At 37.4% G+C, this 1,118,729-nt stretch overlaps 9 protein-coding genes, 2 long non-coding RNA genes and 1 pseudogene across 31 annotated transcripts; 7 read left to right on the forward strand and 5 right to left on the reverse strand.

Moving 5' to 3' along the window:
• Window positions 1-623: 623 nt before the first annotated feature.
• LOC132367336 (uncharacterized) lies at window positions 624-100,816 on the reverse strand. Of its 2 annotated transcripts, none has more exons than XR_009503760.1 (3): window positions 100,481-100,816; window positions 24,402-24,520; window positions 624-786 (listed from the first exon to the last, which is right to left on the reverse strand). It is a non-coding gene; the product is annotated as an uncharacterized LOC132367336 (long non-coding RNA). The 2 variants fall into 2 exon arrangements; XR_009503761.1 differs by lacking the exon at window positions 100,481-100,816 and adding an exon at window positions 99,923-100,065.
• Window positions 100,817-103,182: 2,366 nt separating this feature from the next.
• Window positions 103,183-106,103, forward strand: CCN1 (cellular communication network factor 1). The gene is made up of 5 exons (XM_059925441.1): window positions 103,183-103,484; window positions 103,786-103,999; window positions 104,349-104,705; window positions 104,831-105,042; window positions 105,146-106,103. The coding sequence occupies exons 1-5, from the start codon at window positions 103,422-103,424 to the stop codon at window positions 105,446-105,448; spliced, it is 1,149 nt and encodes a 382-aa protein (XP_059781424.1). The 5' UTR covers window positions 103,183-103,421; the 3' UTR covers window positions 105,449-106,103.
• Window positions 106,104-156,836: 50,733 nt separating this feature from the next.
• ZNHIT6 (zinc finger HIT-type containing 6) lies at window positions 156,837-211,853 on the reverse strand. 2 transcript variants are annotated; one of them, XM_059925455.1, is made up of 10 exons: window positions 210,996-211,851; window positions 209,778-209,843; window positions 209,584-209,690; window positions 209,413-209,498; window positions 201,447-201,550; window positions 180,978-181,046; window positions 179,469-179,549; window positions 177,992-178,069; window positions 161,398-161,519; window positions 156,837-157,017 (listed from the first exon to the last, which is right to left on the reverse strand). In XM_059925455.1, exons 1-10 carry the CDS (start codon window positions 211,664-211,666, stop codon window positions 156,983-156,985), a joined length of 1,419 nt encoding a protein of 472 aa, XP_059781438.1. In that variant the 5' UTR covers window positions 211,667-211,851; the 3' UTR covers window positions 156,837-156,982. The 2 variants fall into 2 exon arrangements, with proteins under 2 accessions (XP_059781438.1, XP_059781448.1); XM_059925465.1 differs by lacking the exons at window positions 156,837-157,017; window positions 161,398-161,519 and adding an exon at window positions 177,620-177,708 and having other exon boundaries at window positions 210,996-211,853.
• Window positions 211,854-212,036: 183 nt separating this feature from the next.
• On the forward strand, window positions 212,037-269,714 carry LOC132367340 (uncharacterized). The gene is made up of 4 exons (XR_009503762.1): window positions 212,037-212,189; window positions 265,806-265,885; window positions 268,892-268,932; window positions 269,528-269,714. It is a non-coding gene; the product is annotated as an uncharacterized LOC132367340 (long non-coding RNA).
• Window positions 254,307-644,231, reverse strand: COL24A1 (collagen type XXIV alpha 1 chain). Of its 4 annotated transcripts, XM_059925479.1 has the most exons (61): window positions 644,155-644,231; window positions 643,604-643,734; window positions 633,915-633,979; window positions 616,009-617,360; window positions 608,810-608,863; window positions 605,826-605,879; window positions 589,066-589,119; window positions 585,889-585,942; window positions 572,248-572,292; window positions 567,811-567,864; window positions 566,721-566,765; window positions 560,095-560,148; window positions 555,880-555,924; window positions 539,922-539,975; window positions 537,857-537,901; window positions 518,951-519,004; window positions 518,830-518,874; window positions 518,529-518,582; window positions 518,199-518,252; window positions 513,400-513,453; window positions 490,535-490,588; window positions 471,774-471,827; window positions 470,477-470,521; window positions 466,324-466,377; window positions 463,049-463,093; window positions 416,228-416,281; window positions 412,669-412,722; window positions 405,724-405,777; window positions 404,388-404,441; window positions 397,277-397,330; window positions 396,947-396,991; window positions 396,784-396,828; window positions 389,280-389,333; window positions 378,088-378,141; window positions 373,699-373,752; window positions 373,247-373,300; window positions 371,887-371,940; window positions 371,623-371,730; window positions 345,533-345,586; window positions 343,774-343,881; window positions 335,846-335,899; window positions 335,538-335,591; window positions 334,507-334,563; window positions 330,902-330,955; window positions 324,747-324,800; window positions 324,583-324,636; window positions 316,566-316,619; window positions 315,327-315,434; window positions 292,721-292,828; window positions 290,933-291,040; window positions 290,787-290,840; window positions 290,123-290,185; window positions 287,263-287,316; window positions 282,857-282,892; window positions 278,152-278,187; window positions 278,020-278,046; window positions 266,594-266,659; window positions 265,783-265,951; window positions 260,609-260,718; window positions 258,041-258,256; window positions 254,307-255,104 (listed from the first exon to the last, which is right to left on the reverse strand). In XM_059925479.1, exons 2-61 carry the CDS (start codon window positions 643,657-643,659, stop codon window positions 254,958-254,960), a joined length of 5,127 nt encoding a protein of 1,708 aa, XP_059781462.1. In that variant the 5' UTR covers window positions 643,660-643,734; window positions 644,155-644,231; the 3' UTR covers window positions 254,307-254,957. The 4 variants fall into 4 exon arrangements, with proteins under 4 accessions (XP_059781462.1, XP_059781472.1, XP_059781482.1 ...); XM_059925489.1 differs by lacking the exon at window positions 537,857-537,901; XM_059925499.1 differs by lacking the exon at window positions 287,263-287,316.
• On the forward strand, window positions 367,878-369,694 carry LOC132347230 (proteasome subunit alpha type-3-like; annotated as a pseudogene).
• A 90,713-nt stretch (window positions 644,232-734,944) lies between the features above and the next one.
• Window positions 734,945-735,478, reverse strand: LOC132350576 (large ribosomal subunit protein eL6). Its single transcript, XM_059899844.1, has one exon. It carries the CDS (start codon window positions 735,476-735,478, stop codon window positions 734,945-734,947), a length of 534 nt encoding a protein of 177 aa, XP_059755827.1.
• Window positions 735,479-823,882: 88,404 nt separating this feature from the next.
• Window positions 823,883-862,596, reverse strand: ODF2L (outer dense fiber of sperm tails 2 like). 14 transcript variants are annotated; one of them, XM_059925597.1, is made up of 17 exons: window positions 862,531-862,559; window positions 859,901-859,992; window positions 854,904-855,076; window positions 852,842-852,974; window positions 852,016-852,141; window positions 850,926-850,985; window positions 850,727-850,798; window positions 850,062-850,178; window positions 845,671-845,856; window positions 842,893-843,002; window positions 841,369-841,504; window positions 836,644-836,754; window positions 835,259-835,363; window positions 831,403-831,488; window positions 831,159-831,321; window positions 828,617-828,742; window positions 823,883-826,045 (listed from the first exon to the last, which is right to left on the reverse strand). In XM_059925597.1, the coding sequence occupies exons 3-17, from the start codon at window positions 855,014-855,016 to the stop codon at window positions 825,917-825,919; spliced, it is 1,773 nt and encodes a 590-aa protein (XP_059781580.1). In that variant the 5' UTR covers window positions 855,017-855,076; window positions 859,901-859,992; window positions 862,531-862,559; the 3' UTR covers window positions 823,883-825,916. The 14 variants fall into 14 exon arrangements, with proteins under 14 accessions (XP_059781580.1, XP_059781525.1, XP_059781589.1 ...); XM_059925542.1 differs by lacking the exon at window positions 862,531-862,559 and adding an exon at window positions 861,441-861,651; XM_059925606.1 differs by lacking the exon at window positions 862,531-862,559 and adding an exon at window positions 861,322-861,367.
• Window positions 862,597-886,376: 23,780 nt separating this feature from the next.
• CLCA2 (chloride channel accessory 2) lies at window positions 886,377-923,811 on the forward strand. 3 transcript variants are annotated; one of them, XM_059899858.1, is made up of 14 exons: window positions 886,377-886,884; window positions 887,761-887,898; window positions 890,763-890,913; window positions 893,584-893,692; window positions 894,702-894,861; window positions 897,331-897,558; window positions 900,953-901,183; window positions 902,283-902,460; window positions 903,316-903,422; window positions 905,408-905,632; window positions 907,885-908,155; window positions 911,280-911,450; window positions 914,780-915,013; window positions 922,952-923,811. In XM_059899858.1, the coding sequence occupies exons 1-14, from the start codon at window positions 886,699-886,701 to the stop codon at window positions 923,392-923,394; spliced, it is 2,832 nt and encodes a 943-aa protein (XP_059755841.1). In that variant the 5' UTR covers window positions 886,377-886,698; the 3' UTR covers window positions 923,395-923,811. The 3 variants fall into 3 exon arrangements, with proteins under 3 accessions (XP_059755841.1, XP_059755860.1, XP_059755851.1); XM_059899877.1 differs by lacking the exon at window positions 905,408-905,632; XM_059899868.1 differs by lacking the exon at window positions 887,761-887,898.
• Window positions 923,812-938,566: 14,755 nt separating this feature from the next.
• On the forward strand, window positions 938,567-976,080 carry CLCA1 (chloride channel accessory 1). Its single transcript, XM_059925692.1, has 14 exons — window positions 938,567-938,728; window positions 943,077-943,217; window positions 943,387-943,534; window positions 946,226-946,331; window positions 950,351-950,528; window positions 961,546-961,764; window positions 962,325-962,552; window positions 965,804-965,978; window positions 967,802-967,908; window positions 970,075-970,290; window positions 970,854-971,115; window positions 972,183-972,353; window positions 974,611-974,850; window positions 975,692-976,080. The coding sequence occupies exons 1-14, from the start codon at window positions 938,567-938,569 to the stop codon at window positions 976,078-976,080; spliced, it is 2,742 nt and encodes a 913-aa protein (XP_059781675.1).
• Window positions 976,081-1,007,559: 31,479 nt separating this feature from the next.
• On the forward strand, window positions 1,007,560-1,033,163 carry LOC132367382 (calcium-activated chloride channel regulator 4-like). The gene is made up of 14 exons (XM_059925678.1): window positions 1,007,560-1,007,718; window positions 1,010,626-1,010,766; window positions 1,010,907-1,011,054; window positions 1,014,384-1,014,492; window positions 1,016,258-1,016,435; window positions 1,016,781-1,016,999; window positions 1,019,057-1,019,284; window positions 1,022,602-1,022,779; window positions 1,024,032-1,024,138; window positions 1,026,693-1,026,908; window positions 1,027,505-1,027,772; window positions 1,031,050-1,031,220; window positions 1,032,164-1,032,400; window positions 1,032,760-1,033,163. Exons 1-14 carry the CDS (start codon window positions 1,007,560-1,007,562, stop codon window positions 1,033,161-1,033,163), a joined length of 2,763 nt encoding a protein of 920 aa, XP_059781661.1.
• Window positions 1,033,164-1,052,157: 18,994 nt separating this feature from the next.
• On the forward strand, window positions 1,052,158-1,107,469 carry LOC132360434 (calcium-activated chloride channel regulator 4-like). Its single transcript, XM_059915545.1, is given in 14 exon segments — window positions 1,052,158-1,052,316; window positions 1,055,252-1,055,300; window positions 1,055,303-1,055,391; window positions 1,055,532-1,055,679; window positions 1,059,083-1,059,191; window positions 1,061,060-1,061,236; window positions 1,061,592-1,061,811; window positions 1,062,514-1,062,741; window positions 1,066,164-1,066,341; window positions 1,078,168-1,078,241; window positions 1,079,186-1,079,453; window positions 1,081,328-1,081,498; window positions 1,106,482-1,106,715; window positions 1,107,054-1,107,469. Coding segments are annotated over 14 exon segments (2,520 nt in total).
• Window positions 1,107,470-1,118,729: the final 11,260 nt, after the last annotated feature.

Consider the following 1,118,729-nt stretch of genomic DNA (forward strand, 5'->3'; position numbering starts at 1 on the left):
CTTCTAAGCAGTTGTCCAAAAGTGTTAGAATGTGTATATTGGTGAAAAGAATAATAAAGACACGAACTCCAGTAAATCACTTCTTACATGCCTTCCTGCTTGAGTGATAAAGGACCACTTTTGGGAAAATGGAAATGGAATAAAGCCCAAATGGAAAATGGGCTTTATTAAGTCTAATACATATATAAATTCATTTTCCCTACAGATATTTATTGAGAATTCTCAAGGCGCAACACCATGTTATGTACTTCAGAGACATACGAGAAGCATTAAAACATGATCCTTGACCTTGAAGAGCTTACTGGGAAAATAAGACATCCAAAGTGAGAGCTATGCTAAGGGCATATGTGAGATACAATCAACAAAGTGCTATAGGAAGTTAAGGGAAAAAGAAATCACAGTGGCTAGTGGGAGTGGAAGAGAGCTGCTTGAAGGTGACTGGACTTGGTTTAGGCCTTGAATAATTTTTAGGATGTGAATAATTGGAAGGATAGAATGAGAATTCTAAGGAAAAGTATGTGCAAAAGCCAAATGCGTGTTCAAGCAACAACAGATCAGTTCAAATCCTGTATGTATTGGTTAAGATAATTCTAGATGCTGTAACAAAATGACCGCAACACATATAGTGGAAGTTCATCTCTTGTTCACTTAAAGGCTAACAGAGAACGTCTTGATTGGTTCCTGACTCTTCTCCAAGTAACATGCAGGGGTCTGGCCTTCTTCCATTTTGTGGCTCCAGCACTTTCAAATATGGCATCCAAGTTCACCATGCTCACCTTCCTCAAGCTGAAAGAAAGTTACAGAGCATTCAGCACCACGTGTGAGAGGCTTAATGGGCCAGGCCAGGAAGTGGTACATATCACCTCTGCTCACTTTCCTCTGGCTGGGACTCAGTAACATACAGCTTTAGTAACCAAAGGGAAGTGCTGGGAAATAGTCTTCTATGAGCCCAGAAAGGAGAGGAAACAGATTGGGGAAACAGCTAGCTGGTTTATGCCCCAGAGTACAATGGGGGAAATGGAAAATAAAGGTAGAAAGGTAGGCTAAGCTTTCATCACTTGAGCAGTGGACAGACATATGGTGTGGAGTCTGAGTGTAGCTTCTGAAGCCAAACTCTTTGGGTGGAAGCTTGGCTCTGCTATTTTCTTGTTGTATGATCTTAGTGGTGTTACTTAAAAGCTCTTTGCCTCCGTTTCATCCTAATTTATGAAATTGGAAACAGTGAATCCATTATCATAGGGTTATTAGGAAGATTAAAGTTAATAATACAAAGTGCTTAGAAAAGTGCCTAGGATAGTATCTAGCACCTAGTAGTTGCTCATTAAATATTATTCATTGACAGGTTTTGAGGGTTTTTTGGTTTAGCTTTTGGGTTCTTTTTGTTTGCTTTGTTTTTTTGTTTTTGTTTACTTTTATTGGATTATAGTTGATTTACAATGTTGTGTTAGTTTCAGGTATACAGCAAAGTGATTCAGTTATACCTATATTCATTCTTTTTCAGATTCTTTTCTCATACAGGTTATCACAGAACATAGAATTCTCTGTGCTATACAGTAGCACTGACAGGCTCAGAAGGCTTTGAACATGATTTCCTACCTAAGGCCAAACCACATACATCCACTGAATTATCAGAGTCATATAGGTATCTTAATGCTTTCCAGCAGAACCCATGGCCTTCCTAGGTTGATAGACCAAATCTCACTCACAAGTGTAATCATAGATTCAGCACACATTTTTGAACCTTTGCTACATACCAGGTACTGGGGATGTAATTGTGAATTACACTGTGAGACTTATGGTCAAATTGCTCCTTTTTCTCTTCCACACATTTCAAGATCTTTGTAACTAATTCCCTGTTTAAATTCCCTCTATTTGAAATACCTAGAGCTGTTTATATTCTCCTAGCTAGACACTGACTGATACAGAGGCAGTTTTTCTTTTCCATTGATAATATCTCTGGACCTGCATTTGAAGTCAATTTTAGATAGCAATTATTTCAGGATTAAAAGAGACATTCCTGCCTTACTCCTCTCTTACTCCATTTTTAGCAAATACAAGATTTGCTTTCACTGGGGTTGGGTGTTTGAGGGTAGGGGTTAGAGTCCTTAAAGAGAATGAGGGCTCAAGTGTCCTCATCCATCCCAAGTACTAGAAATACTAGATCAAGTAAATACCATAAGTCTGCATTCTTCTTTTTTTTTTTTCCATAAGTCTGCATTCTGACACTAAGTCCTGAGTGCTGCCAGATAAGAATCATTAAGTTTGACACAAAATGATTTACTGTGGAGGAAACCAACTGCTGCAGATTTCCTTTGACATAGAAGCAGTGAGTTATGTTTGGTCAAATGGGCAGGCAGCATTTTACAAACTAGGAGATGGTTCCAGGATTCTGGTTCCTGAAGTCAAGATGCATACCCTCCTAACCTTGGTTTCTTCAGCTGTCACCTGGGAATTCATTCTTTAAAGAAATATTTACCAAGCACCTGCAACATGTATGGAAGAGAAATACATAAAAGCAGTGAATAAGGCATAATAAACCTGACTTTGACTCCTGGCCCTCCTGCATTCTAGTTGTGTAATCTTGGTGTGCCCAAGACCCATGCTTCACTATTTTCTGTCTTAGTCTGAGCCCGAGAGGACTGACTTTCATCGACTGTATCACCTGGGATCCCGTTATTGTTGGCTTTGGCCAGTGGGCGGCACTTACAGGAGATGGGAGGGCAAGAGGAAAGGAAGGTTAACATATTTATTCCTCTTACTCCCTTCCTGCTTTTTCATGGTTCTAGCAACAACCCTTCTATAACCATAACTTCTGTCTGGTGGTCACTCTTTTTGGCGATTCTAGATCCTGGCTGGTTTCTCATAACCCTATGTAACTCCTTACATGGAAGTAGTAAACAGCACATTTTAAAGTCCTCTTTTAAGCACACGATATTATGAATATTAAGGAAAAAAGGGGGCTTCCCTGGTGGCACAGTGGTTAAGAATCCGCCTGCCAATGCAGGGGACATGGGTTGGAGCCCTGGTCTGGGACGATCGCACATGCCGCGGAGCAGCTAAGCCCGTGCGCCACAACTACTGAGCCTGTGCTCTAGAGCCCGCGAGCCACAACTACGGAAGCCCGCGAACCTAGAGCCCGTGCTCCGCAACAAAAGAAGCCACCACAATGAGAAGCCCGCGCACCGCAACGAAGACCCAACACAGCCAAAAATAAATAAATAAAATAAATAAATTTATTTAAAAAAAAAAAAAAGAAAGAAAAAAGGAATGCAAAGAAAAGGCAATTCAGCATTTTCAGAAAGAGCATTTGGCGATATTCAATGCATAATGAGGCTGTGCTTGGGGCCATCCACCCTCACCAGCTTCTCAAAGTATTTGCTGGCACTGTGAATGCTGGTCAGAGTAGTTGCAGAAGGGATCAAGGGATCCAACATAACCGTGAAGTAATGTTTGACGTAAAAATATCGATGAAAGCAGCAAAGTGAGAATTGCTAACTTCTATGCTCTGGAAAGAAGTGGCCAATTTACTGCAGCTGAGCTTGAACTGCTTAATGATGTTCCTTAAATGATCTCCATCTAAGGGTGGTAATGACTTCCTGTTTTTCCTAGTCTCTGGGTGCCTCAACATCCCTTATTGGTTCTCTTTACTCTGCCCACACCTCTAAAAACAGTCTCCTTTTAAAGGAAATATTGGGCTGGCCAAAAACTTAGTTCGGTTAGTGAATACATTGTTTGATAAAGTTCTTCATGAAAATGAAAAATGTCTTTTATTTTTACTTAAAACCGAACGAACTTTTTGGCCAGCCCATGATTATTAAACGTTCTCCTCAAAATTCTTAGCTGAGTATGTGATTTGTTTTTCACCAGGGACTTCACTTGTGTGAGTCACTTGAGTTTATGTGTAAGTGGGTTGCATTGAAGCTGAAATGTGACAGCGTGTATGAACGGTTGCACCTGGCACCAGGAAGTACTCAATGAATGACAACCACTAATATTAGTAGCTATTGCGCTTTTGTGCCAGACACTATGATGAATACCAAAGTTGCCATCTACCTCTGTGTAAAATGCCCATTTCTACCACTCAACATACTCACGTCCTTTAAATGAGATAACACATACGGTGCCTACCTCAGTAACAGGGCACAGTGTAAGCACTCAGTAAGTGCTCTTGGCTCTTCAAAGCTCACCCTCTCTCACACAAGCAACATTTCCCTTTTCTGAACTTCTGTAACTCTGTCTATATTCTTCTTTTTATGCTGCTTATTACTTTCTCTTAGCAGTGTAATAACCCATTGATGCCAGAGTCATCTAGTTCATTATAACCACATCAGGGGCTAATGAGATCATCAAAGTATCCTGAAACGTCCAAAGTACTACATAAATGTATTGAGTTTGAATAACAAGTTTGTGATGTATTATGATGATATGCAGACATTAGTGTGACACTGCCATTTAATCACTTTTTTCAGTTTCTCAGAGCTTTTTGCAATATTATCTTTCCAAAAGTATTTTCATGATTATACCATACTCAAATACATGTTTGTGGGGATGAAATAGATTGAGGTTCTGATAAGCCCCCTTCATTTCCTTATGAAATGAAGTTGCTTCATTTTCTTATGAAGAGCAATGAAATGTTAGTTTTGCAATACCAGGGAATTGTCATATTTGCTCATTTGGTATCAACCCACAATTGTTTTAACATAGGATTAGATCACACATGTCCCAGGAATTCTCCTTCCAGCTTTCCTCTTTTGCTCAGTGATAACTGCTCTCTCCTGGCTTCTTTTCTCTAGCTCTCTGTCTCTGATTCTGTTTCATTGCTTTTAAGTGTTGGTGTTTCCCAGAGGCTAGATCTCTAGCTTCACTCTTCTTTCCTCCAACTTTAAATGCTCCCTCCTATGGTTGGACTAATCTAGGCCCATGACTTCAAACCTCACCTCAATGCCATCCATGCCCAAACTATCACTGCTGGTGCTGTGGTCGCTCCTGAGCTTCAGAACTGCCGGGGAGACATCCCTGTTTAGTCCCACAGGAACTCCAAAGTCAACATGCCCAGAACGGAGTTCATCGTGATCTGTCCAGTCTGCTCCTTCTCCCCTTCCATTCTCTTGTCCATCCACACAGATTGTTGCTCAAGCCAGTTTACTGAAGCTTATTCTTAGCTTCAGTTTCTCCTTTGTCTACAAATTTAATCATCAATCAAGTCTGACAGATCAGTCTCCTTAAAATGGCTCAAATCCATCCATGTCTCTCCAGCCACTCTGCCACCACCAAGTCCAGAATATAATCATTGGTCTCTTGGATTATTGCACAGCCCTCCTATCCAGAGTGGTCTTTCTAAACTGCAAATCTGACCATGCCACTCTCTTGCCTAAATCCTCCAGCGGCTTCCCAGTACCCTCAGAATGAAGTCCAAATGCCTTATCATGGCCCACAAGATACCCCTCCCCAACCTCATTCTGGTCACTTCCCCATTTTTCTCTTATGTGGGCCTCTGCACATCATATTCGATCACTTGGAACGTGCTTGACCCCATCCCTGCTTGAGCAACTCTTAATCCTTCTTTAAGACTCAGTGAAGGCACCACCCCTTCCAAGAAGACTTCTCCCCCTCCCCTGCCCCAGTCTGGATGTGGTAAATGCATAAATGGGGAGTTTGCAAGCCTCTAGCGGTTTTATGGATAGTCTCACCATCCCTGTTCCCTGAACACTTACTGCTGAGGTGGTTGTTACACATTTCTTATTTCACCCTTCACCTATTTTCTCCTCTGAATCATCTTTTCTCAGCTCCTCCTCTTCATTAATTCATTTTTCTCACTCTTCTTTCCAGTTATCTTTTGCTACATAACAAACCACCCCCAAACTTAGGGGCTGGAAACAATCTTTCTATTTTGCTGATGATTTGTGGATCAGGAATTTGGGAAAGGCTTATCCAGGTGGTTCATCTCGGATCCTCATGGACTTTGTTGGGGCAGCTGGAACTGGAGGGTACACTTCCAAGATGGCTCCCTCACTCACATCTCTGCTGCTTCCCTGTTCCTTGGCCTCTCTCTCTCCATGGGAATAAATCTCTTCTTCCAGGGCCTCTCCATGTGGCTTGGGCTGCTCACATCATGGTGGTCTCAAAGTAGTCTCCCTTCTTAATTAGCTGTTGGCTTCCTAGTGGTGATAAGTGGATGCTGCCAGGCCATTTAAGGGCTACACACAGAACTAGTATGGCATCATGTCTGCCATCCTGTATTGGACAAAGCAGTCACAGACCTGACCAGATTCAGAGAAGAATACGACACCACTTCTCGACGGAAGGAATGCCCATCATTAATCAACCACGTTCTTATTCTCCAGTTCTGTTATTATTCCAGTATAGTATTTCTATAACTTTTTCAGAGAATTTGCCTTCCATTTCCTGAAGTTTCTAACTTTTTCTGAATTAAAATCAGGGTCCATACCATAGATTTATTTACACAACTAGCTCAATTTACTGACTAGTGCTAGGCACTAGTACTGTCTTGTATAGAAGATGGCTATTAATTAAACACCATATAATTCAATACTTACAAACTAAGTGCTAAAAATGGAAAGGACTGGGTACCCTGGGCATGTATAATAACAAAAATCCCATCTGTCTGGGGTATCAAGAGAGGCTTTCCTGAGGAGGTGACTTTTGAGCTGAGACTTGAAGTCTGGGTATGTATTAGTTAAGATTGGAGAGAACATTCCAAACTAATGGAGCATATGAGCAAAGACAAAAACTGAGAGGGAGCTCATCAATGAATTTGGTAAAGATGCAGGATACAAAATTAATACACAGAAATCTCTTGCATTCCTATACACTAACAACGAAAGATCAGAAAGAGAAATCAAGGAAACAATCCCATTTACCATCCCATCGAAAAGAATAAAATACCTAGAAATAAACCTACCTAAGGAGGCAAAAGAACTGTACTCAGAAAACTAGAAGTTACTGATGAAAGAAATAAAAGATGACACAAACAGATGGAGTGACTCTTGGATTGGAAGAATCAATATTGTGCAAATGACTATATTACCCAAAGCAATCTATAGATTCAGTGCAATCCCTATCAAATTACCAATAGCATTTTTCACAGAATTAGAACAAAATATTTTACAATTTGTATGGAAACACAAAAGACCATGAATAGCTAAAGCAATCTTGAGGAAAAAAACCAGAGCTGGAGGAATCAGGCTCTCTGACTTCAGACTATACTACAAAGCTACAGTAATCAAAACAGTATGGTACTGGCAAAAAAACAGAAATACAGATCAATGGAACAGGATAAAAAGTCCAGAGATAAACCCATGCACCAATGGTCACCTAATTTGTGACAAAGGAGGCAAGAATATACAATGGAGAAAACACGGTCTCTTCAATAAGTGGTGCTGGGAAAACCGGACAGTTACATGTAAAAGAATGAAATTAGAATACTCCCTAACACCATACACAAAAATAAACTCAAAACGGATTAAAGACCTAAATGTAAGGCCAGACACTATAAAACTCTTAGAGGAAAACATAGGCAGAATACTCTGACATAAATCGCAGCAAGATCTTTTTTGATCCACCTCCTAGAGTAATGAAAATAAAAACAAAAATAAACAAATGGGATCTAATTAAGCTTAAAAGTTTTGCACAGGAAAGAAAACCATTAACAAAACAAAAAGACAACCCACAGAATGGGGGAAAATATTTGCAAATGAAGCAACTGACAAGGGATTAATCTCCAAAATATACAAACAGCTCATGTAGCTCAATATAAAAACAAATAAACAAATAAACAAATAACCCAATCGAAAAATGGGTGGAAGATCTAAATAGACATTTCTCCAAAGAAGACATATGGATGGCCAAAAAGCACATGAAAAGATGCTCAACATCACTAATTATTAGAGAAACGCAAATCAAAACTACAATGAGGTATCACCTCACACCGGTTAGAATGGCCATCATCAAAAAATCTACAAACAATAAATGCTGGAGAGGGTGTGGAGAAAAGGGAACCCTCCTACACTGTTGGTGGGAATGTAAATTGGTATAGCCACTATAGAGAATAGTATGGAGGTTCCTTTAAAAACTAAAAATAGTACTACCATATGACCCAGCAATCCCACTCCTGAGCATATACCCAGATAAAACCATAATTCAAAAAGATACATGTATCCCAATGTTCACTGTAGCACTATTTACAATAGCCAGGACAGGGAAGCAACGTAAATGTCCATCAGCAGAAGAATGGATAAAGAAGATGTGGTACATATATACAATGGAATATTACTCAGCCATAAAAAAGAACAAAATAATGCCATTTGCAGCAACATGGATGGACCTAGAGATAGTCACACTGAGTGAAGTAAGTCAGACACAGAAAGACAAATATCATATGATATCACTTATATGTGGAATCTAAAAAAAAGGGTACAAATGAACTTATTTACAAAATAGAAGCAGAGTTACAGATGTAGAAAACAAACTTATGGTTACCAGGGCCTGGCAGGGGAGGGATAAATTGGGAGATTGGGATTGACATATACACAGTACTGTATATATACACACTACTGTATATAAAATAAATAACTAATAAGAACCTGCTGTATAGCACAGGGAACTCTACTCAATACTCTGTAATGGTCTATATGGGAAAAGAATCTAAAAAAAAAGAGTGGATATATGTATATGTATAACAAATTCACTTTGCTGTACACCTGAAACTAACACAACATTGTAAATCAACTATACCTCAATAAAAATTTTTTAAAAAGTGAGAGGGAGCTTAATGTGTTTGAGGAAATTTTTTAAAAAATCCATGTGCTACAGCTGGAATGTGGGTGACATTGTTAACCCTGTTTTAAAAGTGAGGAAATTGAGGGTCAGTGTCCGGCTGAGAGCATGATACCAGGAGAAGGCTCCACCACGTGTGCTTCCCCATTGGTGGGGAGTTTGCCCTCAGGCCTCTCCTTCAGCCTTTTACAACTAGAAGAGCATCCCCTACAGACCTAGTGATGTCTTACCTGAGAGTTATCCAGAGTCAGAGAAATCAGCATGAAAAATCACCCTAAGAAAACATTATCTGCAGAAAATATAACACATTATCTGCAGAAAATATGACACAAATATAATACTACTTGTCTGGTAGTATTACAGACAAGAGTGTAGTTTACAAGTAAATCAAGACTAACTCATGCAAAGATTATTTAATTTAGAAACAACATATGATTCATACTACTATCTCCATTAGTCTCATTAGATATAAATAATTATATATGTATATATGTATATATATATAACTTTTATGCGAAAGCTAGAAGAAAATGGTAATTTGTGTTCATACAGGCCACATACGTAGCCACTTACTAAATTTTCCAGAGAATTTATTTAAACATCCCAGCAACTCAGTATATGCATCAGTACAAAATGCTGCACAGATTATCTATAAGTTACTGGTCTAGGATATTTTATGTTTTTATACCCCAGTACATGGGCTTCAATTTTCTGTCACAATGCAACTTTAAGAAGAAAGGAAAGAGAATTCAACTCTAATTTGCTTTTTGCCAAGAACTTTCTGACATCCTAATTAACTTTAGAAATTATCCTTTCAGGTATACTCTCCCTTTTGTGACTTCGTTAATGTTTCTTGAGCTTTACGATATCATCTGCCTCATTGCAATATGTTTCCGATTCTCATCGCAAATGGTCATCACTGGTAAGGTGCAGATCAGTGGAAGAGGCTGGACACTGTCAGGAAACACTGATGAATGTCAACTGATGAAGAATGAACTGTTAACATTTTGGGGAATAGTCCTCAGGACTTTATATCGGTCTACAATATCACATTCTATATAATTTTATATTACTTTATAATATTTATTCTAAGGAATACGGTGAAAATAATACACCCTTTAAAAGGAATTCTAATTTCATTGCCCTTTGAAAATTTAAACGTAATTTTTATTTTCCTTTAATTCGTGTTTTGCTTTTAAAGGATTCATTGTTTGTTATAGCCCAAGAGGTAGTAACTGAAAAGCTTAAAGTAGTTAATAACCTGAGATTATTTTTCCTCCCTCTTGTTTTCCTTTTATAAAAAAAAAAAAACCAGATGGAAATTAAATGCTTAATTAAATCAAACGAATTAACTGAACACTAGTATTACCATGACCAGTGTTTGCACCACTAATTGCTTATTGAGTATTACGACAGTGTTCACACAGTCTGAACATAGAACAGGTTTGGCCACGAATCAAAACAGGCAGTTTTAGTTCTACATGGTATGGGAACAGGTATTCTGGAGGTGGAGCCCATGTGAGTGTCATCAAAACACCAGACAATTAAATGTTGCTAGTTCAGTTTGATGGGCTTTGTTTTCATCCCTTTAGGGCGAAAACGGTGCTTGTAGCTCCCACTGGCTTGGCCCTGCTTGGGAGAGAGTCCTGTTGAGCTGGCCTAATCACATTTCCTGGAGGAGTTCACATAGATCTGATTTGGAAATTTCCAGAAATGACTATGTCCTTCTTAACACACACTGGAATCTAAGAAGATAATATTTCCTTGTCACATTGTTCTAAAGCAGACATTCAATTACACTGAAAGAGCACATCTGCTCTCAGAGGAACAACTGCAAGCAATTAAAAGAGAAAACAGAACACATAACAGAACAGCTAACTTCTTCAGGAGAATGGGAGAATGTAACCAATGCGGAGAGTTCAACGCTTCTATCCTCAAACTGTGGTATAGTCTCAATTCAACACAGAGGTTCTTCAGCGCTCCCCCTCCCACCCCTCATGCTGTCAGTCAGCCGCTCCAGTCCCCGTGCGGTCTCTCCCAGCCTAGGGTTAAAATGCTCCTTTCCACAACCAAGATGTATTCACGCTGGAGTTCATTCTTTCAGATTCTCCCTAAGCATCTAATTAAACTTAATAAACCTATTTGTGCTAGGATTTTACTAGATGAAAATAACTTTAATCAATTCAATACCTTTTACTGAGTGACTAAGTGTGCTAGGCACTGTGGTTAATAATCTGCTTAAGAAACAGTTTCTCTGTTCATTAAAAAAATCGGGAACAACTGGGAAGCCCTACTGAAGCAGTTAAATAAATCATGTTATATCCATACCTGTGGGATACTCTGTAGCCACTCAGAAGAATGCTTTTGAAAATACTGCTTCCATTCATTATGGATGTCAACTAAACTTACTGTGGTAATCATTTGATAATATATACACCTTAAACTTATACAGTGTAGTATGTCAATTATACAATAAAATTGGGAAAAAAAGACAATGATGCTTTAGTATGATCCCAGTTTTAATTTTTAAATGTGCATAGGAAAAAAAGACAATGAAATATAATAGTAACTTTGGTTATCTTTAAGAAATGGGATTATATATGACTTTTATTTTCTTCAAACTTCTATGTACTTTCCAATTTTCTTCAAGGAGCATATACTGTGTTATAATCAGAAAATAAACAATTTAACAAGAAGACAATAGACAATTTCTCTGTGGAAGAGTTGTCAGTCTGGTCCAGATAATACTCGATTAAAAACTATAATGTATGTTATGTTATGGTAAATGTTGTTATTTTGCACAAGGTGTTATGAGAACATTTAATCACCCATATAGGTGACGGAATATTTAATATGATACTGCCCCCACTGATTTTGTGAATGTATTTAGTATTATAAGGAAATGTACAGTTCACAATTCAATATCGAAAATCTTTGGTGCCAGATGTGTTTCAAAACTTGACTTTTTTGGATTTTAGAAATAATGTGGTGAGGGCTTCCCTGGTGGCACAGTGGTTAAGAATCCACCTGCCAATGCAAGGGACACGGGTTCGAGCCCTGGTCCAGGAACATCCCATATGCCGCGGAGCAACTAAGCCCATGCACCACAACTACTAAGCCTGTGCTCTAGAGCCGCGTGCCGCAACTACTGAGCCCTCGTGCCACAACTCCTGAAGCCCGCGTGCCTACAGCCCGCACACCTCAACGAAGAGCAGCCCCCGCTCGCCGCAACTAGAGAAAGCCCGCACACAGCAATAAAGACCCAATGCAGCCAAAAATAAATAAATAAAATTTAAAAAAATAAACACACTCTACAAACATTTTAAGGCGTCAAAAAATACGCTTTAAAAATATGTAGATCTTCTAAGTAGAAGTAATATTAATAGAGCTGGCAAAAATGCATTTCTCAGTACTTTTTTAAAGGCTGTCTCTAAGCCAAACATTTCCTAATCACTCTTGGATGAATATGGGCAGCTAAATGACCAAAAAGCTGTGGTTTCAGTCCATAACTCTAAAACCGCTGAGTTTATTGATATATAGACAGTTCAGAAAAAAATTATTTATTTATTTATTATATATATAGATATATATATACATATAGATAGATAATGTGGGGTTTTTTTTCAACCTTTGTAGTATAATGTGTGCAATGTCTGAGCTAATATTGCATGCCACTGAGGACAAGTAGCAATTTCCATGAAGTGACAGAGAAGCGGTTTTAGGGGGAAAAAATGCCAAGGATGATTCATTTGAAATCAACCTTGAAAGTTTTCCTGCTGACGAGGCTGACAGAAGGGAGGACCAGGACAAAGGTTAAATTCTTCAGTTCTAGGAAACTGCTTTGTCTTTAGGGCTTACTCTTCCAAGCTTTGCTAGTCCATCAAGACAAACCATTTAATTTTCTCCTGTGGATACAAGATCGTCCACAGTCAGACTAACCATACAGAGCTTTTGACAGAAAAAGGAATTTCTCCACAGTTCTACAAACCATGCAGTCAATGAATGTTGATTTATTAATGCAAGCTGACCATCAAGATCTAAATTCCACAATAATCTCTCGAAATAATGATTTTGCATCATTACCACCTTCTCTTTGAGTAACCTAACTACCAGTATTTAGAAAATTGATTGATTTGACTTCCTGTATGTCTTTTCAGCCTCTGGCTGGAGTCATAAAAGCAGAAACATGGCCCTAGGGTAAAAGCAGGTGAGCAACTTAAGAGACATATGTACTTTGTGAGTCATTAGGAATTGGTGATTTTGAATATTTTCATCACTGCTCTCACATAATACTAAACTCTTCTTAGCAACTGATACAGGCTGCAGTGTGCTATGAATAGCACAACCAGAGCTTCAGTGAGTTTTTTTTCATGTTAAATGCACATTTATCAGCCTACTATAGACTCCTGTCTTCATAATCATCAAACTGAAAAATTATTAGCTGATTAATATCAAATAATGCTGTGTAAGCACCATAAAAATAAATTAAGGACACTTGGGTCTTATCTTCTGGGACCTTACAATTTTGAACAGATGATGATGACAAACAAAGAAAACACATAAGCTATACAATAAATAATTGCATGAATTAAATAGATGAAACATTATGTTGAGAACAAACAAGACAGTTAACCTAGGTAGACTTTTAGTTGATGAGTGAAGAGGCAATTATAGAAGCAACCCACAGGGAACTGATTTTTAAAAGGGCCTAATTATTTAATTAAGACATTCTCTCCTGGAGAAGGGCAAATCCAGAGATTTTGCAAATTTGGTAACTGCAAAATAACTAAACTTCTTGGTTGGGAGAAATATTCCAGAACTTCTATTCTTTTTATGTCCAAAACTTACAATAAATGGCATTAGAACTAAGATCCAGCAAATTCTGTTGGATTTAAGTTTTGCCTTCAACCACATGTCGCTAAGAGCAAACGTGCTATTGATATTAAGAAAAGTGTCAGGACTATGCTCAAATGTATATTGAACTTAGGCTTGTGACAGTGCTTATTACTATAGAAAATGTTTTGTTTTGCCTTTTTTTTAGGGGAACACAAATAATTTTTTTAATGAAAAAACAATCTCCGAAACGAAGAACATATACATTATTACATGTATTATAGTGGCATTATTTTACATTTTTGCAAAAGGGAGGATAGTTGCATTCTCCTATCTCCTTCTGCATTCAATCTATTGCAAATCTTGTTTTTTTAAAAAATAACAATTGTATATTTTAAAGGCATACACCACCATGTTTTTATATACATATACATAGTGAAATGACTACTATGGTCCAGCTAATTAACATATCCACCTCTTAACACATTTAGCATTTTTTTGTGTGTGTGGTGAAGGCACCTGAAGTCTACTCTCTTCACAAATTTCTAGTATACAATACAGTGTTATTAACTATAGTCATCATGCTATACATTAGATCTCAAGATACTATAGAAAATGAATACTAACAGATATGTCAATGGACACAGCATCAGTAGGACAATTAAAGTCAATAAACTCTGGAAACAAGTTATTATGAGGCCATATTTATACAAACATGTCTTAATATGGGGAAGTTCAAGCATTTATTTTTATCTACTCTGTTTAGGGTAAACTGAATTAACAAAAGATAATGGGCATAATTCTAAAATTTGTCTCACTAGTGGCTTATTGACACAGCTGAAAAGCTCCAAAATCAGCTCCTTTAGTTTGGAAAGTGAATTCTTTCAGCTAGGGAATATTAATGATTTGTTTTCTGCAAATTTAACACTTTAAAAGGGCATCTTTGAGAAAGACACATGAGAAAGATATCTAATTTACAAAGTGTTAGAGATTACCCTGCTGTCACTCCTGCTCCCTGGCAAGCAAACGTGGATCTGAGGTTCTAGTCGAAGGCTCACTTCCACAAGGCGGTATCTATACATATGTAACTTACTTTACCACAAAGCATAAGAAATGTGGTTTTCTGGAGATAAGGATGAAAATCCACTGGATTGAGAGCTGTCATCTATGCTTTAAAATGTTAGAAATAAAATGCACTTAAACAGAGGAGATCCTTATAGAGATACCTTAGTTTGGGGATGTCCAGCAGACTTTTCAAACCACACACCAAAAAAATCTACAAAACCGAATGCATTCCAAAAAATCAAAAGGCTCATGGAGAATTGTCCTGACAGAATTCAGTTCTCACAAACCAATCAGGGTTGAATAACACATTTACAATGCAGAGTTAGAATCCTCCTGTGAAGCATTTTTCCTAAGCATTGGATAGGATTTTATTAGAGAGTACTATGATATTTTTGTCTTTAACATTTCAGCCAGACTGTATATTTACTCATTCATTCAACCATCAAGTGCCTACTGGATATCAGCATTGGGAATGCAAAATGAATATGCTATGGCTTCTGAACTTCTTGAAACTAATAGGAAGGAACAAGTACATACAAAATCTCAATGGGGTTCAATAAATACAGGATGATGTCAGGAAAAACACTATCTCCATTTGGGGGGCCTTCATCAAAAGGAACAAATAGAAGGGTGGCCCAGGCAATGGAAATGGCATTTACAAAGGCATGGAGACAGGTAAAAAGCACTTTGGAGTCATGGCAAAACAACTCAAAATGAGTCGATTGGTGTAGAGAGATAGGTGGAGGCTAGATGACCAATGGAGAAGAAATCTTTTATAGATGGTAAACAGAAATGAAAAGACCAGAATTACATTTAAGGACAACTCTTTGAGGTAGTATGATATAATGTCTCTAGAACAACTGGATGCTTAATTGGCCAAAGCAGTTGTGAGAAAAGTTATATCTTTGTCCACAGAAGAGAGATTGACCTCTTTCAAATGAATGATAGGTCCTTTTCTCAGCAGTTGCATCCTTGAATATAGGATCAACCACTGAGGGAAGTTGAAGGAGGAGGCATTACGCTCAGAGACGATCTGGGCATTACCGAGGGAGGACTTGAGAACCTGTGGCTATCATCTTTCAATCAAATGCATGCATGTGGGGTACTTCAAGCTCTACTGGCAGTAGCAAATGCAGATCCAAGAAAGGGGCAGTAGATGATAAGAACAGTCTATACTGTCATAGGGATTATTAAAGAACTGACTGGGAAAGCAATTTAATATAATTAATGGTTCAAAGTCCTTCATTTTCAAATTGTGCCTGCATCAAATGTCAGCTTCTGCTATAATTATTCTGCTAATCAGCAATCTTCTTTCAAAGCAAACAATATTTTCCTTATATCAATATAATCTTGTTTTTCCAAAGAAAATGTTTTTGTTATTATTTTAAATACATTTTATTTATTTAATTTCTTGAAGTGGTAGCACATTCACATACTTCAAGCATCAAAAGTATAAAACAATGTACAGCAATGTCTCTTTTCCAGCCCTGTCTTCTATCTGCCAAGTTCCTATCCCCTTAAGACAAGTAACCAACATTATTAGTTTCTCATTTACTTCCCAGGATTTTTAAATTGTATATACAAGCCAGTACAAGTATAGAATATGTTCCGTTCTTTTTTTAACCCCAATAGTACACTATTTTGGCACCCTTTTCTCCCCACCTAAAAATAAATCTTGGAGATTGTATTAGTCAGTTCAGGCTCCCATAACAAAATCCCATACACTGGGTGGCTTAAATAACAGAAATTTATTTTCTCACAGTTCTGGAGACTGGAAATCATAGACCAGGGTGCCAGTATGGTCAGGTTCTGTGGAGAGCTCTTTTCCTGGCTTGTGGACAGCTGTCTTCTCACTGTGTCCTCACATGGCGGAGAAAGGCAGCAAGCTCACCGGCGTCCCTTATTATAAGGGCATAAGGGCAGCAGTCCCACCATGAGCGCCCCACTTGCATGACCTCATCTAACCCTAATTACCTCCCAAAGGCCCTATAACCAAATATCATCACACTGGGGGATTAGGGCACCAATATATGAACTTTGGGGAGACACAAACAACTTAGTCCACACGGAGATCTTTCCATATAAGACATAAGACATTCTTTTTTTTTACAGCTACCCAGTATGCTATTGTTACATCATATACCTTTAAGGTTGGAACTGGGAAAACTGAAGTTGTCTTTAATCATTCTTTGTTAATAGGAGCTGCAGAAAAAGTGTTAGGTATTGATAGGTGATGTTTCTGATGAGGGTCCACATAGGCTGGAATTATTATATTCTGATGATTGCTAGAAAAGTATCAAAACTCAAGCAATATGTTCAATATACATTCATTAGCTCATCACTAGATCCTCAAAACCTCAGCTTTCTAAATCAAATATGTTAGAAATGTTGTTCTAATATGAAGATACTTATTTGAAGATGAAAATTATATTAATAAAACATATAGCTATGAAATGTATTTTTGTTATGTCACTACTTACAAACAATAGTCAGCTTACACTTGACTGTTACTTATTAGACAGGCCATTCTAAACACATTAGTGTATACTGGCGTTATGAGAAGGCTACTTGTGTAGAAGAAGATTTAGTGATCTCTATAATTAAAGTTCAAATAGTTATTCTGTCAGAAATGGGAAAGAATCAAGAATGAGGAAGAGAGAAAAGGTATGGCCACAAAATGCTTCTGGACAACCTCACTGAAAGCAAAATAATAGACTGTGTGTTACTCCAGCAGTCTGAACTATACTGCCTGAAGGAAGAGAGACAAAGTGAAAGTAGGTGAATGAACAATGTGTCCTTAAAATATGGCTTAAATTGGATTCGGGGATAAGGGAGAGAGAGGAACCAAAGATCAAACACAAGGCTTTAAGCCTAAATGACTGGGTAGAAAAGTAATACTGTTGGCTGAGATAGGGTAGAAGATACCTAGGATGGGGTAAGAGTTTATTTTAGTATACATTATATTTGGGGGCTGGTGAGATATGTAGGTTAAAGTTATCAGCAGGCATTTAACAAAGACATTGATGTGAAGAGAGAGATCTGGAAGTTCTTTCAAGAAGTATTTGTGAGAATGAGAGAGAGGAGGCAGAGGGAGAAGAAGCAAGGACAGAATGATGGAGACCACTCACATTCAGAGACAGAAGGAAAAAGATGATTGTTAAAATATGAGTGGTCAGAGAGAGAGAAAGTAAACCAAGGTAGTGAGGTTATAGAAACCAAGAGGAGGGCCTAGTCAACTGTGTCACATGCTAGAAGAAAGACAAGCAGTGATATGAACCCCGGGACAGTAAGTTAGGAGAATGAGGTCAGATTTTAAGATATTAAATAATGAATTGAATAATAAGAAATTAAAGTCAAGAAATACTTTATATTGACTTTTTTTTAGATGATTGTGGAGTAAAGGAGAAAGATAGGATAACAGTGATATTGCATCATATTTATATTCCACTTTAGGGCAACCATGTACTTCCACATACATTATCCCTTTTGATGATATCTCAAGGAGATAGTCTTGTAGGTAGATAAGTGGGGAGAGATGCATCAGAGAGGAATAATTGGAGATACAAATAGAAGATGAAGTAATGGATTGAGTTAGTTTTCTAAGGAGGTGAAAGACGGAAGAATTTAGTGCTGGAAAAGGGTAGGGATACCTCTAATTTTGAAACAGAAAGAAGAAAAAGTGAGTTGGTGAAAGAACATTTTCAAGGTAAAAATAATTTAGAGAGATTCATCACTCAAGACCTGAAAGTAATCAAGGTAACCTTGAATTGAGGGCCTAACTGACAGGAGAAATGTGAAACAAGTGGGGAAATGATGATGTTGGCATAAAAAGTCAAAACACTGACTCTACTCAGTCACAAGCTCTACAGATCTCTTATACAATACAATATTCCTCCCACTAACACAATGGTGAGTGGACATTGAAAGTACTGGAGCCAAGAACAAACAGTTCAGTGTCTTAAACAACCCAGCAAAGACTTCAAGAGAAGCTCATCCACTATGAATTCAATTTACAAGTCTGCTTTGAGTTCCCACCCACAGCCCACTCTACAGGAAGCAAAAATGTTAAGCAAATTGTTAGAATAATGCATTCCCACAGGACATGACATCCTGAAGTTTTTCAAACAACAGCGATGTCACCTTCAATCACCCTCTTTAGAGGTTCTGCTTTTTCTACGATAGTACCCAAGTGTTTATAACTTTCTCCGTTAAAAGGTATGTATACTAAGAAATAAATTTAAGTTTTTAACTCTATGAGCCAACATACTGGGAGACAAAAGTATGATAGGCTTCCTTTCTTGGCTGAAAAGAATGGACATGTCCATTCAAGCCTTGCAGTATCTTAGCTAGACATCCTGAGATTCTAGTCTTTTGGCTCTTTGAACCAACTCTACCATTAAAATATTAATTACTCTATTACCTCTGATAGAAGATAAAGGTTACTATTTTGGTGTGCCCAATGCACCTCTTTCCATAGGAAAAAAATTCTAATGAAAACGGCAGATATGTGCCCTCAATTGGACCAATCATATTACCCCATCTTCCTGGTTGTGATTGGTTTGGGAAGGAATATATGACCTAAGTTGGCCCCATGAAAGTCATTCTTGGGATTGTTTTCAGACTGGAGCCAAAGAGGAAAAAAATCTTTCTTTGCTGATAGAAGAGCTGCTAGGATGAGATGAGAGACCAAGGTTGATAGGAGCCATGTGCCCCATGGCATGGAGAAAGCCATCTACAAAGAGCACCAGACACCCTGGTTAGAAATAGAGTGTGAGCCGTGAAAGTGTTCCTGCCACAGAATCCAGACACCCCCAGGACCAGTTCCCTACATCATGTGTTTGGGTTATACCAGCCAACAAGTTCTCCTTTTCGTTTGAGCAAGTTAGGATTCAGTCATTGGCAAACCAAAGTGGCCCAACTTGTGCACAGAATATCTTATACTTACAATGTGTTCAATAAATATATATTGATTATCTGGTTGCTTTGATGTCAGTGCTTTTTCTGTACCTTTTGCTTCTGTACTTTCTCTGTGTTCTACAACTTCATTCTCAATAAGGCTTGATCAAAAGTAAGGCTGCAATTTTCCAGTAATAATTGGGTGCCCTAGCCCCACAACACTGGCAAAGGTCATTTAATATGTCTGTGTCTCAGTTTCTCAATTTGAAAAATATGGCAAATAATAACCATGGCTATTTTTTTTAGCATCCCCTATATTCCAGATACTGGCCTAATGCTTAACATATATTATTCTAATTCCTACAGCAATTTTCTAACACATGCATAATGATCCCCATTTTATAGATGAGGATGCTGAGATGCAATGAGTTTAAATGAATTGACCAAGGTCATACAGCTTGAGTGACATAATTCTGATTCCTACCCAGGTTAGTCTGAGCCTGTATTCTTTCCAATGTCCTATGATGCCTTGCTTATTCAAAAAGCTTATGTGTGTAATAAGATAATGCAAGTAAAATTGAAAATGGTGAAAAATCATTCTCCAATTGACAACAAAAAACGTGGAAGTGGGCCCAAATATTAGCAAGGAAGATTTAGGTTAAGGAGAACATTCTGACTACCTCAATTATGACATTTAGAAACAGTAATTGAAAAAAACGAGTGCTGAATCTCATATAAATGAGAAATTTTATGACGAGAGAAAGTACAGCCAAGATTCTGTTCCATGTCTGAAGCCTCAATAAAACTCAGAAGGACATAAGTAAGCAAGCTTTGCTAAGCTAGGGAGAACCGAACCTCTTCTCATTTTCCCCATGGAACCATCAATACCTAGGACCTGGCACTTCCTTTGTGGTCCTGTTGATGAAGTGTGCTTATAAGATATGAACGTTCTGACTTACAGATCTGAATGTTAACATCAGTAGTGTTTGGAAAAAATATGTAGTAATGCTGTCTATGTACCATTAAAATATATGCAAATCCTATTTTTGTAAAGTTTAACTAAAAGAAGGAAAAGACCGAGTCTATGTATTGAATGACATTTTGTAGTAAAACTCTTATGTTCTTCAAGCTATAATTACTATTTCAAATAACTTCAAGGAAACCACATTATGAACTACCTGTTTTATGTCCATTTTCTTCATTAGACTGTGAATGCTTTGGGAACAGAAATTGTGTCTTACTCATCTTTTTATCTCTAGAATCTAACATAGGTGAAATATGGCCTAGGTTACATTATAATTTTCATGGGTCCTAGGAACTCCAGTTTTCATGGACCTCTTCCTCCATAAAAATATTACAAATTGTATTTTATACCTTGGTATAAAGATGAATATATTAGTATCACATATTTTAATATTTTCTTCGACCTAAGAGTTTATTTTTTTCTTTTGGTTTTAAAGGAAATTAAAACATTTGCACAGGTCCCTAAAACTATTGCTATGCCAGGTGCTATGCCTATCTTGCCTGTGGACAACTGAGTCCTGATATGTGTTAAGTACAATTTTTTTAAATGAATGAAATGAATAAATGATTTTAAATTAACATCTATCTGATGGTACTGATTCTTAGAGCTTCTATTTTGGAGTAACGCTCAGCTTAAACTAGTTTTCAAAAACAACTAATTAATAAAATCATCACAAAGTACTAATATTCATTTAATCTGAAGCCAACTATTGAAATGCACCACTGTACACAAAATTAAAACTCAAAAGCAGTGCATAAGAAGCCTGTCAAAGTGACAAAATAAATATTTAAAAATAATATCAGAGGTTGCTATAATTTTGAACAAATACAGCCCACCTCTTAAACGGTGAAAATTAAATATTTTCTTTTTTAAACTCTGACATTCCAAGAGAGTCAGTTCATAAGGTAGATACTTAAAAAAATGTGGGCTTATACTTGGAGCCGCGTAGTTATTGACTGTAATTTAGTTCAATGTGTGCCCAGAATGCTGGCCCTGCTGCCTTTCACAACATTGCTTTTGGAACCCAGCATTTCTCCACTGCTGTTTCCAGAGACATCTTTTTAAAATAGAAAATTGGTTGATGAAATCTTAGGCATGAATAAATGCTAATGCATATAATAAATTAAAACGCTGTCATTTTATAAGAAAGGTTTTTTGGCTAACTGTGCTATTTCTTCTAGTAATTCAAAACCCAGTGTTTAATTTGCAGAATGAAATGCGGAAATCAATTATTCAGTTCGTAGTACGGTAAAATTGATTTTCAAAGTTATGTTTTGGGAGGCAACCAGACTGACTTATCCACTGACTTAAAATGTAGAGTCATATCTGAAAAGTTTTTCCCCACTTCAAAATGTATTGAACAATGCTCAAACTATGAGGAAGCATTTTTGCATTGCCTGGACAGCATTGTATGCAAATTAATATCTGGATGATAATTCAGATTCACCCTTCCAAAAGGGATATCATACATATAAAGTAGTGCTAGTATTTATGGGATGGACATTTACCAGAACAGCTTTTAAAGGTTACATAATAAAAGTGCATTAAAGCTGCCTAAATTGATTAACCATTGATACTGAAATGGATTCAGCTAATGGATTCTGCCTCCCCAGAAAGTGCCCCCTTTTAATAATAATTTTCAAAAAGCAAAAAACATGCTTTTCCTTCTCTTTTTCATAACATCTAGCCACCTGAGTAACGGCGGGAGAGGGAAGGGGACTGCCCACACCTCACCTGGGCCGGCAGGAGGAAGAGGTCGTCTAGTGATCAGACACTCTCGCTTCTCCTCTCCAAAGGGCAAATGGGCTGCCTCAGCAGCTGTCATATCCCGCTGCCCTTCGAAACAGGAAACCAGTCTAGAATTTCAAACTCACCTCCTGAATTGCATTATCAAACTGGTAGTCTTGCCAGATCCTTGTAAATGCCTGTTAAATGTGAAGGTGGCTTTGAGGGGCTGGTGAACAGGGAGGGCCTCTGTGTTTGGGAGGGGGCACTACCTGGCTCAGCTACCTGCCATCTATTGGGTGGTTCTGGAGATGAAACAAGCACAGCAGATGAGGTGGACACACAAGGTCACTTGGTCCATCTCATGCCAGCAGGGAGAATCATATCCCTGTGCAAGGTTGAACCCATAAGGGGTCTTGTAATGAGGCTGCTAGTTATCCCAAGGCACATAATGGGGAGCTTCAAAGATCTAGGTTGTAGACTCACAAATCACAGTTATTCCACTAGCCTTTCAGCCAGACAAGCCCCTTGTTTTCCCACATTCCCCATACGATACCCTGCTCTGGCCATCTTATTGCTCGTGAGCCGTTCCAGCAGAGGGCAGGCAGGGGAAAGGAGAGGAGTCCTATATTACAGCACATCATCTAGAGTGTTCTGAACATGTTAAGGCAGATTTTCTGGATTACTAAGAACAACAAATGTTTTTCTGTCCAAAATTTTTTTTTTCCTATCTGTCTGTATCAGGTGTTACCAGTTTTCAGGAGCTCGTCTCTCAAGGAATTCACAGTCTGGTTTGGGAAGGCAAAATGAAGACACATGAAATAGTGAGAAAGCCAGACTCTAAAGCCATCCCAAGCTATCCTAAGTAAATTCATGAGTTTCAAGAGAAGGAAGAAGGTCTTTGGGCACTGAAGTCAGTGACAGCATTTATAGATTAAAAGTATGATCAGGGCAGAGAAGTGAGAGTCGGTGTTTGGGTGAATGTACTCGTAGAAAAATTCTGTGAACAGGTTTGGATGATAGCCTCACAGAGAGGATGTATAGGCATTCTGTTGGAGTTTGGTTTATGTAGGACAGATCTCATTGGATCTTAGCACCAGGCCTTTGTGGTGATCAGCCAGAGTGAAAGGACTGGGAGATTCAGGATTGGCTGGCACTCCACGAGGAAAAAGAATCAGTATCTTTCCGTATCATTCATTAACGTCTGTGCGACAACGTCATGAGCAACTCACTATGGGGAGATCTTCATTAGATAAACAGGGCTGCAAAATTCATAGCCAAGGAATGCGGGTTGGAGAGGCACTCCCAGCCACAGCTGCTACCTGAACACCCAGGACTGGCTGGGAACCAAGCAGACATGCTGAAACCAGGAGCCTCAGCGACGAATGGCAATGTTACAGCCGCTTAATCCTGAAATGAAAAGTAATTGCTTCTGGCTTAAAGAATAAAGGAAAAACAAGATCAGCCTTGGCTGAATCATATGTTTTTCCCCAAAACAACCAAGCTATAGGCCAGGTTCTAAAACTTTCCTGGTACTTGAAAATGTGAGAAAATGGATGTTTTCTGTCAATATAATTTAAATCCATCCAAGAGTACTGATATATAAGAACATGTGAATGCAAATACGTTTTTGATTAACATGATTAAGTCAAATGTGTTCACTTTTTTTTTTTTTTTTTTCAGATTCTCGTGACGTTGTCTTTTGCAAAGCAGACATTTTTAATTTATTTTATTTATTTATTTATTTATGGTTGTGTTTGGTCTTCGTTTCTGTGCGAGGGCTTTCTCTAGTTGCGGCGAGCGGGGGCCACTCTTCATTGCGGTGCGCGGGCCTCTCACTGTCTCGGCCTCTCTCGTTGCGGAGCACAGGCTCCAGACGCGCAGGCTCAGTAGTTGTGGCTCACGGGCCTAGTTGCTCCGCGGCATGTGGGATCTTCCCAGACCAGGGATCGAACCCGTGTCCCCTGCATCGGCAGGCAGATTCTCAACCACTGCGCCACCAGGGAAGCCCCAAATGTGTTCACTTTTAACTATAAGGGATGACATCTAAAATTTAACTTACCTGAATATAATTTTTGGAAAGTTGGTCTTCAAAATAGCTGTTGCATTTTTTTTTGGAAGGATTTCCTATGGAAAAGTCTCAGCAGAAGTTGCCAGAGCTCCTTTTCTGCACCGATGAAACTGCAAATGGAGAAATACGGAAGAAGGGGGAGGAGTAAGGCATTTCAATACGTCTAATACATTCTTGTGATGGAATTGTCTTCTCTATTAAAGAAAAGACTTGATAAAAATTCATAAAGAGACAGCTATGAGTTTAAATGATTATTAGAAGAATCTAAAGGTGACTTTAACCCGCAACTGAGTATATAATATTTGTGTTTTTACTTGTTTACCTCTCAAGGGGCTACAGAATGGCAAACACCAGGATTTTTTTTAGGCAGACACTCCATTTCCTTGAGAGCAAGAGAGCAACGACAGAGTAAAAACAGCAAGAATGAGAACAAACAAATCTTGCCTTTCATGTTCTAATTTTTTAATTATATGTATTAATTTAAAATATTTGTGGCAGACTCACAATTATGTAGAGAGAACTAATTAAAATGTATCTTATCTCCTAGAGCCATATAAAATTGCCTGTACAAATAGCAATTTCATGTGATTTAACCCGATACTCAAGCTTTCATAGGAATATCATCAGCTAATAATAACCAATAAGGAGTACAGCCCAGTTTGTCTTCCTGCCATTTTTCTGTACAAATGCTAATATTATAAAACTAATATGACACACGCTATTTTCTTGCAGGTGCTAACATTGAGGACATTCCTCATAGGAGAACCAAGGCTATTTATAGACATTGCTCACAGCTTGTGCTTCTGCTTCATTAATTCAAAACAGAAAAAAATATAAATCTTATACCAGAAGTTTTTTGGATACAACCAGTTTTTTTGGATTTAACCTAACAGAACAGCACTGTGACACTGACAACTGTGACTGCTTTCTCATGAGCTCAGGCTGGAGGACAGCTGGAAGGCCAGCCACCAGCCCAATAACCTGATGCACAGTAATCACAAACTCGAGGGCTTATTTTAGTGAAAGGTGTCATATAGCCCATGAGGTAAAGGAACAACCATGAACAACACCAAGAATGCAAAGAATGTCCACAGCTGATGAATCGTGCCCTCTATTGGTATATGACAAACAGCCAGTGACCCCGAAAGCCACAGTATTTCCAAAGACAAAGGACTATGGTACTTAGTAACACTTTGAATTTTTTTTAAAAAAGCAGTTCTTTTTACACCAATACTCTACCATTCTATGCCAGGAAAGGATACTGAGTGTTCAGATGGTCCCAGTTTTCTCTTTTACACTAAGCATGATTCAGATATTAGCAAGGTTTCCATTTCTATTACAGAAGAAGCCTTAGATAAACTTTCTATTCTTACAAAATATGAGAACGTCCCAAGGAAATACAGATTTAAAGTATAATGTAAATGTACATTTTAATGGAGCTACACAGTGATTGCAAACATTTAGATGATTTGGAAGTGTATAGTACGTTGTTGAAAGCAATTTTAATCCAAATATGTCCGTTGCAAATTTAAGGTAATCTCAGTTTTACATGCAAAAAAATTAAGATTACAGGGAATAGAGCTGGTGGCACTCGGCCTAGTCAGGTCTTGCGGCTGGAGGTGATGCAAGGAAGAAGAAAGGATCCTCCATGGGTTAAGGCTACCTTTCCAGATATAGTCCAACAACTAAGTCACTAGCTTCCAAGGGCATTTGCACCACCTATGGAAACACTGGATCCATGCACACCAGACAGATCCTTGACAACTCATCCCACCATCCCCCTGCACAAAAGTTGCTGTACCCGTGGACAAAGAAGGTGACCACTGAGTTTCTTTTCATTACCAAATAGATATAATATCCCTGCCAACAAAAAAGAGCACACAAAGTGTCTCTCCATAATATCACAACCAGTTGAGATGACACTAAGAAAATCAGCTTGCCTAGATGAGGACCCCTTCTCTTCTTGGGTAGCCAGGATTTGAAGGAGAGACTCTGACCTGTGCAACTGGTAAGTGACTAACTTATACACACTGAACTGGTCCTGAGAACTGAGCTGTCTTCTTTGTAAGTGAAAAATATACAACATAATCTTGAAGAACTGCACAGTGGTATGAGCCAGAGGCATACTGTGTGTGTGTAACAGACTGAGAAACAGACAAATGAATCCTATTAAAAGGGTTTCTCATCTTCTGCATCTATCTGCCAGTGTTAGTGTTTTATGGGCTTAGATTGTTACCTTTTTCTGGTACCTTTTTTTCTATACTGTTGTTCTATTCTAATGCATCCTAGAAATCCCTCTCCTGATCCCTTATCAGAATCAGAAAGTGAGGAAGAAGAAAACGTTAACTACCTAAATGAGAGTTCTGGGGAAGAGTAGGATTCCTCTGAAGAAGAGGACCCTGTGGTGCCCAACCTAGCAACTCTTGAGAGTCTTGCCTGGCAGGTTAAGTGCCTTTTAAAATATTCTACAACTTGGAAACATTTAAATCCTAATTCCTGGTTATATCATGCTAAACTCTTGGATTCTAGCACATCGGTCCGTATACTTCAAGAGATAGTTCTAAGACTCTCCCATTTCTCTCATTGTGTACCCAAACTGGAACCAATTCCTGAATGGCCTCCTCTAGCTTCTTGTGGAGTCCCAACTTTTCTTTTTTTTTTTTTTGAATTCAGTGTAAGCATGCAATTTAAGTTTTTTCTTTATTTTGAATTTAATTTTATTTATTTATTTATACATCAGGTTCTTATTAGTTATCTATTTTATACACATCAGGGTATACACGTCAATCCCAATCTCCCAATTCATCCCACCACCACCCCCACCCCCCGCCGCTTTCCCACCATGGTGACCATACGTTTGTTTTCTACATCTCTGTCTCAATTTCTGCCCTGCAAACTGGTTCATCTGTACCATATTTATAGGTTCCACATATATGCGTTAATATACGATATTTGTTTTTCTCTTTCTGAGTTACTTCACTCTGTATGACAGTCTCTAGATCCATCCATGTCTCTACAAATGACCCAATTTCGTTCCTTTTTATGGCTGAGTAATATTCCATTGTATATATGTACCACACCTTCTTTATTCATTCATCTGTCAATGGGCATTTAGGTTGCTTCCATGACCTGGCTATTGTAGATAGTGCTGCAATGAACATTGCGGTGCATGTGTCTTTTTGAATTGTGGTTTTCTCTGGGTATATGCCCAGTAGTGGGATTGCTGGGTCATATGGTAATTCTATTTTTAGTTTTTTAAGGAACCTCCATACTGTTCTCCATAGTGGCTGTATCAATTTACATTCCCACCAACAGTGCAAGAGGGTTCCCTTTTCTCCACACTCTCTACAGCATTTGTTGCTTGTAGATTTTCTGATCGTGCTCATTTTAACTGGTGTGAGGTAATACCTCATTGTAGTTTTGATTTGCATTTCTCTAATAATTAGTGATGTTGAGCAGTTTTGCATGTGCTTCTTGGCCATCTGTATGTCTTCTTTGGAGAAATGTCTATTTAGGTCTTCTGCCCATTTTTGGATTGGGTTGTTTGTTTCTTTAATATTGAGCTGCATGGGCTGTTTATATATTTTGGAGATTAATCCTTTGTCTATTGATTCGTTTGCAAATACTTTCTCCCATTCTGAGGGTTGTCTTTTCATCTTGTTTATGGTCTCCTTTGCTGTGCAAAAGTTTTTAGGTTTCATTAGGTTCCATTTGTTTATTTTTGTTTTTATTTCCATTACTCTAGGAGGTGGATCAAAAAAGATCTTGCTGTGATTTATGTCAAAGAGTGTTCTTCCTTTGTTTTCCTCTAAGAGTTTTAAGGTGTCTTGTCTTACATTTAGGTCTCTAATCCATTTTGAGTTTATTTTTGTGTATGGTGTTAGGGAGTGTTCTAATTTCATTCTTTTACATGTAGCTGTCCAGTTTTCCCAGCACCACTTATTGAAGAGACTGTCTTTTCTCCATTGTATATGCTTGCCCCCTTTGTCATAGATTATTTGACCATAGGTGCATGGGTTTACCTCTGGGCTTTCTATCTTGTTCCATTGATCTATGTTTCTGTTTTTGTGCCAGTACCATATTGCCTTGGTTACTGTAGCTTTGTAGTATAGTCTGAAGTCAGGGAATCTGATTCCTTCAGCTCCGTTTTTTTCCCTCAAGACTGCTTTGGCTATTCGGGGTCTTTTGTGTCTCCATACAAATTTTAAGATTTTTTGTTCTAGTTCTGTAAAAAATGCCATTGGTAATTTGATAGAGATTGCATTGAATCTGTAGATTGCTTTGGGTAGTATAGTCATTTTCACAATATTGATTCTTCCAATCCAAGAACATGGCATATCTCTCCATCTGTTGGTATCATCTTTAATTTCTTTCATTAGTGTCTTATAGTTTTCTGCATACAGGTCTTTGGCTCCCTAGGTAGGTTTATTCCTAGGTATTTTATTCTTTTTGTTGCAATGGTAAATGGGAATGTTTCCTTAATTTCTCTTTCAGATTTTTCATCATTAGTGTCTAGGAATGCAAGAGATTTCTGTGCATTAAGTCTGTATCCTGCAACTTTACCAAATTCATTGATTAGCTCTAGTAGTTTTCTGGTGGCATCTTTAGGATTCTCTATGTATAGTATCATGTCATCTGCGAACAGTCACAGTTTTACTTCTTCTTTTCCAATTTGTATTCCTTTTATTTCTTTTTCTTCTCTGATTGCCGTGGCTAGGACTTCCAAAACTATGTTGAATAATAGTGGTGAGAGTGGGCATCCTTGTCTTGTTCCTGATCTTAAAGAAAATGCTTTCAGTTTTTCACCATTGAGAATGATGTTTGCTGTGGGTTTGTCATGTATGGCCTTTATTATGTTGAGGTAGGTTCCCTCTATGCCCACTTTCTGGAGAGTTTTTATCATAAATGGGTGTTGAATTTTGTCAAAAGCTTTTTCTGAATCTACTGAGATGATCATATGGTTTTTATTCTTCAATTTGTTAATACGGTGTATCTCATTGATTGATTTGCGTATACTGAAGAATCCTTGCATCCCTGGGATAACTCCCACTTGATCATGGTGTATGATCCTTTTAATGTGTTGTTGGATTCTGTTTGATGGTATTTTGTTGAGGATTTTTGCATCTATATTCTTCAGTGACGTTGGTCTGTAATTTTCTTTTTTTGTAGTATCTCTGTCTGGTTTTGGTAACAGGGTGATGATGGCCTCATAGAATGAGTTTGGGAGTGTTCCTTCCTCTGCAATATTTTGGAAGAGTTTGAGAAGGATGGGTGTTAGCTCTTCTCTAAATGTTTCATAGAATTCACCTGTGAAGCCATCTGGCCCTGGACTTATGCTTGTTGGAAGATTTTAAATCAGAGTTTCAATGTCATTACTTGTGATTGGTCTGTTAATATTTTCTATTTCTTCCTGGTTCAGTCTTCGGAGGTTATACCTTTCTAAGAATTTGTCCATTTCTTTCAGGTTGTCCATTTTATTGGCATAGAGTTGCTGTAGTAGTCTCTTAGGATGTTTTGTATTTCTGCATTGACTGTTGTAACTTCTCCTTTTTCATTTCTAATTTTATTGATTTCAGTCCTCTCCTTTTTCTTAATGAGTCTGGCTAATGGTTTATCAATTTTGTTTATCTTCTCAAAGAACCAGCTTTTAGTTTTATTGATCTTTGCTATTGTTTTTTTTGTTTCTATTTCATTTATGTCTGCTTTGATCTTTATGATTTCTTTCCTTCTGCTAACTTTGGGTTTTGCTTGTTCTTCTTTCTCTAGTTCCTTTAGGTATAAGGTTAGATTGTTTATTTGAGATTTTTCTTGTTTCCTGAGGTAGGCTTGTATAGCTATAAACTTCCCTCTTAGAACTGCTTTTGCCACATCCCAGAGGTTTTGGATCGTCGTGTTTTCATTGTCATTTGTCTCTAGGTATTTCTTGATTTCCTCTTTGGTTTCTTCAGTGATCACTCGGTTATTTAGTAACATATTGTTTAGCCTCCATGTGTTTGTGTTTTTTACGTTTTTTTTCCCTGTAATTGATTTCTAATCTCATAACGTTGTGGTCAGAAAAGATGCTTGAGATGATTTCAATTTTCTTAAATTTACTGAGGCTTGATTTGTGATCCAAGGTGTGATCTATCCTGGAGAACGTTCTGTGCACACTTGAGAAGAAAGTGTAATCTGTTGTTTTTGCATGGATTGTCCTATAAATATCAACTAAATCTATCTGGTCTATTGTGTCATTTAAAGCTTGTGTTTCCTTATTAATTTTCTGTTTGGATGATCTGTCCATTGGTGTAAGTGAGGTGTTAAAGCCCCCCACTATTATTGTGTCACTGTTGATTTCCTCTTTTATAGCTGTTAGCAATTGCCTTATGCATTGAGGTGCTCCTATGTTGGATGCATATATATTTATAATTGCTATATCTTCTTCTTGGATTGATCCCTTGATCATTATGTAGTGTCCTTCCTTGTCTCTTGTAACATTTTAAAGTCTATTTTATCTGATATGAGTATTGCTACTCCAGGTTTCTTTTGATTTCCATTTGCATGGAATATCTTTTTCCATCCCCTCATTTTCAGTCTGTATGTGTCCCTAGGTCTGAAGTGGGTCTCTTGTAGACAGCGTATATATAGGTCTTGTTTTTTTATCCATTCAGCAAGCTTGTGTCATTTGGTTGGAGCATTTAATCCATTCACGTTTAAAGTAATTATCGATATGTATGTTCCTATTACCATTTTCTTAACCGTTTTGGGTTTGTTTTTTAGGTCCTTTCCTTCTCTTGTGTTTCCCACTTAGAGAAGTTCTTTTAGCATTTGTTGTAGAGCTGGTTTGGTGGTGCTGAATTCTCTTAGCTTTTGTTTGTCTGTAAAGCTTTTGATTTCTCCATCGAATCTGAATGAGATCCTTGCTGGGTAGAGTAATCTTGGTTGTAGGTTCTTCCCTTTGCTTTTGATTTCTCCATCGAATCTGAATGAGATCCTTGCTGGGTAGAGTAATCTTGGTTGTAGGTTCTTCCCTTTCATCACTTTAAGTATATCATGCCACTCCCTTCTGGCTTGTAGAGTTTCTGCTGAGAAATCAGCTGTTAACCTTATGGGAGTTCCCTTGTATGTTATTTGTCGTTTTTCCCTTGCTGCTTTCAATAATTTTTCTTTGTCTTTAATTTTTGCCAATTTGATTACTGTGTGTCTCGGCGTGTTTCTCCTTGGGTTTATCCTGTATGGGATTCTCTGCGCCTCCTGGACTTGGGTGGCTATTTCCTTTCTCATGTTAGGGAAGTTTTCGACTATAATCTCTTCAAATATTTTCTTGGGTACTTTCTCTCTCTCTTCTCCTTCTGGGACCCCTATAATGCGAATGTTGTTGCGTTTAATGTTGTCCCAGAGGTCTCTTAGGCTGTCTTCATTTCTTTTCATTCTTTTTTCTTTATTCTCTTCCATAGCAGTGAATTGCACCATTCTGTCTTCCAGGTCACTTATCCGTTCTTCTGCCTCAGTTATTCTGCTATTGATTCCTTCTAGTGTATTTTTCACTTCAGTTATTGTATTGTTCATCTCTGTTTGTTTGTTCTTTAATTCTTCTAGATCTTTGTTAAACATTTCTTGCATCTTCTCGATCTTTGCCTCAATTCTTTTTCCGAGGTCCTGGATCATCTTCACTATCATTATTCTGAATTCTTTTTCTGGAAGGTGCCTATCTCCACTTCATTTAATTGTTTTATCTTGTTCCTTCATCTGGTACATAGCCCTCTGCCTTTTCATCTTGTCTATCTTTCTATGAATGTGGTTTTTGTTCCACAGGCTGCAGGATTGTAGTTCTTCTTGCTTCTTGAGTCCCAACTTTTCAAAATCTCCTTATGAGTCCCAGTCAGCTGTCTAGAGATCATGCCACTCTAAATAGAGCACTGCAATTTGCCACCAAAGAGTTAAGCCGAACATTGAGTAGAGCCACTCCCATACCTGAGTACCTAAAATAAGTTCCTAATTCATGTGTTTCTGGTTGTTGCTGTGGCTGGTTAACTAAAACAGTTAAGGAAACAACCCACACTGAACCCATCAGCACTACTTACTCCTACGCTGACTTCCAAAAGGCAGTTTAACAAACCCCTAACTGCATCACTATAAAGATCCACCATTCCTTCTCATATCTCTTGTGTTGCCAGTTGAGAAAGGAATACAGTTACACAGTCCACAGTTGAGAAACTAATGTCTTCTCAACCCAACTATGCCCTGTCCTGATATGCCAAAATACAATCAAGTACTGAATATATACCCAAGAGTCTTGTAACTCGACTACAGAAGATGCGCATTGTGAGCATTCCCTTTGAAAGACCCTGTGGATAAAGTGAGAACTTCAGTAGAGAATTAGTCAAAAGGGACCTTATTACAAAAGATAAGTGAACTATTCTCCACACTCATTTCTCCCCATAATTTACTCTGCCTGTCTAATGGACTTAACTAGATACCTAATTTTTAGTGGGAAGGAAAAGGAGGCCACTATCCCATTTGTTACCCAAACTTCAGAATAGCCATTGTGGAAAGTGGTAAGTTAGCTACTCCCAAAATCACGTTTCTGAGCATACTTTTCTCTGATATTCATTTCTAGGGAAGTAGTTGAATTAAATTGAATAATTAGACAAAAGAAAATGGTGGGAATATGGATTTATCTCCCAGCTTTTATATTGATAGGTCTACATATAGCACCCTCTAGGAGTTCCTATTTTGGGGGAGGGAGTGCAGTAGTGTAGTAGTAGCCTACACTATTCCAGACCTATTATGGGACCTGAAATTATAGCGTAAACATTTTATAGGCTCCCACCAGGCTGTCTCTAGCTAAACTCATTTATAAGATCATACGTGGGGATTAAACAGACACCTGTTCTGTAGGGAATATATTTCCTGCAACTTGGCATCCAGACTTTACCAAGAGCAAATAAAACACATTCCAAAGGAACACTGGGAAAGAATTAAGAGAGCATTTATGCTAGTGGATTAAAGTATTTCATCTGTATAATGTCTCCTGGAGCAGTACTTCATGCACTTTCCACATCCATGGCAAACTTTTCAGGAACCTTCTAACTGTAAAGAACTTTACTGCAGAAAATCTCAGTCTAATACAATCTGAAGTTAAAGAGTTTTTTAGTATCATTGTTTTTCTACATCTAGCTTTAGATTTTTTTCTGGTTGAATAGAAAGCATATGTACCCCTGTAAATGAGTCTTGCTGTGTTTATTTAGATGAGTCAAAACATAGAAGTCAACACACATAAAATGCGTGAGACCAGTTAAGTCTTTCACATATCTGCAATAAAGCGTGAAACCTGTATGTGATCCTGGTTGACTGGGCATCTAAAGGGAATCAGAAAATAGATTGTTAAAGATATAGCATATATTCTTCCTTGTTTTAGTTTTGCTTTTTCTATTCTCCATAATTAAGTGCTGTATACAAAGTGGCATCAAAAAATTGAAGCATTAATGGAAACACAAATTCTATAAATGTATAGCAACTTTAAGGAGAGAGAAGAATGGTTATAACCTAATAAGTAATTTCTGTTGAGCCTTAGTTGTCTCGTCTTAAGGAAAAAGGAGGGAATTGTAGTAGGTAGAAAAAATATTTGTTAATGGAAAATTACTGAACTGAAACTGTACAATGTTAGTGTAACGGAATGTATCAGTAACTGTTCCTATGTAGATGTTCTATGAAATTGGTTTTTAAAATGTTAAAAAAATTAAGATTATAAAAGTGTAATCTCTCAGTTATTGCTCCTTCCCAAGTCCCTTCTGGCTTGCACCTTGAGGGAGCCTGCTTCCCGTGTCCCTACCTCCCTGAGATATTGTCCTTGTGTCACCACCACTGCTGCCAGCACCACCACTGCCATCCTTTCTTCAGTGCTGCAGCCACTGGCCCAAGGCTGCTCCAGGCCAGGCAGCTTCTCACTGCAGCTCTGGCAGCATTGAAGAGCCCTCTCCTGCTGCTTCTCCTCTGGGTGCTTCAATGATGGCCCTGCTTCTTCTGCTTCCTACTGCTCTCTATATAGAGCTGCAGAGAAACCCTGGAGGAGCTGTGCTGCCAGAAGACTCAGTGCCTCTCACCTGCCCTTGTCCCCTGGGGTCAGGTCTGCTTCTCCTCCAGCCAGATTTTCTCACTGTCCGCAGCTACTGGTCAGATGATTGATTTCCCCCTGGTGGTAGTTTTTGTTGAACAAGGAGTCATTAAATTGCCAAGTATTAGCTAAGAACTTGTTCTGTGTATAGAATCTTATTAATTGTCAAGAAATGAGTGAAAAGAACTGAACAAACATACAAATTAATTATTTAAAACCAAATATTTTGTTTGATGAGTCTTCTGCTTTTAAAAAAAGTTGAAATCTACTGGATTCTGTAGATGTACTTCAGCCTATCTGTAAAGTTCATTTATCAATTTGACAAACATATATGGAGCACATGCAATGTGCCACGTTCTGTCCCCAGTGCTAGGAATACAAGATGGGCAAGATGCCTGCTCTCATGGAGCTTCCAATAAACAAGCAAGCTAACAACAGTTACTGATAAATACAGTATCAGACAGTGGGTAAGTGATCAGAAGAAAATAAAGCAGACTAATAAGATAGAAACTAAGGGGAGGAAAACTTTGAATAGGGGGCAGAAGGAAGGTCTTGAGAAGGTGACATCCGGGCTTAATCATGGGAATATCTAGGGGAAAAAAACCCAGACAGGAGGCACAGCAAAGTTACAGGAATGTAATGATACAGGAAGTGAATGACAGGAGATGAGGTCAGACAGACCAGCCCAGATCAGGTAGGGCTTACATAACCATGGTAAGGAATTTCAATTTTATTCTAAATACAGTGGAAAGCATTGGAAGATCAAAAGGGAATGACTTTCTGTGATTACATTGTTAAAAGATCACATTGGCTGCTGTGTAGACACTGGATTGTAGGGGAGCAAGAGTGTAAGACTCTAAGACCCATTAGGAGCTGTTGTAACCTAAATAAGAAATGATGGTTCTATAACTCTATGAAATAAATGTGGGTTCTATTAGATAATGCCCTCTGTCGCTAGCCCACTATACAAGGTATTGGATCTACTTACTGTGTAACAAAAGTATCTGACTGGGTCACTGGCCTCAAAGATCTTTTTATAATTTAAAGAGGTGACAGGTAAAATTAAAGAGGACAAAGAAAAGAGATATCTTGTTGAGGCAATAAAAACTTGGCAAAGGTTAACAGGCTCTCAACAACAGTCTTCGGCTGGGGCAAAATTTTATGGGTCACCCTACCCTGAATCACCAGTGTTACAGAAGAACCAGAAAAACCAACACCCAGACCTTGAATCATAGTAAATAGCCAAGCAAGTTACAAGCAAATATAAACATAATTTTCAACATTTACTGAGAACTTAGAATATTCCAGGCACTGTACTAATGCTCTACATGAATCATTTAACTCCCCAGAACAATGAGAATAGTGATTATCATCCCCATTTTCTAGATAAAAAACCATGTCTGTGGACACGGTAACTTGTCTAATGCTTCACACAGCTAACAACCTCTAGAGCCCAGCCTCAAATCCTAATTAGTCTGACCCAAAATCCAAGCTTTATAAGGATAAGGCCAGTGTCTCCCAGTTGCCTGATGATAAGAATTAGCTTGTGGGAATTCCCTGGTAGCCTAATGGTTAGGATTCTGGGCTTTCACTGCCATGGCTGGGGTTCAATCCCTGGTCAGGGAACTGAGATTCTGCAAGCTGCTCAGCACAGCCAAAAAAAAAAAAAAGAATTAGCTTGTTAAAAATTCAAATACTTGTACCCATCCCCCATTCCACGCCAACAGAATCAGAATCTCCAGGGAGGGGTCTGGAGATTTTTTTTTTTTAACATCTTTATTGGAGTATAATTGCTTTACAATGATGTGTTAGTTTCTGCTGTATAACAAAGTGAATCAACTATAAATATACATAAATATACATATATCCCTATATCTCCTCCCTCTTGCGTCTCCCTCCCACCCTCCCTATCCCACCCCTCTAGGTGGTCACAAAGCACCAAGCTGATCTCCCTGTGCTATGCGGCTGCTTCCCACTAGCTATCTATTTTACATTTGGTAGTGTACATATGTCAATGCTACTCTCTCACTTCGTCCCAGCTTACCCTTCCCCCTCCCCGCGTCCTCAAGTCCATTCTCTACGTCTGTGTCTTTATTCCTGTCCTGCCCCTAGGTTCTTCAGAACCATTTTTTTTTTTTTTTTTTAGATTCCATATATATGTGTTAGCATACGGTATTTGTTTTTCTCTTTCTGACTTACTTCACTCTGTATGACACACTCTAGGTCCATCCACCTCACTACAAATAACTCAATTTCGTTTCTCTTTATGGCTGAGTAATATTCCATTGTATACATGTGCCACATCTTCTTTATCCATTCATCTGTCAATGGACACTTAGGTTGCTTCTATGTCCTGGCTATTGTAAATAGACCTGCAATGAACATTGTGGTACATGACTCTTTTTGAATGATGGTTTTCTCAGGGTATATGCCCAGTAGTGGGATTGCTGGGTCATATGGTAGTTCTATTTTTAGTTTTTTAAGGAACCTCCGTACTGTTCTCCATAGTGGCTGTATCAATTTACATTCCCACCGATTTTTTAACAATCTTATCCCTCCAAATTATTATTATCTTATTCTTAATAACATAATCGTTCTAATTATATAGCCTACACAGGAATAGACCATACTTAGCATAAAAGAATACAGATAAATGGAGAATACAATATAAAGGAAAAATCAAGGCATGTGGCATTTATCAGAGACTCCCTGGAAGAAGTAGGTTTTGAGCTGGATTTTGAAAGGAATGCAGAAAGAAAGAGAGAGGAGGGAAGGAAGGAAGGAAGGAAGGAAGGGAGGGAGGGAGGGAGGAAGGAAGGAAGGAAGGAAGGAAGGAAGGAAGGAAGGAAGGAAGGAAGAGAGAAAGAAAGGAAGAAAGGAAGCATTGCAGAAAAAAAAAATGCATGAAAGAGACAAGAAGGAGAGAACTGGGTGTGTAGGGTGTACAGGAATTGATGTCCCAAAAGGGAGGAGGTGACTTGATTTAGTACACACTCTACCATTCAGTTCTTATATAGGTTCAAGTAGGTTTAGAGTATTCGTAGGTTACTGAAGCTGCCTAGATCCTTGGCCTGATCTTGGCCAAAACTGTCCTAGAAAATCCATCCTTGAAGCAGTTCTCTATTACTCATTCTCTTAGACTAAAAGGTCAGAAAGAATCTTATTTTGACAATTTTTTTCTTTTTAAAACTGAACTTGTTTACCTGACTTCCTATAACAGACAAATGATCCCAGAAGACAGCCTTACTTGGAATATAATAATAGGAAAATTTCTTTTACTGATTCACAGACATTCTTAAGTACATTTCCAGCTGGATGCCACAGAAGCCATGTCCTAAATTTTTCTGCAGCATTTAACAGGCTGCAACTCAATCAACAGATGTTCATCGAGGGCTGACTTTATATTAGACACTGTGAGCAGCACGGGGTAGACAACAATGAATAAACTGTGGCTTTTGATCATAAGGGTTCAGAACCCAGTGGGAGGAGACGGACAACCAAATATGTCATTCCATTCCAAGTCCTAGGATGGAGGTTTGTATAAATGGCCAGACACTCCAAAGAGGGGGCGCTGGCTCTGCCTACGGGAGTTTGAGAAGGTTAATGGCCTTGCTTGCTGGGTTTTGAAAGACTCACAGGACTTCAAAGGGAAAAGGATGGAGAAAGTATTCTAGATCAAGAAGAGAGAATAAAGAATGATACAGAGACCAGTATGAAAGAGTGAGTGTGGAGGAGTCGTACACTGTAGCCCAAATTTTTTTCAGCCTGCGGTGTTTTAAAGAAAATTACTTGTCAGTGTTTAAAATGAGAATTTGTATACAAACTTTTTTTTTGACTTATTGTCCAAGACAATGATTTAGCAACACTGGGCCCACATTCAACTGATCCTGAGTAATATTGCCGCTTGAGAGGAGGATCCTGCTCCCTAGTCACACCCAAATACACATCTCCTAAAAGTAAGAATTTTCGGGCTTCCCTGGTGGCGCAGTGGTTAAGAATCCGCCGGCCAATGCAGGGGACACAGGTTCAAGCCCTGGTCCGGGAAGATCCCACATGCCGTGGAGCAACTAAGTCCGTGTGCCACAACTACTGAGCCCGCACGCCTAGAGCCCGTGCTCCACAACAAGAGAAGCCACCGCAATGAGAAGCCCGCACACCGCAACGAAGAGTAGCCCCAGCTCACCGCAACTAGAGAAAGCCTGCACACAGCAACGAAGACCCAACACAGACAAAAATAAATAAATTAATTAATTTAAAAAAAAAAAGAATTTTCTTCTGTATCACCACAATTCATTATCATATCTAAGAACGTTGATATTAGTTTCTTAATATCGTATGTCATATCATTTAATATATGGCTCATATTCACATTTTCTCCACTTGTTCCCAAAATGGTTTTTAGCTGTTTTTATCAGGCCAAGAGTCAATCAAGGTTCATATACTGTATTTGGTTGTTATGTCTCTTTATCTCTTTTCATCTAGAGCAGTTCCCCCCTACTCTTTCTTCACTGATGATAGTGACTTTTGGAAGAATCCAAAAAAGTTGTCGTATAGAATATTTCACATTTGGGATTCCTCCATAGGTTTCCTTGTAATTTGATTGTTCTCTGATGCCCTATAATTCCTATATATTTGAAGTTAGGTCCAAAGGCTTAATTAGATTCAGGTTGAACACTTTTGGCAAGAGTAGTTCATAAACAATTCTGTGGGTTTCATCTGCATCACATCAGGAGAAACATAATGCAAGATTATAGCATATTATCAATGCTTTTAGGTCGATCACTTGGTCAAAGTGGTGACTACCAGATCTCTCCCTTCTGCTCTTTGCAATTAGTAAGTAATATGTGTGGTGATGTTTGTCACCGTGTGACTATCCTGTTCCGCAATAAACGTTCACCACTGATGATCCTTGCCTGAATCAATTATTTCATTGGGGGGTTGCAAAATAATGACTTTCAAATAGTATCACTCCTTTTTTGCCATTCTTTTCTAAAGATGAGTTTTCCCTCATCAACTAGGATAATATAAAATTCCTCATAAAAAGATACAGTAAATGTTTACTTCTTTCCATTTTACTACCAATTTCAGAATAAGGATTTATTGAGTAGTAATCTCTAATGATCCAATGTTTTACAATCAATTATACTTCAAATTGTTCAAAATTTGTGTAGTGGAAATCCTTTCAAACTAGTTCCTGGGTCCTTTTAACATGCCCCCATAAATCACTGAGCACTTCCTTGGTTTCTAATACAAGATATCCTAAACTCACCTTGTAGTTTCACTGCCCAACACCTTGAATCAGCTATTTCTCCACAGACCATTATTCTTTTTGTAGGTAATGATGAATAGAAAACAAAATCTGGATTCTGGATGTGCTTATTGCTAGGGGGATATCATAGCTTCTATGTTCTTTCAGTGGACAGAGCTAGAATAGATAGATAGGTAGATACATAAATACATAGATATTTTTAATACATTAGTCCATATTGATATTTGTACTTCATTAGTCCATACTGATATTTGTAATTCAAATTTAATATTATAGATTAATATTACAAGTCTTTTCCTATTAGATGTTTTAAAGGAAGAATGAACAGAAGTGGGTAATGAGTTGGATGTATGAGGCAAGGAAAAGATCAAGTATGACTCCTAAGTTCCTAGCTTGAGAACATGAACCTAGATGAATAGGCATGCTGCTGCATTTTACCAAGAGAGGAAGTAAGAAAAAGAAGAAAAATTCATGGGGTATTGGTGAGGGGTGAGAAATCAATTATATATGGTTCAGTTTTTTATTTTATTAGCTATAAAATTAAATTATTTAAGAACTGACACCCACAGGTGAGGCAGTGACAAGGATTTTACGTAGGTGTAGAAATGTAAGCTATATTCAAAATACCAGTCAAGATTCACTAACATTGGGTACTCTTCAAACACTGTTAACATCTGTGAAATTCCTGTACTCCAGTACGTGGATGAAGCTTGATACCTGAGTATGACTTCCTAGGGCAAGAAAATCTAGCTCAGGCAAAGGAGGAAAGAAAATTAAAAATGAAGGTAAAGATCTTCTGAGAAGTAATGGAAAAACCTAAAAACAACCCTGTATTTAAAACATGGTATATTAATTTGCAAGGGCTGCCATAACAAAATACCAAAGATAGGTTGACTTAAGCAACAGAATTTTATTTTCTCACAGTTCTGGAGTCTGGAAGTCCAAGATCAAGGTGTTAACAGGTTTGTTTTCTCCTGAGGCCTCTCTTCTTGGCTTGCTGATGGACACCTTCTCTCTATGCCCTCACATGGCCATCCTTCCAACTGTGTTTCTGTGTCCTAATCTCCTCTTCTTATTAGGACACCAGTTATATTGGATTAGGGCCCACCAATATGACTTCATTTTATCTTAATTACCCCCTTTAAAGGCCCCATCTCCAAATACAGTCACATGGTGAGGTATTAGGGTTAGGATTTCAACATATGAATTTTGTGGGGACACAATTCAGCCAAAAACACATGAGATAGGAAAAAGCTATGTGACAGAATGAAGATACATGCTTGAGAAAGTTAGCAAGTCTTCTTGATGGCTGGGTCTCATTTCCAACTGGACAAAGACAGTTTGGTAGCATTATTGCTATACAATGGCTTGAGCAAATTTGAGATGATGATTAACTGATGAGCCACACATTCATCCACATCGTTATGGTCAAAGATGAATATACACAGAGAAAATTAGAGACAGAAGAATATATCCACCCCATTTCCTCCTAGATTTTCTAGGCTTTGAACTTGAGTCATTATGCTTAGCTTGCTCTCTGCCTGGGGAGGGGGTGTGGCATTTAATCATTGCTTTTTTCTTCTTTTTTCAGAACAAGTAGCCCTGTGCCAACTGACTCATTTGATACCAGCCTTAACTGTCACAAATGATATGGGAGCAGCAGATTTCATCTATCTTAGTATAGGAAAAATTAAAGAAGAGGAAATCAAGGGTTTTTTTTTTTGTTTTTTTTAAAATAAATTTATTTACTGATTGATTAATTTTTGGGTATGTTGGGTCTTCGTTTCTGTGCGAGGGCTTTCTCTAGCTGCGGCGAGCGGGGGCCACTCTTCATCGCGGTGCGCGGGCCTCTCACTGTCGCGGCCTCTCTTGTTGCGGAGCACAGGCTCCAGACGCGCAGGCTCAGTAGTTGTGGCTCACGGGCCCAGCTGCTCCGCGGCATGTGGGATCTTCCCAGACCAGGGCTCGAACCCGTGTCCCCTGCATTGGCAGGCAGATTCTCAACCACTGCGCCACCAGGGAAGCCCCAAGTTTTTTTTTAAGAATGCTAGACGATTGGCACTTTCACAGACAGGGGAAAAAAAAAAAAGATAAGGGAGGGGCTGGTGAACGGACTTGCCTGGGGACTTGCTCAGTTAGTTAAGGACACAGCTGAGACTCCCCCTTTTGACTCCTATCTCAGTATTCTTTCTACTTCATCACAACTAAGTAGCTCTGTGTTTAACATTTTTCTGTTAAAAATGTTCTTGGAAGTATGCTTACAAATGATTTTGAAATGCCAAGGAACATTCTGGTATAGTGGTTAAGAGTACAGACTGGTCAAACACGCTTGTGTTTCAATCTCAGCTTTATCATTTACTACTACACAGCCTGGATCAGATTGCCTAACTTCTTAAAGCCTCGATTTCCTCAACAGTGAAATGGGGATGATAGTAGCACCTACCTCACAGAATGGCCCTGAAGACTTAAAGTTAAAGCATTTTTTTAAAAAATTAATAGTATCAGGCACATGGTAAATGTTCAATAAATAGGAGGTATTATTATTCATTATAATACCCCAAATTTAATCAGAATTCAAATTTTCCAGTCTGGTTTCCTAGGTAAAATGAAGCAAAAATAAATAAATAAGTAAACAAACAAACATCATTAGTTAGACATCTTTCCATTTCACAGCCATGAGGATGTTTATGACAATGTCCCAGGATCTAGCAGTTGAGCAAAAGAGAGAAAAACAAGCAGAACAATCGAGTCAAAGTTTTCATAACTCTAAAGATGGAAAAATCACAGCATAAGGAGAGAACCAAAAGCTCTGAGGCAGTAGAGTGAGAGATAAAGAAGTTCTAGAACAAAGAAAGAGCCTGGGAAAAAAGGATGCTATCAGATCTACAAGCACAACAAAAGCATTGGTGTAAGCCAGGAGTGAAGGAGACCGCTTTCCAGATAAATGAGTGGGGTTAAGATGCCCAAAGAAAGTAAAAGTTGTTTCCAGCAATGTAGAGGTTGTTTTGGTGTAGAGTCACGTGAGGAATTGGCCATTAAATCTTATCAGGCCTGCTTTGATGACTCCCATAAAATGCCAGCTAGTCACAGAGCCCATACACGTGAGCTGGTTGCTATGTTAGTTTTCTTTAACCAGTGATTTCTTCCATAAGTTGAGTTCCAGGGCCCTGCTGAGAAGATTATCATTCAAAATTAATGAAATGCTATCAGTATTTTAAAGTACCTATTGTGCACGTGAGAAAATCTAGCCTCAGTTGAAGTAATAGAGTATTTTAGAATGTATGTGTAGCACAAGGGATCCTTACTGAAAAGGCTATTTATTTTTGCCAGTCGTTATGGCCTCAAAGGCCAAAAAGCAAGACTCAGAAGTAAAAGCACAAAGTGAATCTGTCCACAATGCACAGAGAGAAGACAAAGTCAGAGGAACTCTTCTGGAACAGATGTCTGCAAGTCCTCCAGTTAAAATGAAGGAGAAAGGCACTTTCAGTTATTTGATCATTTCAGTTCTTTTCTTTGCTGAAATGGTCACCAATAACCCAGATCCATCCACACTTTTTGTTAATTCTTTCCCTGCTGATTTCAGTTCTAGTCTAAGAGCTTCACTGGGAACATTTTGCCAGGTAATTTGGCAGTATTTATAAAAATACTTAATGTGATTCTCCTCTGACCCAATAATTTCACTTTTAGAAAATTTTCCTGTAGAAATTCTAGCTAAAGTATTTGAAGATATAGATATCAGGAAAGCTACTGTCCCATTGTCTGACATACTGTAAATTGAAAGCAATCTAAATGCCCATCAATATGGACTGGCTAATAAATAATGATTTAGCTGTACACACATCCTGGAGTCAGACCACCTGAGTCTGAGTTCCCATTTCACTGTAAATTTCTCATTGTGGTTCCTTGTATTTGTTTTCTATTACGGCCATCATAACAAATTACCACAATTTTAGAGGTGTAAAGGAACCCAAATTCATTATCTTATAGTTTGGTAGGTCAGAAGTCTGGTATGGGTCTCACTGGATTGAAACCAATGTGTTGGCAGTGCTCGGGTCCTTCTTTCAGAGTCCAGGAGAAGACCCCTTTCCTTGCTCCTTCAGGTGTTGACAGACTTCAGTTCCACGTGGTTGTAGAACTGAGGGCTCTGTTTCCTTGCTGGATGTTAGCTGAGGTCAGCCCTTAGCTCCTAAAGTCCTCTTGCTGGTCCCTGCATGTAGACCCCTACGTCTCAAAAACAGCAACAGAGTACTGAATCCCTCTCACACTGTCACCTCTCTGACCCTGCTTCTACTGTTGTCTCTCTCTCTAACCCAGACAAAAAAGGTTCTACTTTTAAGGACTCAAGTGATTAGATTGGGCCTACCCAGATGATTCAGAATAATCTCCCCATCTCAAGGTCTTAACCTTTAACCCATCTGCAAAATCCCTTTTGCCCTGTACGGTAATACATTCACAGGTTCCAGGGATTTAAACGAGGACATCTTTGGGGGCCATTATTTTACCTACCACTCCCCTCTAAGCCTCAGGTTCCTTATTTTCAAAATGGAGCTTCTTCCACATATGGTTCTTGTAAACTATAGATGAGAGAAACTCTTGGCACAGAGTAATCACTCAGCAAATGTTGGTCATCATCATCATTACTATGTAGCCATTAAGAAAAAGAGACAGAACCATATTACTGACATAGAAAAATGTTCAAAAGATATATTTGAGAAAAGTAAGCTATAGAAGAGTGTGTATAGTATAACCATTTTTCTTAGAAAGAAAAAAGATATTTGTATTTGTATAGGGAATAAAATGTCTGGATGAATACCAAGAGACTAAGATTGAGAAGGTGAGTACAGACTTGGAGTTTTTCTAATGATGCACATTTTAAAATTTAAAGTGGTAACCACATTAGGAAGATAGAGTGTTTATTGTCCAAAACAGTGTGGAAACAAACAAACAAACAAATACAGAAATGATTACTTATAAAATAACAAGAAAGAAGAAAAAAAGCATTGAAAAATGTTGGTAAGTAAAAAATTCCAATCCCAAACATGTCAATAATCACAATAAATATGAATAGATTACATCTGTTTAATAAAATACAGAGATTCTTAGATTGGAAAAAATAACAAAATCCAGACATGTGAAGATATATTTTAGGTAAAATTATAAAACACAAACATTAATAAATATATTAAGTATGGAAAAATACATATTTAGTAAAAGCATAGGAACAGAGATGGGAAGTAAAAGCACCAATTTCAGGACTATGGTTGCCTCTAGGAAGAAAAGAAAGGAAATAGTGTAAGAGAGGGTTACAAAAGGGATATCAATTATATCTTTAATATTTTATTTCTTTCTAACAAAAATAAAACATCTAGAATATATATGAGAGGATATTTCCCTTTTAAAATTCTGGTTTTTTTATATTCTGTACTTTTCTGTGCATATAAAATATATATTTTTTAATTTTTATAGAACTGTACTGAGAAGTTAGAAATAGAGATTATGTCCTGATGCAACAGGTACTTTGGGTTCTAGAAAAAAATTCTGAAATTTTAGAGGTAAACATAAAATTAGGACAGACAGATGAAAATGTGTTTCCACTTTCTGTCCATCAGTTTGGGTCACCATCTACTGAACACTTACACTAGGTTAAGGATGATACTGTTTGAAAATGCCCAAAATATGTACATTAAAATGTTCAAGAAGGCTTAAACAGAAACTTATATGCAAGTTTTAATAGTTGATAAATGTTGTCAAGAAACAAAGAAACAATTGGAATAGTGATTAAATTTACCAGAGAAATTTAATTTTGAGCCAGATTCTGAAGAAGGAGAGGTTCATGGATTTCTAAGATGGAACAATTCAGATAGGAAAATGGACTGTGCCATGGCACAAAGGGACCTCATCAACAGAACACAGGGGTCAGTAGTAGATTAGGGTGGTTGGAGCAGAATTTCCTTCCCGAAATTCTGAAGAGCTATGGAAACAGACATAAGTACTTACATGGACATAAGCACAGAAAAATGTCAATATACAATTAAATAGAAGATTTAGGCTACTGGAAGAATAGATCTGACATCACAGATTTTATGTGAACTATAAAAATAACCTTCTTCCCTATATTTTCGCTGGCTCCAATGGAGCCATAATTTTTTACTTTGTGTAAAGCATAAAGAAGGTATTTATGAACTGCTTTTCAAGAGAAAGGGGAGGACTTCCCTGGTGGCGCAGTGGTTAAGAATCCGCCTGCGAATGCAGGGAACACGGGTTTGAGCCCTGGTCCAGGAAGACCCCACATGTTGCGGAGCAACTAAGCCTGTGCGCCACAACTACTGAGCCTGCGCTCTAGAGCCCGCGAGCCACAACTCCTGAAGCCTGTGCGCCTAGAGCCCGTGCTCCACAACAAGAGAAGCCACCGCAGTGAGAAGCCCTCGCACTGCAACAAAGGTAGCCCCCGCTCGCCGCAACTAGAGAAAGCCCGCACGCAGCAATGAAGACCCAACACAGCCAAAAATAAATTAATTAATTAATTAAAAAAAAAAAGAGTTGACTGATATTCTTTAAAAAAAAAGAAAAGAAAAAGGGGAAATGCTGATGGAGAACCATGAAGGAGCCTTGGTTGGTTCTCTGTTGGAAGTGTCGGAATTACCTCTCTAAGGTTAAATACATTATTTAATAGATTAACACACACAAATATCCTCCCCCCAAAAAGTAAACTCTATTTTGAAAATATCCCACCTCACGCCATCAGAATATTCTAATGTTGGGCTAAATTCCTCTTTCTGCCTTCAAATTAATTTGCATGAAAGGCTCAGCCTAAGTTGTACTGGGAGGATGTAGGTGGCCATGACCACGCACTGGAAACTTGAGTCAGTCCAGATCTTGTGCCTTACAGCACAGGTCCTGCTGCCTCTGCCTCCTCACCCTGATATGGCTGCCAGAGTGAACTAACACACACTTTCTGTCTGTCTCTCTCTCCCTCTTTCTCCCACTCTCTCCGTCGCCCCCCACCCCCTTCCAGGCCAATCTGAACAGATCCCCACCAACCTCAGCGTCTTCCCCAGGTAGCCTCACACTGATGTGTCTCTGTGAGTTGTGAGGTGGGTCACAGGTCACATGTCACTGATCATAAAGCCCCAAAGGTTCCAAGGACCCACTTTTCTCAGCCCTGTGTCTAGAGCACCTTCCCCCATCACTCAGTCACCGGCTCTGCTGCCTGGCAAACCCCTGCTCCTGCACGTCTCAGCTCAGATGCTCTCCTCCCTGTGAACCCACATCCCTCACTTCCCCAGCCAGCTTAAATTCTTCTCCTAAAGCCTTGCTGCACTTTGTATAGACTCCCACGTAAGACTTGTCTTGTTTGATGGCAGTTATTTATACAACTGTCTCCCACTCCATTGTAAGCTCCTTGAGGACAGAGACCATGTCTTGGTTCTTTTTATATTGCCAGTAAATAGCAGCTTCCAGGACATTCTAGGCACACAGTGAACATTAATGGATGTTGAATGAATAAATAAGTACTACCACTGATACGGGGGCAAGAGAGTCCCCAGTTAATTAGATCAATGCCTCTTCCCCTCCCCCATTCCTGCTATGTATGGCAGCAGGGAAAAATCTTTCTCCCTAATTATGTCAAACAACACTGTCCCATGAAGTCTCTGCATTTTGGGAGTAAAGGTTGAAGGAAATGATTTTCCTTTATAAAATTAAAGACTTTGATTATTGGCAAAGAGAAGATTCTAGATTCATTAGAGGAGAGTGGCCCAGCAATTCTTACTATGTTCCTGTAACTAATTAGAGATAGGTAATTTTAAAAGTTAGTATCTACAAAAATCGACCACAAACCAATAAGGATGATGAGTTGAATCATAAAAATCCCATTCTATTTATATTTCCCCACACACACCCAGTGCATTTAGTCTAAATGGAAAAGTACAAATAGTGGGAAAAAAACATTTAAACTACAGAAACACTAAACTCCAGATGCTGATCCTGCCTAAAGGGCAGAATTTAATTCTGTGCTAAACTACTGTATGTGGGATTAAGAGGCGTGGTTAACCAGACATTTGAGAACAAGTAATTACCACTGAATCTCTCTATCACATATTTGTCTCACACATAATTTATACAACAAGCCCACAGAAGGGAAAAATAAAATGCTGTTTGAAACATTTTTTTCCAGCCACAAATTTTTCAGGCTTATTTTTTTTCCCTCATCAAACATTATTTACGCCTATGGTCTTGGGTTGGATAGTGGGATATTTTCTTTCTGATACATAGGGTCAAAGAAATAATATCTCTAACCTGTTGTTCTTGCCTGTGTCCTTCTGGCCAATCTCAGGCATCTGAACATGGATATGCAGAGTCCCTGCAGTTGGTTTATGTAACGTTTTCAGAGTGGAATAAACTTGCAAGGGAACACTTTTATTTATTCACCTATTTGTTCATTCAACAAATATTTATGACGCACCTCTGTGCCCAGAATTGACACTGGGATCTCCAGATACCAGTGGACAAGACAGGGTTTCCACCCTTGATGAGTTCACAGTCTAGAAGCAGAGATGATTAAACCAATAATTACAATGTAGAATGATAAGCCAGGATAGGAGGGTACACAAGGAGTTGTAGGGATCTGACACCTGTCTGAGATGGTCAGGGAGGGCTTCCAGCAAGAGGTGTCATCTAAGTTGAATCTTGACTGACCTGTAGGGCCCAGACAATTGAAGGAGGGTAGGGAAGTGGAAAATTCAAAGCTAAGGGAAGAGCAGGGAGAGATCGGAGTATGAGAGAGAAAGTGGGAGTAGGTGAGGCAGGGTGGTGCTTACTGATGGAGCAGACCCTTACAAAGGTACGGAGTCTGAGTCATGAAGTAAACATTTTCTGTGCTCACAAGCCAAGCAACAGCTTCTGTGGCCCTCCTCTCCCTCTCTACCTGGGACACTTTCAATGAAGAGGAAAGCAGAGAGGTATTTGAGAGAGACATAAAGCCTCTGGGCAGCAGCATCTTGGCTGGACTGCTTCCGGCATTTGCTCTTGTTTTACATTTTGCACAAAGCAGGGAGATATATGCCATCAAACCATAACTCATCTGCAACTCCAGCCCAGTTCCAGCTGCCATGCAGTATTTGTCAAGTGCCTGACCTGGGGCAAAGGATTTAACATCATCGTGCCTCAGTGCCTTGTCTTTAGAACAGATTGCAGCGAGAATTTAATAAGTGAGTGCATGTAAAGTGCTCAGAACGGAGCCTGGCACAAAGCAAATGCCCAACAAGTATTAGCCATAATTATTTTACTCTGCATATGGGACATGCCGATGAAGCCAGTTGGCCAGTTATTTAAATAACTGGTAGGTCATTTATAGGAACTGGGCTCAGGAGTAAAGTTATTGTTGTTCAATGTCTTTGGCACTAACAGGAGACTAGGAAAGTTAACCCTGTGAACATAAAAGCTGAACTTCGGTGGTGGATTTTTTTGTTTATATCCATTCATTGAATATTCATTAGCCCTGTACTTATTGAGTGTCTACTGAATGTCAAGCCTGAGGGTCATATATACCTGAGATGGACTGACAATCTATTATTCATTCAACACATGCTTAGAGGTACCGGAAAGTGTGAGTCACTGCTGAGGATAAAATGCTTCATTAGACCCTCCAGCAGAAGGTGATACATAATACAAAGAGACAGGAACAATAATAATCAATGCTTGCTTTACACCAGGCTCTGTGCTGAGTACCTTACCTGGATTGTCTCAAAGTGCTGTGGGAGTTGATAGGATGGAGACATGGTTCCCAGCGGGGGAGATTAGGAAAGACTTCATGGAGGTGGAGGTATTAGAACAGAATCTTAGAAAATACTTCACTTCTGGAGCATTTTGCTCAACCCTGGTTTTACAGCAGACGGGTCCAACGGCTTTTTCTAAAGCTGCCTCTTGGTATAAAGGCTATTTTAAAGGAAATAGCCAATAAAAGGGGATGGTTTCTACTAAAAACTTTCATCTGACTACAAAAGAGAACTACCACCAACCTGAGTAAGTTGCTTAAAAATGAACAACTTCTCATTCCATTATCAAGCCCAAGAGTCATCTTGCCTGCATTGCAGTCCGAATTCCTCTCTCCCTGAATGCCCCTTCTTTCCCGCCAGTGACTGACTGGGAATCGTGTTTGCAGCACACGCTGGGATCCTGTTCCTAATTATTGGTTGTGTAATTTATTGATAAAGCAAAGCCAAATATGAGTAAGAAGGAAAGCCTAATTAGAAATAAAGCACTCAGTGTCCCAACAAGGAAAATTCCAGGGCTGCAAAAATAGAAAATCAGTGATGCATAGTTTGAAGGCTTTGTCACTAAAGAAATAATCCCAGTACTTAATAAGCCAGAAAATGGATTAAGCAGATGGGGGAAAGTTATCAGTGGCAGAGAATGGGCACCTACAGAGAAATAGAATGGTTTAGGACCAAAATGACTCTGGCACACACTAAAGAATATTTAGTTGTGTCCTGCAATGAATGCTGTAGAAAATCTGTATGAATCTCTTTTAAAAATCAGCCATGAAGAGAGAACATAACAGATTATGGGCTGGTACAGAAATGCTAGAGCCACTTTTTTACTGGGTTGATTAGCCCATTTATTTAAATGGTTGATTTGTAGGATTTCTTTCTTTATGGAATTGACTGCTTGAGTGAATCAACCAAAGCAGTAACTTCAGTAGAGTATGGATGCAGCTTTATTCTGATAAGCTGACCTTTAAACACATTTGACCCTTGAACAACGTGGGTTTGCACTGTGAAGGTCCACTTATACGTGGATTTTTTGCAATAATAAATACTACAGTACTACAGAGTCTGCAGTTGGTTGAAACTGAGAATACGGAAGAACCTCAGATACTGAGGGCTCACGATAAGTTATATGTGGATTTTTGACTGCAAGGAAGATCAGCATCACTAACATCCATTTTGTTTAAGGGTCAACTATACACAGAAAAACGTTTTTCGTAACAAAGAAGCCACCCCAGCAGCACACGTGACTACGTAGCCTTCTCTGCCTACACCTATCTGAACATGTTTCTAATCAATTGACCATTTACACTTATCAGCTCATAGGACCTTTATAGGGCCCAAAACTCAGTTTTAAGTGTCAGTGAGTTGCTGAAATGATCCTAACCAGATCACTTAGCCTTTTTTTTCCAATTATTGTATTGCACCACTAAAAGGATGATGCACACACACACACACACACACACACACACACACACCACACATCACACTGAGACTGATCAGGAGGCTTTCACATTTTCAAGAAACAGAGATCTGGAGACAAGCAGAAAACACAGCTTCTGAGTGATGGCATAACAAGTTACTATTTATACCTCATCTTCCATCCACTGATGTGGACTAGGGGTCTTTCTCTGTCAGAGAATAATTTTAGGGAATGAGTTTCCTGGTGAGCTCACAGCTTAACACTGCTTGTATCACCATCTTGAGTCAGCACTGGCTAATGCTGTGCAGAATAAACAAACTAATTTTAGTCATCTGTGGGATCCTTGTAAACACCCCATAGTGACTCTTTTAAAAGTCAGTATGAACTTGCTATCTCTGCTTCATTTTCTGCTCCCAATGATCCACTAGGGGTATTTTTAGGTGACAACATCTTATAGGACTTGTCTAGGTGAGTTTCTCTATTTCAAAGCCAGCATTTGAAAATTCTGCCATCCATTATGCTAAGTGGAATAAGTCAGACGGAGAAAGATGTAACACTGTATGATATCACTTACATGTGGAATCTAAAAATTACAACAAACTAGTGAATATAGCGAAAAAGCAACAGACTCACAGATATAGAGAACAAACTAGTGGTTACCAGTGGGGAGAGGGCGGGGGGAGGGGCCATATGGGGTAGGAGAGTAAGAGGTACCAACTATTAGGTATAAAATAAGCTACTAGGATATATTGTACAGCACGGGGAATATAGCCAATAGTTTATAATAACTATAAATGGAATATACCCTTTAAAAATCGTGAGCCACTGTATTGTACATCTGTAACATATAATATTGTACAGCAACTGTACTTCAATTTAAAAAAAAAAGAAAGAAAGAAAGAAAGAAAGAAAGTTCTGTCACAGATTCCAAAGTCAAAAGGCCTCTGGTTAAATGTCACCAGAAAAGTGACTAACAAATAAGGCAACAAAGGACGTGGAAATGCACGTGTCCTATACGTGCTACAGTAAAAGCACTGCCCACCTTACTCTCATTTTAACAGCACTTTCTGTGAACCCCAGCCAACAGCTACCTGGAGGGAGAGATGGGGAGAGAAAATCGCTCATCCCTGAAGCTAACGGCTTTCCTTCCAGCTATCATACTGTACATTAGGAGTGTGAAATGATCCCTTAGCTTCTCAATCATCTCGTTCTGTGATGAGTCCCTGGGTGCTGAGTCACATTTCATTGGCAGTCAGTCACAGGCTGAATATAGATAGAGTACCTCTAGTTTGTTCAGTACCTCATGGGTCACTGAGAAGGAATAGGGTCTGAGGACAAACTCCACTGGTCCGATCACCCAGATCCAGCTGCGTGATCACAGGCTATAACACTTGGCCAAGAACTCATATTTCATGGAGTGAGAATTGTGCATAAGCCCTTACACTAGGGTTTTGTGTTTTTGAGAAAGATGCTGAGCTTGACTGTGTTTATCAAGGAATGTGGAAACCAAGAGGAGGGGCTGAGTTAAAGAGAATTCTAGGCAAACCAAACCCCTGAGGTTGGCAGTGAATAGCCCATCGGCCAGAAAGAATGTGAAGGGACCCAGTTCTATGTGAAAAAAGTTTCTTGGTTTTTGTGTTCTCCTTGAAAACCTTCAACCCTGGAATGCTTCATATCAATGTGTTCTGGTCTAAAAAGAGAATTAGAGAACTTCAAAGGAAGTATTTGAGAAGCAAGAGGAGAGAAGGGAGGGAGGAAGGCAGATTCGGAAATATTAATAGGGAAAAGGAGGGAAATGGTGCATCCTGTAATTATTTTTATAAGAAAGGCAGCTAATAAGAGTTCCAGGGTAGAATTCGTATTTCTTGAATTCATTCAAAGTGATTGAGACTCTTGGTTCTGGGGGACCAAGCTTTTGCTGTAGGAGACTTCATTTAAATGCCTCTTTCCAAAGAAAACACACATCATACCAAGATATACAATCTATGTGTAACTTCACTGTGCTGCTGGAAACTCGGTCCCACTGATTGATTCTTCTTTACCAAGAATCACAGTGTCCTGGTTTACCCCTCTAAAAGCTAGTTTGATGGACTTCCAGTTGAGTGAAGCAAGTCTTTCAGAGCAAAGAGGCAGCTGCCGCTGTCTGGCCGGCTGCTAATGAAAGGCTTATGCAGGCAGTGCTCCTGCCGGATCCTAAGAAACCAACCTTTTGAGGAACATTGTGTTAAGGAATGTCTGGAATGTTTTTAGTCCCGAGAGTTCCCAGGTAGCCTATATGGTCCACAATGAAGAATGAGCAAAGCAGTGTTACAATGTTCAGCAAGACCGATTCAGATCAGAGAGCGATCAGGGAAAAAAACCCATTAAGAAGAGGCATAAGATTGACTCTTCTCAACCATTAAATGCAGTTTCAGAATTTCTTTCTGCATTGCAGCTGCATCACACAGACCATCTACTATAGTCCCAGGCTAATGAGAGGGTAGGTGCTAAATAGGCTTTAAATTTTAAACTAAAAATGTAGCAACTACATGTAAATTTTTCCACACCGTTTAGCTTAGTATATGAGTGAGTGAACACTGTTAAAACATCAGCATAACTGCACCCTTGATTTACACTATTAACAATGGTTATTCATAGGATGGGAAGTTCTATTTCTAATTATATTTTAAAGGTTTTAAATATATTTAAAGGTTTTAAAATTTTTATATATAGGTAAGTGTTTGTATGCACATACACATACATGTATATGAATATATTTTGCCTGAATACCTCTTTTTATATTAGAACTGTAAATTTGCTAAGGCTTAGGACACTGCTTCAATAAAGATATTTAGCATTTAAAATAATATTTAGTGTGTAGAGTAACATGGTCTTTTTTTTACTTTTTATTTTGAACATTCTCTATCTTAAGATTTCTCAAACTTTCTGTCTGCGTTCTACAGTAAGAAATACATTTAAAATTTTTGATTCAGCACACTCACATTATATGTTTATTATGCTATATATACATATATATATAAAAGTATGTATATGAAACAAAACCTACCCTTTCAAAGTGTGATGCACTCTGATATTTTCTGTTCTATTTTTTCATTTGTATAAAATATCATCATGACTCATTTTATTAATTTTCCTATGCACTAATGGGTCATGACCTGGAATTTGAGAAACATTTTTTACCTGGCCTTTTAAGTAATTTCATAATGCTATTAAGGAAAATAAAATGTTATAATGCAATAATATGGATATCCATTTGACATGATTCAAGGAAATACATGAGTGCTAATAAAAGAACTCTATCTTTGACTTAAGCTAATTATGATCATTATTGTTATGTTATCATATTCTGGAGAATATTAACTTTTAAAAAATGAGAATAGTCATGTAATCTCTTTCTTCATTTAAAATAACATTTACACAACCTTTCAAACTTAATTAAGCCATTTCCTTTCTTTAGCCATCCCATCTCCAAGACCCCCAAATTTTTTAAGGGAAAGACAATGATATTTAATAGAATACAAAAATTTAGAGTAAAATTCTAGGTTTTACCATAGCAGACTTCTACTAGCTCACTTCAGAATGATCAAAAAGCCATATGCAGCATGAGGATAAATGCAGAATCAGGTTCTGGGCACTCAATGGCTCCTTAGAATTGATGGTAAATTTAACCTCTGAAGATAAGATCAGACATGAATTACCAAAAAAGAGTAATTATTAGAGAAACTTTGCGGTAACTCCATCTGTGAAAATGGAGAATCACTCTGTAGTGTGAATGATTCCCTAATACAGAGCTCTGTATTGACGGGCTGGTCGGAACGCAGTACGCTGAAAACATCAAGAAGTCTATTTTTGAAACGACTGTGTATTTCACCTTGACATATCTGATTTGTAAATTTTTATTTTTGCATATTCAATGAATTAAAATGGGCCCGACTTGCCCTTTTTCTCGATGCTGCCTACAGAGTTCACAAATTGGTGCTGAACGATAGGTATTTTAAAGCCCCAAAGACCGCAGTGTGGATTCCCTGGACAGCAGGACAGATAGAATGTTTGGATAAGAGTGACCTTTTGAGAACTGCCTACAGGACAGGACCTCTTCTCAGTATCAGACAGGTGGGGTGGAAACACTGTACAACTTCTTCCCCACCAGAGCAGGGAATTTTGACTACACAATGCTCAGCATGTCCTCCTGGCTCCCGTCCCCACCCACTTTCTTCCCGGCTTCCCTGACTCTTCCACCGCCATGCTCACCACGCCTGGCTGCACCTGCCTGCCGACTTCCGCCTCCCTTGCTAGATTCCAAGTCGCTGAGGGAAGGCAGGGAGTCGACCTTGTCCACCACTGCCTCCTCAAACTAGCACAGTGAACTGGGCATATTTGGGGAGCACCCACAATCATGTGTTGAGGGAAAGAACAGATAAGTGAACAAATTTTTAATTATTCACCCATTTAACTTGTAGCCCCCTTCAAGAGTCAACCTTCTCGATACACCTGGCCCAGTAGGAGGCAAGTGCCAAGCCCTCTCCACCAAGGCCAGCAGGGAACCAACTTCCAGGGGGCCTGCAGCCAGCATCTAACTACAGTTACAGCTCCATGAGAGTCACCCTGGAAGTCTCAGAGCAGGTGGAAACCGCTGACCCAAGCATCTGGAAAGTCCAGAAGCAGCAGAGGTGGGGGCACTCAGGGGCTGAAAGAAAAATTCAGGTGTCATTTTTGCCTCATCTTCCTCCAAACTGTTTGCAGCGAGTATTTCACTGCTAAAATGAGAGGCAGGTAGGTAATAGCTTACAGGTAAATTGCTATGGACAGTGTTGTCTGAGGTATATAATATGCTTTACATACATTTGTTCAATGCAGGTACAAAATGGGATAATCCAGTCTCTAAACACTAGTCCAGGTATAATTAGGAAGGAACACCTGAACCAGGTGGACATGCATGGCATTTGCAGTCACTATCCTATTATTTGGAACCACATGAAACTGTCATTTTGATAGGTCAAAAGTGGTCAAATAGCAGCAGTTTCATGTAGTTCAACCTATTACAGGTTTAAATGTACCACTTCACTGCTAGAAACAAGTCAAGGCTGAATCCTGCTGATACTAAGAAAGCCTGGTTGGTATATCGGGCCGTTAGCAGCCTTTTGGGAGAACTAAGGACTGACGTGAACATGAAGGATGCACAATTGCCCTAGGTCAGTTGTTCTAAAGTGTATTCTAGGGCACCCCAGTTCCACAAGACGCTTATGAAGAAAGAAGAAAAGGACTGATTTATGAAATGCTGCAAAGCATATTCCTTTCCTAAAGTTTCAAAATTCATATTAAAGTATCACATTCACAGATCAAAGAATCTGAAGGGTTCTACAATAGAAACATCACTTAACCATGTTGAATCCAGGACATTCCAAATTTATTTGATGAGTGAAACCATACATAAAGGTGACGCCTACTATCACAGTTAACAGTTTGGGATTAGCCAGACTTCTGCCCGTGATCCAGGCACATCTAGCCTCTCTCAACCCTGGCTCTTTAGGCCTGAACCAGTTCAGGTTCATATTTACCCTGAACTAGACAGAGGCCCCTGACAGAGGTTTATTTCCACTTCTCCCCACTGTTCCCAAACAGCCAGAAAAAGGAAGAACCTCAGGATACTCCATGTCAATACACAAGTTGCTTTCTACTGATTTTATATTCAGTTTGTGCAAGTCTCACCATGCCATCAACCCAGCATTTATGTTTTTTAGTGAATAATATTAATAGAGACTTAGGGAATAATCATACCTGCCATGGTATATCTACCATGTACTTTTCACACTGTACTATGCTTCATGTTTTCCATATCTGTCATGTACATTACATTGCTCACAATGAGCTGAGGAAGTAGGTATCTTTCCTCCCACTTTATAGACAATCTTTAGTGCCTCAAAGATATTTTGTGGCCTAAAGTCCACAGCTGCGATTTAATAACACCACTTCCTATGCTCCCTCCACCACATTAATAAGAGTTGACACTTACATAGTGCTTACTCCAAGCCAGCCACCAAGTTTTAACTCATTTAAATCATTATAAACCAATGAAGGTACCATTACTATCCCCATTTGACAACTGGGGAAACAGAAGAAGTTAACCAATCCACCTAAAGTCTTATGGCTAAAAAGACGCAGGGCTGGAATTGAGACTAGGCTGATTATTGTTTGGTTGTACAATAAGGAAATCCATTTAACTATGTTTAACCCAGGACTTTCCAAACTTGTTTGACTAGGGAATCATTTTTTGCATGCCTACTATTACAGTTAACACTTTGAGAGAACACAGTTTGGGAATCACAGGACCAACCCCCTCCCCTTGATCCAGGTACCTCTAGCCTCTCCAAACCCAGAGTCCATGCCCTCTACCATCACACTCTCTCGGCCTCTTAGAGATCCCAGAGTCTCCATTTACATGTCTCACTAACCAAGTCTCCTGGCTGTAGAGGCTAGATGTCAAAAACTGTCCATTTACTCTCTTAATTCTCTCTAAAACCCTTATAATGTAACCAAATCAATATAGCACATTTGTAAAGGTTAATATAAAATAAATTATTTTAGAATATAAAGTGACTTTTATCTCCAATGTCCCTATATAGAAAAACAATCTTTTGTGTTTTGAGTAACTAAGAATACTAAAAATCCTCGAAGTCTCTAATGCTATGAAGCCACAAATTACAGCGTGAACATCAAATCATTCTATTAAGGCAATGTAAAAGAACTGAGCTCAGTATAAGTCACCTTCAATTTCACCACCGTTGGGATGGATAAAATCTAACATTTATTGGGTGTTTATTATGGGCCAGGCACTCTGCCACATGCTTTTCATAGATTATCTTATTTCACAACAACTTTCTGAGATAGGTGCTGTTGTTATTCCCCTCCTATTTCCTGAAGCAAAACCCAAGGCACTAGTAGTTAACTTGCCCAAGATCACACAGCTATCTAGCAAATGGTAGAGCCAAGAGGTGAAGAGGGGAACCTGGATTTTACGTGTCCCCAGCCATTGTAGATGCTAACTCTGGCTGCACAGAGCAAAGCCAAATATGAGCCCCCAGGTTCCAACAAAGTGATCATTTGCTTTCTGCAAGCCCCACATTAAAAGGTACATGACATCTACTAAATGGTTACCCTTGGGGAACCTTCAAAATCTGTCAACTGGAAATAAGATTCCAGAGGGGGGGAACCCTAAAACCTTTAATTGCTCCAAGATGATATGTTGGTTTGGCAGGTCTGGCTCGTCTTAAAAGGAAGTTTTTTTTGAAGGTATAACTGAATAATATGGCATTAAAGAAACACGATTCGAGTTCTCATGCTTATAAAATCATAGTTGTCATTTCTAGGTTTGCTGAAGACTGTTTTGCAATCTCTTACTAAGTTGGAGAAAACCAATACTGTACACACTTATCTGCACTTTTCTTCCCTTCACCAAAGAACTTCATAGGGTTTTTAGTATTTTTAGTTACTCAAAGCACTCAAAACAAGGATGATTTTTCTCTGTATGGAGATTAGAGGAAAAAGTCATTTTATGTTCTAAAATAATTTATTTTACATTAACCTTTGCAAATGTGCCACATTGATTTGGTTATTTTTAAAGGTTTAAGACAGAATCAAGACTGCATTAAGAAAGTGTTGAAAACCTAAAATAACTGGAGACTCAGGCAGTTTATTGTTTTCTTTAAAAAAACTATAGATGGAGTTCAAGGAGGTAAAAGAGATGAAAACAGAAGGTAAAAATGATCATTTGGGCTTCCCTGGTGGCGCAGTGGTTAAGAATCCGCCTGCCAACGCAAGGGACACAGGTTCGAGCCCTGGTCCGGGAGGATCCCACATGCCGTGGAGCAACTAGGCCCGTGTGCCATAACTACTGAGCCTGTGCTCTACAGCCTGCGAGCCACAACTACTGGACCCGCGTGCCGCAACTACTGAAGCCCATGCGCCCAGAGCCTGTGCTCCGCAACACGAGAAGCCACCGCAATGAGAAGTCCACGCACCGTAACCAAGAGTAGCTCCCGCTCGCCGCAACTGGAGAAAGCCCGCACAGCAACGAAGACCCAACACAGCCAAAAATAAATAAATAAATTTATTAAAAAAAAAAAAAAAAGATCATTTAATGAGGCATAGAGATGGTCTTGGGAATTTACACCTAAAGAAAATCTCTAAATCAAAAAACCATAGAATAAATAATCCCGGGAGGCAGTACAGAATGGGGTTAAGAAAAAGCTCAGAGTCCCACGGCCTGGGTTCACTCATTAGGTATGTGACCTTGTGCAAGATACCCATTCTCCCTGTACTAAGTTCCTTCCTCCCTAAATGAGGTTGTTAACAAGACCTACTTCATAAGGTTGCTTGCTGTGAAAATTAAATAAGATAATTTATAAAAGCCCTAAGGACAATATCTGATAAGTGCTCAGTGACTGCCAGCTATTAAAGCAGTTGTCACGATCATTGCAGCACACATGAAGGGGTGTGGAGAAGTTAAGTTAAAAGGTAAATTAAAACAAAACAAGAATAATCCTAGGTCTACTGCTGAGACCTCATGGTAGAACTGACACATCGTGGGTGCTCAGTAAATAGTGAATGATTGACTCAATCTATCAATCAGTGAATGAATCAAGGAATGGAGTCTCAGGAAGAAAAGCTTGCTTTCAAAAAAGCTAATTCTTTGCCTTCTGCGGGCCTTTTGATTCCTCCTAATCCATCCATAAGAGAGAAGTTATCCACCCTAATTCAGAATAGTCTTTCTATTGCTCATGCAGTAACTCAGTTCAGTGCAGTAAATTTTAAACTTTTTCCAAAACCACACTAACATATATGCTAGAACACACCAAATTTATAAACAAAAACTCTAAGTGACCTTAACATCATGACAGGAGAAAAAGATGTTCAAAGATGAAGTTATATTTAACACACCCTTTATTTCTGTCTAAATAGTGTGATTTAAAATGAATGAATGTTGTGTGAAAAAAAATATATATATATATCTATATTTAGATATATAGTATTTTTTTTTTTTACAAAAAGATAACAATAAAAGAAAAGGGAGTGTGCTGAACAAGAGAGTGGGAAAGGAAAGCCAGGGATATTGCTTATTTCCCTCCCACTAGGAGAGGGATCATTATTCTATGTTCCTTCAATCCAGTTATTTACCTTCAGAAATTACTTTTGGCTTCTTTCCACTTCTGAACCGGGATCAGAATCACAAACACATTCGACAACAATATGTTCCTCTTGCGTAAATGTCTCTTCTAGGCCACATACATAATTAAAATCTTGTTGACTCAGGAATAACGTCTCAGAACTGAATGTCCAAACTCTGTAACTCGCTTCCTTTTCTAACCAGACAGCACAGCTGCCAAGAGCTTCTGGGTCCTCTGCCTCTTTTCTCCACGTATAATTATTATACATTATATAGCATATACTTGATTTGCCAAAGCCTGCCAGAAAAGGTTCCTGTGACTACTTATTTGAACTTTGTTGTGTATACATGTGACCAAAAACACAGTGTACCAAAGCAGAAGAAAAAAAGGAGGTGGGATGGGAGTGGATGTGCTTAGCAATTCTTATTTTCCATGGAAATGAGATGAAAGTCTTAAGGCAAAGCAATATATATACACATAGCTTATAAAGCAAAATTCACTTAAGGTGAAAGAATATTTTAAAAATTAATGATGCCATATTATAACACGAATCCTTGGTTTCCAATATTTGAAATGAGGAAATAGACTTTAGAAAGTCTTCAAAGTATATATGAGGCATAAAATAAAGCACTTTGGCTTTCCTTCACCTTTGGGCAGCACCAGATTTAAACCAGACATGAAAATCTATCCTATTTTTAACAACCTCTAGAGGAAGAGGTTGCACAATGTTTCTTAGGAAGTTGTTCCAATATTCCTCCCAGTCTTAAAATTCTTACATTCTAACCTAAATCCCTCACGCTCTAGTTTCAGCCCATTTCCTTTTGCTCAGCCTTAGCATGGTTGAAGAACTAACATTATGAGAATATTCTCAATACTGTGTTGTTGTTTTTTTTTCAGCCCACAGTTGCCTGGATCTCTTCTATTTCTTCAAAAATATTTAGATATGATATTGGCCTTTTTTCAGTTTTCTGAAAGTTCTGTCTACAAATTTTCAGAAAGACCTGTCCATATTTTAAAGGCTTTTAAGCTACAAGTAATTGCAGATTTTAGTATAGCTAGTTAAAATTATTTTTACCAGGTAGTTCCCTACTTATGCTCATTTTTCTGTAGCATTCTAAAACTTATTTCAGAAAAGAAGTGATCATCAAACTTCGGTGTACCTCAGAACATTAACGAAGCTTCTTAAAAATAAGATGCCCAACTCTTGACCCAGATTCAGTAAATTATAATCTCTAAGGCCCTGACATCCTTCAATTATTCTCTTTCAAAACTCTTAATTTGGTTAACAAGAAAGTTATCAAGCCCATTATTAAAAATGGAAACAAAAACAAAAAAACAAACACACTAAAAAAATGTGTTCTCTTCTCCCTTGATAAAGTCAGTTCTGCTTTTGCACTTAAAACTGACACATTAACAGAGTCAGGTATTTGGTGCTGTACTGAAGTTCGACATCACAATCCCCATTAGCAGGAAAATCAAAACCAAACCTAATCCGTGCCTACAAGTTTCCCACACTAGAACTAATTCACTGCCAACAGGCTCTTGATGTATAATACATTATCACATGAAAATGTGATTATGAAAAATACGAGACTGCCACTGCCTGCAAGTATGTAATGCATTCAACATAAGTTATGCAGCAACTTTCAAAATTTAAGCTGGTTTCTGAGGATATAAGCCCGTTCAAAGGACCCTGAGTGACAAGGTAAAGAAAGAACTAATTACTGTACAAAATGACATAGAAACAGAAACGTCAATACAGTGCAAAAGCTGAGTAGGAGTTGGAAGGTTCTACGTGAGAGGCAAGAGCATCTTTTCCAGGAAATTTTAAGGTGAATGAGGGTAGGTCTGTGCTTAGATCCTAAACCATGTGGTATTGTTATTATTAGTGTTGGATTGCTACAAAAGGGGAACACCAGGGGCCTGCCTCAATGATTTGCCGAGGTGGGCTTGGTTTCATTTCTTTCTCTGATATTCTTAAGCATCAGTGTTGGATTACCCAAAGGGGCTGCCTCAGATAGTCTGTTCTCTGCATTTCCCCACAAGCACACAGGCAAGAGGGGGAAAAAAACCACTAAAGCAACCACAGAAATGCAGGTGAAAAGGAAAGGGCTGAGAAATTGCTGCACTAGGAAAGAAGTGAAAGTAGCCAAAAGACGGCAGCCAAATGCTGAGATATTCAAAGACAACTCAGGTGTGCAAAGAAAGAGGTATCTCCTGTGATAAGAACTTTTAAGATCTATTCTCTTGGCAACTCCCAAATATACAATACAATATTGTTCACTATAGTCACCATGCTGTACTTTATACACACAAATGTCTAATCATTATGTTATACACCTGAAACTAATACAATGTTATATGTCAGTTACATCTCAGTTAAAAAAAAAAGAGGTATCTGTTTATACCAATTTGTCCATGAATGTGTGCCCGTGGGATCAATTATACTTAGCACTGTTGACTAACTTTTCTCTTTGGATTCAGGATCACAGTCCTTTTCTTTTTTTTATTAATTTTTATTGGAGTATAGTTGATTTGTAATGTTGTGTTAGTTTTCTGCTGTACAGCAAAGTGAATCAGTTATACATATACACATATCCACACTTTTTCAGATTCTATTCCCATATAGGTCATTACAGAGCATTGAGTAGAGTTCCCTGTGCTATACAGTACATTCTTATTAGTTATCTATTTTATATATAGTAGTGTGTATATGTCAATCCCAATTTCCCAATTTATCCCTCTCCCTGCTTTCCCCCTTGGTAACCATAAACATACGTTTTCCTCTAAGAGTTTTATAGTATCCAGCCTTCTGTTTAGGTCTTTAATGCATTTTGAGTTTATTTTTGTGTATGGTGTTAGAGAATGTTCTAATTTCATTCTTTTACATGTAGCTGTCCAGTTTTCCCAGCACCGCTTATTGAAGAGACTGTCTTTTCCCCACTGTATATTCTTGCCTCCTTTGTCATATATTAGGTGACCATAGGTGCATGGGTTTATCTCTGGACTTTCTATCCTGTTCCATTGATCTATATTTCTGTTTTTGTGTCAGTACCATACTCTTTTGATTACTGTAGCTTTGGAGTATAGTCTGAAGTCAGGGAGCCTGATTCCTCCAGCTCCATTTTTCTTTCTTAAGATTGCTTTGGCTATTCAGGGTCTTTTGTGTTTCCACACAAATTGTGAAATTTTTTGTTTTTGTTTTGTGAAACATGCTATCGGTAATTTGATAGGTATTGCATTGAATCTGTAGTGGGCATAGAGGGAACATACCTCAACATAGTCCTTTTCTAGTTCTTCTCCAAACTTCTTTCTTTGGTTCCTCTGTTTTATTTTCCATGAATTGTCTACATGTTGTTTTTCTCTAGAGTTTCCATCCTTAATTATTTTCTCTTTTCCCTCTATATTCCCTTTATTTAAAAATCTTATGTGCATCCATGGCTTCAAGTATCACTTACGAAAATGACCCTAAACATCAGATTCCACAGGTGAAGGGTTCAGTTCTACAAGATTGCCCACCCCCACCCCTGCCACTTCAGGCTCAAGTCACAAGTCCAGGCTATAGATTAGCGGTTCCCGTGACCCTCTCCTTGGACTTCAGACACCAGTTACAAGCCCGTGTTTTTACCTGTGGTTCTGACCACCCAGCTATATATCAGAGGTTCCCACGACCTCCTCCTTGAGCTCGATTAATTTTCTAGAATGGCTAACAGAACTCAGAGCAACATTTTACTTACTAGATTACCAATTTATTATAAAAGGAGATAACTCAGGAGTAGTCAGTTAGATGAGCTGCATAGGTATGGGGAGAGGGCATGGAGCTTCCATGCCTTCTCTTAGTACACCACTTTCCCTAATTTCCATGTGTTCACCATCCCAGAAGCTCTCTGAACCCTGCCCTCTTGGGTTGTTATGGAGGCATCAGTACGTAATTGTGATTGATTAAATTATTGGCTATGGGTGATTGATTCAACCTCCAGGCCCTTTCCCCTCTTTGGAGGTCAGGGGTGGGACTGAAAGTTCCAACCCTCTAATCATATGGTTGGTTCTCCTGGCAACTGGCCCTCAACCTTAGTGAGACCCAAAAGTCACTTCATTATCATAACATGAGACACCTTTGTCACTCTCAACACAGAAAATTCCAAGGGTTTGTGGAGCTATGAGTCAGGAACTGTGGATGAAGATCAAATATATATGAGAAATATGTTTTGATTATCTGAATGATCAAATACATATTTTTCTTGCAAATCACAATATCACATCCCATATCTTCTATTTCTGCTAATAGTACAATCCTCTCCCATCACACCTGCTTCTCCCTTTGCTGCACACCATTGCTTAGCAAGTCCTACTGATGGCATCTCCAAGACAAGGCACAGGTCACATTCACTCTCACTAGTTCTTCCCTAGATTACCCCTTCACTAACCCTTGCCTAGACTATTATAATAGTGTCCCAGATGGGTTCCTCTCTAAACTGATTCTTAAAATTATTGGCAGGTGATTTGGATGCCACAATTTGATTGATCACCTCTCTCCTTTTTGAAATCCTTCTATACTTCTCCATTGCCTATCAAAGTTAGTTCAACCCTATTTTTAAAAAATAGTAAAATTTGTTGAGCACACTATGTGACCAGTGCTACACACATATCATTTTACTTATTTCCCCAAAAAGCCTATAGGAGAGGACCTTCAAGATGATGGAGGAGTAAGACGTGGAGATCACCTTCCTCCCCACAAATACATCAAAGATACATCTACATGTGGAACAACTCCTACAGAACACCTACTGAACACTGGCAGAAGACCTCAGACTTCCCAAAAGGCAAGAAACTCCCCACATACCTGGGTAGGGCAAAAGAAAAAAGAAAAAACAGAGACAAAAGAATAGGGACAGGACCCGCACCTCTGGGAGGGAGCTGTGAAGGAGGAAAAGTTTCCACACACTAGGAAGTTCCTTCACGGGCGGAGATGGGGGGTGGGGGAGGAAACTTCAGAGCCATGGAGGAAAGCACAGCAACAGGGGTGCAGAGGGCAAAGCGGAGAGATTCCCATGTGGAGGATCAGTGCTGACCAGCATTCACCAGCCTGAGAGGTTTGTCTGCTCACCCGCCGGGGCGGGTATGGGCTGGGAGCTGAGGCTCGGGCTTCGGAGGTCAGATCCCAGGGAGAGGACCGGGGTTGGCTGTGTGAACACAGCTTGAAGGGGGCTAGTGTGCCACAACTAGCTGGGAGGGAGTCTGGGAAAAAGTCTGGACCTGCCTAAGAGGCAAGAGACCATTGTTTCGGGGTGCATGAGGAGAGGGGATTCAGGGCACCACCTAAACGAGCTCCAGAGATGGGCACGAGCCGCGGCTATCAGCACAGACCCCACAGACGGGCATGAAACAATAAGGCTGCTGCTGCAGCCACCAAGAAGCCTGTGTGCAAGCACAGATCACTATCCACACCTCCCCTCCCAGGAACCTGTGCAGTCCGTCACTGCCAGGGTCCCGTGATCCAGGGACAACTTCCCCGGGAGAACACATGGCGCACCTCAGGCTGTTGCGACGTCATGCTGGCCTCTGCTGCCGCAGGCTCGCCCCACATTCCAGAGGCCTCCCTCCCCCCGGTCTGAGTGAGCCAGAGCCCCCTAATCAGCCGCTTCTTTAACCCCCTCCTGTCTGGGCGAAGAACAGATGCCAGAGGGCGACCTACATGCAGAGGCAGGGCCAAACCCAAAGCTGAACCCCAGGAGCTGTGCAAACAAAGAAGAGAAAGGGAAATTTCTCCATGCAGCCTCAGAAGCAGTGGATTAAATTTCCACAATCAACTTGATGTACCCTGCATCTGTGGAATACCTGAATAGACAAGGAATCATCCCAAAATTGAAGTGGTGGACTTTGGGAGCAACTGTAGACTTGGGGTTTGCTGTATGCGACTGACTAGTTTCTGATTTATATGTTTAGCTTAGTTTAGTTTTTAGCACTTGTTATCATTGCTGGATTTGTTTATTGGTTTCTTTGCTCTCTTCATTTTTTTTATTACTTTTTAAATTTTTTATTTTAATAACTTTATTTTATTTTATTTTATTTTATTTATTTTTCTTTCTTTCTTTCTTTTCTCCCTTTTCTTCAAAGCCGTGTGGCTGACAGGGTCTTGTTGCTCTGGCCGGGTGTCGGGCCTGAGCCTCTGAGGTGGGAGAGCCGAGTTCAGGACACTGGACCACCAGAGACCTCCTGGCCCCATGTAATGTCAATTGGTGAGAGCTCTCCCAGAGATTTCCTTCTCAACGTTAAGAACCAGTTCCACTCAACGACCAGCAAGCTCCAGTGCTGGACACCCCATGCTAAACAACTAGCAAGACAGGAACACAACCCCACCCATTAAAATGGGTGCTAAAATGGGTGATTTTAGGCACCCATTAGCAGAGAAACTGCCTAAAATCATACTAAGTTCACAGATACCCCAAAACACACCACAAGATGCGGTCCTGCCCACCAGAAATACAAGATCCAGCCTCATCCAGCAGAACACAGGCACCAGTCCCCTCCACCAGGAAGCCTACACAAACCACTGAACCAACCTTACCCACTGGGGGCGGACACCAAAAACAAGGGGAACTATGAACCTGCAGCCTGCAAAACGGAGACCCCAAACACAGTAAGTTAAGCAAAATGAGAAGACAGAAACACAGCAGATGAAGGAGCAAGGTAAAAACCCACCAGACCAAACAAATAAAGAGGAAACAGGCAGTTTACCTGAAAAAGAATTCAGAGTAATGATTGTAAAGATGATCCAAAATCTTGGAAATAGAATGGAGAAAATACAAGAAATGTTTAACAAGGACCTAGAAGAACTGAAGAGCAAACAAACAATGATGAACAACACAATAAATGAAATTAAAAATTCTCTAGAAGGAATCAATAGCAGAATAACTGAGGCAGAAGAACGGATAAGTGACCTGGAAGATAAAATAGTGGAAATAACTACCACAGAGCAGAATAAAGAAAAAAGAATGAAAAGAATTGAGGACAGTCTCAGAGACCTCTGGGACAACATTAAACGTACCAACATTCGAATTGTAGGGGTTCCAGAAGAAGAAGAGAAAAAGAAAGGGACTGAGAAAATATTTGAAGAGATTATAGTTGAAAACTTCCCTAATATAGGAAAGGAAATAGTCAACCAAGTCCAGGAAGCGCAGAGTCCCATATAGGATAAATCCAAGAAACACACCAAGGCACATATTAATCAAACTATCAAAAATTAAATGCAAAGAAAAAATATTAAAAACAGTAAGGGAAAAGCAACAAATAACATACAAGGGAATCCCCATAAGGTTAACAGCTGATCTTTCAGCAGAAACTCTGCAAGCCAGAAGGGAGTGGCAGGACATATTTAAAGTGATGAAAGGGAAAAACCTACAGCCAAGATTACTCTACCCAGCAAGGATCTCATTCAGATTCGACAGAGAAATTAAAACCTTTACAGACAAGCAAAAGCTAAGAGAATTCAGCACCACCAAACCAGCTTTACAACAAATGCTAAAGGAACTTCTCTAGGCAGGAAACACAAGAGAAGGAAAAGACCTACAATAACAAACCCAAAACGATTAAGAAAATGGTAATAGGAACATACATATCGATAATTACCTTAAATGTAAATGGATTAAATGCTCCAACCAAAAGACATAGACTGGCTGAATGGATACAAAAACAAGACCCGTATATATGCTGTCTACAAGAGACCCACTTGAGACCTAGGAACACATATAGACTGAAAGTGAGGGGATGGAAAAAGATATTCCATGCAGATGGAAGTCAAAAGAAAGCTAGAGTAGCAATTCTCATATCAGACAAAATAGACTTTAAAATAAAGACTATTACAAGAGACAAAGAAGGATGCTACATAATGATCAAGGAATCAATCCAAGAAGAAGGTATAACAATTATAAATATTTATGCACCCAACATAGGAGCACCTCAATACATAAGGCAAATGCTAACAGCCATAAAAGGGGAAATTGACAGTAACACAATAATAGTAGGGGATTTTAACACCACACTTTCACCAATGGATGGATCAACCAAAATGGAAATAAATAAGGAAACACAAGCTTTAAATGACACATTAAACAAGATGGATTTAATTGATATTTATAGGACATTCCATCCAAAAACAACAGGATATACTTTCTTCTCAAGTGCTCATGGAACATTCTCCAGGAGAGATCATATCTTGGGTCACAAATCAAGCCTTGGTAAATTTAAGAAAATTGAAATCATATCAAGTATCTTTTCTGACCACAACACTATGAGACTAGATATCAATTACAGGAAAAAAACTGTAAAAAATACAAACACATGGAGGTTAAACAATACACTACTAAATAACCAAGAGATCACTGAAGAAATCAAAGAGGAAATCAAAAAATACCTAGAAACAAATGACAATGAAAACACGACAACCCAAAACCTATGGGATGCAGCAAAAGCAGTTCTAAGAGGGAAGTTTATAGCAATACAATCCTACCTCAAGAAAAAAGAAAAATCTCAAATAAACAACCTAACCTTACACCTAAAGCAATTAGAGAAAGAAGAACAAAATAACCCCAAAGTTAGCAGAAGGAAAGAAATCATAAAGATCAGATCAGAAATAAATGAAAAAGAAATGAAGGAAACGACAGCAAAGATCAATAAAACTAAAAGCTGGTTCTTTGAGAAGATAAACAAAATTGATAAACCATTAGCCAGACTCATCAAGAAAAAAAGGGAGAAGACTCAAATCAACAGAATTAGAAATGAAAAAGGACAAGTAACAACTGACACTGCAGAAATACAAAGGATTGTGAGCGATTACTACAAGCAACTATATGCCAATAAAATGGACAACCTGGAAGAAATGGACAAATTCTTAAAAAAGCACAACCTTCCAAGACTGAACCAGGGAGAAATAGAAAATATGAACAGACCAATCACAAGCACTGAAATTGAAACTGTGATTCAAAATCTTCCAACAAACAAAAGCCCAGGACCAGATGGATTTACAGGCGAATTCTGTCAAACATTTAGAGAAGAGCTAACACTTATCCTTCTCAAACTCTTCCAAAATATAGCAGAGGGAGAAACACTCCCAAACTCATTCTACGAGGCCACCATCACCCTGATATCAAAATCAGACAAAGATGTTAGAAAAAAAGAAAACTATAGGCCAATATCACTGATGAACACAGATGTAAAAATCCTCAACAAAATACTAGCAAACAGAATCCAGCAGCACATTAAAAGGATCATACATAAAAATAGAACTACCATATGACACAGCAATCCCACTACTGGGCATATACCCTGAGAAAACCATAATTCAAAAAGAGTCATGTACCACAATGTTCATTGCAGCTCTATTTACAATAACCAGGACATGAAAGCAACCTAAGTGTCCATCGACAGATGAATGGATAAAGAAGATGTGGCACATATATACAATGGAATATTACTCAGCCATAAAAAGAAAAGAAATTGAGTTATTTGTAGTGAGGTGGATGGACCTAGAGTCTGTCATACAGAGTGAAGTAAGTCAGAAAGAGAAAAACAAATACCATATGCTAACACACATATGTGGAATCTAAAAAAAAAAAAAAAAGGTTCTGAAGAACCTAGGGGCAGGACAGGAATAAAGATGCAGACGTAGAGAATGGACTTGACACGGGGAGGGGGAAGGGTAAGCTGAGACGAAGTGTGAGAGTGGCACTGACATATATACACTACCAAATGTAAAATAGATAGCTAGTGGGAAGCAGCTGCATAGCACAGGGAGATCAGCTTGGTGCTTTGTGTCCCCCTAGAGGGGTGGGGTAGGGAGGGTCGGAGGGAGACGCAAGAGGGAGGGAATATGGGGATATATGTATATGTATAGCTGATTCACTTTGTTATAAGCAGCAACTAACACAACAATGTAAAGCAATTATACTCCAATAAAGATGTTAAAAAAAAGGCTATAAAGTGGGAGTTTGTGTGTGAAATAATTACAAATATAAAATATTAAACTATTTCCATCACTTGTGGAAATACCACTGATTCAGTAACCTTTTTTAGGCAATAAAGAAATATTACACTAAATATACATATTGACTAAGATTTTTCTTGATTTCAAAGACATTAAAATGAAGAAGAAAAATGAATCTTACAAACAAGGAAATACAATAACTTTCCATTTTAAACCAAGTCAATGCTCTTTCTAATATACTATATTCATTTTTCCTTTGACCTAGGGTTCACTTTTTTTTGTCTTATTTTCCTCTCTTCTCCTCGTGCTCCTCACACTTACCCACTCTTGCGCCTTGGCTTTGATTTCTCCTACACCAGGAGTATCTGCTCCTCCTTACTCCACTTGTTCAAAGACAGCTACGCCTCCACACCGGGCTCAAACACACCCTCCTTCGTTAACTCTTTTCTGATTCCCCAAATGAAAATGACCTCGTATTCCTCTGAACTATCGTGCATTTTGCACTCTGACATGAAACTACTCTTGGTGTCTTGTGATAGGGTTATGTATATTCCATCTCTTCACTAGAGCGTACGTTTCTTTGAGATGCAACTGTAACTGATACATCTTTGCACAACCACCCCCAGTGCCCTTCTCCTGTCCCCACTATAAAGCTTAGCAACTTCTTGCATATAATAAGCTCTCAAGCCTATTTATCAATTGGATGACTAATTAGAACTCATTTAGTGATTTTCCTCTATCATTCATTATGACCAAATGAAGACTGATGGTCCCCAAGCACGTTGCCGCTCCTCAGCCAAGAATCGAGGTGCAGGACTTCAAGAAAAGTTCATTCTCTTGCCACAATCAAGTCACAACTTGATGGGCCTACACACCTGCACTTTTCCTAAGTGATAGCCTTTTTATTTCTCCAAAAATAAAACTCTTTTTGAAGGAGGCTCTTTAGAACTTAGGCTAAACCAACCTTCCTTTTAAAAATATAAAATCCTTCTAAGCAACAAACAGAAGAAACACCCTGTGTGCTGAAGTGGAAATTTTTTATCATCTCGTTCTTACTATTTCCTGAAGGGGAAGTTGTTGAGGGAAACCTAAATATTTCTTGGCCTTGGCCCTTGCCCTAGTATTTCATAGGAAAGTGTTACCTTAAAAAAAGAAAAGTATTCCACAGACATTCGTTTGTACTCCTCATTATGTCTCAGACATTAGTAAACGATGTGGTATAGATCTTTGTTTGTTTGTTCTTTTGTTTATGCTTTACAGGATATAGCAGAATCCTGTGATGATCTACTGTACTACTAAAACTCTTCATCACAGTGGTAGAGCTTGAAAAAAATTTTAAACTTTTTCTCATTTAGTTCTCAAAACAACTCATTGATGTAGGTATTGATATACGTATTTTACAAATGAATCAACTGAGAATCCTTCGAGAATCCTTTCAGAATCACTCAAGAATCCTTTCACCCAAGGTCATATAGCTAATAAATGGCAGAGGTTGGGTTTGAATCCAGATCTCTTTACTCCAGGACCTGAGCTTTGTTCGTAATTCTACAAGGAAGCTCATGCAAGAAACCAGTGTTTTCAAATGAGACTATTCATGGAAGTCTAACAAACTGCTATTGTGTCATGACCTTTGAAAAGAAACCAAGAGTGAATAATCCTAAAAGCTTACAGATTGGACATGCAAGAATCTGTGTCATTTAGAAGTGTTAAAAGTGTTTCCTCGGCCCATTACTGCTTAGAGTCTGAGGAAATCATAATTCTCTACCCTCTCAATCCTCCTAAGTTCTATTTCCAGCTCTCTGACTTGGAATTCTGTCACAAGGAAACAGGTGGTTTATGTCACCTCATATCTCAATTTCTGAAAACCTTCCAACACCATAAATTCAGGTAAATAGTGATAATATGTGAGGGTCTGAACCTAAATCAAGTGTTCCAACTGTTTTAAGGAAACAGCCCTCTGTCTAACCATACCCTCAGCTAACATACTGATTTATGAAAAGCCACCCACAAACAGGGAGAAAATGATGGCACCACTACTCAGGCCCCCCACCAAGTCTAACACCAAAATACACTTGCCCACATGTGCTCTCAGCCATCCTCCATTCCCTCTCCACAATGGTTGGTATTGTTATTTGGCCAGTAATTGTTAAAGATGAAATAGAGAAACACAGGTTTTCAGACCACAGCAGGAGATCTTTGAAATAAACCTATGTTGGTTGATTAACACAGGGTGAAATCACAAAAATTTATAAAATATATGTTTAATCTTTATAATGACTGTGAATGAAAAATGTTGCTGCCATATCAGTGAACAAAGGATGTTGCAGCCATCAAGCCACTACAGCTGTCCCAACAGTGAGCCTTGAGGGAACTCAGGATGGAGACAAACGGGCTGCCGGCTGCCAAGCCCTCAGCCACTGCAGCCACCCCCCAGTGGTGTACCCTGAGGGGACTCAGGCTGGAGAAAAGCAGGATACTGGCCCTAGACAGCTAAGGTGCATATTAAAGGGATGTTTTCAATGAGCCCAGACTCTTGCATCTTCCCACACATAGAAAAGTGCTAAATTCATTAAGTTGAAATATCTGGTTTTCTTTATTTAACATAATCTTTTGATGTTCCAAATACCTGGTCTTTGTTGCAAAACCTCCCCATATAGCCTGGCTCTTCCCTTACCCTGCAGAGCACTCCCTCAGAGCTATTCTGAGAGGCTGCCTCCTGAGCTTGAAGTCCTCAGAAAGTCCACCAAATAAAACAGAATTCTCGACTTTTAGGTTGTGCATTTTTTTTCAGACGACATGACCTTGAGAGGTAGGCATAATTATTCCCATTTTACAAATGAGGATACTGAGGCCTCAGCACGGTTAAATAACTCACCCAAGTCATACAGTTAGAAAGCGGTGGATCCAAACTCTCTGTCTTCCTTCAAAGTCTATGCTGTTACTGATTCTACCACCTTGCTTCTCGAATCTATTTTTGTGTGGTATTGAGAGGTAGGTGAAGTCCAGTATAATATATCACCAGATTATCCTCACAAGGAACCAGTAAATGTGCTAACAAAAGACGACCCTCCTCTCTGGAATTACTCTTAATTAAATTCTTAGTCACAACTATCTATATACATGTCTGACACATTTGAACCTTAAAAACAATAACAAGAAGAAAACAACAGCAACAGTTCAAACATTCTATTGTTTTGAAGAAAACAACAACTACAGTATACAAAAGATACTCTGAGATCTACCTGGATGGTAGGCTTCCCCCAGACCAGTATGAGGCAGACTTGTTCATGATGCACACAGAAAAGAAGCAACTGCCTCTAAAACTGTCTTCCATCAATTCCTGTGGTTCTGGACCATTGACCAATGTCAGAAAGTTGATCACTTCAAGAAAACATACCCACAGCTGCATGCACTCTGGTATCTGGTAATTCCTGGAATGGTTTAGGCAAGTTAAGAGAACTCTTAAGAAAGGAGAAACATAGCACTTAAACTGGAATGGAGAAAATGGATAATGGCAGGTATAGTTGTTCTGTTTGGGCGTATGGTGCCATCTTTGTACAAGAGTACTTGTTTATACTATACATAAAGTAGATAAGCAACAAGGATTTACTGTATAGCACAGGGAATAATACCTGATATTTGTAATAACATATAATGAAATATAATCTGCAAAAGAAATACTGAATCACTATGCTGTACACCTGAAACTAATGCAATATTGTAAACAACTATATTTCAATAAAAAAGAATACTTGTTTAAGTAATTATTTGAATATCTTAATATTTTATTAATATAAAATTCCTCTGATATTATGGATTTTATCCATATACATCTATAAAAGTGGGACTGAAAATGAAAAAACAAATACTGATACTACTGATAAGGATAGAGCTTATAAATTTAATACAACTACAATGAAGATAGAAAACAGTAGCCAAGCTAAAAGCAGAGAACCTTTGTCAAACCTTTGTCTCAATTGGTGGATGGTTGGACTTCAGCCGGTACTCCATGTATCCAGGGGTGAAGGGAAAGAATTAAATTAAAGAGCTCAGACAAAATACTAGAAATACAAATTAAAAACTATCTCTGAAAACCAGATATATTTAGGAATTTTATGGCACTTTTAGTTCTTTGGTCCTAGGATGCTGTTTACAACAGGTTAAGTCTATTATTTGAGTCTTGTGGATTTGTTCATATTTTCAGGAGTGTATTATGTACAGATGTACATAGAGGACTGCTTGTACCTAGTTGTTTTGTCTCCATGCCCATTCATTTAAGCTAAACAGATAACCTTTTTTTTTTTTTTTTCCTTTGGCCATGCCGGGCATTTAAGCTAAACAAACAAATTGGATGTCAGGGTGATGAAGCCGGCAGAATAAGCATAAGAACACTAAAACAACTGCAGATCCAGGAGCTGGGGCGAGCATTCAGATTTGTGCCTGGGGTAGAGCCGAGGTTAATGAAGCTGCAAACCAACAGCCAAAAGAGGTACAGGCACAGGCAGGAGGCACTGTCTGATGGACAGAAAGCCTTCAGGGTTGCTGCCTTCTTTCAAATGTTGAGGGGAAAAGAAACTAGATACATGAATCGCATTTAAGTTCCCGTTCTAAAGAACAGCTAAATAAATCATGTCAGAGCACAATGTCCTACGCCTGCTCCCAGGAATTTCTTGAGCTGAGATAAACGTCTGCCAGTGAGTGCCCAATTCTGTCCCCAGCTTTCAGAGTCTTTTTTCCTTCACTCAGAAGCCCTCTTTTCGTTCTGGTTTTATCAGCCAGCCCTACCTATCGTAATCAGACTTGCCTTCCCTCCTAAATAAAAAGTGTGAAGGAAATTTCTACCCACCCACTCACCTGGGACTACAAGACTCTATATCCTGCAAGCTCAGGATGAAACGTGAATCCTTTTAACTACCTGGGCACAGTAGCTGACTATCAGCTGACTATCACGGTAGCTGCCTGTGGCCTCCTCACAGGGCCACACTATTTACACAGCTGATGCAAGTTTGCCCTGGTTGAGGAATTTGACTCTAGTGGATTCCCCTTAGAATTCCCAAAGAGCCCATTCACCCTGTCCCACCAGCACAGATGCCTGTGGAGATAGGAACAGTGGGGTTCCTTTTCTAACTTCCTCTGTACACATTATAATTCTACACGTTTATTTAAAAGCGGGGGTCAGAGAAGAGCTGGGGGAGCTACAAAACATAACATTATATGAGATATTTTCAGAAAATATTTTAGGTAAAGCCAACAACCCCCTGCCCTTGCCACTCAAACATTCCTTGGTCTCATTCAGCAGCCTAAACTCTGCCCTTTGTGTTTGCAGACACGAAGCACGGCTGGGACGTGACTCCCAACAGAAAAGGAACCTTTCCAAGGCAGAGAGAGGGAAACCCAAAGAGTCAACCAACTCTCAAAGCAGAGAGGAGAGAAACAGCAAAGCAGAAGCCTTAACATTCCTCTCTTTTAATAATTTAAAGCCTTGCTATTAGCAGAGGGAAAGAAAACGTGAGACACATGGTTTTACCATGACAATAAGACACAGCAGAGGTGATAAGCTAGAGGAAGTAATTTTCTGAAGCCTTTCTTCATTTTTTAAAGATAAGGATCAATTTTTTTCTGTCAATTATTAAAATATGTTAGAAATGTCCGTAACCTCCCGCTCTCACTACTAACTGCGATAGCAGTCAGTGGCAGTCCAGTCTTGCCAGTGGTGGGGTCTGCTTTTCCCAGCTGTGAATAACCTCTTTCGCTAGGAAAATTGGTCAGGAAATGGCTCTCCATTCAGGAGAGAGGTGTATATGAGATGCAAATGTATATCCAAAATGTTCCCTTTCTTAATTTCCTTCCCTTGCTGCTAATTTTCTCCTAGCCTAAATAATTAATCTTCCTACATTGCTCAAATAAACTCCATCTAAATCAGCTCAACCTTGAAAAGGAGAAGAAGACGAGGTAACTGATCCTCCCACATATGTGCAACTTCTTTCCTTTGAGGAAGGCAAAAGTATAGTCTCAAGGTTAAGGGCCTAGGTTTTGGTGCCAAACTCTATGAGTTTGACTTTACTCTGCTAACTTGACTCGGCAACTCTGGACAAATCACTTTCATCTCAATTCTCTTATTTGTATCAATTTCCTTATTTATAAAACGGGAACAACAGTAGTTCCTAACTGGGGTGGTTGTAAAGATTAAACATAACACACCTTGAATATGTAGACTGAAAAAAGTACACAACCTAAAAGTTCAGAGTTATGGTTTATTTGGCGGACAAAACTAAGGACTTAAGCCTGGGACACAGCATCTCAGATAACTCTGCGAGACTGCTCCAAAGAGGTGAGGTGGGGGGCCAGGATATAGAGGAGTTTCTGCAACAAAGACCAGGTAGTCAGAACATCAGAAGATTACTGTTACTTAAGAAAATCAGATATCTCAAGTTAAGGAATTTAGCGCTTTTCTGTGTATGGGAAGATGCAGGAGTCTGGGCTCACTGAAATCATTCCTTTGATATGCACTATCTGGGGCCAGTATCCTGTGTTTTCTCATTCTGAGTTTCCTCAGGGTGCAAGGTGGGCGGGGGTGGGGGGGAGCGGGTGCTACACAGTCTGATGATTTGGTGGCAGGCATTATGTTTCTATCCTAAATTCTCTCAGGGCTCACCACCCGGGTGGCTGTAATGTGATGGCTTGATGGCTGCAACATCCTAGTACCCCAAGCAAAGTAAGCACTCAGTAAAGTCCATGATTACCATCACAGGCTTTTCCATCTCTAGACAGATTCAAGCAGACCACGTGAGGACAGAAGGCAAACAACACTGATGAGAGAGAAAAAGTCACAGATAAAAGAGTTCTGAACTGTTAGTGGCACAGAAACAAATGAAAGTCAGTCATCTTTTTATTAAAAGTCTAAACATCATGTTATACTGGTGATTATTCACAGGCTAAGAGGTTGAGAGAAAATGGTCTTTCTGTATATGTACAGAAACGGTAGGAAGAGCTTTATTTGAGTAATCAAAGAGAACTTAGAAGAAAGCAATTTTAAAATGAAGAATTAAAAAAAGAAAAAGAGAAATGCTTAAAAAAGAAAAGGCTAACGAATAAGCAAGAAACTCACTTCATGCTCAGCTGATCTCCATAATAATGCTAGTGTTCGGGGACAGAAATAACCTCATATTACAGGCTTTCTGGGATTCAGGGAGGGAGTTGCACTATAAATTACTATGTACTCTGGGGATTGAGTTAGACCCACAGTGTAACTCTATCTCTGCCCTTACCCATCTCAGAAGGTCCAGCCTAAACCCTTTCCCATCCCCTCAAAGGAGAAAATTGGCCTTGTGGTTAAGAGAAAAGAGGCCAGAGTAGGGAAAACCTGCGTGGGAGTACTGGAACAACCGCTTATTAGCTAGGTGGTAATAGATGACATAACCTTGCTGGCCTCAGTGTCCTCATCTGAGAAATGGAGGCAACCACCCCTGAGTAGTACCTATCTCAGAGGGCTGTGTGAGCAGTCAATGTGAAGATGCACAGTGGGGATAAAGGTCTCCCATCTTAAGTACCCGGAGGCAGAGCCCAATCCAACTCTTCATTTTATAGGTAAGAAAACTAAGATCTAGAGAAGTTTAAATCTAGCCCAAGGTTATATAGTGAGTTTCAAAGCCTGGACCAGAACCTAAATCCCGATTCCTAATTCTGTATTTTTGCACTAGATGTGCTTCTGCCTCCATGGAGCTTTGCAAACATTCTCCCACGTTGATTTTGCCCTTTTCTGAACATTTTCAGAAAGTACGATTTTCAACTAGTACCATCAGTATAGCACTTGGATACTCTCAAATGATATATTTGTTCCCTCAACTACATTGTAAGTTCCTTGAAGTTATAAAAGAGGTTTCAAGTGTCTTCTGTCTATCCACAAGTGTCTATTCAAATACCGGGCACATAATATTACTAATTGATTGATAGAGTGGTTTCTTTAGGAAGAGGTTTTACTCGGAATAAAATGTTGCCGTGAGGAAGATGCTTACCAGCTGTGCAGGTCTGCAGAAGATTAGATCAGAGGAAATGGGTTTTGAACATGCCCAAAGAGACCCATAAAAAATCAACTGCAAGGGAGTTTAAACACAGAAATAATGGAACAAAGAAGGCAGATGTCTCTCTCCTCATGTAAATTTTTTAAAATAAACAGTCTATTTTTAGATAAAAATGCGTTGACATAGGCCGTTGGTTCCTAACCTGTAGTCGGTAAACCCCAACTGTTGCAGAGTAGCTGCAAAGGATCTCCAAATTGATTTGTACATTAAACATTACAGAATGAATAAATAATGTCTTGCACCTATATACAATACGTTTTTTCTCAAAATGCACGTGCAGTCTATTTTGATTTAATAAAATACAAATTCTTTAAATACATTGTGGATTTGGTTGTAATTTTTGTCCATTACGTATTTTTAGTTCAATCAATAAAGTAGTGGCTAACATTTATTGAGCATTTACAGTGTGGCAAGCACAGTGCTAACTATGTTATCGATATTATTTTGTTTACCTCTTACTAGCACCCAGAAGGTAGGTATAATTGTTACCCCCATTTTACACATAAGAAACTGAGATTTGTAGAATTTAGTTGACTCACCCTTCGGTTTTACTGGCAGGAGATTATGGAGCCAGAATCTGACTCCAAAGTTTGTGGTATTGCCCATTGTTAGGCTACTTCCTAATTGACAGGTATAAAACATTTAACCTATTTACATTCATGTATATGTGTGTAGGAAGCGGGTGTTTATCCATGAAATTTGATATTTTAAAAAATTCTCATATCGGCAAGGGTTAGTAACAGCACAAACTGGAGGTTACAAGTGGCTCTGGAATAATTAGCTCCCTGACTTTTGACAAGCCAGGTGCTCAGAACTAAGGAATTCAACTGATTCATTTCTAAAAATTGCTCCAGGACAGAAATTCTATCATTCTATAATTCAGATCAGCATTTCCCAAGATAGATTCTGCAGAATTCTGGCCATAAAGGACGTACCACAGAGAAAGGTTTCCATGGTCAAACAAGTATGAAAAACTCCATAAATGAAGAGAACCACCATACACAAAAGAGCATATCCTCTTTTGGAAATTCATAATTACATTTTCACATATTAAAAGCTCTGAGAAGTCCTGCAGAGCACTAGAGTACACAAAATTAAACATGTTCTCTGCTTGTAAGACTTCTCAACAAGGAAACCCTTCTCATTCTGTGTAACCCAGAGTAACCTAAAAATATCTGGGCATCAAACGTCTTCTGCGCAAAACTATTTTCATGGAATTAGTTCCACAGAACATTTGTAGATTATAACCCAACTTTGGCAGTCAAAACATTTCTCAATTAATGTGGTAGGCTACGAAAAGCGACTATTGAGAGTCTTCCAAACACTGTCATTCTATAGTGGTATTGGCTTTCAGAAAGCTCTTTCGCCTAAAGGTATGTTTATCTAAGGCCTATACAGACTTACTTTTTTTGTTTCTCTTCAAGCACGGAATACAAATTTTATAACAGTGACACTCTGAAGGTTCTGTCCTTCTATTTTTCAAAATCTGTTCTAAACTAACGCTTCTCAAACTTTACCATCATCAGAATCACCTGGAAGTCTTATTAAACTAAGGATTGCTGAGCCTACCGTAGACTTTCTCATTCAGTAGATCTGGAATGAGGCCTGAGAATTTACCTGACATGCTGCTGGTATGGAGACTATACCACTCATCTAAATCTCTTGTGTTAGATTTAGATCATGAAGTAGAACATGGAAGATGTTTTGGTCTCTGCGTCTATCAAGGGCTGTTCTCATTCGTTTTCTGTAAGTTTGATCCTCAGATATTTAGCCAAATACCTATGGTGTTTTCTTTGTGCTTTGAATTTTTTGCTTACAAAAGTGTCAAAGCTTCAGGTATCAAAGATAAAGAAAGGAGTTAGGAGAACAGAGAATGTCTTTGGCCAAGCTTTAATAAAAGAAGAAATTCTGAAAATATTTCATATTTATCTATTTAAGAGCTAAATCTCTTATTTCTCATTTAATCATATGGATTAACTTTTAGCAGAGTGAACTTATTCTTGTCCCCTTGCAGGAGTGATTAAGTAATACTTTGTAAATACAGACAAATTATACAGCACTGACACTTTGGCTGGGGCTCCATTCACTGTAACCCACAGACCTTTAAGTTAGACTTTAATTTCTACAATAGAAATTTCTATGATGCTGAAGAAGCTATAGAGTCAAGGAACCCTTTAAAATAATAGTGATTATACTGTTCTCCATAGTGGCTGTATCAATTTACATTCCCACCAACAGTGCAAGAGGGTTCCCTTTTCTCCACACCCTCTCCAGCATTTGTTGTTTGTAGATTTTCTGATGATGCCCATTCTAACTGGTGTGAGGTGATATCTCATTGTAGTTTTGATGTGCATTTCTCTAATGATTAGTGATGTTGAGCAGCCTTTCATGTGCCTCTTGGCCATCTGTATGTCTTCTTTGGAGAAATGTCTATTTAGGTGTTCTGCCCATTTTTTGATTGTGTTGTTCATTTTTTAAATATTGAGCTGCATGAGCTGTTTATATATTTTGGAGATTAATCCTTTGTCTGTTGATTCGTTTGCAAATATTTTCTCCCATTCTGAGGGTTGTCTTTTGTCTTGTTTATAGTTTCCTTGGCTGTGTGAAAGCTTTTAAGTTTCAATAGGTTCCATTTGTTTATTTTTGTTTTTATTTCCATTACTATAGGAGGTGGGTCAAAAAAGATCTTGCTGTGATTTATGTTAAAGAGTGTTCTTCCTATGTTTTCCTCTAAGAGTTTTATAGTGTCTGGCCTTAGAGGTCTTTAATCCATTTTGAGTTTAGTTTTGTGTATGGTGTTAGGGAGTGTTCTAATTTCATTCTTTTACAAGTAGCTGTCCAGTTTTCCCAGCACCACTTATTAAAGAGACTGTCTTTTCTGCACTGTATATTCTTGTCTCCTTTGTCATAGATTAGTTGACCATAGGTACGTGGGTTTATCTCTGTGCTTTCTATCCTGTTCCATTGATCTATATTTCTGTTTTTGTGCCAGTACCATATTGTATGGAGGTTCCTTAAAAAACTAAAAATAGAATTACCATATGACCCAGCAATCCCACTACTGGGCATATAACCAGAGAAAACCATAATTCAAAAAGACACAGGCACCCCAATGTTCATTGCAGCCCTATTTACAATAGCTATGTCATGGAAGCAACCTAAATGCCCATCGACAGATGAATGGATAAAGAAGATGTGGTACATATATACAATGGAATATTACTCAGCCACAAAAAGGAATGAAATTGGGTCATTTGTAGAGACGTGGATGGACTTAGAGACTGTCATACAGAGTGAAGTAAGTCAGAAAGAGAAAAACAAATATCGTATATTAACGCATGTATGTGGAGTCTAGAAAAATGGTACAGACGAACCAGTTTGCAAGGCAGAAATGAAGACACAGATGTGGAGAACAAACGTATGGACACAAAGGCAGGAAAGGGGGGCGGGAGGGTGGGATGAACTGGGAGTTTGGGATTGACATATATACACTAATATGTATAAAATAGATAACTAATAAGAACCTGCTGTATAAAAAATAAATTAATTAAATTAAATTAAAAATTAAAATAATAGTGATTATAAATGTAGCTACAGAATCACAAAATTGGCACCACCTGGTGTAATAAATGTGTTCCTGGGAAATTGGAAGTCAAATTACCATCAGTTGGATCCTATTTATATATTTACATATTCTAATTTTGAATATGCCCAACTGACACTGTTTCTTAACCCTTTAATTTGAAGTTTCTGCTTTTTATGTGCTCTTCAGCCCTAGTGACCTGTCAAGGAAGAAAGCACAGAAACTAATCTTTACTGAGCATCTTCTAAGGGCTCCATCAGTTCATCTACAACAAATCTGTGATGAGGGATTGATCCCTAGAAAAGCTAAGGCCAAGAGGTTCCCATCACATTGATAAGTGGCAACATTAGGACATAAGCCAGCCGTGACCAGTCCAGAGTCCACTCTTCTTTCACCCCACTTCACCAACCACTCTGCTTCAAGTCCTTAGTGATTCTCGGATGGAACAGGAGAGCTCCCTCTTTAAAGGACAGCTATAGGGGAGAATTATTTGGTGTAGGGATGAATTACCCATAATTTATAAGCTTTAACATTATGATTTTCACACATGTGTCACCTTAGAGGTGAAAATATCTGGTACTGAAACTAAGTGAGAGGCAGGGTGGGTGGTAACTAATGGATAAAATTAAATCAAAACATTTTACTCAGAAGGATGCAAAATGTTACACCTTTACAGACTGTTGTTTAATAAGCCCAGCAAACAAACCAAGGGTGTAATAAAAAAAAAAAGGTACAATTTAAAGGTCCTCCATGAGCACTTTCACGTTAATCTCAGCCTTAAGAAGGCACATGCAGTGTTAGTCTATCTACTCTACCTGTAGTGAAAACACCACCACCACCAACTCGCTAGCACTGCCTTGGTTATATAAAGCAGTTCATGGCAGGGTTCTTGGTAAAAGGGAAAACATCCCTTCTACGCGGGCTCTGAAACCCTGTGCAAACAAATTTCTCCCAAGTAAGCTGAGCTCTGCCCACGGAGCATTCTTTAGGGCTTAGTATATGTGTAAGCTGAGTTCCCCGCTATTATCCACACTATGTCAGGAAGGCTTTTTATGAATGTGTGACCTTAGGTTTTAAAAGGAGACCACAGAAGTTGACAATGACCTAAACTAACCGTTAATGTCAGCCTTTCAGCTCAGAGAATATTACTGATGAATCCAGGCTACACAGGGCTGCTCCGCAGCTTTGAAACCACGCAAGAAATTGCCAGTTTTAATAGTTACTGGGGTGTGAGAGACACGGCAATTGGCTGTTCATGACACCTCTGGGAAAGTGTTTGTTAGAAATAAACAATGTTTGTGAATAGAGCTCTACCACTCTGGGATCTGCTGGTTTTCACTGGTTAATTCTCCAGATTACTTCGGTAACCTTATGTCAACAGAAATCCAGCTTCTTCTGAGCAGACTTAAACACTACTGTTCTGCACAGAATGACACCAACTCCCTGCTCATTCAGAGTATCAGAATTTCTAGATCAGAAACACAGACCAACATTTACAACATTTACATTAACAAGAGTCAAATGAAGTTCCTACTTTCCTTCCTTCCTTGATGTAACATTACTGACCACCTACTCCTATGAGAGACACTAGTGACAAAGATGATAAGATGTGGTCTATTCCCTAGAGGGGCTCAATCTAATTCACAAAATAAACATGAAATGTACATGACACTATAATAGGACAGATGTTATAATAGAAGACAGAATATCATGGGAGACCAGAAGGTAGCAGCCTACTGCATCACGCTTCGCAGGGGTGACATTTCAGTTGGGTATTAATTGATGACAAGGTATTTGCCTGGTGGAGGAAGAGGTGATAGCAAGAACTCTTTAGGCAGAGAAAAGATCATATGCAAAGACTTGGCAGTGAGATAGGGCATGGTATGCCAGGGAATGGTAAGGAGTTCTGTGTGGTTGCCACAAAGAGTTTGAGGGCATGATGGAAGAAACAGCAGAAAGTCGAGATCTTCTTAGCTAGGGCAAGGGTTTGGGGTGGACATGGGAAATTGAAGGCAGTGAAATTGAAGGGCTGCTGAGGCACAGATTCACTGGGATGAGGGAAGGTGGGATGAAATCCCAAGGGGATGACTAGTCCTACCAAGTATCCAATCCAATCCAAATACATCTGGACAAGTCTTCGCTAAAGGAAGGTCTATACCTAGTGATGCATCATACCATTTCAAGCCACCATTTCTGGAGAAAGAGTCACTGTTACTGTTTCTTATAGACCAAAAAAGAGAGAAAGCCCTCTCTCCTTTCCTTTCAAAGGGAGACTATAATAAGCCCTACACAGACTAGCCATCTTTTTCCCCCCAAATCTCTCCTCTCCAATGCATCTTCCACACTGCTGCTGGAGTTATCTTCCTAAAACACAGCTTTTAAAACCTGGCTTCTCAGTGGCTATAGAGTCTGAAGCTCAAGTTCTTTAGCAGTCTTAGCTTTTTCTCATACAACATACCTTTCTACACTTCTGTGTTTTTGCTCATGTAGGAATGACATGTCTTTCTCCCCTACTCTTAATCTGTCAAAATTCTACTTGTCCGAAGTCCAGCACAATGGCCTCAATGAAACCTCTCTTAATTCTTCTCATCATGATTATTCCTTCCTCTTTGACCCATATTTTCTTGCTAGTTCCAACCAAGCACCTATTTACTCTTCCCTGTAACTTTTAGGTAATCTCTGGGAAGTTTTTATTGGAGTAGACATCTTGACTAGGGAGAAGGGAAAGAAGGGAGGGAAGAAGGTTGGCTTCTGAGTAGACAGCGTAACTAATTCCTAGACAAGAATCTGGTAGAGACAGTTTGAGTAGCAAATAAGTGAGACACAGATGCCAAAGTGCAAGACTGTATTTTCTCAAGATGGCTGCAACAATATTTCTCAAGCTGTTCTACAAAGTGGCCTCTTATCAGGAAATGGATCCTATTTCTCTCCTCTTGAATCTGGGATGGCCTTAGGACTCACTTGTAACCAATAGAATGCTGCAGAGGTAATGCTGCATGACTTCTGAGGTGAAGGCAGAAAAGCCCCTGCAGCCTCCCCCTGGTTCTCTTGGGTTGCTTGCTCAGCCTCCATGTAAGATGTCTGCCTCCTCCGAGACTGCGGTGCTGGAGACACCATGTGTAGGTGCTCCAGTAGACAGTCCCAGCTGAGCTCACACTTCCACATCCCCACCAAGATGCCAGACACATGAGTAAAATCATCTTAGACTCATTTGACCAGCCATCCTCCAACAGAGTACCACTGAGTGACCTGGCCATCTCAGGAGGAACAGAAGAATCTTTTATTCTCAGAAGAAGCTGAGTCTTGGCTAAATTTCTGACTCACAGAATCCATGGGATACAAGTTAATGGGTACTGGTCTGTTTTAGGTTACTGTCTTCTGGAGTAGTTTGGTATATAGCAGTAAATACCAGAAAAGCCAGGGAATGAATGAATCCTGACCCTGCCTTTTATTCCGAAAGCGAATCAGTCTTCTCAAAGAGTTGTCATCACTGGCCAATGCAAGACAAAAACTTCTGGGATCTCCTGAAAACCTTTAGGGTGCTTAGTGAGAACCAGTGAGTGACTTGAGTCCTTAACTGTGAATGTGAGGCTAGAGGCCATTGGGAGCCCAGGGGCTGCCCTCAAAGGGCAGTGTTGCTGATCTGACCAGTAGAAGGTGTCCCATCGTAGGCCTGTGGAAGCTCACTGCAGTTTGTAGAAGCACAAATCAGAGGTCAGGGGAATGAAAAGATTCTTTGTGCCCAGCAGATGGTAGAGAGCAGAGGCTCGATAAATATCCATTGTGTGAATTGACTGAATTCAGAAATTGGAAGCAATATTGGTGATACAGTTTACTGAGAGGCGACGGGCAACTGAGGCAATACGGGTCGCCATATGAGTTACAACTGGATATGTGATGCAGATCTGGACTCTCCTTCTTCTGAGCATTTTAGCCAGAGTGCTCGCAGGTTGGAGAGTCGTGACCAGTCTGCTGGACTCTCTGTGGAGGGACTTTCTAAGGATTCTGGCCAGGAGTTGAATGTCTCACCTTCATAAGGTAACCCCGGCCTCTGCCTACCATGAGCATCTTCACTTGAAGGTTCTACTTGTTGCTCACACAGTATTTGCCTTTCTCTTCTCGCCATTCTGTGGAACTCATTAGATAAGTGCTCGCACCCACAGATTAGAGCCTCTAATCATTTTCAACCATTATTCTAAGCCCTAAATGAAACATTCCTCTTTTCTGAGCTCACAATAGCCTCTTTTTCCTCAGGACCATATTTAAGATCTCCCATGCTGATTTAAACCTATTAATGCCTGAAGGAGAGACTGACTCAAGACCAATGTACAGGCCTTCAGAGTTATCTTGAAAAGGAAATTATGAGATTTCTGATCTCTAAAGCAGCTTTCTTTTACTGGGAGAAGAGATCAGAATCATGTCCTATATTTTCAGAAGGTCTTTTATATTTTTATTCAGTGAATATTTTTGAAGCCATAATCCTGACTGAGAATGTGCTTTAAGCTAGATTTTTAAAAGAGTTAAGATTTTGTTGTGATTTTCAAATGGCTAAAAATTTTAACAGTCAAATATCTCATTTTCATTAAATTGATAACAAATTGCATAATTTTTAGGATTATAACTGCATATTTCCCTCATATAAATCTTAGGATTCCCAGTCTCCTGGAGAAATCTCAACTTTGCCTCTATTTTTAGAATAAAGTCAGAGATTTGTTAACTATACTGCAAAGAAACTGTTAAACAAAAGGGCCGTTTACTCATGGATTCAGGCTAATAAAGCCTTGAATCAAAACAAATGGAGAAACTGGCTTTAGGGCTAGACAGAATCACTTATTTGTTTCCCGGTCAGTTTTGGTTTGGGGAGCCGAATGAAGAGTGATCCCTCAACAAGGGGTGGGATTGATGCACTGTCAGTCAGCATCAATCACTGCAGTACCCCAAATCGCCTGTCTTCAGTCAGGACACCTTTGTTTCACATGCGTTTCTCCATATTCTTGACTAATAGTATACATACTAATTAGTCTACTAGCGGACTAATGCATGTTCATTAACACATACATTATCATTTAAATATTTAAGAGGGACTGCTAAATCACTTTTTAAATGTGGTATTATGTTCAATTATGCAGTCATTTGAAGTTAAATTTTAAAAACCAAGCAGTGCATTTTTCAGTGGTTTATATGCCTCCTTGTACGCTAAGATCCTTGAGGGCAGGATCTGGATGATTCATCTTTGTATGCTTTTTGGTGCCTGGCACAGTGCCTCACACACTGGAGTGAAGTAAATAGTTTTGGAATGAATGAAAAGAAGCCTCTTTGAAGAGGAAGGGGTGGATTCCACGTGAATGCATAGACTAGTTCTCTGACAACCATGCGATTTAAAGGGAACACCTGTACAGTCCTGCATAGTTTGCAAGCACTTCCGTACATTTATCGTCTCTAAGCAAGTGTCAGTAAGCTGATTTTACGGCAGAGGAAATTGATTTATAGAGAGATTATGGAATTCACCTCAGATTTTCTGATTCTCTAGTTCATGGAATTAAAAAACAAAGCCACACACACAAACAAAATAATCTCCCAAATTCATTCAAGAGGCCCATGTTTTTAATGTCTTAATCTACCTACCTCATTATCATCAAAGCTCTATCTACAGCGGGAGAACATTGGACATCATATCTAAAACATCAGTTCCTTCAACTGCAGCTAGATATGCCCATACCCCATCCCCACAGAACACACAGAGTGGCTGACGGGAACTGATGTGGCTGGTCCCGCTGGCCCAATTTGTAGTGCATGAACATAAAATCTGGTGCTTAGCTTTGCAAACACTTAATCATCAGGTACGATGTCAGGAGACAATGAAAAATCAACTCTAGCTTGTAAAACCTAAAGATCTGCTCCAAAAGAAAGCTGAAATTAAGTATTCTTGCCCAGAAATGTTTGAGTTCCTTGCAATATTAGGAATATGGCAATAAGGTAAAATTCTCCATAATGTTACTCATTTTGACATGCTTTAAAGCGTCATATAAATACACTTATCATCAAAATGATGTAAAGGCAGTCAGCACCCAGGGCAGAAGAACGCGCTCACCATCCTCCCACCCCCGGCGTTCTGCCAGCGGGGCGTGAGTGGCAGGGGGGCAGAAGACAGAGCTGGGGAAAGTTGCCTCCCCCTTCTGTGAATCAAAGCCAAAAAAGGTTCCTCATTGCTGCTGGGTCTTTGATCTCTTGCTTCCTATTTTTAGAACTCTTCTGTCCAATATCCTCTGCCCCATTGCCATGACCTTTCATGACACACTTCTCTTGGTGGTTATTTTGGGATCCTATTCCTTTCCCAAAGTATTACTACAGCTAGAATTAATGTATGAGGTAGATCAGCACAAGTCTTTGCTTGAAAAAGGACCCAAAGGACACGTTCCCACATGAGGGTGAGGGAGCTGGTGTACAGGGAACAGATCCATCATCCATATTTTTAGTCATCAAAGCATTCTAGAAGGACTAAGGACTTAACGTAGCAGATACCACAACACAACCTCACAAGACAGCATTATCTAGGTGCACAATCTGGGCATGTGGATTTTGAAAATGTGTCCAGCACAGCTAAAGGGGTATAAATGTGTGTGTTGTTTAAGGGGTAGAGAAAGGAGAGACAACCATAAAAAAGACACAGGATTGATCACTTCAGCTTTCTTTTCCAGACTTTATCTCTCCCTAAATCTACAAACCATATTAAAGAGTCAGTCCTTACAATGAGGGAAGGGCAGAGAGATCAAGCATGCTTTGACTGCTCAGTATCCCTTAGAAAAGTATTTCTACACAGAATTTTTCAAAGGAGAACAAAAGTTCCCTTGCCAAAAATAAGAAGGGCACATAGATCCAGGGAAAAAATTCCTTGTCGGTGAAGACAGAGACATCTTTTATGTTCATCACTATACCTTCCGTGTCAAGTACAGTGTTAAATAGATAGCTCTATTAATGAGATAATTCGATGTAACGATAACAGCTAAACTTTATTGAACACCTAGTATACGGCTTTGTGACAGCACTGTTCTACAAGATCTGCACAAATTAAATCATTGAATGCTTACAGCGAACCTGTGAGATATGTGCTGGTATTGTTCCCATTTGAGAGATGAGGATACTGAAGCGTAGAGAGTCTAGGTATTTCATCCCAGGTCAAAGAGCTCTTAAGTGAGAGAGCCAGAATTCAACATCAAGCACTTTGGGATCTAGAGTTTATGCTTGCAGGGTAAAGACATGGGTTTTGTGCCTCTGCTACAACCATGAGGAATTGGAAGAAACGGCTAAACCTAGTATTATGGCTTGAATTGTATCCTCTCAAAATTCATATTTTGAAGTCCTAACCCTAGTACCTCATAATGTGACTATATTTAGAAATAGGGTCTTTAAAGAGGTACTTAAGTTAAAATGAGATCATTATGGTGTAGTCCAATTAAGGGTAATCCAATATGTCTGGTGTCTTTATAAGAAGAAATGGACACAGACATGTACATGTATATATGAAGACAAAAGGATCACCGTCTGAAAGCCAAGGAAAGATGCCTCAGAAGAAACCAACCCTGCTAACACATTGATCTTGGTCTTCTAGCCTCCATAACTGTAAGAAAATAAATTGCTGTTGTTTAAGCCACCTAATCTGTGACCTTTGGTTATGCCAGTCCTATCAAACTAATACATTCAGTGTTAAAGTGTAAAACGGAAACCAAGGAAAATGCATTTGGTCCAAACGAGTCAAAATAAATACAACAATTCAAGGCAGAAAGTTGCTTCCCTTCCATGGACATGGGTTGACCAGTTATGCAACTGTTGCAAGTTCCCAATTAGTTGGGAGGTGCTGTCAGGACATTCCTTTCGATGTCTCAGACAGCTCCACTCTCAGAGGATCCTTAATGAATACAAAGGCTGAAAAATGTGACTCCGCTTAGACTTCGTGGAGGGTATATGATTTCTATATCTGTAGATTTTCTTCTCCCCAGGTATTTCCACTTTCTGAGTAAAGCCCTTTCTTTACTATACACTCATTTATCAGGTACCTCATATTGTAAAGTAGTTTTTAGTATAAAAGTTATACTAAAAGTAAATAAGGAGAGGGACTTCCCTGGTGGTCCAGTGGGTAAGACTCCACCCTCCCAATGCAGAGGGCCGGGGTTCGATCCCTGGTCGGGAAACTAGATCTCGCCTGCATGCCACAACTAAGAGTCAGAATGCTGCAACAAAGATCCCACGTGCTGCAACTAAGACCCAGCACAGCCAAAATAAATGAATAATTAATAAATAAATAAATATTTTTAAAAAGAAAATAAGGAGAATATAAAAATCACCTGTAATCCCATTATCCACAGATAAATGCTATTAACAAAGAATGAATATATATACATATGATCTTTATATAAAAGTGATATCTTGATATGTATAGAATTTTTTGTCCTGCTTTCAATTAACATTGTTTTGAGAGTTTTCCCCCAAGTTATTAAATAGTTTTCAGAAAACATGATTCTAATGGCTTCATCATATTCCTTCCAAGAGATTATGCTATAATTTATTAAATATAAACTCAATACCGGCAAGGATATTGTGAAGCAGGCACTCTCCTAAACTGTTGGTAGAAGTAGAAAATGTTATGACCTTCTGGAAAGCAGTTTGACATTATGGATCAATATCATTAAAAGAATTCATACCCACTGCTCCGGTAATGAAAGGCAAAAGAAAAGTGTAAACCTTCACCTACTCAGTGAAGCCATCCTAGACCATCTTCTTTAAATTGCATTCCTGACATTCGATGTTGACTAGTAGAGAGACCTCAGTGACATCCTAGGTCATTCAATAGAGACACCAGCAGTCACATCTTAGTAGTAAGCCTGAACTATCTCTTGAGTAAAGGATTCTCTAGACCTGCCCTAGGAAAGTATAAGGCTTTGCATGGGTCAAGCTGATCTGCATGTAACTTAATGACTTGCCAAAACAAAGCCCCACACTATTTAAAGAAACAAAAAAAAATCCAGAAACTCAACAACATAATATTTATAACAGCTTCCAAGTAAAAAATTACTAGACATGTCAAGCAGCAGGAAAATGTGATCCAGAATCAGGAGAAAAAGTAATCAATAGAAACAAACCTAGAAATTACAGGGATAATGAGACTAGAAGATAACATTAAAACAGCTATTATAACTATGTACAAGTATTTAAAGTAAAATGTAAACATAGTGAGAAGAGAAGTGGAAGATATTTTAAAAAGAATCAAATAGTTTATTTTTGGACCACAATGAAATCAAACTAGAAATAAATAACAGAATGATACCTGGAAAATATCCAAATATTTGGATCCTAAATAACACACTAAATAACCAGGAGTCAAAATGAAATAAAAAAGGAAATTAGAAAATCCTCTGAGGGACTTCCCTAGTGGTCCAGTGGGTAAGGCTCCACATTCCCAATGCAGGGGGCCCGGGTTCGATCCCTGGTCTGGGAACTAGACCCCTCATGCATGCTGCAACTAAGAGTCCGCATGCCGCAGCGAAGATCCTGCGTGCCCCAACTAAGACCCGGCGCAGCCAAAATAAATAAATAAATAATAAACAAATAAATACTAAAAAAAAGAAAGTCCTTTGCAATGAATAAAAATAAAAGCATATATATCAAAATTTGTGGGAGGCAGTTGGAGCATCTAAAGGGAAATCTACAAAAGCAGAAACTAACACACCATTGTAAAGCAATTATACTCCAATAAAGATGTTAAAAAAATAATAAAATAAATGCTTATAATAGAAAGAAAAAAGACCTTAAATCAATGATCTAGGTTTCCATATTAAGAAACTTGACAAATAAGAGAAAACTGAACCCAAAGTAAACAAAAGAAAAGAAATAACGCCAGATGGCACACCACAAACAATGGGGGAATCCAATTAAACAATACTCTAAAATGCTACCAAATGTAATCGGATCCTAGGACACAGTCTTCTTGCCCAATAAGTTCTCCTTTCCTGTCTACTTCCAATGTGGTCCACTGCCTAGGAGAAAGGCTTCAAGTAACTGGGTTTACCTTTAAAACTATATAACAGAAATCCTGGGATTCACTATGCTCCATTTCTGATAAGGCCAAGAATATAATTCACACATCCATTACTTATCATCAGAACACCAGAAGATGTAAGATACCTAAAAGGCCATAAATAGACATCAGGAAGCCTGGATTGCTTACCAAAGGGAAGGCGAAAGGCATTCAAAACAAAACTATCCAACCCCTTATTAAGGAGAGGTTATCAGAGGACCCTCCAGGCTCATGCTGATACTATGTCCTAAGCAGAGTCGTTTAAACAAAGCAGAGAAAAACACAGCCTGTTCTTTCAAGCTTTGCAGAAGCACTGGAAGTTCCAAGAGCAACACCGTCCAGTGCGATGAGAAGACCTCACCCCTAGTGTAGGGCCATGTTCAGATAGGGATCCAGAAGCAGTTCTGGTGCAATGCACCCTTGTGAAGGGACACAGTATTTGCACACACACATTATTTACCCATACTCTTACCACTCTAGACCATGCTTACCTCAAAGTCAAGGACCACATCTTAGTCACCTTTATATCTCTAAACCCTGGCATGATGCAATCATTTAATAAATGTCCTTTAAAAGGCAAGCGGGAACCCCCCAGAAACCTAAAGGGGTTATAGATAACACCCAATGTGACAGCCTCGAGACTCAGAAAACAAAACAAGCCTCCAGATCCAAGCTGAACCAAAGAACAGAGGCTTATTACCTCTTTCCTGAGTTCAATTTGATTTTTAAAACATTTAAAAACGGATTTGTTTCCAGCCTTCAGTGAGCATTTGGGGGGGACTGGGTTTTACCTTAACTAGTCTGCCCATCCTTTTCCCACGGTGTTCTGGAAGAAAGCAGAGAGTAGTGACTCAAAACTTGGCACCATTCTTAGTTCCTATGTGCTGACACCAGTTTGAATTCCAAGAGAGAGACGCTTACAAAGGATCAAAACCTGGATGCCCTGGCCCTAGGATGTGGTTCACATTATAAACTTTCCAACATGATGCTAAATTAGCTGCATTTGGTTCCAGATGGTTAATGCCTAATAAGTGGAGAGGGGACTTCAAGTGGAAATTGTCTCAATTCTCACTTTATGTCACTTCAGAAGTCTTTCCTGAGCTTACCCCACACCCACCCTCACCCCCTACCTGCTTCCTTGGCCGCAGTTTTTCGGATTGCAGGCCCTTGAAAACAGTGTTTGCAGGATGGCCCAACTATGAAAGTAGCCCTTTCTGGCCACGTCTCCTGGACTGAGACTCAAGGACTTCTCTATTCAAAATAGCAGAGCAAGGACCTAGAAAGTGCAGAAGGCCCAGAGAAAAGAAAGGTGAATGGAGTCCGGATGTGCTGTGCTAACAAGAAAAGATAATGAATCCACAAGAATGTCATAATTCACCATGTTTTCCTCATTCCATCCCCCTCAACCTTCCCTCCCCCAACACACAAGCACACGCACTCACACACACTTCAGTGCATTTGTCCAATACCCTTTTCACATAGTCCTCTAACTTCCGAGTTTCCACTCCCTTTATAAGTGTTTGCTCTTTTTCTGTATTCTTTTATTGTTACCACCTTGCCTTTATAGAGCCGCAGTATCACTTTAGTGCAGCCTTAGACTGCCATGGCACTTCCCTCTGTCTTTGAAACATAGAATCCCGAAATCATACTTCCTTCATTATTTCCAATTAAACTCCACATCCTGAGGAACCTGTCATCTGTCCCTAGAAGGCAGAAATCATGTATATCTAAATCATTCTACATAGTGCCTAGCAAGGAAGCAACTGTAAGTGCAGGCTTAATATCACCATGCCTGTTCTCTGATTATAATGATGATGATAATGATTCCATTCACTTTAATCTGCACCTCCTTTTAGAAGCCAGGCTCACCAGTGAGTGGCTCAAAAAATTCAACATCAATGGATCTGAAAGTGCTAAGAAAAGGTAAAAGGGCTGGCTCTATAAAGCAAGGTGGTAACAATAAAAAAAAATAGAAAAAGAGCAAACACTCATAAAGGGAGTGGAAACTCAGGAAGTCAGGATGGTGTAGCAGACATGTAGAAAGGGCACAGGCTTTGGGTCTGGACACAGTCAGACAGGTCTGGGTTAGAATCCTTATTTGGTCACATTCTAACTGCTTGTTCTTGGGCAACTTGTTTAACTTCTCTGAACCCCGACTTCCTAAGCTTAGAAAGATGTTCAAAATGCTCGCCTTAGAGGATTTTCTTGAACATTAGGTGAGATAACCTCTAAGGCATTTGGCTCATGTCAGTTGCCCTGTAAATGTCAGTTCCCTTCCCTCCCACCTCAGAAAGAAGGATCCATAGTGATAATTTCCAACAGCACCCACGGGGATGGTCCTCTCTGCGATTAATGCATTTTCAGAGGCTCATCCTAAGTTTCTCACTTTTAGGTGTTGTCTGTTGTCTCATGAAGATGCCCATGTTCTGTGCAATCACCAGCTTCAAGGGGATCCTACATGTTAGTGCCTGTGTATAACTGGGTCTAACCTGTCCCATCCATCAAAAAATACAAACTGAACAACACCTCACATCTTTAAAGGGGGGGACTCAAAGTTAGATGTCCCTTGTCTGTACTCCCAGAGCAATTTGGCTACACTGTACATAGAAAATAGATCGCTATATTGTACTATCTGTTTAAGCATCTAGATCTCCCCTAGGCTACGAGACCATAATGGCAAAGTCTAGATATTATTTCTCTTTGCATTGCCACCTAGCATGAAGCCTGTCATTCATATCATATTTATAGGATTGAACTGAGCCATCATCTCCTGGATCTGCAGTGCTTTGGTATATATTCCACACTTTATAATTCCCCCAGCAGCATTTCCCAGAGCCTCAGAAGGTTCAAGCATTGAACACATATTGCCTTTTTCCTTTAAGAATTGACTGTTTAGGTGATCAAAAGGAACAAACTTGCAGTTATAAAAGAATATAAGATAAATAAATCCTGGGGATGTAATGTACAGCATGGCTAATAATACTGTATTGTATATGTGAAAGGTGCTAAGAGAGTAGATCTTAAAAGTTCTACTCACCAGAAAAACAAAACAAAAACTGCAACTATGTGAGGTGATGGATGTGAACTAGACTTACTGTGGTGATCATTTCCCAATATATACATACATTGAATCATTATGTTGTACACGTAAAACGAATATAATGTTGTACGTCAGTTATATCTCAATTTTTTAAAAAGTTAGAAACAAGTACCAAAAAAAAGAGCTGACTGTTTAAAAATAGCTTTGTTTTTCTTTTGAAAGCTAAAACCTAATTAAAGGAGAGGGGATAAAAAAACGTCAGAGAAACATCTGGGACTAGCCTCAAATTGCTCTACGCTTTTTATGTTTTGCCATAACCTTGGGCACCACACCCATGCCCACATCCAAGGCTCAGGGACACCTTGCACAAGGTGCACAGAGGGAGTGCTTGGTGGGTACCTGGAGGGCTCCATGCCGAGCAGCTGTGATATGAGGGTGACCATGCGCCATGGGTGGTAGCAGCACCATCGGCCTCAGGTAATAAAGTCAATGGTGATGACTAAGTTAGGCTAGAAGTATCTCTCAATCTCTGAGTTCCTCCTCTGCTCTGACACATCTCTTTCTCTTCAGAGAAAACAGGAACAAGCTCAGGCAAGGGTCCCTGAGGAGGAAACCCTCTTTTATTATTTGACTCATTCATTACCAGATTCTCCTGAAGAAAGTGGGGTCCACAATGACTGAAGACAAAATTAAGCTCACATTTAGAAAAATATTTAAGTGAGGAATCCACAATCAGTTTTTAAGGGGAAGTCAAGAAGTTGGGGGCAAGTGCCTAGACTTTAAGGCGGATTTCATGGAGGGCAAACGCCATGTTCTTCCTCAAAAGAATGGTCTTTGGAGACAGACACTCTGCTCTACCTTAACATCTCATATATATATATGTATATATATATATGTATATATATATGTATATATATATATATATACACACACATATATATATATATATGTATATATGAACTGCTTAGCCTTTGGTAGGCAAAACCCAGGCCCCATAGACATAGCGATCCCCATGGCTCCCAAACACTGAGACCAAGTGTCAGCTGGCACTAATCCTCAGGTGTGGTGTTTTGTATCTAGCTGATCTGTGGAGCACTTGAGTGCATGACCCTGAGTTGGAACAACCCCAGTATCTTACAGATGAGGAAACCAAGGCAAAACCTCACATGGCTCGACACTGCTTGTAGGCAAAGTTGCAATTCCATGACAGGCAAGGCCATTTGAGTGCTTTCTTAGATGATTGCTGGAGCCCCAGTGCAAGCCAGGATCCTGGCCTGGGTGGATCTTATAAATCACATCAGCTATATACCATTTATCAAATGATTTTTTAACTAGAGTTCATCAAGTTTTTTCATCTAGTCTAAAGAATACAGAATATTCTCTAGAGAATAAGTCTAGCTCATTCTATGCTAATTGTAGTAAAAGTAAAGGTAACCGTGGTGCTTGCTGTGGAAATAATTATAATTTATTAAGTACTTACTATATGCCAAGCCTCCTGCTGAGTATTAAACATGTCTTATGTCTTCTTTCACATAATCAGCCCAACTGCCAGAATCCTCCTTTACACTTAATCCTCGGTCCCGCAAAATTTGGCATGAATAAATGGCTTCAGTCTCTCTGTAGGATCTATCTGTGTGCTCATGTACTGTGCCCAGATCAAATCCTTTCTAGATGCTGAATGTGGTATGTGTGGTTTTAAGTGGGCAGTTAAGAGACAGGTATCTCTGGAAATAAAACCCAGAAGAGGTGAAGGTTAATTTTTAATCCCTAAATCTGGAACCAACCCATTTGATAGTGACTTATAGTTAATATATTTCATATTGCTCAAGCACGTGTAGAAGATAGATTGCAGGGTAGAGTGGGAGAGGTGCCTTCCAGTTCATTCCTCTGAAATGTTTCTGTGTTATCACAAAACAAGAAGTTCTGTAAGGTAAAGGGGCTAGAAATGCCTGGCTTCCTGTGGACAGATGCCAGGTGGAGGAAATAAACAGATATAGCTCCCACTTGATACGAATGCCCTAGAAAAATTGTTTCCTAGCATGCTGCCAAAGGAGTGGCTGCTGCTTACAACATAAAGTCAAGGGGAGAAGTAAGAGGGAGACTGAGTGGTGTTTGGGGAGTGTGGAAAGTAGAAAATAAGAAAAAGACACTGATTCCAATTTTGTTGATAAAGTGTAAACTCTTACAACTGAGTCAGTCAAGTGACAGCCATGATTCTTAAACAAATGAAAATCTAGTCAAACTGACAATTAAATGGAGCCCATGGTGCTATTCCTTAACATTTCACGAGAGGCTGAGAGTTACAGAATGCCAGAGCAGGACAGGTTCTTAGAGACATTCAGTCTGGAGGTCACAACTGGCAGCTCCCTCACACTGTCTTCTTTGGTTTTCCCAAGATTAACTTTGATGGCATTTTAACATTGTTCTAATTAATTACCAACATTTTAAAAAGTAAAAGCCTTCACCTAAAGATCCAGATCTCTTTAAAAACTGAGAAAACAAGCAAACACTGGACCTACATTTTCACCTACCAACCACTTAGCCCCCACTGCACCTCCCTCCCCCCATAGAGTCCACACCATCCGCATGGTTCCCCCAGGCTGAGGCCAGTGTCAGCTGGCAAAAATCCTTGGAATGGCATTTTGTTTACCTGGCTGATCCCTGTGAGCGCTTCAGTTCATATCCTCTGAGCTGGCGCAACCCCATTATCTTATAAATGAGGAAACCAAGGCAAAAACTCACAGGGCTCACCACTGGCTGTAGACAGAGTCCCAACGCCACGGGCAAGGCCATTTGCGGAAGATCCCAGCTGACCTCTCTTGCCTGTTCCCCAAAGGGACTCTATGGTCAAGCCTCCCTAGCGGGTCCTCATTATGCATGGTCAAGGCTCTGTTCCCTCTGTCTCAAATATCCTTCCGTGTAGAAGACTCTTGCTCATCCTTACAGACCCAGATTAGTTCCATTTTCACTCCCCAGGGCCGAAAGTGTCCACACAGCACTTTGTACGCACTTCAGGAACAGACTGTGAAGTCCTTCGGGGAAGGTCAATGTTAAAGTCCTCTTTTTTATGTCACCAGTGCCTACCATGGTACCATGACATACCATGAGATCAGAATAAATCTGGGGTTCAAAGAGGATAAACAATTTGTCCTCAGATACATAGATAATTATACTCATAACATATAGTTAGAAAAAACAAGTTAAAAGTAGATTGGGTCCATAAGGAACACTCAGACTGATAAACTATCAAGTAAGTGACACTGAAAACCACCTCAGTGACAAATGTAGTTCCTACCGGGCCAAGCCTTATTCCAGAAGCAGGGACTGCCTGATCAATGTGGCTTGTAAGGTATCAGAAGGACCCCAAAGGCCAAGATACCTTCCCCACCCTCTGCCAAGGTGTCTAAAAGTCCACTACGTAAACTTATTTGCGTTAAGGCTTTTTCTGTTGAAATGCAACACTCCTTTCCCCCTCTTCCCCAAGAGTCAGTACATTAGGCAATTCTTAGAGGTTCACACAGCTTCAGTTAACTTCTCAACTACTTTTCTATCCGATGCATTTATCCTGAAACATCTGGGTAAGCTGTGATAGAGTTAAATAAGGGTTGAGTTCCAGAAGAAGGGACAGGCCTGAACGTCTAAAGTAAGAGATGGGGAGTAGGCACAGCGGTTAAGGGCAAGGCCTGCTGGGACCAAGATACCTGGGTTCAGTTCTGCTACCTGCTAGGTGAGTGCCCTTTGGCTAGACATTTACCCTCTGTGCCTCCATTTCTTCATTTAGATAGAAAATGGTGTTAACCAGAGGATCTACCTCAATGGGGCACTGGAGAATGAAATAAGTCAATAAATAGCAGGCATTCAAAACTGTGCCTGACACAGAGTGAGCCCTATATAAGCGTTGGCTTCTGTTATTATCAGGAGAGGATGGCGTGAAATTTAGCCCTGAAAGGGACTGCTCCAGTTTTACTACCTGCTGTCTCCTTTCCCAATTTACTGATGAAGTATACAAGGCCCAGAGAGGATGTGCAGTTTACTGAAGACTGCAGGCTAGTGGATGGCAGAGCTAGGGCTTCCTATCCAGGGGTTCTGCCCCCACGGAACTTACTGATGAGGAAGGGAGGAAGGGATGTGGGAGACCAAGAGAAACCAAGAGGGAGCTCCAGCCTCTCTCCCTTCTAGGGATAACGGGATCCAGGCCCTTGGGGACTTCTCCCCAAAGTCAATTCCACGTCCCCGCTCTCGGGTGGGCTTGATGTCTGAACGAACGCCACGCTCCGACAACGCACACACAGCCCCGCACCTGGGCGTACCGTGCAAGTCTGGCACAGCGCGGCAACTCTCTGCCCCGTTGGGACGACGAGTCAACAGCGGGGTGGGTGGACGGGAAAAGTGACACAATCGGGCCGGCGCCCTCCCGGCCAGCCACCCACGCAGCCCAGGGCGGGCCGGGTCCTCTCAGGGGTGCGGGCTCGGGCCGGGCGGCCGCGGTCTCCCCGGCACGCGCGCACCCGCACGCCAGCCCCGCCTGCGGCCGGGCGGCCCGAGGACCGGGCGCGGGCACTTTTCAGCAGCTCGGCGGCCGCGCCGTTGCTGGGCCTCCTCCTAGGGCCGCCGCCGCCGCCCCCCGGAGCTGGATGACGGAGTCTTGAAAGACTTTCACCAAATATGGGCTGGGGCTGGAAACGTCCTGCGCCGCGCGCCGCCGGAAACCTCTAGTCCTGGCCACCGCCGCGACTCCGGGAGCGCAGGCCGGGCAGCCGGCAGGGGGCGGCGGGCAGCAGGCGGCCGGGCGCGTCCCGGTGCTCGGGCCCCGGATCTCTCCCCATCCCCCCAGCCCGCCGTCTCCGCAGGGGTCCCGGGGGCAGCTGAGGCCTTCCCAGCGCCACTGCCACCCAGTTCCCGCCGCCATCCCGGCTCTCTGGCTCTCCCTGCAGTCAGTCGGGGTGGGGTGGGGCTTGGGGGAGCGGAGAGCAATAGGATGGCGCAGGGGCGCCACCTTAAAGTTGGCCTTTCGCTGTCACAGTAAGTTGTGCTGTACCTTAAGGTGGCTATAAAAGGTGGAGTTGTGAGCCCGCCGAGTACCTCTGAGGACAAACACGCACACACACAGCTGTTGCAGGCACTCCCGTCGTCCACGGCAGTATTTCTCAGGGTGTGATTCCCCGAACAAGCAGCGTCAGCATCACCTCGGGACTTCTTAGAAGTGTAACTAATAAGAAATTTGGGGGTGGGGCCAGTGGGGTCAGTCGTTTAACCAGCCCTCCAGGTGAGTCTGATGCGGGCCACAGTTTGAGAACCACTGGTCTAGGGCTAGGAAACCGGAGTCGCCAGATTTAGGGTGATTATTATTCTCAGTTGCCGCCAGACAGTGAACCCTTCTTTTGGTGACCTAAAATTCCCTGGCATCAGTGCGCGAGAGACGTTCCCATCGCTCAGTCCAAAGCCAGGAGCTGAGAAGACAAGCAGCCCCTTCTCCGTGCCTTGCAGCCCAAGGAAACAAGGCGGCCCCTTATTCCCTCCTGGGGCTCCCAGAGAGGGAGGGAGAGAGGAAAGAGAGCAAAAGAGCCATGCAGAATTAGCACCCGAAGACACTTACCCGTGAACGTTTGCACACTGACCCTTCAATCTGTCAACGTGAACTGATCTGCAGCTCTCAGCAGAGGAGGGGAGAAGGCGATGGGACATCTGGGGTTTCTGGACCTTCTCGGAGCAGGACTTGACGAGCTGCTGTTCCTCTTGTCTGAGGCTGTCGTTTACTAGCAGTCTCACCAGGACATAGTATATGGAAAGGCTGTGTACACAGGTTACTCCCGTCTCTCCGGCTCCCCAACGTCCTGGCCCTGTTTGCTGCAGCTTCCCACCCCCTCCCATCACACACCCCCTGCTTTAAATGGGCAGCTGACGGTGAGGTTCTGTAAGTTTCTCCTCTGGGGCAAACTCATCCTCCAAGATTCCCCAGATGAAGTCCAGAAACAAACGCACACAACCCTTGTTAGAAAACTTTAATCTGATTTTTAAAGGAATCTCTGGAATGGTGTGTTTTTGAATGCTGTGCAGCAGACTGAATCTCTTTGAGCCCCCTCTTCCACACACACGCGCAAGCGCACACACACACACACACAACTTCCATAAAGGAGCAAGGTGTGTACATGAGCCAGTTGGATCATCCACTGTAATTTTATTTTAAATTATGATAGACAGATTGCGTGAAAAACAAGGAATTCCAAAGAATTTCCTGCTCTGGGAACAGAAGTTAAGTCTATATTTAACAACATTTGAAGCTGTCAAGAATGCTTTGTGGTTGGATAACAGAGGCAGAAAAATGTTAAAAACGCAGGCTACTGCTATACCCAAATATGGAAATATTGTTACGTCTGGTGTCTGATTCACCATCTGGAAATACTTACAACCACGAAGTCAAATAGAAAAGACGCCACAACAGAAGCCAGGAACGCTCCTCTCCATTCTCTCTTCACCACCTCCTCCCACCCTGTACTGTACCTACTCACCCCCATCCCCAGTCACTTCATTAAGAAGGAAACAGTAACGAAAGTTGAGCACAGGAAAACAACAAAAACGTTTTCTAAATAATAACTGATGAATTGGCTTGGGCAGGATGCAGGGCCCAGAACACCTGACAGTCTATTGTCTTGAAAAGTAAGTTCACCACCCCACATCCCTCCAACAAAACCTTAGACATCCTTCTCCCTCTAGTAAAAGCTTCTTAGACTTCTGGAAGAGCACTTTTGAATGAATGAAACTTAACTCTTTCCTGCCACAGTTCTCTCCATGGGAGAGTGTTTTCATTGCAATAGCTTCTTGTGTTTATTAGAGTCATTCACAGAAAAGTCACACTGAAGGCCTTCTTAAGCAAGACTTCTCAGTCATTTAGACTGAACAGTCCTAAACATCGCAAAGGACAAGGATTTCTCCCAGAGCACATATAAAAGGGAAACTGTCATAATTACTGTGTATGTTTTTATGAAAGTTACACAAGAAGATAGTTTTTTAAACTTTGAGGGAACATTTGTCCATCACACTAAAGGTATTTGAAGTTCAAGTAACTTGCTTTGTAGGAGGTCTTCTACTGAATGTGTTGCTGGTAGAATAGGACCTTAAAATTGCTAACTTTTTTTTTTTTACTACAGAATATTACATCCTAAATCTCTTATTTCTCTGTATTTAGAGAGCAAAGCATTGCAATTCACTTGAAATGGGAGGCTTCTAAATGGTCCCAAGGAAAGGAGTTAAAAAGCCCCACAAAACTTTCAGCGTCAAGGAGTCTGCTTTTTCCAGAGATCCACTGGGCACAATGGTGCTGGAATCTGGTTTGGTTTTGCAGTATATACAGGTGATGATCTCAATACAAATCACTCCACCGTGGTCCCCCCCGCTTCTGGCTGGCTGCTTAGTTAGCGTCGCCTCCCGCCCGCGGTGGGAGGCTGGAAGAGCTTACCCAGTCTCCCGCATCCGTGAGGAAGTGTAAGTCCGCCTCCCAGAGAGCTCCCTGCGTTCGTTTCCTCTCGGACTTCCAACCCAGGCAGTGGGCTGGAACTAAAGTGGGAACCTCCAAAAACAAACAAGTACGACATACCAAAAAGCGGAGGGGGTGGGGGTTGGCGGACGGGGGAAGACCTCTGCCTGGGAATCTGCCAGACGATGGGGGAAGTTGATTTTTTTTTTCCCCTTCTCATTCATAAATGCCACCTCGGGTATTAATTTGCAATACACTTCACTTGTCCAATAAACACCATGCCAAAGATTTGGGACTTGATCCGAGCACGCTTCTATGAAGTCCTCAGATAGATTCCTGGCTCCCAGACACTCTCCCTCTCCGTTCGCCTCTCTCAATAGATAACTTGACTCTCACCTTCGCTGTAAACAAGCAAACAGCTCGCTGCCTTCCTGGGTGAGGGGTTCCAAGGCTGCCCGGTCAACTCGGCATCACCAAACAAAACGACTTTTGTTCCTCCCTCCAGGTCCTCCCACCCTCCCAATCCAGGCAAAGTTCTGAACTCGCCCCCCTCGGCCCTTCCACCACCATCACCACCATCACTCCAAGAAGAGCCCTCCCCTATAGAAGTCGTTATTTAAAGTGGAAAAAACGGAAGATTGTTTTCTTGACGGGTCCAGGACAAAAAAAAAAAAAAAAGTGCAACGGAGCCAGGGGAGGCGCTTGGCAGGAGCCCGCGCCAACCAGCATTCCTGAGATGTTTGAGAATTCTGGAACGCGCAGACAGAGTCGACGTCACTGCAACACGCGGCGCCGCGGCCGGCCCGTATAAAAGGCGGGCTCTGGGCGCTGGGGCAGACCGCGAGCGAGAGCGTCCCCGAGCAGCATCCGCGCCTTCCGTTCCTCCCCGGCAAGGACCTCGAGAGAAGGACGCCCGCAGCCCGCTCGCCTGCCTGGCTCTCGCCTCCCCGCCGCCCGGCCCACCGCCCGGCCCACCGCCCCAGCCGCGCCGGCCCAGCCGCTACGCACCGGTGTGTTGGCGTCTTTGCCTCCGCGCTCTCCTGGACCCCTCCTGCGCGCCACGATGAGCTCCAGCACCGCCAGGTCGCTCGCCCTCGCCGTCACCCTTCTCCACTTGGCCAAGCTGGTGAGTTCTTTGGCCACCGCTTCCCCGTCCGCTCTAGCAGCCCCTTCGCCTTTCCCCAGATGGCCCGCGGCCGATAAAGCTAGACTCCGAAGTTCGGCGGGGCGTTTCGGGGGAGCTCTTTCTTTAAGCCCGCCCTGAAGACGTGCCGGGGGGCCCTCCCGGCGTACGCAGCCGCCCGGGGTGGCCGGGCTGGACGGGATCAGAGACCCCCTGCCGCCCGGGCCGGATATCCCCGTCCCTTCCCGGGGCGTCCCTCCTGCCCACCGCGCCGAGCCTCACACGTGTCCTCTCCCCCTTCCAGGCTCTCTCCACCTGCCCCGCCGCCTGCCACTGCCCCATGGAGGCGCCCAAGTGCGCCCCGGGAGTCGGGCTGGTCCGGGACGCCTGCGGCTGCTGTAAGGTCTGCGCCAAGCAGCTCAACGAGGACTGCAGCAAAACGCAGCCCTGCGACCACACCAAGGGGCTGGAATGCAACTTCGGCGCCAGCTCCACCGCTCTGAAGGGGATCTGCAGAGGTAAGATGCTTGTGGTTTGGCCCCTTTAAAAAAAGAATAGTCCCCGTAGTCCAGAAGTTTAGTAATTTTGCGACCATGTATGGTGATGCTTTGTTGTTGGTAGCTTGGCAGAAAGGCACATGATTTCAGCAGTCTGGAATGCAATTCAGTGTGTCTGGGCCCAACGAAAAGCGCATACGGAAAAGTGATTCCTGACTAACTTATTGTTCTGCTCTGGAGTCTCCGGGGAATCGTAGGAAACTTTAGCATCAATTGAATTTAGCAGCAGAAAATATGTCTGAGTTTCAGGCCGTCGTACGGAATCTTAACTTTATTCTCTTCTCCCTTTCTTTTTTGGTGCTCTTTGCAGCTCAGTCAGAGGGCAGACCCTGTGAATATAACTCCAGAATCTACCAGAATGGGGAAAGTTTCCAGCCCAACTGTAAACATCAGTGCACATGTATTGACGGCGCCGTGGGCTGCATTCCTCTGTGTCCCCAAGAACTCTCTCTCCCCAGCTTGGGCTGTCCCAACCCCCGGCTGGTCAAAGTTACCGGGCAGTGCTGTGAGGAGTGGGTCTGCGACGAGGATGGTGCCAAGGACCCCATGGACGACAGGGACGGCCTCCTGGGCAAGGAGCTGGCCTTCGATGCCTCGGAGGTGGAGTTAACGAGAAACAATGAATTAATTGCGATTGGAAAAGGCGGCTCCCTGAAGCGGCTCCCCGGTAAGTGAAGACTGAGACATTGTACTGAAACCCATTCCTAGTTTGAAACTTCAGAGAAATGAGAACTTGAATCTGTTCGTGTCGGTGTGCGTCTGAGGAATCTTCCCTCTTGTTTGTCCCTCTAGTTTTTGGAATGGAACCTCGCATTCTGTACAGCCCTTCTTCACACGGCCAGAAATGTATCGTCCAAACGACTTCGTGGTCCCAGTGCTCAAAAACCTGTGGAACTGGTATCTCCACACGCGTTACCAATGACAACCCTGAATGCCGCCTGGTGAAAGAAACCCGGATCTGTGAAGTGCGGCCTTGTGGACAGCCGGTGTACAGCAGCCTGAAAGTAAGTGCCTGCAGTGCCGTGTAGACTGGTCCCCTGGGTGAGATGGGAACCTCTCTTCCAAGAAAGAGAAACACTAACTTCCCTTCTCTTCCCTTTCTTACAGAAGGGCAAGAAATGCAGCAAGACCAAGAAATCCCCCGGACCGGTCAAGTTTACTTACGCTGGATGTTCGAGTATGAAGAAATACCGGCCCAAGTACTGCGGTTCCTGCGTGGACGGCCGCTGCTGCACGCCTCAGCAGACCAGGACTGTGAAGATGCGGTTCCGCTGCGAAGATGGGGAGACGTTTTCCAAGAACGTCATGATGATCCAGTCCTGCAGATGCACCTACAACTGCCCGCATGCCAACGAGGCAGCCTTTCCCTTCTACAGACTGTTCAATGACATTCACAAATTTAGGGACTAAACGCTACCTGGGTTTTCCGGCACGAGGGTGGACAAAGTGGGAAGAGAAGAGTGTCAGCATCACGGAGGCGTGGGTGGGGGCGGCGGGCTGAAGGGACTCACTGTAGAAGGGATGCACTGCTCATTCTTGAGTAGTATTAAGGTATTTCGAAACTGCCAGGTGTGCTGGTGCACATGGACGCTAATGCAGCCGCGATTGGAGAATACTTTGCTTCATAATATTGGAGCACACGTTACTGCTTCATTTTGGAGCTTGTGGTGTTGATGACGTTCTGTTTTCTGTTTGTAAATTATTTGGTAAGCATATTTTTCTCTAGGCTTTTTCCCTTTCGGTTTTACAGTTGTAAAAGGTAATAAGATTAGTTGGACACTTAAAGACTCCATCCTTTGACAGAAGTAAATGGGAGGGGGGGGGGGTCCATCCCTTCCAGAAGGTGACACTCTGTGAGTGTCCATGAGAGGCAGCTATCTGCACTCTAAATTGCAAACAGAAATCAGGTGTTTTAAGACTGAATGTTTTTATTTATCAAAATGTAGCTTTTGGGGAGGGAGGGGAAATGTAATACTGGAATAATTTGTAAATGATTTTAATTTTATATTCAGTGAAAAGAATTTATTTATGGAATTAATCATTTAATAAAGAAATATTTACCTAATATCTGAGTTTATGGCATTCAGGATTTTTAGAGAATGTTCAAAACCATTGGGGACAATCTAGCTTATGCACTCAATCATTGAAACAGGATTTACTGGGTACCTACTTTGTACCAGGAACTGTTCCAGGTGCTTGGGATAGAGCAGGGAACTAACCTCTAAAAATCTAACAATGATTGCTTTTATATCTTCAGCAGAAAAAAATCTTGGAATTTAGAGTAATCTGTTTTAAAAACATGTATTGAACACCAGGCATTGTACAAAGCACAAGAAGGAATCTGAAGCTAAGTTTGTGATTTAAATAATAATGCTTTATTTTCATAAGAATTCAAAGGCTAAGGGTCTCCATCACCCAAGCTCTTTGAGGTGGGTATAGTAGAGACATTTATCATTTTAATCACTAAGTAATTGTGCAGGTCCCTTCGGTAGAGGAAACTTTAATGAAAACAGTCCATAACCCAGGCTGCCCACCTTGAAATCCATGGGCAAGATTAAGCATGGTTGGATAATGTGATATAAGGTCACTTGTTTATAACTTTATATTTTTCTAATATTGTTCCTTGGGAGAACGACTTAAAAATTCACCCATGGTTGGGATCAGAGGAAAAAGCTTGGAATCTATTGGAGTCAGTTTGTTTTCACTGAATGAGCTTGAAGCAATGACTTGTGTTAATCCTAATAAGCTGATGATTAGGTAAACATACCGTTAAATGCAAAGGAATGCAAGGAATTTCAAGTACTTTTCCAATAGCGTGAGGACCACGCTACCCCACCCCCTTTCCTTTTTATAATATAAGTTATACTGAGGCGGGAGGGAGCAATTAGATTGAATTGGCTATCTAGAAGGTCAGAGGCTAGACGCAGAGCTTGCCTAAAAGGACCCGAATTGTAGGTCTAGGAGAGGTTGAGAAGGCTGTGTTAATGTTTGTGAAAATGCTGGTAGCTGGTTTTAGAAGAATCTACATCTTTAGAAAGCACTGACAATAAACCTTTTATAGAGAGAAGTTTTCCTTTCATCAACCCTCTTGGCTCCTGTTCAAATCCATAGTGAAATATTTCAGTCTGCACTTTGTTAAGAGAGTACTTGAATTTTTAGGCAATAAGAGAAAGTGCTTTAAAAGGAGAGGAGGGGGACTGCTTCTGGGATCCTGTAAGAGTGAGTTTTCAAAATAGTTTAATATTGATGCTCCGTTAAGACCTACGGAAAAGCACTGCCTAAGCACCTGTTTTAGAGCCTTACTGAAATGCACAAAGGTTCATGTAAAGGTGATAGCAAAATCTATGGGCAAAGGCCTTCACTCTTCTGATTCTGACAATATCTTGCCTGAAATATTACAAGAGCGCCTACTGAGTTGTCAGCTTTTCCTTCCCGAGGCATTCAAATTTTAAGGTATTTGGAAATTTAAACAACACCTGGCTCAGTCTTGGATGCAGTTAAACTTGTCAGCGCAATAGAACATGTAAAACATATAATAAAGTTGTGAGGATTTTGTGGTGCAATCTTGTTAAACAGACATCTAAATCCATAGGCAAAATTTACACATTCCCAGGCACAAATCCTGAGGTACTGTCTTCCAACACTAGAGCCCAGCAAATTGCTTCTTACAGGAAGATCAAGGAGCAATATTTTATAGACCCTTTAAGTATGTAGTGAGGTAATATTTGTCCAATTAAGTTCAAATGTGAAACAAACCTAGCATGGGAAAACACTGGATCTTTGGGTCATTAATCACATCATAAGAAATATACTGAGTGATACACAAGTGACGATTCTATATAAATAAGAGTACTCAATTTAAAAGAACACAAATAGACGCAAAATATGTCCATTTGATTTGGCTATAGAAAAAGAGTGAAGACATTAAAAGTAATTGAGAATAAAATTATGCAATTTAGAACATATCAGTTTTATCTAGATCTGGAATGGAATGCTGCCTACTTCAAATATTGAGAAAACACAATAAAAAACCGTGTATTGCACATATAAAATAGAAGTTGCATATATAAACATTCATTATAATGTACATTATATGTAACCTCCACACACGCTAAAAATCTTGTGTTGTAACCACTTTCCAGTCTAAAAGACCCTGGTGTTCTTGAGCTGTTTTTTTGTTTTGGTTTTGATAGAGATGTAAGCGTTGAGAGTTATAATGTGACCCCAGAATCTTAGGAATTTAGTGAATTTTAAGAAATATTCTTTGGGACGTTTAGCAGCACAGTAAGTGGTCTCACGGTGATGATTCCCACATAAGCGCATGTGCTGTCCGCTCCACAAAGAGTTGCAACTGAATCAAAATTAGCAGAGTACATTTTAGTTATTTTACCAGTAGAGAGACCAGATATGATTTGTTCACAACCTCTTTCCTGCCTTCTGGCGCTATTTGAAAGCCACTTGAGCAATAGCAAGTGTACAGTGGGACCATAGTACAGAACAAAGCTGTGCTCTGGGCAGGGTGGCAGATGATACCATGGAAAGAATCCCAGACTAGAATCAGGAGGCACGTCTTTTACACCAGCTCTGCCATTAATTTACTGGGTGACCCTGGGCAAGTTTCTGGATTCTCCTCTGCTGTTTTAAAATGGAACAATAGATTCCCACATTTTTGTCACCAAAAAAAATTATTTTTTATATACTCTCTTTGGTGCATTGACTCCCATACCTTAAAAACTTTGTCTCCTCAAGCAACTGAATGTATGAGGTGAAAACTGCTCAGGTCTTTCTGTGGACAAAAGCACTCATCTCCATGAAGCCTTTGAAAATGTAAGGCTCTCTTTACTCTCTAAAGCACCCCTGGTTATAGGATGTGACAATCCCTGGATCTCACAGTATGTAGGTCCATACTTTTTCCTCTCCCTGTGTAGCCCCAATATCTGGGCCTCATTAAGTCCCTGTCCTAAATAACTCATTCTCTGAAACAAAGCACATTGTGAAGCACAGCAATAATACAAGTGTCCTATGAATACAACAGACTTACTTGTGACTTACTTTATTGGTGATGGGCAAAGCTCATCCATGTAATCTTACAAAGTGCAATTTAATTAAACAAGTACTTAGCTGCATTTGTTAGTACTTTACAGTTCTCATATATTCCGCTCATTTATTCTGAATCCACCCCTTTCTTAATCTAGTGCAAACATCCAAATCAAGACACCATCATCTCTTGCCTGAATTACTGGAATGGCCTCCTTACTTGTGGCATATTGTATTTTCCAAAGGTGGCTGCAACAATATCTTCCAACCCACATGCCCTTCTGCAATGTGACCCTGTTGCTCTCCCATCAATAGATGGGGTCTACTTCTCTACCCTCTTGGAGCTGGCTGGACTCTTTGACTGCTTTGACCAATGAATATCTAGGAAGTGATGTGAAATGGTGCTAGTTCCAAATACAACACTGGCTAGGAGCTCCTACTTCCTTTCTCTTAGAAAGCAGCTTCAATATAAGAGGTACCAGTACCCTGAGACTAGCAGACTGAGAAGCCCATGCCACATGGATAGGTCTGAGAGGATCAGATGCCATGTGGAGAAAGAGGAAGGTCAGGGGGCATTTGGGTACCACATGTATATGAAGACGCCATCTAGGAAGTGGATCCTCCAGCCCCAGCTGCCTTACAAGCTGACATCTTGTAAATCAGAGATGAGCTGCCTGCTGAGTCCCCAGAATTCCTGACCCATAAAATAATGCACAAATCGATATGATTATTTTAAGGCCCTAAATTTTGGATGTTGTTAGTTACACAGCGATAGATAACTGAAACATCATTGGTTTCCATTCTTGCCCTCCAATAATCCATTTTCCTTACAGAAGCCAGAGTAATTCTTTAAAAATGTAAATCAGAACAGGTCAATCCTGTTAAGAAGAGGAGGCTTAAAGGCTCCATGGCTTCCCATTGCTCTTGGAATAAGATTCAACTCCTTACTTGGCACACAGCTCCTGGAACCTGCCTACTTCCTTCATTTACCCTCGCTTACTGTGCTCCCACTTCGCTCTTTTTGAAATAAGCCAAGTAAATTCCTCCTCAGGACCTTTGCACTAGCTGTTCCTTTGCCCCAAATGCCAAGCTCCCTGATCTAAGCTTCTTCCTGTCATGCAGTTCTCAGCATCAATGCCACATTCTCAGTAACCTTCCCTCCCCACCCAGGCCCAGTCTAAAGTGGTTCACTACATCAAAGTCGACGGATTTAAATGTTAATCATGTCTAAGAAATACATGACAGCAACATCTAGACTGGTGTTCCACCAAACAAACCAGCACCATAGCCTAGCCAAGTTGACACATAAAATTAACCATCACAGCACCCGTGTAGTAAAACCTTTTGGGGAGAAGAAACTCATGTCCATTCTCTAAACTGGAATGCATTTGAGCAGTCAGAAAAAAGCAAAAGCTTTGCTAGTTATACCTACGATCCCTCGAGGCCTCTCACCGTGCTTGTGCATGTATGCAGGAAGGGCTCCGGGATTTATTTTGCATTGACCAGATGCATGGGGCAACTCACGAAGGTTTCTAGAACACTAACCCCAAGTTCCATACAGAACCAGCAGGATCCACCTCAACTGAAATGGCTACAGGGTGGGGGATTAGAGGGAGATCCTTATAAAAGCTCTGGAGAAAAGTCTTCTCCAAATCTGCATGAATACAATAAGACACAGTCCCTTGCTTGCACACACTATAAGACAGAAAAAAAGTGCTCCATCCTTTGGCTTGTCAGGCAAATCCTCATTGTAGCAATGAAACCACAACACTGTCAGTGGCTGTTTAACTCTTCCTACCAGATTTTAAATTTCTTAGAGAGTTTTGTCAATGAATGAGTACCAACTAAGAATAGATTGAAAGGAGTTTGAAAAGGCACAACTAGAATTTGCTTTTCTCTTCTCCATGAAGATCTGGAGCTTCCAAGTCTCCAGATCTTCATGGAGAAGAGAAAGCAAGTTTGTCCTACATTGCTCTACCGCAGAGGTCCTTAGCTGGTGGCTTAAGCAGGATGGGGCAATAAATATGTTTTGTTCAGCCTGAAGAGAGTTTATAAAAACTGGGATTTGTTGCCAATATTTGAAAACTGAGTATTTTTTTTTAAAGTCCAAATTTCTGGGGTTTTTTGGAAAAATTCATAGATCTGGCAGCAGTGGACCTTGGTTTCTACGTGGCAGTTTGCACATGGTGGGAGCTGAGCTGCAGCTTCCCGCCTTAGAGTGGATGCTCTGCATTTCACCAGCGATGGATGGAGATGGATGGAGAAGAGATACGTGTGTATCCTTGCAGTTGGAGGAGTTGAAGGGCAAGCAGAGATGATCTTTAAAAATCCAGACTCTAATGAGTATCTACTGTATAGCACAGGGAACTCTACTCAATGCTCTGTGGTGACCTAAATGGGAAGAAAATCCAAGAAAGAGGGGATATATGTATACATATAGCTGATTCACTTTGCTGTATAGTAGAAACTAACACAACATTGTAAAGCAACTATACTCCAATAAAAATTTTTTTTTTAAAGTAAAAAGAAAAAATCCAGACCCTTACTAAAAAAGGCACAACTAGAGCACCACTTTTACTATGAAAATGCTTAGAAAAATGATTCTAGGCATTGATGAACCTGGGAAAGAATAGAGACCACTTCATTAATTTCAAGTCACTGTGGGGCTGTAAACATGTCCCACACCCCCAGCTTCCTTCTACCATTCCAGCCTGTGTATTTCTGGAGAAGTGTACATATTCCATTTATAATACCATGTCACATTTTCCAACTGCCACTGGGTAAGTTGATCAAAGATACACACCGCATCCTGAACCTCCGCTGAATTTAACCATCTATTTTTATAGTGACCAAAGAGCCAGTAGAATCATCACAGATAGCCAGGGGGTTTGCTCTAGAATTTTTTTTTTAATGACACAAAATGCTTACTTCAAGTACTGTCACATAAATAACACTCATTTTTCAGAGGCATTCAGTGAACTCCAGAGAGATTGAGGACTTTCCTGAGTAGTTATAGTTAGTTAGCAGAGTGGAAGGTGGATCTCAGGATTTATTCTCCAAGCTTATCCCTGACAGAGGCATTTGGGGCACAGGAAAGCGCTTGGGTTACAGGGAAGCCTGGCTGGTTCTTGGTGTCACCATGGCTCCTGGGAAGACTTCCGCCAGTGGATTTCCTATAGGAGAGTCAGTATCCTCAGCGTCCCATGGCAAGGGTGACGCCCTTCTCCAGCAAACAGAGAATGATTCAGTATTGTAAAAAATTAGGTCTCATGTTCAGGAGATTGGCTAGCTTTAAAAAAAAAAAAAAAGTTGCTCATTCATGGAAGGAGTTTAAATTATGGGCTCATGAGCAAAACTTTCAGAGAGGTCCCTCGCATGTTCCAAGTTAGTTTTTTCTTGGAAAGGAGCCCGTGTCTTTAATTGACTTCTTGCATTCAAAATGATACTTGGCCTTTTAAAATGTTCTCTTTAATATTTGGTTTTTTTCTTAACAAAAGAAGGCATACTTATATAAATTCAATACTATAAGAAATACAGAATGTCAAAAATGAAGGTTTCTAGTAAACCCTCCCCTTCACACACATCCCCACACGCAGCCACTTTTAAGAGCATGGTGTGTCGTCTTCTTCTAGATTTGGGGTGTGCCTAACCTGGTATTTATTAGTATTATTATTATGAACAAAAAAGATTAGACTATACATAGAGCTTTACATTTACTATACCTTGAAAGTCATTTAGTGTTGCTACGTGTAGTTCTTCCTCAGTCACTGTAATGGTTTCATAGACTTTCACTCTATTATTGATGTGCCATAATTTATTTAAATACTTGGTGTGGGGACACTATTGCATGCCCACCTCACAGCCACCCCCCATTTCCTTGACTCTTTGCTAGCAGAGCCCCAGTTTTGTTCAGGCGCTCCGCCTTCCATGTGTTCAGGGAAGGGGTCCCCTGTTTCCCCCTAACCCCAGGGATTGCATCAGCACTGGCTTCGGTCAGCATAATGGTCTCATTTCCTTATCAACAATAGGTTATGACAATTCTGATACTCAAGGAGATATCCCCTGGGGGAACTTCTGAGAAAGGGTTTCCCTGATAATAGAAAGAGACTAGAAGAGGAAATGCTTTTCTTCTTTGCTGGACATCACCCGCCTTGAGCTCAGGACGGAGGCATCACTGATACACTGAAGATGGCAGAACAGAAGGTGGGAGGCCCCTGGGTCCCTGAAGAGATCACTGAGCTGTTGAATCACCCGACCCTCGGCCCCCCTGACATCCACACCTCCTGTTTAGTGTGATAATAAACCTCCTGTTCTTCAAGCTATTTTTTGTTAAACCAACTGGTACAGCTAAAATCTTCCTGATGATTTTACACTTGGCCCTTTTTGAGGCCTATGGACGTTGTAAACAACACAGAGATAACCACATCCAAAGGAGAAGAAAATACTTTTAGATGTAAGTGAATGAACCAACAAACAACTATTTGGCAGAAATATAATGCTTTCATTCCTTTACCTAACAGTTGCACTTGACAGGCTACAGGCCAGCAAGACATGGGTGACCAACAAGGAAATAATGAGACATGGTCCCTGGCCACAGAGTTGTCACATCTAACAGAGGTAGCAATATATACAAATAATTCTGGTGCATAGTAAGAGCATTAGAGAACCTAGAAATATGAGAACATACAGGGTAGTCAGAGAAAGCTTCATGGAGGACAAAACATCTGAACTGGGTCTTGAGGGATGAGTAGGAGTTTGCTACTTGGAAGTACCTCCAAAACTGGAAAAAAACCCAAAGTATTTGAAGCCTGGGAATTCTATCAAAGCCAGCAAAGTTATGGTCTCAGACAAGACCTGAGAAGTAGCAGCCATTTTGATCTTAGTTTTTCTAGCTGATAAGAAGAAAAGCAGCCCTCAGAAGGGACCTACAGAAGACCTGACCTGGTGATGGGGACAGGCCAGTCCCTTCTATGGGAATTACCTTTGGAAATCCCCCACCGCCACAGTAACGTGCTGCCATCCTGCAGGGGATGAAGTAGCACTGGCACCACCAGATACAAGCTGAAAATCAGTCTGCTTCTCCCACATGACAGCCTCAATATGACAGGTTGATCTCAGACTGACAGAATCCAGCCTAGGCCTGACCCACTGGTAGGTCACCCGAGGAGGGCCCTGTGACTACTTGGATCCAGCAGCGAAGGCAAAAAGCCCAGAGAGAAGCGGCCTGGATGACTTGGTCGCTGCCACCTGACGCTCTTGTGTTTGTGCCACAGTCAGATTCTCGAAGGAGGCCAGCCCATTAGTGGCTTCCGGATCCTTCTCGAATGATGTTCATGCTTCCTGCTAGCTGCATACAGTTTTCTCATCCAGGATTTTAAAGCCTGCAGTGTGTGACATGTAAACAAAAGGCCACAGGGGCAGCTCCATGCTGGCTCCTAAAACCTCATCTATTCTTCCAGATGAGAAAGAACTCTCATAATTGCACTCACAATCAAAGTGAATGTCAAGAAAAGGCGTAATTAAACAGCCAAGTGTCTTCACATTCTGTATGGGCAAGAATTATAAAGTGATTCATAGCCTTTCTCTGCTATATCAATGAGAACCAACTCAGAGGATTTGGATTGTGCTATTATGTCAATGTACTTGGTCTAAACCATTCCAGATATCTGCATATGCTCCTAAGAACTTACTTAAGCCCCACCGTCACTTTCACTGTCATCTGCCTAGAAGCTGTACATCCTCGTTATGCTTTCAAAAGTTAGAGACCAGATCTCTTGGCTTGCGATGGGAACATAGCCATTTAAATAAATAGAACAGGGCAACAGTTCAGTACCAGCAACAGGAGCCACTGTTTTTTTGGATAAGGGATAATGAAGCCAAAAAGAGATAGGGAAGAAATCCCCTGTAACATTAGACAGACTGTAAGAAATCATTCCAAATTTGGGCCAAGAAGTCAAGATTAGCAGTCACGTTGAACCTTTTTTGTAATAAAAATTTGGCCTCCATAACAGAAGTTCATTCATTTGACATATATCTGTACATATATTTACATCTATCTGCACACACACACACACACACAGAGTTTTTTATATTCCTGTTTATTATTGGCCAGGCACAGTGCTGGGTCTTGGAAGGTCCAGCTGACCAAGGACTTAAGGACTTGCCATCTAAGAGTCAGAGATCCAACACCAATTTCCTCATTCCTGAAGGGCTGCCACCCAGACCTGTTCCTGCTGCTTTGCTCCTTTGGTTTTCTCAGGACCCACATGGAAGGCAATCAGGGTGTGGGGCTACCACTTCCCACTCCCAGAATGGAGGAAGGGCAAGGCTACTCCAGCCTGGATTCCCTGGATAACTGTGGACAAGGGACATTATTTCAAACTTGTGACACACATTCTCGGCAACAGGAAACCCATGAGGTATATTCACACAGGGGCCTAATTTTATCCTTCCAACATCAAATCCCACTTGGAGTTCTGTGGCATTAAACCATTACTTAGCACATTCATCTACCCTGTTTCATCTAAGACGCTGTGACGATTGCAAGGTAACATCATCCTTTTACATACCACTAAGAAAAACCCAGCCAGTTAAACTAGTCACACCTGAAGTAAGATGCATTGTGATTTCGGAGCTCTTAAAGGGTGAAAACATGTACTTTCAAGAATCAATGAAATCCAGGACTTGTCTTTCCCACCAGACTGTGAGTTCCTAGAGGACAGGAACCCTCCTTACAGTCTTCTCTGCTTTGCTGCACCTAATGCAGTGTCACACAGCAAGCCCATAGCAAACACCTTTGAATGAACGAGTGAGTGAGTGAATGAATGAATGAGTAGCTGATACAAATCCTATGTTCCCCTGAGCAATCAATCAGCCCACTCAGGTAGAGGCAAGAAGGTCCAGATTGCTCCTGGTTCTTCCTATTGCTCCTGCCATTGGAAGCAGTCAGACTCGGGGAGCTTGGAGGGGGCTCCTGAAACACAGCCCCTTCAGCACTTAGGGCAGCTCCAGACCCGCTCACCTTAAGGCCTGGTCAACAAGCTGCTGGCCAGACACACTGTGACACCAGGTTCCCCGGGGACCCATTTATGTTTCTCCTGAAAACCGGTGTGTAATATCAAACGCCTGAAAATAAAATCAGAGGTAAAGTAGACTGTGGGAGCTGGCTATTCAGAGGTGCTGCTGGAGAGTCCTCTTGTAAAGTCAGTAACCACCCCAGATTTATCTATTTTATGACTTCGGATTTTTGTGTATCGAGTTCCCATGGAGCAAGGCACACCCTTATATTGAGTTTCCTAACAGCAGAGCCTTTGTGCTGGGTCAGTGGCTTGAAGGGTTTCTGCCGCGACTGGCCTCTCTTCCTTGAGGGCTCCTGGTCTGCTCGGGCCCACGTTAGACCAAATCCCCTCCCCCAGGTGCCAGGGCTTCCCCATTGCAGAGGGAACAGATGGAAACCACAGTTGCCTTTGTTTCATTTACTTTAGAATGAAGTTATTTTTGACCAGAGTTGCATTCCAACTTGAGAGAGATGGGCCACAGCGATAATGCAGGTATGTGCCCTGCGCGGAACAGAGCATCAGTGAGCATGTGCCACGCATCTGGGGGTGAGGGAGCGCGCCGCATGTTCCACCACATGTGCTGAGCAGCAGAGACACTCCAGGTTCCGGGCCCCTTCCTCTGGGGAAGAAAGAGGTGAACAAGACAGTTTCTGGCCTCGCAGTCTAGTTACAGTAAGCTCTGCTGAAAGATACGAGGCTGCCTCGGCCTGAGAGAGTTGGGGCAGGTTTTACAGGGGGTAGAATCTGGAAGTTGGGTCTTGGTAGAAAAGGGGAAGGGAGAAAGGGAAACCGGGGTGGCGAGAACAGCCTGTGAAAAGGCACAGCTGTGCAAGAGCCTGAGAAGCCCCCGAGAAAGACGGGTCAGCGGGCTCTCTGCAGTCCCTCCCTTCATTTCACCAGAGCTGGTGACTGAGAGGTAGAAGACGGACCTTGACTGGGCCCATAATTGCAAGGTCTCCAGGAAATCCTAAACTTGACCTCCCAGACGTGCTGTTTCCCATGAACCTATGAATCTGTAGTCCTCTCTCTAGTCCTGGTACCGTTGGTGCTGCAGGACCCACCAACAGGAAATGGGGCCCACATCCCTGGAAAGATCTCCCCTATAGTTTTACAGGCTAGAGGGTGAGAGAAGCAGGAGAGAGCCAGTTAAGTACCCTGACAACGGTTCTGGGACAGAGCAGAATACCTAATCAGAAATGCCAGATGACTTCCTTACACTCGCTTAGTCCTCGTCCCTCGTCCTTCCGGAACTGTCCACGCTTGCTAAATCTGCAGGCTCATATTTGCCTGACCTGCTCCTCTGAGTCTGCCTCCAGGGCATGATAAATAATTCCTGGAAAACACAAGTTCTCACGAGCCCTTCAGAGTGGTGAGAGACATCTAAGGGAGTGGGTATGGGTCTTTGAGGCTTGAATTCTCATACCCCTAATCTCTGAGCTCTGGGCCTCCTGCACCATCGGTGGACAATTCTCCCACTCACTACTGGCAGACCGGTGTCATCTGTTCTACTTCATAAGATTATTCAGTCAGGATGAGGATGACAGGACTTTGGGGATGAACTGGGGGGCCTTACACTTGGGAGAGACTTAGAAGTTTCTGACTCCACCTACTGCCAGAAGCCTCTCCCCACCTGCTTGGCAGGGGTTGACCCCAACCTTTCTCACTGACAGAGATAGTGCCCGCTCTGCCTCTTTCTGCAACTCATGCTCCAGACATGTTAGCCATTCTTCCGATATTAAGTTGAAACCCATCTCCCTATAGTTTTAGTAACTGTTTATGGTTCTCCTCCCAGCGCTTTTCAGAATGAATTTAATTCTCTTTCTTATGTCATAGTTAAAGTCCTCTAAGTATGTGCTCCATCCTCCATCCCAAAGTGCACTCCCAGCCTTTCTTTCCTTTCCTTGTTTTTTTCCTAGGAGAAACATTTATGGTGGCTACAATTATTCCTCACATGATCTGGTCTTCAGGCCTTCATTTCCTGGTTGTTTGCTTCCAGATACACTTGAGTTTTGTCAAGGTCACTCTAAAAATGGGATATTGGTGGGTTAACAGAGCCCACTAGATCTTCCCTGAGTGCCGACTCCAGCAAGTCTATCTGGTTCCTTAAGGGACCTAAAAGTGTCCTTCTATTTACATATCCACCTTCCCTACTAAACTGTGAGCACTTTCTCTCTTGTCTTCCCAGCCCCCAATGCAAGTAAAGGCTTAAATTTCAGAATCCAAGAGACAGTATGGTACAGGAGAATTGGGTCTTAAATTTCTTGGTATCCCCAGACCCCGACACAAAGCCTGGTAACCAGCAGGCACTTAATAACTGTATGGTCCATCAACCAGTTCATTTGTTTAAAGAAAGCAGGCTAAGCTTGCATTTAGTTTTTTTAGCAGTATGTCAATGCTTATGGTTAACTGAAATCCCATGGTCCAGTTCATGTGAACTTCTGTAAGGATAATCTGCCATTTCTACTTATATTGTTGACCTTCCTTAATGTAAATTTAGGACTTGGCATTTGTGTAACAAACCCTTCCAAAATTTGGTGGCTTAAAACAGCAGTGACTTATTTTGTTTTTTGACTAGGTTTAGCTTGGTGGTTACTCCTGCAGTTCCTCACTCATTTAGGAGGCTGGCTTGGGCTGGAATGTCTGAGATGGGCCCTTATCCACCAGGGTCTCTCTTTTTGTGGCTTCTCATCATCTGTAGTCTAGCCTGAGCTTCTTTACAGCCAAAAGCTGGCTTCTGAGAGGGAGTGTTCCAGGAAGACAAGCCCCAGTGTGCAATCACCTATTAAACCTCTGAGTATGGCACTTACTGATGCATCATTAGTCAAAACAAGTCACATGGTCAAACCCAGAGTCAATGTGGAAGGGAACTGCACAAAGTCATGGATTCCAAGAGGTGTGGTTCATTGGGGGCCACAAATGTTACAGTCTACCATATTTACCCTTATTAAACTTCATTGTTAAACTTTTGAGAGGGAGTATTTTTTTTTTTTCTCATGTCTTCTCAAAATCCAAATTTTTCTGGATATGGGCAAGCCTGATGATGATGAGGGAGATGAGGAGAAGGATGCTTCATTTATTGTCTACTGTGTGCCAAGTTGTTCTTTACATATTTAGGGTTCATGAAAAAAAATCCCAAGGACAGAATTATTACTCCCATTTTACAGATAAGGAAAGAGATTCAGAGAACCTCAGTTAAGTTCCTCAAAGTCTCACAATTTGTTGAAGGCAGGATTTCAACCTAGATCTCTAATTCCAAAGCATGTGTTTTTTTATCACTGCACCACACTGCCGTCTCTTGGAATCTGCACTCTTGACTCAAAGAAATGTACATTTCCCTGCAAAAAATTGTTTTTCAAATTCTAATAAGGAACTCAAGAGGTCAGACAATGCAACGTAACTTTTCTTTCTCTGCAGTTCTTTAAATGTTTAAATCTCATTTTGTCCTAGGGTATTTTGGTGTCTTTTGTTTTGTGCAGCTAATTCCCCTAAGCAGTGAAGGAGCCCCAAAGTGCTGATGATACAGTGGGGCTGGGATGTTTAAATATATGAATGAAGATTCTGATAAGACTTTATATACATAGCTATAAGGCAGGAATCCTATACAAAAGAGCTAGGTTTGAAATTGAAGTCAATCTTAACTCCATCCATACTGTCTGAATTGCCAGCCTAACTGGCCTCCAAGTAGAGAACTATGTTTTTTTCTTTATCTACTCTGGTAAATTATTAAAGGGCTCTTCTGCCCAGGGGGGAGATCATTAACTACCTGGGAGGTAGCAGAAGGCATCTGGCAGGTGCAGCAAGGTGAACCAGGGAAGCTCTGATTAGGATGGCAGAACCGAGCTTCCTTAGGCAGCTTCCACTGGTGGCCAGCATGACAGAAAGGCCCCCACTGGGCGGGGGTGTGGGGTGCGGATGGGCCAGTGGGCAAGAATGAAGGCAAGGATGGGATGGGGGAAGGGGGCCTCCCCTGTTCAGCCTGAAACTCATTTTTAAATTTTAAACTCATTTAGGCAATAAAAATCCCATTTGCCTGGTTGAATGTGTGCCAATATGTACCTGCACTTACCCACACTCCCTCCTTCCTGTCATGGAGGCTGGAACTGACAGGTGACAGCCCTTTTACATGTAAAAGTAGAGGCCAGGGCAAGTGCCAGATTGGTCACTGGAGAAACATTTGTGTAGATGACACGGGAGAGCAGAAGTGAGTAGGAGTCACAGACCCCCAGCCACCCTCTTCATGTCACAGGTGAGGTGACAAGGGAGGTTGTGACATGGCCAAGGCCACTGACTTCATAGGTGCCAGAGATGGGGATAGAATCCACATCTCCCACTTCTAGGGCAGGGCTTTTTCCTTGGCATTGGGTGCTGTTGCCAATCTCAGTAGCTTTAACCAGTGTGTTGGGCAGACCATGGAAAGCACTTTTCCTAAGGAGTCGGGGGACTGGAGCGCCTAAGTCTTGGCCTTTACACCAACAACTCACAGCCTATTTAGTTTCGTGTCCTGGTTCTATCCTTCACTTATTGCTCATTTTGGAAAGTAGTTGCATGGGCTTCCCTAGTGGTGCTGTGGTTGAGAATCTGTCTGCCAATGCAAGGGACATGGGTTCGAGTCCTGGTCCAGGAAGATCCCACATGCCGCAGAGCAACTAAGCCCGGGAGCCACAACTACTGAGCCTGTGCTCTAGAGCCCACGAGCCACAACTACTGAAGCCCCCGCGCCTAGAGCCCGTGCTCCGCAACAAGAGAAGCCACCGCAATGAAAAGCCCTCGCACCGTAATGAAGAGTAGCCCCCACTCGCCGCAACTAGAGAAAGCCCGCGTGCAGCAACGAAGACCAAACGCAGCCAAAAATAAATAAATAAATAAACAAATTTATTTTTAAAAAAAAGAAAGAAAGTGGCTGCAGCTATTGGAGAACTCTCTTGCTTGTGAATCTGACCTCAGCTTTTCCATCCACAAAATGGGCCCCAAGTAAAGCCTCTCACTCATTCCCTGCTCAAGGATCTCAGAAGGATTCCCTGCAGTAACATGTGGTTCATCTTGAGTGAGAGTCATTCTTCACAATTCACACGTGTGGGGCCAGTCATTCTTCACAATTCACACGTGTGCAGCCTCTGGTTTGTGCTGCTCTCTCAACACACACGTGAAAAATCACTTTTTTTTTTGGACTTGGTGGATGATCCTTTCCCTTTGTGGATGGTTGTACGCTAGGCCAATTATGGGGTTAAACCTGGTAAGGAAAGGGTTGGATGGAGGTAAGAGCCAAGGAGAAAGATTTGTCCGCGATTACTTAAACTTATTTAATAGAGGTGTGCCTGCTCCTTGCTGAGACCAGAGTCTGGGGTTAAATGTCCCTGTCCTTCGGCAGGTCACCATCTGTGGAAGAGGCAGATCAAAACAAATCATTTTAATTCCCCGGGAATGTGAGAGGAGGTTACACAGCATAGCCAAGGCCAGAGATGAGACCAGAACCCACATCTCCCACCTCCCAGGACGGGACTCTTCCCTCCACCCTGGAGCTGTCGCCAACCTCAGAGGTATAAGGAGTGTATTGGGCAGACACGTTGCCAGCACATTTCTCTAGGAGCGCGGAGTCTGGGGGTGCGAGAGGCATGCACAAAGCCTTGTGGAGCCTCTGATTCTGCCTGGAGCAGCCCAAGGAGGAGACAGGAGTGGACGAGGGCTTAGGGAAAGGCATCCCAGGCAGAGGGAACAGCCTGGGCAGAAGCGTGGAGGCCCTCGGTAGCTGCGGGCCACTCTGCCGGGCAGTGGCCTTCAACCCCGCGCAGCGCGGCACACGAGAGGCCGCCCTCGCGTTCTTCCTCGCGGGAGGCCTCCCAAGGACATCCGGAGAGCTCTGCCTCAGGTTCTTATTGTCTGAGGTCACTGAGCCTCCCAAAAGTATTTCAGGAATGTGGAGGCCTGACTCACTCTCTTCCTTGAGCTCGCAGTCCGAAGTTCATAAAACCGCTTTCCCCTTTAGTCATTCTTATTCAAACATCGGCTCACATGCTTCACAGATGGAGCTGGCAGGAGGAATCCAGGGACACATTTTTTGCTTAGGATGCGAAAGTAGATGAGGAGTGAAGGAGATCAAGGAGAGATTATTCACCAAGAGCCAGGCCCCTAGGCAGGGGCTGTTGATGTGCACAGAGAACGGCTGGCTTGCTCAGAGCAGAGACCCCAGTAGAAAGGAAAGCTGTGGAAGCAATCCTTTCAGGCCTCAGTTTCCTCATCTGTAAACAGGGACAATAACCACACCTACTTCAGAGAGTCACAATAAAGGTAAAGATTAAATGAGTTAATCCACGTAAAGCACTCAGAATCTTGCCTGATACATTATAAGCACTCAATAAATACTAGCTTGTTACTAATATCATTACTCTTAGTTGGCAAAGAGTGAGTTTTCTAAACACAGTGATGGGGAGAGAGGAAGTCTTCCTGGAATAGGATTGCATGGGTTACACCTGAAAGGAAAAGCTCCCCTGCAGTGTGTGGAATTGTCTGGCAGAGGAGGACTTGGGACATGGCACACAGCGGGAAGGGCAGTGCCAAGGCTCAGAAGAGAAGAAACCTAAGTGTCACATCTGACCAGATGCCAAAGACAAAGCTGCAACTAAAGTACTGCTTCTGGATGGGAAACATGTATCAAAATGTCCAGAGAATAAACAAAGGGGACGCTGAAGAGACATTTAGGACACGGGCTGGGCATACAAATTGCCCAGTGCAAGTTTCCAAATTGGTGTTATTCACTTTATTTCTCCCGGGCCATGTAGGCAATGACATGGTCAGCAAGGTAGGCAGGCCAAGAGCAGATCAGATGCTCTGTTTTCCTCCTTTCTAACTCCAGCTCACTTTAGAGGATTGAAAATGCCAGGAGACTTCCAGATCAAAGCCACCCCTCCCCCCGACACTGCCTCGGGCTATTTGGAGATCTGTCCTAGAGCACGTCATCAGTCATCAGTTGTCTTGACTCAAAAGTTTGAGTCTAAGTGGTCTTAGCACTGCTAGACTTCTATTTGGCCAAGGCGAACCTCTTTGCCTTTCAGAACACTCTACAGGGAAACTCTCACTCCTGCCTAACTTAGACAAGGCGCTGGGCGCCCTGGTGGAGGTACAGACAAGGGACGCATGCAACCCCAGAGAGCCTCTGGGGTTCATTTCGCAGGCCCAGTGCTTTATTTCTTCCTTCTCCCTCAGTCCCTTGGTCCCCCTCGCCTCTCTCCTCCTATTCCAATTGGCCAAAAGGCTGAGCACCTGCCTCTGGGCGCATCTGCCATTGCAGTGACCACAAAGCACGAATCCTACATGAATTTAAAAGGTCTTTTTTAAAAAAGTAAAAATAGTCCTAGTGGAAGAGAGGATTGAAGGGTTTCACTGAAGGCAATTGAAAAAAATTATTAGCAGCTCAAAAAGAGAGATGGCTGAATACATAAGAGGAGAAGGTAACTTCAGACCAATGACATTACTCTCTTGATGCATGGAAAGTAACAAGAGAGTTGAGATGAGGTGATTCTTGAAAGAAGGAAAGGTTATTAGATTCCTTACTATTAATCATCAAAATTCCTCAATTTTTTTATTAACCAGCTTTTCCCCCTAATAATAAGATACATGCTTACGGCAAATAATTCAAACAGTGTAGAAGGGAATGAGGTGAAAAGCGAAATTCCTTTTCTCCACTCCACACCCTCCTCCCCACACCTCCCTGAGTCCCACTCCCTAGCAGAAACCACTCTGAACAGTTCCTTCCCCCTCTTTCTAGGATTTTCTATGTACCTTCCATCCTCCTCTCACACTACTCTCCTCCTTAACTCACCCACAAAGGGCCTTCAAACTTGGGATCTTGCAGCATTCTACTTCTTTTGTCAGGAAAGTCCTTCTAGTCTTTGTGTGTCTGGTCCATTCAGGACTCTGCTACTAGCTACTCAGAACTGTCACCTGCTCAGAGAGGCCGCCTGCGACCTCCCTATTTAAACAGGAGTCTCATCGTCACCACCATTCTCTACCCTGACAATCCATGCTCATCACTGTCTACCCAACCCTTAGCACAATGTCTGGCACACAGAAGGTATTTGATAAATACATGATGGATGCATGAGCGAGTACATTAGCTGCACACGCACACACACACACACACACATACTCACACACACATGTATATAGATTCTTTCCACAAAATATGAAAGGGATGGTATTACACCTAGAAGTCTGCAAAAATGATAATAATCATAAGCAACATTTCTTAAGCACGTTTGTTCCAAGGACTATTCTAAGCTTTTTACATGTATTCTTTCATTTAATTCTTACAACAATCCCATAAGATAGGTACTAATACTATCCCACTTTACAGATGAGGAAACAAAGGAATGGACACACAGGAGGGTAAGTAACTTCCTCAGGTCACACAGCTTGCAAATGACAGAGCTAGCACGTATAAGTTTCCCTCATAACGACTTTAGCCTTAACAAATATATATTTTTTTATTGTGGCAAAATATACATAACATAAAATTTACCATTTTAACCATTTTTAAGTGTGCAGTTCAGTGGCATTAAGTACATTCACACTGTTGTGCAACCATCACCACCATCCATCTCCAGAACATGTGTCATCTTCCCAAACTGAAACTCTGCATCCATTCATGAAACAAAAACTCTCCATCCCCTCTTCCTTCCAGCCCCTGGCAACCACCATTCTATTTTCTGTCTCCATGAATTTGAATACTCTAGGTACCTCATATAAGTGGACTCACACAGTATTTGTCCTTCTGTGGCTTATTTCACTTAGCATAATGTCTTCTTTAATATTTTAATGAATAATTTTATTGAATAAAATATTCAAGCACATGATATGAAATTCAAAAGGCACAAAAGGACGTAGAGTAAAAAGCAAGTTCTTCTCCCACCTCTCTGTCCAGGCACCCCCGGGGCACTCACTCTTCCCAGTATCCTTCCAGAGATGCTCTATTCATATACAATTATATGCCCACATATATTTTTTACACCAATAATAGCATATTCTACATTCTGTTCTGCTTCTTGCATTTCACATTTAACTGTATACCTTGGAGATCTTTCCACTCCTCTATACATAGAACAGCCTCTCAGTAACAAATTGAAATATAATATAGGGCTTCCCTGGTGGCACAGTGGTTAAGAATCCGCCTGCCAATGCAGGGGACACGGGTTTGAGCCCTGGTCTGGGAAGATCCCACATGCCGCGGAGCAACTGAGCCCGTGCGCCACAACTACTGAGCCTGCGCTCTAGAGGCCACGAGCCACAACTACTGAATCTCACGCACCTAGAGCCTGTGCTCCGCAACAAGAGAAGCCACTGCAACGAGAAGCCCGCGTGCCTCAACGAAGAGTGGCCCCTGCTCGCCGCAACCAGAGAAAAGCCCGCGCGCAGCAATGAAGACCCAACGAAGACCCAAAGCAGCCAAAACTAAAATAAATAATAATAAGTTAAAAAAGAGTTAATTAAAAAAAAAGAAATATAATATACATATAGGAAGTGCATATACTGCAAGAATACCACTGAATAAATGTTCACAAACTGAACACACCTGTATAACTAGCACCCTGATCAAGGAACAGAACATTACCAGTTCCACCAAGTCCCTCTCTGGTTGCTTTCCAGGCACGACCCATCCCCTCCCCAAGCGTAACCACACACCTGACATCTTAACAGACTAGATTAGGTTTGCCTGTTTATGTAGCTTTTATGAAAAGAACCATACTGCATATACTCCTGTGAAGGGCTCGTTTTGTTCACCATTATGCTGGTGAGATCCATCCATGTCACTGACCTTCAGCTGATATTTAACAGCATCTTTGAATAAATTAAGACCCTTGCTGCTGCCGATGAGACCATCCCTGTCGGCTTGAGGTTTTGCATGTCATACACACATTCACTCAATCTCGCCCTCACAACCCCTGGGCTTTCTCTAAATGGCTTGGTAAATGCCTGAAAGAGTTCCCAGACAGCCAAAATTCACCTCCAGATGCAGCTAATGACGAAAACCAGCAGCCCGGTGTTGAGAGGGCTTATGTGGGAGTGAGCAGAGGGGAGGAAGAAGCAGCAGCCTTCCTTTCGGATCAGCATCTTTGCAGCCACAGCTCGGTAAGACATGCCTTTTTAGGCCTCATTCACTCAGCCAAGAACTCAAATCTCAAATTCCCTGAAAATGAAGAATCATGACAAAGCACTGGTTTGCATTCCCTTTGCAAATGTTACTTTGAAAGTGGAGTCCAAACTACTTCCAAGTAAAGAGCAAAGCAGCTTTAACTAATATCGGCAAAGGGCCTAAGAAAAGAGATGTAGCTAATGTATTCCATCTGTTTGTTTGCTCTCTTGTGCCCTAAGACTCAGGACAAAATACCAGTTTGGCAAAGGAATTGTATATACAGGGCAGGAACAAGGTACCAACAGGGCAAAGCTGGACACACTGTCCAACCTGGGTTGGCCACGTATGAACTTGAAATCCCAAACTTCAGATCAGTCCCCAACCTCACTCCCACCACTAGCCTGGCAATGACAGGAGTATCTATTCCCAGAATGAGCTGTTAAACAGCAGAACCAGTCTGCACGTTCATGTGGGCCAGTCATCGCTGCCCTGATTGGCTCAGGAGGCAACACGCAGGACTGCATTCTTGTGGTTTGCCCTTCCAGAAAGGCCTTTCCCGAGCACCACATGCTGCCTGCACTGGGTCCAGCAGAAGAGGGGGAGGCAAAGACGCTCCCTACAGCAGACTCTGTTTTACCAGAATAATACTGTGCTTCTTGCTTTGGCTGAAGTCATTCATTTTCCCCACATGGGCCTTCTCGCGCAAGGCTTCATTGCATGAGCTCCAAAAGACCTCTTCTCTATTTACCTGCCAGCCTGTAACAGATAATTATAGTGGCTGCCGTGTATCCTTCCAAACTGGTCGTGATCTCATTCAGTTATTTTAGCAGCAAAAAAAGTTACAGAAAACCCAAGATAATCCCAAAATCATCCCCCAGCTTTCAGTTAGGATGTGGAAAGAGAGAAAAGGAAGAAAGGATAAGCATAGGAAAAGAAGAGCAAAGAGCTCGTGGGAGAAGTTGAAAATAAGTCTTCAATTCCAGAAAGAATATTCCATTTAAGTGCTGTATAAAGGTTTTCTTTGATGAGTAGTAGAGTACTGTATAAGGTGTGTTACTTTCTAGTGGCTTTTCAACCTTGTATGTATTGAAAGGTGTTTGATACCCATTGCAGACAAGGGGAAAGGGTGCACGCACTCCCACAGCGGGTCAGGGACGGGAAGGGTCTGCCAAGGCCATTGCCAACTCTCAGGTCATATCACTGGGGGCTGCTATTTCTCTGGCCCAGGAGCCTGTAGAGGCTACTCCTGGATACATACCACTCTGTTTGGCGCTATTCCACGGAATTATATCACAGTCCTTCCTGGAAACGTCTTTATAAAGAGAATGGAGATGAGAAATGCCCACAGGGAACATTTTCATAGCGGTCCACAATCTCAACTGGCTGGAATCTGAAGAAGGCAAAAAAAAAAAAAAAAAAAAAGATAAAAAGAAAATGGAATGTTCACCCGAATGATTGAACAGAAGATAAGCAAACATCAGGTGACAGAACAAACACACAGGAAATATGACCTACCTACCCTGGGAAGGGCTGTAGTTCTTGAATTAGTCTCGAAATGGGGGGGAGGTTCTCACTGACTCTGGGGTTTTGAACCCAAGTCTGAGCAGAAGCTTCAGTCTTGATTCCTGCAAGAGCAGTATAGAGTGCAAGGGCCAAGAGCTTTTAGAGCTGGTCGAGTCTGAGAATCAGGCTCATGTGAATAGAAGTTCCAAGAACCAACAGTAGCTGGCAGCAGATAACCTCTCCAGGCTGGAGGATAGCCGAACCCTTGACTGTTAGTGCAAGAAGGTATCTTAGAGATGGCCCAAGCCCCAGTCCTTCACTTTACAGATGAGGAAACCTAGGTCCAGAAAGGGTAAAATCTCGTCCCAGGTCACAGAGCTGGGTAATGGCGCAGCTGCGAGCAGCAACAAGGTGAGCTGGCTTTCATTCCCATGCCTCAGCCAACGTGTAACCCAAGATCAAAGTAGTCGGGGGCAAAAGGAAGGGGAAAATTTATGGGTTTTGAGTCATTAGTAATCCTATCATTAGATACACAGTTGACATCATTAGCCAGCTAACTCTGCTACTGTCCATGTCCTCAGTGCAAGAGGCAGTATCTGTTGCACTAAGGAAGGGACTGTTATCATTAGCCATTTGTGGCAGACGTGTTTTTTTCAAGTTTAAGATTCTAGCAATAATACATATATATTCAATAGAAAGAGATTGATATAACACAGTCACTATCTAAATATACACCTTGATCATTTTATCATGTAGATCGAATGAGTGAACATTTGTCCTTTAATTCTGCCAGAAGAAAAAAAAAAAACTTCCTTTGAATTATACACAGAATGATGACAAAGTTATATGACTTGTAGTTTAAAAACAAAATTGGTTAGGTCCCCCTCCCCTTTTTCACATATATTAGTTTTTAAAAAGTGACTTGAGTCATAATGAAGGTGTTGAAAAAGCAGACACAAAGACAAAAGTCCATTCAAACAGCCTTGGCAGGGTGAGGAAGAGTTTGTCCAACTGTGGAGTTCCTGGGTTGGGGCAAGGGAGAAGGGCATGCCTTGCTACGTCTTGACAAATGGAGATGTCACCGACATGAAGACAATCCCAAGCATATTTTAGGTGCTTATTTCTGAAGGCCCTTCAAGGGGCTGAGAAACTAGAACACCAGGTTGTGGGAGGATATAGACTTTTTTTCTCATTGTTTTCTAATGTAGGTTAGTTAGAACATCTAGAATACTGAAAGATCTCTTGTTTTCTATTCAAGGTAGATGAATGACAGTTATAGTCATTGAGGTCTAGAAGGACCTCAGAAATCACCTAATAAAGCATCTTCATTTTCCAGATCTGAAAACAGAGCCCCAGATAGATCCAGTAACTTGATCAAGGTTAGCACAAGCTCTCACTGTTTTGCCAGCCTCTACTGTGTGTATTGGAGAAGAGTGAGGGTGGGGAAGACAGCATTCCAACAGGTCTGTGAACCTTTCAAAATGCAAGCCAGACAAAAAGTGTATGCAGAGTACTTCCCTGGCATATTTCAGTCTGCATGAATTAACTTGAAGATTTAAATGAAGATTTTAAAATGTTAAAATTATAATCATTACCCAGCCCTCTAAAAGTGTTCAGGTGTGAATACTCTGGAGAACGGTTTTCTGTTTTCTCAGAGGTGCTGGAGCCTATGAGGGGCTAGATGACTGCTGACAACACGGAGCCGGGGGGTGGGGGGGGGATTGGAGCCAGATGCTGAGAGGCCTCTCCCGGCAAGTGTCACCAAGTTGCCTCAACTAGGCACCCTCATTGTTTGCAGCAGACCACCTTTCAATTCCTTTGGCAGCTGAAGTCTATACTTTTCAGTGATGGTCCAGTCTGATGACAGTTGTCCACAAAACCAAGGTTAGCCAGCACGGAACCTCCTTGGCTTCCCCCAAACGCTCTAGGCCTCAAAGCCCCAGAGATAGTTTGATGAATGAGCCCACACCCTTGGAGCTTAATAGGACTGCTATCACCACTCCACAAGGATGCCTACCATTTATGGAGCACTTACTGTATACAGTGCTCAAGACCTGTTATCTTGTTTCCTCTCAACATCAGCAATGCAAGGTAGGGGTAATGGCTCCCTGATTCAGAGATGAGGAAAGCAGAAGTCAGCCAAGGCTTAGTAACTCACCCAGGTAACTCACACGGCTAGTAAGTGGCAGAACTGGTTAAATTCTTGACTCTAGACTCCAGAACCTCTGCCTCCTGGGTCAGGGCCCATGCAGGTAGAGCAGTACCCATGCACCTGCGTTCCAGATTTCAAGCTATTGTCAAAAGCCCTCTTAATTCTAATTTGTTTGGAATCCTGTCCTCTGAAACTTCATGTTTGTCATACATACGTATGACTTCCTTAGATTTCTCTGCAAATTTCTACCAAATAAAACCATATGCACTTCCATAGCAACACTGCAACACAAATATGGTGTGTAATCTTTGTCCACTGAAGTACACAGCTTGAAAAGTTAAAAAAAAAAAACACAACTACATCTGTGTACAGTTGAACTGAACCCCATGGCAACAAATACAAACATAAACTAGGGTTCTTCTCTTTAAGACTTTTCTTCTCTTTTCTTTGCAGGCAGTAATGTTAGAACATCAGAAACTGGGTTGTAACACTTGTGACTAAGCAGGGCCCCAGTTCGGTGACCGATGAGCCGCCAGGGCGGCGCGGGCCTCCCGCGGGACAATGGCCCCTGCCCGCCGCGCGCGCGCCAGACCCGGCCCAGGAGCCCTGGCCGCCAGCGCTTGACGCACGCGGAGCCCCCGGGGCAGTGGCCCGGGCCTCGTGGAACCCGAGAGCGCTGGCAAGACGGAGCCGGGTCAGGTCCACGCTGGAGGCCGGGCGCGACCTGACCCGCAGGAGCGCGGGTGGCCGTAGGGGAGGGACCGGGGATGCGGGGACGTCCTTGCCTGCAGTCGCCGTGCGCTGCCTCCGCACCCCATTCATCCTCCCCACGACCGTCCAAGGGCGGTGTTGCTTTGAGCCACTTTTCCAAACGAAATCCTCCAGCCTCACGGAGGAGAGCAACTTGCCCAAGCAGACTCCGCTGGAAAGGAGCGGGGAAGGGATTTGAATCCAGGACATTTTTTTTTTTTTCTTCCGCTCTATTTCACGTGGCTCCCGACTCCTAGGGCGCCAAGGAAAGTAATTTGCGCCCCTTCGCGCCCCGGGTTGTGATTCTTCTGGGAGCAGCCGCCGGGTGCACCTCCTGGGGAGCTCTGTGGGTGGAGACATCGGCTGCACTGAGTGATGCAGGTAAAGGCGGGTCTGTCTGTCTGTGGTCCCTGCTTCTCTTCTCTTATTCTCCCTCCTCCCAGTGCCCCAGCTGTTTAAGACTTTCTATGTCTTGACAAATGGAGATGCCACCGATATGAAGACAATCCCAAGCAAACTCTAGGCAACTGGGGTTGTGCAGTGATTTGCTCACGTTTCCCCAGGGAAGGGTCCAGCACTCACCAGCTGATGGGGGTCGGGGGCGGATTTCACTGAGTAAATGCTATTCTCTGTGTTTCACATTCATGAACCAGAGAAGTTTGTTATGATCAGCTGCTAAAACCTGAATGCTCCTTGGCTGCTTCCTCACTGGACTTGTGCTGAGGTATCCAGTTGACTACTGAGGGGATGGGGGTGGGTAGGTTGAGGGACATCCAAGTGGTGATAACAAGAAAACCTCCCATTTCTGGAATACTTACTAGGTGACAGGTGCTCTGAGAAGCTCTTGATAACGTTTCATCCTCACAAATCCAGGGAGGCAGATAGTATTATTTATTGTCATTTAACACAGGAGAGTTCCAGAGCTCTAAGGGGTAGTCTGTTCTGTCCAAGATCCTGCAGTGGCAGAGCCGGTTCTGCCCAGGGCTTCGGACTCCAGAGCCTGACCAGGAGTGATTTCCCCATAGAAGGGGGTGGGGGCCACTCAACAAAGACACACACAAGATTGTGCCGGGAGAGACCGCATTATTCCTCAGACTCTCAGGCAGACTTGAACCAGCTTTAGGATATGGTCGGGGAGGAGGAGGAGAGAAGTAGGAACACCCCCTCTTCTTGTCCAGATCCAAAGAGGGGATCCAAGGTTCAGTCAGGAAGGCTCTTTTTTTAATCAATTGTTTTTTGTTTTCAGAACTAAAGTGGAAATGACCCAGTGAGGAAGGAAAATGAGCACGGCCTGCACTGGTCACACAATTAAAACATATACGCTGGCCAAAGGTACATCAGTCCTCCACCCATCTTCGGAGAGAGAAGGGCCCTTTTTGACCTGGAGGTCTATTAAAGCATTCCACTGGGGAATTCTCTGCTCCTTCTGAAGAGACACTGTGAGAAAATCTTGTTCTTTAGAATGCAGCCACACAAAGGGTTTTGTGCAAATACCAAGCCATGATTCTACAAATGCGAAGAAGCATTAGGGATGATATGTGAACAAAAGCTGGACAGAGGATGCATGCCCAGATGCTGTCTTGGCCAGGTTGCAATTTGAATGATCTAATGTTTTCTGGCTCCTTCTTGCTTTGCTTTTCCAATTTGGTTTGAATATTTGCATTGCTGTATTATTTTTCCCTGTACAATTGCTGTTGTCTGTACACAATTAGGTCATTTTCATAGTTGGGTGAGGAGATATGGCAGACTCGAGATGAGCTGCAGCTGGTAGCTGGTTCCCTCCTGGGATGTGTATTTAGATCCCCATCCCTTTGGTCCCAAAGACACTACCTGCACCCAGCATCTAAAAGTTTTAATGTAAGTCATCCAACCAAGTGGAAAGAACCACGACATCCACTGTAATGGATGGGTAAGCACATCTTGTTTCTATAAGTTGTGGGTTGATTTGCTGATCTAATCATACTGTTCCTTGGGCCAAATCTAACCCTGTATTGCTATGCTCCAGACAAAAGAAAGGACTGTTTCCTGGCGGCCTGTGGCTTCTTGGTCTGTGGAAGGTCTGCTGAGGTAGACCCTGGGCAAGGGAGAAGGAAAAGAAATTAACAGGGTGAGGAGGAAGGACCAGCTGCCCCCAGAGGTGAGCCCAGAAATGCATGTAGATGCTCAGGCCATTACAGAGGCTGGACTTTGAGCTAGGACTCTGAAGAGTGAGAGAAAGGGGATCCCAAAGGAACGGAGGCTTATTTGGCAGATGAAAGCTGATCAGGGCCATGTTCACAAAGTGTTCTGCAATCCCTCACTGGTGTAAACTCTCACTGATACACGCTGCACTGATAGAGCTTTCTCAACTAACTGGAGTTTGTGGCCCTTTGGGCAAGGCCAGGGCTAAAGTTTATGTTCGTGCTACCTTTGAAATAAGGGTGGGCTAAACAAATGGAAAGGACAGTCTGTAATTACAGTCACTGGGGAAGCCCCCTGACTCTTAAAGTGCTTCATAATCAGACATGACTGTACCCAGCTTACTGAATGGGCAGGACAATCTCTCTGGCTTAGCCTTCTCACTGTTTCCTGCTTGCTTCCTCTCTCAGTACCTTAGATCTGAATCTGTGACATTGGCCTTGTTTCTCCTCTCTTCTTCCTTCTTTTTATCTAAACCACTCATTCACCACTCATTTACTAGATATTTGATCACCTTCGATGTGTCAGACATGTGCTAGATGCTGGGGTTACAAGTGAGTAAGGAGTCTCTGCTCTCACGGAGTCTGCAGTCTAATGAGGGACACGCCCCATGAAGTGTGATGGGTGTCATGTGAAGGGAAACCCACACTCAGGTGCTGAGTGATGGCTGAATGATGAGGCAGCCAACTCTGAGAGATGGGACACCTTACCCAAGCTCTCACAGAGGGCCAATGACAGGGCTGGAGCTAAAGAGCTCATTCGGGAGTAGAAGCCTGGCCTCTTGCCGCCACCTCCTTCCAGAGCCACACTCAGAATCTTCTCCTCTGGTTCGTTCTCATCCAGTTGCACGTGCGTCATACTCACCCTTTTCCCAAGACTGAGCTATTCCCACCTCAGTAAAATTCACATTTGTCACTAAAGCCAGATGTCCATTCCATCTCTAAGAATTGATGTGCTGATAACTTGAGCTGATAGACATATAAAAGTACTTTGAGAACTAAACCACAACACAAACCGAAGTACCAAAACTACTATCTAACATATTAATTCAATCAATGAATCAGTCAAGGGATCAATCATCAGTCAATACTAGGTTCTGTGGGGGTGGGACATGTCTTCATGTACAGTATGGCCCCATCCCTAAAGGAATTTGTGGACAAGTTGGTGGTACAGGGTTAAGGGGGGAAGAAAGTCGGCATTTATTGAGTGCTTATTGTGTAGTATGCACTGTGCTACCTGCTTTTCCTTACAGTATTTCAGATAATCCTCACAACAATCTAGGAGGTCAGAATGATCTTTCTTAATGTATGGATGGAATGCCCTCCCCCAATCCCTGTCTGTTCAAGCACAATGTAGCATAATAGCTAAAAGCCTTGGAACAGGACTCAAACTTGAATTCGTATCCAGGCAGTGTCAATTACTTTCTGTATGACTGAGCAAATTACTCAAATTCTCTGTGCTTCAGGTATAAAGTTGGGGTGATAAGAATGGTGGCAATTTTATGCTTTGTTGTAAGGATAAGGTGACCATACATGGGAAGTACTTGCCATAGTGCCCTGGTCCAGAGTAAGCACTAGATTAAAATTAGGTATTCTTATTATTATCCAGCTCCAATCCCTTTTTATCTGCAAAGCCTTCCCAGATCCCTCATCAGAATTGATCTCTTTTACTTCTGTATCATCACATCACTGTGGGCATGCCTCAGCACATTCTTATGTGTACCCGGTTATTAGTGTCTGGCACGGAAAAAACATTCAATAAATGAGGATAGTTGGATGAATGGATGTTTCTGTCTCCTAGAACTCTATCCCATGCTCATAGAAGGCAGGTAGTATTGTGTTTCTTGCTATAAGGCAGACTAAACACCCGGATAGCCTAAATAAAATACAATAAATATACTTCGAATGCATGGCCAAACTCTCATGTGAATTAGGGAAATCCTCATAGACACACACAAACATAGACACACATAAAGAGGGGCTGGAATTTAGAGTGGTAAACTGCCACTGAAACTCTGCTACTCTGGGAAGTCTATCTCAGTGACTTTGGGGTTTGGTTTCAGGGGCATTACGGAGGACAGGAGACAAGGCTTAATGCCCTCAAAAGACGGTGAGTTGGAACTGAGACTTCTCATAAAAGTGAGACTCACAAGGGATACTACTCAATGAAATGGTAGACTAGAAAAAAAATCCTATCTGCAGTGAAGAAAAACAAGAAAATATCTATCTTGGCCTGTGCTCATAAGATGTTAAAATCACAAACTTCCCATCTCACAGGTTTAGGGTTTGAATTTATATTATCTATATGGTCTGGGAACTGCAGCTGAAAATTAGTTTAAATTGGTCCCAGATTGGTAACATCTCAGAGCACCTGGCATCTTCACTGGAGGGATAGTCACCCAGGTCTCCTCACTGGAGTCTAACAGATAAAGCCCCACTGAACATGAGATCACAATCTAAAATTACAAACAACACTAGGACACAAGCTACCATGAATGAAACCTAGTAGAAACTACAGAACTAGACATTAGAACAGTTATCATATATGAAATATAAATTGCTTAAAATGTTTGAAGAAATAAAAAGGGGAAACAAAAACATGAAAAAGAATAAATAAAATCTAAAAAGATCTGGCAGAATTGAGAAAGAACCAAAATACTACTTCTGGAAATAAAAAATACATAATTATTAAAATTAGAAACATGGTGAATAAATAAAAGTAGAGCAGATACAGGTAAAAAGAGTTAGGGAACTGGAAGATATATCTGAAGAATTTGCTCAGGATACAGCAAAAAAAAAAAAAAAAAAGGCGAAGAAATGGGAAACATAAGATATTGAAGGGGTCAAGAAGAAAAAAATAGAATATGAGAAAGGCAGCATTTAGATAAAATGGCTAAAAAGTTTCCAGAGTTAAGGGTAAGAAATAGGACTTGCTTAGTCTTTGAATCTAAAGCACTTTGGCAAGTGCCTGGAATATAATAGATGCCCAGTAAATGTTTGTTGAGTTGAATTGACACATGTGCTGTAAAACTTGCTTATCCATTACTTCATACACCTATTTATTTTAAAAATATTCACCAAAGATACAGTTGTGAACAAAACAGACAAAATCCTTGTCTTCATTGAACTTATGTTCTGGATGAAGAAGACAAATAATAAATAAGTGAACACATTAATATTCAAGATATTTTTACATTGTAAGAAATGCTATGAAGGAAGTAAAAGGGTCATTTAACAGAAAGATTGGGAATAGGATATCACTGAAGAAGCGAGAGCTCAATGATAAGAAGTCAAGTGAAAACATTACAAGTGAAGGATACAGCAAGTGCAAAGGCCTTGAGTGAGAAATAACTTGGCATTTTTGAGGAAGAGAAGTCAGTGTGTCTAGAGCTCAGTGAGAAGTGGTCTGGGATGGGATCTGAGAGGTGGGCAGGAGCAATAGGATTTTTTCCCCCCTGAGAGCATCAGGAAGTCATTGGAAGTTAAGTTTTAAGCACACGAGTGATGTGTTCTGTCACCCTGAATACTGGTGTGGTAATAGATTGTAGTGGTAGCAAGAATGGAAAGCAGGGATCCCCGTTAGTGATTTTAGTCATTCAGGCAAGAGATGACAGCAGCTTGGACTAGCTTGCTGGCCGTGAGTATGGAGAAAAGTGGAGGGATTTAGATATATTTTGGAAGTAGAAACAGGGTATTTGGAGTAGATATAACAGGTGAAGGAAAGGGGAGGTGGGATCAAGCATGATTCCTAAGTTTTGGGATTGAGCTGCTGGGTGAATAGCGGTGCCATTTTCCAGACGGAGAAGAGTAGAAGAGTAGCACTGGGCAGGTGTGAGGTGGGAACACGAAGCAGGAGTTCTGTTTTGCACATGTTAAGCTTGAGATTACTGTTAGACATTTAAGCAGATAGATGTACATGAGAATATGGAGGAGCTCAGGAAAATGAGCCCCAAGCCAAGGAATGTTCCTATTTTGAGGCTTATGTTTCCTTCAGGATCTTCCTATAATGTAGGCTCGGACAGGGGTACATGTAGGGGACTGACCACTTCTAGCTACAGACTCTGTTGGAATAGGGTCGATGTAGCTCTGGAGTTCAGGAGACTCTTCCTGGCCCATTGCCCAACTCAGCAGTGGAGCCTACAGTCTTCCAGGCCCACCTAACCCTCATGCTTTGGTAGCTGCTGTAGTTTTAAGCCAATGTGCTTTTTGAGGGAATGCCAAAAGACTGAGTACAGAACTCAGTGACAAACTCAGGCGGTTCTTATGTGGGGAAGGGTGGAGAAGTCATCATATAATCTGGCTCCCACCAGCTCCCGCCCACTACCTCAGAGCATTGTATCTCAGAGATCCAAAGGAGTAGAGTGTCAAGAACATGACGCATTCGAGATACAAAGGAAAAGGAGAACCCAGCACGAGGTAATGACCAGAAAATGCCATAGCCCATTACATAAGCGAAAGTGAAACCTCCGAGGAACAAATAAACAAAGGGTATCATATTGATATCAAAATACAAGAAGCTCACTCTGTGGTTGCTGACATACATCACTGTGGAAATAAACTCATGTCCAAAGTGACTACGGTTAAACTTGGAACCACATGACAGGAGCTTTAGGAAGTTCCAAAATAATCAAGGATAATTTGAACAAAGTAGATTTCTTCCCCAGGCTTATGGCTTTGGGAGAAAGGACAAGCATCCCTCTCTGGAGAGGAGGGACCACAATTCAAGGGGACTAAGTGACTCAAGGTAGTTCATATGAAAGAAGGAAACTACCACTGCCTTGGAAAAGGACTGTAAGTTGACTGACATTAGTCAGGATTCAGCTCGCAAACCCATGAGACTGTAGTAGAATACTTTTCTTCTCAGCTACATATGTATTCATACTTGCTAAGAAATTTTTCTCCTTTCATTTCTCAGGAAAACCAAGACTGTCACTTGATCCTATACCTGATCATGTCACTCTGCCAACTAGGAAACTCAGAGCCAAACTGTGGCCCACCCTTAACTTATAAGTACATAAAACTTTAGGTAATATGTAGCTTGTGTGACCACCTCATTGTTGGCTTAATTTTGTTTTTATACCCTTATTTTTTCTTTCATCCCCCATTTTATGATTTTTAAAAAACCAGTATATTTAACATACCAGGTGTTTTGGAATGAAGTAGAATACAAGAAATAAACTTTCTGCCCAAACAGGCAGCATGAAAAACAGGTACCTGGTGGTGTTATGATGTCTCAATGAACCAAACAGGTTCTAACTGCTGTCTGTTAGACATTAGGTAGACAGGAATCTTGCTGCAGCTAGAACACGGTGGCACATTAAACGTTCATGAACAAAAGAGGAGGTATTCAAGGTAAGATGGGCAGAGCCAATAAAAACAATCAGCTATGCAATTCCAACTCCTTTAGGGGTTGATTTCCACCCAGCCTGGGAAAGGCTTCCAGGAGGAACTCCTTTGGCCTGCCTAGGTGGTTCTCTTATAGAAACTTGGTTGTACCCTGGGCATGGCTAGTCCCTCAGCTTCCACCTACTGGGATCGACCAGACTCTTGCCCAGACAAGTGGGTCAGAACCCACCCTTGACCTCTGGAAAGGTTACTTTGCCTGCTATCTGATTATTTATTCACATTTTAGTAGTTTTATTCCTTTTTTCTGTTTTTAAAAAATTACAAAAGTAATTCAATTTTTTAAATCACAAAAGTAATACAAAGGCAATAAAAATTCAAATAATACCAAAATATGTAAAATATAAAATCAAACCTCCCCTTCTTTTCCTCTCTTCTCCCATTCCAACGCTCCTCCCCATTCATCAAAAGTAACCACCAATAACTATAGTATGAATACGTCTGGATCTTTTCTATACACATTCAGACATATTTACATACACATACATGTGCTTATAAAGTCTGTGTATAGCTTTATTTTTTTAAAAATAATTTTTCTACTCACATTACTCTGTAACTTGCTTTTTGCAGTCAGTAAAACATTGTGGACTCTACTTCTGTTACAGACATATCAACCACATTCTTTATAATGGCTACTGAATGAATCATGAAACTATACCATAATGTATTCAGCTTATTAGGGGACAATTAGGTTGTTTCTAATATTTTGGTAGGACAAATTAATGCTGCATCGAACATTCTTACACCTGTAACCTTTTCCTTTTTTTATTTCTAAGAGCAGAACCGCTGGGTCAAAGGGTATGCATATGTATTGAATTTTGATGGGCACTGCCAAACTGCCTTCCAGAAAGACTGGCCAATTTACACCAATTTACACTTCTACCAACTATAAAAGGGTGGCCTTTGTTCACATTCTCATCAACAATGGATATTGCCGTTTTTTTTTTTTTTTTTTTTTAATTTTGGCAGAACTGATTGGCAAGAGCATGGTAATTATTTTAGTTTGTATTTTCCTGATCAGTAGTAAGCGTGATCATTTTTAGTCTTTTGCTATGGCCACAATGAAAGACAAAGCTGAAGGAGAGGTTTTGATTCATTTCTTTTAGATACAGATGACCAATCCAAACAGTGATATTTTCAGCTACTGATCTCTAAGAAGATCCACGTTTGAATGTTATACATTTCCATGTTAGGAAAGTCAGTCATAATTGAACTCCCAAGGTCAAATTGCACATGATGTTTATTCTAGGATTCACATAATGGTTTTGGCCCAAAACAATTAAAAGATGTCAGAACTATATTCTGATAATATTCCCTTGTATCAACACTATCATACTAGCATTAACAAGTAACAGAAACAACTCTGACCAAGTTATGGATAATAAGTTCATTCTACAACGGTTGGGAGCCCATGATTGGGCGAATTAATGGGATGACTGGCTCCCAGGAACCACCATGGTGGTCTCATAGCAGGCACGGTATGGCTGGGAGGTCACCTCCACACAGCAAATGTTTTTTTTCTTTTTTAATTTTATTTATTTATTTATTTATGGCTGTGTTGGGTCTTCGTTTCTGTGAGAGGGTTTTCTCTAGTTGCGGCAAGCGGGGGCCACTCTTCATCGCCGTACGCGGGCCTCTCACTATTGTGGCGTCTCTTGTTGCGGAGCACAGGCTCCAGACGCGCAGGCTCAGTAATTGTGGCTCACGGGCCCAGCCGCTCCGCGGCATGTGGGATCTTCCCAGACCAGGGCTCGAACCCGTGTCCCCTGCATTGGCAGGCAGACTCTCAACCACTGCGCCACCAGGGAAGCCCCACAGCAAATGTTTTAAGTTTCTTGATCTCTGTGCTCAAGAATCTACTTCTAGGGAGAAAGCATCTATTGGCTTAACTTGGGCCCCAAGAGAAGGCAGGCTCTTAATTACAGTCCCAACAGACTGAATCCAACAGGAAGAGATCCTTCAGAAGGAAATTGGGGTATTGTTAGGAAGTGAAGTGGATGCTAGTCAGCCAAAAACAAAACAAAACAAAGAAAACTATCCCCTACACTAATCTTTCCAACTGCCATTTCTCCTCTTTACCTTGTAAACCTTTCAGTTGCCACAGTCATCACAGACAATCTGACAGACAGCATAGCAAGCTGCTCTCACATCCAGAATGGGGACCTCATGGGGCAGAATAACAAAGACCATCTTATTCCTTGTATTTTGTGCTATGCTTGCTCAAGTACTTTCTACTATTCTGGCCCTGGGATCAAAACGCTTAAGTCTTAGAATAAGAACCATTTTCCTGAGAGGTTATAATATTGGCTTTTTCTCACTCTCCATTCTCCTTGGTTATCCTTGAATTGCATAGAAATTCTGTGTATTCATTAATTCATTCATTCACCCATGTAACTACTATTTATAGAAAGCAACCTTGTGCTAGACATTGTTCTAGGTGCTGAGGGAACAGCAATGAAATGGAAAGACAAGGTCTCTGTCCTGGTAACAGATGAGATTGGAAGGAGTAAGCAAGGTTGGAATTTGGACTTTGGGTTTTACCTGAAAAGCAATAGAAAGCTATTCCAAGGTTTTGGGCAGGTAAGAAATATGATCAGATTATATTTTAGATACATTGTTTGAATTGGCATGTAGAGAATGGACTACAAGGCGATAAGAACAGAGGCCAAGAGACCAGTCAGAGGACCAATGTAGTAGCTGGATGAGAAAAGATGTTAACCTGGACTAGTTTGGTGGCCAAAGAGAGAAAGAGATGTGGACAGAATAAAGAGATATTTAGGAGGTAGAATGAACAGGATCCTGTAGGTGGTGGGAGTGTTAGAGAAAAGGAAAGAGTCAGAGATAACTCTGACATTTCTGGCATAAGCAACTGGTTGAATAGCGACAACAATGGGTAACCCAGGAGGAGCTGGTTAGAGGCAAGTGGAGTAAAGGATGAATTAGCCGTGGGTCACACTGAGTACATGTGTGACTATCGTGTCAAGTAAGCAGTTAGGTCGGGTCTGAAGGTCAGGAGAGAGATTCAGAATGTGGAGTTATTGGTGGTCACTAAGCCAAGGAGTTAGAAGACAGTGTCCAAGGAGAGGATGTAGACTGAACAGATGGGTCACCTACGTTGAACTCATACCTTCAATAAAGGAACTCTGGAATAGTTTGCATCAGGAACTGTAACTTCTATATTCTGTGGCGCCCCACATTAATTCTTCTCTGCTACAGTTTTCTACAGTCTCCAATACCAGCCGGCCCCTTCATTTAAGGAGGTTAATAACTTAAGCAACATTAATGGTGGACCCACCATTTGGCCCAGACCGTAGAAAGATTCTCAGCTAGTTCTGTTCAGTTCCATCTTGTTTGGAGGGAGACGTGTTCCTCGTCATGCCCACATCCTCACACAAATTATCCAGGTAAGTCTGCCACCTTTGGTTCAAGGGCTTACAGGTTTCCGGGGCCACTGGACACAGGGCTACACAGGCTATGGGTTGGTGTTGGTGGGATGCTGGGGTCTACCCTTGAGGATATCCCAGCCCCGAGTCCCTTCTACTCTGTTCCTTGGTCTTCATGGCAAATTTGAGGATCCTCTTCCCTTCAGACAGTCCTCTCTGGTGCCACTTGCCCCACTCGTCTCCCTTCCTCACACCAGGGTTAGGATATCTAGTCATTAAATACGGAAAGACTGTACATTCAGTGGATCCTTTGGGTCTTTGTTTCTATTTCCATCTGAAGTGCCCTTAGGTACCACGGAGAGAGAAGGGGAAGGAAATACACAGGAAGCCCATTAATTGTCTGAGAATGCTGCCACACTTCCAGATGACAGGTTCACCTACTAATGTTTCAGGAATCAGCTAAGCTTCTGAAGTTCTTAATACTGCCAGGAGTAACTCAGAAGGCTGGGAATACGGGTGGAAACATCAGACACGCAAGCTGTTGAAAACCACAGTTTTGGTAAATATATGCACCGTTGTAAAAAACGTATTTGCAAAAATCTAGGTGTTTCCAGTCCAGCCCTCCCTATTAATCAAAGGATTTTCTTGAGCTCCATGGCCCAGTCTGTGATCCCAGTTCTGACCACTGCTGCCCATGCAAGTCTCAATGAATTCCTCTCAGAGCCGCCAGACTCCCTTGGCTGGCGACTTGTTCCTCTTGGGACAGTGTTTTCCTGAGCAGAGCAGCCCGGTCCCCAGCTGTGCAGGGCCCTCTCTCCGGTAAGAGGAAACCCTTTCAGCTTAGTCCATTAACACAAACATTCAAAAGCAAACATTCAAGAGCCACAGATCGTGTTCACATAAATAAAATAGGATTGAGAAAAGCTTCACCCCAAGAAACCAAAGGGGTGTTTAAAAAACTGCCCCTCTGCCGTCCAAGTAGGCAGGCAGCAAAGCCACAGCGATTCCAAAGGCTTGTGTGCTTGGTAGAGCTGGGTGGCTGAGGCCACAGGCCTTTGAAGAGGAAATGCCATCCCTGGGACAGGCAGGCAGCCAGCCCGAGTCCTGAAAGTACCAGAGAGAAGCAGAAAGCAGTGAAAGGGAAGGGGGAGCACAGCTGGGAAGTGAAAAATGGGAGGAAGGTGCAGGGAAAATAAATGGGGAGATTCTTCCCAACTGTGCTCCCCACACCCAGACCAAAGAGTCACTAGACAGAGCAATTCACTGTGCCCCTGAGATGGAGCTGAGGCGTGGAGAGTCCTGGGCAGCGGGCACAGCTCAGAGTGACTAAGGCTCCGAGGAGGGGTGTGTGTCCTCGCCGAGGGGTGGAGATGGGTGGTGGTGTCTGGGCTGAGAGATGCCTTTACTTTGAAAGCTTCGGAGGAAATTAACTTTACAAGGTGCCTCCCTGTCTCCCAGAGTTATTAAAAGAAAGGAGGGAGCAAAGAAGAAATGGAAAAATGGTAATACCTCAGGAAGGGCTGAGTGATCCCAAATGAAGGAAATGGGAGGCAGATTAAGTGATGAATGTGCAACCTCCCCTCAGGGAGGAAGAGCTCCGAGTGTGACCTTGTGCAAATGGGGAAAAACACACACACACACAAAGCACAACAACCAGTGTGGCCAAGGACAAAACACACAGAAACACATACATACACCCTCTGAATATCTAGGATGAATGACTAATTAAATATCCTAAGAACTGCCAAGTAAAAAGTCTGTTGGTACTTCTGTCTCAACAGGGCAGCACTGAATGCTAAAGGAACGGCAGCGAGTAAGAGACGTGCTGTAAATCATGGGGTCCCGAGAAGGTACAAATCTGGGAGCCTTTGCGAGTCCTAACAATGGGGGCCATAGATGGATATCTAGAAATCAATTGCTCTTCTGGTGACGAAGAGAAAAAAAAAAGCACTAGATCTAAACACTCTGCAAAAAAAAAAAAAAAAAAAAAGCACAGCCAACTGAAGCCATCCATTTCACAGGGTAGGAAGCCAGGTGTCTTCCTATATGTTAAAAATCTCGGATTTAAATTCTTAAAACCCTCCTGTCTGACAATAATCCTCAGATCAGATGAGGCCACCCTCGCCCAACTCTGGCAAGCCCTGTCAGTATTTGAAAGCGCCATCCCTAGAAGCTTGTGCCTGCCCAGACACGTGCACCACAACTGCCTTACATTCAAAGCTGTGTTCAGGTGGGATAGCAAATCGCAGGGTTGGGAAGAATACAGCGGGAGACAAACAGCTCCCTTACGGCACCTCTTCGGTCTCTTCACTTCTACGCCCTCTAGTCCCCCAAGCCCCTTTGGATGGCAAAGCTGGGACCTTCCCTAAGCCCCTTTGGATGGCAAAGCTGGGACCTTAACGCCTCTGCAGGTGACTCAGAGTGAGTGGCCTCCTAGTGGAGGGGCACCTTTGTGCTTCCAGACAGTGCTGAGTTTGCCTGGTGGTGCAGGAAACATCTCCAGCTGGTTTCTGCAGGCTCCTTCATCAAAGCTGCTCTCTGGGGGCTTCCCTGGTGGCGCAGTGGTTGACAGTCTGCCTGCCAATGCAGGGGACACGGGTTCGAGCCCTGGTCTGGGAAGATCCCACATGCCGCGGAGCAACTAGGCCCGTGAGCCACAACTACTGAGCCTGCGCGTCTGGAACCCGTGCTCCGCAACAAGAGAGGCCGCGATAGTGAGAGGCCCGCGCACCGCGATGAAGAGTGGCCCCCGCTCACCGCAACTAGAGAAAGCCCTGGCGCAGAAACAAAGACCCAACACGGCCAAAAATTAATTAATTAATTAATTTAAAAAAAAAAAGAATAAAGAATAAATTTAAAAAAAATGTTTAAAAAAAAAAAGCTGCTCTCTGAACTTCTCTACAGGGGAAGCCCTTGGAGGCTTAGGAGTTTTCTTTACCAATTTAACAGAGTATCCTGACTGAATTACTTCAGGACAGACGGTGACCAACCAAAGTACACGAGGTCATGATGCACAGCTCCAGTCTCCATGGGCTAATTTTTATTTTCAACTTTCCTAATTATTTTGTGTGTGTATCAATAGACTTAGAAACAATCAGCCACAGCATATTGAGTGTTTACCAGGTGCTAGATGCTTTATATATACTACTTTATGTAATTTTTAGCCTGAGACAGGCACCATATTATTTCCTGGGTTAATTGAGAGTCAGAGAGGATGTACAGCTTGCAAGAGGATATATGACTAGAAAATCAGAGTCAGGATTTGAACTCAGTTCTATTTCACTCACAAACATGTTCCTTCAATCCGTATACTGGATTGGCTCCTGGGACCAAAGACGGATTTACTTCTGCAGCAGGGAGAAATTGGTACGAAATCCCATGCTGAGCTAAACCTTTAACTAGTATAACTCGATGTTCTGTCTCTGACATCGACCAGCAGGAACATCAGAGAGGCAAGGTTAGGACACTGTATTTAAAAAGTTGAATAATTTCCTAAATATCTCCTAATCTCTCATTGACATATGTTGAGCCCATTAATATTTTCAGTCTACATCAATCTCTTGAATACTAGGTTCCATATGTTTATTATTTTCTACATTTGTTACATTTTTATGTATCCTGAAATTACTTTTACGTTTCAAGGGACACCCTCGCTCTCTATTACTCCTGCATTTAATAAATTGGTTGATGGAATCAAGATCCAAAACAAAAACAAACAAAAACCCTCAACAGACTGAAATGAAAGAATGAAAATAAGTAAGAATAAATGACAAGTCATGAACTGAGGTTCAGTTAGTCAGCCAACTGACTACAGAATGATGGTGAAAAAAGATGGATGCTGTCACTCAATGGTCAGCCATAGATGTGGTGATCTCAGCCTGCCCAAACAGAAACATAGGGTCTAGGACAAAGGGTGGGAGAGCTCTAGTTTAGTCTACACTGTATATATATTAAGGCATGTTCTAGACACACAGCTTTAATAGCAACAAATCAAAAAAGAATGATGAGAATGATGAGAAAACCACATTTCATGAAAAGAGACCTGGGTGTGTGTGTGTGTTGAGAGAGAAGTGGAATTAACTGTCTTGAAACATTTGAAGTTGGCGGAGCGGCTTCAGAGGGAAGAGCTGGAACCAAACGGAAAGCAATTTCAAGCGGCTCAGTGTAAGGGAGAATTTTCTATCAGAACTGCCAAAACAGAATGCGCTGCCTCAAATGGTGATAAGCCTTCCATCCTTGGAGATATTCAAAAAGAGGCTGGATGACCACTTGTGAGAGATGCTTTGGAGGGAATTTTGACATTGGAGGTGGGTGAGGCCGGGGAGGTGATTCCATGACCTCTAGGCTCCCTTCCAGTTATGATTCCCTATTTAATATCTCTCACCCTTCATTCACCATCTGGGCAATCCCTAAAAAAGCCAGTAATCTCTCAAAGCTTCAATTTCCCCTTTGGTAAAAGCATTACATAAAACCTGTGAAATCACAAGTTTAATGTGAAAAATGCTAGTTATATTTTACAAGGATTCATAATTACATATTTTTTTAAATAAAAAATATTCATGAATCACATAAAAATCCCCTTGCTTAACCCCCTGAGTCACCTTTGGAGGCCCTGGACTAGTTGATCTCTATGATCCTTTTGGTTCTGAGATCCTAAGATTCTGTGGTTCTGTGGATTTCAATCATATACTTCGAAGGTCGTGACACACAGGGGAAAGCTGTTTGGAAAGATGACAAGACCACTAAAAGGAGATGCTCATTTGAATTTCCTCACATTCTCTACTCTATGTCACTTGGGAAATTTTGTCATTGCTGCAAATGCGGGAAAAGCCCTACAGAATGACTGCAAAATGAAAGCAAAATGTTTTAACTAGGATCCGTCTCTCAGCTCTGCTTCTAGCTTGATTCTCAGGCTCGTTCCCCTGGTGGCACCAAAAATGGTCACAGCAGCTCTAAAGCTCACATCCCCACATGAGTTAGCCCAGTGAGGAAGAGAGATGGAGTTCTATCATTCCTAGCAAAAATCGGAGGCTCCCTCTAGTACGGATTTCCATGCCCATTCTTGAACCAATGACTGTGGCTGAGATGGTAGAATGGGGAGGGGGGCATCAATCCCAACTAGACCATACAGCTGAGGATGTGGGGAAGTGGCTCTCAAAGGAAATGTGGAGTACCACACAGAAGGACTCAGCAACATTGGCTAGTCCAGCCTTTGGCTGCCTAACATCAACCCACAGGTTCCACACATACAGGTCACATTCCTTCCCTAAAGGGACTTCATGTGAAATCTTTTTATTACTAAATCTAGATCCAAGTCCAGTATTTCATGTCAGTGTGCAAATTATGTCAAGTGACTCTTCATGGTTCAGTGATCTGTGGGTAAATAATAAGTTCAGCCACACCTTATATATAATAGGAGAGAGAAAACAAAACTGCAATAAAAATTCCAAATTGCAAAGGGGAGAATGTAGAACATCCAGTGGCTATCAGTCCTCACACATATTACAATCTTTTTGGACAGAAATGGCAGACTCCTTTATCTTGCAGTGAAGTGGAGGTCTGGGGCTGCCTCAGTTTCACTCTCCACGAGGATCCCCCTTGTCTATTATTTCTGTGCAAGAACCTCTTCATAGGACAGGACAGCTTTAAATGCCGTTACTCTTTGGTATAAATGGGAATGAATATTTGGTGGAGGAAGGGGTCCCAAGGACTGCTTTCAGGGTTGGGCAATCGTGGAGTATTTTCCTCAGAGTTGAAGGCTCCTCTGTAGTATAAATCCCTCATGACTTCAGTTGGCTCCCATCTATGTGCTTCTGGTTGTGATGGTTAATTTTATGTATCAACTTGACTGGGCCACGGGGTACCCAGATATTTGGTAAAACATTATTCTGGATGTTTCTGTAAGGATATTTTGGAATGAGATTAACATTTAAATCAGAAGACTAAGTAAAGCAGACTGCTCTCCCTAATGTGGGTGGGCCTCATCCAATCAGTTGAAGGCCTGAATAGAACCAAATGGCTGACCATCCCCTGAGTAAGAGAGAATTCCTCTTGCTTGACCACCTTTGAACTGGGACATTCCTTCAGACTCAAACTGAAACACCTGCTCTTCTGGGTCTTAGCTCGAGCACTCACCCTGCAGATCTTGGGACTTGCCAGACTCCATCATCACATGAGCCAATTCCTGATAAATCTATTTCTCTCTCTACATGTATACCTTCTATTGGTTCTGTTTTCCTGGAGAACGCTGATAATACACTGGTCAATTCCATGGGTTAGTAATAAAAGTAGAGATCTAGCTGATTGATACCTTCATTTAGAACACAGGTTTGGGAAGGCTGTAAATTAATGGCTTCTGCATCTATATTGGCCTCTTTTTGGGGACAATACAATGCAATGACCTGGAGAAGGGAGGAACAGCTACTCTCCCTTTGCTGGAAAGCTGCACACCAGCTGCATCTTTTCAAGAGGCATGGATGTCCCTTTTGACAGGTTGGTGGGGTTCGGTATAACAAGAGGATTCTAGAAGAGGCCTGGGAGATCACACTTATTCTAGGTCATAATTTTTCTTTATTGTACTTTTCCCTTCTTCCTTCTTTTGCTCAAACTAACTTAACTTTATGCAGGAATCTGGCTTTTCCATTCCGTCAAGGATCCAGACGGCTGCACTCAGTTGATTTGGATTGCAGGTCACAGGCAGAAACTGTTTCTTGTAGCAAAGCCCTATTTCATTCCTTCTTGTTTTTAGAGGCATAAGCTTCAAAGAAAACCTCTCTTTCTTGTAAAAATTTACGAAGGCTTCAACCTGTAACCAATACGTTCCTAAAACCTAAACTTTCTGTCCAAGTCCCTTAATGCTGCAGCCCAGGGAGACATATGGGTTGAAGATCCCAATATACATTAGCCAATGGAGTAACCCACTGTTACAGTACCACAAGATAAGAATTGCCAATGACCAGCTGTGTTAAAGACTGTTACTTGTCCCAGTACCCATTTAATCCTCCTCCTTAGTAAGAAGAGCCACAATTTTTAATTAGGCACATTGCCAACCTGAATAAAGACTTCTTCCCATTCCCTTGAAAGCAGATGTGGCTACATGGCCAAGTTCTGCATATGGGATGTCAACAGAAGTGCTGTGTGCAACTTCCAGAAACTGTCCTTAAAGGGCCAGTTAAGATTATTTTTCCTTTTACAGACCAATCTAATCCTTACTAACACCCTAGCCTAGGATACAGAGGGTTTCCTATCTTGATTCATCCAATTTTATAATCCAGGGGCTGTAACTTGCCACCCTTCATTTCCTGGTATCAAATTCTGACATAGTTGACAGAAAATCTAACTTACACAAACTTGATTAAGGAAAAAAAAAAAAAAAAAAAGGAACGTATTGGCTAATATAACTGAACACTCCACAGGGATAGATGCGCTTGGCTTAATCTAAACCCAATCAGCCTCCTCTGAGTTGTCACCAGTCTCAGGCAGGCTCCCCTTACAGTAGCAAAACAGGCTAACCCGCTTTTAACCTTACATCTTTATAGCAGGACAGAGTCTATCTGCCTGTTCTGTAGGTCCCTCAGATTGTACCAGTTTAGGTCACCTGCACAGTTCTGATCCAAACACAAGATCACAGGAGTGGGATACTCTGATCTGTTGAGCCTGATGAAAACCCACCCAGGAGCTAGGGTTGGGCTTAATCCCATCCAAACCAGATGGCTGTGAACAGGAAGGAGCTGGTAGTTTCCCAAAGGAACTCAAGTAGGGTTACAAGAAGGGGGATGCATGTTGAGTAGCAAACAGCAGATTTTTACCATACCCTTCAATATAAATTATATTTGTACCATCACTTGGCCTAAGCTTTACAGATTCATTACTACCCTTTGGAGAAATACTAAACAAGACTATAGGAGATTACAAAATATTATAAAGTACTTTTGGGTAGACTAAGCTACAGGATTTCAAATAAAGTATTTTTTGATGGGCTAAGAAATAACTTGCTTTCCTTCTCACTTCTAAGGGGCACACACGTTTGGTAGGGGAAAGGAGGATTTGATTGCTTAGGGAAAAAAAAAAAATCAAACCAAACCTCACAACTCGTCTCCTTGGCATTTAGGAAAGTGAGAAAGAACAGCTGGATCATGCTCTCCCTTAGACTGTCCACACACAGGTCAGCCACAAACAGTAGCTTCCTTCTTACAGAGTTGCATGAATTCATTACCTGGAAGACTGGATGCCTGCTCTCAACTTGGCTTTCCTGGCCACCTCAAGTTTTCCATTTCCAATGCACAGCAGTTTTGTTTGTGAGGGTCCAAATGCGGCAGAAACTATTCACAAGCTTCTAAGCTGCACTTGCTGTGTAGGCCAAGGGTGTTGGCTGAACAACTGACCAACCTTTCCAGGAGAGATCTGAAGCAGGTAATTTGAAAAAACACCTTCCAATCTGTCAGGAGCATGGAAAAAGTTGCTGTCTCTTCTATGTTGGTGGAAGCTCCAAAGCACAGCATCACAGCATCTGGTTAACCAACCACTGGAACTTCAAAACACAGAGATCAAACTCTAGTCTTTTTCTTTAGGAACACAGAGGAGCAGTCAAGAGTAGGACCACAGAGCTCTAGGAAAAATAAGACTGTCTTAGCACCACAGATTCATACCATATGGACTTAAACTAGAATCAACTGTTCAAGGAGCCAAAAGAAATCATGATACCAAGAGGTGATGTGTAACAATCTCTCCTCACAGTAAAAATAACCTAGAGTGCTTAGCAGAAACCTGGGAGAAGGAAAACCTTTCTGAAATAAAGTGAAACCATTATTTGATAGTCCCTGCATTAGCTACACCTGAGAGGGATGGAAATTTCCCTTTTAAAAATCACGAGGCTTAGTTTACGTCTCCTTGATTATACAGTTCAGAGCACCTGCTTCCATGAAATTAAGAATTAAGACTCACATTTCACTGTTTACAATGCCTTTCGTTTGTCTTTTCATGGATTTTCTCCAACCATCCCATTTCCACTTCTGAAGCCATTCCCAAGATTTCCAACAGGTCCTCCTGAGATTATACTTCCTCTCCCATGATCGTCCTAGCTCCCCTGAGCCTGTCCTGTCCAGAGGCAATGCCCGGCAGCTCTCAGTTGGATTCACCACTGTACCAAGCACGTTCCTTCCGCAGCTCAACGTAAGGTCGACTCGACAATCATTGACAGCTATCTTTGTGTCCTTATGTCCTTTCCACGTGGGTCCCCTTCACAATATAGTCCTGGACAGTCATGTTCCCTGAGGTCTGCTGTAACAGCTTTGAGCAGTGTTCAACTTAGCAGCGCACAATTCATAATGGACAATGAAACAGACTTGATGCTATTAGGTTGGAATCCACTGAAAGAAACTGGTGCTAGCATTAACAGCTGGTTTCAAAGTAACCGAAGTGACTGAAGTTTTTATACCCAAACCAGCAAAATATGTGAGTAACATGGCTGAAAGACTCAAGAGAAGAACTAAACACGCTAGAAGAAACAGCCTGCTGTCCATCAACAAAGAGAGAAACCTCCAAGAAAAGCGGTTTCACAAACCATGAAAAAACTGTCCTACTTTTTCAAAAAATTCATTAAAGTAGCCGATTAAAATAATTATCCATTTTTAAGTGGCAGTAAACTGTAATATTCTCTCTAAATTATCATGAAACATAGTATGACTTCAGGATGGCTTGGTGACCTGGGCAGAGCCCACCTAGGAGGCCAATTAGCCTAATGGTTAAGGACATGACCTCTGAAGCCCACCTGCCGTGGTTTAAATCATGGCTTGCCTAGTTACTTACATGTGACCCATCTGGTTTGGACCTTAATTTCCTTTCCCACATAAAATGGGGATGACGGTACTGTATTTTATTGACTCTAGAGCTCACATTTTAACATTCTTGATATCTTTAGGGCCTTAAAAAGGCTGGTGGCCAGGCCACAGTCATGATGTACCTGTCATTCATTGCTTGTGCATGTGTGGACTTGGTGGTTGATTCTGGTGGCACAAGTCAACATCAGCAACCCTTCAATATCGCATTCCACAGACCATCGTCCTAATAACTGTTGACCGAAACCCTTCTATTAACATCTTCTGATCAAGAAAACACCAGCATTAGAACTTGCAGAATGGGTGTCAATGACTTTGAAGGAAATTGCACAGTGGTGGAGCACGTCATTAAGTATTGCTGCATCGTGAGGTCTGAGTCATGAAGGTCAGGCTGTGAAGTTTTAGGAATGCCTTACCCAGTGAATTTCACTTGTTTAAAGTATAAGCACAGAATGACATAAAAGTTTGTCTCAATATCACATTACATCAATTCTAGCTATTTTTTCAATATTTTAACATCTCAAGTCAGGATGTGTCATACAATTAATTAAGCCATGTTTTTTGTTCTTAGTGGTATACAAAGTGGTGTGTCTTACAATTGATGGAGTCTGAGAGTTGTTGGAATAAAATGCCAAAAGAGCTCTTTACATAAGTATAAGCATTCTAAATTGAGTTTTTAAAAAGCATTGTCATAATTTAATTGGCAGCATTGTTTTCATTCTTAGTGTTACATAAAATGGCACATCTTATAATTAATGACATTTTGGATTCAATGAAACTCAGCAGTACCTACCTCACAGGATTGTGAGGATTCAGTGATTAATGTTTTAATGTGCTGAGAATGGTGCCTAGCTTATGCTAAATTCTATGTTTTTAGCTATTAATATTAGTCTATCAGTCAGGGGCTTTGCTATAGATTGAGAGATATCAATCTATAACAAAGCCTTAAAAATTTGTTTTCAACTTAGAGAGCTTCCCTACTTCTCCCACCTTATCTCAATACCCAGTCTTTATTGAGGGCTTACTTTATGCCAGAAACTGTGCTTGATACGGTGACGCAATTATCACCCACAGTTTTGGACTTCAAGACCGAGTAAACAATGAAGAATTTTATCAATAATTATATAGACAGGAAGAAAGATAATACCAGGTACCGACAGGAATTAAGAGAAGGAAGAAAACCCAATGTCCATCGTTTACCATTTAACAGGGTTACCTAAGGATAAGCTTTAACCACTATGTGACTTGATTTTCTCATCTGTAAAATGGATTTATCATAAACCCTGTCAATAATGCTGCTTGCAATAACATGAATCGGTTCCATTTTCCACCTAGCCCCTGTTCACAAATGCATGTGGGCTCAAATCCTTAACTCTTGGCCGAAGCAAGGAATATGAAAGAGGGGGTGAAGGTGGGTGAGGAAGTGGCAGGCTGTCTCAGGAAGTGCAGAGGCAGAGGGTGAGTTAATCTCAGAGAAGGCTGATGAGATGGGCATCGACTACCTGGGAGATTTCTGGACTAATTCTGTTTTCCTAGAAGTACAAGTCAGACATAGGACTGATTCACAACTGTCGGAATTGTGCTTGGTATTTAGTAAGCTATTAATACACATTGTTTATTACTCTTATTATAGTGTGATATTAAAAACACTTAACAATCAGTATAGTATTAGCATCAGCCAATCAGGAGACACATGCAGGGTGAACATAACTATGGGTTCTACATGGGAGGATCACAGCAATTACAGGTCAAGCTAGGTCTCAAAGGAGAGGGAGAATATGCTCACAAGGAGAATATGAACAAGGAGAAAGGCACTTCAGGGGGAAAAAGGCTGGGACGTATATATGGTAACCTTCTTGTTGTTTTACAATACTGAAGTAAAGGGTGGAGATGAAAGAAAGAAATGGCTGCAAAATTAGTTTGGGGCCAAGTCATGAAGAGTAAGCATTTGGTACTTTATTCAGTAAGAAAATAAAACCGGCAACAGCAGAGTTGTGTAGTAGCTCACCAAAGGCTAAAGGATGCATTTGGTTATGAAGTTCAAAATGAGTGCAGCCCACCACACTCCAATATGGAAAATGTTTACATTTTAGTTCATTTTAAAGAACATATGCACAGATACTTTACATAGCTTCCAGTTGACCCAAGTTGAAAGAAAATACTTTGTAATGAAGTACAGATCCCCAAAGGTTTATTTAAGGGCCTATTTTTATTTAAATAGTCTTCATTTTTTGAAGCATTATCCTCCAGTACAACTCTGGTTTCAAAATCAGTATTTCTCAAATGTTCATGAAACTGGAAATTTCCAAATCCATGATGGAAACAGATTGGTGCTCTGTGCATCTGATCAAACCAGTAGCAACATAATGTCAAACACAAATGGGAAGCATTAAAAAAAAAAAAAAAAAAAAGCCCATAATGGCAACTCAAAGCAGCAATGGCATCAAATAGGAACTGAAATCTCTAGTTAAAGCCAATGAAGGTTTGCAGGTTAATTTTGAATTTTACTCCTTATGCTATTTCAACTCAGAAACCTCTTGCTACTCAAATTCAAATAAGTGTGCAGTGGACATCTGTTTGTTACTTTTGTATTCTCAGGAACAACCTTTCGTCACCTGCTCCCTACACCTTTCCCTTTTCTGATAATTTTCCCTTCCTTTGCGGGAACTCCACATCAGCTCAGGAATGGAATGTGATCCAATCTGGATAAAATAAAAGTTCTTACTCCAAATTTTACATAACTTGCTGCCAAGCTTTGGTTATGATGATGTAAGCTGAAACTGTCAACAGCTGTCACCTACCATCCTCACCTCACTGCTTCCCACCTCAAAGAGGGCATCCCCACAGAGAAAGTCTGCCTGGAAGAGAAAACCAATCCAGGAAAAAAAATCAGGGTCAAGTATGGGAGGTGGAAAGATGGCTTCTTTGGTTCTTTGGACCCAGCCATGCCTGAGTTTCCCTGTGTAGGAGCCAGTAAACTGCCCTTCATGCTGACGCTAGTTTGAGTTTCTGACACTTGCAATTGAAAGATGATTGGTTAATAATCAAAAGTATATAATATCTACCTGAAAATAAACAACACATTTTAAGACAGTAATTTACAATTAAATAAAAGCAGAGTAGGTATCTTTACTTAATATTTAATGACTGATAAGAAATCAGGTACAACACACTGTATATGCCAACCAAATTAAACAAAATGTATAAAGGAAATTGTTGGCCTCATAGTTATGTGTTTAACATTTTACTATACATTGTGAAACCTGAATCCCATCACTTGCTACAGAGAAACAAATTGGCTCAACTACACTTAGGAATCTTAAATATTATAGTAACTCTCTTTATTTCATATTTATAATATGAACAGGTACAAGTCTTGTTTGCTGTAAATTTATGGCTGTTAATCCCATATGTAATAATTAGCAATTATGAAAGGCCTATCTTCCCTTTGAAATCATTGTTTAAAAAATAAAGAAGGCCAGGTGGAACTTTTCTTTTAAAATGTGGTTCGTGAACAAAATGCAGGATGTTGAACTTAACATGGGTCAGGGAGTTTGTTTATTCATCAGAATTTGTCAGGAATCCAAAATGGTGAAGGCCTCTAAAAAAGAAATTGGGTTGTAATACTACAAACTTCTAGGGCTCTCAGTGAATTATTCCAATTCACCCCCTCCAAGCAGTTGACATGGTTATTCACTAAAACACGTGTTTATTGTAAATCCTGTGGGAATAAATGTGCATATTAATCAAATGGGTTGATAGTTATGTTAAGGGAACTCTGCTAGTTAAATTCTTTCCTAAGGAATAGACTATAATAATTTAAAGTCTAATAGAATTCTAGACAATAGGGATGGTAAAGATGCATTAGATCATGTAGGGTTTTTTCCCTTTCTTTTTCCACCTGGGTAGGGGGAGGGAAAGTACAGGATAAATCCTTTGATTTTTGTCCAGTTTTCAATTTAAATTCTAAACGGGATGGAACTCAACACTTTTCTTGGAAATGAGACTACATCATAACAGATTTCACTGTCAGGAAATTCCTCTCCACCCTGATATTCAGATCACGTGTTCTTTTTGTGTACTTTATCCCACTTTTCCCAATAACAATTCTGACACATTTGATTCAATTCATTCTCTTTCTTGCCTGTCTCAAGAAGACAAACTTCAATGTTAAATTTTGAATTCCCATTTCATTGTCTCTCCAGTAATACTGTGCAAAACATAATTCTACACAAAGTTTTTGCTATATGAGGAGAAGATTCCTGAAGCTGCTTTAGGAAGTATATATATTTCTCAAATGGCAATGCCTTACTGTCTATGAATCACATTTCCACTATCACTTTTATACCAAGGGTCTTTGTGCCACTATTGTCTTTAGAGGCTCTTCTCATATATATATATATGTACACCAAGTTACATATATCTGTGTTCTAAAAGTTTCTCCTACGCTCATGTTCTCATTATCTTTTCATAGTTCTAATCTTTCCAAGTCTCTTTAATACCTCTGGTTTCCTTTTGGTCTAAAACTGATTCTAATTGTAAACTAAAAATGAATTTCACTAACGTCCAATTTTGTCATTGTTTTTTTTAACCATTAAGTGCACAGATGCAATACAGATGTAATAATCTCTTATAGTCATATTGCAATTTCATAACTGTATAAATTCCAATAAAACTAGGAAACTTTAATTTTAATATGTGAGATCATAATGTATACAGAGCTGCCGTAAGTTATAAATTAAGTATATACATGTATATACATAAATACACACATACATTCCAGTAACACTTTGAAGAGTTCCAAGTGTTTTTTCAGTTATTGCTAGATGTTTCAAAACACAGCGTAAAACTGCTCATCACAACACCCTGTGTGGTAATGACAAGAGTAGAGTGGGAATGGGACGAAAGGCACAGAATTCATAGTAATACACAGCTCACTGTGTGAACAAGTAAAGCCAAATTCATGAGCACTGATGGTTCAAACAATGTGGAGCCACTGATTTTCTGAAATGAATATAAGAAATAGCAGTTCAGAGTATCTAGACAACCATTTACAAAGGACATCATACTGGGTGCTACCCAAGTATAAAAGACTCATCCAGTTGTCTCAAGAGGTTAAGTTACATATAAATCCCAAAGACAAGAATAGGCAAATGATGGACCAGTCCTCCTGTGGCTAGATGGTCTGCCACATGGCCTTTCTGTTTAGTGAGGTTCCACTAAAGAGAACGCCAACTTTGTGGCTGACACAGGTGATCCTTGGGTTTGGTCTTGCATCAAACTAACAAATTAAAAAATTTGCAGCCTACAGAATGAAGCGTATTAAAGCCTGTGCCTTACGGGTCAATTCAAGAGGCTAGAAAATACATTAAAAAAATTTTTTTCAAGACTGTTTAATTACTTTTCAGAGAAACAAAAAACTCCAACCACCAAGCGACAATACCCCCAAATCTTCCAACAAGGTCCTCTGCAATTGTCTGGGAATTTTCATGTTCTTCCTCCAAAAGAAGTGCTCAATTTTAATTGCCAATGTTCTTAGTAGATTCACTTTTCACTGAAAAAAATAAGTAAACATACAGACAAGTGTTTATGCTGTTTCTGTTTAGCCTGTTCTGTTTTCCCCTCTTCTCTCCTCCCTTCTGATGCATACCAACAGCACTGCTCATGGGGACAGACTAACCATGTCATGTCCCAGGCAGCTGGGATATACAATTCTGGCCACAATAAATAGAGAAATGATGTCTGAAAGTGGCAATTATATTTTGTGAGGTAACATCCTTCCTGACTCTGTGGAAGACTTGGGAATGGTCACTTCACAGTGTGGGTAGGATACGATACTTTTGCCACTGAATAGACCACTATTAACACAGAGGCTGGCCAAGTGTGGTTGGAATAAATTTTTTCCATGATTTTTTTTAAACTTAAAATTGAGGGTCAGTATATGTTGAGTGAATGTGGGCTGACAGAAGACTAGCTAATCTCCATCTCCTTCTTTTCACAGGAAAGAAGACTCAGAGCAGAAATGAAACTCCTTTAAAGGAGCTGCCTTGACTACAGCAAGACTATGATTCACAAACTAAACTGAGAATTCCTTGAGGATAGACACTGGACCTTTCTTTCCTATATCTATCTCCCCCAGGGTAGCATGTATGCTGAATCAATATAACTGTAAGTTACTCCAAATTTTAGCTTTCTTTTTTCAATTTGCAAAATGGGAAGCAGAGTAACCGCTCCACTTATTTCATTGTGTAGTGGAGCTAAAAGGAAATAACACATAAACACTTTGAAAATTGTTAAGGTTAAAATAGAGATTATTTTGCTTGAGGCTTACAGTCCTTTATCTCCATTGTGTAGATAAAGAAAATAGAGCTCAGAGAAGCAGAGCGAATGCCAAGGACCCAGCTAATAAGAGCTGATGCTAGAACCATAAACTTGGATCTTGCCTCATATTCCAGTTGCCAAGTTCCCTGGGGTATGCCGATGGTACCTAGATGTACGATTGTACCAGCAACCAAATTGGTGTCCATTGAGTCCTTTTTATGAGGAATGTACTGAAATAGGTTCTATCCAAGATATGGTCCTGATCCTTGTGGAATTTCATAAACTCTAGCAGAGTCTTTCAAGTATCTCCATGATATTACAAGTTAGTTGTTTTCTCCTCTCGCTTTCTCTTCACTGAAACCATTATAGAACCTATTGCACTGTAGCATTTACATGTGTGTTCTTGTGCCTGAACTCCATCCCCATCCCACTGCCCCCCCCACCACACATACATACACACACACACACTGAAAGAGAAAGGAAGAAAAAGAGGGGGTAAGCAGGAGTGAGGGAGGAGAGAGGAAGAATGGATGAAAGGATTTATTGGCCCAAGAAGAGACTGAAGTGGGAATTCCCTGGTGGTCCAGTGGTTAGGACTCCATGCTCTCACTGCCAAGGGCCCGGGTTCGATCCCTGGTCAGGGAACTAAAATCCCACAAGCCGCATGGCGTGGCCAAAATCAAAAAAAGTTAGAAAAGAAGAGACTGATATGTAAGTAACTGCTATGCTAGTATTTTCACTAATTCAAGTAATCATTTTTGGGTTGGACTCCTCAAAAGACAGAGATATTTTCTAATTTTGAGTTATATTAGAATAACAGAGACAAATATTTTGCTGGTACTTTTAAGTTAACGGGCTTTGTGCTGTTTGGCACTGCAGTTTGGGAAATACATTTTCCTTTTGCTGCTTACTGAAGTTGCCCAGTTTTCTTCTTTTGATGGAACTCCATTCTTTTTTCCTTAGACTGAAATGTAGCATGCTTTTATTGTGTCATTTAAATCTACCAGCTAACTTTGGCAAACAGGACCTGTGAGACAAGTAACACCATTCTGAGCACTTCCCACTGGATTGACACAAGGTGGGTGAGCAGCACCCTACGCTCTACACCTAGTGGGCTACCTTAACTGCTTAACCTTCTCCAGTCAACCCTGTTCATTCTGTCAAAAGCAAAAAGCAAGCAAACAAAACTTGTCTATTGCTCATCAAAAAAGGCAGACTTTTGAAAAAATAAACTATGGCGATCTAGACTTATAACAAACATTATAACAATCATCAAGTATGAAAAACAACTGAATCCCAGTCCAGAAACACATTTTTCCCAAACTAGAAGAGAGACACCTTTGCTATGAACTCAAGATCAAAATCCAACATTTTTGCCTCTGGAGAGAGAAAGAATTTCAAGGCTTTCCAAAGAAAATGCCCTGTTCTTATATAACTCTCCCCCTGCATTAAAGGACCACCCTGCAGAACATCCAACGCTGTGAGAATGTACAAAGAAACAGACAACTTGAAGTGCTTACACAAAGAAAAGCATCTACAGGAAGGCCTGGCATTATTTTTAAAGTGTGTGTATTTATGTGACAACACTGATATGGTCCTTAAAATACTGCTAGATCCTCTTTGGTTCTTTGCCACAGCAGGTCTAAATGATCCTCTATACTGAAAGCACGAGTCACTTGAGCTTCCTGTAAATAAGCCAAACATCGTATACCCACCAAAAAATAGCAAGTTTTACTTTATAAGGTTCCAAGTACACTACAAAAGTAGCCTTTTCTTTTTGCTTCATGACAGGAAGCCTTACTTCAATGTGCATTCCTAAACAAGGTGAAAGAGGAACTGTGTGTGCTGTGGTTATTTACACAGACAATGTTTGCTCTGGCTAGTAACCCACATTACTAAACAACTTTCCCTGAAACCAACATTTAGAGAGAGAGCTATGTGAATTATATTAAGGAAAAAGTAAGGTTTTACACAGCTTTAAAAAAAAGTGAAATTGGTCATTTAGAACTGAAATTTCTAACTTAATTTGAGAAAATAAAAATGGATGTTCTCAAATTGTAAAAAATATAAAGTCAAGAATTAACCTAGGTTTCCCTGGTGGCACAGTGGTTAAGAATCTGTCTGCCAATGCAAGGGACACAGGTTGGAGCCCTGGCCTGGGAAGATCCCACATGCCGTGGAGCAACTAAGCCTGTGCGCCACAACTACTGAGCCTGAGCTCTAGAGCCCGCAAGCCACAACTACTGAGCCCACGTGCCACAACTACTGAAGCCCGTGCACCTAGAGCCCGTGCTCCGCAACAAGAGAAGCCACAACAATGAGAAGCCCGCGTACCGCAATGAAGAGTAGCCCCGCTCACTGCAACTAGAGAAAGCCCGTGCGCAGCAATGAAGACCCAACACAGCCAAAAAAAAAAATCAATTGATTCAAAATGTTTAAAAAAAAAAAAAAAGAATTAACCTAAAGATTTAGAGACATATAATTGATTATTAGAAACTCTGTGTGTGCCAATTAAAAATCTGGTTTCAAATTGCGGCACTGACAAAATTTTGGCCACTTAGGGAAAAAAAATAATTCTGCTATTAACTTTCACAAAGAAAAAAAGTTATCATACACACATACAGAGAAGACCTTACAACGAAGGTTACTGCCTGTTACAGTCCATAATGATGGTATAACAATAAAACCTGAACCACATATTTCAAAAGATATTATTTTAAAAAATAGAGTTCAATCCAATCCAAGGATTCTATGGCCCTCTGGAGTTTGTTACAATGAAACTTGGCCTGTACCTATAACTCTTAGCTGAAAGTGCTATCTAATGGTTTTGAGTTAAGTAAGTAAGCTCTCTCTCTTTTTAGAAGTAATTTTTAAATTTTATTCATCCTCTAGAATTTACATACTGAAACATAATTAGCTTAATCAGTAACTGCAGATATGGGTAAGTCACTTTATACACTAACATTTTACATATACCATTTCTGGTTTTAATAAATCCTCCCAATTCCACTACTCACCAAAGAGGGGAAAGTATCTACTTTTAAGGAATCACTAAAATGCCAAGGAATATAACCAAGGAAACAAAATCAGAGAAAGTAAAACCAGTCGGTTTAAAAGAAACGGAGATAAAGGGTCAAGGCAATGGCACCAGCTTATTCTAAATGCAGTCCAAATTTTAAACACAATGTTCCTTGAAACATTCCCCTTTTCTATAAGGTAGAATACTAAAAATGTTTTGTAATCTCTCATTTTAGGAATCTCTAAAGAGTTTTAATTAGGGAGTAAATTTATGTGATCCCAGACAGACTGTTACTTGAAGACTATTACCTTAAAAAAAGACAAAAACACACAAAACTCCCAAAAGGCAAAGTATATCCTTTTACAGCCAGACATTCAAACTGATTCATTTATTTTAAGTTGATAAAAGCTTACATGCTCTGAAACAGAATAGAAGCAACAGCTCAATCATATGGTTCTTTACAGTATTATCTGTAGTTACACAGTAAATTCAGTTAAGTGTGTAAGTACAGTGGGAAAATATATAAAGACAATAATGTAATTGCTTCAGTTCACTAGAGTTATTTAAGCATTATAGGAACAAATTTACACTTACCTTGAAGAACTTCCATGTCATTACTGTATTCTTTTAATACCACATGTAATGTTGGGTACTCAATGATCACTTTGTTCCTCAAATTGTCAAGGAGACTTTTGTCAGGATCCATTTCATAATATCTTATAGTAAAAAAGCAAAACAAAAATAAAAAATACCATTTTACTTGAAATTACTTGTAAATAAGAGTCCCTTACATTAAAAAATTTTAAATGGTGATGACATTAATTCAACAGTTATTTCCTTATAATATAGTAACTTTACCAAGAAAATCAGGTAAAAGAGCTGTTATTATAAGAGGTCCTAAAGCTAAATCAAAAGCGTATGAAATAATTTGACATTAGGAAAGCTCTAGAACAAGTCATTCATTTTCATATCAATAAGGGATAAAGGCTAACTTTTATATAATATCTATATTTGATGTGTCATGAATTTTTCTTGGATAAAATATTGACTAGCTAAAAATTCAAATTCCTCAAATACATTTAGTTTGAGTCTTAAAAGAAAACCAAACAACTATCCCATGATAGTTCCTAGTAATATATGGTGGTAAAATGGCTACAAAATACTTTCGTAAAAACTTAGTTCTAAATTATAAATACTTTCTGGAAATATATATTACCATATAATTAAATTTGGCTTTCCTTTATTTTGAAATTAAAAAAGAAAAACAGGTTTGAATTTATGAATGAGGTAAAAGCACAAAATTTAAGAAATATGGAGTTCATTTGTCATGGTATCATGACATAGCCACTAAATGTGTCACAGGTAATTAGATGGTAATACTCCTTAAAGTATGAAATTCTCAAGTCATTACTTAAAAAAAAAAAAATTTTTTTTTTTTTAGTTGATTAAAGTTGCATGCCTCTAGCATTCTCCCTTGCTTGTTTTCTGAGGTAGGAATAAAGGGGTGGAATTTCAGCTAGCTCACTAGGAGCTGCAAAAGGGAATGTGTTGGCAAGTGACTATCATGTCACGACAAAGAGGAGAAAGTAGAGAACACCTTCACCAGTGTAGTGCAGAAGTTCTCCAACTTTTTTTCTCCATCTCCACCAATGACAGATGATATTCACATACAAAACATACATCCCAAGGGATACCAGGCCTGACAGCTGGAACTCCATCCTTTCCCCTTCCATTCAAGAAAGGACACTGGAATACCAGTCAGTGATCAAGAGTGAGGTTACCATCGGGATACATTTGAATCTGCTGTAATTTTAAGAGTAAATCATACAAACTTTGATATTTCTTAATTAGTGACAAATTATTTTCACCATACCTTGCAGCTGACTCAGACATGCAGCACACTTACTAAGAACTTTTGGTATAGTGATTTCTCTGTGTTCTAAGTCTGTCCTGTGCAATATTTTTCCAATAAGGGAAAGCAGAAGTGCTTAACAAAATGCAAAGCCGAGCCCATTATAAAAACGGATTTCTTTTTAAGAAGTGGGTGACAAGTGAGAGGACTGTAAAACCAAAACTTTACTCCTGTTTGCCTGACCACATGCCCCACTCCTGGAATTAAATTCTTCATTTTAGAATCATAGAATTTTTTTTATGTGGAAAAGAAACTTGAAATGCAAAATATTCAGTTTTCCTAAACCAGCCACCCTCGTGCCCATAGGCCACAGAGTGCATACATTCTTTTCCCTGTGTAATATAATACAGATGTGCTTACAATACTTTAAAAGTGGTTCTTCCAGCATTCAAGGATTAAGTGCGTCACATTTTTTACACATTATTTCCCTTTGAAACAAGCAGTGTTTTTTAAAAAGTTAGCAGTGATTATACAAAAGAGAGGCTGAATTAGATACAAAAGTATAAAATTAACTTATAAAGTAAAATATAAAGTGGATATAACTAAATTTTTCTTAGGAGAAAGCAAGACTTGAATTTTAAAATAGGAACTTTTCAAGTGGTATCCTACAAACACTTGTAGCAACTTATCTTCTGTGCATTTTAACTGAATAATAAGGCTTCTATTAAGAGACATTTCCCAAATAAGGGAATGTTTTCTATCAACACATTTCATTTTTTTCGTAAATAATTTTCAGTGTATACCTAGTGTTTTAGGTATTTTATTTCTTTTTAAAATATTAAATCTTCGTTAAGCTTCTGTAAATTTCCAAAGCTGAAACAATTAAAAAAAAAAAAAAAGAATTCTTCAAAAGCCACATGGTAATCAGAACCTAATATTAATGCTGACATAATACAAAATATGATCCCAGCAGAGGAACATTCAGAGATTCTTAAAAATTACCATGTAATAAGTTATACATTATTTCAATCTTAAAACTATAATTAATTACACTTGTTTTATTAAAAAAATTGGTCCCTATTTTATGTGCCATGCAGGCTCTGTACAAAGCATTTAGAATGTAAAGATTTATGTAAGAATTTATAATGAATTACTTTAAAATATTTCACTCAAATGCAATGAAAATCTGGTATGTTGTGTGGTTTTAATGGGAACCACTGAATTTTATTTAGTGTTTACCCGAAGAAGTTGTAAACTTCTAATCACAGCAATATTGCTGTTGAGTGTCAATAAGCTTCAAGGCCTCAGCTTTCCAGTCTGTCACTTAAAACAGGTCAGACTTCACTAGATAATTTTTAAATGAAATTCTGAATTTCTTTGATTTCTCTACTAGGAGTGGTTACTCTTAGTCTACCATTAATATTTGCCAGTAATTAAGAAGTAAATTATGTAAACTGTTTTATAAAGAAAGGCTATTAAACACAGATGGGGTAACATTGTGTGGACATGGGGTTTAGGTAAAGGAAGCAGTAACTTTTAGTGGTTGCTTGGGTCTGGAGTCTAACACCGAGTTTAAGTCCTGGCTCCATCACTTACTGGTCTGCGATTCTGGACAAGTTACTTAACTTCTCTACTTCCTAGTTTCCATGCTTGAAAGTGGAGATAACAACAGTATCATTTCAGAGTTATTATGAGGGCTAAATGATAAAACACAGAAACTGTTAGCTCATTTACTTAAGCCATGAACACAGTTTTACAGTTGTATTTACCTAAAATAACAACGCATTCTTACAGAAACTTTAGTTCAGGACAAAGTCACTGAACTTCAGTAACAAAGAATGGCATTTCTTATGTAAGCACTGAAACACTTATTTGCCTTTTTATGCATTCTGCATTTTAAACGTAGCCTTACAACTTTCCGTATAACTTTCATTTTTTTATTATTTTATATTATTTTATATTACATTTACTTCCAAGAGGCTACAACTACTTTGAATCCTCCTGTTTCCATTATCTTGAGGCAAGGTGTAGAGTCCAGCTTGGCATTGCCCAAAACATTTAAGTGTTAGCTCCTTTGCAAGTCATTAAGTCACTGAATCCTAAGGGGCAGCTTCATCTTTTTTTGAAATTTTCAGTAACTCTGGTGTTCCCATTAGTAAAAGGGCTCTGCTACCACAAGACAAACTACTTGGGTTTGAAAGAATTAAGATACCAACATTTGTCTTTTATTTTACCCTTAGGGATCCTCTCAGACATTTCCTCTTGTTATTTCACTTGCTTACTCTCACAGGCTCACTAGCTGACCCTGCCCCAGGCAGCTTCACAGGGGGCATTGTAAGGGCAGCATAGCTCAGTAGGCTAAACAGGTGTTACAGTGTTTGACATCATACAAATAAAAGTTGTCTTGATACTCAAGGGTATGCTTTTAATCTTGGCTCTGTTACTAACTTTCAAAGAAACGGGCCAAGTTCTTGAACTTCTTTCTCTGCACTTCATTAGCAAATTAGGATTTATTTTTTAACTTCCCATAACTCAAAAGGAGACAGAGAATAAAAAAAAAATAAAAGGAGTCACAAACCATTCTATTTCCTACCTGATCCCTGGCACCCCTTAGATCATCTCCCCTTCTACCCCCTAATAAAATACTTAAACTAAATTTGAATATTCTCCAAATTTAACAATCTAATAGCAATCCCTAGGCCACAGAATTTTTTCCACTACAAAATAAGGTCATCTGATGAGGTGATCATCAAGATCCCTTCAGCTCTAAAATTCTACAAGTTTTGATATTTGTCTGCCAAAGGCAGCACTTGACCAATATTCCTAACAGTCGTTTGTATTTATTTCTTAACTTAGATTTCTAGGTTAAAAGTGCAACTAACTGATTCCAAACGTACACAGTTGAATCTCTTGCTGTTTAAAAAACTTAACCTTAATATAAATCAGTTTACTGTTATCCGATAGCTAAACGTTTACAAAGTATGGCTCATCTTGGTATTAACTTAATTCAGTAAGGTTCCTGAATGTATTATAAACTACATGTTTTAGATTCATACTTATCAAATTCCTTTAAAATAAGTAATTTAAAAGTACTAAACTTATTTTAATAGAGCAGAAAGAGAACAGATTAACTGAACAAACTAGCTTTTAAAATCCAAATGAAAAGGAAGAAAGAAACCAGATTGTTTATGAAGACCCAGAACAGGAGAAAAAAGATACATACATTCAAACTAAAACATATAAAACCAAACTAAGTACAGGGGTCAGAGAGTTTTTTAACTCTTCTGTTTACAAGTAAAAGGTATTATTTAAAATTTCTCCAAACACTCCTGTATGACAATTTTTGCAACTCAGACTGTCCATGTCACATTAGAAGCAGATTGTGTCAAAGTTAAATTTTTTTCTTACCTAATTTCTCTAGTTTTCATATTGAAAAAATAACAGTAACTGAATTAGTGGTTTGCTGCACTTTGTTTTGGGACTTTTTTTAAAAAAAATTTATTTATTTATTTATTTATTTATGGCTGTGTTGGGTCTTCGTTTCTGTGCGAGGGCTTTCTCTAGTTGCGGCAAGTGGGGGCCACTCTTCATCACGGTGCGCGGGCCTCTCACTATCGCGCCTCTCTTGCTGCGGAGCACAGGCTCCAGACGCACAGGCTCAGCAATTGTGGCTCACGGGCCTAGCTCCGTGGCATGTGGGATCTTCCCAGACCAGGGCTCGAACCCGTGTCCCCTCACTGGCAGGCAGATTCTCAACCACTGCGCCACCAGGGAAGCCCTGTTTTGGGACTTTTATGTAATTTATGTAAACGTGTAAACGAGGGTTCCACATGCTTGAAGTGGGGCACCAGTCATGAGTGGGGTAGCGCAGACACATCCCTCCATTCAGAAAGCTCTATGGGTCAGAAATGCGCGGGTAGATGATCCCGTCTATTGATGACACAAAAGGTATGGGATGCGGTGAAATAAAGTGACCAATTACACATTTTAAAACATGTTTTAAAGAGGGCCTTACAAGGCTTTTGTTCTAGGTGCTATTTGTTCAGGCTTTCCTTAGCCTCACTAGTAAGCTCAATTACTTTTAAATCCAGAAGGCTTGGGTTCCAATCTTATCACAGGTCCTTAGAAGCTGTGACTCCTCAAGGGTACTCAGTTTTCCTCATCAGTATAATGATGGAAAGGTTATCTACTCATCAGCTAGCTTGTAAAGATTAAATGTAACAGGTGAAAATGTTTCTAAAGTGTAATTTGCCAAACTGATATTAGTAATAAGACTTTATACTTCAAAGGTAATCTAGCACCTTTAGCAGGGGAATAACATACTTATCAGGGATTATCTTCATGATCTATATGATGGGCTAGTTGGTAGAAAGAGCATGAACTTTGAAGCCAAAAAGACCTGAGTCCAAATCCAGGCTTTGTAACTGTAGCTTGGTTTCTTTGGGCTAAGTCAATTTCTCAGAGCCTAAGATTCCTATCTTGTAAAGCTGAGATATAGTATGTACTTCATTAGAATTAATGCATGTGAAAATGTGAACAGTGCCTAGCTTCATTAATCAATCAATTCCTCAAATATTTATTTAGTGTCTACCATGTAAAGATAGTCTTCTAGGTAATGGAAGTTCATAGAAATAAACCCCACAGTTTAGTGGGAGTGCCAGTCAACAAACAAACTATCACATTTCACTGGGACAAGTGTCAGGATAGAAATCTAAAGCTAAGTAGATACTCAGTAAACCTTCTTTCTTGTCCCTTACTCACCTCCAAATGTTCTTTCAAATATTATAGTGCCTATAATATCTAGGCACTTCATTTGCTAACTCTAGCTCTCCCCCTCCTTAATTGGTTCTTAAAATCCCTCCTCCTCCATGGATTTTCTCCTAATTAACATAGGAAATTTTAATTAGCCTTACGTTTGTTAACAAAACATATGCTTCCTCTGGTGCTACACTAAATGCAAGAGTCTGATCAGTACAGACTCTTACATTTTCAATCTTTATTAGGAAGTATCACTTTGGAAAATATGATCACGTTCCTCAGAAAAACTTTTGCTTAAATGTTAGTTAAATAGTTCATGAATTAACTACACCATAGAATTATATTATTTTAGAGTTAGAAAGAACTTAATCTACTTTTTTTTGTCTTCCAGGTGAGGGCACTGAAGCCCTGAGAAGTATCTTACTCAGGGTTGCTCAAGGAGATGCAGAGTTAGGACTGTAAAGCCAATCTTTTGAGTTCTTCACTCAACTCTTTGCTTGTTTGCTTATTCCTCACTCAACACATATTTACTGAGGGAGGTCTACCATGTACCAGATGCTGTTCTAGGAACTGGGAATGCAATGGTGAACTATTAGGTATTCACTAGAGTTGAAAAGATGAAGGCTTTCTAGGAAGAAAGTACCTATACAAGGTAGAGGATATGGGAATACACAGAGAATTCATACAGTTTTGGTACGTATAAATTTCAGTGAGAGGTCTGGTTGAAAAGGTGAAGCACTTTGGCTAAAATGAAGTATCTGAATCACCTAGAAATTTCAATTAATTATGTCATTATTCTCTCTGAAGAGTATATAAAGTTAGATATAAATTATTATGTAACATAACTAGAATGGATAAATTTAGTGGATTAACATTAAGTTGAGGGTTAAAATTTATTTTCCAAGTTTTTAGAGAAAACTCTCATTTTATATTTTACATAATTCCCTTAATCAATAATCAAAATAGTACATATTTGAAATGAGATCATTACTATGGAAATTGTAGCCTTTATAATCTGTTAAGAATTTGACCATCATATTACTTTGGATCTACTTTTCAGTACAGCCTCTCAAATTAAATTTCTCAAGTTCACAGCAGCTGAAACTTCACTCACCCAGCTCTGCCAACTTGTAGAGCTTCAGCTTCCCTAGAGCTACCTAAGAGTAAACTTCCCTAGAGCTAAGTTTACAAGTCTTATCATAAAATTGCCTCAAGCAGAATGCCACATATGAAACCCATTCCATCACTGGACGTGTCACCTCTGAGATGATAAAAGTATTTAGCACTCTGCTCTACATATTTTCTTTATGTGTGTGGACATTCTTCAGGTTGATTCTAACATTTTCTAGTCCTTAAATTATCCCTTGCTTCCTTTGTTCTAGAGTCTATGTCCAAAATGTGGCCAAAGGTTAAGACCATTTTGAGCATGTACTCATCCTGATCTTGATTCTCACTTTGGAAAATAATCAGTAATCCCAAAGAGGGATAACAAAGAACTGGGGTTGGGTTCCACATAATCTAAGAACATGCACTGTGGTCATTTATGGCGCTGAGAGGCATGTGCTATATTGCAAAGGCTTTGGAGACAGGTGGGCCTAGGTTTGGATCTACGTTTCACCAGTTAGTGGTTACAAAGCTGCAGTCGGGGCTCTCCATGCAACTAAACATATTTATAATGTATAATGTATGTACAGTGTAACATAATTATAATGTATATAAAATGCTTAATAAAGTACCTAAAAAACAGTAGGAGACACTCAATAAGAGGGTGTCATTAATACTTATTATGTTCCATAAAGACAGCTATCAGCCTCTAGATTTAACCCCGATTTTAAATCACCCTTGCAGCAAACATTTTTGTGTGTGTGTATCTGGCAAAACTTATTCAGGTTCTTCACACTTTCCTGCTTATACCTAACCTAAAATAATTTCAGAAAACAATGACACTTTTGTACATTTTAAAACAGACATCTGAAATTTCATTTAAAATCTTTACTCAAAAGTTAAAATAGATATAAAGAACATAATTTATGGTGTGTAAATATTGATGGTTTAGAATGAAAATGTTACATCACTCTTATATAAATTCACTAGAATCTAAGTAAAATGGGAATGGTACCAGTATCATCAATTTAAAAACTATATGAACAAGTTCTTCCTTAATAGTTAGAAATCTTATATAGTTTCCTTTTCTCCTTGATCGTATTTCCATTCCAATTCTCCACAGAATTTTATCCTAAATACTGATACATTTATGCTTGAAAATCTTTTACTTATAGCCCAATCACACTTCTCTGTAACAAAAATGTGTATGTAAGCTAAAAATTTAATTTTATTACCTATGACCTTAAGGCTTTAAATGTTAAAATTTCTTCTGGATTGAATAATTATTATTACTACAAAACTGATCAAAACACAAATATATTACAAACATTTATAGTAAAACTTTACTGGAAATGCATTTCTTAATGTGACAGGTGAGTGCTGATGATGGCATCTTCTACTACATGCAAAGCTGTTTACAATTGACTCTTAGATTAAGTGATTTCCCCCATTTATCTCTGCAGAACTCATTACTAGAATTAAATTCCAGAAGGAAAGCAAAAAAAAGTTTAAGTAATCTCATCTAGAGAGCACACTGCTGTTATTCACTAACCCTTCCTTCATCACAGTTATTTTCAAGGGATCTAACTAAAAGGCAGAAATGGTCTCTGGCTATTTACATAAGACAAGGCATCTGAAAGTAGTTAATGCTGTTCTCAGAAATTCTGGAATTCCTTTAATGTTCTCTGACATATATTCAATTCTGTACCATTATTATCAAAAAAATCTTAACTTCCAAGGTGTTCAGTTCTAATGGCAGGATATTTTTTAAAAAATCCTAACTTTTAACATATATATTATAAACTTCCTATTTAGAGTATCTTTAAATATACTTTTCAATCATTCTCTGTAAGCCTGAAATAAGACTTAATTTTCTATTTCCAGTTCAATTAGGCAAAGGGTACAGACTAGTATCTTTAAGGATGTAGAAATTTGACTTCAAAAATTCATCCTAATATTAAATGACATATTTCTTTACACAACTTCAACAACTCAACTGATTAAACATCTACCAAATATTTATTATATAGAAAACATGTTAGACACTTGTATGGGATTCAAAAATGTCCTCAAGGATTTTATCATCCTGGGCAGTGTTTCTCAAAGTGTGGTCCCAGGGATAACTTATATCAGGGTCCCTCAGGAGGCAGAGACTTTAACAAATGCAGGTTTCTGGGTACTAGGTAAGATTGACTAAACCAAAAACTCTGAGGGTGGGCTGAAAATCGACATTTTCATCTGTCCTAGATAATTATGATGGACACTGAAATCTGAGAAGCAATGTTCTGAGAAAAGAAATACAGGTTAAATGATCAGTTGAAGAGATGCTTATGGTAAGGTAGCAAAATCGGCCAGTAGGGGTATGGGCTAGGTGAAAAGCAAGGAGGGACCTGGCAGGACTACGAGGTGAGGCAGGCAAGAGACCAGGCTCTTAGAATCAACAAAGGCTGAGAGGTGGTATCTTGCAAGCAGAGTTGAGACTCTAGGAAGTCAGAATCTGAGCAAGCAACGTGAACTGGGAGGTTACTCTGCTTTAAGGTAGAAGGGGGTCTTTGCTTGCTGGTGGGTGGGTGTTAGCAAAAGTCAAAAAGACGTCAGGTGGGTCTTACTTGAGGCCTTTAGAGGAACCAATTTCTCTAAAAGGGCGTAGGAAAAAGTGTCTTACCTCTTAACTTCAGAGTGAATGATTTTTAAATATTTCGTGTTACAGATCCAAAGAAACTAAAGTAACCTTAGTTTTTTATTTAAAAAAAATCCTCTCAGCACGGAAATAAAATCATCCAAGAGAAATAGCTTATTCTTTTGTTGGTTGCCTTTTTTAAAAAAAGAAAAAAGTGTTCCAAAATTATTAACTACAACCAGCACAGTAGGAAACAACTAATAGAATCTGTGCAAGTACAACAGGGTAGTCCCCCCAAAAAGAGTAATAATCTTCTGTGACGTTCATGAAATCAAAGCTTAGATAATGCTTTAATTTGGCTTGGGTTTAAAGTCTCAACTCTTGGCTCTATATGCCAATTTTTGGAAGTAGAGTAAAGGCAACTGGTCTGTGCATCAATCAAAAACTGACACGCAAAGATGCCCGTGTTTTCCACTGGGCACCTGCTATGCCATATGTACTAAATACATATCTATTGCAACATTACCACATACCTATCTCCCCTCCTTGACTGTGAGCATCTTGAGGGCTAGTCTTTTAGATGTCTATGTGTTCCTAGTGCTTAGTGCTGTGCTGGCACATGGAAGGTGCTCAATGAATATTATCTGAATAAATGAAAAATAAAGACGATCTATTTTTTTTTTTTTTTGGAATTTTTGAATTTTATTTTATTTATTTTTTATACAGCAGGTTCAAGACTTGATCAATCTTAACCCATTGATATTTTAGGTCAAGGTAACATATTAAACAGCCTGTTCTCTGAACAGGTGCTACTTTTTCTGAAGAAACTTTAATTAATTAATTAATTTTTAATGGACTGCGAAGACTTTTATTTTTATTTATTTATTTAACTTTTTTTTTTATATTGGAATATAGCCGATTAACAATGCTGTGATAGTTTCAGGTGCAGAGCAAAGCAACTCAGCCATACATATACATGTATCCATGAAGAAACTTTAAATTATACTTGGCAGTTGTTTTAATAATCTCTCTCTCTCTCTCTTTCATTTTGCATATTGAGAATTGAAGCCTGCAGGAACTGGCAAACTATGGTCAGCAGGCCAAATCCTGCCCATTGTCTGTTTTTGTAAATAAAGTTTTACAGTCAAGCCCATTCATTTATGTATTGACTATAGCTGTTTATGTGCTACAATGGTGGATTGACAACAGCAACTGTATGGCCCACAAGGCCAAAAATATTTACTGACTGGCCATTTGCAAAAAAGCTGTCTGAACCCTGCTTTAGAGTATTAAAGTGGTATCAACGCCTAGCACATAGCAGGCACACATATATTTAAGTGCATTAGTACACTACTTATTAAAAAAATTAAAACTGAATTCCTATTATGGGAAAGTCACTGACTCAGCACTGCAGGAAATATAAAGATGAAGATGCCTAAGGCAGCCACTGTCTTCAAAAGGGAGTTTATCATCATATGGGATGTTTTATTGGGATAAAATATAAGACAGGATTGCAGGAACCTATGAGAAGTATTTGAGGCTCAAAGGATAAGGATTACATCCAGTTGGGGGGAAGGGACAGGCTCCACCGTAGACACTGATAAACACTAATCTTCTCAAAAGAATGGAGATAACATACAGAAGGCTCACATGGAGGCCGACAACGTAAGGCAGGGTGGTGAGGGAGAAGTAAAAGATGGCTCTAAGGTCATATGCCTTGCTTACAAGAAGAATGACAGTGCCAATAACAAGGAATGACTGTCAACATTTATTGACTGTTTGCTAGATGTCAGGAACATCAGCAGTCCATTTAATCCTCATTTAAAACAACACACACAGAAACACACACTAGGAACAAATGGATGTGGTGTGATGAGATCTAAACATGTTGAGTTTAAGATTTAATGAGATGTGTAAGTGAAGATACATGCAAACTAAGATTTGAAGTCTGGGAGAAAGGTTGAAAATATCTCTAGATTTGGGAGTCATTTGTACAGAGATAACAGTTGATGACATCTTAAATAAAGTAGCCCCTGAAGCTTCATATTCTTCCAATACCAATTTATGTCAAAAGAAATGTAAACTAACATGATTGGGTATCTGCCCCCTTGTGGTTAGTGGTGAGTGACCTGTTGGGAGCATAGCTAATATTGAACTCAGAGTACTTCCTAGAAGTATAAGAAACCATTTGGCTGAAAGAAGCCATTATTTTTCAAAAAGTAATGCGTAAATCAACTGCCAGCCACACAGAACTTCTTTTTTTTAAACAGATTTCCTCCTTTTATTGATACTAAGAAAAGTAATTTCTAGGATTAAAACAACAAAAACTCTTACATTCGTTGAGTCAACTCAGCAAGATGTTGACCTATATGTTGCAACTTGTAATACATGAATAATACATATTTACTGAGAGTGATTTGCTATGTGCCTGGCACCATACTAAGTAGCTGACATGCATTATCTGAAAGCAATCTTCTCAACAGTGCAATACCTTTGTCTTGATCCCCACTTTCAGATGGGAAAACAGAGACTTAGTAACTTTCCAAGGTCTGCATCAAATTTATAACATTATTTCAAATTTATAGAAAATCTACTTTGAGGTAGGTTTTTGGATAAGAGCAAAAAGGTTATTTTGGAACATCTCATAATTTGGGTTAGGTTTGAGAAGTAGTGATTTAAGAAATTTAGTATTTGTAATGGTAAAACTTTTGGTCTACAAAGTCTAACCTGGAACCTCAAAGTAAAATAAGGTCTACTTCTCCACAGATTATGTATTCTGGAAGGATTTACTATTTCTTGTTGGAATGCGATATAATCTTACTCTGAAGGGAGCCTAGTAATAAGGGATTAGTATAGAATGGCCATTCTTTTTGAAAATAACATTCGAGAAAATGATGCCACTTCTACTTGAAACTCAATGTGCCCTAAGGCTCTCCAGGCCTTACCTCCATCTCTCAGAAGACAGATCCATGCCAGGTACCCCAGTCACCTTTACTTCATGTCTGTTTTCTCCGCTACAACAGAACTGTACCCTATTCAGTCTTGTATAAACCCCAATTTTTATTTATATGCCTAGGAGAGTAAATGTGCTTAATTAATGGCTTTTGAGTAAATCTGGAAAGAATCATCCCACAATAGCTTAAACCACATCTTTATCAAAATCAGGATCTTATGTAAACATCAAAGCAGCAAAGTAAACATAAAAAATAGAAAATGTATCTGAATTTCTTCATGGAAAATAAATGATTCCATTAATAAGTAAAATATAGGTCTAAAATTCAATAGATTTGAAAAATTACAATTAAATGGACAGTATCAAAGCTGGGAGTATTCTAACTTGTCAGTAATAAGTTAGCAGCAATACAATGGCTGCCTCTGACCGTGCCTGGTGTTACCAACATAGGCTTTTCTGCCTCAAAACACTCATTTACTTTCTGAGAACAGAAAGCTGGTGAGAAATGATATGGCAAGAGGGTACCTTACATGAATTCTCCTCCACTGGGAATGTAAGCTCCACAGAGACAGGAATGGTTCTGCTTGCTGCTATCAGTCTAGTGTTTTTGTTTTTTTTTAAAATTTATTTATTTATTTATTTTTGGCTGTGTTGGGTCTTCGTTTCTGTGCAAGGGCTTTCTCTAGTTGCGGCAAGCGGGGGCCACTCCTCATCGCGGCGCGCGGGCCTCTCACTACCGTGGCCTCTCCTGTTGCGGAGCACGGGCTCCAGACGCGCAGGCTCAGTAATTGTGGCTCACGGGCCCAGTCGCTCCGCGGCATGTGGGATCCTCCCAGACCAGGGCTCGAACCCGCGTCCCCTGCATTAGCAGGCAGACTCTCAACCACTGCGCCACCAGGGAAGCCCCAGCCTAATGTCTTGAACAACACCTGGACCACAATGGGTACTAAGTGTTTGCTGAATAAATGAATGGATTTACTTAAGAAGACATATTTACTTTTATAATTAGATACAAATTCAAACCCTGTGTATTCTGGAAAGAAAACTCCGAAATAGATCAGCAACAAATTCTTTAGAGTTAGACATACATTCTATGATGACCTAAACCTAAAAATAAAAGTTGTCTATGGCAAAGCTAAAGCCTGGGAAACATTTAAGATTGCTCTAGCTGATCAGGTAAATCATGGGACAATTGTCATAAACCCTTCAAGAATGGAAAACACAACCACTGGAAATTGGCAATACCAAGTATTTGGTAAAAAGACTCTACTCTGAAGTTACTGGAATGCTATAAATCATACGATACATTTAAAATCAGAAAGCCACAAGGAAAATACATGGTTCTACCTTCTAAGTACTTTTCAGGAAATAATAAAATCCTCCTTATTTTAAATTAGAAGCCCACATTTTATAACCTATAATAATCTTACTTAGATGTTCTCTGAATGTACTTTCCTTTAATGATATAACTGTAATTAACCATACAAGCAAATGTGAATGCTCATCTTAGCCTATCTATGAATGTACTATCTGGTGAACACTGGTTTAAAAATCTTTAATTAAAAAAAATCTATTTCTCAATGTATCTCCATAGTATCTAATTTCATTATTCATGATTAGAAAATCCTAATAAAACTGGGAAGTTCTGTAGAAATTAGGATAACTATACCTTAAGGCTGACTGAACAGTCAGAAATATAAGGATGTACCTTACTCCAACTTAGGTCCACCTTCATGATAAAAGCTACCTCAATTGGAGTTTCTAACATTATTATTGCCTTAAAGTGATAATATCACTAGTCAAAGTTAAATAGGGTGGCAATTTTTAAATACAAAATTCTTAGATCTTGGTTGTAAACTTCTGCTTCCTCTTCTTTGATGCTATTTTCATATATCATTGAGTTAAGTAAACAACTCAAATGGGGAAATCTGGAGGACATGTTTTCTACATAGATAAGGTAAAGTCAGAGTACTTTTCATGTTACTCAGTTTGGCTCAGGTTTAGTAACAAAACAGCCTATTCTAGGTATTTCTTAAAGTCAATACCACTTATCTTTTACTTTATTAATCTATCATTCCCTCCCGTTTGGGGATTAAGAAGGTTAACCCAAGGCCCAACCAAAGTCCTTTTTGGGTTCCTAAAGAAGGAAAGTCATAAAATAAGAGAAAGTAAAGGACCTTACAGGGACATGAAGCCCAGAGAAGTTGAGTGTCTAGAATAAGGTCATCTGATCTTCACTGCAGTATGCTCCTTTAACCTTTTTTTGGTGAAGGTTTATCTTCTTTGGTTCTTTGTTAAAATAAAACCTACCAGTCTTATTAGTATCCTCCTGTGTTCTGGTCTATGTTCTGATCTCCTTCTATGCAACTGCCCAAAACAGTTTTACCAACTGCTCCCCTCTGGGTCATGTCATACTGCATGCATTTCTGCCACTCTCCTAGAAAACCCTGTCTCCTAGGACAAGCTGAGATTGCCATTCCCTTTCCCTCGTCGTAGATTTACAGTACATATTTCCAAGTCAAAAATGAATGCTATCTGGGCCTATGCAGTCTGTCCTATATTATAAACTTTAAAATATTCTGTATCCTACATTTACCTTTTATCACATACAACTTTGGTTTCCTTGAATTTTAGAAGAAGATTTTTTTAAGAATCCATTTATCTTCTGTAGTAGTAATAGTAATAGTAGAAATAATAAAAGCATGCACTTACCATGTGTTAAATAATCATCTTAATCTCTCATGATAATCTGACTATCATCATCCCCAGTTTAGAGATGAGGAAACGAAGGCAAGTTAGGTTATGTAATTTACTCAAGTTAACATAACTGGAAGCAAGCAGAGCTGGGATTCAAACCCAGCTCTGCTTTCACAGCCTGGATGCTTACATCTCTAAGCTCTACTAGCAGATGAGACCAATCGTATCTAGTCTGAACTGGATCTAGTAGTTTTGTTAATGAAACGATGGAAGACGGGGAAAGCATCACAGATATTAAAGATCAGGGTTTTGCAATTCAATGTAATGACACATAACTGGCACTTAAGCAGACACTGCAGGGACTCTCAGAGATCTTTTAGTGTAGTCTACTTCATCGTTCCATTAATGAAGGAACAGGGAGCCCAGTGATACTAAAACTCTCAGATCACATAGTTTGTTAGAACCAGGGCTTCTTCACATTTCTTTGTAGAGTTCTTTCCACTGTGATATATACAATTGTCAGTTCATCACAGGAATTTTTTATTTCCAAAAGCAAAAACTTGAACATTGGAACTCTGTTGTACAGAATATTTCTTGAAATAAGTTAAAATAAGATTTAAAAATCTTTCAGTTAAACATGATGTTATTTATTTATTTTTTTTTTTAAAGGAATTCCTTTATTTTTATTTTTTATTTATTTATTTTTGGCTGTGTTGGGTCTTCGTTTCTGTGCGAGGGCTTTCTCTAGTTGCGGCAAGCGGGGGCCACTCTTCATCGCGGTGCGCGGGCCTCTCACTATCGTGGCCTCTCTTGTTGCGGAGCACAAGCTCCAGACGCGCAGGCTCAGTAGTTGTGGCTCACGGGCCTAGTTGCTCCGCGGCACGTGGGATCTTCCCAGACCAGGGCTTGAACCCGTGTCCCCTGCATTGGCAGGCAGACTCTCAACCACTGCGCCACCAGGGAAGCCCAACATGATGTTATTTTAAAATATTCTAACCAGGGTGATTTTTCAATTTAATTCATCCTGTATTATGATAAGTGTGATTATTAAAAAATGTTAATTTGAAGGTCATATTTAAAAGCCTAGGCTTTGTTGATTACTAGATAATTAGTATAATAACTAGCCACTTAAGCTAAGCAAGCTACTTAATTATATTACAGAATTAGAAAACATTTAAAGAAATGGAGAGGGAAGCAATTTTACCTTACTAAATTTTGCTGCATATTTTCTACCTTCATTAAAATTCGGACCCCAGTCTGAGAGTGAATGTAGGCTTTCAACCTGAAATAAAAATGTCATATTAAAGGAAGCAAAACTGATTTTTAGTGTATTTTAAAACTGTGCCTATGGAAACTAAGCATCTAGGAGTAGTTAATAATAATACTTAAAATTTATCTATCCAAGCACAGAAAAGGTGTTAAAGATATTTTCCAACCAAGGATCTGTTTTAAAAATTACCTTTCTTCTCTCTGTACAGATTAATCTTGCTAATCTATTTATTTTTTAAAAATGTATCCAATTTGGTGGCAGGTATTTTGTCTTATTGTTAAATATATGACCAGCGATAACAATTAGATTATCGGTAATAAGAGGAAAAGAAACTCAACTCTGGTAGCGGTCCCAAAGGCACCGCTTGATATGTGGCATGGATTTGTTTGAGTCTGGGCACCACTTTCTATGAAAAGTAGAAGATGAGATTTAACTAGGACTGAATCAGACACTTCAGAATCCACCCAGTTTCAAATTTTAACCAAACCAAGTATTCATAACCTAAGTAGGTATCACCCTGTGAAAAGAAATTCCTGCTCAGAAACACGAATAATTCACATATTAATAGTTTCCTTTCTTGAGTGCTGCTTACTATGTGCTAGACTCTGTACTAGAACTGTATATATGTAATTTTTTACAAGCTTCGTAACAACTCTATCTAGTAAACATCATCATTCTCATTTTAGTGATGGAAAAAATTAAGGTCCGGAAGTTAAGTAAGTTGGTTCCTGATCACATAGCTAATAAGGGACAGAATTAGCTATTCTAACCCAGATATTCATAACTGAATCTTTCCACTATGCTATGTTAACCATTTTTGTCCATGGTGTGTTTCTGGACAGGAGGCAGAGTGTGTATTACTCAGTTTTATGAAGACTTGGCTGAAATAGGATTTCCTGTCTTTAACTACTTGGAAACTCAATTTTCAGAGTTTTTAGTTCAACTGTGAAAGGCAGTTTAGTTTAAGGGGTAAGAGTACAGACTCTGACTCCAGACCGCCTGGATTTGAATCCTAGCTTCCCTACTTATTAGCTATATGAAGTCACTTAACCACTTTAAGGCTCAGTTTCCCCATCTGTAAAATAGATATAATGGCAATAATCTACCTTAAAGGGTTATTGTGAGGATTAAATGAATTAATACATTTATTATTATAAGCTTCAAAGAGTAGTATCTGGAATGCAGCAAACAGTGCTAAGTACTGCTGTTATTACTATAACCAAAATCCTCACCCAGAGAATCATCTCTGACTGACAAAGCCTTGAGTACACACCAAGGAAATGGGACAGAAAGTAAACAGTACGGAAACATTATACTCTAATAAAGATATGGCTTTATTTAATAAATATGCATATAGTAAATACCTCAACATTTTTAATAATTTCAGAAAGTTAAGATTTTTGAAACATACCTTTGACGAATTACAGGATCAGACTTTTCAGGATCAATGTAAGGTCTTAGGATTTCATTAACAGTTTTATCGTCTGGTACTCTTCCCAACAAAAACAAAAACAAAACTTATTACTTATAATTTTCTATTAAAGGTGTTAATTTAGAATTACTAAATATTGTGGCTTTAAAAAAATAACTGAACACGGACCTTTTATTTTAGTCTTGGCAAAATATAATATCCTTTTAAGCAAAAACTACTTAGGAAAAAAGCTCAAAAACACTTCTTGGACACATTTAACAAGTCTTAAAAATAATATTTTGAGAAGCACCCTATAAATCAATTATAAAAATACAAAGCCTCATTTAACACACTCCTGTGTTCAAAGATGAAAAGAAAGATATCACAGTGAAATAGATTTGAAAGTTGCAGAAATCAAAAATCTGAAAAAAAGGTTTCAGATGATGCTAGTTTCAGCGCATGTTCAAGTTTATTTATTCTAAATCATAAGACCAGGTTAAAAAATTGATACTACTCTCCCTGGAAACAAAGCTTTTTAGGTTTACCAAATCTCCTGTACGTATGTATGCACATTGTTTTATACTATAAAGCTGTAGAAACAAAATTAAGACACTGTTTTGAACCAGCAATTTTCCTTAATCATTTATACATATTCATATACACTACTGTGCTACATACCCCACCTGTAAAATATGAGTCCTTTCCCTGTCTTTAGTCTGGCATGCAACCTTAAATAGAAAAGTTCTTCCCTAAAATCCAAATGACAATTACAAAGAGAGGACATTTATGCATAATGTGAATATATGCTAAAGATATTATTTAAAAAGCAACTTAAAACTTTCCTAACCCAAGGAATCAAATAGTATATCACCATTCAAATTTTTAAATGACATTTGAAATGTTCATAATCTGAAAAAAGTAGGATAAAAAACTGTTATGCAAATTACTTCCAATTATGAGAATACATATATACATGTCTAAAATCATGTATTTTCTGAGGACACACTATGATGTTAATAGCAGCAATTTTATCATAGCAGAATTTTGGCTTATTTTTTGTTTCCTATATAACCACCTAGCTTAAGATTCTTCCTCTTGATTCAGCCCTCTTGATTCTCCCTGCATTGCTCTCCTTAACACCTGTCCCCATGCTGAAGTAAACACCATCGTGATTTCTGTGCTAATCATTTCCCTTAGAGTTCTACCACCACTAAAGGTATTCCTAAAAAGTATACTTTCATTTTTTTCATATTTACATACGGAAATCATACTCTGCATTCTTCCTTAACTTGTTTTTCTCATTCAACATTATGTTTGAGATTCATCCACATTGATATGTGTAGATGTAGTTCATTCATTTTCAGTGCTGTGTAGCATTGCATTGTATGAATATACCACACTTAGTTATCCAGTCTACTACTGACATCACATTTAAGTTAACAGTTTATTTCAAATATGGAGACAAAATGAAAACAAGTGAGTTCTTAACAGACAGTTGTGATACTATACCTTTTCTCTACATACACAGCTTGACTCTGTGGAAACTGGAGCTTCACATGCCAACAAAACTGTTGTTTTCTAAGACAGAAAATAATCATGTGGGGATCAAGGCAGACAACAAAAGTCTGAACAAAAAACTGATTTCTTGAATTTTTGTTTTCAGATAATAATTCTAAAAGTATTATTAGAATTTAACGTATTTTTTCTACTAAAAAATATTTTCTCTTTTCTAGGATTTTAGAGGCTATGTTTTTTAAACAATATACTTGCAAGAGGTTTTAAGAGGAAAAAAAGTTAGGCAGAGCCGTTCGAAATTCCAAGGACTTCGCATTCTTGAATTAGAAGGCAATTTCTCATAGTTCGGGGGCTTCTGAGATCACTGTGTTACTGCTTGAAGTTTACAAATAAATTTCCTTGTGACTAAAAATAATGAGCTGAAGTCTCTGCCTGACTAGTCTGGAAATTAGGTGAATGAAGTATTGTCTGGTTGAGACCAGCTGGCTGCAGATACACTTCTGAGCCATGAGTACTTGCATTCAGTAGCAAAACAGGAGACAAGTTGGTTGCTAAGCAGAATGCACTCTGAGTTAGTCCCTTGGCTTTCAGTCTAAACTTTGGTTTGATAACAGGATCAACAGTAATAATTCACTAAGTGTGTGATTTTAGAAAAATAGCCATATGCTCTATTTAACATAGTGACACTAGACACCATTCCTTTTTAAAAAAATTTAATGCTCAAAATAGTCAATCCATTACAGAAATTTAAATGTCTTCACTACATGACCGTTTTACACGTTTTCCCTACTTAGAAGAAATTTCTAACAACCCATTGGCAAGTTAATTGCCAGCTGTATGTCCAAGCAATGGCTAGCATCTCCTATAAAACTATCCCTTAGCAGCAAGAGCCCAAAATCTAAAATAATTTTCTTTTAATACAATCTAGTAGAGTATCTCCCACCAAACATTTATATGATTTAAGCAAATTTTTGTCTGAGGACAACTAGCATAAAATCAAGTAAAAATCCTTCTATTAGGATAAGTAATCACAGATTTGGTTAATAACAAGACAGTTTTGAGCACTAGTTAGAGAAAAATATGCTTGATTATGCTTATGTTGATAGTGCCACTTACCACACAAGAAACAAGCATGTTAAGTTTAATATTTTTTTGGATAGAACAAAGTTGTAAAGCACCCTTTACTAATTTAAAGGTCAGATGTCTAAAATCTCAGAGGAAGAAACTTAAAAAAAAAAATCTGAATGCAAACCACAAAGTTACTGGTTTTAAACAAAGAATTCTTCTAAAATGAAACACCTTGCAATATTTGTTATCTGAGAAACAGGCATCGCATAGTATCACTATCAAGAGGCTGAGAGATACCACATTTCTCTCTTACTATGAAATAAACTGATTTTTTAATCTTAATGCACAATATGGTTTCTTTCTAAATATATTTGTTAAGTTACATGGGGAAGAAAAAAGTTTACCAACTTGTCATCTTGTGGAACTGTAAATCATACTCAATCACCCCAACCATTGCTTGAATAATTTCAAGAACCATTCACCTTTCTTAACATTCAGTAGACCCTAAATACCTTAGAAAGTACTTAACATTCCAAAAACAAAGACAGAAAAGCCCTTGAAAATAATTTTATTTGCTGTAGTTAGTTGTGGTTATAAGGAAATCATTCATTACTTTTATTATATATACACTGCTAACTTATGACTATTATAAAAATCTTTCTATATTTGGCCTCAGTTCAAATATGAACAAATCTGAAAAGTACATTTAGTTTTAAAAAAATGTGATGTTGCAATATTTCAGAAACAAAAAGAGAATAAAAACATTCAATGTACCCATAGTCAGATTTAACCAACTTGTATATTGCCATATTTATATGCTTGAGATACTCTTCTTCTAAGAAATATAAGATTATTAGTATGGTTGATGAGTCTTTTTACTGTTCCTTCATCCAATTCTCTTCTCATCATCAGAGGTAACTACTATCCTGAGGTTGGGTGTTTATTTTTGCCATCCATGATTTTATATTTTATATATATATATATATATATATATATATATATATATATATATATACATAGCTATAAACAATACAGTATTTTGTATGATATCAACATTTATTTCAGCGTTATACTCTAAATATCTTATGCCTTGCTTTTCATTTACATTATGCTTTGGAGATTTGTGAAGATACATGTAAATTAGTTCATTAATTTTAACTGCTACATTGTATTCCATTGCATGAAGAATGCTAAAATCTATTTACCTACTCTCTACTGATAGACATTTATGATTGCTTCCAATTTTTTACCATTTGTTCTTGTTCTTCCATATTAAATCACAGTAAAGAAAAAAATAAAAGAATATCCTCAGGGATGGGACCATCATTTACCTTTACTGGTGCAAAGAACTAAAAGTTAACTTCATTGAAAAACTGCCTGTACTTTTTTACTCTATGGTAGTATAAGAGGCATTTGAGAACAGTAATGCAGAGTATAAGATTTAAGTGAGAGTGGACAAAGAGGATGAAGGGTGTTGTATAAAGAATTCCTGAAATGAGTGAGTTAATTATCTCTAAAGTAGGTCTTTAGTTTTCCTGAAATTGATGTGGTTCTGACACAGGCAACCAAATCTCTTCCTGAGTCTGAAAGAATTGAGTGTTTCTCATTTTTCGTAAGTATATATAGTGATATATGTCCCACTTAAAAAAACACATACATCAAAATCCCAACAACATTACTTATGAGGGGAACTCTGAGTCCCCCTCTTTTTTGCTTATAAGTTTTCTGAAAGGACAGACTTTGTAAAGGAAAAAATTAAAGTTAATAATGCTTCGGTGAGTATCTTTAGGCATATACGTAATTGTTTCTGTATTTTGGATTATTTTCTAAAGATAGATTCCAAGAAATAGAATCATTAGGATAAAGCTGGGTTTCTCAACCTCAGCAGTGCTGACATTTTGGACCAGATAATTCTATTATGGTTTGAGGGGTGGAGGTACATTGTCTTGTGCGCTGCAAGATGCTTTGCAGCATCCCAGGCCTCTAACCATGAGATGCCACCAGCAACACCCACTCCCTTAGTTGTGACAACCAAAAATGCTCCCAAATATTGCAAATGTCCTCCGGGAGGCAAAATCACTATTTCTGAGAACCACTGGGACAGAGGTTTAAACATTTATTATTGTTCTTAATGCATTAGGACTACTATTCCCTAAATTCAATAAAATGCTTTCAACTATAATAATGTCATTGTGTCCTTGTCATATTTATCAACATTCTCAAGAATGGAAATACGGTACCCAGAATATTCTCGGTCACTTAGGCACCCCAAGGCACTATGTTTAGAGTTTGATAATAGACTGGTGAAGTAATGGTGGCAATCATTAAACCTAATGTTCCCTTCTGGACAACCTGATAAAGTAACAGAAAAACTGACCCCTTCTCTCTGAGTGCCACGAAACTGAAGTAACTATTCATGTACAGCAAAGCCTTTTCTCCTCCTCCCCCAAATATCAACACACACACACACACACATTCTCTCTCTCTCTCTCTCACACACACACACACACACACACACACACACACATTCTCTCTCTCTCACACACACACACCCCATGCATTCTCAATGGGGGCAGCATCACCCTAAAAAGGCTGAAAACTGGTTCTTAGGAGGGTAAAAAAAATCTTATATAGTATAATGGTTTGTGGCCCTTTAGAGGGCCCCTGTACATAAACAGATATATAGAGTATAACTGTGGTATCAAAATATCGGGGGGGGGGGCGCAATTTGACAGAAAATGTTTAAAAAGCCTCCTTGGGAGGCAATAATGAAAAAAAAGTTGAGAAATACTTACATGTACAAGTATTAAATGATGAAAATAAATATTTTTTATACTTGATTTTAGTGAGTTAATATAGGACACTTATTTAACAACTCTTGCTTACTAGATACTGTTAAGGATCATTTTCTCCCCCAGTTTCAAGAAAGTAATATGTGGATGAAGACACAAATTCGGGGGGGAAGTACTATACCTATATACTCAATTATTCTTCTGACTCATGACTTCGTATTTACAAGTATGAAGGATATGCCCCAAGCTTTTAACTATGGTTATTTCTTAACATTATGAAAGGACTTAATTCTTACTTTATGTGTCTGTATTAAATAAATTGTTGACATAATGACTGGCTAGTTTTTATAATCAGAAAAATCAAAGATGTTTTCATGGGGAAGTGCAGGATGGTAGTCACAGAAAGGACAGGAATAATTTTAACATTCTTTTTAAACTTAAAAACATTTTATTATTGAAAGTGTTATTTTAAGGTGTTTCCTTTTTATCTCAGAAATTATTATCCAACCAGAACTGTCAAATGATTACTTATCTAATTATTTGACAGGTTCAAAGCTATCTTCCTCAAGAAATACGCTACGACTAAGAGTTACATATGGAGGCTGAATTCTAAGAACTAAGATTTCTAATACAAAGTTTAAATGAGCATGAATATTTTTGTTCCTAAAAAAAAAAAATCACCAATTCTCATTCCATTCCATCACTGATTAACCAACATTTACTCAAAAAACACTTCTAAGGGCTTGCTAGGCATTAGGGATGCAAAGAGACTGAGGGGATGAGCCCGAAGCAGACCTCTTTTTAGGGCAGTGAGTCAACCACCAACCCACTGCGTTTTTTCTTCCAAATCACTGTGAGAAGCATATAGAGTTTCACATAAAAGAACCCTGTTCTTTATCGACACTGTACACAGAAAGGATATCCAATATACTGCAATGCCCAGAGGTAGGAGAGGGCAGAGATTAAGTGGACTCTGAAACCTACTCTTAACAAAATTTATTACTTCATGTGATCTTGAGCAAGAGACACATCTCTGTGCCTCCGGGTTCTCACAGTAAAATGGGGAGAACAGTATTTATATCATAGGATTAAATGAGTACATACACGTCAAGAGCTCAGAACACAATAATCAAAAATGCTAGTTACTATTTTTACCATTGTTATAATTTTACATTCAGTTTAATGTCCTGTGAGTTATGAAGCTTAGAACAGAAATACTGACAGGGCCTTTAACTTAAAATATTGTGCCATGAATTTATAACCAAACTCTACTTACATGGAATTCAGTGTTTATGAAACTGGACATGTGGGCTAATGCCAGATTATAAAGGGCTCTGAATGTTCTGCCAAACAATATGGATTTCATTCCATGGTTAGTGCACTACCAACAAAGGTTTTTAAAGAAGAGGGAAATGAGGGGCTTAGAAGGAGATCTCTCATCCTACTATTTAACTCTAATAACTGTTTCTAGAGTATATTCAGGACACTAACTTTTTAGCCCTTGTTTGTAGTTATTAAGGAAAGTATTTCCTACTACTTTTGAGAAGTTCACTGACATAGTGCAGTTTAAATATGCCTGAAATTTTTACTTATGATTTTTAAATACAGGTGACTCCATGAGGTAAGCTAAAGCTAGATTTTCCACAAGTCTGGTCTTCAGAGTACTATACCACTTATTAAGTTAGAAAAGCCTACAGGTTATGAAGACTACCAGTAGATCCTTTTACCAGAGAGCACTAGCAAGTAGCAATAACAATAGTTATCCCCTGGTATCCTGGGGGAATTGGTTCAGTCCTTCCCCACACTCTGCTGCACAGATACTAAAATTGAAGATGCTCAAGTCCTTTATATAAAATGGTGTAGTATTTGCATATAACCTACACACATCCTTACGTATACTTTATTTTAAAAAAATTTATTTTTAAAAATATTTGATTAATTAATTAATTAATTTATATAGGTTGTGCCATGTGGGATCTTTTAGCTGTGGCATGCAGACTTCTTAGTTGCGGCATGCATGTGGGATCTAGTTCCCCAACCAGGGATCGAACCCGGGCGCCCTGCACTGGGAGTGCAGAGTCTTACCCACTTGACCACCAGGGAAGTCCCCTCACATATACTTTAAATCATCTCTAGATTGCTTATAATACCTAATACAACATAAATGCTATGTAAACAGTTGCTGGTGTGCAGCAAATTCAAGTTTTGCTTTTTGGAACCTTCTGGAGATATTTTTCCCCCCAAATATTTTCAATCTGTGGTTGACTGAATCTGTAGATGCAGAACCTGCAGATATAGAGGGCTGACTAGTTTATTAAGTGCCTTTTGAACGTCAGGTATTGTTCTAAATGTTTTATACGTATTAATTTATTTCATTTTTGTAATTCTGTGGGATAAGTGCTACTATTTACAGATGAGAACATTAAGGTAGAGAGAAGTAAGTCACTCCTCCAACATGATTATTCAGCTGGAAGGTGGCAGAGCTGGGATTTGAACCCAGGCAGCAGATTAACTCTAGAGTCTATGCTCCAATCTAGTATACTATTATGAACTTTCCAGAAATGAAAGTTCAATAACAAGCCATGTATTTTTCTGTACTGATAATTCAGATGGATCTCAATTATATTTTATTTTAAATATTTGCCTCTGTATTTTAAAATCACTTTTAAGAGTTATAGTGGACATTTTGTCTCCTTGGCAACCGTTATCACCATCCTTATTCCTAATCCATAACCATATTTTGATGAATGGATCCCATCCCTGCCTCCAGGACTATACACTTAACTGGCTGGCTTAAGAAAATCACATCGTATATCCTCCTGGACACAACGGTTCAGGATTGGGCAGATGACCTAGGCGATCCACTCATGGTGAATTTCAGGTTTCCTGTTCAGTTATGCTGGGAAAGAAGCATTCCTAAATATTTACCTAAACTGTTATAAGGATTCAGCTGACACCATAGAAGATACAATGGAGAATCAGCAATAAACTGGGTCCTTGAGGATACAATTGAGTCATTGTACCTATTCACCCTGAAGTCCATCCAACCTCAGAACATTCAGTTATGAGAGCCAATAATACAGCCTATTTATAGCTCAAACCGGTTTGAACTGAATATTTTATTTCATGCAAAATAAAGCATCCTAACTGTTTGATACAAGGGATTAAATTTTTCTTTCTAGATGTCATCTTGCATTTCTAAGCAACGGAAAAGATAGACTAATCTGTATATTGTCAACTGTTATAAAATTTGGACACAGCAAATAATACCTGATGGAATTTCAGGAAAAAGGCATTTTGTTCCACTATGGCTTACGAAATCTTATTTTAACTTAAAGCAGAAGGAAAATCTACAAAAATGTGAAACCCTTCAAGAAAAAACAAATGTACAAAATATCTACATAATTCTTCACTCATAGGCATTTTATCTTTTGAAATGTATTTCAAGATCAAAATTTAAAGTTTCAAACATAAACGTAACTATACTTCATAAAAATAATCCATCTATTTTATTAGGATTGGTACCATAGTGTTTTTGGAAGAGTGAATACAAAGGATCTGTGTAGTTACTCAGCATGGATTAAAATTACTGGAACTGGGGAGAATGAAAACCATAATTTTATGTCTCACATCATTATGAAAATACTTTGAAAAGTTCCAGTTATATATTATATTTTGCTCTTTTAAAAATCAGTTTCACTACTACATGATAATAGGAAACAGGTTAAGTACGTGGTATTGGCTTCAGTAGACAGTATACTAAGAAAATGGATATAGTAGGTAAAGATCGAAATGGAAAAGTACATTTTGCTTCAAATAACTGTAAATACTTGAGCACTTAATAAAGCAGTTCTCCACTGGGAGTGGCATCAATCTCATTTGGAAGTGGCTAGGCAGTTTTGACTGTTCCAAGGCTGGGAAGCACTTTAGGCATATAGTGGGCGGGGACCAGAAATGCTAACCTTCCTGTAATGCACGGGACAGTCCCACACAACAAAAATTGTCCTGTTCAAAATGCCAACTGAGCCCCTACTAAGAAACACCAGAACACAGAAAGGATAGCAGATATGTGCATAACAAAAACTGAATACCAGCACTAAATGCCAGCATCTGTTTCACATTAACTTTGGAGAAAATATGTACTATAGGAACTCTGGCAAAGGCGAAATAATGGAGAAGATGAGCTACCATGTGTACTTTCACAGATGTCTAGGAAATATGAAAGGGGAAGACGCTCTAGGATTAAGAATATAACCAGCCTGGGTACATTTAGTTGAATACATTAGGAAATCAGGTGGGGACAACTATGAAGATCCACTATTTAGTATGGATCCCTTAGAGGAACAGGAACATATTCTGCTTAAAGTATGACTCTATCTCAACTCCCTGGCTTGGCATATAAGGTCCTGCAAGGCCCAGCCCCAGTGGGGCTCTCTCCAGTCTTATCCCCTACCACTTCCCAACTCCCACCCTAGTTTCTAGATATACCAGACTACCTACATTGTCTTCAATTTGCTACTCTTTTTGCATCTGATATTCTCACCATAAGACTATCCTTCCCTCTGTCTGGATAAAACCCTAGACTTAAAAACTCCTCCTTGTCCTTCAATAATTTGCTCAAATTCTATCTTCTCTTGGGAGGACTTTCCAGTCCCCAGCTCTTAAGGAATAACACTTCCCCAAGGCTGGGGCACTGAGCCCTCCTTTGTGCTCCCACAACGCTCCATGTATCTTCCATCAGAGCATTCACCACACTACGTTATGAGAGCTTGCTGTCTTGTCTTCCCACTGAACTACTTGAGAAGAAGGACAGTGACTTACTGGCATATAGGTCAGTGGTTTTCAGGTAGAGATAAACGTAAGAATCACCTAGTGCCTTTTTTTTTTTAATTAAAGACAAATTTTTTTTAGAGCCCTTTAGGTGCACAGCAAAATCAAGAGGAAGGTACAGAGATTTCCCATATATCCTCTGCCCCTACATATGCACAGCCTCATCTGGTTCTTTTATAATGTAAAGATACCTAAGCTCTACCCTAGGCTCAATGACTTAGGAATTCTGTTGGTCAGGCCCAGGTATCTGCATTTTGAAATTGTCCCAGTTAATTCTGATGTATACTCTAGATTGAAAACCATTTACACAAAACTGGCACATTATTGTCCGCATCTTACAAATAAGGAAATGGGCACAGAGAGGTAAATAACTTGCCAAGAAAACTCCCTTACACGTAAAAATTAAATTTTGTCATGTTTAATACAAAATAAACATTTGAAAATTATTAAATATATTATTATTCCTCTTTTAAAAAGTAAAGACACTGAGGAAGACCCTTCATTATTTTGGGTAATGAGGAATACTTGAAAGAGATATTTCCAACTGCCTGAAAAGTAGCCATTTCAAATTGGGGGGGGGGGATAAAGAAAGGAAGGTAATTTTAGGCCATGGAATAGAGTACAACACTTGAGAGCTTCAGGCAGTCCCTCCAAAGCCACATGAGATGACAGATTTCACCTACTGGCAATTCTGCCTATGACCAGTGAAGGTATCTCTGAGCTAATGACTCCTGTGGGTACAAGAAGCATTAAAAGATTCTGAGCAGGCGACCATCATACTAAAAACATGCTTTAGGAAGATGTATCTGGCATCAGTGTATAAGAGTGACTGAGGTGAGAAGACACTGAAGGTAGGGAGAGCTCTTAGAAGTTCCCCAATAGTCCCAGGTGAGACAAGATGGGCCTGAATGGGAGAAGACAGCTGATAGATGCTGCAGTGAAAGAAGTGGAAAGGGACTCATTCCTGAGGCATATCATGAAGAAGCAGACTTGGTGACCGAGGAAGGACTTCCCTAACTGAACCAGTATGGGGACCCTGATATGATCAAGAATGTTTGGTTTCCATTTGTATGAATGCTGGCTAATTGTTGCTGTGGAAAGATATACCCTCTGTGATGCTGTGGCATAACGACCTCCTACTTACCGCTGTCTACATGGCCCCAGTAAGGAAATACCTGATTGACTGAGGAACCATTAGAAAACCAGTGTGAAAGAATAGAAGTGTAAAGTCCTTGCTGTTGCTTTGAAATTTTTTCATCAGACTGTATCAAAGCAGTTATCGGAGAGAAACCATAGAGCTAATCATTTTTAATTAGTTAACAAGTTTATACTGAGCACCTATTATGTAATCCCCCCAAATCTACCTCTCACCATGACCACAACTGTTAAATCCATTTCATTTTCCTTTGCTCTTTTCTAAAGTTAGTTTGCAACAAAGTACAAACCTATACTACTTATAAGACACCATACTCCCCCAAAAAAACTAAACCCACAAAAACAAAACCAAAAAACCTGTGCTTTAAGAAATGTATCGCCACATAATTGTTTAAAGAAAAAAGTGCTACTGACATTAATACAGAGGTGGATAGGTATATCATCGCAATAAAATTTGAATGCTGTAATTTTACCCAAAGAGCAAAAAGTAATTAAAAAAATTTTTTTATTGAAGTAGAGTTGATTTACAATGCCGTGCCAATCTCTGCTGTACAGCAAAGTGACTCAGTTACACACATATAGACGTTCTTACAAAAAGTAATTTTAAGAATCTATAAAAGGTTATTTCTTTACAAGAGAGACATCTAGTGGCTAGCTTCTAAAATAGGACTGGAGCTCAGATAGTAATTCACACTGTTGTTTAATAATGGGCACAATTCTACTATCTTAATACTCTAGGTTTAAGAGAGACCCCTAGACAGAGAGCCTAAGAACTCTGGGCCAAAAGGAAGATAGCAACTCAGTTCTAAGCTGACAGTTGTAAAGGAATGAAGAAGGACTGGGCTGCTTAGAAATGAGGGTCGAGGTCATGTGGAGACAAACTGCCAGGAGATGAAGGTCAAAAGTTGGGTCCATTCCTAGGGAATGGGAGGTCAGACCACACAAGAGAGTACATGCCTGGCGTTAAGCTAAAGATATTATTGGGGAGGAGTCTCTCAATCCAATTCTTTTTTCCAAATGACAAGTCAAACTATATTCCCCCTCACTGCTGAATCCTCAGACCCAAATAGCCAGGAAAATAAAATGAGGGACTTAAGTAACCAAATGAGATGTGATATTCAAACACAACCAAGATAATCTCCAGGTTTGCTATCCATGGCTTTCTGTAGCAAAACACTAAAACACAACTGAAAAGATGCAGCCATGGATAAAAACATAGAATTTTATATGACAGTATCAGAATACTTTTCAAAGACTATTGAATATATTTACAACTCAAAATGTATAATGGTCCTGCCCACATCCATCAATATCTTTTAAAATTATTTTAAAAATTCATTTATTTATTCTTAAAATAAGTATTACATGCACATGGTCTAAAATTCAAAAAAGGTACAAAAGGGCATGTAATTCCCATCCCTGTCGCCCTCTACCCAATTTCCCTCCCATAAGATAACTACTATTAATAGTTTATAATATAAGTATATACAGATATAACCTTTACTTTTCACACAATGGTAGCACACAATGAACACAGTTCTGTATCTATCTTTATGCACTTAGTATTTCTGGCAACCATTCCATATTCATACATTTAGAGCTGCTGAATTTTTTCCCCATTTTAAAGGCGTACCATAATTTATTTAAGCAGTCCACTATTGATGGATATTTAGATTCATACTACTCTTTTGCTATTACAAACAATGTTGCACTGAATATCCTTGTACATATTTCATTTTCCATATGTATGGTTATATATATCAGATAAATTCCTAAAAGTAGAATTGTTAGGTGAACAAGTAATTATCATGCCTTCCTGATCCATCTGTCTTCGACAACTGACCTTCCCTTTGTTTGGGGCCACTATTTATTTTAAGCAATTAGGGCAACTTGGCAGAGAAGATCATCTGAAAACTCTCTCAAGGCACACAATAAGAAACCCTGGAGAAATACAGCAAACATACTGAGCTCATCAAAAAGTATGAAAAATTTTCAGGGGCCAAAAGGAAGCAGGAACTAAAAACCATAGTGGAATATGGAAGCTACACCTGCTCTGGAGGCCTTTGCCTCCAAGTAATCAAGAGGCTTGGTAACCAAAAGGCTTATGTTTCAACAGCCACTGCGGGACATGAGACAAGATACTGATCTCACATAAGCTGGAGACCTCAAACTGAGATCACTGCATAAAACTATGCAGTGAAAGAGTGAACCAGAAAAATTCTGGCAACCAGCAAAGGGAGACAATGAGGAAACCTGTCCACCTCAGCTTGAGGTCTAGGGAGAGAGAAAGGTATAGGAGGTCGGGGAAAGGTTTCAATTGAGAATGAATAACTATCGACTCCTCAAATGGGTTTGGGGTTCAAATTATTACCAGCAGTATAGTCTGATAAACTTCAGACTAAGAAATTAAAGAGGGTCCTGGATTGGTTCGATGGGTATCTGGCATAAGCAAACGCATACCACCTCCTACATGAACTTGAGTTCACAATTACATTTTAGAAAACAATAAGGAAACAAGCCATCAAAATGAAGAGTCAGCAGAAACAGCAGACAGCAGTAACAAATTTCCAAGAAATTCAGACAGAATTATTTACACAAATAACAAATGCACTAAATTATTGAATAAAAAGGGAGGTTAAAACATGAGAAAGGAATACATTCTACCTAAAAGACCAGATAGATTTGGGAAAGGAACAGAACTTCTAGAAATGAAAAGTGTAACTGAAACAAACAAACAAAAAGCCCATGGGCTAAAGATCAGATTAATTAGACACAGCTAAGGAGGGAAAGTGACTTGGTTGATACACCTGAATGAATTATCCAGAATGTAGGTAAGACGGACAAAGAAATAAAAAATTAAGATAATGTATTAGAATTTTCCAGAATTATGCAGAAAGCAGAGCAAATCCAAAGGAAGATAAATCACCCCAAAGACAAAAGTGAAGAACTTAAAAGCAACTGACATAGAAAGATTGTATAAAACATCAGTGTTCTCAAATATGGCAAAAGAAGTGAGAAAACAGTGGAATAAATAAACTGAAGTACTAAAATAAATGTCAACTTGAGATACTTCATATTCAGCTAAACCATCATTCAAAAGTAAGGGTGACCTATATGATTCATATATATGAAATTTTAAAACAGGCAAAATTCATCTTCAGGGTGAAAATTAGAATAGGTTATCTGAGGAGGAGAGGAGATAACTAGGAAAAACCTTTCTTGGGTGATGGTAATATTTTATATATTTACAGGGACTGGGTTATACTGGTATATGCATTTGTCAAAACTCAACAAATATACACTTAAGATTTGTGCATTTCATTGCCTGTAAATTTTACATCAATAGGAAAAGTGAGCTTCATATCTTTCAGACAACTATTTAAACTCCAACATTATTTTTTCACTGAACATACTCAATATCATGGATATCATTCCATGACAATACTTCTGTATCTAATTGTTTTTGTTTAATGGTTGCATAGAATTCCACTGTATGAAGGCATCATTATTAACTTAGCTCAGCCCAATACTGAGGGATACTCAAAGCTGTTGCCAGTTTTTACACTATTAAAAACAATGTTGCAATATATATACATGTACATATATCTCTGTGAACTGTACTAATATATTTGAGGCTAAATTCCTTGAGTAGGCAGGTATAACATTTTTAGAAATATTGTCTTCTAAAATGACTCCTAAGTTTTTACTCTCAAGAACAGTGGAAGAAGAAAATGGTCTGGCTAGCTCATACCTTCACTATATTAGATATTGTTAATATATGACTGTCAGACACATATTGTGTGTGTGCGTGTGTGTGTGTATGTATATATATACATCTTTCTATGACCTTCTATTCTTATCCTTTGCCCCTTTTCCTAATTAGTTACTAGTTTTTTTAATTAATGCATAAGCACTGTCATATATGTTTAAAGATTTTTTTTGGAAGCGGGTCTGGTAGTCTTTTGATTTTATTATGGTCTTTTTTGGCCAATTTTTTAAAAAAATTATGTAAATTTAGTTTTTTTCCTTTATGGCTTTGGATGGGATGTTCCTCTCTTCAAAATTATGAAAATATTCCCATATTTTTAATTTCATTTTAAGTTTAAGATTTTACTAACATAATGTTGTAGGTCACTTATTCTTCAAAAATAAACTTATTCGTAGAAAAAGAGATCAGATTTCTGGTTACCAGAGAGAGGGGAGGAGGAGGGGGAATTGGACAAAGGTAGTCAAAAGGTACAAACTTCCAGTTATAAGATAAATAAATACTAGGGATGGAATATACAACATGGTAAATATAATCAACACTGTTGTGTGTTATGTATGAAAGTTGTTCAGAGAGTAAATCCAAGCACTCTCATCACAAGAAAAAAATTTTTTTTCTATTTCTTTAATTTTGTATCTATGAGATGACAGATGTTCATGAAAATTATTGTGATAATCACTTCATGATATATGTAAATCAAATCACTATGCTGTACACCTTACACTTATACAGTGCTGTATGTCAATTATATCTCAATAAAACGGGAAGAAAAAGATTTTAATTCCACCTGGAAGTTCTCGTAAAAAAACTGTCAAATGGCAAGCAGTCTCAACCCCATTTATTGAATAAGTCATTCTCTGTATTAATTTGACATACTATCTGATCATATACTAGAGTGCCAAATAGCCTCATGTCTATTTTCTGTTATCTGAACTGTTTATTTCTACGTCAACACCATAAAACTTTACTAAAATTTCATACATTTTAATGAGTCCAGCCTTATTACTCTTTCTTTTCCCAGGTTTCTCCTGGTGCTTCTCCCATGTTTACTCTTCCAAATGAACTTAAGTCATTTTATCATGAATCCTTTCCTTCTCCAAAAAAAAAATTAAAAAATCCGAAATCAAAACCAAACAAAATCCCATTAATATTTTCGTTGGGATCATATCAGATTTAAAGATCATTCATTTAAGAAATAAATGTTATTTCTATAATATTGAGTCTCTTAATAACATGGTCCTTTCCCCCCATTTGTTCAACTCTTTTAAGCCATTCAGTAGAATTTAAGTTTTCTTCATAGAGATCTTTCATATTTCTTTCAACAGTTTTTGATTAGCATTGGGTGAAAGTAAACATCAAGTTACATGCCCTACGGAAGAGATGAGGCAGAGAAGTTACCTTTGAAAGAGTCACAATTTAAAAGAAGTAGTTTGGGATCTGCTATAAAATAAGTAGGGGAGCCTTATATTGCACACATTTCCTTACCAAGCTCCTCTATTTTTAACAGAGAATGTCTTTTTCGTATTGGCTCAACTTATTCTTAATATAAGCATCCCTTAACTTTTTTTTGTTCATTAAAGTTATCCATTATGACGTTCCAGCAAATTCACCAGTCCTCTAAAATTTGTTGCTATTGATATTAAATACGCTTTTGACATCACAGGCTGGTTAGTGTTATATCCCACTTTGACTATAAAATGAAAATTATGGTTCCTAGTCTTAGAAAAATTCACATATCACATAATTTTGCATATGATTTTAGGAGATTTGAAGTCATACTGGTCAAAAACTCCTACCATAAAGGATGCCTGGCTTAAAATGAACCTATGATTCTAAGGTACCTAATGCACTTGCTACCACATAACCTGCTGTTAGTCCTACAGAGGTAATTCAAGCACAATGTACTTTAGTCACACTTCATATGGGGCTATTTAATTGTTTTTAAAAAATGTTTTATTTTCAAGTAATTTCAAACTTTACAGAAAAGTTACAAAAACACCACAAAGAATTCTTCACTCAGAATGCTCAAAAGTTACCACTGGAACGTTTAATTTTTCTTTTTTTTTTAACATCTTTATTGGAGTATAATTGCTTTATAATGTGTTAGTCTCTGCTGTATAACAAAGTGAATCAGCTATGTGCATACATATATCCCCATAGCCCCTCCCTCTTGCATCTCCCTCCCACCCTCCCTATCCCACACCTCTAGGTGGTCACAAAGCACTGAGTTGATCTCCCCGTGCAATGCAGCTGCTTCCCACTAGCTATCTACTTTACATTCAGTAGTGTATATATGTCAGTGCTACTCTCTCACTTCATCCCAGCTTCCCCTTCCCCTTCCCTGTGTCCTCAAGTCCATTCTCTACGTCTGCGTCTTTATTCCTGTCCTGCCCCTAGGTTCATCAGAACCATTTTTTCTTTTTTTTTTTTTAGATTCCATATATATGTTTTAGCATACAGTATTTGTTTTTCTCTTTCTGACTTACTTCACTCTGTATGACAGACTCTAGATCCATCCACCTCACTACAAATAACTCAATTTCGTTTCTTTTTATGGCTGAGTAATATTACATTGCATGTATGTGCCACATCTTCTTTATCCATTCATCTGTCGATGGACACCTAGGTTGCTTCCATGTCCTGGCTACTGTAAATAGTGCTGCAGTGAACATTATGGAACATTTAATTTTAAAGAACTTCAATTTGAGTTTTTGTGTATACTGTAGCTCAAGCTGCTTAAGCAAACAAAGGAACAATTTAATACCTAGGGAGTAATTATAATAATCTTAGTACAGGACCAAGATCGCATACGAACAATTCCAAACTCTGAATCTCTGAAACTGAAAATTTTCATAACTCCTCCAGCAGCAGAAACCTGACTGAGCTCATTTACAGTCATTATTTTCCCATTATAATGTAAACATTTGTAGGTTTCACTGCAGAAATAGTATTGTTTGATTATATAATGCTGCCCCAAACCTACTAGGGATGTATATAATATAGTAAACGTAACATATACCCAAAGATTTCCAGTAAGAGAATGCAGATCGTTTATTATCATTGCACATTATCTACTAAGTGCCAGGTATTACTTTATTTTAGGTATTATTTCATTTACTCCCCTCAACAACCCAGTAAATTCGCCCTTGCCTGAGGTCACCTAACGTGAACCATATGTAGAGGCAATATTCAAATTCAGGTTTATCTCAGTCAGAACCTTAACCACTTTTGAAAGTTTAAAAAAGCACTGAAAACAAGTCTCTTAAAAACACAATACTGGGGATGTGGGAGGTAAAAATAATTCTTTGATAAGATGCAGCATCCCCTTCTTCCCTCCTTCCAGCAAATAACACTACGATCATCTAAAATTTTTATCGTTTTCATATGAATGTCTGAGAAAACACAGATATCACAAAAAAGGTACTTCTAAACACCTTTCTTCACTTTTCCCCCCTAAGAGTAAAGTACAGGGCCATATATATTTATCTTGCTACTTATATATCACCTTTTAGCAATCAAAATTTTCTGCAATCCTGATCTTGCCAAACATCAAGTTCAATAAGTATGTCTTCCATATTCATCTAAATCAGTGGTTCTCAAATTTTGCCTCTCCCCACTGCCCCCATCCCAGGGGATGTGTGTGTGTGTGTGTGTGTGTGTGTGTGTGTGTGTGTGTGTGTGTGTGTGTGTGCATTACCAAAATCTAGTCAGTAGAAGCCAGGTATGCTGCTAAACAAACTATAATACACACGCCAGCCACTCACGACAAAGAACTCTGTGGCTCAAAACATCACAGTGCCAAGATAAGAAATCATGATCTAAATCACTGATGAAAATGCTGAACAAGAATGAACAAAATATAGGAACACACTAAAGAGATTTCCAAGCTGACTATCAACCAACTAAGCAGAATATTCTAAGTATGCCTATCAACTAACTGGGAATTCACCTTAATGCTTTACTATTCATCAAACATCCAAACACAGACATTTTAAATTCAGTTCGTGGCATTTTCCATTTAGAAATAATAATGGGCAATTTAACAAAGAACAAATAGAAAAATTCTGTTCCATAGATTTCAATTATTTATTTCACCAAATTATTTTGAATTATTTATTTCACCAAAATAGTTATAAGAATGAAAGATCATCTTACTACCACAGATTGGATTAAGTCAAACTTCACACTTGAATTTTAAGATATTATTCTGAAACATGTGGCCAAATATTCCATATCTAAGTAGCAATTAAATAAAATCAAATTAAAACAAAATATCATTTCCACCTTCCAAAATAGCAGCAAAATTTAAAAAAAAAAGAGACAACTCAGTGCTAGTGAGACGTTTAAACAGGTATTCTCATTTACTACAAATGGAAATGAAAACTGGCTTATCCCTAGTTTATTATTACTAGCCCTACTTTATAGATGAGGAAACTGAAGCACAAAGAAGTTAGGTGGCTTAGCTTAATATCACATGGCTAGGAAGCAGCTGGTTAGAAATCTGAACCCAGGCAGCCCTAGCTCCAGTTTGTGCTCTTAACCACTCCATTTTACTATCTCTATGTTTTATAGAATTTTTTTTACAACTCTTTAAAATGCATCAAAAATCACTGGAAGACAACATTAAGGGTGAAAAGACTGGTGAAAACATTTACAATGCATGCAACAGATCAAGATGAGATATAAGCAGGCACATTAAATGAAAAAATTCAACTGTTCAACCTCTAATCAGATATGCAAAAAAGTTTAATAATATTCAATTAAAGTGCAGTATAACTAAAATAGGCACTCATATATTTTTGTGGAAGGTACAAAGTAGTACTTTTTTGGGGAGGACAATTTGGAGTTTCCTTCAAAAGTATAAATGCATGTACTCTCTGATCCAGTAATTCCACTTTCTAGGAACTGATCATACAGAAAAAGTCACATAAGCACACAAAACAATTTATTCAAGGATGTTTATAACAGCATTATTTGTAATAATTAAAATCTAGAAATTAGCTAAAAATGTTCATGAATATGGGAATAATTAAATAAATTAGGATATAGTAGTCATAGTTGAAATATACTACTTAAACAAAGTGAGGCAGATTTGCATTAACAAGTAAGATGTCCATAATATATTGTTAAATAGAAAAAAGCTAGCTGTAGAAAAAACAGTGTGTGCCTTTATTCACAAAGATGAATAATGTTTAACTTGAGGAGAGTCATGTAACTTTTTATACTTTTATAAGTATTTAATATTATGTTTTACTTTATTAATTGAAAAAAGGACACATGATTAGAAGAAAACATAAAATATTATCAATGGTTGTCTCTGCGTAGTGGAATTAAAGGTGCTATTTTTCCTTTAAATTTTTTTATGATGAGGATGTATTACTTTTACAATTGCTACTATATGCTGATTCCTTCCTACACTCCAGTTAGTGTCTAGGTAAATTAATACACTAAGGTCACAACTACTTCTTAGGAAGACACTAAAAATATAAGAAAATCAAGCCCAAATCATTGTAAATTCATGAGTAAAAGGCATAATGCAAGAAGAGTCCAGTTTGCCATTTCAGAGATCTGAGGTGTTCCAAAATAACACTATAAATAAATTTGTGTTCTAAACCCAGAAAATACACCGAATGTAGTATTCTTGGAAAAAACTTCCTACATACATTCATGTGTCTAAAGACCCCAAAATTTAAAATTTGAGGCTATATTAGTAGTAGTAAAACCATTCTAAATGGTTTCTTTCATAAAACAGGAAAACATTTTATATTTCAGAAGGCACAAACCAGTTATCTTAAATTTCAAACAAATTATGTCTATTTCTAAATATGTCAGTTTCAAAACACACAAAAGAATCATTTCATATCTGATAAATGCAAAGTATTACTTTACTCCTGGAAACCAATCGAAAAAAGGGAAAACCACCTTTACAAATATCGGTCTTGAAACATATAAAATAAGTGGATAACACCATTCTCTAATAATATAATATCTTCTGAAAAGATGGAAGGTTTATTAGAATAATTCTGATCATTCTGTCTCTTCAATTTATGTAGTAAAATTGTGAGGGAACCTTATAGTTTACCTAGTACAACCCCCACCATTATGCAGATGGAGCCCGGAGAAAAGAAGTAATTTGCTCAAGGCCTCACAGTTATTAACAGGCTGAAGCGGGGAGGACTCACTCAGGTTTTTTGACTCTAAATCTAGAATGTTGACTTTTGAAAGGTATTATCCAATAATTTAGTGGGCTACTTACAGTACTTTGGGATCCTGTTCTTCTCTGTACTAATGGGGCCTTTTTGACCCAGCACTTTCAGAGAGCAGGAAACTCATCTCTAATGTATTATCTGTATTCACAGATTCACTACAGACTAAATGTTTTCCAAGTTCCTTTTCTTCTCCATCACTGGCTCTCAAATGAAATCCTATTTGGAATCCCAAAGCAAAAGGATTATAAAAGCCAAGCTGCTCCTGTTAAAAATATGCAGGAATTCTGCTTTGACTTATTGCTTTGTCCTTGAAGCTTCTGAAATACTTTCACGGTATCTTAGGCCTCAGAGAGAAGGATAGACACATACACACACTCTCTTCTCTCTCTCTCCATCTCTCACAACACACACACACACACACACACTGCAAACCCAAAGTGTTATTAAAGTCATATGACATAAAATTAGCATAAGTTCCTAAATGTTTATTTCCAATTTGTGCAGTCATCTTGTCCTGTACCAATAACGAACACCTCACAGACCACACTTTGAGTAGCAATGTTCTATAGTAAACCAAACCTTAAAAGATGTTCCTAATCAAATCAGAACATCTGATATACTAAGAAAGAAGTCAGACACTTACTTCTTATCAAAAAATGTTGAATTTTCTTTCCTTTTGGTGAATCCATTGGGTAGAAGTTTTAAGTTAATACCTTGCTTTCGAGCACGATTTTTCATAAAGTACATCTAACAACCAAAAACAAATAGGCAAATTAATATTAAAATGCCTTAAATTCCAAAAGCATGTAAAACAATGTTCAAAACATAATAGTTAAGATTTATTGAGTATTTATGTTTCACAAACTGCACTAAACAGCAATGTCTCATTTAATCCTCACAATACTATGAGGCAGGTACTATTATTACTCCCATTTCTGCTATTTCAGCTATTTCTGAGACGTAAAGCCTACATTCAAATACAGGTCTGTCTAATTCCAGAGCCTGTGATTAACCATATACTCTATAAGTCAAAAGAAGAATTTTATGGGGATTTAAAAAAAATACAGGTTTTAGCAATCACAGGGATTACCTATACAGTTCTTTCTTTTTTTACTGATGGTTTCATACCATAGTTAGCTATATATATATATATATATATATATATATATATATATATATATATGCCTGCTTCTATTACTAGTCAGGTAGCTTCATTCAGGGAAGAACTACGGCACTGCCTAGTACAAGGCTTAACTTAAAGTAGCCATTGATGTAGGATGTACAAAATGGGATATGAGAATTCTAGCTCTGACATGTGTTACTCCATGGATCATGTAGGTTGGTTGAGCCCATGCTAGCCCATGAAACGATTTGCCTTGCTTGTGTGGTTAACACAATCTTAAACCTTCAACTTGGTTTAAGATAGTCCAGATCTGCAATGTTCTTAGGTACCCGGTAGAATAAAGGAAGGCCTGTTTGTTCTAACCTTCAAAAAATTCCCACAAATAATATTTAAAGAAAAAAAAAGGCAGTACTCAACAAAAAATAAAAAAGTATAAACAATATAAGAAAACAAGGCTCAGTGTACTGGAACCAAAAGAGAAAATGATGTAGCTGAGAGAGCTCCCTATATATTCAGACACTAAAAAAATCATACACAGATTACAGAACTGCTCTGCAAAATTTAAAGGAATAAAAGAAAGCTTGAAAATATGTGCAGTGAAGAGAAACTATAAAAAGTGACTCAGCAGATTTTTAAATAAGCCAAACTAAAATTTTGCATTAGAGATAAAAAAGATGACAAAATCAGGAGAGGTTAAGGGGTAGGTATGATATAGGGAGAAGGCCTAAGCCACATTTAATGGCAGTTTTAGGAGAAGAGAGAATGAATAAAGCACAGGTAATATTTTAATAGAAATGAGCTGGTAATTTCCCAGAATTGATGAAAGACGCTCCACTGATTCAATAAATCTAATAATTCTCAAGTAAGATAAATAAAAAGAAATGTGCATTTTCACAGTATAGTAAAAATGCAGAAGACCAACAATAAAAAGAATGCATCCAGAGAAAAAAGACTTCAAAGGCAGTTAAAAATGACAGATGACTTTACAACAATAAAAATGGAAGCCACAGACAATGGAAGAGTAAGTCTGAACCCAGAATTCTGCAGACAAAAATCATTTAAGAGTGATTTAAATGCCGATAGAGTAATCTAAGAGTTGGCAACCAGCAAACTCTCTCTAAAGGACATTCTAAAAGATCTACTTGAGGTAGAAAGTGATCTCTCAGACAGAAAGTCTAAGATGATGGCAGAAAAAATAAAGAGCAAAGAAGGTGGGAAATATGAAGATAAACCAAAACAAACACTGACTGGATAAAACAGTAATTACTGTATGGAGATTGAAACAAAAAAGACCATTTAAATACCTGAAAACAATACGAAAAGTCAGTAGAGTGTTAAATGGAATTTAAGTTTTCTAAGGTAACTGCTGGCAAACTAGGGCCAAATCCTGCCTGCTGCCTATTTTTATAAACAAATTTTGTTGGAATACAGCCCTGTGCATTTGTTTATGTATTATTCATGGCTGCTTTTTTGCTACAGTGGCAGAGTTGAGTAGTTGTGACAGAAACCATAAGGTTTGAAAAAAAGGTTTACTATCTGACTCTTTACAGAAGAAGTTTGCCAACTCCTGTTCTAAGGTCATTGCATTGTTTAAGTACAGGCTTAAGGTACTGATTAACTTTAGATACAGATAAATGAAGTATGCATGCAATGTCTAGCCTAACCAATGAAAGGACAGAAAAAGGATGTATAAGTTCTAAACTGATAGAAGAAAAATTCAAATGATAAGAAATTACTCAATTAGTCCAAAAGACAAGAAGAAAAAGAACAAAACAGAACAAAGCAAGTGGACAAATAGCACAAGTAAGGTGACACATTTAAAGTCAAATATATAGGTAATTTATTAAAAAGTAAATGAATTTGATGATTCAGTTAAAAGTTCCAGATTGTCAGAATGGAGAAAAACTGCAATCCAATTATACGGTACTTTGAAAAGGTACATCCAGAACATAAAGATACAAAAAGGCCAAAAGTAAAAGTAAGGGACAAAATACACCATGCAAATACCAACCAAAGGACTGAAATAGTTCAATGCCAGATAAAGTACACAAAATGCTTGAGACAAAAAGGGTCACATCATAATGCCAAAGGTTAAATACACCAAGAATTTCCTGAAGTATGCATCTAATAATTTAGCCTTAAAGCATATGAAGCAAAGCTAACTGAACCACAAGGAGATACATATAAATCCTTTTGATTTTATCTGTTGGGAAATTTTAACACACCTCTCTCAGTAACTGACAGAAAAAACAGACAAAAAACAAAAACCAAAAAAACCTCAGTAGCACTATAAATAATTTGAACATAATTAACAAATCTGACCTAAAAGGAATATATTTAGAATACTAGATTAAGCAAATGCAGAATAATTTTTCTTTCCCAAGCAAACAGAGAACATTACAAAATCTAACCACATGCTGGGCCATAAACACAAGTCTTAATGTATTTTAAAAGAATGAACTCAGAAAAAATATGTTCTCTGACCACAATGCAATTAAGCTAAAAATATAAAAGAATATAACAAAAGTCAAGAGGACACGTTAACAAAATAGAAAAGGAATTCACAATAGCAACTGATCTAGAAAAAAAGAGGACACAAATAAGCATTATCACAAATGATAATAAAACTTCTACAGACACGTAAAGGAAAATATGAAGAACTTTATGCCAATGCATTTAGGTAAAATTTAGGTAAAATGGAAAAATTCTTAGAAAAATGTAGTCTACTAACAATGACTCAAGAAGACAGAGAAAACCTAAATAGTCCAATAAACAGTAAAGAATAAACTTCAGAAGCCCATTAATAAATTTTACCAAACTCCCATGGAGGAAATAATCCCAATGTTAGTTAATGTATCCAGGACCAAAATGGGAGCATTCCCAAATAATTTTATGAAACTAAAATCACAATGATATAGAAACCTAAGAATACCAAAAAGGAAAATCAGAAGTCATTTCACTCACGGACAGAAATGCAAAAATGAATGAATGGATAATGTGTACATATACATAATACAACTGAATTCTGCAAAGTATAAAAAGCAGGGTATGATAATAATATACCATGCAAGTTTAACTTACAATAGAAAATTGATTAAAAGATTATTCATACTAGAATATTATATATTAAAAGAATAAATAATCAAATACAGAAAAAGCATTTGATAAAATATAACCACCATTCATGTTAACATCTGTTAGCAAACTAGGAACAGAACTTCTTTAATCTAAATATCAAACTGTATCTACAAAAAATTTAAAAGCAAACATCAAGGTGAAATCTTGAAACTTTTCCCTCTATGATCAGGAGTTATGAAACAAAGATGTACAGAAAAGCTAATATACCAGGCCCGAGACTGCTATCCTTAGAAAGTTCTGTTGGCAAGGTTGGCTCTTGGCTGGTGTCTGGGAATTTGACTGACTGGTAAATGGACCCTACACTGACATAAAACTTTTCCTAAAATGATAAGAGTGGTTCACTGTGCTGAAATTGTACAAAAATGTGGTTTTATCTGCTTCCCTTCTGGGAGTATGGAATTTGGCAAGTGCTAGGGCGAGGGTGCTTCTGCGATCAGCCCCCAATAAAAACCTTGGGCAGTGAGTTTCCCTGGTAGACAATAACTTCAAACATTAATTATCACAACCCATTGCCCGAGGAATTAACTGCATACGATGTGACTCCAATAGAAGAGGACTTTGGGAAGCTTGTGGCTGGATTCCTACAGACTTTGCCCCATATACTTTTTCCTTTTGCTAATTTTGCTCTGTATCCTTTCACTGTAATAAATTTTAGCCATGAGTACAACTGTATGTTGCATCCTGTGAATCCTTTCAGCAAATCATCAAACCTAGGGATGGACTTTGACTTACAACATAAATATCTACTATCATCAGCACTATTTGACATTATTGGAAGTCCTAGCTATACCAATAAGGCAAGAAAAAGAGATAAAAGAACAAGGACAGAAAGATAGAAACAAATTGTGATGAACTGTTTATAGAGAAAATCTCAAAGAATCTATAGATAAGGTATTGGGACAGATTTTAATATGGTTACTACTATAAAATAGACAACAAAAATATCTCATTCCTAAATACCAGCAAAGAGATAATAAAACATTAAAAAGAAAACACTATTTAAAATAGTACGAAAAAATAAAGTGCCCAAGAATAAATCTAATAAGAAATATGCGAGACCTTCACTGAGAAAATTATAGAGATGTTAAAGAACCAAATAAATGCAGAGATACAACAGTCAAGGATTTAAACATTCAATGCTGTAAAATCCAATCACTCAAGTAACTCTACAAAATAAATGCAACCCCAATCAAAATTCCCAGGTGGGGAAGGTAGGACTGTAGAATCAATAGGCTGATTTTTCATATTTGTATAAAATTACAAAGAGCCACAGCCATATTTTAGAAAATACTCTAGAAAATATTCTAGAAAAATGGCTATATTCTAAAAAATGAATGAAGTGGGAAGACTTACTCTTTCAGCAAGTTTCAGTAAAAGACTATAATAGTTTAGAGTATTGAGCATTGGTGTGGATAGGTAAGAGGACCACCAGAACGAACAGACAGGCCAGAAACTGACCCAAGCATATATGGATGCTTGATATATGACAAAGATGGTCCTACAGAGCAGTAGGGAAAGGATGAATTTTTTCAATAAATGATGCTAGAAAAAAGTAGATTATCCATGTGGAAAATTATATAGGACCTCCACTTGACATGCTAGACAAAAATCAATCCCATGTTTACAGACATAAATGGGAGATGCAACACTGTAAAGCTTTTAGAAAATAGTTACAGGAGAATAGCTTCATAACAAGGTAGGGAAGGATTTCTTTATAAACTCATAAAACTATTAACTATAAAGGAAACATACAACAATTTTTACTACATGAAAATTAGGAACACCTGTTTACCATAAAACACTAAAGACAGTAAAAAGACAAGCCACAGAATGAAAGAAGGAATTTATAACACATACAACCAACTAACAACTAGCATCTAAAAATACAAAGAATTACTACAAACCAGTAAGAAAAAACAACTGATCAATGAAAAGATGAACAAAAGACTTAACAGGCATACCACAAAGAAGAATATCCAATTGGCCAATAAAATATTTGAAAGGTGCTCAATCTCTTTAAGAATCAGACAACTACAAATTAAAAATCATAATAAAATAACACAGCCATCAAATTGACAAAAACTCAGAAACTCTGACCAAGTCAAGTATTGGAGAGGATGCGACAATAGGTACACTTAAACACTACTGTGAGTATAAACTGGTATCACCACTTTGGAAAATGTTTTGGTAACATATAGTCAAATTGAAGATATGCATACGCCACAACAAAGCAATTCCGCTTCTAGGTATAAACCCCAGAAAAACATATGTATAAGCAAACCACAATTCCTAAACAGAAGTGTTCACCATAGCACTGTTTCTAAAATTTAGAAAACCCAGAGTCCATTTATTACAGAAAATCCAGAAATAAGAATGGTTCAGGAAAGGGCATAAGCTGGTGGCAGGAACTTTTGAGAAGCTGGTAATGTTCTAATTTTAGACCTAGGTGGTAGTACATGTATGTTTACTGCATAATTATTCATTAAATGGTGTATTTTTGGACCTCCCTGGTGGCGCAGTGGTTAAGAATCCACCCGCCAATGCAGGGGACACAGGTTTGAGCCCTGGTCTGGGAAGATCCCACATGCCGCAGAGCAACTAAGCCCGTGTGCCACAATTACTGAGCCTGCTCTCTAGAGCTGGTGAGCCACAACTACTGAGCCCATGCACCACAACTACTGAAGCCCATGCGCCTAGAGCCTGTGCTCAGTAACAAGAGATGCCACCACAATGAGAAGCCCGTGCACTGCAATGAAGATTAGGCCCTGCTCGCCGCAACTAGAGAAAGCCCACGTGCAGCAACGAAGACCCAATGTAGCCAAAAAAAAAAAAAAAAGGTGTATTTCTATTTTATGCTTTTTTATATGCATGCCATATTTCACAAAAAAAATTTTAAAAAGTAATTTATCTTTTAAGTAGAATTTAATTATGTCTAATTAAGCTTGAGGGAAAAAAAGACTTGGTGCATGGTAATTTTTCTTTCAGATGTGGGTAGTGTCATGTCTGTACCAATAACACCAATAAAATAAACTGTTTAAAAGGTACTAAAATTCTGCAACTCCAATACCAAAATGGTATTGAAAAACGAAACATAATTCCATGATGTGATTTAATAATATTATTAAAGAAATTTTAGAACAACAGCAGTTGCAAAATACTTCAAATATGTAAGTTTTAAATTTTGCATAGTGCATAAGGAATGAAAAAGGGATGGAAGTATGAAAATTAAGTATATTAAAACAAGTCCCAGGGCTTCCCTGGTGGCGCAGTGGTTGAGAGTCTGCCTGCCAATGCAGGGGACACGGGTTCGAGCCCTGGTCTGGGAAGATCCCACATGCTGCGGAGCAACTAGGCCCGTGAGCCACAACTACTGAGCCTGCGCGTCTGGAGCCTGTGCTCCACAACAAGAGAGGCCGCGATAGTGAGAGGCCCGCGCACCGCGATGAAGAGTGGCCCCCACTTGCCACAACTAGAGAAAGCCCTCGCACAGAAACGAAGACCCAACACAGCCAAAAATAAAAATAAATAAATAAATAAATAAATAAATAAATAAATAATTAAAAAAAAAAAAAAAAAAAACAAGTCCTGTTAGCTCTTCCTTCAAAATTCAAATCTAATCACTTCCCAATAATTCTAACAGCATCCTCTCTGACTAGAACCACAACAACAGCCTTATAACTGGTCTCCCAGCTTCCAATCTTCCACTCTTGCCTACTCAAGTCCACTTTCCAGAGAGCAGCAAGAGTGATCTTTCAAAAAGCAAACAGGCTCAATATCCACCCATGGCTTCCATTTTACTTCAAATACATTAGGAGCCCTCACTAGTTTCTTTAACCTCACATTCAACATGCCCCTCACTCAACTATGCTTAGGTCACCTTGCCCTTCTTTTAATTCCTCAAACACCCTAACTTCATCCCTGACTCATTCTTTACTTTTGCTTTTGTCTCTACCTGGAAAGTCTTTCTCCAAAGCTTCACATGACTGCCTCTTTCTCATCATTCAGACTGCTGCTTAAATGTCATCTCTCAGAGAAGCCTCTCCTGACTTCTGTACGGAAAATAGTACCCTTATAAGCCCCTCCCCCAGCAAACAGACACCATTTTCATTTTCTCTAATCTCCTGTGTACTATCTTCCACATGCACTTAACGTTACCTGAAATTATATTTGTTCCTCTACTCATCTCCTGTCTCTCCTGCTACAATACAAGCTCCATGAGGAGAAGGACATTGTTTTGGTCACTGCTGTATCCCTAGTAACTTAATATATTTGTTGAGTGAAAAAAAAAAAAAAGAATCTAATTCATTAGAAGAAATTCTAACTGGAAGGGAGTAGAAGAAATACTTACATGTTTATTGCTCATTGGTCTTTTCAAGAAAGCATCTCTAGAAATATGGTCTGCTGTTCTTGCCACATCTTCCAAAAATCGATAATCTACAAATTTCGAAATAGAAAAATAAACAAATGATATATGCCAACGGCCAGTAAGCATCAATTGGCTATGCAGAAGATGGCTTACCACTTAGGAGATTCATTTCAGTAAATTGTTGCATTGAAACATATGCAGTTTTATCTCGCACTCCATTACATGTCAGTTCTGCTTTGTGTTTCTTTACACAGGGCAAACTGAAGAGACAAAAGAGGAGGTACTTTTACACTTTGAGGTAAAAAGGGTACAGGCAGAGATAACAGGGTAGGAAATGACATATATACCTGCAGGAATAGCGCATACAACGTGGACATCTGTACTTTGCTTCTTCTGTACCACAAGTTTCACATCTACAAAAGCCCAAATGAAACTTGATAAATTATCAAATATTAACTTTACATGTTTATTTATAAACTTTTAATGCTGAGTCAATTACTCATCACAATCAATTTACAGACATGTAATCACAGTGAATAAAGTAGATGCAAGTAACTCTTATGAAATACTTGATAGCTGTCAAACATCGTTAGAAAATTCTCCTCTAGGAAATGACAACTACATTTACAATGTTGTTAATGATATGTAATTCAAGAAAACACGTATTAAATTAAAAAAAATCATCTCACTTTGACTTCCTTTTCTACTATAATCTGAGAATGAGATCATTCGATATTTTAACTTGTAACTCTTGACACTGTTAACAATTGTCTGTGTGCACATACCCAGAAGTCCAATCCATGAGCTATGTTTATTTATCTCAAAGGCAGACACACCAGAAAAAGATATAAGACCCAGGCAAATTTAGAGAGTAGCAGTTGCATTTTTCTTTCTCAACTCCTCACCCAACCTAGAATGGGCGTCAAAATAATCTAGAAATGCTATTATCCATCATCTGTCTTCAACTGTTCTTTTAGGATCTTGGGATACTGACAATCAAACTACAGCTACTTCTGTTTTACTCACTGTGTTCGAGACAGTGATAATCCCAAGAAACTGACTACTCTTATTTCCTATGCTGCCTCATTATCACACTATAAGGAAATTAAATCAAAAGCAATAAATATTCATAGTACCCACAGAGAAACTAGACAGTTGGGTGAGTTCAAGTGTATTTTCTCTAATTTTAACTTACTACACTTTGTCCTTGTTGGTTTTATTAGACTTTTCCTCACACCTATACTCTCTCAAAAGAATACTGAGCCAAGAGCATATTAAGTCAAGCCAGATTCTGGTCCAAGGGCTTTCTGGCCCCAAGAATTTTCACTTCCTAACTTGGCCACTGGACACTAGTACCAACCTCACATATTTTCACTGAATTTATTGTCATCTGACAAAACCCTCCCTTCCCAATCGCCCGCCCCCCCCATCATTCAGGCTCCAGGGACCCAAACTGGCACTTATTTATCATTATTCCACACCCTTCTGGTAGTGTAATTTCTTTCAATCTAGACAACAGAGGATTCCATAGCTTTATTCCCCCAATGGAATTCTCTTTGCCCTACCTTGACATGGCCAGTTTCCGCTTGGAGACCACTGGGGGATTTATCTGAGGCTCTTCTTTCACCTTTGTATCATCCATCACTTCTTCTTTAGGGAAATACTTCTCTTCTTTTACACACACTTCATCCATTATTTCCTCCTTTTTTACGTTCTGATCAAGAAACATCTCCTCCCGTTTAATCTCCAAGCTATCTTTCTTCTCTTCCTTCACTTCTAGCCAGTTCATCACTTCTTCCTTCACCTTCACGTTCTCTTCCTTTAGCTCTGGTTCTTCCACCTTCTCTTCTTTTACCATCAAACTACTATCCATCTCCTGCTTCACCTCCAACGTGCCTGGTTTTTCCTCTTTCACCTCAGGCCCATCCTCCACCTCCTGCTTTACCCACTGGTCATTCCGCATACCTTCTTCCATTTCTGACCAGTCCACTACTTCTTGCTTCACAACTGCTAGGTCCACTCGCATCTCCTCTGCCCTTGGTCCATTTCCTTCTTCCCCTTCCCCTGTCTTCCCCATTCCGGTCAGCCCATTCCCCGCCTCTCCACCGCCGGCCTCCTCGGTCCCTACTGTGCCCCTGACTCTCTCTCCACCTGACTCTAGACTTAGCCGCGCCCCTTCAGCTCCACTCTGGAGACCTTCTCCCGACGTCTCTTCATTTTCAGCAGCAAAATCCATCAGCTCAAGATCCTTGACCTCCGCTGCCACTCTGTCCTTCAATATGGCTGGTCCACGCCAATAGGAATGAATTTCTGGCCAGAACACCGACAGCGGCCCACGTGTGGATCAGAGAAGTAGCAAGCGGAAAACGCCGGCCCGGCGCGTCTCTCCAAACAGTCGTAAAGCAACGCTTCCGCGCACTGCCGCTTCACGACTCGTGGAGCTCTTTACGGCTCTGCTGCAGTCCGGCACAGACCCTCCGGGATCCGCGTGAGGCCACGCCCACTGTCATCCCGCCTTCGGGGCGGGGTTTCGCCAAACCCTTCCCTTGGGGAGGCCGCGCCCTATGCACGTGGCCACACGCTTCCGCTTAAAAAGAGCAGAGGCTCTCTGCGCCGGGGTGGGGAGAAGCGGGATCCTCACAGCTTTGTAATGGGAAGACCCACCCTAATCTGTTCTGAACTTGCATGAAAATGGAAGAAACACCTGTTATTACGCCTCTCCACGCTTCAGTTTCTTCAGCAGTACTCCAGAGACGATGGTATTACAAATCTTTTAGTTTATTTTGATGATTAAGTGTAATCATGCATGGAAATAAGCTAGCAGTGATGAAACTCAACATATGGTCGCTATTATTACTGGGAATCCTGATAGGTTTCAGGTAGGAAAGAGGGCATTAACTTTAATTCTTTCACTTCTTTGTCAGTAACAGCCGGCATCAGCCAGTTCCCCATTTACAGCATCTTACAGGATTCTCTCTAGGTGAATATATATATATATATCAAACACACACATATTTAAAGACTGGACCAAAAATCCAACCCCCAGGACTAGAACATCTTAAAAAAAAAAACAACACAGAAAACAAAAACTATCCTGTCATCCGTTTCAGTTACTTTTGAAAATTAATATTACATACTGGGCATTAGGCATTTTCACCTAATCTTTACATGATGTCTGTGAGATTCATATTTTTCTCTCTGCATAAGGAGACTTCAAAGAAATGGATTTTTAGCTGTGGGCTGCTTTGTGCCAATCCCTCAAACCCTGTTACGGTTTGCAGGGCATTTAACTGTTATCACTCATTGACATGTTCATCAGGGAATGGGAATTTTGAATGGGTGAGCAGAATGAGGAAATTTTGAAACCTTAGTTGGGGCTCCACTGATACTGTAGCACTGGCAGTTGCGCTGAAGTAAGTTGGGAAAGTTTCATAAAATTTTCTTATGGGTTAAGAGGAAGAGGCTTCCAAAGGAGTCATATGGACAGTGTTTTTTCAGTATACTTAGAGGTGCCAGCTACCCATGGAGTCAAAAAGAGCCTGACTGGTAACCCTGTTACTGACCAGGGTTCTTGGACTCCTTAATTAATAGAAATTGATAAGAGGCCAGATAAGAAAATCAGGTAAGACTTTATTGGGACTAGTGCTGCAGCACAAGGGAGCGAAAACAAATAACAGGTGCCTTTGTTGGCTCTTGGGGTGGGGGGGGCAGGAGGGAGCTGGTTCCTTTACATGCGGTGAGGATAGGGGTGGGTCTAGGGGTCCACCTGAGGGGTTAGGTGGTCTGCCTATCTCCTTGGTGGTGCTGTGTGCAGGGTACAAGTGCAGTACCCTGCTTTTGCTGCAGACTCCTGAGAAGTGGCAGTTGGGTTTTTGGTCTTTTTGTATCTTGTTGTTTTTAATTTGCCCCACCTGCACATGCACACAGTTATTTTTAGTCCCTTATAGTTTCTTTGTATTCTGTTACTCTTTCTCCAGGTGCAGGCACTGCAGCAAAGGGTCCCAGGTCCCAGCCTGTCTCAGATTTGCAGGCCAGATTACATGTTTATACTAGGAGTAGGGGCTAAATGACAGAAAGAATCCATGTGGCCTTGCTAAAGACAACATTTGGGGGATGAGAACAAGAGGAAGTGTTTACTCTCAAGAGAATAACGGATGTCCATTTAAGATCACAGAGAAAGTTGTGAAACTACAAATCAGGCACCAGAAGCAAAAACGCTTTGGAGTATTTTGGATATTTGTCGTTTTCCTACATTTGTTCTTGTAATCTGTGTGTTTTTTTCACAGTCACTGGAGGGAATATCGTTAAACCAGTAAGGATTCTTGAGAGTATCACAGCTAGTCACTTAACTAAGTTAAACAATCAACACTTTAGGACTGTAGTTTTGATGGAGGTATCAGAGGCTGTGGTGATGTTGTTAAATGGCAGTTTTGAAGGAAAAGGGGAACTTGAGTGGTCCTGCCGGAGAGAACTTTGGGTTGTTGGAGTATAGAGCAAGGGTATTGCCTGCAGGGACAGACATGGCAGGGACGGGGGAATGAAGTCGTTTGTGGGCCTATCATTGAATTCCTATCCAGTTCCTCAAACCCCTTTCCCTCCCTTTTCTACCTCAATGGAGTAGAGAGACAAGCCCAGCTCCTGCAGTATAGGATTGAACCTTCATGCTATCCTCTATCATCTCTGTCTCCCAGCCCTGCACCAGGCATTCATGGTGCAGCTCTCCTACTCACTTTGGGAGCTGGCCCTTTGCCGAAATCATAGTTGAGTTCAATTTAACAGCTAGAAAGCTGGGGATACTTTCTAGGAAAGCATCTAAGCTAAGACTGAAATACCGTGAGAGAGTGTATATTATGGATGGTGAAAACCATTTTGGTGGCTCAGCAGGCAGTGTGTAATCAGCTGTCTGGTTGACTATAGGGTAAATATTAGGAGGGCCTTTCCTGACCACTCAATGGACAAGTAAGAAAGTGAAGACCCAGAGAAATAAAATGATTTGCTCAAGATTACGTGGCTATTAGTGGCAGTACTCTAACAGAAAATTAATGATCTGGTCAAAGCCTTTGTTCGCACCTGAGCCTGGTTAAAAGAAAGGCTGGAAAGTGGAAGTGCAGCTGGGTCCACACAAGAGGCCGGAACCAGAAAGCTTGGAAGCCTGAATTTTATCTTGTGGGCATGTGTTGTGATGGGTTGCATGTTGGGTTACTGAGAAACAGACGCCGATAGGAGTTATTAGGGTTCAATGCCTGTGAAAGGAAGGAGGAGGAAGCAGGATTGGTCAGAGAGAGAATTTAAGATGTGATGCAGGTCTGACAAATCCTTGGCCAACTTGCCGGGTCGCTCTGGAGAAAGCGTTTTCTTTCGAGTGTCCTGCATCAGGCAGAACTGCTCCATGCTTTATATCTGACCCCACTCAGTCACCAGATGCAGGCTGCCCCAGAAAGGACGTGATCTTGGGCAGTAGGCTTCTCTGCAGCTGGAGCTGACAGCTGGAGGCTGATGACTGCACTTCTTGTGGCTGGGTATCAAGTTCTTTGAAGGGGGATCTGGGTGGCATCTCTCCATGGCTACCACAGTGTGAATGTGTATTTGCCTCGGTGGCCACAGGGCCTTTTGTCACTGAATCCACTTTGTTCTTCTTTCTTTGAAGGCTAGGTGTATCTCTTTCCCATGTACCTTGTTAAAAAATACAGCCCCTCCACAACCCCCAGGTTTATATATCCTCAGTGCGTGTAGTCGTGGAGACTCACTATTGTCCAATTCCAAATGTCTGGGGAAGAGTCTGATTGGATCAGCAAAGTAAGGGGGGTAGGATCTCTTAGTGTAAACATGATTGTGGAGTTGTCAGGGAAGACCAGTTTGATCTGGGCAGTGTTCTTAGATGACAATGGGAAAAGTACTGGGTTTAAGTCTCCAAGCTACATGCTACTAGCTACTAGTAGCCACTAGTTGTGTGACCATGCCACGTCTAATTTGGTTTCTTCATCTGTAAAATGGAGATAGTTATAGCTATTTAACAGAGCTGTTTTGAGAAATGAGAAAATGTATGTGAGCTTTTAAACAGTAAAGCATTTTATAATTATAAGTATTATTTTCCTCATTCTACTAGTAATTTTGAAAGGTTCACTGATGACAGCTTACTTGTTCTCTCTTTCAGACTGTGGAGGACAAAGCTGAGATAATCACATTCCCCAGTTCTCGGCACATTCTCACCATGTGCGACAACCCTTTCTTTAATGTTTTTGTCATTTGTACATCTCCACTCTCATTACCCTCCCCCTCACTCTCATGCATTTGATATGGTTCCTTACGTAAACACGTCTTTGTGAAATACATAGGGTTGTTTTATTGTGTGCTATTTGTAACAGCTTCCTTGAGGTATAATTCACGTAAAAATACACCTATTAAAAAGATACACCTATTATAAACTTACAATTCAGTAACTTTAAATTTATGTAGTTGTGCAACCATCACAACAGTCCAGTTTTAGAACTTTTCCATCTTCGCCCCAAATTCCATTGTTTCCATTTGCAGTCAGTCTCTGTTCCCAGGCAACCATTGATCTGTTTTCTATCTCTATAGATTTGCCTTTCTTGGAAGTGTCATATGAAATCATACAATATGTGGTCTTTTGAGTTTGGCTTCTTTCATTTAGCGTAAAGTTTTTGAAGCTTACCCATGTTGTAGCATGTATTGGTAGTTTGTTCCCTTTTTATTTCTGCATAATATTCCATTGTATAGATATATCACATTTTGTTCATTCCTTTACTAGCTGATGGACATTTGGATTGCTTCCAGGTTTGGTATTATGAATAATTCTGCTTCCACATTCACATATAAGTCTTTGTGTATACATATATTTTCATTTCCCTTGAGTAGATAGGTACCTGGGAGTGGTATTTCTGGGCCATGTAGAAAGTTTATGTTTAATTTTTTAAGAAATAGTCAAACTGTTTCCCAAAATAGCTATTCCATTTTACATTCCCACTGGCAAAGTATTAGGATTCCAGTTTCTCTACATTTCTTGCCCAAATTTGGTATGGTCAGTCTTTTTGATTATGGGTGTATAGTGGTATCTCACTGTGAATTTAATTTGCATTTTCTTAATGACCAGTAATGATGTTGAGTATCTTTTCATGTGCTTACTGGTCATTCGTATGTGAAATGTTTATTAGTGAAATGTTTATTCAAATCTTTTGCCTATTTTTTCTTTTTTTTTTAAACATACTTTTTTTTTTTTTTTTAATTTTAATTTTTATTTATTTATGGCTGTGTTGGGTCTTCGTTTCTGTGCGAGGGCTTTCTCTAGTTGTGGCGAGCGGGGGCCACTCTTCATCGCAGTGCGCGGGCCTCTTCACTATTGCGGCCTCTCTTGTTGCGGAGCACAGGCTCCAGATGCGCAGGCTCAGTAGTTGCGGCTCACGGGCCCAGTTGCTCCGTGGCATGTGGGATCTTCCCAGACCAGGGCACGAACCCGTGTCCCCTGCATCGGCAGGCAGATTCTCAACCACTGCGCCACCAGGGAAGCCCTGCCTATTTTTTCTTATGTTACCTTTTACTTTTTAAGTTTAAAAAATTTTTAAAATTTAATACAATTTTAAAAGGTTATTTTCCATTTAGTTATTACACAGTGTTGGCTGTATTCCCTGTGTTGGTACGATACATCCTTGAGCCTGCCTTACAACAAATATTTTGCACCTCGCACTCCCCCACTCTTATATTGCCCCTCCTGCCCCCGCCACAAGTGGTTACCAGTAGCTTGTTCTCTATATCCGTGAGTCTTCTTTTGTGTTATGAGTAGTGGCGGGGTGAACGCACAGCTATTAGCACGCGACCGTTAATGTTTGGCGGTTAGAGGTCCCACTCTGCCAGCAGTCTGCATGCAGTGTTCCTCGGGGCAGAGAGTGCCGTGAGAGGCGGATCTCAGCCTTCTCTCCGGGGCCCTCCAGGCGCCCTGGCCTTGGGCCAGCGGGTGAGCTGGGGAGCCGGGGACAGGCTGAGGGCTGTGTCCTGCAGGGCCCCAGAGCCCTCACCACAGCCACCCACTGGCCGGACCCAGGCCTTGAAGCAGCAGCGACCCTCTCCCCCATCCCCACCTCTGCGACCTAACGGTGGCAGCCGTGTCCATGGGTCGCAGTCCGGGAAATCCGGCACCCGTTTGGGTGGCCTGAGGAGCCTGAGGGCCAGTTGAGTCCTGGGCACCTTGCTTCCTCACTGGTGATGGCTGGGCAGGGTCTGGGACTTGGCCCTGAGGGTGCCACCGACTGAGATCTGCCTCCTCAGCTGGGTCTGGGCACTGGTGGGAGGACCCGGACTGGGTACTGGACGAAGGCTCCTGGGCAGGGTAACCAGCCCGCGAAGGGACCCCTTCCTCTTAGACAGGGCTTGGACCTCGGAGGTCAAAAGTTGAACCTTGAGTCCTTGCCCTCTCTTGTCAGAACAGAGAATAACCTTTGTTTCGGTGGAAGTTTACAGGAACATCGTGACCTATGACCTGACCTCAAAAACAAAGGATCTGACACCAAGAAGTTTGCAACAACTAACCACGCCCCTCCCTCACCTTTCCTATTAAAGGCTTTGCTAGAAGCTTTTGGGGAGTTTGGGGTTTTTAGGGCCTGAGCCACCCGTCTCCTTGCATGGCCCTGCAGTAAACCTTTCTCTGCTCCAGACTCCAACATTTTGATATTGTTTGGCTTCACTGTGTGTTGGGCACATGGACTTGCATTGAGTAACAGTTATATTCACTAGTTTGTTGTATTTTTATAGATTCCACATATAAGTGATATAATACATTATCTGTCTGACTTATTTCACTTAGCATAATGCCCTCCAAGTTCATCCATGTTCCTGCAAATGGCAAAATTTCGTTCTTTTTTTATGGCTGAGTAGTATTCCATTGTAAAGACATACCACCTCGTCTTTATCTATTCATCTGTTAATGGACCCTTAGGTTGCTTCCATATCTTGGCAATTGTAAATAATGCTGCTATGAACACTGGGGTGCGTGTGTCCTTTCAAATTAGTGTTTTTGTTTTCTTCAGATATATTCCCAGGAGTGGAATTGCTGGGTCATATGGTAGTTCTATTTTTAGTATTTTGAGAAACCTCCATACTGTTTTCCACAGTGACTGCGTGAATTCCTATTCCCACCAACAGTGTACATAGTTTTGTTTGTTTTTTGTTGTTTTTTTGAATTGCTCAGTTTTCATTGAATGAATTCAGAATTGGGAGACTTTTTCCAAGAAATATGTGAAACTTATGCCTAAAATTCAAGGCTTTTTAGAGCCTTAGAGTTATGGTTTTTCTTTTCTCATTCTCAATGAGTCCCTCTCTCTCTCTCTCTCTCTCTTTTTCTGTCTCTCTGGTTCTGGATTTTTTACATACTCATTTATGCATAAAGTTTTGAGCCAGGAGAAGGTAAAAAACATTGTGGAATTCTTGGAGGTCCTTAGAATGCTATGGGTTGCTAGAGTTCAAAGTAGTTTTCTCTACTGAAATGGACAAAGTGAGACTAATTCTTTTGGCTTATCAGGAGGGTATGCATGGATTAAATGTGATCATAGTATAGTAAAACTGTTTATTTTAAGATTCATCTAAATGAATATTACCCTTCTAAGTAGTCAACTAGGGATTGCATATACTTATTTTTCTTGATGCTGTTGTTTAAAAATAGGTTTTATAACTTTTTTCTTAGATTTATCTTCTGGAATAGTTTGAATCAAGATAAAGCTTGTTTCACATATTGTTTTTGATATTTTAAAAACATTTTTATTTTATATTCGAGTAGAGTTGATTTACAATGTTGTGTCAGTTTTAGGTGTACCGCAAAATGATTCAATTATACATATAATATATGTATAATTCTCTTTTTCAGATTCTTTTCCCATATACATTATTACAGAATATTGAGTAGGTCCCTGTGCTATACAGTAGGTCCTTGTTCAGTATCTATTTCATATATAGTAGTGTGTATATGTTAATCCCAAACTCCTAATTTATCCCTCCCCCCACCTTTCCCCTTTGGTAAACATAAGTTTGTTTTCTCTGTCTGTGAGTTTGCTTCTGTTGTGTAATTAAGTTATTTTGTATCTTTTTTTTTAAGATTCTACATATAAGTGATATTATATGATATTTATCTTTCTCTGTCTGACTTACTTACATCACTTAGTATCATAATCTCTAGGTCCATCCATATTGCTGCAAATGGCATTATTTCATTCTTTTTTATGGCTGAGTAATATTCCATTGTATATATGTACCACATCTTCTTTATGTATTCCTCTGTCAATGGACACTCAGGTTGCTTCCATGTCTTGGCTATTGTAAATAGTGCTGCAATGAATATTGGGGTGCATATGTTTTTTCGAAGCATGATTTTCTCCAGATATATGTCCGGAAGTGGGATTGCTGGATCGTATGGCAACTCTATTTTTAGTTTTTTAAGGAACCTCCATACTGTTCTCCATAGTGGCTCTACCAATTTACATTTCCACCAACAGTGTAGGAGGGTTTCCTTTTCTCCACACCCTGTCCAGCTTTTATTTCTTGTAGACTTTTTGATGATGGCCATTCTGACTGGTGTGAAGTGATACCTCATTGTAGTTTTGATTTGCATTTCTCTAATAATTAGTGATGTTGAGCATCTTTTCATGTGCTTTTTGGCCATCTGTATGTCTTCTTTGGGCAAATATCAATTTAGATCTTTCACCCATTTTTTGATTGGGTTTTTTTGTTTTTTTGATATTGGGCTGCATGAGCTATTTGTATATTTTGGAGATTAATCTGTTGTCAGTTGCTTCATTTGTAAATATTTTATCACATTCCATGGGTTGTCTTTTTGTTCTGTTTATGATTTCCATTGCTGTGCAAAAGCTTTTAAGTTTAATTAGGTCCCACTGGTTTATTTTTGTTTTTATTTTCATTACTCTAGGAGGTGAATCCAAAAAGATATCGCTGCGATTTATGTCAAAGAGTGTTCTGCCTATGTTTTCCTCTAAGAGATTTATAGTATCTGGCCTTACATTTAGGTCTTTAATCAATGTTGAGTTTATTTTTGTGTATGGTGTTAAAGAATGTTCTAATTTCTTTCTTTTACATGTAGCTGTCCAGTTTTCCCAGTACGACTTATTGAAGAGACTGTCTTTTCTCCATTGTATAGTCTTGCCTCCTTTGTTGTAGATTAATTGACCATAGGTGCATGGGTTTATTTCTGGGCTTTCTATCCTGTTCCTTTGATCTATAAGTTTGTTTTTGTGCCAGTACCATACTGTCTTGATTACTGTAGCTTTATAGTATAGTCTGAAGTCAGGGAACCTTATTCCTACAGCTCCATTTTTCTTTCTCAAGATTGCTTTGGCTCTTTGGGGTCTTTTGTGTTTCCATACAAATTTTAAGATATTTTCTTTTAGATCTGCAAAAAATGCCATTGGTAATTTGATAGGGATTGCATTAATCTGTAGATTGCCTTGGGTAGTATAGTCATTTTGACAATATTAATTCTTCCAATCCAGGATCATGGTATATCTTTCTATCTGTTTGTGTAATCTTCGATTTCTTTCATCAGTATCTGAGTACAGGCCTTTTGCTTCCTTAGGTAGGTTTATTCCTAGGTACTTTATTCTTTTTGATGTGATGGTATAAGGGATTGTTTCCTTAATTTCTCTTTCTGATCTTTTGTTGTTAGTTATAGAAATGTAACAGATTTCTGTGTATTAATTTTGTATCCTGCAACTTTACCAAATTCATTGATTAGCTCTAGTGGTTTTCTGGTGACATCTTTAGGATTTTCTATGTGTAGTATCATGTCATCTACAAACAGTGACAGTTTTACTTGTTTTCCAATTTGGATTCCCTTTATTTCTTTTTCTTCTCTGATTGCCATAGTTAGGACTTCCAAAACCACGTTGAATAAAAGTGGCGAGAGTGGTATCCTTGTCTTGCTCCTGATCTGAGAGGAAATGCTTTCATTTTTTCACCATTGAGTATGTTAGCTGTAGGTTTGTCATATATGGCCTTTATTATGTTGTTGGTATGTTCCCTCTGTGCCCACTTTTTGGAGAGTTTTTATCATAAATGGGTGTTGAATTTTGTCAAAAGCTTTTTATGCATCTATTGAGATGATCATATGGTTTTTATTCTTCAGTTTGTTGATGTGGTGTGTCATACTGTTTGATGTGCAGGTGTTGAAAAATCCTTGAATGCCTGGAATAAATCCCACTTGATCTGGTGTATGATTGTTTTAATGTATTGTTGGATTCAGTTTTCTAGTATTTTGTTGAGGATTTTTGTGTTGTGTTCATCAGTGATATTAGCCTGTAATTTTGTGTGTGTGTTTGGTATCTTTGTCTGGTGTTGGTATCAGGATGATGGTGGTCTCATAGAATGAGTTTGGAGTGTTCCTTCCTCTGCAATTTTTGGGAATATTTTTAGAAGGATATGTTAATTCTTCTCTAAAAGTTTGATAGAATTCGCCTGTGAAGCCATCTGGTCCTGGACTTTTGTTTGTTGGAAGTTTTCAAATCATAGTTTCAATTTCAGTATTTGTGATTGGTCTGTTCAAATTTTCTATTTTTTCCTGTTTCAGTCTTGGGAGATTGTACCTTTCTAAGAATTTGTCCTTCTAGGTTGTCCATTTTATTGGCATGTAGTTGCTTGTAGTAGTCTCTTATGATCCTCTGTATTTCTGTGGTGCCTGTTGTAACTTCTCTTTTTTCATTTCTAATTTTATTGATTTGAGACCTCTCCCTTTTTTTCCTTGGTGAGTCTGGCTAAAGGTTTAAGAATTTTGTTTATCTTTTCAAAAGAACCAGCTTTTAGTTTCTTTGATCTTTTCTATTGTTTTCTTCATCTCTGTTTCATTTATTTTTGCTCTGATCTTTATGATTTCTTTCCTTCTACTAACTTTGGAATTTTTGTTCTTTTTTTCTCTAGTTCCTTTAGGTGTAAGGTTAGGTTGCTTACTTGAGATTTTTCTTGTTTCCTGAGGTAAGATTGTATTGCTATAAACATCCCTCTTAGAACTGCTTTTGCTGCATCCCATAGGTTTTGGATCATTGTATTTTCATTTTCATTGGTTTCTAGATACTTTTTGATTTCCTCTTTGATATCTTCAGTGTTCCATTGGTTCTTTAGCAGCATATTGTTTAGCCTCCACGTGTTTGTGTTTTTTATGGTCGTTTCTTTGTAGTTGATTTCTAATCTTACAGCGTTGTGGTCGGAAAAGATGCTTGATAAGATTTCAGTTTTCTTAAATTTACTGAAACTTGTTTTATGACCAAGCATGTGATCTATCCTGGAGAATGTTTCATCTGCACTTGAAAAGAGTGTGTGCTCTGCTGCCTTTGCATGGAATGCTATATAAGTATTAATTTAGTCCATCTCGTCTAATGTGTCACTTAAGGCCTGTGTTTCCTTATTGATTTTCTGTCTGGATCATTTGACCATTGATATAAGTGGGGTGTTGAAGTCCCCAACTATTATTGTGTTACTGTCGATTTCTCCTTTTATGGCTGTTAGCATTTGCCTTATATATTGAGGTGTTCCTATGTTGGGTGCATATATATTTACAATTATTACATTTTCTTCTTGAATCGATCCCTTGATCATTATGTAGTGTTCATCTTTGTTTCTTATAACAGTCTTTATTTTAGAGTCTATTTTGTCTGATATGAGTATTGCTACCCCAGCTTTCTTTTGATTTCCATTTGCATAGAATACCTTTTTTCATCCCCTCACTTTGAGTTTGTGTGTGTCCCTCGATCTGAAGTGGGTCTCTTGTAGACAGCATATATATGGGTCTTGTTTTTGTATCCATTTAGCCAGTGTGTCTTTTGGTTGGAGTGTTTAATCCATTTATATTTCAGGTAATTACCAATATGTATGTTCTTATTGCCATTTTGTTAATTGTTTTGGATTTGTTTTTGTAGATCTTTTTCTTCCCTTCCTCTTTTGTTCTCTTCTCTTCTTCTTTGGTGACGCTCTTTAGTGTTGTGTTTGGATTCCTATTTCTTTTTTGTGTGTATATCTATTGTAGATTTTTGGTTTTTGGTTACCGTGAGGTTTTGATATAGCAGTCCATATATATACAAGATTGTTGTAAAGTTGCTGGTCTCTTAATTTTCAAATGCATCCCTAGTATCCTGCATTTGTACTTCCCTCTTCTCACGATTGCTCGTTTTGATATCATACTTGTTTGTGGATGATTTCTTACCTTTACTGTATATTTGCTTTTATTAGTGAGCTTTCCCATTTGTAAATTTCTTGTTTCTAGTTGTGGCCTTTTCTTTTCTGCCTAGAGAAGTTCCTTTAACATTTGTTGTAAAGATGGTTTGGTGGTGCTGAATTCTCTTAGCTTTTGCTTGTCTGTAAAGGTTTTGATTTCTCTGTCGAATCTGAATGAGAGCCTTGCTGGGTAGAGTATTCTTAGTTGTAAGTTTTTCCCTTTTTTCACTTTAAGTATATCATGCCACTCGCTTCTGGCCTGCAGAGTTTCTGCAGAAAAATCAGCTGATAACATTATGGTGACTCCCTTGTATGTTATTTGTTGCTTTTCTCTTGTTGCTTTTAATATTTTCTCTGTTTTTCTTGTCTATTTGATTAATATATCTCTTGGTGTCTTACTCCTTGGGTTTATCCTGTGTGGGACTTCCTGTGCTTCCTGGACTTGGGTGACTGTTTCCTTTCCCATGTTAGGGAATTTTTCAGCTATTATCTCTTCAAATATTTTCTCAGGCTCTTTCTCTCTCTTTTCTCTTTCTGAGACCCCTATAATGCGAATGTTGGTGCATTTAATGTTGTCCCAGAGGTCTCTTAAACTGTCCTCATTTGTTTTCATTCTTTTTTCTTTATTCTCTTCTGCAGCAGTGATTTCCACCATTCTGTCTTCCAGGTCATTTATACATTCTTCTGCCTCAGTTATTTTGCTATTGATTCCTTCTAGTGTATTTTTTATTTCAGTTATTGTACTGTTCAACTCTGTTTGTTTATTCTTTAAATCTTCTAGGTCTTTGGTAAACATTTCTTATATCTTGGTCTGTGCCTCCATTCTTTTTCAGAGATTTGGATCATCTTTACTGTCATTACTGTGAATTCTTTTTCTGGTAGGTTGCCTATCTCCCCTTCACTTAGTTGTATTTGTGGGGTTTTGTCTTGTTCCCACATCTGGAGCATATTCCTCTGACGTCTCATTTTGTCTAACTTTCTGTGTTTGTAGTCTCCATTCTGCAGGCTGCAGGATTCTGCTTCCTCTTGTTTCTGGTGTCTGCCCCGTCATGGGTGAGGCTGGTCTAGAGGCTTGAGCAAGCTTACTGGTAGGAGGGACTGGTACCTGCCCACTGGTGGGTGGAGCTGGGTCTTATCTCTCTGGTGGGGAGGGCTGTGTCAAGGGTTGTGTTTAGAGGTGGCTGTAGGCTCAGGAAGACTTTAGGCATCCTGTCTGCTGATGGGTGGAACTGTGTTCCCGCCCTGTTGGTGGTTTGGCCTGAGGCATCCCAGCACTGGAGCCTATGGGCTGTTGGGTGGGGCCAGGTCTCGGTGTCAAAATGGCAGCCTCCAGGAGAGCTCACACCTATGAATAATCCCTGGTACCTTCGCCACCAGTGTCCCTGTGCCCACAGTGAACCACAGCTGCCCCCCTGCCTCTCCAGGAGACCCTCCGATACCAGCAGGTAGGTCTGACCCAAGCTCCTATGAAGTTACTGCTTTTTCACTGTGTCCTGGTGCACATGAGACCTTGATGCGTGCCTTCTAAGGGTGGAGTTTCTGTTTCCCCTAGTCCTGTGGAGTTCCTGCAATCAAGCCCCGCTGGCCTTTAAAGCCAAATGCTCTGGGGGCTTCTCCTCCCGATGCCTGACCCCCAGACAGGGGAGCCTGATGTGGAGCTCAGAACTCTCATTCCTATGGGAGAACCTCTGCGATATAATTATTTTCCAGTGTTGGGGTCGCCTACCTGGCAGGTTTGGGATTTGATTGTATCATGAATGTGCCCCTCCTACCATCTCGTTGTGGCTTCTTCTCTGTCTTTGGATGTAGAATATCTTTTTTGGTAGGTTCCTGTCTTTTTTGTCAGTGGTTGTTCAGCAGTTAGTTGTGATTTTGGTGTTTTCGTGAGAGGAGGTGAACTCAAGTCCTTCTGCTCAGCCATCTTGTCTCACCATTTATCTATTTCTGTTGTTTTTGATGATATCCATTCTGACAGGTATGAGATGATACGTCTCATTGTGGTTTTGATTTGCATTTCCCTGATGATTAGTGATGTTGAGCATCTTTTCATGTGTTTGTTGGCCATCTGCATTTTCTCTTTGGAAAAATGTCTATTCAGTTCTTTTGCCCATTTTTTTGTTGTTTGTTTCTCATTTTTAAAAAAATTTTATTTTATTGAAGTATAGTTAATTTACAACGTTGTGTTAGTTTCAGGTGTACAGCAAAGTGATTCAGTTATACATAAAATTCAAATACTGTTTTTCAGCTTCTTTTTCATTATAGGTTATTACAAGATACTGAGTATCTTGTACTGAGTATAGTACTGAGTATAGTTTCCTGTGCTATACAGTAGTATTTCTTATTTATTTTATGTGTAGTACTGTGTATATGTTAATTCTAAACTCCTAATTTATCTCTTCCCCTACTTGCTACCCCCTTTGGTAACCATAAGTTTGTTTTCTATGGCTGTGAGTCTGTTTTGTAAATAAGTTAATTTGTATCTTTTTTTAGATTCCACACATTAGTGATATCATATGATATTTGTCTCTCTCTGTGTGACTTACTTCACTTAATATGATAATTTCTAGGTCCATCCATGTTATTGCAAATGGCATTATTTCATTCTTTCTTATGGCTGAGTAATATTCCATTGTATATATGTACCACATCTTCCTTATGCATTCCTCTGTTGATGGACATTCAGGTTGCTTCTATGTCTTGGCTATTGTAAATACAGTAAGCCCCCTACATGTGAACAAGTTCCATTCCAAGAGTACCTACATAAGTCCTATTTGTTCGTAAGTCCAACAAAGTTAGCCTAGGTACCCAACTAACACGATCGGCTCTATAGTATTGTACTGTAATAGGTTTATAATAGTTTTCACACAAATAATACATAAAAAGACCCCAAAAATAAAGAAAACATTTTTAACCTTACAGTACAGTACCTTGAAAAGTACAGTAGTACAGTACAACAGCTGGCATACAGGGGCTGGCATCAAGTGAACAGGCAAGAAGAGTTACTGACTAGAGGAGGTAGAGGAGGTGGGAGATGGTAGAGCTGAAGGATCATCAGCAATAGGAGACGGAGGGAAAGCTGCATTTTCACTCACAGGCACAGGTTCTGGTTCCTTGCTAGATTCAATTCTATCTACCCTCTTGAAAAAACAATCCAGTGATGTCTGGGTAGTAGCTCTTATTTTCTTGTCATAGATGACACAGTAGCACTGGATTGTATTCTGAATGGCTGCTGCAACCTTTGTGTACCGTTCTACATTTGGGCCCTGTGCCTCAAAAACTAATCGTGCCTCCTCAGATAAAGAAAATCCTGTTGCCATTTCCTGCATTGTGAATGTCTTCAGTTCTTCAGTTACTTCTTCTTCCTCTTGTCTCTCTTCATCATTTTTCTGGACCTCCAATTCCTGGTGCTTCTTAGCAGTACCAGCTACACCACTGCTGCTTTTATGCTTGCTTCTGGACATCCTGGGCTTGAAATAAAGATACTGTACTACTGTATCCTATACAGTACTGTACAGTAAAGTGCACAAAAGCACAACCACTTGTAGAGGATGCATGCACATGATGATGTATGCCAGACACTTGAACTAACTTATGTAAGTTAGTTCACGATTGGACATGTGAACACACATTTGCATCTTTGATGGCCATTCTGACTGGTGTGAGGTGATACGTTACTGTAGTTTTGATTTTCATTTCTCTAATAATTAGTGGTGTTGAGCATCTTTTCATGTGCCTATTAGCCATCTGTATGTCTCTTTGGAGAAATGTCTATTTAGGTCTTCTACACATTGTTTGATTTTTTTTTTTTTTATATTGAGCTGTTTGTATATTTTGGAGATTGATTCTTTGTCAGTCATATCTTGAGAAAGAAGAACAGAGCTTGAGGAATCATGCTTTCTGACTTCAGACTATACTATGAACCTACAGTAATCAAACTACTATGGTACTGGCATAAAAACACACACATAGATCAATGGAACAGGATAGAGAACCCAAAAATAAACCCATGCACCTATGGTCAATTAATCTACAATGAAGGAGGCAAGACTATACAATGGAGAAAAGACAGTCTCTTCAATAAATGGTACTGGGGAAACTGGACAGCTACATGTAAAAGAAAGAAATCAGAACATTCTCTAACACCATACACAAAAATAAACTCAAAATGGATTAAAGACGTAAACGTAAGGCCAGATACTATAAAACTCCTAGAGAAAAACATAGGCAGAACATTCTTGACATAAATTGCAGCAATATTTTTTTGGATCTGTCTCCTAAAGTAAAGGAAATAAAAGCTAAAATAAACAAAGGGGACCTAGTTAAAATTAAAAGCTTTTGCACAGAAAAGGAAACCACTGACAAAATGAAAAGGCAATCTTTTGCCTATTTTTGTTATTTGTCTTTTTTATTATCAAATTGTAGTAGTTCTTCATATATTATGGATAAAAGTCTTTGTTATATAGTTACCAAGGTGTTCCCCAATGATCTCCAGCTTCTGTCATTCATACCAATGTGTAGAACCTTTCCAAATTGTCCCAGGATGGGTCTGTGTTACCAGTAGTGTGCAGCAGAAGTAATATGTTGCTCCTGAGGTTAGGTTTGAAAAAAGGCTGTGGTTTCTGTCTCAGGCAATTGCTCTCTTACTCTCTTTCCTAGATCACTCACTCTGGGAGAGATAAGCTGCCATGTTGTGAGTAGCTCTACAGGGAGGCCCATGTGTCAGGGAACTGAAGTCTCTGACCGTCATGGGCTGAATTACGTTCTTCCCAAATTCAAATGTTGAAGCCCTAACCCCTAGTACCTCAGAATGCGGCTGTTTGGAGATAGGGCCTTTAAAGAGGTGATTAAATTAAAATGAGGCCATTCAGGTGGGCCCTAATCCAATTCTTTTAAGAAGAGGAAATTTAGACACAAAAGGAGACATCAAGGATGTGTGCACCCAGAGAAAAGCCATGCGAAGACACAGCAAGAAGGTCATCTACAACCCAAAGAGGCCTCAGAAGGAACAAAACCTGCTGACACCGTGATCTTGGACTTCTAGCCTCCAGAACTTTTGGAAAATAAGTTTGTGTTATTTAAGCCACTCAATTTGTGCTATTTTGTTATAGCAGCCCTATCAAACTAATACACTGGGTAACAAACAGCAAGGAACTGAAGCTTGATAACAGCCATGTGAGTGAGTTTGGAAGCACGTTCTCTAGTCCTAATCGAGTCTCGACATGACTGCAGCTCTGACTGACAGCTGCACTCAGATTCCTCAGATTCAAAAATTGTGTGAGATAATAAATATTTGTTGTTTTAAACTACTAACTTTTGGGCCAATTGCTACACAGCAGTAGATAATTAATGACAAGTCCTTGTATGGTTTGCAAATATTTTCCCCTAGACTTATTTTTAATTTTCCTAATTGTGTCTTTTAAAGAGCAAAAGTTTTATATTTCAGTGAAGTTCAATTTATTTTTAAAATGAATTGTGCTTTTTGTGTCACACTAGTAAATTTTTGCCTAGACCAAAGTCCCAAAGATTTTTTTCCTATATTTTCTAGAAGCTTTATAGTTGTGGTTCATACATTTAGGTCTATGATCCATTTTGAGTTGTTCTTTAACATATACTACAAAGTAATGGTTTGAGTTCTTTTTTGCATATGGATATCTTATTGTTCTAGCATCATTTGTTAAAATTATTATTCTTCCCTTTTGAATTGCCTTGACGTTTTGTAAAAAAATCAAGTAACCATAAATGTAATAATTTATTTCTGGAATTTCTATCCTATTTCATTGAGCTATAGGTCTATCTTTGTACCAATACCACACTCTCTTGATTATCATTAATTTATATTAAGTTCTAAAATCAGATAATTAAGTCCTTCTAATTTTGCAAAAATATGTTAGCTATTCTAGGTCGTTTGCATATCCATATAAATTTTAGGATCAGTTTACCAATTTCTACAAAAGATCTTGCTAGGATTTTGACAAGGATTGTATAGAATTGATAGATTTATTGGTAGGAAACAGGCACCTTAACGGTAGTGTGTTTTACTGTCCATGAAAATGTAAAGTCACTCATTTACTTAGATTGTCTTTAATTTCACTTAACAATGCTTTGTAGTTTTCATTGTAAAAGTTTTTTTGCATGTCGTGCTATATATATTCCTACGTATTTTATTCTTTTTGAAGTGATTTTGAAAGGAATTATTTAATTTAATTTTTGAATTTTTCATTGCTAACTTACAGAAATACAATTGATTTTTCTATATGTTGATTTTGTATCCTGTAACCTTTCTAAATTCATTTATTTTATTACACATTATATATTATATATATATATGTCTGATTCAGTTAGCTAGTATTTTGTTCCTACGTTTTTATGAATGTTAATGAAGGATATTAGCTCTCTTTTCTTATAATGTTGTCAGGTTTTATTAGGGTTCTCTCCATATCCTTTAACTTTTGTGTTTCCCATCTCTTCATTGCTTCTAGATACATTCTGGGAGAGATCCCTAACTAATTTCTACCTTACTAATTTGTTATCTGATGGTGTCCAGTCTGTCAGCCAACCCATCCACTGAGTTCATTTCAATCACCGTATTTTTCATAACCAGTATCTCCAGGTTATTATTGCTTCATATTGCTAATATTCTCCCTTATCTCTTTGGTGGCATTTCTTTTACTCACTTAAAATTTCTCAATTTTTTTGGGTCCATTAATTCTACTCCTCTAGCAGAAATTGTCTAGTTTTCTAAAAAAATTTCTTTTGTGAGTTATACTCCTCAGATGCTGTAATATTTTCCTCTGTGATCTCTTATTCCCTTGGGAGTGTCAGCAACTTCAGCTGTAATTCATACTTGAAAGGGAGGATCAAAAGCCTGAGACTAGGATTGTGATTCTTTTTCTGGTGATTTTTTTTTTTCTTGAGAGGGTTCGCTAAAGGGGAGCATGGATGAACCTCAGGGTGAAAAGCCTCTTGTGTTACAATCTGAGTTCTGCTAGTTCCATTTTGCCCTTCCAGGAAGAGAACATGCCTGTAGGTTATCTCTCAGTTCCCCTGCATTTGCCATCCCTTTTCCAAGAGCTACTGTATCCTCTGCTACTTCCTAGACCCCAGGGTGGAAGGAAGTAAAGGAGAGAACTGTTCCAAGCCAACCTATACACATAGTTATCAGCTCCCCCATGTTACTCTGCCTCCTTGGACAGGTGCTGGGCTGGACCTGCTGTTTTCATGTCCACATCGAGTTGGCGTGGGCTGTGATCCACCCAGGGTAATGTGGTTAGAAGAAGGCACAATCAGGGAGCCCATCTCTCCATTCTACTCCTTATCTCCATCAGTGTTCATCCATGACCCCAGGCTTTCCTTTTCCCACCACAGTGGTACCCAACTCCCTTTCATCTCCCAGGGGTTTGTCAGTGTTTCTGAGTTAGTCTCTAAGATCCATCATCATCCTCCCACTTACACGACATCTTCAGGATTAGACTTGGGAACTCCAGGAGGCAGTGGTATTGTTAGTTTGCTATCTTTTCAGGAACTGAATTCTACAGATTGAACTTTTAAGAAGCAGTGATGGCAATGAATTTCTGAAGTTACTTCAAGGGTATCTCAAATTCTCAAACATCTTTCCTACTGAGCTTCTCATGACATTGCTCAAATTTTCCGAGGGTGCAAGATATTTCATTATATTCACAAAGGTTTTGTTATATTCCCAACTTTGAGGCAATGCAGTAATTCCCATATGCTGGTCCATGGACTGTTACATCAGCATCACTTGGTGTACTTGATCAGAACCAGATTTCTGGGTCTCTTCCTAGAGACCAATCAAAATGGAGAGAGCTTAATAAAAATGGAGAGAGCTATTGGGAAATCTTTTTAACAAATGTCTTTGTGTATACTTCTGATGTATAATCAGGTTTGGAAACCACTTGGGGAAGGCATTACAACTGCACTGTCCAGTATGGTACCACTGGCCACAGTGGCTGTTAAGCACTTGATATGTGGTGATCCAAATAGAGATGTACTGTAAATGTAAAATACTTACACTGGATTACAAAGGTTAGTACAAAATTTAATAACATTTTTATATTGAGTACATGTTGAAATAGTATTTTAGATACAGTGGGTTATGTAGAATACATTATTAAAATTTTCACCTGTTTCATTTTAGTTTTTAAAATGTAGGTACTGTAAAATTTTAAATTACGTATGTGACTCATGTTAAATTTCCATTGGACAATGCTACACTAAAGGATATTATTAAAATTTAAATTCTAATTAAATGGGCCTAACATAATGTGAATAATCAAGAATTAGCTAAGCATGTTAGTTAACTTATTAATTTGTTAATGTAGTCAATAAATATTTGTTTCTTCAATTCACTTTCCAAACTGCTGCCTGAGCCTCTTTGCAAATCACACGTCTGATAATGTCAGTCAACTCCTTAAAATCCTACAATACCTAATGTTGCTCTAAGGACAAAAGAACTAAATCCTTGTTATGGCCTTGCAAAGATCCCTCACATTCTGGCCCATTTCTTCTCCTCAGCCTCATCTCTAATTACTCATCCTCTAGATGGCCAGTAAGCACTGCTTTCCTAGGGGAGCCTTCCTTAGCCACTCCTCCTCCCTCCTGCTCCAGCCTAGGTAGGAATTTTTGTGTGTGTGTGTGTGTCTTTCAGAGCACTTATTTCAAATTGTAATGATATATTCATAAATATTATCATTTGATTAACATCAGTTTCTCTCCCAGATAGTGAGCTCATTGAGCACAGGGACCTTGCCTTTTTGCTCGTTTTGAATTGCCAACTTGGGTCACAGTGTCTGGTTCACAACACACAAGAAGACATGAAGACATGAAGGACTTGAGCACCTATTTGTGTCATGCACTGTGCTATTCTGTGTGATTATAAACATTAAAATCTATACTCTGCCTTCAGGGAAGTCATAGTTAAGGGAGACAAACATGTGAAGAGCAGTAACAACATAGTGAAGCAAGTGTAGAAGATAGAATGTGATCTAAAGAGGAAGCAGCATGCATTCCTTTGTGGGGAAATTAGGAAAGCCTTCCCGAGGAGCTAACTTGAAGAATGAGTAGGAGTTGGCCAGGAGGTCAAGGTGGGAAAGCTTTCCAGACAGAGGAATGAAAGCGTAATATGTTCAGGAAACAGCGGATTAGTTAGGTATGACTGGAGTATAATGACTCTGATGAGAAAGGAGGGAGAGAAGGTTGACAGGTAGTCAGAGGCCAGGTCATCAAGGCCTAATAGGCTTTGCAGAGCAGCTTGCATGTCTTCATCCCATGGGTAATCAGGAACCAGATTCATTTCCTGAGCTTGCATTCAGAGGTTGGGACACAGAAGTAAGTGGTCAGGGAAGAAACCACTGGTTGATTCTGGGTATGATTATTCTTCAGCAGGGGAGCATGACATACTGTGATTTGGATGGAGTTATTATTACAACACAAGTAACTGTTCCCAAAGAATTGGCTGGATCTGTTATTGGCAAAAGCATGATTAGGATCAAATAAATAAATCATGATTCAGGAGGTTCAATCATAATTGATGAGCCTTTAGAAGGATCCAACAATTAGGTCATTGCTATTAGATGAATCCAGGACCTAATACAGAAGGCATACTGTTTGCTGCAAAGAAGTACGTGGAATAGATTCCTAAAACGATTTTAGAAAAAAATTTTCTGAAAAAACATTATAAAAATTTTTATTTTTATCTTTTGAATACCTGAAGTCTGAAAGCAGCAATTTTTACTAGCTAGACTAATAGTTATGAAACCAAGCTAAACAAATTCTGATTGTTTTAATTTCTCACCTCCAACTATTAAACCAAAACTTGTTTGTGTTTACTAACTAAGTTTTGTGCAAAGTTTTTAAGTTTTTCATTGTAGGAAGACTTGAAAGAAAAATACATAGTATTTTTCTGTGGTGTATTGAATTATATAGGAAATACTAAGAAACAATTAAAAATTATTTTAACTGTGAATATTTTGTATAGCATCTTGGCATTTGTATTGGTTATTAAATGGCTTAACCTCTTACAAATCAAAAACGTCCGTGAGAAAAACTGAATATAATATCAATAAAGTTAAAGTTTTCCTTTTTTAATGAAATACTCCTTTTAATGCAAATATTTTGAAAAAATTCACACCAATTACATGACAGAAAATTGAAATAGAAAAAAATGGAGCTATTTTCTGGGTTTTTTAATTAATGCAAACTATTTACAGAATAATAATGGAACATACATGGAGGAAATAAGTTATCCTGGTTACAGAGGAGGGTCAGTGAAATCATAGGGAGCTAGGTTAGAATTGTGTCTCTGCAACTTTTTTGCCATTTGACCTTGGGCAAAATCTCAGTTCTTCATATGTCAGTTTGTCTAGGATTAAATGCATTAAAGCATTTAGTACAGTTCCTCACATAAAGAAAATACCTAACATATGTAAGTAAATCATTAATATAATGATTATTATTAATTGTTTTTCTTAGTTTTCTGTTCCCTTCATTTTTTTTTTAAATTGTATTGAAGTATAGTTGATTTACAATCTGGTGTTAATTTCTGCTGTACAGCAAAGTGACTCAGTCATATATATGAGTATGAATATGAATATATATACTCATATATATATAGAATATGAAAAAGATACATATACTCAGATATATATATATTTTTTTCCATTATGGTTTGTCACAGGATTTTTGTTTTTAAAGGGATGAGTTTATTCACTTTTTTAAAAAATTAATTAATTTATTTATTTTTGGCTGTGTTGGGTCTTCGTTTCTATGTGAGGGCTTTCTCTAGTTGTGGCAAGCGGGGACCACTCTTCATTGCGGTGCACGGGCCTCTCACTATCGTGGCCTCTCTTGTTGCGGAGCACGGGCTCCAGACGTGCAGGCTCAGTAGTTGTGGCTCACGGGCCTAATTGCTCTGCGGCATGTGGGATCTTCCCAGACCAGGGCTCGACCCCGTGTCCCCTGCATTAGCAGGCAGATTCTCAACCACTGCACCACCAGGGAAGCCCCTGTCGCAGGATATTGACTATAGTTACCTGTGCTATACAGTAAGACCTTATTGTTTATCCATTCTATATATAATAGTTTGTATCTGCTAATCCCAAACTCCCAATCCTTCCCTCCCGCACCCCTTGGCAACCACAAGTCTGTTCTCTATATCTGTGAGTCTGTTTTTGTTTCGTAGATATGTTCATTTGTGTTGTATTTTATATTCCACATATAAGTGCTATCATATGGTATTTGTCTTTCTCTTTCTGACTTACTTCACTTTGTATGATAATCTCGTTGCATCCATGTTGCTGCAAATGGCATTGTTTTGTTCTTTTTTATGGCTGAGTAATATTCCATTGTGTATACATACCGCATCTTCTTTATCCATTCATCTGTCAATATACATTTAGGTTGTTTCCATGTCTTGGCTATTGTGAATAGTGCTGCTATGAGCATAGGGCTGCATGTATCTCTTTGAATTATGGTTTTTTTCTGGGTATATGCTGAGGAGTGAGATTGCTGGATCATATGGCAACTCTAGTTTTAGTTTTTTGAGGAATCCCCGTACAATTTTCCATAGTGGCTGCACCAATTTACATTCCCACCAGCAGTGTAAGAGGGTTCCCTTTTCTCCACACCCTCTCCAGCATTTGTTATTCGTAGACTTTTTAATGACTGCCATTCTGACTGGTGTGAGGTGGTACCTCACTGTAGTTTTGATTTGCATTTCTCTAATAATTAGCAGTGATGAGCATCTTTTCATATGCTTACAAGCCATCTGTATGTCTCCTTTGGAGAAATGTCTATTTAGGTCTTTTTGCCATTTTTAAATTTTCTTTTTGTTTGTTTTGTTTTGTTTGTTATTGAATTGTATGAGTTGTTTGTATATTTTGGAAATTAAGCCCTTGTTGGTAGCATCATTAGCAAATATTTTCTCCCAATATGTAGGTTGTCTTTTTATTTTGTTTATGGCTTCCTTTGCTGTACCAAAGAGTGTGAGTTTGATTAGTCCACATTTGTTTATTTTTGCTTTTATTACTGTTGCTTTGGGAGACTGACCTAAGAAAACATTGGTACGATTTATGTCAGAGAATGTTTTGCTATGTTCTCTTCTAGGAGTTTAATGGTGTCTTGTGTTATATTTAAGTCTTTAAGCCATTTTGAGTTTATTTTTGTGCATGGTGTGAAGGTGTGTTCTAACTTCATTTATTTACATGCAGCTGTTTAACTTCCCCAGCACCACTTGCTGAAGAGACTGTCTTTTTTCCCCATTGTATATTCTTGCCTCCTTTGTCAAAGATTAATTGTCCGTAGGTGTTGGGTTTATTTCTGGGCTCTCAATTTTGTTCCGTTGATCTGTATGTCTGTTTTTGTGCCAGTACCACAGTGTTTTGATTACTGTAGCTTTGTAGTATTGTCTGAAGTCTAGGAGGGTTATGCCTCCTGCTTTGTTCTTTTTTCTCAGGATTGCTGTGGCAATTCTTCTTTTTTTTATGGTTCCATATAAGTTTTAGGATTATTTGGTCTAGTTCTGTGAAAAATATCATGGGTAATTTGATAGGGTTCGCATTAAATATGTAGATTGCTTTGGGTAGTATTGCCATTTTAACATTAATTCTTGCAATCCAAGAGCATGAGATATCTTTCCATTTCCTTGAATCATCTTCAATTTCCTTTATTAATGTTTTGTAGTTCTCAACATGCAAGTCTTTCACCTCCTTGGTGAGGTTTATTCCTAAGTATTTTTTTTTTGATGCTATTTTAAAGGGGATTGTTTGTTTACACTCTCTTTCTGCTATTTCATTTAGTGTAAAGAAATGCAACTGATTTCTGTATGTTCATCTTGTATCCTTATACCTTGCTGAATTCATTTATCAGTTCTAGTAGTTTTTGTGTGGAGTCTCTAGGGTTTTCTATATATAGTATCATGTCATCTGCATATAGTGACAATTTTACCTCTTACCTACCAATTTGGATACATTTTATTTCTTTTTCTTGTCTGATTGCTGTGGCTAGGACTTCCAATACTATGTTGAAGAGAAGTGGTGAGGGTGCATTCCTTGTCTTGTTCCAGATTTTAGTGGGAAGGCTTTCAGCTTTTCACTGCTGAGTTTTATATTGGCTGTGGGTTTGCAAAAGCTTCATAAATAGATTTTATAATGTTGAGATATGTTCCCTCTCTACTCACTTTGTTAAGAGTTTTTATCACGAATGGATGTTGAATTTTATTGAATGCTTATTCTGCATTTATTGTGACGGTCATGTGGTTTTGTCTTTTCTTTTGTTGATGTGGTGTATCACATTGATTGATTTGCATATTTTTAACCATCTTTGTGACCCTGGGATGCATCCAACTTGGTCATGATGTATGATCTTTTTTTTTGTTTTTTTAACATCTTTATTGGGGTATAATTGCTTTACAATGCTGTGTTAGTTTCTGCTGTATAACAAAGGGAATCAGCTATATGTATACATATATCCCCATATCCCCTTCCTTTTGTGTTTGCCTCCCACCATCCTTATCCCACCCCTGTAGGTGGTCACAAAGCACCAAGCTGATCTCCCCATGTGATGCAGCTGCTTCCCACTAGCTATCTATTTTACATTTGGTAGTGTATATATGTCAGGGCTACTCTCTCCCTTTGTCCCAGCTTACCCTTCCCCCTCCCTATGTCCTCAAGACCATTCTCTGTGTCTGTGTTTTTATTCCTGTCCTGCCCCTAGGTTCATCAGAACCTTTTTTTTTTTTTTAGATTCCATATATATGTGTTAGCATACGGTATTTGTTTTTCTCCTTCTGACTTACTTCATTTTGTATGACAGACTCTAGGTCCATCCACCTCACTACAAATAACTCAATTTCGTTTCTTTTTATGGCTGAGTAATATTCCATTGTATATATGTGCCACATCTTCTTTATCCATTCATCTGTTGATGGACACTTAGATTGCTTCCATGTCCTGGCTATTGTAAATAGTGCTGCAGTGAACATTGTGGAACATGACTCTTTTTGAATTATGGTTTTTTCAGGGTATATGCCCAGTAGTGGGATTGCTGGGTCATATGCTTGTTCTGTTTTTAGTTTTTTAAGGAACCTCCATGCTGCTCTCCATAGTGGCTGTATCATTTTACATTCCCACCAACATTGCAAGAGGGTTCCTTTTTCTCCACACCCTCTCCAGCATTTACTGTTTGTAGAATTTTTGATGATGGCCATTCAGACCAGTGTGAGGTGATACCTCATTGTAGTTTTGATTTGCATTTCTCTAACGATTAGTGATGTTGAGCATCCTTTCATGTGTTTGTTGGCAATCTGTATATCTTCTTTGGAGAAATGTCTATTTAGGTCTTCTGCCCATTTTTGGATTGGGTTGTTTGTTTTTTTGATATTGAGCTGCATGAGCTGCTTGTATATCTTGGAGATTAATCCTTTGTCAGTTGCTTCTTTTGCAAATATTTTCTCCCATTCTGAGGATTGTCTTTTCATCTTGTTTACGGTTTCCTTTGCTGTGCAAAAGCTTTTAAGTTTCATTAGGTCCCATTTGTTTATTTTTGTTTTTATTTCTATTCCTCTAGGAGGTGGGTCAAAAAGGATCTTGCTTTGATTTATGTCAAAGAGTGTTCTTCCTATGTTTTCCTCTGAGAGTTTTATAGTGTCTGGCCTTACATTTAGGTCTTTAATCCATTTTGAGTTTATGTTTGTGTATGGTGTTAGGAAGTATTCTAATTTCATTTATATATAGCTGTCCAGTTTTCCCAGCACCACTTATTGAAAAGACTGTCTTTTCTCCATTGTATATTCTTGCCTCCTTTATCAAAGATAAGGTGACCATATGTGCGTGGGTTTATCTCTGGGCTTTCTATCCTGTTGCATTGATCTATATTTCTGTTTTGTGCCAGTACCATACTGTCTTGATTACTGTAGCTTTGTGGTATAGTCGGAAGTCCAGGAGCCTGATTCCTCCAGCTCCGTTTTTCTTTCTCAAGATTGCTTTGGCTATTCGGGGTCTTTTGTGTTTCCATACAAATCATGAAATTTTTTGTTCTAGTTCTGTGGAAAATGCCATTGGTAGTTTGATACGGATTACACTGAATCTGTAGATTGCTTTCGGTAGTATAGTCATTTTCACAATGTTGATTCTTCCAATCCAAAAACATGGTATATCTCTCTATATGTTTGTATCATCTTTAATTTCTTTCATCATTGTCTTATAGTTTTCTGCATACAGGTCTTTTTTCTCCTTAGGTAGGTTTATTCCTAGGTATTTTATTCTTTTTGTTGCAATGGTAAATAGGAGTGTTTCCTTAATTTCATGTTCAGATTTTTCACCATTAGTGTATAGAAATGCAAGAGATTTCTGTGCATTAATTTTGTATCCTGCTGCTTTACCAAATTCATTGATTAGCTCTAGTAGTTTTCTGGTAACTTCTTTAGGATTCTCTATGTATAGTATCACATCATCTGCAAACAGTGACAGGTTTACTTCTTCTTTTTTGATGTGGATTCCATTTATTTCTTTTTCTTCTCTGATTGCTATGGCTAAAACTTCCAAAACTATGTTGAATAATAGTGGTGAGAGTGGGCAACCTTGTCTTGTTTTATATATCGGAGTAAAATAGGAAATAGGCACTGATTTTAGAGGAAATGATTTCAGTTTTTGACCATTGAGAATGATGTTGGCTGTGTGTTTGTCACATATGGCCTTTATTATGTTGAGGTAAGTTCCCTCTGTGCCTACTTTCTGCAGAGTTTGTATCATAAATGGATGTTTAATTTTGTCAAAAGCTTTTTCTGTATCTATTGAGATTATCATATGGTTTTTAATCCTTCAATTTGTTAATATGGTGTATCACATTGATTGATTTGTGTGTATTGAAGAATCCTTGCATTCCTGGGACAAACCCCACTTGATCATGGTGTATGATCCCTTTAATGTGCTGTTGGATTCTGTTTGCTAATATTTTGTTGAGGATTTTTACATCTATGTTCATCAGTGATATTGGCCTGTAGTTTTCTTTCTTTGTGATATCTTTGCCTGGTTTTGGTGTCAGGGTGAGGGTGGCCTCGTAGAATGGGTTTGGGAGTGTTTCTTGCTCTGCTGTATCTTGGAAGATTTTCAGAAGGATAGGTATTAGCTCTTCTCTAAATGTTTGATAGAATTCGCCTGTGAAGCCATCTGGTCCTGGGCTTTTGTTTGTTGGAATATTTTTAATCACAGTTTCAATTTCAGTGCTTGTGATTGGTCTATTTATATTTTCTATTTCTTCCTGGTTCAGTCTCAGAAGGTTGTGCTTTTCAAAGAATTTGTCCATTTCTTCCAGGTTGTCCATTTTGTTGGCATATAGTTGCTTCTAGTAATCTCTCATGATCCTTTGTGTTTCTGCAATGTCAGTTGTTATTTCTCCTTTTTCACTTGTAATTCTGTTTATTTGAGTCTTCTCACTTTTTTTCTTGATGAGTCTGGCTTGTGATTTATCAATTTTGTTTGTCTTCTCCAAGAACCAGGTTTTAGTTTTATTGATCTTTGCTATTGTTTCCTTCATTTCTTTTTCATTTATTTCTGATCTGATATTTATGATTTCTTTCCTTCTGCTAACTTCGGGGTTTTTTTGTTCTTCTTTCTCTAATTGCTTTAGGTGTATGTAATTTTAGGTTGTTTATTTGAGATTTTTCTTGTTTTTTGAGGTAGGATTCTATTGCTATAAACTTCCCTCTTAGAAATGCTTTTGCTTCATCCCATAGGTTTTGGGTCATTGTGTTTTCATTGTCATTTTTTTCCTAGGTATTTTTTGATTTCCTCTTTTATTTCTTCAGTGATCTCTTTGTTATTTAGTAGTGTATTGTTTAGCCTCTGTTTGTTTTTATTTTTTACAGTTTTCTTCCTGTAATTAATATCTAGTTTCAAAGCATTGTGGTCAGAACAGATACTTTATATGATTTCAGTTTTCTTAAATTTACCAAGGCTTGATTTGTGACCCAAATATGATCTATCCTGGAGAATGTTCCATGAGAACCTGAGAAGAAAGTGTATTCTGTTTTTTTTGGATGGAATGTCCTATAAATATCAATTAAGTCCATCTTGTTTAATGTATCATTTAAAGCTTGTGTTTCATTATTTATTTTCATTTTGGTTGATCTCTCCATTGGTGAAAGTGGGATGTTAAAGTCCCCTACTCTTATTGTGTTAATGTTGATTTCTCCTTTTATGGCTGTTAGCATTTGCCTTATGTATTGAGGTGCTCCTATGTTGGGTGCATAAATGTTTACCATTGTTATATCTTCTTCTTGGATTGATCTCTTGAACGTTATGTAGAATCCTTCTTTGTCTCTTGTAATAGTTTTCATTTTAAAGTCTATTTTATCTGATATGAGTATTGCTATTCCAGCTTTCTTTTGATTGCCATTTGCATGGAATATCTTTTTCCATCCCCTCACTTTCAGTATGTATTTGTCCCTAGGTCTGAAGTGGGTCTCTTGTAGACAGCATATATACAGGTCTTGTTTTTGTATTCATTCAGCCAGTCTATGTCTTTTGGTTGGAGCTTTTAATCCATTTATATTTAAGGTAATTGTCGATATGTATGTTCCTATTACCATTTTCTTAATTGTTTTGGGTTTGTTATTGCAGGTCCTTTTCTTCTCTTGTGTTTCCTGCCTAGAGAAGTTCCTTTAGCATTTGTTGTAAAGCTGGTTTGGTGGTGCTGAGTTCTCTTAACTTTTGCTTGTCTGTAAAGGTTTTAATTTCTCTGTCAAATCTGAATGAGATCCTTGCCAGGTAGAGTAATCTTGGTTGTAGGTTTTTCCCTTTCATCACTTTAAATATGTCCTGCCACTCCCTTCTGTCTTGCAGAGTTTCTGCTGAAAGATCAGCTCTTAGCCTTATGGGAACTCCCTTGTATGTTATTTGTTGCTTTTCCCTTGCTGCTTTTAATATTTTTTCTTTGCATTTAATTTTTGATAGTTTGATTAATATGTGTCTGATGTGTTTCTCATTGGATTTATCCTATATGTGACTCTCTGCGCTTCCTGGACTTGATTGACTATTTCCTTTCCTATATTAGGGAAGTTTTCAACTATAATCTCTTCAAATATTTTCTCAGTCCCTTTCTTTTTCTCTTCTTCTTCTGGGACCCCTACAATTCGAATGTTGGTACGTTTAATGTTGTCCCAGAGGTCTCTGAGACTGTCCTCAATTCTTTTCATTCTTTTTTCTTTATTCTGCTCTGTGGTAGTTATTTCCACTATTTTATCTTCCAGGTCACTTATCCTTTCTTCTGCCTCAGTTATTCTGCTATTGATTCCTTCTAGAGAATTTTTAATTTCATTTATTGTGTTGTTCATTGTTGTTTGTTTGCTCTTTAGTTCTTCTGGGTCCTTGTTAAACATTTCTTGTATTTTCTCCATTCTATTTCCAAGATTTTGGATCATCTTTCCTATCATTACTCTGAATTCTTTTTCAGGTAGACTGCCTATTTCGTCTTCATTTGTTTGGTGTGGTGGGTTTTTACTTTGCTCCTTCATCTGCTGCATATTTCTTTGTCTTCTCATTTTGCTTAACTTACTGTTTTGGGGGTCTCCCTTTCACAGTCTGCAGGTTCGTAGTTCCTTTTGTTTTTGGTGTCTGCCCCCTACTTGTGAGGTTGGTTTAGTGGTTTGTGTAGGCTTCCTGGTGGGGGGTACTGGTGCCTGTGTTCTGGTGGATGGGATGCATCTTGTCTTTCTGGTGGGCAGGGTTACATCCAGTGGTGTGTTTTGGGGTGTCTGTGAACTTAGTATGATTTTAGGCAGCCTCTCTGCTAATGGGTGGGGTTGTGTTCCTATCTTGCTAGTTGTTTGGCATGGGGCTTCTAGCACTGGAGCTTGCTGGCCGTTGGGTGGAGCTGGATCTTAGTGTTGATACGGAGATCTCTGGGAGAGCTCTTGCTGATTGTTATTACATGGGGCCAGGAGGTCTCTGGTGGCCCAATGTCCTGAACTTGGCTCTCCCACCTCAGAGGCTCAAGCCTGACACCAGGCCAGAGCACCAAGACCCATCAGTCACATTGCTCAGAAAAAAACGGAGAAAAAAAGAAAGAAAAAAATAATTATTAAAATAAAAAATCATTAATATAAAAAAATAGAAAAGTGATAATAAAAAAAAGAGAGCAACCATACCAATAAACAAATGAACCAGTGATAACAAGCGCTAAAAACTATGCTAAGATAAACATAAAAATCAGAAACAAGTCAGTCACGGACAGCAAATCCCAAGTCTGCAGTTGTCAGTTGTTCCCAAAGTTCACTGCCTTAATTTTGGGTTGATTCGTTGTCTATTCAGGTATTCCACAGATGAAGGGTATCTCAAGTTGGAGATTTAATCCACTGCTCCTGAGGTTGCTGGGAGAGATTTCCCTTTCTCTTCTTTGTTCGCACAGCTCCTGGGGTTCAGCTTTGGTTTTGGCCCCACCTCTGTGTGTAGGTCACCTGAGGGCATCTTTTGGGAAGTCTGAGGTCTTCTTCCAGCATTCAGTAGGTGTTCTGTAGGAGTTGTTCCATGTGTAGATGTATTTTTAATGTATTTGTGGCTAGGAAGGTGATCTCTACGTCTTACTCCTCTGCTATCTTGAAGCTGTATGATCTTTTTTATGTGTTGTTGGATTCAGTTTGCTAGTAGTTTGTTGAGAATTTTGCATATATATTCATCAAATATATAGGCCTCTAATTTTCTTTTTTGGTGGTATTTTTGTTTGGTTTTGGTATCAGGGTGATGGTGGTGTCATAGAATGTCTTTGGGATTGTTCTTCCTCTTCAGCCTTTTTGGAAGATTTTGAGAAGGATCATTGTAGGTTCTTCTTTGTATGTTTGGTAGAATTTGCCTGTGAAGACATCTGGTCCTGTACTTGTTTGTAGGGAGATTTATTTTTTTTATCCTTTATTACAGATTCTGTTTTACTTCTAGTGATCAGTCTGTTTATGTTATCTATTTCTAATTGATTCATTTTTGGTAGGATGTATGTTTCTAGAAAGTTGTCTATTCTAGGTTGTCGAATTCTTTGGCATATAATTTTTCATAGTATTCTCTAATTTTTTTGGTATTTCTGTGGTATTAGTTGTGATTTCTCCTCTTTCATTTCTTATTTTGTTTATTTGGGTTCTCTCTCTTTTCTTCTGGTGAGCCTGGCCTGAGGTTTGTCAATGTTGTTTACCGTTTCAAACAGCCACCTCTTGGTTTTATTGATTTTTTTTCTATTTTTAATCTCTGTTTTATATTATTTTTTCTCTGATCTTTATTATTTCCTTTCTTTTGCTGACTTTAGGTTTTGTTTGTTCTTTTTCTAATTCTTTTGGATGGCAGTTTAGTTTGTTTATTTGAGATTTTTCTTGTTTTTTGAGTGAGGCCTATATGACTATGAACTTCCCGCCAAGAATTGCTTTTGCTGCATCCCATAGATTTTTGTAAGGTTGTGTTTTCATTGTCATTTGTCTTAAGGTATTTTTTAACTTTCTCTTTGATTTCATTGTTGATCCATTGGTATTTTAGTAGCATGTTGTTTAGTCTCCATGTAATTTTTTTTTTCTTGTTTCCTTTTCTGTGGTTGATTTCTAATTTCATGTTTCTGTGGTCAGAGAAGATGCTTGAAGTAATTTCTATATTCTTAAATTTGTTGGGTTTTGTTTTGTGCCCTAGTTATGTGGTCAGTCCTAGAGAATGTTCCATGTGCACTTGAAAAGAATGTGTATTCTGTTTTTTTGGGATATAATGTCCTGAAAATATCAATTAAGTCTAACTGTTCTACTGTATCATTTAGGATCTCTGTTGCCTCATTGATTTTCTGTCTTGAAGATTTGTCCATTGACGTGAGTGGGGTGTTAAAGTCTCCTGCTATTATTATATTCCCATCAGTTTCTCCCTTTATGTCTGTTAGTATTTGTTTTATGTATTAGGTGCTCCTATACTAGGCACATGTATATTGAGTGTAGAATCCTCTTCTTGTATTGATCCTTTTATCATTATATAGTGTTCTTCTTTATCTTTCTTTGTAGCCTTTGTTTTAAAGTCTGTTTTGTCTGATATGTGTATGGCGGCCCCCACTTTCTTGTCATTTCTGTTTGCATGAAATATCTTTTTCCCATCCCCTCACTTTCAATCTATGTGTGTCCTTTGCACTAAAGTGGGTCTCTTGTAGGCAGCACATTGCAGGCTCTTGTTTTTTTATCCAGTCTGCCACTCTGTGTCTTTTGATTGGAGCATTTAGTCCATTGACATTTAATGTAATTATTGATAGATATTCATTTATTGCCATTTTAAACCTTGTCTTCCAGTTGATTCTATGTTTCTTCTTTGTTCCTTTCTTTTTCTTTTTCTTTTTTTGGTTTGATAATTTCCTTTTATTTTATGCTTGTGTTTTCTTCTTTTTGATTTTTGTGAATCTATTGTATGTTTTCGGTTTGTGGTTACCCTGTTTTTCAAGTATGTTAACCCCTACCTATATCTGCTTGCTTTAGACTGATAGTCATGTAGGCTCAAACACATTCTAAAAAAAAAAGAATCTACATTTTTTTACTCTGCTACCCCACGTTTTATGATTTTGATGTCCTCTTTTACATTTTCATGTTTACTTTGCTATTCCTTGTGTTTATCATTGCTTTCACAGAGTTCTTTTTCTTTTTGATCTGTATAGTGGCTTAATTAAGTGATTTACTTTCCAATTGTGATTTTCTCTTTCCTATATCTTCTTGCTTCTTTTCTATTTAGAGAAGACCTTTCAATATTTCTTTTAGGATAGGTTTAGTATTGCTGTATTCTTTTGCAGTTTTTGCTTGTCTGAGAAATTCTTTCTCTCTCCTGTTCTAAGTGATAATCTTGCTGGATAGAGTATTCTAAGTTGCAGATTTTTCCCTTTCAAGATTTTGAATATATTTTGCCACTCCCTTCTGGGCTACAGCATTTCAGTAGAGAAATCAGCTGATAGCTTTATTGGGGTTCTCTTGTAATTAACTCTTTGTTTTTCTCTTGCTGCCTTTAGAATTCTCTCTTTAACTTTTGCCATTTTTCTTATGATATGTCTTGGTGTAGGTCTGTTTGGGTTTATCTTGTTTGGGACCCTCTATGCTTCTTGTATCTGGATATCTGTTTCATTCTTTAGGTTTGGCAAGTATTCAGACATAATTTATTCAAATACATTTTCAATCCCCTTTTCTCTTCTTCTGGAATCCCTCTTATGTGTATACTGGCACACTTTATATTATCCCATAGGTCTCTTATGTTGCTTTCATTTTCTTTTCATTTGGCTTTCTGTCTTCTGTTCTGATTCGGTGACTTCCATTATTCTATCTTTCCGATCACTTATTTGTTCTTTTGCATTATTCATTCTGTTATTCACTGTTGTTAGCTCGGCTTTCATCTTGGCAGATGAATTTTATAAGTTTTCTTGGCTCCTCCTTATAGTTTCTAGTTACTTTTTACAGTAATCTGCATTTTTGTCAATAGCCTTTCTTAATTCCTTCAGTATTTTCATTACCGCCTTTTTGAACTCTGTGTCTGTTTGAATGAAGAGGTCTGTTTCATTGTTTGTTCGTTCAGGGGAATTCTCTAAGTCTTTTAACTGGGAATGGTTCCTCTGCTTCTTCATTTTACTTACATTTCTTTTCCTCTGTGAGTTTAGGAGAAACAATTATCTACTGTAGTCTTGGAAGGCTGTGTATATGCGGAGGTGTCCCTGCATAGCTTGTGTGGGTTTAATATTTTTGGCTGCTTTTATTATGGATGCTTGCTGCCTCTTTCTTCACCGTGTGCTGGCTGTTATCCTCTTGATAATGGCCAGGGACCCGTGCCAATGGGGCCAGCGATTGGCACCTGCTCTTAGGTCTCTCAGTGGCGGCAGTGGCTAGTGCAAGCTCCCAGGGCCCGTGCTGGGCAGGGGCAGCAATTGGTGCCTGTTTGTGTGTCTTTCAGCAGCAGCCCGTGGGTGCTCCCAGGATGGGGGGGGCAGCGAATGGTGCCTGCTCCTGGTTCTCTCAGAAGCGGCAGTGGCCTGCTTCTGTCTCTGGAGCCTGCAATGGCAGTGGCAGCTCATGCCCACCCCCAGAGCTCACGTTGTTGTTGGCAGTGTCCTTTTGCCTGAGAGCACACGCAGGGAAAGAACCTCCTATGGCGGTCCCGCACCTCTCCTCCTGTGCCCCCCAACAGTGGCGCCTTGCCTCTCTGTTTGGCGTAGGCTTCTTCCGCATACACCCCCAGTTGCCACACTCTAGCCCCTTCAGGCTGTCTCCACGCAGCCAACCCCAGTCCTCTCCCCTGGTCTGACCTCTGAAGCCCAAGCTTTAGTATCCAGCCCCCGCCCACACCAGTGGACAAGCATCTCAGGCTGGGGAGTGCAGGGCCTTGGTACCAGTCATCTGTGCAGGTCACTCTCTGTTTTGTCTTCTGCAGACCAGTTACTGCATTCTCCTCCAAGGCTCTGAAGCTCCCCCGCTGTCCAGGCTCATCTCCCTGCCAGTGAGGGGACCTCCCAGGGTGCACGAACCTTTCCTCTTTCATAGCTCCCTCCCTAGGGTACAAGTCCTGTCTTGATTCCTTTCTCTTTTTTTTTGCTTTGCTTTTGTCCTTCCCAGTTACATGGAGATTTCTTTGCCCTTTTAGAAGTCTGAGGTCTTCTGCCAGTGTTCAGTAGGTGTTCTTTGTGAATTGTTCCACATGTTGATGTATTTTTGGTGTATTTGCGGGAGGAGGTGAGCTCCATGCTCTACTCCTTCGCCATCTGGATTGCTGTCCTGTAATGTTTGCCATTTAAATTATGGTATGTCTTGATGTAGGTCTGTTTGGGTTTATCTTGTTTGGAACCCTCTGTGCTTCCTGTACCTGGATATCTGTTTCCTTCTTTAGATTTGGGAAGTTTTAGCCATAATTTCCTCAAATATATCTTCAGTCCCTTTTTCTCTTTCTTCTACTTCTAGGATCCCTATTATGCGTTGACTGGCATGTTTTATATTATCCCATAGGTCTCTCATATTGCTTTCATTTTTTTTTTCATTTGGGTTTCTTTCTGCTGTTTTAATTGGGTGATTTCCATTGTTCTATCTTCCACGTCACTTATTTGTTCTGCATTATTCATTCTGCTATTCGTTGCCTTTAGTTTAGTTTTCATCTCTGCAAATGAATTTTATAATTTTTCTTGGCTCCACTTTCTAGCTTCTAGTTACTTTTTACAGTGATCTGCATTTCTGTTGATGGCCTTTTTAAATTCCTTCAGTATTTTCATTATCTCCTTTTTGAACTCTGTGTCCGTTAGACTGAAGAGGTCTGTTTCATTGTTTGTTCTTTCAGGGGAATTCTCTTGATCTTTTAATTGGGAGTGGTTCATCTGCTTCTTATAAGTATATAAATACTTACATTTCTCTTGCACTATGAGTTTAGGAGAAACACTTATCTACTGTAGTCTTGGAGGGCTATTTTATGTGGCAACATCCCTGCGTAGCCTGTGTGGGTTTACTATTTTTTTGTGTGTGAGGACTGTTTTTCGTATGGATGCTGCTGCCTCTTTCCTCAGTGTATGCTGGTCATTATCCCCTGGATAAGAGGTGCGACTGGTGTTGTGATGACTAGAGCCTGCACTGGATATTGAGCGGGACCTCCTCTTTGCTCTTTGGTTGTCACTGCCCTGTCAGGGGCAGGGTCTGCTCCCTAGTTGTTGGAGTAGAAGCCCCCAGATACATTTCTGAGCTGTGTTTCTGATCTGCAGTGTGAGGTAGGTGGGATTAGAGTACTCCCACTAAGAGAGGAGCTGCTGAGTATTCCTCCGCCAGAGCTGTTCACCAGTGAGTGTCCTCTGCTGTGTCACTTTTCACCTGTTGTGTGGGCTCACAGAGGACACTGTTGTTGGACTGCCATTGGCCCTGCCTCAACTGTGGAAATTCTGGCAGTCAGCCCTGGTGTCTTTCAGGCATTGTTTTCACAAGGCCACCAGCACAGATCCACTGAAGTCAGGTCCCAGGACTGCAGTAGTTGTGCGCCTGGACCTGCTTTGGGAGCTGTGGAGGCAGCTGAGACCCTGGCCTGGCCCAGCCCCCGTGTGCACATGCCCACAAAGCCCACAGCTGCTAAGGCCAGACCTGCCCCAGCCGCGGGAGCACCCATTGTCTGTTCAGATGTCCCACAGGTGCTGAAATTACAAAGCTGGCGGCAGAGGTGTAAATCCATGGCTCATGCAGCCACAGGAAGAGATTTCAGCCCTGCATCCTAAGTTGCATGGCTCAGCTCTAGTTTCAGCTTCACGTCTGCATGTGGGCAACCTGCTGGTGTCTGCTCCCAGGGCCTGCAGAGGCAGCGAGGCAGCGCGTGGCGTGGAGCCGGCTGAGGTGGTGGCTGGGGTGCACTCCCTCGGAGCCCACGGAGGCGGGAGCCAGCGCATAGAGAAAGAGGCTGTAGTGGCAGCCCCACCCCTCGCTTTGCACGCCACTTAACAATGGCACTTCGCTTCTGTGGCAGGCCTGTGCTTCTCACGTGAACACTCCTAGTTGCGGCTGTACCACACTCCTTCAGGCTGTCTCTGCGCAGCCAACATCCACCCTCTCCCCGTGTCTATCCTCTAAATCCCGAGTTCCAGCACCCGCCCCTGCCCATACCAGCAGATGCGCGTCTCAGACTGGGGCGTTCAGGGCGGTGGCACGGACTGGTCTGTGTAGGTCTGTAGGTCTCTCTCTCTTCTGCCTGCCACAAACTGGTTGTTGCACTCTCCTCTGAGCCTCTGAAGTTTCTTTTCTGTCGCGGCTGATCTCCCCGCTGGTGAGGGGGCTTCCCAGGGTGTGGGAACCTCTTCTCTCCTTTCAGCTCCCTCCCAGGGGCACAGGTCCCATCTCGCTTCCTCTTTTTTTTTTCCTTTTGCCCTTCCCAGTTACCTGGAGCTCTTTCTTGTCCTTTCAGGTGTTTGAGGTCTTCTGCTAGTGTTCACTAGGTGTTCTTTGAGAATTGTTACCTTTGTAAATGTATTTTTGATGTATTTGTGGGAGGAGGTGAGTTCCCCGTCCTACTACTCCGCCATCTTGAGCCCCTAAAATTTTTTCTTTTCTAATGGATGAGGGAGATCTTTATCCCTTAATGAAGAATGTCTTTTTCATGAAACTCGATTTCCAGTGTTTGCTTCAAGAAGTGAGAAGTTTTCTTGATTCCAACTCTAAATTTGTCCTGAACTAGATACCCAGCAAAATCAAATTATTTTTAGCAGATTGTCAGTGAGATTATTTTTTGTACTTGTGTGCAGTCCTAAAATTTCCCCGCTAGGTACAGCCAAGATGATAGTTCGGACTCCCTGCCAGTTGCTCTTCTCTACAGAGGTGCCATTTTTCTAATTTGGCTTTGAATTATACCAGGACTCTGAATCCAAAGCACACAGATTGCATAATTGTGTACCTAGGCTTAGGTGACAATGACTTCATCGTACTTACCATAGCCAATTACTGTGTAGGTCATAGTGAAAAGTTATGCTTTAATAGGACAGAGCACTATACATTGAAGGCTTAGCTTACATTTATTTTTGAAACTGCTAGTCTTGTGTGGGAGGGCCAAACTCTTACATTTTGGTCAGAAAGTGAGGTTTGCCAGAGTGCCTGCTTCCAAATACGTGTTCCTACTGCGCAAATCATTTCTTTGCCATTAGCAGCATTCGCCCTGTTTGCTTATTGCAAAGTTACCAAATGAGAAAACCACCTTTTTGCTTCCTACGGAAAGAACTACATTTCTGTTTCATTCCAGGTAAGACAGTGTGATGGTTCATTTTATGTGTCAGTTTGACTGGTCACAGGGTGACCAGGTTAAAATTTATTTCTGGGTGTGTCTGACAGGGTGTTTCTGGATGGGAGTAGGATTTCAACCAGTAGACTCGGTAAAGTAAAATGCTGCCTCCATGTGTGTGGGCATCACCCAGTCCGTGGAGGGCCTGAGTAGAAATGGCGAAGGAAGGAGGAATTTGCCCCTCTTTGCTTTCTGTCTGCATGCTTGAGTTGGGACATCTCATCTTCTCTGGGTTTTTTTTTAGAAATTCACGTTCTTTTATTTATTTATTTATTTATTTATGACTGTGTTGAGTCTTCGTTTCTGTGCGAGGGCTTTCTCTAGTTGCGGCAAGTGGGGACCACTCTTCATCGCGGTGCGTGGGCCGCTCACCATCGCGGCCTCCCCTGTTGCGGAGCACAGGCTCCAGACGCGCAGGCTCAGTAATTGTGGCTCACGGGCCCAGTTGCTCCGTGGCATGTGGGATCTTCCCAGACCAGGGCTCGAACCCGTGTCCCCTGCATTGGCAGGCAGATTCTCAACCACTGTGCCACCAGGGAAGCCCCTCTTCTCTGGGTTTTAAACCATTGGTTCTCAGCCCTTCAGACTTAAATGACTTACCCCACTGGCTTTCCTGGGTTTCTAGCTTGCAGGTTGTGGGACATCTCAGCTTCCAGAATCATGTGAGCCAATTCATCATAATAAATCTCCATATAATATATATAATTAATATATTATTAATATATTAACTTTAATATAATTTTAATTATGATTTAAGTATTTAATATTTTAATATTAAATATAGTATATATTTAAAGCATATATTTATATATGTTTTATTATGTAATGTTATATGTATATTATTATATATATTAAATCTATATCTTTATATCTGTCTAGTCATCTCTCATGAATTTATCTGTTATCTTTCATTTGTCTATCTCTCCTACTGTTTCTATTTCTCTGGAAAACCCTAACTAATATAGATTTTTACTTTTATTGCCCCCCTTTTACAGTGATTAAACTGGGGCAATGAAGAATATATAATACACGCAAAGTCACATAGCTTACCCTCAGAGTACTCTTAAACACCAGACTATACTGCGTATAAATAAGTTGATTAAAATTTGCTTTAAATTTAATATTTCAGGAACAAAACAAACACAAAGTAAGGAATTTCTGTTTTATATACATTTCCTAAATGATACCTAGGAAAATCATTTATGTCTCTGATATAGGTTTTTTGGGGGGGGGGGAGGGTAAACAGAAGGTATAGCATATAAACTGAAACTAGAGTATAAACTATGGGTTCTTTCATTTAGAATCAGTCTTGGCTCCTTTTAAAAAACATTTGTGTTTCTCAAGCAGGAAATCAGACATCTTTGCCATAGCCCCATTTAAAAAATTGTGGTAAAGTATACAACATAAAATTGGTCATTTTAATCATTTTAAGTGTACAATTCAGTTGCATTAAGCATATTCATATTGATGTGCAACCATCATTACCACCCATCTCCAGAACTTTGTAGTCATTCCAAACAGAAACTCTATATTCATTAAAAAACAATTCCTCATTCCTACCCCACTCAGCCTTTGGTAACCTCTACTGTATTTTCTGTTTATGAATTTGTCTATTCTTGGTACTTCATATAAGTGGAATCATACAGTATTTTCCCTTTTGGTCTGGCTTACTTCACATAGCAGAATGTTTTCAAGGTACATCAATGTTGGAGCATGTATCAGAATTTCATTCCTTTTTAAGGCTGAATAATAGTCCACTGTATGTACCTACCATATTTTATCAGTTCATCTGTTGATACACATTGGGGTTGTTTCTACCTTTTGGTTCTTCTGAATAATATCTCTGTGAACACTGGTATACAAATATCTGTTTGAGTCCCTTCTTTCAATTCTTTTGGGTATATATGTGAAGTAGAATTACTGGATCATATATGGTAATTCTATCTTTAACTTTTGAGGAACTGCCAAACTATTTCCCACAGTGGTTATACCGTAATACATTCCCACCAGCAACGTATAACGGTTCCAATTTCTCCATATCTTCACCAGCACTTCTTATTTTCCTCTTTTGGGGGGATGGTAATAGCCATCTTAATGGTACAAAGTGGTATCTAACTATGGTTTTGATTTGTACCTAATGACTAGTGATGTTGAGCATCTTTTCATTTGTTGGCCATTGTATATCTTCTTCAGAGAAATGTCTGTTAAGTCTTTTGCCCATATTTATTTATTTATTTATTTATTTATTTATTTATTTATTATTTTTGGCTGCACCAGGTCTTAGTTGTGGCACACAGGATCTTCGTTGTGGCATGCGGACTATTAGCTGTGGCATGCATGTGGGATCTAGTTCCCCGACCAGGGATCGAACCCAGGCCCCCTGCATTGGGACCGTGGAGTCTTACCCACAGGACCACCAGGGAAGTCCCTTGCCCATTTTTAAATTGGGTTGCTTGGGGTTTCTTTTTGTTTGTTTTTTGTGTGGGGTTTTAAGAGTTCTTCATATATTTTGGATATTAATCCCTTATCGAACATAAAATATGCAAATTATTTTCTCCCATTCAGTGGGATGTCTTTTCACTCTCTTGATAGTGTCCTTTGATGCACAGAAGTTTTAAATTTTGCTGTAGTCCAATTTATTGTTTTCATTTGTTGAATGTCCTTTTGGTGTCAGCTCCAAGAAATCATTGCCAAATCTAATGTCATGAAGCCTTTTACCTAAGTAAGTTTTCTTTTAAGAGTTTTATAGTTTTAGCTCTTACATTTAGGACTTTGATCCATTTTAAGTTATTTTTTAAAATTTTGATATTATTCCAAATGTGGGTTACAGTAATAGTTTTCATCATTTTGAGTCAATTTTTGTATATGATGTAAGATAAGGGTCCAGCTTCATTCTTTTGCATGTGGCTATCCAGTTTTCCCAGAACTATTTGTTGAAAAAACTGTCCTTTTTCCACTGAATGGTCTTGGCACCCTTTTTGGAAATCAGTTGACCATATATGAGAGAGTTTATTTCTGTGCCATGACCTCATTTTGTACAAGTAGGAAATAATAGGCCCTATAATCCTTTTATAGGTATGCAATAGATACTTTCTGGTAATGTAATATATATAGTACAGAAGGTCTATGCCAGAAGGGCTATCATATATAATAAAAGGATATGGTAAAAAAAGAAGAAAAACAAATAACACCAAAAAAGATTTTAAAGCACATTATTTTTATTATAGATAGATAGATAGGCAAGTGTGGTCTGCTGTGGCTAATTAATAGTATGTTTATAATGGATGTACATGCTTTTCTATATACCAAAAGGTATAATATTTTTCTTTTATTACTTAACTAACACTTCTCTGACAACAAGGAAAGTCTGAACTTACTGAGCCTATTTTAAATAGCAAAGGACTGTTTTTGTTTTCCTGAATGTTACTTTAAAGACTGGTAAATTGAATTCTTTTAGGTCCCAACACATTAAATTTAAGAACAGTGAAAGAAAATCAATGAATAATTACAAAAACATGTAATTTCTATGAAGCAGAAATATAAAGTTTTTAAAATTTAAAACATCAGCAATTTCAAAAGATTTGCTGAATTAGAACTTTATAAAATATATATACACAAAATATCATCCCAGATGATCATGGATTTTTAAAAATAGTATATCACAACCCCTAAACTCTAACCCAAACCTACTACTGGATGTAGCTGGCCTACAATTTTTTACAGCAATTTAAAAAATAAAAGTTAAAAAAACCCTCCCAATTCTCTTGTGCTTAAGCACAGGTTACAATGTGCTGGCTTTGATTCTAATATCCACAAAGAGAATTTTAAAATAAAACAAGGACTTCACATAAATAATGTTTTACTTGTTATTAAGTATGTGACCAAACAAATTAAAATAAGTACTAACAACCAAAACATATCTTGATGTAACCAGTACATACACTCTTAAAGAATGACAAAGACGAATAAAGAAATAGTCTGTGAAAGCCACAAGCACCTTGTTTTAGAAAGAGCCCCAAACAACACAAAAAGGCAACATGTAAGAGGTAGTGTATCACCGGCTAAGATGTATATGCCCACTGGGGACCTGAATACAGCTTAGTATTTGGGAAAATAAGACGTATCAGACTGTGGCTTGCAATTTTTAGACAGAAGCATTGCACGTTTGGGAGCATTAGCCAGTATTGCTCCATAGTGCTTTGCGTCTCCAGCTGTCTAATGGGTACTTTGCTCTCAGACAGTCAAAAAATATAGAATATCCTGAAGAATTCCATGTTTATAAATGTTCAGTTCTAGGGAATTCTCTAAGAAAGCTCAGATCAATATAATTTTTAAAAGAATTAAATACTTATAGTCCTTTAAAAAAATGCCTTGTCTCCTTCTTAGGAGGAAGTCTTTTCTTCCTGAGATTCTTTAAGATTTAGCCAATGCTTTATTCCATGCATTTCATAATCCAATAGTACCTTTCTGTCTATATTTTTCCCTCTGCAGCAATTACCTGGCCAACAGCATGAATTCTGAACTAATTCAGAGACTTTAGAGAAAGCATACAGAACTGCTTTCAATGTAGTACTTCCGTTCAGTTTTGAGATGAGGAAGCTTTTGTACTTCAATTACTGGAAGTTGATTAGGGTCCTGGGTGTGAAAAAGGAATTTTGCTTTATGCCAGCTGCCATCTTGAATCTGTAAAATAAGAATGAAATGCTTTAATCTGAATTGTTTCATTAGCAGCAGACAGTGTCCTTCATAGACAATGTAGACTTATTTTAAGGATCAGAAATAATGAACAGAAAGTGCCTAGAACAATGCCTGACACAGAGTAAATGCTCAAAAAACGGTAACAATTACTATGAATAATTGAAAATATGTGCTTATTCCTTTCTCTAAATGGCATTGTGTGTTCTGATTTTTCTTTTGAGGGTTTCTGCTTCTGTTGTCTGTGGATCATTGGACCAGATATGAATTTAAAAACTGCACTATTCCTAATATGAGTAATACCCATCTGCTTTGTGTTCCTTTATTTGGGACTGATGCTTCAGGATGGGCATTTTTCTTGGATGAAAGGGAATGAGCTAGCTCAACCTCTCTGTACTTTAGGCAGGAAATAAGCAGAATCACTTCAGTAGAAGTAAATTATAATTACGTTGAATCATCTTTTAGGTTTCTTTTTTTCCATTCTGTGGTTACCGTTCATATAGTTTCTTTCATTCCTCTCTTCCTTTCCTTCTAAGCCTTTCTGTTTCTCTTTATTACTGTATGCTCTTTTGTTTCTGGTAAATTCTGTTACGGATCAAAAACTATTTATTAGATGATTAAGATTCAAGAAGACAAAATAGAGAAACACAGTTGACTAGTTTTGTGAAGCTTTATATACAGGAGTTTATTCATTTACTCATTCACAGAATTATCATGGTATAAATTTTAAAGTTTGAAGGAGCTTTAGAAATTATCTAAACTATAAATTCCATTTTATGTTAAGGCAATTGAAGCTCACAGAAGATAAATTACCAAAGTCATAAGCTTGGTGTAATAACTAGAATAGAGTTCCCTGTGTAAGACGCTGTCAGATTAACTTCATTAAATCTCAAACAATATGTGTTGAACACTAAGTACATTTGGCACAGTTGAATAAGATGTAATCCTCCATTTCCTTACAGTGCTTGGAAAACATAAAGATGAATAAATTAGTTCTGGCTTCTGAATTCTAGCAACTTATAAATTTAGTTGGGGAGAGGAGAAACAAACAGCCATAATATAAGACTGTATATGATAAATGCAACATAAATAATGTAGACAATGAGTGCTAAGTCCCTCATTTCCAACTGGAAGTGTCAGGGAAAGCTTTGTGAATTCAGAATTTAAGATGATGGGCCTTAAAGTTTGCCTACAATTTCCAGTTGGTTAGAGGGGTAGAGAATGGCACTTCAGAGAAAGGGAATGACCTGAATAGAAGAAAACAAAACAGTTGGAAAAGTAGAATCTGGTTGTGAAAATAAGCCTAGCACGGGGTTTAAGTGCACAGATTTTGACTTGGAACAGATTTTGATAGAAACCCAAGTACAGCTATTCTCTTCACATATAAAATGGGAAGAATAAAAACCTACCTCACAGTATTGTGTGGATTAAATGAGTCTTCAATTAAAAGTCCCTAGCAGTGTAGCATGGCATTGACTTTGGAACTGTACACACCTGGGGTTGATTTCTTGCTCCTCTGCTAATTAGCTGTATGACCCTGAACAAGTTACTTAACCTCTGTGCCTTCACTTTCTTACCTATAAAATGATACTAATAGGAACTTCTTCACAAAGCTGTTATAATTAAATAATGTATGCAGTACATGGTACCTGTCATCTAATAAGTCTCCAATAATTAGTAGTAGGAATTGTTTTTGTTGTTATTATTATTATTATAAATAGATCAGGTGGACCACACTTTAGGGTACACAGTCAGTGAAAGGTAGAAAGGTAGGTTGGGGCCTGACTATTCTAACTGATGAATAAAGAGCTGATAAGTTTTGATTGTGTCTCATAAATAGTAGTGAGTCACTAAAAGTTTCGGGACAAAATCGTGAAAGTTAAATTAATTTGTTGGTAATATTGATCTCTTCACCTATAGAGAGTGAGCTGTATACTTCTGACTGTTTGCTTATGATTTTTCAAATACCCAAGAGCTGTTTATCTGAAAATGAAATGTGAAAAAGTAAAGCACTCTAGAAATGGTAAGAGATCTTAAATCATGGGCTTCATAGTACACCAGCACAGGAAACCAAGCTACTTAAAGAAATGAGGATGTATGTAAAGTGGACAACCCTGTACTATATAACAGGAGTCAGCAAACTCTTCTGTAAAGGGTTAGGTAATAAATGCTTTAGGTTTTGTGGGCCATACAGTCTCTGTCGCACTTGCTCAACTCTGCCATTGTAGTGTGATAACAGCCCTGGATAATAAACAAACGAATGAGTGTGGCTGTGTTCCAGTAGCATATATGTACACAGACGAGTGCTGGGCTAGATTTGGTCTGTGGATTATAGTTTGCCGACACCTACTCTACAACGTAATGTTTTAAAATTATAGACTCTTCACTGTTATTTAATTTTAATAGGAAAAATGGGCTATGATTCAAATACTCATTTGTAGGGTCAATCTGCCATTATGCCCATTATTTGGTATCAGGTATAGGGACTGACAAAATGAAATAAAGCTGACTTGCCTCTATAACCTGTCTTCCATGAAGTAATGAGATGCAGAATCACAGTGGTAAAAATATAGGAAAGAAATCATTTGTCTATATGCCCTATCTGCCATCTGTCTATCCATCCATCCATCTATCTATGATATAATTATTTCATATGGGGAATAAAAATTAAATTTGTGTATTAACACCTGTTTTGCATATAAAACTTCATGGATGACCAGTGGGTGTGACAAAAGTTGATATGATATAAGCAAACAATTGATTCTGAAAAATGTACGGTTATTATACATCAGGCCCATTAAAACTTACTACCCTTCTGTATCTGCAGTTTGCAATTAAAGTCTTACTCATTATATTAATTTTATATAGTTTTATCAATTTTAAGTTAGTTATATTGAACAATTCTAAAAGTGCCATTCCCTTACCTTGCAGTCATCTGAAAGCACTTTAGGTTCAAGTAGAGTGTTTTCTTCGAAAATCTGGCTATTCCATCCCTTGAAACCAATAGTCAATCCTGAGCCACTTGTCTGAGCACTTGTCCACACTGGAGTGTTTAGACAATGAATGGTGATGATATGGGTGGCTTCTGAGCTCAGTAAATGAAGGAAGTTCATCTGGACTTTTCCGACTCCAAACTCCAACTAATGTCATTGAAACAATATGCAAGTTACAAGATATGGCAATTGAAAGACTTATAGTTTGGAGAAACCTGAAGAAAGTCCTTGACAGGCCAGGGGTGGGGCAGGGGGGAATCCCTGATTTATAGCATTTTCTGATTTCCACCCCTATGGTGGGAGTTGTAAATACTCCCACCATGGCTGGTTTTAGGCTATCAAGGTAGTGTCATTAAACATGGAGTTTGCAAGAGACATTAATAGTAGGCTCTCCTGAGCAGTATGAGCTGGCTTTAGCGTACTACTAGGCTACTAGATATGAACAAAAAAAAAAAAGGAGATACTTTGCATAATGTTATTTGAGATGCATTAATAATTTGTTGATTATTGCTTAAAATTTTTTCATAAAAATCTGAAATTCTGTCTATACTTTCATTTGAAGATTTATTTTTGAGTTTCCAAAGATAAGTTAAAAGTTGTAATAATAAATTCATTAATTTTAACTATGAGAGCCTTTACAGACAAAGACAGAATCTTAACCTTTGTGTTGCCAGCCCCTAATGCAGTTCCAGTCATACAGTGAGTCATCAGTAAATGTTTGCTGCATGAATGAATGAATGCATGAACAAGTATTTACTAATAAAGTGAACGATATAGGGCAACATTGGAGCAAGGAAGTATGACTGCACATTTTCTAGGCTTGAACAAGGAAGCAGATTTTTCTATAGCTTTAGACATCATCATCATCATTATTATTTTAGCATTATTCAAGCATGGGGATGGTCATAACATAAATGAATAGAAGTAGTTCCTACTGAGGAATTTATGTTGATCTCCAAACACAAAATCAGAGAAATATCAGTTATGAGGTAACAGAGAAGGAAAAAAATAAAATGACAACAAAAAAGCAAAACTTCAGGGAAAGAGAGGAAAGGCAAAGGAAGAGTATAAGGATGAAAACATGGAAGGATCATCATGAGGAATATTAGAGCTGAAGTAATTCAAATTCCTTCATTGTGCAGATGAGAACCACAAACCTGTGAAGTATATAGCCTTTCTGAGCTTTAGTTTCTTTGTTGGTAAAGCTGGGTATAACCCCGACATGACAGGGGTGTTATGAGGATTTGAGGTGCCCACTGTCATTTCGCTAGCACAGCACCTGGCACAGAGTGGGCTCTCTGGTGGCTCACAGCATCATTCCCCAGGTTTGTAGAGGAAAAGAAATTAGAATCCAGGTTCCAGATTCCAAGTCTACTGTTCTTTCCACTACCTGCGCAGTCTTTCTCAGGTTGAGTTTATGGATAGGAGAGATGGGAGAATTGATTCAGCCAAGGAAAGAATTGGAGTGCAGCTCCTTCACTTGATCCTGTCTTCTTTGCACACCAGTCTCCGCTTTTCTTCCATGATAATCCAAATAAAAATCCTGGGCTAAACCCAGGGGAGTGAGGATGATTGTGCATAGTTCAGAAGCAGGACGATCATGCTGCTCCTCATTAGTTACACAGATTCCATAGGAACCTAAGAATCCTCCCCTCCTCTGCTCTGGGTAACAGTGGTGAATGGCTATTGAGATGAGCTGGTGAAACACCCTAGTTAATGAAGGGGAGCGTTTTAGGAGGAGAGGGCAGTCTAATGATAAGCAGCTGGAGGGACTGACAGACACAGTGCATATTTTAGCTGCTGCCTTTCTGTGGTGGACAAAACACACAATAGGTCCGTGTATCAGTTCTTTGTCAATGAGAAAAGTTCTTGGGAAGGCCAAGGTAGTTTAACCAGAAAAAGAAAGAAATGCAGTTTTAGTTCCTTCAATATATGTTATAGATAGAACTAAGCTTTAGGGTTTAGAAATGCTTGTTATAATATCCAGTGTTACATACCAAACTAACTTTCATTCATTCTAAACATTTGGTTTATAGAATTATACTTGTAAGAAGTTTTAAATAATATCCAGTGGATGTTTAGGAGAGGTTATTTTTGTGCCCAGTCACCAAAAATAGCAAGCTTTGTGGTGAAATTCCTCTTTTAATCATGATGATGTCTTTTTCAGTAAAACTTAAGGTAACTGATTACTGAGTACAAACACTGCAGCTGTTTGGGAATTTTCTAATGAATGCATGTGCATAAAACATATGTTTTACATTTTTAAAAGGAATTTAAAAAGCATAGTCAGTAGAGTAAGCCAAGCTAAGCCAGTCATAAAAATACATAATCAAAATGTCAAGATTTAACAGGATTGTTTTTAAAAAACAAAAAATTTCTTCCTCATATATGGTAGAGAATATCTTGCTTCCATTCATAAAATTCATAATTATTTAAAATGAAAGAATTTAAAAAATCACTGTTTACTGATAGTGCGCAAGTACTAAATTCAAAACATACCTTTGTCACAGAGACAGGAGATAAACATGTCTGACCACCAGCACTGAAATTGCAGAAAACCTCAATGGCATCTGAAGGGCATCCAAGATTTGGATCAATCCAGTATTTTCCTATTATTGTAAAACATAAAGATATTTAAATGCCATGCTAAAATATATTTGAACTATCCTTACAAATTATCATGATACTTTCAATATATTTTTCACGCTTTTTCCTTTTAAAAAACTTAGAAGATTATAAAGATACTTACATTTAGTCAAAGAATGAAAGCTGCAAGCATTATGTAAAACCAATACTGAAAATACTGTATTTTTCTTGCATTAAAAAGGCAAGACAATCAAACAGTATTTGTAAAATGTCATTTTCTATAATAGGTAGAAATCCTTGTTTGTTCCATTCCTATCCCACAGCAAAGATTCCTCCAGCTCATCCTGGGCTTCACCTGGTGTATCATTTTAGACTTCCACAACATCCTCGACTATTCTCCCCTCTACTATTCTACTAATTCTTCAAAGTGAAGACTTGCCGAATTGGTACTTCCAAGAGTAGGGGACTGTTACAGACAGTCCAGATAGCTGGACCCCACCCCCAGAGTTGCTGAATCATTAAATCTGGGATGGGGCTTGAGAATCTGCCTCTAATTCTGGTCCACGGACTATATTCAGAGAATCACTGATCTATTGAAATATGGAAGAAAGGGGTGAAAAAGATCCTAATACCACCTCCATCCTGTTTTTTCCCATTTCCTCAGAATGTTGAACATTTTGTAGTTTGTAGAAATTATAGCTGGGGTTTTTTTTTTTTTTAAACCAGGATCTGATCCAGGCTTACAGTCATATCTCGATTCATCATCTCTTCTCTTTCAAGAAATAGTTTCCTACTACTATGTGAGTGAATATATTCTTTATAAAACGTTTTCCTTCAAGCAAGGTCTCATTGTTACATGGGGTGGAATGCTTTGAATTCAGGCATTATGTTGTACAATGGTGAACTGGTAGGGGCTTCATATTTTTTTCAGGGTATGCTGAGCTACAGATAAAGCACTATACCATAATACATCTTTTACAGGCCTAAATGCTCTAACTCCAAATTGGCTCTCTCCTGAGAACACTGCTTCCCCTGCAGCTCTTTCAAGTTCTGCCACAGCCTCTACAGCATTGTGCCTGGGTGGGGAAGGGGTCTTTCTTGCTCCTCGTTGCCACTTTCAGACCGTTCTCCCCACTTTCTCCCTAAAAACACTCCATGGTAAAATTGCTGTCATTGCACTGTATCACCTGTTACCTCTTCCTGTTGCTATCACCAAATTTATTTCTTTGATGATTCTAGCTTTTGGCTAGCTATCACTTTCAGAAAATCTATTTATAACCTAATTCTTCGTGATTTTACATCCACATGGTTGATATTTGCAATACCGACTTCTCAATGCCTCGAACTCTCTCCCACCAACGTTTTTGTACTCTTCTCCTGTCCTGTGTACTTTAATCATTAACTTATAAGGCCATACCCTAGTTTTTGTTATTACCTACAGCTAGATCTCCTCCATGATTTCACCTCTCTTCTCATTCCAGCTCTTTCCCTGTAGCGTTCTGACTCTAATAATTCTTTGATCCCATTAGGACCTACTATCCATTGATACTACCACTTTTTCATTGTCCTTCATAATCATGTGTTCACTTCTCTTGCTGCCTAGCTTAAAACCCACAGTCCTTTCCTATGATCATTTCCTTAGAGACTTCCTTAACATTCTTGCCCTGCCTCACTTCATTATGCTTGTCTTATAAAATCCCAGTCCTGCATAAATCCAGTTTTGTGCTTAATCTGTGCCTGTACCTGCACAACTGAATGTGCCTAGAGAAAAACACAACTATGCTGACTGGCCTCACTTTAAATTCAAATGTTTGAAAGGCTGCCAGACAATACTACTATGTTTCCCTAGTTCATTTCCTCTGTCACTTTCCTAGTTAACCATTTGAAACCTTTTCCTATCCTCTCAAGTTAATTATACCTTTCCTTCATTCTTATTCTTGACTGATAACCTTTCAGTTTCACTGAGACAACTAAAGCAAACTGAAGGAAACTTATATAAGCTCCCATAATGACCTTTACCCATCTATCTGTACTTGCACACATATATTCTGCCTTCTCTCTTATTATTGTGAATAAACCGTGTTCCTAAATAAGGTTCACCTTGCCCATTAAACCTTCCATTTCAAATTTTTCCTCTCTTATGTTTTCTTTTGAGTCAGCTTCTGTTGTCTGCTGTTTCTGCCTGTTCTCATTCATGGTGTTTTGTCAGCTTGTGTGCTTAGTTATCATTGATTGTGTGCTAGGCACTATATTTGAAAAATTATTTGTGGAAATAATTTGAGCCCTAGGATGATATTATCTTTTATAGAAGAGTTTTGTTTGTTTCTATCAGGTATGAGGGGGTACTAGCAGCCTGGAATCATCTTAGTCCAAGTTCACAGTTTGAGATTTTCTGAGCAATCTTGATGATGTGAAGCTAGGCTGCAATCTGTACGAATATCTTTTCTTTCAGTTTATTTTTACTCTTAAAGTGGAGCCCTTTGAAAGCCTAAGTCCCCACCTTTTGTGGACTTCAGATTCCAACCTTTTTGACCCCTATCCCCGTGAAGCCACCAAAAGCACTACTCAGTTTCTGAACACACCCAGGGCAAAAGTAGCTCTAAGTATGTGTTCATCTCTCTGCTGTCTTTTTCAAAATATTGGCTTGAAAGTCCCTCACTACTTTGTCAGTATTTGATGCTTTTAACTTAATTTTCAAAAAGTTTCGTTAGGCACATTGAATTACCTGCTTCATTAATGGGAGTGGAAACTCTCCAGCTCCACCATTTTCTCTTAAAACCTGATACAATTTTAACTGCTACCATTCCTCTAAACCGCTCTTGCTAAGATCATCAAAGACCTTCCCATTACTAAATCTAGTAGCCTTTCTCAGTCTTCACCTAACTTGACATCGACCCAGTAGATCCCCTCCTCCTCAGGCAAACATTTTCTTCACTCCACATTCATCTAGTTTTCCTCTTATCTCAGTGATAGCTTCTTCTTAGTCTTCTTCGCTAGTTTCCCCTCAACTCCCTGACCTCTCTAAACATTGGGGAGCTCTAAGGCACAGTTTTTAGAATTCTTCTCTTTTCTTTATTTATCTGTTCTTTAGGTAGTCTTAAACAGTCTCAGGACATTGGATACTATTTATATGCAAATGACTTCATAAATTTTACCCCTAGCCAGGACCTCACTCCTGAATAGCCAATGACCTACTTGACATCCTTACTTGAATGCCTAACAGACATCTCAAATTAAATACATCCAAAACTGAACTCCTGATCTTGTCTCCAAACTTGCTTCTCTATCTCTTTTGACAGCAATTCCACTCTTCTAGTCCCTTAGTCAAAAATCTTAGAGTCATCCTTTATCATTCTATTTCTCTCATAACCCACATCCGAATTACCAACAAAAAACTGCTGGCTCTACCTTAAAACATATCCAAAGATCTGACCATTTCTTATCACTTCCCCACCACCAATTCTAGTCCAAGCCATCATCATCTCTTACTGGATTATTTCAGTAGTCTTCTCAATGTCTCCTTCTACCCTGTCCTCATTATATTTGCAATACAACACCCAGAGTAACATTTTAAAAATTTAAGTGAAGTCACGTTATTCCTTTGCTCAAAATCTTCCAGAGGCTTCCCATCTTATTCAGTAAAAGCTGGAGTCTTTTGAGTAATGTATAAGATCCTGTATAATCTGGTTTCTTGACATCTTTCTGACTTCATTTCCTACCATTCTTCCCCTTACGTACTTTCTTCCAGTCACCTTGGCCTTCTTGCTGATAGTAGAACATGCTAAGTACATGCTCAGGTTCAAGGGCCTGTGCATTTGTTCTTTCTTCCTGGAAAGCTCTTTCCCCAGATTTCCTGTGGCTTGTTCCCTTACCTCCTTCTGATATTGCTCAAATGTCACTTTCTCAGAGATGCTTTATCTACCTACTCTATTTACCGCTTCACCCCCCACCCTACTTTCTGTCATATCCCCTCTTCCCTGCTGTTTTGTGTTTCTCTATTGCACTTACAATCTCCTAGTGATGAAAGTATTTTTGGGCGTAAAGACTTTTCTGATACCTTACAAGCCATACCACTTAGCTATTTCTCCTATGAGGAAGGCAGACCTTGAATTAGATTTCAGTAATTTGTATGTCCTGTAGTGTCTTTGTTCCTTTCAGTTCTATAGAATTGCATTTTTATACCCTCAAATATGGGAAAGAATCAAATTTGAATTACTGTAGGCAGCTATAACTGTAAATATTATTTGTTTTTGTGATAATCTAGGGCAGGAAGTAGCTATAGAAGTTAAGCATTTTATTAATATAAATAAAATGAATATTTTCACTATACTGTATTCTAGAATGGAAGATGTTTTTGGACAAACATGTATTTATACATATATATGTATGTGTATGTGTGTGTGTATAAAATAAAGTATGGACTACTATTCATCCTGCAGAATTAAATAACTTAGTTATTTTCAAATCAGCATATATGTCATTGTGTGTTAAGACTAGAGTTTTTACCAAAAAATGATAACTACTAGTATTGATTGTATAGCTGACCAGGTAGACTTAATAGAAATTAAAATTAAATGACATATTGTAGCAGACAGGGTTTCCCCTACTTATCATCAGATAGTGATAGCTCTTCCACTTGCTTTAAACCTTTCCTTGATGGTTCTATTTTGCACCTCTGGCTAATGGATTTGGGGTATCAATGTGAGGATGAGAAAATTCCAAGAATGACAAGCCACTCCATCTTTATAGTCACTGATAACTGAAATGAGGCATTTAAATTCCATTTTATGTAAAAACTAATTTTAGAGAGTGTGGTAGAGAGGGCTCTATGATCTCTTTCTTCATGTTGCCATAAGTCAGGCTGTGTAGTAGAAGACCTTTGTAAAGTGAACCCTTGAAAAAGGATACTTTGACCTCAGAAATATGTTTACCTCTATGAGTAAGTATTTGGTTCTTCATGTTAAAATGCCTCTGCCAGGGTTTTATCAAAAATGATAAGGTTTGGAATAAATATACTGCAAATCTCAAACACACTGAAACGATGAAACAAAATCAGATATCAGAGTTTAAGGAAACCAGTAACTTACCATCTGATACTTTGTGTTCACAGTTAAGCAAATCTTTGCAGATTCGTGCTGGGTTATCTCGTGTGCCAAGAGGATTCTTGATGCTGTGCAGTAAATTGCTAAGGTAGTTCAAGGTTTCGAATATCTCTGCACTGTGGTCAATTAAGGTCACTTCAGTATTCTGGTAGCTCTGCCAAGTCATTGTGAGAATCATATTAGCAAAGAAGCTTGGAGTAGTCATTACCAGCCTGTAACCCAAGTGATCAACACGGAGCAAGGCAGAAGAAAAATGTAATTCTGTTGTGTGCAAGGAGTTGGGAGTAGGATGTAAAGAACAGTTTATATTTAACTATAGGCATATTTGTATGTTTTATGAATCTTGATCCTAATAAAAGCTTAAATTCACACTCAAAAGTCTAGTTTTCAAGCTGACGTAAAACTTAATTACTATGCCTACTGCATAATTTGAAAAAAACCTATATTGTGAATAAATAGAGCTTAAATAAGAAAAATGAGTAGTGATGATAGATAGATCCCATTTTAAGAAATGGCTAACTTCATTTAACTATTTTCTTCTATAGTACCAAGTTCTTATTTTAAAAAATCCTTTAACAATATTATATTTTTGTTTTAAATGTTTTCCTTAAAAAACATCTTATGCATATATTTCTGTTTATTAAAATTGCTTACTTTGTCCTTAAAATTTTTTTCATTACTTTTAATCTCTTTTAAATACAGGCTTTGAGATAAAGTCACATTTTGGCCTCTGAAAAAAATTTCTGTTTAATTTGTAGATTGAGAGTGCCAGTGTAAATAAAGCCAGATATATTACCTCCATCTGTAGGGCAGTATGTGATTCAATCAAGGCTTGAATAGCAGCATTGATATCCATTTGTTTCTATGTAAAACAAAACCATTTGAGATCAGCAATAAGATCAACACTGAGTGCTCTAAAGTAAAGCCTATAAATTCTGAAAGCACTGCTGTTAAAGTATACTAGACTTATTATCTAAAAGGGGTTTGTAACTCTTATGGTTAGACAGATCTTGCAAGTATTGCCTGACTATCTGAAAGGACAATATGCTGCTTTCATCCAAATCTCAAAAGTCTCCTAATTAAAACAGGACCAAAGTCTAGAGAGCTCTCAAATGAAAAACTATTTGTCTCTGCTGCATGAAAACACACAAAAAAGTTACTCACATGGAAGAAGAATGAAATATGATCCCCTCAGTTAATAAATTGTAAAGTGAAGAATAAATAACTGTAGTAATTTTTAACAGTTACATTCTTGGAAGGAAAATAGAATAAAATATTACTGTCCTGAGGTAGTCACCACATTAGTTTAATCTGATACTTCTGCGGTCTTAAAAACAATTTCTGAAGTTGGAAAAAGTATCATTAGTCCCAAAAGAAATAATACATCATGAATCCAATCTCCTCCTGCATTTAATAAAAGATATTTTTAGAGAAAGACCCAACCTAACCATTAGTAAAAAGTCTTTTCGTATTTTATTTTTTAAAAAGCTTGGAAACTAAGAAGCATGAGTTGGGAGAAAGTTCTGTGAAATGGCATCTGTGTGAGCAAATCAAGCGATCTAATTTCTTTCAGAAGGATTGTACTGCTGAGATATCTTTTTACTTGGCAGCCCATACAATAGAAACTCTTTTCAACAGATCTCTCATAACTCATGGTTGGTAATTTGAAAAACTATTTAAAATGATGGGACAATCAACAAAATGTACTCATCTTTGCCTCAACATGTGGTTTTCATATTGGAAAATACTTGACTCATTCTGCATATGGACACTGCCAAACACATATTGAGGATAAAATGGTAAGCAAACAATACAAAACAAAACAACCTTGCCCCTTGTAGAGCTAAAGTTTAGAGGTCGATAAAGGCATTAATCAAATAATCTCAAAAATACACATTTACAAATTGTGATACGTGTTATAAAAGAAAAGTGCATGGACCTATGAGAGAAATTACAGAGTATTAAATCTGGGGGATATAAGAGATTTGGAAGGACTAGATCAGCATAGGCTTCCCTGAGGTGGTGATATTTGAGCTGAGATCTGAAGAATAAATATGAATTGTTAGGAGAAGGGCTGGGAGAGCTTTCCAGGCAGAGGTAACAACTTTGCACAAAGGCAATGAGATAGAAAAGCATGGCCTATTCAAGAAAAAGAAAGGCTTAGCATAAAATGTTCTGTGCAGATTAAATAATTCTGACCATCATTCTTTTGAGAATTGGCAGACTTTGGACATGGGTCACAAAAATATATTGGGACTAAATATGGGCAACTGAATTAAGTAGTAAACAATAGCCACCTTTATATTTTCCAGTTGTTTGTGGTTAGGGCTTTGATCTTAGAAAAACTAGCAATAAGCAGTTCTCAGGCGCTTACAGACTCAGGACGCTTTTGTACTTTTAAATATTATTAAGGGCTTTAAAGAACTTATATTTATGTGAATTATAGCTTTTGATATTTAACACAGTAGGAATTAAAATATAAATTTTAAAACTATGGTTAATTGCCTTAAAACAATAAATCCATTATATGTTAATATAAATAAACATTTTTTTAATGAAAAATAACTATTTTCCAAACAAAAAATTAGTGAGAAGAGCGGCACTGTTTTACACTTTTGTATATCTCTTTAACGTCTGGATTAATAGGAGATAGCTAGATTCTCATATTTGCTTTTATATTCTCATATTTGCTTCTATATTCAATCTATTAAAATGTTACTTTAGCTGAACTGTATGAAGAAAATCCAGCCTTAAAAGGATATGTAGTTGGAAAAAAGATTATTTTAGTAGCCTTTTCAGATAATTGTGGATATTCTCTTTTGATATTATACTAGAACTTGATAAGTGGTAGTTTCTTGAAGGTTAGTTGAAATGTGAAATCTGAAACCATATCTACAATGTATCTATTTTATATTCTTTTATATTAAAATCTATTGATCTATCTTAAGCTTTGAAAGAATCATTTACCAATGCATGATTTTAGTAAAAATCATGATTTTTGTTAAAATCATGCATTGATCATTGGAAAATAATGGTTCATGAAATAATGCAGATCTTCCAAAGACTGACACATTTTGTTATGTCATATCAACAGATTACATTCGTTAACATCATCACCAATCTCATCAGAAAAATGTAAGTACTGGTAAGCTGTCAAACTTGTAATAGATACAAGCATTCCTCAATAGTTATTGTTGCTTGAAAGTTTGAAATTTAACATTGGTATCAAATTGTCAGTTGTTTTCCTTGAAATAACAGGCTCACTGCATTCATTTTCAAGAAAATATCTGCCAAATACTCATGTCTGAGTAACATTATCATTCTGTCAAGTAAAAATGGTGTTCCATGAAAAAAGCAGCTAGCTCAGTTTGCAACTGAAACAATTCCACAAGTGCTTTTATTTGAGGCAACCATTGTACTTCAATATGCAGAAATGCTTTATATGTTCTTCCATTTAATCACACAGAATATTAAAAAGATGTGTACTAAAGATTAGAGACTTAGGAGACAGCAAAAATGGAGGAATAATGACCTCCCAGAATTCTCTCTTCTATAAAACCAATGAGAAAACTGGAAAAAAATGTTAAGAATGAAGTTTTTCAGAATTACAGAAATTAACAAAATGCTTGCAGCAACCTGGGGAGCATTTATGAAAAATAGCTTAATTTCAGTAAGGGCAGTGAGCTTTGTAAAGCTTTAATCTGTCCTATTCCCATGCCTCTCTTTCCAGCTCTGTGGTAGCCTTGAAAACCAACAGCCTGCAATCGCAGTGAAAACAAGAAGCCTGGAACCCACAGGAGGGAGCAGAATGGGGCTGGAGTTGCTTCAAAGCCTCATTTCCAGTGAAATGTCATTATTTGACCTTTCTGGTGGTTCCCTTAAAGACTTGCAAGACTGTCTGTATTTTACCTGACTCAGAGCTCACTCAATGCAAAAAGTCTTTCCCAAGGAACATTAAAAAAAAAATTTAGATGGAATTGTTTAACTTTGTGGCTACTGGAAACATTAGAAAACAGTTGGGGCAAACAATAGGCTAAGAAAAGCTAGGGAATGAGATGTCCATAGAGATTCTAAAAAACTCTGACACATTCCTGGGAATCTAGAAGGCCATGTGCATGTATAGGGCTGTGCACATGATCAGGAAAAACACAAGAAGGCCCTAAGTTCTCTCTTCTGGCTGACCTTTAGGCTCTGTGAAAATAGGAAATTAAAACTCGGGTATAGTTGTCAATTGCCTGGCTGAGCATTGAAGGGATGCTCCAACATGCTCACAGAGACCCTTGGCAAAAACTGGGAGACTTACTGGTTCTGGCATTTAAGGAAATCTCTCTCCAATCCTTAGCTGACCACTAAGCTAACTGAGTAGAGACTTTAGTGGTCACATATGTGAAAGAATACAGACTTTATACCTTTAGGAAAAGTCACTAAACAAACAACAACAAAAACAACAAATAGCAACAATAAACACTGAGGTTGGGGTGAAGAATTTAACTTCCAGAGATGCCATTTTATATTATTTAAAATGTCCAGTTTTCAAGAAAAAATGACAAGACATGCTGAGTAACATTAAAGTATGACCCCTATACATGGGAAAAAGCTAAGCAATCAATAGAAATAGAAATTGTCCCTGAGGAAGCCCAGATGTTGAACTTAGTAGACAAAATTTTAGCTATTTTAGGTATGTTCAAAGAACTAAAGTAAACCATGTCTACAGAACTAAAGGAAAGTAACAAAAAAGATGTCTTACCAAATAAAAAATATAAAGAGGAAATTATAGAAAAAAACCAAGTAGAAGTTTTGTAGAACAATAACTGAAATCAAAATTTGCTAGAGAGGCTCAACTGTAGATTTCAGTAGATAGAAGAAAGAATCAGTGAACCTGAAAACAGTTTATTGAGATTATCCAGTCAGAGGCGTATAAAGAAAAATGAAACAAAATGAACAGGCTCAGAGACATACAGGACATCATAAAACATACCAATGCATGAATGATGGGAGTCTCAGAAGAGAAGAAGAGAGAAATAGGGGTAGAAAGAATATTTCAAAAAATAATGGCTGAAAATGTGCCAAATTTGATGAAAAACATTAATCTCCACATCCAAGAAGCTCGATGAATTCCCCTAGACACATCATAATCAAACTGTTGAAAGCTGAAGACAAAGAGAGAATCCTGAATGCAAAGAGAAGAGACTCATCAATCCAAGGGATGAGATTTTTTCATCAAAAACCATAAAGGTAGAGGCAGTAGGATGACATATTCAGAGTGCTGAAGGAAAAAGACTGTCAACCAAAAATTCTATATCCAACAAAACTATCCTTCAAAAAGGAGGAAATAAGACATTCCCAGATAAACAAAAGCTGAGGCAATTTATCATTAGCAAACTTCCCTAGAAAAATAATAAAGGGAGTCCTTTGGACTGAAATAAAGGATACGAGACAGAAACTTGAATCCACGTGAAGAAATAAAGAGCACTGGTAAAGATAACTATACAGGTAACTGTAAAAGAGAGTATAGATCCCAAACAGCCAAACAATCTTGAAAAAGGACAACAAACCTGGAGGTCTCACACGTCACTTTCAAAACTTACTACAAAGCTACAGTAATCAAAACTGTGTGGTACTGGCATACAGACAGACATACAGACCAATGGAATAGAGTGCAGGAATAAACCCTCACATATATGGTTAAATAATTTTTGAGAAGGGTGCCAAGGCCATTCCCTAAGGAAGGAATAGTGCTGGGAAAATTTGATATCCACATGCAAAAGAATGAAGCTAGACTCTTACCTACATCATGAACAAAAATTAACTCCAAATGGATCAGATAATTAAATGTAAAACCTAAAACTATAAAACTCTTGAAGAAAATATATGGGAATTGCTTCATGACATTGGATTTGGCAGTGGTTTCTTGGAGATGAAACCAAAAGCAAGGTAAAACAACAACAACAACAAAACCCTGATAAATTGGACTACATCAAAATTAAAGACTTCTGTGCAAAAATCAACAGAGTGAAAAGGCAGCCAAAGGAATGGGAGAAAATATTTGCAAATCATATATATGATAAGGGATTAACATTTAGAATGCATAAAGAACTATAACTCAACAACAACACAACAAAAATAAGCAACCTAATTCAAAAATGGGCAAAAGACATTTTTCCAAAGAAGATATGTAAGCCAGTTTCCCCAAAGAAGATACATATAAGCCAATGAGCACATGAAAAGATGCTCAACATCTGTAATCATTAAGGAAATGCAAGTCAAGACACAGTTATCTGCCACTTCACACCCATTAGGATGGCTGTTATCAAACAGGCAGAATACAAATGTGAGGGAGGATGTGGAGAAATTGGAACCCTGTGTACTATTGGTGGGAATGTGAAATGGTGTACCTGCTATGGAAAACAGTATAGCAATTCCTCATAAAATTAAACATAAAATTACCATATGATCCAGCAGTTTCACTTCTGGGTATATATGGAAATGAATTAAAGGCAGGGACTCTTTAATCCATTTGGAGTTTATTTTTGTGTATGGTGTTAGGTAGTGTTCTAATTTTTACATGTAGCTGTCCAGTTTTCCCAGCACCACTTATTGAAGAGGCTGTCTTTTCTCCATTGTATGTTCTTGCCTCCTTTGTCATAAATTAGGTGGCCATTATGTGCGTGGGTTTATCTCTGGGCTTTCTATCCTGTACCATTGACCTATATTTCTGTTTTTGTGCCAGTACCATACTGTCTTTTTTTTTTTTTAATTAATTAATTTATTTTTGGCTGCATTGGGTCTTTGTTGCTGCTTGCAGGCTTTCTCTAGTTGCGGCGAGCGGGAGCTACTCTTTGTTGCGGTGCTTGGGCTTCTTATTGTGGTGGATTCTCTTGTTGCGGAGCATGGCCTCTAGGCACACAGGCTTCAGTAGTTGTGGCATGCGGGCTCAGTAGTTGTGGTTCACGGGCTCCAGAGTGCAGGCTCAGTAGTTGTGGTGCACGGGCTTAGTGGTTCCACGGCATGTGGGATCTTCCCAGACCAGGGCTCAAACCCCTGTCCCCTGCATTGGCAGGTGGATTCTTAACCACTGTGCCACCGGGAAAGCCCCATACTGTCTTGATTACTGTAGCTTTGTAGTATAGTTTGAAGTCAGGGAGCCTGATTTCTCCAGCTCCGTTTTTCTTTCTCAAGATTGCTTTGGCTATTCAGGGTCTTTTGTGTTTCCATACAAATTGTAAGATTTTTTGTTCTAATTCTGTGAAGAATGCCACTGGTAATTTGATAGGGATTGCACTGAATCTGTAGATTGCTTTCGGTAGTATAGTCATTTTCACAATATTGATTCTTCCAATCCAAGAACATGGTATATTTCCCCATCTGTTTATGTCATCTTTGACTTCTTTGATCAGTGTTTTATAGTTTTCTGAGTACAAGTCTTGCACCAAATGTAAAATAGTTAGCTGGTGGGAAGCAGCAGCGTAGCACAGGGAGATCAGCTTGGTGCTTTGCGACGACCTAGAGGGGTGGGATAGGGAGGATGGGAGGAGGGCTCAAGAGGGAGGGGATATGTGGATGTATATATGCATATGGCTGATTCATTTTGTTGTGCAACAGGGGCTAGCTCAGTATTGTGAAGCAGTTATACTCCAGTAAAGATATATTGAAAAAAAAAGGGCAGGGACTCAAACAGATATTTGTACGCCTATGTTTATAGCAGCATTATTCACAATAGCAAAAGGTGGAAGCAACCCAAGTGTCCATCTGGATAAACAAAATGTGGTATATACATACAATGGAAATTATTCAGCCTTAAAAAGGAAAGAAATTCTGACACATGCTACAACATGGATTAACCTTGAAGACATTATGCTAAGTGAAGAAAGCCAGACAAAAAAGTTCAAATACTATATGCTTCCACTTATAGGAGGTATCTAGAGTAGTCAAATTAATAGAGAGATAGAAAGTAGAATGGTAGGTTTTTAGGGACTGGGGAAGGGAGGAATGGGGAATTACTGTTTAATGGATCAGAGTTTCAGCCTTAGACGATGAAAAATGTTCTAGAGATGACTGGTGGTGATAGTTGCACAGCAGTGTGAATGTACTTAATGCTACTGAAGAGTACACTTAAAGATGGTTAAAATGATAAATTTTATGTATATTTTACCACAGTTAAAAATAATAAGTAAGTAAGTATGCTCATTATCCCTTACAGCTAACCATCCCACTTCTGGGAACAGGTCCTAGAGATATTCCACAAAATATGTATATGGACAAGACATGCATACTGTTTGTATTAGGAAAAAGATTGGAAACAACTTAAACACCCATGAATAGAGGACTGGATGGATGAATAAACTGTAGGATAGTCTTAATTGAAATGACCATGGTTCGTTTTCTGTGAGAATGTGGCAATGAAGAATACAGTGACTTTTAGTAGATTAGTAGTGTAGCGTTTGGTACTAGATTCAAGCTAAGGTACTAGCAATTTTAACCACCAACAGTACAAATGTCAACTCAATGAAAAAGCCAGGGCTTTTCCCCCCCACAATAGGCATTAGAAAGAAAAGAATGTCACAAAACTTGGCTACTCATAAATTTTTTTATTCCTATAATTCCAGTGTATTCCCAAATCCTAGCTCAAGCCTGGCACATAGTAGGCATTCAATTTGCTGAATTTATTAATTTTTTCCCAAGGGTAGCCTTTAGGGAGGGCAGGCCCAGAGAGATGGTATTAAGATGATTTGCCTGGGAAGTCATTCAGCAACATTGAAGTGTCCCCACCTAAGTGTGAAACTCTCATTAGGTACAATAAGGGAATCCAAAAGAAATAGCTTTCTCCATGTACTCTAGCTAGAGAGAACATATTCTCACATGAAAATCACTTAAGGTTTATAAAAACGTGCACCGAGAATAAGGAGTTATCAGGATTAGTGGGACAAATGAAGGAAATTAGGAGGATTCATTATACCTTGAGGGGATGTAATATTCACAGTTCCTTTCCAATTTATTTGAGGAAAATGCAGATCTAGTCTGGGCACCCCAGTACTTTAAGAAGTGTTATTTTCCAGCCATCTAAAATGTTAAGATCACTGGATGGTGAAAACATTTATGGGGTGGGAACTGATTTCAGGTCATGCACCCCTCCATGGTAGAGGCAATTGCTTGTTCTAGGGAACCAGGATGATACCCACAGCTGCTGCAACCTCTCAATTCACCAATCCAGGTTTCACAGCTGACCCATTAACTGGGATCATTAAGTTGAAAATTCCTCATCTCATTTAATGATTTTCAATTTTTATTATTTCCACTCCCCACATCTCTCACACACACACACACACACACACACACCCATCCTTTATCCCACCAACCATTTGTGGTTAACTTTGACATCCTGTTGTAATTTTTTTTTGGTCAGTTCCTAAATATCTTACCATGCGCACTGAGATCTGGTCATCACCCTGATAATATCCTCAAATTCAAAAGCACCATCAATATATATTCCTTTTCCTGAAACATTTCTCTTTAGCTATTCTACTTTAGGAACTTGAGCAAGTTACTTATAGGTCTTAAAAAGAGGGGGCTGGACTAGGTTCAAACTTTTCTTATCTTGACCTATAGTAATAAATACATTTTTATATCATGATAAGGTTCACACAAACATATATTTAACTGAAAACTTTTACAAAACATATTTTTCCCTACTAGTGGTGATATACTTATTATGTTTTTTTTTAAATTGAAGTATAGTTGATTTACAATGTTGTGTTAGTTTCAGATGTACAGCAAAATGATTGTTATACATATTATAATCTATATTTATATCTATATTTATCTATTATTTTTCAGATTCTTTTCCATTGTAGGTTATTACGAGATATGGAATATAGTTCTCTGTGCTGTACAGTAGGTCCTAGGGTGTTCTTTTTTTGTGCTTTTCTTAAAAATTGAGTAAAATTCACATAACATAAAATTTACCATTTTAGTCATTTTAAAGTATCCAGTTTATTGCTCTGGTAGATTCACTGTGTTGTGCAACCATTACCACTATTTAATTTCACGACATTTTTCATCACCTCTAAAAGAAACCCTGTACCCATTAAACAGTCACTCCCCACATTTCTCTATTTTAATTTCATTTCAAAAGAATGCTGAGACTCACCATGTTGATCTTATGATCCATCAACGAATGAGTGACAATTCACAGTCCAAAATAATTACTAAATAATTACTAAGAAGACTTCTATCTCTAATTCTAATATGATCCTATTCCATTCTAGACATTATTTCCCTCCAGGTGAAGTCTTCTGGCTTGGAGGATTCCCACTGAAATTTTCTAAGAGTTGCAACTTGCCTGTTTGCATTTATTCATTCATTCAATAGACACTTCTTAAGGGCTTGAATGGAAAAGAGATACAGAACACATTGCTTACCTTCAGAGAGTTCACAGTCTAATACATGGAAATGGGCATGAAAATAAATGAGTATGAATGAAGAAGGGGAAGTGATCAGTTCTATCTTGCAGTGCAACGAGGGGATGGAATTAAGAGTTTCACAGAAGATATGATCATAGTTTGAGTCTAGAAGGAATATGTGGGTATTTTCTTATTGGCATGTAAACTTCTACTCTGAAAGTCTTTTTTTCAAGGCTACACTGCCACTTTCCTACAATGGTCTCTGCAAGTCCCAGAAAGACAGTATAAAGAAACTGGGTTTCATACTGGCCAGGAACAAGGAAGACAGAAAGGAGAGAAAGGGAAGAAGGAAACAAAGAAACTAATGTTAGTTGAGTACCTATAATGTGTCAAGCACATATACTTTTTCATTTAATCCTCCTAATAATTCCTCAAAGTATATATTCTTATCCACATTTTTCTCAGAGCAAAAACCTCTCACATGTCCTAATTCATATTGGCTGTAGAGGAACACATACAAACATTTTTCAAGTGAGAGAGGGATGTGGTGCCCCAAAATTTGGCACTTCAATGTGAAAATTTTCACTAAACAACACCTCTAATTTGCCAATGAAATGTGATCTTTTAGAACTTGTTCTTTATTAGGAAAGCAGCTATGATATATCAAAGTCATTAGAAGGTGAGAAAGCAACTGATGAGGGTTTTTCTAACCCATGCATTGTGAGGATCCAGGAGGAAAGGAAGAACAGAGAAGTGTAGAATAATCTAAAGATTTAAAAAAGGACATGCCCACTGATGTTCATGCTAGGGAAGGTTTCAATCCCCATCAGTCAGATGGCCAGAAAGAGGGAGTAATTTTAAAAAATCATAGAGAAACAGATGTCTTGTTTCCAAGGAGACCATCTTCCTGTGGCACTTTGCTTGAAAGTTATTCCTTACCCTGATGAAAGGCTGAGGGGAATGAAGAGTTCCTGACCTGCTGGGAATGGACCACAGTGATCCACCAGGTAGAACTTTCAAAGATCCAAATGATACCAGAGAAGCATGTGGAAATAAGTAAGGCTTGGAAGGCATAGGACTGGCCATTTGTTTGGACAGTGTAGCCAACAGTGGATTTCCTTTAGGCAGGAAGTCTGACCAAGGACCACTGCATTTGACCAGGATTCTGATTCTGCAGGAATGGGGCATGGGTGAGGTTGAAGATAGAAGGAGACCTCTTGTAGAAAGCAGGAAAACAAAGATATTACTGAGTAGGAGAGTGGATACAACGCATGAGAGAAACCAATCTTGGAACACTGAGGCCAGGAGATGATAGCTGATAATGAAGTAACGGAAGTATCACCTCAAAGATAGGAGTAGCAAGTTTTGGGTTGTGATCGGTCACGAGCAAATACATGAGCAGTCCCAGGGCTTCTATGGCCAGCAGCAACTGAGAAGAGTTCATGTAAAGCCAAAAAAGTGGATAACTCTGGTTGGCAAAAAAGAACATTTGAAAAAGGAGAGCTAGGACCCAGAAACAGGAAGAAATGGAGGGAGTTAGTATTTTGGAGCATTAATTATGTCAGACATTGTGCTGAGTACTTTACTTCTTATTTAAAACTCAAATCCACCCAAGAAAGTAAGAGATAACCATCCCCATTTTATAGACAAGAACTCTGAGGCTTGGATTTCAAGTTTTATTATAGTTGGCAAGACTCTATATCAGATTAACAAAAAGAACAGAGGTAGGCAATAGGGATACCTTTTAACAGGGAGTTAATAGAAAAAGCTTTAAAAAATTATCTTATACTAAGATAAAATAAAGAAAACCAAGAAAACTTACTCTTGGGCCTGATGCTCCAGGTGGACCCTATAACATAAAAAGATTTTTAAAGTATTTATTAAGTAGATATCTCAAACCAAGCAGGCCATATAAGCATCAATGGTAAACAGATATAAATGTAAATAAACTCACTGGAGGCCCTGGTTGACCTCTCGGTCCTTGGGGACCCTAGAAGAAATGGAGACAAAGCACAATATGTATATACTATGCTTTTGGTTTGGTATAAACAAGATGACTAAGATTCAACTGCTATCATTGCCTTTTCATATGAGGCAAGTGATAGAATTCAAAGTTATTTTAGTATTTTGAAGTTAATATGTTCTTGAACTCAGCTGTCACCCACATTCATCAACAAGCTGAATATATACTCTCATGTTTTGTTGATATTACTAGAAACTAAATTTATTCATTTTAATAAACTTATAAATGTAACATTTAAAAATATTAATTCTATTTTTCCTGTTATTTCTAGCTACCATCCAACTAATTGTAAAAAATGGAAACTTCAGTGTCCTTAGACATCTCCTTCTCCTTCAACATCCACCTATAATTTGGTTACCCACTACTGTTGATTTGACCTTCAAATCTTCCCAAAATACTACTCCATCCTCACAGCAACTCTCTTAGTTTAGTGCTGATCATGTGCTATGGACTAAATGTTTGTGTCCCCTCCTACATGCATATATTGAATCCCTAATCTCCAGTGTGATGATATTTAGAGGTGGGGTCTTTGGGAGCTAATTAAATCATGTGGAGCCTTTGTGAATGGTAGTGCCCTTATAAGAAGAGACATGAGAGAGATGCTCTCTCTCTACCATGTGAGGTCGTAGCAAGAAGGCAGCTAGCTATCTGCAAACCAGGTAGAGGACCCTCATTAGATATGGAATCTGTGAGCACCTTAATCTTGGATTTCCCAGTCTCCAGAGCTATGAAAAATAAATGTTTGTTGTTTAAGCCATCCAGCCCACAGCAATTTGTTATAGGAGCCCCAGCTGACGAAGATATCATACTGTGCCTGGACTCCTAATTTGACTTACTGACTTTATTCTCTCTACTATGCTAACTGCATTCTACTTATAAAATGGAAATCTAATCATATCATTCTTTAATTAAAATCATTCAATGGCTTTTTACTGTTTAGTGGATAAAGTATAAACTTCTTTTCAGTGATAGATACCATTTACTGAGAGCTCACTATGTGTCAAGCTGTGTGCTCATTTATTAAGAACTCACTGTATGCCAAGTTGTGTGCTATATTTCTACTTCGTAGTTAAGAAAATGGAATGGCTAAGTAACCAGCAAGTAAAGGGCAGAGCTAGGATTAAAATCCAAGTCAGTTAAATACAAAAGTATATGTTCTTAGTCAATATGCACCCCTGCCTCTTCTTCAAGGTCTGGGCCTTATTTCCACTTACTCTCCCCAACCCATTCTACACTCCATCTATAACCAACCACTTGCAGATCTCTGAATCGTCCAAATTCTTTCACACATGCATTCTCCCGCATGTGCTATTTCCTTGACCAGGAATGCTCCTTACCTTTTCTGTCTATTTAATTCCCATTCCTCTTCCAATACTTCTTTAAAACTCTGTACCCACCTTGCCACCTTCTTCTTCAACTAACCACTTCTGCATTCCATAGTACATAACAAATTGGAAAGTCCCTACAGACCTTTAAAAGTGTCTTAGTCATCCTCTCATTTTCTGGAACAGGAATAGTGCCTAATACATAGTAGGTGTTCAAAGATTGGTAACGAATGAATGAATAATGTTTAAATTAACTAGTATTGATTTAGAAATTAGAATAGTTGAAAGGTATATAGTAAAATGTGAAAAGTTATGCTGACATTTTTCAAAATGAAACAACAGTAATCACTGTTAAGAATGCTCAAAATTTAACTTACTGGATGGTCAATTGAATGTTAAGACTACACTGAGTCAAATTCAGATTATGGTTAAAAGATGGCAAAGCAAAATTTATCTTCAGCTGAGTTTTGAATAATGTTAATGCTATGCTTGACGTAAGTATCTTTTATTGCCAAAGCTGTTGATTCTAAATGTACTGTGACAATAAGAACAAACAACACACAGTAACTTAAAAAGGATAGAGTACTCCAACACCGTGCCTGCTGGACATTTCTTAGTTTGCATGGTTTATGATTATAGGTTAAAGCAGAAAATGCATCAGACTTTTACCTCAGAAGTGGCATGATAAGTTAGAGAAATTTCATGTTGGAGACAGCCTTTTAGATATACAGAGGCTCAGAGTGAAATCGGCTATGTAAGTTTCTCCATTTTGGATCAGCATTTTAAAAATAAACAGTTGACATTTTACTCTACTTAGCATATTTCTGACATTTGCAAAATCTCACCGAAGGTTCAGTACAAAATATCTACCTTATCTTTGACTTTGAAAAAGCATTTTGTCATAGAAAGAAGAAACTATTTTTACTGAGTTCACTTCAGCTTGTTACCCAGAATGAGTCAGATCATCACAAATATGATAAAATGAAATACTTCAAACCAAACAAGACAGGACAGGACAACCCCACTGAAGCAAATGCATAGAATAAGGCCAAGTAAAACAAAATATTATTCCAGCAATACAGTATTTATTAGTTCTTTTTTATTCTTCTACCTAACCCACCACTAAGGAAAAGTGATTCACTCTCTCTAGATATTATATAAACAAGCATATAAAGAAGGTTATCATACAGTTTGTAATAAAACTACAATTGTCTATGTTAATTTCCTGTAGGGGAACCAAATTAATGTGAATGGTTACAGTGGTTATTTGGCTGTAGTGAAAGCACTACCTTTGAAAATAGACTGTCTCTCCATTTAATCCCACAATTTCCATATGATCCTTCAAAAGTAACATATTTTTTTTCATGAAATTTGAAAAATACTGGTAAGTGTATGTCCTTAAACCTGACTATGTTAGACTTTGCCTTTACATAAATGCAATCTTTAGTTTCCAGATCTTTACCTTAGGCTGGCTTATGTACAGAGAGCTTCCCTTTCCTCGTTCTTAAACTGAGAACCTTGCACGGTAGATGCTTAGCAGCGTCCCTGGTCTCTGCACACTAGATGCCACTAGCAACCTTTCCCTTTTCTCCAGTTGTGACAACCAAAAATGTCTCCACACATTGCCAAATGTCTCCTGGGAGGGGGAGCAAAATGGCTCCTGGTTGAGAACCACTGGTTTAGAGGGTTTAATTGGGAGTTTAGTAATATTAAATAAGATTTATTATTAGACAGTAATGTGATTAAGATGGAATGAGTGAATTCATGAGTTATCCCCTCTAAAGCCTAGGGGATAACTGCATATCAGGAATCCATTCATGTGGAATCTGTATGTGGGCTGCTCTTAAAGTAGGTGAAGGATGTGTACATACCATCTTCCTTACCCAAGTTGCTCCTAACCCTTATTTTCTGAGAGGTACTGTGATTAATAGAAAAGCACAATAGCATGGGATTTGGAAGATCTGGGCTCTGGTCTTATCTCTGTACCTAATTAGCTGCATGTCCTTGAGGGAGCTGCTGCACATTTGGATCTCAAATATCTCGAGTGTTAACATAATAGGTTTGGTGAAGATAATCTCCAAGATTTACTTTAGAACTGTGATTTTCAAGCCTTTTATCATTTTTCTTCCTAATGTTTTGTATCTGGAGAAAGATGTGTACAAATAGGGAATTTTTTTCACATGAAATGCTTGTGACAGCCGTTGTCATAGGCACTCGAGGCTTCCTAATCTTGATGGAGCTTATGTTCTAGCCACAGTACTTGGAGAGGATAGGTCAGGGAGGCAGTTGGAGACAGGTATGGAATATGGGTTAATTCCAAGCCTCCCTATTTTTTCTTTTCCCTTTCCACTCCTCCGGCGGAGGAGGGGGGGCGGATATAGCTTCACTGTGTGCAAACATCCTTGCTTCCTGTTAAGTAAGTCTGCTGAGAAAATATAAGGGACACATTGCTGCAAATTAAACACATCTATTTTAATACCCTCTGAGGATTCTTAGGCTATCTGAAATCACATAAATTTCCTTCCTCAGCAAACTAATATAACTATAATTTACTTATTCTGAGCCCCAAGCATACCCTATGGTGAAAAGCAAAGATCTCAGCTGTCAATATATAATATCATTACCTTTTAAGCAAGACTTTACTGCTATCTTCAAGTTTATTCCTATATGCCTTCTATACTTGGTTTCAATATCCCTCATTTCACTCCATGCATGCCCTCTGTTTATGACTGCTGCTTTAATAAGTTCTCCCGGGAAAGTGGCCCCTTTACAAAATATCTTCTTTAACTTGGAAGAATTGACATCCAAGAAAAATACGAAATAGTGCCAGTGTAAGCCATTTAGTCCTGAAAATGCTGTGTACCTTTTGCCCATCCTCTCACCATTGTTTCCAGTTGGCTGAAATATACAACTAATGATTTGCTTCTGCTTTGCAGCTCTCTTGGGTGCTGACTGGATCTAGTGGTATATATCTAAAGTGACTTGACAGTCCTCTTGTTCTGGCACTGGGGAAGGAGGCTCACACCTCCTCTCCCGATGCCTGACAAGGCAAATATTCGATTTCACTGATTTGGAAAGAATGTGACTGGCAGATTCTTAAACATGTTTAGGGCTTATCAGGTTTCACTGCAATATACCATATAGGTTAGTTCTATATATAGGTTAGTTTTCTTCCTGAAAACTGTAATTTTATTTTCATTCCATAAGTCTCAGGGACATAATAAAGAAAAAATCAAAAAAGGTCCTTGCTTTCATAGAGCTTATAACCTAGTGACCAGTGATACTATTACCACAAATTTAGTTAAACTTACAGTTTCACCTCTAAAGCCTTTTTCACCTCTGGGTCCCTGAAAGAAAAAAAAAAAAATGTTAGTTTAGTGTTGTTGATAGTTATTTATCAAATGTAGTTGAGGCTGTATACAGAAACATGATAATTTCTGTTGGTTTTTTTCCTATCTAGCAAGACTTGTTTAGTTAAATTTATATAAATTCTGGTTTTCCTAAGTTAAGCAAAGCAAAACAAATACAATCTACTGACTCACTATGTCTGTTTTGCTATCCCTAGTTCCACCTTAAAGTGAGATAGGGTTATGCTACTTATTCATTCAATTAAGTCAAAACAGCTGATCTGACAATCAAAGGCAAAATAATTTAGAAAGAAAGTTAACAGGTTAAATTCTTCTAATATTTGTTTCTCTCAGCCTTTGAAAAACCGTGCTTCCAGGGTGGTTTCCTCCTTCTCTTTTATCTTCTTTTTTTTTATTCCTCCTTCTGAGCTATATCCCATAAATTTTGATATGTTGTATATACATTTTCAGTCAGTTCAAAATATTTTCTAACTTTCTTTGAGACATTCTGGTCCTTGAATTATTTAGAAGTGTGAGGTTTAATTTTCAAATGTTTGGGGATTTTCCTATTATCTTTCTAGTTTATTGATTCTTAGTTTAATTCTGTTATGGCCAGAGGATATACCTTACATGACTTCTGTTATTTTAAGTTTAGTAAAATTTGTTTTATGATCTAAAATATGGTTTATTTCAGTGAATGTTCCACGTGCACTTGAAGACAATGTGAACTCTGCTGTTGCTGGATGGCACTACTGTTATTCCTGTTAATATTTTCATGTTCCTTGTGGAAATTGTGTATGTATTTTTTAATTAAAAAATGAGATACTACTACTCATCTTTTCTGTAACCTGAATTTGCACCTTCAAAATATTAATGCTTTTCTATATCAATCTACAATTCCCATATAACTATAATGCTTACCAGTATTTAAAAAACTATGATAATATTTTAAATGAATTGCCTATTAAAATTTTTTCTAATTTTTGTCATGATAAACAACACTGTGATAAATATCCTTGTACTCTTAAAAATTTTTGATAAAAATTGTCCTCCAGAAAGTTTGTTTGAAATTGCATTCACACTTGCAATATATGGGAGTGCATGTTTCTTCTGATACATGCTATGATGTACTATCAATTTTTGTTAATCTTGCAGGCTAAAAAAACTGTTTCATTATTATTCACTATTTATATTACTTCTTTTGTGTTTCCTATCTTGTCCTTAATTCATTTCAAACTACAATATCGACTTTAAAAAGCTGATTTTTAAGATATCTTTATAGAACTTTTTTTTATGCCCTCCCCCACCTCCAATCCAGTATTAACAACGTGGTACATATCGCTTCATACTTTTTTTCTAATCAGATATTGACAAATGTATTTACATGTGTATGGGGTGATTGGTCATGTTTTATAACGTTGATATCATATACTCTTCTATGCATCATATTTTTCATGCTTAATAATATATCGTGAAACAATTGCAAGTCAGCCAAACTTGATACAAATAATTATTTTTAATAGTTGCATTAATATTCCACAAAGCGGATAGATCAGAGTTTACTCAACCATTCCTCTACAGATGAGCATTCATGTGATTTCATACTTTTTTAAATTTTTTTTTTTTTGCCATTACAAACAGTGCTGTGAAAAAAAGCTTTGTAAAATTTCCCTAGTGTATTGGGTACTTTTATTTCTATGGGACAAATTCCTCAAAGTGGAACTGCTTGGTCATAGGGTATATGTACATATATTTTAACAAATACCTTTCCATAAAGGCTGTAATTCACATTTCTATTAGTGATAAACAAAAATACCTTTCTTCCTATAGCCCTTTCTGAGAGGTTAGATGTAATATCTCATTATTACCTTAATTTGCATTTCTCTGACTAAAAGTTAGGAGAATATTTTTTCAAATAGTTACTGACCTTTTGGATTTATTCTTCAATTCTCTACTAAATTTTCTTTTTCATACCAATTTGTAAAGCTCTTTATATTACCCATTATATGGTGTATGCTTTGCAATTACTTTTTCTCAATTATATTAGTTTTACTTATGGAATCTTTTGCCATACAAAATTAAAAATTTTCAAGTATTCAAATATGTCTTCTGTTCCTTTATAGTTTTCAGATTTCCTATCTTATATAAAAGGTCTCCCCAACCCTTAAGCTATACTTTAGTTTCCTAGATGATTTTTCTAAGATTTTTAATTGCTTCTTTTCTTTCTTTCCTTTCTTTTTTAACAGTCAAAGTCTTTAAAAGTTCATCTGAGATTTTTAAAAAATTGGGTGAAATAGGGTTACAATTTCTTATAGCAGTAGTAAGACTAAAAGGAATTTCATCTCCCTTCCCTATCACTGTTATAGGAATGGGTGTGTGGCTGATTAATAGACATGAGAAAAAAAAAATGTAATGGGAGACTTCTAGAAAAAGTTTTATTTTTCCCAAGACAAGGGATACAGCTCACTTTTTCACTTTGGATAATTATATCTAGATGTGATTCCTGAGAAATTGTAGTCATTTGCTCTAAGCCTAATTATAAAGATAGCATTCAGGTTGGCAGAGCAGAGGTATGGAAATGTCTTGGATAACATGATTAAGTCACCAAATTATCCAAATCTGAAGCCCTTCCTAACTCTGGGATTCCCATAATGAGATAGAAGTTTCCTTATTGTTAATGCCAGTTTGATTCAGGGTTCCTATTACTTGCAGTCCAAATCATCCTAACTGATATACCATTTTCATTGTAATTAAATTCCTATTTAGTCTGAGATCTAATTCTGGGCTCTAGCCTGTTACAATGATCTATTCTTTGTACTAACACATAGTTTCATTTACAAAGACTCTGAAGTAATGTCTTCCTTTTTGGAAAAGCAAGTCCTCCATCCCCCACCACTATTTTTTTCCACAGTGTGTTTTGGCCATTCTCAAATTCTTATTCTTTCATAGTGAGCTTTCCTTAGAAGTTTCTTCTTAGAATAGAAAAAATAGATGGAAAAAATTTGATGTGCATGCTGAGCATTATACGGGCCTTTAAGAACTAGCTATAAACCAAACCCAGTAAGATATTTTAATTGAGCCATTTCTTTATCATATTTTCCTTGACCAATTAATATTTCACATTTTTGACAGAGGAGAACAATCATTCCATAATCAGAACCGTATGTGTTCCTTAGCTTGCTGAAGAACCAACCACCCACTGAAATATGAGATTTCTCCCACTTACAACCTCCCACTTAGACTATATAGCTCTGAGTGGTAAATGCTGCAAATCTAGAGAGATACTGAGTTACACATTTCATTTTTTTTAAATTAAAAAGCCAGAAACTTTGGCGGTGAATTCTTCTCTAAATTTATCAATGAGAACAGTGATACTTCCTTAATATTTGAAACATTCTATTTTATATTTTAAAACTCTGTGTCTCTAGATACAGCACTTTCAAATGATTCAAAATACTGATTCCCTGCAGAGAATCAATCTTTCCTTTCCAAGCCTCAATTTTCCTCTTGTATGTTTACACTACTGTTAGTATTGTAAAACCCTCCTGTGACCACCTCACTGTCTTATTTCTGTTTTATTTCATAGCAAGATTCCCTAAGGCCCTGGCATATGTTAACTCTCTCAGTTTCCTCTCCAGACATAGCTTAAATGGAGTGGAAAGAGCACTGCGCTTGAAGTAGGAATTATCATCTATATTATTTACTACCTGTATTATCTTTAAATAACTAGGGGAACTTCTATAAATGTCATCTGTTTCCTTATGTCTTGAATGCAGATGATCATACCTACTCCAAAAGTTTAAGAATTTGAGAAAAGTTATTATTAAATATTTTTATTTACTTCCTTCCTCACTGAAAGCTGTACTCTATCTTCCACTGCAATTTATTCTCTTAAAGACCACGGTTAGCTACTCCTTTCTCGAAACTGATCTTACCCTTGTGCTTTTCTGGTTTTCCTGCTATTCCCACCAACTATTTCATCCCTTTATCGTGGGCACTTCCAAAGACTCAAATCTTGGCTGTCTGCGTACCTTTTCTTATGCTCTCTCCTTCAGAAAACAGATTCTTTCTATTGCTTTAGTGATCACCCCTGTGCTTATAATGCTCAGCCCCTCCTCCGCCACCCAGTTCTACTTTCCTTTCTCAACTCCAGTGTTAAGTGCCTACCTCACTGTGTACACCTTTTCATTACATTAGATTTCTAAGTTCTCAAGAATAACCTTCCAGATGAAAATGTACATCTGTTTTTATCCTTGCTTCTCGAATACCTAGGGTGATCCCTTGTGGAATACTCTAGAATAGGATTAAGTAAAAAAATATATATATAAAAAAGGAAAAAAAAAAAAAGACCTGTATTGTGACAAACTTACAGTTCTACCTGTTGGGCCTATTATACCTTCTCTGCCAAGGGGGCCAGTGTTTCCCTGTTGGGGTTAAAAAAAAAAAAAACAGTCAGTCTCAATGCCAGTATAATTCAGGAAAATTCTAGAAAATGTCTTGCACAATGGCAAAATAGTCCATGTCCACATAATTCCAGTTCTTATTACAAAATCTTATGGTATTAGCAGAAATCATAGTAATTTTGATTTGACGCAATTCTGCATATTATTATGGTTTCCCATTAGGAGAATTAATCTCTGTAATTTCTAACAAACCTATAAATCAGCATTACAATTTTTATGTGGTGATAGCTTCAATGGTGCCATTTTATATATGTGTCATTGCATAACAAATGCAATTACTTTATGTAACAAAGACTACTTAGAGTCATGGACAAAATTTTGAATAAATTTATTTACAGATGTTGAACAAGCAGATGTTTGAGTGACATGCAGCGTGGAATTGAGAGAAATTATGGGAAAGAACCAGAGGGCATCATTTGTGACCAATTAAAATTCTGGTTTCTTCATCAGTAAAATAAGAACGCCTACTGCACAGGGCCATTGTGAGAATTAAATGTGAAAAACAATTTTGCAAGTGTAAGCTGCTATTTGATTGTGAAGATAACCTTGAATAAGCTGGATCTCTGGTCAACTTCTCCCAAACTAAAAATGGAGCCTATCATTTCTTAATGAATACAAAATACATGTTTTAGTAATTTCCCCTCAACCTCCACCCCCGCTACCACTAGCTTCAAATTTCAGTGTTTCTAGCTCCACTTAATGTGGCATATATAAATGTGGCTATCTAACAGTCTTTCGCTTTGTCCAACTCCGGCCAAGATACAGAAAATACTCAGTGGAGATAATTATAATGCCATTCAGTCTATTGACAAATAGCTTTAAGATTAAGTTGGCTTAGAATGAGAAATTACCTGATACTCTAAAAAGTAAATCTAATGAAAGCACTTTTAAATATGAAGACCTACTTTAAGTGATAATTTTTAAATATGGTTCCCAAATCACAAAGGTCCACAATCAAGAGGCTTGATTTCTTAACCTAATCAAATATATCCTCTAAATTGGCTTATTACTGAAAAAAAAAAAAGCCAAGAAAGTGTCAATCTAATAAATTTGACCATGATCCAACTCTCTGAAATAATGATTTGTACATATTATTCAGTCAATCAGATGTGGATTCAAATTCCAGCTCCTCTACATACTAGCCACATATGGCTTTCAGCAAATTACCTTTCAGAGATTTAGTTTCCCTACCAGCAAAATGGGGATAATAGCATCTCTCACAGGATTTTTATGAGGAGTAAATGATATAGGGACATAAACTGAACACCAGTACCTGGTACATAACAGTTTTTTGCTAAATATTAACCTAGCAAGACTTTTCACTTGTCTCTACAATGACTTAATAGGAATATCTGCACTTATAAATTAGTATTTGTGAGCTAGTTACCATAACCTTACTATTGGAGAGCTGATAAAATTTCTGGGGCTGCAAAGCAGTATAGGCTCAGATCCTGGCTTATAGAGACACAGCACCTCATGTGACTCTGCTTAGGACAGAGGCTAGGCAGGCAGCCAACTTCTCTTTGACAATATCAAGAAAGGATTTAATTAATTGAGAACTTAATAAAATCAGAATGAATGAATTTAATTAGTGGGGAACTTAATGTATGTAAGAACTTAAAACCAATATTTATTACAGAGAAGCCTATCCATACATAACCCACCTGTGGATGATAAAGAATTGGACTTTACCTAAAAGCACCAGCTTTCCATGGTTCCTGAGAAACCATAAAAATAACTAATACATTTGCACCTGGAGAAATGTTGAGAGGGGCCTTTAAATAAACATTTCCCGTGACAACACTGCTCTTTGTATTACAGAAAATAATTAATTGTAAGAGTTAGGGAAGCGGCGTAGGATTTTAAAAATTTGACTTTTCATTTAATATCTTTGCACAAGATAGTGGTCTTCAGTTGTAAAATTCTTCTTCAAGACTCAGTTCTCCTCTATCTGAACTGCTCTCCTTCCTCTCTCTCAGCTCTCTCCACCCTTGCCTTAGCAGCTGCTGTTAAGTTAGCCATAGAGGTGCTACTACCACAGTCAAACCGGTGCTTGGCTTTTATTTTTAACCTTTTTTCTCTTTAGTTTTATAGATCATCTCATCAGTTAGGAGAGAGTGGTTAATAAAAACAAAAAAGCAAACAAACAAACAAAAACAATAACCAGTTACTGCTGGTGACTTATCTATCCTACTTACGTTCTCTACAGTTTGCAATTTCAGGCACTAAACAGCTAACTGGAGTTCTTCAGAGCCCTGATCTTTCCAACTCTTTAAAGAGTTCCTCGTTACTCTCTGGGGATACCCACCCCTGAGCAGAGGAAACACAGCTATTGGGAAACATTTTTCAAAGTGTGGTCTGAGGAGCTCTGGTCATAGACAAGCCTCCTCCAGGTGGTACACAGGGGTGGTCTCTAGTCCCTGGTTATATTAATGCTTATAACATGAAACTGCTTTATGTTTTTTATAATATATTTATTAACTGGTGTGAGTTAATAAACATATTATCCAGTAGTTACATTAATTGTTTTTTTTTTTTAAAGTAAGAACTGGGCAGTACGGGTGGTCTGTGGGGTCTTTTGCTCAAACTAACAAACGAACTGAAAAAGGTTGAGAATGTCTGCATGTGCTCTAATGAGTTTCTGTTTTAAGAGTCATTTTTTAAAGTTATTAATTTGGAGTATATTTATTTTAGAGCTCTTAACCCTAATTCCTGTAGTCAACAAAGAATCCCAGTATCTGGGAAGGCAGAACGACTTCATACTTACCCTCTGTCCAATAGGACCTTTAGGACCTGATATTCCAACAGTGCCAGCATCTCCCTCAGGACCCTAGAAACACAATAAAAAACAAAAAGCCAAAATATGGACATTTACTACATGAAATAATCTTGTACCAACGTATTAAGAATTGGCTCTTAAAAATGGAACTTGATAGTTAATGAAGTACAGGCTTAAGTATTTTGGAGGAATTGTACTGAGGTCTACAATTTACTTCAAAATACATCAAAAATGGATGGAGACAGGAGGAGGTATAAATAGATGTGTAGGTACATAGTCAAGCAAGTAGAGTAAAATGTTTTGGTAGAATTTAGGTAATAGGTATATAGGTGTTTACTCATTCTCTCAACCTTATGTTTGAAATTTTTCAAATAAAATGTTTGGAGAAACAGAATGAGAAGAGACAAAAGCAAATTATTCCATAAAATTGCTAGGAAAATATATAGTTACATAAGTCAAAATTAACATATTCAAAACTCAAATATATTACTCTGTACCAACTGAAATTTTGCAGATTAAAAAAACAAAAGCTCAAGTCAGAGATTAAATATTGGTATTTCAACATCTGTTTTTTGAACAGATGTTGAACATTGGTATTTCAACATTGGTATTTCAACATAGCCAGAGATGAGCAGAAAATATGTAAACATACTTTGGGGCCTGGGAATCCTTGGAAACCTGTCAAACCTTGAATACCACGTTCTCCCTGCAACGTGAATAGATATGATAACGGTTATTGTACGATGTTGGCCTGGTGTGTAGAATAAGTGCTTAGTGAATTTCTGAGTTGTCACCTACAGACTGCCCTTTCATGCCAGGCTCTCCACATGGTCCTTGATCACCTTGTGCTCCTCGGTGACCTCTTTTACCTGGAATTCCAGGTTGACCAGGTAGCCCTTGTTCACCCTATGGACAAAAAAACAAAAAAGAAAGGTTATCTTGACTTTAGAACCTATAAACATATTGGCTTTTAAATGAAATCTAAATACCGGCCCATCCTCAGGCATGTGTACAAGGCACTGGGGAAGTCAAAATCTGCATGATCGTTCTCCCCACCAATAGTTTCCACATACATAATATTTGATTACAATGAACGAGAAGCGTGGCAGTAGGGAAATAGAATTCCAGAGATTGTGGTCATGACTGTGGGAAAGAGGAGGGAAGAGGGGGCCTGCAAAAGTAGGAGGAGGATAGTGGGGCTACAGAGAGAATGGTTAGGGTGTAGGATGTGTGGAGGCGTTTGTATGTGATGGAACTTGTATTTTATTTGAATTGAAATTATTTTGCTGTGTTTTTCTTACATAAAGAGATGATTCAGCTATCTGATACCAGAAACAGAGCAGAATCTCTTGAAGTGTGAACCCTGGTTTTTGCCATGAGTATCTTTTCAATTCCATCATTAAGAAATTTCAATTATCTGTTTCCCAAGACTCCTTTGATACCAATCCTCTTTATCCCCTAAAAGGTCACTTTAAAGACATAGTTTATTATCATTATTTTATTTTTAAAAGTCAAGTCCTTTTAAAATTTATTTTTATTTTGTTTTTGAAATGAGAGTTGCAATAGCTTTTACCATTTCTAAAAATAAACTTAAGAATCATGTGGGGTTTATAGATAAGGTAATGAAAAATGATGCTTGGTAGACTTTGACCAAAGCTTTAAGATTAGCAAATTATCCTTCACTGTATTGAGATAAAGATACAGCTTTGGGACTTGACAAACTGGATCTATTTTTTTGCAGATTCACACATAAAAGGTAGGGATCTTTCTTATTTCTTTTCCTAGGTTTAGCATTTGCTCAGCTATCTTGTATTTCAGTGGAAAGGGATATTCATGGTATAAACATTAACAGAAAGGCTTTTCAAACTATAAACAGTAAGCTGCTGGGTCATCATTTTCAGTTTACCCATATGGGTCAGAATACCTAGAAATTCTTTATAAGTGGAACTCTAAAAATCAAATTAAGAGGTAATAATGATGAGGGCGCCAATGTCTTAATCCTAGTCTTTTATGAAATAGCATTAGATACGGGACTAGTCTCTTGGTGGTCTGGGTCAAATCTGCACTGAGATATTTCTAAGAGAGGTTTTGTATGGAAAGCCTATTGACATGTGGCAATACTCCTGGCAATGAATGTTAAGGCAAGACAATTACTATCACTTTGACTTCAAGAAATAATCTGTACTCCTATCAGATTTATTAATTGGTTGGTTAGGTTCAGAAGTAGGGGAACAGGAAGTATATAACTGAGAAAGTATGTAACTGGAAGTAAATAAGATTTTTCTGTTTTGGAGGAGGAGGTGGATGACAGAAAGGGAAGAAGAACCAAAATGAGTCAAAGAACATTTTTTAAAGCATGACCAGTCCTGGGTTTATGAGTAGTTTTGGCAAATGACATGCACTGTGGCTATCACGGGAGATGGCTATGTCAAGGCCACACACTTTCGTTTTTTCCTAATGTGTTTTCATGATTAGCCAAATTTTATTAAAAGCTATCAGTCTTACCATTCTGTGATCTAGCCAGTAAACTCAGGGCCAGGAAGGATGGTCAATACTGCTCATCCATCAGAACAAACATGAAAGTACCTTCGGGCCTAGAACTCCTGGGCTTCCTGGAAGGCCCGATGAACCCTTGGCTCCTTGAGGACCTGGAGACCCAGCCAGTCCCATTCTTCCTGGGCTGCCTCTGACGCCCTAAATAACACAGATAAGAAATGAAGACTGGTCCAGCTCCTAGAAAATCCATCCAGATGCTCAATAAATGAAGGAGGGGGTGGTGTTCTGAAAGGCTACTGTTGATACACTGCCCAGGTTTGGGAGTTATCCTGGGCTTCTTTCCCAAATAAGCGAAATGTTTAAATGATGTTTTGGCTCACCAAAAATCTCTAATTATAGTTAATGGAATGGTCTTGGGTTTTTAAAATAAAAATACTGAGGCAGCACAAAGTCCACCTCTGTACTATCCACCAAAGTCAGTATCTTCTGACTAAGTAGCCTAGATGTGAAGTATGTTTGTTACATTCTAACTTTTTGTGTTATACTCCTGTGTGCATGACAACTCTAATTAACATACCCTTAAGAAGAATATTCTTCTTATTTTGGTCATTATTTCCCAATATATACAAATACCAAATCACTACATTGTACACTTGAAACTTATATGATGTTATATTGATTATATCTCAGTAAAAAAGAATATTCTATTTTTCAATCACACATGACTCCAGAAAATTTGCTTCAAATAGTTTAATTGGGAATAAAGTTAAGTAAGCAAACAGTATTTCCTCAAAGCCAAATCCTCTAAAACAAGAATAACAAGAATAGTTATTACATTTTCACATGTTGAAAAAATCAAAAGAAGAAGAATATTTCAAGATGTGGAAATTACATGAAATTAGAGTTTCAGAATCTGTAAATAAAGTTTTATTGGAAAACAGTAATGCTCATTCATTTATATATTGTCTGTGACTGCTTTGTGCTATAATGACAGGGTCCAGTCATTGTGGCAGAGACTAAAAGGCACTCATTGCTTCCCACTACTGCCTGTTGCATTGCAAATTGCAGTGATGCAATTATAACTTGACAGTGCTTTGAGAGGAACATATATTGACTTATTGTGAGATTTTATTATCAGTGCATATCCGTTGTATCAAAACAAGAAAAGAAGAAAAAAGTGGGCTTTGAATGTTGTACTTTTAAGGCACAGTGGAATGTGGATTATTTTGTGATCAAATTAGATGTCAAAGCTTTGTGTTTATTATGCAATGACACTATAGTTGTGCTAAAAAAAAAGTACAATATACATCATTATCATACCAAGCATTTGACACAATATTCCCACCTCACAGAAGTGTAACAGAAAAATTAGGAAACCTAAAACTGAGTATCTTACCACAATAAAAATTCTTCACAAAAATTTGAAAATGAAGTTGCAACTAAAGTTAAGTTTCTGAGTGGCTCATTTGTTAGTCCAACAAAGTCGCTTATTGATAGATTTAATTAAATCGTGCAGCAAAAATAAACTCGTTTCTTAGCATTTTGGCAAGAACAATTACTTAAAATGTCAAGGACACTGGAGCAGCATCAATAGTCAATTGAAAAATAAGACAAATGCTTTCAAGTGGTTTTCCTTGCCTCTTGATTAATCGACAGATGTTAGTAATACTACTCAGTTGTTTATTTGAGGAGTCACTGCTGAGTTTGAAGTGCCTGAAGAATTAACCTGTATGAATAGTTTGTGGAGTGACTACAGGTAAGAATATTTTCAAGTAAGTTAAAACATTAAATCAGTTCAACCTGAAGTGGTATCTGCTAAAATGTGATAAAACTGATGGCAATGGATAAGCAATGCATAAGAAAAAGACTAACTAGACAAATTAACAAAACTTGTGAAAATGTTAAGGTATTTAGAGCTATGATTATTCATTGTATTATTCACCATCAGGTACTCTGAGGAAAATACTTGGATCTAGCATATGTTATTGAGCCGGTACTGTCAAGAGTGAACTCCACTGACTCTTGTAAATTTAACCTTCGGCGGTTCTGTGAATTTTTTTTGTCAAAATAGAAACTGAATATCCTGACTTTCTCTAACATGTAGCAGTTTGATGGCTTAGCAGGGATAAAGTTATATTGAGATTTTTGAGACTATGATTGAAGTTTTTTTGAATGAGAAGAACTACCCTCAACCTTTATTATGGAATGATAAGGCTTTAGAAATTAGATTTTGCTGCAGACTAATTTAATGTTTATCTATGAATTCAACCAAAAATTTCAGGGCAAAACAATGCTCACATGTGAAACATACTGTGATAAAGTCATTTTGATGACAACTAATGTTTGAATCACAAGTAATGTCAAACAGCTTTATACACTTCCTGTGCTGTCAAAAATTAAAACAAGAAGTGAGATCTCCATTTCCACACAAATTTGCGGTGGGGTAGATTTTCTGAGCTCAAACACTTTCAGCCTTTGAAAGTGAAAAGTATTTTCACTTTCAAAAGCATTTCTAAAGCATTTTTCAGACCTAGATGCAAGAAATTTCTATATTCAAAATCCATTTAACTGTTCACTTGAGGAGTTCAACCTATAATTTCAATTGGAAATGACTAATGTACAATATAATGACATTCTAAAAGGCAACTACCAAGAGAAGAATCTAACAGAATTTTATAAATTCCTTCCAAGCAATGAATATGCTCAATTAAAATCATATGCTCATGAACTGCAGTATTTGGCAGTACATATCTGTGTGAAAAGAATTTTCAAAGATGAAATATGTAAAACATGCAAAATCTCATTCTAAGTCACATTAACAAATGAAATTTTGATGACAGCAAACTGTAATAAGCTAAATGTTATCCCCCTTGCAAAAGAATTCTGTTTTTCTCATTAGTAGACTTGTATCACAAAAAATTATATATTAATATATTTTAAATTTCATAAATAAAAATTTTGTGAAAACTTATTTTCTTTCTTGTTACATAAGTTCTTAAGTAATACCCTTGATTTTGCCTCTTGCCTTGAAAACTCAAAAACAGTTATTAATATTTACAGAAAAATTTTGCTGACTCCTGTTCTAGGAGATGATTGCTACTTTCTGAGTTGATTCCTGGGATAATAAATTGGGTTGTGTAATAGTTGTTCCATGCATTCAACAATATTTGTTGAATATCATCTATGTGTAAAGAAGGTATCATGAGAAGCCCTGTGGAGAATACAAATATAAATAAGATATGGTTTTTATTTTTAAGAAGCTTAAAATTAAGTTAAAAAGACTGTAACATATAGTTATTATAAAGGCAGAAATGTTAAAAAAAAAAAAAAAGACCAGATGAGAAAAGAGATATAAAGTAAATACTAGAAAGGTTCTGAAGAGGGGAAGTTACGTTTGGTGCTAATTAGAAAAGAAATTACTGAGAAGGTAGGGTTAACTGGATCATAAGGTAAAGCTGTTTCCCTTAGAGTTATAAATGTGGTAGGAGAGATAACTGACTCCAGAGATAGGCTAGACTCATTTCTGTGGAAGGTCTGCTTGGGAGAATAGGATTTAAAAGGTAAAGCCAATTTTGAATTTAATGCTAAAGCAGTTTTCCTCTTTTTAAAAAATGTTTCCTCCAAATTATCACATATCTTTTTATTCTCTTACTGGTGGTAAAAAAAATAGTTCAATATATTAAAAAATTACCTTTTCTAAGCAGATTTTCTTCATGATCACAAAACTCACTAAAATAATGAATAAAATCATATTTTCTATCACTATCACTAGGTGCCATGTACTATGCTCAGTGCTTAGGACATAGGCTCACATTCCTTAGCTTGACCTTCAAATCTTTTTTTGTCCCAATCTACATCAACCATTTTATCTCTCACCATTTATCTATATTAGTGGCTCTCAATATTTGTAAGGAACCATTATGAGGGCAAAATCTATATAGGGAGGGAGGAAGGGAGGGGGGCATGACAGAGGGAGACGCAAGGGAGAGAGAGAGAGAGATCCACATTGTGGACTTAGGATTCAGGTGGTGTGGTTCTTCCACGTTGCTTGCACCTTATCCTAAGTCATTAACCTACGCTAGTTCTTTCCATTTGCTTCTTGCTATGTGTTTTACATTGATTTGATTTAATTTGTTCTGGGAGCCTTTTGGTTCCATATCTCTGGGATAGATTATCTGGTAGTGTACTTTCCATATGAACTATGAGAACCCTGGAGACATGAGATGGTGCCATTTTAGAGCTCATCAATACAAATGAAAGCAAATCCAGTCATAGTCACTTGAGACTCTGGGATACAGAATTTCAAAAATGTTCAGGGAAGGGACTTCCCTGGCGGTCCAGTGGTTAAGACTTCGCCTTCCAATGCAGGGGGTGTGGGTTCGATCCCTGGTCGGGGAGCTAAGATCCCACATGCCTCAGGGCCAATAAAGCAAAACATAAAACAGAAGCAGTATTGTAACAAATTCAATAAAAACTTAAAAAAATGTTCAGGAAAGATATAAGTGTTATACCAATGGCCAGGATTCTAACGAGAATATGACTACAGGAAAGGCAAGTTTTAAAAACAAAATTCAGGTAAATAGTGCCCTTCCCAATAAAAACAAAAAGAGGTTGAAAAACCTGAAGAAACCAGTGGCCTGAAGAGAAAGCAGATTCTACAAGGTCATAAATAAAAGATAGAAGGAAGGACATGGAAGCCAGGAAGAAAACAAATAGACCAACAAAGTCGCTCCAGAATTAAACTAGGTGATAGGTTACAAAATACGAATGAGTGTAGAATTAAAAAAAAAAAATAATGGGTTGTCTTTCAAGACTGAGCGTATCCTGTGTCTGGCTGTGTTAGACAAGTAGTGGATCCCAGTTGGAGAGGAGATGTATCACGTGAAAAATCACCCTAGATGATTTTAGGACACCTCAACATTCTGCAGTTCTAAAATAGTATCACTTTACCTCACTTTACTTGTAAGTTTAGGTATTTTTAGAAATCGTTATTCTCCAACAGAAAAAAAATGTATCTTTTGGGTGATACATGAACAATGGACATGCAAAGACTGCTGAACATTCCTGAGGTCAATAAGTATTTTTAGTGAGAATAATAAAGACCATATGACTAGTCCTTAGGGTTAACTGTACATGAGAAACTTCATTTTACTTGCAGCGCTATCAGACATTTAACACAGCACAATAAATATGTTCCAAATCATTTACTGTCACATTGGTTTCTTAGAGAGAAATTTGAGGAAAGAAGCAGAGTGTTCTGTACAAAGTTCCAAGCAATGTTTCATACAAGCAGAGAACAAACATTTCTTATTATGAATATACAGATGGATGAGTAATTCTGCTTTCAAGAGAAACAGATGCTAATCCCTAGGAATTCTTTCCAGTGTTTTCTAAATGATTTGTCTAAAACCAATCAGCAAAGCGTAAGTCACTCTGAGCAAATTTTAAAAAGTAAATAAAATCAGAATTACTATTAATTTGTTCAGAGATGCTGAGACCAATCAATAGTTTACCTGAGTCTTAAAAAAGTTAGTAAAATGATGAGTACATGATGTCTCATGGCCAAAAACTTTCATTATCCTCAGATAGAAGGCAGTCTCCCTACTGAAACTGGTTTTGACTCTGTAAGAAAGTGTCAGTTTTTACAGGACTGAAGCTGATGGCTGCTTAAGCCTTGGGTTTCTCAGGAAACAAGTACTTGGATCAGTAATGACAACAATGTCAACCACAACGACAAGAGTTACTTTTTATTGAGTGTCTTCTATGTATAAGAAACTGTAATGGCAATATGGTTGTGTTGTTTTATTTAATCTGATGTCAGTTAAGGAAAGAAAAGGAAGTTGCTTTCCACTTTGACTTCCCTGTGCAGAAAGGAAGGAATAGTTTAAGTCTGCCTTCATCCTGGAACTAAATGGAAAGATCTGGTAAGGAAAATGGGGCTAACTACACATATTAGAGGACAGACACAGAGACAAATTTTGGAACAATGATGACTGGTTTGCATTTAATAGTGAAACATACCAAAGAGAACATTATGCTGTTTGTTATTCCCCAGGCCCCTTGGTGTAGCTGACTTATTCTCATTAGAATTAAAACAAATATATTAAGAAATAGAATGAGCTAAATAAAGACAACAATAGAAATCCACATTTTAAAGAGGATTAGCAAAGGAATACTATCTTTAAAGTTTTGAGTAAAATGAAATTTCTTTTATGTGCATTTCACTGATTTTTCAATAGTAGATTGATAAATTTAAAACTACACTGAACTTAAATTAGTTGATGTTTTTATCTAAAATAAAATTACTAGGAAAACAGTTTTTTTCCTTTCCCTACAGCCAAGCACCCTCCTCTGTGCTCATAGCTTATGTTTATATAGTTACTTGCTGTATGAGAAAATAGTAATTAAAACTAATTTACTTTCTGTAGTATAAAAAAATAAATGCGACGACCTAATTTTTTTTTTGCATAATATTAGGCAACGTAAATACAGTATTTTTAAAGCCAGCAAACCAATGGCTTATAAAAGTAATACTTTGCTTCCTTTACTCCAAGCAACTAAAAACACTTCTGTTTAAGTAGGAATTTCTCATTTTATTTGGCTTACTAAATATATCCCTCCTAGGAAAGAATTGGCTGTTTAAAAATATGTGGGGTAGTAATTATTAGGTGATTATATGCAAGGCTACATTATACATAAATATTGTAGCATTCATAACATTTTCCTGTAGGGGCAATCATAAATAATGTGGCCAAAATGTTAGAAATAAGATTTATGAATGAGCTGTATACCAAAGTTAGGAGGTAACTTTAGCTTTGAATCGCTAAACATGTTAGTGCCTATGGAACTTGGAGTGGGATTGAATTGAGGCAAGTCTTAAGGAAGTGAAGATAGGTCTGCTTGACTCAAGTCCATTGCCAAGAGCATACACAACTAACTGTTGTTCAGTTTTAATGGATACAGGCATTTCAACATTGTACTACCTCACAGAAATTAGTTACTCATTTTCATAGAACAATTGGTGGTTTATCATTCTTGCAAAACAGACAGTTTCAAATGCCACTATAATATTGGACAAAATAAGTGTAGCCTATGAAATCTCCTTTACCCAGGCCTCAGCTTATAATCACGGGACTAACGGGGAGTGAAGGAGGATATTTCATCTATTCTTTGACTCTTAGCATGACTAGGCATTCATACCACCATGAAGAAATGAATGTCCATCCTTTTTTCAAAAATAACAAATCTGTACCCATACTATCTTGCTTGATCCTCGGATAATCCTATCATCACGCCAAACTTTTTCCTGCCTACAGGTCTTTTCATTTTGGGTCTTTCACATGGCAAGTTCTTCCCTCATTCTTAAGTACTTGGGTCAGTCTTACCTTCAGTCCTTAGCTCAAGTGTAAGCCTTCTCAGTGAGGCTGCTATAGTCTATTCCATCTATAAGCTATTTTGCATTACACTTTATCTCAAAATCTATTTCCCGTTATGCTTTCTTTCTTTCATAGCACTTCCACAATTCAGAATTACTTGATTTGTTTATAGACTACTACCCAATTACTAGGTTGATTCATATTAAATTGTGACTTTTTTTAAGGTCAAAAATGGTCAAATGTCAGCAATTTCCTGCTGTTGCACGTATGTTCCATGAGGGCTGTTCTTTGCCCATCTTGTTCGCTGCTATCTTCCCTAACTCTGGGCTCATATTGTAACTGAGCAGGACTCTATGGGGCCTTCCCAGGACAGACCCATCCCCCATAGCCTCTGCTTTAGCTCCCCTCTTAAGTATCTAGATTATAGTATCTGATGCACATTTCCTGAATTGCTTTACAGATACTAAAACCCCCACTAAATGGAAGAAATTAACTACTTGATGACCATGAGCACATAGCCCCCAGTCGCACTGGTGCCTAAGCACTGATAATGTTAACCCCTCTGACACACCACCCTGTAACCTCACCATCAACCAGAGAATTTTTTATGAGCTAATCACATATCCTGTGACACCCCTCCCTCACCTTGCCTTTAAAAATGCTTTGCTGAAACCCATCTGGGAGTTTGGGCTTTTTGAGCACTAGCTGACCAGGACTCCTTGTATGGTGCCTTACAATAAATGTTGCACTTTCCTTCACCACAACGTGGTGTCAGTGGATTGGCTTTACTGCGTGCATGCAGGCTAGTGGACCCAAGTTTCGTTCAATAACACTGTTACGTACTAAACAAATATTTGTTCACTGAATGTTAGACTAGCCATGAAAATTATTATGAAAAGAGAGTAACTCAATAATAAGTGCATGCACCGTACTAAGCACTTCACATATAAGATCTCATTTGGTTCTCATGAAAACCATATGAATTAGATATTATTGTACTAATTTTATAGATGATTCTTAAGATAAGTAGCGAACACATCTTAATTTTAAACTCAGGTTTCCAAAGTCATAGTTATTATGCAAAGGACATTCTTCAAATATTTATTGAGCTTCTTCTAAATAGGACTGACACGATGCTAAGTGCTAGGGATACAAAGACGAATAAAACAGAATCCACGTTCTATAGAAGTTTACAAATGCCTGGGGGAGAAAGACATGAAGGTCAGTAATTAGAACCCATATGATCCATGGTCTGATGGAATCAATGTGCAGTGTACAGAAGTTCGAGCAGGCATGCTTAACTTTGACTGGAGAGTCCAAGGAAGAGATAAAAGTTCAATTAAGTCCTGAAAGATCAAGAAGTTGTTCCTCCTAGGGAAAGATGGAAGAGTCTTCCATGCAGAGGGAATAAATTACACATACAAAGGCATGAAAGTGAGGAAAATACACAGAATTTGGGGCAATGTCTAAGAAATTAAGCATACTTGAAAAAAGTATAGCACAGTGGTTAAGAACATAGGCTCTGAATCTAGATTGTGTGATTTTGAATTCTGGCTCTATTATTTGTTGTCTGTGTGACCTTGGGCAAGTTACTTACTCTGAGTCTCAGCTTCCTTTTCTGTAAACTGAAGATAATAGCTATACCTACCTCATGGGGTTTTGGTGAGAATTAAACAATGTCATATATATTCAGCACCTGGAATAGTGCCTGGCACATATTATTTAAAAAAAATTTTTTTTTGCACGTTTTAACATCTTTATTGGAGTATAATTGCTATACAATGTTGTGTTAGTTTCTGCTGTATAACAAAGTGAATCAGCCATATGCATACATATATCCCCATATTCCCTCCCTCTTGAGTCTCCCTCTCACCCTCCCTATCCCACCCCTCTAGGTGGTCACAAAGCACGGAGCTGATCTCCCCGTGCTGGCACATATTATTTAACAATTGTTTAATAACTGTTAGACTAAAATACACAGCACATGTGAATAGCAAGGTAGAATGTAAGACTGGAAATGTAAACAGGCCAGATCCTAATGGAACAATATTCCACAAAGAGTATGGACTTTATTGGATTTGGAGTCATTGAAGCGTCAACTAGGAAAGTTACTTCCTTTAGCGAATCTTTCATTTTGTTGCTAATAAGCAGCCAAACAGGCTGGGTTCTGTCTGCTCTGGAAGAGTTCCTAATGAGCAGTAAATGGGCCAAAACAAGCAGAAGGGTGGAGAAGAGAGAGAAAGTAGCAATCAGGATAAAGCCTAACTGGATAATCAACCCCTTAATAATCAAGAGGTGACAGGATTTGATGAATGTAGATCTGGCTGACGCTGGTGTGTTTCTTCCTCCAAAATACTAAGAAATATATCTTCTTCGAAACAGAAGTTTCTTTGGGGTGACCAGCTCATAAACTAGAGAACACACAACCCAGAGGGGTGCCAGGGCTGCTGGTGTTCCTAACAGAGGCTTCTACGGTGGTCCTGCTACTCTATGCTTGGATCATGAGTGGGCTGATGGCGTGTGTTTTTCCTTCTTAGACTGGACACAATTCACAAGTGGAAAATGCAAGACTTTCAACGTTCTTTTAGGACAAGCATCTCATTTTAGACAACACTTAAGCCTGTGTTCACCTGAGAAAGTGCATAGTCAAGATTGAAAGGCCTTGATTTGTCCTAAGTCAAGCTGTTAGTTTTATTTCTTTCCCTCTTTTCCAATAACCAATTTTATAGTTGCAGCAGTGAAAAATAAAAAAACGGGTAAGCCTTCATTTTGATGACAAACAGATTTATGATCTTTGCAGGGAAAAGTTGTTTTCCTTTTTCATAAATGAAAACAGCATGGTAGACTCATTTACTACAGATGTGCTAAGTTGACTAGTCTCAAAACACTCGTTTATACAGAAGGAAATTCACACAGTCAACTGTGAGCCTCCCCAATACTATCCTTCAGTTACAGTCACATGACTTTAAAAAAACATTGAAACTGCAGTGTGAATATGCCAGGAATACTTTTAACTCCTTTGACCACATCAAAAAAAAGAAAGAACATTGTTTAGGAAAATCAGGCAGTTGCATAATGCTAGAAATCCCAGAATAAATATTTTTCTCAGTGGAAAAATCCAGCAGTCTTTAAAGGTAAGCCAAAAAGCACCATGGTGCCATGATTTGAAAAAAAGAAAAAACAACAACAACAAAAAAAAGACCAATGGAAAGATGTCCTTATCCTTGTGGAAAATATTCCAGGGAATTTGCTAGTATTACTTTCTCTTAAGCAGTTTTTCTATTACCATAGTAGGTTTCAGAAATAATTATCTTAGAAATCACTTTTCCTAATGACCAGTTTAGCCACTGTACCTAATTTCACTGAACAGACTTGTCCCTTATAAAGCGGTATAACTAATTTCATATCAAACATTCTACAGGGAGCAGAAACATTTGTGGAAAATATTTCCGTATTCATAAATACCAATATCATGTGTAAACCTTGTGGTTGAAAGGGGATTCTTCAAGGGAAAGTTATTTTGTTTTTATTTCAATGGTTACAAAATGCTTCAATACTTATGACATCCTGATTTCTAAGTATGCATGTAAATCTTTTCTAACATTCTTTGAAAATGCTAAAAAGTAGGAGACAATGAGTTACGATCTGATACCTAATTGCTTACTAATGGAAATACCAGATGCCACTCAACTTCATGGCCCTGTGAGGTATACTGCAGCAGTATTCAACATTATTGTAATTCATTTCAATTTTTTCACGACAGAATTCAATGAGCTTTTTATACTAGTCATATATAAAGGGATATGTGGCTCAGAATCTGTTTTTTTTTAATGACTTCCAATTAGAAGTAGAATAACTTACTAAGTGGAGTTAGAATATGCATGTTTTGTTATCTGATCAATTCATACTCAGATTCTTTTTTCCCTTGATTTTAAGTCCTCAGTCTCTCCATCTCTACTAAGTCCCTCTAGCATTTAAATATGGTTAAGGCTCTCTCATTTAAAAATAACTTTCTACCGTAGCCTCAGTTTCTTCTCCAGTTATTGCCCTACCTTCTCCTTCAGAGCCAAATTTCTCCATTGGATTGTCTGCATATCTTGATTTCCTCATACCCTCTCACTCCTCAAGCACTCCATTTGTTACTGACCCCACTAATCAAATCAAATACTCACTTGCTAAAGTTACCAATGACCTCCATATACTAAAATACAATGATGATCATTTTATCTTGTTAGATTTCTGTATTAGGTGGGGGGGCGGTCCTTATCTGCAAACATCAGAAACCAATTAAGCAAAAAATTTACTGAAAAGATATTGAGTAGCTCATATAATCACAGATAAATCTAGAAAACCAGGTTTGGAAAATGGGTAGAATTAAAAGAAGACTAGGCAGCCAGAATTTAGACACTGTAGTGAGCACCACACCAGCTGCTGGACATTGACCGCAGTCATCCTTGGACACTGAGTGCCACTGAAAGTTACTGCCACTGCCACCAGAACGGAATCTCCATTATCGCTGCTTCTGTGTCTTACTAACTCCTCCACGGAAGGTGTGGGTGAATATAACTGATTGCTTAGGCCTGGGTCATAGGCCTACATTCTTGTTTCAAAGAGGGAGTGGAAGGTAAGAGTCTAGACTTTTTGACTTCAGTAGTAGAAGGTGGCTTCCCATCAAGACTCAAAAAAGAAAGGAAACATAAAAATTTCTGAACATAAAAATGGGGTCAAGATGCTGAGTAGCCAAAAAACAAAACCAAAAACAGAATAAAACACATGTCCAACAAACTCTCTCATGATGATTAGACACAGTTGATGACTTTCTCTTTGATATATTCTTAAGCTTCCACGACATTACATTCTTTTTCTCCTATTATGGCGACTCCGTCTCAGACTCTTTTGTCATCTCCTCTTCCTTCTTTACCTGACTTCTAAATGTTAGAATTCCTCACCACTTGGTTCTGGACCTTCTTTCCACTATTTATCTAATATTTGTGTGTGTTTTTCTTCATTTGCTCCCTATATCCATTCACTGCCCCTTCTCTATGTTGCTATTTGTATTGAGTCTTCTGATCCATGAACATAGTGTATACACCATTTAACATTTGGGTCTTCTTTAATTTCTGTCAGCAATGTTTTACAGTTTTCCGTATCAAGTTTGCACATTTTTGGGGGGTCAGATTATCCCATTTTGATACTACAGTAAGTACTGCTTTTTAAATGTCAATTTCTGATTGTTCATTGAGTATAGAGAAATACAATTCATTTTTGTATATTGATATTGTATCCTGCAATCTTGCTAAATTCAATTATTAGGTGTTTTTTTTTTTTTTTTTTTTGGTAGATTCTGAAGGATTTTCTACATAGATGATCGTGTTGTCTATAAATAAAGACAGTTTTATTTCTTCCATTCCAATCTGGGTGGCTTTTATTTCTTTATCTTATACTGACTAGAACCATTGGTAGAAGCCCCAGTACAGTGCTGAATGTGTCATATAAATGTAAGAAGATAATAAAGGTATCTGTTGGCATATGAGGCCACAGAAGGTTTATCACACAAACACCTACATTGAAAATACTTTTTGGAGGAAGTACTCAAATAATAATAAAAACAAATTCAGGAGGTTCTATAAGGAATACTGAAAGTAATAGTGACTAAATAGCTTAATTAAGTTTACTACTATATTAAAAAAAGAAACAAAGGAAATAAAAAGAGAAAGTACGTCAGAATGGCCATCATCAAAAAATCTACAAACAATAAATGTTGGAGAAGGTGTGGAGAAAATGGAACCTTCCTACACTGTTGGTGGGAGTGTAAATTGGTACAGCCACTATGGAGAACAGTTTGGAGGTTCCGTAAAAAACTAAAAATAGAACTACCATATGATCCAGCAATCCCACTCCTGGGCATATATCTGGAGAAAACCATAATTCAAAAAGATACATGCACCCCAACGTTCACTGCAGCACTATTGACAATGGCCAGGACATAGAAGCAACCTAAATGTGCATCAACAGAGGAAAGGATAAAGAAGATGTGGTACATATATACAATGGAATATTACTCAGCCATAAAAAAGAATGAAATACTGCCATTTGCAGCAACATGGATGGACCTAGAGATTGTCATACTGAGTGAAGTAAGTCAGACAGAGAAAGACAAATACCATATGATATCACTTATATGTGGAATCTAAAAAAAGGGTACAAATGAACTTATCTACAAAACAGAAATAGAGTTACACATGTAGAAGACAAACTTATGGTTACCAGTGGGAAAGGGGGGAGGGATACATTGGGAGATGGGGACTGACATATACACATTACTATATATAAAACAGATAACTAATAAGGACCTACTGTATAGCATAGGGAACGCTACTTAATACTTGTAACAGCTTATATGGCAAAAGAATCTAAAAAAGAGTGGATATATGTATATGTATAAATGATTCACTTTCCTGTACACCTGAAACTAACACAACATTGTAAATCAATTATACTCCAATAAAAATTTTTTAAAAATCAGAATAAGTTAAAAAAAAAGAATGTAAATGCATGAGAATTATAGGTCAAAATTCAAGGTAATGTCAAAAAATGATGAAGGGAAAGAGTGGTTTATAGAAACAAAAGGACATGAGAACAAACACAAGTACTTGTTTTGTTAGAGGGAAGATACAGTTACTGATTTATTAAACAAATCACTAGAGTTAAACAAGGACATATTTGGTTCTTAAATTCCGGGCAACTGCTACAAGAACATCAGCTGAAAGAGAATAGGTAACTTTTAAACCTGCAGAAGAGAATTCAATCTATCCAATGGAAATCAGAAAATAAGAAAAAAGAAACAAAACCCCCCAAAGATAGTATAGGACAAGGAAAATACAGAATTAAGATGGCAAAATATTCTTAATAGAGGAATTTTAGATGCATTCTCTCTAAGATTTCGAGCAGTAGAAGGAGGTCTGCTATTACTGCTACTGTAGTATTGAGGGTCCCTATCCACCTATGTGGAAAGAAAAAAAATGAGTTTAAGAAAAGAGTTAAAGCTGCCATTGTTTGAAGATATTACCTACCTAAAAATCCAATAGGATCACAATAGCAAATTATTAGAAATAAAAAAATCCAGTTGTATAGAATGTAATCTAAATCAGTAATATTTAAGTAAGTAATAACTAACTAGAAAATAAAATAAAAAATAAGAACATAAGGCCTTTATTGAGGGGCAATATTGCATATTGATAAGAACAAAGAATATGGAGTTAGACTGCCTTTGTAGCTATGTGACTATGAAAGTGACAATTTTTTTTTTTGTATAAAATAAGGATGATAATTATATCTATCTTACAATATTGTAAAGATTAAATGAGTTAATACAGTAAAACATTTATCATGGTACCTGGCACATACTAAGTATTACATAACTTTTTACCATTATTATTATGGAGAAAATGTATTATAAGATCTTATATTGATAAGATGACAAGAATAAATATTTTATCTTACATAGATAATTAAAAGGTTAAGATATTAATTTTCCCCAAATAAATCTAAGGCAAACCCAGTGATAATTCAAGTTTATGTTCTGTTTTTAAAGAAACTCAAATCTAATCTCAAATGTATGTGGTAGAAGTGTAAAGAAGGGGCCTTGCCCTACTAAATATGGGGACATAAAGACAAAGCCGTAGTAATAAAAACGATGTGATAATACAAATAGACCAGAGATCAGCCAACTTGTTCTGTAAAAAGGCTGGATAGTAGATATTTTAGCCCATGTGGGCCACTGGTCTCTGTTGCAACTACTCAGCTCTGTCATGTAGTGCAAAAGGAGCTATCTGTAAACAAATGACCGTGGCTGTGTGCCAATAAAATTAATTTATGAATACTGAAATTTGAATTTCATGTAATTTTCATGTGCCACAATACATTATTCTATTGTTTTCTACCATTAAAAATGTAAAAACCATTTAGCTCACTGGCCGTAGAAAAATAGGCTGATTTGGTTTACAAGGTGTAGTTTTTTGACACAGGGAACAGATTGCTGATGCACACCATGTATAGAGAGAACTTAGATGGTGTTGCCTGGATAGTTTCTGTTTGCCTTTTGAGATCTGCCCTTTTCCAGCCTCATCTGTGACCCAGCAGGTTCCCTTACTGGTGAGTCACATACCAAGGGCACGTGGATGGGAGGGAGCCCACCCTTGGTGAAGGCAGTAAGGGAATGCATTGTTGGTAGTGAATTGTTTTTTGGGGGGGTGGTATTTTTTTTTTAAATTGGGGTATAGTTGCTTTACAATGTTGTGTCAGTTTCTGCTGTACAGCAAAGTGAATCAGCCACATGTATACATATATCCCCTCTTTTTTTGGATTTCAGCCAATCCACTGCAACTCAGCAAAGGGAGAGCCAGGGGAATAAGTTATTTCAGTCTCCTTCTCCTGTCTTCCAGTCCCCTAACAGTACATCCTGTTAGCCAAACTCTCTTTTTTTGGATTTCCTTCACTTTAGGTCACCACAGAGCACTGAGTAGAGTTCCCTGTGCTATACAGCAGGTTCTCATTAGGATGAACTGGGAGATTGGGACTGACATATATACACTAATATGGATAAGGTAGTGAATTTTTAAAATAATTTTAAAAGTTGCTTTTGTTTTCACCATCACAGACTGGCAATTCTAAACAATGTCAGTGATAAAATAGTCCTCCCTGCCAGGGCAGATTGTTCCTTTTATCACTCTTACTTGGTTGAGTTTGGCTAACAGGATGTACTGTTAGGGGACTGGGAGACAGGACAAGGAGACTGAAATACTTATTCTCCTGGCTCTCCCTTTGCTGAGTTGCAGTGGATTGACTGAATCCTTCTATTGAAGGTCTCAACTCCTGCTAAATGGCTCTCTCCTATGGCAATAACTACTTTCTCTATAATTTTGTTCCCCTTTCCTTTGTCTCCTTAGGCCTACGGGTTGTAGTGACGCCCCACTGTTGCTATCCCTCGGGTGCTTCAGCATCTCCTCTTGGTTTTCCTTAGCCCTGCTCACATTTTTGTAAGTAGTCCCTTTATTAAACCTTCCTCAGTTGCCCCACTGTTTTTAGCTAGACTGTGATATGTAATTGGTAATAAGAGTGAAGTCAGGAAACTAACCCCACAAACGGGATTCTGAGATTGGTTTGCTCATAATCAAGGAATGCTCAGATAACTTCCTTGTTGCGGATAAACGGACACTAGTCATCTGTGGTATGCAGTGGCATCATGATTATTCAAATTAGCACTGGCCATGACATTAGATTAAGTGCTGCTGGAGGGCAAAGTGCCAGAAGATCATGTGGCCTTGGCATGTATTCACTATGGTGAACATAGTGACTATAAAGACTGCGTGATCAGAGGGCAGCCTCTGAGTGATCTAGAGAGAATACAGAGAAAGGGACAAAATAAAGGTCTTGCACGCTCAACTTAGAACATAATGAAAAACCAGAAAATCCCCACGGCAGCTTGAAGGAGTCTTTCATCTCCTATAGTCCAAGGCAGATATGGCTGAGGACCCAAACTACTGTAAGGTTTGCGGAATGTGCATACAAATACATCTGCAACTAACCAGACATCTTATGCTAAATAAGGGCACTGGGTGGGGAAAGAGTAGAACTCCAAGACAAGGGATGGGGATATCTGAGCAGACATGGGCAAGACTAAGAACTGTGAACCTCAACTCCCTCTTAGTCCTCCTTGCTTGTGGAGATAGCCACCTGCTCAAACATCTGGGAGCACCATGAATAGTCTGATGGACTGGCAATTTGAAGCCTTGACTCAACTACGGCCTACAGTTAATGAGGTTGAACGCTATATCTCCCCTAGTATACTGCGTAGGAAGGGGTTCAAACGCTCAGGAAGATAGAAATGTGGAGACAGATTGATCACGCTCAATCTGATCAACCACCCTCTAACCATGGCCCCTGAAAGGGATCAAAGAACACTCCTTACCAAGGTGTTAAGAAATGTCATAAGAATAAAGTTCCCTTATTTAAATAGGAATATTGGACTCTGAGTGGTAGATTCTAGGTGACAGTGCTTTACTATCAGAGAAAAGGTAGAAGCAATTATCACAGTAAGCCATAGGATGTTTTGACCTGCAGAGATCTGTGCTGATGGTTAGTTGATCAATGATCCATAGGAATTAAATATACCATATGCTAATATATTGATGTATAGGTAGAAAAATTCTAGGTCTGATGGGTATTATCCTAATTAAAGTCACTGTACTTGGGATTCATGGCCTCTCGCTCAGTTCCCAGACTCAAGCCAGTTCCTACATCAGAATCCCTTGATTGAGGGGGAGACAGGTTCTCTTTGAGGAAGAACCCTGCAATGTGGTCATAGGTGTACACAGTGACTTCTGCCCTAAGCCTTCTGCAGAGGGACGTGTGGTCATTTACCAGGTGACTGAACACTGGGGAAACAGAAACTCTCAGCCTTTCTGGGGGCTGTTAGATATTGGATATGAACTGATAATAACCCTGGAAATCCAAAATATCATCATGGCACTCTGGTCAGAGTGTAAGTTTATGAAGGCCAAGGGATAAATAGTGATAAATGCAGATTTGGCTCAATTTGTTTTCCCAAGTGAGTCCAGTAGGACTGTGAGCCCAGTTTTTGTTTTTGTATTGTTTTCTCCAATATCAGAGAATAGTAACAATCCCTCACTTATAAAGTAAAGGCTACTGTAGTAGGAAGGGAAGAGACATGTGGAAGCCCCTGCAACTATCTCTTCCTGCCCCCTTCCCCACAATGTACACCTAAGGTAACACCACATGCCCCTGTAGAAAACTGTTCATATTAACCACCACATCCCTGTGGAAAATTGTATATACTACGGCCAAAAGACCTGGAAGATGCAAAAGCAGTGATCCTACCATATCCCATATCCATTTTACTCATCCATTTGGTGCACACACCAGATAACTCCAAGACTTAAACTTACAAACTCAATGGTGTGTTGATGCCAATCACAGCTGCAGTTTCTGATATGGTGTCTTTACTAAACAGTATAGCGATTAGCAACAGCAGTTACTGACCTGGTAAAAATACTTCCTACCAACATTCCTATCAGTGAAGATGATCAGAGGCAGTTTGCTTGCCTTCACAAGGCAGAAAGAGCTGTATCACTTCAATGCCTTATCTCAGTGCTGTGTCAGCTCAATTTTCCTCTCTGTCGTAAAACAGACCAGAGTGATATCCTTATAGTCTTGACATCTCACAAAATATCAGGCAGGTCCATTAAACTGAGGCCACTATGCTAACTGGACCTGGAGAGTGGAAGAGAACAAGCACCCTCAAGATACACCAGAGGATAGGATTAAAAAGTTCACGGGACTGCTAAATGGAAGAAGTTCCTAGGGGTAGTGGTTTGGGGGTACATCAGGATATCCTCTCGAAAGTAGAGACAAGTTGTTGCACTCTGCACTGCTCATCACAATAAAAGAGGCACAATGCTTGGTGAGCCTCTCTGGACTTTGGAGTCAATCTATGCCACCTTGGGTATGCTGCTACAACCCATTTACCCACTTACTGGGTAGCCTGTAAAGTTGCTAGGTTTTTATTGCAGTCAAATATATATAACATAAACTTACCATTTTAACCATTTTTAGATGTATAGTTCAGTGGCATTAAGTACATTCACATTGCTGTGCAACCATCACCACCATCCATCTCCAGAAATTTTTATGTTCCAAATTAAAACTCTGTACCCATTAAACACTAACTTCTCCAAATCCTCCTCCTCCCAGTCTCTGGCAACCTCCATTCTATTTTCTGCCTATGAATTTGACCACTCTAGGTACCTCATATAAGTGGAATCATATACTATTTGTACTTTTGTGTCTGGCTTAGTTCACTTAGCATGTCTCCAAGGTTTATCCATGTGGTATCATGTGTCAGAATTTCCCTCCTTTTTAAGACTGAATAATATTCCACTGTATGTATATACCACATTTGGTTTATCTGTTTCACTGTTGACAGCCACGTGGGTTGTTTCCACCTACTGGTTACCGTGAATGCTGTTGTTATGAACATTTGGAAAATTTCTGTTCAAGTTTCTGCTTTCATTTCTTTTGGATATACACCCAGGAGGGGAATTGCTGGATCATATGGTAATTCTATATTTAATTTTTCAAGACCTGTCATACTATTTTCCACAGCAGCTGCATCATTTTACATTCCCATCAGCAATACACAAGGTGCCAGTTTCTTCACACACTTACCAACACTTGTAATTTTCTTTCTTTCTTTCAATTTTTTATTTTTTTTGGATAATAGCCATCCTAGTGGTTGTAAAAGTGGTATCTAATTTGGTTTTGATTTGCATTTTCCTAATGATTAGTGATGTCGAGCACCTTTCCATGTGATTATTGGTCACTTGTGTATCTTCTCTGGAGAAATTCAAGTCATTTGCCAGCTTGCTAGTTTTGGGTGGCCCCCGACGAAAATGCTCTGCAGCAGATTCAGGACGCTGTGTAAGCTACCTTGCTATGACTGAGCAGATCCAATAATATCAGAAGGGTCTGTGGCTGGTAGAGATGCTATATGGACCCTTTGATAACCCCCATAGGAGAATCACAGCTTATACCCATAAAGTTTTGGACATAAGCAATGCCTTCTTTGTCAAATGTTATTTCCCATTTGGAAAGCAGTTCTGGGCTTGCTCTGGTTGAAGCTGAATAACCGACCCTGAGACATCAAATGACTATGTGTCCTGAACTGACCATTATGATCTAAGTGATATTTGATCCACTAAATCATAAAATTGGCTGTGCACAGCAGCGTTCACTCCTAAATGGAAATGGTGTATATTGAGACTGGGTCCTAACAGGTCCAGAAATCACAAACAAAATATGCAAGCAGGCAACTGAGACTTCCATGATACTTGTTCTACTGCCTTACCACTGCTCCTTCAGCCTTCCTAGAGAATTCCCCTTACCAGTTAGTAGGGTAGAAAAAAGTTCAGGCCTGATTTATGGATAGATCTGCATTGAATGTCAACATCTGCTAGAAGTGGATTGCTGCTGCATTTAAGCCTGAAAGATATCAGTGAAGGAGACTCGTCCCAGTGGGCAGAACTTGGGGCAATCTGTATACATGGGCAATCCATATAGCCATGTTTGGTTGTTTGCAACCAAAGAGCCCTGTTGATATACCCTAGAGTTCTAACTGGGTCTTGGAATAGCCCTGAGTGTGCAAATGGCTTCAGCATCTGGCTTTAAGTCCTCTTCATTCTTGTTTATTCTATGTAAAACCAGTGATTTGGTTTTATGCATGAGCCTTCACCCACACAGCCAATCAAAACCGTGTGGCAGATTCTAGAATGCAACTTAGACAGAATTAAAATGAAATCAGTATCTTATGTGCATCTACCATTTTCTGTATTGGCTTTCTCTTAGCCATTATATTACTGTCCTTTAAGTATTACCCCATTAAAGAAGGATGTAGAGTTGTTAGAAAATGTCTGTTTTCTTTCTGGAAACTAGCAGCAGATAACAATCACTTGCCACATTGCTGTTTTTATGCAAGAGAAAATGGTTCATATTTTTGTAGTCTGAATCAATGTTTTCATTTTATTTTCCAATTTTCAGTCCTTTCCAGGAAGACCTTCAGGTGTCACATACTGCCAGAAAGAAGTTGTTTGCCACAATGAAGTATTAAGTGACTTGGTGTAAAAAATGTGGATGACTTTGACCTGTCACTAGTGTCTGATGAATATCTTATATGCTGAATGTCTGAAATTCTTATTAAACATATATATATAGGATCCTGATTTGTATTATCCATATCTGGAATAAGTACCTGGATTAGTATTATTTTAGTCAGAAAACAAGTGAGTTCCTCTTCCCAGTAATTAAATAAATCTATTTGTTGTTATTAGTATTTACAATTCAGTTTCTAGCCTTATCGACTACTGGGCACATCCACATACATACCACCTCCATGATTAAACCTGTGTTCACAGCAAGAAATATGACATATTTTGAAATGTGGTTTTCCTTGTTTCAGCTCTCAAAATCTTATTCAACGCAGTAAGAGTCACTCTAACATTTCCCAGTAAAACTTAAGTACAGACTCTCAGACCAATTCAAAGTGTTTTACTGTTGTATTTTTAAAACTCCACAACCTCATTTTAAGACTCTTATATGGTGAGCCTAGAGTGCAGCATCTACATGAAGGTTCAGGGCATGAGCTCCCTTTAAGACTGGGATCTCAAATGGAAGTCCTCTTTTAACCAGACTGATGTTAATGGCAGAAGTTTAGAAAACATGTTTTAATTAAAACATCAGCCTGGCTGTCAAATTTTTCTAGGGCTTACACCCTGATGCTCTGATGTTCAGATATACTGTCTCCAAAGCAAATGGAAACCATACTAAGCCTCCTTAAAAATATTCACCTTTCCAAATAGAATATGGCCAGATATTTATTTCCGAAATAATTAAATTGGCTGGGTCATAATTTGATACATTTTTTTAAACAAATGAGATAATTCATCGTAGTGAAAGAATAATATTAATTTGGGTTTGAGTTTTGCTACAGTCCCATGCTACATGTGAATAAACAACTAGGATTGATTCATTTAAGAAAAGAAAAACAGGTCAATAGATAATCATATCCAAATAGTGGAAATGTAAAAGGATAAATTTTACTGGATTTACTGGATTACTGAAATATGCGATTAATTATTCTTGTATTTCAAACGGAAACACAACATGAGATAACAATAAATATCTGGATTAGGATGACCTTAGGAAGGAAAGAGGGAAAATGGCTAAATGAAGACAAAAATATCATTTTTAAATTTCTGATCAAATAAGTAAGATAGAAATTTGCATAAAAATAGTAATCTACATCATTGCTCATTGCATCACCACTAGATGAACATAGAGAAAACATTCACACAATTTCTGTAAAATAGTGAGGCTATAAAAGTAAAGGGAAAATGATTTTGGCAGAACTTACCTTGAGTTATTGCCAAGCCTGAAATGTTCCAAAGGTGGCTTAAGACATTTGATGAACTCAAAACACAGTTAGGTTGTGTAGCCCTTAAAGTTTTACTTCTTTATTGTTCCTATGTAGCAGCTTTTATATGTGTAAAAATAATATAAATTATTAATAATATGGGTTATTAGTTATAAAACATCCAACAGAATGTACTCATTGCCATTCCCTGGAAATCATAAACACAGTCTGAACCAATGTCAAAGTTAAGAAAGACAGCCAAAATATCTATGGTCTTAGTAAAGAGACACTTATGCATAAGAAATAAAAAGCAAAGAATATTCAATCTACTTACAGGAAGTCCCTGTTTTCCTGGTAGCCCAACTTTACCAGGGTTTCCTGAAATGCCTTCTGCTCCAGGGTATCCTTGCATGCCTTTTGGCCCAGGGAGGCCTGGAAGTCCCTTGGCAATTAAAAATTACTTGGATTATAGAGATGCTGTACAGATGTTTAAATGACAAACACTTTTATACTTATTGGGGGGTGGGAGGTTACATTCTTAAAACCCTGTCCCAGGATAAATTTTCCTGTTTCCTGGATTCCTTAATAATTTACTATTTGGATACAACAGATCAGGTAACTGTTCCCTAAACTGAAATGCCAAGCTAATCAGCAATTTATTGCGTAACCTTTCCCACTTTACTGTAATTTCCTGGTATTTCTCATTGTACCAGCCCATGCTCTATCCAGCTGTGGAGAAATGATCAGCTATGTGCACCTGTCAGTTTAGGATATAGGCTGACATTCACCATCTCTAAAACTCTGTATTGTATTATTTTCCCAAGAAATAAATTACGGCTCTTTTAGTTGCCACTTTGAACTAGATAATTATATGACTGAGTAAAGGTCTGAACATTTTGTTTGTACTCTTGGGCAACTGGATTTAATCTGTAGGGAATCTCTGATCTCAGTGTGCTCATAATTTATGTTCACTTTTCTTTACTTTTTTTGAACCAACACAGGCCACCCAAAACAGGCTGTTGGCTAGGGGAGACCAGCAGGAAGTCTTTGCTAATAAGCTAGTCTATACATATTTGCTTGGCCAAAGAGGAAACGGATGGCTAAGGTAAAATTAATCTTTGTTCTGTGATGAAAAGATTTAAAGCTTTCTTCTAAGACTTTCTGTTCTATTTCCCAGGAAAATGAGAGGCCGAGTTCTTCAATTAAAATCCAGCTCATGTCTTTTCAATCATGCTGGAAAATCTCTGACCTTCGTCACCATTCATTTAGTCATGACTCCAAGTTGCCTGTTTTTTAGTGGTTCACCATCAAAGAATAGTAGCATGAATCCACAGAGAGGTCTCCATGCAATGGAAAATAGCAACATTCAGTTGCAGTGACTTCCGTTTCAACACCAAGCTTGGTTTTGAGCTAATGGTCATATTTTGTTCCCTCTGTGTTCCGGCATGGGTTTAAACATTTTTTTGAAGACAATCTGATTTATCCAACACTTGTCATAATTGGCCCCAAACTTTTCTGCTTGCTTAAGTTCTATTTAGAAAAACTATAAAGATGAAAAAGGTCTGTTACTTACAGGAATCCCAGGTTTCCCAGAAGGGCCAGGAGCTCTTTTTTTCCCCTTAGGACCCTAAAAATGTGAAGCACAGTTGTCAACTCATTGCTATAAATTTAATTAAACTGAAGGCATAGAAAAGAACTCTGAGACCTGGAGGCTACAGCAAGTCCTGCCACTAACTAGCTGTTTATCATTGGGATTGCCATTTAACTTTCCTGGGAGTCATTTTCTTCATCTGTAAATGAAAGAATTTGACTATATAATCTATGAATTTCCACCTGGCTCCAAATTCTATGATTTAAGAATTTAAATTATAGTTCTAAAAAGGAACTGAATAGATTATTTAAATAAAAGTCCCCACTTCCAGGCAAGGCCTTTGTCTCCCTACTGAAAGTGGTTAAGTACTTATTTAATTAAATCAGTAAACATTTCTTGACTATTAGGTATCAGGGACTCTGTTATGTGCTGGAGATGCAAAATCAAAGCTCTTGTTCACAAGGCACTTACAGGGTACTGAGGGACATGAACCAATAATCTAAAATGTGCTTATCTGGAAGCACAGAGAAGAACATACTTGTAAATCAAAGAAAAGATCTTTATTTCCCACAGAATTGCTTGTTTTTCCATGTGTGAGATGTTTTAAATCATAATTGATTCAGCAGTAACGGTTTACCAGGATAGTCAGAAATTTGCCTTTGCAAATCAGGCCATTATTCTGATGATATCCTAAAATTATTTTAAGAAGAAAAAGGTGGAAAAGAGTGACCTAGTTCACAAATAAGAAAAAGAAGCATATTGCCATTACCAGACACATTTCTCAGAAATCGTCAAAAGTTCTCAGAAACAGGATAATTCCACCAAAATGAGATGTTAAGTTATTCAAATCTGAAGACAGTTGTGCTAAAGATTCAATTTGACAACAATAACAAAATAAACAATTTCAGAAGATGTTACATCTTCTGAAAATGAGCTTAAACGTTTTAAGAAGAAATAGCATATGTAATCAGAGAGAAAAAGGGCATTTTCTGTAAGAGATAAAAATCCAATTTTGTTAGAATTCGATGATAGGGAGCTATATGGATCAAGGGTTCTACCTCCAAGTTCAAAAACTATTTTACTTGCTTTAAAAAGTCACTAATGTAAATTCTTCTGAAGGGTAAGGAAACCAGAAAAGGGGACAGTTGGTGAACTGGGTTTAGTTGAAGTAAATACAATTTCTGGAACATATGATTCCTATAATAAATGTATCTTTTAGAATACAATAAAGAAGTAAAATAGAGAAATAAAGACTGCTTTAAATATTGAAAACAGTTCTGATTTCAGTTGTCTTGAATAGCACTAATTAAACAGTATATGAATTGTGATAATATTCAAATATGTTAACTGGTGTGTATTTTCCTTCACAGTATTTCTTTTTATGTAAAGTGATAGATTTGTTCTAAACTTTTGATTTTCAAAATAAACTTTTTTAGCTTAAGAATTTCAAAACAGTCCTCTGAAACTCATGGTGGGGGAATAGTTTGAAAAGAATATATTTTTAAATACAAAAGCCTGATTTTTAAATATTAAAAGTCTATAGTTGAACATAAAAAAACAAGGTAATAAAGGATTCAAGTCATAAAATTTATACCATAAAGAACATATTTAGAAGAATTATAATAATGTAAGAGAAAGTTTTTCCTACCTAAGGGGATATAAAAAAAATCTTCAAGTTGGAGAAAGGTAAAAAGAGAAGCAAAACTATTAAGACACTGTTGGGTATCTCTGAGAAGAGACCTTGACACCAATCTGCCCTCAAGTCCTGGGGTGGGTAGAAACAATAATACCTGCAGAGGATAAAAAATTAATACACAGAAATCTCTTGCATTCCTATACACTAACAATGAAAGATCAGAAAGAGAGACTAAGGAAATATTCCCATTTATCATCATATCAAAAAGAATAAAATACCTAGGAATAAACCTACCTAAGGAGGCAAAAGACCTGTACTGAGAAAACTATATGATACTGATGAAACAAATCAAAGACGACACAAACAGATGGAGAGATATACCATGTTCTTGGATTGCAAGAATCAATATTGTGAAAATGACTATACTACCCAAAACAATCTACAGATTCAATGCAATCCCTATCAAATTACCAATGGCATTTTTCACAGAACTAGAACAAAAAATTTTACACTTTGTATGGAAACACAAAAGATTCCGAATAATGAAAGCCATCTTGAGAAAGAAGAACAGAGCTGGAGGAATCAGGCTCCCTGACTTCAGACTATACTAAAAAGCTACAGTAATCAAAACAGCATGGTACTGGCACAAAACCAGAAATATAGGTCAATGGAACAGGATAGAAAGTCCAGAGATAAACCCAAGCACCTATGGCTACCTAATCTGTGACAAAGGAGGCAAGAATATACAATGGAGAGAAGACAGTCTGTTCAATAAGTGGTGCTGGGAAAATTGGACAGCTACATGTAAAAGAATGAAATTAGAACACTCCCTAACACCATACACAAAATAAATCCAAAATGGATAAAAGACCTAAATGTAAGGCCGGATACTATAAAACTCTTAGTGGAAAATATAGACAGAACACTCTCTGACATAAATCACAGCAAGATCTTTTTCAATCCACTGCCTAAAGTAATGAAAAAGAAAACAAAAATAAACAAATGGGACCTAATTAAACTTAAAACCTTTTGTACAGCAAAGGAAACCATAAATAAAACGAAAAGACAACCCTCAGAATGGGAGAAAATATTTGCAAATGAAGCAACTGACAAGGGATTAATCTCCAAAATATATAAGCAGCTCATGCAGCTCAATATTAAAAAAACAAACAACCCAATCAAAAAATGGGTGGAAGACCTAAACAGAGGTTCCTCCAAAGAAGACATACAGATGGCCAACAAACACACGAAAAGATGCTCAACATCACTAATTATTAGAGAAATGCAAATCAAAACTACAGTGAGGTATAACCTCACACTAGTCAGAATGGCCATCATCAAAAATTTTACAAACAATAAATGCTGGAGAGGGTGTGGAGAAAAGGGAATGCTCCTACACTGTTGGTGGGAATGTAAATTGGTACAGCCACTATGGAGAACAGTTTGGAGGTTCCTTAAAAAACTAAAAATAGAGCTACCATATGACCCAGCAATCCCACTCCTAGGCATATATCTGGAGAAAACCGTAATTCGAAAGGATGCATGCATCATGATGTTCACTGCAGCACTATTTACAATTGCCAGGACATGGTAGCAACCTAAATGTCCATCGACAGAGGAATGTATAAAGAAGTGGTACATATATACAATGGAATATTACTCCGCCATAAAAAGGAACAAAATAGTGACATCTGCAGAGATGTGGATGGACCTAGACTGTCATACAGAGTGAAGTAAGTCAGAAAGAGAAAAACAAGTATCATATAATATTGCTTATATGTGGAGTCTAGAAAAATGGTAGAGATGAGCTTATTTGCAAAGCAGAAATAGAGTCACAGATGTAGAGAACAAACTTACGGTTACCAAGGGTGGAAGGAGGGGGGTTGGGATGAATTGGGAGGTTGGGACTGACTTATATACACTACTATGTATAAAATAGATAACTAATGAGAACCTACTGTATAGCACAGGGAACTCTACTGAATGCTCTGTGGTGACCTAAATGGGAAGTGAGTCTAAAAAAGAGTGGATATGTGTATACGTATGCCTGATTCACTTTGCGGTACAGCAAGAAACTAATGCAACATTTTAAAGCAACTATATTCAAATAAAACTTAATAAGCTAAACAAAACAAAACAATAATATCTGCAGATAAGTGTGGGGACTTGGGCACAGAGATAATGGCTAGAGAGACTAAAGGCCTCACTGAGATGTATGCTAAGTTGCACTGAGTGCAGCAATAGAGTTGAAATTTCTGCATGAGATGTCCAGGCCAGGGGGCCTGAGAAAGTCTGAGTCCCTCAAGCACCTAGCATGGTATGGGGAGCAGTAGAATGTTACTTCCATGTGGCCAAGAACAGAAGCATATGGCCCTTAGAGTCCTATCTAAGGAGGTCTTGCCCCTGAGTTGAGAAAATAGCTGTACAAGCCAACAGGGATCAAAGAACTTTTGTCAGGAGGGCCAAGGTAGATGCCAACATGGTGGGATGATGGCAGATGGGGGCCAAAAGGGATGATGTACATTTCAGTGGCTGCTAGTATGAACAGATGATGGCTAAAGATCAATCTCACTTCCTATTCCCCTTCCCTACCATTGCCACCCAGAATGTAACTGCAGACTTGAAAAGAGGATGAATGGGAAAAACTCTAAATCAAATGCAGGATATTTGAGTGGATGGAGTTAAAGGCAATCAATTGACTAGATTTCCATCAATTAGGTTTCTACCACCAGGCAGGGTGGGTACTCAGGACAGAAGTTCCATTACAAAGAACATAAAAAAAAAAATTATACTTTTTGTATACTTGAGTTTATGGCTTAAGGTTCAGATATGCTATACATGTATGTGCGTGTTTTATTCCAAACATTCAAATACAAAATAAAAACAGAGATTCTCATATCATCACAAATCAATTACATTTTAGGGTGACCATTATATTGGGGATTATTTCAGAACAGTTGAATACTGTTCTAAAACCTAGATACATGGGTCTATCATCGTGAAAACTAGAATGTTATTAATACTCGGATGGACATCAGGAAGCAGCTTCCAACAGAATAACACTAAAGGAAAATTATGACTATGAAAATTATTTTTAATGTATATTTTGCTACTTGTAATGGTACAATTGTGACAAAATCTCCTTATTAAATACAAAAAGCGTACAGTAAATAACAAAACAGTCTCTGCTGTTTTTAGATGTCAATTCAGGAAAGATTTCCTTATGACAATTATTGTCACCATAACTAAAAGGAAGTAGGCTAGTTAGAGAAACGACAGACTTGCAGTGGAGGTTTAAAATACATAAAGATCAACAAAGTGTAGAAGACTGGTACTTTTTTGAATTTGTGCATTAAAAAAAATCTTGCAGTTGGAATTGCTGGGTAGTCTTGTAACTAAATTAAGAGCCAAACATTACTAAATATTAATCCTACACAGAGATGGTCTGTTCAGTAGGAAATTAAAGATTGGGCCAAAGACAAAGAAAGTATGTTGTCATCTAAGGTGTTTGTAGATGATTAATTGAGTTGGTGTCATAAAAAGGAAAAAAAAAAAATCACTCTTCCACCAATGCCCAGAATTCAAATATAATAAGACTAGAAGCATTCTATGCTATTTTCAAAATTAACTTACTCATATTATTTTATGTAAATATAAGTACCTCATAAATCAACAGACTTCCTGTTCTCATAATAGGAAAGGCGAATGAATTTCATATTTATTCTTTAGAGTATATGTAAAATTGTGCTTTCTCTTTTGTCTGGCTAGCTTTGAAAAATAGAACAGCCCACTTGAAATCAGATCCATTTAAAACAATGAATTCCATTCATTGGGATTGTACCACTTCATAGACTACAAGAGAAGGTAATCTAATTCTTTAGATAACAGAAAATTTTAAATGTGCCATTATAGTCCAAACACTCATTTTTTATTCAAATGAAGCTGAAGGACAGTCATCACAATACTTTGTTAGTTCTAACTTTGTTAGAGAGGGTAGCTTTAAAATACAAACACAGATTTAGAGAGTTAAGTCTTTTTTTTTTTAACCAAGAAATTTAAATTCACTAAAATCTGGAATTTTGCTTTGGGAGGAAAGTAAGATTTTGGCTTGAGTCTCTGTATTTGAAAGCCATTATGGGACAGTTCACTACATTTGCATTGTAAAAGTCTCTAAAAAAATGTAGTGGTTTGCAATTGGTTTTGACTTGACTTGCTCCAACTTTTTCTTTATAGTTTCCATAGTTTCATGTCTGAGAGACCAATTAATGAATTAGCTGGTTAAGTAAAATTAATATTTAACTTAATTTATAAAAGACTTCAAAGTAATAGAAGGCTTTTGTATAATAATGGGAGTCAGGAAATAAAGTTTCTAGTGTTGGTTCTGTTGCTAACTAGTTCTGTGATCTTAGGTAACTCATAATCCCCCTGGGACCTGAATTTCTTCGTCTGAAAAATGAGAGGGTTGTCCAAACGATTTTAAAGGGCATTTCCAAATCTAAAAAACAAATTTAAAGCTTTGCAAAAACAAGATGAGGGCAATTCCATAGGATCCACCTGGCCATTCAAAGTGTCCCTAGTGAGTAACACATAGTCAGTGATTTTTCTTGTAGCAATCATTACTATCTGAAATTCAAAGAGGCTTTTTAATGTAACCTCGGACTGTACACCAGCATTGCCCAAAGTGGGAAAAGAACTAATTCTCATGGATTATACAGAATTTAAACCATGGCTCCTCAAGACCTTTCAGCTCCAATACCCAGGGAGAGCTGACCATATAGGCTGGAGCTGCAGTTGTCTAGTAAGAATATTTTATTTTCGTTGGCATAATTTTAACAAATACTAAGAAACATTAAAAAATTTCTTCTTCCTGAGATATGTCAAAAAAGGAAAAAGAAAACATTGAGAATATGAAAGTACTAATTGTAAAGGATTAGAAATTTTAGGATCAAACCTTGGGAGAGCATTTGCATCCTTAGGCACTTAATGCAAATATAAGGAAGTCACATGAAAGTAGTAGCAGTGTTCTAGGTTCATGGTTTTTTCCACTACTTTTTCCAATTTGGGTATTAAAAATTCTAAGCGAATGAGACAACTGTATTCTTCCTTTGAATTTCTTTTTAAAATTAAGGCTTGCCTTCAATGGGATTTTTTTTTTTTAATAAATTTATTTATTTATTTTTGGCTGCATTGGGTCTTTGTTGCTGTGCGCAGGCTTTCTCTGGTTGTGGAGAGAGGGGGTTACTCTTCATTGCAGTGTGTGGGCTTCTCACTGTGGTGGCTTCTCTTGTTGTGGAGCACAGGCTCTAGGGCACACGGGCTTCAGTAGTTGTGGTACATGGGCTCAGTAATTGTGGCTCGCAGGCTTAGTTGCTTCGCAGCATGTGGGATCTTCCTGGAACAGGGCTCGAACCCATGCCCCCTGCATTGGCAGGTGGATTTTTAACCACTGTGCCACCAGGTAAGTCCCAATGGGATATTTGTATTTACTATTTATTAGTCCTTATTTATTAAGGAGCCTGACATTAAGTTACTAGGTAGTTGCCAAGACTATTTAAAATGGCTTCTATGTGATATCCGACTCAACTCAATTTTATTACTAACTCCCACAAATGGGAAACACAAGTATGGGTGAAGGCAGTTTAACAAATTAGGAGAAACATGGTCTCAAATTCATTACTTTTTATCAATCCTCACCTAATTTATTATTAAAATACAGTACATTTTCTAAAGAATTTAATTTTAAATCAGTAGCAGGTAAAGTCAGAATGCCATGAAAAGTAGGGCAGCAAGGAAGTGATGGTACAAATTACAAATCCAGTTGTTACATAAGGTTGAGGCAACGTTTATTGGTATATAGGGAGAGAGGTGGCTAAATTCAATAACTCAACAGATTTTTAGTTCGCCTGATAACAAATAATTGACTTGTGTTATGGAAAAAAATCTTTTAAACCAATTGTGAGTCTGTGTCATATAGTTAAACTATTTCTACCCCTACCTTACTACAGCAACTAAATAGGTATGACTGCTAAAATTTTGCTCTGCAGTGCTGGTTTTAAGGCTAGTCGGTATTTCTGCCTGAAACCCCAAGGAAGGACAATGAGTTTGGGACAACTCTAGGCAATTTTCTCAAAGCCAGAGTAGTCTGCTGGTAAAGGGAACTTTGGATGGCAGTCGAAACACACGAATTAATCAATAATGATGTTTTAGCACAAATATTAACAAACACCCTGTTTAGAGGCCTGTGGTGATTCTTGCTCTGAAAGAATGAATGATCATTTAAGTTACAATGAACAGCAACTCCTTGTGCCCCTGTTTTCTCACGCCAGCAATAAGTTTCAAATTGTCTTAATGATTTCAACTTACTTCAGATCCTCTCTCTCCTTTTAGTCCTTGTTCACCCCGGTCACCTGGCTCACCCTTTAATAGGAACCAAAACAGAAATCACATATAAAGCAGACACCAAATAAGATATGTTAACATTAATGTTTTTAAATGCCAGAATTACAAAGAATGCTTTCAAAACATACTGGGGGCCCTTGTTGTCCAGTGGCACCTCTTGGTCCTGGTATACCCATGTGACCCTATGAATAAAAAAGGTTATATTATTAGAATAAATAAAGACATGTGACTTAGAGAATAGAGTATTATCACTTAAAGTGGTAGCAAAATGTTGCAAAATTCAATTTAAATATTATAGAGATTATGCTTCTCTCTTGGAAAGAGTATAGAACATAATAGCCACTGGATATAATGATGACTGAGAAAGAGTGTAGAGTTTTGTTTTTTTTTTCCATATAGGTTGAATGGTGGCCCTCCAAAAGACATCTATGCCCTAATCCTCAGAAACTGTGAATGTGATCTTATTTGGAGAAAAGGGTCTTTGCAAATATCATTAAGTTAAGGATCTTAGAGGGCGATTATCCTGGATTATCCATGTGGGCCCTAAATCCACTGACAAGTGTCCTTGCAATAGACACAGAGAGAGAGAGATGGATACAAACCAAGGAGAAGGCCATGTGAAGACAAAGGCAGAGGCTGGAGTGATGCAGCCACAAGGGAGGTTGTTAGCCACCAGAAGCTGGAAGAAGCAAGAAAGGATTCTTCCCTAGAGCCTACGGTGGGAGCACAGCCCTGATGATATCTTGCTTTTGGATTTCTGGCCTCCACAACCGTGAGAGAATAAATTTCTGTTGTTTTAAGCCACCTGGTCTATGGTAATTTGTTATGGCAGGCTCAGGAAACTAATAGAGCAAATAACGAATGAATAAAGAGTTTGAGAACAAATTTCTTTTTTCAACCCTTTTCCAGTGTACTATGGTCTCCATTTTTACAAACTAAGGTCACAGCCATTTAGATAGTAGATTTACTGGGCTGAAGACTGGTAGTCGTTACTGCATATGCCAAGACATCAATGATTCTGACTTCAGCGATCTGTCATCACCCCAGTTCTCCTAGGAAGGAATGCTGGCCTACCACATTTTTACACCTTTCAAGTGTGTAAACAGAAGCTAGCAACAACCTAGGGGCATGTCAGGTGAGAGTTAGTAGGAAGAATTCCACACGTAATCTCTTTTATCCCCTTCCCTACTGTCCTCTTCCCTTCAGATTCCTTTCTTCCTGTGTATTACAGAAAGAATGCCATAGGAAGGACAGTTATTAGGCTCATCTCCTTTTTCTGGGCTAGGAGAAGAAGGGATTACATACTTAAGGCTAACAATATTTATTCTCCCAGAAAGATCAGTTGAAACCTTCTTTGTTTGCATTCTGTGAGGCAAATGTTCATGGTTTTAAGATTCAACTTCCTGATAAAGTAAATGAATCCTGTTTAAGGGAGAGAACAGTTGCAAGACAGAAAGGTTATTTTGGAAAGCTTTCTATATAGCACACAGCCATAACTAAAGACGATTCCTACGTGTGACCTTTACCAACAGAACATGAACAGAGTCAGCAAGTAACAGAATCAGGTCAATCAAGAGGGAGCTTTATTCAAGTAAATATGATTATTGTAGGTCACTTATTAAGCCAGCTCAGGAGAGAAGCAATTGGTGAAAAGCTGGGGTTACAAAGTGAAGTGAGAGTAAGCATACTGAATAAACTACAAAACTTAAAACCGTCATGGCCTATTATGGTTTTGCCACCACTCTATCTGTAGTTTTACAGAGACCTTTTCAGAATGATCATAGAATAGCCAACTGCCTCTCCTGGCTTTGTGATGTTTGGATACAAATCTTACGAAAACCAAACTTGTTTTCTAGGAGCTTCACTATAATTCCTTTGGTCCTTTCCATCCCAATAAAAATTGAGAGACTGTTTTTCTGCAGTGGTAAAAATTATAAATATTAGGTTTTTTATAATATTATCATAAAGCTATGTGGGCAAGATTACAGGAAGTGATTGATTTTTCCTGATGATATTAGTGGTGAGATGAGTTGGATGAGTTGGAGAGGATTTTATATGGGAAGTTATAATAAGTTGAATTTTAAAGGATGAGTGTTCCAGGCAGTAAAGTAAAAGGAAGGCGTTCTGCAGAGGAAACAGCATGGGAGAATAAATGGAGGTTGATCTAACACAACATGTTAAGTGGAGAATGGATTTGAGAGGGCTATGACTGGGGATAGGGAGTCTAGTTAGTAAGCTATTAAAATAATTCAGGCAAAAAATGATGAAAGCCTAAGCTAAAGTAGGGCGAAGTGGATAGACTCCAGAGATATTTAAGAGGCCAAAAGAAGTAGCCAATTGACGTTGAGAAATGAGAGGCTAGAGAAAGGAGAGAAAGAGGAGGGAGAGGAGGGAGGAAAGAGAAAGCAAGAGAGACAGAAAGAGAGACAGAGGGAGATAGAAAGAGGGAAGATTCATTTACTAGACATCTGGATGTCTGGTGGTACTATTCACTGAACTAAGGACATAAAAAGAGGAGGATCAGATTTGGACAGCATGATGATACTATGGTTTGGGACATGCTGTGTTTTCTGTGATGATGTCCAATAGCTATTTGGATATGTATGTCTGATGCTAAGGAATGAAGGCCAATTGAGGATTTAGTTGTTATTTTATTGTATGCACAAAATTCTATGGCCTTTGCCAAACCAAAGTAAAAAGGAGTTTAAGATAGTACATAATTTATTCAGTGTATTTCTAGGGCTTTGGCTCACATTAGTTTAGCCTGACTTAATCTGTGTGTTTCTGCTCATATCTTTAAAAAGTGAATGTTGACATATTCTTATTCATACCATGTCCTCTGACTCTCTCTCAAGCCTCAAATGAATTTATCTTGACCTATGTGATGTACAGTTTTCTGGATGATGGCTATTTCACTATATCTGCTTTTATACTGATTAAATATTCTTATTTTGTATATGTGATATCCATGGAGTCAGGGACTGTGTCTTGGGTGCCCCGTGTTATATTCATAGCTCCCAGTCCATGGCAGATACTAAAATATATGCTGAAGGGACCAGAGATTTAATTATATGTAACACATAAAATGTGTCATATACAATGATGCCTAATAATGATTTACTGATGATAATGAGCAAGACACTTGACTTTTATGATTTTCAGTTTCTTCAAGAGGAAAAAAGAACAAAGGATGGTGAGAAGGATTACAAAATGTCTTTCAATTGTTCATAGCCAAATGGAAACAAAATTTTCATTACCCATTCCATTTTTTTTTCTCCAAGAGGATAATCATGAGTTCACCACAACCGTAAGAATATTTGTGAACATAAAAGTGTTTTTAAAAGCTTGGTGATTATTCAACCATAAAAAGGAATGAAGAATTGATACATTCTACAACATGGATGAACCTTCAAAACATTATGTAAAGTGAAAGAAGCCAGACACAAAAGGCTATACATTGTATGATTCCATTTATATGAAAGATACAGAATAGATAAATCAATAGAGATAGAAAGCAGAGTAGTGGTTGTCAGAGGTTGGGAGAAGGAGAGTAACTGTTTAATGGGCATGGGGCTTCCTCTTCAGGGTGATGAAAATGTTCTGGAACTAGGCAGTGTGTGATGGTTGTACAATATTGCCAATATACAACACTAAGTGTCTCTGAATTGTACAATTTAAAATGGTTAAAATGGTAAATTTTATGTATGTGCATTTTAGCACAATTAAAAAGAGATTACAATAATTCTGACCATCAGTTTACTAGAGTGAAATGATAGTGTCTATAATGCCCATATAGAAAAGCAAACATTTAAAAATATCACCTAAAGCTACAACAGAATAATCTAACTCTAAATAAAGCATGGTTCCCCTGTATGAATCAAACTTGTGCTTGGAAAAACATGGAAGGGGACAAGTGTGGGTATTTCGTGACTTTGAGATGTCTAAGCAATGAAGCTACTGTGATTGTCTGGCGCTCAATGGCTTTTTAAAATAGATCTATCAACAAATGATAAAATGACTCCTAAAGCCTAAGAAATAGGATGGAATAAGACAGAAAGGAAAATGTGGCTCACACTAGCTCATGAAACATCTATAATTGAAGACTTAATCAGGACTATTTATGGAATGAAGAAGGAAAGACAGATTCCATAACGAGCCTAGGGAAAAGTTTTCCTCTGATGAAGGATTTCTGAAGAATGTATGACTATCTAGAAAAATGGGGGCAGGATTTTTCTTTTCCTAGCCAGGTGAAGAGATTCTTTTCTTCTCCCAATAGAATAGTTAATCGTTTGTTTGCCAACAGACAATGCTGATGTAGCTAGTGACTGTAGTTGGTAGAGGCCAAAAGAAGATATTATTAGAACCTGATTTTCCTGAGACTGTGTGGAGAAGTTATGCACAGAAAAAGTTAAAGAAGTTTAAGAAACTTCTCAAATTATGCTGGAAGCAGTGGGTTGGTTTCTCAACCCCAAGAAAAGCTAATTTCAAGTAAATCTACTTGGATTCCTTGCATTAGGAAACACTGTAGATACAAATGTTATGTAAATTGGAGACAGAACATATAAAAACCTTCTAAAATATGTTCCTCTGAAAATAGAAAAAATATAAGATGGCCATCCCCAGAATTTCACAAGCATTTAGAACTACCTTCAACATTTGTTTCAAAGAGAGTTTTGGGAAGTGAAAGTTGATTTTTCAGATTTCAGGCCTGAGATAAATCAGTGTATTAATGATAATTATCTACCTACCAGCTTGTCCCTTCAATCTGGCAATGTAAGTCTTCATTGCAGACATGATCACAGAAATTTTACATAGAAAGGTGTATACTGGATCAAATAACCCATCAATTCATTGTTAAAAATGAATTATGTTTACATACATATTATATACTATTATGTACAGGGCTCAAAACAAGACACTGTACAAGAAGGAAAGAAGTCATATTCAGGACTTCCCTGGTGGCGCAGTGGTTTAGAATCTGCCTGCCAATGCAGGGGACACGGGTTCGAGCCCTGGTTCGGGAAGATCCCACATGCTGTGGAGCAACAAAGCCCATTTGCCACAACTACTGAGCCTGCACTCTAGAGCCCACAAGCCACAACTACTGAGCCTGAGCGCCTAGAGCCCGTGCTCTGCAACAAGAGAAGCCATGGCAATGAGAAGCCAGCGCACCGCAACGAAGAGTAGCCCCTGCTTGCTGCAACTAGAGAAAGCCCGCGCACATCAGCGAAGACCCAATGCAGCCAAAAATAAAGTAAATTAATTAATTAATTTTTAAAAAGTCATATTCAAATTGAGGAGCTAAGATATCTGCACATTAAAAATAATTAGCAAAAACTATAATAGCAGAAGATTGTAAAATATTTGTACTGAATGACTTCTATCAACAATAAATACTGTAGGACTTCAGAAGAGGGAAAGATTGCTGTTAGCATAGACAGGGGAAAAGGGAGTTTGAATTAGATTATAAAGGACAGCCAGGATTTATGTAAGTAAAGATTACATAATTTTTTGAGCAGGCAGAGAATGTTGTGAGCGAAGGAGTAAGACAAGAACTATAGGGAGAGAGTCAGCAAATGACCATTTTGTTTAGCATATGACATTATAAACAGAAAGGGACGAGATATAGGGCAAGAATACAGAACACGCTCAATACAAATGTGCTAATAAATAATGACACTGAATAAATTCTATACATAGCCTAATATAATTTGAGCTGATAAAGCTGGTCTCTTAAAATCCTTCTAAGAATGGAAGAGGGTAAGAATTGACATAAGAATATAATGGCATTTATCCATCCATTTGACAACTCTTTAATGAATTTCTACTATATACCAGGAACTCTGTGTTCTAGAAACTGGGGATATAATGATGAAAAAGACAAGAGTCTTATTCTCATGGATCTTATATTTTGTTGGGGGAATATAGACAATAAAAAAAACCCAAGTGTATAAAAAGGTGGTAAGATAATATAGATAGCATTAAATGTCAGAAAGTAAATCGAGAAATGAGATATAAAGTGACAGACAGAAAGGACAGTTAGAGAAGGCCTCTCAGAAAGTAACATTTCGGTTGAGAGTTGAATGATGAGACAAAGCAGCAGTGGAAGGAGATGATGGTAATTTTAGAAAGAAGGAACAGAAAATACAAAGAGCTTCTTCTGGGATCCAAAACATGACATTACTAATTATCTCAATGATGCTTATTTTCATTTGCAACTGAGCAGAACCACAGAGAACCCTATTCAAATTTAGACGCAAGGTGTGAAATTTACAGTAATTACCTTATATCCCTCTGCTCCGGGCTCTCCTCTCTCTCCTTGTTCCCCCATTGGACCCTACAGAGACCACAGGCAAAAACAATCAATGGGTCTAAGTATTTGTGAATGCAGATGATACAGTTAATGTGGAATATTTTTTCCCTAAAAATATGAAACCAAATGTACAACAGTTTGTTTAGTTCCACTAAATATTTTCAAAGGATTGGATTTTAGTGACACCAAGAACGTCATAACACTGAATTATTTAAAGAGAATCTCATAATGATTCTGCTAGAAAAAATATTGAAAAAACGAAGTCCAAACAATGTGAATTTTCAGATGAGTAAAGTATGTTATATAAGATATCAAAATAACTTTCATTTTTATTTAATGTTAAAATGATTGAAAAAAATTTAAGCAGGACCAGTCACTTAATTAATTCCATTAATTAGAAAATATTATCTTTAATCATCTTTTAAAAAGTATCTAATAGCTAATCTTACTTTACCATTAGAAATTATATTATTAGAAATTATATTATTTATTCTTTACTCTGTGAAATTCTAATTATTAAGATATAAATTAACCTAAAAGAAATTACATTTATTCATTTTAATCCTTAAGGCAGAAACTTAGAAACTTGTACTTTTAACTTTTTCTAAACATTCCTAATATAAAATCTTTGATATGATAAGATGTTCAAATTATCTACTCTAAAATGCACTTGAAAAATCAATTATCACATATTAGGACCTACTGTTTGAAAAGAAACTTAAATTGAAATTATTAGCAAAACCATAAAATTTATTATGGACCATTAATGGATAATTTTAACTTACTCCTGTGTGGATAAAGATATTAGACATAATGTAAAGACAATAATCTCTGACTCTGCTTTAATTATTTAGAATATTCTTGGATTAATTTTCACACCTGTCCCATGTCTACTAGATAAAATGACCATTGTTATACTAGACTTTTAATACATTTATTATATTTCAGTGACATTCTTTGACCCTGGAATACCAGAATCTGGGGAAAACAAGCACTACTATACTTCACTTGCCCACATTTTACCATTTACTTTAAAAAAAAAAAATTTACTGGAGTATAGTTGATTTACAATGTTGTGTTAGTTTCTGCTGTACAGCAAAGTGACTCAGTTATACATATACATATATCCACTCTTTTTTAGATTCTTTTCTCATATAGGTCATTACAGAGTATTGAGAAAAGTTCCCTGTGCTGTACAGTCCTTATTAGTTATATCTATTTTATATACAGTGGTGTGTACATGTCAATCCCAGTCTCCCAATTTATCTGCCCCCCTCCCCCCGCTTTCCCCTCTGGTAATCATAAGTTTGTTTTCTACATCTGTGACTCTATTTCTGTTTTGTAAATAAGTTCATTTGTATCATTTTTTTTAGATTCCACATGTAAGTGATATCATATGATATTTGTCTTTATCTGAATTACTTCACTCAGTATGACAATCTCTAGGTCCATTCATGTTGCTGCAAATGGCATTATTTCATTCTGTTTTATGGCTGAGTTAATATTCCATTGTGTATTTCTGCACAATTTCCATATTTTTGTCTCTCAGAGGTTTAGAGAGACTAGAATACATTTGATAAAGAATTTTAAAAATATCATTCCATCTCTTAACGATTTATTTCCTAAATTTACATAAGTTTTGGGGTAACTTGGAATTCTTTTTCTTCAACTGAGGTATACTTGATATACAATATTATGTAAGTTTCAGGTGTACAACATAGTGATTCACAATTTTTAAAGGTTATATTCCATTTATAGTAATTATAAAATGTTGGCTATATTACCTGTGTCGTACAATATATCCTTGTAGCTTATTTATTTTATACATGGCAGTTTGTACCTTTTAATCCCCTAAACCTATCTTGCCTCTCCCCCCTCCTCCCTCCCCACTAGTAACCACTAGTTTGCTCTCTATATCTGTGAGTCTGCTTCTTTTTTGTTGTATTCTATTCACTATTTTGTTTCATTTTTAGATTCCACATATAAGTGATGTCATACAGCATTTGTCTTTCTCTGTCTGATTTATTTCACTTAGCACAATAATCTCCACATACTACATATATACGCACATACACTATATATATACACACACACATACTATATCTTCTTTATCAATTCATCTGTTGATGGACACTTAGGTTGCTTTCATTATCTTGGTAATCGTAAACATTGCTGCTATGGACATTGGGGTGCACATATCTTTTCTGATTAGAGTTTTAATTTTTTTTCCGGATATATACCCAGGAATGGAATTGCTGGCTCATATGGTAGTGCTATTTTTAGTTTTTTGAGAAACCCCCATACTGTTTTGCACAGTGGCTGCACCAATTAACATTCCCACCAACAGTGCACAAGGTTCCCTTTTCTCCACATCCTCACCAACATTTGTAATTTGTGGTCTTTTTGATGATACCCATTCTGACAGGTGTGAGGTGATATCTCATTGTGGTTTTGATTTGCATTTCCCTGATGATTAGTGATGTTGAGCAACATTTCATGTGCCTGTTGGCCATCTGTATGTCTTCTTTGGAAAAATGTCTATTCAGGTCTTCTGCTTATTTTTTAATTGGGTTGTTTGTTTATTTGCTGTTGAGTTGTATGAAATGCTTATATATTTTGGATATTAGCCCCTTGTTGGTCATATTATTTGAAAGTATTTTCTTTATTCAGAAGGTGTCTTTTCATTTTTTTGATCGTTTCTGATAAAGAATTTTATATATTCTTATTAGATGAGTTTGCCTCTATATAAGTTGGCTTGATTTTATCAGAAAAACTCTAGAATCTTTCCTATTTCTAAAACAAAGTATACCTTTCAACAATCTCCAAAGAGCCAGATCAAAATATCAGGAGTGACTATATATTCTGATTCTTCTGTTTTAGGATTCTTTTATCCTATATGATATCATGTGAAATATGGAAAATTTAACCAATTATATTTATTTCTGTGAACTAGGTATTTTTGTTTTACCCATTTAATTTACATATAGCCTTTAAGATTGTTTTAATCAAACATGAACAGAGAGACAGTTATTCAGATAATAAAAGATATAATAGCTACTTTAAAAAAATCATGGTTACAGCTAGTCCTTAAAATACTTATTAGAAGACTATAGACTGATAATCTTTAAAGAACAGTGGCTCTAATAACCAGTTAGATGAGTTTTGAAATCATTTGGTAACTGTGTATAAACTACTATAGAAAAGGATACAGATTAGATTTTTAAAAATCCGTTAGAAATAAATCTGAATTTGATGTATAAAGAAGTATCTGCCCGAAATGTCTAGAGTGTGTGATTTTTTGATAATCTCTGTAAAAAAGTTGTCATGAATTTAATGCCAAAAGTTAGATTTGGAAAGTTACTGTTTTAAACTTCTATATTATGCTAAGGATCTTGACCTGAATATAAACAGTTTTTATATTTAGATTATGTGACTGCAAATACTGCTCTCGTATAAAACCATGTTATAAAACTAACTAAATAAAACTCCTTGAAAAGATGTAATTGGTGTTGTGAATCTATTGTAGTAACTGTGTTTTATCTCAAAACATCAAAATAATTTTAGGAAAAACCTACTGGTTCACCTCGAGGCCCAGGTGGTCCTAGGACTGTGTTATCTTCTCCTGGATAACCCTATGATGAAGATGATTTATAAAGAAAACTAAATTAATAAAATAAACTTTGAAATATGAAGCCTATTATTTCCTAATATGTTATAAAATATGCAATCTGGTTTTATCTTTTTCAAATGAAAAACTTTTACCTACAAAACTTAGCACATGATAATCTATACATGGTTGTAATTCATACATGGTTCTCTTTGGAAGTGTCATTCTGCTTTAATTACATAAAAAGCAGCTTACTAATTTTCTCAAAGTGTCAGTTTTCCAATGATACTACAAATCAAGAGGAGTACTGCTGCAGTTATTCTTAATTCATAAAAAAATTTACTATAGGGGCTTCCCTGGTGGCGCAGTGGTTGAGAGTCTGCCTGCCAATGCAGGGGACGCGGGTTCGCGCCCTGGTCTGGGAGGATACCATATGCCGCGGAGCAACTGGGCCCGTGAGCCACAACTACTGAGCCTGCGCGTCTGAAGCCTGTGCCCCGCAACAAGAGAGGCTGCGACGGTGAAAGGCCCGCGCACCGCGATGAAGAGTGGCCCCGCTTGCTGCAATTAGAGAAAGCCCTCGCACAGAAGCTAAGACCCAACACAGCCAAAAATAAATAAATAAATAAAATGCTGGCTTAACTCCTAGAGAGTTTAAAAAAAAAAAATTTACTATAAATGTATATAGTTAGTCATTTAATCTATAGTCTCACAATTGCTTTCAGTAAGTAATTAATATTAGTTTTACAAACTTTTACAGATTGCAAAGTACTCTAACATATATCATTTCACCTCAATCTTGAAACAACCTATCAAAGACTTTTTAATAATTTAAGTTTTTGCCCCTTGATATTTATTTTTCTTCTAGAATTTATAATACTTCCCAAGTTGAAAGTGCTTTTTTTATTCTTTGAAAATGTTTCCATACATACTTTCAGAAAGAACACATGAATTCAATGTTTAATTTTTTGATAAATAAGTCAATATATTCATACACACCTTTTCTCCTTTAGGTCCTGGCAACCCAGAAAGTCCTGGTTGACCTTCATGGCCCTAACAGAAGGACAAGTAAGTAGACAGTCTCCATATCATTTGTATGTGCTCTACCTAATACCATCATGGCCACACTATTAGATATTGCACTATTCTGAAAGAAGAACAGGATTCACTCTACAGGGTCATGAGACCTAAATATGTTAGAAAGGTTTATCAGGAAATTTCATCTGAATTTATATATTTGGGACGACATCTTCATGTAATGTTTTTATGCAAATATACACTTCTCATTTCCAATTAGAAATGCTTACCCTATATCCTGGAATTCCTGGTTCTCCAGCAGGTCCCATCAATCCTAAATGTCCCTAAAAACAAAGTAAACGTTAGAAAGAAAACAGACGATTGTTTAAATCATTAACCTTGTATTCCTATTATTTAAAATTTAGATTTTTAAGGTATATTTTACCAAGTCTGAAATGGGAAAACAAAACATAATTCTCCAACTTTCATCTTATTTTACTTCTGAACCACGTAAGTTCCACAAAAATATGTTTCTTTGGTTTACTTCTGGTATGAACATCCTTAATCATATTAAGAGAAATACTTTCAGTTGCCAGAATGCTGTAGGCTTCCAGCAAATTCTTGGAAATGTAGTTTGTATCTGTCAAAGTTTGTGGTAAACATGCATCACTAAATACTAGAGATTGAATTCTGATAGTTTTTAGTATTGTTATGATAGGATCAATAACTCTGTACTCACTGATAGTTTCAGATGCTTTGATGAACACAGTTTCAGCTCTGGTCAAAGTTGTTAAAATAGAATTGGTTGACAACTTATGTGTGATATTCACCCTATTAATTACTCTTATTATCAATATCACACAGATGAGGAAACATATAAGTTAAAGGCAAATCTGTAAATGTTCCTAAACTACTGAAAAGATAACTCAGATAACTGAAAAAAGCGAAAATAACACTCTTAAAAATGTCCTATCTTTCATATTATCAAAGTTTCCATATCAACTCTCCGCTTTGAGTGCCAAAATAAATAGGAGATAAGGAAATTAAGGCACAGAATAAGTATGTGACTAGCCAAATACCACACTAACCAGTAGTTCTAATCAATGTAATAAGTAAGAATAATAAATATGAGGAGATGATATGATTATTTACCTAAGACACTGATGAAAGAAATTAAAGATGATACCAACAGATGGAGAGATATACCATGTTCTTGGATTGGAAGAATCAATATTGTGAAAATGACTATACTACCCAAAGCAATCTACAGATTCAATGCAATCCCTATCAAATTACCAATGGCATTTTTTACAGAACTAGAACAAATCATCTTAAAATTTGTATGGAGACACAAAAGACCCCGAATAGCCAAAGCAGTCTTGAGGGAAAAAAACGGAGCTGGAGGAATCGGACTCCCTGACTTCAGACTATACTACAAAGCTACAGTAATCAAGGCAATATGGTACTGGCACAAAAACAGAAACTTAGATCAATGGAACAAGATGGAGAGCCCAGAGATTAACCCACGCACCTATGGTCAACTAATCTATGACAAAGGAGGCAAAGATATACAATGGAGAAAAGACAGTCTCTTCAATAAGTGGTGCTGGGAAAACTGGACAGCTACATGTAAAAGAATGAAATTAGAATACTCCCTAACACCATACACAAAAATAAACTCAAAATGGATTAGAGACCTAAATATAAGACTGGACACTATAAAACTCTTAGAGGAAAACATAGGAAGAACACTCTTTGACATAAATCACAGCAAGATCTTTTTTGATCCACCTCCTAGAGTAATGGAAATAAAAACAAAAATAAACAAGTGGGACCTAATGAAACTTCAAAACTTTTGCACAGCAAAGGAAACCATAAACAAGACGAAAAGACAACCCTCAGAATGGGAGAAAATATTTGCAAATGAATCAACGGACAAAGGATTAATCTCCAAAATATATAAACAGCTCATTCAGCTCAATATTAAAGAAACAAACACCCCAATCCAAAAATGGGCAGAAGACCTAAATAGACATTTCTCCAAAGAAGACATACAGACGGCCACGAAGCACATGAAAAGATGCTCAACATCACTAATTATTAGAGAAATGCAAATCAAAACTACAATGAGGTATCACCTCACTCCTGTTAGAATGGGCATCATCAGAAAATCTACAAACAACAAATGCTGGAGAGGGTGTGGAGAAAAGGGAACCCTCTTGCACTGTTGGTGGGAATGTAAATTGATACAGCCACTATGGAGAACAATATGGAAGTTCCTTAAAAGACTAAAAATAGAATTACCATATGACCCAGCAATCCCACTACTGGGCATATACCCAGAGAAAACCACAATTCAAAAAGTCACATGCACCCGAATGTTCATTGCAGCACTATTTACAATAGCCAGGTCATGGAAGCAACCTAAATGCCCATCAACAGACGAATGGATAAAGAAGTTGTGGTACATATATACAATGGAATATTACTCAGCCATAAAAAGGAACGAAATTGAGTCATTTGTTGAGACGTGGATGGATCTAGAGACTGTCATACAGAGTGAAGTAAGTCAGAAAGAGAAAAACAAATATCGTATATTAATGCATGTATGTGGAACCTAGAAAAATGGTACAGATGAGCCAGTTTGCAGGGCAGAAGTTGAGACACAGATGTAGAGAATGGACATATGGACACCAAGGGGGGAAAACTGCAGTGGGGTGGGGATGGTGGTGTGCTGAATTGGGCGATTGGGATTGAAATGTATACACTGATGTGTATAAAATTGATGCCTAATAAGAACCTGCAGTATAAAAAAACAAACAAAACAACTAATACTAAACTTTCATTGGGCTATTTGTATGGAAATATGTTAATATAAATGTTTCAGACATTACATGAAATTTCTAAAAATCTTATATTTGTATTTGTATGGAAATATGTATGGAAATATGTTAATATAAATGTTTCAGACATTAAAAAAAAAAAAAAAAGAAACCTGAGAATCATCAAAATTCATTCAAATGAATATAAAGTTTTAAAAAAAGATTTTATACACAGCACAATTAGAAGATGTAATAGAAAAAGGATTACCTTAAAAACAACAAAATCTGTAAGAAACTAACAATGAACCTAATAAGACAGATGTTAAGAACAGACATAAAGAAAATAACAAAACTTTATTGAAGGATATACAAGATATAAGTAAATAAAAAGACATATGGTGTTTCTACAATGAATGATTCAATATTAAAGGAACTTGCTGAGTTGATTCTGAAGTTCACATGAAAGAGGAAAGAGATCATAGTAAGAGCCAAATTTTTCAGAAATATAAATTATGAAGTATTTGCCCTAATAGATCTCAAATGATACTGTAATGATACAGTTATTTAAATGGTGTGGTACTGACCTAGGAACACACTAAAAAATCGAGAAAAGAAAATAGAGAAAATGAAAACAGACCATTATTTAAGAGTAGCTTACAGTAAGGGTAGCATTTCAGAAAGTGGGAAATAGATTGTTTATTAAATAGTATTGGGGCTTCCCTGGTGGCGCAGTAGTTAAGAATCCACCTGCCAATGCAGGGGACACAGGTTCCAGACCTGGTCCGGGAAGATCCCACATGCTGTGGAACAACTAAGCCTGTGCGCCACAACTACTGAGCCTGTGTGCCACAACTACTGAAGCCTGCACACCTAGAGCCCGTGCTCTGCAGCAAGAGAAGCCACCACAATGAGAAGTCCGCGCACCACAACAAAGAGTAGCCTCCGCTTGCCACAACTAGAAAAAGCTGCGCACAGCAACGAAGGCCCAAAGCAGCCATAAATAAATAAATAAATTTAAATAAATAAATAAATAAATTTAAATAAATAAATAGTACTGAGACAACTGGCTAAGAATTTGGGAAAAAGAAAAATTAGTCCTTTACAACTTATATCATAGCAAACAAAACAAAACAAAACAAAAACTCTGTATGCTTTAAAAGGGTTAAGGGTAAAAATAAAGCTATAAAAATAGTAAAAGAAGGATATGGAAGAATATTTTTATGTACTTTATGTAGGGAAGTCATTTCTAATGAACAAATAAAACCTAGAATGTAAACAAAAAGACTGACAAATTTGAGTGTAATAATTAAAACCTCTGTCCAGTGAAAGATACTATAAACAATATTAAAAGATAAATGACAGAAAGGGAAATATATTTGTAATATATTAGCAACATCTTTAACAAAAACATATTATCTAAACTATGTAAGGTATTATTGAATTTAAGAAAAAGACAACAACCTAATAGGAAAACATGTAAAGTGCATATGAACAGGTAACTTCTAGAGGAAAAAATACAAATTACTTAGTTGCAATCAGGAAAATGTAAGAAAGAAAATGAGATACACTTTTTCATTTATCAGATTGGCAAACATCAAAAGGATTAATATGAAGTATTCTCGGTGGTGGGCATGTAAATTTGGTGAAACCTCTTGGGAAGGTAGTTTGGAAACGTGTCAAAATTTAAAAAATGACTATTCTTTTTAGAGAAAATCCAAAGTAGGAGCCTACTTTGAAGACAATACTCTTTGGATCAATTCATTCTCAAGTTTATTAAAAATTAATTACATTATCTCGACATAATAAAGGCCACATATTACAAGCCCACAGCTAACATCATACTCAATGGTGAAAAGCTGAAAGTATTTCCTCCAAGATAAGGAACAAGACAAGAATGCCCACTCTCATCACTTTCATTCAACATAGTGTTGGGAGTCCTAGCCACAGGAATCAGACAAAAAAAAAAAAAAAAAAAAAAAAGGAAAAAAGAAAAAAGAAGCAAAAGGAATCCAAATTGGAAGGAAAAAGTAAAACTGTCACTGTTTACAGATGACATGATACTATACAAAGAAAATCCTGAAGATGCCATCAAAAAAACTACTAGAGCTCATCAATGAATTTGGTAAAGTTGCAGGATACAAAGTTAATATACAGAAATATGTTGCACCAACAACAAACAATCAGAAAGAGAAATTAAGAAAAACATCCCATTTACCTCTGCATCAAAAAGAATAGAATAAATCTAACTAAGGAGGTAAAAGACCTGTACTCAGAAAACTATAAGACACTGAAGAAAAGAAACTGAAAACAACACAAACAGATGGGAAGATATACTGTGTTCATGGATTGGAAGAATTAATATTGTTAAAATGATCATACTACCCAAGGCAATCTACAGATTCGATGCAATATCTATCAGAATACCAGTGGCATTCTTCACAGAACTAGAACACATAATTTTAAAATTTGTATGGAAAACACAAAAGACCCCAAATAGCCAAAATTGATTTTTTTTTCAAGATTTTCAATCAACTTCAAGATTGCTTGAGAAAGAAAAACAAAGCTGGAGGTATCACACTCCCTGATTTCAAACAATACTGTACAAAGCTACTGTAATCAAAACAGTATGGTACAGGCAAAAAAACAGACACATAGATCAATGCAACAAAATAGAGAGTCCAGAAATGAACCCATACTTCTATGGGCAATTAATCTATGACCAAGGACTCAAGAATACACAGAGGGAAAAGACAGCCTCTTCAATAAACGGTGCTGAGAAAACTGGACAGCTACATACAAAAGAATCAAACTGGACTACTCTCACACCATGCACAAAAATACATTCATTAAAGACTTAAATGTAAGACCTGAAACCATAGACTTCTAGAAGAAAACATATGCAGTGTGCTCTTTAACACTGGTCTTAGTAATATTTTTTTTGGATATGTATCAGGCCAAATAAACAAAAGCAAAAATAAACACATAGACAATATCAAACAAAAAAGCTTTTGTTCAGCCAAGGAAACTACCAATAAAACAAAAAGGCCACCTACTGAATGCGAGAAGTAGCAAACAATAAATCTGATAGGGGGTTAATATCCAAAATATACAAAGAACTCATACAACTCAACATCAAAAAAACAAACAACCCAATTTAAAAATGGGCATAGGATCTAAACAGACATTTTTCCAAAGAAGACATACAGATAGCCTACAGACACATGAAAAGATGCTCAACATCACTAATCATCAGGGAAACGCAAATCAAAATCACAATGACATATCACCTCACACCTGTCAGAATGGCTACTGTCAAAAAGACAAAAAATAACACGTGTTGGTGAGGATGTGGAGAAAAGGGAACCCTTGTGCACTGTTGGTAGGAATGTAAATTGGTGCAGCCACTATGGAAAACAGTATGGAGGCTCCTCAAAAAATTAAAATTAAAAATAGAACTACCATATAATCCAGCAATTCTACTCCCAAGTATTTATCCAAATAAAATGGAAACACTAATTAGAAAAGATATAAGCACCTCTATGTTCATTGCAGCATTGTTTACAATAGCCAACATATGGAAGCAACCTAAGTGCCCATCAATAGATGAATGGATAAAGAAGATATGGTAAAAATATACTATGGCATATTACTCAGCCATAAAAAGAATGAAATCGTGACATTTGTGACAACATGGATGGACCTAGAGGTTATTATGCTAAGTGAAATAAATCAAACAAATACAGTGTGATATAACTTATATGTGGAGTCTAAAAAACAAAACAAATGACAAACAGAAAACAAAAACAGAGTTATAGATACAGAGAACAAGTAGGTGGTTGCCAGAAGGCAGGGTGATGGCAGGAGGAAAGACATAGGTAAGGGAGACTATTTTCCAGTTGCAAGATAAATGAGTCACGGTTATGAAATGTACAGTGTGGGGAATACAGTCAATAAATATGTGATATTTTTGTATGTGCAATATTGTAACTAGACATAACTAGACTTATTGTGGTGACTGTTTTGAAATGTATAGAAATATTGAACACTATGTTGTGTAAAAGGAACTACTCTAGTGTTGTAAGTCAATTATACTTCAAAAAAAAAAAAAACCAACTCATAGAAAAAGAGGTCAGATTTGTGGTTACCAGAGGTGGAGGGTAGGGGATGGGAAACTGGATGAAGACAGTCAAAAGGGACAATCTTCTAGTTCTAAGATAAATAAGTACTCAGGATATATGTACAACATGATAAACATAATTATCACTACTACATGTTATATATGAAACTTAAGAGAGTAAATCCCAAGAGTTCTCATCACAAAGAAAAATATGTATTTTTTCTGTTTAATTTTATATCTGTATGAGATGATGGATATTCACTAAACTTATTGTGATAATCATTTCATGATGTATGTAAATCAAAGCATTATGCCGTACACTTTAAACTTATACATGCTATATGTCAATTATATCTCAATAAAACTGGAAAAATATTTAAAAATCAATCACATTATATAATGTTTTTGAATGCATAAGCCAAAGATAGGAAAATATTAGTAATTAAAATAAAAGGAAGTAAGAATGACCTGGAATAGTAAGATGGCAGTAAGGAATGGAACACTTAAAATGAGCCTGAGGGAAACATTCCTCAGACAACAGATGGATTATGCAATGCTCTCCAGAAGGCCTTCGTGAAAAGTCACCTGTGACATTTAAATAGAGACTAGTGAATACATATGCATTTTGTAAATAAGTTTATGAAAGAGTCAAAAGACTAAATTGGATAATCTCTTAAATATTTTGCAACTCTTCTGCTGTGACTTTCTGAACAGGTCCAAATATATTAGCAATATAATTTTGCTATTACAGGTTCAAAAGCATCATGCTACCTTGTTTCCAACATCATGTAAAAGTCATACAAAAGATTCAAAATTAGTAGATGTTTTGGAGACTTACCACAGCTGGTTAGAAAAATAATCTCCAGATAAGCATGTGGAGTCCAAGCATATAAAGAAAACCCATTTTCAAGTAATTTTCAAAGCAATTTGTCAACCATGACAGCATAATTTTATACAGATATTAAATCCTGATTTCAAGTACAAGGCATATAAACTTTCCTACTTCGGAGTCATAATCTGATTTTTTAAAACCTTATTTCATATTTTATTTCCATTTTGAGATTTTCTTCCCCCTTTCCTCTTTCACGTCCAGAAACCACTAAGCCATTTAAGTTCTGTGGAATGCTTACAATTCTCCACAACCCATGGTGGTAGATTATTTTCAATGGAACTATTGCTTTCTCTGTAAAATTAATCAAGGGACAGAGCCTTTAGGACATGGGTACATTTCTTTTCCATCCACAGTGAACTCAGTTCTGGAGACAAATCAAATACTGACCACAGCACCTCTAGTTCCTCTGGCACCTTTAGGACCACTTTCCCCAATTTGTCCAGGAGCACCTCTGCTTCCAGTTTCTCCTGTGGGCCCCATTTGTCCTTTATCACCCTGTGGATGCCATTAGTAAGAGAGAAAAGTAAGAAAAAAACAAACTTATACTCAGATTAATTAACTATATCATATACCTGAATGGCTCCAGAGGATATTCTGTAAGCAAAATTCTATAAATAGTAACTTTGCTTTAACTTAATAGTACTACAGACCACCACTGACAATAATAACATACCATCGCTACCTACATTACCTTAAAGATATAATTAAAAGTAATTTTGGAAAAAAGAATATTAAAAACTTTGGCCAAACAAGCAGGGAAGATATGGTGCTCACGTTGAGTTACAAATAACCAATTTATTATTTTGAAATTTGTTATGCATTTATGTACGAATGCATGCATGCATGTATTTATTCCTGACATGAGAAAACACAGGCCCTGTGAGAAACCTATTTCTACAGAGAATTTCAATCCCCCAAAGATCTGTCTAATGCAAAAAGGCTCTAGTGTACAGTTCTGTATACTCAGTATCATCACTTACTTGGTTGGAGTTTGTTTTTAAAAATCTGTAACGTGTTTGTATGATTTTACATCTTTCTGAAAACTAGTTACCTTCTGTTTTCCAATAGGCTAACTAATCATTCTCTAATACCAAAGTACAGCTGCTTTTAAACATTAAATGTTATAATTCATTTTCTGCATGTTGGAACCAACCTCTTCTATTATTGATAATCAAGTAGACACAAAGAAAAATTAAACAGCGATCACAGTCAGGAAATTTTTGGTTATTCATAATAATTCACAGGCTTTCCCAAAGACACAGGCTGTTGTAAGGACCTGCACTGTCCTACTTGTAAAATCATTTAGACATGACATTATGTTTGATGAAAAGACACTTCAATATTGGGCTTATTTTCATGGGTAAGAATGGCAACTAAAATTTACCTCATTCACTTTTATCTTTTATTATCTTATACTGCCCCAAAATTATGAAAAAGATGGACGAGGTGCATATTCACAGAAATGGCAGATCCGATTTTGGGAACTAGAATATGGTGTAATTTGTAGTTAATTATAGTAAATATATTCAAAACTGTTGTAGTACAACGTGAAAATCATTTTTATGTCTCACCAATACTTGAACAAATTATTGACTCTATCCAAGGATGAATTATTTATTATAATGTGCTAAATTTTACAAACACATCACATTTTCTTAGTAAAATATAAAGGAAACAAATAAAACATATTGTTTTGTGTTTCTTAGTTAATGTATAGGAAAGATAAAATCAATCATTAACCTTTTCAATTTGGAAAAGTACAATTAAAACAAACCCAGAAACAATTCTAATATTTCTCTCCCCTAAATATTTTACTAAAATTGTTAGTAAACAGCACAAATTGTATAGTATTTTTCTTTTCTCTCTTTTGCTGCCCATGGTCTACTATGGTAAACAGGAGAAGAAAAGGCAAATATCTTTTCAGAAACTACAAAGTAGAAAATTTGACTTCAGATAATAAGTAATAAGGTAATAAGTACTCCTAAGTGGAATTAAATATTAATTTATACAAATGTGCCTTTTAAGCCAAATTTATTGTTTTTATTGTTTTATCTCCAGTGCAAATAAAAACACCACAGTATGCTATGGAGCTCTGGGCACATCAGAAGAAAGAAAACCAGCATAAAAAGACGTAAAAAAAAATTACCTTCTTTCCTGGACGACCTCTTTGTCCTGGCAGTCCCACAGTTCCTTCAGGTCCCTGAATATCAAGTATGAAAAAGGAAATACATTGTTAAAGATAGGACTAGAAAGAATGTTTAAATACTTATATCACATAATCACTGAATTGAACACTAAGTAAAACAAGGGTTACTTCTTAACAATAATATGTTTGTATAATTATTTAAAAAGAGGTCATGATGATTTAGAAGCCCAGCTGTTACTAGTGAGTAAAGTTCATATAAACAAACTGGCCAAGATAGACCAAATTAAACTGTTCTTAACTACAGAGGGAAAACAACTTAGTTTCAGTACACCCATTGAATTAGCAAGAATGTAATTAAAGTTAACCCAAATGCATCCATTTCAGCAGTTCTATGAGCTAGTATGGGTTCAACATCTTGTTGAATGTATAGTACTTAACATATATCTAATATACTGTCAAGGAGAATCTTAAAATCTCAATGAAGTGTAAGATTAAGCAAATATTATTTGATTTGTGGAAAAAAGGAGAGAGGGGAAATACATGGAGAGAGAAGAGATAGTCATATCAAACTGTTTAAAACAATATTTTCACTTCAATCTGTATTTTGTTTAGACAAAAGTAGACTAAAAGTTTTCCATAAACACTTGATTAAAGTAAGAAGTGGCTAAAATATTTTAAATGTCATGTGATTTTGCAGGTCAACAATGGTTAGGCTTAAAAGAGATCCATAGTAAGCCAGACTGCAAGTTCTAAAATAGCTAAAAATTAATCATAGCATTCCTTGCATTAGTTGGAAATGAAAATGGAAATTTCAAATTTGTGTCCCAAAGCTTGCAAACTGCAAAAATGATGCAGACAAGAAATAAATTGTGGTTTACCACTGTGCTACGGAGGCTCTTGATAAATATTTGTTGAATGAATAAACAGATACCTAAGGAAATGAGTCATGCCCTGTGCTCCTGAGCAAATGTTCTTCTAGCCTCAGAAAGTCCGCTGAATTTAGAGGCCAAGGTGGTTAAGTTCTACTGCTGTAGTTCTAGCTGCATCCAGAGGTTGAAATGATAGTTGCACTAACATGAGTCTTCTTTGTGGTTAACGTGGACTTTTTAAGAGAGGCTGATTAACATTCACAGAGGTTAACGATACGAGCATTTAAGTCAGACAGCTGTAGTTTCATGTTCTGGCTCTGTCACCTAATGGCTATATGACCATAAGTAGACTATTGGACTTGTAAAGTCCTCAGCTTCCTGTTATATAGCAGGGATATATTAATACTTCTTCAGAGTGTTACTAAGATTGAATGAGATAATGCATTCAAAGCTTAGAAAGGAATAGACTTATACTGAAGAGCTCAATAAATGTCAGTTCTCACTAATTTCTGCTGTCTTTTTAAAGTGCATTGTGTAATATTTAAATACATATAAATATAAATATATATACAAGATATTAAAAGGTATAATGAGCACCCATGTACCTACCACCCACTTTAAGAAACAGAAGCTACACACACACACACACATATACACAACTGAAGTCCCATTTATACACTTATGTTAGCAGACACATCACCTTCCCTCCTCACTCAGGTGCAACAATTGTCCTCAATTTGTTTATCATTCACATGCATTTCTTTATACTTTCACTCCATTTGTATATATTCCCAAACATTATATGGTTATTTTGCATCTTTTCAAACTTTCAATAAGCAGCATCACACTTTATATATTCTTTTGAAATTTTTTGAACACAACATTTTGTTTTTGAAATTATTCAGTGTCTCTACTTTACTTACATTTTGTTTTCACTCCTACAGGATTACATTTTGTTATCAAACCACAACTTATTCAACCATTTTCCTAGCAAAGAATTTTTGGTAGTTTTTTTTTTTTCCTGTTACAGATAATGCTGCAATAAACACTCTTGTGCATATCACTATGTGCCCACCTCAAGAGTTTTTTGGGTGAGGGTATATACCCTGGAGTTGAATTGCTGGCTTGTAGAATATATGCACCTTTCAGTATACAAGATTTTGCCAACTTGTTCTCCAGAGTGCTTTTGCCAATTTATATTCCCAAAGCAACGTTTAATAGTTCCAATTACTCCAAATCTTCCATAATGCTTGGTACTATCAGACTTAAAATTTGCCTGTCTCAAGGGAGCAAAATGATGTATTATTTGGGATTTCAATTCACATGTCTCTGATTATTAAGGAGGAATGAATATCTATTCATACAGTAATTCAACATCTATATGTGAATCTCTAGTTCCCATCTTCTGTCCAGTATTCTACTGGGCTGTCCTTAATGTCCTGATACTTGTATTTCACTCATTCTGTATATCACAAATCTCTTTTCCCAGCCTGGAGCTTATTTTCTCACTTTGTCCAGTATAACTTTTGACTAACACAAATTTGCAGTTTTAATGTAGTCAAATTCATCAATATTTTCTTCTTGTTTTATTTCTTTAGTGTTTAAGAGATCCTTACTGCTTCCCCTTCCTCCATGAGGTCATAAAATGTTCTCCAATTTAAAATTTTGATTTTTATAATTAGGTCTTTAATCTAATTGGGATTTCATTCTTTTGTGTGTTTGTACTTTGATGTGAAGGAGAGATTTGTTTTCTTCCATTTGGATAACCAATTGTACCAGTACCATTTACCGAATATTACATCCTTTCCTTATAAATCTGCAATGCATAATCAATTTATTAAACTTTAAGTTTCAAAATATACTCAGATCTGAGTCTACATTCTATTTCCATTGGTCTATTTGTCTATCTGTGAATGAATGACACTGACTAAATGACTAGCTTCAACAATAAGTTACGATATCAGGTAGGGCAAGTTCTCCCTTTCACATACCACTCCCCACCAACATCAGCAACCTGTTCTTGAAAACTGTCTTGATATTGGACTTTTGATCTTCCACATACATTTTAAAACCACTTTTCATCAATCCAGTTATATAAAAAAATCCTGTAGAGATTGTGACTGAAACTGTACTGAATTTATAAGGGAGAGTTAAATTTTTTTGATATTGAGTTTTCCTATCCATGAAATAGCTCTCCATTTATTTAGGTCTTTGTTAATAAACTACTACACACTTTTTTTTCAATAAAATTTTGCAAATCTTTTGTTAGATTTATTCCTAGGTACTTAATTTTTGCTGATTGTATTGGATTTTATTTTAAAATTGTATTTTTAAAAGTATTCTGTTTCTTGCTGGTAGAAAAGATGGAATCATTTTTTTTTGGTATATTAATTTTATATATAGCATCTTGCTAAACTCTCATGAATTCTAATAATCTGTCTGTAGATTACTTCTCTCATTTTACTGTACTGGCTGGGACCCTGAGTAAATGTGGAATAGAAATGGTAAATAGTAGTGACCTTTGCTCATTTCTTTTAAGTTTCACCATTAAGTATCATAGTCAACGTATGGAAGTTAAATTTTACTAAATGCTTTTTGTTTCATCTATTGAGATGATATTTTTTCTTCAATTTGTAAATATGTGACTTAATTTTATAATTAAAAAAAATGTTAGACCTTTGTTGCAATACTAACAGGGAATTCATAAATCCCTTTATCCTGTCAGTACTCCAAAATGGTACTGAATTCAAATACTCAGGTATCAGCTGAAAACCATGGCATGGCAATGCTACCTGCCAACCAACAATTCAGTTTAGGCATCACTGTAAGTTATATATTTAAATATCATACATTTAATATTTAAACATTATATGTTTAAATATTAAGAAAAATTTGTGGATAATGCAAAAATAACAGCTCTGACATAAGTGACAAGCATAAGTAAGTTTCACAAATGTGTATAATTGAGACATTTGTTATTATTCTGAAAGATGACTTACACATTCATCTCTATCTTCAAACCTCTATTCCCTCCTCATTTTCAAGTTAACAACCTTGCTTCATATCTGAGAGATAGTAGCAATTAAACAAGAGCCATCTCCTCTTCCCGACACCCAACTTACCAATACACCTACTTATGCACTCACATATTCTGCTTCTCTTCTCTTACAAAAGAAGTGTATTTGTTTCCTGCCTGAGGCCAGCTCCTCACTTAACACGTATAAGAAGCCCATGTCCTCTCACTTATTCAGGGCTCTCTCTTCTGAAAACATCCTCCTTTCACTTGCACTATCAATTTTTCTCTCTTGACTGGATCATTTCCAATAGTATTCAAATATGCTAAATATTACTCATTAAAAAAAATCCTTCCTTGGGGCTTCCCTGGTGGCGCAGTGGTTGAGAATCTGCCTGCCAATGCAGGGGACACGGGTTCGAGCCCTGGTCTGGGAAGATCCCACATGTTGCGGAGCAACTAGGCCTGTGAGCCACAACTACTGAACCTGCACGTCTGGAGCCTGTGCTCCGCAACGAGAGGCCGTGATAGTGAGAGGCCCGTGCACCGCGATGAAGAATGGCCCCCGCTCGCCGCAATTAGAGAAAGCCCTCGCACAGAAACGAAGACCCAACACAGCCAAAAATAAATAAAAACAAAACAAAACAAAAAAAACTATAGTAACATTAAAAAAAAAAAAAAATCCTTCCTTGATCTCATGTCCCTCCCTTCCTTCCTACCTTCCTTTTGTCTTTTCCATTCTCTGATTCAATTTCTCATGTACTTTTCTAGCAACATTTTCTGCTCCCCCTTCACAGCAAAACTTTTGAAAGACTTGTTTATGCTCATTGTCACTATTTCCTTACTCTCATTCTCTCTTCGTTTGGGCTTTTGTTCTTACCACACCTCTGAAATTGCTCTTTTTCAGGTCACCAACTGACTTCCATATAGCCATCTCCAATGGCTGGTTATCCGACTCATTTTATTGGAAACTTCTTTTTCATTCTTGAAACTTTTTAAAATCTTTGTTTTTATGGCAGCACACTTCCCCGATTTTCCACTTACTTATATCTCCTTATATGCTGGCTCCTTCTCTGCCCAACCATTTAATGTTGGAGTGCCCTCTTCTCTTTTCTCTTTTTAGGTGATCTCATCCTGTCCCTGTGGCTTTAAAGACCATCTATATTCTAATGTTTCCTAAAATCATATCACCTGTCCTGACTGCACCACTGACTTTCTGATTTACCTTCAGCATCTCTTCTTGAATTTCTAATGGGCATCTTAAACTTTGTGTGTCCCAAACTGAACTCCTGGAATTCCCTCCTTGAACCCCTAAACTGCTTCTCAGTTTTCCCCATCTCCTTTGTTAATAGGGCAATATTTTGAAAATTACTAAAATACTTTTCTATTTTGCCTTTTTGATTACATGGACTTTATCCTATTTAGCCCAAGGGATTCATATGCACAGGGGTTGAATATATTAAGAGATGATGTTTCCATTTTGTTTCTAACTTTAACATTTCACAAGCTGAGCCTGGGGCACCCAGCACACAAGGCTGTCTTAAACTGTAGAGAAGACACACTTTCCATTTATCACAGTAGAACTCTAAGGCTTTTACTAGATGGTAGAAGGATGAGGATATGACATAGGGGAAGTAAAGAGAAAGCTTAAGACTTTTCCTTTGCCCCCAGGAGAATCTGGGAAGGCAAAGAGGGAGAGAGAGAGACATTGGTGTTCAGATTTCCCTCATTCTGAGTTTTGGCAGAAAGAGACCCTTGTTCCCTACTACTCATTCAGGATTCAGAAAAGGTATCTTTTCTCTAGCTATCACATGGTTTATGGCTATATCAATTTGGCTGCTCAGCAAAGTCAAAATGAGGAAGACCATATTGTTATATTTTCCTGAGCTACTCCTTGATTCCTATATGATGTAGAAGGGAACTAAGAAACACCTGGGGAGCTTGCGTGTGTGTATCGGTGGCCATTACTCTAGGAAGATGCGGCTCTGTAGTAAGGGCTGAAGAGCAGACTGCCTGGGCTAGAGCTGAATGAAAATCACAGCAGACCTCAGAGGGATCTAATGATTAGCGGATGCTGACAGGCTATTTAAGCAAGGGAACACCCCCCAGAAAGAAATGAAAATGACCAGCTTAGAGACATCATCACCAAAGGCCACGAGGGTGGGCAGTAAGCAAACTGACAAGGGACATTATCACGTCCCAATCCGTACGAATAATACCTGCCTCTAGATCTAAGGCCTCCTCGTCTTTGTCACCACAGCAAACACAGACTTAATATTAGAAAGGAGTAAAAGAGGGAGGTGGAAGATGGGTACATCTGAGATACTAAGCATCATAAGAGTCTGAGCACTACCTAAAGAGACGACTAAATTACAGGAACAGATTAAGCTTTCAATTGAATTGGATATAAAAATTTTCTCTCTGTCTCCCCCAATTCCCCAACCACTCCTCACTAATCAGTAAGTTAGGGCTTGTGAGGAAAACCAGATGAACCTGAAATAAAGAAATTACATATTTGCAAATGTGTAAGTACCAACTTGTAACCCTATTACACACTTAATGGTATGATCAACCACTCCGTTGCTCCGCCTAAAAACCAGGATTTATTCTTTATTATATTTTCCGTCTTTCTCAACATCTAAACCATGAGCAAATCCAGTCAACTCTATCTCCAAAATATCTTGAATCTGATCATTATTTACTATCTCTATTGCTCCCCTGAATTCCAAATCGCCCTATCATTTTTTTCATCTACACGACTGCCACAGACTTCTAAGTGGTTTGGTCCACTTTTACCCTTACATTCCATTTCTTTGAAATAACACAAATGATCACCAACAATGTTAATCAAGCATCTCTCCCTGTGTAAAACCTTCCAGATGGCTGTCCATTGCAAGTAGAGTAATCTTCAAACCTCTTATCATGGTCTATAATCCCCTACATGATCTGCCTCCCTCCTATTTCTCTGACATTGTGTTTCCCAGTTATTTACCATACTCTAGCTACTTGACCACCACCACCCCCCCTTTTTTTAAATAGGGCATTTAATAAATGCCCTTTCTACCTTGGGGCATTTGCATTAGATGTTTCCTCTGCCTAGAAAGCTTTTTTTCAGATATTCACATGACTGGCTTCTTCTTATCCTTAGGCATCTGGCTCAACGTAACCTCATGTAATCCTTCTGTGGCCATCCCAATTAAAGTAGCCCCTTTATCAGGGCATTCTCTATCCCATTACTATGTTTTATGTTCTTCATAGCACTTATCACTATCAGAAATTATTATTCTTGTTCACACTGCCTTTCCACACTACATGTTGCATGACAGCAGAAACCTTGTCTGTTTAGTTCATTGTTGTAACATTAGTGCCCAGAACTGTGTCCAACATATAATTGATGCTTAATAAATATTTAATAAATGAATGATAGAATGCATGCCCAAAGCAGAAAATATTTAGCCTTAATCAGACAGTAGCTAGTCTACTAGGTATTTATTTGTAAATAAATAACAACTTAAAGAACATTTACTATCTGTTGGAAGTAAAACCAAAGTCCGTGAATAAAAGGCAAAGGGTAGTGACAGATTTTTATACTACTTTTTAGCTTCTAGGAAATAGAACATATGGATCTACTAGGAACCTTTTGCACAGTAAACTTTCATACATATTTGAAGAGCTCATTATGTGTGAGAAAAGGGGTTGCCTGTGCTCTAAGCTGCGTTTTCTTCTGTCATTATAATCAGAAAGATCTCTCCTGGTTCTTCTGTTCACTTTTTTCCTCTTTAAAGATAGTTTGTTTTTCTTTGGGGAGTGGTGGTGGTAAACTTCCATTGATATTAGGCTGGTTTATTTTAGTGCTTGTTCTGAAATGTGTATGTAATATTTTGCTCCAAAATGTTGGGTTTTAAAAGTTTAATAAGACGCACTGCAACCCATTTGTATAATTAGAGGCTTGCAGAAGAGACTGGAAGAAAAAGCAGCAGTTTCTACAATGTGCATGTTTTAATAGATTTCTTCAATGATTAAAGAAATAAGAATGCTTTTAAATAAATGTCATGTTGACAGAGAATAGTTGGCTTGATGTTCAGCCTACTTAAAACACAGAGGAAGGATTTGGGATTCCCTACTGATTATTTTAAACTTTGTTGAGAGTAGCTGTATTGTCTCAGAAGTAACACATCACATATATTTTTTTAAACAATTTTATTGAGATATAATTCACATACCATATTATAAATCCATTTAAAGTGTACAGGTCAATGGTTTTTAGTATATTCACACAGTTGTGCAACCATCACCACAATCAATTTTAGAATCAATTTCCATCATCCCAAAAAGAAACCCTATACCCACTAGCAGTCACTACCAGTTTCCTCCCAACCTCCCCAGGCCTAGGCAACAACTAATTCACTATCTGTCTCTAGAGATTTGCCTGTTTGGGACATTTCATATAATATGTGGTCTCTCATGACTGGCTGCTAGGCATAATGTTTTCAAGGTTCATCAATGTTGTGGCATGGATCAGTATATTACTTCTTTTTATTCCAAATAATATTCCATTGTGTGAACATACTACATTAACTAATAGACATTTGTTAATTGATGACCATTTGTGTTGTTTCTACTTTTTGGCTATCATAAATAATGCTGCTATGAGCATTCATGTAAATGTTTTTGTTTGAATCCTGTTTTCAATTCTCTTGGGTATATATCAAGAACTGAAGGGTCAAATGGTAACTCTGTTTTTAACATTTTGAGAGACTGCCAAACTGATTTACAAAGTGGCTGCACAATTTTACACCCCACCAATGATGTATAAGGATTCCAATTTCTTTACATTCTCATCAACACTTGTTATTTTCTGTTTTCTTTTCCTTATTGTAACCACCCTAGTGGATGTGAAGTGGTATCTCACTGTAGCTTTATTTGCATTTTCCTAACAGCTCATGATGTTGAGCATCTTTTCATGTGCTTATTTGCCAACTGTATATTTTCTTTGGAGAAATATCTGTTTAAAGACTGCTCATTTTTCAATTGGGTTGTCTTTTTATTATTGAGTTGTAAGAGTTCTTTATATATTTTGGATACCAGTACCTTATCGTTTACAATTTGCAAATAATATTTTCTCCCATTCTATGGGAGTCTTTTCACTTTCTTGATGGTGTTCTTTGATGCATAAAACTTTTAATTTTAATGGAGTACAATTTATCTATTTTTCCTTTTGTTACTTATAATTCTGGTGTTATCTAAGAAGGCTTTGCATAACCCAAGGTCATGAAGATTTACTCCTATGGTGTCTTCCAAGACATTTATAGTTTTAGCTCTTACATTTAGGTCTATGACCCAGTTTGAGTTAATTTCTGTGTATAATATAAGGGAGGATCCAACTTAATTATTTTGTGTGCGGATATCCAGTAGTTCGAGCATCATTTGTTGAAAAGACCATTCTTTCCCTCACTTAATTGTCTTGGTACATCACATGCTTTGGTAATTCAAATTTATTTTATCTATTTCTTTTTCCTGGAATTTATTTTATGCCTTGCGATAGCCAATAACACTAGACATTGTTAAACAAAGTTTGGAAGTTATAGAGAGTGCTCCCATCAGAGACAATGTTTTTCTTCTGCTTGAAACCTTTCAGTGGCTTCTTACTACACTTTAAATAAAACCCAAATTTTTACCATGGTTTAAAAGGTCCATCATGATCTGCTTTCTACCTATTTCCTCAAGCTCATCCAAACAACTTTTCACTATTCACTATGCTATAATAGCCTCCTTTAACTTTTCCAAAAATACCTAAATCATTCTCATCTCCACATCTTGGCCCTTGCTATTCTATCTACCCTGAAGCCATCTCCCAAAGTTCTTTGCATGACTGGCTCCTTTTCACTCCTCAGGTCTCAATTCAATCCTCCCCTATCTAGAGAAGACATTCCTCACTGCCCTAGTGTAAATAGTTTCTCTATCCATAACTAGTTGGCGTCCCCCTTCCCTTAACCAGTTGTTCTTTATCATCAGCCTGTTTATTTTCATCATTGCATTTATCACAACCTGCAATGATCTTGTCTAATGTCAGTTTTCTCCATGATATTATCAAATCTGAGATCAGGAGCCTTGCTCCTCTCGTTCCCCATGGTGTCCCCAAGGCTTAGCAGAGTTCTTGGCAGAGTTCTCTCATTGAAAGAACTCATAAACTTCACTGAATTAGTGAATGGACAAATACATTTTAGAGAGTCATAGTTTGTAAGGCTAACATAAATTTAGAAACATCCAAGCTAATGCTTTTTTAAGGCTATATAAGCTTTTTGTCTCAAAAAAGCCTATATAGAAGCTACTATGTTAAATAGACATGCAAGGATCTTTTCTGATTCAAGCAGGAAAAGAAGGAGCAAAGTCCTACCAGTTCAGCATCTTCCCTGGCACAGTCTTCTTGGGGTGTTCTGCATAGTTCCTACCCCTTTATTATGTGTAATGTGTAAACCAAGAAACCAAAGAATGACTCACCCAACAATGTACAGCTCTTTAGTGACAGAGCAGGGGTTTCAACAATTCTTGCACAATGGTCAGTGCAGAATTCTTTCTATTTTGTGCTGCTTTGCAACACAACAGTTCAGAACAAACAAGTCTAACACCAGAGTAATATGAATCATTCAGAAGATAAGGATTTAGATAATCCTTTACTCCTTAACGCCACTGACCTCAAATTTCCAGTGATTATTTTTCAGGGCTTCCAAGGAAACTGTCTTAGAAACAAGAGGCAAGTATACTTCATTTTTTTCTAACTGTTGATATTCATTCCTCTTATCTTTCTGACTTCATTTTTAAGAGTCTATCGAAAAAGCCTCTTAGAAAAGCGTGCATTATTTTATTTCAGCTTCTCTTAAGATATTCATCTCTACCTAATATCATACCACCCTAGACAGATGGGAATTAACACTTCAATAAATCCAATCAAGTTTTGTCGTAAAGGAATAAAACGAGATAATTTCATTTATATATACTCAGTTTTGGAGTGCACAGCTTCACATCTGTTTAGATCTTAGATACCAGAATGATAGACTTTTTTAGAAATGAATGAAGGACCATAAGTCAGGCAGATGTTTCTTCTGAGAAACTTCCAAACTATTTTCCTCATATAGAGTTATGCATTTAGACAACTGAATATTTTAGAGCAGAACTCAAGCATAAAATACAAAATATTTTCCTTTGTTCAAAGAGTCTACATCTTGGATTTGGGAATTTGTTACTGATGTTTCTCTTGCCTTATTTTTCAAACCAGATATCATTTTCCAATCTTTTAGAAAGTAAGAAGAACATCTCTTTACTTGAAAATAATTTTCTAAATTTCTTTTTCTCTCTTTCTTGTTTATTTTTTAAAGAATTTTTAAGGTAGCATCTTTGTGACATTGCCTAAGGAAGAATTTTTCTGAAGTGCAAAAATAAATCCAACATCAGGCCATCTGATTAAGCAATAGTTCCTTGGATCAGAAAATTCTTTTGAAAAAATATGCTGTGGTATTTTTATTGAGTTTATGAGCTAAAAGGCATTTAAAATTCCAAGGAAACAACAAAAAGAATAAAAAAGAAACACACATGTGTTGTTACTAAAAAAGGCACCAAAGATGTGTACAAGAGGATTATTCCTGGGAAAAATTATGAAGCAGATGAAATCTGTGTTTATCATTTTTCCATGTTTTGTTTTGATCCCCTTTTTCTTCTCTGCTCTGCCCATCACCATTTGTCATGCTGTGTCATCCCTCTCTGGATTTCTGCCTGTGTTGTCCTATGGCATGGTTAAGACTTTCTTTCTTTTTAGTTCTGTGTCCCACCCTCCCCCCATCAACTTTAGCGTTCTCTTAGGGAACTAGGCTAGTTGACTGAAAAAAAAATCCATGCTAAAACATCAATAATTGTTAATAACTTTCTTATATAAAAACGAATTTGATAAAAATTCTCAGGAAGATAACTGCACTTTCTTGGCACTTGCTACTTGGCTTCTCTGTGGGTCCAGTCCTGATGAGTCCTCTAAAAAAATGAAAACTATCATGAACCTTAGAAAGGCAAAAGATAAGCCCAAATCCCTAGAAGTATGGCTTAGAACCTGAGGGTGAGGCTGAAGCATGTCCTTGAACCACAGAGACTGAGAAGAACATTAGAAGGGTAAAAGGAGAGGTTTCATTTGGATTGCACTGTCTTTCCCCCAGTCATAGCACCACACAGAGTGATCCCCTTGGCCTACAGTTTCTCTGTGGGAAAAAGAGAACCCAAAGTGGATATTCAGCTCCCCTACTGTTGCAGGATGCTTCCAGGGTTGCCCAGTCAGGTCTTCATGAGGATCTTTTGGGGAACCTGGGGGCTTGACCACTGGGGATCAGACAGAGATGGGGAAAGGGGGCATGGCTTATAGCAACCAGCACTCGAATGTTAGTGGACTGCATTCCTGCTTGTAGTAGCACCTGAGCAGAGATCCTAGTCAGGGATCTGCAGACCTTAGCTGGTGGCTCTGTCTGGCCAGGTAGCTTGGTTGGCAGTTCTGGATGATTTGTGTCCCCAGAAAACTGGTCATACACGCTCTTGAGCCTGTCATATGGCCCTGCCTGGGCAGGGGAGTAAATCTTCAACCCTGCTCAACAGCTAAGCATAGACTCCCATCCTGCTAGACCAGAAAGACTGGCCAGAGAACTTAGGCAGCTGTGGAGTCCATAATACAGCCTTGCTCAGTCAGAGAGCCAAGCCAGCAGCCCTCTCCAACTGTTGAGCATAGCCTCTGGCCCCTCATGAACAGGGAACCTGAACAGTGACCCTGTGCAGGCTTGGAGCCCAGTCTAAGATACTTCCCAGTTATGGGGCCCAGCTAACAGCCCTACCTAGCAGCAGACTTTCACCTACGGCCTTGTTCAATTACTAAACACAGCCTGTAACCTCGCCCAGACAAGGTAACCCCATTCTACCATGAAGCATTATCTGTGAGATGCAGCTGGAGGCCCCACTTGACCAGACAGCCTGGCAAGTGACCTCATCCAACAAAGGAGCACAGCCAGTACCCAAACCGATCACAAAGCATAGCCTGCAACTCTGCCCACACTTGGGGCACAGCCTGTAACTCCATTCAACTGTGAAACCATGTCGGCGGCCCCACCTGAACATGGAGTCCTGCCAGGGCCACATCCGGTTAGAGAGTACAACATGAGGCCCTGCCCAACTGCAGAATCCAACAAGTGCTGTCCTTCCAGCTGTCCTTCCAGGGAACACAGCCTGAGACCATATCCTACCAGAGGTAACTACAGAACCCAGCTAATGGCCCCATCTGACTGTGAAGTCCAGCCAGCACCCCTACCCAACCAGGGTGCCTAGTTAGTGGTCCCACTACAATGTGGAGCCTAGCCAGCTGGCCAAACCAATTGCAGAGACCAGCCAGTGGCAACTCTCCCCTTGCCTCAGAACATGGGTAGGAACCTCACCAAACTGGAGACCTCAATAGAAAGCTGTGTCCGCCCACAAACGCTACAAGCTGACCCGTCCAGTTCCCCCTAAGCAAAGCAGACTGGTGAAGGTCTTTCCCTGCCAAAACAAACCTGAAAAGTTTGGAAGAGGAGACCACTTACTCAAATGTGTAAATACCAATGCAAAGATACTATGAGCATAAAGAATCAGGTAAACATGACAAGACCAAAAGAAACTAATAAAGCTTCAATAACTGACACCAAAGAAATGGAAATCTATGAACTGCCTAACAAAGAATTCAGAACAATCCTCTTAAAGAAGTTCAGTGAACTTCAAGAACACACAGATAACTAAATGAAATTAGAAAAACAGTGCGTGAACAAAACGAGAAGTTCAACAAAGAAATAGAAACCATGTGAATAAACAAAACAAAAATCCTAGAGATAAAGATTGAACTGAAGAACTCAATAGAGTTTCAACAGCAGACTTGCCCAAGCAGAAGAATCAGTGAACTCAAAGATAAGTCATTTGAAATTATCCCAAGGAAGAAAAAGAAAAGAGGATAAAAAAGAATGAAGAAAAGACTATGATACTTAAGGGACTGTGTGAAATAAAACAATATTGTGTGAATACTGGGAGAATAAAAAGAGAAAAGAGCAGAAAGACTACTTAAAGATATAACGGCTGAAAACGTCCCAAACTTGGGGAGAGAAATAGACGTCCAGATTTTTGAGGCTCAAGAATCCCAAAATGGTTAAACGCAAAAAAGGTCACGTTGAGACACATTATAGTCAGCCCTCAGTATCTACGGGTTCCACGACTGCAGAGTCAAACAACTGTGGATCAAAAATGTTACAAAAAAAATTCCAGAAAGTTCCAAAACAAAACATGAATTTGCCACGAACTGACACTGGTTTACATAGCATTTATACTGTATTTAAAACTATTTACATAGCATTTACATTGTATTAAGATTATAAGTAATCTAGAGGTGATTTAAAGTATATGGGAGAACGTATGTAGGTTATATGCAAATATTATGCCATTTTATGTAAGGGACTTAAGCATGTGCAGATTTTGGTACCTGTGGGGGTCCTGCAACCAATCCCCTATGGATACTGAGGGATGACTGTAACTATATTGTCAAAACAAAGAGATAATTTTAAAAGTAGTAAGAGAAATGTGACTCATTACATAAAGGAGCCTAAATAATACTATAAGTAGGTTTCTCAGCAGAAATTTTGCAGACCAGGAGAGAATGGAATAACATCTTCAAAATATGGAAAGAAAAAAAAAGAACCTGTTAACCAAGAACACTATACCCAGAAAAGCTGTCCTTCAGGAATAGAGGCATGATAAAGACTTTCCCAAACAAACAAAATCTGAAGGGTTCATCACCACTAAATATGCCTTACAAAAAATGCTGAAGGGCATTTTTGAAGCTGAAATATAACAATATAACATTGTAAAAACATATAAATGTGTGAAACACCCCACTAAAGGTAAATATATATTCAAGCCAGATTCTCTAATATTGTAATGGTGGTACATAAATCACTTAAAATTCTAGTTTAAAAGTTGAAAAGCAAGTTTATTAAAAATAACCATAACGGGATTGGTTCAAGATGGTGGAGTAGAAGGACGTGCTCTCACTCCCTCTTGCGAGAACACCGGAATCACAACTAACTGCTGAACAATCATCGACGGGAAGACACTGGAACTCACCAAAAAAGATACCCCACAACCAAATACAAAGGAGAAGCCACAATGAGACGGTAGGAGGGGCGCAATCACAATAAAATCAAATCCCATAACTCCTGTGTGGGTGACTCACAAACTGGAGAACACTTATACCACAGAAGTCCACCCACTGGAGTGAAGGTCCTGAGCCCCACGTCAGGCTTCCGAACCTGGGGGTCTGGCAACGGGAGGAGGAATTCCTAGAGAATCAGACTTTGAAGGCTAGCAGGATTTGACTGCAGGACTTCGACAGGACTGGGGGAAACAGAGACTCAACTCTTGGAGGGCACACACAAAGTAGTGTGCACATTGGGACCAGGGGAAGGAGCAGTGACCCCCCACAGAGACTGAACCAGACCTACCTGCTAGTGTTGGAGGGTCTCGTGCAGAGGCAGGGGGTGGCTCTGTCTCACCGTGTGGACAAGGACACTGGCAGCAGAAGCTCTGGGAAGTACTCCTTGGCGTGAGCCCTCCAAGCATCCGCCATTAGCCCCACCAAAGAGCCTGAGTAGGCTCCACTGTTGGGTTGCCTCAGGCCAAACAACCAACAGGGAGGGGACCAAGCCCCACCCATCAGCAGTCAAGTGGATTAAAGTTTTACTGAGCTCTGCTCACCAGAGAAACACCCAGCTCTACCCACCATCAGTCCCTCCCATCAGGAAACTTGCACAAGCCACTTAGATAGCTTCATCCACCAAGGGCAGACAGCAGAAGCAAGAAGTACTACAATCCTACAGCCTGTGGAACAAAAACCACATTCACAGAAAGATAGACAAGATGAAAAGGCAGAGGACTATGTACCAGATGAAGGAACAAGATAAAACCCCAGAAAAACAACTAAATGAAGTGGAGATAGGAAACCTTCCAGAAAAGGAATTCAGAATAATGATAGTGAAGATGATCCAGGACCTCAGAAAAAGAATGGAGGCAAAGATCGAGAAGATGCAAGAAATGTTTAACAAAGATCTAGAAGAATTAAAGAACAAACAAACAGAGATGAACAATACAATAACTGAAGTGAAAAATACACTAGAAGGAATCAATAGCAGAATAACTGAGGCAGAAGAACGGATAAGTGACCTGGAAGACAGAATGGTGGAATTCACTGCTGCAGAACAGAATAAAGAAAAAAGAATGAAAAGAAATGAAGACAGCCTAAGAGACCTCTGGGACAACATTAAATGCAACAACATTTGCATTACAGGGGTCCCAGAAGGAGAAGAGAGAGAGAAAGGACCCAAGAAAATATTTGAAGAGATTATAGTCGAAAACTTCCCTAACATGGGAAAGGAAATAGCCACCCAAATCCAGGAAGCGCAGAGAATCCCATACAGGATAAACCCAAGGAGAAACATGCCGAGACACACAGTAATCAAATTGGCAAAAATTAAAGACAAAGAAAAATTATTGAAAGCAGTAAGGGAAAAATGACAAATAACATACAAGGGAACTCCCATAAGGTTAACAGCTGATTTCTCAGCAGAAACTCTATAAGTCAGAAGAGAGTGGCATGATATACTTAAAGTGATGAAAGGGAAGAACCTACAACCAAGATTACTCTACCCAGCAAGGATCTCATTCAGATTCGATGGAGAAATCAAAAGCTTTACACACAAGCAAACGCTAACAGAATTCAGCACCACCAAACCAACTCTACAGCAAATGCTAAAGGAACTTCTCTAAGTGGGAAACACAAGAGAAGAAAAGGACCTACAAAAACAAACCCAAAACAATTAAGAAAATGGTCATAGGAACATACATATCGATAATTACCTTAAACGTGAATGGATTAAATGCTCCAACCAAAAGACACAGGCTCGCTGAATGGATACAAAAACAAGACACATATATATGCTGTCTACAAGAGACCCACTTCAGACCTAGGGACACATACAGACTGAAAGTGAGGGGATGGAAAAACATATTCCATGCAAATGGAAATCAAAAGAAAGCTGGAGTAGCAATACTCATATCACATAAAATAGACTTGAAAATAAAGACTGTTACAAAAGACAAGGAAGGACACTACATAATGATCAAGGGATCAATCCAAGAAGAAGATATAACAATTATAAATATATATGCACCCAACCTAGGAGCACCCCAATACATAAGGCAACTGCTAACAGGTATAAAAGAGGAAATCGACAGTAACACAATAATAGTGGGGGACTCACCTCACTTAAACCAATGGACAGATCATCCAAACAGAAAATTAATAAGGAAACACAAGCTTTAAATGACACAACAGACCAGATAGATTTAATTGATATTTATAAGACATTCCATCCAAAAACAGCAGATTACACTTTCTTCTCAAGTGTGCACAGAACATTCTCCAGGATAGATCACATCTTGGGTCACAAATGAAGCCTCAGTAAATTTAAGAAAACTGAAATCATATAAAGCATCTTTTCTGACCACAACACTATGAGACTAGAAATCAATTACAGGGAAAAAAACGTAAAAAACACAAACACATGGAGGCTAAACAATATATTACTAAACCAAGAGCTCCCTGAAGGAATCAGAGGAAATCAAGAAATACCTAGAGACAAATGACAATGAAAACACGACGACCCAAAACCTCTGGGATGTGGCAAAAGCAGTTCTAAGAGGGAAGTTTATAGCTATACAAGCCTACCTCAAGAAACAAGAAAAATCTCAAATAAACAATCTAACCTTACACCTAAAGGAACCAGAGAAAAAAGAACAAACAAAACCCATTAGCAGAAGGAAAGAAATCATAAAGATCAGAGCAGAAATAAATGAAATAGAAACAAAGAAAACAATAGCAAAGATCACTAAAACTAAAAGCTGGTTCTTTGAGAAGATAAACAAACTTGATAAACCATTAGCCAGACTCATCAAGAAAAAGAGGGAGAGGACTCAAATCAATAAAATTGAAATGAAAAAGGAGAAGTTAAAACAGACACTGCGGAAATACAAAGCATCCTAAGAGACTACTACAATCAACTCTATGACGATAAAATGGACAACCTGGAAGATATGGACAAATTCTTAGAAAGGTATAACCTTCCAAGACTGAACCAGGAAGAAATAGAAGATATGAACAGACCAATCACAGGTAATGAAATTGAAACTGTGATTAAAAATCTTCCAACAAACAAAAGTCCAGGACCAGATGGCTTCACAGGTGAATTCTATCAAACGTTTAGAGAAGAGCTAACACTCATCCTTCTCAAACTCTTCCAAAAATTTGCAGAGGAAGGAACACTCCCAAACTCATTCTATGAGGCCACCATCACCCTGCTACCAAAACCAGACAAAGATACTACAAAAAAAGAAAATTACAGACCAATATCACTGATGAATATAGATGCAAAAATCCTCAACAAAATACCAGCAAACAGAATCCAACAACACATTAAAAGGATCATACACCATGATCAAGTGGGATTTATCCCAGGGATGCAAGGATTCTTCATTATACACAAATCAATCAATGTGATACACCATATTAACAAATTGAAGAATAAAAACTATATGATCATCTCAATAGATGCAGAAAAAGCTTTTGACAAAATTCAACACCCATTTATGATAAAAACTCTCCAGAAAGTGGGTATAGAGGGAATCTAGCTCAACATAATAAAGGCCATATACAATAAACTCACAGCAAACATCATTCTCAATGGTGAAAAACTGAAAGCATTTCCTCTAAGATCAGGAACAAGACAAGGATGTCCACTCTCACCACTATTATTCAACATAGTTTTGGAAGTCCTAGCCACAGCAATCAGAGAAGAAAAAGAAATAAAAGGGATACAAATTGGAAAGGAAGAAGTAAAACTGTCACTGTTTGCAGATGACATGATACTATATATAGAGAATCCTAAAGATGCCACCAGACTACTACTAGAGCTAATCAATGAATTTGGTAAAGTTGTAGGATACAAAATTAATGCACAGAAATCTCTTGCATTCCTATACTGTAATGATGAAAAATATGAAAGAGAAATTAAGGAAACACTTCCATTTACCATTGCAACAAAAAGAATAAAATACCTAGGAATAAACCTACCTAGGGAGACAAAAGACCTGTATGCAGAAAACTATAAGACACTGATGAAAGAAATTAAAGATGATACCAACAGATGGAGAGATATACCATGTTCTTGGATTGGAAGAATCAAAATTGTGAAAATGACTATACTACCCAAAGCAATCTACAGATTTAATGCAATCCCTATCAAATTACCAATGGCATTTTTTACGGAACTAGAACAAAAAATCTTAAAATTTGTATGGAGACACAAAAGACCCTGAATAGCCAAAGCAGTCTGGAGAGAAAAAAATGGAGCTGGAGGAATCAGACTCCCTGACTTCGGACTATACTACAGAGCTACAGTAATCCGGACAATATGGTACTGGCACAAAAACAGAAATATAGATCAATGGAACAAGATAGAAAGCCCAGAGATAAACCCACACACCTATGGTCAACTAATCTATGACAAAGGAGGCAAAGATATACAATGGAGAAAAGACAGTCTCTTCAATAAGTGGTGCTGGGAAAACTGGACAGCTATATGTAAAAGAGTAAAATTAGAACACTCCCTATCACCGTACACAAAAAGAAACTCAAAATGGATTAGAGACCTAAATGTAAGACCGGGCACTATAAAACTCTTAGAGGAAAACATAGGAAGAACACTCTTTGACATAAATCACAGCAAGATCTTTTTTGATCCACCTCCTAGAGTAATGGAAATAAAAACAAAATTAAACAAATGGGTCCTAATGAAACTTCAAAGCTTTTGCACAGCAAAGGAAACCATAAACAAGATGAAAAGACAACCCTCAAAATGGGAGAAAACATTTGCCAACGAATCATAGACAAAGGATTAATTTCCAATATATATAAACAGCTCATGCCGCTCAATATGAAAAAAACAAACAACCCAATCCAAAAGTGGGCAGAAGACCTAAATAGACATTTCTCCAAAGAAGACATACAGAAGGCCAAGAAGCACATGAAAAGCTGCTCAACATCACTAATTATTAAAGAAATGCAAATGAAAACTACAATGAGATATCACCTCACACCAGTTAGAATGGGCATCATCAGAAAATCTACAAACAACAAATGCTGGAGAGGGTGTGGAGAAAAGGGAACCCTCTTGCACTGTTGGTGGGAATGTAAATTGATACAGCCACTGTGGAGAACAGTATGGAGGTGCCTTAAAGAACTAAAAATAGAACTACCATATGACCCAGCAATCTCAGTACTCGACATATACCCTGGGAAAACCATAATTCAAAAAGACATATGCGGAAAGTGGCGGGGGTAGGGGGTTGTGGTGTGATGAGTTGGGAGATTGGGATTGACATGTATACACTGATGTGTATAAAATGGATGACTAATAATAACCTGCTGTATAAAAAAATAAATAAAATTAAATTAAAAAAAAAAAAGACACATGCACCTCAATGTTCATTGCAGCACTATTTACAGTAGCCAGGTCATGGAAGCAACCTAAAGGCCCATCGACAGACGAATGCATAAAGAAGATGTGGTACATATATATATAATGGAATATTGCTCACCCATAAAAAGGAACGAAATTGGGTCATTCGTAGAGACGTGGATGGATCTAGAGACTGTCATACAGAGTGAAGTAAGTCAGAAAGAGAAAAACAAATATCGTATATTAACGCATATACATGGAACCTAGAAAAATGGTACAGGTGAACCGGTTTGCAGGGCAGAAATTGAGACACAGATGTAGAGAACAAATGGATGGACATCAAGGGGGGAAAGCAGCAGGGGGTGGGTTGTAAAAAAAAAAAAAAAAGAAAGAATTCTTTTTTACACTTCAAAAAGTTAAACATAGTCCAGAATAGGAAAATCTACAGAGACAGAGAGTAAATTAGTGGTTGCCAGAGGCTAGGGGAAGGGGAGAATGACTGGTAGTGGGTACAGGGTTTGTTTTTGGCATGATGAAAATGTTCTGGAATTAGACAGTCATAATGATTGCACAACTTTGTGAATGTACTATAAACCACTAAATTGTACACTTTAAACATGTGAATTTTATGGTATGTGAATTACATCTCAATGAACCCATTATTTTAGAAAACAAACACAACAAGAACAACAACAACAAAAATAACCATAACTACAATAATTTGTTTTTGGATAAATAATACAAAAAGATTAAACTGTAACATCAATAACCTAAAATGTGAGGGGGGAGAAAGAAGTAAACGCATAAAGTTTCTGTATGATATCAAAGTTAAGTTTTATCTGCTTAAACTATGATGTACAATTGTAATATATTTTATGTGAGCCACAAAGGAAAAACATGTAGTAGATACACAAGATTATGATAAAGGATTCAAGGTACACTGCTACCGAAGTCCAAAAATCACAAAGGAAAACAAGTGGGTAAGCAATGAAGTAATAGTCTGTAAAACAATCAGCAAACAATGAACACAATGGCAATAGGAAGTCCTTCCTTATCAATAATTACTTTAATTGTAAATGGATTAACTTATCCAATCAAAAGACAGAATGGCTGAAAGGATTTTAAAAAAGAGACCCAGCTATATGCTGCCTACAAGAGACTCATTTAAGTTTTAAGGACACTCAAAGACTGAGAGGGAAGGGATGAGGGAAGATATTTCAAGGAAATGGTACCCAAAAGAAAGCAGGGATAGCTATACTTATATCAGATAAAATAGATTTTAAGCTGAAAACAGTCACAAGAGACAAGGAAGGTCATTAATAATGATAAATGGGTCAATTAATTGATAATATATAATAATTATAAATATTTATGTGCCAAACATTGGAGTATCTAAATATATAAAGTAAATACTAACAGAAATAAAAGGAGAAATAAGCAGCAATACTATCCTGTTTGGGGACTTTAATATCCTACTCTCTAAAATGGCTACATCTTCCAGACAGAAAATTAATAAAGAAACAGAAGATTTGAACAACACTACAGGCCAAATAGACGTAATGGACATATAAGGAACATTCCATCCAACAGTAGCAGAATACACATTCTTCTCAAAAAATGTAAAAATGTTCACATGGAACATTTTTGTAGATAGATCATATGTAAGGCCACAATACAAGCCTCTATAAATACAGTTAGATAGAAATTATATCAAGTATCTTTCCAGCCACAATGGTATGAAACTAGAAATCAACAACAGGAGAGAAAAGTTGTAAAACTCACAAATACATGGAAATTAAAAAATATTCCTCAGACCCTGAAGCCCTAGGTGTCCCAGTGGTTTTAGCACGATGAGCTCAATCGGCACTGGGTATGACCTGTCAGCCTCTACATTCTCTCCTGTTGGAAGAGTTTTTCAAGTTGCGTTTGCTATGAAGCCTGTGGAAAATAGTAGTACAGCTATTGGAATCAGATGTAAAGATGGCGTTGTCTTTGGGGTAGAAAAATTAGTCCTTTCTAAATTTTATGAAGAAGGTGCTAACAAATGACTTTTTAATGTTGATCGGCATGTTGGAATGGCAGTAGCAGGTTTGTTGGCAGATGCTCGTTCTTTAGCAGACATTGCAAGAGAAGAGGCTTCCAACTTTAGATCTAACTTTGGATATAACCTTCCACTAAAGCATCTTGCAGACAGAGTGGCCATGTATGTACATGCCTATACACTCTACAGTGCTGTTAGACCTTTTGGCTGCAGTTTCATGTTAGGGTCTTACAGTGTGAATGATGGTGCACAACTTCCACTGTTTAACATTTTTAAAAACCAACTCTTATTTATTTTTTCTATTGTTTTCCTATCCTCTATTTCACTTATTCCTGCTCTAATCTTTATCACTTCCTTCTTGCTAACTTTGGCCTTATTTTGTTCTTCTTTTTCCACTTCCTTGAAGAGTAAAGTTAGGTTGCTTATTTGAGGTCTTTCCCTTTTTCTAATGTGGAATTTATCACTATAAACTTCCCTTTTAGAACTATTTTTGCAGCTGTATTTACAATAGCCAGGAGATGGAAGCAACCTAAGTGTCCATCGACAGATGAATGGATAAAGAAGATGTGGCACATATATACAATGGAATATTACTCAGCCATAAAAAGAAACGAAATTGAGTTATTTGAAGTGAGGTGGATGGACCTAGAGTCTGTCATACAGAGTGAAGTAAGTCAGAAAGAGGAAAACAAATACCGTATGCTAACACATCTATATGGAATCTAAAAAAAAAAATGGTTCTGAAGAACCTAGGGGCAGGACGGGAATAAAGATACAGACATAGAGAATGGACTTGAGGACATGGAGAGGGGGAAGGGTAAGCTGGGACGAAGTGAGAGAGTGGCATGGACATATATACACTACCAAATGTAAAATAGCTAGTGGGAAGCAGCCACATAGCACAGGGAGATCAGCTCAGTGCTTTGTGTCCACCTAGAGGGGTGGGATAGGGAGGGTAGGAGGGAGATGCAAGAGGGAGGAGATATGGGGATATATGTATATGTATAGCTGATTCACTTTGTTATACGGCAGAAACTAACACACCATTGTAAAACAATTATACTCCAATAAAGATGTTAAAAAAGAATAAAGCTTATGGACTTACAATATGAAAAAAAATGTTATCTGAACTGTCAGAAAAAAAATGATAAACAAAATTGACAAACCTTTAGCCAAACTCACTGAGAGAGAGGACCCAAAGTTAGAAATGAAAGAGGAGACATAAAGGATACCACAGAAAGAAAAAGGATCATAAGAAACAACTACATACAATTATTTGCCAGCAAATTGAAAACCTAGAAGAAATGGAGAAATAGAAACATACTACCTACTAAGACTGAATCATGAAGAAATAGAAAATCTAAAAAGACCAATGAATAAGGAGATTGAATCAGTAGTGAAAAACCTCTCAACAAAGAAAAGCCCAGGACCAAATGGTTTCACTGATGAATCATATCAAACATTTAAAGAAGAATTAATGCTAAACTTTCTCAAATTTTCCCAAAATTTTGAAGAAGGAATACACCCAAAGACATTTTACAAGGCCAGCATTACTCTGATGCCAAGCCAGATAAGGATACTACAAGAAAAAAAAAATTCAGGCCAGCCAATATCCCTGACAAATAGAGATGCAAAAACTCTCAGCAAAATACTAGCAAACTGAATTCAATAGCATATTAAAAGGACCATACACCATGATCAAGTGGGATTTATTCCAGGTATGCAAAGATGACTCAAAAATCTGCAAATCAGTCAATGTGATGTACCACATTCCCAGAATTAAAGAAAAAAACCATACGATCATCTCAATAGATGCAGAAAAGGCCTGGAAAAAAATTCAACAACGTTTCATGATAAAAAGTCTCAACAAATTGGGTACAGAAGGAATGTACCTCAACATAATAAAAGCCATATATGAAAAACCCACAGCTAACATCATACTCAAAAAAAGCTTTTCCTCCAAGATCAGGAACATGCCAAGTGTGACTGGAAGTCCAAGCTTGAGCAATTGGGCAAGAAAGAGAAATAAAAGGCATCCAAGTTAGAAAGGAAGAAGTAAAACAGAAGTAAAACCATGTCTATTTGCAGGTGACATCTTAATATACAGAAAACTCTGAAGACTGTACCACAAAACTGTTAGCATTAATAAATGATTTCAATAAAGCTGCAGGATACAAAATCAACCTACAAAAACCCAGTCATATTTCCACACACTAACAACAAATTATCTGAAAAAGAAATAAAGAAAATAATCCCATTTACAATAGCATCAAAAACAATAAAATACTTAGAATAAATATAACCCAGGAGGTAAAATATCTATATACTGAAAACCAGAAGACACTGATGAAAGAAACTGAAGAAAATACAAATAAATGGAAAAATATCTCATTTTCACATATTGTTAAAATGTCCATACTATCCAAACCCATCTACAGATTCAGTATAATCCCTATCAAGATTCCAGGCACTTTTTTTTATCAAAATAGAAAAAAGGAATTCTAAAATTTTCATGGAACCATAAAAGACACCGAATAGGTAAAACAATCTTGAGAAAGAAGAACAAGGCTGGAGTGCCCTCACACTTCCTAATTTCAGACTATATCAATACAAAACTATATTAACCAAAACAGTATGGTATCAGCATTACAACAGACATATAGACCAAAAGAACAGAATCAAGAGCCCAGAAATAAACCCATGCATATAAGGTCAACTAATATTTGAAAAAATGTGATCATATACGCACACATATATATGTTCTCTATGTATACAATGTAATATTATTCAGTAATAAAAAGAAGGAAATTCTGCCACTTGAAACAACATGGATAGACCTTGAAAGCATTATGCTTGTGAAATAAGTCAGAGAAAGACAAATACTGTATGATCTCATGAATATGTATTATCTAAAAATACTCATAAGAACTCATAGAAACAGAGTTGTTTGGTGTTGCCAGGGGTGAAGAGATGGGGAAAATAAATGAAGGTGGTCAAAGGGTACAAATTTCCAGTTATAAGATGAATAAGTTCTGGAGATCTAATGTACAGCATGGTGACTATAGTTAACAACACTGTATTGTGTACTTGAAAGATGCTAAGACAGTAACTCTTAAAAATTCTCACCACACACACAAAAAGGAAACTATCTGAGGTGATACATGTGCTAACTAAACTTATTATGGTAATCATTTAGCAATATTTATGCATAACAAATCAACAAGTCATGCACTGTAAACTTATATAACTTATATTATACATGTCAATTACATCGCAATAAAGTGAGAAAAAAATGAAGAAGTTCAATAGCATGTGTGACACATGGGAAAAGTATCTTTTTTCCTTGGATGTTAGGAAGTCTGATAATCAGTCCCCGGTTTGTTCTTCACTCGAGCCATAGTTCCAACCTTCAAATACCAAATGGACATATAAAGGGGTCAAGAATGTGTGTGTATGGCTCACACTTGTGTGTGTGTGTGTGTGTGTGTGTGTGTGTGTATGTGTGTGTGTGTAGAGGACTGAGTTCACTGAGTATTGAACCCAGCAGTACTCACCAGAGGACCCACTAGACCTGGTCCACCCAGGGGCCCTGTGGTCCCTGGTAAGCCTGTCTCTCCTTTTTCTCCATCCTCTCCAGGAAGTCCTCTTCTTCCTGGGTCCCCCTGTAACCCAGTAAAAATTTTTGAGAAAGGGAAAGTAGTAAAATAATTATGCCATGCAATAAGAGATTTTTGTTGGCACATAAAAAATTATGTGTAATATTTGAAAGATTTCTCAAAAACATCTACCTTAATCATAATGTTAAAAGTATAATTTACCTTTACTCCATCTTTACCCTGGAGACCTTCTTCTCCAGCAGCTCCTGGTTCACCCTATTTGGTAGCAGAAACATAAGATTTATTATTTCGCTAAATCATTTATCTAAATTTATTTTTTGCCCCTGGTATCTATAGAAGTAGCAGGTTTATATACATTTATTCCTACTTCTACTTTATTTATAAGGAGTATTTGAAAGTATAATGAACATGATTTAATTTGCCTGGAATAACCCTGAAGATGATTTAAAGAGTCATAGCACTGTAAATTCAAACACAAGATGGTCTCAGAATATTAATAACTTTTAGATAATTAAAGGTAATATGTATTCATTTGGTAGCTTTGGATATTTAGACAGCTATACCTATGTTTCTTAGTTCAAAGACTGTAAATACTGAATTTCATAAAATTATAGTATCTTGCTTTTCTTAATTTACATGGATTAATACAACTTAATTCAGTTAAGATCAGTGTACCAGATTTTTAGGGTCTGTACTTTCTCCCTTACAGAGAAGAGGCAACTATCAAGGCCCTGGTTTATTTGGAAGTTGTCTTCTAGACACAGAACTTGCAGAAATGTAGAGCCACAATTTATGAAGCTATTAAAGAAGTACTGGCTCTCTTGCCACCTGAACTATTTAAAAGTAAATTAATCAGTGTGTCTTCACAGTTGCTCATTGCTCCAACTGCTGACACTTTCGTTACCCTGACCTCATACTTCCCACCCCCCTGGAAAAAAAAGGGAAAATGAACAGGAAAGAAATCGAATGCAAAATACATCTCCCAACTTTACCTTTTAGTAAACAAATGTCTCTTAAAATTATCTTGGTCCCTGTTATTTTGGAAAAAAACTTACCACAGCTTAAATTAACCACTGTCTATATTAGAATAACTTCTGTAAGCTATCTCATCACAATTATCTACAGTTATTTCTTTGAATCTTGTTAACTTTGCATGACCCTAGTTTTTTGTTGTTGTTTTTCTAAACACAAATTAGATTTCAACGCCTGTCGGTCTTGTTAGGTCCGGAAATAGCATGAGAGTTGATCACTAGTATTTGTGAATTTCTTCTTCATGCTAACATTAGTGACAATCACAGTGACTCCACACATTTGGCAAGGATTCTGCTGAGTACATCTGATTCTGAGAAAAAGGATGTGTGTGGTTGGGACTCTCAATGCTACTAAATTACAATGTGAACAGAGTTTAGCATGCAGCTTTGGAAATTATGAAATGAAGACAAACATTTTCTATAATGCACCAGAAAAGTTTACTATACAATCTTTGAAGTCTTTAGGCTGAGTTTTGAGTCTTTAAAATAGGAGGGCCAGTGCATTAAAATGGTTTCTAGTAGGCACGTACCCGTAACCCTGGCTCCCCAGCCACTCCAACACTGCCTGCAGGTCCAACATCTCCCTGAAGAAACAAAGGGAAAGATTAAACTCTTTTCTACTAAAACTGCATGTCTAATAGTTATGGAGGGTATGAAGACAGGGGTTCCAAAACACTATTTTTTCCTTTTCTTCAGATTAATTTATTTATAATACTTTGCTTTTTCATTTGTATTCCCTCCCATATATAGCCGTATATATATGTGTGTGTATAGATATACACACACATACTTATCTGCATAGAGACAAATAATTTTTTTCTGAGTAATATTTTTTTCTGACTCATTTGAGAACACTTTCCATTTTTATCTGCTGTCCTTTATCTGCTTGCAAGATGGTAGCTGTTTGCCAAAATACTGCAAACATCGGGGAGTCAATGGTGAAAGTTTAGAGACCTTCTCCTTTACTATTTAGGAAGGTTACCTTTGCACCTGGCTCTCCTTGCAGACCAGATTCTCCCTCAATACCTGAAGGTCCCTAGAATAGAATGATTCGACACATTGTTTGTACACATTCCTTCACCAACATAAAGGCAATAACAACCTCATAAGAAGATGGAAGTAATTTTCAGCCCAAGGATGGGATATCTATGTCCAGGAAAGGATTTTTGCTGCTCTTTTATAAACTTCATGGCGTAAGACCAGATAATTTCTGGGACCGTTTAACAGTTCAAATGCTAAAACAACATCACCAGAAATCAGGACTGCTTAGACCAGTTTCTTCTAATCCTTCCTCTCGTCCTTTAATCTTTGGTCAAGACAAACTACTTCCCATTTCCTCTTCTAATTTTCTACCCTCATACCCTTACTATTCTCTGTGTTTTTCACTTTTTATTCTTCCCATCTATTTATGTTCATCCCTCTTGGAATACACTTCTTGAAAAAAATTCCATTTTCTTTATTGGTTTTGTAAAATATATCACACAAAGAAGATATGAATTATATATATACATATATACGGCATTTTTTCCCACGCCCCTTTCATGGTTGGGTCCAGTTGGGAAGATTTTGGTTGAAGCTTTTATCTTGAAAACATATAACCTCTTGCAACCTCTGGCTACTTATAAGCTTCGAGCTCCTATAATTGCTGTCGTATTGTTTTTTGTTTTTTTTTCTCGGAGACATTTATCTTGTTTTTGAGAATACTATGCCTGCCTCTCCCTTCTCTACTTCCTCACTCTCTCTCTTCTCTTACTCTATGTGTGTGTATGTATGTATGTGTACTTATACACACACAATTATAAATACATACATATGCATTCTATAATCCCCATGTTTTCAGAGTAGAGGGGTAGTTTAAAGCCATTAACCTATGATACTATCTTGACCAGAAGTTTCCTGTTTGCTTTCTGCCTTCCAGGGATTCCTTAATAGTTCTGATCCACGGGTGATAACCTTCCAAATAATTATTAGAGATTAAAATATCTCTTATGTTGTTACAGTATTTTAGATTAGAAGTTCAATTTTCCATTTTGACTCAGCTTCCACAATCCAGACTTGCTTTGCTTTTTTCAAAATAAAAGTTATACAGGCACAATAGTACAGATGGACTTATAATGAAAAGCCCCAGCCCCATTCCTCAGAGGCAACTACTTTATAAAACAATTTGTTTTTAGTTCTCCTAATGGTTATTTCTATAACCAAGAAATCTACCTCTAATTCTTGATGTATTACCTTGCTAAAAGTTTAGTTCCCTTAAAACTCCCTCCATTTTACCATCATTTCACCAATTTTTAAATAGTTATATTATTTAAAATTTTCTGTTGGTTACCTTTGTGACTTTACTGTTACAAGAGGCAGTGTATTACAGTACTTAAGAGGAAGGACTATGAAGTGAGACTGCCTGAGTTTCTGCTCTGCCTCAGAAATTATAGAATTTAATATCCTCACCTAAAGTTAAAATTCTCTCTCAAGAGAGAATTCCAACTCTCTCAGGACTTCTTCCACATCAAGATTGCTTTTAATCTCCTAGACCTCGTCTATTCCTCAGTTTCACCCAATCTGTCAGCTCCTCTTGGCTTCTTTTATTCTTAGGCTAAATCCAATAGTTGATCTTCTGATCTCTGTGGTACCTCTTTTCTTATGCCAATCTTGGATTAGCGCTTTAAATTGCCTTGTCCATTTCTATTCCCAGTTGAACATCAATGGAAAAATTACACTCTTGTGCAAAGTCGCTTCATTACATATTGAGAGGCATAGTGACTAAGAGAATGGGTTGCAGAGAGAGACGGCCTAAATTTAAATGTGGGCTCTACCACTACTACAAGCTATTGCTCTTGAACAAGTTGCTTAACCATTTCATGTCTTAGTTTCCTCATCTGTAGAATGAGGATAATTGCATTACCTCATGGGGTATTGTGAGAATTCATTAATATGGTAAAGTACATAAATACTGCTAGGAACATAGAAAGTTTTCTGAAGTTGTTACCTATTATTAACATCATTATTATTAATATAATGCAGATTCAAAGTCTCCTACTTCAGTTTTACTTTTAATAAGGTATATCTGCTTTTACATGTCTTTAGTCATTTCCCTCTTCCATTATCCTCAACCACTATTCTAAACCAGCATATTTTCCTCAATAGAAAATATGCTCAACCCCTACTCCTTATCACGACAGATTCTTGTCTCCTACCCTGTTAAAAAAAAAAAATTCAAGTTATGAGGTATGACTTTCCTCTGCTTTTTTTAGACTCAGAGGATGGATGTGGCATGGTATAGGTTTTCAGCACTGGCTTTTGAATCAGATGCGGATTCAAAGCCAAGGTCTGCTACCTGTTAACCATTTACCTTGGGCAGAGTAGCAGATTATGACTAACATTCTTCTTTTCTTGTCTCAGGAAAGGATATTGCCATCCATCCTGTTGAAATCTGGAAATAATTTTTGACTTCTCTTTCCCCTTTACTTTCCATATCCCACAAATATGCAGGTTCTCCAGAATTTATGTAACAAACATTTCTCAAATACATCCCCTTCTTATTTATGCTGACTACTTTAGTTCGGACCTCCATTGTTTCTTAATTAGTTGAATGCAACAGCCTTTTAGAAGGTATATATGTCTGCACTCTTGTCTTCTCAAATAAATCTTCCTTGAGGCTGCTAAAATGATCTTCCAAAAAAACAAATCTGACTTTATCATTGCCCTATGTCTACCTCACAATGACTTACTGTAGCCCATAAGATGAAAAGTTCAAGCTTCTTAACAGAGTATATAAGATTTTTTGTTTGATCCAACCATTTCTCTGTAATTTCATCTATCATCACTCCTTGTTTTGACTTTAAGCATCAAAGAATCCATACTGCCTCATGTTTGCATGTTCCGACTCATACTACCGCTTTTTCTGGAATCCCCATATCCTCATTCCCTCTTTTGATATGGCTAACTCATACTCATTCCTTAAAACTCATTACCCTCCCCCCGCCTCAACACAGACAAGTCTTCTTTTTCCCCTTATCCAGGTAAGGTTACATACCCATTGCTGTACTCTTATAATGCCCTGTGAATGTCTCCATCATTGGGTCTAACAGATGGAAATATAATGATCTTTTACATGATTATCTTCTGGAATAGATTATAAACTGCTAAAGGAGTCAGGGACCATATCTCAGCCACCCTTGGACTCCCAGTGGATACATAGTACACAGCAAGAAAGCATGGCATAATTGTGGAATTAGAGGAGGAGAAAAGTTCTATTGGAATGTGGTTGAACATGTCTGCAGACATTAGACAACGCAGAACATTGCCATGTTAAGAAATTGGCATTTTATTAAAGGCTATGAGAGCCACTGAAAAATTTCAAGGACAAGAATGATATGACAAAGGTAAACTGGCCACAAGTAGCTAAGGAATAGTGGCAGTTGGAGGAGACACGGAATTAGAGCAGAGGACTGGAGCACTGGCAATGGGGACGTAAAGGAAAGGATGGAGGTGAGACATTAGTGGGAGCTTATTCAAAGGGAAAAGATAGCTGATTGAACGGGGTGAAGGAGGAAGAGCAGTCTAGGATGACTCTCAGTTTGGGGTTACTGGGCGTAAGGGATATCTTTCAGTGAGATGAGAATAAAAAGAGGAATAACAGTGGGAAAGCGATGGGTTTGGTTTAGATATTTTGAATTTGAGATGTTTGTGGGATACCTAGGTGCATACATAAAAGACAACAGGAAATCAATAACTGGAGACCCAAAGAGAGAGGCATGAGTTAGAGCTATCAAGCTGAGAGCTATCAGAATAATATTGGTAATTAAAGTCTATGTGATAATATGATTGTAAGCTGAGGAAGAGGAAGGACAGCTTCCCATCAAGACTGAGGCTAATCAGAAGGTAAAAAGCAGAATCAAGAGGGAGCAGTTTCACAGAAGCCAAGGGAGGAGAGAATTTATGCCTAATTTTTTAGGGCTAAAGTTAACAAACAAAAGAAATGAAGTAATTGGATTTTATAATTATAACAAGTATGGTTTATTATTCTAAAATATATCTTGAATAAGAGTCACTTTTCAATATTCTTCTATAATGGAGTGAAGGGTTATCAAAGTTAACTCTAAATCAGTGAAGGGAAAGTTTTATTCACTTTTTGTTCTGTCATTTAAATGAACTGTTAAGGGAATTTTATATGCATAAAATTAGGTTCATACAACAGTCATCCCTGGTTTTAATAGAATTTTAGGTTTTATTTCCTGAATATGAAACAAAACACTATAAAATTATTCTTCAAAATATATATACCTAAGATATCAACTTTACCTTAAGAGGAGTCTTACAAAAAGTATTGAGTATTGATGAACAAACAAGAAAGAGCCCCAAGAAAAATTACCTCAGCACCCATTTCTCCAGGAGGTCCAGCATCACCTTGCAGTCCTCGTGGTCCCTATATTAAAACAAAATTTAGGAGGTGAGAATTAAAATGTACTCTATATTTCAATTAACATATGCATATAATTATATCATATGTAATATAACACATCGTACATTTATCAATGTATTACTTTACTCTCTGTATAAACAAAATTCAATCTTTAGTTGTTGATTCATCTTTTTTTTGTTACTAATATTAAGCTTTGTTTGGATTCAAAAGAAAAGGAAAGAAAGGACGGTGCCTTTCATTCTTTCATTCCCTAATTCACTCATTCATTCAATAAACATTTATCAAGCACCTAACAATTATGAAATATAGCGCTAAGGGCTTTCAGAGTTATCTTATTTAATGGGTAGGACAATTATAGATCCACTTAATAATCCTGAAAAACATATGACAAACAAAACAGCATTTTTAAAGAAGCAAATATATGGTTTCCAATGAAATAAAAATATGCTTGAGTTTGCTTAATGTCATACTTTATCATAGTAGTGAGTCCAGTTGAACAATTCCTCTGTTTCACATGAATAAATGTAACAATGTTTACATGGGATAATCACTAAGGTGCAATAAAATGTATGTGGGACCTTTACGGAGATCTTTTCCCCTGTAAGACTGAATAGTGTAATTATAAGTAAACAAACACTGAATAATTAGCTTACGGCCTAAACATTAAATTGCTAAACCTAAAGGATCTTAGTGTGTGAACCCATTTAACTGTCTAGAATTACTCTAGATAGATTAACACTTATTTAGAAACTACAATTTAATGCTATTTGCCCAGCCATCTAAAGAAGCTGTTTGAATTTTCTGGTCTTTCTGGAAAGACAGTATAAAGAAGGTGTTTTTTTTAAGATTCAGAATATAACAAGCTAGTTAAAATTCTATGAGTTTGTACTCCATCACAATTTTGTGAACACCTCACTTTTTAAAAAAATGTATTAATGGCGAAAAAATGTGGTAAGGTTGGTTATCTTAAACTGTTTTTCTAAGTTGTTACATTAATGTTCATTTTAAAATATTTGAAAAGTATTGAAAGTACAAAAAACCCCAGATTGAGGAAATAATCCATAATCCTATCATACAGAGATGACACTGTAAATATACTTGCATATTTCCTTCTAGTTCTTTTGTGGGAGCATACTTATAAATAACTATATCTGTTTTCTTTTAATTAATTTATTTTATTTTATTTATTTTATTTTTGGCTGTGTTGGGTCTTTGTTGCTGTGCGCAGGCTTTTCTCTAGTTGTGGTGAGCAAGGGCCACTCTTCGTTGTGGTGCGCGGGCTTCTCGTTGTGGTGGCTTCTCTTGTTGCGGAGCACTGGCTCCAGGCGCACAGGCTCCAGGTGCACGGGCCTCAGCAGTCGTGGCTCGCGGGTTCTAGAGCGCAGGCTCAGTAGCTGCAGCGTACGGGCCCATTTGCTCCGCAGCATGTGGGATCCTCCTGGACCAGCGCTTGAACCCGCGTCGCCTGCATTGGCAGGCAGACTCCTAACCACTGTGCCACCAGGGAAGCCCCTAACTATATCTGTTTTATGTTTAAGATTCTATTTGAAATATAAATATTTTACCATGTTACTGTAAATATTTCATAACAAAATTGTTCAATGGCTACATAATATTATATTCCATCTAACATTCTGCAGTACCATAATTTAATCATTTTCTTAATGCTAGACATTTATATTGTTTATAAGTCTTCTTTACAGTAAAATTTTGCTTTATAGGATTTATTATATGCATATTAGACTATAAGTGAATGTTAAAGTCTGTAACATCAGTTGACACTGCCGAACAGCTGAGATAAGTATATGAATAATAGAATTATAAGGTTGGTATGTAAGCATCACATATGTTGTTCCTACTCAATAGCACAGCCATTAAAGGTATTAAGAGGTCACTAATGTTTTTCAATTATGGCTTATTAAATATTATGTATAATATTTTAAAATTCATGGATTCTCTTCAGAATGTAGTTTTACCCTATTATAAACACACTGAGAGAAACATCTTTGTGCAGTAGTCTTTGTATGCATTCTGCATTTCCACCCCTGGAATAGAGTCTGAAATGTAGCGTTATTTGGTCATAAAGTGAAGTCAATTTCCAGAAAGGCTGCAATAATTAACATTCCACAATGTATAAAATTAGAATCTATTTCATTGAATTCATGCTAGCACAGAATATTATTTTTTAAATTCTTCATTAATTTGATGGACAATCTGGTATCTTAAAATGTATATATGCTTGACTACCAGTGAGGTTGAATATTCTTTTTGTCATTTGTTTATTAGCTATCTGTAATATTCTACATGTTGCTTGATCATGTCCTTTGCCCATGTATTTTGGGGGTCATTTAAAAAAAATGTGTAGAGTTCTTTATGTGTTGCAGACATTAACTTTTTTCTGCCCTATTTTACTGCTAACATCTGCCCAGTTTGTTGTTTGTCATTTTATTTTAAAAACATAATGTTAAAGATAACTTTTAACTCCTAAATAAGCACACTGTAGAACACCTGGAAATACATAAAAGTAAAAATGACCCAAAATAACCACTTAACCCCCTTAACATTTAATGTAGCTCCTTAAATCTTTTAGTGTTTTTAAAACAATCAGAATGGGAGAAGTTTAAAATTTGCATGTAGTTAAACCTGTCCAGTCTTTTATGGCTTTTTCTACCATATTTAAGTTTAAAACATCTATTCCCATTAAAAATTTTCACCTACTCTTTTGTTACTTATGGTTTTAAAATACTTTATTTAAACCATTGTTTTGATGTACTGTGTGAGGTGAGAATCAAAACAAACTCTTTTAACCAAATAGCAACACTTCCTACCTTTCACTTTATGCTCTAGTGAATGCAACCGATTAAAGTCCCCTGAAAATATCAGGCTGTTTCATGCCTCCATGTCTTTCCTCATACTGTTCCATTCACCTGGAGTGTTCTTTCTACCCTGTTTACCTGGTTACTAATTTATCCATTATTCAGAACAAGTGTCATTTCCTATATCAAGTCTTCTGGGAAACCCAGCTTGGGCTAAGTGTATCTCCTTTGTGCTCATTTAGGACTGTAAATTAATCTCTATTTTAGCATTTATCCTAATATGTTGAAATGATTTTTTACCGTGTTACCTATATCTCTACTAACTGTAAACTCTTCATGGCTTAACAATAAGCCCCTTAGAATCCAGCACAGTCCTTAATATATAGTAGGCACTCAACAAACATTTGTTGAACTGATTAGAAAGGGTGATGCAATTATTCAGGCATCATTTTTAATTCTTATCTTCCCTACTGATGTGTAATGTTGTCCCTATCAATATTAAATTCTTTTATATTCTTGGTTATTGAAAAGCTACCTTTTTTTGTCCCATGTCTGTAAATCTAGATGGATCAATGTCGCAGGAACTGATCATTCTGTTTTTATTATTTCTTTTAATATCTAGTAGCAGTAGTCTTCCTCTTCTTAAAATATTAAGCTATTTCACCTGCTCATTCTTATAAGCTATACTTAGAAGAATTAAATCCCACACCTAATTTATAATGGGTAATGAGAATTTTGAATGGGATTGGATTATACCTAATTCATTAATCTAAAAAATAATCAGTCTTCTGTTTAGATGATAAATTGCCTTTCTGCTTAAGTCAGTTTCTAGGTCTCAGTAAATTTTCAAAATTTTCTTCATAAGTGTCCCATCGAATTCTCACTAAGGTTATTCTTAATTATTATGTCCTGTTTCTATCTTGAGTGGGATCATTTTCCTATTATATTTTGTGCTAATTACTTGTATGTAGGGAAACTGATTTTTAAAAACTGTTTATTATATGTATTGCTGTTATATTACTCTCTATCAGTAGTTGAAAAAATAGAATTGTCTTTGGGTTTTATAAGTCTTTTGGGTTTGTTTATATTTTCTCTAAATAACAATGCTTTCATTTCCTTATATGATGATTTGTGCATCATATCCCACTACAGTAGCTAAATCTTTAAAAATAATGTTAGATGATATAGTGACAGTTGGTAATCTTATCTTGTGGTTCCTAAGCATATATCAGTGTTTCAGTGCTTCCTAGTAGGTTGGACACAGACACAAGATAGATACACTACCATATTACAGAATTATGCTTGAATTTACTAGAATATTTTGTTTTAGTTAACAGACTTTATTTCTTAAAGAAGTTTTAGGTTTACAGAAAAATTGAACAGAAAGTACAGAGAGTTTCTATATACTACCCCTGCCCAGTTTCCCCTACTATTAACATCTTACATTGGTATGGTAGATTTGTTGCAATTGATGAACCAATATTGACACTTTATTACTAACTAAAGTCCATAGTTTACCCTAGGGTTCACTCTGTGTTGTACAGTTCTGAGTTTTGAGAAATGTATAATATCATGTATCCACTTTTACAGTATCATACAAAATAGTTTCACTGCCCTAAAATTCACCTGTCCTCCACTGATTCATCCCTTGTCCCCTTCCCCCAATCCCTGGCAAGCACTGTTCTTTACTGTCTCTATAGTTTTGCCTTTTCCAGAATGTCATATAGTTGGAATCATATGGTATTTAGATTTTTCAGATTGGCTTTTGTTTTCATTTAGCGGGATGTATTTAAAGGTTACTCTATGTCTTTTTGTGGCCTAATAGCTCATTTCTCTTTATTGCTGAATAATAGTCCACTGTATGGATGTACCACAGTTTGTTTATCCACTTAACCTTTGAAGGACATTATTGGTTGCTTCCAATTTTTAGCAACTATGAATAAAGCTGCTATAAACATTCATGTGCAGGTTTTGTGTAGACATAAGATTTACACTCATTTCAGTAAACACCAAGGAGCATGACTGCTGAATCACATGGTAAGAGTATGTTTAGCTTTATAAGAAACTGCCAAACTGTGTTCCAAAGTTGCTTTCCACCAACAATGAATGAGAACTCCTGTTGCTCCACATCTTTGCTAGCATTTGGTATTGTCAGTGTTTCGGATTTTAGCCATTCCGACAGGTGTGTAATGGAATGTCATTGTTGTTTTAGTTTGCAATTCTCTAATGACATATGATGTGAATATCTTAATATGCTTCTTTGCCACCTGTACGTCTCATCTGGCATGGTGTCTTCAAATCTTTTGCCCACTTTTTAATTGGATTGTTTCTCTTATCATTGACTTTTAAGAGTTCTTTCTATATTTTGGATACAAGTCCTTTAACAGATATGTGTTTTGCAAATATTTTCTCCCAGTAATGGCATGTCTTCATTCTCTGAACATGTCATGGAGCAGAAGTTTTTTTAATTTTAATGAAGTCCAACCTATCAGATTTTTCATTCATGGATCATGCTTCTGTTTTGTTGTATCTAAAAACTCATTGCCAAATCCAAAGTCATTGAAATTTTCTCCTCTGTTATCTTCTAGGAGGAGTTTCACAGTTATGCATTTTACATTTAGGTCTATGATTCATTTTGAGTTAATTTTTGTTATAGATGTATAGTTAATTTTGAGTTAATGAGTTAATTTTTGTTATAGATGTATGTATTTTGTTATAGATGTATATTGTTTTGTCTAAATCCATTTTTTTGCTTGTGGATATCCAGCTGTTCTGGTACCATTTGTTGAAAAGACTATCCATTGAATTGCCCATGTTCTTTGTCAAAGACCAATTGACTATATTTGTGGAGTTCTACTTCTGAGCTTACCATTTTGTTCCAATTATCTTTTGTCAATACTACACTGTCATGATTACTGCAGCTTTATAGTAAATCTTTAAGTTTGGTAGTGCCAGTCTTCTGACTTCAATATTATGTTGGCTATTCTGGGTCTCTTGCCTTTCCATATGAACTTTAGTATCTCTTTGTCAGTATCCACAAAGTAGCTCACTAGGATTTTGACTGGAATTGCATTAAATCTATAAATCAAGTTGTGAAGAACTGACATCCTAACAATGAGTCTTCCTATCCATGAACAAGGAATATCTCTCTATTTATTAAATCTTCTTTGATCAGAGCTTTGTAGTTTTCCTCAAATAGATCTTGTATATATTTTTTAGATTTATGCCTTTTTTTTTTTGATGCTGGTGTAAATGGTACTGTACTTTAAATTTCAAATTCCAATTGTTTATTGCTGGTATATAGGAAAGTGACTGGTGTTGGTCTTTTTAATTAACTCTTTGGGCTTTTCTTTATAGACAACTATGTCATCTGCAAAAAAGACAATTTTATATCTTCTTTCCCAGTCTTTTCTTTTCTTGTTTTATTGCATTAGTTAGGACTTCCAGCCCAATGCTGAACAGGAGTTTAAAAAAAGAGGGACATCCTTTCCTTGTTTCCCTGTTCTTAGGGGGAAAGCACCTAGCATTTCATCATTAAGTATGATGTTAGCTATAAGGTTGTTAAAATATATTCTTCATAAAGCTGAGGACGTTCCCCTTTCCTCCTAGTTTACTGTGAATTTTTATCATAGATGGGTATTGTATTTTGTCAAATTATTTTTCTGCACCTATTTTATATAATTTCTTTTTTAGTTTTTTAAAGTAATGGATTATACTAATTGATTTTTGGAGGTTGAACCAGCCTTACATACCTGGGATAAATCCCAGTTGGTTATGGTGTATAATTATCTTTATATATTGTGGATTCAATTTGTTAATATTTTGTGGAAGATTTTAAAATATATGTTCATGAGAGATACTGGTCTGTAGTTTTCTTTTCTAGTAATGGCTTTGTCTGGTTTTGGTATTAGGGTAATGCTGGCCTCACAGAATGAGTTAGGAAGTATTTCTTCTGTTTCTATTTTCTGGAATAGATTGTAGAAAATGGGTATCATTTTGTTCCTTAAATCTCTGGTAGTATTCACCAGTAAGACCATCTGGGCCTGGTGCTTTCTGTTTTGGAAGGTTATTAATTGTTGACTCAATTTCTTTAATCAATATAAGCCTATTAAGATTATCAAATTTTCCTTGTGTGAGTTTTGGTAGATTACATCTTTCAAGGAATTTGTCCATTTCATCTAGGTTATCAAATTTGTGAGAATAGAGTTATTCATAGTATTCCTTTATTGCCTTTTTAACGTCCATGGGATCAGTAGTGAAGGCCCCTCTTCCATTTCTAATATTAGTAATTTGGGTCTTCTCTCTTTTTTTTATTCTTGATGATCCTGGCTAAGGGGTTTGACCAATTTTATTGATCTTATAAAGAATAAGTTTTTTGCTTCATTGATTTTCTCTATTTTTCCTGTTTTTAATTTAATTGATTTCAGCTCTGATTTTTATCATTTACTTTCTTCTGCTCATTTTGTATTTAATTTTCTCTTCTTTTTCTGGTTTCCTAAGGTGGAAGCTTGTTATTGATTTTACATCTTTCTTCTTTTCTAGTATACACATTCAATACTATAAATTTCCCTCTACACACTGCTTTCACTGCATCCCACAAAGTTCGATAAGTTGTATTTCCATTTTCATTTAGTTCAAAATATTTTAAAAATTTCTCTTGAGACGTCTTCTTTGAACCAGTGTTATTCAGAAGTGTGTAGTTTAATCTCAAAATAGTTTGAGATTTTCCAGTTATGTTTCTCTTATTGATTTATAGTTTAATTCCATTATGGACTAAGAGCATATTTTGTATGATATCTTTTCTTTGAAATTTGTTAAGGTGTGTTTTATGACCCAGAACGCAGTCTGTCTTGGTGAATATTCCATGTGAACTTGAAAAGAATGTATAGTCTGCTGTTACTGGATTAAGCAGTCTATAAATGTCAATTAGATCCAATGTCCTGATGGTGGTGTTCACTTCAATTACAATCTTACTGATTATCTGCTTGCTGGATCTCTCAATTACTGATAGATAAGTGCTGAAGTCTCCAAATGAAATAGTGAATTTGTCTATTTATCCTTGGAGTTCTATCAGTTTTTGCCTCATATAATTTGATGCTCTGTTGTTAGATGCATTATTATGTCTTTGGAGAATTGATACACTTATCACTATGTAATGTCCCTCTTTATCCCTGATAATTGTCCTTGATGTGAAGTCTATTTTGTTGGAAATTAATATAACTACTCCAGCTTTCCTTTGGTTAGTATTAGTACATCTTTGCCCATTTTATCTATCTCTTTACTTTTAATATATCTGTGCCTTTATATTTAAAGTGGGTTCCTTGAAGACAACATACAGTTAGGTCTTGTTTTTCTTTCTACTCTGTGTCTCTGTTTCTCAACTGGTGCATTTAGAACATTTACATTTAAGTGATTACTGATACCCCTGGGTTCATACCTACTATATTTATTACTGTTTTCTGTTGCTACCCTTGTTCTTTCTTTTTTGTCTTCCATTCTTTTTATCCCACTCTTTTGAAAATTAAGACTTTTAATTGATTCCATTTTCTCTCTTATTTTAGCATGTCAATTATACTTCTGGTTTGTTCTAGATATATATTTTTGCTTACATACTTCTAAAGGAATTTAAGATTGTCATGAAGATTTTAAGGTACGTTATGGTTGGGGCTGAACTTCAAACTTATATACCTGATTTTCCTCTTACCTCTTTCAGTCATCTCTGCAGTTTCATCCTCTTCTACCAACATTTATTATATGTGGCATTTCTTCAAAATTCAGCCTTAGATCCTATTCTTTTCTCTTTCCTATACTTTTTCCCTAGACCAATGACTCCAATATTTTACATTTCAGGATATTATTCTGCTTTGAGCCCCACACCCAACTGCCATCTTCACAGTTCTCAAAGGCACCTCAAATTCAACATAACTAAACTGACTTATAATCTTCCATTCTCAAACATGAATTTCTGCTGGTATTCTCAGTTTCAGTGAGTGATATCATTATCTCATTAATTCTTCAAGCCACAACTTAGGAATCATACTTCACATATAGCATATCTATTTCCTGTTGATTTTATCTCCTTTTGAATATTTTACATCTATCTACTCTTTCTTTCTGCTAATCATAAACAGTTCTACTATCTCTTATCTGGACTGCTGCAACACAAAGCTATTCTTGTCCATTCTTAGTCCCTTCCAATTTGGTTTGAGTGATCTTTACAGAACAGTAATATGATCATAAACCTAGCCTTATCCCTTCAATGACACCCCTTTGTTCTTTGGAAAAAAATACAAATCTTTGGGAGTAGGGCTTACTGAGCTGCATGCGTTTTGTCCCCTCCCTCCCTTTCCGTCCTCATCTTGCACTCCCTTCCCACCTGGCTCTCTGTGCCACACCATGCTGGCCTTCTTTTATAAATTTATTTATTTATTTTTGGCTGTGCTGGGTCTTCATCTCTGTGCAAGGGCTTCCCCCAACCGCGGCAAGCGGGGGCCACTCTTCATCGCGGTGCATGGGCCTCTCACTATCTCGGCCTCTCTTGTTGCGGAGCACAGGCTCCAGATGCGCAGGCTCAGTAGTTGTGGCTCACAGGCCCAGTTGCTCCGCGGCATGTGGGATCTTCCCAGACCAGGGCTCAAACCCGTGTCCCCTGCATTGGCAGGCAGACTCTCAACCACCGCGCCACCGGGGAAGCCCTGGCCTTCTTTTAGATCTTTAAATAAATAAGTAGGGTTTTCTCCCAGTTCACGACTCCTCTCTGGAATGACTTTTCTCCATATTTGCTTAAGTAACTACTGTTCATCCTCCAGATCACAACTCAGATGCTCCTCCTCTGGAAGTTTCCCTAACCCCAGATTAGGATAGTTTCTTTGTTATGTATTATCTCAGATCTGACTAAGTAGCTCAAATATGTGAAACAAAGCCCATTATATCCATTACGAATTGATTTATATTTTATTTAACAGACCCACTGACCCTGTGACCTGTATGTCAATTTTTAGTTGCTATTAAGCCATTTTAGTCGTTTATTACTACAACAATAAATCTTTGCTTGTATAAAGCCTAAGATATTGTCTGTGCTGTTGCCATAGCCCTGTTGATACACTTATCTTGACTTAAATGTGTTCTCTCTTAAGATTAGTTTTAATTCCATTTCACTTCATCTAATATTACTGGCTGAATGATTACACCTTTGGCTAAATGACCTTTGGTTAATGCTGTTTAACAAATATGCATCAGGTAGATATAATATGCCAGACGTTATACAGGAAAGAGGACTGTAAAGGTGCAAAAAATGGTCTCTGACTTCAAGGAGCTACAGACTCTAGAAGAAAGAGGTATTTAGAGATTTGCATGATTTATGATCAAATGAATATTAGTATTAGGATGGCAGGTTAAGAGATACAAAACAGAGAAAACTGAGAATTTAGCTTGATAAAATCAACACCACATTTAAGATACTATATTTGGAAAAATTACACCCATAGGCAAGTGTTTACTATTGTTTGGAGAGCTTATACCATAGGTTAAATATGTAAAGGAGGAAATGAACACAGTTTGGTAAGAAGAGCTCTTCGTTAGAATTTTCTACTTCCTACTAGCTAAATGAATTATGCAGAAGCCACCTATAAACTTTTGTGTCAACTGATGGATAAGATCAACCCAGTAGTTTGAAAGACTATTTGTACTGTAAATCTTAGAAGCGTGTTACTGCACATTACATCTGATACTATTAGCCAGAAGAATGGCTTCATAGGCAATAAAGAATATATTGTGAGAGATAAGGCATGGCAAGGTATTTCATTTTCACAATTCATTTTCCATGGAAACTATATAACTGAGTCAGATTTATGAAATGGTGATGTGACTTTCTGAATTATTGACCTAACAGCATTTCTGTCAAGTTTCCACATTTTGGCCCATTACATGTAGAGTCTGGCTTCTCTATATGGTCTTTTATCATAGAGTTGCCCTCATAAATGTGATTTTGTGTGTGGGAGGGCAGTGTAATAATTATTATACGAACAGCAAGCCGTTCAGAAAAAAATTCTGAGATTCAATAAAACTGAATTATCTTTGCTGAAAATAGAAATATGTGAAGTTTTAACAGTTCCAGACAAACAGGACCAAATTTGACTTTATGAAACCAGGAAGGCACTAAAAATTATATTCACAGCAAAATATTCATTCTTATAATTAGGTGCCCATGACACATGCTGATTTCCAAAACATACCAGCCACAGCACAACAGGGCAATAATAACAGACAGGTAAAATACATTATAAAAAAAAAGACACAATTAGAAACACATGAAGATAAACTTACTGGTTCTCCTGCAAATCCCCTGTCTCCTGTACTCCCAGGGGGTCCTTGTAAACCCTGAATAAACAAAGGCAAAGTTTGAAGAAAAAGTGATGCTTGAAAATGTTTTAGTCAGTTTCCCTACCTCAGCTTTCCCTCAAGATCCTCCCATCTAAGTTTTCTGTCTACTTCTATTTGTTTTTTCTTTTGTGGTAAAATACGCATAACATAAAATTCACCACTTTAGCAATTTTTAAGTGTATAGTATGTGTAAATTTACAGTACTGTGGCATTAAGTATATTCACATTGTTGTGCTACCATCACCACCACCTATTTTCAGAACTTTTTATCTTCCCAAATTGAAACTCTGTACCCATTAAATAACTCCCTATCCCCTACCCTCTTCCCCTGGCAACCATGACTCTACTTTCTGTCTCTATGAATTTGACTACTTTAAGTACCTTATATAAGTGGAATCATACAATATTTGTTCTTCTGTGTCTGGCTTATTTCATGTAGCATAATGTCTTCAAGGTTCATCCATTTGTAACATGTGTCAAGACTTCCTTCCTTTTCAAGGTTGAATAATATTCCCTTGTATGTATATACCACATTTTGTTTATCCATTCATCATCAATGAACACTTGGGGTTTTCTACCCTTTGGATATTGCAACTAATGCTCCTATAAACATTGGTGTACAAGTATCTGTTTGTATCCCTGCTTTCTATTCTTTGGGGTATATACGAAGAAGTGGAATTGATGGATTATATGCAATTCTATGTTTAACCATTTGAGGAGCTAGGCATACTGTTTTCTACAGCAGCTCCACCATTTTACATTCCCACCAGCATAGCACAAGGATTCCCATTTCTCCACATCCTTGCCAACACTGGTTATTTTTTCTGTATATATAGGTGTGTGTGTGTTTAATAATAGTCATTTTGGATGGGAAGTGGTATCTCAATGTGGTTTCGATTTGTATTTCCCTAATGACTAGTGATACTGAGCATATATTCATATATTTATTGGCCGTTTGCATATCTTCTTTAGAGGAATGCTTACTCAAGTCCTTTTGCTCATTTTTTCATTGTGTTGTTTATTATTTTGTTGTTGAATTGTAGGAGTTCTTTATATCTACCTGTATTCTTTATATTTAATCTCCACTCCTATACAGTGACAAATATTTGTCATCCAGAATTATTTTAGATTTGGATTCTTTTATACTTTTAGTATCAATATAAAAAGTTTTTTTTCAAAAATAATATACTTGTGATGTATTAATAAGTATGACTTATGCCCTTATAACCTGGGAAGGCACAAAGCTCTCAGAACCTAGATGACCAGAAATGATCAAATTGGACCTCTCCGATGTTCTTTATTTTCCTCCATTTTTACATCATGCCACCTACGGTACCATAAAATTGAGTCTTAGATATGGGGGTATATTCTAAAATGGTATGTAAAACTCTAAATTAAATTCCAGGTCCTCTTTGATCCTTTCATTTAAAGATTAACTGAGCATGTACTGTGTGCCGGACACTGATGACTACTAATGATGTATAAAATACTGCCCTTGTTTATTTGCAATTTGCTTCTTCTACTCTTCTACATTACTGACCTTGGGAAGTTTGGCAATTATACAGCAGATCACAATTACCATTTTATCTTAAAACTGAAATCTAAAAAAATATGATATTAAATTGGAAGTAAAGACGTTCAATATTTCTAGCAACAAAGAATCTTCTAAGTTTTGATTATCAACGCTATGTTTAGTTACATATGATTGTCTGGTTAGAGAAAGGGAGATATGCAAAATCTCATGGACTCCTGTTGGAGTAAGACCATGTTTCAATCATGAAAATCATCTGCTACTCACATACTCCGGACTCCTAAATTAAGGGATCAATATAAGGGATCCCTCTGTACCTGGTATATCAATTGAACATACAGCAAGAGTTCAGAACCTTAAATAATGTCTGCCCAGTTTGCTTTGTAAAGTGTGTTTGCACACAATATTAAGCTTAATATGTACTTGTAATACTGTTAATGGTGCATAAGTGCTGTTAGGCAAAGCTATGAAGTGACCTAAATGGATTCTAATTATTTTTATTGGAGATGAAGAAGAAAAGCAAAAGCTGGCACAAAATAAAAATTCCCTTTAAGACTTTTCAGATGCTACTGAAATACATTATTTGTAGTACAACTCCTTGCTCTATGAGGCATCTCAGCAATTATGACAATGATGACCAGGAGGATGATGACTATGGTGGTTGCTATTTATCGAGAGCCTGTGCTGAGCACATAACGAGCATCATTTGTTATAACTATAAAAGGTATCTCATTTTAATGATAGGGAAACTGAGGCTCAGAGAGGTTAAATAATTTGTACAAAGTCAAAACAGCTATAAGTGACAGAACCAGCATCTGACCTCGAATGTGTCTGACTCCAATGCCATGCTCTTCCACTACACTAAACTGCTTTTTACTGAATTCCATGAGAAATCAAGCATTCAATGCCTTTCCATTTTAAATAAACATGTTTAGAGCATCATCAAGACATTTTATGAGAATAGGCAAGGGAGTATATAAATGTTATTTCTATTGCCACACTTTCACTGTAGGATCATGAAAATGTGTGCATTCTGCTTCATTGTCTGAAGAACGGGAAAGAATACAGTTAATACTGTATACTTTTTGTATTGTAAAGATTATGAAATAAGTGCTTCTCAAGTATTCTGAGTTACTACAGAGAAAACTATATTTAAAGAAGAAATGCTAAGTGTTTCCACTTCCAATACTGGCCAAGTTGCTCCTATCAAACCAATCTATATAGAGATAACTATAAACCCAAGATAAAATATTAAAAAGGAAAGATATGAAAGCACTGGAGAAAGACCAAAAATAGGCAGGAACTAGAGTAGTAGGGTCTACACTTGAAAGAAGGGAATGACACTAGGTGAGTTTCTAATTTTTTTATATGGCTTTTAGCCAGAGGAGAAGCCATACAAGATGGTTAAAATAAAGTAGGATAGAAATCTTCAGTCTGATTGGCATGGAGGACCCTAGGGCAGAATTTGAAGTGACCATAGATGGTGAAAAGTGGTGAAAGAAAGAGCCAGAGAGGAGCCTCAGATTGCAAATATAAACTCTGCTTATAGCTCTTGCTGACATTTAAGGTTTATATTCGTATGGCAGACGCCAAGTAGCCCAGACAAGGCTAAAAGAACTTAATAGAGATTTCAGCAGCCACCTACCACAGAGGAGAGAAAACTTGGAGTTTTACCAGCCAAGTTAACTGCCTGCCAAATTAAAAACAAAACAATACTCTTCAAAGAAATATAACAGACTTTAGAGTCGCTAAAATGAATCAGTCAAAATGTTCAAGATACAATTCAAAATTATCAGACAGGGAAAATTTCCCATATTTATAAGAAAAGGCAATTAATGGAGACCAAACTCAAGATTACACAGATGTTATTATGTATCACACAATGATTTTAAAGTAGTTCGTATAAATATGCTCAATAATGTAAATAAAAATGTACTCATGATGAATAAACAAATAGGAAATCCCAGAAGAGAAAGAGCATTTGTAAAAAGAAACAATGACAATTATAGAGCTGAAAATTAAATATCCAGATAAAACTTAAAAATACAACATCATAAATAAAATTTTATTGAAAGGCTTAACAAGTTAGAGAAGATAGATTCGGGTTGCACAATTGGAAAAAAAAAAAAAAAAACAGGAAAAAGAAAGATTGAAGTAGGAATGAACAGGGCCCCAGGGATCTAAGGTAATCAAAATGACTAACATATATTTAATTAGAATACAAGAAGGAAAGGAGAGAGAAAATGGTGTAGAAAAAAAATCCGAAAAAAAAGTTGAAAAATTTCCAAATTTAGTGAAGGCAAATTTACACACGCAAGAAACTCAGCAAACATTAAGCTGGATAAATGTAAAGAAAATCCATCTAGACACATCATAGTCAAACTACTGAAAGCCAAAGATAAAGAGAGAATCTTGAAAGCAGCCAGAGAAAAATGATACATTATATGCAGGGGAATAATGATAAAGATAAGTGTGGACTTCTCATCAGAAATAATGCAGGCCAAAAATAAATGGCATGTCATCTTTACAATGCTGAATAGAAACAAACAAACAAAAAACCCTGCTGACCCAGAATTCTATAACCAGTGAAAATATCCTTCAAGAATAAAGGTGAAATAAAGAAAAACTAAGAGAATTCATCACTAGAAGAACTTGACTATAAGAAATCTAAAGGAAGTTCTATAGGCTGCAGGGAAGTATACCACTTAGAAATGTGCATCTGTAGAAAGAAATGAAGAGCACCAGAAATAGTAAATGCATGGATAATTTTAAAAATCACTACTTTCCTCCTAAATATCTCTAATTTATGTTTCATTTATATTAAAGCAAAAAGTATTTTATTTATATTAAAGTAGAATTTTAACTTTGCAATATGGGGTTTATAACTTATATAGATATAAAACAAATAGAGCATATAAGACAGGATGCTGGTAAACAGGTCTCTATGGCTGCAAGTTTCTTACAATTATGTTAAGTATTACTGTATTAACTCTAAGTAGACAGTGGAAAGTTACAATGTGATCCCTAAACCACGGGTTGGCAAACTACAGTCTGAGGGCCAAATTTGGACCATCACCTGATTTTGTAAATAGTTTTTTTGAATAGTCATGCTCATTCCTTTATATACCGTCTGTGGTTGCTTTCACACTATGATGACACTAGAGCTGAGTAGTTGTGACAGAGACCATACGGCCCACGAAGCCTGAAATATTTTGTGGCACTTTACAGAGATAGTTTGCTGACTCCCGACCTAGAATAACCACTTAAAAGTAATAATGAGTAATAATGAGAAGTAGAGCTAAAAAGCGAATAGTTAAATTAGAGTGGCGTTCTCAAAATCATTCAGTGCCTAAAGAAGGCGCTGCACACCACTACTGCCGCCACAGCAGAGGAGAAACAGCCATAAAAATGGTAGACCTAAATCCAACCACATCAATAACTACAATAAGTGGAAATGGAGCAAACACTAATTAAAAGGCAGAGGTTGTTGGAATGAATAAAAAGGCAAGATCTAACTTTAAGACATTCACTTTGAACATCAAGGCACAGATGGTTTGAAAATAAATGAATGAAAAAGATACGCCATGCAAACAGCTAGAGAGACTTACATATCAAATAAAGTAGATTTCAAAACAAACAGTATTACCAGGGATAAAAAGTATTACCAGAGATATAGAGGAACATTTTGTAATGATAAAAGGCTCAGTTGATTGGGAAGACATAGTAATCATAATGTGAATACTCTAAAAATAGTTTCAAAATACATAAAGCAAACTCTGACAGAATTAAAGAGAGACACAGACAAGTACAAAATCATAGTTGGAGAATTTAATACCCTTAACTCATCAACTGAAAGAATATCTAGATAAAAATCAGTAATGTATGAGCTGTTATAGTTTTTGTAAGATTTAGAAAACTAAAAAGTTACTCAGGCTTTATCACCTTATTAACACAATGAATCACATCCTTTCTTCCTGATTCGCCCTTTGAGTCAGATATACGTGTGGATGGAAGGCAAGTATACGAAACAATGTTGGCCCATAGACAAATATACTTCTCCTGTTTATCTGGACTAGCAGAGTACTATATGTGTTACCAATTTCCTTGTAATACCTAGCTTTAGAATTACGACAATTTAGAGATGTATCTTTATTTTACAGATGAAGAAAATATGATCCAGAGAGCTAACCAATCTAACCAAGACTATACAGCTATTAGGAGTGTGCACTAGAACAAAGGTCAATCTGATCTCCAGTGTATCTTTCTATTATACAGCACTGCCTGCTTGTTGACAGTGCATAAATGATGAGAGACGCTGAGATTACCGTGCAGGATCAAATAAATCTTTGGGGCATCTGGATTTTTTTGGATTAATTGATCCAAGCTTCCCTCAGATCTCAAAAGTCTCTTTCAGTTCGATCAAGACCGAGGAGACAATGTAGGTATGAAGTTAAGTAAACCTCAACAACTAGTATTAACTCATGATTTACTGTCACTCACTAAGGTAACTTTACTCTTCCGGTAGTCTGTGAAACTTGTTTGCCATAAGCTACCATTACAAAATGGTTCTAGTAACTTTTATTTGATTGAGAAAATCAAATATCAAATTTTACATTTATCCATGCATATCTGATAGGCTGAAAATGAAGGTAAAACTCTAAGGAATGTCAACAATGTACAAAATGAGTAAGTAATTTTATTTCTCTTGGCCTTATTTTTCTAAAGTAAGAGGAATGGACCTGATAAATTCCAAATTTCTCCACTCAACTATAACATATTGGTTTTGTATGCAGTGTAGCAAAGTGAAAAGAATCTCCAGAAACACCATTTACATTGATATAATAGAAACTTAGATGATGAATATTAATACTCAAGGAATGTTCTTTGGTGATGACTTCAATTAATAATATAATGTCACACACAAGTTCTTTCCCTGGATACAGTCATTTTTCTCTTTTAAGTCTCTGCTACTTTAGGTTTGACCATTGGCAAATATAATGCTATTATGGGAAACAACCGGCAGGGGGCAGCAGATTTCAAAGAGGAACAAGTAAATGCAGTGACATTAGTGATAATTACTACAGCAGCTACAACATTTTTGTCCTATCCTTTTCTGACTCTTCAGTTGCAGTATATTTAAATTATGATCTAATTTAATAACTTTATACATATATGTAGATGACAAATCAAAATGTCATTAAAAATTATGATTACAAATGGAATTAAAAACCCATACATTTAAGCTCATGTGCTCAAAATTATATATGTATATATGTGTAATACATATGTGTGTGTGTATATATTTCTCTTTTTTAAAAAATACACTTTACTCCCCCTCAGTTAGTGATGATAACCACAGAACTTGTGTTCCAGAGAAGAAATTGTATAATTCTGAGATTTTTGATGGTAGGAAAATATTTAGCATTATATAGTATTAAAAACTCTTAGAAAAAAAACAAAACAAAACAAAACAAAACAAAAAAACTCTTAGAGCAGTACCATGGGAAAACATGATGACACACATAGCTCCACACTCCAAGGGTGCAAACAACACTCAAGGTGAGTTAAAATGAAACTAGGCAAGAAGCCTCAAAGAAGTTTCTTATGTTAGCTTTATTAATATTCTGTTATATTTACATGACATCATACCACTTTATCTTGAAATGGATTTTACAGAAAAACTATGATAACAGAGGTGAAGTAAAAGTATCAGTTATCACCACCGGTTTATAGATAGGTACAAAAAAGGCACAGATTGAGTAAGCAATTTGCCTCAATAAAAGACTGACCCAAGGACTGAAGGAGGAAAAGAACTTGTATTCTCTTAGTCTAAAATACTGATTACTAAACAAGAGTTGTATCACAGAATAAAGTGGATAAAATTTGCTTATAGCTTGGCAGTTTTTAATTACTTACTTGTTTCCCTTGAACTCCTCTCTCTCCAGGGTTTCCAGTCTTACCCTACATAAGAAAGAAAATGCCTGGGTCAAGCAACTCCCTCGCCAAATATGAATCACACACCAAGAAAAATGGAAGATATTATATGTTTATCTTTAATGTGAAATATTTTACTACTTACAATAAGACCATAAGGCCCTCTTTTTCCTTGATCTCCTTTTTCACCCTAACAAGAATCAATACCAGGTGAGTTAATCAGAATGTGACTTATGGTCTTATACACGCTAACATACACTCACATACCAAAAAATAAGACATCAAATACATAGTTCAATAATAAAAATAATACATTTCTGTGTGTGTAGTAAAAACTTTATGTATGTTTCATACTTAGACTAAGAAAAAATTTAGAACCATACTTTTATAAGGAAATACATCAGTGTTTACACAGGTAGGACATATGGGCTCAAAAATATTTAACTGTGTATGAAATGAGAAAATAAGTGATTACCTTGGCACCTTGTATACCTTGTTCTCCTAAGAGACCATCTGGTCCTCTTGGTCCCTAGAGATGGAAAAAATATCCTGTTGTTAATTTTAAATGTTTCTTTTTTACTGTTATGCATCCTTACAAATGGAGACACTGGACACTTTTTTAGTTGAAAAACTCCTTTTGCTTGTTTCTGTGCCATGAACACAGTAAAGAATACAGCTGAGTATATGGATGAACTCATTTGCATGGGAGAATCAGGTCAGTGTTTTCAAGATTTAATGCCAAATAGTAAATCAGATGACCACAAAAACAGCTGATTCAGTTGTTGAGGTAGCTATAGTATAGGTTTGTTATTTGAGTATTTTGTTTACCTTATCATTTACTCTGCAGAAATCCAGGATTTATTCTAAAAACAACTCTAAATTAACTTTAAAGTGGCTGGTTTGTTTGTCCAAACAGTCTTCCTAAGTTTTATATTTTTGGAATGGAACTCTTCTCATCACTTTATTAGAAAAAGAATGCTGACTGCACTGTTCCCCGCTATGCACCTGCTTGACAGCTGAAAGATGGCAAGGGGCACAGAAAAGGAATAGAAAATGCTGCTGGGAATGTTCATGTAAATTTAAAACTTCTCAGCTATGTTGCTATCAATATTAATTCAGTAATTAGTTATAAAGAAGCATCAGTTGCAAAAGTCATTCTCTAATGAAAGAGGACAGTATATGTTCCTTGCCTAGTTATAACTGTCCTTGGAAGATATTAAAGTCCTTTGCAAGGGAATTAATTCAATTCTACAACCATTAACTGAACATCTACTGTGAAAAAGGCACTGCATTAAGTGTTACGGGAATCCACAGTATGAGATAAGGTAAATTATATAAATAACTATAAAATAGGCAGAGATATTGTGTGTTAAGGGCTAAAGGGATCAAAGGAGGGAGACAGCTTTCACATGTTTGTAAAGGGAATGAAGATATTATTTTGACAGTCAGAGGTCATGCTCTAAAAGAAATTCTAGATGGAGGCATAGTATGAGAAAAGGGTAAAGAAGCAGGAAAAAAGATACTTAGGAATGAAAAAACTAGTTTGTTTAGCTGAGCTGGTGATTACATGGAGTATTTTTTAGTATTTCTATACTAATAAATAATTGTGAAAAGACTGGGATTTAAAACGTGAAGGACTGGAGTTTATATTTGAATCAATAAGCAATGAGGAGGCGCTGAAGATTTCTATACAAAAGAGTGATACAAATCTCCCAATACAACATGCTGATTTGAAGAAGCCCCGTAGGCTTCAATATCTTCTATTGTATCCCATCTGAGGCCAACTTAGTTTAGCTTTATATTATTAAAAAGCTGCTTACTTCCAGGAAGATCCCACATGCCACGGAGCAACTAAGCCTGTGCACCAAAACTACTCAGCTTGCGCTCTAGAGCCCGCAGACCACAACTACTGAGCCTGCGAGCCACAACTACTGAGCCTGCGAGCCACAACTACTGAGGCCCGCGCACCTAGAGCCCGTGCTCCGCAAAAAGAAAAGCCACCACAATGAGAAGTCCACACACCGCAACGAAGAGTAGCCCCTGCTCCGTGCAACTAGAGAAAGCCCACGCACAGCAACGAAGACCCAACGCAGCCAAAAATAAATAAATTTGAATAAATAAATTTAAAAAAAAAAGAAATGAAGGAGAAGATATCACTACAGACCGCTGAGACATTAAAGGGAAAATAAGGGACTACTATTGATAGAAACAACTCTTCACACATAAATTCTACACCTTTGGAGTAAACTGACCCATTCTTCAAAAGCAAAAACTCAAAACAGGTCAAGGACAAAGAGATTATTTGCATAACTTTGTATCTATTAAAGAAATTGATTTTGTAAATAAAAACCTTCTGAAATAAAAATCTCCAGACCCCCCCCCCCAAAAAAAAAAACCCAAAAAACCTGCTTACTGTAAACAGGACTCTCTTCCTGGGTGCCCTTAGGGTAAGTGCATACCCTGATCCTCTTGGACACATCCACAGGATTGGAGAGAAAACTCACACTCCATGAGGATCTATAGCTCCACTGGGCATACTAAAGCTAAAGCCATAGCTCTAGCCCTACAATTTCTGTCTATATTTAAGGTACTCCATGATCTGTTCCCAGTTTACTTTTTGATCCTATTTTCCCATAAAAGACTGCAAAACTAAGTTAAAGTATTAATGTACAGGACCTTGAATGTCAAATTGAGGAGTATGGACTTAATAGATAAGTGACTTTCAAAGTGTGTTGTTGTTCATTCAACAAACATTTACTGAGTGCCAACTATAAGCCAGGTATTGTCTTAGGCCCAGAGGATACAGTAGGGAGAAGAGGCAAATCCCTGAATTTATAAACAAGCAAATAGATATATAAAATTAAAATATAAAGTGACTATAGGTAGTCAAGTGTAATGAAGAAAAATAAAGGAGGTTAAGGGAGTAGAAGGAGTCCAAGGTGGGGGGCCCTACTTTAGATCAGGTGTATGAGAAGGCTCTCTAAAGTGACATGTGGGTAGACCTGAAGGAGCTGAGACTGCAGGCTATGCAAATAACTTGGGGAAGATCATTCTGGCAGGAGAAATAGCAACTGCAAAGGTCCTGAGGTGGGGGCTTCCTTGGAATGTTTGACAATTAAGTAACTGAAGATGGAAAAAAAGAACAATGATTAAAGGATGACTCTGAAGTTTTAAGTGCAAAGATCCCTCAGGACCTTGCTCCAATAATCACCTTCATCTTATCAGTAGCCTGTATTGATTCTCTTTCTCCAGCACCTTCTATGCTTATTTTCTTTTTTCTGCCCTGTAAGAAAACACTTTCCAAATTTTTTTGGAGTAATAACAGAACGTGGCTGAGAAAATATGAAAAGGAATCAGTGGTCAGCATTCTAAAATACCACAGAAAACTAGTAAGATCTAGAAATGTATCCACTGGTAACTAGGCACTTAACTCCTTTGCAACATGAAAGTTCTGACTTTCTTGGATATTTTGTTAGTAAGTAACCAGTGGAATTATGACAGCATTAATATAAAAACAAATTGGAAGTGTAAGTTTGTTTAGGGTAGAAAGGGGGGGAGTGGGGAGAAGATAACAATTTTGACTCTAGACAACCAACCACAATGGTAGATCATCCAAGGCTAATGCTAGAGTTAGAAGTCATTCTGTCTAGGTTTAAAAGTTAGCAGCCATAAGGATAAAGCTTCAAAAGGCCCCCAAACATAGAGTAATAAGTTAAAAAGAATTTTTAAAAATTGTTTGGTCCAAAAATGATTGAAAAAAGTCTCATTTCTTAGATAAAAATAAGATTAAGTGGTTGCCTAGATATATATGTAGAAAAGGCTGCATTGAGCTCAGGAAGAAAGTCTCATAATTAACTGCCAGTTTCTGCCTCAGCACATAGATTACCCACTGTCAAGGCTGAACTAGTCTAAACCCTGCTTTTTAAGATGAAGCAACTGAAGCCTGCAGATATCAATATAAGTGAGTCACCTGATTCACATAATGTCTAAATGTCTAAAGACTTTGAATAACTGTGCTTTATTAAGTTTATAATATTTTTTCAAATGTTAAAAAATAAATGGATGTAATCCTGTTATCAAGTGAATTCAGGCTGAAATAGAGGACTTGAAGTTTAGAAGAAGTTTACAAAATGAATATTAAACACTAGTAAAATGCTGATTAGTGTTACAGTTGAAAGGAACTCCCTCCAAAATTAAGGAATACTTTAATGATAATCACTCATTTTTTAATGTTTTCCATTAAAAATTATTTTTACTTAAAAGTACTTTAACATTTATTATTTCATTCACTAAACCAGGAATAGACAGGGAAAAAAGAAAGAGAAGTTTCTGCTCCCACTGTGATGACAAAGATAACCACATTAAGTTAAAAAAAATGTCTAAGTACAACAATTATATTTAATTAAAGGCTATAAAGCCTGAGGTTGCTAGTTAAGAGGTTAAGGCTGGCAGAACTCTAGGAAAGTTTGGTCCTCTCTATGCTTCAGTTAAGGGTTGGTTAATTAGCTAAAAGCTTAGCTTTATCAATATCTGCAAGTTTCACTTTGATATTTTGGTTGTAGAAGTTATCCCTGGAGTTATTCTTTGACTCCTGAGACATAACAAGCTTCAGGACAAGCTATAAGAAAATGAGACAAGCAATATTATAATAGGTACCTAATTTGGGATAAAGTTATTTTTTCTTATACCTGCCTTAAAATCTCTACCTATAAAGCTCTTGAAGAATGTATTCTGGTTAAGTTAAAAAAAAAAATCTAATCTTTTCTTTATCCTCTTTTGGAAAAGTTAAGGTTGGCTACAGCTAACTCTCCCATCAAACAATCTCAAACTACATGAATATTTTCAGCCAATCCTGTTATTTTTTTCAGTTACATAAGGGGCAGGATTACACAATCTTCATAAAACTAGTTAGAAAAATTTTCATGATACTAAGTTGCTTAGGTTATTTCCTGAGATGGCAGGTATTGTTGCTTGTCCGAGCTTTCGCTATTCTCTGTCAATATTGTATGATACTTTAAAAGCCACTGGACTGCAAGTCATTAAACCGTAAAATCCATGTGGTTTAGATCTAAGAAAAAGTTAACCTTGAATCCTCCATGATCGTAAGAGAGTGTCTGACAGATGGTATTATATCAGTAAATGTTAGATAGATGAATGGCAGATGGATGGATAGGAGAGAAGCAGAAGGACAGGCAGACTCCTTGGGTTGTGGTCCTACCATTCATGATGTTTGCATGTTCACCTATGATAACAGTACAAATCACAGGCAGAACAGCAAGGGCATACAAGCACTAGTTTCATAATGAGAGTTCTTTGTGTGGCCTCCTAGTGCAAATGTGCCTAGCTTCCCCTCCAATGTACTGTGACACAGTTGTGTGTCATAAAGTGTTACAGGTGTGCGGGAAATACTGACCCCCTTTGGGGGGTAGCTTTTGGGGTAGCAAGGAAGGGCTGGGGCACAGGAATTCCCAGCCAGATACTTTTTTCATTTATCCCTGTGGGCTGGACATATAATATATTCTCATTTTTTGTGAGTGAAAAATATTCGAAAAATATTTATTATGATCACATCTATAGTGGAGAATACATTGGAGAATGGATTGATGGGAGAAGAAGATACTAGGTGATAATTAGAATGGAACGTCATAATAGTATATTCTTTCCCAAATATTCTGGTCTTTAGTTCTTTTTGATATTCCCAATGTTCACTGATTATTTGAAATATTCTCCTATAAAGGAAGCACTTTTGCATTAAACAAAGCCCTTATTTCTAAACAAAAAGACCTTGTTTAGAAAATACTGGGTGAACTTTAAATAATTATGAGACGCCATTTGGGAACAAATCAGTAAAATGTATTTGGAGGATGAGAGGAAAATAGATGCTTGAAGAGGTGAGAATTGAAAACAAAGTGTCAAATCAGAAAAGAGTAATAATTTGCCCAAGGATCACAGGGAGGTTAGAAAACTGCAGAGAATATGAACTTTCCATATGACTTATCAGATAGTACAAGTGGTTCAGAAACATATCTTGCTTAGGTACATGGCCTATGCCTGGATAATCAATAAGACCTCAATTACTTAGGTAACCAAAGTAAGTATTTCTGTTTTTTAAAATCTGTCACAAAACTGGTTGAACTTTCCCACTATGAGTAATACAAAGTTGAATAAACACATTTGACCTGACCAAGTAGTGAATGCTGGCAGGGTACAGACCACTAAAATGACAGAGTACAGATCATCTTCCATGAGTTTTTATTTTATTATTTTAAATCTCATTTGGGCTAAAATAGATGTGGCCATCAGGATTATTTATAGACTGTAAATTCATAAGCCAGAAAGGAAAATAGTTTTTCAGAAAAGAAATGACAATACAGAAAAATTTGCTCTCTTTCTTTAATCTTCACCTAAAACACAGCACATGAAATTAAAGTCATTATTTATTTATTTTGCCTATTTTCTTTTCTTTTCTTTCTTTCTTTTGGCCATGCTGCACAGCTTGTGGGATCTTAGTTCCCTGACCAGGGATTGAACCTGGGCCACGGCAGTGATAGCACCAAATCCTAACCACTGGACCGCCAGTGAATTCCTAAAGTTGTTATTTTAAACTGAGCATTTTTCTCCCATTTGCCAACTGGAAAATGGCAGTTTTTTTAAAAAAAAATTTGTTATTTGGAGGCCATGTTTTTAGAATTTTAAAATATTTTCTTCACTAGCTGTAAAAGTGAAGGTAAAGCCAAGGGGGAAAACAGAGTTCTTAAAGCCCACATATTCAAATTAATCAAGGAAAAATACTCTAAAATTCAATAGGGGTATTGAATAAGCATAGGGTTTGGAATCAGACACACTAAGGTTTGAATCCTGGTTGTGCCATAGACTTGCGTGTCTACAGTTCATATACTTAAACTCTCTGAGCCCCGTTTTCCTCAACTATAATATCTGAGATAAATGCCTCTCCTTCCTAGAGTGGTTTTGAGTATTAGGTTAGATGGTATATGTAAAAGTGCCTGGCACGTGACAAGCATGCAATAAATGGTGGTTCTTATTTCTTTAAAGAAAAAAAAAAAAAAGGATTTAATGTTTAAAAGACTTAAAGAGTGAAAGGTTTTAATTTAATTCTTATGCATAATTATTAGACAATGATGATATATTACCTCTTATTCACAGTGAATAAACTCTTAGTCATCCTGTGTATTCTTATTCTACTTCCTATCACTCTTATTCTGTCAAGCTGTTACTATCCCTTGCTATAGAAGTCTCTTGTGAGTAGAAAAATAATTTAAACATCTTTGCGTTCACAATTCCCCCAAAGAATGAAACTGGGAGTTGGGAATAAGAAAGAAGAATTCTTTGTCAATAAGTGAAATTTCTAAAACACAAAATGGAAAAGTATGGTTTTATAAATACAAATGATTATGAATTACATTTAAATTAATGTAGGTAGGTCATCTAATATAATGAAAACAAGAAAAAACCCAACAACCTCTAAGCATGATCTAGAAGATATAGAGCTATTTTTGCTGAACGCATCACTATTTATGACGCCATTTTTTAAAAGGTTAATGCACTTCCTTGATTAGATAACTTACTCTTCGTCCTTTAGGACCTGGACTCCCAGGTGGTCCTCTTGCCCCCACAGGACCCTACACATTGAAAATTTAAAAATCAGTTATAGAATTAACAGGAACGTTACAAAAACAGCAGTTACAACCTTTCTTATGATAGGTAATTCTCCTTGGGAATTCTTGAAATAAAATTGATTAGTCTCCTTTAAAAATATGCTTTAATTATTAAACAAATACCATACTACCCTCCCCCAATATTCTGCTTCTGACATAGTCTACTATTTGGAGAAATTTAATTTCTAAGTGTTTACACCCTGAAAAAGAATGGGAAGTATTTAATATTCACTGACCACACAGTTTTTAGGATGAGCACATATGGAGTGGTGGGAGACACAACACATAAGGGAGACACCCACTTAGCCAGTCTGACCAGTCTAATCTCCCTGGTCCATCAAAGAACCAATGGCTACTTTTGCAAGATTTCTTTCTCATTACTCTAGATACTTATGATAATCCCATCACATAAAAATAGATTTTTTTCTGTTACCATGAAAAATGCCACAAAATTTTCCAAATTTACATGCCACAAAAAATAGCCTTAAAAGAAGATTAAGTTGTTATTTGTTACTAAGTCAAGTACAATGAATTATTTTTATACCCAATGGTCTCCAATGCTTAGAAGACAAAATTTATTTATCTATATAACACAGGTAGATAAAAACAGTGAACTTACACAGGATCTCAAAGCTATTTCTTATCTTACACAAGTAAAAAGATTGGCAACTATGCCCTAGATCAGTCTTCCTCATTTTAGAAGTCAATGACACAACTATCAGTATGCTGGAAGATTGGGCTTATCTTCAAAACAGAAGCTTCACAAAACAGCATAAACCATTTCTGATAATAGTTCTGCTTAGGGGATCACAAAGGCTGATATTCTTCACATTTAAGTTCACAATAACTTTCAAATTTTAATAAGCAAACTTTCTCTTTAGAGACAAGGCTTCATTATCTTTCTGTAACCACAAATGGAGTTTTTCAAAACAGTTTTTGAATAAAGGTATATTTTCTATGAATTTTATCAGTTTGAGAATATGTGGAAATTTCTAAGAACAACATGTTGGAAATTGTGCTTGTGATTTGTTTGTCCAATAGGTCTAAGCTTGATTACTGACTCTGTTTTCTTATATGGGGTTATTCAAAAGAAAGTTTAGATGTTTTTTATTTTAGGTTGCAGAACTATACTATTAGAAGTGAGGAGTAAATAATAGAGCAAGTAGAAGTGAGGAGGTTCAAGATACCATGATATATTCTAGAGTGTTTTGCATTGACTGGGAAGAGAAGTCTTTTCTATACTTACAGGTAATCCCAGTGGACCCATGGCTCCTGGAACCCCAGGAGGACCTGGATATCCCTATAATTTAAGCAAAAATATAAAAGACATAAATTCTCCATCACATCTAATTATTTTCATTGAAGACAAACAAGTAAATTATAAATAGTAATTAAAAATGATAATGTGATAAGATCTCCCTCTACTATCCAAGACATAAGAGGCCACAGGAAATGTTCCAGAGAAAGACAATAGAAATAAAAAATGTTTACACAGAAGCAGGGTATACTTTTATTAGAAACTCTTTGCCTAGAAATGAAATTTGCTAGCCAGAATCACATATTATAACCTACTGAGAAGAGAATATTCATCTCACATTTCTATAGGTTATGTTATGCTATGAATAGATGTATATTATGTTATATAGGTTGTGAAACCATATCATTTTCAGATGTCAGGGAATTCAATAGTTAAGAAATGTGGGCCTCTCCAGGGTACTGCAAGACCAGCAGCCATGTGGCTGACTGGGTCTTTGTGCTCTGGCTGGGGGTCAGGCCTGTGCCTCTGAGGTGGGAGAGCCGAGTTCAGGACATTGGTAGACCAGAGACCTCCTGGCTCCATGTAATATCAAACGGTGAAAGCTCTCCCAGAGATCTCCACCTCAATGCTAAGACCCAGCTCCACTCAACGACCAGCAAGCTACAGTGCTGGACACCCTATGCCAAACAACTAGCAAGACAGGAACATAACCCCACCCATTAGCACAGAGACTGCCTAAAATCATAATAAGGTCACAGACACCACAAAACACACCACCAGACGTGGTCCTGCCAACAGAAAGACAAGATCCAGCCTCATTCACCAGAACACAGGCACCAGTCCCCTCCACCAGGAAGCCTACAAAACCCACTGAACCAACCTTAGCCACTGGGGGCAGACACCAAAAACAACGGGAACTACGAACCTGCAGCCTGTGGAAAGGAGACCCCAAACACAGTAAGTTAAGCAAAATGAGAAGACAGAGAAATATGCAGCAGATGAAGGAGCAAGGTAAAAACCCAACAGGCCAAACAAATGAAGAGGAAATAGGCAGTCTACCCGAAAAAGAATTCAGAGTAATGATAGTAAAGATGATCTAAAATCTTGGAAATAGAATGCAGAAAATACAAGAAACATTTAACAAGGACCTAGAAGAAATAAGAGCAAACAAACAATGATGATCAACACAATAAATAAATTAAAAATTCTCTAGAAGGAATCAATAGCAGAATAACTGAGGCAGAAGAATGGATAAATGATCTGGAAGATAAAATAGTGGGCATAACTACTGCAGAGCAGAATAAAGAAAAAAGAATGAAAAGAACTGAGGACAGTCTCAGAGACCTCTGGGACAACATTAAATGCACCAACATTCGAATTATAGGAGTGTAAGAAGAAGAGAAAAAGAAAGGGATTGAGAGAATATTTGAAGAGATTATAGTTGAAAAATTCCCTAATATGGGAAAGGAAATAGTCAATCAAGTCCAGGAAGTGCAGAGAGTCCCATACAGGATAAATCCTAGGATAAACATGCCAATACACATATTAACCAAACTATCAAAAATTAAATACAAAGAAAAAATATTAAAAGCAGCAAGGGAAAAGCAACAAATAACATACAAGGGAATCCCCATAAGGTTAACAGCTGATCTTTCAGCAGAAACTCTGTAAGCCAGAAAGGAGTGGCAGGACATATTTAAAGTGATGAAAGGGAAAAACCTACAACCAAGATAACTCTACTTAGCAAGGATCTCAGTCAGATTCGACGGAGAAATAAAAACCTTTACAGACAAGCAAAATCTAAAAGAATTCAGCACCACCAAACCAGCTTTACAACAAATGCTAAAGGAACTTCTCTAGGCAGGAAACACAAGAGAAGGAAAAGACCTACAATAACAAACCCAAAACAATTAAGAAAATGGTAATAGGAATATAAATATCGATAACTACCTTAAATGTAAATGGAATAAATGCTCCAACCAAAAGACATAGACTGGCTGAATGGATACAAAAACAAGAACCGTATATATGCTGTCTAAAAGAGACCCTCTTCAGACCTAGGGATACAGACAGACTGAAAGTGAGGGGATGGAAAAAGATATTCCATACAAATGGAAATCAAAAGAAAGCTGGAATAGCAATACTCATATCAGACAAAATAGACTTTAAAATAAAGACTATTACAAGAGACGAAGAAGGACACTACATAATGATCAAGGGATCAATCCAAGAAGAAGATAAAACAATTGTAAAAATTTATGCACCCAACATAGGAGCACCTCAATACATAAAGCAAATGCTAACAGCCATGAAAGGGGAAATCGACAGTAACACAATCATAGTAGGGGACCTTAACACCCCACTTTCACCAATGGACAGATCATCCAAAACGAAAGTAAATAAGGAAACACAAGCTTTAGATGACACATTAAACAAGATGGACTTAATTGATATTTATAGGACATTCCATCCAAAAACAGCAAAATGCACTTTCTTCTCAAGTGCTCATGGAACATTCTCCAGGATAGATCATATCTTGGGTCACAAATCAAGCATCAGTAAATTTAAGAAAATTGAAATCGTGTCAAGTATCTTTTCCAACCACAATGCTATGAGACTAGATATCAATTACAGGAAAAAATCTGTGAAAAATACAAACACATGAAGGCTAAACAATATGCTACTAAATAACCAAGAGATCACTGAAGAAATCAAAGAGGAAGTCAAAAAATACCTAGAAACAAATGACAATGAAAACACAATGACCCAAAACCTATAGGAATCAGCAAAAGCAGTTCTAAGAGGGAAGTTTATAGCAATACATCCTACCTCAAGAAACAAGAAACATCTAAAATAAATAACCTAACCTTACACCTAAAGCAATTAGAGAAAGAAGAGCAAAAACCCCCCAAAGTTAGCAAAAGGAAAGAAATCACAAAGATCAGATCAGAAATAAATGAAAAAGAAATGAAGGAAACAATAGCAAGGTCAATAAAAGTAAAAGCTGGTTCTTTGAAAAGATAAGCAAAATGGATAAACCATTAGCCAGACTCATCAAGAAAAAAAGGGAGAAGACTCAAATCATAGAATAAGATATGAAAAAGGAGAAGTAACAGTGGACACTGCAGAAATACAAAGGATCATGAGAGATTACTACAAGCAACTCTATGCCAATAAAATGGACAACCTGGAAGAAATGGACAGATTCTTAGAAAAGCACAACCTTCTGAGACTGAAACAGGAAGAAATAGAAAATATAAACAGACTAATCACAAGCACTGAAATTGAGACTGTGATTAAAAATCTTCCAACAAACAAAAGCCCAGGACTGGGCGGCTTCACAGGCGAATTCTATCAAACATTTAGAGAAGAGCTAACACCTATCCTTCTCAAACTCTTCGAAAATATAGCAGAGGGAGGAACACTCCCAAACTCATTCTACAAGGCCACCATCACCCTGATACCAAAACCAGACAAAGATGTCACAAAGAAAGGAAACTACAGGCCAATATCACTGATGAACATGGATGCAAAAATCCTCAACATAATACTAGCAAACAGAATCCAACGGCACATGAAAAGGATCATACACCATGATCAAGTGGGGTTTACCCCTGGAATGCAAGGATTCTTCAATATACACAAATCAATCAATGTGATAAACCATATTAACAAATTGGAGAAAAACCATATGATCATCTCAATGATGCAGAAAAGGCTTTCAACAAAATTTAACACCCGTTTATGATAAAAACCCTCCAGAAAGTAGGCACAGAGGGAACTTACCTCAACATAATAAAGACCATATATGACAAACCCACAGCCAACATTGTCCTCAACGGTGAAAAACTGAAACCATCTCCTCTAAGATCAGGAACAAGACAAGGGTGTCCACTCTCACCACTATTATTCAACATAGTTTTCGAAGTCTTAGCCTCAGCAATCAGAGAAGAAAAATAAATAAAAGGAATCCAAATCGGAAAAGAAGAAGTTCAGCTGTCACTGTTTGCAGATGACACGATACTGTACATAGAGAATCCTAAAGGTGCTACCAGAAAACTATTAGAGCTAATCAATGAATTTGGTAAAGTAGCAGGGTACAAAATTAATGCACAGAAATCTCTTGCATTCCTATACACTAATGATGAAAAATCTGAAAGAAAAATTAAGGAAACACTCCCATTTACCATTGCAACAAAAAGAATAAAATACCTAGGAATAAACCTACCTAAGGAGACAAAAGACCTGCATGCAGAAAACTATAAGATACTGATGAAAGAAATTAAAGATGATACAAACAGATGGAGAGTTATACCATGTTCTTGGATTGGAAGAACCAACATTGTGAAAATGACTCTACTACCCAAAGCAATCTACAGATTTAATGCAATCCCTATCAAACTACCAATGGCATTTTTCACAGAATGAGAACAAAAAATTTCACAATTTGTATGGAAACACAAAAGACCCCGAATAGCCAAAGGAATCTTGAGAAAGAAAAACAGAGCTGGAGGAATCAGGCTCCCTGACTTCAGAGTATACTACAAAGCTACAGTAATCAAGACAGTATGGTACTGGCACAAAAACAGAAATATAGATCAATGGAACAGGATAGAAAGCCCAGAGATAAACCCACGCACATACGGTCACCTTATTTTTGATAAAGCAGGCAAGAATATACAATAGAGAAAAGACAGCCTCTTCAATTAGTGCTGCTGGGAAAACTGGACAGCGACATGGAAAAGAATGAAATTAGAACATTCCCTAACACCATACACAAAAATATACTCAAAATGGATTAAAGACTTAAATGTAAGGCCAGACACTATAAAACTGTTAGAGGAAAACATAGGCAGAACACTCTATGACATAAATCACAGCAAGATCCTTTCTGACCCACCTCCTAGAGAAATGGAAATAAAAACAAAAACAAACAAATGGGACCTAATGAAACTTAGAAGCTTTTGCACAGCAAAGGAAACCATAAACAAGACGAAAAAACAGCCCTCAGAATGGGAGAAAATATTTGCAAATGAAGCAACTGACAGAAGATTACTCTCCAAAATTTACAAGCAGCACATGCAGCTCAATATCCAAAAAACAAACAACCCAATCCAAAAATGGGCAGAAGACCTAAATAGACATTTCTCCAAAGAAGACATACAGATGGCCAAGAGGCATATGAAAAGATGCTCAACATCACCAATCATTAGAGAAATGCAAATGAAAACTACAATGAGGTATCACCTCACACAGGTCAGAATGGCCATCATCAAAAAATCTACAAACAATAAATTCTGGAGAGGGTGTGGAGAAAAGGGAACCCTCTTGCACTGTTGGTGGGAATGTAAATTGGTATAGCCACTATGGAGAACAGTATGGAGGTTCCTTAAAAAACGAAAAATAGAACTACCATATGACCCAGCAATCCCACTACTGGGCATATACCCTGAGAAAACCATAATTCAAAAAGAGTCATGTACCACAATGTTCTTGGCACCACTATTTACAATAGCCAGGACATGGAAGCAACCTAAGTGTCCATCAACAGGTGAATGAATAAAGATGTGGCATATATAAACAATGGAATATTACTCAGCCATAAAAAGAAACGAAACTGAACTCTTTGTAGTGAGGTGGATGGACCTAGAGTCTGTCATACAGAGTGAAGTCAGAAAGAGAAAAACAAATACTGTATGCTAACACATATATGTGGAATATATAAAAAAAAAAAAGGTTTTGATGATACTAGGGGCAGGACAGGAATAGGGACACACACATAGAGAATGGACTTGAGGACAAGGGAAGGGGGAAGGGTAAGCTGGGACAAAGTGAGAGAGTAGCATTAACATATATACACTACCAAATGTAAAATAGACAGCTAATGGGAAGCAGCTGCATAGCACAGGGAGATCAGCTCAGTGCTTCGTGACCACCTAGGGGGGTGGGATAGGGAGGGTTGGAGGGATATGCAAGAGGGAGGGGATATGGGGATATATGTATACATATAGCTGATTCACTTTGTTATACAGCAGAAACTAACACAACATTGTAAAGCAATTATACTCCAATAAAGATGTTAAAAAATAAAAAATAAAAGAAATGTGAATGTGTACAAATACTTTAGCCTGTCAAATTTCAGAAGGAACACACCCTTTGTGGTATTAACCATATTTAAATGATTCAGAGAATGCCTTAGGAGTCAATAATTCCTGAAATTAATTAGCCTATGGGTATATTAAACTTCCTAGTTGACAGCAATTGGAGATAGGTAAAAAAATAATCTTACAGTGCTCTACTCATAATACAGAAGTTAAAACTGAGCAAAAATTTATGTAAAATGAATTTGTAGATAGCATTAGGTACACCAGATCCACCACAATATATTTTCTGAAAGCAAGATTCTTTAATTGAAAATAATTGTTCATTTCTATCACATTTAGAAACTTTAATAAATGAAAAAACTGCAATCTAGATATAAAATTTAACAGCTATTACTATCTTAAAGATAAAAGAATGTAAGATGAATTCTGGATTCTGCTTTTCCACATATCAAATAATTACACTGTGACCAGAAACTTATGGAAAAGTGGCAATGATGATATGTGCCATATAAACTATAAGCTATAAAAAAAAAAGTAGAATCCTAATTGAATTTTCTTCTTCATCCACTTAAGCTTACTTAGGATGGTTTAATTCTTCTCTTAAGACTATAGGCTCATTCGACCTAGCCATGTGATTTGCATGCTTTTCAGTGCCAATCAGCATTCTGAATGGTAAACTGTTTAGAGGAGAAGAAAATTCTAATGGAAATTTACCACAAAATAGCATTTTTCACTTACTTAAATTTCATTCAAGGCAATTCCACCTCTGGAATGCCTTAACTTTATTATGTTCTTTGGACACATATCTTTCAAATCACTGAGCTCTTACCATAACGCCCTTTTCCCCCTGGGGACCTAGTGGCCCTGGATTTCCACGTTCTCCCTTTTAAAACAAAGAAAAAAGAAAAACATTGAGGCATGTTAATTAGTCATGAATGAGCTAAGCCTAGACAGGAAACTCATCCTAATTATCAGTAATTTTTAAATTTACAACTTTTGCATTTTTACCCTAAAGTTGCTAGACTTTTAATAAAAATCCTCTTAAGATAATTTTTAAGGGATAAAATACTAAAAAGTCTTATTAAAATGACGAAAATAGAAATTATGAACAATCAAGATTTAAAATTGAGCATGCATCGTATTCTAGTTTTGCAAGTAGAAATTCTTATAATTTTGAGATATATAAAATATAAGAATTGTAAAAGTATGAAAGCATATTGTAAAAATTAAGTGTATAACCATTGAACAAAATTTTACTTCTGTAATCTGTCCATCACAATTAAGCATAATCATGATAATCACATATGCCACAGCAGATTAAATGTCTAAACTGATTTACATTAACATTCCAAGACTTTTCAACATGTTACTGTAGAAAATTTAACCTAACACAGAAGTAACTAAACCAGAATGAAAAAAGTACCAAACCATCTAAATTTTTTGAACTGATGTCATTTTATATTTGTTATATTGTTAATAAAAAAAAATCAACAAGTATATATCAATCACTTTTAATGTACTAAGTGAGAGTTGCAGAGATATAACAGATATTTGACTTAGACTCTACCCTCAAGTAATTGAAAACATGACATTAACAAAGATGAATCAATTAAAGGACAATGAAATTTTAAATCGTGTGGTACTTATTCTAAGCCCAGGAAGGGAAGAAATCAGGAAGGATTAGAATAATCTGGAAAGACTTTACAGAGGAGATAGGAATTTAATTGAGTAGTGTAGTTTGGCTTTGAATGAATAGAGGGAAGGGGAGAGGATACTCTAAACCAAGAAAACAGTAAGAATAAGAATAGGGACAAGTATGAAATATGAGATGGGGAGCAAGAAAGGTTTATACTGGAGAATATTAGAAAATTTGTTGGATGAACTGATTAAGCCAAAATCACATAGTATCTTGACAGCAAAGTAGAGCCGTTAACAGGCTTCAACAATAGGGAGGCTAATGAAGGTTCTTCAAAATGCTTTATCATGACCCATCAGAATTAGTCTTCTGCTTATAGTATGTAGGCTAGATTAAAAGATAGGGAAAGAGTAGCGTAAATATGATAGAGGGTAAATTTAAGATAAACTAATAAGAGTATGTCTGAGGGGGTAGCTTCAGGTCGACTATTAGAAAGGACAAATTGTAAAGAAAAAACTCTAAGACCTGCCAAAAGATTAGGCATAGAGGATGGAGGAAAAGGGAAATGCAAAGATGGGTTCTCTATCTATTCTGGAAGACTGGAAGAATAGAGATAGGCATACTAATAGAAATGAGATAATTGGGAAGAGACCAGTTTGGATGTGGGAAAAAAATGAATTTTAAATACTGGGTTGGCCAAAAGGTTCGTTTGTTTTTTTCCGTAAGATGGCTCTAGCAGCACTTAGTTGTCTTTAACTTCATTCGAAACAATTCTGTTAGATTGTATTATGACAGCTGTCATATCAGCGTGCATTTAAAAAAATTATCAAAATTGGTGAATTTTTGTGTAGCCATTTTAATACTGAAGATGGAAGAAAAATGCAACATTTTTCTGCATATTATGCTTTATTCTTTCAAGAAAGGTAAAAACGCAACTGAAACGCAAAAACAAGATTTGTGCAGTGTATGGAGAAGGTGCTGTGACTGATCAAACGTCTCAAAAGTGGTTTGTGAGTTTTGTGCTAGAGGTTTCTTTCTGGACGATGCTCCACAGTCGGGTAGACCAGTTGAAGTTGATAGCAATCAAATCAAGACATTAATTGAGAACAATCAACGTTATACCACGTTATACCAAAATATCCAAATCAAGCGTTGAAAATCATTTCCACCAGCATGGTTATACTAATTGCTTTGATGTTTGGGTTTCACATAATTTAAGCAAAAAAAACCTTCTTGACTGTATTTCTGCATGTGATTCTCTAGTAAAACGTACTGAAAATGTTCCGTTTTTAAAACAAATTGTGATGGGCGATGAAAAGTGGATACTGTACAATAATGTGGAACGGAAGAGATCGTGGGGCAAGCGAAATGAACCACCACCAACCACACCAAAGGCCGGTCTTCATCCAAAGAAGTTGACGCTGTACATATGGTGAGATTGGAAGGGAGTCCTCTATTATGAGCTCCTTCCAGAAAACCAAACGATTAATTCCAACAAGAACTGCTCCCAATTAGACCAACTGAAAGCAGCACTGGATAAGAAGCGTCCGAAATTAGTCAACAGAAAACTCATAATCTTCCATCAGGATAACGCAAGACCAAATGTTTCTCTGATGACAAGAAATAAAAACTGTTACAACTTGGCTGGGAAGTTCTGATTCATCCGCCGTATTCACCAGACATTGCACCTTCGGATATCCATTTGTTTCCGTCTTTACAAAATTCTCTTAATGGAAAAAATTTCAATTCCCTGGAAGACTGTAAAAGGCACGTGGAATAGTTCTTTGCTCAAAAAAGATAAAAAGTTTTGGGAAGATGGAATTATGAAGTTGCCAGAAAAATGGGAGAAGGTAGTGGAACAAAACAGTGAATAAGTTGTTCAATAAAGTTCTTGGTGAAAATGAAAAATGTGTCTTTTATTTTTTACTTAAAAACCGAAGGAACCTTTTGGCCAAGCCAATATGTTGAGTTTGACTTAAATTAAAAATTTCAGATGGAAATAACTGGAATATTATCTAATTTATTTCTAATCTTGGCTCTACTTAATTATTCACAAAGAATAGCCTTGCATATTAGACTACCATGCTTCTGCTTCATATTCAGCAAGTCAGGTTTCAGTCAAAGACTCGAAGTTATTGGTTTATTACCTACTAGCTCATTATAAGATTCTATTTTTAAAAAAATTCAAGAAAATGCCCTTGCTGGTTTCAAATAAAGAATTACTTATTTTTTTTTAAAAAAAGACTTTCCTAAATTTGAAATTCAATGTGGAAAATCACTCCCAAGATAATGATTTCTAGGAAATTCTTAAGCAAATTACAATTTCCATCACAGTAGCCAAAAAGATCCATGAATAACTTCATACTGAATTCCAAGAGGATATAAAGAGTTTGTGACTGAAACTTGGATCAGGTAAAGTGATAACTTATTCTTCACTTTCAAAACTGTTTCCTTTAGGAGCTTGTTCTCATAAGTAGATTTAAATATTTTCTAGTCATAAACCTAGACCATCAATTTCATCTTTTCTCTTAAGAGCACATCATTATAGCCAAAAGAGTACTCTGCCTTTTAAAAATTAGAAACATATATGCTGTCAGCTATATTGCAATATATTTAAGAGATTCAGTACAGGTAATGCATTTTAAGTTATGAGTAATTTCTAATTTCTAATTCATAAAATATCATATGACTGTCTCTCCTTTGAGTTTAGCTTAGAATCCTTACTATTGAACAAAACAATGAAAGAAATTACCTTTTCACCAGTGCATGCAGTCATTCCAACTTCTCCAGGTAAACCAACAGGTCCCTTTTAGGAAAAAATATAATAGAAAATACACATAAATTGTATTAGTATTACAGCATCCTGGTTTTAAATCACCTATAAACATGATGTTTCTTTCTAACTCATCCTAAATTTTATCTTAGAGTAAAATTCCTGCTGGTATAGGCATCCTGCCTAAGACTTCACGTCAGAATTAATTATTCAGTTAATCAACAGATATATATGAATGTCTAATATGTGACAGGCTGGCTGCTGGGAGACATTGAGTTTCAAATTCAAATATAGTCCTTGTCCTTGTAGAACTTACAGTTCAGTGGATGTCATCAAAACTCCTGCAGTTTTTATAGATTCTTGATGTGGATACACTAGCTTAAGAAATCATTTCTGTGATTTCCTTCTTTGAAAGCTCCTCAACACATGAGGGAATAGCACATACCCACTCGTTAATTCATTCAAAAAATATTTGGTGCCTACTTTGTGCCATGCACTATGCTGCTTGCTGAGATTTCATTAGTAAGCAAAAGGAGATCTAGGGCCTGCCCTGATGAGGCAAAAAGTCTTGTAACAGAAACAAGAACAACTAAATTAGAAAGTGAACATTTATAAATTATGATACAGGTTCACAAAGGAAACAACTGTGATGCTGAGGTGGAGAATAAAAGACAAGACCTATTTTAGGAAAGATGGTCAGGGTAAACCTGAGACCTGACATTTAAACTGAAAGCTGAAGAATAAAAAGAGGCCAGCCAGCCAAGCGCAGAAAGGAGGAAGAGAGTTCTAGGTGGAGAAAATAGCTTGAAGTAAAGAATGAATTTGGCAGAAGAAGTGAAAGAAGGCAATCAGTACCACTGTTTCAGAGTGAACAACGCTCAGGGCGCATCTACCTTTGTCTCTATGGATTCTACTTCAAGCTGTGTAGAAAGCAAAAATGGTAATGTAGAACAAGCTTTACAACAAGAGCATAATCCTTCTCCCTGACTGTCTTCAATTATGAAGTTATTTTCTACTTTTATTTAAAAATGTATGAAACATTTTCTTTTTCAATAGCTAGCAAGCAAAGACACTATTTAGATTATATAATATTACATATTAGCATACAGAAGGTACCTGAATCATGAAAAAATGGTTTGCAGTGTTGAAGCTACCTGAAGCTAATGTATGGGGCATGATTTTATACACATATATTGGGTTGGCCAAAAAGTTTGTTCGTGTTTTTCCCGCTCTTATGTAAGGTCTTACAGAAAAACTCGAACGATCTTTTTGGCCAACCCAATATCTATATCCTCACCCATATCTATCTATCTATCTATCTATCTATCTATCTATCTATCTATCTATCTATCTGGTGATTATGTATACATTAACATACGTTAAATACTTTCTGTGTGTCTGATTTAATACTCACAACAACTATATTTGGTAGTATTATCATGATTCCCCTTTAACAGATGAGGCAGATGAGTTAAGAAGCTTTCTAAGGTAGATGAGTTTAAATAGTATAGATGAGTTTAAGTGGCTATTGAATGCTTGAAGTGTGGCTAGTCCAAACTGACATGTGCTATAAATGTAAAAGACACACTAGATTTCAAAGACCTACTACAAAAAGAATGCAAAACAGGCAAAAATAGTTTTGTTATCAAAATCTTTGCATATGAAGGAACATCCACACATATTTATTTATTTTGGCTATGATGGTGATGTGTACCTGTATAGACACATACACAACCAGTGATTTTTTTCATCACCAACCAGTAAATCTTTGACTATATTATTCACCTTTTATGAAAGAGAGGACATTATATCCTTCTTTTTTCTAAAAAATTTTTATTGGAGTATAGTTGCTTTACCATATTGTGTTAATTTCTACTGTACAGCAAAGTGAGTCAACTATACATACACATGTATCCCCTCTTTTTTGGATTTCCTTCCCATTTGGATCCAATGACTTAGGAATAACATTTAGCATTCACTGAAATGATGTCAAGAGCTATGATATAGTCCTTCTTGATAATCTCTGATTGCTTCTTCCTATTGTTACTTGATCTGTACAGTGCCCTTGAAAAGGAAAGTGGAGTCAAGAAAACTGAAGAACTGAGGAGTTAGGTCTTCTTTTAAGATGCCACAGTAAATCAATGGCATAGTCACAACTAAATTCCAGTCTTCTGTGGCCAAAGCTATTTCTATCACACCATGTTGCTGCTATGCTACTTGTTTAAAACGGATTTTTTTGGACCCCTGAAACTAACACAATATTGTAAATCAACTATACTTCAATAAAAATAGATTAATTAAAGAACCTTTTTAAATGCAAAATATCTAATTAATGACTATTTGATTACATATTAAAATGATAATGCTTTGGATATATTAGTTTAAGTAAAATATTACTAAAATCAATTTCACCTTTTTTTTTTTTACCTTTTTAAATATGGCTACTGGAAAATGTTTAATTACATTTGTGACTTGCATCATATTTCTATTGGATAGCACTGATCTATATTCTTAAGCAATATGCTAATATTAGTAGTTACATCCAGATGGAAGTGACCTAATAATTTATTTCTATGGCTATTTAAGTTTAAGAGAGTGAAAACTTTCACTCTGAAACAGTCAATGATCAATGGTCAGTTAATCAAATCTGAGCAGGAACAATGAAATAGAACTCTCTTGTGAGACAATAACCAAAATAGCAGAACCTGAACACAGACTAGTCTTAATTCAGGGGAAAAAAAAACCCAAACCCATTTCCTAACATATAAAATCTAGGTGAGTGAATGGAGTAGGTCCATTTGGCCTATCCCAATATTGACCATGCATCCCAGAGTAATATTACCTACAAAAGTATTTTGTTTAGCCCACAGCTCACACTTACTAATTTTAAAAAGCTGAATAAAGGTGCTAAGATTTACCAATCTGGAGATTTTATATAAAAAGATTTTATATATAAAGATTTATAGGATGCCTGTCTTCAGATGACTAGCATGGTGTAGGCTAGCATCCTCAAAGGCAAATATTGGATAAGCACTCTTTAGTTCACCACATTCCCTACCAATTTCTCATCTCATACCTGACCATTTCACTTATTTATTATACTACATGCTTGTTCCCAATAGGGCATTTGAGTTTGTCACCCCGATGTAAGTATTAGAAGGTGTAGTCCATCAAAAGGGCACAATTGGAAGAGATAGGTTCTTACTAGAAAAACAATTCATAGGATTACATCCACATCCAAGGGATCCATAGGGAATCTTTAATGAAACTTAGCTAGGGAGCAGATTTAAAGTGGTTCCCTTGGACTATTCCAGGACCTCAAAAAGTCTAATACAAACATACTAAATCTGATAACACTAGAAGTGTTGGCTAGAATGTGGGGACAGAATTCTTACACAGGAAGGATATAAATTGGTACATCACTTTGGAGAGCAATTTACTGTATGTAGTAAAACAGAAGATGCACTTAACCCACAACCTAGCACTTTCATTTCTAACTGTATACATGGGTTTCTACTCTCACATATATGCACTAGGAGATACACAGAAATGTCCATGGTGGCTTTATTTAAGCAGAGAAGTAGAATCACCTGAATTATCAGTATGGAAACTGATAAACTGAAATTTATTCGTACAGTGGAAAAACTCAACAGCAGTTAAAATTAGTGGACCAGATAGATCTATAAATATCAATATGAATAAACCTTTTAAGAAAATAACGTTGAGTGAGAAAAAAGCATACAACCTTTTCAAAAGAATATGTCATTATGAAACCATTTTATGAAAAATTTTAAAACACATATAATAGTATAAATTGTTAATGGCATAAAACACATGGAAATTACATACACAACTTTAAGATAATGGTTTATGTCTATGTATAGACTGGTAGCTCACTGTTATTTTAACTTGCATTTTTCTGGTAACTATTGAGTCTGAACTTCTCTTCATATACTTGTTGGACTTTTTTGTGCAATTTCTATCCATATCTTTTGTCCAAATTTTGCTCTTGAGGTTGCCTATATTTTTTTGTGATAATTTTCAGGAATTCTTATACATTCAAGGTATAAACTCTTTGCTGGTTTTAGATGTTATAAATTCCTTCTTGTGATTCATCACCTGTGAGATTATTTTGACATCCTTCATTGATAGAAATCCTTAATTTTGATGTAGCCACATCCAACCATTTTTTGCCTTATGATTTGTATTTTCTGGATCTTGTTTAAGAAGCCTTCCTCTACCTTTATGTCATTAGGTAATGGGCATTCTTTTCTATTAGTGTTAACTTTTTAAGGTAGGTCTTTAATCCATCTGGAGTCCATCTTTTTCACCAGGTGTGAGACAGAGATCCAACTAAATTTTTTCCACATAGTGACCCAGTTTTCCAAATACTATACATACTAAAAATTATTTTTCACATTAATTTGTTGTGTCAATCTTTTAAAAAATTTTATTGAGGTATAAATGACATACAACAATAATATTAGCTTTAGATGTACAGCATAGTGATTCAATATTTGTATATATTGTGAAATGATCATCACAATAAGTCTAGTTAATATCCCTCACCATACACAGTTACAGAATTTTTTTCTTGTGATGAAAACATTTAAGATTGACTCTCTTGGAAACTTTCAGATATGCAATACAGTATTATTAACTATAGCTTCTATGCTGTACATTACATCCCCGTGGCTTACTTATTTTATAACTGGAAATTTGTACCTTTTGACCCCCTTCACCTATTTTGCCCACCGCTGCCTCTGGCAACCATCAATCTATTCTCTGTATCTATGAGCTTGGTTTAAAAATTATTTTTTTTAGATTCCACATATACGTGAGATGATATGGTATTTGTCTTTGACTTATTTCACTTAGCATAATGTCCTCAAGGCTCATCCACGTTGCCACAAATGGCAAGATGTACCCTTTTTATGGTTGAATAGTGTTCCATTGTACACATAAACCACATCTTCTTTATCCATTCATCCATTGATGGACACTTAAAAGGCTGTTTCCATATCTTGGCTATTGTAAACAATGCTTCAGTGAACATGGGGGTGCATATATATTTTCAAATTCACGTTTTTGTTTTCTTCAGATAAATACCTAGAAGTGGAATCATATGGTAGTTCTATTTTTAATTTTTTGAGGAACCTCCATACTGTTTTCCACAGTGGCTGCACCAGTTTACATTCTCACCAACTGTGCATGAGGGTTCCCTTTTCTCCACATTCTTGCCAACACTTGTTATTTCTTATCTTTTTGATAATAGCCATTCTAACAGGTGTGAGGTGATATCTCATTGTGGTTTTGATTTGCTTTTCCCTGATGATTAGTGATGTTGAGCATCTTTTCCTTTGCCTGTTGGCCATCCATGCATCTCATTTGGAAAAATACCTATTCAGACCCTCTGCTCATTTTTAAATCAAATTGTTTGGTTTTTTTTTGCTATTGAGTTGTATGAGTTCTTTATATATTTTGGATATTAACTCCTTATCAGATATATGATTTGCAAACATTTTCTTCCATTCACTAGGTTGCCTCTTCATTTTGTTAATGATTTCCTTTGCTATGCAGAAGATTTCAAGTTTGATGTAGTTCCACTTGTTTATTTTTGTTTTTATTGCCTTTGCTTTCGGTGTCAAATCCAAAAAAATCTGTGGTGCCATTCTTATAACATTTTATACATGGCATATTTCTAAACTCTTTACTCTAGTACATTAATTATTTCTCTGTTTTCTCCTCTTTGCAAATTCTCTCACTCATTTTTTTCTAATGTTTTTATAGCTATTCCTACTACAGAACTGAAAATAAGCACTCTAAAACAGGTTTAGGTCAGTAGTAAAGAATCTGAACTACACAGGCTTTATATCTACTTACTCTTTAAATCTATATTACTGTTTAATCTGAAAACTATCCACACACCTGGAAATCAGTAGGCGAATCAGATGAACACATTTAGAGTTGAGGCCTCTCAAATTTCCTCAAACCTAGGATGTTACTGATTGTAAGATGCACTATTACTTTTGTATCTCTAAAGAGAAAAAAGATTCTTCCAAGTAATTTAATTCACCACTGATTGTAAGAAACATCCTAATTTTACAAATAATAAAATGTGAAAAAAATTGTATTATTGTTAAAAATATTCACTGCTCCTTTCTGTCGAAGGAGTACACATCCCTGCATTGTTGATGTCAGCCTTGGCCATGTGACTTCCAGTGTCAATGGCAAAAATATAATCCCCCATCTTGCTGACATCTGGCTCCTCTACGTAACTTACTTTGACCAAATAAAAGTGAGTGTGTGTGGTAGTGATATGTACCACTTTTTTTTTTTTTAAGCCAGTTTCTTTTTTTCCTTAAACCATGAGGTCAGCCATGCCCCAGATAGGAGCTGCTCCTGAAGCCTAGGTGTCAGAATGCAGAAGAGATGGATAGAGCCACAGCCAACCAACAGCGGATGGAGTGCAAGTAACAAGCAAACTTTTGTTGTCATAAGCCACTGATATTTTGAGGGTGTTTCTTTCTGCAGCAAAACTTAGCCTAATGTGACTGATGCAACTTGTATTTTAAAACTGATGAAATCTGGTACTTATTTGCCTGAAAAACAGGTGATTTTCCTTCATTTTCTTCTAACCTATGTACTAAAGGCCCTAGGAGATGGTGGAGCCATAAGAAAAAAGGAAGCCAGGCATCTCAGTCACTTTGTAGGAGAGAGCTACCTGGTAATACCCACACTGGACTATTAACATGAGCAAAAACAACTTCTTATCAAGTTAAGTCTACAAAAAATTTTAGGTTTATTTGTTATAGCTGTTAATATTCTCCTAAAAATACAGTAAATTAAACTATGTGTTGACATAAAATTGAAAAACTTTGTAATCTAGCTCAATTGGCTTATTCAAAAGTTAGTCTCACAGAAATCTTTTTATAAATGAAGATGGTATAAAGTACACTGAACCAACCTCTGGTTTCAATTGCAAATCAACTTATTCAATAAGTGCAAAATGATCTGAAGAAAATAAAATTAAACACATATTTATGTGTTCATGTAACAAGCTCTGTGCTAAGAGTGGTAGAGAATACAAAGATGAGTGAAATATAATAAGGCGTTCATAATCTAGTAAGTTGGATGAGGAAAAGCATATTTTCTGTAAGTTAAGAGAAGAAAAATAAAATCCTATATAATGCAAAGGCAGCGGAGATTATGTCTGGTTGAGAACATAAGGAAAAGCTTTACAGAGAACACAATATTTGAGGTACGGCCAACTGTTGACAAGATAAATGGTGAAAGTGTATTCAAAGTAGAGGGAATGATCCGAACAGAAAATGGGAGGTAGCAAATGATGAAACATATGTCAAACATAAAGCAAATCCAGATTGTCTGAAACAGGATATGTGTAGGAAGAGACTGGGATAGATATGGTGATATACTATTGAGGGCTTTGACTGCCAAGTGTATTTGTATTTGTGGTGTTTGAAGAAAAATTTGTGTTTGTAGAAGAATCATTGTCGGTTTGAGTAAAGGAGGAATGTAATCGTATCTGTACTGAGTGGACAGTAATTTAACAACACTGTGTTCAATGTGTGGAAATGGGAAAAAGATACAAAATGGTGTAAACAGTTAGAAGCTATTGTAATAGTCTAGTTTAAGTGTAATGACTCTTATGACAATGGTATCATGACTCAAAGAAACAGTAGCTCAGAGGAGAAGCCAGTGTCAGAGGAGAGATGATGAATTAAGCCATGGGAAAATTATGGCTCTTAATTGACAATTATGGCTCATGGGACAATCAGAGAGTCTATCCTGAAATATTAATTTGTGAGTCCATAGAAAAATCAATTCCTGAAATCATAAGAATGATGCAGTACATACAGTAATAACAGAAGAAAAAGAATTTTAATGAAAATTCTTTGGAAGCAAGAGATAGAAGGAAAAACAAAAGGAAGAGAGGAGGAGAATCAGGAATGTGCAAAGAAAGTTCAAGAAGGGAAAAGTTTCAGAAAGCGAGACATCAGTGTTATGTGGAAGGGTTGAGAAGGATGAATATTGAGACAGTCATAGGATTTGGCAATTAGAAGGTTGGCGGTGACCTTTAAGAACAATTTCAGTACCTTTTGTGTGTTTTAATCTAATTTTGCCAAAGAGAATACGAGTGAGGAGAAAGTGGAAAAAAACTGTGTAGTTTATTCTTTTAAGAAGTTTGACAGCAAAAAGGAGGAGGCACAATAACTGCTTGAGGACATAGTTTGAAAATTATTTTATTTAGAATCTAATTTTTGTTCTATCTGCCAAATAAAAGAAACTCGTCTACAATAGAAAAATACTCTTCTAAATAGAAGGAAATTATATTCAAAACCTAATTTTTTTGCTCTATTTCATAAAATGAGTTTTGTTTTGTTTTGTTTTTAAAAGAAAACAGCCTAATTCAACACATCTGTATCAGAGAGAAGATATTGGCAGGTTTTACATGCTCCCAAGGTCTATGTCCTAGCCAGTTGTCTCTAGACAGCTTCCTTGCACTGGGAATGCTTTGTGAGTCACAGAACTCACAGCAGAGAGACATGTATTAGGCAAAGGTGCCCTATAACCTTCTCTTCCTTATTGCAGAAACACTGTTTAAAAGGACAGATTACGGTGCTATGACTTGTTCTAATTTTTACCCATGAAACCTTAAGTGCCACATATGCCAACTAGAGTCAAGGGCAGAAAGTTATTTGTTCAATTTTAAAGTGCTCAAATGCAAATTATGGGTACGTGGAAATGGGCATAATTTATTCATATTTTTAATCTATGGATCCTCAGAAGAAAAATATGGATGGCCTCCATTTCTGTTCCTTTCAATTCATTCTTATTCATTTCAAAACAAATGTTGAAATCTTTTATATTATTGTATTAGTTATCTATTGCTGCAGAACAGATTACCCCAAAGGCAGTGGCTTAAAACAATAAATACTTATCTCACAGTTTCTGTCAGTCAAGAATTCACTAGTGCTTAGCTCAGAATTTTTCTGAGTTCTGGCTCAGAGTTTTTCATGAGGTTGTAGTCAAGATATGACATAAGCTGCAGTCATCTGATGTCTTGACTGAGACTAGGGAATCCATTTTCAAGAAGCCTGTTAGCTGGAGGCCTCAGTTTCTCGCTATGTAGGCCTCCTTAGGGCCTGACTTCATGGCAGTAGGTTCACCCCCAGAGTGAATAATCCAAGAGAGAGAGAGTGAGCAAGGAAGAAGCTGCAATGTCTTTTATGACCTAGTCACACACAGCTATTTCTGCCATAGCCTATTCATTAGAAGCGAGTCATGAAGTCCACTCCACACTCAGAGAGTGAAATAAGACTATCTTTCAGAAGGGAGAACATCAAAGAATTTGCAGACATATTTTAAAACCATCACAATGACTCAGTTTTATTCTTGGCTTGATTTGATGTTTTATTAAGACTGATTCCTCCCAATACTTTTCTTCAGTTTTTTTACATCTGTTGTCAAGTTAGACACTTCCACAGAAATATTCTAAGTAGTATTGGAATGATGTACATTTTCCCAAAGATGAAATGCATCAAATTTCATTCTTATTTCATTAGTTCTTAATTATTTATCATGTATAAGACACTATACTAGTCAATTAATAACTAAAATATAAAGCAGATAACAAAAATTTCCGTGAGATAAATCACTATAGAATATCAGATAAAGTAGGAGTCAGCAAACCATGACCCAGGGGCTGGCTGCATGTTTTCTGTAAATAAAGATTTGCTGAACACAGCCATGACCTTTTGTTTACCTATTGCCTATGGCTGCTTTCATCCTATGAAGGCAGAGCTGAGTAGTTGGGACAGAGATTTTATGGCCCACAAAACCCAAACCATTTCTGTTGGGTATTTAAGGGAAATACAAAGCAGTCATTGAAGCCATAGCCTCAGCTTATAAGAATTATCAGCAATTTATACTTTTTGATCAAGAATTTTCATTAAAAAAAGTTTCAAAACACTGATTCCATGTCTAACACACATTAAAAAAAAATAAAATAAAGCTTTTAGCTAGAACATGCCATGCTATGTGTCAAGAGCTGGATAACTCTATGATAAATGAAAACATTTCACTTTTTGCAAAATGGAATATACAATAGTCTATTTAAAGATTTTGTTAGCTAAAGTGGAAACTCAAAAAGCCTTATGTATAATAAATCACTTCTTAGAATTGAAAAGAAATACTATTTTTTCCCAAAAGTCAGTAAAAACTCTAAAATACTCAGGTTCTATTTTTTAAAGTAACCACATCCTACTTATTCACTGAAGACTGACATAAAATTAGGATATTTCCTAGTTGAAGCTAAAATGTTAAAAAACTTTACATGAAGTTCTTAGACTTGACAATTATCTTGAAAAAATTACTGTGCCTTCAACTGTAGTTTAAAACTACTCTATTGTTTCAAAATTTCTTTTCAATGTAGAAACAACGGTATTTATAGGATAAAGAATTTCAGACTCCCAAACTCTTCTAATTCACTTGAAAATATAATACATAAAGCTAATTCCCTAGGATTTAGTTCTGTTTTATCTTAGAACATATTAACTTTGATGTTTGCATTAGTACTATTGTGTTTACTCTTTGTTTAAAAATAAGAGAATTTTATAAGTCATCTTACCACAACAAAGGTAGTAATTGTACTATATGTAACTGCTGATATTTGACTATTTTTTTAACCTTAAGAATGGTAATTTTTCATGGTTCAATCTAGTACAATCTTGGAGGGTAGGAGAAACAGAAGGTCAGCCAGACATGAGAAAATCACTTCAAGCACAACATGGGAAAATATGTGTTCATAACTAGCATTTATTTCTCTACCTCAAGTTCCCATGCTTCTGCCCAAGAAGAGAATGATACAGATGGCTGTCAGTCTAGACAGAAAAGAGGAAGATGTAGAAAAGTGGAAAGAAACTTTTGTGTATAACATATCTGGGTAAGAAAGAGGAATTCCTTTTTAGAAATGATAAATATGAGACACTATACAATTGTGTAAGCAGGTCTAGAGCAAAAAGATATTTGTGAATCATCAGCAAATAGTAAAGAGAGTAAATGAGTCACCAAAGAAAGGATGTACATTGAGAAAAGGAGAAGGCCAAGACCAATAACATTTAGAGAGCAGGATGAAAGAAAGAAAACTTAAAGAACTGTCCTATACGTGAAAAAGAAAGTGTACTGTCCAAAGGAGGATACTGTCCATTTATTTATTTATCACCCACAATGTTTCTTCAGACCTTTTCATTTGGGGGTAATTTTATGACTTGATGAGAATGAATAAACCTTTCTGTTAATTTGTAAATACATCACGGTTTCCAAATAGCTAATCTATGGACCATTTCACTCCTATTTTCAAACAAAATCTGTAAGCTAAGGATATATTCCTTTGACAGTGTGACTTGGAGTAAATTACTTTAGCTCACTGTGTCTCATCCTTCACCATTTAGGAAGACATGACTTTAAGTTTATCAGTTTGTATGCTTTGTAAAGCCAGGATGATGTCCTGTCTGATACTGAATCCCCTATGTCTAATACATTGCCTGGAATACAGAAGAAAATTAATGTATGTTGAATGAATGAGTGAATAAATTTGAATGAGTGAATAAGTTAGACAGGGCAGCAGTAGTGGAAGCAGAGATAAGCCCCCCACATCATCCTTTAAGAAAGGTCTTGATCTGTGTGTTTGCTCCAAGGGCCCCATGTGAGCTTTCCCAGGATAAGCAGCTTTAGCAAATGGGGGAGAGCTGGGTGCTGCAAGAATATAAGAAAGTGCCAGGAGACAAGGACAAGATGGCAGAGTAGAAGGACTTGAGCTCACTTCCTCTCACGAAAACACCAAAATCACAACTAACTGCTGAACAACCATCAAGAAAAAAGACTGGAACCTACCAAAAAACATATTCTACATCCAAAGACAAAGAAGAAGCCACACGAGATGGTAGGAGGGGGCACGTTCATGATAAAATCAAATCCCACACCTGCCGGGTGGGCGACCCACAAACTGGAAAATAATTATATCACAGAGTTTCTCCCACAGGACCCAGAGATCTGGGCCCCATGTCAGGATCCCCAGCCTGGGGGTCTGCCATTGGGAGAAGGAGCTCTTAGAGCATTTGGCTTGAAAGCCAGCAGGGCTTGAGTGCAGGAGCTCCACAGGACTGGGGGAAACAGAGACTCTATTCCTGGAGGGCCAGACCTACCTGCAGGACTTGGAGGGTCTCCTGGGGAGGGAGGGGTTGGCTGTGGCTCACTGTAGGGACAAAGACACTAGTGGCAGAGGGCCCAGGGAATATTCATCAGCGTGAGCTCTCCTGGAGGTCACCATTGTGGCACCAAGAACTGGCCCCACCCAACAGCCTGCAGGCTCCAGTGCTGGAACGCCTCAGGCCAAAAAAACAACAGGGTGGGAACACAGTCTCACTCATCAGCAGACAGGCTGCTTAAAGTCTTCCTGAGCCCATAGCCACCTCTAAACACACCCCTTGACACAGCCCTGCCCACCAGAGGGACAAGACCCAGCTCTACACACCAGTGGGCAGGCACCAGTCCTGCCCACCAGGAAGCCTGCACAACTCCCTGGACCAATCTCACCCACCAGGAGGCAGACACCAGAAGCAAGAGGAACCACAATCTGCAACCTGTGGAATGAAGACCACAAACACAGAAAGTTAGACAAAATGAGATGATAGAGAAATATATTCCAGATAAAGGGACAAGATAAAACCCCAGAAGAACAACTAAGTGAAGAGGAGATAGGCAATCTACCTGAAAAAGAATTCAGAGTAAAGATAGTAAAGATGATCCAAGGTTTTGGAAAAAGAATGGAGGCAAAGACCAAGAAGATACAAGAAATGTTTACCAAAGAGCTAGAAGATTTAAAGAACAACAACAAAAAATTGAACAATACAATATCAGAAATGACAAATACACTTGAAGGAATTGATAGCAGAATAAATGAGGCAGAAGAACGAATAAGTGAGCTGGAAGACAAATTGGTGGAAATCACTGTTGCAGAACAGAACAAAGAAAAAAGAATGAAAAGAAATGAGGACAGTCTAAGGCAGGGGTCCCCCACCCCCAGGCTGTGGACTGGTACCGGTCCACAGCCTGTTAGGAACCAGGCTGCACAGCAGGAGGTGAGTGGCGGGCAAGTGAGTGAAGCTTCATCTGCGGCTCCCCATGGCTCACATTACCACCTGAACCATCACTCGCATTACCACCTGAACCAACCCCCCACCCCCCACCCCATCCATGGAAAAATTGTCTTCCATGAAACCAGCCCCTGGTGCCAAAAAGGTTGGGGACTGCTGGTCTAAGGAACCTCTGGGACAGCATTAAAAGCACCAACATTTGCACTATAAGGGTCCCAGAGGAGAAGAGAGAAAGGGCCTGAGAAAATATCTGAAGAGATAATAGCTGAAAACTTCCCTAACATGGGAAAGGAAACATTCACCCAAGTCTAAGAAGCACAGAGAGTCCCATACAGGATAAACCCAAGGAGGAACACGCTGAGACACATTTTATTCAAACTGACAAAAATTAAAGACAAAGAGAAAATACTAAAAGCAGCAATGGAAAAGCAACAAATAACATACAAGGGAATCCCCATAAGATTATCAGCTGATTTTTCAGTAGAAACTCTGCAGGCCAGAGGGAGTGGCATGATACATTTAAAGTGATGAAAGGGAAAAACCTACAACCAAGAATAATCTACCCAGTACGGCTCTCCTTCAGATTCAACGGAGAAATCAAAAGCTTTACAGACAAGCAAAAGCTAACAGAATTCAGCACCACCATACCATCTTTACAACAAATGCTAAAAGAACTTCTCTAGGTGGAAAAGAAAAGCCCAAAACTAGAAACAAGAAAATTATGAATGGGAAAGCTCTCCAGTAAAGGCAAACATACAGCAAAGGTAGGAAACCATCCACACACAAATATGATACCAAAACCAGCAATCATGAGAAGAGGACAGTATAGATGCAGGATGCTGAAAATGCATTTGAAATTAAGAGACCAGCAACTTAAAACAACTTGTATATATATAGACTGCTATATCAAAACCTCATGGTAATGGCAAATCAAAAATAGATAAAAACAATAGATAAAAACACAGAAAAGAAAAAGCATCCAAACACAACACTACAGATAGTCATCAAATAACAAGAGAAGAGAACAAAGGAGGAAGGGAAGAAAAAAGACCTACAAAAACAAATCCAAAATAATTAATGAAATGGCAATAAGAACATATGTATAGGTAATTACCTTCAATGTAAATGGATTAAATGCTCTAACCAAAAGACATTGACTGGCTGAATGGATAAAAAACAAGACCCATATATATGCTGTCTACAAGAGACCCACTAGGGACATGTACAGACTGAAGGTGTGGGGATGGGAATAGGTATTCCATGCAAATGGAAATCAAAAGAAAGCTGGAGTATCAATACTCATATCAGACAAAATAGACTTTAAAATAAAGACTGTTACAAGAGACAAAAAAGGACACTACATAATCAAGGAATCAACCCAAGAAGAAGATATAACAATTGTAAATATATATGCACCCAACATAGGAACACCTCAATATATAAGGCAAATGCTAACAGCCATAAAAGGAGAAACTGACACTCACACAATAGTGGGGGACTTCCATCAAAAAGCCGCAGAATACACATTCTCAAGTGCACATCAACATTTTCCAGGACTGATCACAAGCTGGGCCACAAAGCAAGTCTTGGTTAATTTAAGAAAACTGAAATCATATCAAGCATCTTTTCTGAACACAATTCTATGAGATTAGAAATCAACTACAAGAAAAAAACTAAAAAACACAATCACGTGGAGGCTAAACAGTATGCTACTAAACAACTAATGGATCACTGAAGAAATCAAAGAGGAAATCAGAAAATACCTAGAGACAAATGAAAATGAAAACATGACAATCCAAAACCTATGGGACACAGCAAAAGGAGTTCTAAAAGGGAAGCTTATAGTGGTACAAGCTTACCTCAGGAAACAAGAAAGATCTCAAATAAACAACCTAACCCTACACCTAAAGCAAGTAAAAAAGAAGAACAAACAAAATCCAAAATTAGTAGAAGGAAAGAAGTCATAAAGATCAGAGAAGAAATGAATGAAATACAGATGAAGAAAACAATAGAAAAGATCAATGAAACTAAAAGCTGGTTCTTTGAAAAGATCAACAAAATGGTTAAACCTTTTGCCAGACTCATGAAGAAAAAAAGGGAGAGGACTCAAATCAATAAAATTAGAAATGAAAAAGGAGAAGTTACAACTGACACCACAGAAATACAGAGGATCATAAGAGACTACAACAAGCAACTATATGACAATAAAATGGACAACCTGGAAGAAATGGACAAACTCTTAGAAAGGTACAATCTCCCAAGACTGAACCAGGAAGAAATAGAAAATATGAACAGACCAATTACAGGCACTGAAATTGAAACTGTGATTAAAAAACTTCCAACAAACAAAAGTCCAGGACCAGATGGCTTCACAGGTGAATTCTATCAAATGTTTAGAGAAGACTTAACACCTATCCTTCTGAAAATATTCCAAAATTTCCAGAGGAAGGAACCTCCCAAACTCATTCTGTGAGGCCACCATCACCCTAATACCAAAGATACCAAAAGAAAAGAAAATTACAGGCCATTACTGATAAACATACACACAAAAATCTTCAACAAAATACTAGCAAACTGAATCCTACATTAAAAGGATCACACACCATGATCAAGTGAGATTTATCCTAGGGATGCAAGGATTTTTCAATATCTGCAAATCAATCAGTGTGATAAACCACATTAACAAACTGAAGAATAAAAGCCATATGATAATCTCAATAGATGCAGGAAACTTTTGACAAAATTCAACACACATTTATGATAAAACCCTCCAGAAAGTGGGCATAGAGGGAACCTACCTCAACATAATAAAGGCCATATATAACAAACCCACAGCTAACATCATACTCAATGGTGAAAAGCTGAAAGCATTTCCTCTAAGATCAGGAACAAGACAAGGATGTCCATTCTCACCACTTTTATTCAACATCGTTTTGGAAGTCCTAGCCATGGTAATTAGAGAAGAAAAAGAAATAAAAGGAATCCAAAATGGAAAAGAAGAAGTAAAACAGCCACTGTTTGCAAATGACATGATTCTATATATAGAAAATCCTAAAGACGCTACCAGAAAACTACTAGAGCTCATCAATGAATTGGGTAAAGTTGCAGGATGCAAAATTAATACACAGAAGTCTGTTGTATTTCTATACAGTAACAAAAGATCAGAAATATAAATTAAGTAAACAATCCCATTTACCATCACATCAAAAAGAACAAAATACTTAGGAATAAACCTACCTAAGGAGGCAAAAGACCTGTAATCTGAAAACTATTAAGACGCTGATAAAAGAAATTGAAGATGATACAAACAGATGGAAAGATATACCATGTTCTTGGATTGGAGTCATCAATATTGTCAAAATGACTATTCTACCCAAGGCAATCTACAGATTCAATGCAATCCCTATTAAGTTATCAATAGCATTCTTCACAGAACTAGAACAAAAATTGTTTTAATTTGTATGGAAACACAAAAGATCTGTGAATAGCCAAAGCAATCCTGTGAAAGAAAAACAGTGCTGGAGGAATCTCGCTCCCTGAATTCAGACTATACTAGAAAGATACAGTCATCAAAATGTATGGTACTGGTACGAAAACAGAAATACAGGTCAATGGAACAGTATAGAAAGCCCAGAAATAAACCCATGCACCTATATTCAATTAATCTACGACAAAGGAGGCAAGAATATATAATGGAGGAAAGACAGTCTCTTCAGTAAGTGGTGTTGGAAAAGCTGGACAGCTACGTGTAAAAGAATGAAATTAGAACATTCTCTAACACTATACACAAAAATAAACTCAAAATGGATTAAAGACGTAAATGTAAGGCCAAATCCTATAAAACTCTTAGAGGAAAACATAAGCAGAACATTCTTTGACATAAATCCCAGCAATATCTTTTTGGATCCACCTCCTAGAGTAATGAAAATAAAAACAAAACAAAACAAAAACAAATGGGACCTAATTAAACTTAAAAGCTTTTGCACAGCAACGGAAACTATAAACAAAAAGAAAAGACAACCCTCAGAATAGGAGAAAATATTTGCAGATGAAGCAACCAACAAGCGATTGATCTCTAAAATACACAAACAGCTCATGCAGGTCTATATCAAAAACACAAACAACTCAATCAAAAACTGGGCAGATGATCTAAATAGACATTTCTCCAAACAAGATACACAGATGCCCAAAAAGCATGTGAAAAGATGCTCAGCATCTTTAATTATTACAGAAATGCAAATCAAAACTACAATGAGATATTACCTCACACCAGTCAGAATGGTCATCATCAAAAAGTCTAAATCAATAAGTGCTGGAGAGGGTGTGGAAAAAAGGGAACCCTCTATACTGTTGGTGGGAATGTAAACTGGTACATCTACTACAGAGAATAGTATGGGGGTTTCTTAAAAAACTAACAATAGAGCCACCATATGATCCAGCAATCCCACTTCTGGGTGTATATCTGGAGAAAACCATACTTCAAAGATCCATGTACCTCAATGTTCACTGCAGCACTATTTACAAAGCCAAGATATGGAAAAAACCAAAATGTCCATTGACAGAGGAGTGGATAAAGAAGATGTGGCACATATATACAACAGCATATTACTCATCCATAAAAAAGAACAAAATAACGCCATTTTCAGCAACATGCATGGACCTAGAGATTATCATACTAAGTTGAAGTAAATCAGACAGGGAAAGAGAAAGACAAATATCATGGTATCACTTATATGTGGAATCTAAAAAAATTATACAAATGAATTTATGTACAAAATAGAAACAGACTCACAGATTTCTAAAACAAACTTATGGTTACCAAAGGGGAAAGGTCGGGGGAGGGATTAATCAGGAGGTTGGGATTAACATATACACACTACTATATATAAAACAGAAAATCAACAAGGACCTACTGTACAGCACAGGGAACTCTCCTCAGTATTCTGTAATAACCTAAATGGGAAAGAAATCTGAAAAAGAATGGTATATGTATAACTGAGTCACTCTGTTGTACACCTGAAACTAACACAACATTTTAAATCAACTATACTCCAATACAAAATAAAAATTAAATCAAATTTAAAAAAAGATTTTATTGCCCCTGTAATCAACTCCTTCAAAGTTTAGGCTTGAGCAAAGAGGCTTACCTCCAAAGACTAATTAAAGTGAGGGTATAAAAAGGCCCGGCCACTTTTATGTAATATGGTACTACTCTAATAGCCATATATGCCCCAGAGCTTCCTAAAGGGTTGTTTTGGCTCTCACCTCCCTAGTGGAAAGACAGAAAATTGAGCAAAAGCCCAGGATTTAAAAGTCAGAGTGACGAAACACCAGAGAAGGTTATATCTCTAACCAAGAGAAGTCTGTTATGCCAAGGTCAGGGCCTTGGTTGGGGAAAAAAATGGAACCCTGACCCTTGATGGGGACACCTTGATATAAGTCCCTGAAGATTTTGAACCACGAGACTCCTTTGAACTCTATTAGCTTACAGAAGTGGTCTATCCCTCCTCATTAATGCTAGCACCTTCCCCTATAAGAGAACATATGCCCCAATTAGGATTTGTCATAAAACTCTTCTGGCCAATACGTCAATAACTAGGGGTAAATCATAGCATGATCCATCTGGGAACTTGCTGTTCCTGATATAGGAAAATGGGACTCTACCCCAAAGAATGAAAGACCTAGCCAATATGTACTGGTAGGAACCTGGAGAATACGCATGGGACTGATTCTACAAGTACTTGAACAAGGGAGCCATAACATAATATAAAAAACATAAACATAAGATAAAATTAGATATGGAAGAGTTTATTAATTTGGGAGCACTTTTCCAAGATATAGGATTTAATACCCTGGCAAGGATATCAAGAGATTGTGCAAACTCCTGCAGTGGGTCTAAGCCGCGATGTATGCATCTCTGCCACTTGGACCATATGACTTGGCAGATCCTATGGTATTAGAGAAACTGATGGTGGGAAAGGAAGCCACGTAGAGCTTATGGCAAGCCTTGATAGGAAGAACACAACACAGGCTTCTGGGATTCGGGAACAAGGGCATGCCATCTATGGCAGAGAATTACATGTGTTTTGAAAAACAAATTCTAGTGTGCTACTAGGCTCAAGTAGAGACTGAGCACCTAACAATGGGACAACAAGTGACATTAGCATTTGGATCTAGCTATCATAAGCTGAGTTGTATCAGATATAAGATCAAGCAGTTCCAGTGCAATCTGGGATGGGACATGAGCAGGACAGAGGTACAAGCAAATGGAATGAATAAGTAGGCCAGATCCCCAACCAGTACCTCTTTTTTAGCTAACACCTTTGGCTATCTGAAGGATCTCTTATGACCAGCTGATAGAAAAGGAAAAAGCCAACTTGATTTATAGATGGGCAGGCTTAGTGCTATAAACTTGATTTATAGATGGGCAGGCTTAGTGTTATGGACTGAATATTTGTATTCCCTCAAAATTCATATATTAAAGCCTTAATGTTATGGTATTTGAAGGTAGGGCCTTTGGGAGGTAATTAGTCATAAGAGTGGGGCTCCCATGATGGAATTAGTCTATTATAAGAAGAAGAAAATATCTGGCCCTTTCTCTTGGCACCATGTAAGGTACAGAGAGAAGGCAGCCATCTGAAAACCAGGAAGAGGGCCGTTACCAGGCACTGAATTTGTTGCTGCCTTGATCTCACATTTCCCAGCCTCCAGAAGTGTGAGAAATAAGTTTGCTTAAGCCACCGAAACTATGGTATTTCATTACAGCAGCCCAAACTGACTAAGACACTTGGTATGTAGGTATAAACTGAAAATGGATGGAAGCTGCACTATAGTTTCACTCAGGAGTGCCTTAAAAGGCAGTGGCAAGAGGACATCTTTCTAACGGGCAGAGTTTCTGGCAGTGTACCAGACCATCCACTTTGTGGGAAGGAGAAGTGGCTTGAGGTTAGAATATGTACAGACTAAGTGGCATCTGTGAGTGACCTGGCTGTTTGGTAAGATGCCTGAATGGAAGAAGACTCTAAGACTGGGAACAAGGTTTGAGAAAAAAGCTTTTGGATGGGCACAGTAGACACAAAGTGCAAAAATCTCTGTATCGAATATGAATGCCTACCAGAGAAGGGCAAATGTGGAAGCGTACCTGGAAAGAGATAGAATGACTCAGAAAGTTGACATCAGCAAGTCTTGGTCATCAGTCACCTCAGTGCTGGATGATAGGTATATGAATGAATAGGCATGGTGGGAGAGATGGAAGGTATACATGGGCCTGACATCATGAGTTCCAATTTGGCAAGACTATATTAACTACTGCTGACACTGAACATCCAAACTGCCAACAACCGAGAACAATGTTGAGCCCGTGATATGCTGCCACACTTTGAGGAGACCAACCAGCCACTTGGGGGCAAGTTCACTCTGGAAGGGCCAACGATTTATTCTAACAGAAATGACACATACTCTGGGAATGGGTTGCTTTCCTACACTCAGGCCTCAACTATTAGAAGTATCTGAGGGCTTACAAAGTAATCTACCATACAGGATCCCCAAAACGTTGTGTCAGACCAAGGTACCCATTTTATAGCCAATAAGGTATGGAAGTGGGCCTATGTTCATAGGGTCTAATAGTTATATCACATGACAACAAGAAACGTCCAACCTGACAGAATGGCCTGCTAAAGGTGCCATTAAAGTGCCAGCTAGGAGGTGATAGTTTATGAGGATAAAGCGCCATCCCACAGGATAAAAAAATATATATACTGAATCAAAGATATTTATATGGTACTGTGTCTCCATCAGTAAATATTCATTGGTCTTAGAACCAAGGGGCAGAAACAGAATACATCCCACTTAGTATCACTCCCAATGTCTCCAAAGAGGTCCCTGTACTTTACATTTCCACAAAATGTAAGTTCTGCAGGAATGACGGTCCTGGTCCCTAAAGAGGACACATTTTTAGCTGGTGACAAAGTAAGAGTCCTTTTGAACTATAAGCTATGGCTGCTCCTTGAGCATTACAAATTCCCTGTATCCAGGTACCAGCAGGCAAGGAAAAGAGTCACCATCTTGGTACAGTTAATTCACCCTGATCATTAGGAAGAGGGAGAAGAATGATATCATTTGTGGTCCTAAAAGTAGCTGCAGTGTTAGGGGAACTAATTTGTACTACCAACTCCTCTTTTAAGTTTTACCTCAGGAAGAGAATCCACCAGAATCCTAGAGGAGCATCTCCCTGAAAGGATATGAAGAAATGGGTCCAAGTGATACAAGGAATAAAATGTAGTGAACACTAAGATAGCCCATCCTCCTTCAAGAAAGAAGTATTGTCCAAGCTGTCGTCAGCTTCATGGTTTGCCTCAGCATTAGAGTGCCTTCTTGACCAAAGACACACACTTCCCAGGGTGGCCTATGTACAATGACTGCTTGATTTACAGTATAAAAGCCCAGCCATTCATCCCAGCATGATGAGTTACAAAGCATTCCCAGCTTCCTGTAAGGATGCTTGAGACTCAGTATCAGTTTGATTTCTCCTTCTACACAATCCTGCTCCCTCTTCCTCTTTGCACAAGTGTTGCTTCCTAATAAATAGCCTGTAGCAAAATGCAATCTCAGCATTCTGCTTCTGGAATTTCCAACTCATGCTCGCAGCTTTTCACTAACTGTGGGTCTCAATCCACTGAGGGCCATGGAATTACTGCAAAGTCTCAGTGTGTCTGTATATAGGTACTGAGAGTATAGTAAATACATAAACACACAACTGCTACTTGTTGGTCTGTAAAAACAATCTCATTCTTGAAAAGACTGGAAATCACTAAGGTAGAGTATGTATAAATTAATAAACAAAGGCAGATTACCTTTTTTAACCAAAACCTGAGATTCTGGGAAAATATGTGTTATTTCTACCTGTATTCAGTGTTTTCTTATGTCTAATGAACACAAGGTGCTACTGTCATATTTAATAGTGTGGCTACTAAAGCACATACTGTAAACCTATTTTCAATGCTTGGGTAATGACTGTTACCATCCTTAGGATAAATAGAATGTTTTATCCTATTTTACTAAAAGGGAGGAAATTGTACCTTGCATACATGTTTTTGGGGTTTGGGTCCCAGGTGTAAAGTATTTGGGATATATTCCAAAGCGAACCTGAGGGAGACTTTGAGATAACATCTGAAGTGAGATATTCATCCCTTTCCCTTTGTACCCAGTGATAAATCTTTTCTTGATAGGCTGAGGATGAAGTTTCTGGAGCTCACCAAAGACTGAGCACACTTTGGCACCAAAAATTAAAGCTTATTATCATTTGTTTTCCAGCATATTTGACTTACTTTACAAAAAATTCTTTCAAGTGAAGTGCACTTATATGTAGACAATTTTCTTATACTGATACCTTGTTCCTAAGGTATTCAAATATACCAAATGAGGAAATGATGTAGCACAGAGATTATGCTAAATCATACCTGTAACTGCACACAGATGATATATAGCTCTCTTAATTTTCATTTTTTCTAGAATGAGGTAAGAGTGTAAGTAAATAAAAACAATGATTACTCACCTGTGCTATCTACTGAGTCTTTGAAACTAAGAATGTGCCTAATTAGCTCTATTAATTTAACTTTTCTGAAAATTGAAGATAATCTATAAACACTGGTGACTAAAGAAAAGACAATTATATAGAAAGTCTGCATTCATTCACACTTTAAAAAGTACAGAAGTGTCATAAAATAAATGCATTCATTTATTAGGCAGCAAACATTGTTTGAGGATATAATACATGTCAGACATTAATGAATAATGTGGAATATTTTACACAGTCAGTTAAATGTAGAATATAGACAAGCACTTCATTATTTTAGAGGTTCTTGATTGGACAACAGTTTATTTTGGTATCACAGTTCCTCCACTTCAGACTCTTGACATTTGGATATATAGGTTTTCTAAAAGATAGAACTGAATGGTTTGCTCAGTATCCAAATAGGGATTTCAGCCTCTGAAATTTCCCTGACAACTATTTGACTCGTATTCCCTTGGATCATACATGTAGTCATGAAATAAAAGTTCAGAATGAAGTTTTTGCCTAGAGAAGGTCTGGCAATGATTAAAAGAATATGCCTGGAATGTCTACTCAACAGATGCTTTTACTCACGCTTATGTTACGGGGAGCTTGAGAATAGAAGGGCAACTGGTCCTGTCCTCCCTGCACTAAATCACCTAGCAATGTTGTTCACAGATTCCACTCTTTTTAATGAGTCTCTTGGCAATAAATCAAAGGTGATAAAGTGAATATCAGCACAGGGCTACCATGAAGTTCTTATATTATTAGTTTTTAAAAAAATGTAAGTTGGATGAGAAAAAAGAGAAATTCTCCCACTATGACACTTGTGTGGCAAAACACTTGAATTGCAAGCTCTTCCTAAGACTCTAATAACTAGCAGGATCATTCACAGGGAAGAATATGTGCTTATAATCACAGCACTTTTTTTCCCACATACAAAGCATTTAATTAGTTCTGTATTTTTTCGATGCAGACCTCATAGGTATTGAGTTTTTTTGTGGACTCTATCTGAAGATAAAATTAGAGTCAGAAAATCTATTGTCTGATGCCTCCCATCAATGTCTATACCTAAAAATGAGGAAAATAACAGGATGGTACTGCTAAGTACTAGTCTATAAAGACCTGAGTTCCAGATTAGATCTTCAATTCTGAAGCAAGTCATGGGACCAGTTTGGGTCTCATTCTCCCAATTCTAAAAAGACAAAGGATTAACTAGATAATCTCTCACACACTTTCCAGTTCTAAAATTCTATAATTTAAACATAAGGAAGAGGAATATCCCTACAGTATTTTAAGGTATTGAAAACCTTTGAACAGGTGAGAAAAGATGTAATTAAAAAAAACGGGGGGACTTCCCTGGTGGCACAGTGGTTAAGAATCTGCCTGCCAATGCAGGGGACGTGGATTCGAGCCCTGGTCCGGGAGGATCCCACATGCCGCGTAACAACTAAGCCCGTGTGCCACAACTACTGAGCCTGTGCTCTAGAGGCCACAAACCACAACTACTGAGCCTGCATGCCACAACTACTGAGCCCACGTGTCACAACGACTGAAGCCCACACGCCAAGAGCCTGTGCTCCACAATGAGAGAAGGCACCACAACAAGAGGCCCGTGCACTGCAAGGAAGAGTATCCCCCCCACTGCAACTAGAGAAAGCCCGCGTGCAGCAACGAAGTCCCAACACAGCCAAAAATAAATAAATAAATAAATAAATAATAAATTTATATTATAAAAAAGAACTGGAATATTTTTATTTCATAGTGAGGAAGGTGTGTCTAGCATTCTGGAGCTTCAGTATTACTAAAGAAACTACTTTCTGACAACATCTATAGGAGGTAGACTTTGTGACTTCTCATACATCTTACTTTATTTTTTAAAATCTCATTGTTTATTTTTTAAAAGCTTATCTTCTAAATATATGTGAGCTCTTTGAGGGTAGAGCCTGTGTTTTGTTCATCTCAATGCTCCTGTCATTGCCCAGCACCTTACTTTGCACACAGCAAGTGCTCAGTAAATATCTGTAGACTGAATGCATAGTAGAAATTGGGTACTGATTTCTTAATTAAAATATGGAAATTGAGGAAGTTCCTATAGTTTAATTACACATAGGAATGTGATGATCTTTACCTCTCTGGTTTAAGTTACAAAGAAAATAAGGAAGGAAAAGTTGAGACCAGAGAGAAAGAAGGGTGTCCTCAGAGACTGTCTTTCTTCTCACTTTAGGCAATGACAAATACTTTGAATTTCTCTGCCAACTGGTTGGACTATGGTTGTCTGCAAGACCATTTGATTGACACATATGACATTTTTAGGGCTCAGGTTTAGGAGGGCATCTTTCAGATATGTTGCAGAAAAACCTGGAAGGTTTTTTTGAAAGGTGAAGATATCACTTGCCAGAATGAAATCATACTGGGTCACGTTTCTCATTTCTTTCTTGCATTGTGATCTCCTCTTGTATCATTCATTCTTGCTAGTTCTAAGTATCAATCCTATATAGTTTGACCTCCCTAAGCGATTGGCCTATTCTTGGCTTTATTCTGTGCCTTCCAGACTGTGTATGATGTTGCTCACTAATTCTCTCCCATTGAGTTTTAGATCTTGGGTTTTGGTTTTGCCACATTGTAGAATACACTGGTTAAGGTAATAATCTCACTAGTACTTTACAGATAGAAAACTCCCTCTGGGTAGAGAACAGGTCCCTGAACATTTACTGTGCTGAGGATAATCATAATAACATTGTGCTGAAAATACTGAAAGCTTAATGATGCCCTTCTTGCCCGTTTGAGAAGATGCAGTAATTTTACAAAAATTCCATTTGAGTTCTAGGGTTCCTCATACTGCTGACTCTCTCTAAAGATGTTAGCAAAGTGGCCCTGTATACCATAATGCTGGTAATAGAATCTTCCCTATTACTTAACTTGGGGCACATGGAAATGTGGCAGCCCTGTACAAATACAAGTAGATTCTCCTTAGAGACAGTACCATGATGCTTTCATTCCAGAGCACCTTTAATGATGGGAACCTCGAGACCATCACCAACTGATCTGTCAACCACTGCCACAGTTGCCACATAGGTTGGTCTAATTATGGCAATCAGATATATTCTTAGCTAGATTTTGGAGAGAGGGAGGGTAGAGGGCAGTTCCAAATTTGGGTGGTTGTGAATTTTAAGAATGAAGTGAAAAGACCCACTTTCAGACTGCCTATAGGCAGTTTGAGTGACTACCTACATCTTTAAGTCTCTGAAATGTTCTCTAGAGGGATATTAATACAGTCTTTCATGACTTATTTGTTTGGTAAATCATTGGTTACTTAGAAGATATTACAACATGTTCAAATACTGCCTCTTGTGAGCAATGAATCTGCATGTCTGTGCACAAAAGAGTCAACATAGCAGGTGTGAGGCTGTTATCCTCACAATAGCCTGCTTGCAAGGATTACTCTCCTAACAATGGCTCTTCACTGGTGTCTGGGGACTTGGATTGTGGGGGGTTCCCACCATTTCTGGCACTGATAAGAATGCCTCTTGTCAGAGTGCCTAACCTGTTTGGTCAAACAGTATGGTTTATGCTGAACACCTGCTTTCCTTCTGGGAGTTTGGAATTTTGGTATGTGCTAGGCAGAGATACCTATGTGACCAGCCTCTAATGAAAACCATGGGCAGTGAGTCTCTAATGAGCTTTCCTAGTAGACAGTACTTCACATATGTCACAACTCACTGCTGGGAGTACTGAGTCCTGCGTAATCCCACTGGGAGAAGATTCTGGGAAGCTGCACTGGTTTCTTACAGACTTAACTCCATGCACCTTTTCACACTGCTGACTTTTCTTTGTGCCCTTTCACTGTAATAAATCTTAGTCATGAGTACAACTCTATGCTGAATTCTGTGAGTCCTTCTAATGAATCATCAAACCTGGGAGTGGACTTGGGGACCTTCCAAAATAATGTCCTTGAGTACTTGTGCTAATATTATTTCCGTGAGAAACGTGAACAATAACAAACATGAAATACAACTTCCTTGCTATCTTCTCTTTATGCAACAGCAATAACAACTAATATAACAATTGCCATTTATTAAGCACCTCTTGTGAGCATACTTCATCTTAGACAGTTATTTTTCCAACCCTGACAATAAATATAAAAAGATATTTCACCTAAGTTTTACAAATGAGAAAGAAGAAATCCACGATTAGGATTCAAATCTATATTACTTCAAAATCCCTGATCTAAGATATCACACCCATTCATTCTCCTTCATATGTAACAATTATTTAAATAAAAGAACCACATTTTTGTATGGTAGTTTGTTTACTTTTTAATAGTCAAACTGAAAGGGAATTACTATTTAGTTGAAATTCCTATTTTTCTCTGTAATATATGCATACTGACTAGCCAATATGGTAAAACAGTGACTACAGAAAGAAAGAAATCCAGTGTGTACTTCATGCTCTTTCCACAGGACAAAAGGGATAATCCTGGGTTCCCAAACCTTAGTATTAAGTGAGATATTAAATGTAAAATAGTTAGCACATGGCATCAACAGATGCTTCAGCAAGTATTAGTTCCTATTTTCTCATGGGTAAGGAATTGCCTTGGTGATTAGATCAACTGCTTGTCATCTTTGTCCCTACTCTTATGTGACACTGAAGTGTTTTAGATTTGCCTACCATAACTAGATGAGCACACAGCAGTCTCAGGATACACATGTGGAACTGAACTGACTCCAGCTGCCAGCAGGTTGGCAAACATTTCTTCCAAAATTTATTTACTGAATTTCTGCCATATGCCAGGCATATGTGCTAGATAATTAGGAAACTAACATGGAACCCCCCGTTTACAATCTAGTGCCCAACAGAGTGAAAGAAGTGGGAATCAGTATAGGTTACATGGAGAAGGAAAATCTATGTCAGCACTGTGTTTCCCCAATTGTATTTCTTTGTAAATTGATGTTTTTGAAGTAGTTTATTTTTTTTCTGCTCAATCACTTTTTGTGCTGTTAAAATATCACTCGACATCTGTCTTGACTATGATTTTTGGATCTGACTCCAAAGGCAAGGCAACAAAAGCAAAAATAAACAAGCAGGACTATAGCAAACTAAAAAGCTTCTCACAGCAAGGGAAACTATGAACAAAATGAAAACCAACCTACGGAATGGGAGAAAATATTTGCAAATCATATATCTGACAAGGGGTTAATATCCAAAATATGCAAAAAACTCACAACTCAACAGCAAGAAAAACCTCAAACAATCCGATTCAAAAACAAGCAGAGGATCTGAAGAGAACATTTTTCCAAAGAAGACATACAGGTGGCCAACAGGCACATGAAAAGATGCCCAACATCACTAATCATCAAGGAAATACAAATCAAACCACAATGAGCTATCACCTCACACCTATCAGAATGGCTGTTACTGAAAAGACAACAATAGGAAGTGCTGGTAAGGATGTGGAGGAAAGGGAACACTGTGCACTGCTGGTGGGAATGTAAATTGGTACAGCCACTGTGGAAAACAGTATGGTGGTTCCTCAAAACACTGAAAACAGAACTACCATATGATTCAGCAATTTCACTTCTAGGTATTTATCTGAAGAAAACAAAGATACTAATTTGAAAAGATATATGACACTCTCATGTTCATCGAAGCATTGTTTACAATAGCAAAGATATAGAAATAACCTAAATGTCTGTTGATGGATAAACAGATGAAGAAAATGTGATATCTAGATATCACACAAATGTGATATCTAGATATCACAAGATATCACAAGATATATAGATATCATATTTATGTGATATCTATTTATATAGAGAGCTAGCTAGCTAGCTAGATATATATAGAGAGAGAGAGAGAGGGACAGAGGGAAACATATCAATATCTACATAAAATAGAATACTATTCGGCCATAAAGAACAATAAAATCTTGCCTTTTGTGACAACATGGATGGATCCTGAAGGCATTATGCTAAGTGAAATAAATGAGACAGGGAAAGACAAACACTTTATGATTTCAACTACAGGTAGAATTTAAAAAACAGAAGACAAACAACAACAATAAAACAAGCTCATAGATACAGAGAATAGATTGGTGGTTGCCAGTGATGGCGGGTGGGGGAATGAGTGACATGGGTGAAGGGAGTCAAAAGGTACAAATTTTAGCTATAAAATAAATAATTCATGAAGATTAAAAAATATATCAATTACTCCATGAAGTGTGACACATGTACCCTGATGAGGATAATCAATCTGTTCTTCACTTTTTTCAGGAAGACTTCTTGACTATTTTAAATCACCTAAGCTCTGCTCCTCTTTAGTAAATAAATTATCATACATTTTTTGGTATGGTATAAACCATTCACTATTATCTCCCATTATAAATTTGTTACTTTCTGAGACTTTATGATCCTTAAGGAGAGTGATGTAATCATGTCTTTCTGTATTCCACACTACATAGCAACACTAAGGACTGAAAAGATATCTTGTTTAATGAGCCATACAGCATTAAAAATACAAAGAACTGTCAATTATTTCATCTTTATGGGGTTTTTTGAAACTTTTGCTTAACATTCTTTCGTGACACAACTTTGACAATTTTTTATCTTTTTAGCATCTTCACTTCTATTTGGATTTTTATTTGATATCAGTATCTTTTACTAGACTGAAAAAGCTGTCTGGTTCCAGGTCCTTACTCACTCTTACCACTTTATTATACTGATCTAGGGTATCTTGTTTCCATAGTTATAGCTAGATATGATCTTCATGATTTCATTCAACAGATGTTTACAGAACACCTAGCAAGTGAAAGCTTCTTGTGTTAGATAGTATGAGGGATATAAATAGGAATATAAATGTGAATTATTCCCTCAAGACATATATAATAAAAACAGAGAGCCAAGGGACATATATTAATATCTAAGACACAAAGACTAAAGTGTTAAACATGACAAAAGACTATATTTCATAAAATGTAACAAGAAGTATAGTTTATTTGCAACTGAATTATTTAGGAAAAATTCCCTACAGGTAGTGTTTGAGTTGGGTCTTTAAAGGAGGAATAAAATTTGGATGTACAGAGATGGAAGGGTAGGGCATTTAAAAGGGAACAAAGAACCTATCTCAATCACTAACCTTTGAACAAATACTTATTTAATAATACATATTATAGAGCAGGCACTGTACATAAGATATAGTCCCTGAGTTTATTGAGCTTTTACTCTATCTCCTAAATATCTTTCGTAACTTTCCCCTTTGCCACTGCCCTGGTTAAAGTACTGGCTATCATCTCTCCCTAATACTACTACAATTACTTCTTTATTGTGTCCTTTTATCTATGATTTATCCTCCACCTTGCAGCCAGCATGGTATTTCTAATTGGCTAATATGATTATTTTACAATATTACTATAAAGTCAGCATGTCCTACCTACAGGATAAAATGTGGATGACATATACATAAAACTCTTCATTATTTGATCATTGTCTACCTGTTCAGACTCTTTCTTCCCTCTCTTTGCTTTTCACTGTATAATCCAGTAGTACTAAACTAATAGTGGGCTTCCCTGGTGGTGCAGTGGTTAAGAATCCGCCTGCCAATGCAGGGGACATGGGTTCAAGCCCTGGTCTGGTAAGACCCCACATGCTACGGAGCAACTAAGTCCATGCGCCACAACTACTGAGCCTGCGCTCTAGAGCCCGTGCTCCACAACAAGAGAAGCCACAGCAGTGAGAAGTCCACGCACTGCAAGGAAGAGCAGCCCCCGCTCGCTGTGACTAGAGAAAGCCCGCGCACAGCAACGAAGGCCCAATGCAGCCAAAAATAAACAGATAAAATAAATTTTAATAAATAAATAAATACACTAATAGCAATTCAGTATATGCTGGGTTCTTTCATGATTTTTAGCCTTTGTATAGGTCTGGCCTCCTATCTGGAGTGCTGCCTAAGGCCCTACTCTATTTCTAGGAAAACTCTCAACATTTATCAAGGTCCTGATCAACTGTGGATTCCCCTCCAAAGCCTTCTCCTTGATCTTACATGCAGAATGCAGTGATCTTTTCTTATAGAAATACAATTACTGTATTTTAACTGTTTTTTTACACATTTCCCCACTAACACATCAAAAGCAAGAACGATTATTTTTACTTTATATCTGTAGTATCTAACAGAATACTTGACAAATAATTGATATACAATCAATGTCTGTGGAATAGTGAGAGCCTCAAAAAGTCAGTGGATTAAGATTGTAGAATAAATAAGGTATACAACATATACTTCAAATGTGGTCCTAATGTATATAATGGTGGCTATAGTTGATAACAGTGTATTGTATAATTGGAATTTTCTCATACACAAACAAAAAAGGTAAATATGTGAGGAGATGGACGTGTTAATTAATTGGATGGAAAGAATCCTTTCACAATGTATAGGTATATCAAATCATCACATTTTATACTTTAAATATCTTACAATTTTATTTGTCAATTACACCTTAATAAAGCTGAAAAAATAAACTGATATAATGAAAAATTTTATTACTGGGCATTCTGAATGATCTTTGATAATAGAAAGAAGTGGAAGACCTCAAAAAGAAAAAGGAAAAATGCTTAGAGGAGGGGTTAGAATGGCTTTTGGAGGAGAGGTGATGAATACAAATTTGAACCCAGTAAGTTTGAGATGCAATTTTCAACTTTAGGGAAGACTACAGATCAGAGGAAGCTTTTGGATTTACCTTCATTCATTATTAGTCTTCCTAAACAGACGTTACACTTCATCATGATTTAGGTTTTGCTTAACAAACCCTGGTCCTTAAAGAACTCAGTCTAGTATGAGAAAGACATGTAAATAATTAAGGCCAATAAATGATGACAGAAGCATGTATAAGTCATAGAGGATAAAACAATCAAGGTTTAAAGGAAGTGACACTTGCACTGACTTGTGGAAGAAGAGTAGGTATTTGTAATCCAGAAAAGATAGAAAGGACATTATAGGTAAGTAACAAGAGCCAGGTGAGCTGTGACATATTGTGTCTTACCTCCCTCCAGCCATTCTGAGCTGTTTACAATACTGTTCTGCAAACATTCCAGATCTTTCATGCCTCCATATGTTTTGTTCTTATGCTGTTGTTCCCAAAGAAATGTTCTTCCATATTCTGACTGTCTCACAAGAATACGTCATATTTTCAGACTTAGCTTAAGTACATTAAAGTCCTCTCAGGATACAGATGGCAAATAAATTAGAAAAATCACCTTTTACTTCTTAATTTATCTCAGTTCATCATATAAACTTATACTTACTGAAAATGTATAATATTTAAGGCATGTGCTCATTGCTGTGGGAGACAGTTTTCTGTACAGATAGTTCAAATAAAAACAGTAACTGTGGTACAAAGCAAAATAAGTTAAGGACCATAATAATGTAGATAAAGGCTTAATGGAGGAAGAGACTGAATCTAATTTGGCAAGGAGAGCAGGGAAGACCTCAAGGTTGAGCAGATGATTTTAAATGGGTCTTGAAAGAGGGAAGAGATATGGGAACATATGTGTATGTATAACCGATTCACTTTGTTATAAAGTAGAAACTAACACACCAAAAAAAATAAAAATAAAAATAAATAAAATAAAATGGGTCTTGAAAGTTGATGCTAGGCAGACAATAGGAGTGGGAAAGTGAAAGTCTTTAGAGGTGATAGAAACAATGGCATAAATAAGTGGGTTACATTGAAGGTATGTTGAATGACCTGGTTGGGCCTAGTAAGTTGGGAAATGTGAGAAATAACAATTATAAACATAGGTGAGGTATACATTGTGGGAGGTCTTAAAAGTCAGGGTGAGAAATTCTTACAACCCATATTCTTAAGGCCTTTATAGACTGATTTCCCCCCCTTATAATCTACTATGTCCCATCCCCCTAGCATTTTTGGAGAAGCTTGTATTATCTAGGTCTTTCCTGATTTTAGTGACTACAAAATGATTTTATTTCTAATGGTATTATCAACATACCAGAAAAACATAGATTTTGTCACATAGTTTTTCCAAAACCCATTAATCAGAAAAAAAAAACAAACCCAAAACTGAGCATATAATCTCTGTATCTCAGCAGCTACTATCTTTCTACCTGGAACTGAAGAAATGAAAAGGTTACATTCTTACATAAAGTTTTCTATAAAACACAAAGCTGGCTGTATTTATTGTTAAAATAAAATCCAGATTTCATTTAATTATTTTTCCTATAGTCAAAAAAAAGAGCATTAAATGTTCCATACATATTTATGAGCAAAAATGCTGTGATGCTCTCCATCAGGCTGCTTTGTTGAATTGATGAAAAAAAGAGACATTTCAAAAACAGAAGATAGAGTGCAAATGCAAAATATCTCAACCTAATACAGGAATAGGTATACAGGGGAATACCTACATCCCCCTGTATACAGGGGAATACAGGTCTAATGACATTCCCTTAGAACCTTTTCCAAAGTAATGAAAGAAAAACTCACTAAAACTTAATATGTGGAAATCCTTTGACCCTTAAAACAGAACTTCAAAAAACATGTACCATGTTCAGAAAAATGGTTCTAGTGAACATGTGCACATAAAGAGCAGATTTCATTGTTCTTGGAAAATATTTCCTGGTGAGATTCTTAAGTATCTGTTAAGGAAAATGAACAATAAATTCCAGCAGGTTACTCTGGATATACATGTGGTCTACATAAATGCAAATTAATTCACTATATTCACACTTAATACACAAAATCAATGCCTGATCGCAACACAATCTGTCTGCTAGCTTGAATCTGTTTTCTTGTTTGAAAAAAATCACATTTGTGTTTAGTGATTTTCTTTTCTGTTAATAATAAATGACTAATAAAACAGAACTGCATATGGCAGATTGATTTAATAAAACTGGTGTATTCAAGGTAAAGTATGACCTTCTAGAAAAGGAAAGGGCAAACTAAAGCCTGTCGGCCAAATCCTGTCCACTGTCTGTTTTTGTAAATAAAGTTTTATTGGCAACACAGACAGACTCATTCATTTACTTACTGTCTATGACTGCTTTTGCACTCCAATAGCAGAGTTGAAACGCTGTGACAGAGACTGTATGGCCCCAAAGCCTAAATATATATAATATTTGGCCCTTATAGAAAAATGTCCTGATTCTTGTTTAGGATGAATGTAAACCTTAAATTTCAAAATGTAGATTTTGAACATATGTAACATAACCAATGTAACCAATGAACAATGTAACATAACCAATGTTACATTGGTTATGTAGATCTTACTTTTGTTTTTTTTTTTAAGTCAGAACCACAAGATTTTTTACTAGCCTTACTCTCAGATTTTAATTCTGCATTCACCTTCTCTAAGAGCGGTAGCGCCAACGGGTGGCCCAAGGCAAACTTAACTCCAGTCCCTACCATTATTTCCATCAGTCCCTCCTATTCTTTGATATAAACAAATGAGGTATTATCTATCATATAAATTCTAAGCATAAAAACACCACTAGATATTTTTGCTATTTTTATTGATGTGTTAATATCTATCTAAATAAAAATAGGATAGTACACTAATAAAAGAAAACAGTGTAGTTTCTAGGCAAACAGCGATTCAAGGGAAGTCCCCCTTCCAACCAAAGTACCACCTCTAGAGCTCTTCTATATAGAAATCTAGCTCTAAAGGATTACTGCTTTGTAGTATCCCTACCTAAAAAAATAGTAACACATTTTTAGCCAAACAAAGGCATAGTTTCTTTATCAACATATATATCTTTAAGATGACTGTCAAAACAATTTTTGCTTCCTTGTCTTAGAGTATCTTATATAACATGATTAGTGTTTGGGCAAAATTATGTGTAGAATTCTTTACACAGTTTCTAGAAGTTAAATCACTTAAGGATCAAGCCTTATTTAGCTGTATATCTAGCACACAGTAAGTGTTCAATAAGTATCTTCTAATGATAGAATAAATGAAAGACGTGTCTTTCATTTTTGTTGGCTTAAGAAATCACAATATCCTTCCAGAACACAGTACATGATGAAGAACATGTGAGATACACATATTTGTAGACAACTAACTTACTTCAAATCATAGGATAATAATCTTTAAACCTATTAGGATTCTGAATCTTCATGTCCCAGGTTCAAATACACAATTATATTTTAAGGATTTTTAAAAATAATCCTTAGGAGAAAATCCTTTAAAACCAAAGGTAACTAAAAAATGCTTATTTTTTTAGCAATTCTAAAATAGGTAAAGTGATCAAGTTTATATTTTCTTAGTCAGAAGGCTAATAGGCTTAGTGCCCTAGGCAGTATACACACTGAATGTTTACATCTTAAAATGAGTGATGTTATTGTGACTTTGGAGGCACAAAGTTCCATTTAAATTTCTCTTTTATTTGGTTCCTTTGGAGCAGTTTATTCTAATTTGGGCAATCTGAGAAACTTTATTAGACTAAGAAGAGTACTTTTGTTTATTACTCTTTAATATGACATGTATGATAAATATCTTGTTCCCTATATTACTCCATATATGTTGGATCTTATTCCTTTTCCTAGAATATTTTAATTGTTAATAGTAACTTGATGCATATTTAATAAGGATAAAGAAAAATATACTTAATATAAAATAAAGTATAGAGACGGCAGACAGCAGAAGCAAGAAGAACTACAATCCTGCAGCCTGTGGAACAAAAACCACATTCACAGAAAGATAGACAAGATGAAAAGGCAGAGGGCTATGTACCAGATGAAGGAACAAGATAAAACCCTGGAAAAACAACTAAATGAAATCGAGAAGATGCAAGAAATGTTTAACAAAGATCTAGAAGAATTAAAGAACAAACAAACAGAGATGAACAATACAATAACTGAAATGAAAAATACACTAGAAGGAATCAATAGCAGAGTAACTGAGCTAAAAGAACGGATAAGTGACCTGGAAGACACAATGGTGGAATTCACTGCTGCAGAACAGAGTAAAGAAAAAGGAATAAAAAGAAATGAACACAGCCTAAGAGACCTCTGGGACAACATTAAATGGAACAACATTCACATTACAGGGGTCCCAGAAGGAGAAGAGAGAGAGAAAGGACCCAAGAAAATATTTGAACAGATTATAGTCGAAAACTTCCCTAACATGGGAAAGGAAATAGCCACTCAAGTCCAGGAAGCGGAGAGAGTCCCATACAGGATAAACCCAAGGAGAAACACGGCGAGACACATAGTAATCAAATTGGCAAAAATTAAACACAAAGAAAAACTACTGAAAGCAGCAATGGAAAAAATGACAAATAACATACAAGGGAACTCCCATAAGGTTAACAGCTGATTTCTCAGCAGAAACTCTACAAGCCAGAAGGGAGTGGCATGATATACTTAAAGTGATGAAAGGGAAGAACCTACAACCAAGATTACTCTACCCAGCAAGGATCTCATTCAGATTCGATGGAGAAATCAAAAGCTTTACAGATAAGCAAAAGCTAAGAGAATTCAGCACCACAAAATCAGCTCTACAACAAATGCTAAAGGAACTTCTCTAAGTGGGAAACACAAGAGAAGAAAAGGACCTACAAAAACAAACCCAAAACAATTAAGAAAATGGTCATAGGAACATACATATCGATAATTACCTTAAATGTGAATGGATTAAATGCTCCCACCAAAAGACACAGGCTTGCTGAATGGATACTAAAACAAAACCCATATATATGCTGTCTACAAGAGACCCACTTCAGACCTAGGGACACATACAGATTGAAAGTGAGGGGATGGAAAAAGATATTCCATGCAAATGGAAATCAAAAGAAAGCTAGAGTAGCAATTCTCATATCAGATAAAATAGACTTTAAAATAAAGAATGTTACAAGAGACAAGGAAGGACACTACATAATGATCCAGGGATCAATCCAAGAAGAAGATATAACAATTATAAATATATATGCACCCAACATAGGAGCACCTCAATACATAAGGCAACTGCTAACAGCTATAAAAGAGGAAATCGACAGTAACACAATAATACTGGGGGACTTTAACACCTCACTTACATCAAGGGACAGATCATCCAAACAGAAAATTAATAAGGAAACACAAGCTTTAAATGACACAATAGACCAGATAGATTTAATTGATATTTATAGGACATTCCACCAAAAAACAGCAGATTACACTTTCTTCTCAAGTGTTCACAGAACATTCTCCAGGATAGATCACATCTTGGGTCACAAATCAAGCCTCAGTAAATTTAAGAAAATTGGAATCATATCAAGCATCTTTTCTGACCACAACGCTATGAGATTAGAAATCAATTACAGGGAAAAAAACGTAAAAAACACAAACACATGGAGGCTAAACAATACGTTACTAAATAACCAAGAGATCACTAAAGAAATCAAAGAGGAAATCAAAAAATACCTAGACACAAATGACAATGAAAACACGACAATCCAAAACCTATGGGATGCAGCAAAAGCAGTTCTAAGAGGGAAGTTTATAGCTATACCAGCCTACCTCAAGAAACAAGAAAAATCTCAAATAAACAATCTAACCTTACACCTAAAGGAACTATAGAAAGAAGAACAAACTAAACCCAAAGTTAGCAGAAGGAAAGAAATCATAAAGGTCAGAGCAGAAATAAATGAAATAAAAACAAAGAAAACAATAGCAAAGATCACTAAAACTAAAAGCTGGTTCTTTGAGAAGATAAACAAAATTGATAAACCATTAGCCAGACTCATCAAGAGGGAGAGGACTCAAATCAATAAAATTGAAATGAAAAAGGAGAAGTTACAACAGACACCGCAGAAATGCAATGCATCCTAAGAGACTACTACAATTAACTCTATGACAATAAAATGGACAACCTGGAAGATATGGACAAATTCTTAGAAAGGTATAACCTCCCAAGACTGAACTAGGAAGAAATAGAAAATATGAACAGAGCAATCACAAGTAATGAAATTGAAACTGATTAAAAATCTTCCAGCAAACAAAAGTCCAGGACCAGATGGCTTCACAGGTGAATTCTATCAAACATTTAGAGAGGAGGTAACACCCACCCTTCTCAAACTCTTCCAAAAAATTTCAGAAAAAGGAACACTCCCAAACTCATTCTATGAGGCCACCATCACCCTGATACCAAAACTAGACAAAGATACTACAAATAAAGAAAATTACAGACCAATATCACTGATGAATATAGATGCAAAAATCCTCAACAAAATACTAGCAAACAGAATCCAACAACATATTAAAAGGATCATACACCATGATCAAGTGGGATTTATCCCAGGAATGCAAGGCTTCTTCAATATATGCAAATCAATCAATGTGATACACCATATTAACATATTGAAGAAGAAAAACCATATGATCATCTCAATAGATGCAGAAAAAGCTTTTGACAAAATTCAACACCCATTTACGACAAAAACTCTCCAGAAAGTGGGCACAGAGGGAACCTACCTCAACATAATAAAGGCCATATATGACAAACCCACAGCAAACATCATTCTCAATGGTGAAAAACTGAAAGCATTTCCTCTAAGATCAGGAACAAGACAAGGATGTCCACTCTCACCACTATTATTCAACATAGTTTTGGAAGTCCTAGCCACGGCAATCAGAGAAGAAAAAGAAATAAAAGGAATACAAATTGGAAAAGAAGAAGTAAAACTGTCACTGTGTGCAAATGACATGACACTATACATAGAGAATCCTAAAGATGCCACCAGAAAACTACTAGAGCTAATCAATGAATTTGGTAAAGTTGTAGGATACAAAATTAATGCACAGAAATCTCTTGCATTCCTATACACTAATGATGAAAAATCTGAAAGAGAAATTAAGGAAATACTCCCATTTACCACTGCAACAAAAAGAATAAAATACCTAGGAATAAACCTACCTAGGGAGACAAAAGACCTGTATGCAGAAAACTATAAGACACTGATGAAAGAAATTAAAGATGCTACCAACAGATGGAGAGATATACCATGTTCTTGGATTGGAAGAATCAATATGGTGAAAATGAGTATACTATCCAAAGCAATCTACAGATTCAATGCAATCCCTATCAAATTATCAATGGCATTTTTTACAGAACTAGGACAAAAAATCATAAAATTTGTATGGAGACACAAAAGACCCCGAATAGCCAAAGCAGGCATGAGGGGAAAAAATGGAGGTGGAGGAATAAGGCTCCCTGACTTCGGACTATACTACAAAACTACAGTAATCAATACAATATGGTACTGGCACAAAAACAGAAATATAGATCAATGGAACAGGATAGAAAGCCCAGAGATAAACCCACACACCTATGGTCAACTAATCTATGACAAAGGAGGCAAGGATATACAATGGAGGAAAGACAGTCTCTTCACTAAGTGGTGTTGGGAAAACTGGACAGCTACATGTAAAAGAATGAAATTAGAATATTCCCTAACACCATACACAAAAATAAACTCAAAATGGATTAGAAACCTAAATGTAAGACCGTGCACTATAAAACTCTTAGAGGAAAACATAGGAAGAACACTGTTTGACATATATCACAGCAAGATCTTTTTTGATCCACCTCCTAGAGTAATGGTAATAAAAACAAAAATAAACAAATGGGACCTAATGAAACTTCAAAGCTTTTGCACAGCAAAGGAAACCATAAACAAGATGAAAAGACAACCCTCAGAATGGGAGAAAATATTTGCAAATGAATGATCCGAAAAAGGATTAATCTCCAAAATATATAAACAGCTCATGGAGCACAATATTAAAAAAACAAACAACCCAATCCAAAAATGGGCAGAAGACCTAAATAGACATTTCTCCAAAGAAGACATACAGATGGTCAAGAAGCACATGAAAATCTGCTCAACGTCACTAATCATTAGAGAAATGCAAATCAAAACTACAATGAGGTATCACCTCACACCAGTTAGAATGGGCATCGTCAGAAAATCTATAAACAACAAATGCTGGAGAGGGTGTGGAGAAAAGGGAACCCTCTTGCACTGTTGGTGGGAATGTAAATTGATACAGCCACTATGGAGAACAGTATGAAGGTTCCTTAAAGAACTAAAAATAGAATTACCATATGACCCAGCAATCCCACTACTGGGCATATACCCAGAGAAAACCATAATTCAAAAAGACACATGCACCCCAATGTTCATTGCAGCACTATTTACAATAGCCAGGACATGGAAGCAACCTAAATGCCCATCGACAGACGAATGGATAAAGAAGAAGTGGTACATATATACAAGGGAATATTACTCAGCCATAAAAAGGAATGAAATTGGGTCATTTGTAGAGACGTGGATGGATCTAGAGACTGTCATACAGAGTGAAGTAAGTCAGAAAGAGAAAAACAAATATCATATATTAACACATATATGTGGAACCTAGAAGAATGGTACAGATGAACCGGTTTGCAGGGCAGAAATTGAGACACAGATGTAGAGAACAAACGTATGGACGCCAAGGGGGGAAAGCGGCGGGGGGTGGGGATGGTGGTGTGATGAATTGGGAGATTGGGATTGACATGTATACCCTGATGTGTATAAAATGGATGACTAATAAGAAAATAAATAAATAAATAAACATTAAAAAAATAATAATAATAAAAAAATAAAGTATATAAGCCTTTATATGCTTGGCTTTCAATAACTTCTCTGTTTTTAGCTTGTAGCACAGGATCATGTGTATCACTCATTTCCCCATAGATATAAATTTTGCCTTTTAGCTTTTATATTATAATCATGTGAATTTTTAAAAAATTTTTGTTGCTTTTTCCTTAATAACCACTTACATGTGATTTATTCTTGGTCTACCTCTTATGACATTTGGTTTTGTGATATGAACGATTTTCCATAGTCATCATTTTTCCCATACTCTTTAATTTTCGTAGCTGTAGAAAAAATTTCTATAGGATCACATCTAATATAGTATTTGCTATTTTCTTAGTAACTTATTTTGCTTTTTACAAAGAGATGTCATAAATGTCAGGAAAATAGTGTATCTTATAGTCCAAAAGACTCAAAAATCCTTCTACCTTTGTAAGCACCTCAACTGTTCCTAGAAATTTGCTGACTGCATTTTCTTGGATAAATCTCTTGTGTTTGAGATTTTAAAACTATTGGCATCTCATGTCTAAAGTAATAGTTCACCTTGGACCTGGTTTTAGAGAATGGTAGGGTTTTTAGAATTGTTTACTTCACTTCTCTTCAATTTACCTGGAATTATAACATTATATATCTTCTCTGTTCATATCCACTGATATGTCCACACACTTTCTGTAACTTCCCTTTTGATTTCACTGATTGATACTTTTTTTTAACGTTCTACACTTTCACAGACTTAATAGTATAGTGAAATTAATTCACTTAATTGACTAAGTGATGCTATTAAAACATTTCAAAGATGATAAATGTCAAATACATGATCCTAAAACATAACAGTTTAACACATACATGTTTTTGAGACACTTGTCAAACCACCATGTGGTAATTGGGGCCCCATAATTTTCAGCTTCATACAGTAATAACAGAACGATATGTATTCATTAGAAAGACAATTAGAAATCTTCACCTCATTGTTAAGAGGAAGCATGGGGATATGGAGAAGTTAGTCATAATTCCTTTTCAGTCCCAGCTCTGCTACTTTATTATCTGACCTCAGACAAGTTTAACTTCTCTGAAACATAAGTTTTCTTTTGTATAAAAAAGGAATATTTCCCAGTGTCTTTTGTAAGGATTAAAAGATACAATATATGCAAAGTATCTGGCAGATCACAGATTTTCAATAAATTATAGCTTTTTTTTTATCATATTCAGGTATATATCCTTCTTGTGATGGACTGCATCGTGGATATACATTTCATATAACTTTCCATTCTCTGAGAAAAATTACCACACCCTGCCAGGTAGGAGATATACACAGCTTTGCAGTGTGCTACAGGTATGTGCAGCTTGAAAACAGAAGGGAGTAGATGATATTTTTTAAGATAAAGTCACTACAGAGGCCCTACAGAGGGGCAATTGATAGAATTTTACTTTGTTCTTTCTGTTTGGCTAAATGGTGCCATCAAGTCTGGGACTTTTCCTCAAGGAAATATGAGTCACTTTTTATGATTTAGATATGTCCACATAAAGCCACCATTCTCCTCTTAATGAAAGAAAGAATAGAACTTGTTAAATAAAACCAGCTTGTATCAAGTTTGATAATAATTTCACAGTAATGCTACGAGAAAGCAGCAAAACTAACCACTGTATCAAATGAGATTTTGTGTTGAGCACTTCTAAAATATTTTCTTCCAGATCCTTCAAAATCTTTTAAATCTTTCTAATAACCATTGATTCACAAGGATGCACTTCAAGGTTCCATTTAAAAGCAGGACAAACTGATGATTTCCTGATGCAGAGAAAAGAACCCTAGAACTGGAATTAGAGAATTCACATTTGCTTACTAGCTGTGAATTTGAACATATCACATAACTTCAACAAATCTCAGTTTCCTCACTTATAGAATGGCAGTAAGATTTATCTTACAAGGGTTGTTTCAAGATTAAATGAGATAATAGGTCTTCAAGAAATAGACTTCTTTTAATTTCCTCCTCTGACTCCACCTCTACTTGGTCTTGAATGAATTGGTTATAATCCAGCTTAGAATCAGCCAACAGAAGTTCTCTGATTCTAAAGGTTTTATAATGAGAACTGGATTACCTGATTTTGAGGATTATGCATGGCCTTTCCTCTTCCTCTTCCTTTCTGTTCATCAGTCATTTACTATACACTAGCACACCAGGGGGCAGGCAGAATAACAGAGAGGACATGGTAGATTGCTTATGAAATTTGCTAAATGGATAAATTAAGGAGTAAATGAGGTGAAATCAAATAGTTGGATTATATTTTAAGAGCTATAAAGAGAGTCTGGTCAGAGTATAGGACAATCATGAGGAGCTCTTCAAGTGGGCAGAAAAACGGCCTCTGAATTTAATGTAATCAAGGTCACTTAATGAAAAAAAATTCCAAATTTTATCTTTAAAATAACAGACTAGAAAAGGATCCTGGGAGTGACTGCTGATCATTTTCCAAAGACACCCCAGTTTCCTGCTATTGAAAAACGCCTGCATAGTTTTGAGTATCATCAAAAATAAAGAAAACATAAAGTTATCCCACTCATGGAGAAGGCTGTGGATCCACTGTCCCTAAAATATTTAGTCTAGCTCTGTTTGTTCCAACTCCAGAAAGACAGCCAGAGAAAAGAAGCCAAATTGGCAGATGAGAGGAAGACTAGAAAACATTACAATTCTTAGAAAAGAGTCATAGATTCTTAGAATTGGAATTATCCTTAAACATCATAAATACCAATTCCTTACGCTTCCAGAATTCTCCTGATAATCATAAACAGTAATCAAAGGTCTATTATATGCTGGGGACTGACTAGAATCATTCTCTTTTATTGCAGCCTTTGTCCAAACTGTCACCTTAAACAGATCTCAAATACATCCACTTATCTCCACTGCCATCATCTGGCCTGTCATTTTTCTCCCTTGTTTAGTCTACTGCAATAGCATCCTAACTGGTTACCCTCTTCTACTTCTGCTGCTCACAACCATGTTCCAAGTTCCCAATCCACTGCTACAGAGTGATCTTAAAACACAAATTAAATCATGTCATTGCCTTACTTAGAATACTTCAATGATTCTCCATCTACTTTAGGACCAAGTCCAAAATAATAAACATGGTCCTGAATGATTTGGCTCCTGCCTCCTTCACTAATACCACCTAATACTGCTTTTCCCTTGGTTCACCAAGGTCTATCCACACTGGCTTTCTTTCAGTTCCTCAAAACAGTTAAATGCTTTCCCACTTAGAACCATCACATGTAAGAATAACCACCATCAGGGCCAATACAGCTAACATTTATCAAGTTTTCACTATGTGACCAGCTCTGTGCTAAGTGCTTTAAGTGCATTATCATGTTTAATCCTCATGAGAAACTCTATGAGGTAGTTATTATTTTCATACTTATACTGTTGAGAAAACAAATATTTAGAGAAATTAAGTGACTTGTCTAAAGCAAGGCAAGTGGCACAGGTGGGAAGTATGTTATATTGCATATTCCAGGAGCAGTTTTTCCCCCCACTCTTCCCAAGCTAACTCATACCATTCTTTATGGTCACAGTTCATATGGCATTTCAAAAGTCTTCTCTCATCTCCTGATCTAAATTTGGCAACTTTGTCACAGTCCCTTAAAATTTTCATCTAGAGAATGTATTACAGTTTATAATTATATATTTTATTTGATTATTTATTTAACGTCTGTCAAACCTCTGATAGACTATAAATTTCATGAAGGCAGGGATCAAATGGTCAATGAATGTGCCTGAATATAAATATAAATATCTGCTGAACAAATGATTGCAGGAAGTCATCCAAATCTAAAGACGAAGTGTTGAATCACTCTACGGAAGAGTCTGAGTGTTAGGAATTCTATTAAAATATTCTTGCCTACAAAAAAAGCTGTTCCCTTATAATGTCTATCCCTTATAATGTCTGTTCCCTTATAAGGCCTATATACTGATTTTAATTCCGGTCTCTTGACCAATACTGAAAAAGTATATTCTCTTCCCTTTTACAGCTCTTCAAATAATTTCATCCTAGAGAATTAAAGACAGAGAGGACTGGCAATTAAGGTGGGATAATTCCAGGTTTATTCATAAAAGAATGCTAGAACGTAGAGGATAATTTCTTTGAAATTAGAGACTTATTTAGGGCACATTTATAGAAATTAATTCTTTGCCTATAGTAAGTAAATGCAAGAGGTATATAGACACGAGATGGGACCACTGTGTTCGGCACTCTCTATCACAAATTGGGTTCTAATTTGTATGAATCTAGAAAGAAACAAAACTGGAGGAGGCTATTAAAAGGGAATTAAATGACCATACAAAAAGTTTGGGAAAAATAAAAACTAGCTATGCAATTACAACTAACCTTAGATATCCCCAAATTACAAGACTGACATCATGAAGCGCAATCGTATTTTCCCATATCTCTTGAGAGTTTTAACAGAACTCTGGATTAGATGAACTATATTTCTAAGATTTTGAAATTAATATGATAAAATAGAAGTTGGGAATTATCAAGAGCCAAAAATATTCTTCAGGTGTTTTATATATCTTAATTAATTCAATATAACCACTAAAGTTTTTAAAAGTCTTTATCTCCCATCCTTAATGAGGAAGATGGAACCTCAAAGTTGGAAAGGTCCTTTTGTTTCATAACTTATCTGATGCCTAAAACCACTCTATAATATCTAGGCCAAGTGGCTTTCAGCTAATATTAAAATATCCCCAGCTATGCTAATTAACCTGATGGAAGTGGGGGGATCCTTTCACAATGTATCAATATATATATATGCGTATCAAATCATCACATACATTTTAAATATCTTAAATTTTATTTGTCAATTATACCTCAGTAAAGCTGGAAAAAAATCCCCAGCATGGTATAATGCTTTTGATTTTGAGATCTGGATTTTGAGTTTGGAGCTATGGGTTTAAATCTTAGTTTAGCTATTGATCAGCTATGTAACTCTGAACAGGTTACTTACTGTGCTTCAGTTTCCTCATTTCAAAAACTGGAATAACAAAATGTGTCTTTTAAAATTGTTAGAGAATTAAATGAAATTCCACAATATAAAATATCACATAGCATTATGGCTGGCACATAGCGAATGATCCATAATTGTTAATTTCCCTCCAATAACAGAAATCTGCTACCTGCCAAAATAGTCCATTTCCTCTTTGGACAGCACTGGTGATGGGTTACTAGTGGAACCAGTCCAACATTATTAAGCAAATAAAACTTAGAAGTTTGATATGTGTTATTTTAAGAAAAGATGTTCTGTTCTTCATTGTTATTTTAAGTTTGGCTATAAATTTTAGTTTATATATATTTTTAAGCAATTTGTCACTCAGAAATGGCAGAATTTCATTTCTTTAAATTAAATTTTAAAAAATTTGAATGACAGAGAAATACAGATTACATTCATATTTGATGAGAAGCCTTGAATAATTGAATTGATATAAATACTCCATTGAAATTTCCCTTTTGGTTAAAAAAAAGGAAAAAAATATTCACCTTCTAGTGATTCAGGATTAAATGGTATGGCAATGATCTTTTAAGACTAAATGGATCATCTCCCTATTTTTATTAATAATTAGTGACAAAAATTAAGAGTATCAGAAATGCATTGCTGTTTTACTACCAGGCTAGAAAATATATTTAATTATTTAAGCTCACAAAACAATTTTTAAGAAAATTTATTTTTATTTAAGTTGTAAGATAGGTTATAGAAAATTATATTTGCTCATTTAACCTATTAAATAACTATTGTTATTAAACAGTATCACTTTCTTTGTGACAACCCAGCACACTCTGTAGATAAAGTCACTTGCCTTTCATTAATTTAATTTACTACTTTATATGTTATGTAGGTTCATTTGTTAGAGAATATTGTAGCTGACTTGTCCCATAGGAAAAAAAAAAAAAAATTACCCCTAACATATCTGATTCAAATACAACATGAAGCCTCCTATTTCCTCAATAATGTAAATTTAAACAAGCCAAACTTCTGAGGAAAGAAATTATGTTTCCCAATGAATTACCTCATGGTTTACTCCAATCTTTCAAATACAAAGAAAAATATCTTCCACCTATTATAATATTTTATGGTTTGATAATTTGTAGTTTTTTAATCATGAAAAACGTTACGGTCAAATTTAGTTTGAAATGATCAGAACTAAATGTAAAGACCAAATATTAGATACAAGAATGTTCCTGAGATCACAAATGTAATTTATATTGGATAAAACTATCAGTATCTGTGTTTTCCCTCATTTCTCTTTTGTAGAGTAGGTTTTATTTGTCACATCACCAATGAATTTAAATTTGTAGTGGGTAAGTATTTTATATTCTGAATTTTATAAGCATAGATCATGCTAACATGATTCCTAAAAATGCTCACAAGATGATTTAAGAGTTGAAAATAAGAGCATAAAACAAGCTTACTGTTTCACCAATCTTCCCAATGTTTCCTTGATCTCCTACTTCTCCCTGTTAATAAAGAATATAAGGTTGCAAAAATGATTATTTTTCAAACAAGATTCCTCTCAACATTGCTCCTGTTTTCATTTTAATGTAATTATCTATAACCTAGAAAATCACAAAGAAACTTTCAGTTATTCAAAACTCTTGTTACAGTATTTGTACAGAACGTAGTCCTTCCTGTATTTTCATTCAAATAATATTAACTTGTTTTCTTAAATTACATTCTTCTATTTATGACGTTTAATCACTTTTAAAACACTTTTACAAATAAAATTTAAAAAATAAAATATCTACTGAGGTATACTCTATAAATGGCAGAGTGGTAGGCTGCCACTGCAGAAGATACTAAGAAGAATGAAAATAAAGCCCATGCGCGCAGGAACACTCTCTTTGCTTCAGTAGAGAAGGTATCTCACAATGCTGAGCAGAACAAGCAGAACAGAACACACGCTACAGGTAAGTAGTAAAGGAGTTCCTAGGCACAGGCACCCTGTGTGCGTGTGCAGCTAGAGCTGGCTTCACTGGAGAAGTAATGCATGTTCATAATCTTAACCGCAGTTCTGCCGTCCCTAAAGCTCTGAAAACCCAAAGTTTTTCACAACACATTTAGTGGCAAACTTGACCTAACCTGTGTTTATTTGATAGTGGTGCTTTTACCTGATCTGAGTGAGGCTACTTATAGTCTTGATATAGTTTGATTAATCTGAACATCCTTACATTTCACCATAGAAATATCAATTTGTCTAATTATGGTTGTGCTGTCCCATAGCCTGCTGGCAGTGTTAAGTAAAATACAGTATATATATATATATATATATATATATATATATATATATATATATAACCTTTTTAAAATCCAAACATTAATGGTTTCAAATAATAAATTATGAAACTGTATTTGAGTTGGGCCCTGAAGAACAGGTGATTTTTACACTGGTGATGAGAAAGTGCCATTTTTAGTGGTGAGGAATGGCATGAACAAAGGCTGAACAAAAGCACAGATTAATGAAAGTAGAAGATTGAGTTCAGGGTACCACATATAGTTAATCTGACAGGAATGTACATTTTATTTATACCAGAGATAGGAAATTAAGCCATCAACTGCTGTCTAAAAATTAATAATTATATTGCAGTGTGGGGTAGTTAAACTCACTGAACAATACTGTAGCCACTCATGATATGTAGCTACTGAGCATTTGAAATTAACTTGTCTGAACTGAAATGTGATGTAAGTATAATATACACACTGTATTTCAAAGACTTTGTATAAAAAAATCTCATTAATAATTTTAATATTGATTACATGTTGAAATGATAATATGCTTATATCTTGGGTTACATAAAATATATTACTGAAATTAATCTCTCCTATCTCTTTTCACTTTTTTTTTTTTTTTTTACTGTGGCTCACATCTGTGATTCGTATTACATACTCTATTGGATGGTGCTGATTTTAAGCACTGAAACCTAATATTCATATAGGTAATCAGTTTGAAATAAACTTTCAAAGACTCTAAAAATTTTCTTTTCTATTTCTGTACGCATTTAGATAAATAGTAAAGAATAAAACATTGTAATAGTAGGTTGGAAATCCTAGTTTTTGACTGATAGTTCATTAGATAGCTTTTGTAGAAAATAATGTGGCAGGATTTTATGTATATATATACAAATATATACATAATATGTATGTGTATATATACATATATATAATTAATTTTCTTTTATTTTCTCCTTACCCAACGCCCCTCTCAAATTCCAACTATGGAGATGGACCCTTTGTGATACGTAGTCTTAAGGGAGGTCTGTGTTAACAGGCAGAAAGCAAAAGTTGCTTGCAGATTACCTACATTCACGCTTTAGTTTTCAAAGAGCCTGAATGTAGGAGGTGAGTTGTCTTTGAGGGCAAAAAGAGACAGAGAGGAATAATCCCCCAGGCCTAGGGAGAGAATAGAGATCCTAGAGTTCGGTGAAAGGCGGTGACCCTTAACCAACCCCTAAGTGCTCCCCGAGTGTCAGGTTCCCCTAAGGGAGTGCCAGGTCCTAGTGAATAGCTATGTAATACACCAAGGAAGAAATTTCAGAGACAAGTATGAGGACTGAACATTAAAGAACTTCCTTCACTTCCTAGGTAACACAGATGCCACCTAGATGCTGGTGTAATTCTAGGGAGAAGGCAGAATGTCAGTAATCACTGAGATTGGTCTCTTGCCAGTTTGACTGGATGGTAGTTCACAGGTGGATTTTTTAGAGCTATTTGGCAGTACAGGGATTAAATACAGTAAAGGAGAATGAAGCCTTCTATTTATAAATATCGTGCTTCTATTTTCTGGGAGTTTTTCTATGTAACTTGAGAGTCAGGTACACATACTCTCCCAAGATAATTTCAGCAACAGACATGCTGACACAATAAAAAATATTTTAGCTCATATTTCTTTATTAATTGACCTCAGAAAGTGTTGTTTGGTTTTTTCCTTAGTTTCTGTATCACAAAAATGAAGAGTTTAATGTAAATAATGAACTCTAGCTTTAGGAAATTCAGCAATAAATCTATGATGCAATTCAATTTTTCATTGAATTTTAAATTTGTACAAATCACCAATTCTTATAAGTTTCCTTCAGACCTTAATGCTGTACATATAAAACCACTGCCTTACTTTATATTTGTTGGTGTTACAAAAAAGTCATACAGTACTTGAAAACAAAGCAAGAAAGTAGGTAACACATTTTTTTCAATGTCATAAAAGTATGAAGAACACCCAATGATTATGCAGGGTATGTGCTTACTTAGACTTACTGTATATTATTGATTAGAGGACCCAGACTTAGTGAAAATACACACACACGCACACACACATATAAATTTTTTAAGTGAAGTTATAGTAACTTGTAGATTTCTGTCCAGTGGAATAGACAGCCCTCAAAGTTATGGTTTATTGTCCTGTAGCTAACTACACATCTGAACATTCCTTTACTAAAATGCATATCCAATTACATAGACATAGTTATAGTCATAGATATTTATAGACATATATACAGATACAGATATAGATGTAAAGACATATAACATTTCAAATGCTATCAATATTTGAACAAGTTTTAACATATGACTGGTTCCTTCAATTGATGAGTTGAATAAAAATCTTTGACATGTGTTTATTTTATATTGTTATGAAAGTCATAACTTTATCTTTTTGAAAATTATACTTTGTAACTGGTAATAAAGTCAGTTGCTTCACCTTCAAGCCTTCTGGTCCTGATTCACCTGCATACCCCTTTGGACCTGGTTTTCCCTAGAAGAGAACAGGAAAAAAAAAAAGATATGTTTAATCATTCTTATTTTTGAAAGTTTCCTAATTCATGAAATTCAGACTATCCTATGAGATGAAGCACTTCAAAATTATTAGATAAATGCATTTCATCAAACTCATTAGCCATTCCTTCTACCATGTTTGACTGTCTACTTGCCATGCACAGCTCTAGGATAAGATAATTTAAAAAAATAAGTAAAATACATAGTATGTTAGGTAGTGGTAAATTTGAAGAACATCAAATTAAGCAGGAAGGGAGATATAAACTGTTGTGGTAGTTTTGTTAAAATTTTTGGTAAGACTGCCAAAAAAGACCTCACTGAGAGGGTGGCAATTGAGTAAAGACTTTTAAAAAGGCACAAGTTACATGGATATTTGAAGGAAGAGCATTCCAAGCAGAGGCGAAGAGCATGTGTAAAGGCCCTGAGGCAAGAATGTGCCTGTGTGTTGGAGAAACGATGAAGAGTCAATGCAGCTGGAGAGAGTAAGAGAGGAGATGAGTAAGAAGATGAGGGATGAGAAGGGAATGGGGGATATGAAGCCAGGTCATGAAAGGCCTGGCAGGTTACAGTAAGGGCTTTGGCTTTAACTCTTAGCAGGCTTTGAGAAGAGAAGCACCAGGATCTATGTTTTAACAGGATCACTCTGATGTAAGAGCAGAAGCAGGGAGTCCAGAGAGGAGTCTACTGCAATAATCCAAGTGAGAGACGACAGTGGCATTATCAGGGTGGGAACAGAGGAGGCTGTGAGAAGTGGTACGATTCTGTATATAGTTTGAAAGCAGAGCTTCCAGGAATTGCTGATGGGTCATGCATGGAATGTGAAAGAAAGAGAAGAGTCACGAATGAACTCAAGAATGAGTTCATTCAGCTTTAATCTGACTAAGGGGCCAAATGAAATGAGGTAGACTGTGGGAGAACAGGTTTGAAGGGTAAATTGAAAGTTTAGCTTTGGACATTTCAGTTTGATAATCTTGTTAGACATCTAAGTGGAGAGATCTTGTGGTAGTTAATACAAGAGCAGAGCTTAGGGGTAGAAGGTTCTGATCTGAACATATAATTTTGGAAATCACCAGCATTTTGATGGCATTTAAAGCCATAAGAATGGACCAGCTCATCTAGGCAGTGAGTGTAGATAGCAAACCAAGCCCTGGGGAACTCTAAAATTTAGAATTTGAAGAAATGAGGAAAATATGCAAATCTGCTGCCAGAGAACTAGGAGGAAGGTAATACAAGTGAAGAAAGTTTTTCCAGGAGGAGAGTGATCTTGTCAAATCTGAGGGATATAAATATTGAAGGATATAAATATTGAGTAATATGAAGACTGAGAAATGATCACTGAATTCAGCAGCATGGAGGTCATTAATGACCTTCATAAGATCAACTGTTTCAGAGAGGCGGGGACAAGAATGGTTTCAGCAGATGGGGTGAGGAGAATAATTGGAAAAAGCATGTAAATCCAATACTTTTGAGAAGTCTTCCCGAAAAGGGAAGGAGAGAAAAGCAAAACCTGGAAGGAAAACTGGAGTCAATACAAATTTTGTTTTTGTTTTTAAGCCAGAAGAAATAATAGTATGTTTATATGCTGATAGGATTGATCCATTAAAGAGAACAAAATTAAGATGCAGGAGAGAGTGGGGAAAATTGCTGGATCAATGTTCTTCAGTAGGCAAGACGATGTAGTATGTAGTGAACAAGTGGAAGTTTTGACCTCACCTAGAAAAATGGCCTGTTCATCCACAATAACAAGAGAGAAGGCACAGTAAATGGCATAGATACAGGGAGGTGGGATAGAAGTGATGGTAGAAACTTGTGAAAGTTCTCTTCTGATTACTTCAATCTTCTCAGGGAACTAAGATGCGAGGTAAAGGGCTAATAGAAGTAAATGGAGTTCAGGAGAAAGTAAAAAATAATGATTTAAAAATGTGAAAGTAAATGGGTATGGAAATAGAATTCAGAATGTTATCAAAGGGATAATTACAATGTTTTAAGCATGATGAGTAGGGATATGTGGTGATGAGAGAGACAAGGAGTAATGGAATGGCATTAGAATCAATGAATTGAAATTTCTATTGGGACTGTTGGATTGGGTTACAAGAAAGAAAGCACCAGAAAGAAAGGGGATGATGGTTGGGGAATGAGAAGTTTAAAATGGAAAATGAAGAGGTTGCTCTTACTGGTAATGACAAGGTCAAGGGTTTCACCATAGCAGTAAGTAGCTGAAGAGAGTAGAGGATAAGATCCCTGAAGGAGAGAAAGTCCAATATCCTGGAGTAATCTACAGTAGGTGGTTTCTAATATCAAAAAACTGATGTCTGATTACGCAAGATTTGATTAAGGAGATCACTATACCTCAACCAATGTGTTCTAGGAGTAGAAAAAGTGTGTGGGGGGATTGCTAAAAAGAATACTAACTTATAATATCTACTAGGCATTATATATTTGGATTTTATTACTCCTATTCATTAACAAGTACTCGCATATTCTTCTTTCTTAAAATAAAATAAAGCAAAACAAAACAACCCTCTGGCTCCCATTCTGTTTTGACTACATACAAAAACTTTAGCAACTTAAAATTATATTTAGGACTTCCACCCAAAAAGTTGTTCTAATTTTGGTCTCTGCCTTGCTTGAAATTGTCTAGTGGTTCCCTAACAAGCACAAAATAGAGCAAAGGATAAAAAATTATCCTATTATTGTTAAATATCAATTGCTCTCTAATCAATTTGCAGATATAAAAGAAGAAATGTAGTTAAGAGTCTAAATCATTACAGGACTTTGATATTTACAAAATAATCAATAATACATTTTATTCACACTGTCTGGAAAAAGCCTTAGCAGGAATATTTCTTTCATCTTTAATAATGTAATACTCAGGCACTGCAGTATATTAAGAAATAGTTATACATCACTATCTACATTATGGAAAGAATTGCACTGGTATCAGGCATTGGCATATTTATAATCTCTTTGAAATCAAGCGATTCAGAGCATCAGTATTGGAGCCATCGCTTTTGGTTCTGTTTAGGTTCTGTCATATTATGGTTATCTTGAGCATGTTATGCTTAAGCATATAATATTAAAGCCTTATTTTTTTAAATCTAAAAATGCAGTCAATATCTTGCAGGGTTGGTTTCAGATTAAGGATGATTCCTGAGACAAACTTAGAGCAACACTAGGCCTAAATTAATATTCAACCAATAGTAGCAACAATTAATAACAAATATTATGACTGAGTAGGCAAGAGGTGAACATGGTTTTCCTGTTTTCTAGGGAAGTAAATTTTAAATAAGACCAATTATACTGGAGCACAAGTAACAATGGTCTTTCTGTTATATAACTCACCTCACAAAAAATGAAAAAAAAACAAAAACAAAAACAACTCTTCTTTTTCTTTCAATAAGAGAGTGGCAGTATATGTGCTAGTTAGGTAAAGGTGCAAAAGAAAGAATTACTGTCTCTTTAAATGTAAACATACTGTAAGAACCTGTACAATATGATGTCCTCAAGTAAAGAATGAGATGTATTTCATGTGAGTCTAATAATGCTTCTTAAAATGTGTTGCACACACCTTAATTACTTCATGATATTGCAAACTTTTGTCATGCATCCCCAAATTCTTAAAAAATTCATTTTCAGAACTTGAAAATAAGAAATTCATGTATTACCACAGAATATTATCTGAAAAAAAAAGTTGGACAGAAAATACGTCTTATTTGCTTTCCATAATTTTACTGACAAACTCAGAAAACAGAAATTTCCAAAATATTACTAAAATGGTTAATGTATTTAGCTTCATATTACTTTTTGAGAAACTTTATAAATAACTTGTACAAATTACTAAGACTGTAAGACTGAAGGAACTGAAGGAATAAGTAAATATGTAATAGGCATAATATCATTTAAAATATCTCTGGAAAATTTTAGTTATAGGTCTATTTTATTTGGGGGGATCGTATGGCTATAGTTTGTTATAATCTTGGCTCTTCGCTATAACTTAAAATTTGGTGCCATTAAAAAACATTTACAAAACAGTTGCTTTAAGAGAAGCACACTTCGAAAATTATTTATATGATACCAACTCTTGGCCCCAGTTCTCCAAAGGATCCAATTAGTCCTTCTTCTCCCTTAAAAAAGAAGATCAGAACATGTCATGGCCTGATATAAGTATTTAAAAATGTAAACCTTATTCCAGTTATTCTGAAATCTGAAGCTCTTTCTGAGATGTAATGAAAATAATACTGTGATTTTCTTGTATTTTAGAACTATATCACCCCATAACGTTTAAATTTTTTGTGTGACAACCTCATATCTACATTAAGGGGGATATGTATTGTACTACTGGGTTATTTTTCAATTGGTAGATGGTATAAGTTAAATATAGAAAATTGAGGGTGGCTAAGAGTGAAAGCTATTAGGGCATCACAAAAATCAGGATTAGGAATCACTGAGATTGTGAATTATGGACAGCCTTTACCTTCTTGGGCTCAATATCTCTGACATAGAGAGAAACTCAATTAAGTTCTTAATATATGGAAATCAATACACATTGGTATATTAAAAAATTATTGGTACAGAACATGTTTGCTCTTGGCACATTCTGATACTTAATTCATTTAGCAAATATGTTTTTGAGTCTCAGTTCTGTCTTAAGCCTTAGAGATAAAGGTATATCAGATCCTACCCAAATGGAGCTTAATGTCTAGAGTTTCTTTTTGTCTAATTTACAGATCCAATATTTTTGGGACCAAATCAGTTATAATGTCATAAAATATAAAATTTTGTGCATTCTTCTAAGGATCAAACACTGTATGGGTGGATAGAGAATAGAGAAACTTAAAACAAATAATTTTTATACTTTATTCTCTAAGAGAATTAAAAAGTAATAAATGTGTTTATTCTATTTATTGACATATTTTCTAAACATACTGATTTTTTACCTTTAAATAAATAGTTCATATTTACCACATCTGAACATTTACAGACCTCTTTCGAAATCCTATATTCTATTTTATTTATTTAAAAACATTTTGCTCAGTCCATAATTCAATTAAAATATAATATATGGGTTAGAAATATAAAATAGACACAAATGTTAAAGATAAATTCTGGTACATATAAGTGAGATTCTAGACTCAGATTCTTCAGACATTCCATGGACACCACTACATAAATCACTTAATGAATTCAGAACATTAAAATGATTCCGAATTCCATTCCATAACTGCTAATATAAAATGGTAACTTGAAATCCTCAATGGCAAAAATTGTCCATACTAATGCAAAGTTTTCTTTGAGCAAAAACTAAAGTCCCATAAAAAATAAAAAAGGAAAATCTGAATTAAAAAATTGCTTACTGGATATTTATTTTCTTCATACCTGAGTTCCTTTGAGACCAGGAGGTCCAGGAGGCCCTCTATTTCCAATGAGCCCCTGTAAAGCAATATAAGGACACACAATAAAATTTTTAGCTCAATTAATACATTTTCAATAGGCATTAATCTCAGATATACAATACTATTTGGTACCATTCATTTCCCATTAGGAAGTTATCAAAATGGGATGGGAGGATAGATAAGCAGAAAACTGCCTGCCATCCAAAAAGGTGGAAAACATATGATAAACTTATTTTTAAACAATATGTTAATGTTCACATAATCTGCTCCGTATGGACACCTTTTCATAAAAAGTACTCCTAAATTTAAAGCAATAGGCCCGATTGTTAATCTTATACTAGTACAATAAAAAGATAATAGAGTGTCCACAAAGTCTGAAAACAGATGGAGAAGATATATAGTGTTTTAATATCTGCTAAGAGACTAGCAAAGTCTGGAACACATTATTCATATGAAATGTTCAACTTACTTCCTTTCTTGATGCAGGCTAGTGAAAAGAGAGGAAAATTTGCAGAAGAAAGTAACAATCTGAACATGATTAGGAATTTCAAGATTAAAAGAAAACTTTTGTTAATCTAAATGCATGTTGTTAAAAACCAAATACTCTTTTTTTTTTTTTTAATTTACTTTTTTTTTGGCTGTGCCATGCAGCATGTGGGACCTTAGTTCCCCGACTAGGGATCGAACCTGCACCCCCTACAGTGGAAATGCGGTGTCCTAACCACTAGACCGCCAGGGAAGTCCTCAAATGCTCTTTGAATAACAATTCATCCAAGTAACTAAAACAAAAACCTTCCTATTTCAGAAAACACTGTATATCATCTATTCAACATGGCAACATTTTTCATTTTGTTTTGTTCCCCTAACTATGCAATGTGTCAAAGTTTTAAGTAAATCTCTTTTAAAAACTACCTTTGCATTATTGCTTTTAGTAAGTCTATAACCATTAAATGGTTTTATCTAATTTTTAACTGTAACAAATAACTATGCCAAATAGCAGAGCTACCCATGTGACTGATCTTTAGTTTGGAATGGAGCAGAGTGACAAAACTGCATGAGAATCTTTCCTTCGTGATATATCTTGGTTTATCATTGTTATGTTCTAACACAATCAAAAAATGAAAAACTCTTCATCGGTTTAAAAGTCTGTAATATATTATTATTCTGTACATAAGCACCATTCAAGAAACTGCATCAGTTTAGGCAATAACCTAGCTGCTTTGCGCAGCTTTCTTACTTTTAATAGGAAGAGATGGATTATTGAAATGAGAGTATACTGTTCTATGCAAGTCCAACATATATTCTTTTTTTAGGCAAAAGCATCCTAATTTTCCTTAAGGAAACAGTCTTTCCCCATGTGGTTTGAGGGGAGGTGACTCTACCCCTGACTAAATTTAAGGGTGGACATGTGACAGGGACCTAAGTCAGCATATTCTACATCCCTAGAAACAGTGGTTGGTTCAGTAATGAGCCAGAAACCCAAGTTAGTCCAACTAAAGAAAATTTTGGACTACAGTGGAACAACTGGGAAGACAGAATAGCATTAAGGATGATGTAAACCTAAACAGAAGGAAACTATGAAGGGGAGAGAACCTGAGAATGAAATCAATGAATTAACAAATGGAGTGACTGGGTTCTTATGATGTTTTGGGGGGTCCTGGGTATAGTTGTGTTTGAATTCCTAAACTTCTCATATATTTATACAATCATATTTTAGTTGAGTTTCCATTACTTACAACTGAAAGAATCCTAACGGATACAATGACTTCTAAATCTTAATAGCCAAAATGCTCTTGTAGAACTCTAAGTAATAGGTTTTTAAATGTTTAGACTGAAGGTCAGAATCAGAATGCTGTGATATTTAAATTCCACCACAGGATAGCTAATGTTTAGTTATTTAATTCATGTGTTCATTCATTTTTTTCATCTGACATTTTATTAATTTTCTACTATGTGTAAGGTCCAGTAAAAAGCACCACATGAGGCCTGGAGTATACAAATATAAATGAGACACAGTCCCTGTTCTCAATGAATTCATAATTTATTATGGGAGAAGGCAACTTAAAATAAAAATTAGAATATGAGTTATAACAGAAATAGAAGTATAAGCAAAGTGAAAAAGGGGACTTAGATGAAGAAGCAAAATCTTTTCTGGGAGGATCAGAAATTTTGTAATATGTGAAAATAATTTTGTATTGAATTATGATAGGTTAATAAAACATGTAGCTAAAAATAAGCACACACCAAAAACTTATCAACAATTGCAAGGTCTCAAAAGGCATTAATAAAGGTACAATTTTAGGTTGGAGCATATGTTTAAGAAACTGGCTTAGCTCCATACTCAGGGTGTAACCAGAAGAGGGGTGAGTTATCTAAGAGAACTAGATTCTGCTATTCCCTCACTGCAGCTATTTACCCTAGGGAAGTGGCACCCTGACTAAAAACCAAAATTAACCCTTTCAGGGAGGCAAATAAGCCCAGGTTCCTTTTTCCTTTCTCTTCCAAGACTACCTTATAATCTTAAAAGAATAAAAGCCATATTAAGGGGGGAAAAAACTAGTTATATGCTGTTTACATGAAACACATCCAAAACATAAAAACGAGGAAAATGAAATTTCAAAGAATGGGAAGAGATATGCAAGTGATTTACCAGCCTCAAAATAGCTGGAGTAATTATACTAATGTTAGATCTAATAGACTTTAAGGTAAAACAGATTATTAGCATTAAGAGGGTCACTCAATAATGATAAAAGGCTATGGTCACTGGGAAGAGAAAAGACAACTCTTATGCATTTAGTAACACAACTTTTAAATACATACATTAAAAACTGATAAGGATAAATTGATAAATCCACTATTAGAGAGGAAATTTTAACACATCTCTGCCAGAAATTAGTAGGTCAAGCAGATAAAAATCAGTAGGAACAGAAAAAACTTAAATAGCAAAATTAATAAACTTGATCTAATGGCCATATATAGAAAACTGAATCCCCAAATTGGAGTTTACACAGTCTTTACAAGCATACATGAAAGATTTATGAAAACTAAAAGATACCCACAAGAAAGGATATCTATCAACAGTTCTATCAGTTAAAAAAGTGTAGTATTATCTATACAGTGCATTACTATACAGTGAAAATGAACATGCTGTAATAATATGGATCAACCTAGAATGAGCTGAAAAGATAAGATTGAGTGAAAGAAGAAAGTAACTGAAGAATGTATATACAGTAAGTCCCCTATATACGAATGAGTTCCATTCCGAGAGCACGTTCGTGCGTCCAATTTGTTCCTAAGTCCAATGAACTTAGCCTAGATACCCAACTAACACAATCGGCTATATATATCACTGCTGCTTTTATGCTTGCTTCCGGACTTCCTGGGCTTGAAATAAAGATAGTGGACTACTGTACTCTATACAGTACTGTACAGTATACAAAAGCACAACCACTTGTAGAGGACACACGCACGTGACAATGTACACCAGACACATGAACTAACTTACGTGACTGGACATGCGAATGCACATTTTGCATCTCTGAAAGTTTGCAACTTGAAGGGTCGTATGTAGGGGACTTACTGTAGTATGATTTTATTTATATGAATTTCAAAAACAAGAAAAATTACAAATATTATCAGTATATACATAGATGGTAAAAGTATGACAAAAACAAGAGAATGGTTAACTGTTAATGCCAGAAGGGAAGAGACAGATACGATTAGTGAGGGATGCACAAGGGGATTCCAATGATCTATTTCTTACCAATAATAGGGTTTGTTTTATTATTATTTTTAAAACTGTGTACATGTTTCATATTTATCATGTTAAACACACAAAAAATTTTTTTGAGTTTTTAAATATTTTCATCTTTTTTTATTGGGGTATGGTTGCTTTACAATGTTGTGTTAGTTTCTGCTGTACAGTGAAGTGAATCAGCTATATGTATACATATATCCCTTCGTTTTTGGATTTCCTTCCCATTTAGGTCACCACAGAACATTAAGTAAAGTTCCCTGTGCTATACAGCAGGTTCTCAATAGTTATCTATTTTATACGTATTAGTGTGGATATATCAATCCCAAACTCCCAATTCATCCCACCCCTTCTTTCCCCGCTTGGTGTCCGTACGTTTGTTCTCTACATCTGTGTCTTTATTTCTGCCTTGCAAACAGGTTCATCTGTACCGTTTTTCTAGATTCCACAGATATGCGTTAATATATGATATTTGTTTTTCTCTTTCTGACTTACTTCACCCTGTATGATATATACAATGGAAACACATAAAAATTTTTAATGTAAAATGTATAAAATCTGAAATTGAGTTTGAATTCCAGCTCTGAAGCTTACTAGGGACATGACCTTAGTATCCTTATCTGTAGAATCATGTTATCATAAGCATTATAAGGTAATAAATTTTATTTGTTACAACAAATAAAATGGTACCTGGAACATAACAGAGACTCAATAAATATTATTTCCTTCTTCTTATTCACTGTACATTGATTAGTGTTTGCAACAGTTTCTGAACTGGTATTTTGCTTATCTTCCCTATGCATTCAGCAAATTCATAACAATAATTTACTATTATTATTCTTCCTAAAACATCTCTTTCAGCATCTCACTCCTCTCAATATCTTCCACAGAGAAAAAGAATAGAGTTCTTGTATGCAACTGAAGTTAAGTTGTTATCAGCTTAAAATAGAGCATTATAACCATAGGATGTTTTATGTAAGCTCCATGGTAATCACAAAGAAAATACTTATAAAAGATACACAAAAGGAAATCAGGAAGGAATCAAAGCATGTCACTGCAAAAAAAAAAAAAAAAAAATCAATGAAACATAAAGGAAAATAGCAAGAAATGTAAGAGGGACAAAGAAGTTACAAGACAGAAAGCAATAACAATTAACAAAATGACTATAGTAAGTCCTTCCTGATCAGTAATTACTTTAAATGTAAATGGATTAAAGTCTGCAATCAAGATTTAAAGTGGCTGAATAAAAAAAAAAAAAGATCCATAGTTGTATCTATGAGAGACTAAATTTAGATTTAAGGACACACATAGGATGAAAGTGAAAGGATGGAAAAGATACTCCATGCAAATGATAACCTAAAGAGGGCAGGGGTGTCATACTTACATCAGATAAAACAGACTAAGTCAAAACTATCTCAAGAAACAAATAAGGACATTGACCAATGATAACTTTCTTCATTAATTTGCCAGAAAATATAACTATTATTCATAAATATGCACACAATATCAGAGTACCCAAATACATTAAGCAAAAACTGACAGAATACAGAGAGAGCAACACAATAAATGCAAGAGATTTCAATACCCTACTTTCAATAATTGATACAACAACCAGATAGAAGATCAATAAGGGAACAGAAGATCTGAACAATGGCATTGACCAAATTGACCTAACAGACATATACAGAACAAAGTAGCAGAATACACATTCTTTTCAAGCACACACAAAACATTCTCCAGCATAGCTCACATATTAGGTCACAAAGCGAGTTTTTAACAAATATAATAAGATTGAAATCATACCAACTATCTTTTCTAACCACAATGGAATCAAACTAGAAATCAATAGTAGAAGGAAAAGCGAAAAGTTCACAACTAGGTGAAAATTAAACAACACACTTCTGAAGAACCAAAGACAAAATCAAAATGGAAATTAGAAAATATCTTGAGACAAATAAAAATGAAAACACAACATACCAAAATTTATGGGATGCAGCAAAAGCAATACTAACAGGGAATTTTATGGTGGTAAACATCTACATTATAAAAGGAGAAAGATCTCAAATAAATTACCTAACCTTACACCTCAAGGAACTAGAAAAAGGAGAACAAATTAAGTCTGAAGTTAACAGAAGAAATAAAATAATGAATATTAGAACAGAAATAAATGAATTAAGAGTAGAAAAACAACAGAAAAAAATCAACAAAACTAGAAGTTGATTCTTTGAAAAGATCAATAAAATTGACGTCTTTAGCTAGACTAAGGAAAAATAAGATAAGGTTCAAATAAAACCAGACTGAAACAAGGCAAATTAGAACTAATGACACAGAAATAAAAAGGATCACAAGAGACTTATATCAGCAACAAACTGGATAACCTAGAAGAAATAGATAAAATTCCTAGAAACATACAACCTACCAAAACTGAATCATGAAGAAACAGAAAATATGAACAGATCTATAACTAACAAGGAGATTGAATCAGTAATCAAAAACTCCTAGTAAATAAAAGTCTAGGACCAGATGACTTCACTAGAGAAGTCTACCAAACATTACAAAAAGAATTAACGTAAATCCTTCTGAAACTCTTCCAAAAAACTGAAGAGAAGGGAATACTTCCAAACTCATTTTATGAGGCCAGCATTACCCTGATACCAAAGCCAAATAAAGACACTACAAGAAAATAAAATCACTGGCCAATATCTCTGATGAATATATATGCAAAAGTCCTTGGAAAAACTAGCAATTGGGGGGCAGTCCAAGATGGCATCTCCTCCCATGGACACACCAAATCTACTGTTACATACAAAACAATTACCACTGAAAAAGAACTAGCTAAATAGCTCCTCCAAGACAAAGGATAAAAGAGGTACATTTAAATAGGTAGGAGAGGTAGACATGTGGTTTCACCAAAAAACCCACCTCCATTAAGCAACCCACAATAGGGAGGGCTCTCATGGGTCTGGAGCTACTTCCTGAGATGCAAGGGGTTTGTGTCAAACCTTGATACCTGAACTGAAAAAATGAGGCCCCCAAAACATCTGGCTTTGGAAACCCAATGGGACTCAATCCAGGGGAACTGGGGGGCTGTGAAATCTGAGATACTCCTTTTGAGTAATTCACGCATAGTCTCACACTTCCTGAGACTCAGTGTAAAGGCAGCAGTTAGAGAAGTGCCTGGACTATATGTGAAGGAGATTCATTTGTTAATCTTAAAGTGACTGCTGGAGGGGCAGGTATGAGTTGGGACTTTGCGGATGGAGGTTCTGGTGAACACCATTTTTGCACTCTCCCTACACCTTGCTAGCACAAGTGGGTGCACAGAGACACAGCCTCCCTAAAGCACAGTATTGTAAGTCAACTATACTTCAATAAAAAAGAGTACGTTAAAAGTATCATACACCAAAATCAAGTGGGATTTATCCCAGGGATGCAAGGATGATTCAAAATCTCTGCATCAAATCAAGGTGATACAACACACTAACAAAATAAAAGATAAAAATCATATGACCATCTCAATAGATGTAAAAAAAAGCATTTGACAAAATTAAACATCCACTTATGATTAAAAAAGAACCCCTCAACAAAGTGGGTATAGAGGGAATGTACCTCCACATAATAAAGTCCATATATGACAAATCCACAGCTTATATCATATTCAACAATGAAAAGCTGAAAGCTCTTTTTCTAAGATCAGAAACAATAAAAAGATACCCACTTTTGCCACTTTTAATCAACATAGAATTGAAAGTCTGAGCCACAGCAATTAGGGAAAGGAAGGAAGGAAGGAAGGAAGGAAGGAAGGAAGGAAGGAAGGAAGAAAGAAAGAAAGAAAGAAAGAAAGAAAGAAAGAAAGAAAGAAAAGAAAGAAAGAAAGAAAGAAAGAAAGAAAAGGCATCCAAATTAGAAAGGAAGAAGTAAAACGGTCACTATTTGCAGATGACTCGACACTATATATATAAAACCATAAAGAGTCCACCAGAAAACTGTTAGAAGTAATAGACGAATTGAGTAGAGTTGCAGGATACAAAATCAATACACTATTGCATTCTTATACACTAATAACCATCAAAAAGTGAAATTAAGAAAACAATCCCATTTACAATTGCACCCAAAAGAATAAAGCACATGGGAATAAATGTAACCAAGGAGGTGAAAGACCTGTACACTGAAAACTATGAGACATTGATGCAAGAAATTAAAAAGTACACAAATAAATGGAAAGATAGTCCACTATAACAGCAGTCCCTAACATTTTTGGCACCAGGGACCAGTTTCGTGGAAGACAATTTTTCCATGGATAGTGGGGGGGGGGTTTGGTTCAGGCAGTAATGCAAGCAATGGGGAGTGATGGGGAGCAGCAGATGAACCTTCGCTTGCTTGCCCACCCCTCACCTCCTGCTGTGGGGCCCAGTTCCTAACAGGACCCACAGGGTACCTGTCCGCGGCCTGGGGGTTGGGGACCCCTGCACTACAAAACATTACTGACAGAAATTAAAGAAGACACAAACAATGGAAAGACATCCCATATTCATGGACTGGAAGACTTAATATTCTTAAAATGTCCATACTGCCCAAACCAATCTACAGATTCAATGCAATCCTTAGCAAGATTCCAATGGAATTTTTTGCAGATAGAGAAAAAAAAATAATTCTACAATTCATATGGAACCAAAAAGGACCCTGACCAAAACAACTTTGAGAAAGAATAACACTTCTCGATTTCAAAACATATTACAAAGCTACAATCATCAAAACAGTTTTGTACTAGCAAAAAGACAGAGATATAGACCAATGGAACACAATAGAGCCCAGAAATAAACTGATGCTTATACCATCAAATGGTCTTTGATAAGGGTGCCAAGACTAAACAATGGAGAAAAGGTAGTTTCTTCAACAAATGGTGTTAGGAAAACTGGATATCCACATGCAGAAGAATGAAATTGAACCTTATCTTACACGATACACATACATCAACTTAAAATACACTTACATCAATAAGCAAATGGATTAAAGACTAGTAATCCCTGAACCATAAAACTCCTAGAAGAAAATATAGGCAGAAACCTCCTTGACATCAGTCTTGGTGATGATTTTTTGGATTTGGCACCAAATGCAAAGGCAACAAAAGCAAAAAGAGACTACTGGGACTACATCAAACTAAGTACTTCTGCACAGTAGAGAAAACAATCAACCAAGTGAAAAGACAACCTAAAGAATGGGAGAAAATATTTGCAAACCAAATACCTGACAGGGTTCAATATCTGAAATATATAAGGAACTCCTACAACCCAATAGCAAAAATCAAATAAAACAATTAAACTAATGGGCAAAGGACTTGAACACATACTTCTGGAAATAAGATGTACAAATGGCCAAGAGGCACATGAAAAATTGTTCAACATGACTAATCATCAGGGAAATGAAAATCAAAGCCATAATGAGAGACCACCTCACACCTGTTAGGATGGCCATTATAAAACAAACAGAAAATAACAAGTACTGGCAAAGATGTAGAGAAATTTGAACACTTGTGCACTGTTGGTGAGAATGTAAAATGGTACAGCCAGTACGAAAACAGTATGGCAGTTCCTCCAAAAATTAAAATAGAACTACCATATGATCCAGCCATCCCACTTCTGGATATTATACAGAAGAATTAAAAACAGGATTTCAAGAGATATCTGCACTACCATGTTCACACAGGCATCCCTTATGTTAAGCTTCACCTTATTGCACTTCACAGATACTGCATTTTTTACAAGTTGAAACTTTTTGGCAGCCCTGTATTGTCAGATGATGGTTAGCATTTTTTACTAATAAAGTATTTTTTAATTGAGGTATGTACATTTTTTAGACATAATGCTATTGCATACTTAATAGACTACAGTATAGTATAAACATAACTTCTGTATGCATGGGAAACCAAAAAATTTGTGTGACTGGATTTGTTGTGATATTTGCTTTGTTGCAGTGGTGTGGAACTGAAACTGCAAAATCTCCAAGGTATGCCCATAGGTGGAAACAACCTTACTGTTCATTGATGGATGAGTGAATAAAGAAAATGTGGGTTTTTGGACTACTGGATAATGGACTATTATTATGCAGCCTTTAAAAAGAACAAAATTCTATTTTGTTTCACTGTGTAAATTTTGTGCACATCCTTTTGGGTGTATTGATAAACAAATTAATATGCAAGTCATTTTTGGGGGGTCCAAATACTAGCTACAAATTTTCTATGCAGTAAACATGGTTTATATATAAACTGTAAATTTATCCAACTAATTTGTTGAAATAATTCCAATGAATTGGAACTGTTAGGACTAAGGATATCCCAAATTTATAGTTTTGAGTCCAAACTAGATTTTCCCTTACTATATAGGCAGGACCTCATCAATCTTGTCCCCCAGTGTTTACGTGGGTATGTTTCCTAACACTGTACAAATGTTAAATTTCTAATCTTTGGTAATATGATATTACAAAAAATTTGCTTTTATTCTGTTATTGTTCAGCTCAGTCATCTTCATATATGCTTAATCCTTCCTAGTTACTTGTGTTATTTCATTTTCTTCTGGTTTTTTTTTTTTTTCCCATTCCTCTTGGTATATCGACATCTTCGTTACTGGTTTCTAAGCACTCATTTATGACTAAGGATGTTAACCATATGTCATGCAATGCAAATGAAATACCATATTTTATTGCCATCAATTTACTATAGTGTTTTGTATTTCGGTTGTGTATTAAAATATAAACATGTTGTGCTTTTAAAAATAAATAAATAAATAAAAAGAACGAAATTTTGACATAGGCTATAATATGGACGAACCCTGAAGTCCTTATGCTAAGTGAAATAAGCCAGTCCCAGAAAGACAAATATTGCATGATTCTACTTATATGAGGTATCTAAAGTAGTCAGACTCATAGAAGCAGAAAGAGTGTTGGTTGCCAGTGGTTGGGGGAGGTAGAAATTGGAGTTGCTGTTAAAGGGGTATAGAGTTTGAGTCATGCAAGATGAAAACATTCTAGAGATCTGCTGTGTAAAAATATGCATATAGTTAACAGTACTGTACTGTACACTTAAAATTTTGTTGAGAATAGATTCTATGTTGTATGCTTTTCACCACAATTAAAAAAAAACTTCCATGGGCTTATTAGCATTCAAGCTCCTCAACTTTATATTTAAGATCAGTCACAATCTACCTACTAACTTTTTTTTTTTTTAAGTCAGGTAGGTTTATTTCCACACCTCCATCATTGTGTTGGTTTTGCACCTGTTGCATAAAATCTCATTCCTTCGTTCTACTTGGCCAAATCCAACTCATCCAACTCAAATCCCGATTTCTCTATGAAGTCTCTCAGAAAAATGGCCATACAAATTATTCTCTTCTCTGAGCTCCTTTTCCATTTATTATGTGCTACCTAGTTTACTTTTCAACTTTTCACATGTGGCAATCTCATGTTTCCAGTGGATTACAAGTTCCTAGTAGACAGAAGAGCATGTTTTAATCTTATTTCCAAGTAATTGCTTAACAAAGTCCATTGCCCGCTGTATAAACTCAATAAATATTTCTCAGCTGACTAAATGCTGCCTGGAAAATAAAATGGTTAAAATAAGAAATCTGTGAACAAAATCTTGATTTTGGAATGTGAATCTTCAGGGCTGGCTTGAGTTGATCTCAGAAAACTATTTAGGAATGCATTTTCCTCTTATTAAGTTAGTTCACCAGATCTATTATAACTAATATAACTAATCTGTTAGTTATACAGATAAACATATAACATATTTTAATAACTCAGTGTAAAAATTATTTCCATATATTCTGTAACATAACCGCACGAATAGGCTTTTTCTAAAAACCTACTAGGGATGTTATACAACAAACAAGAACAGTCTGTGTTACCATCCTTAATTCCATAACCAAAGTAACAACATAAACCATTATGGCAACAAATAAGTTATTCCTCTGTTTACTGGAGAACAGAGAATATTTATTGGGTACTCACTTTCTGCAGTAAGCAGCAACGGATGTGGTTTTGCTAATGTTATGGGATGCTTGAAAACAGACTGCCAAACTGGGTAGCTCTCAAGAAGGCTTGTTGAAGTATGCTTTGTATCTATATACACATATATGTACACACACAATCCCACAATCAACAGAACCATAGTTAACATAAGTTTCCAATGTTAGTTTGAGATTTTTAGTCAACTGGCAGAAAATGAGGAGAAAATAAAAGGCTTCTTTAGAGCTGTGCCAAATTGCTCTGGAAGGGTTTGCAAATAGTGTAACCATGTATTTCAAACAGCGTGCACATGATTTTTTTGATGACCATCTTGTATAACCCAAACAGAACTTTAATAATTTATATTGTCCCCACTTTCTAAAGAAGACATATATACGAAAATAAAGGAATTTTTAAGATGCTTCCATGACATAGTGTATACACAACTAAAGAAACACATCATGCAAATAGGGTCAGTATGTTTGGCTCTACTTTTCCCTTCTGTTTCTAGAAACAATTTTGAGGCAAATAGGAAGGACGAAAAAGAGAGACAAAAACAGACCCTTCCCAACCTATAACACATAAAATAATATTCGTCTTCCTTTAAAATTTTCTGGTTCTTTTGATTAAATCATCTAGGATATTATAATAAAATTCAGTCATGTGTAGAAAAACAATTAGTCTCATATGTTGGTGCTGATGAGGCTACAAGCTCATGTTTATTGAAAAAATTTAGACAAAGCAATCTAAAAAGTAACTACTACCCACTGGAAATTCAACCATTAATATTCATTAAAATGTCTGGAAAAAAAAAATGTCTGGCTTTCAGATCTTTTGTCCCACTTTTATATTGTAATTTTAAGACCAAAGGAAGTAATGAGAAGGAAGTATTAAAGATTACGATTATAATACTATTCAAAAGGTCAACTGCCTTTCTTCAGTTCTCTGACATTGTTCTTAACAAAAATTTAATAGAAACAAAATTTACAAACTGAAGGAGATTTACAAAGCTATCTTGTGTTCTTCACCTAGTATGATATGCATACTTTAAAACATAAAGTTAGGGGGTGGAGTGCAAGATGGGGTAGGGATTAAGAGGTACAAACTATTATGTATAAAATAAAAAAGTGCTACATTAAAAGGATCATACACCATGATCAAGGGGGATTTGTCCCAGGGATGCAAGGATTTTTCAATATCTGCAAATCAATCAGTGTGATACAACACATCAACAAACTGAAAACCCAAATGATCATCTCAATAGATGCAAAAAAAGCTTTTGACAAAATTCAACACTCATTTATGGTAAGAACTCTCCAGAAAGTGGGCATAGAGGGAACATACCAACAACATAATAAAGGCCATATACGACAAACCTACAGCTAACATCATACTCAATGGTGAAAAACTGAAAGCATTTCCTCTAAGATCAGGAACAAGACAAGGATATCCACTCTCGCCACTTTTATTCAACATAGTTTTGGAAGTCCTAGCCATGGAAATCAGAGAAGAAGAAATAAAGGGAATCCAAATTGGAAAAGAAGTAAAACTGTCACTGTTTGTAGATGACATGATATTACACATAGAAAATCCTAAAGATGCTACCAGAAAACTACTAGAGCTCATCAATGAATTTGGTAAAGTTGCAGGACACAAAATTAATACACAGCAATCTGTTGCATTTCCATACAGTAACAATGAAAGATCAGAAGGAGAAATGAAAGAAACAATCCCATTTACCATCGCATGAAAAAGAATAAAATACCTGGGAATACACCTACCTAAGCAGGCAAAAGACCTGTACTCTAAGAACTATAAGACACTGATAAAAGAAATTGAAGATGACACAAACATTTGGAAAGATATACCCTGTTCTTGGATTGGAAGAATCGACATTGTCAAAATGACTAAACTACCCAAGGCAATATACAGATTCAGTGCAATCTCTATCAAATTACACATGGCAGTTTTCACAGAACTAGAACAAATATCTTAAATTTTACAGGGAGACACAAAAGACACTGAATAGCCAAAGCAATCTTGAGAAAGAAAAACGGAGGAGGTGGAATCACACTCCTTGACTTCGGACTATACTACAAAGATAAAATCACCAAAACCGTGTGGTACTGGCACAAAAACCGAAATATAGATCAATGGAACAGGATAGGAAGCCCAGAAATCCCATGCACCTATGGTAAATTCATCTATGACAAAGGAAGGAAGACTACACATGGGGAAAAGACAGTCTCTTCAATAAGTGGTGCTGGAAAAAATGGACAGATACATGTAAAAAAAAATGAAATTAGAACATTCTCTAACACTATACGCAAAAATAAACTCAAAATGGATTAAAGACCTAAATGTAAGATCGGATACTATAAAACTCTTAGAGGAAAACATGGGCAGAATACTCTTTGACATAAATCACAGCAGTATTTTTTTGATCCATATCCTAGAGTAATGGAAATAAAAACAAAAATAAACAAATGCGACATAATTAAACTCAAAAGCTTTTGCACAGCAAAGGAAACCATAAACAAAACCGAAGACAACCCACAGAAGGGAGAAAATATTTGCAAATGATGTGACTGACAAGAGATTAATCTCCAAAATTTACAAACAGCTCATGAAGCACAATATCAAAAAAGCGAACAACTGAATCAAAAAATGGGCAAAAAATCTAAATAAACATTTCTCCAAAGAAGACATACAGATGGCCAAGACGTGCATGAAAAGATGCTCAACATCACTAATCATTAGAGAAATGCAAATCAAAACTACAATGAGATATCACCTCATACCAGTCAGAATGACCATCATCAAAAAGTCTACAAACAATAAATGCTGGAGAGGGTGTGGAGAAAAGGGAACCCTCCTACACTGCTCATGGGAGTGTACATTGGTACAGCCACTGTGAAGAACAGTATGGAGGTTCCTTAAGAACTTAAAAATAAAGTTACCATATGATCCAGCAATCCCACCCTTGGGCATATATCCATGGTTTGAAAGGATACACGCACCCCAGTGTTCACTGCAGCACTGTTCACAATAGCCAAGACATGGAAGCATCCTAAATGTCCATCAAAAGATGAACGGATAAAGAAGATGTCGTACATAAATACAATGGAATATTACTCAGCCATTAAAAAAGAATGAAATAACAACATTTGCAGCAACATGGAAGGACCTGGAGATTATCATACTAACTGAAGTAAGTCAGACAGAGAAAGAAAAATATCATATGATATCACTTATATGTGGAATATTTTAAAAAAGGATACAAATGCACTTATTTACAAAACAGAAACAGACTCACAGACTTAGAGAATGAACTTATGGTTACCAGGGGGGAAAAGTCGGGGGGAGGGATAGATTGGGAGTTTGGGATTGACATGTACATACTGCTATATTTAAAATAGATAACCAACAAGGACCTACTGTATAGCACAGGGAATGCTGATCAATACTCTGTAACAACCTAAATGGGAAAAGAATTTGAAAAACAATAGATACATGTATATGTATAACTGAATCACTTTGCTGTACACCTGAAACTAACACAACATTGTTAATCATCTATACTCCAATATAAAATAAAAATTTTTTTTAATTTTTAGAAAATTGTGAATCACCATGTTGTACACCTGTAACTTATATAATATTGTATATCAGCTGTACTTCAATAAAATTTTTTTAAAGTTAGGAAACCCTACAGAAGAAAAAAAAATTAAGTTCAATTATCACTTTCTCTTGAAGTAATTCCCAATTTCCTAAGGCAGAATCTGTTGCTCAATTATCTAGGCTCTCATAGCCCTTCACCAACTCTTTTATATAGTACGTCTTACAATACTTTGTGATTTTTTTTTTCCAACCTCTCTCTGAACTGTAATCTCATCAAGGGGAGGGACCATAGTTCAGAAATCTTTATCATCTCACATTTAGTACTTGGCTTAAAACACACAAGAAACTCAATAAATGTTAAATGAATGAATTACTGAATGAATGGAAAAATGAATGTGTTTATATATGCATCAAGTTCAGGTTCCTAAGTATAGAGCAGGTAAGGGGCTAAATTACATATGAGAAATTCTCAACTCAATTCTCTATATTACCTCTCTCTCTCAATGTCCGTTCATGCTACTGTTTCTACTTTGGGATTTGGTTTACTACTAGATATTGATTATTTCTGTCTCGACGTCAATCAGATACCGCAAGCTAAGTATACCCAGAATCAAATTTCTTGTCTTCCCCATCTTCCAAACCTGCTCCTCCTTCTGAGTTCCTTAGTTAAGTCAATGACATCAGTAACCCAAGTCATAGTCCCAGTTTTATCTTTGACTTCTCTTTCTCCCATCACCTTCATTTAATCAGTTACCAAGTTGTATTGTTTTTATTTCTGAATTAGTTTTTAAATAGTCATTCAATCAATCATCCACTTAGCCAATATCTATTATGTTCCTATTATGTGCTATGGATATTATCATGGTTATTGTGATATGTATAAAACCAATTAGTGTCTTTCTCAAAAAGCTTATAGTCTAATAGAGAGATAAGCAAATCAGCAGTTATATGAAGATAAGTGCTTGATAGATTTTTTTTTAGGAATACAAAGAAGAGACATCTCAATTAGATTTGAGAGGAACAGGAAAAGCTTCCTGGACAATGTGGCATGTGATGTGTAGGTGTTAGCTAGATAAGTAGGGCACAGATCCAGATAAAAAAACAGCATGTAGGAAGCTGTGAGATTTGAACAAGTATGGCATGGTTTGGTACTCTAAATAGTCTACCTGGAGTAACGCTTTTGGAAGAGCAATGGGAGATGTGACTAGGTGACAACAGAGTTAGAGAGAGAGAGTAGGTCATAAAGAACCTTGTGTAAAAAGTAAAGAATTATAATCCTTAACCTGGAAGCTATGGAGATACTGAAGAATTTAAGTACAAGAATGACATGATGAAATCTATACTTTACAAACATTATTACATCAGTAGTTTGGATGTAGATTTGAAGAAATGCCAGAATGGTGGCAAGAAGAACAATTAGAGGGCTATTACACTAATCCTGGTGAAGAATAAATAGGGCCTAAACTAAAACATTGGCAGTGAAAATGGTTTCAAGGGCAAAGATAGGAAATTTTGAGTCAAAGGAGAGATCAGGATAAAGGTGATAATTGATGGCATGAGGTCATTCAGGAGTCAGGAGAGGGTCTGATACAAAACATATGTGAAACTTGAATACTGGGGAGGGGGAGGAATACCTTTTCTGTGGAGACAGAAAGGGAGGGGGAAATACGGCTGAATATGTACAGGGAGAGCTGTTAGGTGGCCAGTAGTGTTTTCAGATAACACACAGGATGCCCAGTTAGATTTGAATTTCACATAAAGAATGAATAACTTTTAGTACAAATGTGTTCCAAATACTGCACCTTCATCCTCTCACAAGTTTCCTTTTCCTGAATGCCATATATCTTATTTGTCTGTCTCCAAATTCCGACTCATTCATCATGTCAGCTCAAGTGCTACCTTCTCTACAAAATGTAATCTGAGTCCCCTAACCCTATACTCACACAGTATCACATATTATATGTTATTCACATGGTTATTATAAAGGATTTCCTGCATATATTTCTCTAGATTGTAAGTTTCTTGCAAGTAGGGAGCAGGACTTTTCATCTTTGTAGCCCTAGGGTCTAGCACAATGGCTGTCACATAAGAGGCAGCCAGTAAGTATTTGTTGATTGAATGAATGTTCTGTTTCACTTCAGATCTTTATAACTTCTTTTCTAGCTTTTTCTAGCTCATCTCTTTGCCTTCATTTTTTCTCTTGTTAAACCATCCTCCATGCTGACATAAGAGGTATCTTTTTTAAAAAAAATCACCTAGGACACTTTACTACTTAAAAATCTTTGAATACTCCATGATGCCCATGGTAGAAGTAGAAACTCTTCAACATGGTCTTAAACCTTCCCCACAATTTAATCCCCAAACTAAGTGGTTAAGGGCTCAGACTTTGAAATCATGTCTGGTTTAGAATCCTGACTAAGTCACCTGATAGTTATGTGACTGTGAGGGAATAACTTAACTATCTATAAAATGGGGATAAAATCTACCTCATAAAGCTGTGTGAAGATTAAATGAGATATCTGTAAAACCTTTACTACAGTACTGTAGTACTTGACACTATAGTACACTAACAAATATAGCTATATTAATATCCTTTCCAGCTTCATCCCCTAACACTTCCTCTCTACTCACACTAATAACCTTCCACAGCAGCTATACTTCATAACCTGTCAGTTCTCCAAACTTCAGGCTATTTCATTGTTCTGTGTCTATTCACATACTTTATTTGTTTGCAATGCTCATGCTATGTCAGCCTGCTTGGCAAAGCTTGGTATTTAAAGGTTTTCTATGGATAATTTCTAGTATACATACACAACAACAGTAAAGGAAGTTACAAATGATTAGGTTTCTGCAGGTAGTTTGTGCTATGTATAAATTCCAGAACACCATAGGCTTTCTTTTATTTTAATCAGTGGATATTTAATAGGCCCTAAAGGGTTTTAGTGGTCAGAGAACTCTCATCCATTTAGCATAGGCTATAGCTTTTGGGGTTTTTTAATTTTTTTCACCTCTTATAAGAAATCATTTTTTCAGTTATTTATGTGCTTTGCAAATACTGTCACCCTAATCTAAGTCTAGACCAAACCAGGAAAATCATTTTCAATGACCTGAACCCAAGAGGCTGTATAAACACACTCCTATTAAACAAATGATACCAAAAGAACAACCAGACACGCAAACTACTTCCTGATTATCTCAAAACAAGCTGTACAAGGTTTTTTAAATGCACTGAGTCAGCTCAAAAATATCCAGAAATGTTCTGATATTTCTAAAATATTTTTTTACCCATTCATTGAGATTTGACATTAGAAAACTATAGATACCATACTTTTTTCTTCTTCTGTTTTTCTTTTTCTTTTTTTCCTTACCTTTGATCCTTCAGGGCCATTTTGTCCAGGAATCCCAATATCTCCAGGAAAACCCTAGGGAACATAAAAATATAGAGAGTTTATTCCATAGCAAATTACTTTAAATCTATTAAGCATATAAAAATTCCCTTTGTCTTTCTTTGATGTCCAATAAAAATGATTTATTCTCCTCAAAACTTCAATATTAAAGATTAATCATTAGGCAGTTGTCTGACATTGGAATACAAAACTTACTAAGTATACTAAAACAGAGCTTACTTCATCAGTTATTCATGAACAATCCTCAGACCCAAAGAAAATTCTCTAATCCAGTCTAAGAGATTTTTGAAATCTTATTCAAAATCATTCACAACTTGAAAAAAAGGCAAAAAAATATGTAACAGGTCTTTCCAGTGTCATATGGGACACAGAGCCAACCAAGGATTAGGGGAATGTACTTTGTTAGACTCACTGTTTACGAACTAACTATATGCTAATTCTTCTGTTTGGTGAAAAAAACAATAACTTCAAAGGTTATATAGCTTAACATACAGGATACTAATCAGTTTTGTATCGAACTCAACTATCTTACTCTAACATTCCCATATTCAATTGTCTATAAATAGCTCAATGTTCTTTGAATTTGTATTAACATCTTACTGGTTCCATCATTAATTAACAAACTGGATAAAATCTTTAACCCATGTTTATTTCATATTTGCCTGAAAATCATAATTTTACCTTTTCAGAAATTATACTTTAGCAGTCTAAAACAGTTTTCTCAAGAAATAGAAATGGACCAAAGTGTCAAAAAAAATCTGTGCTGAGAAAAGACCAACAGTGTTGCTCCAAAATGGTTAGATCGATATTCTTACTGAAATAATACATTAGAATGAAATTCATCATAATCAGTTTCAATATTGATAATAAGCTAATAATTATAGTTTTCCTTGTATTTTGTCACAGATAAGCTGTTTCAGTGTTTCCTTCTGACATGGACAAAGGAATAAAAAGTAGGACAAGTACAAGAATCATATCTTTAAAAGTAAAGAAGGCTGCAATTAAGTATGAATGTCAGCTAGAAAAGACAGTTCATTGGAGGGGTAAATATTATGGTAATTAAAATGCCAACAAGTAAGATGGAATAGCAAGGTTGATTCTGGAAAACTCATCTTGGAAAAAAAGAAAAAATCAACAGTAAGTGATACCAACTTATCCAGTCTGGATTAGGACAGAAATGACTCCAATTTAAAACTTGGATTCTGTGGAGAAAAATATTACTTGTGGTCGTTTCTGGCAAGAGAAAAGGCAGTGGTAACAGAAAGACTGGACACAGGATCAGATATCTGGAAGTTCTGGAACAGAATATGTTTAATACAGACATGCTGATGGCTTTTCTAACTAAAGGAAATCAGGTTCATCTATACCTTCTCTGTCTTGAGTAATTTTCCCTTATCTTTCTTCACCTGGAACACTTAAGTTTTAAATAGGAGATTAAATAATATCTTACTTGCAAATCTTTCTTTGACCTCCAATACCCTGAGTTAGGACCCTTCTAAGACTCACACCATCCTAGGGTCCTGCAAGTTTACTTGATAGTGTTTTGGCTTGTATTGTTTTCCTCATCAGATTGTAAATTCCCTAAGGGCAGCTTTATCTCTTATTAACCACCATATTCCCAGAAACTAGTGCAACACGTGGCATATAGTAAATGCTAAAAAAATTGATTTTTTTTTGTTCTTGAATAATGATTTGTTTGTTTCTTTTGACAATAAAAAGGGACAACATGGTTGGTGGCTACTTTTGGCCCCTCAGTACCAGTTTACAACCACTGGTTCACAGCATCCTCATGGATAAATTCATAATTCCTTTCCATTCTCCAGCTGAGCCTGGAATACCTTGTCATACTAGAAAGCAAGCTGTAAAAGGTATCAAACCTGGAGTCACGTTAAAAGAACTCTGGGAGCTTGAAGAGGATATCACCAGCCAGAAATGGGACAATATGAACTTCAGTAAGGACAAAAATTGCAATGGATTGCAACAGGTCAAATATGATTAAATTCAGTAGTTCAAAATGATACAACAACAAAAAATTATTCACATTTAGCAGATGAAAGAGAGCCAACTCATTATTTCCAAAACTGGTAAACAAAGGTGAAGAATCAAGCATTTATTCCACCTTTTCTATACATACCATAACACAACTAACCAAATAGTAGATTAGGGGATGTATTCCAGCCAATAAATGAAAAAGAAATGAAAGAACAAGAATATCTCCATTTTGCAATCCCCTAAATGATCTAATGTATGTAGGGAGTTGAGGAATCACAACTGTTAACATCACAGAATGATGATAGACATTTTGTGCTTCCTGATGAAAGAACACAGTATCACCCATAGTCTTGCCAAAAACAAACAAGCGAAACTGACCTTGGCTAGGCCTCTATATGTGGCTACCAATTTGCAGGAAATACAGAGGAGGGAGAAACATGTTTAACTACACCATGAGACTATAATCAGCAAAATCCAGGCTGTGGGAATCTCTACAGGTTAAATGGCTGGGGATCTTCAACAACTAAATTATAAAGTGGGGAAAAGGCAATGGAAGGAGAACTTGTACACTGAAAGACACAAGAGTAAAACAAACAAGACTAAGCTACAGTTTTAAAAGATGTACACCCAAGTGATAAACCATAAAAGAAAAATGAGGAACTGCTTACTTTTTGGAGGAGAGATAGGCTTGTGCCTGGGTTGGGATCCATAAAAGTTTCTGGGGATAACTGGCAGTTCTATTCCTGACCTGTGTGGTAGTTATAAGAGTGTTTGTCTTATAACTGTTTGTGATATACATTTGTTTTACATAGTTTTTAGTGTCTGTGCTTTATTTTCAATAAACAGTAAGAAAAAAGTTATGAGGTGACTTCTGGATAAACATGAACTATTGAGTATATATGCATGAATATCTGCTCCTTCTTACTCATTAAAATTATAGTAAAGGAATATTTAAAAGACAAAAAGTACCAAAGACCAGGGAATAAGAGACAAAAGATGTCAGCAAATCTGTTCTTATATTATAGCCATGTAAGTTGAATATTTTAAAATTAAAACTTTATTTAAAAGTTCAGAAGCACATCAGTATAGTTATTAAAAGGAGGGGAAAAATCTCCTCAAATAGGATACCTTTGAAACTTGGCCAGAGAATATATTTTTTTAAATAAACTGTTTTTTTAAATTGGGGTATAGTTGCTTTACAATGTTGTGTTAATTTCTGCTTCACAACGAAGTGCATCAGCTACATGTATACATATATCCCCTCCCTCTTGGACCTCCCTCCCACCCTCCACCCACAATCCCACCCCTCTAGGTCACCACAGAGCACCAAGCTGAGCTCCCTGCGCTATACAGCAGGTTCCCACTAGCTATCCGTTTTACACATGGCAGTGGACCTAGAGTCTGTCATAAAGGGTGAAGTTAAGTCAGAAAGAGAAAAACAAATATCGTATATTAACACAGATACGTGGAATTTAGGAAAATGGTACAGATGAACCTATTTGCAGGGCAGGAATAGAGACCCAGATGTAGAGAACGGACGTGTGGACACAGTGGGGGGTGGGATGAATTGGGAGACTGGGATTGATGTATGTGCACTGCCATGTATAAAACAGATAGCTAGTGGGAATATTTTTATTATTTAAAAAATTCCGTACCTGGGTTATCACCAAGTAAAGATCTTACCTTTTAAATAATAAATTTAAAATATAAAAATCAGAGTTAACTGGGTCAACTGAATTTTAATGATAACCTATGTTTATAAAATAATTTTTTTAACTCTCTAATTCATTGTTGAAAATGTAAATCAAATGACAGGACGTGGCCATCCTTGCCAAGTAGCAAAATTTCAGAGAGCTCAGAGATTGAAAGATTTAAAAATACACCATTCAGAGTCTATAACTTTCATTAGAAAACTACATTGGCATGAAACTATACGGAAAAAAAAATTTAAAACAAAAATCTGATAAAATGTTTCAATTTTTTTTTTTTTCATCTAAAATACTTTAGTAAACACTGAAAAGTCAAAATGGTTTCTCCCACAATGTGCTTCACTATCTAAGTTGTCACATCACAACTGAAAATATAACACCTTAGTGAGGAAAAGGATGAGCAGTCTGACTTGCGGTGCTTGTTTTAAAAGTTGAGATATAATTGACATAAAACATATTAGTTTCAGGTATAAAACACCTGTATATGTATAGAGAGAAAGAAATCTATTAATTAATGTCCATCACCATGCTTAGTTGTAATTTTGTGTGTGTGTGATGATAACTTTTAAGATCTGCTCTCTTAGAAACTTTCAAATGTACAATACAGTGTTATTAACTATGTCACCATGCTGTGCATTACCTCCCCATGACTTATTTGTAACTGGAAGTCTGCACCTTTGACCCCTTTTACCCACTTCACCCACCTTCCCCACCTGACCCCTGCCTCCTGCAACCACCAATCTGTTCTCTGTATCTATGAGGTTTTTTTGTGTTTGTTTTCATTTAGATTCTACATAAAAGTGAGATCACATAGCATTTGTCTTTCTCTGTCTTATTTCACTTAGCATAATGCCTTCATGGTGCATCCAGGTTATTACAAATGGTAGGATTTCCTTTCTTTAAGGCTGAATAATACTTAGATTCTTTTTTGCTATTGAGTTGTATGAGTTCTTTATATATTCTGTATATTAACCCCTTATCAGATATGTAATTTGAAAATATTTTCTCCCATTTGATAGTCTGCTTTTTCACTTTGTTGATGGTTTCCTTTGCTATGCAGGACCTTTTTAGTTTGATGTAGTCCTAATTGTTTATTTTAGCTTTTGTTGCCTGTGTTTTTGGTGTCAAATCCAAAAAAGTCATCACCAAGACCGATGTCACAGAGCTTTCTGCCTATGTTGTCTTCTATGAGTTTTATGGTTTCAGGTATTACGTTCAAGTTTTTAATCCATTTTGAGTTATTTTTTGTGTATAGTGTAAGATAGGGGGTCAAGTTTCATTTTTTTTTTGCATGTGGCTGTCCAATATTTCCAAACCATTATTGAAGAGACTGACCTTTCCATCACTGTATATTCCTGGCTCCTCTGTCATAGATCAAATGACCACATGTGGATGGGTTTATTTCTGGTCATTTTTTCCTTTCTCTTCTGTTCCAGTAATCTATGTGTCTGTTTTTATGGCAATATCATACTGTTTTGATTACTAGAGCTTTGTAATATAGTTTGAAACTAGGAAGTGCGATGCCTCCAGCTTTGTTCTTCGTTCTCAAGGTTGCTTCTGCTATTTGGGGTCATTTGTGATTCCATATGAATTTTAGGATTGCTTGTTCCATTTTTGTGAAAAATGCCATTGGAGTTGTGGTAGGGATTGCACTGAATCTGTAGATTGCTTTGGGTAGTATGGACATTTTAACAATATTAATTCTTCCAATCCATGAACATGGAATATCTTTCCAGTTATTTGTGTCTCCTTCAATTTCTTTCATCAATGTCTTACAGTTCTCAACATACAGGTTTTTCACCGCCTTGGTTAAATTTATTCCTAAGGGTTTTGTTTTTTTTTGATGCAATTATAAATGGGGTTGTTTTCTTAAGTTCTCTTTCTGATAGTTCATTATTAGTGTATAGAAACAACTGACTTTTTTTGTATATTGATTTTGTATCTTGCATGTGGTGCCTTCTTAATAGAAATAGTTTAATCACCAATTTTTATCAAGAAGCAGAAAACTCAAGTAGCTTTAAAAATAATAAGTAAAAATGTGTCTTCTATTTTTGGACTGCTAACATTTGTTTACTGCACTGAGAAGAGTGATTCAGTATCCTTTCCAGTAAAAACGTTTTATTATTCTCTAATCACTAAAGGCTGAGCCTAGTTCACATGCATTTTTAAAGCAAAACCTGGGAACGAAAGCACTAGCAGATTCCATTAGTTTCATAAGAAATCATAAAACTAAAATATTGTCATTCTTATTCTGGCAGCTGTCAGAAGTCTGGAAGCTAGAGGCTCCTAACAGAATAAATATGTGATGCTCTATGGTATACATTGAGCACATTAGTACTTCTTTAATAGGAATGGTAAGTCTGTTTTATTTTGAAATATATAGTCCTTCCAGTTAAAAAATGGTAAACAGATAAATAATCCACAAATAAATAAATCCAATGAATAAACTAATTATGGTATATTGGTAAGATGTAACAACCTGGATGTGGCAAACTGGATGAATCTCAAATGCATTATGCTAAGTAAAAGAAGCCAGATCAAAAAAGAGTATATACTATATGAGTTCATTTACATAAAACTTTAGAAAAATGCAAATTAATCTAAAGTGACAAAAAGCAGATCAGTGGTAACCTGGGAAGGGTGGGGGCAGAAAAACAAAATGAGGGATTACAAAAAATGAACAAATGTTGAGTTTGACAAATACCTTTTATATCTTGATCTTGGTGATGGTTTCACAGGTTATACGTACATGAAAAATTATGAAATTATACAATTTAAAATATACAGCTTATTATATTATAATATACCTCAATTACACCTGTACAAAACTATACAAAAATAAGTTAATTGGTATTGGGTGTTTTAGATAATCATTTGTTTTTTGGTAGGCAACAGTTTGTAATGATTTGAAGACCATTAGAGAGAAAGTAGAATTTGTTCATTGAACTTGGCCCCAGATGAAATCAGTGAAGTTCAGAATTTGTATTATTTTGGAGGTAATAGCACGTTCAATTATAATAGGTTAAAAATAAAGTACATATTTGGGGAAATTTAAGTTTTTCTGATATTTTATAATATAGCTTTAAATACTCTGTTATTATAGATAAGAGTGACATTTAGGTCATTTAACTATCATGAAAAATTTCAAGTTTTTTCATTGATTTTTATATACACTGTGCATTAAATACACAAGAACTCAATATGGTTTGGCTTAAATTTATCTTCTGAGTAGTTTATAAGTCTGAACAAAGTAGAGATGAATATATTCCTTTGAAAAATAGTCATATTGAGAAAAGATAAAATTAATAAACCATTTAAGATAGGGCAACATAAAAATTATGAATTCCTAAAGGGCAAAGTTATGCAAAGCCTCGTCTGGTGCTGGGCATACAGTACATTCAACAAACATTTGATGGCCTGAATTGATGAACAACTTAAAAACAAATTCTATTTGAATAATTATATTTTCAATTACGCAATTTCAAAAGTTACCCTTTGTCTGAAAAAGCAAACAACTCCACCCCAACAAAAAATAACCAACCAGTATAGCTTCTATAGATAGGATTGAAATTTTTCATATGCAAACAAGAATGAATGCATCCAGAGGGAGAGAGGTTCTGTAAGGAGAGAATTTAGTTTGAGACATGGATCCAAAAAACAATCATAAGATTTTGTTCTTTAGCATTTGTGGAAGTACATGCCATGTCGGGAATATACTGAGTCCAAGTAGGAAAGTAATAAAAGAAGATTTAAATGACATTTTCTGAGTGAGAATAATCTATCCAAAAGTTAATGCCAAAAAAATATTTGAAAGGACAAAAATAATAAATTCACTTTCCCAGTAAACTATAGAAACTAAACTTTAGCACAGGGCAGTGTGCAACTGCAAATTAAGGAACTGTTCTGTCTTCTGAAAAAACCACAAATAGAAAATATGAGCTTCTGGAAAAATAAATGCAGAATAGAGAATTCATCTAAGTATCTGGCTCACTTTCATTCTCTTTTGCTGTTTTAGGTCTAAAAAGCCATGAAAACCAGATTTTTTTCATTATGATACTGTTAAAAATCTTTGCAAATGATTATCGCTATTTATATATTTTCCCTTTTGTAATTCTATATATTTAAGCAGCAAATATAGCACAGCTGAACTCTAAATTCCATTTATATGTAACATTCTAAAAACTCAGAGAAAATCCACAAAGACAATAAAATCCTTTATGACATAGCATACACTCTCTCTTCTAAATAAAACTTTGCTTAAATAGTATTTACAGTATATTTGAAGTCACTCAAAAAAACCTACAAAGTCAATTGCAAAGCCTACTTTCATTCTACTGAAATCTACAGAAAATTACTAAACCTATAATTTTAAAATAATTTATTTTGACCATTATTTGATACTTAAGTTTGGATAACCTATAGTGACAAAAAGCACATCAGTAGTAGACTGAGGAAGGGGGAACATGAAGGACAGAAAGGAAAGGTTACAAAGGTAAACAAAGAAATTTTGGGGTTTGATGGATGAGTTCACTATTTTGATTTCAGTGATTGTTTCACAAGTTAAACATATGTCTAAAATTATCAAATTGTACAATTTAATTATAGGCAGTTTTGTTATATGTAAATTATACTTCAATAAAACTGTAAAGCAAAAAGGTAATTGGTATTGGATGTTTTAGATAACCACTTGCTTTTTGGTAGACAATAGCTTGCAACCATGTAAAGAACCTTAGAAAACTTGTCCCCAGATAAAAATCAGTGAAACTCATATTTCAAAATGTTTTGGAGATAATAACATGACTGTGATTTGATACTTACCTTTAGATAAATATCATTTTAGGTACTCATTGTCTATATACGTGACTCATTTAGAATTCTTATGAGTATCTTTAAGAATATCTCGTCATTCCTTTAACACGTAGTTACCATGTGTCAGGCATTGTTCTTGGTACTGAACATATACTAGAGAATCAAGATATTCCCTGGTTTCATAGAATGTATGATATATTCCAGAGACTCTTTACCTCAGATTCTCCTCATTTCGGTGTGTGTAAGTTTGTGGCAGGGAGTGGGAAGTTGGGTGATTTAAAAAGCTGATTTATATTGTTATGAGGAACTGTCATGTATCAATCGCCTACATTTGGTCTAAATACACAACTCTGGGCCTGGGCCACTCTATATTGTTTCTCATTCTCTCGTTTTCCAAATGGAATGAATAGTGTGGCTATCTTGTTTTCTTTCTAAAATCATATACTGATTAGTTGAGATGTAGACCTGTATCTGGGCCTCACTGAGAATGCACCTTACCCAAAGAACCTGGCCTTGGAGTTGTAAGCAATAATTGACCAATACATCGGGTTATCTTTCTTTGGAGAAGGGAGAGTGTATTTTTAGCTGTGTGGGTAGCCACATGCACTATGTTACCAAAGGCATTTTAAAACCTGTGTAAGTGGGAAGAAGGGTATATACAGATATTGGGCACCAAAAATGTGAAATGTAGAGGGCATTCCTTTTTATCTGCTCACCATCTCTTTGGGGAACTACTCTCTTCCCCAGTTTGCAGTGCATGTGCTTCTGGTCCCCATCCCAGTTTTTAGGAGTATAGGGTCACCTACACCCCTAGGTGATCCAAATCCTGCCAATTACAGTATTCCTGTTTCATGGTTGTTGTGATTGACTTAAAGATGACCATGCAATCCCAGTCAGATTGGCTGGAGCCTACCTTAGAATTTCTGCTGGAGCTATACAGAAAGAAGAGTGCTTTCTTTTTGCTAAGATTGCTAACTCTTAGAGCAATATAAGCCTAGAGTTGCCAAGAGCCACCTGTTCCACAATGTTTGTGAATGAAGCCAACAGAGATAAGTAAGGCTAGAAGATGAGAGTAATTTGCTTATATTCATCCAGCTCCTATATCTAGCTAAACCTCTAGGCACATGCACTGCTGGACTTCCTGACTACATTCGCCAGTCCTGATTTTTTGGCTGAAAACTGTTTGAGCTAGGTTTCTGTCATTTTTAATGGAAACAGACTTGACTAAAACACTGAACTGTCTGCAGTTCTCTAAATACACCCAGCTTCCCTCATATATCTGTTCTGGAATGCCCTTGCCCTCTGCTTGCATTTGGTAAGTCCCTACTATGTCTTCGTCTTTGATCAAGCAACCATGCTTCTCAGAAGTCTTTCTTAAGTACCCCCACCCCCGAGGTTCCTTCATCATACAATTTGCTACCAACTCAAATGTATCATGATCTGTGAAGCCTTTCATAGTTCCTCTTAGTCAAAATCAGTAGCTTGTTCCTTTATATTCCTACAGAACTCTGTTAACATGGCTGTTGAGTACTTATTGCACTATATTATAATTATGGATGTGTGTATTCCAATATAATGTGAGCTCATGGAGGAAAATGAATGTATCTTACTCATCTTTATACCTCCAAAATTTACCTTAACATGCTGCTGGAGACAATTCTCCATAGTCTCTTGAATTTCTGCACATTACGCAAATGAGGTACTTACCATTTCTCATACCAGTCTCTTTTCAGGGAATTTTGTATAGTAAACATAGAGATAGTGTCTCCCCCCATAGCAAAAGGCAGGAACACTTACTGTCCATATAATAATGTCTTTTTCTGGAACCCATTATTTTTTATAGCTGTCCATTATAAAAGATTCAGCTTCCCTAAGCTCCAAGTTCTTCTTATGAAATGCAACCCACTGTATATGCAAAGGTCATCCAGCTCTCTTCATATCACCCTCTGAGAACTGAAGCTCAGTGAGTCAGTGCAGAAATGTTGATACTCCAGAAACTACTATTGCTGAGAGTAATAAACTATCGTTTGTCTCTATCCCAGGAGTCTTGTGTCTTCTACCAGAATCTTTGAAACTGTCAGGCTAACTTGTTGGCTTGCAAACAGGATAAAATCTCAGATCCTTTACAGTCCCTGATGGTTCAGGTCATGAGGACGGGATACTGATGGAGACACAGCTTTCTGTAAGAGGAAGTATAAGGGCTTCACCAGATGATAACAGGATATGAGGAGACTTAATGGGAATTGGCAGTGAATTTGACCAAACTGTGCAGTCAACCAGGCAATAAATCGTCCCCTACTTTATTGCCTGCTAAAAGGAGGAACTGGGAAAGATGGCTGTAGACCAAGTACTGGGAACAGGAAGCATCTTCAAAGACAGTTGCCCTAGTTGTTGCTAACTCTCCTCTGGATGGAAAGATTTCCTCCTCAATCTGGTGAGCAGCCTCAGGTCTACCTCATTGTAACAAAAGTACTAAGTACTATTATTAACAGTAACTAATAGTACTAAGATTCATCCTAGGTTGGCAGAAGATTCCATCCCCTTTCAGATAACTGTTATAGAGACTGCCACTTCTACTGAGTATGAAAGGATAGAAATTTGTGACTGTTATGGTCAGAAACCAGGCAAATCAATAAAACTTTGGCTGGTTTACTTGGGAGATGAAGGGGAAGATTCCATATTTTTTTCCACAATACGACTGTGGTATTAGGCCTGACTACCTAGCTACTGAATACTGTGCCTCTGACATAGCTTAGAATCAAAGGCCTTATGCAATTTGGCACCAATCTACTTTTATAACCTTATCTGTCACTCTAAACCAACACAAGAAATCTGCATCAGCTAGCCAGTTTTATTCACTGTCTGTAAATCCACCAAGCATATTACCTAGATGTCCAGCTCTGCTCATGTGATTTACCCTGCTTGGACTGCTCTCCCCTTTTCCTGCCCTTTATTCATCAACAATCTAATTCAAGATCCATCTTTACCAAGACCCCTTCCCTAATCCTTCTATCTTACGTTAACTCTCTGTACTAACACTGAACTATAATAACTATTTATTTAATTCTCACATGATGCCACTACCATTATTAACAGTATATGTATATATCTTGTCTTTCTCAAGCAGGCTGTAAATTTCCCCCAATTATGGATAACACATTCTTTTTATATATATCCCACAGTGTTCACTAGGCACAGCCTTGCACACTGTAGGAACTCAAGAAACAATTTTTTATTGTCTGATTTAATCACATGTTTTCTTTCAGCACTACTTTTTGAGTAACAACTAAAAACACCAAATTACTCAACCAAACTCACTGGATAAAAGATACCAAAGATGTAACTGGTTTAAGTGAAGGGAATCCATTAGCACTAAGATCTACTCAACTAACGTAGCTGGCCACAGGCAGCCTCATTCCAGTTAAGTTCACTTAAGTGCTAAAATGGACATTTAGAAGCACGCCTTCACTTATGAGCAGACTCTCCAAATAAACTTTGGTCTTTGTCTCTAATGAAGACCACCATGGTGGAAAAAGAGGACCCACTGCTTGGCCACTTCTGGTATCTCTGTGATTAGTGGTCTCAGCTCATTTTTACAGTAAACAACTGGTCCCATTTACCAAGAACATCATCCAAAATTCAACTATTTGGCAATCTCTGTAGCCCAGGGAGGTTAAGGGCTGAATCAACAAATATTCTAACTATCCTGCTACCACATTTGAAGGTGGTTTGCTGCCAGAACTGGGAGGAAGCATGGGGTTAGTGCTAAAGTTGATACTAATATGCTTAAAGAAATAGAAAAGAGTCCTGTACAGCATTCTCCATATGTTTTTCTTAAAAACAAAGAACGATTATGGAAAAATTTTTAATCTTATGTTTTAAAGTACATAATGATTTACCTTGAGACACCTCTAATATTTACAGTTCTGTGAAGAGCTAAATGCACAGGTATATTTACTTCTTTGTTACAGCAATTTAATAAGTCACCTAGAATAAGCAAGAAAAAAACTTTGAAGTGACATTTGTTCAGATGGTCTTTAATGATGAACAATTCTCTTCAATGCCAATGGCAAACAACTTAGCACTTACAACAAAAACTTCAGAGTGCTTTGCTTTTACTAACTCTTATGAAGATTTGAATTTCCAAACTAGAAAGCCCTAGCAAGAAATATTGGCCAGTCTTGTCCTGTTTTATTGGTAGTGTAGGTGACCACTTGTATGATATGATTAATTTGAGGAGTATCAAAGTTTCTAATCAACCACAAATTTTTCCCTGCTCACTAAATGACACTCAAGACTCACTGCATTACTTTCAGGTTTCTGTTTAGTGTTGAAATGTAAATATCCTTGAGAGGGAATTATATTGCAGTTAGCTGTTAACCAGTTACTGATGGGAGTGAAATATATTTATCAGGTCTTTCTCTAAAAACAGGCTTTGATAAGAAGGGTAAATTATGGAAAGAAAAAGAGACACTGGTTGTTTGAAATAGACAAGAACTCATACCCAAGAGGGAGAGAATATAGAAAGGAGAGACCAGAGGCCTCAGGAAAGAAATTCTTTGGCTGTTTTATAATTTTCTCTGAGAACTACACTGATTCTAGACTATTAAAGAATGACCTGATTTTTTATTTTTAATTTTATCAAACCTAATTAATCTTGATGTCTGGGAGAAAGACAGACAGTGGAGGCTTTGACATAGTCTGAATTTAGTATTAATTTCTTGAATATAAGCTCCTTAAAGTCAGGACTTAATCTAACTCACCATCGTTTTGTGTTTTTGGTGATTAACATAAAATAGGTATCTCTAAAAGACCTCCTGAAATTGAATAATTAGAACTGGATTTTCTAAAAAGGAGCCAAAAAGGCAGGGATACTCCTATCGTTAGGTGGACCTTTGGTTCTAAGGATCAGCCAATCACTCACAACTACATGATGGCCAATCACATTGTGTGTGGAGAGCATATCAGAGATTAGTGACACCAGTTAAGATCTAAAATATGTACGGGTGGTGGTCTCTATCATAGCACTGTTTAATTTGTCAGACTGGCCCCTACAGAAATCAGTTTTATTCTGGAGATAACTGTAGACTACCACAGCCCCAAATGCAGCTGCTGTGTCAGATGTAGTATTATCACCAAAGCAGATGACTAAGGCCTTCCCTTACATGGTGTGTAGTCACTGATTTGGCAAATGCATCCTTTTAATTTATGTTTTAAAAAAGAGATTTAAAAAATTTATATTCATGTGGGCCCCTTTCAACCTGGCAGTATCAGCAGTTCATTTTTACAGAGTTAGATACATATTTTAGTTAAAAGTGTGCCTTTCCTCTCTTTAGAGGTTTAACTAGCACCACTATCTAGGGAATTACAGAATGCCTGATCCACAGGTATGGAACCTCATAAAGCATAGTATCTCTACATTGAAGGAGGTATAAGAGTGAGCCCATGATATGATCCACTGGTCTTAATCCACCTTGCACCATCTAGAGGTAGCCAGTCTCACAGAACACTGGAACTGCCTTCTAAAGTTATAACTGAAGAACCAGCTCAGAGGAAACAATATGAAAGGATGGAGTACCACCCTTTGGGATACAGTGTATTTATTAAATCAGAGACCTCCATATGATGCTTTGTCCCTAATAGGAAGGATATATGAGTCCCAAACCAAGAAGTAGAAGCAGGTGTGGTCCTATCTGCCATCACTTCGAATAACACAGTACATTTTGTGTGTTCTGTCTCCACAACCTTGGACTCTTCAGGGTTGGAGATCCTGATACCCAAAGGGGCTCTCTCTTGACAGGAGGCACATCAAAGGTCCTAACAAACTAAAAGTTACAGCTGCTACCAGGACACTTTAGACTTTTTATGACAAGATATGAGCAAACAAAAAGAGGAGTCACCAAACTGGCATGGTTAACTGACTCTGAAAAACAAGAGGAAGAAAGACTGCTTTATACAAAAAAAGGCAGGAAGGAATACACATGAAACACAGGTGATATAATCAGCACATCTTGGAACTGCCCTACAGTCATGAAGGTTTAGGTTATACTACCAGATAAGTCACAAAGACCTACTGAGGAGGCAGCTGAGGGTGAGGGGAATTTAAAATGGATAGTGAAGGAGGGAGAAAGAAGTACCATTTGTGGCCCCAAAGCAGCTGGGTAGACAACAGCCACAGTCCATCCCATTAAAACAGAGAGATCAATCAGACCAAAAATAAGTGAAGATACAGCAAAAAGGTAAAGAACATAATCAATAAGGAAGAGCAAGTCACTATATACTGAACTTCACATCTGATAATAAAAATATACCTTTTGGTCAAGTTCATATTGAACAGTCACAAAAAGGGATCATATATTAGGTCACAAAGAAAAAAATCAGGCTGCTAAGTTCCATAAAACAGAACAACAGTTTATGATAACAGTGTAATGAAACAAGGAATTATTAACAAAATCAAAACCAACAGGCTCTCCCACTTGGAAATTTTAAAACACTTCTTAAATAAATCTTGGGTTAAGAGGGAGATACAAGCTGAAATTACAAAATATCTAAAAAATAATGGTAATAAAAATACTCAATACCAGAATACATGGGATACATTTAAAGCAATGATCAGAGGGAAAGGCATGGCCCCTAATAGTTTTAGGAATAAAAATAAAAGAATAAAAATAAATTAAATAAAATTCCCAACTCAAAAAGAAAGAAAAAGAACAACATAAACCAAAAGAATCTCAAGAAAATAATGGAGATACAAAGAGAAACTAATTATGTAAAGAAAAGAAAAAGAGAAGACAATAAATAAAAATTTCAGGGTATTTTTGAGAAAAAAATTAACATACTAGACAAACTGAATGGAGCCTAATCAAGAGAAAAAAAGAGAGAACAAAAAATTTAACAAATTTTAAATAGCACATGAGAGATAATTCTTAAAGTTTAAAAATCATGAGACTATTTTGCAGATTTATATGGAAGTAAATTTTAAAACCTAGGTGAAACAGCTAATTTCCTAGGAAAATAACAATTTAACAAAGCTAACCCCTTTAGAGATAAAAAGCTTAATTCTAAGCAGACTAATTTTCACAGAAGCAACACAGAAAGGTACCAAGAAACTACTCCACAAAAAAGCATCAATTCCAGATGGTTTCACAGGAAAATTCCACCAAAGCCTCACAGGTAAGATAATCCCAGTATTCCATAAATTATTCCAGAGCACTAAAAACTAAGACTTTCTATTTATTTTGATGAAATAAATATAACACTGATATCTAAACCTGATGAAGTACCAAAAAAAGAAAGAATATTACAGGCCAATATCACTTAGAAATATTGATGCAGAAGTACTAATGAATATTAGTATAATTAGTATTATATTAGGAAAATAATGTGCCATGATAAAGTAGAATTTTTTAAAGAATGCAATAGAAAAGTCATATAGAAATAGTCAATATACAGAAATTATATAGAAATAGTTATTATATACAAAATAGTTAATAGAAAATCCATTACTATAATATACCAATAAATATATCTAAAAAGACATATATAATTATCTCTATACATGTTGAAAATATAGCAAATATCTGACTCTCTATATATATTTGACAAACTATAAAAATGATTCCTGATTTCAAAAACACTCAGGAAATAGGAATTGATGATATTTCTTAACATGATAAAATATGTGCATATTTTAATTTTAATTTAGCATTTACTTCATGAGAAATCATTACAGCATTTCCACTGAAATGAGGAAGAAGACAAGGATGCACACTACTTCCAACTCTTCAGCATTGTACTAGAGGTATTACAATGCCACTCTAGTGGCATTGAAAATTACATGAGAGTACAACTAGAAAACTTTAGAAAATCAATGGTAAAAATAACTCAAAGACAATAAACCATTAAAGCAGCAGGATGTAAAATTAACATTCAGAAATCAATAATCTTCATATACATACAGAAACCTGTTAGAGAATACAATGGTAGAGAAAAATCCCATTTATAATAGCAACAAAAAAATAGTTAGGAATAAATTTAATGAGACATGTACAAAAACCTATATGAGGAAAACTTTAAAACATTCCTGAAAAACACAAAAGCAGACTTGAACAAATGAAAGACATCCACTGTTCTTTCAAAGGATGACTCAATATAATAAAAATGTCACTGCTCCCTAAATTAATTCATAAATGTAAGTCAAACCTAATAAAATATTTGCAAACCATATATCTAATAAAGGGTTAATATCCAAAATATATAAAGAACTCGTACAACTCAACATCAAAAAGATACAATCTGGTTAAAAACTGGGCAGGATCTGAATAGACATGTTTCCAAAGAAGACATACAGATGGCCAACAGGTACCTGAAAAGATGCTCAGCATCCCTAATCATCAGGGAAATGCAAATCAAAACCACAATGAGATGTCATCTTATATCTGTTAAAATAGCTATTATCAAAAAGACAGGGCTTCCCTGGTGGCGCAGTGGTTGAGAATCTGCCTGCCAATGCAGGGGACATGGGTTCGAGCCCTGGTCTGGGAAGATCCCACATGCCACAGAGCAACTGGGCCCGTGAGCCACAATTACTGAGCCTGCGCGTCTGGAGCCTGTGCTCCGCAACAAGAGAGGCCGCGATAGTGAGAGGCCCGCGCACCGCGATGAAGAGTGGCCCCCGCTTGCCACAACTAGAGAAAGCCCTCACACAGAAATGAAGACCCAACACAGCCATAAAAATAAAATAAAAAATAAATAAATTAAAAAAAAAAAAAAGACAAGAAATAGCAAGTGTTGGCAAGAATGTGGAAAAGAGAACACTTGTGTGCACTGTTGGTGGTAATATAAATTGGTACAGCCACTAAGGAAAACAGTAAGAAGGTTCCCCCCAAAATTAAAAATAGAACTACCATATGATCCAGAAATTCCACTTCTTGGTATTTACCCCAAAGAAAATGAAAACACTAACTCTATAAGATATATGCACCCCCATGTTCACTGCAGCATTATTCACAATAGCCAAGGTATGGACACAACTTAAATGTTCTTCGACAGATGAATGTATAAAGAAAATGTGAATATCATTATATCATATCTATATATATCATATATATATCTCACAAATGTGATAAATACACACAAACACGCTGAAATATTATTCAGCTATAAAAAAGAATGAAATCTTGTCATTTGCAGCAATGTGAATGAATCTGGAGGGCATTAAGCTAAGTGAAATAAGCCAGACAGAGAAAGACAAATATTGTATGTTATTACTTATATGTGGAATCTTAAAAAAGTCAATTTTATAGAAACAGATAATAGAATGGTGGTTGCCAGGGACTGTGGGGTGAGGAAATGGGGTGATGGAGGTCAAAGGATACAAATGTTCAGTTATAAGAAGAGTAAGTTCTGAGGATCTAATGTACAGCATCATTACTATAGTTAAAAAAAAATATGTATTATATACTTGAAGGCTGCTAAGAGTAGATCTTAAGCATTCTCACCACCAAAAATTTATTGCACAGCAAAGGAAACCATAACAAAACAAAAAGACAACCCTCAGAATGGGAGAAAATATTTGCAAACGAAGCAACTGACAAGGGATTAATCTCCAAAACACACAAACAGCTCATGCAGCTCAATAACAACAAAAAAAACCCAGCCCAATCAAAAAAAATGGATGGAAGATCTAAATAGACATTTCTCCAAAGAAGACATACAGATGGCCAAAAAGCACATGAAAAGATGCTCAATATAACTAGTTATTAGAGAAATGCAAATCAAAACTACAATGAGGTATCACCTCACACCAGTGAGAATGGCCATCATCAAAAAAATCTATAAACAACAAATGCTGGAGAGGGTGTAGAGAAAAGGGAACCCTTCTACACTGTTGGCTGGAATGTAAATTGGTACAGTCACTATGGAGAACAGTATGGATGTTCCTTAAAAAACTAAAAATAGAGCTACCATATGATCCAGCAATCCCACTTCTGGGCATATACCTGAAGAAAACCATAATTCGAAAAGATACATGCACCCCAATGTTCACTGCAGCACTATTTACAATAGCCAGGACATGGAAGCAACCTAAATGTCCATCTACATATGCATGAATGGATAAAGATGTGGTACAAATATACAATGGAATATTACTGAGTCATTAAAAAGAACAAAATAATGCCAGTTGCAGTGACAGGGATGGACCTAGAGATTGTCATACTGAGGGCAGTAAGTCAGAGAAGGACAAATATCGTATGATATCGCTTATATGTGGAATCTAAAAAAATGGTACAAATGAACTTATTTACAAAACAGAAATAGAGTCACAGGTGTAGAAAACAATCTTATGGTTACCTGGGGGAAAAGTGGGGAGGGATAAACTGGGAGATTGGGATTGACATATACACATTACTATATGTAAAACAGACAACTAATAAGGACCTACTGTATAGCACAGGGAAAAACAGTGGAGAGATATATATATAACTGATTCACTTTGCTGTACACCTGAAACTAATGGAACATAGTAAATCAACTATAGTCCAATAAGATTTTTAAAAAAAATTTAAAAGAATTAACTATGTGAGGTGATGGATGTGTTATTTGATCTTGGTAATAATTCCACAATGTATATCAAATCATAACATTGTACACTTTTATATATGCAATTATATTGGTCGATTATCCCCAGTTATTTCTCAATAAAGTTAAAAAATACCATAAAGCTTCTATCATTAAAATAATGTGACAATTGCACAGGAATAGACAACCATTCAAGTGAAATAGAAAACAAAGTCCAGACATAGACCCAATAACCATGGAAATTTACTATATGATGGGGGTGGCATCTTAAAACCACTGAAGCAAAGACAAATTGCTTAACAAATGGTTCTGGGACAATTGATAAGTCATTTAGGAAAAGATAAAATTAAACATATATATCACAATATTCACAATAAAAAAACTCCAAGTCATTTGCTCAAGGTACTCAGGCTAACTCCTCAATTCTCATTCAGAAGATATCCCAAAAGCACTGTACTTTCCAGATATTAACTTAAGCCTTTCATCACCCAATAATTAACAAAAGCTATCACAGAAGTATATACCTAGGACCATCATTTTGGCCTCTAATAGGATTACTTTTACTGGATTGTACTTTGACATTATGATAGCAATCTATACTCAAATATGGAAATCACATAATACCATGAATTGTTGCCCTTCTTTTGTACAAGTGATATGTTTTTATCTAAGGGAGAAGAAAAGCATATAACTGACCATGTTTCATTGTTTTGCCCAGTAGAAAGTTGAGACTCAAGTTTGCAATTCGGTTCTAATGAACTGTACTGAACTTTGTGGCTATATTTTGGGGAAAACGTTTTTCAGCCTCAGCTGAGTTTTTAACACAAGTCAGAAATTGTTACTAGTCCCTGGTTCCCTTCCCTGCTTAGTCCTCACAGAACTCTTCGAGCGCCCTCCTTCTGCATGCACACCTTTCTCCCACTCTTGGGATTTAGTCTCCTACTTACAGAGAACACAGACTCTATCCTATTTGACCTCTTTCAACATCTTTTTCCTTTTAAAACAAATCCCTACACTTGTGCTATGCATAACTTATTTATTATTCTTGATCTTCCTTGCTTTTTAGAGAAATGCACTGACATCTGTGAATTTCCCTCTAGGTGCTGCTTTAGGTACAACACTAGATTTTATAGTGATTTGTTACTTAATTCTAAATATTTTCTAATTTCCATTGTGATTTTTTTCTTCTCATAATGTTTTTAAGTTACCAAAGTTTATTTTACTGCTCTTAATACTGTCAATTTAAAACTTAATTGCACTGTAAACAGAGAATATAGCCTTCTGGAGTTGAGGGTCCAGGTGTAGTATTTTCGAACCTTGTTTTATAAAGCCTAAATTATTTCACCTATTACAATTGTGTCATCTAATACCTTTATGGGGATGACTATACAAACATGTATCTCTAGTTCACTCTTCTGAGTGTCAGGTCTACAATTTTCTATACACTTATGAGACTAATTTCCTGTATGTCCTATAGGCACTTCAGCCCTAACAAAATCAAAACCAAAGCATTATCTCCACCCACCCTGAGTATCTTCCTCCTTCTTTTTTATTCTCTTTTTTTAGAATGGTGATCTACATTCTACATAACTGTTCAAGCAAAAATTATTATATTTGTCTTTTATTCCTCTCTCACACAAGCTGAATGAACTGAAGTGAGTGATTCAACTGCTGTGAATTATATTTCCTAATTATTTCTTGAAGCCACCCTTTCCTCTCTATTATTACAGGCCCTCATCATTAATCCCCTGGCCTTGCATTATACTCCCAAGCAGCCTTAGTCCTGTCATCTCTCCCTCTCTCCTTCTCTTTTATCTTTATTCCTCCTACCACTTATATGTTGAAATGCATGTCTGATAAGTTCATTCCTTTGATTAAAAATCTTTGATCACTGACTACAGGATAAAGTCAAAATACAGCACAACATATAAGATCCTTTACCTGAGAAAATTCATCTACTGTGCAAGTAGAAACTTTTCAGGCTTGATATACTGTTAAACATGCTATTTTAAATTCTTAGACATATAATTCTATTAAAAGCCTAATGTCAAGAAGTATTTACATAGAGCTGTTGCCTCATATATGATATCCTACATATTATATACTTATGATCAAGAAGAAGTTATGATCTTTGGATTAGGCCCCATTTCCCAAAACAACCTAGCACTAATTATTGAGAGAATACAGGTTACATCTTCAGCCCCATCAAAAAATTTAAAATAGGTAAGGAGGAAGAATGGGCATAGGTTAGGGCTTACTACCTTGCGGGAGTCAAAGACAATGAGGCAATGTTTTGAATCATGACTGCAAATCATAAAATCTCAAAGGCAACAGAGGAAAAAAAATTTTTGGAATATCAAGTAATAAGTAAAAACATGGCCCATGCATCCTTTAACCTGGCTTTATATAAAAGAAGAAAACGATCCAAAACCATATTGATAACAAGGAGGTGACACAGTCCTTCCTAGGACACATACCATCTGTAACTAAAATTACAACAGAATAATCTATGTTCATAAAATTAACTTTTAAAGATAATAAAAGATAAAGTAGGTTCTGTATCCTCAGTATGAGAACACAGGTAAATATGATTCATTCCAGGAAGGTTTTCATGACAAATGATTAAATGAATGTGGGCTCATAAAAGAGATAAACTTATATTTATCTGTTAATTACTACTTTGTCTGTTAATAATCATTTTTATTACTCAAAACAATTTCCTTCTTCCCAGAATGATGACATGAATACATTGCTGTATTTTACCTCCTATTACCTCTCTATTATTGAAACTAGATACAATGTAGTTTTTTAGATTTTTGAACTATCAACATCCAATATGTTTTTAAATTAGACAATGAGTAAGAACAGGTATTTGCTAAAGAAATCAGCCAACCCCGAAAGACAGCTGTGGAATAAGAAATAGACCTTACAGTGTACAAAGAGAGGGAGAAAGCACCAGGACAGTACTATTCCTAGAAACTCTGCCTACTGCTTTGACACTATGGGGACTTTACTGCTCTGATTTATTTATTGTGAAGCCAAATTCACTTTCTCACTGTTAATGCTGCATCTATGACTCTGGATCAGATGTGAATGTGTATTTATATGTTTATGTATGCGTATGCTTTGGTTTATATTTTTGAACTAGGGTGAGTTTCAGAAGCTTTATCTCTATGTAGTATATCTTTGACTTATAAAATGATGTTTTTTTAAAAAAACTTAGATGTTTCATCTCAGAAGCTCATGTCCTATGTAGTCTTAAGAAAAGAAAAAGCCCCTCTACATCAAGCATTAAGCCAAAGTAAGAATTTCAAATATACAAGCAAATCTGATATATGTGCTACAGACTTAATTGCATTTATTCTAGAATATGAGATCCAAATGATATATGCATATTAAAAAATTGGAAGCATTCTGCATTAAAAATTCAATGGCGTTTAGGTCCTGAAATTTGATTTCAAGCTCCAAGCATGTGTTATTAGTAGTCGTTGTGCAGAACAAATAAATCAGCTGTGACCTAACCAGGAATGTAATGTAGCTAATACCTTTTCTATTTTCTAGAGATCACTGTTGCAAACCTCCTGACATAACAGAAAAAATTTAGTCCAAACTATTTTCAAAGATATAAACTTTAAAGAGAATCTTTCTTAAACCTATTATGTAAAAGCATGTTTTACTAACCAAGCTTAATTTCTATATTTATTTAAATTAATTATATTCCCACCAACATTTTACCTCTGGTCCTCGAGAGCCAGATGGTCCTTGGGGTCCTGGGTTACCTGTTTGGCCCTAAAACGTGGGGGTGTGTGGGAGAAATCAAAGTATAAACATTAATTTAATAAATATGATTTAAAAAGGAAACATATGGTAAGCAAAAAGCACTAAATATATTATGCCACACAAAGTTGTAATGACTTTCTGGCAAACAACACTCAATATATAATAATATGCCGAAGTTTTAATGACTATTTAGAAAGACTTAATTTATAACCATCATCATTGTAGAAAACTTATTATATAGAGATATGTGTCCATATATATATATATACACACACACACACATATATATATATATACACACACACACAAACACACACACACACACATATATATATATATATATATATATACATATTTACTCCTAAATGTTAGGGATACAAACAAACTAATAGAAATCAAATCAAGGAAAAAAATTGTGTGTGTGGGTATGTGTTACCCAGAGATAAGACAGTAAAGTTTGACTTAACAAAGTAGGGAACTCTAGATGAAGAACTGTTTCCATAAATAGCCAGGGTCCTCAGATTGTCTCTGAAAATTCCTTTCTCCTTTGATAACTATAAGGGGCCTGATTTTGTAATTAAGAATCACCTGGATTTAAATCCTTGTTGCTTAATCTCTCTCAGCCTCAGTTTTCTCACCAATAAAACAGGAATAATAACAACAGTAGTAACATTCTTACAGAGTCATTTTAAGGATTAAATGAGACAATAAATGTATAAGTGTTAAGCACAGTGTCTAGCATATAGAAAGTACTCATTAAATGTTAATCAATTTTATAACCATTAATCCTTCCCTTCACAACCTCTCTCCTCTCCTGGATGATACCTAGAATTCCTAGATTGCTTTAATCCTTTAACTAAACTGCTGAGGATTCAGTTTCAATAACTCTGCAGCCATTTTCTGACATTCAGGCTAACAATGTGAAATCAGGGCTGGAGAAGAAGTCCGAGGAAAGAGAAGTGGGTAAAAGCCTGCTACTAGAGAGGGCTGTGATGCTCTCAAGAGAGGAAACTACAGAACAGGGAAGGCCGGTAGTCTGATACCCTTGTTTTCATAAAAAATATTGAATTCATTATTTCTGTCATATTAAATTTCTATGTGAGCTTCAAATTTGACTTAAATAGGTCTCAGAATACATAAAATTGCTTGCATTTCTTATACATAAACTTTTATGTATAATATGGGTTTATCCACTTTCCAAGAAGTAAAGCACAGTTTTCCACATGTACTAAATTCAGTCTCATAGAGTGCTAGAGTATTTGGACTTAAACAGTACACAATACAACTACTGCAATCAAATCTAGAGAAAAGTAATAAAGTATTATGTGAAGTTCACTGAAGTTCCCCTAAATAAACAAAATTATAATCCATCATACGCCATCATAATCAGTATCTAAGGGAGTCAAATTCTTAAAATGAATATTACCTCCAAGAGATAGAGATGAAGTTCTCACTGAGGCCCTCTAGTGGCAAAATCTAAACAAGACACTAAATTTACAAGCTTGAGGAAAAATCAGCATACACTAGGCCTCTGTTTTCAGAAAAGTTGATTGACAACCTGATATTTAAAAACATAAATTGTGGAATAATTTTATTCATCCTTCAGAAAAAATTTTCATTTTGAAAAACTTCAATGGCAAGTTTCCTTGAATGTCAATTCTCCTTTATAAATTATAAACTGAGTTTTCAAGTAACTTTTAGAGAATTGAATAATGATTAAAAATAAACTTCTACAAATGACAGCAACTTCTAGCTAAAAAAAAAATGGAAAGGACATAATTGTATTTATTTTCTCTTTTTAAAAAAATAATATTTCTTAACAACTTCAGATTGGTAATTTCCTCTAGTTTTTAAATACTTGCAGTGTAAAAGCTTCCCTATTCCAGAATGTTAAAAACCTTCTGGATCAGGACATTCTTTTATCTTGAAAACATTCTTTTATGTTATAACATAGATTCATTTGGAAACAGTAACAGTGACACCAGCATTTTAGATAACAGAAAACCAAAAGTAGGAGATATAAAATAAGAAAGACATTCTTATGACTTTGGCATTCTTTGCATGATAGTAAACAAATGATTTAGATAGGCAGCAACTTGTATAATTTATTTTTAATATGATTACTGATATTGTATATGTAATTTTTCATTCAACAGGTGTCTCCTTCCATAACAAGGAAAGTCAAACAACTACAATTTTTTCTAACAATAAGATAGAAACAAGTGATAAATAAAGTGAAAGTCTAAAGGCAAGGCCATCTCATAAATATTAATTCATAAGTCTCTATCCTATCTTCAGTCCAAAATATGTATATTTCGAAGATTTGATTAAAAAAAAAAAATTAAAAATAGCCAACTGTTTCCTACCAAACTAATCCCTGCTGACTTTAAAATATTTTTATTAGAATAGTACAAAAAAGGTATAACACGAGCAAGCAAAAGCCTCACGCTCACCATTTCATGTTCCCTGCATCACTGCCTTAAAGAACCACATTAGAGTTTCTGGTGATTCCAGGAAAAAAAAAAAAAATGTAAGGTTTTAAGACAATGTGCTAAAGGTAAAACAGGCTGTCTTTGCTTTAGCTTAGACTAGAGCAACGTTGGTAAGCATTATTACTAAGAGAGGATTAAAGAGTCACAGAGCTGCAAGGAACCTTACATATGATGTAGCCTGACTCTCATTTTAAACACGAGAAACTGGATACCATGGTGGTTAAATGTCCAAGGTCACAGCAGGTCAGTGTCAGGGCTGGAACTAAAATCTACATGTTATTCAGACCAGCGACTTCCGCCCCCTCCCACCCCAATAAACATGTTATCAATATAAATTGAATCAAAGAGTAAGGAAGACATTAAAAAGGTTTACCTTATATAAGCATGATATTTGACTCTAGTTTTCTCAAGTAATTAATTACAAAGTGTAAGAGAATAATATCAATTATTTATTACTTAGTATTGACCTTAGAAAATGTGTCATACCATTTTCTTTTATTATTATCAAAAGTTAGAAAACCCTCACATTAGAAAAAAATGAAGATATAAGATATAAGAAGGGTCAATCACTGCAGATATTGAAAGTCCCTTTTACGTGATCTAGAATCATCCTCGAAAAATAGAAGCTTTTTGTTAGCTTGACCTATACTCGTGCCCCTTCTGAAATTCAACACCACGGCACAAGTCTGGGTAGATGGCTGACTGAGTGAAAACTAGTTAAGGCAAAACTCACCACCAATATGTCATTAGCTAAATAATGCCAACAATTGTCCTTAGGATTAAATAATTCCTGGGAAATGTATATGAAGTGCTGTCACTGTTAGAAGTCATAAAGAATGGTGTATGTAAAGTTATGTAACTTAATGCTGCTTCCTTTGATGCAAAAATAAACAATCCAAAGATGAGAGGGTGGAGTTAGAGGGAACACGATGAATTGCTCGGGAAAACAACACCCTTTTATAATGTTATATTAATAAATTATGATTTTGTATCTAATTTTTTGTATCTACAATCACCTTCACAGAGTTGTAATCAATATTAAAACCCTAAAGCAATCTTAAAACGTTAAAGCCTAAAACACTATGGCACAGTGGCTAAGTGCATGGGCTCCGACATATGTGTTTTCCTAGGTTTTCCCAGGTGGCTACTAACTAACTATGGGACCTTGGGCAAGTTAGTTAACTCTCTGTGTCTCAGTTCCCCTAACTGGTAAAATAGGAATAATAATAGTCCCAACTTCTTGGGGCTTCCCTGGTGGCGCAGTGGTTGAGAATCTGCCTGCCAATGCAGGGGACACGGGGTCGAGCCCTGGTCTGGGAAGATCCCACATGCCGCGGAGCAACTAGGCCCGTGAGCCACAACTACTGAGCCTGCGCGTCTGGAGCCTGTGCTCCGCAACAAGAGAGGCCGCGATAGCGAGAGGCCCGCGCACCGCGATGAAGAGTGGCCCCCGCTCGCCACAACTGGAGAAAGCCCTCGCACAGAAACGAAGACCCAACACAGCCAAAAATAAAAATAAATAAATAAATAAATTAATTAATTAAAAAAAAATAATAGTCCCAACTTCATATGATTGTTTTAAGGATTAAATTAGACGTATAGACCTTAGAAGAGCACCTGGCACTTTGTAAGCGCTCAGTAAATGTTAGCTATAATAATTATTATGATTTTTAATATGCAGATAAATACCTTTAACTCATGTTTTAACCATTTTTCATTTAAATGTTTTTAATTATTCAGTAACTTTAGTTTTATGGTTTCTTGGGCTTCAAGTTAACTACAATACACGGTATCCTTTTATTTCAATTAATTGATGGTCAAAGGTTAAAAGAAGACAAGGAACTAGAATATTTGGGCCCATAAGAGAGTGTGACATGCTATTTTTTCTTCCAAATGTTTCCTTAATGAAACAGATATCTGGATAAATTAAAATATTATTTAAGGTGCCTTATATTTTCTGACTTAAAATCTACTGCTTAGTTTAAATACTGTCTATTATAGATCAACCAAGATCTTTAAGGCTCACAGAAATTTGGCTTTGGCCTGGGATGGGGTGGGGTGAGGAGGGTGAGATCCAATAATCTATGGAATGTGAGCTAAAAACTTCAAGGATTAGCTATATTCTAAAAGTGGAGAGAAAACGCCATACTGGTAGTCTTACATCCTACTTCTTACATTCCACAAACAACAACAGGTATCCAGACTCATGCCATAGTGTGTAGTCCATAAATCAGAAAAAGCAAACCAAAAGTTCAAACCTACTGAAGGTCCTGGCTTTCCTCTCATCCCTGGTGGTCCAGGAAAACCCCTAGCGCCCTAAAAGAAAAGAACAGTACAGTGAAGAGAAAAATTATTCTACGACAGAAGGCAGATATGCCTCTATTTACAAATTTACTAAAAAAATTCATGGAATTATTCTAAAATAATTGAGAAAACTGTTTTAAATAAGACTTGTAAAACCATATTGATACCATATCCTAAAAAAAATATAATCAATGATTAAAATAATCAGTACTCCTTTCTTTTTAAAGAATTTATACATTTTCACTGCTTTTTGTTGTATTTATATAAAATTAACAGTAAAAACATTACCTTGTCTCCAGGATACCCTGGTTCTCCTAGCTCTCCCACAATGCCTTGTTCACCCTGGAGAGCACAATTTCACGTGAAGACACTTAAGCAATGCAAATGTGGCAATATTATAAGAAGGCAAATACTAGTTATACAAGAATAATTTCTCTATTTTTCCTACTTTTGAGAAAAATTATATAATTGATAGTACAGATTAGATCCCATATTTTTTAAAACAAGTACTTTATAAGTTGTGTGGATTCAAAAGAAAAGTAAATGTGATAAGAAATCATCTCTATGACAATGTAAATATTTAAATCACCTTATCACCTTTGATTCCAGGTAGGCCCTTATTCCCCGAAAGACCCTAAAAAAGAAAGTGATACTTTGTGACATCATAGAAAATTCAAAGTGAAATATCCATTATAAAAATAGAAACATACCATTGGGCCAGGGATTCCAGAAGGTCCAACTGGTCCCATAGGGCCAACACTGCCCTGAAAAGCAATAAGAAAGAAAGCCATCCTTGAGCACCCAACTAGAATTAAAAAGAGAACATGGTAAACTTAATTAACCCAGAATGGTTCATCTCACTAAGCTCCCCACACATGTCTTACTCTTCAATAACTTCTTTTCCTTTTCACATTTATTAATCATACCAATCATTCAAATTTTAATGAGGTCTATCCTGTTTCCTGAAGCCTACTCATACTGATCTTGTCCACGAGCCTCCTTCCCTTCCTTGAGCTCCTATAATACTTACTACCCACAGCATTCATTTTGAAGTATTTCTCCAGAGAGATAATATCTTGATGATAGGGGAAATACTTTAGTGCCATGTTCCCAGGAAGTATTCAATAAATACTTCATTTGATTGTCTTAGATTTTTCTTTCACCCATTTATTCAGCAAACGTTTATTGGGCAGTTACTATGTGCCAGGCATTCCAATGATTTTATTTCATGATTTACAACTTGCAGACAATAAAATTTACCATAATTTTAGGGAACCGAGTAGTAAACAAAAAGCTCTGCTCTTCTGGGTTTCTCTCATTCATTCATCATTTAATATTTATTGAGCATAATATGTATCAAACATTGTAGTGTTGTGTAGTAGTGTTGAGGAAACAAACATGAAAGAGACATAGATACCAAGGTCAAGGTTTTCAATTTAATGCTCCAAAGCAAGATTACTCAAAAACATTAACTACCACTATCATCTCCTGCAAGCAACAGACCTAGAAAAACTTCTTTCTTAGAATGTAAAGGACAACTATAAGGGTTTTTGAAAGTAAATATTTTAAAAATAGTGGAAATCTCTTGATTATTTGGAGCCCACTAAATTTTTGTGTTCTTGATGCCTTCATTTTCCTTCTTTCTCTTGCAACCTCTCTGTGCCTGGCTAATGTATCATCCTTCATCTTCAAATACCGAGTTGCTTTAAACCTCCATTTCATGCTTTCCAAATGTTAAGGAACTTTTAAGGGTGTATTTGCAACAATGATGAAAATGTTGCCCTTTTTAGTTGTAATCCAAATTTCTTAGGATAGCATCCCAGGCCCTTACTACTAGTTTTCCATCAACCCTTTCAGTCTCATGTCCTTCCATTCATCCCTACTCCCCTTTGACTTCTTCTTCCTCCAAACCCAACATTTTAGACACAATGGGCTGTGTTCTAACCTCTGAACATGCTCTCCCTTACCACATGCTCCAACCCTTTGAAGATACAGTTACCACTACTGGAATGTCCTTCTGCTTACCGTACTGAGTATACTGCCTTGTTTTTGGTTTTTGGTTTTCTTTTTTCTGTTTCCCTAATCTGTGCATTATGTGAGAGCAGAAGCATGTTTTATTCATTTTTTTATATCTCTGACCCAACATAATAACTGGCACATAATTGTTTTGAAATAAACTATGGAATGAACACTGGAGGAAGTAATCAACTTTAAAAATAAATTTAAAACAGTGATTTCCAGAGGTCTACGTCCTGACATAACGGCACATTTCTAACAGTCCACATTTATATATTACTAATTTCAGAATGGAAAATACGACATCTTTACTTTGGGGTGAGTCTTAAAGTCTGTGAAATATAACTACGATAAATTATTTCCAACATGTGTAAGCCTGAAATACATGAGACTGCGAGAGGCAGAGTAATACTTCCCAATTTAATGAACAGATATGCAGTATTAATACATCATTGACAAATTCTATCAATAGGAAATAATTATTCTTATAATTACAGTGGCTAGTTTATTCAAAGTTCATAGCTTTAAAACTTATGATAGTTTAAAAAATACAGGGCTCTCGCCTCCGGAGACTGGTGGAGTCGGGTGGGAAGCTTTAAAGCAGTTTCATGCCAGGCCTCACCCCAGATTTTCTGATTTGATTCCTCCCCAGTGAGGCCCAGCATCGGTTCAAGATTCCCACGTGATTCCATTGCAGGCTGAGAATCAAAGTCTAAGCAAAATGACCTTGAAGTCCTTTCACAGAGGAACAGAGAGAAGTCTGGAAAAGGACCAAATATTCTGAAGCCCTGGTCTATAGTGTGTATGTGTATGTTTCTTTGTATGATTTTGTCTATTTAGGTTTGCTTTTACCATTTGTCCTAGGGTTCTGACTGTTCGTTTTTTGTTGTTGCTGTTGTTTGTTTTCTTCTTATGAGTGTGTATGTTTATTGGTGTGATTTTGTCTGTTTAGTTTTGCTTTTACCATTTGGTTTGGGGTTCTATTGTTCGTGTATTTTTCTTTTTTTTTCCTTCTTTTTTCTTCCTTTTCTTCCGACCCATGTGGGTGGCAGGGTCTTGGTGCTCCAGCCAGGTGTCAGGTCTGAGCCTCCAAGGTGGGAGAACCGAGAACAGGACATTGGACCACCAGAGACCTCCTGGCCCCAAGTAATAGCACTCGGTGAGAGCTCTCCCAGAGATCTCCATCTAAACCCTAAGACCCAACTCCAACCAACAGCCAGCAAGCTCCAGTGCTGGATGCACCATGCCAAACAACCAGCAAGACCAGAACACAACCCCACCCACTAGCAGAGAGGCCACCTAAAGTCATACTAAGTCCACAGATACCCCAAAACTCACCACTGGATGCGGCCCTGCCCACCACAAGGACAAGATCCAGCCCCACCCACCAGAACACAGGGACCAGTCCCCTCTGCCAGGAAGCCTACACAAACCACTGACCAACCTCACAAGTAGGGGGCAGACACCAAAAACAACAGGAACTGGAACCTGCAGACTGTGAAAAGGAGACACCAATACAGTAAGTTAAACAAAATGAGAAGAAAGAGACATATGCAGCAGATGAAGGAGCAAGGTAAAAACCCACCAGATCAAACAAATGAAGAGGAAATAGGCAGTCTACCGGAAAAAAAATTCAGAGTAATGATAGTAAAGATGATCCAAAATCCTGGAAATAGAATGGAGAAAATACAAAAAACGTTTAACAAGGACCTAGAAGAATTAAAGAGCAAACAAACAATGATGAACAACAAAATAAATGAAATTAAAAATTCTCTAGAAGGAATCAATAGCAGAATAACTGAGGCAGAAGACCGGATAAGTGACCTGGAAGATAAAACTGTGGACATAACTACCGCAGGGCAGAATAAAGAAAAAAGAATGAAAAGAATTAAGGACAGTCTCAGAGAACTCTGGGACAACATTATATGCACCAATATTCGAATTATAGGGGTCCCAGAAGAAGAAGAGAAAAAGAAAGGGTCTGAGAAAATATTTGAAGAGATTATACTTGCAAACTTCCTTAACAGGGGAAAGGAAATAGTCAAGCAAGTCCAGGAAGTGCAGAGAGTCCCATACAGGATAAATCCAAGGAGAAACATGCCAACACACATATTAATCAAACTATCAAAAATTAAATACAAAGAAATGATATTAAAAGCAACAAGGGACAAGCAAAAAAAAATATACAAGGGAATTCCCATAAGGTTAGCAGCTGAACTTTCAGCAGAGACTCTGCAAGCCAGCAGGGAGTGGCAGGACATATTTAAAGTGATGAAAGGGAAAAACCTACAGCCAAGATTACTCCACCCAGCAAGGATCTCATTCAGATTCGACAGAGAAATTAAAACGTTTACAAACAAGCAAAAGTTAAGAGTACCACCAAACCGGTTTTACAACAAATGCTAAAGGAACTTCTCTAGGTGGTAAACACAAGGGAAGGAAAAGACCAACAAAAACAAACCCAAAACAATTAAGAAAATGGTAATAGGAACATACATATTGATAATTACCTTAAATGTAAATGGTTTAATTGCTCCAACCAAAACACACTGACTGGCTGAATGGATACAAAAACAAGACCCACATATATGCTGTCTACAAGAGACTGACTTGAGACCTAGGGACACATACAGACTGAAGGTGAGGGGATGGAAAAAGATATTCCATGCAAATGGAAATCAAAAGAAAGCTGGAGTAGCAATACGCATATCAGACAAAACAGACTTTAAAATAAAGACTGTTACAAAAAACAAAGAAGGATACGACATAATGATCAATGAATCAGTCCAAGAAGAAGATGTAACAATTATGAATATTTATGCACCCAACATAGGAGCACCTCAATACATAAGGCAAATGCTAATAGCCATAAAAAGGGAAATCAACAGTAACACGGTAATAGAAGGGGACGTTAACACACAATTTCCACCAATGGACAGATCATCCAAAATGAAAACAAATAAGGAAACACAAGCTTTAAATGATACATTAGACCAGATGGACTTAATTGATATTTATAGGACATTCCACCAAAAACAACAGAATACATTTCTTCTCAAGTGCTCAAGGAACATTCTCCAGGATAGATCATATGTTGGGTCACAAAATGAGCCTTGGTAGATTTAAGAAAATTGAAATTGTATCAAGTATCTTTTCCTACAACAAAGCAATTACAGGCAAAAAAACTGTAAATAATACAAACCAATCGGGGCCAAACAATACACTACTAAATAGCCAAGAGATCACTGAAGAAATCGAAGAGGATATCAAAAAATACCTAGAAACAAATGACAATGAAAACATGACGACCCAAAACCTACGGGATGCAGAAAAGCAGTTCTAAGAGGGAAGTTTAGAGCTATACAATCCTACCTCAGGAAACAAGAAACATCTCAAATAAACAACCTCACCGTATACCTCGAACAATTAGAGACAGAAGAACAAAGAAAACCCAGTCAATAGAAGAAAGAAATAATAAAGATAAGATCAGAAATAAATGAAAAAGAAATGAAGAAAACAATAGCAAAGTCAATAAAACTAAAAACTGGATATTTGGGAAGATAAACAAAATTGATAAACCACTAGCCAGAAAAGGGAGAACACTCAAATCAATAGAATTAGAAATGAAAAAGGAGAAGAACTGACTCTGCAGAAATACAAAGGATCATGAAAGATTACTACAATCAACTCTATGCCAATAAAATGGACAACCTGGAAGAAATGGACAAATTCTTAGAAAAGCACAACCTTCCAAGACTGAACAAGGAAGAAATAGAAAATATAAACAGACCAATCTCAAGCACTGTAATTGAGACTGTGACTAAAAATCTTCCAACAAACATAATTCCAGGACCAGATGGTTTCACAAGCGACTCCTATCAAACATTCAGAGAAGAGCTATCACCTATCCTTCTCAAACTATTCCAAAATATAGCAGAGGGAGGAATACTCCCAAACTCATTCTACGAGGCCACCATCACCCTGATACCAAAATCAGATAAAGATGTCACAAAAAAAGAAAACTACAGGCTAATATCACTGATGAACATAGATGCAAAAATCCTCAACAAAAGACTAACAAACATAATCCAAAAGCACATTAAAAGGATCATACACCATGATCAAGTGGGATTTATCCCAGGAATGCAAGGATTATTCAGTATATGCTAATCAATCAATGTGATACACCATATTAACAAATTGAAGGAGAAAAACCATATGATCATCTCAATAGATGCAGAAAAATCTTTTGACAAAATTCACCACTTATTTATGATAAAAACTCTCCAGAAAGTAGGCACAGAGGGAAGCTACCTCAACATAATAAAGGCCATCTATGACAAACCCACAGGCAGCATCATTCTCAATGGTGAAAAACTGAAACCATTTCCTCTAAAATCAGGAACAAGACAAGGTTGCCCACTCTCACCACTATTATTCAATATAGTATTGGAAGTTTTAGCCACAGCAATCAGAGAAGAAAAAGAAATAAAAAGAATCCAAATGGAAAAGAAGAAGTAAAATTGTCACTTTTTGCAGATGACATGATACTGTACATAGAAAATCCTAAAGATGCTACCAGAAGACTACTAGAGCTAATCAATGAATTTGGTAAAGTAGCAGGATACAAAATTACTGCACAGAAATCTCTTGCATCCCTATACACTAATGATGAAAAATCTGAAGGAGAAAATAAGGAAACACTCCCATTTACCACTGCAAGAAAAAGAATAAAACACCTAGGAATAAACCTACAGAAGGAGACAGAAGACCTGTATGCAGAAAACTATAAGACACTGATGAAAGAAATTAAAGACGAGACAAACAGATGGAGAGATATACCATGTTCTTGGATTGGAAGAATCAATATTGTGAAAATGACTATACTATCTAAAGCAATCTACAGATTCAAGGCAATCCCTATCAAACTACCAATGGCATTTTTCACAGAACTAGAACAAAAAATTTCACAATTTGTATGGAAACACAAAAGACCCCAAATAGCCAAAGTAACCTTGAGAAAGCAAAATGGAGCTGGAGGAATCAGGCTCCCAGACTTCAGACTATACTACAAAGTTACAGTAATCAAGACAGTATGGTATTGGCACAAAAACAGAAATACAGATCAATGGAACAGGATAGGAAGCTCAGAGATAAACCCACGCACATACTGTCACCTTATCTTTGATAAAGGAGGCAAGAATATACAATGGAGAAAAGGCAGCCTCTTCAGTAAGTGGTGCTGGGAAAACAGGACAGCTACATGCAAAAGAATGAAATTAGAACACTCCCTAACACCAAACACAAAAATAAACTCAAAATGGATTAAAGACCTAAATGTAAGGCCAGACACTATAAAACTGTTAGAGGAAAACATAGGCAGAACACTCTATGACATAAATCACAACAAGATCCTTTCTGACCAACCTCCTAGAGAAAGGGAAATAAAAACACAGATAAACAAATGGGACCTAATGAACCTTAAAAGCTTTTGCCAGCAAAGGAAACCATAAACAAGACAAAAAGATAACCCTCAGAATGGGAGAAAATATTTGCAAATGAAGCAACTGACAAAGGATTAATCTCCAAAATATACAAGCAACTCATAGAGACCAATATCGAAAAACAAACAAACCAATCCAAATATGCACGTAAGACCTAAATAGACATTTCTGCAAAGAAGACATAGAGATGGCCAACAAACACATGAAGAATGCTCATCATTAATAATTAGAGAAATGCAAATCAAAACCACAATAAGGTATCACCTCACACCAGTCAGAATGGCCATTATCAAAAAATCTACAAACAATAAATGCTGGAGAGGGTGTGGAGAAAAGGGAACCCTCTTGCACTGTTGGTGGCAATGTAAATTGACACAGCCACTATGGAGAGCAGTTTGGAGGTTCCTTAAAAAACTAAAACTAGAATTACCGTATGACCCAGCAATCCCTCTACTGGGCATATACCCTGAGAAAACCAAAATTCAAAAGAGACATGTACCATAATGTTCATTGCAGCACTATTTACAACAGCCAGGACATGGAAGCAACCTAAGTGTCCATCAACAGATGAATGGATAAAGAAGATGTGGCACATATATACAGTGGAATATTACACAGTCATAAAAAGAAACGAAACTGAGTTATTTGTAGTGAGGTGGATGGACCTAGAGTCTGTCATACAGAGTGAAGTAAGTCAGAAAGAGAAAAATACAGTATGCTAACACATATATATGGAATCTAAAAAAAAAATGGTTCTGACGGACCTAGGGCCAGGACAGAAATAAAGATGCAGATGTAGAGAATGGACTTGAGGACACAGGGAGGGGGAAGGGTAAGCTGGGACGAAGTGAGAGAGTAGCACTGACATATATACACTACCAAATGTAAAACAGATAGCTAGTGGGAAGCAGCCGCATAGCACAGGAAGATCAGCTCGGTGCTCTCTGACCACCTAGAGGGGTTGGATAGGGAGGGTGGGAGGGAGGCGCAAGAGGGAGGGGATACGGGGATATATGTATACATAGAGCTGATTCACTTTGCTATACAGCAGAAACTAACACAACATTGTAAAGCAATTATACTCCAATAAAGATGTTAAAAAAATACAATAAACATCTCTGTGTGGAAATTATACAGCAACAATTCATGTAAGGAATGGAAAGGAATATCTTAAAAACAAACAAATGTTTCTTTATTGTCCTGTTGTTTTTTCTATACATAATATCCTAAATTTTTGTTTCAGTAAATATATTACTGTGCATAGTCTGGCATGTTCAGATGAATGTACTCTGTATGTACAATATGCTATTTTACTTTTTAGTGACTCTGAAAGAAAAAATCACAAAATAGTTTAAGTTTCAGAAGGTATCAAAAAACATATTCAGGGCGGAGTCAAGATGGTAGTGTGGAAAGACACGGAGGTTGTGTCTCCCCACAACTAGGGCACCTGCCGGATGCTGGTGGTGGACTGTGACGTCCAAGGAGATGGGTGGAACTCCCAAGCGAACCAGTAGGATGTGGCGGGACTGAGGGGGCAGGAGAAGTGGAGGCTGGAAAGGACCGGTGCCCCTAGGTGTGGCTGAGATGGGGGAGGGGTTCCCATGCCTGGAGGGACCCTCAGGGGCTCAGATCAGGGGAGAGCATGCACAGCGTTTCCCCTGCCCAATCGGCTGAGGAAGTCTGCCCAGCTCTCACAGGCCAGGTCCTATGCCCTCAGAGGGCCCCTGTGGGCCTCATTGCTCCTGGGGGCTAGGAGGGAGGCCAGGGAGAACAGGAACTCCAGGCCACATGGGTCCTTGGGGCATAGGAGGGAGAGCAGGAGAGGCAGGCCGGCGGGGCCCTCCAGGACCAGAAGAGCAGGAGAGGAGTGGAGGGCAACCACCCCGCCCACTCGAACCCAGGAAGCCTGCTGGGCTCCCGGGTGGGAGCCCCCGCCCTCTGACACCAGAGGCAGGAGGCACGCCTGGGCCCCTTCTGTTCTGTCGAGCCTAAGCCCCACCCCCCACCAGCCACAGGGCCTTTTCAAGCCCTGTGGATCCTAAACATAGGCCCCACCCTTCAACTTCCACAGCCAAGGTCTTTACCACCTTTTTTTTTTTTTCTTTTTTTCCCTCTTTTTTTTTTTTTACTACTCTGGTTCTGTTTTACCTTCCGGTTGTTGTTTCAACTATATTTTTATTTTTATATTCTTTCTAACATATCTGTTAATATCCTAGTCTACTTTTATTTTTTACTTTGTTATTGTTCCCCCCCTTTGTTTTTTCTGCCCTTCGCGGCTTGCGGGACCTTGGCTCACAAGCCAGGGTTTGGGTCAAAGCTCCTGGGGTGGGAGCTCTGAGTCTGAACCACTGGACTAACAGAGAACCTCAGACTCCAGGGAATATTCATCGGAGTGAGGTCTGCCAGAGGTCCTCATCTCAGCACCAATACCCAGTTCTACCCAACAGCTCACAAACACCAGTGTTGGAAGCCTCAGAGCAAACAACCAGTAAGACACGAACACAATCCAACTCACCAAAAAAAAAAAAAAAAAATGAGATGGCAAAAAATATGTCACAGATGAAGGAGCAAAGTAAAAGCCTACAAGACCACATAAATGAAGAGGAAATAGGCAATCTACCTGAAAAGGAATTCAGAGTAATGATAGTAAAGATGATCCAGAATCTCGGAAATAGAATGGAGGCGTGAACCGAGAAAATACAAGAAATGTTTAACAAAGACCAGAAGAACTAAAGAACAAACCGAGATGAACAACACAATAACTGAAATGAAAAATACACTAGAAGGAAACAGTAACAGAATAACTGAGGCAGAAGAATGAATAAGTGAGCTAGAAGACAAAATGGTGGAAATAACTGCCGAGGAGCAGAACAAAGAAAAAAGAATGAAAAGAACTGAAGACAATCTCAGAGACCTCTGGAACAACACTAAATGCATAAACGTTCGAATTATAGGGGTCGCAGAAGAAGAAGAGAAAAAGAAAGGGTCTGAGAAAATATTTGAAGAGAGTGTAGTGGAAAACTTCCCTAACATGGGAAAAGGAAATAGTCACGCAAGTCCAGGGAGCGCAGAGAGTCCCATACAGGATAAACCCTAGGAGAAACACACCAAGACATATATTAATTAAACTACCAAAAATTAAATTGAAAGAAAAAATACTAAAAGCAGCAAGGGGAAAACAAAAACTAACATACAAAGGAAACCCCATAAGGTTATCAGCTGATTTTTCAGCAGAAACTCTGCAGGCCAGAAGGTAGTGGCAGGATATACTTAAAATGATGAAAGAGAAAAACCTACAACCAAGAGTACACTACCCAGCAAGGATCTCATTCAGATTTGACAGAGAAAGCAAAAGCTTTTCAGACAAGCAAAAGCTAAGAGAATTCAGTACCACCAAGCCAGCTTTACAACAAATGCTAAAGAAACTTCTCTAGGAGGGAAACACAACAGAAGAAAAAAGACCCATAAAAACCAACCCAAAACATTAAGAAAATGGTAATAGGAACATACATATCAATAATAACCTTGAATGTAAATGGATTAAATGCTCCAACCAAAAGACACAGACTGGCTGGACAGATACAAAAAAAGAGACCCATATATAGGCTGTCTACAAGAGACCCACTTCAGACCTAGGGACATATACAGACTGAAAGTGAGGGGATGGAAAAAGATATTCCATGCAAATGGAAATCAAAAGAAAGCTGGAGTAGTGATAATCCTATCAGATAAAATAGACTTTAAAATAAAGGCTGTTACAAGATATGAGGGATACTACATAATGATCAAAGGATCAATCCAAGAAGAAGATGTAACAATTATAAATGTTTACGCACCCAGCATAGGAGCACCTCAATACATAAGGCAAATGCTAACAACCATGAAAGGAGAAATTGACAGTAACACAATAATGGTAGGGGACTTTAACAACACCACCTTCACCAATGAACAGATCATCCAAACAGAAATTAAATAAGGAAACACAAGCTTTAAATGACACAATAGACCAGATAGATTTAATTGATATTTATAGAACATGGCACCCAAAAGTTGCAGAATACACTTTCTTCTCAAGTGCCCAAGAAACATTCTCCAGGATAGACCACACCCTGGGTCACAAATCAAGCCTCGGAAAATTTAAGGAAAGTGAAATCATATCAAGCATCTTTTCTGACCACAATGCTATGAGACTGGAAATCAATTACAGGAAAAAAACTGTAAAAAACACAAATACATGGAGGCTAAACAGTGCGCTATTAAATAACCAAGAGATCACTGAAGAAATCAAAGAAGAAATAAAAAAATACATAGAAACAAATGATAACAAAAACACAACGACCCAAAACCTATGGGACGCAGCAAAAGCAGCTCTAAGAGGGAAGTTTATAGCAATTCAATCTCACCTCAAGAAACGAGAAAAATCTCAAATAAACAATCTAACCCTACACTTAAAACAACTAGAGAAAGAAGAACAAGGAAAACCCAAAGTCAGTAGAAGGAAAGAAATCATAAACTTCAGAGCAGAAATAAATGAAATAGAAACGAAGAAAACAATAGCAACAATCAATAAAACTAAAAGCTGGTTCTTTGAGAAGATAAACAAAACTGATAAACCACTAGCCAGACTCATCAAGAAAAATAGAGAGGATGCAAATCAATAAAATTAGAAATGAAAAAGGAGAAATCACAAGTGACACCACAGAAGTACAAAGGATGATAAGAGACTACTACAAACAACTATATGCCAATAAAATGGACAACCACGAAGAAATGGACAAATACTTGGAAAGGTACAATTTTCCAAGACAGAACCACGAAGAATTAGAAAAAATAAACAGACCTATCGCAAGTAATGAAATTAAAACTATAATTAAAAATCTTCCAACAAACAAAAGTCCAGGACCAGATGGCTTCATAGGTGATTCTATCAAACATTTAGAGAAGAGCTAGCACCCATCCTTCTCAACCTCTTCCAAAAAATTGTAGAGGGAGAAACACTCCCAAACTCATTCTACGAAGCCACCGTGACCCTGATACCAAAACCAGAAAAAGATATCACAAATAAGGAAAATTATAGACCAATACCACTGATGAACATAGATGCAAAAATCCTCAACAAAACACTAGCAAATCAAATCCAACAACATATTAAAAGGATCATATACCATGATCAAGTGGGATTTATGCCTGGGATGCAAGGATTCTTCAGTATACACAAATCAAACAATGTGATACACCATATTAACATATTGAAGAAGAAAAACCATATGATCATCTCAATACATGCAGAAAAAGCTTTTGACAAAATTCAACACCCATTTATGATAAAAACTCTCCAGAAAATTCGCATAGAGGGAACTTACCTCAACGTAATAAAGGCCATATATGACAAACCCACAGCAAGCATCATACTCAATGGTGAAAGACTGAAACCATTCTCACTAAGATAAGGAACAAGACAAGGATGTCCACTCTCACCACTCTTATTCAACATAGTTTTGGAAGCCATAGCCACGGCAATCAGAGAAGAAAAAGAAATAAAAGGAATACAAATTGGAAAAGAAGTAAAACTGTCACTGTTTGCAAATGACATGGTACTATACAGAGAAAATCCTAAAGATGCCACCAGAAAACTACTAGAACTAATCAATGAATTTGGTAAGGTTGCAGGACACAAAATTAATGCGCAGAAATCTCTGGCATTCCTATACACTAACAACGAAAAAATCAGAAAGAGAAATTAAGGAAACAATCCCATTTACCATCACAACAAAAAGAATAAAATACCTAGGAATAAACCTACCTAAGGAGGTGAAAGACTTCTACTCAGAAAAGTATAAAACACTGATGAAAGAAATCAAAGATGACATAAACAGGTGGAGAAATATACCACATTCTTAGACTGGAAGAATCAATATTGTGAAAATGACTATACCACCCAAAGCAATCTACAGATTTAATGCAATCCCTATCAAACTACCAGTGGCATTCTTCACAGAACTAGAACAAAAAATTTCACAATTCTTATGGAAACACAAAAGACCCCAAATAGCCAAAACAATCTTGAGAAAGAAAAACAGAGCTGGAGGAATCAGGCTACCCAATTTCAAACTATACTAAAAAGCTACAGTAATCAAGACAGTATGGTACTGGCATAAAAACAGAAATATAGATCAATGTTAGAAGACAGAAAGCCCAGAGATTAAACCCACGTACATATGGTCACCTTATTTTTGATAAAGGAGCAAGAATATACAATGGAGAAAAGACAGCCTCTTCAATTAGTGGTGCTGGGAAAACTGGACAGCTACATGGAAAAGAATGAAATTAGAACACTCCCTAAGACCATACACACACACAAAAAAATAAACTCCAAATGGATTAAAGACCTAAATGTAAGACCAGACACTATAAAAGTCTTAGAGGAAAACAAAGGAAAAACACTCTTTGACATAAACCACACAGCAAGATCTTTTTTGACCCACCTCCTAGACTAAAGGAAATAAAAACAAAAATAAACAAATGGGACCTAATGAAACTTAAAAGCTTTTGCACAGCAAAGGAAACCATAAACAAGATGAAAAAGACAACCCTCAGAATGGGAGAAAATATTTGCAAATGAAGCAACTGACAAAGGATTAATCTCCAAAATTTACAGGCAGCTCATGGAGCTCAATATCAAAAAAACCAAACAATCCAAATAAAAAATGGGCAGAAGACCTAAATAGACATTTCTCCAAAGAAGACATACAGATGGTCAAGAGGCACATGAAAAGATGCTCAACATCCCTAATTATTAGAAAAATGCAAATCAAAACTACAATGAGGTATCACCTCACACAGGTCAGAATGGCCATTATTAAAAAATCTAGAAACAGTAAATGCTGGAGAGGGTGTGGAGAAAAGGGAACCCTCCTGCACTGTTGGTGGGAATGTAAATTGATACAACCACTATGGAGAACAGTATGGAGGTTCCTTAAAAAACAAAAAATAGAACTACCATACGACCCAGCAATCCCACTACTGGGCATATACCCTGAGAAAACCATAATTCAAAAAGAGTCATGTACCAAAACGTTCATTGCAGCTCTATTTACAATAGCCAGGACATGGAAGCAACCTAAGTGCCCATCAACAGATGAATGGATAAAGAAGATGTGGCACATGTATACAATGGAATATTACTCAGTCATAAAAAGGAACAAAACTGAGTTATTTGTAGTGAGGTGGATGGACCTAGAGTCTGTCATACAGAGTGAAGTAAGTCAGAAAGAGAAAAACAAATACCATATGCTAACACATATATATGGAATCTAAAAAAAAAAGAAAATGGTCAGAAGAACCTAGGGGCAGGATGGGAATAAAGATGCAGACCTACTAGAGAATGGACTTGAGGATACGGGGAGGGGGAAGGGTAAGCTGGGACAAAGTGAGAGAGTGGCATGGACATATATACACTACCAAACGTAAAATAGATAGCTAGTGGGAAGCAGCCGCATAGCACAGGGAGTTCAGCTCGGTGCTTTGTGACCACCTAGAGGGGTGGGATAGGGAGGGTGGGAGGGAGGGAGATGCAAGAGGGAAGAGATATGGGGACATATGTATATGTATAACTGATTCACTTTGTTATAAAGCAGAAACTGACACACCATTGTAAAGCAATTATACTCTAAAAGATGTTAAAAAATAAAAACAAAAAATAGAACTATCATATCACCCAGCAATCCCACTACTAGGCATATACCCTGAGGAAACCATAATTCAAAAAGAGACATGTACCACAGTGTTCATTGCAGCACTATTTACAATAGCCAGGACATGGAATCAACCTAAATGTCTATCAACAGATGAATGGATAAAGATGTGGCACATATACACAATGGAATATTATTCAGCCACAAAAAGAAACGAAATTGAGTTTTTTGTAGTGAGGTGGCTGGACCTAGAGTCTGTCATACAGAGTGAAGTAAGTCAGAAAGAGAAAAACAAATACCGTATGCTAATGCATATATATGGAATCTAAAAATTAAAAAATGGTATTCATGAACATAGTGGCAGGGCAGGAATAAAGATGTAGAGATAAGAGAATGGACTTGAGGACATGGAGCAGGAGGGAGAAGCTGGGGCGAAGTGAGTATAGCATCAACATACACACACTACCAAACGTAAAATAGATAGCTAGTGGGAAGCAGCAGCATTGCACAGGGAGATCAGCTCGGTGCTTTGTGACCACCTAGAGGGGTGGGATAGGGAGGGTGGGAGGGAGACTCAAGAGGGAGGGGATATGGGGATATATGTATGCATATGGCTGATTCACTTTGTTGTACAACAGAACTAACACAGTATTGTGAAGCAATTACACTCCAAGAAAGATCTATTAAATAAAAAATTATTCATTATAAAAGACTTAGAAAAGTGAAGAATTAGAAAGTAAAATGGTATGGGTATAGAAACTTCTAAGAAACATAAGACATTTTGTGGCATGTCACAAGTTGCATGGAAAATCCTACTCCTAAAAAACTATAGCCCTCTGAAAGTGATCCATGATAGGTTAATAGCTGTTTTCAGTTCCACAAAGATAACCTGAAAGTCCTTCAGCACTACCTACCTACCACACTTCTCTTCCATAAGAAGATGGAATAGACAGAAGGAATAATTTCATGCATAAGAGTTTAGCTGAGGGTGTCAGGGATATAGCAACAGAGGCAAAAAAGCCTCCCACACAGTGACAACTAACAGAGAACTTTTGAGTCAAAGTCAGTCAAAGAAACAGAGAGACCCAAGGAGAGGTTCTTTGTGCAAAACAGCAGCCACTGGCCAATCACAGTTCATGAGTGAACACATCGTGGAAAAGACTGAATTCCATATTGGGCTTTTCAACCATTCCCACCCACTCACAGGCGATAATCACTGCCACTAATTAAGAAACCAAATGACAATAAGAATCAACTGCATGGAAAAAATAATTTAAAGAAAGCAGTATCATCTCTTGTCAGAAACTATACCTGCTGGAAGGGAACACCTGAGAGATAAAGCAGAGACTGTAGTTCTGGGCAAACAGATAAACTGTTTACTAGGAAACACAAAAGTTCACATAATCTTTCTCAAGTGTCTACAAAATCTCACCTCCTTCCATTCTGCTCCCATCACCCCATACTTCCTAGGCTGCCATCCTGCTACTCCTCTTTTCATTTCCCAAACATTCCAGTTTCCCCCTCTTCCGTGCATTTGAATACAGCGTTCCTCTGCCTAAGAGCCCTTTTCCCTTTTCCAGTCCACCACCACTCATATATAATCTTCAGAACAGCTTAAAAGACATCTCCTTTGTGAAGCCTATTCTGACTTTCGGCAATAACACAAATTGCTCCATTCTCAGTGGCTTTACTTTAGTCCGTTATAGCAGTAATCATATTGTATGATATTGGCATTAGATTATAAAGCTGCCAAAAACAGGAATCTTAATTTGTTTGTAATTTTAGGTCTAGCATCTAATTCAGCATTTGATACACAGTAGGTGCTCACATTGTTTTGATTAAAATTTTTAATAAATGTAGAATAGAGGAAGTAATAATACATGCCCTATCTACTTTACAAATGAGATACATATGTGAAAGTACTTTGAAAAGTATAAAGTACCATCTATATCACTGCAGAAGAGATGATGACTACAAAAATGACTGTTAGTGTCATTAGCCATTTTCATTTCTGTAGAATCTCGGCGCACCTACCGAAGAGTGAGTGGAGAAAGGGAAAGGACAGAAAGCCCATTGTTACTGAGCATTATTATGTGTCAGGCACTGTTTTAAGTCCTGGCACTGAAAGATGAGTAAGAGTTAAATATTAGGCAGAAAAGTAAAGGTAAAGTGTTTCAGGTAGACAAACAAGTGCAAAGGCCATGTAGTAGGGAGGCTGCATGACATCTGAGAACGAACAGCTTTGCTAGTGCACAGAGTATGTTCTCAAGATGCAGATAAGAGCCACCATGTTAAGAATTTTGGTCTTGATCTTAAGCATAATAACAGAAAGTTTGGAGCTAACCAATTTAATGCTAATAGGTTAAATCAAGAAAGCACAAAGAGTATCTTTGGAGTCCAATTCCCTTCCCCTACTTCCTGTCTCTCCCCACTGACAGGACCAGTGACCACCACTTACAGGTTTAGCCCTATTCTAAGTTCAGAGGAAAAAAAATTGGTTCTTTGGGTTCCACCTTCACATAGAGCTTCTCATGACATCTAAAGAAATCTCTTAAGAGAGATAGTATACCTGTTAAGGTATTGTAAGTTTTAAGGAGGTGGTATAGCACAATAGAGAGAATTTTGGACTCTGGATGTATGTCATCTGGCTTCAAATTCGGGCTCAACGTTTATAAGCTAAGTGGTCTTAGGTTGTTCTGAGAATTAAATGACCTAACCCATGTGACTAGCACATAGAAAATACTAAATGAAAGTGAGCTGTTATTGCTGATTTTATTATAATTACTATACCAATATTATTATGAAAGAGAAAACTTTAAATGTCCTAGACTTACTCAGGTTCCTTAACTCTTAATTCTATATTCTTGCCATCTCAAATGGGCAAGTTAAAAGTTGTTATGCTGATTTTTACCATAGTTCCAATAACTGAACTCCTGACTTATTCCTTTGGCCAAGCTGCCACCTTCTGACTTGGGGCAGTTAAGGTGGGGAAACAACATTAAATTTGGAGTCAGAGGACCTGTGTTCAAGTTCAAGCTAAAAATACCGTAGCTATAATTTATGACATAAAACTCTAGAGTCTTAATTACCTACTTCACATAATAAAGCAAGCTCTAAATTGATTCTTTTAAATTAATTTATTAATTTATTATTTATTTTTGGCTGCGTTGGGTCTTGTTGCTGTGCGCGGGCTTTCTCTAGTTGCGGTGAGCGGGGGTTACTCTTCGTTGCGGTGCGTGGGCTTCTCATTGTGGTGGCTTCTCTTGCTGTGGAGCATGGGCTCTAGGTGCATGGGTTTCAGTAGTTGTAGCCTGTGGGCTCTAGAGCGCAGGCTCAGTAGTTGTGGCGCACGGGCTTAGTTGCTCCGTGGCATGTGGAATCTTCCCGGACCAGGGCTCGAACCCGTGTCCCCTGCATTGGCAGGCAGGTTCTTAACCACTGCACCACCAGGGAAGCCCTAAATTGATTTTTAAAGAAAATCCTACCTCTGCCAATGGTCATGCCCTACTTTTAGATGAATAGAAATAGTTTAAAGATTCTATTTTCATTAGGCTCCTTACATTTCATTAAAGTATGTCAATCTCACCTTTAGCTAGCTCAATGTTAAAGCATATGGCTCTAAATTTATCTAAAATATCTATAATTTATTTCCTGTCATGAACCAGAAGCTTGGATGAGAGAAATATATTTATGAAGATATATCAAAAGTAACAGTCTGTTCACTCCAATGAATAGTCAAAAATTTATCAGAGAGCTACATATTTGGACTACATTGTTTTGGCCTCCACAGAATTGCTTTTATTAAACTGTACTTTGCTGACATGAGAAACTTCAGTGAAACTCAAGAGTTGAATTCACTGTATAAAAACTGATTAAGTGAACAAATAATATAGTCACTTTTTTTAAGTACAATAAATAAGTTAGGTATTAAAATGGTTAATGGCAATGGTGAAGTCCAGCTCCTACCTTTTGTCCAGGATGGTTTTCCTAACCATTTATTCAATTTTATTTCATAAAGCCTACTGTTATCATGTGCTTTTGTTTAGACCTATCTGCCTCTCTAGACCAGATGGTATGAAAGACTGTCTCAAAGGAAAGAAGTGGCTATTCTATGTCTTACACTTCTGGAGAAACTGAGTCTTGATTAAGTATCCTTAAGACAAATACACATATACATCAACCTGTAGAAATTTGTTATTTCAGTGTATCCTAAAGTATAATTAATTTTTAAATTCATACTACTGGTCTAATTTGCATATCTGGTGGGGAAATACATGTGAGCAAGATTGATATTCAACAATGACACTAAAACTTTTCATTTTTGTAAAGTTTTAAAAACACATCTAACAAATATAAATACACGCAAAAATATTTGATAAGAAGGATGATATCTGATACTCACTCTAAGCCCAGGAAATCCCGGAGGACCAATGCTACCTACAAGTCCCTAAGTAAGAGAAATGTGCAAAATTGGTTAAATATGATTCCAAACTACTAAGGGTATTTTCTAAAGATGAAGACAAAAATTTCTAGGAAAAAATATATCAAAATTTACCTTCTTTCAGCTAACTTCTGCAACTTCCCTACTCTTATGCATCCTCCTAAGAAGTGCAAACCTCTGGTGGCAGCTTATATTCTTTAAAAGTGGCCCTGGCTTCATGCTTTTAGATACTAGGACTACCACCTAGCCTAGGATATAGACTTCTCTGTGTCTCCTATGTACCTAATAAAGGAAGTAAATCCCATTAATAATCAGCATTATAAACATAATTAGCCTATATGTAGTATGAAAAGACAAGTGGTCAGCATGTCAGGTGAGAAGAACATTTTCAGATGATTTAAAACACTTATCAGCTCTTTTGAAGTACATTATTTAAATTTTCTAAATTTCTCATTTATGAAACTGAAATAGTAATATTGTTTTCATTTTGTATAGAATTAAAACTGTAATTAAAACTCTAATATATATATATGAGCTTTTGAAAATTTTCTTAAAGCACTATACAAATGTAAGAAATGACCAACCTTGTTAAATTATTTGTATGAGATTTAAAATTATCTATATTAATTTTTCCAGTTGATTCATGATGGGTCTTTGTGACAGTCTTAAACTCATCATTACAGTCTTTGTGATAATTCCTACTCTACTCCATGTCAGACTTACATCATTTACAGGGTACAAAGTATAAGAATACACCCTCCCTTTATTTTTGCATTTCAAATTCTGTTTTGAAACAAAGGTACAGTATAAAATATAGAGAATAATAAACCAATAAACTGAAAATATCCAATTTATTCTTGCATTCTAAAGAAGACTCCAAATGCTCTTCCAGAAGTATTATATTTTAAATATAAACAGCAGACTTCAAAGAGAAAATTTTTAAATATTGTTAGGAGTCCAACCCTAACAAACTTCATGTATATTTAACTGACAAAACATTAAATAAGATGGCTTCACACTAGGTATGCAAGGACATAAATGGTATTAAAGAAAAAATGTAAATAATGCTTTACTTTATTCTGCCTGAAATGGGAAGCTCCCCAGAATCATGGGCAAGAATAAGATGGTAAACATTCTACTTAAGACATGATTCAACTTTTTAACCATTTGTTTGGAAATCAGTTCTACTTTTATTTTATCTTCCAAGACTTATAACAAATAAAACTTTTGCTAAATTCACTGAATAAGCTAATACAGTTATAATTTAGAAAAAAATAAAAAAGAAACTATTTTCAAACACTTTAAGCATAAATGCTAATAATTTACATAGTCTAAATATAGGAACTATTCCTAATTTGTGATCCAAGGATTTAGTAGTTGATTCTAATTCACCTTAAAAATCTTATGAAAACAATGTGTACATGACATATATTGGGGGATAGCCATTTTTTGAGGGCAAAAAGTAAAGACATTTCTGCCTAGGGTCAAAAAACAGCATTCCATCATCATCCTTTGAAAATATAATTAAACTAATTTTAGAATTTTAACTTCCTAATCTGAACATAGGTATCTAAACAATCCCCCCCAAAGACTTCTCTATATAATACTGAAAAGTAAGGTAGATCAATGACAGGTTTGAGTCCAAAAGAGCAATCACCAAATGCACAATTTTTACATGAGGCTTGTTAGTACCTTGATGTACATGAAAGGCTTTTTTCCCCATGCCCCTCCCCACAAATACACAAGTCAGTATCGTGATTGCATACTTCTAATATTTTAAATAATCAGTCATGTTTAACATGGTCAAAATAATTAATTTTAATGACTATCTCTCAAGACAGAATTTATAACACTTCTGTCTTATTTCCCATGCTGTAAAACCACAAAGTGGAATGTGCTCAGTGGTATCAAAACTGTCTGGCCAAGAGTGCTTGTCAGGAATGTGGTAATGAGAATGGCAAGTACAGTTGCTATGAAGTCTTGAGTGATGTTAGACTGCGAGGGTGGACCATCACAATTTACTCACAGGACTGCCATCAGGACCTGCAGGGCCTCTGTCTCCAAAGTCACCTGGAAAACCCTGGCCCAAAGAAAAAAGAAAGAAATGCTATTACAGCCAAAATAGATAAAGAATTCATTTTTGCTGTGTTTTCTGATAAGGAACTTAGTAATAGGAAATATTTATTTCCTAACCTATAAATTATAGTGCAACAAAAATGTGTATTTGTTTTGCATAACACTTAATTGATTTTAAGCACACGATTGCTATAGTTTATAAAATTATTTTACACGCCACTCAATATATACAGAAAGCTAAGCTGCAGAAAATAGAAATTTGTTATCCATTATGTAAAGAATCACTGAATGAGAGGAAACAGAACCAAGATTTCCAGCTGACCAATCCATTAGTTTTGTCCACTACTTCATGCTGTTCCTATACACACACCACAGAGAATGAAATGACTATTAATATTTAGCATGTGCTTAGCACACTTACCTTGGCTAAAGGCTTTATACACATTATTATATATGCACTACTTCATTTCATCTTCACAGTAGGTCAAATCAATGAGTACTAATATCCTCACTTCATAGTTGAGTAAGTTAAAGCCCAGAGAGGTTAAATCACTTGCATCCACTAGTGTTGGGTGGGACTGAGCTTTGAATGCAGGCAGTCTGATTGCAGAGTCAGTGCTTGTTCTACTATGCTATATTGAATACTTTAACTCATCATTCCAAGATACAATACAACATGTAAAAACATCATTTAAGGGAAAATGCACATAAATATTGTAAATACAAAATTTATACAAAATATAAAATACAAAAGTGCGATTGAAATATAAGCTTCCCAAAGGTCTATTGAGAATTCTACACAGTAAAACTGTGAAGGACAGGAAATTAACACACTTCCTCATTATAAATTCTATTGTAAAATAACTCAATTACTCAGTTACTCTTGCTTTATATACTCAAAGTTTTTCTCTAGAGATTTACCATTGAGTTTATCAACTTCAAAGCTCCCTTTTTAAAAGGCTACTTTACAAAATTCTTTATAATACTTATTATGAACACTTTGACAACACTCATTTTTAAAAACTTATAAGGCTAACAAAATAAAGTACATTATTAGATTCTTATAATCTTTTATTTAGGCAAGCCAGTATTAAATATTATGTGTTCAACAGATTGCCAAAAATCACTGGTTCACTAGTATAAACACGAATGGGCTAAGCTGAAAAGATGGTTTAACAATGGAAAAAAAGGTATGACGTTTCTAAGACATAGTTAACTCGTAGGAGTGGTTTCTCTTATTTTGTAATGAGAGGATAATGCAAAAACCATCTGTAGAGTCAAACATATTGCAGCCATACCCCTTTCAAAGTCAGTTGAAATTCAGGCAGGCATTTTGCTCTCATTGTCCTTGGAAGTCAAACCTGTTGACAATAAGCTCACAAATCTGCAATACATCATTCCATACAGTATGAATTATTACGGGTATTTGAAAGTATTTATGATACACAGGTAATGGAAAAAGTAGAAGAAAAATACTGTAATAAATCTGAAACATAAGAGATGATTGACTTTTTAGATGGATCATAAGCAGGTTTTCCAGAAACCCCAGTGAAATAATAAAGAATGGGGGACATACTGCATGATTCCGTTAATGTGAAATGTTCAAAATAGGCAAATCTATGGAGGTAGAAAGTAGATTAGTGGTTGTCGAGGCCCGGTGATGTGGTGAAGAACTGGAGAGTGACTGCTTACAATATTGGGTTTCTTTCTGAGGTGATGAAAATGTTCTAAAATTAGTGCAATGGCTGCACAAGTCTATGAATATACTAATAACCACTGAATTGTACACTTTAAAGGGGTGAATTTTATGGTACGTATATTACATCTTAATAAAGTTTTTCTCATAAAACAAGGAAACAATTGGTCTGGACAAGGAGTGGGATTGCTGAAAACATCTTTGGGGACTCACTCAGGATTGCCTAGAGGATGTGCTCTTTGGGACCGACTGGCCCCCCACCCTCATCCAGTGGGAGGAGCTGCTTTCCAGTTCAGCATCCCACAGAACTAGTGATTTCTCCCTGCTAGGAGAAGGGCGAGAACTGTGATTAGTTCTCCACTTATCACAAAGTCTGTATTCTCTACAACCAGCATGAAAACAATGAAATAAGCACTTACTGATTTCAACTTCCTATTCTTTTGGTAGTTCAATAATACGTATAATAAATATTAGCTGTTCAAAAAAAATAAAAAAAATAAAAAAATAAAAAAATTAGCTGTTCAACTTCACTTTGCCCCCGAAACAATTTAGTTGAACTGAGAATACACCTACTTTAAAATTTTTTATGTATTATTTCTCTTCTCACTTTACTACTCATTAAGCAGTTCATTTTTAACTCTCTATTCTAGATAGAGATATCTTTTTGTTTTAACCCATCTTACATGTTGACCATTGTGTCATCAATATTTGAAATAATTCCTACATTTTCTTGTTTCATGAAATATAGTACAGTTAATGCCATAAAAAGCATCATTATATTTGGCTACATATTGGACATATATTTTCTTTTGAAGAAAATCATGCCAATGTTTTATATTGTTAAATATGTCACTACTTGTACAGTGTTATTCAGTTGTTATTTCAATTTTGGCAACTATATGCATTTTTTTTTTTTTTTTTTTTTTTTTTACTGCAGGTAAAGCTCTGAATTCCTTTAATAAAATAAACCTAAGTATTTGCAACCATATATCTTCACTGTAAAAAAAAATGATCTTAAAGACTGGTTGTGAAATATGGAACAGTAGTGACAAAACACTCTGCCTTCTAACTTAGAATACAAAAGACACAGTTTCTACAATTTCTTTCTCCACTTGAAAGAATTTGTTGCAAAATGAAATACTAAATTTTCTCTCATATTTACTTAGTGGAAAATTATAACCCCTAACTTAATCAAACTGTGTTCTCTTAGAAATATCCTCCTACTACCAAAGGATATAATGGCCATTTTCCAGGATAATCATCCATAGGAAAGCTTGAGTTTTTGCCCTTTTTGCCCAACTTGCCAATTTCATGAATGTAATAATCATCTTCTCTGTCATACTGAGGGAAGTAAGTCAGAGAAAGACAAATATCATATGATATCACTTATATGTGAAATCTAAGAAAATGGTACAAATGAACTTATTTACAAAACAGAAATCAAGTTACAGATATAGAAAACAAACTTATGGTTACCAGTGGAAAAAGGGAGGGAAGGGATAAATTGGGAGATTGGGACTGACATATACACACTACTATATATAAAATAGATCATTAATAAAGACCTACTGTATAGCACAGGGAACTCTACTCAATACTAAGTAATGGCCTATATGGGCCATTACATCTAAAAAAGAGTGGATATATGTGTACGTATAACTGATTGACTTTGCTATAAACCTGAAACTAATGCAACACTGTATGTTGTGTCAACTATACTTCAATAACAAATAAACAAGTAAATAAATGGCATGCCAGAGTTGCATTGTTACTTCTGTGAACATAATTCTCTTTTTTACATTTTCATTGTTTTGATCAGTTGTAAAATTTTATTTTGTAAAGAATATAACATTTCAGGGATTTCACTTGATCTCTTCAAGTTATGAATAATTTTCTTGCTCATTTCCACTGTTTGATCAATGTAGTGGACAGATTTTGAGGTGACTCTTAATGATTCCTACCTCCTGTTGCCCACATCCTTGTATGATACCCTCCCTTTGTGTGTGGTGGGACTATGACTTGCTTCTTCTAACAAATAGAATAGAGCAAAGGTAATGGGATGCCAATGATGTGATTATGTTATACTACATAAGAGTCCATCTTAGCAGCCTGGAGCTAGAGTCTTCCTGAGTTTGATGAAATAAGCAGCTGTGTTGGAGAGGCCCACACAACAGGGAACTGTGAATGACCTCTAGGAACTGTGGACAGTCCATAGGACCTGAAGTTGGGCGATAGCCAAAAACCAGCAAAGAGCCAGGGCCTCTTAGTTCTACAACCTCAAGGAAATGAATTCTTCTCACAACCTGAATGAGCTTGGAAGTGAACTCTTCCCCAGTCAAGCGTCCAGATGATAATGCAGCAGCTGACACTTTGACTGCAGAAGACCTAGTTAAGTAGTATCTGGACTGCTGACTGATGAAAACTATGAGATTTATTAATGGGTGTATTTTAAGCTTCTAAGTTTGTGGTATTTATTATGTCGCAACAGATAGAAAACTAATACAATTGGTAATTAAAACTTTAAATAAAGTCCTATTTGTACAACTTACTGTGTGGTAATGCTCAATGTAAGACTTCTCACACTGTTTCTAGATTTTAAACATTTAAGTAAATAATATTTTTGAAGATTTTCTACTGCTTTTAATTCTCTATTGAGAATTATAATCCATGAATAATCAATATCAGTTAAATAAATTTTAAAATTTATATTTACTTTAAAATTTTTACTGTAATCTAATTAAATATCTTTTTAAAACTGCATAATTCTACCATTTCCTATCCATCTAGCTGCCAACATGAACAATTTTTATCATGCTTCATGAATTTTGTTTCTATACCTATGATATACAAAATTTAAGAGTAATATGAATTGTTTAATAGTACAAAATGTTTCTCAGTCTCTGGGAATTTCTCAGTCTCAGCTATTGCAAATATTGCACTAGTTCTACTACCTCTGAAACCAAAAATCAGAACACAAAGAGAGGCAAGAAAATAGAAGGTTTGCATTACTTGAAGCAGTACTTCATTTTACAAGAGCCTATTGCATTCATACTAAAAGGAGAATTAGATAAGTAAATTCATCTTTCCTCAACCGAAGTGCTTCTACTGCCTGCTCAGTCCTCATCGCAATCTCAAGCAGTTTCCATCTCTAATGTTGGCAGTGGTACCAGCTACAAAACTTCATGGTATTCAGATGTGAGGTTATAAGCAAGAGATGTGGAGAAGAATTTCTCTGAGCCTTGAACATTATTAGAATACTTTCGTAGCCAGCCTCAAAGATGGACCCTCATGATTCTCACTACCTGGTATTAATGCCCTTGTGTAGTGTCCCCCCATTTTGACTCCTGGCTGGCCTATGTGACTAACAGAATATAGAAGTAACAGAATGTGAATTCTTAGGCTAGGTCATAAAAGGCACTATACCTTTCACTTTGCTCCCATGGACCACTTGCTCTGGTGGAAGCCAAAACCATGCTGTGAAGACACTCAAGTTGCCATGTGGAGAGTTCCCCATGGGGAGGAAATGAGACTTCCCACCAGCCAGTAAGTGAGCCACCTTAATAGCAGATCAGCCCCAGTCAAGCCTTCAGATGACTGCAGTCTTGCCCAAAATCTTGACTGTAACCTCATATGAAACCCTAAGCTAGACCCACCCAAATAAGCCACTCCCAAATTCCTGACCCACAGAAACTATAAGAAATAATATATGTTTATTATTACTGTTTTAAACCGCTAACATGGAGCAATCTGTTACATAGCAATAGGTAACTAATACATAATAACAAGAATGGATGTCTAGGATTACAGGTCATACAATGCCAATGCTAAGTGCTAAATCCTGAGTGATGGAAAAATCATGTGTTTTTTAAATACATTTTATTTTATTTGTTTGTGATGTACAGGGTCCTCTAAAGTGCAGAGCCCAGATCAAGTTTCTCTCTTGCCTGGGTCTGATGGTACTGTTATCAAACATGGTAGTTATCAAACATTAAGAACAAAAGAGTATTCTAGACTTGGTATGCCTGAATATATATGTGGTGTTAATATTGTAGACTACATACAGATACTATATTTGGTGGTATAGCTAAATATCAGGAAACAGTGGAAAACTTATTGCTTAGGGAGTCTAGTAAAAGAATTATTTTCCTAGTTCTACAAAGACATTAGAAAAACACTGAATATAAAATAACTAGAGAAACATGAGGACTAAAATAACCATAAAATACTGGTGACTATATTTATGGAATTAAAAAATAAAAGCATTGCAAAATTTTTCTGTTAAAGACTACAATTAACTATGAACACATTTTGCTCTTTCTAAAGAACAAATGTTTAGAAACAATATATTCAATCTAAAGTAGAGATAAATTAAAATTATCATAAAAGACATATATACTAAACAGGCATTAGTGATAAAGTAAACAGGCATTACCAATAAAAAAAGAAATTCAACTTTTTCCAAGATGAAGCAATGAAAACAGAAGACTGCACTAAATTGTCTAGGACTAGACACACTAACATAAAACCCAGAGGTTAATTTTACACATTCTACACATGAATACATACTACTAGAAAATCCTGATATTTTAAAATCCTTCAAAGGGAAACACAATTACTGTAGGTAAAGGCTAGAGTGTAAAGTGCTCTATGATAATCCAGCCTCTGCCTCTTTCTTTTCCTTATAGGTAAGACAATTTGATCCACATTTCAAGGTCAACCATGTCCTAACAGTTGAGACTAATTTTAAACTTAGGTAGGAATTTAATGGGTTTTAGACAAATTCTTGGAGATTTAGCATCAAGTCAGGCTTACTGTTAACCTAGCTATGATCTGGGCCTCAGTTCTCAGTCTCAAGTTCCTGCCTTGCTCTTAAAGAATGGTTACCAGCTTGTACTCTAATTCTGGGAATTGGAATCTGCCTTTTTCCTGTGTTCAAGAACCAGTTTTGTCACACATTATCCCTCAATCATAAGGGCCACGCCTCATTCTTGCCATTTTCCCACACTGAGAATACAAGCCAAGCCAAACCTCACTTCCATATTTGCACTCTCATTTCCACATTCCTGATTTTGATAACTTACAAGACTCTCTTGAGTTTTCCCTTACATTATCCACCCTGAAAATAAATGCCTGTCTGAATTCCCATTTGTTGGTGTCATACCTCTATGAAATCATGCTCTTCCTGGACTTCCCCAAAGTTACCAACTATAGTTCATTGGGCATCCCTCTTCTCAGTAACTAACCCGACCTTGAAGATGGGTTTAATTCAAAGTACTGGTCTCTTCATACATCTTGTCAAGCTATAGTTAGCCAAACATAGTTACTACAGATCATCCCAGTAGAATCCAGAAAATACATGTTTCCTGAAAGAGGCAGAATCACTGAAAAATTAATGACAATATTTGGTAATGCTCTAGCAACAGTAGTTCTTTCTTTATGAATTAACTTCAAACCTTTCCTGGGACAAAGAAAACACTGTCTCCAAATTCTCCATAAAATGTATGTATTTGAAACACGGTTGTGCAATACGTATTTAAGATTGTTTGGGGCTAAAGATAGAACTAATAACGGATGTCTAACAGAAGGATTTTATATTCTGAAATTCTAACACTGGAGTTAGAAGCCAAAATACAGTTTACTTTAAATAGACTCTTTTAACAGAAAGCTGTAAGAGAAAAGGAGACACTCCTTTCTATAGTTGGAAAAGTAAACATCTCTGAAGTCCCGGTGCCTTAAGGGTGTTATTTTGTTCACTATTCTAAGGCTGCGATATTTTGATATTCATAGGAAGAAAACTGAGTACTCTTTTGCTCTTTGTCAAACTTCAAATACAATATGATTTGATTATTTATAATCTATTAATATCAGATCTGAAAAAGTCCTTAGAAAACCTGTGTATTTTGACAACAGTTTTCTAGGTATTGTTGAGAGTCAATCCAAATCTCCAATACCACGTTACCTTCAATCCTGGAAAAATCAGTTCTGGCATAGATATTTTAGGTCATGGAGCTACATAAATTTGCTTCAACTTACTACAAGAGACTACTGATTAAATCAATCTGGGAGCCCTGTAAAACGCTTTTCTAATAGCAGCTATAGAATTTCCTGACTGCGCACTACAGAATGAAGTTTGGAAACTTTGCACTAAAAAGAGAGCTACTTGGAATTAGTAACATATATAAAATATGAAGTTAACAAATACATATATATCCTCTTTCCCTGTGTCTCCCATTTTTTTAAACAGCATTCTTCTTTTCTATTATAAATCAGCAGATGGTTTTATGCTTTTAAATAATTTGGTTCATATCATATGCTCCAAGAAGCTTCTCAAAGACAGTAAAACATGTAAAATAGAACAGGAGTTCTTTGGTGTTTTAAAAAGAGTCCTGACCAATAAAGATTGTCTACTATCTTGTTTTTAAGATCTCTAATATTAACTGACAACAAGGATTTTGATCCAATTGTGACATTATAGGGAGTGTAGGAGGGAAGAAAAGGAAGAGGTAAGAAATATAGTATTCAATATCAAAAAGCATGAGTACACAAACACTGACTAATATGTAACTGATTACATAAGGCATTTAAAAATAATTGTGATTAGTAAGTACCTAATACTAAGATCTTAAAATCAAAAATAGTTTACAATACAAGGAAGAAAACCACTTCTCAAATGTCAACAACCTAAGACTAAGGAACAAATGAATTTGTTAATAAAACTACTTTTACATAGTCTGATCCTAAAATATACCAAATTCCTAACAAAACCAGTTTTTTACTTTTCCTGATTGAAAAAGCAAAAACACATTATGTGACAAATATTAACTCCATCTGCAAACTCTGAATAAATACAATGTTTTATTTTGGGGAAGAAAGAGTTTTCTGGGAAGATTTAAAATGAAATAACTTAACACAAACATTAATGTAAAAAATACCAGTACAAGGCTAAATAATAAATAACTCAAACAACCAAAATAATATGTTATTTTAAAATGTATCCATTTTCAACAGCATTCACATAATATTTATACTGTCTAGGAGAGGATATCTCTTACCTGTAAGTCTATAATTTCATTAAAACAATACAGACATCACTAAGGAAGCTGGCTTACAACAACTTAATTCCATGCTTAATGTTTACTCAGGGAAATAAGTGATTCTTTGGCAACCAGTATAAGCATATGATTTACAGCAACATCTTCCCAAACTTAAGCTTAGCAATATTACTAACAATTTTGGACAGGACTTTGACTACTTCCCTATATATTTCTATGCTGCACAGGTATATGATGTCATGTCAATACATATACACTTTCATATTTTTGTAAACTATTCACACCAAACATAGAGCTTTAGTATTCAGGTTAGAAACCAATACAGTAATCCAAAAAAGCTTATATTTATAGTGACCTAAACTTGGATTTTGAAGTTTTCTATGCCTACTGCCTTCACTATTTTGACTATCAGAGTGTTTCATATTTCATAATACAGAAAGTGAAGTAATTTATTTTACCAGTTTCTGGCTTTAAATTCAGAGATTCTAAAAATATAAGTGTAATATGTTACATAAAATTTAAGGAGTTATCTAAAAGGAGTTACTATTATTCTACAAATTACATGTTACAATAATTATTTAAAACTGAATCATGTCGAACAGGCACATGAAAAGATGCTCAATATGGCTAATTATTAGAGAAATGCAAATCAAAACTACAATGAGGTATCACCTCACACCAGTCAGAACAGCCATCATCAAAAATCTACAAACAATAAACACTGGAGAGGGTGTGGAGAAAAGGGAACCTTCCTACACTGTTGATGGGAGTGTAAATTGGTGCAGCCACTATGGATAACAGTATGGAGGTTCCTTAAAGAGTAAAAATACAGTTATCATATGATCCAGCAATCCCACTCCTGGGCATGTATCCAGAAAAGATGAAAACTGTAGTTCGAAAAGGTACATGTACCCCAATGTTCATAGCAGCACTATTTACAATAGCCAAATTATGGAAGTAACCTAAGTGTCCATTGACAGAGGAGTGGATAAAGAAGATGTGGTGTGTGTGTGTATATATATATATATATATATATATATATATATATATATATATATATACACACACACACACACATATACACACATATATTCCATTTTATATGGAATATATATATACATATTAATATACATATTAATTATATATAATGGAATATTACTTAGCCATAAAAATGAATGAAATAATGCCATTTGCAGCAATATGGATGGATGTGGAGATTATCATATGAAGTGAAGTAATCAAAGACAAATATATGATATCACTTATATGTGGAATCTAAAAAAGTGATACAAGTGAACTTATTTACAAAACAGAAACAGACTCACAGACATAGACAACAAACTTATGGTTACCAAAAGGGAAAGGGGGAGAAGGGAGGGATAAATTAGGAGTTTGGGATTAATAGATACACACTACTATATATAAAATAGATAAACAACAAGGACTTACTGTATAGGATAGGGAACTATAGTGAATATCTTATAATAACCTATAATGGAAAAGAATCTGAAAAAGAATACATACATGTATAACTGAATCACTTTGCTGTACACCTGAAACTAACACAACATTGTAAATCAACTATACTTCAATTTTTAAAAAACTGAATCATATGCTATGCTCAAAGACTGAGTAATTGTATCTACCTAAAATTTGAGGAAACAAGCTGATTTACAATGTAAGACTAATTAAATTAATTAAAGGGGAGTGGTGATTATAATAAAGTACATCTTATTCTAAGGACAGTAAATGAAATAACATGGATGGGATCCACATAGCTGTACCTTAATGAAGCACCAACCTACACTTCTAAATAGCTATGAAACCAGCAGAAGATTGGACATAACAGTCTTTGACATATGATTAGCCAAAAATTTCTTAAATATGGGTCCTTTTTAGATTTCAGCATTTCCAGGTTTCTGTATTTTCTTTCACATGTATGGTTTCTGTCAGCTCTTTATTTTGGCCTGGATCCTTTAATTCTGCTTCTGTATTTGAATATCTACTTCATATATAACAACAAATAGTATACATAATTTAATAAATGATGAAGAGAAAATGGCCATATTTGTATTCACACACCTAATATCTTTCCACATCAAAGAGAGTGGAAATGTTAGCAAAAGATATCTTCCTTTTACTATTATTAAAACAGTAATAAGTGACAATTCTTCTCATGGAATTTGAATCATCTAAATTGAAATATAAGTGTCTCATGCCACATAATATCCCATACTAATATGTTTTCCCTTACTTAATGTCAAAGATACCTGAAGATGATTTTACTTATAATAAACAGAACACGGTGGAGCATTTATGCATAGGATAATATTCTGGAACAGTCTCTGAGGTCAACCTTGGCATAATTTGACTTGTGGGTGGAACTGTATCTTATTCTAAGTACAGTGATTTCCTCATAAACATGGTCAAATCATCTTGTGGTAAAATCAAGAGAAAGTACATATAGCATACATGACACAGTACAGCACTAGACAGATTTTTTATAATAAACACTATTTAGGAAAAACGGAATGCATGTGTTTTTCAAATATAATTTTTCTAAGATCTAAATCTATTACAAAGGTATATATCTTTAAAGAAATAAAACTTTACAAATTTTGTAATATAAAGAACAGTGCACTCAAAAAAAAAGAACCCAGTGATCATTCCATTCACTATTTTTCCACAGTTTTCTTGAACTCCTCTTTTGAACTCAATAGCATCTGTTGGATAATTTTATAATTTCCTATGGAGTTAAGAAACCAGAAGTTATCTATAAATTTCCATGGACGATTTTACAGTTCATTATGGAGTAGGGAAGTAGATAATACCTATATATTGTCAAGATAAAGTTAAGGGACTTCCGTGGTGGCACAGTGGTTAAGAGTCCACCTGCCAATGCAGGGGACATGGGTTCAAGCCCTGCTCTAGGAAGATCCCACATGCCGCGGAGCAACTAAGCCCATGCACCACAACTACTGAGCCTGCGCTCTAGAGCCCGCAAGCCACAACTACTGAGCCTGTGTGCCACAACTACTGAAGCCCGTGTGCTCTAGGCCCTATGTGCTGCAACTACTGAGCCCACATGCTGCAACTACTGATGTCCACACACCTAGAGCCCGTGCTCCGCAACAAGAGAGAAGCCACCGCAATGAGAAAGCACACGCACCGCAACCAAGAGTAGCCCCCAATCGCTGCAACTAGAGAAAGCCTGCATGCAGCAATGAAGACCCAACACAGCCCCCCCAAGGAAAGATAAAGTTAATATCTATATAAGACCAGCTATATTAATAAATAAAGATGGTAGCTACTTAAGTGATATATCACAGAGACTCTGTGAAAATGTTTCCTCAGCAATGCCTAAAATTCCACCATTAAAGATTACTTATTTTGTCTTAAACTATACTTAAAATATAATTACTAATGGGTATGGTAATACTTTAAGCACTGGAAGTAATATAGTAGCATAAATAAATTAATTAGTTCTTTTACTGACAGCATACTTTGGTAGGAGATGGATGAAAAAAAATCAAGACATAGAATGGAGAGGACAAGAATAAAGAAGATGAACTTCACCTACTATCAATTTTGAGAAAGCCCAATCTGCATATGTAGATTAGATATTTGACACGTAAGAGAGGTACTTCTGTTGGGATATGTGTAAGAGGAATAAAATGTAAAGAAATAATATACTAACATTCAGAAGTATAATAGAGTGTAATCAAATGAGATGGCATACAAAGTATTTAACAAAGTCCTTGAGACTAAAAATTGGTGATGATGGTAATGATGATGGTACAGTTTCTGCTGTTATAATTCTTACAAGATTAACTTTAATGTTGAATGTAATTGCAAGAAAACAAAATGTTTGGCTTACTTTTCATTTCTTGACAGTTTCATAAGTTTATCTTAATATGTTTAAATCTTTAAAGTGAAACCACTCCTATTCAACACAGTTTTGGAAGTCTTAGCCACGGCAATCAGAGAAGAAAAAGAAATAAAAGAAATACAGATTGGAAAAGAAAAAGTAAAACTGTAACTGTTTGCAGATGACATGATACTATACATAGAAAATCCTAAAGATGCCACCAGAAAATTACTAGAACTAATCAATGAATTTGGCAAGGTTGCAGGATACAAAATTAAAGCACAGAAATCTCTTGCATTCCTATGCACACTAACAATGAAAGATCAGAAAGAGAAATTAATGAAACAATCCCATTTACCATCACAACAAAAAGATTAAAATACCTCAGAATAAACCTACCTAAGGAGGCGAAAGACCTGTACTCAGAAAATTACACAACACTGATGAAAGAAATCAAAGATAACATAAACCGATGAAAAAATATACCATGTTCTTGGATTGGAAGAATCAATATTGTGAAAATGACTGTACTACCCAAAGCAATCTACAGATTCAATGCAATCCCTATCAAATTACCAACGGCATTCCTCACAGAATTAGAACAAAAACTTTTACAATTTGTATGGAAACACAAAAGACCCTGATAGCCAAAGCAATCTTGAGAAAGAAAAATGAAGCTGGAGGAATCAGGCTCTCTGACTTCAAACTATACTACAAAGCTACAGTAATCAAGACAGCATGGTACTGGCATAAAAACAGAAATATAGATCAATGGAACAGGATAGAAAGCCCAGAGATAAACCCATGCACATATGGTCACCTAATTTATGACAAAGGAGGTAAGAACATACAATGGACAAAAGACAGCCTCTTCAATAAGTTGTGCTGAGAAAACTGGGCAGCTACATGTAAAAGAATGAAATTAGAACACTCCCTAAGACCATACACAAAAATAAACTCCAAATGGATTAAAGAACTAAATGTAAGACCGGACACTATAAAACTCTTAGAGGAAAACATAGGAAAAACACTCTTTGACATGAACCACAGCAATATCTTTTTTGACCCACCTCCTAGAGTAATGCAAATAAAAACAAAAATAAACAAATGACCTAATTAAACTTAAAAGCTTTTGCACAGCAAAGGAAACCATAAACAAGATGAAAAGACAACCCTCAGAATGGGAGAAAATATTTGCAACCAAAGCAACAGACAAAGGATTAATCTCCAAAATATACAAACAGCTCATGGAGGTCAATATCAAAAAAACAAACAACTCAATCAAAAAATGGGCAGAAAACCTAAATAGATATTTCACCAAAGAAGACATACAGATGGCCAAGAGGCACATAAAAAGATGCTCAACATCACTAATTATTAGAGAAATGCAAATCAAAACTACAATGAGGTATCACCTCACACCAGTCAGAATGGCCATCATCAAAAAATCTACAAACAATAAATGCTGGAGAGGATATGAAGAAAAGGGAACCCTCTTGCACTGTTGGTGGGAATGTAAATTGATACAGTCTCTATGGAGAACAGTATGGAGGTTCCTTAAAAAACTAAAACTAGAACTACCATATGACCCAGCAATCCCACTACTGGGCCTATACCCTGAAAAAAACATAATTCAAAAGGACACATGCACTCCAATGTTCATTGCAGCACTATTTACAATAGCCAGGACATGGAGACAACCTAAATGTCCAACGACAGATGAATGGATAAAGAAGATGTGGTACATGCATACAATGGAATATTACTCAGCCATAAAAGGAACGAAATTAGGTCATCTGTAGAGATGTGGATGGACCTAGAATCTGTCATACAGTGTGAAGTAAGCCAGAAAGAGAAAAACAAATATTGTATATTAACACATATATGTGGAATCTAGAAAAATGGTACAGATGAACCTATTTGCAGGGCAGTAATAGAGATGTAGACGTAGAGAATGAACAAGTGGACATGGCAGGGAATGGAGAGGGTGGTACAAATTGGGAAATTAGGATTGACATATATACACTACCATGGGTAAAATAGCTAGTGGGAACATGCTATAAAGCACAAGAAGCTCAGCTCGGTGCTCTGTGATGACCTGGATGGGTGGGATTGGGGGTGGGGGGTGGGAGGGAGGTCCAAGAGGGAGGGTATACAGGTATACATATAGCTGATTCACTTCATTGTAAAGCAGAAACTAACACAACATTGTAAAGCAATTATACTCCAATAAAAAATAAGTTTATCACATTTTGCCCATATGTCATGAAAAAATAAATCATGTTCTTCTAAGTAGTGTGAGGTAGAAGACAGACAGCAGAAATATCTATGTAGTAAGGAAAAGGATCTTGGATTTACATTAGAAGGAGCTGGGCTCAATTCTTTATTTTAACCATGTGATTCTGAGCAAGTATTTTAACATCACTGAGCCTCGTTCTCCTCACCCATATAATAGTGCCATTGTCCTATTCTATCTTCAAGAAATATTGCAAAGCTCAAAGAATAAAATGCTTTAAAAGGATATGAATATTCTGGTGAGATTTGTAATCCTTTAGTATTATAATCAGGATTTTAATTATACACACCAGAATTTTAGAAAAGCTGTTATTAAAGACAATTTTCTTCCACAGAGTAGAGAGCAGAGTATAGCACAGAATGTCTTACCCTAATAAATATCTTTGAATTGTAATAAAAAACAGCACAAGTGAAAAGCAGGTGGCTAATTAGCTATACTAACACAGTCAGGATAACCGAGGATGCTTTTTCTGAACCACGGTTTTCTCATTTGTTAAATAATGGGGTATTAGATAATGTCAAAATTTCCTCCCATCTCTGAAATTATTATATTATCTGGCAGAATTCACTTTACTTGATTTTTTTTAACATGAAAATATAAGAAACTAGTTTCTGAGCTAACATCTGAAGCAGGCATTTTAAAAACCTCTAAAACATGAGGGTGAATAGTGCTTTCATAAGTGTTTTAAATTGTTCATGTATTTCCTGTGACATTTTAATTTTAGCACCTTGTCATGGGGATAAAGGTCTCTCCCACCGGTATATTAAATGGGTTAGATGTGTTACATTTCGAGTTATTTTTTAATCTAAATACCCCTTCACATTCTCAGGTATTACTGGATAGGCTGTTAAAGTGGCAAATTTTAAACTCTGTTGAATGAGATGGATTGTGATAACAAGAACAACAGCTACATTTGTAGTTCAACAGGTGAGAAATATGCATATAATTAGATTATACTCCTCTAAACCGAACCTCATAAAACAAGAATCAAATTACCTGTCTTCCCTTAAGACCCCTCTTTCCACGGATCCCAGGAGCACCCTAGAATGTGAAAAAGTCAAAAGTAAATATTTGTTCCCTTCTTTGATTGGGTTGCTTGGTTTTTTGATATTGAGTTGTATAAGCTATTTATATATTTTGGATATTAACTCCCTGTCAGTCAAATTATTTGCAAATATTTTCTCCCATTCAGTAGGTTGTTTTTTTGTTTTGTTGATGGCTTCCTTTGTTGTGCAAAAGTTTTTTAGTTTAATTAGGTCCCATTCATTTATTTTTGCTTTTATTTCTTTTGCCTTAGGAGACAGATCCAAAAAAACATTTTATTTTTGGATCTGTGATTTATGGCAGAGAGTGTTCTGGTTATGTTCTCTTCTAAGAGTTTTATAGTTTCAGATCTTACTTTTAGGTCTTTAATCCATTTTGAGTTTATTTTTGTATATGGTGTGAGGAAATGTTCTAATGTTCTTTACCATGTAGCTGTCCAGTTTTCCCAGCATCCAAAGAAGACATACAGTTGGCTACCAGGCACATGAAAAGATGCTTTACACTGCTAATTATTAGAGAAATGCAAATCAAAACCACATGAGATATCACCTCACACCTGTCAGAATGTCTATCATCAAAAAGAACACAAATAACAAACGTTGGTGAGGATGTGGAGAAAATGGAATCCTCCTACATTGTTGGTGGGAATGTAAATTGGTGCAGCCACTATGGAAAACAGTATTGGTGTTCCTCAAAAAACTCAAAATAGAACTACCATATGATTCAGGAATTTCACACCTGGGTAAATATCTGGGAAAAATGAAAACACTAATTCGAAAAGACTCAGGCACCCTGATGTTCATAGCAGCACTATTTACAGTAGCCAAGATATGGAAAGCAACCCTAGTGTCCATCAACAGATGAATGGACAAATATATCCATACGTGTGTATATATATACACACACACATATGTATATATGTGCGTGTGTATACACACACACACGCATATACACATACACACAATGGAATATTATATGCCCATAAAAAATGAAATTCTGCCATTTGCACCAATGTGGATGGATCTAAAAAGAGAATATTCTCTCTAAAAGAGAATATTATGCTTAGTGAAGTAAGTCAGAGAAAGACAAATACTGTGTGATAATTCCACTTATATGTGGAATCTAAAAAATGAAACACACAAATGTATATAGCAAAACGGAAACAGACTCACAGATACAGAAAACAAACTAGTGGTTATCAGTGGGGAGAGGGAAGGATTGAGGGGCAAGATAGGGGTATGGGATTAAGAGATACAAATTACTATGTTTAAAATAGATAAGCAACAGGGATATATATTCTACAGCACAGGGAATTATATAGCCATTATTTTTTAATAACCTTTAATGGAGTATAATCTATTAAAATACTGAATCAAGATGCTGTATACCTAAAAGTAATATAATATTGTAAATCAACTATACTTCAAAAAAGTAAATATTTGTTGAATCAATTAATGAGTTATTTTTTCTCAACCATCAGTTTATGAAGTATGCCAAAGAGAAAAATAAGTTATCCTTTAAACTGGTGTGATATTCAGAAAAGCTTCAATGTATTAATTTAATTCAAGCGGCCCCTTTTCTTCTTCATAACAAAAATCCTGATTTTATTCAGAAATCCATCCCATCTGTATTTCCAAATGGGATCCCGCCATTCCTCTGGTGATAGTTATTTGTCCAGAGGTGGCATGCAACCAAAGTTGGTACAACCAGACAAAGGAAGTCTTATTTTCTGTACCCAACAGACAATTACCTCCTCTCTGTCTGTCTCTCTGGCTGGACATAAACAAAGGCATATTTAGCCCTTGCACTGGGAATCTTGCAATCATATGAGAAACCAGCCTTAGGATAAAGCCAGCGTTAGTCAAGGCAAAGCAGAGAGAAGGATAATGATATCACTGTGCTCAGGATCATATTGTGCCTAGATCCCACCTAACCTATGGGTTTCTGGTCATAAGAAGCAGCCATCGGGCATAGTACTTAAGTACTCAGTCTTTGGAGCCAGAATATCTATGTTCAAATCCTGGCTCTGCTCTTATTACCTATATATAGTCTTAGGTATGTGTGTGTCTCTGTATGCCTCATTTTCTTCATCTATAGTGAGAAAAATAATACTACCTATCTCACTGGGTGTCGTGAGATTAAAGGAGCTAATTCGTATGTACTATTTGCACAGCGCCTTGCATGTATATGTAAACATTCGATAAATCATTTGCTGTTATCATTATCATCATTTATTTTAAATTTCCTCATTTTGAAGCCAGTTTGAAATGGGATCTTCTGTCACTTGCAGTCCAAAGCGTACTAACTGATAAAATCCCTTGAGACTTATAATCACTTTTAGAAGCCTTAGGGACTAAGAAATATGTCAGAACCATGTAGCTTGGGATTTTTGTATATACAGACAAGTTAGCAGATATCAATGGTTGAAGTAATCCATTTACTTTAATTCAACACTGCTTAATAAATATTCATCTAATATTCTCTATTGAAAAAAGAGTTCAAAGATGAGCAATATGACTCATTTCATGAGGATTTCACACATCTTTACATAATGTAGCCAAGCATTTAAGAAAAATAATTATTTTCTAAAACTTTAGTAGCTTCAGTAAATCTCAGCAGAAAACCTAAGGATAGTACAGATAGAATTATATAAGAACTTTTTCATATATACATGCATGTGTATATTATTGACTTCCAGAAAGAACTTTTTCTTCCCGTTTGTTTTCAGGAGTGATTAGAACATTATTTTCTTTGGCTTTTCTCTACTGAAATATTTCATAACATAATAACAACACCCAGTTAGCTATACCATTCATGGTTTTAGTGAGAATTTTGAAGTAGCCTAATAATATTAGGACATGGTACCTATAATAGGCAGAATATCACAAAAGGGTCTTATATTTTATTTGAGACAGTCTTGATATATTCATATAAGCTAGTCGAAATTACTGAGTGTGATTATAGGCATTGTGCCTATTGATAGTGTCACAGGGATCCTTGAATTCAAGATGATGACATTTTGCAAGGACATATAACTTTCGTTTATTTATTACATCAATTACTAGAAATAACTTCATTCCAACAGGTCAGGGAAGGATTGTATCATAAGCAGTACAGTAATTAACAATGTAAACTATATATACTCCTTTGGGTCTATAAGAAGCAGTTCAATTCTTTGCATGATAGATTGGAAACATCATCTGCAAGTCTGCTGTGTTACATAGCAGTTAAGTGGCTTAGCTGTAGGATCACACTGAAGATATCGTTTGCAAGTGAAAGAAATGACCTGTGCGCTCACCACAGGAATATCTTCACCTCTTATCACCAAAGTCAACTAAACATTTTGATTGTCATTACAGCACATGTAAACTCTGAATGTTTCTTCTCTGTGGAGGCATTCACAAGTAACTACAAGAAAATGTGATTTATCTAGCAAAGAATAATCTGATTTATTTTCATTTGCAAAAATCAGTTTCCAGATATGAAAAAAATTTTGCCTGAACAGCACTTGTATAATAATAGAGTTAAATGCTAAATTCTGAATATGATTGTTTTCAAACCTGAGAATATGCTAATATTGTTTATTCTACTTGTTTTTAATTAATATTGACAGTGTAGATGAAGAAATGCAGCTAGAAATCACTGAACTGCATATGGCACTGAAAACTAGATATGACGAAGTTGGAATGCCAGAACTCTGTATGTATCTTGGTTAACTTTTATAAGTAGAACAAACCATTTGGCAAAGATTCTACTTTATTCACAAGTACCTACATTTATGAACAGCTATCTTCCACTATTAAATTAAACAAAAAAATATATCTTTTGAAGTTGATTTATTACACATTACATTGTAAAATACAAACCCTGCCAAGAGTTTATACTCAAATCAAAGATCAATTACAAAATAAAATCTCCATAATTAGATAATACCAATTTGTGTTTTTTAAAAGTTAAATTTAAAGTTGCTAACCATAAATATTTATATCACCTCGCTTACCTAAAACACAATTCAGTAAAATTTAAGAGAGTTTAATTATATTTCTGGTAGGTGACTTTCCTTAAAGCTGGCTTGTTTCACTGCCTGACATCTGGGTTTATGAGCCCTGTTATACTTTACCCTAAGTATATCACGTTAGAAATAATATTTGAAGGAAACAGACTTACTCTTTCTCCTTCAGGTCCCAGTTGTCCTACTTCTCCAGGAGAGCCAATGAAACCCTTAAAGTAAGCAAATAATCTTTGTATTATCTCACTTAAATATTCACCCTGTAAATAATTCTAAATAGAGATACTTAAAATTTATTCCTAGTAATATGAAATTATAAGGCATAACAGTTTGAATAATCTTGTGTCTTTTCTTCTAGAAATTACAGTTCAATCTTTTCATTAAAAAAAAAAAGTAGGAAATGTAACTTAAGGCATGGTGGCTAATAAAAATCAACAAGCCCAAATTCTTTTCTACATTGAATATCACAAAGGGCAGAAGACACAGATATACAATTAACTAAAATGTAAGGCAGAATGGAGGTATCCAAGAAACAGAAGTATGGAGGAGGAAGAGATTCATTCCAATGTGGCAGGAGGTAAAAGCAGTCAGAGGAGGTTTCAAAGGAGACTGGCACCTGAGGTAGGCCTGTGGAGTAGATAAAGTCTTGATAAGCAGAGGATGGAGAAAGAACACTCCAACCAGCACTACAGTAAGCAGAGATAAGATAGAGAGGACTCCGGGAGCGTTTGTAAACGGTTAACTGACAGTTTCTTACATGTGAGATGCTTTGGAGAGAAGCAGACCCATTGTGCCCTCAGGGAGATTCCAATAGGTCTGAGAAACAAGGGGTAAAATAACGATGCAAGCTACTTTATACTACCATACTTTAGTTAGATCTCACCTGTGGCAAATAATAACCTGTTTCATCAATTTAATAAATAAAGTGTACAGTAGTTTAGAGAATAGATTAAGGAGAGTCTTAAATTTCAGACAAAGAATTTTAGACTTTATAGTTCAGATAAGAAGCTACTGGACTTTGGGGGAGTGTGGTAGTGCCCTGATGTTAAGCTGTTTTTCTAAAATATTAATCTGTGGACAGGATACAGAATACACCCCAGACAGGAAACACTGAATGTAGGAAAATGTGTTTGAATGCTGTTTCAATGGTCCAAATTTGAAGGAATATGAGTCTGGATCACTCATTCACAAAACATCATTTTAGTGCCCACTGTGTGCCAAGAATTGGAATTATAAAAATGAATATGAAAATCAGTGCCCTCAAGAAGTTCATAGTTTATTAGGAAAAAGAGTCACACAAATAATTGTAATATCATAAGATAATTGTGACATGATTATGTGATATGTGATGTGATAAATACAAGATATAGAAGCTTTGAAGGCAGAATGACCAACTTTGCCTAGAGGGAAGATTTAGGAAAGTTTTACAGAGGAGGCAACATTTAAGCTGAGTCTTGAAGGAAAGGAAAGGCATTTTATGCAGGGCTAACAATGTGTCATCAATCAATCAATTAAAATAAAATGACATGGCATTTTCATAGAATTGCAAATAGTTCTGTGTGATTGGTAGGCAAGAGCGGGGGTTGGGAAGGCAACAGTGGCTACATCATGAAAAGTCTTTTATGTGATGACGGAAAGTTTGGGATTTATACTGAGTCATCAAAAACAATTTAGACAGAGTTTTGATATAATCAACTTTGCAGTTTATAGAATTCATTTGGATTACAGTGGTTCAACTGGTCTTTGTATCTATCTATAGGATTGAGGCAAAGATGATTCTAAGGTTTATATTGGACTGATAAGCAAATGGTAACCACTGATAGAAATATGGAAAACAAATAGGAAAGCTAATAGTTTAGTAGAAAGAGGATGAGTTCTGTTAGTCATTTTGAGATTGTGGTGATGAGGAGGCATTCAAATTTAATTATCTTGGCAAGGAATTGGAGATGTGGGACTCATAGAAAGAGCTCACAGAGTGATATAAGATTTGAAGGGCAGGGGCTTCCCTGGTGGCACAGTGGTTGAGAATCTGCCTGCTAATGCAGGGGACACGGGTTCGAGCCCTGGTCTGGGAAGATCCCACATGCCACGGAGCAACTGGGCCCGTGAGCCACAATTACTGAGCCTGCGCGTCTGGAGCCTGTTCTCCACAACAAGAGAGGCCGCGATGGTGAGAGGCCCGCACACTGCGATGAAGAGTGGCCCCCGCTTGCCGCAACTGGAGAAAGCCCTCGCACAGAAACGAAGACCCAACACAGCCAAAAATAAATAAATAAATAAAAGTTAGCTTAGATTTGAAGGGCAGATGGGTCAGAAGCCTTAAGGGTAGAATAGAGCTCTTAGGGGGAAACAAAGAGAAATTTCCCTGAACCACTGAGAGGCTTAAATGGATGGAGACGGGAGAAGAAAAATGGTTTTATGAACACAGCAGAAACCCAAGGTGTAAAAGAATTTGAAGAAGAGATACAGGAGGCCATTTTGACTAAATTCGAAATAAAGTCTACTTATTTTGACTTAGAGAATAGGTGACTTTTCAGAGTAAATTTTTCCATAATAGTATACATTAAGAAAGAACTCAGGTTTTAAAAAAGTAGATGTCATTTGTACACCTAGAACAGCATTATGCACAATAGCCAAAAGGTGGAAGCAACCCAAATGTTCAACAGATGAAAAGACAAACAAATGTGGCATATACATACAATGGAATATTATTCAGCCTGAAAAAGTAAGGATATCTTGACGCATGCCACAAGGTGGATGAATCTCAAAGACAATCATGCTAAGTGAAATAAGCCAGTCATAAAAGGATAGATATTATATGATTCCATTTAAATGAAGTACATAGAGTAGTCAAACTCATAGACAGAAAGTTGAATGGTTGCCAGCAGCTGGGGGGAAGGGAGAATGGGGAGTTACTGTTCAATAGATATAAAATTTCAGTTTGGGAAGATGAAAAAGTTCTGGAGGTGGATGGTGGTGATGGCCGCACCGCAATGTGAATGTACTTATTGCCTCCCGCTATGGACTGAATGTTTATGCCCCTCAAAATTCATACATTGAAGCCTAATCCCCAATACGATGGTATTTGGAGGTGGGACCTTTGGGAGGGAATTAGATCATGAGAGTAGAGTCCTCATGAATGGGATTACTGCCCTTCTAAAATGAGATATGAAAGAAATATGATTGCTCTCTCTGCCACATAAGGATACAGCAAGAAGGCAGCACTCTACAAGCCATGAGGTGGGCCCTCATGAAACACTGGATCTGCCTTCCCAGACTGAAGAACTGTGACATATAAATGTTTGTTGTTTAAGTCACCCAGTCTATGGTCATTTTTATTATAACAGCCTATGACACCAGTGAACTTACATTTAAAAATAATTAAAATGGCGAATTTTATATTAAATATGTATTACCACAATATTTTTTTTAAAAGTAAGTGTCTCAGGAAACATTTCTAAGTTTCCTGGAATAAGAACCATGGGAAGCATTTAGTTCCTGAGGGTGAAAGCTAGTTGGATGTTGCCATAGTAAGACGAGCACTTTTCTTTGACAAGGAAAAACACCTTTAAAATTCCTATGTTCTACAGAGTGTATGAATGAATAAGCAAAAAATAAAATAAAAGAGAAAAAATAGTTTCCTTCTAATTAACTTCAATGATAAAACATCTATAATTTGTTTGCTTGAAAGCCAAGCATCTGAAGGATGGGGAAGGTTTCTTTTAAAATGAAGCATCCAAAAGTATTTCTGATACCAAAACGTTTACGATTATGATGACAAGCTACATGTACTTTCAGAAATATAACCTACAGGTGGCCTTAAGTTTAGAAACAGTTAACTTTTGTTTTAATATACACAACTGGAGTTTTGCTTATAAATAAAAAGAACAAACACCCTAACTGATGTACACTTCTCAGTAAACTAAATACTCAACTGAAAACTCAGGAGCTAAAAAGTCAGACCTCTACTCAACAAAGTCTGCACAGAGTACCAGCACAACATTTTACAAGTAAAGATTTTAAAGGGAACAATGCTATGCATAATTATGTAGGTGTTTCATAAAGGTTTCTTGAGAATTATTATGCTGATTCTAACAGAAATAAAATGTCAGCAGCATCCACAAAAGAAATCATATGGGGTTGTGGTCATTCTCAAAACACTACCACTAAATTGGAGTTTAGTGTAATGTAATGTAAACTGGAATTTAGTGTAATGAAACAAGGAACATAAAAAATAATAAGGGACTTCCTTGGCGGTCCAGCAGTTAAGACTCCACGCTTCCAATGCAGTGGACGCGGGTTTGATCCCTGGTCGGGGAAGTAAGATCCCACATGCCATACAGCCAAAAAATTAAAAAATTAAACAAAAAACACATATGCTTTTGCTTTTTTGGATTGAAGGTTGTATATCCAGGTAGAGGCAATTTTGTGTCACCAGCAGGGCCACTAAAAGGTTGGGGGAGGCCTACATACTTCTACTTTTTGAGCCACCTAGCACCTTATTACACAAAGAAATACAAAAGGAGGGTTACAAAATGATTTATTTTAAACATTTACATTTTTTAAATAATTATCTTAACACCAAAAAATGCAGTCAAACAATGATGCCAGTCAAAAGGTAATTTATCATGATTTATAAAAATATTAATTCATATTGTATAGCATGTGGTATAGTCCAGTAACAGGACCCAAATTAAATGAAAAACATAATCCTGTCAGTGTGATTTTATGATTTTTGTCTTTTTAACCCTATTTGGAGTTAATGTCTAAAGTCTACATTTGACACTCTTCGTGAATATGAAACCTAGAGAAGTGACTCTTCTGACTCTTCCCTCACCCCCAAAGGAAAATTAAAGGTTAAATCAATTAAATTAGTCAGAAAAGGATTAGATTTGTTTTCTTTTAATGCTTTTATGAAGTTGGCCATCAAAACCTAAAAAAAACTTAAAAAGGGTTACAACCTACACTATAATTTTCAGTACAAATGGGGAAAAAAGCAACAAAAGGATGTATAATATAGTACAAAAATGATATAAAGAAGAATTAGAAAAGTTATAGGAATCACTGAAGCAAGATGAGAAAATGTAGTAAGAGAAAACTGCACAGTGCCAAGTAACAGGTCTAGGAGTTTAGCTCACATGCAGAAGAAACTCCCAAATTCCAATAATAATGATAAAATCTGCATAGAAAGTGCATGCCATGTGCTAGGCACTGTGCCTTAAGAATATTAATTAAGCTCAGGTAGTTCTCATAACCACCTAAAGGTAGGTTTCATTATCACCTTTTAATAAGGTAAGAAAAATGAGGCACAGAAGGGTTGAATGACATCTAAGGTCACAAAGCTAGTAAACAAGGGGTTAAGAAAAAAAAAAAAAGAAGTGGTCCTTGTCTAACTCCAAAGCCCATGTTCTTTGTCCACTAATCTCTTCTTGCTTTCCAAATCCAAGTCAATATGTGCTTTCGGTGCAGTTTCCAATAAAGAATACATGACTTTTCCCCATTATATTTTCACTTAATTCAAGGGTGGAGACAGCATGGGATAGTAAAACAGTACAGAGCTGAAGGTGAGAAAACGCTGGTCTGAGTTCTGCTATGACTTTGTCAAATCATGTCAGTTCCATAGATTACTGTTTTCTCATCTGTAAGATGGAGACAATACACGTGTTCTGCTACTTCATAGGATTGATAGCAAAAGAAATATGAAGTATTTGAAAATGTTTAAGAATTTTTTAAAAATTAAGGCATCATTATAGTACATACTGTCTAAATACTTTTTGTTTTCCTTATTTCAAAAAGGTATTTTAGATAATATAAGGCAGATGCAGATTCCGGAAAATAACTGGCTATTAAAAATAGAGAATTTTGGGCTTCCTTGGTGGTGCAGTGGTTGAGAATCCGCTTGCCAATGCAGGGGACACGGGGTCGAGCCCTGGTCTGGGAAGGTCCCACATGCCGTGGAGCAGCTGGGCCCGTGAGCCACAACTACTGAGCCTGCGCATCTGGAGCCTGTGCTTGGCAGCAAGAGAGGCCGCGATAGTGAGAGGCCCGCGCACCGCGATGAAGAGTGGCCCCCGCTCGCCGCAACTAGAGAAAGCCCTCGCACAGAAACGGAGATCCAACACAGCCAAAAATAAATAAATTAATTAATTAATGAAAAAAAAAAGAAATAGAGAATTTTAAAAACGAAAATTTTAGTTTACTAATTTTTCCTAGAACCAGCTTTGATTTTAATTTGTGGCACACTACATAACACATCACAGTAATTTTTTTTGTTTTATTCCCTTAATGATTAAAAGTGGCTAACAACTTCTTTAACGGTTGGAAGTGCAATGGTATATGCTTGAATATGATAAGCCCATTTCTTTCTCTGCAGATATTTCTTTACTCCATAGCTTTTGTATTATTATCTCAGCCTTGAGTGCGAATTTTTTGCCTCTTCATATTCCTTTCATCATTATTTCTTAGGTCTATATACGTCCACACATAAATAATACTACAAATGCTTAAAGAGCATATTTTCAACATACCAGACGTTTTGCTAGGAGCTAGCAAAATAAATGATGTAGATGTAGGAGCTATCAAAGAATGATGTAAAACCTACCACCATAAGACTGCTCTCTATGGCCTTAACAGTAAAAATATCTATTTAATAAGTGTGTTTCTTTCCAGGCTAAACCTGCATTACATTCAAAGTTTCTATGGAAGTGTGAAAATACATATTTTGTACACTTCATTCTACTCATATGCAAGCATACTTAACAAAATGATGAAAATGCTTACTTACTCGTACACCTTTAGGTCCTGGATTACCTTCTGGTCCAGCTAAACCCTAGTGTGAATAAAAGGCATCATCATCATACTACAGTACTTTTTAAAGAGTTGTAGATAAATAGATTAATAAAAAGGGCATATAAAAGGTATCATTTTCACAAGTATAAACTTCAGAACTCTGTATACTTAATGAAGACTATATACATTCAAGGAATTTTAGAATTTCAGAACCAAAAGAGGCACTGTATATAATCTATACACGAGTATATTTTAGATATCTAAATAAAGTAGATTAACACATTGTCAGTAACAAAAATTATTTTTTAAGTTATTTCTTATTGGCAAACTGTGTTCTTTTAAAACACTTCTAATTAACTTATCTAAAATACGTTACAGATCTATAAAAAGTATAAAAAGTATACAAAAAATATAAAGATATTTTATATAAATGTAGTTTTCTAGTATGCTAAATGAATAATTAATTTCAAGAGTAAGTAATCAATTCATGAAAGCCTAAGAAAGAACATTTGTTCTCTTATTAATCTATATGAAGTAGCTAGAGAAAGTTAGAAATTGGAGGGAAATAAATATGAAATGATTAGAATGAATTTTCACAACAGTATACAAAGACTTGAATCCAGTTCAGATAAAAGTATTCAGATAGTGGTATGTGTAGCGCTGCCAACTGTGTCCCAAGTGTTTATAGTTGTATTATTAAAAAATGTTGCTTATCATATAGAGTCTTAACTTGTACCATCACTTCGTTTTAGTCAGTGGCAGTACTGTAAAATCAGTAGCAGGGCTGTTTTAACATTTTATTAGCCCAGTGGGCATTTTAACTTAGAAGGTTCCATTGTATATTACTCACATCAAACCTGTTTAAAAATCCTACTCCCATTTTAAGCAAAATTTTCTGCAGTAAAATTTTTGAAGGACTTTTACAATTTTGATATTAGAATTTTTGGAATTATTTTGCTATGAGTAATTCATTATTTAATAAAAGTAAACCAATTATCATTTGAACATTAACTCTTGAAATCAGAACATACAATGTATTAACCAAGAGGAACATAAAAAGAGAAGTTTAAATATAGTTACCTCACCTGCCTGCCAGGGTAACCACGTGAACCAATATTACCAGTGAATCCTGGAATTCCCTAAAATGAAAAATAATAAAAGAATACAACAAAGTCAAAAGAAACCCAAGGAAACAAAATTGGTGCATTCATAATACCCAAGTTTGGAAAGAATATTTTTTCCATATAAAAATTCTAAGGGTCCTACACATTGCTTATCTGACTGAAGTCATCTATTTAAAATGAAAATGAGATAAAATTGCTAAATAAAAATAAACACAACTATTAGATTAGGGACCTAAATGAGACATTGATTATTAGTAATGATAAATCTAGGGTGGGAAAATCCAGTGATATATAACTTTTAAAAAACATATTAGAGAAAGATTTGGTACATTTCATAATAACCAGTATCTTTATGGATTGAACTCCTTGTCTCAGGCATCCTGCAACTCTCCTTAACTATCGGAGCATGAGCTCCAGAAGATAAGTAAATGGATATTAAGTGGTAAATATCTGTATCATGACATAGGTCTATCTAAAAATTCACATAGCAACTTTGGATGGGAAATTCATTTTGCACTGACAACTTTGTATGCCTGATTTAAAACAAGGTTTGCCCAAGGAAGGCTGATATATGGAGACTCAAAGGCATAAGAAAGGAAACTTGCTGCAGAACTGCGTGGAAAAGTGAAAAGAAATACCTCCATTCGCTGTTACTTTCTTCCATTGATATATGATTCATTCATTCATTCAGTTTATTCAAAGTTTAGGTCTGTTAAATAATTTGTGAACCAAGGAAATGCCAGAAGAATATGTGTTGAGCTGTCTTTACTTAACCACAAATGGTGACAGCAGTGATAAATTTCATAGATTCTTTATTATGTAAAATTCATTTCCTGTTTGTTGTTTGGAAAAGAGATCATAAAAGACACTAGCTCTTTTGCCCCTCTGATCTGAAGTATACAGAAGAGTGTTACCTCCGGTTTAACGATAGAAATACTTAGAAATTCCTAAAATTTGGAAAATCTAGAGAAAAAAACAGACCAAGAAAAAGGCAAATGGAGCATCACAGTGGAAAGTTTTTGGCCTCCCATTCCATTAGACTTGTAGGCTCCTAATTTGTCCTTCTCTCCACTTTTCTCAGAATCCACCTCTCAGTTTTGTTTTCTCTCATTTCTCCCTGTTGTCTCCCACTTCCTTCCCTTGTTCCAACAATTACCATTTACTTAGCACTTTTTTAAGTGCCAATCCTATGCCACGCACTTTACGTCTACTTTACATCTATGAGATAGATACTATTTTCTCCATTTTACATTTGAAGAAACAAAGATACAGAGAAGTTACGAAACCTGCCCAAGATGGCACAGTGAGTAAGTAGCAGAGCCTAGATGTGAACCCAGACAATCTGACAAAAGTTGTCACGTGTGTGTATGCACAAACACACATATATATACATGTGTACACATACATACATATATACATATACATACAGACATCTATACATATATATGGCAACGAACTTAACAGAATGTGAATAAACAGTTGCCTTCTGAGAAGTACAAAAAATTTTCTTCTACATGTAGAGAGATTATACCCTATAAATTTCAGAAACCATAATTATGTACTAGATATTACCTTATTAATATTATATATAATACATATTTTATTCCTATAACAGCATTTATTGAGCACCTATCATGTACCAGGCACTATTTCAAGAATTTTATATGTATTATCTTATTTAATCTGCTCAAACCCTATAAGGTAGATACCATTATCCCTATTTTACAGATGCGAAAAATAAGACATGAAGTGTTTGTCACCAGTGGGAAGTCACTCAGCTAGTAAGTAGAAAGCCAGAATTTAAATCAGCAAGTCTAACTCCAGAGACCACCATTCAAGGCTGCCTCCCTAGTATAGGTTTGAAGTGCAAGTAACTTAAAGTAGTACTCTAAGGAAAGCCCTCTAATTATGAGACTTGCTTCAGTCTATTTACAACTGCTTCCTTTGTTCCCCATCCAATTCTAAAACACACAGGCCTATATCCAGACATCCACAAAACCTTATACTTGGGTATGCCAATAGAAAAGACTGAAATAAATTTAAAAGGCTGTTTTTACTCTGTACGTTCTGGCTAATGCCAATCACCATCCCTTTCATTAGTTTCCTAGCCAACTTAGGTTAACTGACCTCAATTAAAAAGCAATCTGAAAAAAAAAAAAAAAAAAAGCAATCTGTTATAAGACATAAATGAAATCTGATTTTGAACGGATTTTCATAGAGGATGTTAAGACAACATGTAGAGATATAACACATTCCAGCTGCACAGAGAAATACACAAAAGGACAACACTGGATGACTAAATCCTGCTCTACTGGAATAGCAGTAAACAAAGTCAACAAGTAAGCTTTCAGCAGTCTTATGTGGCACAAACATATTCTAAGCCAACCACACCCTAAAATCACTTGGACAACCAGAGCTCAAAAGAAACTCAAAACAAACACTATACCTCAATTCACTCTGCATTTAAAAAATGGCTCACTTAAATCTGTAGATCGAATGGAGGAATTCGGACACAAAGTTATATCTCTACCCCTGGAAAAATCAGGAATAATAAACCTGCCTCAATCCCACTTCTCACTCTAAGAATTAAAGCACGTGCTCTGAGTCAGTCAGACTTCACTGAGTCCCAGCACTGCCAGCATGGGTCCTCCCTATCTCAGTTTTTTTCATTAGTAAAATACAATAATAATATCTAGGTCACAGGATTATTGTGTAGAGAGAAGAGAACAATGTGTAAAAATATATTTAAAAGCAGGTGTAACTGCAATAATTCTTAGTGTTGTAGAGTATTAAATGAGTGAACATATGGAAATATTAAATAAATAATTATACTACTTGAAGTTCCAGTTAACAGTAGTACAGTTTGGCAACTAATAAAGACTCCGTAAATGACAGCTCTTATTACTAGAGCTTGCCCAGATGGTATAATTACTTTCCTAAGTGTTTGCTGGCCAGTTTAGAGATATTTACAAATTTTCCAGAAGGGAATGTCTCCTAGCTAATTAGTTACGCTCCTCTTAATGTCCACAGTGTTTCCACAGTTAAAATGCAAAATGATTTTAGTTGTCCCTCACAGTTATCACCAATTTTGTCTTTTTTCTTCTGGAAATAAATAAAATAGAAAGAACTGATTCCAATAATACATTTTCCAACCTTTAAAACTGATTTCAGACTCTTCTCAAAAGCATACCACCCGCAGAACAATGACATGTATACTAACAAAATTAGGTTATAGAACAGTTGCGAGTAAACTGGTCAGTACTGACAAATGGTCAATTTTTCACTTACTTGTGATGTGTCAGGTTTTCTTCATTGAAATCTACACAGAATTTCTGCCAAAGCAGTATTCTAGGGATTTATTTTTCCTCCCCAGGAACTAATCCCTCCTGCCCTTCTGATTTTTTTTTCCCATAAATGCTCAAATGCTTTTCAGCACTCATTTGATCTTCAGGAAACTGAGATTTTACTTGCTACAGATACATATATCGCTTGCCATGTCTAGTAATTAGCAATCTTGAAAAATTGTGCCTCAGGGACTGAGTAGAGTGTATTGTCCCTCTTACAATGAATAAAAGAGAAAACTGGCTTTATTTCTTCATTTATCTTTCCCTCAGGGATAATCCATCACTTTTCTTTCTGGAGCTCCCTTTAGGGCTTCCTGAGGCTCTTTGCTAAATCTCCAATAACGATTTGTCACCTTAGTTAGTACCTAATCTCCTACCCTTTTCACTGATTTATTCATACTGGCCTAGTATATATTGTATTGAAAACAAGAGATATGACTTTATTTCTTCCTATGACATAATGATACATTATTTTATGGTGGGAGAGAGAAGGAATAACATGATCAAAAACTAAATAGTTCCCAAACTATTTTGACTTTTACATATGTGTGTATGTGTAGAATAGACAACAAACAGCAGATGTCCCATTCTAGTTTGGATTGTTATTAAAATTTATTTGCATTCCTTCATGCAAGGGTAGGGAACTAACAGCTGTGGATAGACTTCGGAGAACAGGAAAGCCCCTGAAGCGTACAGAAAAATCAGTGCATATGTGTGTGTGCATATGCGTGTGTGCACATGCATGCATGGATAATCCGGGGACAGGATACACAGCATTTATGAGATTCTCACAGTGGTTTATGAACAACGGAAGTTTAAGACTGCTGTTCTGGAGCATGTTAGGCAGATCGTGAAAGTCAGTCTAAGATATGAAAAAAAACCCACAAGATTTAATAGATAATAAATTAGAAGTTTTTCCTATACTAAACAGAGTAAAAAGCATTAAGAAAAATTGAAAGAGTTTCATGGGGGAAAATAATCTCTCAGTGGAGTTCCCTACCATGTGTCTTTTTCACTGGAGAAGATGCAAGTCTTATAAAGGAAGAATACTTACTTGTTCACCTCGGAGTCCTGGGAGCCCTGGATGTCCTTTGAGACCCTGCAAGGGTAAAGGTGAAGACATACTATGAAAAGTAAACCCATTTGAGCCAAATAACTAACCACAGTTGTCTTTCACCCCAACTTTTGGTTTTCCCATTAATACAAATGTAATTCTTACTAATCTATTTCTTATTAAATGTAATCTTTTAAATTTAATAAAAATTTAATTTTTATTAAATAATAAATCCATATTAGTAATTCTTAATTAATTTGGAGTGTTATTTGAATGATTTGTTATCAACTAAAATGGTTACATAGTATTGAATTTTAAAAAACAGCATCTTTTATAAAAGGCTGGTATCTAGCAATGGATCTGCTAAGTTTTTCTGAAGCTTTTTAAAAGTTGGTTTTAGTTCATTAATGCTGAAACAGAATGCCCTCAGGCATAATCTGTTTGTAATTATTGAAAAACTGGCAGTTTCAGGCAGTTTCCAGGCAGTTTCTCTAATCTAAAACATTGTCATAACATTCTATGAATGAGTGAATAAAAAGAGGCTGCTCACAGGTCCATCAAAAGGGTTTTATAAAGCTGTCTAAGAAATCAGTAACAAATGTTATATATCAATCGTACCTCAATAAAAAAAAGAAATTAGTAACAAAAAATTTTCCAAATAAGAACCAAAATCAAATCTTAATGTCTATCATTAACACCCAAAGATATAAAAGAGATAATAACTTTTATCCTCTAGAAAGATATTCTATGAGTGAAAGAAAGGAAGCTAAAAGAAAGGACAGGAAGAAAGAAATAAAGGACACTTCAGAGCATATTTGTACAGCTCTAATCAACAATCAGGAAATCAACCTGCTGTTTACTAGATTTTGGTGTATATAAAAGAACAAGAAAAAGTTCCTTTTTAAAAGAACCTTTTAGGATTTTAAGCAAACCTCAAAAACCTGAAATAAATTATAGTTAGTTTACAAATATCAGAAACTTCAAATTAATGTACTGCAAACTGAAGATAAGTTTTCGGAGTTTTAAGATATAGAGTAACAGAGTAAAAAGAGTCATTCAGGATTAATCACAGAGGGTTTATGAACTTGGATTAATGAATTAGAGAAGGAAATGATACTCTTGGGACAATGGGGAAATTAGAAGAGGTACCTATTTGAAAAATAAGGAAATGATTTAAGCAGGTTTTGAGGTGATAAACTTAAAACAAAAGTAAATGTTTAAGTAGAGAGGTCTCTTGGGAACCAGAGAGAAGACCAGAAATGTAAGAAGGCAAGTTGGAGACAAAAATGTTTGTGTTATCTGTATATGTAAGCATATTTGTAACAAGGGAGTAACAGAAGGAAAAAGCAAGAGGGCAGAGGAAATGCCCTGTCCTCTGGGAGCTCTGTTCTTTCATGATCAGGCTATTAGAGATCAGAGAAGTGGCCATGAGAAAGAAGGGGGAAAAAAGAGGGGGGAAAAGGAACGAAGGCACAAAGAAATTTCACTGAGCCACTAAGTACCAGACATTGCACCAGCCACTTCCAAATACCTCACCTAATTCTATGGCAATCCTATGAAGTAGGTATCTTCTTCATTTTTACAGATGAGAAAACTGAGCACTGAGAAATTAAATGATATGACCAAAGTCATGTAGGTAGTAAGGTGGAATCATGTCAATTTGACAGTTAGATTTATCAAGAATTGAGCAACCTGCCCTTCTATTTACTTCATATGCCTATATTTGTCTCAGACTCAAATGCAGGCTGTCCTCATTCTCACCAAATGTTCAAACATTAATTTTAGACAACCAAGACAAATCAACAAAAGGGATTATATATCATAAATCATGGTATTATTAAAGTTACACATTTACCACCAGCATCTTATATACCCACAATTTCACTGAGTTTGTACATTTTTTAAGATAGCTAAAGACCAGCCTAATTACAAAATAGAAGACATACATTGTTCTCAGTTGTCCAAATGTTACACAAGATTCTACAAGTAAAATATCCACAGAGCTTTTAATAATGGGAAATAAGAAATGTCCTCAGCACTAAGATAGTGGTGGTGGCTCCCCTGGATGAGGCAGCAGCTCTAGAAGGATGGCGTTCCTAAGAGAGTGTCAGGAAGATGAGAAATGAGGAGCCAGGGCGAGAGGTACACAGGTAGAGAAACTCTCTGCCATGGGCCTAGTTCCTTTTCTTTTTTATTAAAAACTGTGCTTATATATTTACTTACTTGTTTTTATTTCTGTGTACTGCTGAGTCTAGCTACCTACATGCTTCCCTTTCTTTGGCCACTTATCTGTTTCTCTGACCAGAGTTTCTTCCCTCCCCAGCCCTGGTGAAACAGAATGCAGTGGTGCTACAACTTCTTTAGCTTACTTTCCCTGAAGCAGTTTATAACAGTGAACTAGACATGCTATGTTGATCATAATATCCTCTGAATGTACAACTCCCTCTGAAGAGATTCTTCCTCATCCACAGACTCTAATATAAAGGCAGCACCAAAAAGTCATGAGCTCCCTCCTACTCCACCTCAGCCCCAGGAGATGGCATTCAATCTAAGGGAAGCCAATATGAAGTCTGGCCAGTAGCCAGAGGCCGCTTGGAATGGAGAGTTTTGCCTAAACAGGGTGAAGCTGGGCCAATCAAATTCTTTTTTAAATTAAGTTCAACAGGAAGGAAGGAAGGGAGGGAGGGAGGGAGGGAGGGAGTACTGATTCAGGTACTTAGCTGAAGCTAGAAAGACTGACCAAGAAAGGATAAGAGGAAGAGAAGAAAGCCAAAGTATGAGTAAAAAATTTACAGTAAGCAGGAACTATGCTGGGAAAGAAAGTTTTTTGTCAGAGGAAAAGCCAGATAACACAAAAGGGCAGATTCAGAGAGAGGAGATGAGTAGCAGTGCTAATAGAAAAGTACAGTAAAAGATCCACAAACTAATGTTGCTACATACTCAGAGCTGCTTTGAATCAGTGCCCGCCCCCGCGAGGCTAACTCATATTACAGTACCATTTTTAGATTCCATGGGTCCCTGATTTCCCTTAATGCTGTAGAGAGGACTGAAATAATTCTCTCTTCCCTGGGATAGCCTAAGTCTCCATTCTTTGCAATCAAAAGAGCTGAAGTGAAACAAAATGTTTTTGGTTTGGTTTGGTTTACTACTAATAATAATGAAAAGACCAAGCACACTGAGCTCTAGATCCAGTTTTGCCACTAAATAGCTATATCATGAGTTTCAAAGTCTTCATCTGTAAAATGACAGCAATGAATTAAACTACTGCTAAATCTCCTTTTAATTGCCAGCATTCTGTAACTAGTTGAATCTGTTAAGAAAGTCACTACTTTTTTTTTCACCTTTCATTGAATGAAAAACAAAGGCATTTATAAGAGTCAATTCAGGCTTTGAGGCATTGGAAGAATTCAAGTAACACTGATGTATCACTGATGTACGTATCAGAGAAAAAACAGATTCAGGCTCCCATGGGCATATGACCTGAAACAAAGATGGGGACTCTGGGATGAGCAGAATGGAAAGAGAATGGGTCAGGTAGGAGGCTATTATGAGAGTCTAGGAGAAAGATGATTATAAATTAGATTTGAGGGCAGAGTTAGAGATTATATGCCCCTTAAAGAGTTTAAACTTAAGCTCCTGAACTATTTTATTCAATGTGGTATCCCCAGTGTCTAGAACATAGTAAGTGCTTGTTAATTAATTGATGGAAAGATTTGGATGAATAAATGAATTGATGTAAAGACTTAGAGGAATTTGAGGGTTACTTGGGGGAAAATAGATTCTAAGTATTCAATATGATATCTCAATTCTCTTAATATTGAAATGAAAGGTAATAAGTGGGAGAAAAAATATCTTCTGTTATTTTTCAATGTAATAATATTTTACTGTAATATACTGGCATTAGCACCACTATTGTATAAAAGCCTCCATGTATTCCCTAATTTGTGACTACAGGTCTCATTTGTTTTCTACTTAAATACTAGTCTGTAATATTTTAAAAAACAAAGGGAATAAGTTCCTGGGAAGAATGCCTACATTCAAGCTTTGGCATAGCTCCAATCTAAGGACGTGACACTTTATTTTTAATTTTTTAAAAATTTTTTGGCCGCGCCGCGCAGCATGTGGAATCTTAGTTCCCCCACCAGGGATCAAACCCACGCCCCCTGAATTCGAAGCACGGAGTCTTAACCACTGGACCGCCAGGGAAGTCTCCCCGACACGTTACTTTTAAAAGTTTGTTTATATTGTAGTCTTTTGAAAATACTATTTGAGTCATTGTTCTTCCTATACTCACATAGGAATAATAACAAAAAAGGCCGAGTAACTAACAATGTATGATTTTTCTCTGATAAATACACTGAAACTGATGTAAACACACATTTCTTAAGGAATGCCAATAGAAAAATTTACAGGTTCTGTTTTAGAACAGATTAAAAACTCATTATAATGAGTTACAGGGTTGTTTCAATTTTTGTTGTGATGTAAATTTGCCTTGCCAAGAATTCCAGTAATAAAAGGGTTTTAGAATCTAATTTTAATATAGAGATTTTAATTTTAATACTTATTTTAGCAACAATTTAAACCCTAACAAATATGTTATCAACAGGTGACCACACAGGACCAAAAAAAGAAGATACAATTGAATCAAAATCAGAAATATTAAGGGATGGAAAAGAAAGAAACTTCAAATATATACCTGAACTACCCCCAAGTAATTAAAATTTGGATACATAAATAAAATGTTTATCCATAAGGAAAACAGTGGTACCATTTACATACAGGGCCATCCCTGCTTTGCACGGTACTAGAGGACCATGAAACTGACCATATAAGCTGAAACCATGCCAAGCAATCTTAATAATGGGAAAAACTGCAATTGTTCTGTGACCTTTAAAAATTTTTGTCAAAATGTTTAAAAGTCTCACTGTCAGTTACCTTTGTATAGGGAAATAAAAAATATGTTAAATATTAACTTAGTACAGTGTAATTTAAAACATTAGAAACAGTGAGAAATTAAAGTTCCATTTCTTAGAAAAAATTTATGAAGAGTAGTTTGAATAGTGCTTTTCTTGTATAAATAACCATACAGAGCAAGCATATATTCTATGTTTTGGCAAACTGTCATACTCCTTTCTAAGTGTGGGTCAGCTCCCAACATTTCATCCTTTGCACTTTCAATGTCATGAAATAGCTCCAAGAGTTCTTCTAACGTGAAGTTTTTTTGCTGTTGTAACCTCCTCTGGGACATGTCTATCCTATTCATCACAACCCTTTCCTCTTATGTCAAAAAATTTGCCTTAAAAAAATAAAAATAAAAACAAGTTCGCCTTTACCAAGTTCCTCTGTCTGCATAAGTAGAGCCTCTCAAATGGCAGCAGTGTCCCAGGATCAGCTATTTCTTCTATAACTCCATTTATATTTGATTCTAATTTCAATTTCTGTGTTACCACTATTTCTTTATTTCATTGTACTTTCCATCTTTGTTGACCAGTTACTTTTTTTGATTATCCATTTGTGTAAAATGCCACATGAGTTTATCAGAGAGAAGGAAGCAAGACAGCTACACACTCTGCTGTCTGTGCATGAACTAACAGATGTGTCGTGTACAATCACCAACAGATTCTGAATGAAATGATGTGACCGATCACTGATCTTAATTTACTATTTACTATTTCTGTAGTGACTTGTAAGCTGAAGAGACAGTAGCAAAGCTTATACTTTACACAGCTAATCACAGTGGGATTAATTTGAACCATGTTGCTGGGAGACTGGTGTTATTTAATTAAACCGTGTTAAGTGATATTTGTGTATATTGGAACCATGCAAAGTGAGGAATGCTTGTATATATGTATTGAGAAAGATTCTCGATGATATAATCTCTATGTTGTCAACTTCATATATAAATGGTTTTCTTCTTTTAACAGTTCTTTCCCCCACTAAATGCGAAGGACTTATATTCACTGAGATAAAGATTTTTCCTACATATGAGAAAGTATCCCCTATGGCATAAGACAACTTCTCTATTACCACTCTGCTTTTCTATCTTGGGCCTCCTTACATAAACTTTAGGTTTCCGAAAGGTAGGAGCATTTGTCTCTAGAATCCACAAAAATGCCAAAGAAATTCTGGCGACTAAATGATTTGCCTCTGGCACTCTCCTTCTTAAAATCCTTCAGTAGCTCTCTACCATATGATAAATGCTTTACCATGGCATACAAGTCCTTTATAATTTGACCCCTGAATGTCCCTCAAACTTTATCTCCTGACACCTCCTGCCTAATACTCCATAACCCCAAAACAAGGAACTGCTCTTGCCTCCAAGCCTTGGTTTATGTCATCACCTGTGTGTAAACAGCATACATGTCTACTAACTACAGTATCATTAGGATAACTTGCATCCTCAAGATGCAGCTCAAATGTTGCCTCTTTCCCTGTTCTCTAAAAACTCCCCCACCTCCAGTGCCAAGAAGTTTAGGGATCCCTCAGCCGTTGCTATAAAAATTTTCACATCTTAATCATTGCATTTGTTATAGCATAATATACTTTTGTGATTTACTTTAGTATCTATTTCCTTTTTTAGACAGTAGGCTACTTGAAGGCAGGAACTATACCTTGTTTACCAATACTGGTTTCCTGAATGAACTGTAGGACAAAAGGATGCGATTAAAACAACTGCAGCATTCCAGAGTTAGTGACAAATTTTATCTCAAAACTGCTCTTTTGTTTGAAGCAACTTCCTTGTATCTTTTGCTTCTGTCTAGTCTCAGGAAGCTGAGGCAAAGGTGGGCTAACCTTACACATGATCATGTGAAAGGCAACATCGCTGAGACATGAGTAGCAGGTTAACTAGTTCTACTCACCCTACCTAAATGGGATGAAGGGTGTTCGGAGCCAGAGGACCGAGGCAAAATAAGACAGGTGAGAAGGGTCACTGACTTGAGAAGCAGCCCTTGAGGAGGAAAATAACCACTAACACCAGGTGAAAGGGCACAGTCAATAAAACTTCCGAGCAGCAATGTTCGTTCACTGACTAATAACATGTGCTTGCTATGTACCATTCACTGGGCTGAAATACCACAGTGAAAAAATATAGACCTTGCACTGAAGGACTCCTAAATCACTCATATATTTCCCTTTAGCCCACTGCTACTGCACTGTTATCTGAAAGCCAGTATTAAATTGTCCTTTTCTGTAACGTAATAATAGCATTCCTTTACAGATCAGGTGATTCCAAATATCTAATAAAATCTGTCAAACACTACAGGACTCGTATGTCAGCAACGCCTTGAGGAATACAAAGGTTTGTAGCCATGTTTTGGCCAAAATAACCAGGGAAACCTATGGCAGACTAGAGAAATAGTGGTAAGACACCCATAGCTGATCCAAAAAGAAGCCTTAAGCAAGAATTCAGAATGAGATTAAAAAAAAATCAACAACCATGAACATGTAAGTACTACTTGAGGTAAGGCAATAAAGTTCCTGAAGTTTTAAGAATAGGGAGTTTAATTGTTTTCAAACAATTAAATAGAAGAATGATTCCTGGTAACTGGAGAGATTGAAGAGAATTAAATTAGAGAACGAATAGCACACAGACCTCTCTATTCTACCCACCTCCCCTTCTTGGAACATACTTCCCTCACGCCCACAACAGAATCCTGCCCACCTCTGTCCCAAGCTCCTCGCAATATTGACACATTAACCTACATTAATTAGTACTCGGTTTTCACCTTGGCCCCATCAACTCCAGCTGTAGTCCTTCTCAACTAGTTCTCGTGGAGAAAAACAGTATGACAAACTAATTCTCAAAAGGGTGCTAAATGACCGATAACACCTTTTTCTGAGGACACAGACATTTTTTTTTAAAACCTTCTGGGAACTGAAATACTTTCAGCCAAATGAATTTATCGTTAATGTTAGGATGTCAATCACAAGAGGAAAATATCTTTGGATGAAGGAACGTCTTCCAAGTCCCACAGAGTACACCACTTGGGTGGTCACTGGCTTGCCTGTGAGGGAGTTCAGTACGTGTTGCCTTGTTCTTAGCTCCCCTTCCATTAGTGGAAATGGCAGAGTGCAGAGTAGATGGTCACAGTGGTGACAGCACAGGCCCTAAGCAGCAGCTTTTATGTTAGACTTTCAGTACTAAGCCTGAACTGCGAACCAAGCAAAGGAAAATGTAGCTCTGCAGACTTTTACAGGAATATTGGGCAGGTGAGAAGATGATCTATAGCGTTAACTGTGGAACATAAGAATTCCCCTTATTTCTTTCTCCAGGCACGGATTTTATTTTTATTGTTGTTCTCATCAACATTCAGCATTGCTGTACTTCCTTAGTACTGTCCTTGCTTGAAATAGATTATGAAAAGCTGTATAGGTTTTGAGTGACTGATAAATCATAACGCATTCCACTTGATTTTTTTAGCTCTTCTTTCCCTTCCAACTTTATAAAGATGTTAACTGTGTACCTCCTATGTAATGGAAAGATTTTTTTAACTGAAATAATTCCATCAAACTAGAATAAGAATTCACACTGATTTATAATTATTACTAAAAGTATAGTAGTTGAATTTTTTGACATTCAGAAAAATACTGCCATACATTATTCATAACAGTCTGTTTTAAAATGTGTGCCTCATATTTCACAATTGTTCTGAGTTATACCTTCATGCTAAGATGTGCTTAACTGCTCCCATCTGGCTTATCCTCTTGACCCCAGAAAAATTTCTCCAATTGAAATCGCTGCTAATGTTCTTACAATTTTAAAAAGCAGACTTCCAATAGTAATGTAGCAACTGATCAGCTATATTTAAAAACCAATTTAAAAATTCATCTAGAGTCCAAGCTCAGAGTTATGACTCTTGTGTTCCAAGCAACCCAGCATGCACTCTGGATCTAACTTATCTGATTTTTGGCACAAATTTAAACATTTAGTGGGAAGTGAAAACATATTTCAGTTCCTAGGTAAATAAGAGTTATATTAAGGCGGCTAAATTGAGGGAATGTAACCAGTCAGTCTGGGGAAATACACAGCTTGTTAAAGTGGTAATATTGGTTTTTAAAAACAAGTCAAGGTGTGAATATTGATTTCAGATTTTTTTTAAAGAAAAAATTCAAGGGCCTTTCCTTATGAAACCCCCTGATTTCATTCTTAACTGTCCCTCTTCAGAGAGAAGCACTATCTTTTTTTTTTAATATGCATGATTTTATACATTTATATAAATACAATGTTTCACTGTTCAGTAAAGCATAAATTTCTGTAAGTTGTTTTGATAATGTTATATTTTTGCATGTTTTTGAACTTTATATATATTACACTATACAAATGCTTTGAGGCTATTTCTTTTGTCAATGTTATATTTTTGAGATTTATACATGTTGCCATAAATAGGTAGATTTAGTTTGTTCATTTTAGCTGCTGCATAGTGTTACATTTTATGAATCTATCAAAATATATCCTTTTAAAATTTAAATATATTGGGGTTTCTAGTGTTTTGTTTTCATAAACAATGCTGCAAGTAACATTTTAAAATTTCTTATTGTGTATGTGTGTTAGACAGTTTCTCTAAGATATATTCATATGAGCAGAATTACTAAGTGTTAGGCAGTGTGCATCTTCACCTTTCCTAGACATGCCAAATCGTGCTCCAAAGTGGTTGTTCTAGTTCCATCAGCAGTAAGTGAGAATTCCTGTTGTATCTCATCTGGCCCAAAGTAGGTATTTTCAGACTTTAAATATTTGCCAATTTCACAATTGTGAAATGATACCTCATTGTTTTAATTTCATTTCCCTTATTCCTAGTATGGTTAAAAATCTTTTCACATATTAAGTGACCAATGGATTTGCTGTTTTGGGAGCTGCCCATTTTTCTGTTGGGTTATTGATTTCTGTGCATTCTTTACATGTTCTGGATGCTAGTTCTTTGTTAGTTACATGGGTTACAAATATTTTCTCCCAGTCTGTGGTTTGTATTTTCACTATTTGTGTTGTACCTTGTTGTGGGGGGGGGGGGGGGAAAGCCTTATTTTTAATAAAGTAAATTTATTAATCTTTAAAAAAAAAGTCAAGGGGTGAGAGATAAAAGGGATAAAAGGCAGAAGCAAACCAAAAACTCTACTGAAGAGTGAATAAAAATACTGCTGCTGATTTACTTGCTTTGTTATTTCTATCTCAATATTACTTCTAGTTTTCAGAACATTTTATATTAATCTTCTGTTTATTTATCTCAAGTTTCCATGAGTTGTCAGTATTTCTACACACACAACTTTCTTGCAGCCACTTCAAAGATTACTTAAAGAATTGTAATATTTCCAGATACTTCCAGAGAAAAGGAATAATGATGTCATTATTACCTGTCATCCAAAACTATATTTGTTCCCTTGGCTTTCAGGAAAAAACAAAATTTTACTTCCTCTTGCATTCATGCTTGAGGTAGTCAGAAGTAATCAAACTCACATATAACAAATATTGGCACAATGAACTAATATATGGGGAAACAGTATTTGAAGTTATTAAGAGCACAGTCATGTCAAAGATGCCTGGATTTGAGTCCTAACTGTCAATTATTAGTCATGTGGCCTTGGGTAAATGACTTAACCATTTTATACCTCAATTAACTTATTTATGACACACTGAACATACTATCTGTCTCAATGGGTTGTTTTTAAGATAAAAAGATACAGGGTTCAGCAGATAGACTATAATATTGCACATAAGAAAGGAGCTGTTAATATTTACTGTAATAGTTATAATAATAATTCAAAAATAGTTTGATAGATAAAATATGTAATAAACTTCATATTAATCAAATCCCAAGTACCTTATTCATCTTTTATAATAAGCACAGACTGTTAAAAGCACAGTGGATTCAGTATCAGCAAGTAGTATCTCTTGATCCTGCTGTAACTGAGTGACCCTGAGCGATTCTCTTAACCTCTCTGGGCTTATCTTAGATTTATCACTTACAGAATGAATAACTTAAGTCCTTGTCTTGACCTTAAGAATTCATGTAGCATTTTAGGGGTAGAACTGAAAGGATGAAGGAATAGGAGTCCCTAGGTTATAACTAATATGAACTTTTATTCTAGGTACTCCTAGAATGGATCCTGTTTGCAGGAAGTAACTGAGAATGACCTAGGTGGTTCAAAAAATGAACCAAAATTAGTAAATTCCATAAATAATCAGTCTGGTCCTTCTGCCTTTCATATAAACCACAGGAACAGAAAGAGTCTACCAAGCTCACTGTGAGAGTACTTCTACTGCACATTCATATTAAAGTAAGACATGCATGTAGATAGTGTGATGGAAACTTGTTCCAAGCCTGCTATGTGGAGAATTAGTTTAGGTTTAGATTGAGCCCCTACGTCTGCAATACTTTCCTGCAATACTTGTTTTTAAAAAGTCTATATACAGTTTCCATTATTAGACAAACTCTGAAAAGAGGGAAAGCATTCTCAGAAAAACTACAAAATCATCTCAAATATTTCAACACTGTTTTGAACTACTATCAAAGCATAGTGAACCATGCATGGATGCTTCATTTATCAGAAAGTAATTTGGTTTCTAAATACTTTCGACTAAACCTTCTCTAGAGAAAATTCAGCTATAGTTGCTAATTGATAACATAGCAAGATCCCTGACTTCTACAGTGTCTGTTTCTACTAGTTAACAATACAAGCCAGATTTTAAAAGTTTAAAAAACTGTGTAAGAGAAAAGAAGTCTGTGAAAGATATGTATCCATGACCCAGTTTGTTTACCTTAATGCTATTTCACTTTACTAGACTTATTGAGAATATATTATTTTTGGTCTGTATATTTTGAAATACCAATGGGCCAAGGCTCATATAATGTGTGCGTAAGTCCTTGGAAGATAATATCTTCCGCTTTAAGTAAGTAAAACTTCAAAGTTAAAAATGATAATCTGCTCTAATAGTTAAAATCAGTCTTTTAAAATTCTCTCTATAGTATTTCTTTATATACTCCTCTACACAATCACGACTCAAGCTTTATTTATCAATAATTTTTCCCTTTCTGGAACGCTAATTTCATGAACCATGGGCATTATTAACCTTGGAAAGTAATGATTAGTTTGTTTTTCTCTCATACACAGTGGCATTCTTCAGGATGCAATAACTGTATATTTAATATCAAATACAATTTATTAAGGTAATTTTCATATTATGAGATTTTCTTTGTTTGATGCTATTCATCAGTACAGTTTCCTCAGAGGTACACTTAGCAGTCAGAGGTATACTAAGTAGCATTAATCAGACAGATTCATGACTGTATGTCAAGACCAATTCTGGTACAAACGATCACTCTGCAGTTTCATGGAAGCAACCAACAACCTCAAAGGAGCTGTCAGATTCTAAGAACTATCTAGGATGAAGACTAGTCTAAATGCCATAAGAACAATGGTGTGGTATGGTCATGGGAGGAAAAATACTCCATGAGATCAAAACCTTTTTAATCAATTTACAATTGTGCCCTGTAGAAGGGATTATGAAGGGAAGCAAACAAGGTCAGGATCCTTTCCAAAACCAGATAAATAGCTGATGGTTAACAGTTATTAACGGCTTGCTATTTCTCTGACACTGTATTGCATGGATTATTCCATTCCATGTTCCCAACAGCTCCCCGTGAAGTGGGTAGTATTATCGTCACATTTTACACATGAGGGAACTAAAGCTTAGGTTAAGCAACCTGCCCAAGGTCGACGGGACCTAGAAAATGGCAGATGGAATTTGAACAAATTAACCAGAGCCAGAATACCATCTCCAATCTGAATCTTCCAAGAGGAAAAGAATATGACACAATAAGACACCAACATAGCTCATTATTAAGTGTATTTAGGCGCCCATATCAAGTCAAATACTGCCCTCCAATATTTTGGGGCCTTTAATACCTTAGACAGAAATTTTGTATCTTCTTCATCCCCTGTAGAAAATCAACAACTCAGTGTTTGAGAAAAAGACAAGCTGAATATATTGAGAAGAATTTACACTTGTGTTAATTCAGGAAACTGCACAGCATATTTTATGAAATAATTATGGAGGCTGTGTTACTATTCCTTTTTACCCGAGAAAAAGCCAACTCACATGCATATGACTACTATTTTTTACTACCTATCCCCAACCCTCACTTCTACTCTATTTACGCTTCAGGCCTCACATTCATGTATATATCATGGCAGAGCTTATTATTTCCTAATAAAATTAGAAACTCTTTAAAAAAAAGCCAAGTATTTTACCTACACCCAAGTGTACCTCACTTTGGATATATAAAAGTTACAATGTGACTTCAAAGTTTTAGAAGTAAGTTATTGCCCTAATGTAATAAAAAAAGAGAACTCCAAAATTCTATCAGTGACTTACTCCTACATGTGAATTTTGTCCCCATCATTATCTGAAGGGTTTTCTTTTATTTTTCTTAAGACCCTGTCTTTGGTGGGCACCACTTTCCTGGATTAGAACAGCACCCTAAAAAAAAAAAAAAAAAAAAGAACAGCACCCTAATTCCTATTGCTGAGGAAAGGAATTTAAAACATTGACTTTGGGCTCAACTTCAGAATGAGATCTTAGGAGCTGAAGAGCTCCGAGATCCACATGGCACCCAAATACATCAAAGTAAAACTACATCTTACCTTAACACCTTGCATACCAGGGGGCCCCATTAATCCAGAAAGACCTTGATCACCCTAAGAACAAAACACAAACAGAGGTTTAATATTATGAAAGAGAATTGAAAATTATGATTTCCTTGCTGCAGGATTTCACTTTGGACGTCCAGATCTTACTGCATTCATTTCTGATCTCCTCTATCTGGCTCAAGGTCCACCTCGCTTCTGGGACTGTTCGAGACCTTTTCTGAGGCTCCTAGCCCTTATCTCTTCTAGTGCTGATTACCTGGACAGTACTTCCCCCACCTCTAAGGTCTTGCTTCTTTTTCTCTGATGTCCTTTTCTCTAGGAATGTCCTTACTTCCCAAATTCTCATCTTTCCCAAAGTCTACCGTGCTTTAAAAATGTAAAGGAATCTACTTAAAAATTCTACCAGTGCTTTGTGAGGCAGCTGTGGACAGCTCAGGCCTGCCCTTCTAGGTGAGGACCTGCAGCCCGATGGGACACCCACGTGGAACCTCAAGGCAGGGCTGGGGGGTGGGAGGCAGAACTGGGCTCTCGTCATGCACCAGGGAAAGGGGCACTTCCGTTTCTGGGGCTGCAGTGAAAGTTTATTGAGAGGACCGTGTGTTTGACTTCACAGACCCAACTTCGCAAATTAGGGCCTTCTGTCCCCACACCCCAACCCCTTCCCCCAAATGTGATGAAAGCCTGCGAGCAGGGTAGGAAGGAGAAATTATACCAGTGAGGGGGAAGGAGTGTCTGTGGTGGGTAGAATGGCCAACGACATAGAGGAGGCTGTGTGAACTGACAAGGATGAAACATGTCAAAGTGGAATGGGGCTATAATCTTAAACCAGTTTACTCGTGGTACACTTCTTCTTCGCCTCTGTTCCCTTCCCTCTTCCTGCTGTGACAAAGTTATTGTGCGTGAAAAAAGTATGTTCTTTGAAAGAAAAAAAAAGTACTTAGTTAATAACCCTAAATAAACTCGTTAATGACTGTTTAGGCACTATTTAATTTTCAATGTATTATCTACTTTAATATGTCATCAAATGAAACAATCAGAAGGGAAAGGATGTTTCTGATTAACTACAAAGTGCTTTTCCATATGTTTAATATTTTAATGTTTTTTTGCTCAGTGTTTTATTAGGATGGCTTCCATTTGTTATGGGATGATGGGTTTATACATATATATATATATTTTTACACTTATTTCTCTGATAGAAGGAAAAGAAAACTGCACTAGGAAACAGGAGACTGGAGGCTCATCTCCTACTAGCTCTAATCAAGGGTAGATCACTTGATTTCCCTTCAAAGTTTCTCCATCTGAAAAATGGGAATAATAATATCACACTCGTCTTGTGGGAAAGGAAAAATTACCACTATTTAAAAGTTATCTTTTTTGCCATTGAGGTCCCACAAGAAATTAAACACTTAGGTGTGCTCTATGAGAGATGTTCCTTACTGGATATTACATGCAGAAGGACTAGAATCTGCGTTGCTTTTATTGTTTCATCATTGACTATATATTTATTGTAAAAATAGCTAAATGTTTAAAAATAAAATTCAATTGTTTCCCAATCCCCCAATACTCACACCAATTTAATGTTTGTATTTTATTTATTTGTATTTATATTATATGTGTATAAATATCCTGCCTCCTCAGTATAATTGAACCTAATTGTATGTAAATATAATTTCTGAGAAATTGTTTTTAAATGTTACCATTTTAAAAATATCTCATTTTGAAAGTTGGATTTCACTTAAAGCTCAATGAAAACATTCTATTAAATCCTATATCTTACCATATTTCTCCTATATAGTATTGACCACAGTTAGTATATGAGTAACTCAAAAAGTTAAAAAAAAAAAAACAAACCCACTGACATACTTCCAAGTCACAACTCGCAGGCTGAATCACCCTATATTTTATACAGATACTGTACACATACTGAACCACACTATATTTTGTACAGAGAAGCCACAAGGGAAGATAAAAATAAGCATCTGATAAAATCTGAATGCGTAATTTGGGGAGTTTATTTAAAGCAGTCACCAAAAGAGAGTGGATGCCTAATTTCTAAATTTTAAGTAAGAAATCAAATGTTTTATATTTAGAGATTTTTAAAGATGGCATTTATGTTTCTCAGATTGCAGAATTTTTTTCCTTGTAATAATTAAGGGACCAATGAAAATACTGTTTCTAATAATAAACTTCCATTCCTTTTCTAAATTATTTAGATTCAGTGAACTCAGTTCCATCACAGAAATGAAATTCTTACAGTTCTAGATTAAATTTGAGGATTTAATTGCTAGTATAATATCTATTAATGTGATGTAATTTTTCTTACGTTTACAAGAGTTTCTGTAAACCAATTAAAGGATAAGATTTCAACCCAGTAACCACAAAAATTATTCAGGGATTTTAAAAGTTTGTGAATTTACACTACATAAACAAAAACATCCTATAATTGTATCACATTCATCAAGTGCATGTCTAAATAAAGCTTCCCAGATATATACCTAAATACTTGACTTGTATTCATCCTCACTGGAAAACAATATCTTCCTCTTAATAAAGATTTTCGCTGCTATCTTTACTTTGAAACATTAGTTTCTTTTTATCTAAATGCGTATGTGTATTTGAGCACATTATGATAAAATAAAAAGCATACTGTACTGAAAGTCAGAAAACTTAGATACATCATTAATTCATCTACTTGCTATCCACTTAAATTCTATGAATCTTGTTTTCTCAACTGGAAAAAAGATAATGATGACCACCTCCCTCACTGTTACTGTGGGACTTAAACAAGATAAGTATGTAGAACTATTCTAGGAATAAAGGTGTAAAATGGCATTAGAATTTACAATGGCATCCATACTAACAGCAACATTTTTGAGGTTAGGACCAAAAGTATCTTGTTCTAATTTTTTGCCCCATCTGTTCCTAGTTCACAGGTAGCACAAGGGCATGACAAAGTAGACACTCAAAAAAATTAATGGTATGATTTAAAGTGAAAAGTTGGGCTGATAATACTGTTTACTTGATTCTTCAAATATTTCTTCTTTCATTAAAATCCAATAGTTATCTATATATTCTGTCTGAAATCAAGTAAAATCTACATTTAAAAAAGATAAAAATGATTAAAAGCTTGAAATATATCACCATGATTTTATTTCATGGACGAATAATTACCTTTTCTCCAGAAACTGCATGACTTGGGGAAAAACCTGGATCTCCTTTGGGGCCCTAAATAAAAGTTATAAAACACTTGATGAAACATAAATTACATATATCATACTTCTTTGGTTGTATGCATTGCCAGACGCTACACACATTATATGGTATTGAATAAAATTACGTATTTGAAATTGAGATGTACAAGTATTATTTACCTTTTTAGTGTATATTTCACTTATCCTTAATTTTAAATGTTGATTAGATCCCTAGAAATTCCCCAGGCATACCTGATTTTTCTAATCAATGAAGTTATACTACGATTGAAACATCTTTTTTTTTATAGGTAACTCTTGTCATTTTTACTTTTTTATTTAATTTTTATTGAAGTATAGTTGCTTTACAATGTTGTGTTAGCTTCTACTGCACAGCAAAATGAATCAGCCATACATATACACATACCCCCTCCCTTTTGGATTTCCCTCCCATTTAAGACATCACAGTGCATTAAGTAGAGTTCCCTGTGCTATACAGTATGTTCCCCTCAGTTGTCTGTTTTATACATAGTATCAATAGTGCATATGTGTCAATCCCAATCTCCCAATTCCTCCTACCCCACCCCTTTCCCCCTTCATATCCATCCACATCCATACATTTGTAGAGACGTGGATGGACCTAGAGAGTGTCATACAGAGTGAAGTAAGTCAGAAAAAGAAAAGCAAATATCGTATATTAACGCATATATGTGGAATCTAGAAAAATGGTATAGATGACCTTATTTGCAAAGCAGAAATAGAGACACAGACGTAGAGAACAAATGAAACATCCTTCTTCAAGGGAACTACATAAAGGCTCTATTAACTTTTCTATTTTTGTGACATATTGAGTTATAATTCCTATTTTAGTATGGGAAAACTAGTTATTTTTAGTAAAAGAAAACTGCTTATAATAATTCTCAAAATTTTAAAACATCATTCCAAGTTTAAATATTTTCCAAAATCTTGCAATGTACATGCATTACTTTTATAATAAAACAAAAATACAAAACCCTCTAACTGCCAAAATTCTTTTTATTCTGTTATAAAAATAGATATTTTTCATACTTTGGGAATCTTTATCTTTTATATATCAAGAGAAATATGACATTAGGTTTCAACCAAAATTTTTTGGTACAATAGTAAAGTACTCTTTCTTTCTTATTATGCATACTAGCAAAGTATCTCCTTTTCTATTTCATGCTTCATAAAACACAGAATTGAGATTCTTTATCATTCAAATTCTGACTTCATTACCATGCTTAGCTAATAATAATTTTCCATTTCTAAATGTTATTTTCACCCTATGGGAAGTAGGGAAACAATCATGTCTTCCTTCACATATTCAGGGATACTTTCTTTTTTTTTTTTCTTTCATTCCACAGATATTTATTGAACAACTTCCTGAACACATAGGGATGAACAAAACAGGTAAGTTATCTGTCCTCTTTAGGCTAACATTCCAGTGTGAAAGAAAAAAAAAAAAAGAATAAATGGAAATTTTTAAAAATACAATTTCTTGTATAGATAAGTGTCAGGAAGAAAGCAGCAGCTGGGGAAGGGAACTGTGACCAGCCAGGACGCAGAGGGCTCTTTTCTTGGGTGCACTGGGAGGAACCATCCCTGAGAAGGTGATCTGACCAGAGAATTGAAATTTCGAGGTAAGGGAGGAAGTTGTAAATATATCTGAAGGGAGATCACTAAGAGCATCCCCAGCAGAGAAAAGAGTAAGTGCAAAGGGCCTGAGGTTTGTCTGAGAAACAGCAGGTTGCCCGATGTAACAGGTGCTAAGTGGAGAGAAGCAGGCGTGCACTTCAGAGAGACAAAAGCTGCCAGAACACAAAAAGAATTATAGGGCCTTACTTGTGGTTTGGCTTTTACTCAGATCTGTCTTCACTTTTAACAAGATACCACTGGCTGTAGTGTTGAAAAGACATTATGGGGGTTCCAAACTCAGAATACATATTGAAGGCAGAGCCGACAGAATTTCCAGGATGAGAAGTGAGAGAGACAGACTGCCATCAAGTCCACGTACAATGGGAAAACAACAAAGATGGAAAAGATTGGGGAGAACAGTAGGACTGTATGACAGCTGTAGTTCTCTCTCAGACACGTTAAAAGCAAGGTGTCTCTTAGATTTTTAAGTGGAGATATTGTGTGTGCTGTTGGATGCTGAGGCTGGATATCAAAAGTCACCAGAATATAAATTGTATCTGAAACCATGGCAAAGGATGAGACTACTGAGAAAAAGTGTAAATATAGAGAAAAGAAGAGGAAGGAGGATGGTTCACTAAATATGTTCTAATATTTAGAAATTGGAGGAGGAAAGACAGCAAGAGAGAATGAGGTGACACAGCATGTAAGTTGAAAGGCAAACAAGGTGATTGTGGAGCCTCCAAGTGTAGAGAAGACATTTTCAGAACGAAGCCATGGCCAACTGTGTGTGTCCACTACTGCTGAAAAAATGAGTCACGTGAGGAGAGGCTCCTGGGAGAGATGGAGGTGGTTGGTGACCTTGATAGGTGTCGTATCAGTGGAGTGGTTAAGAAGAACACATAAAGGTCATGGGTGGTAAGACAGGAGCTTTGATTAGCAAGGCAAGTAGAGAAATAAGAGGAGTACACCACATCTCAGGAGAAAGAAGATGTGAGTTCTAAGAGAGGGCTTAGGCTTTTAAAATTTTATGTCAAGATGGAAACTAATATAGCAAGTTATTTTGTTGATGGGAATGATCTAGGAAAAAAGGGAGAAATTGAGCATAAGTTGGGAGAAATGCATATTTCTCTTGAGTATGCCATAGAAGATGGGGATCCAGGGTCCAAGCAGAGACATTTCAGAGGGAACAATTAATCTGGTACAACAATTTCAAAGGTAGAATATATGGGTACAGATATTAGGTCACTAGCCTTGGTAATGGGGAAAAAAATGAGAGCTAATTCTCATCTGACTGCTTCTAGTTTCTCGGTGAAATAAAACGTTAAGCTTACAGTTCAAAGTTAGAGGTGGGGAATGGTATGGGAGGGATACTCCTGAAATAGCTCTCAAACTGAATGATGAAAGAAGAAAGACAAAAAGTCCTTCATGTTCCCCAGTAAGTCTTTTCATTTTACAAATTAGAAATGAGTCTTCATTGGCAGAGTCCTATATCCAAGCAACAAAAAAAAAATGTTTAAGGAAAAGGTTGTTTTCCAGTCTGATCTCTTCCCTTCCATAGCTATCACCACTTCTACCACTAATACAATTTTAGATCACTGGTTACAAAATTACGGGACCTGACAAATGGCTTTAGTGATATCTTAATATTTAAGAACTCAACTCTTCATCTAAAAAAAAGATAATCTATTTAGAATTTATGAGAGATAAGAGCTTATCCCTTTATAGAGCAAATCCTTTTATAGAGAAAGAAGCAATAAGGTCCAGAAAAGTTAACTGAATTGGTTAAGACTGCCTAGAAAAGTACTGGTAAATCAGGTCAATTTTCTTTCTCATATCACAACATCTGTTAAATTAAGATCTTATTGATTTTTATATATTTTAACCTATTATAAAGCCTAACTAATTGATTTGAGGCAATATTTACAACAAATTTAAAAGGAACTTAAGAAATGATAGCCCTTGAGAAATGTGAATATAATAAAACTTTTTTACGGCCAATGTTTTTACTTAGAATTCTCACACTAAAAACTCTTATTTTTTGGTCCTATCTGAATTTTCTATTATATACCAACTTCCTTAATATAATTATCTTTCAGCTTTCTTGACATCATCATCTAATATGACATTTCATCTTCCACTTTAAGAAAATTGAAAGAGTGGGAGAAAGTAATCAATTAAGCAATAAAAATCAGATGTAAAGACAGACCTTTTTCTTATTCATAAGCTTTGTACATCTTGGCAACATATGTAAAGAGATATACGTCAAATCTCTTATTGCCACACAAATATGCTTAAGTTAATTGATCATCTCATATTCTAGAACCAGAAATTTAAGTCAGTATGAAGAAAATGCTTTTAACCTGGCCAGTTGTGCACTGATCCTAGTATAAAATGCATGAGGAAGAGATTATTGAACATGCCAAGTTTGCCTGAAATGTCAAGGAAGTAGGGCATACTTTTCTGCATTTAAGGAAAATACTCCAAAATTTCTGTCGTTTTCCCTCCTTTTTATGAGGGAAATCATATTTACTTATTTGTTATCTATTTATTTATTTATTCTATGATTCCTGACACACTTTTAGCCACACTTGATTGGCTTTTCAAAAACTCCTTGGAATTAAAAATAATGTTTATAAATTAATCATAATTGACTTTGACCTTCAATACTGACTTTTACTTACTCCTACACGACTTTTATTGAAGGAGCTATATATCCTCCTTTTGAGTATGAATGAGAAGAAAAGGAAGTTGCCTACATTTTACTACTCAAGGATTCCAAAAGTCCCACCTATCTTACTGATCTGCTATAGTCTAAAATCCTCATTATCAGAGTAGCTCTTTTAGACTGTTATGGATCTCCAGATGGCTCTCTGTATAAGGAGGGAAACTCCCTAAGGTATTAGACCCGTTAAGATGTTCCAACAAATTTATCAGATTGGAGTCCACACAATATAATGGAAAGAGCATTGGGATTTAGAGTGAAAAGACTGAACAAGTCATTTAATCTCTCTGAACCTGAATTTCCTCCTCTGTAAAACGGGAATAATAATAATACCTACTTAGATTAGCTTGAAAGATTTATGATCAAATCCCCTATAGATTACATAGATGTTAGTAGTTAGTATTAAAAATAACAGTACTAAATACAATCATTAAAATAAATTTTACAATTATGGCCATCTTGAAAAGCAGAGAACACAACTCTTGAGTGAATTACTGATGGTGCAGCAAAATTTTAATGGAAAGAATTTGGAATTTAAAAATTCAGAGTATGAATGAGCTAAATTGGTAGAGTATCATAAAGGAAACACTAAATGACATAATCTTGAGGCAGCACCACTTGAATATTCTTGGCTTTAATATTAGCAATAACTGCACAAGCTCCATAATCTCAATTTTAAGCACTATACTCTCTAACCAACACTTCTTATCTTTTTAGCTCACTCTAAGCCCTTATAACTTTAACAATTATTTGACCCACTGGAACTGCTAATATGTGATCCCATCACATTTTCACTCTTTCATCCCCCACAGGGTCTCACTTCCCATCCCTAGCTAGCCTAAATACCAGTGTCTTATATTCTAATCTCTTCCTTGCATACATAAATGACACCACTGCCTGTTTCTCCCTCTGTCTTACAAGCTTACCTGGAAAATCTTAAATATAAACTCTCTACCTACTTTGACTCTATCCCTAGCAGCTGAATGTGATTAAGAGAAAACAATAATGCTGACAAATCTCACTTGAAATTCATGACTTCTTACATTGATTTTGTTTTACTTTGTCTTTTGGTGTGTCCAGTAATTGCCTCAGTCGATTCACTTTCCCATTTTCATAGATGATTATTTCAAAACTTCTCTCTCTTTACTCTCAGATGGTTATCCTGCTTTCACCTTTCACAAGCTCTCATAACCAAATCCACTACACCTCACCTTAACCTGTTCCAAAATACTCTGCCTTCATAACCAAACCCCCCCATTGTCTCTCACCAGGACATTATTGGTGAACTGTCTTCCCTATATTATTTTAATTTTTACTTCTAAGATAACTGCCATCATCAAGTAAACACACTGTAATTTCTCCAATCTTAAAAAATAACTTTCCTTGTGCCCACATCTCCCTTCTCTGCTCCATTATACTGTTCCCTTTTAGAGAAAAACTCCTAGAAAGTTGTCTATGTTAACTAAAAGACTTCTTCCTCTCCATCCATTCTTAGACCTACTCTACTCAGGCTTTTGTCCCTACCACTATCCTACCTCATTGGTCATTCTTTCTGAGTCTCCTTTGCTAGTTCCTCTTCATCTTCCTAATACACTGAACTCTGAAGTACCCCAAGACTCAGTCCTTGGACACTTTTCTTCTTTGCCTACATTCATCCCTAGGTGACCGCATCAGTTCCATAGCTTTAAATTCCATATATACATTGATGACTCTGAAATGTATATTTTTAGTTATGATATCTTCCCTGAACTCCAGATCCATACACCCTTTTTATATCTCCACTTGGATGTTAAATAGTCCTCTCAAATTGAATACGATCAAAAAGGAACTCTTGGGAATTCTGGTTCAGATAGTGGCAGAGTAGCATATATGCAACTAATCCTCCTGAAGATTACAATTGTAAAGTCAGGACAAGATATGTAAAACAACTATTTGAATGCACAGGAGAACAATAAAAAACAGGGCTGGAGGGGATTCAACTCTTGAAAGAAGAAACCACACTTGGTTTAATACACATTTATACAGTCTTTCTCCTAAAGACACTTCCCAGTCTGCACAGAGTGGCTGGAATTCAAGCAGAAAAACATAAACCTTTTGGCTAGTGGTATCAGAGGAGAGAGCATAGGAGTACCAAAATGACCGCAAACTGAGGGAGAAAATCCTAGAAAGAAAGAAAGTCAGCTTCCCCCAAAGCTTGAATATAGATTTTCTTCAATTCTTGGCTGATCCTGACATGTGTTTTCATGAGATAGATTCCAAAGAACTCAGCAGAAATCAACAAGTAAAAGGCTGAAAGAATTAACAAATTTCAGCTGCTGGTCACTACAGGAGAAAGTTTGGGGTTTGAGCCACATCATTTTAGAAGAACATGGTAAATAGTTTGATAAATACCTTTCCATTGAAATTGAGGGAGAGTTATACTTTAGAAGCAAATACTATATTCTTGGACTAATGGACTCGCACTAATACTGTAAGCGAAACTGAAACAGATCTGCCCTTTAAAAAAGTTTCCAAACCTTGATGTGGATGAACCTAGAGTCTGTCATACAGAGTGAAGTAAGTCAGAAAGAGAAAAACAAATATTGTATATTAACGCACATATATGGAATCTAGAAAAATGGTACTGATGAACCTATTTGCAGGGAAGGAAAAGAGATGCTGACACAGAGAACGGACTTGTGGACACAGGGGGCAGGAAGGGGAGGGTGGGACAAATTGAGAGAGTAGCATTGACATATATACACTACCATGTGTAAAACAGATAGCTGGTGGGAGGCTGCTGTATAGCACAGGGAGCTCAGCTCAGTGCTCTGAGATGACCTAGAGGGGTGGGAGGGAGGCTCAAGAGGGAGGGGATATATGTATACATATAGCTGATTCACTTTGTTCTACAGCAGAAACTAACACAACATTGTAAAGCAATTAAATGCCAATAAAAAAAAAATAATAAAAAAATAAAAGTTTCCAAACCTGTACAAATTTAAGGTGATGAGCCAGTTATTTAAGTGCCTACAGAACAAAAATCAAGTCTCCAAAGTATTAAAAAGAAAGGTAACAGCATCTAAAGATCCACATATCATCCACAACATGCAGTATGTAATCAAATTTTTCTAGACATGCAAAAGAGAAAATCTGACTTGAGGTAAAGAAAAAAAGCAGTCAATACAAACAGACCACAAGAAGACCTAGAAGTTAGAATTAGCAGTTGAAGATTTTATTAACTATTATAAATATGTTCAAGGGCTTAAAGGAAAAGATGATCATAATGAGTGAATAGACAAATATCAGCAGACAGATGAAAACTATATAAAAAGAGTCAACTAAAAACCTAGAACTGATAATACAGTATCTTAAATATAAAAATTTACTGGATGAGATTAACATCATATCGGAGAAGGCAGAAGTAAAGTTTAATGAAATTAAAGGCAGATCTATAGAAGTTATCTAATCTGAAGAAGAGAAAAAAAGAATACATGGCAAAAATGAACAAAGATCTAGTGACCTGTGGGGCAATATTAATAGTATAACATACATGGAGTCCCAGAAGGAAAGGAGAGAAATAATGGGACAGAAAGATTATTTGAAGAAATAATGGCCATAAATGTCCCAAATTTCTTTACAAAAATGTTTTATGGGTAAAAAGACATTCAGTGAAGCCCAAAGAAATATCTAAGGGAAACCACCTCTACAGACATCATAGTAAAGCTGCTAAAAGCCAGACAAAGAGAAAAACATTAAGACATCCTGTGGAAAATTTCACATTATATTGAGGGGAATAAAAATGTTGGCTAAATCCTCATCAGAAACAGTAAAGGCCAAAATATGAGAACATCAGACATGTTTAAACTGCTGGAAGAAAAACATTCTCAACCAAGAATTTTTTACTCTACAAAAATTTTGTTTACTATCCTTCAAAAAAATGTAGACAAAATAAATTTCAGGTAAACAAAAACCAAGAGAAACCATCACCAGTAGAACTGTACTCAAAGAATTATTGAAGGAATTTCTGCTAGCTAAAGGGAAGTGGCACCAGACAGAAACTCAGACCTATAGGAAGGAATAGGAGCTAATACAGAAATTATTGCATTGTACTGTTGGGTTTATAATGACATAGATGTAAAATAAATGATAACAGAACACAAAGGATGGGAGGACAGTAGGTAAATGTAATTGTAATGTTACAAGAGTCTTATATTTTACATGAAATATTACCATATTAACTCTAAGTAAACTACAGTAAGTTAATAAGGCATACTGTAATCCCTAAAGCAACCACTAAAAATCAATCAGAGATACAGCTGAAATGCCAAGAGAAATTAAATAGAATACTAAAATATATTTGATTAACCCAAAAGAAGGTAGAAAAAAAGGAATAAAGGGACAAAGAACACCTGGGATAAATGGAAAAGAAATGACAATGCAGAAGGCCAAGACCCAATCATACCAAAATTACACAAATGTAAATGAACTTAACATTCTAATTAAAAATCAGAGATTATCAAGCCTAGATAAATATAAAAGACCCAACTATACAGTATCTATAAGAGATGCACTTTAAATATAGACAGGTAAAGGAAAGGAAATATATATACCAGGCAGACAATAAGCATTAAAAAGTTGGTGTGGCTCTATTACTATCAAACTAGACTTCAAGAAGAGGAGTATTACTAAAGATAAACAGAGATATTTGATAATGATAAAAAGCTCTGTTCATCAGGAAGACATAATAGTCCTTAAATATGCATGCATCACACAAGAGCTGCAAAATACATGAAGCAAACGCTAACTAAACACTTCCTAAACACTAAAGATATAAAATCCAAAATCAGAGTTGGATATTTCAACACACCTCTCTCAGTAATTAACGGAACAACTAGACAAGAAAAAACCTAGTAAGGACAGAGAAAATTTGACCACCACCATCAACCACCATAATCGAACTGACATTTATAGAACACTATACACAATCCTTTGAAGTTCATGTGAACTATTCATCAAGATAGATCACATGATGGGCCATAAAATGCCTCAATAAATTTTAAAAGATTAAACTCTTCCATTGTGTGCTTTCTGAACACAGTGGAACTAAATTAGAAACCAGTAACAATAAGATCACTAGAAAAGCTTCTCATTGATGGACATTAAAATAAACAACATGCTTCTAAATAACCAATGAGTAACGAAGAAAGCATACATTTCAACTTGAATGATAATGAAAACACAACACATCAAATTTTGTGGGATGCAGTTAAATCAGTCCTTAGAGAGAAATTCATAGCTCTAAATGCTTATGTTAGAATAGAGCTAAAAATCAATGAAATATTATATGGTCCATAGAAAAACGTAACAAAGCCAAAAGTTGGTTCTTTTAAAACATTAATGGAAATGAACTCCTGATTTCCTCCCAGGCGAAAACAAAACAAGTAAAAACCTGAAATCACGTTCCTCCTCATTCCAGTAGATGGCAGCTCCCACAATACCAGCTGTTCAACTGCTTAAGCCTTAGATTACCTTTGACTCCTCTCTCACACCATGTAAGTGACTCATCAGCAATTATGTTAACTGTACCTCAAAATACATCTAGATTTTGACCACTTTACACCATCTCCATTGTTAACACTCTAGTCCATGCCATCCTCACCCATGGCGTGAGCTTGGGTAGACCAGTGAAGTAGTCTCCAAACTGGTGCCCCTATTTCTACTCTTCCCCTACCCCAATCTATTCTCTGTGATAGCCAGAACCATCCTCCTACAACATAAATTGCATGGTGTCATCTTTCTACTTAGAACTCTCCCATAAATATCCAACACAGAGTAAAATCCAAACCAAAATTCTTATCTACAAGATTCAACATAATCTGGCTCCTGCTATCTCTCTGATCTATCTCCTACCACTTATCTCATTCAGCTATTCCTCAAAGACTGCCAAGCAGTCTCCTGCTTCAAGGCCTTTGGACTTCCTGAGTTGTATCTATTGTTTTCAACCTTTTCTTCATCAGGATTGCAAAAATGGTGATTCTAACTCTAGTATTCTTTCTTCATTTGCTAGCTTTTTCTGTAAAGAGAAACTTCCCTTTGTCAACTATTTGGTTGCACTAAGGTTCAATTCTATAAGAAAAGCAAGGCAATTTGTTAAGAAAAAATTTATTCTTTCCCTTTATTTTTCTTCTATTTACCATTTTTCACAATAATGACATTGTGGTATAATAAAAATATACATTTGGTCTTTGTCCCTGGTTCCTAGCACAGAGCTCCTAAAACCCTTGGAATTTCCTGAGTCATAGGAGTGTCTTTTGTTATTCATAACAAGTCCTTTGCAACCACATCTGAGCTTATGCTAATGAGGTGACTGAAGAGGGGGAGCTAGAGAGCTTCAGGATGGGGACGAGTCACTGGAAAGGCAAACAAGCGATTAGAGCGTAGGAATTTAGCCCCATTCCCTCCCCCACCTCCAGGGAGAGGAGTGGGTGGTAGAGACTGGGTTTTAAGAACTCTTGAACAAAGACATTCCAAGAGCTTCCAGTAGGTGAACACACTGATGTGCTGGGAAGATGATGCACCTGGGGAGGGCATGGAAGCTCCGGGTTCCCACCCTCCATATTTTGCCCTATGCAGCTCTACCATTTAGTGACTTGAGTTGTATTTTTTTAATAATAAATTGGTAAGCCTAATTAAAGTGTTTTCCTGAGTTCTGTGAGCTGTTCTAGAAAAATATCAAACCTGGGAGAGAGGAAGAGATTGTGGGAATCCCTGAACGTGTAGTCAGCCAGGCAGAAGTGTGAGTAGCCTGGGCAACCCATCTGTTGCTGGCATCTCAAGTGTGTGGAGTCTTGTGGGACTGAGCCCTTAAATCTGTGGAGTCTGACACTAAATTGGGGTAGTGTCAGAATTGAATTTAACTGTTGAATATTCAATTGGTGTCAGAGAATTTGAGAATCTCATAGATGTAATTCCCCAGCATCCTCTACAGGTGACCAGTGAGGGTTTGTCTGTTTTTAACTACATTATAACTCATGGATTTAGAGATATTTGTTTTGATTCAATCCACTACAGTTATTATCCTTAATGATGCTCAAATTATACCAATCTTTGGCTAGTGGAAGCCTTTTCAAATTGGCTCCTGAATCCTTCTAACATGAACCCAATAGACTTTGATAGCTAGAAGGAAAAAATTTTAATATATTTGTCATATTTGTCTGGTCCTTTACAAAAAGGTCCCTACATTGTGTAGAATAATAGGAGCACCTCAGTCTTCACCATTTTATCATACTTTACATTTTCAGAATGTTGGACTGAAAATTTTTCATAGCAATCTGACTCAGTAAAAAATTCTTACAATGGGTCAGCATCTATACTCAACACATTTATTTAATTCACACACAAGGAAAATGGGACTTTCAGTTTAGAGAAATAATGATGGAGACATGGGAGCAGAGGGTCAAAACCAGGAATAAAACAGCACAAAGATATATTCCTTGGAAATTCAATATTTAACATTATTGGTAACATCTCATTTAATATTACTAATGGGACATTGTTATTGCAGCTTATTAAGGTTAGATGTTTTCATTTAACTGGATTAAATTTGATGGAGCTATTGAACCTGACTAAAGTAATATAAGCTATGAATGTCCATGGGAAGGTTTTAAGCTGCCATTAAGAAGCATTTTTGGGAAACGAACTATCTGGATGCAAATAGATTGCCTGGACTAGAATTATAAGTGTAGGGTAGGCCAAAGATCTAGATTCTGCATTTGGACTCATGTCCAAAGATCTACTGCATAATTGATCATGTGTTAATTAATAGTAATAAAAAATGTCCAGCACCCTGCAAATAAAGTTCATATTAAATAAGTAAATATGGTGAACTGTGGACCCAGAAGGCATTTGGTGGCAAGAAAAAAGTCATTCTCTCTAGCAAATAGAGAAACAGAGTTCACTTCCTTGTGTTGTTGTTTTTTTTAAGACAATATTTCTACCCTTAGTCTACTGATTTCAGCTAATGATTTCAGCTAAAGAACGCAATAGTCTTTCTGTTTTAAATCAATTAGTCTTAATAATGCTGAAAAAATTCTATATTATATCCACTAAATTTTTGTGTGGCATTTTATTCTTCTACTGCTTAACAATTTAACAACACAGTTCTGAGAGGCTAGAGTTCAGTTTCACTCTTTATGGACTTTACATGTCATTATCAGTATCCAAAGGATAAGCTGGAACCTTGGAATGGACATATTGTGTTACTATTACTAAATGAATTCAGAAAATCTTTAATTACATTAGGTTATTACCCTACCCAAACCCTTCCTCTTTAAGGTGCTGTTTCACAAATGAACTCCTCACTATGTTAGTAGAGATAAATCGGTGTAAGAGAAAAACAGATCTAATTCTGATGCCAGTTACAACTGTGTTACCTCGGTTAAGTACTTACCTCTCTGAATATGTTTTCTTCTGTGGAAAGCAGAAGGTAATAAAGCCTGCTCTGAACAGTGCTCTTAACGGAAGTGGAACTGAATGAGATGGCATACATAAAATAATTAGATGCTTAATAAGTGCTAGTTTTCATTCCCTTATGATGCCAGTGCCTTGTTTCTAATGTTAAGTCTGCTTATTGTTTCAGTTTAACATTTATTGAGTGCCCAACACATGCTGGGCACTGGGCTGGACACAAAGGCAAAGATGAGTAAGATCTGGCCACTGCATTCAAGTAACTCAGAATCTACTAAGATGACGAACAGATATGTGAAAAGTCATTTTGCTTGAACAGAGTTGAGAACTACCAAAGATCAGTTTACACTTTTTGTCCTTTATGATAAATACTAACTTAATTGTAAAAGTATAACAGAAAATAAATTAATTTTTGCATCAATCTAGAGTATGTTAGCAAAATAAGCTTTATTCTTATAAACTTTTAAATAGTCTTATAAATAGAACATATTTCTTTACTATATTAAGGTATTTTCATTCATAAGTTAAAAAAAAAAAGTCTTGTGGCTCTTAACAAATAATAAATGTGATACTTTCAGTAAAAGTTGCATTTCTAAATAGCCTAGTTACCTTTAAGTAGCTCCTCCAGAAAAGGGAAATAATGTTTTCTTAAGTGTCAACTACACACAAGTATTCTACCAGGTGTTTTATGTGCTTCACGCCATTAACTTATATAAAGTATCTTTTGGTTCTGAGACAGGCTGGGACTTGGGACTCTTTGCCGCAGTGCTGCAATGCCTGCACCTGGACAAACCTCTCCTCAAGCAACAAAACACAAAGACACTATCAGGGACTAAAAATAACTGTGTGCATGTGCAATTGGGACAAATTATGGATAAAAGATACAAAAAGACCAAAAAAAAACCCAACTGCCACTTTTGAAGAGCTGGGAGCAAAAGCCCGGTACTGCGCATGCCCCATGAACTCAACACCACCAAAGGGGTGGGCCAAGCACCTAAGCCACCCCTCTGGCCCGACCCTTGGACACACCTCTACCCTCACCCCATATAAGAACTAGCAATTTCTATTGATTAGGGAAGGCCAAGAACCCTGGTCAGTATCAGTTCTAACAATTTTTATAAAGCACATTAATCCAAATATGACTGTATAAAGGTTCCATAATGCACTGTGTTTTCCACTTCAGTTAAACCTTTCTAAACTTGCAATTGCCTTAATTTGGTCTTTTCATAGGTTCAGGTAACCCCTTTTGAAATGGACAGATCATTTCTTGTGCAAGCAACAAGATGAATTTTTATACAATTTCCTTAGAGGCCAATAATTATATGTTATTCTTGCTAAACAATAACTGAAAAGAGAAAAATGCTGAAAATGTCTTTATACTCTAAAATCCCTTAATCTAAAAGGGATTTTTGTTCCCTGAAGGAAAATAAATCCTGTGATTACATGTCAAAATTTATTGTTGAGAATATGAAATTTGCATTTATATTGCACTGTCTTGAATAAATACTATAAGAGGATTATAAAGTATAAGCCTTGAATGTTCTATTAATCCTGATTACTTTAAAGTGCATGTTAAATATCTAGGAAAATTGGTTTCACAAACCACATGCTACAAGCTTTACTTGATTCATTTAAGAGACAGTGGTGATTTTTAACACCTGTCACAATCTAATGTCCTCCACAAATATGTGCAGTTAAAACAAATCATGGTCAGTCTTGCCTATTTTGAACATGGTTATCAAATTATCAAATTAAATATGAATTAAAGACTAATATTCAGGTCTATACAATTAAGTTCCCAAGAGGTTCAGTTAGTTGCTTGCAAATTAAAAGTGGAGTTTTTAAAATCCCTAATATATGGGTTCACAAAAATATGTTATTGGTAAATAGTTATAGTCAAAATTATACTCACACTACTAAATATAATATTAAAGAGAAATTTGAGATTAAGATTTCATCTCTCCTAGTTCATTTTACCAAAGACACACATTCATACCAGTCAACACTGAAAAATATACTGTTTTTAATCTTTGGACAATGATAATTTTTTGTTACAAAGTTCATCATTTTCTTAAGTGTTTTCTCCTGAATAAGTACACACATTTTAAGAAGTCAATTAAATCAAAGGCTTTCCACTATCTCTACCTTCATCTCTCCTCACCCTATTCTCTATCTTTTTTGTTTGTTTCAAGTACCCATTTGCTACTGGCTAAGGCAGGGGAAGTGGAGGACAACACAAAATGTGTGGAAACCCACCCTCCCCCATTCTGTCTTCCTTCTTGTTGTGGAGATCAGGGTGTTAGCAGGATGGCAAGCCCCCTAGAACTTCAGCTCTGTGGAAAAACACGAGCTGGGTCTTTACAACTACATTAGCCTTTCACTAGTCTAAATATCCTGCAAGTCCCCAAAAAAGCGTGAAGGCTAGGGAATCACAAATTTAAGAACAAACTTCTCATTTCTTTAGAAGGCATTTGTCTTTTTTCTCACTGTTGCATATCCAGACTTTAGTTAAGTCTTTTTTCTCTCTGAGATATTTTATTAAACTCAAAAAATTGCTGACAGTGATGAGAAACTTTGGAAAATTTAGATTTAAAATATCTGTTATCATTATTACGTATTAATAATAATGATACTACTTATGACATGTTAACACTGTTAAGGGCTTTACTCACAATTTATTTAGCCTTCACTCCAGCCCTCTGAGGACATACTATGATTTTTCCTATTTTGGAAAAGAAGAAAGTGAAGCTTAAAGCCGCTTAAAGTAATTTTCTTCTAGTCATACAAATCAAGAGGGCTAAAACTTGAACCCCAATCAGTTAAGACTCCAAAACCTGTGTTCTTAACCTCTATCCTATCTTAACCTATATCTATATGGTAACATCTATATGGTTACTTTTGAGTGAGATAATTAATAAGCAGAGTGGTTATTAATGACCCTGAAATATTCATGATGTTACTGGAAACCAAAACCCTAATGCTTACGCATATATATAAATTTAATTATCTTTCCAATTCCATACCTGCTCTCAAGCTAACCAGCCTGGTATATATTCTGCCATCCGTTTTTACTATACTTATACTACTATCTATCACACTATTACCTACCATGCTAGCACTACACAACCATGTATGCTCATATATATACAGGCTTTCAGGTTAGTTGTTCTCATAAAAATATGAGTATCCTATAAGCATTATCCTCACAGATCTTTTTCAGGTAAAAATATTAGGTAAGTGCGGAACAGGGAAATAAATGATATTTTATTTCCTCAGTACTTATCTATACATTAAAATAGCCTTGATTTAAGGTAAATTACTCAAATCATAATTTGTATATTTCAGAGGTTTCCATATACTGCCATCATATTTTGACAATAAAGACTTTGGGGGGGCTTCCCTGGTGGCGCAGTGGTTGAGAATCTGCCTGCCAATGCAGGGCACACGGGTTCGAGCCCTGGTCTGGGAAGATCCCACATGCCGCGGAGCAACTAGGCCCGTGAGCCACAATTACTGAGCCTGCGCATCTGGAGCCTGTGCTCCGCAACAAGAGAGGCCGCGATAGTGAGAGGCCCGTGCACCGCGATGAAGAGTGGCCCCCACTTGCTGCAACTAGAGAAAGCCCTCGCACAGAAACGAAGACACAACACAGCCAAAAATAAATAAATAATTAATTAATTAAAAAAAAAAAAAAAAAAAAAAGACTTTGGAATACCAAAGCAGGGCTGTGCTTGCCTTTACCACTAGCTATACATAAATCCAAGTGTGGTGGGCTCTCAGAGGAGCCTGGCTCTCTGCCAGGCTAAGACCATCTTGGTGAAGAATCATGCTCTGGAAATGACAGAGATCCTCGATATCCCAAGGTTGGCTTTAAAAGTTAAAGATCTTCTTTACGATACTCACTAATAATCACTCACCTTTGGACCTGGTAATCCAGGTAACCCAGGATTTCCATGTGGCCCTGGTATGCCCTGCAAATAGTAAAAAAAAAAAAAAAAAAAAGAAAGAAAGATCATTCTTAGCACAGATCTAGATACAAATAACAGACAGCGGTTATTATAACATTCAACATTCAAATAAATATTATGTAATTCACTAAAATGGATATCTTATTTTACAAAGTTCTTTATCTCTTCTGAGATCTTGGATATTTCAGTCTAGGAAAAGACTAATTATAGAGCAGAACTGTGGTTTCAGTTTTTGCTTCAAAACACTGCCCTTGAGGTGTTTACGTCCCTTATTTACCACCCTTATCTCCATCCACATTGCTTAGTGCTACTTCTAAAATTTGTGCAGAGTAAGAAGCCTAAAAATAACAAAGTGCAATTGTTTAGTTACTCTCCTCTCAACATGTGGTAACCCTTTCTGCACTTGGGGTTTTGTTTATGTTTTTCCCCTGCCTTTTATCATGCGTTCCTTAAAGACTTACCTCATTTAAACTTGCCCCCCTACACCTGCCCAAATCACGTTCAAGCGTCAACTGAGATACCACCTCCTTTTTAAATCCTGGCTACACCAGCATGAAGGGATTTCTCTTTCCTACTCACTTCTACAGAAATTGCTGCATGTAAAATTTATTTGCAATTAGTTGTATATTGCCTTGGGATATTTCTGTCATTTAAATATTTTATTGCTATTTTAATTTATGACATATGTTTAGTTTCAGAATTATAAATTCTTTGAAAAGAGGCTGTTTTCAATATTACCAGTGTAGTACTTAGCACATAGCAACCTCTCAATGAATATTTGTCAATTTGGGGAGTTCCCTGGTGGTTCAGTGCTTAGGATTGGGCGCTTTCACTGCCGTGGCCTGGGTTCAATCCCTGGTCAGGGAATAAAGATCCCAAAAGCCACACAAAGAAGGCAAAAAAAAAAAAAAAAAAAAAAAAGGAATATTTGTCAATGTGAATTCAATAACTGCTTCTATTTACTAAATACCTACTATTGTGCAAGTAACTGTGTTAATGCTTTACTTTTTTATTACTAATCCTTATAACAATCCTGCAAGGTGGTTATTTACTCCCATTTATAAATGGGGAACCTTAGGTTCACACAACCAACAAGTAGAAGACTAAGATTCATCTCCAGAAGGCCTTCCAGGTTTCCAGGCCTCCTATACTCATTTGGGCTTAGTACCACACCCCTGTGCTCTTCAGCTACACCTCCATCCTGACACATAAATAGTTATTAATTATCTATTTATCTGTCTTTTCACTTCTGAACTAATAGAGCATTATGTTTCAGAAAGCAGAGGGGTGCTAGCAATGCAAACACTGAAGGTATATCTAGCAAGATGAAAACTAAGGGAAAAAATTAGATTTCATGACATCTCATTTGTGTAGTCTTCAAAAACAAATTTCAGTAAAGCAGATAGAAAAATTTATAAGGATTAACAAATGAGTTTTTTTTTTTTTTTTTTTTTTTAAATTTTTATTTATTTATTTATTTATGGCTGCATTGGGTCTTCGTTTCCGTGCGAGGGCTTTCTCTAGTTGCGGCAAGTGGGGGCCACTCCTCATCGCGGTGCGCGGGCCTCTCACTATCCGCGGCCTCTCTTGTTGCGGAGCACAGGCTCCAGACGCGCAGGCTCAGTAATTGTGGCTCACGGGCCTAGTTGCTCCGCGGCATGTGGGATCTTCCCAGACCAGGGCTCGAACCCGTGTCCCCTGCATTGGCAGGCAGATTCTCAACCACTGCGCCACCAGGGAAGCCCAACAAATGAGTTTTTGATGTAGATGTGGGTGCAATGGGTATAAAGTATTATTTCACAAAGCTCAGCAGTGCAAGAGTGAGCAAGGACAATAACTTTAGGAAAAATTAGCATCAATGAAAGTTTGGGATTTTTAAAAAAGATAACTTGCTGGCTGTTGTCAAATAAGATAAAATCTAAGGAGATAAAAAGGTCATGCTGTGGGAGAAGAACAGCCTTAACGGTGGAGAGGGAATGCAATTAGTGCAAAGGTGAACTCAGTCCCTCAGGGAAGTAGGATCCAGGGTCTCCTGACAGAAAAGTAGGAGGACAGAAATGGTCTGCTGGCTGGAAGAGAGGGGGCAAGTTTAGAAGACACTCTGGGAGGAATGTGGTAGGTCATCAAGTATAGAGAAAGAAATGTTAAACAGCTAGAACGGAGTGAGCAATCATCTTCAGCCTCATATGGACAAGATCTTGATGTGAATAGGACCATTTAAAGTAACATTTAAGGGTGATTTTTCATTATACTGTTTATATGATAAATAAAAATCAGTAAAGAAAGTGAATCATATATGGCATTTGCATTTGTCTTTATAACACACAATCACAATTCTTTTTCTAGCTCTTTGAAGAATTTCTGCTAGAAGTCCATTCTTTTTTTTTTTTTGAGGTTGGAAAGAAACTAATTCTAACCCAGCAATAAATCTTTTGCTGGACCTGTGTAATGTGAGAAACTACTGCTTATCCTTAAGGCAGCTTTTTTTCCTCAGGACAATTATTTTTTTTACTTTATAGCTCCAATATTTTCCATTATGTAATCCAGGAATGCACTATTTTAAGGCCGCCCACTCTTTTTCATTTCCCAAAGTAAATGAACCTCACCTTGGACTATCAACTGCAGATGAGATCACTTTATAACTAAGAATAATGTTACAAGTAGCACCCAAACAGTCACTAATCTACAAATTTGATTATCTTTCTTGAGCGTGCTCACAGAGAATGCTTTGGGGCTGGGTGTTTATACTCAAATAAACAGCTGGCACGTATTCCCAGGCTTCTCTTGAATTGGCAAAGGTAGGGCTAATTTCCTACCTTTGCCAATCCAGGGCAGATTTCCAAGGGAAATACATAATGTACAATACTAGGAAAAAACATACTGGAAAGCTACCAGTTCTAACAGCAAGTGAGAAACGGAGGCCATCTACTTACCCGTGGACCTCTCTTTCCTGATGGACCTGGGATACCTGCTGGGCCAGAAGGACCCTTGGAAAACAAATGCCGAGATATTAGGCATGATAAGAGATGCATCCTCTCTCACAAGTCTTGCTAAGAGTCTCACTCCAGGGCTCCTTTTCCATCCCTAGTTACCAGCTGATGATTTTCAAACAATATGAAGCCCCTCACCCTAATCAGCAGGGGTGAGAGTCGAAACTCAAGACGTCCTCTTTAATCTGGCTAGATACGGCAGCAGGAAGTCTATGACTTATGGTTACGGCCACTGTATCTGGTTTTCACAGGGACCATAACTAGTAGTTTCGTGGGTAGTTTTTTACCTAAATTTACTTTTACTACTGAAGGAGGAATTCAGTTTAGGGTTTAGAGACCAACAACTACAGGTTTTTTCAAACACATTTCAAAAGAAGACTTGCCTTGAAAAATTAAAGCACTAACCATTTTATGTTCTCTTAAAAGGCTTATACCAAGGATCTGTGTAATGTGTTAAACTGTTATAATGAGATCCTTCTAGTATATTCAGTAATAAATCTGCCTTACACAAAATGCAGCACACCAAGAGGTCACTAATAAGAGTTAAATGGTTTGTAAAAACAAAATATGAAAGCAAAAACAGGTCAATTTTTAAAGTATTCTGAGTTCTTTAAATGTCACTTATTAAATATATTAAATAAGAAATAGGAAACTACTACTTTGCTTCCTCATATTATGCCTTATGTTGTCTTTTTTGCTTACTTTAACAATCAACTGTAGAAGAATAAGTGTTCATTTGGGATACGGTTAATACATATTCATTCATTCATCTGTCCATTAATTTCATTGTTACTGTGCCCTCTGCTGCCATGGCATTATTCTTGATGTCTACAGAGCATACGCACATTCCATTTTACAAACATTCATTCATTATTGCAGTAAAAATACTACAAGTTTTGAAATGAGACATATCAAGGTTAAGATATTAGCCCTACCGTTAACAAGTAGCATGGTCTACTGATCCTCATTTTTATGTAACATTTTTCTCTTTGAAACTTTCTCCTTTATTAATGCTACAGTCATTTTGCAGTTTTCTAATGCTCTTTATATATTTCAAACTGTCCATTTTCCTTTTAATTTTTTCCTTCTCCTACTCCTTAACTTAATAAAAACCTTTCATGTATTCTCTAATATTAAGAGAAAAGTAATATTCCTAATTCAACCACAGAAGAGTAATATTTCTGTTCTCCCTCCTGAGCCATTCAAATATTTTGAGTCATTATTATATCACTAGCTTCCATCAAAAACTGACTTTCACTTATTTTCAAAAAAAATTAAAATTCTTTTCAAATTAATTCTGGTTCTGCTGTTATCACCAGAACTTACCAGCTGATGATTTGAAGTCCCCCAAAATAAGAACTAAAAATAAAAACTAAATGCAAAATTAAAACAAAATATCTAGTTTGGTTTATTGCCCTGTCACGCTACTTTGTGACATAAGAAAACACTACTACATTCACATTGAAAAAGCAGTTAATATTACAGTTAATGTTAGATACTAGGGGGAAAAGACTATATTTTATGTTGTCACTGAAATATTTGAATTGTTTAATAAGCAATAAATAAAACTCAATTTTAACTTGTCTTCACAATTTTGCATTTCTGTATCTTTGAGAACAGGTTATTAATAGGCATTTTCTAGAAACCAGAGAAGGAAAGTAATTTTACATGATATGACTTTTTTTATGAATTATTTTTGATAAATAAAGTACTAAAAAAGGCACTTTAACTTTCAGGTTATTGGTTATTAAGAGAAAGTATAATTCAATTAAAAGAGCAATGGTATGGCAATCATCCAATCTAGATTCAAATCATGCTTCAATCATTTACTTGCTGAATGACCCTAGACAAGTCAGTTACTCTTTCTAAGCCTTAGTTTTCTCATCTTTATAATACTGATGATAAAAAATTTACTTTTCAGTGTTATTGTAAGCATTAAAGATATTGTACTATATAAAATACCTGTAACCTGTATGTCTAATATACAGTACTTAACCAATAAACTATAGAGCAATTTTTTAAAAGGTATGCCTGGGCACAAGCAGTACTCAATTAATGTTAGTTATAATACTATTATTACTAGGGTAATATATAACTAAGGCAAATGTATTCAGTCCTTCTAAGAGATAGTAATATTTGGTCAATTAATCTTGGAAGTCTGCATCTAAAGTTCCCTCTATAATTCATTCACTCATTCATTCATTCACTCACTCAAAAAACATTAGTAAACATCAAACCCTCCTGGAGGTGACAGTGAGATAAAAAAACACCCATTAACAAATAAACACATAATATACATTTTATTTAGTGATATGAAGAAAAGAACAAGCAACCGAGAGAGATCAACAGTGTACATAATTTATATTGTGGTATCAGAGAAGGCTTCTCTGAGGAAGTGCTAAGTTATATCTAAAAAATGAAGAGGAGTAATGAAAGAGGAGAAAATAAAATTCCAGGAAATAGGAATAAAATGAATTAGGGCATGAGTAAAATAAAACAAAACAAAGAAAAATTACAGTCTTATCAAGGAGCTAAAAGAAACCCAACAGTGAGATTAAGCAAAAGTGGAACAAAATGAGGTTGCAGAGGAAAGCAGGGGCCAGATGATATATGACTGCATGGGTCATGATAAAGAGTTTTTAGTTTATTCTGCTTTACTCTTCAGTCACTGAAGAGTTTAAGCAGATAAATGACATGATCTAATTTATATTTTAAAATCGATCACTAGAGAATTTATATAAAAGATAGCAGAATGAGAACCCTCCTTCCGTCAAAAGCACTGAAAACAACAAAAAACACCAAAAGAAGAAAACATCTCTGATGAAACAAGGAAAAGACCACAACCACAAACCAAAAATATGAAAATTATCTTCCAAATACTGAGACACTTTGGAGTAAGGAAAGATGCTGAGAGATGACCAAAAACAAAAAGCAAACAAAAAACCTCTTCAGACGTCAAAGCTTGGACAGGCTACAGTTATCTAAAAGTATATCAGTCCAGAAAGTTCATACCAACAATCCTTTAATAACAATAGTAAAGTTTAAGGGAATGGGAAAGCCACAGGACATATAATTCATGACCCTGTAAAGACCCAGTTCAAACAACGAGGAGTAAGGAAAGTAGCGCTGAAGAGGAAGAACCCATCACTTTCATGATCTGCAACAAATCTCCTAACTTCAGGAGATTTCTGGTTGTGAGAGGGGGTAGAAGACAAGAGCGTAAATCATCATATCACTTCTCAGAGCAATATAGAGGGCTTCACGTACATGAAAATGAGAGGAGATATGTTTCTAGATAGAGGACAAAATAAATAAGGAAAGATGGTGTTGAAGACAGCAACTTAAATTTGATGTTGTGTACCACTACTTCCCTTTGCCTCTCCCTATACAATTCTAAAACAAATAGTGACCCAGATAGAGTTGTCTTTATTTTAAAAATTAGTAATAAATAACCAGAAAGAAACCAGCAAGGGACCTATGCATATTGAGGGGAGGGGAAAGTGTGAGGACAGAAACATAAATTAAAAGTAGATGAAAACTGTTTACCAGAAGAGGAATCACTCCATGCAACAGAGAAAAAGTTCATATAGTTCACTATAGATACAAAAAATTTCAAGATGCTATTTTTCTACAAAATGAGAGCTCAAAGAAGAGTTATAAGACATTAAAAATAACAACCAAGGTAATAAAATGTGAGCCAGAGAGCTTAAAGGTTGAAAGAGCAAAAAAGAAACAATTATAGATGAAAGCCAGATCAGAAGCAATAAAAACTGACTACAACTGAAAAAATCAATTAAGGGATATGGATGTAGTTTAACTGAATTCACATAAAACAAAATGGAAAAAAGCAATCACATGGACATGATTGTAGAGAAGATAATAAATACTATCATCACAAAGGACATTTAACATATACTGGTGTGCCTGAAGAAGAATATAGAAAAATGGAAAAGAAAAATACCTGAGAATATAAGGAGAGACTTTTCTATAATAAGTAAAAATAATCTTCAGATCAAAAGAGTACCAGAAAAAACTGATACAGAACCTAACAGGTTTAATGAAATGAACTTCAAAGATAACAAAAGAACTGCACGGGCATACAGAGGAAAAAGTCACCTACAAGTAGGAAAAATCAGGCTGGCCTCAGACTTCACACAGTAACATCCACTTCAAGAAGCAGTGCAACAGTCTCTACAAAGTTCATCATTTCATCACCATTCACTCATTAGCTTTCTAAAATCGACCTTTAGACTTCTACACTATGCTGAAGTCAGATTCTCAAAGTTCAATAATGACTTTCCCATCAGAAGATCCAAAGGATTTCCTCCACTTTTTCTCAGTCCTCTGCTGTAGCTTTCAGCACTACTGATCAATTTCTTCTCAAAACTCTCATCTTTGGCTTTTGTGATAGTATACTGTATTCTCTCCCATCTCTCTGACTATTCCGTCACATTTCTGCTTTTTTTTTTCTTTCTTCTATAACCACAAAGCAAACATTGCTCATGATTTGGCTCTCGACTCTATGCCGAACTCCTTTCCTTGAAAATTATCTGACTCTATAGCTTCAACTATTGATATGATATTGATGGGAAAACTCCCATATCTATACCCCCTACTTTGACCTCTCTTTTTTACTTCAGCTTCTTCAACTCTTCCAACAGCTTACTGATTTGCCAACGGCACCTTAGATGTTTTAACTTGATTTCTTCTCCTAAAATCAACTTCCTCTCTTAATTATTGGTTTTAGTAATGGTATCACCATTCTCTCAATCCACAGGCTTAAAACCTTAGAAGCCATCTTGGATCCTCTACCTTTTTACTTGGTCCCTAGGTCCAATTAATTTCCTAGTTCTACCAAACCTTCCTGCAAAACACCTCTTGAATCCTACCTTTCCTTTGCATTTTCACTGCTGGCATCCTAGATAATGTCCTAGTCTTGTAACATCCAGATGATAACAGGAATTTCCTGTCTGCTCTGAGCACTGCCACCAGATTGACTTCCCTATTCATGCCTCTGCTTAGAAACCTACAGAATTCCCCATTGAGAACAAGATAAAGTTGGAACTATCAGTTTGAAAATTAAGACCTCTACAACCTGTCCACATCTACCTTGGGTTTTATATTTGTCTAACATTATTCAGCCTAATATCATGAAAGAGTTTGAGCTTTAGAGGCAGAAAACCTGGGTCAAAATCCTGGCTCTATCATTAATTAGCAACGTGGTTATGGACAAGTAAATGAATTCCTCTGGGCCTCAGTTTCTTCGCCTGAAAAATGAGGATAATAATACCAAACTTACAAAGTTCTTTTAAGATAAAAAACATAAAGGGCATGGTAGAGTGCCTGCTACTATGGTAAAACTCACTAAATTATAACTATTTTGGTTACAGGTAACCAAAAATTAATAAGAACTCAAATTATAACTATTTTGCTGTTTCTCTTACATAAAAGATATGCCAGTTCCTTTCACCTATCAAAATCGTATCCATTCTTTGAGGCCGACGTTCTGAAAACTTTGTCCACAAGAACCTATCCCGAACATTCAGCCTTAAGTGATCTTTCATAGGGGTCCCCTCAAAATCTATTTTTCTTACCTTTGAAAATGTGTACTCCATATACTTAGTTTGTATTTCTCAGTGACATTTAATCTTACTTGACCCTGAGATATAATTATAAATGTACTTCCTGTGTCCCCGTTACCACAATGTAAGCTCCTTCTGGAGCAGTAACTCTGTTATACATACCTTGTGTTTCTGCTTTGCCCAAGCAGAGACTAAGTTAGTATCTGTTGAATATTATTGTTTCACCTACCAATGCTGAAACAACTATTCTTGAATTTAGAGAAGAGATTAATACTCATCTCTGACTTTTTTTGAAGTAAATAGCTTACATAACTGTTTGTTTAATATGACCTGCCTAATGGCTCAATTTTATTACTAATATGTTGATAATTGTCATAGCTGAAAAGTTTATTTCTCTATAATCTATTATTCAGATTTTATTAAACCCTTTAAACATTCATACTAATAAGAGTTGCTCAATACCTATCAAATCACTTTGAGTAATAACCACAAAAGAAACACAAGCTCAGCAAGTGGCGTCATCTCGTATTCTATGATTTCTGGAACTAAACAAATGATTCAAATTTTACTTTCATCAAATAAAGGAAATACCTTAAGATATATTTTAGTCTGCTTGCAACTGAAAAAACAATTTCTAAAAACATATAAGTTGATTGTTTAAGGTATTCAAAAATATGAAAGGCAAAAACATAATGTTCCTTGTGATTTTAAATAGCTTTAAATGAATTTTAAGTGATTAAAAAATTTTCAAATGTCCATCTGTAATTGCACCTACATGACAAAATAATTTCAGAGCTAAAAAAAAAGAAATCAGTCTATTATCTCATAGTTTTACTTAGGCAGTATTAAGTAAGTGACTTGGCTTTTTTTCTACTGATGAACTGATGGGCTGACTGGCTATTTTTGTATGAGGCAGATGGAACTTTTATTCATCCATAAATGTAAATTGGCTATATCATGAAAGATATAATGAAATATGTTACTGTTTACAATTCTAAATGAAATATTTTAATTTCTATAATGTAAGGGTTTGCTTTTCCCCAGTGACTCACTATAAAATTATCTCTATCTAAAATTTTACACTCTATTTTAATTCATTTTTGATATGATTTTGTTGAAAGTATATTTAATAATGTATTTAAAGTATTTTTATTTAGTCTACTATAACTTTTATATCCTTCTCTTAACATGACTATGCATTAAGCCTATGGGGTTTTTTCATAAAAAAAGAATGCTGATCTATATTTAGCAGTTGAATTCCTGATTGAATTTCACCTGAACAAGAAAAACATATAGCTTACTCACCACTTTACCAGAATTAAGTAAACTTTTCAGCCTGCCAATAAAAACCAAAAAAAAAAAAAAAAAAAAAAAAAAAGTACAATATTTGACCCAGGGTTGCATTCTGGTTGGATATATTATAGCAAGCATAATGTACTCATTGTAAGCCAGGGTACATCTCTAAGACAGATCTGTTCTGTACTGTTCAGCCTAGAGAATTCCTTTCAAAATGTTTGGTAAATTAGTGCATTAAGACACATTTTAAAAACAATAACTTACGGGAGGTCCAGTGTCCCCTTTTGGCCCTCTTAGATTCTCCATTTCGAGCATTGTATTAAGATCCTCATAATAATAATAATAATCATAAAGCTCAGTTTCATAGCTATTTTCGAAGGGATAAGTAGCATCAGGACCAAATTCACCTTCCTTCCTTAGATCAAGGTGATTATCCACAGATGGCTCATCTGTCACTCTGTATAAGGTTGTGTTTAAAATCTGTTGCAGTTCCGTAAGTTCATTAGTGTGTAGATTTGCTGTGATAGCTTTCTTGAGATTCTTAATTGTATCTTGTTTTATATGTGGAAGAATAGATGATATCTTCTTAAACGGTGACAGACCAGTTACTTTATCATTATGTTGTGTGATATTGTCCAACACATTTAGAAGAGAACTAAATTTCTCCTTGCTATTTTTCCTTGGCTCATTGAGGCTATGATGCGTCATTGGCAGGCTTAGATTTGCCTGAGGAAGTTGCTCAGTGATCATTTCTTTGGCCTGAATCACATGGTTCACAAGATCCACAGCAGAGACATTGCCTGAATGAAGAGAAGTTAACTGAGATCTTGATATCTGGTGTTCTTGTTCTTCATGCACTGCCGCAGAATCATTTCTGGAATCTAGAATGCTTCTGCCTTTGGTAAGTGTGTCCTCCGACAGTACTTTTTCACCAAATCTTTTGGGCAAGAGAGAGTTTTCTGGTATCTTAGCTGGTACAATAGCTGTATGAAGAAGGCTTGTCTCAGGGAGACACTGCTGTTTCACATACCTGCAATAGTTTGCAGATGCTTCTGCACAAGGAATAATATCCAACTGACATACTATTCCTTCAAAATGGACAGAATTATTATTCATACTTCCCAAGGTAAACACACTGTTAGAATCAAAGGTCTGAACTTCCGAAAGAGTCTCTCTGCTAAAATATTTCTTTCCACATTCAGCAAACATCGAGACAACTTGATAGCTAACAGCAATGGCAAATGTGTGCCATTGCTCATCGTGAACACTGTAGTTGAAAAATACAGACTGCTTTCCTCCAAGGTATACCACTAATTTTTTAGGCAATAACTGTACTCCTAATTGCAGTCTATTTTTACTTCTAATGCTGAAGAGAAATGCATTGTTTACTCTATGTGACTGTAAACCAATTAATATTGTAAATGGCTGTTCTAAGTTGACTGGTAAAATTTTCACGAGAGGTGACTCAATATAAGAATCATTTGTTAAAAGGACACCCGATTCTGTTAAATGGACCCCCTGAGGTAATGGTGTAGATGATGATGGTACAGCAGTCACTGATGTTGAATGTCTTACATCTTTGCCTCCAAGGCCTAGTTGATGAAGAATATCTATGCCTGGAAATTAAAAAGAGAGAGAGAAAGAGAAAGAGAGAAAGAATCTTACTCTTATGCATTCATGTGTTCATATAAATGTTTGAGTATGAGACAATCTTCCTTGTAGGTATCAACAGTAATCCCTAAAATAAACATGCTCTATCAATAACTAATTTCTAGGTAATGAGAGGTATGGAAAGGGAAAATAAAATGTTATACTCATAATCTGAAACACACACATACATACACCCCAATATCCCTAAACCCAAAATTTAATAAATGTTCTCTTATTCTTCCCAATTAGGAAACTTGTTATTCCAAAGGATTACATGTTCAAAGATTCCCAGATAGTCATTTATATCTTTAATTTAGAACTTAAAATTTTATGACTTCTGTGTTAATGAGAAACCAGGGACACACTTACAAAAAGAAATTTTTAATTTGGAAACCATTTTATAAATTAAGTTCACACAACCATTTAAACTATAATTTTTCAGGCTGTTTTCCGTTTTACCTTCTGAGAATTTACAGGTCACATAAGAGCTCTCCCTATGCCTAATAACTTAAGTGTGTGCTATACATAAAGTACCCAGTCACCCTGAAAACTCCTGGACAAGAGAACTTAAATTCTTACTGTTGCTGATCATTGTATTTTTTTCTCTCCCTTCCAAATTTCTCTCTCTTCCATTTTTTTCTCAGTCCTCCAGAGTAATTGTTAATCCAAACAGTTTGCGGAGTTTCTCAATATTTATTATAAAATATAGGTTTTATATACATTACATAATTACGATTTTTCTGGTTTTCATTGTAATGTTATTGATAGTATACTGCTTATCTCCCTTACCCAATTATAAACTCTTGAAGACAGATTCTATGTCTGCTTCCTTATTGGATATCTACTATATCTGCCTTCAAATAGTTCTATAATTTCTGAATGAATGAATCTGCCCCACCAGAATCTAATCAGATGTGACATTTACTTCTAGAGTTCTATAACTCTAGGACTTGTAAAAGATAATAAACTTCTCAAGAATACAGAACAGCTTAGTCAGCCATGTGATCTTTATTATTCTTCGGGTTATAAATCTCCCATTTGTATCATTGTATGTACATAATCATTTCCAACAAGAAATGTTAAAGAATTGTTCATTCATCACAATGATAAGTGAGGAAAAACAAAGATTTCTAAAGATTAGCCAGCAAGATTACACATCATCTTAACTTTCCTTTTATAGGAAATTAGTAGATATTTGATAACTCACTTTTATTACAAATCGCAAATATAGTGGCAAATGTCCACCAAAATATTCCTAACAGCAGTTATAAATTATATGCATCTCCAGGAATTTGGGGAAATACTTTAAAGAGGCCCCATAAAAACACACAAAAAAATCTTTGACTTCTCATGTTTCAAAATTATAATTTTTTAAAAAATTTAATTTTACTCCATAATATGGCTGTTTATTTTAACATAAAATATGAATTACCAGCTAAATCATTAATGAAAATTACACTTCTGAAACATAACATGCTTAAACTGTGACTTTGGGTACTCTTGACCAATGCTAATTGCTTCTAAGGATATTCTCAATCCAAGAAATAAACTATGGAAGAAACACTGCTAATGTGAAAATCACAATGCTTAAAATATATATAATAATAAAGTATGGGAAATATGATCTGGCATTCTATGATGCCAGATCAGCTATTCTTACATAAAGGAAGAGTCAAAATTATGTGGTATGATATCTAGGGCTGCTACTTGCCCAAAGAAAACCAGTCTTTGTATTTAACCCGTACTATGTACTGCCTCAAATTTCTGATTCTATTAGAATGAAATTCTATTGGAAAGAGTATTATTTTAACACTTTAGTATACATATATTTTTGATATTTATATATACATACATGTACACACATATATATATGCTTCCTTTAATTCTAATATATATGTATACATATATATTTCCTTCAATCCTATTTCTGAGTTTTAATGACAAATAGCTAGGATTTTTTAAAAATCAAATGTTTTAAAGCATTAACTACACAAAAAATTTCTTGACTGAACCTTCCTTGCATTTCTAAAATAAAATCTACTTGACGGTTATATTTTATTCTTTTAATACCTTACTGGATTCTTCAAGAATATCTTATGTAGACTCCCTGCACTGATATTTATGAATTAAGACTGGCCTGTGGTTTTCCCCTTATTTCCCTTATCTTTATCCGACTATAATGTTGAACTTCATTATTTTTTATGGCCCAGAACAGTTTAAATACCTTTAAAATTCTTTTTTTCAGAAGTTAGATAAAACTCAGTTGTAAAGCAAACTTATGTTGGCTTTTTCATTGATAGCTCTTTGTTCACCTTCCTAATTTATTCTACATTGATTGATTTATTCTAATTTTCAACTACATTTTGAATCAATTTTTTTAATTTATATTTTTATATGAAATAACTTCCTTCTAGGCTTTCAAATGTATTACTCAGAGATCTTCATGTAATATTCCCTTACAATTCTTTTTGTTTCCCTATTTCTGTGGTTCTCTATATAATTTTCCAATTTTGAATATTTTGCTCTATTTGTTCTTTTTTTTTTTTTTAAATAAGTGGCATAGTGGCATTCAAACCCACTCTGGCTCTAGAACTCTTTTTTTTTTAATTAATTTATTTTATTTTTTTATCTTTGGCTGCCTTGCGTCTTCATTGCTGCATGCAGGCTTTCTCTAGCTGCGGCGAGCGGGGGCTACTCTTCGTTGCGGTGCGCAGGCTTCTCATAGCGGTGGCTTCTCTTGTTGTGGAGCACAGGCCCTAGGCGTGTGGGCTTTAGTAGTTGTGGCTCGCAGGCTCTAGAGCGCAGGCTCCGTAGTCGTGGCTCACAGGCTTAGTTGCTCCGCGGCATGTGGGATCTACCTGAACCAGGGATCAAACCCGTGTCCCCTGCGTTGGCAGGAGGATTCTTAACCACTGCGCCACCAGGGAAGTCCTCTATTTGCTCTTTAGTATAACTATTGCTTATTTCAAAAGTATAGCCTTTGGATTTGTTTATCCTCTCTACTATTTTTGTCTGCTTTCTGTATCATTAATTTCTGCATTTATCTTTATTATCTTTTCCTATTTTCATTTGGTTTATTTGATTCTTTTTCTAGTTTCTGGCAATGAGCACTTAGTTATTTATAGCACTTAAGCAATAAATTTCCTGAATACTGCTTTTGCTATATCCCATAGATTTTGATATGTGATATTTTCATTTTGCGTGATTTTCATTTTTGTAGTTTTCTAGAAACTATGCAATTTTTACTTGTATTTTCCCATTGAACCAAATGATTTGAGGAAATGCAAAATCTTCCAGTTAGAAGGGTTTTTGTTTGTTTTCTAATTTTGTTAGTAAAATTTAACTTAACAGAATTGTGATCAGAAGACGGTGTCTAATTTGCACTTTGTTTTTGAAACTTAGCCTAATAAATGGTCAATTTTCAATAGAGTTTGATAAGCACTTACAAGGGTGTTTCAGGGTACAGAATTGAATACCAGTTGGCTGAACCTCGTTGTTTATTTTATATCCTCTATACCCTTATTTTTATACAATTAATCTTTCATGGACTAAGAGGTAAAGAAAGTCTCATCACTATTATGTCTTTTTGGCCTTTTATCTCATGTGGTCTTATTAACTTTATGAATATTAATATTGATTGTTATGAAGAGATAGTCATAAAATTCATATATTTATTGGGTACTGCACCTTATCTGGGATTAAGACCCCTTGCCCCACTTTTTGTTTGCATTTGTCTGATATACCTTTGCCCATGTTTTTATTTTCACCTACATTGAAACACTGTTTTAGATAAAGAGGAAGGAGTTTGATTTGTTTTGTGATCTAATCTGAAATTTTTTTTTTGAATATAAAATTAAATCTATTTACAGTTACTGATGTGATGGTTTGTTTAATCTGTCATATTTTATGTTTTCCCATTTTAATTTTTAAAGTCACTATGTGCTTTGTTTCCTTTGCTTTGTTTTTGTGCTTTGTTTACTTTGTTTTTGTATGTAGTTCTTTTGAAATTAGAAAGGTTTGTATTTTTATTCTAAAGTTGACCTTTAAAATTATAAATGTATACAATGTCCCTGGTCCTCTTTAGACATCTCTATTTTTCAGTGAACAATGTTTCCTTTTCTTTTTTCTCCTTTTTCCCCCTTTACTACCTAATATTAGTCAATAGGATTATTTTTCTTAGTATTTACCTTTTCATTATTAAATACTATCCTTACAGTATTTTTTATTTGATTTATAAGCTTTGGATAATTTTTAATTCCCAGCTTCTGATGAGCCAATCAGCAAACTTAATCTACTTCCTGGGGTTTTTTCCCCTTTCCTTCCATTTTTTTAGTGGTTGTACCATTCCTACATTGTTAGCTCATATGGTATTTAGATTCTGTTTCATTCCCATATTTTCTTTTGTTAAATAGAGCCAGTCTTTTGTAGCTGTTTTCTCATTTACTTTTTGCTGAAGTTTATGTTCTATTAGCTTCATCAAGAAGGGTTCATGAGAACTTTTCCTGACTTAATTGTTGGTAGCTTTGTACCTTAATTTTCACCGAATATAACATTCTTTGTTGGTATTTTCTTTCCTTGGATATCTTGCGGTTATGGTTCCACTGTCCTTAGGTGTTGAATGTTAGGACAGAAAAATCTGAAGTCAGACAATTTTTTTCTCCTTCTAAGTGACTCGAGTTTTTACCAGCATACCCAAAAGACCTGTTCTTTACCTTCGAAGTACAGAGATTTTTTATTATGATATGGCTTCATAGTGACCATTCTGGATAAATGTTTCCAGGCACACAGTATGCCCATTTGCTGTATAAATTCAAGTCTCGTTGTTTTTTGGGGTTTTTTTTTTTTAATTTCATGAATTATACCCTTGAATATCTATTTTATTTTATAGTTTCGATTTTCTCCTTCAAAAATTCCTATTATAAGTATGTTGAATCTCCACTGCTGTCCTCTATATCATTTCTCTGTAAATGTTCCTTATCTTCAGTTCCATTTGTTTGATTTTCTCATATCTTTATTGTGTTTCCTGTGTCTTCTCTTTGTGTTCCAATTTCATTTTGATTTGTAAAAGGGTTTTTTTCCCTACCACTTCTTTTGAGTTTTACAAGCTCACAGTTCATTTCCTTTTAATATCTTACCATCTCTTCCTGAGTTCTTATATTTCTGCTTTATGATCTTCCTTCATAGAGGTGATTTGTTTTTATGTATGCATTCTCATATTTGCTGTTCTTCCCTACATTTTACCTTGTTGTGTCTTTCTATGTTAGTTACTTATGGTTTCATAGCCCAGCAATTTACAGAAGGATGCTGGGAGAGAAGATGGAGGGCCATGCCTGCCAAATCTCAAAACCCAAAGGTTCCATTTCAGCATTACCAGAGTTTCCTTCTCAAATGGCTCCTTGATACAGCCCCACCTTCTTCTCTGAACCAAACCCAGTCCCGGAGGACTTCCAAAGCCAGCCCCACTCACAACTTCTCTCTCCTTCCCCTGTATTCACTTCCACTGGCATATACTTCAGAATGAATCCTTCACCTTAGGAAGCAGAGTTTTACATTTTCTGAGCTCTGTCCCCACTGAGCCATTTAGCTGTTATCTGTGATTCTTTCTTATACTTCCTTCTGGGCAGCTTCGGTCCTCTCCAGATCCTGTGACACTCGTTTTGTACAAAAGCTAAAGGTTAAGTACTTCACAGGGTGTGCTCCTCACCTTCAGGAAGTTTGCTTTTGCTGGTGCTTTCTGAAATCTTACTACTGATTTTACTCCATAGGGCATCTGCTTTTCTCAGCAGATTTTGGGAGTCTGCAGATTATACCAGTCCCCTAGTTTTGGTGAAAATGCAGTTTTCAGGTTCATTTATTATTTCATTCACCTTGTATCATTAGTATGATATCCAGAAACAGAAATGGAAAGAAAGTATCTCATGGTTTCAAGTTTATACTGAAAGTCTATACTCATTTCACAGATGAAGAATCTGAGGTCCAGAGAGATTAAGTAATTTGGTCAAGGACACACAGCTGATGAACAGTAGAAATGGATTTCAGCACAGTCAGACTGACTTCAAAGTCTACCATCTTCAAAGTCTACCTGCCACATTGTCTCACAGCCACTGTATTCTCCATACCACCTCGTTTCCCTTGGCAAGCCTAATTAATCATGGCAGGGTTATTTCTCCCAACAGAAATCTCACAGTGGAAAATATTCTCTAGGTAGCCACCAGAGTTGGTATCTGATGTGAAATCTAATTGTTACTCTAGTTTTACCCTTTCACGTCTCACTGTGAATATGTTTAGCAAATCCTCTGAGTAGATGTTGACTGCAGAGAGCACAGGCATACCTCAGATATTGCAGGTTCTGTTCCAGACCACCACAGTCAAGTCAATATCAGAATAAAGTGAGTTACACAAATTGCTTAATTTCCCAGTGCATAATAATTTATGTTTATACTATACTGTAGTCTATTAAGTATGCAATAGCATTATGTCTAAAAAACAATGTACATACTTTAATTAAAAACTACTTTATTGCTAAAAAATGCTAACCATCATCTGAGCCTTCAGCGAGTTGTAATCATTTTGCAAAACAGTATCAAAAACACTGATCACAGGTCATAATACATAGAATGAAAAAGTTTTAAATATTATGAGAATTACCAAAATGTGACACAGAGACATGAAGTGAGCAAATGCTGTTAGAAAAATGGCACTGATAGACTTGACTGAAACAGGGTTGCCACAAACCTTCAATTTGTAAAATATGCAATATCTGAGAAACGCAATAAAGTCAAGTGCAATAAAATGAGGTATGCCTGTAGAGAACTGTTAAGGATAAAAAGGCACAGACAAGAGGGGTGGGGAGAACAGGAGAAAAAAGAAAAAGGCTTCTATCAGAATACAGACTTTTTACATTAATTTAAGCCTAGCCCTGGATACCACCAAATTGCAAATTTAAATTTAGATATTTGGTACTGATGAATATAGCAAGAAAAATCTTAGTTGTCTATAGTAAGTTACTTGTTTCATGAGTGGCTCTAACCAGGAAATCAATCTAGTTTGTGTCACTTAGGAAATCAGTTACTATTTAAAGAATACTCATTATCAACCAGGTACTTTATTAGATGGCTTACATTGTTTACAGAATAAGAATAACAGCATTTATTAAACTGTTTCTATGTACCAAGAACAATGCTAAGAACTTTACTGTATTAAGCCACATAATTCTCATAACATAATGAAGTATGTGCTATTGTTAATCCATCTGACAGTTATAAAAACAAGTCACAGAGAATTTAAATAATTTTCCCAAGGTCACCCAACTAGGAACTTCAGAGGCAGAATTTGAATGTAGGCAGTTCTCTAGAGCCAGTCTTTTAGCATGGCAACTTTTTGGAATGCATATGGAGCCTGATGGCAGAACTGACTGTATCTCCACCTATTTGCTTCTTAAACAGAATATATCATGGTGTTGCCAAGACAACGCCTTGCTCTGTTAACTGTAAACGTCAAGCCTAATGACTTCATCCAAACCACGGTTTCAGTAACCACATATGCTGACTCACAAACCTCTCTTCTGGGTTTGAAAAACCAATTGCCCACTGAATTTATCCAGTAGAGGTTAGTTGTCCCACAATCACTTCTAACTCAATACATTTTCCCCCAGATTCGTTCCTCTTCCTTAAGTGCCTTTCTCAGTGAAGATCCCCACTACCACACCAGGAGTCTGAGTAATATTTTTATAGTGTAAATTATATCATGGCATTCTCCTGAACAAAATTCTTCAATGGCTTCCCATTACACAAAAAGTGCAATCCAGAGTTTTACAGGGTGCATGAAACCTATGTCACCAGCTCCGTTCTTACCTATCTCATCTCTCCTTTCATTTCATCCCACCTCTGCTCCAACCAAACTGGTCTTTTCTTAATCCTTAAAACCACTAAACTCATTTTTAACTCACAGCATTTGCACTTATTTTTCTCTTGGCTTAGAAGGCTCTAAACCCTTAGTTCATTCTGATCTAGGCTCAAATGTGGTCCTCCTCAGAGAGGCTCTCCCTGGCCACATTACCTGAACTATAAAATAGCTATCCTCCTTGCCCCAATAACTCTCTAACTCTAATGTCTTACTGAGCTGTATAATTTCTTCATAACACTGAAAATTTAGGGGAAAAATGTATGCACATATAAACTTGCCTATTACTTGGCTCTCTAATTGAAATGTAAGTCCTTCAGAGTAGACCTTCATCTTGTTTTATAGTAATATTCCAACAACTAGGACAATGACTAAAAACAAAGTAGGTCCACAGTATTGCTTGAATGAATTAATCGATCCAGTCATCTAACCCAGAAACCTGGTAATTATCTTTAGTACTTCCCTTCCCACCCATTCTCCATATCTATTCAGTCACCAAGTCCAACACAAGCCTTAGTTAGGCTCTCTTTACTTAGTCAGATTTTAATATTAGCCTCCTAATAGATTTCTGTCTCTTGTGAGACATTCTTATCCCATCCATCACCCACACTGCTGCTATAGAAAGCTTCCTAAAGTCCAGAACAAAATGAACATTAGTTCATGACACTGCTTCCTATAACAACACATCAGTATTTCTTATAGCTTTTAGTACTAAACTCAATCATCTTATTTCAGCCCTCAGGCCCTTAATGATATAACTTCCTGCCCATATTTCTAGTCTCACATTCCATACCTTCCTAATAAACTTCACTGCTTGGCAATATCCTGTGCATATTATCACATATTATTGCTGGGAAGGTTGGCACTGACCATGATTCCACTAGGAAAGGACAACTGGACCCTCCACATAAGGACTTTCCTAGACTCTTCTCCCTGAGTCTCTTCCCTAGACTGATTTTAATCTGTATCTTTTTGCTGTAATCTACCATAACAGAGTATAACAGATTTCATGAGTCCTGTGAGCCCTTCTAGAGCATTACTGAGCCTGAAATTGGTCTTGGGGACCCTCAAACTTGCAGTTGGTGTCAGAAGTAAGTGTGGTCTTTGGGACTGGCCCCTAATTTACACTGGTTTACACGTTTCTTCTCAATGATTTATCTTCTCACTCCATGGTACTTCCTACTCTTGATACTTAACTTTTCCTTGAATTTCTTGCCATATCAAAGCTTACAAAAAGTCACTCTTTCAGAGTCCTGGTAAGTATGTCCCTCCATGCCAAGTTTACGCATCTTACAAGACTCAGTTCAAGTGTTACCTCCTCTTTAAGCCTTCAGTTCAATTTTTGGTTTGTTGTTGTTTTGTTACATACTAATGACAAATAGATCCTTTCTCAGTGCTAATAAAAACCACTCTTCTAGAAACATCTTAAAATGGAAACAAATAGTTCCAGTACAGCCAGAGGCAAGGATGACCATTATTAAACTTTGTTCTGCAGAAACCTCCCAGCCAAGTACCAGAGCTCTGGAAACCAGACTCATGCGTCCCCAGGTAGAAACCTGGTGGATCCTTCTGCCAAAAAACAACACTTCCCAAGAGGAAAGACCTAGAGAAGGTGAAGTACGGAGATCCCTCAATGAAACCAGTAAGTCCACCAGCCCCACTCACACACAGAGCTTTCAGTCATCCCTTTGGTGACCCACTCTTTAATATCAACAGCGAGCCAGGGACCACCAAGCATGTGAGGACAACCTCTAACAGACAGGATGGAAGCAGGAAAAGGAACTTCTAGGAGACAGAGACTGGCTGTCACATCTCTTTACAGACCATGAAAAGGCCATTTACACACTTTTGCCACACCTTAGCAGCTGGAGATATGGACAGACATCTCCATTTTGGGCTTTGGATTTGAAACAAGTGATACAAAGAAACAGAGGAGAATGTGTCCACCGTCCAGTGGTGACCACAGTGGCCCATACTCTTCCTGGGGAGTAGCTCTACCTGTGGTCTTGGTCCCTAATTTCCCTGGTTTCTGTTCTTAGTAACCTGATTCTCTAGACTTCCTGGCAATTCTGGGAACCACAGAATAGCTTTCAACAAAAACCTTTCTGCTTTTTAAAAAACCAGAATCAATTTCAGTTGCTCACCCTCAAGCACCTATCTTACACTGATCTCCAAATTATATTGTTAGGTGAAAAGCAATATGATAAGTATAATAGCATTCAAATAAAAGCAAAAGCTATCTACAAAAAAAAAAAAAAAAAAAATCAGTCTTCTAAGCCTGCAAGGCTAATGCTCAGATATAGGCACAGGCACCAACCTTACTTGCCTTTCATTTGAAACCTATATAATAAGCAGTATTGATATTATCACTAGCTAGGAGAAAAGAAAGACAGGCAGAGGGAAGATGAGAGGGAGATGAAAAGAGAGACAGACAGGAAGTGGGGGGAGAAAGGGAGACAAAAAGGAGAAATTGTGTCTCCGTAGGTGCTAAAACTATGACTCATACCCAAGCATTTGACTCACTCCAGTGGCTATATAATTGACTCTGTGGTGGTATAGAGTATATCCCTAAAGAAACAGACATGGGAGAGCCAATGGTTACACTTGTTTTTACATGTACAGAGAGCCAAAGAACCATTTTACCTGTCAACATTCAATGATATTCTATCACAAACTGGAGGAACAAGGGTAGTATTATGTTTACCTTTCAAAATGTAAGGATTCTTACATTTCTTAGAAATTAGTAGCTTATAAGATTTTTTTTTAAAGTTATCAATTTTTAGATAAAAAATAATGAGTAATATCATTTAACAGAGTGTAATAAGTTACAGTATTAGCGCATTATTAATTAACTAAATTAATATAAAAAGCACTTAATTTTAACAAATTCTCAGTTTAAAATTCATATATCTGGGTCAGTTAAGTCACCAAAGCTATATTCTTTCTAGTTTGTAGGAATGAAAAAAATAAAATGATTGTTTAAAATAAAATCAGAGTTGTATATGAGGAAGATCATACAGCCCTCAATATACTTTTCTTTTCCTTGCCAGTTTACCCAAATTGACTTAATAACTAGGTAAGTGCCCAATATCCACTTTCCATTGTTCTATATAGTCTCAGCCAAATCGTCTGTGCCAGAATTAAGACTCAAATATAGGCTTCTTGAAGTCCAGCTCACTGAGTTAAGGAACTAAAGGAAGTTGTTTAAAACCAACTATTTTATTTTATTTTTTCAATATTATCAGTACATAGAAAAAAGGAAAGGATCCAGAGTATTTTTTTTCTACTAAACTTTATCGTATGCTCATCATGTATGTAATAGCCATGCACTAAGCACTTTACATGTGTTCTCATTTTACCCACACAACAACCTATGTAGTAAGAATTATTATTATCCTCACTTTTAAGTTTCTGAAATTGAGGTCAAAGTATGTAAGGAACTTGCTCAAGGTCACATAACTGGTAGGCATTGGAACCTGGGCACAAACCCAGGATTCTGGCTCCAGAACCCCTGTGCACCACTGTCACTGGGTATGTTAGAAGAGGAAATTGTGACTTTAAAGTATTCTTAATGTAAGTACATCTATTTTGGATAAAGAAATAAAAGCAACTTATTTATAAAATGAGAAATGAAGCTTTAACCTACGTGTAAAATTTTTGGTTAAGTGTCCATAAGGGGTTTTGGCAGAAAATGCTTGGAGTTACTGCAACTAGAATGAGCTGCTTCTTACAAACACATTTTTGGGTTAATTTCCACAGAAAATACTCTTCTTGGAGACACGCATTTTACACAGAGATTTCTACACCTGTGGTTTGCACACCTAGGGATCATGAACCTGAGGAGTGCTGTGTATGTTGACAATTAGCTTACATCTCATATGGTGTAAGGTATCACATAGAGGTGTTACAACCATGCCTACCTCACTGGCAGCCAGCCCACCAACAGAGTTATAAGGAAAGTAGACTGTATCATATAAGAAAAGGGAACTTTCTGTCAAATCCTTGGAAAACTCAGCCTTAAATAATTTTTTCTTGAAATAGAATCATCTATTCATTTGGTTATACCTAAACCTCGGTTATAAAACAAATATCAGATTTATATTTATGAACAGGATATTTTAATGGTTTTCTTAGCTGTGCTAAAAGTCAAAGAACTGTAAACATGACAAATAACAGATGTTTATCTCTGCATAGTCTTAAAGTCTCACTAAAATGAGAAAAAGGAAATGTGGTTTAAAACTACATAGGCAAAGTGAAAGGGTAGAAGAGACAACAACAGATAAGAGATATCAACGAATTTTTGAAAGACGAAAAACACATGAGGGAATTAGCAGAGCTGACAAAACTGAACACTAAGGGCAGTGTTCCTTTCAGAAGGAAGTGCTAATGACGGGCAGGCCAGTTCACACTGCAAAGTCCTGAAAAGGCTCAACAACTGAAGGCTCCAAATCACTGAATTTAGGAGAGAAGCATGAGGCATCATATGGGAGAGAGGGGAGGATATGAAAATCTATATAAGAAGCTTTGAGAGCAAAACTGAAGATTAGAGCTTACTTATGTAGAAACACTGAACCAATCCTAGCAGAAGAGGGAAAAGAAGCGCCATAATGAGAACAAGGGAATTCAGTAAAAATCTACATACTAAATGGTGAGACATCAACACCCCCCCCCCCAAGAACCTCTTTATATCATTTAACTCCAATAACAGTGGCAACCAGGATTATACTCTACAAGTAAGAAATTGGAGGATTCTTCTCTAAAGAAACTGGACAGCCTTAGACATTTGCGATCCAACAACGAGATGGTCAGCAATGCTCCTCATTTATCAGGCTCTAGGTAAAATATACCAGTTAACAAGTCCACCCATGCAAAAAGAGTTTCCAAGCATATTTTTATTGCCTTGCTTTTAAATGATAACACAGGTAATATAGACTTATGAAGAATTTTTCCAACATAAAAGATAGACCAAAGCAAACCAAAATTTGTGGGAAACAAAGACAATACAGGGAGCAGAATAAAAGTTCAAAACAATTATTTTTATCTTTGGAAAGCTGAGTAGATATTACATCAAAGAAACAAGAACAAAATGTTATTTTTTAAGACACAATCTGAGTGAGAAAACTCTTAAAAATTTAAATACAGCGCAAGTAAATAATTTAAATATTTGGGAATAGTGACTCGTGAAATTCTGACACAAAATGTAAAGGAAACAAAGACAGGAAATCAGAGCTAAAAATAAGAAAATACGGAGCTCAATCCAGATCCAATATCTGACCAATAGAACTTGCAGAAAGAAGAAATAAATACGTCAGAGAGAAAAAACTAACACAGGAAAATTCCCAGAAAAATGAAAGATATTTCCCCATTGAAAAGGCCTAATGACTACTCATCAGAATACCTTGAAAAAAGACCTGTAACAAAACATGTTATTGCAGAATTTCAAAATATCAAGGATAAACAGCTGATCTTAAGGTTTAAAGTGGAAAATTAAAAGGTCATACATAAAGAATCAAGAATTAGTATAACATCAGATTTTTTAAGTGCAAGCCAGAAGACAATAGATGGAAGTCTTTAAAATTCTGAGAGACAACTATTTACAGCCTAAAATTCTATACCCACCCAAACTACCCTCAAGCATATGGGTGAAATAAACACATTCTCAGAAATGCAATGCTGCAAGAAGTATACCACCTAAGTACACATTCTCAGGATGCTACTGGATGATATGCTCCACTCAAATTAGGAAATGGACAATGCAAAAGGAAAATATGAGTTCCAAGATACTGGATCTAACACAGATGAGAGACATCAACTTTACAAGAAGCTTAGACAGCTACCAATCCATGGTAGAACAGAATCTTACCTTCCAGAAGAAATATCTCCAAGAAAAAAAAAATCAAATGGTTAGAGTATTTGGTGTACTTTTTAAAAAATATTTTTCAAAGAAGTTTTAAAATTCTTTTGGAGTATCTGAGAAGAATTAGTCATAGTGCCATAGAAAACAAAACAAAACAAAAGGAGGGAAACTATACAGAGAGGATAGAAGAAAAGAGGGTGAAGAGGGGGCATAGAATGGTGTAAAAATTTTATACCCTCTTCATCAAAAATAGGAAGTCAATACAATATATAAGCACATTATTAAGAACTATGGAGAGTAAAACCAAAAGAAAGTTTGAGTAAAGGACTGCAAGATTAGGTAAGTTCAAGGGATATTATTTTCTGTTATATATTTTGTAGCACAACTTGACTTTTTAAACTATATACCTGTATTACTTTGATACTTTTTTTAAGTTTTGGCAACTATCATAAGCACCAATAAATATTTATATTTATTTCTGAGAAGTCTAATTTGGGATCATCTCTAGCTCAACTAGACATATTCAGCAGTATTAAGGTTGCAAATGATATTTGTAATCATCATCAAATCACAATTTCTCTGAAAATGTTTTTCTAACCTCCTGATTAGATATTGTATTATTGTATCATGCCAATTCAACAACAACAAACTATTTTAGGAAAACAGTACTTCTAAGTTTCTAATAACATACCACTACTTTCATTTCATTTTTGTGCTCAAAAGTACTCAATTTTATAAAGTCAAGGAGGTTTTTAAAATATTTTTCTTTTTGTTAAGAACTCAAAATAAAATTTTATGAAGTCTGAAAAGTAAGATGTTCACCCTGAAATAAGAAAGCACATTTTGTATTCTGTAAATGAAATCTTAAGGTTGAAAGGAATATTATTTCTTTCATTTACTCCTTTCATTGCTTCTGACTTTTTAAAAAAAATCTATTCATAAATATTCAGTATTCCTTATATCTTTCTTTGTCTGGATTTTTAATATTTGGATAATGACACATTTTGTAAATTATTAAACTCATAACACTAACAGATGACAACTGTAAAGCAAGGGTATGTGTAATGGAAAGAAGTGGGGTGTTTTTTGATGTTGTTGTTTTCTTGGGTCAGACTTGACAGGCCCAAATTCAGCTCTTAGCTATATAAGCCTGGGCAAGCCCCTTCCTTGGGCCTCAGTTTCTTCATCTATGATACCTACCCTACACGTTCATTATGAGGATTAGAATCACATATGTAAAATTCCAGCAAAGGACAAGACACAAGATAGATATTTAATAATGGCAATTCTCCTTCTCTTTCTTATCTTCTCTTGTCCAAGAGGCTTAATTTTAAAGAATTTGTAGACTTTATAGTCTAAATACCTGAGTTCAAATCTTGGTTCTTCCATTTATTAGCCTGCAACCCTTGGGGTAGTTATTTATTCTTCTTAATCTTGGTTTCAGCAATTCATGGGCATAATTATAAAAACCCTGCAATGAGGTAGTGATGAAGAAAATGTATATTCTACTAGCACAGTGACTGGTAACATAAGTTCTCAGAAACTGTAACAGTAATGATAGCAAGAAACTAAGAGAGAGTTTCTCTCCTCTTCTTGGCTACTTAAAGCAAACTAAAGTAACAGAAATGACTTGGTCAAAAATAGCATTTCATGAAGTTACATGTGACCTGATTTAATGATCTCCCCATAAAAGACAGTTAGAAAATGCCTTCCGTGATACCTTTTAATTCATATATGTGCTATTTGACAGAATACTTAACGTATGTCCATTGGTCAATTTGGTCAATAAATAGAGTACCACCCCCTCCTTTGTGCCCTCTTTCTACCTACATGTATTTTGTTTACTTGTCTTTTTCTACTATTATTCGATTAATTGACTAAATTGACAAGTGACTCCTTGAATTGGTCATTGAATTGAAAAGTTGGTTCTGTCAAGTGAATAATTTGGCAGCCCTGCTGATACAAAGCAGAGGAAGAAAAAAAAAAATCAGGACCACGGTGATATTTCCTGTAGATCCAGCACAGTTCCAGGGTTTTTCTCTTTGACTTTGGCTTTTTTTTTTTTTTTTTTTTTAACCTTTGACAAAGGCACTTGTTTTTTCACTTCGGGGCCAGAGGCATTATCTTATTCACATTTCGATCACTGGCAATTAGGATATTATGGTGGCAAACAGAAAATATTATTTAAATGTTGTTTAATAAATGAATAAATTAGGGTATATATAGATTCCCAAGACTCTATCACCATACCACCAGAGCAACTAGATAGCAAGCAAAAACCAAACCAAACCTTCAGCTACTTTCTAAACCTCTCCATTTGAATTAAATGAAATCCCAGGCCCACTGGTATTCACATTTTATTTTGTTTCTTAATGATGTAAATCTAGACGGAACATTTCGTATATGCCTGCGTTGTTTCAAGAAGTACAAAGGTAATTCAGTCACAGTTTGCCACTCCCAAGAACTCCCACTTAAAATGAAGTCACAAGCAAAGCCTTTTTACTGTACAAAACTTCCCTTTTACAGAGAGTGTGCTTAAAAAGGTAAGCAATTTCACAGACAGAAGATATGAATAATTCCTTAAAGGTCATATGTCCCCCCAAATTCGTTTCTTCACCCTTACATTCTCATTGTACTGGGTAGAATTTTTTATTGTTTAATGTTGAATTTAAGGTCATGACGACTTGAAAAGTCATGTACTTTTGCTGTCTGGAAGCTGACTTTTTATATAAGTAAATAAGTAACAAGGTAACATTCTTACCTTGATCTTGTGCATGAACAGCACCCCCTGACACACATAGTACAATAAAATGAAGAAGCAGTTTCCTAAGAAAAGAAAAACAATTGGGAAAAACTTAGTTGGACATTCATGACCTATAAATCATAAAATTCAAAATGAACTCTAGTGCTAGATTAAGAATTGAGCTATTATTTTAATTAACACAGTATTTTAATACTCATATTGGTTAAAAGCAAGGGCTCTGAATTCAAGTTCCAGCTTTGCCACTTACTATGTGTCTTGGGCACCCCTTTTATTACTCTGTGCCCTAGTGTCTCCATCTATTAAGTCTATCTCATAAAGGTTTTTGAATATTAACTAAAAAACTTCATGTAAAGTACCCCAAACAGTACCTGGCACATAGGAAAAACTCAATAAATGTGAACTATTATAGGTGAAATTATTATTAGTAGTATATATTATGTCAAATCACCATACATGTAATTTTACACAAAGTACTACAGATTGGCACAAAATAATACAACTTATAGTCACTTAACCACAGTGATTATAAATTGATGGAACCAGTTATTTGCTTAAATGTTTTTATAAAATCTATTTGCAGATCATATTCAAGTCACTCGCACTTGATTCACGACTCTTTGGTTCTGAAAATACTAACGACCTGTAGATGTCAACATTGACCATTGTGATTAGCAGTAATTGTGAACACGGTACTCAACCACTACAAATCAAAATATTCATTCACATTGATTAGCAAGGTAAAAATACTTTGTGATTTTTTTTTAAATTATTTATTTATTTATTTATTTATGGCTGTGTTGGGTCTTCGTTTCTGTGCGAGGGCTTTCTCCAGTTGCGGCAAGTGAGGGCCACTCTTCATCACGGTGCGCGGGCCTCTTATTATCGAGGCCTCTCTTTTTGCGGAGCACAGGCTCCAGACGCGCAGACTCAGTAATTGTGGCTCACGGGCCTAGTTGCTCCGCGGCATGTGGGTTCTTCCCAGACCAGGGCTCGAACCCGTGTCCCCTGCACTGGCAGGCAGATTCTCAACCACTGCGCCACCAGGGAAGCCCCTGTGATTTTTTAGTTTAACCAAAGTTTTGATAGATTTTGTTGATTAGTCTTCATAATTGGCTTTACCTGCCAACTGAAAATCATAGAGATTGTTTCAAAAAGTAATGATGAGCATACTGAAAACTATTTTATTACCTAGTTTTTCTTGCCAATATAGACTCTGATTCTGTTTAGTCTAACTCAGAGACTCCTCAAATGACATTTCTGAAAATACAGTTCTGCAAGGAATGATTACAGAGCCCTCTGAAAATCATTTTTATTAAGTTCCTGGTGCGCTAGTAGTAATTGGTACATTTTCTATTTATCACTAATACTATGTTTTTACCTTTATCAACAAGAATAAGGAGCATGTTAATGTAACAAAGTAAGCCAATATAAAATTATACTATTATAATTGTATGTTTATACACAATAAAAAATTACACTATTCTCTTTGCTATAATGGACATATTATTTGTATTAGAATAGTATTAAGCATTTTTTCAGTAAGCGAAAAATGTACATTCTATGGTCATACTTAGTACAGAGCACAGCTTTTAAGACTTTGATAGAATACTTAATAGTCATTAACTCTACAAACTCATCAACTGAATCATTATAGAAATTTCAACTGATATGGGCAAATAGTTGGACCATATATTTTAATGAAGCCTATAAAAGATTCCCATATATGGTGTCATCCATGAAATGGTTCTCAAATGTTAGTTTGCCAAAGAACCACCTGAGGCTTTTTTGAAAAATCCAGATTCCGGGCCTTCCCACAGTGACTATGATTCATAAATCTGAAGTGGATCCTCAGCACGTATACATTTTTAACTACGTGATTCTAATATTGATTGCATATGTACCAAACTCTGAGGGAAAAACAATTTAGAATATTTACTATTGATAGTTACATTGTACTTAAAATAGCCTAATATTTTGCTTAAATCACATATATCTAATTTTATGACGTGACACAAATAAGGTTATTTGACCCTTTTAAAAAAAATCCTTTTCTACTGCTCTAGATCATGGTTTTCAAACATAAGTGTGTATCAGAATCACCTGGAGGGCTTGTTAAAGATTTCTGGGCTCCACCCTGAGAGTTTCTGACTCAGTAGGTCTGGGGTGGGACTCAAAAATTTGCAATTATAACAAGTTCTCAAGCAATGCCGATGATGCAGATGTGGGGAATCACACACCGAGGACCACTGTTCTGGAATAGATGATGCTCAAGAGATGATGTGAGGCCGAGTTGTTTTGCATCTTTTTACCGTAGCTGCATAGTGGAATCACCTGGTGATTTTTCAAGACTACTAATACTTGGGTTCTTCCCTCCCCACCCCCACCCTCAGAGATTCTGATTTTAGTTTGTCCTACAGGGATTTTTAACACTTCTCAGGTGATTCCAATGTGCAACGTTGAGGACCACAGTGTGAAATTAAAATAATTTCCTTGGGTTCTCCAGGATGGATCCCAATGTGATCTAGAGTTTGAGTAAAAGGAGGCTCTTTTCCTTTCAGATTTCTATTTTCAACTGGCAGGATGTACATCGGAAAGACTAGAAAATAGCTCAAGATTCTGGTCACTGAAGGACGGTATATCAGAATTATGCTGTTTTAACAGAAAATGGAACATGAAAGGATGCACTTCTCACCTGGCCAAAGTAATCTGGCTCACTGAGAGCTTAGAAATAACCCACAGGCACTGTTCCATCCAGAATAAAGCTAACTAGTGAAGAGTATAATAACTAGCATTATTCACTTGGCAATTCAGCCAACTCACAGACTTCCCCAATGACCTCAGGGGAGAAAGATGGAAAATAAAGTTCTTTCTAGATATGTTAACAAGTCTATTCCTGGCGTGAGGCAGGAAAACCTGAACACATCAAACATCATCCCTTAGCCAGGTGATTTTAGGAGATTATGACAAATCAGTTGAGCCACACCTTAGGTAAGCATACCTATGTACTAATTTGATGACTGAGAGAGAGAGAGAGAGAGAGAGAAATCAGTGATATGAAATAGAGATTTTCTTTCTCTTTTTCTAATTCTGCCCCAAACTTCTGGTCAACTGTCAGGTTGTACCCCGCAGTCTGGCAAGCCTCAGAGTTGCCCAACCTCTAAACTGAAAAAAGAGCCCCAAAACAGCGACAGAGGAGACATCAACGGTTTATTGGACAGGGGATCTTACAAGTCTGAAGCAAGAGGTCCTGGAGCAACACCCGCACAGTACCTAGCAGACAGCAAGCAGGACACAGCAGCAACCTTCCAGCGGGAGAAGGAGGCTACCCTTTATAGGGAGAATTGACATCAGGTTGGCTCATCAGTTACCAGGGAAACCAGCGGCTGGGGCAGTTACTAATTAAGTCCTATAATTAAGAAGATTGGATAGTCATGTGAGTGAAGCAGGGCCTGATCGAGCAGGGGATGTACAGAGAGCAAGAGAACAGCCATCTTGAATGGCCTGACATACAACTACGGAAGAGCAGGAAAAGTCAAGTTCCTCACCAGGTGTTCAAGGCCCTTATCATTCAGCTTCAACCTCCTTTCTTTTTTTAGCACTATGGACCAATTACATCTGACATCCCAAAGCTCCAGCCATATCATGTTATTCTTTACTCCATGGACAGACTTTGGAAGTGCCTGAAAAGCTCTCAGTCTCCACCTGTCAGAATCTTCAGTATCATCAAAGCCTAATTTGAATACCTGCTCCATGAATTTTCCCATCATCCCTAAAGAGGACTGGATCTTTTCCTCACCTCTGTACTCTTGATGCTTTAATTTTAACTTTATTATAGCCCATATATGTTGTACCTTTTATGATTAATTAGTAAGTAAATATCTGAGCAAGTAACAGGTCTTCACCTTTTATCAATTTCTTACATAAAATTGACACAATAAATATTTTTAAACAGGAACGGAATAATAGTAAGATCTCTCAATGACTGAGGAATTCAATTCTTCCCTATGAACCTAATTCTTTTAACACTTAGGAAAAGTAAAGTAAAATAAGGGTACTTTTAGTTGGATGTCCAAAGAGAGAAAGAAGAATTTTTTTTAAAAAAATCTGCTGTGGTAGGGTAAGTGGAAGGCTTCTTCTTTTTCATTTTAACTGTTTTTTCTCATCTCTGAAGTTGGAACACAGAGAAGAGATCAAGCTTAATTGACATAATCAGTTTGATAAAGAGCCCAACTCTATCACTGAATAAAATGGATGTCTAATGAATCCAAGCTTTCTGGGAAATGTCTAGTTGAGCTGGGCTTGTTTATTTCTTTGCTTTTGCTTCCCCCCTCCCCACGATATTACATTTACGATACATTTACTTAATTAAGAAAAAAATATCACATTTCCACATTAGCAGATGATAGAGTTCTCAAGGGTAGCAGCTGTGCTTTGGGCTTCTCCGCTGTTATGCTGTGCAGATCATACTAGACATGCTGCAGTCCTTAAATAAGTTAAAATTAAAACTATTAAGTTGTTGCAGAGAAAACAACATGGTTAATAAGAAAATAACACTAGACTAGGAGTCAAAAGGCTAATCCTGGTTCTATTTCAAACTCATTCTGTGACCTTGGGTGGGTTATTTCAAGTTTCTGAGTCTTAGCTGACTCATCTATTATGTGATGACATAATATAAATTTTATATTTTAAATTCCAAATATAAAACCCCCAAATTTGTGTGTATGGCAGAATCCTATTAATATACTGGCATTAGAGGACAAAGATCAAGCTACGTTTTTAGCAAGATGTTGTATAAATCACTATATATAAAGGGCATGTTGTTTAACCACAGCTGGGGAAAGGTCCTCTTATAGTTCTGGCCAATTCTTTTTTAATTAAGTAACCTAAAATAGTCTACTTTGCTAATTTGTTCATACATTTAATGTACCCTAATAAAAAGTCTAGTTAGTGTATTAAATATGAATATTTTTCAAATATTCAAACCATGCCTGTTTTTGTTCATTTTTTTATATGTCTGGACCATGTGTCATTAATATAAAGTAACAGAAGTACATATACTCAGACATTTAACAAAATCAGACCAGGTCTGAAAGAAGTTAACAATATGGTAAGAAACATTCAATAAATGTTCAGAAAATATAACCCATAATATTACTGAGGATATATAACAAAATGTGAAATACTCTGTGTGTCTGGTCTGCTAGCCACATTTTCAGTTTGACATAAGCCACAGTCAAAACATGACCAGACATGTGAAGGGTGAAGGCCTAGAGGGGATCAAGCAGGAAATAGATATCCAAAGACCATACTCAGAATATTTAAGGAACTAATATCCATCCCAGGCATCTTCCCTAAATAATTCTTAGAGCTATTCAACTTTCGCTTTATCTAAAGGGTTTAAGTTACTTCAGGGGAATTTCAGGCATCTTTTTGTTTAGGGCACCCATGAGACTTTCAGGTTTTATGATATATGTCCTCAAGTTACTGATGCTCATTCCTACACAGGTTCAATTTGTGAATAAGAAACTTTTTTTTTTTACTGAATTGGCGATTTTCATTTAAACCAACTGGAAAAAGTAGACTAATCTGAAAAACATACATGTAATATACGTCAAGAATTTCAACAATTTCCATCACACTGTGTTTACAAGCCAAAAAATTCTCTAAGTCATGACAGCTTTACAGATTTTGCTCTTTACTGGCTGCTAAGATCCAGTAATAGTAAAATTTCTGTACTTTGTTCCCAAAATAACTGAAAAACAGTTCTTATCCCAGGAGTAGGGAGTAAAGTGTTGTCAAAAACTTATACACAATGAATTCAACTCAATAGGTACTTGTATAACTAATCTAGTGTGAAACATACTAGAACTTTTGGTTAAATTCCAAGCATACAGGCAACTCATGAAATGCAAAGGAGACAAATATGCTTGAGGACTTCAAGTGATCAAAATGCCTAGAGTCCAGTCAGTAGCAGGGAAGAAATATACACTTAAAATAGTCTCTCCTTGCAATACCACAGAGATTGTTAAACTGATTACTGCCTAGCCTAGCAACGTTTCTGGCACACACTACTGTTAAATAAAGATTTTTAAATGAATGAATGTATCAATCTTCAGTCAATGAGACTATCAGGTGGTCTTGAGTTTCAACAAATATATAACTTCTCTGACATTTTCCACCTGCACACTGACCCCAAGATCAAGAAGCCAGGTGATCCTAACCTCCATTTATTTAGCTAAGAAAGTAAAGGCTTTGCATGATCTAGTCTCTGTTTCTCTCTCCAGACCCAGCTCCAGTCACTTCTCCCCTAGAATGTGTGCTCCAACCAACTTCATTTCTTTCAGGCCCTCAAATGCACTGTGCTGTCTCACCTCTGAGCCTTTTACTGTTCTCTCTGTCTGTAAAGCTCCATGCCTTTTCCACTTAGGTCTGAGTCTAGATTTCATTTCCTTTGGTCAGTCTTTCCTTCCAGTATTACTCCTCCCGATCTTCCCCAACTACCAAGACTGTTAGATGTCCTTCTGTGTATACCCTTATCTCATTTTGTTATACTTGGTTGTTTCATTTTCTGTTTCTTATACTAAACTGGGCACATTGGGAGGGCAGCAATTAGGCTTCTGTCTTGCTCAATCATTGTATCACTTCTGCCTAGAAACATGCTAGACACTTAGCTGGAGCTCAGTAAACATTTGCTGAATAAATGAGTAAATGATGAGTGAATGAATGACAGAATGTTAGCCTTTTATGAGAATGAAAATGAAATCGTCTTTATTTCACTTCTCACTCAGAATTACAAATTCTAAAACAAGTCACAGTTGCAAAGCATGGCAAGGAAACTAGTACAGCTATTTAAATTCCCATAATAAAATTTATTATTCTCCTGCAGCTTCACCGATTACCAAGCAGAATGTATCAATAACACTCAAAATTACTTTCTATAAATTACAATTCCTCTCCCTGAGACATCAGTTTATTTTAAACATTTATTTGAATGCAAAGATAACTAAGCAACTTTAAAAACAGAATTTCATGCTAGCTAGGAAATAGATGTTTATATACCAAACTTTGTTTCCCCCTTTGGTTACAGAAACCCTTTAATGACCATAATAGCCTGCCTGGGAGACTTTCCGGACAATATGTTAAATCAATGTATCTAACACTGACTCTTGGTTTTAATTTTTGTTTTTTATTAATTCCACAAATTCACATTAGGTAATCCAACTAAAAGCAGCCCTTTGAAATAAAATGTCTTTAAGGATCTAGTTTTAAAACTGTAAATGTTTCTGGGTGACTAATTGGAATTGTGATTTTAAAAAAACCGCTCCTGCTCTCACAAAAAACATCACCACAGAAGGATGGTGGAAAGTTAAAATCTCAGGGATTTCATGGGGCACTCTAAGGTTTAATTCAGTGGCCTGACATTATCATCAGCTAATCAGCTGCTTCTCCTACGTCTCTTTCCCTATGAGGCTGGTAGCATTAATTTCAAACTGAAGAACTCTTAATTCTTTACAGAAACTGGATTTTTTCAAGAAACAATTTTCTCAGCTCAATCAGTAACTACCTTTCCCCACTTTGCATGTGGGTGATTGGAGCTGTGAGGAGCTGCAATCTGATGTAATCTTGAATTACCGTTAATTTTCTGCAGCCCACCCCCACTGGGAACTGTCATGGAACAAACTGGATATCGCAGGAGGCTGCAAGGCCCCTGGCTGGGAGGCCATCTAGGAGGACAGGAGAGACCAGGGCCTTCACAGGATCCTTCACAGGCAGGATCCCCTACCCACCCTGATGTCTCTCCACAAGGATTTTATTTTCCCCATTCCACACAGTCTAATTTTTCCTCAGAAGTTCCTCGATGTAATCCATTCTCTTTGGTTTCTCTGCCTCCCTCCCCCCAGTCATCTGGACCCAATTTACAAACTCCAAACTGCCCAAGAATTTATGCAGGGCCTTTTCTAGGAGCGTCTGGAAGGGAAGTGTAAACCAGACAAGACAGGGGCTAGGAGCTGAAGATCTGCTTTAATCTGAGAGGTTGGTCACAACTACCATGGGAAATGTTAGCAAAGTGGGCCTCGAGTAGTGGCCAAGGTAAAGCCCTAGGGCCGGAGCTGGCAGGGAGAGCAAGAAGGGCACATGGATGGAGGCGGAGGCTGGACAGGACGCGGAGGACCTCACCCAGCCACTCCTGGTGGCTCTGGATCCGCGGGTACCCAAGCCTCATTCCACCGTTCCACCCGCCCTAGACCGTCGGGAAGATGCGCCAGGTCCCTCAGGATCCGTTGCACTCCCCACCCCTCTCTCCGGGAGGATCCATGCAAGGGGCTTTCACGGGAGAAAAGTGGCGAGAAACCTGCTTGGGAAACTAATGAGACCTGCGTGAGCCGCTCTGGGTCAGGCGGCTGGCAGAGTCTGTCCTCTTCTAGAACCCTGGCCGAGAAGTGTCAGGTCTCCCGGGCCCTGGGCACCTCGCCGCACGCACGCGGTTGCTGAGGTTACGAGTTTTCCCGCTCACTGAGTCACGCGCTGCGGGCGCGTGGGGATGTGCGTCCTTGTCATTCGGGAAGCCGGCTGCCTGCCCAGGCTTCCAGAAGTCGGAGGAGAGAGGGCTTGAGCCCCAGCCAGGCTCGGCTGCAAGCGGCTGGGAAGCACATGTTCACACAAACACTGCCACAAGGCGGTCTTTCTCCGCACCCCGCCTCCCCTTGGCTGCGCGGTCAGTTCTGCCCCCGGCCCTCCTCCTACCTACTCTCTCGAGGGGCAGCCTAGTGGCAGAGAACGACTGCAGTCGCTTTCGTCCCTCCCGCCCCCGGGGCCAGAATCAAACTTGCGTAACCCACTGACCTCTTCCAGGGGGACCAGGGCAGCCAGCCAAGGCCATGAGCCCCCCCCACACCCCCAATCTACGCTCTTTTCCGAGTGAGGCAGTGGGAGCAGGTACAGCGCCCAAAGACAAGGTGGGGTGCCAGTCAGGGTCGGCGCGAACACTCCCCGGGAGCAGCAGCCCCGCCCCCCTCCCCGCGTCCAGCCCCTTCCGCAGTGACACTCCAGTGACCAGGGCGCAGCCTGGGCCCCAGATGGGCAGCACGCTTGCTGGCCTCCTAACGACTAGAGGAGACTGCCGCTGAGTCCCATGAGTCCAGGAGCGCCCTGATGCCCGAGGTTCTGTGGGCACCCTCTCCCCCTACCCGGCAACCCTGCCCCCACGGTCCAGGCTTCGCGCACAGAGCCCAGGGGACACCTAAGCACCCCAGCAGTACCCAGAGTGCACGCCCCGAGGAGCACCGCGGGGAAACAGGACCTCAGCCAGGGCTCTGAGGGAGGAGAAGGGAAGGAGGGCGCGAGGGCGACGGGAGCTGGAGCCCGGGCTGGCGTCCGAGTCCAGCTCCGGAGCTGCGGGAACCACGGCCGCCCGCGTCGGGCCGCCAGCCAGCGAGCTTCTCCTCCCGAGCCGCAGGATCTCTTTAGGATAAACTGTCTGAGAGACCCACTGGCAGGAGGCTTCCTTTCAAACACAGTATTTTACAAATTGAGGAGACAAGAGGAGGATGCCACGGCTGTTCACCGACTCCCAACTTCAAAAAAGTGCCAGGGAGCTGGTGCACAGATCTCCAACGGGCTCAGCGGATCCATGGGGTGGGGAGAGGGGGTGCTCTAACCCCTGCCCTGGCGGGTGGGCTACTTACGTTTCTGCCGTGTGGGAGACCTGTCCACGCCTTGTCCTGCGGGCTCCTAAATGCATTTGTATGCATTTGTCCGTACAGCGAAGCGCTAACGGAAAACAGAAGCCAGCTCCGAACTGCTAAGGGTGCAGGTACTGTCCATGAAAAAGGGGGGGAAAAAATCACATGAAAACGATGCTCCAAAACCTCAACAATAACCACAAGGGGAGCGGGGAGATGGGAAGGGAGGAAAGAAATAGCACCCGGAGGGTAGGCAGCTAGGCTTCCTAGCTCCCTAGCTCGGTAACACACAAGTCCGGGGGGAGTGCTGCCCCGGGAGGGCGGGCAAGGAGACCTCACTGGCAGGCGGCGGGGCGCCGGCAGCAGCGGGAGCTCGGCTGCGAGTGCAGCCCTCGAGTTCACTTGCGGTTCAAAGACGACTCCGTGACTCCAGTGGAGTCCTCTGCTTTGGGCCTGGGAGGAGAAAGGGGTGGGGGGAGGGAAGGAGATGAAGTGGGGGAGGAAGTCCTTGGAAACAACCCGCGCTGGAACATTTGTCATACAAGTACACACACCCACTTCGGAAATCTAGTCCGTGCTAGGGGACCCCGGTGGCAACTGCAGGCGCTCGGCGTTGACTGCCGCCGGCTGCTTCCCCTGGAAGAAGAGGAGCCAAGCAAATCCGGCCGGTGTTAAATTTCACCGCTCACTGACTTGCAATGACATCACCAAACGTAGTGCACACCTCCCCCTCCGCCCCGCAACCTTCCCCCCACCCCGCGCCCGGCTGGGGCGCCCCTGTCCGCAAGCCCCTGGGCCCGCCGCGCCTGGGGCGCGCTCGCCGCCGCCCCGGCACCACTCCGACCCTCTCGCTTCCCACGCTGTACTCCCTCGACATGCCCGAAGCTTGTAGGTGACTGGTATCCTTCCTCTAAGTGTCCATGTACCGTTTCCTTTTTCAGCAGTCCCCAATTTGATGTTTTCTCTCTTGAGTGTCTCCCATTCCCGCTTTTCTCTATCCTCTTCACACACACCTTCTGAAATCACATTTAGCTCAGCGGCGTCCTTCACTGTCCTCCGACTCTCTTGCTTTTTTTTGCAGCTATGCTTGTGGCCTACGTCGTATTATTAACTGACTGCAAAAAGTTCTCATTAATTCCTTTCCTCCCCTTCATTCCTTCCTTTCAGTCCAGAAAGTCGTACTACTTTCTACTGATTCTTCTCTCCCGTAATCCACTTTTCTGCCTTTCTCCTGCTTAAAAGCGTGGACTAATGGTCTGCAGTTATGCAACAAAAGCATAGGAACACACCTCGGCCTTACCAATTTGAATACCTTCTCCAATTTTTGTAATAAATTTCTTTTTCGATGTAAGTCCCCATTCTCTCCACAGCCTTTTCATACTGAGAAGTCTACTTCCAATTTTTGAAGAAAAAAAAATTTTTTAATTCTGCTTTTATCTTTCTCATTAATAAGACTGGAAATTCCAGAAGGCCAGGGACCTATTATCTTGCTCATCAGTGTATTTTCAGCACCTAAAATAATATTTGGTATGTCTGTTTAATGAATGACTGCTGTATACCAGTGAATATCATTTCTCCAAGTTGTCCTTGTCTATTCTGTGCACCATCCACAGCTAATGCCCCTTCCACAGGCTGAAAGGCATCCCGCATTACATACACACTATAAAGGTTAAGGTGACCATATTAATGAATGGAAATGATTGGTGTGGCCCTTGGAATCTGGGGGATTTTTTCTTCTAAGAACACAGTTTAATCCATCTTCCTCTTCCTCAATTTTTCAACTTTTCATCTTGAAATGATTTTAGATTTACATAAAAGTTGCTAAAAAAGTAAAGCGAACTCCTGTATAGGCTTCATCTGACTTCCTCTAATGTTAATATCTTACATAACCACAGTACAATTATCAAAACCAGGAAATTAACACTGATACAATACCATTAACTAATCTATAGATCTTATTTAAATTTTGTCAGTTTTCCCAAATGTCCATTGTCTTGTCCAGGATCTCAACTAGGATCCTGCACTGTGTTTAGTTAGTTAATTAATTAATTAACAGAGATATTAAATAAATTGCCATATCTCCTTAGTCTCCTGCCCTCTGTGGAATTCCCTGTCTTCTTTCATCTTTCATCATTTTGACAACTTTGAAGAGCACAGGTCAGTCATTTTGTAAAAGGTCCCTAAATTTGGATTTGTGTGATGTAGTCCCATGATTCAGGTTTTGTATTTTCAGCTAAAATACCACTGAAGCGATGTTGTGCCTTTCTCGGGGCATCGTATTGAGTATACATAATGTTGATGTATTTTATTACTAGTGATGCTAACTTTGATCACTTAGTTAAGGTGTCACATGCCAAACAGCCACTATGACTACCCCCCCCCCCCAACTTTTGTATCAAATAGCCACGGCTTTCTGGAATCCTCCTAGAAACCCAGTATCAAGGGAAGATATTCATTCTTAACCTGAAGAATTTCTACAGTATTCTATCCCTACAGTATATCTATTTTTGACTACTGGTCAACTAAAAAAAGACAGGTAATTTGGTTTGGTGGAAAGAATAGACTAAGAATTAAGCAGATCTTAAGTAACTCACCCAATTTCTGTCTCCGTTTCCCCTTCAATTACTTAAGGATTAAAAATATTTTTTTTCTGTTCACAATGTTGAGTCAATATTTGAAAGCTGTATGAAATGGAATTATCATTAAAATGTACCTCAGGTTCTTTGAATATAAGAAGAGAATATTTGCTAGAGTTACTAGAGCCCTTTTCACGCAGAAGCATCCAAAGGGTACGCATACCCTCAAATAGAGTACATTTGATTGTGGGAGAGGAAGCATTTGCCCAGTAAAAAATAAACAATGTAAGGTTTAAATGATATAGACTTTTTAGGATGGTAGAGTTCAGCATAGATAAAATTAGTCAATACAGCTTCACCAAAGACCATGGGATTTAGCTGGGCCTTGGAAAGTGAAGAGGATTTACATAGGTGGAGAAGAGAAAGATAGAAAGTCCAGTGGTGAAGAGTCTGCCTTCCAATGCAGGGGACGATCCCTGGTTGGGGAACTGGGATCCACATGCTGCGGGGCAACTAAGCCCTCAGGCCACAACTACTTAGCCTGCGGGCCTCGGCTACAGAGCCCACATGCTCTGGAGCCTGCATGCCACAACTAGAGAGAGAAAACGCTGCACACCACAACTAGAGAGAAGCCCGCACGCCACAACGAAAGATCCCACATACCGCAACGAAGATCCTGCAATTAGGACCCAATGCAGCCAAAAATAAAAACAAATAAAATAAAATATTTTAAAAGAAGATAGTATGCTTAGAAATTTTGAGTAGGAGACTAATAGCAATTGAACAAGAGGAAGATACCTGAATTATATTCAGGGGAAAGGAGTAGATTCATCAGCTTGGGTTACAGGTTCGTGCATTAGAAGACAGGTCGAGGGCAAACTATGGAAGTCCCTGAATGCCAGGATAAGGGTTCATTCAGTCATTCAATAAACACTTATTGTGTCACCTACTATGTGCCAGGAACTCTTCTAGGCACTCAATTACATCAGTGAACAAAATGCTTGAAAATTCTTCCCCTCATGGAGATTACATTCTATTGTTTAAATTTAATCTATGGGCAACAGGAAACATAAAGAATTTTAAACATAAATGATTATGTTCCAAATTCCCATTTTAAGAAGACTGATCTTAACATCAGATGCTAAGATTGGAAAGAGAGAAGGTTGGAGGAAAAGTTCGGTGCAGGTGTTGAAATATGTTTGTATTGTGAACTATGGTAGGAACAATAGAAAAGCTAAATGAGAGAATTGTTATTAAAAGGAATCAGGAATTTGATAACTGGTTAGATTGGGAAGGGAAGAGATATGGATGAAATTTCAAGTTTGAATGATTAAGAAATTATGCCATTGGCCAATGGCAAAAGGAAGACAACTAACTCAGTTTGAGACATACTATGTTGAGATCTTGGTAGGACACTGTTTTGGAGCTACCCAAAGATCTGTTGGAGTTAGAAGCTAGACTTCAAGAGAAGGGCCAGAGCTAGAGTTTTAGACTTCTTCATTATCTGCCTAAAATGGTATCTGAGGCCTTGACAGTAGAGTCTGTTTTCAAAGATGTGAATATTTTAATGGAGAATAGAGAGTCAAGGACATAAACTTAGACTACAGAAAGTGGGAGGAAACAATATAGAACTAAAGGAGCAAGAACAAAAAGCATACAGCATTATTAAATAAGGGTATAGGAACTCAAAAAATAATGATATAGCAAATCCTTCATAATGCTTACTATGCATGAGTATTGCTCTAATTATTTTATATATATTAACTCATCTTATTTTCTACCAATCCTGTTAAGTAGGTACTACTTATTATCCTTTTTATACAGAGGAGGAGAAAAAGTTTAGTTAAATTGCCTGAGGTCACAAAACTGGTAATGAATATGTAAACTGAATATGCAGACTGACTCTGGATAAAGTTGTTGTTCTCAATAATTCCGCTTTCTTCCATTTTTCCTTGCTCCCTCCGCCCTTTTCTCTCCCTCTCTCTGTCTCTCTGTCTCTTTCTCTCTCTCTGCCTTCCTCCCTCCCTCTCTTCTTTTCAAGAGATAACCATTTCAGGACAAGGGGCTACTGAAATAGAATATAACCTTCTGCTACAGATCCTCGTAAGGATACAAAATTCAGTATATGATGAAGGTGGCATTTCAAAACTCCATAAATAAGATCTGTTTTACAAATAATGTTGAAACTACTAGGGGAAAATAAATTTATCTCCACCTCATGGTGTACAACCAAAGTAAATTCCAATGCATTAATGGGTTTATAAAAATATTTAACTCTGTGAAGATTTAGAAGTAATTATATGTAAAAATATATCTTCTTCAGAGTGGGAAAGATTACATTTATTAATTTATCTATCAAATATTTATTGGGCAGCAATAGGTTTCAAACACTGTTCTAAGAACTAGGGAGAAAAGTCATCAGACAGACATGCCTGTTCTCCGGGACTTGTAGGTTTTCAGAAAAACAGAAGAAGTATGATTTAAAATTTTCAAGTGGTAAAATAAAAAAGAAATACAAATGTCACCCAATATAAACAAATGAAGAAACAAATGAAAAACTGGGGAAAATATTTGTAGTGCGTAGCAATTAATCTCTTTTTATAAAGCATTTTATGTTGAAATAATTATACTTATAAAAAGTTACTAAACATAGCATGAAAACTTTCCAAATACCCTTCCTCCTATGTTCCCCAAATGCTAACATTTTACCATGTTGACTTTATTATATTCTCCCTCTTTGTCTCTCTCTCTCTCCCAATTGTTTGAGAGTAATTTTCAGACATTATGCCACTTCACCCCTAAGCACTTAAATGTGTATTTCCTAAAAACAAGGTTATTCTCTTCCACAGCCACAGTTAAATTATCAAAATCAGGAAATTAATATTCATACAGTATTATTCTTTAATTTAAAGACCCATTCAAGTTTCACCAGTTTTCTCCCTACATTGTAGTAAACCTTCATTTTTCCTGCTTCAAGATCACATGTTGCATTTAATTGCATTTAGTCGCCTTTAATCTGGAACAGTTCCTCAGTTAGGGTGACCAACTCATCTCTATTTACCCAACTTGCCTGCTTTCATCACTGAAAGTGCTATGTCCTGGGAGTGCCCCTCAGACAGAGGAAATCTGGGATGGTTGGTCACTACATGACCTTGATACTTTCAAAGAGTTTAGGTCATTTTTTAAATAGAATATCAAGACCTTTAATACATGAAGATTTCTTATAATCAGTAAGAAAAGAGATGAATATAGCAATGTAGAAAAATGGTCAAAAGGAATATGCAATAAAGTTGGCCCAAAACATATTAAAATATTTAATGAACTCAATTCAAGAAGTGCAAGTTAAAATAATTAAGCTCCCATTTAAACAAACAAAAAAAAAGCAAATGACAAGGATTTTTAAAGAAAGTATAACATCCAACATTGATAAAGGTAGATTGAAGCTGGTACTTTTATACCAGCTGGAGGAGGGTAAATTAGGTAAAACTAGAGGAAATTTGCCAATATGGATTAAGAAACTTTAAAAGCTATATTTTTTGATCAGTGATTTTGATTCTAGAAATATATCCTGAAGAAATAATAATCAGATTCGCCCATGAAAACATATGCATAAGGATGATCATCACAGTATGATTCTATTTCTACATAAACAAATTATGGTACATTCATATAATGTAACATTATGCAACAATGAAAAAACAATGTTTTGAAGGATATTTCCTAACACGAAATTCTTAAAATATTTCAAGACAGGATGAGAAAATATATACAATACAAAATATATGGGTGTGTACAGTGTATATTATTTATCCTAGAATACAGACTTAAGGGAAATATACCAAAGTATTAATAGTAGCATAAATAATTTCTGGGTGGTAAAATTAGTGATGATGGATTAAATTTTATCCTTTCTTCTTTTTTATTTTTCTATTTTTATTTTTTACAATAAGCATGTATTATTTACATAAATCAGAAAAAAACTAATAAAAGTTTCAAGATTGAAGGAGATAGTTGGACTGGACTCCTGAGGAGTATGTGGATGGTTTAAAATAACTAACATTGGAGAATATGCTAGGGAAGAAGCTAAAAGATAGAATACATGCATTAAAATGAGTTTGTGTAGCCAGAGAAAGGTAGATCCATAAGCTGAGCTGGACTCTAGGACAACCAAACAGGTAGTCAGATACAGACTTAAATAGTCATGCCAAGAGAAAACTCTGCATTTTAAATGTCATGTTGCCAAGTTTATCTTCAAAAACCTCTGGTAATTTTTCCTCCATAATGTGTAAAAGCAAGCTGGAGCCCTCTACTGGAATGGTCTTCTAGGACGGGTAGAATTTACATTTGAAATTATAAAATGACAAGTTTACATGCCTCTATCCAGAAATAAACTTAGTGTTTTTCATATTCAGTACTTCTAAGGCTAATTTTCTACTAACTGGATATTAATTTTCTCAAAATCATGTAGTGTAAGGGGAAAGGTTATTTTACTGATGAAAGGGATAGGCTGAATGGAAGTGGAGTACAGAGAATCCACAATTAGGTGAAATAGTTGCACGGCAACTGGCAAATGTTTGCTTGAGTATCTATGGAATCTGATTTAGAAGGTAACTTAGGAGTGAAGAGGCTGAGGAAAGAACACAGTGGAGAAAAAATCAAGTTTCTGAATTTCAAACGTAAGGCAGGACATGATATACACTTTTCCTTTAGAACCATGTGAATAATAGTTAACACTTGGAAGTATTAAAGGGCCAAACAGAATGTCTTGCTGCTCTTGTGTTTCGTTATATTTTTGGTTCTTTTATAATAAGGTTTATGTTCCCCATCTGAAATCAGCGCTCCAATTTTCCAACAATTCATGTCATATCTTTAGTGTATTTGACATGAACACTCTCATACAAAATGCTACAGACTTTAACAGAGAACCTAATTTATAGAAACCAGTGATGCAATAACGTCATCAAAAGTCAGATGAGAACTGATTGTGGGTAGTTATCTGCCTGCAGCGGCTCATTAGAATTCCAACTGCTACTCATGATTCTCTATCAGCACTTTCAGTTTCAATTCCTCTCAGCTTACTAAGAACATGAGAAAATTCAATATGGAATTTTGAATCGTATCTATTTGATCTTTTTCAACAATTTCAAAATGAATAGGGCTCCCACACTTTTTCAAAGAAGGCAAAACAAACTAATGGTAAGAGTATTTTTTGAGGTATAGAAATGGAAGAAACTTTTCCATACTTTGTAATAAGATTCTTGCAACAATAATGGCAATATTTATGAAACATCATAAAAATATTTGCTATTCCATGGAAGAGGAGGAAAAGTTAATTTGCCAGTCCAGTCCCCCAAATTAATAGGGAAGTAACAAATGCCTACAGCTTCTGGCACATGGTTGAAAGTCTTGGCATATTTTAGTAAGGGGATACCCATTTTTGCCAAAGTAAAAACTTAATATAACCCATATCGAAGTCTGATGAGTTGCATGAGACGAAAAAGCAAAATAAATATTTTAGCATGTGTATAGAGTTCAAGCAATCACATTCAAAATTATTGTGGTGATGCCAAGATTATTTGGATTCTGCACAGAGGCTGACTAAGGGACGTGTGGTGCTTACTTTCAGGTATTCTGATTGGTGAAGAGACCTTGAGGAGCAAAGTGAAGCTGGAGTAGGAAGGCGAGAAAGGAACCGATATTACCAAGCACCTCTATGTGATGGACAGCGTTCTAGGTGCTTTAACATATCTAATGTTATAACTACCTCAACCACCCAATGAGGAGATATTATATTCATTTTCTAAGTAAGAAAACTGAGGCCCTGAGAGTTTATTTTCCAAGGGCATACAGTTAATAAATAGTAGAGCTGGAACCCTGGCTCAGATCCATCAAATTCAAGTCTGTGCTCTTTGGAATCCAATGATTCTCAAATTTTAGTGTGTATATAAGTCACATGAGTTGCTTTTTACAAATTTCTGAATTTTATGTCTAGAGCCTCTATGTTTGAGGTGGAGTTCAGGAATATGAATTTTTAACAAGTATTACAAAAAACTGTGATGCAGATAGGCTAATGATATGTCCAACCATTCTTGACTTAGTTACTGAACACAATACTTATTGATTGCCTGTAAAATCTTTTAATAAGTAAATACTCTTATTCACATGTACCTGGACAGAATAACTACGGCTTAATTAAAATTCCATGCTTAGATATTTATTGAATGAACGAATAAAGAATGGCATGCCTACTACATTCCAGGCAATGTTCTAAGACCTGGGGTCATGAAGATATATGGCATAATTACTACTCTTAAGGAGCTTATAACCTGCTAGAGAAAGAATCTAGTACCAAACACAAACTGATATATATGATATATATGATAGAAAAAAAGAAAGAAAAATCAACTGGTGATATAGGGCAACTGAGGCACAAAGGAGATAGTACACAATTCTATTGAGAGTGAGTGGGAACATGTAAAGCTCAGGTCTTTAAGAACGAGCATTTGCCAAATAGACAGGAAAGTTCAAGCCAATCTTGGACCGCCACGTGGAAGTGGCAGTGCAGGCAACAGCACTGAGGTACAAAAGGCTCTGGCACATGATCAGGGAACTGCAGTTGGAATGGCTACAATATAGTGATGAGGCTGGAAAGATCACAGAGTATCTTTCAGGAAGTTGGACTTAGCCTAATTTTCTTCTCTATCCACTAGTCTAGAAGAGTCTTTTATACTAGTGCAAATGGCCATCATTCCTTTGAAACTGAGAAAATATTTGAGAGATAAATGCTTAAACTTTGCTCATTTTAAAACAGCTGTCCCCAACCTTTTTGGCACCAGGGACCGGTTTCATGGAACACAATTTTTCCACGGATTGTAGGGGGAGGGGGATGGTTCAGGCGGTGATGCGAGCGATGGGGGACGATGGGCAGCGATGAAGCTTCGTTCGCTTGCCCGCTGCTCACCTCCTGCTGTGCGGTCCAGTTCCTAACAGGGGGTTGGGGACCCCTGTTTTAAAAGATGGGTCCTAGAAGTTGATTTCTTTTTTTGTTTAGAACATGATGCACCTTAGTTAGAGACACAGACTTTGTTAAGGTAATAAGGTATGCTTACTCTGGCTGCAATAACCAGGCGGGAGCCCCAGGCTAATAGCTGGAAGGGTTCTTTAACTGTGGGCTTTAAGAAGGTGACAAAAAGATTCATAAAAATGACTTAAGAAGCACTTTGGGATGATAACTATATACGCTTGTCACATAGCTAAGGCATGTTTATATATAATAGATTACGAATGATAAAATCCTCAGTCCCTCCTCACTAGGGAAACTGATGAAAACCCTTAGCTTGGATGGTGAGAAAATTTTTCAGTTCTTATACAATATATATTTCCTGTCTCTTATCACGCAAGCTTTGTTGATCTTCTTTGCTGCCACTATTTCCTTCTCAAGTCTGTTTATGCTAGGATCTTTCTCCTTTTGTTCTGGTCCTTTATTCTCAATCTCACAAATTTACTCAAATGTGCATCTAGAACAGTTGGCAGAATAATCTTCCTTTCTTGGTTTGCTGGTCCAGAAGCTAGTGAGCTCTACATAATAAGTTCTTCCACGTGGATGCCCAGGTTCTTCAAGGTGCTTTGAGCCATGCGGTGCAGGAAGAGTGTTTTATTCTGACTTTTGGTGGGAAGTGTAACATACTTATTGGGACTAGACCTAAAACTAGATAGAAACACTTACACTCTTGACACATTTTGCATAATACTGAGTCCACCATTCTAATCCTATACGATCCCATTCCCTTTGAGCAGAATCTCAAGGTTATCCAATTTGATCATTTCACACCTACTGTAGCCTAGCTTCCTGTTCAAAAAAAAAACCCTGGAAGTAACCAAAACTAAGATGAGCCCACTGTCTGTTAATGAATTATCTTTGTTATCCCAGTTACCTGTTTCTCATCCCTCCCATGTAATGGCTCATTATTCTAGCCGTTTAGCACAGATTCTATATTGTTCATTTGTGAAGTGAACTAAATGGAGGCTACCAATTAAAAGGTAGCTCGCTTTTCTCTGGCAGGGAACCTTAATCAGTTTTAGGGTCATAGCCAAGAGACTAGGATAATCGGAGTCCAAACACCAGACAAAAGGGACATATATGTACAGCAGTGTCCCACTAAGTACTCTGATATTTTATTTTGGTCTACCCTTCAAGCAAATATGTATGTGTGTGTGCATGTATAAAGTTTTAAAAATTTTAAAATATGGCCATAGGGATGTTTGTTACAATGGGCAACATGCCTTACGTAGTCAAGTGTTACAGTGGCACCACCTATACCACTGAAGTTCACAATCTGTCAATATTTCCATTTTTAAACCCTTTCTGAATGAACTCCAAAAGCTACAGCATTAGCAGAGAGCCATTCATTTTCAAACATATATATAAGAAGTTAAATTAAAACTGGAACTTTGGAGTTTGCCTTTGAAACTTTAGGGATTTCTCTCCCAACCCCTCCCTCTTCCCATTAAAAAAAATAATTGCTGCAAACAATGTGCTCCTGATACCAGATGTGGTAGCATGCTGGAGATAGAAGACAGACTGATTGGGGGAGAATTCTTTAAAGAGATATATATTTTCTAACCCTCTTAATGTTATCTCCACATAAATTTCTTTACAGACCTATTATTGTGGAGCCATTTTATGGGAGTAACAGATATTTCAGGAGTGAAAGGAAAATTTCCACTCAGATTTACTTTTCCTGACTCTCCTCTGGCAATTTCCCTCATTTTTCACAGGACAAAATTCTAGTCTAAAAGTTGTTGGAAAAAAAAAAAAAAAGCAGCTTAATGTTACATCATTTAAGAAGAGTGTGATACTGCTCTAGATGTACATAAATAAAATAATTTTCAAATAAAAGTCTTAAGGTATGTTAACAGATAATTGAGGTGCTTAGAATCATATTAGCACACTAAATGGCATCTCCTAATGTGAAAAAATTTTATCAAGAAATATATCCTTGAAAGCGAGTACACCATGTGTATATGTAAGTTTTTTTAAAAAAAAATAATAGTACCATATAAGAAATATGACATTATTAGTACCTTTAAGCCTCTGTGTGTCCCCCTCCCCTCCATTGCCATTCCCCCTACCCTAGTCACATTTCTAATATTTTTAAAAAGTTTTAAGATTTAGGCTGAAAAAAATTTGTTGGCAAGTATACGAAGGATTACTATTTACTCAAACGCTTGCGGTGGGAAGTTTTGTGAGAGATTATTTCCTTCCCCACTAGAAATAAATGCTTTGTTTTTTAGTTTCAATCACTTCTGCAGTCTGTCCATGGCTCCTCCTCTGAGGCCCATCTTGGTCTTTGCTTGGAAACGGCTCTCTCATTTCTGATCTCTCTGTGCCAGCCCTATTTGTCTGCCACACTTGTTTCCAGGCAGACCTGAAAATAAGAGGAGTGCGTGATTAATAGCAGTGCTCAATATAACTACATTTGATTCCATTGGCTCTCATCCAATAGGGAAACTGAAACCAAATGATTATATTTGACCCTCTTGTGCTCTAAAATAAGACTTCCAACATAGTCACACTTTTATTTATTCAAAGATCTCACAGGTTTCAGATTGGCAAGAATTCCAAGATGAAATTTTCTAAATTTACCCTTTGAATTGCACCTTCTAAAATTATTTTTCCTGACATAAAATTCTTAGGCTTTAATATTTACTGTGATATAATACATCTCCTATTTTGTTCAAGAAAACATGAAAGCTTATACTAATCATATGAACTAATCACGTAGAGTTATTTCTCTTCTATTTTATTTTTTGTCATGTTTGCACACAGATTATTAAATCAAAATTCTTTTCCTGTGCACCTGTAGAGTGTGTATGTGTGTGTGTGTGTGTGTGGAGAGAGAAACAAGACTCAAGAACAAATTTCTCTTTCATTGCTGCTCTTTATTTAAGTCTATTTATTCAGCTCTTATTTCCACATTTTAAATTCAGGAAGTAAGTTCACTGGAAGGCATTAGTTGGATCACATATAAATCATTTCTCTTCTCAGAGAAAATTTTAGTCGTGTTTAAAACCCCTTTAAGAGTTCTAACAGCTCTTTAAATTAATGGAATAGTTTGTGTTAATACTGAATAAAACTAAATGAAATGTAAACACACTTTGATGTTTAAACTGTCTCAAAATTAGGGATTTAGGATAGTATATGCCCATTGTTATCACTGATCGTTTTCTTCTCAGAGATTAGTTTTTTCAATTTCCCCACCCTCATTACCACTATTTCCAGTGTGTAAAACAAAATATCTGTAGCCTAGGGCCAGAACAATATATTTTGGAATATATAATCAAGAGGAAAGTATTTAGAATTCCCTTAGTGCCAACCCCAAAAGTATGGAGCATTACTTTGGTTAAAGAAATACTATGTGTGGATAGAAAATATTTAGGAAATACAAGAAATGGAAAGAATTACAGTGTGTCTTCAAGGATAACCAGCTAATTCTAGGAGAGATGGATGTTCTTCTTAAAAATCTTTGGTTTGAATAAAATGCAAAAGAAACAGTGTTGGACGGCAGTAGATGAATTTCCCCCCCATCAGCATTTTATAAATGAAGGCATATGAAAGGCAGGATTTTTAAGCACATGGTCCAGATTGTATAAAGGACTGTTTCCATTATGTGAAAGTTGAGTAGCACTTGAATATCATGAATGAATATCTTCTTTGGATGGAATGCTTCTTTTAAATACATTGTGATATTAAGCACATTTATGGAAATAATGGGTGATGGTTTTAGTATTATATAGACATCACCTTTGTTACATGATACTTCTGAAAGATTCTGCCAGCTCTGTTACTTTTGGCTTGTGAAATCACATAGGTTTTTTAGGAAATCCACAGGAATGTGTAAAATCCCCTGCCCACTCTGGATGAGAGAATCAATTTTCTTTTCGTGTACCTATATTTCTATAGGTAGGTCTATAGCTTATAGCTGAAAAAGTCCATGTGTTTGTTATAGGTAGAGTGGCCTTAGCCCAGTATGGAATCAAATCCTAGCTTTGCCACTTAGAAGGCATGGGATCTCAGGTACATTATTTAATCTCTCTCAGCTTGAGTTTTCCCGTTTGCAAAATAAGGGTAATACTACTATTCATGTTCATGTGGGTGCTATGAAGATTAAATTAAATAATCCATGAAAGGTGCCAAATAATCTCTGGCACATAGCACATGCTCAATAAATGTTACTGCCTCCTAACCATCCTATGAGGTCTGCAATCCAGGTACTGTTTATCCCAACTTTACAAATTATGAAACAAACTTGAAGACAAAGCTATAGTCACATAGCCAATGACTGGCAGAGTCATATTAGGATTGCACGTCTTTCTGATGATGATAATAATAACAGTAGTAACATTATTATTATTATTACTATTATTAGATAATTACTCTCATGCTTATTGGTTGTTTGACATTTTAGTCTAAGACTTAAAACATACTTAACAAATGGTGTCCATGATTAGAAAACTGAATTCATTCATTGTGCCACAATAAAGAACCAGGGCAGAAGTTTCTGGAATTGAACATATTGAGCAGCTGAAGATTTCAATTCCAGGAATTTAATTTGTACGTTAAAAATATAAACCTTTTTCTTCCTCATGTTTGAAATTTGCTTCTTATCTGCAACCCTATGAAGCCTGCACTGAAGGCAGCAAATAAACTGTCCTCTCACAGAGGGAAAAAGCTCTCTTCCCCAGATGCTTGGTGCAGGCCCTGTTTTTACTTGGAAACAAAACAAAACAAATGCTGCAATTACTTAAGCTATCAGTTTAAACTGGGACGCATCTGCCTCCAAACCTCCCCAAATGGTAACAATTACTGTTTTAATGTTGGTGACTTGCCACTAATCAGACCTGTATTTATATCCCTATAAATGAATGTGTATTCACATAGCTAGCTTACATGCAAAACAAACATTCCTATTAATCCTAGATTTTGTGTTTGCTTTGGACTCAGCCAGTTGACCAGGTATTAGCAGGCAGAGCCCAAGTCTGTGCTATGAGAGACATATTTCAGTAACATAGACACTACTTAATACTGGCTTCTGAATCTAATATAGTCAGGAGAAGAAAATCTCTCGTTCCCTTTGTTGGCTTCAATATTTTTGAAAAGGTATGAAATATGTGGGAATGGGGGTACAGTATGACATTCCTTTATAAGTGAATCAATATTGATCCAAGGTAAGGTTCTAGAGGGGTTAGTGGAAAGAATTGTTCAGATACACATGTGCACACACATACACAAGCTGTGACTAATGTGAAGCCAGGATGAGTTCACAAAAGAACAAGATCTGACAGACTAATTTCATTTTTGGACAGGCTGGCAAAACTGGTGGATCAAAGGAGTGCATTTTGATTCAGTATGTCTGGATCTTAGTAAGGCATTTGACCAGATTTTTATGATAATCTAATGGAAAAAAAGATAAATATGTTTTCTACGATGACACAAGCCAAAGAACTCAAGGGATGTTAATTAAAAAATAAATAACTTCATAAATATCTTCTAGCACATCATAGAGCTCTGATTTTGGCTCTTCCCAAGTCAAAGTTTTCAGGTTCTTAAGTGAAGACACTGGGGACATTTGAGGATGCTGAGCAAATGTGGAAATCATGTAATGTTGGGATATAAAGTTGGGGTGACCAACTTGTCCCAATTTGCCCGAGACTTCCCTAGTTTGAGCACTGAAAATCCTGAATTCTGAGACACCCCTCGGTCCCAGGCAAACCAGGGTGAGAGTCACCCTGTATCTGAGCAGTGACTAGAGGGTGTAAGAAACCACCAGGCAGCACAAAGGAAGGCACTGACTCATGAGAGAGCTGAGTGTGTTTGAGGAGCTACAAGTGGCTCAGGTTGCCAGAGCAAGTGTTGATAAACAAGAACATATAGCTAAGAATCAGGCTCTAAAGGATCTTTCTTTTTTTTAATTATAGTAAAATATATAGTAAAATAACCACCTTAACTATTTTTAAGTGTACAGTGGTTTTAAATACATTCACATTGTTGTACAACGATCACCACCATCCAATCTCGAACTTTTTTCAGCTTCCCAAGCTGAAATTCTTTACTCATTAAACATTACTTCTCCAATTTCTCCCTCAACCAGGCCCTAGCAACCACTATTCTACTTTTTGTGTCTATGAATTTACCTACTCTAAGTACCTCATGTAAGTCAAATCATACAGCATTTGTTTTTTTGTGACTGACTTATTTCACTTAGCATAATATCTTCAAGGTTCATCAATGCTGTAGCATGTGTCAGAATTTCCTTCCTTTTTAACTAATTGTATATATATACCACATTTTATTTATCCATTCATCACACCCATCCACTGATGGACACTTGGGTTGCTTCCACCTTTTGGCTGTTGTGAATAATGCCACTATAAAATGGTTATACAAATGTATCTGAGTCCCTGCTTTCAGTTCTTTTGGGTATATTCCCAGAAGTGGGACTGCTGGATCATGTGGTAATTCCACTTTTAATTTTTTGAGGAAGCACCATACAATTTTCCATAGTGGCTGCACCATTTTACATTTCCACCAGCAGTGAACAAGAGTTCCAATATCGCCACATCATTGCCAATATTCATTATTTTCTGGCTTTTTTAAACAGTAGCCATCTTAATGGATGTGAAGAGGTACCTCTCATTGTGGTTTAATTTTCATTTCTCTAATGATTAATGACGTTCTTCACCTTTTCATTTGCTTATTCACCATTTTTATATCTTCTCTGGAAAAATGTCTATTCAAGTCTTTGCCCATTTTTTAAATTGGACTGCTTGTTTGTTGAGTTGTAGTTCTTTGTATATTATAAATAGCCATCCCAATGGGTGTGTCTATAGGATTGTAAATGCCATCAAATACAATTAGGATTATCCTCTCACAAGATGAAACCATTTAGGAATTTTGAGCAGATGGTGTCATGAAATTTAAATATTAGGTGGTTCACTCTGGAGAAGTTAAGGAGAAAGACTGAAGGGGGTGAATGCTGAAGCAAAGAGACCATAGGATTATAAGCTTTTATAATTATCTGTCAACAAACAATGAAGACCTTTGGTGGTGGAGGTGGGGAGGTAGAGAAATACATGCGATTTTCATATGGCATAATCAAAGGGTTGCATGATTAACAGACTGTGAGTGGGAGAAATCCAAGACAACTTCCTGGCTTCTTAGGAATACTGAGTGGATGGTAGTAGCATCACTCACCAAATTCAAAAGTCTAAGGAAGAGTAAAATAAGTTTGGAATAAACTGAATATGAGGTGACTGTGAGGTAGCCAGGTAGACATGACCTGGAGCTCAGCATAAAAGGCTGGGCTTGAGATATACTCATCACTATGTAGGTGAACCCTGAAACCACAGGTTGTCCAAGGACAGTGTGTGATATAAGAAAAGTATATTGATTTCCGAGAAACACCAAAATTTATGGGCTTGGTAAAAGAAGAGGAGCCCACAAAGAAGAGCAAGAAAGAATATCCATGAAGGTAAAATCTACAGGATACAATTTCAGATCAATATAAAAAGAACGTTCTATAAATTAGAGTTGTCCAAAAAATGTGGAAAAATCCTTTTTTTTGAAAGTGAGTTCCCAGCCCCTGCGGCTCTTGTCAGAAGCAGGACAACGACGTCCCTGGATGTCACCGGAGGGATTCATTCCCTGGTGAGGATTTGGTTTCCATGCTAAGAGTACACTTTCTAGTGACTAGAAAAACCTACTGCTTCATCAGAAAACAATGTGAATTAACAAAACTCTGGGAGATCTTTACTTGTTTAATATTTAAGGTTTCCAGGACTGACTGAATTCATTAAGGAGAAATACATGAGCCTTTTTTAGTCTTCCAAGTCAAAGGCTAGGCATATCCCACTCAGAAATTGCTGCAAATATTTTGGGAATATAAGCCAAAACAATAACTGTGATTCTCTTATAAATAATGCTTGCTGAAAGACTCAGACATACTGGCCAAAACACTTTGGTTCCAGTAAGAGGAGTAAGACAACTTGCCAGCATTTTGGAAGACAACTCCCCCTGTGTCAAAGAAAGGGGCTCAGTGTGTTACAGTTTAATTTAGTTATTAAATATGAATATGGGAACATAATGAATAAAGGAAATATGAATAAGAGTATAAACCAGAATTACTCTTGTTCTCTGTCCCAAATCATAAGGTTTACAGAATCCTGAGAAAATGGAAAGCAACAGAGTAAAACCTCTCCAAAGAGCCACCCGATAAACATCCCATCTTCTGTCTAGAAGGAAAGAGCAACCTTTGCCTGTAAGTCCTTTATTTGGTTCCGTAACTCATAACAAGGCCCACCTGCCTCAACATGCTGACTGACAGCACAGCTGCATTCTGTCAGACAAGGTCTGCTCCCGGGACCCACCAGACCTGGATGAAGTTCAGATCACCAGTTACTGTAATCCCGTTGTTGGTTTCTGAGGAATGGTAACTGGCTTTCCAAACACATGCAGAGTCTGGGAATCATCTCTGTAGCCTACACATAGGCAAAACTGTTTGGGAATGAAGGCAATAGATCCTTGTTGTCTTAAAGTCTAAATTATTCATCTTTTGACACCCCCATACCCACCCCTGCCTGCGAAAGTGAGGTTTCTATTAAAACTGCACCATTTTAATATCCTTTTGGGGTCAGTGAGGATTTGAACCCTGCCTCTATGATTTATTAGCTGTATAACCTTGGCTATTTTTGCCTCAGTCAAATGGGGCTGTTATGAGAATTAAATGAGCTAAAATACATAAAGAGCTTACAATAGTGTGGGTACACAGAGCTCAACAAATGTATGCAAGATATATAAAGGTTTCTGTACCTATCAATTTAAAGAATTCCTCAAACCAACTGATGCTTTTCCTGAGCAGGCAATGGAAGAAGACCAAGATGCTTAGAAAATTAGCCTTTGGTTAAAAGTGTAAATAGGTTGCCTCATTTGCTGAACTATTGGTGTGAGTCACCTTTTCACACGTGTTCTCCAGGGTCTGGGGTCTCCAGTTTTTTTCTGATGAGGAGCTATTTATGATATAATGACATCCCCAAAATCTTCAGCAAGCTGATCTGTCTGGGGTCCTTAGAGTTCCAGGTGATGAGAGGTTTGGAAGCAGGAGAAAACCAATTGCTAAGAGCTGATATCATCTAGCTTACTGACTCAGTATTTGAACTAAAGCATCTTTCTATTTTAAGCTATCACCATGATCATTAAATCATGGATTTTTAGAGCTGGGAGGGGACTTTGATTCTTATCAAATCCTACACCTTCATTTTATATGCATATAAAGAAACTGAGACACAGAGATGCTAGGTCATTTGCTCAATATTTCTGAACAAATAGTGGTAGAGGACTAAAATCCATCCCTCCTGATTCAGTTCCCTCATTCATACTTTTATACAACAAATACTTCTTAGATTCTTATGATGTGCAAGATATTGAGAGTAAGGAAGTGAGTAAAACATCTCAGCCCTCAAGAATCTTATAGCCTAGAGGAGAATTCTACAAAGTACATGGACCATTATCCTACAGTGTGGTAAATACGAAGTGCTGTAATGTTGGGTGGAAAGTGTAGAGGGTTATAGTTGTTACAGTCTACTGTTAACATCTCATCAGCACTGAGGAGGACCTGATCTATATCAATGCTGTCTTAGGCTCTAGGGATGCAAATGTGAAAAAGCACAATCACTGCCCTCCAAAGGTCATAAAGCTTATCACAAATACAGTACAAAGTATCACATTCCATGTTATATGAGTGTTGCAGACAGCACAGGCTAAGGGAATTTAGAAGACAGAGAGCTTACCAAGGGATGGGACCACTGGGGGAGATGAACATGACATTGGATGTTGAAAAAAATAACAATCAGAACTGGTCATGCTGTGCTCAGAATTTAGTGCATGATGGCAGAAATGTGACACTTCCTATGTCAAATCTGTTTCCTTCCCCAGACAGGCTAGCTGTTCTCATGACAGTCTTCAGAACTTACAAGGAAGAGCTTAAATGTGATGTTCTTGAAGCATCCCTTACTCTGCCACATGTCTTGTTTTCTCTGTGCTTCTTAGTTTATCTTCTCTTTAGGATTTCTTTTATATTCAAATGTATTTTACAGATTATTCACTCATTCCCTTCTCAGTGTCCACTCAAGCTTTCCCTCAACAAGTCCGTTTCCTAATCCAGTCTCTTAAGAAATATTTCAAAACAGACTGTATTTTTCATATTAAACTTTGACATTTTCCAAACATAATTCAACATGTGACTTTTAAGTAAGAACAGTTTTCCAAACAGAATTGTCACAACGTTACTATTAAATATTTTCCAACCATATATGTGTGAATGTGTATGTGAATTTGAAAATAAGTATTAAAGTCTACTGAGTAAGTGAATAATAAGAAAACATTAATATCAAAATGCCTAGACATTATTATCTAAACTTGGATAAACCGGGATTTTTTCCAAATCAAATACGAAATCATCAACCCAAGATGATTAGGAGAAAAATGACGTAATAAAATCAACTTTTCAATAGCTACGGCATGTTGCATTTCTTAGGAATCCTCAAAGGTTTGCTTAAGAATGGCCAAAGCAATTGAAATTAAAAAATAAAGTGCCAAAACAACTCTGAAATCATATTTCTAAAAATTTATAAATTTCTCCAATTCTCTGCATTATTTAGGGAAAAAGTTACTTTCCCAGGAAGGAAACTTCACTTTAAAAAAACACTCTAGGGGGCTTCCCAGGTGGCGTAGTGGTTGAGAATCTGCCTGCTAATGCAGGGGACACGGGTTCGAGCCCTGGTCTGGGAAGATCCCACATGCCGCGGAGCGACTACGCCCGTGAGCCACAACTACTGAGCCTGCGCGTCTGGAGCCTGTGCTCCGCAACAAGAGAGGCCGCGATGGTGAGAGGCCCGTGCACCGCAATGAAGAGTGGCCCCCGCTCGCCGCAACTAGAGAAAGCCCTCGCACAGAAACGAAGACCCAACACAGCCAAAAATAAATAAATTAATTAATTAAATTAAAAAAAAAAAAAAACACTCTAGTATTCCCCTTGCTAAGAAATAAGCCAGATGGTTCCAACACATGGAATTTTACTTGGGAAAAATTCAGAAATACAGGGAAACTTTAGTAACTCTTTGGTACTAACTATCACTGTGTGATTCCTAGAATTTTTTTTCTTTTTCTTTTTTTTTTTTTAATATTTTATTTATTTATTTATTTATGGCTGTGTTGGGTCTTCGTTTCTGTGTGAGGGCTTTCTCCAGTTGCGGCAAGTGGGGGCCATTCTTCATCGCGGTGCATGGGCCTCTCACCATCGCGGCCTCTCTTGTTGCGGAGCACAGGCTCCAGACGCGCAGGCTCAGTAATTGTGGCTCACGGGCCCAGTCGCTCCGCGGCATGTGGGATCTTCCCAGACCAGGGCTCGAACCCGTGTCCCCTGCATTGGCAGGCAGATTCTCAACCACTGCGCCACCAGGGAAGCCCAAGAAATTTTTTTCTTGATGAAAGATGAGCAAATAGGAACCAATGTCTACTAAAAAAATAAATAAACAAACAACCTGGAAAGCATCAGCAAGTGGTTATATAGAATCAGTACGATATTCTAGAAAGAACCTGGACCGGGATCAAGTTACCTGGATTTGCCACTTACCAAGCAGAAGAGAATGGATTCCACAGATACGTTCTTTAAATGCTTCACTTTAAGTATACCACTTGATATTTTTGACAAATGTATATTCCTGTGAAACCATCACCCCAAACAAGATATGGCATATTTCCATCGCCCTAGAAAATTCTCTCATGCCCCATTGCAGTTAATTTCCTCCCCCATCGCTGCCCCAGGCAGCCACTGATTTTATTTCTATAGCTTTACCTTTTCTAGAACTTCGTATAAATGGAACCATGTAGTATGTATTCTCTTGTCTGCCTTCTTCTGCTCAGTTGCTTTTGAGACTCATCCACGTTGTCGTACATTAAATTTTCTTTTTGTTGCAGAATATACTCCAAAGAGTGCTGTTGTGTGCTTTGAAGGTTATAGCAGAAGGTGAAATAATTCATAAATCATAATTCATTTAGCTAGTGTGGTAACCATTAGATAGTAGGCTGCTTTAAAGTCTGCATTTATTTACTTGTTTGTTTACTGACTGATGGACTGATTGACTGATTTAAATTTCTGGTGCTTAACTCGGTGCCTAACCCATGGAGAGTGTGCTTCACAAATCTTTGCTACTGAGTGAACACCAGGAAAACATACCTGTTCCAGTTACTTTGGCAAGGGGACTCTAAAGAAGGGTAACCTGTCGGCATTCCATCAACTTCAGTCCAAACTTCCCTCATGTGCTTTCCTGACTACTGGAAGGAAGTAGGTACTCTTTACCAGAGAAACAGATGTTCCCCAACTTTGAAACTTGAATCCTGGCCTCATCAGTTACCACTTAGCTGTGTGACAATGGACAAGCTACTTAATGTCCTGGGCCTCAGTTTTCTCATTTGTAAAATATGGGTAATAATTATACTGACTTCAAAGGATTATCACAAGGATTAAAAGAATAATAGCATTACACACGTGCTGGGCACAAGAAGATTTTAATACATATATATTATTACAATTATTATTGTTGTTATTGAATAATTTTAAGGAGATATATTAATAAGAATGATAATGTTTTAAAATGCCAACCAGTAGCTTCATAAATGCCAACCAGAAGCAATAAGTACACATAAGCTGGTTATTAACCAAAAATCTGACTACTGACCAAGTTTTTCTTCTAGAAAATAATAAATTAGTTCTTGTGTAAGCAATGACTGTGAAGTGCTTGGAGGTATTCTCATGGCTGAAGTAATGTATATTTACTTACTTGATAACTATGGTTGTCTGAATTGTATCTCCCCAAAAGGCTACGTTGAATTCCTAACACCCATTACATGTGAATGTGCCCTTTTTTGGAAATAGGGTCTTCACAAATATAACCAAGTTATGATGAAGCATATTGGATTAGGGTGGGCCCTAAATAGAATGACTGGTGTCCGTATGAGAAAGGAAAGAGAGATAGTCAGACACAGAGACACAGATACACAGGGAAGAAGGCCGTGTGATGATGGGGGCAGAGACTGGAGTGCTGCAGCTGAAAGCAAGGAGCACCAAAAGCCCTAGAAGCTAGGAACAGCTAAGGAAAGATCCTTCCCTAGTATTTCACATGGAGAGCATGAGCCTGCCAACACCTTGACTTTGGACTTTAAGGCTCCAGAACTGCAAGAGAATACATTTCTGTCATTTTTTTAATTGAAGTATAGTTAATTTACAATGTTAGTTTCAAGTGATTCAGTTATATATATATATATATATATATATATATATATATATATATATATATACTTTTTCAGATTATTTTCCATTATAGGTTATTACAAGATATTGAGTATAGGTTCCTGTGCTGTACAGTAGGTCCTTGTTGTTTACCTATTTTATATATAGTAGCGTGTATATGTTAACCCCAAACTCCTAATTTATCTACCCCCTCCTCCCTGCTAACCCCTTTGATAACCATACAATTTTTTTCTATGTCTGTGGGTCTCTCTCTCTTTTGTAAATAAGGCCATTTGTATCATTTTTTTAGATTCCACACATAAGTGATATCATATGATGTTTGTCTTTCTCTGGCTGAACTTACTTCACTTACTATGATAATCTATAGGTCCATCCATGTTGCTGCAAATGGCATTATTTCATTCATTTATGGCTGAGTAATATTCCACTGTATTCCATTGTTGTATATATGTACCACATCTTCTTTATCCATTCATCTATCAATGGACACTTAGGTTGCTTCCATGTCTTAGCTATTGTGAATAGTGCTGCTATGAACATTGGGCTGCATGTATCTTTTTGAATTATAGTTTTCTCTGGATATATGCCCAGGAGTGGGATTGCTGGATCATATGGCAACTCTACTTTTAGTTTTTTAAGTAACTTCCATACTCTTCTCCATAGTGGCTGCACCAATTTACATTCCCACCAAGACTGTAGGAGGGTTTCTTTTTCTCCACACCCTTTCCAGCATTATTTGTAGACTTCTTAATGATGGCCAGTCTGACTGGTGTGAGGTGATACGTCATTGCAGCTGTGATTTGCATTTCTCCAATAATTAGCGATGTTGAGCATCTTTTCATGTGCTCATTGGCCATATGTATGTCTTCTTTGGAGAAATGTCTATGTCTTCTGCCCATTTTTTGATAGCGTTGTTTGTTTTTTAGATATTAAGTTGTATGAGCTGTTTGTATATTTTGGAAATTAATCCCTTGTCAGTAGAATCATTGGTGAATATTTTCTCCCAGTCTGTAGGTTGTCTTTTTGTTTTGTTTATGACATTTCTGTCATTTTAAGCCACAGAATTTTTGGTACTTTGTTATGGCCACCTTGGGAAACTAATACAGTAACTTACAGAAAAGGGGGGGCATTTTTTTCTTCATTTTTTATGTTCATTGTGAAACAAAGTTTAAAAAAATATCCTTAGCTGGATTTTGTTCAAAATATATGGCTTGTAGGCAGGAACGTCACACTTCATTTTCCTTTTTAAATTTTTTGGAGGGGAATAATACTATAAACTACGGAAAGACAACTACAAGAAGAGGTGTTTTAAACATGGGGATATGTTTAAGTAACGTTACTGATCTTTAAGGAGTGTGAGTTACATTCTAATACTGTGGAAGTTCTTTATAATGTTTTCCAGAAGACAAGGTTTTTGAACTCTATGTGCAGGAAACCATTACATGGGGGAAAATATTGCTTTATGGGTCTTTGGCTGGGACTTTTAAGTGTTATGTATGAGAAAACATGGAAACTGGGGGAAGGGAAAGATGTTATAACAAAGTGATCTTGTATTAAGTTCCAAAATGCCAAATTCTAGGGAGTGTTAATAAACATCCTTCAAATGCATTCTTTTTTTCTTTTAAATACTGTGTGCACATTACACTTTTTTTTTTTAAGTTATTTATTCATTTATTTATTTATTTTTGGCTGTGTTGGGTCTTTGTTTCTGTGCGAGGGCTTTCTCTAGTTGCGGCAAGCGGGGGCCACTCTTTATCGCGGTGCGCGGGCCTCTCACTATTATGGCCTCTCTTGTTGCGGAGCACAGGCTCCAGACGCGCAGGCTCAGTAGTTGTGGCTCACGGGCCCAGTTGCTCCGCGGCATGTGGGATCTTCCCAGACCAGGGCTCGAACCTGCATCCCCTGAATTGGCAGGCAGATTCTCAACCACTGCGCCACCAGGGAAGCCCCAAATGTATTCTTATTCAATTCTTTTTGTTCACATTTCTGGAGTTGGTTTTACTTGTGTTAAAAAAAAATCGCCTTTGGAAATAAAAATCAAAATGTCAACACAAAGACTTTCAACCAAAAGCACACAATACTTTCTAAGATATCACAGTTCTAGTTAGGATAGGTGACACATGACCACCTCCCTAAATTATGAACACACAACTGAGGTCATTTAGTAGAAGGAGTATCCAAAATTTGGGTAAGCAGGCAACATGAGGAAGAAGAAAGAGCTCTGAAGTTATATAAAGTCCAGACAGTTAAAGGACATTGGCCAATTCAGTTTCATTTATTTTACCTTTTAGTTTCCTCACCTCTGTAATGGGATAATTCTTACCTCCATTGGTTCTTGAAAGAATTATTTGCGCTAAAATACACAAAGTGAATAGAATAATTTCTAACGTTCACAGAAGCTCAATAAATATCTTTCCCTCCTTCTCTGCTGAATCTTTAACACACGTTTGAGATCATCTCTCTACCTTTATATGTAGCAACTTAGGAGAGGCCTTATCAGCATGGAATCTGTTAGGTTTTCCTTGGAAGAAGCAGAGGCTTTCTATCATTTCAGGCAGCGCCTGGAATTGCCTCTTCAGGTGTAATCACATTCTGTCCAGGCACTTAAAAGAGATTTCTGCTCGCCTTGCAATTTCAGCATGGTACAAGGAAAGAATATTGAATTGGGAGCAATGAGAAATAGTCTGGGGTAAATCTTTCTAATCTATTTGGTCCCTAATTCCTTCAACTGTAAATTCAGCAGGTGAGAATAAATTGATCTTCAAGACTATTTTGGAGGTATGTTGGCTAAGGTATGCTTTGCAGTTGAGCAGCCATTGGTTTGAATCTCAGCTGTACTCCTTAATTGCATTTCAATCTTTGCCAAGTCGTTTAACCTCTTGGAGCCTTAGCTGCACCAACTGTAAAACAGGGAGTAATACCTAATTGAAAGGATCGTTGTAAGGACTCAATGAGAATAAAATATTGGCGGCACCTGGCACAAAGCACGCACTCAATAAAAATTAGTTCGCTTTCACTAGATCAGTGGTTCTCAAACTGTAGCATGAATCAGAATCACCTGGAGGGCTTGTTAAAACACAGAAGTGATGCCCCATAGTATCTGATTCAGTAAGTCTAGAGTAGAGATCCCAAAATTTGCATTTCTAACAAGTGCCCATGTGATGTTCCTGATCATGCCTGGAAAACCAATGCTCTGGATCAGGAGTTGGCAAACTATGGCACTTGGGCCCAATTTGGCCCACAGCTTGCCTTTGTAAATAAAGTTTTACTGGAACACACATGTCCAGTGGTTTACATATTGCCTAGAGCTGCTTTTGTACTACAATGGCCAAGTGGTTGCAACAGAGACTGTGTAACCCACAAAGCCTAAAATATTTGCTATCTGGCCCTTTACAGAAAGGTTGGCAGACCTGCTCTAGACTAGCATGTGGTATTCTTTCCAGGGAGTTTTAGGGCTCTGAAAATTTGTTTAAAATTTCTTTTCTGTCAGGAGGCTTAGATATCTTCCCAAATAACAGAAAACATGACCTTTGTAAGCCTGAAGACTTAATTAACTGAACCCACAAAAATATAATGGTGTTCTTGCATAGCATAGTTGTTAAGAGGCCTCCTGGATTTGAACCCCAGCACTGGATAACTTATTTTACTTATTATATGTTAAATGGGATACTAGTACTTATCAGGTATATCATGTATGGTATTATAAGGATTAAGGAGAGTTATACACTTGCAGCACTTTGAAAAGTCCCTGGCATGTAGAAAACCCTCAGTAAGTGTTAGCTGCCATTGTTGTTGTTGTTATTATTATTATTATTGTTATTAAAATAACCTTCAGGGTGTTTTGTTCACTGAACCATATTTTCCCTTCCAGGTGTTTCAAGCTTTTTAATTAGTACATGAGATTATTAAGTGTATTCATTGTGTGTTTATCACAGCAATGCAGCCACTTACTCTAAAATATTTGATCACAAATTTTGTTATCTCTAATAATTATCAAAAGCAAAGAGACAGAACTGCATTTTTACAGGGGCGATTCATTAGAATTAATGACAAAATAAATAAGATGGACCTTACCCAAATCCTTGTTTTTCCAGCAGTCCTTCGTGGAGCCTTAAAGGCCTTTCTGAAGTGGGAAGGAGATCAAAGGTCCTTTAAATCAAAAAATCCAGCGTATCATTCTAAGGAATCTCTGTGTTCAAGCTTAAATTTCTGTCCTGAGTTGTTTGTTCTGAGCCTGAGGTTCTCCAGAAAAGTCTTGGGAAATAAGTGTTCTTTGGGTTCTTTCATAGGGCCGTTTTGCTTGTAGACCTTTGCCTTCCAGTAATATTTGAACTTGAAGCACTGAGCACACAAATGATGAAATAGAGAGGCTCACTCCATGACATGAACACAGAACCAGTTCACTCTCCTTCCCATCCTGTCCAAACTGTTGTCTGGCTCTCACTCAACGTCGCATCCCCACTCTTTCTTTTACCTCTTAACAGTGCAAGAATCTTAGCATTGAGCAGATCTACACTCAGTTCCTAGTTTTTCCTCTTAGAAGCTGTGAGCCTGCACCTATATTTCCTCTTTTCTAAAATGGGATAATGTAGGTATTGTAAATATTAAATACTAGAGCATATGACAAGTGCCCCACAGAATTCCCGATGTGTATAAGGGCTCCACAAATGTTACAGCTTTGTCTTCCACCCTCGCCACACCATTTTTTGAAACTGTGTAATGAGACCTTGTAATGTGTCTTAGTCCTTTAAAAATGGTTTCCTAAATAATAAGAATCTGGGTCCTTTTAAGTTTGAGTGTATCCCTCAGTCAAGGGGAACAGCCAACAGTAAAAGAATTAAAAGCAGCAGGGGCTAGGTGCAGCCATTCCTTTAAAAAGGTAGTTCAGAGAGAGCTGGAGAGCGCAAGACGGCCAGAGGAATCTTTTAGGTCAGCATAAATTAATTGCTGCTTGGGAGCAATGAACTGCTGTGAGAGACGCCATCTGGTGTTAATAAGGCAATTAACACTTGGGTTAAAAATAGTAGCTAAATTCAAGTTGAAACAGACTCCAATGAAAGCAGGGAAAATGCCCTGAGGCAGTTAAAGGTGCAAATAAGGTGAACACACACACATATTTTAGGAAACTGAACTGCTAAATTAGTAAGGGTACATACAAGATTTTTAAAAACAAGCCTTCATGGAGGTGGGGTTGGAGTCAAGCTAGCAGTGTGAGAAGATGCCAAGTTAGCGTCTCCCCACTACTAGGGTGCCTGCTGGCCACTGGTGGGGGACCCTGACGCCCAAGGAGACGGGAGGAGCCCCCAAGTGAACTGGTAGGACGTGGGGGACTGAGCAGGGAGGAGAAGGGGAGGCCAGACAGGATCGGCACCCCTGAGGCGGGGGAGATCAGGAGAGGCAGATGGGAGGGACCCTCTGGGAAGAGCAGGAGAGGAGCAGGGGCGATTGCCCCGCCCACTTGGGCCCAGGGAGTCTGCTGAGCCCCCAGGCTGGTATCCCCCCCTCCAACGTCCCCTCCAGGCCACGTGGGTCCTGGGGGCATATAGAAGGATTCCTGTGGGTCCTGCTGAGCTCCCAGGTGAGGTCCCCTGCCCTCTGAGACCAGGGATGGGGGGCATGCCTGGGCCCCTTCTGTTCCTTGAGCCTAAGCCCCACCCCCCACAGCCCCCAGGGCCTTTTCCAGCCCTGTGGGTCCTAAGCATAGGTCTCGTCCACCACCCAAACCTCACCCTTGCTTAGGCCCCACCCTCCACAGCCAAGGCCTTTTCCCTCTTCTTTTTTCTTTTCCCTCCTCCTCTTTTTTACTATTGTAGTACTGATATACTTTCCGGTTGTTGATTCATCTATACTTTTATTTTTATATTCTTTCTAACATATCTGTTAGTTTCCTAGTCTAATTTTATTTTTTACTTTGTTATTGTTCTCTTGTTTTTCTTTCTTTTTCTTTTCTTTTTTTAATGCCATCCCACGCGGCTTGCAGGATTTTGGTTCATGAGCCAGGGGTCGGGCCGAAGCTCCTGCGGTGGATGCTCTGAGTTCGAACCACTGGACTAACAGAGAACCTCAGGCCCCAGGGAATATTCATCGGAGTGAGGTCTCATGGAGGTCCTCATCTCAGCACCAAGACCCAGCTCTACCCAACAGCCTACAAACTCCAATGTTGGAAGCCTCAGGCCAAATAACCAGTAAGACAGGAAACAATCCCACTCATTATAAAAAAAAAAAGAGACGACAAAAAAAATATGTCACAGATGAAAGAGCAAGGTAAAAACCTACAAGACCAAAAAAATGAAGAGGAAATAAGCAATCTACCTGAGAAAGAATTCAGAGTAATGATAGTAAAGATGATCCAGAATCTCAGAAATAGAATGGAGGCACGGATTGAGAAAATACAAGAAATGTTTAACAAAGATCTAGAAGAACTAAAGAACAAACAAACAGAGATGAACAACACAATAACTGAAATGAAAAAAACACTAGAAGGAATCAATAACAGAATAACTGAGGCAGAAAAACAAATAAGTGAGCTGGAAGACAAAATGGTGGAAATAACTGCCAAGGAGCAGAATAAAGAAAAAAGAATGAAAAGAATTGAGGACAATCTCAGAGACCTCTGGGACAACACTAAATGCACCAACATTCGATTATAGGGGTCCCAGAAGAAGAAGAGAAAAAGAAAGGGTCTGAGAAAATATTTGAAGAGAGTATAGTCGAAAACTTCCCTAACATGGGAAAGGAAATAGTTAATCAAGTCCAGGAAGTGCAGAGTCCCATACAGGATAAATCCACGGAGAAATACTACAAGACACGTATTAATCAAACTAACAACTGCCCTCTGTCCTTTCCCTGCTGGTGGACAGTCGCTCACATACTCATCCCTTGCCAAACAAGGGTCCCCTCCTTGCTGGAGACTACAGGTGGGGGTGCAGGCAGGCCTGGGACCCAGGGGAGCAGACTTAGGGGCCCTGCCTCCTGCAGGGGAAACCTAAGTCCCAGGTCTGAGAACTTCGCTCAATAAAACTGGTTTTCCCCTTCAAAAAAAAAAAAAAAAACAAACTAACAAAAATTAAATTCAAAGAAAAAATATTAAAAGCAGCAAGGGAAAAACAAAAAATAACATACAAAGGAATCCCCAAAAGGTTATCAGCTGATTTTTCAGCAGAAACTCTGCAGGCCAGAAGGGAGTGGCAGAATATACTTAAAGTGATGAAAGAGAAAAACCTACAATCAAGATTACTCTACCCAGGGACTTCCCTGGTGGTCCAGTGGTTAAGATTCCACACTCCCAATGCAGGGGGCCCGAGTTCGATCCCTGGTCAGGGAACTCGATCCCACATGCCGCAACTAAGACCCGGCACAGCCAAATAAATAAATAAATACTTGAAAAAATTACAAAAAAAAAAAAAAAAATTACTCTACCCAGCAAGGATCTCATTCAGATTCGATGGATAAATCAAAAGGTTTTCAGACAAGCAAAAGCTAAGAGAATTTAGCACCACCAAGCCAGCTTTACAACAAATGTTAAGGAAACTTCTCTAGGTGGGAAACAAAAGAGAAGAAAAAGACCCCCAAAAACAAACCCAAAACAATTAAGAAAATGGTAATAGGAACATACATATCGATAATAACCTTGAATATAAATGGATTAAATGCCCCAACCAAAAGACACAGACTGGCTGAACGAATACAAAAAGAAGACCTATATATATGTTGTCTACAAGAGAGTCACTTCAGACCTAGGGACACATATAGACTGAAAGTGAGGGGATGGAAAAAGATATTCCATGCAAATGGAAATCAAAAGAAAGCTGGAGTAGCAATACTCGTATCAGATAAAATAGACTTTAAAATAAAGAAGACTGTTACAAGAGATGAGGGATACTACATAATGATAAAAGGATCAATCCAAGAAGAAGATAGAACAATTATAAATGTTTATGCACCCAACACAGGAGCACCTCAATACATAAGGCAAATGCTAACAACCAGGAAAGGAGAAATTGACAGTAACACAAAAATGGTAGGGGACTTTAACAACACTCCACTTACATCAATGGAGAGATCATCCAAACAGAAAATAAATAAGGAAACACAAGCTTTAAATGACACAACAGACCATATAGATATATTTGATATTTATAGAACATGCCAACCAAAAGTGGCAGAATACACTTTCTTCTCAAGTGCACACGGAACATTCTCCAGGATAGATCATACCTTGGGTCACAAATCAATCTTCGGAAAATTTAAGAAAATTGAAATTGTATCAAGCATCTTTTCTGACCACAATGCTATGAGATTAGAAATCAGGTACAGGAAAAAAACTGTAAAAAACACAAATACATGGAGGCTAAACAGTGTGCTACTAAATAACCAGGAGATCACTGAAGAAATCAAAGAAGAAATAAAAAAATACATAGAAACAAATAACAACGAAAACACAACGACCCAAAACCTACAGGATGCAGCAAAAGCAGCTCTAAGAGGGAAGTTTATAGCAATTCAATCTCACCTCAAGAAACAAGAAAAATCTCAAATAAACAATCTAACCCTACACTTAAAACAAGTAGAGGAAGAAGAACAAAGAAAACCCAAAGTCAATAGAAGGAAACAAATCATAAAGATCAGAGCAGAAATAAATGAAATAGAAATGAACAAAACAATAGCAAAGATCAATAAAACTAAAAGCTGGTTCTTTGAGAAGATAAACAAAACTGATAAACCACTAGCCAGACTCATCAAGAAAAAAAGGGAGAGGACACAAATCAATAAAATTAGAAATGAAAAAGGAGAAATCACAAGTGACACCACAGAAGTACAAAGGATGATAAGAGACTACTACAAACAACTATATGCCAATAAAATGGACAACCATGAAGAAATGGACAAATACTTGGAAAGGTACAATTTTCCAAGACAGAACCAGGAAGGATTAGAAAATATAAACAGATCTTTCACAAGTAATGTAACTGAAACCATAATTAAAAATCTTCCAACAAACAAAGTCCAGGAGCAGAAGGCTTCATAGGCGAATTCTATCAAACATTTAGAGAAGAGCCAACACCCATCCTTCTCAAACTCTTCAAAAAAATTGCAGAGGGAGAAACACTCCCAAATTCATTCTACAAAGCCACCATCACCCTGATACCAAAACCAGAAAAAGATAGCACAAAAAAAGAAAATTATAGACCACTATCACTGATAACATAGATGCAAAAATTCTGAACAAAATACTAGCAAACAGAATCCAACAGCACATTAAAAGGATCATACACCACGATCAAGTGGGATTTATCCCAAGGATGCAAGAATTCTTCAATATATGCAAATCAATCAATGTGATACACCACATTAACAAATTAAGGAATAAAAACCATATGATCATCTCAACAGATGCAGAAAAGGCTTATGACAAAATTCAACACCTATTTATGATAAAAACTCTCCAGAAAATGGGCATAGAGGGAACCTACCTGAATATAATAAAGACCATACATGACAAACCCACAGCAAGCATCATACTCAATGGTGGAAGACTTAAAGCATTTCCACTAAGATCAGGAACAAGACAAGGATGTCCACTCTCACCACTCTTATTCAACATAGTTTTGGAAGTCGTAGCCACAGAAATCAGAGAAGAAAAAGAAATAAAAGGAATATAGATTGGAAAAGAAGACGTAAAACTCTTACTGTTTGCAGATGACATGATACTATACATAGAAAATCCTAAAGATACCACCAGAAAACTACTAGAACTAATCAATGAATTTGGTAAGGTTGCAGGATACAAAATTAATGCACAGAAATCTCTGGCATTCCTATACACCAACAATGAAAAATCAGAAAGAGAATTTAAGGAAACACTGCCATTCACCACTGCAACAAAGAGAATAAAATACCTAGGAATAAACCTGCCTAAGGAGGTGAAAGACTTGTACTTAGAAAACTATAAAAAACTGATGAAAGAAATCAAAGATGACATAAACAGATGGAGAAATATACCATGTTCTTGGATTGGAAGAATCAATATTGTGAAAATGACCATACTACCCAAAGCAATCTACAGATTCAATGCAATCCCTATCAAACTACCAGTGGCATTCTTCACAGAATTAGAACAAGAAACTTTACAATTTGTACGGAAACACAAAAGACCCCGAATAGCCAAAGCAATCTTGAGAAAGAAAAATGGAGTTGGAGGAATCAGGTTCCCCGACTTCAAACTATACTACAAAGCTAAAGTAATCAAGACAGTATGGTGCTGGCACAAAAAGAGAAATACAGATCAATGGTACAGGATAGAATGCCCAGAGATAAACCCACACACATATGGGCACCTAATTTATGAAAAAGGAAGCAAGAACATACAATGGAGAAAAGACAGCCTATTCAATAAGTGCTGCTGGGAAAACTGGACAGCTACATATAAAAGAATGAAATTAGAACACTCCCTAACACCATACACAAAAATAAATGCCCAATGGATTACAGACTTAAATGTAACACCAGACACTATAAAACTCTTAGAGGAAAACATAGGAAAAACACTCTTTGACATAAACCACAGCAAGATCTTTTTTGACCCACCTCCTAGAGTAATGGAAAAAAACCCAAAAATAAACAAATGGGACTTAATTAAACTTAAAAGCTTTTGCACAGCAAAGGAAACCATAAACAAGACAAAAAGACAACCCTCAGCATGGGAGAAAATATTTGCAAATGAAACAACAGACAAAGGATTAATCTCCAAAATATAAAAACAGCTCATGGATCTCAATATCAAAAAAACAAACAATCCAGTTAAAAAATGGGCAGAAGACCTAAATAGACATTTCACCAAGGAAGACATACAGTTGGCCAAGAAGCACATGAAAAGATGCTCAACATCACTAATTATTAGAGAAATGCAAATCAAAACCACAATGAGGTATCACTGCACGCCGGTCAGAATGGCCATTATCAAAAAATCTAGAAACAATAAATGCTGGAAAGGGTGTGGTGAAAAGAGAACCCTCTTGCACTGCTGGTGGGAATGTAAATTGATACAGCCACTATGGAGAACAGTATGGGGGTTCCTTAAAAAACTACAAATAGAACTACCACATGACCCAGCAATCCCACTACTGGGCATATACCCTGAGAAAACCATAATTCAAAAGGACACACGCACCCCAACGTTCATTGCAGCACTATTTACAATAGCCAGGACATGGAAGCAACCTAAGTGCCCATCAACAGATGAATGGATAAAGAAGATGTGGCACATATGTACAACGGAATATTACTCAGCCATAAAAAGAATCGAAATTGAGTTATTTGTAGTGAGGTGGATGGACCTAGAGTCTGTCGTACAGAGTGAAGTAAGTCAGAAAGAGAAAAACAAGGACCGTATGCTAACGCATATATATGGAATCTAAAAATAAATAAATAAAATGGTACTGATGAACCTAATTGCAGGGCAGGAATAAAGATATAGACATAGAGAACGGACTTGAGGACATGGGGTAGAAGGGAGAATCTGGGGCAGAGTGAGAGTAGCATCGACATATATACACTACCAAATGTAAAATAGTTAGCTAGTGGGAAGCAGCAGCATAGCACAGGGAGATCAGCTCGGTGCTTTGCGATGACCTAGAGGGGTGGGATAGGGAGGATGGGAGGGAGGCTCAAGAGGGAGGGGATATGGGGACATATGTATGCATATGGCTGATTCAGTTTGTTGTACAAGAGAAACTAACACAGTATTGTGAAGCAATTATACTCCAATAAAGATCTATTTTTAAAAAAAAAAAGCCCTCTAACCATGGTATTGCATAGGTAAAAGAATGCAACATATAGTATTAAAGAATTTACTTAGATTAAAAACCATGGGTGGGTGGATAGCTTATTCCTACATCTGTACAGTACTGCTCCACTCTAAAAGCAAGTCAAACTATCTTACCGGTATTTCCCCAATTCTGTGTTTCCCGATGGCGGCCTAGGAATTGATGGTGAAATCTCCACAGGCCTGTCCATCGCTGCAGTGGATCCGAAGTTGCAGAAGAAGACCATGATCTGCACCTTTTTCGCAAGTCAAAACCAAACTCTGAACCTTTAGCTTTAAAGATAAAGCTCTACAGCTCAGCCTTCATTCCCCCTTACTTCTCTGCTCTCAACCAGATACAACTTTTTTTGCCGTTCCCCGGTGACCTTCTATTTCTTGGTTCCTGGTTACAGAAATTGGCTTCATCTGTCCATCTCAAACACTGCAACCCCTTCCCTGACATGTCTAGAGAGCAGCAGAAATTACCTTGAGTTTCAGTGTTCCTATATGTCACAATAGATGATTGAGAGGTGACCTGCAAACGTCTTAAACCCATACAAAGATGTGTCACCTTTTACATGACAATCTGGTCTCAGTAACACCTCACTAGCACGTGCTGGAACTTCATAAACACACGTTGATTTAAAAATTAAATTAAAATGACTAAAACATAAAGTAACCCATTTTTCTCCTAAACAGAAAAGTTTTAAAATCTGAGGGCAGAAATACTTTGAATTAAATATTAACTTTATGGCAGATTTTTCAAGTGGTTTTATAGATAATATCTTGGAAAGTTTCCTATAACCTTCAAAGAAACAACCAGAACCTCTAAAGGTGCTGGAGAGCTGAATTAAGGATAAAAGGTTGAAATAAGCTTTGCCTGCTAGAGAATGTGGTACTTACACATTCCTCTGGTGTGGAGTTTAAATTTCCACTCTAACTCTAATTAATGAAGAATTCAAAAGGCAAGGAAAATTTGACTAGGTTGGTTTAACCAAGAGTGGTCTGAGCAAGATTTTTTTTAAACCCAATTATTCCTAATTTATTGCAGAATCCTTCTTCCTGAAAAGGGTTTATGTTCAATTGTCTGTGGACTATAATGAGGCTGACTATAAGTAAGTTAGCTTATTTACTGTGTAGATGTTGTAGAAACATCTTAGAAACACCTATGAAACATAAACAATGACAACAACAAACAGTTCAGAATTGACCTAATATCCTCGGGAATTGAACTGTGGTGTCAGGGGGATGGGGGACAACGGCTATGGGTGTTGTGAAACCAACCACCGAATGAGAGAAGAAAGCCCTGAGACACTACTAAGCAGAAGTGCTGAAGCAGTACCCTTTCGTCCAACACTTATGCCTGCCTTGCATGGCTATTAATGTGTAAGTCATTCAGTCTTTCAAGATCAAATCATGTTTAACTTCTCGAAAGAACTGGCTCAGTGGCAGAAAAGAATTTATCAAGAGGGTCAGTTACATAATGATCTTAGGACAATGTGTAAAAAGCAGCCTGATGATTACAATGATGTCTTTGTTTTATGGCAGAACATCTTAATTGTATTTGGCCCCCTTGATGGCTGGCGTTGGAATACACAGACAGCTGTTTTCCATCAGTGCTCATTTGGTACATTCCACACAGTCCATCAATTGTGAAGGTCAATCAATCAATTCCCCAATTTTTCAACAACCACAGGGCCCGATAAGACATGCTTTCTTAAGACAGAACTGTTTCACTCCGTAGCCAGCAGTGATTTTACACTAGCTATGTACCTTCCTCTTCCCCACTAATATATTTTTTTCCATTGCCTTTAGCACCCATGACTAATAATACCCAGTGCCTAATTTCAGGCTGTGCGCTGTTCTCATCTCAACTTTATTAGTTCACCCAAATCCTGTTTCCCTGAGTGAACATCACACATGGCATCTTTTATAAATTAGCACGTTGGTCATATCGATTTAGAATTGTGTAATGGACGGTAGGATAGAATTTGTGTCCAGTGGCCCAAGTCCACCCCCTTCTCTCCCATCCACTCTGGACCCTCACTGATCAAAATTTTATGTTTCTATTGTTGAACAGGCTGAAAAACACGTTCCACCGTGCATATATTTGAGTAGATAATCCTGCGGGGAAAAGCTGACCACATAAATCCACGATAACAATATTCTCATAATGCATTTTGCATCTCATCAATATGCAATATGCATCTCATAAGGCGGAAAGGTTAAACATTGTGAGAAACTTTTATTGGTTTTCTAAAAAAAAAATACTGCATTTGATTTAGCTTGTAAAATGTCCAATAAATCGGTTTACAAGCTAAAATTGATTTAGCTTGTAAAATGTCCAATAAATTTTCATCAAATACCATTTAAATTACAGCAAGTCAAACACCCTCTAATACAAGCTAAAACTAAAAAAAAAAAAACCTAATAAAGTATTTTAGGTATTAAATTTTAGCAAATGCTGCTTAATTTGGCACGATGTAGATAATTTATTCCTGTAAACAAATTAATGGAATTTCAAATAAAGGTATGATCTATAAATTTGGCAACAGAGAGGGAATAAAAGTGACACTGGCAAAAATTAGGATAAATTAAGACACATGGGAAATGGAGATGCTGCAATCTTCCAACACTGAAGAAATCACACGCAAGCTTCATGGCAGATAAACTTAAGGGTGCCTCCTTGTGTCAGAATCGTAAGGTGGAGAATTCTGACATCGGTACTAGAGAACTTCCAATGACTAAACTATGGCAAATGACTCCTGTTACATGGGAGAATAATATTCATTGGCTATTATTAGTGATATGTGTGAACATGACACCTTCCTTCCATCACTTAGTTACTAGAAAAATGAGACTATTCTAAACCAATACCTCTGCAGTAACATAGTTCATGGTGTTTCCCTAAATCCACACTACCTGAAGATTCACTTTCACCCTATGTTCTTAAGAGTAATGCTGCCTCTGATCAAGGTGACCTGAGAATCTTCCTCTGAATTAAAAACTCCAGTTCCCATTAATGGGGCTCTGATGTTGGCCCCTAAGGGGCTTGATTAACTTGATTAACTCCTAATCAGGTTCATGTGAACTGTCTCCCCCTCAGTACCTGTTCCTCAGAGACCAGATTTCTATCTTGATGCCAGTCCTTATCTGATCATGGTGTTCTATTCCTTCACCTGCAAACTGTACTTAAATGAAGAGATTTATTGTTTTTAATTGCTCAGTCTAAACATGATTTAATTGCTCCTCTGATTGCTAGCATGTAAAGAAAGGCTAGTGAACTCAGCTATACAGTCTGAACTTCAGGCAGCAAGCCAATTCCGAGATAGGTTTCTGCAATCAAAATTAACTGCAATAGTTACTGGAATAAAGAAAAAAATGTGGAAGTAGAGGTTAACATCATAAAAAGAATAGAAGAAGCTAAGGGAAAAAGTAGGTCTCCCCACCTTTTTTTTCCTATTATGTCTTTCAAGAATCTTTTTGGACGAGGAACCAAGACTATTTCCCTGGTTACAAAGCCTCTATATCATTAAGGCAAAGTTCACTGTGGACTTTCCATTCTAGAAGATTTTATTGGCAAATGCCATGCTTTGATATTGTGTGTGTAGTATGCATGCTGGGCAATTTGAAAAAGACCCTGGATTCTCCAGGGCTATCAATGATTAGACTTTTTTTTTCCCTGAACCTAAGCATCAACTTCTGAAAAACAGATTTTTTTTTTTCTGGTATCTACTGTCCTACCATTTGGACTTTGTCAAATGATCGTCTTACCTGTTTAAATGAAACCCTGATTTTAGCCTGGGTTTGGACCTTATCTTTTCCCACCTCAAACCATCACCTTAACTCATCAAACCACAAGAACTCACCTGCTTCTTCCTGGAATGACCGACTGACCTCCCCTCTGATCCCACTGGCTTACCTGGGCTCCCCGTCCAGGCCTTTGCTCTGAGTCCTGGAATTCCTATTACTGCTTAGCCCATCACCATGACAAGATCTGCAACACTTCAGGCTTTGACTGCCAAGAATCCTGCTTCAGACTGAGTGGGTCATGCTGATTATCCTACCAAGATCCATGGCTTCTATCTCTGAGGAAAAAATATACCACGTGCTAATAGCATTAGTGAAATAAAAAGTTTGGACTAAATAATTTCTAAAGTCTCCGTCAGATCTAAATTCAGGGTTTCACATTTTACAGATGAGAAAACTGAAGCTCAGAGAGGTTGACTCTTCAACAAAAAGAGAAAATGTGAAGTTGCCTAGTGACAAAGATGGAGGTACCATCAGAGATGTGCTGGTAAATGTTTAACACAGATCTCTTCAGTCGGGGTGTGGAGCGGGGATGGAGAAAAAAGTCCTGATCTACAGCTTTCTGTGATTTAATTCTGTGATGGTCTTTTCTAAGGCATAAATACTCCTATGATAGCTGATTTTAAACTACCAACATGAATCAACCAGCTGCAAAATTCCTTAAAATTTAACATTCAGCTCTTGGGATCTGGTACCAGTCAGCTCCAGCACACTTCCAACAAAGCTCTGGTTTTAGAGTGATAATGGAAGGACCGCTTACTTGGTTCTATTTCCCTGCTTTCCCTGTTTCTCTAACCTTTACAGGTAAGACCACTTAACCCCAACCTGAGAATATGACACCATGCCAGGTTCCGAGATTAATCCTGTCCCTAGACCCAGGGAGCAAAGGCCTTAAGGTTCACTGACTGAGCACCGATTTCTTCAGGCTTCCTCGAACCCCTGTTCCCTGCCTCGCTCTTTCGTTCTGCTGTTAGAATAGCCAGGCTCCTCAGGGACTGGCTTTCTGGTAATTGAAATCCATCCCAAAACACACTTAGGAATTTATTTTAGTCTAATACTTTATCCAGTTGCACAGGTGAGAACTGAAACACTGAGAGAGGCAGCTGCAGTTGAACCGGGGAAAGCAGGCATGGGGGTAGTGTGAGAAATGCTCATAATGAATAAGCTTCCAGATCTATAGCTGCTATAGAAATGTGTTGTTTCTAAAGACATTGAGCTCCTTTATCTTCTTTCACTTCTGATTTATAAAAGATCAAAAATGCACAAAGCCTTTGATGCTGAGTCAGAGAAACATCAGAGTTATGTACCTCCCTCTTGAGCAAAACACATTCCACTATGATGTCATCAAAGATATACTGAATTCAAAATGTAGCCTAGGAAACTCTTCATGAATAGCTATGATTTTGAAACCAGAATTTAAAAAGTACTGACTCTGGCACAAAATTGAATGAACAGTCATATTCACTCGCAATCACAAATCATATTTCACTGAGCAACTTGCTAACAATTCTGAAAAAATCAGCCCAACAACAGAGAAATAAATTAATGAGAATGCATCTGACAAATGAGCTATTATGCAAACCTTTAAAATTATAGTGAAGATCATGTAGTCATATGAAGAATGTTTATGATTTGTTAGTAAAAAGACATAAAATTGTGTATCATTAAGAGTATCATTAAGAGTATAAAAATATTTTTAAATGTACATAGGGAAAAAGCCCTAGAAGGAGGAATTTTAAATTGTTATAGTATTATTTTTTCCTTTTTTCTCACTTTCCAAATTTTCTACAACGTAGTTATGTTATTCTTATACTGAAAAAATGTCTAAGTTAAAAACAAATAAATAAATAAATAATTCGCAAGCATCCTGGATCCTTAACCAGGACCCTGACCACTCCTCTGAACACCGAGAAAGCCCTGCCCTGAATGGGACCCTCTCTGTGTTCTTGCAAGCCTTGGGGCAGCCCTCATCACATCACTGAAACCAGAAATACACTTCAAATACCAAAAAGCCCTGGAGCAAAGTGAGTACATTTGAAGTGAGTCGTTGTCATTTAGGTTTTTTCTCAACTCCCTACTGAAAGGCCAGGCACCCTTCCCTGTCACACTCTCACTGCTATGGAATGCCTCAGCTCAGGGACAGTCTGCTGCGGATCATTCCCTTCCCTTACTAAGGTCTCTGGACCTTTGTTCCATTGTTAACTCACTTCCTTACATCTTCAGTCTCTTCAAACCCTTGGGCCTAGAGAAGGACTTGCCCTTCTCCTGGCTTCCCCCAGTTGCTTCCGAACCTCTCTAATCCTCCCCACTCTAGAAGAAGCTTCTCCTTCTTGAGGCTGTTACTCCTCTGTCCCACTTCCAACCTTCCCTGGTAATGTCATTTACTGTCTTCGGAAGGCTTCCTCACTTTCACTGAAGACTTTGGCACATGGCTTCCTCTCTCCCTCTTTATCCCTACCAGCCAAATCCGGATCAATACTTTATCTGCATTCTCTATCTTATACCTGGGTGGCTAAAACTGCTGAAAAAGCAAACAACTCTGCGAAGTGGAGCTGCTACAAATTTGTGATCTCCCAGCTTGGTACTATCTCATTCATATTTACTGGAGATGGAAAGAAAGGTCTTTGGTAAACAAAGTAGCAACTTACATGGGGTCTGTGCCACTACAGATTGTCTCTCAGTTCCAAACTCACCCTCCAAATATACGCTCTCTGATAAAGGATGGAATTGCTTTAAGCATTTCTCTGTTAAAGTAAGCATGATGTTAAGCTTCCTCAGTAGACAGCGCTGGAGCAGCACTGCAGGACGAAGGGGCTCTCCGGAGGTTTCTGCCTGTAGCATGGTGGGTCAACAGTGTGTGTGAGGACGTCTGGTGGCACTGAGCCCCGGCCATTCACCCAGAAGGCGCTGTCCCTCAGGGACATTGCACCCCCATCATGGCCTGATGATCATCTCTGTGCTGCCCTCTCCATACAGACCTCGGGCCTCCTGTTGGCACTGACTCCCTGATTGAACTCACTCGCCTCCCCAGGGGTGTTTCCCATAGTCCTCTCGATGCTGTGCTCCTCCCAACCTGACATTCCTCCCCGTAGGGACACCAGGTCTCCACCCGGGCTGCAGGAGGCCTGGTGCCCCACTCCTACTGCACTGCACACCCACGCAGTGGCCACCAGCTGTGGCTCGCCAGCCCTGCCGGCGCTGCAGAGGGCTCATTACCGCTCATCTCTGACTGTAGACCAGCTCCGGCCAGCAAATCAGCAAACTTCTCTGCCATCCGGTGGGTTCAAACACACATTTGTCCAATGAGATATGAACTGCACACTTAGGGAGAGGGCCCCCTTCCAAGTTTGCCCATCTCCTTCTGCCCTAGGATACCATAACGAGTATTCTTAAATACTAAAGTTACTCTACTATCACAGTTTAATCATTCTTCATATTAAACTACCCCTGTTTAAATCACCGTGTGGTTTCAATCTCCCAACTGAATCCAGACTGCTAGAATCCAAGAACCAGTCTCTATTTATACAGAGAGGATGGAACTGGTCAGTGGAAGGTTTGTCTGCTTCCATGTCTTGACATCCTACCTAGTCTTCCTCCTACTGCTCTCTACTTCCACCCCCCGCCACTTCACTGAAAATATTCTCTCTGGGATCGCCAATGACCTTGTTGCTAACTCTAATGGATGGCATGTTGGACCCCATCTGATTTGACGGGTCTGCTCCATCTGACACTGACTGGTTGCCTTCATTTTGTGACACAACATCTCCTGGTTTCCTTCTACCTCCTTGACAATTCCTTCTCAGTCTCCTTCACTGGCACGTCTCTCTGCCTGTTTCTTCAATGTTGATGTTTTTCCAGGATTCTGCGCTTGGTCTTCCTCTCATTCCCTGTAATTTCTTGTGTGACTTCTTCTCTTCCGGTGGTTTCAACTCCCGTTTACATAAGACACAGTCCAGATCTGTATGCTTCACTTAGATCTCCGATCTGAGCACTGAGATCTTTCCTCTACACATTTTCACGATGACTCACAGGCAATTCAAACTCACCGTTCCCAAACTTAAATGATCCTATTCTCTGCCAGATCTATTTTCCTCCTCCATTTTCTGCATCAGTGAATAATACCACCAGTCACCTTGCCCAAGGCAGGCACCTGGCTGTTATCTCACATTTTCTTTCCCTCTCTCACTTTCAAAATTCATCAGTCACAAAGTCCTATTGATTCTCCCACCTGAATAGCTCTTGAATCTTCCAACTTCTTTTCATCTCTATGACCCATATTTTAGTAAGGGGGTGAAATCTGAATGAGTAAGTAGGAAACTTGTTCAGAAAATAAGTGGACAACATGAGAGGGTGCATTCTAGATGGTGGTAACAGCTTCTGCAAGAGCAGAAAGGCATGAGGCAGTGTAATCTGAGTCCATGTTTCCTTTACCATACCTGCCATATGGTTAGTTTTATGCATCAACCTAGCTAGGCTATAGTACCCAGTTATTTAATAAAACACTAATCTAGGTGTTGCTATGAAGATATTTTGTAGATGTGGTTAACATCTATAATTAGTGAACTTTAAGTAAAAGGATATTGTCTTCAATAATATAGGTGGGCCTCACCCAATCAGTTGAAAACTGAAAAAGTAAAAACTGAGTTTTCCTGGAAAAAAAGATATTCTGCCTCAAGACTACAACATTAACTCCTTTTTGAGTTTCCAGCCTGCTGGCCTGCTCTACAAATTTCAAGCTTGCCAGTCCCAACAACTGCACCAGTCAATTTCTTTTAAAATATATATATATATACACATATATATCTGTTATTTATATATATTTATATGTGATATAAATAAAGGCCCTATCTATCTACCTATCTATCTATCTATCATTTCCCTGGAGAACCCTGATACATCTGTAAAATTCCTTCACTTGGCCTACTTGAATACTTGGTGGCCAAGGCAATGGACAGATCTATCTCAGAGCTTCAGACTCTGCCATTTAAATTCACCCACATTCAGCTAAATCACAAGATATGAAAACCAAAGATCATGTTTTTCATATTCTATGTATGAAGTCATGTGGCATTTGTGATAAGAACTGTACTTTTTAACAGTTGGAGAAATACTTTGTTGAAATGTTTGGTTATGAGAAAGAGAAAAAACAAAATATGTCAAGAGAAAACCAGTTTGGTTACCAGTCAATAAATTGGCCTGGCAGTTTCAGCACAGACTGGTAATTAATTTCTCCTTTGGGGAGAAAAAGAAAAATTAACTAGTTCAACACACAGATGGGAAGAAGTCAAGGCTAAATTCTACTTTTGGCTACTGTCTTAATATTCCTCCCCCCCCTTTTTAAACAGAGAAGCTGTGGGAGCAAGGAGACAGTGAGAAGTATCTTCCTACTGGCACATTTCATTGAATTTCTGGGGTTGAGAAATAGTAGAAAGAAAAGGTCTTGTCAAGTTAGAATCTGTAGCAGGCAGGAGAACCCATTAATACTGTCCAACTATCTAGTGATTTGAAGAGGACATATTTGAATTAAAATACCCTCCAGAGATGATCTGGACTAGTTCAGTGGTCATCCACATTTTTGCAAGTGCAAATCAGTTTCCTTTTTAACAACTCCCCATCCTGAAATGTTACATCATAATCTATACTGAGGGAGTTATCCCCAAGCTCATGCTCTTCACTCAAGAAAAAAACAGCAGAACCACTGACCCCCAGAAATGGTGCTGTGACTCATGCCAACCCCACAGTGCCTGCATAGAGCTCAGAGGATTCATTCCTTTGTTCATTAGTCAAACATATATTTTAGAAACTTTTTGTTTGTTTGGGGGGGGTTTGCTCCACTTTCAGGGTAGAGGCAAGGAAGAAAAGCACAGGAATTCTTTTCAAATATTTATAGTTTTGAGTAGAAACATGCCAATTTTAAATTAAACAAGTGGACTAAAAAACTTCAAGTCTAATATTGTATGACTTAGATTTTTTAGCTTCTTAACAGTTCCTTGCACTTAGAATGTGCATTAAAATACTTATGGAATGCATTACCTGAAATGTAATCCAATTATCAACTGAATTACATTAGAAATCACAAAGTAAGCTCAAGAAAACCATAATAATAGTATAACAATGGAGAACTGAAAATTTAGGGTAGGATTTAAACACATCACTTTTCTTATCTGAAGTTTTCAAGTAAAATTTAATTTGACCTTTGTCTTAAAGATCGAAATTTGCCAAGCAACCAAGTTTGTAGGTCCTCTGCTAGTCTTATGACAAATGTCAGTGGTCTATTGTGGGAAGTTCCATTTCTGAGTCTCATCTTACCATTACAACTACCTCACCACCATTTTAATGCTATAAACATTCTGGAAAGGCACAAGGAGTTAGCAAAATAAGGTGTCGAGCACTTTCTTAGCACTCAAACATATTTTTAAGTGGAAAGGATAAAAATTAATGATATTTGGGTGGTGGTGGTAATTCTAAAACATTTTTGATAGGGAAGCTAGATCATTACACTAACCTGGAACCCATGAAGGCTATGGTGCTACATATAAATAAAAGGCTTATCTCAAAACTCCACTCATGGAATCTCAATCTACTCCACACAAAGGCATAAAGGATGTTGCCTCAGTTCTGACATCTGTGGAAAGCAAATAATATTGTAAGAGATTTAAACGCAATGACACAGACTTGGTTATACTGTAAATATCACAAATATTCTCATTTAATGGGATATTCAGTCCCTAAGAATAGCATCTTGACATATTGACAATAGCATATTGACACACAACAGGCACTTGAATGTCTGCTAAAAATATTAATTAAACAAGCATGTGATTGCTTTTATGTAATGGGGAAAACTTTCTCAGATTCTTTCATTATTTGGCAGTTGTTGGTCACATTTAGCACAAAAATTGGTATTTCAGCTCAGTTCCAGTTGAAATAACTATCCACTATTGGAGGTCCAGCCATGCATTGGTTTTGCATTAATGAAGGATTGTTTGGCAGTGCTGTCAATTCTGGAACCCTCAAATAATTTATACAGTCATTCTATCCATTGCTGAATTACCAATGCTATAGGTGGATTTGCAACTGAGAGACCCTCTGTCTTTTTTTATGACTGCACCAACCCCAGAAAGGAGGGAACTGCAGGGGCAGGATTTGCATCTTGGTAGCAGCTGAAGTCTTGCCAAGAGCCTTTCTCAGGAATGGCTGCTGTGAGGACGAGTCATCACCCTCATTTGGAGGGGGGTGAGGATGGTGGCTAAGAGCTTCTCAGCTTAGTCTCTGTTCCAGAAGGAGGGAGGATACTGAAAGTGGAAGGAGTATGATGGGTGAGAAAGAAACTGCATGTAGCTGTGGCTATCAGCTCCTAAAAGGTTGGGCTGTTCTCAAGTGTCACCAAAGGAGAACCAAAGGTAAAGTCTGTGAACCACCACAGACATAACAAGAGGCTGGGAAACAAGACTTGGTCAAAAGGTTTAAGGACTGGAATGATTTATTCTAAAAAGAGACGCTGAGCAAGATGTATTGGGGACTATGTATGACTCAGTAGGAGGAAATAATTCTATGGTTGACTGAACACTTACGCAATGAGCCAGGCATTTTCACATACTTGATCACCATTTTATCTTAATACTAACCCTAAGAAGAATCACCTAATGGATGAAGAAACTGAAGCTCTCAAAAGTTAAGCAATTTACTCAAATCACACAGCTAATATGGACAAAGTTGGGATTTTCTTTCAAGTCAGCTTGACTGCCACAGCCTTTCCCTACATGGCAGGGACTGCTCTGTAAAGTATCCTATTCACAGATGGATTTGGTTACAATCCCAGAAGGGTAGGAGGTGGTCTGTATAAACATCTGATACAGCCTCTAGTTGCCCTGTGTCTGCTAATGGCAGCACCAGTTGCACCTCTCTTTAATCCTTCCTACCCAAAACAGATGTCACACTTATTGCCAGGCTATAGAAGGACTTTCAATTCAACTCTCTCAGTGACTCCAAGACATAATGGTGGTTTCTACACACAAACACACACCCCTCTCAAAGCTTTTGGATCGAGGTCACATACTTTAATAAAACAGTCAGTGCTTTCCAGTAAAGAAGCATAAGACCCTGACTTGGTCAATGTTTCCTGGAGAGTTAGAGAAGAAAATGAAATGAAATAGTCACTACTATGAAGGTGCTTCAGGCAGAGACCAATAACGGTAAATCAGTAACAATCCCCCTCATCACATCCTGGAGCCACATGTAGCACCATAACAAAATAATATTAGCTTAGGTCTGACATTCCTAAAAAGAGGAAAAGCAGTTAGGAAAGGACAGGCAGATAGGAAACTGGGGTCACCTGGTCCAGTTCCTACATCATTCATGAGCAATCTGCCACCAAATGATCTTGGTTTAGACAAAACCAGGATTAGAGTCTATATTTCCCAACTACTCTAAGATTATCCCTTTAGGCTCCCATACAGTATTAGTGCTTCCCCAGTCCCAGAAAATGTCAAGACTCACTCCCATTTACTTTCATTTATTCAGTTTCTTCAGGTCAAATACATAAGCTCTACTGTCAGTCATCCTATCTTTCCACTTAAATTCCCAGCTTTAGTCCCATTTATCCTATGATCCAGCCCCACACGACTCCATGCTGCTTCCTGAACACTCCATGCATGCTCACGCCTACGGACTTTTGCTCATGCACTTTCCAGGGCCTGGAATTTCCCCACTGCTTAAACTGGCAACTCCTATTCACCCTTCAGAACCCAGCTCAAAATAGTCATCTCTGTAAAAACTTCCAAACCCTGTGGTCAGTGGCAATTAATGTATAAATGTAGTGTGGCATTTATCATGATATTATAATTCCCTACTTCCAAAGAAATGCATATCTTTATTACATACACTGATTGTAAGCAACTGTGCCGCTTTCTCATCTCTATGCTCTATTCCTTTCTCTGTCACTTGACAGCAGAGGCACTTTCCCTTAGGAAGTACTTGTGATTCTGGAGCTCTAAGAAGAGTCATGAAGAACGGGAAGCAGGAGGCTAATCTCTTGGGACTTGCTTTGGGTTTAAGACGGAGATAAGTAAAGGAGACTCTGGATTTCTACCTAGATTATACTCCCCAGGTTACCAGACTTGAAAAGGAGGCAGCAGTTGAGTGCAGAAACCCTTTCTAGAAATGAATCCTACATTTTTTTTTTTAATTATCCTGAGACTTGAACTGGAGCTTACATGAGAGTGAAAAAACTTCAACGGCTGCCACACGGTCACATTTAATTAATAATTGTTACATTGGCTTGAACTGAAGAAAACTCTCTGACAGTATGTACATTTTTCATCCAGATCTGGTCTTAAGTAAAACTTTCTTATGCAAACCGCAAAAGCTCCTCTACCCATGTCCCATTAGACTCCTGGGGCAAAGTCTCTGAAGGGTCCCTGTTATATGAGAAGGAATCAGGTGATTTCCAAGCATTATCCCCATGGCCCTGATTAGTTTCTGCAGCTGACTAGCTAGTTAGCCAGCAGGTGGGGAATGATGAAAGTGAAATTCGGATGCTTGGGGAATAGATTCGAAAATGCCCGAAAGCTCAGGCATTGCCTGGGGAAGGAAGACATCCTGGAAAAATGTTCTGAGAAACTCAAATAAGAATAATTCTGCAGTGTAGACAAGTGGGAGAAAGATATTGGGAGTCTGGAGGCGATTAGGAAGGAGGCCAGACAAAAGATAAAAACTGAAAATTGAGAAAGCACCTAAATCAACTCTACTTGACTTCTCAAATTTTCTCTAGGAGCAGCCTTGCTAACCACAAGTCTAAGCCCCTAAACTGCTCGTCACAAGTCAGAGAAGCAGGTACGTGACTTATAAAAGCCTGAACGAGCCCACTCTCATCTAAGGGTCCCTTATGTTCTTCCTCCCGAAGCTCATCAGGGATCCCAGCACCACAGCGAGTTAGAACTGCCTGTGACCTGAGCTGACAGTTGGTCCATCCCTCTTGGGGAAAGTAAAGAAAGCCAAGTCTTAATGAACTTAAAGAATTTACTCAAGGTCGCACTGAAACCCGTAATCTCATTCTGGACTTCCTATGCCCTATACTGTCTCAATATTTGAAAAATACTAATAAGTTTATACTAAAAATTATTTAATAAAGCACCATATTTTCAAGCGTAATATTCCTCCTCTCAACTCCTAAACATACCTTCATAGGTCATAACCACGCTTTGCCCTGAACAAACCACCTCATCCTTAAACGCCCTAAGGAAGATGTTTTGCTGGTTGAACCTACTGGCTTCACGATGGGTTTGAGAATATGTTTCAGTGCATTCACGCGCAGCATAATTTGGCGACCTGAGTCCCAGTCCTGGCGAGGCTCTGTGGTAGCCGCAGCCTCTCTGAGTCTTGATTTTGCCTACTGTAAAATGAGGGCAATAATATTTACCTCATGGATTTTTGTGGCGATTAAATCTAAAATGAGCAGAAAACTTTTAGCACTGTGCCAGGCATTAATTCTCATTAATGCTAACGTTATTATTTGCATGCCCTTTCTTTTGCTTACATTGCTTAAAGTTTACCTATTTTATTTCTTTTATATTAGGTACTCAATTTCTACCCATGTTTGGTGTGTCTTGCTTGGTTTGCTTTGGATCTGTCATTCATTTTTTCAACAATAATCTATGAAGGGCTACTATGTGCCAGGCACTGCTCCTAATAATGGGGATGCAATAAAAAGGCAGACACAGCTCTTTGCTCTAAAATCTTCTTCTAGGTGACTGTGCTCACTGATGGGGGCTCTCTGATCACTTTGCTCTGACAACATTATGCTTTTTTTTTTTTTTTTTAAACATCTTTATTGAAGTATAATTGCCTTACAATAGTGTGTTAGCTTCTGCTTTATAACAAAGTGAATCAGTTATACATATACAATATGTTCCCATTTCTCTTCCCTCTTGCATCTCCCTCCCTCCCACCCTCCCCATCCCACCCCTCTAGGTGGTCACAAAGCACCGAGCTGATCTCCCTGTGCTATGCGGCTGCTTCCCACTAGCTATCTATTTTACATTTGGTAGTGTATATATGTCCATGACACTCTCTTACCCTGTCACATCTCACCCCACCCCCTCCCCATATCCTCAAGTCCATTCTCTAGTAGGTCTGTGTCTTTATTCCCGTCTTGCCACTAGGTTCTTCATGGCCTTTTTTTTTTTTTTTTTTTTTTCCTTAGATTCCGTATATATGTGTTAGCATACTGTATTTGTTTTTCTCTTTCTGACTTACTTCACTCTGTATGACAGACTCTAACTCCATCCACCTCATTACAAATACCTCCATTTCATTTCTTTTTACGGCTGAGTAATATTCCATTGTATATATGTGCCACATCTTCTTTATCCATTCATCTGTCGATGGACATTTAGGTTGCTTCCAGGTCCTGGCTATTGTAAATAGAGCTGCAATGAACATTGTGGTACATGACACTTTTTGACCTATGGTTTTCTCAGGGTATATGCCCAGTAGTGGGATTGCTGGGTCGTATGGTACTTCTATTTGTAGTTTTTTAAGGAACCTCCATACTGTTCTCCATAGTGGCTGTATCAATTTACATTCCCACCAACAGTGCAAGAGTGTTCCCTTTCCTCCACACCCTCTCCAGCATTTATTGTTTCTAGATTTTTTGATGATGGCCATTCTGACCGGTGTGAGATGATATCTCATTGTAGTTTTGATTTGCATTTCTCTAATGATTAATGATGTTGAGCATTCTTTCATGTGTCTGTAGGCCATCTGTATATCTTCTTTGGAGAAATGTCTATTTAGGTCTTCTGCCCATTTTTGGATTGGGTTGTTCGTTTTTTTGTTATTGAGCTGCATGAGCTGCTTGTAAATCTTGGAGATTAATCCTTTGTCAGTTGCTTCATTTGCAAATATTTTCTCCCATTCTAAGGGTTGTCTTTTGGTCTTGTTTATGGTTTCCTTTGCTGTGCAAAAGCTTTTAAGTTTCATTAGGTCCCATTTGTTTATTTGTGTTCTTATTTCCATTTCTCTGGGAGCTGGGTCAAAAAGAATCTTGCTGTGATGTATGTCATAGAGTGTTCTGCCTGTTTTCCTCTAAGAGTTTGATAGTGTCTGGCCTTACACTTAGGTCTTTAATCCATTTGGAGTTTATTTTTGTGCATGGTGTCAGGGAGTGTTCTAATTTCATACTTTTACATGTACCTGTCCAATTTTCCCAGCACCACTTATTGAAGAGGCTGTCTTTTCTCCACTGTATATGCTTGCCTCCTTTATCAAAGATAAGGTGACCATATGTGTGTGGGTTTATCTCTGGGCTTTCTATCCTGTTCCATTGATCTATATTTCTGTTTTTGTGCCAGTACCAAACTGTCTTGATTACTGAAGCTTTGTAATATAGTCTGAAGTCAGGGAGCCTGATTCCCCCAGCTCCATTTTTCGTTCTCAAGATTGCTTTGGCTATTCGGGGTCTTTTGTGTTTCCATACAAATTGTGAAATTTTTTGTTCTAGTTCTGTGAAAAACGCCAGTGGTAGTTTGATAGGGATTGCATTGAATCTGTAGATTGCTTTGGGTAGTAGAGTCATTTTCACAATGTTGATTCTTCCAATCCAGGAACATGGTATATCTCTCCATCTATTTGTATCATCTTTAATTTCTTTCATCAGTGTCTTATAATTTTCTGCATACAGGTCTTTTGTCTCCTTAGGTAGGTTTATTCCTAGATATCTTATTCTTTTTGTTGCAATGGTAAACGGGAGTGTTTTCTTAATTTCACTTTCAGATTTTTCGTCATTAGTGTATAGAAATGCAAGAGATTTCTGTGCATTAATTTTGTATCCTGCTACTTTACCAAATTCATTGATTAGCTCTAGGAGTTTTCTGGTAGCCTCTTTAGGATTCTCTATGTATAGTATCATGTCATCTGCAAATAGTGACAGCTTTACTTCTTCTTTTCCGATTTGGATTCCTTTTATTTCTTTGTCTTCTCTGATTGCTGTGGCTAACACTTCCAAAACTATGTTGAATAATAGTGGTGAGAGTGGGCAACCTTGTCTTGTTCCTGATCTTAGTGGAAATGGTTTCAGTTTTTCACCATTGAGGACAATGTTGGCTGTGGGTTTGTCATATATGGCCTTTATTATGTTGAGGAAAGTTCCCTCTATGCCTACTTTCTGCAGGGCTTTTATCATAAATGGGTGTTGAATTTTGTCGAAAGCTTTCTCTGCATCTATTGAGATGATCATGTGGTTTTTCTCCTTCAATTTGTTAATATGGTGTATCACATTGATTGATTTGCGTATATTGAAGAATCCTTGCATTCCTGGGATAAACCCCACTTGATCATGGTGTATGATCCTTTTAATGTGCTGTTGGATTCTGTTTGCGAGTATTTTGTTGAGGATTTTTGCATCTATGTTCATCAGTGATATTGGCCTGTAGTTTTCTTTCTTTGTGACATCTTTGTCTGGTTTTGGTATCAGGGTGATGGTGGCCTCGTAGAATGAGTTTGGGAGTGTTCCTCCCTCTGCAATATTTTGGAAGAGTTTGAGAAGGATAGGTGTTAGCTCTTCTCTAAATGTTTGATAGAATTCACCTGTGAAGCCATCTGGTCCTGGGCTTTTGTTTGTTGGAAGGTTTTTAATCACAGTTTCAATTTCAGTGCTTGTGATTGGTCTGTTCATATTTTCTATTTCTTCCTGGTTCAGTCTCGGCAGTTTGTGCATTTCCAGGAATCTGTCCATTTCTTCCAGGTTGTCCATTTTATTGGCATAGAGTTGCTTGTAGTAATCTCTCATGATCTTTTGTATTTCTGCAGTGTCAGTGGTTATTTCTCCTTTTTCATTTCTAATTCTATTGATCTGAGTCTTCTCCCTTTTTCTCTTGATGAGTCTGGCTAATGGTTTATCAATTTTGTTTATCTTCTCAAAGAACCAGCTTTTAGTTTCATTGATTTTTGCTATTGTTTCCTTCATTTCTTTTTCATTTATTTCTGACCTGATCTTTATAATTTCTTTCCTTCTGCTGGCTTTGGGGTTTTTTTGTTCTTCTTTCTCTAATTGCTTTAGGTGCAAGGTTAGGTTGTTTATTCGAGATGTTTCCTGTTTCTTGAGGTAGGCTTGTATTGCTATAAACTTCCCTCTTAGCACTGCTTTTGCTGCGTCCCATAGGTTTTGGGTCGTCATATCTCCATTGTCATTTATTTCTAGGTATTTTTTGATTTCCCCTTTGATTTCTTCAGTAATCACTTCATTATTAAGTAATGTATTGTGTAGCCTCCATGTGTTTGTATTTTTTACAGATCTTTTCCTGTAATTGATATCTAGTCTCATAGCGTTGTGGTCGGAAAAGATACTTGATACGATTTCAATTTTCTTAAATTTACCAAGGTTTGATTTGTGACCCAAGATATGATCTATCCTGGAGAATGTTCCATGAGCACTTGAGAAAAATGTGTATTCTGTTGTTTTTGGGTGGAATGTCCTATAAATATCAATTAAGTCCATCTTGTTTAATGTATCATTTAAAGCTTGTGTTTCCTTATTTATTTTCATTTTGGATGATCTGTCCATTGGTGAAAGTGGGGTGTTAAAGTCCCCTACTATGATTGTGTTGCTGTCGATTTCCCCTTTTATGGCTGTTAGTACTTGCCTTATGTATTGAGGTGCTCCTATGTTGGGTGCATAAATATTTACAATTGTTATACCTTCCTCTTGGATCGATCCCTTGATCATTATATAGTGTCCTTCTTTGTCTCTTGTGATAGTCTTTATTTTAAAGTCTATTTTGTCTGATATGAGAATTGCTACTCCAGCTTTCTTTTGATTTCCATTTGCATGGAATATCTTTTTCCATCCCCTCACTTTCAGTCTGTATGTGTCTCTAGGTCTGAAGTGGGTCTCTTGTAGACAGCATATATATGGGTCTTGTTTTTGTATCCATTCAGCCAGCCTGTGTCTTTTGGTGGGAGCATTTAATCCATTTACATTCAAGGTAATTATCGATATGTATGTTCCTATTCCCATTTTCTTAAATGTTTTGGGTTTGTTATTGTAGGTGTTTTCCTTCTCTTGTGTTTCTTGCCTAGAGAAGTTCCTTTAGCATTTGTTGTAAAGCTGGTTTGGTAGTGCTGAACTCTCTCAGCTTTTGCTTGTCTGTAAAGGTTTTAATTTCTCCATCACATTTGAATGAGATCCTTGCTGGGTAGAGTAATCTTGGTTGTAGGTTCTTCTCCTTCATCACTTTAAGTATATCCTGCCACTCCCTTCTGGCTTGCAGAGTTTCTGCTGAAAGATCAGATGTTAACCTTATGGGGATTCCCTTGTGTGTTATTTGTTTTTTTTCCCTTGCTGCCTTTAATATGTTTTCCTTATATTTAATTTTTGACAGTTTGATTAATATGTGTCTTGGCGTGTTTCTCCTTGGGTTTATCCTGTATGGGACTCTCTGTGCTTCCTGGACTTGATTAACTATTTCCTTTCCCATATTAGGGAAGTTTTCAACTATAATCTCTTCAAATATTTTCTCAGTCCCTTTCTTTTTCTCTTCTTCTTCTGGGACCCCTATAATTCGAATGTTGGTGCGTTTAATGCTGTCCCAGAGGTCTCTGAGACTGTCCTCAGTTCTTTTCATTCTTTTTTCTTTATCCTGCTCTGCAGTAGTTATTTCCACCATTTTATCTTCCAGGTCACTTATCCTTTCTTCTGCCTCAGTTATTCTGCTATTGATCCCATCTAGAGTATTTTTAATTTCATTTATTGTGTTTTTCATCATTGCTTGATTCCTCTTTAGTTCTTCTACGTCCTTGTTAAATGCTTCTTGCATTTTGTCTATTCTATTTCCAAGATTTTGGATCATCCTTACTATCATTATTCTGAATTCTTTTTCAGGTAGACTACCTATTTCCTCTTCATTTGTTAAGTCTAGTGTGTTTTGACCCTGCTCCTTCATCTGCTGTGTGTTTTTCTGTCGTCTCATTTTGCTTATCTTACTGTGTTTGGGGTCTCCTTATCACAGGTTGCAGGTTTGTAGTTCCCGTTGTTTTTGGTATCTGTCCCCAGTGGCTAAGGTTGGTTCAGTGGGTTGTGTAGGCTTCCTGGTGGAGGGAACTAGTGCCTGAGCTCTGGTGGATGAGGCTGGATCTTGTCTTTCTGGTGGGCACGTCCACGTCTGGTGGTGTATTTTGGGGTGTCTGTGGCCTTATTATGATTTTAGGCAGCCTCTCTGCTAATGGATGAGGCTGTGTTCCTGTCTTGCTAGTTGTTTGGCATAGGGTGTTCAGCACTGTAGCTTGCTGGTCATTGAGTGATGCTGGGTCTTGATGTTGAGATGGAGATCTCTGAGAGATTTTTGCCGTTTGGTATTACGTGGAGCTGGGAGGTCTCTTGTGGACCAGTGTCCTGAAGTTGGCTCTCCCACCTCCGAGGTACGGCCCTGATGCCTGGCTGAAGCACCAAGAGCCTTTCGTCCACACGGCTCAGAGTAAAAGGGAGAAAAAATAGAAAGAAAGAAAGAAAGAAAGGAAGGAAGGAAGGAAGGAAGGAAGGAGGAAGGAAGGAAGGAAGGAAGGAAGGAAGGAAAGAAAGAAAGAAAGAAAGAAAAGAAAGAAAGAAGCTATAATATAGTGCAGTAAAATAAAGCTATTGTAAAGCAAAGCTATACAGACAAAATCTCCCCCAGAAGCATATAAATATACACTCACAAAAAAAAAAGGAAAAGGGGAAAAATTAATATATCCTGCTCCCAAAGTCCACCTCCTGAATTTGGGATGATTCGTTGTCTATTCAGGTATTCAACAGATGCAGGCACATCAAGTTGTTTGTGGAGTTTTAATCCGCTTCTTCTGAGGCTACTGGGACAGATTTCCCCTCCTCTTCTCTGTTCGCACAGCTCCTGGGGATCAGCTTTGGATTTGGACCCGCCTCTGCGTGTAGGTCGCCTGAGGGCGTCTGTTCCCCGCCCAGACAGGACGGGGTTAAAGGAGCAGCTGCTTCGGGGACTCTGGCTCACCCAGGCCGCGGGGAGGGAGGGGTACAGAGGAGGCGGGGCGAGCCTGCGGCGTCAGAGGCTGGCGTGACGTTGCAGCAGCCTGAGGCGCACAGTGCGTTCTCCTTGGGGATGTTGTCCCTGGATCACGGGACCCTGGCAGTGGTGGGCTGCACGGGCTCCCGGGAGGGGCGGTGTGGAGAGTGACCTGTGCTCGCACACAGGCTTCTTGGAGGCGGCAGCAGCAGCCCCAGCGTCTCACGCCCGTCTCTGGGGTCCGCGCTGATAGCCGCGGCTCGCGCCAGTTTCTGGAGTTCGTTTAGGCGGCGCTCTGAATCCCCTCTCCTTGCGCGCCGCGAAACAAAGAGGCAAGAAAAAGTCTCTTGCCTCTTTGGCAGCTGCAGACGTTTTTCCGGTCTCCCTCCCAGCCAGCTGTGGTGCGCTAACCCCTTCAGGCTGTGTTCACGCCGCCAACCCCAGTCCTCTCCCTGCGATCCGACCGAAGCCCGAGCCTCCGCTCCCAGCCCCGCCCGCCCCGGCGGGGGAGCAGACAAGCCTCTCGGGCTGGTGAGCGCTGCTCGGCGCCGAGCCTCTGTGCGGGAGTCTCTCCGTTTTTCCCTCTGCGCCCCTGTTGCTATGGGATCCGCGCTGTTAGCTGCGGCTCGCGCCCGTCTCTGGAGTTCGTTTAGGCGGCGCTCTGAATCCCCTCTCCTCGCGCACCAGGAAACAGGGAAGAAAAAGTCTCTTGCCTCTTCGGCAGCTGCAGACTTTTTCCCGGTCTCCCTCCCAGCCAGCTGTGGTGCACTAACCCCTTCAGGCTGTGTTCACGCCGCCAACCCCAGTCCTCTCCCTGCGACCGAAGCCCGAGCCTCAGCTCCCAGCCCCGCCCGCCCCGGCGGCTGAGCAGACAAGCCTCTCGGGCTGGTGAGTGCTGGTCAGCGCCGAGCCTCCGTGCGGGAAGTGCGGGAATCTCTCCGCTGTGCCCTCCTCACCCCTGTGGCTGCGCTCTCCTCCGTGGCTCCGAAGCTTCCCCCCTCTGCCACCCGCGGTCTCTGCCCGCGAAGGGGCTCCTAGTGCGTGGAAATCTTTCCTCCTTCACAGCTCCCTCCCACTGGTGCAGGTGCCGTCCCTATTCTTTTGTCTCTGTTATTTCTTTTTTCTTTTGTCCTACCCAAGTACGGGGGGAGTTTCTTGCCTTTTGGGAGGTCTGACGTTTTCTGCCAGCGTTCAGTGGGTGTTCTGTAGGAGCAGTTCCACGTGTAGATGTATTTCTACTGTATCTGTGGGAAGGAAGGTGATCTCCGCGTCTTACTCTTCCGCCATCTTCTCTCCTCCCCCCATAGACTCTTTAAGTATAATCAATTCAGCTTATATAATGGGCATAAACAGCTACCGAAGGCAGCGGCTGAGCCGGGTCCAACATTATGCTTTTAACATAGCAGGTGTGACATCTACTTCATGTCCACACCTCACCACCAAAAAAAAAAAAAAGGTATTTTGGATGCTATTATTTGGGGTATCAATTAGGGCTGCTTTAACAAAAAAAAAATGATTATTTTAAGCAAAGCAAAAATGTATTTCTCTCTTATGTGGAAGTCTAAGTTGTTAGGTGGTTAGGGGCTGGGATGGGGTCATGACTTTGCTACTTGGGTTGTCTAGGGACCAAGATTTTCTCTGTTTTACTGCTTCCACATCTCCTAGGGTGTAGCCTTCATCCACTGGTCAAAATTGGCTCTTACAACCACATCCATTCCCAGAGGAGCTCGAGGGCAGTGTCTTTTTAAGGGTATAACTTGGCAACTGCACACATGCCTTCCACTCTCATCCCATGGACTTCTGGGATGAGAAGTCCATGGGATGAGACATGGACTTCTCAATCATATGGTCACTCTTAGCTCCAAGGGAGGCTGGAAAATGTAGTCTCTAACTGCGCAACCACAGGCCCAGCTAAGACTCAAAGACAAGTGGATATTGAAGGTCAACTCTTGGTACCTGTTGCAAACAGAGAGGTGGCTCTCCCGTGAAGGAAACTAGCCAACCAGCTAGAACCTCACAGATACAGGAGCCTCGCTAGACCATGCATGAGAATGACTCCACTGTTATATAGGAACATGTTCCTGCATCATTCATACACATGCTCTTTGCATAAACCATGTAATAGGGTATTTTCAGCTTTTGTTAAAAGAAGAGTTATTTATGTTTTGAGGATGTTTCATTAGTAACATTGAACGGGCTGTTGCCAGATACTTTTTTAGAACAAAAAAAGCTGTTACAGCCACATCAAATCTAAAATGCATGACATTATTGCAAAGAGAATTACTGCAACCTGTACTCTTCTCAAGGAGCGTGACTGATTAACTCCTAGACCTACTGGACCATGAGTAATTTCCACCAGTCAGATCTCAGTCACTAACAGACTTGTTAGTTTACTTTATCTCTCAGAACAAAAACCATAGTAATAGATGTTGTAGCATTTTATGTGAGCAACATATATATTCATAGATACAAGAAATTAGCCAATTTTCAATTAATGAAAAAAAGGTATGACCTTTACAAAATTATCTCCTACTGGAGAGACAAGAACATTTGACTCTATCTATATAAAAACTTAAATTCAGTAACTTTGGACAAACACAATGTGGCCACACATATAACCTTCTCTTAGCGCTTTGCTAGCCCCAGAGTTGCTTCTGTTTACACAGTACTATTTGGCTCTCAACTTGAATGAGAAACTGAATAAATGCCACAGGAACATCAAGTTTTCTATCATTGCACACTAAGGCCCTGTGACATCATCAATACTTAACATCTATTGAACTCTTACTATTCTAAGCACTTTACATAGATCATTTCATGGGATCCTTACAATAGCCCCATGAGTTACGTACCATTAACCGATTTTACAGGTGAGTAAACTGACCCACAGAGCTGTTAGGTAAATTTCCCTGAGTCATCCAGCTAAAAGGTGGCCGAGTCTGGCTTCAAAGGCCACACTCTTGACTACACAACTTTGCCTCTTGAACAACATATGGCCTCTGCTGACCCCTTTACTTTACTTCTTGCCACTGCCAGCTCTGCAAACTAAGCTCCAGTTACAATGAACCACTTGCATTCCCTGACACATGTCCTGTTTCCCCTTGTCTCCTTTTCGTGAAATGCCCTTCTTCCAGCCTCTTCACCTGGACAACTTCTACTTATTTTTCAGATCTTGCTCAGATGGCTTCTGCAACCAGCAACAAGTCTTCCTCGCCATCACCTACCTCCAACATAAAGTCCAGGATGGGTCTGTCATTTACGCACTTCCATGGACCCTATGCTTCCACATATCTGAATCCCCTATCCTTTACTTATTTTTATGTTCTCTGGGAGAGAAAGATGCTTGAGTGCAAGAATTCTGTCACGATGGCAGCACTGTGGCTTACACACGGGAATGTATACAGGGATGGATCAGGAGACCTGACACTTAAAAGGGATGTCTCCCATACTCCAGGGAAGTTTCTATTTCTCTAAAAAGATTGCCACTGAAAGAATATATGTTTCACAAGAACAGGGACATTTGTCAGTTTTATTCTCTGATGTACCACTAGAGCCTAGAAAAGGGCCTGGCACCTTGGAAAAACTCAATAAATGCTTGTTGAATGACACAACAAAATAAAACTCATCTATATTTGTTAACAATGTCATTTAGTTGGAAAAATGTTACAACGAAAAGCATTTTTATGTTAGAGTTTATCTAGAGTTTCCCAATACTCATCCTCTTATTGGATACAGATATGAATTAATTAATTATTGATTTTATTTTTTTACTGTGGTTTACAAAGATGCATGTATGCAGACAGATTTTGCTAAATACATACTATTTTACATGTTTGAAGAACTTCCAAGAGTACATTCTAAATTATTCATAATTTTTATTCAAAATAATACATACAGATAGCAAAAAGTGGGGCAATAAAAAAAATACCCATGATCATCTCACCAGAGTGACAACCACTTTTAATGTTTTGGTAACCTTCAAGTCCTCACATTATTTTCATTTTTTTCTCTCAATCTGTACACATACATGATATATGCATGATATGTGTGTTATATATATCAAATATACATGTACAGATTGAAAAAGAAAATACATATATTTATATATATGTATATATACATGTATTTAAATGTACACACACATATACACATATATATGGTTTTGCAAATGTATTATACATACATTTTTATAAATTCCTTAATTCACTTAACAATTTATTATGAACATGTTTCCGTGCCAGTAAACATTTTTCCGCACTGCCATTTAACCAACTTTATGGATTTATCCCCTACTAGACAGTAATCAACTTGATATATCTGGTCCAATGGTTTATTCCAAGTGAGGATAAACATAGCAGGCCTCAACAAATACCTGTCGAATGGATGAGTGTTATATTTAAATCTCTAAGCATATTCTTGGTGATTTTCACTGGATACATGTTTTTTCAGGCCTAAATGTCTCAGTAGGGGCTCATTCACCTTTGAGTGGTAGACAGCTACCTGAGCTACCTCAACTATAGAAGGTGAAAAATACTGACAAAGAAGTAAGAGTCAGGAGCCATAGCTGGACCTCCTGCGGGATGGAAATCAGGAAGCCCCCGCTCTGGAACTCCACTGGAATCCTTGCCTGCTCCTCTATGTGCCCAGCTTTATGCTGGTCTCTCAATACAGATCAGTTTTCTCTGCTCTGTGGACAAGCAAAGCTGTGACAGAACTAGACTCTCAGCTTACATATTTTTGTTCAAGCAATGAACGGAGTACAGCTAGCATCTCTGAGTCCCATCTTCACCATTATAGGAGAGAGAATCTGGGTCGGGGTCCATACTGGGTTCAGTCTTCTCTTAGCAGGGAGACAGAACAGAAGGGAAGGGAAATATGTCAGTGAGAAGGGACGTATCAGAGAAGGAGGATCATGAGCCACTTATGTTAGAAATAATTCAATATAATGAACCCCAGGTGTATGTCTTGGAGAGCAGCAGAAATGAATAGGAGAGTAGGTGCTACTACAATTGAGGCATACAACAATTTTCCACAAGCATTTCCAGTAATAACGTATCTGATGGCTGTGTCTCCAAGGGCCTGACCTCTGCAGAAACGTGAAACAAGTCAAGTTAGTCATCCGTGCTGTGCCAACTTCGACTTCAGAGTCCTTCTCCCTCTGTTCAGTTAGCCCCCTTTCTCCCCACCAAGCACAAGCCCAAACCACTACCCCCCTTCCCCTGGAAGCTTCCCTCCAACTCTCACGAAATAATATTCTGTTCCCTCAGAACTCTGTTCTCTCTCTGCAAATTTAATACACAACGTCTTTACTAAGTTAGCAACTGCAGTGACTTATTTACATATACCTCTTCTCCTTCCAGAAAGGATTAAGGGCAGCTTATGAAGATGCCTAAAATAAAGGAAGATAGCTTAAGTGAAAGTAGGAAAGAAAAAGAATGGTAGGAACATAAAATGAAGCCAAGGATAAGGCTAATTTTAAAAAGGTTTCTTTCTACCCATAAAGTCCTATGAGTTTTCTGTGAATAGGTTATTAATTTGGCTCAACGTCTAAGTAACAAGAACTAAAAGAGAAATCTAATCAATTGCCCAATTCATAGTGTTTGAATGGTATAAACAGACCAATTGCTCAAAAGTAATTCTTAGAATTAAGACTAAAATAGAATGGCTCTTATGATCCTACAAAGTTTAATATCATTAAAAAATGCCCTCATACAGGTAAGTTTATTCAGGCCTCAGTATAGCTGATAATATCACAGCCAGGGTTGAGGTAAAGGGCCAAGCCTGCTAGGCATTTACCAAGGTTGCTACTTTACAGGAATCATTAAAACACCGTCTTCAACAAATTGGAAACTCAGTGCCAGTCAACTCAGATTTTTACCCATGACTTCATGTGTATCTGGTAAAACACAAGTTGAACTTACCAAATGCGAATCTGCTGAAGAAAACTGCCCTTGGGTCAAAACCACACCTTATCTCTAATTCAGTTTAGTCTGTTGTGGTATCTATGAGTAAGTTCTTTAGTACAGGGGTTCCCAACCCCCAGGCCACGGACCGGTAGTGGTCCGCGGCCTTTTAGGAACCGGGCCGTCCAGCAGGAGGTGAGCAGCGGGCGAGTGAGGGGAGCTTCTTCTGCCGCTCCCCATTGCTCCCCATCGCTCACGTTACTGCCTGAACCATCCCCTACCCTATCCGTGGAAAAACTGCCTTCCATGAAACCGGTCCCTGCTGCCAAAAAGGTTGGGGACCGTTGCTTTAGTACACTTACAGTTGAGACCAGCCATCTCTCAGAAACTTGAAGCTGAAATTCTGAATCTGAATAATTCATGGACTTGGTACATATACTGGGAAGGAGTGATTTATTTTATTCACATGTTAAATAATTTAACATACCTCCCAAGAAGCTAATTCCAAAAACTGCATGTAATAAGTACATTTTATAAATTCCTTATTTTAAACAGAAAGTCATTTCTATTTTATTTCCATTATTAGGAACCATTTTTTACCATCTCCACTAAGTATTAAAAAATATTTAAAATATTGGTTTGATGGAGTGTCCCATGACGGTCTTACCTAGGGTTCACACCTGTCTCAGTCTAGACCTGATTATATCAATGCTAAATTCAATAAAAGAAGCTTGGGCTTCCCTGGTGGTTCAGTGGTTAAGAATCTGCCTGCCAATGCAGGGGACATGGGCCCAAGCCCTGGTCCAGGAAGATCTCACATGCCGCAGAGCAACTAAGCCCATGCACCACAACTACTGAGCCTGAGCTCTAGAGCCCACGAGCCACAACTACTGAGCCCACGAGCCACAACTACTGAAGCCCACACACCTATAGCCTGTGTTCTGCAACAAGATGCCGCAATGAGAAGCCGCGCACTGCAACGAAGAGTAGCCTCCGCTCGCCACAACTAGAGAAAGCCTGCGTGCAGCAACAAAGACCCAATGCAGCCAAAACTAAATGAATAAAATAAATAAATTTTTAAAAATTAAAAAAAAAAATTTAAAGAAGCTCTACAAGAGTACTGATGACTTAATGTGCTGCCTCTCCCAGAAGAATCTCGATCAGCAGAAAGAAAAGAGATTCCTATTGTGTAAGTGCCTCTGTATCCATTTATTTACTAGTGCTGAAGTCTAGATAGGATATAACTTGCATGATCATATATTACTAACCAAGTGGGAATCTACTTTGGAAAATCATTACCAGCTGGGTGGATCCCCAACCCCCCCCCCCAAAAATGCACAAACAAGCCAAAAAGCAGACCAAATGGACAAAAAAACAATGCAAAGAGAGCCTGGAATATCAAAAGACAGTTTTTACCACTCCACATTTGGCTGTGTAATTGGGGTCAGTATTTAATGCCTCCGTCTTCAAGGAAGAAGTAATCAACACTAATCATCCCTTTATCCTTTACAAACTTCACAAACACCTTGTAAGGAAGGATAGTTATCATCTTAGAAAGAGTTCTGATTTCTTTGAAGACTAGTTATATTTAAAAATTCAAGGGGGTACAGTAAAAGTAATAATCCACAGAGAAACTGAGAGTCCAGAAGACTAGCTTCATGATCTCACTAATAAAAGTCTGCCAATAGGAAAATATGAACTCCTTCTGGAAGAATAACTTCCCAAATTTTTCAAGAAAATTTTGCCAACTGGTCCTAGTTTGCACATAAAGGAGCAAAAATAAATGTATTTAGAAAAGTATCTGGGATGAAAATACCTGAATCTTCATCTCTAAAAGAATTTTAGGGCCCCTCAAATCTTTTGATAAGTCTACCGCTCTCCTGAGACATGTGCCCGCGGTAACATGCCCTATGTTCATACAGCAAATGCTGAGAAGAAAAATAAAAACATATGTGGCTGGGATTTCTTTTTTTAAGAAAAGAAAACCATATTTAAAGTTTCCTGTCCAGATGCATCAGTGAGACACATCTTGCTTGTCTGCCTCTATAACATCCGGTCACGGTGCACAATTTTATGTGAACTGACAGATTCCTACCACAGGAGGAGGGAACTCAAGCTCCTGAATCGGGAGTTAATTGATGCCACAAAGTATATAAAGGTAGTTTAGGATGGTATTTTTCCCCATTTAAGTCTTTTAATTTAATGTTAAATCCATCATAGTTCTTGTTTGGATAACAGGAAGAGATAAATGTGGCACTTTGAGCCCAAACTTGAGTGTTTGAGTATTTTGAGCCCTGTCTCAGAGTCATTTAAGCAAATAAAGAAAATGTCTCTGTTCTATGCTTCCCTTTCAAACTTGTTTCAATAGGCTAATATTCACACTGTCCCTACAGGGTGTTTTGTTTCTAGGCTATGAAGGTTAATGGTGGGGAAGATCAGAACTGAGTGTTTTAAATCCTAGGCTTTGGAGTCAGACAGACCTGAGCTGACCTCTGCTTACTGCTGTATGACCTTGGGCAAGCTACCAAATCTTACTAAACTTTGTAAAGTGGGATAAATAATAGTACCTATCTCATAAGGTGGTTGTAAAAATTAAATGAGAGAAATCATATGAAGTGCTTAAATGGTCCTAAGAACACAATAAATTATTGATTATATGTTAGTTTAAAAATAAGAAGCTGCTAATGGGGGACTTTTCTCCCAATAAAGGCAGACTAGATAACTTGATAATAACTGGGAGACTGGACAAAATATACTTTAAAAAAGTTGCTTGAACACATCAGAAAGCTATGGGGGTAACACCTGGAAAAAGCAAATTCAGAGAGCCTAGCTTTGGGGGGCCTTTTTCCCCAAGGGATTTCTTCTAATTCTGGAAGTGGTAGCTGAGAACCGCAGAAGCCAAGCAGAGCTTTTGTCAGCCTCATGGAATTAGGGGGACAAAAACTGGAGTTCAAGAACTTCCAAAGGGAGAGGCTTTGGTTGGAAACTAGGAATAATGGCCAACTTGAAACAGGTCCTTGTAGTGATAGAGGCCTAGTTTCAAATTATCCCAATCACAAGTATTTATTACAGTGATCTGGCATTGATAGGGTCCCTACCTGCCTGCAATAATATAAATACTCCCTGGGGGAATAGAAAATCATTCTGGGCTTCACATCATTTCTATGATTTTTCATATATCATGTCTGGTGCTCAATCAAAAATAACTAGACCTCACGTCCTTCTTGGATAATTCAGTTCATAATCCATTAGGTAGGGCCTAGCAAAATAGGTGTGTTTGAGGGTGATGGGGCATTAGCACTGGGTGATGGAGACTAAGCAGGGTGAAGAAGGCTCCTATGAAGTAGGGAGAATGATGAAGATGATGGGAGACAGGTTACATGAAGAAGGAAATTACCCAATATATTAACATAATGAAGATGGTAGGAACCAAGTTTCTCCTGTCAGAGAAGAGAATTATAAATATAGAAAGAAAAAAAACTAGAGTAAGTCCTCTGGTGATGGACTAGAAGAGGGGGGAGGGCTCAGTGTGAACTCATGTTTTTCAATATATATAGATTGATACAGAAATAAGTATGAATATAAATGTGAACACCCACACACGCCCACACACACATTCTTTAGTTCTGTCCAATGAGAAGGCCTAGGAACAAGACACCCAATATTACTGAGTACACCTGGCACCCAGGTCTTATTTTCTAAATTCCAGTGTCCACTGAAAGGAACCAGAGTTCCTTGGGAAAATGGTTAATTCCAAGTTTACTAAGAGAAAGGACAAGCTGAGTCTGGACTATCTTGTTGGGCCATAAAGTACAGAAGTGCTCAAATAATGAGGGGACATGTCAAAAGACAGAAAATGTATCAGTTTTCTATTGCTACATAAGAATTTACAACAAACTTAGAAGCTTAAAATAATACATGTTTATTATCTCATAGTTTCTCTGGGACAGGAGTCCAGGGACCAATTACCTGAATTCCCTGCTCAGGGTCTTCCAAGTCTGCAATTAAGGTGTCATCTGGCCTGTGTTCTCATCTGGAGGTGTGACTAGGGAAAGACCTACTTCTAAGCTGCCACAGATTGTCGGAAGAATTAATTTCTTTGCAGCTACTAGACTGAAATTTCAGTTTCCTGCTTGTGACCAACATCAGTTCCTAGAGGATCCCTGTCATTCCTTGATATGTGAACTACTTCCTTCTTGGTAGCTCACTTCTTCAAGCCAGAAGGAGGATGAGAGCAGTCTGCTAGGAAGCCAACATAAACTTGCCACCAAAACAACCTGGCAGTAACATTTCAAGAAAGAAAAATTACAGGCTAACCTCACACATGATTTGGAGATAAGAATCCTAAACAAAATAGTACTAGTAAAGAGACTCCAACAGTCTATAAAAAGGATAATACATCACGACAAAATTAGATTTACAGAATTGCAAGATTGATTTAACATTCAAAAACTGATTGATGTAATTTATCATATTGATAGAATAAAAGGCAAAAAACTCCCCATATGATTATCTCTAGAATGTGTAGAAAATCTTTAGAGAACATTGAACATCCATTCATGAAAAATACTCGTAGCAAGCTAGAAATAGAAACAGTCTTAATTTGATAAAAGGCTATCTACAAAAAAAAAAACCTATTACAAACATCACACTTAATGGTGAAATATTGAAAGTATTTTCTCTGAGATTGAGAAGACAATTATACTCTCTACTGTTATCAAACACATGATGTTCCAAACCAGTTTAATAAAGTAGGAAAAACAAATAAAAAATATACAATTGAAAAGGAAGAAACAAAACCTGTTATTCATAGAAAATATGATTGTTTATATAGAAAATCCAAAAAAATCTACAGATAAATTATTAGAAAAAATAAATGAGCTTAGCAAACTTGCTGGATAAAAGTAAAATTTTAAAAATTAATTGATTTTTACATTCTGGCAACAAATGGAAAACGGAAAATTAAAAATTTCTATACACAATAGCAAATATGAAAAATCAAATACCTGGGAATTAATCTAACAAAAGTTGTGCATGACTTCTATACATACACACACACACACATTACTAGAAAAAATTTAAGAAGATCCAAATAGAGGAGACCTTCAAGATGGCGGAAGAGTAAGACACGGAGATCACCTTCCTCCCCACAAATATATCAGAAATACATCTACATGTGGAACAACTCCTACAGAACACCTACTGAATGCTGGCAGAAGACCTCAGACCTCCCAAAAGGCAATAAACTCCCCACGTACCTGGGTAGGGCAAAAGAAAAAAGGAAAAACAGAGACAAAAGAATAGGGACGGGACCTGCACCAGTGGGAGGGAGCTGTGAAGGAGGAAAGGTTTCCACACACTAGGAAGCCCCTTCACGGGCGGAGACTGCGGGTGGCAGAGGGGGGAAGCTCCGGAGCCACGGAGGAGAGCGCAGCCACAGGGGTGCGGAGGGCAAAGCGGAGAGATTCCCACACAGAGGAGCGGTGCCGACCAGCACTCACCAGCCCGAGAGGCTTGTCTGCTCAGCCGCCGGGGCGGGCGGGGCTGGGAGCTGAGGCTCGGGCTTCGGAGGTCGGATCCCAGGGAGAGGACTGGGGTTGGCGGCGTGAACACAGCCTGAAGGGGGCTAGTGCGCCACAGCTAGCCGGGAGGGAGTCTGGGAAAAAGTCTGGAACTGCCTAAGAGGCAAGAGACCATTGTTTTGGGGTGCACGAGGAGAGGGGATTCAGAGCACCACCTAAACGAGCTCCAGAGACAGGCGCGAGCCGCGGCTATCAGTGCAGACATCAGAAATGGGCATGGGATGCTAAGGCTGCTGCTGCCGCCACCAAGAAGCCTGTGTGCGAGCACAGGTCACTCTCCACACCTCCCCTCCCGGGAGCCTGTGCAGCCCGCCACTGCCAGGGTCCCGTGATCTAGGGACAACTTCCCCGGGAGAACACACGGCGCGCCTCAGGCTGGTGCAACGTCACGCCACCCTCTGCCGCCACAGGCTCGCCCCGCATTCGTACCCCTCCCTCCCCCCGGCCTGAATGAGCCAGAGCCCCGGAATCAGCTGCTCCTTTAACCCCATCCTGTCTGAGTGAAGAACAGACGCCCTCAGGCAACCTACACGCAGAGGTGGGGCCAAATCCAAAGCTGAACCCCCTGGGAGCTGTGCGAACAAAGAAGAGAAGGGGAAACCTCTCCCAGCAGCCTCAGGAGCAGCAGATTAAATCTCCACAATCAGCTTGATGTACCCTGCATCTGTGGAATACCTGAATAGACAACAAATCATCCCAAATTGAGGCAGTGGACTTTGGGAGCAGCGATATATATATTTTTTTCCTCTTTCTCTTTTTCTGTGTATGCTTCTTTGTGTGATTTTGTCTGTATACTTTTGCTGCTACCATTTGTCCTAGGGTGCTGTCTGTCCGTTTTTTGTTTTTTTTTAGTGTAGTTTTTAGCGCTTGTTATCATTCGTGGATTTGTTTTTTGGTTTGGCTGCTCTCTCTTTTTTATTTTTTTCTTTTTTTTATTGCTTTAAAATTTTTTTTATTTTTAATAATTATTTTTTATTTTAATAACTTTATTTTCTTTTTTTCTTTCTTTGTTTCTTTTTTGTTCCTGTTTCTTCTGAGACATGTGGCTGACAGGGTCTTGGTGCTCTGGCCGGGTGTCAGGTCTGTGCCTCTGAGCTGGGAGAGCCAAGTTAAGAACATTGGTCCACCAGAGACCTCTTGGCTCCATGTAATAGCAAACAGCAAGAGCTCCCCCAGAGACCTCCATCTCAACTCTAAGACCCAGCTCTACTCAACGACGAGCAAGCTACAGTGCTGAACACCCTATGCCAAACAACCAGCAAGACAGGAACACAACCCCACCCATTAGCAGAGTGGCTGCCTAAAATCATAATAAGGTCACAGACAACCCAAAACACACCACTGGATGCGGACCTGCCCACCAGAAAGACAAGATCCAGCCTCATCCACCACAACACAGGCACTAGTCCTCTCCACCAGGAAGCGCACACAACCTACTGAACCAACCTTAGCCACTGGGGGCAGACACCAGAAACAACAGGAAGTACAAACAAGCAGCCTGTGAAAAGGAGACCCCAAACACAGTAAGTTTAGCGAAATGAGAAAACAGAGAAACACACAGCAGATGAAGGAGCAAAGTAAAAACACACCAGACCAAACAAATGAAGAGGAAATAGGCAGTCTACCTGAAAAAGAATTCAGAATAATGATAGTAAAGATGATCCAAAATCTTGGAAATAGAATAGACAAAATTCAAGAAACATTTAACAAGGACCTAGAAGAACTAAAGAGGAACCAAGCAATGATGAAAAACACAATAAATGAAATTAAAAATACTCTAGAAGGGATCAATAGCAGAATAACTGAGGCAGAAGAACGGATAAGTGACATGGAAGATAAAATAGTGGAAATAACTACTGCAGAGCAGAATAAAGAAAAAAGAATGAAAAGAACTGAGGACAGTCTCAGAGACCTCTGGGACAACATTAAACACACCGACATTCGAATTATAGGGGTCCCAGAAGAAGAAGAGATAAAGAAAGGGACTGAGAAAATATTTGAAGAGATTATAGTTGAAAACTTCCCTAATATGGGAGAGGAAATAGTTAATCAAGTCCAGGAAGCACAGAGAGTCCCATACAGGATAAATCCAAGGAGAAACATGCCAAGACACATATTAATCACACAATCAAAAATTAAATACAAAGAAAAAATATTAACAGCAGCAAGGGAAAAACAACAAATAACATACAAGGGAATCCCCATAAGGTTATCGGCTAATCTTTCAGCAGAAACTCTGCAAGCCAGAAGGGACTGGCAGGACATATTTAAAGTGATGAAAGGGAAAAACCTACAACCAAGATTACTCTACCCAGCAAGGATCTCATTCAGATTTGATGGATAAATTAAAACCTTTACAGACAAGAAAAACCTAAGAGAATTCAGCACCACCAAGCCAGCTTTACAACAAATTCTAAAGGAACTTCTCTAGGCAGGAAACACAAGAGAAGGAAAAGACCTACAATAACAAACCCAAAACAATTAAGAAAATGGTCATAGGAATATACATATCGATAACTACCTTAAATGTAAATGGATTAAATGCTCCAACCAAAAGACATAGACTGGCAGAATGGATACAAAAACAAGACCTGTATATATGCTGTCTACAAGAGACCCACTTCAGACCTAGGGACACATACAGACTGAAAATGAGGGGATGGAAAAAGATATTCCATAAAAATGGAAATCAAAAGAAAGCTGGAGTAGCAATTCTCATATCAGACAAAATAGACTTTAAAATAAAGACTATTACAAGAGACAAAGAAGGACACTACATAATGATCAAGGGATCAATCCAAGAAGAAGATATAACAATTGTAAATATTTAGGCACCCAACATAGGAGCACCTCAATAGAAAAGGCAAATGCTAACAGCCTTAAAAGGGGAAATCGACAGTAACACAATCATAGTAGGGGACTTTAACACCCCACTTTCACCAATGGACAGATCATCCAAAATGAAAATAAATAAAGAAATACAAGCTTTAACTGATACATTAAACAGGATGGACTTAATTGATAATTATAGGACATTCCATCCAAAAACAACAGAATACACATTTTTCTCAAGTGCTCATGGAACATTCTCCAGGATAGATCATATTTTGGGCCACAAATCAAGCCTTGGTAAATTTAAGAAAATTGAAATCGTATCAAGTATCTTTTCCGACCACAATGCTATGAGACTAGATATCAATTACAGGAAAAAATCTGTAAAAAATACAAACACATGGAGTCTAAACAATACACTACTTAATAACCAATAAATCACTGAAGAAATCAAAGGGGAAATCAAAAAATACCTAGAAACAAATGGCAATGAAAACACGATAACCTGAAACCTGTGGGATGCAGCAAAAGCAGTTCTAAAAGGGAAGTTTATAGCAATACAATCCTACCTCAGGAAACAAGAAACACCTCAAATAAACAACCTAACCTTACACCTAAAGCAATTAGAGAAAGAAGAACAAAAAAACCTCCAAAGTTAGCGTAAGGAAAGAAATCATAAAGATCAGATCAGAAACAAATGAAAAAGAAACGAAGGAAACGATAGCAAAGATCAATAAAACTAAAAGCTTGTTCTTAGAGAAAATAAGCAAAATTGATAAACCATTAGCCAGACCCATTAAGAAGAAAAGGGAGAAGACTCAAATCAATAGAATGAGAAAGGAGAAAGGAGAAGTAACAACGGACACTGCAGAAATACAAAGGATCATGAGAGATTGCTACAAGCAACTATATGCCAATAAAGTGGACAACCTGGAAGAAATGCACAAATTTTTAGAAAAGCACAACCTTCCGAGACTGAACCAGGAAGAAATAGAAAATATAAACTGACCAATCACAAGCACTGAAATTGAGACTGTGATTAAAAACCTTCCAACAAACAAAAAGACCAGATGGCTTCACAGGTGAATTCTATCAAACATTTAGAGAAGAGCTAACACATATCTTTCTCAAAGTCTTCCAAAATATAGCAGAGGGAGGAACACTCCCAAACTCATTCTATGAGGCCAGCAACACCCTGATACCACAACCAGACAAAGACGTCACAAAGAGAGAAAACTACAGGCCAATATCACTGATGAAAACAGATGCAAAAATCCTGAACAAAATACTAGCAAACAGAATCCAACAGCACATTAAAAGGATCATACACCATGATTAAGTGGGGTTTATTCCAGGAATGCACAAGGATTCTTCAATATACGCAAATCAATCAATGTGATACACCATATTAACAAATTGAAGGATAAAAACCATATGATCATCTCAATAGATACAGAAAAAGCTTCTGACAAAATTCAACACCCATTTATGATAAAAAACCCTCCAGGAAGTAGGCATAGAGGGAACTTACCTCAACATAATAAAGGCCATATATGACAAACCCACAGCAAACATCATTCTCAGTGGTGAAAAACTGAAACCATTTCCAGTAAGATCAGGAAAAAGACAAGGTTGCCCACTCTCACCACTGTTATTCAACACAGTTTTGGAAGTTTTGGCCACAGCAATCAGAGAAGAAAAAGAAATAAAAGGAATCCAAATTGGAAAAGAAGAAGTAAAGCTGTCACTGTTTGCAGATGATATGATACTATACATAAAGAATCCTAATGATGCTACCAGAAAACTACTAGAGCTAATTAATGAATTTGGTAAAGTAGTAGGATACAAAATTAATGCACAGAAATCTCTTGCATTCCTATACACTAATGATGAGAAATTAAGGAAACACTCCCATTTACCATTGCAACAAAAAGAATAAAATATCTAGGAATAAACCTACCTACGGAGACAAAAGACCTGTATGCAGAAAATTACAGGACACTGATGAAAGAAATTAAAGATGATACAAATAGATGGAGAGATATACCATGTTCTTGGATTGGAAGAATCAACATTGTGAAAATGACTATACTACCCACAGCAATCTACAGATTCAATGCAATCCCTATCAAACTACCACTGGCATTTTTCACAGAACTAGAACAAAAAATGTCACCATTTGTATGGAAACACAAAAGACTCCGAATAGCCAAGCAATCTTGAGAACAAAAAATGGAGCTGGAGGAATCAGGCGCCCTGACTTCAGACTATACTACAAAGCTACAGTAATCAAGACAGTATGGGACTGGCACAAAAACAGAAATATAGATCAATGGAACAGGATAGAAAGCCCAGAGATAAACTCATGCACATATGGTCACTTTATCTTTGATAAAAGAGGCAAGATTATAGAGTGGAGAAAAGACAGCCTCTTCAATAAGTGGTGTTGGGAAAACTGGACAGGTACATGTAAAAGTATGAAATTAGAACACTCCCTAACACCATACACAAAAATAAACTCAAAGTGGATTAAAGACCTAAATGTAAGGCCAGACACTATCAAACTCTTAGAGGAAAACATAGGCAGAACACTCTATGACATAAATCACAGCAAGATCCTTTTGACCCAGCTCCTAGAGAAATAGAAATAAAAACAAAAATAAACAAATGGGACCTAATGAAACTTAAAAGCTTTTGCACAGCAAAGGAAACCATACACAATACCAAAAGACAACCCTCAGAATGGGAGAAAATACTTGCAAATGAAGCAACTGACAAAAGATTAATCTCCAAAATATACAAGCAGCACATGCAGCTCAATAACAAAAAAACAAAAAACCCAATCCAAAAATGGGCAGAAGATCTCAATAGCCATTTCTCCCAAGAAGATACACAGATTGCCATCAAACACATGCAAGGATGCTCAACATCACTAATCATTAAAGAAATGCAAATCAAAACTACAATGAGGTATCACCTCACACCGGTCAGAATGGCCATCATCAAAAAAATCTACAAACAATAAATGCTGGAGAGGGTGTGGAGAAAAGGGAACCCTCTTGCACTGTTGGTGGGAATGGAAATTGATACAGCCACTATGGATAACAGTATGGAGGTTCCTTAAAAAACTAAAAATAGAACTACCATACGACCCAGCAATCCCACTACTGGGCATATGCCCTGAGAACACCATAATTCTAAAAGATACATGTACCCCAATGTTTATTGCAGCACTATTTACAATAGCCAGGACATGGAAGCAACCTAAATGTCCACTGATAGATGAATGGATAAAGAAGATGTGGTACATACAATGGAATATTACTCAGCCATAAAAGGAATGAAATTGGGTCATTTGTAGTCATGTGGATGAACCTAGAGTCTGTCATACAGAGTGAAGTAAGTCAGAAAGAGAAAAACAAACATTGTATATTAACACATATATATGGAATTTAGAAAAATGGTACCGATGAACCCATTTGCAGGGTAGGAAAAGAGACAGAGACTAGAGAACGGCCTTGTGGACACAGTGGGGGAAAGGGGAGGGTGGGACGAATTGAGAGAGTAGCACTGACATATATACACTATCATATATGCTAAGACGTATATACAGAATTTAAAAAAAAATGGTTCTGAAGAACCTAGGGGCAGGGCAGGAATAAAGACGCAGACGTAGAGAATGGACTTGAGGACACCGGGAGGGGGAAGGGTAAGCTGGGACGAAGTGAGAGAGTGGCATGGACTTATATATACTACCAAATGTAAAATAGATAGCTAGTGGGAAGCAGCCGCACAGCACAGGGAGATCAGCTCGGTGCTCTGTGACCACCTAGAGGGGTGGGATAGGGAGGGTGGGAGGGAGATGCAATAGGGAGGAGATATGGGGATATATGTAAATGTATAGCTGATTCACTATGTTATAAAGCAGAAACTAACACACCATTGTAAAGCAATTATACTCTAATAAAGATGTTAAAAAAAAGCAGAAGACCTAAATAAGTGGAGGTATTTACCCTGTTCATGAATTAGAAGACTCACTATTTCAAAGACAGTACTTTTTCCCACATGGAACTAAAGAATCAATGCACCCTCTTATAAAAGTTTAGGGCTTTTGGTTTGTTGTAGAAATAAACAAGCTAATTCTAAAATGTATATGGAGATGCAAGTGACTAAGCATGGTTAATATACTCTGAGAAGACAACAAAGTGTGAAGGAGACTTACTCTCCCAGTTATTATAAAGCTACAGAAATTTAGACAATGTAGTAACAGCAATAGCTCAAGGACAAAGTGACCAAGGGAACAGGATAGAGAATGGAGAAACAAACCCACACATATATGGGCATTTGATTGTGACAACGCAACACTATGGAGCAGCGGTTAAGCGATGATCTTTTCAAAAAAGGACGCTGAGCCCACGGATATTAATATGGAAAAACAATGAGACTTAAGGCCTCACATGATACGCACAAAAATAAATCCCAGATGGATTGCCAATTTAGTGCAAGAGGCAAAACAGTAAAGCTTCTAGAAGATGACATAGGAGGATATCTTCACGACCTTGGGGTAGGGTAAGATTTCTTAATCAGGATATAAAAGGACTATCTATAAAGGGAAAGACTGATATAGACTACCCCGAAAATAAAAACTTTCATTCATCAAAAGTCACCATTAAGAAAATAAAAGGCAAGTCATGTAGTGAAAAAAATGTATATATATATCAGTTATATATCAGATATAACCAGCAAAGGGTTCATATTCAGAATATATAAGGAATTCCTATAAATCAGTAAGAAAAAAGGAAATATCCAATAGAAAAATAGGCAAGAGACTTGAATAGGCACCTCACAAAAGGGGACATCCAAATGGACAATAAACAAATGAAAAAGTACTCAATTTCATTATTCATCAGGAAAATGAAATTAAAACCAGTGTGAAATATCTCTAAACACCCAGAAGAATACGTAAAATGTAAAAGATTGATTATACAAAGTTTTGGCAAGGATGTGGAACAATGGGAATGCTCACCACTACTATGGAACTCTAAATTGGTACAACCACTTTAGAAACCTTTTTAACATTATCTACTAAAGCTGAATGCAGGCATACCTGATGACTTTGCAATTCCACCCCTAGGTATGTACTAAATAGAAACGCATGCACATGTGCACCATGAAACATTTTTATGAATGTTCATTAGCAGCACTCTTCATAACAGCCAAAAATTGGAAACAATCCAAATGTCCGTCATTAGTAGAAAGAATAAATACATAAACTTGCTATACTTACACAGTGGAATACAACAAAGCAATAAAAATGAACAAATAGCGGCTATGGTGAAACAGCGTGGATGAATCTTACATCCGTAATACTGAGTGAAAAACCCTGTCACAAAATAGTACAGACTCTTGGGTTTCCACTTACAGAAAGGTTAAAAACAGGAAAAACTAAACCGTAGTGCTAACATTTGGGATAGTGGTTACCTTAGGGGAGGAATGAAGAGTTAGTGATTGGGATAGAGCACAAGATGGGTTTCTGGGAAGCTGGAGATATTCTGTTTCTTGAATGGAATGTTAATTACATGGTTATTGTTTTGTGATGATTCTTTGAACTCTACATTTATGTTTGCTCACTTTGCCATAGTAAATTATACTTCAATTAAAAACAAAAACTTTAGCAACAGAGGTAGATCCTTCCAAAGTTTAATTCTAAGTAACGTGTAAAATTATGCCGTAAGGACATATATTGTTCAGCTTCTAGACACTTTCTTCATTTGTGTCAAGGGAAGCACTGTGACTCAGGAAGAATCTGGTTAATTAATACCAATACTGCTTCTACCACCACTATCTAACTTTTATATTTTTGTATGTGATGACCTTCTTCCTAATTAGCACAGTCTAATTCTTCATAAGCAGAACATAATAGGCAGAGACTGTGAGAAATCTGAAAACTAACCTATCCGAATACAAGCTTCCTGGAGGAAGGCAAGGGAAATGGAGCAGTAAAACTCGCATTTTATTATCATACCGATCACTCCGTTCCTGTTTGACTTTGGGGAATAACACATTTTGTTGGAGCTGAGAATAATACTTATCTTCGTCAGAGTGAAGTAGTAAGTGCTAACTCCTGAAAGAATGTACTTTTTAAAAAAAAATATGATAAAGATACAACCCAAACCTCTGTTCATGTTTTGTCCACATTCACTATCAAATGAAGAGCATTCTGAAATTCTCTCTCTTCCAATTATCTTCTTTCCTTTCTTCAAAGTGAACCCATGGGATGATGTCAACATCCACATTCTCTAATGTCCTACATTTCTTTTTTAGGCACTTCATTTTCCCCAAACCTGCTTTCGCTGTCGGTACCATTTAGATCTCCCAGGTGACACCAAGGGTTCAGTTCAACAAAAGTTTCAGTTAAATTCTAGAGATCTGCTGTGTAACACTGCACGCATAGTTAACAATATTGAGTTACACACTTAAAAATTTGTTAAGAGGGTAGATCTCATGTCAAGTGTTCTTGACACAATTTTTTTTAATATAAAAAACATATATTGACCACTTATTTTATTCCAGGAATCTTGCTTCACCCTCTCTGACAAGGTCTGTGTCCCACTCACAGGCACAGATATTAGACTTTCTTCCATAGGAATTTCCTGATGATTATACTGCCAAAACTTATTTTGGGATTTTGCTTCGCTTTATGATGAACTCCAGAGTGAATGTTTTCACTTAAGAATTCAAACAAATTGGAACAATGTTGTATTCTACATGTATGCATTTTGACTTTCATCTCTCACAAAGGGGGTTGGAGGAGCAGGGTCAATAGGAAACTTGAGAAACAAAACTGGAAAGATCATGACTTTTTAACAGTTTAGTCAGGAAAGCGTAACTGAAACCAAAATTATGAATACATCCAGTTACACAAATGAGGCCTATGTTATTACATCACAGTATATGTATAATATAGAACAAAAGATACAGCTGCCTAATTTAAAGGGATTAGGGCTAATTGGACTGGATACTTCTCACATAAATAATCTCCTTTCATGACATGAAAATACTTCTGGAAGTTTCTAGATTCTGTAAGTAATGGATGTGAAAAGGAAACAGGAAAACAGATATGTCTGATTCCTTCGGAAAACATTTTAGCATAATTGAAAGTGTATAACTTCTCAAGCACTGAGCAATGTATGTCAGTGATTAGACCATTTTTATAATTTGATAAAGGCTATGAATTCTACAAATAATTATATGAGACAACCTTGCAAATATCCAGATACAAGATGGCAAGTACACGTGGTCAGATGAAAGTTTTTGAATGTAAAGCCACATGAGGCTAAAGATCCACAACACTACAGTATGAAGAGTAAAACCCCATCACACACTGCTACGAGCCTGATGGCAGAAACGGCTTTTCCATTTCATTTCCTGATCTCACAATCCTGTGTTATATAACATGTTTTAAATGAATGAATTTGTCTCCTTGATGAGTTTCCCAGTCCTCAGTTTTAAAGAGGAAATGGAAAAGACTGTGGTTCCCGTGTAAAAAAAAGGTTGTATGTGTAAGCTTTTCACATGTCTCATTTTTATTCAATCCAAAATAAACTTTGACCCTCTGATACTGTAGGTGGCTCCTAGGGGAAGGACTGTTGGACCAAACCAGAACATAACTGTGGCGTGTAAATGAATGCTCATGGTCACGCCCTTTCAAAACCACAGTATCCCCACCCCTTCTGCACAGTGCAGATCAAAAATACCTATCAGAAGACTCAAAATCCTTCCACTTTGTTTGGATCACTTAATTAGGAAAAAGTAAACAAAATAACTTATCCAGACTCTATTCATAAACAATTAGTAATTGCTCTTTTAAAAGGCCTGCAGCGTTTTGACATTTCAGTTATATAATCCCAAGTGATTTCAGAGGACAACTAAGTTGGACACTTTTCCATTTAGCTTTCTCTTACTTTATCTTCCTTTAGGGTATAAGCATGCAGCTTATTAAGCTATAGGTTCCATGGAAGTCCATGAGTTGTGTTAGTGTCAGTCACTGGTACTATTGTTTAGTGTCTGTATTTAAGGTACTGAGTCACTCACAGCACATGCCCTGGGAGACCTTGAACCAGACCCAGCTTCTGACACTCTCATCAAATCACAGTTCCCAGCTCTGCCAGCTTGAAGCATCGTGTCTACCTCAGAATCCACATCTGTAGAAATGTACCCATTTTCTTTCCGAAAGAAAACATCCAAACATGCCATTGTGTTGACACATCATTAGAAACAATAGTGTCTTTAAAAGGAAATTAGCCTGATCGGGTAAAGCTGTTGCTATTTTTCTTTTTCTTTTCTCACCTCCATCATCCTCTTCTTTCCTAATTCCTCAAAAGCAATACCTTTCTGGGCAAAAGCATCTACAAAGCAAAAAAAAACAAGGAAAGGCCCTGGTTGAGAAACTCCAGGCTTGAAGTTCAGTGCTCTCCAAAGAGACTCAGGAGACCTACCAAACTAGCCAGAGTTGCTTAAGATTTTATTTTGTTTGTTTAGTATAATTGCAATTACAATGATAATAGTAATCATTATAGCTACAATTTGTTGCTTACTATGTATGAAATCAGTACTAACGTTATTCCTATATGACAGGTGAAGAAATAGAAGATTAGTAAATTCATCAACCTGCCCAAAGTGAATTCTTAACCATCAAGTTATATCATCTCACATTTTCTTTTTTCCTTCCATCCTTTTAATTTTATTTCTTGCCTTATTCTAAAAAGAGAGTTTGAAGTAGAGATGTTATTTACAGTGTACCAGTAGCAAATTATTGATTGAAGTAGTATTTTCCCTGTCTATTCATCATAAACACATACAAGAATATTATTAATAGTTTTAAACGATCATTATCAGATTGTTGGGTTTGAATAAATTGTAGCAAGAAAAACGGTGGGGCGGGGGGGGCGGTGACTATTAGACCTGAGCTCTAGTCTTAGCTCTGTCACTTCTTTCCTCATCGCCTGACCTTGGGAGAGCCATGTGACCTATCTGAGCCTCAATTTTGTTATCAGTAAAATGGAAATAGCATCTATCCTGACCACATTATAGGGGTAAGTAGAATATATTACAGACTCTATAAAGTTCCACACAGGTGTCAGGTAGACTTATCACTACATGTACAGTCCTAGGTGCTGGAAAACTGCAGGCGGCCTTGCTCCTACCTTGGAAGGGTTAGCAGTTCACTGTGGCGGATTGAAAACGGGGCATATTCTAAGTTAGGCATGCTCAGGATTCAGCCTATCAAACAGTGTGAGCGTGGCATGGGGACTGTAATTTCCCATGGTTGAAGTGGCATACTCTCAACTCACTGAGGGGGCATTGTCATAATGAGCCCTGGGGATAGGAATGATGCCTCTTTCAGCTTGTATCCCCAGCACCTGGCATGGCGCTTGGCACACAGTAGGTGCTCATCAGGCACAGTGAAATTAAACAAACTAGACAAATGAAATCTGATCAATGATCCAGAGGTGAAAATTAGCTTTCTTCCCAGACTCACGAGTCGGGAGCCTGCTCATTCAACTCCCATAGAAATGTTAACTTGGCAGCTCAGCAGAGTGTCAAAGATTTGTGATTTTATTCCTCACCGCTCTGTTGCCTTTCTCTCCAATTTGGGCCAGCTCCATGCCAGAACAAGTCTGATATTTAAGCCTAAGCAAATAACGAAATAGAGAAAGCAACTGTGACAACACAGTTCCTAATAGATGTAAAAGTGAGGCAGAAAGGGGAGCAGAGTGGCTTTAAGCTGTGGAAGGAAAAGAAAAAGTGATTGTGAGAAATCCTGGGAAACTGTCAAACCCACAGTTTCTACGGGTACCAGAGTCCTCCTTGTGAAAATAATGACAAGTGACACCCGAGCTGCCTTTTTATGGCTTTCTATACAAAAGGCATTTGTGCCTCTGAGTACAAAGGTTGGAAACACAGAGCTGGCAGTGCTAAGGAAGGCAGGTTAGGATGTCATGGAAGGCCAGCCTGGAGGCAGAGTCCAGAAGCAAGAGGGCTCTGGGGTGTAGCTTATTAGAATGATTCAGGGTGGGGTTGTGCCCATCCAGTTTCTTGAAGAGGTTCATCTCTACCCCACAAAGACACCCTGGGGTTTGAAAACTTCATGCCACCCCTAAAGTACCCTCTGAATGGACCAGGAAGTGTTTCAGATGAGTTGATCCTAGAACAGTCCTCTGTCCTATAGGTCGCATCCTAGGACAAGATCAGCCTTTATCCAACTCATGTTCTCTTTCCAAACTGAACTTGGGTGAGTCATGGCGTGAGATGAGGTGGGGGGGTGGGTGGGGGGAGAGGTGAAAGGGCTATTCATGTCTGATAAAGCATTTATCTCTCGTTCAGCACTTGGTTAGACTCCAGAAAATGCTACCCAGGATGGAGAGTCTCTGCCAAGGCCATGCCCCATGTTCAGCATCTCTGAGACACAGGAAAATTGAAACAAAAAGCAGAGAAGCAGAGGGAAAACAAACTCCTATTCTCTCCCTGGAATGTAATGATTCTACAGCATTTGTAGCCTAGGGGTGGACAGCTCTCTATTGAGTACACCATATGCTTCACGTATGAATGTAATCTAGATTCATATTTAGAGCAAAGCTATCACTCAGCCTGAAATCATTTCAATAAATTCATTTGGTCAGTGCACAAGTACCATCAAGAGGATGATTTATCCTTTCTTACTCACAGAGAGCCTAAAACACCTTCTTCTACCAACCTTTCGCCCTATGAGACAGATCTTATTATCCTCCCTCATTTTAATGAACTGAGGTTTAGTGAGATTAAGTAATACGACTACCGGATTTGAATTAGGAACCATGGGATTCAAGAGCACACTCTCCTAAGAACTCTACAGCACAGCTGTTGAAGCCTGAGAAACTTGACTTACACATTTTCCGAATGTGGACACTGAGACTCAGGGATTGCCCAAGTTGACAACTGAGGTACATGCATTCAACCATATCTTTCTCACTCCTGAACCTATACTCTTTCCATGGCATGCAGCTGCATTACCAAGCTTCAAGATAGAAATAAGGACTTCTAAAGCTGCCTTATTTTTTTTTAACATCTTTATTGAAGTATAATTGCTTTACAATGGTGTGTTAGTTTCTGCTTTATAACAAAGTGAATCAGTTATACATATACATATGTCCCCATATCTCTTCCCTCTTGCATCTCCCTCCCTCCCATCCTCCCTATCCCACCTTTCTAGCTGGTCACAAAGCACTGAGCTGATCTCCCTGTGCTATGCGGCTGCTTCCCACTAGCTATCTATTTTACATTTGGTAGTGTGTATATGTCCATGCCACTCTCTCACTTTGTGCCAGCTTATCCTTAGAGCAGCCAATATAATTTGAATAGGCATATGCAAATTAAGCACTACTGTTATGTAAATACCCTCCTTTGCTTTTCTTAACAGTTTCATACACAGCTGGCTGTTGCCTTGAGGAAATCCTGGTTAAGAGCAGTGCTATAAACTGAATGCTTGTTTCTCATCTCCGCAAATTTCAAATATTCACCCACGACAAGGGCGTGCGTGCGGGTTCTGAGGATTAACGCTCTTTCCTAAGACAGACCTTAGTGGTCTATTTACCAGACGGTCAGAAAAAAAAATTATCTGGCAGTTTCTCTCCCATCTCTCTTTCTAATAACTTCAGAGCCATTGTAAGCTGGCTGGTATGTGAAGAGTGAATGGCTTCTATCACAGGGAGACATGACCTTGGCAAACAAATTGGAAAGGCAGATTAAAAAAAAAAGGCAGATACTTTCTCATTTCCACCACTGAGCTCACTCCAAATAGTAGATTTTCACCCCGAAGCCATAGTCCTTGGGAGTGGTAGCAAACATTAAGTCTGGGTCAATAACTCCCTATAAATATCAATAGAGGCATTCCTTCAGTCAAGAAAAATTTTGCACTATCACCATTGGGTAGTATATCTCTTCTGTACATCATTAAGCAGAAAGGAGTTAATTGTGAGGAAAAGAGGAGGAGGGAGCCCTGCAGAGAAAATGAGATATGTTTCATGTAGCTATATGTCTCCATCCCAGTAAAATATCATTAACATAGAACTAGGTTCCATCATGGAGGAGATAGTTTCTTCTCATCTCTGGTGTGGTTAATGTGGCTGCCCACTTGAGGGCTGTTATGGGCTGAGTTATGTCCCTCCGAAAAAGATACGCTCAAGTCCTAACACATCTTTGAAGTACCTCAGAATGTGCCCTATTTGGAAATAGAGTCATTGCAGGTGTAATTAGTCAAGATAAGGTTATACTTGGTTAGGGTGGGCCCCTATTTCAATATGACTGGTGTCCTTATAAAAAGATATGAAGAGACACACAGGGAGAATGCCATGTGATAATAACGGCAGCTATTGGAATCAGGCAGCTGCAAGCCCCAAAATGCAAAAGATGCCAGCCAAGGACCAGAAGCTAGGAAGAGGCAGGAAAGGATTCTCCTATAGGTTCCAGAGGGAACATGAACTTACCCACAACTTGATTTCAGAATCCTAGCCTCCAGAACTGTGAGACTATACATTTCTGTTTTAAGCCACCCAGTTCATGGTACTTTGTTACGGTAGCTCTAGGAAACTAATACAAGGGTCTTTGGGTTCAGTCAGAGGCAACGAATTTAGCCCAACAGTACTGTGGTTTCTAGAGGCTATAGCTCTCATTTTAATGACAAATGCCCAATATATATTATAGCCACAATGGAAGCCTTGAAGCAGTGTAACAGGGAAGAGCCAAATCTGACTACTTGTTGGAACTGTTTCTTTTACTTTAACCTTTGCTTCCCACTGCTTTTGTTCACTAAAAGGATCCTGTCTATACATAACGGCCTGCCCCCGGGGAACCCTGTCCCTCTGCCTGAATGTTAAACCAAAGTGCCTTTGATCAGGGAAACATCCGGACCCTGTCCACCCTGTGGATGGCTGCAAGAAAGAAGAAATTAACATATCCCCTCCCTGAGGCTGGCCATTCCAGGGGATATTTACAAAACTTCTGGCCTTTTTACTTCCTCATCTCCTCCCCCTCTGTGCTATAAAAGAAACTGGCATCCAAAGCCCGATAAGATGGTTATTTTGAGACTTCAGTCTGCCATCTTCTCAGTCTGCCGGCTTACCAAATAAAGTCATATTCCTTGCCTCAACACCTCGTCTCCGATTTATTGGCCTGTCGTGCGGCAAGCAGAGCGAGCTTGGACTCGGTAACATCAGCATTGTAGAACGAGGAGGGTTATACAGAGCTGGGTCATCCCCGAGCTTCAACCAGAAATGCCCTCTCTCCTTACCTCAACCTCGTCTCCCTCCGAGGACCACAAGAAAACACAGTTCCACATGAGTTAGTCCCTCTATTTATTTTACTAAATCACCATATGTCCCAGTTGAAATTCTAAAACTATCAATTTTAGGCTACCTACCAGATGTCTTTACTCCTGCTCATAATGTTTAACCTTTGAGCTGTCCGTAACAAGCTCTACAAAGGGATAGGCAGCCCCATCCTGGCTTTTAAGATCATTTTGCATGTGTTTGTTAGCGATCATACCAGGCTTTACTAGAAATTTCAAGGAGGAAGAAGGAGGAGAGATTTATACTGTAGAAATGTAGGGCTTCCCTGGTGGCGCAGTGGTTGAGAATCCGCCTGCCAATGCAGGGGGACACAGGTTCGAGCCCTGGTCCGGGAAGATCCCACATGCTGCGGAGCAACTAAGCCCATGTGCCACAACTACTGAGCCCGCGTGCCACAACTACTGAGCCCGCATGCCACAACTACTGAAGACCGCATGCCTAGAGCCCGTGCTCCACAACAAGAGAAGCCACCGCAATGAGAAGCCTGCGCACCGCAATGAAGAGTAGCCCCTGCTCTTCGCAACTAAAGAAAGCCCGTGCACGGCAATGAAGAGCCAATGCAGCCAAAAATAAATAAATTAAAAAAAAAAAACAACAAGAAATGTAAAGAATCCTAACTGGAATAGTAAATGCCACCAAGGCATTTCACTGACCTCACCTGTTACTAGTCCCTCTGAGATTCTGAAGCAACATGAAAAACCCTCCAGTTGACAAGTAGCAAGAACCCCAGAAGAGATGTAAAGCATATGGGGCCAACACAGTCAGTCCTCAGATATCCGGAGAAAAATATGCTGTCCTCGTATTCTTAGGTCAATGTCACAAGTTATGGGACCCACAAGAGAGATGAATGCTGCCCTGGTCTTCTGTAAATCTCTTTAAACTCTGAGATCCTAAGAGCAAATTTTGTCTTGTTTTGCTTTTGTTTTGTTTTGTTTTGTTTTGTTTTGACTGTTTCAGCTGGCTTTGACTGGAGTTCACATTTTAGCAAATTCAAATGCTGGGCCAGCTGGTCCCTCTAATCTGCAATTTTTCTAACTCTAAACTACCAAACACATTCTTTGGAGTTTTCTGCTTCTTTTCAGTTGTAAAGGAAAAACCTCAGTCCAGTCTACCTCCTGTGTCTTTCTCTTTTACTTGCACGCAGAACACTTCACTTCTGACACCTCTGGTCACCAAATATGTGGAGGTTTTCCCCACACCAAACATTCTTCATGACACCAGCTGGGTGTCCTACAATTTAACTCAATTCTGACACTACCTACCTGGAGATATTGTAAGATCCCACAGGTTAAGGGCTCAGTCCCACAAGACTGCTCTTCACTTGAGATGCCAATCGCAAGTGACAGATTTCCAGGTTGCCCACAACTTCTGTCCAACTTGGCTACAAATCAGAGGTTCCCATAACCCCCTTCTTGGGATTGATTAATTTGCTACAGTGGCTCACAGAAATCAGGGAAACACTTACTTAAGTTTATCAGTTTGTTAAGGAATATATGATAAAGAATACAGATGAACAGTCAGATGAAGAGGTGCACAGGGAAAGGTCTGGGAGAGTCCTGCGCACAGCAGCTTCTGTCTCCATGGAGTTGGGGATGTGTCTGCCACCCTGGAAGCTCTCCAAACTCCACACTTCTGGGATTTTTATGGAGGCTTTGTCACAGAGGCACGGTCCATCATTAACTCCATTTTCAGGCTTTCTCCCTTCTCAAGAGAATGGGGGGTAGGGCTGAAAATTCCAAGCTTCCAATCATAGCTTTGTTTTTCTGGTAACCAGCCTTCATCCAGGAGCCCAACAAGAGTCACCTCATTAGAACAAAAGACACTCCTATCACCCAGGAAATTACAAAGGTTTCAGGAGCCCTGTGTCAGGAACTGGGGCCAAAGACCAAATATTAGAACAAAAGATGCTCCTAGTGTTCTTATCACTTAGGCAATTACAAGGGTTTCAGGAGTTTCGCGCCAGGAACCAGAGACAGGGACCAATATATTTTCTATTATCTCATATTAGCTAAAGTCATTTCTTGGCAAGGTCTCCCTGAGATCATTCACCCCAGAAGTGAAGTGTTTAACACTGACCCACACATTTTATGGCATCATCAAAGCCATCCTTCATACTCCATTGACCTCAGCTTTCATTTAAAGTGAGTTCAGTTAGATAAATATTCCAAAGCTTAGACTCATATAGAGAGATGAGACATTAAGTTATTTTTTATTTGGAAAGCTTTTTATTAATAGGACACAGCCCTCTTTTCGTTTCCCTAAACTGTTACTGTTTGCATTCCTTAAGGCCCCTCATTTGTCCTTAAAGTGGGGCATTTTTTATGATAGCTTTTATATTAATGTTTACACTATTGATTAATCAATTCAACTATGTGCCAGATAGTGTTCTAGATGATATGGATATAGTAGTGAATAAAGCAGAGAAGTCCCTGGGGTTTACAGAATTTATAAACCAAGACAAATTGTTATAAATTGTTAAATCTAATACAATGGTAAACCACCATCTTGGCTATACTTTAGAATCCCCTGGAAAGCGTTAAAAAGTTCCAATGCCAGGACTTCTGGTACCAGATATAACACAGTAGCTTAAATTAGAGTAATCCTTCCATTAAAAACAACTTTAAAAGCTAAACAAAGTACACAAAACAATTATGTGAAGTCATTGGAGAGCAATCAACTCTGGTAGGACTTAAGGGACTATGATTCCTGAGAGAAGGGAAGCACAGTTTCATAGTCACACTGACTTTTTTCCCTTGAAAGGCAATCCCAGAGTGGTGAGAACTGCAGAAGCAAACCTAAAAGTCTTGTGCAATTTCCCCTCAAAGTATTGGATAACTGCTAAGCTGTGTATGTACGGGGCAAGAGTCCAAGAAACTCAGCAAAAAGCAACAGATGAAGGTTAAATTGCTGACAGAGACTTGAGCAGCCACATGGTGCTGGGCAGATGGATGATGGAGCTCCTCGCCAAGGTGCTGAGCCTTAGGTAAATACCTTAGAGTTTCATAAACCACAGAAGGGCTACCCTAGGAGTAAGGGGTATATCCAGAGGTGAGGTCTAAACTGAAATAGAACAGTCTTAACAAAGTCTAAAACCAGCCCTTGACAGGATTGCTCTGATCGTCTGGCTCTGCATATGTTGGGCAGAAGATATGTTAACCCTCTTTGGAGGAAGATGACACAATCCAGAGACTATAATTTTTAATACAGAATGTCTGGCACTTAATAAAGAAAAGCAAATTATTAAAAATCAAAAGAAAATAAAAACATACTGAGTATTTTCACTGCCCTAAAAATCCTCTGTGCTCTGCCTATTCATCCCTCCCTCTCTCCCCTGAAACCCCTGTCAGCCGCTGATCTTTTTACTGTCTCCATAGTTTTGCCTTTTCCAGAATGGCATATATACTTGGAGCCATACAATATGTAGCCCACATTTGTCCAAACCCATTAAATGTACAACACCAAGAGTGAACAGTAATGTCAACTATGGACTTTGGGTGATTATGACGTGTCAATGTACGTTCATCAACTGTAATGAGCGTACCGTTCTGGTGGGGGATGTTGATGATGAGATGGCTGTGAATGTTGGGTGGGGCAGGGCATATATGGAAAATCTCTGCACCTCCCCTTCGATTTTGCTGTGATCCTTAAACTGCTTTATAAAAAAGTCTCAATAAAAAAAAAATTCAAAATTAAAAAAAAAAAGAAAAAATTAAAACATACCTACAGGTGGTTCAGTTATTTTAAAGTACCTATCTAATATCTCTAACATCTATGATTAATGTGTTCAAGAAATAAAAGATACAAAAGAATCAAATAGAAATTCTAGAACTGAAAGATACTCTAAGTGAAATTAAAAATTAAGAACATGGATTTAATGCCAGTTAGACACAAGTGAACGGAGTATTAATGAACTGAAAGATGGAGCAGTATAAAACATCAAGACTAAAATTCAGAAAAACAACCTGATGCCGAATGACATCAACATTTTTGGGAGTGGGACACAGGCATCACTGTACTTTCAGGCCTCAATTGTGAATCCATTGTGCAGCCTGTTGAGAATCCCTGCACAAGAGCTTAAACAGGAGGGGTGATATGCTTTGGACTTATGTTTTTAAATGACCACAGATCCCGTGAGGAAAATGAATTGAAGGAGATAGTGCAGAAGCAGGGACATCACATAGGGTGATTTCGCCCTCAATTGATGTAGCAGCTTTCTAGTGGTAGAGGGCATATCTCAGGGCATACTTCATGGTACAAAATAAGATCCAAGGTAAACAAGAGCGACATAATATAGGACTTCCTGATAGATCAATGGAAGGTGGGGATGAAAGAAGAGGACAACTTATAAAACTAAGTGATTCTCATCCAGGAGCAATTCTGCCTCGCAGGGACATAGGGCAAAATCTGGAAACCTGTTGATAAGCCTCTACAGTGCATCAGACAGCCCTGACAACATAAATCCAAAATGTCAACAGGGCTGCTGTGGAGAAACCCTGGTTTAACTTCTTAGAAAGCTATGCCTTGCCCTCATAAACTAGCTCTTCCCTTTTGTGTGTCTGTGTTTTCAACTAACTGTAAAATTCTAGAGAGCAGAGACCGTATCTTTTACTTTTTTATCTTCACCTGCTGTACCTCATACATTAAAAATAAATTAAATAGGCTTTGTTTTCTAGAGCAGTTTTATGATTACGGAAAAATTGAGTGAAAGTACAAAGAGTTCCCATATACCTCCTCTTCCCTGCACATACAGTTTCTCTTTTTATTAACATCTTGCATTAGTGATACATTTGTTACACCTGATGAACTAATATTACCACATTATTATTAACTGAAGTCCACAGTTGTATTACAATTTTTATACAAATAATACTTCTCAATAAATAATCAGTTACTGACTAATCTAATCATTTGTCAAGGAACATGACAATAAAAAAAAGAGGAAGAAGGGAACTACCAATTATTGAGCACCTATTTGATACCAAGCACTATGCAAGTCCGTATAGGTATATAAAACTCATATGTATCTATATGTAATATTATATAGAACCATGTCAATAACTGTGAGTTGGGTATTATAATCTCAGTTTTAAAGATGAGAAAATTTAGGCTCAGGAATTTTACATTATTTGCACAAAGTCACACAGCCTGGTAAGTGGAGAAGTTGGAACAAAACTTCTCCCATATTCAGGACCCATATTCCTATAATTACAACAAATACTCTTTTCCCCTCCTTTTTTTTTTTTTTTTCACGTTTCCTGTTTTAAAATGTCTTCCCCTGCTTCTGGTGTACAGTCCTAAGGAGTGAGTAGTCCCACAAGTCCTTTTCCAGCCTCAACTCTCAACTCCATCGCTGGAGGTCCATGTGGTTCCCGTCTGGGCCAAGCGGCTACTCCACCCCCTGATACTTTTAAGCCAGGCTAACACACCCACACGATCCGTAAAATCAAGTTGCAAATGCTAGCAGATGTTCAACAGTCTCTTGGCTCCCACTCTCACCTCCCTTTTGATGCCGCCTAATTGAGCTCACTCTCATCAGTCCAATTCTGAACTCTTGGCTCTCTCTGTACTTTCCCTGCACCCCAGATTAGGGCTCTTACTGGCATTTCCATGGACGCTTTCTCCTCTGGTTCCCTGGCGTTTTCTGGCTTAGTCTGAATCTTCTACCCTGGTATCTCTCCTTGTCTCGGATGTGTCAGGGAAAGACACCTTTACTTCCTCTCAGACCTAAATCTGGTCTGGAATCTCAGTCCAGGGCAAGCTTTGACTCTCAGAATGTTACAGATGTTAAGGTTGGATGGAGTTGACTTCTATGAAGTGTGGACGGAGGCTCTAGACCAGAAATAGTTCGTAAACATTCTTTCTGCCCTCAGCCTCAGGAGCCTCAGGAGATGCTGGAATTTAGAAACAGCCCACACCAGAGCACTAAAGCTCCAATGTGAACAACATGCCGGGGCAGTCCCATATCCCCACCCACCTCATTCACTTCTTTGTTTTTGTATGTATTTTTCTTCTCCCTCTAAATTATAAATTCCCATGGGAGTAAGAATCATTTTCATTCCTACCATAGTTTCCTTTTCTTAAAATTCCAAGATCTGTATAAATATGTTAAGCTTCTATAAAGCTCATTGTTCTCATCTGCTTCTTTTGAATGATATTGAAAAACCCCAATTCTTTGCCTCTACAGTGACATCACTTCACTGTAAATGCATTCGCCACCATCGTCAAAAGCACTATTGAATACACTACAGCAACTTCAGCATCAGGTCCCAGGGATGGATATTGTTTTCCTTCCCCTTCCTAAGCTTCTCTCTTGTCCTTTTAGTAAACGCTGGGAGAACTGAAATTTATCTAACAAAAATTCTTCTCATCAATTATAGCTATTGCTTTGGTGTCGTCTCAACAGAGCCAGCAGTCCTTTGGGTTTTCCTTCATTCCTTCTCTCTTTCCCTTTCTCTTCCCATGCTTACCCCTCCTTCAGCTTTCTTTCCCTTCCTACTTGTCCTGTAGTGCTGCTGATGTTCCCTTATAGGGGATTGTTTTCAGGAGAATGGTGAAAAAATTGCAATGCTCATGAGAATCTTGAATCTTAAGTTTCCATTTCTTCTAGACATTTTGCTTCTTCCTCTCCCAAGTCAGTCTGGTCATTTTGTGCTATTTCTGGCAGCTCATATGCTTGGGGAAAAAAATGCAATAGGAGGGAGGGAAAACAGAATTTTCTGTTTGTGAAATAGGATAAGGAGGCAAAATCTGGTTAGTTAAATAAAACACCAGATCTTGGATGGAACATGTTCTCTTTTAAAAAAAATATTGTTAAATATACCAGACATAAAGTTTATAAAACATAATATATAATTAAAAAAATAACGTGCAACCACAAAGGGTATTTCTCTCCTTAAATGATGCTCAGGCTGAAAACTTTACAGTCATCCTTGACTCTTTTCTCACACCCACATCCAATCAATCAGCAAATCCAGTTAACTCTACTTTCAAAAGCAGAGAAACGGACCCCTTTTCTCTACCTCAGCTGTGCCGTCAAGATTCAAGCCACTATCACCTCTCGCCTGATTATTCCAAGAGAAGATCTCCTTGCTTCACCCTTGGCACTCTCTACAAGCTACTCTTAACACTACAGCCAGAATGATTCTTTTAAATGACTAAGTCAGAGCCTGCTACTCTTCAGTTCAAAAACCTGCAATGGCCTCCCATGAGACCTAGCACAGGAGTTAGCAAGCCACAGCCTATAAATCAAATCCAGTCACCATCTATTTTTGTAAAGTTTTACTGGAATACAAAAACAACCATGTCCACTCATTACATACTGTCTATGCTACTTTCATGTTACAACAGCAGAGATGAGTGTTTGCAACTGAGACCCTATGGCCCATAAAGCTTAAAATATTTACTATCTGGTCCTTTACAGAAGAAGTTTGCCAATCTCTGACCTAGCATCTAATAAAGCCCTATAAAGCCCTGCTGACACCTCTCTGACCATATTGCTTATTCTGTTTCAGCTGCAGTGCCCTCCCCATGTCTTCCTGAAGACATCAGACATATTGCCATAATAAGTCCATTGCACTGGCTAGCCCCTCTGCCTAAAATGTTACTCACCCAGAGAGCCATGTGGCTGACTCTCTCATGCCCTTCAAATCTTGGCTCAAACGTCACCTCAATGAAGCCTCATCTCATTTAATTCTGCAAACCATACGCTCACTCTGCTCTGTCTTAACTCCCTCACCTTCTTATTTTTTCCATAGAACTTATCACCTTCTAAAACAATAATAATTTAATAATTTTTTTCATTCATTTTTTTGTCTTTTCTTGTAGAATATGTTCTCCATAAAGGGCTCTTGTACTCCTATGTGCTTATAGCAGTACCTAGCATATAGCAGGCATTTAGGAAATATTGGTTTAATGAAATGATACTGAAGTAATACAGAACATTACCATGTCTTTGAATCCCTTTTTGTGTCCTTCTATAATCATACCCCTTACCCACCCTCCTCCCATGTAAATACTCTCTGGATAATTTTTTTTTTAATGGACCGAGTTATTTAATTAGGTTCCTTGTGAGAAGTTTAGAACACTACTTTGTGAGGATAAATTTCATTTGTGAGAGCGAGCACAGAGCGGAGGTAGCCCTGGAGCTGAGGAACAGCTTTGATTCTTCGCAGAACTTGTGAGTCCACAGCTTTCTGGTCAACCTTGCGCTGCTCTGTAATCTTGTATTTCTCTCCCTCTGTGTCGAAGATCTCACCTTCCTGGTGCCTGGGCTTACGCAGCTTCTTCTTCTTGAAGTAAGCGTCAGTGAGATGTTCTGGGATTTTCACACCACTGATATCAATTTTGGTGGAGGTGGCAATGACAAATTTCTGGTGTGTTCTCCACAGAGGAACTCGATTGAGGGACAGAGGTCCAGTCACAAGTAGCAAGCCACTGCTCAGCTGCTTCAGGAAAATGACCCTCTTCCCTCTGTGGCGCCCAGTGAGGATGATCAGGACGGTCCCAGGAGTGATGCTAGCACGCAGTTTTCTCACATGCTTACTGAAGGGTTTTTTGCAGTGACTCAATAGCTTTCGAGGCACATCTTCCGTAGGATAATACCTAGGCATTATTTCTTAATCTTTTTTTTTTTCTTTTCTTTATAGTTGGATCGAGTTTTATATATCCCTACAAAATATATTCTGTAAAGTCAGCTTTTTAACTTTATATAAATTGAATATTTGTATGTCTCCTTCTGAGACTTCCTTTTTTTCCCTCAGCATTATTTATAACATTCATCCATATTGATGCAAATAGTTATAATGCACTAATTTTCACTGCTGGATGGTATTCCAGTGTATGAGTACACTCCAATTCATCCATCTTTTCTACAGCACATGTCTATTTAGGTTGTTTCAGTTTTCCCCCATAAACTACACTGGCAGAACATTCTTATATACATCTTCTACACAGATGTTAAGATTTTTCGTAGGGTTCACACTTAGGAATGGAATCACTGGGTAGCAGGGATGTGCATGTTCAACTTTGCTGGCTAATGCCAAATTGTTTTCCACAGAATTACATACATTTATACTTCTACTAGCAGTATAAAAGAGTTCTAGAGCTCCACATCCTCAGTAACACTTGGATTTGTCAGGCTTAGCCAGTCGTGGTGTACAATGGTAACTCATTGTGGTTTTAATTTGTATTTCTCTGGTCCCTAAGAAATTGAGAATCTTTTCATATGTTTATGAGCCATGTGTTATCCCTTTTCCATGAAATACCTGTTCGTTTTTTTTCCTATTGGGTTGTTTTTCTTTTCCTTACTGAGTCATATGAGCTTTTTCTCAAAAAGCGTTAATTTTCTCAAAGCATTGTTTTTGAGGCCAATTGCACTACACAGCTTCACGGCACCTAAGGGCAAAACTGTCTTGAAGTTTAACACTACCAATAATGTATAATGATGATCCTGACTCACCAAGAAAAATTTACACAACACTTGTTGACTAAGTAAATGAAAGAATAAATAAATACTCAGTAGGGTCTGTTAAAAGGGCGGTCCTGGTTTAAGTTAGGCAAATAAACAACATCTTTGAGGAATATTTTAATTAAATATAGGTAAAATGAAAATAAGGGTGTGTACATAAATTTCTCTGTGGAATTGATCATTTCCTAAAGATGTCCAATAAATGAGGTTGAGTTTCCATACAACAACTGACCTCATAAGCATAATTAGCTAAAGTATAATACATGCTACATATACTAATCTTTAACTTGTCTTTTTCATTACATTAGAAAGACTTTTTTCTTTTATAGTTCTGGACAGAAAAAATGATGAAAATTGGCATTAATAAGTAATTTGTGAAGTAATACCCAAATTACATTTTTGGTAATTCTGATTTTCAACAATTCCAATAAAAATCTTTTAAAAAAATTAAAAATTTATAAGAAAAACAAAAAAAGGTCAAGCAATAATTTTAATAAGAAATTTTTTTAAATCTGATAAATAATATACTAGAATGTAATATATAGTACAGAGAATATAACCAATATTTTATAATAACTTTAAATGGAGTATAATCTATGAAAATATCGAATTGCTATATTTTATACATGAAACTAATATAATATTGTAAACCAACTCTACTTCAATAAAAAAAGAATTAAAACAAATCTGAAAGTGACTTTTGAACTCATGACTTCAAGAGCATATTAGTATTATTTAAAGAAAATTATCTTAACTAAGAATAGAAAGATGACTTTCCAGTTTGAAAGGGCCCGCTAAAATAAATGAAAATAGACCTACATTAAAACACGTAACTATGAAATTTTAAGACACTAGAGTTAAACAGAACATGTTTAAAGTTTACAGTGATTAAAAAGTAAATACATAAAACAAAAAAAAACAGTTCACCTAGAAAGTACTGACAATCAGAAAAACACCCAATTATAAAAGCAATGTAGTGATGCTTTAAAATTGGGAGAAAAAAATATTTCTGACCTGTATTGGTAATTCTATACCAAATCAAATTATCAATCAAATGTAAGGGTGGAATAAAGACATTTTCAGGTATGCAATATCCAAAAACAAAAGCCATTCTTCCCCTTTTAGAAAACATTACTGGACAATGTGCTTCTACAAAATGAGGGAGTAAAACAAGTAGGAAGAACACATGGAATCCAGGAAATAGAGAACCCATCACCGTAATGAGGGTAAGAGTATCCCAGGAAGACAGTGAAAGGAGATTAAGATCCCAGGAATTTGGTTACATAGAAGGTCTGGAGAGCAACTAGCCCAATTTGGAACAAGAGGTTGCAGGACTTCAAGAGAAATGTCTTCCACAAACTGAGAGATTGCCAGATGCGTTCAAATGTAGTGAAAGGACACATACTTTTTATAAGCATTTTGGGATGAACTAGTGCTACTAGGAGGAAAACTAAGCAAACAGGAAAGCAATGAAATTACTACCTTTAGGGAAACAAAAAGTTTGTGTAAGGAAGGAAATGCAGTTGTATGTAATCATATTTATTATCTGACTTAACTGTGAATAACAATGTAAAATTTGAATATCTAACCAACATTTATGATCTCTATAAGAAGGATGGAAGAGGCGTGGTGTGTGTGTGTGTGTGTGTGTGTGTGTGTGTGTGTGTGTATCTATGAAAGGAGTGTTAAATCCTTTATTCCCACAGTGGGAAATCAATGAATAATGATTAAAATTTTACAAATAACCAAGAACTGTAGTGTAAGGATGTTATTTAGATACGCAGAGGTAAATTCCCAAATAAACAGTTAAGAATGGTAAAAGTGGGGCTTCCCTGGTGGCGCAGTGGTTGAGAATCTGCCTGCCAATGCAGGGGACATGGGTTCGGGCCCTGGTCTGGGAAGATCCCACATGCCGCGGAGCGGCTGGGCCCGTGAGCCACAACTGCTGGGCCTGTGCGTCTGGAGCCTGTGCTCCGCAACAAGAGAGGCCGCGACAGTGAGAGGCCCGCGCACCGCGATGAAGAGTGGCCCCCGCTCGCCGCAACTGGAGAAAGCCCTCGCACAGAAACGAAGACCCAACACAGCCATAAATAAAATAAATAAATAAATAAATTTATAAAAAAAAAAAAAAAAAAGAATGGTAAAAGTGGCTGACTGAAATTCAGAGTGGAGGATGCAGAGGGGATGAACATTTCCATTTTATGATTCATAGTTACTAGTTTTTTAAACTTACATGTTCATCTTAGATAAAAATTAAAATTAAATTATTCAATATATAAACAAGTAAAATAAAAGAAATATTATGGTATCACCAGTATGAGATATCTCCTGTTAAGAGGGGAGTTTCTGGGACCTGGAAAGAGGAAAGTCCAGGCTTGGAGATAAGATCAGCAGGCAGTGCAAGAGGCTTTTCTCAAGGTTCAACTATTTATTAGAGACACACACACTGCTCAGACCCAATGTGCTGACTCTACCCCACTTTAGTTTACACTAAAGTTTTCAGAGTATGATTAAATATTCATCTGTAGAGTTTTACTCCTTCTGGATGACACTATATAAACATTAGTGAAAATGGGAATACAGTCTCAGAATTAATATTTCTTGAATACCTACTATATGACATCCACTTAACATACCTTACCCAGTTTTATTTTCACAATAATCTGATGAAGTAGTAGTCATCCCCATTTTACAAATGAGGAAACTGAGGCTTAAGGATAGACTACCTTGCTCAAGGTCACACAGGTAACAAGTTTGGATCTGGGCTTGGAACTCAGATTTGCCTGACTCCAAAGTTTAAGTCCTCTCAGCTTCTCTTCCTTACACGACTATAAGGGGGCATGATGGAGGTGGTAACAGTCAAGGATCAGGTCTTTTACATTGCAAATATGTCCAGTGGTGGGTATGGCACCATCTGGCCTAGGCTTGTGGGTAGATGGTAAGGGTGCCTTGCCCCTACCACTTGTGTAGCTCTACAATAGGATTTATCACATCTATCACAGTTAATCATTTGCACATCTGTCTCTCCAGACTGAAGAGCTTCACCACGGCAGGTAGTGAGTCCCACCCATCTGTGCAGGCTCAGCACCTGCCATAGAGTCAGAGCTCAAGAAATGTGTAGTGGACAAACCTGTTAGTTTCAGGCTAAGGCATTAAGAGTATTTCATGTTCTTTCTGGACAAACTTGGCTGTATCTAATTCCCCATCCTTAGTAAGTCTTGATGGTTGATGGTTTAACTAGAAAGCATTAGAGGGGCATTATTAATCAAAATCAATGTTTATAAATCTTTTCTCTGAAGTAGTCATTTTATAATTATAGTGCATAATAATCAGCTTCTTTCATTTTTGCCTGAAGTCAGTAGTTTCACAGACCTTCCAATCTGCTCTACCTTCTCAATTTTGAATCACCCGAGCTAAAAGCTGGAGCGCAGTCTTGACCCCACCCTTCCCTTTCCCTCCACATCTATTCAAGCTTGAAGACTTACTAATTCCACTTCTTTAACCTTCCCTTCTCTCCATTCCCTCAGCCTTAGCTTAGACACGCATATTTCTCTGGGATCAATGCTGTGTCTTTATTCAATCTCCCTTTCCCCAGGTTATCCCCACTCTAAATGAGGGAAAAGTGTAATGGGAGACTGAAGGAGAGCACTTAGTTCTGACTAGAGGTGACTCACGTGAGAGAACCCAGCATAATATGTGGCACATAATGATTCCCAAAACATATTTGACGATGTTTGTTTGTTTGTTTTGATGGGGGGTAGGATCAAGGAGTTAGTCTGGAGGAGGTGAATTTTAAGCAGGCCTTGAAAGAGAAAATTCCTTTGCTTAGATTTATTTTATATGCTGTGATAAAACAGGTGCCATTTACCAAAGGTTAAATTTTGCTTCTTTGCAAACTGAAACATGTAACCCCTCACCAAATTAAACTGCCATGACCAATACATTGTATCACGTATAACAAGTATGCTGTATTTTTCTCTGAAACCAACTTTTTCTCATGTGTAACAGTCATAAACCATGAGGCAAGGGTGTATTTCAAAAGAAAAGTGACACCCCACAATTCAAAGGAAGTGGCTCCTGTTTAAGGAAGTGAACAGTTAGGGGAAAGGTTTCCATGTGGGAGATTGCCACTTGTCCACACTTCTTTCCTGTGAAACATCAATTCTTCCTGAGTACAAATATTCTGTCCATCCTTTAAAATAGTCCTCATGGTGTTCTCAGTGAGCCGGGGAGCCACAGATGGACACTGAAACCAAGACATCTTTCTAATTATAACAAAGGAAATGATAATTAGTTCTTTCTCCCTCATTCTCATTCACCTTCCCACCAAAAAATTATCATATAAAGGCTTCTGTATCGGGGAGGCTAAAAGAAGTATGTCTTTGTTTCAATTCATAAAAGGAAAGTGAGGAAGTTAAGAAAGGAAAGTTGAGGTTATGAGCCAGGGTTAGATAAAAGACAACAATATGTGGTGCTGTGCTGTGGAGGGTACGGGTATTCCTAGGGCTTGGGGGTGCCCCTGAGCTGGTGAGCTGTTAGCCAGGCTTGAACCCGGGCTAGGTTATCTCCTTCCTTCTGAATGTCTCTATACTGATATATATCTGGGGTCCCTGTGCACTCAGAACACAAAGTTATCACCATCAGTAGAAGTATACTAGTAGTAAGAGCTGTAGTAATAATTAACATTTACCGAGTGCCCACTCTGTGCCAGGCATGATAATCCTATGAAGTAAGTACAATTATTATCTGCATTTTGCTGTGAGAAAACTGAAGCTCAGAAAGGATAAGTTACTTGCCCAGGGTCACTGAACAGTCAGTAGCAGAGCCAGAAGTTGAATCTTCAGGATATCCATTCCCTGCTCCACATGTCACTTGAATAAAGTGAGTGGACTTGCTGAAAGTTAAACTTGGAAGGAGAAGTTGCCGCTGTTCCTGAGGACTTGACTCTGACTTTGGAAGAATTCTCAGTTTGGATTTCAAAACAACACGCCTGCTGCCATTCTATTGTCTTACACAAAAACAGGTATCGTTGAATGGAGTAACACTCGTGCAGGTGGGGTGAGCCTGAGTAGTAGGCTCCAGAAGTAGTATCATATTGGAATTTCTAAGCACTTAACTGTATACTGCACAAGAGAGGGCTGTGACACTGGTCAGCTCCTAACATGGTTTTGAGAATGAAAGTGGGAAAATGAGGTAGGAGAGTAGAGGGCAGATACAAAAGTCCAGGGCACCAAGGCTGAGTGAAGAAACATATCTTTAAGTAATAGAGACAGTTTAACTTTAAAACAGCAGTTCTCCATTTTGGCCTCAAAAGGGAATCAGTTACAGCTCACCCACTTGGGGAGCTATAAAAATGAAGATGCGTGGATCCAGTGGTGCGCTGAAGACAGCGTGTGCTGGCTCACAGGCCGAATGTTAGCACTTCTTTCCAACTCCATGTTCCATGGCATTGTGTTTGTGGCTTGAAATGATGGGAGTATTTACACCGTGGAAACTGGCAAATACTACAAATCAGGGAGAGCTGCTTGCTAGCACTTACCAGCAGCCATTGCCTGGATCTACCCTCAAAGACTCTGATTTAATTGGCCTGGGGTACAGTCTGGGCATCAGGATTTTAAAAACTAAAACTACGTACAAACATACAACTAAGTACAACTGCTCTAGCCTAAAGCTCAGTACTCAAAGTGCAGATTTCAGCGCAGGCATCATCTGGGAACTTGTTAGAAATGCAGAATCTCTCCCACCCTACCATCCCTGGACTATTAAATCAGAATCTGCACTTTAACAGCATACGCATATTAGAGTATGAGAAGCACTGGTCTAAAACATTTGTAACAGGCAGGTGCTTATGGTCCACTGACCTAATCATACAAAAATGAAAAGAGAGAAGTAGAGTGTAGCAAGGAGGAGAGAAAGGCACACTGGTGAGTACAAAGAGGCACAGCCAGCCCACAGAAAAGATGTATTTGGCAACTATCTGCGAGGCTGGGCTGAGATCCTATGTTTTATTTCTCTGTTCTTATTACCTACAAGTGTACCACTCATGTGACTTTTTACAATATTCTTTGTCAGTCATCATCTTCGAAGAACTGTGAAAAGAGGCAAAAGAAAAATAAGTAGCTTAATTAACCAGTACTACAATATATTTCATAGCAGCGCCTTTTTTTTTTTTTTTTTATTTATGGCTGTGTTGGGTCTTCGTTTCTGTGCGAGGGCTTTCTCTAGTTGCGGCGAGTGGGGGCCACTCTTCATCGCGGTGCGCGGGCCTCTCATTATCGCGGCCTCTCGTTGCGGAGCACAGGCTCCAGACGCGCAGGCTCAGTAGTTGTGGCTCACGGGCCTAGTTGCTCCGCGGCATGTGGGATCCTCCCAGACCAGGGCTCGAACCCGTGTGCCCTGCATTGGCAGGCGGATTCTCAACCACTGCGCCACCGGGGAAGCCCCAGCAGCGCCTTTTTAAAGCATTCCTACTAAGTTCAGAAAATCTGTTAGGACTGAAGTCCCAATAGGACAAGGCTAGGTGTGCTGGTGATGAATAATGACTTCATATTGTCTTCACATAAGTTCTAGAGCTCAGATGTTTTTAGCAAGTATCATTTCACACTCAATCAATATTTCGTATTTGGTTTCAGACAGTTGGGCTCTGCTAGTGTTGAGCTGATGAAAGCCTAACATGACAGAAGACCTCACTGTAACTTTCTGGGTCTTGCTCATAAGCAGTTTGGTATCAAGATCAAGAAGGTTTTTTTCAGTGAAAAGGTTTAGAAATGCTTCAACTTATATCCAACGAAATGTTGAAAACTCAATGTTAAAAAGAATGATAGAATCATAAGTCTGGGAGAGACCTTAGAATTCCAACCTGAATCATCACTGAATCACCAAAAGGTTTTCCTCTAGGAACATGCAAATAATTTCCTGATTCTTTTGTCATCTTTCACAGGATGCCAGACAGGAAAGTCTTCATCATTTATTCACACAACAAACCTTTATTGAGTACGTGCTATGTGCAGGCACCGAACTGGACACATGGAATCCAAACATGAATATGTCTCACTTCTACTGTTCATGGATGACTTAAAGAACATACTGCTGCAACCATCTACTTCCTGAACTGTCTTAGTAGGCCCACCAAAACTCTCAAAACAGAATCAGAAATCTGAAACTATTTCTTACTGGGAAAAGACTGTGTGATTGGACCAGAATTTCTAGTGGCTGCTTAGTTAAAGAACTGTATCATGTTAGTAGAAGAGAAAAATTATTTTCAACATAGTGGGATGAATGAATAAATGAAGATATAATGACTCTGGACTATTTCAACAGAAACATTTTTAATTGGTTGGCCAAGTGTGGCACTATTGACCTCTTAATCTGTATGTTGGCATTTTCTGATTGGAAAATATAATTCCACTTGCCTGACTTTTTTATCCTGAGACAAATTCTTCTTAGCATGAAACAGCTTACAGGACGACCAGAGGTATGTGATGGACAGGAATCCATATGTGCAAGTTCTATGTGCAAGTTCTTCGACCAGACAGGATTGGAGGCAAAAGAGTAAACCAACCAGCAAACAAGCAGGTTCTCATTTCCAACGTGAAAACATAAGCAACATTCTAGTTTGTCACTGTAGTCCTATCAGATGAGCGGCATTTAGAAGTCAGCAGCTTTCTACATTAACACATTGCAAACGCTGCATTGATCTGTGCCATCAGCTATTTGACTTGAGAACATGCCCTTAAAAGTTAAAAAGACATCAGTCCTCTAAGAGTTTTCTATTTGTTTACTCTCTATAAAGTCCATAATTGTTTTCTCCCCCTAGTGACCTCAACCACGTTTCTTGGGTCATTTAAGAAGTTAAAGTCTGAGATCTCTTTGTTAAAAATTGGAAAGTCAGCATTCTTAGGAAGACAAAAATGAGTGGGCCAACTAGCTCCCTCTTCTTATTTGCACAATTCAGTAATAACAACAAAAGAAAAACACACATTTTTTTTCATATATAACCTCATATGAAAAAAGACTGTAGATTCCTAAGCTGTTGGCAACAAAATGTGAAACTGTCTGTGAGCCAGGCCACATGTACCTCGCCTGGATCATGTCAAATCATATTCTTCTCCCCTTGGAGCAGAGGCCCTAATTGGCCTGAAGTCTGGCTTGGCAAGCAGAGTGGACTTGTTGTAGACTCCAGCTGTGTCTGATAAGCAGATGACAAGATAAAACATTCCTTTCACTAGAGTCCTTCACTAACTAGCACAGGGTAGAAAATCAAAGGCCCCATCAAACTGGGCTCTGTATCTGTGCAATCTTGACAAAAGGCAAGAAGGAGAAATACTCTTCACTTTTAGCAAATCTGTGATGTAAACTTCTAATTCTTTTTGCTTACAAACACGATGAGTTATAGACATGTTGAATAATAAAGTATCTCAAAGTGCTTGAAGCTTTCATCTCGAAATTGAGAACACTGATTTTTTTTTTCTTAGAGGTATATACAGAAACAGTCAGAAATGAGATTAATTCACTGACAGTGAATTATTATTACCAAATTGTTACTATTTTTTTACTAAGTTTTACATTCTGCAAGGCATGCTTGCATCCATTAACTCTCTTAATTTTCACAAACCTGTCAAGTCTGTGGCAGTGGGACATAGGTAATGGATTTGTTTGAACTCTGCTACGGAACTGACCAGATGAGTGACCTGGGGCAAGACACTTAATTGGGCCAAAGGCTTTATCTTTATCTTTATCATGACATGTGGGTTAATAAAATTTACCTCACAGGAATGCTGTGAGGATTCAATGAGATAATCTTTGCTAAGCTACCTTGTAAGTATTAAATAAGACAATTACATAAAGCTCTTAGCACAGTGCCTGTCATATGGCGCATGCTCATTAAACGGTAATTCTTCTTATTATTAGACTGGGTAGGGTAGATGACTACATTCGGAAGGTTAAATGAATGCCCAAGGGCACATAATCAGTTGTTCCAAGCACCAGGGACTAGACCCTAGGTTTTCTGCCTCCTATCCCTGTATACTTCATCTGTGCACATGGATTTTTTCTCCATGCAAATGGTACTATATTAGATATAGCAAGGGATGAATACATATGTTAAAAAACACAGTCCAGACTTCTACTTCAAGGCAAGATGAAGTCACAGGTATTAGATTTATTCACCTGTCTGAAACGACCAGAAATCCAACAGAATGCATAGAACAAAGATTTCAAAACACAGGTATCAGCAATGAAGACTAGTGGTCTCTGACAGATGGGAAGGAAAAAAAAAGGTGAGCCCTACAATTATTCCAGCTTTAAGCTCTGAGAGTTACCAGGGTGTGATACAGGGAGGGAAACCCAGGAAGCACCCAAAGGACATCCTGAGTTAAGGAGACGTAGCTAAGAGCCAGGGGCGATCAAGGCAGTGAGAATTCATAGGACAAAGTACTATAGAGGAGACAGCTGTACAGAGAGAAACTGGAAATCTGCAGAGGTTTCCCCTTGAGTATTCAGTGGAATACTTATCAGTGCATGTGTGTAAAGAAATCAATAACAGAAAGATATCTGGAAAATCCCCAAATATTTGGAAACTAAAGAACATACTTCAAAATAACGTAGTTGTTAAATGACTCAAAAAAGGTATTAGAAAATATTCTGAACTGAATGAAAATGGAAACACAACATATCATAATTTGTAGGATGCTGTTAAAGCAGTACTAAGGGAGAAATTTACAGTATTAAATGTTTATATTAGAAAAGAAGAAAAGTCTCAAATCAATGACCTCAGCTTCTACCTAAGTAACTAGAAAAAGAAGCACAAATAAAACCCAAGATAATTGTAGAAGAAAGAAACTAATAAAGAGCAGTACAGAAATCAATAAAATAGAGAATAGAGAAAAATCAATTAAACAAAGCACTGGCTCTTTGAGGAGATCTATAAAATGTATAAACCTATATAGCTAGACTGATCAGGAAAAAAAGAAAGACACAATTAACCAACCTCAAGGAGTAGAGAGGTACCATCACTATAGATTCAACAGATGTTAAAAGAGTATAATAAGGGAAAGTTATGACAACTTTATGCCAATAAATCTGCCAACTTAGGTGAAACAGATAAATTTCTTCAAAGACATGAAACTACCAAAACTTACTCAAGAAGAAACAGATAACTTGATTAGCCCTATACTTATTTAATAAGTTGACTTTGTTAAAAACCTTCCCACAAAATAATCACCAAGCCTGGATGACTTCACTAGTAAATTCTGCCAAACATTTAAGGAAGAAATAATACCAATTCTGCACAAAGTCTTCCAGAAAATTGTCATAGCATTACCCTGATACAAAAAGGAGACAAAGACATTATAAGAAAACTAAATGAACAACAAAAAAATTTAGCAAACTGAATCCAGTAATATATAAAAAGGAAAATACAAATTTCCTAGGAATACAAGTCTGGTTTAACATTAAAAGCAATGTAGATTATCATATTAACCAAGTAAAAAGGAAAAACTCTATAATAATCTCAATAGTTGGTTAAGAAGCATTTTACGAAATCAAACATCAATTATTGGCCAAAACTCTCAGAAATCTAGGAATATAGGTTACTTCTTAACTGGATAAAGGACATCTACAAAAAACAAAGCTGTAAGTAAAAACCTACTACAGCAAACAGACAAAAGCAAAGCTGTTTTGACTAGGGAAAAGTTCAACCTCCCACCCCCAGCCTCCCATTATGCGGAGCCAAGAGAACTGCCACTAAACTCTGAGTGTCCAGGGGCCATGATTTGAAAATTATCCCTGTAGGCCATTGGGAACCATGGAACGAAGTCATCGATAAATAGTTATTGAGACCCCACTCTGCATGGCAGCTGTATGATGAACATGGCCAACAATCAGCCTCAGGGTGGTGGTGGAATATAATGCCCTAGTCCAAGACTAGAGCCTGGCCATGTGCCTTGCATATAGTAGGCTACTAATGAATGGCTATACAAAGTATAAGATCACAGAGTGATGACTCATGCATCTCAAACTGAAGGACATTTCTCAGCACCAGTGGTGCATAAAGCAATTGAATAAACACTGTGAAATTTTCCTGAGTTTTAATTTAACTTGAAGATTGGAGCAAAAGTTATTTTGCTGTATAAGTAGATAGTTGCAAAATACAATGCAAAATTACCTGTATTTCTAATAAAAAAAAGAGTGAGATTCAAAAGAATCTCACTTGCAGCCGGTAGCCTCAAACTCAGGGAGTAGGTACTCATTTTCCTGTCATCAGGGGTTCCAAAGTGAAGAGGTTTGAGAAGCACGAAATAAATCTAAATGCATCTTCACATTGCAGATAAAGAAACTCAGCCCCTGATTCTTCATAAAGTTTATCTGAGGTCAGAGTTAGATAGTGGATAACTCTTCATGAGGTATCCTAAGGCCTACTTTTTCAGAAGTATCTGAAAAAATTATGATCTGTTCAAGGACTCAAAAATTAGACTTAAAAACTTTCTACAAACCAGCTGACCAAATGAAGTGGGAGGCACCAATGCATCCAGAGTTCATGTAGTTATATTTTCAAATTAATTAGGAGGGTCATACATGTACATGTAAGACGCTACAATCAAGACCACATAAAATGAATGCCAGATAAGTATTAAACACAATGAGAATAGCAGGCATACAGTGCAGAGAGCAAGAGAGAGAGGGAATGAGAGAGAGAGAGCGAGCACATGCACCTCCAGCTGGAATGGAAACTTGCAGACTGGTAACCTTCCATGGAAAAGAAGGGGAGAAACTCTCATTTTCCTTCCTTAAATATGCAGAGTTGATTTGAAACACCCCAAATCCTGCAAAGCACATTTTCCTTATGGACTTGAGCTGGAGGTATTCTTCCCAGGTATAATGGAGATGCCATGGTGAGGGATGGATTATATGGCCTACTAGGTCCCTTTCAACTCCTAACAAGCTATGGTTCTACAACGACATAAAACTGTTCATCTCTGTCTACTATGTGGTGGAAATTCGTAACACGCATTTGCCTAATGCTTGTCTTGTGAAACGGGGTAGAATTTGTTACTCATCTGTTTAATTTCAAATGAGACCTTCACTATGAGACTTCAACTCTGAGAGGTAATATATCTGTCTCACACACCTGCAGGTGAATGTAAACAATGGCAAAATGCCCAACAGCTCATGGAGGAAGGAGCAGAGGGACAGTCCCTGTGGCAGGCAGGACATGGCATCGCTCGCAGTACTGTAACAGGAACTGGAAGGAAATGGCTTTTGGAATTCCACACCAAGAAAGTTCTCAGGTTATCTTTAATGGAAGAGAGCTGTTGGCCATAGAGCTGAGTCTCCTACTGCCACCAAAACAAACCCTTTGTTAACTCAGACTTACTTTTTAAAGGGGCAAAAACACTTTCATTTAACAGCAATCCCTCGAGAACTTCTACTGAGGATCGAGTTCGGTCTTTTGTCATGCAGATGTTCACTTGGTTCCCGCTCAAGAAAGAAGCAGACAGATTCATTAAGAGACAGGCAGACTCACAGATTCCTCTTCTCTTCGGAAAATTCACCACAAATTTTTCTTAAGTGGTTGTCTTTTATGATTGCTGTCATGGACATTTCAGTTCAGACTGCGGCCATGCCTCTTTCTTTTTGAAAGCACTGAGGGACTCCATCACATGCCAGCCTTCCACAAGTAAAGCATCGGGTAGGGCAGGGTTGAGAAGCAGCAAAGAGGGTAGGCATTCTGGTGCCTAATGCCCTGTTCCTACACTATATTCCAGTCTTCCTGGCATTACCCCCTTTACCATGAGTTGTCATTAATTCCTTCCAGCTTCTACTCCAAGCAAATCCTACCTCCCTGATTATATTCTGGGATTCGTTTGCTGGGCCAGTGCCTAGCTTGGTTACATATGTGCAGCTACTACTGAAACCTAATACTGTACAGTAGAATGCTGGATGCTGAATTGGCTTTCTATTCTGTGGGCTGACTAGGCAGAGAAGGAGATGACTACCTCTCAACTAAAATCTTTTATTCTATTACAGCTGGAAGGGCTTCTCTGCTTTGCTCCTAAAACCTGAAGGAAGAAAGCAGAGACTGCTAAGCCCACTGACTTTCCCAAAAACCAGCACATTCTCTGTCACAGAGTGAGCAAACCTCTGTTTTATGGCTTCTTAAAACCCTCTCTGGATGTAGTCGTGTTCTGTGTGGCCTCAGCAATGAGTTCCACACTGAACTGCGGGCTGCTAGGGAGACAGGAGTAACCACTGATATAATAGTTAGGGGAGACAGTTGGCACACCCGCAAGCCATATCACAAGCAAGTTCACCAGTCTGATTCAGGCTGGTGGTGAAATTCCAGGACTCTCTGGGCGGAGATGGGACTCAGCTTAATGTGAGTGACAGGGTCTTAGCACCAAGCAATGTGTCCACGTTGAAGCAGGAAGCTTGACCCAGCTCCTAGGAAAGGGAGACTGGAAGGAGTGAGGTAGGTAAGACAGAGAAGACAAAGCAGAAAGCTGAGTAGAAACCCAGTAACAGATGACTATGGAGGACAGCTCAGCAGGCTCCCAGGCACCCATGGATTCATACCACCCTAATTCTAGAACCCTTTTTCAGGTCCAGAAGTTGCTCCTTAAAACCTGCCAGACTTGGTTCACAGCATGCAGATCTTTCATCACCATCACAGGATAGGATCTGGGCAGGCAGGATCTGGCAGCTATTTTTGCATCATTGATCAAATTGTAAATACATCAAGATCACTAAGACATTATTTTGAGGGCTTCCCTGGTGGCGCAGTGGTTAAGAATCCGCGTGCCAACGCAGGGGACACGGGTTCGAGCCTTGGTCCAGGAAGATCCCACATGCCGCAGAACAACTAAGCCCGTGTGCCACAACTACTGAGCACGCGTGCCACAACTACTGAAGCCCGCATGCCTAGAGCCTGTGCTCCGCAATAAGAGAAGCCACCACAGTGAGAAGCCCGTGCACTGCAACGAAGACCCAACGCGGCCAAAAATAAGATTGATTGATTAATTAATTTTAAAAAGAAGAAAAAGAAAAAAATTCTTTTTGAAGCTAAAGAAGGGAGGAGAAATTGTCCAGGTGATCATGAAGCATTTAACTGGCTAGACTAAAATTTTTCAGTTTACAAGGAGCCATGTTTTCAGAGGGCAGTCTAAGTCTATCACTTTGAAACTTTCCTAAGTAGTTTGCTTTCTTTCTCTGATGTTTTCCTTGGAAAAACTCGACCATTTGGAAGGCTTCCTGAAAAAAACTATACTCACATCCTGCAGACATGTAATCATCCTATTTATCTTGCCACATTTCTGGTACCAGTTGTCAAGTTATTATGCTTTGAAAAGTGCCAGTCCCTTTCTACCTTCTTCAACCTCAAGCAGAAGCCCTTGATGGAAACTGACTTCATTAGCATCTCTCAACAGACCCTCAAAACAGCAGAAAAAAAGCATAAAACATATGCTTCCTTCAGAAGTTTGTATACTGAGGGATAAGATCACTTTCATTTATTCTTTTTCTGTTTTGAGTGGATTTATAAGATGGCAGAAGAAGGAGCTGAAGACAAAAATCTTTTTTTGTCAATTATAATCATGTTTACCTTTGTCAAATTTATTTTTTTCACACACTCTCTTCCTAAGGAAAGGACTTCCCCCAAACAGAATTGTAAGAGGAGTCATGTCTGGGCTATTTATGGAAAATATGTTTGGGGGAGGTTGTCTGAGCAAAGGGTTAAGTACAGAGGTTAAATGATGTGAAAGCTTTGCATATGGCAGGAGAGTAATTTGGAGATTTAGGGATTTAAAAAGCCTCTTGGAGAAGGCCTGAAGACACCTTTATACCCTCAAAGACTAACACCATATTCCAGGATCCTCTTTGGTTCAATTTCAGTAACTGTTTATAGGTTAAAAAATGATCTGCATGGAACAAAGGTGAAACTTTGGAACACTGTGTTTATTTCTGAGGGATTTGAGCATAAATGAATGAAACAGGAAACAGAAAAACAAGAGTCACAATAAAACCAGCAGTTGGTCCTTTAAAAAGATCAACAGGGGCTTCCCTGGTGGTGCAGTGGTTGAGAGTCTGCCTGCCAGTGCAGGGGACGCGGGTTCGAGCCCTGGTCTGGGAGGATCCCGCATGCCGCGGAGCAACTGGGCCCGTGAGCCACAACTGCTGAGCCTGCGCGTCTGGAGCCTGTGCTCCGCAACAAGAGAGGCCACGATAGTGAGAGGCCCACACACCACGATGAAGAGTGGCCCCCGCTTGCCACAACTGGAGAAAGCCCTCGCACAGAAACGAAGACCCAACGCAGCCAAAAATAAATAAATAAATTAAAAAAAAAAAAAAAGATCAACAGAATTTACAAACCCTTAGCTAGACTGACCCAGTAAAAGAAAGAGAAGACAGAAATTAACCAAATCAAAGATGAAAGAGGGGACACCACTACTGACCCTACAGAAATTAAAAGGAATAACTTCATGCCAACAAGGTAGATAACTTATATGAAGTAGAAAAATTTACAGAAAGACACAAATTACCAAACTGACTCAAGAAAAATATAAAATAGAAAATATGAGTAGACCTATGACATGTAAATAAATTGGATTAGCAATTAATAATCTTCCCACAAATAAAAGCCTGGTCCCTGTGGCTTCACTGCTGAATTCTATCAAATATTTAAAGAAGATATAGGGCTTCCCTGGTGGCGCAGTGGTTGAGAATCTGCCTGCCAGTGCAGGGGACACGGGTTCGAGCCCTGGTCTGGGAAGATCCCACATGCCGCGGAGCAACTAGGCCCGTGAGCCACAACTACTGAGCCTGCGCGTCTGGAGCCTGTGCTCCGCAACAAGAGAGGCCACGATAGTGAGAGGCCTGTGCACCGCAATGAAGAGTGGCCCCCGCTTGGCACAACTAGAGAAAGCCCTCTTACAGAAACGAAGACCCAACACAGCCAAAAATAAATAAATAAATAAATAAATTAATAATAATAAAAAAAGAAGATATAAGACCAATCATTCATAAACTTTCAGAAAATAGAGAAAAGAAAGACTTTAGAGCTAAATTTAACAAAATAAATGAAGAACTTGTACACCAAAACTACAAAACAGTGCTGAGAGAAGTTAAAGAAAATGTAAATAAATGGAGAGATACCTCATGTTCATAAATTGTGAGACTCCACAATCTCAGGATGACAATTATCTCCAAATTGATCTATAGATTCAAAGTAATCCCTATCAAAATCTTACTTGACATTTTAATTGAATTTGACTAGTTGATCCTAAAACTTTTATGGAAGTACAAAAGACCTACGCTGATCAAAACAATAGGAAAAAACCAAAGTTGGAAGACTTGTACTGCCTTACTACTCGATCTCAACACTTGGTAATCAAGACACTGTGGTATTGATATAAGAGCGGACTCTCTGCATAATAATCAGGACACTTGCAAGGATGTGCATTTAGATCAACGGAACAGAATTGAAAGTCTAAAAAATACTCTTACATGTATGCTCATTTGGTTTTTAGCAAATGTGCCATGATAATTCAATGCGGGAAAGGCTAGTCTTTTCAACAAATAGTATAAGAACAATTGGATACCACATACAAAAATATTATCTTCCAGATGAAAAAATATTATACATCCTCACTCCTTATACAAAAATTAACTCAAAACAGATCATACAACTAAATTTAAGAGCTAGAACTAAAAAAACTTCTGGGAAAAATAGTAGCAGAAGATCTTTGTGGGCTTGGACTACACAAAGAGTTCTTATATCTGACACCAAAAGCATAATCCATTAAATCCATTAAAATTGATAAAATTAGACAAATTTTAATTTTTCATTTCAAAATTTAAAACTTTTAGTTTTCTTCATGGTGCCTTTTTAAGTTCAAAAAATAAGCCACAGACCGGGAGCAAATATTTGAAAATATTTTTATCTGATAAAGGATATATATTCAGTATATATAGAGAACGCTTACAACTCAGTAATACAAACCACCCAATTAAGAAATGGACAAAAGACTTAAAAATATATTTTACCAGCAAAGATATAAAGACTGCTAATAAGTACATTAAAAGATGCTCTATGTCATTACTCATTAGGGAAATGCAAATTAAAACTACAGTGAGATACTACTACATACCTACTAGAATGACTATAGTAAAAAAGACAGACAATTCCAAGCATTGGTGATGATGCAGAGAAAATAGAACCTTCTTACATGGCTGGTGGGAATGTAAAATGGTTCAGAAACTTGGAAAACAGTTTGGTAGTTTATTAAATTGTTAAATATAAACTTTTCATACTACCCAGAAATTCCATACCTGAGAATCTACCCAAAGAAAATATATGTTGGGACTTCCCTGGTGGCACAGTGGTTAAGAATCCGCCTGCCAATGCAGGGTTTGAGCTCTGGTCCGGGAAGATCCCACATGCCGCGGAGCAACTAAGCCTGTGCGCCACAACTACTGAGCCTGCGTGCTGCAACTACGGAAGCCTGTGAGCCTAGAGCTCGTGCTCTGCAACAAGAGAAGCCACCGCAGTGAGAAGCCCGCGCACCGCAACGAAGAGTAGCCCCTGCTCGCCGCAACCAGAGAAAGCCCGCACGCAGCAACGAAGACCCAATGCAGCCAAAAATAAAATAAATAAATAAATAAATTTATAAAAAGAAAGAAAATATATGTCCACACAAAGACATGTATGTAAATGTACATAGAAGCATTATTCATAATAGCCCCAAACCGGAAACAATCCAAATTGACTAAAAACAATCCAATAACTGGTGAATGGGTGCACAAGATGTGTTATGTCCATATATGGGTTTCCTCCACTATCCAAAAGTAATGGATTTCTAAGAAACCTTTTGTAAGCCTAAATGGTGGCAGGCGAAGAAGCAGTTACCTTAGGACACATCTTACTAACTGAATGCATAAAATAAATCAAGATAAAGCATAAATGCTCACAGACACAGTTCAAAGCTATGGGGGCTTGATGCTGAGTGTAGTTCCTGGGAAAGGAGCTTGGCAGTGCCACTCTTGCTGCTTGAGTTGGTGCTGACTGTATAATGGCTCTCTGCAAAGCAAATTCTGAACGCTATTTTTGCAAAAGCGAACATCCTCTTTGGATTTCTTTTGGTTAGCGAAAACAGGTACTAATGTGGGTTTTTCGTAAAATCAAGTTGGAGTAAAGCAAACTGTCCAGAGCTGGGAATACCATTACGTAATGGAATTCTATTCAGCAATAAAAGGGAATAAGGAACTGACACATGCCACAACATGAGTGAATCTCAAAAAAAAAAAAAAAAAAAAATTAGGCTAAGTGAAAGAACACAGTTGCAACCGACTACATACTATATAACTGCATTTATACGAAATGTTCAGCAAAGGTAAATACGCAGGGATAGGAAGCAGATCAGTGGTTGCCTAGGCATAGATCAACTTCAAATAGACATGAGGGAATTTTTTTGTGGTTATGAAAATGTTCTAAAACTGGATTTGGATTGCAGTGATGGCTGAACGACTCTATAAATTTACCAAAAAAAAAAAAAATCACTGAATTATACACTTAAACATTGGATAAATTTTATGGTATGTACATAATGTCTTGACATAACATTGTTTAAACAAAGAGTAAAGGGTAAATTGTTCTATAGTTCTTAACTGTAATAAAACTAAAAATTTCTGGACTTCCTCCTATCATTAAGCATGAAATAAGTCAGGTGTTGTGTTAAGAGCTTTAAGAGGATCATTTTTATTTAATTATCACAATAACTCTCCAGTGTAGGAATTATTTTCCCATTTTACATATAAGGAAAAAGCCACAGAGAAAATAAGTAAAAATCCAGGGTCACTCTAAAGAGAGGGATCTGAACCCATATTTGTCTGGCAGCAAGGCCCAGGCTCATAATCACCGCACCTAGTGTCTGCCTGTGGATTTCTAAGCAAACTAATTCTGGCTTAGTCTGACATGTGAAATAGACTACCTAACTCCCCACAATTCCTTCCTTTAATAACTTCATAGAAATGTGAGTTTATTTTCCTCCTTCCTGCCTCGGTCATTCACTTTCCCATCATTTACTGTGCTTCAGTGTTTTTTAATCTTCAGCTGTGTTTCAGCTGTGTGTTAGCTGTGTTTTAATCTTATCTTGCATCAGGTAACTGCAGCAGTGCTTGACATCTTAGATCAACAAAGCAGAGGACTCCAGGCTATGAGGGGAAATTCTTTCTTAGTGTTTGGACAAGCAAGTTTTCCATAGCTTAAATTTTGCATTAACAGTATGCCTTTGGAGTCTACTGAATATGGCAATTCTTTGGAGAAATATAGATTGATCTCATAGCATTACAAAAACCCATTTGTCTCTAAATGGTTTCACGTGAAACATAGTTTATTCCACAGGTTAAATTTCTAAATTAAATCCTTCTCTAAAATCAAAGCACTAAGAAGAACCAGGCTTCATAAATGAATAATGGAGTTTTTCATTAACAACAAAAACAGCATAAAGTTGAAAGGTCCGCTGGGAAGATCTGAAATGTGGCAACAATTCATAATTGAGGGCCTAATGTTCCATTAAAAAAATCTCTGTGAGGTATCATCAGACAAACTTAAAAATTCTCCACCACTGGCCATTTCCAAGGACAGATGCCAGTTTGACCACACATTTTAAACATGTGTCTGGAGAATTTTACGTAGCTCCTTTTACAAACTTAAAGAGAAATGTATTCTTTGTTACCAAAGAAAATTGGTCTGTTGGGAGGATTTAGAAATGGAAAAATGTAGAAAATAATCCACAAGTAAATACTAGGGCAGTTTCTATTTGTACCTATGCCTGTACTGGTTAGAAGTTAGGCTCTTTTGAAGACTACACACAAGTTATGCATAAATGCACTTTGGAAGAAAGGTAAAAGAAAGATGCCATGACCGGAGGATGGTATAATAAGAAATCTAAGCCATTTCACTGAGCAGTTCTTGCTAAAGCCTATCTTCAGCTAAGGCCACCCCGTGGTGACCCATGCCCCATAAAAGAGCATATTAATGGTCACTTGAAGGGACAATAAACCAACAAACTGGAATGATTATGCTGTAACACAATTGCAACTGGAGACTTAAATCTTCCATATTCAGATAGAAGACATACTTGTTCATTTTTGCTTTAATTTTTATTTATCTTTTAAATTTTACGTTATTTATAGATAATTTTTAAATTATCAGGTGATTTTCGACTTACCTCCGTTTTTCCATTTATCTCTCTGTCTTTATTTAAAGCTCATTATAACCAACTTTTGAATACCCTTTTGTCTAAGTGTTTCAGAAAATAGTAACTTCACAGTGAACAGGCGACTGTTGTTGGAAAATAAAAATACCCACTGAGACTGTGGACCAGAGTTACAGGAGCTGGTCCATGACCAAGACCACAGGTTGGCAGAGGCAAAGGGCATCCAGTCTGCAGGTGCAGGGCCATGCCCCCAGCACCAGGGGGGGCATGGATGGACGGGAGTGAGGCAGTTACAGGTTTGTCTTTCTGGCATTGTCTGGCCCATCTGAAGGCAGGGGTGATGGGCACAGACCCCAGAAGAATTATGTTGTGCCCGCACTGCAAGACAATTCTCCTCTACTCTAGACATGGCCTAGGGAAAGAGGAATAGAAGACAGGTCATAAACGTGGGCTCCAGGACAATTGTGTTCTCTCTTCCCCAGCACCCCGGAGTCTGAGTATCTGTAGAGGCTAGCCCTGGGTCTCTCCTTCTAGTGCAGAAAGCCTGAAGTAATACTATATACACTGCAGCGTGTTTTCCTCACCGTGATCTCTGAAGCGGCTATAACTGTAAACATCCACAGTTTACAGATGATGCCTCTGAGTCTCGGAGAGGACAAGGCACCCACTGCAAAGGGTTTTAATAGGATTTCCATAAATGCCCAAGGCTGCATTAATGACAGAGCCAGGCTAGAACCCTGCTTCCTGACCCCCACCCTGACTTTCCCTCCACTGAACCACACTAACTCTCTGAAATCAATACGGTGAGAGGTTTGCTGTTTCTTCTTTTTATTGTAGTCATGGGAGGGGGACTGGACTCTAGTGAAGATAACAAGAAGGACCCTGCTGTACCAGCAGCGTAGAAAACCCAACTCTGTACAGATGGTTTTAGCATTTCCCCTCATGTTCCTTGCCTGTTCTTTTTCTTTGTTGGCATCCTGCTGCATGTGTCCTAGGAGAACAAGGGAGAACTGCCAACTGCCACTCTGGCTAAGGGGCTCCATGGTTTCCATGCAGAGGTAGGGGTTATAATTCCACATCTGAAATTTGGTTTGGATTGAATTCTGGCCACAATTCTCATATTCAAAAGGAAAAAAAATTCTCCACAAAGGCTTTTTTAAGTTTTCAAGTAGAAAGAGGAAAGAAGTCAGAAGTCCAAATTATTATGTTATTACTGGTGACGGTCATAAGCACCTTTTTTCAAAGATCATTGTTCTAAATAGTACGGATCAACTATTGGAAGACATCAGGAACTGCTATTCTGGAACCTGCTGAAAATGTGATGCGGACAGAAGAGGAGCTCACATTTCAGAGCTTCTGTGCTGGATACACTTTTCCAAAACATCTTCTAAAGACCAACCTGTCCACCACTGGTCTCCTTAGTGGGACTTTGTGTACAAAAGTCTCTGGGGAATATAAATAGCAATCACTAGCTGAAAGAGATGCTTAATGTTAATTATTGCTTGTATAACATTTTAAAGTTTGAAAAATACTTTTCTTCTCTATGCCACGTTTAAACCTCTTAAGTGGCTTTTATTACCTTTGTTACATACGGGGGAGCTGAGGATCGGCAAACCACCTTGCTCAACTTCCCACATAGCTACTAAGTGATGGAGTTGATTCAGAAGCATGAGCTGTATTTAGGACACAGCCATGCTTTTCACAAATAATTCTTTAGACAATAAACGGCCTCTCATTAGTTACGTGACTATGCTGTGCCACTGGAATGTAAGCTTTTGCATCGGCTCAGTGCTGGTTTTGGTACCACCTGGAAGGTGGAGGGCAGCTATTTCCCTTGAGGCCACAACACCTGGGATGGGCTCTGTGACTGCCAACTTATCGTTCACTAAAATTCAAATGCGTGAAAATATCGAATTTTACTTAAACATCTATTTCTCTAGCTTTTCAACATGCCCCAGTCTGCTGTTGAGAATGAGAAACGAATCAGAAATTAGGAGCCAAATTACCTCCTGCTTCTCTGAGGCCTGCTGTTGGACTAACACAGAAAAGAGCTACCCTGACCCCACCCTATCTTGCCTGAGTTAGAGGCAGTTACAGGCTCCCTTTCCTGCATTTCTTTAGCACTTTATTCACAATGCTCTCATAGCATACTCATGTTTTATTATGATTTTTTTTGTTTATACTATGATTCCCCACTACATTGTAACCCCTTCTGAGGCCAGAACTGGTTATCGTCATCTAAATTGCACAGCACGTGGCACAGAGTACAGGTTTAATGAACATTTACTGAATGAATGAATGAATGAATATGGCATAGGGAGATCTGCCATGTGAATGAACTCAGAGACTCATGGAACATTTGCGCTAAAGCATCCCCATATGGCAGGGATCTGTCAGATTGGAGAGGTGCACTGGCTAGATCAACTGCCTAATCCATTTCTGGCCAAGAAAAAAATGTTCTTCTAGAATTAGAAAAATAATATTCCTGTTCATTTAAATTTTCTTTTTCATATCACAGAGAGTCTTTGTTTATAGATATGTTGCTACCTTTCCATAAACCAGAGGGCAGGCGCACATCTCTGTTCCAACCGTGGGATGTGGTGGATCAAACCTTCGCACCCTCTCATCTTTCCTCTGCTAACCAGTTGTGTGATTTATAGGTTGACAAGCCTCAAGTAAAAACGTAATCTGGGGTGAGCATGCAAGAAAAGACTGTGATGAAGGGGGCTCTAGTTAAATTAGGCTCGAGGAAAGTTGAACAGCTGTTAAAGACCAGTATCAAAAGAAAGGGCTCTCATCATGATAACCAAAGATGAGCTGGTCTTTGGTCTTTGGTCGCCAACTTGATTCTCCAATATTGTAAGACTGGGATTAAAAGTATTAACAAAACTTATACTCAGAGCTATTAAGAGGTGGAATGGGTCTGCTTTTCTGACTCCAGAACCCACTACTAGCATTTCTACAGCATTTGCTGCTTCCAAACACTTTTACACACATTTTCTTAATTAATCCTCAGGGAAGAGGTATAACATAGCTGTTAATAGTTCATTGTGTAGGCTTTGACCTGGGTTAGAATCCTGGCTTCCCTGTACTTGCTACATGATCTTGGGAAAAATTTAACCTCTCTGAGCCCCAGCTACCATCTGTAATAAGGAGGTAATAATAGTACCTATCTCAAAGGTTGTTAAGACTAAATAAGATATTGTACATAAAGTATGTGGACACGTGCCTGACCTATAATAAGTGCTTAATAAAAAACAGTTGTAAACGATGTAAATATTATTCCCATCATTTAAAAGACATCTCTCCACTTCCCCACCCCTGGAAAGCTGTTCTGATAGGCAAACCAAGGAAGATCTTCTAAATTAAATGCTTACTCTGACCAGGTCTCAAGTATGTTGGCACAGAATCCTGACAGTCTTTATTTCGTCATAGTTCCCACTGACTTGAGTCAGCCTCCTGCCTATGTCAGGACCAAGCCTGTAGTTTCTTTTCATCACATGACTCTCTTTCCTCTAACCTTCTGTGCTATCTCATACTGTCTGGCCCTGGCCGCGGGCAAGACATGATACAGGCCATAGGCACAAGATATTTCATGAAGTTGGCCAGGAAGACAGCTCTTCTTAGAGAGACTTTTTTTGGAAAAGAAATTCCTCCTTTCAAATAAAATAATACCGACTGAAATCAGTATTATCACTGGGCTATGCCGGAGATATCAGGGCATCGTTAAAAGGAAAGCCTTGACTAAGCAATGTTTATAATTTCCGAGTTGTTTGGAGTTTACAGTATAATTTATGCCATGTGTTCTATCATTAACAGTTTTTAAGACCGATCTATTTTTTTTTAATTCAACCAAGCACTAAACACCCACTTGTGACACGGCATCTCCCATAATAAGGAAGACACACTCTTTCATTGAACTGGGAGGTTTCCTTTGGAAACCATTATTTGTTGGTTTAGCACTTCCCTTCAACCATCTAACTGGCTGGAGACAATAAAAACAACTTAAAGAGTGAAGAGTTCAATTTCAGGGTCTACATGCCCAGAATGTGTACTGTGAGCTGTGTCATAGGATAGTCTGGCTTGCTGGTAGGAGATTGCCTTGATTCATGTTTAGGAATCAAAAGCATCTCTGTATTGAGCAGAGCCTCAGAAGTATCTTTCCAGAAAGTCCTCCAGGCAAAAAGGCAGTATTGCTTTGTGTGGAGTGAAAGGGAGGCCACAGCTGTGAGGAATTGAGCTCTGACTCCCATCATAGGGCTGCCAGAAGTACGCTGTTGAGCACACCACAACACAGACCTTCGAAAGGGCTCAGTTCCTTCTCAGAGGTCTGCCTGTATGAGATAGGGGCTGCATAGAATGAGTAAATCACTAACGGACAATCAACTCGTTGAATCTCTAGTGCAGCTTTTAAAAAATCTACCAACAAAATTCTTTAAAAATAAAATAAAACAACACACACACACACACACACACACACACACACCCTTAACCTCTGCCTTGGTTTCATGGGAGAGGAGTAAGACTTGAAACGCTACTTCTGCAAAATCACTGAAAACATGAGTAAGTCTACAATGTGGAACTATGATAGAAGGAAGCTATTTGTCTCTGATTTATCTCCACAGTATACCGTGACCTCATTAACTGCCAACAGCCCAAACACTTCATGTGCTGATTTTCAGGCCTTCCCACCTTACAGAGGAACTGCAGGCATGAGCAATACGGCTTTGGGAGCCTCTGCCCAAACATCAGGACCGGGAATACATGAGGGATGCGAGACAGCAGACATCTACATCACAGCCTGTCCCCTGAGTCATGCTCAGTGCCTCCCTGCTTTATACCCACAGCCAGCGGGCTGCTAAATTCTATCTGCCTCCTGGAAATCCTCTAAATCTGACCCCCCTTGCCTTACTTGGAGTCATTGCCGTGGCCTCTTGCTAGGAGTGTTTCACAGCCTCCTCACTGAGCTCCCTGACTTCCCTTTTGTTCTCTTCCATTCTGCTCTCTATACTGCCCCACGATGATCCGTCTAAAACACAAGTCGGCTCTTGCCTGCCAATCTCCAATGTCCTGTCATTGACCACAGGAGAGAGTTCAAACTCCTTCCAAGAGCCTTTGATGGTCTGCGAATTTATCTCCCTGGGTTCTGTCACTGACTGCTATTTGCCCTTAACCTCTTTGAGCCTCAGCCTCCTCATCCATAAATGAGGATAATAATAGTACTGATCTCCAAGGCTGTCATAGGGGTTCAATGATATAAGGTAAGTGAAGCTTAGATAGTGGCAGACACAGAAGTGCTACATGAACGCTGTTATCATTGACACAGTCCTCAGCAACAGCCCTTATGTTAAATAACTTGCAGTTCCTGGAATAGGCTATGATGTTTCATATCTCCACAACTTAGTGCCTGTTGTTTTTAATAACAGATGTATCAACTGATTATTCACTCACCAGGTATTTATTGAACACCTACACATGTCTGTGGCCCCAGCACCATCAATTGATTGAGTGCCAAAGATACGGCAATGAACAAGATAGAATAGGTACTAGCTCTCCTGAAGTTTACATTCCAGAAGTGAGGATCCAGACAGTAAAATATTTTTATGAATATTTCAATATTTCAATGCATGTAGTATTTAATACTAAATAAATGCATATGAAATATCAAATACAGTTTGGTGCTTGAAGACAGTAAAGGGATTGGGTGGCTGGCTGAACTACTCTTCTTGGAGATGAGAGCAGGTCTCTCTAAGACAATGACAAGAAGGAACCTGGAGGCACTGAAGTCACTATAGTCCCAGAAACAATGTTTAATCAAAGTGAACGCTGAATATACATATAAATTACTGGGCTGCATTTTTTTACAAATAGAGTTTGCTAAATGAACTCAAACATGACTTTTCACTTCAAGTGGGTATTTTGAGTGTTTCAATTTAAATTGAATACAACCCAGGTAGTTTGAAACATTTTCTAGCATTTCTATATTCTGAGGTCATTTAGTGATTTCTTCTGTAATAGGTGTTATACTACATCTCAAGGAAACAATGATAAAAATATTCTTGTGGATAAGAAAAAAGACATCACAATATAGTATAAGAATTATATGGAAAGTGCTATGGGGCACAGAGGAAGAGGTACAAGAAGACTTTGGCTTGGGAAACTGGAGTAAGAGTGGGTTTAAGTGGGATGATGAGTTCCATTTTGAACATGTAAGCTTGCGGTGTCTGCAAAAAAATCAAGCAGAGATGTTGAAAAAGAGTTTGGATGTAAAGATTTAGAGTTCTCTTGTTGCCAAAGAGATCTGTGAATTATCAGCATGCGTGTATGTGGTAGCTGAAGTCATGGAAATGGACAAGATTGCTAAGAGAATGCATGCAGAATGAGGAGAAAGCTGAGGACAGATATTTAAGGGTCAAAAGGAGGAGGCAGAACCTTTGGAGGAGTTAGAGAAAAAGTCATGTGCTGTCATGGAGACCAAGACAGAGTTTCAAGTTGAAGGGAGTATCCACTGTGTCAACTGCTACAAAGATATCAAGGAAGATAAGAATCTGACAACTAGTTAGACACAGGCAAGGGCAATGGAGGTAGAGCCGAGGCCAGAGTGGATGGTAAGGAAGTGGAAACAATGAGTGCTAAAAGCTGTGGAAGGCAGATGGAACAAGAATCAGAGAGGACAACTGTGTGGGGAGTTTTAATGAATACTGGAAAGACTGAAGCCCAGAGAGGCGAATGGTTGAAATTTCTGATAGACTTGTTTGCTGGAATCCAAGCAAGTGTGTAGATTTCACCTCTATCCATGAGAATTCAGTTAGTAAAACTAATTCTAGTATGAAATGGAAAAATCTTAGCTTGGTACCAAGTCTACAGACCACTTCTACATCTGCCCTTGTCTCGCATAATATAATGGCTGCTGTTGTTGAGCACTTCCACGTGCCTGGTACCATGCTTGTGCCTTCTGTAGCTTTGGTCTTTGTGGGCTTGCCTGCCTTGGGGTACTCTGGTAAGTACAAAGTCCAGACACATTTTTTTAAAAGTTCTTTGAAGTGAATGAAAGAGGTTGAAATCAGAAGCCAAATACTCATCAAAATAATGCTGTTCCCAGAAGGCACTTTGATATAAATTATTTTCATGCAGAAACCCAGTTCCTTTTTAGTGCTGTCCATGCATTGGAGCTATCACAGCAGGCCTGCACTTCCCAGGGCTAAGCCACCAGCCTTGCCCTTTGCCAGCACAAAATTGAGCCAGCGTGTTGCCTTCATCCTGAAGGTGGCTGTGAGGTTGCTGCTGCTTCCTCTTTGTTGGCATAACATGCAACCGCAGAGGGTGAGCATCAACCTGGAGACTGAAACATGGCTCAGTCTGACTGCATTTCAGATCCTAAATAGAAGATGAAATGTTCTACATGCTCTGCTAGCAAGACGCTAATTCCAATATTTATCACCCCTGACGGTCTCAATTTCCAACTGCTAAATGAAAGGGCATTGGGTACCACCCTACATTTGTATATAGGTATTTGTGTGTGCCACTGTAAATGCCATGAAATTCTTTTTATACTTCATAATCACTTACACTGCTCAGTGTAATTTATATGTAGAGATTGCTTACTTTAAAAAAGAGAGCTAATGATTTTGTTTGACTACATCATGCAGTTTAGAAAAATTTCCAACAGAGTCAGTAATCCAGTGTACTTTTAATTTAGTCTAACTCTACCTACCTTAATTCACATTTGTTCTTTCAACGTGGTTTAGTTAAAAATAAAACAAAAATTTTATCTGAGATGATATATTTGATGTAAGGTCTTAATGATTCTATGAAAGGAAAAAACAAAAAACAAAAAACAAAAAATCCTCAATGACAGCGCATTAAACATTTAAACCAAAAGATAATAGACCAAAGAAAAAAAATGAAGTCATATTCTATGTAAGGGACTACATAGGCCAGATTAGGGGGAGAGTCCTATTTTATCTAATGTGTACAAATGCAGTCATCCCTAAGCAAAAAACTTCTGTTAAAGATTAGATATATATCAATAAATAGTGCCGCTTGATAGAATAACTCTTCGGGGATGATTTTTATGAACTGAGGTTTAGAGAGAACAAAGGAATCTTATTTTACAATAGGATATTTCTAAATGCTCATTTTAACAAAATGGCTACAGATAGTCTTTTATTTATTTCCAAAGAATCTATAGTAGGACGTAGGCATCAATTGGATAGAAGAAAAGCAGATAAATTTGAAACAGATTTACAAGACAACCCAAGAAAGAACAGTTGATACTCTGCGTTTTCAAATGACTTGCATAAAACAGTTCAAGTTTCTAGCGTGTGTGAGGCCTGAAGTAACTGTCAGATGCGCACGGCTTGGGAGACAGTGAAAGTGAGCCCAGCTTGAAGGGAAGAGGAGGGCCGCACTGGGGCCCATTTATGGGCTAGCAAGACTAAAGGAAAGAAGAAGCCTCCTAAGTCAGATAGTCTGACCACCAGTAGCACCATCCCTTGGTTGGATGGCTATAGGCTTCTGAAGGACACAGTCTGCTGTATTTTCTTCCTTCTCAAGCCACTAGATATTTCACATAAACATTAGGGTGACAGCATTGTAGCAAACCTACACTACAGTTCTGTGACATGCTCCCTGGCCTAGAAGAATTCTGAAGACCCTCTGTCCCCAGAAACAGAGTTGCTACCATTGTTCAGTCAGATTTTCCTGAGGAGTGAAAAAGGAAACAGGGAATGCCTATTACACTCTGGGCACTGTTAGATATATCATCTCATCTAATCCTCACAGCAACCTTGTGAGGTCATTATCTGCATTTTACAGATAAGGAAACTCAGTCTCACAGACATTAACCTGAACAAGGTTTACACAGCTAGTGAAATTAGTGACAGAATCTCAATATGACTAAAGTATGGCTCCTTCCAAAAGGTTTCTTGGTGACTCAGAATGGGTCTGAGCCTTCGTATTTCCCAAATACCTCCAGGGGACTCATCAGATTCAGTTCATTCTCTGTGGACTCAGGTGGGAGCAAAAGGACCAGCCACAGGGAAAACCTACCCTTCTTGAAACCTAAGAGAGAGATAACAGCTTGGTGCAAATACTAGGTCAGTGGTCACGAGCAGGTTCCCCAGGAGAAGCGCATCTGCTCCCTAACTGCTCAATGTTATTAATAAGAAACACCCCTGAAAGGAAAGAACAAGGAAAAGGCAAATATAAGTGATTGCTGAAAACAGCAGAACATGCACAAAGAGAAAACATAGCTACAATGTTAACATTAGACTAAACAAGAATTCAAGGAGAAAGAGGACATTATGAAATGAAAAAAGGTTATCATTCACAACCAGGATACAACATTTTTGTGCCAAGCAACATTAGCACCAAAGAAACTCTTGGTTTCCTCGGTGCTAATGAACCCAAATACAATACTGAAAATAAGGACAACTTTAGAAACATAATAATATATGTATATACCTGATAGATGTATACATAGAAATATCTACATTACAAAGAATACATATTCTTCCAATTGTGATACTTGATTGCATACTTGGCTACAAATAACCTTAATACACTATTGAAAACAAAATTTTCCAGGCCTTACTTTCTGATTACAGTCCAATAAAACTAGAAATCAACAATAAAAAGAGGATAAAAACTTAACTACTGGAAACACTCTATATAATCTTAAGCCAAAGTAAAAGCAAATTATTTAGACAGTAACAAAGGACCACTTCGTATTAAAATATATGAGATATGGCTAAGGCTAAATTCAGATGAAAATTTATTCCTTCAATAATTTTATTATCAAAATAAAGACTCAAATTAAATCACTTAACTTTAAATATTAGAAAAATACCAAAATAAACCAATAGAAAGCAGGAGACATGAATTAATAAAGATACAAGATTAAAATAATGAAATAGAAACTAACAAAAAGAAAAAGATAGAAAATATTAAAAACTGAAAGACCCAGTAAGTCTCATTAAAAAGACAAAACAAAAACACATGAGATTAGCAATGAGAAAGATACCATAGATACTGAAGACAGGTATCCAGGGAAGACAGGAAATTATATATGTGGAGTATTGAGCAATTAATATGTAGTAGTTACCTTCTGCTGTATTAGTAGTTTCTAATTTTACCTGAAGATACTGAAATTATGTGAGAATACAGCTAATGAGGTCAGATAAGATGGATGTTTCTCTTTCTAAGCAGAGTTTTCTTTTATGATCAATTGATTCATGTATCTCCATGGCTACATGTAAAATATTTTTAATGCTACTCCACCAAGACTTTTCAACAGCTTCTTTTAGCTTGATTCATGATCTTTTAATGGTAGTAAAACTATATGTAAAAATATAATCTTAGAAACTGAAGCAACATGGATGGACCTAGAGATTGTCATACTGAGTGAAGTAAGTCATACAGAGAAAGACAAATATCATAAGATATCGCTTATATGTGGAATCTTAAAAAATGGTACAAATGAACCTATTTACAAAACAGAAATACAGTCACAGATGTAGAAAACAAATTTATGATTACCAAGGGGGAAAGGGTGGGGGGAGGGATAAATTGGGAGATTGGGATTGACATATACACACCACTACATATAAAATAGATAACTAATAAGAACCTACTGTATAGCACAGGGAACTCTACTCAATACTCTGTAATGACCTATATGGGAATAGAATCTAAAAAAGAGTGGATATGTGTATATGTATAACTGATTCACTTTGCTGTACAGCAGGTAAAATTAAGAAAACATTGTAAATCAGCTATATTCCAATAAAAATTAATTTAAAAAGAGAAATTGAGATTTCTCTTTTTTTTACTCTTGTTAGGAAGTATTTTCGGCTGATAAAATATGGTGCTGCCTACCAAGGCATTTTCTTTCAGAAATGAAAGAACCAATCTTCACCTACCACTGCTCTCCCAAATCCTGCCACTGTGCTTCCGGAACAGATAGTCCACCATATTTTGTTGAATGATGGGTTTATAATAACTACCTCATAGGGTTGTTAGGAGGATTTAATGAAACAATGTGTATAATGTTTATAATGCCTAACACAGTGCCTGGGACATACTCACCACTCAACAGATGGTAGCCATTATTTTAATAATAACCTTTATTATTGTTACCACTACTATTATTTTGGTTAAGTGTTCCAGGCAAAAGGAATAGCATGCACAAAGACGGTGGGTATGAGAAGGCCAGCAGGGTGGATTTAGGGAGAACATACCCAGGGTGGTTCAGGACTGTATTCACATCAGGATTCAAATCTGGCTCTGCTACTTCCTTTCCTGTATGACATTGCAAAGTCTGTTTCCTCACTTTCAAAATGGGGATAATAATACCTACCTTATGGGGATGTTGTGGGGATTAAATTAGAAAATAATGTGAAAGTACTTTGCCCAATGCTTGGCACATATTCAGGTTTCAGTAAGTTTTAGCTAAGATAAAAACAATGTCAGGAAGCCTTTATGAATTGAACTTTCCTAGTGATAACTAAATCTTCTGAATAAAATTTGGTTTCTCCATTTCATCTTAGCAATACACTCCAGGATTCACCCAGGTAACGTCTCCTAGTTTGATCCCAGGATTTCCTACTCAGACACTATGGAGTGCTTTCCACCTAACTTGTCTCAGCACCACGGGCCAGTGGGATCTTGATATTATTCTTATATATTTGTTGCAAATATGGTTCCCATTGATCCTTTTTATAGGTTTGAGTTCATTTTTCAATAACTGTTCCTATGGTTTGTACTGTTGTTATCAGGTTTTAAGATTATAGTTATGCTAACTCCCTAAAATGAATCAGGGAGTTTACCAGCTTTTTCTATGGCTTGGAATAACACAAATAATATAGGTATTACCTGCTTTGACAGATTAAATAGAACCCAATTATAAAAGTGTCTGGTTTTGGTACATGCTTCTGTGGCATATCTTTTTTTTTTTCCCTTATGGGAAATCTTTGTCTTTCCAGTCTAGTAGTATATAGTTATGTGTCTATCAGGGGTTTTTTTTTCACCTTTTCTTAGAACAACTTTGGCACTTTATATTTTTATAGAAAATCATATGATTCTTCCAGATTTTCAAACTGATTATTATATCGTTACACATAATATTCTTTTATAGTTCTTTTAATCTATTTAGTAGATATGGTATCCTCGTATCATGATAAATTGGCCCAAGATAAGAAATCCCTAAATAAATACTACTTGATCCAAGGCAAAGTTACTTGTATCTTAATTGTAGTATTTTTTTTTTAATAAATTTGGGAAAAAAGCACAAAGATTTTAACTCCACTCTGCTAATGGAAGAAATACAACTCTTTAAGAATTGTCAACTTACATGACTTATTGATATTTAACTAATTTGAATGATTAAATCTATCCTCACAACTAAACAGGAGTCTCTTTTAAAATGTGTCAGGATAATATGGTACAGCTCAGGGAAATACAGCCATTATTTTGTAATAACTTTAAATGAAGTATAATCTATAAAAATATGGAATCACTATGCTAATACACCTGAAACTAACGTAATATTATAAATAAACTACACTTCAATTTAAATATAAATAATTAAAAAATAAATGCAAAAAATTAATCTGTCAATATAGAGAGGTGTAAAAGACATTTTGATTTCAGTAAGGAAAATTCGAATATGCCTCATATATTAAATTTCTTCATCACGATAATGCTATTATAGTTACTCAGGAGAGCGTGTTTGCTCTCAGATGACATGTACTGAAGTATTGGGTAGAGTGCCATGGTGGCTTCTTCTTGCAAGTGGTTCCACAGCAACAACAAAATGGGAGGACATAGCAAAATATTTAAAAGTGGTGACTCGATGTGAAAGGCATAGGGGTTCCATTGTACCAATTTTTCAACTTTTCTGAAGGATTGTAATTTTTCAAAATAAAATATGAGAAGAAATGTAATTACAGAAAATTATCTGCCTTTGTCTCTTCTAAGTAGCTGACACACAAGTCATTGACATGCTTTTATTTTCCTCTGTCCCCATTCTAATATTTATCTTTCATGAATATAATCCCTAACATTAATTAAGACCTACTAATGTACCAGGAAGAGACCATTACAAATAGATATGACAGCCCAATATGGAAAACTCAGATGCAATTTCTTTTAAGCTGTTCAAAAATACTTAGGTAACAGCACAGAACCTTGGTTCATTATGTGACTTGAAGGGATACCTAGAACATTTCTTGAGTGGCTGCATGATTCTGATGACACATATTCTTGTCTTTCATCTCCCCTTATCATCATCTTCCAGGCAACAAGTGAAATCCCCAAGCCTGGAGTGGAGTGGCCTTACTCCAAGCAAGTGGGGCTCTCCTGACCCCTACTGATTGAGGCCAGGAAGCCTGAGGATGACATAAAAGCTCCCAAATTCTTATGTGGGATGGGGAATTTCCCACCCGAAAAGGGTGTTGGAGGCATCAAGATTTTTTAAAGTTCCCCAGGTGATTAGTATGAAGCCAATTTGAGAACCACTGCTCTAGAGACTTGTTTCTCAGTGTAGTCTGAGATTTCATGCTGGCAGAAATGAGTGCTTTGAAATTAGGAACCACACTTTATCAAACGACTGTAGATTTCACGGTATAATATGATACAGCAGGCCTACCTTGAAAGTTTAGGAAATATTAGTTAAGAGATACTACTGGCTTCCTGATAAGCTCTTGGCAATCTGTGCACTTTTAGCGAACAGAAATACACTTCACATTACCCCATTATTACCACAGCTGTCAAGTGCCCAATTGTTTCTTTTACCAAATACATTGAGTAGGGCTGTGGATTTTTACTGTTTCATTTGCCTCTCTGTTTACAGTTTTAGAGTGTAAATTGAAACTGAACTTTAAACAAAAAACAATGTTCTGAAGCTATTCTCTAGAGAAAATGCAATGAAAGATAAGATAAATCATGGAATGCATTTATCGATAGCAAACAAGTGATTTTCTTTCCAGCACAGATGACTTATTAACTCAACTAATATTGGAGATATGCCACACGAGTAAAGGTTTCCAAGGGTGGTTATGGATGTGATAATGAAAATCTCGTGCATTTTGCTTCTTTGGGTTTGTCACGGTTGTTGCTGATGCACCAGTACAGTGTTCTGAAACTTTTCCCCACAGCAAATTTGACACATGCCCCATGAAATAAATTACTATTCCCAGTTTGACTGACTCCAGCAAGAACAAGAATTTCACAAACCCAAAGGCTGATTCACAGTATGTCTTTATTTAAAATATAAAGTAAAGGTGTCATTTAGTGAAGGCTTAATATATGTTAGGCATTGTGTTAAGTATTTTCATGCTGTTTTCATTCAACTCTCAAACAGCCCTATGATACCTATGTATCATCTACCTTATTTTTGGAAGAGGAAACTGAGGCTTAGAACTTAATTTATTTGCTCTAAATCAGCCAACAGAGACCAAGCTCTTCTCCGCTAACACTTCTTACAGTTACTGAGGGTCAGAAAGATTCTTCCCAGTAACATCTCTTGACCTGAGCTGGAATTCTATGAAACATGCTAGGGGCAGAAGCCTGGTCTATGGGGCTTCTGTACTTTTAACTCATCTTTGTCTTGCGCAGTTGGAACACTATGTTGACAGGATCATCTCAACAGAAGGTGTTAGTACTTGGCACCAAGACGCTTTACAGTGCCAAAGAGTTCCAGGAAGTAGCCAGCCTCCTACTTAACGGGCTCCACTTGCTAATTCCCCCAACCTATGAGAAGGCGATGAGGTGCAGGGAAAGTTGCAGAAATTAATTATTGGAGTAAGTCTTTTAACCCACACTCTTTTAACACCAGCAACAACAAAAATCCTGATGTCATATACCTCAAAGATATTGTGGATTTGGTTCCAGACCACCACAATAAAGCATACTGCAATAAAGCAAGCCACAGGAATTTTTTGGTTTCCCAGTGCATATAAAATTTATGTTTACACTATACTGTAGTGTATTAAGTGTGCAATAGCATTATATCTTAAAAAAATGTACATACCTTAATTTTAAAAATACTTTATTGCTAAAAAACGCTATCGTCAGTGCCTTTAGTGAGTCATAATCTTTTTGCCAGTGGAGGGTCCTGCCTCGATGTTGATGGCAGCTGGCTGATCAGAGTGGTTGGTTGCTGAAGGCTGGGGTGTCTATGGCAATTTCTTAAAATAAGACAACAATGAAGTCTGCCACATCGATTGACTCTTCCTTTCATGAACGATGTCTCTGTAGCATGCAATGCTGATAGCATTTTACCCACAGTAGAACTTCTTTCAAAATTGGAGTCAAACCTCTCAAATCCTGCTGCTGCTTAATCAACTCAGTTTATGTAATATTCTAAATCGTTTGTTGTCATTTCAACAATCTACACAGCATCTTCACCAGGAGAAGATGCCATCTCAAGAAACCACTTTCTTTGCTCATCCATAAAAAGCAACTCCTCATCTGTTAGTTTTATCATGAGATTGCAGCAATTCAGTCCCACCTTCAGGCTCCACTTCTAATTCTCTTGCTATTTCCACCACATCTGCAGTTACTTCCTCTCCTGAAGTCTTGAATCCCTCAAAATCATCCTCGAGGACTGGAATTAACTTCTTCCAAACTCCTGTTCACAGTGATATTTTGACCTGTTCCCATGAATAACAAATGTTCTTGATGGCATCTAGAATGGTGAATCCCTTCCAGAAGATTTTCAATTTACTTTGCCCAAGAGGAATCACTATCTACGGTAGCCAAAGCCTTAGGAAATGTATTTCTTCAATAATAAGACATCAAAGTTGAAATCACTCCTTGATCTATGGGCTGCAGAATGGATGTTGTGTTAGCAGGCATGAAAACAACATTAATCTCATTGTACATCCACATCAGAGCTCTTGGGTGATGAGGTGCATTGCCAATGAGCAGTAATATTTTGAAAGGAATCTTTTTTTCTGAGCAGCAGATCTCAACAGTGGCCTTTTTTGGCTGTTGTTGTTTGTTTTTGGCCACGCTGCACAGCTTGCAGGATCTTAGTTCCCTGACTAGGGATTGAATCCAGGCCATAGCAATGAAAGGGCCGAGTCCTAACCACTGGACCACCAGAGAATTCCTACAACAGTGGGCTTAAAATATTCAGTAAACCATGTTGTAATTGGATTTGCTGTCATCCAGGCTCTGTTGTTACACTTATAGAGCACAGGCAGGGTAGATTTAGCCTACTTCTTTTTGTTTTTTAATTTATTTATTTAATTTATTTATTTTTGGCTGCATTGGGTCTTCATTGCTGCGGGCGGGCTTTCTCTAGTTGGGGCGAACAGGGGCTACTCTTCTTTGCGGTGCACGGGCTTCTCATTGCAGTGTCTTCTCTTGTTGCGGAGCACGGGCTCTAGGCATGTGGGCTCTAGAGCGCAGGCTCAGTAGTTGTGGCTCGCGGGCTTAGCTGCTCCACAGCATGTGGGATCTTGCCGGACCAAGGCTCAAACCCACGTCCCCTGCATTTGCAGGCGGATTCCTAACCACTGTGTCACCAGGGAAGCCCAATTTAGCCTACTTCTTAAGGACCCTATGATTTTCAGAATGCTAAACGACCACTGCCTTCAACTCAAAGTCACCAGCTACACTAGCCCCTAACAAGAGAGTCAGCCTGTAGTTTGAAACTTTGACTTCTCAAAGTCAGGCATTGACTTGTCCTATCTAGCTATGAGTCTTAGATGGTATCTTCTTACAATATAAGGCTGCTTCATCTACACTGAAAATCTGTTGTTTAATGAGGCCATATTAATGAATTATCTGAGCTAGGTCTTATGGATAACTTACTGTAGCTTCCACATCAGCACTTGCTGCTTCACTTTGCACTTTATGTAATGGAGATGGCTATTTTCCTTAAATCTCATGAACCAACCTCCACTAGCTTCAAACTTTCTTCTGCAGCTTCCACACCTGTCTCAGCCTTCATGGAATTAAAGAGAGTTAGGGCCTGGCTTTGGATGAGGCTCTGGCTTAAGGGAATATCATAGCTGGTCTGATCTTCTATGCAGACCACTAAAACTTTCTCCATATCAGCAGTAATGTTTTTTCACTCTCTTATCATTTGTGTGTTCACTGCAGCAGCGCTTTTCATTTCGTTCAAGAACGTTTCCTTTGCATTCACAACTTGGCTAATTGTTTGGTGCAAGAGGCCTAGCTTTCAGCCCACCTCAGCTTTTGACATGCCTTCCTCACTAAGCTTAATCATTTTTGGCTTTTAATTTAAAGTGAGAAATGTGTGGCTCTTCCTTTCACTTGAACACTTAAAGGTCACTGTAGGGCTATTAATTGGTCTAATTTTCAATACTGCTATATCTCAGGGAATAGGGAGGCCCGAGAAGAGGGAGAGAGACACAGAAATGACCCATTGGTGAAGCAGATAAAACACATGATTAAGTTCACCATCTTATATGAGTGCACTGGCTCACAGAATCCCAAAACAATTACAATAGTAACATCAAAGATCACTGATCACAGATCACCATAACATATATAACAATGATTTTATATAAAAAGTTTTTGAAATACTGTGTCACCAAAATGTGACACAGACACAAAGTGAGCAAATGCTATTGGAAAAATGACACTTGACACAGGATTGAAACAAAACTTTAATTTGTAAAAAATGCACTATCTGAAAAGTGCAATAAAGCAAAGCATGATAAAACAAGGTATGTCTGTATTGCTTTTGGTATACATAGTCATTGCGTATTGCCAGAAATAGTGTATGTTTTGCTTAAGACTTAAAAATACTGTAACTTTTTAAATGTATAGGAGTTCAGGTCTTCTGTCCTATTTTTTTTAAATGGCAGAATCCCTTACATTTCCAAAGTCAGTTATGGGGGTAAGATGACCTGCCTATCAAATGGATAACCAAAATTATTACTGATGACAAAAAGAATAGAAAACATCCATTGAAATGCAATTATACTTTAATCATTAGTGAGACCTTGTGATCTCCACATCTGGATATAGGTCATATGAGCCTTATATTTAACATGTACGTGGTAACAGAACACAGAACTGCCCTCTCAAATCTACTTTAGGAAAGAAATCATCTGGCAGCATGCACCATAGTTTATTAAGCTGCTGCCTGACTTTCATATATGCACAGCTTTAAGCCAGACTATGTCTGCATATATCCATGTGACTAGTGACCTTCAACAGATGTCAACACTGAACTGAAAATACACAGTAAATCAAATAAAATTAAATATTACTTATGGGAAATCTTATTTCAAGTTAATCAGATTATATGCAGGAACATATCAACTCCATAAGATTAAAAACTTAATAAAACATAACTACCTCATGTCCCCTTCAAATATAAAATCGGTAAAACTGACATTAGTTTTCAAACTCAAGTTACCCTCAATATACCAAGATGGGAAGTGGCTAAGCTCATTCAGAGACTGAACCACCACTGCATGAGTTGTGAGCAAATTGAGATTTCTATCCTTGAGAGGCTGCTGGTGTGCAAATACAGGATTCTGAAATTCTTTTCACCTAAAGAACTGATTGCATTTCTAGGAGGAATGTGTTTGGTTAGATGAGATGACAATAAACAACTGCCTTGGGTCAGCACAAATTTAGGGTGATTCTTTGTCCACATTTTTCGTGTTAGATATGCTCCTGAGTTCAGCATGTTTGTGTGTCAAATGGATGTTTGTGAAATGCTGTCACCCACTGGGAATTAGGAGAATTCAACCTTTGGCCTGATGTTATATATATATATATATATATATATCTCAGAAGAGAATGTTATACATATATATGTATCTCAGAAGAATTCTTCAAGTAAAATCCCAACACAAAGTCTGAAAGTCAGCATTTGTTCTCCAAATGTCCACACTGTCCACATGTATTTACTCAAAGCTTTATAATTCTTAAATTTTTGAAAGAAAAGTGATGAATTTCTTCCATGCCACAATATTACAAAGCCTAAATTAATACAATAGATGTCATGCTTGGATGAAAGAACTGAGGAACATCATGATTAAGAAAACAAGCTCTGTAGATAGACCTTACCAGTTGCTTAAGCTTTCTGTGTCTCTGTGATCCGTGAAGTGGGATAATTACACTTACATCACAGGGTTGTTATATAAGATAACATATGCCAAGTAGTTAGTACACTGCCTGACTCATAGTAGTAAATGCAGTGTTACCAAAATATCCTTATCAATAATTTTAATTCTAGAAAATGAATGACTGAATACTCAATCTGAATTGTCTTTGTTACCGTCGTATGTGGTTCAAGGGGATTTCTGGGGGCTAGCAGTCCAAAGCCTTGCACATCTTGAAAACTAGATTTACTGGTCCACTCTCACTGCACCCCATAAATGATCTGAGGAGAATCTTAAAAATCTAGGATTCTACAGGACTCCCGGCTTCTATTTGCAAGTCCAATCCAATGCTTGTGCCCTAGTTTGGGAAAGTCAACCCTGTTTCTAAAACAGGGTGCAGAGTACCCTTAACAGGGAACAGAGCGTTGTCTACTAGAGGGCATTTTCTCAGCAACTTAGTGGATGTTCAAAGCCAAATCAGTGTAGCCCAAGTCTGGTGCCAAAGAAAAATTTCACTCATGTGTTAGGCCTAATTGAATTATAATCCAGTTGGCTCTGAAAATCAAAATCAAGATTCCAAGGACACACTGATCAGAGTCAAACTATCATAATTCGCAAGATTAAAAAAAAATCTTTTACACACACTGTGTTTAAAAATTTGTTCAAAAGTTTGTCTTGCTATCATACGTTGCATTTGGCAATAGTTTTGTTAGGTCCAGTAAAAACTATTCACTAGAGTTTAAAGCAGTTAAATATGGCTGCTTTGAATGTTTTTGCAGCCACAGCTGGTGCCAATGTGTTGATAAAAAGTCATTCAGGAAAGCAAGTCTAAGAATATAGTTGGGATTGATATTCTCTCCAGGCCAGGTGTGTAGATCAAATGTCAAGCTACACTGCCAGTTCTGATGCATAATTAAGAGAGACTTGGACATTTAGCACTTGGAAGCATGTAACTGAATAAAGAAAATTAAACACAATTTTTAGAAGCTTATCATGTGCTCTCTTCCACTGGTTTCCATCACTGAGATTATAGGACAAGTGGTTTTGTGCTACCTCCCCACTTCTACCTGTTGCCAAACAAAATTAGATAATGCTATTCCTGTTTGTTTAGTATTGTACAGTTTACAAAGTACTTTCACATGCATTGCTCATTTAACCCTCACATCCACATAAAATGAAATTTGTGAAACTAGCAAGGAAAGCATTACTATTAAAATTTTAAGAGCTAAGAAAGGTAAAGTGATCTATACAAAAATGTAGCAATAAGCATACAGAAATACACCCAGAACTTCCTCTTGAAGTGGCCCAAATGTCAGAACAGCTACAAAAATTAGGGCCACTTTGGGACTCAGCAAACATCTGGAGACCTTTGGCTCACACCACTGGTAGCCAGACCAGCAGCAGAGATACCAAGGAACAAGATTTGGATTGGAATGGGCTTCAGAAGCCCACTCCTCTTGTCAAGACCAGTGGACTATAGGCCAGTTCTTGGGATCTGAAAGTAAAAGTGAATGTCAATTCTGGGGTATTGGGTTAAGGTACAAGGGTATATTCCAGTGGGTAGAACTAAGAGTACTTCTAGTATCATCCAACAGAGTTAATAATGCTGATACTGTCAACTAAAGAAAAAAATGTTCAGCATCTGCCTTTGCTTATAGGTCTCAAATACTTCCAAACCATATGTGGATTTAACATGGATTTGATGATACTGTATAGCTGTTTTTTGATTTCTTGGTTGCTTTTTTTTTTTTTTGCATTCTGGAAAGAGAACATGAAAGACCAAATGAAAAGAATTATTGCCAGAAAAATGTTTTAGTTCATCTTTCTTTTGAAAACACTGGATTCATGAACTCAATCTTATTTCATTGTGTTTATAATTTCCTGATGTTTTTACTTAATTTTGCTTAAAGTGCATATAACTGGATGCCTACAAATTATTCTCATAAACTCATCCATAAATGACTCAAAACATGGCAGGAAAGTAGGTTTATATTTAAAATATCCAATCAATGTCAGAATCATTAGATTCCTGAGCAACTAACAAAAGGAGATCCTATAGGAACAGGGTTGCATACACTCAGTAGTCCCCCTTTATTCCTGTAAAACATCCAAAGGCAGCAGGAAGTATAGGAAACAAAAATTCAAACCTATATTTGATGGAACCAGGAGCGCAGACTCCAAAATATTTGTAAATTTTGCCAAATGCAACTGAGTTTGCACAGAAGCCCCATGGGAGGAGACAGAGAGCACAGCAGAAGACAGAGAGCACAGCAGTGGCAAATATCAGAAATTCACAAACAAACAAACAAAAACACTTCTTGAAGTTCAGAGACACATTCTAAGGGGCAGAAGCTATATCCCTTGCCTGAACCCACAAGGTGCAAGAATGGAGATGAGATGAATATCAAAAGAAGCCCCCTTGAAGCTGGTTCATCCAGAGAAATAGAGGAATGAGGGGTAGCTAAAAACCATACAGATAAGCTATATTCACAGAAGCTTAGTGTCAGCTAATAAGTGGAGAGTCTTTGTTTTGTTAAAACCATCTAGTGTGGAAGATCATCCTGGCCTCTTCCCACCTTAGGAAAGTTTTGCAAAGAGCTGATATAGGAAAATTCAACACATTCCTAAAGAATGTATCTTTGTATGAATCAAAAGTCAATACATTCAATAAGGAAAATTTAATAAATAGCGCAGCATCAATACAAAGATGCTATAAAAACAAGGAATAAAGTGGCAAATTTATTAACAGAGAAAACCATTCACCAGGGCAATACTGCCACAGAACATATAAAGTTGTGAATGTAAAGGTTTGCCATGAATTAATAAAAACAACCTCCTCTATAAGAGAAAGCCACAAAACAAAAATGCAAGATCTTAAGAAGGAAATATTGAGAAAGAGAAGATGAAGCATGAGCTGTAAGAACTGAGGGGAGAAGTAGAGGAATAAACTAAAACCACCACAGAAATTAGAATAAGACTAAAAAAAGATCAGGGGCAACATATTATGGAAAATATACAAGGGATATAGAAGATAAAATTAGAACAGCAAATGCAGTAAAATAAAAATAAAGGAAGAACTAAGAAGGACTGAGAGAAAATGAGAGCTATAGATGACAGGTATAGGAGATCCAACCCATACATAACTAGAATGCCTAAGAAAATCTAAATGATGGAACAGAACAAATATTTAAAGACATAATTCAAGTAAACTCTATATAATGAAAGGCCACAGACTGTGCTTTCACCATTTTGTGTGAATTTACCCAAAACAGTCAACATGGAGGCATAATCTAGCATATTTACCTGTCTTCAAAGATAAAGAAAGAACACTTTTGGCAATCAGGCAAAAAGATCAAGTGTGTTATAAAGAAGGAAATAATCAGGGTGATCTTGGATTTCTCCAGAGCAATATTCATCACCAGAAAATGTAACAAAATCTAGAAAATACTGAAGGAAAGAAAGCAAGAACTGAGGATTTACCATCAAATCAAATAGGGCTTTAAATTTACAGGCTACAGACAACAGATTACAACATGCAAGAATTTAGAGAATATTGTTCCCATTCTTTCTTGACTAAACTTCTAAAGACAAAGGACTGGCGATGAGTTTTAATATACTTAAATGTAGAACAAAGACTAAAACAAGTGTGGAGATTAAGATAAGAGAACATAAATACTTTATGCCTTAACAAAGTAGAAATTATACCATTAACAAAAATTGCAAGAAAATGGGGGAAAATGGGGGAGGAAAAGTACATAGATTCCCTTGGGTAGTATCTGTAGTAAAAGGTTATCATTTAAAGAACATGCTATGTAATATCTATATTAATATTTAACAATACAAAGGTAAATTCTAAAGCTAGGTGACGGAGACAAGCTAGGGAAAGAGGAAAAATAGGAAAGCTTTTAATTTTATCATTGCTCATAAAACAGAACTAATAGACAATGTCTAAGTTTATGAATAACTAAAAATATTAAATGATGCTATAATCACAAAGTAGTAGAATAAAATGGCAAACCTTTCTTAATCTCAGTAGAATCACGTAGAGAAAGCAAAATGAAGAAAACAGAAAACAGGCCTTCTGCTACACTGCCTTCTCTCTCCCAGCCTGCACCTGTGCTCCCCTAGAATCAGCTGACAGAGGAAGAGAAGACCCAGGCCTGGCTGATAGATGGTTCTGCACAGTATGCAAGCACCACCAGAAAGTGGACAGTTGCAGCACCACAGCCCCTTTCTGGGATACCCCTGAAGGACAGCAGTGAATAGAAATCCTCCCAGTGAGCAGAACTTTGAGCTGTGCACCTGGCTGTTCACTTTCCTTGGAAGGGGAAATGGCCAGATGTGCAATTGTACACAGATTCATGGGCTGGCTGGTTGGTCAGGAACTTGGTAAGAACATGATTGGAAAATTGGTGATGGGGAAATTTGATGAAAAAGGTATGTGGATATATCTCTCTGAATGAACAAAAATCCCCATGAAGAAGTTGTGTCCCATGTGAATACTCACCAAAGGATGACCTTAGCAGAGGAGAATTGTAATAATCAAGTGGATAAGATGACCCATTTTATAGATACCAGTCAGTCTCTTTCCCTAGCCACCCCTGTCATTGCCCAGTGGGCTCATGAACAAGGTGCCTATGGTGGCAGGAATGGAGGTTATGCATCAGCTCAGCATCACAGACTTCTATTCACCAAGGCCAACCTGGCTATGGTCATTGCTGAGCATCCAATCTGCTAGCAGCAGAGACTAACACTGAGTACCCAATAGGACACCATTCACTGGGGTGATTAGCCAGCTATTTGATGGCAGGTTGATTACACTGTATGACATCCATTATGAAAGGGACAATGATTTGTTCTTAGTGGAATAGATATTCACTCTAGACTTGCCTTTTCTGCATGCAATACTTCTGCCAAAATTACATTCCACGGATTTATAGAATGCCTTATCCACCAGCATGGTACTGCACACGGTATTGCTTCTGATCAAGAAACTCACTTCACAGCAAAAGAGTGAGGCAATGGGAACGTGTTCATGGAATTCACTATTCTTACCATGTTCCCCACCATCCTAAAGCAGTTGGCCTGATAGAATGGTGGCATGAGCTTTTGAAAACTCAGTTATAGCATGAGCTAGGTGAAGATACATTGCGGGGGTGCGGCAAAATTCTCCAGAAGGCTGATATACTCTGAGAAAGAAAGAAAGGAAAAAAGGAGCAGAAGGAGATGGGAGGGGAGGGGAGGGAAAGAGAAAGCAAAGGTTTCAATCTAATGTCAGAGAAGGTAGAACACTCAGGTTAAAAAGCATTAAATGAAGCAAAGAAGGAAACTATAACTTTATAATACCAAGGGTAATTCACAGTAAAGATATAACATTTATGATTATTTATGTACCAAGTAACTAGAGGTTACACAAGGTGAAACAAAAACCTACTAACAATAGGAAACGTTAATTCACCTCTCTCAGGCCATGACAGATCAAGAGGGAAAAAATTAACTAAGAATATGATATAGAAAACCTAATACAATTAATTAGACCAATCTGATTATAAAAATCACACTCTATAGCGTAATAAAAAGAGTTTATACCTTCTGTTTAAGTGCCCATGAAACATTCACAGAAACTGATGATACACTAATATCAAAATAAACTTCAATACATTACAAAAAGTAGAAATAGTACAAACAACATTCTCTGATCAATATGCAATATGACAAATTAACAATAAAATCAGAAAATAGAAAGCTTGTATCTATTGAAATTTTTAAAGACTCACTTAAAAAACTCTTGAATCAAAGAGGAAAACTCAAAACTAAAATTGCAGAATATCTGAAAAAAAATAAGAAAACTACACATTATAACACAATTCTGAGGGAAATCATAGCCTTAAAATAGTTCTACTATAAGCATGAAAGAATGAAAATACATAAATTCAGCATTCATTTTAAGAAGTTAGAAAAGAAACAAAACAAAATGAAGGAAAGCCAAAGGAAGGAATCAATAAAGATAAAAGCAGAACTTAAGAAGATGGAAAACAAGAACTAAAAACCTGGTGCTTTGAAAAGAGTCAATTGAGTGGATAAACTGTTAGCTACCTTAGTCAAGAAAAAAAGTTTTAATGTGCTAATAAACTAAGTGATAAGGGAGAAATAACCACAAAAATGAAAAGAAGACAAAGTATTAATAAATTGGACTATTTTTTCAAGAACAAAAATACCAAAACTGACCTTCGAAAAGAGAGAAAATCTAAACAGCAAAATTTCCATAAAAGAAACAGAGAAATTCATCAAAGACCTACTACTGCCTATTGCCCATTTTTCCCAGTTGAAACACCAGGTAGAAATGATTTCTCATGGGAATTCTACAAGACCTTCAAAATACAGATATTCCCAATGCTATTTAAAACTATTTTAGAATCTAGAAAAAGAATTTCAGATTCTTTTTTGAAACAAGCAGGACACTGATGGTAAAATCTGACAAAGCACATATAAGAGAAAACAATCTCCAATCTCATGTATGAATACTGAAGAAGACTCCTAAATAAGTCCAGCAGCACATTAAAAATAATAATGCATAATTTCCAAGTAGGATTTATTATAAGTCTGCAAAGGAAGTTCAATATTAGAAAATCTATTAATCTATTGTTATAATCTATCAATTAGTAGGCATAAGAAGAATCATACAATCATCTTCATATATGCTAAAAAGGCATTTGACCAAATTCAAGATCCATTCTTGATGAAATTCTTAAGAAAGTATTTATCAATAGATACTTCTTTAAATATTAAAATATTTTTATTTCAGCCAAAGTCAGTATTATATTTAAGGGAGAAACATAAGAGCATCCCCACACAGGAACAAGCAAGAATGGTCCTATCACCCCTGTTATTTAACGCTGTACCAGAAGTATTAGCCAATGCAATTACACAAGAGAAAAAACTAAGAGATGTGAAAATTAAAAGGGAGATAAAACTATCACTACATGCAGATCATATGACAACATACCTAGAAAACCCAAGGAAGTCAACTAGAACACTACATAAACAAACAAAAAATTCAGTAAATTAGAAGGTGCAAAATTAGTAAACAAAAATTTTCATATACCCAATATTAATTAAAAATATAATGGAGACTCTATTTCTAGGTAAAAGGGCTAAAAGAAATGTTCAAGGCCTGATAGTATAACGGAGAAAATATTAAAACATTCTTTGAAAGACAAAAGGAAGTCTTGAATGGAAAGGCATTTTCAATAGAAAGACTCAACATCATAAGGAGGTCAATCCTCCCTAAGTTAATTTGTAAATTAATGTGACTTGAATAAAAATAAAGTCTATCTAGGTTTTATTTTTTCAGAATTAGACCAAGTGATTTTAAAATTTATATGGAAATACAGAAACAAAAGTTGAGAATCTAAAAAAAAAAAGTTGAGAATCTCTGCAAAAGAAGAGTACTAATGGGAGATTTTCCTTGTTAGATAAAGCCTCAGTAATTAATATACTACTGACACGTGAATAGTCAAACAGACCAATGCAAGAGAATATAGTCAGAAAGAGAACTAAATACATATGGAGCTTTAGTATATAATAAATGTGATACCTCAGAGCAGTGAGGAAAAGAGGTACCAGCAATGAATCATCTGGGAACAACCAGGAAGCCATGTGGAGAAAAAAATATGACCTGATCTATACCTTACATCAGAACCCAAGATAAAACCCAAATGGGTTAGGAATTAATCCTATAGATACAAACACATGGGAATAAAATGACATTTTAAAATTATCAGTTGAAGCACTGAAGCAACATACTGACAACTTAAATATTCACCAATAGGGGACTGATTAAGTACACTAATAATATATCTATAAAATGGAATCCTATAATTTCGTGTAAAAAATATATATTATATCAAAAGACCTCCTAGCTATATTAAGTGAAAGAAGCAAGAAGCAGTAAAATGTGTATAGTATGTTATTATCTGTACTTTAAAAGAAGAAAGAAAATATAATATATATTTGTATTGGCTTACATATAAATAAAAATCCTTGTTAAGGATAAGAAACCAATAAAAGTGGGCACCCTCTGAGGGGCTATGGGAAGAGGTTGAGGTCAAGAATGTGAGGGAAAGTCGTAGCTGTATACTTTTTTATACCTGCTGATGTTTAAACCAGGTAAATGGGTACTTATTCAAAAAAGATAAATTAACACATATTTTAGGGGTTCCAAGATGGTGGAGGAGTAGGAGGACGTGGAGTTCATCTCTCTCCACGGATGCATCAGGAATACATCTACAGATGCAACAATTCTCACAGAACACTGGCTAAACACTAGCAAAAGACCCTGGACACCAGAAAGGACTATAAAGATCCCCGCATAACTGGGTAGGACAAAAGAAAGAAGGGAGAAGGAGGAGAGGAAGAGGGACAGGACCTGTACCTGGGCAGGGGGAGCTAAAGCAGGCGAGAGATTCCCACATCTGGGGAAGCCCCCTCACCGATGGGGAAATCGCTTGGGACAGAAGGAAAGCATTTGAGGCTGTCAGAGGAGGGTGAAGCAACCTATTTGTGGCAGACAGGACAGAGTGAAAACTACACAGATGGTCCACACTGCAGCCTTACATGCCCTGGACGGGGATGTGTGTCCACTGGTGCGCACAGGGGTTGGGAGCTGGAGCGTGGGGGTTAGAGAGCAAACCCAGGGCGAGGAATGTTGTTGGCTGTAGGGACACAGCCTGAGGGGACAGGAGGGACGAAATCCGCAACAGGGAATGCCTATGGAGGAAAACTGGACTGCCACGGAAGCGGGGCGCTACTGCTGAGTCACACGCAGGGGGCAGAGCCACCACTGTAACCTCACTCTCCCCATATGTCAGCACCTGCAGCCAGGCAATAGAAAAAGCCCTGCCAGGGCTGATCCTCACGTGCCTGCAGCCAGGCACAAGGAAAAGCCTCCCACTAGGGCCATATCTCTTGCTTCTGTGGTCGCCGGCTTCCCTGTGCACCTGGTCCCACCGGGGCTCCCATGATCCAAGCAGCTGTGCCACCTCCACGCCCAGTCCTCACCAGGGCAGACCCAAGTGCTCCAGGGCAGCCTCGGGAGCAGACTTCTGTAGGTGGCCCACATGCAGAGATGGGGATAAAACCACAGCTGAGCACCAGGGGCAGGGTGACTAAGGAAGAGGATTGAAAATCTTCCCAACAGCTGAACAAGCTTGAGATTAAATCCCCAATATCAGCTAGGTAGACCCTGCATCTATGGATTATCTGAATGGACAACGCGTGTTCCACAAATGAAAACGGTCTAGCTCTGGCAGCTGTGGACTTTGGGGGCAGCACATGCGGGAGTTGGGCCAGATCAGACTCTGAACTGTCCCCACAGGGCCCACAGCAGGTCCCAAGACTGGCACAGAGGCAGAGGAGAGTCTCCTGGGGAGGCAGAGGTGGGCTGTGGCTCACAGTGGGGGCAAGGACACTGACAGCTGAGACCCCAGGAAAACATTATTACTATTGTTTTTATTATGTTTTGATTTGTTCCATTGTTGGTTCTGTTTTTTCTTTTCTTTTTCTTTGTTGTTGTTGTTTTTAATTTTTATTTTTATTTAGTCTTTGGGGATTTTTTTAAACATATTCATTTTCTTTTTATATTTCTAATTTTATTCTGTTTTTCTGTTGTTCTGTGTTTTGTTTTTCTTTTTTTTTTTCTTTACCATTTTTGTCTGTTTGTTTTGTTTTCTTTGCTTTATTCTTCAGCTGGCACTATGCTTTGGTTTTGTTTTTTTGTTTTGTCTTTTGTTAGTTTCGTTCTTAATTGTTTCATTTCGTCTTTGGGTTCCTTTGTTTGTCTGGTTGTTCTCTTGTTTTTTGTTATCTTTGGTTCTGTTTTTGTTTCTTTTGTGTGTGTGTGTTTCCTGGGTTTTGTTCTTGCTTGTTTGATTTTGCTTTTACCATTTGTCTGGGGGTTTGTTTGTCTTTTTTTTTCCTTTAATCCCCTTAACTGGAATGACGAGTGGCTTGTGGGGTCTTGGCTCCCCAACCAGAAGTCGGGGCTGAGCCTCTGGGGTGGAAGCACAGAGTCCAGAATGCTGGACCACCAGAGAATTCCCCAGGGAATATTAATCAGCAAGAGTTCTCATGTAGGCCTCCATCCGAATCCAAGACCCAGCTCCACCCAACAGCCTGCAGCCACCAGAGCTGGACGCCTCATGCCAAACAACAAGCAAGACAGGAACACAAACCCACCCATCAGCAGACAGGCTGCCTAAATTCATACTAAGCTCACAGATACCCCAGAACACACCACATGACATGGCCCTGCCCATTAGAGGGAAAAGACTCAGCACCACCCACGAGAACACAGTCACCAGTTCTTCCCACCAGGAAGCCTACACAAGCCACTGGACCAACCTCACCCACTGGGGGCAGAGACCAGAAGCAAGAGGAACTATGACCCTGCACCCTAGGGAAAGGAGGCCTCAAAGACAGTAAGTTAGACAAAATGAGAAGCCAGAGAAATACCTTGCAGATGAAGGAGCAAGGTAAAAACTCACAAGACCAAATAAAGAAGAAATAGGCAATCTACCTGAAAAAGAATTCAGAGTAACCATAGTAAAGATGATCCAAGATCTCAGAAACAGAATAGAGGCACGGATTGAGAAGATGCAAAAATTGTTGAACAAGGACCTAAAAGAACTAAAGAACAAACAACACAATAACTGAAATGAAACAACACAATAACTGAAATGAAAAATACACTAGATGGAGTCAATAGCAGAATAACTGAGGCAGAAGAACAGATAAGTGAGCTGGAAGATAGAATGGTGGACATAACTACTGCATAGCAGAATAAAGAAAAAAGACTGAGAGCTGTCTGCTCCTCTGGTAAGACGAGGCCAGGAGACGCTCTCCTCAGCTCCTTGCCTGGGTGGGCAAGTCAGGCTCTAGGGCCCTCAGAAATCCTTGTTTGAGGGTCCCACTGAGTTCCCCAGTCAGAGTGCTGCAGCTCAGCAGAGCAGCTGCTTGGGAATACTGCTCGGGAGCTGCAGAAAGCTTTCTTGGAAGCCAACATGTTATCATTTGGGGACTGTTGGTCAGCTGCTCCTGACTTGGCCACATGAAGGCTCAGACTGTCCCAGTCTCTGAAGAGAACCAACACTATTAGTATATCTCTCACCACCATGAACGCAATGTATTTCAACGAAGAGTATCAGGAGGACATCTACAAATCCCAGACGGGCATGTGCAAGTTCTGAGGAATGGTGGAATAACCCCATGTATCTGGGTGACCTTTAGAGACACCTGACACAGAGCTACAACAGGGCAGTGGCTGACACCCAACTCATAGCTCATCTTCTCCAGCCGTGTGGCTGACAGGGTCTTGGTGTTCCGGCCAGCTGTCAGGCCTGAGCCTCTGAGGTGGGAGAGCCGAATTCAGGACACTGGTCCACCAGAGACCTCACAGCCCCATGTAATATCAATTGGCGAGAGCTCTCCCAGACATCTGCATCTCAACGCTAAGACCCAGCTCCACTCAACAACCAGCAAGCTACAGTGCTGGACACTCTATGACAAACAACTAACAAAACAGGAATACAACCCCACCCATTAGCAGAGAGGCTGCCTAAAATTATAACTAGGTCACAGACACCCCAAAACACACCACCGGATGCCGTCCTGCTCACCAGAAACACAAGATCCAGCCTCATCCAGCAGAACACAGGCACCAGTCTCCTCCACCAGAACACAGGCACCAGTCTCCTCCACCAGGAAGCCTACACAACCCACTGAACCAACCTTACCCATGGGGGACAGACACCAAAAACAATGAGAATTATGAACTTGCAGCCTGCAAAAAGGAGACCCCAAACACAGTAAGTTAAGCAAAATGAGAAGACAGAGAAATGCACAGCAGATGAAGGAGCAAGCTAAAAACCCACCATACCAAACAAATGAAGAGGAAATAGGCAGTCTACCTGAAAAAGAATTCAGAGTAATGATAGTAAAGATGATCCAAAATCTTGGAAATAGAATGGAGGAAATACAAAAAATGTTTAACAAGGAACTAGAAGAACTAAAGAGCAAACAAACAACGATGAACAACACAATAAATGAAATGAAAAATTCCCTAGAAGAGATCAATAGCAGAATAACTGAGGCAGAAGAACGGATAAGTGACCTGGAAGATAAAAAAGTGGAGATAACTACCGGAGAGCAGAATAAAGAAAAAAGAATGAAAAGAATTGAGGAGTCTTAGAGAACTCTGGGACAACACTAAACACACCAACATTTGAATTATAGGGGTCCCAGAAGAAGAAGAGAAAAAGAAAGGGACTGAGAAAATATTTGAAGAGATTATAGTTGAAAACTTCCCTAATATGGGAGAGGAAATAGTTAATCAAGTCCAGGAAGCACAGAGAGTCCCATACAGGATAAATCCAAGGAGAAACATGCCAAGACACATATTAATCAAACTATCAAAAATTAAATACAAAGAAAAATATTAAAAGCAGCAAAGGAAAAGCAACAAATAACATACAAAGGAATCCCCATAAGGTTAACAGCTGATCTTTCAGCAGAAACTCGGCAGGCCAGAAGGGAGTGGCAGGACATATTTAAAGTGATGAAAGGGAAAAACCTACAACCAAGATTACTCTACCCAGCAAGGATCTCATTCAGATTCGACGGAGAAATTAAAACATTTACAGACAAGCAAAAGCTAAAAGAAAAGAATTCGGCACCACCAAACCAACTTTACAGCAAATGCTAAAGGAACTTCTCTAGGCAGGAAACACAAGAGAAGGAAAAGACCTACAATAACAAACTCAAAACAATGAAGAAAATGGTAATAGGAACATACATATCGATAACTACCTTAAATGTAAGTGGATTAAATGCTCCAACCAAAACACATAGAGTGGCTGAATGGATACAAAAAAAGAAAAACCCATACATATGCTGTCTACAAGAGACCCACTGCAGACCTAAGGACACGTACAGAATGAAAGTGAGGGGATGGAAAAAGATATTCCATGCAAATGGAAATCAAAAGAAAGCTGGAGTAGCAATTCTCATATCAGACAAAATAGACTTTAAAATAAAGACTATTACAAGAGACAAAGAAGGACACTACATAGTGATCAAGGGATGAATCCAAGAAGAAGATATAAAAATGGTAAATATTTATGCATCCAACATAGGAGCACCTCAATACATAAGGCAAATGCTAACAGCCATAAAAGGGGAAATCGACAGTAACACAATAATAGTAGGGGACTTTAACACCCCACTTTCACCAATGGACAGATCATCCAAAATGAAAATAAATAAGGAAACACAAGCTTTAAATGACACATTAAACAAGATGGACTTAACTGATATATATATAGGACATTCCATCCAAAAACAACAGAATACACTTTCTTCTGAAGTGCTCATGGAACATTCTCCAGGATAGATCATATCTTGGGTCACAAACCAAGCCTTGGTATATTTAAGAAAATTGCAATCATATCACGTATCTTTTCCGACCACAACCCTGGAAGACTAGATATCAATTATAGGAAAAAAAACTTAAAAATACAAACACATGGAGGCTAAACAATACACTACCAAATAACCAAGAGATCACTGAGGAAATCAAAGCGGAAATAAAAAAATACCTAGAAACCAATGACAATGAAAACACGACAACCCAAAATCTATGGGACGCAGCAAAAGCAGTTCTAAGAGGACAGCAATGCAGTCCTACCTCAAGAAACAAGAAACATCTCAAATAAACAACCTAAACTTACACCTAAAGCAATTAGAGAAAGAAGAACAAAAAAAACCCAAAGTTAGCAGAAGGAAAGAAATCATAAAGATCAGATCAGAAATAAATGAAAAAAAATGAAGGAAACGATAGCAAAGATCAATAAAACTAAAAGCTGGTTCTTTGAGAAGATAAACAAATAGATAAACCATTAGCCAGACTCATCAAGAAAAAAAGGGAAAAGACTCAAATCAATAGAATTAGAAAAGAAAAAGGAGAAGTAACAACTGACACTGCAGAAATACAAAGGATCATGAGAGATAACTACAAGCAACTCTATGCCAATAAAATGGACAACCTGGAAGAAATGGACAGATTCTTAGAAATGCACAACCTTCCGAGACTGAACCAGGAAGAAATAGAAAATATGAACAGACCAATCACAAGCACTGAAATTCAAACTGTGATTAAAAATCTTCCAACAGGGGTCTGGGCAAGATGGCGGAAGAGTAAGACGCGGAGATCACCTTCCTTGCTGTGAGTCAGCAAGGTATCTACTTTCACAGATTTTTCACATAACTGAAAATTACCTCTTGTGTATTTAAAACATTTTTCATCTCATTTTTGTAAGAAATTTTTCTAAAGTCTACTATATTCTTACCTGCCTTATTAACAAAAGATACTGTCTTCAGTTATCTCAATGAATACTCATCACCAGTCAGTGTTTGCAGAGTGAAATTCTAAGTACTTTTCAAAGTTCTTTTCTCTTCCTATTGTACTGGCAATCACTTTTCACTGATACTCCAGCAAATATGTGGATGCCACCTGCTCTTTTCAAATGTTTTTTATAGCTTACCAAGCTTAATTGAAGTTGTGTGTTAAGTAAAATCAAGCAGGCTCTGAATGAGGGTTTCTAAGTTCATCTAGGAAGGAAGGAATTTACTTACTCTGGTAAGCTAGAGTGCTGACTTGTCAAAGCCATTCCAGCATGTTTTTCAAAAACTTTCTGGGTGCATAATCTATGCACCAGAGACTTGAGAACTGTAGAAATCTGACCTCCAAAAGAAAGTGGTTTATACTATGCTGCTAGTTACAATCTTCTTTTTTAAACAGTTTTGCTGAGGTATAATTGACATACAGTAAACTACATACGTTTAAAGTGTACACCTTTGTAAGTTTTGATATACGTACACACCCATGAAACCATCATCACAATCAAGATAATGAACATGTCTATCTCCCCCAAAAGTTTCCTCCATTCCCTTGTAATCCTAAACCCCAGATCCTCAGGAAACCATTGATCTCCTAATGCCACTACAGATTAGTTTGCATATTCTAGAATTTTAAATAAATGTAATCATACAACATGTATTCTTTTTTTGGTCATTTTTTTCACTCAGCATAATTATTGTGAGATTCATCCATGCTGTAGCATACATCAACAATTCATTTCTTTTTATTGCTGAGTAGTAGTATATTATATAGCTATACCACAGTGTATTCATGTGCTTATAGACATTTGAGTTGTTTTCAGTTCTTAAGCTGTTACTAATAAAGCTGCTACACTTTTATATACAAGTGTTTGTACGGTGTTATGGGCTGAATTGTATCCCCCTAACATTCATAAGTTGAAGTCCTAAGACCCATTACCTCAGAATAGGACATTATATTTGGAGAAAGAGACTTTTAAGAGGTGATTAAATTAAAATGAGGCCATTAGGGTGGGTCCTAATCCAATCTGGCTGCTGTTCACAGAGAGACACAGGGATGGGCACGCACAGAGAAAAAAACCACATGAGGACACAGCGAGAAGGAATCAAATATATCTATGTACACATATTTTTTTCTTTTATAGATCTTGCTTTCAGTGATGTATCTAAGAAATCTTTGCTTAATCCAAGGCAGCAAAAATCTTCTCTCTTATGTTTTCTTCTAGAAGTTCTATAGCTTTAGGTTTTTCATTTAGGTCTATGACCCATTTTGAGTGAACTTTTGCAAATGGTGTAAAATATGGATTGAGGTTTCTTTTTTCCCCCTCACCATTTGTTCAAAAAACTGCAAATCAGTTGTCCATAAAATTGTGGGTCTGCTTCTGGACTCTGTTTTGTTCCACTGATCTATTTCTCTATCTTTACACTAGTGCCACACTGTCTTGATTACTACAACATTATATTAACCTTTAAATCAAGTAATGTTGGTCCTCCAACTTTGTTCTTTTTCTAAGTTGTTTTGGCTATTCTAGGCCTTTTAAATTTCAATACGAATTTTAGAATTGGTTTATCAATTTCTACAAAAGAGCCTGCTGGGATTATGATTGAGATTGCATTAAATCTTAAGAGTCAGTTTCAATTAATTGATTTGTTTTCCCACGATGGTTCATATTTTCCTGCTTCTTTGCATGGTAAGTTTTTATTAACTAGCAGATACTGTAAATTTTATCTTGTTGGGTAGTATAGATTTTTGTATTCCTTTAAATATTCTAGAGCTTTGTTCTGGGATGCAGTTAAATTACCTGGAAATAGTTTTATCCTTTTTACATCTTGCTAGACTGGCGCAGAGCAATGATTACTCTAGAGCTTATTCCCCACCACTGAGGCAAGATCTTTCTGTGTACTGGACCCAGTGTGCTGTGAATCCCGGGGCTTTCTAGTCTGGCTGGTGGGAGGGGTAACTATTTTTTGCCCTGTGTGAACACCAGGCACTGCTACCTCTAATACGTTTAGATGTTTCTTTCTCCAGCCCCAGCTGGTCTCCTCACAGGCAAGGGCTAATCTTTACTCAGCTGCATACTTGAGGGGACCCTTTACAGATCTCTTCAGTTCTCTCTGTGCAGCTCTCTCCTGTCCAGCACTCTGTCCTGTGAACACTAGCCAGCTCAGTCCCCTGGACTTTCAGCTTTCTCTCCTCAACTCACAGAGTCCATTGTACTCTTCTGAGCTCCCCCTCCCAGTACTGTGGCCTGAAAACACTCTCAAGTGGTAAGCAGGGTAATTATAGGGCTCATCTTGTTCTTGTCTCCTGTCTCTCAGGGATCACTATCCTTTGCTGCCTGATGCCCAGTGTCTTAAAAACCACTGTTCCCTATATTTTCTTTTTTTGGGGGGGGTTGGTTGTTTCCGGTAAAAGGGAGAATATAGTCCCTATTACTCCATCTTACTCAGAAGTAGATGTTCCCACTCTCCTTTTTGACCATTGTTTTATAGCCTCAAGGTAATGCATTTTTTTAAAAAATTATGTCATTAATCAAACCTTTTTAGTCAAAGGTTAGCTATTCTAATTCACTTATTTTTCTTATGTCATTTTGGAACTGTCTCTTTTGATTCTAACCAATGCAGGATTCCTTTTCCATCTGTAGCAAACAATGCTAACAATAAAGGGAAATGACTGAATTAGCACTGGACAATAAATACTTCCTCTCCTGATGTGCCTACTCTGACCAATTTGTTATGGCCACTGGATTGTGTTGGCTCGTAAGTATTACAGAAACTTATTTGTTACCTCTTCACCAATAACTGAAAATGAGTAAAGAGAAAAAATTTTAAATTAAGAAGATGCTTTAAATTTGGGTTAGACTGCTGAAATGTTGGTTAGCTTAAACAATCCATTCTATCTAAATTTTTTTTTTAATGACAAAGTTGTGCATCGTCATTTTCATTACCTTTTTAATCTCTATCTATGGTTATATATCCTGCATCATTAAAAACATTTATTTGCATTTGTGTTTTTTAACTTTTTTTCTTGGTCAGAACTTGCCAAACACATCATTTTAATGGACTTATAAAAACTGGCTCTTGATATTACTTATTAATTTTTTTTTGCTTTATTGCTTTCTTATTCAATATCTACTTTTTATCCTTCTATTGCAATTTTGTTCAATTTCTGGAATCTCATCTAGCTTCTTCAGACAAAAGCTTAGTTTGTTTCATTTCAATTACAGTCATTCTACCTTCTATCTCTACTGTTTCCCTAACTATCACAACTTATATCCAATATCTAAAATGTTTCTCTCTGGAGGGGGTGGGGGGAGAGGGAGAGGGAGAGAGAGAGGGAAGGAGGGAGTTAGAACCAATAATTTGGCAGACATTTATATAAAAGAGACAACATAAGCTTCATGAGGGTACGACTGTTCACTTCACAAGGGCAGGTTTTGTGCTCTACAATATTTGGTGAATAAACAAACATACCTGTTCCTGCCAAACTTATTTCTTCTGATTTTGCCTCTGTACTCGGAATGCCCTTTCCCATTTTTGCTAGGTGAATGTGTGTTAATTCTTCAAAACTGGTTCTAGGTCAATTTGCCAAAAGTCAACTGCAGAAAGCCAACCTTCCACAAGGCCGATTTGCCGAATATTCTTGTTCCTTTGAACTATTTATAAAGTTTACAACAATTCACATTGGATGGGATAGTTTTAATAGCTTTTAAAAATTTATGTAAACTTTTAGTTCACCAGTTTTCATAACAGCATTTTAAGGAATGTTTAATTTGTCTCTACCCAGATTCCTGCTGCTGCAGCTGGAAAGAGCTGGGACAGAGAAAGGGGACTTCTACTAGGGGCAAGATGAAGATGAGGGTCAGTATTCATCGCTTCCCAGAGAGAGGCAAGATGTGGTCAAAATACAAAGGATACATGCATGGACCATATATTCACAAAGAATAGATTCTCAAATACAATGACTTTTTATAAACACATTCTTAAATAAGAAGCTGCCCACACGTTCCTCCTTTGTTTCCCCATACATTTCGCCCCGTTTCTCCTCATCTCTGTAGTCTCCTTCCTCCCTGGGAGGGCCGTGCTATGTGCTGACTCTGCTCCCTGTCTCTTCCCAAGTAGTCATCCCCTCCCTGTTCCTTCCAGTGCCATCAGAAGGAGCTGGGGCAGACACAAACCCAACATTCCTTCGAGTGCTATTATGGAGACAAAATGAAAACTAGCCCATCTAGTTTCTAAGTAGTGAAACGAAACAAGTAAATTCGAAGAAGTGGTTATTCCACAAATTGGACTCATTTTCTCCCAGACCTCACTCATGTGGCTGCTCTTCTACAAAGTCCTCTCTGACTCTCCTTGGTTGAAGTGGTGGGTCCCATTACACCCTGTTCACACCTCCATCACATCCCTTAGAAGTGATCTGAAGACAGAAGCATTTTATCCCAGTTATTTGATTTCAGAAGTAGCTCAATCTCTAAACTGTTTATTCATTCAACAACTACTTATTAAAAAAAATTTTTTCATTAAACAGACATTTACGGGAGGGGTGGCAAATTGGGTGAAGGGGGTCAAAAAGTATAAACTCCTAGTTATAAAACAAGTTAAGTCCTGGGGATATAATGTACAGCGTGGTGACTATAGTTAATAATATTGCGTTGCATGTCTGAAAGTTGCTAAGGGAGTAGATCTTAAAAGTTCTTATCACAAGAAAAAAATTTTTTGTAACTATGTATACTGACTGATGCTAACTATACTTATTATGGTGATCATTTTGCAATACATACGTATATCAAATCATTATGTTGTATACTTGAAACTAATATAATGTCAACTATAACTCAATTAAAAATTTTTTTAAACAAAATAGAACACAGACATTTACTGTGAGCTGACTATGTGCTGGAAAGTAGAAATGCTGGAGATTAAGGTAAAATAAGTCCAGGTCTCAGTGCAGAAATCAGTCTGGAGAAAGCAGAACAAGTCTTAGACCTCTTTATATTCACCTTCCCCTTGGCATTGTGGTTGGCATCGATTCTGTGCTCAGTAGAAGTGCTAAGCATATCACAGGCACTTTGCAACTAAAAGAACTAGAACTACAAGTCCCAAGTACAGTCACGGGTGTTATAACTAACAGTGAAAACAACAGCAGAAAATAGTTCCAGTCCAAGAGAGATTATGAGGGGCTTCTGAAGCCTACATTTTCTAATTCACCAGAATATTTAACAAAAAAAGGACAAACAAAATTGTTTAGTGAGGTACATAGTATTCAGAATGTCACAACAAGGAAAAAAGATGAGATAGCCCTTGTATTTAAAGTTTGGGTCCCGAAACAGGGCACTTGCCATTTCTTTCAAACTACAGCAATAATAACTCAATAACTATGCTCAAAGTCTGGATATGCTAAATGGTATGTTAGGTGTAAATTCATTGAAAAAAATGTATTAATTCAGCCATAATCTAGTTCAAGGTGTAACCTATCAGGCCTAGGGTGATAAAAATTAAATAATGTTGAATCATTCCAGATTCAAGGTCTTACAGCTTCCACATGGCTGATCAAAAACATGCAGCACATAATAATTTAGGAAGTTCAATAACATACAAAATGACCACAATAAAATTTAATTCAAATCTGACCCTCAGGATTTTTGAAGACTATATCTATTAGTCTGGACAGTTAAAAACAGAAATTATGTTGTCAGATGTTCCCCCAAACAGCTCTCTTTTAAAATAAAAGAAACCTAGGTTTATGATTGCTAGTCATAAAGAAAGTAGGTCTTTGGAATCTCCATCCTTTGATGTTCTGTTCAGAGATAGTAGGAAGTAAATAGATTTGAGTTTTAGCAAATTTTCAGACAACATGCATGTTAGGCGGAATAATATCCCTTCCCCCAAAAGATAGCATGTCCTAATCCCTGGAATCTATGAATATTGCCTTACATGGCCAAAACAGACTCTGCAAATATTATTAAGGATTTTGAGATGGGGAGATTACCCTGGATTATCTGGGTGGATAACTTTTATTGTTGTCATAATTTATAGTTGTATCATTGTAACACTTTGTCAGTGTAACTATTTAATTTAGAGGCACAATGGATTAGGATAAATCCTGCAGTCAAATTGATGTGAAAGACAAGATTACCTGGATTATAAAAGTCAACATTCTCTGCTCCACCTTTCTTGAATGAACCAGAATTCCATTATTCCCTACTTTGGCTCAAAGGCCAGACTGTGCCTTTAGGCAATCACAAGCAGTTACTCACACAGTTACCTTATTGATTCCCAGTAAGTAGCGCATATGCTCTGGGTTATAACTAGATCTAATTCAGAACCTGTCAGACTGTCAGGCCACATTTCCATGATGCAGCCCCTGAAAAGAACATTTAAGGATGGAGATCCCAAAGACCTCTTTTAACCTATTTTATTTAACAAAGTTTTGGAATAAGCCCTCCACCCCACACTATTTCCTGGATAGCCAGGTAAATACTGAAAGGTGTAGCTTTGCTTCCTGAATTGCTTTGGATGATCTGATCATCCAACATATTCCCAACTGTCCTCACTGTCATCAATCCAGAGCTACACAGTTAGACTGCTAATTAAATCTCAGGTATAAGCTTTAACTTTAATCTTTGTAATTGAGACATTTTTATACACACACATGCCAAAAGTCTTTTTAATTAAAACCTTTTGTGGAAATATTTTTACTTTCCATTTTGGAGATGGTGAGAAGTATATGAAAAGTTTTGATTCTGTGCAGGGCATTCCTGTTTTAAATCAAACTAATTTTTCCATAGAATATTCTGTGATTTGCCCACTCTTAATACAGTTCAGCCAGACACATTCCCTTTGAAATTAATTCCAGTTTGTGAAATTCGAAAGGTGAAGACTAGAAGGAATGTAATTTCATATTGGTGGTTTCTGTGGCTGGGTAAACATTATATGTTTTCACAATGGCATAGTAAGTGATTTAATTCACTAAGCACAGTAGACATATGGTACCATGTTCATATTAGCTATGCCCAGTACATGAAAATAAATCACTAAGTATAATCCATATGCCTATTTTTTTTTTTACTAACCTACTGCATTTGAATATGAATTTGTCACTAGCAATGAAGATCTCCAGTTAATATGAACTACGGCAAGAAAGAATATACCATTAGATGTATAGGTTAATAACTAGAACATACAAAAAATGGTGATTAGCAATTCAGTTCTACAAATACTGGGATCATACTATGCGACAGGCCCTGTATTCTGAACTGGGGACAGAGGAGTGAATGAACCGAATCCAGCCCCTGCCCCACGGAGCCTAGTGTACAGACCAGGTACCGCTCTTGCCAGACTCACGATGCAGGTGATTGTGGCAGATAGAGCAGGACGTCTTAATACGAATTCCAACCTCCTTCCTGTACTGCAGTACTTTCATGTCCTACTCAGGTCAGAAAGCTAAAAACTACACTTTCCAGACTCCCTATAAACGAGTTTAGGATGTGATTTGGATTCCACTAATCAGGTGCACTTATCAAAGACCTGGATTAAAACTAAATTAAGTGGAGACCGGGCTAGCTACAGAATTCGTGGGGCCCAGTATAAAATGAAAGCACGAGGCCCCTGTACAGAAAGCAGGGGGTGGAACTTCTACCTTCTTTTTGTGGTCTTTTCCGCAATTTATCAAGATGGTTTCTTTTTTTTTTTAAGCCCCTCTTTTTGTTTGCTATTTCGTGGTGTGATCTCAGAAAGCGAGGACACTCAGATACGAGTGCAGACACTCACCGGGCCCAGGGTCCCTGCCCACGACTGGGCGCGCACTTGCGACCCACTGGCGGCTGGGTTTCCTCTCCCACCGGCTGCCGGACCGACCGAAGCTTCCAGAAGTCCCGTCAGACATCTCTCTTTCCCAAGGGCTGGCACCCCAACCCACGGAGGATGGGTGACCCTGAAAGTACTGCCACCTCCACGCCCAGATGCACTAGGCACCTGGACAGAGACAAGTAAGAACCTCCCCCTGCAACTAACGACAGGCGCTGCTACCCGCCAGGGGCGCGGACGGTGCGGCGCTGCCCTGTCGGCGATCGAGGGGCGCATGCGCCTGACGCGAACCAATCCCAATCCTCCTCGCACGCAGGGCCGGGTCAACCCCAGGGCTGGAGAGGCGATGGTCACTGGGCAGTGGCAGGGAAGGAGAGCCCTGGGGTGCTAGGTCGTAGGGGACAGGCTGGCCGAGAACTCGTCACAGGGAGGTGGCAGGAGGAGGGAGCTGAGGCTGGAAGCTCCCCGTGCATAATCCACTGTCCCAAAGGACTTCTCCTCAGAACACAAATTTTAAATCAAGAATTTTAGGATGGCAACCTCGGAGTGTTAAACTACAAAAGTGGCGCCCTTCTAAGTGTGGGACCTCGACTGGCTGCACAGGTTGTATGTTCGTGAAGCTGGTCCTGAGCGGAGAGAAAAGGTGGGAGGCTTTCGTTTTGTGCCTGCGGATTTGGGCAAAGGCATTAAGGTTCTCCTGTCATCAGTTTCCTGCAAATGTCAAGAAGAGATTGTGAAGTTCCTGGCCACGCAGAAGCTGTGTGATTTTGGAAATTGGGAGTTGTTCCTAGAAACTCAGCCTAGAGCTTCCTCCTATAGCCCTTCCAATAATTTTATAAACCATCAAATACCTGGCAATAATTCCCTTAGCCCAACCAGGAGAGTTCAGTTGCAAACAACAGAAACCACAACGGATACAGTAGTAGTATTCTCTCTGGAGAGGCATGAAATAGGAAGATTCCAGGAATAAACTGACTGTGGTGGCCACTGTTCAGGCACAAAAGAAAGCACTTCATATTGGAGAAGTTCATTCTGTGCTAGAAGAGAAACCAGTTATACTAAGGGAGAAGCATTATTAAAATAGAACAGCTGTGCCATTCTTCACTGCCCTTTTATATCACAAGAGTTGGAGAGGATTGTTGAAGCAGAGCAGTGATTAGATTTGAAAGTGGGGAATCTAAGTAAATTGTGTCTTTGCTAAGAAAGAAGTACAAATTGTCCCCCTGCTATGGTAGGAAAACATGAAAAAAATCTACTTTAGGTTTAAGTAGATCTACTTGCTTTATTACCTTGAGTAAGTAAATTAACTTCTCCAAGTCTCAGGTTCCTCTTACTTTCCTTCCAGGGTAAAGATAATATATAAAAAGAACCTGGAATAATATCTAACTCATAGTATATATTCAGTAAAACTACTGTTATTATTATAATAAAATCAAAATTTTGTATAGAAACATGTGGATGGCTTTCCCAGGTCACATCACCCAACCAAAACTTTAAATAAAGCAACACCACTCCGATTCTCTGTTGGATTCCTTGGCACCCATCTCCTATCCTCGCACCTGTCCATGCTCCAATCCAGTCAATTCACCCATCCACCCTCCCACTCACCCCTCTAACCTTTCTCTCTTCTAAAACTGCAACTGTTATGAGTTGGAATTTAATATTCAGAAGCCTTAAGATTGCCTAGTAGCCATCTATCACAGCAAGCCATAGATTAGAGATTTACTCCAAAATAAAGTTAGTTTAAAATCCATATAAAATTTTCTCCTCAAAAAGTTGCTTCAACTTTACAACAATCACAGGGATGCTACATATTTCTGGTTGGCTGGGGAGGTGAACAGTGGAAGGCCGGTCTTCATTATATAAATGTATATTGCACTGTCTGATCAAGCCTAGAGCTTTCTTTTTTTTTTTTTTTTTAATTTATTTATTTATTTATGGCTGTGTTGGGTCTTCATTTCTGTGAGAGGGCTTTCTCTAGTTGCGGCAAGCGGGGGCCACTCTTCATCGCGGTGCGCGGGCCTCTCACTATCGCGGCCTCTCTTGTTGTGGAGCACAGGATCCAGACGCGCAGGCTCAGTAATTGTGGCTCACGGGCCCAGTCGCTCCGTGGCATGTGGGATCTCCCCAGACCAGGGCTCGAACCCGTGTCCCCTGCATTGGCAGGCAGATTCTCAACCACTGCGCCAACAGGGAAGCCCTCTTCCTATACTTTTGCATGTGCTATTACCTCAACTTAGGATTTCTTTCCTTGCTTTATCTGATAAATGTAAGGCCTATTTCATATTTTTACTCTTCTTTGAATCTCCCAGCAACCCCAGACAACTGATCACCCCCCGCCACTGCCAATTTGTACCTTGTGCACACCTCTGCATAGCACTTCCCATAATAAATTGCTAGTGCTTATTTACACATCTATATATTTGATGTATATATTGTTTATATTTTTAAATCTGACACCTAACTCAGTTGGACACATGGGTTGCTTGATGCATGATGAATTAATCTAGAACTTTTAAGAGGAAGCCCAAGCCCTTTGCTCCCAACTTCACCCCGTGTAGGCTCAGTCCGAGGTTTCCCTCTTCAGTTATGACCAGCAGCTCCACCCATCCTTCCCTCCTCTTACCAGAGCTCCTGTGAGCCCAGCTCACTGTGGGGCAGCAGCACATCACCCAAATCTCATCCACCCATTCCCATACTCCTGTTCTGTCCTGGACCCTCTCAGACCTGTCCTAGCATTTTAAAGGTATGAGCAGAGAAAGACAAAGAAGTGAAAGAAAAAAGAGAGAGAGAGTTTCAGAAAGAAGAGCATGCGTCAACAATGACAAATGTAGCACAAGGTAAAAGCTGTTGAAGTGCCTAACGTATTGTGCCCTACCATGCTGTAGGCTCAAGCAAGATGTAAAGGGTAAAAAAACCAACAAGGCAGATGAGTCCCTTGTCATTCCGGACCTTGCATCCTACCAGGCCACACACAACAAATGAATAAATAAACAACGTAATCACAGCTCATAATTGCCACAAAGGAAGAAAATAGGGAGATGACAAAAATGTTGCCCATAATAGTAAGCAGTTATCTATAACTAATCCTAAATTACTGCTATATGTCAAGGCTTGTTCTAAAGACTATGTGTATAATTTCATTTAATCCTTATAACAGCCATAGGGGAGAGGTACAATTATTTTCTCACTTATAGACGAGAAACTGAACCACAGAGAGGTTAAGTGATGTTCCCAAGGTCACACACCATGTGCTGTTCAGGAAAGGTCTCTCTGAGAGTGGATATCTGAGCCAAGACCTGAGGGATGAGAATGAACCATCCACGTGAGAGCTGGGGGAGAGAATCTGGGGCTATGGGAAGAACAAGTACCCAGGCCTGGAGATGGACAAGGGTTTGTGGGGTTTGAATTATAAAAAGGAGGTTGGCGGGGCTGGATGAGCAGGAGTGGGTGGGGAGAGTGCAGGAGATGAGGCTGAGGGGGAGCAGGGGCTGGATCACATGGGCTGGCAAGCCTCAAGAGGAGACAGCTGGCGAGGCCAGAGTGGCTTGAGCAGTTGCAGTCGAGCCGTGGTAGCAGAAGGCAGGCTTAGCTGGTTGAGGAGAGAATGGGAGGTACACAAGTGGAGGCAAATATTCAAAACTGAATAAAGAAAACTAGCTTTAGAAAGGGGAGAGAGGATGGTGATGAGAGGCAAGGCGTGGGACTGACCAACTTTAAATACATTTAAATGCTGAAGAGAATGAAGTGAAGACAGAGGAGAGAGGAGGGGTGATTTCCTGAGCAAGGTCTGAGCATGCACCAAAGGGTTGGGATTCAGGGCACAGTGGGGGGATGAGGTTCAGACAGGGTGAGGCAGAGTGATTCCAGTGTGGTGGAAGTGATGCAAGGAAGGATGAGTTGGACACACATGAGCTTATGGGTGGAATGGAAGAAAGCTGGAGAGTTCTTATCTCGTTCTTCAGTTCTCTCTGTGAAGTTGGTTCCCCAAACACTGTATCCAACTCACCTATTGAATACTCATGTCCAAACTTTACTGCAATTAGGGCTGAGACTCTTACTCCTCTTGGACCTCATCCTGGGCTTGCCTGCCCACTCCCAAGTCAAGCTCTTTATGTGGGTCACTGCTCCTCGTTCCTTCCCTGCTGACCAAGAGGTGTTCAGTACAACATAATGCTTTGTGCTCGTTTTCCTGAGACCTAGTAATACCTCAGCTCTTAAAATGGCAGTAATATATGCTCAAAAATTAAAAATAATACATGAGAATTGATCTCTTTATCAAGGAACTTTATAACAAATGGCTCACTATATATGCAAACCTCGCCCCATGAGATGATGCCAAAGGAATTTCATAGCTCCTTTATCAAGCAAACATTTCTGTAGAGGGTGGAGTGCAATCCTCTGAAGAGTCTCCTCTGGCATCATTGATATTGTCAACCTATATTTCACGTAGACTGAATGGGATCATGGATTCTGACAGATATAAAATTCCACGGGTGCAAGACATTAGTGAACATGTTCAATAAAGCTCGTGTGATGAAATGACATGTTCATTCAAAAACACCTGACCACAGCTTACCCATCTCCTTTGAGAAAACTGTAATGGTTGTGTTCTTCTCCATTAATAATCAAGATAATAAGGACAATCCATATAGAAAAGGATGAGTTACTTGCATCAATCAAAATGTGTTTTATATACAGTTTACTCACTTTTGAGAAGTAAAATCTCTCCTCTTATGAAAAGGCTGAAATTGTAGACATGTAACAATTATATAGGAAAACTTTCTCAAACTTTCAGCTGAAAGATGAATAAGGTCTGAGGCTCTAATGTATAACACAGTGATTATAGTTGATAACACTGCAATGTATAATTGAAATTTGCTAAGAGAGTAGAACTTAAATGTTCTTACCAAAAAAAAAAAAAAGATAAATATGTGGGGTGATGGATGGGAGGAATTAACTAGAATAGATGGGAGGAATCTTTTCACAAGGTATATACATTTTAAATCCTCATGATGCACACTTTAAATACCTTACAATTTTATTTCTCAAGTATATCTCAGTAAAACTGAAAAAAAAGTCAAATGATTTGTAAGCATCCTTCCCGCCGACCCCTAATTTTTTTTCTTCTTCAGCAGTAAGCAATAGCAACAACAAAAAACAACTAAAAGTGGTTGAATTATTAAGGGGCTAATTTTTATGTAATCAAATGTCTCCTGTAAGGCTGTGGAGAGCTGGTACATGAACTCCCTGATTCCATCTAGAACTCAGGGGCAGTCCTCCTCCTCCTGCTCCAGCATTCTTGGCAGGTGGCTTTTCCCCACATGGTCATGAGATGGCTGCTGTACCACCTCATTACTCATCTCCCTTCGGAACCAGGGAAGCTTAGTTTATTCCTTTTAAAATGCTGTTTCCAAGTTTCATCCAACGACTTACATATTACCGGCTAGAAATGGGTCATATGGTCAGCTCTAGTGGAAAGACTGTTGGAAAGGTGAGTATTCTAGCTTTCAAGCCACCTTGTAGAAAACAGCAAGAATGAAAGATTGTGAATAGCTTTTAGGTCACCTTGTCTGCCTCTGTGGGCAAGGAGATGAGGAAGGAAGTTTATTAAAAAAATATTACTAGGTCATCCAAATACTCTAAATCACAGAAAGAGAACATTTCCTTAGCAAATATTGACTTTTATAAGTGTTACTGCTTGGCAGGTCAAGGCAGATTTTATTGATTTAGCGAGTCAATGTAACAGTCATTACTTACTACTGAGATGGTTTCTCAATATGCTAAGGTCCTATTATGATTTGACCTTCAGCTGAGTTCGAATTTTCAAATGCTTTTATTTAAACCCTGGACACTTCTAGACACTCAAACTTCAGGACAGCACAGATCTCAGCCCCATTATTCCCATTCCAAGCTGTCTCAGGAAAAATAAAAAGGTTTGTCTAATTCTCTTAAGTATCAGCTAGATAGGGAAGCAAGATGCTAAATGGGCTCATTTATACAGTGATTCTACATATTAGAGTCACCTAAGAACCTCTTAAGAAATTCTGATAAACTGATTTTTTAAGACCTCTCTAGATAATTCTAATGTGAAGCTAATGCTGGGTACTGCTGCATTAGCATAAAGAAGGGAAAAAACCAGAAATAGCATGGAAAACCATGAACAAGTTATTGAACCTCTATAGGCTCAGTTTTCTCATCTGTTGATTAAATTAGTTAATTCTCGTAAACATGTAGTTTGATGCATGGCATACAGCAAACACTTAGATATTATTACTGTTTTGTTGATGTTAATATATTTTTGAAAACAAATCATTTTATTTGTGATCAGATGGAGTTTTCCAAGGCAGGCAAAAATATATAAGAGCATAGATCTTGAAGACAGCAAAATTTGGTACTTAAATCCCAGCTCGGCCAATTACCAGTTAATCTGACATTAAGCAGTTAAGCCATTTGATCTGAGTCTCAGTTCTCTCTTCTATTAAATGTGAATAACCCATCTCTCAGGTTGTGCCTATTAGAAGATACTATGTACGCTAAAGCATAATTTTCAAAAGAGTAAATCATGACTCATATAAATATAAAATGGACATGTATCAAAGATTTTATTCAACTCTTCAGTTACTCAGGGAACCAGTAAGATGGTAAGACCTGTTCAAATGAGAATTTGACTTAACAAAGCTTTATAATTTACCAGTCAAATTGCATTTGCCTTGTTATGAACAGGAATTATTTGCATTGCTATTTGTTTTTCGCAATTTAACAGCTACCCCTATGGAACTGTAAAATAATCTAGTCAAAAGAAAGTCAATTGAAGGTACATATTCCTGGAATCAGATAATACCCTGAGGGTCGCCTGGCCAATGCCCAGCTCTCCACTGAAAGACACCAGTAATTCTCTTTGCCCACTTCCAAGTCCTGACATGTAGACAAAGTGCCCGGCAGGGTGTACCTGCCATGGAGTAAGTACTGATTAAATGGTGGCTCCAGTTCTTGTTATTCTTGAGTAATATGATTATTTACCTAGAAAACCCAAGCAAATCAACTAAATGTATTAAGACAGATTTATCATTGCTATGACACTATGCATTTGTGCTTTACATTCCTCCCTCTACTGTAAACATAGCAATGATAGATTTTTTATGTAAAGAAAAATCATAGTCACATTCAAAAGCAGGATAAGAGAGAACATGCAGCAATATGCAGGAGCCGAAGCCTCAGGCAGCCCAGCGTTGGACTTGCGTGGGGTGACAGAGCGTGGCCCCCTTCCTAAAGCTGGAGGCAAGGACAGTCTTATCCTTTTCCAGCTCAATGACTAGATCTCCGATTATCTCCAGTCACGGAGCGAGGGACAAGAGCTCAAGCCACAACTAAGACCATATCCTGTGCTAGAGATGGTGGGGGAAGAAAGGGTGCAGGCAACCAAAAAACTGATAAACATAGAAGGTTGGAGGGGAGGAGGATGAAACACCCACATAAGATAAACCTTCAACTAAAATTTCAAAGAAAATGAGGAAAATTAACACTAAGAAACACAGCAAATAAACCTAACAACCAGAACATTAATAATTAACAAAGAATATGATGCAGCCATTAATTGTGGAAGACTATTTAACAACGTGAAAATATTCCAGTGTGAAAAAGGTGTTAAGGGAAGAAAAGGTGTTAAGGGAAGATAAATGTTTTAAAGACTGGTCTGCTTGTTGGCCATTAGCTCGTGGTTGCATTTCCACATTTCTGTGCTTCCCCCCGCTCCCCGGAAACACTCTGCCACTGCAGGAAGCCAGAAGTCTATATATGTCAGTCTTTTCCATATTCCCTGGCAGAGTGGAAATGTGGAGGATTTCCCTTCTTCTGGAGGTAGCTCCCACAAACAGCAGCAGCAGGTAAGCCTGAGCCCCTGACAAGCAACAGGGTTTGAACAGGAGGGTTCCTAGAATCCTGTAACATCGGCAGGATGTTTTGTTTCATTTCATTTTTAATTTTAACTACATTTTACTTCCATCCAGGTCAAGGGACAATTGAGAAAAAGGTTCTATCCTAAATACATAACCAAGGAAGCGCAGAAGGGCTCTCGATGCCATTGTTTTGAAGTTAGCCTATCAGTCATCGTGATTGAAGCGTAAGCCCGATGGCTTGCACAAGAGGAATAAAATGCTTCGCATTGCAGGATGTAATAAAGGCTGCTTAGCTTCATTTCCAATGCTGCGCAGCTCCCTGCTCCCTGTACATCAGCTGCAGTGGGGTTCCAGCAGCCTCAAGGCACGTGATTGTGGCTGGGGTCTGGGCAGCAGCGTCTTCCTTCCTGCTTCTCCTGTCTTAGGCGTGGCAGTGGCTGCCAGCAGTTACTATTCTTTAGATAAACTTAACACCTTCCTATTTTGCTCCTCCCATCTTTCCAACCACTCTTCTGCACTGTATTCCCTCTATTGGTCCTCACTGCCTGAGTGGACAGTGACCGACAGAGTTGGCTTCACCAGAATACAGACGACACTCAGCACTGTCATAAGTGCTGAAAAATTGGAGGAGCAATGATACTTGAGCAACTGTGAATGCCAGCAGGAACTGACCCCCCCCCCACACCTCACAGCATGTGGGAACTTCCCTAACCAGGGATCAAACCCGCACCCCCTGCAGTGGAAGCATGGAGTCTTAACTGCTGGACCACCAGGGAACTATTATGCCAAAGAAGGAAGCAACTTACACAGTACAACTGTTTTAGCATATCTCTAGAAAGGAGGCCGGTTTTATCTGGCTAGCAGGATTACAGGTGATTTTTATGTTGCGAGAAGATCACAAATGATGGAATCAGTCTATCTATAGACTCAAATCCCAGCCCTGCCACTTCCCAGGTGTGTAGCCTTGGGCAGGATTTTTAACCTCTCTGCCTGGCTTCTGCAAATGCAAAGTGGTTGTGGTTGAAATAATATCTCAAAAAGTTATTTGAAGAAAAAAAGTGGGTTAATGAAGTTGAAGAACATAGAAGAGAGCCTGACATATAGCATTATTTAAGTGAATTTTAGAAATTATTTTTTAAATTTTTCTTTATTTTCCAATTTTAAAAAAGGATATATATTATAATTGACCAGAAAACATGTCATATGTAAAATGTGACATTCATAGAAAGTAAATATAAATGATCTTAAAGTTATTGTTAAATCTGTAATTTTTACCGTGTCACAGAGCTGTAGCAGTGACCCTGGCAGACTGTGGGAGGGGACTGCACAAGGGTGTGAAGGAGGCGGGGATCATTGTGGGCCATCTTGGAGACTGGCCACCGCAATGTGGAATATGAAGACCACTGTCATGCTTATTGCCAAATTAATGTTTTCCTTGAGTCAGTTAGTAATGCATGCAGCTAGGAGTAATAGGAGTCCCAGCCAATGGTGATTTAAACAAGGAAGGGGTTTCTTTATTTCACATCGCAAGAAGTCCCACAGTAGGCAGTCCGTAGCTAGTATGGTGGTCCAGGATACCTTCAAGGACCCAGGCTCCTGGCTCTTAGCTTTATCGCCCTTAGTGATGACAGCAGCACTTCCAGAGCCCTTTGGCAGAAAGAGACCATGTGGCACCAGCAGCCTTCCCTTTACACCTCATTGGCCATAATCCCATCACGTAACTTCTAGCTGAAAGGCAAGCTGGGTCATTGAGTTTTTAGATATTCTAGCCTCTATAGTAGATGAAGGCAAGAAAAGCCAGGAAAACTGTACTGATGGAGGTCACAAGTTTCTAGCATGTTTCCTAAGTTCAGATTTTGAATGCTGCATTTTCTTTAGATCACGAGGCAATAAATTATAGGAGCTACATTATGACATAAAAGAAGCACAGGGCCTTACATGTAACAGGTTCTCATTAACTATTTCTTGAGTGAATATGTTATATAAGCATTAACCCTATACAAGCTTTTCCTGAAATGACTTTGTATTCTATTTGCATTCATTGGGAAAAATAGATTTTCCATTACTAGGAAGTAAAAAAACACAATAATTCTATGTAGTTTACTTTTCTCTTAATTTTAGGACTTTATTTCAGGCTTTGATCTGTGCATGAAATGCTAAGCCCAGCTACACTTCAGCTCTATGCTTCCCCTGCCACCCCCCGGCTTCCAAATCTTTCCTGCTACCCTACAGCCCTGTCCTCAGACATAAGTTCTTTTTCTATAATTGTTCTTTTTGGTTCAGAATGTTCTTTCTTAAATAACATAAAAATAAAAGTGATAGGGCAAGATGATTAAATATATTCCCTTCAGAAAAAAAAATGTTAGAAGAAACTAACTTTGTAAATAGACAACCTGAAAAACAAACTGCATTCTGAAAATACCATGAAAGGCCAACATAGCATTTTTGTGCTTCAAAAAAATGTCTTCTACTTTCATACCAAAATTGACTTTAAAATTGAAGCTGTTAAAAATACACACTTAATTTAGTAGCTTTTAATTCACAGAGCTTTTTCATGGGTGGGGTGCAAAGTGGTGAGTTGAATTTTGCCCCAGAGGAATATACTGCCTGTGTACAAGTCAGGCTTTTTACTAAGAATAGACTGTGGGCAGCAGGATAATTAAAAAGTGCTTGGCATAATTGAAGTTCTGGTGAGGAAGTGATTAAAGTCATGGCCTTGCCTGTTGGGTGTATACAAACAACTTTAAAACTTGGATACTGGAATGTATGTCCTTAAAAGGATTGCATTAAGATGAAAAACATGTAAAAGGCCACTGATAAACCATACTTTCGTTTCTAAATAGAACTTGAATCACTAAAATTTTACACTGATTTTACATGAATAGTGAAACTTGCTATACCTATTAGAAATATAGAAAAACATCTTTTTAAAAAGGGTAGCTTATGCTCTTACTCAAAACAAAGGAAAATAAATTGCAGAAAAATTTTTACTTAGCCATGTCAGCATTAACAAACATTTTAAATATTATTCAGTAGTCTCTAGCTTTGTGAGTTACTAAAATTTAAAAGTATTGAAAATTAATTTTTGTTACTTGTAAAAGAACCAGAAACTGTTTCTTTCTTAGACTAAATTACTTAAAGAATTAGGCTATTTTTTAAAGGTTAAACAGTATGATTAGGCAACTATTATCAGCGGCTACTTTGGGGAGTGGAATCTGGGATGAGAAGCAGCTGAAGTGATACTTTTCACATCATATTCTTCAGTACCCTCTGAATTTGTTTTTAAACAAACATATATTATCTTCATAATTAAATTATTAATGATAAAATTAAGTTAAAAACTGTGTGAGACCAACAATCACCGAAGAAACTGAAAAAGAAGTCATGAAAAAGAATTACCTTGACTGAAACTTGAAAAGGAGCTTCATATATAAGAACAAGTTTCAAAACAGTAAGGCCCAACCTAGATCTAGAATTATCACCTTAAGAACAAACAGAAAAACTGAAATGATTACATGTTATTTTATGTTATAGTTTTTTTTAAAAAAAATCTATCCTAAAAATCAAGAAACCCCAAATTCCTTCTTACTAAAGGTCAGTTTACCTGTTAACAAAAGGAAAGACCATTTTCCTCACCTTTTTCATAGTAATTTTGAAGTCTCATTAACATGCTTTTATTACGAGACTCAGGGTTTCCAGGCTAGGTGTGGACCCCTATGAAGTCAGTTAAAGATAAAAATATAAATTTAAATGATTATTTTACAACATTAAGTTTTATTTTTAAAGTAATTTTATATTGCACTATTATAAAACCAATAAATGATGGAGTTTACAATCCCAGACTGAATTATCAAGGACTGAGAAGGGGAGAGGATGGGAAAAGTAGCAAATTCCTTGTTCCCATGAAAAGTCACTGAAACAAAATAAAACCAATGGAATAGGCACAATTTATCAGACAAATATGAAGACAAAAGTACGCAGAGGTGCATATTTATACCATCTAATTAAAATTCAAGGCAAAAAAAAAGCATAAAATAAGACAATGAAGCCTATTTAAATAGTATAATTTGTAATAAAGACAGAAGTCATCAACCTTGTGGCTACCCTGAAAGGATTAGAAAGTGAATGGCCTTAGCCATCATTTAACAGGCATAGATAATATCCAAATAACAACATTAAATTACATAGAATAAAAATATTTCATGCAGAAGGAAAAATGGACAGAAGTACACATGCAGTAGAAGACTTTAATATACATTGGCATTACTCTAGGACAGATAAAATGGACAAAATAAGGAAGATTTAGAAAATTAATAATGAAGTAAAAAAGATACTTAATGAATTCCCAACAGCAGAAATTACAAAGACCATATTTTTACTCTAATATAAAAATGAAAGCAAGGAACTCTTTAAGAACACATACATGGGGGGCTTCCCTGGTGGCGCAGTGGTTGAGAATCTGCCTGCTAATGCAGGGGACACGGGTTTGAGCCCTGGTCTGGGAGGATCCCACATGCCACGGAGCAACTGGGCCCGTGAGCCACAACTACTGAGCCTGCGCGTCTGGATCCTGTGCTCCACAACAAGAGAGGCTGCGATAGTGAGAGGCCCGCGCACCGCGATGAAGAGTGGCCCCCGCTTGCCACAACTAGAGAAAGCCCTCGCACAGAAACGAAGACCCAACACAGTCAAAAATTAATTAATTAATTAATTTTTTTTAAAAAAGTAACAAATGTTCAAGTACAATTGGTGTCTTTAAAAAAAAAAAAAAACACCCACACATACATGAAAATAAGAAAAATACAAACAAGCCAAAAGATGCAAACTGGGCACACACACACCCAACCACACACCTCACTCACTAGTACAGGAAATGGCCAGATATAAATTGAAAGCGTTAGAGTCTTTCATTACTTAAACAGAATAAAAATAAATTACTGCAATGGGTTAAAATAGACATATATATATACATATATAATCTGTCTGTAAGAATATACTGAAAAACCCAAAACCTTATCTGTCACTTTTGGAGGCTGCTAGGCACTCACTCATTATTCTAAAAATTGAATCAAGCATTTCAGCTTTCTGTGTCAGGATAATTAAACAGTTGACGAGGTAAAGTATTTTTTTTTAATAAAAAAGGTGTAACGAATAAATGCAGAATAATAATAGAATTAGAAAATCACCATATTAAGATTTTCTAATAAAATAACGGACTTGTCAATGATCATCAATGGCTGCTTAAAAGCATTTGATAAAAAGTTGATGTAATTCGTTTTTAATGAATGAATCAGTCTGACATCATTTGAATCCACTGATCCATTTTAATGTTAATAATAGTAGGACAACCAGATATTACATTGCTCCTAATGTGATACAATTGAAAGCATACAGCACCACCAATGAAGTTCTTGCCAAAAAGACTGAAAGCTGAATTCAATCAAGATTTTGGACCTAACTACTGGTTTACAGGAAAGACAGGAGATGGAGAAACATGTTAAATAATGTCATGAGGATATAATCAGCCAAGTACAGACTGTAAGAAATTCTCTAGGGCAAATGACCCAATGTATTCCATAAATAAATGCAAATGTTCCATAAATAAATGAAAAATAAAGGAAGGGAAACTGTTATAGACTTAGGAGACATGCCCACCAAATGCAATGTGTGGATTTTGTCTGTATTCTGATATAAATAAGTCATTTGTAAAAAGACATTTTAAACACAAATGATACTTAACAAAAGTACAGTGTTAAATAGTAATACTGCTAATTACAATCTTATACTGCCTATTTAGAAACGGCAAGAGTATCAGCTGGAAAACTAACAGAATTAATTAGTAATGTGACTAAAAACAATATAAAAATTATTACTAATAGTATTTGCATATACTATTCATCAGTAGTTAGAAGCTAACAATTCTTAATAGCTACACAAAAACTCCAAATACTTAGAAATAATTTTACAGAGAAATATGTGTAAGCAGTTTGAAGAAAACTATAAAACTTATACTGATAGATACAAATACTTAAATTAATTGGGAACTAGGGTTAAGAAACTCCATTTTACACTCTCTCCTATTGCCTTAATAATCATTAAACATTAAATGTGTTCCATCTTACCATATACCTCATTCTTTACTCTTATCAATCCATTAATCAATAACATATGATAGGTAACTTATTCGTTTCTTTTAGTAAAAATGTCTCCCTTTACTTGGGAATCCAAAATCATTAACTGAAGTAAATGGTTACAGAATTGCCTCATTATTAGCAGTTGGATAGAGAATCATAACTGGACACTTTTGACTTTAACGATTTGGGGTTTGCTAATCTATTTCTGAACTATTTAGGATTAGGAAGTTATTGCAGCCTCATAAAGCTTTATCATGGGGGCCAAAGTCTTCATTATTTCCTATGGCCTAGATTCATTAAACATAGTTCTGCATAGTTCTCACAACTAACATACACATAGCAGCCCACCATTTATAATGCTCCCACCATCAGCACCAACCCCATGACTGTAAATCAGCTTAGGGAATTTTGTTGTCCTAGCCATTCCAGTTCACCCCAACTGAGCATTTACAGTGAATTACTGTCTCATTATAATCTACTTATAGCAGGAATTAATGCCATAATCATAGGCTATTGCTCGCTTTACATATTTATCATCCCATAAAAGGACATCACTTTGAATCAATTAAACTCTAATGTGTGAATACATTCTAATAATCTTGCACATCATCAGCTATCACAGTAAACTCTCAATTTATTATTGGTTCAATTATTTATAAATTAAACATTTGTGACTAAGCTTACATTTTTAATAAAGCAAGGTTTTCTGAGAACTGTAGAGAGAACCTGCATTTATCAGCTGTAAAATACTAAAAAAGTTATCCACAGACTTAGAATTTAAAAAGTTAATAAAATTACAAATAAGTGTAAAACTCAACCATACATATTATTTTGCTTCAATCATTTTCCCATTGCAAATGATAACTTTACCCCAGCTATTTCAAAGCCAAACCACACTGCGCTCCATACAATGTAAACTATGTGTTCCTCTGGAAGAGAAAAAAATATGGGAACTTCCCTGGTGGCGCAGTGGATAAGACTTCGCACTCCCAATGCAGGGGGCCCGGGGTTCAACCCCTGGTCTGGGAACTAGATCCCACATGCATGCCACAACTAAGAGTTCACATGCCACAACTAAGGAGCCCGCCTGCCACAACTAAGGAGCCCACATGCTGCAACTAAGGAGCTAGCAAGCTGCAACTAAGACCCAGTGCAACCAAATAAGTAAAATAAAAAAATAAATATTAAAAAAAAAATGTAACACACAGAGAGAGAACAGAGGAGAAACTGAGGTGGTAAACAGGCTAACAAGACACCAATTTCTGCTTCCATATAACAGATTATGAGTAGTCTGGATGAGCCATGGATTAGAGAGCCTGATTGAGGAAGGGCATAGGGATTCTGGCTCACCCATCTACCATCTCAGATCCAAAGGCATCTGGAGTTAGTACCAGTTCTCCCCCAAGGGGCATAAGAAGAAATTCACAGAAAGGCTAGAACATAAAAGAGAAAGGCTAGAACATAAAAGCAAATACCAGCTTAGCATGCATTTCTTAAGGCAAAGGGTCCCAATCAGTGCCACAAGTGGGTTACAGATATGGAGATACTGATCTTCTCAACCAGTAAAGTGATCTGGTCAAGACCTATGTTGGCTAGAGCTCTGGGCCAGAAACTTCTGGCTATAAGCACCCTCCTCTATTTACTATAATTTCACATAAAGAATATTATTTTCTATATGTGTTATGGTTTTTAAAAGGTTAGGAAGCACCGTTGTAAGGGAAGGAAATAGGTCTTAATCATCTTTGTACGTTCAATAAGTCATATTTTCTGAGGGGACAGTTGCCAATGCTGGACATGGCTAGACACTGAGAATTCAGGCTTGGCCCCTGGCAGAAGACTGCTTCTGGGGGTCAGAGAAACCAGCAGAGATTTGAGTGGGTTGGTGAGAAATGGAGGAAAACATTGGAGACTTAAGGGTCTCAAACATATAGCATGTTTGCTCATAAAGCCATTTCCTGAACTCTGAAGCCTAGGTGGGGCAAACTGGCTAAAATCTTAACCTGAAAACCTGTGAAGAACAGAATTACCTGCACTCAATCAATGCTGAAGAGAAAAAGACCCATCAGACTCTCAGTTCAAAGTCCAAAAGAGACATATCATAGAAAAAGGGATGACCAGAGGTAGACTTAGACTGAGTCTTAGCAAAACAATAGCCCAGCCTCGAATCAGCTGATTGGATTAAGGCAACCAGCCTGTCCTCACTCAGTCTGCTTAACAGAAAAAGGGTAGACCTTCTCTGGTGAAATATAAAGCATCTTTAGCTTCTACAGCTTTTTTAATAGAAGAAAATTTAGAATAAGTGATATTTGACTGATCTAGAAGAGGAATCAAAGGAGAGAAAAAGGAACATAAAACAGGTGGATCAAATAGAGAAAAAAGATCAATATAAATCCAACTATATTGGAAATTACATTAAATGCAAATATGCTAAGATATTCAGATAGGGATTATCAAACTGCAAAAGCAACAAGCAAACAAACAAAATATATTTTGTGACTTACAAAATAAAATATAAAGCCATAGAGGGGTTGAAAATAAAAGCATGGAAAAAGATATACTATGCAACCACTAAATGAATGAAAGCTGGTAGGACTACACTAATATCAGACAACACAGGCATTAAGGCAAGAAGCATTATTAGAGATCAATAAAGACATTTAATAATGATAAGAGGAGTTAACCACAGGAAAACATCACAATTCTAAATTTGTATGCATACAGTAACAAAGGTCGAAACAGAAACAGAGAAAACTGACAATTAAAATGAGAGATAGAAAAATATACAGTAGTAGGAGATTTTTACATACCTTCACTATTAGAAATTTGATAGAACTGGGAGACGTAGAGAAAACTGCTTTCCTGACTTACTTCCTACCCCACCTCCCAACACACAGATAAAAAGCAGAATTTGGCTGCCATAAGGAGGAAGAAAAGGAACACTGATAACCCTCCCCACCATGAGGCCCTAAAGGACTGCTGAAGACTGAAGCAGGACCAGCAAAACTGAGACAGCCTCTTGCTTCATCACAAGCCTAGCACTGAGTAGCAAACAACAGTCTATTGGGGAAGGGACAAGAGAGTGGAGAATGACACCCTCTATGGTGCAGGTGTGCAGGGACTGCTGAAAGTTGAGAGAGGAGGGGCATACTGAGAAAAACTGTTTGGCACCCCCAAACCCCACAATAAACACAAGGTAACTGCTGGAGAGATTTGAAATTTGTGGGCTCTGAAGGTAATCACAACAAGGATACTCAAACCAAGTTCAACTACTGAGTACATTGATTCATCCCTCCATACTAATGGCATGACAGAAGAAGAGCTGTACCCAATCCTGGGCATAAATACTATGTTTATGTCTACTATTTGTCTACCCACAATGTACATTGTTCAATCAAAAATTATAGGATGCAGAAAAAAGCAAGATTAAAAAAAAATCCATTGTCAAGATAACAGAACTAGATTTAGCAATGATCTAAATGTTGGCATTATTAGACAGCGACTTAAAAATAACTATGATTACTGTGTTAAAGGAACTAGTGAAAAAATGGAGACAATATGCATAAACAAATGGGAAATCTCAGCAGACAAATGGAAACTATAAAAAAGTTAAATAGATATGCTACAAATAAAAAAAAAAAAAGCACAACATCAGAGATAAAGAACTTCTTCAAAAGACTTATTAATAGACTAGACCCAACCAAGAAAAGAATCAGTGAACCGAAAGATAGATCAACAGAAATTATCCAGACCAAAATGAAGAAAAAAGGGAAAGAGACAGAAGAAATAGAGAAAGAGAGAGAGACGGGGGGTGGGGGGGGGAGACAAAGGAAGGAAGGAAGGAAGGCAGGGAGGGAGGGAGAGAAAGAGAAGACAGAGCATCCAAGAGCTGTGGGACAATATCAAAAGTCTAACATACATGAAATGAGAGTCCCAGAATGAGGAGAAAGAGAGAACAAAGCAGGAGAAACGTTTGAAAATGCAATGGCTAAAAATTTTCTGAAATTAATGAAAGACAAAAACCCTCCAAGATCTAAGAAGCTTAGAGAACACTAAGGATGATTTTTAAAAAATAAAATAAAAAGGAAAAATCTACACACATCATAGTTAAACTATAGAAAATCAAAGATAAAGAGAAAATCTTAAAAGTAGCGGGGTGGGAAAAAAAAAAGAATCAATAAAGAGACAAAGATAGGATTGACACTGTACTTCTTGTCAGAAGTTATGGAAATCAGAAGACAATGAATTCCGTTAGAGAAATGAAAGCAAAACAAAAGTCAACCTAAAATTCTATGCAAAGTGAAAATATCTTTCAAAATGAAGACTAAATATTTTTTTCCAGAAAAAGATAAAGTGGGAGAATTTATTTCTAACAGACTTACACTGCAAAACACATTAAAGGGTTTTTCAGACATAAGGAGTATGATACCAACTAGAAAAATAGATCAAAAAAAAGAAATAAAAAGTGCAGAAATGGTAAGAATGAGGGTAAACATAAAACACATTTTTTCTTATTTTTAATCACTTTGAAAGATAACTGTCAAAGCAAATATAGTAACAATGTATTGTGAGGTTTATAGCAAATACAGGAGTAAAATGTTATAACAATAATAGCAAAATGGATGGGAGAGAGACAATGAAATTATACCATTTTAAAGTTCTTAGATTATAGGTAAAGTGTTATGTTATTACGTGAAGGTAGACTGTAAGGACTTAAAGATGTATGTTTTAAACCCTAGTGTTTTAAACTGCTAAAACAAAAAAAAAACTAATAAGCCAATAGTGGAAATACAAATTAAATAATAAAACAATATTTAATTAATCCAAAAGATGGAAGGAAAAGAGAGAAAAAGGAAACTAAACAAATGGGACAATTAGAAAACAATTAGAAAGACGGTAGATTTAAATTCAACCATATTATTAATTATATTAAAAGCAAATTGTCTAAACACCTCAATTAAAAAGCAGAGACTGTCATATTGCTATCTACAAGAAAATTCCTTTAAATATAAAGGCATAGATAGCCTAAAATAAAAGTATTAAAAGTAAATATAGCATGCAATCACTAATCAAAAGAAAGCTGGAGTGGCTGTATTAATACAAAACAAGGTAGACTTTAGAACAATGAATATTATCAGAAATAAAGAGGGACATTATATAATATTAACTGTCAATTCAACAAGATATAACAATCCTAATTGTATATACACTTAACAATAGAGCTTCAAAATATATAAAGCAAAAACTGATCAAACTGAAAGGAAAAATAGGCAAATTCCCAATTATAGTTGGGGACTTTAACACAACTCTTTCAGTAATTGAAACAAGTAGACAGAAAGTAGCTAAGAATATAAGAAGACCTGAAAAATGCTATCAACTAATTTGACCTAAAACAAATGAAAACAAACTTCAAAGGACTGAAACCATTCAAGGTATATTCTCTAATCACAAAAGAATTTAACTGAAAACCAACTACAGAAAGATATCTGAAACATCTCCATGTGTTAGGAAGTCAGAAATTAGATAATTAGAAAATAACCAACTGCCTGGAAACTAGAATTACATTCATAAATAATCCATGGATTAAATATTAAGTCAAAATAGAAATCTAAAATTAGTTTAAACTGAATGATAATGAAGATATGATATACCAAACCTTGTGGGATACAGATAACCAGTGCTTAGAGGGAAATTTCATATCCAGAGCATATATAAAGCAGACTGTCCTCTCCAGTGTAGGTGGGCATCATCCAATCCATTGAGGGCCAGAATAGAACAAAAACAGTGGAGGAAGGGAGGATTCATTGGCTCTTTGCCTGACTACATGAGCTGGGACATCAATCTTCTTTTGCCCTCAGCACTCCTGGCTTTCAGGCCTTTAGACTCAGACTGGAATCTATACCACTGGCTCTCAGGCCTTTGAGGAATGCCACTGGCATTCCCAGGACTCCAGCTTGCAGACAGCAGATCATGGGACTTTTCAGGCTCCATACATAATCACATGAGCCAATACCATATATATTCTGTTTTTCTGGAGAATACTAACACAACCTAGAATCTGTCATACAGAGTGAAGTAAGTCAGAAAGAGAAAAACAAATACCGTATGCTAACGCATATATATGGAATTTTAAAAAGTGGTACTGATGAATCTAGTGCCAGGGCAGGAATAAAGACGCACACGTAAAGAACAGACTTGAGGGCATGGTGGGCGGGGGAAGGGGAACCTGGGATGAAGAGAGAGAGTAGCGTTGACGTATATACACTACCAAATGTAAAATGGATGACTATTGGGAAGCTGCTGCATAGCACAGGGAGATCAGCTCAGTGCTTTGTGATGACTTAGAGGGATGGGATACGGAGGGTGGGAGGGAGGCTCAAGAGGGAGGGGATATGGGGATATATGTATACATATAGCTGATTCACTTTGTTGTACAGCAGAAACTAACAAAACATTGTAAAGCATTTATACTCCAAAAAAGATGTGGAAAAATAAAATTTAAAACTCTGATTAAGAAGGACAAACTTCCAGTTACAAAATAAATGAGTCATGGGGATGGAATGTACAACATAGGGAATATAGTCAGTAATATTGTAATAATTCTGTATGGTGACAGATGGTAACTAGGCTTATTGTGGTGATCATTTTATAATGTATAGAAATATCAAATCATTATGTTGTATACCTGGAAGTAACATAGTTTATAGGTCAATTACACTTCAATAAAAAAAAAAATCTGGACTTCCCTGGTGGCACAGTGATTAAGAATCCGCCCGCTGATGCAGTGAACACAGGTTTGATCCCTGGTCCAGGAAGATCCCACATGCTGCAGAACAACTAAGCCCATGCGCCACAACTACTGAGCCTGCGCTCTAGGGCCCACGAGCCACAACTACTGAGCCCACACGCCACAACTACTGAAGCCTGTGCACCTAGAGCCCGTGCTCCGCAACAAGAGAAGCCGGCACAATGAAAAGCCCGCACACCACAACAAAGAGCAGCCCCTGCTGGCCGCAACTAGAGAAAGCCTGCGCACAGCAACAAAGACCCAACGCAGCCATAAATAAATAAATAAATAAATAAATAAATAAATATGTAAATAAGTAAATTTATTTTTTAAAAAAACGTTGTACACCTTAAACTAACACAATGTTAATAAAAAAAAAAAAAAATCTGTTACTCAGGCAGTTCCAAAGTAAATGAAGGGGGGGGGGAAAAAGAACCAGAGATATGACTAAACCCCTCATGACCACAAATATTATTGATATTTATTTTAAAAGACTGGTTAGCTCACATCTTAATAAACTTCACGTAAAATTAAAAGACCAAACAAAAATACTGATCAGGAAGTCCTAATTAAGAAAGTGAAAAGGCAATTCACAGAGAAGTAGAAACTATTTTATATAACTAACTCCAATGAAAATTCATATCTGGAATTCATTTTATACTAACTACAACCTAACCTGACTTTTAAGAACAAAAGAAAATTTTAATACAAATGGATAATAAAATAAAGAGAGATGTGGGAGAATAAACATCAGCTTCGGGTATTAAATTGCTAACAACTAAATATTAGTGAAAAATAAAAATATAGCCTTCTAAAATTATGAACAAATATTAATATTTACAATTACAGAATTCCATATAATTTTCAAAGCATGTTCACATTTCTACTTGACAGTTATAACTAAATCGAGAGATGACTTGACCAAATTTATATTCATTTTAATGTCGAATAAGAAGATTTAATTGTTTTTACTAGATGCCAGGCACTGGCTAAGCAATGGAATGGCATAACAGTAGTTCTGCCAGCATTTAATTGTTACTTCAGGATAAATGGCTAAATTGCAGATTATTGTAGCAAATGGCATGAACAATTCTGTGTTTCAAGAACCTTGAAATTTCTCATGGCATTTGATACAATAATTCACATCTAGGCATTTATCTTAAAGTCATAATTTGATGCAGGCAACGAATTGTACATGATGATATTCACTGCGGAAACATGGAAACAACTATCCAACAATGGAGCAATAATTAATATATTATGATGTATCCAGACGTAATGGAACAGTAAGTTTTTTGGTAGTGTGTGATCATTCTCATTTTACCCTATCTTGTCAATACTAGGATTACCTCTTTTAAATTATTGTAGGGAAAAAAGATTAATTTTCATTTACATTTCTTTACTAATAAATCTGAACATCCTGTAAACATGTTTATTGGTCATTAGTAATTCTTCTTTTATGAGTTGTCTGTTTTTATCCTTTGGCCATTTTATCTGATGGACCTTTATAGTTTATTCATTTGTAACAGCTCTCTATATGTTGGGCAGGAAAAAGAAAGTATAGAAATCTTTGCGTCTGTTTTACCCTCAAGTGTTATGCTTGGAGTTTTAGCATGAATCATCTCACTTGAAATTACAATTCCTGTTTCTTAAGATGCTTCAACTTCTGATAGTTTTCAACTTCATGGATACTATCAGAAAGGTTAAAATAGAATTTTTCAAGTAAGATAAGTTCAAAATAGTAAAAGCCAAGATAGACTTCTAGCATAGAAATGAAAATTTATAAAGTTTTAAGGTAGTTAAGTGTGCTTATCTGTAGAAGTGAAAACAAATCTTTTAAAAATAAAAAAAGTTTTAGGTAGTATTACATTCAGGTAACATTCAAGAAGTTTTATTATTTTATTATTCAAGAAGTTTAATTATTAAAATGAAATCATTATTTTTTCTTAAGGACCATTTACACATGCTTTACCACCTTGGGTTTGGACGTCTTCTTTAGTTAGTTCTTTTTTTTAAATGATAGGGAAAGATATCTATTTTACAAAAAAGCTGCAAAAAATAAACTTTAAGCTTGCCAAAAGCATTCACAGTATATAATTTAAATGTTTCTAATCAAATAATGTATGATAGTTAATCACAGGTTTACTTTTTATAGTTTTAGCCATAATCAATTGTCAATATTAACTTCATCTACTAACAAACTAGATATAAAGGGCTCCTAACAGTTCTTCCCTCCAGTGCCCACCCCAAACTATGCCTACATAAGAAGAAAAGAAGAAAGATACTAAAGTTATTTTTAAAAATAAGACTAACCTTCAAGATTTTAAGGAAATCTTAAATTTCAAGGAAAATATTATTTTTAAATGTTTGTAAAAAAAAAAAAAAGTCTGTGTGTGCATCTGCATGTGTGTGTGTTATCTGAAAGTACTGCAACTAGTTGTAATGTTAAATAAATCAAAACTACTAAGTTACACTTGGGATTTAATCAACTTCCCAATTCAGTAGCATCAAAAGAAAAGAAGACAACATATGGGATTTTTTATTAATCCCATCTTAGACAGGAAAAAAAGAGAGAAATTCCAGTTAAATTATCTGAAGCAAACAGCTATAAGTGAACCCACTCTACTGAATACCTTCCCGACTCCCAATACCAGCTCCCTCCCATTTTCCACTGTGGCCTCTGGAAAGCATATCTGATTATAAACAAGGTCTCTACACCCTACATCTCTTCAGTCTCTACCTCTGCCTGAACAGAAACCTGACCCCTCACCCAGGAAACTGCTTCCCTTGCAGCCCTCAGAAATGAAAGCTACTCATTCTCCCAGACTCCATATAATTTCCCTTTAGTAGGCAAATCCCCTCTCCCTACTTTGAAGATCAGATCTAGTGGCAATATCACTAACCCATCATCTATCTATCCATCCAACAAATACGTACTTAAGTGCCTGTTATGTGCCAGGCACTGTTTTAGCTATAGGCTACAGAACAGTAAATCCTCATAAGGGTTAAAATCTAATGAGACAAATATGAAACATAATTACACAAATAATTGTCAATTATGAAAGAAAAGAATAAGAAGGTATACGAGAGAATCAGTAGGATTTAGTCAGGCCAAGAGTGACAGAGAACATTTCAGGATGAGAAAAGGAAAGAGTGAACTCAGTTTTCAAGGAAACCAAGTGCAGTTGGGCAAGTGGGTGAGGAGAGTTGTCTGACAGGTTGAGGAGGGGGACAAGGCCTTGAGGCCATGAATGTGAGGGCCAGGACATGCAGGGCCTTGAGGGTCATGTTGAGGACTCTGGATTTTATTCTAAATGCAATCAGAAACCACTGATAGAGTTTCAAGGCTTCATTCCTCCCCGGAGTCATTACTCATCCACTCACATTTAACCAGGATGCTTGTCCTTCAGCTCTACCCAACGCCTTCCGCATCCCAGAAAGCTTCACACCCAAGGCTTCTCAGCTCCTCCACATCCTGGACTCGTGACCTCCAGCTCCTCCTCAAGCAGGATTCTCTCCACTTTTTCCTTGTCCTAAATTACTCCACCTCTGAAAATCAAATTCCAGTATTTCATTCTCAGGCCATAACCTCTCACCAAGCCTACTCTTCTTCCACTCTATACCTACTTCCACTCTATACCTATCATGCCTGTCCTTCAACCTTTAAATTATTATCTGACTAGAAAAAACAATTGAAATATAATCTCATCAGAATAAGTGAAAAGTTACTACTATTTCCTCCACCCCTACCAAGGCATGTAGGCTTTTCTACACCTTCCTCCATGCCCATACCAACATATGCGAACTTATATACACAAATGGAGAGATGCTTGTTTGATTACAAAAAGGGACTCATACCTAATACAAAATGCTGTGACTTTTTTTACCCTAAAAATAAAAATCATGCACAAATCTCAGGCCAGTAGATATAGACTGAATTCATTCTTTAAAGTGCTGCACATTGTTCCAGGTTCAGATGCTGCCCGTGGTTCCCCTCCAACATGAACTTCACTTGTTTCTGCAACAAACTTGCTGACCCCGGAAAACCTAGAAGGAGACTCTTCAGTGGAGTAAAGTGCTTCCATTACTGGTAGTTGGAAAAACACTGATACTTGTGACTGAAAAAGTCTGGGAGCAGAATGGCTGCTCACAGCACCACAGCGGAGGGTAAGAGGTTTCAGGCCCATGAGTATTGAAGCCATCATGCCTTTCACCACTTACTTTCATAGTGCCCCAGAAATGTGCAAGGCAGGCTGCTGGCAGGTACTGAGGGAACCACAACCATGAGCAGGCAAGGAAAGTTAAAACTCACTTACGGCTCTCGGAAAGAAAGATGGCCAACACAACAGAAACAGGAGATGCCTACTGAGGCAGAACCAATGGAAGAAACAAGAGAAGTTTAATGAAAATAGAATGGAATTACAGTGCTGAAAAACAAAAAAACAAAAAAAAACCCCAACACTTTCGGGAACTAAAAATCAATCATGACTTCTTATTTAGAAATTCAGTACCCAACAGAAAAAGAGAATGACTGCCCCTGAGAACCATGTAAGTGGTTAGAAAAATCAGGTGGAAGAAATACTTCACAAGAAACCCAGTGACAGATACCCTGAGGGAAAAGGCAAGCTGCGTGGAGGTCAGATCCAGGAGACAAATCAAGGAAGAGGAAAGGAACATGTGGAGAGGTAATAATCACATAAATAATGGAAGGAAACTTTTAGAACTTAAGAAAGTCATGAGGCCCTGAGTATCAAGGATAAAGAGAAGATCCTGCCAGCCTGTTAGTACTGTGGGAACAAGGGCTTTCTGGGATGATGGGAAGTTGGAAGCAAACACTACGTGGGGACTCCAGGGGACTGACTCTGAACCTCCCTGACGCTGAGTTTGGTTCACACGCCAGGAGAGCAGAATGTCTGTGCTTAATGTTTCACACGGAAACATTAAGCACAGAGATTGTTACAGTTCTCCTGGCTCCGGCAAACTTCCTTTGTTATCTGTGTCGCTAGCATCTGAGTACTAACCTTAGGGACTTTGCAGTAAGTCTTTTCCCTTCCACAGTCCAGCTGAAATATTGTGGGGACCAATTTTTAAACACCATATGCACAAATTACTTTGATAAAAATTAAAAATATAAAAAAGAGAAAGTATTCATAGATGAAGCAATGCATGATTGTTAAAAGAAACCATTACCTTTATTTATGAAATATACATGAAGGTAGTATGGTCATAGTTAAGAGCAGAGACTCTGGACGCCTGCTACTTACTAGCTGTGTGACCTTGTGCAAGTTACTTAACTTTTCTGTGTTTTGGTTTCCTGAAAAGTAACTGTAATTAATAGCACCTTTCTCATCAGACATAAAGATTAAATGAATTAATACATGTACTACGGTCAGAACTTTGGCACAGACTCGTACTCAATAAATCACAGCAATGCTGCTGCTGGGCTACTGCCGCTGTCACTGCTTACGACAGGAAAAAAGTATTGTACGTAGAACTTTAATTTTGGAGTCAGAAGGCTTGAGTTCAAATGCCAACTTTAAAACCCAAGGAGTTTTATATCACAGCCACAGAAGTTAACCCCTCTATGCTTACATTTTGTCATATCTAAGACAGGAATATGAATACCTCCCTCTTTTAACACCGATCTATCTACCTATTCACAAACATCGACTGAGTATCCATATACCAGGTATTATGTGGTGGCTGAAACAGAATCACAAATAAGATACAGTTCTGCCCTTAAAGAGTTCACAGTCTAGTGGGAAATACTCAAGAATCTTAGTTTTCTTTCACGTATTTCCTAAGGCTGTCTTTGCCTTAGGAGATGAAGAAAGGACCACAAGGGTCAAGCATGTGTTTTAGTACCACAAGTACTATGATTTAAAATTAAAAGGCAACTCTAATATTGTTAGCAGTTGTTGGGAAAAAAATGTGGCCAATTTCTGAAATTACTATATTTTGCTATTTTAAGAAAAATACTATGAAGCAGTTGGGTCACAGGGAAGTAAGCCCCTGCAGATGATATGGCAGTCTTAGGAGTGAGGGGACCAGAGATAAGCAGGCCCCCATTTCTGGTCAGAAATGGATAAAACATCTTGGTGGGGACTGAGCTCTGTTCATAGGCTGGACTGTGTAGTACACAACTTGCCTCTTTGAACAATCTTTTGAGACCTGAGTGTTCTTTGAATAAACAGCTCTCAAGCCTTTCTCTGAGAGGAGTCACTACTACTTGATCCCTTGTCAATTACATCCATCCCCTTTTAGAGTATCCTGCCTTGACACATAGGGTAGGAGATTACAGAGAACATGTTCTTGGTAGCTCTTCTACGTCATCCCAATAACAAACACCTTATTCTAAAGCTTCCTGGGATTAAGAGTGTTTATTTTGATCATCCCATGTGAGTTGGCCATGGGTAGGGGTGGGACAAGTTATTCCCCTTTAATCTTTCACTTAACTCAGGGGTTTCAGAATGTCTACACTAATAATATCAGACAATCACTAACATAAGATGAAGAGCAAAAGAGACTATGAATTTATAGGAGAGCCTAAATGCCTATTCTTTATAAAGAAACAACGCATGCCAACATACTTTCACCTGTTACCATCAGTTGGCATTTAGTAGCCATGACTTAAAATTCTATATTTAAAACCTCACAGAAATTATAATGGCATCTCAGCATATTTGAAACAATATTAAGTACACTGAGACATTTGGTATCTTTAGAAACTATGCAATTATATCATTATTAAAAATAATATCCAGAATATTTTCCTTTATTAATATACAAATATACAGTACCATCATGTAAAACAATTATATACATTATTTAAAATCATGTATTTGGCTCATAATTGGCCTAGGTTTATTACAAATTCACTTGAATGGTTGCTACAGTCACAAAGAATGATTCTGGCTTCTTTTCTGTGTGTAAAATATTCCAAAACCCAAAATAAATTAAATAGATATTAATCCAGAGCTAAGTGAAGATTATCCAGCAAAAAGGGAATACTAACATTTATCTTGTTTTAAAGTTTCAATTGGATAATAAATTATGTTTCAAAAATCTTTAGATAAAAACCCTAATAGTACCACCCATAAATCATAAAATATAGCAACAGATAGTATATTTATTTAATTTTTACCTAATTACTTTTTAGACTCATAGTAAAAACCTATTGCTTATAGAAAATAAATCCAACAACTTATCCAAACATTGTTACATAAGAAGTTTTAAGAAACTGTAAATAATTCTTAATACTCTCATTTTGATTCTCCGACTTTTCAAGACTACGTTGTATTTCTTTCAAACATACTTCCTGATGTTGTGCTTTCTAAATAAAAAAAGAAATAAAGATAATTAATAATGACATTCATATCAAAGGATAGTCATAATATAAAATTTATATACACAATAATTGAATAGATGGTTTTTAATTTTTTTAAAGAAAGAATCCTAATATCTGATGTGTTGATTATTAACTTATCTTAGAGCTCACTTTTCTTTAAAATCTAGAATAAAGCACATACATGGTTGACCTCTACTGTGACAGTTTGTTGTAATACACATTCACTTAGTCCCAAACTATTACATATTTAACATGATTAACTCAAATGGATTTTACTTAAAACTGTCATAATTAATTTCTATTACATTTAACATGACATATTTTAATACTACTTTTTGCCATTTTCTTTGCCTAAAAGAATGACTTTTGCTATCTTAAAAACTGATAGAATTCTACTTTTGATAATATGAATACTTTATTTTTAGAATCTTTTAAAAAATAAAATGAACTCAATATCAGGTATTCTTTGAGGAAAAAATTTTAAATGTAATGTATTTTTAAAATATTCAGCTGCATATAAATTCCCAAGAGATCTGTTCACTGAAAATACTTTAGATAGACAGGCTGCAAATATCATCTAGCTTCCAACTAAAATGTAGGCACCTTGAGAAGAAAAATCTTTTATATCCTTCCTATCAGGTGTTCAATGACACCTGATACCTTCTGAGACTGAGCGATGCCCCCAGGGGAAGTGTGGTGGGTGGTAAGAAACAACTTGCTAAGCTGAGCTACACAAAGTCACAGAATGAATATAGTGAATCTTTGAGGAACATCGATTTTACTCAACAACTTGGAGGGAAAAATATTAATACAAACACACATACTGTAAGGTAGAATGCAAAATGTACATGGATTTTAGTATAATATATAAGACTCCAAAGACATTTCAGCCTTCTTGGTCTGAGGTAAGCTGCTGAGGGTCACCCTTGGGTCTGTGCAAGCACTCCGCCCTCCCCCAGAGCACCTGGGCAGAAAATCTGTAGAGGCCTGCCACTGTGGGCAGGGCACCCTACAAGACACCAGCATACAATTAACTATGAGACAGCCTCTCAGGGGGCTTACAGTTCAGATGGAGCTAAGGCTTGTATACAAAACAAATACTGAATTGCCAACTAAACTGCCCCCTGGAAGGGAGAGAACTCATAAACCCATTTTTCAGCAAGGTCTAAATCTATGGTTAGAATTCTAGTTTTTTACTACTGTAAAAATGATCAGGTTTAACAAAACATCAGATCTTAAATCTACCGATTTTAGCAGCTTTAATATTCCCAAGTACTGGGAATATTATAGCAAACACACCTCATCTTAATATACTTATTTTTTCAGAAGTTTCAATTACACAAAGAATATCACACATATTTTACAACAGAAAGTCTGACAGTGAGTTAAAAAAAAAAGTTTTGAAATAAAGGGAAGGCCTGTGCTAAATTAAAGATGAGAAATGTTTTGTTCTGATTAAATTGCCATGGAACTTTTGATGGCAATAAAATTAAAATATTGCACGTCAAAACTCATTTAACTTTTGAACATTTCAGGTTTTCAATGATCTAGATGCTTGGGAATGAAAAAATAGTTTTCATGGAGTCCGGCTCCTGGAAAAAATAAAGTATTATTTCCTGTGTCACTGTTAAGTAGATAGTTTTCAAGTAATTCAGTCACAACTAGTGCCAGCTTTCACAGTTTGTTGTGCCATCTGACTATTTCATGAATAGTTAGGAAAAAACATTAGAAGACTAATTAAACACAGCCAATTTGGTATTCTCATCTCATGGCTGAGTGGACCAAAGCATCCACCTCACATGCAGATATAAAATGTTTACTTAACACCAACTTATAACTTTCTAAAATATAATATGTATTATTTAAGACATATCAAAATCTAACTCATAATAATAGTGTTTATCTTAAAAACTGAAAAATTCATATTAGAAAGAAAATAAGTAAACGATATCTGTAACTTTCATTAAGCATCTGTCATGTAAAAGTAATACGCAGGGAAAGGGCCTGATGAGGCTTCGGGGGAAATGTAATAGATGCTACCAAGGATGCATGATAATAATTATTTGCCCAAATGCTGACATTTTTATTTTTTATGATTTATATTATTTGTTATTTTTATTTTATTTTATTTTTTTTTTAATAAATTTATTTATTTATTTATTTATTTATTTATGGCTGTGTTGGGTCTTCGTTGCGGTGTGTGGGCTTCTCATTGCGATGGCGTCTCTTGTTGCGGAGCATGGGCTCTAGGCGCATGGGCTTCAGTAGTTGCAGCACACGGGCTCAGTAGTTGTGGCTCACGGGCTTAGTTGCTCCATGGCATGTGGGATCTTCCCGGACCAGGGCTCGAACCCGTGTCTTCTGCATTGGCAGGCGGATTCTTAACCACTGCGCCACCAGGGAAGCCCTATTTGTTATTTTTAATACTATCAGTAAAGCAATAGCCTTGATTCCTCTCACTTTGTATTTTAATTGTTTATAACTAAACTCCATGGTAAGAATGTTAAATGTTAACTTATTTTTAATGAAAATACATTAAGCCATACTAATACTTACACTGTTCATTTTGCAAACAAGTTGATTTTGTTCTTCATTTTTCTTTCTAAGCTCAGTTTCCAGATCTAATATTTTAATTTGTAAAGCCCTTTCTCTAGATGACATTTTCTCTATTTCTTCAGAAACCTGTAATTTCAATTAAAAGAATTAAAAAACTAAATGTGCTTTCTTTAAGATATGATTTAAAGCTTTGACATAGTTATACTGTATCTCTTCTTTCCAAATAGGTATTATTTGGATATTAGACAATTTAATTAGAAAGTGTTTAAAGATGTTCTATCTTGAGAAACGCATAGTGTAAGCATGTATTCTCCCCTTTGCTGTCTAAGTACCTGAAAAATTAGCTTGAAGCGGAAGAGGTATACGTATTTGCACTGCTCTGTGACGTTGGTAGGTTTTCCCCAATACTATATTTCTATAACCTGCTGAGACCAATTGCCATGTTTTACAGTATTTACATTTACCATGGTGTCTGGAGTGGTGGTGGGACATATAAAGTCCACAACCAACGCTGATTATAGACTTGGATGGACAGAATTGGGGGTAGGGTAGGTGATATTTACACCACACACACACACACACACATACACACACACACACACACACACACACACACACACACACACACACACACGAGATTGGTTTTTCATTCATTCACTTCGAGATTGGTTTTTCATTCATTCACTGAATGAAAATGGTCTGAATTTGAGTTTTCATATTTCTCTGATGGCTTATTTTAGCAGAAAGTCTAGCTTAGCTACGTTCATCCAAGGATTCAGATGCTTGGGAGCCTATCTGCAGGAATGCTGGGTTGGATCTATAAGAATGACAGTGGAGGCAGGGACTAGTTCAGGAGCAAGGAGCTAGCAGGAAGGACTGTCCTCTAATCTCACTCCCATGGACTAAGTTCTAAGTTATTATAAAGTTATTTACAAAGATTTCTTGTGCACAAATTCCAAGGGTGATTGTGAGGATAGCAGGACTTGAAGTTGTGGGAGAAAGGGTCCTCAGGACAAGTATCTGTGTCCTTTACAACGTCCTGCAGTGTAGACAATGGTGACAGTGCAGTGATGGCACTCTTCATGTGGCAGGAACTAAAGACAACCCCATATTCCACTGTAGCAGGAAAGAAAGGAGAGGGCAGACACATCTCTGGGGACTGAACACTTGTGAGAAGGAATCTGAGAGCACCTAGCATTTCCAAAGTCCATTTAGTCTGAACCCAGGATAAAGTCACTTCTTATTTTCCTCCCAAAGGTTGGCACTGAGAAATCTGGATTACACTTCTATCATTGGCAGTACATTTTACTACTCAGCTTTTATTCAATGACATGTCTTTCAAAGTCAATTTAAATTGCTTTCCTGGAGTTAAAAAAAAAAAAAATCAAAATATATCTATATGACACTTACGATTTAAGAGCCACATTTCAAGGATATCAGATGTTATCTCACCCTTGTGGAACTGCCTTTAACAGGCTTGGGAAAGACCATGGGTGGAAGAGAGTCTAGAGAGATAGATTCAAAATTTGGTGTTGGACATGTTAAGTTTGAGATGCCTATGTTAAGTGGAGATGTCAAATAAGTAGCAGAATATATGAATTTAGATGTCAGGATAGAGAAAAGTCTGGGGCGGAGATATACTTCTGAGTGTCATCAGGGTATAGACAATCTCCTTTTGGTGTCATTCAATCCTATGAGGAAATTCATCATCCCCATTGTATCAATTAAAAAACTAAAGTTTAGAAAGTAGCTTGCCCTGGGTCAGGGTATAATGTGTCAGAGCCAGAATTCAAATCTACTTCTTGTGGATTCCAAAGCCCACCTCGTGCCTTTCAAGATTACATTTACAAATCACTTGATAAATCTACCTCTTCTTTGAGATCTTCCTGAATCATTTTCCCCTCCTCTCCAGATTGAACTAACCACACCCCCTCCGTGTACCTTGTATCTTCCCCGCATTGTAGCACCTACTTGCTGGACGACATTTGTTTGTTCACATGTTATCTCCCTACTGGACTGTGAGTGTCCTGAGAGCTGAGGCCAGGTCTTATTCATCTTTGCATCATAAGCACTAGCAGAATGCTTGACAGACAGTGAGATAGTTATTAAATGCTATCCAGATGGATTTAACCGGAAATTAAATCTTGTCTGTATTTATTTATACAACAACATTTGCCAAAAGAAAAGGGAGTTGAGCTTTATAGCTCACTGAATCCTGATCAAAACCAAAAGCTTCAATAATTTGCATATTTGCTGTGGTTTCATTAAAAAAAAAAGAGGGGGAACTTCTTTAAAGTGTTTTCCATCTCTGCCCTTTACCCTGCCACATCATCATTTATTTAGTGAAGTAACTCTGGACCAGTAATCTATCTGTTTAGCTCCAAAAGGGAAAAGCAGGTAAAAAACAAAAATGTAATTGCTCCCTTCACCCTGTCATCAGGATAAAAACAATAACTGTAGGTTTGGCAAGATGAGATATTGTCTGTTTCAAAAGATGACTCTTTGGTAAACTAAAAAGTTTCTGAATAAAGGCCATCTGTACCTTTTGTCTTCCTTCTTCTAAAGCAGCTTCCAGCTGTCTGGCCAATGCTCTATATTCTGCAGATTTCTCTTTAAACTCAAGATTGGTATGCTTAAGACATCCTTCTTGGTTTGCCAGCTTCTTTTCAAGCTCTTTATTTTCTGCATCCATCTGTTCTAATTTTCTTTTTACAGAAGACATATATTTTAAAATTATAGTGTGTAGAAAAAAGGTAACACCAATTTTAAGTCAATTTAATACTTACTGTTTAAGGTTTTCACATTTCAACTGAATAAGGTAATTTTCCTCTTCCAGAGAAAGCTTTGTCAGAAGATCATGATTTTCATCAACCTAAAGGAGAAAAAAGTTTTCTTGGTTATTTTCTTTATAATCAACTTCCAAAGAAATCTATATAGTTTATCATTAGAACAATTATAAAAAAGAAGAAGCTATAAATATTATTATTACTCCTACACAGAGAGACACCAAGAAATATTACATTGTTAAAACACAAGTTCTTAAATTCCTGGTTAATTTTTAAAAAACTATGTTGCCTCACGGAAAATCTATGAAAAATTTTACTGAAAGATGGCAATTAAAACATTCTGAGTAATGTTTTATTGAAAAAGAACATTTATTTTATTAAGTAAATGTGAAGATTTTAAACAGTAATCTCCTATTGTTGGATACTTAGGGTTACTCTTACAGTTTTCTGTTTCACTTACAGATAGTGATTGATAATTGAATATCTGTGAAGTTGTAACTCTGAGTAAAAACCATATTTGTGAGAAGCAAAATAAAATAGATAAGCAAATCAACCAAAGACACACCTGCCCATGCTGAGACAGAATATTCTTCCCATTGCTTCAAAAGCTGTATTTAAATAGTTCAAGAAGTTTTGGAAAAAAAAAAAAAAAGAATTTTTCTCATAATTTCCATTAGTAATTTAGGTTATCTATGTGATTTGACATTTTCCTAGAAAGATCTCTTTTCAGGAACTTAAACTCAGAAAAGTTTTGTTTGCCTGTTTTTAAAAAGAGGATGCATTTCAATATTAAATCCAGATTACATTTGAAAGATAGACAGGGAATCCTTCCTAAAATTATTCTGCAAATAAAGAAAAAGACTTGCCACCACCTTTGGACATGCTTCTTTGAAAAATAATTAATTAAAAAAAATATTTATTAAGTGTTTACTATGTGTTAGGCACTGAGTTAGGAGATGGCTGTACGGCACCCATGATCTCTCTTCTGATGGAGTAAAAAAAGTATATGTTGAAAAAAATAACTGAGAATAATACAAATAAACTTGGTACATAATTCTAATTGAAATAAATTCTAATTTTTGTAAGGTAAATTACAATAATTTACCTTATCCTAACATCAAAAAATATACATGTAAACATAGCTTTGTTCCTTCGCTCATGCTATTACTGTGTCCTCAAATGTCTAAATACAGATTTGTATGAATAAACTAAATCAGCAATTTTAATTACTAATTTTTTAAAAAATAGCTTGAAAATAATATAGTATTTGCATGAAACTGACCTTTTATCAACTTATTTAGATGACAGTAAAATAATCAACCCCTGACATGAGTGCCCTCAACTGGTGAAATTATTCCAAAGCATTTAACACATCTAGCAAAAATCAAAAATGATGGCTGGACACCTGGCCCTGAAGCTCCCTAAGGGCGTGTGCTTGGTCTGCACATTTCCCCTTGTGGTGCTGCAGACTCTCCTGACACTCGTGAAGCCTCTGTTCTGCCACCGTCAAGGAATCACGGACGTGCTCTAACTCCTTCAGATGAGACTCCATCTGGCCTCTTATCTGAGTTGTAGCATTAGGGAAATAAGTGCAAGATCACACATTCAGCATTAACGTTTTTACTATCTTAAATACTAGATATGCTTGTAATATAGTAAATGTTTTAGGTATAATAGTTTTTTAAAAAAGATTTAACCAAATAAATAAGAATAAACTTTAAGTTAGACTCTGCTAAATAAGAATGTATAACTCCAAAGTGGGCTGGACTTCAATTAGTTTCCAAAAAGTTTGCTGAATAAACGAATATGGTAATATTAGCTTGCAGGGAGACTGTTTAAATTACTTAGGAAAGTAAACTTTTTTGAATTCTGTCATTTATATTCAAGTATAGATATTACTAAGGAAGCTTGTATGGTAGTTTTCTGCTGTCCAGCCATCAGTCTAAAGTAACTTTAGACTTTTTGTCATTCGATCTGGTAACTCAGATATTTCAATTAGAGCAGCCTTGCTGTGCTCAGCTTAGTCCAAATCAGTGGGTTTACTGTATATAAATTCAAAATAGCTAATATCATCAGTACTCAGTAGACTATAATTTGATCATTAATGTTACTATGTTACTAAGAACAAATCTAACTGTATCTATATTAATCTCTTTGGCTGCTGCAATTCCTCACTGTGGCACTTCTGTGGAGATGTGACAAGAAGCAGCCCTAAAAAAATGCTTGTACTGCTAACTAAGAAAAAATAACAAGACATAGGGCACTTAGGATGTTCATAGGGAGGGAAAACAAGAGCTAGACTCTTTCCCTGAGACAGGGAACACACAGAGCTGCTGTGCAACATCTGGCATTCTTGATCACAAAAGATAAAAGTAGAACAAAGCCTACCTCTGGGTCCCCAAACATCTAAGAGCCCATGAAAACCAGGAGACTTAAAACAGTAGGAAAGAAAAAGGAAGCATTTCATTAAAAACAAATAATAATAATGGCTTGTCTGGTTTAATACCAGTAAGAAAACATTGTGACCTCACAGTATTTGAAAACCACAGGCTCCTGCCCCATTGGCCTTTTGAATAGGTTTTTTTTTTTTTTTTTAATTTTTTAAAAGTAATTTATTTATTTATTTATGGCTGTGTTGGGTCTTCGTTTCTGTGCGAGGGCTTTCTCTAGTTGCGGCAAGCGGGGGCCACTCTTCATCGCGGTGCGCGGGCCTCTCACTATCGCGGCCTCTCTTGTTGCGGAGCACAGGCTCCAGACGCGCAGGCTCAGTAGTTGTGGCTCACGGGCCCAGTTGCTCCGCGGCATGTGGGATCTTCCCAGACCAGGGCTCGAACCCATGCCCCCTGCATTGGCAGGCAGATTCTCAACCACTGCGCCACCAGGGAAGCCCCTGAATAGGTTTTTTAAATAGACTTTTATTTAGAGTGCTGCCTACAAAAGAGGAGACATTTGCATTGGTATGTCTCATGAGAAAAACTGATCAAGAGGTATGAAATGATTTCTTCTCTGCTCTGCTAAAAATAGGTGAAAAGTATTGACAATTCTAAGTAGTAAGTTGCACATTTGATAGGCTACCTTTATCTCTTTTAACCAGCACATTTTCTGCTCTAGCTGACCTCTTCTTCACATTGGTGCCTCACTCAGACTTCTCAATTCCAAGATGTGGGGACGACCCAGAGACAGTCACCTTATTACACTCAGTTGGAACTGACCAGTAACATCCCATCATGTCCCCAGCCGGGAGTCAGGGGAGTCAACGTCCTACAACTTTTGCTGCTTCCTTACCAAAACAACATGAAAAGACCCAAAAAGGGATGTAGTTTCATTTAAAAACTTTAAAATATTCACAAAAACATCATAACTTGCCAACACTGAACTTCCCCTCATTCTTTTGCAATAGGGTGAAAAAAAAAGGAAATGATATTGGGTTTTTTAATGTTATTTTTCTTCCATAAAAGCATTTAGCAGAGAATATTTACTTTGCTTTTTTACACAAAAGATTTACTACCAGAATAAAAAGGTAAGATTAAAAATGAAAGGTATTCAACTTTGCATGAAGCTCAGTGATAACCATTTTTTCTGCTACTTAAGTCTGCTCTTGTATCAGAAAAATTAAACATTTATGTTATTTTCCAAATATTCAGGAAAAAGTAAAAAAAAACATTCACACAAACAAACATTTCGAGCCTGGACGAAACATCATGTCCTTAGAAAACAAACTGCCACAGAAATCGAGAACAGATAATTTCTAGGTCTAAACTAAAGAAAATGACCAAAATTAAAGAATTTATATAAAATTCATAAAGCACAAAACATACATAAAACATTATTTTATTGTTTAAAATGTCAAACTTACCTTCTTTAATTTTTTATTTTTGTTTTTTGTTATTAGGTTATTCTCTTGTAGCAAATTTTCACATCTGCTTTCCACAATTTCAGCTGCTTCTTGCAACTTCTGTATCTGAAAATAAAAAATATTATTAGAGTAAGATGCATTATTTTATTATTAGGACCACTGTATGAAATAAAAAGCTAAAAAACTGAATTTAAATTTTAAAATTTCAATTTTAAACCCATTATCATTTTCCTATTAATACTCTATGTTTATCTAATGTTATTCTTTCTTTAAATACAGGAATCACTCAGTGCTCTACTCTAATCCACAATCTTTTATGATTTACCTGTCTTTTCCCATCAATACTTCTAGAATCTTCACCTGAGCTCTGAATATTAGAGAGAGATCCTCATTTGCAGGTCCACGTCACTTTAAAGAATCAGCCTCTTGTCCAAACTAGCTCCCAAACCAATTATTTCACTCTCTGAATCAAAATCTGCTCAAAAAATATCTGAGCACTTTATACAAGGCCCAGAGTCAAGAATATGGTAACTCATCTACAGTACTCTTGATGTGGGATTAAACCAGAACAACCAGCTGGAAGACCCAGATGACATTCCCAATAACGCATTGCACAGTCCATCACAGCCTCCATTCTTACCTCCAGCTGGGATGACTGCAATATTCTAACTGGATGTCTCAACTCCAATTTCCTATCTAAACCAATGGGATGGAGTGCTTCCTACTTACCTACATTATGCCCCTCCTTAAGTTTTAACCTTTAGTTCATTATTCTTCAATTCAAACACTCTCTTCCAAGAAAATCAAGCTCTTTATTGACAGTTTGTTACCCATCACTCAAGGACCTACATAAGTCCCATCTTTCAAATGAAGTTTTTCTTAAACTTTCTAATACTTAAGCTTTTCTATATTACCAATTAACACACTCTCTATTCCATACATATTGTCATCTGTTCTTTTCCAGGTCTTTCATGTGAGTAAACCTGAATTATACTTTATTTATTTGGAAAGAGGAAATATTGTGCTTTAATGACCCTTGAAGGGAGTCATTATTCTAAATCAATACCATTAAAAATACAAGATGACAAATATAACCAAAATTAACTAACAGGATTATTATAGGTTTACATTACACCTATATAATTAATTTTAGATCTACTTTTAGGAATAACCAATACAAACACAGGATATTTAAATCAGGAATCAGCAGAATCATCATTTTATAAAAGTATTTGGGACCTTAAGAAATATTTGGGATACGTCATATTTTATCACAAATAATAACGCCACCTTTCTTCAGTTCTGCTTTTTTAGATCATAAACAAATGTAGTGTTTTAAATTACCTACCAAATTTAACAAACATTAAAATAAATGCAATGATCACCTGAGTTTTATAAACTTCAATAAGGGTTTTCTGTTGTTTTTCTACTTCTTGCAATTCTAAGAGTTCATTTTCAACAGAGGCAATCTCATCCTTCAAAGCAGCTAGTGTAGTCTATTAAGGAATATATAAATAAATTTTATAAATCATTAGAATTCATTTGTACTCCAGTGCTATAGCATTAAAAAACATAACTCATTTATCAATGAAGCTAATAAAATAATTATTTCTGATTGCATATAATTACCATCTAAAATTAGGAATTTCAGGAAGTTAGTAATATTTATGAGCAACCTTAATAAGACTTATTCAAGACCTATTTTTAAACTTTAAAAATTTACTGACAAAAAAGACTTGGAAAATAGAAAGACCATGTTCCTGGAAGGGAGGACTCAATACTCTTGGCATATCAGTTTTTTCCAAATCAATAAAACTTTACTGTAATTACAACCAAAAGTATAACAGTTGAGGGGAAGAGGAATATGACAAAATTAATTTAAAATTCATATGGAAAAATAGAGACTAATAAAAATTTTAAAAGATACTAAGTAGAGAATCTCAGTACTTATTAGATATTAAAATGTATAAAGAACTAAAATTATTAAGATACTAACATAATAATATAGAGGTCTATGGAATAGAAAAAGAAAAATACACTAAGATTATATTTAGTGTATGACAAAGGTTGGATTTTTGAATAAATGGGGAAAATATGGATCACTATATAATGGTAATAAGACAACCATTTATTAGGACAAAAGCAGATTTAACTATTTGCCTTCAGCAAACATGATTTTTATATTAAACAATTATATATTTATTTTAATGTATTAAATATTTTAAAGTTAAGCTTAAATTTTTTCACAAAAGATCCAGGTAAAATTTGATTTGATTTTAGGATAGAAAAAACCTAACTAAGCATAAAATCAAAAGACAATATCATGAACTGTAAGAGTCTGAGATTTTATCCTCCAAGTTTACCAGTTAGCCTAGCACAGTTTCATACATGCTAGCAGAAGACACAAGACTCCTGGGTCAGAGTCTTAATTTCTTTATTACTCAAAGCAATAGCAGTAGCCAGATATTAGCATTTGTGTTAGTTTCCAAAGCCCCACTTCCCTCAGAGCAACACCAAGAGGTCCAGATGACACCTGTACATGTGGTGGGATGTACAGAGAAGCAACTCTGAGTTTAGGGAACCCAAATCTCTTATAACAGGCAGTAAGCATGCTTTTTGGTAGAAGGAAACATTGTTATCTTCCAAGGATGTTCACTATACAAACATCCTTGAAAAGACAGTCTGTATCTGGATCACAGGCAGTCAGATGTGCAGAAATGTGAGACTCCCAACAGAAGCCGAAAAGGAAAAAAAGTATATATATACACACACACACATACAAACACACACATGCATATATATACATACATATGTACATGCACATATATCTCCAAAATTTCATAGCCCCTCAAAAAACTAAAGAGCCTAACAAAATGTGAAAAAAGTAAAAGATTATGACAAAAGATTAATACCCTTAATACAGAGAGAGGTCTTATATAATAATTAGGAAAAAAGACATGTAAAGGATAATGAGCAGGTAATTCCAAAAGGCAGAAACATAAATGATCAACAAATACATGAAAAAATATACTTACCAGTTATTAAAAAATGCTCTAGGCAATGGATAGTCTTCTAGTATTGAACATAAGAAGCAAAAATCCCTTTCATTTTGAGCTTAACGTACTCCATGTATAGATAGACACAAATAAGGGGTATATAGACAAAAAACAAGAAGTAAAATATATCATACACAAAAGCAAGACAGTAAGGACAAGTTGGGAATGGGCCAGGGAGGCCTCCTGAGAAAGGGACTTTGAAATAAACACCAAAAGGAAGTATGGCTCTTTGAGGGAAGAGGATTCCTGTAGAGAAAGGCAATGGTGGGAGAAAGCCTGGCCAGTTAGGGGAAAAAGCAAGAAGGCCAATGTGGCAGAAAGCAAGAAAACAAAGGGAAGCGTGGAAGGATATGAGGTCAGAGAGGTAATGGAAAGCCAGATAGTATAATGCCTTGTAGATATTTACTCTATTAATCAAGGTATCACTGAAGGGTTTTGAGCAGAGCAGTGACATGGTCTAACTTACATTTTTATAGGAACTACTTTACTGCTACACTGAATGCTGACTGCAGGGGCAGGGGCAAGGGCAGAAGCAAAGAGAAGAGGTAGGAAGTCACTATAACAACGAGACATGATGGTGGCTTGAACCAGGATGACAGTGATGCTGGTGAGAAGTGGTCAAATTCTGGATATATTTGAAGTAGATCTGCTGACAAACTGGAGGCAGGTGGGAGAGAAAGGAGTCAAGTAACAGAAAGGATGACTGCCACTAACTGAGACAAGGAAAACTGTAGGATGAACCATATTGGGGAATATAGAAACTCTATTTTGGACATGATAACTTTGAGACACCTATGAAATATCCAAGTGGAGATTTCAAGTAAGCAGTAGAATACATGTCTGGAATTCAGGGGCAAGGTCTAGGCTAGAGATATAAATTTGAGAGCCCCCAGGATATAGATGGTATTTAAATCCCCAAAACTAGATAAGATCACTTATCAAATTCGGAGAGATTTGTTTTAAAATTGCCTAGTACTGGAAAACGTATAGGGACCCATTTACGATGGGTGATCTGGAAATATATAAAACTAACATTAAGGATGGGTCTTCCTTTTTACAATATATTTCCACTTCCAGAAATTTATCCTAAGAAGATATATATGCAAAAAGACTAAAAGTATCCACATTTTTATTTATATTATAATAGCAAAAAATACCAAAAACAAACAAAACTGGAAGTAGTCCAAAATCCCCCAAATTATATATATGCTAAAAGAGTAACTTTACTTATCTTTCAGTTGTGAGATTATAGGTGATTTTTAAATTTTTCCTTTTGCGCTTTTCTGTTTTTCAAACTTTCTATAATGAACAAATAGAACTTTGTAACCTTCCAAATAACTTTTGTTGTTTTTAATAGAGGAGGTCATTGGGGCCCTAGAAACAGTATCAGCTAGTATCTTCTTCATTTGAAACTAAAATCTAAAATTATTCTAAAATAATTGAAAGTAACAGAATACAACATCTAGACAATTTTACATTGTACATAACATATGCCAAATATACCTAGATGTTTTTCCTTAAACAAAATTCAGAGAATGTGTTAAAAATACAGGTTTTTGAATTATTTATAGAATATAATATGTAAACTTTAACTCAATGATTTTTATATGTAATTTAAAATTAATTCCATTACCATGTAATTAAAAACCAGACTTAAAATTAATGAAATATCCTTCTAATCCCCTCTCTGAAGGATATCAAGGAAATTAAGAAAATAAACATAATAAATAAAATTGCTCCCTCTTCTAGGATAAAATATTTAAAGAATTAATTCAATAAACATTGAATAAGAGCTAACTATATATCACACCTCCCCTGATTATACTGTGCATGCAAAGATGGGAGTTTATGAGGAAAGAGTCATCCTAATTGAGAAGACTTTGGGAGGAAGCAGCATTTAAGCTGAACTTTAAAGGAAAGGTAGGATTTATATACTGAGAAAAAAAGCATTCCAAACTGTAAGAATAGTAAAACTACAGGAATAGAGGAAAACATAAACAAGTTGCAGGAAATAAGGAGTATCAGTATTTGGCTAGAGTTCAGGATAACTAGAAGGCTACATTCTCTAGTCTCCCCTGTAACTAGGTGGGGCCATATATCTAAATAAGGAGAAGAGTCGACTGGTATGGAACTTTCAGGAAGTCTCTCTAAAGAGGAGGAGATGGGGAAAAAGGGAGAGATAATTCTTCTTTTGTTTCCCTCCATCCTGTTGTTTGAATCTTGGCTATAATGGATGGAGCCCCATCAGCCATTTGAATGGCAGAGTAGAGAGCTAAAAAGTAGCTAGGTTCTCTGATGCCATACTGGTTTTGAACTGCCAATTCTGGCCTTCTTTTCCATAAACAGATTATTTTCTGTCTTCTGTTTACTGTCCTCCAAAAACAGTATTAAGGAACTGAAAATGATGCCATCATCTTTAGTCAAGTCTCATCAGGTGACATGTATCTATGACTAGGAACTCAAATACCCTTTTCCTCAGAATGTATAAAAGCTTCTTCCCCATCTTTACTCTGGGTACACATAAAAACCAATCATCCCTTGGATTTGACTAAGTTGGAAAATTCTTTCCGGTTATGAAGCAGCCAAGAACATACTTTCTGGTTTCAAACAGACCATGCCTGAGGCTATATCCTATCGTTAACCGTGACACCTAGAAATAATCTTATGCGTTAAAGTTAATGTAATTTTGGATGATTCACCTAACTGCTAAAATTGGAGAGTAAATAAACTTTTTTAGGTTGAGACAAAGAGACAGTTATTCAACTTCATAAATCTTAGTACTGCTGAAAACCACCTTTACATGTATTTGTATATACAACTATAAACATCTAAATATCTCTATATAAGTATGTGTGCATATATGTGTACATACAGATATATAGATATAGTTTTAGAAGTTACTTATAATGATATTCTAAAACTCTGAGAAACATAAAGGAAAAAAATGATACAAGAGCACTACTCTAAACTTGCTGTTATTTCAAGTTACTTCTACTAAGTAGACTAAGTTGTCATTATACTATATGTATATACATACACACATACACATAGTACCTTTAATTTTGTATTCTCAAGATTCAGAGTTTCATTTTCATATTCAATTGAGTGAAGTTTTCTAAGAATTTCTTCACATGAATTTTTTCCACAGTCTTCCATTTTCTTCAGGTCTTCCAAAAGATTAATAATTTGCCTTTATAAAAGTCATAGAAATTTTCATTCAGACAATGTATTTTAAGTGTGTTTCTGAAATTATTTTTGTAGGGTAGTTTCAAAAGTTAATAGAACTCATACAGCAAAGGAAATAGGAAGCCGTAATCTATATATAAGGTTACTACTACTACCTGAGTAACTGATTAGAAATAAATATCCATTGATGACGCCAATGAAAAATTACACGACATTCTCTTTGCTAGTCAGTAGAACATCTAAAGTAAGATCCACAGGTAGGTCTGTCTTTCTATCATTCACACATGTGCACACACATACACACAATTTCAGGGAAAAGGTTAAATAAAAGGATCAAGTGAGGCAATAAATAATCTTTAGAAGCAAATCATATACACTAGTTTTCAATGATAAAACTGAGGAAAATATACAGAAAGTAAAACATTCAAAAGCAAATATATAGTTATTTATTGTTAGCTTAATAATAAATTACAAAGTACAGAATATATGTATTTTTACTTTCTGGTGGCACAGTGGTTAAGACTCCATGCTCCCAATGCAGGGGGGCCCGGGGTTGATCCCTGGTCAGGGAACTAGATCCCACGTGCATGCTGCAACTAAGAGGCCCGCCCACCACAACTAAGACCTGGTGCAACCAAAAAAATAAAATAAAACAAATTAATTTTAAAAATTGCTATTGTTGCTGATGTTGTTGTTAAAAACATTTAAAAAAATCTGCTTATATATAAAATATGTTATACTACATATATAAATATATTATATATAAATATATGTAAATACATATATTTATAAAATATGTGCATTTTTGATTTTTCTTTGTTATGCATGTAAGACACTTTAAGGAACAAAAATTTGTGAACACCAATGCAGTTTTAATGGGTAATCATTTTTATTGTATTTTTAAAGTAGACTAAGAAAAGTTTATAAATTATAAATAGCAAAAATAGCAAATCATATAGAAAACAACTTTTTAAAAAAAATTAATTAATTTATTTATTTATTTATTTTTGGCTGTGTTGGGTTTTCATTTCTGTGCGAGGGCTTTCTCTAGTTGCGGCGAGCGGGGGCCACTCTTCATCGCGGTGCGCAGGTCTCTCACTGTCGCGGCCTCTCTTGTTGAGGAGCACAGGCTCCAGACGCACAGGCTCAGTAGTTGTGGCTCATGGGCCCAGTTGCTCCGCGGCATGTGGGATCCTCCCAGACCAGGGCTCTAACCCGTGTCCCCTGCATTGGCAGGTGGATTCTCAACCACTGCGCCACCAGGGAAGCCCCCTAGAAAACAGCTTTACCACATGTAATCCATAAGAACCAAAATACAAACTACTCAAGTTGGAAAGAACAGAAAAACACTTCTTATGAAACAGTAAAAAGGCTCTAAATTTTTTTTCTTACTTTTTCATTGTTTCGATCTGAAATTCCAATTCAGTGTTTTCTATTACAATTTTCTCATAATGACTTTTCCAGGCATTCGAAGCTGAAACTGTTTCAGACAACTTGGCTTCCTAAAACACATATAAAGTACTCATCTTGTAATTTCATAACACTGGTTTTGTCCAGGGTCCTAAAAACAAATACATTATAAACAAGGAAACACTCATCCTATAAAGTATGGAACTTTTGTTACAGAAAATTTCAGTGTACAAATCTGAACACAGGAAAACTTTAAAGTAAATTTTAATAATGACTTGATAATACTATTACTTTATATGCACATAGTGGCAGTTCCAACTTAACATTTTAAGGATGTTGATGGAACTATTTTCAAAAAGTGTTTCATAATTACTGAAGATAATTCCCTTTATATTTACTGAACTCTTATTTGTCTTTCTCTGTCTCACTTATTTCACATAGCATAATACCCTCCAAGTCTATCCACGTCGTTGCAAATGGCAAAAGTTCATTTTTTTTTTATGGCTGAGTAATAGTCACCCGTGTGTGTGTGTGTGTGTGTGTGTGTGTATACACACACACACATCTTCTCTATCCATTCATCTGTTGATGGACACTTAGGTTGCTTCCATATCTTGGTAATTATAAATAATGCTGCTATGAACATTAGGGTGCATATATCTTTTTGAATTAGTGTTTTCAGTTTTTTTCAGATAAATACCCAGGAATGAAATTGCTGGGCCATATGGTAGTTCTATGCCAAGCTGTTTTGTAGAGTCACCCCATTGGCTTTCAAACACTAGTACTGTCAGCAAGAAAGTAAGAGTGTTAGTGGTTGGTTATCCACTTTGAATGTGAGCTACCAGAGGTAGAAATTTTTGTCTGTTTTGTTCATTGCTAGGGTCTTGAACAGTGCCTGGCATAAAGCAGATTCTCAATAAATAACTGTCAAATGAATCTACTCTTTACAAATCCACCTAGAGAGCTGTAGCCATTGTACCCCTTCTCTACAGTCTACAGAAAAACAAATTCACTAGAATGACAACAGTGCCAATAATTATTAATCAGAAGACTCAGAAGTAGTGATATGAACAGTTAACATTTATTGGGTGTTTCCTTCTTTCCTTCCATCATTTATGCACTCACTGAACAAGTATTTATTCAGCATCTATTATGTGCAAGACATTTTTTGTTCATATTTTTTAAAGCAATATTTTTAATATATTGAAAAAAGACTAGTTTTGTTTTTATATTGTATGTAAATGAATATTAATATGCATTATAAAGTGTAAGTTGGGCAATTATATTAGAATATAAATTAAGATATTTAGAAATTTTACCTATAAAATAAGGGCTAAGAAGAAAATTTAAGACATTGATGCGATTAATTGTTGTGGGACTACTTCTAAAGGGGTAGTCAAGGAAGGCCCCTCTGAAGAGATGTCAAGTAAAAAGATACCAGAATGATTTTTAAAAGAATTAGCTATTATTGAGCCTGAGAAGAACATTACAGCCACAGGCAACAGCACAAAACAATGAAACAAACACACTCCATGCATTAGAAGAAGAGAAAGGAGGCCAATATGGCAAAAATGTAGTCTGGCCAGGCACTGTGCTTTGACATATATTTTCTCCTTTATTCTTCCTTACAATCATATGAGACAGGCAGTGTTATTATCCCCTATTATATCAATAAGGAAACTGAAGCTTAGAGAGGTTAAGTAGCTTACCCAAAGTCACAAGGTTAACAAATGGAGAAGTCTTCCTATACTATGATCTGGGGCATGGGTGACATGGTGCTAGTTAAACAGGAAAATCCCAAGAATGTTAATGACTCAATTAGTTTTTACCACTCAAGAATATTTTCAGGCATTCAACTAGGCCTACAGCCTTATAGATTTTGCACTTAGTGCTCAAGTCTTTCATCTAATTAAATTCTTCTGAATGTAGCTTAAATATTAAGAGTTTTAAAATGTTAACAGTTGAGCTTATAAAATATTAGGTTGTTTTGTTTATACAAGCATTTATGCAAGTCTGTTTTCATTTCTAAAAGCCTCTGATAATTCTACAAGCCATAGTGTAAGTTCTTAAGAGGTAGGATACCAGTGAGACATTAAAAAGAGTAAATATTTTATTAACTGGTAATTGAATAAATATAATTCATCAAAAACAACAAAACACTAAGTCCATTTTTCAACTTTGTTAATACACCCAAAGATAATTTTCACATGGTGGGTTTACGTCAGCAAATGGTTTTAAATGCATTACGGAGTTTAAGTGAAGTGAATTACTGAATAAAGTCATACGGTCTAATAACATAAATCAGCATTTCCCAATCTGGTATTCCCCAGAACCAGTTCCAAGAGTTGCTTTGTGGGTAAAACAAGAGCTCTGTGGTTAAATAAGAGGTGGAAAACTCTGAATTCAATACGCTCCTTGACACTGCTTTATTTTTTTCTGAAGGCCTTCTCAGAGCCTTTAATATTATGTTAATGTGCTTTAATTCAATGTTAATATGCTATTAGCACTGAAGTGGTGTTACCCTTAGTTGGCCACAGATGCTTTGGGACTTAATGTATCCTTTAAATAAAGCCCCAAGGAAATGCTGATATAATTCAATATGCAAATCTGTCATTTTATGTAATCTTTCAAAATAAAGGCTAAAGCAAAAATGTATGAGTAAAGTTTTTCTAACAAAATTATTATATTAAGCATTATGAGGTTAGCTACATAAACTAAGTACATAAAACAATTCTTTAAGGAAGAATGTATATAACTTACCTGCTCTCTAATTTGGGAAGTAAGGTTTTCCATGTCTCTAGTAAAATGTTTAATCCTTTGTTCGTAAATTTTAGATGCCTTTTTTAGAGCTATAGCTTTTTGCCTACTTGATTCTTTCATCGTTACAGCTTCATGCGTACTCTTTTTCAATTGCAAGTTCCATTCTGATATTTTGGTTTCTAAGCTCTAAAAAAATATTAGCAGTAATTAAATTATTTTAGAACGCCAATGTTTATATAAACATTGTTAAAATATGTAAAAATCTTCCACACAGAATTTATCAAAAGGGTTAATCATAAGATTAATAAAAAGCAAAACAGTGAAGAAAGGTGATTTCACCAGTTTATTTGTAACCAGTTATAGAATGCAAATTTAAAATGTATAAACCTATATAAAACTAATACTACTCTTACTAAAGATACTAATATTGGTGATTATGGTAAAAACACTAATTTCCTTAAAACTTTTTTGATTAACTAGAATTTTAAAAAATTTCCCATCTAGATTATACATAGTACTAGTTACTGCAAATCGAAAAAACATAATTTAGCTGGAGACAATTCAAACAATAGGTACGTAAAGCTCAAAGGAATCAGTAGCTCCCCAAATATATTAGGACTCTTTAGTTAAAATAATAAATGCTTAAAGGATATACGATCAAAATCTATAGATCATGAAGAGTATAGATGAGATAAACATAAACTTATTTACCAAATTTTAATTTACTAGAATTAAGGAGCATGCTTTGACATTTGAAAGAGTTACATCAAGGACAATAAAAGTACTACTTTGCCTAATAAGTAGTAAGTTTGTGGAAGTTATTATTCTAAAACCACACAGGGTTCAATAAGAGTTGGGATAAAAAAAGTTAGGATTAAAAAAAGGGTAAAAAGATGTTTGAGGGCATGTTTCTATCCATTGAATTTGATAGTGTTAATTGACATGACTGTTTCCTTACATATTTCTTGAGGATATAACTAGACACAGAACGTTAGGTTGGGTGAAAGATGGATATGCTTTAGTGTGATAACTCTCATGTTTTCACTTCAAATTATCTTAAGACTTTCTATTTAAAAGTATTTGAGTACTAACTATCTAAGAATTTAAAGACTTAAGATTTTAATGCTTTTACATTTTTTGAAAGTTGTGTAATTCTGAAAAGAATGTAAAATTATTACAGAATTTAAGTTTTAGTCTTCCATTCCTTGGACATTTTAATAAAAAAAAATTAAAGGACTCACAGTAAAAGATGGAGCTTTTCTACTTTTTGATCAACAAAAAGTATGCTTAAGTTCCACTAAAATTGAGATTAAAAAGTACATGCAAATCAAAACTACAATGAAGTATCACCTCACACCAGTCAGAATGGCCATCATCCAAAAATCTACAAACAACAAATGCTGGAGAGGGTGTGGAGAAAAGGGAATCCTGCACTGTTGGTGGGAATGTAAATTGATACAGCCACTATGGACAACAGTATGGAGTTTCCTTAAAAAACTAAAAATAGAACTACCATACGACCCAGCAATCCCACTACTGGGCATATGCCCTGCGAACACCATAATTCGAAAAGATACATGTACCCCAATGTTCACTGCAGCACTATTTACAATAGCCAGGACATGGAAGTAACCTAAGTGTTCATCGACAGATGACTGGATAAAGAAGATGTGGCACATATATACAATGGAATATTACTCAACCATAAAAAGAAACGAAATTGAGTTATTTGTAGTGAGGTGGATGGACCTAGAGTCTGTCCTACAGAGTGAAGTAAGTCAGAAAGAGAAAAACAAATACCATATGCTAACATATATATGGAATCTAAAAAAGAAAAAAAAATGGTTCAGAAGAACCTAGGGGCAGCACAGGAATAAAGATGCAGATGTAGAGAATGGACTTGAGGACACGGGGTGGGGGAAGGGTAAGCTGAGACGAAGTGAGAGAGTGGTATGGACATATATACACTACCAAATGTAAAACAGATAGCTAGTGGGAAGCAGCCGCATAGCACAGGGAGATCAGCTCGATGCTTTGTGACCACCTAGAGGTGTGGGATAAGGAGGGTGGGAGAGAAACACAAGAGGGAGGGGATATGGGTATATATGTATATGTATAGCTGATTCACTTTGTTATAAAGCAGAGACTAACACAGCATTGTAAAGCAATTATACTCCAATAAAGATGTTAAAAAAATAAAATTAAATTAAGTTAAAAAAAAAGAAGTACATCTTAAACAGGATCTAAAGACTTGATTTCTTTGAAAAGTCACTTGGTAGACTAGAAGAAGCAAAACATTCCTAAATTGTCTTTAAAAATCTAGATAGATTTCTAAAAAATCCCACAAAACATTTTAATACGTAGTTGGGGAAAACATTTAAAATAAGTATAAAAAGGCTACTTAAGAGAAGCGAAGAACCCTCTCCACAAACCCAAGAAATACAGCTGTCATTCCTCTAAAAAACCGCAGGGTGTCATTATCACATCATGAATAACAGCTATGTTTTCAGTTAAAAAACCTTTATCACTAAAGGTGAAATAAATTTTTTTGAACAAGGTTCCAGTCAAGACTTTCCCACTAGATTTATCAAATCCCATGCCTGAACACTATTAGGAAGTGTGCTGAAACTATCAAATTATTTTTATAGTTTCAAAATAACCCCTTCACAGTCATTTGCCAAATGAATGGACGTATATTTAGAGTCAACTATTTGCCTTTTCCTATTTCCAAAGAATTATATTTGCAGCATATTATAAAGATAATTATTCTCTGTCTCTTCTAAAATGTGAAAATATTCTAACTCTAATTACTATAGTTTAAAGATCTAGGAAGAAAAATGAGTTCAAAGTACCTTTGGGGTAGTTCTCAGAGAATTATAATGTAATTAAAAATTTTAAAAGACCCAATACAATTTTTGAGTCATCAACAATACTAAAAAAATTAAATTTATATTGCTAAACTGAGTTAGTTCATTGTGTTTGTAGTCTTAAAGAAAAAAAAAACTCGTTAAACCTAAATAAATTCCAAAACTGTGTGTTAGAAGGAATGTAAAAAAATCCATGACCTAATGCAACTTCTTCTAATCATTTCTAAACAGTAGCATTTTGTAAGGGAATGTGAACTCAAAGTATTAGACAGGTGAATATCATGGCAAAACTTAGGATTTTAGCCTTATATTCACTCTTCTAATTATCTAAAAAGGAACTGTTAAACTTAACTTTAAAAAGTTATTTAATATTTCATTTTTAAACTGAAGAAAATATTTTCAAGAACTTCCCCAACTGCTATTTGAGGACAAAATTAAAAATTGTGCAAGTAAGATAAACTGAAGTATATGATCTGAGATGTTAAATTACATGTATTCTCTTGTATTTACCATGACAGAGCAAGGCAATTTCAACTCTAGTTCATCTGCAGTGCCCTAGGACACCGATGCAAAAAACACAGGGAATCTTTGGGGGAAAGTGCTTAAAAGCACCTGTAGGCAGACAAAAGACAAAATTTATATCTCCCATAAGCCTGCTTAATGTCCCTTTGATGGGCAAAAGCTTTTTGCCATTGAAGAAAAAATAAACAACCCCCCATATGCAGTCTTGAAACATGTGCCTGGACTGCAGACATCTGCCATGATTCAGGAGGATAAAAGCAAACAGAAATTTAACACAGAAGTCCTCACGCTCAGTGAGGTTTGTCTTTACACACTTCTTCCAAAAGCGAGAACACTGCTTCTTTTCCGTTGGCAAAAATAACGACAGTAGATCCAGTTAGCTTGTGTCATACCACAGCAACCTCAAACTCTCAGCTCAAAGTGACTGTGAGACTTCCACAAGAATATTTAAACTGCTCAGTTTAAACCGGAAAATTCCTCTTAATTATCCTGCTAAACTGTGTAACAAGGAGGTTACCCAATTATCTAAACACCAAGGCTAGGTTAACTGATCTTAACGTTATTACCATTAGTATATTATCTGCTTACTAAATACGTGTGAGAGTATGTACGTATACGTACAGATACATAAAAGACTAAATACTATATACCAAATATTAATGGTTTCAGTATTTTAATTTTCTCTTTTATATTTAACAAATTTTCCAAATAAACATAAATTAACTGATAATAGGAGAGATTTTTAAAGTAATTCGAGCTTTATAAATCCTTCTCAGATTGGTACTAAAAAGTCACAGCATTGTTTTTTTTTTTATATTGGTATTTGGAGTCAAATCTTTAGACAGACCAGAAATCTTAAGATTTACCTCAAATATGTACTTCCCATGGCAACACTTAAATTGAATTCTTTCAAAACCACTAAGTTCCAGAAATAAGGAAAGACTTTATTGTTGTCCATTACTTTTATCAATTAAACTATAAAAATGGGTGAATATTTATAACCTTTATGTGTTCTTTTAATTTATCATTCTCTGCTTCCTTTTTATGAATTTGGAACTGTAGTCGTTCATGTACTACTTTTACTGATTGTGAAAACCGGCTTGCTTTCAAAGCATTTGCCTATAAAACAAAACAAAGCAAAAAATGTGTTATTTGATGTATTTCTTCACAATGTTAAACTTTACGGTACTTAGACATGATCTAAAAAGTTGCTAAAGAGCAAAGTACAACACTTCCCCAATTACAAATGGATTTTATATAAAACCAGGGGGATGTTTTCTCCTCCCCTTTTTTATTTAATAACTCCTAATTATCTCTTTTTAAAAGTTCCTATCTATCCTTCTAAGTAAAATTATGGGTATCTCTAAAATGTTCCTACAAACACAGAAATTCCTTAATTTATACTAAAATTGAAATATATATTTATACATAGGTCCCTGACTTAGGCCAAGTCCCCTGAATGAAACACCACAAAAATCTAAAAAGAAAAAAAAAAAACTCTGAAAAATTAAGATATTATATTTGATGCATAAAACTTGTAAAAATGTCCAAATAATCTAAAAATCTTTCTATATGTATTTATGAGGATATGGGGGCCAGGATGGAAAGAAGAGAAAGAGGGAGTCAATATTAAGAAAATTTGATGAATTAGCTCAAAATTTGCTTACCTTTTCATTCTGAAACAAACAAGAAAGTTCTTGGATATAGGTCTCCTTTTCAAGTACCTTCGTCTTAAGATTCTTCAGCAAATATAATGTAAAAGTTAGAAATATCACAACTTGGATAATGTTGGCTAATTTTATAAAACCAACCAGCATACAAACAAAAAATTTCAGAAAATTAGACACCAAGTCTAAAAAGACTTACAGTGTTTTCACTTTCATTATCAGCTAGCTTCTCTAACAAGTTGGATAAACTGTCCCCTCTCTGTGGAAAAAAGAAGTTGTAAATCAGTGTTCACAAACTATATTTCTCTACATAAAAAAGTAGAAAATGGTATAAGCATCACTTAAGAAATTAATATGGACAACTACTATGCATAGTTCAGTTTTTGAAAAAGTTAACCATCAGAAAGGTTTTTGCTTAAGTGTTCCAAATCAATTTTTATCCACAATTTATGAAATCAGTTAATTTACTAAATTAATTTCTAAATAATGCCTCATAAAGTACAAGCCAATGAAATAAAAATCTTGTATACAAAGGAGGCTCACAATGCTGATTGTAAACAGGTAAAAATTATAAACAGCTTAAAGTCTAGCAAAAAGAAATGTTTTAAAGTATTACAGCAAGTCAATAACAGAATTCCATGTAGATATTTTAAATGAGAACGAAAAATGTCTATTCATTTTGAGGGTCATACATACTGTATGACTTCATTTATATGAAATATCTGAAATCAGCAAATCCATAGATAGAGAAAAAGTAGATAATGGGCTAAAGAGGGGTAGTGGGGAGGGGAAGTAAAATTCTAAAGGGCAATGGGTTTCTTTTTGTAGTGATGAAAATGCTCTAAGGTTGATAGTGGTGATGGCTACACAATTCTGTGAATATACTAAAAATCACTGAATTGCATACTTTAAACCGGTGAACTGTACGGTATGTGAATTATATCTCAGTGAAACTGTTAAAAAAGGAATATATGAATGTATAAATACAATGTAAACAAGCGCTTAAATTCTAAGAGTATTTTATTGTAATCAACTGAAATGAAGTATAACAAATAATGAAAGTTTTTGAGATTGAAAATAAAAATATATTTTCTATAAAAATATGCTGCTTTCATGTAAAACTATTTATGAAACATTGAAAGTGGGGGTTAATGATTGCCATTTCAAACAAAAATTCAAGAATCATTTCCATTTTAAATATACCAATATTTTAATTTCTACAGTTCAAGAAATAATATACCCTTCAAGTGAGAAATATCACTATTAAAATAGTGCTTAGTATTTCTTACTTGTTGGTGTTCTGTCTTTCTAAGAAGATGTTCTAAAGTTTGTTTTAAAAGTTTAAAAGTGTCTAATTCTTTTCTCAATATTTCCTTCTGTTTAGAAATCTTCAAATTGGATGCAGAAAGATCAGTCTGACAAAAAAAAGAAGCACATAACACATTTTAAGACATAGCATTAAGACACTCTAAAATATAATACTACTATTATCAAAGAATACTTTTTCCTAGTAATAAAATCATTCTTTTGCACATAGTAGTAGTAAGATATGCCAAGTTTTTCAGCAGTAAATAGTATATGTTACATGGCTCTAAAGTAAAATGAAATCAAAATAAGGGCTTAAACCCTAAAGTATTTCAGGCATTTATTTTAATAAAACTAATAGAATACAATCTATTTTTTTGTCCTTAACTCAAACTTTAGTACACTGAACTTTTAGAATAGAGGTTTCTATTCCACACAATACTATAGAAAATATATTTCATCTCTTAAGAGTGAAAGTGAAGAGTGAGACTGAAGAATATTTTAAATTCACTCTTGAGAAAAGTTGACTCTAGTTCAACTCAGGTAAGGCAAGCACCAAAGTACTTTCTAGTCAAGCACCAAGGTACTTTCTAGCTTAGCATCTCATCAAGTACATGCCTGAGATTATCTTTGAGGAAAAGAATTGCAATTAATGACATAGGAATGAAGAACACTAATAAACCTGCATTTTTTTATATCAAATACCAGTATGTGAGCATAACTACTACAAGATATGAGACCTCAGTTAATGCATTCTGAGTATTATCCTAGCTTCTCATTTTATTACACATTCACTAGGCAAGTACTCACATTTTCAAAACTAATCTCTTCAATGGTGTCCTTAAATAACGGCAAAAGTAATTCTACAGAACAAGTTGCTAACTCGGCTTCCTTAAATGTTGCTTCCAATTTGGTCTTCTCATTTAGGATGTCCTGCTTTAGGCTAATTAGATATGCACAAATAAAATTTAAGTTAAAGCTGTTATATAAACTAATTATGCTTTTTATGCAAACAGAGCATAGCATGATTTAAATACTACAGTTCTATAAATTGCTCTGCAAAATATAACAGTAAATTGTCACTGAAAATGTATGAATTTTTTCTGTACTTCCATATTTTTTCTACACTTAACTATACATGGAAAGACAGTTTTTAAAATGTTAAGATATGTAAAACACAAAGACTACCAACAGCAATGTATCCCTGTGCTATTTGATAATTATTGAACATCTCTTCTCCGATTTGTAAAATGATTTGTGTGAATGTGTTCGTGTCTTTTTTTCTTCCCTTCCTTCTCCCTTACTCCAAAGCCAAAAGATTTGTCTTCCTAGACCTTATTCCAGAATGCTTTCTTGAAACTTATTGTTTTTCACAAAAAAAATTCTCCAGAAAAATGTGTAAGCTAAACAAATGGAACACAAAATACTAAACCTCTCCAGATATCTAAAACTCCTTCACATTTGGCTTTATAAAACATTATTATCTTTCAAAACAAAACTGATAATATTTGCTTTCTTGATTATGTTTTACACAGACATTACTGTGTAAATGTCATTACTGTATCACTGTAAGATACATTTTTGGGTATGTGGGCTCACATTTTTACATCCCGAAATTGGGATGCTTCTTACAATCTTGTCAGTCTGGAAGCAGTCCTGAGCTGTCTTTCCTGTACAGGTCCAGAACTTACAGAATGAGCATCCAATGTTTTGAAGAATATCCCAGAGATGGGGTACAGCACTTTTTTAACCCGCAACAACAATGGGTCATAGAGAGGGATTGGAGGACTTGTTGAAGTAGGAATGTTTAGCAACATTCTAGAAGCAAGACCCCAAGGTAGGCTTGCTGTATATTGTAAGAGCCCATCACCAATAAATTTCATTTCAGTTATAGATGCTCCTAAGAAATACCAGTACATATCACCAATACTCTTAATAGCAAGGATAACTCTGAGTCAAAAAGTGACTCATAAGAGTTGGACTTTGAGTATAAAGAAGTTTTGAGAATACCTTACCTACTTCATTTCATTCACATTTTATTTTTATATAAGCGCAGAGTTATTTGGACTAAAAATCTATGTATAAGTTTGAAGGAGTTTTTTCAATATTTATAAATAAAATTCCAAGCAATAAGAAAGCATTGTGTCTTTCTTTAATTGACACCTTTTTTCTTTTATGGAACATAATGTAATGGCTCAGCAACAATGAATGGCATCTTAGAGGCTATGTCTCTAAGAAGCAGACTGTATTCTTAAGCACCACTTAAGGTGTCTTAAAATGATGGGCCCAATGAAGACGCTTGCTACAAAAGACAGCTATCATTATTAAAAGCCATGTACAGAAAGTCAAGAATAATTATATATGACCAAACATCATTTTCATTTAAGCTAAACTAGAAGTTGGACTATACTATCCATAGCAACAAGCATGGTATTTTAAGACCGTCATTTTGGGGAGCAATGAGTCATACAAATAACAAGTGCACTCGCCATACTAAAGAAGCAAAATATGACAGGTATTTGTTAGATAGCAATATCCCAAATGACAGTGAATTAGTACTCATTAACCATATTTCCAATATTCCATAGTATTTATATTTTCATTTACATCAGTTAAAAAGATATATACTTTACAAATTTTTTTATAGTTAAGGTTTTCATTTTTAATTGCTTTCATTAAAATTCCAAAATAACTAGGCAAATTCTGCTAAATGAGTACATCTGTAATCAGATTAAATAAATATAAATTACTAGGCCGTTAGATGATATTCTTGAAAGAATGCTGTATTTGATTCAAATAATTTACAGTATGGACAAAACATGAAACCCTGAAATCAAAAAATTAAGATATCCCCTGCTATTGTTGAGAATACCAGCTGAGATGACTTTCACTGGCATGCCGTGGTAAATGTTCTTTCTCTGGTATACTTTTAAAATGGGAAAAGAGTTCTTCTGAATGACTTCCATCGTTTGCAGGCTTCTCCATAAATTCGGTAAATGGATTTATAGGTGGCTTCCACAACAAGTTCTCCACATAAGCTGAAATCTAGGAAATATTTTAATTATTAAACATCATTTCAGTAGATTCTTTTTTTCTGCTATTACCCAATAAGATAAAAATCCTAAAGATCTGTAAAAGAATAATATTTCACAGACAAACCTGAAATTATAACTGCTACTCATTGTGATACTAATTCAAAATAGTATCAAAATTGCATAGCATAATCATTCAACGATTGCCAACTTCCATACACAGTTTCCAAAAGGCCCACTATTTTCTACATACTCACAAGAATGTAGAAATTATTATTAGTCTATTTCTTGAAGTATTATAATAATATCCTAATCCAATCGGACTAGAAAATGGATATAAAAACCATAGAATAACTATCATTCTCAGCTGCATTAGATTTATCCAACAGGAAATGTATGTTATTCATGCCTGTAACAGTAAAAATTTAAGATACTTTTGAAAGTATTTGGCAACAATAGCTACAAAGAAGATAAGTTATTTTTTTAAAGTAGACTTTTCAATATTAAATTTATTTATTCCTATAAATAAATCATATTTTAAAAAAAAGCTCAATCTAGGATATTCTTTGGTGATAATGAATGGACAGATGACATTACTTCTAAGTTTTACTAAATAATCTAATTGTTTCCTCTCAAACTTGGAGATGTCATTTTTAAAATGTGAATATTTATGAATTTCTTCAAAACGATTCAATTTTAAGTAATGAGTTAGTGTTTTGGCAGTCATTAAGGCTGTATTTTTTCAAATCTAATATATGGAAATGTGTCTCCCTGACTTTAATTTGTTTATACAAAATCAAATGTCATATTTAAGGTTTTCTGCATTTTTTCAGAGATATTTTACCTCTTTGTAATTTATTTTTATTTATCTGTATAATAAAATACATATGTTCAAGAATTTTCAATACTTTAAGTAGATGTGAAATTAAAGGTTGAAAATTATTCACTGTATTTAATTAGCAATTCAGAAATCCTTTCAAATGTCTGTAAAAATTTATCTATTTTTTTTGTCCAAAGGTTCTATATACCCGAAAGATAAATATTTAGGATATAGGCCAGTGAAAAGCATCCTCATATTTTTTCAATACTAGCAACTCATGTCAAAATGGAAATGTTGAATAAGATACACATAGTCTAAGATGATCTACCTGAATGCTGCAAACACGCATCTGTTATTCGGACATAACAATATTTTGAGCTATTGGTAGCCCAGAAAAATTAAAAACATGTGGATACACAAAATCAAATGAAAAACCAAACCTAAAGGTGAAGAAGAATATGGTTGGATAAGTCACTGCCGTCAAGAAAATTATCATCTACTGATTTGTTCAGTTTTGGTACTTATCTTTTGTTCATTCACTTGTTTAAATATTCGTCTCTCTGTACAACGGAATCTCAAAAAAGAATGTCTTATTTATTGGAATCCTCAGCACCTATAAGCCTTGCAAAAGCTAAGCAATATTTCAAGGAGAGGACTCAAGGCTTAGAGCAATTAATGAATATGATGAATAAAGACTGCTGTTTTTTTCTTATCTTTTCAGGGATCATTAAAAGAAAAATAGTTCATATATTTAAAAGTTCACAAATCAGTGTAAGAAGATAGAGATCTTCAATTTATTGAAAACATTTTATGAGGTAAGATTCAGTTTGGTATCAGTACTTTAAATGAGTTCTTGCTTGGCTTTGTGGGCTATTGGCAGCTATTTATATAATTTTTCTATAAGTTTTGTCACATGATAAAATCATACAACATAAGTAATTGTATCTTATCTTAAAGGGTAAACAAATGAAAATAGGGATTTTTAGAATGACTTTTAGCCCAACATTCTAAAATGTTATCTTCATTACTGATTTCTCAAAACGTGAAACAGAGAACTGGGTATGTCTCAAATATTTGCAGAGAAATTATCAACTATCATATTCTCACAATCTAGAAATGAATATAGGATAAATACTGTTGAGAGGTTCCAAGGTACTCCACTATTTTTGTGTTGTGACAATACTTTAACCAAAAACATATGTGTGCTGAACAATGTAATAATTTTCTTTAGCAAAAAAATCCTGCCTTTATAAAAAATGCCATCATTTTGGGAGACCAAATGTATTCTTGCGTGGAAAAGCAGACATTTCATAAGAAAATGTTTTCAATTATGTAGAATAAACTGCCAATTTACAAATGTATTATACTTTTGTATAACTTGTTAGTGGTGAAACAAAGACACATATTCTGCACACATACTTAATGACCAAATCCCTAAAGAATAGCAATTTAAAATATTTTTAATGTTTAAAGAATTAAATTTCCTATATAGAAATGACTTTATCAGTCCCCTACCCAAAAGGCATGTACTTAAAGCTTTTTCCAGGTGTGGTCACGGGTTTATGCTGATCCAGCTACACTCACTAAACTATGTTCCATTTTGGCCAACAACAAGCATTTGAGGGATGGCTGTTCAGGGACCATGATGCTGGCCATGGTAAGAGAAAAGAAAGATCATGACCTTCTGCAGCACCTAGATTGTTCTACGTAAACTAAACAGCTCCAAGTATGTATTCAAAACTAATCTCTCTAAAGAGACTAGCATATGAATCTTGCAGATTCAATTTGTTTTGCCAAACACTAATCCTTGGAAAACTAGTTCCCACTGGCTTCAAACAAAAGCACACAGCTTACACTGAAAAATTCACTATGAAATATTCAGCAAAGAATACCAAGTAGATACAGGAATGTTGCTAATTTCCCACACTACTCTAAACACTTGTCAAAAGTTTACTAGAGAAGTAATTGTATGCCTTTTTGTACTCCATAGTGAAAAAAAAAAAAGGTATACGAAATTTGGAAGTAGGCAGAGTAAAAATAACCAGAAGTGGAAAACTGATCTTATCAGTAAAGGCTATCAAAACTGGAAAAAACATTTTCTGATATAGAGAGATTAACTTTGAAAAGTAATTAGCTAATGCTTCTGTCCAATGAATAAAGGAACTTAAAAATAAAAGGGTTGCAGATTGGATAATACGGGGGAAAAAAGTTGACAGGAAGAGTGACTGATCTGTAAATAAAGGATACATACATACTTTCAAGGCCCAAGTCCTCCCTCCTTCTCAGAATGTTCCTCTGACTGATCCAGCCCACCAAGAATCCTAAACATCTAATAATATTCTCAGAATCATACAGTTTAGAATTTAATTGCTCCATAAATGGTAATATTTTAGTTCTTTAAACTTGCTACTAAATCTGTGAGGGCAAATATACCCATCACCATCTACCCTCAAAAATTAATCAGTGAGAGGCATAGGTTAGGTTCCAATATACAAGTTAGGGTCACCAAATAATTTATTGTTCAAACTGAAACACTTTTGAGAGGAAGCCCCACAGAGAACCCAATTATCCAGAAGATGGGACCAAAGATGCTGAGAACATTGTCTAACCCCAAATAGTCAGATAAACATAAAACATTTTCCTTCCCTTCAACACAAGGACAGCATGAGGACATGCTGCCATTTATTAACAGCATTCACTGACCAAAAACCTACACTGTTGCTATTATCATCCAAAGGCTACACATTGAAGAAACCCCAAGTTTTAGAAAACAGCTTGACCAAGATTACAAGTAAGAAAGTGGTGGAACTCAGTTTTGAACCAAAAGCCATCAGGTACTGAAATATAAATATAAGAATCTACACAGCTGAAAGTAACATACAAACTTCCCTTTTATAAGAGTGTTTTAGCACACTCATAAATTCAGTTTATATTTTTAAAAAAATGAAAATTGTTCTGTACAAGGAAATGAAGGATGAATAAGATTGAGCTCCTTGAAGGCACAGACTACAAGTCTAAAGAGAGAGCAGTGAGCAGACCACTAAAATCCAGTGTGCTAAAGACCATGACGGGGACTCATCAGGTACCGTGAAAGCAACTGGCAGGATCCTGGGAGACTTCCCAGAGGTGGATCCTCAGTGGAGTCCAGCAGAGCAAGTTTGAGCTTGGCAAAAGGGAACAGAAAACAGGCATTCCGGATAGAGGGTAAAGTACCAGCAAGAACAAGGAATCATGACGGAACACGATTTGAAAGGGCACGTGGCAAAAGATGAGACTGGACACATCAAAGTAGTCACTGTATACCAAGCTCAAGAGCTTGAATTTTTTCCTAAAGGTTAAGACAGACCATTAAATAATTTTAAGCAGGAGAATGACAGATCAGAAGTGCATCTTTAAAAGGTAAGTCCAGTGGTGTTTTGGAAAATGGATTAGGCATATGGAGGAGAGGAGAGGAGAAGCAGTGATCAGGTTATTAGGGTCCCAAGAGAGATGAAATTCCAACATTCTTTTCCAACAAAAATTTTTGAAGAAATCAAAAGTTGTTGTCACTGGTGATTTTAGAAAAAAACACATGAAAAACAATGAAGGAATCAGAATACAGGAATAGCAAGAGATCAGTATGGAAAGAAATGATCAAATGTAACCTCTCATTTACCCATGACCATCTGAATGGATTGCTCCACATCTAAGTTGCAGGAAATGATTACTTATCCCTTTAAATACAAAAATTAATTTAGACCAGTTTGAAGAAAATCTTTTAAAAGTATGTATTATTTCTTCCTTCTCAGAGTACAGATAGACTGAACATAATTTAACCATTCCTGATGACGCAGAGGCAGCATATTAAAAAGAAAGAACACTGGGCCAGATTCATCAGTTCACAGTCCTTATGAGCCACCTGACACAGATAACGCTTAGCTTCAATAGCCCTTTGGTTCTCTCTCCTACAAAATGAGAATAAGCTTTGCCAGCCAAAGCTGCCGTGAGGTTTGAACAGAATGAAGTAGAAACACTTACAGGTGGGGGGTTTTGTTTGTTTAATTTAGGACCCCTTTGGTCACTCTGTTGGGGCTGCTTTCCCACCAGGTCTTCTCTTTAATTTTTTTCATCTTAAAAAAAAAAAAATCATCCTGAGTCAATCAACATTCCTGAAATTACTTGCAGGCCTGAGTTATCTGTATAGAACCAACTGTTAACTTCAAAACAATCCTTTCAAAATCTATTCTTTGCAGAATTATTACAAGTCATTACAAGTTATTTCAATGTAGTCAAAAATTGACTGAGTTCTACTAAACCAGAGCCCAGGAGAACAATTATTGACTTCCAAAAGAACTGTGCCCAAGGGGATAGATGTTTTGTCAACCTCAAGCTGCTATACCCAGCTCCTTGGGTCTCAGTCACTCGCACAAACTAAGCAGTGATTAGTAGCAATATAAACAAAGCCATTTTCTCATACCTCTGGGTGTTTGAGATGCAAAAACTATCCTATTAATACACATCAGTTGTGAAATTAGAAGAAAAAGAGAAGCAAAAAATGGATACCTGGCTGTTAAGGGCCATGACAAACATTGCCGTGACAATCTTATTAAAGCAGATAGGTATCAAACACATTTTAAAAGCCGACAGGCTTACCGCAGTCTATTCCTTTAACCATAACTAACCAAGTGGTGCTTAAAACTACTCCAAGAACCTCATTCATTCAAAAACACCTCAAACCTTACTATGTGTGAGGTGATAGGGAAACTTCGTCTCTGCAATAGACTTTATCCCCAACACCAGCCAAAGTCTGGCTATGGTTTCCTCACTAAACAAGCACCACTTACTGACCACCTACTCAAAACCTAGCACTGGTTAACTTAGTCTCTTTTATTACAACCACTCTAAAGTGACTTATCCTCCTCATTTTACACATAAGGAAACTGAAGGCAGTAACGTTAGTGACCTGCCCAAACCACACACTTAAAGGAATAGAGACTGCACTCTAGGACCCTGGAAAAGGAATTATCTCCTGAGGCTTGGAGTATTCTTTACTTAAGGAGCCCCGGAGCTTACCAGAGTCTGGCACATTATATGGTGGGCATTTAAAAACCAGCCGAATAAGTAAGAGAGCACTATTTCGGTAAGAAACGATGCAGTGCCCGGGGCCGGCCGGGTCAGGGCTCCGTCCTGGACAAGCCCACCTCGGCTAAGATCTGCCCTGCTGTCCCAGGGACCGCACACTTCCTCGCTGCCTTTCCCAAGCCCAGGCTGTCTGTCTGGGGGGAGAGGACGGTGTAGGCACAAAGCGGCTGAGGTCAGTTTTGGGTGGACGTGAGGGCCTCTCACTTCCGTGACCCACCGTGGCCACCGCCCCGCCCCCAGAGCGGCCCGCAGTAACTGACCCTCGGCCAAGCCGAGGAAGCTTGCTTCCCCTTCCAAAAGCACGCCGACGTCCCTACCGCTGCGTCAGTACGTCGCCGTGACGTCAGCCCGCCGCCGCTCCGCTGTGAAAGGGGTCCGCCGGGGCCGCCAAGGCTGACGCTCGGCGAATGTTAGTGCAAGCCGCCCGTGAGCATACCTGTGTTCTCCAGCCCTGGGTCGGCTAGAACGGAGCGGGACGCGGCGGGCAGTGCAGTGGGTGAAAGCTAGGAAGGAAGGCAAGGACTCGACGCAGAAAGCAGGCGAATTCCTACAACGGCTTCCAGTGGCAGAATGCCCAACGAGGTGCAAGCGGGACAAAGCGGAGTTGGTAACCAGCAAGTGGCTTCTCTGGCAACGGCCGCCCCGCCCCTTCCGTCGGGCTCGCAGCAGCGCAGCCAATTGGCCGAGCTCGGGAAAGCGAGCGCCGGCGTCTGCTGCTATTGGCAGGAGTGAGGGGGCAGAGCCCGGGAGAGGAGCTTTGTCTCTCTGTATCTTCTCCGGGTGAACTCCCCTGGCCCCGCAACCGTTTGTTTTCCGAGAAGGGTAGCATTTGTGTGTAGTTACCAAAAAATCTTAACTGAGTTCAACCAGAAAGGGAAATAAGGCCGATGGATTCCAGATTTTCTGACACTTGGCCTGCAAGTGTCCTGCTTTTGCTTTTTAAAGGAGGAGACTTGAAAAAACCAAGGCAACCGCGACTGGAAGAAAGCTCGTTATAAATGTAAACAGCTAAAATCTGTTTATCTGAGATCCTTCCCTGGGCCTATTTTCTCCTGTTAAATGAGGGAGCCGGACGGTGATCTCGAAGGCATCTTTCAGGTCACAAATTATTTGTATCTGTGCTACAGCCAGCTGGTATGGTTTATAAACTGAACAAGACCAGATTCTATTTGGAAAAGTTAAAAAAAAAAGTTATCCTACGCCTCAACCTAACGTTCAAAATCGCAGGCTATCACATTAGGTTCACAAATAGAGCAACTATCAACTGAGCAGTTTAACCATGGCATACGTCTTATTGGTTTCACTGAAGAATATTTTCCACTGATGATTCCAGCAATGCTTTCCCCTCCGCCACCCCCCCTCCCCCAGCGCTATGATTGTCCAGCAAAAAGTTCCCCAACCAGTTTATTTATCTCTTGTAAAAATAAAACACAGTGTGTGTGTGAAAAAAAAAAGTTCCCCAACACATTAGCTTCCACATATGCAAATGTTAGTAAGCACTGGGAACTGCGGATTTACGTACCTACTCTCTCACTGATGGATCATAACCTTCGGCAAGTCAACTAGCTTCTCTGGTCTAGTCCTCTCATCTGCAAAAAAAAAAAAAAGAAAAGAGGAAGACGACAGGTAGAGTTGGGGGCAAGGAACATAATTCTTGGGATTTTTCTAGCACTCAGCTAGGATTCTAGCTAACCTTGCTAACTTTCCATAATTAGAAAAATAATTGTACACAGAAGTTAGGCTCCTGTTAAGAAAAATACTTATTTTAATTAAATTGCATTGGTATTATAAGTTACCACCTGTGTAAGACATTCAAGAGGAAACATTCACAAAATCTCAAAATGATTACATAAGCTTCTCAAATTGACTTATTTAACTGAATTGTCCAGGTAAAGTAAATATGGCATCCCTCATCCTCTAAATCTAATCTGTTGCTGAAATCTTGTTGGATAGTGAACTTTTGGATAGAAAGATCCCTTATTCCATTTTTACATAAATAGGAAAATAACAGTTTATTCCAGCCCATTCAAAACCCCCAATTTCCCCAAATATCATTAAACACTTGACCACCTGTGAAACATTCCACCAAGGATTTCTGCATAATTTAAAGCAGAGACCAGCATACTTTTTCTATAAAGGGTCACACAGTAAATATTTTAAATTCTGTGGGTTATACAGCCTCTGTCATACTTAACTCTGCCACTGTTGCTTAAAAGATGCCATAGAGGATACATAAATACATGGCTTGGCTGTGCTCCAATAAAACTTTTTTTAAAAATAAATAAATTTATTTATTTATTTATTTTTGGCTGCATTGGGTCTTTGTTGCCGCGTGTGGGCTTTCTCTAGTTGCCGTGAGCGGGGGCTACTCTGTTGCAGTGCATGGGCTTCTCATTGCAGTGGCTTCTCTTGTTGCGGAGCATGGGGTGTAGGCGTGTGGTCTTCAGTACTTAGGGCATGCTGCCTCAGTAGTTGTGGCTCATAGGCTCTAGAGCGCAGGCTCAATAGTTGTGGCACACGGGCTTAGTTGCTCCACGGCGTGTGGGATCTGCCCAGACCAGGGCTCAAACCCATGTCCCCTGCATTGGCAGGCAGATTCTTAACCACTGTGCCACCAGGGAAGTCCCTGTGCTCCAGTAAAACTTTATTTACAAAAATAAGTACCAGGATAGATTTGGCCCACAGGACATGGTGTGCAAACTTCCGATATAAAGCATTTAAAATATCAAGTGCCTAATAATCATTAAACTCATTAGTGGGACATTTGTATGTAAGATGCAACAAGGCAGTGTTGCATGAAAATTGTGTTTTTCTTCTTCATGACAACAAATGTATGTTATAATGTAAAAATTGCAAACAATGAAATAAAAAGTTAAAAGATACAGGATGAATAGCAATACTTAGCAAGATAAAAAAGCAATTTAAAAAAGTTTGGTGGTGTAATAAACTGTTTCCAAAATGGCATACAAACAATTCTTCTCATCCTTGTACACACATCACAAGTGGAGTCTGTTTCCCCTCCTCTTGAATCTGAACAATAGAATGTAATGAAAGTGATCCTAGACCAGTTCCAGACCTAGGCCTTGAGAGACCTAGCAGGTTCTGCTTTCCTCTCTTGGAAACCAGGTACCATATAAGAAATCCAATTACCCTGCTGTAGAGGGAAACCCATCCAGGTCCCAGCTGAGGTGCTAGACCTGTGAGCCAGTTGACTTTCAAGGCACAGCCTTGTTCCCTGAATGCAGCTGTATAAGTGACCCTAGCCAACATCGTGATCCAAGGGGATGCAAGTTGAAACAACTTTAATATTGAGGGCATAACCTAATATATCCCAGACCACTGGACCCAAGAAATTTTAGTGAGGTAGCAGAACCCTGAATTGTCATTTCCCCACTCTGAATTGCATGTGTTTTTTCCAGTATGTTTTGGTTTCCTTTTGTTATTTTATCGAACTTAGTGGATTGAAACAAAAACTGTTTTATTTGTTCTGAACTTCTTTCAGAAGTTCAGGCAGGGTTCAGCTGGGTGGTTTTTTTTGTTCATGTGGCAATAGCTGGGGTCTCTCACCAAGTTGAAACCAGATTGCTGCTGAAGCTGGACTAACCAAGATGACTTTATTTATGTCTGGTGACTTGGTGGGTTCACTCGGGAGGCCAGGACCTCTTCCATTCTATCTATGTGGCTCTCCATGTGACCGAACTGAGCTTTTTTCATGGCAGCTGCATCCCAAGAGTAAGTGTTTCAAGCAACAAATGCAGAAGCTGCAGCTCTATGGCCACAGAAGTTACACAGAATCACTTATGCTGCATTTTGTTATCTAAAATAAAATAGAGAGTCAGCCCAAATCTGAGGGAAAGAGTAAAACATTCTACCTCTGAATGGGATAGTGTCAAGGTCCATAGCACCTATGGGAAAGACAATTTACTACACAAGGCATCTATGGTATGTGCTATTTCCTGATCATTAGGTCCTATCAGCACAATATCATAAATGTAGTAGACAAAAGTGATGTCCCATAAGGTGAGGAAATCATCACTGTTCCTGCACACTAAATTATGACAGGGAGCTAAAGAATTAACAAAGCCCTTACATAAAGCAATAAATTCTCCCCCATTCTCTCACTTCCAAATGAAAGTGAGTAACTTCAGTTGTTTCACGCATATTAGGATGAATAAAAGACATTTTTTAGAGTGATATTTGAATGTTAGGTGTTAAAATTGTGCTTATTCACCTAATAAAAAGACTACATCTGGATGTAGACCCATTCATCTTAGGCAACCCATTCATCTTCTACGCAGGCCAAATGGCAGGTTAAATGCTAGTGTGATGAGAATCATCACCCTGCATTTTTCGAGTCTTTGATGGTGGCACTAATCACTAGAATTTCCCCAGGTATATGGTATTGCTTTGGCTTACTATTTCTGTAGAAAAGACAGTTCTAGGGGCTACCAACTGGTGTTCCTATTTTAATAGCTGTGAGTTAAGAAGCCAATGACAAGATATTGTAGGTCTCCACTAAGGTAATGAAGTTCAGGTCCCTCTTTATCAGATCTATCAACTTTTCATTATACAGATCAGTTAGGATCCTAGCAGATTGTCCATCCATTTCATTGTAGGGATATCATGATCAATTATCCACTGTTAAAGATCCCTTAGACAAATGACTATGATTACTACTCTGGCGCTCCTGCCCATTATGGTAACCACAACTACCTCATCTCTGATGGTTAAGTGCAGTCATTTGGTCTCTGCCACTTTTGGATCCTATTATGTCCACTAGGGAATTGGGGATCCCATTCAATGGCATAATCTCTTAATTTCATCCCTGTGCTTAGAGGACAGAAGCTACAGTACTTTCAAAGGATTTTGGCATTCTCCTCCTCACTATTTTCTCAGTGCATTAGTGAAGAGAAGGTCTTCTGGGCCTTCTTAGGACATATTTGGAGATAGGTGACAGGGTCATGATGAATAACTGACCTAATGAATAGGTGACTGAAATGATAAATCCATTCCAAGCATCCTGTCTCCCTAAGTCTTTTAAATCAATCCTCTAAAATGTATCAAGAGATTTCTAGCATCTCAACTTTATTTAGTGCAGGCCACCACTGAGTCCAGGTTTCAACCAACCAACTAAGAAAACCTTTAGAACAACTCCCAGATGCTCAGGCAAGCATGATGAATCCATGGCCTCTGATAAGTATATCCATATTAAAAATTTTTGTCTCATCAAAAATTATATTCTTTCATGCCTGTTCTAACACCCTTGGAATTCATTATCATATTCCATAGGTTTCTGCCAATATGAATAAGCAAAATCTTGCCTATTTTTTAGTGTGAAAGCTTTTTCCTAGGCCAGACTTTTTACTTATGCCCTGGAATATACTGGGGCATAATATACTGGGTAGGAACATCTACCAACTCTGTAGATCTATACCAGTGGTTCTTGACATTCTTTTTTGGAGTCAAAACTGGAGGTGTGTGTGTGGGGGGGGTACTACCAGCATCTAGTGGGTAGAGGCCAAGGATGCTGCTAAACAGCCTACAATGCACAGGACAGCCCGCACATAAAAAGAATTATTCTGTCTAAATATTGATAGTGATGATATTAAGAAACCCTGGTCCGATATGAAGAATACAGAGGTCACTAGCCACCTATGGCTATTGAACATTTAAAATGTGACTAGTTCAAACTGAGATATACTTTAAGTGCAAAATACACACTGATGTTGCATATGAAAAAGGAATGTAGAATACATTAATAATTTTTATATTGATTACATGTTGAAATGATAGTATTTTGAATATATTGAATTAAATACGATATATTATTAAAATTTAATTTTAACTATTTTTTTTACTATCTTTAATATGGCTACTAGAAAATTTAAAATTACATATGTGGCTCACATTATATTTCTACTGGATGGTGCTGGTCTAGAGGTATAAAGAAATGATAACAGTGAGTTATGAGAAGGTAAATTCCTCAGATGAAGTTATTTCAGAATCTTCAAAGAAGACAAGACCAGCCTTATAAGACAGGTAAGGAGGAGTTTTTCAGAAAGGAAACAGCTCTCTAGGGTCTGTCTATCAAGATGATAGAATTATCTAAGTCTACTCAAACAGCTTCACGACAATTCTCAAGATCCAACTCCTCTCAGTCATTGCCTTACCTTTTCACCTAGTCAGTCTGTTTATTCAACTTACCTTGTAAGTCAGCTCTTCACAGCATTAATATTTGATTTAGATGTGTCATCCTAGCAAGCTATAGAGGTATGTTTTTAAGGCAATCATAGAAGCTCTCCTGACCTCTGAGCTCATCACATTTTTCTTTGAACATCTTAATACAGTAGTAAAGAGCAAACCCACCCCACAAGCTTTGTATCCTTCATTTCTGCCATTCTCATCAAAGGCTTGCCTTCAATAACTACTTATTTCCTGATCACTACAGGCTGCTTTTAAATTGTTATAATTTACATTCAATAAAGTGCACAAATATTAAATGTTTAGAATATGAGTTTTGACAGTTACATTCACCCATGAAGCTACACCTAAAACAAAGATATAGAACATTTACATCAACCTAGAAGGTTTATTTGTATTCCTTTCCAGTCCATCAACCAAAACTACCTTTACCCCCTCTCACGCACATACGCACACACCGAAATAACCACTTTCTATTTTCTGTCACTAGAGGTTAATTTGCCTATTCTTGATCATCATATAAATGCAATCATACATTCTAATTAATTTTGGGTCTAGCTTCTTTCACTCAATATATATATGTCTTTTAGATTCAGTCATGTTGTTCCATATTTTAGTACTTTGTTCCCTTTTATTCCTGAATAGTATTCAGTTATATGAACATATCACAATTTATCAATTCTCCTGTTGATATTTTGGTAGTTTGCATTTTTTGGTTATTATGAATGAGGCTGATAAAAACATTCTTGTAAAAGGCATTTTATAAACATATTTTTTCATTTGTTTACCTAGAAGTGGAATTGCTGGGTCATGGGATATATATATCTTTAAGTTTATAAGAAAATGCCATATCCATCTTCAAAGTGCTTGTACTAGCAATGTATTAGGGTTCCAATTGCCTCACATCCTTGCCAACATTTATTATGGCAACCTTTTTATTTTAACTGTTTTAGTGGGTGTGAAGTGGCATCTCACTGTAATTTTAATTTGCATTTCCCTGATAACTAACGATTTTGTTGAGCACCTTTTTAATAGTTATGGGCCATATGTATATCTTTTATGAAGTGTTATTCAAGTCTTTTGCACACATTTGTATTGGGTTATCTTTTTATTATTGATTTGTAGGAGTTCTTTATTTTTGTATTTTTATAAAATATAATATGAATATTTCCTCCCAGTCTGTATCTTGGCTATTCATTTTCTTACCGGTATCTTTTGATGAGCAGAATTTTAAAAATTTTGATACCACCTAAGTTATCAATATTTTTCCTTTTGTGGTTTTGTGCTTTACAACTCCACATTTGTGAAGATATTACATGTTTTCTTCTAAAAGCTTTATGATTCTAAGCTTTTATATTTAAATACATGATCCATCTTGAATTCACTTTTTTGTAAGGAATGAAGTAGGAGTCAAGGTTAACTTTGTTATATACAGTTATCCAGTTGTATCTAATTGGCATCTTCGTCAGTTTGGGCTGCTATAACAAAAATACCATAGACTGGGTGATTTAAACAACAGAAAGTTATTACCCACAGATCTGGAGGCTGGGAAGTCCAAGATCAAGATGCCAGCTGATTCGATTCCTCATGAGGGCCCTCTTCTTAGTTTCCAGATAAATACCTTTTTGCTATATCCTCACATACAAGAGAGAGAAGGAGGAAGCAAGCTCTCTCGTGTCTCTTTTTATGAGGGCACTAATCCCATAATAAGGGGTCCACCCTCATGACCTAATTACATCCCAAAGGCTCCATCTCCAAATACCATCACATTGAGGATTAAGGTTCTTAAATATGAACTTGGGGAGAACACAATTATTTAGTCTGTAGTTTTGGGCAACATGGTACGTGTTGTTGAAAGAAGGTCCTTACCAGAAACCATTTAGAAAGGCAGCTACCCCAGTTCTGCACTAACTAAACCATTGGAGATCAGGCTGGGAATAAGCATGAGGTGAAGTTGAAATGGGTTGTTACAGTAACATAGTGGTTAGCAGCAAGGGCTTTGGAATCATACCAATCTGTATTCATGTTTTCTAGCTACGAGTCTTGGGTAAATTACTTTACTTCTCTAAGCCTTGTTTTCCTTTAAAAAACTTAAAGAGTAATTCTACTTATCTGATAGGATTGTTATGATGATTGAGGTCATATTTGTAGAACACATAGCCCTGTCTCTGATAAATCGTTAAGTGTCCTATAATTGGTAAGTATTAGTAAACGATGATTATTTTAAGGTGCAAAGCACATGATATAAAATTAGAATGATTATCTCTCTCTTTTTTTAAAAAGGCTTTATTTTTTTAAAGCATTTTTAGGTTCACAGCAAAATTAAGAGGAAGGAACAAAGATATACTATATATTTTCCGCCCCACACATGCATAGACTCTTCCATCAGCAACATCTCCTACCAGATGAAACATTTGTGACAACTGACGAACCTAGATTGACACATCATTATCACCCAGAGTCCATAGCTTATATTAGGTTTCACTCTTGGTGTTGTGCATTCTATGGGTTTGGACAAATATATGACATGTACTCACCATTATAGTACCATACAGAGTATTTTCACTGCCCTAAAAATCCCCTGTACTCTGCCTATCCATCCCCACCTCCAAACCCTAGGCAACCACTGATCTTTTTACTGTCTCCACAGTTTTGCCTTTTTATATATTTGGAATCATACAGTATGTGGCCTTTTCAGATTGGTTTCTTTCATTTTGTAATATGACTTTAAGTTTCCTCCACGTTTTTTCATGGCTTGATAGCTCATTTCTTTTTAGTGTTGAATAATATTCCATTGTCTGAATGTACCATAGATTATTTATACATTCACCTACTGAAGAACATCTCAGTTGCTTCCAAGTTTTGCCAGTTAGGAATAAAGCTGCTCTAAACTTCCACGTGCAGGTTTTTATGTGGACATAAGTTTTCAACTCCTTTGGGTAAAGGAGTGAGTTTGCTGGATCTGACTATCACTTTTCATCCAGATATTGTCCACAGAAGTTGGAGACTTCAAACATGAACTTTCTTTTAAAAAAAGGTAATAGCATATGTTAATCTACTTTTCCGTCTAAGCTATGGATGACTCCAGTAATTACCATAACCCGCAAAAATCCAGAATGTTTGACCAGTTAACACTGTCAAATTTAGCCCAAGTTTCAGCATACACTACAGAAAATTAGTTCATGTATGGAACATTTAATATATTGTATTCCATAGCCAATTTTTAAATCAGAAGTTTATTTTGATATCATTCAGAAAATAACACTGCTTATTCTTATATTTTAAGCTCAATATTCTATCCTCTGAACATCAGCATTTCTTTGGCTGACCAAAGGAAGATGATGCAAAAGCATGAAATTTCCTTTTTAAAATATATTATTGTTTGGCTCTGATTAGGTATTAAAGGCTTTAAGAATAAATGTAAGCAATTGAAGTCTCATGGCATAAAGATGTGGTCATAGAGAGTACAGACACTATTTTATTATTTTTGTATCATTTCAAAATCTACTAATATAATTACAAATTAGAGAGTTAGTTAACTATTTCAAGAACTCTCAGAAAATAAAGGATCCCCAGGTGTCAAATATGAAGAAAAATATTCATAAGATGATAGAATGTGGAGACAAAAGATTAATAATCCAGGGATACAAATATGAAATTGGCATAGTTAACATATTATGGTTAGTATACACTTTAAGAAAAGCTTAAGAAAGCTAAAGGACTAGCTTTGCTGTTTGCTTTTTAAAAAATTATTTTATTTTAGGCTTATCTGCTTTGGATGGGCATTTTTTAATAGGTCTTCCCACTGTTAGCTTATTGAAACTAAGTATGGTCCTTTTGTACAGAAAAGGAAATTGCTTGGTCAAAATTTTGCCAAGGAAATGAAAATAATATTACTTCGTTCATCAAAATATCATACATTTATATACTAAACCACTTACTGTACATGTTTTCAAACATTGACTGGCACTTTTTAGAAATGCCAGTGCTATTTTTTAAAGTACATTTAGCACTTGCAAGAGTTTTGGTGGGAAGTAACCGGATACCTAACTAATGGTTGCTTAAAGAATCAGAGTTTACTTTACGCAGTAAGAAGTCAGGAGTTTGGTACTCCCCCGGTGGCTCAGCTGTCACCAGTGTCATCTGCGACAAAGGCTCTTTCTACCTTTCAGCTCTACTACCCTGCACTTTTTGGCTGACCTCCTCACCTTCCCTCTAATGGCCACAGAGGCTCCCTCAGCCTCTGGCACCCTTATAGGAAAGAGGGGTAGGCTTTTCTTAGACATTTCTCTTTTTTTCATGGAGGAAAATCTTTTCTGTGAACGGTTCGCACACCACCACCTCCTTCTCCTTCATCTCTCTCCTGCTAGGAGACTACTCCTTAGATTATCGGCTGGGGTCGGGTTACATAGTGCCCCAGTCTGAGGGAGGCTTGGAAAAATGAGCATCAGACATTTCCGACCTCTGTCGTGGGTGGAAGACAGGTTCGGCCAGCAAGAAAGAGAAGGAGGCTGACTATTGGGTAGGCAACTAACAGTGCCCAAGCAGGTGCCACACACCAGAGAAAGGCCATAATTAATGTGGATTAATATTTATTAAACTCTTACTCTGACCTAGACACAGTTTTAATCACTACATGTACTATTCAAATTTTACGGATGTAGAAACTGAGGCACGGAGATGTTTAATAACTTACCTAAGGCCATGCAGCCAGTAAAAAGCAAAGCTTTTTACTGGAATTCAGGAAGCCTAACTTCAAAGCCCGATCACTTAACCATTTAACCACTGCTTCTACATAATTATTGCAATACAGGATTAAAGGAGAATGCCAATAAAAATTTATAATTGAAAACAGAAGTAAGAGAAAATTTTAACATATTCTTAGACTCTGGAATTTTAATATTTTGGCTTGATCCCCTGCTTAATAAGTAATCTAAAATGTGTGACTCATTGCTATAATCTATATCATGATAACTCATCCACATGGAGATAAAACGTGTATGTGATAAAACGACATTTAAGATAAACAATGACATTAGAGAAATTCTTTTATTCTTAGTTAAAACAAATTAAATCCTTCCTGAAAAGTTTCTTTTAAAAAATTTGTGTTTCTTATAACCATTGCTTGAAAAATACTCTTAATATTTTTATAATATGCGCATTTGATCTTAGCTAAAAATGTATCATCTATTGTACATTTTGTTCTTAAAATTACTGTATTTTAGTGACCAATTATAGGATTATATTAAAGAATTGATTGATTTTTCCTCTTTTCCTATTATATGACTCTAAAGAATCCCTAGTCAAAAAGACCCCATTAGGGGCTTCCCTGGTGGCGCAGTGGTTGAGAATCTGCCTGCTAATGCAGGGGACACGGGTTCGGGCCCTGGTCTGGGAAGCTCCCACATGCCGCGGAGCGACTAGGCCCGTGAGCCACAATTACTGAGGCTGCGCATCTGGAGCCTGTGCTCTGCAACAAGAGAGGCCGCGATAGTGAGAGACCCGTGCACCGCGATGAAGAGTGGCCCCCACTTGCCGCAACTAGAGAAAGCCCTTGCATAGAAACGAAGACCCAACACAGCCATAAATAAATAAATAAAATAAAATAAAATAAAATAAAATAAAGACCCCATTATTTTCTAATAGAGAAAAAAAATTAAAACGGCTATGTAGTAAAAGATACATACTACTAATTTTTTTAAAAAGTTAATCCCTAGCCTTTTTGGAGAAGAATAGAAAAAGGCAGAGAAGACAGTAGTCATATGGGAGACACAAAAAGAATTGGTACACAATAAGAAATAAAGAAAGGAGATCTCAGTTTAAACAGGGCCTTCATTGGAATTTTCAAGCAAGCCATAGCCAAAACTCTTGAAATAATTACAATGGGAGGTTTTTCAAGAAAACGTGGATCAAGGTAGGTTGCTAGGAATTGTGGGATATGGGATGAACTCTGAGACCTCAGCTATGCCCAGCTAGTTAAAGAGAAAAGAGCAACTTTAGGGAATAGAAATGACATGTCACAGGAAAAGTAATGGTATAAGAATAAATGCTTTGACTTTGAACTTAGAGAAGAAGTAGAGACAATCTGGAGTGGTTTTTGAAGCTATCCAGAAAGACAAGTGCCTAAGCCATAATTGTGTTTAAAAATTCTTATTGCCCTGAATCCCTCATGGGGAGAACACTATAAATGTCTGTGGTTGAAGGGGAGCCCTTCTAATCTTCCCACTGTACCTAGTTTCTGGATGGTCCTGAGGATTCAGAGGAGCAGGGCAATGGCTCTGTATGAGGCCAGGCAGGGATTTTATTTCTACTGATTAGTTGGTTTTCCTTTTGAAAGTAAGAAAAAGAGAGAAAGGAAGAGAGATGAAGATCCCTCATAATAGAAAGAGGCTGAGGCAACTTGGGTGCCAGGTTGCTCCATAGTTGTAGAAAATTATTTTAAAAATGCTGATGCCTTCAGTGATGTAAAAGCTTTGTTTTATTTTTTTCTGTGACATAAATAGCTTCCTTAGCTTCCCCATGAACTCTTCAATAAAATTTAAATTGCTCCAAACACAACACATACATATTTCTTTGGAAAAGTCAAAAACACTACATTTGAACAATGTGAAGCACAGAAGCAACATGTGTGGATCTAGGAAAAAGGAGTTTTAAGAAGTCAAGAGTTGTCTGCATCTTGGTGCAATTTCCGATCGCCTCAAGCCAGAGCAGCTTCAGCTTGCCCTTACACGCACTGCCAACAAATTTCTTTCCATTATTTTTAAAGGGACACCATGGTCACCAGACTCCTGAACTAGAAATTCCCCTGGTCAGCAGAGAACAAAACGAGCAGCTGATGCATGAGGATCCACAGCCTTGCGAGTCCTCTATGTATCCTATTAGGTGGATTGGAGCTGGGGAAGCCGTGTGGCTGACAGGGTCTTGGTGCTCTGGCCAGGTGTCAGGCCTGAGCCTCTGAGGTGGGGGAGCCAAGTTCAGGACATTGGTCCACCAGAGACCTCCTGGCTCCACATAATATCAAATGAGGAAAGCTCTCCCAGAGATCTCCATTTCAATGTGAAGACCCAGCTCCACTCAACAAACAGCAAGATACAGTGCTGGACACCCTATGCCAGACAACTAGCAAGACAGGAACACAACCCCACCCATTAGCAGAGAGGCTGCCTAAAATCATAATAAGGTCACAGACAACTCAAAACACACGACTGGACATGGTCTTGTCCACCAGAAAAACAGATCCAGGCTCATCCACCAGAACAGAGGGACCAGTCCCCTCCACCAAGAAGCCTACACAACCCACTGAACCAACCTTAGCCACTAGGGGCAGACACCATAAACAATGGGAACTATGAACCTGCAGCCTGTGAAAAGGAGACACCAAACACATTAAGTTAAACAAAATGAGAGGACAGAGAGATATGCAGCAGATGAAGGATTAAGGTAAAAACCCACTAGACAAAACAAATGAAGAGGAAGTAGGCAGTCTACCTGAAAAAGAATTCAGAATAATGAGAGCAAAGATCCAAAATCTTGGAAATAGAATGCAGAAAATACAACAAACATTCAAAAAGGACCTAGAAGAACTAAACAGCAAACAAACAATGATGAACAACACAATAAATGAAATGAAAAATTCTCTAGAAGGAATCAATAGCAGAATAACTAGGCAGAAGAACACATAAGTGACCTGGAAGATAAAATAGTGGAAATAACTACCACAGAGCAGAATAAAGAAAAAGAATGAAAAGAACTGAGGACAGTCTCAGAGACCTCTGGGACAACGTTAAATGCACCAACATTTGAATTATAGGGGTCCCAGAAGTAGAAGAGAAAAAGAAAGGGACTGAGAAAATATTTGAAGAGATTATAGTTGAAATCTTCCCTAATATGGGAAAGGAAATAGTCAAGCAAGTCCAGGAAGTGCAGAGAGTCCCATATAGGATAAATCCAAGGTGAAACACACCAAGACATATATTAATCAAACTATCATAAATTAAATACAAAGAAAAAATATTAAAAGCAGCAAGGGAAAATCAACAAATAACACACAAGGGAATCCCTATAAGGTTAACAGCTGATCTTTCAGCAGAAACTCTGCAAGCCAGAGGGAGTCGCAGGACATATTTAAAGTGATGAAAGGGAAAAACCTACAGCCAAGATTACTCTACCCAGCAAGGATCTCATTCAGATTCAACAGAGAAATTAAAGCCTTTACAGACAAGCAAAAGCTAAGAGAATTCAGCACCACCAAACCAGTTTTACAACAAATGCTAAAGGAACTTCTCTAGGCAGGAAACACAAAAGAAGGAAAAGACATACAGTAACAAACTTAAAACAATTAAGAAAATGGTAATAGGAACATACATATCGATAACTACCTTAAATGTAAATGGATTAAATGTTCCAACCAAAAGCCATAAACTGGCTGAATAGATACAAAAACAAATCCCGTATATGTGCTGTTTACAAGAGACCAACTTCAGACCTAGGGACACATACAGACTGAAAGTGAGGGGATGGAAAAAGATATTCCATACAAATGGAAATCAAAAGAGAGCTGGGGTAGCAATTCTCGTATCAGACAAAATAGACTTTAAAATCAAGACTATTACTAGAGACAACGAAGGACACTACATAATGATCAAGGGATCAATCCAGAAGAAGATATAACAATGGTAAATATTTATGCACCCAACATAGGAGCACCTCAATACATAAGGCAAATGCTAACAGCCATAAAAGGGAAATTGACAGTAACACAATCATAGTAGGGGACTTTAACACCCCACTTTCACCAATGGACAGATCATCCAAAATGAAAATAAATAAGGAAACACAAGCTTTAAATGATACATTAAACAAGATGGACTTAATTGATATTTACAGGACATTCCATCCAAAAACAACAGAATACACTTTCTTCTCAAGTGCTCATGGAACATTCTCCAGGATAGATCATATCTTGGGTCACAAATCAAGCTCTGGTAAATTTAAGAAAATTGCAATCGTATCAAGTATCTTTTCTGACCACAACGCTCTAAGTCGAGATATCAATTATAGGAAAAAAACTGTTAAAAATACAAACACATGGAGGCTAAACAATACACTACCAAATAACCAAGAGATCACTGAGGAAATCAAAGTGGAAAACAAAAAATACCTAGAAACAAATGACAACAAAAACACGACGACTCAAAACCTATGGGACACAGCAAAAGCAGTTCTAACAGGGAAGTTTACAGCAATACAATCCTACCTCAAGAAACAAGAAACATCTCAAATAAACAACCTAAACTTACACCTAAAGCAATTAGAGAAAGAAGAACAAAAATACCCCAAGGTTAGCAGAAGGAAAGAAATCATAAAGATCAGATCGGAAATAAATGAAAAAGAAATGAAGGAAACAATAGCAAAGATCAATAAAACTAAAAGCTGATTCTTTGAAAAGATAAATAAAATTGGTAAACCATTAGCCAGACGCATCAAGAAAAAAAGCAAGAATATGCAAATCAACAGAATTAGACATGAAAAAGGAGAAGTAACAACTGACACTGCAGAAATACAAAGGATCATGAGAGATTACTACAAGCAACTATATGCCAATAAAATGGACAACCTGTAAGAAATGGACAAATTCTTAGAAATGCACAACCTTCCGAGACTGAACAAGGAAGAAATAGAAAATATAAACAGACCAATCTACAAGCACTGAGATTGAGCCTGTGATTAAAAATCTTCCAACAAACAAAAGCTCGGGACCAGATGGCTACACAGGCGAATTCTATCAAACATTTAGAGAAGAGCTAACACCTATCCTTCTCAAACTCTTCCAAAATATAGCAGAGGGAGGAACACTCCCAAACTCATTCTACAAGGCCACCATCACCCTGATACCAAAACCAGACAAAGATGTCACAAAGAAAGAAAACTACTGGCCACTAACACTGACGAACATAGACGCAAAAATCCTCAACAAAATACTAGCAAACAGAATCCAACAACACATTAAAAGGATCATACACCATAATCAAGTGGGGTTTACCCCAGGAATGCAAGGATTCTTCATTATATGCAAATCAATCAATGTGATAAACCATATTAACAAATTGAAGGAAAAAAGCCATATGATCATCTCAATAGATGCGGAAAAATCTTTTGACAAAAATTCAACACCATTTATGATAAAAACCCTCCAGAAAGTAGGCATAGAGGGAACTTACCTCAACATAATAAAGGCCATGTATGACAAACCCACAGCCAACATCATTCTCAATGGTGAAAAACTGAAACCATTTCCACTAAGATCAGGAACAAGACTAGGTTGTCCACTCTCACCACTATTATTCAACATATTTTTGGAAGTTTTAGCCACAGCAATCAGAAAAGAAAAAGAAATAAAAGGAATCCAAATTGGAAAAGAAGAAGTATAGCTGTCCCTGTTTGCCAATGACATGATACTATACATACAGAGTCCTAAAGATGCTACCAGAAATCTAGTAGAGCTAATCAATGCATTTGGTAAAGTAGCAGGATACAAAATTAATGCACAGAAATCTCTTGCATTTCTATACACTAATGACGAAAAATCTGAAAGAGAAATCAATAAAACACTCCCATTTACCACTGCAACAAAAAGCATAAAATACCTAGGAATAAACCTACCTAAGGAGACAAAAGACCTGTATGCAGTAGACTATAAGACACTGATGAAAGAAATTAAAGATGATACAAACAGATGGAGAGCTATACCATGTTCTTGGATTGGAAGAATCAACATTGTGAAAATGACTATGTTACCCAAAGCAAGCTAGATTCAATGCAATCCCTATCAAACTACAATGGCATTTTTCACAGAACTAGAACAAAAAATTTCACCATTTGTATGGAAACACAAAAGACCCCAAATAGCCAAAGCAATCTTGAGAAAGAAAAACAGAGCTGGAGGAATCAGGCTCCTGGGCTTCAGACTATACTACAAAGCTACTGTAATCAAGACAGTATGGTACTGGCACAAAAACAGAAATATAGATCAATGGAACAGGATAGAAAGGCCAGAGATAAACCCACCTTATTTTTCATAAAGGAGGCAAGAATATACAATGGAGAAAAGACAGCCTCTTCAATAAGTGGTGTTGGGAAAACTGGACAGCTACATGTAAAAGAATGAAATTAGAACACTCCCTAACACCATACACAAAAATAAACTCAAAATGGATTAAAGACCTAAATGTAAGGCCAGACACTATAAAACTCTTAGAGGAAAACATAGGCAGAACACTCTATGACATAAATCACAGCAAGATCCTTTTTGACCCACCTCCTAGAGAAATAGAAATAAAAACAAAAATAAACAAATGGGACCTAATGTAACTTAAAAGCTTTTGTACAGCAAAGGAAACCATTAACAAGATGAAAAGACAACCCTCTGAATGGGAGAAAATATTTGCAAACAAAGCAACTGACAAAGGATTAATCTCCAAATTTACAAGCAGCTCATGCAGCTCAATATTAAAAAAACAAACAACCCAATCCAAAATGGGCAGAAGACCTAAATAGACCCTCCTCCAAAGAAGATATACAGATTGCCAACAAACACATGAAAGGATGCTCAACATCACTAATCATTAGAGAAATGCAAATCAAAACTACAATGAGGTGTCACCTCACACTGGTCAGAATGGCCATCATCAAAAAATCTACAAACAACAAATGCTGGAGAGGGTGTGGAGAAAAGGGAACCCTCTTGCACTGTTGGTGGGAATGTATATTGATACAGCCACTTTGGAGAACAGTATGGTGGTTCCTTAAAAAACTAAAAATAGAACTATCATATGACCCTGCAATACCACTATTGGGCATATACCCAGAAAAAACCATAATTCAAAAAGAGACATGGGGGCTTCCCTGGTGGCGTAGTGGTTGAGACTCTGCCTGCCAATGCAGGGGACACGGGTTCGAGCCCTGGTCTGGGAAGATCCCACATGCTGCGGAGCAACTAGGCCTGTGAGCCACAACTACTGAGCCTGCGCGTCTGGAGCCTGTGCTCTGCAACAAGAGAGGCCGTGATAGTGAGAGGCCCGCGCACCGCGATGAAGAGTGGCCCCCGCTTGCCACAACTAGAGAAAGCCCTTGCAGAGAAACGAAGACCCAACACAGCCAAAAAAAAAAAAAAAAAGACATGTACCACAATGTTCACTGCAGCACTATTTACAATAGCCAGGACATGGAAGCAACCTAAGTGTCCACTGACAGATGAATGGATAAAGAAGATGTAGCACATATATTCAATGGAATATTACTCAGCCATAAAAAGAAACGAAATTGAGTTATTCGTAGTGATGTGGATGGACCTAGAGTCTGTCCTACAGAGTGAAGTAAGTCAGAAAGAGAAAAACAAATACCATATGCTAACACATATATATGGAATCTAAAAAACAAAAAAGAATGGTTCTGAAGAACCTAGGGGCAGGACAGGAATAAAGACACCAACATAGAGAATGGACTTGAGGACACGGGGAGGGGAAGGGTAAGCTGGGACGAAGTGAGAGAGTGGCATGGACATATATACACTACCAAACGTAAAATAGATAGCTAGTGGGAAGCAGCCGCATAGCACAGGGAGATCAGCTCGGTGCTTTGTGACCACCTAGAGGGGTGGGATAGGGAGGGTGGGAGGGAGACACAAAAGGGAGGAGATATTGGGATATATGTATAGGTATAGCTGATTCATTTTGTTATATAGCAGAAACTAACACAGCATTGTAAATCAATTATACTCCAATAAAGATGTTAAAAAAAAAATAAGTCAAGTGTCCAAGCAGTTGCAGAAGTCTAGGAGGGGGACTTGATCTTCCACAAGGCATGGAATTGGCATAGATAAAACCAATTACATGTAGGTCTCTGAGGAGTAAGGGGACTCCAGCTGATAATAACTGAGAATTATATTGATAATAATAACTATAGCTACTATTTACAGAGCACTTATGGACAAAGCATCAAGAACCATAGCCTCATGTTATAAACTTGGAGTATATTTTTATGTCATTTAACTACAGATCTCAGATTGTTTTCATGTCATTGTTTCCCATTTTATCTCTTCTGTTGGCAGTTAGCATCATGCTCGTCACTTCTGGGCAATGAAGTATTCCTTGATTCCTCTCTTGATAAGCTGATAAGCTGAAGGGCTTTTATTTTACCTTCATAGCAAAGGTATTCAATGAGGAGGGAAAAGGAGACTACTAGAAAGCTGAAGGAAGGCTAAAAGAAGACAACCAAAATTGTTGTCTGGGCTCTGTCCATCTCACCTGCATTCAGCAATAACCCCCTTGCTGGCTGCTGCTTCCACCTTTGGCCTCCTCACAAAATGTGTGAAAGTCAGATCACGTCACTCCTCCACATCCAACACTGATTTCCCCTTTCATGGGTAAACTCCAGTTTTCCCACGAGCTCTGGTTGACCAAATAGACTGCCAGGTATTTCTCCAAAAAAGATGGGTTGATTTGGGATTGGCAGAGAATTACAACTTGGGATCTCCAACCATGGTGAGTCACGTGCAAGTCCCCCACAGTAAGGGAAGGAGAGACTTTGTAGAGAGGAAAGGGAAGTTGGGAAAGTTAGAGTAAACCCAGAATCCATGGCTTTTCATTGGCTGAGCCCTCATAAAAAGAAGAGCAGTCTTTCTTTTTCCTGTTGGGCTCAGCTATCATCTCAGGACATGAGAGCTCCCCCTTCTGGTCTCCAAACTTTATTTAATTGAGGTTTCTGTTTCTTAAATTTTACAGTTGCAAGCCTTATGTGATCTGTGCTCTAGACACAGCTCCCTGCAGTTCTCGGCATCTCTCACTGCTGTCTCCTGTGTTCATTTCACTCCAAGCGCCCTCCAGCCTCAGGGCCTTCCCACTGGTCCATCTGTCGGCCTGCACTACTTCTCTCTCAAGTGGCCAAATGGTTCCTTCCCTCACTCCTGACAATATTACCTGTGAGGCTTTTCCCAACCACCTGATACAAAATAACAAACCTCTCTCATTGCCTCTTCCCCTTTACCTGATTTCTTATTCTTCATAACACTTTCACTAGATATCCCATTATATTTGTTTGTTGTCTCTCTCTCTCTCCTCTAGTGTAAACTCCCTGCAGACAGGGACTTGGTCCATTTCATTCATTTTACATCCAGCACTTAGAACAGTGCCTGACATCTAGTAGAAACACAGTTTTATGTTTTCAACAGGCTTATTGAGATATATTTGATACTATCTTATTTTTGAGTGAATAAATGAATGAATGAATAAATGAGCAAGGGAAAAAAGAGAGAAATAAAAGTTAAGGAAGCAGTTCCTTGTTTAAATAAGGTACCTTCTTGGGAGTTACTGCTTGAGGCTAGGTATCTATCGGAGGTCATTAAAAGAATCTTATCATGACTCACATAATGATCAAAAAGAAAACAGATTGAATTTGAGGCAAGGGCTTTAATAATAGAGAGATGATTATGGCTTTCAAGAATCTAAAACCCACTTATCTGTGTTGTTGCTGTTGTTTTTAACTCTGTACTCTGTAGTTGTTTCTTTCCAAAGAATAAACAATGGTGTCACCATAAAATCCATAATTAATGCAATATTTGTTTTTCCTGAGTTCTGAAGAAAACACAGGGCTTTCCCATAAGAAAATTTAAAAATATATTTAAAGACTACATAGACTGCCTTTTTCTAGTGCGAAGGCTGTAATCATGAAGTAAATCCGCGGATATTCCCCCGGAGCTCTTCTGATACAAAAGACTGCTCCAAGCGTGGCTCAAAGACCAGCAGCCTCAGCATCACGTGCGAGCTTGATAAGAGCGCAGAATATGGGCCTTACCTTGACCTCTAGAGTCGGAATCTGCATTTGAACAGGTGATTCTTAGGGATATTTAAGTTTGAAAAGCACTACTCTAAGTAGCTTTTGCTGTAGTCTAGAAGGAGGTCCGTGCAGGCTAATTCTGTTTGCTGAGAGTTTTGTCTGGGAATTCAGAGCCCCATGTACCTACACTCCAAAAACAGAAGGGGGAGCCCTAATCCCCCCAGTTGCCAGATCTAATTGGAGTTGCTTCCTGTTCTTTGCAGGGCTGGCGGGGTTAAATGGGCTAGTAGAAGCGGCATAAGGAGAGAAGGAAAACCAAAAAACCTGCTGCCCCCTGTTTGTGGGAATGGAGGAAGCCAGGGAATCTGGCAGAGCCCTGGGCCTCAGAGAGGTACTGAGGACAGAATCAGAGCAGGAAGAAAACAGAAAGGGAAACAGAGTCAAGATTTTATACTTCTACTTCTGTTTCTTGTTCTCTGAGTCTCTCTGGTTATTTTCATCTCTTTACAACATTTCCCCTACATCTCTGCTTTCTCTTTTTTTCTTCTCTGGAAAAATAATGATAGTAATAATGATAATACCTTATACATACCATGATACTATACACTATCTGGTTCATAACAGATAGAACAATATTTTATAGAATGCAATTTTATAGAATTTTTTGCAAATGAGGAATATTCCATAACTTTCTCACATTTTCTTTATTGGCTTATCTTTAAAAGTAGTTCTTGTTTCCATTCATTTTGGCAAGTTTTGGAGGTTTCTCTGGTGCACAAAGTCATCTTTGTTATTGCCACCATGAGGGTGGGGAGGAGGCTTATTAGCAAAATCCCAGAGGTGAAAGACTGCAGAGGGAGAATTCAAGAAACTAGAAACGAAGTGTAAGCGCTCAATGCTTTGGCATGGTCGTGGCTCACCAGACACAAATGACTTCCCAGACCCTATCTGCACCATCTACTTCACTCCTTTGCCTTGAAAATGAGTATAACTACAAAGAAAATGGGATAAGGGAGGTATAAGATGTGCCATCTGGGTCCTTAGCAAGCTCCGTGTTCTATTCAAATTCTTAGTCTTTACAATTTTTTTTCACCTTCTATTTTGATTTATTTCATAAACATTGCAAAACTAAAGTGGTCCATCAGCTTTGCAGCCAAGCCACACACTGTATTATACTTTCCTCTTCTAAATGGGTTTGCTGATGAATTGAAACAAAAGCCTGAAAGAAAATAATCCAAAACTTTCCTGGACTCCTCAAGATGTCAAGTCTCCTGATACTCTGACACCAACTGCATGTTTAACTCACTTTGATTTTGGGTCTCTACCTACAGACTCCATAAAAAAAAAAAATAGAGAGGCCTTCTGGGTTCAGGTTGAACTGCAGATTCAGACAATGAACAAAAATGTGCTTTGGATTCTTCAATTACTGAAATTGAATTAACTCTTATTTTCTTGAAAGCAGATAAAAACAGACCAGATTCCTAGAATTTATATAATACTGAAATAAATGCTTGAACATTGTATTCCCATATTTCTTCACTTTACGTATGTTTCATTTCTCAGATATCATAAAATCTATAGACAGAAGCAGTGAGTTTTTTTGAGCGAAAGGATAAGGCGGGTTTTTTGACAAAGTCTCATACTTTATCAGAAGTGGACACTCTGCTCAGGAATGCCTTTAAGTTATTTAGTTAAGTCAGTTTTTGCCAGCTTTTTAGTTTTGTCTCCTGTAGGGTCAGCCTGATCAGAAGAGAAGGCAGGAAGAAGAGATCCTCAGCTAGCCTGACCCCAGGCCTGGTTACTGAGAGCAGACAGGGTTCTCAGGGTAGGTCAGAACAGAGGTGGTAGGAAAGGGCTTTCAGGAGTGAATATGACTCCCAAGACATAGTGAAAAAATGGGTCAGTGACCGGGACTCCGTAGAGACAGGTGGAATCCAGCCAAGTGGCCAGACCCAGGGATTAGGTTCCAGAACCAAGGAACCAAAAAGTAGATAGACAGGAATGGATGTCATGCCTGGACTCTCAGCCCAGGGTGAGCAAAGCCTGACTGTGCCTGTCCAGGTTTTAACCCAAGTGAAGTTGGACAAGATTGTTCACTTATGGCTGTTCTTTATAAAGCTGCATGCACTCTCTACCCCACATTCTAAGGGAGCCATTGTAACTGTTGACAAGAACAAGCAGAGAGAGAGCTGGATGTCAGTCCTCAGTGGCCCCCTCAGCCAGTTAACTTATATAAGTGTGCACGGTGGCAAGAAGAAACATCCCTGATTGTGATGAAAAGCTACTCTCCTGGTGTGGCTTATGAGTTTAATGTTTTAGTATATTGCTTTGCTGATGGGAATGTTTTTCTTAAAAGCACAAGAGATTAGCGTAAGAAAATAAACTGCCAAGGACAGCTGAAAATAAAGTGCATTGTTCTGTCCAATGAGTCACAGTTCCAGGCAAAGCCTTTGGAGTTGCCACGCCTTGGAGCTTCCACTCAGTAGACACAGCATGAGCGAGGGGAAAAAACCCACGGCTGGGAATCAGCCCGAGAAGACAAGACAGCTAAGTTGACCTCTGAGCTGTAGCATGAGCAACTCTGGCAGTCACGTGGTGACCAGCGATATTCTATTCTCCAGCACCCCCAGGGGAACACCAAAACCCAAGCAACTTCCTTCAAGAGGGATCAAGAGGGAAACTGCTCCAGAGCAGAAGAAATACCTTCCAGAACTGATACTTTCAAAGTTGGGGAGATCATTTTCACACTATAATCCAGGGTTTCTTCATAATCTCCTTTAACTTACTTCTCTGATTCTGTTCATTCATTCATTCAACAAATATTTATTGAGTGTTTACTGATCTAGGTGCTGAGGAGGTAGTGATAAAAACAGACAGGGTCCTTCTCGCATAAGCCCTTCAGCGTGAAGGAGACAACCAATTACACAACATGAATGTGACATTGTAGGCATGATCATGCTTCAAAGGAGAGGTATCTGATGAACTGAAAGCATGAAAGAAGGGATTTGAGCTAGGTAGGGAGCTCAGCTCAGGCTTCCAGGACAGAACAGGAGTTTGAAGGAAAACAGGTGAGAAGCAGTGGGAGAAAAGTTTCCAAACAGAAGGACAGTAAGAGAAAAATTCCCTTCAATATCCCTGAACATTTCAGCTCTTAACACTTCATTTCTGGTTTCTTGAGAACATGAGAGACACGATACATTGAAAATCAATGGAATTTGGAATCAGTTGGTTTCATTCTAGCCCTGTGTCAATACACACACAGCCTTGAACAAGTTACTTAGATTTTCTGAGTCTTAGTTTTGTCACCCATAGGATAGGAAGGATAAAACCCAGCACACAATAAAAGTTAGCACCTTCCCCCACTGGCTAATTTTCATAATCTTTCTGAGACTCAGTGTCTTCATTGAAAAATAGAAATAAAAAAATTATACCTGTATCTGGGAATTGACATTTAGGTGGGTTCATTTGTAAGCTCTAAAGCATTATATAATTATTGGGTAATATTATTAGTCACTCATAAAATATTTGTGAGGCCTACTATATTCCAGATCCTGTGATGTTACTGGAGAAATGGAAGTTTTCTTTCTTTTTTTTTTTTTTTTAATCTTTGGCTGTGTTGGGTCTTCATTGCTGCACGCGGGCTTTCTCTAGTTGTGGCGAGCGGGGGCTACTCTTCGTTTTGGTGCACAGCCTTCTCACTGCAGTGGCTTCTCTTGTTGTGGAGCACGGACTCTAGGCACGCGGGCTTCAGTAGTTGTGGCTCATGGGCTCTAGAGTGCAGGCTCAGTAGTTGTGGCGCACGAACTTAGCTGCTCCACGGCATGTGGGATCTTCCCAGACCAGGGATCGAACCCGTGTCCCCTGCACTGGCAGGCCCTGTACCACCAGGGAAGCCCGGAAGTGGAAGATTGACGGAGGCATAGCCTTGTTCTCAGGAGAGAGGTGCTGAAAGAGAAATTCACCCTTTTCCTTGATCAAGAGAGAAAAGGCAGCAAGGACAGAGGGAAAGGCCTCTGTGGCCTGCACAGGCATCCAAGTTCCTGGCACTTGGCCCTCCCTGGGGGATATCTAATACCTTCCCCCCACCAGCCATCAGCTGAGAGCTCTCCCAGACTACCTGATACAAGGCCCCAGGGACAGGGCTGCAGGATGGATTTCCAAATCTTCAAAATAAGCAGACAAAGGAATCTTACATCAAATAAAAAATGACTTGAGTGCAGTAGGGAAGGAATTGCTCTGAATGATGGAAGAGGTTGTCAAGGATTTCTAGATTTCTGTGCTTCTACTGAAAGTGGATGGAAAAACCCAGATTCTCTGATTTTCAGCCCAGCCAGCCAGGCTTCCCTCTTTTAAGCTCCTTTTGTCTTATTTCCATTTGAGAAGACATAAAATGAGTAAGGGGTGGAAGATTTCTTGCCCAACCGTGATTCAGGAGGAAGCTCAGCCACAGAACAGGCAAGTGTGGCATCGCCCAGAGAAAAAAGACTTGTAGAGACAGGTCTCCGATAGATCCACCCCAGATTTTGCAAAGAAGGCACCTCCTTCATCACAAGCTCTAAGCCCTTCCAAGTTCAGGAAGAAACTACCTGCTCCGCCATTGACAACTTGGCACAATGTGCCCAGCAGGACCAGTGTGAGTAAACCAGAAGGTTTTCTGCAACATGACCCACGGGGACAGTGCAGGTCCTGTTTGCAGCCTGAAGTTTGTGACTCTCCTGGTGGTCCTAGGTCCGGAGCTCCTATTCGTGGGAGCCGGAGTGCAGCTTCAAGAAAATGGGTATAATGGATTACTTGTTGCAATCAATCCTCAGGTATCCGAGGATCAGAACCTCATCCCAAACATTAAGGTAAGTGGCAAGTATGAAGTCAAAACCATTATCCTATTCGAACAGACCTGTAGCCTTCTTTAAGGAGTTGCCTGGTTTGTATTTGAGCAGTAAGGAAAGCGATGTTTCTCAAAAATAGCAACAAAAATTATAATTAACAGCCAAGCCAGTTCGTTCACCTAATTCTGTGTAGTCTCAGCTCACAGACTGTTGATGTAGCCCTCTTTTATTTGTTGTTGTTGGTTACTACTAATTTTAGCTTTTGTGTTTAACTACATGGCTGTTTTTGGGGTAGCAACTTAAAAAATAATCCATTGTGGCAACAGAGACCAGATGTTTGACTGATGAATAAGCATGATTGTGCCTATTAAAATTATGTTGTTGGATTCCATCGTGAGGATGGGAATTCTCAGACGGAAAGAGAGTTTGAATGGAGTGCCAAAGAGCAACATTCTTTCTTTTCACCTGAATGTTCTGTAAAGCAGTTGACTATTTTCACCTTGATATGGTAAGGCAGGCCCATAGCTCCATTACTTGAGTCTCCCTTTGGTATTGCTTTAGTGAAATCAGTATTGTCATAAGGTGTGGTCTTGGAAAGGTGTGATGTGAAAAGGATTTGTTCGGTAAAAGCTTAAAAGTCTTTCACAAAATCTGGAAAATTATATAGGCAAACCCAGATGCACAATTAGTGTCCTAAAATCTCTTCCAGATAACCGTTTGAAGTTTATTTATTTTGCTCCTAGGTTTTCCCAAAAATCTAATACTGTCTCTAAAAGAAATGGGCTCCTTCAAAATATCTTCATTATTTTTATTACTGCTTATTCAAGTATAACCGGAAAACCAAAATATTAAGAATTTACAAGTGATAAAATAAGCTTTTCTTTTACTTGGTTACAGGAAATGATAACTGAAGCTTCTTATTACCTATTCAATGCTACCAAGAGAAGAGTGTTTTTCAGAAATATAAAGATTTTAATACCTGCCACATGGAAAGCTAATAATTACAGCAAAGTAAAACAAGAATCTTATGAAACGGTAATTCAAGATTTCATTAAATGAGTTTAACTCAAGAAAAAAAAATAATGTGTTCAAACTTTAAAAGTGAGAACTTAGACAAAAACAAATTAATATTAATACACAAACAATATTATTGAAAAGACTGTTATGCGCAAAATGTATGGAAATGTAATAAATGAATGAAAATTATGGAGTAAAAAATAAGCAAAATGCCATTGCCCAAGCGGCCTCTCAGAAGATCTCTTTACTATGTAACTTACAGAGTCCTTTCTGAAATTTTTGGTTAAGGACCAAGAACTAGTTTTATTCGACTGAGTATGAGCTGTAAAGGGAATAATTTCAGTTATGACTATCCTCATTTCCTACCCTGTCAGAGACAGTAAACATACATGTACAGACAGAAACCTAAGCCACCCATGCATATAAAAATATGACTTTCTTGTCCTGCAAGAGTGCACATTAGCAGAATTTCACATTAGCCCCAGTCCAGGACACTGTGTTTGAGGAGCATGTTGATAAGAAGCAAGGCAGAAAGCAGGGAAGAGAGGCATGGCTACCTTTTTTTTTCCAACCAAAAAAGAACCTTCAAAGGACTCTCATAAGCTGTAGATTATACTTACTCATCCATGATAATGTCTGGCACATACTGGTATGCATGCTATAAATAAATGTTAAATAAATTTGGCAAATGACTGTTTGAAATGACTGTGAGCAAGAGTCCTAGCAGCTACCAGAAAGGGCAGGAGCAGAGGCACTGAGAATATAGCTCAGGGCTTCAGCAATAGAGTGGGTTCAAGATCTGTAATTACAGCTCAAGTAGAAGGGCTGGGACTGTGGTAGTTTCCCCTTTTCCTTATTTGTGTCACTTGGTATGAATTTTCCTAAGATTGTTTTAATTCTTAGATCTCCTTTGAAGTTATTGAATGATATAGCAATCTCGAAGACACCCCAGTGTCCTAAAGAAGTTAAAGGGGTCCTTAAAACTATCTGATTTATGACCAGGTGAAAGCATTTGATGCTTGGGCATGGAGATAGGAGCGATAGACGAAGGGATAAATTGGGAACAGAGCTATTGTTTATTAAACTTCAACTAAATGCTAGGCATTCTGTATATATTGCTTAATTCTCAGACACCTAAAATTTGTTGCTGTTATCACAAATTAGGAAACTGAGGCTCAAATATGGTAAGGATTTTATCCCAAGTCAAACAGCTGGTAAGTTAACGAGCAATTTGAATTCATGCCTGTTTGATTCCAAAACCTATGCTCTTTGCTCTAAGCTATACTGTCTCTAGCTACCTTACATAGTTGTCATTAATCAATCTGGCCTTTAGTGGGACAAAAAGTCTTGGAGATAACCAACACCAAAACCAGGTGCTACTCCTCATCCTAATGGAGAAGAGAGAAATAAATAACTAAAGCAAAAAATGACTGAACAGAAAGATTAAGGGAGTCACTGAAGGCTGTTCATATATCTGCTAGATACCAATTCTTTTAACCTCATAATGTCAATCAAGCAAACACTTAGCAAATGATCATTACATACAGGAACCATGCTAGGCATGGCAGAGGACACAAGGAAAAGCAAGATAGTTCCCCTCCTTGTGAATCTACAGTCTAATGTAGGTGGGACGCAGGGGAGGGGGGGAGGGGTAGGAAAAAAGTACATAAGAGCTGTATTACTATGGTCCGTAAGGTAGTGTATAACCCCAAACAGCCTGAGTATTCTATCCCATGCAGTGTACTCTTTCCTTTTTGTTTCAGGACAACTTTTCAGACATAGAAATGAGGTTTTGTCCAAGTGAAGACTATTCAAGGGCATGATGTCTGTAGCCCTTTTCACAGGTGTTGCCTTGCAAAGCCCTTGGCTTGAATTCTTATCTTTCTAAAAAAAAATGCTAATTATTATAAAAATAATTCATGCTTGTTGCAAAAGGACAATGTGGAAATATGGACAATAAAAAGAAAATATTACCTTCCACTATTCCTCAGCAGTGTGTACACCCACCCACCCCCCCCCACACACACACCAGTACACACGTAGTACATATAGTGATCGTTATATATATATTTATAAGATCATATTAGATCTATTGTTCCATAATCAACTTTAAAAAAAAAAAATTAACAACATACTTAACTTCTAAGGGCAAGTCTCGAGACAACATATTATCTTTCTTCCTCAAAATAAAAGGAAAAATGTTGTATATAAAACTGTGTTCTCTAGATGGTTATTTGAATAGATATCTACTTTAGCTTCTGACTTAAAATATTGTGTTTTATAAATAGTAATTGAAATGGTCAGGGTACAGTATGAAATATAACTTCAATAGAATAACTGTTTTGCTGATCTGATTGGTTATGGGAATAAAAGGACAAGGCTTAAAAGAAACATATCCTATTGTCTTGCACTGATGAAAGAACCCACAGAAAGTTGTTCACAAAAGGCTGTAACATTTTACAGTACAGCTCTGAATGATGTGTAAATGCTCTTAAAATTTCTTCAAACTTTTTAATTACATTTTATCGTGATTTATAATGTCAGAATTTTACAGTGTTGACTTTTGAGAAAATTTTAATCTGGAAAATGGGAAGGTCAAATGAAAGTAATGAAGCTCCATGGAAATTTGATAAGCTTTCAAAATATATACGCTTTTGAAAGTGACAGATAGTTTTGTTGATATTTAGTTGTGAATGCATTTTAAACTCCATCTAAAGGCATTTAATTTTTTAATCTGTTTTTAAATTGGGATACAATCCATACAGAAAAATGAACACATATCTTAAATGTACACTCCAAAGTGTTTTAACAAATGTAGATATTTATGTCACCAACATTACAGTCGAGATGTAGAGTATTACAAGGCATTTCTTTTAATTTAGGCAAATGTCATAGTGACTGACTGGTATGGGGCACGTGGAGATGATGCATACACCTTGCAATACAGAGGGTGTGGAAAAGAGGGAAAATACATTCATTTCACACCTGACTTTCTACTAAATGATGACTTAACAGCTGGCTATGGATCACGAGGTAAGTTTGACCAATCAAGAAATAGACAATGGACAGCACTATTTACAGTATTCTGTGCTTAATGCTAAAAGGGACTCAGAGAACCTGAAACTTGCCAAGGACTTACCATTGGGATGAGGAGATAGGCCACGTGCCCATGAAAAGATGAGGGACAAAGTGAGCCAGAAAGGGTTAAGCACCAGATAAGTGGCCCAGACAGGGCATGCTATAAGAATTCAGTGAAGAGGGAGAGCATTTTGAGCTAAAGGTGGTCAGAAAAGGCCTCACAAAGAAGAGGACCTTAAGGTTGAATATAATTTTGATAAATGGAAAGAAGGGAGAGAAGAGTGGGAAGAGTATGAATAAAACCGTGGCAGCAGAAGAATCCAGGGCATATTTGAGAGATGGGAACAGTAGACCCCACTGATGGTGCAGAAAGACTGTGGGCAGTGAGTAGCGGGAGAAAATGCTGAAATGCACACGGGGTAGGTGATGGAGAGCCTCAAATGCCCAAATGAGCAAGTCACAACTTAAGGTTTATAATCATAGGAGTGAAACCATCCAAGCAGGGTTTTCAGAAGCTGAATCTGGCTGTGTGGATAATCTGACTCCCTCAGATCAATGAGGGAGAAACTGGATATCAGGAGAATAACTAGAAGTCCAGGTATGAGGCCATGAGACTTGAGTAAGATTGAAGGCAGTGAGATGGGAAGGACAAGAAAGAGAGTAACAAGAACAAGAGAATTTTCTATGTGCCAAGTGCTGTGCTATTTGCTTTTCAAATGTTATCTTATTTAATCCTAACAACTCGAAGTAATGAGAGATATTCCAGAAGGGAAAAAGTATGAAACAGAGGTCAGAACTGCTTCAGAGTGAAAGGCAAGGAGTGTGTGTGTGGGCAGCATTAAGGAACACACCAGGTTTTTGGCAGAAATAGAAGGGACCAGTTTAAAGGGGAAATCCACAAGTCTGGATTTAGGCAAGTGACTGTGAGGAAAGTGGACTATGCTGGTGGAAAGACCCAGCCTGTGGCCGGAGAAGGATGACTAGAGTTTGACAGTGAAGCCAGCGTCATAGGTTTGGACATTGGCATTTAGTGGATGAGATCTGAGAAAGAAACTGTGGTGAGAAAAAATGAGTAGGTCAAGGGCTAACTATCCAATTCTTAATTTTTTGTTTTTGATTTTAACGTATAGCAGTGCCTTTCAAATGATGTTTTCACTTTTACCCCCATTTAAATCTAAATAGATTTTATTATCCTCTGAGTAACTAGCAGGAAGTGGAGCCACACACTCTATAAAACACACTTTATAAAACATTTTATAAAACTTTATAGAAATGGCTTTTTTTCCTGGTAACTCTGAGGTGCTGATAATCTCTGCACAAATATATGACTTCACCAGCACTTCTAAATTCCATAAGTAGGCAGAAACTTTTCCTTAGCACTTTCAGCTTAGACTGTTCCCCTCCCTTCCTATGTTCCAAGGTCCAAAACTTGCATAATATGCCACAGCCTGAGTCAACTCAGCAAACATTTCCTGGGTTCCCAGATCTTAAAAGAATTCAGGAAGAAAAGTGTACTTGGGGAGGAGAGTTAATCTGGAAAATTTCTATTGGGGAGAAGTCAGTTTTTAGCTGAACATTGAAGAAAATACAAGATTTAGAGAGGTAGAGATAAACTTATAAAGGATTTGATGCTGACAATGAGGATTTTCATGAGCTAAGAGTTGAAGATAAACATGGAGAATTAGGAATAAAATGAAAGAGAAAGGACCACCCAAGCTGGTGAGAAGGTTCTATGATCCTTTTTGCTCCTTCTTCCCTCCCTGGCCCCAGGGTTTCAATCATTGCTCTAGACAGGAGAATTATCTACAGGAAAAAAAGTGGCAGGCATGCCTGGATAACACAAGCTGAAGAATAGGAAAGCTTTATTTGCTGGTTTGGTGTCTTAGTCCCTTTGGGTTACTATAACAAAATATCGTAGACTGGGAGGCTTATGCACAACAGAACTTTCTCACAGTTCTGGGGACTGGAAGTCCAAAATCGAGGCAGCAGCCGAATTGGTGCCTGAGAAGGCCCACTTCCGGGTTCATAGACAGCCATCTTCTCACTGTGTCCTCACATGACAGAAAGAAGGAAACTCTCTGGGGTCTTTTTATAAGGGCACTCATGCCATTTATGAAGGCTCCACCCTCATGATCTAATAATCACTCCCCAAGGCCTCACCTCCTAACACCTTCACATTGTGGGTCAGGATTTCAACATATGAATTTTGGGGGGACATACACATCCAGTCCATTGAATTGAACATTCAGTCCATATGCTTCTTTTCCTTTCCCAGAATCCTGAACTTATAGGCATGTATAAAACTGAATAGAAACCCTTAGGCAGCTTCCTTAGGGAAATGAGAGAATGTGAGACTCCTCACTAATTTCAAACAGATATGCAACAGGTAAATCACTGGTTTGCACTTCCAGGACTAAACATATTTTCACACTGCCTCTTTTACGACGATGGGGGTAAAGCAGAAGGAGATGGGAACGGGATGGGGAAGAGGAAAGTGGAAGGAAGAATTGCATGTCAACCCTTCGGAATGAGTATATATAGTCAGGTGATGTTACGTATTCACTGATTAGCAAGGTCTGTTGCTGAAATTTTAGGAACTTAAAACAAAAACTCTCTCTTCCACAGGCAGAGTGTTTGTTCATGAATGGGCTCATCTCCGTTGGGGTGTGTTTGATGAATATAACAATGAGAAACCTTTCTACATAAATGGGCAAAATCAAATTGAAGTAACAAGGTTAGTGGATTTTTTGCATGTTTAAAATTCACTGTTTATTTTTTTTACTCTAAAATAGAGTTTATAATGGCAGCAAAACTTAACTGACAATTGTCAGTTTTAAAATTTTATTGGATTTTTTAAAAAATTGGTAAATATTTAGGTGGTCAAATGCGAAAACAATATAAAAAGTTATACTCTTATATAGCATACTCCTACCACTCTCTTCACCCTGTTCCCTTTCATCCCCTCTAGATCACCATTTTTATTAGTTTCTCATTTATTTTTTCTGTGTTTCTTCAGGAAAATTCAAATAAATATGAATATATATTTTTCCTCACTCTTTTCTCTTTTAATTGCATAGTGTTCCATTGTATGGATATACCATAATTTTTCAACCAGTCCCTTATTGTTGAACAAATGAGTTGTTCACCATATTTTGTTATTACTACAAGTCATAATGCTATAAATAAGCTACTTCCATTATATGCAGGCAGATCTGTATATCTATTGAATAGCTTCCAAGAATTCCAGGTCATAGGGTAATTTTAGCTGTAATTTTGGTAGATATTGACTGATTCTTCTCCCGAAATTTAGATGGTTTTTTATCCCATTGACAGCATTTGAGACTGCTTATATAGGAAGGAATCCTTTTAAATATTATCATTAGATGTTCATTCTCTTCTTCCTCTGATGTCCAATGGCAATGAACTCAAAGGAGCCCTGATTCAGGATACCACCACTCATGCCCTTCCTCGGGCCTCCAAAAGTTCATGTTGATTTCTCGGTGACTTTTGCTTTGACCCTGTTTAGCTGGTAAAGCCCTTGGCAATACAGAGGCTCTCATCAAAATCAAATGCTTTAAAATCAAGTGGAGTGCATTTGTAAATTAATGACCTTTCTTAATAGTTTTTAAAATGTCTTCTGTGTATCTAGCAATCTACGATCCTGGAAACAAATTATTTTATGAGTCAATAAGAAAGAAACATAAGTATTTCTAAAACAGACCCAATGTCTCTTCCTATTTTAGGTGTTCATCTGACATCACAGGCATTTTCTTGTGTGAAGGAGGCCCTTGCCCCCAAGAAAACTGTGTTATTAGCAAGATTTTCAAAGAAGGATGCATGTTTATATACAATAGCACCCAAAATGCAACTGCATCGATAATGTTCATGCAAAGTTTATCTTCTGTAAGTATGGCCTTAGAATAACAAACTCTTACAAGATTCCATCTTTTCCCAAGATAGACTGATATGTTTTAAGTATTTGAACAAAAAGACAATTAAGATTCACTACATTTGGGACTTCCCTGGTGGTCCAGTAGTAAAGAATCCACCTTCCAATGCAGGAGAGGAGGGTTCAATCCCTGGTAGGGGAACTAAGATCCCACATGCCAAGGGGCAACTAAGCCTGTGCACCACAACTACTGAAGCCCACGCTCCTAGAGTCCGTGCTCCGCAACAAGAGAAGCCACCGCAGTGAGAAGGCTGCGTGCCACAACTACTGAGCCCACGTGCCTCAACTAGAGAGCCCGTGTGCTGCAAACTACAGAGCCCATGTGCTCTGGAGCTCGCACACCACAACTAGAGAGAGAAAACCTGCATGCCACAACTAGAGAAAGAGAAGCCTGTGCACCGCAGTGAAAGATCCCGCGGGCCACAACTAAGACCCGACGCAGTCAAAAAAAAAAAAAAAAAAGAAAAGAAAAAAGATTCACTACGTTTTAGAGCTTGGGGAACCTTAGAGTTCATCTAGTTTTTACTTTACAGATTAAAAAAAAAAAACTCAGCGCCCCCCCTCGACAGTCAAAGCTGATCAGTAAAAATTGTTTCCTTTAGAAAAGCGATTATTTGCTCTCCAGGGAAGGTGATTTAACAAGGGGAAACCTGGAGTCTTCAAAATAAATTGCTTGTATGGTAGTGCTCCTATATCCTTTCACAGGAAAGTGTACAGGGTTAATGACAGGGATGTAACGTATGATTATATTGCTTCATTTAAGGTAGCAAACCACTCTTATTTTAATGGAATTCCCTAATTCTCTTTCCCTTGTTTTGCATATTCTAGAACTTAAAAAGAAAAGTCAGGTGTTACCAAGGGAAGTCAACTAACCCTTAGATTTGCAGGTTCAGAAACTCAGTCTTGTCAGTATTCCACGCTAACTGACAAGAGACTTGTGTAGGAATCCAGAACACATTTTTAAAATTATTTAAAATTTTAAATAATTGTCATGGAGATCTGACACTCGCATTCTTTAGCCAGTTCATTTTCTCTCTGACAGAAGCAGCATGGAACAGCCAAATTCTACCCAGAGGCCTATTTTGAGAGTGTGGAATCAGAAAGGAGGGAGTTAGGAGATGCAGAGATTTAGTCACATCAGCCTTCATAACCTGATACATTTTTCCAACTTCATCACATCTGTGGGTCACGTCCTCTCCATTGAGCTGGGAACACTGTGGGCAGTGTCTCTGTGAAGTTTTCTGTTTCTATGACTAACCCAATGTTCCTTGGATTGACACATTCTTTTTTTAGATAATTTTTTTTCTTCAGTCTGGTTTTAGTCAAGGCTAAGAGCCATTCTGTAACTTCAAGGTGCTTTTTCATATTTCTTGTCCAATTCATTATGGTTTTAATTTAATTTACAGCTTTAATATCTGAAGCCAAGCTAATTCCATGTTATTTCATCCACATTGTTTGTGGCTAGGTACAATCTTTGTGGTCATTTGAAACACCTACTCATTAATATCCAGTCAGCAAACTTTTACCATCTCCTAACCATAGTCATGAAATATAAAGAAAAGAGTTAAAAACAAACATACAAACAACAACAAAACAGGTTCTATCATGTCACCCCATCCTACTAAGAAACTCATGTTCTTATGCAATTATTAACTTTTTGAAGCTTCAGCTTCCTTTTCTAAGAAATTAGAGTTGGGGCTAGAGAATCTGTAAGATTTCTTTTACCCTAAGCTTCCATAGCTCTGTTAGCAGGAAGCATCTACTGTTGGTAGGAATATAGCCACTGGGAAGTAGATAACACATTACTTTGCAATGCAAATCATGCCTTTAAAAGAGGTGTTGCCTAGGTTTAGTATTATTGTATGAATTATGGCTATATCTCCAAATGGGGAGAAAGATGAGGAAGTAGATTTGTTTTTCTCCTTATCCTAGTCTTACAGAGGTCAATATTTGAACTAGCTCAATATATGTTTATTATAGGTTAATCCATAGATAAAGGTGCAGTGGTTATTAAATATGATTCCAAGGAGTAGACTGATCAAGATAACATCTCCTGGGGTGTTTTCTTTAACACATTATCATGCTAAGGAAGGTGAGAGTTTGTTTTATTTTTTTAAAGCCTAAGATATTTATACACGGTCTACTCTCTCTTACCTAAGCGCAAATAAACTTTAATAGAGGTTGACCTCAGTTACCACATGGGTGCCAGAGTTTCAAGCAAAGGGTGCCAAGGTTTATCTATAAATTCAATGGCATTTTTGAAGTAAAGAAGGACATAGCTGTAGCACTTCTGATTTCTCATGTTTCAGCTCACCTTTCCTCTTACCTTTAGTTGTTTGAGAATGAGAAGTATGTCTAGTATGAGAGGAGTACTTTTATTTTCTGATTATTTTCTGAGTATTTTTATTTTATTCTTTTTCGAGGTGGTTGAATTCTGTAATGCAAGTACCCACACCCAAGAGGCTCCAAACCTGCAGAACCAAATGTGCAGCCTCAGAAGTACGTGGGATGTAATCACAGACTCTGACGACTTTAATAACAGTTTTCCCATGAAAGGGACTGAGCTTCCGCCTCCTCCCACGTTCTCTCTTGTACAGGCTGGGGACAAAGTGGTCTGTTTAGTGCTGGATGTGTCCAGCAAGATGGCAAAGGTAACATTTGAACCAAAATAGTTGTAAACCATTCATCACTTTTTTCTATCAGTTTTTAATTCTTTTTCTTTTCAGAGGGTAAGGGAAGGGAAGGGTGAGGCCAAACGTTTGGAATAGTCATGGGCATCATCTCTTCTTGGGGATGAGAGAAACAAATTTAGAATGCGGCCCAGAAATTGAGATAATGCAGATAAATGAAATCCACAGGTAATTCCCAGCCCTCATTATTGCTACTAATTGCAACCTTTTCCAACCAAAACCCTTTCCAAAACTCTGACATGTAGCGGAAGGCTCCTTTCTGACCACATTCCACTCACTGGTAAACAACCATGGCCCAGGCAATAGACTGAGTTTTCAGTGAGTGTGCATATCCATTATATGTGTATTTTCTATGTCACTGTGTACAGAGAAACATCTCACTCATCTGGCAATCTGGCAGCCTTCCAGAAACCCATTCTCCAAAGCTCCAGAATTCTTAGACAGTAATTAGAGGTTTAGTCTCTGGAATCAGGCAGATGTGCTTTAAGTCCTGGCTCCTTCATTTACTGTCTGTGTAATCAAGAGCAAACAACCTCTCTGAAGCTCAGTTTTCTCATCTGTAAAACAGAGATAACAATACCTATTTCACTGTTGTGACAGAGCCAGTTCATACTGGCTCACAGGAGTCAATTGTTAAATTTTCAGGAAATTTGCAAGCCACTTGTAAATATAGTCATTATTAAAAAATAAACTATGTAGAGTTATAATTAAATAAAATATATTGAAATAAGCATAATAAATGCTCAAAACTCATTACTTCCTAATTATTTTTCTACTATTCTTACTATTATCTATGCCCAGAGTCAGTAACTACCTGCTTTTGCATAGCCTGCAAATTAAGAATGGGTTTAGAAAAAAATCAAGAGAATAATAAAATTTCAGGACACATGAAAATTATATGAAATTCAAATTTTAGCATCCATAAGTAAAATTTTATTGGGAGAGAGCAATGCTCATTTGTTTACATATTATCTATGGCTGCTTCAGTACTAAAATAGCAGAGTTGAGTAGTTGCAAAAGACAAAATATATGTCCCACCAAGCCTAAAATATTTACTATCGGATCTTTTATAGAACATGTCTGTTGATCCCAGATCTAGGCTCCTGAGGTTATTTCTGGTCTATCATCTCTATGAGTCTGCTCCTACATATCTCTTTCCAACTTTGCACTCAGCGATGTCAGGTTGACAGCTTAAATCAGCCACAGTGAGAATATTTACCCCATAGAAATTGCAACAAATCTAGGGTTCTCCCTCTCTCTCTTTTTACCAGAAAGCCAGTTTTTAAACTTTTACCAGGGGACCACTAACTACTTCACAGTGTTGTTGAGAGGGAAAATGAGATACTGAATATGAAGTTTTTGGTTTATAAGTGGCAACTGTTATTTTATTATAGTACTTGTCCTAAGGGAGAGTTTATCCTCTTGTATTCTCTGGATCAGTAGTCCTGGACAATTTGCCTTTTTTGGCTTGTCTCTAAAATATGAGGAATACCACTAATACATTCAGCATCTAGATAATTTTGTAATCTTGCCTACCTGCAGTTGACTAGGGTATGATCTTCAAATATGATCTCAGAGTAATTTATATTGACTATCTGCCTCTGTTGAGCAAGAACAGATGGAGTGAAAGGGAAAGATAGTTGTACTTGAAAGAAGACCTGAGAGAAGTAGAAGAGAAATAAGCCTAAAGTAGCAAGCTCATGGCAAAGAAAACTTCTCTCCCTTTTCCTGCCAATAGTGTCACTGAACCATCACGACCATGCATTCATTTATCAGGTGCCTATACTGTGCTGGCTTGGGGGATACAGAGATGACAGAATAGAGTCTGCTTTGAAATGCTCACAATCTGATGAGGGAGACAACACACACATGTGAATAAACACAATACAATGTGACAAGCCTCCACAGAGGTGTGAATTGCTGTGGAGGCATTGGCAGCATCTGGGTTATAGGAGAGTGATTGAGGAAGACTTCACTGAGAGGATGAACTTGGAGTTGAGTCTTGAAGCATAAATAGATATTTGCCAGTTGGGTGAGGTGAGGGGAGGCATTCCAGTGAAGACAATAGTGTATGCAGGTGGCTGAGAGGCAAAATTAGTAGAATTTTTTCAGGGGAAGTACATCAGTTGGTATGGATATAACTAACACTGGCTTGGGCTAGAAAAATGACAGATAAGATGAAAATGAATGATGAAATGAATGGTGGTATGAATTTGAGAGAAATTTAAGATGTATTGATATGACCTGTTCAAGGATACGGAGGCTGGTAACACAGGAGTAATAAAAGAGAGTTCCAGGTTTCTGGCTTCACTAGTTAGGAGTAGAGGTCATGACCATGATGTTAGCAATACTTAGTATTTACTAAGTACTTACTATGTACCCATTTTGCAGATGAGAAAACTGAAGCTAAAAGAGAGAAGAAATTTCTCTATGGTCACATTACTAGTAAAAGTTGAAGGCAGGATTCAAAGTCCTTGTTTTATCCACTCTACCAATTTACCTCTCAATATTGTAAGAGAAACAATATTTGGGAAGGGAGGCAATGAATTCAAAGTGTATAGAGTTTGAGATATCTGTGAGAGGTTAAATTGGTGGTGTTTCCTAAGCAGTGTGAAATGCAGGTCCAGATGTTAAGGGAGATGTCTGGGTTGGAGACAGAGACCACAATCATCACTGAACAGGTGGTCATTGAAGCTCAGCTTGCTGCTCCCACAGCCTTCAAAACAAGTGGCCCTAATGAATTCATCACTAGTATCACCTGCCCAAACGTGGTCACTAACATTACTTTATACTTATTCAAGGTGTAACTATTGTCATATACATATCTCAGTTGATCCTCACGGTAATTCTATTTTAGCAAGTAAGAAAGATTATTATTACCCTCACTTTACAGATGGAATGCCCAGCCTAAGATAAACATGATAACAGAGAGTAGTGCCAGGATAGATGCCTGACTGCTGTTCCTCTCTACCATAAGATCTTTGCAATGTTTCCTCTTACCCAGGATGAATTTTAAAAGAAGCAATTACAAACCAAGTCTCTATTGGTTCTACAGATCTTTGAATCGAGTAGGAGAGAAATGGTGGATGTATGTGTTCTTACGGAATGGTAAATCATGAACAGCTTCTTAGGGGCAGAGTTCCAAACCACACCCCCCACGCCGAAAAGCATTCATTTTTGAGTCTGCAATTAATCAAACAATATTCTAGCATAGTGTCAATCTTTACAACTCAAAAAATCACAGTCTGACATCTCTAAAGAATTAGCAGAGATATTTGCTAATTGAGTTACTTAGTTATACTTTTGTCTACCAACCAAATGTTGTTACCTTTTCTTTTTCCTTCCTGCAACATAGGCTGACAGACTCCTTCAACTGCAACAAGCAGCAGAATTTTACTTGATGCAGATTGTTGAAATTCATACCTTTGTGGGCATTGCTAGTTTTAATAGCAAAGGGACGATCAGAACCCAGCTACACCAAATTAACAATGACGACGACCGAAAGCTGCTGGTTTCGTATCTGCCTGCCACTGTGTCAGCTGAAGCAGAAACCAGCGTCTGCTCAGGGCTGAAGAAGGGATTTGAGGTACAGTAGAGCACCCCAAGCCTCACCATCACTTTCCTTTCCCTCACTTTGTATCTGAGGTTGCTTCTGATTTGGGGCAATCTGTTACAATATGGTCATGAGTCTCAAGTATAGGAAAGTAATGATGGATTATCTTTAAGGTCAGGGACCACGACTCTCTCACCCCTGCATCCCCTGTGCCTAGTAAAGGGCGTGTAATGGTTGCTTAAGAAAAATTTGTTGAAGGAATGAGTAAATAAATGAATACAATGATCGAGGCTGTGGGACTTCAGCATCATCAGAAAAATTTCTAACAAACACTGTCCTATCCATCTGGGACTGTTCCATCTGTGGCCGTTGTTACCCTTGGGTTTTCCAATCAAAATCAGCATGTCTGGCCTCCTGCCTATAGTCATACTAGACCTCAAGCATATGAATATCAGTTGTTAAGGTCAGAGGTATGTTTCAAGAATAACGGAGTTCATCTAAATCAGCATAAGTTTGGATTCCACATTGAGGATACAGCCATGTGTTAAACATCTGGTAGCAGGCAGAACACAATTGCAATTGTTACTGCCTACAGCCAAGAGTTTCTCAACATTGGCTGCCCGTTGAAATCAGCTGGGGATTCAAAAATTCCGATGCCTGGATCTCACCCCCAGAGATTCTGATTTAATTCATCTTGGGTGTGAGCTGGTCATTATTAAAAAATTTTAAAGTTCTCATCCAATTCCAATATATAGCCAAGGTTGAGAACCACTGCTCTAGGTCCTTTTATTGGCCACTTATTGGATCTCAGAAGCAAGGATCTCACCTAATAACGTTCTCCCACATCCTCTATGATAGACACTATTCTAAACTAGAGGTATCTCATAGTGATTTGAACAGGAAGAAGCCCTATCCATGAGTAAGCAGGCAATGGCATGTAGGGTGACAAGTGCTGTGATGGGGTGAGGTGAGGACTGAGTGGAGATGGGCATGGAGAGTGTGGGAAGTTACAAAGGACCTGGAAGAGGAATATGCCCCCCTGGTAGGGAATTTGGAATGAGAGTGAATTCTCCTGCTCAATAAGGCAATCTGAATCACATTTCCTTCCAAATGAATGATACCCTGTGTTCAGATGGTTGAAAAACTGAATGGGAAAGCCTTCGGCTCTGTGATGATACTAGTGACCAGTGGAGATGACGAGCACATCACCAACTGCTTCCTCACTGTGCTCAGCAGTGGTTCAACTATTCATACCATTGCCCTGGGTTCACCTGCGGTCAAAAACCTGGAGGAATTATCACATCTTACAGGTAGGTAAATTTCTAGCAACATATTTTAGAGCATTTCCTTTCAACTTGAATATTCAAAGAACCACCATGAAACTCAGATTATGTCAACAGAATACATGGCTTAATTGAAAAAACTATAAACAGTTTTCTTAAGAAAAAACACACACAAAAATCATTGCTAAATTCTGTCAAAAATTTGCTGACTTTTTTATACTTTCCTTAGAAAGTGCCAGTTATATACATCTAATGAAAATATTATTATTACTTCTTTGTTAAACCAGCCTGAGCATGTACAATCATGGAGCTAAAAGTATGTTTAAATACACTAACTTCTATGATAAGGAGACATACAATATTACACACATATCTTTTTTTGTTCTAAATGAGGCACAGAATAATTTTATCTTATATTCCTCACATTGAATAAAAAATGCATATGCTAACTTGAAAACTGAAAGCTAGGTTTTATTGAATTATGTTTGAAAATAATGTTTTCAGAATGTAAATGTAAATATATAGCAATATAAATGGGCAGCAATTAACTTAGATTGTCTAGGAATTACCTTAATTAAATATTTATTGATTTCAATAAATATTTATTTTCAATAAATATTTATTGAGTCTTTATTGCATACTGGGTAGAGCTCTAGACCCTACAATTACAGCCGTGAATAGAACAAACAAAACCATCTGCCTTGGGATGTGTGCTCACCATGTGGTCGTATAGGTTGCCGAGCAAAGCAAGTCAAGCACAGCTCCTGCTTTCCCCAAACTCACCCTCTTAAGCAAAGGAAGTTTGTTAGAAAAGGCCTATCATTTTATCTTTTGTTTTACTTTATACATTTTAATAGCTAACATCCCAATTGTGTATTTCAGGAGGTTTACAGTTCTTTGTTCCAGATAAATCCAACTCCAATAGCATGCTTGATGCTTTCAGTAGAATTTCCTCTGGAACCGGAGACATTTTTCAACAACATATTCAGGTCAGAATTTCCTCAATATTATATTTACAGATAGGGGAGAGGGGAGAGGGAGCAAGGAAAATAGATGAATTGTGCTGTCTCATTAACCTTATTTGAGTATGTAACAGTCCTTGTTACATTAAAAGAAGGCTTTTAATGAGCTTCTTGACATCACCAGAACCAGGCTTCATCTTTACCTGATGTCTCCTTCTCAGCCCTCGGAGTCATTTTCTGTAATTGCTACTTCAGCTTTTCAAGGACTATAGCAGAGTTTGCTCCTTCCTTGTGGCTCAAAATGGGGTTGGGTGTGGGACATGGGGTAGAGGTAAGGCCCAGAATTAAAATAAGAATCAGTGGCTTTAGTTTTAGTTCAAACTTGCCATCAATCAGAATCCATTTTACTTTGCTTCTTTAAAAACTTCCTTGAAGCTCCTCCCTCATATAAAAAGTATCAACTATTTCGTTCAATGCTAGAAATTCCTAAATATCTCTCCAACTACCACAATTTATTTGATTTTCTCACAAAATCTTCCTTTAATGAAGCCATTTTTTTCAAAGGGCCAATTTTTTTTTTCTTTCCAAGTACTTTAAAGATATTTTGAATATAACTGAATAATGTTTTGAATAAAATTTCACGTGCTGTTTCCTCACAGATGGTAAGTGAACCTGCCAAGTTAATGGCTTGATAGGAGCAATGATATCAGTAAATTATTCTTAGAAAATATTTAACATGAAGATTATATGTACAGAGTAAAGGCAATAACCACAATTCTGTCATTAGAAGTGGAAAAAGGTGAATTTTAAATGATAATGTATATTTTAGATTAGACTACAATTGGCTCTTCTGAATAATCTTTCTACCCTTGATTTTCTCTTTAATAATATGAAATAAAAAGAAATGTTTAAAAAATTAAAACAAATTTAGCAAAACATTATTCATATGACTCAAATTGGTTCCCAGACTTGGCCACCTCTCCCCAGTTATTTGCATGTCATTAGCCCGTCTAGACTGTGGGCAGAAACTACATCTAATCCCCTTCAACAGCTCAGAGCCCAGCATGGAACGTGGCACAGTAATCAGCAGTCCACGGACACTTGTTCAATTGAGTTGAACAAATAATCCGCAATGTCTTTGCTGTCATCCACCAACAGAATTTTACATTCTTTACAAGTCTGAGCAATTTTACAGTGTTGCTAATGTCTTTATTTAATAAATATAATTTTTCTAAGTTATTTATAGACTGGTATTCTTTGTGAATACACAGCGATTAAACGCAGGGGTTCTGGTGTCAGCCAGCCTGGGCTCTATGCCTGTTTCACCTCCTTGCTATGTGACCTTGGACAGCTTACTTCCCTAAGCCTGTCATTTCATCTGGGAAATGTGGGTAACAATAGCACTTATCTCAGAGGGTTTTCATAAGGATTGGGTTAGATAATACATGTAAAGCATCTAGCACAGTGTCCGGCATCTGTATGTACTTTGTGCATGTTACACACACACACACACAAGTGCACACACAGCTTATTTAAGTGCACACAGTTTAAATCATGACTAAATGATTTTTTTAAATGTACCAAACCCCGCTGAAACCCAATGTCTGATTTCTTATTAAAATAAATAAAGGTATCTGGACAGATTATACACAAATTAATTAGAGCACATCCACAAAAAAAGTCAAAAAAAAAGCTTGTTTTAATTGCTACTCTGAGGCTAATGTTGATTTGGATAAGAGAGAAGTATGAGAACAGCTAAAATCTCTTGATAAAGATTAATGAAGTGACACATGTACTAGCTATAACAAAATATTTTATATCTACTGTACTTATAACACTTTGCTTAAGCAAAGTATTTTTACATGAAAAATAATTTATGTAAATATAGGATATGTCCAAGTTAAATAGTTTTTTATTTTTGCCAATTCATTTTTATTTGTCATAAAAATAAAGGAAAAATGGAATGATTATGCATATGCTAGAAACTTTCACATGTATATTCTCTCGAACAGCTTGAAAGTATAGGTGAATATGTTAAACCTCACCATCAATTGAAAAACACTGTGACTGTGGATCACAGTGTGGGCAATGACACTACCTTTCTAGTCACATGGCAGACCAGTGGTCCCCCTGAGATTGTATTATTTGATCCTAATGGAAGAAAGTACTACACAGATGATTTTACCACCAATCTAGCTTTTCGGACTGCTCGCCTCTGGATTCCAGGAACTGCTAAGGTAGGTATTGTAAGCTTGTTTGTAATGACAACGTTTAGTCAACTACGTGACTTTCAAATGGATCACAGAATTAAATGCATTGTGTAAAGGAAATCCTATTCTGATATATCAAAATTTTACTTTAAATTTATGAGGGATTTTTTGAATGTTCAAAATTTAAGAGGAACTACTAAGGTATGTTCAAAACTTTAAATAATGGACACCAAAGTCTTCTCACTTCAACAGTGGAAATTAGTATTTATGTAGTACAAATAATTTCTTTTTGCTTACTTCCTTCTTTATAAAATCTGTATAGAATACTTAGAAAAAACCCTCTACTTAGAACTTATAATATAAATACATGCAATACATATGTTTTTGAGCACCTACTATGTGCAGGGTCTTGTTCTAGGTGCTTTACAATAAAGTGGCATAATAAGAATAAGAACAGGGCACTCAGAGCACACAGGAGGCATGTGCAGGCAGTGGGGGAAGGAGAATGCTTCCTGGAAGTGAAGACATCAAAATGGAAATGTGGAGGCCTAAGGGGCCAGAGGTGTGAATAACATTCTGGACAGAAGAAACAGCACATAGGAAGGCTGTGCTTTATTGCCTGAATGCAATCCCTCTTCAGGTCTGTTGGCCCTCCCTCCCCCGCCCCCCGGATCACTGTTGATAGACTCTGCTTGGCCTTCCTTCCTCTGACCTAGCATCCTTCTCTTCAAACACCTTTATCAGAGTGATCCTTCCGAAGCACAAATCTGATCAAACCTGTCTCCTACTCAAAACTCTTTGATGGTCTCAGGATAAAATCCATGTGGTTATTAATATATACTAAGCCCTTTACGTTCTGGCTTCTGCCCAAACTTAGCTCTTTTTAAGAATTATTTTTTAATTTAGAAAAGCTTTATTTTTATATAATTTTTAAAGTTTACTTTCTGTTTATAGTTTTTACAAAAGATTGGCCACATTCCCCATGTTGTACAATACATCCTTAAGCCTATCTTACTCCCTAGTTTGTACCTCCCACTCCCCAACCCCAAACTTATCTCCTAACCCTTCTCCCAAACACCCTGTGCTCTGCCCCTACTTAACTTTTCTCCTAACGCATCATGTTCTTTTCACACCTGTGCACAAGGACCAGGAACACTTTACCTACTTCTTGCTGCTTTTGCCTGACCTCTTTGTCTGGATTAGGTGCCCTGTATCGAAGCACTTCTTACACCCACAGAGAAGTTTTCATGTGGAGGTTTCCACCACGTGTCTGTTACTAACGTTATGGTTACAAAACAAAACAAAACAAAACAAAGCAGAAGAAAACCCAGATAGATAGATAATCTTGATGCTTGAACTGTGACTTCACTGGAAAATGGTAAAGCACATGAATCCCAAGAAGACTGGATAGGGTGTGGCATCTTAACTTTCCAGAGTCAAACCTTAACCCACTGATTTCTCTCTTCTTCATCCTGCTTGACTGTGTTCCTCCTGCTACTTCCAGGATCTAAGAAGGAGCAGCAGCAGGAATTAGGAGAAAAGGAATACTTATGTACAATTTTATCAAAAGAACACATTTCTGCTACATTGTAGTTTAAGCTTTTTTCTTTCAGACATTCTTTTGCAGGTTTCCCGCAGGCAGCCCAGACAGATAAGGAGAATGGCATTCAGCAATACTTCTATAAATTACTCAACATAGACATTGTGCAATCCTCATCTATTAAAAATAGTGTTGCTTTTCTTGGTCCCTAATAGTGTATGTGGGTTTTGTTGCTTGAGATGTCTGGGCATGGGAGTATTGAAGGAAGTGGAGGGAAGGAAGGATACTGTTGCCTTTTATTACAGGTTATCCACATAAATCATAATTGTCCACTTAATTTGCTGTAATTTTCTCCATTATATAAAAGGAATAAAAACATTGAACCTCCTGTAGGGTGAAGGGGCTCAGATTAATATTTGCCAAGTACTTTGAAGCTGGACACATCGTTATCCTCTAAAAATGTGAATCAAGATGTGTCCTTCTCCAAAAATAAATTCAGGGTCTAATTCCCTAAAGAGTTACCTAACAATGAAAGTGGGTTTTACAGTGAAAGCCATGTAAATACTGAATTTACTTATCTCTTAACCAACATTACTCTTCCTGACATTCTTTTGTAGTATTTTAGAAAATGCAATATCAACAAAACAAGGACAAAAAACCCTACGAGGTTAAGTTTACACTTTAAAATGAGGGTTGATTTTTTTCTTCACACTTGACAAACGAAGTCTTTGTTTTGCAGCCCGGGCTATGGACTTACACACTGAACAATACCCATCATTCTCCTCAAGCCTTGAAAGTGACAGTGACCTCTGGCGCCTCCCGCTCAGCTGTGCTCCCTGCCACTGTGGAAGCCTTTGTGGAAAGAGACAGCACCCATTTTCCCCATCCTGTGACAATTTATGCAATTGTGAGAAAGGGGTTTTATCCCATTCTCAATGCCACTGTAACTGCTACAATTGAGTCAGAGACTGCAGATCCTGTTACGCTGAAAGTTTTTGATGATGGAGCAGGTAACAAGGAATATCATGTAATTTTTCATGTTCTCAAGAGCTGTTCTGATGCTGCAATATCAATATTAAGTTTATCTTTAAAATTCTTCCAATTCAATTATTTTTCTCACCCAATCTTATGAGATTCTCAAATTCTCATGGACTCACTGACATACAAAGTAGCTACAGGTCTCCATCTGCACAGGGAAAGCAAATGTGAACTTGGGAAAAGAGAATCTCCTTGAGGCTCCTCAGAGTGGCTGTGTGTGAGCAGAATGGAGGAAGGAAGTCGCCCAACACCTAGGTCTTGGCTTCCACTTCTCCAGTGACACTGACCACACTCAGTAAGGCCACTTGGGAACAGGCATGCCCATCTTCCTTTAGGATTCACCAGCTTTCCTATTCACTGAAACAATCATATTGGACAATTAAATAGCAAATGAAAACCCAAAAAGGGAGATGCAATGACAGTTAATCCATTTCTTCTTCTTTTGCCTGGCTGTTAAAGAGAAAATTGGAAACTGAGATGACCGTAGACTGTTCTTTAGCCAAGTAGCTGGGTTGATGAGAGTGCAGAGCCATGGCCTTTTACATGTGTTATTTGGTCACAAGAAGACCAGGCCAGCAAGCTTAGTGGAATCAGGATAGAGATTTCCCCACCACTGGGAAAACAAAGTAAAGCAAAACAAAACCCTACTTCATTCTGCGCTCATTCTGCACAGAGAGAGTTCAGAACTTCCTCATCATACGTCACAGACACCACAGCAGCAATCTGGGCAAAGAGTGGCACTTGGACTCTTTCTGACTTGTTTTAACTTTTAAAAACAAACTCCTTTATTGTTTTATCTTTTCTGTTCTGTTCTTTTCCTAAACTAAATTCTCAGAATGACAATAGACCTCAACGTTTATGTTGGCAGCCCCAATGTTTGATGTACCAGTAAAATCATATTCCTTCCCTTTGTTGTTTCAAAGATAAAAATTTTTTAAGAGTCTTATGTTTGTTTAAAACAAGACAATTTATGTGAAAAATCTCTGTAGGTTATTTTGCTGTGATTCTCCTGAGCCCATAACTTCAGGCAGAATTTTGTTCTGCGGTGCTTTAATGTGGTCTGCCCTACGTGTAGGCTATGAGGCAATGCGTTGTTTGTAGAGAATAATAAATAGATTAAAGAAATAAATGTATATACCAATTAAGTATAAGCAATTATAATAATAAACCAATTAAAAGTTAAAAAAAAAAGAGTCTTATGTTTGGCAACCCATTAGTCTCTTGCCATGGCAATCTTGTATGACATTTATGAAACAAAAGTTCATTTAAAGGATTTTAGTTCAAGTCCACCTCAGAGGATACTAGAGAAGTCCTCTTATTTTGCCTACTGGAATGGATCCAAACAAACTTCTCAGACTGAGAAGTTCATCACTTCTCAGACTCTGATTGCTTATCCCTGGCCACACCTTTCACTTTTTGTATATAGTCCAAAAATACACTTTGCAGAATGTTCCTCCCTAGCCCCAGCCTGTGGGCTGGCCTGGGAACAGATCCTGCTGTCTTAGGAAAGAGCACCTCAATAGGCTTTTATATTTATTCCCTGGAACCATTCCGTTTGTTTGATGACAAAATTTATACCCTGATGAAAGAAACAATGAAAAGGTTGTTTAAACATCAAAGTGTAAATTTAGATGTTTCCCCCGTACTTAACACACATGCACATAGTTGTGTAATACTTATGTTTATAATGGAAATAGTATTTATCTGCTAATAAAATTAATGAACAATAATAAAATTTACACTTGTAAAATGTTTTATAATTTTAACTATACTTTCTCATGCACACTCTCAAATAATCATCACAACCACCCTGTGAAATGTTATCCCCATTTTATAGATGAGAAAACTGAGGCTCAGAGGGATCGTTTCACAGCTACTAAGTGGCAGGTCCAGACCTTAAAACAAGTCCCCTGACACCCAAGCCAGTGTTCTTTCCCATTTCTTTCTGACTCAACGATTAAAAGAGGTGGCAGTGGTAACTGTGGCAGGAAGAGATTTTCCTTTATCATTTCTCAACAAAGATAGACCTTATTAATCATTAAACCACTAAATATCAAGGTCTGATTTCTTTCCAGTAGATAAAAAAGGTTTCTAAAACTACTGTGATCATAAGGTGCTTAGCGTTTTTTATTTTAATAAAATATACTCCTATTTTTCTCATGTTAAGGAGCAGACCTGCCTCTCTAGTGAGGATTCTAGAGCACTTTAGTGATGATGCAATGCTAGAGAACAGGGCTAGGTGTGAGGTGTGAGAAGTGAATTGACCCTAGAATAGGACAAGTTGCTTGCCCCGTGTGGCCACCTGCACTTGAACAGTGAATGTGATCTGCACTTGGGCTAAGCTGCACCTCCCATGGCTGCCCTGGAATCTAGGCCTTGCTGCCATTCAGTCATGGGCTTGGTTTGGAACTGAATGACTCTCTGAGGACCAATGCAAAAGGAAAGGAGTCTAGCACTGGGCAAGCTTTTAGAAAGAATGCCTCCTGAAGCAAGGCACATCCTCCTGAAGTGGACAGAACCAAAGCCTGTCAAACTCCAAGTCAGTGAGCACCTTCGAATCTAGAACAATCCACGTATCCTCTAATGAGGAAATTAATTTCACACTATTATATCAACTACCAAAGTTTTTTTTTTTTCATCAGGGCTTCAGGGTGTTCATAAACCCCTTGAAATTGCATGAAAGTATGTATATGTACATACGTATTTATTCACTGGGAGCAGAGTAGCTTTTATCTCAAAGGTGTGTGTGACTATAAATAGGCTTAAAATGTGCTTGGTTTCTATGAAAACCTAGTATTATTTTCAGTGACAGGAAGGAGAGCGCTAAAGGTGATTATTAAATGCTTTATTAGCACTGAAGCAGGTACAACTCATTCACCTTTAGAAAATAATTTTTCGGAGGTTAAGGAATCACAAGGAGAAATTATGGAGCCATTGGAATTTTAGTCACCTGATAATATCAAAAGTAGCTATGAGTATGACAGCATATGCTAAAATTAGAAGAACAGGGGAATAAATCTTATTTTTAATGATTTAATTAAATATTAATAATCAACTGTGATAAGTATTGACACTGAGCTTTTTTTATATTAACAGGTGCTGATGTTATAAAAAATGATGGAATTTACTCGAGGTATTTTTTCTCCTTTGCTGTAAATGGTAGATATAGCTTGAAAGTGCGTGTCAATCATTCTCCCAGCATAAGCACCTTAGCCCACTCTATTCCAGGAAGTCATGCTATGTACGTACCAGGTTACATAACAAATGGTAAGAATCATTAGCACTGTTATTTGAATAACATCATTTAATGTGTATATTTCTGATGAGTGTGTGTGTGTATGTATTAGAGAGAGAGGTGAATGTCAAAACTCTTTTATATAAGTCAATGCATAATTTGTTGATTATCTCTTTAATCCTCAGTGATTCATGATAGTAGATAACAGGAAGGCAGTAAGTAATTCCCACAGATTTCTCCTACCTTCGTTTTACTCATTATTTTGACTTCTTTCTTGTGACTGTTTCATCAGAATTACTACCAGGCAAAGAGATTTATTGAGTTTTCTTAGTTCCAGCTCCTGTACTTCCTCTACAGAGGAAAGAGGAAGAGGCAAAAAGTTGTTAGCAGTTTAAAGAAGGAAGCAAATAGCCCAAACAATCCACACAGGAAATGGGTTCCTGAAAAAATATGAGTGTGGATATTACAGGAAACTGAGGGCTTCCTGAAGATGTTCTGTCTTCCTTCAAGATAAAAGTGCCAAATACATAGAAGATACACATATTTTTTAAACACCATTATTATAATAGTTCCTGATGGGAAGCAGTGGTTAAAGTATAACAAACAGAAATATGCTGTAGTCTTTAAATATAATCTCAAAAAATGTTTGAATCATTCTTATTTGCAAAACTGCAGAATCTTTACGAATACTTTTCATGTATTTTAGCAGTTATAACTAATCATTTGGACCATACCATAACATGATTCTATATTTTTGTACTATATGTACTTTTCAGTAGAAAACAAAAAGATGCTACAGTGGATTTGCATCTCCTGATATTTTTAGCGTTGCCTGGAACACAATTTACTCTCACCTATATTTAAAATAATTTGGATTATTTCAAAACCAATGTAAATCAATTTGCAAGGTAACACAGTTTTACTACAAAGATATGATTTTGTATCTAGATGTACTAGATTTCTTCATTTCTAGTAGATATTCATTTCATTCTAGAAAGAATACTTCATTTCTAAGTAGATATTCCCTCTTTCATTTATACATCAAACATTTTTGAAGGCCTCCTAGGTGACAGGCTTAGTCCTAAGAACTTGGGATACCAGGTAGAATAAGACTTGATTCCTATCAAGGAGCTTGCAGGCTACTGACTGGTCTAGTATCTTTTTTAAAGCCATGAATTTAAAGGATGCAAATATCAACATCTAGTGTACACTGAGAATAGAAAAGTCATATTCAACTCTGCTTTTATCTGTGTACTTCATATAGGCCCTTGATAGCACAGAAAGAAAAATTTAGATTTCCCTAGGCATGCCTACCTCACATAACATTCATTTATCAGCTCATTTTCATGTGATGACCTTGAGAGTACACTGCATTGAAAAATGTGAGCTGCTCTGTTTTCACACCACCAAATCTCCGGGCACAGCAGCATCTACTTCCTTCCTCTCCTCCCTAGTGCCTCTGTTGGATCTGCTCCGGATTCCACCCAGCCTGCTCATCAAGGGTCCTTGAGAGCTCTCCCTTGCATGTCCTCTGAGGAGCATTCAAGCATGATTTATTACTTCCCATATGAAAAAAAATTTTGGTGGTTCCCCCTGAAGCTACTGTCCACCTGTCTACTCCCTGTCATCCAGTTCCTTGAAATTAAATCTAAATCTGCCAACTGTACCTTCTCACCTCCAGTTTACTACTCTGCTCACTGCAATCAGACCTCTACCCACATCACTCCACTGGAATTGCTCTGGCCTTAGTCACAAATGACTACCTGCTCTTATAGCCAAAGGACACATTTCAGTCCTCATTTTACCTGACCTCAGCAGTACCTGACACAGCTGATTGATTTCTCCTTTGCCATTTCCTGGTTTCTATGATACCACACTCTCCTGCTTACCTCTTATTCCCTGGAATTTTTATTCTCAGGCTCTTTTTCCAGCTTCTCTTTTTCTACCAAGCCTCTAAGTGTTGGCAATTATCAAAGCTTAGTCTTAACCTTCTCTTCTCACTCTTCTATCTGGAGCCACGTTACCTGGGTTTGAAACCTAGTTCCTCCATTTACTAGCTGTGTGACTTTGGGCAAGTTACTTAGCCTCTGTGTGCTTCAGTTTCATCATCTGTAAAAATGGGAGCAATAATTGTACTCTCCTCATAGCATTGCTGCAAAATTAAATAGTTGATAATATAAGGTACTTTAAAAAGTGCCTGACACATAGCAAGCACTTAGTAAATACTTTTTATTTTTATAGCTGAAATTCTTATTAGGTAATCTCATTAACCTATACAGCTTTAATAACATCTATTTGCCTATAACTTCCTAATTCATAGGTTCAAAATTATTAAATCTAGCTAAAACCTCTTCTTTGAGCTTAAAATCCATATCTAACTGGCTCCTTGACATCGTCAATTAGATGTTTTACAGGAATCACAAACCTTGTAACTTAAATAGTTAGTCTCCTCCCCATAGCCTGTTTCTCTTCCCATTTGCTCATTTTAGGAACCTGCGAGCTATTCTTTTTGTTCACCAACTTTCCCTTCTTCATCAGTCCATATTCAAATCCATCACCAGCTTTTGCTGATTTTCTCTCCAAAATGCATCTCGAAATGCCTACTAGCCTCCTCTCCACTGCTATCACCCAACCCAAGCTACCATCTTCTCCTATCTGGACTGTTGCAGTGGCCTCATTGCTTCCTGTGCTAGAATCCATTCTCCACTGAGAGCAGCCAGAGTGACCTATCAGAGAGCAAATGTGATCATATCACTACCCTGCTTCCCCACAGCACGTTTAAGATTAAACTCTAAAACCACTACAATGGCCCACGAGGTCCTACTTGAACTTCTTTCTCCTGTCTCATCTCAATCTATTCTCCTCCTTGCTTTAATTAAATTTTTCTAATTTGCAAAGCTCTTCTCCACACTTCAGAAGTTTTTACACAACCTGTTCCCTCTGCCAGGGATATTCTTAACCTCCACTCTTTATCTGGCTGACTTCTATTCATCCTTTAGGAAACTGTTAAATGTTACTTCCTTGATACCACTCTAAATTATATTCCTGTGTTATTTACTTTCATAGTACCCTTCCTTTTTTTCTTCTTACATTTACTACAATTTATAAATATATGTTTATAAATATGACTGTAAATTCCATGAGCAATACTGTTTTGTCTGTGATTGCTGGCATAGCATATGCCCTAAAAATATTTATTGAATGAATGAACGGATGAATGAATTGTTGAATAAACAAACTGTTATTCTAAAGATGTAGCAAAGGAAAAAAGTCTTAAAATGTCTCTCAATAATCTGCAAAAACAAGCTATTCAGGAGACGGTAATTTGTTGTTTTGGCTATTCTTTTCTTTGGTGTCACAGGTAATATTCAGATGAATGCCCCAAGAAAATCGGTGGGCAGGAGAGAGGAAGAGCAAAAGTGGGGCTTTAGCCGAGTAAGCTCAGGGGGTTCTTTTTTTGTGCTGGGCGTTCCAGCTGACCCACATCCTGATGTGTTTCCGCCATGCAAAATTATTGACCTGGAAGCTGTAAAAGTAGAAGATGAGGTGACTTTATCTTGGACAGCACCTGGAGAAGACTTTGATCAGGGCCAGGGTAGGTTTCTTGCTTTCATTACCTATTTTTCTACGAGGTGGCATTTCCAATAACTATATCAGGGGTTAGTTGGGTAAAAAATAGCTTTGGGGGCTTACAGATGACAAAGCTGTAGAGGATTGCATGGAAAGCTTTGAGTTGCTGATAAGGCCATGTATCCTGGAGTCTAGGAAGAGAATGTATCAGCTCCCCCAGGATTGACGAGGCCCTGGTAAACTGACTGACACTAATACAGAAACCTTTGTTGGAAACATAAATACCACATGTAACAGTGGTCTGGTCAGAAGAAATGGGTTCTGCTTTACAGAGCATGGACTTTCAAATACTGAAGGTGATTGATTAGTTTTCTGAAGATTAGATGGTGTTTATTCAAGGGCTTACAAGTCAAGTTTTAGGGAATAATTCCCATAAGTCATGAAATACTTGGTGCATTGTCCTCTCCTACTTCTGGTCATCATTTTTGTTAGGGAGGCTGGGAGCAGTTCCCTGATTTGAAGCTTTCTAACCCTTGCTTGGGCATTGATGAGTTCCTTCGCTACTTTCCTTTTTCTAATGCTTTTATGCCAGCCTTCCGGCTTCCACCTACCTCATCTCTTGATCCCCACAGCAACTCAACAGAAAAAGTTTTCTAAAAGAATAACCTTTCCAACATCTTTGCCATTACCAGAACATGATTATCATTGATTACACATTAAATGGTTTATTTCCTGATGCGTCTGATTGAGATTTCTGTAGGAACCAACCTTCTCTATTGAGAGCTAATTCATCAATATTGGTCAATAACAGTGACCACCTTGGGCCTTTCCCAGTCTTGCTTTCAACTTGGATCATCTTTTCTTGGCTTATAGTCCTGTTTACTACTCTCTCTAGAAGACATCTTAATTACAAATAATTATGCACTGCTGGGAAAGAGTCAATATTGTAGTTTTGTCTTGAAATTCTGTTATCACAATCTATCTCTTCTTGCCAGATAGGAAGGAAGTGAAACATTTTACATTCTAAATTAAGGATTTTCCTAATTTAAAGTTTGGAGATGTGAAATGATTGAAACTGTGGGATGGGCATATCACTTGTATAATGGAAACAGCTGTAACGTAACTTTAGAAAAAAAGTAGTTCCCACTCTGGCTATAAGTCCAGCTGTTTAATCTTTGGCAGGTTGTTTAAACTCTATTACCCTCAGTTGCATATGTGGAAAATAGGACTAAAACTATCTATTTCATAAAGTATTGTAAAGATGAACTGAGATGACATATAAAATAAAAAATGGAAGAGAAAGTGGGCCCAGTAAGTTTTCTGGGCTCCTGGTTTGCATTGCTAGAGAGTTCTCTAGCTTCTTATTTGAAGTAAGGAGTCACCAATACTCATTCCCATCTTTATGTAAAAGTAAGCATGGTGCTTGCCACCCAGTATTTTTCCTCTTTCCTCACTGCCTCAGAAGCAAGGTTGTGTGTTAAAAGAGACAAACACAAGCTCAGACTCTCATTACTACTGGGAAATGTTTTTTTCAAGAGCTCTGGTGGTTTCAACTACACCACTGAATGAAGAGTAGAAAGAAAGTGAATGTGCAGTATCAGTGTTTATGAATGGCTTGAAAAGAAGAAATACAACCAAATGGGACTTTAGTTTAGAATTGGTATTACAAAGGGTTTTAGAAGGGAAGAGAGGATTTCATACCTTCACATAAATGGCCTTGATGAGCAGGATGACTGAAGCAGATCAAGCTTGTTATAATGTGAAACCTCAAGTGACAAAAGATTGGGAGGTGGGGAATGGCTGGATGTGTATTAAGTTGCTGACATCACTCAGTCATAATTGACTTGATGACCCAGCAATGGCAAAATTGACCAATTAGCTATGAGTATACCAACTAGCAAGTAGGTGTCTGTTTAACTCATAAACATGTGCTTTCATCACCTCTTTTTTTTACAAATTGTTGTCTAGGAAGGTGTTATACTCTCCTCTATGGCCAGAGTTAGAAACAATAAGGGTATGTCTCTGGCTTTACAATTATGAAAAATTTGACTATTCTTAAAAACCTTATTAGCAATAAATGAACATCTCATATATGCACAAGCATATCAATGTATATCCAGTACCAACTCTTCACCATACACAATATACTGTAAAAGATGACAAAGTACATGGAATAAGCAAAATATTACCAGATCATTATTATGTTTGGGAATGTATTTAGACAAGGTATTATGGAAATGGGTTATTTCCTTAGGTTTTCATTAAGAGTGTGGGTAAAATAACTGTTAAAACTGAGTACCAGGCATGATCTGTATTTCTGCTATAAAGTTAATTTCCTATGTGTTTTCTCCAGAAATTAAAGTGAAAATATATTATTTACTAAGGAACTATTATGTGCCCAGCACAGTGCTAAACATTATATAAAAGTAATTTAAGATGGTATCACACTCCAAGAACTTATAATCCTAGGCTAAGAGAGAAAAGGCATAAAATGGTCAAAAAACTATTTTATGTATTACACAGTGCCATTTGTATAATTCAGACTTTGGGAGCTACAGATATTAAAATGTTGTAGAGTGGGTGGAAGCAGAGCAAAGGCCAGTTTCTAATGCCAGGGGCCTGGGCAGAGCCTTTGGAGTAGTGACAGGCCACAAAAAGCACCAATCTTGGGCCTCCTTCCTTGCACTGAGTAGCTTCCCTACGTGTCTAACAGCCTGACTTGCACAATGTTTCCTCTGATATCTTTTCATCATGTTATACAACTGTCATTGAACATATTATCTTCACAAATTGTTGAAAATTTTCTGCTTCTGAAAAAGCTGTTCAATGACAGCAATTTTTTCCCACTTCCCCCACCCCTAACCCTCAGTTATGCTTCTTGGATGGAAGAAGGCTCAGTGTAGGAGAAATCTATACTAATCCTTAGGGGATGGTTTGGATTTCAAATGAAGAGAGGAAGTGGGAACTGTTCCCACTGGTAAAGATGGGGTCAAGTCTTTGATTTCCTCTGCATGTGCTCAATCCAAGCCCAGGGCTTTCCGTACTGGAAATTTATTGGTAAAGATGCTAAGGAAAGTGTAAACCTTAGTAACTGGAAAAGTAGCAATTATGGGGAAATAGGAAATAGGAGACAGTGTAGCCTAGTAGAAGGCTGTAGAGCATAGTGTTAGGGTATTGAGCTCTGGAATCAGACAGACCACGTTTTATCTGTGTAACTTAGGCAAGTTACTTAATTTCTCTAAACTTCTGGTTTCTAATCTGCAAAAGCAGATAGTAAGAGTACCCATCTCAGAGGGTTGTTGAGAGAATTGAATGAGAAAAAGCACAGAGAGGGATTAAAACAGTGTCTGGTCCATACTAAGTGCTCAGTAAATATCAGCATTTATAACATTTTGGAGCCTGAAGGGGTCTTAAAGATACACTAGTCTGACTCCGTTGTTTTAAATGTAAGGGAATGGCCCTGAGAGGTTAAGTGTCTTGCCCATGGCTGAAATATACTGGGAGTATAGAGGTAGAGGTCAAAACTAGAGATATAGCTAAGAGGTCAAAGATGCAGAACCAGCCCATTTTCTTTTTCACAGGGAGAAGGGGAAGACCACAACTATTGTAAATGGAAGGAAACCCTTCATGAATGTATGAGCTGAATTAGTTTGGAGTCTTTGTAGTTACACAGTTGTCCTGCATCATTTTTAATAGTTGTTTGCAGTAGAAAGTACATGACATTTGGAGTTAGAAGAAAGGAGTTCATTTCCCACACTACAGCTTCCTAACTTGACCATGGACATCACATTTAACCTCCTGAGTCCCAGTCTCTTTTATTTTAAAACGGGATGGTCAACTTCACAGAGGGAGAGCTATGTATGTAGAAAATCTTTGTAAATGCTAAGGCTTATGGAATACTGTTTCATTATCCAGGAGACGACTCTGGGAGAGCCCCGTGGGGAGGGCTTCCTCCATAGAGAACAAGGGACACAGGAACAATGAACATGTTCCATTGTGAGTGTAGAGCAGATGGTCAGCCTAGCTTCTCATCCATATCTGTCCCATTGTATTTGAACCACAGCAGAAAGCAACTCAAGTGGGTTCACTCAGAGGAAATTGGCTGATTGATAAATTTGAATATGAAGGTTATTTTGTTTTGACAACCTTCTTTAAGGGTGCTTTACTCTAATTACTACTCAGGAATAGAAATAGTCTCATTATTAAAACTTATTATAGATTTGGAAAATGCTCAAAACATAGTCACTAGAATATATTCATTTTTTTAATTAAAACTCAGAATGTCTCATGGTTTTTCTTCCTGAGAACAAAATCCTCCTTTGGAGCTGCTCCGTTCATTGTTGAATCTATTTTTAGCCATTTTAGATAAGAATTATGATATTATTAGAGTGGGTTAGTACTACAGGTGGCTTTCTTTTTGAATCTAGCAATTATTTGTTACCAATAATTTTGTTTTTGAGTTGATAATACATTAATACAGTTTGAAAGCTCACAGCAGCACAGCAATATGAATGTACTTAACACTGCTGAACTATACACTTTAAAAAATGGTAAAGATGGTAAATTGTATGTTATACGTAATTTGCCATAATTTTAAAGGTTAAAATCAGTATAAGGAAAATCAAAACAAAATTCTGCCCTCATCTACTCCAAATTTTGCAGTTCTGTAACATGCATTTTTCTTAATTTATCACAATCTGCCTTGAATTAATGTTATACCACTTCACATATAATGTGAGAATCTTTCAAAAGTATGATTCCATTTACCCTTCTGCCATCCTTTGTGGTCTTGCTGTCACATATTTTACTTCTACATTTGTTATAAGCCCCACATTGCATTGTTATGGCTTTTGTTTTAAACAATCAATTGTCTTTTAAAGAAATTTTAAAGAGGAAAAAAATTATCCTTTTTAGTTACCTGTATAGTATAGTCACCATATCTAGTCCTCTTCTTTTCTTCCTGGAGATCAGAATTTTTATCTAGCATCATTTCCTTTGTAGTTGAGGTCTTTGAGTAACAAATTCTCTCAATATTAATTTTTCTGAAACATGTCCCTTAATTTTTAAAACACAGTTTCACTAGATGTAGAATTCTAGGGCAACAAGTGTTTCTTTCAGCACTTTAAATATATCATTTCATTGTCCTCTGGCCCCAATTTTTTTCTGATAAGTTAGCTATCATTTTTACTGTTGTTTTTCTGAGTATAAAGTGTCTTTTTTCCTTTCTGGCTGCTTTAAATTATTTTTCTTTATCTTTGGTGTTTAGCAGATTGACCATGATGTGACTCAGTGTGCTTTTCTGATACTTATTCTGTTGGGGATCACTGAACTCTTTGAGTCTGTGGAGTGTTCTTTTAATCAAATTTATAATATTTTCAGCTGATACATCTTCAAAAAATGTCTGCTCTAGTTTTATTCTTCTTTTCTTCCTGGGTAATATTTATATTATATAATATTATAGTACAGTATAGTATAGTATATCATATCATATCATATCATATCATCATACACACTAAGTGGATATATCAGTGGATCTTAAGGGTCATTGAGATTCTGTTCAATTTTTCTACCTTTTTTTTAGCCCTTCAGTTTGGATGATTTTTTTTAGTTTTTAAAAAATTAATTTATTAATTAATTTATTTTTGGCTGCATTGGGTCTTTGCTGCTGCGCGCAGGCTCTCTCTAGTTGCAGCGAGCAGGGGCTACTCTTCATTGTGGTGCGTGGGCTTCTCATTGTGGTCGCCTCTCTTGCTACGGAGCACAGGCTCCAGGTACATGGGCTTCAGTAGTTGTGGCATGTGGGCTTCAGTAGTTGTGGCTCATAGGCTCTAGAGCGCAGGCTCAGTAGTTGTGGCACATGGGCCCATTTGCTCTGCGGCATATGGGAAATTCCCAGACAAGGGCTCAAACCCGTGTCCCCAGAATTGGCAGGTAGATTCTTAACCACTGAGCCACCAAGGAAGTTCCCGTTTGGATGATTTTAATGGACCTGTCTTCAAGGTTACAAATTCTTTCTTCCATTGTGTCCAATCTGCTATTAATCCTCTGAAATGAATTTTTTCATTGCATTTTTTTTCAATTCTAGGATTTCCGTTTGCTTCCTTTTTAAAGTTTCCATATCTCTCCTCAAACTTTCCATCTCTTCATTCACTATATCCAGCTTGTCTTGCGTGTAGACCACTAACGTACTCATCACGGTTATTTTAAGGTCCTTGCCTATTAATTTCAAATCTCAGTCATTTGTGACTGTTTTTATTTGCTGATATTTTTCTTGACTATATAGCACATTTTCTGTGTCTTTGCATGTCTAGTAACTTTTTATTGTATATTGGACATGTGGTAGTAAATTATAGAATCTGGACTTTGTTATATTCCCCTGAAGAGTTTTGAAATTTTCTAGTAGATACCTTGGATCACGTGGCATTTGAGGAGGCTTTGTTTTACTTTTGTCTAGGGTTTGTCTATTTCAGTTTTGCTCTTAATCCTAGGGCATATCCCTTAATTCTGGGACACTATCTTTTTTCCTAAGGCACAGCTTTTCTAGTGTTTTAATGGACATCTCAAGATATTTACCAAGCTCCTCTGATGTGGCAAGACTCACACTCCAAACTCTATATCTCCCCTGTGGTGGGCACTAGCATAAAACTCTGCTCCATTTTTCAGCTGTCTAGCTGTTGTTTTTCCCTTGAGCCCTTGATTTTTCACCCACACATGTACAATTCAGAGGTCTTCCAATGATTTGAGAGAAGTTAATACGCAGAGTTGGGGCTCATCCCTCTCTGGCTCCCTCAATTTTCAGCCACTCAGCAATCCCACACTCAGTCCTCTGATTTTTAAAACCAAGAAGATGGTGGCTTTCTGTATCAGTTCCAGCTATCTGTACTGAAGTGGAAAGTGCCCTCGGAGGAAAAACTGTATAAACATGAATCAGTCCCACCCTGGTTCTCTTCTTTTATGAGTTGTAACTCCACTGGTTCCTGTTTGTTTTTATTCCCCTTTCTTTCTTCAGAGCTTATACTTGTTACCTGCTGGTGAATTAGTCCAATAGAAGCCACTCAACCATTACCAGAACTAAACTTTATCTTTGACTTAAGCTACAAATATTTTTGTCACTTAACATATATGTTTATATTTTGCTTAGGAGATTTTTCCCATGTAGAAGATTTTCATTTTATGTATATAAATTTATGGATTTTTATGTTTATGGCTTGTGAATTTTGAGTCTTAATTAGAGGGTCCTTTTCCACTTCAAGTTTATAAAGAAATTCATTCATTGTTTCCTACTACTTAATAGTTTTTTTTACATCAAACTTTTTATTTACTTTGGAGTTTATCCTGAAGAATAAAGGTTTGCAGTATGGATCCTATTTTTTCCAGCTTTTTACCTAATTGTCATAACACCATTATCAAGAAATTTGTACTTTCTCCTATTAATTTCGGTTCTACCTCTATCATATACTAAATTTCTAAATGTGTTTTGGTCTACTTTTATACATGAATCTATTCATGCACCAGTACTGCAGTTTTTCAGTTATTGAAGCATTACAGTGTTTTTACATCTGATAAAGTCAGTCCTTCCACTAAAAATTTGTTATTTTTTAACCTTATATGGCTAATCTTGATTATTTATTTTCTGTTTAAACTTTACAATAAGCTTGTTAAAATAGAAACCAGAGGTACTTTTAATAAATCATGTAAAATTTACAAAATAACTTAGGGAAAAATAACTTCTTTATTGTGTTGAATCTTGCTATTCAAAAACATAATAAAACTTTCCTCTTATTCAGGTTTTAGTATGAGTTCTTATGTAGTGTCTTAAAGTTTTGTTCACATTCATATTTCTTGCTTTGTTTATTCATAGGTATTTTGACTTTTTTGTTGCTATTGTCATTAAGCCATTTCTAATAAACTAGAAAGCTTACTCAAAATCACTTAACTTCCCATTTGTATTTTTTAATTTCAGCCAACAGCTATGAAATAAGAGTGAGTAAAAGTCTACAGAATATTCAAGATGACTTTAACAATGCCATTTTAGTGAATACATCAAAGTTAAATCCTCAGCAAGCTGGTACCAAGGAGATATTTACATTGTCATCAGAGCTTTTCACAAACGGACCTGAACATCAACCTGATGGAGAGACACAAAAAAGCCACAGAATTTATGTGGCAATACGAGCAGTAGATAGGAACTCCTTAAAGTCTGCTGTATCTAATGTTGCTCAGGCATCTCTGTTGATTCCCCCAAATTCTACTCCTGTATTTGCCAGAGATTATCTTATATTGAAAGGAGCTTTGACAGCAATGGGTTTTACAGGAATCATTTGCCTCACCATAGTTGTAACACACTGTGTTTTAAACAGGAAAAAGAGAGCAGACAAGAAAGAGAATGAAACAAAATTATTATGAACAAATGTGCAGAGTACTTTCCTTCTTAAATATAAGACCTATGGCTTTTGCACTTTACAAAAACAAGCCAATAAAGTCAAATTAACATCAGATTATTAAAAATGATTTGAGTTTTTGTGTAGTATAGATCAGATTTTTACATGGTAAATAGACAAAAAAAATCTTTTATACCACTAATGGAGGCGGAAGGGAATTAGAAAACATTTAAGCTTTGGCTATGGACAAAAAAATAAAAGTTATTCTCTAAGGTAATGTGTTTAAAGGCAAAGGCAATGGCAAAATTGAATCAGAGTCAATAAAAGCTTGTCTTATTGAAGACGAAAAATAGCCCAAGTAGAGAAAAGGATGTTAGGCCTGAATGATATAGTATAACTATCTATGTGAAGCAATTGTGTAGTTGCTATGATTAATTTTTAATCCCCCTTTATCTGTTCAGAACAGGTTGCTTGTTAATGACTAAAGATCAAGCTGTATTTTACATATGAAGTGCCTATTGTAAAGTTCTTTACTTCTTTCCATTTGGTTAACTATACTACAGATAGATCCCACTGATAATGCTCAAAGAGATGTTGGTTCACTATAAGAGTTAACCTTAAAATGTAGGCATTATCCTTGTCCCCTGACACTGGTTTTATAACAGAGGCCTATTGAATTTATTGTTTATAACTTTCTACTCTCATCAAAGCAGCTTTCCAAGTTATTTGCCTTGGGTGGTATTCAAGGAAAAAGGTTATAGTTCTCATAAGACTTTAGGTAAAGAATGAAAGACATAGTTCTGAGCTTATTTTAACACATATCAATACATAGCTTATATAATTTTATTCAATTTCAAACAAGGAAGCAGTCACAGGGAGAGACTGACCTTTGGAAATTATTAACTGATTCTGTTTTTTTTGTTTAAATAAGACTCCAGGAATCCTTTTCCCGCAAAGGATGATTTACCTACAGGTATTAACCTACAGGGGTGGAGGGTGACTAGAGAGAGGCTAGCACACGTCACAAGGAAATAAAAATTATCCTTTATTTAATTTTGCTCTTATTTTTTAAAGATTACTGAGCAATAAAATCACATGCTTTGCATATTACAGAACTTAAAACTTTATTGGATAAATACAAACAACAAAGTGGAATAGAATTGCTTTATAACTAGGACCAACTAAGAATGACAATTAGATTAAGTTTTGGGGGGTGGGGAGGGAATTGTGGGGAGTTGGAACAAGAATGAAAAGAGAGCATGAAACCTTGAGGAAGAGACTCAGAGCAGTGCTGGGGAGTAAAATGACCAGCAAATACCTCTACCTAGGCTGCCTCCTTGCTGTTCATACTACATCCCAGGTCTGGCCTGTCACATGCTGAGTCTGGCAGTGCCTAAATCTTCACAGATTGGAACTTCAAGTCCCCACTTGGCAGTCAGTCCCTCCTCCCTCTATTGCCACTGAGCCTAGTAGCGTGGGATCTGCTTCTCTGTAGCTTCAATGGGCTGGTAAAATACTGAGATGGGGTGTGGTGGGTTTTAAGTCTTAAGTCTTTAAGTTTTCCTCATTTTATAAACAGGAAAATGGAGGATTAATGGAGTAATCTAAAGCATTGTGCTGGCTAAAGGCAGAGTATATAGGAGTAGAGTCAGGTTGTCATAATGCTCCTTCACTCCTGTCTATTTAAGAAGGTGTGGAAAGATGCCAGGGATTATGCCTACAAATATTTAAATCTTCAAGGTTAATGAGCAGGAGAACAGGTCTAGGCTGAAGGAACAGGGCTTTTTTTTTTTCTTTTCCTCCAATTTTGTCAGTATAGAAATGAACAAATGGCTTTAAGTCCAGAAATCAGTAAATTGGAAGAGGCAAGACTGAGATTAAGGATGTTAAAGTGATAAACTAAAATATATTATAGCAGAGTTGAAAGGGTGTTCTCATCAAGTGAAAAGGGTAAACAAGCTTCAGTGATTGTGAGTGATTGAAGCATTAGACAACAAGAAACATGTGGTAAATGTGGGAAGCTAACTGATTTCGAGACCCCAGAAATCGTCAATAGAACAGAGCCACTGGAAAGGAGGTGACATTGATCCTGAACAAATGATAAGGAATAGAAATAGACAAGAGTTGGGTCAAAGAGAACGAGGAACTGTGAAGCATTGGTCACTAGTGGAATACCACATGAATAGTGACATCACTGAAGATTTGATCCAAGATTGCAAGAGAAGGAAAAAATATGAGACAGATGCTCAGTTATCTGGGAAAGGAAAGAGAAGCCTAGGGATTGAAGGTGACACAGGCAAGTATTATTATTATCTTCATATGCCAGGATGGTTGTTGTTATCAGTACATAGAAATTTGTTCTGAAAATTGAGGACAATATCCCTTCCATTTTTACCCTATTCTTTTTATGGATAGTAAAAGAAAGTTAAATCTCAGTGAGAGAGAGAAGATTTTTAGGAGATGAATTCACTGAGCAGATTGCTGTTTATGTGTGCAATGCTGACTGCTCCAAAAGTATGTTTGCACCTGCATGTTAGTACTAGAAAGTCTACCAAAAATTATTTTATTTGCTTTAGGCTTTGCCTTCTGCTATAATGTAATTATTTTGGAACAGTTTGTCCCTAACTATATCATTTATTTAAAACAATGTGATCAATCCAATTACACTAATGGCAGAGTTGCTCATATCAAACTAATCTTCTTGCTGATAACAGTAATAACTCTGGAAAAAATATAAAACACAGCTCTTTGAAGGCACTGGACACCAAGAAAAGCAGGTAGAACCTGGAGGAGTTATGACCCTTGAAAAAAGGAAAGCAATCTAGGTGAGATCCACATTTAACCAGCTTTTCCCCCAGAAGGCATTCCCAGTTTGCTCAGAGCATCTGGAAAGAGCTCAAGCAGAAAGCAGCAGTCTTACTGGGTTGAAAAGCCAGACATAAGAGTTCTGGGTTGCTAAAGCAGTGGAAAATTGAGGGAGGAAATCCAAGGAAGGAAGCAACTACAAAAGGGAAGTTCCCAAATCTGCATCCTCTCAATCCTTGGATGAGTCCTAAACTGCAAAGGAATTTAATGGAAAATAAGAGCTTAGCAGCTAAAAGAGCTGAACAGAGTTCAGCAACTGCCCAGTCCTGAGGAGAGAAAATTTAAGGTTCAACCTCACCCAAGTTTTTTTTTTTTTTTGGTTTTAAAATTTTTTATTGAAGTATAACATATATACAGACGTGCACAAACTGTAAGTGTGCAGATCAATAAATTATCACAAGTGAACATTCTCTGGTAATTACACCAAAATCAAGAAATAGAATATTGCCAGAATCTCAGAAACTTATATCTTAACCTCTCTCTGCAACTACTTCCTCCCCAATGTTTACCACAGAATGACTTTCCAGCACCATGGCTTAGTTTTTGCCTGTTTTGAACTTCAGATAAATTCAATCATTTGGTATGTATTGTTTTGTGTCTGGCTCCTTTCATTCAACATTACATTAATGATATTCATCCACATTTTGTATACCAGTAGATCTTATTTTTTTATTGCTGTATAATATTCCATTGCTTGGTTATACCAATATATTCATCCTTTCTACTATTGATAGGCTTTTGAGTAACAGCCAATTTGGGATATAATGAATAATTCTCCTGTGAACATTTTGTTACGTATCTATTGGTATTGTGATTTCATTTTCTAAATCAAAGATTAAAATTGGTTGCACCAAAATACAACCTCACCCAAGTTAGAGGGGGTGTTTGTGTTTCCATTGAAACTCTAGATTAGGGGTAAGTATCATACCCACAGACTAAGTGTTATGCCCTAGAACCAAGGGCAAAACTGAAAAAGATCTGCTCTGAAAAAGTCTAAAACCAAGTCTCTAGAGAATCAAGATTATATTCACCAATAATTAAACCATTGCTAGAACATAACTCAGAGAAAGATAACATAATACAAAGCCTCTACAACATATCATACACTATATAATAAAACATTAATAGACATGCTGACAAGCAGGAAATGTGTCCCATCATTAATAAGAATAAAAATCTGTCAATAAAAGATGATCCAAAAATGATCCATATTTGGAATTAGCAGATAATTAGTTTACAATAACATTATAAATAAGATAAAGAAATTACAGGAAAAGATAAATATAAGTGATGAATAGAGGAAGAAGTTCAGGAAAGATGTGAAAATCTTTAAAAAGAAGCAAGTGAGAATCCTAAAAATTGAAAAATACAATATATGTAAAAAAATTTGTAATGGATTAATAACAACAGACTGGTACTACAGAAGAAAGGATCATATGACTTGAAGATATGAAAATAGAAAGCATCTAAACTGAAGCATTTCATTAAAAGAAAAGAAAAAGCCCAAATGACCTGTATGACATTACATGTAAATGATTCCCAGAAGTAGAGGGAGGGATGATAAGGCATAAAAATATTCAAAGAAATATTGGATGAAATTTTTCCAAATTTGATTTAAACTACCAACCCACAGGTCTAAAATGCTCAGTGAACCTAAAATAGGATCTATACAAAGAAAATAACACCTAGGTATACCATAGGAAAGATGACTAACTATTCATCAGAAACAATTGAGGCCAGAAAACAATAAAATGACATCTTAGAGTGCTAAAAGAAACCAACACAGAACTCTATATTGAGCAAAGATATCTTTAAAAATGTAGGCAGATAAATAAAAGCTGAAATAATTTTCACCAGCAAGAAGTACAAAAGAAATGTCTTTAAGCTGAAGGAAAATGATGTCTGGTGTAAATACAGATCTACAGCATGAAAGGAAGATCACTGGAAATGATAAATATGTAGGTAAATATAATACATTATTGGTTTTCTTTACTTAATGCCTTTAAAAGACAATAAATTATTTAAAGTAAAAATAAAAACAATGTATTATGGTATAAATAACATAAAGAAGTAAGATATATGACAATAAGAGCAGAATGGAAAGAAAGGTGACAAATGGAATTATCCTGTTTAAAAGTTCTTACATCATACATACGATATTAATTCAAGGTAGACATAAATTAAGGATGCATATTATAACCCCTTTTGGCACCTATTAGTAATAGAGAAGGGTATATCTAAAAGGCTAATAAATGTGATAAAATGGAACATTAAGACTACCCAATTAATACAACAGAAGATAAGGAAAGAGCAAGGAACAAAGAACAGAGGGGAATACAAAAAGCATATAGCAAGATGGTAGACTTAAAGCAGCTAAATTAATAATTATATTAAATATAAATGGACTAAAGTCTTCAACTAAAAAGAGATTTTCAGACTTGATAATAAAGCAAGGCCCAACTATATGGAATTTACAACAGATGAACTTTAAATATAAACACATAGAAATTGAAAGTGGGAAAAAGGAAAGTGGTATATCATGCAAACACCAAGCATAAAAAAGCTGGTGTTAGTATATTATTATAGGACAGAATAGACCTCGAAAAGGGAGAGAAAAAGAGGAATCATTTCAACATAATAAAAAATTTCATCAAGAAGATATAGCAATCCTAAATGTGCATGTACCTATTAATAGAGCTTCAAAATACCAGAAACAAAAACTGCCAGAATAAGGGAGAAATAGACAAATCAACAAGCAAGCTTGGAGATTTAAATCTCCCGCTGTCAACTGTAGAGTAACTAGACAGAAAAATTCAGTAAGAATGGAGAATATGTGAACAACATTATCAAACAATTTGACCTTGACATTTAAAAATACTACAAGCAACTAGTGCAGAATACATATCAATTTTAAGTGCTCATGTTTATGCTAGGCATAAAACACATCCCAGTATGCAGAGTCCAGAAATAGACTGACACACATATGGTCAATAGATTTTCCATATAGGCATGTGCAAATCAATGGGTAGAGGCAAGTCAATGGGTAAAGAAGAGTTTTTTTTTTTAATAAATGATGTTGGAACAACTAGACATATGTTTGGGAAAGCAATTTTACTCCTACCTTGTAAAAATATAAATTCATGATGGATCATAGATATAAATATGAGTTAAGATATAAACTTCTAGAAAAAATATAAGAAAATATATTTACAACCATAGTGTAGAAAGATTTCTTAGAACAGAGAAAACACTAAGCATAAGAGAAAATAATACATTGGACTGCATCAAAACTAAATATCTGTGCTAATCAAAGGGCACCATTAATAATAAAAAGTTTAGCTACAGTGGAAGAAAATATTCACAACAAATATATCTAACAAAGAAGTTATATTCAGAACATATAAAAATGTTATGAATCAGTAATAAAAAGACAAAGAACCCAATAAAAATGGGCAAAGGACTTAGATACTTGACAAAAGAGAATATATAAATAGCCAATAAGCACATACAAAGGCAATCAACACCTGAAACTAATATTGTAAATCAACTATACTTCAATTTATAAAAAAGCAATCAACACCATCAGTTATCAACAAATTGAAAATGATACCTATAAATGAAATACATCTTCATTCCCACTAGAACAACTAAATTATAAATATTGGTACTAAGAAATGTTGACAAGGATGTGAAGCAACTGTAATTTTTTTATATTGGTGAGTGTGCCAAAACTTTGGAATACTGCCTGGCAGTTTCTTAAAAGTTATGCATATATCTAAACCTCGACCCAGCAATTCCACTTCAAGAGAGATGAAAAGATATGTCCACCAAGAGGCTTGCTCAAGAATTTTTATAGCCACTTTATTCATAATAGCCCCAAACTGTAAATAAAAAAGTTTCTATTAAAAGAATGGATAAAACAAATTTTGCTATTTGTATGGATCCACAATGGCACACCACTCAGCAACAAAAAGAAATGAACAACTGATACATGCAACAGCATACCTGAATCTCAAAAGCATTATATAGAGCTAAAGAAGTCAGACTCAAAAGAGCACAGACTGTATGATTCCATTTATTAAAAGTTCAAGAACAATACTAATCTCTAGATATAGAAATCATAATAGTGGTTGTCTCAGAGCAAACGTGTGAGCATTCACTGGAAAGCTTTCTGGAGCAAAGAAAATGCTATAGGGATTGACTGGAATAGTGGTTGACTGGGTATGTATACCTTTGTCAAAATTCATTTACCTATTTGCACTTGATCTGTTCATTTTATTGCATTTACATGTTACACCAAAAGAAACACTATGAATGAATTTATTGTATCTTTCCCTTTTAGCAAGCAATGGTTCTAGACCAGGAGTAATTTTACTCTCCCAGGGGACATTTGGCAATGTCCGCTGACTACTTTGATTATCATAGCTTGGGGTATGATCTAGTGCATAGAGGCCAGGGATGCTGCTAAACATCCTACCTGGCACCAGACAGCCCCCACAGCAAAGAATTAGCCAAAAATGTCAACAGTGCCAAGATTGAGAAACCTTGCCTTATAGGGAGGAAGAGAAAGGCATCATTCATAAGGACATTTGACACCTGAATACAAGAAAAAGTGGCCTTAGTGAAGGGGAAAGGGGGAACAAAACTGAACCAGATTTAAATGAAGTAGAGAAGACAAAAAGAATAGAAAAAAATAGTTTAAATAAAGTGAAGATGGTCTATGTTAGAGGATTGAATTCATAAGGCTGGTAGAAAATCTAACTGATGAAAAATAAAGAAGGGGAATGGATATAAAGTTGGGTGGATGCTGCATTATGTGTTAAGATCTGTGTTATGATCTGTGAATGTAAAATACAGGGAAACAGGGAATAGAAGCAGAGGGGAAGTGAGATAAATAGTGGGCTCTGAAGAAATGAGAATCTGATTTAGTTTGCATGTACCATAGGAAGTAGAAAAAGCACAGCTCAGGCACAAAGAGAGAGACAAAATAAGATATGAAAGTTAGGGATACAATTATAGAGTACATGATGATAGAGAGACAAGTACTCAGAGGCACAGAAACAGAAGCTCACATGCATGGAGGTAATTAAAGCTTGTCCCCAAAGGTCAAAAGAAATGCATCCTTCCATAAATCCCTCTTGCGCTTAGACTATACAGCTCTTATCAGCAAGATGATACCCTGGATGGGTGGAGAGTGACCCAGATGGTGGCCAATTTTATTTCCCACTCCCTCTAAGCTACCTGCTGCTAAGTCTTATCGAAAAGGTGCTTTCTGAGAACGCTTGTCTCGAGGGCACAAGAAGGAGGAAGCTATTCAGTACAGTGGGCAATTGCTTTCGATAGAAAGATATCCTTGGCTTGTGAAACAGAAGCAATATAAATTAGTAAACATCCAAAAGGAACATTTAAAAAATTGGTATAACCTTACATCACACCAGTATAGGAAAGAAGAAGCAAGAGCATGAAGAAGATAAAAGAAAAAGAAGAGTGTGAAATGGAAGAGTAAAGAAAAACTAGATTAGAAATTAAGAGTAGAAAAGACAGAACTACCACTCCAATGCTGACACGTTAGGATTTCCAAATGATAGTCTTTAGCCCAATATTTCAGTTTTATGTATAAATTTATTTCAATTACAAAAGTAATACATGCTATTATTAAAACTACAGATGTTTAAGTAAGAAGTGATAAACAAAATAGATGTTAAATAAATAAGCTTATTTATTCCTTTATTAATGGACATTTGGGTAGTTCTACTTCTTGCTATTATAAAGTATGTTTTGAGGGACAAATTATATTACCCTTGTACATATACTCTTATGCACCTGTGTGAGTTGTTCTTTGTATATGTAATCTAGTGCACCTGTGTGAATCTATCTGCAGGGTAAATTCCTAGGATGGAATTGCTATGTTGAAAGATACACACACTTAAATTTTGATGCATAGTTCCTTCCAAAACATTTGTACCAATTTTTCTGTCATCAAAAATGTATGACTACCTGTCTCCTTATGGCCTTATTACCATTACTAAAGGAGGTAATGAACTAGGGAGTGGAAACAGGAGTCATATTGAAGTATTACATGGCAGAGAGCTTAAAACTACCTCTTAAACATCAATATCCTACAAATATACCTTGGTCATTCTTACTTGATGCCATCTAATGCAAAGCCCTGGCTTTCTCCATCTTGTTGGCTCCTCTCCAATTTTTCCCTTCAAGGCTAAGGTTTGGGTAAGTGGGAGTGAAGAAGAAGTGTAAAGATAAGATACTTTATTGAATAAATTCCATGTGCCAGGCATTGTGCTGCGTTATATTTGTTTTTTTTTTTAATTTTTCAATATTCAAAATACCAGTATACCATAGCTAATATCAATGAAAGTAGATTTGATGCAAGAGGTATTATTAGAGATAGAAAAGACATTTTGTGATGATAATTATATAACAATCCTAAATTTGCCTGCACCAAGAACATAGCTTTAAAATATATAAAGCAGAAGTGATAGAACTAAATAAAAGAAAAAGAAATAGACAAATTCACAATTATAATTGGAGATTTTAACACACCTCTCTCAGCAACTAAAAGAACAAGGAGCCAAGAAATTGGTAAGAAAAGAGACAACTTGAATAACATGATTAACTAACTTGGCCTAACATATATAAAACACTGTAACCCAACAACTACAGAATAAATATTTTTCTTGAAAGCACATGGAACGTTTTACCAAAATAGACCATAAGCTGAGGCAAAAAATAAGACTCAACCAATTTCAAATGATTTAAATCTTAGAGTATGCTTTCTGACTCTAGTGGAATTAAACTAGAAATCTATAATAGATTAACTAGAGACTCCCCAGGTGTCTGGAAATTAAGCAACACACTTCTTTTTATATAGCCCATAAATAAATAAATTCAAGAATTTATTCTAGGAATGTAAGGGGGATTTAACATTGAAAACTCAATCAATGTAATTCCCCATATTAACAGAATAAAGAAAAAAATCACATGGTAATCTCAATAGATGCATAAAAAGCACTTGATAAAATTCAAAACCTATTTACGATTTTTAAAAAGAAAACTCTTAGCAAACTAGGAATACAAGGAGACTTTCTTAGTCTGATAAAGATATCTACAAGGGCTTCCCTGGTGGCGCAGTGGTTGAGAATCTGCCTGCCAATGCAGGGGACACGGGTTCGAGCCCTGGGCTGGGAAGATCCCACATGCCACGGAGCAACTGGGCCCGTGAGCCACAATTACTGAGCCTGCGCGTCTGGAGCCTGGGCTCCGCAACAAGAGAGGCCGCGATGGTGAGAGGCCCGCGCACCGCGATGAAGAGTGGTCCCCACTTGCCGCAACTAGAGAAAGCCCTCGCACAGAAACGAAGACTCAACACAGTCATAAATAAATAAATAAAAGAACGTGAATTTCTTAAAAAAAAAAAAATCTACAAAATATCTCTAGATAATATCATACTTAATGGCCAAATATAGGATGCTTTTTCACTTGGGATTGGGAACAAGAAAAAAGATACCCATTCTTTCCACCTGTATTCAACATTGTAATGGGGGGCCCTAGCTAGTGTAATAAGAGAAGGAAACAAAATAAAAGATATAAGATTGGAAAGGAAGAAGTAAACATGTTATTATTCACAGATCACATAATTATAAACACAAAATCCAAAAGAATCTACAAACTACCTGAAATAAATGAATTTAGCAAGCTCCATGGATGAAAGGTCAGTACATAAAAATCTAATATATTTCTACATACCAGCAATAAACAATCAGAAAATGAAATTTTATAAAAATACCATTTATAATAGCACCCCCCAAACTTTTAAAAACCACGGAAGTAAATTTAATGAAAGGTGCAAAAGACTTTTACCCTTAAAACTATAAAACATGGTTGAGATCAAGTAAATAAACTTAAAATGAAGAGATATGCCAGGTCCATGGATTGAAAGACTCAATATTATAAAGAGGTTGATTCTTTCCAAACTGATATATAAATTTTTTTTTTTTTTTTAGGTAAGAAATGGACTTACTTAGAGAGATACACATTCCATAGAATTGCAGTCCATCTCAAAAAGGCAAGAATGACCTTGGGAGAAATAAATACACTCTACCGACAGAGTATGGGCCATCTCAGAAGGCGAGAGTCCCCGAAATATGAGGTGGTTAGTTTTTACGGGCTGGGTAATTTCATAGGCTAATGAGTGGAGGATTATTCCAACTATTTTGGAGAAGGGATGGAGATTTCTAGGAACTGGGCCACTGCCCACTTTTTGGCCTTTTATGGTTGGCCTCAGAACAGTCATGGCACTGATGGGTGTGTCATTTAACTAATGTATTACAATGAGCGTATAAATTTAATGCGATCCGGTCAAATCCAGGAGTTTTTTTCTGGTAGAATTTCCAAGCTGATCCTAAATTTTATATTTAAATGCAAAGGACCAAAAATAGCCAAAATAATCTTGAAGAAAAACAAATCTGGAGTGCTTACATTACCAGATATCAAGACTTACAAACCAGCAGTAACTAAGACAATATGGTACTGAGGTAAGCCTGGTCATATAGACCAATAGAACAGAATAGAGTCCAGAAATAGGCCTGCACACTTGCAGTCACCCCATTCACAACAAAAGCACAACTGCAATTCAGTGGGGGGAAATGATGGTCCTTTCAATAAATGATCTGCATGTATTGCTTTCCAGAGAGGAAAACAAAACAAAAGTCTTGAATTTTACCTCACAATATACACACAAAAATAATTTGAGATAGATCACAAACCTAATTGTGAAAGATAAGACAATAAAACTCTAGAATAGAATATTGTACAACATCTTCACGAACTTGGGAAAGCTGTCTTAAATATGACCCCAAAAACATTACCCATAAAATAAAAAATTAAATTGGATTCCATTAAAATTAAGAACCTCTGTTCATCCAAGAGACCCATTAAGGCAAGCCACCTACTGGGAAAAGATATTTGCAATACATACATCCAATAAAGAACTCAATACCCAGAACATATAAAGAATTCCTTTAGATCAACAAGGAAAATACTAACCTGATTAAAAATTGGACAAAAAGACTTGGACAGGCACTTCATAACAGAGGATATCCAAATGACCAGTAATTATATCAAAAGGTGTATAACAAAATTGGTCATCAGGGAAAATGCAGATTAAAATCACAGTACTATATGATTATACCCCACCCAGAGTGGATAAAATTGTAAAGAGCAGCAGTACCCTGTACTGGTAGAAATGTGGATCAATACAACAATTTTGAAAAGTATTTGGCCGATCGACTATGGCTAGACATACATATACCCTGTGACCCAGCAATTCCACTCTTGGTATGTACCCAACTGAAGTCAATGCTTACGTCTATGGCAGTGTTATTTAAAATAGCCCCAAACAGGAAATAATCCAAATGTTCATCAAAAGCAGTAAGTAAATTGTGGTATATTTTTACAAAGAAATACAATGGAAAAAGAACATATTACTGCTACACACAACAACATGGCTGAATTTCATGCAGAAAACGTTATGTGAAAGTAGCCAAACACAAGAGGGCATACTTATATTTCTGTTTATATAAAGTACACAAACAGGTAAAATTAATCAGCGTGGCGATGGAGGTCAGTATCGCAATTACCATTTGGAGATTTTTGACTAGAAGGGAACACAACAAAGACTTCTGGGATGTTGGAAATACAAACTTTGGTGAAAGTTTGTCTCTCAGGGTGTTAAGTCCCTGCACCTCTGGTTTGTGTCATTTGGCCCATCTGCACTGCCTCTGACAAAGTCAGATCCCAGGTGCCGTGGGGTGATGCTTTATGTGAGCCAAAGCCTCTGTGAATCTGTTTAGGCTGAACTTGGGCAGCAGAGAGAGTGGGGCTGCCACCACACCCTGTCCAGTGGAGGCCATGCTAAACTCCGCCCTCTCCCTGGGGAAGCAAAGAGCCAGTGGTGTTAGGAGATGAGGCAACCGAGGCAGCAGCAAGGACTCTCCATTGAGGGAGCAGCCAAGGCCCAGCCAGCAGGGAAGACCATGCAAAATATGAGGAGGCACCTCAACTGGATCTGTCCTACCGGTGACCCCTGTCATAGGCACCTGCACCAGCCACAGCCCGGCAAGGGCAAAGCAACTAAAGGCTCAGACCCCTCAGTAAGGAAAGGTTGGGTTATACCAACAGGCTAAAAAAAAAAAAAAAAACACACAGATCAGTCAAAATGCTGGCTAAAAATGAGGGAAATTGGTGATGAAGGAAGGAGATAATACATATCTATAATGGCCTTGAGACCAGCTATAGCAGCATTGTGATTTATTTCAATAACTCTGTCGCTTTGGGTATTTTAGGAGATTGCAATTGGCCAGCACTTCAAAGGAGATTCTATGAATGATTCTATGAGAGGGCTTGTACCCTCTCTCAGGGAAAAAGTAAGACAGCTTGTGCCCCTGCCCCCAATTCCAGCCTTAACTTATAATATTGGAGCTAGATAGGATGAAAGGAGGTGAGTGGATCTGAGCAGTTCAAGAAGTAAATTGTACTGGACTCATCTTATTGAAGCTCCTTAGGGTTGTTTGGCCCCACCTGTCCACCTGACCCAATGGGCACTTGCTCCTCCTCAGTCACTACCTACCCCTTGTAGGCCCAAGTGGTTTTACTGCCAGAGGTCAACAGGCACCACCTGGCATCTTTGGCTCTTTATACACCACAGGGCATAGGATTTTCTTTCCAAGCAGCTGCTGAATGGGCTGGGTGACACAGCCAGAAAGGTGATCACCTGCAGGAGATCACCTGTAGGAGATGAGAAGGAGCCAAACACTTTTCCTTCCTCCTATAGCCCATTAGGAGGCATCCCAGAAAGCAGGGCAAGTGCACCTGCAGGGTGGCCTGCTGGGTCTGTTTACTATTCCAGAGCCAGCTTAGTAAGCGCCTTTCATTGCTTCCCAGGCTTCCCTGAATCATTTCCCCTTTTTCTCACTCTCACTGTTCTGGGATTAAGCTTGCAAATCATTTTCACATAAGCTTGTCTTAGGCTCTCTTTTCCAGGGAACCCAGGAGAGACACATATAGTGGGGGGGGGGGGGGGTATGAGATATTTTAAAATGTAAAATTTTTTATGACATATGTATAATAAATGCATACATTTATTCAATAAGAATTGACTAAATTATTTTTATATAAAAGTATATTTAGATTATCTGGACAACTATTTTATCATTGAGTACTTCCACTCTATTCCAACGCTTCACTTTTGATTGATTAAAGACTACATACTTAAGCAATAAGTACTAATTATTAGCAACAAGTACCAATTTAATTTTTATGAGTGAGTGTCAAAGACAGAGAAGATGAAATTGATGCTTACCACTGTGTGAAGATCAAATGAAGTTATGGGATGAAGGGATATTTCAAGTAATTTGAATATAGGACCAGTTTGAATTGGTAGACCAATTTGAGTTTTCATGTGAGATTTGGCAAACTTAAAAGAATCTATGCAGTAGCTGGCAGTCCACAATTCATATTCTGAGAGACATTTAATTTCAGTAAAATAATTGAATGCTAATTTGAATTTAACTGGGCAGTAGAAGCTATGGAATAGTGAAATAGAGGTTTGATGAGGAAACTTGAGGGAGTTTCCCTTGCACAGTGAGATATAAATTTTATCTTTTCATTATAGAATATTCAATAATATCTAATGTGGCTTGCTAATGTTTTGGTGCAAGTAGATTGTCTAAGGGAGTAACGAGAGGTGCTGAGGTTACATAAAGATCGAAGACGATAAAAATAAATACCACCATGAGGGATAACTGGATATACAGTTTATACTTAATGAATGCGTACTGAATACTCAGAACAGTCAGGCCTCCACTGGGCAGGCAGGGGTTAGAGGGTGGGGTTGGGTGGGTCGGTGTCCCTGGCTGGACAAACATTTGTAAGAAGTAAACATCTTTCAATGGCAAAGCTGCTTATCAGCTGTGAGTCCTTCCTGGGAACCAGATGTGGCTCCCCGCCCTTGTTCCCAGGAAATGGCAAAGGTGAAGGCAAGGCTAATATTCCTTTCAAAACAAAATATTTAAAAGTACACAAAATTTGAGATGAAATTGTAGTTATCATAATGATAGCTATAGTTATCATTCGTCATAGTGGTGGCAAATCCAATAGTGAAACAATCTGGGGTCAAGGGGTTAAAATCCTGTGATAAACCACCTCTGATAACTTGGAAAAATGTGCGTTTATGTATCCATATATATAGGGGTAAGGAAAGATGCCTCCATAACTAACATTTTCCAAAGAGAGAACTCAAAGGGAGATGTACAGCAATGGGGTCATTTAAGAATTCGGTTTTCATCTTGGTCCTTCACCTTCTGGAAGGGGCCCTGAGTGATTCACTCATTCAGCTGAACAATAATGGCTATGAAGGCGTTGTCATTGCAGTTGACCCTAATGTGCCAGAAGATGAAACACTCATTCAACAAATAAAGGTAAGTCCTAAATGGTAATTATCCATGCTTTTTTGAAAAATTAAGCATAATATTGTGATAGAGGAAACGTGAGTTCTCTAATTCCAGCTGCGTGGCACTGGCAAGTTTTTTTTTATACCTGTGTCTTCATTTCTTCAGCTATAAAATGGAAATAATAACACAACCATTATGATTCGTCTGAGAGATGAGATAATAAATGCAATGCACATAATTCAGAGCTTGATATATTGTTGGCACTTAATAAATGATTTCATTGAAAATTATTTAGTTTTGCAACCAAGGCAGAGCCAACTACACTTGGCAGATATTGTGAGATGCGCAGAGGGTAATTCCTTTGCCTGATTTTACCACTGGCTCATATCAGAGTCTCCTTTCATCCTCCTAATTGTAACCTGCTTCTCTGCAATTATAATATAGGAGTCCAAGATGCAAATCTCTGACTTAAGAACAAGCCTGACCCTTACAGTGTGAGGAAACCCTGCATTTTCCCAGCCCCGGTGCAAAGTGTCCTCTCGGGGCTGCTGAGCAGCCTCATTTCACTTGTTGCTTTCTCTGTAGGGGAAGGAAAAACTAGGGAAGAGGACTCTTCCCGTCCAGGCAGAGGCATCTAACTGTTGTAAGATAGAGGGATTAGAGAGGTTTTGTACAACAGCAAACAGCAAAGAATAAGAGGGAAATGTCTTATAAAAGACCACCCTGGAAAGCAGCTGTAGCACACCCAGAGGTGGTACTGCATAATGAACAGAAGTACTGGTTTATAAAACGGGGATAATAAGAAGTATCTTCCTCACAGGGCTTTGTGAGGATTAACAATGCATGCATAAAAGGGAAGCTAGGTGAAAGGTATATGGGAACTCTGTACATTTTTTGCATGTTATCTGTTAAGTCTAAAATTACCTCAAAAACTTAGATAGAAAGGGCTCATCATTCCTTACCAAGCCAAAGGGACTGAGACTTGTTTCTGGGCAAAGTTCCTGAGTGTGAGCTCAGAAGTTAATAGTGCAAGGGCCCCCAAGGGTCTCCTCGAAAGGTTCCTTGCTCTAAACAGAAGCAAACCCAGAAAGATGGAGTTTGGGGAGAGAACCGTCTCTACCACCAGGAGGAGTTTGGGGCTGGAGAAGTACAGCAGTTGAGGGAGAGAGGAAGTTCACCTGCTTAAACCAGAAGACCATCAGATATTACTGCCATCAGTGAAAGGGAAATTCATGCCTTCTGAAATTTCTTAACAATCAGAAAACTTGGGTGAGTCTTTGATTGCTTCTAAACTTAGGAATGGCATCAGAAAAAATAGCCACTTGGAGCAAGAGACCAGGAAAGTGTTGGAGGAAAATGTGACCAGTATGTTTCTGTCTCCAGCTGGACAGTCAGTCTTGCTCAGGGACATGTGGGAAGGAGCACATTAGCGTCTCTAAGGACAATGGCAATTTGTATTTCTATGGTGCTTTAGAGCAAAAGCAAAAGGACTTTCACCTCACTCTCTTTGGGGGGGTTCCTCCTGAGAAATATACTTCTCCCTACAATTATTAAATTGGTTTTTTGGTATGAGCCCTAAGCGAGTTGGGTATGAGAGAGGTTGGTTTCCACGTTTCCTTGTCACAGGAGCACTTTTAAGGGCAATAGTGTGCTCAGAGTCCCTAACTGAGTAGCTAATAAAAGCGAGTCCCTATTTGATGTTCCAGACCTGCAGTCGAGGGACTTCACTGTGGGTTTTGCCACTTTCCTGGTCATCCCTCAGTCTCTGCTTTCTGGGGAGACTCTTCCCCCGGGTGTCCTTGTGTGAGCAGAAGCCTCTAAGTCAGCTCTTAAATACCGTACTTGCTTCAGCAGGGCAGTCCGAGCGTCTCTCCACCTACAATACCGGCGGGTGGCGCTGTGGCAGTTCCATCCAGGGAGACTACACTCTCATCAGTATTGCATACGCAGTGGGAGCACAGGTCATAAGATGAGGGAGTGAGAATCAGGGAGAAGCGCTCTCTCGCTCTCTCTCACACACACACCACACAAGAAAGATAAACAACAGGAGTCGTTTGGGGCCTCCTCAATGTATGGGAACCCAGGCATCTTCCGTCTTAGCGCTCCTGGACAGTTTGCCCCTCATTATAACCTCTTCATTCATTCATTTGTTCCTTAATCCAAGAAATATTTACAGAGCATTTACATTATGTCAGGTACCAGGAATCCAGTGGTGAACAATATACTATCCCTATCCTTAAGGAATTACCAGCCCATTCTATAAACTTCATCCTCAACATTCTTCAAACCTCAAAAGCTTAAGTGTCTTTTTGGATATGAGGTCACTTTCTCAAAATATGGAACAGATGCCAAAGCAAAGATTCATTATTAATGTTTCTGTTAAAACACAGAAGACATTTCATGCTGCTTAGTCGTCTTCCTAGGAGACACCGAAAATTTACATTTCACAAGTCAAATTGTAATATAATACTCTAACATAGGAAGTTTTATACCTACTTTTCAACTTTCTGGTGATATTGGCTCAGTATTTTTATTTTAAAAAATTATACAATGTTAAATTCTCCTAGCAATTGTTTAAAATCTGGCTTTTTTTGGAAGGAGATGCAAATCATTTGGAGAGCTTTTATAAAACTAGCAAGGCAACCATTATTATCACCATGTGAAAGGTTGGAAACTGAAGCTCAGAGAGACAAAATAAATTCCGAAAGTTTAACCCATTAGCAAGCAACAGAGCAGGATTCACCCCTGCATCAGTACCCAAGTACTCTTTCCCCATACAGTGATGAATTGTTTCTGCTCCTAAGGCCAACCTCCTAGACATTGGAGCCTAGTCACTCTGGTCTATTCCAGCAAGGACTTTCCTCCAGCAATGATCCCTTTTTTCTCTTGTATTATCAGGTTTTTTTTTTTCCATTAGCATATACATATAATAGTTCCCATTAAAAAAACAAACAAACTCCCTTGCCCTGTAGTCTTCCTTCATCTACTGCTTCATTTCTCAATTCCCTTTTAATTTGTAGAAAAACTTCTTGACCCGCTGTCTGTTTTCACTGCCTCTGCTTCCTCACCTCCCGCCCTCTTGAATTCACTCATATGGAGCTGTTGTCTCCATTCCACAAAATGGTTTACTCAGGTTGCCAAATTCATTGCTCAGTTCTGAGTCCTCATCTTCCTTGATTGCTCAGCAGCATTCAACTCGGATGATCACTCTCTCCTTCCTGAAACACTCGCACCCTCTGCCTTTGGATTTCCTTCCCGTTCACCAGCTGCTCCTTCTGAGTCTCCTTTGCTGGCTCTTCCTCTTCCCACTTCTGAATACTGGGGCTCCTGGAGCTCAGTCTTCAGTCCTCTTCTTCCCTCTGTCTACACTCACTTTTGTGTTTCTCAATGATTTTCAGCCCTAATAGACCCAATTTCCCTTTCTATAATAAATATCTTGTAATACCCTTTCTATCAATACTATCTTGTCATGATGCATCTCAGGGAATCTGCAGAGGCATTTATAATTTAACACTACAGCTCTTTTGTTTTAGAGAAATAAATTTAGGCATAATTTGAAAAGAGATTATATACTTATGCCACTTCCTTATATCTAACACTTAGTGCTATACTGAAAACAAATACTATCATAATATTTAGTTAGCCCCCAAATTATTATAGGAGTCAGCAGGTGTTGAAGTTGTATTCATTTTAATTTGAGTTTCTCTCCACTACTACTTGGTGTGAGATGTTGAGACTAATACTCTCTAGTTCTCAGTTTCTCCCTTAAAGGCTCACTGATCCTCAAAGGATCATATAAAATGAAACTAAGAGCTAATATTTGATAAGCACTTGTGCTAAGTAAACATGGTTCCAAATGCTTTCTTGACTTCATTTGATCCTCACAACAACCTTATGAGCTGGTCACTGTAATATTTTCCATTTTATAATTGGGGAAACTGAGGCTCAGGAGGGCTCAAGGAAATTTCTTTTCTTTCTTTTTTTTTGGCCACGCCACGAGGCTTGTGGGATTCTAGTTCCCCAACCAGGGATCGAACCCAGGCCCCAGCAGTGAAAGCGCCGAGTCCTAACCACTGGACTGCCAGGGAACTCCCTCAAGGAAATTTCTGATGTCCCACCATAAGTGGTGCAGCTGGGATTAGTGTCTGCTTCTGGAGTCTTCACTGTCAACCATTACACTGTGACACAGAGCATGTGGTAAAAAATCTCAAAAAAGGCTAGCTATTATTATTAACAAAATAATCTCCTCTTCCAAGCTTGATAAATAGCTAGTTTTTGGAAATGTGAGATACAGATGTAAATTTGAATAATTGGTAATTTCATCTTTTTTTCTGTCATTAAATGCTCTTGTTTATGTTCCCCCTCTCCTGACCAGGATATGGTGACCGAGGCATCTCCATATCTGTTTGAAGCTACAGAAAAAAGATTCTATTTCAAAAATGTTGCCATTTTGATTCCTCAAAATTGGAACACAAAACCTGAATATGTGAAACCCAAACTTGAGACCTACAAAAATGTGAGAATATCAAGTTCTTTTTTCAAATTTGGTTTTCTTTTGTGACTCAGATTTTTTCATCAAAATATTCTAGAATCAAATAAAATTGTTTCAGAATATGCTGGTGTGAAGTAAGGTCAATTCATTTGCTGAAATTTTGTAATGATGAAAACTTTTTCTTAAATTTCAGGCTGATGTTCTGGTTGCTGAACCTAATCCAACAGGTAACGATGGACCCTATACTGAGCATATGGGAGGCTGTGGAGAAAAGGGTAGTAAAATTTATCTGACTCCTGGGTTCCTAGCCGGAAAAAAGTTGCTTCAATATGGATCACAAGGTATGGGTAGAGATGAAATATTCTGCTATATTTCTCATAATTTAATAATTTTATGTTGCAAATGGATAAACAATAGCATTATCTTTCTGAGTAAGAACATAAAATAGACTATTATAGTATGTTTCTTTCATGTAAAACAGATTCCAAATAGTGCATTTCTCAGTTAGAAATTTATTTTCTTCATATTCTGCATATATATGTGTGTAAATATAATATTTTAAATTTTCAGATTAGTATCAGATAATAACTCTAAAATAGTTTAATATGTAATGTTGGGTTTCTATTGCTCTGTGGGGAGACACCTGAACAAATTAAACCTCCTGCCTGCAATTCAGGTAGTGGCCACCAGATGGGAGAGATGCATAACGTTTTCAGACTTCAATGTGCGTTCATACTATAAACGGATTGTTAAAATGATTCTGATTCAGTAGGTATGGGGTAGGACTCAAGAATCTGCATTTTAACAAGCTCCCAGGTGACGCTGATACTGCCTGATCTTGGACCTCACTTTGAGTATCAGACAGAATATCCTTGCTGTTCAGCTCTCAAAAATATGTGACTAAAGAAAAAATCAAATTTTCCTTCACAAAATATTATTTAGCATTCCCATATGAACCAAATAGAGCAATCTTTGGAGAAAAGATTAAAAGAAACCAGCAATGGAGTATATATAATATGTACTTTCCAAGTATAATCAAGTGTGATTAGTATTAACTAATTAGGTTAGCTAATAACTTGTACTAGGTTTCTTTACCACTTTGAAAAGATTAGAACAAATTTGATTTTCTTCATTTAAATAGGCAAGGCAGAGAAAACAAACAAGCAAACAAAATAGCACTGGTGCCTGCATGCTCCACCCCCAAATACCCTAGAGCACTTTTACAGACCTTATCAGAAAGAAGTGTCCAACAAACACACCTCTTTGTTGTTCTTCTACAACACCTCCATAACACGAACAGATAATTGCCAATGTATAGCTCAATAAATATGTGTTGAACTGATTTACTTAGCTGCTCCAACCCACTCCTGGGCCCACTCCAGCCATCAAGGTCACCATATACAATGTCATTCCTTTATACTCTCTCCTTTCTGTACTATGACTCCACGCCTGCTACTTCACAATCTTCCCTTACCTTTAAGAGGCCATCAGTTGTTCCCTAGCAGTGAGAACAATCTAAAATCCTTAATGTGAGATACTAGGGTTACTTAACATGCACCTCCTCACGTAACCTTCCAAATTCAGCCTACCTGGGAATTTACATTCCAGAAAAACTGAGCTGTACATAAGTCACTAACATTCATCCAAATTTAACAAATACTCACTAAGTATCTATTAAGTTCTAGACAGTATGTGCCAAGACATGACAGTGAAGAAGTCATGGTACCTGTTCTCATGGAGACAGGAGTCTGTAGTGAGAGACTGGCAAGTAAGAAGCAATGACAGGGGCTTCCCTGGTGGCGCAGTGGTTGAGAATCTGCCTGCCAATGCAGGGGACACGGGTTCGAGCCCTGGTCTGGGAAGATCCCACATGCCACGGAGCAACTGGGCCCGTGAGCCACAATTACTGAGCCTGCGCGTCTGGAGGCTGTGCTCCGCAACAAGAGAGGCCACGATAATGAGAGGCCCGCGCACCGCGATGAAGAGTGGCCCCCGCTTGCCGCAACTGGAGAAAGCCCTCTCACAGAATCGAAGACCCAACACAGCCATAAATAAATAAAATTAAAAAAAAAAAGAAGCAATGACAATATAACACGATAAACGCCATAATGGAATATAATGAAAGTGATAAGGAGGGGTACCTGGACTAGTTTGAGGATGTCAGAGAAGGCTTCTAGGTGGATATAAGCCTAATATTGAAAGAAGAGTAGGAGTTATTCAGTCAGAGATAGGGAGAGAGTATTCCAAGCCGAGGAAAAATATGTGAAAATGACCAGAGATGAGCAAGAGCATGATGTGGCTCTAGAAAGTAAAAGGAGTTCAAGAATCCATTGTCATTATGGAGTTTTGGAAGTGGGTGGAGAGGAGCAAGAAATATGGCTGCAGAGGAATAGGGCCTGAATCATCAGGGACCTTGTACGCATGTTGAAAAGCTGGACTTAACCCTGAGCACCATAGTGGAGTCATTGAAGACTGGAGACATGGAGGCCAGTTGAGTGAGTGTGGCAGTAGTTCAGAAGTAACTGGCAGTGAGACTGGAAAGATGAGAAGAGGTCAAAGAAAAAAAAAGGCAGATGTGGAGGAGGCAGGGCTTGAGGTTTGTCCACATATGAGTCATTAGGGAGAAGGACCTATTGGGGATGCTGCCCTGGCTGCCCTATCGGTCAGCCTGTGCTGACCTCCATCATTACACTTGCACCCCTAAGGATTATAGTTATCTAAAATGATGTGTGTCATCTGCTAGACCATGAGCTACGTACGTGAGGACAGGGCATTTGTTTTATCACTGTATGACTAGCTGCCTTGCACTTACTAGGTACCTAATTGACACTTGATAATTCAAAATAAATAGTCATATTTTACAGAAATGTGCAATTGTCGTATCAGATTGTTCCTTCTAAAGAAATCGAAACTTTAATTTAAAAAAAACATAGCAAAGCATAATAACATTCAGAAGAATTACTTTCTCTTAGTTTAAGAGGGTAATTTTACCATTCTTATTGTAATCAGGTGTTTAAAATACTTTTTCACAGGAAGGGTATTTGTCCATGAATGGGCTCATCTACGATGGGGAGTATTTAATGAGTACGATAATGACCAGAAATTCTACTTATCCAATAGAAGAAAAAAACCAGTGATGTATGTATATTTTGATTAACTTTTCACAAACTATTTTAAATTGCAAACAATTTTGTCTTGAATTGATTACTTTAAAAATGTCAGTCTTTTGTCTTATTTTCTATCTCTCACTCTTAGTGCCGTCTTTTTCAGATTCCCATAAAACTACTACTTTTGTTCACTTTACAAGTGTCTTAATTAGTTGAATTCTCTACTCTGCAGCTACAAATCATTTGCCTCTTTGTGTGTGTGTGTACAACTAGAAGAAATCCACAGGTGCTACGTTCAGTATCTCCATCTTCCTGTATCATAATCAGTGACATAAACAAAGCTTCAGTGCCTTGAGGGTAGAATACTATCTGTGTGAACTGTCAGTTTGAATGGGCCTGGGAGAGACTGTGGAATTTTAGCTGGAAGACAGTCCAAATATTAAAACAAAACAGAAAACTTCTCCCGATTTGAATACAACCTTGTATGGTGTCGATAGGAAGCAAAATGAACACTTAGAAAGTACCTCTGCTGCTGTGATTTTACGGGTGAGTTCTTGCAATCAAGAGTTTCAGGGAACAAACTGCTTTAGTACAAACGTAAAAGGGAACTTCCCAATTTATTTTGGAGAGCTAGCATAATTCAGATACTAAAACCTGACAGATGGCATGAAAAAGAATTCGGTAGATAAAGCTTTCTAAAAAGGTTTTAAATAAAAGGATAGTAAGTTACACCTGGCATAATTAAGGGAATAACAAACACACTAAGGCCAAGAAGGATGTCTTCCAGAAGTCTGAAAATGCTATGATATTAGGTAAGTAATTAATATAGTATATCAAGTAAAAAAAGAAAATTAAATGATTATTCCAACAGATTCTGAAAAGGAATTTGATAAGCTTGCACATTTATGCCTCAGTTAAAAACAACCAGCTCTTTTTAAAGACTAGAGCTGGCACAACACGCCTCTTCACTTTTGCTTCCAGTTCTACTCCCCTGGTGGCTGTTTAAGGAGACGCACTCAGCTTTGGTTTGGTTACTGTCTTTATTCAGCACAGTTTCCAAGGGAAGCTGCACTGGGCTCAGAGATCAGCCTTGGCTTCCCCTTTCTCCCACAGGAGCATTACCGCTCTCCATTTTCCCCTTTCTTTATTACATTCAAACTCTGTCAGCTTGGTCCACTACCATGACATTTTCCCTCACTCTTATGTCACTTTAGGTATAAAAAGACACTAAGTGCTTCCCAGAGCCGTACACAGTCTACCTGATTGGCTTGTTCCCTCCGCACCGCAGACACCACTCCCCAGGGCCACTCCCCTGACGCGATCATATGTTGGATGGACCTCTCAAATCTCAGCCCACGGATGCCATTCAGCCCTGACATCTGCCTTTGCCACTTCTCCTGGCTAAGCTTCCAGACAGACACTGTATATCCCCTTGAGAGAAAAGCTGGTTAGTACCTATTCCTTCCTAGGGATATTCCAGAAATATCTACATATACAGCATGTTCATCCTTCCACAGATAACATTTGCAAAACCACGTCCTTACCATGTCCTCTTAACAATAAATCTTATTATAACATACAAATAGCATTTATTGCTTATCTACCAAATTTTTTTATTACTTTTAAGGCCTAGAAACAATTACAAAAATGACAGTACTGCCCACAATAGAAGGCTTCCTTAATATGATGCAGAAAACATCAATTGAAAGCCAACTGCCTACCTCATATTTAATAGGGAATCACTAGACATTCCCAGGAATAAGATAAGAGTGGGCACTGTTAGCAGTTATCCAATCTTGTTTAGAAAGTTGTAGCCAATGCAATAATATGTTGGGGAGGTTAAAAGAGGGGGGGCTACTAGAAAGGGAGAGAGAAAATTGCTTCTAGGCAGATGATATGTGGTCCACTTAGAAAGCCTGAGGGAAAAAATAGAAATTAAAATTGATAAGGGAAGTCAATCAGGCAACCAGAGATATTTGAAGAAAACTCTAAGAAATGTGAAAGTTATATTTGAAGAAAACCATAGCATAAAATCCTTCTAAAGGATTTAAAAGAAAATCAAGATTAAACGAGAGATTTTCAATTCATGGAATATGTAAATCCAACCCCGATTAATATATAGGTTTTATAAAACTCTAGTCAAAAGTACTTCTATTTTTACCTCATTTTAAAGTCCCAGAGTTTATTCAGTAGATAGTACCTGAGAACATTTTCAAAAAAGAATAGGTATAAAGGAAATTTTTCTCATTGAATTTTAAATATACAATAAAGCTATGTTAATTAAAACAATGTGAACTGACAGACACTTACACAATAATTTACTATTTAATACAGCTAGAATTATAAATCTACAAGGAAAGACAATATTTCTTAAGATGTCAGGACAATTTTTAACTATGTGGGGGGAAAAATTAACAGACTCTCTTTCAATTGGATAGACTCATTAAATATAAAAAATAAAACCATAATGAAAACTAGAAGAACATTAATACATATCAAATTCCTATATGGTGAAGGTCTTTCTATACATTCAAGAATTGGAAAAAGACATAACTAAAAGAATAATAAATTTGGCTACATATAAATAAAAAATTTTGTTGCATATAAGTCAAACATAAACTAAATTAAAAAATAAGAAACAGAAAAAGATATTTGCAAAAATTTAAAAAAACAGGCTTCTAAAAACTTAGTATTATAACACATAAAGAACTTTTGAAAACCAGTAGGAAAACAATAACACCCTAATAGAAAAATAGACACAGGAGAAGAATAATTTACAAAGGAAGAAATAAAAATGGCCAGTAAAAATGTAAAACTGTTCAGATATACTAGTAATCAAAGAGGTGCAAATTTGACAAAGATGAGAATCGTTTATTACCTAGTAAGTGACTGTCAGTGGGATGAGTGCTCCCATAGATGGTTATTAGAGGAATAAACCAGCATAACTTTTCTGGAAAGCAATTTGGTGACACATATCAAATCTCTAAAAATGTTTTCTATTTCTTGCTCCAGTAATTTCATGTTTAACAATCCATTTTAAAGGAAATGATAGAATGAGCTCTATCAACAGGCTTTAAAATTTTCAAACTTCTGGGTCTGATCATTTATTCTGGGAGTCAGTCATGTAGCAAACTTGGAAACAGAGTCAAAATTTTATGTGACATTTTATTTATTCATGGAAGTTTTATTTTTAGCTCTGAAAAATTTTGGGGGGGGGGGAACAAAATGAAGTAAATTAGGCTAAATTCTTGTTGTAGTATCAAAATATGAAATTATTAAAATCACATTTTGAAAGAATATTATGAATTATAACAATACTTTACAATTTAAATGTACTAAAATACTAAGTTTTTTAAGATCAAGAAGCAAAGCTATACGTAGAATGTTATGCTGATACATAGAGAAGGAAATGCTTCAATATGCTAACAGTAGTTTATCTCTGACAGTGGGACATGATTCTTTTTTTCTTCTCTTCTTTATACTTTTTTGCTATTTTCCAAATTTCCTATAGTGTTCATATATTATTTATATACTCATAAAATGAGATGTGGGTGAAAAGTACTCCATTTATAATAGTGACAAAAGTCATAAGCGTGTAAAGAAAAATCTAATATACCTATGAACACACAAGAACTATGCAAAAACTGTATGACGTAAACTAGTTAGATCAAAACAAACAAACAAAAAATGTCAGCAAAATTTTTGAGGTAAAAAAAAGAGGGCTCCTGATTTTCCAGGGACAAGGGGACTAGATTAGGAAGTGCCTTAGGACTTTGATCCTTGTTAATTCTTAACAGTAGCTGTAAGCCAGCCTTAGCTCTTCTGCTGCATAGAAACACATTCTGATATCATTTTGGGAACCCCTCAGATACTTTCTGGCAAACAGAAATTACTCTAATGAGAATTTAATAATTTTGCTATTTAAGGGGCTGTATTTATTTCTTGAATTATGAAAGGAAATCGTAGACAAAGCCATCTGTAGAACCTGACCACAGAGTCCAACACTTCTAAATTATATCACCTAAACATCTAACCTTAATATATTTTCAGATGTTCGGCAACTATTTCTGGTAAAAACGTACTACGGAAGTGTCAAGGAGGAAGCTGTGTCACCCAAACATGCAAATCCGACAGACTAACAGGACTGTACGAAAAAGGATGTGAGTTCATACCTGATGAAGTTCAGACTGAGAAGGCTTCCATAATGTATTCACAAAATATTCGTTCTGTAAGTGCCTTGTTCCTTTTGTTTTTCTTTTTTTCTTGACACTTACGAATTTAGTGAGGTTTTTATCCCAGATGCTGCAAGAAAAGGTCAAATGTTAGGAAGTCATCAGAGAACAGCTGATCTCTGTGGGACAAGCCGGGAGAACAAAATCAGGGATAAAGTCCTATCTTCCTCAGACCCCTTCCTTAGGTCCATTTTTTGCTTCTCCATCATCTCCCTCCCACTAGCTTTTAGTTTAAGGGCTTAGAACTACTTCAAATATCCTTAAAGGCAGACAAGCACAAGAATTAGTTAAACAAGAAATTTATCCAGGGGGAAGAGGCACTTCTTTTTATTAGTAATAAGAACATGATCAGTAGCCTTTAATTTAACTTTCAGAGATCTCTTTTCGGCCTGCATATTTGCTTTTGGTTGTTAACTAAAATTTTCTATCTTTTTAACAGTGTTGATGCCTTTAGGGAGCTTGTACATAGTTTTTTTTTTTTTTTTTTTTAAATTTTATTTATTTATTTATTTTTGGCTGTGTTGGGTCTTCGTTTCTGTGCGAGGGCTTTCTCTAGTTGCAGCAAGTGGGGGCTACTCTTCATTGCGGTGCGCGGGCCTCTCACTATCGCGGCCTCTACTTGTTGCGGAGCACAGGCTCCAGACGCGCAGGCTCAGCAATTGTGGCTCACGGGCCTAGTCGCTCCGCGGCATGTGGGATCCTCCCAGACCAGGGCTCGAACCCATGTCCCCTGCATTGGCAGGCAGACTCCCAACCACTGCGCCACCAGGGAAGCCCCTGTACATAGTTTTAATAGCTTTAAGTAGTTTTAAAATACAGATCTTCCTCCAGCCCATTGTAAGTTGAAAATATCTCAAGTTGAAAATGCATTTACTATACGTCACCTACGAAACATCATAGCTTAGCCTAGCCTGCCTTACACATGCTCAGAACACTTACATTAGTTTTTAGTTGGGCAAAATCATCTAACACAGAGTCTATTGTATAATAAAGTGTTGAATATGTCATGTAATTTATTAAATACTGTACAGAAGTGAAAAACAGAATGGTTGTAAGTATATTGGTTATTTACCCTCATGATCCTATGGTTGACTAGAAGCTATGTTCGGCTCCCTGCCAATAGCCAGCATCACCAGAGAGTATCATACCGCATACCACTAGCGCAGGAAAAGATCAAATTTCAAAATTCGAGGTATGGTTTCTATTGAATGTGTATTGCTTTTGCACCACAATAAAGTCAAAAAATCATAAGTTGAACCATTGTAAGTTGGAGACTGCATTTCTCAATGATTTTTTAAGTGACCAACTGGTCATAAAATAAACTTGACAAATTATCTTTATTAATGTCAAACATATACATCAGCAAATTTGCACAAACTAAGATAAATGCATCAGTTAACTTACTTTAGTGGGGAGCGCCTCTTATCTTCCAGTCTCTTTCATAAAATTATGTTTTCCTTTCGGTGTAAGAGTGAAGTAACTTGCAAGAGTCTGTCTATAACAATATAGCATAAGTTTTAAAAATGTGATAAACCTTGGTTCACTAGGGCCATCCTTCAGGCTGGCTTTGCAGTCTATTTCCAGGATAATTCAGAAACTTCCAAGAGGGGGACCAGATTTTTTTTTTTAACATCTTTATTGGAGTATAATTGCTTTACAGTGGTGTGTTAGGTTCTGCTTTATAACAAAGTGAAAAGTGAATCAGCTATACCTATACATATATCCCCATATCTCTTCCCTCTTGCATTTCCCTCCCACCCTCCCTATCCCACCCCTCTAGGTGGTCACAAAGCACAGAGCTGATCTCCCTGTGCTATGCGGCTGCTTCGCATAGCTGTCTATTTTAGATTTGGTAGTGTATATATTCCAAGCCACTCTCTCACTTCGTCCCAGCTTACCCATCCCCCTCCCCGTGTCCTCAAGTCCATTCTCTACATCTGTGTCTTTATTCCTGTCCTGCCCCTAGGTTCTTCAGAACCTTTTTTTTTTTTTAGATTCCATATATATGTGTTAGCATATGGTATTTGTTTTTCTCTTTCTGACTTACTTCACTCTGTATTACAGACTCTAGGTCCATCCACATCACTACAAATAACTCAATTTCGTTTCTTTTTATGGCTGAGTAATATTCCATTGTATATATGTGCCACATCTCCTTATCCATTCATCTGTTGATGGACACTTAGGTTGCTTCCATGTCCTGGCTATTGTAAATAGAGCTGCAGTGAACATTGTGGTACATGACTCTTTTTGAATTATGGTTTTCTCAGGGTATATGCAAAGCAGTGGGATTGCTGGGTCGTATGGTAGTTCAATTTTTAGTTTTTTAAGGAACCTCCATACTGTTCTCCATAGCAGCTGTATCAATTTACATTCCCACCAACAATGCAAGAGGGTTCCCTTTTCTCCACACCCTCTCCAGCATTTATTATTTGTAGACTTTTTGATGATGGCCATTCTGACCAGTGTGAGGTGATACCTCATTGTAGTTTTGATTTGCATTTCTCTAATAATTAGTGATGTTGAGCATTCTTTCATGTGTTTGTTGGAAATCTTCTTTGGAGAAATGTCTATTTAGGTCTTCTGCCCATTTTTGGATTGGGTTGTTTCGTTTTTTATTTTGAGCTGCATGAGCTGCTTGTAAATTTTGGAGATTAGTCCCTTGTCAGTTGCTTCGTTTGCAAATATTTTCTCCCATTCTGAGGGTTGTCTTTTCGTCTTGTTTATGGTTTCCTTTGCTGTGCAAAATCTTTGAAGTTTCATTAGGTCCCATTTGTTCATTTTTGTTTTTATTTCCATTTCTCTAGGAGGTGGGTCAAAAAGGATCTTGCTGTGATTTATGTCATAGAGTGCTCTGCCTATGTTTTCCTCTAAGGGTTTTATAGTGTCTGGCTGTACATTTAGGTCTTTAATCCATTTTGAGTTTATTTTTGTGTATGGTGTCAGGGAGTATTCTAATTTCATTCTTTTACATGTAGCTGTCCAGTTTTCCCAGCACCACTTATTGAAGAGGCTGTCTTTACTCCATTGTATCTTCTTGCCTCCTTTATCAAAAATAAGGTGACCATGTGTGTGTGGGTTTATCTCTGGGCTTTCTATCCTGTTCCATGGATCTATATTTCTGTTTTTGTGCCAGTACCATACTGTCTTGATTACTGTAGCTTTGTAGTATAGTCTGAAGCCCAGGAGCCTGATTCCTCCAGCTCCGTTTTTCCTTCTCAAGATTGCTTTGGCTATTCGGGGTCTTTTGTGTTTCCATACAAATTGTAAAATTTTTTGTTCTAATTCTGTGAAAATGTCATTGATAATTTGATAGGGATTGCACTGAATCTGTAGATTGCTTTGGGTAGTAGAGTCACTTTCACAATGTTGATTCTTCCAATCTAAGAACATGGTATATCTCTCCATCTGTTTGTATCATTTTAATTTCTTTCATCAGTGTCTTATAGTTTTCTGCATACAGGTCTTTTGTCTCCTTAGGAAGGTTTATTCCTAGGTATTTTATTCTTTTTGTTGCAGTGGTAAAGGGGAGTGTTTCATTAATTTCTCTTTCAGATTTTTCATCACTAGTGTATAGAAATGCAAGAGATTTCTGTGCATTAATTTTGTGTCCTGCTACTTTACCAAATTCATTGATTAGCACTAGTAGTTTTCTGGTGGCAGTTTTAGGATTTTCTATGTATAGTATCATGTCATCCGCAAACAGTGACAGTTTTACTTCTTCTTTTCTGATTTGGATTCCTTTTATTTCTTTTTCTTCTCTGATTGCTGAGGCTAAAACTTCCAAAACTATGTTGAACAATAGTGGTGAGTGTGGGCACCCTTGTCTTGTTCCTGATCTTAGAGGAAATGGTTTCAGTTTTTCACCATTGAGAATGATGTTGGCTGTGGGTTTGTCATATATGGCCTTTATTATGTTGAGGTAAGTTCCCTCTATGCCTACTTTCTGGAGGGTTTTTACCATAAATGGGTGTTGAATTTTGTCAAAAGCTTTTTCCGCATCTATTGAGATGAACAGATGGTTTTTCTCCTTCAGTTTGTTAATATGGTTTATCACATTGATTGATTTGCATATATTGAAGAATCCTTGCATTCCTGGGATAAACCCCACTTGATCATGGTGTATGATCCTTTTAATGTGCTGTTGGATTCTGTTTGCTAGTATTTTGTTGAGGATTTTTGCACCTATGTTCATCAGTGATATTGGCCTGTAGTTTTCTTCTTTTGTGACATCATTGTCTGGTTTTGGTATCAGGGTGATGGTGGCCTCGTAGAATGAGTTTGGGAGTGTTCCTCTGCTATAGTTTAGAAGAGTTTGAGAAGGATAGGTGTTAGCTCTTCTCTAAATTTTTTTTTTTTAATTTAATTAATTAATTAATTTATTTTTGGCTGTGTTGTGTCTTCGTTTCTGTGCGAGGGCTTTCTCTTGTTGCGGCAAGTGGGGGCCACTCTTCATCACGGTGCGCTGGCCTCTCACTATCGTGGCCTCTCTTGTTGCAGAGCACAGGCTCCAGACGCGCAGGCTCAGTAATTGTGGCTCACGGGCATAGTTGCTCCGCGGCATGTGGGATCTTCCCAGACCAGGGCTCGAACCCGTGTCCCCTGCATTGGCAGGCAGATTCTCAACCACTGCCGCACCAGGGAAGCCCTCTCTAAATGTTTGATAGAATTCACCTGTGAAGCCATCTGGTCCTGGACTTTTGTTTGTTGGAAGATTTTAATCACAGTCTCAATTTCAGTGCTTGTGATTGGACTGTTTATATTTCTATTTCTTCCTGGTTCAGTCTCAGAAGGTTGTGCTTTTCTAAGAATTTGTCCATTTCTTACAGGTTGTCCATTTTATTGGCATATAGCTGCTTGTAGTAATCTCTCATGATCATTTGTATTTCTGCAGTGTCAGTTGTTACTTCTCCTTTTTCATTTCTAATTCTATTAATTTGAGTCTTCTCCCTTTTTTTTTCTCGATGAGTCTGGCTAATGTTTTATCAATTTTGTTTATCTTCTCAAAGAACCAGCTTATAGTTTTACTGATCTTTGTTATCGTTTATTTCATTTCTTTTTCATTTATTTCTGACATGATCTTTATGATTTCTTTCCTTCTGCTAACTTTGGGGTTTTTTTGTTCTTCTTTCTCTAATTGCTTTAGGTGTAAGGTTATGTTGTTTATTTGAGATGTTTCTTGTTTCTTGACATAGTAGTGTATTGCTATAAACTTCCCTCTTAGAACTGCTTTTGCTGCGTCCCACAGGTTTTGGGTTGTCGTGTTTTCATTGTCACTTGTTTCTAGGTATTTTTTGATTTCCTGTTTGATTTACTCAGTGATCTCTTGGTTATTTAGTAGTGTATTGTTTAGCCTCCATGTGTCTGTATATTTTACAGAATTTTTCCTGCAATTGATATCTAGTCTCATAGCGTTGTGGCTGGAAAAGATACTTGATACGATTTCAATATTAATAAATTTGCCAAGGCTTAATTTGTGACCCAAGGTATGATCTACCCTGGAGAATATTCCATGAGCACAAGAGAAAAAAGTGTATTCTGTTGTTTTTGGATGGTATATCCTATAAATATCAATTAAGTCCACCTTGTTTAATGTATCATTTAAAGATTGTGTTTCCTTATTTATTTTTATTTTGGATGATCTGTCCACTGGTGAAAGTGGGGTGTTAAAGTCCCCTACTATGATTGTGTTACTGTCAACTTCCCTTTTTATGGCTGTTAGCATTTGCCTTATGTATTGAGGTGCTCCTATGTTGGGTGCATAAATATTTACAATTGTTATATCTTCTTCTTGGATTGATCCCTTGATCATTATGTAGTGTCTTCCTTTGTCTCTTGTGATAGTCTTTATTTTAAGGTCTGTTTTGTCTGATATGAGAATTGCTATTCCAGCTCTCTTTTGACTTCCATTTGCATGGAATATCTTTTTCCATCCTCTCACTTTCAGTCTGTATGTGTCCCTAGGTCTGAAGTGGGTCTCTTGTAGACAGTATATATATGGGATTTGTTTTTGTATCCATTCAGTCAGATTATGTCTTTTATTTAGAGCATTTAATCCATTTACATTTAAGGTTGTTATCGATATGTATGTTCCTATTACCATTTTCTTAATTGCTTTGGTTTGTTATTGTAGGTCTTTTCCTTCTCTTGTGTTTCCTGCCTAAAGAAGTTCCTTTATCATTTGCTGTAATGTTGGTTTGGTGGTGCTGAATTCTCTTAGCTTTTGCTTGTCTGTAAAGATTATAATTTCTCTGTCAAATCTGAATGAGATCCTTGCTGGGTAGAGTAATCTTGGTTGTAGGATTTTCCCTTTCATCACTTTAAATAGGTCCTGCCTCTCCCTTCTGGCTTGCAGAGTTTCTGCTAAAGATCAGCTGTTAACCTTATGGGGATTCCCTTGTATTTTATTTGTTGTTTTTCCCTTGCTACTTTTAACATTTTTTCTTTGCATTTAATTTTTGTAGTTTGATTAATATGTGTCTTGGTGTGTTTCTCCTTGGATTTACCCTGTATGGGACTTTCTGCATTTCCTGGACTTGATTGACTATTTCCTTTCCCATATTAGGGAAGTTTTCAACTATAATCTCTTCAAATATTTTCTCAGTCCCTTTCTTTTCCTCTTATTCTTCTGGGATCCCTATAATTCGAATGTTGGTGCATTTAATGTTGTCCCAGAGGTCTCTGAGACTGTCCTCAATTCCTTTCATTCCTTTTTCTTTTTTCTGCTCTGTTCTTTCTTTATTCTATTTTATCTTCCAGGTCACTTATCTGTTCCCCTGCCTCAGTTATTCTGCTACTGATTCCTTCTAGAGAATTTTTAATTTCATTTATTGTGTTGTTCATCATTGTTTGTTTGCTCTTTAGTTCTTCTAGGTCCTTGTTAAATGTTTCTTGTATTTTCTCCATTCTATTTCCAAGATTTTGGATCATCTTTACTATCATTACTTTGAATTCTTTTTCAGGTAGACTGCCTATTTCCTCTTCATTTGTTTGGTCTGGTGAATTTTTACCTTGCTCCTTCATGTGCTGTGTGTTTCTCTGTCTTCTCATTTTGCTTAACTTACTGTGTTTGCAGTCTCCTTTTTTCAGGCTGCAGGTTCGTAGTTCCTGGTGTTTTTGGTGTTTGCCCCCAGTGGCTAAGGTTGGTTCAGTGGGTTGTGTAGGCTTCCTGGTGGAGGGGACTAGTGCCTGTGTTCTGGTGGATAAGGCTGGATCTTGTCTTTCTGGTGGGCAGGACCACATCCTGTGGTGTGTTTTGGGGTGTCTGTGACCTTATTATGGTATTAGGCAGCCTCTCTGCTAATGGGTGGGGTTGTGTTCCTGTCTTGCTAGTTGTTTGGCATAGGGTGTCCAGCACTGTAGCTTGCTGGTCGTTGAGTGGAGCTGGGTCTTAGCGTTGAGATGGAGATCTCTGGGTGAGCTTTCACTGTTTGATGTTACGTGGAGCCAGGAGGTCTCTGGTGGACAAATGTTCTGAACTCGGCTCTCCCACCTCACAGGCACATGCCTGACACCCAGCCGGAGCACCAAGCCCCTGTCAGCCACATGGCTCAGAAGAAAAGGGAGAAAAAAAGAAAGAAAGAGAGAGAAAAAAAAAAAGAAATAAAATAAAGTTATTAAAATAAAAAATTTAAAGAAATTATGAAAAATAAAGAAATTAAAAATATAAAAAGAGAATGAAAGAAAGAAGAGAGCCACCAAACCAAAAAACAAATCCACCAATGACAACAAGTGCTAAAAACTACAAAAACAAACAAACAAAAAACAGAGAGAGAGAACTGTAGAACAAATGGTAAAAGCAAAGCTATACAGACAAAATCACACAAAGAAGCATACACATACACACTCAGAAAAAGAGAAAAAGAAAAAAAAATCTATATTTAAAAATAAAAGGAAGAGAGCAACCAAATCAATAAACAAATCTACCAATGATAATAAACTATGAATACTAAACTAAGATAAACATAAAACCAGAAACAAATTAGATGCAGAAGCAAACCCCAAGTGTACAGTTGCTCCCAAAGTCCACTGCCTCAATTTTGGAATGATTTGTTGTCTAATCAGGTATTCCAGAGATGCAGGGTACATCAAGTTGATTGTGGAGATTTAATCCGCTGCTCCTGAGGCTGCTGGGAGAATTTTCCCTTTCTCTTCTTTGTTCACACAGCTCCTGGGGTTCAGCTTTGGTTTTGGCCCCGCCTCTGTGTGTAGGTTGCCAGAGGGCGTCTGTTCTTCACCCAGATAGGAGAGGGTTAAAGTAGTGGCTGATTAGGGGGCTCTGGCTCACTCAGGCCGGGGGGAGGGAGGGGTATGGAATGCGGCGTGAGCCTGCGGCGGCAGAGGCCAGCACGATGTTGCAACAGCCTGAGGCACGCCATGTGTTCTCCTGGGGAAGTTGTTCCTGGATCATGGGACCCTGGCAGTGGTAGGCTGCACAGCCTCCTGGGAGGGGAGGTGTGGATAGTGACCTGTACTTGCACACAGGCTTCTTGGTGTCTGTAGCAGCAGCCTTAGCATTTTATGCCTGTCTCTGGGGTCCACGCTGATAGCCGTGGCTTGCACCCGTCACTGCCTAAACTGCCTCGTTTAGGCAGTGCTCTGAATTCTCTCTCCTCGCACACCCTGAAACAATGGTCTCTTGCCTCTTAGGCAGGTCCAAAGTTTTTCCTGGACTCCCTCCTGGTTAGCTGAAGCTGGAGCCTCAGCTCCCAGCCCTCACCTGCCCCGGCGGGTGAGCAGACAAGCCTCTCAGGATGGTGAGTGGTGGTCGGCACTGATCCTCCATGTGGGAATCTCTCCACTTTGCCCTCTGCACCCCTGTTGCTGTGCTCTCCTCTGTGGCTCTGAAGCTTCCCCCTATCCACCGCCCCATATCCAACAGTGAAGGGGCTTCCTAATGTGTGGAAACTTTTCCTCCTTCACAGCTCCCTCCCAGAGGTGTAGGTCCTGTCCCTATTCTGTTATCTCTGGGGTTTTTTTGTTTTTGTTTTTTGCCCTACCCAGGTACGTGAGGAGTTTCTTGCCTTTTGGGAATTCTGAGGTCTTCTGCCAGCGTTCAGTAGGTGTTCTGTAGGAGTTGTTCCACATGTAGATGTATTTCTGATGTATTTGTGGGGAGGAAGGTGATCTCCACGTCTTACTCCTCCGCCATCTTTTTTTTTTTTCCTCCGCCATCTTGAAGGTCTCTCTGAGATTGTTTTAAATTAACCACAGTTAAATTTGATGCACAGTCAGGTTTGGGAGCCTCTGCTTGGGGTTTACAAAAAAGTTCTCCAGGTTCCCTTCCTAAAAAGTAGCTATAATGATAATATGGAAACACTACCAAAACAATCTGAAAATTGCAAATAAAGAGAAAAATAAGTGTTTTACAGCTAATGATTACTTTCTGAACTACTTGAACCCCAGATATTTAGGATTTTTAATTGAATGATAATGCTGTAAAATCACTGAGAGGAGGAACTAGGTTATACCTTCTTTGTATACTGTGCCTCTTTTTTAAATCTCCCAAATGCTAGGGATATAAAGCTTAAGAAAGGGGAAGACACTATCATTTATTGGCTGTGTTAGTATTGTCCTTATTGCATACGTTCTCATATAATTCTTGCATAACAACTACTGCCATTCTGTAGATTTAAAGAAACACTGACATACAGGTTGGTAAAGGTTACTAAAAAAAACAATAAACATATTGAGCTTTTTTTGTGTACCAGACATAGGGCTAAGTTTTGAGGAAGCAAATTTAATAAGACAGGGTTCTGTCATAGATGGATTTTCATCCCAATAAGTGAACTACAATGTTAAAGGAGACTTATTGAAATTTCTTATAGGGTACTGTGAGGCCACAAGGTTGAGTGGAAATTCTTTAGGGGAAGGGTATGAAATGAGAAAACATTTTGAAAATAACCTTTTGGCTGAAACATGAAGGTAGAGTTCACAATGCAGAAGACAGCGGAAGAACTCCTTGACAAAGTGGGAATCATGAGCAAAGACACAGAGATATAAAACAGTCTGGCAAGTTTGAGCACTTATAGGCTACAGTGGGGGAAATTAGAGACTTGGAATGCACGGCCAGAGCAAAGATGGTGAGTAAAGTGAAAATCCAAATCATGGAGATTGCTATTAGCTATGTGAAGTAGTCTGGATTGTAGTGTGTGAGCAATGATGAGCCACAGAAGGATCTTAAGTACAGGAATAAGAAGGAATATGTACCTGGCAGCTGTGGAGTGGACCAATTAAAGAGGGAGCAAGATGGAAAAGGCAGATAGTCTGAGGGAGGGACCATGAGGGCTTGAATGATGGAGATTCCATTGGTAAAGGAGAAAAGATGATGAACTGGAGAGAGAGAAATGTATTGATCTTATTATTTCACAGAGGGAAGAAGGTAGGAAAACTCTCAGTTTCCTATTTAGGTGACTATAAATAGATAGTGGTGACACCAAGTTAGGAAATACTTGGTGATGGGGAGGAGCAGAGTCAGAGGAAAGGTGATGAGTTCAATTATGAAAACCTGAAGTTTAAGGATCCTATGGGACATCCAAGTGGATTTTGGAGAGAGCTGGAATGTTGGGTGTTGAAAGTTGGAAAGCAAGGTGTTTGTAAGTCAGTGGGAAGTAAGGAAGTGAGCAGGAAGTAAAAGGATGGAGAGAGAAAATGGTACCAGGAGAGAAATGTTGAGATGTAGGTGGCTTAAAGATAGTGGCGATTGCTTGAAATGGCAAATTTGAGAAGTAGGAGGGAAGCCAAGAGCAGGTAAATAGATGATTGCTGAGGAGCACTAAAAGTCCACTGAGGTCAAAGACTTGTTTTGAGATAGAAACTCTGAATTATCTCTATGATTTTCCCCAGCAGTGCTCTGCAGTGATTGTGGGATTGAGCCAAGGTTATGGGGTAAGAGGGCAGTCTGGGGAGGAGGGCACATAAATGTAAATCTACATTTAAAATATTTTAATCCAATTATTAAAGATTTTAACAAGTAGTTTACTGTTATCTATATCATTTTATTGACAATTTCAGGTGGTTGAATTCTGTACAGAAAAAAACCACAATAAAGAAGCCCCAAACCAGCAAAACAGAAAATGCAATCTCCGAAGCACATGGGAAGTGATCCAAGATTCAGAGGACTTTAAGAAAACCACTCCTATGACAACACAGCCACCCAAGCCCACCTTCTCACTGTTGCAGATCGGACAAAGAATTGTGTGTTTAGTCCTTGATAAGTCTGGAAGCATGACGGTATGTTCAGTGAGTCTTGGTCTTCTGGATGGTAGTCTCACATTTGTATATGATATGATCTGGACCACAACTTGGAGCTGGCTGGGAATAAACACAACCCCAAGGGTCAGAACAGTTACAAGAATAACATTTCCATCAGAATTGCCCACCACCTCAACTTTATTCAACAAAAATTCAGCATCAAGTGTCTCATTTGCCAAATTAAATTAGCCTTCAATTTGTGAGCAAAGATCTGATGAATTATATAGAATTAACATTTTTTATGTTTCACTGACCATATGTGGGTTTATAGAAGTATTACTAGAGTATTGAACTAATGATTGAACTAAAGCCAAATCCAGCTTTATCTTTTAGGGCTATTTATACAAAATAGTCCTATCCAAAGATACTACTAAATATAAAGGAGAAATTTTCCTCCATAGAAGGATATGCCTTGAGTAAGCTTATTGTCATTTACTCTACATTGAGGCAGCCACTTCCAAATTCACTCTAGCCTGTTCTGTTTTTAGTCTGCCCATCTAAACCCAACCTGACTGCTTTTCTTCTGCTTCTCCATTCAGATTGGTGGCCGCCTTAAACGACTGAATCAAGCAGGCAAACTTTTCCTTCTGCAGACGGTTGAGCAAGGGTCCTGGGTTGGGATGGTGACGTTTGACAGTGCTGCCTATGTAAAAAGTGAACTTGTACAGATAAACAGTGCCACTGAAAGAGACACACTTACCAGAAGCTTACCCACAGCGGCCTCAGGAGGAACGTCCATCTGCTCTGGGATTCAATCAGCATTTACTGTGAGACAAGTTGCCCTATCATAGTTTGCCAATGTTTACAATTTATGTCTCCTAAGAAATTCCCCTTTCCAGTGTTTCCATGCATGCCTAGTGTCTAGTTGAATTAGACAACCAATTGCAGAGCAATGGTTCAAATGATGCAACAACATAGGCCCCCAAAGCTATTGTTAACTAATTCATTCATGCTTTTGTGTTTTTCTGCATCTGTGCATTCATGCTTTTCTGCATGCCTTTGAAACATTCGTGGTGTTACTTCTACATGCCGGGCACTGTGATACGCATTAAGAATACCACGAGGGCCAGACATACCACACCTGCTGTCGTGGAGCTTGTAATCTTTTTGGGGGGAGATTCATTAACTACATAGTCACATAAATAAGTGTATAATCATACACTAATGACTGCTATGAAGAAAGGTACACAGGGATCTAAGAGGTTATCTTCTATGAAGAAAAAAGTCAACTCTGAGTTATGGCTAAATATTGAGGTAGCTTAACATTCCAAACTTCTGGGTATATAGGACCTCCTTTTTGGGGAAAAAAAAAAAAGTGTATTTATTGAAATAGGAGGACTTAGGAACTGTAACTCTACTTGTATTGGGGGTGTATCCAAAGATCCCATCTGATCATCCAATCATGTCATCCCTCTACTTAGACATCAATCTCTCCCCATTTTCAACAAAACTAAGTAAAATTTCTCTAATATTTAAGTTCTTTTATAATATAGCCCCTACCTACCTTTCCAGGCTCAAGTACTCAGGAGTCTCTCCCAGATATTCTATGTTTAAGCAAATTAGATCACCTGACCTTGCCAGCCAGCTTCCACACCTTTGCTGGGCCAGCTCCCCATCTAGAGTAATTTCTCCTCGTTCTTTGTACCTCAAATCACACTCATTCTTCACACATCGTCATAGACACTACTACTTCTTGACATCTTTCCTGATCATTTCAACTGTACAGAGTTTCTCCTTCTGAATCCTATGAACATTTTTCTATTTTTTTTTTAACATCTCTTACGACTTTTGACTCTTCTGTCTTATTTCCTGTCATGTCCTTTGCTCAAACAAAACTTCTTCAGAGATAGGAATTATCTTTTAACTTCCCAGGCTGCTGGCACAATATCTTTTCTATAGGAGGTTCTCAATAAAAAAAATTAAATTGAGTTATTTGATTACACCTGATGCTTAAATGCTCCAAATATAGAATAGAATCTTCTATATTTATTTAGAGGCTATTTAGGTCCATGAAATAAAGAATAAGAGGCTGAAGGAAGCTGGCTGGTCTAAGGTCTCAGAATCTAGGCAGTGTCTTGGGAAAATCTGCCCTCTGTCTGCTTGGGGCGTAACACATCAATGGGGCTGTTCCTGATTTCCAAGGCAGCAGCAGGAACATTTAGTTTTCAGCTCACACTGTTTCATGTTGACAGCGGACTCAACCATTCCCTTATGCAGTCTGTCCCTCTGGCCCTTTTATTCCACTTTGAAGGTCAGTTCCCTAAAAGTGGTTTTTATTGTGTACGCAGTCAGCTGCAAAACCCTTCTCCAGATGCCTGTGCACTTGGGTTCTCTTGCTTCTGCCACTCACCCATGCTTTGATTAAAGAAGCAAGTAAGGGAGGGAAACTGACATGTCATACTAAACTCCTGCTATACAAAACCTGAGGGGAAATGACTAATGCCAGATGGCCTGGTGGTGAAGAGGGAACTTCTGGTTCTGTATTTTCCACTCCGATGGTGTGGGAGAGTATGTGAGGAACACAGTTGGAATTTAGATGCTCCTCATGCCCAACAGAGCCCGGGTATGGGGTGGGAGGAGCTTGTGTGTGACTTCAGGGTGATGAGGTAAAGGGCCTTGGATCCTGCACTGTCTCAATTTCCCCACTAGTCCCTGGGGCAGGACCCTGGTCAGGTCTGGCAGTGGTATCGGTTGAGCTGTGGCCACTGGGCTTTGCTTGTTTTCTTAGCTTGATCAGGGCACATTGGTCTTCCCCAGCTGACTCACCACACTCTGGCTCTCACTGTTGGAGCAGATCCCTGAGCACCCCCATGTCCTGCATCCAGCCCTTGGGAGGCTGTACACCCCTCAGCCTCTATGCCAAGATAAACTGTCTTCTTGCCTGCCAACTCTCAAGTCAGCTGCCATCCATTTCCCCTATGGATACATGGAGATTTCTGCATGTTTTCCATGACACATAGCAGTGATGGGGAGTGGGACAAGGGAATCCAAACTGAGCCCTTTCTCTGGCCTCTCAGGCCCTGCAGCTTGGTCAGACTGAGGCTACAGCCACAGCTGACAGGCTCCTGGGCTCCAGAATTCTTCACATGGCAGCAATCACAGTTCTGCTCTCTTCCCTTGTGGGGCAGCCCCCTCTCAAAAGAAGTGGGGTGGAAGTCTCCTCTGATCTCAGCTTCCCTTTCAACCTACTTAAGAGAGCCTTCCCTTCCTGAGAGTCTGGTCCAGAGAGGGGAGTTACTTAGGTTTGATTACTTGTTTCCTCTACTTCTGGGTCTCCCTTCCACTCTTTTTAAGGGAAGAGTGAACTCTTGCCTTCCTCTTCATAAACATTATTATTTAATCTAATTTTCCTTCTATCATAATCTTATCCAACATTGGCATAAAGCATATGCTCTCTATACCATGTAAAAAGCTGTGTCTACCAGGAATAGTTGAGACATAGGTGTCATAGGACAACTAGGAACTGGGGATTAATAGGAACAAAATGTTTTGCTTTAATCATAGGGGATATTAAAATTTTTAATAACTCATGTGACCTGGGGACTGACTAATCAGAACCAATGCCAGCCATAAACAGCTTAAGGTAAGACTGGTGAATATCATACAAGCTAAAATCTGCCCCGAGTCTAATATTATTATAGTAATATATTAGTCCTCAGTATTATCCCCATTAAATGAGGGTAGTTTCTGAAGGCATCTGGGAACCTCTGAAAGCCTGTCAAGGAGAGATCATGTGAAAGAAACTAGAAAAACCTTCTTTTCTGCTTAGTGCTTCCATCCCTGGAACTGACTGCATCCCACCTTATTGAGCCTTCTCTGCAACAGGCTAACCCAGAGAAAAGACCATTGTCAAGTTCCATGGTCTTGTATCATTGCAAGACAGAGAGATATTTGACCATTCCTAGACACTTTTGTTTATTCCCTCTGGAATTTCTCTTCTCATTCCCTTTAACTGCAGTTTTCCCAAACACTTTGGCTACCCTGAGTATGACAACTCATGCCTGAATTATGTCCTTAGGTGATTAGGAAGAAATACCCAACAGATGGATCTGAAATCGTGTTACTGACCGATGGGGAGGACAACACTATAAGCTCATGCTTTAATGAGGTGAAACAAAGCGGAGTCATCATCCATACAGTCGCCCTAGGGCCATCTGCAGCACAGGAACTAGAGGAGCTGTCTAAAATGACAGGTGAAGGATGACCTGCTGAGTCCTACTGTATTTTCTCTTCCACTGGACTGTGAGCTCCAGTGCACTGGGGAGTAGGGGAAGGGTGGGATAGGGACAGATGGGGTTACCTTATGGACTAACTAGCTGCCTTTACCCCCAAATGACTTTTAGAACTGACTCCACTCATTTATTTTAAAGCCTTGGTTCTAGGATTAGGGCAGTCTGGAGAAGATGGGACCAGCACAGCACTCTAGGGAGAACTTGGGACTCTCTTCCCAGACACTTTATAAGGACTGGAAAGAATCTAATCGGTTAGCCAGGAACCGCTCACTTCCAGTTGGCAGCTGGCCAAGAGACCCAGGGGACACAGACGACAAGCCCCTCAGTATATAATACTATGATACAAGTGCTCTATTAGTAATAGAGGGTACAATGAGCACAAAGAAGGGAGCCTAGACTTTATCTGGGGAAGAAGGAGTTTACAGGAAGGTGACATCCGAATTGGGGCTTGAACAAGAAATAGCAGGGGAAGGGCAAAGGGCCTGCTGAACTAAACAGAAGGTCACTCTGAAAATATAGAATATAATGCAGTTTCTTTGTAAAACATTCATATATTGTGCTTCTACCTTCCATACACATATGGTTAAAATTATCCCATCTGAACCTGGCTTCTTCAGCAGAGTAGGTTTTTATTTTTTTAATTTTTTTTAACTTAGAGCCAGCATTATGGATATCAATTACTATGCTGAGTTGCCATCTAAGCCATATAAAATGACAGAACTGTTTGCTCCTAATACTACCTGTCTTAGGCTGGGTTTCCTAGAAGCAGAGCCTGAGAAAAGGATTTAAGTGCATGTGATTTATAGAGGGAGAGCTCTCAGGAGAAAGGGAGAGTAGGGAGTAAGATCAGGGAGGGGAAGAAGCTAAGCACAGATGTGAAATTAGAGGCTAGCCAAAGCCTGGTGCCACAGGGGGCTCTGGATCTGGAATTGCATCACAGATTTGGTACAATATTGAAAGAGAAGGCTGACCTTTTGTACCACTGTGTCCATCAGTCAGTGGTTATAGACTGTCAGGGCAGGGCAGGGGTAAGGGGGCATGTTATGTCTTTAGCTAGGGTGGCCCCATTAGGTAAAGCAATTTTCTTGAATAGGAGGCAGCTATATGCCATTAATCTATCACTTAGAGCAGCTGGGGAGAGATGTGCTAGCCTAGATAAGGGGATCTGGGTGAAGTACCAGTAGGATGACCAAAATACTCTCCTTAGATTTTGGATGTCATTAACAGTTTAAAAGTGCTTTCACATCAACTATCTCAGTTACACCTATTCTAAATAGCTCAAGACTACATGGCCTGGTATATCATCTCCTGTTTACTACACATAATACTTTTCCATAACTGTCCCCTGTCAGTTGTTATTTCTTACTGTTGTAACATACATATTTCTCTTTCTGATTTAGAAGAAAACTTGAAAGTCAAGCTTGCTAAGATTATGTCTTAAATAAGAATAAATCAATACACTTGCAGTAAGGCTTAATGACTCATATGAAAGTGCATGACCTTTAAAACACGAGATTTATGTTACTAGTTTTGGTCTGTCGGAGATTCTTGACTGCTTTGCAGAGAGCTGAAGTGGCCAAATGACTATGTTGCTGAAGCTATTATTTAACAGGATTAAAAAGTTAGTATCAGCTTCTGAGTTAATCTGGACACCTATTTAATGTTAATCTATTAGTACTTTAATAACACAATATAATATGTATTTTGTTATCTTAACAATATCTAAAATGTTGCAAATACTTGTTTTCTAGAAAATAACTTCTGATAATGTAATTGCATTTTAGGAGGTTTACAGACATATGCTTCAGATCAGGTTCAGAACAATGGCCTCATGGATGCTTTTGGGGCCCTTTCATCAGGAAACGGAGCTGTCTCCCAGCGTTCCATCCAGGTCAGAGTTCTTCCTCCTTGGTTTTTCATGTTTATAAATAACCATAGCCAAGATGGGGAGTTTAATGGTTAAAAGTTTTAAGTTCTACATTCTTCTAGTAATGAATTAAAATTAAAATAGACGTTTCAGCCTGATATTAGACATTATTCCTAAAATGCAACACTATTCATTTAAACAAGGCAATTAGTGTTTCTTGTTTGGAAACAATACTAAGTGACTTCCTCTTAGAAACCATCAACATAAAATATAGTGGGTCCAGGAATTCTTTTTTAACATCTGTTAATAAGCACCCATAGCAATATAATTGGCTCAGAATTTTCTTCAGAGTAGATCATCTCAGTATAAATTTTCTGGGACAACTGTTCAGGGATTACTTGGTCTATTTTTCCATTACCTCAAATCCCTGATATTTCCCAAGATTTTCATATAATGGATGGAAAGTGATTTGTACTGTGAAAAGCCCATGTTGTCAGTCCAGACACCTGGATCCTGTTCATGGGTCTGCCATTAACTGTGATCACAGGCAAAGAACTTTACTTCTCTGAGCTTCAGCTTCTCAGCCAGAGATGAACCAGAAAACTTCTACGGGCCCTTCTGCTTATAAAATTTCAAGAAAACCAAATTTTCTTTCAAAAGTCTTGGGACAATAAAAAAAGGACAAATATATTTTTAAATGCTCTTCTCTAATAGTTGTAAAAGTTATTCACATGAATCTTTAAACTAGAGAGAGTGAACAATCAGCATCACACTTGTGTGAGTTGTAACTTTTATTGTGAATAAAAGTAAAGGGATAATGTAGTGTCAAAGCCAAATAATGACCTAATATATAGCACAGGGAACTCTACTCAGTACTCTTTAATGGCCTATATGGGAAAAGAATCTAAAAAAGAGTGGATATATGTATATGTATAACTGATTCACTTTGCTGTACACCTGAAACTAACACAGCATTGTAAATCAACTATACTCCAATAAAAAAAATTTTAAAAGCCAAATAATGACAGATTTCAAAACAATAGCCTTTCTAGTCTATTGATATAGCATTTATTCAGTCAAAGAAGACAGCAATTATACTCATTTGGGTTATCTTAGTTCAGATTTAGAATATTAAACCCAAGAACCCGGTTTGGACGTGGGAGGAATGTGTCTTAGAAAAGTAATTAAAGTGATGAAAGGGCAAGTTTACAGCCAGGCAGTTTCTGCCCATTATTTTTATATTTAAGAAACCTAAAAGGGAGAAAGATAGAGACATGAGCAGGACTCATTTACCCACCTGCCATAAAAATCATATCTAAGGGCCCCTAGCTTTCTTCACATCCCAGATCATAATATACATACAAAACTAGAAAGTCTGGCTCCATGACTAGGCCACCCTATCTTCTAATGGATATCAATTTAAGGACCATAAATAATTATCTAGGAGATAATCCTCAAAAATCACATTTTGACAAAGTCTGGTTAGCCCTACCCTACCTCAACCCCTGCTCCACAGCTCCTTCATTCTACTTCAGACAACGAATCAGCCTTGGCCATTGATTTATTTCATTTATCTTCACAAGGACTGCAGTAATAATTCACCCACGAATTAGTTATTTGCAATTCAAACAATCCATATGTGGGCGAAAATAAGTCCTAGTTAGTCTCCTTAAGGGTTTATAGTCTAGTAGTGAGATGAGCTGTGTACACCAGTAGGTATAAAGCAAAACACAATGTGAGGACATCAAAGGATTGATTGAAACAAGATTCTATGGGAGATCAAAGGAGGGAGAGATTATTCTCCACAGTAAGTGAGATGGACATCAGAGAAAGCTTCATGGAGAAAGTGACTTTTGAATTGAATTTTGAAGGGTAGGTAAGGCTTAGACAAATGGACATGAATGTACAGACTTCCAGGAAAAGCAGAGAGTATGATAGTCAGAGAGTCAGGGATTCATGAGTATCACATGGGGAAGTGGTCTGGTTTGGGTGTAGGAGTCAACATTATGGAAGCTAAGTCTGGAAAAGTAATTTAGAATTGGATCATAATAGGTCGTAAATATCAAACCAAGGACTCAGGCATCACTGAAGGCTTTTTGATGGGATAACTGAGAGTTGGAGACAGAATGGAAGAGACTATGTGATGGGAGCTGTATTCTCCAGAAAGTAAAGAGTTGTTTTTCTTAACAGCTTGAGAGTAGGGGATTAACCCTCCAGAACAGTCAGTGGTTGAATGGCACGGTGATTGTGGACAGTACTGTGGGGAAAGACACTTTGTTTCTCATCACCTGGACAACTGACACTCCCCAAATCCTTCTCTGGGATCCCAGCGGAAAGAAACAAGATGGCTTTTTAGTGGACACACACATCAAAATGGCCTACCTCCAAATCCCAGGCACTGCCAAGGTATGGACTCATCTTTATTCCTTCTCACAATTTGATAAGAATATAAAATTTTTACAGAATAATTGTAGCTTTTTAAATGAGGGTGGTTGCTAAAAAAAGAGTCAGTATTGAATGAAAGAGAGAACAAGGAAAAATCTCCATCCAGTGAAAATCACTCAGTATGACAGCAAGTCAAGAAAAAGGAAGTTGGTGGTATTTTCTCCAGGTACTAAAAGGAGAACCTTCAAATTACACAGAAGCTAGAGCTTTGGCATCATGAAAACTATTTCCTCTACCTCAGGAATCTATCGATTTGATCCTGCTCTTGAGAAACCAAGGCTATAATAAGGACACAACTTTCAGACCTCATTTTTCCCAACTAGGATTTTCTTGGCAATAGAACCATGTAGTTAGTCCAAACATACCAAAGTTTCCCGTGGCTGAGAGAGTATCAAAAATCTTCTTAGATATACTTGTAATGTACTTGTATTAGATGGGCTCTTCCTATAGGTGGCACTGAAGTCAGGTCTGTGTCACTTAAAGTTATTAAGTGGAAATGTCTCCATTTTTTTTTTTTTGGCTAGGTCGGCATTTGGAAATACGGCCTACAAGCAAGGTCACAAACCCTGACTTTGACTGTCACCTCCCGTGCATCAAGTGGTACCTTGCCTCCAGTTACAGTGACCTCTAAAATGAACAAAGACACAGGCAAATTCCCTAGCCCTATGGTAGTTTATGCAAAGATTCACCAAGGAGCCTTGCCAATTCTCAGGGCCAAGGTCACAGCCCTGATAGAATCAGTGAATGGAAAAACAGTTACTTTGGAATTACTGGACAATGGAGCAGGTAACCACCCAAGAAATTGAAGAACATATCTTTCTTTTCCAAGAAGCAACCAGGGAACAGCAGGAGGGCAAGTTGTGGTGAGGACAGTTAGAAGCAGGAAGTCCAGCACTGGGATTCTGGTTGGGGGAGCTTTCTGCCACCCCACAATTCCTATATTTCAAATTGTTGGAAAACATGAGGAAGGGACTACCTTTAGCTTTTGTAAAGCCCCGAAGTCTCAGACTCTAGGGAGTTGTCAGTGGGTATTCCACACCCCCCAAAAGGTGAAGAAGGAAAATTAATAGATATTTTGTGTTAGGAGTTTGTGTGAAGATTAGACAGATGGATAGATAGATAGATAGATAGATAGATCTTCATTTTTTATCTTCACCACACACTTTGGAGATATTATCCCTACATTACAGATGAAGAAATAGGCTTTCACATTTAAAAAGCAGCAGAGTTGGATTAAAGTATAGTTACATGTGACCCCCATATCTATGTAGATTCTATATTATCCTGCACCCAAAGGGAAAATTCTACCTATTATTTTTATATTTAAGAAGTCAAACAGGGAGAGAAAAAGAAAATTCTACATTTATTTTTAGAAGGAACTTGACTACTGTGAAACAAGTAACCTTATTAAAACAAATTCTGTAAATGAATTTCCCTCCTAAATCTACCCTGGCGAAAAGCCATAAATTAAAAAAAAAATCATATAACTTTTTTTTTCTCACCAGTAACATATAGTAATTGAATTCAGTTCAACAGATACGTACTGAGTAGTTACCTTGTGCTATGCTGGATGTAACAGAGGCACATGATTGATCTCTGAGTTCAAAAAAAAGACAACAATTCAGGAAGACAAGATGTACACATATGAAATTACACACACACACACACACACACACACACACACATGGAAAAGAAGTATACCTCATCCTTAACGTAGTCAAATCCTAAACTCTCTTGGAGATAACACTGGATTATCTTTGCTTTAAAAAAATTTAATCCACGTATGAGTTGGAAATATACAAGTGCCCAGTTACCTTTAGAATATTCATTAATTCCTTCATTTCCCTGTCAAGGTGCCGATGCTACTAAGGATGATGGTGTCTATTCAAGGTATTTTACAGCTTACGATACAAATGGTAGATACAGTGTAAAAGTGTGGGCTCTGGGAGGTGTCAATACAGACACTCAGAAGGGGATACCCCAGCAGATTGGAGCCATGTACATACCTGGCTGGATCGAGAATGGTAAGTCATCTATAATAACACCCTTGGCTTGAGTAAAAGGCTTGGAATCAAGTGAAAACCACTAAACCTGTGGAGAGAATGGTACAAAATTAAATCGGGGCTTCTCAACCTTGGTAACTATTGACATTTTGGCCACATAATTCTTTGTTGTGAAGGGCAGTCCTGTGCATTGTAGGATGTTTAGCAGCATTTCTGGCCTCTATTCACTAGATATCAGAAGCGGCCCCCACAGTCATGACAATTAAAAATGTCTCCAGACATCATTCACTCTCCTCTAGGTAATAACATAGCCCCCAGTCGAAAACCACTAAACTGAATGTAGATTTTGACCACCCTGGTTCAAATTCCAGGCTTCTACCAAATAAAGTATTTTAGGTAATCTCTTGTGCTTCATTTGCCTCACTTGTAAAATAGGTAATATTGGTAACTACCTCATGGGATGGTTATGAGGAATAAACAAGAAAATACATCTAATAAGCTATTGCTGGTAAATAAGAAGTGTTCAATAAATGTTTGTTATTATTTTAAATAAATCTTAACACATTTCATAATAAAGCTCTTTCTACTGATATAGGCATTTCCACAGAATCAAAAAATAACAATTTGGGGCTTGTTATCTGCATCAGTATCACCATAAGCCCACTGTCTCCTTTTCCTCCTCTCTTCTCCTGCTCAGACTAGGGAGAAGAGTAGACGAACCTAATTAACAGATAGCATACTGAGCCCACATGTAAGCAAGTGGAAAAATTACACTCCAAGGAACAGACAGACCCACACCAATCTTAGTTATGAACACTTGTCCTGGACTAGAGCTGGAATCAGGTCTGATAGGTTCCAGGACTTGTTTTCCATCAATCTCCATTCTGTCCTGGACAGGTCTGGTCCTAGTGCTGGTGTGTAGTAAGAAAAGCTCTTCTAAGAAGCTTCACACTGTCCTCTTTACTTGAGTGTGTGATCAGTAAAGGGAGGATTCTGAGACGTGTGGTATGTCCTCATGCAAAAGTGATAATAGGAAAAAATGCTTTAAAAGACACCATTGCTTCCAAAGCTCTTTTACATATTTCAGCTTATTTTATTCTCATTTGCCCTTTTTGTTGAGTTAGGGAGAGAAGTCAGGAGAAGACTGGTATAGTTGCTATATCTAGCATTATGCTCAGTGTTACACTTACATTAATATAGCTCATTCTCCTAATTATCCCATTTTACAGATGGAGAAACAGAAGCTAGAGAGGTTATTGGTCCACATTACTAACAGTGATAGCACCTGACTTGGCACTGGGAAGCTATGCTCTTCCCCCTATACCTTGATGAGCCTTGATACCAAGAGAGACAGTCTCTACTGGTGAATTGAATTAATCTTAAACCTGCTAAAGTATTCATTTCATCTTTGCCCAAGACCAGATTAATGGGTATAAAGATCAATCTGTCTTTATAGACAAAAGATTATAAGGGCTAAAGAAGAAGAGTTTATGAGAAAGTAAAACCAGAGTAATGCCACGTTAAGGTATTCCAGAATATTTTTATTGAAAAGAGAGTCTGAGAACCCCACTGATTGAGCAGGCCAGGGTATTTTTAGAATTTCAGGATGACTTTTATACAACCTTTCAACAAGAATGTGAAGCAAATTGGGATTGCTACATGAACTAGATTTCCATGCATTCATTGAGAAAATCAAGTCTTTCAAAAGCACACAATTTTAGAACCCCTAACATAAAACATTTTGTGAGAAACTACAATCTAATAAGAAAGACAAAACACAAACATGGAGAAGAAAGAGAAAAATGCACAGAATTATTAAACAAGGCAATTCTTGAAGGCCCAGATAATTGATTAAGAAATAAATAGGAAAGACAATGAAACCCCCAGTATTACCTAGGTAGAAGAGATAGCTTGAGGAAGTCTGAGAAGGTTTAAGGCAGAGGTAGTATTTAAACTGACCCTGTGGCAGGTTAAGAGTAGGATAGCAAAAGGGTGGGAAAAGAAACAATTCCAGTACAAGTATATTTACAAAAAGTAAATTATGAAAGCTATTCCACTAAATATCCAGGAAATAAATATATGTGAGATAAAGAACTGTGATTCTCTCTTTGCTTTTTTTCCCCTGATTTGGGAGCTTTATAACAAATGGTTAAAGTAAGTTTTGTGTGCAGGAGGAAAGAAGGAAAGAGTAGAAAGAGGGTAATACAATAAAAAACAGAGGGAAGTATAGCCATTTCATGGTGTTGTTTACCTTGCACTGAGGAATTTTTTAATGCAGGTCAAGTAAAATGGAATCCACCAAGACCTGAAATTAATAAGGATGATCTTCAAGGCAAGCAAGTGTGTTTCAGCAGAACGTCCTCGGGAGGTTCATTTGTGGCCTCCAATGTTCCAAAGGCTCCCATACCTGATCTCTTTCCGCCTTGTAAAATCACTGACCTGAAGGCAAAAATCCAAGGGGACAGTCTCATCAATCTGACTTGGACGGCTCCTGGGGATGATTATAATCACGGAAGAGGTAAGCTGAATGTGGTGTGGGCCCTGTAAAAGAGTTTAGCAGCCAAGCAGAGGGGCAGAGGGCGTGAGGCAGGCAGGCGTGTTGTGATGCATGTGGAGGGATCTTGAACATCCTCTGAAATGAAAGCTTAAGATTTTTAAACATGAGAAGTTTAGATTCTGAAAAACTGGCCCAAAGGGGTGTAAGATGTTTCAACCAGGAAGAGGCAATTCTCAGTTTTTTTCTGAAATCTTGCCAAGCCGTTTGCTTGGCAATCTTGCCAATCTTGCTTGCTGCTTTAATAAACCTCATTTTTAGTAATGACTCCTGGAGAGAATTGGGAAAAGATCATAGGTATCTATGGAGCAGAGCTGTCCTTTGGAAGAAATCTCAGGTTCTACCAGATTTTTCCTCTCAAAGTATGGTCTGTGGACTGCAGCATGGGCATCACATGAATGCTTGTTAGAAATGTGGAACCTTAGGCCCCACCCCAGACCTACTGAAACAGAATCTGCATTTTAAGATCCCTGGATGATGTGTATGTACGGTCAAGTTTGAGAAGCACAAATAATAAAATAATAAGCAGTAATTAACCTCCTCTCTCAGTCAGGTGCTATGGCCAGAAATACTGACCTAGGCTTTAAGTCAAGCCTGATCCAGTTTTATATTTATCACTCTGTCGGGATATAAAAATAAGAATGTAAAAGAAGATACTAATGCTTATAAATATGGACCGTCATTTACATTTATTTATTGGTATTTTATGGGATGGTGATATTGTTTCTAACAGATTTTTTAAAACTTCTTTAAGACTTGAGAATTACAAGTCACATCCTTTTTCTCTCTTTCTTTCTTTTTTAAGCTCACAAGTACATCATTGGAATAAGCACAAATATTCTTGATCTCAGAGACAAGTTCAGTGATTCACTTCAAGTGAACACCACTGACCTCATCCCAAAGGAGGCCAACTCAGAGGAAGTCTTTGTGTTTAAACCAGAAGACATCACTTTTACAAATGGCACAGATCTCTTCATTGCTGTACAGGCTGTTGATAAGGTCAACCTGAAGTCAGAAATCTCTAACATTGCACAAGTATCTTTGTTTATTCCCCCAGAGACTCCTCCAGAGACACCTAGTCCTTCTCTTCCTTGTCCTGATATTAATATCAACAGTACCATTCCTGGCATTCACATTTTAAAAATTATGTGGAAGTGGCTAGGGGAATTACAGCTATCAGTAGCCTTGGGCTGAGTTTTCCCCGAAAGAAACAAATCATCCATCTTTTTTTTTGATTATAAAAACTTATAAAATGTATTTTAGACTTCCTGTACGAGGCAATTTAATGAAATAAAATGCTAAACAACCAGATACATATGCATAAAAACTACTTATTCAAATCCAAAAGTTTAATTATTGTTCATTTATTAATGATTGTGAGTAGTAGAAAGTAGGGGTGCTTGCATCAATAAATGGAAGTATGTTTTAATTTGATTTAAGGAGCTTTGCCAGTTATAAAAGAACATGTAATTCTATGTGAAAGATGCCAGAAAGGCCCAACCAGGTCAAACTATTTAAATATGAAAGGCATGGTTTGTTATAGAGGAGATTTGGACCAACATCACCAGAATTATGTTTTCTTTTCACTAGATTTGGGCAAGGATGATGCATTTAAGAAAGAGAGTGCATTGTAGAAAGAAATAACAGCATGGTAAGGGCTCCATAGGCATAGAAATGTACATAATACGCATGCAATTACAAGAGTTGTTGATGCCTAAAGCCACAGTGGTGGGACATGAAGTAGGCAAGTAGGTTCAGGCCAGGTGTAAGGGAAAGTGATTGAGAAATAAACATTTATTTTGTACTTTGTGCCAAGTGCTCTACTAATGCCTTATATGCATTACCTTATGTAATGCAATTCGGTTCATTCAGTAAGTGTTCATTAGATGACTACTACATTCCAGGCTTACGCTAGACCCTGAGTACAAAAAGATGAGCAAGATTAGGCCTTTTCCTTATAGGCAATAAAGAACATTTGAGGATAAATCAGTGCTACGCTTGAGAAGCATCAGGAGGAGGGAGGTTTTGAGGACTACATGAAGGACTAAATAAAGGTGGAAGAGGCTATGGTCATGACAGATGAAAGGGGAAGGAGAAGAAAAAGGAAAAAGGACAAATAGACTTAGCAGTACGGCAGTTCCCATCAAGGATTAATCACACATTCCAGTGCCTCCAACGGCAAGTATTCTTGTGAAAGTTGTTTCAAGTTCTCAGTTCATTAGCACAATTAGTTTAAAGTGCGGGTGACTCTCTGATTGAATACAAAATATCTAGAAGACTGTTTCTACATAGACTCCAAATTTATTTCTTTATTTATCGATTTTCCTTAAAGGAAGATTCAAAGATTTCAAACTAGGATTTGAGGCATCTTAGAGATACATACAATAAACATGTTTAAAAACTAAGAAAATAAAGAAATGAAGTGAAGTAAATATATAATAAAAACTAGAGGAAGCTTCAGCATATCCAAGGCCAAATATAATGTCCTGTTCAATTGCTATTGGCAGGTCACACATCAAAGATTTACAGAGTCTAAAGTGAAAAACAAACCATAGGGTCAGGAGGAGCATGGCTTTTTCTAGTTGAGACCCATGTGAAGTTTCATCTACAGATCCTCAATAAATTAGGGTACTGTGGTGTTAAGGACAGTAGCCTCAGGAACACCCATATAACAATCACAACAAGTTTAATATAGCACTGATCACATCTTTCACTGTAATCACACTTCACTGTGGTGTTACAATACACTCCGGCATTGTTCAGGAAAGACTATTATACAGGGGCCCAAACAATATAAAACAAGCAAATAGCTCTTGAGTTTGCTCCAAAGACAAAATTTGAAATGAATGGATTGTATGTCCTTTAGTCTAAGAAAGACTAGTTTTTCTTATGTATGTTTGTTATAATAGAACAGCAGAGAGTTCTGAGGCAAGGAAGACAGTGATGTCCTAAAATTCAGTATTGTTTATTGAGGACACATCCAGGTGCTTTGTCAACCAAATGGACAGAGGATCAGCTTGTAGTCTTTCTCTTAAAGTTACAAAACGAAACTAGGACATATGCTTGACTAGAGGGCCATTCACCTGCCCCATGTGGAAAAATGAGTCTGAGGCCCCCAATTCAGCCCCATAGAATATGGTTGCCATCAGTTTAGCCTGGAAAATGTCTAAGAAGTCACTCACTGAGACTGTAATTTCCCATTTGGGTGAATTTAATGGGATGCACCTTGGGATACAGTGGGGAACTGCATAGGAATGTATGATGATACTTCAAGGAAAAGAGGTAAATGTCAGCATGTAGGTAAGACAAAATAGAGAACAGTGAGGAAAACATTCTTATGTGTTCTGGATTATAAAGCAGCTTGTTGCAAAATGGATCTGGATTGTCATATGTGATAAAAATAAACCAAAATCTTGCTTTATGCCATCATTATCCTACAATGACCTTAGTTTTTTTTTTTTTAGTTTCTGATCGGTGAATTTAGTAGATGGGTAAATGTGATGAATATATTCTAGGCATTGGTCTCTTAGGATTTTCAAATAAAGGCCTGTGTCCTTCCTAGACTTTCTCATCTGGAACCACAACTTTATCCTGCTTCCTCTGTGAATGTCTTCTCTTCCTCCTTTACTTAACTGAGCCTGAACTCTTATTGGAGGACTCCCTTTTCTCTACAAGAGGTTGCTCCTTCTCCCAATACCCAAGTACCAGGGGTTGATTGAGAGAAGTATTCTCCAAGCTCCCCTTTGCAACTTCCAAAGTAGGCCATTACTCCTATTGTATCATTTTTTAAGCCTCCATCCTTCATCATTGATCTATGCCATCCTTCATCCTTTGTCTTCACTGTAATCTACCAATCTCACCCAAGACAGGCCCTTGAGTTACAACACTCTTTCCCCCTTACCTCCTAAAATCACTCTGCCTGCTATCAGAATCTATATGAATGAGTCAATCAATATATTAGCTTCAAAATTCCTTGATCTTCACCCCATCTCCATTAAATGTTGGCAAACTACTGGACTAGATCATAAATAAAAAATGGGAGAATATTGGCAATTCCATATGGTTTGACCTAATACTTCCAAGGACACAATCTAGACATAGTAATGACCTAGAACAGCTCTACCTATGAAATCTTAAGATCTCATATCTTATTCTAGTCACACATCCTCTGAGTTGTTTACTTACTACCCCATGGAACTGGCTTTATAATTTTATGATGACCTCTCATCATTTGATTGCCTCTTTTTACCTAGTCCATTATCTCCTTCTCTATTCAGCCCCTAGATGTCTTGGTGTGTCACTTCAAGTCCTCCCTTGACAACCCCTTCAACTCCCTCATTGAATTATCTTCTCATCACACCTCCTCTGAAAATCCCTAGTTTTGCACTAAGCATATTGTCTGTGTGCTTGAGACTGTCATTTATCCATTCAACATATATTTTAAAGTACCTACATTGTATCCTAAGCACTCCGTTAGATGACAAGTATAAAATGGGTAAGCAAGCCAGGTACGGTTTTTGCTCTCAAGAATTTTATAGCTGGTCAGCATGTAAACAAGCAAGTAGACAATTAACATACACAGTATGTAGGCACTATTTTAGGGGAAGCATCTATTTTAAGAATCCATGGTTTTGTAGCTAATCCACATGTAGTGCCTGCCAGAGGAAGTGATGCTTCCACTTTCATGATGTCTGGCAGTAAGTACAAAATAAAGAGGGAAAACCAAGCAAAATAAAAGAAACAAAATGACCTTAATCAAATCTCTGTTTCTCCAAATACTACTACATATTACATGTTGGGCAAAATCTACTGCCAGATGCACTCTGGGGTGATTCTAGGGATCTAATTATTTTCATTCACTCATTGATAGTCTGTTGACATCAATACCAGCAAAAGAATGAGAGAGAGAGAGAGAGAATATAAGCACTATGTTTTTAAAAATTATGCCTAAAAAAAACTACCTGACATATGACCTCAATGGATCCACCTGCCCCGAAACAATTCTACATTTTAGACTTTTGAAGAAATGCCAAAATGTTTCCAAATAACATGCTTTCCAAAGCGTGTTTGTTAGAATGATTCATTAAAACAAAGAAAGAGAAGATTAATCAACAAAACAGTGTTCAAGGAGGTTTATAATAAAATGTCACAGAAACAAAGATGACAATCCAGGTAAGAACTAAATAATGAGGACAGGAAATTCATTGAATTAGAAAGCCTAAGCAATGCATAGTTATAGTAATTGAGAAAAGTCTATTTTACCTGGTTCCTGGCATCCAGTGCAAAAAGGGAAATGTTAAGTGGTTCTTCTTAGCCTATTTTAACTATCACAGAGATAAATAGTTTCCTAAATTTCAAAGTAATTCCAAATTCATTAGGAAAAAAGACAAAAAGCATATGAGGAGCTGCAGAATGGACAGTGCAATTCAAACTGCAGAGGGCATACCAAGCTCATGCATGATTCATGTAGGCACTGGGCCTCAGCTAATTCTACTCACAGGGCATGGCTGTGGGACCTGAGGCAGCACTTTAAGGGTCTAGGCAATCAGTCTATTTTGAGCAAGGCCTTAGTATCTAGGGGTTGGAAAGCAGAATACTACCACTACCACTATCACCCCACCTACTGGGTGGTGAAGAAGAGGTGTAAGGGCAGGCACAGGTGAGTAGGGCCTTTCCAAGAAGAGAATGGTGCTACATTATTAACATCATTATTTGCTATATTATCTGATAATGATAATAGCCACCATTTACTGGGTTTTTACTAAATGTCAGGCACTAAGTGCTTTACATATTTACATCCAGACCACCCCCCCTAATATTTGAGAAGCCTAAGGCAAAAGTATATATGGAGATCCACATACCAAGTCTCTAAATATGCCAATATAAATCAGGCTAACAATCTATTAAATGTGTTTATCTCCTATCTTGACAAATACACTTTCATTATGACTTGAAAGGCCAGATTCAAATTTAAAATTCTTAGACCCCTCTCAATGCCATGCTGGAACATGGCAGCTCAGGAACAGATGGGCCATGGAGCACCCTTTTTTCTTCCTACCCTCCCCAACTCCAGTCCTCACCTTGAGGAACCTCATGTACATGGGTATGGCCCTCTCAACCCACGCAGCACATCAACATCTGCCCTTTGTTCTTCTCTCAAGCCTGAAAATGCACACACCTTTGATGCAATCTGCCCTGGGGAAAAGTGACGCTGGCACTCAAGTTAGTTCTGGCCCATGCAGACCATGGAAGAAGGATCAGTTATTTATCAGGGAATTTCAGATTCCAGGCATGTGTAGTGTGTTCTAGAAGGGGAGGGGGAAGGGAGTTACTCATGGATGGGCACAATCTCTTGGTCCTTTGAACTCCTTACTACACAGAAAGGATGAGCTACATAATTTGGAGGACCAAGTGCAAAATGAAAATGCAGAACCCCTTGTTTAAGTAGCAGTAAAAAATAATATTATTAAAGCTACTAAAATATAAAGTTTTTCCTTTCTTCCATAACCTTTCTTGGCTTGTCATGGTAATTTTATTCATTATTTAAAGTTGTTCTAAATTCTAAAAATTACAATTGTAAAGTATTCATGTGACTTTTACCATTCATCTTTATATTGTGCAATGCTGGTTCTAAATGCACATATAAGAGCATTTAACATGTATGTGGAATACACAATTTGTATTTTATAACTCATACATACATATGTATTTCATTCTTGCCAAAATAGTGAAAACACTGCACAAAACTAACTCAAGTGTTTTTATTTCACATCTTGCTTGCCATACACTCTCTACCTTTGGCTCACTGGTGAGTAAGGAAGGACTTAAAGGAAAAGGAACTACGGGTTGCTCTATTTTCCCCTTTCATTCTTTGTCATCATTTATCAATATGAGTAGTTGGTTAACAAAGGGAAATAACATGAATAAGAAAGGATATGATACAGTTTCTTGGTTGTTTGTGTTTCTTGGAATGTCATTGCCTTCTTTCTGCATTCAAAGTTCTGGATTAAACTGAAAGCACAGCTTCTTCAGGCTGTCAGGGCACCATCTACTTAGTCATAGACATAACGTGTTTACCTTATACTCACTTTGAGTCTTGCTGAAATCCAATGCTTTGTGAGCTCACCTGAATTTTTGCTCATGGACATCATGAATGCTATATACAAATGGATTGGCAAGAAATGGTGGACACACATATTGCATGTATCTCTTTTGCTTAGATGGATGATCCACTGTTCCATCAGACGCTACTTACAAAACATAAGTTCAAAGACAAAAAAGACAACTACAGCAGAGCATTAAATCAAGCATAGAACTTTTCTGAGTGCAGGGCCATATATGACTACACAGGTCTCATGCCCATGAAGCTAGCCCTAGGAAAGGCACAGCCAGCAAAGGGCAAGAGCAGGGCCCTCTAAAGGGAAAGGATGTCATATCGAAAGGCAGTACAGATGGGCAACTAAGGCTCAGAGTTAAGTAATTTGCCTGCAATCTTAGTTGGTAAGTGACTTAAGTAGTATTTAAACCAGAGTTAGTCAAAATCTGGAGATCAATCTGGAGAACAGAAGCCCAGCTACATGAACTGGGCCAGTAGAGTACAAGCCTCAGATTTTCAGGTATTCTTTTTCCCATAGCCAAGAAGCATTTCCAAGTTGATTCTTTGGCAGGCTGGCTCTAGAAACATAGCTGCAATTATACTAATGCTATTCCAAAAACAGCCTGATTAAGAGAGAAGTTGCAAGCAACTTTTCATTGCAGTAATAATTAGAATACATATAATAACAATAATATTTATTATTATCTAATACTAATAATAAGAATAGCTAACATTTACTTAGCTCTTACTAAGTGTCAGATAGTGCTCTGAGAATTTCTGCTTTATTATTTTTATTTCACAGAACCCCTTGGAGGTTGGTAATATTATTATTTACATTTTACAAATGAGAAAGCTGAGGCAAAGAGGGGCCAACAAATTTAGTAAGGTCACACAGCTGGTTAGTGATAGAGTCAGAATTTTGAACTCGGGAAGGTTTTTGTTGTTGTTGTTGTTTCTTTTCTGTGTTTTTTTTGTCCACAAAATAGAGAAAATCTGAAGTTTATTCATATTCACATTTACTACATTAATACTGTGTGACCTTTTTTATTGAAGTATAGTTAATTTACAATGTTGTGTTAGTTTGAGGGTGTACAGCAAAGTGATTCAGAAATATATATAACTGAATACATATATATTTATATATATATAAAAATATGTATCTATTCTTTTTCAGATTCTTTTCCACTATAGGTTATTACAAGATAGTGAATATAGCTCCCTGTGCTATATAGTTGGTCCTTGTTGTTTATCTATTTTTTATATATTAGTGTGTATATGTTAATCTGAAACTCCTAATTTATCTTCCCCCCATCCCCACTATCCCCTTTGGTAACCATAAATCTGTTTTCTATGTCTGTGAGTCTATTTCTGTTTTGTAAATAAGTTCATTTATATCGTTTTTTTAGATTCCACATATAAGTGATATCATATGATATTTGTCTTTCTCTGTCTGACTTACTTCACTTAATGTGATAATCTCTAGGTCCATCCAAATGGCATTATTTTACTCTTTTTTATGGCTGAGTAATATTCCATTGCATATATATACCACAACTTCTATATCCATTCATCTCTCTATGGACATTTAGGTGGCTTCCATGTCTTGGCTATTGTAATAGTGCTGCTATGAACATTGGGGGTGCATATATCTTTTTGAATTATGTTTTCCTCCAGATATATGCCCAGGAGTGGGATTGGAGGATCATACGGTACCTCTATTTTCAGTTTTTTAAGGAACCTCCATACTGTTCTGCACTGGTAAATGGGATTGTTTCCTTAACTTCTCTTTTTGATCTTTCATTGTTAGTGTATACAAATGCAACAGATTTCTGTATATTAATTTTGTATCCAGAAACTTTACCAAATTCATTGATGGGCTTTAGTAGTTTTCTGGTAATGTCTTTAGGATTTTCTACATATAGCATCATGTCATCTGCAAACAGTGACAGTTTTACTTTTCTTTTCCAGTTTGGATTCCTTTTATTTCTTTTTCTTCTCTGATTGCTGTGGCTACAACTTCCAAAACTATGTTGAATAAAAGTGGCAAGAGTGGGCATCCTTGTCTTGTTCCTGGTCTTAGAGGAAATGATTTCAACTTTTCACCATTGAGTATGATGTTAGCTGTGGTGAACCCAGGAAGTTTTGTTACTTTGAACCATCTCTCTCTATATATATATAGATCCATCACTATATTAGTGAGGTCTACTTGCAGGCAGGTGGAACTAAGCCAAGTGATCCAGACAAGGCAATCAATAAATATTTTTAGAATAATAGTATGGGGAACTTTAATAGCATTTTCATTTATCAGACATAACTAAAATCCCTCATTAACCAGTTTTTCTTACATTTTACTTTTCAGAAAAGAATTTTTAAAGGTTCCCATTTTAGACCTAATTTTTTTCATCATGTAGCCAAGGTTCCATATGCAGGAAACATTTTATATTTAATTCAATGTCCTATATACCTTCCTTATCTACACATACAGTAAGGCCAGGAACCAGGAAATAAGGGGAAAACCCTGCTGACTCACAAAACTGTCAGAAGGGACTGTTCTGAACATGGCTATTAACTTTGGAATTGAGTGTCAATCAAATTTGCTACCAAAGTACAGAGTTTATTGCCTAGCTTGCTTGTTTGTTTTGTTTTTTGTTTTAATGCTGGTTAGTAGGTGGATCAAATTTGCTAGTATAGCATGACCTAGTTGTCTAGTTAGTTTTGTTGCTCTGTTTTACTACTGGATAGAATTGGATCTATGTGGAAACAGGTATCAAATATGCATACCTGGTAGTGAATCAGTGGTCCTGAATAATAAACAGTGACAAAGGTAACGAAGAGTAACAAACAGAAGATCGTAAGCACTAGGGTTCACTCAATTTCCTCATCTGAGAATGAGGGTAGAGAAGTGTTGTGAGCAACCCCGTCGACTGGCAACAACAATAAAATCCTTGTTACTAAATAAAAAAATATATATATAGTGTTTATATGTATATTATTTGTAAAGTGTAATGAGGTATATGCTCTCATATACCATTTCATGAACCCTCATATACCATTTCATAAATGGGCAGTGACATTCTAGAAAGCAATTGGCAATGTCAAGAGCCATAAAAATTTTCTCCCCTTAACACATCAGTTTACAAACAGTATGTATCATAAGGAAATAAATAAAATTGCCAACCAAGTTATTCACAGCAGCATCCTCTGAAAGATACCCAAATGGGAAATAATATCAATGTCTAACAATAATAATAAATTATGTTGTATTCATGTGATGAAACTTTACTCAATCATTTAGGCTTCTGAAATATTTATTGATATAAGAAAATGCTTAAAAAATACATATCCTCTCACTAGTTATGGAACATTGGCCAAGTTACTCTCTGTACTACAGCTACTTTACCTGTAGTATAAAATGAAGGCATCATAGGATTGATGTGAAGATTAACTGACTGAATATAAGAAGAGTGGTTAGAAGAGGGCCTGGAACAGAAGAATCACTAAGTCAATATTATTTATCTCATCATCTCCATCTTCATTCTCATTCCAAAACAGTTTTTAAAAAATTATATATATATTTTAAATTTTTATTTATTTATTTATTTTTGGCTGTGTTGTGTCTTCGTTGTGGTGCGCGGGCTTCTCATTGCGGTGGCTTCTTCTGTTGCGGAGCACGGGCTCTAGGCACGCAGGCTTCAGTAGTTGTGGCTCATGGGCTCTAGAGCGCAGGCTCAGTAATTGTGGCACACGGGCTTAGTTGCTCTGCAGCATGTGGGATCTTCCTGCACCGGGGCTCGAACCCATGTCCCCTGCATTGGCAGGCGGATTCTTAATCACTGCGACACCAGATAAGCCCCCAAAACAGTTTTGTGGTAGAATGCTTATAATACCTACAATTTTTAAATGTTTACAAAATTGAAAAATTGAATACACAGCATGGTTATACACACACACACACATACATATAGTAATAGGTAATTAAAATTTCCTTCTTTAAACCTTTAATGTTTTCCTATTTCTTTTTACAATAAACACTTACTTATAATCAGAAAAAAAGATTTTTACATATTAGAAAAAAATCTACATAATACAAATGCCAAAACATGTTGAGAAACAAAAAAAGAAAGGTGATGCCAGAAACTCAAAATGGCAACAAAGGGACTTCCCTGGTGGTCCAGTGGTTAAGACTTCACACTTCCACTGCAGGGGACATGGGTTCAATCCCTGGTCGGGGAACTAAGATCCTGCATGGCGCACAGGGCAGCCAAAAGAAAAAAAATGGCAACAAAGAATGGCTCCTGGGAAGGCAGAAAAGAGCTAGAAATGAGGAAAATGGAGAATATACATTTCTGCAGCATATGGACAACATCTCAGCAGTGCCTTCGGGGTCCAATACACACACCTCTACAGAGATTAGCAAATTTCCAAGTACCTTGTATTGGTTTCCAGAGAAGAGCTCAAAGTTGATTTACAGAATGATTATCCCAAGTGTACAATTAAACTAATTCTAATATGAAATAGAAGATGTCACAGAGAAGCAAGCCCAAAAAACACTCAGGGAGGACAACAAGCATATGAGCTTTCTTCTCTCCCTTTCCCTATAACTCATTACCGTATTAATTTATCTGGAATTGATTACTAAAAAAAATTTAAATCTGGCACTTCCCTTCTGTGAAAATATCTGTGTGCCTTAATAAAAATTTGTCCCTTTGGATAAAGATTGGAGTATATGATGCTGGTGCCCACTGGCGGGCATTCATAGACTCTTGCCACCTGCATTCACTCATGCCCCATTACATTACCCAAGTTATCCTCAATACATTCTATTTAATATATTCTCTTTTAGAAAGATAGGCATGAAGAGTTAAAATTAAGTTTTCAAACTAAATGAGTTAGGCTTCAGTTATCTGGAAAGTTCCATGACAGTATTTATTCCTGATTGATGCCAGACAATCAAGCCTATCATACACCCATACAAATAATAACAAGGAATATCAGATTGGCTGAGACTGGTTCTCCCAAAACAGCCTATATAGCAGCCTAATGCATCTGCCAAACAGGGTGTTTTCACCTTGGGACCATCTCAGACTTTAGGAAATCATCCCCCAGATATTTTCAGAATCTGATCTAGGTATACAAAGTTGTCAGCAAAACTGATTCTGTATTGGTTCCTGGATAATTGGCAGTAGAGCTGGTTCTGAGTTCTCTTAGGGCTACCTCACCTTTGCAGTGCTATGTGAGATATGCCCAATATCCTTCAAACAAACAAACAAATAAATAAATATTTAACTAACGTATGTGAGTTGGTTTTCTGTCACATGCAACCAAAGAGTGCTGTTTAAAATATTCATACAATATAATTAATACTTCAGAAAATAATTATCTTTTTTGAGCTAAAAAAAAAACATTCATTGTAACCTTTATACAAGAACCTAATTCCTAAATTTTTGCTTCTTACCTATTGGTCTGAGTCTAACACTGTCTAGCTCTTGGAACATAATATTTGTTGACTCAGATTCATTTATTCATTGAGCACAACTTGTAGTGTATGACAGGCATCTTGCTGGAGTCTGGAACTACATGGTCCCTGCTCTTCCAGGGGTTTACAATTTAGTCAGGGAGACAAAGTAATTTAATGTGATGTGATATGGTATCATGCAATTATAGGAGCATAAAGAATAAAATGAAAACATTTCTGTATATTCAAAGCCAGAAGAGGAGAGGGCAAGAAATTGAGGATTAGGAAGGTAATGAGGAAGTAGTTAAGCCTCAGAGGAAGGTTTTGAATAAAATGCCAAAGATCTTGGACTTTAGCCTGCAGGCAATGGGGAAATGATAGTAAAAAAGCTGCAGCAGGACAAGATCACATTTTATTGAGAAAAGTCATGTGCAGAATATATTGGGAGGAGTTAGGTTCTGTTAGGACAAAGATTGCAATCTCTCAGCTAGTGAGCTATTGCGGAAAGTTATAATGATGTAAGATAAAATCATTCAGGATCAACTGATTCTGTCTTTTTCATTACCTGTTACAAATATCCTACCTTTCTTACGTTTTCTTTTACACATAGATAATTTTGGAATGGTTATAACATTATCATTTTAAGTGTATCTCTATGAATAGCATATTATTACATCTTTTCAAAATCTAAGCTGAGAGTCCCTGTCTTACCAAAAGTGAGTTTAATGAATTCACATAGGTTTATTTGTTAGAAATTATTTCTACCATCTTCCTTCATATTTTCTATTTTACATATTGTTTTTGTTTCTTCTCTTCCCCTCTTTTACTAACTTCCATTAGATAAACTGAATTTTACTCTGCTGGTTTGAAAATCACACATTATGATTTTAGTCTTCTGGTGGTTATCTCAACTAATTAAGACCCATTTTTATATTTATTATTTATGTATTTATTTCCTACAGTAATAGGAAAGCAATATTTATAGTCCTCTCTCCCCTTTACTTCCAACAGAAATGCCTTAGCAGGCTCTTGTGTCTCTCTGGACTCCAATACCAACCTACCTCATGTTGGTATTTCCTAGCATTTAAATTATGAATTGATAGATTTTTGTTGTTGTTGCTCATTGCTTGTTTAGACAAGAAATTTTACTAAATTATTTACTCACGTTTAGTTCTTACTGACTTTATTTATTTTGCTTCTTGCTGGAGAATTTCCTTCAAGAGTATTTTTACAGTGTGTATCAGGTGATCTGAGACCTAGTAGTCCTGACATTATTTTTTTCACCTTATATTTAAGTGATAATTTTAAATACTAGGTTTAATTTTTTCTCTTAATACTTTGAAAATAGTTTTCCATTGTTTCTTGTACCTATGGTCGTTGTTGAAAAGTCTGGGCTACATGTGAAGTTGGTCATCATCAGCATATAGAGAATAACTGAAGCCATGTGTGTGAGTGAGATCACCAGCTGAACACACAGAGGGAGAAGAGAAGGAGCCAAAAACTAGCTCTTGAGAAAAACCAAAATGTAAGTGAGGGATAAAGAAAGAGGTATCGTGAACCAGATTGAGAAGGAATAGCGAAATATTTGCAAATATAAACAGGAGTATGTCATGTAAACCAAGAAAGGAGGCAATTTCAAAAAAGAGCGAATTAATAGCAACATCAAATATTACAAGACGTCAAGTAAGATTAAGTACACCAAATTGTTTGCTGCATGGAACAATATACTCAAGTTACTGTGTTTTCCTTTTTAGGATGAGAAAGATTTGTGTCACTTTCAAATGCTGATGAGAGGGAGTAGAGAGGAGTAGGAAGACAGTAGAGAGGAAGAAACAGAAAAGAGACAGGACAGTTAATGCATCATTAAGGTACTGGGGGAGACTGGAGGATAGCACAAACGCATGGAGATCAGCCTTCAGAAAAGTAATTATCAGTGTTCTCTGAGGCTTGAGGAAAGCGACAGTCCAGATAAAGATATATTTATAGGTATAAAGAGTGTTTGAGGGTGTTCACATCTAGTAGCTTCTACTTTCTTTGTGAAGTAGAAATCAAGGATGTTTGCTGATAGATAAGGAGTTAGGTGAGTTAATAGAGGACCAGTATTATTGGTATCCCTTTAGATTAGGTCAAAGAACAAAAACATCTTCCTAGAGCAAATAATAGGTTCTTAAACATGCAGTTGAAACATTATATGCCTTTTCAGAACTCTTTGTTTTAATTGGAGTATAGTTGCTTTACAATGCTGTGTCAGTTTCTGCTGTACAGCAAAGTGAATCAGCCATACATATACATATATCCCCTCTTTTTTTGGATTTCCTTCCCATTTAGGTCACCACAGAGCACCAAGTAGAGTTCCCTGTGCTATACAGCAAGTTCTCATTAGTTATCTATTTTATACATAATAGTGTATATATGTCAATCCCAATCTCCCAATTCATGCCAACCCCCCTCTTTCCCCCTTGGTATCCATATGTTTGTTCTCTACGTCTGAATCTCTATTTCTGTTCTGCAAAAAGATCATCAATACCATTGTTCTAGATTCTACAAATATGCATTTAATATACAATATTTGTTTTTCTATTTCTGACTTACTTCACTCTGTATGATAGTTCTAGGTCCATCAAAGTCTCTGCAAATGACACAATTTCATTCCTTTTTATGGCTGAGTAATATTCCATTGTATGTATGTGCCATATCTTCTTTATCCATTCATCTGTCGATGGACATTTAGGTTGCTTCCATGTCCTGGCTATTGTAAATAGTGCTGCAATGAACATTGGGGTACATGACTCTTTTTTGAATTATTGTTTTCTCAGGGTATATGCCCAGTAGTGGAATTGCTGGGTCATATGGTAGTTCTATTTTTAGTTTTTTTTTTTTTTTATTCAAACAGAAAGTCACAAAAATTATAATCATCCTCATCAGTTCACTCAGTCCCATGTAATTAATTTTTTTTCACCTTGATCTTTTGTTAGCACTTTTATGAATTCATCAGTTTTCCATTAGAGTTCTGAAAATGCTTATTCATTCAGTTCAGCAGTATAGTCAGTTACCAGAAACCTGTACTTGTCAGTCTTCTCCATGAAGTCCTTGAAGATGAAACCCTTTTATAGGAACATTTTTGCAAAAGCATCAGAGTGCACCCAGAACTGTCTGTAAATGACAAAACACTTAAAAATGACCACGGTTAAAGATTTGATGAAAGTTCATAATAATGCAGTTGACAAGGAAATTTAGTTATTTCTGAGATATACATTTTAAAGTAATAACTAGAATTACGACTTATAACATTATACCAGAACATATAAGATTTTTAGGAATTTCATGTATTGTCTGAAACATTTATATTAACATATTTCCATACAAATAACCCAAAGAAAGTTTAGTATTAGTTTTTTTTTTAATTTTTATATTTTATTTTATTTATTTTCTCATACAGCAGGTTCTTATTAGTCATCAATTTTATACACATCAGTGTATACATGTCAATCCCAATCGCCCAATTCAGCACACCACCATCCCCACCCCCCCACGGCTTTCCCCCCTTGGTGTCCATACGTTTGTTCTCTACATCTGTGTCTCAACTCCTGCCCTGCAAACCAGTTCATCTGTATCATTTTTCTAGGTTCCACATACATGTGTTAATATACGATATTTGTTTTTCTCTTTCTGACTTACTTCACTCTGTAGGACAGTCTCTAGATCCATCCACGTGTCAACAAATGACTCAATTTCGTTCCTTTTTATGGCTGAGTAATATTCCATCGTATACATGTACCACATCTTCTTCATCCATTCGTCTGTCGATGGGCATTTAGGTTGCTTCCATGACCTGGCTATTGTAAATAGTGCTGCAATGAACATTGGGGTGCATGTGTCTTTTTGAATTATGGTTTTCTCGGTGTATATGCCCAGTAGTGGGATTGCTGGGTCATATGGTAATTCTATTTTTAGTTTTTAAAGGAACCTCCATACTGTTCTCCATAGTGGCTGTATCAATTTACATTCCCACCAACAGTGCAAGAGGGTTCCCTTTTCTCCACACCCTCTCCAGCATTTGTCGTTTGTAGATTTTCTGATGATGCCCATTCTAAGTGGTGTGAGGTGATACCTCATTGTAGTTTTGATTTGCATTTCTCTAATAATTAGTGATGTTGAGCAGCTTTTCATGTGCTTCTTGGCCATCTGTATGTCTTCTTTGGAGAAATGTCTATTTAGGTCTTCTGCCCATTTTTGGATTGGGTCGTTTGTTTCTTTAATATTGAGCTGCATGAGCTGTTTATATATTTTGGAAATTAATCCTTTGTGTGTTGATTCGTTTGCAAATATTTTCTCCCATTCTGAGGGTTGTCTTTTCATCTTGTTTATGGTTTCCTTTGCTGTGCAAAAGATTTTAAGTTTCATTAGGTCCCATTTGTTTATTTTTGCTTTTATTTCCATTACTCTAGGAGGTGGATCAAAAAAGATCTTGCTGTGATTTATGTCAGAGTGTTCTTCCTATGTTTTCCTCTAAGAGTTTTATAGTGTCTGGCCTTACATTTAGGCCTTTAATCCATTTTGAGTTTATTTTTGTGTATGGTGTTAGGGAGTGTTCTAATTTCATTCTTTTACATGTAGCTGTCCAGTTTTCCCAGGACGACTTAATGAAGGGTCTGTCTTTTCTCCATTGTATATTCTTGCCTCCCTTGTCATAGATTAGGTGACCATAGGTGCATGGGTTTATCTCTGGGCTTTCTACCCTGTACCATTGATCTATATTTCTGTTTTTGTGCCAGTACCATACTGTCTTGATTACTGTAGCTTTGCAGTGTAGTTTGAAGTCAGGGAGCCTGATTCCTCCACCTCTGTTTTTCTTTCTCAAGATTGTTTTGGCTATTCAGGGTCTTTTGTGTTTCCATACAAATTGTAAAATTTTTTGTTCTAGTTCTGTGAAAAATGCCATTGGTAATTTGATAAGGATTGCATTGAACTGTAGATTGCTTTGGCTAGTACAGTCATTTTCACAATGTTGATTCTTCCAATCCAAGAAAATGGTATATTTTTCCGTCTGTTTATGTCATCTTTGATTTCTTTCATCAGTGTTTTATAGTTTTCTGAGTACAGGTCTTTTGCCTCCTTAGGTAGGTTTATTCCCAGGCATTTTATTCTTTTTGTTGTGATGGTAAATGGGATTGTTTCCTTGATTTCTCTTTCTGATCTTTCATTGTTAGTGTATAGGAATGCAAAAGATTTCTGTGCATTAATTTTGTATCCTGAAACTTTACCAAATTCATTGATTAGCTCTAGTAGTTTTCTGGTGGCATCTTTAGGATTTTCTATGTACAGTGTCATGTCATATGCAAACAGTGACAGTTTTACTTCTTCTATTCCAATTTGTATTCCTTTTATTTCTTTTTCTTTTCTGATTGCTGGGGCTAGGACTTCCAAAACTATGTTGAATAATGGTGGCAAGAGTGAACACCTTTGTCTTGTTCCCAATCTTAGAGGGAATGTTTTCAGTTTTTCACCATTGAGAATGATGTTTGCTGTGTGTTTGTCATATATGTCCTTTATTATATTGAGGTAGGTTCCCTCTATGCCCACTTTCTGGAGAGTTTTTATCATAAATGGATGTTGAATTTTGTCAACAAGAGCTAACAAGAGCTAAGTGTTAGCTCTTCTCTAAATGTTTGATAGAATTTTCCTGTGAAGCCATCTGGTTCTGGACTTTTGTTTTTTGGAAAACTTTTAATAACAGTTTCATTTTCATTACTTGTGAGCAGCCTGTTCATATTTTCTAGTTCTTCTGGTTCAGTTTTCGAAGGTTGTACTTTTCTAAGAACTTGTCCATTTCTTCCAGTTGTCCATTTTATTGGCATATAGTTGCTTGTAGTGGTCTCTTATGATCCTTTGTATTTCTGAAGTGTCAGTTGTAACTTCTTTTTCATTTCTAATTTTATTGATTTGATTTCCTCTCCCTTTTTTTCTTGATGAGTCTGGCTAAAGGGTTGTCGATTTTGTTTATCTTCTCAAAGAACCAGCTTTTAGTTTCATTGATCTTTGCTATTGTTTTCTTTGTTTCTATTTCATTTACTTCTGCTCTGATCTTTATTTCTTTCCTTCTGCTAACTTTGGGTTTTGTTTGTTCTTCTTTCTCTAGTTACTTTATGTGTAAGGTTAGATTGTTTATTTGAGATTTTGCTTGTTTCTTGAGGTGAGATTGAATTGCTATAAACTTCCCTCTTAGAAATGCTTTTGCTGCATCCCATAGGTTTTGGGTCATCGTGTTTTCACTGTCATTTGTTTCTAGGTATTTTTTAAAACTTCCTCTTTGATTTCTTCAGTGATCTCCTGGTTAATTAGTAGCATATTGTTCAGCCTCCTTGTGTTTGTGTTTTCTACAGCTTTTTTCCTGTAATTGATTTCTAATCTCATAGTGTTGTGGTCGGAAAAGATGCTTGATATGATTTCAATTTTCTCAAATTTTCTGAGGCTTGATTTGTGACCCAAGATGTGATCTATCCTGGAGAATGTTCCATGTGCACTTGAGAAGAAAGTGTACTCTGCTATTTTCAGATGGATTGTCCTATAAATATCAATTAAGTCTATCTGGTCTAATATGTCATTTAAGGCTTGTGTTTCCTTATTAATTTTCTGTCTGGATGATCTATCCATTGGCGTAAGTGGAATGTTAAAGTTCCCCACCATTATTGTGTTACTGTCGATTTCCCCTTTAATGGCGGTTAGCATTTGCCTTATATATTGAGGTGCTCCTATGTTGGGTGCATAAATATTTACAATTGTTATATCTTCTTCTTGGAATGATCCCTTGATCATTATGTAGTGTCCTTCCTTGCCTCTTGTAACAGTCTTTATTTTAAAGTCTGTTATAAGTATTGTTTGATATAAGTATTGCTCCTCTAGCTTTCTTTTGATTTCCACTTGCACGGACTATATTTTTCCATCTCCTCACTTTCTGTCTGTATGTGTACCTAGTTCCAAAGTGGGTCTCTTGTAGACAGCAAATATACGGGTCTTGTTTTTGTATCCATTCAGCTATTCTCTGTCTTTTGGTTGGAGCATATATATCTAAGGTAATTATTGATATGTATGTTCCTATTACCATTTTCTTAATTGTTTTGGGTTTGTTTTTGTAGGTCTTTTTCTTGTCTTGTGTTTCCCGCCTGGAGAAGTTCCTTTTGCCTTTGTTGTAAAGCTGTTTGGTGGTGCTGAATTCTCTTAGTTTTTGCTTGTCAGTAAAGCTTTTGATTTCTCTCTCGAGAAAAAGGAATGAGATCCCTGCTGGGTAGAGTAATTTTGGTTGTAGGTTTTCCCTTTCATCACTCTAAATGTAACCTGCCACTCCCTTCTGGCCTGCAAAGTTTCTGCTGAAAAATCAGCTGATAACCTTATGGGAATTCCCTTGTATGTTATTAGTTGCTGTTTTTTCCCTTGCTGCTTTTAATATTTTTCTTGGTATTTAATTTTTGTTAGTTTGATTAATATGTGTCTCAGCATGTTTCTCCTTGGGTTTACCCTGTATCGGACTCTCTGCACTTCCTGGCCTTGCATGACTATTTCCTTTCCCATGTTAGGGAAGTTTGGGGCTATAATCTCTTCAAATATTTTCTCAGATCCCTTCTCTCTCTTCTTCTTCTGGGACCCCTATAATTCGAATGTTTGTGTGTTCAATATTATCTCAGAGGTCTCTGAGACTGTCTTCAATTCTTTTCATTCTTTTTTTCTTTATTCTGCTCTGTGGCAGTTATTTCCACATTCTATCTTCCAGCTCACTTATCTGTTCTTCTGCCTCAGTTATTCTGCTATTGATTCCTTCTAGTATATTTTTCATTTCAGTTATTGTGAATATGAACAATCAATGTTAATGTGAACAATCAATGATTGTTCTTTAGTTTTTCTAGGTCTCTGTTAAACATTTCTTGTATCTTCTCGATCCATGCTTCCATTCTTTTTCTGAGATCTTGGATCATCTTTACTATATTACTCTGAGTTCTTTTTCAAAGTCTTTTCCCTCTGAAGGGTAGGGCCACATCAGGTGGTGTGCTTTGGGGTGGCTGTGAGCTTATTATGACTTTAGGCAGCCTGTCTGCTGATGGGTGGGGCTGTGTTCCTTTCTTGCTGGTTGTTTGGTGTGAGGTGTCCAGCACTGGAGCCTGTAGGCAGTTGGGTAGAGCCGGGTTTTGGTGTCAAGATGGATACCTTCAGTTTTCCTCTAGGGTTGGTCCCTTTTTTAATTCCTCTTTTCTTTTTACTTTCTTTCATCCTACCTAGTTGGGTGGGGATTTTTCCTGTCCTTTTCGGTGTCTCAAGTCTTCCACTAATATTCAGCAAGTACTATGTGAGAACTGTTCCATTTGTAGATGTATTCTTGATATACTTGTGAGGAGAGACAATTCCACATCCTCTTATTCCAGCATCTTGACTCTTCGGTGTCTTTTCACAACTCTTGAAGGGAGTTTAAGCAACATTTCTTCTCTTAAGTCTGTCTTGGTTTGTGTGTCTGATGAGAGAAGCCTTAAAGTATAAAACTTGGTTCCTGTTCTTGGCCCTGTTTTTTGCCATATGGACAAGATCATCCTCCATAGGAGAGAATGAAAGTGTCTCTGAGAGAAGTAGAAACAAAGGAAGGAGACAGAATGTTCAAGTCCCTGGTTTTGGCTCTTCCTGAAAACTAGCTGCATCTTGACCTTCCCATAATTTCTTGTCTAGTCCTTTTTTGGATTCCCTGAGTCAAAAAATTCCACTTAATTCCTTAAGTCAATCTGAGGTAAATTTCTCTTTAATGGAACCGAGACTTCACATGAGTGAATGATTAATACAAATGAATACGACAAATAGAAGCAGTGTAGGAGTTCAGAGGAGAGATATTTCTTTGGACTAGAAGGTCAAGGAAGGTTTTTTGGCCTCACTTGAGGTGGGACAAAGATCAGATTAAGTTTGGAGAGCTAGGTAGGCAACAATCATGACAAATTGCAGAGGCATTTAAACACTAAAAGTGAATAAACTGAATTTGAATTTAAACTCTACAAATAAAAATGAATGTGGAAGACAGAATAATTGCCTCCTAAACATGTCCATGTCCTAGTGCTCACAACTGTGAATGTGTTACCTTCCATGGCAAAAGGGACTTTGCAGTTGTGATTTACTTAAGGACCTTGAGATGGAGAGATTATCCTGGTTTTCAGGTGTGTCCAGTGTAATAAAAATGGTCCTGGTAAGGGAAACAGGAAGGCAGGAGAGTCAGGGAAGATGTGATGATGGAAACAGAAGTCAGAAACAGAGAGACAGAGAGAAAGACTTGAAGATACTATATTTATGGCTTTGAAGATAGAGGAAGAGGTTAAGAGCCAAGGAATGCAGGTGGCTTCTAGAAACCAGAAAAGGCAAGGAAACAGCTTCTCCCCTAGAGCCTCCAGAAGAAACCAACCCTGTCGACACCTTAGCCCAACTGACCCACCTCAGACTTCTGACTTCCAGAATCATAAGATAATGAATTTGTGTGGTTTTAAATCACTAAGCTTGAAGCAATTTCTTACAACAGAAAGAGGAAACTAACACAGTGGGACAAGAGTGATTTGATTTTAAAAGATATGTATGCTATGCTATAAGCTGATTACTCCCAGATCTCTGATTCTAAGAGCTCTCCCCAAGTACCAAGGTATGCACACACGCACGCACACACACACACACATTTATCTGTGGTGTGTGTGTGTGTGTAGTTCTTTACAGGTCTTTTCTATCTAGATGTTCTTTGACACCTCAAACTCAATTTGTCCAAAACTGAATTACTAAATTTTTTTCTGCTTCCCATTCCCCAACCCACTTTTTTTCTTTTTCTTATTTTCTTCCTTGAATGAGTGGGAATAGGGGTCTCAACTCTCCACCAAGATAGCCAAGTCAGAAAACTGGGAGTCATCTGAATTTCTCTCTCTCTTTTCACCCTCAGTCACCAAGTTCTAGAGACTATATCCTGTATTCCCTCTTAAATTCATATCCTTCCTCTTTATTCCTACCAATACCACCTTAGTTTTGGCGGTATACTCTCGTCTGGATTAGAACAGAACTTCATCACTAGTTGTCTTCCAAGCAACACCAGCAGCAGGAGCCCTCCAGCCCCTTCCCAGTTTATCCTCTATATGCTGCCAAAGTTCTATCCATCTATACAGTCTACCTAGGCCATGTCTTTTCTTAAAAGCTTTTCAAGGTTCTTCAGCAACTCCACAGTTGACTCCATAAAGCCTAATCCTTGTTGTATGGCATTTCAGGTCTTTCACATAAGCTCCTGAACACTAGAACTGTGTCGTGGTTGCTATGCAATCCTGACACATGTCATAGTACCAGGTATATAGTAATAACTAAATAAATTTCAAAAATAAACTTCTCTATTTTACCAGCATCCTCTCAGGCCATTCCTCACCTTATCCTTCACAATCTGACGACACCAGACTTATCATTGTTCCCCAGACAGTCAGTGCTAGTTCACCTGCATGGCTACAATACTGTTTCCCCTGTCAGAAATGCCTGCCCCGCTCCCCACCGCCCCATTGTTATCAGGAAAACAGAGTCATCTGACAAAGCCCTATTGAGGCATTGCTTCCTCTTGAAGTTTTCTCTAATCTCCTACCCCATCGGTCTCAAACTCTCTTCTCTGTACTATTTCTGAGCCTCACTTTCCTCATTTGTAAAATAAAAAAAAAAACATTTCTTAAGCACTTATGATGTGTCAGATAATTTCCTGGCACTGGAGATTTAGCAGTGAATAAAAAGACAAAATATCTACCTTATATTCCACTACTACTACTGCTCTTTACATGATGCCAATGCTGGATAAATATAAAAAGAATTCACCATGTTCCAGGCACTATTCTAGGCGCTTTATAATATGAACTCATTTAATATTCACAACAATTATGAGCCAAGAATCATTATTATTCCTATTCTACAGATGAGGAAACAGAGACACAAACAGATTTAGCAACTGTTTAAGATCATACTACTGGTAAAAGCGATCAACCCAGAATTCAAACTCAGGAAGTCTGCTTCTAGAACCTACGCTCTCAACCACAATGTCATATGTATTTCTGTTAGGTATTGTATTGAACTAAATTGCAATCATCGATCTCCATGTCTGTCTCCCATGCTAATCTGTGCCTTCACTAAAGCCAAGGACTATATTTAATTTGTTTTTATATCCCTAAGGCCTACCACAGTGAGGGTTTATAGTCAGTAGGGACTGAACAAATGTTTGTTGAACTACAGGCAACCCCAGTTCCAATCAAGCTACCTAATAAAGGAAAGAGTACTGTGCTAAGTGCTAAAGTTATTAATTTAAACATGTAAAATAATAGAAAGATGTTAAACTTTCATCCTCTTAAGTTCCTGATTTTTTTATTGTGGTAAAATATACATAACATAAAATTTACAATTTTAACCACTTTAGGTGTATGGTTCTGCTGTATTAAGTACATGCACATTGTTGTGCAACTATCACCACTATCCATATCCAGCACTTTTTCATCTTCCCAAACTGAAACTCCATACCCATTAAACAATGATTTCCCCTCCAATCTCCCCCCAGGCCTTGGCAATCACCAATCTATGAATTTGATTATTCTAGATACTTCACATAAGTGGACTCAGTCAGTATTTGTCCTTTTGTGACTGGTTTATTTCACTTAGCGTAATGTTTTCAAGGTTTATCCTTGTTGTGGCACATGTCAAAATTGCTTTCCCTTTTTAAGCTGGATAATATTATTCTGTTGTATGGATATACCACATTTTGCTTAGCCATTCATCCATTGATGGACACTTGAGTTGCTTCCACTTTTGGCTATTGTGAGTCATGCTGCTATGAACATGGGTTTACAAATATCTGTTCCAGTGCCTGCTCTCAATTCTCTTTGGTATATACCTAGAAGTAGAATTGCAGGATCTCATGACAATCCTATGCTTAATTTTTTTGAGGAGCCATCATACTGTTTTCCATAGCAACTGTACCTTTTTTCATTCCCACCAGCAATGCACAAGGGTTCCAATTCTTCCACATCTTCACCAACAGTTATTTTCTGTTTTTTTTGATGATAGCTATCCCAATGGGTGTGAAGTGATGTCTCATTGTGAAGTTCCTCGAGTTTCTTGACCAGCATTTATATTTCTGGTCACTCTAAATCCTCTCTATATCTCATACTATTCTTGAGCCCTAAATTGATGGAAAATTTCTTTGAAAACATTGATGAGGGACACTTCCTACAGGATAATATTCTCTGCATTTATGCATAATGATATAGAGGTACTGAAATAGTTGAAATTTTGTGGCTAATACACAAAATTTTTTCCTACTGTGTTAACTCTAAAATAGTCTTTGTCCTCTCTTTAAATGTAGAGTTCATTTTGACCTATTCTGCTTATACCTTCCTTCTGTTTATCCAGCTCTTCAGGCAACCCTACCCAAGAGTCACCAGCATGTTAATGAAGAAACATATTACTTACAAACTGCATTTTTAAAAAATCTTGGGGCAAATTTTAAAACATTTTGTATTATGCTGTTGTCATCAGAACTTTATGAAGTTTTTTCCCTTACAGATATATTCCCTTTAATCACCATCCCAAGGAAGTTTACTTTTAAAGAGGAATGAAACAGATACTTTATTGACTCATGTCAATAAAAGTGAAAAGCACTTTTCCTAAAAGAAAAAATTTATCTGTTCTTTGACAACTTTCTGAATAAAATATTTCAAAATATACAGGAACAGGTTAAATTTTTGCACTTTATATAGAGGAAAAACCCAATGCACAAAACTACACATCTCACTAAATAAGGAGCTCAATAATAACTTTGAAGAAGTAAAAAGAAGAAAAACAAGCAACCCAACCAATAATTAGTTGAGCAAGTAGTTCACTGAGAGAAACCTCCCCTCCCAACAATCACTGCCCCAGGTGGCAGGGACAAGAGAAGCATCTGAGCAGGTTTTACAAGAATATTTAAAAGCCAAATAAGACATTAATGGAAAATCTGACTCTGTACCAGGAACCAAGGCCATGCTGACCAAGGAAATGCAAAGATGTAAACGTCTCACAAAGAAACTAGGTTTAGCATGAAGGATTATGTGAGTGCCAGGGCCGACACATTTATCAGAGAGGTAATTAATAATAACGTATTTGTATCCAAGTCATATACATAGAGTCAAGATGTGCTAACTATGGTTAATATGATGAAAACTAGTGCTTCTCAAAATTTAGAGGAGGGGGAAGGGTAAGCTGGGATGAAGTGAGAGAGTGGCATGGACATATATACACTAACAAATTTAAAATAGATAGCTAGTGGGAAGCAGCCGCATAGCACAGGGAGATCAGCTCCGTGCTTTGTGACCACCTAGAGGGGTGGGATAGGGGGGGTGGGAGGGAGATGCAAGAGGGGGGATATGGGGATATATGTATATGTATAGCTGATTCACTTTGTGATACAGCAGAAACTAACACACCACTGTAAAGCAATTATACTCTAATAAAGATGTTAAAAAAAAATTAATGTGCACATGTGTCTTCTGGGAATCTTGTTTAAAAGCAGATTCTGATTCAGTAGGTCTGGGATAGTGCCTGAGGTTCTGCAATTTCTAACAAGCTGCCAGGTGATGTCAATACAGGTAGCCCATATCCACATTTTTAATAGCATGATGTACACACAATCAGAACATCTGGCAAATTAGATGGAAACTGAAATCTCAGGGACTTCTGGTAAAACTTTTGCGTTTCTGACACAAGAGCAGATAGTGTAGGGGCTACCACATTCCTCTACTTACAGCATAAATATGGGACCTGTAGGTGCAGCAACCTCTCATGATCACGAGTAAAAAGTCACACATCCAAGGTTGGTAGAGAAGAAATTTAGAAAGAGCCTGTGTCCTTTATGCCACCAGTAAGCCACTACACCAGTGACTGCCTAGTAAGGCAAATAAATCCATATTATGTTAAGCCACTATTATTAAGTTTTATAACTGAAAACACTTCTAATGAATACATGTAAGCTAGAGATACTAATGTGTGAAGTAGGGACAAAAAAGCTAGCAGGAAAGGGAACGGGAGGAGGAGCAAAGTACCTGGTAATCCACTGAGATAAGCTTCTTTGAATAGGCAAGGATCTACTGTAGACTAGTGATCCCCAACTTTTTCAGAAATAGTCCAGTAAGGATTATTATTTTTTTAATGTCAAAAGAATGTCAGTGATCTGCTTTCCCAACTCACATACATAATAATAACTGATATATTTTTACCATGTGTCAGTGTTCTAAATGTCCCATATGTATATATATTTAATTCATTTAAGTCATAACTATTCTTCAAGGCAGGTTTATTATTATCCTCACTCAACTGATGAGGAAATTGAGGCACAGAGAGGTCAAGTAGTTTAACCAAGTTCATCCACTTAATGATACAGCTGGGGTTTGAACTCTGACAGTACAACTCCAAACCCTTATATTCTTAACTGCTTTGTCTTATCACTGCCCCACAAGATAAGAGCTCTAGTGTCTGTAGCTTGGAAAAGGAATGCATATATGCATATGAATTTGAACATCCATTTCAATAAACTTGAGTCCCCTGAGGGTCTTAATCCACAGGTTGGAAATCACTCTCTTTTACCTAGCGTGGGCATTAATTTGTCCAAGTTCGCATCTCCATATTAGAAACATCTGAAATTTTGAAACCTCCATTTCAGAATCACGTTTCATATAGCTATGAATAGCTATGAATATAAGCGATCACTGCTTGAGAGTGAATATTCTAATTGTAAAATAATTCTGCGTCATTTTCAAGAGACTCTCAATCAATCAGAGAAAAAGCACTACTGTTCTTTCCCCCAGAGCAAGTACATGGGATCTAGGTCTTTGTATTAGAATTTTAATTAGAAGTAGAGATATAGGTCATTTTCTATCTCTGTGATTTTGGCCTCTATTTCAAACAAAATTCTGGTATTCATTCTTCCATTGTAAAATAATAAAGTAAAATTAAATTAAATTAAAATGAGATAAAATAAAACATTAAAATCCTATCCATTCTTTAAGACTCATGTTAAATGAGTCATTCCCTAACTCCATCTCAAATCCTGACTCAGAATTCTTTGCTCCTTCCTCCTTGCTATCATATACTTTTATTACAGCATTTATCAGGTTGTATTACAGACCTTCATTGGTCAGTCTCCGTCACTAAATTGTGGATTCCTTAAGGGAAGGCACTGTTTTATCTTCTGAGCTTATCGCAAAGCATACTCCATAAATATTCAAGGGACTAGTCTAAAGACTATATGACATGTTATATAATATTTTTTGCCCATACAAGATTTCTCACTCTCCCCAGTTACAGAAATCTAGATCTTCTTGATTAGGAATAGAAAATTGTAAAATATGTGATAATTTGGTTTTTGCACTAAAATTTTTATCATTTGTTTTTGTATTCTTCCACAGGTGGTGGAGTTGACTATGAGTTGGCTCCCTTACCAGGTGAAATGATGTGTCCTGGAGGAGTACAGCATAGGGGTTATGAATATGGCTTGGAGTCAGACTAGGGTTTCAGCTTGGTTCTGACACTTACTGGCAGGGTGACTTTGAGGAAGCTATTAAGGCTCAGTTTTCTCATTTGTAAAATGAGAAATGGTATCTACTCATGGGGTTCTTGTGAGGATTCAATGAGTTAATAGATTTAAAGAATGTCACATAGTGCTTGGCATATAGTAAGCGCTTAATAAATATTATTTGAGAATTTAAGACATGACACTCTATCTTAGAATGGATTCACCAAAAGCAAACCCTGAGACAAGGATTTATGCACAAGCAATTTATTAAGGAAGTTCTCAAAGAAAAAATGGCAAGGGAGGAGAGAAACTAGAACAAGGAAAGAAAAGAAGTCAAGTGGGGTGTTGATTACAGGTAGAGTCCCTTGGAGGTTGTTTCAGGTTGATTCCCACAGGGAGCTCTAATGTATAAGTTACACTTCGGAACTTGTCCCAACCTGAAGCAAAGGCACTAAGATTTCACATCCCTGCACTTGTCAGTCATTGACTAAGGACCACCTGGTATGATGTAAGCTACCACTGGCTCTTTGCATAAACAGACAAAGCAGCTCACGTAGCCTGAGTGCTATCCTCCAGAGAAGAGTTGCCAGTGTGAGCCACTGAGAGAGAAAGTCCCCTGACACAGAGAGAAGAGGTATACAGGAATAGTAAAGAGATATGTGGAAGTCGGGGTAGAGCACTAACAGTGTCCACTACCATACCCCAATGTGTAGCCAACCAGGCAAAATATAGCTACCCATAGCATGATGTAGACATCATGCTATATTAACATCTCTGGTTTCTGTTTCACCATTTGTAGAAGGAGGAAGACAATACCTATCTCATGACTCACTTTGCTGTACAGCAGAAACTAACGCAATATTTTAAATCAACTATACTCCAATAAAATTATTTTAAAAATAAAAATAAATAAAAATTTAAAAAGAGTGATCATGAAGACTAAATGAGTTAATAATGTAAAGTAACAATAAGAGTATCTGACATGGGTGCTCAGTAAATATTAGTTCTCCCTGATCCTTGTAGGATTCCATATATATAAAAGAATGGATTATAGAGATCACTATGTATAGATGAAATCTGTGAGTACTTGCTCCTGGCATAAAATTCTTTGGACAAACTTTCTGTTTAAAGCAATTTTGTTCAAAGGATTTTTTTCTCCTCATGGGTCTTCCAATTCTTCTGATTACACAACGAGAAATTCTTTAATTTAAGAGTCATATGTTACAATATTTCTGTAGCATCTGCTAACTTTATGACTCCTAAAAAGAAATGGGTACCTTGAGCTCAGAGTACAGCTGGCGTAACAAATAGCAACAGCAGCAGCAGCCAGGGAGAGTAAGGAAAGACTGGTTCAGTGTTGGCGAGCAGGAAGCCATGAGAAGAGGTCACACAGGGCAAAAATCAGATGTTCTGGTTGGAGTTTTGTCACTAAGTCACTTACCTTCCTAGGACATGTATTGTCAACCATAATATCAGTGGTTGAACTAGATGGTGTCTCAGGTACCTTCCAGCACTAAAATTCCATTATGAGGATATTCAAAACCTCAACCCCTAAATTCTGAAATTTGGAGGATTTCCTGTGTAGGAAACCGTGTTATTATTCAAAGTGTACAGAAGTTCAGAGAAGGGAAATGACAGGAGGGATTGATCAGGGAAACCTTCATAGGAAGCAGAATTTGAGCTAGATGTTGAATAATTCGAAAAATGAATGTGGTCAAGGATATCAATAGAAAGTAAAAGTAATTTTTCACAAAATATGAGTAGATCTTATTGATTAGAGGGAAAGATTTATTCTAGGTAGTACTGGAAGATAAAATGGAAACTATTGAATAAATTGACCAGATTGTGATGTATTCTGAATAGCAAGTAAAGGATCGTGCCAATCTGAAGGTAATGATACTCTCTTGAAGAATTAGAGAAGGGAAAGATGGCATTGTACATGAGATAATTTTGTGATGTGCAAGAGGAATTGGAGCTGGAAAATCTGGTGGCTAAGAATTCTGTAAGAAGGCTACCAAACTGTTTATTATGAGATGAAAAAATTTTGAAAATTGAGGGCTTTATACCATATGGTTAGCACTGTAAAGAGATTAGTTGAACAGGGCATAGTTCCTCTCACAATGAGAGAAAATGAAATCATCTCTGACCGTCCATCCCCACGTGGAGAACCTGTAGCAAGGCAGACTTCCTTTTGTTTATGTAAGACTACATAGCTCTTTATAACCATAAATATTTCTCTTTAACAGGTTTAAATGTACAAGTTTGGGAGCAGGAGAAGGAGAGAGCTAATATACTACTTTGTAGAATAGAGAAAAAGTATTTGGAGCTCCAGGAATTTACAATCCTGAAAGCAATGAGTAAGAAGCGGAGAGTGAGGGAAGAAAGGGGAAAGCTAGTCACTAAGTAGGAAGAAGGGCCAATAAGAACCCCTTAATGGCGGGATGTTCCAAGAACATATACAAATATGTGCTTTTATATTGTTCCCTATTTAATTCATGTTTGGGGCTTTAAAATCACACGCATACACATACAAAAACCCAGCCATTTCCTTTTCAGAGGGTGGAACTAATTTGGAAATAGATAGGAGTCAGACAGATAAAATATTGGCTAGATCAGTGGTGACACTGGACTAAGAAATATGACTTGACCTGAAGACACAGCTGCGATTTCTAATACTTCTCTCCAAGTCTGAACTCAGAAGGATACTCCCTCCACTATCCCCAAAACACTGTCTGCAAAGCATATACTTATCTAACTAGGTACAGAGGGAACCACAACCTCACATAAATTGGGCACTAGTAGTGGGGAAAGAGAGACTGGTTTCCAGATCTAGCTCTAGAGGGCAGAAAAGGATTCTGACCAATGTGTGCTTAGCACAAGGAATCTAGAACAGAATACACACACTGTGGACAGGGAGATCCAAAAAAGGAGGAAGAAACAGTATCAAAGGAGGAATTCCAACCTATTTATACGCTAAGTTCTGTGTTAATAGTGGATAACTCATATTAATAGAAATACAATTTTGCCTTCAGGACATTACATAAGGGTAAGTAACTCAGCTTTACAACTCAGAAAGAAGCTTTTTTCATTTTTTTTTTAAATGAAGATATTACAAATATCATTCCTTCCAGGAAATCAAAAGTGAAATCACAGACTATATGCCTGCCTCAATAATAACAATCCAAAGCCTCTTCTCTTAAGGAAAAAAACTGGCTGTTACTGTCTTACCATGTGATTGACCCATGATTTAAAAGTCCCATGACAGGAGACCTCTGTGTCACCATGGTAATCAGAAGTCTGACTCTCCCTGGGGAATTCAGCATTGTTCACCTAAATTCCCAGAGAAGAGAATTTGGGATGGAATGTTAAATGATAAAATTTCTACCTTGATAAAATCTCTTGCTTGTTCAGAATGCAACATAGGTATTCTACTACTTAAGCTCTTAATTTAAAGATATTTTTTACTATTTTATTTTTAGTTCTCTTTTGGGTTTCTGATGAGTCCGAGCTCCTTTCCTTTAGGACTAGACATGCTTAACTCATTATTATAACTCCTATCCTGACCCCCTTTTTTCATTTTTAAAAAACCTTATTATATTATTTGCCTTATAAAACAATATTGCCTTATTGTGAAGTGATAAAAGCTATGGGCCCTGGAGTAAGAATATTGGGTTCAAATACTGACTCTGCCATTTACTAGCTATGTAATCTTGGCGAGTTACTGAAACTCTGTGCCTCAGTTTCCCCAAGTATAAAATGAAGATAATAAAAAAAAAAAAATGAAGATAATATTCATACTTATGTTACAGAGTTGCAGTGAGGATTAAGTGAGAGAATCTCTGCCCTGGTAAGTACCGAATAAATATTAACTATTAATATGATTCACTTTGCCTCAATAATAACCAACACATACCATTCTTTTTTGATATACTCGATTAAAAACAAATTCTATTCATTCTTTACTGGACAGGATTTTTGAAGATTTACTCTAATAACTTTGTCGAATCTGCCTTAATTTATCAGTCTTAAAAATATTTAATTTAGGTTTCAAAGCCGTCTTACCTAATTTGGCATTATTTACATTTAGTAATCTTACATTCTCTTCTATTATTTATACTGTTAGTAAATAATAATTAAATCACTCTGGAAAACTGAAAAAATTAGCAGTACTGTTTCTATTAATATCATTATGAAATTTTATTTATTTTCACATTGCACTTTTCAGAAAATACAAAATATATGTCTATACAGAGGAAATTAGCTAGAATTAGAAAGTATAGAAAATATGTCCCCAAAGGAATATGTGCAATGTATTTTATTAAAAGATCTGAACTCTTCTATGATTCAGATCATTTTTACAATAATATACAATAAAACGATTGTGTAAACTGAAGCCAAATATTTTCCCACATACGTAACGTTGACCTTTATACAGTCAATGTCCCATAATCTACCAACGTTGACAATGTTTAGGAGTATATATATATAGAGAGAGATTAAAGGTGAAAGAAAAGCTTCTTGAACAACATTGGGGTTGGGAACAACTCAAGAGGCATAATGGAGTTACTCAGAAATTTTGTCTTCCTCTTGGCCCTATACCTGCTGCAGGGGTCCAATACTTCCCTTGTTCAGCTGGATAACAATGGCTATGAGGGCATTATCATTGCTATAGACCCTGCTGTGCCAGAAGATGAAACACTAATTGAAAAGATAAAGGTAAGAAAGAAATGGGATTTCTTCTGTTTGAATTGATGAGAAAAAATATATAGTAGTTAATAATTGCAATGGAAACTTCTTAGCACTCTAGGAAGTTTAAAAGCAGCATGATGAAGTAAAAAACAATGCTGCAATGGGCAGTGGAAATTGAAGGTTCTAGACAGCATTCTACCCTGTCTCACCATAAGACCAAAGACAAGGCATGGGGTCTCCCTGATCCTCAGTTTCGTAATCTCTAAATTAGCAACTGGACTTGTCTGTTCTTTTTTTTGGAAGAAAGTTTACTTTTATTTCAGATATACTATAACGTTTTCTGAATATTTAGCATATTTCCAGGCCTACATGCAACTCATTAATGTCTCTCAAACACAGTTTGCAGGGTGGTCCTCAGCATACAACTTCACTGCAGTACATCTTTACTGCCTAAATTCAGCCTCAGAAAATGTCTGGAGTACAGGGAATGTTTATAGTCCCCGTGCCGTTTATTTTGACAAACACAATCTCTTTTCACACTACAGGAGGGAAAGAAAAGGGGATCAAAGAAAGAGAATCTCTGTTTTAAGTCCGTTGCTATCAAATGTTACGAACCGAAAAGGGGAAATTATCTCCCATCCTTCTGGTGAGAAGCAGCAGCAGGCTGAACTGAACTGGGAAGACAATCGCTTGGACTTGTCTGTTCTTTAAACAGTTATTTATTGAATGCTTGCTTATGGCATGCCAGGAGAGAGAGCAGTGAAATTTTTTAAAGCTCCCGATCTCCTGCAGTATATATTCTTTTCAAATGATATAGATAATAAAAACATGTCAACGTAGAGCAGGCCGACGGTAGTAAGTTGCTATGCAGTGAAATAAATCAGCAAAGGGGGATAGGCAGTGTTGGCAGGACTGGGGTAGGGAGAGAATGTGGGTTACTGTTTCATGCAGGGTAGTCAGGGAAAGTCTCACTGTTGATGTGACATCTGGGCAGAGGCCTGGAAGAGCCAGTTGAAAACCTGGGGGAGGGAACAGCAGGTGCAGTGGCTTGGAGGTGACAGCATGTCTGATGTGACCAAGGAAACAACTGTGAATGAACAGGAAGAACGGTGGGGGAGAGCTGAAGGTGGAGAGGTAGCAGGGCCCAGATCATCGGAAAGATTTGGGCTTTTACTCTGAGTGAAATCAGAATCCATAGAAGAGGAGAGGTGTGTTCTCTTGTGCTTGTTCTGGAGTCACTCTGTCGGCAGTTTGAGGAAACACTGTAGAGGGCTTTCCTTTGTCCCTCATCTTGTATAAGCTCTGTTGCAGCATAGAGGTACAGAGGCACACTGGGTTGGGAGCTGTTGCAAGTGAGAAGTGCTGGTGACTCGGAACAGGGATATTGTGGTAGAGATCATTAATGTGGTGTGATTCTGAACATGTTCTTTGTCTGTGAGGTTATCATAGGCAAATTTGCTGATGGTTTAGATGTGTGGGGTAGGGGAGGGGAGGAGGTAAAAATAGAAGTCACAGAAGGCTTCAAGGGTGAGAAGTAATGTTGAATAGGAGCAGGGATATTGTGGTAGAGATCATTACTGGGGTGTGATTCTGGACAAATTCTAAGAGTGTCATAGAGAAGTTTGTTGATAGGTGTGTGGAGTAGAGGAGGGGTGGAGGGAAAGTAGGAGTCATAAAAAAAACTTCAGGGGTTTTGGCCTGAACACTTGGAAAAATATAATTATCATCAATTGAGAAGTAACCTCCAACCTACTTCGGGAGCTCTCTAAAGTCCTTTTCCTAACAAGAGCCGGTCATCTGGGTCTCAGTTCTCTGCACTCTGGCTTCTGGCTGATCCCTGCCCTGAGCCTAGTCAGTTTAATGATCTCTTCAATACACTAAGAACACACTAGACCATCTTCCAGAGAACAGGAAAGAATGTCCTGAAATTCCTGAAGAAGAATAATTTTATTGTGGTCTTATGTTAGGTCAGGAAGAATTGAGAGGAGGATCTACTTTGACATAAACAATACTGTAGACTGTGGTGCTGCCAGCAACATGAAGAGGTTGACATCGTCATACAGCACCCAGTACTCCTCAGTTATTCAGTGGATTTGATCATGCAGAATAGATTACCAAAGAACATTTTATCCATCTATTTCCTCCACTAGATAATAAGCTCTTCGGAGGAACTATTTCTCCTATTAATCATAACATTTTGGGGTTCAGGATACTAAACAGTATAAGGTGATATTATTTTCAGCTTGATGGCAGAGCAAGAAGCTCTGCCTATGATCAAAAAGCTCTGCCTCTCCTATGAGTTTTTCCACTACTCCACTCCCTGTGCTCCCAACCCAGCTGCCTCTGCTGGGAGGTGGGAATATAGTGAAAACCTCTTCTATAGGCCATCGCCATAAACTGTTTTCCTCAGCTTGCATCAGGTAAGACTGTTCCCTACTAGGAATTATAATAATAATGATATCAATGAGTTTTATGACTGCCTATGTGTACTTTATAACTAATTTCATGTTTGTGGCAACCTTAAAGATAGGTTGTAATAGTATATTAAGGAGACAGGGAGACTGAGATTCAAAGCAGTCATATAAACTAGCCAACGTCTAAGCCAGAGTATTAAGCTGGTATTGGAACCAAGTCTAGATGCTTCCAAAGTCCATGCCTTTTATAATATTAAACAATTCCTTTTAATGCCAAACATAAGTATTTGCCTTTTGATGTAGGATTATACAAGACTGAAAGCTGTTATATGTGCAGAATTAAGCCACAGTTTTGGACTGACAGGTGACAGATTTTAAATTTTGAATCAGAAACCCTACTCACCAGTCAGTTGCTTTTTGTATTAATGACTAAAGGTGAGAATTGCCTGTGATGAATGCCTGTTCATTTAGTCTACTCTCCCTTGGCCATCCTCACTTCTCTTTTTTCCTATAATAATAGGGCATGGTGACTGCAGCATCTACTTATCTGTTTGAAGCCACAGAAAAAAGGTTTTTTTTCAAAAATGTATCAATATTAATTCCAGAGAACTGGAAGAATAAAAGTCAATACAAGAGGCCAAAACATGAAAGCTACAAACATGTAAGAGTCAAAAATCTTCTCTTAAAAATATTTTCTCTACTGCTTCTCAATTTTGACCTAAATTATTCATTTCAGAGTTTTTCACACAAATGTTATCATTCCTATTCTGATGTTTTAAACACCTTTTTAAACATTTTCAGGCTGATGTTTTAGTCTCACCACCTACCCTCCCAGGTAGAGATGAGCCATATACCAAGCAGTTCACAGCCTGTGAAGAAAAAGGAGAATACATTCACTTCACCCCCGACTTTGTACTTGGAAAAAAACTAAATGAATTTGGACCATCAGGTAGGAATTTTGGTTAAAACAAATATTTTGCCATGATTCCAACACGTAGCTTTATATCCATGTTCAGTGTACAAGCCTTGGAGCCAGAGTCCCTAGGGTCAAATCCTGACTCCCCTACAGCTATGGGTGACCTTGGACAAGTGACCCAGCCTCTCTGTGCTTATTTCCTAAAAAATGGTGAGTAGAGGAGCTCCTATCTTATAGAAATGTTGGGAATATTAAACTAGATCATCCTTGTAATTGTACTCAGTATGGTCTCTACAGAAATTTGAACATGGGATGGCCATAGTAAATGTTTTGCTTTAGGAACACTTTTTAGATTTTAATTTTTCAGTTCTCCACTGCTGGATATTAATCAATCACATGCCACCTCCATGGAAGGCAGATGCGTGGCAAGCTGAAAAGGGCCAAGATGATAGTTCCTGGCCAAGAGAAAACACTCAAAGGCTGTTAGTTGCTGATACTGTTATTCAATCCATTCTTTGAACCAGATGAACTTGTCTATAACTGATCATTTTTACCTATGAAAATGGCATCTCATCTGGTTCAATCTAAGAGTTAAGATCATTGTTTCAAATGAACTAAAGCACGATATTTTTCAGATGAAAATGAAAATTATTGTCAAAGGAGAGTCCAACTCATACGTCACTAATCAATGAAAGCCTTCCTGAATCTGCACACCCCAGAACCACTTCTTCCTCTTCCACTGCCCCTTCAGTGAACATTCATTAAGTCTCTTATCTCTGTCAAACAGGCAGCTAGTCATGGTCCTCAACATTGCCTGGACCGAATCCTAAAAGCTCCATCATCCTATCCCATCCCAATCTTACCTCTCCCCCATACTTTAGTCTGACCATGCTTGTTGTACTTGGCACCTTTAATCCTTTGTGCCCTTCTAGATATACTTTCTTTTCTACCTGACATATCCAGCAAAGTCAGTCATGTCAGCTACAAGTATAAATAGCACAACTCCCTCACCATTCTTATCCTTGTTTTATTCAACTTGCCAATCCTCTGTACTGAATTTCCAGTCATTTTTTTGGACTCTTGTTAATATGTTTCCAAGATTGTGAAAGAAAATTATAAACCTAGTTGGTATCTTTTTAAAAAACACGTTTTCCAAGCTCAGTGAAGTCCTCAAATCTACTCAACAATGATTGGACTTGCCTTCTCTCCTCTCCCTTTCTCATTGCCCATAGCAGCTGTTCTAAACTTCTACCACTTTTCTTAAGATCACTAGCCAGTGTTTTCCACCTCATAAGTTAACGGATGCTTTGATTGAGAAAATAGAAGTCCCTACCTTCTTCCTCTCTACTTCCAAACTCATGTCCACCTTCATTTGCCTCCACTTCCACCTGTCTTAGAAGAGGAAGATTTTCTTCAGTTTCTAAAGCCAATGCCCCTACCGGAGTTCTTATTCTTTTCCCATACCCCTCACCTCAGCCCTTATCCCATAACTGACAGTTTCCCCCCTTCCTTCTTAGACAAGTGTTTCTGCCATAATGTGATACATGTGTTTGTGGGAAAACTCACATTCTGCAAAACAATGCCTTAAAAACAACAAAGCTTTGGGGGGAAATAAGATTAAGAAGAAACTCCTCAAAATCTATGTAATTTGTAATAAAAATGAAAACAAAAACAATAGGTCCCTGGAAAGATCTTTTGGACCATCCAAGCAGCAGTTCAGTGTGGCTGCAAGCTGCCTCCACAGCAGATTTTAAAAGTACACACAGACACACACACACACACACACACAGAAATGCTGTTGGAAGTGAGAACAGGGCTAGTAGGAACTGAGACAATGATTGAGATAGGAATGGAATTCTAAGTCAGAGGTGTTGCTTTTTTAATAAAAATTATATATAATTGAGATGTACAACATGATAATTTGCTATACATGTACATAGTGAAATGATTACTACAGTTGAGCTAATTAACATATCATCTCCTCACATAGTTACCTTTTTGTATGTGTGGTCAGAGCACCTGAATTCTCTTCTTTCAGCAAACTGAGGAAGGCATGGGAGCCAGGCAACCAGTCATGAGCTGAAAAGAAAGCCAGTCTGAGAGTGGACTCTTCTAAAAAAAGGAACCACAGGCGCAGGCAGATTTAAATTTTCTTAAGATTCACCAAATTCCTATCACTGCAGCTGATATGAGAGCTTTTTCCTCCCACACTGAAGGATGTATATAATTCATGTTCACTCATCTGGCCCCATTTGCCTAGGAACCTAAAAACAGTGTTTTTAAACTTTAATGTGTAGAGGAATAATTTAGGGATCTTGTTAATAAGCAGATTCTGAGTCAATAGGTCTAGAGTAGACGCAAGCTTCTGCATTTCTTGTCAGCTCCCATGTGATGCTGACACTGTTGGTGAAAGGAACACATTTTGAGTAGCAAGGACATAAAGAAGAAACATGACTTCCTCATAATACTGACACTGTCCTCCAATTTTCAGATCTCACGAGGTAATCTGAGTTGGAGAAACACACATTGGAGTGGACCAGACTATATTTCCAACTTCTACTTCTCCATATCTATTTCCGCTGAAGTTTTTCCTAATATTACTAAAACAAAAAATGTACTTATTTTTTCATCCTGCATTTCAAGGATGAAATTCTTTATTCTTCTATTCACCCTGAAATTCTTAGGGAAGAAAAATTTTAATTCTGACTCCCTCTCTCTAACCTTATCCTAGTCAAGGATTATATCTTACTCATATGTATATTTCCTAGAATCTAGTATAGTGCTGAATATATATAATTAAAAATAATTGTTCTCATTTCATTAATGCTTATATGTGCTAAGTACTATAAATTAATCACCTCATTTAGACACCCGCCCAAATTATATTTTGTCTATAGCAGTGTTTTTCAATCTTTTTCTTTCATTATCAATCCCCTACGGAGCATATATAGACATTTTAAAACTAATTGTACCTTCATGAAATTTTAATACCACAGATGTGTTATACATATGTTTATATTGTTGGTAGGAGTGAGTTTTGTAGAGCCAAAAACCACTGTAATATCTAAGACTTTTTGCCCCCCAAGAACCAAAACTCAAAGTTCAATCTGTTCTGCCCATGGCATACACATAATAAATGTTTCGTTGACTTAACAAATGTGGAATAAAAAATAATATGCTAAAAACTATATAATTAATAAAATGAAATGTAATTCAGTATGCTTTTTTATAAACAAAAATATAAATGTTAGCAGTTATTTAAAGCCTAAACATTCTGGATTTTTAAAAATTTTCTTAAAATATATGAGGGATGGATTATGTCACTTGAAATATAATCATGTATTTGAAATATTTTCCCACAGGTAGACTGTTTGTCCATGAGTGGGCCCATCTCCGCTGGGGAGTGTTTGATGAGTACAATGATGATAAGCCTTTCTACAGAGCTGGGTCAAAGAAAATTGAAGCAACAAGGCATGACTATTTAAACTGTCTTAAATTACTGCAGGCAGTAACTTCTCATTTTCCTTAGACTGATTTCTTTCAAAAGCCTTTCTTTCATTTTTGTCCCAATGCAGGTAACAGATGCTATATCACAAGGCAGTGCTTTTTGGTTTTTTAAGAAAATGTATCTCAAAGAAGCTGGTTGTCCATTTATTTATTTATTCATTTTAAAAACTTATTTATTCATTTGGTTGTGCTTGGTCTTAGTTGCGGCAGGTGGGCTCCTTAGCTGCATCTTGCTGGCTCCTTAGTTGTGGCATGCAAACTCTTAGCTGCAGCATGCATGTGGGATCTAGTTACCTGACAAGGGTTGGAACCCAGGTCCCCTGCATTGGGAGCACAGAGTCTTCACCACTGTGCCACCAGGGAAGTCCTGAAGCTGGTTGTTCATTTAAAATACACATAACTTCAAGAGCATTTGGTAGTCAAGTTGACATATTTTTATACCTCTCTACCATAGCTGCCAGAACCCATTTTTGCTGAAGTTAGTGCTCTCTTTAAAGGGTTGTACTATGTGCTAGGAGGTCAAAATTATTTACCCGACAAAAGAATGAAAAAAATAAGTAGTGGTAAATGCGGCTGAGTAGGAAATCAACCAGCTTCAAAGAGCGGAACAGAAATTTCCTGGGATTTATAACGTTCATGTTAAAATACAAATCTAACATCACAGTTAATAATAGACAATCCTCTTGATTCTGAGATCAAGAGAGCAGAATGGATTCGGTAATCAATGTAAAATTGGGCATCAGCAGCTTAATCAATCTTAGATGCCCTGCTGGGGGTGGGGAGTTATCAAAAATGTACAAATTTCAATGAAGGTCCTTCCTCAGCACCATAGCACCAAGTTTTAGGATGAGTATTTTAAAGACTATTATGTGATTATATTTGTTTATATCATATTCCCCTAAATGTCTAAGTCTATGCATAATATCCATCATGGTTGTTAACATAGATAACACCATTATGTTTGCTGAGTTTTGGGGCAATAGAGGCACAGACATATTTAGAAGACTCCCTAAATTACTAAATAAAATCTAGTCTTTGCTTCTTTAATTTGAACTGGAATATACTGAAAAGATGAGCTACATTCACATTCCAGCATATTTGTTACAATCACTACCACTTATGGCAAATTCCATGCAATAAAACACATGTCTAAAATCCCTCTACTATCCTTTATTGTCCTTGGCAGTATCCCAGTCTTTCTTTCTAGCCACATTTCATTTTGGATAAAAATATTCCTTGAGTAATCAAAATACTTGTAGCTATGCAACATTTCATTCTCTTGAAGATAATTTCTTTGAATAAGAAATATACAAACAGCCTTAGGCTAAACTGGTACCAAGAGTAAATGATTTCATAAGATGCCTTTTCCAGATGCCTGCAGTGCATTTACCATCACAAGGCTACTAGGAGAGATGTTTGGAAAAGGGGAGCCTACAGCCACTAGTATAAGCAGGACAGCAGGAGATTTAATTCCAGAAGAGAACTCACCCTTTGCATAGACTGGAGATCCTACTTAAAATTTCCCTCAAAATTTTCTTGAAAAACAGATAAGTGCTCTGGTAGGAACCCTGAAACTTTGCTGTCAAAATAGGATGTATGTGGTATTCAAATAAGAATAAAAACCTTGATAAAGATCATTATTGAAAACCTTGATAAGAAGACCACTTAAGGTTTTATAAAAATTTTAATGATTAGGTTGCCTCAAAGACTAACTGTCACACATTTTCAGGTGTTCCAGAGGCATTACTGGTATAAACGGAGTGTATAAGTGTCAAGGAAACAGCTGTGTAACTAGTAGATGCAAAATTGATTCCAAGACAAAACTGTATGAAAAAGATTGTCAGTTCTTCCCTGATAAATATCAAACTGAAAAGACATCCATAATGTTTATGCAAGGTATTGATTCTGTAAGTATACCAATCATTACTTCAGACTGTATATTTATAATCAGAGGACTTGTTATCATGTTTATAAAATATCTGTTCAGGGATTAGATGTATTATTATAGAGTTCTTTGAACATTGGCTGGCACATAGTAAGCACTCATCTAGTGTCACCTATTATTATTATTATTGAAAATCTGCCTTACTATTATATGTTTCCTCCCTGAATCATATTTCATTCAATAAACAACATTTTTAGAGAAGAGGTTTTTAATACTTTTCAGATTTATAGTTGAGTTTTTAAATGCATCATATAAAAAAATAAATGTATCATATATAAAATTTCTTTTCATTTTGTTAACCTTTTAGGTCGCTGAATTCTGTAATGAAAAAAACCATAACCGTGAAGCTCCAAGCCTACAAAACAAAATGTGCAATTTCAGAAGCACATGGGAGGTGATCAGCAATTCTGAGGATTTTAGAAACACAACGGTTATGGTGGCACCACCCCCTCCGCCTGTCTTCTCATTGCTAAAGATCAGGGAAAGAATTGTGTGCTTAGTCCTTGATAAGTCTGGAAGCATGGGGGTAAGTTCATGCACCCATTTTTCCTGGATGTAGGGACAGGGCAGTGACTGAATGCTTAAGAACACTCTGACTGCTACCTGCACCTGGATTCTTCTAAACTGCATGGTGGCATAAGTACCATCACTTCCTGTGATCTTGACCTCAAGAGGGGCAATGAACATTATAAAGAAAGAAGGATGGCAATAGAGTTAGAAGGACCTAATCCAAGAATCTCTGTTTTTTTCCAGAAAATGGAGAGTTTATGGAGGAGGACTTTAAGGTCCTTTAGTAAAGCTTTTGTTAGAAGATCAGAACTAGAGGCTGAAATATGTAAAAGTTTCCTAAACTTGCTCCCTCTATCTACTGTAAATACTTGACAGGCATGAGGAGAGAGTGAAAGATCAACCAGGAGAATTCTTAACATGGCTTTACCTTATTTGCATCACCTATATGAATGACCTCCTTATACTCAAAGACACAGACAAAAAGCATCCCCATAAAGAAGATAGGACCAGATTCAGCCATTCATTCCTTCTACCCTCATTAAGTGAATGGTACTAGGCACTGTACTAGGCTTTAGGAATAGAGATCCATATCCTTGAACAGTTCATAGTTCAAGAGACAAAATTCTCTCTCTTCCGCATCATGAGTTAACTCATACTTACCTTATCCTTCAAAATTTGATGTAGGTACCCACTTTGTCCAGGACATGGGCTGGTCTTCCAGGCTGGGCTAAGGGCCCTTCAGCAGATCTTCCACAATGACCTGTACAAACCTCTTTTACTATATATTATATTGAAATTACACATTTCTCTCCTACTATACTGTGAACTCCTCTAGGACTTGAAACCATGTTCTCTAGGAACCAGATCCCCTAGGACTTGAAGCAGTCTTATTCATCTTTGTATCCCTTTTGTCTAGAATAGGGTTTATCACATGTAGGCACTCAATAAATAATTGTTGAAATGAATGGACTACAAATGAGCAGATGTAATGTGATAAGGTACCCAGAAGGATGGCACATTTGAGGCAGAACAGAGCATGCTGAAGATCAGGAATAATGTATTCAACAAATGGGGGTTGGGTGGTAGTGGAGAGGGCAGAGGATGATACAGCTGGGTGAAATAATCCACAATAGCACAGGGTTTCCGAAAGAGCATCAGAGTGGTAGATACCAGCACACAGAAGTGTTCTAGGAAGTATCGCTGGGGAGAGATGAGGTTCTTAATTGGAAGAAGATGAGCAGCCTCCCCTAGACAGGGTGCAGGCAGAGCCACGTTTAAAGGTAAAGCAAAGTGGTAGAGAAAACCTGCTAAGATGGGGATGTAGAAAAAGTTCTTCACCATGATTTGGTTCCGGGGAGTTCAGAGGGAAATTTGGGCATGTGTTAGGAAGGAGTACCACAGGTCAATTGGTATTGAGGGACTGAAAAAAGACAAATGCATGGAAAGGTATATATCCTGGGTATTCACCCAGGAAATAAGGATATGAGTCCTAATGGGTTACCAAAGAACCAATTCCAGTTAATCCCTAGTGGAAATGTGGTGGGGAGAGGTTAGGAGCAGAAGAGGAAATGGGTGGGGTAGGAACAGAGTCTCTCAGAATTTAGAGTAAGTTTCATCTTTTGGGTAGTCTGGTGGCCAGTGGATGGAGAGATTTCAGTTTCTAGCTGGAGTCCATGATAGTCTGGTTTGAAACTGTGGGACCTGGGGAGTAGTTTCAACTTGATACAACTGGAACAGAGGATCCCAGGAGTAATTAAGCAGTCTCTAAGATGTCATCACCCCCCCAGTTCCAGCCCAACGCCCACCCTACTCTACACCTCTAATTTAAGTTCTTAGAAGCCAAGAATCAGCTCTGGTTAAAAGCCTGGGTTCCTTACTATACTATACATATGTATTACATAATAAAACTGTATTTTTCAATTTTTCAATTGAAAAACTTGTTTTCTTTAATAACATCAACTACTATTGACATAAAATCTTTAAAAACAAATTCTATTCACTCATTTTATGTGATCTGCTATTATTTTCCAGTCAAAAATTACTTGGTTGTTTTTCCTAACCTTTTTTATTCAGGATTTTAATCGCCTAAATCGAATGAATCAAGCAGCAAAACATTTCCTGCTGCAGACTGTTGAAAATGGATCCTGGGTGGGGATGGTGCACTTTGATAATACTGCCTACATCAAAACTAATCTAATCCAAATAATAAGCAGCAATGAAAGAAGAAAGCTCTTGGAGAGTTTACCTACAGTTGCTACTGGAGGAACTTCCATCTGCAGTGGAATTAAATCAGGATTTCAGGTGAAAATTGTACTTCAGATATAGTTTGTTTATTATTAGGACATTTTTATGTTAAGTGCTGCTTCACATACTTGCTCCCTAATTTTAACATAACTAATTCTAAGAAGCAGAGAACTAATCACATAGAAAAAATCACTTGTCCATATTTTAATGGATCAGTAAATCAATGAGTAAAGTAATGGGTAAATAAATGACTATTAAAATTCCACTGGAGTATAAGCCCAATGAGGTCAGAGACTTTGTCTTATTACCATGCAGTAGTCAATGCTCAATTAATGTTAATTAAATAAATAAGAGTTCTTGAGCAGCAAGAGTCATCAAATTTTAAGACAAAGAAGCAAGTCAGATGGTATGATTCCACTTCAGGCCAATCTTCATTTTAGTTTCTGTGATGTTCAGTTAGGGAAACTAATGTTTATCTGTCAAAGTTCCAGATGTAACAGGAACTGTTAGTCATACTTAGGGTAAGGAATACTGGTCAGAACATGAGTTTTGACATCAGAGTACTGGCTCTGCTACTTACAAGCCATGTGATCTAGGCAAAGTTTTCAGTCTCTTTGGATTCTCAATGCCTTATCTATAAAATATAGGAAAATAAGAATGCCTATCTCATAGGATTATTATGAGCAAAAAGATACATGTTCATACTTAGAACAATATTTATTATATTACATAGTAAACATATAATTCACAATAATTATTATTATGAATCTTATTTTTATACAAATGGTCATCTTGAACTCACAATTAATATCATTTGTGTCATTTTCCTGCTTAGAAATCCTGTCCCCTCACAGTCTATAAAATTAAGTCTGAATTTCTCAGTCTGATGTTATTTAAAAGCTTCTCAGCCTCTGATAAATCTGCCCTCACCTCTCTTGCCAGTTGTTTTCTCAGTTCTCCCTTCCCAATGCTCTATGCTCCAACCAACTTACTGTACACATTGTTCTCCAAGCCCACTAAGTACTAACAGCCTCCATATATTTGCCCATGTAATTCCTCTACCTAAAATACTTCTTTTCCATCTTTGCATGTTAAAATTGTACCAATTCTTCAAAATCCTTGCTCCTTTATGTAGCTTTTCCTGCTACTCCCAACTCTATTGAATATCCCTCTTTTATAAATAGAATAGCATTTTAGCATAGCTTTCTAACATGAAGTCGGGGTTCAAACTACAATGATAACTTACCAGCTTTCTGACCCTAAGCATGACTCTTCACCTCACTAGCCTTCAATTACCTCATCAATAAGGTAATGAAAGCTAGCACGTAGGGTTGTTCATGTTTAATTTATTCAACATATTGTAGGGAGCAGGGAGTAAACATAACATATTTTAATTAATTCAACACTATTTATGTAAGAAGCAAATCTTGCATGTTAATTCAGTGGGGAACAGATAATATATAGATAAATCACTCAATTAATTTTTTTTAAAAACAATAATTGAAGGTTGTGGAGATAGTGTTGTGAAGGGACCAAAGAAAGGTAACGTGATTAAGTAACAGGGAAAAGAGGGGCACAGCCTACTTTAGGTAGAGAGGCCATTGAGGCACTTTCTGAAGGGTGATGTTTAAGCTAAGATTTGAAGGATGAGAAGGAGCCAGTGGTTCAGGCGGAAAGAAAAGGGCAAAGTCCCTTGGGAAAGAGGTGAAAAAAACTAAATTATTCTAAGAAATGATAGAAGCTATTGGCACTGGAATTTGGCAGATGAAGGGGTATGAAATATGATTGCCAGGTAGACAATGGTTAGATCCTTCAAACCCTCAAAAAATATAAGAGGTTTGTATTTTAAACACAACAGAAGGCTTTTAAGTATCAGAGACTGATAATTAATTCATGTTTTAGGAAGATGACTCTGGTTGCCCAATTTAAAATAAAATGTAGGGAGTAAGAGTGGTAGTAGGGTAGTAATCTAGGGACAGGTTGGGAGTTTGGAGTTGAATTAAATTACACAATGTGTAAAACACATTTAACACATAGCAAATTTCAGTAAATGGTAGCACTATAATATTGTTTCTCTTTACTGAATATATTAGTTGTGTCTTTGTCACTCTTCTCTATATTTCCTCAGCCTATCACCCAACTCTCAATAAATATCTTTAAATTTAATTCTTTCCATGAATGCAAAAACCATGTAGTTCCTGCTGAATCCCCAGGAACCAGTACAGTGAATAACACATTGCAAGTGTTCAGTGAATAAACTAATACAAGAAAGGGAGATGTGAAGGACAGAGAACTCTGCTTAATCTCTGAATCTTCATTTGTTCTCGAATATGTAGGGGGAATGTGGTGGGGATGCTGTATAAATGCTATAATGTATCAACGGATTTCCTATATTTTAGTTTGGTTCCTGCACATCACACCATATTTCACATATATTATAAAATGTATATAATAGTCATTCTTTGCCTCAAAACATGCAAAACTTGAAATGAGACTGGTCACTTTGTCCCCTGACACCAGCGTTATTAAGAATTTCTACATTCTAAACCCTCCTTTGTAAATCTATACACACCTCCACTGCAAGTTCCTGAAAGCCACTGATAACCTGTCATTTTTTTCCTCTTGGACTGGACTCAATATCTCAAAATGGTGTGTCAAGAAGCCATTACCAATAAAGCTGTCAAAGATGAAATACGGTTGCTATCCTGGGATAAATTCTCTTTATCCTTTCTTACAGGTGTCTAGATTCAAAACTCTCAGTTGGTTCAAGCCACAAATAGAACACAATCTCAATAAGTCATGTATTCTCTTACACCACGCTTAGTTTTGTGCTTGTGACTATTAGAGGTAAAATAAAAATTATATAAGAAGATCTCTAACCTTGACCTGCTTAGAACTTTCCATATCTTTTCTTTATAAGCATACTGAGGGTTCCCTAATTTGGAGTCATTAACTTTTTAAAAAATGTTGAGGTAAACTCTTAATGCATCTAGCTGCATATACAACAGACTTTATACACCGAAGGCCTGTCAGAGGACACGCTGGTCAAAGAAAACAGAAAAATATTTAATGCCACATTCTGCCATTATATTTTTGGTGTCTAGTTGTCCTGAGTTCCCCAGACTGAGATGTCATAGTCATTTAACCCAAGTAGGATTTTCCACACCCCTGCTCCCACACAACTTCATCTGAGCAAACATTCCCTACAGCAGGTGGACAGAAAATAAAAAGTCGTGTTTAAGTTCCCCTAGCAGTTGTTGACTGCAGATCCTATGATTTTAAAAAAGAAGCCATCTCCTCTTTTCTGCACACTTTATTTTCTATGTCCATTTGATCTAGGAACACCTGTAATAATGCTCTGATTATATTTGTAGGTAATTAGAAACGCTAACTCCCAAATAGATGGATCTGAAATAGTGCTGCTGACTGATGGGGAGGATAGTTATGCAAAGACTTGTATTGATGAAGTGAAACAAAGTGGGGCCATCATTCATTTTATTGCTCTGGGACCAAATGCCGATAAAGCAGTCATAGAGATGAGCAATGTAACAGGTAAAATATGACATACATTCTAGTCCTTTGATAACAATGCATAAATGTAGAGGCTGACAATTCGACAACTTCTCTTAAGCTCCTGCTGTGCTAGGAGCCTGGGACCAGAGTTAAACCAGACCTGATCTCAAGGTGCTCACAGTCATCCTGGCTGGAGAGACAAATAAAACTAGTAGTCAGATAACATAATAACACTCCTCCATAACAGGAGACATACATAGGAGTCAAGCACTATGTGAGCAGAGGGAGCCATTGATTCTCTCAGGGTTGAATAGAGTCAGGGAAAGAAGGCATGAGAGACAAGGTGACACTGGAGCTGGACATTTATCAAGTTGTTTGCTTTCTCTGGAAGAAAAAGTGATGAGAGGGAAAAAAATCATGTTGGGATGACAATGCAAGCCACATTGAGGGACAGTGGGAAATACATGAGACCAGAGTCTAGACTGGAGGTTAAGGAATGGCTCAGGCTGTATAAATATAATAACAAGGTTTCTGATTAAATATACAATAGCTATTATCTTAGATACAGAGACATGTAATGAAAATGGACTACATGTTTTCAGTGCCTTCTTAAACATAGTAGAGAACACAATTTATAACATTATGAATATCAATTATTGCATTGAATTGACCTCTAATGTTACCAAATATATACTTGCTCTTTAATGCTTAATTGTACAAACTCCCATCATTTCAAAGTACTTTTACGGCCATTGTAAAATATTTCTGTCCCAAGTATTCCTCCCAAAGTAGTGCCTTTTTTGGACTTGTCTCTATTGTTTACCGTTTTTTTATCTCCTCATTGCCAACTATTGTCAGGATATCTCAATATGAAAGCTCTTTAACTTTTCTAATTTTCTGATTCTGATCCACTCTGGCTGGAAAACCTGAAAGCTTACATTGTTAGAACTGTATCTTAAATGATAATTAAAGTGAATAATTCTCCTAAAAGGTTATGTGAACTCTGTGAGCTTTAGTACATGAAATTGTAACATCTTTCATATTCTTTGATTATTTCATGCATTTAAGCCAGGAAGATTTCTATAAGTGGGGTTTAAAGGTAGCTTACCTCCCAGTTATGACATTTTTAAGTTAACATTTCAGAGTTAAGCATTACACCTATCTGATTTTGGTCTATTTTAACAATACAAACTGAAACTATGGCTTTGTTTACCCGATATCTAATTAATCATTAAAATGTGAAAATATTTATTTTCTGGAAAGCAACCGAGTTAATGTATTTACACCTTAGGAGGAAAACATTTTTATGCTACAGATGAAGCCCAGAACAATGGCCTCATTGATGCTTTCACGGCCCTTGCATCAGGAAACACCGATGCCTCCCAGCAGTCTCTTCAGGTCAGAGTTCCCAGTCCTTGGGTTTTTATGTCTGCATTTAGCCATAACCAAGAAAAATAATTTGGTTGTTATAAGTTTTGAGTTCTATATCTTTCTCAAATAAAATTTTAATTAAAAAAATCAATCTGAAATAGAAATTATCCTTTAGATATGACCAGATTAAGTATTGAAGTAGTGAAATAGCAGGTGTATTTTTTTTCCTTTTCCCATGGGGTTTGGTTAAAGGATAACATCAAAACCTAATGCTGTTAAATTTTCCACCAAAAATAGACTTTGTCCAATAGTATAGCATCCGTTTTTCTATGAATGCATTAAAAAAAACCTCATGCTTCCAAGATTTACCCAACCTTCACTGCTATGAAATATATTTAATTTAGATAAATGAACTCAAGAATGTGGTTTGGAAATGGAAGGATTATATCTTGGAAATAAATTTGTCAGGAAAAAGAGAGTGAATAATCAGAGCATATCTACAAGTCTAGGGCTTCTCTTATCTCTTAAAGCACTTTTTTCACTGTCTTTTTATGCTATTCACCTCTCTTCTCTTTGTTTGCCTCAACTCCATTTCTCTTCTGTGTTTCAATAACACCACCATTTTCTGTTACTCACATTTAAAAACTTGGAGTAAATTGATTCTTTGTTCATGCCCCATGAAAAATGTTAACAGAGCCTGTTTCCTTCAAAATATAATTTACAAAATTCTGTTTCTCTCCACATGCATTCCCACTAAGTCTATATCATGTCACTTTATGCCAAGTCATCCATCTTCCATCTTCCAATTCACCTCATTGCCTACTTTAAAACTTGACATATTCATCTAAACCTATTTTCCTCTACTCTCCAACAATGAGGAGGACAGAAGTATAGGATGTAAGGTTAGGATAATATTGCAGATTGGTTTGGAGATCTGGTTTGCAGTTCAGCCTGAACCCAAATTAAAAACTGGTCTGATATCTAGCTTGGCAGTGTACAAAGAATAAACTGAAGGAGAATAAAGCTCATTTCTGAGGGTTTCAGTCTTGTTGACAGAGAATGATGACACAATTGTCTAAAATTGACAAATAAGGTGAGAGAACTAATTTTGAGGATATCATTTTATGCTTGTTCTGTGTGGATGATGGTATATCAGAGTGGAATATACCAAAAGAACTTTAAAATATAAGAGCAGAAATTGGGAAATCATCTGCAAATGAGACATTTGCATGCAGGAGGTGCTCCAAATTTTGGGGATGGACTTTTTAAACAGTATGAAAGGGGGAGGAGTAAAGTTTTGTTCCCCTCACTTGAAATGCCTATAGGTTCTTAAATAGAGAAATAACAAAAAGAAAACAAATTTTTGAAAGGTTAATCTGGATTGACATACATGATGGGTAAATCTTGGGAGAAAATAGTGACAAGGTAGAGGTATGCTATCTGAGTGGATGGAAACTTGGATTTGGACGGTGGAGCTGGAATACAGAGAAAAGGTTGCATCCCTCTCTTTAATTAGTTATTTTGCCATAATACTACTATGTAGTCAAGGCCTTATAACTTTCTTAGACTTTCCTGATGGGGAGGCTTAAAAAGTTATTTACATTCAAATTTAACTCAATATTTTGTCCACTCAAAGACATATCCATTTAACATAGGACTAAGATATTTGTCACGGCCATCGTGTTTCAGTGGTAGAATTCATATCCTTCTGTCAGCGTTGGTGTGAAGGTATCTGTGGTTTAGGACTGTGATGGAGTAGAAGTGAGATTTCCCATCATTCCTGAAATGACACATCTGAAGGAAGCACCTTCTTGGTCAGTGGATGAAGTTGGCTCTCCTTGACTGAGAGTTGTCCACAAAGACTTGAAAAACTTTCCTTTAAGCCCCTCTTAGAGAAAGGTCCTATCTTTCACTTCTTCTCTCCTCAGGATTTCATCCTTCATAGACATCAGTTTGCCCTCTTTCCACTCTTGTTGGGCATGATTACTGTCCAATGTTAATGCTCTATAGTGTGTGAAAAATTATTTCAAGTTTCACATCAGAAAAATATCCCTAAGTGTTTGTCTCATTATTTGCTAGTTCTGATTTTCTCTCTTGAACTCCACCACTTACTGTGTCTCCTCTACTCAAACACTCTAGCCACCAGCATTATTTTATTTTAGGTTATCAAGAAAATGGTAAACTGAGGGCAACACACACACACACACACACACACACACACACACACACACACAGAGCTAATCTCCTCAGAGGTAGGTGTACCCTTTAATGCTAAATCCTAGGGTGGGTGTTTGCCAAGACAACTGGGAAAATAATAACAGGGCCATATCTCCAGCTGTAAACCCCATTCTCCTGCTCTAATGCTTTTATTATACCCTGTGCTGTCCTCAGTCCCTGTATTTCCACACTTTCTGACTGACAACAGTCACATCTCAATCAGCTTTCAGAGAGATCACAAGCCTAAGGTGGTATGCCATATTTAAGTTTGTTCTCAGGGCAGAAATTTAAAAATATGTAAAAAAGAAAAAAGCATAAAATTACTCTCTTCTCTAGTCATTAATTTTTTGATATATTTAAACAGCTTGAAAGTAAGGGATTAAAACTCAACAGTAGTGGCTGGATGAACGGCACTGTAATAATTGATAGCACTGTGGGAAAGGACACATTCTTTCTCATCACATGGAACCAACAGCTTCCTGTTATTTCTCTCTTGGATCCCACTGGAAAACCAGTGGGAAATTTCACAGTGGATTCAACTTCCAAAATGGCCTATCTCAGTATTCCAGGAACTACAAAGGTAAACAATTAACTTTTGGACTTCCTTGCAAATTTATTTTACAGGTGAAAATACATTGTTTAATATCATAAATATGGGTGCCAATACTTGTATCATTTCAAAATTAAGATAAAATAGAATGTACTTTCTATGCCTGCCGGTATTGCCCTGAAACTTTTGGTGACAGGAAAAAGAAAGAATTTACGCATTAGGAGGAAGGAAGAGAAGGGAAAAAATTAGGTAGGCTAAGAATAACTTTGAGAAGGCAATGTAGTACGAGTCTGTGCAGCTTGCTGTGTAGATAGCTACAGAGCCATTTCTTAGTACCACCAGATCATAGAATCTGTGAACTTTGAGATCAAAGGATAAGGTCAAGGCAAACTTTCCAAAGCTTATTTTTACCGAGATTTCATAAATTTTGGACACCAGGCATGACAATAGTCAGGATGTCCTAGCCAAACTGCCTCAACTCTCATCATTTTACCCTCAAAACCCTCAAAACTCTCAAAACCCTGTTTATTCTGCAACACACTTATACAATTTATTTTAGAGTTAGATAATGGAAACAGAAAATAACTTGCTCTTGGACACTTACTCCATTTCCATTGAATTTTTAGGTGGGTGTTTGGACTTACAGTCTTCAAGCAAAAGCAAACGCAGAGACATTAACTATAACAGTAAATTCTCGAGCGGCAAATTCTTCTGTGCCTCCAATCACGGTGAATGCTAAAATGAATAAAGACACAAACAGTTTCCCCAGCCCAATGATTGTTTATGCAGAAATTCTACAGGGGTATATACCCATTCTTGGAGCCAATGTGACTGCTTTCATTGAATCAAATAATGGGAATACAGAAGTTTTGGAACTTTTGGATAATGGTGCAGGTAATTCACAGGTTTCTCTGAACAAGCCTATATTTTCATAACTCAGGATATGTTATGTCCCTGTGGCAGTGTGGGGCAGAGGGATAGGCACCAGAAGAATTGATGCAGATTTTGGATGAACAGCTGGACCAGCATGAAATTCTATCCAGGTAACATCTACAAAGTGATTTGCAAGTGTCTTACACATGGTAAACACTCAATGAATTTTATTTACTGTTATTATTGTTTGTCACCTAGACAACCAATGTTTACCAACAGATAGGAAAGTCTCATTGGAGAGATTGAGGACTGAATCAAGAATTCTGAATAAGTGTTTCTTAGGGGCATATAATCAAGAAAGGCTGGTGAGAGACGGTGAAACTCAAGCAGTAGTATGGAATTAAGTAGAATTTGGGCCCTTGGCAGGGAGAGGGTGACAGGCAAGAGTAATTCCCAACAGCTAGATAAAAGTTCACATATACTCTCGGGAACTGAGGCACAAGGGAAGGCAGATCTGCCATAACGGAGGAGGGAACATCACTGGAGCATCATCAGATACCAGATCTGACTGGGAGAAAACAAAACAGAGTGTTGGTCATGCTCTATCTCCTTGGTCTATGCGGGTGAGTGGTACTTAAAGACCTTTTTCCCAGGCTTTGAATTATTCTGGGAACTGAAACTTCTTTTGAGAGGTCATTTAGTAAAGAAATTACCGCATCAGTAAACTTCTAAGTTGTCAGAATTTTCTATCAACTTCTTTTCAGTGTAATTAAATCAGTCAATTTATAATCCTACCATCAACTAGAGTTGGCCCTGTGAAAAATTTAGAAGGCAAAATTGTTCCTTGGTTCACCTCAGTGTCTTCATCTAATATGACAATATTTTCCTAAACTGTCCGGTGACTCTTTCTTTTTCCCCAACCCCTTCCATGCTACATTAAAACTCGTGTATCTTGTTTCATTTCTCAGATGAAACCCAAGGACTACTTAACTAATTTGGGACACCTTTACCTAAGAAGGTATTGGTGATTAACAATGACTTAGAGCAGGGGTTCTCAAACTTCAGCATGAAAGGGAATCACCTGAAGGGCTTGTTAAAACAGAATATGAATGTTGGAGCCTTCCCTAGGAGTGCAAATTAAGAAATTTGCATTCCTAATATGATCCAGAGAAATGCAGAGGCTGTTGGTCCAAGGACCTTATTTTAAGAACCTCTCTCCTAGAGTCATAACCTCCCTGAGAAATGTGTTTGCAATTTAACAAATAACTCTAGTACCGGTGATATGAAGAAATATCCTTATGATACAATATTCCTGAGCTCCCCCAAATGTTTATTCTAATAATAGATGGGTTTTCCACTGTTAGACCAGAAACTTAATGGATGATAGCGTAAGAGGTAAGGATTAAAAATAAAAAGGAGAGCCTAGAGATAAACCCATGCACATATGGTCACCTTATCTTTGACAAAGGAGGCAAGAATATACAATGGAGAAAGGACAGCCTCTTCAATAAGTGGTGCTGGGAAAACTGGACAGCTACATGTAAAAGAATGAAATTAGAATACTTCCTAACACCATATACAAAAATAAACTCAAAATGGATTAAAGACCTAAATGTAAGGCCAGACACTATAAAACTCTTAGAGGAAAACATAGGCAGAACACTCTATGACATAAGTCACAGCAAGATCCTTTTGACCCACCTCCTAGAGTAATGGAAATAAAAACAAAAATAAACAAATGAGATCTAATGAAACTTAAAAGCTTTTGCACAGCAAAGGAAACCATAAACAAGATGAAAAGCCAACCCTCAGAATGGGAGAAAATATTTGCAAATAAAGCAACTGACAAAGGATTAATCTCCAAAATATACAAGCAGCTCATGCAGCTCAATATCAAAAAAACCAAACGACCCAATCCAAAAATGGGTGGAAGACTTAAATAGACATTTCTCCAAAGGAGATATACAGATTGCCAACAAACACATGAAAGGATACTTAACATCACTAATCGTTAGAGAAATGCAAATCAAAACCACGATGAGGTATCACCTCACACTGGTCAGAATGGCCATCAAAAAATCTACAAACAATAAATGATGGAGAGAGTGTGGAGAAAAGAGAACCCTCTTGCACTGCTGGTGGGAATGTAAATTGATACAGCCACTATGGAGAACAGTATGGGGGTTCCTTAAAAAACTAAAAATAGAACTACCACATGACCCAGCAATCCCACTACTGGGCATATACCCTGAGAAAACCATAATTCAAAAGGACACACGCACCCCAACGTTCATTGCAGCACTATTTACAATAGCCAGGACATGGAAGCAACCTAAGGGTCCATCGACAGATGAATGGATAAAGAAGATGTGGCACATATATACAATGGAATATTACTCAGCCATAAAAAGAAACGAAATTGAGTTATTTGTAGTGAGGTGGATGGACCTAGAGTCTGTCATACAGAGTGAAGTAAGTCAGAAAGAGAAAAACAAATACCGTATGCTAACACATATATATGGAATCTAAAGGGAAAAAAATGGTTCTGAGAAACCTAGTGGCAGGACAGGAATAAAGATGCAGATGTAGAGAATGGACTTGAGGACACAGGCAGGGGGAAGGGTAAGCTGGGATGAAGTGAGAGAGTAGCATGGACATATATACACAACCAAATGTAAAATAGATAGCTAGTGGGAAGCAGTCGCATAGCACAGGGAGATCAACTCGGTGCTTTGTGGCCACCTAGAGGGGTGGGATAGGGAGGGTGGGAGGGAGGCACAAGAGGGAAGGGATATCGGGATATATGTATACATATAGCTGATTCACTTTTTTATATAGTGGAAACTAACACAACATTGTAAAGCAATTATACTCCAATAAAGATGTAAAAAAAATCTTTTAAAATTAATAAATTAGCTAAGGAAATCTTGAAATAAAAAAATAAAATAAAAATAAAAAGGAGTGTTTGAAGATAAGTCAAAATAGGTAATTTGTAGGTGACTGGAGTGATAAGTAAATCTTATGCAAAGACAATTTTTCTTTAGTGGGGATCCTTGTGTGTATACACACACACACACACACACACACACACACACACACACAAAGTAACACAAGGATATCAATTCAACAAGATACTAGTTGGCAGAGCAAAATGGAAATATTCCCCAAGGGGTCAATCACAGAATAGGGAGCCCAATCAAGGCAATATGCTTATAAAGGCCATATGCTTGGTTTAGAAAATGCATAAATTTCTCTTTTTCTTTACAATAGTAATTTATTCCTTCACTTCCATAATAAGGTGCTGATTCTTTTAAGAATGATGGAGTCTACTCCAGATATTTTACAACTTTTAAAGAAAATGGCAGATATAGCTTGAAAGTACGGGCTCATGGAGGAGAAAATGCTGTCATGCGAAACTTAAGGCATCCACTGAATAGAGCTGCATATATACCAGGCTGGGTAGTGAATGGTGAGTACCTCATAATATTATTCACGCCGTCACTGAAACACAGTGATGGCTTGAATAATTGTGAGTTGATATGATTAAGGCTGCAAATATTTTACAACTTCAGAGTATAGCTTTTTCCATTTCTGGAATGAAGTGCTCAGTCATACTACAGTGTGCCTCCAAATTAACGTAAGGTTTCGTACAGTGTCTGGCATCTTGATAAATGTCACCCATTATTATATTAGTTTGGAGCATCTTACCTATATCAACAATAATATGCCACATTTTCAGTTCAGGATGAAGCAAACAGGCTAATAGGTTATGCCCCTAAGTACAAACCAGTGGTAGAATTTATCCTTCCGATTACATATGCTGTTAAAAGAAATGTGAGTAAACATTTATTTGGAAAGTTTTTACTGAGTCAAAAGGAAAAATGTGCAGAGGAAGGTGATGATAAGGATTAAAAATGCATTTTTGTTAGCTTTCCTTTGTTCTGTTGCTTGTGACTTTTAGGAGCTTTCTGTTGGCAATTGGAATATAACCCGAAGTATTATTCCCTAACACTTGCAACAGGGAGGAAGTAAGGAACCTGGCACAAGTGGTTGGGAGGGAACCAGTAGTAATTTCCCCAGGTTTATTCCCATCTTGAAGATAATTTGAGAAATAAAGCATTTCCTTTATTTTTAAGGCATATGTTGAATTATATAACAATATTCCCATTCAGTGCAGCCTTAATGCCAAAGCAATTTATTTATCCAGCTCTACCCTACAATACTCTGGTCAGGATACTAATGAGAGAATTCTTCCACCAACTGCATGTTTATGACTTTGTCACCAAAATTAGTAAATGTAACTTTGTATATGGGAAAAAAAGGGAAAGATGTGGGGTAGGAAATACAATTTGTTGAGTTCTGAAAATATTAGTACAGATTTGCCCATTAAATACCAGGAATTTTTAATGCAGGGGCCATTGAAGGGAATCCACCAAGACCTGAAATTGATGAGAACACTCAGACAAACTTGGAGAGTTTCACCAGAACAGCATCTGGAGGTGCATTTGTGGTTTCAAATGTTCCAAATCTTCCCTCCTCGACTGACGTCTTCCCACCAAGTCAAATCACAGACCTTGAGGCCACATCAGATGAGGATGAGATCAGTCTAACATGGACAGCACCAGGAGATAATTTTGATGTTGGAAAAGGTAAGGACGAAGTGTCATGCAGTGTTGATTAAGTGAAAGTTGCTTGTTGCAAAAGCAAGGGTGTAAGGTTGTGTGAGAGGAAAATAATTTATAATTAATAGCTCAGCAAAGTATTAATTTTATAATCTCATGTTTTGAATCATCAAATGTGACACATTTTAACCTGCTATCACTTTTCATAAAGAAGGTAGCATTTGGCAGAGTTTAAAAATCAGAATTCAGCTTTTATGGAAAAATAAATAAGGCTCTGGATATAAGCTTGGCATGACTAAATGACATCTTTGAGGAGAATGAATAAAAAGAAATTTAATATGGTATGCTCTAGTTTCTAAACTACATGTAACTTTTTTTTTTCTTAGTTCAAAAGTATATCATAAGAATAAGTGGAAGTATCCTGGATCTAAGGGATAATTTTGATAATGCTCTGCAAGTAAACACTACTGATCTGTTACCAAATGAGGCCAACTCCAAGGAAACCTTTACATTCAAACCAGGAAATATCTCAGAAGAAAATGCAACCCACATATTCATTGCCATTCAAAGTGTGGATGAAAGCAATTTGACATCACAAGTATCTAACATTGCACAAGCTTTGTTTGTTTCTCAAGGTTACATATCTGATCCCCCTACGTCCGGACTCAGCATTTCTACTTTGGTGCTGTTAGTGGTTGGCGCTGTGATAATTGTCAGTGTGATTTTAAGTATTACCATTTATGTCTTAAGCAAGAAAAGAAATTCTAGCAGACCTAGAACAGGGTTTTAAAAAACATCAACAACAAAAGTAAAGGATGTTTCTGAATTTTTAAATTTATCATGTGTGATCATGAACTCATACAAATAATTTTAAGAGTTTTAGAAGGGATAGTTTGACTACATATAAACATGAAGAGGTGTCTGAAAAATTGTGAATCAATATTAAATTAAATAATTTTATTTATTCATTGTTTTATCACAAAAGGTGATAAAGATCCTTTTTCATATTCATACCTGGTTGTATATTATCTGACACAAAAGTTCTCTACAAAAATTCAAATGTCATCAAGAAGTTAAAACTGTCTATTGGAGTGGTCAAAATGCAAGTGTAAGAAGGCAAATAAACAATATTTGAGAAAAATGAATTTGGCCTCAATATTTTTCAGTATAAATTGATTTTATTGTATTCACTGAAGGTCTTCAATTATATACTACTATATACAATATAAATAAGGACATGTTTACTGCACTTCATTGATAGGGAAGATAATATTAAAGAAGGTAGGGAAGAGGAAATAAGTGGGAAACACCTGATAAATGGGAATGTTGGTTTTACTCTCATAGCATTCACTGGAAAACGAGCTGTGTAGTAGGGCATTTGCGGACTGTGCTATTGAGGCAGAAGGTCTATTAGCACAATTAGTTCCTCTAGTGGGCTGGCACCTACTCAGGCATTGCTAAAAGCTATGCACATACAGGTGAACATGGAGAAAATGTAGGAAAGGCTAAGTGTAGGACAACAGGCCTTTACTGGGAGGGGAATAAAAGCCTGAAATTCTATGATAGTGACAGAAATAATACACAACAACCAGACTTTCCCTGTGTCCTTCCCACCCACCAACCCCATAACTCTGGAGGTAAAGCCTGCTAGTCTGGTTCTTACTGTCCCTGATGCTCTGGTGCAATAGATTTGCTCAGATGGGTCTCAGTTGAAGGCTCTCCCCTTCCAGGTCGGGCCTTGGTTTAGACTTATTTCCAGGACTGCATCAAATAGCTAATTGTGAATTAGTAAGAGTCAGAAAAATAACTGAATGATTACCATTGTTGTAGTCTGAATAAGCTACAAAATTTATAGGACTCAGTAAAAAATGAAAATGAGGAGCCCCTGTTCAAAAATTAATGAGGATTTCAAGATGGCAACAGCAAAGCATTAAACTAAGTACAGGGACCTTCTAAGCATGAAGCACCATGCAAATGTGCTTTTGCATGCCCACAAAGCTAGCTCTGGCTATAGTCCAGGACAAACTAGTGAGAACACCTGCAGTATAAAGGCTCTGCATGGGATTTCCAGTACAGTCCTATAGCATCATTCATGATCTAATAGTTGATCTAGTTATCAAACTTTGGGGCTATCACCTCTGGCAGGGAATCTAGCTACAGGAAAAAAAATCTAAGCTATCCCACTAAAGGAAGAGAGGCAGCCCTAAGTGGGGAAGAACAGCCCCTTATCAACCCCAGAGATTCAAATGACTGCAGGATTCCTGAAGGGAAAAAAAACCCCACACCAAGCTGATCTCCCTGTGCTATGCAGCTGCTTCCCACTAGCTATCTATTTTACATTTGGTAGTGTGTATATGTCAATGCCACTCTCTCACTTCGTCCCAGCTTACCCTTCCCCCTCCCCTTGTCCACAAGTCCATTCTCTACGTCTGTGTCTTTATTCCTGCCCTGCCCCTAGGTTCAGCAGTGACCACCTAGAGGGGTGGGATAGGGAGGGTGGAAGGGAGACGCAAGAGGGAGGGGATATGGGGATATATGTATACATATAGCTGATTCACTTTGTTATACAGCAGAAACTAACACAACATTGTAAAGCAATTATACTCCAATACAGATGTTAAAAATAAATAAATAAACACTTGCTAAAACAAACAAAAAAAATCCACACCAGCAGCCATCCAACTAGTTGCTGCCCCTAGATGTGGGCAGTTGGCAGTGTCCCGAACTAAACAGCTGCCTGCAGGGGTCTATCCAAGCTTTAGGACTGAGGGGTGGTATACATTTACAATCTCAGCTGCTCAGCCAGGACTGAGGGAATCATTTTCCCATGCTCTTACTCATGCTCCTTGGTGTTGGCTGGTGTTGCAGGTCAGAGTGACCTAATAGAGCATGTGTAAGTGGTGAGACCCAAACCACAGTATCTGATGAATGTACACTATGACACTAGCATGAAATGGGACTCAGAAGAGCATAGCTCAAAGTAACTGTGAAATGAGCCAGGCCTGCTGCAGGTCTAACAGTAAAGTATGGTAGCTAATCTCCAGAAGGACTTCTAAAGATCCACAACTTCTACTGTTCATGGCCTTATGTAGTTGCCTCCCACATTAGGGTATGGGATGGCCCCACTGACTTATTTAAATAATAGAAAGTAGCAGAAATGATGCACATTTTTGTGTTCTTGGGAACTCTGAGATGTCATTTACAAAATTCAGCTACAGTGACAGAGAGACCTCTGCAGAGGTTCCAAGACTATACTGAGAATGAAAGAGGCCTAACTATCCCTGCTTCCCAGTCAAGCCTCAAGATGATCTTATTTGCAGTTATTAGACTCCAAACATGACCAGCAAAAGAACCTCCCATTTAAGCCCAGTAAACCAATAGAATTATGGAGGAGATAAGCTGGTGGTTGTTTTAAGCTGCCAAGTTTTTTTTTTTGGCTGTGTTGGGGCTTCGTTTCTGTGCGAGGGCTTTCTCCAGTTGCGGCAAGCGGGGGCCACTCTTCATCGCGGTGCGCGGGCCTCTCACCATCGCGGCCTCTCTTGTTGCGGAGCACAGGCTCCAGACGCGCAGGCTCAGTAGTTGTGGCTCACGGGCCCAGTTGCTCCGCGGCATGTGGGATCCTCCCAGACCAGGGCTCGAACCCGTGTCCCCTGCATTGGCAGGCAGACTCTCAACCACTGCGCCACCAGGGAAGCCCTAAGCTGCCAAGTTTTAAAATGGTTTGGTCCATAGCTCCGGATTACTGAAACAACCAATAACCGTATTATTCAGTGTTCCATCTGGGAATCAGAACCACTGTGAACATTGCAGAATTGAGAATTTATTATAGGGGTTAACTGGGACAGTAAAGAACTGAAGAAAGAACCAGAGAATCAGAAAAAAATTATTAACAAGCCTCCCTGAAATACTGGAGTTAGCTTTTGGTGTCGGATGTTGGAAGCTAAGTAAGGCCAGGAACTAGAATGGGACCATGAGGGGGCTGATGTAGAAGTCTATGGAAGATTGTTGCCTCTGCACATCTACAAGCTCTGTGAGATTGTTGCCAAGTATCTTGTTATGGGTCTAGGATCATGATAGGTCAGCAAAGCCAGCATTCAAGAAGAAGAGTTGGACATGGAGTAGGGAAGAATAAGGACACCAGCCCATCTCCATGTTTCTTACTGCCTCCTATCACCCCTCCCTTCAGGCAGTTATGGCAGCTGTCTTACATCTGCCTTCCCAATTTAAAGCAAATATCTCTTTTCACCAGCTCTAACCCAAAACCTCACAGTTTCTGTGAAATGTATTTCTATTTTCTCCAAGTTGCCTCAGCAAAGCCAATTCAAACATGGAAGCATGTAATGATGACTTGTTGCACAGCAAGGAATTTCCTTATGTTGTAGTAAGTGGATCCTGTCCCTAACGTAATAATAAAAATGGAAGCAAACAGGAAGCTATGAGCTCCTGTGACCTGGTAGATTACTCCCGCCACGTTGGCTGCATTGACTACAGAACTTCTGGCCTACTCCCATGAGGAACTGTGGAGGCATGTTAAACTGTGCCCATTTATCCACTTACATCCATATCTTGTAAGCCTTTTATACTGCTTATTTGCTGACTCAGTAATAAACCCAAGTGAAAACAATTTAAGAGACCTTACCAATTTCTAAATGATACAAATAGTTTTGATATTGAATAGAAGAGGAGGAACTGCCATGAAAAAAAAATAGAGACAGCTTATGACTACAAATGAGAAAACTCAAGTGTGTGAAATCAAGAAAAGAATGATTCAAGAAGGAAGGAGCAGTCAACCGTTTCTGGTTACTGCTGAAATATGGCCAATGAATATAGCAATACAGCTATTAGTGACCTTAATAAGAGAAATCTTGGCAAAGAAAAATAGAAAAACTGTGTGTACACAATTCTTTCAAGAATCTTAACTGTGAAGTAGAGTGTAGAGAAGGAGTAGAAATTGGGAAAAGTAATATGTGGTCCAAAGAGATTTAATTTGTAGTACAATTGTAAAGTTTTTTTGGAAATGTTATAGAACTATTTTATATTTTAAACTCTATAATACTGAACTGATAAAAATTAAAACTTTTAAACAATTCTTTGTAATTAGACATTGGTACATAGCAACACTGGTAAATAACAGAAGTTATGCCTTAGTTTTCTCATCTGTAAAAATGGTATACTAATACCCAGTCCAAGTGTTGTATGAATCTCTTTAGATAATGACAGATCCTTGGCCTCATTCCTGCACATACTTAGTGTTCAATTCATAGCAGCTCTCATGCTGAGAAGCTTTGTACTGTTGTACCCCAAACTCAGGGATCTTAGCACTGAGCGCCACCTGTCCATCAGTCACTCAGTCAGGATATTAAACTCCTACGATTTATCAACACTTTGCAGCTAAGTGCTATGGATAGAATGGTGAATGAAAATACTGCTCTAAGCCCTCATGGAGGTTAGAGTCTAGCAGAAAGACAGATATTAAACAAATCACAAGACATAAATATTTACAAGTTTCCAAAGTGGTCTGAAATTTCATTCAGTCATTCAAAACCTTGTCTTGTTCCTGATCTTAGAGGAAATGGTTTCAGTTTTTCACCATTGAGAACGATGTTGGCTGTGGGTTTGTCATATAAGGCCTTTATTATGTTGAGGTAAATTCCCCCTATGCCTACTTTCTGAAGGGTTTTTATCGTAAATGGGTGTTGAACTTTGTCAAAAACTTTTTCTGCATCTACTGAGATGATCATATGGTTTTTCTCCTTCAAGTTGTTAATATGGTTTATCACATTGATTGATTTGTGTATATTGAAGATTCCTTGCATTCCTGGAATAAACCCCACTTGATCATGGTGTAGGATCCTTTTAACGTGCTGTTGGATTCTGTTTGCTAGTACTTTGTTGAGGATTTTTGCATCTATGTTCATCAGTAATATTGGCCTGTAGTTTTCTTTCTTTGTGACATCTTTGTTTGGTTTTGGTATCAGGGTGATGGTGGCCTTGTAGAATGAGTTTGGGAGTGTTCCTCCCTCTGCTATATTTTGGAAGAGTTTGAGAAGGATAGGTGTTAGCGCTTCACTAAACGTTTGATAGAATTCACCTGTGAAGCCATCTGGTCCTGGGCTTTTGTTTTAATCACAGTCTCAATTTCAGTGCTTGTGATTCGTCTGTTTATATTTTCTATTTCTTCCTGGTTCAGTCTCGGAAGGTTGGGCTTTTCTAAGAATTTGTCCATTTCTTCCAGGTTGTCCATTTTATTGGCATATAGTTGCTTGTAGTAATCTCTCATGATCCTTCGTATTTCTGCAGTGTCAGTTGTTATTTCTCCTTTTTCATTGCTAGTTCTGTTGATTTGACTCTTATCCCTTTTTTTCTTGATGAGTCTGTCTAATGGTTTATCAATTTTGTTTATCTTCTCAAAAGAACCAGCTTTTAGTTTTATTGATCTTTGCTATCATTTCCTTCATCTCTTTTTCATTTATTTCTGATCTGATCTTTATGATTTCTTTCCTTCTGTTAACTTTGGGGGTTTTATTCTTCTTTCTCTAATTGCTTTAGGTGTAAGGTTAAGTTGTTTATTTGAGATATTTCTTGTTTCTTGACGTACAAGTGTATTGCTATAAACTTCCCTCTTAGAACTGTTTTTGCTGCATCCCGTAGGTTTTGGGTCATCGTGTTTTCATTGTCATTTGTTTCTAGGAATTTTTTGATTTCCTCTTTGATTTCCTCAGTGATCTCTTATTTAGTAGTGTATTGTTTAGCCTCCATGTGTTTGTAATTTTTACAGATTTTTTCCTGCAACTGATAACTAGTCTCATAGCATTGTGGTCAGAAAAGACACTTGATACGATTTCAATATTCTTAAATTTGCCAAGGCTTAATTTGTGACCCGAGATACAATCTATCCTGGAGGATATTCCATGAGCACAAGAGAAAAAAGTGTATTCTGTTGTTTTTGGATGGAATATCCTATAAATATCAATTAAGTCCACCTTGTTTAATGTATCATTTAAAGATTGTGTTTCCTTATTCATTTGCATTTTGGATGATCTGTCCATTGGTGAAAGTGGGGTATTAAAGTCCCCTACTATGATTGTGTTACTGTCAATTTCCCTTTTATGGCTGTTAGCATTTGCCTTATGTATTGAGGTGCTCCTATGTTGGGTGCATAAATATTTACAATTGTTATATCTTCTTCTTGGATTGATCCCTTGACCATTATGTAGTGTCCTTCTTTGTCTCTTATAATAGTCTTTATTTTAAAGTCTATCTTGTCTGATATGAGTATTGCTACTCCAGCTTTCCTTTGATTTCCATTTGCATGGAATATCTTTTTCCATCCCCTCACTTTCAGTCTGTATGTGTCCCTAGGTCTGAAGTGGGTCTCTTGTAGACAGCATATATATGGGTCTTGTTTATGTATCCATTCAGCCAGTCTGTGCCTTTTGGTTGGAGCATTTTATCCATTTACTTTCAGGTAGTTATCCATATGTATGTTCCTATTACCATTTTCTTAATTGTTTTGGGTTTTTTATGGTAGGTCTTTTCCTTCTCTTGTGTTTACTGCCTAGAGAAGTTCCTTTAGCATTTGTTGTAAAGCTGGTTTGGTGGTGCCGAATTCTCTTAGCTTTTGCTTGTCTGTAAAGGTTTTAATTTCTCTGTCGAATCTGAATGAGATCCTTGCTGAGTAGAGTAATCTTGGTTGTAGGATTTTCCCTTTAAATATGTCCTGCCACTCCCTTCTGGCTTGCAGAGTTTCTGCTGAAAGATCAGCTGTTAACATTATGGGGATTCCCTTGTATGTTATTTGTTTTTTTTCCTTGGTACTTTTAATATTTTGTCATTGTATTTAATTTTTGGTAGTTTGATTAATATGTGTCTTGGCATGCTTCCCCTTGGATTTATCCTGTATGGGACTCTCTGTGCTTCCTGGACTTGATTGACTATTTCCTTTCCCATATTAGGGATGTTTTCAACTATAATCTCTTCAAATATTTTCTCATCCCTTTCTTTTTCTCTTCTTCTTCTGGAGCCCCTATAATTCGAATGTTGGTGCATTTAATGTTGTCCCAGAGGTCTCTGAGACTGTCCTCAAGTCTTTTCATTCTTTTTTCTTTATTCTGCTCTGCCGTAGTTATGTCCACTATTTTATCTTCCAGGTCACTTATCCATTCTTCTGCCTCAGTTATTCTGCTATTGATTCTTTCTAGAGAATTTTTCATTTCATTTATTGTGTTGTTCATCATTGTCTGTTTGCTCTTTAGTTCTTCTAGGTCCTTGTTAAATGTTTCTTGTATTTTCTCCATTCTATTTCCAAGATTTTGGATCATCTTTACTAACATACACTGAATTCTTTTTCAGGTAGACTGCCTATTTCCTCTTCATTTGTTTGGTCTGGTGGGTTTTTACCTTGATCCTTCATCTGCTGTGTGTTTCTCTGTCTTCTCATTTTGTTTAACTTACTGTGTTTGGGGTCTCCTTTTCTCAGCCTGCAGGTTCATAGTTCCCATTGTTTTTGCTGTCTGCCCCTAGTGGCTAAGGTTGGTTCTGTGGGTTATGTAGGCTTCCTGGTGGAGGGGACTGGTGCCTGTGCTCTGGTGGATGAGGCTGGATCTTGTCTTTCTGGTGGGCAGGATGGCATCCTGTGGTGTGTTTTGGGGTGTCTGTGACCTTATTATGATTTTAGGCAGCCTCTCTGCTAATGGGTGGGGTTGTGTTCCTGTCTTGCTAGTTGTTTGGCATAGGGTGTCCAGCACTGTAGCTTGCTGGTCGTTGAGTGGAGCTGGGTCTTAGCATTGAGATGGAGATCTCTGGAAGAGCTTTCGCCATTTGATATTACGTGGAGCTGGGAGGTCTCTGGTGGACCAGTGTTCTGAACTTGGCTCTCCCACTTCAAAGGCACAGGCCTGACACCCAGTCAGAGTACCAAGACCCTGTCAGCCACATTGGCTCAGAATAAAAGGGAGAAAAAAAGAAAGAAAGAAAGAAAAACATGAAATAAAATAAAGCTATTAAAAAATTTTTTTAAATTATTAAAAATAAAAAAAATTTAATAATAAAAAAAAGAAAGAAAGAAGAGAGCAACCAAACCAAAAAACAAATCCACCAATGATAACAAGCACTAAAAACTATACGAAAAAAACCAAAAACAAACAAGAAACAAAGAAAAACAGATGGATAGAACCCTAGGACAAATGGTAAAAGCAAAGCTATACAGACAAAATCACACAAAGAAGCATACACATACACACTCACAAAAAGAGAAAAAGGAAAAAATATATCTATATATTAAAAAAAAGGAGAAAGAGAGCAACCAAATCAATAAACAAATCTACCAATGATAATAAACTCTAAATACTAAACTATGATAAACATAAAATCAGAAACAAAATTAGATGCAGAAAGCAAACCCCAAGTCTATAGTAGCTCCCAAAGTCTACCGCCTCAATTTTGGGATGATTCGTTGTCTATTCAGGTATTCCAGAGATGCAGGGTACATCAAGTTGATTGTGGAGATTTAATCCGTTGCTCCTGAGACTGCTGGGGGAAATTTCCCTTTCTCTTCTCTGTTCGCACAGCTCCTGGGGTTCAGGTTTGGATTTGGCCCCACCTCTGCATGTAGGTCGCCTGAGGGCATCTGTTCTCCGCCCAGACAAGACAGAGTTAAAGTAGCAGCTGATTCGGGGGCTCCAGCTCACTCAGGCGGGGGGAAGGGAGGGGTACGGAATGTGGGGCAAGCCTGCAGCGGCAGAGGCTGGCATGACGTTGCAACAGCCTGATGCGTGCCGTGTGTTCTCCTGGGGAAATTGTCCCTGGATCACAGGGCCCTGGCAGTGGCGGGATGCACAGGCTCCTGGGAGGGGAAGTGTGGATAGTGACCTGTGCTTGCACACAGGCTTCTTGGTGGCTGCAGCAGCAGCCTTAGCGTTTCATGCCCATCTCTGGTGTCTGCACTGATAGCCGTGGCTTGCACCTGTCTCTGGAGCTCGTTTGGGTGGTGCTCTGAATCCCCTCTCCTTGCACACCCCGAAACAATGGTCTCTTGCCTCTTAGGCAGGTCCGGACTTGTTCGGACTCCCTCCCAGCTAGCTGTGGTGCACTAGCCCCCTTCAGGCTGTGTTCACGCAGCCAACCCCAGTCCTCTCCCTGGGATCTGACCTCCGAAGCCTGAGCCTCAGCTCCCAGCCCCCACCCGCCCCGGCAGGTGAGCAGACAAGCCTCTTGGGCTGGTGAGTGCTGGTCGGCACTGATCCTCTGCGTGGGAATCTCTCCACTTTGCCCTCTGCACCCCTGTTGCTGTGCTTTCCTCTGTGGCTCTGAAGATTCCCCCCCCCCCACCCCCCATATCCACCTGTGAAGGGGCTTCCTAGTGTGTGGAAACTTTTCCTCCTTCACAGCTCCCTCCCAGAGGTGCAGGTCCTGTCCCTATTCTTTTGTCTCTGGTTTTTCTTTCTTTTGCCCTACCCAGGTACATGGGGAGTTTCTTGCCTTTTGGGAAGTCTGAGGTCTTCTGCCAGCGTTCAGTAGGTGTTCTGTAGGAGGTGTTCCACATGTAGATGTATTTCTGATCTATCTGTGGGGAGGAAGGTGATCTCTACGTCTTACTCCTCCACCATCTTGAAGGTCTCCCCCATGCTGCCCATTTTTAAAATTGGGTTCTTTTTTGCTACTGAGCTGTATGAACTGTTCGTAAATTTTGGAATTAATTGATTGTCAGTTGCATCATTTGCAAATATTTTCTCCCATTCTGTGGGTTGTCTTTTTTTTGTTTATGGTTTCCTTTACTGTGCAAAAGCTTTTGAGTTTAATGAGGTCCCTTTTTTTTTTTTTTAAATTTCCATTACTCCAGGAGACAGCTCGAAAAAGATATTGCTGCAATTTATGCCAAAGAATATTCTGCCTATGTTTTCCTCTAAGATTTTTGTAGTGTCTTGTTCTACTTTTAGGTCTTTAATCCATTTTGAGTTTGTTTTTGTGTATGGTGTTAACCGAAAACAAATATAGGTCAATGGAACAGGATAGAAAACCCAGAAATAAATCCACGCACCTATGGTCATTTATAACAATGGAGGAAAGACAGTCTCATCAATAAATGGTGGGAAAACTGGACAGCTACAAGTAAAAAAATGAAATTAGAACATTCCTTAACACTATACACAAAAATAAACTCTGTGTCTTCATTCTACCCTCCCCAATATGTCTGCCACATTGCCCCCAAAGTAATGTGCAAAACCAAAATAGCTCTTAAACTATTTTAAAAATAAAGACTAATGCCACAAAGGCAGAGACTATGACTCTACATCACTTTTTCCAGGCACCAAGGACAAAAGGACCAAAATATGTGTCAAATGAATGAGTGCCAGGCCTGCCACCATGTGGCCCTTGCCTCCACTTCCCTATCTCTTACTGTACCATCTCACTGTTCTCACACATCTAATCAGTCAAAGACTTTCAGTTTCCCAAAAGTACACACTGTTTTATGTCTTTGGGTCTTTATCAGGAATACCATACCCCTTCCATCCTTCTCCATTTCTAATCTTACCATATTCAGGCTCCTTTTTCTGCCTTCTGACCATATGCCCCCCTTTCAAAATCCCACCCCTACTGCCTTTCCTGACTGTCTCCCCCACTCTCAGGCAGAATAGAGCACTTTCTTTCGTGTCCAACTCTCCACTCTTCATATAGAATCTAACTTCCAAATGCATTTACTTCTTTACATATCTGACATAAGCCTCCCTAACACCCTTCAACTGTTCAGTGAGTTCTCTGGAGACAGGACTGCATCTCGGGAAGAGAGAATAAAAGAGGAGAGAGGGAAGGATGAAGTAATGAATATTTGAACATACATACACATACAGAAACTTTTCCATTCCCTTTCTTTACCCTTTTACAAACAGTCATCAAATCCTGTCAAATCTGAATATCTCAAAAAGCCCTCCACCTGTCTCTATCCTTAGTTCATGCCCCCGGCATCTCTCATCTGGATTCCTACATAACCCTTTGCAAACAGACACACTGTGAACCACTGTACAGGTTGTGTCCTGCCTGAAAGCACCCAGCCTTGTCAGGGGAAAGGAGAGTAGGGGTAAAACACAGTCTAAACTCAGCTCCCAAGACTAAAGTCGAGGGGGCACTACTTGATCATTTCTCTGCCCAGAGGGAACACATTTTTCTAATTCACAAGTTGTTTTTGTAATTCACACAACATATGTGCTAGCAATGCAGCCCTGTTTCAACCATTCTTCACCATACAGCCAGAGTCTTTCTAAAGTACCAATGTGATGCTTTTACTCTCCTATTTAAAACCTTCTAACGACTCTCCTTTGTACTCAGTGTGAAGTTCAAGCCCCATGATATGATTGATAATGTCTTTCATGTTCCACCTCTGGTTTACCACTCCAGTCACAGTTCTCACACCATCACACAGTGTATACTGTATATACTGGGCTCCATCCACTGTCTCTTAATATATCTCAGGATATCTCATCCCCAGGCTGTGAGCTGCTTTTCATTTCCATGAAAGCCCCCTGCCACCACCCCACCACTTTTACATTCTCCAGTCACATGGATGACTCATGATCATTCTTCCCTAGCTCCTCCAGTCCCCCTTCTCACTGGGTTAAGTTCCTCTCACATCATCTCACCTCTAACCTCTGTGGTAACACTGAACCCTCTTTGTTTTAATTGACAATTTACTTGTTCCTATTTTCCTCTAGACGGTGAGCTTCTTAAGGGCAGGGGACAATCTCTTATCATCAGCATACCCCAATGTCTATCACTATGCTCAGTAAATCAAAATTTGATCAAGGAAAACTTGAAATTTGTCTTCTCCAGAGTATCAGTTGTAACGAATCAATCCCAGAGCTGACAAGGAGAGCACAAAAGGAGCAAGTAAAATCTTACTGCCTGGGCTTACACTATAGGAAGACAATATTATACCTGTAGGTAAAAATACTGAGCCTCACTCCACCTAATTGAGGAAGAAGACCTTAAACTGTATCCTCATTGTTACTGCAATAACAAACTGATTTAAAGTTTGCTCTTTGTTAATCCTTCAACTAGCCTTCAAACTCTATGTTGATTCAAATTTTTATGAACTCTTATATATTATTATTAGATAAGATAGCTAAAATGTCTTGCCAATTAATTCTCATGATTAAGTTTTAGTGTAGATACTGGTTCCAGCATTAGGAATTCTGACCTGACTAAATGTCAGAGTATTGAGTAAAATTGTAGAGTTAAGGAAAGCCTTCCAGATCATTTAGACTAGGTATCTTAACCTCACACCTGCGCATACCGACTTCAAGGTTGTTCCCATGTTTGTGTATCCCTGTTTTACTATTTTCTTTTAAGTCAGCTCACTGAAAACAAAAACAAAAAACAAAAAAATCTTGGTGTCATTCTAACAATAACAGTATGTGAAATTAGAAGTTTGATGTGTTGGATATGTTTTTTTTATTACACACTAAAATGATTACATATCAACTAAAATTTTCAAAAAGTTCCTCCTAGTTCCAGAGGCACTCTTGAGTGGCCCCAAGAGTCTAGGTCCTTGACCCTGTTTGCCTGAGTAGGATTCCATCTAGACTCACTGAGCACAGTCCTGTCTGATTAATGCAAGCCAGCCTCTGTCCAGAATGTCTAACCGAGTTTGGATTGATGGAGACAGTGGCCATTGTAGCTAGACCAGCCAACTGGGAATCTGTAAGAGGTGGACTAGTTATAAACAGGGATGGTTCTGAGGGCACCAGAGCAGCTCCCTACTTTTCCTTCTACAAAGAGGGTTAGAAACTCAGCATGAAAGAGACATGAAAAATAAGTCAAGGGCATGCATTTATTTCTAACTCGCTGAAGGTCCTTTTTCACACTCTATGAACCACCACACATTCTGTTCCACTATGAACAAGTAGAGGAGGAGTGTTATTAACATTTACCTATTTTTCCTGCAGTGCATGTACCCACTAGCTGAAGGCAAGCTATTCTTAACTTCTCTGGCAAAAAGGAAGGATCTCCCTTTCCAAAAACAAGAGTTTCCTGATTTTATTGAGGGAGTAATAACACCTCCTCAAAAATACCTAGGTACTCCCCCAAACACTAGAGGGGATCTGAGTCCCTCAGGTTTCTCCAACATTTCAAAGACCTTAAACAAGTTTCTGTTTAGGCATTGTGATATGTTGTTATTTGGGGTTAAAAAGATAATCATTCACTAATTCAGTCAGTTCATCAGTCAAAAGCAATTTCCTGAGCACTCACTCTATGGGATGAGTGCATGCTTGGTTTGCTTGAAGCCCCCAACCTGGAGTTTAGGGGGAGGTAGGGAACAGTAGGAAAGGAGGTCAGTGAGGGAACCAGAGAAGACTGCCTAGGATGCATTTGTCAATACCCAGTCCCCTTCCTCCTCTAGTTAATGACAATTTCCCTGGAAATTGTGGCCAGTACAACAGCTCCATCCTATAACTTGCACATTTTTTTTTATTGTACAATTCCATTTAAATGAAATATTCAGAATAGGTAAATCCATAGAGACAAAACATAGATTGGAGGTTTGCACAACATATTAATTCTACTAATATACAATTATCCCAGAATATTCTTGAAGGAATGGAAAGAGGATGTGGGATGCTGCCTAAGAGGGCAGAGTCTGGGCACATATAATAAAACCTCCTTCTTGGTGATGTTGCTTGATTAGAATTTAACATTGTATTATCCTATCCGAACTCTTAATTTAAAGGTATTTTCTGCTATTCTGTTTTCAGTTACCAGTTCTCTATTTTCAGTTCTCCTTTGGGCTTCTGTCAAGTCTTGGCTCCTTTGGCCTTAGTCAGACATTCTTGATTCATCATCACAATTCCTAACCTTGACCCCATTTCCCATTTTTACAAAATTGTACTTACATTATTTTCATTATAAAACAACATTGCCTTAATGTGGAGTGATTAAAAATATATGGGCTCTGGGGTCAAAATGGTGAATGATCTTGACAAGTTACTCAACCACTGTGTGCCTCACTTTCTCATATACAAAATTCATACTTACCTTAGAGAGTTGCTATAGGGAATAAAAGAAGCAGACTATGCCCTGATAAGCAGTGAATAAATGTTATCTAGTAACATTATTTATTCTCTGCCTCAGTGATAACCAGCAAACTACTGGATTTTTTTATGTTCGTGTCAACACATAAAAATGTTATAGGTTTTCATAATGTTTATAAAACATAACAATTAAAAAATAAATGTTCTATATTTTTTTACTGGATAGGGTTTTTAAATTCATTCTGATAACTCAGTTCTATCAAATCTTCCTTAATTTACCAAAGTCTTTATAATCCTTTCACTTAGGAAATAAAAAAAAAAAAAAATAGAAAAGATCAATGAAACAAAGAGCTAGTTTTTTAAAAAATATAACCAAAACTGATAAATCTTTAACGAGTCTCACAAAGAAGAAAAGAAAGAGGACTCAAATAAACAAAATAAGAAATGAAAGAGGAGAAATAACAACCAATACCACAGAGATACAAAAAATCATAAGATAATACTAGGAAAGTTATATGCCAACATATTGGACAACCTAGAAAAAATGCTCAAATTTTTAGAAACATACAGCCTGTCAATACTGAGTGAAGAAGAAACAGACAATTTGAACAGACCAGTCAGTAGAAGTGAAATAGAATATGTAAAAATACAAACAAACAAAAACTCCCTACAAACAAAGGTCCAGGCACAGACAGCTTCATGGGGAATTTTACCAACCATATAAAAAAGAAATTATACCTATCCTTCTCAAACTGTTCTTAAAAATTGAAGAGGAAGGAACACTCTAAATTCATTTTACAAGGCAACCATTACCTTGATACCAAAACCAGGCAAAGATACTGCAAAAAAGAAAATTATAGGCCAATATATTTGTTAACTATAGATGCAAAAATCCTCAAAAAAATTAGCAAACCTAATTCAATAAAACATAAAAAGGATCATACACCAAGATGAAGTTAGATTTATTTCAGGGTCACAAGGATGGTTCAACATAGGTAAATCAATCAATGTGATACATTAATTTTTAAAAAAACAAAAACCACATAATCTCAATAGCAGCAGAAAAAGCATTCGACAAATTCAATATTCATGATAAAAATTCTCATCAAAGTGGATATATAGGGAATATATCTCAACATAATAAAGGCCATTTATGACAAACCCACAGCCAACATAATACTGAATGGCGAAAAGCTGAAAGCCTTCCTGTTAAATTCAGGAAAAAGACAAGGATCCCCTCTCTTGCTGCTTCTATTTAGCATAGTACTGGAAAACCTAACTGCAGCAATCAGACAAGAAAAAGAAATAAAAGGTATCCAAATTAGAAGGGAAGATGTAAAACTGTCACTATTTGTGGATGACATGATACTCTATATAGAGAACCCCATAGCCTCCATCCCAAAACTATTAGAACTAAATAAAAGAATTCAGCAAGGTAGCATGGTACAAGATTAATATACAGAAATCTGTTGCTTTTCTATACACTAATAATGAAATATCAGAAAGAGAAAGCAAGGGTACAATCCCATTTAAAATTGCATCATAAAGGATAAAATGCCTAGGAATAAACTTAACAAAGGAGGTGAAAGACCTATACTCTTCTGGTTTTTAAATTTTATTTATTTATTTTAAATTTAATTTAATTTTATTTTATTTTTGGCCACTTCGGGTCTTAGTTACGGGACCTTCATTGTGGTACGCGGGCTTCTCTCTAGTTGTGGCATGCGGGCTTAGTTGCCCTGCAGCGTGTGGGATCTTAATTCCCTGACCAGGGATCGAACCCACGTCCCCTGCATTGGAAGGTAGATTCTTAACCACTGGACCACCAGGGAAGGCCCCAGACCTATACTCTTAAAACTAAAAAAATTTATAAAGGAAATTGAAGATGATTCAAAGAAATGGAAAGGTATCCCATGCTGTTGAATTGGAATAATTAATATTATTAAAATGACCATACCATACAAAGCAATCTATAGATTTAATGCAATCCTTATCAAAATACCAAGTATACCTCTCCTGAACTAGAACACATAGTCCTAAAACTTAGATAGACCCACAAAAGACTTTGAATTGCCAGAGCAATCCTGAGAAAAAAGAGCAAAGCTGGAGATATAACCCTCTCAGATTTCAGACTATACCACAAAGCTGCAGTAAGCAAAACAGCATGGTACTGGCACAAAAACAGATATATAGATCAATGGAACAGAATAGAGAGCCCAGAAATAAACTCATGCACCTATGGTCAAATAAACTTCAACAAAGGAGGGAAGAATATACAATGGAAAAAAGACAATCTCTTCAACAAGCAGTGCTGTGAAAACTGGATAGCTACATGTAAAACAATGAGGTTAGAACATTCCCTCACATGGACTTCCCTGGTGGTTTGGTGGGTAAGACTCTGCGCTCCCAGTGCCGGGGGCCTGGGTTCAATTCATGGTCGGGGAACTAGATCCCACATGCATGCCACAGCTAAGAGTTTGCATGCTGCAACTAAGAGTCCGCATGCTGCAACTAAAATATCCCACATGCCGCAACTAAGACCCAGTGCAGCCAATATAAATAAATAAATAACCATTCCCTCACGCTACATACAAAAATAAACTCTAAATGGATTAAAGACCTAAATGAAAGACCCAAAACCATAAAACTCCTGGAAGAGAACATAGGTGAAACACCCTTTGATATAAATCATAGCAATATTTCCTTGGATCAATCTCCTAAGTCAAAGAAGTAAAAGTGAAACTAAACAAATGGGACATAATTAAACTCAAAAGCTTTTGCACAGCAAAGGAAACCATCAACAAAATGAAAAGACAACCTATAGAACGGGGGAAAATATTTTCAAATAATGTGACCAACAAGGGGTTAATATCCAAAATATACAAACAGTTCATACACTCAATATCAAAAAAGGAAACAATGCGATAAAAAAATTGACAGAGGACTTGAATAGATATTTTTCCAAAGAAAACATCCAGATGGCTAACAGGCACATGAACGGATACTCAACATCACTAATTATTAGAGAAATGCAAATCGAAACCACAATGAGGTATCATCTCTCACCTGTCAAAAAGTCTACAAATAACAAATGTCAGAGAGGTTGTGGAGGAAAGGGAACCCTCATACACTGTTGGCAAAAATGTAAATTGGTGCAGCCACTAGGGAAAACAGTGTGGAAGCTCCTTTAAAAAACTAAAAATAAAACTACTATATGATCCAGCAATTCCACTCCTGCATATATATTCAAAAAGATCAAAAACACTAATTCAAATGATACATGCACTCATATGGTCACAGCAGCACTATTCACAATAGCCAAGACATGGAAGGAAACCAAGTGCCCATCAACAGACAATTGGATCAAGAAGATGTGGCATGTGTGTGTGTGTGTGTGTGTGTGTGTGTGTGTGTGTGTGTGTGTGTATATATATATAAAACTCAGCCATTAAAAAGAATGCAATACTGCCATTTGCATCAAAATGGATGGAACTAGAGAATATTACACTTTGTGAAGTAAGTCAGACAAAGACAAATATGATATGCTATCACTTATATGTGAAATCTAAAAAATAATACAAATGAATGTAAAACAAAACAGAAAAAGACTCACAGACATAGAAAAGAAACTTGTGGTTACCACAGGGGAGAAAGAAGAGGGGAGGGACAGACTAGGGGTATGGGATTAACAGATACAAACTACTATATATAAAATAGATAAGCAGCAAGGATACACTGTATAGCACAGGGAATTATACCCATTATCTTGTAATAACCTATAATGGAATAGAATCTGCAAAAATACTGAATTACTATGTTGTACACGTGAAACTAACACAATATTGTAAATCAACTATGCTTCAATTAAGAAAAATTTTTTTTCACTTAGGTCTCTAAGCCAAATCACCCAATTTGGTATTAGTTACATTTAAAAATCTTACATAATATTCCAATATTTATACTCCTGGTAAATAATTTAATAATAAAACCACTTCTGGGCTTCCCTGGTGGCGCAGTGGTTGAGAATCTGCCTGCCAATGCAGGGGACACGGGTTCGAGCCCTGGTCTGGGAAGATCCCACATGCCGCGGAGCAACTAGGCCCATGAGCCACAATTACTGAGCCTGCTTGTCTGGAGCCTGTGCTCTGCAACAAGAGAGGCCGCGATAATGAGAGGCCCACGCACCGCGATGAAGAGTGGCCCCCACTTGCCGCAACTAGAGAAAGTCCTTGCACAGAAATGAAGACCCAACACAGCCATAAGTAAATAAATAAATTAATTAATTAATTAAAACCACTTCTAAAATTGAGAAACACCACCATCATTTCTGTTTCTATCAACTTTATTACAAATTTTATTAATTTTCACATAACTTGCTACAGAGAGTAATAAGCATTTATCTACACTTAAAAAATTAACAAGTATAAAGTATAGAAAATGTATCCCAAGAAGAAAATGTGCAAAGTATTTTATAAAAAGATCTGATTTCTAGTAGGCTTCTTGATCACTTTTACAATAACATACAATAAAACAACTGTGTACCCAGAAGCCAAGTACATTCCCACTTTCCAAACACTGACCTTTATACAGTTAATATCCCATAATCAGCCAACACTGATAAAATATATACATATATACTCCTAAAAAGAGAGAGAGAGACAGAGAGAAACAAAGAGAGAAAGAGAGGGAACTGGAGAGGGTGAGAAAGAAAAGCCTCTTTAACAAACCAAAGTTGGGATCAGGACCAACTCAGGAGGAACAATGGGGTTTTTCAGAAGTTTTGTCTTCCTCTTAGTCCTATAGTTGCTGCAGGGGTCCAATACTCCCCTTGTTCGGCTGAATAACAATGGCTATGAGGGCATTGTCATTGCTATAGACGCTGCTGTGCCAGAACATTAAACACTAACTGAACAGATAAAGGTAAGGAAGAAATGGAATTTCTCTTGTTTGAATTGTAGAGAAGAAAAAAGTTAGTAGTTAATAATTGCAATGGAAACTTCTTAGTACTCCAGGAAGTTTAAAAGCAGCATGGTACAGGGAAGACAATGCTGGAATGGGCAGTGGGAATTGAAGGTTCTATACAGCGTTCTACCCTGTCTCACCATAAGACCAAAGACAAGGCATGGGGCCTCCCTGATCCTCCGTTTTTCCATCTGTAAATTAGCAATTGGACTCGTCTGTTCCTTAAACAATTATTTATTGAATGCTTGCTTATGGCATGCCAGGAGAGAGAGCAGTGAATTTTTTTAAAGCTCCTGATCTTCTGCAGTATATATCCTTTTCAGATGATATAGATAATAAAAACATGTCAACGTAGAGCAGGCCAACGGTAGTAAGTTGCTATGCAGTGAAATAAATCAGCAAAGGGGGATAGGCAGTGTTGGTGGGTCTGGGGTAGGGAGAGAATGTGGGTTACTGTTTCATGCAGGGTAGTCAGGGAAGTTCTCACTGTTGATGTGACATCTGAGCAGAGGCCTGAGATGAGCGACGGAAGAGCCCACTGAAAACCTGGGGAGGGGACAGTAGGTACAGCAGCATGGAGGTGACAGCATGCTTGATGTGAGCAAGGAAACAGCTGTGAATGAGTAGGAGGAAGGCTGGGGAGAGCTGAAGTTGGAGAGGGAGCAGGGCCCAGACCATAGGAAAGATTTGGGCTTTTACTTTGAGTGAGATGAAACCCATAGAAGGATCTGAGCAGAGGCGAGGTGTGCTCTCTTCTGCTTATTCTGAGATCATTCTGATGGCAGTGTTGAGGAAACTCTGTACAGGGCTTCCACTTGTCCTTCAACCTGTATAAGCTCTGTTGCAGCACAGAGGTATAGAGGGACACTGGGTAGGAAGCTGCTGCAGATGAGAACTGATGGTGACTAGGAACAGGGATATTGTGGTAGAGATCATTACTGTGGTGTGATTCTGGACATATTCTCAGAGTATCATAGAGAAATGTGCTGATAGTTTAGATGTGTGGGGTAGAGGAGGGGTGGAGGGAAAGTAGGAATCACAGAAAACTTCAGGGGTTTTGGCCTGAACACTTGGAAAAATATAATTATCATCAACTGAGAAGTAACCTCCAGCCTATTTTGGGAGCTCTCTAAAGTCCCTTTCCTACCAACAGCCAGTCCTCTGCACTCTGGCTTCTGGCTGATCCCTGCCCTGAGCCCAATCGGTTTAATGGTCTCTTCAATACATCAAGAGCACACTAGAGCAACTTCCAGAGAAAAGGAAAGGATCCCTTGGAAATCTTGAAGAATAGATCTACTGTGGTCTTAGGTCAGGAAGAATTGAGGAGGATCTACTTCGACATAAAAAATACCATAGGGCTTCCCTGGTGGCGCAGTGGTTGAGAATCTGCCTGCCAGTGCAGGGGACACGGGTTCGAGCCCTGGTCTGGGAAGATCCCACATGCCGCGGAGCAACTAGGCCCGTGAGCCACAGCTACTGAGCCTGCGCGTCTGGAGCCTGTGCTCCGCAACAAGAGGGGCCGCGACAGTGAGAGGCCCGCGCACCGCGATGAAGAGTGGCCCCCTCTCGCCGCAACTAGAGAAAGCCCTCGCACAGAAAACGAAGACCCAACACAGCCATAAATAAATAAAAAAAAAAAAATTAAAAAAAAAAAAAAAAAAATACCATAGACTGTGGTGCTGCCAGCAACATGAAGAGGTTGACATCGTCATACAGCACCCAGTATTCCTCAATTATTCAGTGCATTTGATCATGCAGAATAGATTACCAATGAACGTTTCATCTAGCTGTTTCCTCCACTAGATAATAAGGAGGAACAATTTCTCTCATTAATCATAACATTTTTGGGTTTGGGATACTAAGCAATATAAGGTGATATTATTTTCAGCTTGATGGCAGAGCAAGAAGCTCTGCCTATGATCAAAAAGCTCTGCCTCTCCTATGAATTTTTCCACTACTCCACTCGCTGTGGTCCCAACCCAGCTGCCTCTGCTGGGAGGTGGGAATATAGTGAAAATCTCTTCTATGGGCCATCGCCATAAACTGTTTTCCTCAGCTTGCATCAGCTAAGGCTGTTCCCTACTAGGAATTATAATAGTAATGATATCAATGAGTTTTATGACTGCCTATATGTACTTTATAACTCATTTCATGTTTGTGTCAACCTTAAAGATAGGTTGTAATAGTATATTAAAGAGATAATGAGGGCTTCCCTGGTGGTGCAGTGGTTGAGAATCCGCCTGCCAGTGCAGGAGACACGGGTTCGAGCCCTAGTCTGGGAAGATCCCACATGCCGCGGAGCAACTGGGCCCGTGAGCCACAACTACTGAGCCTGCGCGTCTGGAGCCTGTGCTCCGCAACGAGAGGCCGCGGTAGTGAGAGGCCCGCGCACCGCGATGAAGAGTGGCCCCCGCTCGCCTCAACTAGAGAAAGCCCTCGCACAGAAACGAAGACACAACACAGCCAAAAACAAAAATAAATAAATAAAATTAAATTTAAAAAAAAAAGAGATAATGAGACTGAGATTCAAAGCAGTCATATAAACCAGCCAAGGTTTAAGCCAGAGTATTAAGCTAGTATTGCAACCAAGTCTAGATGCTTCCAAAATCCATGCCATTATCATATTAAGCAATTCCTTGTAATGCCAAACATAAGTATTTGACTTTTGATGTAGGATTATAGAAGACTGAAAGCTGTTAAATGTGCAGAATTAAGCGACAATTTTGGACTGACAGGTAACAGATTTCAAATTCTGAATCAGAAACCCTACTCACCAGTCAGTTGCTTTTTTGTATTAATGACTGAAAGTGAGAATTGCTTGTGATGAATGCCTGTTCATTTAGTCTACTCTCCCTTGGCCAGCCTCACTTCTCTTTTTTTCCTATAATAATAGGACATGGTGACTACAGCTTCTACTTATCTGCATGAAGCCACAGAAAAAAGGTTTTTTTCAAAAATGTATCAATATTAATTCCAGAGAACTGGAAGAACAAAAGTCAATACAAGAGGCCAAAACATGAAAGCTACAAACATGTAAGAGTCAAAAATCTTCTCTTAAAAATATTTTCTCTACTGCTTCTCAATTTTGACCTAAATTACTCATTTCAGGGTTTTTTAGATAAATATTATCATTTCTATTCCTATGTTTTAGAAATCTTTTTAAATGTTCTCAGGTTGATGTTTTAGTCACACCACCTACCCTCCCAGGTAGAGATGAGATATATACCAAGCAGTTCACTGCCTGTGAAGAAAAAGGAGAATACATTCATTTCACCCCTGACTTTGTACTTGGAAAAAAACTAAATGAATTTGGACCATCAGGTAGGAATTTTGGTTAAAACAAATATTTTGCCATGATTCCAACATGCAGCTTTATATCCATGTTCAGTGTACAAGCCTTGGAGCCAGAGTCCCTAGGGTCAAGTCCTGACTCCCCTACAGCTATGGGTGACCTTGGACAAGCGACTCAGCCTCTCTGTGCTTATTTCCTACAAAAATGGTGAATAGAGGAGCTCCCATCTTACAGAAATGTTGGGAATATTAAATTAGATCATCCTTGTAATTGTACTCAGTATGGTCTCTACAGAAATTTGAACATGGGATGGCCACAGTAAATGTTTTGCTTTAGGAACACTTTTTTAGGTTAATTTTTCAGTTCTCCACTACTGGATATTAATCAATCACATGCCACCTCCATGGAAGGCAGATGCGTGGCAAGCTGAAAAGGGCCAAGATGACAGTTCCTGGCCAATAGAAAACGCTCACAGGCTGTTAGTTGCTGATACTATTATTCAACACATTCTTTGAACCAGATGAACTTGTCCATAAGTGATCATTTTTACCTATAAACATGGCAATTTCATCTAGTTCAATCTAAGAAGTTAAGATTATTGTTTCAAATGAATTAAAGCACATTATTTTTCAGGTAAAAATGAAAATCATTGTCAAAGGAGGGCCCAACCCACATGGCACTACTCAATGAAAGCCTTCCTGAATCCGTACAGCCCAGAACCACTTCTTCCTCTTCCACTGCCCCTTCAGTGAACATTCATTAAGTCTCTTATCTCTGTCAAACAATCAGCTAGTCATGGTGCTCAACATTGCCTGGACCCAATCTTGAAAGCTCCATCATCCTGTCCCATCCCAATCTTATCTCTCCCCCATACTTTGGTCTGACCATGTTTGTTGTACTTGGCACCTCTAATCCTTTGTGCCCTTCTAGATATACTTTCTTTTCTACCTGGCATGTCCAATGAAGTCAGTCATGTCAGCTACAAGTATAAATAGCTCAACTCCCTTAGCACTCTTATCCTTATGTTTTACTCAACTTGCCGGTTGAACTGAATTTCTAGCCAGTTTCTTTTGGCCCCTATTAATATATTTCCAAGATTGTGAAACAAAATTATAAAACTAATTGGTATCTTTAAAAAAATATGCTTTCAAAGCTCATTGAAGCCCTCAAAGCTACTCAATAATGTTTGAACTTACCTCTCTCAGCTCCCTTCTTATTCTGCATAGAAGCTGTTCTAAAGCTTCTACCACTTTTCTCAAGATCTCTACCTACTCTGTTCAATCCCAACAAACAACAGAGGAACCTTTATTGGGAAAACAGAGCCCCTACTTCTCTCTGCTTCCAAACTCATGTCTACCTTCATTCCCCCCATCTCCACTTGTTAGAAGATATTATTTTCTCCAATCCTTAAAGCCAATTATTCTCTAGTCGTTAAAGGCAATGTCCCCATTGAGGACTGAGCTCTTGTTCTTTTCTCAGTCCCCCCACTTCAGCTGTTTCCCATTTTTGATTCCTCTCTTCCTCCCAGTCAGATGTTTTTCCCATAATGAGATATGTGTTCATAAGAAAAAAATCACACATTCTGCCAAACTATACCCTAAAACAACAGGTTTCTGGAAAAATAAGATTAGAAAAAGATTCCTCAAAACCTATTCAATTTATAATAATAACAATTACAAAAATAACAATAGTACCTAGAGAGATGATTCGGGCCATGCAGGCAACCTCTAAGTTTTGCTGCCACAACAGATATCAACATACACTCATATAAAGTTGAAATGCTTTTTAAAAAGTAAAAATCGCTGGTGGAAACTTAGAAAATGTAGATGGGAATGGAAGGAATTCTAAGCCAAAGGCACTGCTTTTAAAACGGGCTTGGGAAGTAGGGCAACCTATTACCAGCTGAGAATGAAACAAGTCTGAGAGTAGAGCTCTATGACAAGAGAGCTGCAAGTGCAGGCAGCTTTACATTTTCTTATAATCCATTAAATTCCTATTACAGTAGTTGATATGAGGACTTTTTCTTCCATACCAAAGGTTATAATTCTACTCCCAATATTCTGGTAACCGTTGCCTAGGAAACTTAAACCAGTATCTCTAAAATTGAATGTGTATGGGAACAATGGAGGGATCTTGTTAATATACAGATTTTGATTCTGTAGGTCTGGAGTGAGCCTGAGATACTTCTCATCTAACAAGCTTCCAGGGGATCTTGGTGTGGTCCACAAGGACTACATTTTGAGTAACAAAGACTAAAAGACAAAACATAAAATCTGCATAATACTTATATTTTCCTCCTATTTTCAGATCTCACATGAGCTAATCTGTTTTACATAAACATATCTTGTAACAGAACAGACTCTATTTCCTATCTCTCTGCATCTTCATTTCCTCAAAAGTTTTTACTCATTATTGCTAAAGCAAAAACTCCCCCTTATATTTCCCCTTATTGCTTCTTCCTGCAACTCAATCTGTTGATTTATCTATATCCTTCCATTCACCCTGAATTCTTTGGAAAAAAAGTTTTAATTATATCCCTTTGTCTCTAAGCAGCTCCAAGTCAAGGACAATATATTACTCATCTTTATATTTTCAGGTACATAGTACAGTGCTAAATATATATAATTAATAATAGAAATAATTGTTATATAATGAATGCTACCTATATGCTAAGCACTTTTAATGAGTCAATTCATTTCAACATCACCACAATTTTTTATGTTTTATAGCAGTGTTTCTCAATCTTGTTTTCATTATTGCCCACTGGAGGAGCCTTTTTAGACTTTTTTTTCCGAATGCCTCCCGTGACATTTTAATACCTCGCATGTACTGTATATCTACATATGTTGCCAGGTATTGAGCTTAAGAGATACACACACCATTGTAATTCCTAAGATTTATTAACCCCAGGTACCAATTCTTGCCACTTTGGAGACAATTTCATCCCCAATGAGAATGCATTTTACAGATATGAAATTGAGGCATAGAGAGGTTAAGAAACTTGTCCAAGGATACACAGCTGAGAAGAGGCAATAAATGTTGAATGAATAAGATAATAATTGAAAAATTGGGTGGATGTATGGAAGGATGAATGATACAAAGAAAAATATTACATTTCCTGAACTGAAGGAGGCTCGCAGTCTAATTATGTTGTTTATGTCAGTCTCCCCTACTATATAGCTACAGGTACCCAAAGCCCAGTGTATTTGGGCCATAGAAAATGCTCTAGAAATGTTTTGTTGATTTAACATGCTGTGGAATAAAAAATACACTTTATAGTATACTGTAATGTCATGTAATATAAAGAAATTATAAACAATGGCAGTCATTAAAATCCAAATAATTGTAATAGGGAAAAAAGGCCTTTAAAAATATTTGAGATAAATTTGGTCACTTGAATTATGATCATGTATTTGAAATATTTTCCCACAGGTAGAGTGTGCGTCCATGAGTGGGCCCATCTCCTCTGGGGAGTGTTTGATGAGTACAATGATGATGAGCCTTTCTACAGTGCTAAGTCAAAGAAAATTGAAGCAACAAGGCATGACTATTTAAATTGTCTTAAATTACTTCAGGCTGTAACTTCTTGTTTTCCTTAGTTGATTTCTTTCAAAAGCCATTTATTCACTTTTGTGCCAATGCAGGTAACAGATGCTATATCACAAAACAGTGCTTTTCTGTTTTGTTCGAAAAATGTATCATAAAGTAGCTGGTTGTCCATGTAAAATATACATAACTTCAAGAACATTTGGTAGCCAAGTTGACATATTTTTCACCTGTCTACCACAGCTGCCAGAATTCATTTGCACTGAAGTTTGTGCTCTGTGTAAAGGTTTGTATTACATGCTAGGAGATCAAAATTACTTACATTACAAAAAAATGGGGGAAAATGGGTAAGAAGAAGTGGCAAAGGCTGGCTGAGTAGGAAATCAACCAGTTTCAAAGAACCAAACAGGAATTTCTTGGGATTTAAGGTTCACTTTGAAATACCAATCTAATATCACAGTTAATAGGCAATCCTCTGGGTTCTGAGATGAAGATAGCAGAATAGTTTGAGGATTGGTTTAAAATTAGGTGCCATCAATGTTAGAAGCCCTGCTGGGGCTGAGGACTAGTCACAAATGTACAAGCTGAAAGATACATGATTTCAAGGAAGGCCCCCATCGCATCAGTTTCAGGACACCTATTTTAAAGAATATTACATTGATTACCTTTGTTTACATCATTTTCCCCCTAAATGCCTAGTCTCTGCCACAGAATATTCATCATGGTTCTTAATATAGATAGCACCATATGCTCCCTGAGCTTGGGGGCAAGAGAAATATAGACATGTTTAGGAAACTCCCTAAATGATTGAATGAAATCTAGTTATCACTTCCTGAATTTGAACTGGAAACACATGTTAAAAACTGGATATATTTGCATCCCAGCATATGTATTGTAATCACTGCCACCTGTGGCCAATTTCATACAATAAAGCATACGTCTACAATGCTCCCAACATTTTTTACTCTACAATCTGCTGACCTTGCCAACACCTCACTCTTTGTTTCCAGCCACAAGTTCCTTTTTTTTTTTTTTAATTTTTTTAATAGCTACTTTATTTATTTATTTATTATTTTTATTTTTGGCTTTGTTGGGTCTTCGGTTCGTGCGAGGGCTTTCTCTAGTTGCGGCAAGCGGGGGCCACTCTTCATCGCGGTGCGGGGACCGCTCTTCATCGCGGTGCGCGGGCCTTTCACTATCGCGGCCCCTCCCGTTGCGGGGCACAGGCTCCAGACGCGCAGGCTCAGTAGTTGTGGCTCACGGGCCCAGCTGCTCCGTGGCATGTGGGATCTTCCCAGACCAGGGCTCGAACCCGTGTCCCCTGCATTAACAGGCAGATTCTCAACCACTGCGCCACCAGGGAAGCCCCCAGCCACAAATTCTTTTGAATAGCAATGTTCCTCAATAATCACAACACTTGTGGTTGTGACACACCCATTCTCTAGAGGGGTAACTTCTCTAAGGACAAATCTATCTTTAAGCTAAGGTGATATTGAGAGTAAATGGGTTTACAAGTTCTCTCCTCCAGACGCCTACAGTCCATTTACTGTCTCAAAGCCACCAGGAGAAATGTTTGAAAAAGGACTACCTCCAGCCATTTGAGTCTACGCAAGACAGCAGCAGCTTTAATATAAGCAGAAAACTCAGTCATTGTACATATCTGTAGGTCCCATTTAAAACTTCTTGAAAAATAGATAACTGCTCTGGTAGAAACCCTTAAACTTTGCTGTCAGAATATTATGTGTATAGTACACAAATCAGAATAAAAACCTTTTATAAGGATCATTGTGGATAGAAACACTTAAGATTTTCAAAAACTGTTAATGGTTAGGTTGCTTCAAAGACTAACTGTCATATTTTCAGGTGTTCTACAGATATTACTGGTATAAATAGAGTTTATAAGTGTAAAGAAAACAGCTGTGTAACTAATAGATGCAAAACTGATTCTAAGACAAAACTGTATGAAAAAGATTGTCAGTTCTTCCCTGATAAATATCAAACTGAAAAGACATCCATAATGTTTATGCAAGGTATTGATTCTATAAGTATACCAATCATTACTTTAGATTGTATATTTACAATCAAAGGGCCTGTCATCATGTTTATAAAATATCTGTGCAAGTGACCTGAGGGACTAGATGTATTAATATAGAGTTCTTTGAACATTGGCTGCTACATAGTAAAGCACTTAACTAGTATTATTTGTTATTATTACTATTATTATTACTATCATTGTTATTGAAAATCTACATTGCTATGATATTGACTCCTCAATGAATCATATTTCATTCAACAAACAAAAAATTTGCAGAACAGATCTTAATTTTTGTCAGGTATGTACTTATATCTTTAAATGCATTGTATATAAAACTTTTTTCATCATATTAAACTTTTAGATCATTGAATTCTGTAATGAAAAAAACCATAACTGAGAAGCTCCAAGCCTACAAAATAAAATGTGCAATTTCAGAAGCACGTGGGAGGTGATCAGCAATTCTGAGGATTTTAAAGACACTGTGCCTATGGTGGCACCACCTCCTCCGCCCGTCTTCTCATTGCTGAGGATCAGTGAAAGAACTGTGTGCTTAGTTCTTGATAAGTCTGAAAACATGAAGGTAAGTTTCATGGGGAAATTTGGGCAAGTGTTGGGAGGAGATACCACAGATCAGAGCGGTGATGAGGCTAGAAGAAAAGTGTGTAAAGGGGATTGGCTTCAATGGCCTAGGAAGAGAGATGAGAGCCCTGATGGGTTACCGAAGAGCCAATTCCAACCAATCCACTGGTGGAAAAGTGGTGGGGAGAGGTAAAGAGGAATGGGCAGAGGTAGGGATTTGACCTCTCAGGATTCAGCTACACGTCTGGTAAGTCTCACCCTTTGGGAAGTCTAGTCCCCAGTGGATGGGGAGATTTCACTCACTAATCAGAGTCCATCCACTACAGTCTGGAATGATTCTGCCAGCTCTGGGGAGTGGTTTCATTTTGAGACAACTGGTACAGAGGCCTTAAAGAATAATTACAGTCTCTAAGTTTTGATTTCAACCCAAACCCCACCTTACCCTTCAGCTCTTATTTGTGCAGTTTATAGCCCAAAATCAGCTCTAGTTAAAAGTGTGTGCTCTTTTCCATACTATCATATGTCTCATAATACATATAACTATATTTTTCAGTTTTAACAACTCAACAAATTTATGATTGCTTTATTTAAAAACACTAATTATTGTTCATCGAAAGTTCTTATGAACACACATTGTATGTTATCTGTTATCATTTGCCAGTCAAAAACCACTTGGTTGTTTTTCTTATCCTTTTTTATTCAGGGTTCTAATCGCCTAAATCGAATGAACCAAGCAGCCAAACATTTCCTGCTGCAGACCGTTGAAAATGGATCCTGGGTGGGGATAGTTGACTTTGATAGTACTTCTCACATTAAAAGAAAGCTAATCCAAATAATAAGCAACAAAGAAAGAAGAAAGCTCTTGGAGAGCTTACCTACAGAAGCTTCAGGAGGAACATCCATCTGCTCTGGAACTGAATCTGCATTTCAGGTGAAAATTGTTCAGCAAAAACAATTGTTCAGCAAAAAGAAAAGTTTGGCTTTCTTAATTTTTAAGGATATTTCTATGTTAATTTCTACTATACATATTACTGCCTAATTATAACATAATTAATTCTAAGAAGCACAGTCTTAAGCATATAGAAAGAAGCTCAATTAATTTTCTTAATGAATCAGTTAATATGAATAAATTGATGGATGAATAAGTGTCTATAAAGTCCCACTTTTGCAATTTTGTCTTGTTATCATGCTAAATTCAGTGCTCAATAAATGTTTCTTAAATAAATGAATATGCTAATGCAGCAACAGTCACCAATTTTTAAGCAATAAACAAGTTTATGGTATGATTCCATTTTGGGCCAATCCTCATTTTAGTTTCTGTGACATTCTGTTAGGGCAATCTGATGTTAATCTGTTAAAGCAGATGTAGCAGGCACTATTACTTACATTTAGGGTAAAGAATACTGGTCAGAACATGAGTTTTGAGATCACAGTACTGGCTCTATTACTTATTAGTCCTGTGATCTAGGCAAAATTTTCAGTCTCTTTGGACTCTCAATGCCTTATCTATAAAATATAGGAAAATAAGAATGCCTATCTCATAGGGTTATTGTAAGACAAGTGAAATGATACATGTTCATACTTAGAACAATATTATATTACACAGCAAATATATAATTCATAATAACTATCATTATGAATCTTATTTTTATCCCAATGGTCATCTTGAGCTCATGATTAATATCAATTGTGTCATTTTCCTGCTTAGAAATCCTGTTCCCTCACAGTCTGTAAAATTAAGTCTGAATCCCTCAGTCTGACGTTATTTAAAAGCTTCTCATCCTCTGATAAACTTGCCTTCACCTCTCTTGCCAGCCTTTTTTCTCAGTTCTCCCTTCCCAATGCTCTATGCTCCAACCAATTTACTGCACACATTGTTCTCCAAGCCTCCATACCTTTGCCCATGTAATTCCTCTGCCTAAAGTGCTTCCTTCTTTCCTATCTTTGCATGTTAAAATTCTACCAATTCTTCAAAATCCTTGCTCCTTAATGTAACTTTTCCTGCTACTCCCAGCTCTATTTAATCTCCTTCTTTTATGAATTGTGTGGCATTTTAGTGTAGATTTCTAACATGAAGTCCTGGGTTCAAACCCCAATTGTCACTTACTGGTTTTGCAATCTTAAACACAATTCTTTATCTTCCTAGTCCTCAATTACTTCATCAGTAAAGGGGATAACGAAAGTTAGCACATAGGATTGTTCATGTTTTTATTTATTCAGCATATGTTTTTGTCTGCCTGTTATGTGCCAGGCCAAGTGTACAAGACCTTGGGATATAATAAATTCTCTGTTCCGGTGGACCATGCTATTTCAGTGGGGAACAGATAATGAATAAATAAGAAAAAATTTTTAAAGAAATGCAATTACAGATTGTGGAGAAAGTGTTGTGAAGGAACCAAACAAGATAATGTGATAAAGAGGTACTGGGAAAAAGAGTGGAACTACCTACTTTAGGTAGAGAAGCCTCTCTGATGGTCATATTTGAGCTAAGACTAGAAGGATGAGAAACAGCCAGTTGCCAAAGAAGAAAGGAAAGTGCAAAAGTCTCATGGGAAGGGGTAGAAAAGAAGTGAATTATTCTAATAAATGAGAGAATTCAGTGATTCTGAAGTTTGGTAAATGAGGGAATATGAAATGTCATTTTCAAGCTAGACAAGGGCTACCTCTTTCAAAATTTCAAAACCTATGATAGGAGTTTTGGATTTTATTTTAAGTACAACAGAAAACTACTGAAGGGTTTTAAGCATCAGAGAGATGTGATCAATTTATGCTTTAGGAAGATAACTCTAGTTGCGCTAGTTTATGAAGATGATGACTCTGGAAGATCACAGGGAGCAAGAGTCATAGCAGGGAAACAGGTTGGGAGCTTGAACTTAGGTTAAATGACAATGTATAAAACATTTAATACACAGCAAAGGTAGAGTAAATGGTAGTGGTGTAATAGTTTGTTATTACTCCTGAACTGTAGAATATTCTGGCATGTATATTAGTTGTGACTTTGTTGCTCATCTCTATACCTTGCCAGTCACTGACCCAAAACTCAATGAATATTTTTAATTGAATTCGATTCTTTCCATGAATGCAGAAACCATGTAGTTCCTGCTGAATCCCCAGCACAGCAACTGATACATTGTGAGTGCTCAGTGAATAGACTAATACAAGAAAGGGAGAGGTGAAGCAGAGAGAACTCCATCTTTAGATCTTCATTTTGCACTCAAATGTATAGGGGAAGTGTGATGAAAATGCTGTATAAATGCTGTAAATGTATAAATAATTTCCTACATTTTGCAACATATACAAGAGGCATTCCTAGTCTCAAAATATGCCAAAAAATATATATATATATAATAAAGGCGGTTACTTCGTTCCCTGACACTAGGTCTACAATGAATTTCTACATTCATTTCTACAAAAAGCCCTCTTTTGCAATTTTATATATACCTCTACTCTTTCATTCTATGCCCATAAAAACCCCTGCTAATCCATCATGGCATTTTTCTTCCTCTTGGTTTGAACTCAGTTTCTTAAAATAGTGTGCCAAGAAGTCACTACTAATTAAAATTGTCAGAGAAGTCAAAATACAGTTGCTATATTGGGTTAAGTTCTCTATATTTTATGTATCAGATATATGATATTAAAAAATCTGAATTTTCACACTGTTTAGTTTAGGAGTTTGATGTAGGAAAGGGGTTCAAACCACATAAAGAACTCAATAAATATAATTAGTGTATTCTTTGACCACCGTCTATGTGCAACAACTCTGTGCTAATTACTTTGGGAGGTAAAACAAAAATTATTTAACAAATACCTAACCTCAAGATGCTTAGAAGTTTCCATATCTTTTATTTAAGAGTTACTGAGGGTTTTCTAATTTGAAATTTGTGAATTACTTACAATTTTTTTCTAAAAGGTTATTCATTGACTTTTTATATTGTGGTTGATATTTAATCCATTTAGCTGTATATGCAACTGACTTTATGTACCAAAGAATTTTTCAGAGGATAGTTTAGTCAAAGAAAGCAGATAGGTATTCAATGCCACCTACCCAGATTCTATTTTTGATGTCTGGTTGATCTGAGTTCCCTAGGCTGAATTGTCATTGTCATTTAAATGGGAAGATTGTCCACAACTCTCTTGCCACATTTGAGCAAACATTCCCTGTGGCAGGTGGACAGAAAATTAAAAGTTGTGTAATTCCCCGAGAGGTCGATTATAGACTCTATTATTTTAAAGCAGAGCTTTTCTCATCCATTCTGCAGTTTTGTTTATTTCCTCTAAATTTTTTTCCAGTTCCCCATGAGTTCATTTGATTTAGGGGTACCTGATAATTAATAGTCTGAATTATATTTATAGGTAATTAGAGAAATATATCCCCAAGTAGATGGATCTGAAATAATACTGGTGGCTGCCGGAGAGGACAAAAATGTAAGAAATTGCACGGACAAAGTGAAACAAAGTGAGGCCATCATTCATTTTATTGCTCTGGGACCACATGCCGATCAAGCAGTCATAGAGATGAGCAATGTAACAGGTAAAATATGACATACATTCTAGTCCTTTGATAACAATGCATAAATGTAAAGGCTGACAATTGGACAACTTCTCATAAGCTCCTGCTGTGCAGGTGCTGTGCTAGGAGCCTGGGACCAGAGTTAAACCAGACCTGATCTCAAGGTGCTCACAGTCCTATTGGCTGGAGAGACAAATAAAACTAGTAATCAGATAACATTCTTCCATAACAGGAGACATACATAGGAGTCAAGCACTATGTGAGCAGAGGGAGCCATTAATTCTCCCAGGGTTGAATAGAGTCAGGGAAAGAAGGCATGAGAGATGAGGTGACTTTTGAGCTTGGCCTTGAACAAGATGTTGGAAAGATGTTTACTGGAGGAAAAAGGGATGAGAGAAGAAGATCAATTCATGAGTAAAAAAAAATTCATGTTGGGATGACAATGCAAGGCACGTTGAAAGACAGTGGGAAATCCATGAGACTGGGGTAGGAGGGGGACAGGATTAACAGAAGCTGAGGCTGTATAGATCTAAATAGAAATGAAATTTCTAGGTAAACATTTACTTTGGTAGCTGTTATCTTAGATATACAGTCGTGTGATGAAAATGGACTGCATGTTTTAAATGGCTTTTTTTTTTTAATCTGGAAAAGTATTTCTTTCACCTCAATTTTTTTTTCACATCTTTATTAGAGTGTAATTGCTTTACAATGGTGTGTTAGTTTCTGCTGTATAACAAAGTGAATCAGCTATAAGTATACATATATCCCCATATTCCCTCCCTCTTGCATCTCCCTCCCACCCTCCCTATCCCACCCCTCTAGGTGGTCCCAAATCACCTAGTTGATCTCCCTGTGCTATGCAGCTGCTTCTCACTAGTTATCTATTTTACATCTGGTAGTGTGTATATGTGAATGCTACTTCTTTTTTTTTTTTTGATTTTATGTACAAATTTTATCTCCTGGAGTCTAAATATCTTTTTTTAACATCTTTATTGGAGTTTAATTGTGGAAACTTTTGGCTGAAATGCATCAAATAATCATAGAATACTAGAAAGATGTTATAATTCCATGTATTAAAATTCACAGACTTCCCAGCCCTTGAGGGGAATTATTCACTTTTTCAAAAGATACAGTTCTATCAATGTTGGCCTCCAGATTTTCCAACCAGTGTGGGTCAGAATCAGAAAATTAGAAAGGTTAAAGAGCTGCTATATTGAGATATCCTGACAAGAGCTGACAATGAGGAGATGGAAAAATGGTAAGCAATGGAGACAAGACCACAAAACGACTACTTTGGGGGTTACTTGAGACAAAATAAATTACGATGGCCATAAAAGCACTTTAAAAATTATGGGAGTTTGTACGACCAAGTATTTAAAAAACAAATATATATTTGGTAACATTAAAAGCCAATTTGAAAATAAATAGCATTTGCAAATGCTACTTCTTAAATGTAGTAGAGGATACATATTTTAAACTGTCAGGATGATTTAGTAATAACATTATGAGTATCAATTACTGTATTAAATTGGCTTTTAAAAATAGGTTTTATAACTTTTTTCTTAGATTTACCTTCTGGAATAGTTTGAATCAAGATAAAGCTTGTTTCACATATTGTTTTTGATTTTTTTAAACATTTTTATTTTATATTGGAGTAGAGTTGATTTACAATGTTGTGTCAGTTTTAGGTGTACAGCAAAATGATTCAATTATACATACATGTATAATTCTCTTTTTCAGATTCTTTTCCCATATACGTTATTACAGAATACTGAGTTTCCTGTGCTATACAGTAGGTCGTTGTTTATCATCTGTTTTGTATATTGTAGTGTGTATATGTTAATCCCAACCTGCTAATTTATCCCTCCCCCACCTTTTCCCTTTGGTAACCATAAGTTTGTCTTCCAAAACTGTGTTGAATAAAAGTGGCAAGAGTGGACATCCTTGTCTTGTTTCTGATCTTGAGGAAATGCTTTCAGTTTTTCACCATTGAGAGTGATGTTTGCGGTGGGTTTGTCATATATGGCCTTTATTATGTTAAGGTAGGTTCCCTCTGTGTCCACTTTCTGGAGAGTTTTTATCATAAATCAGTGCTGAATTTTGTCAAAACCTTTTTCTTCATCTATGGAGATGATCATATGGTTTTTATTCTTCAGTTTATTGATGTGGTGTATCACACTGATTGATTTGCATATATTGAAAAATCTTTGCATCCCTGGGATAAATCCCACTTGATCATGGTGTATGATCCTTTTAATGTATTGTTGGATTTGGTTTGCTAGTATTTTGTTGAGGATTTTTGTGTCTATATTCATCAGTAATATTGGCCTGTAATTTTCTTTTTTGTGGTATCTTTGTCTCGGTATGGTATCAGGGTGATGGTGGCCTCATACAATGAGTTTGGGAGTTTTCCTTCCTCTGAAACTTTCTGGAACAGTTTGAGAAGGATAGGAGTTAGCTCTTCTCTAAATGTTTAATAGAATTCACCTGTAAAGCCATCAGGTCCTGGACTTCTGTTTGTTGGGAGTTTTTAAATCACAGTTTCAATTTCAGTGCTTGTGATTGGTCTTTTCATATTTTCTATTTCTTCCTGGTTCAGTCTTGGGAGATTGTACCTTTCTAAGAATTTGTCCATTTCTTCCAGTTGTCCATTTTACTGGCATACAGTTGCCTCTAGTAGGCTCCTATGATCCTTTGTATTTCTGTGGTGTTAGCTGTAACTTCTTTTTCATTTCTAGTTTCATTGATTTGAGTCCTCTCCCTTTTTTTCTTCATGAGTCTGGCTAAATGTTTATCAATTTTGTTTATCTTTTCAAAGAACAAGCTTTTAGTTTCATTGATCTTTGCTATTGTTTTCTTTGTCTCTATTTCTTTTCTGATATTTATGATCTCTTTCCTTCTACTAACTTTAGGTTTTGTTTTTTCTTCTTTCTCTAGTTGCTTTAGGTGTAAGGTTAATTAAAGTTGTTTATTTGAGATTTTTCTTGTTTCCTGAGGTAAGATTGTATTGCTATAAACTTCCCTCTTAGAACTGCTTTTGCTGCATCCCATGGGTTTTGGATCATTGTACTTTCATTTTCATTTGTCTCTAGGTATTTTTGGATTTCCTCTTGATTCCTTCAGTGATCCATTGGTTGTTTAGTAGCATACTGTTTACCCTCCACATGTTTGTGTTTTTTCAGTTTTTTTTCTTGTAGTTTATTTCTAATCTCATAGTGTTGTGGTCAGAAAAGATGCTTGATATGATTTCAATTTTCTTAAATTTACTGAGGTTTTCTTTGTGGCCCAGCATGTGGTAAATTCTGAATAATGTTCCATGTGCATTTGAGAAGAATATGTAATCTGCCACTTTTGGATGGAATGCTCTATAAATACCAATTAAGTCCATCTGATCTAATGTGTCATTTAAGACCTGTGTTTCCTTATTGATTTTCTATCTCAATGATCATCCATGGATGAAAGTGGGGTATTAAAGTCCCCCACTATTATTGTGTTACTGTTGACTTCTCGCTTTATGGCTGGTAGTATTTGCCTTATATATTGAGGTGCTCCTATGTTGGGTGCATATATATTTACAATTGTTATATCGTCTTCTTGGATTGATCCCTTGATCATTATGTAGTGTCCTTCTTTGTCTCTTATAACAGTCTTTATTTTAAAGTCTATTTTGTCTGATATGAGTATTGCTACTCCAGCTTTCTTTTGATTTCCATTTGCATGGAATACCTTCTTCCATCCCCTCTTACAGTAAATTTTTAATTAAAATCAAGACTTTAATATGAAATTATTCACCCAATTACATGATGAAATTAGAGTATATGTGTGTGAATACAATAGTAAATGACTTAAAAGTAGAAAACAAATTATACCCAAAAAAGTATGTCCAAAATTATTCTTTAATAATGTAAATAGATATTATCTACCATTTAATAAACCAATGCATAGAGTCAGCTCTACCCACCACCAGAGCCTCCCATCAAGCCTCTTAGATAGCCTCAACCACCAGAGGGCAGACAACAGAAGCAAGAAAAACTATAATCCTGCAGCCTGTGGACCAAAAACCACAGTTACAGAAAGATAGAGAAGATGAAAAGGCAGAGGGCTATGTACCAGATGAAGGAACAAGAAAAATCCCCAGAAAAACAACTAAATGAAGTGGAGATAGGCAACCTTCCAGAAAAAGAATTCAGAATAATGATAGTGAAGATGATCCAGGACCTCGGAATAAGAATGGAGGCAAAGATTGAGAAGATGCAAGAAACGATTAACAAAGACCTAGAAGAATTAAAGAACAAACAAACAGAGATGACCAATACAATAACTGAAATGAAAACTACACTAGAAGGAATCAATAGCAGAATAACTGAGGCAGAAGAACGGATAAGTGACCTGGAAGACAGAATGATGGAATTCACTGCTGCGGAACAGACTAAAGAAAAAAGAATGAAAAGAAATGAAGACAGCCTAAGAGACCTCTGGGATAACATTAAACGCAACAACATTCGCATTATAGGGGTCCCAGAAGGAGAAGAGAGAGAGAAAGGACCAGAGAAAATATTTGAAGAGATTATAGTCGAAAACTTCCCTAACATGGGAAAGGAAATAGCCACCCAAGTCCAGGAAGCGCAGAGAGTCCCATACAGGATAAACCCAAGGAGAAACACGCCGAGACACATAGTAATCAAAGTGGCAAAAATTAAAGACAAAGAAAAGTTATTGAAAGCAGCAAGGGAAAAACGACAAATAACATACAAGGGAACTCCCATAAGGTTAACAGCTGATTTCTCAGCAGAAACTCTGCAAGCCAGAAGGGAGTGGCATGATATACTTAAAGTGATGAAAGGGAAGAACCTACAACCAAGATTACTCTACCCGGCAAGGATCTCATTTAGATTTGATGGAGAAATCAAAAGCTTTACAGACAAGCAAAAGCTAAGAGAATTCAGCACCACCAAACCAGCTCTACAACAAATGCTAAAGGAACTTCTCTAAGTGGGAAACACAAGAGAAGAAAAGGAGCTACAAAAACAAACCCAAAACAATTAAGAAAATGGTCATAGGAACATACATATCGATAATTACCTTAAACGTGAATGGATTAAATGCCCCAACCAAAAGACATAGACTGGCTGAATGGATACAAAAACAAGACCCATATATATGCTGTCTACAAGAGACCCACTTTAGACCTAGGGACACATACAGACTGAAAGTGAGGGGATGGAAAAAGATATTCCATGCAAATGGAAATCAAAAGAAAGCTGGAGTAGCAATACTCATATCAGATAAAATAGACTTTAAATTAAAGAATGTTACAAGAGACAAGGAAGGACACTACATAATGATCCAGGGATCAATCCAAGAAGAAGATATAACAATTATAAATATATATGCACCCAACATAGGAGCACCTCAATACATAAGGCAACTGCTAACAGCTATAAAAGAGGAAATCGACAGTAACACAATAATAGTGGGGGACTTTAACACCTCACTTACACCAATGGACAGATCAACCAAAATGAAAATAAATAAGGAAACAGAAGCTTTAAATGACACAATAGACCAGATAGATTTAATTGATATATATCGGACATTCCATCCAAAAACAGCAGATTACACGTTCTTCTCAAGTGCGCACGGAACATTCTCCAAGATAGATCACATCTTGGGTCACAAATCAAGCCTCAGTAAATTTAAGAAAATTGAAATCATATCAAGCATCTTTTCTGACCACAACGCTATGAGATTAGAAATGAATTACAGGGAAAAAAACGTAAAAAGGACAAACACATGGAGGCTAAACAATACGTTACTAAATAACCAAGAGATCACTGAAGAAATCAAAGAGGAAATCAAAAAATACCTAGAGACAAATGACAATGAAAACACGACGACCCAAAACTTATGGGATGCAGCAAAAGCAGTTCTAAGAGGGAAGTTTATAGCTATACAAGCCTACCTAAAGAAACAAGAAAAAGCTCAAGTAAACAATCTAACCTTACACTTAAAGAAACTAGAGAAAGAAGAACAAACAAAACCCAAAGTTAGCAGAAGGAAAGAAATCATAAAGATCAGAGCAGAAATAAATGAAATAGAAACAAAGAAAACAATAGCAAAGATCAATAAAACTAAAAGTTGGTTCTTTGAGAAGATAAACAAAATTGATAAACCATTAGCCAGACTCATCAAGAAAAAGAGGGAGAGGACTCAAATCAATAAAATCAGAAATGAAAAAGGAGAAGTTACAACAGACACTGCAGAAATACAAAGCATCCTAAGAGACTACTACAAGCAACTTTATGCCAATAAAATGGACAACCTGGAAGAAATGGACAAATTCTTAGAAAGGTATAACCTTCCAAGACTGAACCAGGAAGAAATAGAAAATATGAACAGACCAATCACAAGTAATGAAATTGAAACTGTGATTAAAAATCTTCCAACAAACAAAAGTCCAGGACCAGATGGCTTCACAGGTGAATTCTATCAAACATTTAGAGAAGAGCTAACACCCATCCTTCTCAAACTCTTCCAAAAAATTGCAGAGGAAGGAACACTCCCAAACTCATTCTATGAGGCCACCATCACCCTGATACCAAAACCAGACAAAGACACTACCAAAAAAGAAAATTACAGACCAATATCACTGATGAATATAGATGCAAAAATCCTCAACAAAATACTAGCAAACAGAATCCAACAACACATTAAAAGGATCATACACCACGATCAAGTGGGATTTATCCCAGGGATGCAAGGATTCTTCAATATACGCAAATCAATCAATGTGATACACCATATTAACAAATTGAAGAATAAAAACCATATGATCATCTCAATAGATGCAGAAAAAGCTTTTGACAAAATTCAACACCCATTTCTGATAAAAACTCTCCAGAAAGTGGGCATAGAGGGAACCTACCTCAACATAATAAAGGCCATATATGACAAACCCACAGCAAACATCATTCTCAATGGTGAAAAACTGAAAGCATTTCCTCTAAGATCAGGAACGAGACAAGGATGTCCACTCTCACCACTATTATTCAACATAGTTTTGGAAGTCCTAGCCACGGCAATCAGAGAAGAAAAAGAAATAAAAGGAATACAAATTGGAAAAGAAGAAGTAAAACTGTCACTGTTTGCGGATGACATGATACTATACATAGAGAATCCTAAAACTGCCACCAGAAAACTGCTAGAGCTAATTAATGAATATGGTAAAGTTGCAGGATACAAAATTAATGCACAGAAATCTCTTGCATTCCTATACACTAATGATGAAAAATCTGAAAGAGAAATTATGGAAACACTCCCATTTACCATTGCAACAAAAAGAATAAAATACCTAGGAATAAACCTACCTAGGGAGACAAAAGACCTGTATGCAGAAAACTATAAGACACTGATGAAAGAAATTAAAGATGATACCAACAGATGGAGAGATATACCATGTTCTTGGATTGGAAGAATCAACATTGTGAAAATGAGTATACTACCCAAAGCAATCTACAGATTCAATGCAATCCCTATCAAATTACCAATGGCATTTTTTACGGAGCTAGAACAAATCATCTTAAAATTTGTATGGAGACACAAAAGACCCCGAATAGGCAAAGCAGTCTTGAGGCAAAAAAATGGAGCTGGAGGAATCAGACTCCCTGACTTCAGACTATACTACAAAGCTACAGTAATCAAGACAATATGGTACTGGCACAAAAACAGAAACATAGATCAATGGAACAAGATAGAAAGCCCAGAGATTAACCCACGCACCTATGGTCAACTAATCTATGACAAAGGAGGCAAAGATATACAATGGAGAAAAGACAGTCTCTTCAATAAGTGGTGCTGGGAAAACTGGACAGCTACATGTAAAAGAATGAAATTAGAATACTCCCTAACACCATACACAAAAATAAACTCAAAATGGATTAGAGACCTAAATATAAGAGTGGACACTATAAAACTCTTAGAGGAAAACATAGGAAGAACACTCTTTGACATAAATCACAGCAAGATCTTTTTTGATCCACCTCCTAGAGTAATGGAAATAAAAACAAAAATAAACAAATGGGACCTAATGAAACTTCAAAGCTTTTGCACAGCAAAGGAAACCATAAACAAGACGAAAAGACAACCCTCAGAATGGGAGAAAATATTTGCAAATGAATCAACGGACAAAGGATTAATCTCCAAAATATATAAACAGCTCATTCAGCTCAATATCAAAGAAACAAACACCCCAATCCAAAAATGGGCAGAAGACCTAAATAGACATTTCTCCAAAGAAGACATACAGATGGCCACGAAGCACATGAAAAGATGCTCAACATCACTAATTATTAGAGAAATGCAAATCAAAACTACAATGAGGTATCACCTCACTCCTGTTAGAATGGGCATCATCAGAAAATCTACAAACAACAAATGCTGGAGAGGGTGTGGTGAAAAGGGAACCCTCTTGCACTGTTGGTGGGAATGTAAATTGATACAGCCACTATGGAGAACAATATGGAGGTTCCTTAAAAAACTAAAAATAGAATTACCATATGACCCAGCAATCCCACTACTGGGCATATACCCAGAGAAAACCGTAATTCAAAAAGACACATGCACCCGAATGTTCATTGCAGCACTATTTACAATAGCCAGGTCATGGAAGCAACCTAAATGCCCATCAACAGACGAATGGATAAAGAAGATGTGGTACATATATACAATGGAATATTACTCAGCCATAAAAAGGAACGAAATTGAGTCATTTGTTGAGACGTGGATGGATCTAGAGACTGTCATACAGAGTGAAGTAAGTCAGAAAGAGAAAAACAAATATCGTATATTAATGCATGTATGCGGAACCTAGAAAAATGGTACAGATGAGCCAGTTTGCAGGGCAGAAGTTGAGACACAGATGTAGAGAATGGACATATGGACACCAAGGGGGGAAAACTGCGGTGGGGTGGGGATGGTGGGGTGCTGAATTGGGCGATTGGGATTGACATGTATACACTGATGTGTATAAAACTGATGCCTAATAAGAACCTGCAGTATAAAAAAACAAACAAAACAACTAATACTAAACTTTCATTGGGTTATTTGTATGGAAACATGTTAATATAAATGTTTCAGACATTACATGAAATTTCTAAAAATCTTATATTTGTATTTGTATGGAAATATGTATGGAAATATGTTAATATAAATGTTTCAGACATTACATGAAAAAAAAAAAAAAAAAAAAAATAAACCAATGCATAAAGTTAATCCACTACATTTTTTTCTAAATATATATTACCTTTAATTTTTATGGATGGGTAATTCAGGGATTATCTTATGTATTTTACCATGGATGTAAATCAGATTTTCACATAATGAAAGTAGTAGCACTAAATTATAATATGAAATCAAGACCAGAACAAGACTCTGAAGCTCTTCGTGTCTCATTTCCTCATTTGGAATATGAAACCATATGATATTTCTGAGCTAAAATTCCTGGGACTCATTATGAAGTTTTCAGCTTTTGAAATGGTCAAAAAGACAGTAAGAAAATTGTGAATTTCTAGCCTTTCTAGTTATGTGAATCAAGTACGTAAATATAAATTGAAAGAAGGACTGTGAACAAATAACACTGGCATATGTAACAATTGTTTCTTTTTTTTTTCCCATATGGGTTAGATTAGAAATAACATCAAAACTTAATAATGTTAAATTTCCCCTACCAAAGTTAGACTTTGTCCAATAATATAGCACCCATTATTCTAGGAATTCATTTAAAAATATCATACTTCCATGCCCCCCCTGCCCCACCACTTGACACCTGTGAAATAGATTCAAAGTCAAACAAATGCACCTCAGAACTTGGCTTGTGGGAAGAAGGAATATATTTTGGAAAATAATTGAACAGGAGAAAGAGAGTGAATAATCATTGCGTATCTATGGATCTAGTTCTTCTCTTGCCTCTTCAACCATTTTTTTCACTGGCTTTCTATTTTATCCACCCTTCTGAATTTAACTCCTTTTCTCAACTTCTGTGTCTCAAAAGCACTATCACTACTTAGATTCAAAAACTTTGAGAAAATTTCGTTTCTTCTCCATTCATGTCCCATTATAATGTCAATGCAGCCTGTTTCTTTCAAAATATATTTTACAAAAACCCGTTTCTCTCTATATCCATTCTCACTGTCTATATCATGTCACTTTATGCCAAGACTCCTATATCCCGTCTTCTAGTTCATCAAATCACTGCTTATATTAAAACTTGCCAATGATCACCTAAGTAAACCTATTTTCCTCTACTCTCCAATATGAGAAGTGCAGAAGTTGTAGGATATGGGGGTAAATAATATATGCAGATTGGTCTGGAGATCTGGTTTGGAGATACCCTGCAAACTGTTGTACAGATTGGTCTGGAGATCTAGTGTGGCAGAAAATAGAGTAAAAACTGAAGGAGAATAGAGGTCATTTCTGAGGTTGTCAACCTGGTTGACTAAAGAATGATGATACCACAGACTGAAACTGAGAAGCGAGGAGGGAGAACTGATTTCCAACATATTATTTGTGTTGTGTTTGAGCCTTGGTAACTTTGACTAGCTGGTGGGACATTTAAGTGGAATTCTCAAAAGGCAGTTAAAAGTGTAAGAGCAGAATAAGGGAAATCAGCCAGAAAGGAAATATTTGCATAAAGGTGATGCTCAAAGTTTTGAGCATGGAGCTCTCAAAGGGAGTGGAGGAGCCGGTTGAAAATTCTGCTCCCCTCATTTGTATTATCTGTAGTAAGTTCTTAAATAATGAAAATTTAAAATTCAACAAATTTTGCAAGATTAGTTTAGATTCATGAATATGATGGGTAGGACTTTGTAAAATATGTTGGCCAACTAGATGCCTGTTACAATAACCAAACATAAGTTGATGGGAACTTGGATTTGGGTGGTGGTGGCCACTGGAATACAGAGGAAAGACTGCGTCCCATTATTTACTCAGTTATGTTCTCCTAGTACTCTTATACAGCCAAAGCTCTATTTCTTTATTAGATCTTCCTGGTAGGAGTCTAAAAAAGCTATTCACATTCAGATTTAACTTGATAATAATACTTTTTCCACTCAAAGACTTTACAGAAGACTGAGATTTTTGTCAAAGCAATGATGTTTGAAGGGTAGAATTCACTCTTCCTTCAGAACTGAAGTGAAGGTGGGTCTAGGACTGAGTTGAGCTACAAGTGATACTTCCCATTTTTCCTGAAATGACATCCTCCCAGGAAACACCTACTTGGTCACTGGATAAAGTTGACTCTTCCTAAGAACTATCCACAAAGATTTTGAAAAACTTCTTCTTCAGAGTCCGTCTCAGAGAATGGTCCTATCTTTCATTTATTTTCTTCTCAGTACTGCAATTTACATAAAGAATAGATTGCCACTTCTGTATTCTTCTTGAACATATTTACTCTATCATATGGGGCTATTTACTCTATCATATGTGAAAAATTACTTCAATATTTCACATTGGAAAGATCAGTGAAAGATTTTCTCAGTTATTTGCTAGTCGTCATTTTTATCTTGAGGCCCTCCTCATGTCTCTACTCAAATACTCTAGGCACCAATAAGTATTTTCTTTTGAGTCAGCATTAAGATGAGCAAATACACTCACACAAGTGCATGCATACACACACATTCACACACACACATGCCCTACAGCTAATTCTTCTTTGAGGTTGTAACACCCTTTAATGCTAAAATCTGGAGTGTTTGCTAAGACAACTAAGAAAAAAATAATAAAGCCATATCTCCAATTGTGAAACCCATTCTCCTGCTCTAATGTTTTTATTATAGCCTGTCCTGTCCTTAGGCCCTATATTTCCACATTTTCTGACTGACAACTGTCACATCCCAGTCAGCTTTCAGAGAGATTGTGAGACTATGGTAGTATGCCATATTTAAGCTTGTTCTCAGGCCAGAAATTAAGAACTATGCAAAAAAGAAAAAAGAATAAAATTACTCTCTTCCCCAGTTATTGATTTTTAAAATATATTTAAACAGCTTGAAAGTAAGTGATTAACACTCAACAGTAATGGCTGGATGAATGCTACTGTAATAATTGATAGCACTGTGGGAAAGGACACATTCTTTCTTGTCACATGGGACAAACAGCCTCCCGTTATTTCTCTCTGGGATCCCAATGGAACATCAATGGAAAGTTTTACAGTCGACAAAGATTCCAAAATGGCCTATTTCAGTATTCCAGGAACTGCAAGGTAAGCAATCAGCTTTTAGACTTCTTCTCTTTAAAATTTTTTCAAAAGCTTAAAATAAATTGTTTAATATCATACATATAATCTTAACTGAGTGCCAATAATTGTATCATCTTCAAAGTTATGATAAAATAGAATGTGCTTTCTACTCCTGTGTAATCCTAAGAATTAGATGGGAGGAAAAAAGAAGAAAGAATTTATATATGAGGAGGAAGGAAAAAAAGGGTAAAATACAGGTTGGGCAAGAAGCACTTTGAAGACTAATTGTGGGGAGTCTTTTCAACATGGTGTATAAGTCATTAGAGCCTCCTTCCTAATTAAGCCCAACCAGGATTATACAATCTGTGCACTCTGAGACCAAAGGATAAAGGCCAAAAAGAAGGGAATCTTTCAAGATTTATATATCCCACCAGAGACTACACCAGGTAGAGACATTATGCATGACATTTGGCTAGGTCCCCTGTCTGAATTGCCACAGCACTCATCTGTGGGATGTTGTACAAATTTGCAAAAACTTGTTTATTCTACACTACATTTATAAGAATTATACTTTAGAAATAGATAATGGACACACAGAAAATAGCTTGGTATCTGATATTTCCATTGAATTTTTAGGTGGGTGTTTGGACTTACACTCTTCAAGCAAAAGCAAACCCAGAAACATTAACTATAACACTAAATTCTCAGGCAGCAAATTCTTCTGTGCCTCCAATCACGGTGAATGCTAAAATGAATAAAGACACAAACAGCTTCCCCAGCCCAATGACTGTTTATGCAGAAATTCTACAACGGTATATACCCATTCTTGGAGCCAATGTGACTGCTTTCATTGAATCAAATAATGGGAATACAAAAGTTATGGAACTTCTGGATAACGGTGCAGGTAATTCATAGGCTTTTATGAATAAGCCTCTATTTTTATAACTCAGGGTATGTTATGGGTCCCTATGGCAGTGTGGGGCAGAGAGACAGGCACCAGAAGAATGGATGCAGATTATGGATAAACAGCAGGACAAGCAGGACATTCTATCCAGGTAAAACCTACGAAGTGATTTGCAAGTGTATTGCACATGGTAAGCACTCCATAAAGGTTGTTATTATTGTTTGTCATCTAGACAACCAATGTCTGTCATCATATAGAAAGGCCTCATTCAAGAGATTGAGGCGGCATAAAGAACTCTAAATAAGCGTTTCTTAGGGGCACATGATTAAGAAAACCTGGCCAGGAAGGGTGAAGCATAAGTAGTCAGATGAAGTTAAGTGGTAGAACTCAGGCTCTTATCAAAGAAGGGATGACAGGCAGGAGTAATTTCCAACCGCTGGAACAAAGTGCACATATACTCCTGGGGAACTAAGGCCCAAGAACAGGTAGTCCTGCCAGAAGAGAGGAAGGATCAGCACAGGGGCATCAGATTTCAGATCTGTCTCACAAGAAACAAGATATAGTGTTGGCCATGCTCTGTCTCCTTGGTCTGTGTGGATGAGTGGTGCTCAAAGACATTTTCCCAGACTGGATTATTCTGGGAACTGAACTTTCTTTTGAGGGGTCATTGAGCAAGGAAAAACCCAATATGGTAGACAACTGTATTATCACAGATTTCTATTAATATCTTTTGCAATGTAATTAATTCAATCATTTTATAACACTATCCTCAATTAGAGTTGGTCCTGAGAAAAATTTAGAAGGTGAAATTGGTCTTTGGTACAGCTTCAAATTCCCTACACTCACACTTCAGTGCCTTCATCAGATATAACTATGTTTTCCACAGCTATCCCCTGCCTCTTCTTCCTCTTTTCCCAATCCCTTCCATGCTACATTAAAACTTACCTGCATTTTGTTATCATTGCTCAAGGTTTTAATGCTGATTACTTAGTTAATTTGTAATGCTTTCACCTAAGAAAGTAGTGGTACTAAAATGATTTAGAGAAGTGGTTCTCAAACTTTAGTATGTATAGGCATCACGTGAAGGGGTTTGTTATAACACAAGTTGCTGGGACCCCTTCCTACTCCTAGAATGTGCCCCAGAAATGTGCATTTCTAACAAGTTCCAGAGAGATGCAGATGCTGCTGGCCCAAGGACCTCAGTTTAATAACATCTATCTTACAGAGTTAAAACTCCCTGAGTAATGTGTTAGAAATTTAGTGAATAACTCCAATGGTCGTGATAACAGGTATACAGATGATACAGTATTCCTGAGCTCCCTAAAATGTTTATTCTAATAGTAGATGAAATTTCCCATTGTCAGACCAGAGAGTTAATGAATCAGCAGAACAATAGCTGTAAGAATGAGTCTAGATAGGTATTTTGTAGTTGATTAGGATGAGAACTCCTAAGCAAAGACATTTTCTTTAGTGGGGCCCTTTTGATTTGAATGGAGAGATAAAAGAAAGCAATACTAAAAGTAAGTGTTTAGATAAAGTAAGCAAAAGTATGCTGTTTGGCTGAGAAATCAATAAGAAGGGTACCATAATAATCTGAATACAAGGTGACAAGGGCCACAAAATTGAGGTATTTATTTTACATATATATTTATCTGTGTGTGTAATATATTTTTTTATAATACCTCAAAGATATCAATTCAATAAGATACTGTGTTCTGGCAGAGCATAAAGGAAATATCCTCTAAGGGGTCAGTTTGAAGATGAGAGCCCAACCTACGGTATATGCTTATAAAGGCCATATCCTTGAGTTAGAAAATGCATGAATTTCTCTTTTTCTTTGCAATAATAACTTATTCCTTCATTTCTATAACAAGGTGCTGATTCTTTCAAGAATGATGGAGTCTACTCCAGATATTTTACAACTTATAAAGAAAATGACAAATATAGCTTATAAGTACAGGTTCATGGAGAAACAAACACTGTTATGAGAAGCTTAAGGTGTCCACCAAATAGGGCCACATATATACCTGGCTGGGTAGTTGATGGTGAGTAACTCATGATATCTGAAATCCAGTGCTGCTTGAATAATTGTCAGTTGATGCAATTAAGACTTCAAACATATTATAACTCAAAATATAGCTTTTCATATTTCTGAATTGAAGTTCTCAGTCACACTGGGGTTTGCCTCCAAAGTAACCTAAGCTTTAGTACAGTGTCTAGTATCTAGTAAGCATTCCATAAATGTCAGTTGTTATTTTATTAGTTTCAAGCACCTTTCCTATATTAATAACAATAAGCCTAATTTCCACTCAAGCTGAATAAAACAGGCCCTGAGGTCAGGAGCCTAAATTCAAGCCAATGGTAGAATTTATCCTTCAGATTACATATGCTGTAAAACATAAAACATATGTAAACATTTATTTGGAATGTTTTTCTTAAGTCAAAAGAAGAAGAAAACGTGGATTAAGGTGATGTTAAGGATTGAGAATACATTCTTGGTGGAGTGACATCAGGGAAAACGGTAGAGTAGGAAGTGCCAGGAATCCATCTTCCTACCTAGAGAACAACTGTGCTGGCAGAATATGACTGATGTAATGTTTTTGGAGCTCTAGAGTCATATTTAAAAGCTTGCAGCTTCCAGGGGAAGGCTTAAATGAAAAATCATGGTTAATTTTGGTCAGTTTCAGCTCTTAGCCTAGTAGTGGCTACCCCGCCAAGGTTACCCATGGCAGGTAACCTTGCCCACATTCCTGGAGTGGTTTACATGTGGCTTGTGGGAGCCAGAGTGGACAATAAAAATATGTCCTCCAAATATCACCAGTTATACTTCTGATCATGGAGATGCAGATGCAGAAGCAGAGCGCCATTGTTGCCGCCCCCTCTGGTTGAAGTGACTTCCAGGGGATTTAAAGAGACAGAATATTTTTTTCCTTTCATTTTTCCTTTTTACCCTTTTTGGGGACCAGCCATTTAAGAATTAGAATATTCAAGAGTAACCACATGCACAGGGAATCTAGAAAGTCACCACACATGCCCAGGGAAAGATGGAGACTCAGAAAAAACCTGAGAAGACTTAAGTTTACACCTCAGGCTGATTGCTAGCCCAGAGACACCCTACAACAATTTCTTAGAAACAAAAAACCCAGGAGAATGGGGAGAATCTGATTTCCAGAGTTACCACATTATAAAACTCAAATGTCCTGTTTTCAACATAATATTGCAACACATACAAAGATGCAGGAAATTAAGAATCAGTCAAAGGAAAAAATATATCAAAAGGAATTGTCCCTGAGGAAGACCAGATGGCAGACATATTAGATAAAAATTTTAAAACTACTTTTTAAAAGATGCTCAAATTGCTCAAGGGAGCCAAAGTCAAGAAAACAATGTATGAACAAAATAAAAATATCAATAAAGAGATAGAAAACATTAAAATGACCTCAAAAGAAATTCTGGAACTGAAAATTAAAAAAACTAAATTTGAAAATTCTCTGGAGGGATTCAAAAGTAGAAGAAAGAACAAGAGAACATGAAGATAAAATAATTAAAACTATTGTGTCTGAAGAACAGAAAAAAAGATTGAAGAAAAGTGAAAAGACCCTAAGAGACCTGTAGAACACCAACAAGTTGATCAACATACCAACAGTGGCAGTCTCAGAAGGAAAACAGATAAAGGGGCAAAGAGATTATTTGGAGAAATAATGGCTAAAAAATTCCCAAACTTGATGCCAAGATATTAATCTACAAATCCAAGAAGCTAACAAACTCTAAGTAGAATAAACTGAAAAAGACACACACTGAGACACATTATAATCAAACTGTCAAAAGCTAAAGGTAAAGAGAGCAAGAGAAAACAGCAAGAGAAGCAAATCATCACATACAAATGATCCTCAATAAGATTACCAGCAGATTTTTCATCAGAGGCCTTGGAGGACAAACAGCAGTAGGTTAATTTATTCAAAAGGCTAAAGGAGGAAAACTATCAACAAAGAAACCTTTATCCTACATAACTGTCCTTCAAAAATGAGGGAGAAATTGACTTTCCCAGATAAACAATAGCTGAGGGTGTTCATTCACTAGCCCTACCATACAAGAAATGCTAAAGGAAATCCTTAGGTGGAAATGAAAGAACAATAAATAATAACTCAAAGCCACAGGAAGAAATAAAGATCTCTAGTAAAGGTAAATGCATGGGCAATTATCACATCTAGTATTATTGTAATATTGGTTTGTACTCCAATTTTCATTTACAATATGATTTAAAAGACTAATTCATAAAAGGAAATACTAGTCTATGTTTTGAGCACATAATATATAAAGATGTAATTTGTGACATTAATAACTGAAAGGGGATGGGAATCAAGCTGCATAGGAGCAGAACTTTTGTATGCTTTTGAAGTTAAGCTGATATAATTTAAATTAGAGTGCTGTAACATTAGGATATTAAATGTAATCCCTCTGATGACCACAAAGAAGAGAGCCATAGAATATACACTAAAAGAAATGAAAAGGTAATAAATCATTTCACTACAAAAAATCAACTAAACACAATAGAGTAATACATGAAAAGAGGGACAAAAATGCTATAACACATAGAAAACAAATAACAAAATGAGAGAAGCAAGTTTCTATTTTTTGTGTGGTAGCGAAAGACTGAGTTTAACTTTTTTTTCTTTTTTTATTAAAGTATAGTTGATTTACAATATTATATTAGTTTCAGGTGTACAACATAGTGATTCAATATTTTTATAGATTATACTCCATTAAAGTTATTGTAAAATAGGGGCTGTATTTCCCTGTTATACAATATATCCTTGTTGTTTATTTATTTTATACTTAGTAGTTTGTATCTATTATCCCATACCTCTATTTTGCTCCTCCCTCCTTCTGTCTCCCCTTTGGTAACCACTAATTTGTTCTCTATATCTGTGAATCTATTTCTGCTTTGATATATACATTCATTTTTTTTTTATATTCCACATATACGTGATAACATACATTATTTAACTTTCTCTGTCTGACTTACTCCACTAAACATAATACCCTCTAGGTTGATCCATGTTGTTGCAAATGGCAGAATTTCCTTCTTTTTATGGCTCAGTAATATTCCATTGTATATATCTTCTTTATCCATTCATCTGTTTATGGACACTTAGGTTCCTTCCGTATCTTGGCTACTGTAAGTAATCCTGCTATGAACATTGGGGTGCATGTATCTTTTCAAATTACTGTTTTCATTTTCTTGGATATATACCCAGGAGTGGAACTGCTAGATAATATGTTAGTTCTATTTTTACCTTTTTGAGGAATCTTCATACTATTTTCCATAGAGGCTGCACCAACTTACAATCTCACCAACAGGGTACTAGGGTTCCCTTTTATCCACATCCTCGCAAACATTTGTTATTTGTAGACTTTTTGATGATAGCCATTTAACAGCTGATATCTCATTGTGGTGTTGATTTGCATTTCTCTGATGATGAACAATGTCGAGCATCTTTTCACGTGCCTGTTGGCAATCTATCTTTTTTGAAAAAATATCTATTCAGATCTTTTGTCCATTTTTAAATCAGGGTGATTACTTTTTTGATATTAGAGTTGTATAAGCTGTTATTGTATTTTGGACATTAACCCTTTATCAGTAACATCATTTGCAAATATATTCTCCCATTTAGTATGTTGTCTTTCGTTTTTTTCAATGGTTTTCTTTGCTGTGCAAAAGCTTTAAAGTTTAATTAGGTCCCATTTGTTTAGCTTTGCTTTTGTTGTTTTTGCCTTAGGAAACAGATCCAAAATCTATTGCTACAATTTATGTCAAAGAGTAATTCTGCCTATGTTTTCTTCTAGGAGTTTTATAGTTTCAGGTCTCACATTTAGGTCTTTAATCCATTTTGAGTTTATTTTTGTAAATGGTATGAGGAACTTCATTTTTCTACATGTAGCTGCCCTGTTTTCTAGGCACCACTTATTGAAGAGACCGTCTTTTCTCCACTGTATATTCTTGAATTGTTTTTCATAGATTAATTGACCATAGGTATATGGGTTTATTTCTAGGCTCTCTATTCTGTTCCATTGATCTATGTGTCTGTTTTTGTGCCCATACCATGCTTCTTTTTGACTACTGGAGCTTTGTGGTATAGTCTGAAGTCAGGGAGTGTGATTCTTCCAGCTTTGTTCTTTTTTCTCAAGATTTCTTTGGCAATTTGGAGTCTTTTGTGATTCCATATAAATTTTAGGAATATTTTTTCTAGTTCTGTGAAAAAGTCATGGGTGTTTTGATAGAGATTGTATTAAATCTGTAGATTGCTTTGGGCAGTATGGATATTTTAACAATATTAATTCTTCCTGACAAAGAACATGGGATATCTTTCCATTTCTTTCAGAGTATACATCTTTCACTTCCTTGGTTAAGTTTATTCCTAGGTATTTTATTCTTTTTGGTGCAATTTTGTTTAACCTCTTTATTGGAGTATAATTGTTTTACAGCGTTGTGTTAGTTTCTGCTGTATAACAAAGTGAATCAGCTATATGCATATGTATATCCCCATATCCCCTCCCTCTTGTGTCTCCCTCCCACCCTCCTTAACCCACCCCTCTAGGTGGTCGCAAAGCACCGAGCTAATCTCCCTGTGCCATTTGATGCAATTTTAAATGGGATTGTTTTCTTGCTTTCTCTTTCTGATAGTTCATTATGATGGTAGAGAAAAACAACAGATTTCTGTTCCATTAATCTTGTATCCTGCAACATTACTGAATTCATTAATTAGTTCCAGTAATTTCTTGGTGGACACTTTATATAGTATCTGTGGTTGTCTATATATAGTATCATGTCATCTGTAAACAGTGACAATTTAACTTCTTCCTATTCAACTTGGATGCGTTTTATTTCTTTTTTTCTTATTTTCTTTTTTTTTTTGGTCTGATTGCTGTGGCTAGGACTTCCAATACTATTTTAAATATAAGTGGTGAGAGTTAGCATCCTTGTCTTGTTCCTGAGTTTAGGGGAAAGGCTTTCAGCTCTTCATCACTGAGTATGGTGTTAGCTGTGGGTTAGTCATGAAAGGCTTATTTATTTAATTTTTGAAACATCTTTATTGGAGTATAATTGCTTTACAATGGTGTGTTAGTTTCTGCTTTATAACAAAGTGAATCAGCTATACATATACATATATCCCCATATCTCCTACCTCTTGCATCTCCCTCCCACCCTCCCTATTCCACCCATCTAGGTGGTCACAAAGCACCGAGCTGATCTCCCTGTGCTATGCAGTTGCTTCCCACTAGCTATCTGTTTTACATTTGGTAGTGTATATATGTCCATGCCACTCTCTCACTTCATCCCAGCTTACCCTTCCCACTCCCCGTGTCCTCAAGTCCATTCTCTACATCCGTGTCTTTATTCCCGTCCTGCCTCTAGGTTTTTCAGAACCTTTTTTTTTTTAGACTCCATATATGTGTGTTAGCATACAGTATTTGTTTTTCTCTTTCCGACTTAACTTCACTCTGTATGACAGACTCTAGGTCCATCCATCTCACCACAAATAACTCAATTTCGTTTCTTTTTATGGCTGAGTAATATTCCACTGTATATATGTGCCACATCTTCTTTACCATTCATCTGTCGATGGACACTTAGGTTGCTTCAATGTGCTGGCTATTGTAAATAGACCTACAATTAACATTGTGGTACATGTCTCTTTTTGAATTATGGTTTTTTCAGGGTATATGCCCAGTAGTGGGATTGCTGGGTCATATGGTAGTTCTATTTTTAGTTTTTTAAGACACCTCCATACTGTTGTCCATAGTAGCTGTATCAATTTACATTCCTACCAACAGTGCAAGAGGGTTCCCTTTTCTCCACACCCTCTCCAGAATATATTGTTTGTAGATTTTTTGATGATGGCCATTCTGACTGGTGTGAGGTGATACCTCATTGTAGTTTTGATTTGCATTTCTCTAATGATTAGTGATATTGAGCATCCTTTCATGTGTTTCTTGACAATCTGCATATCTTCTTTGGAGAAATGTCTATTTAGATCTTCTGCTCATTTTTGGATTGGGCTGTTTGTTTTTTTGATATTGAGCTGCATGAGCTGCTTCTAAATTTTGGAGAGTAATCTTTTGTCAGTTGCTTCATTTGCAAATATTTTCTCCCATTGTGAGGGTTGTCTTTTCATCTTGTTTATGTTTTCCTTTGCTGTGCAAAAGCTTTTAAGTTTCATTAGGCCCCGTTTGTTTATTTTTGTTTTCATTTCCATTTCTCTAGGAGGTGGGTCAAAAAGGATCTTGCTGTGATTTATGTCGTAGAGTGTTCTGCCTTTTTCCTCTAAGAGTTTTATAGTGTCTGGCCTTACATTTAGGTCTTTAATCCATTTTGAGTTTTTTTTGTGTATATAGTGTTAGGGAGTGTTCTAATTTCATTCTTTTACATGTAGCTGTCCAGTTTTCCCAGCACCACTTATTAAAGAGGCTGTCTTTTCTCCATTGTATACTCTTGCCTCCTTTATCAAAAATAAGGTGATCGTATGTGCATGGGTTTATCTCTGGGCTTTCTATCCAGTTCCATTGATCTATATTTCTGTTTTTGTGCCAGTAAGGCTTTTATTATGTTGAGATAGGTTCCCCCTATACCAACTTTGATGAGTTTTTATCATGAATGGATGTTAAATTTTGTCAAAGGGTTTTTCTGTATCGATTGAGATGATCATGCAATTTTTATCCTTCCTTTAGTACAGGGTGTGTAACATTGATTGATTTGCAAATACTGACCATCCTTGTGTCACTGGAATTAACCCAACTTCATCGTGTTGTATGATCCTTGTTATATACTGTTGAATTTTGTTTACTACATTTTACTGAGGATTTTTGCATCTATATTCATCAGAGATATTGGCCTGTAATTCTCCTTTTTTGTAGTGGCTTTGGTTTTGGAATCAGGATAATGGTGGCCTCGTAGAATGAATTTGGGAGTGTCCCATCCTCTTCAAATTTTCGGAATAGTTTCAGAAGGACAGATATTAGCTCTTCTTTATATGTTTGGTACAATTCCCCTGTGAAGCCATACAGTTCTGGACTTCCATTTGCTTTGAGGTATTTTTACTACAATTCAATTTCACTACTAGTGATCAGTCTGTTTAGATTATCTTTTTGTCCTGATTCAGTCTTGAAAGGTTGTATGTTTCTATAAATTTGTCCATTTCTTCTAGGTTGTCCAATTTGTTGTCATTTAAGTGTTTGTAGTACTCTCTTATGATTGTATCTCTGTGATAGCAATTGTTATTCCTCCTCTTTCATTTCTTGTATTGTTTATTTGGGTCCTCTTTTCTTTTTGATGAGCCTGGCTAAAGTTTTATCAATTTTGGTTATCTTTTTAAAAATAATCCAGCTCTTAGTTTTATTGACCTTTTCTATTTTTTTTTTTTTTTTGGTCTCTATTTCATTTATGTCCTCTCTGATCTTTATTATTTCCTTCCTCCTCCTGATTTTGGGCTTTGTTTTTTCTTCTTTTTTTAATTCCTTTACATGGTAGGTTAGGTTGTTATTTAATATTTTTCTTGTTTCTTGAGGTAGGCCTGTATCACTATAAACATCCCTCTTAGAACTGCTTTTTCTGCATCTCATAAATTTTGGAAAGTTCTCTTTCCATTTTCATTTGTCTTGATGTATTTTCTGATTTCCTCTTTGATTTCTTCATTGACTCTGGTTTTGTAGTAGCATGTTGTTTAGTCTCCACATGTTTGTGATTTTCCCATTTTTCTTTCTGTAATTGAAACCTAGTTTCATATCATTACAGTTTGAAAAACATACTTGATATAATTTCTATCCTTGTAAACTGTTGAGACTTGTTTTGTGGCCTAGCATGTGATCTATCCTGGAGCATGTTCCACGTGCACTTGAAAGGAATGTGTATACTGCTTGTTTTGGATGGAATGTCCTGTAGATATCTATTAAGTCCAACTCATCTAATGTTACATTTAAGACCACTGTTTCCTTATTGATTTTCTGTATGGATGATCTGTCCATTGATGTAAGTGTAGTGTTAAAGTCACCTACTATTATTTTATTATTGTCAGTTTCTCCCTTTATGCCTGGTAATATTTGCTTTATATATTTAGGTGTTCCGGTATTAGGTGCATATATGTTAATGAGTGTAATATCCTCTTCTTGTATTGATCCCTTTATCATTATATAATGTTCTTATTTGTCTTTTGTTATAGACTTTGTTTTTTGGGGTTTTTTTAATTAATTAATTTATTTATTTATTTATGGCTGTGTTGGGTCTTCGTTTCTGTGTGAGGGCTTTCCCTAGTTGCGGCAAGTGGGGGCCACTCTTCATCGTGGTGCGCGGGCCTCTCATTATCATGGCCTCTCTTGTTGCGGAGCACAGGCTCCAGACGCACAGGCTCAGTAATTGTGGCTCACGGGCCTAGTTGCTCTGCAGCATGTGGGATCTTCCCAGACCAGGGCTCGAACCCGAGTCCCCTGCATTGGCAGGCAGATTCTCAACCACTGAACCACCAGGGAAGCCCCCTAGACTTTGTTTTAAAGTCTATTTTGTTTAACATGAGTATTGCTACCCCTGCTTTCTTGTTGTTTCCTTTTGCATGAAATATCTTTTTCCATCCCCTCACCTTCAGTCCGTGTGTCTTTAGCTCTCAAGTGAGTCTCTCACAAGCAGCAGATAGATGGGTCTTTTTTTACCCCATCAGCTACCCTATGTCTTTTGATAGAAGTATTTAGTCCGCTGACATCTAAAGTAATTACTGAAAGATAGGTACATTTTGTTACTTGTTTACTGGTTGTTTTTGTAGTTCTTTGCTGTCTTTTTTTTTTTTAGCCACACTGCATGGCTTGCAGTATCTTAGTTCCCTGACCAGGGATTGAACCTGGGCCCGGGCAGTGAAAGTGCCAAGTCCTAACCACTGGACCACCAGGGAATTCTCTGCTGTCCTTTTTTATTGAAGTTTAGTGATTTACAATATTGTGTTTGTTTCAGGTGTACAGCAAAGTAATTCAGATATATATATATATACATATATATATATATATATATATATATATATATATATATATGTATATATATATATATATTCACGTTACTTCCTATTATAGGTTATTATAAGATATTGAATATAATTTTCTGGGCTATAAGGTAAACCCTTGTTGCTTATCTATTTTATGTATAGTAGTTTGTATCTGTTATTCTAATACTCCTAATTTATCCCCCCACCCCACCCCCCACCGTTTTCCCTTTGGTAAGCATAATTTTTTTTCTACGTCTGTGAGTCTCTTTCTGTTTTGTACATAGATTCATTTGTATTATTTTTTTAGATTCAACATATAAGTGATATCATATAATATTTGTCTTTCTCTGTCTGACTTACTTCACAAAGCATAATATTCTCTAGGTCCATCCATGTTGCTGCAAATGGAAGTATTTCATTCTTTTTAATGGCTGAGTAATATTCCATTTTATATATATACATGTGTGTGTGTGTGTGTGTGTGTGTGTGTGTGTGTGTGTATGCCACATCTTCTTAATCCAGTTTTCTGTTGATGGGCATTTGGGTTGCTCCCATGACTTTGCAATTGTAACTAGTGCTGCTATGAACATTGTAATGCATATATCTTTTCAAATTATAGTCTGGATATATAACCAGGGGTGGAATTACTGGATTATATGGTAACTCAATATTTGGCTTTTTAAGGAACCTCCACACTGTTTTCCATAGTGACAGCACCAATTTACATTCCCACCAACAGTGTAGGGGAGTTACCTTTTCTGTACACCCTTTCCAGCATTTATTATTTGTAGACTTCTTGACAAGAGACATTCTGACCAATGTGAGGTGATACCTCACTGTGGTTTTGATTTGCATTTCTCTAGTAGTTAGTGATGTTGAACATCTTTTCATCTGCCTGTTGGCAATTTGTACGTCTTCTTTGAAAAAAATGTCTATTTAGGCCTTCTGCCTATTGTTTGATTGGGTTTTTTGTTTTTTCAATATTGAGTTATATGAGCAGTTTGTATATTTTGAATATTAACCACTTGTCAGTCACATCACTTGCAAATATTTTCTCCCATTCCATAAGCTGTCTTTTTTATTTTGTTGATGACTTCCTTTGCTGTGCAAAAGCTTTTAAGTTTTATTATGTCCCATTTGTTTATTTCTGCTTTTGCCCTGAGGGACTGATCTAAGAAAACATTGCTACGATTTATGTCAGAGAATATTTTCCCTACATTCTCTTCTTGGAGTTTTAGGGTGTCATGTCTCATATTCAGGTCTTCAAACCATTTTGAATTTATTTTTGTATATGGTATGACGGTGCATTCTAACTTCACTGATTTACATGTAGCTGTCCAGCTTTCCCAACACCACTTGTTGAAGACACTCTCTTTTCTCCAATGTATATTCTTGCCTCCTTTGTTGTAGACTGATTGACCATAGGTATGTGGGTTTATTTTGAGGCTCTCTGTTCTGTTCCATTGATCTATATGTCTGTTTTTGTGCCAGCACCATGCTGTTTTGATTACTGTAATTTTGTAATATAGTCTGAAGTCTGGAAGTGTTATGCTTCCAGGTTTGTTCTTTTGCCTCAGGATTGCCTTGGCATCTGGGTCTTTGATGGTTCCATATAAATTTTAGGATTATTTTTTTCATTCTCTGAAAAATGTCATGGGTATTTTGATAAGGATTGTGTTAAATCTATAGATTGCTTTGGGTAGTATGGCCATTGTAACAATATCAATTCTTCCAATCCAAGAGCATGGGATATCTTTCCATTTCTTTGAGTTATCTTAAAATGTGCTTTATCAATATTTTACAGTTTTCAGAGTATTGGTCTTTCACCTCCTTTGTTAAGTTAATTCCTAGGTTTGTTTTTTTTTAACATCTTTATTGGAGTATAATTGCTTTACAATGGTGTGTTAGTTTCTCTTTCTGATATTTCATTGGTAATGCAAAGAAATGCAACAGATTTCTCTATGTTAATCATATCCTGCTACCTTGCTTAATTCATTTATTAGTTCTAATATTTTTTGTGTGAGGAATATAGAGTTCCCTATATAGGGTATCATGCCATCTGCACATAGTGACAGTTTTACCTTTTCACTTCCAATTTGGATATTTTTTATTTCTATTTCTTGTCTGATTGCTGTGGCTAGGACTTCCAATACCATGTTAAATAGAAGTGGTGAGAGTGGGCATCCTTGTCTTGTTCCTGAATTTAGTGGGAAGGCTTTCAGTTTTTCACCATTGAGTATTACGTTGGCTGTTGGTTTGTCACAAATGGTTTTTATTTTGTTGAGATATGTTCCCTCTATATCCACTTTGGTGAGAGTTTTTATCATGAATGAATAAAATGGAATGTTCTTTTCTTCTTTTAGTTTCTTCCCTTGTGGTTTGATAATTTCCTTTAGTGGTAGGCTTGTGTTCCTTTCTCTCTAGTTTTTGTGTATCTATTGTATGTTTTTGGTTCATGGTTAACATGGGGTTCATATATGTTGACTTACAACTATACTTACTTGTTTTAAATAGGTAGCCCTTTAAGTTCAAACACATTCTTAAAGATCTACATTTTCATTTCCCTGCCTCACATTTTGGGGTTTTGATGTCATATTTTACATCTTCTTGTTTATCCCTTTACTGATTATTGTAATTTTACAATTCTGAAATTTTTGTCTTTTAATCTTCATGCTAGCTTATTTAAGTAATTGATCCTCAGCCTTTAGTGTACATTTGCCTTTCCTAGTGGGATTTTTCATTTCCTATAGACTCTTACTTCTCATTATAGCCTTATCTTTTCCACTTAGAGAAGATCCTTTAACATTTCTTTCAGGGAAGGTTTAGTCTTGATGAATTCTTATAGGTTTTGCTTGTCTGAGAACTTATCTCTTCTTCAATTCTAAATGATTATCTTGCTGGGTAGAGTGTCCTAGGGTATAGGTTTTTCCCTTTCAGTACTTTGACTATTTCATGCCACTCTTTCCTGGCCTGCAAAGTTTCTACAGAGAAATCAGCTGATAGCCCTATGGTTGTTCCCTTGTATATAACTCTTTGTTTTACTCTTGCTGCCTTTAAAATTCTCTCTTTAGTTTGATTTTGTTATTTTCCTTATGATATGTCTTGGTGTGGGTCTGTGTGGGTTCATCTTGTTTGGGACCCTCTCTGCTTCCTGTATCCGGATATCTGTTTCCTTCTTCAGGTTTGGGAATTTTTCAGCCATTATTTCATCAAATATATTTTCAGCCACCTTCTTTCTCTCTTCTTCTGGAACCCCTATAATGTGAATGTTGGTACACTTGATGTTGTCTCAGAGATCCCTTAAACTGTTCTCATTTTTTTTAACTTATTTTTCTTTTTGCTGTTCTGATTAGATGATTTCCATTAGTTTATCTTCTTGACCACTTACGCATTCTTATTTATCATGTAGTTTCCTGCTAATTGCTCCTAGTGTGCTTTTCATTTCAGTTACTGTATTCTTCAGTTTGGATTTTTTTTTTTTTAATAACAATGATAGCTAACATTTAATGAACTCTTGCTATGTGAAAGGCACAGGTTTTTTTGGTTTTTTTTTTAATCTATTCATTTTTGGCTGTGCTGGGTCTTCGTTTCTGTGCGAGGGCTTTCTCTAGTTGTAGCAAGCGGGGGCCACTCTTCATCGCGGTGCGTGGGCCTCTCACCATCGCGGCCTCTCTTGTTGCGGAGCACAGGCTCCAGTTGCGCAGGCTCAGCAGTTGTGGGTCACGGGTCCAGTTGCTCCGCGGCATGTGGGATCCTCCCAGACCAGGGCTCGAACCCATGTCCCCTGCATTGGCAGGCAGACTCCCAACCACTGCGCCACCAGGGAAGCCCTGGATTGGTTTTTTAAAAAATATTTTCTAGTTCATTATTATGGTTCTCACTGTGTTTATCTATTGTTTTCCCTAATTCATTTAGCATTCTAATTACTAATGCTTTGATTATTTATCTTGTAAGTTGTTTATTTCTGTCTTTAGTTGTTTTTTCAGGGGGTTTCTCTTGCTCTTTCAATTGAAACATATTCTATATTCTCATTCTATATTCTCATTTAGCTTAATTTTCTCTTTCTCTATGAAATTAGATGAAACAGTTACCTATTGTGGTCTTGAAGTGGTGTCTTTGTGTGGGAGCATCCCTATACAATCTGCATGTGGCTTTGGTGGGAGAGCTGGATCTGACAGAACACAAGTCACACCTCTCCTCAGGGTGTGCTGGCAGCTCTTACCTTTGTAGGAAGTGGGGCTGGAAATTCAAGGGCTAGGGCCAGATCCAGATCTGAGCCAGGGCTTCCCTCTGCTCCGTGGCTAGCACTGCCCTGTAAGGGGCAAGGTTGGGTCCCAAGTTGCTGGAGCAGAAGCCCTCAGAATTAGATCTGAGCTGGCTCTGTTGAATATAAGTGTTTTCCCCCTACCTGGTGCCGGAACCCTTGCCCCAGAGGGGAGCTAGCCCTCAGGGCAGGAGGGGCCAGTGTGGATGCTTGGTCAGGGCATTGGCTGTGGTGGTCCAGATACAGACAGAGATTAGGAATGCTTCTGATGTGCTGCCTTTGTAAGCATCAGTAGTGGCTGCCCCCACCCTGTTCAGACACCACTTCAGGTCTGAGTCACCCTTGTGTCTCACAGCCAAGCTCTCTCCTCAGCCGTGGCAGCCCTTGCCCCAGTGTGGAGCTGAGTCATAAAGCCAGCAAGTCCAGAGCAGCAGCTCAGCTCAGGCTGGGGCATGTGCTGGGGCAGTCATGGGAAACCAGCCAGCCAGCCATGCAGTTGCCACCCACCCTCTCTACATTGCTTTGGGAGTAAGCAACACTCACTACCCAGTAGGCTCTCCACCCATGTAATCTCCCTTCTCTTCTGAGTCCCCTCCTAGGAGCTCAGGTTCTGGTCTGATTGCTGCTCTTCCCTTCCTACCTGATTCCATGTGGATCCTTCTTACAGCCTTAGTTGTTTAAGAGTTTTTCTCCCTGTCTCCAGTTAGTTTTTAGTGAAATTGTTCCATATGTAGATGTATCTTTGATGTGTTCATGGGGGAGATGAGTTCTGCATCCTCCTACTCCACCATCTTGATCTCCTGCTCAATAAGTCTCTCTTCATCAATAACTACTTTAAAAATAAATGGATCGAAGAGTCCAATCAAACGACAGAGATTGACAGAATGGATGAAAACACATGATCCAACTATATGTTATCCATAAGAGACTCACTTTAGACCCAAAGATGCTATATTAGTATCACACAAAACACACTTTAAATTTTAAAAATTTACCAGAGACAAAGGACATTATATATTTTTAAAAGTTTCATTCAGCAAGAAGCTATAACAAATACAAACATTTACACACCTAATGACAGACTATCAAAATATATGACACAAAAACTGACAGAATTAAAGGGAGAAATAGACAGTTCTACAGTAATAGTTGGAGACTTCAATACTCCTCTATTGGTAATGGATAAAACTATACAAAAGGTAAGTAAGGAAACAGAGGACTTCAACAACACAACCAACTACATCTAACAAACATATACAGAACACCTAACCAACATGAATTCTTCTCAAACGCACATCCTTATTCTCCATGATAAGTGATATGTTAAGATATAAAATAAAACTTCAAGAGATTAATATAGATTGATATCAGAAAATGTATCTTCTCTGACAACAGTGGGATGAAGTTAGAAAACAGTAACAGAAGGAACACTGAAAAATACACAGAATTTTGGAAATTAAACAATATACTCTTAAATAACCAATGTGTTAAAGAGGAACTCACAAGAAAAATAAGGAAATACTCAGAAAAGACTGAAAAAGAAAACACAACGTAACAAACCTCATGGGATGCCACAAATGCAGTGGTAAGAGGGAAATTTAGAGCTATAAACACTGATATTAATAAAGAAGAAATATCAATAGCTTAATATTACAACTTAAGAAACTAGAAAAAAAGAACAAACTAAACCCAAAGCTAGCAGAAAGAAGGAAATAATAAAGGTTAAAACAGAGATAAACGAAATAAAGACTAGAAAAATAAGAGAAAAATTAATGAATCAAATGTTGGTTCTTTGAAAAGATTAACAAAATTGACAAAACTTTAGCTAGATTAACTAATGAATGAAGAGAGAAGACAAATAACTAACATTAGAAATGAAAGTGAGCACATTACTACCAAATCTGCATAAATGAAAAGGATTATAGGAGAGTAGTATGAATAATTGCATGCCAACAAACTGGATAACCTAGATGAAATGAGCAAAGTCCTAGAAAGCCCAAACCTACCAAGACTAAAGCAAAAATAAATAGAACCTATAACTAGTAAGAAGATTAAATCAGTAATCAAAAACTTCTCAACAACAACAACAGCAAATCCCTAGACGTGATGGCTTCATTGGTGAATTCTACCAAACACTTAAAGAATAACTGACATCAATGCTTCTCAAACTTTTCCAAAAAATTGAAGAGTGAAGAACACTTCCAAACTCGTTCTGTAAGGCCAACATAGTACTGATATCATTGTCAGACAAAGACATTACAGGAAAAGAAAACTATAGGCCAATATCACTTAATATTGATATAAAAATCCTCAGCAAAGTACTAGAAAACTGAATTCAGCAGCATGTTAAAAAGGATTACACACCATGACCAAGTGGAATTTATTTTCATGATTAAAACACTCAACGAATTAAGAATAGAAGGAAACCACCTCAACATAAAAAGGGCCACATATGACAAACAGACAGCTAACATCATACTCAATAGTGAAAAACTGAAAGCTTTTCCTCTAAAATCGGGAATAAGACAAGGATGCCTGCTTTTGCCACTTCTGGTCAACAGAATATTGGAAGCCCTAGCAAGAGCAATTAGGCAAGAAAAGGAAACAAAAAGCATCAAGATTGGAAAGAGAGAAGTAAAACTATCTCTGTTCACAAAAGACATAATCTTATATATAGAAAATTCTAGAATACACACACACTCACACACACACACACACACACACAAACTGTTAGAACTAATAAACAAATTCAGCAAAGTTGAAGGATACAAAATCAACATAAAGCAATCAGCTGTGTTTCTATACACTAACAATGAATAATTCAAAAAGGAAAATGAGGAAATAATTCTATTTTCAATTGCATCAAAAAGAATAAAATTCTTGGTAATTAATCTAACCAGGGAGGTTAAAGACTTGTATACTGAAAACTACAAAATGTTGCCGAAAAAAATTAAAGATATATAAGGAAACACAGCCCATTTTGTGGATTGTAGGACTTAATATCGTTAAATGTCAATGCTATCCAAAGTGATCTATGGATTTAATGGCAATCCATATCAAAATCCCAACAATATTTTTTTGCATAAATAGAAAAATCCATTCTAAAATTTTTTTAAATTTAATTTAATTTATTGTTTTAAACAGCAGGTTCTTACTAGTCATAAATTTTATACACATCAGTGTATACATGTCAACCCCAATCGCTAAATTCAACACACCACCATCCCCAACTCCCCAGGGCTTTCCCCACTTGGTGTCCATACATTTGTTCTCTACTTCTGTGTCTCAACTTCTGCCCTGCAAACCGTTTCATCTGTACCATTTTTCTAGGTTCCACATACATGCATTAATATACGATATTTGTTTTTCTCTTTCTGACTTACTTCACTCTGTATGACAGTCTCTAGATCCATCCACGTCTCAACAAAAGACTCAATTTCGTTCCTTTATATGGCTGAGTAATATTCCATTGTATATATGTACCACATCTTTATCCATTCATCTGTCGATGGGCATTTAGGTTGCTTCCATGACCTGGCTATTGTAAATAGTGCTGCAATGAACATTGGGGTGCATGTGTTTTTTTCAATTATGGTTTTCTCTGGGTATATGCCCAGTAGTGGGATTGCTGGGTCATATGGTAATTCTATTTTTAGTTTTTTAAGGAACCTCCATACTGTTCTCCATAGTGGCTATATCAATTTACATTCCCACCAACAGTGCAAGAGGGTTCCCTTTTCTCCACACCCTCTCCAGCATTTGTTGTTTGTAGATTTTCTGATGATGCCCATTCTAACAGGAGTGAGGTGATACCTCATTGTAGTTTTGATTTGCATTTCTATAATAATTAGTGATGTTGAGCAGCTTCTCATGTGCTTCTTGGCCATCTGTATGTCTTCTTGGAGAAATGTCTATTTAGGTCTTCTGCCCATTTTTGGATTGGGTTGTTTGTTTTTTTAATATTGAGCTGCATGAGCTGTTTATATATTTTGGAGATTAATCCTTTGTCCGTGGATTCGTTTGCAAATATTTTCTCCCATTCTCAGGGTTGTCTTTTCGTCTTGATTGTGGTTTGCTTTGCAAAAGCTTTTAAGTTTCATTAGGTCCCATTTGTTTATTTTTGTTTTTATTTCCATTACTCTAGGAGGTGGATCAAAAAAGATCTTGCTGTGATTTATGTCAAAGAGTGTTCTTCCTATGTTTTCCTCTAAGAGTTTTATAGTGTCCGGTCTTACATTTAGGTCTCTAATCCATTTTGAGTTTATTTTTGTATATGGTGTTAGGGAGTGTTCCAATTTCATTCTTTTACATGTAGCTGTCCAGTTTTCCCAGCACCACTTATTGAAGACACTGTCTTTTCTCCATGGTATATCCTTGCCTCCTTTGTCATAGATTAGTTGACCATAGGTGCGTGGGTTTTTCTCTCGGCTTTCTATCTTGTTCCATTGATCTATATTTCTGTTTTTGGGCCAGTACCATATTGCCTTGATTACTGTAGCTCTGTAGTATAGTCTGAAGTCAGGGAGTCTGATTCCTCCAGCTCCGTTTTTTCCCCTCAAGACAGTTTTAGCTATTCGGGGTCTTTTATGTCTCCATACAAATTTTAAGATTTTTTGTTCTAGTTCCGTAAAAAATGCCATTGGTAATTTGATAGGGATTGCATTGAATCTGTAGATTGCTTTGGGTAGTAGAGTCATTTTCACAATTTTGATCCTTCCAATCCAAGAACATGGTATATCTCTCCATCTGTTGGTATCATCTTTAATTTCTTTCATCAGTGTCTTATAGTTTTCTGCATACAGGTCTTTTGTCTCCCTAGGTAGCTTTATTCCTAGGTATTTTATTCTTTTTGTTGCAATGGTAAATGGGAGTGTTTCCTTAATTTCTCTTTCAGATTTTTCATGTGTATAGGAATGCAAGAGATTTCTGTGCATTAATTTTGTATCCTGCAACTTTACCGAATTCATTGATTAGCTCTAGTAGTTTTCTGGTGGCATTTTTAGGATTCTCTATGTATAGTATCCTGTCATCTGCAAAAAGTGACAGTTTTACTTCTTTTCCATTTGAATTCCTTTTATTTCTTTTTCTTCTATGATTACCGTGGCTAGGACTTCCAAAACTATGTTGAATAATAGTGGTGAGAGTGGACATCCTTGTCTTGTTCCTGATCTTAGAGGAAATGCTTTCAGTTTTTCACCGTTGAGAATGATGTTTGCTGTGGGTTTGTTGTATATGGCCTTTATTATGTTGAGGTAGGTTCCCTCTATGCCCACTTTCTGGAGAGTTTTTATCATAAATGGGTGTTGAATTTTGTCAAAAGCTTTTTCTGCATCTATTGAGATGATCATATGGTTTTTATTCTTCAATTTGTTCATATGGTGTATCACACTGATTAATTTGCGTATGTTTAAGAAACCTTGCATCCCTGGGATAAATCCCACTTGATCATGGTGTATGATCCTTTTAATGTGTTATTGGATTCTGTTTGTTAGTATTTTGTTGAGGTTTTTGCATCTATATTGATCAGTGATATAGGTCTGTAATTTTCTTTTTTGGTAGTATCTTTGTCTGGTTTTGGTATCAGGGTGATGGGGGCCTCATAGAATGAGTTTGGGAGTGTTCCTTCCTCTGCAATTTTTGGGAAGACTTTGAGAAGGATGGGTGTTAGCTCTTCTCTAAATGTTTGATAGAATTCACCTGTGAAGCCAACTGGTCCTGGACTTTTGTTTGTTGGAAGATTTTTAATCACAGTTTCAGTTTCATTACTTGTGATTGGTCTGTTCATATTTTCTGTTTCTTCCTCGTTCAGTCTTGGAAGGTTATACCTTTGTAAGAATTTGTCCATTTCTTCCAGGTTGTCCATTTTATTGGCATAGAGTTGCTTGTCGTAGTCTCTTAAGATGCTTTGTATTTCTACAGTGTCTGTTGTAACTTCTCCTTTTTCATTTCTAATTTTATTGATTTGAGTCCTCTCCCTCTTTTTCTTGATGAGTCTGGCTAATGGTTTATCAATTTTGTTTGTCTTCTCAAAGAACCAGCTTTTATTTTTATTGATCTTTGCTATTGTTTTCTTTGTTTCTATTTCATTTATTTCTGCTCTGATCTTTATTTCTTTCCTTCTGCTAACTTTGGGTTTTCTTTGTTCTTCTTTCTCTAGTTCCTTTACGTGTAAGGCTAGATTGTTTATTTGAGATTTTTCTTGTTTCTTGAGGTAGGCTTGTATAGCTATAAACTTCCCTCTTAGAACTGCTTTTGCTGCATCCCATAGGTTTTGGATCATCGTGTTTCCATTGCTATTTGTCTCTAGGTATTTTTTGATATCCTTTTGGATTTCTTCAGTGATCTCTTGGTTATTTAGTAATGTATTGTTTAGCCTCCATGTGTTTGTGTTTTCTACGTTTTTTTCCCTGTAATTCATTTCTAATCTCATAGCGTTGTGGTCAGAAAAGATACTTGATATGATTTCAATTTTCTTAAATTTACTGAGGCTTGATTTGTGACCCAAGATGTGATCTATCCTGGAGAATGTTCCATGCACACTTGAGAAGAAAGTGTAATCTGCTGTTTTTGGATGGAATGTCCTATAAATATCAATTAAATCTATCTGGTCTATTGTGTCATTTAAAGCTTCTGTTTCCTTATTTATTTTCACTTTAGATGATCTGTCCATTGGTGTACGTGAGGTGTTAAAGTCCCCCACTATTATTGTGTTACTCTCAATTTCCTCTTTTATAGCTGTTAGCAGTTGCCTTATGTATTGAGGTATTGAGATGCTCCTATGTTGGGTGCATATATATTTATAATTGTTATATCTTCTTCTTGGATTGATCCCTTGATCATTATGAAGCGTCCTTCCTTGTCTCTTGTAACATTCTTTATTTTAAAGTCTATTTTATCTGATATGAGTATTGCTACTCCAGCTTTCTTTTGATTTTCATTTGCATGGAATATCTTTTTCCATCCCCTCACTTTCAGTCTGTATGTGTCCCTAGGTCTGAAGTGGGTCTCTTGTAGACAGCATATATATGGGTCTTGTTTTTGTATCCATTCAGCAAGCCTGTGTCTTTTGGTTGGAGCATTTAAGCCATTCATATTTAAGGTAATTATTGATATGTATGTTCCTATGACCATTTTCTTAATTGTTTTGGGTTTGTTTTTGTAGTTCCTTTTCTTTTCTTGTGTTTCCCACTTAGAGAAGTTCCTTTAGCATTTGTTGTAGAGCTGGTTTGGTGGTGCTGAATTCTCTTAGCTTTTGCTTGTCGGTAAAGCTTTTGATTTCTCCATCGAATTGGAATGAGATCCTTGCCAGGTAGAGTAATCTTGGTTGTAGGTTCTTCCCTTTCATCACTTTAAGTATATCATGCCACTCCCTTCTGGCTTGTAGAGTTTCTGCTGAGAAATCAGCTGTTAACCTTATGGGAGTTCCCTTGTATGTTATTTGTCATTTTTCCCTTGCTGCTTTCAATAATTTTTCGTTGTCTTTAATTTTTGCCAATTTGATTACTATGTGTCTCGGCGTGTTTCTCCTTGGGTTTATCCTGCCTGGGACTCTCTGCGCTTCCTGGACTTGGGTGGCTATTTCCTTTCCCATGTTAGGGAAGTTTTCGACTATAATCTCTTCAAATATTTTCTCGGGTCCTCTCTCTCTCTTCTCCTCCTGGGACCCCTCTAATGCGAATGTTGTTGTGTTTAATGTTGTCCCAGAAGTCTCTTAGGCTGTCTTCATTTCTTTTCATTCTTTTTTCTTAATCTGTTCTGCAGCAGTGAATTCCACCATTCTGTCTTCCAGGTCACTTACCCGTTCTTCTGCCTCAGTTATTCTGCTATTGATTCCTTCTAGTGTAGTTTTCATTTCAGTTATTGTATTGTTCATCTCTGTTTGTTCTTTAATTCTTCTAGGTCTTTGTTAAACATTTCTTGCATCTTCTCGATCTTTGCCTCCATTCTTTTTCTGAGGTCCTGGATCATCTTCACTATCATTATTCTGATTTCTTTTTCTGGAAGGTTGCCTATCTCCACTTCATTTAGTTGTTTTTCTGGGGTTTTATCTTGTTCCTTCATCTGGTACATAGCCCTCTGCCTTTTCATCTTGTCTATCTTTCTGTGAATGCGGTTTTTGTTCCACAGGCTGCAGATTGTAGTTCTTCTTGCTTCTGCTGCCTGCCCTCTGGTGGATGAGGCTATCTAAGAGGCTTGTGTAAGTTTCCTGCTGGGAGGGACTTGTGGTGGGTAGAGCTGACTGTTGCTCTGGTGGGCAGAGCTCAGTAAAACTTTAATCTGCTTGACTGTTGATGGATGGGGCTGGGTTCCCTCCCTGTTGGTCATTTGGCCTGAAGCAACCCAACACTAGAGCTCACCTGGGCTCTTTGGTGGGGCTAATGACAGACTCTGGGAGGGCTCACGCCAAGGAGTACTTCCCAGAACTTCTGCTGCCAGTGTTCTTGTCCCCACGGTGAAACAGAGCCACCCCCTGCCTCTGCAGGAGACCCTCCAGCACTAGCAGGTAGGTATGGTTCAGTCTCCCCTGGGGTCACTGCTCCTTCCCCTGGGTCCCAGTGCGCACACTACTTTGTGTGTGCCCTCCAGGAGTGGGGTCTCTGTTTCCCCCAGTCCTGTCGAAGTCCTGCAATCAATTCCCACTAGGATTCAAAGTCTGATTCTCTAGGAATTCCTCCTCCCGTTGCCAGACCCTCAGGTTCGGAAGCCTGACATGGGGCTCAGAACCTTCATCCAGTGGGTGGACTCCTGTGGTATAAGTGTTCTCCAGTTTGTGAGTCACCCACCCAGCAGTTATGGAATTTGATTTTATTGTGATTGCACCCCTCCTACCATCTCACCGTGGCTTCTCCTTTGTCTTTGGATGTGGGGTATCTTTTTTGGTGAGTTCCAGTGTCTTCCTGTCGATGATTGTCCAGCAGCTAGTTGTGATTCTGGTGTTCTCGCAAGAGGGAGTGATAGCACGTCCTGCTACTGTGCCATCTTGGTTCCTCCCCCGACCCATTCTGAAATTTATATCGAATCTCAGGGATCCCCCGAATAGCCAAAACAATCTTAAAAAACAAAATCGCAGGGGTCATAATTCCTGATTTCTAAATTATCTACAAAGCTACACTAATCAAAACAGTGTGGTACCGTCATAAAGATATATAGACCAATGGAATACAATAGAGAACCCAGAAATAAACCCTTGTATACGTGGTCAAATGATCCTTGATGAGGATGCCAATACCATTCAATTGGGAAAGAACAGTCTTTTCAACAAATGGTGTTGGGCAAATAGAATACCTACATGCAAAAAAAAAAAAAAAAAAAAAAAAATGAAGCTGGACCGTTTCATTACCCCATATGCAAAAATTAACTCAAAACGAATCAAAGACCTAAGTGTTAGCACTAAAACTATAAAACTCTTAGAAGAGAACACAGGAGAAAATCTTTATGACATTAGATTTGATTTCTTGGATGACACCAGAAACACAGGCAACAGAAGTTAAAATAGATTAAATTAAAAACTGTGCACCAAAGAAGACTATTATTAATGGAGTGAAAAGGCAACCTATGAAATAGGACAAAATATTTGCATAACATATACCTAATAAGGGGTTAATATCCAGAGTATAAAGAACTCCTAAAGCTCAACAACAAAACAACAACAACCTGATTCAAAAATAGGCAAAGGACTTGAATAGACATTTCTCCAAAGGATACATACAAATGGCCATAAGTACATGAAAAGTTGCTCAGCATCCCTATTCATTAGAGAAATGCAAATCAAAACAACAATGAGATACCACCTCACATCCATTAGGATGACAACAGAAAATAACAAGTGTTAGTGAGGTAATGGAGTAACTGCAACATTTGTGCACAGCTGGTAGGAACATAAAATGGTGCAACCGCTATGGAAAACAGTATGGCTATTCTTTTAAAAATTCAACACAGAATTACAATTTGATCCAGCAATTCCACTTCTGGGTACATACTCAAAAGAACTGAAAACAGAGTCTCAATGAGATATTTGTACACCTGTGTGCATAGTAGTATTATTAACAGTAGCAAAAAGGTGGAAACAATCCAAAATTCTTTGACAGATAAATGGATAAACAAAATATGGTATATACTTACAATGCAATAGTATTCAGCCTTAAAAAGGAATGAAATTCTGACATATGCTAAAACATGGATGTAACTTGAAGACATTATGCTAAGTGAAATAAGGCAGACACAAAGGACAAATATTTTATGATTCCACTTCTGTGAGGTACCTACCACAGTCAAATACATTGAGACATAACGTAGAACATAAAGTTGTTACCAGGGGCTGAGAAGAGATAAGAAAGGAGAGCTATCGTTTGTCCGGTCCAGAATTTCAACATTTGGTTTGCTGAAAATTCTAGAGATGGATAGTGGTGATGGCTGCACAGTGTGAGTGTACTTACTTAATGCTTGCTATAGACTGAATGTTTGTGTGCCCCTAAAATTCATATGCTGAAACCTAATGCCTAAATATGATGGTATTTAGAGGTGAGGCCTCTGGGAGGTGTTTAGGCCATGAGGGTAGAGTCCTGATGAATGGGATTAGTGCTTTATAAAAGAGACCCTAGAAAACTCCCTCACCCTTCTACCATGTGAGGACACAGAGAGAAGATGGCTATCTATGAAGCAAGAAGCAGGCTCTCACTAGACACTGAATCTGCCAGTACCTTGATCTTAGACTTCCCAGCCTCCAGAACTGTGATAAATAAATGTTTTGTGTTTATAAGACACTCAGTTTATGGTATTTTGTTAAAGCAGTCCAATGGGCTAAGACAATGACATTGAATGGTACACTTAACAACGGTTAAAATGGTAAATTTTATGTTATGTTTATTTTATGATAATAAAAAAAGAATATATAGTTGTATCTGCTTCTGTATCAACAAAGTAACTCTGAAAGAATTAGTTAGAAAAATATATATTCTTTGCTAGCTTTCCTTCATCTTGTCCCTTACTTTAAGATTTCTGGGAATGTTCAGTTGGCAATTGGAATATGATCAGAAGTAGTGTTCTTTAGAACTTGCATCAGGGAGGGAGAGAACTGGTTGGAAGGGGACTGGCAGAATTTCCCCAGGTTTACTCCCAGCTTGGATATAATGGGAGGTAAAGCAATTCCTTTTAAAAAGATAGTCATTGTGCATCGTTTTTTACTGTGCACCCTTAATTCCAAATCAGTTAGTTATCTGATTCTATCCTACGATATCCTGGTCAGGATGTTAGAGAAAGAATTCTCCTGCCAAAGAGTTTGAAAGCACAAAGTCAATGAATCTCATGACTCTCCAAGAACAGTGTCACCCATGCCCAGGGAGCCTCTGATTTACCAAACTACCTTTATAATTTCTGTGACATAAGAATGGTAAAAGGAGTAATAGGTAACACATAACTAGAAGAAAACCAAAGTTCTGCTCAATTAGGTCTTATATATTCAAATATATATATCAGTAAAGGTCATCAAAGATAATACTGAGTAAATGATTTTTCATAACCTTTCAAAAATATCTCTAGGCTATACTTTTATTTTATATTTTATACAACTATATTTTACATATATTTTTCTTTCTCTGCTATTTTGACTTATGACTTTATAACCAAACTTGATAAAATGTGACTGCATGTAAGAAAAAAAAGAAGAAAAGTGGGATGGGGAATTCAAATGAAAATACTAATAGTATTATGCTCATTATAAACAAGGAAATTTTTAATGCAGGGAAAATTGAAGAGAATCCACCAAGACCTGAAACTGATGAGGACACTCAGACAAACTTGGAGAGTTTCACCAGAACAGCACCTGGAGGTGCATTTGTGGTTTCAAATGTTTCAAAACTTCCCTTACCTGACCTCTACCCACCAAGTCAAATCACAGACCTTGAAGCCACACCTGATGGGGATGAGATCAGAATAACATGGACAGCATCAGGAGATGATTTTGATGTTGGAAAAGGTAAGGATGAAGTTCATACAGTATTGATTAAGTGAAAGGTACTCGTTGCAAAAGCAAGGGTGAATGGGTGGGTAAGAGGAAAATAATTTTTAACTGATAGCTCAGAAAAGTATTAATTTTATAATCTCATGTTCTGAATCATAAATGTGACACATTTTAACATGCCGCCACTTTTCATGCAGAGAAGGTAGCATTTGGCAGAATTCAGCTTTTATGGAAAACTAAATATGGCTTTGGATATAAGCTTGCATTCTAAATATTTTTGAGGAGAATTAATAAAAAGGAATTTTAAATGGATGCTCCAGTTCCTACATCATTTGTAACTTTTTTTTCCTTAGTTCAACAGTATATCATAAGAATAACTGGAAGCATCCTGGATCTAAGGGATAATTTTGATGATGCTCTGCAAGTAAACACTACTGATCTGTTGCCAAACGAGGCCAACTCCAAGGCAACCTTTGCATTCAAACCAGGAAATATCTCAGAAGAAAATGAAACCTATGTATTCATTACTATTCAAAGTGTGGATAAAAGCAATTTGACATCAAAAGTATCCAACATTGCACAAATAGCTTTGTTTATTCCTCAAGCAGATCCCAGTGCTGGTGAAAGTCATCCAAATCTCAGAGTTAACATTTCTACCTTGGTATTGTCAGTGGTTGGATGTGTTGCAATTGTTAGTGTTATTTTAAGTGCCACTATTTGTATTTTAAAGAAGAAAAGAAATGCAATTAGAGCAAGGACTGGATTTTAATAAAATAAACAAAATTGAAGGATACTGTGAATTTTAAAATTCTGCTGTGGATCATTAGCTCATGGAAATAATTTTAAGAAGTCTAAAACGATTAAATATAAATACCCAGAGATAATTGAAACTGTAAGTCAATATTAAAAGTATAATTTTATTTACTCATTGTTTCATTTATCATACACAGTGATAAATAAAACTTTTTTCTTCTTGCTATCTGGTTGTATGTTACTTCATACAAAAGTTTTCTGGAATAATATTTCAAACTTCATCAAAATGTTAAAGTTGTCTATGTGAATAGTAAAACTACAAGTGTAAGAAAGCAAAGGAGCTCCAATTTACATTTCAAAACAGTTCTCTGGTTTCTGTGTGTGAAGGGGATCTGCAGTACATGAAAGGAAATATCATCCAGTGAGAAAGCTATAGCAGTTGTCCTGGGTCTGAAATGATTTTAGCTTAGAGGAGATGGATGGGGAAAAGTGGACACACTAAAAATAAAATTAAGTGGAATAGGGAAGATATGGTCATGGATTGTATGAGAGAGATAAAGGGGAATGAATATGAGGATGAATCCTAAATTTCTAACTGAAACTATGGATGAATGGAAATGCCATTTACTGAGATGGGGAAGATTCAGGAAAAGAGGATTTTAATAGAAGGAATAAAGAGCTGAGTTTGAACGTTTACATTTAGGGAGCCTGTGAATAAATGTCAACTAGCATTATGACATTGGCAATTGAATCCAAAGGCCTGGAGTCCAAAATTAGTTGTTAAATAGAGATATACATTTCATGGTTGTCAGGATATAGATGGCATTAAAGCCATAGTAATGAATTAGATCTATTAAAGAGAGAGTGTAGATTGAAAAGAGCAGATTTAAGTGGCAGGCCATGGCCATACCTACACAGACCCTAACAATGCAAAAAAAAAAAAAGGGAACATAGAACTATGGCCTACTCTGGTGCTGAAAGAATTTGGTTTCATGAGAGTAGGTAGACCTTTAAGTCCAAGTTTATTGGTTTATGGTTTCTTTTTCTTCTAATTAAAGTTTTTCTCATGTTGCAAAGGGAATTTTACCACCAAAATTCAACTCCCTGAGGAACTGGAGAGACACTGAAGATGATCACCCATCATTTGCATCCTTATCTCATTCAGCTTTGGTAGGAGTTACTCGCTGATTTGGAAGTAAACCAAAATGAAAGCCAAGTAAGGTGAGCCTGGGGTCATCCTTAGCCATCTTTAAACATAGATCAGACTTTGACCTGGCATAATTAATTTGGTCTGAGTGGCAGGATTGACAAGAAGGGTATTGCAGTTTAAATGAGAAGTGCAGAGAATCTAAAATCAGAGGAAAGTTGGAAGCCCTTAATCAGTGGGATGCTCTGATTTACTCTCATGGCATTCACTGGAACATGAGCTCTGTATTTAGGCATTTGGGGACTGGGCTGCTGAGGCAGAAAATCTGTTGGCACTCTGTTCCTCAAGTGAGCTGGCACCAACTCAACCAGTGCTAATAGTTCTGGATACACAGGTAAATGTGGAGGAGGTTTGGGAGGTGGTACGTGTAGGACACTTGACCTATTACAAAGAAGATGATAAAAGCCTGAAATTCTGTGTAGGCAATAGATATACTATATGAGTCAGCCTTTCTTTGTGTCCTTCCTATCTGCCCACCCCACAGCTCTGCAAGCAAGGCTGATGAGCCTGGTTACTTCCTTCCCAATGTTCCAGTGCAGTAGCTAAGCTCTAGTAGGTCCCAGTACTGGGCTATCCCTTCTTAGGACAGAGACTGATGGAGCTCTATGCCCAGGTCTGCATCAAGGAGCTAACTGTGAATTATTAATAATCATAAAAATAAAATGAATGGCTACCATTGGTGTAGTTAAGATCACCAACATATCTTGTGGGACCCAGTGTAAAATGAGAATGAGGGGGGCCTCAGTTCAAAAAATATTGTAATTATGAATTTCAAGATGGCAACAACAAAGCATTAAACCAAGTGCAGGGCCTTCTAAGCATGTGGCTCTGTGCAAGTACATACATAGGTCTTATGTCTACTGAACCAGCTCTGGCTATAGTCCATGATAAACTAGTAATAAAACATGTAATGTGGAATCTCTGCATGAACTTTCTATTACAGCCATACAGCAACATTCATGGTCTAATAGTTAATGCAGTTAATCACAAAAAAGTACCAGGTTTGGAAAGGGAACCTTAGGACCATTACCTCTGGCAGGGGATCTAGCTACAGAAAATAAATATAAGTTTTCCCAAGTAAAGGAAAAGAGGCAGCCCTATGTGGGAGAGGGCAGCCTTTGTACCAACCTCAGAGTCTCAAATGACTTCAGGGTTTCTGAATGGAAAAAAAGCGACCAACTGACTGCTGCCCCTGGACGTGGCAGTCAGCAGTGTCACAAAAGTGTCCTTCACCTGCCTGCAGGGGTCTGCCCAAAGCCATAATACTGAGGGGTGGTATACATTCACAATCCCTCCTGCCCAGCCAGAACTAAGGGAACTACCTTTCTGTGCTTCTACTTCATGCTACTAATGACAGCTGGTGTCGCAGGTCAGAGTGACCTAATAGAGCACGCGCAGACGGTGGGACCCCAACCATAGTTGTAACAGGGAAGAGCCAAATCTGACTACATGCTGGATCTGTTTCTTTTACTTTACCCTTGCTTTCCGCTGCTTTTGTTCACTATAAGGATACTGTCTATACATAATGGCCTGCCTCTGGGAACGCTGCCCCTCTGCCTGAATGTTAAACCAAAGTGCCTTTGTTCAGGGAAACATCCGGACCCTGTCCACCTGTGGATGGCTGCAAGAAAGAAGAAATTAACACATCCCCTCCCAGAGGCTGGCCATTCCAGGTGATATTTGCAAAACTTATGGCCTTTTTACTTCACTTCCTCATCTCTTCCCCTTCTCTGTGCTATACAAAAAACTGGCATCCAAAGCCCGATACGACGGTTATTTTGAGACTTTAGTCTGCCATCTTCTCTGTCTGCCAGCTTACCAAATAAAGTTGTATTCCTTGCCTCAACACCTCGTCTCTGATTTATTGGCCTGTTGTGAGGAGAGCAGAGTATGTTTGGACTTGGTAACATAGTGTCTGATGAACACTCACCATGATAGCAGCCTAAAATGGGACACAGAAAAGCACGTCTTGAGTTAACATTAAAGTGAGTTAGGCCTATGGCAGGCCAAACAGAAAAGTATGGTAGTTAGTCTCCAAAACTAGCTTTGGAGTTTGGAAACTTTGTGTTTTCAAAGATTCACAAGTCCTGTTATTCATGCCTTTGTGTAGTCCCTTCACAAATTGGGTCTGGGCTGGACCAATGACTCGCTTTAATTAGTAGGATGTAGCAGGAATTATGAAAGCTTCCATTTTTGTGTTCTTGGGAGCCCATGTGTAAAACCCAGCTACGCTGATAAGAGGTTCTGATTCCATATGCACAAAGAAATGAACCTAACTATCTCTGATTCCAAGTCAAGCCTCTAGGTGATTTCATTCATGGATACCAGACTTCAAGTAAGACCAGCAGAAAAGCCACCTAGCTTAGCCCAGTCAACCCACAATATCATGAAAATAATAAAATGGTTGTTTCAAGCCAGTACGTTTTGGGATAGTTTGGTACACATTAATAGATAACTAAAACAACCAATAATGATATTAGTCAGAGTTCCATCAAGGACACAGAACTACTATGAATATTACAGAGTAGGGAATTTATTACAAGGGTTAACTGGGGAAGTAGCTGAAGAAAGAGTTGAAGAGTCAAGAAGCACTGAAGCACTGGAGTTAGTTTTTGGTGTTGAATGTTAGAAGCTAAGCAAGGCCAGGGACTAGAGTGGGACCATGAGGGCGCTGATGTAAAAGTCTGTGGTAGCCTGTGGCCCCTGCACAGCTACCACCTCTGTGAGTTTGTTGCTAGATGTCTTGTGGTAAGTCTGGGATCATGATAGGTCAGCAAAGCCAGCAGTCAGGAAAAAGTTGAACATGGAGTAGGGAAGAGTAAGGATGCCAGCCCACCTCCGCTGGTTTTATTTCTTACTGCCTCCTATCACCCCTCCCTTCAGACAGTTTTGGCTGTTGGTTTACTTCTGCCTTCCAAATTTCAAACAAATATCTCTTTTGACCAACTCTAACCAAAGTCTTGTGGTTTCTGGGAAATGAACTTCAATTTTCTCCATGTTGCCTCAGCAAGGCCAGTTGAAACAAGGAAGTATGCAATGATGACAACTGTGGAATAGCAAAGAATTTCCTTATGTGGAAGAGTGTGGACCCTGCCTTAGACAAATAATAAAATAAAATTTATAAATAATAAAATAGAAATAACTATATAATAATTATAAATAACAAATAAATTAGCTTAATTTAATTTAAAAACAAATAATTTTAAAAGAAAGAAAGCAGGAAGCTGTAAGCTCCTTTGACTTTGTGGATTACTGACTCAATACTAGCTGCATTGAATAGAGAACGCAGACACTCAGAGGCAACCATTTAATATAACAACATAGAGTTACAAATGACCTTAATAAGAGTAATCATGGTAAAGAAATAATGTGGTGTGAATAAATACAGAAAGAATGTACACAAAATTCAAGAATCTTGATTATGAAATAGAGCATAGAGAAGGAATAGAAATTGGAAGAATATATGATTAAGAAAGGTTTAATTTGTAGAATAAGGAAAGGTTAGATTTGATTATAAATATTTAAAAATATTTGATATTTTAAGCTACATATACGTAAAAATGATAAAAAAAAATTTTTTTTCTAATTGTTAGTTTTTTGAAGGCAGACTTTGGTATAGAATTAAACCTTAGTTTTATCTTCTGTAAAAATGTGATACTAATAATCACCTCCAAGAGTTGTGTGAATCCCATTAGAAAGTGGCAGGTGTGTGGGCCCACACCTGAATGTAGCGTTCAATTCATAGCAGCTTTCATGCTGAGAAGCTTTGTACTATTGTACCCCAAGCTCAGGGATCTTAGCACTGAGGGCCACCTGTCAATCAGTCAGTCAGTCAGTTTATTAAGTTTCTGCTATTTGCCGTCACTCTGCATTAAGGTGTTGTGGAAAAGTAGTGAATTAAAAAGACATTCTTAATCCATGGAGGTTAAAGCCTAGCAAAAAGACAAATATTAAACTACAAGATATAAATAATTACAAGTTTTCAAAGTGGTCTGAAGCATCAAGTCACTGAGATTCATCAACCCCATTGCAAATAAAATCCTCACCCATCCACCCACTGACCTTTCATTTATGTACAGATTCCCCAGGAGCACACTGTTTTTGCCTTGAACATGTGAATTTTGCTATTGAAACAGGATACAATTTAGTACTCACCCAGATTCCACTTTCAGTTATGATGGTGCAAATCTGAGAACAAAAGGTACTATGTACCCCAGATTCCAAACTTAGAATACTGCAAGCCATATCTCTTTATAGCAAGTGAGAGGTTCTAGGTCATCCAAAGCTATAGTTCACCACCCACCAATTCCATTACACTAACCAGTCCCATTATAAGAAGAGGACTAGGAGAGAGAGAAAGGAGTTGTCCTTTGGGGGAAGTGCAGTGTTCAAAAAGGATACTCCAAAAAAAACAAAAACAAAAACAAAAAACAAAAAGGATACTCCTGAATAAAGTGTAAATCTCAGGAAGCCATAAAGTCAGGAGCTAGTAATCCTCTCACACTAACATTGCTGAACCACTGGATGGGCAGAGCCCTGATGCTGCTGACATGGAAGAAATAGGCAGGAGAGAGGTGGGGAAGACAGATTTTCTAGTGGCACCACCATCATGCACTGAGGATTTCATGCATGTTTGATACATTAAGAAGTGTAGAGTTTCTTACTGATTGAGTAGAATTGTAGAATGTGACTGGGCTTAATCCGCTTGGGATCTCTCAAGCCAAGAGACTGTGTAAAGAGAAGAGCTTTACAGGACCCATCTAAGAACCTGTTAGGGGACAACTTTTGGGCACCTACCACTGAGTGACATCTGAAACTACACAATAGCAGAACAGGCTTATGAGGAGATATTAGCCTCTCCTATTTCTCCTCCCCAAGACCCAAGCAGAAAAACCCTAAGAAAAGGGAGAAGCAGTCAATTGAAACTGAGGCTGTATACTCCTTTCTCCCCTATTTTAAGTCAGAGACATAAGTCTGGCCTGAGTTAGAGGAAGGGAAAGAGGAAATCTGAAGACACATGTCTTAAAAGACACATGTCTTAAAATGAATAGGATCAGGTGTTAACCATCAAAAAAACAAAACTTTTCAAATACTCAAAACTGACAATACTAATAGAATTGGACTATGATGTCAGTAATAGAAATTGGGACCTGATGAGATAGGGGAAACACTAGAACATAGATACTGAAAAACATTATTTTTTCATGCTTATATCCCAAAGAGATAACACTGCTCAGTAAATTGATTTCATAGTGATCACAGTGAACAATATTGTTGCACAAATTTATGGTGACAAACCAACTGATATCCAGATCCATTCTCTAGACAGCAAACTCCTGCTGTCTTCCCACTTCCTTCCCTCCTGTAGATAACACCTGTGTTCACCTCCCCATCATCCATTCTCGCTTCTGCAAGAAGAGGTCCAGTCATTTTCCATGCTGGATTTCTTGGCACGTCTTCGACTTAATCTCCAATCAGCCCTCCTACCAATACCCTCTACTTCTGGTGCCTAGCACAGCTTCTTCCCTTGGACTACCTGCATTTCCCTTCATTTCTGTCTTCTGTTTCCACATAACCCTAAATCTTATCTAGGACCACCATATACACAACTCTAAAAGGATCCATTCAAATAATTTCTTATATGAATGGCACTCCTGGAGTTTCACAAAGCACAGTCTGTATATCTTCATGCAGTAGTCCTACTCTTAGAGCTGACATATGAAAAAGTAAGTATTCATTACAAATCACTTTATATTGTTCCATAAACCAGAAAGTTGTCTTAAAGCTTTTGTACCTACAATAGCATTTTAGTAAAACACGTAGTCAAATTATATTTGTTGCTAATTAATTTTTTGATTTATGATCCCAGTACCTTGTATTGTTCAATAATCTGTATGATGATCAGCACATTAATACCTGTTATGTTTGACCTCATGAGGAATGTAAGCAAAGTGCTACACAAGTGCTATCTGTTGTCACATGGTTATCAGGAAATAAGAGTGGCTTTCACATGAAATTGGTCTAGAGACATATGAGAAATTAAAAAGTAGGAGTTTGGTGGTATTGAAACTACAGCCATCCCTTACTCCATAATTTGAAGCTCTGGTTAGATTTAGAACTAACAACTATCAAAATCTTCTGCTTTTATTAAAAACAGGCACACACAGCATCTCAAATATACCTAGAACCTTATCAGTCTTCTTCATAGAGCAATTCATTGCTCTCCAGATTCCAGAGTCTAATAATACTATAACAAAGAAAGCCCGCTATTGAATTTCAGTTCCACTTCCACCCTCTGCCCCATCACCATGAACATCACACACACACACACACACATGCACACATTTTGAGCCAACATGGGAAATGTGGGTAGCTTAGAAAGCTGTTTGGATATAGATTTGTCAATTTTGGTCAGGAAACGAAATAATTCTATAAAACTGAACTATTCTCTTCACCCATACCTCCTTCTGAATTTCTTATCTCAGAGAAAGAAAAATATTTCACCACCCAGTCATTCAAATCAGAGACCAGGAGACCATCCCTTGGCCCTACAATTCCCTCACACTTTGTATTCAATCAGTCAACAAGTCCTGTCACAGAAATCTCCTTAACCTTTGTCTCTCCGCACCTCACCTTCAGTAATGCTGCCTCAGTTCAGCATCCATCATCATCTCCTGGATAAAGATGCCCCCTACCTGGTCTCTGTCTTGATTCTCCCCTCCCCAATATGCCTACCACACTGCCCCCAAAGTAATGCGCAAAACCAAAATAATTCTTAAACTGTTTTAAAAATAAAGACTAATGCCACAAAGGCAGAGACTATGACTCTACATCACTTTTTCCAGGCACCAAGGACAAAAGGACCAAAATATGTGTCAAATGAATGAGTGCCGGGCCTGCCACCATGTGGCCCTTGCCTCCACTTCCCTATCTCTTACTGTACCATCTCACTGTTCTCACACATCTAATCAGTCAAAGACTTTCAGTTTCCCAAAAGTCCACACTGTTTTATGTCTTTAGGTCTTTATCAGGAACACCATACCCCTTTCATCCTTGTCCATTTCTAATCCTACCATCTTCAGGCTCCTTTTTCTGCCTTCTGACCATATGCCCCCCTTTCAAAATCCCACCCCTAATGCCTTTCCTGACTGTCTCCCCCACTCTCAGGCAGAATAGAGCACTCTTTCTTTTGTGTCCAACTCTCCACTCTTCATATAGAATCTAACTTCCAAATGCATTTACTTCTTTACATATTTGGCATAAGCCTCCCTAACACCCCTCAACTGTACAGTGAGTTCTTTGGAGAACAGAACTGCATCCTGGGAAGAGAGAAAAAAAGAGGAGCGAGGGAAGGATGAAGTAATGAATATTTGAACACACATACACATACAGAAACTCTTCCACTCCCTTTCCTTACCCTCTTGCAACCAGTTACCAAATCCTGTCAATTCTGAATGTATCAAAAAGTCATCCACCTGTCTCTATACTTAGTTCATGTCCCCAGCATCACTCACTTGGAATCCTACATAACCCTTTGCAAAAAGAGCCACTGTGAACCATTGTGTAGGTTGTGCCCTGCCTGAAAGCACCCAGCGTTGTCAGGGGCAAGGAGAGTAGGGGTGAAGTACAGTCCAAACTCAGCTCCCAGGATTAAGGTTGAGGGGGCACTATTTGATCATTTCTCTGCCCAGAGGGAACACATTTTTCTAATTCACAAGTTGTTTTTCTAATTCACACAACATATGTGCTAGCAATGCAGCCCTGTTTCAACCATTCTTCACCATACAGCCAGAGTCTTTCTAAAGTACCAATCTGATGCTTTTACTCTCCTATTTAAAACCTTCTAACGACTCTCCTTTGTACTCAGTGTGAAGTTCAAGCCCCATGATATGACTGATAATGTCTTTCATGTTCCACCTCTGGTTTACCACTCCAGTCACAGTTCTCACACCTCACATTGTACTTGTATATACTGAGCTCCATCCACCTTCTCTGTATCCCCAGGCTACATCTCCATCCCCCTCTCCATCACCCATCCACTTCCACATTCTGCTGTCACATGAATGACCCAGGCTCATCTGACGAGTCTTAGAATAAATATCACTCCCCTGGGAAGCATTCCCTAACTTCTCCAATCCCCCTTCTGACTGGGTTAAATTCCCCTCACATCACCTCATTCTCGCCCCTGGGATAACACTTAACATTTTATGTCTTAATTGACAATTTACTTGTCCCTTATTTCTTTCCAGATGGTGATCTTTTTGAGGGCAGAAAACAATCTCTTATTAACATTATATCCTCTATACCTATCACTATGCTCAGAAAATATTTGTTAAAGGAAAACATGGAATCTGTCTTCTCCAGAGTATCAGTTGTAATGAATCAATCCCAGAGCTGACAAAAGTACAACAAGAGGAACCAGTAACCACCTTACTCTGTAAGTTTACGCTATAGGAAGACAGTGTTATACCTCTGGACAGTAATGCTAAGTCACCCCATCTAATAAAAGTATCTTGAATTATATCCTCATTGTTAATGGAATAACAAACTTTGGCTTAACATTTTCTCTTAATTAATCTCCCAACTAGCCTTCATCTTCTATTTAGGTTCATTCAAATTGTTGATATAAATATAGTTCTGCCTAATACCTTCCTCCAAACCCAACTGCTTCTATGACCCTGTTTACACCTGCCCAGGATTTTACTTTAGTCCTTCAAATTAATTTCAAATATTTTAAGGCCCAGACTCATTCAAAAGTAGCTAAAAACTTATTTCACACTTGAGAAATGCAGCCCCTCTCTACTCTCCTATATCAGCTGGCCGCTCTTCGCATACTCCTACATAAACAGCAATACTGACCCACCCAGCTGCCTGAGGTCAAATGCAGAAGTCATTTTTTCTTTGAAATGCTGTTCCTTATACCTGATTTTTCATCACTGACTCTTTCTTTGCACATCTCTGTTTAAATATCTCTTTGGCTAGGCCATCTCTGTCAACCCAGTCCTAAGCAGCAACTCAGTCACCATCCTATCTTTCATTTTAAGATTCTCTGTATAGCTTTTATTTATTTTTTTCATTTTTGTACCAAATATTTTCTTTCACATCTTTACTGGAGTATAATTGCTTGACAATGTTGTGTTAGTTTCTGCTGTACAACAAATTGAATCAGCTATATGTATACACATATCCCCATATCCCCTCCCTATTGAGTCTCCCTCCCACCCTCCCTATCTCATCCCTCTAAGTCGTCACAAAGCACTGAGCTGATCTCCCTGTGCTATGCAGCAGCAAAGTGGCTTCCCACTAGCCATCCATTTTACATTTGGTAGTGTATATATGTCAGTGCTACTCTCTCACTTCATCCCAGCTTCCCCTCCCCTGCCCCGTGTCCTCAAGTCCATTCTCTACATCTGTGTCTTTATTCCTGCCCTGCCGCTAGGTTCATCAGTGCTGCTTTTTTAGATTCTATATATATGCGTTAGCACACGGTATTTGTTTTTCTCTTTCTGACTTACTTCACTCCGTATGACATACTCTAGGTCCATCCACCTCACTACATATAACTCAATTTTGTTCCTTTTTATGGGTGAGTAATATTGCATTGTATATATGTGCCACATCTTCTTTATCCATTCATCTGTTGATGGACATTTAGGTTGCTTCCATGTCCTGGCTATTGTAAATAGTGCTGCAATGAACACTGTGGTACATGTATCTTTTTGAATGATGGTTTTCTCTGGGTACATGCCCAGTAGTGGCAGTGCTGGGTCATATGGTAGTTCTATTTTTAGTTTTTTAAGGAACCTCCATACTGTTCTCTATAGTGGCTGTATCAATTTACATTCCCACCAACCGTGCAGGAGGGTTCCTTTTTCTCCACACCCTCTCCAGCATTTATTGTTTCTAGATTTTTTTTTGATGTGTTCACTTACTTTAATAACACTACATTTACCATGTTATCATCATGGAATGTAAATTCAGGTTGGACAAGAGAATTTCACAAGTACAACAAAGCATTCTGTAGTATACCAAAGTTTGTATAATGTCTGACCAAACCAGCTTGCTCATA

The sequence above is a fragment of the Balaenoptera ricei genome, chromosome 1, assembly GCF_028023285.1.
Source record: "Balaenoptera ricei isolate mBalRic1 chromosome 1, mBalRic1.hap2, whole genome shotgun sequence".
Classification (NCBI taxonomy): Eukaryota; Metazoa; Chordata; class Mammalia; order Artiodactyla; family Balaenopteridae; genus Balaenoptera; species Balaenoptera ricei.

Coding starts and splice junctions, on each gene's coding strand:
- CLCA1 (XM_059925692.1), top strand. CDS start 938,567: ATGGGGTCATTTAAGAATTCGGTTTTCATCTTGGTCCTTCACCTTCTG. Junction 946,332..950,350: donor AGAAGAAAAAAACCAGTGAT/GTATGTATATTT, acceptor ATATATTTTCAG/ATGTTCGGCAACTATTTCTG. Junction 967,909..970,074: donor TCTCCCAGCGTTCCATCCAG/GTCAGAGTTCTT, acceptor TTTTCTTAACAG/CTTGAGAGTAGGGGATTAAC.
- ZNHIT6 (XM_059925455.1), bottom strand. CDS start 211,666: ATGGATTTTGCTGCTGAAAATGAAGAGACGTCGGGAGAAGGTCTCCAG. Junction 178,070..179,468: donor GATCCTGTAATTCGTCAAAG/GTATGTTTCAAA, acceptor TTTTTATTTCAG/GTTGAAAGCCTACATTCACT. Junction 157,018..161,397: donor TGACATGGAAGTTCTTCAAG/GTAAGTGTAAAT, acceptor TATTTTTTTCAG/TGAAAAGTGAATCTACTAAG.
- LOC132367382 (XM_059925678.1), top strand. CDS start 1,007,560: ATGGAGTTACTCAGAAATTTTGTCTTCCTCTTGGCCCTATACCTGCTG. Junction 1,011,055..1,014,383: donor AAATGAATTTGGACCATCAG/GTAGGAATTTTG, acceptor ATTTTCCCACAG/GTAGACTGTTTGTCCATGAG. Junction 1,017,000..1,019,056: donor ATAAGTCTGGAAGCATGGGG/GTAAGTTCATGC, acceptor TTTTTTATTCAG/GATTTTAATCGCCTAAATCG.
- CCN1 (XM_059925441.1), top strand. CDS start 103,422: ATGAGCTCCAGCACCGCCAGGTCGCTCGCCCTCGCCGTCACCCTTCTC. Junction 103,485..103,785: donor TTCTCCACTTGGCCAAGCTG/GTGAGTTCTTTG, acceptor TCCCCCTTCCAG/GCTCTCTCCACCTGCCCCGC. Junction 104,000..104,348: donor TCTGAAGGGGATCTGCAGAG/GTAAGATGCTTG, acceptor TGCTCTTTGCAG/CTCAGTCAGAGGGCAGACCC.
- ODF2L (XM_059925666.1), bottom strand. CDS start 855,016: ATGGAGAAGCCTGCAAACGATGGAAGTCATTCAGAAGAACTCTTTTCC. Junction 845,857..850,061: donor AATTAAAAGAACACATAAAG/GTTATAAATATT, acceptor ATATTTTTTTAG/AGCTTAGAAACCAAAATATC. Junction 826,046..828,616: donor TTGTTTGCAAAATGAACAGT/GTAAGTATTAGT, acceptor TTTTTTATTTAG/AAAGCACAACATCAGGAAGT.
- LOC132350576 (XM_059899844.1), bottom strand. CDS start 735,478: ATGCCTAGGTATTATCCTACGGAAGATGTGCCTCGAAAGCTATTGAGT.
- COL24A1 (XM_059925479.1), bottom strand. CDS start 643,659: ATGCATTTAGGAGCCCGCAGGACAAGGCGTGGACAGGTCTCCCACACG. Junction 404,442..405,723: donor TGGGTCCACTGGGATTACCT/GTAAGTATAGAA, acceptor TTCAATGTGTAG/GGTCCTGTGGGGGCAAGAGG. Junction 324,637..324,746: donor CTGGACAACAAGGGCCCCCA/GTATGTTTTGAA, acceptor TTCCTATTAAAG/GGTGAGCCAGGTGACCGGGG.
- CLCA2 (XM_059899858.1), top strand. CDS start 886,699: ATGACCCACGGGGACAGTGCAGGTCCTGTTTGCAGCCTGAAGTTTGTG. Junction 894,862..897,330: donor TCATGCAAAGTTTATCTTCT/GTAAGTATGGCC, acceptor TTCTTTTTCGAG/GTGGTTGAATTCTGTAATGC. Junction 901,184..902,282: donor GGCTGAAGAAGGGATTTGAG/GTACAGTAGAGC, acceptor CCCTGTGTTCAG/ATGGTTGAAAAACTGAATGG.